Raw genomic sequence first — 920,424 nt, forward strand, 5'->3', positions numbered from 1 at the left:
GGAGCGAGGCCGCTTGCTCTCGTCTAGAACGCTAACAGCTCACGAGCAATGACGGCGTGAGTTGGCAGGCGGGCAGCGCACGCGCGCACCGATGTGGTATCATCATTGTTGGTATTGTTGATGTTACTACACAGGCGCTCGCAACTCTTGTCACCTATATACAGGCGCAGAGGGGGGGGGGCAAGGCAGCTGCGATGTCCGTGTGGCTGCAGGTCTGGCGATTATCGCCGCCGCCGCGATAATACGGTGGGAGATGTAGGAGGGGTGGGTGGGAGATGCGGGAGGGGGTGGGAGATGCGGGAGGGGGTGGGAGATGCGGGAGGGGGTGGGAGATGCGGGAGGGGGTGGGTGGGAGATGGAGGAGGGGGCGGGTGGGAGATGCGGGAGGGGGCGGGTGGGAGATGCGGGAGGGGGCGGGTGGGAGATGCGGGAGGGGGCGGGTGGGAGATGGAGGAGGGGTGGGTGGGAGATGGTGGAGGTGTGGGTGGGAGATGCGGGAGGGGGTGGGAGAAGGAGGAGGGGTGGGTGGGAGATGGAGGAGGGGTGGGTGGGAGATGGAGGAGGGGTGGGTGGGAGATGGAGGAGGGGTGGGTGGGAGATGGAGGAGGGGTGGGTGGGAGATGCGGGAGGGGGTGGGTGGGAGATGCGGGAGGGGGTGGGTGGGAGATGGAGGAGGGGTGGGTGGGAGATGCGGGAGGGGGTGGGTGGGAGATGGAGGAGGGGGTGGGTGGGAGATGCGGGAGGGGGCGGGTGGGAGATGCGGGAGGGGGCGGGTGGGAGATGGAGGAGGGGGGGTGGGAGATGTGGGAGGGGGTGGGTGGGAGATGGAGGAGGGGGGGGGTCGGTGGGAGATGCGGGAGGGGTGGGTGGGAGGGAGATGCGGGAGGGGGGGAGATGGAGGAGGGGGGGATGGGAGATGCGGGAGGGGGTGGGTGGGAGATGCGGGAGGGGGGGGGGATGGAGGAGGGGTGGCTGGGGGTGGATCGGGAGATGTCTTGGGACTGCCCGGGCGTGGTCCAAGAGGGTGAGGCCGCGCGTCCATCTTGTGTTCGCTCATAAGATGGAGCCCGTTTCATTTCTTCGCTGCCCTCCTGTGTGTGAGCGTGCCTGTGTGTGAGCGTGCCTGTGTCTGTGTGTGCGTGTGTGCGTGCGCGCCTGTGTGTGTGTGAGCGTGCCTGTGTGTGTGTGCGCGTGTTGCGTTGAATTTGCGCTGCGCAGTGGGAGCAAGAGACAACGCCACGGCCCGGAGCCAAACTTTGACGCCAGAGAGACTCGGGAGTCGGAAATCGCTTGTTGGGTTGGGTGGGGGGTGTGTGTGGGGGGTGAGGGATGTGTGGGGGGGGGTGTGTGTGTGTGGTGTGGGGTGGTGTGTGTGGGGCGTGTGTGTGTGGGGTGTGTGTGGGTGTGTGGGGGGTGTGTGTGTGGTGTGTGTGTGGGGTGTCTGTGTGGGGTGTGTGTGTGGTGTGTGTGTGGTGTGTGGGGGGTGTGTGTGTGTGGGGTGTGTGTGTGTGGTGTGTGTGTGGGGTGTGTGTGGTGTGTGTGGGTGTGTGTGGGGTGTGTGGGGGGTGTGTGTGTGTGGGGTGTGTGGGGTGTGTGTGTGTGGTGTGTGTGTGGGGTATGTGGGGTGTGTGTGTGTGGTGTGTGTGTGGGGTGTGTGTGTGTGTGGTGTGTGTGGTGTGTGTGTGTGGGTGTGTGGGGTGTGTGTGTGTGTGTGTGGGGTGTGTGTGTGTGTGGGGTGTGTGTGGGGTGTGTGTGGTGTGTGTGTGGGGTGTGTGTGTGTGGTGTGTGTGTGGGGGTGTGTGGGGGGGGGTGTTTAAATTGGGGAGCCGCCACAGGTCGCTCTCTCGTCGATCTGCCTCGTCTCAAATCCCACGTCGGTCTCTCTCGCTCCGACTGGATTCTATGCAGATTTTTTTTTGCTCGTTCGTCCGTCGTCCTGCTATTCCGAGGATGCGCGTCGTTCCGTTTGGGTAATCTAATTCGCGCGCGTAATTTAAGCCAGAACATTTGCTCCCGCACGGCGACCTGCCTTGCCTGGGACGCACGCACAACGAAGTGTTCTCGACAGCCACGTGCTCGACTACGTGATGTCACCCACGTCGCCCCTCCGACCGGGATGTGCCTCCTCGGTCGCCATGCGGCTTTTTGGCCAGGCGCGCACCTTGGGGGTTGTTTTTTTTGATGAGCGCTGCGACTTTACGCGTCTGGGTGAATGGCTCCTGCCTACGGGGCAAAGCTGCGTGGTTCGCACGCTTTTGAAGTGAGATGCTGTTGGGTTGATGTGCGCGAGCTAGCGAGCAAATACATCCCGATTCACCAAACTAATAGTAGCACCTCCCCCCCTCCCCCTTGTGTCGTTGCGGCGACGATGACCAAAACGACGTAAATCAAAGCGATGTTCAGGTTCGTTGGTGGTGGAGGAGGCGAAAGCTGAGAGTGCGACGGGTAACGAGACAGGAGGGACGATGATGCTGTCAGCGACGTAAGTGTGGGGTTGAGGCGACGCAAAGCAGGTGGTGGTATTCATAACAAATTGACGACGCAATTCGCGAAACGACGTAACGGGGTAAAACGTAAATCGGGGTGTGACTGTGAAATGAGATGTAGGGTGCGGGCCATAACTTCACAACAACAAAGAATTAACAAAACCACGATAGGAGTGCGAAGTATAGGAAAGGTAAACGCATCACAAAAAAAGATACAGTGGTTTTAACGCACTGAGTTGGATTCCCCGGCCACGGCTCACATTAGTGGCGAGTGCCGTCTGAACCAGTCGCATGCCGTATCCCGACATCACCCGCCCACGGCCAATCCGGCAAGTGGATTGACAACATTCAACTTGTTGCATGATATCCCTAAAAAAAATACATGCAACGCGCCACTAAGTTGACTGTCCTGCACCATATTCTTGGTTCTTCCGGTAAAGTCACGTAGAAGGGAAATAATAAAATAATATAAAACAATAAAAATTCTCACGACGTTTCGACTGCAACACAAGCAATCGTCATCAGGTGTGAAATCCACAGCAAGAAAAATTTAAATTTCTTCGCCACTTTGAGTGCCAGTCGACGGGTCCCTGGGTTCTGGCGACGGGGTCGAGGTTTTTGAGAGCGAGAAGTGCCTCTGCAAGACGTCGACCTGCTGCTGCGTGGCTTGCACGCACCCACCGGGATACACTCGGCCACGCAAGCCGCGGCAGGCGGTCAAGGCACACGCGATGCATGCGCCAACGCAGCAGTTCGTGTGGCTGGGGGCACTTTTTTTGCCCTCCGAAAACCACCCCACACATTCAAAACCGATGCATGTTGGACTGCTTTATTATATCGCACTGGGCGTGGCCGAGTGTATCTGGTGGGGGCTTATACACGCGTATGCATGTTGGGTTTCTTTCGCGCCGTGCTAATTGGAGGCGCGGGGAGAAGGGCAACACGCTAAAACACAAAAAGCAGTTCCAAATAAATTAATTTTCAATCGAGATTATTTAAAAGTGCATGGCTCCAGTGGTTTCCTAATGTCGGAAGGAAGGGCGTTCCCGACGGCCGCAGAAGCGCATCTGAAAGTGCGCGATGCAGTGACCGTCTTTGTTCGATGGCGAGCCAAAGCGCCTGCTGTTGCGAGGATGAGAGGAGTTCGCGTGGTGATGGTTTGTGATCCTATGACGAGCAGGGGAGGGCACCGGTGAAATCACGTGGCATTCGCCGAGGTTGACATGCGTTCGTACATCGCCCATACATCATGCAATATCATAAGCATTGGGTTCCGAGGATGGAATGCGCATTATACATTTGAATGATTATATTCAGCAATCATAGCAATTGACCAAAACCTTACGCATTGGTTGATTACGCGCGGTCTTTAATATCCTCGCACCAAACATGTTTGTGTATGGGTCCTATCTGACCGAGTAGGTTTTCGCGGATTGTATTGGGCATGATGTCCGACGTTTCACTCCCCGTGCTTATTTCGTCCGACTCCCAGGGATGGATATTGCCACGGCCCAGCACGTGGAGCGACACGCTGGACGTCATTCCGACCAAACCAAAACACTCCTGAGAGCCGTGGGTGGGTGGGTGGCATAGCTCTAATCGGTGGTTCTTAACCTGGGGTTGACCCATCCCCTGAGGGTGCGAGATGCCCTTTCTGAGAACCAAGTGGGTTGCAGGCTGCAGTGAAGGTTAAGAGCCACTGGCTGAAAAGTATGGCTCACACCAATAAAGTTTGGCAACATAACGGCGCTGTTGAGACAGAGTCGAAACTCGTACAAGTGCACGTGTGTACACAGATCACGATTAACCGTCTGGGAGGCCAATTGATTTGTGGACTAGGGGAAGAAAAAAAAACACCCGCCAAGACGAGGAATCGTGCCTGTGTTAATGCGTGTTCGTTGTAGACACTCAACCATTGCTAATCACGTTTACCTGTGCAGGTGTGTTGCGCAGTGACAAAACACGTGGGCGGGGGGGGTATTCCATTCGGAGGAGACGAATTCTGCTGTTACTGCTGATGGTCTGCGTGTATTATCAGCCTCCGTAACGCTCCACTCTCATCAAATCATCCAATCAGTCGATCGGTCACCACCACCCTGCGCAGAAACTCACCCACTCAATCAAATCATGACCTCTCGTCCTCCTCGGCACACTGCGCAAGTGTCTTCTCACGCTTCTGGTGTCGCCATGACCAGCACCGAGACACAGATCTCCATCCGGCTCGTCGTCTTCATCAACTCTGGTGGCAGCGCGACTGGAAGAAACAAAAACAACTCACCTTGGTGCTGCTGCTGCTCTTGTTCCCTGTGGCTTAGTTTGGAAACGCACGCGCGCGTGTGTGTGTGAGCCTCCAGTAATTTCCACGGGCTCCTAACAATTTGAGTAGGTCAAGTGCCCTCTTTAAGAGCGGATAGTGGTGGAGGCTCCTTCGGGCCGAGGAGTTTCACGTTTCAGGAATGTCAAGGGATGCGCCTTAACATGAAGGGATCGTAACGGATTCGAGCAGTGAAGGGGACTGACAAAGGAGCTCGATTTCGGGATCGACGACTTGATGGACCCTTATACGGTAATCGTGAGCCTTTTGTTGATCTTTGGCGACTGTCGCTAAATAATTCTACCACGTACGGGGTTGTTCTTTTAAGTAGCGTATAACACGTGGAACGCGCGTGTGTCTGCTCGTTCATGTGTGGGGAAGCGGTCGTACCGCGATTAGCGCGTTGCGCTACGAACCTGTTCGGTTCCCGCTCACGGCCAACACCAGCTGACCATAATCTGAACCGGTCCTAGGCCTCCCCTAGGTTGACTCGGCTTCAAATGAGTAGCTGGTGCGGTGCGTTAACTTTGTCGCCAGCGAGATAAAGGCGGCCGAGCGTGGTGTTGGCCATCCACTCCCTCGTGTGCGGTGCCGGCCTTCATAGGTGCTCGCTAAGAGCACTTGAACCAAGTCTGGTACAGGCTATACGGGGGATCTTTGTCTCGTTCATGTACGACCGAGTTCACGCCAAAGTCCGGCTTGTGTTATGAAACCCAAAATATGAACTATCCACTTGATTGATTATATAAATAGTAACTATATACGTAGGATTTAGATTTGGGTTTTTTCTTTAAAAAAATATGAATCTACGTGTTCCGATGCTGATTAACTAAATGGTGGGTTCGTGCGAGTTGGCGGAGGCTTGTCAAAGCCTTCATGCAGCCTTGGATTGAACACGGATGACGACGACGGAGGAGGAGATGAGAACGAGATTCTTGCAAGCCGGTTAATGCGTAAGCCCTGTTATAGAACACTGCGACGCCGATGGAAACACAACAAGTCTTCAAAGCCGTGGGTTGTTTTTGATTCCACCTTTCGTGTAAAAGTGTACAATTCGTACTTTCTGTTGGCTGCAAAATGACAACAGCAAAAAGCTGCAGGTCACTGCAGTGTGCGTTGCGAATCGAAGGTGACACCTGGCTTCGGGTGGCGTTCATCCCGTGACCCCTAACTTGCCCATTGAAACCTCCCCTAAGTATCGTGCCTTTTGTTTACGATCAAGAATGTACATGTTGCTAAATTTACCGTCTTGATAAACAAACAAAATTCGTAGAATCGGTCTTAAAAGAGCATCGTGTTACGTGGCACCACGTTGTTAATGGCGGTCCGCATGAGCACAATTGTGCTCATAACACCTGGGGGCTCTTTCGTATGGATCATCGAATGGTGTCCAATGAGACCCGGTTCACTGGTTCATTGGATCCTGATCTACCCCCCCCCCATTCTCCCTCCACTCCGACTATCCGGTCTTGACCCAGAGATATCAGCGGGGGGGGGGGGGGGGTCCCATCGACGATCACGTGGTAGCTCACTGAGTCACGTGTGACGATATGTAACAGGGTGCTTCAAAAAAATGTGAACACTTCTGACAATTTGCAACAATACCACGAGAAATGCGCTCTGGAGATCACCTGGAGAAAATTCCAGGCACGCGTTGACAACGAATGCGAACAAATGGAGACTCTTTGACTTTTTGAAGCTATTAACATTTGTTTTCGTGTTACAGTGTATTATCCGTTTTTTCCATTGGTAACGATAGTCCCATATAAGTGTTTAAAACATTTGTTTAAGCGCCCTGTACATACCCAGGTTCCTTATGCCTCTGTCGTGTGTCTGAACGTACAAAATAATAGGACCGCTACACTGCGGCTTTAAAGCATTGCATATAATACGGTAATAAACATCACGTTTGTCGCGTGTGCATACTTGGGGTTGGCATTCTATTGTTGAGAATGAGAGGCTAAGTAGTTGTCACGTGTGGTCAATTCTGCATGTGGTAAACGTAAGCAAACGTCTTCGCGTAACTGCATTTACACTACTTGACACGCGCGACACGTAACGTGGATTTAATACGTATGACTGTGTATCGTTTTATCTCCGACGTATTTCCCGTTTGTATCGCGTGTTCTCTGCAGGAGACGTGCTTCAAAAATGTCATTTCTGAAGTAGCTCTCGCTAGCCACGTGCAGCGAAACGTCAGACATAATGCCCGAGCAACACGCGGCACACAACAGATGTCTACAGCACAACCCCGAAAAAATTACGCAGCATATATATAAAAATATGAATTAAAATATCAATGAAATATAACAAATTTGTATTTTGGTTAAGGTATAACACAATCTTATAATGTATTAGCATAGTAAAGACGCACACTTATTTTAATTCTAACAGTTACAATGAGTGCGTATTGCCAGGTAGGGCATGTGGATCACACACACACACACGAACGTCAAAATAAAATGAAGACAAGTCTTTATTTCTAAAAACGCGCAACAACAACAACTAAAAACGTCACGGAAAGGAAGCGCGCGTTCTTTGGAGGATGGCAGAACGGGCAGATTGGAGACGTCGCATTGACGGTCGGTACACACAAGGTGAGCGCGAACTTGGGGGAAGGAGATCGCCCGCACTGATGGAGGCCGAGGGACCAGATCGGTGACGGCAGCCGGATGTGAAATTTAATTTTCGCAGAGATGGAGCGAATCGGATTTGAATTCGTGGCATCGCGCTGAGCCTATCGCGGGGAGGCCTCCATCCAGCAGTGGATTAGATGATGCTGATGATAACAGCTGATGTAAACATTCCATGATATCGACATGACATGTGATGCAAACATTCCATGATATCGACATGACAAACCACGCTGAGACAAAAAAACATTTGCGCACATTAACAGATTGGCGTATTTACGCAAACGTTTTTCTTTACAAGTGGGGGTTCCCTTTCATTTGAAACGTCTCACGCGGTCCGACGAAGATTCGAACCCGGCCACTCTCAACCGAAAAGCCACTTTGTGTTTGTTCCGCGGGGGGCCGAGGCTACGGCCGTGAATGGACGATGCGAAAACGCCAAAAGGTCAAACATCTCTGCGAGCATTTGGCGACGCTGATTTCCTACTCAAATGAGTAGCGGTGACCTTACTCTGCTGTTCATATATATGTATGTAAACATTTTGAGCCAGTGGTCCCCGCGATAGGAATGTGGGATTTCCACGTGTCTGGCCATGGGACAACCCCGAAGTGGCGATGACGGGCTGATTTTTCAACTCCCGACCTCCAGGATTAGAACTCGTCCCGTTGTGCCCGCGAGACTCACGGCGCACCGCTGAGTCACGCTGCCGGGTTGCGTTGTAGCGGGTGACACTTGGGCAAGTCTGCTACACAACAAACGCTATGTCTTATGTGTGCGATTGTGCTATTTTAGCGCTCGGTGGTGCAAATGTGTTAATTCTGAGGTTGGGTCGTGGGACCTGACTTTTACAGAGCGCGCATGGGACGTGATACTAATGGTATTAGTTGGCATTTCCCGCTGATTATTTTTTTTCTCCACTTAAAAAAAAATACAAATTTCAAGCCACCCAGCCATGATCCATCCATTGCTGGCTGAAGGCATCCATACTCTAGCACATGCGCTGATCTTAATCGCTTCATCTCTACATTGGCCGTTCCTCCTTGGTCTGATTCACTCCTCCTTTGGCTGTCATGCCGTCCTTCGTCTTGTCCATCCGTCATCATCAGAATCTTTATTTTGTTTTATCCTGGAGAAATACGATGAGCTATGAAGCGCTTTCACAGATGCTCAGTAGATGTCTACCCCCTTCTCGCGACGTGTCGTTTTCAGCTTTTGCTCCATGGCATTTGACCACGTCTAACATCCGGGTATCTACCCTCCACCAACCCCCACTGATCAGCGAGATTTTATAATTAATTCGCTTACTTATCTAGAAAAGCCACACTAAGTCGTATGACTTTCAGGAGGGGCCTTTACGTTTTTTTCATTATTATACAACCCTTATTGCCGACACGGCGTGAAAGGCGTTCATCCAGCAGTAGATTCACAATAGTTGTAACTTATTAAATTGCCCAGCGACGTAGAGAAAAATACAAAAAACCTGCTCCCGTCACTTTCAACAACGTGCACTCAGAGTGGTGAAGTTGAATAATCGAGATTGAAAACGAATTTCTTTATAATAGTTTTGTTTGCGTTTAGTTTGTTGTCCTTTCCCAGCACCTCCGATTCGCACGGTTAGCTACGTACGGTGCGAAAGAAGTTCAGCATTCGTACGAAGTATGGTCATGCAAGGGAACTGGACGCTATAGGTCGTCATTTCCCAGCACCTCCGATTAGCACGGTTGGCTACGTACGGTGCGAAAGAAGTTTAACATACATACACACATCCTCTCTCCCCAACAGGGTCGCGTGTGATTGGCATGGCGGACGTCACGCGTGGCCCCTTTGTGATAAAAAAAAACGACACAAGCAGCATCTACCCCCCCACCCAGCCGGAGTCTGTACTGGCAATAAATAAATGAGTAGGTAAACCAAGAAAATAAACGCACTGGATGAGGTCCCACGGTCGGCTGACTTGCAGAAGAGCGTCGTATTAAATATGCATGGGTCACACACAACTCTCGCTCAACGCCCATGATAGTTAGTGACTGCCGATGCGTTGTGAAGCGGTTCGAGCAATCGTGGATGGTCTCACACAAGGTGCAGGTAACGTTGACCCCACACACCCCGCCTGGTCTATCCCATCCCTTACCAACCTCACCGCCTCTCCCCAGCCACCCATCTTTTTCCGCGGTGGTAAGATGTTAACTACCTCGCCAGGTATGCAGGAGGTCGTGGGTTCGATCCCCTGCTGTATTTTTTGGAGTTTGCGTGTCCCTCTCCGCCGTGGGTCGCGTGGATTTTTCTCCGGGTCCTCCGATTTTTCCCTTCGACATTTTAGACGCTTTAGAGTATTTGGATGCTCAATCTCCACACGATAAGCCACTTCTTTGAGCTATCATTTGTGTTTAATACTTAATTTGGAGCTTTCGTGACTGCAGGAATTACTCTTTGATTCTTTCGGTAAAGTCACGTATAAAGAGAAAATAATAAATTAAATACTAACATACGACGTTTCGATTGCAACACAAGCAATCATCATCAGGTATAAATGAAATAGAAACACAAAATCTAGTATACTTAGAAATGTAATGTAATACAACAGAGAGTCGGATAACATAACAGTTAACACCATACCTGGTTGATTACGTTCTTCCTTAGAATGCTACATTTGAGAGAGAGATAAAACACAGAACCAGAACTATCATTTGTGGCCAAGTTGCTTCTGAAAAATAGCTATATAGCTCAATGGACCTTACCTGGTAAATAAAAAAAACTGTTCGTAGTCCGCTCACGCCATTGTTACTGGCCCCATGAACTTCATCCAAACCCGGGGTGGAGGGATCGTCCATATATTCCTCCAGCCGTGTTGAGGATCCGTGCCTAGGGCACGCTTACTGATTCGTCTCCATGCACAACTGCGGGTCGATAGACCCTTGTCTTTCTGTTCTTTCCCTCCCCAGGCACTGCGCGTTTTTTTTTCTTCTAGATTTGAAGCTTTCGTGACTGCAAGGATTCATATTCTTAGGTTTTTCGGTAAAGTCACGTAGGTAAAACATTAAAATTAATAAAAGTAAAATAAAATAAAAATCACGACGTTTCGGAGGCAACACAAGCTTCCGTCTTCAGGTGGAACCGTCACAGCCACGACAGCTGTATCAAGTAAATGAGAGATTACAAGAGCTACCACTCCGTATATATAATGGTTGGAGAGGGGGGGAAGGGCCAAGTACGGCACACTTTTTATTAATATGGTAAGGTGAGGCTTAAGAGGCTGAGCCTTTGTTATGGAGAGGTACAGTTTGTGACTAAGCCTGGCCTACATAACAATAGTGTGAAAAAAGAAACAACTGCGCGTTTTATCAACTCCTCCTTTTATCCGTTTTACAATTTTGGTTGCCGTTTGTTGCTGCCCCCAATATGGGTTGGGCCTCTCTTGGGCCTGTGCTCGGCAAACCGTTTTTTTTGTTGCAAATAACTCCTCTGACTGTCCTCCAGGACTTTATTCTCGCTCGGGTTATTTTCGTAACGCTGCTAGGCTAGCATTGAGAAGTGCGCACAAGGCGCTGTCAAACAGTGTAAGGTACCCATATATATGTGTGTGCATTGTACCCTATATCTCTATAACTTTAATAAGAGATGCATACAAATTGGGTACAAAAGAGAGGCGAGATGGATGTCGAGTGCCAAACGTATTCCCGGAACAGCGTTAACGGATTTTCGGTTGGTATTAAGCAGTGACTTGTATTTGTATAGAGCCTAAAGACTGATTTTTAAGAGATTTCCCGCTTTACGATTGTTGGATCTTAAAAACACCTAAAACAATTCCTCGGAGCGGTGAAATCTGCGCGTGTAGGTGCCGAGTGGATTGTTACAGCACAGAACCGTGAGATGTCTACAGCTCGGGGAGGCTTTGCTCCGGCGGTAGATTGATCATGCCTGGGTGCTGATGAAAAAGTGTTTAAAAAAATGCTTTGGAGGAAATTGCGTCTGCAGAACCCGTGCGTGCGTGCGAAACGCTCAAACTTGACGCACGGCTTGCGGAAAACTGGTTTTCGGGCCGTCTGTTGATATAGGGCCCCACCTCGCACCCCGAATATCGGTGGTTGTTTTGTGGCGCTGACCATTTCAAATCGGGTCCCCATAGTTCAACTCGGTAAATGCATTTGAACGGCGTGACTGCACATAACGCTTACGATGCATATGCGCCGATGACCTAATCACCGTCCTAGTCTCGGAAGCTAAGACCCCACTCAAGTGGACGCTAAAGGTCCAGTGACGCCAAACATCGCAATCATGGTCCTCTAATTTGAACTTTTTCAGGACCCTCCTGAGAAAAGTAACCGCGTGACTCGATGAGGCTTGCCTGGGTAAACAGGGGTCCTTAATAGAGGTTTGTGTGGGCTAGATTACGCGATCTAACCCCAAAAAACTCTTATGGATAATATTGGTCGCGAAAGCCTACGTGTTAAACTCATAAAAAGGGTAGTAGTAGTGATAATAAGCTACCCAAAGCGTTAACGTGAGTTCGTATGATTAAAAAAAAACAAATCTTATCCCCCATCTTGCAATCTGACACAATTTTGCCAACACGTTGTCTGCGGACATTGTGCGTTCCAAAATCCTGGAAAGATGGCACTCAAGGACATGTCTGTGCCCACTTGGGGTTGCCACGCGGAGTGCAAAAAAGAAAAACCCAGGGAATTTTGAGAAGATAATATATCTCCCAGTGTGACAACTAGAGTACAGGTTGATGTAAATTACATTATCTTGGTGCTGTATTATTTTAGTCGATTGTCGAAAAGTGTCTTCAGTTTCGATTTAAAGCTTTCGTGACTGCAGGGATTCATCTTCTTGGTTCTTTCGGTAAAGTCACGTAGAAGGGAAATAATAAAATAAAACATAATAAAATAATTCTCACGACGTTTCGGCCACAACGCAAGCAGCCGTCCTCAGGTGAAGACCAGGTCTGTCGGGGAGACAGCGTCTGAATGACAGACCTGGTCTTCACCTGAGGACGGCTGCTTGCGTTGTGGCCGAAACGTCGCGAGAATTATTTTATTATGTTTTATTTTTATTATTTTATTATTTCCCTTCTACGTGACTTTACCGAAAGAACCAAGAAGAGTGTCTTCAGTGTTGGATCGCGCGTGTCGGCTGCCGCCTGGTGGGCGAATTTAGCATGACACGGGGCCTCTCTGTAGGCGCACCGTAACAACAACAACCCTTTGGGTCGATAAACTGATTTGGACGAAGGACCTCGTTTCCACGACCGTGAAAACAGCTGCGTCGTTGTTTGACCATGCTTCACCACTCTGGTCGGTGTTCTACATCGTAGTACAGTACAACAATATTACTTCCTCTCGCCTCCTGCGAAACTGCTCCTTTGCTGAATCGAGATGTGTTTTTTTAAAGTTTATTTTTGGCATCATTTCAAATGTGGCCCATGCAACTCAGCAGATGGTTATTCACGACTGGGCATCCGTGAAAAACAGCTTAATAGCTCATCAGATTCCTCCAGTTTAAATAAATATTCTGATTTTAAGCTCGTTTTGTATTAATTCCACTCTTGTGCCATTGCATATCACTCCCGGGCATAATCCTACAGAGCTCCCCATGGTTATTATACGTCTCGTCGAGGTTAGTTAAAACCGTGGCTTTTTTTGCATAACCGGTAAATGCATTGGATGGACAAACACTGGTAAAATACCGGCTATCGGTTTCCCGCACATACGTAACTGTCCAGCAAAAAATAATGTAACACGTTAACCTTATCCAACTGAGTGACTGAGGTAGCTGCCACAGTGGTGCAATGTTTCTCTGCTCAGGATCTCCAATCCAAAGATCGGCAGGCTTTGTATCCATCTCACGGCGCGGCAGTATGAAACGATGGGGTAAACTTTTGTTTTGTTTTAAATTGCCTCATTCGTTGCAAAAGTCCCATTGGAAACGATTATCGGTTCCTGATTTTCACGATCCGGTTACCGGTTAACGTTTAACATCTCCCCCCCTCCCCTAAGTGTGGACTCCTTGACGCAAAGTGCTGCCCTCCGGCGGCAGTCGTAGGTAACTGCGTACCACGTGACCAATTAGAAAGTTTGCTGTTGAATGTCAAAAATGTTTATTTTGGATGATCACGGTTGCCGAACGCAGCCGATCGAAAGGGCCAAAAATACGCGGAGCGGCCAGAAACGAACCGCGCTGCAAAGTTGCAAACAAATAACAGCTGTTGATGGATGAGAGGTGAAAAAAAAATGTTTCAAGTTGTAAAGCGGGTCAGGTTAACGAGCCTCTCGACTTGAAGCGAGGTGATGAGAAATTCCTAAACGCGCAGCGGTGAAAGGCAAGAGGCGGAGACGAGAGAAGCCCTCGAACGTGGGACGAGGAATCGGCGAGTGCCGGATCCGTCGGTGAACCTGGCTCTTTTAAGTGTTCGATTCTGTAAGAGTGCAAACGCCTCTCAAATATTCGGCGTCGCGTGGAGGAAAGTCTGGCCTGAATAAAACAACATCAACAACAGCAACAACAAGAACACGCTGATAATTCAAACTTACGAGGCTGCAATAACCCCCCCCCCCCCCCCAGTAAATTCTAGATTTGAAGCTTTCGTGACTGCAAGGATTCATACTCTTAGTTTTTTCGGTAAAGTCACGTAGGTAAAAAAATGAAATTAAAATTAATAAAAGTAATAATAGAAATAAAATAATAAAAAATCACGACGTTTCGGAGGCAACACAAGTCTCCGTCATCAGGTGGGACCGTCACAGCTAGTAACCCCCAGTAATTATACTTTTAAAACGACGCAAATACGATAGATGCGTGCGACGATGCACAACGCGACTGCGGTTCGTTTTTGGGCTGCGTGCGGACAAAGAGCGCGATTTTTTGTACTCGGGGCACCGCGTTTCGCTGACCCTCGACGAGTTGGGAGCAGCTGATCGCGAATCGAGCACGGGGAGTCGACAGGCACGAGGGTGAGCACCGTTAACCCACAACCCGCGTGAGCGGCCCACGGATGCCCGAAAGTTAACTCCGGCTCGTTTGGGCTGTCAGTTTGCGACGTGTTGCCGTGGGTGTGAGAGAATCGGGGCAAGTTGTCGCCACGAATTTTAGATATGCGCGTACTAATTGCGAGATATGTACGCATGGACTTCTTTCGCGCGGTATACGTAGCCAAGAATGCCAATCGGACGTGCGGGATACGGAGCGTAACGATTAGTGGGCAAAAAATTTGCTTTCTGCTCAAGTGAGCATCGCGGTGGCGTTCATGCCCTGGGTTGCACAAAGTTGTAGTCGTTATTGATCTTGACCCCGGAGGAATGATGGCGCGTGTCAAACCCTCCGACCCAGGAGTTGAACTCGTAACCTTCCCGACTGCGGAGCCCCTCGCTCCAATAATTATACTCAACCTAACGGTGCTATTTTTCAGGACATCCTGTTGTGTGCTGTGGGTGGGGGGGGGGGAACTCCTTCTGGGATGGTGACAACATGATTCGATTAATCCTTTATTGTTTTTCTAAAGGGACCTTTTAGAGAGTATTGTGATGCATTTCGGCCGTTTGATTACATTTCTGTCGTGAATTCATCGCGCCAAATGAAGTTGACGAGGATCGGCGTGAATTCTCGCAACACACGAATCCACACGCGGGGTGGAAAATTAAACACAAATATCGCGGGTCCCCTTTCTATCGCAACATTCAAGCTTCAAACCACGTGTGTATTATTATCATCTTCAAATCGGGAGTCTTTACCACCAATCCTCAGCGGGATCATGTCCTTCAAGATGTTTATTGTCTTCTTTATTCACCAAAGTTACAGGTCAGCCGTGCGAGTCACGTCACAAGACGAGGTCATTTACATTTCAGAACTCGCAGAAGGCAGTGGTGAGTTGCATCATCGCCCCGACTTCTGAATTGTCACATCAAATAAGGACGTTACTTTAGAACTCACGTATATAGTAATAGGTTTTTACCCTTTCAACTGGTACAAAAACTGACACCTTTATACAAGGCATCGTGTTTGCAATAACCACAACACAAGCAATCAAAATGCAAACAAAAAGAAACAACTCTGATGATGCATATCATTATCATCATCAGAGTTGTTTTTTTGTTGTTTGCATTTTGACTGCTTGTGTTGTGGTTATTGCAAACATGATGCCTTGTATAAAGGTGTCAGTTTTTGTACCAGTTGAAAGGGTAAAAACCTATTACTATATTTTGCCTCTGGTAAAGGAGGTCTCATAGTCTAAAAACTCACGTACAGCCAATTACTGCGGTTCTCCACTAGGTGGTGATGCACCTTCTCAAATGGAATGGAATTTTTTTTGTGAGAAGTCAAGATACATTTTAAGTGAAGGAATTATTTTTTCTGTGTCTGTGCGGTCATTAGTGACCGGGCTTGAGACCTTTTTTTTTTTAAACTCGCTACTCCTTGTGAACACGGAAGAAGAAGACAACGGATTAATCACTGGTGTCACAAACCTCAATTTCTCACCCAGAATCCCAGCGGCGCTGGCTCTGTGTCTCCTGACGTGCCTATGATGAGCCCCGGTGGGCCACGTGACCACTCGGACCATGCACGTAGCAACGCTGGGAGTGTGGAGCGATGGCACGGCGTGCGATGACTTACATTCTTGGCCGAGTTCAATTCTTGGTACCCCTCGGCATCAGGTGACGGTGGTACCTGAACCAGTCCAAGGGCCTTGACCCTTCACCAATCACCTTCACTGATCAGCATGGTGAAGTATGGTCAATTAGACCTCTGGAAAACCTTCATTCAGCAGTCCATTGAAAAAACCTGTGTAATAAATATATACATATATTACTGCCGCTGCGTAAAAAAATATAATCGAATCGGCCCCTTGGACGCCCCTCAGATAATTCCAGTCTGTGCACCGAGGCATCTTCCACAGCGCAACAAGACATGCACGATGTGCAACATTGACGTGACAATTTCTGTACGCATTCCATGACGAGATCGCCAAGGTATTGTGGTTCATTTGTGTGGGGAGGCGGGGGGGGGTGTCACGACATTTTAAGCAATCTACTAAGCCGCTCTAGAATCTTGCCGATGAGAGCCATTCACAACGTCCAACGGGAATGCGCCACAGGACAATGTTAGATGGACATGACATTGAAGTCTGCAAAGTTGGGCCCCGGATAAATGAGCAAACAAAAGTGACAAGTTCGCTAAACAAGCGGCCGTCTTTCTTGGAGGGACACGACTTTGGTAAGCTTGGAGCAACTTGGCGTGGCCATAATCTAGCAGTGAAATCATAGTTCCATTTAAACTATCTTCCATTTAGATGTGACAGCTTTGAGTTATCCAATTAGGGCATAAGCCAAGAGAAAATAACTAACCACATTTTCCACTAACGCTGTGGCCTTGAAAAAACTAAATTCTACGTAGACGACGTTTCGGGCAATAGCCCTTATTCACAGCACAATGAGTCGAGTGTTGGTCAGTACTAGCTGGGGTGGCTATGCAAAGCCGCCCTGGGCATTGTCAACTATGAGCATAAATCTTAGTTTGTATTCTGTATTTTTCATAGCCACTTTCATTTTTACAGTATTTCCATGTACCGCAGAGATGTTTTGTGTCGTATAAGAATCTCTATCAAACATACTTTGACACCCTTTTAACGATGTCTCCCCCCCCCCCCCCCGCCGCCCCCCATAAAAGGCTACCACGGCGATCTTGCTACCACACGTGATCGTGATTTCTAGAACAAATTCTTAAATAAAATCATCGTTGACATTTGCCACCACGGCTGGTTACGATGAGCCTTGTTTGGGGGCTGCCTCAAGGTCCAAATGTAACTCTTTCTGTTCAGCACTAGAGGTCAGTCTGAATTGAACAGAGCAGGGGGAAAAAAAGTGCAAGCACCCTGCAGAAATGTCAGAATGTGCTGCACTGTGGAGATTACGCTGAGTTACACGTCTCGCTTAAGATTTATTTCATAGCTTAACGGAGCCCGGGTCCATTCTATGAAAGTTAATGAGTCCAGTCAACACGCTGGAAGTTTCATTGGACTGCCGTACAATTATTTACGTGACATGTGCCGTGAGAAGTCTTATGAAACTGAAAACCAATATTATAATTGGAACGCGGAGGGAGAGGGAGAGAGAAAAAACCCCTGACTTGGCAAAAGTTTCTCTTTTAATATCCGCCGTGCAAAGTGTGACTTGTACAAGCAATTTGTCATGAAATATTACCGAGTGCTACTCCGTCTCAGCGTATTCATCGAACTTTGCGCTGCACCGTTGACCGACATTTTGTAGAGTTGAAAACGCGTTTTGATTAAAATAAGTGAGTGCACGTTTTAAACAAAAAAATATTCACGTGGGAACATTTTCCAGCTATTTATTTTCGACTCGAGTGTTTTTTGTTGTTGTTGTTTTAGATTTGTTATTGTTGTTGTTGTTGTCGTTACAATTGGCAAAAGGTGCTTGACGGTTATAACACACCAAGAAGATTGTGTTGCCTCCGAAACGTCGTGATTTTAATTTTATTTTTTATTTTACTTTTATTAATTTTAATTTTTTATCTACGTGACTTTACCGAAAAAAACCTAAGACTATTAATCCTTGCAGTCACGAAAGCTTCAAATCTAGAAATAACACACCAACTTCTGAAAGTTTCCCTTCGGGGAGCAATTCCGTGTGCAGTTCAAATCCATCGGGGATCAGTAGAGGTGACTCGACCGCTGAGATGAAGTGGTGACAGTGGCTCTCGTGCGAGTTGGGTTGTTACACCACGTGGCTTGCGAAGATGTGGCGGCAGCATAGGGAAAGGCCCTCATCCAACAGTGGAGAGACCCAACGCGTGGCGTTGTTTTTGGGACCACAGTAATTTTTTGCCTGACGTGTCGACATCTCAGTGACTGAATGCAAAAATCGGGCCTGAATTTCGATAAGAGATTGTTGCTGCGCCACACAGAGTTTTACCTTTTTGTGTGTGTTATGGAGGAAATCTTGCATAATAACACCACACAACCTTTGTTTACCGGGCTTACACCCTGCTCATGATGCTTGGAAATTTGAAACGAGTCAATGGTTTTTTGCCTGCTGAAACAAACACTGCTGGAAAACATCTGTCTTGAAGTCCTTTTCGCTGATGGACTTAAAATATATTGAATTGTTTTGGTTGTATAGGAATTTTTTTTTGCCTAGTTATTATTTTCCTTCCCCGTAAGAATAAAACACTTCCCAATTGTAGCACTCGCAATGAAGGAGCTCTGCTTGTAGTCGTGGTTGTTAGGCTGACAGCGTGGGGCTCTCGTGCTACGGGTGTTTTACACTCGTGAGATGCCTGACCGAGCCAAAACCAAACTGTCAGACTTCGGCCTCACAAATACATCCTGAGTTTCGCTTGGGGACAAAACAGGGCCAGGGGCGGGGTTACTACTTAATGTCATATGTCCTGTCACTCGGCAGACTTGCGACCTCATTCATTGCATGCGACATCAGTGGCACGGCTCTGGTTCTCCAGTGGAAAACCAGCTTGGTGCCTCCCTGAGCCATGACAGGCTGACTCATAACGGCAGTGCCATGGGTCTGTTTTTTTATGGTGGAAAAAAAGCGGTGTTTTGGAAGCCACTAAACTAGCGCTTAGTCCACTTCGGCGATGTGTTATAACTACACAGCTGCAAGGGCTTATCAGCTTCACACTAAGCACGATCCTGCCTCTTACTGATTCAGAGCCAACTTTAAGAAGCAGTCGGAAAAGAAAACGGTTGGTGATGATTTGGTCAAATGAGCAATTAGCTGCAGCTCATGTCCTATTTACAGCCCCGAGAGCCAGTGGTGGAAACTCCATGTTCCTGTGACGGGGATGAGCTTATCCACAGGAAAATCACTCTTCATTTGCCCCCCAAAAAACTGGTTTTCATTTATTGACCCCGGAGGAAGATGGCTTGAGTCAACTTTCAACCAGGAGTTGAACTCTCAGCCTTTTGATTGCGAGCCCTTCGCTCTGCCACAGAGACACCTGGCCGGCATGTGGCACAGAAGCAGATGGGTGTAAAAAAAATCGTTGGATGTTGGCACCACATGGAATCCACCCTCCCTTGAGATTTGGGAAAGTTGACGGCTGTCACGGACATCAAAATGACCATTGGAATCAAGGACTCAATTTGGAAGATGCTCAACTCATAAGTGAAACATTTTTTATTCACCCTATTTGCGTCAATCATTTTGACGAATGAACATGCAAGGTCATATCAGAGCGAACACCATCTTCTAATCACTGCAATTGAGAACTCAGTTTAGTCTTATTAGTTACCAAGTTTTTCAAATCTTGGACGAAGTAGAAGCTACGGTCGATCCTCTGCTGTACGTTCTCCATCAAGCTGAGTCACGTCAGGCAGCCAATCAGGATGGGCTGCCTAGATGTGAACCCAGGATGACCTGTGAGCCACCTGGCCAGCCATCTCCTCTGTGACCACAGAGCTGTAAGGCACCTTGGGCTTTTTGTGGCTGCATTCAAGTGCCCCTTAACCTTCCCTTGAGATTTGAGAACGTGGGCATTGTTCAAGGTGTTCAAATTGACCTTTTGGTATAAAGTAACAATATTTGGCGATGGATGTTGAGTGATTAAAATCAGGTTTCTGCTGCATAGATTGCTACATTATTGGATTGTGGGAGATCGGGATGGCTTTGTGAGCAGTGGATTTACCATCGTTGTTCAAAATGATGACATTTTGACAAAATTTTACTCATCAGAAAGCCCTGTTCTTTTTCACTCTACTTATATGTGTTCACCTTCATCCGACTTTAGACGCAAGGCCATATTTGGGGTACAGTACTTGCAGAGGCTGCCGTGTGCTGATATATTTTTGTGGACATGGTTTTATGCCCTCTACTTTTCGTCCGCGTGTAGGGCATGGAGTCTTTTTTTTCCCCCGAGCTCGGAATTCGCAGAAATATAATGCAGCAGGGGAAGAGAACTGCTGAACTGCATCTTTGTGGCATCTTTATTTCAGCGATCGGGAAGCTCTGCTCCGTGACCTTGCCGGGCTCAATCGTGTACCCACGTGGGTGCGGTAACTCAGCTCGGCCCCGCTGAGGACATGGTAAAGGTGCAGCCCTGAAATGTCTAGGCTCGCTTCACTGCTGGCAAAAATTGCCTCCGCAAGAGAAAGCTCAAGGGAGGACCTCGAGGGCTATTTCTGGCTGGTCCGACATTTCGGACGAGTGCAGAAGCACCCCCACACTTCACCCTACCACACGCAACCAGTCAATCGGCTAACTGGTGGGGCCCGTTTGTACTGCTGGGTGGACTACATGCGAACCGGGGGGGGGGGGGGAGGATTTAAGAAACTTGCCCCATTAGTTAATTTGGCGTGCCAGGAGGCAGAATCGAACCAGTGATCTCTCGATTGCAAGTCCCTTGTTCTATTTATCACACCAATGCACAGCGTTTCCCCACACAAATGTAATGGTCACACTTTTTGTTCGCAATTTGTAAACGACTTTTTTTTGGGATGGTAACACTACTTAAACGTGCTCTAGAGGCGAACGTGAATCGTGAACTTTGGAGCGGCGTATAACTGTAACATGCAGCGCACGTGCAACCTTTTGTTTTGTCAATCCACTGCTGGATGAGCGTCGAGCCCAGTGCGCCTTTTGGCTTCATCTGGTCCAACACCATGTGAGAATAGGCTCTAAGAAAAGCTGTCTCGGGTGTGGACCAATTAATTTCAAGGACAGTGCATATCATTATCAGAGTTGTGTTTTTTGTTGGCATTCCGACCGCAGGTATTGTGGTCAATGCAAACATGACTCCTTGTAAAAAAGGTGTCAGTTCTGTTGCCAGATAAAAGGGTAAAAAAACAATTATCATATTTTGCTACTGGCAAAGGAGGTTCCAATGGTATACGGTGTATCAATTTGAATGTAATATCGTTATTTTATTAATTATGGATTATTTATGGAACGGGTCAATGGTTTGACTTACCCACCCGGTATGGACAAAATAAAAACAACGAATCGGTTTGTCCAAGTTGCACGTCATGGCATTTCGTGAGCATTTCACCATTGTAAAAAAAAAGGTAAATTAATTATTTACATATGACTTGTATTCCCAATTGGTTGGCACATTTATTTATTCCAAAGTAAAAATTAAAAAAGCCACTTCACGATTAAATAATACTCGTGATCGCCCAGATATTTTATAGCGTCTGATGGATGCATACGTCTGAAAGCCCAGAACATCCCACAGGACATGAACCCACAGGACAAAACGTGGGCCTCTGGGAAGCAATGGGGCATGTAGGCCACTGATAGGTCATTTGTGAGGGTATTTTTCTTACCTCGTGTGTAGTGTTGTTGGGTTTTGTCCGGACACTCCAGTTACCTCCTTGACTGAAGCGCACGAACCAAAGGGAATTGATTCCTCATTGATTGTTGGCCACTGCTGCATAATGATCTGACCAAATCTGTGTCGTGCGTTTAGATTGCTTCCATTAATTTCGTGCTATAAATTTCCAGACGACAAGCCACTTGGTTGAGCTGTCATATGTGTCCACGTCGCTTCTGAAAATAAAGCCAATAGTTCAGTGGGCCTTACCTGGCAAGAAAACAAAATAGTTTAGTTTTATTTGCATATATATTTTAAGTGATTTGTTTACTTTTCGTATACATTGCGCTCTTATCGTGTTTTTGTATTGTTTGTAACGTTCTGACCTGCCCCGACTGGACCTTTGTGAAAAAGAGCTTGATAGCTCATCAGATTCCTCCGGTATAAATAAATATTCTGATTATGTCATTAGAAACCGAATTGGAAACAAACAAAATAAAATATTCTACACATTCGATGAGCCTTTTGTGATTCGAAAACAAAATTCTTCTCCGGACAAACTAAATATTGGCTCACGTGACATGCACACTGTTGTCTTAACACTCCGATGGAGATGTACGTCAATTCATGTTGCGTGAGTGGGAGTAAGAGAGCACAGTAGACGCAATCAAACTAGTTTTCTTTCATGGTTGTGCCGCATAGCGCTGTGTCCTTCGGTTAGTTTGTACCGCGTGTTGTTCGTGGTGATGTCCGACGTTTCGCTCCGTGTGCTGGAAGCTTCTTCAGGAACTGGATGGAGCAGTGACTCGTCCTCTCCTCTCTTGAGAAACAACACGCGGCACAAGCCGAAATCGCGTCCGAGAGCTGAAGTGATATTACTTGAAGTGGACATTTACAAATATTTTATATTCTTCTGGGTCTTAACGTTCTGCCATGGGGGGTTGGCTTTACGTTTATGGATGTCGTGGGCAAGAATCCAACTGGCCTATTAAGGAAAGAAATCCACCAACTAACTCTGACGTGATGCCACTTAGTACATTTATTGCTTCCATATTAAAAAAAGAGAAATGTTTTTGGACATAAATCCTCTTGAAACACCGAGTTATATTAAGGGAGGAACCCCCTGTGTCCGGCACTTGGACACTGCACGCTGAAAATTGTTCCACATCAGTGTCCCATAAATACATTGAGAGATTTAATAATGTAGCCCCAAATTAAGTTAAGGTAATGCCGCAGTTGCCTTTCTTTGGTAAGGACAATGAGCCGAGGATGCTTGGTATTGAATGTGAAAAATGGGGCTAAATGAATATAGGTCACAGCGTTTAAACCACCAAAGGTTTCTCCTGGGCATGTTGCTGAATTGGCTCACTGAGACGACTGATTGTTGTTGTTGTTGTTGTGTCAGTGAAGGCATGCTGCTATTGTAAGGATGAAAAACATCACTTTGACAAAGGGGCAGCCCTACAATTGCTCGCTCGCGCCACTGATGGCAGAAATGACCTCCACGAGAATGTAACTCTAGAGGGCACATCCTAGAGGGTGTTTTGGTCTACTCTTCCACGTTGGCCAGAGACCTCTTGAATTGAATTTGTCACTCCAGCTCCTCAGGACATCCTATTGGACGCGTTCCAAATGTTTGGCTTGCCCATGTTTTATAGAGGGTCGGCAATTTTTTTCAACAAAATCATGCATATGCCGAAATTTTAAACGATCTTGTAGAATTTCGTGAATGTCTTAAAAATAAATGGTGTTCGTGTGACTTTTACTTCAAGAATTGACGCACCGGCTGCATATGAATAATTTGGCAAGTATGGAAATCGAGTTGGAAGTTTTTTTTTTAATGTTCTGTTTGCAATTGCCGTATTCTCCAGATCATAAGATGCACTCCCGCCTCTCTCTCCTGATTTTTAATAAAAAAAATAATTGGTGTTGCATCGTACAATCCAGCAGGAGCAGTGTGCGTGACCAGATTTGCATGACTTCCTTGACACTGGGCACAACATTTGGGGTTCGTCTCACATTCCAGAGAATACGGTATTATAAAGGATCCTGGGTCATCATAATAATGGTGTATCATGGTCTAGTTCGAGCCATTGATGCGCTCTAGTCAATCTTCGATCGTTACTGCCCGTGAACTTCACTCGCCTGTTCGTGTACCCACAGTTACGTCCACCAGCCTGTGCTTATTTTTTTCGTCTCATCCATTTTTCGTTTAACAACCACTGCTTTTCCCCTCGCACGTGCTGAGCTGTTGAAATTTCCCCCCACCCCCATTGCATTCTCTTTTCCCAAGTCCTCATTTACTTGGCTCAATCCAATAAAGTTGTTTTTTGTCTCTCTTCTGTCTCACAGCGTTATTCGTGCTGATTGTTGTTGGCCGCTTGGCGCTTTGAACATACTGGGCCTGCGTTCAACAACCGTGATGTGGTGGGGGGGGGGGTACAATATATAAAATAATTTCCCGTGCTGCAGATGGTAATTCTGTTTAACACGTCGGAGGCTTTCGCGACCAATATCATCCATAATGGAGTTTTTTTTTTTTAGATCGCGTAAAGATATAAATGTGTTGTTAAACCCGCCACCACCCGACACAGCCAATTAGTGAGGTTTGTCACGCAAACAGAACGTGCAAATTCGTCACTGGTACAGCACACCGGTGTGTTGGAGCTCCTACAATCTGAGTACGACGTTTCACCAGTAATCTGTCCGTAAATGTTGTGGCTTGGCTCTCCAAACAAGCGGTGTGCTGTACCAGTAATTAATTGGCACGTTCTGTTTAGGTGACAACCCTTACTAATTGGCTGTGTCGGGTGGTGGCGGATTGAACGACACACATTCACGCGATATAACCCCAAAAAAAACCCTGTCTTCATCTTCTTGGTTCTTTCGGTAAAGTCACATAGAATGGAAATAATAAAATAATTAAAATAAAACATAATAAAATAATAGAATAATTTTATTATATTTAATTTTCTTATTTTCTTATTTTCATTGTATGTGACTTTACCGAAAGAACCAAGAAGATGAATCCCTACAGTCACGAAAGCTTGAAATCGAAAAAAAACCCCTGTATTATGGAAGATGTCAATTCTGTTTTTTTGTCAGCAGAGGTCTCTCTATAAGAACGAATCGAGCCGTGGGGGTGCAGTCATGGGGCTGGATGATTTTCTCGCCACCCTCGCTCCGCCCCCCAAAAAAAGAAATCCGCAGTTTGGAGGTGCGCGCTCGAGACTTCGCGTCTCGAGAGGATTTCCCTCGACCCGCAAACAAATCTTGTCGCGCGTCATCGAGCGAATGCGCACGTCTTCACAATTTTGAAGAGAGAAAAAAAATATCATACATTTTCTTTTGTGTGTGTGTGTGCGGCGGAACCGTTTTGTCATTTTCTTTTTTGTTGCCCTCCGGAGCTGTGACTGGCAGTCACCGAGCCCCCCCCCCCCCCTTTGGCCTTTCAAAAAAAACAAAAACCGAGAGTGCGAATCGACCGACGTCGACAAAGTTTGGCTCGACAATGAAATGATTGCGTAACTGCCGCTTGCCATTGTCAAACAGGTTTGCGACTCAAGATTATTATTGCAAAGAGCACACACACACACTCCCAGATTCCAACCTTTCAGATAATGCCGTTACACGTCACCTGCGCAGGTGCGTTCAAGGGCAACACGCAGAGAATGTAATGATTTTCTTTTATCTTAAGGTCTTGGGTGGAGTAGGGCAAGCATTATTTACATTGTTTTTTTTTCTAAAGGGGGAAAAGGCGGACCGAAGTGTGACGTTTTTACGAAGAGACATCTCCCGATCGCCGATTCGCTGCCTCAACATCATGTCAAGGAGGTAAAGGAGCAGCCCTGCAACGACCCTCTGCTGGACACTGATAGCGGGAGGACATCCACTAGAGGGAGCTCAAGCGAGGGCAATTTTGGCCTACTACTCCAAGCTGGTCAGACGCCTTGGAAGAGGGGGAGAGGACTCACTCACCCCCCCCCCCCGCCTTACCTCCACTCTAATCACAAGTCATCTGCCTTCTGATCGTCGGACGGTGGTGAATCAATCTTGTAGGGTATCCAGTACTGCCTAGTGGACGGGGGCAGTGATTTTGATGGGATGGCTGCTTGTCACTGCCCCCTATCGTTACCCCTTACCGCGGGAGGGCAGCGATTCCGGATTGCCCTCGTTCCTTCCATCGCGTTGAGGGTGCATCAGGTCGAGCGAGCTTGTTGAACGCATTTATCTGTTGTTTCTCGCTCCTTTTTGAAATTCCCACTGTATTCGGGGTACATTTTAATGACAATAATAAAATGGTGATATATATACAAATATACTGCCTCTTTGTTTCCACGGCCTTGCAGGGAGATCGCATTTGAACCCGGTGGCCTAACCATGCCACATTGGCAGCATCGCAGTGGCGTTCGTAAATATTATTTTACGTATGTACGTTGAACTTATTTCGCACCGTACATAGCCAACCATGCCAATCGGAGGTGCGGGGAAGGACAACAAACTAAACACACATTTTTTGTATTATCTCTTGACCAGTGTTTTGCTGGCTACATTGACCCAGGCAGTTGCTGTTGTTCTTGGTTGATGGAGATCACTGCAGACAACGTCAGAGTTATTGTAAAAACATTTACTGCCGATGGTGGTTAAGAATACATTTTTGTATTGTGCTCTCAATTCTAGCATTGGAGACTTGTTGAAGGATAAATGCACCTCTTAGAGGCCACAAAGCATTTGATATTTTTAGTAAAAAAAAAACATCTTTGTCTATGTTGTGTGTCTCTCTCTGTGTCTGTGTTGTCTCTCTCTGCGTGTGTCTCCGTGTCTGTTTTTGTCTCTCTCTCAAATTTAGTTCGAGACTGCAAGTAATTCAAAAGGTCTATTCAAGGGGCCATGTCATTTATTGGACGCGACGATAACATATTCGGGTATGCCGCTTGTCCCAATACTCGTGCGCTTGGGGGGGAGCGTTGATGTTGTGGTTAGCGCACCACACTACGAACCATCCCAATGCCCTCCGTTAAATTCCCTCAACCGTTCCTGGGTATCCCCGCACCTACAATTGACCATCACTGTGAAGTTCAGTCAAACAATCCACGTGATCCAAAATAACAGAGGCCTTCATCCAGCAATGGGCAATGGGCTGTAACAACTAAATAAAGTTTTGTCCTGCACATTATGGTGTTTTTTTTCTCAAACGAACCCCTTCACCAGATCCAGACTGCAGATTATCTCCCATTGGCCAACCAGGCGTTGAAATCTCGGTGTAGGCGTGGTCTGTGGGATGAGTTGCCAGGTAGTTTACAAATACAATGTAGCTCTCTTGGCCTTTAGATTTGGTTCTACGTTTGTTGTGTATATCGTCTGTACTGCATCGGTTTTTTTGAGAATTGTGTCTTCTACAATCACTTGCCGAGTAATCAGCTCCAATGCCCCTTTGCTGTGTCGCCTCGAGAGAAGAGGCCCGCAAACAACGTGGCGATTATGCGAGCGCTGCCCAATTTCCTTCTGTCTCTCTCTCTTTGAATAGCCCAGCAGCGGCGTAGCCATTGAGTGCGCAGGTGGTGCAACTGCACCGGGGGGCCCACGCGAAAGAGGGGCTCAAGGTGCTGAGTTAACAAGGAGGGAGGCGAGAGGGGGAAATGGGAAGGAGGGGGGAGGGGCATGTCATGTTATACACCACGCCACCCAAGCCACCACCAGGGGAAGCTCGCTGATGCTGCGTGCGAGCTTGGGGGCAGTGTGCGGCGCGTGTGTGTTTGGGTGAGTGCCCTGTGGGCACAAAGAAAGATCCCCCGTATAGCCTGAACAGACTGATGGGGCAAGTGCCGTTAGCGAGCACCTATGAAGGCCAGCACGGGGAGCGGTAGTGTAGCGGTTAGCACGCCGCGCTATGAACTTGACGACCCGGGTTCGATTCCCGCTCACGGCCATCACCAGTGACGATTGTTTGAACCGGTCCTGGGCATCACCTAGGTCAGGGGTCGGCAACCAAAATAACAAGAAGAGCCATTTCTTTCCAATTCGGTACAAAATTCAGTATTTCAAGAGCCGCAATGCATCTGAGTACATACTGTACATACGTACATATTGTCAAGAAGCAGCCCGTAAAGAGCCGCATGCGGCTCCGGAGCCGTAGGTTGCCGACCCCTGACCTAGGTCGACTCAGCCTCAAATGAGTACCTGACGCGGCGTGTAAACTTCGCCACCGGGGAGACAAAGGCGGCCGGGCGTGGTGCTGGTCACCCACCCCCTCGTGTGCTGTGCTGGCCTTCATAGGTGCTCGCTAACAGCACTTGCCCCAACAGTCTGTTCAGGCTATATGGGGAATCTTTCTTTGTGCCTGTGGGGAGCGGTAGTGTAGCGGTAGTGTAGCGGTTAGCACGCTGCGCTACGAACCTGGCGACCCCAACACCAGTGCCGATGATCTGAACCGGTCATGGACCTACCCTAGGTTGACTCAGCCTCAAATGAATACCTAGTGAGGTGTGTAAACATCGCCACCGGGGGGGACAAAGGCGGCCGAACGTGATGTTGGCTACCCACCCCCATCGTGTGCCGTGCCGGCTTTGATTAGGTGACTGGCTATAACAGCACTTGCCCCAACGGTCTGTCCAGGCCATACGGGGGATCTTTGTGTGTGTGTGCGTGTGTCTGCGTATGGGTGCGTGTCACCGGCGCGCGCGTCCACCACGACCACGATAAGCCACCGTCATCCGGCGAAGCCTCGCGGACACTCGGTTCACCTGCAGGGTGGACCCTCCTCCCGCAGAGGGAGTGAGGCGCGGTGCAGCATCGCGGCTCTTTGAACGTCGGGGCGAGGAGAGGTCTAGTCCCACGCGGCATCACGGGGCGTTTTGCAGCTGCCAGATCTTTTCTTTTTTTTCTTTTTCGGAAAGGTGGACAGACGGACGGCTGCTGAACGTCGTGATGAGGTTCTGAACTCGCTCTGGGACCCAGCGAGAGCCCTTTAGGTCTGGGCCGCTGATAGCCGATCTGTGCGCTGCATCGCGTCTCCGTGCGTCTTGACGGCGCTCTACGAGACTGTGTGTATGAGATGGGAGACGCGGTGGGGGTTTATTCTCTCCCTCTCTCTCTCTAGATTTTCTATGCTTGTGTCATCTTAACAATGGGCAGCCAATAACTTCTGCTACGGAGCCTAACCATGAAAGGACATCTACACGAGAGAATATTCCCTTCTCCAGCAGTGGTGTAAGGGTGCATGCCTTTACCTTTTTGTGCTTTAGCCACTCATCAATGGTGATGTTTTAATGGGCGAGGTTATGGCTGGGGGCATCTCCTGATGTGTGGCATTGGGTAACCTGCTCCTGGAGGTAATGGACACGAATCTCGTGTTATTAAATGAAACGGACAGCCCCGTCACGGCCTACCCAATTATGGAATCCATCCTTTACCGCTGTTCAGGCCACCCCCTCCCCACCCCGTTTTGAATGGTTTGCCCATTTTTGGAGAGCCATCCAAATAGGCTCGGCTCCGTGCAAGAAGGTCATCCGCTAGCTCACCGTGGCATTGCCGAAAGCACAATGCCCGATGGAAAGAAACAAAAACGTTCGTGTCACCGTGAAAAGGGAGGTCCGTGAACCCCTCCACCATGACCCCCACCGCAGCGTCTCACAACGAAGCGTGGTTGATGGCTTTTTGTTGACGACGACGTTCACAACCCCCGTAATGTTCCAACAAGCGCGTGCGACATTCATTCGTGACCTCACTGGACCCTTCCCCCCCTCCACCCCCTCCACCCCCTCCACCCCCACTGGCCATGAGACGCTAAGAGAGATTGACCGTCCCCTGCACGGCAGCGCGGAGAGACGCGGCCGGTGCCCTTTGTTGTTGTTGTTGTCGTTAACGGCTCGAGCCACCGGGCCCTCCTTTTCCGACTCGCGTCGTGACCAGCTCGCGCACGGCCTGCAAAAAAGACGGTGGCGGCGGCGGTGGCAAATGAATAAATAAATGCAGCGGTCCCCTTGAACCACAGGTGGCAGTTTGTCTCTTAGGTTTAATGATAGGGGAATGGGGAGGCGGGGCGAGTGCTGCATTTGCTTGCAAGCCCCCATCCAAGGCTTTCAACAAATTACCAACGCCGGCGAAACGTGGCCAAAAGAAATGAACGATTCCGAGGGAGCGCGTGCACGCGCGCGAACGGGTGCCCGATTCTTTTTTTTCCTTCCAATTTTTTTCCCTCTAAGCGCCCGCGCGCGCGCGCGCGCACGCAGACATCAAATAAGAGAAGAGTGCAGGCGCGTGCGATCTTAATTACATCTGTCACGGGGGAATTTTCTTTTTTTGGGGTTGCAAAACCTGCAATGCCGCCGCGCCCATCTGCGCCTGCTCACTGCTCGGTTGTTTTTGTTGTTGTTGTTTTTGTTGTTGTTGTTGTTGTTGTTCGACCGCTTCTTGTTTCGGCTCCTGTCGGCCTGCTTGTGTTCTTGAGTTTTGTCGCGCGGTTTGGGGCGACTCCCAAACCGTTTTAAACTCGCTCCGTTTTCAAAAACCATAAATGCGCTGATTCTTGCATTGCCTTTGTTTGTACCGTTCGCCCTTCTGGCGTTGTTCTTCTGTCTGACGCCGGTGGAGAGACGAAGCCATGAAGAAGGCTGCTGTTTTTGGTGTTGGCCAATCGGTTTTCAAAGACAATCTATGTTATCGGAGCATGTTTGTTTGCATGTTTGTTTGCATGTTTGTTTGCATGTTTGTTTGCATGTTTGTTTGCATGTTTGTTTTGCATGTTTTTTTCTCTAACCACGAGCACGTGTGCTTTCTGCAGACTTGATTTCCTTGCAAGAGCTGTATCCATTTTGTGTTCGAATATCTTAACGAAACTGTTTTATTGCCATGAAGGGGTAGAACTTGTTTTATTTTTACCATCCTTTTCTTAAATTTTGATTTTAAGCTTTCGTGACTGCAGGGATTCATATTCTTGGTTCTTTCGGTAAAGTCACGTAGAAGGGAAGTAATAAAATAATAAGAATAAAACAATAAAATTCTCACGACGTTTCGATTGCAACACAAGCAATCATCATCAGGTGTGAAAACCACAGCAAGAAATTTTGAAAAAATCGAAACGTCGTGAGAACTGTATTGTTTTATTTTTATTATTGTATTATTTCCCATTCTACGTGGCTTTACCGAAAGAACCAAGAATATGAATCATTTTCTTAATTCAAAAAAATATTCGTTGTGAGGGACACGTGGCGCAGGTGCGTACCGAGCTTACAGCGACTGCGTTCGCGACAGTGCTGCCCGAGTCGGCTTCCACTCCTATAATTATTGCCAAGTGCCAAGCGGAGGAGGGGTGGTGCGGGGGGGAACGGATTGTACCCAATTACTTGAAGTGCATGCCTTAAGTATTGAGTGGCAGGGTACAGAGCTTAGCCGTGGAGAGAGGATAATGTAGCGGCCACGAATCCGCCGACAATGCGTGCTGTGCTGCAACCCCTTTTGTCTGTCCTAAAGATGTAAAGATTGTTTTTCTTCTTTTTGTCCATTTTTAAAGCATGTGTTTTATGGAAATGAAAAACGCGTAGCACTTGGTGCAAAATTGGACCATTGATAGGGAATGACATCTGTCGGGACATTTCTGCCGCTGCTTTTAGAGACGTACTCAAATATTGGCATTTTTGTCTGTTTCGTACTTATAATTAATTATAAAATGCACTTAACCTGCAGAGACGAGTATTTTTAGCATAATGAATTTCAGAGTGGCTTCGGGGACGTTTTTTGGGTCACCTTGGACTGTAAATGGCGGCTCTGATGCCTAAATATTTCCGAAACGAGGGCGCGTACAGGCCTTTAAATACGAATCAACGTTTATCATCTCCCTCATTCAGTCGATTCATTATGCGGAGTGAACATCACTCGGCGATATCGCGCGCGTGCGTGCGTGCAAGACAATTATTTATTTTTCTCCTTCTTCTTTTGTTTCATTATTGTCACACTCGTATCTCGATTGTTCCACGCGTTGTTGCGATCAGGGGGGGGGGACAGCGCTGACTTTCATTGAGGCCGCTCTCCTCCCCCGCCCTTCCCCCGATATAACCACGCTCGCCTGTTCTGCTTCGGACATACACCCGTGCACATGTCTAATTTAAACACAAGTCGCACACTTAGTAGGCACGGAACAGCTTGAGATAATGATTGCCATCTGTTTGGCGAAGCCTGCCAGTGCTTTGTAGCTGTGAGAAAGATTATGATTGATTGTAAAATTAAATGTGTTGTGTACTTGAGGGTAAATAAATCGGAGGCTATAAAAGTCGTATTCTTAATGGCCCATAATGATACCCATGTAGAAAGTGCTCAATTTAAATGTTTATCCACATGACTTCTTCATTGCTATTGGTTTAAGGCTAATTATAATTATGCATTTTAAAATATTTTTTGGTTGTAATTACGATGGCTAATTTATTTATGGTTCTTTGCCATTAGGTGGCCTCCCAGGAGCAGTTTAAAGAAAAATCCAAATTCAATGAATGTCATAACAAAACTGGCGGCAAGATTGCTTTGCGTGCCCATCAACATGCCAGCAATGCGTTACTTCAAGTGTCCCAGTTTGGATTTTTTGACAGCTTTTATTAACATTGCATAACGAAGCATTCAGTATGAAATTATGAACACATAAACACAATTACTGGGGTTTGTACTCTGCATGCAATCATCGTAATAATACGGTACCGGGCAAATTATTTCAATACGTAATTTAACTTCAATATTTTAATTTTAGGACAAATGTAAAGGCAGGGGAGGTAAGTGTTCTGAAACCATGACCCCCCCCCCCCACCTGAACCACAAGAAGGTAAGGGTGAAAGAGACGTGACTTTACGTTTTATTAATGTAAATAATTAACGAAGCAAAAGCCACTCGTGCCTTTTTTATTAATAGAAGGCATGTGAAAGGCCACCGTGATGTTTTTTTTTTCACCAAGTGAAAAGATTAATTAACCAACTACCTCTGCGTGCAAAACTGTATTCTACCAGTGGATAATTAAGGAACTGGGCACGTAACACCGACGCATGTGGTGCGCTGCAAATTCGGCACTGGTTTTAGTCAAATCGTATGAACTGGCATCGTAGAATAATAAAAAAATGCAAACTCCCCCGAGCGAAAGCCCTCGTTTCTATCATATCCTGGGCAGAGAATCGGCCACTTTTTACTTGCAAACATTTATGCTGGTGGCTTAATAAAAGCCACGTCCTTTAAAACGAGGTGGCTCAGAGGTCAGAGTGGCTGCGCTGGCACCACCAAGATGCTGAGCTTCAATTCGCGCAGCTGCCTGCGATTATAGACTGGGGTTCACAAGTGTAGTGAGTTGGTCTCGGCCAGGTCACCAATTATTGCACGCAAAAAAACCCCCCACCATATTAAAGTTTTAGTGTATTCAATTTATCTTGATTCCAACTCTCCGCATTCTAAAAAATAAAAAATAAACTTTTGCTTTGACTGTCATGCCACACACATGCCTCATGTGGCAGGGCGAGTGGTAAATGTCTGCCCCCTACTGTGTGGAGCGGAACAATCGTTCACGCTGTTGTAGAAAACATAAATAACAAAATCAATAAGCAGACTCTCCATTTGGCATGACTGTTGATGAAACACTGTGTCGAAACCAGTCCAGCGCTTGCTTGCACTGATCAATGCTGCTGGAATGATGCAATCCTCGAAGGCCGTAGGGCTGATGGGCTGGGTACAAATGTTTCTTTCTTTTTCTACGTGGACAGACATGTGAAGGAGACCATCACTTGCTTATCTATTGTGTCAAACAGCGGCCACGTGAACGGTTCTTCGACGGAGTTTTGTGATAGCTGCATCGGTAGGCCATGAATTCTCTGGCACAAAGGGCTGCACTGCTATGTGAGAAATCCTATTGGATATTTTATTTCATGATGCTGAGAGCACAATTTGGATAGCATTGGGGGAAAAAATTACCCAAACAGGAGGAACATTTCCCCTAAAATGTGATCGAAGGGTCTTAACTGAGATGAACGTTTACACCTTAGAGATGGCCAGTGAAGAACAACAATGTTCCTTCATTTCCACAAGCTTGAAACAAATATTATCACCCAGCCTTATAGTTCTGCAGTGCACGTATCGAGCGGAAACTTGTCAAGACCTTGACTTTGAGATGTCACCTGTGATTGACAATTGAGAAACGAGATGACGAAAACGGATAAGAATATAGGTTTATATATTTTGTGGCACTTGAATGCCGGAGCACCCTCCAGCACTTTACAACACAATACAGAAAGCACAAATCGGTGAAATCAGGGGAGAGGCGAGTTTATATAAAGTAACACATTCTAAGACAACATAGGAGAAGGGCAGGATAACAAGCCCATGCACAGGCGAAAGGCTACATCTGCTACTGAAGAACAATACCGACGCGCCAAAGGAAAAATGGATTTGAGATGGAATAATAATTTAAAAAAAACACTGATTTGTTTATTGATAATTTACAAATGAACAAGCAGACACACGGACAATGACACTTAAGTAAACATTTGTACACTGTCGGGGGGCTATGAAAGCCAATGTGGCGCATGAGGAGGTGGTCCAGCCAATGAAACATCAGCAGGGAGACTACCGGTTTCATCATTAGCACTAATATTGTTCCCATATTCAGCCTTTGTCAAGCCACTGCTGGATGGGGCCCTTCCCAGTGGCTTGTGGGTTAAGGTGGGGGGGGAGGGGGGGGGGTATTATTTGACTATTTTACCATGCTAGTCAGTGCGGGTTGGTGAAGCACTGTAGCCTATAATACCTGTTATGTTCACATGTTGAACTTCTTTTGCACAGTATGTAGCCAACCGTGCTAAATCGGAGGTGCGGAGGAAGGGAAACTTAACGCAAAAAAGTCTACAGAAATGAGATTTCAATCTGGATGAGTTAAAAGTGCATAGTTCCGGTGGCTTCCTAATATTGGAAGGAAAAGAGCGTTCCAGACGGTCGCAGAAGCGTTCCTGAAACACGCGATACATTGACCGTCTTTGTTCGATGACTAGCCAAAAGCCACTGCGAGGGTAATCGGAGTTCGCGTGATAGTTTATGCTCCTTGATGAGATAAGCAAGGTATTGCAGTTCATTTGTGGCAAGCACTTTGTGTGCAATGAGTGCCACCCTTTTTAATGCATGTGTAATGACGACTTGGACGCACTTGTCTTGAGATAGTTTATTTTATTATGGAGCCATGTGATCACATTCGAACAGGCGGAGACCCCCACTGCAACAGCCCCAAGTCTCCCGCGCATCTCCCTTATATACGGTCCTAGGCCACGCCCCCATTCCCGAACCTTCTCACTGGTTCTAGAACGCTTGCTCTACCAGCAGACTCCACCGTCCTCTTCCGTTACCTGGCCACGCTCCTATTCTCAATCATTCCCGCAGCCACCAGTCCACTCGTACTGCAATCTTAATCCCCTGTCATTACCTCCCGTGGCCACTAGTCCATTTGCACCACAGGCTGACTCACCTGCCATTACCTCCCGTGGCCACTAGTCCACTCGCACTGCAGGCTGACTCCCCTGTCATTACCTCCCGTGTCCACTAGTCCATTCGCACCGGAGGCTGATTCCCCTGTCATTACCTCCCGTGGCCACTAGTCCATTCGCACCGCAGGCTGACTCCCCTGTCATTACCTCTTGTGGCCACTAGTCCACTCGCACCGCAGGCTGACTCCCCTGTCATTACCTCCCGTGGCCACTAGTCCACTAGCACTGCAGGCTCACTCCCTTGTCATTACCTCCCGTGGCCACTAGTCCATTCGCACTGCAGGCTGACTCCCCTGTCATTACCTCCCGTGGCCACTAGTCCACTCTCACCGTAGGCTGACTCTACCGTCATTACGCATGCGTTCGGCAACTGGAAGCCCAATGCGGCTCAGCGAGCACTGGGCGGACATCGTCAGATCTTCGCAGCTCCCGTCACGACACGTGCCAAAGAGTTGATTATGGATGGTGGCCGGCCATCCGAACCATCGTCCACGCTCGGCCCTCGCTTGGCTTGCGAGATCTGACGATCGGGCGTATTCCGCGCGACTTGTTCCTAGGCACGGGACCTTTTGTGCGTTCCTTGGAACGTAAAAAAAGTTGGTTCACTCCTTCCAGCATGTACAACAAGTCTCTGCTGTTGATTAAATAAATCGGTAATTAAGTAATTTGTTACATTAATAATTACTGTAGTGAAGTTATTAAAAATAATTGCTTCACCGCTGCGGTACGTTGACAAAGCACACGCCTTTTGGTTGCTGGGCCACGTGTGTGTATGTGTGCTGCATATGCACACACGGTAGCATTTCAAACAGATGTCCACCAGTATGTCCCATTTAAAAGCCGCATACTGTCGCTTAGAATAGTCGGTATGCATATTTCTCAATTGGCTACTTGTTTGGCCTTTGAAGGAATTGAGGAAGTGCATATTTTGAGATCACTTCAAAGAGATGCATAACTGCACTGTTAATTTCATTAAATTTCCTGTTCAATTAACAATACATTTAGGATAATTAGAAATTAATTACTCCAAGCTGTGCCTCTTTTTTTGTTGTTGTTGCGGGTTTTTTAAAGCAGAGACCATTTTTATTGACAACTGTGTCCCTTGCAATACTTTCACTTGGGGGGGGGGGGGGGGCTGCATCTGCCGTTCATATGGAAGGGATTAGAGCCCACGAGTGCAGCCTCTTGCTCGCTTGTTTACAGGCCACGGAAAGTGCTCCGTAACCATAGCAATGAGTACGGTAGGTGCCGTAGTCATGTACATCTGCCGGCAAATATAAAGGGGCTTTTTCTTCTGGCTCTTGAGCGAGAGAGAGAGAGAAGAGAGAGAGAGAGAAAAAAAACAAGAACCCACGGGCCTATTTGTACATCGTAACCGCAATTCCTTCAAAACGAGATGAAATAAATGTAAGCACCTGCCCCGAGTAAACGCGTGGCTGCTGCCGGCGGTTTTCGGATGGTGTGCGCGATGTGTGCAAAGCACGTGCTCTTTTAAAACGTACACGACTTCCCCTCGTTATTCGCGGTGGGGGCGGGGGGGTACGTTGCGGAGATGCTCGTGAAAAGCAAATTTCGCGGATAACGATATTGGACGACGAAAACCCATTTTAAAACAATGTATTTGCTTTAAATACATTAACACATTCCTGAGGAGGGAGCTGGTAGGAACGTTGGGTTGCTCGGTCAATGGCCAGGGTCAACGGCGGCGTGGTGTATTCCGCAAATATGGCCGACTATGAGGGCGGGCACAAGCCGGCGTGAGTAGGTTAAACGTTGAGTTTTATAAGGGCACCACGGGGTGAGCAGCCCCTCCCCACCCAGCCCCACCCCTCCCACCCCCCACCCAGCCCCACCCTCCCCACCCAGCTCCTCCCCACCCTCCCCACCCAGCCCCTCCCCACCATCCCCACCCAGCCCCACCCTCCCCACCCAGCCCCTCCCCACCCCCCCCTTCCCACCCAGCCCCTCCCTCCCCACCCAGCTCCTCCCCACCCTCCCCTCCCCTCCCCACCCACCCAGCCTCACCCTCCCCACCCAGCCCCTCCCCACCCTCCCCTCCCCATCCAGCCCCTCCCTCCCCACCCAGCCCCTCCCTGCACGACGGACGGACACAATAATCCCCTGTGGGCTGGTGTAACCAGGAGGTTCCTACCAGTAATACGTTTTCTCTCTCATCACGTTATCTCTCCCACGGCTTCATTTACTCACTTCTCGCATCACTTTCTTCGTATCTCAACGCAGTCGCATCGAGTTCCAGATGCGATTCGAGGATCGACAAAATCTCGGACAGCAAGTTCGCGAACAACGAGGGAATACTGTATTTAAATACGTGCGGAGTGTCGTAGAGTTGTCATCGTCATCTGCCATGGTCAATCCCCGCACTGGCGTGTTGGTGAAGTGGGGGATACGAATTGGCGGGGGTGGACGTGGGGCCATCACTCATTCTGATATCACTCCCCACCTGATGTTCGTCATCGTTGGGAATCGATCTTTAGTTGCTGGATTCATAGCAGAGCGTGCTAACCACTGCCCCATCAATGTAATGCGTAATGCATTGAAATGTACTACTTTCAAATGGTGAACTGGCTGTTCCACATTCCCACAACTGTTCCAATTTATGGTGATGGAGCGCTATAAAATCGACAAACTTTTACTATTTCGCATCGAGACTTCTAATAAACACATCTCAATCTTTTTTTATTTTATTTGGCCATTACGCCGATTCCGCTCCGATCGGGAACACTCGCTACGCAGCGACGAGTGAGTCTTACGCGCACGGCCGTCTCCTGTTTCTGACCCAAGCCGCGTGCGCAATAACAACGCGCAAACAACGGGACGATGGCCGATGGTCAGATAATAATAAAGATAACAACAGGGGGGGGGGGGGCGGCAGACGTGGGATGGAGCGTGCTCCAGAGAGGACATCCGTCGAGAAAACGGAGGAACGAGATCGGCTCGCGTGCTCTCGCATTGCGGGCATCGTTAGAGATGGCGGCAGCATGGGAGAGGACTTCATCCAACGGTGGATTGACCATGGCTGACGATGATGATGATGTCATAGTTTATCAGGCCAAATACATTGACGTTTAACCTTACATGGAATACGAGCATGTCATCCGTCGGACGTGGGTTAAGAGTATTAAATGTTAACACACAGGCACACACGTATGAAATGAAGACGTTGAGAATTACCGCGAGCAAAACGGAGAATTTACGACGACAAAAACATTAAATGGAGTTGAAGAAGCAAGACGTGTAGCTGGTAGCGTGGACATCAAATGACGGATGGTGAAATGTGACAACGCAATGAGGTGGACGGAGAGAGGTCGACATGAAATGAGATGGAGGCGGGTGTGGGGGGGTGGTGGACAAGAGGAGAAGATGGAAGATTTGGGGGGGGGTGGAGGGGGGCACACTGGGTGGAGGGGGCAAAAAGAGATCGCGTGAGTGGGAGACGTTGTGGGGGGAACCTTTGCCCAGGTCTGCGATGTGGCAAGGACGGGGAGAACGAGAACGTTGCACTGCAGATGGCCTGAAAACGGCATCGCGTGATTTTCGAGAGGTCATTTAACGCTTTAAATACTGATGATATATTAACCAAATGAAGTCATACGATCTGTGTATGTCGAATTTTTTTCGCACCGTACGTAGCCAACCCTGCTGATCGGAGGTGCGTGGAAGGACAACAAACTACACAGACACGAAAAAACAATGTCAAGTGAGATTTTTGTTTAGTATTAATCTGAGTTGTGAAGCCGTGCATTAATTAATAGAAAAGTGCAAACATATTTAACTCTAAAGCTACATGAACTATTAACGTTCCAATCTACAAACATTCAAATATTCTCCCTTACGCGTGCATAGTGCGTACAACAAACAGACTACTGGTGGCCCATCACACAAGCGTGATGTATGGGTGCACGATAAATCTACCGGTGATGGAAGTAGATCGTGAGTCCAAGTGTGCTTTGAAGTTGACCTAATTGTCCTGTTTTCTTAAATGTGGCAATTGCTTTGCGGTTAGGGGCGCCTCGGTGGTGCAAATCCGAAGCCCTCTGACCTACTTGGGTGGGCATTTTGCTTCTGATTGCTGCAGCGCGCACAATTGTCTCTGCCTTGTTTTCTTCTGGCGAGCATCAAACACCTTCCTCTGAAAATGGTGTGTGTCGCCAACCCCCCCACCCCACCCCGACACCAACCCATCCACTGATGTAAAACAGAGCATCTGATGGGCACCGTGTTCAGAAGAAATCGTCGAAAAAAACCCGCACGAGAGCGAAAATGGGATTATTTAATTTGTATATCTTTTTTCTTGCGATGGGACCTCCAAAAATAGAACGGGTTAAAGAGAAAAAAAGGCAGGGCGGTATTTTTGAGGCGCTCTAAATTGAACAACAGTAGGGGGTGGTCGATTGGGCGGGGTTGTATTTTTTTCCCCAAAAAAACCCCACCTTTTTTAATTCATTTATAACAAAAATGTGCCCACTTTTGTTGGAGGCTTAGAAAAAAAAGGCACATGCCTTCACAAGACTGTGTCGGCACCGTGCAGCTGTAACTAGATATTGCCGTGGTAAATTAACCCGCATCCCAGGAGGTTTTTGCGGTAATGCAATGCCGTTTTTGTGCTTTGTTTTATTATTCTGTATTTCTGTTCTGCACGTGTTTCTCCATTGAACTCTCACGTCCAGTTTCAATAATTTTCTCATCTCCGCGGCTCTGGTGCGTGATCACACACGAGGAGTGTAGGATGGACGATGGCTCTCACCCCATCCACCCGAGAGAAATTGCACGCGTTCCTTTTTTTGGACGCGAATTTATTCATTTATTAGCCCCTTTTGTTAACGGTTACTCTATAGCGTTCATGGCCTGAAACCCATTTATTTATACACGTAGGGAGATTTTCTTGACATGTTTATTGTAAATATTATACTTTTGATCACGGCATATATAAATCATTGCATGCAATATTGTATGTTTTAGACAATATCCATCCTATACAAAATATTTCCCTGTGCCTCAGCCATGGTATTGCTGTTGAATAAGAAAACGTTAAAGTGATTTCCTGCCGATTTGCAGTGACCGCTCATCTCCTGTTTGCAACGCTTATCCAGTGATGGAAAGTCCACGTTCCTATGTTGTGCGTGGGTCTTTCCCGCATGGCAACCACTCCTGTCTTGCCCATGAAGTTCGACTGAAATCAGTTGCACTGATTCTTTTGATCAACCTCGGAGGGATGATGGGCCGAGCCATCCCCTAACCAGGATTTAAACTCGCAACCTTCTCATTGTGAAATGTTCGCTCTACCAATGAGCCACCTCATGTTGAAGATTTTCTTATTATTTAAAAATCGTTATCAGGCTATATCCTATATAACAGCTCTGATAGAGCTTTCAAATTAGAAGGTCTTCTGTTAGCAGTAGCACGACCAAGGCATTACAGGGGTGTACAATTTTCCTGTTTACGTGGCTGGCGATATTCCATTTGGCCTTAGCTGGCTTGGCATCTTGAAGGAGCTCGCATCTCACGTTCAAGTGCAAATGACATTGCGTGTATAGTGAATGCGTACAGGTTCTAGGGCTGGGGACACAGTTCGGCGTTTACTCGGTAAAGCAACGGGAAGAGAAAACGAATACAATGTGTCTGTTCTTTTTTTAAAGAACAATACTGCACAGAGTCAAATCCTGAAGATGTTTGCAGATGGAGACTTTTCTCAGACCAACGTGTGTCTTCTACTTTATTTTTTATTTTTAAAACAAACGTGCTCCTATTTCTAGATTAGAAGTTACCGTGACTGCAAGGATCCAAACAAAATAAAATAAATGTAGTTGTTTCATTTTTATTTCATTTTGTTTTCACCTACGTGACTTTACCGAAAAAAACAAAGAGTATGTGCTCCTATTTGTTTGCTCCGATGACAATATTAATTAAGCAGCTATTCAGACTTAATTTTGTCCAATTAAGAGTGTTGGCTGCATGACAAGGGATCTATGGTTCCAATTAGCATTTGAACTACGGTTAAAGCACTTTTGGTCCCCATGTATTTTGAAATGACAGGAAAAGGCCTTGAAATAATAATAATAATGATAATTTTTTACGCGCACAATGTTCACTTACCCGATGGCAGCGACCCGGAGGCGCGGAGAACAGCTCAGAGTTACGTTGAGTTAAAGTCAGACGCAAAAATGTGCTCAATTTTGACTTAAAACTTTCGTGACTGCAGGAATTCATATTCTTGGTTCTCTCGGTAAAGTCAGGTCGGTAAAGTCACGTCCATCTACGTGACTTTACCGAAACAACCACGATTACAAAAATGTGTTGCTTGAGAAGGCAATTATAGGTAGGCAAAGAATCAGCGATGCGAATACGGAGGGAGGTGGTGGCGTTCCAGGTGGTGGAGGGGCCGACAACAGGGAAACGACGCGTGGCGATCGTGGTCCTGCCTCCTGTGCAGGGCTGCGGGCAGTTCTGGCGGGGGTTTGGGTGCGGGGCGTCATCAGGGAGGTCCGAGGGGCACGGAGGGCAACCGGTCCTATGGGCGGTGTGAACAGAGTCAGGCGACTTTGAAGGTGATTCTGATGGGGATTGGGAGCCAGTGGAGGGCCCGGAGAGCGGAGTCATAGGCCAGACGCGGGTGGTGGGAGATGAGACGTTGGAGTTGTTTTAGGTTTACTTCTTGTGAAGCCTAAACTCCCGATTTGCCAAAATGTTGGATTTACAGTGCCCGAGCGGCATTGGATGGTAAACCCCAAAAAATGTACCCTACAGCACGAAAGCCATTTGGGGGGAGGGGGGGGCACAGGCTGTGGCATTGATACCATGCAGGAGACATTTCGAATGAAAACAAGTTACGGTGACAAAACTGACTTCATCAATACGAATCGTGCAACTGATTTTCTTTTATTACTTGCAGCGCATTAATTCGACGCGTGGGCATGTAATCTCCCTCTATTGATTAGACGCGTGGGCACGTGATCTGGCTCTATTGTTGCATTGGTAACCTTGGGCAGGCGTGTGGGGCTTTGGGGGGGGGGGGTGCAGAGGGGGTTACAGAAACCAGTGATTGGTGATCCGCCAAAGCAAAAATTTGTCAACCACTGCCCTGTAAGCTTCGTGGCTGCTGCTGCTTCTGACGTTTGTATGGTGAAGTCCATTCGCATCGTACGTAACCCACGAGGAGTCCTGTGAAAGTTGAGAGAAACCGTGGCCAAGGTGTCTCGTGCACCGTCGTACAATGCGCGCGACACATAATTGAACGGCGTGTTCGCTCTCACCAAGTCGCCCTGGTCGCCGTGGCGAGCCGCTTAACAGCCCCGAACACATGATAATTGTTACTCTTAGTTCTTTCGGTAAAGTCACGTAGGAAAAAATGAAATAAAAATTAATAAAAATAAAACAATAAAAATCACGATGTTTCGGAGGCAACACAAGCTTCCGTCTTCAGGTGACAGTTTGCCTCCGAAACGTCGTGATTTTTATTGTTTTATTTTTATTAATTTTAATTTCATTTTTTACCTACATGGTGACTTTACCGAAAGAACTAAGAGTATGAATCTTTGCAGTCACGAAAGCTTCAAATCTAGAATACATGATAATTGGTTTTTTACCCTTCTATCTGGCAACAAAACTGACACCTTTTTTACAAGGAGTCATGTTTGCATAGACCACAATACCTGCAGTCATAATGCAAACAAAAAAACACAACCCTGATAATATGCACTGTCCTTGAAGTTGATTGGTCCACACCCGAGACAGCTTTCCTTAGAGCCTAGTCTCACATGAGTTGGACCAGATGACGCCAAAAGGCGCACAACTCAAAGACAATGCACCATCAGAGTATGAGAGCTCGGGGTAAGCATTTACACCATTGGAACCTCATTTGCCAGTAAAAATATGATCATTGGTTTTAACCCTTCTATCTGGCAACAAAACTGACACCTTTTTACAAGGAGTCATGTTTGCATAGACCACAATACCTGCAGTCATAATGCAAACAAAAAAAAATAACTCTGATAATGTATGCACTGTCCTGAACACATTTAAACACTCGCGAGGCACGCCAGGGTTGTGCTCGATCAGACCGGGGGAATTCGTTACCTGTTCGGCTGTGCGCTTGGCAAAGATAGACTCAAGATTTACAACTTTCGTGACTGCAGGGATTCATCTTCTTGGTTCTTTCGGTAAAGTCACGTAGAATGGAAATAATAAAATAATAAAAATAAAACATAATAAAAGAATAATTCTCACGACGTTTCGGCCACAACGCAAGCAGCCGTGCTCAGGTGGTTGCGTTGTGGCCGAAACGTCGTGAGAATTATTTTATTATGTAAAATTTTTATTATTTTATTATTTCCATTCTACGTGACTTTACCGAAAGAACCAAGAAGATAGACTCAAGAACCCAACCCCAAAAGGCTTTTCTCGCGCGCAGCTCGAGTTCGCAGGGACCGATTGCTGGACTGACTTTTGATTTGCGGGACATCACCTCTGTGGGAAATTGTCATCGGACGAGTGCTGATGAGTCTCTGGACGATTGCAGCAACTCTGTTCAGAAATTAGTCGCTACGGTGATTTTTTTTCTCTCTTAAACAACACGGCAATAAGAGCAGCCAGTGAGTCTGTTTTCTTTGCCATCCGAGAAAAGTCTCACTGGGTCTCAACATTAATTCTAGATTGGAAGTTTTCGTGACTGCAGGGTCCATACTCTTTGCTTTTTTCGGTAAAGTCACGTAGGTAGAAAATAGTGATTTAATTTATTTTTCATTTTATTTTTTACCTACGTGACTTTACCGAAAAATCCAAAGAGTATGGGTCTCAACACTTTCTTTCAAGATCACCCTGTAGTAGCGCAACGAGGGTGGGGGGGGGGGGCAGGGGGTGCCTTGCCCCCACCTCTTCCCCTGGTGTCCGAAGCTACGAGTCTGGGCCCCCCTCGACAATCACCGTGAGATGTGTGTTCAACAACAGTGTAAAGTAACAAAAACGCACTTAAAACACGGTTTAATGATTTTTTTTTAATTAAAATGCTTTCATTTACTTTACATGTTTTGTTTTTATTTAATTAGAGCAGGGGCGTTTGGCTTCGACACATTGCGCAAAAATCTAATATTGGGGGGCCCCACCTGATCTATTGTCGCACCCCCTGAGCTGATAATGAAGTTACACCACTGGCCCCTTGTTTGCGAAGTTCGGGCCGTACCTTACTTTAGAGAAAATCGTATACAAAGGTAAAGGTGCAGCCCTGCAGTAACTTGTCCCTGCTCCTGCTAGCAGAAGGACCTCCACTAGCATGAGCTCGAAAGGGCGCACCTGCAGGGTGATTTGGTCTCTTCTTCCATGCGGGCCATACATCTTGAACGACGTGGGGGTACCCACCGATCGACTCACTTGGATGTATCTGTTTTATGGGTCGAATTTATGTGCAGGGGCTAACCAAAGCGGCTGTAGAAAAGTGAACATTTGTGGGAAGAATGATTAAACTCCTCCAAAGATCAGCTGCCTTCTTCTTGTAATGCATCATGCTCTATGTCCCATGTTACTTCTGAAGGCTGAACTTGGTGCAATTCATCAACCCCACGTGCTAGGTTTGCTGGGTTCCAAACACGTCTCACCACACTCGACCAGTGCGGCATAGCAGTGATGTGTTCCTGACCTTTTGATTCATCCGAGAAATGTGATCATCTGGCCTGTATACGACATGTTGGAAGATTCTAAATGTTTTTGGTTTGTTTCGGGTTTATACTAAGCTATTACATTACAGGAAATGGCGTGAATTATATGACATCACTGCCGTGATTTTCCTGCCAAAAAGTGGCGTCGCAAGGCATTGGGTGGCACACAAAGACACGTGATAGTCACTTAATAAATATAATTTAAACGTCTTTTTAAAGTGCAAAAAGACGATCTGAAATTGTCTTTGAGTTCCAAAGGACTTGAATCCGAATAAAACAAAAATCGAAATTGATCTCTGCAGTTTAACAGAAAGGGTGCTTGTCAATAAACGTTTGGCATTTTTACCAGCTTGCTTGATGCGATGCTGGAGGGACAGATATGAAGTGTCATGTTGTCTTCATGTTACATATTGTGTAGTGCACACCTAGAGATGAGTAGGAGGCGGAACACTTGGTCGCTCCATCACAGAGGCTGATAACAACAACAACAACAGCAGAGAAACAAGGAATGACCCTGCAATCCATAAACTAAAGCTATTACAACATTTTTTTTATTTTACCAGGTAAGGCCCACTGAGCTATTAGCTTCTTTTTCAGAAGCGACCTGGCCACAAATGATAGCTCAACGAAGTGGCTTATCATCACGTGCAAATTTATGGCAGCCAAATAATATAAACGCGTGTTTATAAATTCTGTCTTGATATGTGACCGGGATCTATGACTGAGACCCCAAGCTCGGTAGTAATTTCAGGATCACTGTTCTGCGTTCACTCCTCTGCCAGAGGATGCAAATCCACCTTGTCAAACCACCCCCGATATGTCGACACGACCTCGGAAAGCGAAAGCACGCCTCAATCATGAAAACCAATTTGAGAGACAATTCACATACCCAGGTGGCGTGTTTTTTTTTTAGGCGACACCACACGGGCAATCGTAAAGGTGAAATGGAGGCTCCCGTTTGTTCCAGAAAAAAAAAAGAACAACTGCGGTGATTTGAATCGCTCGCCAAATTGTAATGGACAAAACAATAACGTGGCGTGTTCCATTGTCCTTTGTTGAAGCGGACTAAGAATCCTATTACGGCGGTGAGTCGTCGCCCATCAGAATGGCAACAAAAAAAAACAGGAGTCGCGTGCAATTCATCCCTTGCTCGGCTATTACCGGAACAATGAAATGAAAGGGCACGCGACATCGGCGTTCATCTTTCACAAACACATTGTTCCGCGACCGCTGAGATTTTTTCGAATGAGTAATGAGCGTGCGTGCGCGCGCGGAGTTTTAGCTCTGGCGCGCCGACGAACATGCCACAATTTATTTTGTCTCCCATTGAGACGCGGAGAACGACAGCCGAAGCCTAGGCTAAGTTGTAACACTTAAAATTTCACCTCTTGACAGGCAGTAGCTGTCGCGAGGACGTGGGCAGCTTACGGCTAAACTTTGGAGAAATCCTCGCACGGGGGATGGGGGGGGGGTCTCGGAAGGCATCTGGAGTCGTTAACAAAAAACAGATCGGGGAGGCGCTGCTGTGTATTTATTTACTCTGCTTGTAGAAAATATGGAGCCTCCCAAAAGGCAACGTGGTGAGAATACCGCATCCTTCTGCGGCTGGTTTTAAATGCCCGGCAGCACTTGGTTGCATCGTCCCTCAACTGGAATTCTGTTAATCTCGCTTCCGCGCGCTGTTGTTTGTCAGGGCGTGCGTTTTTTGGGCGCAAAAACGCTTTCCGCTTGCACTTTTTTTTTCGCGAGGGTGGCCGTGGTTCGGTTACGCCAAGGGGCGGCGTGCGGTAGTGCCCGTGGCGTGTCCCGTGGCGTGCCACTGATTAGCCCGGCAGATTTTTTTTTGATGTCAAAGTCAAAATTTTCCATTTTGGACAAAAAAATAAAAAAACAACCCCGCGTGGATGGTGAGCACGCGCCCGCACAAAGCGCAGGGCGACCGTGGCTTCGGAAAGTTTGGCGCCTTTCGCTCTTGCCGTGTTGATACGGCAGGAATCTACTCCGAAGCGAAGCCCCACGACACAATAGAGAAGTTGGGGGGGGAGGGGGGGGTGAGATTTTGTGTTGTTTCCTTATTCTTGGCAGATACATGGCTGCGTTTGTATTTTTGGAGAGGAGAGGAATTGCAAGGGAATATTAGGGAGGTCTATTTTTGCTACTACAAGACATTTTTAAATAAACACATGACAATAGCGATTTCACTGAACTCGTGAGATGAAATTAGCTATATTCGTGATTAAGCAAACTTTATTTAAGCTTAATTTAATTTATTGCGTGCTGGTGGTTTGGTTTCTGTAGGTTGTGAAACTTTTTATTTTAGGATATGATCTCACTTTTCACTCTGATACAAACAGCATCTGGATACAGACGCATAATATTATATTAGACGTATAAAATACACGATGACACGGGTGTCTCTTGAGGCTGCAGAGATCACATTTTTCACATAGTGAAGAGAAGCGGAAAAGAACCCTCATATTACGCAATAAAAATATTGTATCAAACATCAGTGAAGTGCAAAAAAAAACACGTTTTCTCTGCAAAAATGATAGTTTCAACAACCACATTGAATTCACATCCAGTTGAGTGTTCCTTACACGGACGCAGCGGTGGTATCAACTGCCTGGTGGTGACGGGGGGGGGGGTTGGTGCGCAGATTCTGTTGGGGGTGCGGGTGGCTGCCTGGTGAGACCACAAGCATCTCGCGGGGGAAGGGGGAGAGGGTTGTGGCGTGCGCGTGTGTTCAGTTCAAAGACGAACTTTGCGAAAGCGTCTCCGGGTGTCAGACATTTGTGGACTACTGCCCGGTTCCAGGGCCGGAGGAGTTGCACGAGGCCTGCGGTGGAGGCTTTTCGCGGTTGTGCCGTCTGGGTTCTGTGATGTTTAGATTGTTTTGGGTTGTACACGCTTGCTGTGTGGTTTTTTCAGAGGCGGATCTAGAAACTTCACGAAGGGGGGACGGGGGGGATAGTGGTGGCAGTGGAGGGGGGGGGGTGCAGAGGGCGAGGTGGTCTTAATATGTCAAGATTTTTAAAATAGGGTCCAACAATATTATATGTTTTAAAACTGTAATGGTTAATTTTAATAAAATACCGCTGTTCAGGGTTGCAAGTGGGGGCTGGGGGCTGGGGGCAGGGGGGGGGGCAGGGGGGTGATCGCCCCCATCGTTGAATCTGACCGCCACTGAATTCTGCATGAGGCGTCTTCAGCAGATGACGTAATCAACAAGTGAAGCGAAACGTCGGACATCTTGCCAAACAATGCACCGCACAACCCGAACGAAAATGCATCTGAGGTATATGCACGGCTTGTGGAGCAGTGGGTGCCTCCTTCTTCATGCTTCCCTACCCCCCCCCCCCCAATTATATTCCAAATGTGCTATTGGCATCTTGTCACAAAGTGAAGAAATTTCCATTCCACGGTGCATCAGCCCGTGTCAGAAGGCGCTCGGAAGATAACGTCACACGGCCGTCTCTGAAGTCGCCCAGCATTAGCCACACCAGGAGAAACACGTTTTTTTTTACGCCCGGAAAAACTCCTCCACTGCATGCCAATAAAATCAAAATGCGCACGTGTTCCGAGCTGAAATTAACCAAATTAAGTGACAAAAAAAAAGAATATGTTACGGGAGTTTTTTTTTTTTTGGTGTAGCCACTGATGACTGGGCCGAGGGCCATCGGACTCGCCGCACTTGAGAACCGATGGTTTGATCGCAGATGGCGGGAGCTCTAATTGGAAGCCAGCGTCTCAGCGGCACTGGCTAGGCCCTCTGACCTCCCGAGCCACGCGGACCCACCTCTCGCTCACGGGGGTCTCTGCACAGAACCACTGAAGAACGGTAGGAGCGGCGGGGGTGTACATCTCGGTGTCGCAGATCCATTTTGGCAGCTTCAGCTGGAGGCCACTACCCCCCTCCCCGCCCCCCACCCAAGTCGACTGCGGTTTGCTGGAGGCAAACAAAGCCTCTGAATTGAGGTGCTACTTCGGGTTTTACACCCCAAGGGCAACCAGTGGGAGTTCAGAAAAGCACTGTGGAGCTGCGAATCCTCGAGTCTAGTTTCGTGCAGACGGAGAACTTCAAAGTGTGGTGAGCAGCAAATTAAAGTCGGACATCGTTTGGGGATGATGCTGCTGCTGCTGCTGCATTGGCGGTAGTGGCCAAAACACAACAATGATAATTCTAGATTTGAAGCTTTCGTGGCTGCAAGGATTCATACTCTTAGGTTTTTTCGGTAAAGTCACGTAGGTAAAAAATAAAATTAAAATTAATGAAAGTAATAATAGAAATAAAATGATGAAGAAAAAAAAAATCACGACGTTTCCGAGGCAACACAAGACTCCGTTATCAGGTGGGACCGTCACAGCTAGATTTACTGTATGAAGTGACGGTCCCACCTGATGACGGAGACTTGTGTTGCCTCCGAAACGTCGTGATTTTTTATTTTTTTATCATTTTATTTCTATTATTACTTTTATTAATTTTAATTTCATTTTTTACCTACATGGTGACTTTACCGAAAAAACCTAAGAGTACAACAATGATAAACTCAACACACATTAATCGATAACACCGCGTGGAATCAAAGGGATACACATTTAAGTAGGCGACATTTCGGGCACTTTGACCGAGCGGCGAGTGAATGCACCATGGGGGCTTGATTTAAAAATAACATGTTGGGAATGGTTTCGGAAGAACAAACTTTGATTGGAATAGTTGGTACTGAGCAATTGGCAGTGATAATGGTACACACTGGGGGAGGACTGGCCAGTGTTATGAATGATGGTTACACGGTATACCGTTTTTAAAATCATGTAAGGGCTAGGTGAAGCCAGGAGAGGCACCAAGACAAAGTTCTGTTGGACTTTGTGACGGTATTTGATGGGTTCCATCGATGTTGCTTCCTGAGAGGAACTGCGCACCTAAATGCATGTTGCACGTGTGTTGAACTTCGTTCGCCAACCGTGATAATCGGAGGCGTGGGGGAAAAAGAACAACAAAATCCCAATGCAGGCTCCCCCATGTTGCAGGCAGCCTGTACTGCCATCATCATCATTGTGTATACATATCTCGTATGGAGGCGCCAGAAAAGAGGTAATTGAGATAATTAATTGAGATAATTAGGAAGTTATTGCAGGCAAAATACATTGTTTAAAAACGTGGCAGTGCAGTCAGTCTGCTTTTATTTAATCGGCGGATTAAATTAACCCACTGGGACACGTGAAACAACATTGTCTGCTTGCAAGAGAGGCTTAGGTTACAACAATGTAGATGATCTACACAAGACATGTGCTTTAACTTCATTGAAAATCTAAAATGTGTGCAGGACTGCTTTGTATCTGATCCACTTAATTCATACACTATCTGAAAATGAACTATTTATTCTAATATTGATCAATTGTTGGATGTATTAATGGTATTTCTGGGTAAGCTTGTATACAATTGGGAATTAAGAAATTGTTTATTCGGCTCCTTGAAAGCCCTGGACTATCGCTCCACCATCCGCAGGCCACTCTCCTCGCCTTTCCTCGTTACTAAAGTCAACAACAACTTGCATTTATATTGAGCCTACAACTTAACAAACCCTTGATTGCACTGCCCCCAGTTGCATTCAACTAGACACCCTAAAAAATGTGGGCCACCAGGATAACCCTTGGGGTGGCAACCGCGCCCCTCAGCAATCCCGAGTGCGAAATTTTCCACTGATAACCAAATGACTTTATTAGTGCTGGCACCGGTAAATGGAATTATTTAGGTATTTATTGTGATAGCATTCTTACTTCAGAAGAAGTCTTTCCAGTGCATCTTCTTGGATAACATTATCGGCACAACATATTTTGAACCGCCGCCTTTTTTCGTGTTTATTTTAGTTCGTTTGAAATGCTATTAAATTTGTAACGTGTGCTTTTTTTCTTCTCCAAAGTATGAAACCGTGTACAAACCAAAGGTGGATTTTCTCCCTCCCGATTTAAATGATTCAAGTTTCAATGCAACGCTAAGTGCCACTGCTGTGAAAATGAACGGAAAAGACAGCTGGGTCGAGTACCTTTCAAGGCACCACCCCCCCGCACCTCCCTTCGTTTAAAAACTCGACCATTCGTGGCTTTGTCAGGAGACCCGAGTCGTGATGGTTTTACATTCGGAGCGGATCGCCCTGTCTGCCTCTCTCGGCGTTCAGGTCGACGCGTGGCTTGTTGGGCGCTGGCAGATGATCGACTTTGCTGTGGCCCGGAGAGCAACGCTGGAGATCCTGGTTGTGAAACGAGGATGGGAATGTAACGCCACGCGTTTCCACTGCGAGCCGACTCATTTTTCGCACGCGTTACCGCAGCAGTTTTGGCGAATGTCAGTGATTCGAGGTGTGTGTATTTGTATTTGGTGGTAGCGCTTTCGTACAAACGAAGACGTGTGTGTGTGCTAGAGAGAGAGAGAGCCGCAGCCGTGTGCCGGTTGTCGAAATCCCAGCACAAAAGCCATTCGTTCGTGTGGCAGTCGTAGCTCGCACGAGAAAAAAAATATCTCCCCCCCACCACCACCACCCCCAGTAGAAATGTGCCGGGTGTGCTCGCCGCCAGATGATACGGCGGTAATATCGTGGAATGAAGGGGCACAACGGGCGCGCGCGCGCGCGCGCGTGTACGGACCCTGCGCTCGTGGGCGGGACGCCGTAATATATCACAGCGACCAAGGCTTGATGGCTTGTTTGGAATGAGGGTCAGGGGACCTCAAAAGTCTGAACCCCCTTTGCGGCTGACTTACCTTTTGGGCCGGCCATGTGTATGTGGTCGGAATGGAATGACAACATTTTACCAAATGTATCACCCAGTCCTGGTGCAGGAATGCATTCGGTGGAAACAGTCCTGTCTCACGAACAGCGAGCGTTGTGTGCGTGTGTGTGCGCGTGTGCGTGTGTGTGCGTGTGTGTGTGCGCGTGTGCGTGCGTGCGTGTGTGTGTGTGTGTGCGTGCATGTGCGTGCGTGCGTGTGTGTGCGTGCGTGCGTCTGCGTGCGTGTGTGTGCGTGCGTGTGCGTGCGTGCGTGTGCGTGCGTGCGTGTGTGTGCGTGTGTGTGTGCGTGTGCGTGCGTGTGCGTGCGTGCGTGCGTGTGCGTGCGTGCGTGTGTGTACGTGTGTGTGCGTGCGTGTGCGTGCGTGTGTGTGCGTGCGTGCGCACGGATGGCCGAATGTATGCGTTGGACATTAGGGAGCGATGGTGCAGTGGTTAGCTAACTTAGAACTATTCAAGCGATGACCGCAGTTCATTTCTGGGCCACGAATGACATCAGTGGAAAGTGGCATTTGATCCTCTTCTAGGACTGCAAGGTAGACTCAGCCTAAAATGAGTAACCGGTGCTATGTGTTCATGTCAAAATGGGAAGGCAAATGCGTCTGGGTGTAAGGCTGGCCACATTATCCCCTCATGCCGTGTTTGTTTTAATGCATGCTCACTAACAGCACTTGCACCAACGGAATGCATGCCTAATTAGACATTGTTGGATGTCAGCCCATAATTTATGTGTATGGTTTGTTTGAAGATTAACTGACATTTTATTTCCCAACCTGCTCCTTGTCCCCCTCTTTAAGTCATCATTTTTGATCCTGGCCCTCATCCAACAACCGCTCTAGGTCTGCACACTCTGATGTGTTTTCCAGTTCTGTCCCGCGAACAGATATCTTGAGAATGAAAACCATTGTTGCCAATGTGCCTAAGAAGTGTTGCATCGGCGTTACACTGTTTTACCTTTTGTGACGTTTGAAACAGAAACGTTGACATGAAGAAGACCAAGGAGCAGATGAACATTTACCAAAAGCTAAAAAGTGCAGAAGGAAGTGTGAGGGACGTGCATGATTGGTGTTACACTGAGACAGAAAGATAAACAAAAGCATTAGAAATCATCGACACAATTATATTGACTTTTGAGAAAAAAATGAACCATTGCCAGAAATTACGATGGCTGGTGGCTGAGACTAATGACAGTGTGACAGCCAAATGAGACGAAATGCCCAAGAAGGAATCCACCACGGAGAGGGAGCAATGGGATTGGCGTGCAGAGCGTGTCCAAGGGGCGAGATGGATCTTTGCATTACAAAGCTCATCAGGGATGTCCGACGGCTTGTTGACTTAGATCAAGGCTGCTGAAAATTGCAATTCATGGTAAATTCATTGTAATATTGAATGCTATTAAGGCACTTTAAAAAAATGTATGTAATAACAAAGACAGAAATCCGTCTTATGGCCGAACCAGACTTTTGGGGCAAGTGCTGTTAGCGAGCACGTCCTGAAGGCCGGCACGGTACACGACGGGGTGGGTGGCCAGCACCACTCCCATTGTCTCCCCAGAATTGATGCTTATGCAATGCACCTGGTACATATTTATGGCTGAGTAGACGTGGAGGAGGCCCAGGACCGGTTCAAATATTCTTCACTCTCGAACACGCCAGGTTCATAGTGCAGTTCGCTAACCACTGCGCCATCGCTCCCGCCATATATATACACGCACGCACACACACACGTTTTAAAATAATGGTTTTTAATTAAAATTCGGCAAGAACGCATTATGATGACATAACCCAAGGGAGAGAGCTCCAGAAAGCAGTCATTGGTCATTCACCACCGGCACATCCAAAGCGTTTGCCGTTACCTCCCCCCCTCCTTCCCGTCTCCAACCTACCCCAGCCCCCATATTCCATATGCCAGGAAAATTTAAGCGCGTGTAATAATTTATCGCTTTTGATTGAAAAAAGGAAAACATCCGTCACAAGAGGGCAACTCGGAAGTTATTCGTAACGGACATTGTGTTTTTAATCTCACATCTTTTTTTTGTGCTCGACGCTTTCCCGAGCTGTGACCGGACCTCGCAGCGCGGCCGTGGCCGAAGGCACTGCCAGGCAGAGGTCGCAACCGGGTACCCGATACCCGTACCCTACCCGATACCCGGCTACCCGTACCCGGCCGGGTACGTGTACCCGTTTGCGACCCTGGTGCGGCCGGATACGGGTACGGGTAGACCGTGAGTCACTGGTGAGTAACCGTTTGTCACTCATTTCCCAACGTCTTGTCCCTTCTCACAATTCACGTTCCTAGAATAAACCCACCCGCGCCTGCAACATGGCTTCATCCCAGAGGTCGCAATCGGTTACCCGTTTGCGACCCTGGTGCGGCCGGGTACGGGTACGGGTAGGCCGTGAGTCATTGGTGAGTAACCGTTTGTCACTCATTTCCCAACGTCTTGTCTCTTCTCACAATTCAAGTTCCTAGAATCAACCCATCCGCGCCTGCAACATGGCTTCATCCCAGAGGTCGCAATCAGGTACCCGATACCCGTACCCTACCCGTACCCGGCCGGGTACGGGTACCCGTTTGCGACCCTGCTGCGGCCGGGTACGGGTTACGAGTAAGGAATCAAAACCCGTTTGCGACCTCTGCTGCCAGGGCCCCTTCACCAGAGGCGACCGGCGGCGCTTTTAAGAATTCCCCCCCCCCCCACCAAAAAAGTCCTCGCGCGCTGAAGTTAATGATGGATGGTGGCAAAAAAAGGGCTGGGTGACCCATTTCAAGGTGAACTGCGATTCACATCTGCAGCAACGTGTGGTGTGCGCGCGCGTGCGTCGCGCGTGTGTGCGCGCACATCTCATCAGCACACGCATGCCTGCGCGAGCACGTTTTCACGTGCATGAGCACGAGTGTGCACACGTGTTCCTGCTTGTGTGTGCGTGTCCGCGCATTTGTGTGTGGGCATGGTGCACGTGTGTGTGTGTACACACACACACACGCAAAGACAAAGATGGCCCGTATAGCTTTAACGGGCTGGTGGAGTAAGTGCTGTTAGCGAGCACCTATGAAGGTCGGCACGACACACGAGGAGGTGGGTGGCCAGCACCACGCCCGGCCGCCTTTGTATCCCTAGTAGCAAAGTTAACACACCGCACGAGGTACGCATTTGGGGCTGAGTCGACCTAGGGGAAGCACAGGACCGGTTGAGATAATCGTCACTGGTGTTGGCTGTGAGCGGGAATCGAACCCTGCTCGCCAGGTTCGTAACCAAGCGCCCTAACCACTGCACCACCGCTCCCCATACACACGTGCGCTCATACACACGTGTGAGTCCGTGTGTTGCATGCGTGCCGGCATACAGAGCGCGTCTCTTGCCTACAAACAGATTGTTTCCCTTCCACTGCGCGTGAAATGACTGCGCTGTTTTTCTTTGCTACCGCTCGCTCGCGGCTGTTTTAAACACCGACACTCTGTCTACCTGACATATGGCATGACGGCAATGTGGCGGCTGTGTTTGTCAAAACCGAGGGGCCCCCTTTGCGCTGGGTGCTCAGCCAGGGCTCACTGAATATATCTGCCTCTGGATTTAGGGAGGCATTGCCCGCGCCGCAATGTCGTTTTTAAATCGAGACAAATCAAGCGGGGATGTTCGGCGCGACGTACGATGCGTTCTGAGAGGAGACACCAAATGTATTACTGGTCATACTTTTTTTAAAACTTGCACCAACATTTTCGCAAGTAAGTTTTGACGCTCGTTTCACGTGTGCACGGATGTGTGGGTAGCCGTGGCGGAGCGGTTCGCGTGGCGTGCTACAAACTTCTGCTCACGGCCAACACCCAGTGACGATTATCTGAACCGGCGATGGGCCTCCCCGAGGTCGACTCAGCCTCAAATGAGTACCTGGTGCGGTGTGTAAACATCGCTACTGGGGAGACAAAGGCGGTCGGACGTGGCGCTGGCCTCGCTCCTCCTCGTGTACCGTTCCGGCCTTCATAGGTGCTCGCTAACATTCCTTGTCCCAATAGCCTCTTAAAGGCTATACGGGGGATCTTTGTTCTTGTACATGGACGACCCCCTGCCAGTAAACGGGCAATGTTTGGGTGAACGTTCGCATGTAATTGGAACCGTTGAAGCAACGTTGGCCCAACTTTTCATGTTCACTAGGCCTTTGTCAGTCCACTGCTAGATGAGGGTTTCCCTACGCCTCTGTTTGGTCCTGGCGATGATTTGACCAAACACCACCATAGCGGCCACTCCCAGCTGGTAGAGATAGGGAGAATATAAATGTGGGAGCACAGAGGATGGAACAATACGCAATCTATATCGGCAAATGTTCATTGTGGTCGATTATATTATCTATGGTAGTTGGGGCCCTCGTGTTGTCATAATTGAGCCATGAAAATGCATTGTATTAAATGATGTGATTTGTAGAGCGAATGAAAAAACACATATTAGTCGTATAAATTATTGGAATAATTGTCCTTCATTCGGAAGACAATTTGTATTTGATGGGCGCGACATTAATTGAGCTGCAAATGTGTTTATGAGGCTTACTTTACTCTTCCGCGTGCTGCGTGTGCGTTTAAAGTGCAACACACATTTTTTTTTTTTAAACACAGGCAGGAAGAAGTTAGAGAGAATTACTTGCTAAATTAATAACCACGATTCTCTGAAATGTCCCTCTTTGCCCCTGTTGTCTGCTTAAGCTTATTATCTTGTTTGTATCGGGCGGCACAATCAAACTGCCCTGGAGAGGCCGGCAATTAGACCGGTGGCCTCTCTCTCTCTCGGTCGGTCCCAACGCAGGAAATGGCGGCAGCGTGTGGCGGTTTTGCAAACAAAGGTACATCTGTTAGCCATTTTCCAAGCATGTGTCAGCTTCGCGGCAAAATCCAATCGCCCTGAGAGAGAGGAGAGAGAGAGAGGAGAGAGAGAGAGGAGAGAGAGGCAGGGCCCACCTTCAAAACGGGACTTGAAAAGACGCAGGTGCAAGGGGGTAAAAAAGAAAATGAAAGTTGTTTTGCTCTGGGTACGTTTATTTAATTAGGTTGGCAACGTGTTTCTTAATAGGTTCATAATTGTGGGCAATATATTTTTTGCGCGAATTTTCAACAGCTCCTTGTCCATCAATGCTAAACCTGTCCGAGGCGGTCGAGCAAATGATTCGTTGAAGGGATTTTAATTCTGTTTTGAAAATGTTATTTGGCGGTGGAGGGGGAGTGATTTTGAATTTGTACACGTGCTTTGCTTTAAGCGCGTTTCATTGAAAACGTGTCATTTTAGATTATGCTCATGAAAGACTTCTACAGATTATTTTGTTCCCCGTGAGGTGCTGTACTGCAGGCTAATACATATATAGGCTGCGTTTATCTAACGGTATGAAGGTACAGCCTTCAGATTACTTGCTCAAGCTACTGCTGGTGCAAGGTGGTTCACTAGAGGGAGTTTGATACAGCCCCTCTTGGGGTGGATATTATTAGCCGACATATACACCACGCTGGCAAGACGTCTTGGGGAGAGATGGCAGAACCCAGGTTTGACCCCACCAGATGGGATCTGCCGATCGACTAATTGTGGTGTACTCATTGATACTACTGGGTGGATGGGAGGCAGGGTACTTTTTAGAAACCTGCACCATTGTTCCAACTGTCATGCCAGGAGGTCGTATTGAACCCGGTGACCTCTGGACTGCAGGTCCAGTGTGCTAACCGTTACACCATGGCAGGATCCTGAATTCTTAGTTCTGTTTCGTATTTACCATGGCGAGACGGTGCTACACAGATAAAGGAAAAAGCAAGTGCTCTCATGGCTTGCAGCACAGGAGTCGTGGGATAATTTCATTATGCCCACTGTAAGGTTTTAAGAAGGATATTTTTTCAGCCATGAAATATATTGTCCACGTATTATAGCAGCTATGTAAACCGACGGAAAGCCAAAGAAATTGCTACTCAATAACTCGATTTACAGCTTTTCACCCAAGCCTTAAAATTGCCACGAATAGCAGTAAAGAAAGAAAACGGTGAAAATTGGCGATTTTTTTTGTCCCGTGGCTAATATAATCCTTCCCTTTGCACACGATTTGAGATGATATGGTGAATTATACGGCTATCTCGCAGATACGTCGAAGGTGAACTGTCATTTGCCAGTGAAAGGCTGCTTTATGGCCGGCAGTCATCTGCTTGCACGCTGCTCCTTAGCGAGGCACAGTTTGGCTGCCAAAAATGGGGCTCTGCGGAATGAATGAAGCCGGGCTGGCAAAGGTCACGAATTGCAGAATTCATCACGTTGGACCACACGAGTAGATGTTTAAAATCGCTTGCCTCCAAAATTGCCATCAAAACCCCATAACCACGGCAGCACCCTTTGTTGCATTGTAAACTAGTGCAAGCGTTGAAAAGATCTATGTATTTTTTTCCGAAGCGAAAATGTTGGGGAGCCATCAATAGTTGGAGAGTTTATCTGTTCAAGTACAAACATGGCAATGGATTTCCCTTAGGATGAGGATTCATTTTCGCTGCAAAACATAGAATGACGTAGAGAGGTTAACACGTGTGAGGCTTTCGCGACCAATATTATTCATAATCAACGTTTTTGGGTTTAGATCGCGTTATTTATAAATGTGTCGTAACCCTCCACCACCCGAGAACGGGAGACACAGCAGAGCCTCACCATTCTGGCGAATTGCCCGATGATGCTGGATGCAATTACCAGCGAAACGTCGTACTCAAATTGTAAATGTTGTGGTTTCACGCTTCAACACACCGGTGGGCTAAAGCAGTGAACTATTTGTCTTTTGTCAACGTGACACTTTTTTACTGATTGGCCGTGTCGGGTGGTGGAGGGTTACGACACATTTATAAATAACGCGATCTAAACCCAAAAACGTTGATTATGAATAATAACGTAGAGAACTGATTGTGTGGGCATGGAACTCCTCAGTTCTTTTTAACTTGCGCAATCTTCCAATTTCAATCCTCTTGCCACCGTGCTGAGCGCACGGTGACACTGAAATGTGTTTCTAGTGGCTGGCGCATGCAACAAAAAACCACCTAAAATTACCTTGCCAAACGTATTCAAATGTTATCCTTGGCTGCCGCGGCTGGTTTGCGTGCGAGGGTGCTTGCAAAAAGAGGCTTTGGCACGGGATGCTGCGGTAGGTTGAGCAGACGTTGGCCAAGGGGGGCGCAGTGGTCGTGGTGACGGGGCATGGTGAGCCAACGCGGCACAAGCGAGGGGCCCCAAGTCGCTCGAGGGTGTTGCCAGGCGAAGGTCACGAAATCGTGGACAAAAAATAGGGGGTGCCCCAAATGTGTTGTATCGGCTCGCATTCAGATGCTGAATAATCATAAGTTCATAATTCTCATGACGGTACAATAACTTTAATTGTTCACAGGTGTTCATTATCGTCATCATCATTAGCCATGATCAATCCACTGCTGGATGAACGCCTCCCCAAGCCACCACCACCACCACCTCTCACAATCTTGGCACCTGCACATTTAACTGATTTCATCCCTCCGTCTCCCCCGTAGGAGCGGAAGCTTAATTATTTCACACGACTGTATCATATCATTTACATAATTTTGTTCAGCGTGTAATGTATGTAAGTCACGTGATGTACCAAAATTAATTGCTGCTCAAGGCACCCCCCCACCCTCCGGCACCGTGGGCTGGCACCATCAGCGGTCACGAGCGTTAGGGCTTTGGCGGCCGTTGTAAGCGCTGACTCTCCTCCCTCCCAGCGCTACTGTGGACATCGGGAACGCCACGTTCCTCTGCTGCAGCCACCAGCCACGGCACCGTGGGGCCACAGCGGCGGCCGTGTAGTCGGGAGTGACCTTGGCTGGTAGGGGGGCGGGCGGGGGGGGGATCCTTTTTAGCGGGGAACAAAAAAACGAAAAAAATATTCGCGGGACTTGAATGGAAAACTAATCAGCAATGTAACTTCATACCCTGAGTAATTTACAGTCCGCGGGTAGGCATCCTTCCATAAGTCAACTAGAGACGGTGCTAGGACCTAATTGAGTCCATGCCGCTGCCTATAATTTTGCCCAGGCACGAAATTCACTAAAAAACATCTGTTTGGAGTGGGAGTTTGTAAAAAAAAGGGGGAGCGAGCGAGAGAAGACTGTTTTGTCTCGTGGGGCCATTCGGCTAGGCATAAGTAGTTTTACAGGGTGTGTTTCTTACCGCGTTATTTATTTATTTATCCCATCTCACGCTCGCGCACTCTTTTAAAATAGTTTTTTTTTTCCATTTTTACACGCACACGTACAAAGGTGCCTGCACGTGTCCACATTGGGAGAAACGGGAAAGGGGAGGATGGGAAGGTGGAAAGGGAAGGACGGGGGGGGTGGGCAGTGGGGTGTGGGAGTGGGGGGGCAAAGGGGTGAGCGTTCCATGTGAAAATTGAACCATTCCACAAGCGTCTTCGGAGCTTGTTTCGCTCCATGGCAAATTCGACTGTCGTCTCCGCCTCGCCACTGGAGAGTACCCCAGTGCACAGATGTGCAGGCCGAAAAGCGAGTTATATCGACTACAAATTACGTCTTTTTTGTTTTGCTATAGTAACGATTGAAATAAATATCTGACGCGTACGGTGCAATGTATTTGCATTTGCGTAAATAAATATGCACGTGCCCCATTTTATTAAAAAAAAAGTTTTTTATAGCATGTGCGTATATAGCGCGGCTTTAATTTTACGTCAGCGTGGCCATTTATCGAGAAAAGCCTCGCTGAGCCTCAAGAGTTCACTTCGGGAGGGTCCTGCTTGCATTGGGATGCCTTTGGCCAATTTCCATCAAAGGGTATTTTGCTTGTGAGCAGGGAACTGATGGTACTCAGAGAAAACCGCCACTCATGTAGCGGGAGATCACTCAAAGGGTTCCACACCAGATCGGTTCACAACCCATTCTGGTGTACCAGCCATCACCTCTCCACCCCCGAGTCTCAGTGGATTTGGGAGTTTCAGATATAAATAATTAATGCTCATCTTGGAAACGTCCATGAAGGGAGGTGTTTTTTTTTGGGTTAGAGTGCGTGAATATAAATGTGTCGTTGAACCCGCCACCACACCGCACATCCAATTAGCAAGGTTTGCCACGTAAACAAAGCGTGCCAATTCGTTACTAGTTCAGCACACCGACGTGTTGGAGAGTAAACCCACAACATTTACAATTCGAGTACGACGTTTCGCTGGTAATTACAACCAGCATCATCAGGCGACAGCCATAGTTGTAGAGAAATCCTCCTCTTAATTTTGGAGCTTTCGTGACTGCAGGAGTTATTCACTCATTGACATGCTAATTTTTTCTCTGCCCCCTCCCTCTCTCCGCCCCCGCCCCCTCTCTATATTTAAGGCCTCGTCATAGAGACGACCTCTCTCTTTGTGCCGATACGTGTTCTCTCTCTGTGTATCTTTGTGATATCTGTCTGCTTATATGTCTGTCTATAGTTTTCTGGTTAGATTTTTGTTGCTATTTCTTTTATACCTGATGATGATTGCTTGTGTTGCAATCGAAACGTCGTATTATGCTATTATTTAATTTATTATTTTATATTTATACGTGACTTTACCGAAAGAACCAAAGAATAAATCCTCCTCTTGTTTCGGTCTTAACAAAAAAAACCTCTTGTGGCTGGTATTGATCGCGACTGCCTACGTGTTCAACTGTGAAACTTCCATTGGGGAAATGCTTAGCACACTGGACTTGCGATTGAGATGCCGCTGGATTGATTTGATCCGCTGGCATGGTATCTCATTAAATCGCCCCACCTCGATCCACCCAGCAGGAAACCTTGATGTTCCAGGGTGTTTTTGGCAGCGTTTACATGTACTCTTTGCTTTTTTCGGTAAGGTCACGTAGGTAAAAAATATTTAAATATATAAATGAAAAAACAACTAAATTATATCACGACGTTTCGGAAGCAACACAAGCATCCATCATCAGGTATGACTGCTCCAGCTACAGTAAAAATTTTTTTTTAATATATTTTACCTACGTGACTTTACCGAAAAAACCAAAGAGTATGCATCTTTGCAGTGTGTGAAGAGAGGGCCACATTGCTCTCGAGACTGCGTCTCTGCAGAGCTCCATCTTGTGGAGGCTCTTCTGACAGCAGTGTGTCATGAGTGAGCAATTGCCGAGCTGCGCCTGTACCACATCGTGTGCACTTTTAAATCTCGATTGAAAGCTCATTTCTTTAGAATTGCTTTTTGCGTTTAGTTCGTCCTTCCCACGCACCTCCGATTATCATAGTTGCCTACGTAAGGTGCAAAGGAAGTTCTACATACGTACTTGATAATAACACGCATGTTATTCGCCGACCCTTGCCCTCTAAAGTGCCGGATGACATGCGCTACCACACCCGGGTGCTGTTGCAGAATAGCACCTTGCTTTGATCCCCTATCGTAAAAACGGTGGAGTGTCGGGGAATCTGAAGGAATGGGGCAGTGAAATAAAAATGTTCCTTACTGCAGCTGGTTGGACAGCTGCTTAGCCAACGGAGTGAGTGTCCTGACATGTATGATTACATTTGAGGCCAATCATTTGAACCGATGTGAGTACTTCTGGAAAGTATTTGCACAAAACTGTGCAAGATAATTACATTTGATTGTATGAATGTACGTTGTCAAATATGTAGACTATTTTAATTTGCACAACCAAGACTATGAGGTTCACGTTGCCTATAAATGATCTCATTGCTATGTCTCTACGATCCAGGGATTGCATCTTAAGTGCAAAGGAATATCCGTAAGGAAGGATCGTTATTGCAAAATATGTTTTTTCATTGTTTTGATTCATTATAATGGATATTTTTTACGCAAAATGCCAGGAAAGTGTCTTCCTTCACTTTGTGCATTTTTACATTCTTTTAGAGAGTCGTGTTATTGAAAATACATGAGGAAATCGAAGACAGGACGAAGCTTAATTATATTTTGGTAGAGACATTGTAATTTGGAGAGCTTTTCTGATATTTACACGCCGATAACATTTGGATTAATAGAGCATCAATATGTGGCTGCATTTCTATTTCATTGCACAACATAGTTGTATTATTTTTTTGTTTTCCTAGGAAAGCCTCGCTGAGTGTCATAACTCTTTCAAGAGGATCCTGCCAAGTTTTGTTTTGCGATTGTTGGCAATGGTTGTTTTGTACAATTCCGAGATGAGTAATTTACGGGCGATTTTTTTAATTTTTATTATTTTGAGTCGGGACCATGCATATTGAGATAATTTGAAAAAAGAGGATATTTTCTTAAGTGGAAAATCACTGGCAGCTATGTGTAAGCATCGTTGACAAATCAAAACAACAGGAGGCTTTCTTCACACATGGCCTGTTTAAAGTAAAAAGGCCTCTTCTTCCCGGCAAATGCAGTGCTCCGTGGAAGAGGCTCATCTGATAAATACTACGCGTAATCTTGTTTACGTTTCCTCAAATGGTTCCGCTTTCCATAATCATTTCGAAACGAGGGTTGCCTTTTTTTCCACTCCTCTCTGTTCTACTTTGTAACTGCGCCGTATAAAATTAAACATAGAAAATAAAGCCTGCTATTTCTCAGCACGTGGTCCGCATTTCCAAAGTTTCGCAATATTCGTGGTAAATAACGCAACCAAAATGTTGTAGTACCCTCGAAGAGTATTTAAGATAGATCAATGTGAGAGGAGCTGTATCAATTAGCAATTGCAAGTAAATAACTCTTGACTACATTTCCCATTTAAGTGCAGAAAAAATTGATCCATTGAATGTGTTCGCAATATTTTTTTATTTATTTTGGATCATTGTATTGAAATAGCTCATCACTGGGACGTAATTTCAGATGGGTCTGTTTCGGTCAGCAAACTGGACAAAATACTTTCATATTCCGGCACACCACATTCAGTAGACCTCTCACTATGGCTATGGCTATTCGTCGTGTGCCACCTATCCCAGTCGAGCAATGATCTGGAAAATGTTCAGTGATAAATGATCCCGTCTTCTTCATTATCCTCATCATCACAAACCATGCATGTATTTTTCACGACACTGAAAAGTGGCTAACTACAACACCCATTGTCGCAACTTGTTTCTCTGTTCGCAAGGAGTCGGGTGGTCGAGGTCTTGTAGCGAGCACAGAGCGAGGGGAGGAGGAGGGACGTCCAAACATCAGGTGGACATTGACGACTCTGGTGATGTTCCCAACAGCAGAGCACTATGTGCTGGCATCACAACCGGACGCACACATTTGAACATTGCGTTAAGTTGTTATGGGCGAAAAAAAAATCCACGATTTATTTGCGTGGTTTATACCCCTTGGAATAGTGAGCAATCTCATCCGTTTCTAAATGGAGATGAAATTGAATAAATAAATTCCATGTTTTTCTAGCCCTAAATGTGTGTTTTTTTTTAAATACTAAAAGCGCAAATAACCACCCCTACTATTATAGATTGGTCGCAAGTACATAACAAATCAACATTAAAATTTAATTAAGTGTGCATTTTTTAAATAATTATTTAAAAATAATGACAAAGTTTTTTTAAAAGTACTATTACTACGAATTAATTTACTGTACAGCCACAATGCTTATTACTTTTCTGTCTGGTTCCTTTTGAAAGCATTATAAACATGCCAGAATTAATGGAACAACTGTAGGCTACCTCCAATTTAATAACCTTTGCTCTTGGCACAACTGAGATGTCACTAATTTCAAACAATTTGTGGTATTATTATTTAAATCTCCATTGCCTTTAAGTCCTCCTAGGAATTGGCAGTGTGACTCAAGCACATACCTTACAGACTCACCTGAGAGTTCATGTTAGATTCATAACTCAATAAAGTAAACATTTTACATTGCATTTTGGAATTACATGCTGCAATGTATATTAATTAAACGTAAGTAATGTCACTAAATACGTACCTTACATTGAAGTGCAGACTCAAAGCTTATATAATATGGAATAACACTAACATATATTTATAAATGTGACAACCATTTTATAATTAAAATGTGGAATATTTTCCCCCCTCCACATTTATGCACGGTGTAGCTTGACGGCAATTAGAATTTTTTTTTTAAGCAAAGAAAAATAAACTATACGAAAGCATTACATTATAAAGGCATTCGCTAATGTTTCGGTTTCATCGTTTTTTTTTCTGCTCTCGCGTGCAGGAACGTTTGGAGCTGCCAGCTTGTTTGTTCAACTGCTGCAGTAAAAAAAACACGTGGCCAAGTTGCAGATACGCGCCGTAACGCGTGAAAACGCTGGGGGGGGGCGTTCCTGTGACCATCTCGGCCTCACCACAGTGTTTTGATTCTCATACCAGTCGATCGGACTCCCAGTTGCCAAACGCTCAACTCCCCCCCCCTCACCCCTCCCCATCGCCGATTGCGCAATCGTCCCCGCAGCGGTCCCTCCGAATTAGCATCGAGGCCAAGCCAAGATGTGCAGATGGGACTCCACATTTGTTGGCCGCGCTGTGTTTATAATTAGATATGCGGAGCTGCACTTTGCACGTTTTCACCAAGGCCGGGCGAGCGAAAGCTGGTCTCCAAACGAACATGCGTTGAACGCTCAGCAGCAATGCGACACTGAAATTAGGGGGCTGTGTGTTTGGCCGTCTTGGGGAACCGTTTGAAGCTTTTGTTCCTCGTGGCAAAATGTAAAAAATAGGGTTCCGTTTTTAACCGCTTTCCCCCATAAATGCGGTCTCTGAGCGCGAGAAAGTTTTTTTTTTAAATGAAAGCTGACAGAAATATGATTTCTTCCTGGAATATATGTGCGAGGAGCGTTTCGACCAAAAAAAAAAGACGGCTCCATTCTCAATGTGTGGTGACGATGGATAAGAGTTGGTCAGCGCACAGTCGATCAGGGATGAGAGAGGGGCGGTTGGCACACTGCACAATCAACGAGGGAATCCTGGCAACCAGAGTTGAATATCCGGCTAATCGGTGATGACTGATGTCAGAAAAGCTCCTTCACCCCCCTCCCCTCTTTCACTAACCCGCCCTGACCGGCATGGTAAAGCAAGGTATCTGTAAAAAATAAACAACCTACGACTGAAATGTTTGCTGAACTTCTTTCGCACCGTACGTAGCCAACGGTGCTAATTGTTGGTGCGACAAAAAAAAAACTGACAGAGAAGGCGGTGAAGAGGCCTTAATTTATTGGTGGATTTTAAATGGATGAATTAAACATGAATATTTATATAGTTAATACATAATCAAGAATCTAACTTTGTTCGCCATCAAGCTACAAGAACCATATGCACGGGAAGGCTGGAGTGTAAACAGAGGCTCTCATCCATTGTTCTACGTTTGGTTCTCAAGTTAAGAGCAGAATAATTACGAAACATATTTTAATAGATCCGTAGCACTGCGATAATTATGATGATGACGATTAAACGATTATTTCATTTAATGGGCAGTATTGATGTTGATGATTCGTAAAATGTAATTACGACATCTGTCAATTATAAGTGAGCAATTACCACGATCCAACCCATTAAATGCTATTGTCCGCTCTCCAGGTCAGGTCATGTCCCGTAAAAAAAAAATACAAAGATTGGATTTTCTGGCTTGTTTGGCATATTGATCTTCTTTACGTTAATCTTTTATTGCATCAGAAGTAACATTACATAGCGTGCATGTGTCGGTGTTCAAATCAGAGGCGTTGCATTCACAAAGTGTCCGGCTGCATTAAAATGCACGGCATGCAAGGTTCATTGCATCGTTAATACATCTACGAAAGCGACGTCAGCACTCGATGATGGCGACGGAGTTGAGACTGCCGAGGTGAATGTGCGGAGTCGGTGCGAGAGACCATTCGAGATGCGACGAAAGTGTGAGACCACGTGCGTCGTTCGGGGGGGGGGGGCTGAGCGTCAACAGACCGAGATGGGTGTGGTCGACTCGTGGCCAAGAGGGTCGGCATGGCTGCGTTCGAATGAGAGTTCGGAAAAGACAAAAGATTGAGGGAAGGAGGAGGGACAATGAGGAGGAAGACGACGCGGTGATAAGTTGTCAAAGAGAAAGACGACGGCATGCCAAGAAGATGCAACTGGTATTGGCAGCTCGTTTCTATTTTTATTTAACGAGGTAAGGCTCACTGAGTTATGCAGCTTCTTGTCAGAAGTGACCTGGCAACAAATGATAGCTCAATAAAAGTGGCTTATTTGGAAATTTATAGCAGCCAAATACTTTAAACGCATGTTTCGAAATGTGGAGGGAAAACCCCGGAGGACCTGGAGAAAAATCCACGAGAACACGGGTAGGGAGACACGCAAACTCCAAATATACAGCAGGCATCGGGGTGGGGATTGAACCCACGACCTCCTGGATACCAGACGAGGTAGTGAACATCTCGCCACTGGGACGTTATTGCTTTAAAGCATGCGACTGCTGGCTGTGTAACTGTCATTATCGGCGAAACGTCGTGATCGAATTGTTAATGTTGTGGGTTTACTCTCCAACACAGCGGTGTGTTGAACTAGTAACGATTTGGCACGTTTTGTTAACTTGACAAACCATACTAATTTGCTGTGTCGGGTGGCGGCGGGTTTAACGACGCATTTATATTAACGCGATCTAACCCAAACACCTCTATGTTGGATGATATTGGTCGCGAAAGCCTGCGTGTTAAACCACTGGCTGTGTGTGTGTGAGAGATAGAGATACTCTTTAGGACATTAGGTGACACGGAGCAGAGGTCACGTGACGCAGAATTCTCACGGCCCAGTCGCGCGCTCGCTTTGCGCTCACGAGTGACTCGTCGAAGTCTTTCATCCAGAACTAATTCAAATCGATGCACAACATCCTCCCTGACCAGATACACATTTGCAACGATCCCTCCGGCGACTCGGCGGCAGGTCCCCGAATGACGTCGTGCGTGCGTGATTGTTGACACGAGCGTGGGGAGCGGTGGTGCAGCGGTTAGCGCTACGCTGCACTACGAACCCGGCCACCCGGGTTCGATTCCCGCTCACGGCTAACACCCAGTGACGATTATTTGAACCGGTTCTGGGCCTCCCCTAGGTCGACTCAGCCTCAAATGAGTACCTGGTGATGTGTGTAAACATCGCTACTGGGGGAGACAAAGGCGGCCGGGCGTGATGCTGGCCACCCACCCCCTCGTGCCGGCTTTCATAGGTGCTCGCTAACAGCACTTGCCCCAACAGTCTGTGAAGGCTACACGGGGGATCTTTGTCTTTGTTTCATAGTCTACACGTGCGTCGACCTTCGTTACCCCCCCTCCCACCTCGTAGACTTGAGCGCGATTCCTGGATGGAAAGAAATAAAGCAGCCCCCCTTCCTCCTCCTTCTCTCCCCCCCCTTTTTAAAGACATTTGGCCAAAGAAGCAGGAACCCTCGTTGTGACGTGCCCACTTGAAGGTCTGCGCCACCGTCTGGAGCTCGTGTTCGCTCGACGGACACGGCGGAGAAATTTGCCCGCAGCTCGGGAAAGATGACGTGGGGGTATTGACTGCGACGAACGGGGAGCTAACTTGGAGACGCTGTGGCGATATTCCTCGGCGAGTTCCCACCTCCTCTTCCTCCTCCTCCGCAGTTGTTTCTTTAAAAGGAACGGGCAACCTCCACCGTGAGGTGAGGCAATGGATGGGAACGCGGCTTCATTGCTCTGACTTTCGGACGTTTATTGACGCGTCGGGTTCTGTTTTTGTTCGGCGTGCGACAGAGGACAGTGTTGAGTAACACCACGCGCGCGCGTGCGCGCAAAAAATAAAAGATCCAACCGTCCCCGGGGAGGCGCAAGAGCGCTCCTTTTGTGCCGTGCTGGGAGGAGGACATTGCGATGGTGCGAGGTGCACATTCCTCGTCACCAGGCGCAAAGTGTCGTCCATAGCGTCTCCCGTTCAGTGGCCTCCTGGGATATATGGACACCCCCCCCCCCACCCAAGTTGAACTCTTAATCATTAAGGGATGTATTGGGTGTGTGGCCTAACCTCTGAGAGACACTCTACCCAGAGGCACAAAACAATTAGAGTTCTCCGTGTTTGTTGATTCTGTGTTTTGTCTGTAATGTTTTTGTTCAACATGTTCATTTAAGGCCCACGGAACGTGTAGTCTCTGAAAAAGCGCACCCACGGTTGAGTAAGTTCGCCATGTGAAAAAGTGGGTCCGTATAATTCTCCATAAAAAAAACAACAATAATTGTGTTTTTAAAAATATTTTGCAGAAACAGCGAGTACAGGAAAACGGAGAACCAGCGTACGTAACTGCCAGGCAACTGACATACATATTTATAACAGTAGTTGCTCCCAGGCTATGGTTAAAGAAACCAATAGACAAGCAAAAAAAAGCAAGTGTAGAGAAAGGGAAGCATTGGAAGAGATAGAAAAGGGAAAGGAAGATACTATTGCATTCTCAAGACGGATGAATTCTTGTCACTACAGATAGAAATCTAATTTCCCCTAACGGTGATGTGTGTATTCTCTGTCATGCTGGGACTGGGGAGGCAGCAATGAGTTGTGGGTTTGGTGGGAAATCGTTATAATGTAATATAACTAAGAACCGGGGAAGATTATACTTTATATATATATGTGCTTTCTAAATGTGATTTTCATAATCATGGTAAAAATCAAACATGTGGGCAGTCATATCATGGGACCTTTTTCCAGTGTCAAAGTATGAAAAATAAGAAAATTGTTTCCCCTTTATGGCAATAAAAACAGATGCTAACATGTTTAACCACCCAACAGATACTTTTTTGCAAGGAATCAAATCTGCATTATCCACACGTCCGTGTGGTGAACAAGCAAGCTGTTTGCCTTTGGGGCATCTCTGCTCTGACACTGGTGTGACGAGGCCACGAAGAAGGCTGTCTTTGGTGTAGTCCAATTCAGTTTTAAATCCTAGATTTGAGGCTTTCGTGACTGCAAGGATTCATATTTTTAGGTTTTTTTCGGTAAAGTCACGTAGGTAAAAAAATAAAATTAAAATTAATATAAGTGAAATAAAAAAAAAATAAAAAATCACGACGTTTCGGAGGCAACACAAGCTTCTGTATCAAGAGATACAGCTGTCGTGGCTGTGACGGTTCCACCTGAAGATGGAAGCTTGTGTTGCCTCCGAAACGTCGTGATTTTTATTTTATTTTTTTATTTTACTTTTATTAATGTTAATTTAAATGTTTTACCTACGTGACTTTACCGAAACAACCTAAGAATATAGTATCACATCCAATGCATATATTACCAGAGCACGTTTGTTTGCATGTTCACCGCAAGTACGTGTGGTTAATGCATTACGTTATTCCGTGCAAAAGTTATCTATTTTGTGTTTAAACATCTTGACACATGTTTTATAGCCAACAATGGTAAAAGCTATTCTTAAACAAAGAATATGGCAAAAGCTATTCTTATTTAATCTTGATTTAAAGCTTTCGTGACTGCAGGAATCCAAACTCTTTGGTTCTTTCGGTAAAGTCACGTAGGTACAAAATAAAACAAATCACGACGTTTCGGGCGCAACACAAGCGTACCTCATCAGGTGGGAAAGTTATTCTTATTTTTCACGTGTACAATGTCTGGTTTGTCATGAACTAGACATGTAACGGCCAAAAAATGTGAGCGTCCTCTCCATCCTCTGTCACTGGTGACCCAATATGATTGTGTTTGGTCCTCGACGTTGAACATTTAATTTACTCTGCGTTTCCTGAATTCCTCGTGTAACAGACCTATGCAGTAATCACGTGGAATGCTCTTGATCTCATCAGATCTCACAGAAGGCCAGCAAATGCTTGAGCCTGGATAGTATTTGGATGAGCGATCACCGTGCATTAACAGTTGTTGTGGGCGATGTGGCAAGGCAGTACTTTGCCCAAACACAGACACTCACTACCTTCATCAATCTGCACGGACCTGCATGGTCAAGTATGGTCAAATTGTCGCCAAAAGAAACATCAGCCTTCTAAGACATCAAGGGACGTGATCTTTATAGAGGAACGTGCTATTAAATGCGCATTCTCGTAGCAACACGATAACTTAAAAGGTAACACAAAAAAACGGAAGGACTGAAAGTTTGTCACTGCGTCGAACTATATTTGGGGTGGTGCAGTGGTAACACTTGTGCCTGAAGGCCCTGAGTTAAATTACAGACTCTGCAACCTTTCTCTGTGGAGTTTGTATGTTGTCTGTGGAGTTTGTATGTTGTCTGTGGAGTTTGTCTGTGGAGTTTGTATGTTGTCTGTGGAGTTTGTCTGTGGAGTTTGTATGTTGTCTGTGGAGTTTGTCTGTGGAGTTTGTCTGTGGAGTTTGTATGTTGTCTGTGGAGTTTGTATGTTGTCTGTGGAGTTTGTCTGTGGAGTTTGTCTGTGGAGTTTGTATGTTGTCTGTGGAGTTTGTATGTTGTCTGTGGAGTTTGTCTGTGGAGTTTGTATGTTGTCTGTGGAGTTTGTATGTTGTCTGTGGAGTTTGTATGTTGTCTGTGGAGTTTGTATGTTGTCTGTGGAGTTTGTATGTTGTCTGTGGAGTTTGTATGTTCTCTGTGGAGTTTGTATGTTGTCTGTGGAGTTTGTATGTTCTCTGTGGAGTTTGTATGTTGTCTGTGGAGTTTGTATGTTCTCTGTGGAGTTTGTATGTTGTCTGTGGAGTTTGTATGTTGTCTGTGGAGTTTGTCTGTGGAGTTTGTATGTTGTCTGTGGAGTTTGTATGTTGTCTGTGGAGTTTGTATGTTGTCTGTGGAGTTTGTCTGTGGAGTTTGTATGTTGTCTGTGGAGTTTGTATGTTGTCTGTGGAGTTTGTATGTTGTCTGTGGAGTTTGTATGTTGTCTGTGGAGTTTGTATGTTGTCTGTGGAGTTTGTATGTTGTCTGTGGAGTTTGTATGTTCTCTGTGGAGTTTGTATGTTCTCTGTGGAGTTTGTATGTTGTCTGTGGACTTTGTATGTTCTCTGTGGAGTTTGTATGTTGTCTGTGGAGTTTGTATGTTGTCTGTGGAGTTTGTATGTTGTCTGTGGAGTTTGTATGTGGAGTTTGTATGTTGTCTGTGGAGTTTGTATGTTGTCTGTGGAGTTTGTATGTTGTCTGTGGAGTTTGTATGTTCTCTGTGGAGTTTGTATGTTCTCCCGCTACTTTGCATGGGTTTCCTCTGGCTTCTTCAGTTTCCTCTAATCGCAAAAAAAACTAAACACAACGTAACTGATATTGGCCACACATCGCAAAAAATGCTGAAAAACGACCCGCAAATCACTCAATTGAAATTGCACATCGCAACATCGGCCCACCCCTCCCACCCCCTACTGCGCAAAAATCAAACTTAACTCTCCTGAAACAAAGCCACGAAGCACAACAATTACGTTTTGGTAATGCTATATATATATATTTATATTTTTTATATTATTGTACTATAGTGCTTTGCACACTATTCTTCTGAGATTGTAACGGTGGAGCTGATGGAGGTGGCACGAGAGACATGGGGAGGGAGCACGTGGGGAGCACGTGGCTGTCGAGAGATGGAGCTGTCGACGTCGAATAAAAAACATTTGGTGGGGGGGGGAATGGAGATGGGATACACCTGGATGGAGGTGCTGATGAGGGATTCTCGGCATGGGTTGTTATATAATGTAACACAGTCGTGCAAAAGTGCTGCTAGCTTGAATAAAATACGCTTCGAATTTCTCTATTATTGCGGACGCGATTCTGTGGGCTTTGCGCAGGTTTGAAGTGGCCACATTTTGGCTTTATTATTTTACGCGATCACATGCTTCTCATTGCACGATCGTTTCTCTTGCGCACATTTGTTCTCGTTAGAGCAGATTCATTTGGCTCAACAGGTGTGAGAGAGAGCGGAGCGGAGCGGGCGGAGGTCGGACACGTGAGCGTTCGTCGATGCTACAAATACACATCAAAGAGAGTGACTCCAGCGATGGATCGATTGTCAATAAATAAATAACCATCACTTTGGGAGGAGGCGGGGGGGGAGTCTGAGGCACGAGGGGGAGAAAAAAAGAGACCCAATGCAGATGATCGAACTAATGGCAGTCATCAGTTTCCCCCGAACAGAAATTAATTGCAGATGTGTTCGGGCCCCTCTATTGGAATATTTATGCGCGAAATGCGCAAATTCATTGCGTCTCGTGGGGAAAACTGGGATAAATTAAAAGACCACTCACCCTGAACCCACAACAGTTAAGACATCCCAAGCAGCGCAAGGACAATGTGTGTGGTTTTTTTTCCCTCTCTTTCTCACACATTACGTTGAAACACCCTAATGCTTTAATCAGGACATCACTCCTGTGTATGGGTGTGTCTTCACGAACACGCTCCATAAAACTAATGAACTGATGAAACTAATGACTTCCCATCTCCCTTGCTTCGGCTAAACCTCCAGCAGGAAAGATGTTTTGGAGGTAATTAAGGTGGCCAGATGTGGTGGGAATGCTGGAGGGGAAGATGCACACGGCGTGATCCATTTACACATACCCCACGCTACGCCCATGTCGAACATTCAATAGCAATATTTTTTGCGGGTACGTTTTTTGTTAAGAGTCTGACTCAAAAGCCACCAGAAAGCTGGTGAAGCCCGCTGCCAATGACTCGTACCTATATATAAGGTGATGTATATATATAGGTACCCCACGATACTCATTGGGGTGGAGACGAAACAGTATTTTATTTCAAATCCTCTACACATCTCACACCAATCTCAATGCGCTTATTAAAATATTTCAACAACTCTCCTCCTCTGTAAGACGAAGAGCAATCGATTTCACGAAATCCAATCGCCAACTCAGAGGTGTAAAAAGGGCATTAGAAATCAATGGGGGTGTCTATAAATGGATCATCCCGTGAATGAATCATCCGGTCGTTTACGCCACGTGCGTCCTCCATCCACCCCGCAGTGTGAATGGAGCCACCGCAGTAGATCAGCTGGTCACATGCGACGGGTTGTACAGTGTGGGTGCTCCCACCTATTCCAAGTTGTCTGCCCATCGTGGAAGAGTAGGCCAAGTATCCTCTAAAGTGGCACTCTTAGGCTTCCTCTTCTGCCGGCGGTGGCATTAGGAGGCGATTGCAAGCCTGTGCATTTCCCTTCATCTTATTTTATTAACAGCTGTACGTGTGTTGCTCCGGCAATTTTAACATTTCTCACTAACAAGACACTTAGCACAGCGACCAGCGCAAGTGCTCCTGCTGTGCCTATTCCGGCTGATGTGGCGGCACATTTGGTAGCAGCAAAGATTAGACACGGAAGGGCAAAGTCTGTAATTAAAGCTGCACCGAAAGTCATTCCATGGACTTGGCCATTAGCGGAGAGCTGATGAGCCCCAATTTATTTTAGGGAATAGGGCTCTCGTGGTATTTTGGCCCCTAAGCCGCAGCTACAGGCTGGATATTGTATCCCAAGCAGACATTCTTTCACGACTGATTTGTGGCCAAGCGTTTGAGATTCCTGCATAAATTTCTGCAGCCGTGTTATACGACGCTTGTGGTCACATTGTAGCACTTTGACGTTACGTGCTTCTGCGTGCATTATGTATGTGCGCTTAGGGCATTACATTCTTTGTAAATATATATACAAGCATGTGCACATTCACACACAGACGCGATGTGCACAAAGGGTGGTCAGTCACAAGTCAAAGTGATTTCCTGCTCAAATTAGCATTTCGGCAGTGATCATTTCCTGTTTAATAGCCCTGAGCCAGAGGTGGAAATCCCACATTCCGACGGCAGGGTTGAGTATCTCCACATGATAACCACTATTGCTTCTTCAGAAAGTGGTTCTTTATTTTATCAACTCCAGATGGATGATGGGCCGAGCCAACTCGAAATTAGGGCTTGAAACTCGCAACCTTCCGATTGCCAGTTGCTCGCACTGCCGCTGAGCCACTTGACAAGTCCCATTAGGAGTGTAGCGATGCTTTAGATGAAATGATTAATAACGACTCTGTAAGCGTACGTCGAATTGTGTGTGTATGAATCGATGTTGTTCTATTCGTACACGTTGTACGCCGTCCGTTCACGTGACCCCTGGGGACACGGCAGGCCGCTACGTTCACCGCAGTTTTAAAAACGAATTATTTATCGGATTTAATTGTGACCCAGTATCACGACGAATCGTATAATCGTGACACCCTCCCTTAACCTTTGCAGACAAAAATCGTGAACATTTCGAGTGAACTAATTGTTTTCAACCTTGCCACATCGTCACTACGTTTACGTTTGGTGACTGAGGAGCCGACACACCTGGGAAACGCCAGGTGACGTGAGCTTGACACACACAAACTCCTCCACTGACATGTGCCCAGGTGAGGTGCTGCTCTGGGTCTGTTCCTGTGGTGCTACACGTGTCATCTGGGATTTACTCTCCAAGGTTCTATTCTTCACTAATCCCCATGTGCCCACCCACCCTGCCTACCTCTCCACTCTCATCTCATTCTACTCCCCTCCACATGCTCTCAAACCTCTCCACCTTTTCATGTCGCCCAACTCCCTTCCACTCTTCTACAACAACTGAGACCTTTCTGTCGAAAGCCATACTTTAAATTATTATTTTTTTTACCTACGGGACTTTACCGGAAAAAACCTAAGAGTATGAATCTTTGCAGTCACGAAAGCTTCAAATCTAGAAGCCATACTCAACCCCGCACAACCATCCTTGCCGTCGACTCCATGCACCTGTTTCAGTTCAGGCTCAAAAAGCCTGCTATCTCTCTTCTGCCTATGACTGCCTCATTCTGCGTGAAGGAAGCCCACTGTTTGACTACAGCGTCTTGAGATGCAGTCGTATAAAACAAAAACACACCGTGTAATATAAATCCACATTGTCTTTTGTAAACTCATGTAACTACCCATATAGTCACACAGAAACCCATATGGTCCTAAGAGGGAACGATGACCTACTAGCATCCTATAAAATAGACATGCCCAGTGTTTCTGTACGGCATCGTGAGATACGGTCATATTAAACGACGATATGAATCCACGTTGGATAGTATAGTTCAGAGCAGAGGGGGCACACCGCTGCTGTGCCCGTTTAACAGACAACAACCTTGGGTACCGGCGATAAAACAACGAGATACTCCCATCGCGTGTTCGGCAATGTGACTCGCCGTTGTTAAAGCTGATCAGTGGGCTAAGCTTTGGCAACCGTTGCATCAAGACTTGCACTGATATTTCACGGGCGGGTAATTCAATTTCGGGCCCGGATTTTCCTTCCTGGCAAGCAATCGCAACTGTTTGCGGTATCGGATCGCAATGATGCAAACAAATAAAAAAACGAACACCGACGGAGTCTTTGTTTCGAATTCGAAGTGACTGACTTTGGGGGATTGCGTCGCCGCTTGAGTGGGGTTTTAGGGCGAATAGCTGTTTGTGTTGCAATTTATTTTTCTTGAACAAGCACGCGTGGCCCGGGGCCCCGTTTTTGATAAGACATTGCGGACACAGCATACAAATAGCAAGCGTGCGGCGCACAGGGGACAGCCCACGTTTATAACAGGGAAGCATGTAATGTCGTTAGGCCTGGCCACCCACTTTGTGTTGAGTTTTAATGGGAACGCTCTGTTCGATTTGGTTTCGAACGTAACTTGGACCAAAAGCGTTTTTTCTCGGTAATCCATCATCGATTGTATTTTGTACGTATGTTTAACTTCTTTCGTACCGTACATAGCCAACCATGCTCATCGGAGGTGTACATCGCCCATAACCGGTCCAGTCGTTCTGTGGTTGAGCGAGCGGCTCGCGACATGGAGCTTGGGAGTTCACAACCTGGTTGAGGGGTTGACTTGGCACATGAACTCTCTCTGTGGTTATTTAAATTGAGTGTCGCGTTTTGGGGAAGCCAAGAGTAGTTGCCCTACGGATAGATAGGAATGTGACATTTAAATCACTGGCTCAGCACATTGCCGTGGAGTTGAGAGAAACGCCTCGATGCTCATTTTGAGCGAGAAATCACTTTGACGTTTGACGTTGACACTGGTAACAACCCACATGTTTATCAATGAAGCATCTCACGTGATTATGCCCGACTAGTGATCGATGAGAACCAGGTTGAGCGTCGGGTTTTGTTCCGCATCTACACTCAACCGCAGGGCAAGGGTGAGCCGGAACGTTCTGTTGAAGACGAGCGACGCGGCCGAAATAGGCCCAGGCGGCGGTGTCGGACGAGGTCCTCTACGTTGGGCAGGCGAGTGCGGGATGTGACGGTGACGCTTGCGACGAAGTCAAACCACCTGAGCATGCGCGCCGATGTTCAGGTGAACGTGAGAAGTCTCCAGACGCTTGATGTCGGACGCGAGCAGCGTCCAGGTCTCTGAGCGACCGCGCGCATCTGGCAGGATACGCGCGTGTATCGATAAACTAAACTTATTTTTATTTTACCAGGTGAGGCCCACTGAGCTGTATAGCTCTTTTTTAGAAGCGACCTGGCCACAAATGATAGCTCACCGAGGTGGCCTATCACTTGGGAATTTACAGCAGCCAAATGATCTCAACGCGTTGATATTGCTTCTAAATTGGGAGGGAAAACCCGTAGGACCCAGAGAAAAATCGACGTGACAACGGGGAGAGAGACGCGCAAACTCCAAATATACAGCAAGTTCAAGTTCATTTATTAGGTATAGCCCTGTGAGCCATTCAGCTCTTGAATCGGGTGCAACCGCAACAAACAAAAAACTAAAACATGAACAAAAAACATCTTAAAGTGAATATGTGACTGAGTGCAAACAGAAAATCCAAGAAAAGACAGCAAAATATTGCAGAAAAAATCACCGTACACCAACGCTGTGTGCAAAAATCCCAGTGGGATGCAAGTCAAACAACCAACAACAACCACAAGACAACTTAGATTAAGGCCATTAGTCTAACGCTGTACTACAACAAACAAACATGGCTAAACCAATACACTTTTCGAAATCACGAAAATAAATCCATGAAAGCAACGAAACAGTGATCATAGGAATTGTGCAGGCGTCAGGGTCGGGATCGAACCCATGCCCTCCTGTATACCAGGCGAGGTAGTTAACATCTCGCCACCGTTGGCGCCCATAGATGCGTAGTTTTTGTTGTTGGGAGAGGCGAAGTTTTGGGGGAAGGTGGCCATGCCGATTCTTTGCAGGATCCACACTTCACTTCGACGGGAGGGGCCGCGGTAGATGAAGTTGTCCACTCCCCTTCCACGGTCTGCTGCTGCTGCTCTTCGTGCCTCTGGAGTGTGGCGACTGTCGGACCCAACCTACAGGTTCTGCACCATCGTCTTGGCTGTCGTCACGGACTTATGTTGGTATTCGTAAGAGTGCTCCGTTCCATTGCTTAAGAGTTGAACTATGATAAAAAAAAAACATGTTCTTTGTTGCTCATCACCAGATGTATTATATACATCTATGATATTTCTCAATAACAAAAACTAACAATAATACTGTATCTGTGATGTTAATAGGAAAATTGACGATTTGTGTGTGAAAGGGGTGAATATTTGTATAGAGAGCGGTGAATATTTGTATATATACAAATACTGTTTCTTGGAATTTTTCTCACTTGATACAGCTATCGTGCTGTGACGGTTCCACCTGAAGACGGAAGCTTGTGTTGCCTCCGAAACGTCGTGATTTTTATTTTATTTTTATTTTACCTTCATTAATTTTAATTTTTTACCTACGTGACTTTACCGAAAAAACCTAAGAATATGAATCCTTGCAGTCACGAAAACTTCAAATCTAGAAGAGAGGGGTGATGTTTGATGGGGAGTGGTGCAGTATGACCCCGGCGACACGAGTTTGATTCCTGCTCACGGCCAACACCGGTGATGATTATCTGAAATGATCTTGGGCCTCCTGTAGGTCGACTCGGCCTCAAATGAGTACCTCGTGTACTGTGTAAACATCGCCACTATGGAGATAAATGTGGTGCTGGCCACCCACCTTCTCGTGCGCCATGCTGGACTTCATAGGTGCTCGCCAACAGCACTTGTCCCAACAGTCAGTTAAGGCTATATGGGGGATTTGTGGTAAATGGAAGTGGGCATGTTATTATGCACCAATTAATTTATTTGATCAGGTCTTACGTGCATACATTTAATTGAGCATAAACAAATCAGTTTCCTATTCAAATTAGTATTATGTTGCGGTTTAAAGGAACAAACAAAAACCCAGTACGAACGAGACGTAATAAATGAGAAACATTAAAAAAGAATTGGTAAAACAAAATTCAGGCCAAAGTATAATAATTAATTTATTTGACTGAATCGCGACCCAAAATTGTAACAATTGCCATCGTTAGATGGTGAATCATGACCGTGTCTCGCGGTACGTACGTTTGGTTACGGTCCAGGAAAGCCATATTTGATTCCTGGCCCTGCACCTCATTGCCAGTTGGAGCCGGACGCTGGTACGGGGGGGGGGGGTTGAATTGGCCTAAAATGAGCACCTGCTGTGACGTTGTCATCGTCAGAACGAGGAGATGAATGTGAGAGGAACCCGTGTGTACGTTGCTGGCCAAACTCACTGCTTGTGTGCACTCGCTGTGCTGCCCTCAATTGGCACTCGAATTTTGAACACGATTTGCTCTGTCGGTTCATTCAGCGTGGAAAGGAAAGCGGTGGGGGGGGGGGTGGTTTCTTTCCATTAAAATTCGAAGGAGGAACCAGGGTTATACTGACCCACGAGACAACTCGCCATTCGCATGGGGAGCACCACCCTCAGCCCAGCCTGCAGAAGTATCCAAGGCAAAGCTATGAAAATGACGAGTAGTTTAATTTGGTCGAGTGTGTGCGGTTTCCAGCTATTAGGACCGGCTTTCTGAGCAAATGGCTGGTTGTCTGTCTGGTGGCATTGCCTTAACGCTGGTAGGAGGATGGGAGACCACCCAATCAATGTGTATTTTTATTTAAAAATGTATTATCACGTATTGATTTCAACACTTTCATTTGAGTTTAAAGTAAAGTTCCCATCACGATACGAGTTAATTAGGAAAAAAACATGTCATTATGTTGCAATATGAAGATTTTTATTTGACCATCTGAAACTTAAAAAAATGGGCTTAAATATATGCAAAGCAGATTAAAATGAATATCGTGAAAAATATGACCGTCTTTTCAATATCATCAGATGCTCTGGAAAGTAAAATGCATCCCAAACGTGTGCCCAGTCTCAGTTAAATTCGAGTTATTTCCGAAAATGAACACATTGCAAACTACGAAACATAGGTCACCAATGAATGAATTCAGCAAATGCGTCCTGAGCAAAATTTTACATGCATGAAAAGCCTTGATGCTATATGAATGCATACATTCTTAGTTGCTCAAGCCGATTTAAAGGGGACTCCTGATGATAAAAGACGGTCCTTTGCATCTTGGAATAGGTGGCTCCTGAACGGACGTATGGAGTGAATATTTAAATGCGGGCCTCAATTGCAAAACATGACTGCAGCGCACCGCAGGGACAGTGTTCAACACTTTTAGTGCAAACACGCCAAAAAAAATAAACATTGAATAATTACGCGTGGCCACATTTCCCTTTAAGCGTGTAGGGTTTTTGATTGGTCTGTTCGTTAACAAAAAATGTAAATGACGAGCAAACCCGCGTTATAACAGAAAAAAACCTCGATTTAAAGCTTTCGTGACTGCAGGGATTCATCTTCTTGGTTCTTTCGGTAAAGCCACGTAGAATGGAAATAATAAAATAATAAAAATAAAATAAAATTAAAATAATTCTCACGACGTTTCGGCCACAACGCAAGCAGCCGTCCTCAGTTGAAGAACAGGTCCGTCGAGAAGACAGAGTCTGAATGATTCTGTCTTCTCGACGGACCTGTTCTTCACCTGAGGACGGCTGCTTGCGTTGTGGCCGAAACGTCGTGAGAATTATTTTAATTTTATTTTATTATTTCCATTCTACGTGACTTTACCGAAAGAACCAAGAACGATAAAAAACCCACAAGTTTAAAACAACACGCATAATTGCATACAAAAAGAACTCGGTCCTGTGCATTTTGCAACAAAAAAAACCCCATGAAAAGTTCCTGCGGTGCTACTTCTTGTTCAAAACCAAACAGATACATTTTTTCAAGGAATCAAGTCTGCATTAACCACATATTAAATTATCAGAGCATGATAATAGCTTTTCCCCCTTTTTTCTGCCAACAAAACAGGTGTTAAGATGTTAAAACACCAAACTGAAACCTTTTTCAAGGAATCATGTTATCAGAGCATGTTTGTTTGCATGTTCTCCACAAGTACGTGTGGTTAATGCAGACGTGATTTCTTGCAAAAGGTTTTATTTGGTGTTTGAACATCTTAACGCCTGTTGTATTGGCAGAAAGGGTTAAACCTATTCTTATTGTTCATACTTTGATGTAGTTCTACTTATTCTTTGAAACGTAGTCTGTTCAATGCCAGGCACTGTGCTTGAATGCCAAAACGTGCTCAATGCTGCCATCTACTTTGACAAGACACCCACCGGTCTAACTTACTGCTATAATGAGCCAAGAATGTCTGTGTGTCCCGCGCGTGACGTCACTCCACGTCGGCCAGCCCCCCTCATTAATAATCATGAGCGGGTGACGTCACTCCACATGGAGCACCCCCCCCCCCCCTCTTTAATAACCATGAGCAGGTGACGTCACTCCACATCGAACAGCCCCCCCTCATTAATATTCAGGTTAGAACCAGGCTACAGTCGACATTATAGACTGCCAGTACACTCACTCTGAATTACAACCAGGCTACAGTCTACATGAGTGTTTTTTTATTTTTATTATTACTTTTATTAACTTAATTTTTGTTATTATTTTTCTGTCTGCGTGACTTTACCGAAAGAAGCAAAGAATATGAATTCCTGCAGTCGCGAAAGTTTGAAGTCAAAATTTTATCATGAACAGGTGACGTCCTCCACATGTAGCACGCCCCCCCCCCCCCTCAATTAATAATCATGAGCAGGTGACGTCATTCCACATCAAACAGCCCCCCTCATGAATAATCATGAAGAGGTGACGTCTTCCAAATGGACAACCCCCCCCATTAATAATAATTAGCGGGTGACGTCACTCCACATGGGGGGGGGGGGGGGGCGAGGCGCCTCCTCCCCCCTCCTCATCGTCAACTCACAACCTTCACTTCAAAGGCAGAACCCTCACGTCACGTGATCTCCGTAACGCTGTTGAGACATAGAAGTAAAAAGGACGTCATGATGCACAAGGGATTATAACCTTTAAATGAAATAAGTTTGTGTCACCGCAGCCTTACAAATTGCACACGAATTGATGCAATGAATATCACGTCGCGGTCTGCTTTTCGCTTGTAAGTTTCAGATTTACTGAAATACACCCGCCCTTGGACGGGCAAAATGCTAGTGGCAATATAATAATACTTGTACTTGAGCCAATATAAATTTTCAATGGTGGGGTTGCAGGCAGTATTGTTTGAAAAATCATAGCTAAAGCAGATGTGTTTTCTCAATCAAATTGATGTTATTGCAGTGGGATGCTGCCATGGTGAGCACACTTGGACTTGCAGTCCAGAGGCCGCTGGTTCGATCTCATGGTGAAGCAGTTGAAACGATGGGAGGGTGTGAAAAATCCCACAGCGGTATACATTTGTACACCATAGTTAGCTTGTCGGCAGGTTACCTATGGTGTGGTCGAGTGTGGGTTGATTCCATTTCTTACATTACGTCTGGCCAGCTTGGAAGAGCAGGACATATGCCCTCCGCAGCTTCCTTATAATGGAGGAACTTCCACATAGCAGTGGAGTGAACAAGTAATTGCGAATTAATTAATTTCTGTTCTTGTTCAAAGTCTCTGCAGGGCTTGTTTTTTTATGTTTCCAGTTTAAATGATGGGATGCTGCGACTGATTTTTTTATGAATGTGAAATGTCCATGACGTAAAACATAGAGTTGCAAGTTGAATGGCTTTTAGGAAGTCCCTAGAGTCGCATGCCCATTCTGATAATTGTCTGGCTTGTATCTTCAAGATGATGAACACAAGTAAGAGGCAAGTTTCCAAAAATGTCAAGTTTAAAAAGCAGGTTAATTGGTTTTGGAGACACAAAACAGATGGCAGAGAGATCGTGGCTGGGAAAAATAAGGAATGTGACAGCAGACAGCAGCAGGGAAAAAAAAAATTGGACAATTGAAGAGCCAGTGAAGGGGGTGGGAAGGCATAGGCCTGCTGAACCAACTTGCCTGAGGGCCGAGGAAGACACGCGTTTTATTTTCATATTTAAGAATCTGACAGGACGGTGAACAATGCCGCGCTGAGAGAAAGTTATTTCCCTGCAGGTGCCATGTTGAGATACAGTGGCGGTGCTGCTTCATAAACCTTGACGGATGCAATTGTGCAAAACTTCAACAGCTGAAATATTTTTACTTCCCTTTTTTCCCAAAATAAATTTTCAGATGTTCGTATAATCATCTCATTTGACGATCACTTCTGGTGCAGCATCAGTCAAACCGTCTCGGGGTCAAACGGTGTAATGGGCAACAAATGTATCCGCGTGATGTTTCGTTGCACTCGTACGTAGGCCATAATGGATAGAACAGTTCGAAGGGTGACTAATTTCACACTCCGTCACAAACACCAGCTAAAATCGGCAAGAGAAAAGAAGCCGGTTTTGGGATTGATGTGAGAACGCATGAACAATGCCCCCCCTGCCCTTTTGGCGATCAACTCTCGTGCAAATGTGGCCTCTTGGGTGGCAGAATTCATTTTAAAGGTGGGTGGTAAAGCGAATGCCACCCCCCCCCCCCCACAGCTGTACGCTGCCTGGGTCAATCTTGGCTATAAATTTAGCCGCAAAAAAAACACAGGATACATGCTCCGCAGCTTAAATCTGTCATGTCTCTGACAAGTCACATCTTTGTCAAAAAAGTAATTCTTGAAGCACAATTGTGGCACTATTCCGGTATCCTGGCGACCGGCACGGTTGGTGTCTGCGGAAGCCCGCAGTCCTCATGCGAGTTGGAGCGTGCATTCTGCCCCACAGTGGCTTTCTGTCTGTCCTTGCTGAGAGATGTTTTTATGTTTTTGTTATTACGGAGAGAAGAATTTGACTTAAAGATAGGAGGTCCCATGATATCGATAAACAAAGTTTCATCGATGCCTGCGTGTGGCTTGAGAGCCCCGAATGTGCGTTCAACTTATTATTAAATGTCAGTAAAATCGGTGCCTTCCCCTACACTCATGGGAAAGGCAAAGGTGCAGCCCTGCAATTACTCACCCGTGCTACTGTTGGCAGAATATCATCCACTAGAGGGAGCTCCAGCGAGCCCTTCTACAGGGGCATTTGGTCTACTTTTGCACACTTGCCAGACATCCTGGAAGCACCCACAATTTTACCCAACCACATCCTAAATAAGTAATCAAATTACATAAATAATTAGCTAAATTTAAATTAATTATAAATCAACCGTGGTCAGTGTACCCCATTTACACACTGCTGGGTGGGACAGTGGTGGGGAGAGGAGTATAAACTTGTGCCATTGTTTCAACTGACGCCCTGGGTTGATCGAATCCAACCGGTGGCTTGAGTTGCAAGTCTAGTGTGCTGCTAATCATTGCATCTTTGTTCCATTCCACGTGAATGGAATGGAAGTGCATCTGTTCTCTGCCCCCGCTCCCCCGCCCCCCCAAATAATACTTATCATGAAAAAACTAAATAAATTAGCATAAATATTTCATGAAAAAAATAGCTTGTATCAACAAGCGTATTTGTGTGAAAGTCCCACCACATGCCTAAGCATTTAGTGTGGAAAAAAACAAGCCACTGAATAGTTACCCCATGCGTCAGACTTTGCATGAGTCATTTTGTTATTACAGTAAAACCTGATGGTGATCGCTGTTCTAAATCTAGAAGCCAAACTGCCTCCATGGTTTTGCGGTTAGTTTGTACGGGGTGTTATTTTAGAATTGTTTTACTGCACCACTGAACATCATACCTCAGCGCAGGCTGATTTGAAATATTTCCGACCACATGCCATGTTATGCAAGTTGGAAGTCTTCTTTGAAAAAATAAACAGCAAATCCAATTTGTGAAGATTTGAAACAAATGTAATTTCATGACATATACGAATGTAATCCTTTTCTACAACTCTGAATATGGGCTTTTCTGCAAGGAAAAAAAATGAAATGGAGACATACTTTATTTGGGTCCTAAGGGAGTTTGTGAGTCTCACTTTCCGGGAAAATCATTCTTGTGTGTCCAAGCCATGCTCTCATCCCCGTGTCTGTCTGGTCTGATACAGTCATCATCGGGCAGTACAATTCCATAGACAGGCAGCCAGAATATGTTCTGATAAAGTGACGTGATTCATATGTGGCCACAGATGTACAATGATATCTCTGTGTGAAAATGTGATGAGCAAAACATCTAATGTGATAAAAACAAACAAATTTGCAATTTCATTTGTATGAATGCCGGAGTGTGCTATATTTTACCAGATATATTTACGGTCCTGTGCACCTCCCTTACCCTTCACTAACCTACACGGACCGAAATGGTGAAGTATGATAAAACAATCCCCATGACCAACACAGTTTGGAGAGGCCTTCATCCTGCAGTGGACTGATCAAGGGCAGTAAATTGTGGTTCGTATTATTAGAAGTATTTTAGCTCAACATTATATCTGTTTGGTTAGAACATTATCAAAAACTCGACGTTTACATGGAAAGTTAAAATAATCTCGAGGTAATGTTAAATAACAAAATACCCCAAAGCTGAAATATATATTGATATTAAATCCTGTAGATAAATACATTTTAACGTTTTAACCTTGCCAAAAAATTTAATTCATTATTTACGAAATGTTTAAGATTAGTGCCTGTGTTAGCCTGAAATCCCTGTAATACCAGTTTGATGTAAATCGCAATGCTTTAGAAAATTACATGGATTTACTGGGTTATCTTTAAATATCCATCCTGCTTGACAGCTGAATTCCTATGAAGGATTTTCTGCCGGCGAGATGGAATCAGGCATTCATAATCCCGATGATATTTTCTCTTCCCCATCTGTTTGCATGGACATTATTATAATGTGCCCCCAATGCACTGCACCATAACACAGTGCGCCGAAAAGTATATATCTTAATTAAACAAAGGCCATCGGTTGAATCCGTAGCCAAACATAAATGTATGCCATATGGATTAATATCAAATCGAGACATTTACAAAGCGTGGAAAATCTGAAAATGCACGAGCATATTTTTAGCACTTCAAACGCAATGAATATTCACTTACAATGATTACATGTAATGGGTGTGTTTGAAAATCCATCCTTTGCTATTTCATAATGTTTGATATATGTACGTAATTTGTATGGAAAATTGCTACACTCCACAAATGCAGGGAATATGCGCAAATTGTTAATGTAATCACTTTTAAAATAATATAATGGTGCGTAAAAAAATGCATTCTTGCCAGCTGAAGCTACATAAATCACACACAAAAACATCTGATTGCAGACACCCAGCTTTAAAGTGAGAAAGTGAATGTGCCGGTGCTGTAATTTCATTTCTTTGCACTTATCAGCCGTCCAGATACAGAGGCGCACACACACACACACACGCGCGTCACACTCTATCTCCCACGAACACTGCGCGGGATTTCGAAAGAAGGCATTTAACGGAGACTACACAGACAGTTGTATAGGGGAAAGTGTGGTCTGTGCGATTGAAAGGAAGCAGTGTGAAATGTTTTGAAGTTCATGTATATATATAAACCATTTCCCATTTTTGTTTGCACCTTTCTTCGCTCATCTTAAAATCTGCTTGGACCCAGATGCTGCCTGAACAGATTGGATTGCTGTAAGAGCTGAAAGGCTTGCCCGGAAAAAAGGCAGTAGGACTTGCAAAAATATATATTGCTTCTTGCACTGTTCTGACATGATGAACATTTCTTGTTTTTACGATGGGCATTCTCCCCCCCCCCCCAAGTGGTTTTGCATAGCCAGAATAACATTTGGAGATCCCATTACTGTGAAAAGGGAAATGTCTGAAACCAGTAGTAAAACAATTACCTTGCCATCGGTCAATACGAGGTCTGCTGTTGCTAATACTCTTATTACCTCTCCCAACTAATAGTTGCAAATATGCGAAATGTTACATTTTAAAACTATACGGTATCGCATATCTTTTTGGGGGTGGAAAACAAACCACCTCTTGAACTTGTGATAAACCTAAGAGGGCCCTGATTGAGCTTTGGCAATGATGCAGAGGTCAAACCCTCGCAGGGGCAAGGGTTACGGCCGGGGTGGGGAAACAGAACTCAGTCCATCTCGGCAGCAAATGATTGCTACCGGATGGACTGGGGCCATCAGGACGACATAGTGGCAGATTACATCGGAAGGAAGTGATTTGCTGTAAGGTTGGGGCCAGGGTTGTAACTGGGGAAAGGGTAGAGCAAGGTTAAACATCTTGGAAATCAAATTATGGTTGGAGCTAATGGATACCTCACTCGACGTTTTTAAAAAAAACTAAAAATAGCAGTGAAAATAAACGTGTAATTTTGGTTATATTTAATGTTTTGCAGATTAAAGTATGAACAATGCATTAAAAAAAATAATCATCCCGAAGGCTATGCTAGAAACGGGGTGAGGGTAAGGTTATGTTAAATGCAGTGGATATGTCATTAAATATGCCACTTTGATTAGGAATCATTTAATATAATTCAAAAATTTCATTTAAAAAGGCAAGCATATTTTAAAAGCAATGTTTTAAATTAATAGCACGAATAAATATAGTTTATTTTAGAATCATATGTTTGGTTTTGGAGAATGTAGTTATTTATAGCCAGACTAAACACCAGTGCTCTGTGCCAATGTTATGATAAACTAGCGCACTCTGCATTAAATGCAAAACGTTTAATTTCACCTGCATGAAATGCAAATCTCTTTCTGTCACGCAACATTTGACATTATGTGACAATGACAAATACATAAAAAACACAATGCCCGTTAGTGAGTCATCAAGCCAGGCCTAGAATACCATCTAGCAAATGTTATTACCGTCTCTTCAGTCTTTATTCCAATGCGGTACACTAATTACTCGAGGACAAAAACAGGCTTTATCATGCTGTTTTAACTCCTCGGTAACCCACGCAAATAACGAACTCCTTCTTATCTGGTCTTCGCCGGCCCACAGTGTGGTCGAGGGGTTAATAAGATGAACCGTGCGTGGAGGTGGATCGAAGCTCGTGGAGGTGCGAGCTCGCGCGGGAACTGGAGCCGCGATTTTAGGGGACGGAGTGGGAAGATGCAGAGCAGCGGTGCTGGCACTACTGGCCACCGTGGCACGCCGGATGACCCCCACACCCTCGTCGTGTGTCCGAGATCTCCCAGATCTCCGCCACCCCCGTGCTGTTACCACCAGCCGAGCGCCGCTCCAATATCCAGGGGGAAGAAAAAAAACGAGACGTGAAACGAGGGATGAAAAAGGAAGAATGCGTGGAAAATGTATATCTCCATTTTTTTGTTACTATTTTATAGATCTTCTTGGTTATTTCGGTAAAGTCACGTAGAAGGGAAATAATAAAATAATAAAAATAAAACCATAATAAAATAATATATATTTTTATTTTACTATGTTTTATTTTTAAATAATTTTATTTTATTATGTTTTATTTTTATTATTTTATTATTTCCCTTCTACGTGACTTTACCGAAAAAACCAAGAAGATGAATCCCTGCAGTCACGAAAGCTTTAAATCGAAATATTTTATAGATGTTTTACCACAATGCTCTCATTGGCACGTTATTGACCAAGTAAAAAAAATTACATGTTGAATTTGCATAGAATCGGCTTCATTGCAAGAAAAAAACAGTTTGTGAATACTAAGTGGATGTTTCCTGTCTGTCCAGGTGGCCTCTCATAAGTCGCTAAAATAATAACTAATAAATGTATACGCCCCTGTTAACCCACTGCTCATCCTTTGCTGAATCAGTCATGGTGGGGTGTTTACCTATGCTTCACCAGTGATATTGGAGCAATTCGGATATCACTCACAACTGATATTAGCTACAAGAGGAAGCGGTCACTGGTTTCCTAGCAAAGGGTGCTAACCACTGGGCCATTGCTCTCCCCATAACCTCTCATGAATAATATGTATGGCAATGGTGTACAGACAAAATTTTCAAGAAATCCGGACTGGTGGGGGGGGCATGACCTGGATTTCATGTAATGTATACGACTTCTGTTTAAATTCAATTGCACCGTGTGGTTAAAATACAAGGCCTCATTCATAATATAAATCGAATCTCTAACACAAAATCAACTCTCTACTTGTATTGTCGTGTGCACCATCGCGTTGCCCTTAAAATCCTACGCGTCGGCACAGCAACAGCATCTTGGGAGCCGAAGCGAGCTGCCCTTTTGGAGGGGAAGTTGAGCTATGCTTCGGGTCTGCTTGGGACAAGGTCGTAGCAAGTAACAGTGGGGTGGGAAAGGAGTCAGAGACTTCGTTGTTGGATGTTGAGATAGACTTTTAAACTGAAACCAACGTTGTCTCTCCGATGTGTTTCACCGTGGCACTGCTGCACAACGTCCGACGCTCCGTTCCACGTGATCGGAGGTTTGTTTACGAACTAAAATGTTCCTTCGACAAATGGAAAAGTTATAGACCAAGGCGACAATGCGACTGTGGCCATGCAACTCACACTGCGGTCCGTGTGGCAAACCACCATAATCTGCGCTCCTTCAACGGAGGAGAGAGAGTGGGGGGGGGAAACTACATGAACTCTCTCCTGAAGCCCTCTCGTCGTGACCAGCCGACCTCGAAATTGGCATTTAGCTCCTGAACAAAATTGCAGCCATGCGCAAGAATAGAATTCGGATCCCTTTGACGCTACAGTACTCCACCACCTCGGCCAGTGTGGCGTGGTGAAGGCGGTTTGGCTCAGGACTGATTGTTTCAGAAAAGCAATATTTAAATGACTAACGTGACAAGATGTTATAGTTTATTTTGTCATGCCGTTCTAAGGTCCCGACGAAGCTCCCAGAACGTGGGGCGTAAAGCCAGCACCTCGTGCAGCACCAGGCACGTGGTAGGAAATCGACTTATTTGGGGGATATCTCAAATGTGTAATGACCTGATGGGCTCGTGTATCAGCTGCAGATGAGATTCTGCTTTGCGGAAGTACAGGGGTGGATGGGGGGGGTGTCAGCGCCTTTTGTTTCAGAAGACGTTTTTGATATGAGAACATCACATCGGCTCGTACCCGATAGACTGATTCACATTACACCACTTGTGTACAGCACATCCTTCACAAGATGATTGCGTCGTCATCATCAGCCATGGTCAACGATTTAGAGTCGAGACTACGCATTATATAATGATGTAAGTTATTACTTTGGCAGTCTACATGTGTCATCATCAGGCAAAGTAAATCCACTGCTGGATGAGGGCCTCACCAAATGGCGGCTTCACAATGCATCAAGGGCGGGGGGGGGGGGTGGGGAGGTGGGGGTTGATTGACCATACTTCACCACGCTGGTGGTGAAGTATGGCACGTGCAGCGGTAACTCTGAGATCTTAACGAATGTGAGTTTTTCGAGCCACGGAACACTTTTTGATGTAAGCACTGCTTAGTTGTTTAACACAGACAACGACTTGCATTCGACATCGTGTACATGCGTGGCGTGTTTACTGTCGCGCACATATATAATCCAGGAATATTCGTTTAAATGCGCGTGCATTGAATAGGAAAGAAACATAATTATATCACATGGGCGCATGAAGGTAATGAAAACGAGGGAAAAAGATTAAACCGTAATGATGTTGAGTTCCAGGTCTGTATTGCTGGGTTGCGTGCTGGTAAATCTTAGTAAGCTTCTTAAGTGCTGAAACGAGCAAAGCGGTTGCTAAGAATCTGTGTCGTGGAGGTCCAAAACATTGATTCGGACCTAATCTAGAGAAGATGAGTTTACTTACAGTGGATTAGAGCCTCGGTACATTGGTGCTAATGTAATCTTCCGCTGCATATATTTCGGGTATTTTTTCCCCATTGGGGATAATAGGTGCTTCAAACTCATAACATGTATTGATTAGGTCCCAGTTTAATCACTTGAAAAGGTATACCCGTTGCTTATATAAAAAAAAAACATTGGTGGCAGTAATGGAAATGAACCATAATTCGAAGATTGACTTAGAAACTGACAGCTTCGCTTTGTAATATTTGCGCGTAATGAAAATGTCTCGGTTTGATGGCATCATAAAATCATTACTCACTCACAAAGCTGCATTCACGCACGCACGTGTGTTACGCGTGTGTGTGTGTTTGTGTGCGTGTTCAACTTGTGGGGAGCGGTAGTGTAGTGGTTAGCGCGCTGCGCTATGAACCCGGCGACCCGAGTTCGGTTCCCGCTCACGGGCCAACACCAGTGACGATTTTCTGAACCGGTCCCGGGCCTCCCCTAGGTCGACTCAGCCTCAAATTAGTACCTGGTGCGGTGTGTAAACATCGCCACTAGGGAGGCAAAGGCGATCGGGCGTGGTGCTGGCCCACCCACCCCCTCGTGTACCGTTCCGGCCATCATAGGTGCTAGCTAACAGCACTTGCCCCTACAGTGTGTTAAGGCTATATGGGGATCTTTGTTATCTTAGTTCCACTTGGAGTGGTGGCATAGTGGTTAGTGCACTGCGGCACAAACCCAGAGGCGTGAGTTCGATTCCGGGCATGGCTCGCATCGGTGGCAAGTGATGACAGCCGCCAATTCGGTACCTCACCTAGGTAGACTCAGCCTTAAATAAGTACCCGGCACGATGTGTAAACATCGACACTGGGGAGACAAAGGTGGTTGGGCGTAATGACAAATGGGATGCTAGCCACACCACCCCTTCGTGCGCTGTGCAAGCCGTTTCATGTGCTCATCAACAGCCACTGATCCCGGCAGTGTAGGAATACTATACGGGGGATCTTTGTCTTTGTACATCTTGGGAGTCATTTTTTTTCATTCTGGGTCATGCGGCGGCTCGTTATGGATTTTATTTGCAGATTATGTTTATTACTGAGCATTAGCCTAGCTTTTGTCAAAATTTAATTTTATTGGTCTAGATGGGGAGGTACATGGTATGTACCAATCAGAATATCCGCGTGATTGAAAAAATGATGCAAATCAGCTCGGGCAGGATCAAGGCTTAAGCTTGGAGATGCACGCTATACACGCTGTATGTAGGATCCTTATTATTTGCCCTTGTGAAAATACCCAAGCCTCTTTTGCCAAAAAACATTAGTAACAACTGAGCGATTGTATGTGGTATTGCTGTGCTTGAAAACTAGAGCCTCAGTCATCGACACTGATTTTTTTTTTTTAAATCCAGCCTGTACGAACCTCGGTCATTAACACTGACCCTTAAGAGATCCAAAGCGGTCGTGGTCTTGCCCTATGAGCCACCAATGTATGGACATGCCTTATTGTGCATGACTAGGCCACTTGGTTTGTGTGTGTTTGTGTGAATATATATACACACGGTCGCTATGCCAGTGGCACACTAAGTATTATATGTAGAATGTGGCCCTGAAACAAACATGCAAATTAAATTACAATAATAACAATGTCTGTTGTTCTGCCGTTTGTTGTAACTGTACAATGGTCTATGTCTCGTTCACTTACAACACATTCGTATGAATTGTTGTATTCTTTGTTTAATTAATAAAAAAAACTTGGTGAATCCTGCAGAGGTGGTGACCTAATGATGATACCCAACCACGGCTAACATCAGCGGCGAGTGAAACCTGATCCGGTCCTCTGCCTCCCCCTTCACCAACCCGCACTGACCAGCATGGTGAAGTATGGTCAAACAACCCCCAGCACAAAAAAAACGGTATCGGAGTCGACAATTCAGCAGTGGATTAATAAATGGCCACACATTAAACGTGTCATATCTTATTTTACAGGGGAGATTTTACGAGGTGCATATCTATTATTTTTCTAAACCTTTACATTTGTTTCCATTTTTTTGTGATATTTTTTTTCAAATAATTGCGAATGGTGTCGAATGCTCTTTGTATTTCATGCAGCGTGAAACAAAAATCGCCGAGTGGACAGATCTGAGAGTGTAAAACCCGTGCCAACTGGGCGATTAGCACGCTGAATCACTCGACCGTTCGCCAGGTGTTGTGGGCTCCAAGTAGCTCAAGGGGCCCAGGGTTTAATAAACTATGGGTTTAGCAACGAAAGGCTTTAACTCGAATCACATTAAATATACAAAGACGTATTTACACAACCACACTAATTTTCTTGATCTCGCCTTGTTTGTATACAGCGATAGCTTGACTTTCACCATTGGAACCTCATTTGCCAGTAAGAAGGGTAAAAAAACAATTATCATATTTTTTACTGGCAAATGAGGTTCCAATGGTGTAAATGCTTACCCCGAGCTCTCATACTCTGATGGTGCATTGTCTTTGAGTTGTGCGCCTTTTGGCGTCATCTGGTCCAACACCATGTGAGACTAGGCTCTAAAGAAAGCTGTCTCGGGTGTGGACCAATCCACTTCAAGGACAGTGCATACATTATCAGAGTTATGTTTTTTGTTTGCATTATGGCTACAGGTATTGTGGTCTATGCAAACATGACTCCTTGTAAAAAAGGTGTCAGTTTTGTTGCCAGATAGAAGGGTAAAAAAACAATTATCAGCTTGACTTTCATTCACTTGACTTTCGACGCTTCGCTCTTTCGGCCAATTTTCAACGATAACCACATTTCAAATGTCGTCCACGCGGCTTTCCTCTTCCGTCCGATTTCATCCCCAAACCTTCCACGACGTTCGCGCCACGCGCCGCCTTTTTCGTTCGGACTTTCAATAGAAGTAGTTCAGTGAGCATCTCTTACATTTGTGTTGATTCATATATTATTAATGCTGTACTGATTTCTGTGATCAGACTCTAAACAATGCATAGCTTTTTATGTGATAACACTATAACACTACGCTGTTCATAGATATTTTCGTGATTATAAAAAACGTGTACAGTATTCATACTGTTCTCATGTGTGTGATTATTGCAAAATACTTCATAAAGGCTCTGATTTGACATTCGACCATTTTTGACAATCGTCCATGCTCTCGTCCCTAACCAGACGAAAGTGCACGGTTTTCCTGTACATCTTGTCTCTCTCGCCTCGCTATATTTCTGTTTCATCCGCATCTCTCCTCTCATCTTGCTACGTCTCTATCGCTTGTCTGTATATTTTGTGTCATCTCATTCCGTGTTAAAAATTCAAAACGGGTGCGTGGTGTGGGGGGCGAGCAAAATTTTTCCTGCATAGTGACCCCCCCCCCCGCCCGCAATGGGCCACACACCGCCACCATCCACTGCTGCCTGGCGATGCCCCTTAACAACACGGGTGGGGCTGGCGCGTTACAAATTGTGTCATAAAAATTAAGAATAACAATAACACTGGTCAACAAAAAAAAACATTTTTTTTCTGGCCTGGAATTTTGCAGCTGTTCTAGACTAATTTCAGGGTGCTGATTCCAAATCTGATCTCAGATTTGCTCTATCACATCTCGTTTTTATGCTATAGGCATACCCCATTTTCATTGATTTTACCCGAAATTAACTCCATCACTTATGATGGCAAGTTGTTGCGAGTCAGTGACTGCTCTAGTGTTAAAATATGGTGCTGTATTTTTAGGATAGTGTGTTTACAATATCATTTTATGTAGATATCCACATTTATTTAATATTTTTCTTCTGAAGTTTTTATTGAAAATGCAATATTTGATATCTCAAAAACCTGATGTGATAGACAAAAACTGATGCCAGATTTGGAATCAGTTTTTGTCTATCCGTTGGAATACCTTATGCCAGAAAAAGTGTGTTGACCAGTGTAATAGATGAAGCTGCGAAGGTGCTGACAGCCCTACTCAAGGTATCTTCGGCGGCGATAAAATAAACGCTGATAAAAAAAACGCACGCGGCTGGCTGACACACACCAGGACGGATGGCGCGACATTCCACGTGGCGAGAAGGTTTTTGCAAGCTCCGACTCGGCCGATGTCTGCGGTGCGTAACCGGTGGCCGGACACCGCTCGCACGCGGAGTTGTGCGGTTGGAGAACGTTCCAGCGGGGCCAGTGAACAAAGCTTTGTATTTTTTTTTTATTGCTGTTGTGAAGGATTTGACAAGGCCAGAGAGCCCCCAATTGAAAAAAGATGCAAAAGCCCAAGCATCAGAAGCTGCAAAGACAACTTGTAGTCTTTGACTTCATGGTTTGAACACGAGTGGCGACTTTGATGTACGGAAATTCTCCGCAACCCTTTTTGGCTTGAATTTATAGGTTTGTTCCTTAATGCAAACCTCCTTTTTGGAGACACTCCGATGCTATGTATAGGAAAAATGACAGTTCTCTTCCATGAAATGTACTTTACACACAGCCACACGAGTCGGCCATACATGTGTAGCAGATAAGTCGGAGCAGTACAGCTGTGTGCAGTAAATGTTTATTGAAGTGCAAACTTTCATAAGCAAGACATTAATTTTTTTGTTAGAAATGCATGCGTGCATTTATTCGCAAAGATATATATTTTTAATTTTAACATTTAACTCAGCGCAAACAGTAATAATATACAGTGCCGAGAAAAAGTTTGTGAACCCCTCAGGATGTTCACATATTTAATATTTGTAAAACCTAAAATGTTATTAGATCTTAATCTCATTCCTAATAGTAGAAAACGATAACCTGATTAAACAAATTACACAAAAACTTTTTCAACATGTATTCATTCTCAATTGATTCTACATTCAATAGCCACGTGTGAAAAAGTACGTGAACTTTTAGCTTCATTAACTGACGACACCCCCTTGAGCAGCAATGACTACAACTACGCGTTTCCCGTAACCATTGGCCAGTCTCTCTCACATCGGATTTGAGGAATTTTGGCCCATTCCTCCTTACAAAACTCGTTCAACTCGGTGATATATGAGGGTTGCTTTGCACGGACAGCTCGATTCAGGTCCTGCCACAACATTTCTATCGGGTTTTAGTTCGGACTTTGACGAGGCCATTGTAATAACACGGAATATATTCTTCTGCAGCCATTATTTTGTAGGTCTACTTATATGTTTAGGATCATTGTCTTGCTGCAAGACCCACTTTCAGTTCAGCTTACGGACGGATGGTCTGACATTCTCCTCTAGAAAATTTTGATACAATGCAGAATTCATGGTTCTGTCAATCATGGCAAGCTGTCCAGGGCCCGAGGCAGCAAATCAGTCCCAAACCATCACATTCCCACCACCACGGTTGACGATTGGGATGAGGCTATTCTGTTTGAAAGCAGTGTTTGGTTTTCGCAAAACAAGGTTTTTTTTATGGAGGCCAAAAAGTTCTAGCTTTGACTCGTCTTGTGGATTATCTGTGTGCTCTTTGGCGAACTTCAGATGGGCAGCAATATTCGTATTGGAAAGCAGCGGTTTCTCCTTGCTATCCTCCCATAAACGCCATTCCTGTTCAGTCTTTTTCTAATAGTTGAGTCATGGACATTAGCCCAGGCGAAAGTGGCATGCAGATCCTTGGATGTGTGTCTGGGTTATTTGTGACTTCCTTGGTGATGTTCCGGTGTGTTCTTTGAGAGATTTTGGTAAGACAACTGCTTTTCCATTCGTAGACTATATGTCTGACAGTGGATTGGTGGAGCCCCACATCCTTAGAAATGGTTTTGTAACCATTATTCCGGACTGATAAGCATCAATAACTCTTTTTCTGAGATCCTGGGAAATGTATTTTGATCGTGCCATGACTTGTTTCCACACACTTCTATGGTGAAGACCAAACTCACAATGTTTCTGATCTTTACATAGAGTGGGGCCTCCCAAACTCTCCCCTGAAGATCTCGCGAATTATTTAAACACCTGATTCAAATTATTTTCTTAATTGAGCTAATGAAACCAGGAGTTCCACTTACTTTTTCACACCCTGATCCTCATTGTTTAATTAATATATAATTTTGTTTGAAAAGTCACGGAATTGGTTAATTTAAACCATATTGGGTATTTAAGAAGATACTGGTTTTGATTTAAGAACGCGATCATGGTAGAACTATGGAATTTCCATGATTATCATTGGGGGTTCACAAACTTTTTTTTCGACACTGTAAATATGTTTTTTACTCATATTCATCTTCATCAGAGCTTAATGTGACTGACCATTTATGCAGGCGAAATAGTTTTAAACCAAGACAAATTGCATCGCAGATGTAATCAACCTCCACAGCCATTGGCCACTGACAAAAAGAAAAACAAATATATAATAGGCGATGATTCCAGCAATGGGGCCCCTTTTTCATAGCACGTGTTCTTTAATGAAGAACCATTGGTGGGAACATCACCTGTTATATACTTTAACTCCTAGGGGCCACAGTGTTATTGACGAATGCGAGTATTTTTTTTTTAATCAGGTTCCCGAGTTTATTAGTAGAACGTTTTTGGGCATTCATCATAACATCTAAGAATCTAAAAGACACATGTTGAACAGTGTGCACGCTTTATACACCAGTGGCAGTGCCAGACATCTTTTGGCAAGGGCATTGACATGGCAAAGGAAATTATGTTGTGGCAAACGATTAAAAAAAAACAGAAATGTGACAGCAGCTCATGGTGAGCCAAAGTTCGATAAAGGAGGGCTAGGTTCTGCTTTACTATCTGTATATTGGCCTTACAAATATCGTGCTTTCAATCAAATGAATCCATGCTTGAACCTGATCCACATTTGTCTCATGCGGATTTAATATTCTTTTGAAGATCATTACGAGATGTGTAGTGTGCCAATTCACAGACACTAGGAAGATGCACTCTCTCGCTTTTATTCCGGCCTTCACAGCCTTAGGGGATAACCATACACTGGGTCGGGACAGCCAACACGCTGCCAGACCCACAGCTTGAAGAGGGCTAAGATTGCGACGACGACGAGTTCCACTCCAGATCACGGCAGCCTCGACAGCGAGTCGGAGCTCGCCTTTTATCCTCTCCAGCGTGGCCAGGCTCCGCCCTCGGCCCCGCCCCCCTCTGGATCTCCTAGAGGGCTCCGTGCCTTGCCCACAGGTGCAACTGGTAGAACGGGCTCCTTACCCCTAATTCTATTGTCTACCAATCTCCCAGCGGCACGCGCTACAGTGACACATTCAATGTCACGACATATGTATGATTTGGTAATTGTCTCATATGTGTGTGTCATCTATATATAAATCAGTCAACGACCAAATAATCTGATCTCAGAGGTTAAGCACAGTTGAGCCTGGGTCGTGCTTGGATGGGTGACTGCTATATGCAACAGGTTGTGTGCAACATGCCATGTGGAACAGGTTGTTATAAACTAGTGGGTTTATCTGGTGGGCACCACAGCACAATGCAGGGAAGTCTGTTGTTGTACTGTACTCTACGCTCCCGCATCTATGTTCCCCCTGCCTACACCAATCCGCATGACCTGGGGGAGGCCTAATTTTGGCAGTGGACTGACACAATAACTGTGCATGTTCATCAAAACCATCTTTCAATACTACTACACAGTTTTGTTTTTTTGCAGTTGTGCTGCAGAGTTCCCCCAAACAACGCCAGAGTACAACCCGCCAACACATCAGAACAGCTCCACAGTCTTTCAATATTTTTTTTGTCCTTCCTTCCAGTGTCTCAGCGAACACGATGATATGATTGCAAGATGACACACACACAGTTTCAGCGTGACTCGTAGTTCCCGATAACACGGAGCCTCGGTTCTTGTGAGAGCCTTTGTTTGTAACGCCCAGGAAGACACTGACGTGTGAGTAAGTTGTAATTGCCTTGTTCGCAGCTGCCAGTTGTTGCCCTTATTTTGGTGTTAATATTTTTAGCTCGAGTGTGTGACCACATTTTGCTCTATTTAGTGCCACCCAATTTGGATCCATTGAAATGAGCAGAAGGCAGACGATGCATTTAAATTGCAAATGCCATTACGAGCCGTTGGGTCGGCACCAAATTATTTGGTTCAACTCTGCCCACACCGCAGTTTTTGAGATGCCTCCGTCGAAGGATGATCGTAACCTGTTGCCAAACGGAGGAGGAACCCTGGTCTGCCGAGTAAAATGAAACATATTTATTCGAATTGATATTAGGAAGACATAAAGTATGGCTTCTTGCGCGTACGTACCACGCACAATTGCACGCTTGTTCCATTATGAGTCACGATGACCCAGACGTTAACGTTGTGCTGAGCAGTCATTTTGCTGTTGTTGTTGTTGCTTCGGCACGACATAATAGTATTGCTATGGTACGTTAACCCACCATTCGTCATTGGTTTTTGGTATTTTATTAGAAATTTTAATCTCGATGATATGGCAGGGGGTTTAAAGCAACTGTTAATTTTCCTGAACAACAACACAAAAAACGGAGAGATTTGTGTACGTCTCTGAAAGCATTAATTTTGTGATGGGCTTGTCTCGTGTGCGTTAAATACGAGGCAACCCAAAGTCGCGTGTGGGAAATTCTGTAAATGACACGATCGCACAGTTGAACGTTTCTTAATCCATATAATAATACACGACGCCAATTTCAAATGTACTGATCTATAGGTAAGGAAAATACAGCTTATTTATGAATTAAGTGAATGGTGTGACGCATACACACAAATGAACGCATCTTCGCCATCCCAGCGTGGATGAAAAACTCAGTTTGTTTACGAGCAATTCTACATTTTCAAGGAAGGTGGACAAATTATTTCTATCTGAATCACAACGATAATTTGATGACGTAATTCTAAGCCCGATTTGTAAAAAAACAAACCCAAAAGGTCATTTTTCACGATTATACAAACGGTTAACCACTTTTTTTTTCCAAAGCGTGTGCCGAATTGTGCGTTCGAAATCACTGCCCATGCAGTCCCACGTGATGACGACGCACGAGCGAGTGCGTCACAACTGGAATGGTGAGCTCGGCATTACGTGGTGCCGTAACAGCCATACAGCCACCCACCCCCGCCGACTGACAGCTGCATACTGTAGATGATGCCGATGTATCGCATGAGACGTCCCACTTAAGTGCGCACTGCTTCGCATCACGCGCATTCAAAAGACAAATTCTTTTCAGTCAGTTATCAATACTCATTAAGCTGCCTCCTATCGCAAACACCTGCTGCAATTAGCACATTTCTAGCAAGTTATTGAGATTATTTTTTTTGTCAAAGGTAGGCAGATTGCGGCCGCGTTGGGAATGATTTTCGTTGTCACGTGGCTACGACGAGGCATTTTCGACAAGTTCCGTTCGCCTTGATAGCTGAGTTTATACAATCCAGCGGTCGCCGGTTTGATCGCCTGCAACGGCAAATTTAAAACATGGGGCAAGTTTTATTAAGTCTCCCCACCTCTGTCCAGCTACCAGTTTGCACTAGATATAGTTACAGTAGTCGACCGGAAGGTCCCCGTGTGGTGGGGAAAAGTGTGGGCATTGTCACCTTTCGTGGAAGAGTAGGCCAAAGTACTCTAAGGAGGACCTATCTAGGAGCTTGCTCTTGCAGTGGCGTAAGAAGGCATTTGCAGGCCTGAAACTTTACCTGTTACAACACGAGGCCAATGGCAATTTGCTGAAGTTAATTGAACTCCCGTGTCCGAAAACCTTGATAACTCCGACTGAAGGTGAATTGGAACTAACCTCAGTTTGGTTCACCAGTAAGCTTTGTGGATTCACATTTGATTTGTTTTTAAATATAAACTTGAGCGAGTGTAATTATAGAGCTTCCCAAGAAGTCGCGGCGCTCTATATTCATTAGCTGTGGCGTCCTGCTGTCAACTCTTTCAACTCTTCCGCCCCCCACACGCTCACACACACACTCACACACACTCACACACACACTCACACACACACTCACACACACTCACACACATTCACACACACACTCACACACACATTCACATACACACTCACACACACACTGGCACTCACATACACTCACTCACACCCTCACACCCTCACACACTCACACACACACTCATTCACACACTCACACACACACTCACACACACACTCACACACACTAACACACACTCACACACTCACTCACACACTCACACACACACTCACTCACACCCTCACACACACTCACACACACTCACACCCTCACACACTCACACACACTCACACACTCACACACTCACACCTTCACACACTCACACACACTCACATACACATATTTACACACTCTCACATACTCACACACTCACACACCCTCACACACACTGACACTCACATACACACTCACACACACTGACACTCACATACACACTCACACACACTGACACTCACATACCCACTCACACACACACTGAAACTATCATACACTCACACACACTCATACGCTTGCAGTGCGACAGTAATGAGTTGCCATAAAGCCTGATTGAAGGACTGGAACGATGTCTGATGACGATGATGGTGGTGATAATAATACTACTAATAAAAAGGATTGTATTTTTTTTTACGTCCAATTTTTTACCGCAATTTCACCGGAACCCCTCCATTTAATTGAGAGGGCGCTAACGGTAGACTCGAGCGGTGAGCATATCGCTGATGTAGGGGGATGTGCACAGCACGCGGGGACAAATAAAACGTGGGCAGCTGGTTTCTTGCCGAGGCGAGCGTCTGCTGGAGCTGTTCAAATGAATCCTCGTCCCTGACCTCCTTCGCCGTGGCGCGCAGCGAACGACCGCGCACGCATCTTTCCTCCCAGGAACGAATTGGACGAATCGTCACAATTCGGGGGCCATGATGCGGTTCAAGAAGAATGTTTTTGTTGTTCAACTTAAGGAGTCGATACAGCCATTGCCCAAGGATTCTGTTCATGCGCAAGGTGCGGGGTGGATTGTTTATAGAGCAGGGTCGTGTTCGGTAGTGGTGGCTTTGGGGAAGGACTTGATCACATTGTGGATTGGCCATGGCTGATGATGAAGTTGATGATGAATGTACTTAAGCTACTTACTTGCTCGTGCTTTGCTTTCTGTATTCTGACATTTTATGCAGAAAGTCTTGCTTCGAAATCCATAATATAGGGTTTGTTTTTAAGGGGGGTTAGATCGTGTGAATATAAATGTGTTGTTAAACCCGCCGCCACTCAACACAGCCAAATAATAAAGTTTGTCACATAAACAGAACCTGCCAATTCATTACTAGTACACAAGTGATGTCATCACAGCTATCCCTCTGTTTAAGAAATGAAACAGGAGGATTTCTCTACAAATCTGGCTGTCGCCTGATGATGCTAGTTGTAATTATTGGTGATACGTCGTACACTCTAAATGTTGTGCATTTGCTCTCCATCACACCGGTGTGCTGTACTAGTCGCAAATTGGCACGTTCTGTTTACGTGCCAAACCTTACTAATTGGCTGTGTCGGGTGGTGGAGGGTTTAACAAACACATTTATATTTACGCGATGTAACCACAACAACAACAAAAAACATATATTATCGATATTGCTCGCGAAAACCTACGCGTTAAAGTTGCTTCGAAATGTGCGTCGCGTGTGAGGGGTATTCTGGAGGAAGAAATGAAACCTTGATAATCCACATAAGCTCTGTAGCCTGGATAGTCGGGGTGGATTACGTGGATGGAGTGAACGACTGCTGGAAGTTTGTTGCGTGACCACCTGTCGGCAGATGATATAACAAAAAAAAACACGATCACAGGAGGGATTTTCAAGAGTTTCATTGAAACTAGGGTGTCTTGTCGAGCATGTTGGGAAGCCACTGGAGCGATGCACGTTAAAATCTAGATTTAAAATTGGGTGCGAATGAGTTGATAGACACGCCGATACTCAGGTCCCTATGGATGTGAAACTCTCTCCATCGATATAAAATCAAAGCGTCCTTAGTTGTCCTCGTGAAATTGCTGTTGCACACCCATTGTTCTTCTTGGTTCCTGAACGATGAGTCGGCGATGTAGCGGAAATTGTAGGAATTGACAGAAAAAACGTGGGGTGGAGGGTGGGGGCATTCTTGGCTTGACTTGCATGGCCTAAACCTGGCACCCTGGGGTTGTCTTTTAATTCTCTGGAAGATGTGTTGCAGATGCTGCATTCCAGCGGGCTGTTTCTTGCACGACTATTATCCTTGGACACATGCCGCAATTAGTAACAAGGTCCTCGAGTGTAATGCTTTTGCGGGGCGACAATTAAGTGTCCAAGGCTCATGGCATGAACAGTGTTACAGTGACGCGCGCATAATCACCGAAAGAAGTAACGGGGAAGATGAGAATATTGCAAACGAGTCTCTAAATGAGGCCAATGTGATTGTCCTGATGTCTGACCGCAGCCAGATGTTTCGACTTTGCGGTATCGTCAGTGTTTATTACCAATGCTTTAATCCGCATTACCCGGCCGAGATTCCCACAACCTTAATACGGCAGAGAGGAGGCAATGAGAAAAATGTGACCCCCTTCCCCGATGCATGCCTTGCTTTACACGTCGTAAGTTGGCCAGCATCTCTGAAGTTCGGGATTTTGTATCTTGGGCATTCCTCGGGAGAGATTTTCCTTCATGTCCCTGCCCCGTTCCCTCCACGCTAACGTGCTGCACAGTAATTTATCAATGAAGCGATGCGTACAGCAGCTTTGGCAATGATTCACACAGAGCCGCAGGCGAAAGGACTTTAATCTTTTCTCCAGCTTGAACCAAAGTAATGGGAAAGAGAGCCACAGGCTTAGTATTTGCGTTGTTTGCAATTATTGCATTTCTCTATGCCTGCTGCCAAAACGCGTCACTTTGGGTTTGGCATTGTAGTGCAGAAGCTGGATTTCCCCCCCACCGGCAAACCAGCGAAAATTTGAAAAAATTGTTTATTTACCTGTGTCGTTTTAATATTTTAAAATTTGTATGCGTGAGACAAGAGTTTACCCAGGTACATCCATCGGTAAGAAAGTTGATTGGACTTAAAGCCGCCTCGCAAACAATGGCAACCGCAAAGAAAGCTTGTGACTGTATGGTAACATAAACCCCTAATAACAAACGGAAGACAGTGAAAAAAACAATTATTCAATTGAATTGGAAATTTGAAATATGTGCTTGAGTAAGCAAGCAAGCAAGCGAAAGCGTGGCCAATACGTGTCGTTGGAATACAAGTAAAGTAACTGAAATCTGCACTAGTGCAGACCACAAAAACCGCAAAATCGCCACGAAGTGCCAGGCTATGTTCACTCTTGAGGCCACGTGAACACAAATAGGATGGGACGGTTAAGGCCAGAAATGTATGTGCGTTGAACTTCTTTCGCACCATACATAGTCAACCGTGGTAATCGAGTAACTATATAATAAAAAAATTGTATTCAAGGTACATTTTTTTTCTTCCAAAACTTGGCTGTGTATGTAAAAACAGAAAACTATCAATACCTTGGGAAAATGAGCTTTCTTTCTTATGGAACTATGAGGTGACCCCACCTACGACGATGTTTGAGATTTAACTCAGGCACGCGTGTGGGCTTTCTCCAAATACTCCAGTTTTCTCCCACATGCACAAATGATTGATCGGAAATTGGTCAAACATGCCCAGCAGGACTCTCTCTGAAAAAAAGTTCAAAACAGAAGAAGCCTTGAGACTCAATCGAGGTATCGCTGGCCACACCGAGCAATTTCTTATAACATTTAGTTATTTATTTGCTCTGCCAATCTTGTGGTATGGGAAAGGGCCAATTATTAACGGGTGTCCTCGTGGTAATGTAAAGCCCGCGCCTGTGAATCTTCACTTGGCAGCGTCGGCGGTGACGGGCGCACAAAAACTGCGGTTTATCTGTTGCGGGAATGCTGTCATCGGACACCGCTCTTCCCCTGGATTCACGCACTCCTGGAGCCACGCACCTGGCCTCTTCCTCATCGCCCCCTTCCCGCCTTTCATGCCGCCAGACGTCCCGCGCGCACCGCGGCGATCAATCGTGCGGTGCTGCCAGTTCAGGGGCGCATGATGTATACTCGCGTATTCCTTTTTTTGTTCTACTCTTCGGTTCTTTCGGTAAAGTCACGTATAAAGAGAAAATAATAAAGTAATGAAAATAAAACATGATAAAATAATTCTCACGACGTTTCGGCCACAACGCAAGCAGCCGTCCTCAGGTGAAGAATGGAACACCTGAGGACGGCTGCTTGCGTTGTGGCCGAAACGTCGTGAGAATTATTTTATTATGTTTAATTTGTATTATTTTATTACTTCCCTTCTACGTGACTTTACCGAAAGGACCAAGAAGATGAATCCCTGCAGTCACGAATGCTTTAAATCGAAATAGAAAAGAATAAATTAAGTACTAGCATACGACGTTTCGATTGCAACACAAGCAATCATCATCAGGTATAAATGGATAGAAAAACAAACCTAGTATACTTAGAAATGTAATGCAATACAACAGAGAGTCGGATAACGTAACAGTCAGCACCCTACCTGGTTGATTACGTTCTTCCTGAGAATGCTACATTTGAGAGAGAGATAAAACACAGAACCAGAGACATATAGACATACATATAAGCAGACAGATATCACAGAGATACATAGAGAGACACAAACAAAGGCACTGCCACTATACAACATTTTTTTAACGTATTTCTCACTTCTCCCCCCCTCACCTCCCGGAGCCGCGCTGGGCGTACGGAGGCGACGTGGAAGCCTCTAACGGTAACGTAAGCCACTGGACCCGCGATGTGAAATAACACGCGAGATTTCCTTTTTGCTCTGCTTTGGCTCGCGGTCTGCACTGTCTCAATGCGAATGTAACGCAGATGAGTCTGAAGCGCATTTCACATTCCATTTGTGTTTTTTTTTTGTTCCATTTTAATATACAGACCCTATTCTTAGGTTTTTTCGGTAAAGTCACGTAGGTAAAAAACATTAAAAAGTAAAATAAAAAAAAATCACGACGTTTCGGAGGCAACACAAGGTTCCGTCTTCAGGTGTTACCTCCGAAACGTCGTGATTTTTTACTTTTTTATTTTATTTTACTTTTTAATGTTTTTTACCTACGTGACTTTACCGAAAAAACCTAAGAATATGAATCCCTGCAGTCACGAAAGCTTCAAATCTAGAATATACAGACCCTTTGTCAATCCACTGTTGGATGATGGTCTCCACATTGCACGTAAATAAATTAAATTCAATTTTGACCTAAAACTTTCGTGACTGCAGGAATTCATGTTCTTGGTTCTTTCGTTAAATTCACGTGGATAGAAAATAAAATGTTAAATAAAATTAAAATAATATTTTAAAAATGTTATTACATTTTACTACTTATTATTTGTATTTTCTATCTACGTGACTTTAACGAAAGGACCAAGAATATAATTAAGTTCAGACTTGCTATTGCGACGGTAGGCATATGTGAGATGAAGGGGATGCGTGCCCATGCTTCAGCATGCTAATTGAGTGCAGGTCTGCGATGGGGTGGGGTTCAGAATTTGTTCAGATTTAATTTGCCGCTGGTGTTAGCCGCGGCTCATAGAACTGAACTTGGGTCACCAGGTTCACAGCGCAATGTGCTAACCACCGTGTTGCCACTCCACCCATTGCACTTATTACATTTGCAAAGTGTAAAACAAGGTGGAATGTCATTATTTTTTTAAAGATAAAGTTCGCTAATAAACTATTGGAACTGGAAATGTGTAAGTTAAAATACACTGCACTACTGTAGGGTCAAAGCACAACATCGTGAGTCGTGCTGGATTGAATTCCTGACAAAGTCACAGCAATGCCTCAGCTGAAATGAAAAGGAACCTTAAAACCAATAATGTTACGTTAGAAACCACGAAAGACCAATTATCTATACGAGAAGATGTTGGGCTCTGTGGGGGGCTTGAGGTGGGGGCTTTAATTAGAACATATGAAGCCTAACCTGAGGCATGCAATGGTACAATCGAGACTACTGTAAGTAAAAAAAACAATGTACTAACTATTCGTCATGCTATAACATATTAGAAAAGTCCCCTAGTGCTATATATTAATAGGCCAATAGTGTTAAGTGTACAGTTCAATACTGTACATGACAGGTTTTACTGAAATTGACGCATACATTTTTATAAATGTTTAAACAAAAAAATCTTAGTAAGAAAAACAGAAGAATAGGTTTAACCCCCCCCCCCAAAAAATCTTAAAGTTTCTTTTTTCTTCCTCTGCTTCAGTAACTAACCATTTGTGGAAAAAACTCACTCACTTCCTACGACGTTCAAATGCGAGTCACGTCTGAAGATGGGCCGCGAATTAAGTTTCTGTGCCATACATCGATCAGTGGTGCCCTTATAATGGGCGTCGCAAATCGGACTGTCATAAACGGGATATAATGTCTCCCAAACTTTAAAAATCAACGTTTTTACTGACATTTCAAGACACATGAATCAGTACTTGATTGAAATATTGATGTCTCACAAATGTTATGCGCTCAAAAAATGCGCTTTAAAAAAAAAAAATCCAGACAGACAAAACTCACACTTGCTCCATTCTAGTCTGAATAACAGTTCGTACCCAACTGTGTAACACCGTGTTTTTACCTATCTTGGCATCCTCGATGTAAATGAACACGACTTAAAGTTAATGTAATAATTCACTGCTCTTTGACATTAAATCCACTTCTGGATGAAGGCCTCTTCATGATGTCTTGCTCATGAGGGTTGTTTCACCGTACTGCTCAGTGTAGGTCGGTGGTGGTGTGGGGAGCGGGGGGGTGATCCAGGACTGGTTTAGCTATCGCTCGCCACTGACGTTTATCGTGGCTACGGGACATATATACTCTTTGTTTTTTTCGGTAAAGTCACGTAGGTAATTTTTTTTAAAATAAATTAAATCACGACGTTTCGGAGGCAACACAAGCTACCGTCTTCAGATGGAACCGTCACAGCACCTGAAGACGGATGCTTGTGTTGCCTCCGAAACGTCGTGATTTAATTTATTTTACCTACGTGACTTTACTGAAAAAAATAAAGAGTATGAATCCTTGCAGTCACGAAAACTTCAAATCTACGGGACATCTGTGCGAAGAGAGCTTTATAGCGCATCCGATTCCTCGGATATAAATACATATTTCGGTTTTGATTCTCGCTGGGTTGTCAAACTCAGCCGCGGTCAGCATGCAGTGTCGATAATTTACTGGGGCCCCAGAACACTGACAGAGTGTGGGGGAAACTACATCAGTGTATTCCTCCTCCCTTCCCTCAACGCGATGTGTATTGCCTGTGAGCGTGCCTCCTCAAATGAGTACCACACATTGTGTAAGCGGAGTTGAAGCAGCGCTCTTACTATTGGGATTCATTTTGCTTTGTTCACTTGATAATAAACAATTTCCCCCTTTTTTACAGACATTTACTGGGAACATTTTCTCTACCAAAACAATTTGCATAATGCGATTGAAAAAAAGGACAATGAAAAGACTTCATAACGTTAACAAGAGGAACGTAGTAAAAAACGAACGCAAGTGAACGCACGCTCTCGGTCTTGTAGTTTAAAACGCAAATAAAACATTTTAAAACGCGTAATCAAAAGTGCATGCGCCCCAAGGTACACATATGAATTGGCAACATTATAGCCAAATAAATTGACTGCATCTCTTTTTGTAAATTCCGCACACACACACAAAACACGAGCTGGAACATGACCAAATGTGGCATGTATTGCCAATAAAAGAGCCCTAAGCAGATGTGAACGAGCCCGGCAAAAGTTTGGCCACGCGCGCGGGGTCGGCCAGCGGCGTGCCGCACGAACTTCTCTCGTCAATCGCCGTCGGAGGGAGAAGGCATTACCCGTCGGAGGCCGTCCGACTGCGAGAAGGGCTGCGTGCAGAACGAGAGAGAGAGCGAGAGAGCGAGAGAGTGATCGAGAGAGTGAGCGAGAGGTGGGGGTTTTTACATAAAGCTAAGTTTAAAAAAAAATACGAAATGATGAACGAAGCAAAGTGCCGAATACACCGAGCATCTTCTTGTTTCCACTGATCGTAAAAAAAAGACGGCTCTACCGGTCGCGGGTGTCGCGTGGTGTCACCGCGTTCCTGCTTCACCGCGACCTTGACAAAAGGTGGCGGTCGGGGGGTAGGGGACACGGAGTCAAGCGAAACGCGCGCGCCGAGAAAAAAATTGAAACTGCCCTTCCCGCCCCACCCCCAACATTTTTTTAATTGTGGGCGTAAGCAATTTTGTGAAGGTGCTACAAAGCCATCAGCACCGAACTCCCCCCCTTCGCGCCCAACCTCTTACAAAGCCTCCGCCGTCTCCATCCCAGAGGCCGGCTCGTGCGCCTTAACCTCGAGGCCGAGTAGCCGCCATGTGGGAGCCAGCACACTTCCTCTCTTCACCCCCCCCTCATCCCCTCTCTCCACCACCTCCTCCTGCCACTAAGCGCAACCATTAGGGATGAAGTCTCGCCCGGAGCTAGGGCGGGCACATGCTGCTTATCCGATGCCTGAGATGCGTTTGTGGCTTGCGGCCGTTCTGCTCGTGTCGCGGGGGGAGCGTGGGGGTGGGGGGTGGAAGGTGAAACTGCTACGTGAATAACCCGGAGCGCTTTGACCGGAGGTATATGGGCCGGCACGGACGGCAATCGTAGTGTGGAGCGAATGGCAATGTTATCCGGAGGCCCCTGATCGGATGTATCTAAATGTAATGAATATGCCCTCGATATGTTTGTTGAATGGACGGACCTATCCAGAATTCGAGTCAATACAATACATAAGAGTACGTATGCAATGTAATGGCAGGGCTGGCAGGATAATTTTTGTGGTAAATAGCGTCCAAATGTCTGGTGTAGATGAGACCTCCAAAATGCCCCATTTATTACAATGGGGCCCAGAGTAGAAATATTTTAAAGTTTTTTTCTTCTTCCGAATCGCGTTTCACAACAGCTTTAAAACATCTCCAATTGTGCACAACATTGCCCAATCTGGCAGCCTTGAGTAGCGGCATCAATGCGTCTGTGTGTATTTTGTGCGCGCGCGTGTGCGTGCGTGTGAACAGATGATTCGCGCTAACCCATAACACCTGGGCCACAAGCAGGATTGCAATTACAAAACAGAGTTTTTGGGATGTTCTGGATTCACAAATGTAGCGCTTGAGTCAATGCTTGATATCGAACTCCCGATATTCGAGTTGTCACGACTTCAAATGCAAAGGCATGCTGGAAATAATACCACAAGACCAAAGATTGAACTACTATGGTGGAATGTCATTTACTTCTACGATGTTATAGGCCTGCAAGCATGCGTGTTATCGTAGCATGCATTCTTCATTATATGTTTGTGTTGAGTAAAAAGTGCAGCCCCGCAATTGTTGGCTTGTACCACTGGTGGCAGAAGGGCCTCCGCTAGAGGGAACTTAGAGAGCTCCCTTTAGCGGGCATTTGGTCTGTTAGTCTATGTTGGCCAGATGTCTCAGAAGAGGTGGAAGTACCCACACTTTACCCCACCACATACAACCTTCCCATCGACTCTCTGTGGTGTGTCCATGTTTGTGTCGGGGAAGAATTTAGGCCCTCGCACCGATGTTTCAGCTGCCGTGCCTAGAGATCAAACCAGTGGCCACGGGATTTGCAAGTGGAGTGTGTCCTAGCCATTGCACCCGCCGCAATTAAACAACCAGTCTTAACCTTCGAGAGCTTTTGAGAAGAGAATATAAACGTTGAGTTTAAAGGTCTGTTAGGCATATCGAAGTAATTTAATTGTGTAAGCTTCTTATTTCCTTTGCGGTTTGGTTGGATCGAGCGGCGCTTAATTAAGTCCTGACCTGCGTATGCTTTAGACCACCGATCTTTTTTTGCATGATCGTCGTAAGGGAACAAAAAACAACAACCCCACACCTCTTCTCTGGTGACCGCATATTCTCAATTTAGTGACGTTGGGAAAAAAAATTCCTCGTACGACGTTTAAGAAAGGCGTCGGTATCAATTAGAAATGTGTAAAAAAAATATATAAACGATGTATGGTCACGAACATAGCCATTCATCATTCGCAGCGCTAATCAGCGCAAACCCCCCGTGGAAGGGAATGCACTCAGCACTGGGGAAGTGTTTTGCGCGGACAAAGTCAAACGAGTGCGGCAAACCGAGCACACACAAAACAAAAACCCGCCGCTGCTTTGAATTAGCGGCCGAGTGGCGTCGCGGCACGAGCGTCGCCCGCTTTGTCGAGGCGAAGAGGCGTGCTCCGATTGACGCCCCCGTGTCTCATGATCGCACACCGCAGTGTTCGCGTAGCCGTCTAAGCTTTAAAAAAATAACTTCGGTCGCAGTCTTAGGTCTGCTCGACGACAGCCGGTGGAGATTGTTGTTGCTGTTGTTGTTGCTTCAAGGATTAAGTTTTGTGGATTTAAGTTATGCATTCTCTTTAGACGAGTCTACTACTGAAAGGGGTAAACAACAACAACAACAACCGTGTCATCGTCTAAGCGTCATTTTTTTTTTAACGACTGAAATTTTATCAGGTCAGCCAATCGGTGAATTCAGGCTTTTCTTTATACACATATAGTCGATTACGATTCTTGGCCTTCCTCCAGTGCACTGCAATCCCCTAATGATATCATCTCAATCTGCGTCAACTTTATTCGCACGAATTAATTTCGTCTCGTCTTAGTCACATATTGTCATTATCTTCGTCAGGCGTGATGATTTTCAAGGACGTATAGTCATTGCTGACTTGAATAAAATAAAATAAAAGCTTCTTTGTGGAATATTTTCATCACTCGCTCCACCATCACTGGCTTCATCATCACTAGCTCCACCATCACTCGCTCCACCATCACCAGCTCCACCATCACTAGCTCCACCATCACTAGCTCCACCATCACTAGCTCCACCATCACTAGCTCCACCATCACCAGCTCCACCATCACTAGCTCCACCATCACTAGCTCCACCATCATTAGCTCCACCATCACCAGCTTCACCATCACCAGCTCCACCATCACCAGCTCCACCATCACCAGCTCCACCATCACTAGCTCCACCATCACCAGCTCCACCATCACCAGCTCCACCATCACTAGCTCCACCATCACTAGCTCCACCATCACTAGCTCCACCATCACTAGCTTCACCATCACCAGCTCCACCATCACCAGCTCCACCATCACCAGCTCCACCATCACTAGCTCCACCATCACTAGCTCCACCATCACCAGCTCCACAAACACCAGCTCCACCATCACTAGCTCCACCATCACTAGCTCCACCATCACTAGCTCCACCATCACCACCATCACCAGCTCCACCATCACTAGCTCCACCATCACCATCATCACTAGGTCCACCATCACCAGCTCCACCATCACCAGCTCCATCATCACCAGCTCCACCATCACCACCATCACCAGCTCCACCATCACTAGCTCCACCATCACCAGCATCACTAGCTCAACCATCACCAGCTCCACCATCACTAGCTCCACCATCACCACCATCACCAGCTCCACCATCACTAGCTCCACCATCACCACCATCACCAGCTCCACCATCACCACCATCACTAGCACCACCATCACCAGCTCCACCATCACCAGCATCACTAGCTCCACCATCACCATCACCACCATCACTAGCATCACTAGCTCCACCATCACCACCATCACTAGCACCACCATCACCAGCTCCACCATCACCAGCATCACTAGCTCCACCATCACCAGCTCCACCATCACCACCATCACCATCACTAGCATCACTAGCTCCACCATCACCACCATCACTAGCACCACCATCACCAGCTCCACCATCACCAGCATCACTAGCTCCACCATCACCAGCTCCACCACCACCAGCTCCACCATCACCAGCTCCACCATCACCACCATCACCAGCTCCACCATCACCAGCTCCACCATCACCATCACCACCATCACCAGCTCCACCATCACTAGCTCCACCATCACCATCATCACTAGCTCCACCATCACCAGCTCCACCATCACCAGCTCCACCATCACCAGCTCCACCATCACCAGCTCCACCATCACCACCATCACCAGCTCCACCATCACCAGCTCCACCATCACCATCACCACCATCACCAGCTCCACCATCACTAGCTCCACCATCACCAGCTCCACCATCACCAGCTCCACCATCACCAGCTCCACCATCACCAGCTCCACCATCACTAGCTCTACCATCACCATCATCACTAGCTCCACCATCACGAGCTCCACCATCACCAGCATCACTAGCTCCACCATCACCAGCTCCACCATCACCAGCTCCACCATCACTAGCTCTACCATCACCATCATCACTAGCTCCACCATCACGAGCTCCACCATCACCAGCATCACTAGCTCCACCATCACTAGCTCCACCATCACCAGCTCCACTATCAACAAAATTAACACTGGGCTCGCGCACATTTCGCCTCTCGCGGCTTCGCATGCAACGTGGGATATGCTGCTCTTGCGCTGTTCCACGAGAGGATCCCTAGCTACTGATACACAATGCACGCCCAATGGAACGCTACTTAAACTTATTATTTTTTGTATTATTTTCTCTGAACCTATCTATGTGACTTTACCGAAAGACCCTAAGAATATTAAACTTGCAAGCCAATGTGAGTGACAGTCCGTTATTCGCACCGACAACGTATTTACCTTAATCTAAAAGGCTTATTTTTTTATTATTTTTTATCCTGATAAGAAGGGTTGATCTGTTTGTGTCAAACCGGTGAAATGTACAAGCGCGGCGGTGCATTGCGCAGAAATAAGACGTCGCTATATATTTTATAAACATTTTACGTAATAAGCTGCTCGTGAATGTTGTTCAGTGGGCCATCTTTTGGAGTAAAACACACACACACACACAAAAAATCTGTTTCGATTACATTTCTTGTTGCCTCCCTTGTATGGTAGAGAGAGCATTTGAAACTTTGGCAGGGGGGCCCCTCGGTTGTTGGAGAGTGATAATCATTTACAAGTTCCAGGAAAATAAGAGGAGGAAAAACACATCTAATGTTGCATCTCTGTGCCTGTGCCCCGCGTCTCACGACATCGCGCTTGGCTGTCTCTTGTGGCAAAACGTGGATCATGTAATTTATGGGCCTTTCAAACAAGCGCATGTGGACAACACGTGCAAGATGCCCCTGTTTTTAAATCGCCACTTGTTTATTGTGCTTTTAAAACTTTTTTTTACGGAGGACAATGCTAACACCGGTTCAGCTTATTTATGTATCGATGTAAGCTTTTTTTACCGCGGCACAAGTCCGAGTTAGACCCCGATGCTTAGCCATCTAAAGTTATTGACGTGTGTTTGTTTACATCGTGCCTCGTGGAATTACAATGTCTCACTGCTTGGTGCTGTGGAAAGAAAAGAAAAAAGTTAAATTGATTCAGATTTGGAAAGTTTTGATTTCAAACTCCAGTTGCGGATATTAAAATATCCCATCAGCCCCTGGGGGATGTTAAAATGCGTACCACATTGTAGGATGTCAACAGAAAATATCCGATGATGAGACTGGCTCCCGGCCATGGAAATGTGGAATGTTCCACCCTGGGCTCGTATTCGTGAAAGTGATTTGAGCACAGCCCGGATGCTCGTTTGAGCACAGGCACTTTCTTTTGGCGACGTTTTTTTTTATTGTAGTTTTATTAACAGGAAAACGTTGAATGTCACAGGACTAGAATGCATTAACTTTTATCTTTGTAAAACAAAACGCTTCATTTGGCCTTTTGCGACAGTGTCTCGCCAGCGGCTCAAGTAACCCAGGCGTCACGCGGAGGTGATGCACTGCTCGCTATCATGCCTCCGGACTTGTCGTCCGCTCAGACAAAAAAGGAAAGAAAGGACCCCCCCTCCCTCCCTCCGCCACTCACCCGCGGTTGACTTTTCTGTGACGGGAAACGATGCAACGGATCGCGCCGTTATAATCTTGTTTTTGATGGCCAGAGTTCGTGCTTCGCCGGATATTTTTGTTGCCGTCAACAAAAAATAATGTTCCCCGGCGTACACGCAGACACCTCTATGGAGACAAAAAAGCTAAACCACCACGTGGGCTGCTTGATTAAGTTTCGTGGCACAGACGCGGTATGATGGCGTGCATCAAATATTCACCAGTCACCTCCTGGGGTAGTGGTTCAAGTCCCACCAAAACAATGTTTAATCAATCATGACTAATGCCGAATGTATAAGCAGGCAAGAGCCAAGCCTGATACGCTGTCCAGGTATTTGCGAGCAAGATATTGGCTTAACAGGAAGCTAAGTGTATCACAATCGTGGGAACATTTTAACATGAAAAATAAAAACTGACAATTTGGTGAAAACAACAGGATTACTTTCGCATAACATTACCTATCGAGTATAAAACATTCCTATTGATAAATTTGCTGAATGTCTAATAGGAACTGTTGGAGCAATATCGTTGTATACTGGAAAGTAACCATTACATCCTTTCATCAGCAGATAATTTATATTATTTGACCGTTTTAGTATAGCTGACAAAATACTAATCAAATGTTTTATTTTGAAATATATATGAAAACACGAGAGCATTAACCAAGTGACAGCAACAATGAAATAGACTTAATGAGAAGCAGCACGCGCCTTAAGGGAGTCATTTAATATTAAAGAGGATGAAACATTACAAAAGGTAATCCAGTACTAGCCAACCCAGACCCTGACTCATTGGTAGGCCGGTTGTTACAAAATGCCCTGCATATTAAAGGACATTCGTCTCAATGTGCTCCCTGATTTAGTTCCCTGAAACGAAAAGCTTCGCCAAAATGCTGTCACAACTACATCCGATGTTCAAACTAGGCTCGAATCTTGACCATATTGGCAAACGTGTTAAATGATTATCATACTAATAATGCGTTGTATAATAAGGACAAGTCATGTACAGCTTTTTGAAGAGATGAAGACAGCACGACAAGTTATTCATACTTTGCCGAGCTGCTCAGTACAGGTTGGTGAATATTGTGGTCGAGTGGTGGGGGGGGGGGCAGAACCGGTTTCGGACATTTCACTTGTCACTGATGTCAGCCGTGGAAGGGCAATCGAACTCAGGACGCGGAGAACATTGTGCCGTGTAGGAACCACTGCGTCTCCGCACGACCCCTTCGTTTTATCAACCAGCGGAGTTGATTTACTGATGCGTATTTGTACAGCCTGGTGGTACACAGCTGGAAAAAACCCTCTAATGCACGTATTATACAGTCTAACAAGAAATCGCAAAGCTCATGCTGCAAGGTCAGCTCCTCTTGACTCTGCCATTTCCCAGTAACGAGATGCAATTTGGGACTTTAAAGCCATATGAGACGATGCTGTTGTGTACACTCTAGCATTTTCGAGTTGCTCCATCTTTCAGCGATGAGCAGTGGTGTCACAATCCCACCAACTGCATGCCCAGCAACTGAATTAATTTACAGCAGGATACCGTCAACCAAACGAGGATTTGAATGGTGCACACACACACACTTTTCCCAGACATAGGTAATTCTACCTTACTGATGTCATGCCTTCGTGAAAGTTTGCTCATTTAAGAGATAAAGGTGCGGCCCTGCAATTCCATGCTCATGCCACTCCTGACAGAAGGGCCTCCACTCGAAGGAGCACAATCGCAGCGTGATGTGCGTGGCAAGATGACATTACCATTCGCGTGCATGAATTTTAACTTAAAGCTTTCGTGACTGCAGGAATTCATATTCTTTGAGTCTTTCGGTAATGTCACGTAGATAGGTTCAAAGAACATAACAAAAAAATAACAAAACACCACGACGTTTCGATCGCAACAAGCGTTCGTACAACACAAGCGTTCGTCATCTTCCTGGTGACGAACGCTTGTTCTTTTTGTTCTTTTCTTTGAACCAATCTACGTGACTTTATCGAAAGACCCAAAGAATATGACTTCCCGTCCATGTTCTGTCACATCATTATGATCGAAACCAGTTCTAAAGATTGGCGGGGTTTTCATTTTTACTTTATTTTTTAAAATCAAAAGTGACATACAGAGATATAAATAGCATTACAGTTATTATCACATCACATCATTACACCGGACATAACCCCCGCTCCATAATTAAAAAATGAGGGGGTGCATCAATGAGAAAGGAAGAAACGAAGCACGCAAATCATCCACCTGGTTTCTGGCAATCTCTAAAAATGCAAGGAAGAAAAACCAATCTCAGCACACACCACCACCATCATCATCATCTCAAACTAAACTATTTTTTTTATTTTAGTAGGTTTGCAGTTTTCAGTTTCATTTATGAGGTATAGCCCTGTGAGCCATGAGGCTCTTGACTCGGGTGAGGCCCACTGAGCTATTCAGCTCTTTTTCAGAAGCGACCTGGCCACAAATAATAAGCTTAACGACGTCTCCTATCACGTGGAAATGTACGAGCATCCAAATAACTCTTAACGCATGTTGATTCGAAATGAGGAGGGAAAAACCGGGGGACCTGGAAAAGATCCGCGTGACCACAGGGAAAGTGTGAGGCACGCAAACTCGAAATATCCAGGCGTCAGTGTTTGGATAAACCCCACGACCTCCTTGCATACAAGGCGAGGGAGATAACATTTCGCCACCGTATCGCCCCACGATCCATCCGAGCCTCTGCCACCTGCCTGCATTCCAGTCAATCTCGTCACTCCATCTTCACGGTGGAGGTGTTCTTGGAATCCTCTCCTTCCAATAGCTGCCACTCAGTAGTAATGTTTACCGTGTCATCTGAATCATGAGGGACAAGGTGAATAATCTGCAGACAATGGTGGAGGGCATTTAAAACAGAAGGACAACGAGCCACCTCTACATTAGTTTAATTTTTAGACTCGCTGGTACCCTACAGCTAAGTACTGCCTACTCATTATTTACACTCAAGGGGAATTTTAATTAATTTCTTTGGCCAGATAAAATTCTTCAATTTGGTGGTTCTCTATGCAACACTCGCGCATCTCCAGGCAGGTTGGGGCAGCTTATTAATTTTCCATATTCTTCTTCCGTGGCCATAAATATCCAAACGAATTTGGAACACTGCTGCGTAGGTGGTCGCGAAGCGCGCATTGTTCGGAAATGATGTCCAACGTTTCAGGAAGCGAACTGAGCAGCCCGCGTCGCTCGATTTTGTTGTTGTTCACAGGCTGCAATTGTGAACAACATCCCTGTCAGCCATTAATACATCTAATCGGCATAATCGTTGGCTGCTGTTGCTGGTCCTGCCGATATGATCAAAGTAGAATGTGTAAAATGTTTGTAAATGTCCACTTCGAGTATTTTGCCTTGAGCGCTCCAATGCGATATCGGGTTATGCCGCGTGTCGTTTCTCAACAAAGCGCCGGACGGGCTCGGCTCCATCCAGTCTCTGAAGAAGCTCTCGGTGCGTGGAGGGAAATGTTGGACATTGTACCAAACAACATGCGGTCCAACCCGTAACGCACACACAAGTGAGTTGTTAGAATTTGAAGCACCGACCACAAGTGTTCCATCTGTCAATTTTGGCCTTTGCTTTGCCACCAAACATTCTGTACGGCCGTTCATGAAGTACAGTTATTCCCTCATTATTCACAAACTTGCTATCCGCGATTTTGGCTATCCGCGAATCGCATCTGGACCGCTACCCGACTGCATCGAGAGGGATTAACGATGCGATGCGAGAGAGTGATGAGATAAAGGGATGATGTGCAGCATAAGCACAATTTAAGGGAAGTTAATTTATAAATTATGATTTAATACTTTAATATTTATTTTCATTTACTTTGTTTCTCGTAAGAATGTTTTATTGTTTTGTGTTACAGTATGATAATTGTCATGTATTTCATAGATTATTTAAGTATTTATTTTTCGTAATTAATTCGGCCAATATCATTATCCGCGAATTGTGCTATTTACGGGAATGTATTACCATTCATGAATATAACTTATTTACATGAAATGTATTAATAATATTAATATCGTGCCGAATTGGTTGCATACCAACGATTTATTTTCCACCAGCGGCAAGCAATCGCTGGATTTCATACCCAGAAGACTCGACCAGTGTCCATGGCAGATGGCACACTAATTGTTTCATGTCCCAGCGTCTTTTGCCAGTTGCTGTAGAGCCATATTTCTATCTGGAGTGAAAAAGAGCCGGAGGATAGGTTTTTTTTGGGAGAACGTACGGTTGCTTCTCAAGCAAAGTATGCGAGAATTTTGCCAAACCGTGTGATTTTTATCACATCATGGTATTAAATTAAGTTATCGCATTTAGTAAGCAATTGAATTATACATTCGAGAATGGCTTTTGATGAAAGTGAATACATTTGTGAATACATCATCAGGATTTGTTTTAATATTATTTATTCACGTTGTTTCTCCATGTGTGTACCTCCTGTACAATTTCCCTCTCAACACTCCTCAATATTTCTTGTACAAGTTCTGCATTGTGGCAGCTTGACTATGGGGCGACCGCTCATTACAACAAGCAAAAAGACTGTGATGATGACTTGGTCATAGTTCACTTAATTGCATTGTGCATAATAATTTGGATCGTGAATCAAGAATTTACGTGGCCTCTATGTTTTGCTTTGTGGTTTGTAAAAAAATCAAATTTATTCAATTTATGCCACGAGAGTAATGTGATGAGATAAAGAATCCACTCGGAAATCTCACCCAGTAGCATGCCCCCATGTGTCACGGAATGGCACGCACAGGGTATTTATCCCAAGGCCTGTTGGCTGAAAAATCTTTCAAATTTACTTTTAGCCAGTGCACAGTAGGCGACGCACGTTATCATGCGCTCTGCAATGAGATTGTTTCTCGCATGACAGTCCAACTAAGATGTTTTTTTTTTATATTGTCTGGGCAGGAATTTAGCCAAATAAATTGAAGAACCAAGTTTAATATGCTAGTTTTTGTGCGGTCATTCGGGACCTGGCTCAAGCCAAATCGCAACACTTGAGAACGTAGGCTCAAGTGTGCCTGGTCTAATTGTGCTGACCTATGAATCACTTGTCTACTGGGCCTGTTGGGCTTGTTTATGATGAATGTTGTAGAGCCTTGACGACCCACCTGATTGCACATCATGCACATTCATAACACCAGCATTAGTTTGAAAAGGCAGGAATAACCTTTGCAACTTTCCACGTGCATTGAAAAGCTTCCAAATCTCGGTAACAGATCACCCATCCTCGTGACAAAATGTATGCCTTTCATCGTATGTCTTTAATCTTCTATCCATAAATGTATTAATATCTTCACGTCATGGGATGTAACCTTACATTGAGCAAATGAATGGCAGCTGCAACAGCTGAAGTCCATTCAGTCAACCAAGACAAAACAATGTTTTTTGAAAACATGCCATTTAAAGCAAGCTGTTTTAAATAACCTATTTGTCTTGCTTCAAGCAACTTCGAGTTATGAATGAATTGTTTCCAAAAGGAAGAGTGGATTCATATGGGTGCATATGAAGAGCACTCTTACGTTGCCTTTCTACAAAGACACGATCTTAATGCAAGCGTCTCTTGCAAATTCACACCGAAAGATTTGTCCTATACAGCGTACTTAGTGGCACACACTTTTCACCAACTTTAACGCACACGTGGCTGCAGCGACATCATCACGGCGCTTCTGAAAGTAATACCTGGGCAACTTGCAAGGGCTGTTTTAATCAGTGAGCATTACTTGATGGGACATTGTTTAGAAACGCGATGATGATAATGATGAGCAACTTGAGTACGTAACAACAATTGACAGTGAACGAGGAGGCACGGAGAGATGCACACTTTGGAATTACATCGAAAGGCAGACAGAGGGACACGTGGATTGGAGAGCATGAACAGGTTAATGATAACATCAGTCCCACGATTCAGAAAAGGGGGCGCAACGCCTGAAGAGATGAAGGCATATTGTCAAGAATAATAACTAGTACACTCTTTATTTTATTTTACTAGGTAAGGCCCACTGAGATATACAGCCCTTCTTCTTGGTTCTTTCGGTAAAGTCACGTAGAAGGGAAGTAATAAAATAATAAAAATAAAACATAATAAAATAAAATAATATAATAATATAATATAAGAAATAATATAATAAAATAATATAATAATTTAATATAATAACATAAAATAATAGAATATAATAAAATAAAATAATAATATAATAAAATAATATAATATCATAATATTATTTTATTGTATTGTTTTATTTTTATTATTTTATTACTTCCCTTCTACGTGACTTTACCGAAAGAACCAAGAAGATGAATCCCTGCAGTCACGAAAGCTTTAAACCGAAATTTATACTGCCCTTTTTCAGGAGCGACCGGGCCACAAATGATAGCCCAACGAAGTGGCTTATCGCCTGGAAATTTACAGCAGACAGGTACTCTAAACACACGTTGGTTCTAAAACGTGGAGCGAAAAACCGGAGGACCCGGAGAAAACTCCACACGACCACGAGGACAGAGACATGCAAACTCCAAATATACAGCAGGCTTCAGGGTTGGGATCGAACTCTTGACCTCCTGCAGACCAGGGGAGGCAGTTAACATCTCGCCACCGCGGCACCCTTAGCAGAGTGGCGGCCAAGAAATGTAACGCGTACGAGTGTTGCTTCCACAGAGGAGATGGAGCGATTCAATCAGTTCGTGTGCAGGTGCAGGGTGGATTAATACATCTCAGGATTCGCGAAAGATGTCGGCGGATGGAGGAAGATCTTCATTCAACAGTGGGATTGACCATGGTTGTTGATGATGCGAGAGCTATATTGTGTATTAATAGCATTTCCCTTTGAACGCTGAGCATCTGTTTGCACTCATTCAACCTTTGGTAAAGTTAAATGAGCTCTGCTAGTAAATAGGACGAGTTATTGCCCCCGGTTACTGGTCAAATTCACTTTTTATAATCCTGTTTTATTATCTTATATCATGCTGTTAAAATTATTTGGCGTTTACAAGCAACCGTGGACTGTCGTATTTTTTTATGAAAATATGCAAATAAATACACGCCTGATGTGTGTGGTAGAAACCGAGCTTCAAACTGTAAAAGCAATGATGTACTTAATAATAATAAAAACAATATCTTCTTGGTTCTTTCGGTAAAGTCACGTAGAAGGGAAATAATAAGGTAAAATTATCATGTTTTATTTTTATTCTTTTATTATTTCCCTTCTACGTGACTTTACCGAAAGAACCAATAAGATGAATCCCTGAAGTCATGAAAGCTTTAAATCGAAATAAAAACAATACTATTCGAGTGTAAATGTCAGCACAACTTAATAAGGCGGTGCAATGCAGTGGCGTAATGGGTAAGCGCGTTTAGATTTGCATTCCATAGGTGGTCAAATTCCCGCCGCGGCTGAGTAGACAATTTTAGATTTGAAGCTTTCGTGACTGCAAGGATTCACATTCTTCGGTTTTTTCGGTAAAGTCACGTAGGTAAAAAATAAAATTGAATAAAAATAAAATAAAAATAAAATAAAAATCACGACGTTTCGGAGGCAACACAAGCTTCCGTCTTTAGGTGGAACCGTCACAGCACGATAGCTGTATCAAGTGAGAGAAATTCCAAGAACATAGTATTTGTATATATACTGGTTGAGGGTGGGAGGAACCAAGGTATGCCCTGAATATTATTTTTGTGAGGTTCGGTGCGGCTGAAGCACGCTGTTAGGAATGTGTAAACTAGGTGCGGATGATGTAAAGGTGCGTGTAAAAAAGAGTAGACAATTGTCAAACGTCTTCATCACCCACCCCCCTCCTTCACCCCCAATCCGCTGCATCCGTCCACCCGCCAGTTACAATGTGAACGTCATATTTCGATTTAAAGCTTTCGTGACTGCAGGGATTCATCTTCTTGGTTCTTTCGGTAAAGTAGCTGTCTTCAGGTGAAGACGGCTACTTGCGTTGTGGCCGAAACGTCGTGAGAATTATTTTATTATGTTTTATTTTTGTTATTTTATTACTTCCCTTCTACGTGACTTTACCGAAAGAACCAAGAAGATGAAAATGTGAACGTCTCTAAGTCGCACGGGTAGGTCACGTGTGGTTGGTTAAAGTGTGGGTTATTCCCACCACCTCGACTGATACGTACGTCTATCCAGTGTGGAAAAGTAGGCCAAATCTTCTGTAAGAGGGGGGGGGGGGGGCGGTTTCTCTCGTGGAGACGCCTTTCGCCGGCAGTGGCTGTGAGCGATTTAATTGCAGGGCTACGCCTTTATCTGCTAGGGTTGTATTCGTTGAATCTCTTGTTGGTGTTTGTGCCGGACATTGTGTGATGTTGTGATGTCATAATGCCCTTCCTTCACCATCTTCACGGTCAAGTTCACGAGGCGGAGGAATTCAAATCACCGACTCCCCCCTTGATGAATCACATTAGATTCAAACAATAAAGGCTTCTAATTCGTCAAACAACACGAAGACCACGTGTTCTTGTTGAAGTCCATCGATTAGGGCTTCTTTTCAGCCGGAGTTGTTCGGGGACGAGCTCCAGAAAATTAGAATCGGAATCTTTATTCAAACCGCAGGAGGAAATCCGATTAGCCACCGAGTTCTATTTCACAGACGTCCAGTCGGTGCTGGTCGGAAAGTCACAACAACAACAACAATACATCGATAGGAGTGCAAGAAAGGTGAGCGAGTCACTAAAGATAAATACATAAACACGCACAATGGAGCTCCAATCCGCACCTTCATTGAGCTGGGGGGCCATCCGGAGGGACGTTGTTGGTGTTGGGAAGGTGGCCTCCGAATTAAAACGCCGCGATAAATTACCCCTGACCCCGGAATCACCGCCTCCACACATCAAAGCGCCGTTGTTTACCCGACTGAGTGGCAGTGAAAGCATGTCTCAGCGGCGTGCGCGTGTTGTACGCCAGTGTGTGTGGGGATAAAAGCAAGAGGAAGAGGAGGAGGAGGCGAGACAGCGCGTTGCCATCTCAATTCCGGTAGAGAGCGCCGATAAGTCACAAGTTAAACACCGATTCCCACGGTTTCTCTGCTCTCCGTTGCGGGAGGATGGATTGACTGGGATAGTGGGGTTCGCATATGCTTAACTGTGGGACGCTTAGAACTTCGTGTTTTTTGGGATATTTTTCGGGACCGCTTCAATCCCCAGTATCCCCCCCCCCTGCCCTCATCATTTCTCGGAGGCTTGGGAGGGGTATTTTCCGGAGCTCAGTCCCGGAATTCTCCGGATGAAATTAAGCCGTGCGAGCAACGACTCGCCGTCTGCTCGTCACCCACAGCGACGATTGGACAAATAGGCCGAGATTCAAGATTGATCGAATCAATAAGCGACAATTGTTTTTCGATTTAAAGATTTCGTGACTGCAGGGATTAATTTTCTTGGTTCTTTCGGTAAAGTCACGTAGAAGGGAAATAATAAAAAAATAATAAAAATAAAACAATAAAATAATTCTCACGACGTTTCGGCCACAACGCAAGCAGCCGTCCTCAGGTGAAGAACAGGTCTGTCGGAAAGACAGCGTCTTCGGAAAGACAGCGTCTCGGAAAGACAGCGTCTTTCCGACATACCTGTTCTTTACCTGAGGGCGGCTGCTTGCGTTGTGGCCAAAACGTCGTGAGAATTATTTTATTGTTTTATTTGTATTATTTTATTTGTTCCCTTCTACGTGACTTTACCGAAAGAACCAAGAAGACAATTGTTTTATTTTCCAAATGTGAATAAATTAGCGGCAGATCGAGGCTGCAAGGCGTCACGTTAGCTGATGACAATGTGCACGATTTAAAACCGCGCTTGTTTTACAATTTCAATGCGTATAATACACGTTTTAGAGTCGATATTAATCCATGAATAATTAAACTCCGATGAATTCGGGGTTCGTGTTTTAGACAAATATGTTCCCTCGATAATATTGTGCCCAATGTACGCATTGTTCTTGTTATCAGTCATCGCTGACGTGCGCTTATTGTTTCTTTGTGAATGCGTCATTTAAAAGAATTGGATACAATATTCGATTCTTTGTTTTTAGTTAAGGTAGAGGCGCCAATAGATAACATTTAAAAGTAGCATCGATTTCTAATCCAGAATCATATCCGTGAGATACTGTATTGAATAATCAACATAATCAGCCATGGTCGATGCACTGTTGGATGAAGCGCTCCGTAAGCCGCTAACATCTCTCGCGACCCTGCGATGTAATGCCACAGGTTTCTTAACAAATGATGCACAATTTCACAAATCGCTTATTTCACTCAAGAAGCACCGTTTGTGAATCACACAGTTAAATAAAAAGTCCAAAACGCTACACCAGTCATGCATATGCACGTCCTCTACTCCATCCGTATAGTCTAGCCTACGCATAAGGTAATAATGTGACATACCACGTTGGGGGGATGTATGTACTATATGTATTTTAATTATCTTATTATTTCCATTCTACGTGACTTTACCGAAAGAATCAAGAAGATGAATCCCTGCAGTCACGAAAGCTTTAAATCGATACTACATGATCATCAACCACGTTCAATCCACTGCTGGATGAAAGCTTTCCCAAGCTACCACCGCCTCCGCCCTCATCTGTCGCGATTCCGCGATGTAACAATTCACCCAGCACATTCACTCGAGCTGATTGAATCGCTCCATCTCCTCCGAGGAGCTATGCTCGCGAACGCGTGCCATTCCTTGGCGGTCACTCCGTCGTTATCCTGGACCAAATTGCGCGCCTTGCAAGTTGTTTATTATTGCTAATATTGGTTTATTATTAGTGCATTATGATCATCCGGTTTCAGCAACGGGTCCTGTCCAAGGACATCTACTTTCATCAACATTTGAAAGTATCCATCTTTTATCTAACCCATGTGTTCGTTCCCCATTCTGTCACTCAATGCAATTTCCCAGCGTGCATTCATCCTCGCCACGATTCTTTGCGCACTCTTCCGACGTGTTTTATTTGTTCATTTGTTCTGACGTTTCTGTACCGCGTGCAACACGGCACCGATGATGATGTATAGCGTAATTCCGCAGTGTGTGTGACTGTGGTCCCATGTACAATGCGTATCTGTGGCTGTTCTAGAGGTTGTCGTGGTGGTGGTGGTGGTGTGCGGAGGGATCCAATTATTATCGGTCGCATGAGAGAGGGGGGATGCTCGAACGAACACGTGCGTTGCTCGCATCTTTGCCGGTGTTGGCGGCCGGTGCGGCTATTAAAGTGCTGCTGATGCGTTCATTTTTCCCGCAATCACACAGAGCGCACGGTCGCGTATGTAGAGGGAGAGTGGTGGGGGGGGGATATCCCTACGTGACCAATGGGTTATGCGAGAGGCATAAATATATACAGCCTCACTCTCAATCCACACTCCCCATTCTCACCGCTCACCTCACAGCCTTGCGCTGGGCAGATTTTAAGAGGTAAAACAAAAAACAAAAAAAACGCGGGGGGGGGGGGGAGGCGGGTCAGGCACGCTGGTAGTGAAAGCGAGCGAATGATAGTGATGGTAATAATAAAATAACACGAGACAGCGAGAGAGAGAGAGAGAGAACGAGCGGAGAATAATAAAAAAATAAATACCCCCCCCACCGCCGCATCTCTTCAGAAATGTCTGCATGCCGTGCAGTATACCACATGTACCGCAGCGGTGCAGCAAGGTACAGTGTGTGCACGCGTGAGATGTCCCGCTAGCGTGGTGCTGAATGATTATGTAATATTAGCCACGCCGCCGGTTCGCATGGCCTGTCCGTCCATCGGACGACTCCCCTCCTGATCCCCGTCCGCATGCAGCCTGCCCGCCCAGCCCACACGACCGAGCCGGCGTTTGCGTTTGCGTGCGTGCGTGCTTGCGTGCACATACGGCGCGTGCGTTTGCGTTGCGTGCGTTCAGAGTCTCTCTCTCTCTCGCTCAGTGCCATCCTCCTCTCTCTCTCTCTGTCTCTCTGGCGTTCTCTCTGCTTGTCGGTCGCGTCTAACGCGCGGCGGAGCTGGGTTTACACGCGCGCGCGAGAGTGTCGCCGATCGCCAGCAAGCTGGCCAGCTCGCCGCGTCTCTCGTGTTTACTGTACGACGAGCGAGCGTCGCAGCTGTGTGCACGCGCGCGCGTGTGTCTTCTGTCTTGTCTCGTGCTTCTCTTCTCCTCCGTCTGTCTGTATCTCTGCAGGAATTACCAAAAAAAATTAAACCTCTCTCTCTCCTGCCGTGCGTCCCATCCATCCATCCATCCCTCCTCGCTCGGCCAACAAGAGTCGCAGTTCTCCGCGGACCACGTAACCATCCGTGTCCTCCTCCTCCTCCTCGTCGTCTTCCAATTCGTATTCGTTCGCATCGGTAGAGAATTGGAGATGCCAGGAGGCTCCGCGCGCACCGATCGTAGCGCCCGGAGGAGGTGCATCTCGGACTAAGCGCTGTCGCTGGGGGAAAGGGCGGTGCTTTTTTTTCTTCCAGTGTGAATGTGAGCGCGCGCGCGCGCGCGTGTGAGTGAGCGTGAGTGTGTGTATATATATATTTATACGGCAATGCGCCGCTTCGAGAGGGTGTGCTTGCTCGCTCGACTGACGTCGTTCCGCATCCGGAGTTCCCCCCCATTCAAACGTGAGGACCGCGACATGGGATACTTAATGAGTGCAGGAGTCAACACAAACCCGTGCCGCACATTGCAACGCCGTCGTCTGCGGAGCGCTTTCCTCGCCACTGCCTGACGGGGACTCGCGCCGCGCACAACTCCTGCGAGCACGCGCGTGCGCGCACGCCGGGGAGAGGTTGCTTGGAACGCAGCTCTTCTCCGGGGTCCGGGGGGGGGTCATTTGTCTTCTCCTTAGGGATGAAGCCTCCTGCCGTGCTGCTGCCGGTGCTGCCGCTGCTACTGATGTGCACCCTGTGGCACGTCATGCCCGGCCAGGCGTGCTACGCGCCCAGCCTGCCCTCCTTGGCCGAGCAGGCTTACCGCTCGGCCGTGGTGATTGAGGGCAAGGTGCAGACCGCCACGGCCACCCCGGTGAATTCCGCGGCAGCGCTGCTCGCGGGCACGTCGCAAGGCGCTGCTGCTGCCGCTGCCGCCGCCGCGTTCCCGGGCAGTCGCTACACGCTGCGAGTACGCGTCTCCGACGTGTGGTCCGTCAACAACGGTGGACTCGAGCGCGGCCAGTTCATCACCGTGGGCGACTTCGGCACGGAGCCTTCGTGCGTGCGTCCCAGGCGCAACCAGCGCTACGTTTTCTTCTTGGAGCTGCTCGTGCCAGCGCCGACCACGTGGAGCCTGGTGGCCAACGTGTCCGTCCCAGACGAGAACGGGAAGGAGGCCACCGTCAATAGCAGCAGCAGCAGCAGCAGCACCACCACGAGCAGCAGCAGCAACAGCAGCAGCAGCACCACCACCACCACTACCACCACCACCACCACCACGATCACGCACCGCCAGTTGAGAAGCCAACAGAGCAGCGGCATGTATAGAGCTGTCTACTCCCCGCGGCAGACGGCGTCCAGTGGACAGAACATCAAGCGCGAGATCAACGGAATACTGTGCGACCAGTGCGGTAAGCGAAGCTGCTTGGCTCATTACTATTCTCATTCGTGTATTGTATTTGGCCACCATCGTGGGTCATTGGGATGTTCTGGTGCAGTTGGAGAGAGAGAGAGAGATAGATGCTTCAGTCGTGTTTTTGTGATCGTGCGGTACTTTATGAAATGATGGGCAGGAGAGAGGTCTGGGTCTTGGTGTGTGTGCAGAAAGTCTGCGTCGAGCGTGATCTGTCCGGCACCACCTTCCAGGTAACACGTGGGGTTGAAGTGTTGGTCAAAGTTTCAAAATTAATCGACGGGATACATTAGTCGAGAAAGAAACTCGCAGCGGGTACCCGAGTGTGCAATCTGATCTGGTTCGCACTCACAAACCTTTTAGGACGTCACTGCACATGTTTACGCTCGAGTTATTTCAATGAAAAACGCCATTCCCTTCTAAAACAGGAGCACGTTTTTTTGTTGTAACACTCACTGAACTTTACTCCAGCCTATAAACAGTAGCGTGTATGATGCCAGAAACACATAACCGCACGTGTTTCTCTATTTTTTTAATAGACGTCCATGCGCTGCGCACTAGTTAATTATTCTATTGTATTTATAGAAACAAGAAATCTCCAGATACCAAACGTCACCAGAGTGCAACGTCAACGAAGCATCCGCAACGAATGTCGTATCTCAGATGAATTTCGTGTTTACATTTGTAGCTTCTGATGTCAAAGCACAACGGTTACCCACGCATAAAATAAATCGCTTTAACGCAAATACATAAAGACACGTTGAATTCACATGGACGTTAGAAGGAAAACGCACTCGTGTATCCTTTTTTAAACAACTTTTGAGCAAACATCTTAGAGCGTAATTTTTGCCATGTGTTTAATTTATTTCTCTCTCCACTTTTTATAGGTACGTACAAAATTCCAACAATGTATTTCAAGTTCTGTTAGATCGTGATGGGCAATACATTTTCTGATTTACGAATAGATTATTCTCACAGACTGTCGGCAGTCTAATGGGTCTCTGTGTGTGTGTCTGTGTGCGGGTACGCACAGGACTCTAGACCCCCATATCAGCACACGTTTAGCACCCAAGCATTGCCAGGTGTTGAGCAGAGAGCGAGGGCTCGCTCATTGACGCCTTGCTCGCAAGGCTCGGGACATGTGCTTCAGCAAATGATGACGCTCACTTCCAGGGTGTTCCGTGACCTTCCAGGTGTGCCCTATGCACGTCTCTTTTGAAGTGTTAGCGTTCTCCTGGGATGCACGCATATACACACACACACGCGCGCGCGCGCCCGAGTCGCGGGAACCCTTGTGAGAATTAGGTAATAAAAAGTGCGCAAAGAGACCTGCCGTTAATTATTTATTTTACACTCCTCTCTCATATGTGTGTGAGTTGCGACTCCTGGCAGCGGTACGCACACGCTTCGCCGTTGTACAAGTGGGTTAAACGTAAAAGTTCCAATAAATCAGCAAACATCAGGTCGGTGGGACGTCTTTGAGCACAAGCATGTTCTTTAAAGTGTGTAAATTTGAGTGAGCCGTCGACCATCACATACATAGTAAGCATGCTAACGATGCCGTTGTAAGTAGCTGAACTCTTATTCTCAGGTTTTTTCGGTAAAGTCACGTAGGTAAAAACATTAAAATTAATGAAAGTAAAATAAAACAAAACAAAAATAAAATTCACGACGTTTCGGAGGCAACACAAGTCTCCGTCATCAGGTGGGACCGTCACAGCTGCATCAAGTGAACTTGATGCAGCTAATTCGGCTGTGACGGTCCCACCTGATGACGGAGACTTGTGTTGCCTCCGAAACGTCGTGAATTTTATTTTTGTTTTGTTTTATTTTACTTTCATTAATTTTAATGTTTTTACCTACGTGACTTTACCGAAAAAACCTGAGAATATGAATCATTGCAGTCACGAAAGCTTCAAATCTAGAATTAGCTGAACTCTTTGAGTGGTTCCAGCACCACCAAACTGCCGCAAGGCAAACTGCTGGCATGCGGATGATGACAATGAAGATAATGATGATGATGTCTCCTAAGTACTCGGCCAAACGGGGGTGTGCAAAACAAACCCGAGAGCTCTTTGGTCGACCTGTGTCGTGGGCGAGAAGGCGGCCCTTTCGTGTTTTATTTACGCGCACTGCAAACATGCGCGCGCGTGCGTGCATCATCCACCGCGCGTGTGTACGGCTCGACAGCTGCTAGTTCATTCAGATTGGGCAGGCCACCCACGGCGCACTAAAAAAATAAACCACAACACCCCCCCCCGCCGCCGCAACCGCCACGTAACAAAAAAAAGAATGTCTCTGTCGCTTAACTCAGCCGCGCTTTTCAACACCAACACGAAGCGACGGCGCCCTCTCCATAATCAGCGGTGGAGGGGCCGCAGGTTCATATTTGCTATTTTGTATTTGTGAACACCCCGAGTAAAAAAAAGAAGAATAAGAAAGAAATGGCCCTAGATCGGCTTTGCGCGGTAGTAGCCCACATCGCCTCCCCTTGTCTTTGTCGTTCGGCTTCTGCCTTTACGCGCGGCGCCGTTACGCAACGCAGGCGTGGAGGAGGGACGTGGATGCATCATCGATTGGCATGCGTGCGTGGGTAAGCACGTGCGTGCGGCCAGCTCATCCATGCACAGATAATGTATTGTCCGCATTCTAGGACGCACCGGGAAATGAGACGCACTCCGAACCTGTTGGCCCCGGTATCGATGCAGTTATACAGATCTGGCCTCTCTTTCTCTCACACACACGAACGCACCTACCAGATTTTAAGATGCACCGCCAACTTAAAATGATATTATAAGTGGGGGGGGGGGGGGGGGCGGAGTGTGCGTCTTATAATCCGGAGACTACGGTGATAAAGAGATACATCCGCCGCTTCGTTGATTTCAGTTGTCGTGAGGTCGTGGCTCGCGCACTTGAGCCTCTATGGAACCCCTCAGCCGAGTTCGATCCCTAGCCACCGCTGACCTCAGTGGGCGAGTGATATCGAAACCCCCGTGCTGGGCTTCTGCTTTCTCTCCCTCGCATTAACCCGGATTGGTGAAGTATGGTAAAGAAAAAAGCAATCCCCATTAACAGCGCATCTGTAAATTATTGCTAATCATTATGATTTTTATTACGATTGATTTGACTTTTTTTTCTGGGAGAGACTGCACTGATGTATCCAGTGTAATTTTTTTTCAAAGGTGACCTGGCTAACCAATCGTGAGATCTAAGGAGCGGTGGGAAATTGCGAGCTCGTCGCAGGCTGCCCGTCGCTCGATCACGCCACAGTTGAAGCGTTTCTCTGCTTGGTGTCAAACGCACAAATGAGAAGGTTGCGCGTCAAATCCGTCGGTGGCCCCGAGTGGTTCGGTGGTGGAAACTCTTCTTAGCTGTGGCGGAGTTGAGTTCTACATTCATAATGAATGTAACTGTTTTTGGAGATCTGTTGCCGGGCGAAGAACTCACCACGCCGTGTGAGTCACGTGGGCTGTTTGACCACATTTCCCCGCGCTGGTCAATGCGAAGTGGTAAAGGTGGCTGCCTCGTGTGAGGAGTAATTTATTCTTGAAATAGGTGTGGTGTGGCCACAACAAAAAAAACATCAAGATCAGCAAGTTAAGAAAACTCAGCCAATACTGAACGTAAGATCACGTTTTTTTTTTGCTGAAATTAAGAATCGTAATGAAGTTATTTACTGACTTACAATGTATGTCAGATTACGTATAATAATGTCAATTAGTGACAACAGGAAGATAAAAAAAATCAAGGGAGACAACAATGTGTGACATATAAAATACTTTTTTGGCATTACTTAACAAAATTTCGTGGAGCTGTAGTGTAGTGGTTAGCGTACTGCACAATGAACCCGGTTACGTGAATTAAACTATAATAAAAATCTAAACTATTTTTTTTACCACCTAAGGCCCACGGAGCTTTATAGCGCTTTTGTTTCAGAAGCGACCTGGCCACAGGTGATAAGCTCCACGAAGTGGCTCCACGAAGTGGCTTATCAGCAGAAAAATGTTGGAAGCCAAATTACTCCCGGTCACGGTTAACATCAGTGGCGAGCGATGTCCGAGTCGATCTTGCCGCCCCTCCCCCAACCCGCACCGACCAGCGTGTGTGCGGAGACGTTCATCCAGCAGTGGATTTATAACGGAACAGTACATTGTACAGGACTAGTTCAGACGCTCCACGCGTTGGAGGGTGAAAACACAAAAACGTGGTAGGTGGATCGTTTCAAAATGTCTGTTGCGCCATCAATGCGATGGGTTCTTCATGTGCAGTAAATCCATACGGGGGAATTCTACACCTATTCAATTCTAGAACCTATTCAAAACCAGTACGACGACGTCATCAATTGCGGGCAGCATGAATTGGCATTGTTGTACAAAGCTTCCGGTTGTTGCTGCAAGTGCCGCTCACGCGAGAAAGGAGCTTTCTGTGTGTGTGCGTACCTGTGTGTGTGTGCGTACCTGTGTGTGTGTGCGTACCTGTGTGTGTGTGCGTACCTGTGTGTGTGCGTACCTGTGTGTGTGCGTACCTGTGTGTGTGCGTACCTGTGTGTGTGTGTGTGCGTACCTGTGTGTGTGCGTACCTGTGTGTGTGCGTACCTGTGTGTGTGCGTACCTGTGTGTGTGCGTACCTGTGTGTGTGTGCGTACCTGTGTGTGTGTGCGTACCTGTGTGTGTGTGCGTACCTGTGTATGTGTGCGTACCTGTGTGTGTGTGCGTACCTGTGTGTGTGCGTACCTGTGTATGTGTGCGTACCTGTGTGTGTGCGTACCTGTGTGTGTGTGTGTGCGTACCTGTGTGTGTGTGTACCTGTGTGTGTGTGCGTACCTGTGTGTTTGTGTGTACCTGTGTGTGTGTGTGTGCGTACCTGTGTGTGTGTGTCTTTCTGTGGACTTGTGTGGGAAAGCGGCAGTGTAGCGGTTAGCGCGCGGCGCCACGAACCCGGCGCCCGAAGTTCGATTCCCGCTCTCACGGCCAACACCGGTAATTATTAATTATTTGAACCGGTCCTGGGCCGTCCTTAGGTCGACTCGGCCTCAAATACGTATCTGGTGCGGCGGGTAAGCATCGCCTAGGGAGACAAAGGTGGCCGGGCGTGTTGTTGGCCACCCACCCCCTCGTGCGCATTCATAGGCACTCGCAAACACAGCACCTGCCAAACATTTTGTTACGCTCCATACGGGAGGGAGGGGATCTTTGTCTCTGTGTGCAGGACGAGCGGGATTTCTCTGGGTCGCAGCTTGCACGAACAGGGCGCGCGTGCGTCATTCTGCGCGATCGCCGTGAACGCGAAATGATTCAGACACGTGGCCTCTGCTGGAACACGCCGGACGAGCGAGACACCTACCCCCCTTCAACCCCAACGGGTGGAAGTGACACGGCCGCTCCGTGTCACGACCGTGCCACTTAGATTCACAACTCTATACGCGTGGCGTGTGTGTGTGTTGGGGTTGGGGGGGTGGGGGTTATTGCACTACGATCTCTGCAAACAGAGTTCGATTCCCGGCCACGGAAATATCGGTATGCTACGGGGATACAAATATTGTAACGACATAGGAATTGACCTTCCCCTTAGGGTCGCTTCAAACTTAAATGAGAACCTGGGAGTGGTTCCACCTGAAGACGGAAGCTTGTGTTGCCTCCAAAACGTCGTGAATATTTTTATTTTATTTTACTTTTATTAATTTTAATGTTTTACCTACGTGACTTTACCGAAAAAAACCTAAGAGTATGGGAGTGGTGTGTTAAAACACTAGCACCGGGGAGACAAAGGCGGTCGGGCGTGGTGCTCGGCACACCCACCCCCCTCGTGTGTTCACGAACACGAGGTGCCCCGAAACAAACTATTAGAATGCTCCTCCACCGTGGGGACCTTTGTCTTGCTCGTGTCGCGTTGGCGATATTCACTCCTGCGTGTGCGTGTGTTGTAAAGTCGTTATAATGACGACGCTTAGTGGTAAGGCGATACCCATGGATTCTCTAGTCGTGGTGGCAAAGTTAAGAGCAACACGAGCTTAAAAAAATAGACTGTAACGCGGTGATTATCCAATCAGCGGTAATACCGACCGCTGTAATTGTCGCAATTCTCATGCTAAAAATGTAAACGTATTATGCGCTTCAAATTGTGTTATAAATTAATAATATTAATCATCATCATAATCATCAGTCATCAATCACGACAATAACGCAACGCGAAAAATGTGCGGGGTGGGGGGGGGGGGCATTTAACCCAATTGCAAACGGAATTCGTAACAATTATTGGGGCCAACCGAATGATGCATACGAATGCGTTCGTCTTACCACGCAGTTTATTGTTTGTTACTTTCGGCAGTGTGTCGCGCGCACGTCAGAAATGCTGCAGCGGCGCCTGTTATACCCGCTTCAATGATCCACACGTGGGATAGGCAAGCAGAGATGAAAATCGATCTTCGTCACGGCACGCATTCATCATCAGTGTGTGGCGGGGTCGCTGTGACGTTTTTTTTTTTTGCGGCAGGCATTGCGATCGCCACAATATCTCACGGCCCTGTGAGCTCGTGTGGCTCCTCTCTCTCTCTATATATATAAACTGCACCTCCTCCCCCTGCCAGCTTCATGTGGCCTGACCATTGTGGGGCAGATAGAGGCAGAATTAAGCGTTTAACGTGCCAACTCCAAGCGGCGTTCAGATTTATTCCGGCCACGCCGAGAGAGAGAGCACCTAGGAGGGATGGGACAGGGAAGGGAGGATGTTCAGCATAATGATTCTTGTTGCGTGTGAGCCGTCCACCGCCTAGCTGAACGCTCAGCTCACCTTCTAAATTCGTAACAGGTAACTCTTGAAATCGCAGAACAATAATGAGTACAATCAAGTGATGCGCGTCGCGGCATTTGCCGGAGCAAGAGTATAACTCGTTTTTAAAAAAAACCGCAGAAGGGGTCGTTTCTCGTTCTATTTAACGTCTAACGTTTGAGAAAGTTTTTTTTATACATTGACTGCATCGTGCCCCCCCCCATCCCCTGGAGGTTTGTATGCCCCCCTCTTTAAACAAGGTCATGCTGCAAGGGTTGTTGCGACTACATCAGCTCTTGAGCCGATCCAACTAAGGGGTGACGCCGATTGAAATAAAGTTTCGAAATGACTAAACTTTAGACTCCCCTGGCTCGCGATCAGCAGGAGTGTCATGGCTCGCGTCACACGCGACCGCTGAACGTGTGCCAGTCCAAGTACGTGTATGAAGAAGTGTCCAATGCAAGCCGGACGAGACGCTGAATGTCCAAACTGATCCGCCGTTTTGCTTGTGTTGAACCGCTGCTGCTGCTGGAATTGTGCAGAAGGGGTCGTGCGGTTGATTGGATGTGTAAAAACAAATGTACGTGTTGTTTTTACGTGGAGAAGCAGATGTGTGCGACGGGGAAGGAGGGAGGGAGGGGGGGCGTGGAATTATAGTTTGCTTATTCATCAAGAAGCGGACCATGCTTGGGATTTGTTTTAAATTGCGTTCAGAACGCGTGAACCCCCCCCCCCCTCTGATTGTGTCGACGCGTGAACGCGCGGTCTCGGGTTCGGCCCTCCGCTGTGCGGTGTCGGCGAAGTTTTGAATGCGATTGGAAGAAAAATGCGCATCGAAAGCATCCGTGTTGAGGAACAAAAACAAGTTTAAACTTCAGAATTCGCCCAGAGTCGGCGTAGGTGCATTGATTTTTAATGCACCACGTCGGGTGAGTAATTAAGTCTAACAGCGGAGTAACGATTTAAAAATTATCACGTTTCACATAGCTGTGCCCAATTAATGTCACACGCGCAGGAAACGGGCACTCATTTGCTCAAACTTACATTAGCCTACTTACGAGAATCGTTTTCAAAGTGTGCATGGGCTCTATTTTATCACCGGAGTTACCACCGTTTTCTTGCCACATGGCAAGATTGCCGTGACGTGAACGCACGGTCAAAACCGTTACAAACACGATACAATAATACCACCCCTTTGCCAATCTACTGGTAAGAAAAAGGCTCCCAATGGCAGCTTGGTTATGGAAATTGTTTGACCATACTTCACCATACTGGTCACTGTCAGTTGGTGAAGGGGGGAGGAGTGGTGTGGGTTGGGAACCTGCCTGTTCAGATATCACTTGCCACTGATGTTACTCGTGACCGGAAACATAAAGTCAGGTCATCGGGTTCACATCACAGCGCCACGAACTACTGCATCACCACTCCAACGGTTTTTGAACAATGCGCAATGTTAAATATCAGCTCTGGTCTTAAGCCACGGTGATTCTAGGATAACGAGGGATTGAAGCGTTTCTGCAAAGATTTGTCATGATTGGTCGATAAATTACTCATTGGCCAGCATTCATTATTTAGTTTGCTCAATTATTTATAGGCTGCGGTTTATACATTGGCTGCTGCAGCATTCATTCAGAACCCATGGATAAAGTATAGCATACGATCAATGACCTTTTTATGGTATTTTTAAGCCTACCGTGCAGCTCGTTTTAATTAAATGTACGTCTTTAAGCAGCGACATCAGGGACGTGAGACCATACAATACGTTTGTCCTGTGATTATGCTCATCTGGGCTTTAGTCAACAAAAAAACATGTTGTTTTGTGTTGAATTATTCACTCGAGTATGTATTTAAATGGCACGCATATTTGGAGCTTCGTTTAATGCTGACATGAGTAAAGGATTTGACACTTCCTTTCCAGTCGACTCATCATTGCCATGGCATCTCTTCCTTCCCCTACCCCTTCCAAATAGGAAATTGTCTTCTGGGTTTCGGGTTCATGAGACCATAATGTTGAGACGTTAATAAGAACGTTGGTTTTGCACACAAATAAAACACACGAGCACATTAAATATATTGAAATATCGGAAGGTACCAATGCACGATAAACACTTGCAGCAGTGCGGATATTTTACACGATACCAATTCTGCAACTCATAAGGGGGAATTCAGGAATTGCCACATTTAACTTGAAAAGGGGATGCAATTGACTTTTATGGCTGTAGACATTTTCTGGGGGAAGAAAAAAATATCGCACGATCTTAGCCCTCGAGCAAAACATTGAGAGCTATGCTTGTTTGTATGCTGCTGCTACTACCACAAGTGCGCATTGACACAATTGTCCAATACACACACGTGCTCCGGGCAAATGATCTCAGCCTTAACCAACAGTTGATACTTTGAGTTGTCCGCTGTGTTTTTTCAGTTTTGTACCGTGTGCTGTTCACGGTGATGTGCTGTTCCCAGCACACGGAGTTAAAATTCCAAATATTGCGTCGAACAGAATGCAGCACGACCCATAAACGCATAGGAGAGCTACGTGGCGAAAACCGCAAACATCATACTCAATAGCTTTTCTTACATTTCTCCGTGTGTAAAATTTTAGTTGTGGACTGTTGTGAATTTTGGTGGTCACATTCCTGCTGTGGTCTGTAAGCTCCAAGCCGTCTCAACCCGATGGTGGAGCATCTGTGAATGTGTCAACATTTTTTTCCTTCATATTTTGAAAGGCACTGATTGTTGTGCCATTTATGGTTACAGTTGTATCCAACTTGCAGGACAAAGTGGCGTTTCTGAAAGAGCGATACACTTTACTCGATCTTATGAGTGACAGGATACAGGTGGACGAAGATTGTGTGCTTGCCATTTCTACATCCCTGTCACTTCACTGCTGGATTAACATATCTCTCCGCGTCGTGCGGGTCATCATGACTTTTTGACCATACTTCACCACGCTGGCCAGTGTGTGCGTTGGTTCAGTTGTGTGTGTGTGGGGGTATAATTTCAGTTATCGCTCACCAGTCATGTTACACGTGGCTGGGAATTGAACTGGGCCACTGATCTCAACTCGGAGCACAGTGCCATAACCAATGGCTGATCCACAACACTTTTTTGGTGGGATATTTGTTTCGTGATGTTTCACCGCTGGCTTCAGGCGTCTTCATACGTTAACAGATGCTGCTGGTGATGGAGGGAGGGGGGGGGGCAGTGTGATACTAATACCGGTCCGTGCATCACTCGCCAATAATGCTAACTGAGCACGAGAATCGAACTTAGGTTTCCGAGTTTTCAAGGCGCAGAGTACTCTCTGCGCGGCAGCTGCCTCCATTCTGTGGGTACTGATATGTTTATATATATGAAGGTATGTAACACGAATTCTGGGGTTATGATTCACAACTTTGAAACACGAGGCTGTTTCACTGCCGAAACACGAGAAATCATCTCTTTAACCTTTTCACAGATGGCATTATTTATTTTATCCACCGCCACACGAGATGAGATTCACATGGACACCTTGAGAAAAATTATACTTGGAGCCGGTGTTTGCGAGAAACGTTTATTCAGAGTCCAGGGTGCACCACTTACAATCTTAGCATATCTGCACGTGGATAGAAATGATCGGAAGACGTTAACTCCTCTGCCATCTCCATAATCACATACACGTAGAGCTGGAATATCAAATTATTCAAGAAGTCACTCCGCCGATAATTAGTTGCGTAACTCGACTAATGGAGAACGTCAAGATTATAATAAAGAGTATCAACTGTTCCCACGTGTGCCGCTGGACGGGAGGTGATGGTAACAACTGACATCGGCTGTGGATTTTAGGGGAATTTCCTACCTCTGATGTCAGAGCGACTGACATTTGTTTCAATTAATCGACGTAATTGTTCCATCTCTACACTTGTGGCTAAGGTGTTGCCTCTGCGTTGTATGTGATGTTACAGCTCAGATAAACAAACAGATGGGTTGCTACTTCTACACTTGGGTATATCTACAAATCAATAAATGACTAATTAGATGCATAAATTATGCAACAACGAAAACAAAGGCAAGAACATTTCCTGGGTTAATGGTCGTATATCAGACAGGATTCACAGAGAGGCAAAATATCAAAGTATAGAAAGACCCGTGAGCTTCGAGCAAGACACGGTTGCATTGACCAATCTGGAAACTTCCATCCATATCTCAAAATCGTTGCCTCAATTTGACCAGACTCCACGAGTGCTCGTCTTTGCTCGCTATCTCACAGACGTGAGCGAGCGATTGGCCGCATTGCCAGCTGATTAGCTTCATTGCACAAAAGCCTCGCCCTGGCCTTGGCAAATGAAGTGCCATCGTTAAATTTTACGCAAAGCTTACCGAGTTGTATTAGCCTTGCGTTGTTCACACAATCAATGCGACATTGCCCCCCCCCTACGCACTTTTTTTTCTTTTGCCACTGAAAATAACACGAATGTAATTATGCGAAGGACAAAAGGAGTGTCTTGCATTGTTAATGTGCTTGTACAGCAAAACCCTTTATCACTCTACTTGCCGAATTAAGGGGCCGCCCATAAATGACGTCACGCACCTCGGGGGGTGGGGGGGGGTGTCAGACATTTGTGACGATGTGTGACGAGGGGAGGGGGGCGGTTGAGAAATGTAACGTCATATCAAAATGCGCAACTTTAAATAAATATAGACAACACGTGTTACTTAATTAAATAGACTTATTAATAAATGTGTCCTCCTACAACATCAGAGTGCTGCGCCACATTAAATATGCACTACAATGACACTAGTTTAAAGCGATTTGAAGCATGTTTTATTTTCAAAATGAAAATATGGTTTTGGGGGGGGGGGGGCAGAGCTTTGTGACGTCATATTTGAGGGGGGGGGGGTCTGACTTTTTGTGACGCCGTGACGAGGGGGGGGGGGGTAAAAAATCGTCAAAAATCTCGTGACGTCATTTATGGACGGCCCCTGAGGCCTCCCCCACGAATTCGGCAGAGATGTTGCCACTCCGCTGGTCCCGCATGCCCGGTGATGCGGGTGCCTGGGGTCTGGGCTGATCTGAGCCGTGGTCGGGTATTGAACCCAGGACGCCGATCCTTAATGTACTTTATACAATGCAGTTCACAACCATTCTAATGCATAGTTCGTTGTGCGGGGGTGGCGGTGGTGGGGCGAGTGGGGGGGGGGCGGGTGGGTGAGGGGGGGGCGAGTGGGGGGTGTGGGGGACGGGTGGGTGAAGGGGGGGGGGCGAGTGGGGGGTGTGGGGGACGGGTGGGTGAGGGGGGGGGGGCGAGTGGGGGGTGTGGGGGGACGGGTGGGTCAGGGGAGGGCGAGTGGAGGGTGTGGGGGACGGGTGGGTGAGGGGGGGGTCGAGTGGAGGGTGTGGGGGACGGGTGGGTGAGGGGGGGCGAGTGGGGGGTGTGGGAGACGGGTGGGTGAGGGGGGGCGAGTGGGGGGTGTGGGAGACGGGTGGGTGAGGGGGGGCGAGTGGGGGGGGGGCGTGACGTCGGCACGACGCACGGACCGCGGCTCACCGCTGTGGGATACGGATGACGTCATCACGTAGATCACGGTCGATGTGCGCCGTATGGCGACCACCGGGCCAGCCAGCCAGCCAGCAAAACGTCTGTATTTAAACAGCAGAGTTCGAGTATTAATGTATGAAGCCTTGCTATATTATTGGTCTTTTGTTGGTTTATGTATTACAAGCAGGAACATGATGCCAATCATAATTATAGTTTGCAACGCATTAACCAATCCATTGAAAAAAGAAACGTTGACAGACTTCTACTTGGGAGAATTTGTGACAAATTCACCTCCTTCAGCAGGTGGTCTGCTCAATTAAAAGCCCCGCGCGCGTTAACGTTGACTGATGAAACTAAAAAAGGCAGTCCTAATTAATTACTGCGCAAGTGTAACGGCAATGCCTTTATTTCCACCTTTCCTTAATGGACTTCGCTGAGACTGCTAAGGTAAATGAAGAAAAACATCTCTCCTGTGCGCCAGTCCATCGAGAAGATGCAGTAATGCAAAAGGAGAATTATTTTTTGTTATTTTTAAGGTGCGTTTACCAGACGGAAACAACACCGGCCGTAATGGTTGCAGTGTGGCATTGCGTGTTTGGCATTGTGGGTATTTGCTAGAACAATGGGAGCGCCTCCTGTCCCATTTCTCCCCCTCGTCGTACCACGACCACTTGGGCGTTTCTGACATGTGGGGGCCTCGGTGCAGTTGCACAGCCTGCACACTCGATAACCACGCCACCAAGAAGTGGTTTCCACTCAACGCACCCTTGGTTCAAGAGACCGTTGCTGGATGGACGAGCGGATTGAGCTCCAGGGTAGTAGCAGCGCCGAAGCCGCCGTCAATTTCACCCCGGCTTAATCTCGCCGCTCAGGTGAGATTTTGACGAGTTCAAAGATTTCACTCAGCCACACGTTGCCTTTGAATTTCGGCTCAAGGGTAAAAAAAAAAACTAAGATGTAAAAAAAAAAACACGCAAACCAACTTCGTGGCGTTATCAGAACGTGAGTGTTACCTGCTGCGGCTCGCGGCCAAAGCCTCCACGGCATCATGGAATTGGCGTGAACAGAGGAGGCGTCGCTTTAGGATGCCGGTTTAAGGTGCCTCTCTGTGGCGAAGCTGGATGTAAATTCGACATCGCTGCCAAGTCTGCCTACGAGCTCGGTGTGAGGGAGCTGGTAGGAACGTTGGGTTGTTCGGTCAAGGGCCAGGGTCAACGGTGGCGTGGTCTATTCCACAAATATGCCCAACTGTGAGGGCGGGCACAAGCCGGCGTGAGTAGGTTAAACGTTGAGTTTTATAATGGCACCACGGGGTGACCAGCCCCTCCCCACCCAGCCCCACCCCTCCCACCCCCCACCCAGACCCACCCTCCCCACCCAGCCCCTCCCCACCCTTCCCACCCAGCCCCACCCTCCCCACCCAGCCCCTCCCCACCCTCCCCTACCCACCCAGCCCCTCCCTGCACGACGGACAGACGGACACAATAATCCCCTGTGGGCTGGTGTAACCAGGAGGTTCCTACCAGTACAATAGTCACTGGGTTTTCATTTGACGCTTGTATAGTTGTGTCGATGCTGAGGTTCACGCCCGCCACCGAGCAGATATCTCAACTGGTGTAGGACCCAATTTACCTAATCCACACAAACCAGTGTGGTGAAGTATGGTCAAATAAATCCGACCACCGACAGCATTTCGGAAGGTCTTCATTCATCAGCGGATTGACATTGGGACTGTACATTATTGTAAACTATTATTCATCCAGCGAAAGACAATACAGCTGATTTGTTATACATTCAGTCGTTTGTGCACCTTACTATGAACCTGGTGATCTGAGTTCACTTACTGGCCGTGACGAACATCAATGGCGAGTTATATTGTTGAAATGCTCCTGAATTTTTGTTTCAATGAAATGGTAAAACATTCCATGGGAAAATAAAGTCTGGCTTTCTTGAAGTCACATCCTTGTGCCAAGCCCAATTAGAATCCCTGTTTTTTTTGTTCAACTCGTTTACATAAAGGCTTAGAAAAATAAGTAGCGTGGCCATGGGTTATCTTCAACGCTGTTGGTTGATACATCTCGTATCGGTCCGAAAGTTATGTAAACATTGATAGATAATAAAATTAACTGTTTGTTTATATTTGCTAGCAGATGCATGAATAGATAAAAAAAAATTCAATGTAATTTGTTTTAACCGAAACATTATATTAGCTTTGTCATTTTACGTGCACTGATTACGAATGAGTGAGTGTGTGTGTATAAACTGTTAATTTTGAGTGGCATGGCATTGCAGCGGGTTCACGCACTGCACTATGAACTCGGAGTACGATCCCGTCCACAGCTCGCATCTGTCGTGAGTTATATCTGAACGATTCTTCAGAGGCCCAACCACACAAGTATGGCAAGATAACCCCAAGGCAGTCAGACAGACACAGCACGAGGGAATGCCTTCATCTAGCAGTGCATTGACAAAGGGCTGCATCTTACTATTACACTGCAACGTATATATATAGCGGGGTTTTCAGTACAAGCACTAAAACCATTACAAGGAGATGCTCAGTGTTGTCATGGAAACGAGAAAGCCATGCCCCACTGCTCACTGAATGCATGTGACGCATGGACATCACATGTGTGTGTGGTGTGTGTGGTGTGTGTGGGATTTAAGTATCTTTCACAGCTCCGCTTCAAATGGGTGGGGGGGGGAAGAGCCACTTTCGAGAAATAGAACATTCGTAGAATATCTGTTAAACGCGTGCGCCCTTTATCTGAACAGGGTGCATCCTTAACGATAGCATATCCACAAATGGCCTAATTTTAAAATGATGGCTTTTTAGCGAGCGGGCAGGACGCTGGAGGTTCGCCGACGCAGGTGTGGCGCGCTCCTTGTGGTTGACAGCCTTTGAAATCCTGTTGCCGCTGGTGTCATTTCTGCGGGCCTTTCGCAAAAAAAGCGCAGCGTACTCTAAAGTGAATACTTAATCTGTGATATCTGTCCCTACTATATGTCTCTGGTTCTGTGTTTTATCTCTCTCTCTCTCAAATTTAGCATTCTCAGGAAGAACGTAATCAACCAGGTAGGGCGTTGAATGTTATGTTTTCCGACTCTCTGTTGTATTACATTACATTTCTAAGTATGCTAGATTTGTGTTTCTATTTCTAAAGTGAATGCAACAGCTCCGTGACGTCACTTTTAAGACCTCCAAGGTCGTCGTGCAGCCGGCGTTGCGGTGCAAATCAGAAAATGTAAAAATGATCCGCCGATGAAATGGCGAAAGAGAAATCTTAGCAAGAATCGAGAGTTGTTGTGGGTTTTATTGTAAATAAGGCAGCATCTTAACCCTTAGGCTTTCGCCACCAAATGTTATCCACTATCGAGGTTTTTGGGTTAGATGCCACCTTTCATAATCGAGGTTTTTGGGTTCGATCGCGTAAATATAAATGTCGTTAAATCCGCCACCACCCGGCACAGCCAATTTGTAAGGTTTGTCACGTAAACAGAACATGTTACTAGTTCAGCAAACCGGTGTGTGGGAGAGTAAACCCACAATTGTAAATCTTGTGGGTTTTTATATTGACGCGATCGAACCCAAAAACCTCGATTATGGAAGGTGGCATCTGTGGCTTAGAAACCAAACTCGCGTATTTTTTGTCGAGGCCTTGAGCAGTGGATTGACAAAGGGCAGAACATTACATGTTTCTTTAAACTTATAGAATCCTGCACCATGTATTCTGCAATTGTAAAAAAAATCTGTGTTTTGCTTGTTATTGATGCAGTTGTTGTGATACATCGATATGTCTCTCTGTATTGACAATGACATTTACCAAATATCCGCAACCTCTTATTTAGTCATTTAAAGTCCACAACAAATGTTGTAAATGCCGCGCAGTATAGCGTCAACAAGAATTTGTCCTTAAGCTACGGATCAATATGTCATTTTAAAAGTGGCGTAGTTAAATATAAATATGTACACATTGTTCTCACAACAATCAACATTCTGCCCCAACATTATTTTTCTCTTCTGCTGGTTATATATATATATTTTAAAATCCCTAACATCCAGCTATGAGAGAATATGCAAATTAACTATCATGGAGTTACATTCAATGGTGGTGGCACGGCATCAAAAATAAATATGCACGCAAGTTTCTGTTTAATAATTTACATATGTGCAGCTTAGGTTGCATTCTAATACACGCGCACGCACGTGCACACCCTTCAAGCGGGACTTGCTTTGGCATATTTCATGCGGTTTATGCACTCTTTTATGCACTATGGCGTGATACGCAAAAGCAAAACACTTTATAAATCCGTTAATAATTCACCATCTATATCATCGTCAGTATCAGCAGCCAAGTCCCATCCGCAGCTGGATGAAGGCTTTTTTGGTGCAATCGCCATCCTTCCTGGTCCTGCGATGCCGAAACCCACGTCGCTCCAGCACATTAACTCACCCCATCTGTCCACGTATGAACGCTCATGAACGGCGTTGGCCGAACATCCTAGTATAGGACAATGGAACTTGGGCAATTGTTGGGAGGGCCCGCCGCTGGTTGCCTTCCCGCTTGCCGTTTGGTTTCCCGCACTTCTATCTGACAACTTGCACGCGCTACATACCCTACCGCGTTTTGGGGTGTGGTTAGCATGAGAGACGCACCTCCGATTAGCACGATTGGCTACATACGAGTTAGCATGTTTGTGTTGTTCTCACGAGTAAGCGTGCCCACCTTCATCTCTAACATAACCGCCACTATTCTGTCTTGAATTGTCCTGAGTACTTGACCTTAATTGTCCTTCATATACTCAGTGGAGTTTTGTTTTATTCTCGTGTGCATTAGTTAATAGGTTATGTCATTTTTTTATGTAATCATAGACATTTCCATTAGCAACGCCATATAACCCAATGCCGTCACAGGGACCCCTCCTGGTAACGAGATGCTGTATCCAATTTATGTCTCCGATAAACATTATCACGTAAGTAAACAAACAAATGCATGCAGATGACAGCAGGTCTGCGTTATTGCCATTAGCTGACATTTGTGAATTTAAACACTCCTAATATTCCACGTCTAATTATTGTAAACAGCACAATGTGTGTGTCCCAAGAGATTGATGTACGTGTCAAGTCTTGATGGTAATGTGCTTCCTCCCGGAATTCCTCGTCCCATATGTGGATCAGCTCATGGATTTTAGAGGGGAACATTCTTCATTTCTGGGGTATTGGACCCTTTTGCAAGACAGGTCTTTTAAAGGTTATTAAAGCCATTTCTAACTGCTGAAGGCAAACAAGTCGGTAGCATTTTCCTGCCAGGCAGCAATTAGCCTGGCCTGTCGAGCCAGAACATTTTTGAGCGGTGTGGCCAACCCCGAGGACTCTGGGAAGTGCCCCGATGATCAATCTGTCGTGCAAATGTGAGCCATGGACACGCTGTAAAAAAACAAAGAGCGAGCGCCACATGTGTTGGAAAGGCCGCGCTTTGCAGACCCTCTCTCTTCGTCACGATCCGGGACATTAGCGAGGCTGAAGGCTTCAGCCCGAGCCTGTGGAAACCATAATCCCCGTGACCATTTGCTCTTCTGCAAGGTCAATGCCAGGTGGAACCCCAATGAGACTGGTCGCGAGGGGGGAGAGGGGGGGGCAAACAAACACGTGTTTGTGCACATGGGGCGCCGTCCCACCCACACCGCTGTCCAGACCTCACACATCACAGGGAGGCATCCCGCGAGCTCCCTGGTCAGCAGAGGCTTGGAGAGTGTGAAAATGACCTCCTTACAGGGCCGCTCGGCCACGATGGAAAGGCGCAGCGAGGAATTATCTTCATCAGGAATCCGCATATCCACAGGAGATGGGAGATTACATTGAGCAATTGCACATGCGGGATTGTGGGATGGTTTTTACATTAGTTACAGAATATATTTAACTACTGTATAAGTGGATTATAGATCTATATTATCGTTGGGGAAGGAGAGGGGGGGGGCATAGTGTCTCTAAATCCCAATAATCTGAGTTCAATCCCTGGCCATGCATGTTGGTATTTGAACCTGGCCTAAGTATCCCGTTGGTTAGCTCGGCCAGAATGGGCGCACATCAGCATTCAGCAGACAAAGGCAGTCAGGTTTACGGCTATGCCTGTTCCACCTCCTCATGTGGTATGCCAGACTTAACAGGTATTCTCTCACAGTAATTACCTCAACAGTCGAATGCGCAATCATTTTTTGCTTTGTACATATGTCGGTGTTTGTGTTTGTATTTTTTTCTCAGCCCTAAGATTGACAGCATTAAATAGACTGCCTGAGGGTAAGAGAATCAAATTAAGAACGAAGGTACCCTAATGGAACAGAATTGGCGATACCATCACAGAATGCTTTACACAAAGCACAGGACCGTACTCGCAATGTATTGAATTTTAACACCATCTGGACTACGTGAATGTTTGAAAGCATACAAAAATGAAATCCCAAACATGCATGACTTTCGGGCAAGCGCTACATGTTGCATTTACTACTGTACCGAGTGTTCATGTGCCAGGGGCTGTGAAGACTTCCAGATTTTAGCGCGGGTCCATTTAGCAAATACAAAAAAAGCGTAACACACTTCAGAAAGGAGTAAAGAGAGAATGGTGCTCGCATCTTCAGTCGGAGGAATATCAAATTAGCTCATTTTGAAAAAAAAAGCAGCTGGAACAGTTCTCACCAGTATGCTTGATGGACCTCAATGGGGGAAAATATGAAGTGCATCAGATTTTTTGTGAAGAGGGTTAATAGAGTGTTATGAGTAATCAAGGTGTATGCCAGGGATGAGCTGAAGGTTTTTGCTCATCCCACGCCAAGCTCATGTTCTCTTCAACCCTGCAGGAATGTGATCATGTTTAACGGAGAAGGGAGGCGGAACAACATCGTAAATGTTGAGCAAATTGTAAACAAATGTTCGAGTCTAAAAAAGATTGAGATGTTTACTCCCTCGCCTGGTTTACAGGAGGTCGTGGGTACGATCCGGACCCTGTTTATTTGGAGTTTGAGTGTTCTTCCCCATGGTCACGTGGATTTTTCTCCCGGTCCTGCGGTTTTTCCTTTCACGTTTAGAATCAACATCACGTGTTTAGAATGTGTAGCTGCTCATACATTCCCACATCATAAGCTACCTCATTGAGCTATCATGAGTGGACAGGTCGCTTTTGAAAAAGAGCTATACAGCTCAGTGGGCCTTACCTGGCAAAATTAAAATATATTCTTGGTTCTTTCGGTAAAGTCACGTAGAAGAAAAACAATAAAATAAAATAAAAAATAACAAAAATGAAGAGGGTTAATAGAGTGTTATGAGTAATCACTTTTTTCAAATTTTCTTGCTCTGTTTTTAACACCTGATGATGATTGATTGTGTTGCAGTCGAAACGCCGTGAGAATTTTATTGTTTTATATTTTTATTAGTTTATTATTTCCCTTCTACGCGACTTTACCGAAAGAACCAAGAATATGAATCCCTGTAGTCACGAAAGCTTTAAATAAAAAAATTAAAAATAGATTACAGTTTAATGATTCGCTTGGCTTTTGTCTACTATGCATTCATTCAGCACTTGCTCTCACCCTCCCATGTAAAAGATGACAGTCAGCGATGCCCATTGCTTAATTGTATATTTTTTTGTTCAGTCCCCTCCAGCTATTGCATGTGTTGACTTTACAATAATTACTTACGTTTCCAAAAAATTCATACCGAGTCCTTTGTCGTATTTTATTTCTTTATAATTTGTATTATTTCAAGATGTGTTCGGCTAATTAATGTGCATTTATACTTGTGAGATGAAACCGGAGCACCCGGAGAAAGCCTGTGAAAGGACAACACCCCTAATCCCTACAGATGGAAACAGATGGCGACTAGTCCGCTTGCTATACTGCCTTCACGTGGCGAGCCAGGGTATGGCACCCCTTCGACGCCCATGGGAAGGGAGTTTCACAACATTTGTGCGGTGATCCACGAACCCTCCACAGTGCTGGATTGCCGGTCACGTGCGCAGCCACCAACCCCGTGGCTGCAATGAGAATTTCGGATGTGTGTATGTTGACCTTCTTTCGCACCGTACGTAGCCAACCGTGCTCATAAGATGTGCGGGGGAAGGACAGGGGGGGGGGGGGCGCTCAGAATCTCAGAATGTTTATTTATCCTGGAGAAATCCGATGAGCTATGAAGCTCGTTGTCACAGATGCCCACCTCAAACGCCTTCAACCCTTCCCACCCCCATGCTATGGGGCTGGTTCCCTTTGCTCATGTAATTATAATGCTGCTCCAGCCACAGCCATACAGTACATGTCATATACACGGCGCAACATTTCGGTAGCCTTGGAAGAAAGTTACATTTCAATGGCTATCGCAAAACAGTCGCGTACCACATGACTGAAAGTGACTTTTTCTCACAGTATTCACGATTGCATGTTTATGAAATGCATGTTGACAGCGGAATAGAAAACGTGATTGGTGTGATTTCTGTCGTCGTCATCATCAGCATCATTATTTATCAATCGTGTTCTATCCACTGCCGGATACAGGCGTACGGAGTTGTTCACCAACCCTCGCGGTCTTGTCATGCAACAATCCATCCACATCCTGCACACGAGCCCGAATGCCATTGCTCCATCTCATTGTCGATGCCAGAGCGGAAACACCGAGTGCGTGCATACTGCAAATAGATCATGTACTACTCAGGTTCACTATATACAAAGGGTGCGTTATATACTGCTGGCCTGAGCATCGTCGCAAATAGAATTGTGGGAAGAATCCGCGGAATGCATTATTCACTTACAGTCAACCTCCCGCTGGCCAGCAGCTTTAATCGATTGCTGATCAAATGATTAATGAATATCAATCTGTTGATTAATTGTCACCGTCTTCATTCTGTATGCATCCGCTATGTCTAAGTCTGAACACAATTGCATGCGCTTGCACGTGTCATTTGTCCAGACAATCACATTTCCTACTTTCATTTGGCGCAGCAATGTTACACAACGTTGTCTTGTCCCAATGGGCCGTCGTAGCAGAGCGTTGGCGAATGGCAGTGCGGAGGGTAGGCTTCTGGGAGCCGGAGGGACGCGCGTGTTTCCGTTGGCACGCGTGGGTTTTCTCCCGTTGCCTCCCACGCACGAAGTTCTCTGCTCGTGGAAATTCTCTGCAAAGGAATTGTCCAATCATCCAAAATCGCGATAGTTAATGAGGCTTACCCAGGCAAACGACATTATTATTATTAAGGTGTAGTAAACCATTTTTTTTTTATCAATGAGTACAAGCTGCTTTGACTATGGCTCAGAAACGTGGGCATTAGCCCACACAAAAAAATGCAACAACAACTTAAAAGTGTCCATAGAAGCATGGAGAATTGCACGCTTGGAATTACATTGAGGGATAGACGGAGGAAAACGTGGATTAGATAATCTGCAGGTTAAAGACGTGATTCAAATTTAAACAAAAACTGGGCTTGGTAGGTCATGTCCGCTGGATGGAATGACAGCCGACGGTCAAGAATAGTGACGGAGCGGGAGCCAAGGGATGGAATGTGTCGGAGTGGACGAGATGAGTTTGCGTTTAGGTGCTGGATAGATTTCTGGATTGTATGAGATGGAGGCGACTTGGGGGGAACCCTTCATCCAAAAGTGGATTGATAATTGCTGCTGCTGATAATGATGAAAACAATTAACATAAAACAAACGATAGCCACGATTCATAATTATCTAAATGTTTCAATGGGCCTGTATTAACACCTAATTGTGACTGCAGCAATATGTGAAATAAGTGGAATCTCTGTTAGCCATTCATTTCCCTGCATTTCTAATGTAGCTATCAAATATGCGTCATTATTTGCAATAATCTTCTCCTAACCCCCCCCCTCCTCCCCCCAAGACGGAATGTCCTAACTGCAGTGTTCTATTCGTAGAAATGCTTTGTTGTCATGCAGAATACAGTTGTCCACCCAGCAGTAAAAGCGACGCACCTCATTAAGTCCGTCGGTGGAACCCATTTTCGCGGCTTAAGTGCGGGTTTACCCTTCACCTTCAACCCACCTTTCCAGCGGTGAACGGCAAACCAGATAGCGGGCTAAACGCCTCGTGATGGAGGAAAGCCTTCCTCTTGCAGCTGATGTGCGCGTGTAATGCTTCCCCCCCCCCCCCCCACTGTGCAAACCGAGATGTGCCGGTGCATTTCAGAGCCCACGTGGCTCAAGAAGGCACCAAATGTTTGATTGTGTTTCCACCACAGAAGGCATGCCGCTGATTTCACGTACAGTGAACGAGGCGAGCGCTGACCGATGCAATGTATCACGAAAAGTATTAGCCCCGCCCCTGGCCCTGCTTGGCTCCCCCCCCCCCCCCCCCTGAGCCAGATTTAGATGTTTACTATGAGTTTCATGAGTTGGTTCTGGCTTGGCTCGGCAAATAGCCAGTGGGGGGGGGGGGGGGGGAGATACTCGTTACCGTGAGTATGCCATAATAGCTTGGTTTCGATATGCTCGTGCCAAAGGGGGGTATAGATCTCAGTTGCACTATTACGTCAGGTAGATTGGAATGAGAATGTTTGCAAGTTGCATCGAGCGCTTTCAGACGTGCTCCTGCGGCCGTCTGGAACGCTTTTCCTTCCGATATTACGAAGCGATGGAACTATGCACTTTTAAATCAGCTAAATTGAAAACGCATTTATTTGGAACTGCTTTTGTGTTTTGTGCTGTCCTTCCCCCACACCTCCGATTACTATGGTTGGCTGCATACGCTACAAAATAATTCCCACGTACGGTTAAAATGAAAACCAAGCAGTGCGAACCAAATATATTTACTGTGGTGGAATCATGCTGGCTTCTTGGCCTCTCTAGGCCACTTCCTTTGCCAAGCCACCTCGAACACCGTCTGTCGCTTAGCATTGCACAGCTTACAAAACAATGGGAACATGAACAATTTCGGGGAATTATTGTCAAATGAGTGCTCAGATGTCCAATGGACTAGCAAAGTTGCAAGCTTAATTAGCAACACTTTTTTTGTATTCTGCTACGCACATTTAGTTTTACAAATTGAATAATAATGAGAAATGAACTTCAAAAAATATTGTTTTAAATATTAACGTGCAGTGTTGATCGCAGTGTTCCCGTGATATAAAATTACATTACTACATTGCCAATTTTTTTTCTCTGTCACTTGGGACCCTTGCTAATTTATTTTAAGAGCCTTGATGTAAAGAATTTCATTTCGAAGTGAGTTTATTACATTTCATGTAACACAATCTGTTATTTTAAGCGTTAATTTGAATTGCCACTGTGTGTTTTATGAAGACTACATGAGGAATATTCTGTATTGTGTCTCGTGTGCACGGGTTGATTGAAAGTGGATATTTCAAGCATCTGCTCCACACACGTTCACGCACAGCAGGCCTGGCTGTGTTATACAACGTAATTTAACGTAGTTATGTCTAATTAGCATTTACTAGACATATGTGTACTGCTACATAAAAAATATAAGTTTTTGCAAATTGAAAGGATGGAGACGTAATTGGGAAACTAACATAAAATTATCATAGCGTGGTTGGCATGAGCCCCTGGTGGTGCAAGGAATTAAATACGCCCCTCCCCGTTCAATATCCCCTCCTGTTCGTAGTCCATCACCTGGATCCCTCCAGCCCCTGGACACTGGTGCAGTTTCACCGCCTGCACACTCGTTGCTACATGCTCCTTAATTGAAGCAGATGGGAGCCTTAGTCTGACTCGACGAGGCTTTTGAATTAACGCTTAACCAATTGGCGTAGCAAGGAATTAAATGCCCTTCCCTCTTCCCTTGTTCGCCTGCCCCTCCCCCCCCACCTCTCAACGGCCTGATACGTGGGACCCTCCAACCCTGAATCGGCCCCAGTGCAATTGCACTGCCTGCACACTCGATAGCCACACCGCTGGCAACGTCATCCTCAAAGATGTGTATCTTCAATACGTGTTTGGGCTTCAAAGACCTCGACAAATTGCGTGCAATAGAATGACCACGGCGTTGTTTGGTGCCAAGTAGGGATTACATGGGGAATATAATGTAGGAGAGCGACAGCTTCGGAGTGAGTCTGCGCAGTACATTTGTAATTATGGAGGAACAAGCAATATGAGAACGATGCCAAGGCCCCCAAAATAATTGCTGACAGGTACGGAACGTACGGTCAACGTTAGAAGCGAAGGAAAAGCACACAGTGGCATTTACTTAGGCACGCGAAATCGAACAAAATGCAAAACAGGCAAATTTGGTCGGAGAACTGTTTGACTAGGATGGGAAGTGCATTCAGGATGAGTTGGGTAAGTCACATTATTAACAGAAGCACGTAAGTGACCATTGATGAGTCAAGAGGACATTGAGTGTGTTAAACACTCAAAGTGAAACAAGCATCGAATGGCTAAGACACAAGCAGGGCAATGTTGGAGAGGTCATCCTTGGTATTGTACGTGGGGAGATGAGTCATGCCCTTTGCGACATGAACAGCAGAAGCCTATGGGCCCCGATGTAAACACGGACGGTTTACTTAAGACAATGGGAGCAAATGTAAAATGAAACCAGCTGAATTATTCACTAGGAGCCTGAGTAAAAAATGAAAATCCTCAATCATAGATTAATGTCTGTCATTTTTTTTGAAAAATAATAAGAGAAAGAACAAATGATGAAATACGGATCAGTAAAGCGTTTGATTATTCGGCGCAGTAGTGTGCCCGGTTAGTACGTAGACTCAAGAATGTCAACAAATGGTATTGTGAATAAATAAGACTAAAAAGGAAATGGACTTGGCTAGGAAATGGGAAGCTTGTCTCTAGAAGTGATGAACATCGTCAGATAAATTAATGATGGCATAGCAGCCAAGAAAGGTGAGCTAAAGTGGAGATGGTGTGATGAAATTTCAGCGAATTTGAGAGCAAATTAATTTGAATTGAATTTTCAATTTGCCTTGGAAATCCTCATCAAGTCTCGAGTGTCCCTTTTAAAACAACGCCCTTCTTGGGATATTTGTCCAATTCCTTGTGAGATTTTTTTTTATGATGGAGGCAAAACCTCATCACTCGACAGAAGACCACACGTATGTGGAGTAAAAGATTCAAACTCTGTGAAAATAGAAGTAGTGGCGTCAAACCATTAGCAGTGAATGAGAGAGGTTTTCATCCATCAGCGGCAACAACAAAAATAGTTTGAGAACGACGATTCTATATGTTCTTACATGTGTTTTATAAGTTGCGAATATAAAGCACGGAGTGTTTTCATTGTTTACAAATACTGATTTAAATCATTGCGTTTTACGCTGGTACAGAATCTGAGATGTGCTTGTTGAATTTTTTAATAGAAGTTTACAAATTGCCTTTGCTCAGGAATACACGAGCGGGCTTTAAAGCGCCCATGTTTAAAAATGCTTGCGTTCAAACAATGGGACGCAGTATTCATCAAATCGGATGCCAAACAGGCAAGCAAAAGCGGTCGCATGGATTAAAAGGGATTGCACATTCTACTGCAATGCGGAATGAAATTAAAAACTGGGGAGCATTCCATCCACATGAACGGAGTAATTTGATTGTCATTCTTAATTGTCTCTGACCCCCATTCGTCTTAATCAGTTTCTGCAGAAAAACGATTCTGGATTAATCACTACTGCTGTTAGCGCATCACTTTCATTATCAACAATGCACTTCTTGAAGGTTCTTGTGATTGCTCGGATGTTGTAAAACGTACAGCTGATGCTTTAGTTGCGCTATATATTGTTTGTGCCTATTGCATTCTCATCAATGCGTGAATGTATTTTCAAACCACCTTGGGGTCTGCAGTTGTTATAGATGTACCACTGTATCAAAGGTTATCTTGTCCCCTCCCCCGCCTTATAGTACATATAAGGCCTGCGATAATATATCTATTGATAAATCAATATCTATTCTTACACTCTTGGTACATGCGTAGAATTACGCGTGTCATTTCTACGTATGATAATTTTACGCAAATGCTACGCCGATGTTACGTTCAAGCCAACCGCTAAACGAAATGTATTAGAAAAAAAAACCAGAAACGATAAAAATTAGGAATTGATAATCGAGTAAAAATCGTACCCTTGAAATGTGACACTGCATTCATTCGCTGGAGAAATGAATGGTCATGCGCCGAAGTACGCGTGCTGCTTAAGCGCTGGCTTTATACAGGCATTTCATGAACCATGTGTTAAGACTGACCATCTGCCTGGCCAGCTCTAGGGCAATACATAATGCTTAAATTGGATTTTCTGTAGGGTCGTACTTCAGAGATTCTAACTTGGGGGAGGCTATCTTTAACCTGTCTCGTGTTAACTAGAAATTTGATAATAGCTCAGATTTTTGTTTGGGTCCTGTAACTAAAATTTACTCACTAACCAGTGGGGTGAAATTTGGTCAAACAACATGACTTATAAAGCATGGGGAGGCCTTCATCCAGCAGTGAATTGACGCAGGGAAGTAAATTATGATGAATATTAATGTATGACTTAATTAATTACTGCTCACAGCTAAAACTAGCAACTTGTATTCTAAAACTTCCGTGGTAATCATTCGCGGAAAGACAATGCCTGCAGTTCACATACACGTGGGCATTCATTCATCGGTTAATATTCGCCCAGAAGAGGAACACACAGGGTTATTCTAGAAAAGAACAGCGCTGCAACGTAGCAACATGACCTGAATTATAATCATTCTATACACACAGGTTACGTGGGCTCAGACCTAAGACTAAACGCAGCGATGTTCGCCTCCCTCTCCTCACCGTGCCCCCCCCCACCTTCCCCAATGGAATAGAATGACTTCAGCATCTTAAAAAACAAACACACACGTATGGAATGCTGCAGTTTAAACGTAACACAAACGAAATGGGCGTTGCGTGTTGGCACGTAAGGCGGTAATGCTGCTGGACAGATTGGCATGTGATTGACAGCCAGACGTGCCAACTTAACACCTGGAGTTGGTTACTTTTATCCTGTATAAGCCTTGCTTGAGTTAGCTGGGGCCGTTAACATCCTCTGCATAGCAAGTGGCACTGGAGCTATTTTGCCAGCCCACAAGACAAATGGCTTTCCCCTCTGCACAGAAGGGCTGAATATATCATGGGCTTTTTCAGAAATGTTGCTCTCAGCATGCCCAGTAGATCTCACTTCATGGAGCTTCACAGTTTGGTAAATTTCACTATTGGGTCAATTTCAGCCAGGCTGATATTTCCAAAGAAATTCTGGTGGCAAGCAGCAAGTTTTTTTTTGGCTTTCAAAGTGCATTTTATTTACAAAAGTGACAGAGAGGTGTATGGATATACCGTGGTTGTTTGCTAGGTTTTTTTTAATGCTGAAATATCACATTTGACCAAATATCAATTTGCTTTAGAATTCTGACGTTTGCCTCAGGCCAGGCTAGGTCAGATGGGACCGGTTTAGTCCATTTTGGATTAAATGTAAAAGTTTAAAGGCAAATATATACGGTGTATTTATATGGGCAGTGGCAGAAAAATGAATGGCTCTGGTTAATTCAATAGATTGATAGGAGGCAATTATTTATGATGTATGGGTCAGTCCTCTAAAATAACTGTTCTCTTAACTGATGAAATGTTTGACAGCCATTCAATACCATACAATTTTAACATGACTGCACTTAGCTGTATTAACAAAGTATTGATTTCTTTACGGGCAAATGTAGCTTTTAGATTGAACGGTGTCTCAAGTGTATTTGTTGTTCTGTCTTTCAATGCGTATCCTTAATTCATTCGAAAGTATTTTTAGCTTTGGCCATTGTGAGTTAAAGTGAAGAGAGAGAGAGAGAGAAAAAAAGCATTGCATGGCTATTGACTTTCAAGGGTTTTAAACAAATGACACGTCTTTTATTTTTTCCTCTGACTGTTTAAAGTGTTTGGCTTCTAAAGTCTGCACAACACAAAAAAATGCATAGGCCTGAACAAAAAGACAAACTGCGGAATATCTTTTTGACCTTGCTGCCTCTTTTGAGCCGTGGGTATTAGCAGCGGCTTCCATTTGCATGGCGAGCAAATGCATTGACAACATTGTTGGTTTTGTAGAATCAGGAAGGGGAAGAAAAAAAAAACCACTTGGCAAATGCAAACATATTTTCACAGCTAGTTCTTGCCAGTGCATGCAGGGTCATTATTGACTCGGTAGAGCCTCACAGCTGTTTTTGAATGACTTCACAGGCGCACGGGCATACTCAAGGTCCACCAGGGATGTTGGCCATCGGGGCTGCATGAGACACATTATATGTTCGTGGCCCTTGAAAGACATTCTTCTCTTTTTCTCCTTCTTCAGAGTCCAAAGTCCGATTGTCGCATGGGGTCGGCTGCTCGGATTTTCCCTCTGCTAGCACCGTCATTTTTATTCCGCGCCTCCATCTCTCATCACATGCACCGTCCTCATATCTCGTTGCACCGCATTCTCCCATCTCACCCTTGGTCTCCCTCTCCTCCTGCTCTGCACCAGCCACGATGAAATGCCCTCTTATCGGCTGCTTTTCAGAGCCGCGCTCATGCAGAGGGTATTTAAGGCAAACTGCAAACACTATATCCCCCTGTTCTTCAAACCCCACCTGGAGGAGACTGCCGTAACCAAGAAATCTGCCTGCAAAATCTGGGCACCATGTGGACTGCTCGCATTGCCGTGGACAGATGGTCATCATCATCATCATCCATGGTCAGTCCACCGCTGAATGAAGGCCTCTCCAAGCTGCGGCCACCTCTCAAGATCCCACGGTGCAATAATCCGTCGAGTGCCCAAACTCATTTCATCGCTCCATCGTCCTCTTTGGAGATGTTCCACTACTCGGTTGCTGCAGACAGATGGTGCTCAACAAGTCATACGTAACACCCCAAGGGCGCAGCACAGTTGTAGCCTCTTATGCAGAACAAGTTTTGGACGCCACACATAAATAATTGCGTATCGTGCTTCTCGTGGGGGAAAGAAATAAGCTGTTTGGGTTTTTGGTTTTTTATTTATAAGTATATTTGTATGTGCGTCGTTTGTTGTTGTTTTTACTTGTTCGCTTTAAAAATTCAGTTTGTTGACGACGAATTTCATTCAGAGATAAACAATATACCAGATGTTTAATCGCTGACACATTCCTGTAACAGCCTCCGCATGGGACTCTTCTTTTTTATTCCTCCAGAATTTGGATATAAGGGAAACTAACTGCAGATAGTCACCTATGTATTATTCCTCCATGCCTTGTGGTATGATTTTCAGCCAAAAAAAAATACGTGAACTGTGAAACAGGAGATTAGGGATTATAGTAATCCCAGGGTTGGTAATGAGCAGTTAAATGCCACGTCGAAGGGATATTTACAAATTTGCGGGATTTCTTGCATCCTTGCCTAGAGACAGTGAGCTGACTCGGTTGCACGTGGTTCACATTTTGTGTTCAGAAATGGTAAATTTGTCAGGAAAGAATTTTTTTTGGAGGCCTGACGTTGCAGGAAATCGGGTAACTTCAGAAATCAGAAACTAAAGAGCAGTTATTAAAGTTTGCAATTATCCATATACCTTAACACAACCGTTTACAGTAACGGTAATTCGACATGGGCTAATGTGTGGTTAAGTAACACAACATCTGTTCAAAACTTGGTCTCTTTAACATTCTTTTAGGTAATTATTGGGCATACATCATTGTTACATAACGGTGCACTGAAACATGGACAAAACAATAATATCAGAAATTGCTTGTCCACGTTTAAGTCTTGTGCGTTGTTTACTGTGCCTCAAAGCCTCGCTGTAAGTCCACGCAGCTCACTAGCAAATTAGTTCATCCAGAGTAAACAGAAACTGACCTCAAATGGTCTGAAATTGATACTCGCGAAATGTGTCTTGCTTCTCCTACCTTTTGTGAAGGCCATACCTATAACTCGTCTTAAACAAAAGAACAGTACCGGGTTTGCACGATACTAAAGAGGCTGATTTGGGTCTTCGTAGGTAAGGTAAGATCATTTGCAGAAATGCTTAAACAAATCATCCCTGGTCTGAAGCATGTGATGAGGCCCCTAGGCGCACACAGAAGGCACGATTTATTGGCTATCTTATAGGCACAAAGTGATTATTGTGTTAAAAGTTTCATAAACGCCCCTTCATTGCTTTGAATTTTTTTTTATTTTGGAAAAACCTGCATGCTCGAGGCAGGCATGAAATGTTGCCAAAAGCTGGTGATTGTTCAACAGTCCTGCCCTTGGAGCAATACAAACGAGCAAGCTTTGTATGGGAGCAGAGGTGCAGTGGTTGAAAGGTTATTATTGAAACACTGATGGATCACGCTCGCAAGCAGTGCAGTGTGTCCACTGTGGGTTTGGCGCGTACGCTTTGGTCAGGGGACTGATCTGTCTGCCTCTTAAAACATTTTGCATCGACGGTTCATTGTCTGCATGCCTCCACTTCATCCTTTCCCCTTCTGTAGATGCATATCATGCATTGGCTTACCTCGGGGGTGGGGTGGGGGGAAGTGCCCTTATATTAAATGCTATGCTAAATTGAGTAATCCATCATTGAAATAGTTTTCGGTGTCTCTGGCGGTTGCGTTAATGTGTCGTGAAATTTCAGCAATGATTTTGAACTATATTAAACTAGGGAGTTAATGCCATGTATGACTAGACTTTTGTTAAAATATATTCAAGTTTTGGGAGATGGATGAGTGCTTCTGCATGAGTTCAACTTTGCAGTCAATCTTCGTGAATTCCCACAATCGCACACGGTGGTAACATTTTCTAAATTTGTGACTTTTCGTTACAACATTTTTTAGTTTTTGTTTTCAAGCAATGCGAGTACAATGCGATGCAATCTGGAGTTATTTAGCATCCATATGGGAATGCATCTAAAGACGCGATAATTGTTTTTTTACCCTTCTATCTGGCAACAAAACTGACACCTTTTTACAAGGAGTCATGTTTGCATAGACCGCAATACCTGCAGTCATAATACAAACAAAAGACATAACTCTGATAATGTGCACTGTCCTTGAAGTTGATTGGTCCAGACCCGAGACAGCTTTCCTTAGAGCCTAGTCTCACATGGGTTGGACCAGATGACGCCAAAAGGCGCACGTGTTGCCAGATAGAAGGGTAAAAAACCAATTATCATATTTTTACTGGCAAATGAGGTTCCCATAATGTTTATTTCGATGGACAGAAGCAGCCCGTCATAGGCAGAGGAAGAAATGAAAGCCTTGAGCCGCGACTTCATCACGGGCAAAGTAGTCGACAGCACCAATAGCTGGGGGAAGGAAATTCCATACTCTTAGTTCTTTCGGTAAAGTCACGTAGGCAAAAAATTGAAATTAATAAAAATAAAACAATACAAATCACGACGTTTCGGAGGCAACACAAGTCTCCGGTCCCACCTGATGACGGAGACTTGTGTTGCCTCCGAAACGTCGTGATTTTTATTGTTTTATTTTTAGTAATTTCATTTTTTACCTACGTGACTTTACCGAAAGAACTAAGAGTATGGATCCTTGCAGTCACGAAAGCTTCAAATCTAGAAGGAAATTCCAGACTATGGGAGAAGCAGAAAAGAATGAGCCACCTCTCACTCGGCGAATATCGACTGCGAGTTTAGATAGAACACTGTAATATGCAATACGTTAATATTTAATAATACCTAAATCTTTACTTTGCTGTAATGATGCATGGAAGTTGTGCAAAATGACTCTACTTAAGCTACACGCATGAATGAGAGAGTGATTTTTTAAAATTGGTATTTTGTGGAATATTGTGGCAGGTATTTAGTCTTCATGATGGAACACAATGTCTTGTTTTTTCAAAGTGTTTTGGGAATTATTTGGAACAAATTTTTTTGCAAGAGCCGTTTTGAGTTAGTGCCCATACCATGGTCAATTGATGTCCCCTTGATGTAATGGTTAGCGTACTTTATTCGCAATCCAGAGGTCGTTAAGTCAATTATATATGTGGAATGTGGTGTGATGTGGCAGTGGCTTAAGGAGGCCTTCATCCAGCAGTGGATTAATCGTGCCAGATGATGATAAGACCAAAACATGTTTGAACATTCTCTTTATTGACAATGATTATTGTCTGTACATTTGCATTTATTTGTGTTCATTTACATGCACATTAATTTCAAATTAAAATGTTTCCAGGAGAGTGGCGTTGAGTTAATTATCTTGTGTAATCCCATTAAAATGCCAATACTGATTTAAATGCCAAGTTGCAAATTGCAGGCAACATTCCCCCTTCCTCTTGGCTCCTACGAACTCCGGGCATTGTTGTGGTGCCTTGCAGCTAGTCGGACAAAAACTTGTGCAGTAATGTGGTGCAGCAGGACAGCCAGCACCACAGATGGTCATCTGCAATGTGACACTTATGTCCAAGATTTTTTTTTTAAACACAGGGCCACGCTGTAGGGAGAGAAAAAAAATTGTCAAATCGCCAGAAAAATGGACACTGTGGAGGGCTTGTTTTAATCAAGTAAAAAAAAACTCTCCAGTAAGGGTTGACTGAACCCAAATTATTCAGCTGGTCAGCAGAGGTTAGGGCATCTTGTCTCTGCCAATCCGGCTCTTGTTCCTGAGCCATCGACTGTGGAATGTTGAGGGAGGGAAAAAATAAATACCATTCTTGGACTAATTATAAAGGCCTTTTCCCCTTTTGTCTTCTCCTCTGGCTGGTCTGTTTCTCTGTCATTAGGACTGATTGAACTTGACTATTGTCATGTTTGTGCAGCACCGTAGCTGCCCTCTTTTGTGTGCTGCATGGGAATGATTTCAGTGACAGCTGAACCTGAAACAAATCATTACGTGCACATTCCTTTTTTTTAATTTTCACAGATGTCATTGGTTAAAAATAGGATCCGTTAGCTTTACATCTACAAAACTGTCTTTAGTTTAATGCAGCCCATGTCACCTTACAACCTCGACTGTGGAATGCTTTTATTTCCATTGATTTAACCCTTTCACCCGCAGTTTTACAAACGTGGTTGCGAAGGTATTAAACGGAGGTGACTCGTCACGTATTTTACATCATCTACTCTGTCATCGCACGGTGTGTGGCAATGATATCACACGGTTTGTGGCTCTGGATTGTGAAAAATTTACGACAAAAATACCGGTGGTGGCACCGGGCTCCAGAAATATATTTGTTTTTGCGCTGTCCGCGATAATATGTGAGCGTTTAGCCAAAGGTGACAATGTGGAGTGAGAGGAACAAAAATCGTTGACGGGGGTGCGTGGTGAGAGCGTTAACGGTAGGAGCTTCGAGGGCACATAGCAATTCACACCCTCTGTCGTCAAGTTTCTCGTTTCGGAACGGTTAGTCCTTTACCAGGGGGGCGGGGTGGGCTCTCATGCGGTCCGGCTGGCTGGCTGGCTGGTTGCCAAAGTGGTGTGCGCTCACTCCTCAAACAAGCAGCCTCCCGGTAACCGTGCAGGTGACGTGTGACAATGCAATTGGCCCTACGTACCAATGCGAGGTGGGGTTTCCCAACGTCGGCGTTCGGTCCTAATTCCCAATGCTGGTGTTAATTTTGCAACGGCTCGGTTCGCGCGCGCGTGCGTGTGTGCGTGTGAGTACGTGCGCGTGCGCGTGTGTGCGCGTGTGCGTGTGCGTGTGAGTACGTGCGCGTGCGCGTGTGAGTACGTGCGCGTGCGCGTGTGTGCGCGTGTGCGTGTGAGTACGTGCGCGTGCGCGTGTGAGTACGTGCGCGTGCGCGTGTGTGCGCGTGTGCGTGTGCGTGTGAGTACGTGCGCGTGCGCGTGTGAGTACGTGCGCGTGCGTGTGTGCGTGTGAGTACGTGCGCGCGTGCGCGTGTGTGCGTGCGTGTGAGTACGTGCGCGTGTGTGCGTGCGCGTGTGCGTGTGAGTACGCACGTGTGAATTTTTTTTTCCTTCTTCTCTAATGAGTGCTTTTCACGCTGACCTTCACGGAGCTATCAAAGTGCAATGTTGGTTTGCCCCTGTGTTTGGGGCCATGTGTTTAACACCAACACGGGGCTACCCTGGAGTCTGCCTGGTGGGTCAAAGCCTAATTCCCCGGACGTAAGGCTTTTAACGAATATTCAGCTGACGTAACAACACTTTTTTGCTCCGCGTAAAATTGTATTCATGAATTATTTCACGCGTCGTTGGAAGAATTGTAGATGTATTCTCTCAGTTGACTTAAAGGTTTAAGTTATGTAATGACTAATACCATACAGGATTTATTAGACGTATGCAATTATTGTGCATTCAAGGAACAATTACAATTGTATGCTCTTTGGTTCTTTCGGATAAGTCACGTAGGTATAAAATAAAATAAATCACTATTTTTTTTTTATACCTATAAAATAAAATAAATCACTATTTTTGTTTATACCTACGTGACTTTTACCGAATTAACCAAATAGTATGGATTCCTGCAGTCACGAAAGCTTAAAATCACGATTAATTACAATTGTATTTAGGTAGCGAATCCACACACATTTCTGTTTATGTTGAACTTGTTTCTCACCGTAAGTAGCCAACCATGCTAAACAGAGTATGTAAGTCTATGGATCTCTATGCAAGCCTATATGAGTCTCTATCTTAGCTGATGGGTCTATATGTAAGCACATGGGTATCTACGTAATCCTAAGAGTCTCAGCAAGTATATGGGTCTCTATATATAAGCATACTGTCTTGTATAGTAGCAATAAAAACAGTTCTGGATGCCCAAATTGATCTTGTTACATAAGGAACATTGACGTTTTCACATGTACAGCGCTCTGTGATCTTGAGACGAAAAGTCCTGTATAAAAATCTATGATTATTCTATCGTATTCACCTTCGACGACATATCTAGGATACACCTGATCTCGTCAGACCTCGGACAGCTAAGCAAAGTTGAGCCTTGAAAAAGCACTTGGATGAGTGACCACCATGCGTGCAATTTTGTCAATAGGCAGCACAGTATGGCAGTGCAGCAACATTAATTGCTGCAGTGCCATTCTATGCTCCGACTGCAACACTCGCCACCGCCTTCATCAATCTGCACTGACCAGCATGGCGAAGTCTCATTAAATAGCTCCCATGGATGCCACTGGCGTGGGATAGCCCTCGTCTAGCAGTGGACTGACACACAGGCTGTATACATGTCCATGTGGGTGCCACGGTGGCCAGATGTTAACTACCTCGCCTGGTATGCAGGAGGTCGTGGGTTCAATCCCGACCCTGACGCCTGCTGCTGCAAATTTGGAGTTTGCGTGTCTCTCTCTCTCTCATCATAACCACGGTGGCTTTGAGATGTTAACTACCTCGCCTGGTATACAGAAGGTCGTGGGGTCAATCCCGACCCTGACGCCTGCTGTATATTTGGAGTTTGCGTGTCTCTCTCATCATAACCACGGTGGCTAGGAGATGTTAACTACCTCGCTTGGTATACAGAAGGTCGTGGGTTCAATCTCGACCCTGGCGCCTGCTGTATATTTGGAGTTTGCGTGTCTCTCTCATCATAACCACGGTGGCTATGAGAAGTTAACTACCTCGCCTGGTATACAGAAGGTCGTGGGTTCAATCCCAACCCTAACGCCTGCTGCTGTATATTTGGAGTTTGCGTGTTTCTCTCTCTCATCATAACCACGTTGGCTATGAGATGTTAACTACTTCGCCTGGTATGCAGGAGGTCGTGGGTTCAATCCCGACCCTGACGCCTGCTGCTGTATATTTAGAGGTTGCAGGTTCTCCCCATGGTGGCGTGGATTTTTCTCTTTGCGTATTCTGTTTTTTTCTCTCCACATTTAGAATCATGCGTTTAAGAGAATTCAGCTGCTGTAAATTCCCGCGTGATACACCGCTTCATTGAGCTATTGTGGCCAGGCTTTTTCTGTAGGCCTTACCTGGTAAAATAAAAATAGAAAATAGTAAAACATTTTTTTTTAACAATTGTTGTTTCTGAATAGCCAACTTAGCACGCACTAAATCAGCGGCGCAATAATGCAGTAGTGTTTAGAGCACCCTTGTTGGGATCATACTATTCCATTATGTACCCCCCACACAATGGCCTACTTTTGTGATGAGTGTCGTGGGATTGGCCGCATTTGCTGCACCGTATTCACGGTTACTAATAGTAAAACTTCACGAAGTTTGTGCTTAAGAAATGTAATGCATATTTCATAGTAAACCGGCGCGTTCGGCCAACGACAGATACGTCTCGAAAAGTTATTCTTTTTAGTAGCAGACACCCAAGCAGAATTCATTCAGGAGTGTTTAACTCATTAGGTCGTCTCATATGCATACAGTCACTGACAGATGCCAGAACCATTAACTTGTTGTCAGTTTGAAGTAACGCGCATTTACCCGCCGGTATGTATGTACGTTGAACTTCTTTCGCACCGCATGTATTCAACCGTGCCAGGTGGTTCGGTGATATATCGAGCAGCTCGCAACGAGGAGGTCGTGAGTTCAAATCCCGGTTCGGAGTTGACTCCGCTCATCTTTCCGTCTCAGTCAATAAAATTTGTGTCAATTTTTTGGGGGGGAAGTCAACAGCGGTTGTCCTATGACCTGGCCACAAATGATAGCGACCTGGCCACAAATGATAGCTCAACGAAGTGGGCTTAGCATGTGGGAATTTATAGCAGCCAAATAACTCTGAAACGGATGATTCTCAATTTGGAGGGAAAAACCACAGGACCTGGAGAAAAATTCGCGTGAACCGTGGGGAGAGCCTGCAAGCTCACCCCCCGCCATAGAAAAATGGAATTTCCAAAACTGCCTCATCAGCGTTGAACACAACCTCACTGCTCATTTGAGCGGGAAATCAATGACTTTATTTTGAGCAACTTGAAAAAAAACTGGGAATTACTGAGAAACCAGTTGGATTGCCGAAATGGCATTGATGAAAGTATATGTTCTAAAATATAATATAAATCTTTAATTGTATGCTTTGTCAGACACAAATAATCGTGTAAACGAGTGTTATTTTTGTTTTCAAAGCGTAAGGATTTAAGGAAGTCCCACTCAGCGTTTGATGAGTGTGAACATGTAAGGCACTCACGTGGTGAACATGTACGGAGAAAATTAGAATGCGTGTCAAGGAAAGGGCATTTCATTAAACAATTGTCAAAATATATTTTCTTGGGTCTTTCGGTAAAGTCACGAAGATAGGTTCAAAGAAAAGAATAAAAAATAACATAAAACTACGACGTTTCGATCGCAACGCACGTGGTCGTCTTCACCCTTTTCCTGATGACGACCTCTTGCGTCGCGGTCGAAACGTCGTAGTTTTCTGTTATTTTTGATTATTTACTTTGAACCTATCTACGAAAAACCCAAGAATATGAATTCCTGCAGGCACGAAAGCTTTAAGTCAAGATTTAATTGTCAAAAGAATAGCAGTGTATCGATATGCCACACACACACACAGTGTTAAGCTATCAAGACATATTGTGTTATTATCAAAGTACTATATTATGAATAGCCAATAGAAGATAACTGAAAGAAGATTTGTTCTATTTGATAGGCTTAGACGGGTGCATATTTCCTTAATATAAACTGTAGGGAGAAAATTACAAGCAGAGCTCATATTGTGACACCGCTCTTTTACGACTGTGGAATTTTATCACACGCTGAAGGATTGCGCAGTAAATAAACTTGTGGAAAATATGCATGTGCTCAGAAAATAGGACCTCAAAAGAAATTGATGATTTGATCTGATTTTGAACATAAATCAGTTGCAGCAAAAAGTCCCCACCCTAACAGTCCCTTTATTTTAATGGCTAAGTGAAGACGAGGGCTTTGCTGGAAACTGCTTCGAGTTTGTATTGAATTTCAGGACAGTAATGGTATTATTATTATTATGCAGGTTTGCATATAAAGTCATGCACAGCATGTGACACCAGATCTATTTCGGTGTTTGAACTCTTGCTAGGTAAATAGAGACTTGAGGGATTAGGTGGAATGTTCAAGTCGTCAATGCAGTTCATGCAATTGTTGGAAAAGGGCTTCCCTGTGCCATACCGGTTGTTGGGGTTACTTGACGACGCTCCACCACACTGGTCAATTTGGGTTGGTGAAAGTACAAAGCATAGACGTGGGGGTATAGAAGAACAGTACAACAGTGGGTTGTTACAACAGTAATGGACGTTCACTATTTACATTCAACTTTAAAGTATATTGACAATTTCCAGATAATTATAGTATCATGTTATCTGATATCTGATAGCTATGGATGAGTTTTTTATTAAAACATTTCCTAAATAGAAGAAATTGGGGGGAGGGGATTTTCTGATAATTAACATTTGTTATATATGTGCGTGTCTGTGTGCTAACATGAGTGGCATCATCCAATACTACTCACATCCACTTTTGGCGGGAATAGGGTGGATGTAATTGGGACTCATCTAAAATCACTTGCAGTTTTCAAACCAATACAAAATATGTTTTCGCCTCATTATTCCAAATGTATTACATTAACTCCAACGTTTACATTTTTCTGATTAATGCAAAAATTGGGAGCACATCCCCATGGGAAACCTATATCTATAACAAATTAATTGATTCTGAGTTTTTAACCGGCACTCAAAAACGTGGTGTGGATGCGTTCTGGCTACCTGCTATAATAAAATAGATTTCTGCTCTATTGAGCATTAAGGCAGTGGTCATCTCCTGTCACAGCCTTAACTCGCTGGTGGAAATTCCACATTCACCCGCTGTGGGTGAGTCTCTCTCTCTGCAGGTTCAACCCACTGTTGCTTCTTCACAAAGTGGTGCTTGTTTTTTGTGTTTGTTATCGACCTCAGAGGGATGATGGGCTGAGTCGACCCACAACCAGGATTTGAATTTGCAAACATTCGATTGAAAACCGCTCGCTCGACCGACGAGCCACCTGGCAAGCTGCTCTAAATGCAAGCTATCAACTGCTGCCGTGAAATTTTTGATTTAAGGAAGGTGAAGCATTTCATTAGTGTCCAGGGAGCCATGAAATGGTAGGAATGGAGGGGGAGGGGAAGTATGAGCTTAAAAGTTCACAGAGTTTATTTTTGTACGTGTATGTCACCTACTGTATACTCATTCTAATGAGTATATATATATTTCGATGTAAAGCTTTCGTGACTGCAGGGATTCATATTCTTGGTTCTTTCGGTAAAGTCACGTAGAAGGGAAATAATAAAATAATAGGAATAAAACAATAAAATTCTCACGACGTTTCGATTGCAACACAAGCAATCATCATCAGGTGTGAAAACCACAGCAAGAAAACGTCGTGAGAATTTGATTGTTTAATTTGTATTATTTATTATTTCCCTTCTACGTGACTTTACCGAAATAACCAAGAATAGTATGTATATTGTTGCTTTATTTGCCAACGGGAATAGGCCTCGTGCCATATGTATTAGCCTATTGCAGAGAATTCTAATATTTTCATAGTATCCCATCCAGTTGTATGGCATGACTCAGAATGTGGTAATAATAACAAAAACAATCTAAATGGAATTTGCTTTTACAAAGCATCAATGTATTTAAAAAAAAATTGAACTATACATTGTAATTGAATGATATATGCTGTACACGTATCTGAAATGAGCAAACCACACATATAGCGTTGTTGCAATTATGTAAAAAGTTCATTACGGGGAGGAAATTATACCTTATTGATTGTTCAATTTTTCCCATGACAGCCAGAATAAAATTGCTCTTTTTTCCCGAAGAAAAATTCACTCTCATTTTTATTCAGGAGCAAACAAATGATCGCATGGCGTACCTACTTTCCACTTTTTCCTCGAACGTATTATCGTTGGATTTTTTTTTTTATGAGAATCATATGACCCTGAAAAGTGCACGTGTGTTTTGCTGGCTTGCAAGTCAGCCTGCATTGTTGTCATTGGAGTCGAGTTCATTGTTTGAGTGAAATTTGCCTGTGCACGATTCCAAGCAATTCGGCAGAGCTATTTTCAGAAGAGTAAGATTCACATTCAAACCCTCTCCGAAGAGACTGTGTGTAAACTCTCCAATGACAACCTGTCTGTGTGTAACATTAGAACTGTTCGGTTTGGAGCCCGTTTTGCTGTGTATTTTGGGTCAGTCCTAAGTTTGCTCATTTCTAATTCAGAGGACCTCATAACATTCGAGTTGTTTACATTTCAAACATTTCCTATTGGCGCTGATCCTTAGCACTCGAGTGTGTATGTGGTGTCCGCTGTTGTGCAGTGTGTCTGGGATCGGCTAAAGTGGTACATTTTAATACGTTAAATATGGGTGGAAGCAATTATGTTGGAGAAAAAAAAAAGGTGGAGAAAAAAAAAAGAGACGTATTCAGTTGTTGTCGACTGGGCTTGAAGATGGCAAACACATCAATCGTTTAAGCTGCAGAGGCTGACGGTTTTTTTTTGTTGTTGTTGCTGCTGCTGCTGCTGCTGGCTTCACTTTTAAAATTGATGCAGTGTCTGACCCGGGCCTTGGGAAGGGTTAACGGGCATACTTAACACGTGACTTGGTGACGGACAAGCCTTCAGACCTGTCAGCTTGCTCATGTGGGTGCCTTGATGTTTCTTGTCGAGGGACATAGGTAAACCAGATGGCCTGGGACCTCTCTCACAAATGTTGGTGCATTCTAGTTCAAGCGGAAATAACGGTATTCAAGCAATGCATCCTTTTTTGTTGCTTTACTTCATATGTCATTTCATTAATTACCCTTTGAAAACAGCATAATTAATTTTAACACGTAAGCTTTCGCGACCAATATTATCTATAATAGACACTGTACTACTTGTACAGCACACCGGTGTGCTGTACAAGTTACGAATTGGCATATTTTGTTAAACGTGACAAACCTTACTAATTGGCTTTCGGGGTGATGGCGGGTTTAACGACACATTTATATTTAAGCGATCTAACCCAAAAACCTCTATTCTGGAGCATAATTCGCGATCACATCTTAGTTTTATAAATGTAATGAACGTGCAAATTGCGTTAACGTTTGTAATACTCTGGCATTCGTGCTTTGTAAAAAGGGATTAAATAACTGATCTGGTGTTTAGATTTTCACTGGGGTGCAGGGGTCTGTACAAGAATGCAAACATTTCTGGATAAGTTTTGAAGCTTTCAATGTTGTCATGTTGGATTCACTCTCTTGGGAACACGAGTGTGCCTTTTTGGTCCAAGTTTCGCAATATAATCTGATGATTTATGACTTCATTGCACGACCAAGAAAGCTGGAAATGTTCTATTGTATGTTGTGTATCTCTGTTTATTTGTATGCTTTTCGTGTTACTTTGTTGACGTTAAACGTTACTATTATCATGATTATTTACTAAAATACTTTCGGAGCACTGGTCTCTAAAGTAGCACAGTGAAGTGTTGCCATTGTTGGCGGTGGAGTGGTGTTTGTGTGGTTCGCAGACTGCACTTTAAACCCGGTCACCTGACTTCGAATCCAGGTCATATCTAACATCAGTACGAGTAATATCACAACTAGTCCTGATCCTCTTCCCCTTCACCATCCCACACAGACCAGTGTGGTGGAAGGTAGTGAAACATCCCCAATGACTGACAATCGATTGAGAAATGGCTGAATTGTTGTTCATATGTATGTTTAAAACACCATGTGACCGATGTGGATGTATGTTGAACTTCTTTTGCACCGTACCACAAGCAGTTCTAAAATAAGTTACGTTTCAATCTACATTTAAAAGAGCACAGCTCCAGTGGCTTCCTAACATCGGAAGGAAGAGCGTTCCAGACGGCCCCATAAGCGCATTTGATAAGGCATTTGGCAGTGTGGGGTGGAGGCCTTCATCCAGTGTTTGATAGTTTTTTTTATCTACGTGACTTTACCGAAAGAACCAAGAATATGAGTGTTCTATTTAACCTTTGTTGTTGGTTTAAAAAAAGAACAACTTGCACTCTAAAGCAATACTGAGGATTAGTTGCCAAGGTGTAGGCGAACAAAGTGTGTTTTGGTTGATTGTGTTCGCTCTGCAGCAGCGTTCGTATGCCACACGTCAATGGTATCACTTCACAGAGCAGACGGCTTCCTTTCTTGCTCTCTGTCTGCATCGGTGCCCAAGGGGCATCGGGGGTCCATATTTCAACATCGGGCATCATCGTGCACTCAGCATCACCCCCTCAGCGCCAGGCCGTAACCATATGCGGAAATGTTATTGGTTTAATATGAGGGAGCGTTGAGGGATTTGCTGTGGGGGGGCTGAGGGGTGCCGGGGTAGTGGTGACGGTGGGTAGAAGAGAGTGTTGGGTTCGCCGTAGGTGTACGGTGGGAATCTGTGACAGGACACAGGCACAGTCAAAAGTCAAAGTGATATTTCCTGCTCAAGTGAGCATTGAGTCATCTCCCATTTGCAGGCCTTCGCCACTGGTGGAAATTCCGTATTCGCATGGCAGGGGTGAGTCTATCCATAAGACGAGCACTGCTGATTTTCTCACGAAATGGTAATTATGTTACGACCACAGAAAATGGTGGGTTGAGTCAAAGCCCGACCACGATTTTGATTCACGGCCTTCCAATTGCGAGCGGCCACGCTCTACCGCAGTCACCAAGCGAGCGTAGTAGAATGGGCTTTAAAAGAAACGGTCCCAGGTATCGTTTAAAATGCTTGACCTTCGTTTACAGACGAAGATACATTCTTACATAACTGGATTTCCGTTGTATGTACATATGTATGTTTAGTGTATTTCACACCGTATGTAGCCATCCATTCTAATCGGAGGTACGGGTGAAGGACAACAAACTATACATGAAAAGCATTCTCAAGCAATCTAGATTTAAAAGTGCAGAGCTTCAATGGCTTACGAATATTGGAAGGAAGAGCATTCCAGACGGCCGCAGAAGCGCGTCTGAAAGCGTACAATGCAGTGACCGTCTGTGTTCGATGGCTAGCAAACAGATGCTGTGAGAATGACTACAGTGGGCGTGGTGGTTTATGCTCCTTGATGTGTTATAATTGTGTGATGCTGCCTGTGGTAATGAATGCGTTGCTACTGACGGTGGTTCCACAATTACCAGCCTTGTCGGTTTTGTTTAGAATGCATCGTTTTCAAAAGCAAGCTGTTACATCGTGACATAAATATTATTATGCAGATGTAAAGGAATCTTCTCATTGATTAATTCGCCCATTAATTGGCACTTGGGATCTGTTCATGCAAAGGCAGTGGCACCAATTAATTTATTTAGATTTCACAGTCCTCTCGTGTTCAGTGTAAAATTGGAGCCATGAATTTTCCATGCGCTCAATTTCACGTGAACAATAAAGCATGGAAGTCGGATTGTTGACCCCCGCATCTCACCACGCAGTTGTCTCCGCAATTGATCCTCCCCCCTCCCTCCGTGACATTTTGCGAGCTGAGCAATGTGCGGGTTAAAATGCAGATGCTGACATTTTCTCGGCTTGGCTGTAAACAAAGCAACGGACACCAAGTGGCAGCTCCAGAGATGATCCCGCTCACACTCATTTCAACCCTTGGGCTTGTTACCGGCGGCAACGGAAATTTGGCCCAGGGTACAAATCCCACGGAAAGTGAATTTGACGGGCATCTGAAATACCGGTCGGGGGATCACTGACGCCGCCCTGTCTGCTCTCGCGGACGCAAACGCACATCGCGAATTAGCTGACAATCTCGTAAGCGGCCAAAATCGGCACAAACTGCGTCAATGGGTCTCACGAACGGGCGGTGTCGGTTTGTGCGTTGGCGACTGCTGCCTGGCTTGAGGGAGGAAATAGTCTATCCTGTAGATGATTTGTATGTGTTTGTGAAACGTGCTATACAAACAGGTCATGTAAGAGATGGAAAAGTGTAGCCCTGTGGTTACTTGCTCAAGCCACTGCTGACAGCAGGGAGTCCATTCGAAGGAGCTTTAGAGAGAGAGAGACAATCTAAGCGGGTATTTTGGAGTGAGAGTTTGTGCTGGGCAGGCGTGGTGGAAGTAGTGGCAGTATAAATTTCGATTTAAAGCTTTCGTGACTGCAGGGATTCATCTTCTTGGTTCTTTCGGTAAAGTCACGTAGAAGGGAAATAATAAAATAATAAAAATAATTCTCACGACGTTTCGGCCACAACGCAAGCAGCCGTCCTCAGGTGAAGATCAGGGCTGTCGGAAAGACAGCCCTGTCATTCAGACGCTGTCTTTCCAACAGCCCTGTTCTTCACCTGAGGACAGCTGCTTGCGTTGTGGCCGAAACGTCGTGAGAATTATTTTATTATGTTTTATTTTTATTATTTTATTACTTCCCTTCTACGTGACTTTACCGAAAGAACCAAGAAGATAGTGGCAGTATCCCACACCTTTCCACGCTACACCCGTCCTGCCCACTAACTAAACTACAATCTATCCATTTGCACTGCTAGGTGGATATGGTTCGGCTGGTATTTAACGCACTTACCACACCGGGAGGTTGAACCGGTGAAAGTAAAGATTGCAAGTCCAGCGTGTAAATAAATGTGATTTCATTTCTTTAAATCTTTTTTTCATTTCTTTACCGACGTGACTTTACCGAAAGAACCAAGAGTATAAATCAATGTTGTTGTCCCCACCCGTAACCTCCGATTAGCATAGTCGGCTTACATACGGTGCGAAAGAAATTCAACATACATAACACGGAATTTAGCAGCGTCCGCATCCGATACAAATTATTGAAAGGGCATTGTGAGCTCTAGCCTGGGCGTCATCTTGGTTTTAAAGGAGGTGTTAAACCATTGGATGCAAATGTGCAATGACAAAGGAACTGCATAGTCATCTGCGGCAATTGAACGGCGAAGAGATACACGTGACATTTCCATGCAATGCACCTGGCGGGTCAGCGAAGTGCGTGAATGCAGCCCCGTTTCTCCGGCACCGCCGCTCAAGCCCGGCGATTGGAACAGATTCCGGTGCAAAGCGGCGCGGAGACAACGCTGACAATAATGTGCGCGCAAAAAAAGAGACCACTCTTAGCAGACGTGTGTCAAAAAAAAAAAGAATCAAGCGCGCAAGTCCTTTGCTGCCACGACTACCCTTCGCCCACGTTTCACAGCACATGTATTGGGTACAACAGCCGTGCACACACATTGTAAGCAAACGAACACAAGATAACGTAATGCAAGCAAACCAACCTGCCACATGCAATTGACAGCTGCCCGAGTGCAGAGTGCCTGTGCTGATATTCACAAATGCCCTCCCCGGCGTAGCGAGCGAGAGGAAGGGTGGCTACCACCCAAGCGATGTGATCCCATTGCTTAACGCTGCCGCGTGTGCAGCCCCGAGGCTTCGTGAAAGGCAGCTGTTTTCGAGCTAGTAAACAGGTTCGAGTGAGTGAGACCATTGTGTGGAAACATCTTTATGGCCCGCACATTAAAAACACGAGCGTTGAAGTAAAACATTGCACGAGTTTGCCACGTGGCGCACTTTGAAGCACATGTTGCGGTTCACGGCTGTTGCATGCACCTATTGTAGGGGTCTCGCAGGTTATATTTCGTACGGTAATGCTGGAATCGATGATCAAGAAGAAGAAGCGTAAGAAAGATTCGCTGGCCTTCCATCGAAGCGTCTGCTAAAATTGTTGGCGTCTTATAAAATATTCCCCGCCGTTCTCCAAATGCGGTGGCACGTCTCGAAAGAAAGACCATGTCAGTCAGGTGTTGATAGAGTGTATGATAAGAATCGTCGAAATGATGCACCGTCACTCGATTTATACAGAGAAGCACACGTGTGCGTCTGCCGTGGTGCGTGTTGTTGTCTTGGTTGTGGTGGTAGCGTAGCGGTTAGCAAGCTGCGCTACGAACCCGGCGACCAAAGTCCGATTCCCGCTCAAGGCCACTAACACCAGTGACGATTATGTGAACCGGTCATGGGCCACCCCTAGGTTAACTCAGTCTCAAATGAGTACCTAGTGCGGTGTGCAAACATCACCACTTGGGAGACAAAGGTGGCTGGGCATGGCGCTGGCCACCCACCCTTCGTGCACAGTGCTGGCCTTCATAGGTGCTCAGTAACAGCACTTGCCCCAAAATTATGTTAAGGCTATACGGGGGGGGGGGGTCTTTGTCTTTTTGGAGGAAGGGATTGGCAAGCCAGGATGACTTGCTTACCTTGAGGCCATCATTTCTCTCGAGACATTATTTTGACGCTACATTAAACCAAATTTTTTTTATCGTATCCTGTTTTCAGGAGCAGGTCTGCATCAGCGGAATCCGCATGTGGAATTTGGGCCAATGTGATATGAAAAAACTAAGAGTATGATGTGATATGTGTCAAATCACAAAAGGTGCACCGAAACTAATTCCTGCTTTAATCTTGCCAATGCACCTAAAACTTAGCATACATACTAGAGAGAGAGAAGGAAACCAATTATGACTTGTAGCTATTCAGTTAAAACAATTATTTTCTCGAGCGGGATCGAATGTTATTATTTCACTGGGTTAAGTATGAGCCAAATTTGTTGTGTGATAAATAAAATAGGCAAGGTGGGCTTTGTGTACCAGACTATGGCTGGCACGAGAAATATATAAGTGAATGTTTAGCAAATAGGCGCCGAATTGTATAATTCTTAAAATTGAACACGTTCATTATTACAACAACAACAACGAATACGATGAATTTCAACAGCTACAAAAGCGCCTTTCAAATTCAAATGAATGCGTAGTCGGCAACTTGATTCGATTTTAAATCGGCATGCGTGTGTCATCGCCGCTTATCGCGACCGAATTCATTAATTGACTACCGCCGTGGATGTTCCTCCGGAGTCAACATTTTATTTTATTTCATTTTGTTTGATTTTATTTGATTTGATTTTGTGTTATCCTGCGAGCCTGCGGCGGCGGCGGCGGCGATGACGACGATGACGAGGGGGTTAAGGAGGCGCCGTGACATTGCGTGAGCGGCACAAAGCGGCGGGTCGCGTACATTGGCCTCGGTAACTCTCTCTCGCTTCTGATGACGCAGCGTTGGAAGCCATTGGGGCGCTGATGAATTGCAATGGGAGGAGGAGGAGGAATGGGGGGGTGGGGGAGCTACGGTGCCTTTTCCCAGCCGTGCACACGCAGTTGGGACTGGCTTCCCGCCCCCCATTTTCTTCCCTCTGGGTAATCTGCAGTCGACCCCAAGGGGGAGGAAAACCTCCCCACAAGCTTCCACTCGTCGGGCGGTGAAAGTGTCTCGATTTGGACCTCGTTCCGTGTCAGAATCGAGGCAGCTACATATTATCGCTCATGTGCCATTTTAACCGCTAAGAGCCCGCATTTTAGCTGAATAGTTTTTTTTTTCCCCGGGGCTCATGATGGTTTGCCGTTGCACTTAGTGTAGAACGTGGTTGTTAGATCGTCAGGATTCTTTTTTGTTTCCTTTTCTGTTCGGGAAAAAAAAACAATGATAAAAAAATCTATTTGAAAATATTTGGATTCTATTTTGTTTAATCTTCCTCGTTACCTGCTTTATTATCTGAAAATTTTTAAAGGAATCACGTGTTTTAATTAAAAACGTATACCTAAATTTTCGTGACAATGCATATTATGAAGGATTGCTCTTCATGACGGGTCTGTCACGCACGGATTTGAAACTCGCACCGCGTGAGTTGAAATTGCAAGTGCCGCACCGATCAATGTTATTTCCATCGTAATGACCAAGTGATAAAAAAAAAATTACGTCATTTTTGATGACGTCCTATTTTCTAATACTCGCGCCTCTCTCGTCGCTCTCCAAATGTGTGCAGATGCTACTGACTCTGCTGTATGTAGGGTGTGTAGGCAGATTGTTATTTAGTCGATACTACTGACTCTGTTGTATGTAGGGTGTGTAGGCAGATATAGAGTTAGTTGATTCTACTGACTCTATTGTATGCAGGGTATGTAGGCATATATGCTTACAAAATACATGTATTTTTTGGAGGGGGGTGACAATTTTTGGAACCCCGTTGGATCAACTTTTTACCTACACATCTGGGACGTGGTTCCACCTTCAATAACTTTTTCAATCAGGCCTTCTGAAAGGCTCTTATAATTTAGTTGATGGACAAACAGACAAACGGAACTCAGGGCTTTCGTAATATATATATATATCCTTATATGTATTTTATTAATGTTAGAGAGTTTATCTTTTGTTTAAGTGTAACAATGATCATAGTTGATTGGTTTGGACCATTATAAAGGCCCCCATATAATATTAAGATGATTGCACCCCTTTTGTAAACACATTTTGCCCGAGAAAATTGTGCACCGTAAATAATGTAGTAATGTTAAATTAGCAAGGCAAATATTATCACTGGACAGAGATTAATTTAATTCCCTTAATGCTATTATTTGACACACACACACACGCGCGCGCGCGTGCACACCTAGTATTAACTGTTCATACATTTCCTGTGCAACTGAGCGCCTCGCTCTCAGCTTCATATTCTAATGGCTCCCTCATGTACCAGGCCTCAGAGGTTTAGGAAAATCAGCGCCGGGTTTTATTTCTAAAGCAACATTAATCTCGTAAGAGCTATCACAAAGGATCCCACGTGCTGTTTTATGTTCACAGATTAGACTTGTCCTAAATTATTCTTAGTGCACTGTATACGGTATTCATTTGGGACCGCTCCTCGACTCGTTTGTATATTACCTGCGTATCGATAGTTCAACGTTCACGTGCTATTTGATTGCGGGACTACTGCTGGCGTGGTGTTATCTTGGTGTGGTCTGGGAATGTTTTGTTGTTGTTTTTATTCCCGTGCCCAACCTTGATCAATCGGACTTAGACATTTAAATATTTGTAAGATTTATTTCATATTTATTGACTTGCTTACCAATTGCTCAATTTTACACTCCTATCGTTTTTGTTCCACTCGTTGCTGTTGTAACTTGCTGATGCCGCCCCATGCTGAACATCTGCGAACAAGAGCTTCGTAAATTTCGATTGAAAGCTTTCGTGACTGCAGGGATTCATATTCTTGGTTCTTTCGGTAAAGTAATTTCCCTTCTACGTGACTTTACCGAAAGAACCAAGAATAAGGGCTTCATAGCTCATCGGATTCCTCCTGCAGTCAAAATAAAGATTCCGATTCTGATATGCCGAGCGCGGTATATTTCACTCTGTCTATCTGACTTTGAGGGAACCTTCCATGATACGTCGTGGTGGAAGGTTGCAGCGCACTGAACTTGCAATTCAGATGTCGACAGTTCGATATCTCAGTTTGGCAGTGGAGACAAGAGGGCAAGTTTCTAAAATCCGCCCCCATCCTACCAGCACCTCTCTCTCCCCTGGCCAGCAGTATCAAAAGGTACACCTCAGTTAGTCGATGATCGCCAGGTCGCTTGCGATGGGGTAATATATGGGTCCCATCACTTCTTCCCAGATTTCTGATCTGCCAGGTAGAGTCAGCTAAATCATCTCCAGAGTGGCTTTCTGGAGCTACTTTTGTAGAGGCCCTTGTACCAACAGTGGCATGTTATGAACCTGGCAGCCTCAGTTGGTTTCACTGGCATGCCTAACGTCAGCGGCGAGTCGCATTTAAATCGCGCCCTGGACCAAGCACTTAGCAAAAACCAACATGGATGAGCGTGGTGAAGTATGTGGTCAAGCAATTCCCATGTATGACACAGCGTGGTGCGGACTTCATTCAACAGTGTTGTGACAAGGTCCTGAAAATGATGTATTGTTGATATATCAGCACTGCCATGAAACATGGATGCGAATCGCATTTTTTTAAAATACTGTACGTGTATTCAAATGCATAATAAATATACGGGTAACTGATGTGATTGATGCGCATGATCAAATTCGAGTAATTAATTCGTGTTTAAACAAATTAATGCCACGAACCCAATCTTGCCCTTTCGCGATAACGTGGAAGCACACAAAAAAGAAACAAGCCCCAAGTTAGTGCTCGTTGCTCTGTTACGGCACAGAAAATGCAGCCTTCCCATTCACTTTCTCTCGATTTGAAGCAGGTTTCCTGTTCACGGTTTACAGCATGTTCAGCTTCCCCCCCCACGCCCAGTCACTCTCACCTCTGATTTGTGTCTTTCTTGCCGGCACCGCCATGCTGCCAAAGTGGCCTCTGCGGTGTTGGCTGGCCACTTGACAACAATGTGTGGTCGTGGAAGGGGTAGTGGGGGGCACGGGTTTGTTGGAGAAGCCCCCCAGAGTGGGCTGAGCAACATGTTTCTTTCTCTTTCTCGCTACGTGGAATAGACATTACGACGGTGGCGAGATGAGACAGGATGTTTCACTTTGGCGAGGGCTCTACGTATCGCCTAACGGGTTTTTTGTTACTGGGAAAGCAATTTGCTAAGCGCTTTGCTCATTTTGGAAATCTGGAAAGAAAACAATGGTAATTACACCGAAAAGGCTAACTGCCGTGTTTACCACAATTACAGTTATCTTAATTGCAAATCTTCAGTGGAAATCAACCCAATTTTACACGAAACTTGCCGATTGATCCCTGCAGTTTAGCGGTGGGTCTTGCAGTGAGTCGATCGTTTGGCTGTATATTATTACGGGGTAGTTCAGTAGCTGTGACTTAAATACACAAAGAGCGTAATTTTGTAAGTGGCCAAACTCTAAATGCAGATAAGGTAGCACATTTTTTTTTGTGTGTACTTCACGTTAATGCCATCTGACGCTGAACAGCTTTCGCGAAAGCCACGTTGTAATACAATTGTGTATACAGTGTGCTGGCGAAAGTAGAGGCGAGGCATTTTTTAACACGGAGTTCCATGCGATGGTCTCTCGTGACTCAGGGCAAGAGGGAGAGCGTCAACTGCTGGAATTCGAGAGTTCAAACCCTGGCCGCGGGTTAACTTGTCCCATCATCCCACCGGGGTCAATAAAAATTAGCACGGCAGTGCAGGGGGGAGGGGGAGTCAACAGCTGTTGTCCTTTGGATAGATTCCACCTCTTCTTGAAGATTGTGGAATTTGACACCATCAGCTCAGGGTTTGAGCGAGACTTGACTTTGACTGGAGTCTATGTGTCATGGTGATGACGAGTTTTGATTTTTACATTTGCAATGGACTGCTAAGCAGACGCTAAATATTTTTTTGCGTTTTTCAATTAAGCAGAAGGTTGTAAAGTTACACTTACGTTGTGTCCTTAAATAATATACAACTTAGTGAAAATTTCAGGGCATTCTGCTGGGTTCCTAATCCAGAGTACCTGGACCATGTCATAGATTGATATAATAGAGTGCTTTAGATTGATAACGTACATGCATTGTAAAAAAAAAAATCAATGCGCGTATGAAATCAGTATATTGAAATTCCGTACTCATCACCAGCCATTCTCTATGCCCTCAGTCTCCCTCGCATTACAATCCTGCTACCATCCATCCATCTTCCTCCTCCGCAAGAGCCACCAATCTCACCGCTCCGTATTTTGACGCGGGCCTTCACCTATGACAAATCGCCATGAACGCGACCAAGCAGGCTTGAGCCTGGTGAGCACTTGGAACGGTGACCACCAGCGCTGTCTGGTGGTCACCGAGTAGTGCATTGTGGGCCATGGTGCTGCGAGGAGATGGGGAGTGTTGAGTCGAGCCCTCTTCACAAGCGTGGGCTTTCTCCGGTCGGTTACGCACGTTGAGAAAAAAGTTCAACATGCGTACGATACAAACTACCCATTCGTGTCATTGGTGAAACGTCCCAATGCGACTACCTCTTGAAAACGTCTTGAGATTCAGTGAGGCTTTTTATTGGTGACGATTAGCATAATTGTTCACATTACATTGAAGTATTGCAGGTGCATGTATGTATAAGAAGCTGATTTACATCAGTAATTGCGTACTCATGTGTAGATGACATTATATATTGTATCAATTAAGCAATACTCATCTTTCACTGTTCAAATTATCCACTGCTCAATAGACATCATCTGAAATAGAAACTTGGGTGAGCTTAAAAGGCAAAGGTGCAGCCCTGCAAATGCCAGCATGCACCAATGCTGGCAGAATGCTTTCTATTCTTGGGTATTTGGCCTACTCTTCCACGCTTACCAAACGTCTTGGAAGAGGTGGGAGTACCCACACTTCTCCCCACCACAGAACTTGCCCCACTCTTTCAGCTGCCGTGCCGGGAGGTTGTGTCAAGTCCAGCGTGCAGCGTGCAGCAGCAGCAGCAGCAGCGTCATCCCTGTGTCAGCAAATGTGGATGTATTCATTGTAATGCAGAACACATCACTGCTATGCTACTACACATTGGGATCTGCCCCGTGTTGTTGTGGTATTTCGCTGTCTTCCTTAATATCGTTCATGGGTTTTTCTCCTCTGATAACCTGACGGGCGTGTGCATTGGCACCTTTTGCACACTCCTTTCTTAAGTATTCCCCGACAGCACCTAACTTTGTTTTTTTTAAACGTAGTTTTTTTTCTACACGTTTCAACACCGATACAGTAATAGAAAATGGTCATTGAATGCTCTTAGGTTTTTTCGGTAAGTCACGTAGGTATTTTTTTTTTATTACTGAAAGTAATAATAGATTATTATGAGTTTTAGTAATTTTTTATTTAATTTTTTTTACCTACCTGACTTTACCGAAAAACCTAAGAGTATGAATTTTTGCAGTCACGAAAGCTTCAAATCTAGAATTGGTCATTGAATGCATTCAGCGCATCCGTCAAGAACACTGACCGCAAAGGAACACACATATATACCAGATTCTCCGGGTTCTAAGAAGCCACGGAAAGTGAGACGCACACCCCCAAAAACTTGTGCGAGGTGTCAATAAACGTGACACATATCTGCCGTCTATTTCAAGTTGTTTAAAGGTGTGTCATGTTACTCCGGACAACTTTGCAGGCATGTAAATGGATGCACGTTTAGCTTTTAATTGATACCATTTTTGTTCAGGGACGTTATAGGAATTACTGCTCAGTCTAGGGAAGGTGATTGGGTGGCTTGGATAGGTGGAGGATGAAAGGGACAGGGTACAGCATTCACTGGAGTGTCAGATGCTCCCCAAAGTAAGCCGGTACCCATAACTTGTGCCCGGTGTTAGCAAAGTTATACAATTCTGGTCGTACACACAAACCTTTCGGATTCCAAGACGCACCCCCCAAAATGTGTTTAAAAATACGAGGGGAAAATGCATCTCAATCCAGATAATGTGGTACATTAGGTGACGTTTTGGGAAATGTGTTTTTGTGTGCGCATAGCAGAGAGACGAAGGCAAAGGGGGGTTGGGTTAATAACCGAATTAAAAGATTGAGTGCGCTGCACGTGCATCGAATCTCAGTGAATACAGGACGAGCATAATTATGAATGGCTGTGGTTATCATTATTGCCGCTTGTTCTCTGAGGTGGCACATCGGTTCCACCTGCGTTTAAACTCCGACAACTTGTTTTTGTGACGAAAACAGCACCGCGGTCTTACACGTGCACGCCAGAGACCGCATTACATTCTGAAAACGTGCTAAATAACATTCCTGTTATAACAATAAGTATGTTAATGCAATTAGAAGCTATCTCTTTGTACACATTTAATTCAATCAGTCATATTGACCTGTGGGCTGTAATGTGTTTTACCACTGGAGTGATAAACGTTTGCATGCGAATCACTTTAGGAGATTACAGTTCGGGTGGAGGGAACGGACGATTGTGATGCTAAGGCAGCGTTATCTCATACGTCTTGGGATGGCTGGTAAACTGCCTGCTGGCCATCGCGACTCGCAAGTGTGGACCTTGACTGTGGTGTTGTGTAGCCTGGAAGGTAACGTGAACATCTGTGAGTTCCTTCCAGTGATTCGGCGGCCTTTTGCTGCTCATTAGGGAGGAGGAGTTTTTAGCCTCTTTAAAAAAAAAATCCAGACTCAATTTTCGATCTCAATTGAAACCGGAGATTTTATTTTCTTTCTGTAATGCTGATTGAGAAGCGCCAGATTTGGGAAATTGCATTCCGCATGGGCCGGTTTGACAGGCTGCCTCTCGGCCCAAACCATCGGCGTTTTCTCTTAAGTCCGTCTAATGTGAGTGTGCATCGTACTGCATGCAGTTGCTTCAGAAAACAACATTAACATACGATGCTCCAGCACACAAACATCATCAAAATTAACGCATCCTAAATATAAATCACATATCCTTCAGTCAGAAACGTGAGTACGGTTTACGTAATATTTTGAATGCCGAAATAACGCGAAGTAAGCGGATTTTATAATTCTAGATTTGAAGCTTTCGTGACTGCAAGGATTCATACTTATAGGTTTTTTCGGTAAAGTCACGTTAGTAAAAAATAAAATAAAGATTAATAAAAGTATAATAATAATCATGACGTTTCGGAGGCAACACAGCACGATTGCTGTATCAAGATTGCTGTATCAAGATACTTGATACCTGATACAGCAATCGTGCTGTGACGGTTCCACCTGAAGACGGAAGCTTGTGTTGCCTCCGAAACGTCGTGCTTTTTATTTTACTTTTATTAATTTCATTTTATTTTTTACCTACGTGACTTTACCGAAAAAAACCTAAGAGGATTTTATAATGTCCAGGCTAAATGGATTCACACCTATGTGTTGATTTTATAAATTAGCCCAATGCACGCTTGAATGCCCATTTCATGAGCACGAAGATATGGTAATATTTTTGATGTATCATTGAAATCCCATTTTCCAGGCAACACCGCCCCTTCCGAAATTTTTATAAGCGTACGGTAATTTGCGTGGCCCGGGATTTCCAATATGAACGATCCTTTTGTGCAACACATGCGCGTTGCCCTGCCCGTCCACTGCTGTGGCGGGCCATCGAAGCCGCAGGAGGATTGCGACGTGACGTGCAATTCACTGAGTAATTTACTCCGGCCGCTGCGTGGAGTAGCAGGAGTCGCTAGGAGAGACGCGTGGCTTGCAGAAGATTCACAGCCTCGCCGTCTTTTGGTGAATAATTGTAAATTGTACAGGTCTGTACAGGTTGAATGTTTTACGTGGTAGGCTTGCACTTTACATATGCTGGATGTTGTACGGGTAATTTAAAAGAACATTGCATAGGGATATACTTATATATATATGCATGTTTATTGGAGTATAAAACCCGTGCCCTTAAAAGTGGTCTCTACAAATAAAACAATAAAAACACACGCATGCTATAAAACACATCTGATGGGTCCTCAAAAGCGGTGAAGCACGAACCTCAGTCATCCTTGCAAAATATGGAACATTCTACCTTCACGCGAATGGAATGTCAGCCACCGACTGTTCCATTTCTGATTGGGGGGGGGGGGATGACGCCTTCACCCAGGTCTGTCAATGAAACACGCCGGCGGCGGCGGCTGTAGAATATCGATTACCGTAGAGTGCGAGCAAGGGTCAGTAACCTCGACCGCTTTTGCTCTCATCTGTGGGCTGCTCGCATATATAACGTAGTCAACACGAGAGCATCGCCAGCGGAAGCAATACACGAGATGGAAACGTAACGCACAGCGCTCACGGTGGGATTAGAGGGCGTTCGCTACACCCGTAACTCGATATACGATATACTCTATTTCATTTTACCAGGTAAGGCCCACTGAGCTGTATAGCTCTTTTTCTAAAGCGACCTGGCCACCCATGATAGCTCAACGAAGTGGCTTATCGTGTGGAAATGCACAGCAGGCAAAAACTCGAAACGCCTGTTTCTACACGTGGAGGAAAAAAACGGAGGACCTGGAGAGAAAAAAAAACACCCACGCGGCCACGGCGAGCGAGAGAGACATGACAACTTCAGAATTCTTCACCTAGAGAGTCCGACGACACGCCACGGGAAGAATTTCACCCCCCCACCTCCCTCCTCACGCGAGCCAATCCTCCTTGTGTCGGCCTGTCTCTGACTCTTCAGCATGCCCTGACTCTTCACCTAATTGAACAGACGGGAGACGGCCTCCCTCTCAGTCTCATGGGTTACTTGTCGTGACTGGTTAGGCGGTCCAGTAGTTGTCATGCTTGGTCACAAGCTTGGCATTGCTTTTCCTAAATCTTCAAGAGTATTGAGAAACAACATCAAACTTGCAGTGGAAAAAGTAACGACGTAAACCCATATGCGTGCGTCTGAAACTAAAATCATTTTACTTGCTTCAAAATACATTTCAAAGCTGCAAGGCAGCAGATTGCAGTGCATTTGTAAAGATGATGATAATATATTCATAATAACGCTGGGACCTGATCAGGAAAAGTAGTATACCAATGTGCTGAAAGAGGGCGGTTTTCAATCAGTGCTTACTACCTGCTGTGAACAAATCAAATGGAACACGATTTGAAAGCGCGCAAAAACATCACGCGGAGGTGCATGAATTAAAATTGAGAAACATAAAGAGGAGCACGTGGGACTAGAAAACATGGACGGGTTAACGACATCGTTTACATAATTACGAGAAGTGAACTTGGGCAGTACACGCCCATGAGATGGGGATGATGGTCGTCTTGAAGAGTCTCCATCAAACTGCTCCGCCGTATCTCGCCGATCAGTGGCGTTTCTGGCTTCGACAGACCCAAGTCGACTTCGACTACGGCTCGCGGCGGACCTGCTGCTGTGCCCGCCGCGACGTTTTCGGGGTCTCCGGCCCAAAGACGCTGGAACAGGCTGACGCCAGCTGACGTTCGGGAAGCCATTCCTGAGTTTGAGCCAGTTCTGCAACAGACTCAAAGCGGCGTTGTCGTTGTTGTTGTCGTTGTTGTTTCGGAGAGCCCACTTCAATCTGAGGTCAATGCGCACTCGTGATGGACTGGACTCGTAAGAGTGTGCAATATAAACATGTTCTTACTTGCTAGTTGGTCAAGAATGATGGTGGAGCAGCAGCCAGGGAATAGAACACGTTAGAGAGGGTGGCCACCGAGGAGATGGAACGATGAAATCGGCTCGTGTGCAGCTGCTAGGGCCTTCATCCAGCAGTGGATTGATCAGGGATGATTACATAATTGATGAAAAATAATCTAATATTTCAGCAAAATGTACAAACATATTTAGTTACGCATCTGGATTTGTGGTTGAGCGTTGAATTGTGCTGTTTTTAGCCGAGAATGAGGCAGCAGTTGCACAAAATTTGTACCGTAGAATGTTTCTAGGAAAATGTGACGATAAGCGGTTCATCTGCAAATGTTCAATCTTATAGGTTCACACCTGTGATTTCAGCCACGAGACTTAACGCTGCCATATTGAAGTGTGCTCACTTACAATTTCACAGTATTCCTAACAGAGTTGGGCCATTTTCAACCCTGTTGATTCCTAATATTTCATAGCTAAGCTGATGCTGAGAATCCACACATGTCAAGCGTGATTCAAAACGTGTTAAAACTCGGTTATTACCCTTACTCATTTCTTCCCATTGGGAGATATCTAATAACGTTATGCGTTTGTGTGCGTGCATGCGCACGCATGTGTATCTTCTTTCAAAGCTTTGCATTCCATTTTTATACAAAGCAGGACACACGAATTTTAAATTGAATATTTAAAAGTTACTATATGTTACACTATCCTCCGATCTTTATTTGCAGTTTTTTTAAAAATATACAAGCATGGCTTCTCGTCAAATATTTATTGTAAAGAAAAATATTGCATCTCCAGGCCTTTAAACCAAAGTCTTTGCTGTTTTGAAGCAGTAAAAATGATGAAAAGTATATTTAGAGTTAAGGAGGCTCTTACTCCGGAGAAGGATGTGACGACAACATATCTCAAAACATTTGAAAATGTTGGGATTTTGAGTTTAGGTTTTCGGGCTCAACCATTACTGTTCGTACTTTGGGCAGCTTCTGAAGAAGATGCGGTTTGAAATCAACGAGAAATAAATAAACGGGACACGTTCGCGACAGCTGCCACTAATTTGCTTACATAGTCTTTGGATTATAAAAATTACAATGTGTGTGCCACTAAATGCAGGTCTCAATTTCACCCGTAGATTTCTGGGTCACTGACCTGGAAAATGTTCAGTCACCGGCACACCACATTCTGAATACCTCTTGCCATGGCTGTGGCTACTTGATCACGTTTCGACGGCAGTCTACCAGTGTCCTGGTAAATATTCAGCGAGAACTTAATCGCCGAGTAAACGAATCAATGTGACATGCACAAAAAATTGGCATACAAAACGTGATGAACAGTCCTTATTATCACTTTTAAGACGACATTGGTTTGAATGATTCTATTCACGTCATCAAGCGGTATACCCCTGAAGCGAATGCTTTAAACCAATTTCCAGTACATGTCTGGTGGAATAAATAGCACGCGCCTTCTTCAGTATGGCAATACTGGGTTACTTTAGATTTTGTGGGCATTGAGGTTTGGCTGCGAACAGATGCTTGACAAATCTCCCCAAAGGGCCTCTATGTGGTTGAGATCGGTTCTCTCTGTTGCGACTCCGTGCAAGGGACAGATGCTGTCAAAACTGGAATATCCAATACACTGTGACAGTGGCATTGAGTTCATTGTGGTAAAATGCCCCTGGGGGGCCCAGATGGCGTGGACTGCACTCCACGACATTGCGCCGCTCCAATCACTGCCATCAACGAACACTTGAATGCAGAGGCGTCTGACGATGACCTTGACAGTCATGGTGAATGCAGAGGCACATCTTTTAAACTTTACAATTGCCCCCCCCTTCGCTCCACCTCCCCCCTCCATGTGTCACAAGCATCACGAATCATACGACAGAGTGCGGTGGTCTATGTCTTCCACTGAACGTGTACTGAACAACAGTTACAATAATCAAGTCAAGGGTATAATACTTTACGTGGGTAAAATGTGGGCACTCCAAGCAATTCCAAGACAACTGGCCAGCATTGAAGAGTGGGCAAAATGCTCTCTTTTGAGCTCTCTAGTGAGGCACTTGGGCCTGCTGCGGCATGAACATGTAATTTCAGGGCCGCACCTTTACCTTTTTTACCTTAATTGCTTTCATGGAGAAAATGAAGTCTTTAATATGAATATTGTCTTCAAAGTAGTGAGCATGACGAGTCATCGCAACTTGTGGCTCCTGTATCGCAACGCCTCATGCACATCACGCATTCCAGCGGTCCATTTACCCTCAAGCATCATCCCCCTCGAGCCCAGACCTGAGACCTTCCGTTATTTGCTTTGACGTTGGCACGCTGCTTGCTTACAGCAACCCTCCCGAATTAGCCCTTCCATCTCTGCCGCTGTTGTCACCCACCGTGGTCGCATGCATCGGAGGTTTTGTCGACTCCCCAGTCATCAAGGTGCAGTACAATTCACCATCTGCGCGGTGGTCACGGAGGTTGAGATGACTTTCACGTGCAGTGGTCACTCCACTGCTCAATATTCCCGTCGAGCAGTTTTGGTTTGTTTTTATAATCATTCATGTTGTGCGAATGTGTTCGTTGTATGTCTGTATACTTGCACCGTACATAATCTTGAGGTGGGTATAGTATTTGCATGCGATGTGGTATGCCGGTTTGTGCGCTGTGCTGTGAACCTAACGACCCGAGTTCGATTGTCAGCCACAGATAACATCAGTAGACCATGAGTAGTAGTTCATGAGTAGTAATCCATCAGCCGAGTAGTCCATCAGTAGTCTATGAGCCGAGCCCAGATATTGAATTCGTCATTACCACCCCAAGATGGCATAACTTTAGTGGTTTCAACTTCCTTGCGGCCAGTAATAGTGAACTTTGTGACAACCATTTCAAATGAGTGGGTTATTACATAATTTGCTCTTATTAGCCAGACAATTACACCGGTGCTGCAAGGTTTTGCAACCTTTGGAGGTACCAGTTTTTACTCTGGCCTATGGACTACAGTGGTGAGCGGATATCTGAACCAGTCCAGCCCTCTCCCACTCATCAGCCGTCACTGGCCAGCGTGGTGAAATATGGTAAAACAAATGCCCACGTTCGCCACGGCATGGGCAGGCCTTCATCCATTGGCAGATTGAGAATCCACCAATTGGGTGCCACGTTGGCGAGATGTTAACTACCTCACCTGGTATACAGGAGGTCGTGGGTTCAATCTCCTCGTGGTCGCGTGGATTTTTCTTTAGGTCCTCCGGTTGTTCCCTTCGCATTGAGAAACACGCATTTTAAGTAATTGGCTGCTGTATATTGCCAAATGATGAGCCACTTCGTTCAGTGATCATTTGTGGCCAGGTCCCTTCTGCCAAAAAGCTATACAGCTCGGTTGGCCCTATCTAGTAAAATAACAAATAGTTAGATTAAAGAAATTGTATTGACATTATTAGTAGTATTATTAACCGAGTATTGACTAATCAAGTTATAGTATGATAATTGATTTTTTACCCTTCTATCTGGCAACAAAACTGACACCTTTTTACAAGGAGTCATGTTTGCATAGACCGCAATACCTGCAGTCATAATACAAACAAAAAACACAACTCGGATAATGTATGCACTGTCCTTGAAGTTGATTGGTCCACACCCGAGACAGCTTTGCTTAGAGCCTAGTCTCACATGGGTTGGACCAGATGGTATCGGGTGTGGACCAATCAACTTCAAGGACAGTGCACATTATCAGAGTTATGTGTTTTGTTTGCATTATGACTGCAGGTATTGTGGTCTATGCAAACATGACTCCTTGTTAAAAGGTGTCAGTTTTGTTTCCAGATAGAAGGGTAAAAAAACAATGATCATATTTTTACTGGCAAATGAGGTTCCAATCAAGTTATAGTAGCAGCACTTTGTGAATGTCTATTTCATGTTTTTTTTTACAATTGAATCGTCGATTTGCCATAATGTGCCGTTGCATGCTTTCTGGCCACACAGAGATTCTAAACGGTAACCCTCAAGAGCGATTATGGAACACGGTGGAATGTTCGGGCAGAGCCAGAAACGCGGAGAACTCGCCATCAGCTGTGCAGTGTATTTGTGTGGCAACAATGATATAGTTCACCAGAATTGTGGGTAAAAAGCAGGGTAACAAGCAGGAGCATGAACCTGGGGGTCGGTACAGCGATCTTGGTCACAGATGAGTAGCTCCAGACAAATGCCCCTGCCAGTGGTGAATAATGGGCAATCATTACATTTTATATGTGTGTTTTCAATGATTTAATGATACCTTTTTTCATTCCAACTTTAACGCTATATATATATACAAGATCTACCATGTCGTATTACGAATTGTTGGAAAAAGTACTCGAAGTAGCTATTAAGATCATCTTGGAGGGTAATCTTGATTTGAAGCTTTCGTGACTGCAGGGATCCATATTCTTTGGTTCTTTCGGTAAAGTCACGTAGGTAGAAAATAAAATACAATAAATCACGATGTTTCGGGCGCAACACAAGCGTCCATCATCACGTGATGGACGCTTGTGCGATGGATGCCACTACCACATCTGGCCACCTTTGTGTCCCCAGTGCTGATGTTTGCACACCGCACTGGGTACTCATTCAAGGCTGAGTTGATCTCGAGGAGACCCAGGACAGCGTTGACACCAATTTCCATCCATGATGTGAAATCGAACGCAGGTCACCGGGTTCCAGTGCAGTCTGCTAAATGCTGTGCCATCGCTTGCCTCCGCACACGTACACACAGCAATGCTGCCGTTCGCCACTAAGTGGTGGTGACATCACCATGGTGCCAGTCCGTGGCGAAGTGCACTCTGAGGTCACGTAGAGTAGCGAAGGGTTTGCCGGCAACTCACAGGACAACACACTGGCTTGGAGAACAACTGCCCCAACTGCACTCCACCCAACCGTGCCAACTCACTGTGTTTGAGCTGTCTGACAATCTGCTCGTTGCGTTTAACACGTAGTAGGCTTTCGCGACCAATATCATCCATAATACAGTTTTTTGGGGGGTTTGATCTCGTAAATATAAATGTGTCTAGATTTGAAGCTTTCGTGACTGCAAGGATTCATATTCTTAGGTTTTTTTCGGTAAAGTCACGTAGGTAAAACATCAAAATTAATAACAAATAAAATAAAATAAAAAACACGACGTTTCTGGCTGTGACGGTCCCACCTGATGACGGAGACTTGTGTTGCCTCCGAAACGTCGTGATTTTTATTTTATTTTATTTTTTATTAATTTTGATGTTTTACCTACGTGACTTTACCGAAAAAACCTAAGAATATAAATGTGTCGTTAAACCCGCCACCACCCGACACAGGCAATTAGTAAAGTGTTGTCACGTAAACATAACATGCCAATTCGTTACAAGTACAGCATTTACAATCTGTGGATTTGCTCTCCAACACGCCGATGTGCTGTACTAGTAACGAATTGGCACGTTCTGTTTACGTGACAAACCTTACCGCGCGTGATTGTGAGCATCTCTCCTCTGCTTCCCTTTGTTGCTGAAGGGTGGCTGCGCGTATGCGCTTGCCTCGTCTCTAACGAGCCCACATTCGTTTTTAATTCTTCTTGCTTATGGCTTTGGATAGCAACTCGCTTGGTCCGTGTCCAGGTCTGTTAGCCAAAGGATAGCCTCGGGGTTAAGGCTGAAATGTACGTCTTCAATGCCCACCGTTGATTTCACCACATTTACAGTGGGTAGCATCGCGGTCTGCGGTCTGGTCAGGATTTCCATGAGCGGGGTATGGATTCGGTTTGAGGTCGCTCGCCCATTTACCTCTCTCCACACCCGGCCACACAGAAGGTGCATGGTCATGTGATGTGTCGGCATGTCGGGATATGCAACCGCAGCCTACTGGAGGAGCTCATCGATGGGACTGTCCAACATCTCTCAAGAATCTTGGAGCTTCTCATCCAATCCCAACAATGTGAACCCATGGATGTTTCAAGCCATTGCCACTCTTCCTGTAAGTTCGTCCATATTTTGCAGGCGTATAGAAAGAAGCAAGAGGATGTGTGTGGTTGAGAACACTGTGCTTATTTGTGGAACAACAGGCTAGGCGGCTTTTGCAAAGTGGTCCAAATGTCCTGTGACGCGAAATTAATTGACCCCGAAAATGTTTTTCCTTTGCATATTCATTTCTGTTTTAAATAAACCTTACTTTTAAAATATTAAGTTTCAGAGAATTAAATCTGGGTCACAAGACATTTAGACCACCTTGCACATTACGCAGCCAATGGAATAATAGCATTAATGTCGCTGATTCAAAGTGAACCCAACCGAGAGTTAACCATGAGCACACTGCCCAGGTTTCGAAACTCCTTCATTCACTCCGCAAGCACTCCATTACTCGTGAAGAGTGAGGGCTGTTAATGCTTCATGACTTGTATTTGCGACTTGCTGCTTGAATTTCGTGCATGATATAAATCTGGCTCTTTTTTCCTTTGCACGACAGACTGGTGTTTTGTGTTGGTGGGGCTGATCGTGAGGTTCCACGTCTTTTTTTCGTGGCAAGCTTCACGGTCAGTAGAAGAGGGGGGGGGGAGGTCTCTAAATCATTCACAGAATGGGCAGCAATCGCTCGGACATTAGCATCAATAACATGTTTAGCAAGTAGGGAGCCATCCCTTGACCGCAACGTGGCATTGATCAGCCTCCCATTGTACAGATGCATACTGTATTCACATTGTCATTTCATACAGTACATAGGCAACAACATCTATTTGTGCGAAAATATGCGCGCATTTTGTTTGAGCATAAATACAGACAGAAAATGTGTTTAGCTAAATCGAACCCCACTGGATAAACACATTTGAATAGACTAAGAATGCAGACTTTATCCTAACTGTACCATTATAGTATTATTTGTATAGCATAGTGCACCCATGTTTGCTGCCAGTTTTACAGAAGTAAAATTTAAGTATAGTAATGAATTACAGCCCTTCTCAATCCACTGCTGGATGAAGGCCTCTCCGTTGTGCGTCATTGTGTAAAGTATCTCTGCAATTGCACGGGGATTTCAAAATATTCTAGATTTTAAGTTTTCGTGACTACAAGGGTCCATATACTCTTTGTTTTTTTCGGTAAAGTCACGTAGGTAAAAAATAGAAAATAAATTAAATCACAACGTTTCGGAAGACGGTTGCTTGTGTTGCTTCCAAAACGTCGTGATTTTATTTATTTTCTCTTTTTTATCTACGTGACTTTACCGAAAAAACCCAAGGAGTATGATTTCAAAATAGTAAATCAAAATCGCCCGAGCTGTCACGTGTCTAAACCTGATGATTGACCCCCTGGGTTATAATTAAAATGACTCCAATGTACTCTGGAGAAGCTTGCTTGTGTGTACGGTCACGTGTGTGTGTGTGTCTAGCCTGGGACAGGTCGAATCCACTAACACAGCATATGAACCTCGACTTAATAGAAAAGCATGCGCACCAGCACTTAGCGGTGTCTGGAAATGTTCACATTCATGACTTAATAACTTAAGGAAATACTTATCGTGTTGGTTTACATTATAAAATATAACTACAAAGCGACGTATTAATTTAATGAAAATAGCTTGCTTTCTCTTGGGCTTAAACTTTTCGGTATTTTTTTTGTACGTTCTCTGTATTCGCTGATAATACGGTACGACTTACAACGAAGCAAACGGTTCGTAGATGTGCCCACGGTATGCGTGCATTTGAGAGGCCCGTTCGAGGTGCCTCAGCAGCAACCGGCTCTGTTCCCTCGTCTGTTCCCCAAACACAAGGCGGTGCGCACTTGTTCCTGCAAAGAGTTCCCGATGGAAATTTCCACGTCGCAGCCGCACACTGTGAAGGCCGCCTACCGTGATTGGGGCGGTGGGGGTGTGGAGAGTGGTTAACATAAAACGTCGTGTACGGGGTGGTCCAGATGTCTTGTGACTCCAATTTAAATCTCTAATTTTTATTTTACTTTTATTAATTTTAGTTTTAAATTTTACCTACGTGACTTTACCGAAAAAACCCAAGAATATGAATCCTTGCAGTCACGAAAGCTTCAAATCAAGAAGGTTAATTTAACACGGACGTTAATATGCAAAGGGGGAAAAACGATGTTAGGGGTCAATTAATTGGGGGTCACAAGACATTTGGACTACCCTGTAGATTGCTTTACAAACAGCAGTCACCGCAGCACACTCAGAGCCTCTACCAATACCAAATTTCAGGCTTGTGTCTGAAAATCATAGAGTTCAAGCAAAATTAAAATCACTTCAATTCCAATCACTTCCGATATGAAAGCCAATGTATATCGCACTGCTGAAGCTTACAACGAGTGTAAATGCACACATTTTTTTTAAAGCCGTGGAATTGGCTCAGTGGCATGGAAGTGGCCAACTCTATATTTTCAGCATATCAGCCGATGCAGGAGGGAGGCGTTAATTTATGACGAGAGTGAGAGAGAGAGAGAGTGCGTGTGAAAAATAAAAAAAAACCCCACGGAAAAAAACCCGGGCTGCTCCTCAATCGAGGGGAACCTGACTGACTTTGGGTCTCATTTATTATTCCCGACGCAGCGGCAGGCATTCCCACCCAGTGACTGACGCTGCCAACCGCATCCGCGCGGCTATTTATAGAGCCTTTTAAATCGGATTTCCCCAAAGGGTGAGACCTTTGTGATTGCATTCGCCCTCAGCCTGTAAAAAAAATACATGTACCTTATAAATGTTGCCTTCTTCCGTAGAAGCCAGTGCCTTCTTCCGTAAAAGCCAGTGACAAAGAAAAATGAAAAAAGTATGACGACACCCGATTTTATTTCCCCTCCAATAAACATAAGTGGTTCCATTTCAAAGAAATGTACTCTTAATTTCCCCCCCCCCTCTCTCTCTCTCCATTTCCATTGGTAAGTCATAATTCAATCGCGTCCTCATGGGATGTTGTGCTCGGTTGTATTTTATACATACAAAGTCGAGGTATGATGTGTGACATGCGCTGCTCGTGTTTCTTTTTCATTGTCCTGTCATTGGACACGAAGGGGAAATCACTGTACGGTTTGTCATCGTGACCTGCAGAAGAGAAAATGTATACACTGCAATGTTGACACTACACAGTAGTTTTAATCTCACCGGTACTTTAAAATTGAAAGAAAATGTGGCCGTTAATTATGAAGGAAATTAGCTGTTTTTAACCTCTTGCTACGGGAAATTAGTGTTTAACCAAGTCCAGCTTTTGTTACATGGGCTTTAATAGCTATCCAGATTATTAATTAGCTGGGTAACTTCAACATATTAGGATGGAATAATATGGTCATATTAAATGAATTTGAAAATTGTACAAATAGCACAGCATACTAGTCTCCTGTGAATATCAATGACATTGTCTATTCTGCAAGTAACAGTGCATTTATACGATACATTATGTGGTGCATAGTAAAAAGATAAAGGTGCAGCCATGAAATTACTTCCTCACGCCACTTACTTTTGGCTGGCCATCGAACAAAGACAGTCGCCGCATCGCACGCTTTCAGATGCGCTTCTGCGGCCGTCTGGAATGCTCTTCCTTCCGATATTAGAATCCACTGGAGACACGCACTTTTAAGTCTTCAGATTGAAAACTCATTTTTTTAGAACTGCTTTTTGTGTCAAGTGTGTTGTCCTTTCCCTGACACCTGCAATGAGCACGTTTGGCTACGTACGGTGCGAAAGAGGTTCAACGTGCATACATACTCCAAGTGGGAGAGACTCCACTAGAGAAAGCCCTCGAGAAATCCATTACTAGAGGGCATTTGGCCTGCGTGTCCATGCTGGCCAAACGTTGTGTAAGAACCGGCAGTACCCACACTTTACTCAATCACGCTTAGCCTGCCATTCGACTGTCATGCACCCATTTATGCTGCTGGGGTTGGATAGAGGCGGATGGTGTGTGGGGGGTGGCACGTTAAGAAACTTGCACCACCTGCCATGCCAGGAGATACAATAGAACCGGTGAAGAATGCAAGTTCCCAGTTGCGTTCACCGTCCACTTCACGCCACCATTGCCGCTTGCACAAAAAGTACAAACGTAACAGACACAGATCCCCATTTAGGCTGAACAGATTGTCGTGGAAAGTTATGTTAGCGAGAAAGCTGTGAAGGTCGACATGGCACACGAGGGCGCGAGGGGCAAGCACCACGCCCGACCTCCTTTGAGGTTGAGTCGACCTAGGGGAGGCCCATGATCGTTTCAAATATACGCCACCGTCATTGGGCTCGTGAGCGGGAATTGAACTCAGGCCGCCGGGTTCGCAGAGCAGCGCGCTAACCACTTCACTAGCACTCCCCACGGAGTGCAAAACGGCATTGAGTGATGAACCATAATGCATGTGACTCTTGCTGACATGCATTCATGCCACAAGGCGGAATTTTTGAATGTCACTTTGTTCACCCCGCCTTACTGTGTTCTCAGCCTCGGTTTACGCGTGTCGTTGAATGAAAGAGGGTCTGAGGAACACAGCTTGACGCGGTACACTTATTAATTCCCATTGGGGAGAGACTGCACCGTGCACATGAGCCGTAGAATATCACCGGAGTGAATTCTTCCATAATGGCCTGTAATACGGGTGCAATACAAGTTCGTCAGCTTTCAACTTTTGTTTTGTTCAACATTTCTTTAACGAGAATATCAATTGGCGAATGTTTAAGTAAGAACTTTTGAAAAAAGAAACCTGTTAAGCCAAAAGTAATAACGCTTTTTCAGGATTATAACTTATCGTGATTTCAGACTGGGTCAGGTACAAGGGTAAGTTACGACCACATTTACATTTCACATTGTGTTACACATTTGCATGTAATTGAATATGTACTCGCATTGAACATTTTTTTTATTTAAGTTCTTGTTATAAGGTGCCCATGTACAATAGCTAGGCTTAATCCAATCTGAAAAAACATTTGATGAAAAGTAAGACAAGCATGAATGCAAGAACACCAATGCTGAATTACATTTATTGCATTGTATGTCATGGGCTGATGTGAAGTTCGCTATTTATGTTCATTATAAAACTTTGACAGTGTTTATTGATCCAATTTTTCATTAATTTCTCTGTCAATAGCGCAAGTCAATATACATACCTCGTGTTTGCTAATCACATATTGGTTGAATTAAGATGAACATTAAAACGTCGGTTATAAAAATAGAGATTCATTAATTGAGTGTCTTTTAATTAATGTGAGAATATAATTGGATTTTAGGTAATTGCATCATGAGCATTACTATATCGTGTATAGATTAATAACAATCTTTTTTGACAATTAATGTTTTCTGGGCTGAAAGATAATATTTTTTTAATGCGAGCTGTAGTTTTGAAAACCTATTCATTTAAAAATCATGGCGTACCCAATATAATGGACCTGACATGTGCAGAATTTGTAGAATTCGTAACCTTGTAGCCAGTTTCATGCATTCCACATCCAAATTGGCATCATGTAAATGCCGGTATTGTTCCAGGCACGAGTAATTTTCTCTCCATATTGGGTCGGCTACCACTAAACATGGGCCGCATTTGACGATGTTAAAATCTCGATTTAAAGCTTTCGTGACTGCAGGGATTCATCTTCTTGGTTCTTTCGGTAAAGTCACGTAAAAGGGAAGTAGTAAAATAATAAAAATAAAACAATAAAATAATTCTCACGACGCTTCGGCCACAACGCAAGCAGCCGTCCTCTGGTCTGTCGGGGAGACGCTGTCTTCACCTGAGGACGGCTGCTTGCGTTGTGACCGAAACGTCGTGAGAATTATTTTATTGTGTTTTATTTTTATTATTTTATTACTTCCCTTCTACGTGACTTTACCGAAAGAACCAAGAAGATGTTAAAATCCTCGGCGATTGCATTGTCATTCCCATGAATTCAAGCGCTGTTAAATGACTGCTATTCCTAATAGCTGCGTTGTCATGATTGCTCTTGGTTTTAAACGGGCGCTTTAGGCCCATGTACGGAATAAACTTGTCGCCTCATGTGCTTGCCAAAACGCGCACCATAACCACGATTTGGAGGGATGCTTGTACATGCATGTACTTGCATCGGATTAGGATTTTTCTCTCTATCACAGTGGGAATAAAGTAATCAGTGGCAGAGTTATATCCAGGGCCATGAGACAAAATAGAGGATGGCAGTCAATTACCCTTCCATTGTATTGCTCTGTGGATTTAGCTTTGCAAATTACCTATCACTCCACTTGTCCATGGAGCTACACCTTCCACACAAGAGGGAGAGCCCTGTGTGTTTTGCCGCCGAGTGGATACGATGAATTTGCAGCACGTAAGCCATGTACAGTGTAAGCAAAATGCCTAAGAGCAGTTGGGCATGAAAAAATATAATCTAAATGCAAGCCGCGCAACGCACTCGCGCACGCACATGGATGTTCCCGTACATTGCAGCATCCAGAACATTCTATCGTATGCCTGCGCCCTCTCTGTTGGTGGAGGGAGTGGCTCACATATGGAAGGTTGCGAATTTAAATCCTGCTTGGGAGTCGACTCAGCCTCATCGTCGCATCAGGGGTCAGTAAAATATTTACTTGCCAATTTGTGGGCAAATGATCGATGGTTGTGGCAGTCAACAATGCGCAGTGGTAGCGAGATGTTAACTCCCTCGCCTGGTTATGCAAAGAGGTCATGAAATCAATCCCGACTTTGACGCCTGCTGTATATTTGGAGTTTGCGTGTCTCTCTCTCCCCGTGGTGGCCTGGGTTTTTCTCTGGGACCTCTCTTTTTTTTCCCCTCCAAATTTATAAACATGCCCTTAGAGTCTTTGGCTGCTGTAAAATTTAATGTGATAAGCCACTTCGTTGTTTACATTTATTGCCAGGTCACTTCTGAAAAGGAGCGAAATTGCTCAGCGGGCCTTATGCTGGTAAAATAAAAGTTTATTTTAAAATAAAAGTTTACTTTTTTTTTAGTTTAGGTTTTGTGATATGGATAGACTCGTCGCCACCATCTGAATGTGGAATTTTCACTTACGGGCTCACGGCTGTAGACACGAGATGGGCACGTTGACTTTGGCAGCTAAGTGTGTAAAGTTGAGATATGTCGTGTGTTAAATGCTGCATCTTAGTTAAGTATCCTGGTGACGAATGAAAGGATTGGCAAGTATGCTGTGCCCCAGAGCATGTCAATATTGTGGCTGTGGGTGTACAAAGTTACGTTGTGTTTTTTTGGCATGCAAATTGCATTTTTATTTATTTATCTAACACTATTTTGCGTGCTGTAAAAAAATAGCAAGTGAAACCTGCATCATGTTCGTGCCTTTCAGTGGCCCTCGAGGCAATTGGCATGCAGGCATCTGCAAAATAAATAGATAAATAAATGCCTATGGAATTGCCATGCATCAAGGTCTTCTGATGTAGTGCATCAAAGTTCATAGCCAACTCTATTTTAAAGCTGCCCATGTATATTTACAATATGCATACCCTTCAGGGCAATCAAAACAAAAATGGAATTCGCTTGCTCTGAAACACTCTCTGCCTTCAATTGGCACAGTATGTGATATTTACCAACACTGCGATGCAAATCCAATTTGTATTCGTAGCGTCTAAATGTGACTGCATCTCGCAGCACTGTACAGAAAGAGCGGGTGTATTCATTTTATAGGGCAATGGGTCTTAATATAAGGCTCCTTGTGGTGCATCTTTCATTGTTTAATTAGCAGCAGACATGTGCATCATTAAACAAATCTCATTGGAATGTATGACATTGGTAAACAAGACTTTCACCCTATTGCAAGTTGCTAAAATATGCTCATATTTATCCACCCAGTAACATTATTAGAATCAGACTCTTTATTTACCCTGGAGAGATCCCATGAGCTATGAAGGCTGTTTTTTTGCACAGATGCTCAGCATGAATAGATGCCACCGCAATCAATCGGCAGGTCTTGTATGGCGAGTTAAAGTGTGGGTGCACTCACTTCTTCCCAGACATCTCACCGGGACGGAAGAGTGGGTCGAAAGGGTGGACCGATATTCACCCTCTGGAGGGACCCTGGAGAGATATCCCAAGATTGGTTGGGGGGGGGGCCTTCCAACAGCAGTAGTGCAACCGATACATTTCAGGGCTGCACCTTTACCATGATGACATTTAAAAAATGAGGCCCATTGTTCTGGTCGGCTTTCAACTTGTCATCGATTAAGGATTCGGTTGAAGGATTGAAACATGGAAATGCAAAGCATGGAGGGGCATGAAGTCCATAGCCTGTGAACATCCTGAAAGTTGACAAAGCATTTGTACAGCATGACGATAGTGTTGCATTTTATGTGCCGTAGTGTTGGCTAACACACTGACCGGCAGTAGATATCGAATTGAAAAATAAACTATTCATCTCAGACCCTAATCCTTTCACGTGCAATTTGAAAATATATGTCACAAAGGAAATTATCAAGGAAATGTGTTTAATGTACAGCGGCTACTTGAGAATGTACTTTATGCTAGTTGGTGTGCATTTTTAAATAATTCGCATATTTGCTTTGGCACGGATCCACCTGAGTTCAAGCGTGGACGTGGACAAACATACGCTCGAAATTACTCCATGAGCTGACATATGGCTTAACAGCATGTGGCGACAGCTACTCGTCTGTGGGTTAGCAGAGATATTTAAACAAACACTAACCACCTGAGTAGTGTGCATGCGTTTGTTTCATATTCAGCTCCGAGGGGGCTAGGACGTTAAGGAAAACGAATTCAAACAAGAATAAGCATTAAAGAGAATTATTTCGTTATCACGGGGACCCATGGACCCTTTGGTTTTGTTTCAGATCAATTAAAAAAGTTCACTTGCCATAATAATTATTAACGGGTTCAGGAGCCGAAGACATTTTAATGTCGGTTTGCATAACTTTGATAAGTGCACTGAGGTGCAATGGAATTCTGGCGCTGCTAGTTCCGATGTCTGTTCACTAACAATCCCGAATCGAAATTGTTACCTGGGTTGATTCAGCCACAACAAAAACAAGTATAACCCGTAAAAACAAAGTTTTTCACTATAAATCCTTTATATGCGTGGCGGCTAGAGTCCTCTGGCTTGAGATGGCTGCCACCTATGGGTCAGATGATTGCATGGCACCATTAAGCAATTGGTAATTAAATATCATATTTTTGTCCTAAAAAGTGTAAAATTTTGGAAAAAAAATGTCACGAACATTAATTGTCACGCACAACGAGTCTGTGTGGAAAATGTCAGCTCGATTGGATCACGGAAAGTGGGTTAAAAAACGACCGAAAGATTTGCACGGTCTTAATCAAGCAAGCGAACTTAATATAAAGGATTTAAAAAGTGATCACCTGACCGAATCGCTTTGATGTCAATCGCTGCGCAAGTAAACGGCGGCCTGGCACGACGCTAGCCGCACCCCCAACTCGCACGCTGCCTCTTAATAGGTGCTCGCTAACAACACGTGCTCAAACAGTGTCGAAGAACAAACCGGAGTTTTTTTTTCCATTTTAGCTTATCCAATACAAGCACTTATGCACGGGCATAATTACGCTTTAAATACATAAGCCTTTTTTTATGCAGCGTCTAATTGTTAAGACAAAAAAAAAATGCGCAAGTACAACCGTGACACGTAAGTGTGGCGGCGAGTTGCCCACAATACTTCGTGTAATTATGGAGCTTATTATGCCATCACGGGAGAGGCTATTAGGACTATTTGGTACATCTGCAAACTATTATTTGCAAGTTGGGATCTGCGATGCTTTGTGGGGGCCAAATGAAGTTAGGCCGGAGCACTTGTGAAGGAAGTTTAATAGGTCTGGATTGCTCATTTAACTCAGGCCAGTAATGGTTCAGGTGATTAGTGCTGTGAGGGGCCCGGAAATTGCTCATTGGCCAGGTACAGGACAGTACTTATCCTTGCGTACTCTTAGGTTTTTTCGGTAAAGTCACGTTAGGTAAAAAAATAAAATTTATATAAACAAAATAAAATAATGTTTCTATTAATTTTATTTTTGTACCTACGTGACTTTACCGAAAAAACCCAAGAGTATGAATCCTTGCAGTCACGAAAGCTTCACATCTAGAATTATCCTTGCGTGACAAAGGTTCCCTGTACTGCATTGGATGTCGTGCGTGTGCAGTACATCTCTCTGATGTGTGTTTGATTCTTACCGTGTGTTGTTCGGCACGATGTCCGACGTTTTGCTTCCCTTGTTGGGAGCTTCTTCGGGACCGGATTTTCGAGGTTTCACTCTACGTGCTGGGAGCTGCAGTTCCTGGAGAAGCTTCTTGCACGTGGAGTAAAACGTCGGACATCGCCAAACAACAAAATCACACATGGGAGAGCTATATATTCGGTCTATTATGAATCATTATTTGTATGTATGACTTCTTTCGCACCGTACATGGACAACCGTGCTAATCGGTGATGACTTGCAGTACATTGCACATATTTTGGCTTTGAGGAAGTCCTCGGTGAATGTGAATAGATTTATCGAATGTAACTTCACTTCATTTTTATAATAGCATGTTCTTTCTTTTTGCTAAGCAAACATTTATTGTTTATAAACAGGAAGACAATAAAAATCAAATGAAATATCTAAGGAAACCTTTGGTTCGTTCGTTTTTTATGATAATATATTTGGTCTGCATACTGATTACGGAATGAAAATATAAACAAGCAACGTCCAATCGTGACATTGCCCAGCCGGTAGAATCAACCTCCAATGTTGTCGACTGTATATAATCTTTCTCGTGTAACGTTCCATTCATCAACGAGTCCAACCTTGTTGACACCGGGGCTAGATTCCTTGCGTTGTCGCAGGCTGTGGTGTGGTGTGTGTTCACGAAATCTTGTTAGCGCTACCGCAACAAAGGGGAGAGGAATGATTTGTATTCCTTAACTTTGTTTCAAAGTCTTCACAGCCAAAACCTGTCACTTTTAAAAGCAAGATGGTGGGCCTGGCATTTGTCTCAAAACACACACACCCTTCCATCACATTTGAAACATAAGAGGGCAGTCTCTCAAGAAAGCCGCTACATGGGTAATTCATCATTCATTTCTCACACGTTCCAAGCCTTTATAGCGAGGCACTGAAACCGGCAGACGAACGCTAATGCAATATTCAAACTTCGTATTTACCTGCCGACTTAGTATGTCGAAGGAATGCGTTGCGTGGCTTCGGCGCCATGAAACGAGACGCGCTGTTTGTGAGCTACTCGACAAATGAGAGCTATTTAAGTGTGATGGCATTGGTGAATGGAGCAAACGATGATGAATGTGAAATCAAGTAAACGTCGGTTGAAGGAAAGGTCTCCATGTCAATGTGGGCCCATTAGCTCGGCGCTGTCTCTGAGTTTCTCTGATCGTACAGGGAGAGTCATTTGTGGTTGACGGTGACACAAACTACCCCTTCCTGAAACCTTTTTGTGACCAGAATTTGGATCATTAATTTTTTTAAAGATAAAACGAGGGCCCTTGAAATCATTCGTCAATAAATGTCACCACTTTTTCTTGCACTTTAAAGCAATGTCATTCAGAATGGCGGAACAGGACCTCTGGGTCAATACTATAATTTATATGTATCCAAAATATTTGTGTCTATTAGACAATGCCAAGCTTTATCACCAATATATTTTTTTAATCCGTCTGATTTTGGTGTGGGTTACCTAACTACAACTAACTATTTTTTTATTTAGCAGGTAAGGCCCACTGAGTTATATCGCTATTTTTCAGAAGTGACATTGCTACAAACGGTTGCTCAACGAAGTGGCTTATCGTGTGAGAATTTATAGCGGGCAAATACACTTAAACACATGACTCTGAATGTGGAGGGAAAACCCAGAAGACCCAGAGAAAAATCCACACCACCGAAGGGGGAGCTTGCAAACTCCAAATAAACTGGCATCATGGTTCAGGATCGAACCCACGTCCTGCTATTCTTAGGTTTTTTGGGTGAAGTCACGTAGGTAAACAATTATATTAATAAAAAAGTAAAATGAAAATAAAATAAAAATCACGACGTTTCGGAGGCAACACAAGCCTCCGTCCTCCTGCATACCAGGCGAGGTAGTTAACATCTCGACACCAAGTTCTTAAAATAACTTTATTTAATTCAGATATGTTGAATTCTCATCTATTTAAAATGTTGTGAGTGCTTTTTGTTGCTGTCCGCTTGATGTTTTGGGTGTGTGCTGCTGTGCTCAGAAGCGGTATGAAGCAATTTTTGTTTTGTATTAGATTACAAACCAATCAGAAACTGCACTGGTGCAGTCTGAATTGACAATGTATAATTTTTCTTTTACGTTTTATTTCTAAATCAATTGTTATTTAACATTCACAATACAGCTTTATGATTTGACATTTATTAAATATCATACGGAAGTCGTGCTGCTTTTAGAACAAAAACATGAATAACTGAACAACTAAATATATTACAGACTCACATTTAAATGTCATTACATTTCTGCACCCACCTGATTTGTTTGATGATTTGCTTTATGAGGATAATTTTTTTCTCTGCACGTTTTACCTATTTTGATGAAATACCTTGCAGGAGTGTAGCTACACATTGCTCTACAGTTCACTTGTGGGCTCATGCTGCTTTCGTGTAATGGACTTGCAATCCAGAGGTCACCGGTTCAAAGCTCCCAGCTTGTCAGTTTAAACAATGGAGAATGTTTTTAAATCCCCCCTGCCTCTGTCCACCCAGCAGTATAAATGGGTACACCATAAATTTCGATTTAAAGCTTTCGTGACTGCAGGGATTCATCTTCTTGGTTCTGTCGGTAAAGTCACGTAGAAGGGAGATAATAAAATAATAAAAATAAAACATAATAAAATACAATTTTCACGACGTTTCGGCCACAACGCAAGCAGCCGTCCTCAGGTGAAGAACAGGTCTGTCGGAAAGACAGCGTCTGAACGGGCCCTGAATTTAAAATTTTGCACCTGGGCCCATTCAGACGCTGTCTTTCCGACAGACCTGTTCTTCACCCGAGGACGGCTGCTTGCATTGTGGCCGAAACGTCGTGATAATTGTATTTTATTACGTTGTATTTTTTTTATTTTATTATCTCCCTTCTACGTAACTTTTCCGAAAGAACCAAGAAGATGGGTACACCATAGTTAGTCGATCGGAGAGGTCACGTGTGGTGGGTAAAGTATGGCTCCTCCCACCTCTTCCAAGACGTTTGGCCAAATACCCTCGAGAGGGGCTCACTAGAGCTCCTTCTGGGTGCCGCGAGATATTAACTTCCTCGCCAGGTATGCAGGGTTCGATCCCAACCCTCAAGTTTGTACGTTCTCCCCGTGGTTGCATGGATTTTTCTCCGGGTCATCTGGTTTTCCCCTCCACATTGTGAAAACACGCGTTTAGAGTATTTGGCTGCTTATACATTTCCATACGATAAGCCACGACATTGGGCTATCATTGTGGCTAGGTCACTTCTGAAAAAAAAAACCCTATATAACTCAGTGGGCCTTACCCGGTAAAATAAGAACATAGTTTTGGTTTTTAATATGCCCTTTAGAGAGGCATAAGCAAGCAATTGTGGTGCAGCAGTTTTACTTTAACCTATGGCGTAGAAGAGTTTTCCGTGGTGATTGATGAAGTTCATTCATTGGCACTGTGCTAGGCTGATGTGTATCATATTAAAGTTGCGAGCGATGTAGTAGTATCTCTTTGGCATCATGACCAGCCCATCATGTGACAAACGTCTGTGCTGGAATATGTTTTTTGCAATTTAATAGTCAACTGGGCAAGTCAGGCATACAGTTAGTATTTTTAAATACCGTATGCAGTATTAGGGTGGCCAGGTGATAACACACCTGTATGTATCAGGAGGGAATTGGTGGAGTGTGGAATTGGCCGTCTGGAACGCTCTTCCTTCCAAATATTAGGAAGCCACCGGAGCTATGCACTTTTTAATCTAAATTGAAAACGAATTTCTTTTGAACTGCTTTTTGCGTTCAGTTTGTTGTCCTTCCCCTGCACCTCCGATTTGAACGGTTGCCCACGTACCATGTGAAATAAGTTCAGCATACATACGTGAAGGCCAACACCATAAGCGAGGCAGTCTGACTGTAGCATTATTTCCGCTGCTTGTGTACAGGGTCAGCAGCTGAGTTGTGTACCGGGCTAGTTGTGGAGCTGGACCAACTCCAGATTGGGTTCACAACATTGGAACCGAAATACGACGGGCACTTTGACTACCGTTTTGGCAGAGGGAAGGGTCCAACTGTTGGGCTTTGCCAAACGATGTCGCAAGAAATGCGACAGACACTTCATTGCTTTACGTGCATTTTAAGATAAATGTTTTGCAACGTGTAAGGGCAAATTTGGTAATCTGTATAACTATTGGTGAAACACAGGCTGGAATTATCCGTACAGGTCCCTTGCTGATGTTTTACACGTCGCACTATCTAAGGCTGAGTTTAGCATAGCGGAGGCCTGGAACCAGTTCAAGCTCAGATACGTGCTTGCCACACATGCTAGCCATTGCCGCGGATCAAACTCAGATTTCTGGGTCCGTAACCTACCTAGTGTGCCTCTGTCCCCCCCCCCCCCCCCCCCACATCTAGCTGAAGAGTTTTCGGTGGGATCTAGATCGGACGGCATTGGATCTGGCACCGAGGCATGGCTGTACGCATTGTTGGCAGGACATGCAGTGGAACACCACTAACGAGCGCCCCGATTAGCCAGCGATGAAGGGGGGGGGGGGGTAGGGGGGCATATTGACTGACCCTTCGCACGCACATCTGAGAGGCAGTCAATAAGTGTTTGGAAACAGAACATTAGATGTGCACACAGACTCATGATTCACGTCTGTTGGTCAGCAATACCCTCTGTTACATTATCACACTATGTATTTTATGATATATGAAAAAATAGGAATTGTAATTATTATTTGCAGCCCTTTGTAAATACACAAAAGAGTTCTCATGCTGTGACAGTCATGGGGGTAGTTTGATCATACTTCACCACTCTGGTCAGTGCATGTTGGTAAAAGAGAAGACCCAGGACCAGTTCGGATATCACTTTGATTTAGAATCGAACTGAGGTGTCCTGATGTATAGCGCAAGTGCGATCACCACTATACCACCACCAATGTGAATAAATGAAATACTTGAAATATACGAGGTGCAATAGACTCTCAATGCTTAACGCTGCCATGATAATTAACGGCATGTGTTTACGGATGAACCCCGAGGAGTTGATGCGCTCATTTGCGGTCCGCTGGCGTCTTCGTCGGCATTAAAAGTGACGGCGATTTAACAGGACCCAAGCAAATATATTGCGCCCGCGTTATCGGCGCGGGGCAGTTTAACAGCGGAATCTGTGCTGGGAGAGACGGCCACGAGCGCGGCGCTTCCAGTAGCCGCCTGACCCTTCCTCAAACGCCACCCCCACGCTCCCCAGAGAGATATTAGCCGAGCGGGAAACGTAATGCGTGACACCGCAACTGTCATTAATTTGTTACGCTGCGCAGAAAATATAGCGGCGTTTCTATAAAAATCTTTTATTTCATGCTTCCAAGCCACTAATTTTCCTTTGCAGGCCTTGATAAATCTCAAAAGGTGAGCTGGCAGTGGCCGCGACTGGCAATGGGTCGACAAAAAGCCGGCCCTCTACTGTTTATCAGATAATGTAATTGGGCCCGTCAGTGATTTTTTTCCCCCATTACAGCGGCTGACATTGGCTGATTCCCAGGCCAGATGCTAGGGCATCTGAGTTGTGCGAGAGTGAATTCAAAGGGCATAAGCTCTCACAGACACCCACTCCACACGGCCCTGGAGGGCATGGGCTATGCACAGGAGATGCCAGTGAGTGGCTTCAGTGCCGCGGGATTACAAACAACCACTCGTGTCAAACGCAGCTCCATTGCTCCACCTCACCTCCTTGGTGAGTTGTGTTGGGTTTCAGGTAACAGGTATTTATGTATGTATGTTGAACTTCTTTTACACCGTACAAAGCCAACCGTGCGAATCAAAGGTGCGGCGGAAGGAAAACAAACTAAACGTAGTTTTCAATCCAGATAATTCTAAAGTGCTGCAGCTCCAGTGGCTTTCTAATATCGGAAGGAAGAACTTTACAGACGGCCGCAGAAGCGCATCTGAAAGCGCGCGATGCAGTGACCACCATCTTTGTTCAATGCGCAGTCAAAATGCGCAAAAGACCCCCCCCCCCCCCCACGGGGCTATTTTGGCCTCTTCATCCACGCCGGCCAAACACCTTGAAAGGGGTTGGAGTACCCACACTTCATCCCACCACACGCGACCTACCGATCGGCTAACTGTGGTGTTGCCCAACTGTACTGCTGGGCGGACAGGTACGGGATGCATGTTCTTGGGTCTTTCGGTAAAGTCACGTAGATAGGTTCAAAAAATAACGTGACCTTACCGAAAGAACCAAGAATATGAATTGCTGCAGTCACGAAAGCTTCAAGTCAAGGTACGGGATGATTTAAGAAATGTACCCCATTGGTTCAGCTGCCGTGCCAGGAGATCGAATTGACCCTCGCGACCCCTGGATTTTTAGTCCGGTGTGCCGACCATTGCACCTGGCTTGACCATCCCAAATGTGAAATTGTTGTTGTTGGTCTGCATCAGCATCAGCCATACGAAAGGAGAAGAAGAAGACCATGATCACCGCGGTGGCATGTCTGCAAGACTAAACTCGCTGAAGCCTTCTGCCTGCGTTTGTATGGCCGTTTTCAGCGCAACGTGCACGAGTCCCAATTAGGTCGTGACGTGAAAAGGTTAAGGTTTTGAACGAGCAATTACTTTCTCAGTGCAACTTTGAGCAAGATGTATACGCATCGACATAATTGAGGTGGGCGAAGCCGTTAGCAAGTCAACGTTTAGAAGCGCTGTGTGTGTGTGCTTGTGAGAGTTTCTGAGTCGTTCACAATGAATTGGATTTGGCGAGGGATATTTGTTTTAAGAAATTTGTACCGTGTTGCATTTTGGGCATCAAACCAAGTGAACAAAAAATACTTAACTTTGGCACAAATCCATTAAAGTATTAACTTGACAGTTTGCTTGTTCACATTTCAATGAATGTAATTAGGGCTTTCAGATGTGTTGGACTGCAGAAAGACTGAAACTCTTAATTTGCCACTGAAAACTTAGATTTTCTCCGTACTAAGCTTTTAAAATAGACTGCATATATACGTATATATTCGAAGGATACATTTAATTATTTAAAACTTAATTTAGCCCTTAAATTCTCATTTAAATATTCAGCAATGCTCAACAGCATGTTCTGGGTTGGCATGTTATCACATCTGCGTTGATAACCCAAATTCGGCTCTAGATATTAGTCTATTGTGGCAGCTTGAAAAGGATGATAACTAAAAATATTGAGATTTAAGGATGAAAATAGGTTTTTTCTGCAAGCAAAGAAAGTTCTAAATATATCTAAAAACTATTTTGTTCAGACGGTAAATGTCCCTGTCAATCAACTGTATGTATTGGCAAGGTTTAATGACGATGTAAAACTAAACTAAACTTTTATTTTACCAGATAAGGCCCACTGAGAAAAATAGCTCTTCTTTCAGAACCGACCTGGCCACAAATGATAGCTCAACGAAGTGGCTTATCATCATGTGAACATTTTTAGCAGCCAAATTATGTAAACGTGTGTCGATTTTAAACTTAGAGGAGAAACTGGAGGCCCCGGAAAAAAATCTATGCGGCCACAGGGAGAACATGCAAACCCCAAATATACAGCAGGCGGCAGGGTCGGGATCGAACTCACGACCTCCTGTATACCAGGCGAGGTAGTTAACATCTCGGCACCGTGGCACCCATGGTAGTGTATAGAGGTCGCTGGTTCGATGCCATCTGTCGGCGAAGGAGTTAAAACTTACAGGACAAGTTTGTCAAATCTTCCACACCGCCTTCCCACCCACAGTCGATCTGCAGGTTGTATGTGGTGGGGTGAATTGTGGGGATGCCCATCTCTTCTAACAGGTCTGGACAATTATTGGAAGTGCAAACCAAATTAGATTTTTTTGATTATTTTGCTGCTTTAAATTTCCACATCGTAAGCCACTTTGTTGAGCTATCATTTGTGGCCAGGTCGCTTCTAAAAAAGAAGAAGCTAAAAGCTCAGTGGGCCTTACCTGGTATAATAAAAAATAGTTTAGCTTTATTTGTACATATATTGTAAGTGATTTGATGGCTCAATGGGACACTGTCTACAGGAAAGCCACCCATACGGATGCCTACCTAAAACCTGACTCCCACCACCATCCAGCCCAGAAGAATTCCCTCATCAAAACTCTACACCATGGAGCTCAATGTATTTCCGACCACTAGGCTACAACTAGTCAAATCTTTGAAACATCCTGACTCAACAGCTTTCCCGCTATTTTTTCTCCTGATGACGATTGCTTGTGTTGCGATCGAAACGTCTTAGTTTTTTGTTATTTTTTTATTTTCTTTGAACCTATCTACGTGACCTTACCGAAACACCCAAGAATAGAAATTCCTGCAGTCACGAAAGCTTTAAGTCAAGATTATTTCCCATTGCAGGAGTATTCAAATGATCGCACGTAAAGTTACATGCATTCAATTCTGTCGCAGCTGTTTTGGTGGGTGTGCTTTGCCGGTTGACCATACTTCACCAGTGGATGTGCATTGCTCTTTAAATGCAACAACGCCCATATTCTTGCACTCATGTGTGCACACATTTTGCCATAAAGTTTGATTGCAAGTGCTTTTTTTGAGGGGGGGAAGTAAAATGGTGCAAATATAATATCCGTATTAAACAAAAAACACGTTTCATCATATCCCCAGCATATGTTTAATGTAATCACAACTGTGGGCTCGCTTCATTTAAAAACTGATTACAGCAAAACATTTATTCTAGACACAGCTGGGCCAAGTTCCCAACTCCAAGCACCCTTTTTTTTTACAAGTATTGTTATGATATACAGAAACACAATCCCCCCCCAAAAAACAGCGTATTAAATGTATGAAAAACATAAAAATTGTAAATAAACGAAAGTTACTAAAAAAACACACGTTACTAATATTCAGCGCTGTTTGTCACGAATAAAGGGCCTCCCACAAACATGTCAGCCAAAAGGGGGTTACTTGACCATACTTCACCATGCTGGTCAGTGTGGGTTGGTGAAGGGGGGGGGGCGAATACAAGTTCAGACATCAAGAAATCGAACTCAAGTTATGGTGTTCATTGCTCAGTGCGCTAATAACTCTGCTACTGCTCCACTCTATACTGTATAAACCATGTCAGTTGGACTCGCATATGGATATATGCATGTACTGGTAGTTAAGCTTACATTTCTCATATTCTTGTTGATGTTGGGTTCCTATTACCTGAATTTGATGTTCTATTATCAAATGATATTATCAAAGCACTCCTTACCCGTGAAATAACGCAGATATGGTTTATATGCCCCAATTGTCTCTTAGCAACAAAATAACAATAAATGCATGTGGCCTTTGCACCAGTCTTATGGTGCCAGAACAGTCGTCACGAATGTGCTATGTCTTCCCGACAGATATGGTCTTCCAGTAGGGGACGACGTTGCTCCCGGTCGGTTTGCCCAGTTGGGTAACAATCGAGATACATTTCAAACGTGAGAAACGCGGTCCATGCCACTGGCAACACGTGGTCGACTCTTTTACAGCAACAACAACAACAACAGAAATAATGTCACGGGATTTATAACGTCTGCGGTGACGCAGACGTCACGTGTTTGTTGGTTGACTCACGCGCGGTATTTACCAGGGTGGCCACCGGGAGGGGGGGGAGGGGTTGCACCGTTGAACCTCTGCAACAAGTCACAAAACGCACTACCGCTTCGCCATGTCACCGCTCCAGATTGCTGTCATTGGACGAATTCAGTACTTCCGCAAAACCAGTTCCAGCTTACCTGTCTGCAGGTTCATTATGAAAACGTCAACACGTTGACACCTCTTCAAGGTTACTCCTCATATCTGCGAAGAAGTATGGATAATAGGACTATTCGTTTGTTTTTCTCGCACAAATCAATTTGGGATCGCGGATTATGCAAGAGATGCGGTGAATAGCAATGTCGATGAGTTCTGCTGTATTGTATGCGGTCTTGTTTGGCAAACCTATCATTGCGCATATAGTGATATCGTCTGCTTTGTCGGAATAGAAAAGACAAGCGTGACATTTATAAAATACATAAAAATAACCAAGAGGAAACACATTATCACGTCGAAGCCGCCACTCAATGAAAACAATTATTACAGTATAAATTTAAAATGTAAATAGCAGGTACATTGGCAGGGTGACGATGCCATTGATAGAGTTAGCAAGTGGGCACAGCATACGCGTATTGAACGTGGTAAAGGAAGCAGGTCAGCTGTTGCAAATGATGACGTCAGGAGTTCTTTGATGTCCATTCTACATCAGACGGTGCACTTTGGTAATTTCTCACAGGAATTCAGGGGTGGCTTTGGGAATTAAACAAATCAGCTCTGAATTAAAAACAAGGAAAGAAACATACCATTGGAGAGCCCCGCTGACCACGAGCTTATTAATCCAAACTCCAAATAGAGGGAGCATTTTGTAACCATGTACTTGCACGTGTCAAGAATGTGTTGCTTGCGGTGGCTGGTGGGCTCTGAGGGCCGCTGAGCTAACAACGCTGAGATCCTGAGTTTGAATTTGAGCAGCCACCCATGATTAACCTGGATTCCCAAGTGTCGTAAGTTTATGATCATGGTCCAGTCACTTTTTTTTTTTGCAGCGGTGCATTCGTGTATAGAGTGTGGACGTCCATTGTGCACGTGTTGCGAAAATAATAAAATTACAGCCCTTCGATTGAAAGCTTTCGTGACTGCAGGGATTCATCTTCTTGGTTCTTTCGGTAAAGTCACGTAGAAGAGAAATAATAAAATAATAAAAATAAAACATCATTAAATAATATTATATTTCATTATGTTTAATTATGTTTTATTTTTATTATTTTATTATTTCCCTTCTACGTGACTTTAAAATAATGAAAAGAAAACATAATGAAATAATATAATATAATATTTTATTATGTTTTATTTTTATTATTTCATTATTTCCCTTCTACGTGACTTTACCGAAAGAACCAAGCAGATTACAGCCCTTCGCCAATCCACTGCTTAATGAAAGCACCTCCACTCTTTGTCGGTCATGTGGGATTGTTTGACCATACAAGACCATACTCGTTAGTTCACGTTGGTGAAGCAGAAGGAGGAGAAGGGTGGGTGGGGATAGGGGTGGGGTGGGGGTGTGGTGGAGATAGTGGGGGGGGGCAGAACCAGTTCTGATATCAGGCGTCAAACTCGGTTGACTGGGTTCACAGTGCGTTGCGCTACGAGCCATGCCACCTCCAACAACATGTCCATCACGTTCCATGAGCGCCCAAGAACAATTCTGATTCGATCTGGTTTCAATTATTTTCACAATCGTGCTATGTATGTATGTTGAACTTATTTTGCACCGTACGCAGACAACGGCGCTAATCTGAGGTATGGGGTGTTGTGCACTACTTGGCGACCGACATATTATCGCCGCAGCTTAGCGACCTTAGCAAATCAGACAATCACCCAATGGCACCATATGTCGTGTAACACATTTTTTTTCCGAGCCGCGGTACCCTGTGCTAAGGGGCCAGTGGCAGCATTAGGTGTCACCGTTGACCAGGGCTGAGCTGTATGCAGCTCCCACGTGTTTCCTGCCGCAATTATCACACTCCTGCAGCTTGCTGGATGCTAAGGTGCCTCTCGTAGGCAGGGAGGGTCGAGGAAGGGGTGTTTTCGACGCTCCGGAGCCCGACGAAGGCTAATTAGATCTGTAAGCTCTCCTGGACTATGATATGGCAGGTGAGTTCAGTGACTGCACTTTCTGTGTAATTAAGCCCAACATCTAGCAGAACTCATGCTACCAATTAAACTACAGGGTGTCTACAAAGGTATCATCCATTACGAAATTAGTATTATCAGACGGCGGTTTGGACTGCAGTGGCGAAAATATTGGCAGCGTATTGCGTACAATGTGCTACAGTTTTAGGTTTATTTTATTTTATTTTGGAACCGAAGAGATTTCAGAGCGATGTTCAACAGCGCATAGCACAAGCTTTGGAAGCAGTCGCACCCAGAGATGTCGGGGATCACTTGGGACTTTCTCAAATCTCGATGCGAAGTGTGCATCGCCAAAGCCATAGCAGGCATGTGCAGGTTTAGAGGGATTTGTACAATAAACTCTTCACTCGATGAAATGTGTGCGTGTGTGTAGTTTCATCAACCTAGCTCAAGCTGCACTACTGTTACATTTCTTTAATAGTAATGGATTTAACCTTTATCTGGACACTCTGTACATGCAAATAAACAGGTTATTACATTCTGTTGTTAACAAGGAGCTGTAAAACAGACACCCTTCGCTGTAACCCTCACCTAACCCTCTTACAATGTCTGACTCGAGCCCAGAGTAAAACAATAAATGTACCATTGGAAGTTCACGTTTTGACGAATAAAAAAACATACTTTATATATGTTACACGCCATTGGTATTTACAATAATGAATGTTTCGGAGCAAATGCGTGGGGCGGATGCGATTGTGACAACACATGATACATGCAAATGAGCCTTCTATTAACATTTTTAACTGTGGTTCTGATAAAGCGTTGCTATTGTAATGCTCCGTGCAGCCTTACGAGATAATTATCTTTTGTGAAGGCCCAGTGCAGAATAGCCGACGAGTGGAAATGCAAATTACATCAGTTAGCGTAAATTGATTCTGAAACCAATCCGGTTTATGATAATGTTCACACAGTGCAATCATTAATGTCTTATAAATTATCAAATATATAAAGAGAAAAATAACAATCGTGATATAGCAATCGTGTCTTAAAAAAAAAACTTACAATTTTCATGTTCATATTGTAAAATGTATTACGATTTGTACGTTTTAACCTAAAAATATATATTACATTAAAAACGTTGGAGGACACCCAGAGAGCTTCATAAAGCCATAATATGAATAAATAAATTTCACCACGGATTATTTGGCAACGTTTAAATATTGTTCTCGCGTAGTCTGATTAAGACGAGTCAACTCTGGAGTTTTGATAACAATAACCGTGTTCTCGTTATTCAAAGTGTATTTGTGCATATCTATGACACAGACAATGAGCTTGTAGGTTTTGTTCCTTAAATATTCATATTTTATTTTATAAGTCTCTTTGTGGAAATGCTTTGTTATGGCAAGTCATAATTATACCGTAAATTCCTAGGAAACGTAATTACTATTTCCATTAAATATCCAACAATCCATCTCCCTCTGCTCTAAGTTTTGTGAGCTCCTTCAGGGATTGTATTTCATGTAACTGGCTCAGGGGGAAAAAATTCACGACTTTCATCTGTAACGTTGTTAAGTAAAAAGTGAATGTGTAATTGCAAGCAGCATCTTAATATGTCATCCTTAGGTTCGACTCTTTTTAAAAAAGGAATCTGTTTAGTTTTCTACTCTATTACAGCTTAGTACAGACTACACGTAAAGAAACAGGCTAGATTTATTGTTGAGCATTAGTGCACTTTGCTTAATGATAGCGTGTCAGCTTGACTTGGTGTTTGTTAAAGAACAAAGCTTAAGGTGGGGAAAAATAGGAAGGAAAAAAAGTAGGTGACATTTTTTCTTATTATTCGCGACGGCTACAGAATTCATGACTCCACCTTTGTGTGGGTAGCATAAACCTGGGTAGAAGGCGATGGAAGGGCAAGGCACTGTGTCTCTTCAAAAGTAATTCACCCTAATAGAAAGCCTTTTTCGAGCCCAATGCAGGAGCAGAGTAGAGACTAAGGGCACTTTACATGCTCGCTTCAATATCACCTGCGATTTGTTATTGCGAGCCGTGCTTAAATAAATAAACTATTCGCCGCTAATACACACAATGCACGCCCTTCAACAGCGATTGCTTGTCCTCCCTGGCTCGTGATAGGCCACCCGATGGGCACATTCTCCCATCTCATTATGCCAAGGGGCCTGCAACTGTATTAGCTGTGACTGGGTTAATGAAATTGACTCGGAGAGAAGTGCTCGTCGGGATTTGAAAGCTGATGAGGAAGTGTTCATCCCGGGGTGAATGCTGCCGTTTGGCGCCGGGAGGTGAAGCATTGGGGGGCGCTCTTCAAGTGCCCAAAGCAAAGGCGTTAGGTAGCACGCGCAGGGCACATCTTGCCACAGGGTGCGTCTGGAGAGGACATCTCCCTGCGCGCGTCTCTCTCATACCACGCCCATTCAATCGAATGCAATTCTGCAATTGATGCTCGACATTACATCGTTAAGAAAGGGGAGGGTGACCACGTGGATTATAGAACGTGCACAGGCCACGGACAGTCCTTTTGACCGTTAAGAAGAGTAAGTGGGTTCGTGCAGGGTGCTTCGCCTAGAAAGGCGATGACGACCAGTGGTTTAGGACCGACGGCGAACATTGCAAAGCGAATTTGTGGAGCGTCTATAAGTGCAGCCGCATCTCGAGATGCTGTATTACGTAGTGGCGGGTGCATCGTGGGAAAATGGGAAATTCATTAGGGGAACTGGATGCATCTATACACCGGGTAAACACGCTTAATAATATTTTCTAACTCTGGGAGGAGAAAAATATGATCTTGAGCATAGACTTGAACAGGGGTGGGGGAGCCGGCAGTACGAATGGCGTATTTACGCTTCGTTTATATTGCAGTGTTCTAACCAGATACTCTCTTCGGATGGGACATCTCGTTTGCAATGATGTCCAGCTTTCGGGGATAGCATGCTAGCCACCGAGCCAGCGGGGATAGAGTCCAACGTCCCTGATGCTTTCGATTTAAAGCTTTCGTGACTGCAGGGATTCATCTTCTTGGTTCTTTCGGTAAAGTCACGTAGAATGGAAACAATAAAAAATAATAAAATAAAACATAATAAAATAATTCCCACGACGTTTCGGCCACAACGCAAGCAGCCGTCATCAGGTGAAGACCAGGTCTGTCGGGGAGACGCTGTGATGACGGCTGCTTGCGTTGTGGCCGAAACGTCGTGAGAATTATTTTATCATGTTTTATTTTATTATTTTTTTATTGTTTCCATTCTACGTGACTTTACCGAAAGAACCAAGAAGATGAGTCCCTGATGCTCACCGCCAGCGAGCGTGTCCTACATTGGCGGCCAACAAGCAGCCCTTATGGCATTGTTTAATAAAGAAAGAGAATGCATTCCAGTGCCACAATGCAAATCTCAATGCCGACATTTACCTGCGCTTAGTAGTAGTTAGCGCACGGCGCTGTGAGCCCGGCGGCCCTGAGTTTGACTCGCAGCCACGGCTTTTATCTCGCACATCTCCGATTAGCACGGTTGGCTACCTATGGTGCAGAGGAAGTTCCACGTGCAATGCGGTGGGTGGCTTTTATTCGGCAGTGAATTTGCAAAGGGATGTAACTTTTATCGTGAGTTATTGTATAAATATAAAGTACCACTTCAATATTGAATGCATGGCCGACTATTTGATCCAGATTTGGCTTGGAAAAGAGATGGTATTAATTTGACGAGGCCGCCCACTGTGATTGGGCATCGCATTGATTGCGTCCGCATCCATACTAACGATCATTACACGGGGCTCAAGCGAACATTGCCAGTCGCTCATCAACCGCTGAAAAAGCAGCACGTAAACAGTTGATAATATACCAAAGACGTGGCATGATGTTAGGTACAGACATTTGTTAATCTACTGCTGCGTGAACGTTTCCTCAAGCCATATGCGTCATGGAGATTGTTTGACCATACTTCACCTCGCTGGCCAACGGGAGTTATTGAGGTGGTGGGCCCAGAACCGGGTCAAATATGGATCACCACTGACGGTAGCTAATGGTTGGAAATCGTACTCGGGTATCTTGGATTCGTATCGTAGTGCATTAACCACTGCGCCACCACTCATATGTAACATTTGGATTAGATGTGTGTGTGTCACTTTTCTCACAACGGTCTTCTTAACAAACTTTATTTATGTTGTTTGCATCGATGCACAGTGTTGTTAAGTGAGTGTGGACTTAACATGAAGAATGACATTTTCATGGAAAAATACCTCCTCCGTTATTTTATAAGCGAGTTCCATGTTCTTCATTTGACATGTGGGTCTGTTGCAGTAACGCGTAGATCTTTTAAACAATGGTGTTTTATTAGTTGCATTAAATGTAAGCTACGCGTGTGTTTAGGCGTGTTACGGTGACATCATTTCCATTTGTTGTCACTATATTTCTAACCGCGACACTTTATTCACAAAACACGTATGTGTGTGTGTGTGTGGAAAATGTAACGGGGAAGTTAATTCCGGGAGGTTTTGCAATGCAAAGGTGGGATTTAAAGCACAAAGCCAATTTCAAAACGGCATGTTGTCTTTGGCTCGGCGCGCTCTTTCAACGCAACGGGGATGTTATAAAAGTGCGCATTACAGACATCCAGCCAGGGCGGGGGTGGGGGGGGCTCTTGTGTGCAGAACCACAACATTTTTTTTATTTTGCTCTTCTGTTGATCAGAAATCGCTGACGCACCGCAGCGACCTGCGACGGAGAGTGGCTCTGATTTTTTTTTGCCTGCGCGTGAAATACAGGAAAAAAAAACCAAATCAATGTAGAGCCGTGTAAACTGTCAAACGCATTGCCTGGTAACATTGCGACTTGTTAAAATGGCACCCCACTGTACGCTTAGATGTGTGCGGATTGTGTGTATGGTTACAGTTTATGTTACGTTTTAACCGCTCCGGTGTGGAATGGCCGTTGTACGTAACCCGGGTTCGGACAACGATTGATTATGGGGTTTTTTTCAGTTTATTCTTATTTGTTGTCTTCCACACGGTTGTGAGGCCTTTATAATGCTCTCCTCAGCCTGTGTCATTAAAAATCGCCCGTGACTTTTCCTTTTCGTTTTGTGTGCTGAGTGGAAATTTCAAAAAAAGACGGCTGATTTGTCTTCTCAGATCATCTTCCACAGAGCTCCACTGTTTGTCCAAACAGAAGCCGCTTCGTGTCTTAAAGCGTACATCTCAGGCCTATGAAGAAATTAACATTATTGCAAATGTCGTAGCTGACGGGTCTTTAGTAAGGCGGCAAAAAAAACACAGCTTTTGATTTCATGTAAGACGTTAAAGACACAAATACATCGCTAGTTGTGTTGGCTCATTTTTTTTTTGCAAACAGTATTTACCTGCTGACATGACTTTGAGGTGGTGCCACATTTTTAAACTCGCGGGCCATTTCCCATCAAACAATCGCTCTGTCACGCACGTTACATGAGAATGAATGGTTACAAAGCGATGCGCTGTCTTGCCACTCTACTTTTCGCCCCTTTTTAAACTACGTGGTCAAATCCATACTTCACAATATGCCACCCATTTTATACGGCACAGATCGCCTACATCCACAAGGAAATTTACGAGACCGATGGATAAAAGCTTTTGTGCTCAGCCCAACTTAAATTGGACATGAAAAGGTCGCTAGCTTTTAAAAAAAGGTGCTTTTGCCTTTCCTGTGCAATCACACTTTGTAAATAAACATTAAACATTCTTTTGGCCATTTTTTTTCTTCTTAAAATTCACCGCGCAGTCGGTGAGAATTATAATCCTTGAGAATTACAGGGCAAGTATACGACTATGAGGTTAGTTGTTTGGCTTTCCTGCGGGTATTCAGTGACAGGCAGTATTTTATCAAATTACAGTAGTGCTAGCAAGCAGCATGCACTGAATACTACTCTCTTGGCAATACGAGCACCTGTCTTAGACAATTTCTAGGAGTTCAAGCAAAGCATTTGGCCACTGCTCAACATCGCCAAATGATGATAAATCCATAATCATAATGGCGCATATATCTATGCCAAGCAATAGACAAATAATAAACAAATTGTTTGTCTAATGAGGATTTGAGGTCCTTGCCAAAATCTGTAATTGTTGAAACTTGCTGAGTGTCTCATTGTTGAAAAGTAATATTAAATTGTAAATTTTTAATATATATAAATGGTTTACATTCGGGGAGCAGATTTGCTAACCCCACACACAAGTGGATATGCCAACTGTCCAGACGAAAAGTGCATTTGTTGTATTTGTGTAGTTAGAGAACATCTAAATCTCTGCGACTATGCAATGGCAACATCTGTTGTTAATAACGAACATTACGGATAACCTAGAATGAAAGGTACCCAAGTGACTGCATTCCATCCTGAAAAAAATCATTTGAAATAATTGGTGAAATTAGATCAACAAAACAATATTGAAGCAGTTTTTTTTCATGCGGTGCAGAACTGCGTACTATTTTTAAACGTTATGGATTCTAAACTTCATCTATTTAAATTCGGATATCAGTGAAAAGCGCTTGCAAAATAACAAATATCTTCGGCTTGTATTTTTACCATTTGCATTTTAATTTCTCATATGCATGATGCAATTTAGTTACAAGATATGTAATGGAATTTGTCAGTCGGAATGATACAGCATGGTGCAGGGAAAGGCCTTTTAAACTAAATAAAACATTTCTTCTTGTTTGTGCACATGAAACGAAGATTATTGATTGGATTCTGTGATGTCCTAGGCCACAACTCTGTTCAAATGAGCCAAATGCCCTTTTCCATCCCTTACACTTGCCTTTAGAATTCTTTGTTCCTTAATATAATTCACTTGATTAACCTTCAGATTATCTGGAGGGGAAAAAAACTGAATCTGCAGCATGATACATTATTTTCTCCGCAGTGGCTGAAAGTTTCACTTGGTCCATTGCTTACATTTTAGCCACTTATAAAATAACCAATTTTAAGACATTAATTGTAAAATTGGTCCATTTGACTCATACCATTATAGTCGCCGAAAAAGTACAAAAAAATACCTTGCATTAAATCCTTGCCAAAAAGTCGTGCACCACTTTGTGGAAAAATTACACCGTGAAAAGGACATTGTGGTCCTCGTAAGATGTTAAATAAATATTGTGGCGTCAGCCATTCGTGGGACATTTGCGTAATTGGCTAAAAATGAGCACAGATATGCTTCGTGATGTCTTTAAAAAAAAAGGTCATTCTTTTTCGTTTTGCATTTTGCACTTTGATTCTTCTCAAAGGTTTGAACTCAAAGTCAGGGAATTGAAAAAATGTACGTGCGGATGTTTTTCCAATATTTCATCGCAGTCATTCATTCCCTAACTGCTCGACTCGTTTGATCCATGCAACCTTGTCTCAAGGGCTTGCTTCAGTGGTTAACTATTCCCATAACCGTGACTATATTATATCATAACAAATATGTTGGTCAGCGCGGCTAATTGTTTGTGCTATGAGCATTGAACAACATAATCATGGTCATCACTCTTTGTGCGAACATGTGAGGTTGGCCATGCACAACAGTTCAGTTTTTTTTGCTATGTTTTGCCACAGGAAATTCTGCACACTTGCACACACACACATATAATTATTTCTAAAATAAATAATATTTGTTTTCAACAAGGCTGGATGGCCAAAACAAAAACAACCGATTTTTCCTCGTAGCTCTCTTGGTAACGGGTGGCAGCTCCTTTGCCGACGAAAAAAAGCACCGCATCCATGGAGTATTTAAACGCGATGCAATACTCATTGTATTCGTTTGGCGTAGCAAATATCAGCATCAGGATGGTGTTTCCTATTACGGATGGCAATGTTTTGCACATTTTACTCAGAAATTGTATTCTTGCAAGATGGCTTGTGTTGCCGAACATAATTTTCACATTTTTCCTGGTTTCTGTATAACCACAGCATATTGGATAGCTCTCTCTTGGGCCGTTGGCTTCAAGTATCTGCTTGATGAGCCATGTATTTTGAGACATCACAGGTTTGGGCCAAAATCGACTTCTTTTGGCCACGTTTTTAAAGGTTCATGCTGGTTCGCTTTTTATATTTGGCAATTTCATTGAAACATTTATTTAATATGCCTTTTTAAATTTAATTCTATTCAGCTCAGAAAAAGCGTATATAAATGATGAAATATCTAAGGCCAACGTATTTAAAATATATCTTGATATTGCAGCTGACATTTTATCAGCATCTTCACATTTGGTATTCTTATTACCTTGAAATGCATTACCAAACAATAGCATGTCAACAAGTGCTTATCCACCTAAAGTTAACATCAAACCAGCCATCATTGCCAAAGCTGTTGATGCAACCACACTTCTCCAAATGCGTTACGCCACTTCTGTGTATCAATTCATATATATACACGATGTGTACCATCCGCACAACCACTGCAGGGGTATTCAGAGCTATTTTTTTTACTTGATACAGCTGTCGTGGCTGTGACGGTTCCACCTGAAGACGGAAGCTTGTGTTGCCTCCGAAACGTCGTGATTTTTATTTTATTTATTTTATTTTACTTTTATTAATTTTAATGTTTTACCTACGTGACTTTACCGAAAAAACCTAAGAATATGAAAAATGACTGCAGTGTTTAAAGAGAATCAATAGAGATCACCGCATCGTGCCAGTTTCTTACACGTCACACACACACACAGACACACGTGATGTATACTGTAGCTTGTGATGTCCAATCACTTGTAATGCTTTTCATTTGAGCGATAATTCGCTGTGGGAGGCTGTAGGACCAGAGGGTGTGTATGTGCGTGCACCTCCCTTACAATCTTATTTCGATGAACCATAAAATTACATGTGCCTAAACCCCTACCCGAGACAGAATTTGCTATTCCAGAAGGATATTATTTGAGATTTGAGGCCACACCATTGGGATTGCTGCATTAATTAATCCAGCAAAAGTTATTTTAATTACACACAAGGACACAACGTACCAACGTAAACCGCAACATGCATACAATATACGTTCGGTATATGACAACTTTCGTGGAAATTCCATTCGTGATTTCTGAGACAAGTCCCTGGTTTGCAAGTGCCCACTCTTTAAAAGCGTTTGCTTGTGTTGACACTTTCCTTTTTTCCCATGGTGCTCTCCCAGGTCAGAACAAATGATTAAAAATCCACGTCAGCTGAAATCCAGTGCCCCATTTATTATAAGGTCCCATTCAACTCTGCAGACCTTCGGTCAAGGTTTGCGGCTGAAGCTATGCAGCAATTAAAACGTTCTCAGCATTACGTGAGTAACGGGAGCCACTGATTTTGGCGGTGAGATGTTTTACTACCTCGCCTGGTATACAGGACGTCGTGGGTTTGATCCCGACCCTGGCGCCTGCTGTATATTTGGAATTTGCACGTTCTCCCCGTGGTTGTGTGGATTTTCTCCGGGTCCTCCGGTTTTTCCTTCCCCATTTAGAAACGTGCGTTTAGAGTGTTTGGATGCTACATATTTACACGTGACAAGCCACTTTGTTGAGCTATCATTTGTGGCCAGGTCGCTTCTGAAAAATAGCTATATAGCTCAGTGAGCATTACCTGGTAAAACCAGAATTGTTTAATTTAGAACACACAAACTATTTCATTTCTGTCTTTAATCATTGTCGATAACCTCATGGGGAAAAATGCTATAAAAATCGATGACCTATTTAGCACTAACCTTAACTACCACACAGTAACCAACATGGGGAAACTTGTTCAAACAAGCCACACGATTGACACAGCATGGTGAGGCCTTCATCCAGCAGTGGATTGGCAGAGAATAAATAGTAGGATAGGAGATGGGGAGTAGTGTCACAGTGTGTGTGGCATTGCACTAAGAACCTGGCCACCTACGTTTAACTCCAGGCCATGGCGGACATCGTTAGCGAGTGATGTTTGAACTGGTCCTGCGGCCCTTCTCACCAGCCCACGTTGACCAAACAACTTCCATTACCGGCATTTTATGGGTAAGGCCTTCATCTGGCAGTGGATTGACAACGGAGCTGTAAGTAAAGTTAGGTTAGTTCGTCTTAACGATGAACATGAGCGCTTTTTTACACTCCTGGCACATCGTATACAAAGAATCGGCCATCAAATGAGAAAAATACCGCATTTGAAAAACATAAACACATCTATTGCCACGTTAGCCGCAAAGTATGCAGCCGAGGGTTGTGTGCATGGTGGCATGAGGGCTGGATGAAACGCAGTAATTAGTATTCGATGTTAGTTGGAGGGGGGCTCTGTGTTGATGGAATGCATCATGTGGTTTGAGGTTTGTTGCCGGCAAGGACGGCTAAGCAATCTGGCAAAGCGTTCTCGGGAACACACAGAACTATATACCCACAAGCCAATCACCAGATAGCCTGCTGTTCATTAGTTCCAGATTTTTCTAAATTACTCTGCATCACGTTTGCCTAGCAAAAATTGGAATTAAAAAAAAATCCTAAAAGGAAATATGCTTCCCTCGGGGGCATATTTTAAAAAAAACATTTTGAAAGGAAGTTGATTATAAAACACATAAAAGTAAAAGAAAACAGTCTGCTTTTGTTTAAGTGGATGCTTATGTAGAGGAGTAGAACAGAAGTGGGTTTGAGCACACTAATGGTGTTGGTCATCCGAAGATTAACACGCAATTAAAAGACGACATTGCATGTGGTACACGCGTACTCATGTTGCATAGACCATATTTACCCAACAGCATTCACCAATTCCCAAACCAGCATGGAGTGTTTGCAGGGAGCTTCATATATGTCGCTATTGTTTGTTAAAAAGAGCCTCAAATGATCAAGGTGAATCTTTTTGAGAATGTATCGTGGCCTAGCTTCATCATGCCCAAAACATCCACGCAGGGAAAGGACAGAAAAGCTACCGAGAATCACTGTCTTCTGTAAAAAAAAACCCATTATTTTCATCATAAAATGACAACGACTAATCCCACATTTGGCACGAATAAGCCATGCGGCTGTGTGATCCCTCAAACACCAATGCTTGGAATCTCCCGTCAGCTGTGCTTACTGCCAGCCGTCTTTAGCTGGCATGGGGGTTATGTCGGTGCATTCGTTGTTGTTGGTGGTGGTGGTGGTGGTGAAGATTGCTACAGCATTGCTTGTGAATGAGCAGTCCAAATATCGTGTTGCACTGTATCAGTGAACAAGATGCACAATGCATTTTAACTGACACACTAACAGAGAGGAGAGGTCAACATCGCCTTGTCCAGATTTTCTTCCGAAAACATTGAATGCTTTCTTCTGGACAACGTAACATCTACACTTTTACTATTTGTCTACAGGTACACAGCGGTGGTCGTTAACCACCATATGATGTGTGTGTGTGTTCTGTGTGTTCATAGCGGGGAGCGGAAGTGTAGCGGTTAGCGCGCTGCAAAACGAACCCAGCGACCCGAGTTCGATTCCTGCTCACGGCCAACACCAGTGATGGTTATCTGAACCGTTCCTGGGCCTCCCCTAGGTCGACTCAGCCTCAAATGAGTACCTGGTGTGGTGTGTAAACATCGCCACTAGGGAGACAAAGGCGGCCGGGCGTGGTGTTGGCCACCCACTCCCTCGCGTGCCGTGCCGGCCTTCATAGGTGCTCGCTAACAGCACTTGCCCCTACAGGCTTTACGGGGGATTGTGTTGTTGTCTTTTTACATGTTTATCGTGCGTGGCTGACGTCAAAATGTATATTACATAGAGTGAATGCAACATATTGCACGAGTATCTACGTGTGAATCCTGTATGTAAGAAACAACTTTCCAAGTGAGCTCTCCCGGTATGTTTTTTGGGTTACACCGTGCGCCTGTGAACTGAAGAAGGTCCCGGCACATGGAGCGAAACGTTGGACGTCGTATCCGCCGATATGAGCTGACCATGTGGTGGCGTTTTCCGCGTCGTTGTTCGGCTCGATGTTTCGACATTTCAATGCTCGTGCCGGGAGCTTTCTCAAGTTCAGAAACATGCCCCCAAAAAACCTAAAAACACACCGGAGAGCTTCAAGTGCATGCCCAGAAAGTCAACGTGCGCGGTAGTGTACTTCGTCTTCTTGGTTCTTTCGGTAAAGTCACGTAGAAGGGAAATAATAAAATAATAACAATAAAACATAATAAAATAAAATTCTCACGACGTTTCGGCCACAACGCAAGCAGCCGTCCTCAGGTGAAGAACAGGTCTGCCGGAAAGACTTTACCGAAAGAACCAAGAAGATGAATCCCTGCAGTCACGAAAGCTTGAAATCGAAAATTAAACAGAAAATAATTAAGCGATGCATTTGAACACTAAAAACACTGATTTCAAGCTTTCGTGACTGCAGGGATTCATCTTCTTGGTTCTTTCGGTAAAGTCACGTAGAAGGGAAATAATAAAATAATAAAACATTATAAAATAAAATTCTCACGACGTTTCGGCCACAACGCAAGCAGCCGTTCTCAGGTGAAGAACAGGGCTGTCGGGAAGACAGCGTCTTGCTCCGGTAGTACTCTTGCCTTGAGTTTTATCTGGATAATATTCCTAAATGTTATCGTGATGGTAGCGTTTCAATGTTTCAGAAAGCCTCATCGTAAAAAAGCATCGTGTGCCTTGTAAAATAAAGAAACGTACAACATCATAGTTTCTCAAATTTTTGGTGGTTAAATAAATAATGAAAAAATACCAACGCGCTCCAAGTTAAGACGAAAGGCAATGAATTCTGACACACTGTGCTTGAACATTATTGCATTAGTCTTAACATTCAAGGCCATGTTACCAGCGTGGAAAAACGTACAACATAAGTGTTAGTGGTTGTCTAAAGGTTACGATATTGTTTTTTTACAATAATGTTTAATTTGAGAATCGTAAAAAAAATGCAAGTCAAGATTTTATTTCTGCAAGTGGGTGGCGGTGTGGGTGGATGGGTGGGTTATGATCTTGGTATTTGATTTCATGTAACTTACAAATTCATTTAAATCGTTATTTCAACTAAGCCTGCAGTTAATATGTAATACAGTGCATACTGTAGTGTAATTCCTATGTCGGTTGAATTCACTCACCCTGGCCATTTCACTAATCCACTCTTCAGAAATGGCATTTATGCAAAAATGCATATTTGAAAGGAACAAAAACCTATATGCACTAAATGCTGTTTTCTTTGACACTTAATATGCAACACATTTTGCCATGACAAATGTATAAACATAAAAGCCAAAGTGATTTTCTATTCCAGCGAGCTTTGCGGTGTTTTCTCATCTCCCATTTACGGACCTGAGTCAGTGGTGGAAGTTCTAGGATGCTATGGCAGGGGTGAGTTTCGCTGTAGTAGGACAACCACTGTTGACTTCTCCATGAAGCGGTACCTATTTTACAAACCCCAGAGGGATGATTGGCTGAGCCAAATCCTAACCAGGGCTTGAGCTACCAATCTTCCGATCGCGAGCTGCTTCTTCTACCACTGGAACCACCTGGCTGCTCTGCTTAACGAATACTCAACCGTTTCGATTTCATTCGCTCCCATCATGCAGTGTCCTTAGTTTTCTTGTGAACTTTGCATATATAAAATAAAATCACAATTGCCCAGCAATTCAACTTAAATTATCGTTCTGAAGTAATGGGAACAGTTGTATCTGCTAAAAAATATTGCAAAAATAAAGATGCATTTCTAAGAAATAGCAGGAAGATGTGTTCTTAACAGTACATGAGATATCTAATTATCCTTTATTTAACCAGGAGATCAAATGAACGTGTGAAGATGCATTAAACATTGCCTTTCTTGCGAGGGCGACCCAGGTTGCAATGGACAATTTTAAGCTAATAGAAAATTTTAAACCTCTTTAAATGTAGCAATTATAGATGCATTTGTGAGATATGGGAGAAGCATTGAGACAAAATGAAAGAGAGATGATGGGAGAGAGCTATGTATGCGTCATCATTACCACCAATCAACACCATTCTAGCCAAGCTAGGGAAGGGCCCTGCTTGCTTATCAATGCAGCCTCCATTGCCTTAGTGATCACAACATTACCACCACGAGGAGGAGGTCGTGGGATTCAGATCACTGAACCGTCGCTAAATGCCACCCCAGCAGAAAGACGCAGCACAAGTGGGGCTATTCGGCCAGTGATTGCGCATCCATTTGAGTGGAACAAAAGCAGCGCGTTCTCACCCATTTCAACCTCATATTTGAGCGGCCCTGAAAAACAACAACAACAACAACAAACGCAAAGCCACTCTGCCTTGGGCTGCTAAGTGACGAGAGAAAACTCACTCCTTCCCACATGTTCTATCTCGTCTCGATTTTTGTCTGGCCTTCGCTCTCTTCCCCTGTCCTCTCCCTCGCCCCTCTGCCGTCTCCTCCGCTGTACCCAGGTGCTTTAAACAATGTTACACACGGATATGTCGGTCGCTCAGATGCCGTCTACTCCGGTTAGATATTCGCCTGTACCTGTTGTCATTGGGGTTAGTGGCGGTGGGGGGGAGTGAAATTTTATGAGAAAAAAAAGTGACACGGGAAGACGTGGCAATGAGCTACGCTTGCTGTGACGCGTGATGTGGCATTGCTGTTGTGTTCTGCTGTGCAGAACTGACGCGACCTTGATGGAACCATCGATGGTGATGGAGCAGCAGCCACAGCCTAGGACATCTTGCCCACAAGGGAACAGCTATTTAATGGTCACATGCTAACTTCAGCCTCTTGATTGTTTTGTCTGTTTTTTTTGCATGCGCGTAAATATTTCATCCCACAATTGTGGCTGTGGTGGTTTGCGTTAGCTACATCGCCTATGTTGTGGTTTCGTGAGTTAATGAGGTGGGCACTCGCAAGAAAAGGATGTCATGCCATCATAAAGGCTAACTTGAGTGAGCACTCATCCACACTTATGAAGTTATATTATTTGTTCTTGAAAAAGGTCAGGTTTTGATGTGGTTGAAGCAAAGAGACTGAAGGGCAGGTGAAATCTCAAGCATATTTATGGACCGTTTGAATATCAGGATTTACTCTAAAAATAAAAAATAAAGAAATAATTGCAAATGCCACTGTTTTGTCTAAGCATCTGCGAGACCAACCGAAATGTCATTTCAAAGCGTTGATGGCCAAAGACATCTGGCCATGAACTCCTCTGTGAGTACTACAAGAAAACCTTGACCTTCTACAACGAGTGTGGACAAGCAAACTACCCGGGACCTCACAGCCATGTATAAATAACTTTCCCCATATAATAAGTCATATTTTTTTGTTTATTTTAACACATTGCAATATTGATTAAATTAAAAAACACTTTAGCATCAAGATGGTCATGTTATATCATGCTAAAATGAAAGTTGTTTTCCTTATATGACCAAACGCTTTTTTGTTGTTGTTTTTTGCGATGAGAATCTGTTGCCAATTTTTTTTTTCGTTTGAAAGACATCTGCATTCGGAAGAGTTGCGATTGTGCATAGAGGCAAAAAAAAACCAACCGAGTTAACCCTTGCGGGGAAAAGAAAACTGGAGGACACTTGGCCCGCAGCACATGACAAAGATGTATGGACCACCGTGGATGGGGAGACAATAACAGATGATGATTATTATTGCACTCTGAGGAGTCTGTTTACATGGCAACTTGCTGATTACATGCCGACTCTGGACCAACATTGGAGCTCATTTATTTCCTTTCTTTTTGTTATAAGAGGCCGTGCTCACAATGTCTGTCTTCGAAAATGCTACCATAATTGTAATACCAGAGTGTAACGTCGCCTGATAATAATGTATATTTTGGCTTCAGTTTTGGCCCGAAGCTGAAAACACTTAAAAGCCTTTTGCCGTTTGCATTGGATCAAAGAAATTGAACTCGACATGAAGTGATGAATTGAACCTCAAGCTTAGTCATCAGTGCAGGGCATAAAATACCACGATTCATTTCAAGGGCAAGGTTGTTAAGAAATTTACCAGATTATTTTGGCGTCAGATTTAAAATTTAGTGCCCTTACTAATCCCTTTCAACATTAATTCATTTCTTTACATTCACGTAACCATAATACCATTAAGATTATTAAACAATTTGCGATAATGTACAAAGCAAAAACTCTACAGTAATGAAGTGTAATAATTGTTTGGTTTAACCGGCATTCTGTTCAGACTGCGATGCAGACAATTGCAGCAAAAGTTGAAGGCGAGGTGCAGTTCCATTTAAACCACAACATGATCTACGCAGGGAATTTTAATATCGTTTGATTTTATTAAATTCTCACCGTTGATAGCATTACCTTATTTATTAACAGCTGCTTGGAGGGGTGCGAATAATCAATGTGAGCTACTTTGTTGTTTGGCAGGCAGAGATGAGTAACACGATCTTCCCAATAATTCATTAAATTTAGCCCCGTTAACACATGTTGCTGTACCTGCTCGCATGTTGTGCTTGCCATATGGCTGACCGTTTGGCATGTTCCACAAATGCTGAAGTAGCATTTCTGTGTGACTGCCCGTGCCGTTTTAATGGACGGGAAAACAAGTAGCAGGAGGATTTTTTTTGTCCGTGAATCGCACATGCTTTCAATAGATTTTACTTGTATCCACTTCATAAGTACTCGAGGACAGGGTCAGGGCATTAGGCTGCACTTAAAGGTTCCTGCGTTCAGTGAAATGTGCGTCACCGCTCATTGGGTGTAAACTTTTGTACGTCTCGTTGCGCATTCAACGCGCCGACTCTTTTTGAATGCTCTAGCCCGAATTCTGCCGTCGTGGACAAATCCGCATTTCTGCCAGGGTGAAGAGTTTGGGCTGTCATTGTGGCACGTGAGAGGGCCCACGGTCTGTGCTGCCTGATTAATGTACGCGTCCCCTCTCGCCCAGGCACCTTTTGCTGTCTCCAGTGTATGATTGTCGCGAGAATGTATTTTCACGCTGAGTGTGGATAGGTGTATTCTTGGGTTTTTTCGGTAAATCATTTACTTGATAAAGCGAGCGTGCTGTGACGGTTCCACCTGAAGACGGAGGCTTGTGTTGCCTCCAAAACGTCGTGATTTTAATTTTAATTTTTTTACCTACGTGAATTTACCGAAAAAACCCAAGAATATGAATCCTTGCAGTCACGAAAGCTTCAAATCTAGAATGTGGATAGCTGCTCTCGGTGTTGGCGTACGCTTGCGGTTATTAACATTCATCCGATATCAATGGTTGCAACGATTGCAATTAACATACGCGGCGATGTGTGTCGGGTGAAGGATGGTGGATTTATTTGCATGGTATTGATCTGTGTGTGTGCATACATGAGTGCCACTCATGTATACACCTTCGATTAGCACGGTTGGCTGCGTACGGAGCGAAAGAAGTTCAGCAGACATACTCAAAACATTCGTGGAGAACAATTATTTTCTGTAAAAGCATGAACTTATTTTGTTTGCATATATTGTTACTATTGGAGTGATATTAATGGGTGACACGTAGTATAATTTTTCATTTAATTAATTGCTCAACCACAAATATGACATTAATTACCATTTCAAATTTGACATTAGGTCCCACTGTGTAACTGGACTGGAGAATAGCGGTGCAGGAGGTGTTTTTGGGAAGCAATAGTAACGCGTCCTTGCAAGTTCCAACTGCTAACCGCGGAATGGTAAACATTTACATTTTAGCAAATTATAACATCTCAGTTTATCTAATGCTCTCTATTCCCCAAAGGGAAATTAAAATCCAAATGCAAACGATTTAATTTATTGGACATGCTTCGCGTTTTTTTCCCCTCCCACCTCAATGATCCGGTTTTACGTTCCCACTTTGGCTTCAAGACAGCAGCCGTCAAACATTAACCAGGATCAAAAGCGTAATTGTAGAAGGCTTGGCTTTTTATTTTTGCCATTTCAGCAGGGAGACCAAAAGGAGCAAGGCTGGCAATAAACGTGGCTGAAATCACATTAATTGTTGGAATGGAAACACTCCAAGGTTTTTGCCTCGCAGTTTTTTTTCTCTCTCTCTCTCTCTAAGCCTCAGTAATGCAGCGCGACCACAGATATGCAAGTGCTGGTCCTATTACATGCCTGCCATCTGGACATTTTTGACGGGGGGGGGTGGGGGGGCAGGTGGGGGATGGGGGGTCTGGAAACGTATCCGCTCTCGAGAAATCACAACCTCCCCCCCCCCACAACCTCAAGTTGTAGTGCTCGTTAGCAGTGGCGGAATCCAGGTGAATTGTTTGGTTATAGAAAAAGTCGTGCAAGTTGGCAATTATTTTGTGCATGCTCAAGCATTATTATTTTTGACGGGCCAAGGTTAGCGGTTCAATTTCCCGGAACGGCAGTTGGAAACAATGGGGGGCGAGTTTTCTAAATCACCCCCCACCCACCCACCCACCCTCCTCCCCACTCTCGCCCCCGCCCCCACCACCACACCCATCGTCTCTCCCCACCCAGCAGTACAAACAGGTACATGGTGTCACGTGCGGTCGGGCAAAGTGTGGGTAACTCCCTCCTCTTCCAATACGTCTGGCCAGCGTGGTGGTTTCGGCCCAAAATGCCCCCGCCCCCTCCCGCACCCCGAGGGGGACAATCTCAAGCTCCATCCAGTGGAGGCCCTGATGCCAGCAGTGGCCTGAGAAAAGTGATTGCAGGGGCTGCCCGTTTGCCTTTTCACCTTCTACTTACAAAACAATGAGCTCAGAGTCAGCCGTAGTTCGTGATGAGTGATGCTTAAAAACAAATCTGATATCAAAGTCGTTTAAATAATTTGAAGCGAATATTAAAAGGGCTCTCGCAGCATGCATTGATAAGCATCGTAGACAACAATTCATAGCACATGTTAATCATTCCTGCAATTAAAAAAAATAATTAGCACACTAATTTTTCTTTTAAACTATATCACTCAAGGAAACTTATAATTTTAAAGTTCATATTTTGTCCTGTTTTTTTTTATTTGTAAGATTGCCAACATTGATTCACTTGCAGTAAAGCATTTTGGGTAAGAATCGTGCATCTTCCAACAGTGGAGATTTGTGAATATTTTCGTTGGTCGCGCGTGATAAGGTAAAGCATGCGGAGAGATGCACGCTCTGAGTACGCGGATTAGAGACCAAAACGATCGATGAGGGACACCAAAAATAAGTGGGCTTAGGCAGGGACATGTCGGTCGAAGGATTGATGCTTGATGGTCAATCATAATGACGGAGTGGCGGCCAAGGGAGGGATGGAACGCACCGCCCCCCTGGATGTCCACCAGGTGAGATGGAGCGATGAAATCGGCACGTGTGCAGGTGCTGGGTGGATCATTGCTTTGCAGAGATGGCAACGGCTTGGCAAGGCCTTCCTTCAGCGGTGGATTAATCGTGGCTGTTTTTGATGATGAGAATCACGATACTTGATACACTCTAAACATTGCTAAGGTTTAGGACAAAAATAAAACTATGCAAAGCAGGTATCGCCGTTTTCAAACTCTTCATGCTGCAACTTCAGTTTAATCGTGAACATAATCAAGTGTATTGTTTTTTTTGTTTCTGCCCGTTTGTGATTATACGGGTTAAAGCACCGCCTTTCCCATTCGTGAGCTCGTTCTTATACGCTCTGAAAATCAACGGCGACTGAGAGTGACTCTAAAGAGGAGAATGAATCATGCGCTCGTGTTGTCGAAGCACGTCGATCAACGAAAAATGAAGAAGCGATCTTAAAAGGAGCGCTTCTAAAAAAAAAATGTTTCTCTTTTTAAAAGTTCGCATTTGCGGCAACACATTTGTTAGCCGTTGCCGGTCCCATCGGTGTTGAAATGCGAAGCTTTGTAAAAAAAAAATTGACGTATTTACTGATTCTGCTGCGGCAGAGTAGCCCAGAGCTGTCAGGCCACTGCCTATTTGTGGGGCCGCGCTCCAGAATCCCAGAGGCACCCCCCCCCCCAGCTCTTAAAAACATCCGTTGTCATTTTACCTCACGACCGGCGTATTAATCAACCTCCTGGTCAGTTTCGCTTAAGCGAAAGAACCCCCCCCCACCCCACCCGGCGGCTGTGGTCAAATACTGCTGATTCGCTGAATAATGAAATATAGTGTAACATTTAGCGAAATGTTGCCAAAACAACGTCTTTTTATAAAAATAGGGGCGGATGAGGAGGGCGAGGGGGGGGGAGGGCTGTGTGCAGTGGGGAACATGAATGTTTAATGCTAACGGCTTGGTGCTAAGAGAGTTTGCTTCGGCTGAGGAGGTCAGGCAGGTTTTGCTCCCTCAACTGGCGCTCGCCCAGGCGCTTAAGAGCACAGTAATTGGCCTATCAACCGTAGCCTAGCTTGGCACTCGAGGACTTTAGGTTGGAAGTGTGGATGCAGTGAGAATTTTTTTTTTTTAAACCCCGCAACGATTATTCAGAAAGGTGAGTTTTATGCCAGGAATGAATTAGGACCCCGAGGAGAACTCGTTCTGGTTCGCCCCTTCTGAAACTCTTCCGATTAATCGTCATCGGTGTGGGAAAGAAAGGCAAATATACATTAGATGACGTGGATAATCCGAGACGGTGAAGATCACTTACAATGAATACGTAAAAAAGAAAGTTGTCTTCAACTAAAATGTACCTGACACTGGATACGGACTTTTGGAGCTATCCATAGTACTGAACCTTAGTGTCACTGAAGTCTTCTTGGTTCTTTCGGTAAAGTCACGTAGAAGGGAAGTAATAAAATAATAAAAATAAAACATAATAAAACAATTCTCACGACGTTTCGGCCACAACGCAAGCAGCCATCCTCAGGCGAAGAATGAAACACCCCAAGCTTGGAGCGTATATTTAAGCTGGGTTAGAAGGGGGGGAGGTGGGAAGAAGAGCGCCTAAACAAAATAATTTGCATATCAAGAGGAATTCAGCATATGGAAAATGCGTAGGAGGTGGGCGGGGGGGGTTCCAAATCAATACTATGCCCGTGCATTATGCAGGATTAGCAGCATCAAAGGGGGGGGGGGAAGGGGGGGAGCATTAACAAAGGAAAGGAATGTTAATAGTATGTAGCTGTAGTTACTAAACAACCACGTAAAAAACTACAGTATAAACTGCATGACAAACTAAAGTATAAACTACATAGCATCATCAGTAAACTTACTATACTCTACAATAAGCTGAGTTACTAACAGTAAGTAATACATGAAAAATTCTACGTTATGGGAACCTCATTTGCCAGTAAAAATATGATAATTGGTTCTTTACCCTTCTATCTGGCAACAAAACTGACACCTTTTTACAAGGAGTCATGTTTGCATAGACCGCAATACCTGCAGTCATAATACAAACAAAAGAACATAACTCTGATAATGTGCACTGTCCTTAAAGTTGATTGATCCACACCCGAGACAGCTTTCCTTAGAGCCTAGTCTCATATGGGTTGGACCAGATGACGCCAAAAGGCGCACAACTCAAAGACAATGCACCATCAGAGTATGAGAGCTCGGGGCAAGCATCTACACTATGGGAACCTCATTTGCCAGTAAAAATATGATAATTGGTTCTTTACCCTTCTATCTGGCAACAAAACTGACACCTTTTTACAAGGAGTCATGTTTGCATAGACCGCAATACCTGCAGTCATAATACAAACAAAAGAACATAACTCTGATAATGTGCACTGTCCTTAAAGTTGATTGATCCACACCCGAGACAGCTTTCCTTAGAGCCTAGTCTCATATGGGTTGGACCAGATGACGCCAAAAGGCGCACAACTCAAAGACAATGCACCATCAGAGTATGAGAGCTCGGGGCAAGCATCTACACTATGGGAACCTCATTTGCCAGTAAAAATATGATAATTGGTTCTTTACCCTTCTATCTGGCAACAAAACTGACACCTTTTTACAAGGAGTCATGTTTGCATAGACCGCAATACCTGCAGTCATAATACAAACAAAAGAACATAACTCTGATAATGTGCACTGTCCTTAAAGTTGATTGATCCACACCCGAGACAGCTTTCCTTAGAGCCTAGTCTCATATGGGTTGGACCAGATGACGCCAAAAGGCGCACAACTCAAAGACAATGCACCATCAGAGTATGAGAGCTCGGGGCAAGCATCTACACTATGGGAACCTCATTTGCCAGTAAAAATATGATAATTGGTTCTTTACCCTTCTATCTGGCAACAAAACTGACACCTTTTTACAAGGAGTCATGTTTGCATAGACCGCAATACCTGCAGTCATAATACAAACAAAAGAACATAACTCTGATAATGTGCACTGTCCTTAAAGTTGATTGATCCACACCCGAGACAGCTTTCCTTAGAGCCTAGTCTCATATGGGTTGGACCAGATGACGCCAAAAGGCGCACAACTCAAAGACAATGCACCATCAGAGTATGAGAGCTCGGGGCAAGCATCTACACTATGGGAACCTCATTTGCCAGTAAAAATATGATAATTGGTTCTTTACCCTTCTATCTGGCAACAAAACTGACACCTTTTTACAAGGAGTCATGTTTGCATAGACCGCAATACCTGCAGTCATAATACAAACAAAAGAACATAACTCTGATAATGTGCACTGTCCTTAAAGTTGATTGATCCACACCCGAGACAGCTTTCCTTAGAGCCTAGTCTCATATGGGTTGGACCAGATGACGCCAAAAGGCGCACAACTCAAAGACAATGCACCATCAGAGTATGAGAGCTCGGGGCAAGCATCTACACTATGGGAACCTCATTTGCCAGTAAAAATATGATAATTGGTTCTTTACCCTTCTATCTGGCAACAAAACTGACACCTTTTTACAAGGAGTCATGTTTGCATAGACCGCAATACCTGCAGTCATAATACCTTATACATTTTTAATATAACACTATGTATTATTCTACCCACCCTAATGTGTATCAAAATGGTTTATTACGTCCTTCCAGTGATTGCTAAGCCAGAATCCATCTTCTCGGTTAAAATTGTCTCTGTGTTTGTAAATGTGGATCGCCTCATGTACGAATCTCTCATGATAGCCAGATGGCTTGCAGAGAACCTCTGTCTTGGAGAAGTCAATGTCATGTGAGCCCACTGAGTTGTAACAGTGATCTGCCACGGCTGAGGTGTTTGTCCTACAGTGTTTCAGGTCAGCTTTATGTTCACGGATGCGGTCCGAGACATGTCGTTTGGTTTCCCCAATGTAACTGCTACCACAGAGGCAACTTAGTTTGTAGACACCAGGGTACTGTATGTCTGGAACCACATCTTTTACAGACGGTACCAGATCACGGATTTTATGTACTGTGTTGAATCGGACCTGGATCTTGTGTTTAATCAGGATTTTGGAGATCTTTTTTGTGACCCCAGCAATGTAGGGTAAGGTGATGGTCTTGAAAGGCTCCTCAACAGGATCCTTCTTGGTGGTTGGAGTGATGGCTTTGCGGATTGTGTAGTCGGAGTAACCATTAGCCTTAAGAGCTTGGCGTACGTGTTTGAGTTCACTGGAAATGTGTTCATGGTCGGAGATGCATTGGGCTCTATGATATAGAGTCTTGATGAGGGAATTCTTCTGGGATGGATGGTGGTGGGAATCCGGTTTTAGATAAGCATCCGTGTGGGTGGCTTTCCTGTAGACAGAGTGGCTCATTGAACCATCAGGTCTCCTTTTGATTAGGACATCCAAAAAGGGTAGCTTGCCATCATTTTCGACTTCCATGGTGAATCTGATGGCTGGGTGTATGGAATTGATATGGTCGAGAAATTGGTCTAGAGCAGGCCGGCCATGTGGCCAGATGATACATAGTGTTATATTAAAAATGTATAAGGTATAGGGTGGTTTATAGCAATACAGTATGTAATTTAATGTTGGTTTTGCCTATGGAAGTATATAGTACGGTATAGACGCGTGTGATGTAAGAGAATAAAGTTTAGATGGAAGCATATTATATAATTTTTTACAACGTAGAATTTTTCATGTATTACTTACTGTTAGTAACTCAGCTTATTGTAGAGTATAGTAAGTTTACTGATGATGCTATGTAGTTTATACTTTAGTTTGTCATGCAGTTTATACTGTAGTTTTTTACGTGGTTGTTTAGTAACTACAGCTACATACTATTAACATTCCTTTCCTTTGTTAATGCTCCCCCCCTTCCCCCCCCCCCTTTGATGCTGCTAATCCTGCATAATGCACGGGCATAGTATTGATTTGGAACCCCCCCCGCCCACCTCCTACGCATTTTCCATATGCTGAATTCCTCTTGATATGCAAATTATTTTGTTTAGGCGCTCTTCTTCCCACCTCCCCCCCCTCTAACCCAGCTTAAATATACGCTCCAAGCTTGGGGTGTTTCATTCTTCGCCTGAGGATGGCTGCTTGCGTTGTGGCCGAAACGTCGTGAGAATTGTTTTATTATGTTTTATTTTTATTATTTTATTACTTCCCTTCTACGTGACTTTACCGAAAGAACCAAGAAGATGAATCCCTGCAGTCACGAAAGCTTTAAATCGAAATGTCACTGAAGTGTTAGAGTGCCTTCGATGCCTAACGCATTACACCTTATAAATCCACACATGAAAAACAAGTATGCATGTATGTCCCTGCCTGCTTATGCCACTGATGGTTGGAATGACCTCCCCTAGAGGGAGCTCTATAAAGCCTCTCTAAAGGAGATTTGGTCTCCTCTTCCACTTTGGTGACACCTCTTGGAAGAAGTTGAAGTATCCACACTTTACTCCACCACACGTGAGCTGCTGATTGACGAACTGTAGCATGAATGGTGTACTATTCATATAAATTGTGTACCATTTATACTGCTTGGGTGGTCAGTGACAGGAGTATTGAATACACTTGGCCTTGTTTAAGCTGCCACACAGGGGAGTTTGAATCGAACTGGCAACCGTCTGGATTTGTATTTCTGTTTGTCGCTGTACATTATAGCGGCTCAACATAAATATGCAATAGGACACTGTTAAATCGAGCATTCGTGAGTAGAACATAGCATTGTGTATTTGCTTCACAAGGAAGGGTTAAATATGAGGCGAATAAAGAAGGGGCCATTGGCATCTGTACGCAGAATGCAAGGGAAGTACGTGTCACCTTTTTATGAGCGAGCAAGTCAATACTACCGAGGGTCAGAATTTCCAAATCGATATGCTTGGCTGCTATTGTCAGCAGCTCCCTGGCATGCTGAGATACAGTAATATAGCGGCTCTGCTGATCTCTCTTTAGATGCAAAGTACCACCTTGGCCATCAAGGTTGCTTGGATGTGCATTTTATGGTGACTTTGGCACAATTTAAAATCCCCACCCCCCCTCCCCACCGTTAAGGCGGTGATTTAATTTTTTTTTGTAAAGATGTGTGTGTGTGTTGACTGCATGCACTGATTTTTTTGTTAAACCCATAATGAAACCTACATTAGACGACCGATTTAATATTGAAGTAACAAATATGGATCCTACAACAGTAAATAGGGTTGGTGTTAGTGTGGACTACGTATAAATGAAGTGGTGTGTGGTCATTTACATATGTTTAATACCATCATCACCTTTGCTGAGACATATGGCCAGCATGGAGGAGTAGGCAAACTATCCTCTAAAGGGGCTCTCTAGAACTCCCTCTGTTGGAGGCCCTTCTGCCAGTAGTGGCATGAGCAAGCAATCGCCTGGCTGCACTTTTCGCTTATCTCTAATATCATCGTCGATTTCAACACGTACACAGCACTGTATCTCACAAAGCACCCCATGATCAAAACCAAAAGCAGCAAAAGGCAGAACGCACGTAAATGAAATAACGGTGCTTTCTTCAAACGGGCAATCACACTCTTTATGGGTTAAAGTGCGTCTTAAAGTTATCCGCTTTATAGGCAAAGCACTGTGGGTGTACTTTACTAAATAGCCATTCTGCGAATTTGACTGATGTATCAGATGATGAGGACATTGCAAAATGAGCAACGTGTGTTCACGGTTTAGTTTCCCTGCGGAAAACAAAGCTGTTCCTTTTAGTGGAGCCAAGCGTGGCAATAAATCCCCCTGACGTACTGCGAATCAAAGGGCCTGACGGCAACTACATGCCCTGATCCATTAGGGAGATGAGAGAATGCATCACTGGGAACGACTGTGGCGATGGGAATGAGGTGGAGCGCCGTGTCAGCGACTGCATCGCCGCTGTGATTTACCGAATGCTTCTCGCTATCTCATCATTTCAAATGAAGGTTTGCTAATGCTCGGAACCACAATGGGCAATTTGTAAATTTACCGCACCACTTTGTTTAATTCAAGGCACACTGGGCGGGAGAATTTGTTTGGAAATAAATCAAGGCATGGACTAATTAATTAGAGAACCATACACAGGTCTGCACGTTTCAAAATGTACATTGGAGAGGTTACAAGAGGCGCGCACGGCACCTCTTGTATCACACACACACACACTCTCAATTATTTACAATGAAGGTGTTTTGTTGAATTGTTATGAAGATTGGATTGCATTAATTGAGTAGTACAATGCACATTTGGCTACACATTATACATACTTAGCAGTTATTAACTTGTTTTAATCGAGAGTGCATGCATTATTTTGATCTATTTTCACAAATGTAAATTGGTTGCGTAAATGTGTAACCATTTTTTTTGGCGGGAAAAACATAGATAACACAATAGCGTGTTCTGCTGAAAACAAGAAGAACAATTTTGAGTCATTTTCTCACGTGAAAATGTCAACATGAGGGGAAAGTAAATTGGACTTGTAATTTTAGAACATTATATGCGTTTATTGAATATTATTTTAGCTACAGGAAGTTTAGAAAAAAACAAGTAAATAGGTTTCACTCGTGCTGTGTTATTGATATAAACATTGATTAATGCGAGATTGTTCATTTATTTATTGTGCTAAATATGTTGTTAATTAAAGCTCTTCGATGATGATAGCTTTCATTTATATCATATTTGCAACTTATTTTGCATGAGACATGTTTTACATTCGAATCACTTAACGCGTTGCGTGTTTATCCTGGGACAATGTGTCGACGTACATGATGTAAACAGTTTGGTTTTAATGTGGCAGTAATTGGCATGGGAAGCTTCCCACATCGCATAGATTGCAAACACTCTAACATTACCATCATTTAGCATACCACCCATGGCGGTTATCAGTACTGCTTGCTGCACAAGAGGCATCAGTTCTCTCTCTTGTAGCAGTAGTTAGAAAATAGCTGAGATATTGCAATGAATATTTGTAAAAATAAATATAAAAAAAATCATTAATCGTGACCGTGTGCAGTTGCACGCATTGACTCACAAAATCGCACTTTTACATTGACGTTGGATTAAAATTCGTACATGTAGTGAGACAAACCAGAGAGGGCCTTCACGAAGTGGTTTCATCTAGATATTACCACCTTAATGTATGGTAACGTTGAGGCCCAATGGCCCGTGCAATCCCACCAGGATGGCTTCCTGTGTTTTTGTGAAATCAAGAAAAACGACAGCAAGCAGGTCTCTGCTGACCAGACTATGGCAATCGATTAACAAGTCAATAGGCTCTGTAAGAAAGGACATAAGCTCACATTATTAGAGTTTCAGTTGACACAGCACTTACTTACAATTATTCAGGAAGCATGGACAAATACACACTGATTGCACATCAAGCAAGGGGCTGAAGTGAAGAGCATTCGGTTCCAATAATTGGATTCTAGTGAAATTCGCTTAGTATGGTGGTTTGGGGGTGGATATAAGATTATTAAATGCTTTCATTAAAAATATTTCAACACAAGTTATTTGCAATTCGGCATACCCGTTCAAAATAATACGGAACAAATAAGACTATGGTTTGTTTTGGTGGTGAAACTCTTTTTCCACAGTGAATGTGGAATAAAAGAAACGTTTTATTGTTGTTGTTTTCTGTAAACAATATAGCAAATGCATTTCACACAGAGGCCTGTTTTTATTGTAATTCTGAAGGATTTTATCTGAAAAATAACAGCAGCTGCAGCAGCCTTCCAGTATCGGTGCATGTGGAGGCAACACATTAATTAATCTTCGACAAAGAGGTGAGAAACTTGCCTCCAAGGCTTGTCAGAGACATATAATTTTTTGACATTAAATCATAGACCCCCAAGGGGCTTTCCTAGCTGACACAATCAATCCATTGAACTTTGCCTCTTGCTGCTTTATATATATATAAAAATCAGCAAACATTTTGTGAACAGGTCAGCAGAAACAGTGCACTTAATGTAATGAATGCCGCAAAAGCCGTAATAATGCATTTTCCATTTCGAGGATATTTGTATTTTTTTTTTACAAAAGCAAGCACATTCACCAAACAATTGCTGCGTTTTCTCATCGCGCTTTGCCTGACGCGCTCTCGGCAGCTCACGACGGGCAGTGCGCCCTGTTCTTCGAGAGAGAACGCTCGTGGCCCCAGCATTCTTTGCTAAGATGAGCTTACCGTTGTCCGGTGCCCGCGTATATAACCCGTGGAAAAGCAGACCGCTGTCAGGATGAACAAACGTAAAGAGAGGTTAATGGGTTTGACAACAAGCCGCCTTGTTTATATGCCTTTGGGGCACAAGTGTCGGATGCGAATAGGCTTTTTAAAAATAACTTTTTGCTTGGTTATTGTGTATTCCGTGTGCAATCGGATTGTTTATTTTATTCAACCAGCCTGAATCCTTTCAAATAAAAATGACGAATTACGACTTTTACCATCGGTTTAGTAGGGATAGTAATTTCACATTCAAGATGTCAACCCAGACAACGGCATCAGGAGCAACGAAGTGTATCGCTGTGATGTCTCCATCATGTCTGTTGATCAGGCATTGCGTCGTTATACCTTGTGCGGTCTGATCTGGATGACCTAGGATCGCACATTGGGGTAAAACATTTTTATAATCGTGCATTAGGTATGAACATGTGCCATGGTTTGGGCGGACACAGTTTAGGCTGGACCATGAGCTTCGTGAAAGAACAAACCCAGGGGATGATCTGCGTCGGGTCTTTCGCAAGCTCTTTGTGAGTTATTTTAAACTCCACTCAGCTCTCCAAGATGTTTCAATGAGCATTGTTTTCGCAGGCGCTCAGCGCAGATTATGGCTCTACAGGTTATTTTATTATTATTATTAAATTTTTCCCCCATTTAAAGCACGGACGTTTATACAACAGCTCAACACTTCCTCGTCAAATCGAACCGCCGATGATTTAGCGGTCTTGCTGCGCGTGTGACGCATGGATGCTGAATTATCGCAACGCTCAGGCGATTCTGTCAGTGTGGCACTGCGGAGAGCAGGCCAGCGGGTTCATTTCTTCTTTTAATCTTTTTAAAGCAGCGTGGCACATACACGTTTAGCTGTAAAGTATCACCCTTCAACAATTCCCAATTGTTTACAACCACCCACGCTCATAACTCTAGATGCATGAATACACTTTCTTGTTTACGATGTGCCCTTTTCAAAGGACGTTTACACATTCCACTCGCTCACGTGCTCGATGCTATGGCGGTGTTCGTACGGTGGACACATCCGTAATTAGCGAGGCTCAATTAATGTTTACTTATTATGAGTCTTCGTAAATGCCCGAGGCTACAACTGCCTGGTTAATAAGGAACGGTGGTGTGTCGCGGCTGACAACACTTGAGTCAAATGTGCAAGACCACATGATGTCGATCAATTTTGACACGTTGCAGACACTTCAGCCGCAATGTTTGTTTATGCTTTACTCAATTTATTTATTTTGTATAAAATAAATATTTAGCAATATTAGTATTCAGAGCAATTTTGTTTTAATGCTTTGGCGGTATCTTATGGGTCATGTTAGGTTTCGAGAAATTAAATTTAACAGTACACAAATATATAACTCTACAAGTCTCAAAATATTAAGCTGGTGTAACACGTGAAGTAGGTGAAAATCGCACTTCATCAATCCGCTGGAGGATGAAGGTCTCACATTCTCCCCATCCCCTCTCATCTCACTCTACTCTCCACTCCCCTCTACGCTCTCTCTCTCTGCTCCACCAACGCAAGGCATTCTGTCGAAGGCCCCAGTCAACCATAACTCAGTAGGAGGTCGCTCCATTTCCTCTGTACCACATCTTGAGATGCGGTCACATTTGTATGCGATGCAAATGCGCATTGTATTGTTTGACCATACTTCACCATGCTGGTCAGTGCTGGTTGATGATAGTATCAATGCAGTCAATGTTAGAAAAACTACTTTTATGTGTTTATAAATACAGTACTGAAAGGATGATGGCCGATGGGTGAGATTAACAACGGAGTAGCATCTTCTTGGTTCTATCGGTAAAGTCACGTAGAAGGGAAGTAATAAAATTATACAAATAAAACATAATAAAATTATTCTCACGACGTTTCGGCCACAACGCAAGCAGCCGTCCTCAGGTGAATAAACAGGTCTGTCGAGAAGACAGCGTCTTCCCGACAGACCTGTTTCTTCACCTGAGGACGGCTGCTTGCGTTGTGGCCGAAACGTCGTGAGAATTATTTTATTATGTTTTATTTTTATTATTTTATTACCTCCCTTTTACGTGACTTTACCGAAAGAACCAAGAAGATGAATCCCTGCAGTCACGAAAGCTTTAAATCGAAACGGAGTAGCAGCTAAGGGAGAGAAAACACCCAAGAGGACGTCAATGGGAGAGATGGAGTGATGGTAACATCAGCTCGTGATGGATTTTTGTATCACGTGACCATGACAGATGGTGATGGCTTGGGGAGGCCTTCATGCAGCAGTGGATAGATAATGACTGATGATTATGATATACTGTATGCGTAGTATAGAGTGTTTATGCTACTGCATTTTCCCTGCTGGCCAAAATAGTTTGAAATAGGTGGACCAAACGTAGCTATCATGTGCTTCTGCCACGGAAAACAATTTGCTTTGGGGGAGACTGCACTCACTGCTCACCAATATACTTCTGAGATATTGTTAGTGCCATACTCCTGATGCGTGCTCAACCTGAATATGAGAAGCGAATGAAGGAATGAATACATGAATGACGAACATGCGTAATTAATCTTTGTTCAACTGAAGTATGTTTCGTTTTTTTTTTGCTGCAACCCTACAACGAAATGCCATGATTAATTATCATATTAATCCACTTAAACGAGCTTTTATTGCCATTTCATTGTTCCAATAAAACAGTTTGCAAACTCCTGGCACTTAATTAATGTTTGCTCGATGTCCAGTTTCCAAAAATGTATTATAAAGTTTTTTCCCCATCCATCACAGAGCACTTTTGACATGCGTGGCCAATTGAGGCCAACAGGACCTTTATATTTCTAAAGTAGGCCACTACATTTAGAAGTAGTTGTTTGCCTCTGGACGTAACTTCCAGAAGACCACAGTGTGGAAACTTTAGAAACACCAAGATATTCAAAGAAACTGTCCAAATCAGTTGGCACATACTGTGGCACGTGTATATATATATTTTAAAACGAGCTCCCCACAGACTTTATGTTATAAAAAATGTAATGTACATTCTGATTCCCTTCTATTTTTAACCTGTACATGTGCTAGTGCTTTTAAGTAAAAAAAATTGTAATGGTTTGCTATAAAAAAGGAGATGCTTAATAATGCATCTACTGAATTCTAGAAGATGTGGTAAATAAAATATGAGATAAAATAAAGGTGTACATTCTTGACAGGCTTGCGCTGAAACAATGCGGCTACTTTAATGTACTGTGATTTAACATGTACCGTGATTGAATACAATTTCACTATTTGTACTCATGATTGCACTTACTGTTATGTGTAATAAAAATAAACGATGGAGTTCCGAAGTCATCATTAAATAAAGTTTTTACCTTTTGAAAGATGATATTCCCATCATTGTAGTACTTATTTTTACATATGATTTAGTTAAATTTATTTCAAGATATGCATGACATATGCTGGAAATACCGTTAAATGTATTCCATGTTACTTCAGATGCAAGCTTTTAATTCTGTTACAAACAATTCCTGCCCCAATTATTGTCACGTGGCAAAATTGTTTTAAAAGTTTCTCATTAACATTCACGTGAATGGCCTATGTGTACTTTTTTAAAATATATAAATATGCAATTATTGTTGGTGAAAATAATTTAATTGGAGATGTGTGTGGTCTCAAAAAAGGCAAAATACTAACTGGAAGCCAAGTACACTCTCTTCGTCTGTCACGACAAGCCGCATCTTTAGCCGTGATTGCAATCTTGGCTGCAGCGAGGGATTCTTGAACGAGTATTTTGCTAGAGACCTATTACAATCAAACGCTTTGGTATTGCAATACACCAATGCCGCAGAGGACGTGGCCCCAGTGCCCAAGTGTAATTTACAGCACCAGGGCGGTTTTACCCATAGTGTCTTGATTGTTTGCCTATTTCTAAATGCCAGTGGGTGTGTGCTTAAAAGATATAAATTACGACACATCATTCCATCTCGCTGATCAAATTATGTACAGTTCTCAACGTCTTGAAAGTACGCATTTAGCGCCAATGAGTAACGCATGAGTTAAACCTGCAATGAAGCATTTCTGTTTATTTAAATTTGATATAAGCCGTTTGTCGACTGAAGGGAATATAACACGAAAATATGGCCCATTTAAAATCTGCTGACATTCGACAACAATTTGCCTTCTCAAAAGTAACATCTTTGTTATATACCTGTGGGGTTTATGGCAGTTGGCAAGCGTTTGGCACTATTTATGTTCAGTGTGTGTATACTAATCCATGAATGCAATTTATCGTCCTCTGCACGAGAATAAAGTAATGCTTATCTTTGAGGTTCAGAATGGCTGTTTGTGAGCCTTTTTACCGGCGTTGTTGCATTCAGTACCTAAAGTGGCTAGCCATTAAGAGTCAAACAACACCATGCTTTTATCACAGCGGAGCGTAAAGCTTACTTCTAAAGGTTTTACGTTTCGTTGTAAATAAGAATTTTCACACTATTAATTTGTTTTCTCGAGCACATTAAGTGCCCGCTGGCCAGTAAACGGAAGCTTCCACTTGGAGCTTCATAGACATCACAAGGTGTCGATTAAGCGGGCCCCGTTCACTGGTGAAGCAGACACTGATGGCTGTGTTCTTAGGTTTTTTCGGTAAAGTCACGTAGAAAGTAAAATAAAATAAAAACAAAAATCACGACGTTTCGGAGGCAATTTTTGTTTTTATTTTATTTTACTTTCTACGTGACTTTACCGAAAAAACCTAAGAAGATGATTCCTTGCAGTCACGAAAGCTTCAAATCTAGAACTGATGGCTGTGTTCCTTGAGCGTCGCATTTTACATGGAAGTAAGGCGCTATTAAGACCCCCACCCCCTGCGGCATTTCCCATGCTGGAATGACCGAAGTGCAGATTTGATTCACGGTGTGCATTTTATTGAGATACCATCAGATGCGCAACTTAAGGCAAATGGGCAAAGAAAGTAGCGTTTTTGTTTGCTTCAAACCTCAGCCACGAATGTGTCATTGGTCGAGTTTAGACATGAAAGACACCTTCTGGCACGGCACTAAGATCACAGCATGGGAAGTTTTTCTCCTCCCATTTTTGTGTAAAAGCATAATTTTCAGCTACAAAGGGCCTCGTCGTAGTCTGCAAAATGTGCAGCCCCGTGCTTTGGATTGCGTGCCGGATCGGGAGGTCACGCTTTGCCTTTGTACCATCACCATGGCTCTCAAAAAATGTTTGGTAATTGTATGCTTTACGTTCTATATATTTGAGCTCTTAGTAACTAAGACGACCGTTCTCTCAGTCAATGAGGTAGTGATTACCCAGGCTTTGATGTATCGGTGGAAGATTTTGTGTAGGTAGTGGGAACCTTTTATAACGCAATAATTGTAACGTATCTGATGCTGTGTGGGTTGATGCATTAAGCGTGTCAGATAAAGCATGGGCTAGGAGTTATTTCATTGAATGTGCATAAAGCCAGACTGGGCTATTATTGATATGCGTGAGGAAGAAAGGCTTCAATGGCTGATGGTATTGATTTCAGGTGGGATAGTTATAATCGATCAGAGCCACCTATTGCTGTGGATTTTTCTTTGTTTAATTATTACTGATGCCAATAACATGTAATATTTTGTCACTCCCAATTTCATGGGCTCCCCCCACCTTCAAATTTACCAACCCACACTGACCAGCATGGTGAAGTATGGACAACCCCCGCCTACCCCCATGGCCGATACAAAATGTGGAGGTCTTCATCCAATAGTGGATTTACTAATGACTGCAAATTATTGATATAATACAATGTAGAACACTGTATATATTGATAAGTGATCAAGTATATAATGGCGGCTAAGCATCTCACATTCAAAAGTTTGTGAATTTAAATCTTAATTGGGGTGGACTCCGCCCACCATCCCTCTGGGGTCATTAAAATAGGTACTACCTTGTGAGGAAGGCTGGTCGCCTATAAATAGACTCACCCCTGTCATGGAAATGTGGAATTTTCACCACTTACTCAGGGCTGTGAACAGGAGATTATCACTGCCCCAATTATGATTGGAGCAGGAAATCACTTTAATATTTGACTATGAATTTCTGCTGATAGATGCTTATGCCTCAGAATGAGCACACTCTGCAAGCATGTCTAAACACGTTGAAGGGTGTAGTGACCTTAACAATGGGATGCAGCGTAATATGTTGAAATAAGGTGGAATAACCCCAGAGATGTCAGGTTATTGCACACTCACTTCAAAACGCAGTCCCCTGTTCAGTGTTAATATCTTATGGACATTGTGTACAGCTAAGCAGGTTTGAGCCTGCTTCGTTTTTTTTCGGATGACCACCAGGGCTGGCCAGGTGTTGTAGGTATGAGGCTGCAAGGTTGCCAACATATGTCAGTGTTGAGTGGAACCTTAGGGGGGTTTTCTTTCACCGGAATTAAAATATGTATTCATGAAATTGACCAAACACGCCAACACAGAACCCTCCTGAAAAAGAGTCTCAAGACTCAGGGATGCATGTGCTGGATAAATAATTGGCAGTATTAATTCGTATTATCTCAGTCCCTTGTAATGACACAGTTACTTATTTTAAAATAACAATTTATGAATCCGTTTCGATTCCAGCTTAATTATGCTTTATACAGCATGTTATTTGTTTCTAGAAATAAATTAATTATATTTGAATTTGTGTAATAAAGACATCTCTTGCATTGCATTTCGTGAGACTGTGATGTGGAGATATCATCACGAATATTTGTTTAATCTCAAAAGATTGACTTGTGTTCAGCTCAGCAAGTGGGACATTCAAATACGTCATACTAATTTTAATCTCTCTTTGTCAACTAACTGCTGGATGAACGTATTCCCATGCGAGATTTGTCGTGGGGGTTGTGTCACCATACTTCACCATGCTGGACAGTGCGGCTTGGTGAGAGGCTGGGCCGGGGAGAGCAAATACTTTGTTCGGATACCGCTGATGCTGCTGTGAATGGGAAACTAACTCAGGATTCAAGGGTTAACCACTGCACCACTGCTCCCCTCCATTATTCAATGCATTGGCCAAAATGGAATTTGAATGCATGCAACTGTTGACATTGTGTCTGTAAACTTACATATGGAATCTGTGGACTGTTTTGGTTATAGAGCATGTAAAAAGTTGCCTTAATTTATTTTCCACTCTGCATTGAGGTTGCATTTAAAAATATGTGCATTTTATAACTCTGGGCAATGCTTTAAAATTTAAAATGACAGAGAAAAAATGTCCAAAATTAAAATTTCAGCATATTTACAACGAATTATTTTAAAACTCTCTTTAAATGCGTAAAGAGTTCAGTGCTTACAATAGCCAATGAAAAGACAAAACTACATGTGAAATGCTTGATTGTAACGAAACAAATATTACTTTGTAGTTTTCTCGACATTATTTGGCCTCGTGAAATCATCGGAGATGAGGAGAGAGAGTTGGCAAATGTAAGAGATAATACATTATCGCAATTGAAATTGTAAATTAACACTATAACTCAGGACAAGGTTTTACATTTAAATAGCCAATAGGCTACCTAATGCTATGTCTGGTAAATGTTATTTCTTGTTGTCGTCCAACAATCCCTCTGTCCATTCCACACTTTTCACAAAACTGCAAATCCCATAAACCAGTTTCTACCAATGACTGTCAAACTCTCCACACAGCGTAGAACCACCAGTGCCCAAATTGGTGTAGTTCTTGAGCCACATTGGATGTTAAATACTTTTTAAAAGTTTTTTTTTTAATATATATAAAGCACAAATCCAGCATATCAGCCTGATTACTTGTGTACATTAAAACCCATGAGCATGGGTGTAAATGAGCATACATTCAAACGATTGAACGTAAGAAGCATATGCTGTATGTATACTATTATCAATACAGTTCCAACATTCATGCGTCGACAACACAGGCCGCTTGTAAATGAATGTTTGTCATGTGCATGCGCGTATCTGTGTTTTTTTTCGATATGTGGCATTTGTATGCTCTCGCACGATTGGATCTACTTGGAGTCATATTCTTGGGAACGTCTCATAGTGTTATTATGTTCAGAGTATCCTCATCTTAGAATATTACAGTATACGACTATTGCTTTAGAATGCAATAACAAAGCAGAGGTTCCTGTAATGGACTGGGCTGACAGCTTCTCTTTCAGGGACATTTTGTTTCACCATTACCAGACTCTCTCGACGCTTTCAAGCATAGCAAAAATGTAGACCTATGAACAAAATGTCAATGCTCATATAGTTCAAAACATGAACTCTGCATGTTTTCGAGCAAAAATCACATCGCGTTTAATGCTTGAACAGTTTGTCATGCGTACACGTGGTGCCATGTTAGAGCGTCCCTCACCTATATTTCATATTTGCGTACCAATTCTTGCCCTTGTAAGTCTGAACATCTGGCAGCAGTTATCCCACCAGGGTGGAGTAAAAGGGTGACTGAGTGATGATGCCGTTTCGTCCAAGGCGTAGGGAGCTTCGTCTCTTGAAGCGAAAATAAAACCCGGATGGTGGAAATCCCCTTTGGAGATTAGACTGTAGGGAACCCTTGGAATTCCTTGCTTTGTCTCTGATGCTTACCTTTCATGTTATAAATACCTTCTATGTATAACCTTACCTTTGTACTGGGTTCATTTCTTTCTTTTTTAAATGGTGGCTAATAAACGTCACGTACGCTTTCTTCAATGACTCAATGTGCTCCTCCAGAATCATCGGAGAGATTTGAGATGTGGCCAGATTTGGCCACGGAGGGTCGAGCGCTGTGTAGGAATACAAATTAAAGGTCATGGTAAGTGACGAGTGTTATCGCTCAAGACATTTTTTCTAAAGCGCTTTCGTACATGGACAGCTCTGCCCATGCATGTGCGTTGTGTCAAAATCGATGCGCTGAGCCAGTGGTGGAAATCCCACATTCATATGGTGGGGACGAGTATATCTCTTGGATATCTACTGTTGACTTCCAGTACTTGTTTGATCTATCCCACGTGGGATGATGATGTGCCGAGTCAACTTTCAAACGAGATTTGAGCTCGCAACCTTTCCCATTGCGAGGCGGTCATTCAATGTGTGCAACAACAACAACAACAAAAATAAGAAATATCACGGAAAAATGTACGCGTGGCATTTGACAAGCTTATTGTAATTTCTTTAAAAAAAAACAGTTCCCCTTCGTTCTTTCGGTAAAGTCACGTAGAATGTAAATAATAAAATAATAAAAATAAAACATAATAAAATAAATTCTCACAACGTTTCGGCCACAACGCAAGCAGCCGTCCTCAGGTGGAGAACAGGTCTGTCGAGAAGACATTAAGACGCTGTCTTCTTGACAGACCTGTTCTCCACCTGAGGACGGCTGCTTGCGTTGTGGCCGAAACGTCGTGAGAATTATTTTATCATGTTTTATTTATATTATTTTATTATTTCCATTCTACGTGACTTTACCGAAAGAACCAAGAAGATGAATCCCTGCAGTCACGAAAGCTTTAAATAGAAATAAAACAGTTCCCATCAAGGATGATTAAAAAGTAAAGATACATCTCGCCGACACGTTGTGTTCCACATCGCAAGCTGTCGCCAACTTGCCGAGGGCAGTGAGGGCGTGGGGGCCATTGAGTTGTGCTCCAATGTAACAAAATAAATATGGATTGGGTCTCTTTTTTAACTTTACTTTACCACCCCAAAGGCTACATAACCCTCTCCTTTGCCAGATGCACGACCGTGTCTACACTGCACTTTAAAGTGTGACTGCCTCGCACATGACTAAGCCGCGTGCAACTGCACATGGCGCGGCCCCGCTGGGATGCGGTCCCTGCTGCATTTCTGTATTCGGTGACAAACGCTAAATCGCGTGTCGTCGATGGACGCCCATGCTGAATCTCCTCGGCCCTCGCTGTCAGCTGCAGCAGTCTGGTTTACATAACATAGTCATTAGACTGCGGCTCTCATGGCTCCCACTGAGTCAAGACAACTGGATATTGTGTGTGCCGTGTGTGTATGTGTGCGTTACCGGCAAGCACGGTTACATTTGCTGTTGATACGTTAATTTAGTTTTCCGTGCGTAAAAAAAAAAATCACTGTTGATTGGTTAATTATGTTGCGCAGTTATTGTCACACACTGGTGCAAACGAAAATTTAAATGTGGTACATTTTAACGTGCACAAAACCCCTTTTCATCACAAACATATGTGTCCACATGCCTTTGGATTTACCCCATATCACTTGAGCCATTTAATGCTAATTGCAAAACAATTTATGCATGACCTAATTACTAACAATGTGCTGCAATCATTCTGCATTGACCTTGAGATTTATGGCATCATTATATCCCACATGCTCTAATTGTATATATTACAGGAATGCTATTTAAGGTTTCTATTTAAGAATTGGAATGAGGATTTCTTTACATCTTGTGCTACCTCATCATAGGGGTAGTTGCAATTGGTTTTAGACCATCTGAAGTGTCATTAGTTTCATACAGTGCCCAGTATGGTCGTTTTAACCTCATGTGAAGATTTGTTTGACCCCTAGGGAACCAGAAGTGTTCAGTACCTGTCCAAGGTGCTGAAAGTGTTGCCGATAGCGGTTTGCTGCCTCCTGGTGTTCAATGCATTGTACCTGCTGGTACCAGTTGTGACGGCTGTATTGTGAGTGGAGTATTCGTGTAATGTTACATTTATACAGAGTATTTAGATTGGGCAAAAGTAATTAAACTCTTGATTGCAGTTACTTACAATCATGGGAAGTTGGAGTGATGTGATTATTGTAGTGGATTACAGAAAAATGTATTCTAAAAATATGCTCTCATTCACATTAGGGGTCAATTTTCTTAATTTATTTTCCTGACATATTGCCCGTCCATTGCTGAACTCCTAATTCGCACGTTGTCACAGTTTAATTCACTGCATATTTTCCCAATGCCTTTAGGGGAAAACAAACATTCATTTTCCATGGAATGCAAATTCGTAGAAGACTGCATCCTCATGCTCATAATATATTTGAACGTGGTCATTTCAAAGGCTCTATACATATGGAAATATAAGCTTCAGCGCTCTTGTTTTAATTTACGCTTTCAGCTCGTAACAACGTATTTAGTAAAATGTCAGAAAAACAACACACACACGCCTCGATGCGGATGCATATCTCTATTGAATAGTACACCTTTTGCAAGAATGTATTCATTTGCTTGGTAGTGGGGTCGAGACTTGGAATATTACTGTGAGCATATATTGACAGAAGCGATCCTCAATTAGTGTAACATTTTAAGGGTTTATGTCGGTGGGCCGAGCCATCAATCTGTTAGCGACATAGAATACCACATTAGTTTAGGAAATGGGGTTCCCTTAACAGCCATTTTCTGGTCTGGGCTATTATTAAAATTGCAAAGTTTATGAGCTGTTTAATATAAAGTTGATGTTTGGTATGCTGAATTTAACCTGATATGTCAGCAGAGGAGCATTTGAATTAATTTGAGCACTTTGGAGTCCAAAACCCCATGATAAAAAAAGCCTTTTGTCCTTTGGGAACTGGCAGTGGACTGTCTAGATTGGACTGGTATAGCGTTGTTCTTTATGACCTCTAGTGAATATAACATACCCAATTTAGTGCTGAGCATATTTTATTAATATTTTGTTCTACGTTTTAACTGGTCGTTGCAGAAGGAAATTGATGTTCAAATCTCAAAAAAGGAATACGTATCTTCCCAATAATACATTTTTGTTCGGCATTGCAGCAGTTTTGATCTCAAGGCGTCGAACTTGAGCTCAGCAAGAGACGATGCAAAGCCCCGTGATGCGTGAATAACGAGAAACATTTGGCAATTCCTGCTCGTCTATCTTATCTATGCCGGTCCAAAAGCTCTCGCCCACTCTATCTCTCACCTTTTTTGACAACAGACAAAACAACGTGCATTATACTTCATTAAGTCGCCGCGCATGAAGTGCGCGTGTATAAGAAGACCTATTCCGTATGATAAATTGAACAAATGAAGAAGCTATTCGACTTTTTTGGAAACAATAAAGAAACGAATCTCGGTGCATCATGCTTTGCATAAAACATCAATTCCACATGAAGATGTCCAGTGTAATGTGTGTTGGCAAGTCGAATCACATAACGGACTATTCATGTCGACCCCACGGGCCTTCAAGCAAATGACCAGTCTTGTTTGTGGTCGTTGAGATTTCCTCTAAATGCATAAGAGCGAAATCAGATATGTAATAATAATACTCACTTCCTTTTGTGCGTTTAAAAAAAATGGAATATACAGCTGCTGCTGCTGTTGTTTGGTCTCTTTGAATCAAGAGAACAATTCCCACAAAAGAAAATGAAAAAAGTGTTTTTATGATTTAGCCACGTAATAACTGTTCCAAAAAAATGCAATATTGTCAATGTTCTGGGTTTCACCAAATCCTGGCAAAACAACAGTCTACAGAGATCGTATGAACAATAGCTATTTTCTTTAATAACACACACTTTTCAAATTATTTATCGACACAACATTATAATTTAATTTCCAGAATTCACATTCACTGCAGCGCATAATGCAACGTGACGTTCACAGCGCTGTATATGTGGCACTGGTTGAAAATGTGGCATGCGGTATGTGGGGCATTCGTTGTTGAATTGTTTTCTTTTTACTTTACGGCTTTATATTTACTGGAGTGCTTGCAATCACGAAGGGCGTATCATTTATCTTTCCGATGGTGCATCAATGGCTGTTTTAGGGGCGGCGTCCGTTCAAGCCTGGGTGGTTTTTTTTCGTGCCCTGATTTTGGCACCTTGTGTTTGAGATCACCCCTCAACCTTGCGCCTTTACCACTCCTCTTCCAACCTCCCCCCCCTCCACCGCCTCTGAAATATAAAATATAAAGCCCTCTCTCAACATTTGGGCTGAGGAGCCCCTTGCGCTCGTACTCCACCCTGTCCTTGGAATGTTCTCACAAACTCCACTCCAGATTTTGGTTTTTGTTGGCTCTGAATTAAAAGAGAATGAGAGGGTTTGGTAGCGGGGAGGGAGAGGAGAGAGAGGGAGAGAGCAATGTTCGTGTGAATTAGTTTAATGCTTTAAGTTTGCCAACGAAAGCACCTGACACCTGGAGTATTTTTTGTTGTTGTTGCATGTGGAACAAAAAAATCGTGCGTGGTTTGGAATTTTCACTTTTCGGACAACTTTTGCCATGCCTGCTCCAAAGGGTATCATTCGTTTTGACGCTTGATGAATAATTCTAAATTTGAACATTTTGCTGCCTTTTGCGAGCCAGGTCTGCACTGATTTTGACACAACCGGGAACGCCAGAATGCGGTATTTTTGGCTCAATCTTGCACCAGTGTGCACACTTTCACAATATGCTCAATTTGGCGAAAGTTGCTGTCTTGCTGAAGGAAATCAATCTGTGATGTGTTTTTTTGTATGAATTGATACGGCGCGGTTTTGAGCAGCAACTTGTACGTTGCCCTTGAGAGAATGTTTGGTATGTGATGCAGCGATTTAAAGATTGCCATATTCAGTAGGGGGGGTCAACAAACGTTAAACAAATTGCAAATTCAGAGTGAGTAACAACGGCGTTATCCGATGTTGTCTGAGCCTGCGCATTGCTTGAGCACTCATGCCCTCTGTGTAGATGAGCAAAGGATGCTTCATTGTGCGAATTTTTTCACGTTGTTTTCCCCGGCCCCCCTCAAATTTTTTTGTAAGCAGTTTGGGGGGCTAGGCCTTTTCCCCCAGCGCCCGTCCTTCACTCCTAATGCTGCGCGGCTCATGCATGCAAACATTGAACAATTTCGCTGAAACTTGTAACACGTTGCTCCTATCTAAATGCAAAACCACAATTCACGTACTTTCAATTCATTCGTTGTATACATATATTGTATACGTATTTTTAAGTAAGCCGATAAAACGTTTCAAACTCTTCAAACACCTCTCGTCGTACACGGTATGGCCTCATTTTTATAAGGTGTGTGGTTTGTTTAATGAGAGGCGGGGCGGGGGGGGAATGCTTGACTTTGATGAGTTGCACTTTGTAGCTTGCGGTTAGCGGAGCTCTTTCCCGAGTTTCTGGAAACACGAGTGTACACCCTCTCTCGAGTATCACTCGAACCTCAGGAGTCGGGACACGGTTGGGGTTCGAGCCTGCTCGAAACAGATAGTGGCGTAATGGACTTGCGAGAAGACCAGTGGGTGAGTTGATTTTAGAGAAAGCAACACGAAGACGGCCACAGACGAAGCCATCCCCAGAAGTTTTGCACTCGGCCACCGGCGAGAATTATGTCCCTTGGGAATGACATTAGCGTGTGTGTAATGTTTGAAAAGTTGCCAGAAAAATGCCGGCCCACTGCTGCAAAGAATATCATGGGATTGAGGCAATTCTGTGTAGGCATTTTTGCATTTGTGTAGTATTCATTGATTGAGCATTAAAAGTTAAAGGAGCAATCGTTTTTTAAATATTTTCTTTGAACCTATCTACGTGACTTTACCCGAAAGACCCAAAGAATAGAAAGGTTGGTATTAAACCGTACACAATTTAGTAAAATACATTTTATGTTCATGAATTCATTTGTTATGCTAACTAGAAAAATTGGCATACATCTGCTCGATGTGCGTGCGTTTGTGGGCATATGTGGGCGGTGCCGTGGTTAGTGCACTCCAAACCCAGTGACCCGAGTTTAATTCCCAGCCATGGCAAACATCATTGGCGAGTGATATCTGATTCGGTCATGAGCCTCCCTTAGGTCAAATCAACCTTAAGTGAGTACCGTTCAACATGTGGAGTGCACACAACAGCGCTGGGGGAGAAAGAGTTGGCATGGTGTGTAGGTGATCGCAAGCACGTGCCCCAACAGGGTATGAGAACATGAGAATCAGTGGTGGGGTGGTCCCTGTACTGCACTACAAACCAGCAGAAGTGCAAATCCTGGCTATGTATAACATCAGTGTCAAGGGTTACCTAAACTTTTCAGGCCCTCGCCTAGGTCAACTCAGCCTCAAACGAGTATGTAGTACGTGAACACCAGCACTGAGGAGAGAAAAAGGAAAGCTTGGCATGGCGCTTTTTGCGCGCAGCCAGCCTGAGCATGTGGCACGCTAATAGCACACGCCCCAACAGTCTGAAATCTGAGGTGGGTGACATTATCATTATCCTTCATCTGCTTGTTAGTGTGTGAATGTTAGGGTTTTAAGAGACTCTGCTTGCCATGGTGATTGTAAAATATTACCAATGATGTACACACTTGGGTGATGTACACACTTGGGTGATGTACACACTTGGGTGATGTACACACTTGGGTGATGTACACACTTGGGTGATGTACACACTTGGGTGATGTACACACTTGGGTGATGTACACACTTGGATGCGGCAAACAACTTCCTACCCCGCTGCCCCCCAACCACGCACGTGACCGTGCACACGTAAATGTTGTGCCGCGCGGTGCCGTCAACCCCTTGTCTACGGGGCCCCATTTCATTTCCTCTGCCAGCAGCGTAAAGTGTGTGTGCAGGAAGAGAGCAGTGTTAGTTACAACAATTAAGCTGATTTGGGTGTGTTTTTTTGGGGAAAAGATTAGAAGGTTGCAGAAAATGCTCTCTCCCGCTGCACGAGCGCGTGCGCGAATCAATTAATGCGAACTGACACACAGAAGCAAATTCTTCTTTGCGGGATCGTTTTTCTGCGTTGTAATTCTTGCCAAATTACTTTACTCTATAGCGAGCAATTATGAAAGGGGAGCAAAATCCTCATAAGTATGTACACGAACAGCTGTAAAAATATGCTTTGAAAAGCGTGGCCTTTTGATATGGTATCGGAGGGCCAGCAGCTACACTTACATGGTCTATTGGTTTTTCGTTAGTTGTTATACAAATCTCAGGTTTCGACCTGAATTTGATTGTGTACTTCTCTAAAATAATGGCGTGTCATGCACAATTTTAAAAGCTGCGATGCAGACAATTGCGTCACGAGTCCATCTGATGTGACATTTTAATTTTCTGTGACGTCACTGCTGGTAATTTGAGATTTCACATTGTCAGCTGCACTTAGACTTACTTAAAATCTTTGGCAAAAATCTGGACGAACTTTCAGTGCACCTGGAGCTTGTGAGATTCATCATTTTTAAATGACAGTGCTGCCACTGACACGACTCCACACCCAAACGCACCTGCGCACACGTGCACGTGTGCTTTTTTTTCCTTTCTGCTCTTTCATGCATTTCTTTGCAAAATTAAAGGTGCATCCATGAAATGTCATTCCAACCGTGACACACCTCTCTCTTTAAATTAAACATGTGGAGCAGCTGTTGTTGAAAATAACGTACACCTATATGTCACATACACGTAAGATCAAAACATTTTAAGCTAAGTGTGTTTAAGGCGGCGTTTGCTTGATCGAATGAACACAATTTTAAAAAATACGTAAGTGGCTGTAAATGTGTCTTGAACTAGTTTCATGACTATACTTTGAAAGCTTAGTGCAATTGTGTGTGCGTGTACATTATGGACATTATATTCCAATTGTTCTGTGTCACGTCAGGTGACATGATTGTATTTGGCCATTATTACATCTTGACTTATTTCGTGAGGTTGAAGACATTTATATTTGGAACTCTGCATCTAGCAGAAAATCACCTTGCGTCAAAGAACCGCCTCAGATGACGTCACCTAATTGCCTCTGACCTCCTTAAATCGACATTTTTATGCACAGACTCAGGAATACATTTTATACTCCCCGTTCAAAGAATGTTCATCCATGTGTCAAACCAAAAAACATGTTAAGTCTCAGAGCCGGAATAATCCAATTCAAGTGAATGTCATGGGCGTTGTTGTGTGTAATCATTGGTGTCCAGGCTGAGACCAAAACCCCACCACACTTGAGGATCTTCTTTAACCGTGAGAGGCTTTCTAGATTCAAACCCAAGTTCTCAACGACGGCGGCTCAGTGATTCAACCCCCTGGGCCACCCACCCACCTCAGCGTGGCTGTTTTTGTTTAATAACTATAATCAGCAGATCCTTGATCTTTTCCTGCCCTGTTATTTTGGTGGATACACATCGAATGATTTTGGCAAAGATGTGTACAGATTATAATTCCATAGACGCGTGTGCTCATCAATCTTTCATATTTATCCGTGCTTTGTGTCAGCACATTGTTTTAATATGGCCCATTAGTAGATTACATTTGATATCTGATTACATCAGATTTGGTCGACATGCATTTGCTAATCAATGTTTCACGGCTGATCAGATAACGTGCTTAAAAGTGATGCGATTCAAAGTCTCAAGTGCTTCTTATTAGTGTTTTTTTTTTAAATATCTACAGTTCATATCAAAATTTAATTAACTTCCAGATAGAATTTTTTAAGTACAGTCTTACTACAGAAGAATAACTAAGACAGCAGAGCACAGGATACACTTTTAAGTTGGCAGCATGTAATAAATCAATAAGCAAAGGAATAGCCGTTTTCCGGTACAGTGTTGCGGCGGTGACAAAATAAACAGTGGAATCCATACTCTTTGGTTCTTTCGGTAAAGTCATGTAGGTAAAAAAATAGAAAGATAAAATATTAAATAAAAAATAAAAATAAATAAAAGTTAATCAAATCACGACGTTTCGATTGCAACACAAGCAATCATCATCAGGTGTGAAACAGTGGAATGTTGCATTGTGTATTATTGGAGCTATGAACTCTATGCTGGAACCGTTTGGCAAAAGCCAACTCCGGTGAGTGTTTGTCCTTGCCATGCCTCTCCCTTCCGGCGTCTTCTTTGCCCCCCCCCCTCCATTCCCAGCAGTGCCCCCGCACAGCGCAGTTGAGGACTTTGTAACCACTTCGCCTGCGATTTGGCCCCGGTGACGAAGCAGTCGTTAACAACGTCAAAAACCGACCACAAATAAACCGCGACTTCGACACGTGAAGAATGTGCGTCGTCACACTGCGGTCCACAACCTTGCAGGCAGCCCTGCGATTCACTGTCAATCATTCACTTACCCCGAGCTAACCCGACTTATCTCGCGTCTGCCTATCTCGCTCTCTCTCTCTCCCCACTGTGGGGCCCCCCTCATTTATCTCAGAGCCGAAAGAGTAAAAACATTGCCGCCCCCCACCCCACCGCATTCGCAGTCATTAGTTACGGCCCTGATGCCGATCTCCGAAGTTACATTTCTTCTTTCAGGTCGTTCGAGAAGTTCCCTCTGTGTTCAGGGTTAGTAGTTCGCTGTTGGTGTTGTTTGTGTGGTGGAGAGGGCTGATGGGGGGGGGGGGGTGCTGAGAGCCGGAGGGATCTGGTAGCAAGGCAGCTACGCCTACCGTCCGTGGCGGCTCAGCTTTTCATTTTTTTCCGAGGGTGGCCTTGGGGGCACGAACCGCCTGAGCGCTCCGATGCGTAGATACACTGGCTGATTCTGTTGGCGGTGAGGATTACCATCGTGAAAAACGGTGCCGGGCAGGCGTTTATGTAAAGGGGTCCCATCGGGCCAAGAATGCATTAAGTGAACGCCCTCTGCTCCCTAATTCGTCCCGTCACCAACCAATGACCCGGACTATCGATGCAGCCAGAGGAGGCTTTTGAAGTCACGACTTCGAGAGGTGTGCGCGTGCGCGTGTGTGGGCTTCGTGGGTTAACCACATCTGCACAATTGCCAACTGTAGCAGCCACTCCGTGAAGCACGAACCGGCATGGCTCAGCACCATGGAAGCGCCCATCCATAAGTGGGCAGCTGGCTGGCAAGGCTGTCGCAGGCAATGCCAAGCATCCGTTGCTGCTGTGGTTGGACGGTCTGGATTTGGCTGCTGCTGCTGCTGCGCCTATGTTGGCATCGATGCGGTCCTTGAATTGAGTGGAAATGGCCCCCTTCGAACTTAAATGTGTCAGTGCTCTCACTGCAACATTACGATGGGTAATGGTTGATCATGGGCAACTCATGATCATGTTCTTGACTGGGTTGTCGATTACTGGGGGCTACATTGTGGGCAACGGAGGGCGGTGCGGAAAAAAAACGAATCTTGTACTGCACTATTCCACCCTGCCCATGCATCCCACATGCACCAACCCGCACTGACCAGTGTGGCGACGTGATCGTCACGAAACTCCCATGACCTTCACAGTGCGGGGAGACCTCCGTTCAGCAAAGGACTCATTAAGTGTGTGTGCAATAAATTATCTATTTGCCCATTGAACATTTGCGCTATGAACCCAGTGACCTGAGTTTGATACCCGGAAATGGCTAACATCAGTGGGGAGTGATATCTGAATCGGTCCTGGGCTCCCCCCCCCCACCCCCAAGGCAACGTATGCTGGCAATATGTTCACGAGCTCAGAATCAGAATCTTAATTTAGACTGGAGGAATCCGATGAGCTCTGAAGCTCTTTTTCACAGATGTCCAGTAGTTTTCACAGATGTCCAGTAGTTTTCACAGGTGTCCAGTAGTTTTCACAGGTGTCCATTAGTTTCCACAGATGTCCATTAGTTTCCACAGATGTCCATTAGTTTTCACATGTGTCCATTAGTTTTCACAGATGTCCAGTAGTTTTCACAGGTGTCCATTAGTTTTCACAGGTGTCCAGTAGTTTTCACAAGTGTTCAGTAGCCCAGTAGCTGAATGCCAATGTCGAGGTCTGCAAGCCACGAGTGGGCTTCAGGAGAGATTCGTGTAGTTGTACTATTCCTCCTCAGTTGAAGGACTGCAGACCATCGTGGTTAACTCCATGGGAGGTGGCAACTTTTTCGATGTCCACCTGATGTGTGTTTTTACGTAACCTTAAACTCAACTAATATAGTCATCTGGGAGAAATGGACATTGTTAATTCCAATCAAGATATGAACAGCAATGTGGTGAAATATGGTCAAACAACCTCCCCCCCATGACTGGCATGGCGTTGAGAGTTTGTAATACAGCAGCATATTGAGAAAGAACTGTCAATTATCATAAGTAATAAGCTCTTCAATGATTACTTTTTTACATTACAATTGCGGTTATCAATCAAAGGATGACATTTTGTGAATGATATATGATGTAAAATCATGGCTGATCATTGAATGATGATCAAAATAGATCACGTGTAATGATGAAATGGATGATGGATGATGATCGATGGATTGTGAATGACAACGGTTGCGCGATGGATGGCAGTACCATTTGATGAGTCAGAAATGCGGTGATGCTTGTGTCTTCTTCCACCTACCAGAACAACCCCAACATTCTGATGTGACAATAAGAGAACGCCGCATGTAAGATATCCAACTGAACTCTGTGTACTTTGCATTCTACAGTAGTCACATTTATCGTGTAAGGATAGTCAATTTGAGTTGTTGAAAAGGGGAATACATGGAACTAATAAAATAATAAAAATAAAACATAATAAAATAATATTATTTTATTATGTTTTATTTTTATTATTTTATTATTTCCATTCTACGTGACTTTACCGAAAGAACCAAGAAAATGAATCCCTGCAGTCACGAAAGCTTTACATCGAAATTTAAGGGGAATACAATTGGGAACTATCATTTTGCTGAAGACCAAATATGTATGATATGCGAGCTGCTTGTACTTGTGAAAATTCACAGATGCTTTTTACTGTGATCACAAGTGTATATGTTAGTGTTTGTAAACCGGAATAAAGCAATTAAATAGCTGTAGCTGCTGGTGGGGAAAATATATTAATAAATTCCGACATTAAAAGCAAGCGAAAATCCACATATTATGACGGCATACGATTAAATCATTCAAATGACCAAGCAGTGCCCCTGTAAATACGTTTGCAATGTTAGTTTTGCTCATGGTGTCTTCCAAGAAAGCAGTTTACTCATATGCAACTTCATCACACAGTTGGGCATGTACACTGGAATTGTTATATGTGATAATATTTAAAGAAGCAATGAAAACAACTTTGAAAGCCATTGCTGAAGGGCTAACACAATAATGATTCTTCTTCCCTCCCGGAGCGTGCTTGTTGTTTCTGGCGACACGAGCATCAATCGGGACAACGCAAGTGTGAATATTACATAATTCGCCAAAAGTGACGGTATTTCCTTTGAAGTTGACATGTCAACTGGGTTTCAGTGTTAGAAGAAACACACTTTCTAAGGAAAACAAAAAACCCGTTACACGCACAACAAGAAGGGGACGCAGAAACACATTTCCCGAGCATGGCGCACGTGGAAAAGAATAAGGAGCTGTCGTGAGCAGCGAGTGGTGTTGGGATGTTCACGACGACGCTCTCCTCCTCCTGCTCCTTACAGAAGGGCTCGCGATGGAATGCTGCGGGCCTTTGGAGAGCATTTTTACCAATGATTAATGATCCCAGTGAGATTTTTTTTCCCTTTCTGATGTTCACTGGTGGGCTAAAAATTGGTGGGGGGGGGGCAATGGATGCACGGGGGAAGAAAACGATGGGGGGGGCGGGGGGGGTTACGGGCCGCGGGACCATCTGATGAACTCCGGAGGACTGCTTCTGGAGCCTGAAAGAGATCAGCTAGCAGCTGCAAAAGCTTTCAGACCGAACCCTCCTTTGGGTCCTTCTCTGCCAGTGGATAGAATCACATATAATCAGCACCGAGCTGTTTTTCAGCTGGCTGGCATTTCTGAAGGAGAGAAAGGGGGAAAAAATAACGCATTTTTGGTCATTCCTAATATTTCTGTTTGGTGCATTCTTTGTTCACATGCCATAGCGAAAAATTTGTTTTCATTCATTCCCGTTCGTTTAGTTATTGCTTTACTTTCTTGCCCGTGTAGTTATTTTTATTCTTTTAACATTGCAACTTTCGCACACTTTTACGCGTTCGGGTGACACTAGCCAGATGAAGTTGTCCGACGTTACATAAGAACAAAGTCAAACAACACGAATATAAAAGCAAACGTATGTGTTTAAACACGGGCAATTGTGCATCTGTATTTGTGAATGCTGGAGCCTACATTTCTAAATGACAATTTGGCAGTCTGCTCCAAAAAATTGGCATTAAACAAATGCATCTTTTTGCACAATGAAGGAGACTGGGTTATTTTGGCAACAAATGATGCATGTTATGCGTTTGATTGTTAAATGTGTTCTTTTGTGTGTCCTGTCCTTAGAATACGTGACTGTCCCTCACACTCATATATGGTTATTTTGTCTCTACATCTAAATGCTGCACATTGGAATGTATGCTCCATGCACAAGCCCGAGGTTGTCAAATTCGCACTCCCTTCTATTTCATTCAATTGTGGTTATGGAACGCTGAACGCAACGAAATGTTCGCGAAGTGATTGCGTCGTTTTGTTGCAAACAAAGAAGCGTGCTTGGAATGACTTGAGAGACGGAAAGATGAACACGTGGATTCGAGAGCATGCGCAGGTCAATCCTCATTTAAACTGTGAAGGAAAGTTCGCGGACTTAATACATTTACATGGCACCCTTCAGCAATGGATCTCAGCGTGCCGTGCATACAGAGGAGGACGGAGTAAGTAGAGGCGGTAATTGGGGAGAGAAATATTGAAGCGACAAGATAGAGAGGAGGCCTTGCTAAGTCGGGTCGCACTCATTACACACGAAATGCTTACCGCAAATGAACCGCACGATAACCTCGCTGATCTCGTCGAAGAACATAAACCATCACGTGACCTGCGGTCATCCTCGCAGCAGCTTCTTGGCTGGCAATCGAGCAAAGACGGTCGCCGCGTCGCGCGCTTTCAGGTGAGCTTCTGCGGCTATCTGGAATGCTCTTCCTTCCAATATTAGGAAGCCAATGGAGTTATGCTATTTTAAATCTAGATTTAAAATAAAAAAAAAATTAACTGCTTTTTATGTTTAGTTTGTTGTCCTTCACCCGCACACCTCCGATTAGCATGGTTGGCTACGTGCGGTGTGAAAGAAGTTCAACATACATACACGCATGCAGGTGGTGGGGTCTTCAGCCGGGACATAAACGTCTCAATTAACTCTGAGTTGCTAGCCTCCAAGGCAGTGAGTTCCAGAAACAAAAGCCCAATCACCCCGAGGTTCTTGGGCACGACATTCTGCTCGAAGGGATTACATCTTATTCTTGGTTCTTTCGGTAAAGTCACGTAGAAAGGAAAAAAAAAATATCACGACGTTTCGATTGCAACACACGCAATAATCATCAGGTTTGAAACCCACAGCAAGAAATTTTTTTAAAGAAGTGGCGGTTTTTTTATTGCTGTGGTTTTCACATCTGATGATGATTGCTCGTGTTGCAATCGAAACGTCGTGATTATTTTATAGTTGAATTTTTATTATTTTTTCATTTCCCTTCTACGTGACTTTACCGAAAGAACTAAGAATGTAAATCCCTGCAGTCATGAAAGCTTTAAATCGGGATTACATCTTGTCAAGAGGAGCGATGGAGTGGCAGCCGAGGAACGGAACACATCCGAGAGGCCGTCCAGTTTTGGGAAAATACGAAATCATCGTCGTGTGCCGGTGATGTCGGTAGTTTATTGTATCGCAGTGCCGTGAGCAATAGCAATGACTTGGGGAAACCTTCATCCAGAAATGGATTGAGAGTGACCGATGATGACGAAAATGTGACGTTAAGGCAAAAACACGGCAAGACATTCTTGCGCAGGGCTAAAATATCCGGATTGGTGCATGTGCAGTGCTTCTTTACGGTGCTTCTGTAAGAAGACCTTTTCATAAACAGAGAGTGGCACAGTTTGACTCGAGAGCATGCACCGGCGTGACCTCAGTGCTGCCACTGTATATTACGTTCCCCTATGTCAGGCTGCAATCTCACCTGGTGCTGTGTTGTATGCAGTCCCATCTCTCCTAGGCTGAGATTTTAAATCCCCCTTGGCCGGCCTTTTTGTTGCACAACAATGATTTCCTTGTAGTGTTCCGTAAATATCAACGACATTAACCCCAGTGTCCTCACTGCTCGACAATGCAATATCTACGCAATCGCCAAATTTCTTGTGAACTGACTGATTGATATTTTTCTTTCCTGTGGGACCTGGTAAGCTTTTATTTTAAAAGGGGGGTGGCGGGTTTTCATGAATCTTGCGGATATTTTCGGCATTTATTCTTGAAGAAAACAAAAATTAACGTGTATACAACGAGGGTGGAAATGTTGGCAACATGTGGTGGCCACTTATATCCACGTAGATTCCTTTTCCTCATTTCTCAGTCAATGGTGATAAAAGTCACAATGAACGGCCACAAAGTTGCTATTCTTGTTGTGCTTACCGCCAATATTGGCTAGTGTTAATAGAACAATATTCCTTGGTTGGCAGATTTAAAAATACTGTACACATCTCAGTGCTGTTGAGAACAACTTCATGCGTCTATATTACTTAATGTATAATGATGTTGTACATCTGTATTTGAATACCACATGTGTGAGACTTGATATCGACGACCCTAGGAAATATTTCGAATACAAATTAATTGTATTTGCGACTGGGAAAAACATATGTTGAAATATTAAACATTATCTTTTCATAGCACAGCTACAAAAACAACATCATATTGGTGGAAAATTTACACCAGGCCTATTACAGAACAGTACATTGGATTTGTAAAAGCAGCTTCATACATGAGTATAATAAGGTCTTCAATTGATGATGTGAAGTTAAAATGGACTTCATTATTATTACTATATTTGCACTCTGTCCAAACAGCTGAATAAACTATGATTGGATTGAGACGCAAAGTTCTAGACAAAGACATAATTGAATCCCCAATGCTTCAACAAAAACCGCAAAACACAAGCAGTGTTTCCCTTCATGTTGCACTGCCGCTTGCTTGGAATTTCAGAGTTCAAACTTTGACCTCTCCATGTTATGTAACTACAGAGCAGTCTTGAGCAATGTGTCTCTATTTCGAAACGTGCTGTCTGGCACTACATTGTATTCTTATATATTTGCACATATCACGTGAATAATACAATGTGAATATTATACAATGGCCTACCAACATGCACTGTGTATAATGCAGAGTTTGATTCCCGGCTTGGCAAATATCAGTCATATTTCAGGCCTGTCGTGCCCCACTGCTTCACACCAAGGGTGAAGTATGGTCAAACGATCCTTATGACCAACACGCTATGGGAGGTCTTCATCCAACCGTGGATTGAGAAAGGGCTGTAAATGATAATTTAACTTTATTGCGTATAATATTGTTATATAATCATGATCATCATCACGCATGATCCATCCGCTGCTGGACGAAGGCCTTGCCAGGCCGTCATTATCACTCAGGGTCTTGCGAAGCGACGATCAATCCACCCGGGCTCCTTCACACAATCTTGATTTGGATTTGCCTGTAGAATCGTGCCATTGAAGTTCAAGAACGGTAAGGCTTGATTATTTTCTTTTAGTTCTTGTCCCCCAGTGTTAAGAATTGTGACCAATAAGCAAAGGGTCGCCTCTCAAAGGAGAGGCACTTTTCAGTAGTCAGAGCAACAAGTGGCAAAGGGACTTGTAGCTGGGTTGTAAAGCGCAAGGCAGCTGCCCGGCATCCTCACTCAAGATGCCTGATGGCTCTTCTGGGGTTAGGCAGGATGTCGAGAGCTCAGCTCTGGGTCGTGCCCAGGTCTAAGTCACAGATCCCTCTTGGTAAACAGATGGAAAAGGTTACGCGGCTCACTTCTCCCTGCCTCTGCCACGAACAAAAAAAAGCCTCGCTCCCGTTTCTTTCTCTACAGCGCCCACCCAAAACCCCACCGCCACCACCAACACCACCAACAAACAACCTCCGCCCACAAGCAGCAGCCCTCTCGCTACCAACAACACCTAACTCCCCTCTGCCGAACACGAATTATTTCGCTGCTGCCCAACAGCATGGGGCACATGTTTTCACTTTCCATGGTATAAAGAGGAGAGCTTCCAAAAATGCGTGAGAGTTTTAAGCGTGTGTTGCTCCCAAGTTGCTAGGTTCAAGTCCACAAAATATTGACCACTTGTTAGTCCCAAGGTTCAGAACCAGCTGTTGGCTGTGCCTTGTTTGCTTTGCGTACACCCTGATGACAAGTTGGGTTTTAATGCGGTGAGGTTTGTGTTTCTGATTTTTTTTTGTAATGCATCCTCAACAACTTTTTTTTTTAAAGGGCAGTTTATACAAAGTCTAAGGTTAAATGGATGTTTAAAATGTGGCATTTAATTGCACTTGACGGAGCCTGCAATGCAACTATATTAAACACAGGAAAAAATAAGACAATTTCAGCTGTGATATAATTAAACAAAACAGTGGTTTAAAAATAAAATCAAGAAAATTATTTATTCACATGTAGCAAGGAGCATGTGAACAGGGCTGGGATTCTTGAGTCTTGCTTGAGCAATGAGTGTAAAAGCATTCTTCTGCTGATTACACGGTATTATGTGGCCAAGACCCGGAAAACAATGGTCTCGCTTCTTGATGCAAATATTGAAATACGAACATTTAAATATTTTCAGTCCATATCCAAGAAGACTGATAGAGAAACACACAGCTCATATTTAAGTGCATTTGAAAGATGATACCCATCACTTAGCCAACGTTGGAGCTGTGCATTTAGCGAGTAAATATTTATTTAGAACTGACAACCGATAGAGCCTTTTACAAATGGTTTACATCAGTCGGCATGAGGTGTGGGCTTGTGACGAGTAACATGAAGCTGGGATATAACTGAGAACCGTTATTAAGGGCATTAGAACGAGGTACTAAAAGCTAGAATCGCACTAGGACGCTGTTTAGGTCTCCACTTAGTTAAATCGTGAAATAGCTGCGGTGTTAATTGACCCAATGCATTGCGCGCTGCAGTATTGAGTCGGACAACTTGGAATTGGCCATTTGGCAGCTTTCGAATTGTGCTGCTTTAAGCGTGTGAGTATTGTAATTGATCCACGTTTGGTTATGGTTGATGAGCGTTTCAAATGCCCCGCCGACTCCTAAACGTGAGTCATCAAAATCAATCTTATTTAACGGTGCAAAACATGGCAAGGGTCAGCCGGTGGACACATTATTGACCCGAAGAGGATATCACCTGAGCCGGTCACCCAACCTCCGTCTCCACTCCTAGACGCCGGGCCACACTCGTTAATGGTGGAGGAGCGAATGTAAAAAGTCCAGCGTGCCCGAAGTGTCAAGCGACTGCGGAGGGAACATTTTTTTTTCTTTCAACGAAATATTTGTGCAGCTGATTTCCGTTTCCATGGCAGAAATCCCCAGAATATGACGCGCCAACACGGCTTCCTACACCCCTGCTGCCATCGCCCCGTACGTTGTTTTGCGCGGATACGTCGAAGGGGGGGGGGGGGTTGAGAACGAGGCTGGATTTCTCTTCAGAGCCCTGCAGAAGGTCCCTGAATAATCGAAACAGACAGGCGAATTGGAGGGCAGCACTACAGCAGTGTCCAAGCTGGGGGAAAATGATGTTGTAACATAAAACCTTTTTCCCCAAAGTGCAATACATATTTGCATTGTGTGTGAGTGCGTGAGTGTCAGCCTTTTTTTTTAGATACTAGTCTCTTTGTTTTAAAAATTCATCTGGAATCCATAACATTTATGTGCTGTTTTATGCAATAAAAGTGACCATGTTTGCTCTGTTCTTTAAATATTTATACGCATTCATTTCATGTTATTAAAATGTATTTGTTTCAGTAATTATTGCTGCATACCAATACATTACCAAGGGTGATGGTGATCAATAGAATATGAAATATTGACAGTGCTCCCATTAAAGATATATAAATGCGATCGATTATTTTAATTATCGTGGTCTGGCATTCGCTATTACTACAGAAGCCCAAGGAGCAATACTATACTAGTGACTTGATATTTATTTTCTGCCTATGATTCATTTGTAATAAGCAACATTTCAATAAGAGTTATTTCATAAATTATATTACAAATTTTCCATCATGAATGTATTTCGTAAAATATATTGATTACTTTATTTAGAAAGCTATTGCAGTTATTTGAAGTGTTTTTTTACTGCATCATCACTAAATGTAGCCATTTAGTGGAATTGAATTCCTATGAAATTTGCATTACCTGTCATATGCAGTGCACATCTCATAAATTTAACAGAATTAAATAATTATCATCAGCGAGAGTCTATTAAGATGCATAGCCTTATTGAAATTATTATTGTTTTTTTTATCATAATTCTTCTTGTTTTTTTTTAAGTATCGCTCATTGGAGATCCAGGAGTGTTTCGCAGAAGTGTCCATCAAAGGACAAGGCCGTCAATTTGCTACTGGACATCTGTGGGAAACAAGCTCCATAGCTAATCGGATTCCTCCCGAATGAATAATTATTATGATTCTGAAACCAGATGTATCTGGAAAGGAAGATGTCAGAAAGAATGTTCTCTGTATGGCCACTCAACTCAACGTGTGCCCAGGACCCATTTTCAAATGAAACACGAACTGACGTGAAAGAGCCGCACGTTTATTGAGCAACGCCAAACAAAAGTGTTCATCCTACAACTTTGGGATTCACTTTGTCTGCAGATGGTGCATGACCTCATGTCTGTGGGCAATCGAGACAACGAGCCTATCAACTCGCAGCACATGTGGCTTCAGTGGCCACCAGAGCCGAATGAAATGATTTCCTCTCTTGGGCTGCATGTTTGAACTCCGAAGCCCAGATTATCAGCACTGACGCTCTGATGCCGAGTTTTATGCCACCAGGCCACCCCGCCACCAAGGGTTTATTCCTCGTGTGTTTAAGAGGTTTTAAAAAAAAAATTACAAGGGAGAAAAACTGATCCCTTGATGATTATTTTTTTTTTGCCCAGCTCTTGGCAATGCCAAAGACTGCACGAGTTAGGGTATTGGATAACTTAACATTGTAAAGCTTTATTTGAATCATATTTGGCAAATGTGTTGATAATTCACACGTGGGGAAATCGAATGTTTGCTGTTTTACAATATCGCGTTAATGTTAGGTGTTACATTTGAATTTGGTTGGTTAATCGTAACCAAGTATATAATTCAAACAATTAAAGCCCTTGGTCATGTTTCTTCTTGATGAAGTCCTCCACACTCGGAATCAGTCGTGGAGGCTTTGTGACCACATTTCATCGTCATCATTATAACCGTCTGTGGTCGATGTCGATAGGGTGACAGAAACCGCTGCGCGCAGAGGAAAAAAACACAAAAACGCAGGTGCTCTGTCGGCAGATTTGCCACCTGCCCAGGTTTTCCCAGGAGGTAGCTGTTGCTCTGGGGCATCTGTCTGTCTGCCAAGGGGATTAAACCCCCCACAATTTGTTTCCATTGGGTAATAATATTGCACTCAGGACAATGCATTTGCATGCAGTGCTATGAGATATTCTTGATTTATCCTTGTTGTTTGCCACCTCGGAGTTTGCTGCCTTAAATGCCGGTAAAGATGCCGCGTCGCGTGAACTGTTCACCGCCACCACTTTCTGTCTTGACGCAGGCCAATAGGCAGAAGGTGATTTTAGCTCTTCTGGAAAGTTCCCTTTTTCCCGAGTATTTGTTGTTTTTATTTTTTTTTGGTGAAAGTGGTGCGACCAATTGGGACGGAGATTTTTTTTCTCTGCCTGTTTTCTGTTGCTCGTCCCGTCTCAATATAAGTTGGACTGAACGTATGAACTCAAAGCTCCATGCGTGGACGTGTGGGTGTGTGGGGAGCGGTCGTGTGGCGGTTAGCGCATTGCGCTACGAACCTGGCGACCCGTGTTCGATTCTCGCTCACGGCCAAAACCCAGTGACGATTATCTGAACAGGTCCTGGGCCTTCCCTAGGTTGACTCAACCTCAAATGAGTACGTGGTGCGATGTGTAAACATCGCCACTATGGAGACAAAGGCGGCCGGGCGTGGTGTTGGCCACACACCCTCGTGTGCCGTGCCGGCCTTTCTAGGTGCTTGCTAACAGCACTTGCTCCTACAGTCTGTTAAGGCTATACGGGGAATCTTTGTCTTTGTCCGAGGGCTCATTGTTCTTTGCCCATTTCAATAATTCTCGGGCAATTTGTACCTCACGCCACGTTGACGCCATTGTATTGGCACGATTTGCATTGAATGGGCGGGCACGTTGGAAAACGGGGGGCTAAAAATGGGACACAAATAGTGCAAAGGGCTGACGAAATTGCACCCTTAGCATGCAACCATTGAACAACAGTTGCTCTCTTAAACACCTCGGCCCAATTCAATTCTGTACGTTCTCACAATAAATACGTTGCATCATGTCTTCTTGCATCATGGGAATACACCAATTATAAAAATCCCGTACTGAAGGGGAAAAAAACCCCTAGACAGAAGTGTTTGAACAACATTACAAATTTAACGCGTTTATTTTCTCATTGCATAGTTTCTCCACTGACGCTACGACAGGCTGCTGCACGCACGTGGTATGGAAGTACCGGATTATTATTTTTGTTCGTTAATTTCCATTTACCCACGCACACACACACACCACACACTCTCTCTGCAGGCCTGTGCCTAAGAGGGTCACTCCCAGTAGTTTAGCGCAGATGTCTTGAGTGGATTCCCAGCAGGCAAAGCCGGTTGCTTCCGCTCCTGTTGTTGCCAACATCCCAACCCACGTGTGAAAGAAACCACCGCAGCACATCGCTGCGCGCCCCATGCACCTCAACCCCCGCCTCCCCAACGTTATCGCAACATTCGAGCTTGATTCAACAAAGTTGCCTCGAGAATCTGTGGCAGCACACTGACTACCGTTAGCGAGCATTACTCACGGAGGCTTTTACAAAAAAACAATTTTATTTTTTACTAATGGCAATGTGGTCAGCTTTGTTGAGCAATGAACATGATATGGCCATTGAAACGCGTCGCGGGGAAGTTTTGCGTTCACGTGATCTAAATGATATGGACATAAAGTGATGTTTCATGTGATTATTATACATTGGCAACTATCCAAGGCGAAAAATAAAGATCCTAACATACTGACCGCTCAAAAATAATTTACTTCAAGCTACTGGAATGTAGTGCTTTGAGAACTCTCTTATTGAACGCAGCTTTCTAATCATTGAAGGAGTGTGGTACATACTTTGGTCATGTTGCTGGAATTGTGGCTATGTATGCTTCTTTTTAAACCAAGATTTTACAGAATTAGGCATAGTGGCTTTTGCGGAGGGATTTTTTCTTCACTTATATAACTTTTTTTTTACTTTCTACAATTTCTCAGGGCATCCCAACTGCAGTTATTAGCGTGGGGTTATATTTTAGCGTGGTTATTCTGGAGGTACGGGTGAAAGGTACCGAGAAGCCTAGTAGTCAATAAAGTCACCACTCAGCCAATGTTAACAGTACTAAGAGATGGCGAATACAGCAAAGCCACAACTTAAGTGCAGATTGTATTAATTGCATGGAATATGCTCCGAATATCACATTAGTGATGCAGAAAAATGGAAGCGTTATTTGTAGCACTAGCAATCTTGGATGCACTCGTAAACAGTATTTGTCAATAAGGCTGCCCTTTAAAGGAAAAAGAAGATACTTCGAATACCCACGAAGAAGAGCCGTTGGATGAAACATCACCTCCTGTATACTGGTATATATTTTTTTTCAGGCCATAGCGTTATTGACGATAATGGCATGTATTTTTTGTTTTACGATTATTTGTGCTTGTGCAACGACTGGCAAGAGAGTGCCTCCAAATTATGACTTTATTTTGTGGATGCCCTGTGTGCATCCACAAAATAATAATCGGCGTGCAATGCCTGTAAAGTAGCTCAGTCAGGCAGACTGCATTCAAAGTAAATACATAATAATTTACAGATGTATGTCAATCCACTGCTGGATGAAGGCCTCTGCATGTGTCGTCAGTGACCGAGGTTATTTGACTATTTCACGACGCTGATCGGCGCGGATTGGTGAATGAAGTGGGCCCAGGACTTCAGCTGTGGCTGTTGTTCATATCCAATACACTGCATGCGATGTCGAATGTAGGCATCATCATCATCATCAGCTGCGCAAGTGCTTAGCGCACTATATCCCCCGATCAAAGGAGCAGGACAATTTTCGAAATGTTGCCGTATGAGTTGAGCCGCTGATACTGGTGGATCGGGAGGTGGGTGTAGGTACGAGAAGGAAGTGGGAAGGGAAGAGAGGACCTGCTGTGATTGCTGGGCTTGATGGGATTTTTTTAGCACTGATTTTAATTGGCCGCTCGATTGAACCGTATTCTGAAGATCCGTTACAAACGGCGTGCTGATCAATGGCGCACCTGGCATGCCATTCAGGCCAGCGGTGCTAAAGCAGGCAATTACAATCAGCGTAATTCAATAGCGTGCGGGAGGGGGGTGGGGCGTGAGTGCAATAGGAAGAGAGAGAGAGAAAAACAATCGGTCAATCAGTGCAGCCACCAGTTTCACCGAAGCGTCCCAGCAAGAGCTTTGGGAATTACAACATCTTTTATAAACAGTCATGCAGGTCGCTACATTGGCGCATTGCTGTGCTGGCTCGTCACAGCGTGTGAACGGCACTGGCTTCTGGAAGGGGTTTGGTTCAAATAGATGCGTCCCGATTGCCTCTTGACCGACACGCAGCGGGGTAACACACTGCCGTGCGGGCACGTGCAACAACCTCGCAGGAATGGAATAGGCCTCGGCTCAATACTTCATTAAAATCGCTTTGAAGCGTGCCGGTGCATGCGCTGTTTACACGATGAACAAGTCCGCATATGCCACATTTCGGCATTATAATTCAATGCACTTTCGTGTGTGCGATTGAGGCACACGTGACTTAGAAGCTGCATAGCCTTTGATTATTGGAAATGCAGCATTACATCAGGATTCCGTGCTTGGGGACACTGGTTAGTAAATGCTTTTTGCCACTTGTTAAGGAGCACGCAAAGCAACCGGGCATTGGATCAATAGCGCTTCTTGATGAGAAACATATTTGGAGTCCACGATGTGTTTTCTGGTTGTGCTATGGAATGGTGTCTGGGAATGTCGCTTCACGTGCTGTTGAGCTTCTTTTTAGGAGTGTGAACCAAAATGTCGGGCACCATGCCATGGGTACAACCTGAAGACACATTAGAAAGGTATACAACACAACTGTGAAAACCTATGCAGGAGAATGTATGGGTGTATTCATGAAAATACTTGATAAGTTAAAGGGTGTATGAGCTTTTGGCATAAAAAAAAATACAAAAACCTTCCTTATTAAAAAACCAAAACCATAAATGTTTCTTCCCCGTAATTTTCTAATGTTTGTTCATTACAATTTAGTACATTTCAAAATTACTTCATGAAATTGAAAACGAATTTGTAACGAAGACAATAAATCAAGAAATAAAATAATTACACGTTAACATTTATTCACAACACATGCTCGCAGTCGTCTGCAGATTGTTGATCTTGCAATAACAATGGCGGCACATGTCCAAATTCACATGGAAAAATTAGAAAGTATACGTTTCTCAAGTGGATGCTGAGCTACAGAATGCAATAGCCCGGACGCACAGACTTCCCAAAAGGAATGTTTTGACAGCGTGATAAAAAAATAATAACAGGGACTGTCCTGGAATTATAGGACATGTGTACTGCCAGAATTATTACAGACCGCTACATCAGCGAAACGTATTGCTTCTACAATGCAATAGGGACTCTCCCACCAGATCAATTCGGTTCCAAAAAGAACACCTGGCACAGCATTTCTTGCACGATGGGAAAGCAGCGATGGGGACTGTGTGACATCGGTCATTCCTCTCCACGTGTTGTCCGACAAAGGATTTATGTCCTTGACAAGTTGGCCATGAGGGCCAACAAGGGTGTTGAACAACGTTTGCTTTCATTTGTGAGCATGCGGGTGTGCGTGTGCGTGGGGTGGGTGGGTGGGGGAGGGGGCGGTGTTGAAACCGCAGTGAGTGCACGCCTCACGGCGATGACAGTCTTCCAGGTTTGATTCCTCGTCTCCTATCACCACCGCTATTTTTTTATGCATCAGGGAAAGGCCCACCGAGCTATTAACTATTTTTCAGAGGCGACCTGGCCACACGCGATAGCTCACCGAAGTGGCTTATGTCATCATCACCGCCATGATATATGGGAATTTTATAGTCGCAGCCAAATAATCTAAACGCATCTTCTTGGTTCTTTCGGTAAAGTCACGTAGAATGGAAATAATAAAATAATAAAAATAAAACAATAAAATAATTCTCATGACGTTTCGGCCACAACGCAAGCAGCCGTCCTCAGGTGGAGAGCAGGTCTGTCGAGTAAACAAGTCCTCAGGTGGAGAGCAGGTCTGTCTGAGGACGGCTGCTTGCGTTGTGGCCGAAACGTCGTGATAATTATTTTATTCTGTTTTATTTTTATTATTTTATTATTTCCATTCTACGTGACTTTACCGAAAGAACCAAGAAGATGAATCCCTGCAGTCACGAAAGCTTTAAATCGAAATTTAATCTAAACGCATGTTTAGAGTCAAACCAGAGGGCTCAGACTAACACCCACGTGGCCACCACGGCGAGAAGACGCTACCTCCAAACATACATGCATCGTCAGGGTCGGGATCGAACCTACGACCTCCTGCATACCAGGCGAGAGAGAAAACATCTTTCCACCTAGTCAAGTACAACACCGGCGTTATTTGGTATTGGAATCTTTGTTGAGGCCTCGCTTGGAGAGATGCAACAACAACAAAACAGCGAGTGTGTCGTCAAATTAAGACCAACACTCAGGCGATGAATGCGGTCAGACATTGCGCTTTGTTAGAACATCCTATCGTGCATTGGAGTTGACTTTAGTAGGGGTGCTTTATAACAGTTCTTGCATTGACTCTCTCTCTTTAGCCCAAACAGTATTGATTTGCTCAGTATGCACACGCGATAAGTGCAGATGCATAATGTTTAGCAAACATATATCATGTGAACATATAATACACATTAATTATCAAACTACTGATGGATGGAGGCCTTCTCAGAGCTGTTCCAGTCTATCTTGCACTTGCCCATGAGCTACATTCATCACTCCATCTCCGTGGTCGATGTACTCTCTGGTACGTTCTCCCCTTTTGCGATGCATACTACATATATACATCATATATGCCTATGCGTTATATATATATGTTCTGCTCACGTTTATTTTTGATGTTTCGAAAGTATAGAAGCTCAATATAGAGCGCGGTTTGAGAGCTAACTTTAAACAGACCAACTTGGATGAAATGATGCATGAACACATGATGGTTGGAGAAACAGCTGCATGTGCAATTTTCCCATACGACGGCTCATGGCAATTCAGGTTTATGATAATATTTTACTTTGGAGACGAATGGCCTTAATAGTTGGAATGCAATGTCATGTGCATTACTCCAACTCGGAGGAATTCAACTCTTTTTTTCTGAACCAGAGGAGTAAAAAAAAAATGAAAGACCTAAAAAGTTTGAAATTGAAAGCGTCGGTTGATGAATATACATGTTTAGCAGGATGCACATTTTTTTTCCCTCTGTCTTCAATTCCATGAGAAGAAACAGACAGGACTGGACGCCTATCTGGCCGTGTCTCTGTTATGGCAGTGCGGCGTTTTGTCCAATTTCTAGCTGGAGGAGGATGTGTGAGCCTGCGCATTATCAAGGCACAGAAAACAGGCTTCATTGTCCTGTTTGCACGCCTATCGGTAAAGCTCGCGCACTTTTCTGTTGATGGAAAGGTTAGTCGAAGTGACGTTAATGAAATTTGCTCGCGTTTCAGGAGTCCATCTACCAGACTTACTGCTTAGTCTCATCCGACACGATGTTTAACCACCATACTGCAGGTCAACACACATGCATCTGCTTCTTCTCTCGAACTGCTTGAGAATTACCTCCCATTCTTTGTTTTATTGTTTCTCGCGAATTGTAAAAACTTCGCTGAATTCATCGAAACGTATTTACTTTCGGTATGTTTACACCATCGGTGGTGCTGTTTGTTGCTCGCCACTTGGCCCTTTGAGCCTTTTGGCTCTGGTGGTCAGCACGCTCGATTTAAAACTCCGTAATGTCTACACGTTGTGGTTTGTCCGAAGTGCTTCGAACGTGATATGTTAAAGGTTTGTGTTGGCTATCATTGCACTATTCAATGATAGAATCTGTGCCAGTGTAATGGAATGCTACGTGTTCGGTTCACGTAACCGCACCACAAAATTAGCTCAAAATATTATTTGGATCTTTGGTCAGGAAAACTCTTTTCATCGACGTGAAACATTATCTAATTCTCAAAACATTCCACAGTTTATTGAATGCTAATATAACAAATCGTCGTCGTTCAGCTCCGCAGGTTTGTAGGGCAGTTGCAGTTCGCGAGGGTTGGCTGGCACGCGACTTGCATGCCTTTGTCTTCCCAGTGCTCATGGAGACGCCAGCACACAATGGCCTATTCTTACGAAAGACGTCACGGGATAATGAAGGTCCACAGTGAGGCAGACGGCACGTATTCTTACGGTGAACGCCCCTGCAGTATTAATCAGGGCGGCCGCTGGCTCTCGAACCGTGAACCTCACCTCAACCAGTGGTGGGATGCGCTAGCACTCGGCCGCATCACCGCCCGTATTGAGGGCGGCGAAGCAGAATCCATTGTTGTACCCTACTTCTATGCCGCCACGCATATCGCACAGTGACCAGTGTGGTGAAGTATGGTCAAATAGCCCTCACGAACCGCATGACATGTGGACGTACTCATCCAGCAGTGGAATAAGAAAAATACTTCACGTGTACGTGAGACCATACTGTATATTCCCAAAGCTCAACAGGTAAACACATGGAGATGCTTTGAGGACACACACAGGTTAATGGGTTGTTTTTAAGGATATACACCAACATTCAAATCTGTTAAGGAAAAGTAATCGAGTTTGGGCAACACCTATCGCTAGAATGATGATAATGATGGCAGATGTTCAAGAATATTGCCGGAGAGGCAGCGAAAGATTGAACTTCGTCCGAGATGATGTCCACCAATGGGAGGCCTTCATTCAGCAGTGGCTGACCTTGACAGATTTGAGAATTACGTAGCCAACAGCGCTAAACCTCCGATTAGCACGGTTGGGCTACGTACAGTGCGAAAGTTCAAGTTCAAGTTCATGTATTAGGTATAGCCCTGTGAGCCATTCGGCTCTTGAATCGGGTGCAACCGCAACAAACAAAAAACATGAACAAAAAACATCTTAAAGTGAATATGTGACTAAGTGCAAACAGAAAATCCAAGAAAAGACGGCAAAATATTGCAGAAAAAAGTTCCACATACGTACATATTAAACGTTGAGTGTCTTTACCTGGGCTATGGGGAAAAATATGGTGGTGATCGGTCTCACGAGATAAGAAAAACAACTTATTTTGAAAGTGAAAAAAAAGCCATTACAGTCTGTGACTTTTGAGGGTCAGCGAGGTGAATGGCAAACAAGCGAGCAGGGCGATCCACAGCGTTGACAATCCTTGATAGATCACTGCCATTCTCTTTTTTTTGAGCCGTCTCTATGAGCAAAAATAGCCGTTCAAATCCAATACCAAATAGCATTCCAAACAGCATGAGACAATGCCACTCAAAGCACACTGCGCCCAGGTGTGTAAACAATGCACATTTCACAGACTTTGTTTGGATGCGACACCGCCTCCCTCAAACACGTGTATCAATGCGTGTACCGAACCGCTTGTGGGCAGGTGAATACACACACACACAGTGACACCACCCACACAGGGACACATTGATATTTATACAGGAGATATTTACATGCCTTGCAGCCTAAGACCAACTGACCCGGAATGTGCCCCATCTCGTCGAGGAAGCTAAGCAAGTCTGAGCCTGGATAGTGCTTGGATGGGCGAGTGGCATGCATCAAGCAGGCGTGGACTGCTGTGCGGTTTGTAGACTACGCCGTGCTCTGAAGTGATACTTCACCACGCTGCTCAGCGTGGGCTGGTCAAGGTGGGGGAGCATTGACGGTTGTTCCCCTACACCCCCGCTGTCTGCATGGCATGGGGAGATCCTCACACCTCAGTGGATTTACAAAAGAGCTGTACGTGTACTTACTATTTATTTTCAATACATTTTTTTTTTCATTTTACCCAGGTAAGGCTCACTGAGCTATACGGCTCTTTTTCAGAAGCGACCTGGCTACAAATGATAGCTCACCGAAGCGGCTCATCACGTGTAAATTTATAGCAGCCGAATACACTAAATACATGTTTCTAAATATGGAGGAAACTGGAGAAAAATCCACGTGACCACAGGGAGAGAGACACACAAACTCTAAATATAAAGCAGCAGGCATGAGGGTCAGGATCGAACCCACGATCTCCTGCATACCAGACGAGGTAGTTCACATCATGCCACCCCGGCATTCTGCTGCATTGATATGTTAGATATCCACATGGTTATCCGCAGATAAATGTGGATACTAGGGTGAATCTTGCACCACTTCTGGATGATAATGCCTTTTGAAGGCCTCCCCACACAGTGTTGGTCTTGGAGGTTGCTTCATGAATTGGGGTTGGTGAAGGATGGGGGTGTTACCCAGAAACACTTCAGATACCAATCACCTCTGAAATGAATCACGGCCAGGAATCGAACGTAAGTTGCATTGTGCTCAAATTGCAATGCATTCACCGCCATATTTTCGCTCATATCTGCTCTTGTGCTACATTCAGACGTACCCCCTTATCTTTGGTTACATGTGTGGATCGTGGAATGGATGAAAAGACACGGGTAATCGGATGGCACTTCCACGCAGTGCCCATTGCTTGAGACACACGCACACGCATGCACGGTACATTTTTGTAGCTACGTGACCTATGGGAGCCTTTAATTATTTACATTCAAAAGTGCGGCCACTCCCGTGCTGTGCATTGGAAATGCTGCGGCTTTATATTGGGCAGGCTGTGATGATGCACCTGGCCTGCGATGCCTGTATTAATGGGGAAACTATGTGGGGAAATCTGTCCGCGTGGTTCCGGCTGGGCTTTAGGGAGCGACCCACTCCTGGCAGTGTTTTTTATACGCGCTACGACCGCACCAAAGTTCAAAAGGATTTTCACAGCAGCAAGGGTGGTGGAGGAACCAATCATTCCTCGCTACAATTACCACCTCCGCTCGTTGCCAAGGTCTTCAGGTGGGCCTTTTGGCTGCCTGTCCGGAGGAACGCAACGAGCCTTCTTGTTTACTTGCTGCCAGCTGCTAGGGTCCATTAGCGCACAGCATTAACCCCATAGGGAGCCAAATAAACCAACTGCTGCTTGCATTTGACAAAGGATGGCTGCATCCAGAATTCAGGGTGTCTTTGTGTGTTAATAGATCGTGGAGATAAATGTGCAGCCCTGCAATGTCTTTGCTCATGCCACTGGTGGCAGGAGGGCCTCCACTCTCGAGGGCATTTCCCCCTAATCCTCCTGATATCTTGGGACATGTGGGAGTACCCACACTTTACCCCACCAAACGAGACCGTTTCATTCAAATAACTTGAAGCCAATATTGCGTTATACGTGATGCAGATCGAGGCATTTTGAGATCGAGGTTTTATTTTTTTAACATTTCACTGATGCAATGCTGTGCTTTATTTAACGTCTAGTCGCAAGTTAAATAGCAGTACTATAAAATACCTGCTTGTCTCCAACGGCTAAGAAAGCAAAGCAGGGCTGCCGCCACGGTGTGATGGTCAGCAAACTGAACTTGCCATCCACATGTTGATTTCATCTCTACAACAACAATGGTGTAGGTTTTCTAACTCAACCCCCTCGACTTGGTCCAGCAGCAGTTACTCTATCTTCCTGTAAAATACCGAAAGAAAAATACTGAACATAGTGTCTTGTATACTGCTGAGGCAGGCTGCTTTCCAGAGGTGGGACAAAGTCATTGTTATGCAAGTCCAAGTCGAGTCGCAAGTCATCAAATTCATGACTCGAGTCTGACTCGAGTCCAAGTCACATGACTCGAGTCCACATCTCAGAGGTGGGACAAAGTCATTGTTATGCAAGTCCAAGTCGAGTCGCAAGTCATCAAATTCATGACTCGAGTCTGACTCGAGTCCAAGTCACATGACTCGAGTCCACACCTCTGCTGCTTTCCCACCTGATGACACAAGTGACTTTACCGAAAGACCACGCTTTCTCACCTGATGACGGACGCTTGTGTTGCGCCCAAAACGTCGTGATGTATTTGATTTTATACCTACGTGACTTTTACCGAAAGAACCAAAGAGTATGGATTCCTGCAGTCACGAAAGCTTCAAATCAAGATAGTGTCTTGTACTTAGTGCTAATCATTAATGCCGCATTGTCAACATGCTACTCACATATTTTTAGGATATGGTACTTATGTAAAAAATAAAAACACGCCTATACTCATGAATAAACTTACATTTCGTTTTTACATTCTTTTATTTTCAGTTTGATAATACGCTTTTGCTGATGATTATTGTTGCCAGTTTCATGTGAAGTGCTGCAGATCTGTAATTTATTAAAGCAATTTGTTAATTAAAAGACCAAAAAAATCTGTAGGATCTTTTGAAGCGGTTTCAAACAGCAAAGTTGAAATTGCCTTAACGGAATGTTGTGCATGAATAATTAAATGAATGCAACCAAAATATCACGGTCAATGCAAGACAAAAAATATCTTTTTAATCCTTTTCTTGTTGTGTCAAAATATATCTGTCCAAACGAGCGAGCGAGCTGTGTAATCACGTCTGCCCGTTTGTTGCAGAAAAACAGAAAGACATTCCTTTTTCTTGGCGATGCCTACACAGAGATTAAGGAACACGCACAAATGCTGTGTTCCGAGTCTGAACATTACAGTAGGATGTTATTCTTGGCTGTAACAGACTCAAAATTCATCGGAATGTGATGATACACTTCCTACTCTATATTTTTTCATCCCTCTAACGATGCTCCTGAGAGATATGGATTGCAGATACAAACGTATTTGTGTAACCAAGCTTTTTCCTATCAGCGGGCCAAAGTTTGAAAGGCATTCCAACCGGAATATTTGAGTACATTGTAATTGCACTGCGAATTAACTCAGGCATGCATGCATGCAGTGAAGGTGCATTTGTTGAAATTTTAGCTGCTCCCAGGATCGCGTGTGTATTTTTTGGTCGCGATGCTAAAATAGTGCTGGCATTCCTCATAAGAAAAAAAAATAAACGGAGGGCAAACATGGCAATTCTTGTGTAACAGATAACAACCGATTTTTAGCGTCTAATTAATGTGTTGTAATAGGCGTTGCATTATATGGGTTCAGTGTTTAAAAACAAGCAGTAACAAAGCTCTGCCTTCAATGTTTTTGCTCCAAATATGCTTCCCTTATGCAGCAGATAAGGCAGCGCTTTCGGATTTATGATTATTTGCTTAAAAAGACAAGTCTGAATTTGGAAAACATTTTCTTCCCTGTTGTTCCAGGAGATGCCCTCTATAGGAACCCATCAAATTTATGGCATGACTCCTTGTCACGATAAAACAGAAATCATTGGATGTGTAATTGTGCATGGCAATGAATTGCTAAAGTTAATATTTTAGAACTGACAGCATAATTGTAAATATTTCCATTATACTTTAAACGCATCCCGAACTATCCTTGATACCTCCAGATGAAACGTGTCCGTGCTTTAAATATATTGAACATGATCTCATTCTAATAATCGCTTCATTGAGTTGCAGAGCGTGTTGTGCGTAATTGTACAATTGATGGCAATTACTCGGTCCACATCTCTCGGAATGTTGGTATCTGTCGCAGTATGACACGATGGAAGTGACTCAGTTTTTTTGTCCTAAGATAAGGCTTGGGACGCGATCTGAATAACACGCGTGCTTGTCTGTTTGGTTATGATACAACGGAGTTGCCTGCCAGGTTACACAAACAACAACTGCTGGTTCAAACCAGACTGGCTTGCTACTGTGTCTAACATTATCGGATTTTCGCCCAGATAAATATGCAAGTCTTTCTCCCAAAACAGGAAGACTGTCTGCTGAGGTCACCAAATGAAGCTGTTGAATGCATGATGTCATTTACTAGAATGTACAACAGAGCGCAATGCTTCATAGAGGTGTGTGATGTCAGATTCTTGTTACAATTCAGTGTTTTTCAATATGTGCTCAGTCGTCGAGACTAATGAGGAAAGTGGAAGCCAGATGGAGCAAACGAAATCAACTTGTGTGCAGGAGCGAGATGGATTGTTGCATCTCAACATCACGATGGATGTGTGATGGTTTGGGGAGGGCTTCATCCAGCAGTGGATAGGTCAAGGCTGATGATTCAAAAGAAGTCAAAATGGTTCCCCACTCAATTGAGTGTGGGTGTTCGCTCAAATTATGTTCATAGCCATAAGTCAATAGCGGAAATTGCACATTCCTCTCGCAATGTGAGTCTGCCTTAGGACAATATCTGTTAACCCACACAGTGGTACTTAATTTAACGACCCTCGAGGGATTAAGAGATGATGGCCAATAGGTCAAGAACAATGACAGTGGCAGCGACGGAATGGAGCATTTCTGAGAACAAGGCCACCGCGGAGATGGAGCAATGAGAGACCATCTGCAGGTACTTGGTACATCATTACGTAGCAGTTTCGTGATAAGTGGTAGCGGCTTGGGGAAGCCTTCACCCAGCAGTGGATCCACCATGGCTGACTGTGATGATGGAGGGATGAAGGGGGCTCGGTCAACCACCAACCAGGTGTTTACCTTGAAACCTTCTGATTGCGTGCCACACACTCCACGGTTTCACCACCCAGCTAAATCTACTTTTAGCGGATGATAATTGACGTGCTTATTTTCAGTGTAACATTAGCATTGATATGACTGCAACCACAATATCGCTTTCATCCTCTTAAATTCTATTGTGGCAAAAACTGTCATAATGATTCTAATCCAACAGTTCATCTCACTTCTTCATCACGACCACAATTATGGCATGTGCTTCAGGAGATTTGATTTTTCATACTGTGAAGGGCAGTGACTGCGTCTTCAAGTGTGACACAAAGAATATTGTACTCCTTATCTCAAGAATTATTTATGTTCTGGGGTATATGATTTTTTATTTGCCAGAAACATCAGCACACCATTCCCCTCACGAGTTGTACGATTCGGCATCTAGCATGAATTATGCTTCCCTCTTGCTCGCTAGTGGCTAATTTGTGTGATGCGTCATTGATAAACTTGCTTTTTGTTCATCTCATGCTCCCATTGTTTGTTCTGCCATCCTCGCACTGTGAGGAATGGTGACGGTTTGCCGGACTGCGATGTACGGTCATTTTCCGGACAATCGTGGCGACGCACGACCGTAATCCAGCACCGTGGAGGAGAGGGTTGCTGGATCACACAAAGATTGCAAAACCTTTCTCATGGACATCAAGGAGTTCCCACACCTTTGTCAGGAGAAGGCGGCACAGCGAATGTGGACTCCACCTCTTCCATCTGTATGAGATAAGAGTTTTGCGCCGTCGCATACTTGGGTCTGTTTCATGCGTTCCGGTTCCTTCCCAAATGCTAACTGGTTAATGATACCTTTAGACGTAGAGGAGTGTGGGACTTTGGGGGAATATTGGACACTGGCTCATCGCCTGGCTTCCTTTTCCCACTTGCCTGTGGTTCGTCTCACCTCTAGGTCGTTTCATCTCTTCTAGAGCACGTGGATACTGTGCGGCGCATTGCAAGTTGGAATTATTATTATTATCACTGTTAAATGAACAGAGATATTTGTCCAGTGATGGATGTATGACATCAGCTGATGCTGAATCATAATTTAGGATGAATGTAAAGAAAACAGAAAAAAACAATTAATTCAAGTGGTTGTACATTTGCCCCTGGTCTCATTTGCAAGAGATGTAATTAATCTCAAACAGGCTTGCACTTGGTTAAATTAGAACATTGATTGTAAGATATTTAAATATAGCAAGCGAGGCAGTGGTTGACAACGAAGAGCAAACCAGTAACGATTGTGCCTGGAGACAATTCTTTGTAACGCCAGGAAATGTTTAAATGGATGTGATTCCTGGATAGTATCATTGATTTTCTCAGCTGTATTGTGGAAGTGTACGCACAAACCTCGCAATTTAATATGATGCGAGCATTAGAACCCATTTACCGTGGGAGGAAAGACACTTCAATCAGTCAAACACTGCCCATGGGGCATCGTGGTGGTGTGATGTTATCTCCCTCACCTGGTATACAAGAAGTTCGTGGGTTTGATCCTGATGCCTGTATATTTGGTGTTGGCATGTTTTCTCTTTTCCCGAGGTGGTGTGGATTTTTCTCCGGGTCCTCAGGTTTTTTCCCCCCCCGCTACATTTAGAATCAACACGCATTTTGAGTATTTGACTGCTGTAAATGTGCACGTGATGAGCCACTTCGTTGAGCTATCATGGCCCTTCTGAAAAAGAGCCATGGAGCTCTGTGGACTTTACCTGTTAAAATAAAACATATTTCAGTTTAGTTTTAACCAAATGAACAGGGCCATAACACGAGCTAATTCATTACCAGCGGATTCGGGGGTAGAGGCGCCGGATTTGCAAAAACGCCGAATAATCACGAATCGTTATTTAAATAGCTTTTTTTTGCTCATTATTGTATGACGTTGTGTTTAGGTGTTGTCATATGCAGTTTAGTGTCGATAATTTGTTTTCTATATGAAATTGGCATACCTACATTAACATACAAATAGACTACAATAATTATCCTACTTTAAACGAGTTACTGTATTTACTATACCGTGCTTACCACTCTAATTTCGAAGACTCTGTGTGGGATGATCTAAATAGTGCAGTGTTTTCATTGTTTAAGTTGTTGTATATAGTGTATAATGTACTCTATATAATATTTAACACTGAAATCAAGCATAGCTACCTTTTTTGTCACGCACATTGTGCCGATCGCCGATTTTGACAATTTTGCCGGATCTGCCCAGGACCGCCGGATAATGATGTAAGCAACCGGATAATCGCGCACCGGATAAATAATCGATCATCAACTCTCTTACCTTTCACCTGCACTTTGTTGTAATTATCCATTATGGATGAAGAACTCTCCAACCATACACAATCTGTCACGGTTCTGCGATGTAGCAATCCACCTGGTACCTGTACACGAGCTGATGCCACCACTTCATCTCTTGGAGGGATGTCCTCTTCGATGAATTGCATCCCTTGACTGCCACGAGATTATATTTTTAACCATCAGTCATCGTCACTTCTCATTGCGTGTTCTGCCCAAAAACCACTTTTCTGAATAGTTTAGATTTTTTTTCTTTCCATATACACCGATTTTTTTTTACATGTCATTTCAATGTTCACGGTCAATTGTATGGTTTGGATACAATTTATGCCATTGCTTTGGGCAGATAAAGGGGACTCTCAATATTCGCTGTCTTCTTTATTCCTCTGCCCGATGGCAGGTCTGCCTGTAGCTCAAACTTCTTCCACATTGTCAGGTCTTGAGCTTTCCTGTGATTGTAAAGGCTGCTGAAACAGGTGCCTTTGTACAAGCACATATGCTACAGGCTGCGTGTATAATAAGTTCAGCCCTTTGACAATCCACTGCTGAATGAGGGCGTCTCCAAGCATCATACTTCACCACACTGGACTTTGAGGATTGGGCGAGGTGGGGTGCACAGATGTGGGAGCATAGAATACAGTCTAACAGTGTTTCTTGTTACACTGCCCTTTACTGCTCATTATGTAGACTAATACCCAAAATATGTGGCATGCATGGTGGTGACACATTCTAGCACTATCCAGGCTCAAAATACCCGCTGAGCTTGTGAGATGTCAAAATTCCAACTTCGCTTGTGAGATCTGACAATATTGGGTGCAATCTTGACGATTTGGTGCAAGGCAATTGCTTTTAGTGAGCACCTGTTAAGTAAATATTAAAGCTGGCATGGCACATGAGCAAATATTCATATTCATACCTGTGGGCTTTTGCCAGGCTGTAAAATGTTTTAAAGAGACAGTACAACCTTTTAAAGTTTTCAGACATGAGGCCTAGATTAATTTAAATATCTTCCATTGTATAAATTGTTTCAATACAAAGGTCAGCGCCGTAGAATTTTTAAAAGTAGGCACTTTGAGGATAAAAAAAACACTCAATCTGTTAGGTGTTTTACTACAACGCATTAATGCTCGAGGCAAATTGGGTAGAGATACGTGACTCCATAAATAATGGATAATAAAGAGGCGTTTGAAGACTAATTGGGTTTGCATGAAAGAAGGTGTGAGGAGCGGCAGTGTAATCGCATGCATCCGCAGACATACATGTTGGTGTGTGTGGCGTCTCAGTCGTGCGTAAAATAGCATCTCTCGATCCTTTGATTCGTGACAATTGGTTGAAGGAGAGACAAATTACACTTTGAGGGTGTAATTACAGTTTTCTGCACTCCAGCCAAAAGCAGTCTATCCAGGAGCCTTTGAAGAACTACTCCTGCGGGGGTTTGAAGCCAAGTTAGCATCATTTAGAGCCGTGTTTGATGTCCCCGTTTTTACACTGCAGCATTATCCACTGTCTTTTGAGCAACAACAAAAAAATGCGTTGTTGTATGTTTAACGATGTTTTATATAGCCAGATGTGTACGGCGCAAGAGTGATGATATACAGATACCATTCTGACACGCTTCAACGGTTTTTTTTCAAAGGAATTACATCATCCAGCCAGCTGAAAAATTGTAGTTATCTTCATAATGGTATTAAAGTGGTAATGTGGTTGTGTTGGTGGGGTGAGGCTTTAGCACAGTGGTTAGCACGATGTGCTGCGAACCTGGTCAAATATGACTTTGATTCCCAGCCAAGGCTAATATTAGTGGCTGGTGATACCCGAACCGGCACTTGGGCTTCGGTGTGAATTATGTTCAAACAACCCCCACAAATTAGACAGTTTTAGCAGCAATGGATGGTGAAAATGCTACTTATTATTACTACGTATTAATCTGGTCGTGTTGTTATTGTTGTTTTATAATTATTATTATGCGTGTTTATCCAAGAGAGCCTGAGTTTCAATAAAAAGAATTTCAGGAGGATCCTGAAAATCTTTCAAAGCAGGAGGCGATGTTGCTGCGTTAATCCCAAATGAGTAATTTTGCAGGTAATCTTTCATCATTGGGATGTTTGACAAACATCATCTTCATTCTATGTTTTGTTTAACTACGGGAGAAAATTAGAAAACATCAAGAGGACCCATGCAGAGGAGGGGAAGTTTATCTTTTTTATTGACAATTTTTGTTTCAAAAGCGACCTGGCCACACCTGATTGCTCAACGAAGTTGCTCATCATGTGGACATTTATAGCAACCAAATACCATTGGAACCTCATTTGCCAGTAGCAAAATATGATAATTGTTTTATTACCCTTTTATCTGGCAACAAAACTGACACCTTTTTTTACAAGGAGTCATGTTTGCATTGACCACAATACCTGCAGTCATAATGCAAACAAAACACATAACTCTGATAATGTATGCACTGTCCTTGAAGTTGATTGGTCCACACCCGAGACAGCTTTTCTTAGAGCCTAGTCCCACATGGTGTTGGACCAGATGACGCCAAAAGGCGCACAACTCAAAGACAATGCACCATCAGAGTATGAGAGCTCGGGGTAAGCATTTACACCATTGGAACCTCATTTGACAGTAGCAAAATATGATAATTGTTTTTTTACCCTTTTATCTGGCAACCAAATACTCTAAACACACGTTTCTAAAATGCAACCACGAGGAGAGAAACACGAACACTCCAAATTTGCAGCAGGCGTCAAGCACAAGTCGGGAATCGAATCAAGGCCTTTCCCAGGAAGTATGCAACGTGGGCTTGTGGTGGGAGCCATTGGACCAACGTTCCATGATTCTAGAGTTGAAGCTTTCGTGACTGCAAGGATTCATATTCTTAGGTTTTTTCGGTAAAGTCACGTAGGTAAAAAATTAAAATTACTTTTATTAATTTTATTTTTTTACCTACGTGACTTTACCGAAAAAAATTTAAATTACTTTTATTAGTTTTAATTTTTTACCTACTTGACTTTACCGAAAAAAACTAAGAATATCAACGTTCCATGTTTGCTGGGAACTGGCTGCAAGGCACGAGTGTTACCACTGTGCCGCCCTGCCAGCCAAACACACATTCTGCAATGACACATCTAAACTAGCCGTACATAATGTGTCGTTATGGTGTGTGTTTTTGTTGTTTGTGAAGTTAAAAAAACAATGAGCATGTCCATGTAAAACATTTCATGAAACGGAATCAAAATGCATGCAAGAAAACGACATTGATCCAGCGTGAAGTTTATATGAGGAAAACAACTGTCCACGTGGATCCCTTGACAGAGTAATGTGAAATGGTCCAACCACGTTTTATTATAATAATAATTAAAATGCTTCACGAGAGTTCATTTGTGCACACGCCACCTGTTGTCAGTGAGGGTCAAATTCAAGTCCGTGGAATGCGTTGAAAAACCGAATATGAGTTGCTTGGCAATCGTTACAATTCAATAACATTTTGCAACCATCGAATCCCATTTGTTGCCTCGTGCATGTCACATGTTATTGAAAATATTGCGGGCAAGCATTTTTACGTTCGAATATATAATTGTCAAATAAAACCCATTGTACCATGTTGCATTTTTTGAGAGGGGAAAAAAAAGTTCTTGCGAAAAATGCGGTCAAAATTGACTGCCAAAAGAATGTTCTCGGTGCATTTTTGGTGACGAATGGAGGGGAAATATAAATATTACACAAGAAATCAATTTTTCACCACAGTTTCACTTTTTACAATTGAACGGTATTCATTTTATGATGTTTATGTGCGGTGAAATATCTATAGAATGTTTAGTGTCGAGCAGCAGGTTTCCTTATAGTAATACTTCACACTGAAGTATTCCTCGCAATGCTCGCGCTGTGAACCGTAAATCATAGAAGCAGATGCTCTCTACGTCGTCGAAGCCACATAGCCAATGTTTCTTTTTCCACCCACTGGTCTGTGATGGCCATTAATGCGGTGCGCCTAGCTGGGTCATATGAGTTATTGATAACCACACCAAAAGCCAGTGGATAATTTAACCTCGAACTTGGAAACACTGTGTGGGAACATCCTATCTGTTCATGGGCACTGCCAAGCGTTTGCTTCTGCCAAGTTTAAACAACACATTATGGGATCTTGGGGTATTAGAGGTTTCATTTGCTTAGCCTCATTGGCCACGAGTCCGCATGTACAAAAATTGTGCAAGGTTATGTTTACGTGCCCGCGTTATATAACCACCATAAATAGTAGATCATTTTCAGACGTGCTTTAAATATGTACGATGAGTCTTAGCTCTGAATAATGCATTACTAAGTAAAACAACAAACGAGGGATGTTCCAAAGAACGCGGTGCGTCCGTGGTGTAATGGTTCATACAATGGACTGGCAATCTTCTTGGTTCTTTCCTTAAAGTCACGTAGAAGGGAAGTAATAAAATTAAAACAAATTAAAAAATAAAACATAATAAAATAATTCTCACGACGTTTCGGTCACAACGCAAGCAGCCGTCCTCAGGTGAAGACCAGGCCGAAACGTCGTAAGAATTATTTTATTATGTTTTATTTTTTTTATTTTTTTTATTTTATTACTTCCCTTCTACGTGACTTTACCGAAAGAACCAAGAAGATTAATCCCTGCAGTCACGAAAGCTTTAAATCGAAATTGGACTGGCAATCTCAAGAGTTCGCCAGTTCAGTTTGATCTCCCGGTGTGGCACACTAAACGCTGGGCGATTGCATTAAATCACCACGTCCCTGTCCACCCAGCAAAATGAATGGATACGCCACAGTTAGTTGATCGAGTTTTCCAGGACGTTGGTCTGCGTGGAAGAATAGACCAAATTTCCTCCGAAGGGGTTTCTTGAGCTCCCTCTTGTGGACCCCCTTCATACCGGCAGTGGCATGAGCAAGCAATTACAGGGGTGCAACTGTGCCCTAAGTAAACAAATTAGTCACGATTCAACATTCATATGTGTATGTCCCCAAATGATTATGTTTATTTTAGTGCATCGCACCACCGTTTCTGTGCTGTGATCTGTCATTCTTCAAACGGTTACCCACTTCGTCTTTTCGTAACCCTTAGAATCGTAGACAATACAATATATGGGCACATCTGGCAGCAATTAATTTTAACGGAATAAAAATCCTAAGACAAATGGGACAGCTTGTGGTTTTACTACAATTGTGCATATTTATAGGATATATATATTTATTCTTCTTCACGGTGCTTTGAGTTAACATGAAATTAATTTGTGTGTGCGTGATAAAGGTGAGAGGCAATAGGCTTTAATCAACAGTGCTCTCTCTTTCTGGACAGCCCGCTGGGAGAAACAGCCCACTCCGGTCTGTTTTGATGGCTCCGCTGTGGATAATTATCATTTCTACTCTGATTATTATCCAGCCCTGTAAAAGAAAATGCTGATGTCAGCATGCTTGTTGTGGTTCCGCACGGAGGAAATAGATTTTAGAAAAATAAATTCTGCATTCGCCCAGATCCCCATGTCCTGTCAAATGTGAGTTTTCATCCCTATTACGGAGAGGCATTGTACATTCGTTCAAACCTTTACTGGAATTTAAGGACATTTTTGAACTTCTAGCTCTTAAGCTTAGGATTAGCACAAAATACAATATTATGTCCATTTTGGACTCTTGTTATTTTGTCTTAAATTGAAACACATGGCAATGGACCGCAGGCTAAATATAAAATAAATGTCCATTTGTGCTGCTAATGAAACAGCTTAACAAAAATATAGAAAACTATTTTTTGCGTTTGGTGTATAAATATAAATGATTTCAAGGAGCAACGCAATATTTAAAGTGTACATTCTTTAAGAATGTTTAAAAGGCACACGTAATGTTTTTACCTCCAATCAATTACGTCATCATCAGCCATCATCTATCCACTGCTGGATGAAAGCGTCCTCGTGCTGTCAATCATCTCTCACAGTCTCGCAGTGCAGCGATCCATCCAGCTCGATCCGATTTCATCGTTTCATCTCTCCGGTGGACGTCCTATCGGGAGTGACCTCTCTTCGTCACTTGCATGCACTTTTGGTAAATTTCTCTATGCATTTGTGGGTTGTTAATCGAATTCCCAAAATTGTTTGGATTGGGATAGTGTCTGTGTATTTGGCCAGCCTAAATATACGCTGCCAAGCGTGGTGGTGTTCATTCAGACGCTGTCTTTCCGACAGACCTGTTCTTCACCTGAGGACGGCTGCTTGCGTTGTGGCCGAAACGTCGTGAGAATTATTTTATTATGTTTTATTTTATTATTTTATTATTTCCCTTCTACGTGACTTTACCGAAAGAACAAAGAAGATGAATCCCTGCAGTCACGAAAGCTTTAAATCGAAAAAAATACAAACAAACATGTTTGTGTTATACCACGGTGTGGGTTTACATGGATGGGCTGCAGAGCTCTTGAATGTGTTTTCGGGTTGTACCGTGTGTTGTGTGCAACACGGGGTCTGACGTTTCGCTCCACACGTCGGGAGCTTCTTCAGGAACCGAATTCAGTCTCAAACGTAAAACTGAACTCAGTTCAGTTCCTGAAGAAGCCCCCCCCCCACCCCCCCAAGGCTCGTGGAGCGTAACGTCGGACGATCGTCTTCGTCGTTCCGACCCGAGGAGGCATCGCAGAGATCCACACTCTTTATTTTTGAGTCTGACCAAGAGGTGGTGGCGTTGGTGAAAATTTGTAGGAAATTGGATTAGCCGTTGCCATGGACACAATTTGTGCTATTTTGAGAGTGATCTCATTCGACATGCCTTTAATCATGCGGTATTTTTTTTTAAACAGCTGCTTTGCATTTAGGAGGGAAATTAGCCGTTTCCATGACATGGCTCATGCTTTCATTCTGTGCGCTGTTTTCTCCGTTAAATGCATGCTAACCCACAGTTAATGTGTCTCCAGTTGCAGTTTAATACAAAAACACGTCTTAAATTACACATTATGACAAGCAATTAACTTTAATTTTTAATCATCAATTGTAGTCACCGTAATTTTGAGACGTTAAAGGGAATTATATTGTACCAAAAGATGTTTCACGGAGCTTTTTTTCACGTGATATTTTATTTGGTCTTTTCATAGATGGTTTGTTTTAAGTGGCAAAACTTAAATATATTACTCACGAGACAGTCGTTAAGGCAACCATTTAGGATTTCTACATTACAAAAAATATTACTTACGTCGAATACTTTTCATTACAGCTAATTACTTTAGCGATGGACAATGTGGTAGTTTGCTCACCTTCAAAGCAAAACTTCCAGAATGTAATCAATCTCTAATATGAACAGTTTACATTTGTTTATGTTCTTTAAACATACACCATCTGCATGCTCGCCTCTCCTGCAATGGCAATGTAGATTTCAGAGTGTTATTGTATGGAATACAATGCACATATATACTGACTCTGAATTGGCTATATACAGTATAGGTGTTGCATTGAAACCGTTTTGGATCCATTGAGTTGTACGAAATTCAGGCATCCTACACATGAACTTAAATGTGTACGTACATTTAGGAATCTATATCCCATCTAATTACATCTATTATAGGATTTCATCACATAGACTCCTTTTGGTCAATATGATAAGTATATATATAGTACATGGATATCCCAGGATGCTGCCCTGGTGTAAATGGTTAGCACACTTGACTTGCAATGAAGAGGTCACTGGGTTTGATCTCCCAGTGTGGCAGCCGAAACACTGCTGCACGCTTCTCAAATCGCCGCTGGCCACATCCATCCACCCCGCCATATAGAGGGGTGCATCACAGTTAGTCCATCGGTAGGTCCTGTGTGGCGGGGTAAAACGTGGGTAATCCCAACCTTTCCCAAGACATCTGTCCAGCGTGGAAAAGTATCATGTATGTTGAAATTTGTTCGCACCGTGCGTAGCCAACCGCGCTAATCGGAGGTGCGGGGGAATGACAACAATGTGTGTATCTAAAAGTAGGCAAATACCCTTTAGATAAGCTATCTCTAGCCCCCAGGGCTGGCAGACCTTCTACCAGCAGAGGCATGAGCAAGACATTGCTTGGATACAACCGAGTGGTGACACTTTTGAGGAATATCTCCTCATGGTCCTGGGTCCAATGATTGTTCCATTCTCTTTTGCGTTTGACATGCGCAGATACGGGGCTGCTGCTCCTTCGTACAGGGTTCCTCAAACACACTGGAGCTGTAAATGTCGATTTAAAGCTTTCCCATTCAGACTCTGTCTCCTTGACATACCTGTTCTTCACCTGAAGACGGCTGCTTGCGTTGTGGCCGAAACGTCGTGAGAATTATTTTATTATGTTTTATTTTTATTATTTACTTTACCGAAAGAACCAAGAAGATGAAACACTGGAGCTGGTTGAGCAAAAGGGCTGCGATTGGAGATCAGTTTAAGTCTGTCAACTCTCTCCGCCCCCTGAAAGCCACACGCAGCTCGTTTTGGGTCCCTCCGCCCGTAATGAATGCCGACAGAAGTGGGAGTTTCTGTCAGAGGCTCTGAACGAGTTTCTGCACCCAGTTGGAGTGTCTGGCTGCTTGAGCATCAAGTCCTTTGGGATAATTGCCGGTGAACCTGAGGCCAAACCTGTTTTTGATTTAAAGCAAAATTTACAAAGCAATTACCATGTCACAGGCCCCCTCCAAACGAATGACATTGCTTGAGTTCGTGCCCACTTTTGTCATTCGCATGCTTGGGCAGATACACCTTAACCTCAACAAACTAGTTACCTGTCACTTGGGTTGTAACAAAACGGACAAGGCTGTTTAGACGTGGACTGCTACACAACTGGATTGATAGCTATTTGTTTTGTGGCAACCTTCAAGTGGTTATTTAATTTCATCAAATGAATATTTGTTCTGGAATTTGAAAATGTTGCGATGTTGCGTTCTTTCTCTCTCTGTCTGTCTGTGTAATGTGTGTAGTATTGTTGTGACGTGAATCCTAAAAGTCCTCAATTATAGATTTGAATTTTTGATCAAAGAGATTGAGAAACCGTAAAAAGTTGACTATAATTTGCGGGTGTTCAGCCCACGCCTCCTTTCAGTTTGCAAAGCAATACCGTGAAAATGTGAAGGAATGTTTGTATTTTTAATTGTAATCTTGTTTATTCTAAGAAATCGGCAGAACAAATCAAATGCACATGAGCAAAAGCACACAGAACCCGTCCCTCGCCCTATCCAGAGGATCGAGGCTTTGGTGGGTGGTCCAAAAAATACAATATCTGATCTGTTGTAGGCGTAGATCGTGAAAAAATTCTTTGAAAACAAGCTAATAAAGAACCAACTCGAGCATTATACCAGATCAAAAAACTTTTTTTGAGAATCGTTATAGTTAGCTGCGTGATGGGGCATGGGGGAGGTAGGCAGATGTCGGAGGGGCGGGGGTGGGGGGGGATTGGAGCGATTGAGTACCCGGACAAGAATGGCCACAGCTCCGGGAGGGTAAGCGTACATTGAATTGCTTAAAAGGACACGCAAACTCCGGAATGTAATTTTTTTTAGCTTGCAAAACAAAACAAAAATCAAATGAAAGCAATAAAGGACATAAAAGCGACGACCAAGATGAAACAGGTGGCGGCAGTCAACGTGCTCTGTTATATCAAAGGGCCTAATCTCTGAGAGGAGAGAAAAAAAGCCCCATTGAGGTCGCTGCTGTAAACAAAACTTCAATATTCACTCACATACAGGCGCTAACTTGCGCATTTCTTAGTCAAAGTTTTGTCTTAACTGCTATTGAACCTGAAGACGTAAGAATGTGTTTAAAGTCTTAAAATATTGCTATGCCACCCTTGTTTTTTATTTGTTATAACTGCCCTCTTAGCCTTTTGGCATTTTACATGTTTTGTAACAACATACAAAACTCACACACTTGGCATCGTAAATGCGTGTCGCAAATCGGTCTGTCGTAAACTGGATGTAATGTTTCCCAAACTCAATATCTTTGCAGACGCAGAAAAATACACAAAAATCAATACCTGATTGAATGTGAATATTGCACAAATGTTGCACACTCAACAAATGGGCTTTTAAAAAAAAAATCCAGAGAGACAAACAGATTAAGACAAATTCACACTTGCTCCAATGTAGTATTGTGATGATGATGATGAGAAAGAATATTTGTGGCTTTGTATTGCTCCACCACAATATGTTTTATTTGGGGGGTACTTTCCAGATTGAAAACGGTTTTATTAATGCATTGAAGAGGTTGTAGGTTCTTCCGATATGATGATCTACACGTTTGGTTCTATTCACGAAACCTACAATGTTTCACAAAAAAACCCCAATTTTGCATATACGTAGGCTCAATGTGGAAAGCTGTCGTTCTGAGAAAAATGCAAACTGCACGATGACAAGGAAACTTTTGTCGTAAATGCCACGTCAAGTGCTACTAACGGTTGAAAGGCATCTTTATCATCTGCTATTGTATGTAAAAAACAAAGGATGAAAAAGCATAGTAAAATTGTTTAGAAGGACAGGAAGGTGACAAAGGAAGTTAAGTGATCATAGAGAACTTATTTTACGGTTATGCCAAGGTGGGGTCTGCTGTATACAGCCACTTAAAGGTCAACAGTAGACTCATTTGCTGTATGTTTTGCGGCACATATCCGTACACATGTTAACTGCCCCTTCGAAGAAACTACTCGGTGGTGGATTTCTCCAATATTCTCTGTCCTTCAAAAAAAGGAATCTCCGTTAAAGATAAAGACTTTAAATCGCGGTGGACGGTCACAATCTTCCACGAACTTGATTGTGATGCCTTCATTCGTGCTGTTTGTCGCTGGCCTCGGGGCATATCGAGTCTTCAGGCATGTGCTCGGCACAACGTGCTTGTAAATAAAACTCAGCGCAAGAACGGCACGGGACACTCGGCTTTAACCGGAGCAAGTGTGTGTGTCCGCCCATGATGGTAGTTGAACAAACAAGGTGGCTGTGGCACTTGATGCGCTCAGGTGAAATGTGTCAGAGGTATTTGCGGTTTTTAATAATAAAAATACATCTGAAATTCCGAAGTGCGGAATAATGATGGTAAACAAGCTTTATCCAACATTTTGCTTCGCACGCCAGGAGAGGGAGGGGGTGGGGTGTCTCTTCTCTCCATGGCAGTACAAACAACGGATGGTTAAATCAGTTCCAGTCCAGCATTAAAGAAATATTCATTCACGTGCATTCAAAACAAGTAGATTCTGGTGCAATCTGGCAACGCCGCCACGGGGGAGGGTAAGGGGTTGATGTGAGATTTCTGGGGACATCGAAGCGTGGCGCATAAAAGGGAGGAGGGGTACTTTTTTGTCTCTGCCAGAGGGAGAACCATAGAATTGGTTTGACGGAGGTTAGTCTAGCGGGAGCTTTCCGCAAGTTGTGTTTTGCTTGTTAGCCGTGAGTCTGCTTGGCCCAGAAGATCTGTGCAAATCCCAGGCAGATGCTTCATGTTAACATCGGTGTCTGCGCAGCTGCTGGACACATTATTTCTGGGGACAAATCAATAAAGCCTGACGCAGACAACAAGCTCACCTGTCCGAGCAATCTCGGGAAACTGAGCATCGGCAACAGCTGATGGGGCCACGTGGTCAATTGAGGAAACATCGCCGCAGGTGACGGAAGGACTTAACCTCCCCAATTTCCAATTTTTTTTATTTTATTTTAGTTGTTTTTATTTTCCGCAAACTCCCATTAGCATGGTTGGCTACGTATGGTGCAAAAGAAGTTCAACATACATACGTACGAGATAAACTCAACACATTCATCACTAACACTGCCCTAATGAGGAGAAGATATGTAATAGGTGATGTTTTGAGATATCTCGCTGTTGTGATGAGGTGCCATCGTCTGAAGCGTCAACTATAGAGAGAGAGAGAGATGTCCACTGTGTTAAAGCGACCAGCGTGCCACTATTTTTCCACTCTAAGGAAATGTTATTGGAAAATGAGTTGAGATGTGGTTGTGTGAGCTCGTGCACTATTTCCAATGCGGTATCACAGTATATAACAACAACAAGTTGAGTTTCGATTAAAAGAAAACTTTAAAGTTTAAAATTACCTACTGAAAAAATGTGGATTGTTGACTCCTGTAAATGTATACATTAAATGCATGCAGCAGAGTACATTAGCTTTTACATGGAGGAATCAACACTGGCTGCGTACTGACAGGCCTTCAAATTGGAAAAAAATCTAAATTAATGTGTTCCATAGCCTGGAAATTGATAACTCAGCCCCTCATGCTTGCAGTGGCTTTAAAGCGGAAATGTTAAGTTAAGAATTTGGATCACGCTCTAATGATTCACAACTCCATGCTTTATATTTTGCACAATCACTGGGGACACATATTTGTTCATTTATATTGCATTTTTGAGCCTAGGGTCAAACATTCTCCAGCAACATTGCTCTTGAAGTAGAAATAAATGTTCCTAAAATATGTTAGGCCCAAAGCATGATTGCAAGGAGCCTGTATCCAGCCCGGTGGCTCAGGATTAGAACTGCGAGTGCCTCGTCATTGGAAGGTGGCGAGTTCCCATCCTGGTTAGGGTTTTACTCGGCTCATTCTTCCTCTGGGATCTATGGCATACATTCCACTTTGAAGGAAGTTAACAGTGGTTGTCCGATGTACAGACTCAACCCCGGCCATAGGAATATGGAAGCTCCACCACTGGCTCAGAGCTGTGAACGGAAATGAGCACTGCCTGCAATGTTCATTAAAGCAGACGTCATTTTGACTTTACCATCAACTTTACCATCAACTTTTAACATTTTCAGTGTTGATTAAGGGCTCAGAATTAAACAGCTTCTGACGAGCATGTGATATCGTGAGCTCTGGTTTATGATGACCAATTAATGTTTATTGATTCGACTGATGTGGTTACATGCCAAACCACCGGAATGTTATAGGTGTGTAACTTTGGCTGCCCTGCGTAGCAATGGCACCGAGACCCACTGAACGGATATCTTGCACGAGCTTGTACCTGTCTCAATACGTCTAAGGCATTTTAATGCAAGAGGACTTGGGCAGGACACGCACGTGGCAATAAAGGATGAATGCCGATTGTCACGAATAATGCGAGAGTGGCAGCAACAGAATGAAATACATCCGCGAGCGCGTCCACCGAAGAGACGGAGTGATGACATCCGTTCATTCACAGGTGCTTGGACGGATTACTACATCGCAGGATTGTGAGAGGCGGCAGCAGCAGCAGTCGGATTGGGAGGCCTTCATCCAGCAGTGGATTGACCAATTGCTGATGATAATTGCCTCATTCAGGGCTGGTATGCTCTGGCCGTACTTAGTGGTGTACACTGACCCACTGGCTTGTCCGTGACACAATGCTACCCGACGGGAGAAGTGTTGCGCATATCTCAAGCAATTAACGTGCATTTCAGTTTCTGAACAAATAGCAGAACAGCACAGGTGCCCATAGGTATTTACTGTGTCGAGTGCTTGCATGTTACTCCAAATTCCAAGTATATCACCCGCAGTTCGCGTTCGTATTTTGAGCTTTACGTGACACTAAACTATTGTGAATTATTTGCATTTAACTGGCTGTTAAACAACCCCCCAGAGGTATCTTTCGGGACAAAAAAGTGGCCGCGTTCATTAGTGGGTGGAAGAAAAAAAAATGAACACTTTCGCTCCAGCTTGGATATTCAAATAAACATTTTGTCATTCATGCATGCTGTAAGGAAGTACAGTATGGCATAATGATAGCCACAGCTGTGGTCGGGGGGCGGGCGGGGGGGGGTCGATGTTGGGATGGCGATTTTCGATAGCGACAATGCCGCTCTTGACACTGGCCCGGCAGAGTTGAGTGGTCGCTAAGGGCCTTTAAAGTCGACGGCCAGCCATCCGTGGCTCTCTCTCTCTCTTTCTCTCGCTATCTGCCAGCCGAAGATGGGGCAACTCGTGGTACTTAGTTTTATAACGCTGACAGATCACTTGCGTGCCCCAGTTATACGCGCTGAGGCCCCAGCAATGCCAAGTCTGTGTGGGATGGGAGGGTAGTGTGTGTGTGTTGTGTGTGGGGTGGGTGGGTGGGTGGAGGCGGCTGGTTTATTATGCACGCCTGAGCACGCGATGCTCTTTGCTCCTATTTGAAGCTGGGTGTGTCAGTTTTCTTTTTTTTTCTCTCTCTCCGTGGGAAAGGTTTCTCTCCTTTTATTTATTTAAAATGAAATAGGACACATCATTTTCAGCTAACCAAAGTGGGTGTCATAATGTGGCCCTCGAAGAATGTGCCTCCTTGTTGCACGACTGCAGACTAACCTCGCACAAAGAACGGCGATGCCCAATTCTCTTGCACTGCTGATCACGAAGCGAGACGTTTTGTAAAACGTAACCCAATGCATCATTGTCACAGATATTTTGTTTTAATCATCCTCGTAATGTCCAATTACGTTTATTACTTAAGTGTTCCTTTTACATTGTGTTTCCCTGGAACTAGGCCGTATATTAACTAGTTACGCGCATTACATAAAACCGTCCTCATTGAATGCATTGAGGTACAGTTAATTAAACTTTATACAGTATATTTTTATTTAAAATTAATGGCTAATGACAGAGACTCACATCCCACATTGTCACTTTGGGCTTGCGTAAAACTGAATAGTGTCCATTCAAGTACCTGGCGCTTTAGTTTTTGTTCTCAGGGATTCCACCTTTAAACCAACTTTTGTGTACATATTTAAAAAACTTTAATGTGATAATACAGTAATAGACATATATAATGTGTCATAAGGTTTGTTCACTAACTCTATTTTAAGATTTATATTTTTTCCACGCTCGATTTTAAAACATTCAGCACGGAATGTTGATGAGGCATAATGATTTAGTGATTTAGAGCATGATGGCATGGGCATTGCTCAATCTGTCTGCCCATCTGTCAACATTTACATAATTTCAGTTCCCATCATAACGATTGCTACATTTTTAACTTGGATTATACTTAAATCCATGTAACTTGGAGTGAAACCCACAAGTCATATTTGATCCGAATTGGTGAGAACACCGGATATTCCGGTCCAGCATTTGAAACAATGGGGCACGTTATTTAAACCTCTCCGCCTCTATTCACCCAGCAGGAAAAGGGCGGTGGGTCAATCGGTAGGTCGTGTGTGTGTGTGGTGGAGCGAAGGGTGGCTATTCCCACCTCTTCCAAGATGTCTAAGACGGCGTGGAAGACTCGGTGAAAAATACTCTCTCTGGCGGTGGCCCACGACGCTCCCCCAGGTGGCGATGCCAATGCAGGTCAATCCGGACAGTAACGACAACGTTTCTATTCCTCTTGTTTCGCAAATGTACTAATATTTGACTTATATATTTGATTAAAGAATGTAATTAGGTAAACTAGCCTGAGTAAAGCATCCTTACCCTAAGATCTAAATGCCAACCCTAAAAAACAAAAAATCTACAGCTGCGTTAAAAAAATATGTTATGTTGTGGTAATATGAATAAAATTATAGTAAATTTCGATTTAAAGCTTTCGTGACTGCAGGGATTGATCTTCTTGGTTCTTTCGGTAAAGTCACGTAGAAGGGAAATAATAAAATAATAAAAGTAAAACATGATAAAATAATTCTCACGACGTTTCGGCCACAATGCAAGCAGCCGTCCTCAGGTGAAGACCAGGTCTGTCGGGGAGACACCATTCAGACGCTGTCTCCCCGACAGACCTGGTCTTCACCTGAGGACGGCTGCTTGCGTTGTGGCCGAAACGTCGTGAGAATGATTTTATTATGTTTTATTTTTATTATTTTATTAATTCCCTTCTACGTGACTTTACCGAAAGAACCAAGAAGATATATAATGTTAACAAATGCATGGGGTCACGTAGATAGAAAAATAGTAATACAACTAAATAAAAATAACTACATTTTGATTTAAAGCTTTCGTGACTGCAGGGATTCATATTCTTGCTTCTTTCGGTAAAGTCACGTAGAAGGGAAACAATAAAATATTTTTTCTATTTTTTATTATTTTATTGTGAGTAAACACGGGCCAACTTTAATGTGACACGTCTTGGTTGTGAATGTGATACAAACACATCGTATTTTTCAGGCGATTGTAACTCTGCCGCGTTGGCGAGCAACTTGCGTGCAAATCCTCACGCCTTTGGCCGTCACTGCTCACGTTCACCGTTGGATGTAAACCATTTCTGGTGGTTTAAGTGATTTTTAGAGACGATAACTACACTTGTGGAAAATCACTTATGTTCATGTCAAGCAATTTGAGAAAGAGCAGAAAACGTTTGGAGTTGAATCATAGAATTACGGTAATAATATGTAAAAGTATATCGGCTACAAAGTGTCTTTGTGCTGAAGATTCGTTTCATGATTTGCACACAGTATGAATTTTTTTTCTTTATTTGTACCTTGTACATATTTTACGCCTTTAATGTTGTTGTTTTTAATGCCGATATGTTGATACCGCGGAAGGATGAAGCATATACGTAGTACTGTATAGAGGTTCTAGATTTGAAGCTTTCGCGACTGCAAGGATTCATACTCAGTTTAACACGTAGGCTTTTTCGGTAAAGTCACGTAGGTAAAAAAATAAATAAATATTAAAAATTATAAAAATGATAACAGAAATAAAATAATATTATTTTATGTATAGAGGTTGATAAGAAAAAATGTGCTCGGTAAACATAACATTAAAACGAAACAAACTACCGCCAAATCGCATTTTCATGTCCAACTTACAGCCTCCCAACTTCGATACGACGTTCACCAAACAGATGCACTTCACGCGCACACTTCATAAAGTTTACGACGTGAGCAAATAAGTACCGAAGTTACATAGATTACCCGGAATATAGCAATCCGTATGGATGTCGGCTCCTCTGCTAAAGCTTTCACCAGCCAGTGCACATTTTCGCGGCACTCATATAGGCGAACATCGTAAGCATGGATACCATCACCTTTCACGTCACCTTGGAGTCAAGCCTCGATACATGGCAGCGTAAAGTGCGTTACACCGGCACCAATCAATCTATATACAGGACACGTAGGGATGCTACCGTGGTGCTAATGGTTAGCGGACTGAATTTGTAATCCAGAGGTCACCGGATCGGGTGCAATCTCCTGGCACCGGCAGATTACAGAATGCCAAAGTTTCTTAAATTCCACAGCTTCTGTCCACCCAAGCAGTCGTAAATGGATAGACCACAGTCGATGGGCAGGTCACGTGTGGTGGGCAAAAGTGTGGGTAATCCCATCGTCTTCAAAATATGTTTTGGCAGCATGGGATAGTAGGCGAAAGGACCCTCCAGCGTGATGCTCAAGAACTCCCTCTAGTTGAGGCCCTTTACCAGTAGTGGCATGAACATGCGAGTCCAGGACTGCACCTTTATATATATTTAACTTTCACAGGACATGTGTCAAAAATCTAAATGCGAAAGCCTTCTCTCATCTGCATTTAGATACGACTCGCGCATCTCAACGCTGTGCTCACAGATTGCTTTCAATTAGGGCAATTCCTATTGTTTCCAGCTGTATCAATGTCCCCAAGACAAATGGGCATGTTGAGAAAATAATGGTTAATTTGTTCACTAAAAGGGTAAATTGAGTTCAATCCTGTGATTAATTTTAGTAATTTATTTTATTTTGTTTGCATAGCCCCTGATATCACAGCCGATCTCAATTAAGGGTAGCCCGTGCACGGGTTTAATATTGATGGCAGAGGTCCAGTAATTTCCACACGCACTCGCACAATCTGTAAGTGCAGGCCGCTTTCATTTAAAACAATCAGAACGCGGTGCAGCCAGCAATGCCATATGTGACAATTTATTTCCCATCAGCCCGTGCCTATTTTTAGACGTGTTTTGTATACTGTAATAACGCGACGCTTTTCTGGTAGCGAAGCCACACTGGGCCACAATTCACAATTTGCAACTTACTCGGCTGTGAAAAGTCAAAAGTGGCATCGCACCTGCCTGTGGCTGTTAGTGTCGTAGGGGGTTCTTTTTGTCAAGGTCACTTCCTCCAGCCAAGGCAATTTCATCAGCTGTGGCTTTCCACAACCTGACCAATCTTGCATACAGATAAGGTGTGATTCGCTCCCTGATGGATTTTTTTTTGCTGTTATAGTTAATGTAAATTAATCAGTGTTTTTTCAGCATATTTATTTATATTCTTCCACGTTACACTCGTGCATCACGCTCTCTGCCTTTGCTGATCGACGGTCATCTTTACTTCACCGATATATGACGCATGTGAATTGCAGCGTATCGCATTTAATGGAATGAATCGTCTAGAAATAGTCGTGGTAAAATACTACCTTATAACTGAAGATGTGTATAATTATCTGTTTTAAGGGCAGTCCTTTTTCAGAGCTGCTATTCTTCAGATGTGTCCTTCGTCATACCTGACCTTCTGAAAAAAACCTATTATTCGAAATGTTACCTTATTTTATGTAATTGTACGTTCTGGAGGTTTTTTTTTTTGTAAATTAATATTGTGGTAAAATATGTTGTATTGTTGTATTAGGTTATAGTGGTTGTGCTGTTCGGCTCTCCAAAAGCATTTTCTGTTCGTGTTGTTCAGCACGATGTCCCGACGTTTCGCTCCGTGTGCTGGAACTGTCGGAACTGAACGGAACCATTCAATTTCTGAAGAAGCTTCCAGGACGTGGAGCGAAACGTCTGACATTGTGCCGAACAAAACTCGGCAGAACCCAACTTGCACTGACCACCATGGCGAAGGAATGGTCTAATTTCGTGCAAAGTATTCACGTATCATCAGCAGGATTAATTCTCAAGCCACCGAGATAAAGGTCGACACAGGCAGAGGCTTTTCCATGGTCCATGTAGCTGATATCCAGGTCATTCCGTGGCCTTTCCTTGATGTTGTGGTGCCTTTGTTATTTTCCGTTCTACCATTAGCATAATTTATCACCCAGTGTAACGTTGCAATCAACAGTTTTTGTCTTGTATGTATGTTGAACTTCTTTCGCACCGTACGTAGCCAACCGTGCTAATCGGAGGTGTGGGGAAGGACAACGCAGTCTTATCAGTGAGTACTTTATCTTGAATTATGGCCGTGATTTTTTTATTAATCAATGTACCTTCACATATATATTGTACTCGTAACCAGTGACGACCTTTTGCCTACTGTATATCAGCGTTCGATTTAAAGCTTTCGTGACTGCAGGGATTCAACTTCTTGGTTCTTTCGGTAAAGTCACGTGAGGACGGCTGCTTGCGTTGTGGCCGAAACGTCGTGAGAATTATTTTATTGTTTTATTTTTATTATTTTATTACTTCCCTTCTACGTGACTTTACCGAAAGAACCAAGAAGATGTATATCAGCTTTCGCATTACTCTCAAAATTAGGCAAATTGCTTGGTCTCCTGATGATCAAAGTTGAAAACGTTTTAAAGGATCTTGCATGAGACCTAAAGCAATTCATATTCATACTGAGCTTAACTAATGAGTGGGACAAAAACAAGTCTTATTGCATATGGCTGTTTTTTTATTAAAGTTATTATAATTATGAATCTAGGTTTGTTCAATGGGCAACAATTTGTTATAAGGATAGAATCAACAATTGTAATGCCAATTTTAATATTTTTAGCCATCACTAATTCTTTCAGTCATGATGGTCTGTATTTTTATTATGACATAAACTTTGGAACCATTTCTTTCGTGAGTTATATATTGGCATATGTATTTTTAAAATGTCTCATCATTTAGTGTAACTTATTGCACATTATGCTCATGTTCACATATTGCAGAGTGGCACCTGTAATGTCAGTCACCTGGTTTTACAAGAATGCCAATGATATTGTAATTCCACTTCAGCACATTTGTTGGACAAGACCGTTTGCTTCAGTGAATCAACTCAAAATAAAAAAAACTGCATTTGTTTTGTGGCCACGCAGCCAGTTGTACCAACACGTGTGCGATCTTGCGGTGTGTCTTTCTCCACGAACTAAACCTAACCCACGTAATCAATTTTATTTCGATTTAAAGCTTTCGTGACTGCAGGGATTCAACTTCTTGGTTCTTTCGGTAAAGTCACGTAGAAGGGAAATAATACAATAATAAAAATTAATCACGTAGAATGGAAGGGAAATAATACAATAATAATAATTATTACTTCCCTTCTACGTGACTTTACCGAAAGAACCAAGAAGATGAATCAATGTTATGTTATGCTTGCGTGTATTTTTTTTTTTAAACAACCCAGGTAATGGGGAGCGTTCCTAATGTTATTCTTTCTACGGGCCTTGCGCAGAACCCTATGGTCTTCTGTAAAGCGAAACAAACCTTTGCGCGAACTCGGGTCGTCTGACACCATGGATTGTCCGTGCGTCGCTAACGAGGGCTTGGCCTGAAATAGAATGAGGCCGTACAGTTTGTTCCAGCACAGCAGCCCGCGAGCGGCAAGCAGAAATACCTCGTTGACCTCGTCACCACACCACGATCCTGATTGTTACATTTGGGAAACCGATGGTCAACATCTAGAATCTCCGGGGGGGCAATCGGCACTCTCCCACCTTCGCGCTGACGAGATGAGGACGTGAATGCTTTCTGCTGGTGAGACGGAACAGCTTTGCACGCTATACACATTCCTCTAAGCCATGAATGCTGAACGGCTAAGGCCACTCCCAGCACAAGTGCCAGTTGCTCATTGTTTTTACTGAATATTGAACTCCGTTCATGCAAGTTGTGTGTGGGCTAAGAATCGCGTACTCATACGCTGTGTAACAGGCCATTGAAACTGTCCACGTATATCGTATAATTATTTTAAGCAAGTTAGTTGAAGCTTATACCATCTGGAAACCGATTAATAAAAAAAAACGATTAAGCAGTCTCTGTGCAATGTTTGAATGAGAAAAGTGACATTATTTCATATTTTCTGCACCTGAGAATGCCTTCTGTTCATACAATTATTCCAATTAGGCCTTTGTGTGAATTGTTATAAATAATGTTTACATTAACTACACTGGCTCTCTGGAGCTCCCTCTATTGCAGGCCCATCTGCCAGCAACATTGGCGTGAGAAAGGATTGCAAGCTTGCACCTTTACTTATTTTCGAAAACTCTTAGCGTTAATCTTCATGCCCTCGCCCTTTTTTTTTCTTCCATCGACAGAAACAATTGAGTCGCGTAATTTTTTATTGGCTGAAAATAAACATTTTACAAATTGGCATCCTGATGAGCCCGCTGCTCTTCCGTTTACATAACCAGAGGCAGCGTTCGAGATTCAACTTTCTGCTGAGAATGCCCAGACTGGCCCTGCTGTGGGTGGCCAGCAAGTTGGTCCCTCTGTGCCGGTCGTGTTTCTTACACGCTACATTAACATTGTTTGGATCTGGCCTGCCACATGTCTCGCCTTGTTCCTGTGCACGTTGAAAATTCGCATTTTCAATGCACTCAATTTGTATGGAATTGTTATACTTTTTATGACTTTATAGCACTCGCGCACATGCGGATACTCAGACACAAACACAAAGATCCGACCCCCCCCCCCACCGTGTAGCACACTAGGAGGTGGTGTAGCCATCACCACCGTGCCCAGCCGTCTTTGTCTCCCCAAATGCTGATGTTTACATACCGCATGCATTCAAGGCTAAGTCGACTTAGGGGAGGCTCAGGACTGGTTTAGGTAATCGCCGCTGATGTTAGCCATGGCCGGAAACCAAACTCGGGCTGTTGGGTTTGTTGTTGCTCTGTGCGCTAACCACTGCACTGCTGGTCCCCATAGATCCACACCATACGTACGTCTCTACTGCTGGTGTGTATGTATGTTGTGTGTGTGAAGAGTAGCATTGCAATGTGCTCTGATCCCTTGACCCAGGTTCAATTGTTGACCATGCATGCCGCCGGCAATTAGTATTTGATCGTGGTCTGAGCCTTCAGTTAAATTGACTTGGTCTAAAATGAGTACCTGGTATGGCGTGGTGATCTCATACCATGTATGTATACACACAGACATATGTATAGACATACACGATTGACTAAACAATTATGGTTGTCTTGAGCAAAACATTAATCTATTTTATCTTTGTTATAGTAAGCCACCAAAGTTTATTTACTCTGTAGGTCAAAGGTGTTGTTTATCTGACAATAAGCATTGAAACTTTCTTTGAGCATTTCAAAACCTCAGTCTACCAAGCTGGCACTGTTTTGGGTCAGAATTTAAACTAAGTAATTTTAGACTACAAAGCAAAGTATTTAAGTCGAATTCAGCAGCAGCTTTTGTGCGAAAGGGGTAGAAAATCTCCCTCCTACCTCCCCAAGTCAAATAACTGACAAATCTTCACAGAAATAAAAGTATTAGAGCTTTAATCTCTGTTCAGGGTTTAGGATTATTGCGGCTTATCTATGAAACCCCATTCCATCCCAGTGGCATTACCATGACTAAACCTGTGACCATAATATTATCCAGTAATAACCACTATGAAGTCTAACGGGAACGTACAATATCATTCCTTTAAAATTTAAGCGTCCAGCAGAAATCTTTCAGAAAGCACACGCGCACGGGAATCATGGTGAAAACTATTTCTCATCCATTTCCAAAGCCTTCAGTACACAGTGACCTTTAGCGGAATGTTGATACAACATTATGAGTAAGAATGCTTTATTTACGTGTGAAAAGGTTAGTTGGTATAATTTAATGGATACTTCACAGGTTTATGGCAATATTGAGATGTGCGGAATGGTATAAAACAAAAATGAATGAAAACAATTATCAAAGCGGTAAACGCTGGTGGTGTTTTTAGCGTGGAGGAAAACGAATTGTTTTACTCAATTGCTGACAGTTTTACAGCTGAGGCAATTGGTTATACACTTTGTTGTGAATGCTTTTTATTACTTTATTTTTCTCTCCTCGTAATAAGCCCCGAAAAGTGTATCTCTTGATGCTTGGAATAACCATCAATGTAAACGTGTCCATTTGATAATATTATCTGGATTTTCACCCTTTTATTCACTTGGAGTATAACGTAAACTTTGGGTGTGCGTCTTATAATCCAGTACGTGAGAGAGAGATCAGATTTGTCGAAATTTATTGACACCGTGCATACATTTGGAGTGCATCTTACTTTCCATAGCGTCTTAATAGCCAAATAATACTATCACAGTTTCCGTTTAATTAATTTTTTTTTAATTACATATTTCAATAAAAGCTTAGGCTTCCTAGAAATTGCTTTTTTTACTGCAGCTTGCATGCAGGTATTACAAATAAGTTTGACACGTAGGCTTTCGCGACCAATATCATCCATAATATAGTTTTTTTGGGGGGTTAGATCGCGTTCATATAAATGTGTCATTAAACCCGGCACCACCCGTCACAGCCAATGAGTAAGGTTTGTCACGTAAACAGAACACACCAATTCGTCACTAGTGCAGCACACTGGAGTGTTGGAGAGCAAATCCACAACATTTACAATCTGAGTACGACGTTTCGCCAATAAATACAACTAGCATCATCAGGTGGATAGCCAGATTTGATTATTCTAGATTTAAAGTTTTCGTGACTGCAAGGATCCATACTCGTTGGTTCTTTCGGTAAAGTCACGTAGATGAAAAATAAAAAAGTAAAAATAATATTTTAATTTTTTTTTTTCATCTACGTGACTTTACCAAAAGAACCAAAGAGTTATATATTTGATTATGTCAGTTGTAATTGCTGGCGAAACGTCGTACTCAGATTGTAAATGTTGATGTTGTGGATAAATGTTGTGGATTTCCTCTCTAACACACCGGTGTGCTGTGCGAGTAACGAATTGGCCACGTTCTGTCAACGCAAGAAACCTTACGAATTGGTCGTGGTCGGGTGGTGGCGGGTTTAACGACACATTTATATTTACACGATCTAACCCAAAAACAAAACCTATATTATGGATTAAAAAACAATTCAAGTATTTTTAAGAACTGTATATCTAACATGGCACTTTACAAATCCTCACTTGTTTCAGGGCTTTCGGGCTTGCTTGCTTGTCCCTGACTGAGACATCACAAAACTATTTCAGTTATCTTCATGCACACACAAAAAATACCCCAGTACCAGTAAATTCATGTAGAAGGTTACACCAAGGTATAACCTCCTACATGAATTTAGTTTTACCTTGGGCACCGTTCCATGTGTTGTCGTGCGTGTGGTAATCCCAGGGGTGAGTGTAGCATGCGGGTTATTGAGGCAGTGCGTTGTCTGGTTAATTCAATGAATGGATGAGCATTCCTGTCCAACCACACACAATGCGTAGGTGTCTCAGGTATGTGGCTCTGTCTTGGCTTTCCACACATTTGTTACTTCTCTTATGCTGTATTAACTTCGTATGTTTGCATCATTGCACACTTACTGTAATGGTGCAAATCAGAAAACAAAGTAAAAAACACACGTTTAAGCATCCTCTTTTTGAAGCCTTAATATGTGTCGGTTATTTAACGCGAATAAAGATCATTTAGAGATACTTAGCCTTAACACACCGAGAGTGGAAGGTGTGCACAGATGTAGTTGTCAAAGATTGTTACTATAGTTTTTTTTTACCTTTTTACTTTTTTTAATATCCATGCAAATGCAGATCATTATCGCTGCGTGCACTCTTTTTCTCTTTTAATTTTGAAGACTTTAAGGTATTTAAGCTTTCAAGTCTTTACAGCCTTCTGGTTAAACATACTATGTTACGCCCATGTCCAGGAATTTTGCGGCATGTGTTACTATAAACACAGAGTTGGGTAAAGTTTGTGAACAAAAAACAAATTACTTGCAGCCAGACTAGTAAATCATTTAGTGAATTGTTACCAGAAGAAGCATCTTAAAAATGTAAGAATACTTGTTCAGTGCGCACTTATCACAGTCGGGTAAGCGGTAGCTTTCGTGTCTCCGAGTCAATTATTTTCCTGCTTCTGGATCGAATTTTGATTTAAATTGTGTGAAGGAGGTGACAGTTAGGTGCCAGATAGAAGGACATTTAATTCCCTCCCTTCCCCTCCTCCATGTGCTTGGAGGTGTTAAATACAATATGCCCTTCGTAACATCAAGCAAACCATCAGTATGCCCAGCCAGGTCAGACACAAATGAGACAACATAGCACGTGTGTTATATTTTTCAAATCATGAATGACATTTTTTATTTCATTTTGTCAGTGCAACACCTTCCTTCTCTGCCCATGGCCAAACCACCTGGAACGTGCCCCATCTTGTCAGATATTGGAAGTAAGCCCGGATAGGGATTGGACAGGCGACCACGTTGCACAAACAATTTGTCATGGGGGGGCTTGCTTGTGGGGCGATGTTGTGAGCAGCAGAGGGCGGCGAAGTGTGTCACTGTGCTCCAGCATCGACGCTCTCTGCCTTCACCAACACGCACTGGCCGGTGTGGTGAAGTATGGTCAGATAGCCCCCGCCATGACAAAGTGCAGCGTGGCGATTGACAGAAGTGGTCTCTGTGCGTATGTGGACACCCGCTAAAGAAGCACGGATAGTGGCACCTGCAATCGTTTACACAATTAAAGCTTTTATCGTCTATTTTTGTTCTTCCGGATAGCATATATGCTTGCGAGTCAATGTTGACATAGTGCATTGAGAGAAAGTGCTGTTTAAAACCATGGTAGACTTATACACACAGTTACTGTAACATCATCTCGACACTGTCACATGATAGCTCTTAGTAATAGATATACATTGTACTGAATTTCAGTGGCTGCACAATATACATGAATATAAATCCGTCAGAGTACGCAAACTATGTTATGAGAAAAGTGTATAACCTTTCCATATATAGCTTGTAAAATTGTACGATGTAAAGCCCTTCATTAATCCACTGCTGGATTAAGTCTTCCCAACAACGTGTCAGTTATTAGTTTGTTTTTTTACCAATCTCGACCATTTTTCACCACACATGTCAATGCGATTCGATGAAGCAATGGAGGCTGGGGGGTGGCACACAGGATAGTTTCAGATGTTACTCGCCACTGATGTTTGCTCGAGCGAGGATTGAGCGAGGATTTGAACTCGGGTCACCAGATTCAGAACCGCTAAGCAGCGACGTGACATATTTTTCATGGGCAATGGTGTGGGGCATCAAATGGGGCCACCTGACCAATTACCCCCTCCCTTCGTAGCCCAGTACCTGGACCACTGCGGCCCATGAGCTTTGGTGCAATTGCAATGCCTGTGCACCAGCTAGGTGTGCCACTGCCTCTAAGTTGTTCAAATGTATTATTGCTGAAAGAGAGACACGTTCTTTAGGTTAAGAATACAGTCATATAAGGAGTTTCTTAATACTAATATGAAATGGAAATGAAGCTGAACAACACGCAAACAAGCATAGCGAGGCGCATGCTTTGAATCACATTGAGAAACAGGAAGATCACTTGGATCAGATAACAGACACGTATTGGAGACATCGTATTGAGTGTGAATAAGAAGGAGAGTCGTGGGCTTGGGAAGGACATGTCGAGAGTATTATGGCTGTTGATCAGACTAATGATAGAGTGGCAGCTGATTGAGGAAACGTGCCTGAAGGGAGGTCCATCACAGTGGAGATGGAGCAGTGAGATCGACTCATGTGCTGGCGTTCGGTCGATTGCTCCACAGCAAGACCGTGAGAGACGGTGGCGGCTCGGGGAGGCCTTCATCCAGCAGTGGACAGATCACGGCTGCTGCCGCTGACAATGGGGTTTCTTCTTCTTGGTTCTTTCGGTAAAGTCACGTAGAATGGAAATAATAAAATAATAAAAAATAAAACATAATAAAATAATTATCACGACGTTTCGACCACAACGCAAGCAGCCGTCCTCAGGTGAAGAACAGGTCTGTCGGGAAGACAGTCTTTTCGACAGACCTGTTCTTCTCGACAGACCTGTTCATCACCTGAGGACGGCTGCTTGCATTGTGGCCGAAACGTCGTGAGAATTATTTTGTTATGTTTTATTTTTTATTATTGTATTATTTCCATTCTACGTGACTTTACCGAAAGAACCAAGAAGATGAATCCCTGCAGTCACGAAAGCTTTAAATCGAAATTTAATGGGGTTTCTTTTTAATTGTCACAAATGGTGTGCATATTTTTTTTAAAATACATATTACTTTGTTGCCACTCTGATGCAGATTACACCAACAGTCATGCTGATTTAGCGGTCTTGACAAGCCTACAATTTTGACAAATAGCACGACCACCCTGCCCATTCATCATTTGCATTCAGCGTAATTTTAGGAAGTTATGTTCGCGTACTCCAAAGAAGCTTTTAAGCGATGACTGCATCATTTTTTTTACATTTACCTAACGGCAGCGGAACATCGCGACCTCGTTCCATGCGGAAGATTGGTTCGTGTTGCTCATCATCATAATTATCCAAGATCAATCCGCTGCGGGATGAAGGGCTCACCATGCCCTCGCTTTCTCTCGCTCACGATCCCGCTACGTACTGATCCACCAAGGCACCTGCGCATGAGCTCATTCCATCCATCTCCTCGGTTGATGGCTTCGAAGGCAAGTTCCGTTCCTTGGCTGCCACCCCAATTATGAGCCCATCTTCAAATATTTATTTAACAGCAGCAGGGGACATTGCAACCTTGTTCCTCCTCGAAGATTGCTGACAGTTGGTCACTTGACTGAATCCAACATAAGAAACGCACACACTTATCCTTACAAATAGGCATTAGCGATTGGCAGACATTAAAAATAATTTCGAATACATTCAATCTCTAAATTCTATCGCAGCTTACAGTGAAAAAAACACGTAACAACCGTGCATCACGCAAACTGAACATACTTCTACAGATGTGTTCCTCTTTACATTTTGTGATCGCTGGACTTGTAATAAAACAGTCATAGAGGAAGTGAAAACTTGCTGGAGATGTTTATTGAATTGAAGCATCCACTTTTGTTTATCAATACAATGTTGTTTAAACAGCACCAAACGTAAACCGTCGTCTGTTGATTTAATCAGAAGCTAAGAGTATTCATGAACTTCTAAACCTCAACCAGCTGTGTTTCTACGAAATTCAAGTGTGCTCATGCTGGATTTAAAAGGAAACAATGAGTGCCGGGAATTATGGAGTTTTTTTTTAATTAGTGTAATTATATTGACATTGAAGGATTTTTACAATTGTTTATTTTAATAAGTCAAAAATCTATATTGCGGTTATGCACGTTAACAATAAATCTGAATGTCAAACACAATTATATATTATTTTAATTTGTACAGTATTATCATTTTGAAATATAGCTTTTACCGATCAAATTTAATTTGCTTGAAATTAGCCACAATAATTTAGTCCTTGGAGTACAAATTTGCAGCTGCTGGGAATTACACGTGCCGTGCAACAAAACATGATGTGTCGTTTTAATAAGTTTTGTTGCTGAACGTGGTTGGGACAGATCTGAAAGCTGTTCAATGTTGACGGTACATAAGACACAACACTAAGCCATGCCAAATGTCCCTGAGAGCAGTGATTGGTAGCATACAACACAGTTATTTTACAATGTATGTAAAACCATCAATCATTCGGTTTAGCTGGATTGGATATGCTTGATTTGAGCCCTGGACCATTTTTACTGCACCTGTGCACCACTTTTTTTTTACATTGCTCTATGTGTGTATGTTGAACTTCTGTCACATCGTACGTAGCCAACCGTGCAAATCGGAGTTGCGATGGGCAATATCAGCAGCATGAACAGCACGCTTGAATCAAGGATCATTGGAATATCTAATTAACGGAGAGATCGACTACCATATTCCACAACAGTAGGGTGAGTAATTTTTGGCCAACACTTCCAAACAATATTCATAAATGTGTCATTAAGGCAATGAGAATAACCTTTTAAAGTAATTATATAAATCCACTTTTCAGTGAATTGACTCCTTGTACCGTGTCATTCTTAACGGTTGTTTGACCATACCTCACCCCGCTGGCCAATGCAGGTTGGATGAAGTATGGTCCAGGACTGGTCCAGATACCGCTCACCACTGATGCCGACTTGCACGGTGCAATGCGATGACTGCTTTTCTCCATTGCTGCACCCCATGAAAGCAACGCAGAAACGGGTAATTTAAATGGCTTAATTTCATCAACCATTATTGGCCTCAACATAGGGGACATTCATACAGATGTAATGCCAGTAGAGCCAGCCTGCAGTGCGAATGGACTAGTGGCCATGGGAGGTAATGACAAGGGGAGTCAGTCTGCAGTGCGAATGAACTGGTGGCCACGAGAGGTAATGACAGGGGAGTCAGCCTGCAGTGCGAATGGACTAGTGGCCATGGGAGGTAATGACAAGGGGAGACAGCCTGCAGTGCGAATGGACTAGTGGCCACGAGAGGTAATGACAGGGGAGTCAGCCTGCAGTGCGAATGAACTGGTGGCGACGGGAGGTAATGACAAGGGGAGCCAGCCTGCAGTGCGAATGGACTAGTGGCCATGGGAGGTAATGACAAGCGGAGTCAGCCTGCAGTGCGAATGGACTGGTGGCCATGGGAGGTAATGACAAGGGGAGTCAGCCTGCAGTGCGAATGGACTAGTGGCCATGGGAGGTAATGACAAGGGGAGTCAGCCTGCAGTGCGAATGGACTGGTGGCCATGGGAGGTAATGACAAGGGGAGTCAGCCTGCAGTGCGAATGGACTAGTGGCCACGAGAGGTAATGACAAGGGGAGTCAGCCTGCAGTGCGAATGGACTAGTGGCCACGAGAGGTAATGACAAGGGGAGCCAGCCTGCAGTGCGAATGGACTAGTGGCCATGGGAGGTAATGACAAGGGGAGTCAGCCTGCAGTGCGAATGGACTAGTGGCCATGGGAGGTAATGACAAGGGGAGTCAGCCTGCAGTGCGAATGGACTAGTGGCCATGGGAGGTAATGACAAGGGGAGTCAGCCTGCAGTGCGAATGGACTAGTGGCCATGGGAGGTAATGACAAGGGGAGTCAGCCTGCAGTGCGAATGGACTAGTGGCCACGGGAGGTAATGACAAGGGAGTCAGCCTGCAGTGCAAACGGGCTGGTGGCCACGGGAGGTAATGACAAGGGGAGCCAGCCTGCAGTGCGAATGGACTAGTGGCCATGGGAGGTAATGACAAGGGGAGTCAGCCTGCAGTGCGAATGGACTAGTGGCCATGGGAGGTAATGACAAGGGGAGTCAGCCTGCAGTGCGAATGGACTAGTGGCCATGGGAGGTAATGACAAGGGGAGTCAGCCTGCAGTGCGAATGGACTAGTGGCCATGGGAGGTAATGACAAGGGGAGTCAGCCTGCAGTGCGAATGGACTAGTGGCCACGGGAGGTAATGACAAGGGAGTCAGCCTGCAGTGCAAACGGGCTGGTGGCCACGGGAGGTAATGACAGGGGAGTCAGCCTGCAGTGCGAACGGACTGGTGGCCACGGGAGGTAATGACAAGGGCAGTCAGCCTGCAGTGCGAATGGACTAGTGGCCACGGGAGGTAATGACAAGGCGAGTCAGCCTGCAGTGCGAACGGACTAGTGGCCACGGGAGGTAATGACAAGGGGAGTCAGCCTGCAGTACGAAGGGACTGGTGGCTACGGGAATGTTCGAGAATAGGAGCGTGGCCAGGTGACGTAAGAGGACTGTGGAGTCAGCTGGTAGAACGAGCGGTCTCGAGCCAGCGAGAAGGTTCGGGAATGGGGGAGATGCACGGGAGACTCGGGGCTGTTGCAGTGGAGGTCTGCGCCTGTCCGAGTGCGGGAACGTGGCTCATAAATAACGAAAACCATCGGAAGACAAGTGCGTCGAAGTCGTCTTTACAGAGACATTAGGAATTATCATAATGCAGAGAGGGTCGTCGTCCTTTGTTTGCCTGGAGGATTTCCCCACTGCGTTGTTTGCACAGTCAAAACGCTTAGCTTTGCAATGGGCTGGGAGGGGGGGTAAGGTTTTATTTGTTGGAATTTTTAAGACTCGACTACATAACTGTGTCTGTGTCAGAGGAGCCCCCGAAACAAACATGCGACCTTTTAGTTTAAAAAGCAAAAGAAGTCTTTTCATGTGCTCTTTTTTTCTTCCCCCCCCCCCCTCCACCTGAGTTTACTCATCCAAAATTGCCGGAAGGCGGCACCTTTGAAGCGATGTGTTTGTATGGGTTCTCTCTCTCTCTCTCTTTTTCTGTCTTTTCCACCGCCTCCTTTCTTTCCGTCCCTTCTGCCCGCCTTGCCGGCACCCCCACCCTACCCCCGCTTTGACACGGGGTTGCGTGTGAGACTGGGCCACCCCTGACAGACCCCTGTTTGCTTTGCGTGCCACTGTTTGTTTCGGTCACGCACGCGAGGGAGCTGCAGATTCCACAACTACCATCAGAATGCCCTGACCCCCCCCCCCCCCCATTGCTTCTATCAGTATTATGTCTTTTTTTGTGAGCTATCCAAGCTCCTGTTTCCCAGTGCTGAATAATTATTAGCGACTTCATCACAAGCTTGCTTGCAAATATATGGTTCACACCTGGTTCAGGTTCCCCTCCTTCGTTTGGAGCTGTCGAAGGCACGAAAAAAAAACACTTGAAACATGTGGCAACACACAATGTGATGAAATAATTACGAAGTTGGGAATAAACGACTCTGCTGTCAGAAAAAAACGGATTAGACACTTGAACACTGAGCAGCCCATTCATATTTTGGATACCTTGTGTTTTTTTTAATCAGATCACAGGATTTCAGAGCAATGAAGGTATGAATAATATTTACTTCTTGAGAACTTGTTTTCTTTAAACACAGAAGTGCCAAAGTTAAATATTTGTAAAGTCTGGGAAATAGTAACTTTTCAGGTATTTTTCCTCTCTCAATGTTCCAAAAATGTATCCGAGACAATTGGAGAATTTCCAGGGATAAAATCAGAATGCTTTGTATGATTTTGATTAATTAGCTCGTGTTGGGAAAGTTATTTTGATAGATCAGTGATCCCAAATAAAATTACTTCCAGATCAAAAGACCAACATTTTCATATTAAAATGAAGGATTGCAACAGCAATGCACTTTCATTGTATGTATGTAGATTGTGCCGTCGTCAAAGATCAAAACCATGATGCCATGGCATACAGTGCAGCCTCTCTTGGCTGCAGCCCTCTTATCTACCCCTCCTAATATCCGCAAGGTCCGGCATATCTGCGATTGTTCCTTTTATCTGCAGATCAGCCTTCCTATTATCTCTGATGTCATGGATACGATGACAATTGTGAAAAAAGCCATGGAAAGGTGCTAATGTATGTATGTATGGGTGTTGAACTTCTTTCACACCATACGTAGCCAACCGTGCTAATTGTTCCCCATTTATTTCCATGGTGTCCACTGATTATGGCATTGCCACAGCCCAGTGAGGTGCTCAATTCATCCGGTTCCTGCCGTCAGAATGGGCACGTTTACCTTGACCTCTGTTTTCCCAGCAGCATACATGCGTAGTGTCAACGATTCAGAGACCGAGTTTCTCAGAGGCACCTTCTTTATTAACAACTTTCACGGTCTCGTCCACACTCCACAGTAGCTCAGCCTAGCCTCGACATAACACCAGCCGTCTAACGCTGACGGCGCTGACTGAGATAGTCAACTACTCTCCTTCGTAGCGCAGTGTCTAGCGGAGACGTTCAGCGACGACGCCGACGAGCCGACAGTGACGACGAGACGAGTCCACTCCCAGAACCGACAGCCCTGAGCCCCCCGCTCTCGGCTCCTTTTATGCTCCCAGCGCGGCCTGGCTCCGCCCTGACCGCGCCTCCCTTCTCGAACCCGCGGGCAGGTTCCAGGGGCCTCTAGACGGGGTCCTCTGTGACCCTTGCCCTAGTTCCTCCCCTCTGCCCACACTGTGCACACCCTCACCGGCTTGTGTACTACATGTCCACCCCAGTTGCCGCTGCTGTTCACCGGCCGGCGCGCTATTACACTACACGTGGGTACACCACATTTAGTTAGATGTGGAGGGGTAAAGTGTGGGTACTCGCACATTTTTCAAGATGTCTGGCAAGTGTGGCAGAGTAGGCCAAATACCGTCTCGAGGGAGTGCTTTAGAGCTCCCTCTAGTGGAGGCCCTTTTGCCAACAGTGGCATGAGCAATTAATTGCAGGGATGCACCTTGCTCGTCTTATCTTTTACTGACACCACTGTTACTGTCTTCTTTGGTTCTATCGGTAAAGTCACGTAGATAGAAAAAGACTAATAATAAAGTGAAAAAAAATAAGAATAAAAATACAAATAAAAACACACGACGCTTCGATCGCAACACAAGCGGTCGTCGTCAGGAAAAGGGGTCAAAATACCACTGTTACTGCTTTCGATGATAAATGACAATGACTCTCAGGGTATCGCTCTTGCCAGTCACTGCCACCGAAGTGGTTTACTGGACTGGGAATTAGAAAGGCAACCAAGGATAATGATGACGTGGGCCTGCGCTTCCCTCGTGGTGGAATTCAGTACGAGTAAAGCCATATGATGATAGAAATGTTGGTGAAGAGATGAGGATGGTTACGCCACCTATGGGATACATTTACCAAGGATAGTGATGACGATCGAGAATAATGAAGACGATGACAATCTATCCATCTAGTTTCTGTACACAAGCTCACTCCATCTCCACAGCGGACGTAAATATTGGGCGTGTTCCCACCTTTGGTTAGCAGAGGATATGTCATGGCTACTGATGATAATGATGACAATATATGATGACATTCAGGATGCTGTTGTGTTTAATGCAGCCGTCTGGAACGCTCTTCGTTCTGATATTAGCAAGCCATTGGAGCTATGCACTTTAAAATCGTGACTGATAACTAATTTCTTCAGAACTGATTTTTGTGTTTGGTTTGTTGTCCTTCCTGATCAGCACGGTTGGCTACGTACAGTACAAATAAGTTCAACATACGTGCACACTCATCACGGACCCTACAACTCCCGCGGATAATTCTAAATCGTGGGTTATAGGGTCATAAATAAGAGTGGGTTGCACTGTGTTACAATACATTTATAGTGACATTGTTTAAAATGTCTTAAATAACTAAGAATGTTTACTCTTGGATAAAAATAGGTACCGGCCCTAGCCATCGGGTCTGATATAAAAGTTCCCAAGAGTGATTTATTGCCACTGCTCGGTAAACCTGCAACGTTCTAATCAAGTGTATCGTGGTTGAGTGAGATTAACGTGAGCCATGTGAACTCTCATGGCTAATACTCACATTGCATATAAGCCTTTAAATGCCTCCTAATTATCTTACATAGTATTTATCCCTTTGATGCGCTTGTAATTCTGTCAGCGGGTGCTTCTTAAGGTTAAATGTTAAGTCTAAACGTTTCAAAGTGGAGGATTCCTTTGAAGGACATTCGTTTCTGTTGAGTTGGAAAGAATCTTGAGACGTGGGTGAAGGTGAAGGAGCAGGCCTGCAATTGCTTGCTTGCGTCACTGCCGGCGGAAGGGCCTCCACTAGAGGCAGTTAAAGAGAACCTCTCTGGAAACAAATATTTCAAGGACTCTCACACTGGCCAGATATCTTGGACGAGGTGGAAGTCTCCACACTTTACAACCATCCGCACATGACGTGTCTGCCTCTAGACGACCTATAGTCTCCCACTTGTGTTGACCGCTTAGTGAACGGAGGAAGGGTGGACTTAAGAAACGTGCACGGTGTGTTTCAAATGTCGCGCCCCGGGAAATTGAGCCGGTGATTATGACATCAGGGTAGCATCCTCACCCTCTGAATAAATAACAACAACTATAATGATCTCCAGCCCTTTCTCACCAACTGCCTGATGAATGCCTCCCCTCAGTGTCGTCGGTCTCTGGGCTTGATGGTTTCTTTTCTTCCATATTTCACCACGACAGAGGAGCATAGGTTGGTGAATGTGTGCGGTTGGGAGCGGCATCGTGCTGTGTGCGACCAGGGTCAGTTTAAATAACACTCGCCACTCATTTGATCCATGGCCAGGAATCAAACTCAGGTGAGAGGGTTCTTATGGCAGTGCAAGAACCCCGGCAATCACTGCCCCAGTAAAACATTACGAGAATCACGATTTCGGTGTACATTTTGACTGTTTATGTACTGAGGGATTTAAACAAAGAAAAACACGTCTAGTTTGTCGACATATGCCTTGAATACTGCTGAAGGACCATGTTTATGTTAACACGCTAAGAAGCGTGTTTTCTTTGTTGTTGCTGATCGACGTCTGCGCGTACTGCCATTGAGCCTCAGAACGGTGGGTTTTGTTGTTGTTGTTGTCGTCGTCGTCGTCGTTGTTGTCTGCGACTCTTTGATGAGTGACGTCAGTTAGACAAAGCCAGAGTGTGGCTCTGAAAGAATCTGAGAGCGCCCCTCTGAAAACTTTGCAGTCTTCAATCACCGCGCGTTACGTCAAGAGCCCCGTGGAATGCCTTTACATTCTATCGGCATTGTTGTTTCTGCCGTCCAGCCTTCTCTAATGTCAGTGCTTGTGTTTTTTTGTGTTCCGTGAAAAAGATTATTTCAATTCGACAAACACTTTGCTATGTTTGGTGCGCTCTGAAGTGCATTAATTTTCTAGGTGAGTATTCGTAATGCGAGTACACGCCGTCAGTTTATTTATGAAACAGAGCAACGTTTTGCCCTTCACATTTTGCGTACTCTTTCTAATTTCACCTGCTGCTCCTCCAAGGTGCGTTCATGAAGTCATTTATAATCCTAGATTTGAAGCGTTCGTGACTGCAAGGATTCATACTCTTAGTTCTTTCGGTAAAGTCACGTAGGTAAAAAATGAAATAAAAATTAATAAAAAATAAAGTTTATAATCCTTTTTTTCAGTAGGTCATTTATACATGCCACGTGTGCGAAGTTTGCTCGAAATTAGTTTGTAAAACCCATGGGCGTGTCGCGATCATGACCCATTCACTGCTGTAAAACCTGGCGTTTCTTGTAGTAAACACCACTCGTACGTGTACATGAGATAATAAAATAACCATTCATGGAAACTGCGTGGTAGTCATTCTCACATCACTGCAATGTTTTTACATTCTCAAGTAACTTCCTATCTCAGTTAAGTCCACTGGAACATCCTTTTTTTTTGGAAGGCGCAAAAAAGCACACGTGTAGAAAAATGTCTTGCGTTACAGCAAATACATTAAGATACATCATTCGAAATCTGCTTGGCGCGCTTGACAATTCAAACGTTCGTTATACTCCAACGGGTGCTTTTGTATTTAATGGGGAAAACAATAAATAAATTAACAAGTGCTGTACATTTCGATTTAAAGCTTTCGTGACTGCAGGGATTCATTCATCTTCTTGGTTCTTTCGGTAAAGTCACGTAGAATGGAAATAATAAAATAATAAAATAAAACATAATAAAATCATTCTCACGACGTTTCGGCCACAACGCAAGCAGCCGTCCTCAGGTGAAGAACAGGTCTGTCGGGAAGACAGCGTCTGAATCGTTCTTCACCTGAGGACGGCTGCTTGCGTAGTGGCCGAAACGTCGTGAGAATTATTTTATTATGTTTTATTTTATTATTTCCATTCTACGTGACTTTACCGAAAGAACCAAGAAGAAGTGCTGTACATTCCCAGCGGTCGGGAGGGCAGCAGCATCTCTTGCCACGAGCGATGCCTACACACACACTAACTGACGTCCTACACTTTTGTGTTTTGGCAGCAGCGGTGAACACAGCTCAAGTAACCGCATCGCTTAATGCCCCGAGTAGAAATGGGGGGACGCTGTGGTTATTTCTGCACGCCTGCGTAGGCCCCCCACCCCCGCCGCCCCCCGCCACAGGGGTATCCACAGGGCGCGCGTGCCCAGGTGTGAGCCACTACCTGCGCTCTGCTCTGTGCTGTTTTGGGGTGCGGTAGTGTAGTGGCGGTGAGCGCTGCGCCGCGCTACGAAGCAGGCGACCCGAGTTCAGTTCCTGCTCATGGCCAACACCGGTGACGATTATCTGAACCGGTCCTGGGGCTCCCCAACGTCGACTCAGCCTCAAATGAGTACCTGGTGCGGTGTGCAAAAACATCGCCACTGGGGAGACAAAGGCGGTCGAGCGTGGTGCCGGCCACCAATCGTGTGCCGTGCCGCCTTCATAGGTGTTCGCTAACAGCGCTTGCCCCAACAGTCTGATAAGGCTATACGGGGGATCTTTGTCTTTGTTCTGTCCTATGCCTTTTTAAGGATTGCTCCAACCCCCGGAATGAAACCACCCAGTGTGCACACCGGGGCCACACACGTACCGCAGATGCTCGTGCATGGCACATTTTTGCGGTTAATGATATTTCCCTACGGAAACCTCACTTTTATATCATCACTTTCTGGCATCACATTCTTTCTCATCACTTTATCTCATCACTTTCATTTTCTCTCTGTCTCTCTCTCTCGGTGCAGTTGCGTAGGGTTCCAGGTAGCGATTTGCGGATAGCCAAAATCGCGGATTTGCAAGTTCGTGAATAACGAGGGAATACAGTACTGCATAGGTGGAATGGCCTCCGCTAAATGGAACTTTGGTCGATTTTTGCAGAGTAGCCAGACGTTTTGGGAAGACTGGGAGTACGAAGTGTTCTTGTACCCATTTATACCACTGCCATACTGGGAGATCATAATGCACTTTAATCATCTGAAATTAAATTGGATTGGCACATGCATAGTAACGCCAATGCGTAGGTTTTCGAAATTGTGCCGTAACATCCCTCTGATGCGTCTGGGGTTGTAACACACGTTGCTCAGCACGGTGTCTGACGTTTCACTGCACATCCCTGAAGAAGCCTTTGGAGAGAAACGTCAGATATCACGCTGAATAACATGATGCAAGCTGAAAGCATATCGGTGAGCTATGCATTGACGTGATTACCTTTTAAGGCATGTCTTCTGAATGCCTACGTGTCAAACAATCCAAATGTAATTCTTGCTAAAATTAGCATTTAGGCGGCGTCCATATTCTGATTGCAGCCCTGAGCCAATGGTGGAAATTCCACATTCATGTTATGGGGGTTGAGATTCTTTATAGCACAATCACTGTTGACTTCCCCACAAAGTAGTACTAATTTTATCGACCCCGGAGTGATGAATGAGCAGAGTCAACCCCCTCGCAACTTTCCGATGGGTGAACGGCGCGCTCTACTGCCTGTGCGACTATAGCGAGCACGTGTAAGGCTTAGTGCACAACTATTAATACAGAGAAGTACGTTGCATGTGATAGCGATTATAATTAGATGAGCTTTCCATGCTGATAATTTGGTGATGCATTGGCATCACAATTAACAAACAAGACAACGCAACACGCTAGTGGCCTTAAATTAATTGTATTAATGTAATCAGCGACATTTGGGGCAGTGGCTCTCCTTTATAGTACATCAAAGCACACATCTTCTCCAAAGAAGGACCATTGCCTGAAACGTTGCTGATTATGTTTTGTTTTCTTTTAAGGCAGCGTTTTGATGAGTGTTTGAGTTTTTTTCCCCATGCAGAGCACTCCCTGGCTCGGAATCATCTACAAACCTATTTTGTGGCTTCCTTATTGACAATGTTCATTTTATAATTTGGGAAGCTCATTATAACATGTAAAAAAATATTTTATTTTTAAAATGAACATTGCTATTTTTACACACTTCTCTATATAGAGAGCACTGTATGAAATTCATAAAACATCATTCAAATTGTGAAGTGGTGGTGCAGTGTTTAGAGCGCTCCACTGTGAACTCTGAGCTTGATTCATGGCCACAGCTACCATCAGTGGCAACTCATATCCGAATTGGTCTTCGGTGCCACCTTCACCAAGTAGCATCGACGAGCGTGGACAAGTATGGTCGGTCAAACAACACCCATGATTGACAGCATTGGGAGGCCGTTATCCATCAATAGATTCAATCAGTGCACCCTAAGGATGCCACCTGTCCTGGTTTGACCCGAACTGTCCCAGTTTGACCCGGGCAGTCAAGAAAGTGGCACCTGTAGCGAAATCTGGTGGCATTTTGTTCGACTTTATTCCGGTCAACTGCACAGTCACGGCAGGCCGAGTGCTGACTGAAAGATACGTCAGAATTTGGTCTTTGCAAAAAGGTGGCGACCATTAATTTATATAAATTGTGACCCAATTGAAACACCCACTTACTTCACTAAGAGGAGACACCATGAGTTTGAATCACATTAATGCGATGGGTCGAGCAAGTGCTGAAAAACACTGCTATTTTTGTTGCATTCACATTAACTGTCAATTGCATATTCCCATGAATCCCAATTTCACAATGACTTGAACAGATCCCAGCTCCATTATTTTCAGATCAGTAGAGTTATGTGTGCAATATCTGAATGTGTGCCATTGCTGAATTTTTAATGGTTGTTTTTGGCTAAAATGTCCACATTTTTGGCACTAAATGATCTTGTATTGTATTGCCAGGTCCAATTGTGAAATATTTTTCCATTAAATTTCACATTTAGGAAAACTATATGAGGAAATTTAAGGAAACTACTCAAGCATGGATTTGTTCAGTTTTTTTTGCTTCAGAAAGGAATTACATGAATATACCATAAAATGTGTTCTAAATACATTGTTCATGTGCTTTCCAATAAGATATTAAAAAATGTTTTTTTCTTCCCAATGCTAAACAAACTTCCAAAAAACATTGAAGACAGATCTGGAGAACACACTCTACACGTAGTAATTATACAATATATACACCATGCAAAATAGATGTGCAACATGTGACCTAAAAAACTTTAGCGAGAATATATTTCTTTCGGAGATCATGTGTGCATGCCAATTGCATTTGATGAGTTTTAGCCAGTGATTCAATAAACTATATTGGCTACTTAGCTTTCAGAATGTCATGTACTGGTCATTACCACATTAAATTGTAGTCAAATGAGCTTTATAGACTCAATAGTGCGTGTGCGTGTGTGATTTTAGAGTGGGAGCGGAGGTGCAGGTGGTTAATTCACTGCACTATGAACCCGGCGACCTCAATTCGATATATGGCCATGGTTGACGTTAGTGGCGAGTGGTGTGTCAACTGTTCTTGGGCCTCCCCCTGGTCAACTCAGCCACAAGTGAACACCTTGTATGATGTGTAAACATCCCTACTGGGGAGACAAAGGTGGCTTGCATGTGGTTTTCGTCACCACACCCTTTTGCGTTGTGCCAGCCTGAATAGGTACTCCCTACCAGCACTTGCCCCAACAGTCTCTAGAGGCTATATGGCGAGATCTTTTGTCTTTGTATTTCAGAAATTGGTCCTGGGATTCCCAAGGCTGGCTCAGCCTTAAATGAGTGTTTTATTTCAAGTGAAAACATGATCACTGTGAACTCCATGGTGGACACGCATGCTGGTGACCACATTCACCCCATGACGTGCCCATGTCAGCCTCAGTAGGCGCTCGCTGATAGAACTCAGCCCGACAATCTGTGTTGGCTACGCGGGGGGACGTTTGGATGTCGTTTGTTGTTGGTGGTGTTTGCGTGGATTTCATCTCGTCCTAACTTTTACAAAAGCTGTGAGTGTTATATTATTTTTTATTAACTCCTCCCTCTCGCCTTTCTCCACCCACCTTGCAGCCGTAGACATCATGTCGCAACCTGTGATCAGCTGAGACATGGGGGTGGGCGTTTCTTGCTTTCCGTTGTTTTATGTGTGCGTTTGTATGTTGCATTGTCAGTCGGACTCATAGCCGCCAGGCAGCCAGCCAAACACGTACTGTACTGCAGCTTTTCTCGAGATTCGCGGACTACCATTTGAGTTGCCCCCCCACCCACCCACCCCTCTTCGTGAAGGGGTTTGGTGATTTTTGGTGGTGGTGGTGGTGTTATTTTGGCTTCGACTCTCAAGTCTGTTCACGATGTCCGAGCAAAAGAAAGCGAGAAACGAGAAGAAGAAAAAGGAAGGCACAGGGAAGCGTATTGAAGAAGGAACTGATCAGGATGCTCAACGTATGTATGGCTTCGTGGACGTACTTTTTATTCGGTGAAGTGTTAAGTGGTAACGAAGTGGACTTTTCTCACACGCGCTCAATTGCCAACTATTTCCTCATTCACGCTTTAGCTCGCGATTAATTGCAGCGATGTAAATCTTGCGATGTGTTTATGTCTCGTGATCAAGGAAGCAATGACAGAGGTATGCTAGCTTCGTGGGGTTGCTGGGTTTTTTTTTAATGAAGTATTAAAAGCTAAATTTTTTATGCCAATTTGTATATTACAATATTTGCCGTAAATGAACCATGTAATAACATGATAATTTAAAGCTTGGAACATGTATGAACAGAACCAATAGTTATCTTCAGTGGCGGTCTCAAGCCTTTATAATTCACTGGTTTTTTTTTATCATTTAACATTTTCCGTGTTAGTATTTCGTTGGCAGTAGTCGTGCTGCGATTTGTGTTTATTTACACCATGGGGCCCCATCACTGCAGGGATCTCTATCAAATGTCAGTTCCTCGGTTGTTATCCTCCGAGACTATGTTTTGCCTACGTGAGAGAGCGCCCAGCCACGAAACTAAGTGACGTACGTCATTTTTCTAAGGATGTCTGTGAATGCCTCCAAAACTAAATCTGGAGAGAAAAAGAAAGAAAGAAAAAAAAATATGCCCCAGCTGAGCTCATGCTTGTAAAAAAATTGCATTTAACTTCTTTTTTCGAGCCAATTATCTTTGGACCCACATGTGCGATAAGCCGCTAGGAGTTTGGGTTAGATCCCTCGGACAATGGAACGCGCAAACTCTCAAGCCATCGTATTACTGTTAAAGACAGGTACACAGCACAAGGCCGAGACACACGTGCACTCGGATGTCTTCTTCTCGACCCATCACGTTCACACTTATTGAGGCTGAGCGGGAACAATGAGCACATTGTTTGCAGCGAAAAGTGTCGAGATGGTGTTTTTTTTATTTGCGTACATGCCTAGTTGGCCTTCACAGTCTGAAAATCGGCACTTTACCCAATAACACCAAAAACGTGGAAGCGCATTCGGCTGCATCCTTTTATAATTATAAATAAATGACGTGCCTCATTGAAAACATGCGTACCTTGTTCAGGGCACATCTTCGTGTTGAGTGAAAGAGCGAAGGAATATTACACGTAGGTATAACGCGAGAGTACAACCCATGTATACACGCGATTGGCGATAATTGTAAAATATGTGTTTTTTTTAAATCCTTCTATGAGTTTGTACGGCGTGCAATCTCTAAGTTGAAACACCGGGCTGTACAGGTTATCAGTTAAAACAGAAAACATTTGCGTTTTCTCCTCTGGGCACCTGTATTCAAAATCCACAACTTTGAATAATATAAATAAATATCGAACTACAGTTCTGAAACCACAGATATGTCGAGGACGTCCCCAACGTGATGATGGGTGGGTGGGGGGAAACACGTCATATGACATTCTGGGAATCACCTGTCCACTGTAACTGAGTTATTTCTCGGCATTTGTACAACCAGAAACGACGTACTCGCTTTATTGCCATGGAAACGACGTAATCGCTTTATTGCCATGGAAACGACGTACTCGCTTTATCGCCATGGAAACGACGTACTCGCTTTATTGCCATGGGAACGACGTACTCGCTTTATTGCCATGGGAACGACGTACTCGCTTTATTGCCATGGAAACGACGTACTCGCTTTATCGCCATGGGAACGACGTACTCACTTTATTGCCATGGAAACGACGTACTCGCTTTATTGCCATGGGAACGACGTACTCGCTTTATCGCCATGGAAACGACGTACTCGCTTTATTGCCATGGGAACGACGTACTCGCTTTATTGCCATGGGAACGACGTACTCGCTTTATTGCCATGGAAACGACGTACTCGCTTTATCGCCATGGGAACGAGGTACTCACTTTATTGCCATGGAAACGACGTACTCGCTTTATTGCCATGGGAACGACGTACTCGCTGTATTGCCATGGAAACGAAGTACTCGCTTTATTGCCATGGAAACGACGTACTCGCTTTATCGCCATGGAAACGACGTACTCGCTTTATTGCCATGGGAACGACGTACTCGCTTTATTGCCATGGAAACGACGTACTCGCTTTATCGCCATGGGAACGACGTACTCGCTTTATTGTCATGGAAAAGACGTACTCACTTTATTGCCATGGAAACGACGTACTCGCTTTATCGCAATGGAAACGACGTACTCGCTTTATCGCCATGGAAACGACGTACTCGCTTTATCGCCATGGAAACGACGTACTCGCTTTATCGCCATGGAAACGACGTACTCGCTTTATCGCCATGGAAACGACGTATTCGCTTTATTGCCATATACGGTCCATTTATAGCGCCGGTGTAACTCCCTTGGCCGTATTTTCCAGGTAGTTAAGGGAACGTGTGAATATTTACCTGAGCCAAAGACCCGACATCCACATTGGCTGGTGTACAACCTTTGCACAAGGATTGTAAAAGTTCGGTGGTGTGCATTTTAAGGTATCCCCCCCCGGATTGAATATCAAGGTTCATCTGCATCATACTGATGAGATGCATTCAATGTGTGTAACAAAACAACAACCATGAGCACTGAATTATGCCCGATTGCAGTCTCAGTATTAGAATACTTAAAAAAAGATCGTTACGATGTTATATCTAGTGGGTGTGCATACGCAACACCCATTAGCACTACACATTAAGTAATTACATACTGATGTACATGGATTGACTGTGATGTGGATGAGAGGAGCTACATGTTCAATCAAAATAAGTGGAACAGAAACAAAATGCAAATACGGTGCGCCTTTCATGGTCACCTGGATCTGTTGTTTGTAATGTTTTGCATGTGAAAAAATACACCTGGGTAGGCATATAACCAAACCTTTAAGAATATACGCATGCCAGTCGACAGGTTATCTGCGTGAGCGTGTTGATAGCAATTTGACACTCCTACTGCTGCTTAATATGGAGCAGTGGCCACGGTTGTTTACACACTGTGCTATGAACCTGGCCACCTGAGTTCAATTCCTGGCCATGGCTAAGGTTAGTTGGCCAGTGAATTGAAATTGGTTCCTGGGCTCCCCAAATTCCGCAACCCACAGTAACCGGTGTGGTGAAGTATGGTCAAACAACACCCTCCCCATTACCGTCAATGGATTGACAAAGGACTTATATATATAACTACTTAATTAGTTTAAAATTGGTTTAGTTTTATTGGCACGTTTCAGGTGGACTCTTCCCAATCCCCTTTGTCTCTCCAGTGTTGAATTTATCTGCAAAAGCCCACGCTGGAGTCGTATAGCAATCACCATAAACGCATTCAGCAACCGAGGCTTTTTTAAGTCCTTTATATTAAGTTCGCTTGCTTGCTTGCTTGCGTGCACACAGACTCGTTGTGCGTGACAATTAATTTTCGTGAACAAAAATTTCCCAAATTTTACACTGTTTAGGGAACATTTTTACAATATTTAATTACCAATTCCTTAATGGTGGCAGACAATCATCTGACCCATAGGTGGCAGCCATCTCAAGCCAGAGGACGAGAGGACTCTAGCCGCCCCGATGCCGCGCATATAAAGGATTTATAGTGAAAAACTTTGTTTTTACGGGTTAATTTTTTTCCTGCCAAAGCCATCATCACTCAGTGTGGAGCCTCGCCTTGTCTGCTCGTGGTCCCTTCTAGGGTGTTCCTTCATTTCCCACAGCCATCTGTGCTCTCGACTCCCCTCCCCTGGTCAAGTCCAAGCTCAAGGAGTTCCTCTTTTCCTCTGCTCATGAGCGACTCTCTGTTCGCTTCATTTCGAAATAAATATTTCCGCCTCCCTCTTTTCCCGTCGTAAACATGCCAATATAAACTTAATTTGGAGCTTTCGTGACTGCAGGAATTACTCTTTGGTTCTTTCGGTAAAGTCACGTGTAAAGAGAAAATAATAAATTAAATACTATCATACGACGTTTCGATTGCAACACAAGCAATCATCATCAGGTATGATCGGGTATGATTGCTTGTGTTGCAATCGAAACGTCGTATGATAGTATTTAATTTATTATTTTCTCTTTATACGTGACTTTACCGAAATAACCAAGAGTAATGCCAATATATATTTGTTCGGCGGTTTTTTTAAAATATGCAGTTGCGTTGAGTAACTATGCATATCTAAAGTGTATTTTGTTCTTATGTACTCTGTGTACAAAATTATAGATACGCGATAGGAAAGCTATGACATTGCTTCCTGCCCATTCCACCATGGGAGCCAAGAGCTTGGCTTGTTGCATTTGCTCTGTCCCGAACCTTCTCAGACAACCTCCAAAACTCCCTCGGCAGTAAACCATGATTTGTTTATGGGCTCAAACTGTGATCAAATGTTTTCAGCGGGAAAATACAAGAAGGATTCAGAGGGTGACATGTCAGAGACAAACAGGCAACCTTATATTATATATAAATATAGTCCGTATACTCCTGCCAACAAAATATTTGGGGACATTTAAATAAAGGCAAAAGGGCTTGTGCTAAAGCAATTGGCCATGCATGCCTGAACCATGTGTCTAAGAACCAAGGCGTGCGTGTGACCCGGTGTTTGTACCCTAATGTGGGGATACACACGCACACACACCAATAAACCACCGGTGCATGTGAACTCCCTCTGACCTTCTCTAAAGCAGTGCTGAGCTCGAAAAACAAAAACCGTTCGCTTCAATATGCCCTGCAAATATGCACCTCCGTCATGGACAGACTTGCATTTTTGTCACGTTTATCTTGCTGCGGTATACACTGCCTATAAATAGATTTTGTAATTAATTATAATTTACGCTCCTCGCTGAGTTCACTGCTGGATGAAGTTATCTCCATGCCGTGTCGGTCATGGGCGTTATTTGACCATACTTCACCACGCTGGTCAGTGCAGGTTTGTGAAAGTAGTGGACGGGGGAGGGGGGTGGTGGTGATGGTGGTGGGTGTTGGATATTGCTAGCCACTAAAAGTTATCCATGGCTGAAAATTGAACTTGGATCGCTAGATTCATAGTGCAGTGCACTAACCACTGCAATACCGTTCCCTTGGCCTCAGTGGCTTCTTGTCCAGGAAAAAATAATTACGAATTATGAGAAACACCAACTAGACAAACCTTGAGAATAGGTTTTTCCCCTGTTATCTGGCAACAAAACAGGTGTTTTTCCACTTTTATCTGGCAACAAAAACACCAGTTTTGTCGCCAGATAAAAGGGGAAAAACCTATTATCATATTTTGGTACTGGCAAAGGAGGTCCCATGATGTAGACAACACTTCTTAAAAAAATGAAAAGGATATTGGCCGTAGAGTAAAAATTGCAATCCAAAACAATATTTACAGAAATGTCTTCCAAATCTTATGAAAAATGCCTGCTTTCCATTCAGCGCAGAGGCCATGCTCTTCCCAGGAGGCAGCAATGGCCATTGGCGTTTACCAGTGGTTCCAACTCAGAGCTCTCTGAGCAACCCCGTGTTTCATAGTCATTCTCATAGCCGCAGAGTGTGTCTTCGGATTTGCAATTCCCTTGAATACTCAGTAGCTTGCACAAAGACGGGCAGCCTTGCTGTCTCTGCATTTTAGTCGTTAGTTGCGTTGATGTCTACTAAAATTTATTTAAGCGAATTGTTTTGAAAAAGGGCCATTGCCCGAAACGTCGTCTATGATTTTATTTGCATTTAAGGCAGTGATATTGACGAACGTGTTGAGTTTCGTGCAGTCGATGTGTTGTGGTGGAGCCGGTGATGTAGTCGTCAGCCCACTGCGCCCGGAAACCGGCAACCCAAGTTCCATTCCTGGACACTCCTTCAGCAGCATTGACCAGAATGGTGAAGTATGGTCAAACCCAGCCCCCCATGACTGACGCAGTGTAGGAAGGCCTCCATTCAACAGTTTGCTTTGAATGATTTTAAGTGATAATTGTTTTTCTTTCCAACTACAGTACTAACTTAAAATATTGAAATACAGTATCACGCAACACATGTGAAGTGTTAAGCGTTTTTCTGATACTTTTGATCCCCTTATCTTATATTTCAAACGGAATACCAAAGGGCTGTTGCACCTAGAAGACCGTAATCAAATATAGGCGACCTGGTGCCGGTGCATAGATAGCAGAGCATTCCGAAGTAGCTCTGCCTACTTTTGTTTTATAATCTGAGCTGATCTTTGCACAGCTGAGTGAATGAAGGGTTATATATAGTGACAAAAATGCGGCCACCAACCAGGCAGCAAACGGCAGGCGACTGTACGTTCGAGTTAATCATTAATGTATTCATGTCGCTCGAAGAATGTGACGCACCGGTTGTCAAGTTCAGATTACCAATGCGAATGTCATAAAGATCGTGCATTCCTCTGTGAGGCAGAGGACCCCCCCCCCCCCCAGTCTATACGGAACGTGAAAAATCGTTATTTTTTTTAAAGGGACCTCTTTTTTCCATAAAGAACGAGTGGACACACAGTTGCCCCTCCTAAATAATTATTGTAGGAGTGGCGACTCTCTGGATGTAATTGACATTGTAAGGTGTATAAATACATGTGCAGTAAAACATTGTAAGGTGTATAAATACATGTGCAGTAAAACAATGTACGACGGTTGGAGCAGCGAGTGTATATACGTACACAAAACATGCAATTATGCTCACAGTATGAGATTGCTGTTGACAATGCTTCACTGCCAAATTTACAAATGGGGCATTCTGGGTTTGTATTCCTCTTCTTCTTCTCGTCAAACATGTTTAACTCTCACAGAGTTCGTGGCTGAGAGGGGTGGTGGTTTAACGAGCTCCAGGCAATTGTAGGAATGCACGTGCTTTGATTCTCGCTATGACGCGTGCGAGACTCTCTATTTGCGAACTCGCAAAATGGTCACGAGGCGTGCGCGTCATCATTCCAAAGGTCAATAGCATTCCACGACAAGCTCAAAGGCAAAGGGTTGCTCCTTAATGAAACCCACCGAGTGGATTAAGTTGTACAACACGGCATTCCTGTGTCATGCATTTGAGCAATCGGTTCTGGAAGGTATTCACGTACTGTCATAGCAATTTTGTTTTTGTATCGCAACTCTTAATTGAGCCCCTTTTGACCGGTATCAATATGCGGACTTTATTTGTGCAGCTAAAAAAGGACATGCCAGAACAAGCCTCTGTACGTGTCATCTGTGTTTACATTTGCATGATGGCGATTCTGTCTGAACGTGGTCTATTGTTTTTTTTGATCATCTGCTTTGGTGTACTGATGGCGATAAGGAATGATTTGAGTGTGTGTGGGGGGGGGTTTGTTTAATATCAAACATTTTGTGTTAATCGTCAGCTGATTGATAGATCGGTGAGCTGACATGTCACTGGGTCACTGAGCGTGGGTTCCCCTCTTGCAATGCTGCCCCAGACCGTGACAATCTGCTGCATCCCTCGGCCACGTCACAGGCTGTAAAGTGGCAGTTAAAGGTCATCTGACATCATTCCTAAGTGCAGGCCATTATGAAACTGTGTGTCACGGGCCAAATATTAACTTTGAAATATACCCCATAACATAACCCTTTCTTTTGTTAAACGTTACACAGTGATCCCCCCCTCCCCCCACTAAAGCATAGAGGTATGATACCTTATTGGGATCTCTCTTTTCTACAAAGAGAACGATTTATTGATTGAGCAGTTTTCAAATTGAGGCTGTGACGTCGCTCGAGAAAGCACGTCGATACCCTCCCCCCCCCCAAAGCAAGCCGTGCGAGTCGAGCCGAGCGCCACTGGTGATGTTGACCTCACGTGCACCTGCCTGTCCTGAGCACATCCTCCACAACTCACTGCTTGCTGGTCTCCTAAGGCCGCCCAGCTGTGCACTCTTTTTCGTCGAGGTCAAGTTGCTCTCTCGTCCACACCGCACCACCCACCCAGGGCCCCAACGGCGGTCGTCTGGCCGTACCATCTCTCTAACCCCCCCGCCCCCCCCCCCCCGTGCATCTTACAAAGCACACAGCCTCTTCGGGGAGTATCGATGAAGGGATGGGGCCGAGAGGGAAGAGCTACATGATGAATGCGTACCAACTAGATGGCCGGGCACGGGAGAATTTCAAGGAAGCTGGTGTGAGACACTGACGTTTATTTTGTGCACTCTATATATTACACTACACTATATAGAGGAGTGTGCAGTATTTATATGGCAACATTTATAGCTCCGACTATCTTTTTTAATCCTTTATATAAAGTTCGCTTGCTTGCTTGCGCGCTTACGACCGTGCAAATCTTTCGGTCGTTTTTTAACCCACTTCCCGTGTTCCAATCGAGCTGACATTTTGCACACAGACTCGTGCGTGACAATTTATTTTTGTGAATTTTTTTTTTCAAAATTTTCCACTTTTTAGGAAAAAAAAAATTCATATTTAATTTAAAATACCAATGTGATAAAAATGAAACTCTTACTCAAGAAAAACAGAAATGAATAATAAAATAAAACCGATGCCACGCATATAAAGGATTTATAGTGAAACACTTTGTTTTTACGGGTTAATTTTTTTGTTCTCTATAAATCGCAAGTCTTTACTGCAGTCAAATACCACGCCGTGCAAATTGTGTGACGATTGAATATTACCAAGAAAATGCCTGAAACGTGGTAACGTACCTGCGAATGTGGCCCCAGGCGTTGTGTCGGTATTGTTTTTTACATTGCTAATTGACGACGCAAGGTTTTAATTTGTCTCATCATTTGAATCGCAGCAGTGTTGTCATGGTTGGTGCACAGTGTAATGAACTCAGAGACCTGAAATCGATTCATGATGATGCCCCCCACCCACCCACTCACCAACTCGGATTGGGAAAAGTGGTGAAGTATGGTCAAACAGGCGGGGCCTTCATCTCCGTTGTATGGTATGGAGAGGCATTCATCTAGCAGTGGATCGACAAATGGCTGTAATACGAAAAAAGTGCACAGTATTGACAGTCATTCAGACGCTGTCTGCCCGACAGACCTGGTCTTCACCTGAGGACGGCTGCTTGCGTTGTGGCCGAAACGTCGTGAGAATTATTTTATTATGTTTTATTTGTATTGTTTTATTACTTCCCTTCTACGTGACTTTACCGAAAGAACCAAGAAGATGTATCCCTGCAGTCACGAAAGCTTTAAATCAAAATCGACGCTATTGTTAAACTTTTCTTAACGACATATAGTACTCTGCTTATTTAACATCACATCACATCACTAACTCTTACGAGGTGTCTAATGCAAGAGCTACTAATGTGCAGTCGTGGAGTATATTACCATAATCATGTTTGTCATTCATCTATTTAGCAATTTAATATATTTATACATTTTATTAAAGTTAATGAATGCTTGGCTATGTTTGCCCTGCTTCACCTTCAGGGGATATTGCAGAGCATGTCACGTGACGAAAATAATGTGAGTGTTTTCCATAAATTGTACTTCGGTTTCGATTTAAAGCTTTCGTGATTTATATTCCCCAGTTTCCACATACAGCAGGGTGCATCTATGTAATAATAACAAAGAGTTTAAAGCTTGCTTTCATAAACTTGAAATATTTCAAAATCTTTAAAAACACATCCATTGCCGTGTTTAAAATACGGACCGTTTCATGTCTAACGGTAAAATGAATCGGTCGTTTATTTCCTGTTTGTCAAGGACGCCCGGTGGTTAAAGCAAACTGGCCTTGGTGAAAGCCTTTAGTCTGTCTTCACGTTGGTGGTGAACACAATTTGCCTTGCCCCTCCGTGTTCCCAGACCTCCCCAGAGGGCGGAATTGTGAGAATTATGCCCAAAGAACAAAAGTGGCACGTTAGCCATTGCGCACCCTAGTGGTCGGATCTTCAAGAGCTGCCTCAAACCCATGGGGGCTGAAAGGCAAAGACAGCCCAAATCTCCAATTTAATGCGACCGTTGATGGCAGTGCATGGAAGCGATCTACAGAGGAAACCTACTTTAAAACAATACATTGCGAACTCATTATGTGCTACTGTGGAGCATTATGGCCAAAAGGAAATTTAAGTGGAACTCCATTCTGTACCTCCACATGTAAATGAACGTCTCAGTCCATCGGCCTTATTGGCTTTCCACACCATTATTATCCAGTACCATTTGTTCGTGTTATCTGGGCTTAATTTACATAATGATCCTATATTACTTGTACCTTGCGTGATATTCCTATAATCATTTGAGGGCAAAATCAGTATCTAGAGGACATTGCAAGGTGCGTTGGATGGGGTGCACTAAAATAATTCCTGGAAGAGCATTCCAGACTCTTCCGGCTAAAATTAAGCACTGAGTGTTCTTATACTCGTTTAGCTGTTGATCGTACAGATCATCTCATACTGGTGATCCAGTTGTACATCATGCAACTGGTGCTTGGTTTTAGGCAGAGGGAACCTTACAGTTAACAATATGTTACCAACAATCCAAATTTAGCAAGACACACTGACAAAAAAATACATATTAAAATCTCAGTGAGGATTTTCTGGGTTGACATGGGGCAGTAGATGTAGTATTATTGTGGTCTAGGACTATATCACTCAGAATACGACTGCTCTTAACAGGAGCTATGCAGAGTTGAATCTGGATAGTCCATAGATGGATGACCAATATACACCAACAGGTTGTCATAGGCTTGTCGATGTGGTTGTCTATGTGGTACAGTAGTCTATGTCATGAAGTTGCCTTTCCTTTTTGGTGAAGCTTTACCAAATATATTTATAGATGTTCCGCGTACCTAATTAAGCTTGATGAGTTTGATTGGACACGCGAGCGGAGAGAGTGTTACCTACGTTGTGTGAACGGTGATTTCCCAGAGGGGACACAAGCCACGTTAAGTTTGGATCAGAGTGCAAAGGAGAGGATTTGCACTTTATTCTTATGTATTCTAGTTCAATGTCAGCCAGGTTACCTAACTGCATCATCTCTCTTGGAATGTTTTTGCATGGAAGATTTACATTTTAGATACATTTGCTTATGTTAATTCAGTCAATGTAGTCCGTGTTTACTAACTAGAACTGCACTTACAAAAAACATCTGCATTTTTTGGAATTAAGGGGTGTTTGGGTGCAAGGTAATGCCAATTATTTAGCCAAAAATGCCCTCACTGATTCTATAAACGCCTTTTGAGGAGGGTCCTGCATTGGGATGTTTGGCCACTTTCGTGAATGAGTACAGTATATCGACCTGTGGGAGGAACCCAGAGTAGCTGGAGAAAGCCCAGCCAAAGTGGCGAGATGTTAACTCCCTCGCCTGGTATACAGGAAGTCATGGGTTCGATCTAGACCCTGACACCTGTATATTTGGAGTTTTCTCCTTGGTCACGTGGATTTTTCTCCGGGTTCTCTGGTTTTCCCCTCCACATTCAAAAACATACGTTTCGAGTATTTTGTTGCTATAGATTTCCACGTGATAAGCCACTTTGTTGAGCTATCATTTGTGGCCACGTGGCTTCTGAAAAAGAGCCATATAGTGCAGTGGGCCTTACCTGGTAAAATAAAAAGAGTGAAATAGTTCTATGTATGAAGAGGTGACACTCAGTACTGCCATCTCCTAGCCACCTTAGAGCCCCATGCCCCCAAAATCTGGCAAGCTGTGCTGGTTACCCACCAAGGACTAACCAGGCTCAACTCTGCTTCTCTTCTGAGTTCCGACCAGGTTGGACACATTTAGGTCTTAGGCAACTGGCCCAACTTCCACCTGCCAGTGGAATGAAGTGGTTGGCGAGGTACACAATGTACGGGGAGCAATATGACATATAACAGCAGTGCATTACTTGTAATTACAATATGCCGTTGCAAATAATTGATCCAATGACGATGCTGAGTATTTGCACAGCAGCATCAATCTGACAGACCCATTTCTAAATAACAAACGTACGCAACATATGTATCAATGACACTGCGTAAGAGGCCTCTCTTCGCGCTGTGCAGAAGGACCATTGCCTGAAACGCCATCTATTTTATATTTTTTTTTAAGGCAGTGTGATTGACGATTGTGTTGAGGGTTTTGGTGTTGTTATTTGTTCTTGTGCATCACTGCCAACGCAATATAAGCGAATAATGTTGTTTACTTTAAAATCACGCAATTTCAGACGTTTTTTTTTACAGCAACATGGTATAAGGTGATCATATACCATTGTATTCATTTACCAGCCACCCTGATAACAGACACTTATATTGGTGCCATACGTTGATGCAACTGCATGGGGAGCACTTAGACTGTGGCGAAGCCTAAGCTCTGGCATAAGGTAGAGAAGAATTTTGCCAATTGTTTTTTATTTGTCAAGGCAACAGTGAATCATTTGGGTAGCAAGGATAGTAAAATGCTATTTAGCTCAGGATATTTTTGTTAAACATCCAGGAAGCATGGTGACATCTTTTTCCCTATACTGTTTTCCTTTCACCAGTGTTAAGCAGTGAATTCGGTCCGTAATTAACAGTGTCGGCGTATGTGCCTGTGTGTGCATGCGCGCGTGTGTTTGTGCATGACACTTCGGTAAACTTGTGAATTTTTAATGACGGTGTAAAAAAAATATTGTAAAAAAAAACAATCAGCTTTAGGCAGTCTTTTATTTTCGTCCCAGTTCAAGCGCCATTAACTAATAGAATCAAGAGCGCCGATTATGTAATGTGAATGTAGACTTTTGTTCGCTGCAGGCTTTCAGAGAGAAATATAGAAGTTAAAATTTTGCATATGCAGTATAAAATAAAGTTTCGTGGGTAACACATAAGCGGGTTGGAGTTAATCAGGTTATAGCTCAATGACTGCTATACATTTCCACGTGATAAGCCACTTTGTTGACCTATCACTTGTGGCCAGGTCGCTTCTAGGAAAGAACTACATAGCTCAGTGGGCCTTACCTGGTAAAATAAAACAAAGTATTTTATAGTTGCATAATATGGTACTCCATCGTGGTCAATGAATGTCATAAAGTGACCTTTGTGTTGGAATATATTTTCAAGGAGGAGCATTCCTTTCATTTATTTTTGGGCCAGCGGTTATCGAACCATCAGTTTCTGCATACCACCCTTGATCCAGCCTCTCTGCAGCTGCCAATCTCCTCAATTCCTCGCTGGGTTTACTTCATTCATGTTCGTAATAAAAGTTGTTTGGTTAGCTCGCGTAAGTATAAATGTGTCGTAACCCTCCACCACTCGACACAGCCAGTAAGGGATTAGGCTCGTAAACAAAACGCCAATTAGTTTACTACTTCAGCCCACCGGTGTGTTGTAGAGTCAATCCACAACATTTACAATGTGAGTACGACGTTTCGCTGGAAATTACATCCAGCATCATTGGGCGATTTGCCAGAATAATTTATACTTATGCGATCTAACCCAAAAACCTTTATTATGAATGTAATATTGGCCGCGAAAGCCTACGTGTTAAACTGCATTCATGTTGCTGCTGCTGCATGAATGCGTTGATTGCTAAATGACTGCTGTACGGCTGTGCCCGCAACGGGACCTACCAACCAAACCAACGAACCGGTTGTTGTCGCAAAATGCCGCTTTGGAGCAAAAAAAAAAAATCCTTCCCTTCCCGTTTTTTTTTTAGACGAGCTCTGTGACATATCGGTGACTGAATCGTGTCAACTCGCCTAAATGGTTGAAGGCAAGGCCGTAACTTGACTTACCTTGAGAATAAATTCTCACACAGTACCTTGCCAACAACAAGTCAGCTGGGAAAAAAGAACGACGTAAATATGCCAACGACGCTCCTGGCGCCGGTATAGGAGATGTATGAGTGGTTAGTTAGCCAGCCAGGTGTCTCAGTGGCCTCACAGTCGAAAGGTTCCGAATCCATCATCCCCCTGGGGACGATAAAACGAGAACCACTTTGTGAGGATATCAAACGTGGTTGTCCGATGGAGAGACTCATCACGCCCCCCTCCCCTCCCCACCAAAGTAATGTGGGATTTCCTCTACTGGTCTTTGGGCTGTAAACGTGAGATAAACACTGCCTCAATTAACATTTGAGCTGAAAATCACTTGGGCTTATGAGTTAGTTGGATATTCCAGTGGATGAAAATGGCATTTAACTGTACTGGGCACCACGGTGGGGAGATGTTAACTACCTCGCGTGGTCTACAGGAGTTTGTGGGTTCGATCCCGACCCTGACGCCTGTATATTTGGAGTTAGCATTTTCTCTCTCACCGTGGTTGCGTGGATTTTTCTCCAGGTCCTCAGGGTCTTCCATCCACATTTTGAAACGTGTGGTTCGATTTCTTTTGGCTGCTATAAATTACCACGGCATAAGTCACTTCGTCAAGCTATGATTTGTGGCCAGGTCGCTTCTGAAAAAGAGCTGTAAATCTCAGTTGGCCTTACCTGGCAAAATAAAAATAAATGTTTAGTTTAGTACTATGTGGGGCAGAGCCAATGGAAGGGAGACCAAGGCAATTTGTCAAAGCAGAGGATTTGTTTGCATTTTTTTTTACATATATATATTTGAAGCAAACTACTCTGAAACAGTTCAATCTAGTCTCACGTAGTTTCCATATTCCTGGCACTGTGTAGTGTGAAATGAGAAAATTGAAGGCGCGTGAATTGCCCCCACACTCATCCGCTCACAGTGCCGCTGTATTCTGGGGTGACACCCCCATCTACTGTTCGATTTCACTCACTGCACTCAAATGGCGGGCACTTACTGTCTGCCGTATATCTTTCCAACAACCTTCAGGTATTTGAACAAAAAATAGCTTGAGCACATGAAACCGCCCAATTAAAGTGACGTCCTGTTATTAATTACGTCAGGTATGGAGGTTCGGGGGGGAGGGTTTCGTTCTCGTTGTAAGTGCCTCGAATGTTTCACTCGTCGGTAATCTCTACTCAAATCGATTGAACTCACAATGCTGCGGGCAAAATGGGTCAGCCGTGATCAGAATACTCAAGTGTCCAGTGATGTTAATTAAATTACTGATATTACGCTGCTCGGCAAATCCATTATCCGTAAATGTCGGCTCATCTCGAGTAAAGCCACGTTCAATCATTTAGCTTGACAGTGTAGAGTCATGTCTTCGAGTTTAATTTAACCCTAAGATGTGCTATAGAAATCCTCAGACCTTGTTAGCAATACATGTATTGCGCACGTGAACACTGCCACCATTCCCATCATCATTTGTCCGAGAACACCACAAACTACCTCTATGAGTACCTTTTATTTATTGTACTCAAACCCGATTCAGGTTGCATCATTCCTTCAAAATCTTATTGGATTCGATATATCAACGTGCCTTTTCTTTTCCCTTGTATTTTTTTTGTTGTTGCTCCCTGCGTTGCCATTATTGCATCCATAGATTCAATTACCTGCCCCGAACGCTTCGCCCCCTCACCACCCCCTCACACGTTTTAGAAATCTGCTCAGGCTGTGACCTGCCTGTGACCAGCTGGGGGTGCAGCAGCAGCAGCAGCTCCACATCCACAATTGGCCTGTGGCTTTAGGTCCGTAATTACAATGGCGTAGACGGTGCGGCGCATATTTGTTTAACAGTTTGTTACCCACTGCTCTCTCTCTCTCTCAATATCCATCCGAACACAGGTCGTCTATGCATCCCTCTCTCGTTCTCCACCGCAATTCCTATACGTGTGTTGTTACTGTTTCACGCGCGCATCATTTGCGAAACGCGATGTGCAAGCACGTATTTTTTGTATTGCCTCTTCGACTACGCAGACGCACGCCGTCCCAGATTCTGATACAAAAGGAGCTTTAATTTGCGGTGAACCGGCGAGTGCCAATATGTGTTTGCTTGTTATTTTGTCAAGGAAAATAGCGGGGGGGAGAGGGGGGTAGGGTAGAACAACTTCCTTTTTAGGTTCAGCTATTTTGCTATCCGTTCCTGTGGCTGTTTCCTCCTGTTGATTCCACTTATCACCCCAAGGACCCGTATACCTGCCACCTTCCGTCTCTATCAAACGCAACCGTTTCCCCCTCTCAAGGTGAAACACGGTCAGAGTTGAAACCCAACAAGCCTCTCGCGTGCATTTTGAGGCGTGTGCGTGCATCGACGGAATTTGTTGGGTTTTGTTTGCATCGCCAGCGACGGTGCATGCATTTTAGCAACAACACTAAGTGTGTTAGGTAGGTACCCATCTTCCGTGTCATGTCGGGGTTCTTTTTGTTTTGCTAAACGACGAAAGACGTGGATGTGGATTCAGTCTATCACTACCGTCTTGTTATTCACCAGCGGAGTGCGAGATACGTGACGGTTTTGATAATGATATCACTGTATGCGTAACCTATAAGAGATTTTCTGAATGCACAATTGCTTTTCCCGTTACACGGTTCTGCTCATACGGTATATGGCGTGTGTTGCTTTGTTAAATGTTAAGCGTTTGGGGGTGGGGGCGGGGTAGGGGGGGGGGTGTTGAAATCTGTATGCACTGTCAGTAACCTGAGCCGGGTTTCTGCTTCAGAAAAAACTAATATGGACACAAACTGAGGATGACTGTGGCATACTTATCGCTGTGCTGGCATTGCAGCATGCTGCAAATGGCAATAGAATATTGAATTTAAAGCCCCCCCCCCCCCCACTAAAATGCAATCATAAAATACGTCTAACTCATTAACTAAACGAAACACTTAAAATGCTTGCATACAGCATTGAGCACATTGAGGGTAATGTTGATTTTCTTTGCAGTGCATATCTAATTGGGTTCAGGTTAAGCAACATGTTAAGCAAAACATACTCTCGAAGAGATGAAGATAAAAAAATACATTTCTATCAGCGGGTGTAATTTAGAAAATCAAATCTCTCCCAGACAGCGAGAGGAATTAAATTGTTGTTGTACTATATACCATATGTGCGTTGGAGCAGTAGCTGAGTGGTTAGTGCACTGTGCTATGAACCCAGAAACCCGAGTTCATTTGCTGGCCATGGCTGACCATCAGTGGCGAGTGATAGCTGAGCTAGTCCTTGGCCCCACTTTACCATAACGCAATGACCAACGTGGTGAAGTATGCTCATACAAACCCTCTTCACTGACAAGGGAGGCCCTCATCTGGCAGCGCTTTAACAAAGACCTGCATGACATTTTTTTTTTTTACCATTTATTGCATATGACCATATTGCAATTTACCAATATTTATACAGAGCTTGTGAAGGTGCATTATTGTTTACACACGGACCTATTGTTTAGTTTATGTTGCCCCCATATATAATAACCATTTGCGTGTGCAGATGGAATCCTATGTATGACCTCATAACCCAATTCATTCATATTTGTTCTTAATGTTGTGATAGTTCGCTAGGGAATTCACATCCCAACATGGGTTCCAGAGTAATAAATATTGCTTGTACATCAGGCCCATGAATGTGATGTGAATTCTGCCCGGAATTACATTTTCATGGGCGGAATTCATGGCACTGCCGTGCCCTTACAAACCCCTGTTGGGATTGCTCTCACCTCTTGACCTTATTATCCCTACACGGCAACCGTCTTCACTTTTATAATGTTTGAGATAATGGGAAAAAATAGCCGTGAAGCTTAAGTTAAATTATTATGAGACGTATCCTCATAAGTGAGTTGGAGGAGAAATAGGTGGCTTTGCTCATACATCAAATATAATGCACTCCGTTGTTTGCATGGGATCCGTTAGTAAGGCAGTTTTACTATGAATACTATTAGACCCACCGAAATAAGGAATGTAAACAGGAGTGAAACTTTGCACGCCTTAGCAGAATGCAACATATCTGCATAAATCATACGGAATGCTTAAATTGGCGTATTTCTGGCTGAGCTTGCTCTCAGCGATGGCTTAAATTAGTTCAAAAGAATTTTAATCGCATCGGATGTTATTATGGCTTTTGGAAATTGCATAATGGCACAAGCACAAGACAAGGTCGCGACACACAATAGCTTAATGAACCCGAATGTATGCAGTGCCAGCGCATATCCAGTTTCCCAGGCGGAAGCACGTGTCAAAACAGGGTGAGCATCTCAAAGTGTGCTCCATCTGCAACCATAAATTTGAGCGCTGATTGATTTGACAGTGCGCGTGCAGGCTTCTAATTGTTTTCATATGAGGCGCTATCTCAGAGAAATGGGTGGCGGTGTGGGGGGGGGTGCATCCTATGTCAATCCAATGTCAGATGCTTATTAAAGGCAGCAAAGTGCAGCACCCTTTGTCCACAATATCGCACACGGGGTCATGTTGTCGATGCCGCTTGAAGGGCTGTTTATTGACGAGCATTTGATAGCTCTATCTGTGCGTTCGCACGGAAGCTGAACACGCTGTCTTTGAATTTAAATATGAGTGTTGAAGTGATTAATTCAACCGGTGCGATACGTGGGATGCGTGTGCTTAGTTGGGACAATCGGAGTTCTCCATTGTCTTGCCGCCTTCTAAGATATGCAATAATACAAAGTTCAGATTCTTGTCAGCGAGCTTATGAAAGTGCCGGTACTGTAATTTGTATTGAGCTCTGCTGTGGTTTCATCATGTGCGCCTTATCTCTGATGTTCACTTAATTATTTAAATATGTTCGAATCCAACAGTTGCAAAAGAAAATAAATCGGATCGTATGGTATAGTCATCTGAGTGTGTTATATAGCTGTGCCAAGGCTGTTAGTACAATGTTATGCCCTCAGATTGCACAATGTTCACTTGCTGTATCATCTGTAAAAAGTTAATATTTTGGGCATGGCTAAGAAAACACAAATGAATTTTTACGAACGGTTCAAATGTTCTATTATTGTTCGTTGTAGATAGTGGAAAATTAACAACAACATTGCCCGACATTCAACATTCTAACTGCAACTTCTCACGTCCCCTTCCAGCTGCCTCGCCACGCATGACCAAGAAGTTGAAGGCCCAGAACTTGAGCGAGGGCGAACGGCTGACGTACAAATGCGAGGCCAAAGGGAACCCCCAGCCCGAGTACAAGTGGTTTAAGGACAGCACACCTTTGAAAAAGAGCAAAGAGATCCGCATCAAGAATGCGAGGTAAGCGTCAACTCGCTGCGATTAACGCGTGTGTGTTTTTACGTCTCTCAAATAACTTTTTCTTCTAGAAATTCCCATTTCAAGGTGACAATGGGTTTCCTCTGGAGAAGATGACACTCGTGCAATGCGACTCGCACTCTTTGCGTGCACACACACGCACACACACACAGGGATGCTGATGTCATGGTGTGGCTGTTAACACACTGGACTTGCAATCCGAAAGGTCGTCGGGGTCAATCTCCTGGCACAGCAGTTGAGAGTTTGATTTTGATTTTTTATTATTATTATTATTCAAGAACCCAATCCACAACGCAAACATCAAAGATGGAAAACACAGGTCAGAGAGCACCCAACGAACCCGGCGCGATACGCCCTCAAATAAGGGACCGACTGGAGGAGACTTGGGGCTCAGTGCCATACAAACGATCCGGAGTGGCAGATTAACGGGGAAGGGAAGAGGGGGAAGGGTGGAGGGGGGATAATGTAACCACACGCAACCGAAAATAGTATAACATAAACGTGATGCCCGAGTTGATCATTCCTGTTTTCCCCTAGAAGTGGAAGTTGAGAATTTCTTAAATCTCTTTACCTCTGTCTACCCAGCAATACAAATAAACCAAAAAATAAACAATGTTTTTCGTTTACCAGGTATTGGCCCATTGAGCTGTGTAGCTCTTTCTCAGAAGCAACCTGGCTAGCTCAACGAAGTGGCTTATCACGTGGAAATGTATAGCAACCAGATACTATAAACGCGTGACGTTGATTATAAATGAGTAGAACACATGTGCATGGCAGGTTGCACGTGGTCGTCTTGCCAAGTGTGGAAGAGTAGGCAAATACCCTCCAGAGGGGCTATTGAGAGCTCCTGCTAGTGGAGGCGCCGCCATCAGCAGTGGAGCTGAACCTTTCCCCTATTTAGAGACGTAGTTTTTTTCCCAGAATGCCCCACAACACCATTGTTTTGACGACGACAGTCACGTGTTTGTATGCCGATTGCCTGTGATGAAGAGCGAGGGGCCGCTAGCAGTCGCTTCTGGTAACCCAGCGTGATTTGTTGAGCACACCTTACTCTGCTGATCAGCCCCATGCAGGCCAAAACTAGTCCATAGTTCGTATGCTTCAACAAATGCAGCCGTCTTATTAGTTCGGGGAGGCAGGTATGCTAAAGAGCAGGGTGGTTTTTCTTAGTTCTTAGGATCTTGTATGAGCTAAGGAGACATGGTTTGTTTATATAGATATAAACATAGTTGTATTTTTATATAAACGCAATAAATGCGACATGTGTTTGGAATAAAATAACATGAAAAGAAGAAAGTTGCATACTTAGTATTGCAATTTATTTATGAGAAAATATGTTGAGATTAAATATGCTGAAAGCATTTGGTAAATTATGAAATGAACACGTGACTGCCATAAATACTGAGGGGGGTGCTGTTGCTTTTCCATAAACCATCATCCCTGGGCATTAGAAATAAACATTTTATTGTATTCGCGATAATTCCGCAAGCAGATTTGTTCTTATATTGTCTACGCGGAGCGTGGTTAAAACCTTCCACAATGATATTTACCGTTGAGCTTTAAGTATTTTTTTTTCCAAATTACTCCTGCAATTATCAAGTAATACAATCTCCCGCGGCTTTATTGCCCCAGCAGCGTTGAGAGAGGAAATAATATTTATTGCTCTAATTTAAAAATGGCTTGGATTCGATAAGAGTTCGATATTCAAGCTGAAAGAGACTCCAGTCATGTTTGTACGTGCTCTAAAATGCCACTACAGACTGGTAAGTGTACGTGTGCTCGTGGCATTGGAATTGCCAGCTTTGATAAGCACATAGTATTTCGATTTAAAGCTTTCGTGACTGCAGGGATTCATCTTCTTGGTTCTTTCGGTAAAGTCACGTAGAAGGGAAATAATAATAATAAAACATAATAAAATAATATAAAATAATAAAATAATATGTTATTTGATTTAATTATGTTTTATTCTTATTATTTCCCTTCTACGTGACTTTACCGAAAGAACCAAGAAGAAGCACGTAGTATTTATCAGATATGTAATCTGAAATTATGTCTTTCCACGGTATATCTCTTGTTCATTACTTTTGAGCACTTAACCTTTGATGGGATTTTGACAGAAAGTGTGCCAGTAATTAAAACATGTCATCTGATGTGGAGAAATGATAACCGAAGATGAAAAAACATACTATTATCTAAACGTCCAGATAATAATATAATTTTTTATTTATTTACAAACTTAATTGGCTAAAAGTGCACTGTTGCAATGAAAAATTATCACATTTCTAAATATATCTCATAGTGCTGACATTACGCTTTTTTTTTAGACATCAAACATGAAACGCATGAAAATGAAACATATTCAGCATTAAAGCCAATGTAATTAAATCTAAATCCGTGGGTTGTACGTATAATCCATGAGTATTATTGGCGTTATGTCATACCAATAGTGTTAGTCGCATTTTTTATACAAGATTAAAACAGATGGTCTATGAACCGTATATGATATATATTTTAAACAGTTGAATAATGAATCATGATGTATAAAGGTAACAGATTAGTGCCTAATGACAATGACAACCAATAATTTGAGCAAGCATGGGCTGTCAACAGCAGATTCAGTAGACTCAGTGAATATGCGTTTTGCAATTGAATATTAAAGTAAGTTTGAACTTAAAATATCATGCATTGCTGAAATAAATAATAATTTAGCTCTTAAACTTAAGTGTAACACCGCAAACCATGAACGACAATCTTGATGGTTTTGCTTACTTTTTTATTTTAATTATGTGTTCAAATGCAGATCTAATTTGATTTTTAAAAAATTCCCTATGTGCCTGGCAGTACCATTACTCATGCCTTTACAATTTGGCTTTAATTAAAAAGAACATTTAAGTGGTAATAACAGGCACAACGTGGGGCATGTGTGTCATACAAACTCTTCCCCACACCGTATTCTAACGCAGGTTTAAAAAAAAAATATTCTCCTGCTTCTCCATATGCAAATTCCCACAGGTGACCTTTACTAGCCTGTGCAATATACAAGGCGATCTATTTATAAGATACCTGCCTAAAATAATAGGGCAAAATTACACAACCATGGGTTGAGATTGAGGGCAGTTAAGCATGGGTTCCTGTATTCACGACACACTCTGTTCAGTGGAAGTCGCAAACAAACACTTCGTGAAATACCCGACGCAGAATATCCCTAGCTTCGATCTTCCACAGAGCTTCTGGGCCAACAACCCCTGAACCGAATCTGCACAGAAACCGTCGTAGCAGCAGATGCGGATACTTGATGTGCAAATGCCAAACGGTGTGTGACTGTGGTCACCCAGAATGGACCACGGAACGCAAAATGACTCTGTCCGATTCACAACAAGTATAACCCGTAAAAACAAAGTTTTTCACTATAAATCCTTTATATCCGTGGCGGCTAGAGTCCTCTCGTCCTCTGGCTTGAGATGGCTGCCACTTATGGGTCAGATGATTGCATTGTTACCATTAAGCAATTGGTAATTAAACATAGTATTTTTGTCCTAAAAAGTGCAAAATTTTGGAAAAAATTTTCACGAACATTAATTGTCACGCACAACGAGTCTGTGTGGAAAATGTCAGCTCGATTGGATCACGGGAAGTGGGTTAAAAAACGACCGAAAGATTTGCACGGTCGTAAGCAAGCAAGCAAGCAAACTTAATATAAAGGATTTAAAAATATGAAGGAGGCATCAGAGCGACGCACTCCCCTCCTGCTGCTGACGCACTTAACTTGCTCAAAACACTTCCACGTAAACTCACAGTTGTTGCTCGACATCACCATGATCCATTACTAAGAAGGAGATTGTCCTCAGGTTCTCGGAGTTCTTGCTCCGTTTTTTGTTTCTTTACATTTGTAATACAAATTGAACCACAGAGTTTGTGACGCAATTTGTAAATATTCTTTGTACGTGTATATCCCTGTATTTCTGCATTTGAAAAAAGTGCAAGTAAATATGGTAACATGACTCTGCAGAAGCCCGCCAGCTAGAATTTGAGAACTACCCCCGAGGGGAACTGATCCTATATTTTTAAGCCAGAAATTGTAGTGTTTTTAATAGTTTAAACCCCCAGTGGCATGCTCTGTAGGCTACTGCTGCTGACAGCGGCATCTGTAAACACATTCTTCAGCAGGAGGAGTCGGAAGAAATTATTGCATGGTGTCAGTTTTGTTTCCATGCCTGCCTATGATATACGGAGAATAAAAAAAATCGAATCTATATAGAACAACATTTTTTTTTTACACTTGCTGAATCTGTGCTAACTTGACCTTTGTATATTCCTCGTTTTTTTCACGCATGAAAGAAAAGTTAAAAATACGTATCCGTTACAACGATGTGCTTCATAAAAAAATTCGCTTTTCCTTCTCCGTTTTTTTAAAAGTGTCCTTTGACTTGTAGATTTTCTCCCTACAGATGACACATTTTTACTCGCTTCGCATAAAAATGTGTTAATGCATGTCTTGCACCCCAACATTTGACGAGGGAAATACAGGGTCATGAAAGTTACACAAATTGTGATATTCTCTTTTAGTTATTTTTATGTGGAAAAAAAAGAAACATACAATCTCCACGTATCTATATACGTGTGAAGACTATCGTGGGAAACATCCTATTTCCTACCACTGCAGATATAGCACAAACTTACAACTATAATCTCCGGTTTGAGCAATTTAAAAGTGCCAATGTATTTCCATTTTTATTTCATAATTTAGTGGAACTGAAAGGAAATTGACTGAATGTCTGCCCATGCAAGTGGCATAACTTCTGAAATGCTTTTTTTATCACTCTGCATTAAGGTATATTGCCCATAAACCAGATCATCTATATTTTATGTTGCTCCACTTACAAAGCCCTCTTCTCTACAACCCCAAAAGATGTTCACTGCAGGTCGTGTTTGCTAAGCGTAGAAGGTAATAATAGCGGAGTCCTGAAAATCACTGCTTATTTCACTGCGATGTGAAGGGGGCTCCGGTGAGCCCCTTGAGACCGAGAAGGCCTCACGGGAGGGTATTTTGGCCTCCTCTTCCACCCTGGCCAGACATCTTGAAAGAGTTGGTGGGCATTTCTAAACATTAACCACCGCACGCAATCGGCCGATCGATGAACCGTGGTGAACTCATGTATTACTGCTGGGTGGACAAACGTCTGGGGGGGGGGGGCGGGGGGGGGAGATTTAAGAGACCAGCACCATTGTGTCAGCTGCCACACTGGGAAATCTAACCAGCGAAATCTGCATTGCTAGTCCAGTTTGTTAGCCATTACACAACAACAGCATCCCTTTGCTCACGATGCCAAAACAAATATTCATTTCACACCATGTTTGAGCATAATCCAGGACATGCAGTAGTTTGTCTTCAACAGGCTATCATTTACTGCTGTGTCCAACAGCTTTGTTGCAGCAGGCCGCCATTGCGTAGCCTTGAGATCACAAATGCCTTTTCAGCCAATGTACTTTTGCTATAAAACCGACGCAATTCACTTTGTGCAAAGCTGTAAAGTAGTCATGGAGAGCTCCTGAATGGGTGTGCAGTCCTATCAGCCAGTCACCCGAAGACGGACAAAACAAAAAACATTGAAACAAGGAAATATTAGAAATGCAAAACAGTGCTAATTACTTGAATCATTTGGTGATGGTTATATTTTCATGATATTTTGAGTACTGTACTGACATCAGCCACATACTTATTTTTTTTTTCAACAAACAGGTTTGTCAACAACCTGTGAAATGCCATATACCCGGGGCTTAAATTCAGTCGGGCTTGCCCAGGTTAGCGATCTCGACAACATTTCTGCGCTTGCCACACTCTGCATCCAGTATACATCTCAATATTGCCGTGACTACCACTTCAGTGGCTATCACTTCACCAAGGAAAGTTCCCCATCTTATCAGACATGGGGAGCGAAGCTGGTTGGAGCCTGGATCGTCCTTCAATAGATGAATGCCATGAATAAAGCAGCTGCTATAGGCTGCTGCTGTCGGGCTGTGTTGTCAACAGAGGGCAGTGCAGCGAATTCCGTTGCGGTGGCGAATTGTGTTGTACCAACACCTGTGCTCCCCACTGACACCAATCTGCACTGATCAGCGCAGTGGAATACAGTCACGTAACCCTGATGACCCAGATGGTGAAGGGAGGCCCTCATCCAGCAGTGGATCGTCAAAAATGTTGTACGTGTACAGCACATGCAATATCTGCCATTGGCGGTATACTTAAAAAAAAGATTGCTTTTGAGGTCACTTGACCTATATTTTGCAAGCTGTGAATAGCCCATCTTAGCGCAAGTAATTGGTGTGAAGCAAGTGTGGAGCTTTCTGCTCCAGTAGACTGCACATATTAATAGGAATGACTGCTGCATGTAACATTATGGAATTTTACAAGTGGTTTGGAACTAGCTAATTATGATGACGGGTAATCGGCAAGTTGTTTTTTTTGTGGAACAATGGTAGAGTGATTTTACAATGTTTCAAGATTGCCTTGGTTTTGTAGACCTCAATTATCCATTTTAATGCGTAGGCTTCCTTGACCAATATTCAAAATCTGAGCTCTTGCTAACACCTGACAATTCCCGGTGTAATATCCAGTGAAACGTCGTACAAAATTGTCAAAATTTAACTCGCTTTGTCAACACGCTGGTTTGCTGTCGAACAAAATCAATGTGGTGCATTTGCCGACTTGACAAGCTTGATTTGTTTTGCTTTGTTGGGTGGTGGAGGGTCATAGCTCTGATTGACGTACATACATGTTCTGACCTAAAATAAACCAATTACAAATCATTAATTATGCATACCGTGTTATTATATGGACCTGTTTATGTGGCTATTACGCTTTGCGGATAGCTGCTTTGACATTCTCTCCATTAATATCAATCATGTTGAAGGAGACTTGTGGTGGGAGGTTTGTGGCTAATATCACTAAAATTAGTTTTTTGCTCGTATTTACAGGCTATGGATTAAAAATCTGTCAGCAATAAAGCTAATTTTCATTGAGCTGGAAAACCTGTAGGTCATCTGTGGCTAGGAGTTGGATAGATAGCGCGTCATTACTCACAGGAACAGCGCGTGTGGCAGAGGAAGTAGAAACACACACCATAAATGTGAAAGAGAGTAAATTTCGATTTAAAGCTTTCGTGACTGCAGGGATTCATCTTCTTGGTTCTTTCGGTAAAGTCACGCAGAAGGGAAATAATAAAATAATAAAAATAAAACATAATAAGACAATTATTTTATTATGTTTTGTTTGTATTACTTTATTATTTCCCTTCTACGTGACTTTACCGAAAGAACCAAGAAGATGAAAGAGAGTACTTGTGCCGCACTTGCTTTTTTAACGGTGTTTCTTTTCCCTATTGTCTCCCAGCGGTAAGCGTGTTCGCCGCTTGTTGTAGAGGTTCGCGGTTCGAACCCAGGCAGCCGCCCCGGTTATCACTGTGGGTGAATTAAACGTAAAAATATGCGCCGTCTGCTTCATCGACGTTAATCGCCGTCTCTCCTCATACTCCGGTATATGCCATTTGTGTACTGGTACCGTGGTCCAAATTCGCAAAAATTAGAAGAAAAAGTACGCTCAAATTATTAATTCAGTATTTCTTTTTAAGTTGTTCAATCCGATGATGTGCTATGAAGAAGGACCATGGCAAGAAACCCCACCTGGAATATATTTGTCATTTTTTTTATTGCAACAAAACACAGCCCCATCACAGTGCTTCACAAAACTCCTATAACCCACTATAACTGTTTGCCTGGTATGCTCCCAATGCAGCTGTAACCTTTGACAGATGGGGGGGGGGGGGGAAGGGGGGGAGTAGTCTATACGTAGATGGGCCTCCGCCGTCCCGTTCAATAGGGAACCCCGAAGAGGGGAGAGGATCTGTATCGAAAATGGAGAGGGGGGAGGAGGGGGGGGGATATATTTGTCATTATAAAATGGCGTTATTGATTAATGTGCTGAGATTTTTTAAAATATATTTGTGCTTGTACGCCACCGCCAACGCAGCGTCACCAAAATAAATTGGCTCAATTTGGATTATACATATCAATCATCGCCCCCTCCTGTAACAACTTAGAAGGTCTCACAATACTCAGTGAGACTTTCCTTGGTAAACAAGCATAGTAATAACATGAGATTAATGCATTTCCATATAGAACTCCGCAACTAGTAGTGTGTCAGAAAACTTCAGAAAAGTGACTGATATAGATTCCTTTATCCACAAAATATGTTTTATATGTTTTTTTCACATGTCCAACCAAATCTTTCAGCATCAGAGATGCAATACGTCAAATTCAGTGAGAAATATAATAGGGTTGTTGATCAGGATGAAACTGTCAACTCAGTACACTTGAGAACCCAGTTTAATCTGTAATGGCTGCCTGTATCGAACCCAGGATGGTAACGGTGCAAAACAGAGTGCTCTGACCCCTGAGTCACCCAGTCACCTTTGTTTTGCTCCTGCTGCTGCTGCTTCTGCGCTCACGAACCACGGATATCCCGTGTAAAATAGCCGGGCAACTGGCTAAATAGGACCATCCGTGCAACAATATATATATAGGCTTAAACCTTCTAGTAAATACTGTGTATACAATTGTGTAATGTTGCTATCATTATTATTGTGTCCTGGATTTATTGGTCATTTGTCAGTCAGTCTCAATTTTGTCAACCAACAAAGCAATCACTGAGAATATGGGGCTCAAGTCAATTAGATTTATTTGATCATCATAAACTAAATGTTTTTTTTTATTTAAACTACATGCTATTTTTATTTTACCAGGTAAGGCCCACTGAGCTAGATATATCTTTTTCAGAAGTAACTTGGTCACAAATGATAGCTTAACAAATTGGCTCATCATGTGGACATTTATAGCAGCCAAATACTCTAAACACATGTTGATTCTAAATGTGGAGGGAAAATATGGAAGACCTGGAGAAAAATCCACGCGACCATGGGGAGAAAATGCATATTATTGTTCCCATATTTAAAAATTGTATATGCTGGCAGGCGGTGGTGAAATTAAATTTGTTCCCTTAATTTACTTTTCAAAAAATATTTCTTCACTTTTGTACTCTTTATTTTTTATTTTGGTTTTATCATGTAATGCTATCTAATTTATTTGTTGTTCGACCTTGGTGATCCTACTATCCGAGATGTTGGAGACACAAACAACCCAGTAAAGCCACACTCCCTGAGTTATTACCTCTAGCTACATCTGCTCTGACCTTTTGCAGAGTGCGCCGTTGGATAAGTGATTCTGCCATTCCATCTAAAGAATAACAACAATAAAAGATAATTGAAATATCTTTCATTGTAAAATTTCCTTTCTACCCCTTCTCCGAGATCTGTGCTATGCAACAATTTACTGAGCTAATTAATAAAACACCCGTAGCTTTGTGCTGCATACTCAAGTTATGTTTGTGACGAAAGCCCTTACACTAAAATGCAACTTTTAAACAAATACTGTATGAGCCACAACGTATGCTTCAGCTCAAATGCTGATTGCATGATTATTTCTTAAATGTAAAACCTGGTTGCCTTTAAAATCTGTGGGCTGCGCATTACTGCCCTTTGTGATTGTTCAGTGAAATAATTTAGACGAGAACTTGACTTTAATAACGTGAATCCAGCAGCGAGCGTGTGACACACGTAGCAATTTAACAACAGATTAGTCAATGTCTATTGATCCGTACCAGATTCACCCACTTGCAAGACGGGGGGGGGGAGGCGTGCTTGAACAACAAAATCTATGACAAGGCCGTGAGTTTGCGCAGTTCGTTGGATCCTGTCATGTCTACGTGACAACATTGAGTACTTTCAATAACATGGCGGACACCTGTCAAAGCAACCCATGTATAAAGCCACAATTGCCTGTGCTATTTATTTGGTCTTTCATCTTGTGTACAGGGATGTCGCGTTGGTTGAAACCATCCCAAACGCTCGTGCGTTCGTTCACTGTCCCTCCAGTGCAGAAGAAAATTAAATTTTGGTAAATTTTGCATTGAAACTGAAATAACGGCCCTTGTGACAGGCCTTTTAAAAATGATAAATGGTAATTACTTTTCATTTTACAATTTTTGTTCTCAATTGTTAGCTCGCTTACTGATTGGATTGGCAGGATACATCCCCGTGGTGTGACCTGAAGCATATGTTCATCTTCCGTGTCTGAAAATGACATTGTTTTGTGTTCAATTGTATAGTACGTCACGGCAGCGTGAATTGTCTGCATTACAGCCATGAATTATCCAATTTATAATTAGAATGGTACTCAGTGATGGATGCACGTCATTGTTATCTGTGCTGCATATTTACGTGCTTAACAGCGATGTCAATTACGTATCGTCACAATAAAGTGTAGAGTGGTGTGCTGACAACGACATGCATAAAAGGGATTTCATGCGTGCTCTCAGATAGAAAGAGAATCCTTTCACCAATTAACAATTAAAATTTGATCCTTCATGATTACAATTTCAAAAAATATGTGCATTATAATAAGTGTATTTAATGAAAGCAGATTTAAACAAATAAATATACATTGATGCAAAAATAAATATATGAATTCAAATATAGGCCTAATATATGCCTTGGGAAGGAACAATATTTCAGAAGAAATAATACATATAAATTAATCAGATTAATATTGAAAATTTGTATAAATTAATCAGATTAATATTGAAAATGAGTGCTATTGCACTTTTTTTTTACTCCTCTTGTTCAGTACTTCATTGATCATAAAATGTTTGCCTTTAGCTCCTCACTATTATTCATATAACAATGTCCATTTCGTTGTCAATCTTTGTCAATCCATGGCTGGATGAAGGCCTCCCCATGCCTTTACAGATCATGCCGGTTGTTTGACCATGCTGATCAGTTGGGGTTGTTGAAGGGACTCCGAGGCCAGGTTCATATATTGCTCACCAGATGGTAGTTATGGTCAACTCGGGTTTCCAGGTTTATAGCCCCATGCTCAAACCAATTAGTGTGGAAAAAATAAATCCCCTAACCGCCCTTTGCAATATTTAGATATATTTCAGTTTCACTCTATTTTCAAATTACGTATGTATACATTTGTTTGTAGATTTATGGAATTCAGTCATTCTGATCTGTACCACAAAGTGTAGGTCATTTGTTTTTAATGTAAAAGAAAACCTTCACATCAGTGCCCTTGAATTTATTTTTTGATAAACCAATGAATTACAAAGGCTTCGTTGGGACTTATGCTCACATGGCCTCTCAAAGCAAATCATATTTATTTCAGGTGTATTAGCCACAAATCACGGTGTACTGCAACTCCATCGTGCAGGCCATAAACCACTTATTCATTTTCGTAATTGCAATCCTTGGAGGTGAAACATTGATTTTATTCGGTTGAAACTGTTGCAACTTTTAGATAAAATTGAAGGAAAAAACCTGGCAGGAATTTTATTAATTTCCTGCCTTTTTCAGCCAAGATTGATGGTTTTACAGCCCAGCCATTTTGTCAGCATGAGTTCTGAAAGCTAGCCCGGTTTTTTTTCGACGACACTGTGCCAGCAAAAAGAAAATTTCACTCTTCTCCGGCTGACTGACTTATCAGCGAAGTGCAAGCCCACTGCGTAATGAGAAAACACAGTTAAAAGGGGCAATAGATGCTCATTGACCCCTTCCTTACCTGACAGAGCAAGCACTGCTGCCTGTGACACTCCGGAAACAGGTAGGTGCAGCTTGTGTGTCTTGTTTTCTTTCTCCATACCACAAATGGAATGGGAACACGCTCCTCTGTGAGTGCGCAACGTTCGAAATGTACGTCCCCACGCAAGAATGTCTTACAAATAATGTTTGAGACACCTGCAAATCAAATCTAAGTCTAAAGACAGAAGAGTAATTATAAACGAGAAGTTTCGCAGCAAGGGGTGGAAAGTAGAGATGCGACCTTTGAAAAATGTCTTTGATGTTCGCGATCGATTGGTGGCACTTGAGTTTATTGGAGATGGTATTTTGCTGTCAGATCTGCCTTTCCTTATTCCTTATGGATTTACCCAATCTAATTGCAGCACACCTGACCCATTCACGTCCGCTCTGCATTCATATTGGAGTAAATTCCACACGGATAGGGCCCTCCGAGAATAGTTTACCATCAAGCAATGTCCATCGCTGGTCAGTTTGCGCAATTAGGATTTTATATGTACCAAAGTATAGAATGAGTATTCTTAGGTTTTTTCGGTAAAGTCACGTAGGTAAAAAACATTAAAAAGTAAAATAAAAATAAAAATTACGACGTTTCGGAGGCAACACAAGCTTCCGTCTTCCGAAACGTCGTGATTTTTATTTTATTTTACTTTTTAATGTTTTTTACCTACGTGACTTTACCGAAAAAACCTAAGAATATGAATCATTGCAGTCACGAAAGCTTCAAATTTAGAATTATAGAATGAGTAATTTTGTTTTAATTTAAGCTGGGGGAAACCACGGAATGGGTTCTCATTTACGGTCATGACCTCAACAAGAATATTTGTAATCCCCCATCAAAACACAAATGATCTAGAATTTCATTTAATCTTTGCCGAAACTAGCAGAGGGGGTGGTGTAATGGTCTTTGAATTTAAAAACGAGTGTTTATGCCACAAACACAGCACCTGTTTGTTTTACTTAGTAGTGTATTTACCAAAAGTATGATGTTTCTAAATAACCTTCCTGGGTGAAACGATGATTCTAGCAATAAGAATACGACACGGCATTTTAGCCACACGCGCTATTTCATTATCTCACCGGTCAGGGAAAACATCTGTGTTGCATAAATTCTTGAATGGATATAGATGAATATAAATACCATATGGCATGGTCAACATTAAACAGTTAAACAACGTGGGTTTTAAAATTCACGAAATAATGCAGCTATTTATGTAACCCAAACAAGCCCAATTACATCCGTAAGCAAATGAAAGTTCCACTCTGTGTTTATGTAATACCTTTGACTGATTTTTATAGGAGAGTTATCAGGTAGAATGGCACAGATGTGAACCATTAAATAAGGAAAAGCAAAATTACTCGTAGGCAATCACAAATACGTTGTAGTAGACTAATTAAAGCAAATGTTTTAAAGAGGAACAGAAAATCAGGTTAAGTATATAACTAGCTAAGTATAGCGTAATGCTATACTTTTGGCTTTGTGACAGGTGGTGGCATTTCCACTGGAGGAGGTTGCCCCTTCAGGGGAAACGTAGTAATAGGAAGTGGTTATGTAACCTCGGAGGAAATGCCCTGTTTTGGTACAGATCATGTGACCGCGGCGGGGTGGAAAAAGCGCGAACAAAGTTTCGTATCGAGGAAACTAATCCCAGGGGCTCTCACTGATTGGTGGAGAATCACAGCGGTCGATTCTTGCTACAAGTCAGCCATTGGCATTTACAGCAGCAGGGAAAAGAGTGAGTCTGATTGGTCGCAAGTGCCACATTGCCACATTACAACGTGTTGCCGTCTCGGTCCTAAAATAACCCTGTTTTTTTTACATAAGGAATTAACTTAATAGTTTTGAACACGTTTAAATTTTTATCAACAAGTGACAGATTTGTTTTAATTAGTTTGAAGGAAAACTCAAAATAGTATCTCTAGATTTTATTTGGAAAGGAATAAAGACCGTTTAAGGCAATATACATGGACTTCAAAGCAACCGGCATGATGTCATGGGGTTTTTTGTAAGGGGAACAAATAGGCAATACTATTGAGCAATCAATCATCCATATCCTCTGTACAAAGGCAAGTGCACGTTCTCTTGAGATACAGCAGGCCACCTGGACAATTAACTATGCAATCAAAAGTTGCACTAATAATAATGAAATAGCTGTCATCATTAGCCATGGTCAATCCACTGCTGTATGAAGCCCCCCCCCCCCGCTTGAGAAGTCGCCATCCCTCATCATACTGCAATCGCATCAACTCCTCAGCAGATGTTGCGATGGGAGTGTTGCATTCTTATAGCTTTTATCAATTTAATATTGAAACTAATTTGTAAACGCAATACATATTAAAAGCAATAACACTGTGTGCACCCAATACTTTACGTACAGAAATAAGCCTTGGAATAGTTAGTGTGATTCCTGTGTGTAAATAGTTAGAAATTGAAGTCCAACACTGTAGCCTTTCTTCTTCTTCTTGGTTCTTTCGGTAAAGTCACGTAGAAGGAAAAGAATAAAATAGTAAAAATAAAACATAATAAAATAATTCTCACGACGTTTCGGCCACAACGCAAGCAGCCGTCTTCAGGTGGAGAACAGGTCTGTCGAGAGGACGGAGTCTGAATGGCCTTTGGTTGAGCGGTGGTGCAGTGGTGAGCACACTCTGTATTTAACCCAGTAACCTGAGATTGATTCCCATTAACTGCCAAGATCAGTGGCGAGTGATGTCTGAACCAGTCCTGGTATTCACCCCCACCCACTTCACCAACCTTCACTGATCAGCATCGGTGAAGTATGGTCAAACAATCTTCATCACCGACATGGTTTGGGAACCATTCATCCAGCAGTGGACTAACAAACGCCTGTGGATTAGTAATACAATCATTTTTTAATTGACTGTCGTCTATGATATTTTGAAGGTGTTTCATGAATGTGAAGCCATTAAAAAGACTGCATGACTACTTTTATATTAAGATTCAAATCTTTTGCAAAACAGTTCAGAATAATGTAAAGTGGATTCAGACAAATGAGACAATGTTGTAGATTATTGCCTGAATAAAATGAGGTAAATAATCAAATAAATATAGAACGTAGAAAATAATTCTCAGCAGTTTGTAAAATGTTCACCTCGTAGTAATGTTGACAGGAAAAATCCAACACTGTTACAACAAATTCTGAATTCGACACTATAACCACACATACTGCAAGGGTAAGGGTTAGACTAATGATATTTAAATTGGACGTTCCCTATGCACAAAGGCACACAATTATGTATATGGACGTTTTTTTGGCTTCAAAGAGATTTGGTGGAAATCAAAGTTAAGGCATTCCCGTTGTACTTTATTTCTTCAAACTGTGGGTTTATTCACACAGGAAGCTAATAATGTAGCAAGAGATCATTGTCTGTGACACGAATTTGCCATTTTTGTGTTGGAGTTCATGCTGTCCATAAAGAAAATGTGATGTCTGCACCGAAAAGACGTGTCCAACTAAACGACCGTATGGGCCGTCCCCATTAGTATTCACACAGACCTTGAAAAGAGCATCAGGGGTGAGGTTTATTAATGTAGCATGACAAGTGCATTCATTTTGTGCATGAGAAAAATGCTGATGTCTGGATTCTTGTAAAGTGATGAAGCCGTTACACTTCACATCAGAAATCATCGGCAACCCAGAAAGCTCTGTGCCGAGTGCATTTCCTGCCCCATTATTGACGAGCTACCTTGACATCGCCTGCCCACCAAACCGCTTGTCCGAATTTAGAACGCCTTTTGGCGTCCTCTGGTCTAACACCGTTTGAGACTAGGCTCGAAAGAAAGCTGTCTCTGGTTGGGACCGAAGACAATGCATGTGCTATTAAAGTTTTCCCTTGTTTGCATTCTGACCACAAGCGTTGTGGATGAATGCACACATGATTCCTCGTGAAAGGTTTTCAGTTTGGTGTTTTAACATCTTAACACCTGTTTTGTTGCCAGAAAAAAAAGGGAAAATTTATTCTCAGAATTTAGTTTTGTTTGTTTCATTAAAAAAAATGTTGACGCGTTCACTTCGTACGCGCGCAATACCCTCTCCGACAAGAGGTTAAACCCACGGCTGCTGCGATGCAAATTAAATTTCCGCCATTGGCCATGCAATGTTGTGCCTCGGCCAGTTGAGTGCAATAGGCCGTGGGCATCGCGATGAGAGAGAGAAAAACACGCGGAAGCAAACAACATCAGATGCGGTCGTGGAATACGGACATCTCGTTCATTTCGTCTTTTACTGCAGCGAGGGCTTTGACGCTACACCTGGCCGAGACTGCTGCAGTGGCTTTAAATTGCGCCATAAATAACTTGAATTTTATGCAGCGGTGCTGTCGGTCATATCCCCAGCGTGTAATATAAACACATACAGCGATACAGCCTTCCCGCGGTGGGGTGTTAGAAGCTGCGCTCATAAATTATGCGCGCACGTAACGCTGGCAAGAGCCGGGACTGGGGGAGAGTTGTATGGGGGGAAAAAATATCTTCAAAAGGCCGTTCCGTATGCAAAAGGCACTGGTGAGCGAATACTGCAGCACAGACCCCTAATTGGATACGTGGCTCCACGCGAGATTTACTAAATCTGTTTAAAAGTTTGCGTTGCTCACCTTATACCTTTCCACCGCTATTGAGTAGACAATGTTTGCCGACAATAATGCTTCTAAAATCATCCTCATTTCCAAGAACAAAATAATTCCAACGATTATTGGATGGCCGCGTTTGTTTTGATCGTTTGCATTGAAATTATCCTATTGCATGAACATCCTGTGCCGATGGTAAACATGCTTTCATTAAACAAAAAACAATCCCTGAATGCACACAAGCGCAAAGGTAAAAATTGCTCGCACACAGCCTAGATGTTTGGGTGAAGTGTTGTGAGCAAGCGCCTCTTTAGGCCCACACCGTGGCCAGCTGCATGTTTGTCCCATTGTTTACACGACTCGCCAAGGTACACATCTAAGGTTAGGAAAATCTCGGAGAAGCTCAGGACGCGTTCACGTATTCCTTGCTACCGATGTTAGCCGTGGCTAAAAATAGAACTCGGGTAACCAGGTTCGTAGCACAATGCATGGGCCACTGCTATACCGCTCCCCACAACAACAACAACCGCCATTCGCTCTCAAGCGGCGGTGACGTCGCCACGGCGCTTGTGCCAGGCTAGGTGCACCTTGAGGCCACGTGAAGTATCAAAGGTTCGCTGGCAGGTAGTCACGGAACAGACCCAGGTGCTTGTGCATGCAGTCACAGACGAAGACAAAGATCCGCCATATAGCCTTAACAGACTGTAGGAGCACGTGCTGGAAGCGAGGACCTATGAAGGTCAGCACGGCACACGGGGCGGTAGGTGGCCAGCACCACGTCTAACCAGGTGTTCATTTGAGGCTGAGTCGACCTAGGGGAGGCCCATAACTGGTTCAGATAATCGTCACTGGTGTTGGCCATGAGCGGGATTTGAAACCGGGTCACCGGGTTTGTAGCGCAGCGGGCTATAACCACTGCTCTACTGATTCCCCACACAGTCGCAGACAGTCACATACCCACACTCCACACACACGCACAGACAAATTGCAGGATCCTTGCTATCTTCGTGTGCTCAACGCATTCCCGTCTATCTCACCGGCGTGATTTATTCATACACACGACACTGTCGGCAAGTGCACAATAAATCTGCTGACCTTGTTAAATGCAGCAGGAATTAGAATAGGAGAACTGGTACGTCACATCAGCATATGAGGGTATTTCTCAGTATAAATGATGGTCGCAAATCAACTGATGCATCGCAGTTAGCATAGAATATGTTTTTCCTGCAAGTGATATATCATGCATTTTTCCATATTGGTTAGTGACCCATTCAATTATTCATCAGTATTTGTTCATACCTAATTTGCCTGAAACATGTAATGTTCTGACACGATTCCTGAAGCCACATTGCATGGCTAAAAGGAAAAATAATGAAGGGCGCAACACAAATGTGTGGTGGTGGGTGGGCATGGGGTTTAGGTTGGCTGAAAAATATCCAGTTTACATAATTGTTACGGGCTGAAAGTTTCAGGGTTACCAGCGAGACTCTTGTCAAAGGATCAACTCGTTTAATTCTAGATTTGAAGCTTTCGTAACTGCAAGGATTCATATTCTAAGGTTTTCGGTAAAGTCACGTAGGTAAAAATTTAAAAGTAATAAAAGTAAAATTTTATTTTTATTTTATTCATTTAAAATTTTTACCTACGTGACTTTACCGAAAACCTTAGAATATAAAGATCAACTCATTTGTTTGTGACGTGGACCCCCGAGCGCTTGCATACAGAGGGGTTGGGAGAAGCGGGTGCGTACGGAAGGCCACTGAAACCATTGTCAGTCACGTCCCTCGATTCGTAGCCAACCCCGGATCGAGCACACCAGCACGCGAGGTTCAAACGATGGGACACAAAAGGCGTGTGGGCCAGCGCTGAGTGTACAGATGGCACGCGCTCGGAGGTGGGGCCCAGGTGGGGTGCGGTTGGGAACGGCGCCGTTGTTTCGTGAGGACGCACTGGGTGGTACGGTGCAGCTGTTGCACGCGAATTGGCCTGCTGGTGCATCACCACCATCACCACCACCACCCCCGGGTGTTGGAAAATTGTCTGGAAACCAGTGTCGTTTGCGTTGTGTGCCGCTGGCATCTGGCGGTGCGGCCCTGTGCGCATGGACGCGCGGTTGCCACCGCTGCAGTGAAAACAAATTCCAGGTCACATTTCGCGGAAGAAGAATATCTCGCGAAGAGCAGACGAGGAGAGAACGACCTGTTAGTGCATTGTGTTGAGTGTACTATTATTAAGATTTTTTTTTTATGAGATGTGTTGTTTTTAATATCATGGGAAGATTTGTAGCTTTCCAAATACAGCTACCTAGAAAAAGAGGGCTACCCCTTAATAGAAGCAGGACACTTGGAAACGATAGCAGGACCCCAACTGCAAAGCTGCAACAGCAACTAAAATACCTCTCTGCAGATGGTGCTTGTGCCGCTATGCGTGTCGGAGGTACATGCGGCGTGGGCATGGCAATGCGTGACCTCTCATCTGGATCAATACTTTTGTTTAAAGCACATTGACATTCGCCCGCTGATGTCATCTCTGCGGCTGGTAGGCAGCAGGAAGCTAACCGCAATCAGCGCGATGTTTACCTTACCTTGCCCTCTTTTATTTATTCTTATTCCCTGTAGCCCCCTTTGGAAAAAAATTAAAGAGACTTTTCTCACCTGCTTGTGAATAAATGCTGCGGTTTCCTGTAATGCAATATTGGACTGCATGAACGATTCCTGCACGCGTACATGAATTGATGGACAGATATTTAGTTACACAGCGTGGGGTGTTTACTTCCGTGCGGCGTTAATGACGATTTCATTGTGAGCTGTAGCCCGTGCGTTGGGTGAAGAGACGAAACAATATCCGTCGTTTTTGAAAAGGAGCAAAAAAATTACAAGCTGAAAACATTCCACAACTGGCATTGCTGATGACCTGGAATGCAATGCGTCTGAGTCCGTCAGCCCACGGAAGCTAAGGAGGGTTGCATCGATGGGCGATCACTGTGCAGACCGCTTCCCAAACCACCCCGCCCACCAAAGCACCTGGCGTTGTGGGCATTCTCAGCAGCAGAGGGCAGTGCAGCGAGATTCGTTGCTATTCTTTAGGTCCCCCACCTTCGCCAACCCGCACCTAACCGCGTGCTGAAGTATGGCCGATAGCCCTCGTGACCCGCGACAGCGTGGGGAGGCCCTCATCCAGCAGTGAATGGGGTTAGGGGGGGAGGGGTGGAAGAAAATGGGCTGTGCATGTACTACACATCGCTATATTAGCCTCATAGCTGGAAGCAGAGACTCATCGTAATGTTTGGACTGGGAAAGTTATCGTTACAAGAGGCCGGCGGAGACGAAGATTTAAGTACATCAGCGATTTGAACAATTTGATGCAACTGGGGGCACAGTATATAATGCAAAGTTCTTGAGTAGTATCATGGACCGAGCTAAACGGAAAAGGCCATGATCGCTGATGTCTTTGAGAAAGGCCATGGCACATAGAGAGATAACTGAAAAGGTACTTAAAGAGGTAATATTTTAAGAAGCATTTTGAAACACGAGAACAACAGGAAGGGGTTAGGTGAGAAATTATGACAAAGCTGAAGTGATCGGGTGGCCCAGAGTTCAGAGCGCTGAGTTCCATTCTGGGTTTCAGCCTCCTGAGTTGATGGTCTGTTAGCGTGATCACGAATGACTGCACACACACACACACACTTACAAAAAAACACCTCCCCAATGATATTACATTTTGTTTTGCACTTTGGCGAAAGTGGCCAAATGCCATCTGTGAGAGTGAAAAAAATATTGTTCGAGTGTCACTAGACGAACATTCTCACATTGCCGCGTGCGGCGAAAGTGTGGGACGGTGCTGGGTGAAGGATACACAGGATGATTGCAGAGTTTTCTTTGGGCAGCAACTAAAAAAAACTGCATTTGGAAGCTATTCTCTGATACACACACACGGAGAGGTGGGAGGGTTGCACACTGCTAGGTGAGATTTCCAAGTGGATTCTTTCTTTCATGACACGATGCTGATAGCACGATTGCAATACATTGTGGTGGGATACGACCTCAATGTTAGAACATACTCAGTGGGCATAGTTTGAGCCACTATCTGCTTTAAACTAAAATAATAATAAACACGTTCTTTAACCTGTTCCCTTCTGTTTTGACTTAAAACTTTCGTGACTGCAGTAATTAATATTCTTGGTTCTTTTGGTAAAGTCATGTAGATAGAAAAACAAAAAGCAGATACAAAGAATACAATTAAATAAAACATTTAAAAAATATATATATAAAAAATTATAAAATACAATTAAAAAAAATACAAAAAAAATAAAATAATAAAAGCAAAAAACCCACGACGTTTCGATCGCAACACAAGTGTTTATTTTTTTTATTTAAAAAAAATAGCTTTTATTATTTTCAAAATTATTTTTTATTTTTTCTATTATTTTTTATCTTAAATTTGTTTTGTTTGTTTTCTATCTACTGTTCCCTTCTCCCTATTCTGAAGAAGAGAAATTCCCCAACTTCTGCAATTCTTGTACATTTTTCCATCGTGTTACTGTATGCATACATTGTGTAGCCCTTGAGTCAATCCACTGCTGGATGAAGTCTCTCTCCGTGCATCACTCTCAGCGCAGCGTATTCAATTTGTTTGGAGCAAAACGGAGCGTGGCGTTGTTGAGCCCAAACTCCTTTCGCACGAGTTCCCCCACGGACTCATTTGCCTTCCCTCCCCCCAAAAAAACGAATGGCCGTCAACTCCTGAGATTCCACCACAGCGCAGTTCAGCCATGCGACCCGCCCGCCTGCCCGCCCGCCTGCTCGCCCGCCCCTCACTTTGTTTCAAGCCAGGGGTGAGGTTTCAAACTGGACTAATCCTGTCCTCGCTAAATGAGAGCGTATGTAACATGTCATCGAGCAGGATCCATTTTCAGAGGGGAGAGAAGAGGTGGTGGGTGGGGGGGAAGCACTGATGCATTGAAAAGCAAATATCTAAAATAAAATAAAAACTATATTACTGGTAATCCTAAGAACCAGTATGAGTGTTGTAACAGTTAATTCCGCATGCAACAAGTTTAACTGAACAGTTCAGTTGATAGTGACTCCAAAGATATGAGTTTGAATCCTCAGTCATTAGCAGCCAGTGAACATTATCTTCATCAGCCATGATCTGTCTGCTGCTGGATGAAGGCCTCCCCCACACCATGACCATCCCACCACCCAGTTGTGCAATGCAAACAATCCATCTGGCTCGTGAACATGAGCTGATCTCATTGCTCCATCTCCATGGTGAACGTGGTCTTGGGGAGTGTTTTCTCCGTGTGGTTGCCACTGTCATTCGTCTATACCACCAGCCGTCATTCCTGCTATTGGCGTTGTCCTGCCCAATCCCACTTACTTTTCTTAACAGTTAACATTACGTCTATGAATCACACGTGATGCATGCGTCCCTCTTTCTGTCTCAGAAGAGCATCTTCATAACAATGGAATTATTTAAAATCTCGATTAAAATTTCGATTTAAAGCTTTCGTTAAAGTCACGTAGAATGGAAATAATAAAAATAAAACATACTAAAATAATTATCACGTCGTTATTTAAAATCCTTTGTAAGTCCACTGCTGGATGAAGGATATACTTCACCATGCAGGTCAGTGCATGTTGGTGGTGGAGGGCCCAGCACCGGTCCAGCAATCACTTTCCCGTTGACATTAGCCCTTGCTTGGAATCGAACTGGGCTCATAGTGCAGTGCTCCAACCACTGTGCCACTGCTCCACCGTCAATGAAGAGCACATCATAGTTAAATAACAAATGTGTGAATTCTTGGGTTAGGTTTGCAGGATATGAGGGGAGGCCAATGATTTCTACATGAACACACTATTTGAAAAAAAAACAGCAAAATGGACCAAAATATAAACATTTCGGCACCTCTGATTATCACGGTTGGCTACGGAAGAAGTTCAACATACATTAGTAAAAGTTTTCAATGATAAAGTTTTCGCTACAATTTATTTTCCACACTACAAGACACTCTGTAAAAGTAATACCCATGCAAAACTTGTGTCCAGTGTCAATAAAGTTATACAAATCTGAGCACACACGCGCCGGCCAGATTACAAGACGCATCTCGAATAGAGATTTTAATTTTTTTTATTTTAGGTGGAATAAAGTTACGCCCTGTAATCAGTAGAACGCAGACGCAAGGTGATACGAAATGTAATATTAATGCGCGTACAAAAAAAGAGTGAAACTGTTGAGTGATGCGACCAATTCCAATCGGTATGCGGCTGCCAGGCCAGCGAACTCGTCAGAGGAGAACCTTGGTCTCGTTTCAGCGGATTCTGGCCTTCCAGTTGGACTTCAAAATGAACTCTGTAACCAATGTTTTCGTTTTTTCCCCTTCCCCACCCCTCCCCCCGCCAATGCTGGTAGGTAGACATGGTAGATTTACAACTTGTTAAGCGAGTGTCAGAAGCAAGACACTGATTGAAGCTGCGGAGAATGTATGATCATATTCGTATTCAATTCTCCGTGCCGAATTGTGTGTCTGCTCGCTTCACCCCCCGGTAGAACGTACGTAGATAAACATTGTGCTCAGTGAGCTGGAGCCACTGATTTACAATTTTGCAATTGTATTGCTAAAGAATATATATATATAGCTTAGATAAAACATAGACAATTCCGTGAGTGCATCCAGTGTTTAAGTTACTCTGCGGTCTCCATTGCAGAATTGTTTGCCTGTGATGAGGTGGCATCGTTTAAATGGAGGCTTGAGTTCCTTTAACTGAATCAACATGTATTACCACAAGCTTATGTTAACACTACATACATAGTAAGTGCAATGTGTTGATTTGTATCAAACAGAGCACACTGCCACTAGATTATATATTTACATGCGTATGCGAGAAAATGTCGTTCGTGTCAAGCAATGGAAGCCTACGTTAATATGGTTTGCAGTTTGATCGGGATTTTATCATGGAATTTACATTCTTTGTTAGGTAAACGAAAACTAAATTCGGTTAATCTCCCGTTATGCACATGTCAGTAGGAGGTGCTATTCATGTCGAAGCAAATATCCGGATAAAGGGATTAATCGTTCTGCTATCTGTGTTAATCCACGATGACACCGAAAATCCAGGTGAATTTACAACTTGACTCCTCTCATACGTGACAAGTTGTGGGTATTGTGAAGCTTTTCTTCTGTACCACAGATGTTGTGCGCGTGCATTGATACAGTAAATGTGTTCTATGGCCTTGCGATACGGTGCAGTGTGCATTACACTCCTCCACCACCGATTATCACGGTTGGCTATTTACGGTGGCAAAGAAGTTCAACGTACACACATACACACCTCCTGGCTGCTACGACGGCGACATCAACTATGGTCTATCCACTGCTGGATAAAGCCCTCGCCCACTCCATCGGCATCTCTCGATTCTTCTCAGCCGTGCGCACGAATCTCCTCGTCCCACCTCTGCCGTCGGTGTCCTCTCGGGTGCACGCTCACTCCTTTCACTTGGCTGCCACTTTCATCCCCGGTCTCACCCGTTGTCCATCATCCCTTCTAGCGATGTGGTCTGGCAAAGCCCACTCGCTCTTCTTGAGAGAGAAAGAGAGAGCGAGAGAGAGCGAGCGAGCGAGCGACCTGTGCGTGCGTGTGTGCGAGAGACCGAGCACGCTCACGTGATGGAGATGAGGCGTGGGTGTGCGGGAGAGATTAAGCGGAGAGGTTGCACGCAAACACACGCGCAAGGGGCTTCATTTCAGCCTCGGTCCGTCTGGGTCGACGACCCGGGAGAGAAAAAAAACACATTTCCGCACCCCGGTAAACCACGTCCAGTGTATCCTCTCGCTCTGACTGTGACTGCTCGTCACGTGCCACCTACCCCAAGTCCTCCAGTGACCCGGAAAATATTCAGTGACAATTTAAGCACTGAACACGTGTGTGAGGGAGCATGAACACTTGCGAGGGATCGAGTGTGCACACGAGTGAGTGAGATCAAGTGAGCATGCGTGTCAGAGATCAAGGCGATGTGAATTACACGGACCTGTGAAACTCCCGAGGCTGCAAAGTGGTTGAGGAAACGGGAGTACAGCAAGTGGGTGCGTGTATTCAGCCGTGCAGATCTTCGTTGCCATCTTGCGCGCAGTGTGGTTTTTTTTGGGTTTCATGGCTTACTCCCGTTTCTTCCCAAATGCAAAGCACCCATTAAAATAGTTGTTTTCAGTCACATTCGATGCTTTCTGGAATAAATAGCATCATCATGATCATCAGCGGCAGCAGCACGAACAGTAACACAAGCAATAGTGTCCATCATCAACATTAGTATCATCAGCAACAGCAAAGACATAATGTGGATGATCCTCATTACTGTTGACGTAATTATTATAATCATCACTGATGTTTATTCCACTCGATGGAACTCATGGAAGCGTCTAGAAGCTGAGCTCCACATTCATCTTCTTGCACATAAAAGGATTAATTTAGCGCCGACCGTTATCCACGAAATGTGGCTGCCCCCCGTAATCGCCACTCGCCGTCTGCAGCAGTGCAGACGACATCGCGGTCTCGCGTTGGTTGGGCAAACTCCTCTTGTCCGTGAACGCTGCGAATGATGGGATGCATTCAGCACATGCCACCGCATCGCGCGCTGTCAGATGCGGCCATCTGATGACGTTCTTCCTTCCGATATTAGGAAGTCACTGGAGCAGTGCACTTTCAAATCTAGGTTGAAAACGGATTTCTTTAAAATAGCTTTATGTGTTTAGTCTGTTGTCTTTCCCCGCACATCCGATTCGCGCGGTTGGCTACGTATGGTGTAAAAAAGTTCACCATACATACACTGACCAATTATGGGGTAAATTCTGGGATCTGCAAATAGTTGTGGCCAATGAGAATAATCAATCACCAGATAATTGAAGCTTCCTGCTGATTCATTTCAGGCTGTCAATAATTGGATTCCCAGGTGCAATGAGTTTCATGGTATATATGTATTCCATTGAACAAACATATCTTTATTATACAGATAAACTAATACGTAAACTTGGGAATGGACGATTTACAATTGCCGGAATACATTTGTGCGTGTGATGTGGATTTTGGTGGTGTAATGAAGGCAGCCTTAAGTTATGTAAATGAATGTTACACCCACCATGGATATTAATAGAACTGTTGAATTGTAAATGTCCCTTTATGCAGTGATTGTGTTGTATGCCTACACTGTCTGCCAAAAAAGACCGAAAGCAAATCCAAAACAGAAGAGGATAAAGCGATAATTTTAGTTAAATTGTCTCACTGCTATTGTTTGCAATATTTTTCCCCTTTTGTGAGCATGCAACTTGATTAAGTTGAGCATGGGAACTTAAAAATGTGCACTATTACCCTTAAAAATCGTGATCACATGAAAATGAAGAATTCCGATAAATGTTGACTTGCTGGATGCATTTCTTTATTATGTACGCGAACACGTTCGCAGATCTCATTTGTCAGACTGGTTTGCCTGTTGTGCTCATGTGTGTGTGTGTGCATTGAATCTTGATTAGAAAAGAGTAAAGGCTGTTAATCATGGGCCGTGTGTGCTGCATTTTTGTTTTTAATATAATGGATTGACGTTTAAACGTTCTCCATTCTCTTAATACAACGTCACCTTCTGCACATTAGCACATACATATTGTATCCAAACATACTCTGGCATTCGTACACACGGATTTGCATTGCAACGTATTGACAGTGAGTGAAATGTGGCATTGAGAGTGCCCTATAATGCCTCACCGTTGATTAATATAAACTGCAGATTTCATTTGTATATGTGCTACCAAAACAAAACAAATATACATCAAAGAAGATGTGCTCCCCCTCATTGTTATTGTAACCAATTTCCTCATGCTCCTGATGGCATGACATCACTCACATACTGATTAGCAGCGCCTCGTGCACACCGCTCGCCTCTATACACAAAACGCACATTATATATATTGCGGGAGAAAATAAATCCGCAACGAATTTACAGTCCTCTTTTCTCAACGCGCCATTGGACGAAGGCGCTTTCCCCGATCATGTTTTATTCACAATACCTAAGCATGCCGGTCAGTGCGGGTCGGTGACGGCAGGGGAGGGATGGGGCACAACCGGCTCACGCTGACATCGCGCGCTGCTCATGGCAATCCGTGGCATGGAATCAAACTCGGGGTCGCTGGGTTCGTAACAACGTATCACCCCCCCCCTCCCTCAAACTTCTTTCGCACCGTGTGTAGCCAACCGTGCCAATTGTAGGTGCGGTATTTCTGCGTACGCAGTAGAAATTAAACTCACGTGGATATCGACGTGGGGGGTGGTGGTGGATTTTTTTACCCAGCACTGCGCTGTGAATCTGGTGGCCTGAGTTCGATTCCTTGCCATGGCTAACGTCAGCGCTGAATGGTATCTGAACTGGTCCAGCACCCCCCATCACACCACCACCACCACCATTTAGCCAACCACATTAACCAGAATGGTGAAGTATGGTTAAACAACCCAGATGCCTGACATGGCATGGAGAGGTCTGCATTCAGCCGCAGATATATAATGGATGGTAAATTATGATTTATTATAATTATTATGAGTATATAAACATAAATCTTGTAAAGGGAGTCGATGTGTTTTGTTGGAAGCAGATAATAAAATATGTTGTAAATAAAAAAAATCTATTAAACGTATTTTTCAATTGTATCTGTAAGTACCACTCATGCATCAGAACATCGCATGCTTTTTAGATGACAGAATTCCGAACTGTATGAAACTATTTTCTTCATAAGTACAAATTAACCTTTTGTAAAAACAAAAGCAATTTGTGATTTTGCGCATATTTTTTACGTGCCATTCTCAATTTGTTATGCCTTCACATGTATCCTGTAGACATTTTAAAAACGTATATATAGCCACATGGCGGTTACTGTGATATGGTGGGATATAAGATTCACTATTATCGTATTATATATTATTACATTTTTATATTATTACGTCATGATTATGATTGCTCATATTATGTTTCTTGAATATCTTTTTTTTTACTGACAAAAAAATAATAATAACGCTGGTTGTCAAAGTTATAATTTTGTCAAATGTTTCTTGGAGATATTCATGGCATTGTGGGTATATGACGTCATCATTTCGTGACAGCACGTGTGCTTAATCTGTGATATATTGGAATTATTTGCAAATACTTTCGGCAGGCTTATATTGAGCGAACTGCAGTTGAATGCCTTTAAAGCAGTCTCTGTACGTGAAGCACATGAGAGCGCAAAAACAAGACAAATATTCGGATAAAGGGATTCATCGTTCTGCTATCTGTATTAATCCATGATGACACCAAAAATTCAGGTGAATTTACAACTTGGGAAGCTTTTCCTCTTCACCACAGATGTTGTGCACGTGCATTGATGCAGTAAACTGATATCGTGATAACTGTCATAAATTAGGAACTTTGATATCGCATCGCATCATTAAAAATGATATCCTTAACATACGTACACCGGCATAGATTCAGGTGTGTGCATGTGTGTCTGTGCAAGTTCTAAGTGCCGCACGGGTGTGCAGGACATCCAGTCCAGGACATCGCTGGCGACATTTCCTTTAATGTATTGTGACATTAGCCATGTGGTTGGCCAAGCTTGCCTTCCTCAGTCGCGCACAAGCTGCTGAGATGAATGTCAGGGGATTGCTGCTCAGGTCTTGCATGGAGCATGTGGTATGGGTGATGACCTATTATAATGCCTCAAATGGCATTGCATCAGCAGCAGTATTTTAGCAGCCTCTTGATCATTGCCAAAACCAGGGGGAAGCACATTTGTTGATTTAAATCTCTTTTCCAGCTGTGATCAATTCTTTAGTATCAAGAGGTGCAAGATTTTCAAGGCCAGAAACTGCAACTTTTTCTTATCAAATCATATGTTAACAGGTATTGTTGTGCTTATACAGTGGTGCAATTTTGAAGGGAACATTGCTTGAGAATGTTAAATATTCAGCAATGAAAATATGCTTTCATACCTACATATAATTTTTTGTCATTCTGTATTTCATTGATATAGCTAACCATCAAGTACGAGATGTTTACAATACCTCTCGGCAAAAAAAAAACTCGCAAGCTTTTGTTTTATATATTTGTTTGCTTTCTTATGAACATTTTCCGTGCAAGAATTTTGAAAAACCCAATAACACATACATCATCAAAGAAGCACTGATGTAAAGATTGTAATAAATCATGCCTTTGATAATTTATTCATGTTAGAGCCAACATAGTTAGCCAAAAAGCCAAATGCATGTATCTGAGGACCTTGCAATCTGGAAATTTCATGGATGGCTGCATTTTATGTATCTACCTGTACAGAATTAAAAAGGCTGCATTTTACTTGTATGGTTGAAAAATACCCAACAATTAAATAAAGACAATTTTCTAATCTGCCCAATGTTGCTTAATTCATCACCAGGGAACTCAATCTATATGGCTGTAAATTATCACGTTTTTCTGAGATGATCAAGGGAAGAAGGGGGAGAATCGTTTTTTACTTTATTTTATATGGATATTACTTCAACGTTATTAAACAATTGCCTGGCCATTCCATTGCTGGCAGAAAAGCCTCGACGAGACCACAGCTCTTGGAAAGTACCGTTCAAGGGTAATTGATCTTCTCTTCCATGATGACCACGTGTTTTGAAAGGGTGGCAGTACTCACACCTCTACCCTCCTGGAAGACACTGGTGCACCGTAAACCACGTCCGAACATCAACAGGCTGATGTTGCATATCTCCTTGAATGGAAAGATGAAAGTCAAGCGGGAGCGGTGCGACTGTGGCCATGCAACCAAAACTATGGACCGTATTGTAAACCGCTGTGGTCTGCGCTCCTTCAATAGAGGAGGAGCAAAACAACACGAAATCTCTCGTCATGGCAAGCCAGGGCTCGGACATTGACATTTAGCTCCTTGCCGTATGCAGGAATAGACCAGGATCCCACCGCACACGACCTACCAACGTATGGCGGAGGCCAGGGGATTGAAACAATCCAGCAACCGTCGCACTCAATAAAGAAAGTAGTGTACATCCAAATGGTTAATATGAGACGCAATATGATGTTAATACCAAAACAAAAGTTGCTCGAATATGACAGCACATTAATTATTTCCATTGTGCTTTTTCATACAAAAGAAACGCAGGAAGGTGTTCCATTTGGCGATGTATCTTATGAAGCCCCATGCGGTGCAAAACATTTGAACTTTTCCACTTGTAAAGGAAACAGCTTTGCCTGTTATATGTCATCTTAAGACTACACTTAATTGGAATTAAGCTGGCTTAAGAGCTTTCAAGTTTGCAACTCTATGAGAGATATGCGATGCTAATTTTGAAGGCTGACAATTTTGCCCATGGGGTTTTCTAGTAATCCTTACTTATTGGCATCTACCTGCTGATGTATATCACCAAGCCCAGTGAAGGAATATCGATGGGCAATCCTAACTTTTAAAGGTGACCTATTGAACCCTTACACACCTTACACTTCTTTTCGTAAAACATGAAAACACATGCAATAACATTTTTGAAACAATACCGTTCATCGAATGTTTTATATATTTATTTGAATAACATTTTAAAAAATTGCAGCCCTTTTGTCCAATCCATGACTGCAAGGCCTCACCATCCTGTGTGAGTTGTTTGATCATACTTCATCTCTCTGTTCAGCATGAGTTGCTGAAGGGGGGGGGGAGGCGTGGGGGTACGTGTGGGGGTACGCGTGGGGGTGTGGGGGTACGCGTGGGGGTACGCGTGGGGGTACGCGTGGGGGGTATTGGGGGCGGGAAGTTAATTCACATGTTACTCACCACCAATGATGGTCCAGTTGCCATGTTCATAGTGCAGTGCGCTACTACTCTGCCACTGCTCCGCCCACACCCTCGTGCTATATTTTATTTAAAAAATCTAATTTAAGCAGAGACCATACAATCAGATACTCCTTTTCATAAATTGTTACTTTTGTCTTTGGTAAGAACATTTAATTTGTAAAACATTATAATCATTGTGTCACTTGTTAAATGATATATTTATATAACTTCAACAATGTGTTTTTGAGGTACAAGGATTTATACTCGCCAGTAAAGTCACACTAAATCACAGCAGTGATTCAAACACAGATATTGCATCATCAGCATAGAATAGATATAAATTGTATGGTGTACGTGAAATATAAATGTCACTCGTGTATGTACACGTGATAGGAGAGATCTATGTCATGGAAATGTTCATGGTTACTTCTTAAACACGTCTCCCCATGTGCAAATCTACAAGGCCACCTGAAACACATTGTTGTCAATGAATTACTAATTATTTATCTTTCTCCTAAATGCGCAATACCTACGACATCTACAAACAAGTAACACATTATCACGACAAGGACTACTGATTCAATCAGCAAACACCATCAAGCCTCCATTCGCAAATGGCACGACGTTCTTCAGATTATTATTGAGGTGCTCCAGAAAGAAAAACGCACTCAAAACTTGTGGCCAAGTGTCAATAAAGTTACAAAAACGTGGCCACGCACGTCCGGACATGTGGGGTGGCAAGGCACACACCACTCAAACGTCAGCTTCACAATACAGGCGACAAAGTTTGTCCTGATCTAGAGAATGCAGTATATGTGTGATTGCCATGCAATATACTTGTTTTACATTTTATGTACATAGGCATTTACATTGTGAAATAATAGTTATAAAATAAGATTCTCGGAAAGTGAAAACTGTTTTAATGGATAGTTGTTCACATCCAAAAAACATAAGTTATACATATAAAGGATTAACAATTACTATCCAATTTATCTTAGCTATTACCTTGCTATTTAACATGCTGTGCCCATTGCCTGCTAATGAATAGCAGAAGAATACCAGGACAATGGATTTGTAATGATAATCAATAACAAAACAAGCTCATTCCATTTCCATTGATCAGTTTAATTAGCTATACTAAATTAGACTGCCATGAGAATGGCCGTCTTTACAATGAGTGGGCAATGCCTCTTTCAGCATTAATAACGTCACTCTTTTTTAGCAAACAGGCAGAACACCGACCCGTAATAGGTTATCTGTTGTCCTGGTGCGTGCAACAGTTTCAGCACACCGGACTTGCAATCTAGCGGGCACCGATTCGACTTCCCAGCGTGCCAGTTGAACCAATCAGTGGTCCAGGTTTCTTTAACTCCACCTTCTCCCCACCCAGCTCTGTACACCCAGTGGACTTAAACGGGCACATCACACAGTTCGTCGACGAGCAGGTCACGTGTGTTGGGGTAAAGTGTGGGTTACTCCTCACCTCTTTCAAGACACCTGGTCAGCATGGAAGAGTAGGCCAAAGATGCGCCAAGAGAGGGCTCTCCATAGCTCCCCTAGAGTGGAGGCTCTTCCGCCAGCAGTGGCGTGAACAAGAAATTGCCAGGATTGCACTTTTAGCTCTGTCTACGGTGAATTCTGTAGAATGTGCTTTCGGGATTTAAAAAAATAAGAATGGGTTTTACTCGACCTGACAATAAAAGAGGTTTTGATTTAAAGCTTCCGTGACTGCAGGGATTCATATTCTTGGTTCTTTCGGTAAAGTGACGTAGAAGGGAAATAATAAAATAATAAAAATATTGAATACAATTCTCACGATGTTCCGACTGCACCACAAGCAATCATCATCAGGTGTGAAATCCACAGCAAGAAAATTAGAAAAAAGTGGCGGTTTTTGCTTAACGTCAGCACCACGAACAGCGATTTGGCAGTTGGTCAGATGGACGAGTCCATCTATGTTCGTGCATCTGACCAACTGCCAAATCGCTGTCCGTGGTGCTGACGTTGAGAAAAAACCGCCACTTTTTTCAAATATTCTTGCTGTGGATTTCACACCGGCTGATGATTGCTTGTGTTGCAGTCGAAACGTCGTGAGGATTTTATTGTTTTATATATTTGTATTATTTTATTATTTCCCTTCTACGTGACTTTACCGAAAGAACCAAGAATATGAATCCCTGCAGTCACGAAAGCTTTAAATCAAAATTTAGGTGTTAAGATGTTCAAACACCAAATACAGAAACCTTTTGCAAGGAATAAACGTTGCATAGACCACCACATACTTGTGGTGAACATGCAAAAAAACATGCTCTGACAATTATATATGCATTGTCTTTAACAGTGATTGGCTTCCACCAGATACGGTTTCATAGACTGCCTATATAATCAGAGCATGTTTGTTTGCATGTTCACCATAAGTATATGGTGGTTTATACAAAGTTGATTCCTTGCAAAAGGTTTCTCTATGTGATGTTTGAACATCTAAACACAACTGTTGTATTGCCAGAAAGGGTAAAGCTATTCTTATTATTCATACTTTGCTACTGACAAAAAGGTTCCATGATGTTCTTTGTGGATTTTGACTATGCACCACGTTCCATTAGACTGATTAGAGCATGCAATTGCATGGACGTCAACAATGGGATGGTCATTTATGAAGGCTGGTGAAAGTAAAATGTAGCCTGTAGAACTTTATAGACATTAATGGTAATCAAGCATTTATTGGCTGATATGTAGGTGCATAAAATACACCTGCAGCTCTTTGAATGGTCAGTCGAGGAGTCTTTGCCAGCTGCATGCTGCTGCTGCTGCTGTTATATTTTTTTGCCAGCAGCAACAGTAATGGCAAGAAGCGGAGTTATTACGACTGAGTTAAATGAGTTATGGTGACGGGTAACACCCAAAGGCTGTCCATGGACCCAGTTTATTACTTTTCATATATATGGAGATCCCGGGCGTTAACCCTTCTCTGCCACGTGGTGATTCCTAAATCTACGGACGTCAGTTGCCGTTAGGATATATAAGCGAGATCGCAATGCATCATTTACTGTTAACAATGTTTAGCGCTGCCTGCACACCGGTCACATTTCATCATCAACATTATCAACGGCCAGAGTTAATCCACTGCTGGATGAAGGCTTCCACACGCTGCTGCCATCGCCCACAATCCTGCGGTGTAATAATCCACCTAGCCACAGGCACATCAGCTCCGATTCTATCGCTCCATCTCCCTCAGTGACACATCACATCACACGCGTGCAATTCCTTTACCGTCCGCCACCATCCCATCGTGTGACATGCCCTGGCCAAGCCCACTTACTGCTTTTTTAACACTTTGGATGAGATGCCATTTAACTTTGTTTCATCTCTAAACCACGTGCTCCTCTTGTCTGGGTCTCGGTGTAATTCCAAGCGCGCGTCTCCCTCACGATTCTTTTCAGCTGTGGTTTCAATTCTCTTGATTAATGGCCTCGGTTCGTTGTTTTCGCCAAACATTTCCCACTGCTCAAGTGGTGCGGTACTTATGCGGCCACGCGGGTTTATTGCATTGGGGATGTTTAAAAAGCTATTGTGTCTCCATTAATGGTTTATCAGGAAGTCATTATTGACTCGTATGTAATGGGCATCGGTAGCAGCTCACTGATGGACAATATGGGATTGGGGGAAAGGGTGAAGGGTTCGAGCTGGTCACATGAGATTTTGCTATTGCAGCCCTATCGATAATGTGCATTCATCACCCTCGTAAGGTCCATAGTATTGTTATCATTCAGCTTCTGTACAGGAGAATTGTAGAAGCCACAGAGTTAATGCACATGGAAAAAAACCATGGTGGATAATCTGTTGCAATAATAACTCTCTAGAGTGATTATTCGTCCCTCGCACAAAAGGTCAAATATTTTTGTGCAACAAATAACACCTTAGATTTATAATTGACCGAATGTATCTTTCTTTTTTGCCATGATTAACAACATTAATCACAAAGGCGTCGCGTTGTTGTTGGCCAAAGGCACGAGGTGATAAAGAACGTGAGGTCAGCGTTGACCTGTAATTTAACAATTTCTGTGCCCATTTGCTCGTCGTAGGAAGAACTCCAGGCTGCAGATCAGCAAGGTGAAGATGAGCGACGCGGGCGAATATCGCTGTGAGGCCTCCAACTTCCTGGGCAAGGCTGAAGTCAAGGGATCCGTCACGGTCAGCAAAAAAGGTGAGTCACTGCCGGGGCTCAGTGGAATTGAACGATACGTCGGGGTGAGCTATTTACATCAACTCGTCGAATACATTACTGGAAATGCCTATTTAAAATAACATTAATAATCGGGCATTTTGTGACACTGCACGTGGAAAATGACACCCACAAGCGCGGGTTTAAAAAAAATATCAGTTCCAAATCTCGGGGGAGTAAGGGGGTACCCACAGTAAATTAACCCCCCCCCCCAAAAAAAAAATGGATGGCTTCACATATAATGCTGCACTAGGGGTGTAAATGAAAAAAAAGTGATAAACCATTTCATAAATCTAACATCATAAAACCCTGGGGTGCTAAAGGAGCCGGTGAAAGATGCCATGGTACTGGTAGAAGATGAACTGCACTAAACCGGTGTGGGTGATGCACATACTCTCACATTGTGGAACATATTTGGGGCTTTTTTGTACATATATAAATCATATACCTGCTTCTGGATCATGCCTTGCATATTTAAATGCCATCCATCAATGTCACCTGTCCAGTTTCGGCCCTCAGGGTGAATCTTGTAACTGGGAACGCCCTCGACATTTAATTATCTGTGGGACGATCGAGTTGAAATCACTGAAAATTCAGGAAAACATACCGCAAGCAAATTTCTAGGGGGGGGGAAAAAGAACACCTCATATTTAAAAAAATTTCTTAAAGTCTTACATGCTGTATTTAAATTGATGTGCATTAACTCGTGCGCATATTCAAATGATTATGTGGGAAGCTTAGCCACGTTTTTTGACATGGGTTCAAAACTAGGGACTGGATTTAATGAAGAGATGTTGGTTTTCTTGTGTACATGAATCAAAGGCCTTTGCAGTAATAAATACACTGGGGGATACGCAACGGCTATAATACATATGTACTAACAGCAGCACGAGGCTTAGACATGTAAACGAAAACCATCGGCAACGCACACATTAAGATACAACGATGCAAACTTGAGCAAGGTAAGTTCATCTCTATGGAGATAAACGATGTGTCTCGTTATTGCACGCAGCACTTGGAAAAACAGTTTCAAGCAACACCCACCAAAGATGTTGTATGTTGTGAGACATAAAGCATTAAAATGGACCTGATTCCGATCAGAGTGTGTGGAGGTTGTCATATTGGTATTATTAGAATGACTATCATCATGCACCATCAAACCATGATGGCTCTGGGTTTCCCCAGACCGTGGTTATTAATCAGTGATTTAAGGCACCACGGGGAATGCCCTTAGCCGGCATATCAGAGTCTAGCATTTAAAATTATCAATTTTCCCTGGAGCAAAGAATGCAACATAGGCCTTCCAGACCATCTATGACGGTCCTTGCTAAATCATTCATGCAAGCTAGCATCTCTGCCCACTGCAGGACCAAAATAAATCATAGGTCCTGCCAAGTGTTGCTTTTAGGACTAATAATTTTAATTGTCCAGCAGTTGATATGTGCTCTTTGCATCTGACACGACGATTACTTTGATTTATCTTTTGCCTTCATTTGAAATGAATCCACATGACCTCGTCCAAGGAAATGCGTTCGAGGCCAAATGAATTCCTGAGTTACTTCTCCAAGGCCTTTGATGTCCAGAGGTTAAAGTAACATCAGATATTTAGTGACAATCCGCAAATGGATTTTTGCAGGATATTGAACAGAATTATTTCAAGGTTTAAACAAGGTGATAGTGAAGGGTCAACTGTGCTATCAAATTTACGAGGTAATCAAAATCCATATAAAAGCTCCTATGTTTATCTGATTGACAAAGTGACCTTGATTGACTTATATGGTGCCTGACCTTTATATCAATGAAATTCTTACACTTTATGCCCATCGTATAACATTACCATTGGCAAATATTGGTCCGTGGCAGCGTTGGCTCATGATATTAAAACATACAGCACAGTTGTAAACTCTTAAGGAGGTGCCAGCAAGCAACTGAAAATATCTATGGAGTGGTGGATGTTTTGCAACATATTATAATATATCCTTTTATTCCTTATATGTAAATGTACACATATATTTTTTTTGGTTACAAAAACAACCATACACGGGTACTCGTCGTCTGACCTTCAACCAACATCTATTTGCTACTTTTTCAATTCCTTTTGCATCTTGAGTTGTCAGCTGGGGCCTTTGAACGTGTCATTTGGTGCGGATATACCTCGTGACCCTTTAAAAGGGTGGCTTGTGCACACACTCTGCTCTTCCCCGCATGGTCATCCCATGTGTGTCGTCCTCCGAAGGAAGCCTGTGCATTTGCGATGCTGCAAAATGCCCTTTGCGTCGGTTGAGGCTCAAATGTACAGGGGTCAGGGCACTTTGATTACAGAGCCTGTCTGAAGCAACCTGTGACGAATGGTTTTTCTAAAGTATCTCTTTAAGTTTTTTTTTTCACTTCCAGAGTGGAGGCAGCAAATTGATTGGACCGAGTGTTTACATGCGTGGCCTTTAGGATATTTTTTCATGCAAATATCTCAATTTATTTTCTCCATAAAATCGTTGTAAATAATTGTCTGCATTCAAAAACAGGCACGGTGTGTAATTGTCCGAGCGTGTATAAATGGGGGGGGGGGGGGGGGTGGAGTGTTGGTGTCAGTGGTCTGCACACTTCGCTATGGACTCCAGTGGGCTGAGTTCGATTCCCGTGCCATGGCAAACATCACTGGCGAATGATATTTGAACTCGCCTTAACTGATCCACACGGACCAGTGAGGTGAAGTATGGTCAAACAACCACAAAAAACTAACACGGTATGCGGAGGCCTTTCATCGGTTGCCAATGGGCTGTAATCATTATTTTGTTGGTATTCATCAATTTGCATGACTTTCAAAATTCTGCGCTTCACATTTTGTGATGCAATATCGATTTTTTTTTACGTATTAAATTAAATGTACGTTTATAATGCACTGTATGAGGATATATATTTATATTTAACTAGTTAACAGCCCTAATCTAAGGTCTCAAAAGTGACATTGAACCTCTATTGCATTGGAGACAATGGGCCAAACACAGAATCAATTAGTAGCGATGATAAAGACATTTAATTGACACGAATGCTCATTTGCAATAGCTGCAACAACAAAAAAGGCGATGTATATTAAAAAAAAACAATTTAGTGCTGTCACCGTGATTAGATGCAGCGACATCTGGCTCCACCTCAGACGACGTATAAAAAAAAAATCTAAATCTATCTCCATAATAGTTGGGCCAGTCCAGGAAGATGTGAGGGTGGGGGATTGGAGAGGTAAAGTATTGGAGGCAGCTGTTCTCATTGCGCTTCGGTTATATTTTGTGATTGTGAAACAGAGGCGAGCATCCTTCAGTCTCCCCCTGTCCGCGTCGTCTGTTCCATATCACCACCCTCACTGACACCAAGTGTCTGCTAGCATATGTCTTATTTGTACTGCGGAAACCCTCAACATCCCCCTAGTGACGACTTCAACAGAAACCCACTGCACACTGCATTATTGGAGCTCTGCAATGCTCATAGATGACAATCAAAGGCCAATTATTGTGCGGTTAATAGTGAATACATTTGATAGATTCTATTTATTTTCAGCAGGAGGGGCCCAATAAGCTGTGAGGCTCTGCGTACGACGGTACATACGTTATACAGTACAGCGGAGATCTTCGTTACAATCACGGTTGCATAGGTCGTGGTTACAAACGACAAGTTATCTACACATGCTGCACATGTTATGCCCACCATGATGCCGTGATGCGTAAACAAACGTGATAGAGTATTTTGTTACACACTTTATTCATACTGTACTGGGGGTTGAGCAGTCGCACAGTGGTTAGCGCACTGCGCTATGTACCTGGCAACCTGATTTATATTCACAGCCAGGGCTAACATCAGTAACGGGTGATATCTGAACTGGTCCTCTGTGTCCTACCTTCAACCCGCACTGGCCAGCGTGAAGAACGAGTAAGCAACTCTCATGACCGATGGCAAGGCATCACGGGGGGGCTTCATCCAGCAGTAGGTTAACAAGGAGCTGTAAATTATGATGTAATACAGAAAATAATTAGCTGCACAGCAATTGTGTATTGATATTATAATGCAATGTACCAAACGCTGTGAAATATAGCCCTGACATGTGGATTACTGAGGAATCCTATCTGTGAATAAGTGGCCCTCTGAGCATTACCCTGCACTTGGATTATCTTTCTTTTCAAAATGCCCCGGTATAAAATATTTTATTACATAAATAGGATGCAGCGTGCCAACTCTATTGTTGCACATAATCTAGCAAATGGAACTTTTAGGCTTGTTATTAAAAGTCCAGCAGAGAGATTAGAGTGCTCCATAAATATATGTTTTAAGTGATCACTGTGCATAAATGCTTCCGTGCATGTATTTAATAGCATACAATGTGCATATCATGCAATGGTTATGCATATTATCTCAAAACTTCAGTGGTAATATATGAATTGAATATCGGGAATTTATATATTTTAAATATATCATCATGCACAGCCAAGCATGAATTGCACGGATATTTTAAATATACAATACAAAAAAATATATTTAACAATATAAACCCACGAGAAAATTTACTTATACAAATTTTATTATCAAGTTATGAAATTGCTCTTTATTGTTTGTAATGGAAAGTAAACAAAAGCGTACATAAGCATATCTCTAAAGGCGTTTTTGGCAGAATAAGATGTGCGCAGGGATGCTGTTGTGGTCTAATGGTTATCACACTGGACTTGCAATCCGGAGGTCACTGGATCTTCCTGTTGATGCAGCGATTAAAACAAATGTGCAGATTCCTTCAATCCCCCCAAACGCCTTTGTCCACCCAATAGTAAACATGGGTGCACCACAGTTTGGCGATCAGCTGTTCGGTGATCAGTTTGATGATCAGCAGTTTGGTGGAGCGCCACGGTGGTGAGATGTTAACTCCCTCGCCTGGTATGCAGAAGGTCGTGGGTTGTATTCCAACCCTGACGCCTGTATATTGGGAGTTTGCGTGTTCTCCCCATGGTCACGTGGATTTTTCTTGGGGTCCTCCGCTCTTTTCCTACACATTTAGAAACATGCGTTTAGGTATTTGGCTGCTATAAATGTCCACATGGTAAGCCACTTCATTGAACTTATCATTTGTGGCCCAGGTTGCTTCTGCACATGAGCTATATAGCTCAGTGGACCTCAACTGGTCAAATAAAAAATATATAGTTTATAGTGAAATAGCAGGTTACATTTGGCGGGGTAAAGTATGGGTGCTCCCACTTCTTTAAAGATATCTGTCCATCGTGCAAGAGCAGCAGGGCAAATACCCTCCCAAGGGGCTCTCTGAACATCCATTTAGTCTAGGCCCTCCTTCCACCAGGAGTGGCGTGAGTAAGCAATTGCAGGGCTGCACCTTTACCTTGCAGGTGTATGTGAGACCCCCTACAGCTGTAACCAAGTGGCAGGTGTGAGGTGCGACAAGGGGAGATAACATTGATTCACAATCCTTCCCTTCAAAATAACCAAATAAAAGAAACAATTTAGCTTCAACGACTGCATGTTTGCTGTTGGGTGTTGAAGCATGATTGTTGACGACTGTATGCATGCACAGGCCTGGTCATTCCTTTAAGATGGTGGCACATGCCTTTTGATCACTTTTTGAAACGTTTTTAAATGACATGGCGAGCAGGGTAGTAATTATGAAATCTACTTAACTTCACTCCGTTTTCATACAGCGTTATACTTTGTCCCCCACATAAAAGGTATGAATTAATATTACATCAAGTTTGATAATGGACTTCTATGACACTAAAATTAACAGGGTTGCACTACTCAGAGGCTTCCGATTTGGTAATTTTTTTCTCCCTCCACAATTATTTCTTCTACAAACTTTTAAAAATTAACCACATGTCTTAGGACAGGGGGTGAATTGCTGAGTGCACTGCTCCGTGAACCCGGTAACCTGATTTCAATCCCATGGACATCCTAACATCAGTGGAAAGTGACACCTGAGCTGATATTGCCCCCCCCCCCCCCCCCCGTTTACCAAACTGCAATGCGGTGAAGTATGGGCAAATACATTAATTTGATTTCATTTTACATTCATAAGGCGCCGTAGCTCTGGGCGCTTAACATTGTTTAAAAAGCGGTCACAAAATCGAGTGATTTAGATGGCAGGTGCAGTGTGTGCAAGGACCGAGGAATAAGTGACCCTCACGGAGGGCAAGTAGGGGTCACGGAAGGTCTGTAGGGGAGGGACAGGACGGAGTGTAGACGCGAGGGAAGGGAATAGGAGGAAGGGAATCGGCGATGGAGAAGAGGTGAGGCTTTGAGAGAGGAATGTAAGGTGGTTAAGGAGGGGAACCGCTTCATGTACAGGGGAAGTTGATTCCAGTGTCGGGGTGCAAGAAGGGAGAAGGATCGAAAACGAGATTGGGCACAAGCAGCGGATGTACAAAGAGCCATAAATGGTTTGCATTACTAAACATAATGATATTTTGTAATGTGTGCAGCATTTTACAAATAATAAGTGGTGATTGATGATGGCAATGATTTTATAAACATCATATTTTGCTACTTTGTGATCTCTTTTTCACATTTTATTGAAGAACTTATCATGTTGTAATGGATACATTTTTCTCACACCAGCCATATAGATAATTGGTACAGTGTTGTTATTAGCATCTCCCTGTTTGTGCAAAGTCATCTCATTTTTCGTTGCAACGCTGTTTACCCAGCAGGCCTTCATTCGCCCATTCGGTTAATGTACAAATATTGCAGTATTTGGATTGACAAGTGTATATCATCATAATATACCGTATGAACATTTTGTCAGACCTTATGCTTTCAATCATGGAAGGATACCTAAATATTGCAGTATATTTACTGCTTCGTGAAGTATACATTATTCACCAGCGTTTAGTGCTTTGGGTATTGGAGGCATTCTGCAAGTTAATGTCGTGTCTGGCATCACACACATTTATCGAATGGCCCACTGTAAAACAAATAAAGATGACTACAGTGATGGCCATTGAGGATAATTTAATTGATATGCAATAAAGCAAGAACGATTAATGACATTAATGGGTGACTTGTCAAATTACGCTCTGGCATTTCGGCCAGGAAAAGTAAAAGGACTCCCTGTTGGCACATGCGTGATTGATAACAATGTCCATCGCAAAAAGTAGATTCCCACCGCTTAAGTCAGATGCAACTCCTCCTTTGAAGAACACAGCTCAAATATCGATACCAATTGTCAAGTACATACCAAGCATATTGCTGGTAGACCTTTCTTAACTTCAGTTTGCCATTGACAGTTGTTGGTGATCACATTATCTTAAATGTGGGGTTTCATAAGCACCATCATCATCATCGGCAATAGTCAATTCAATGCCACCACCTCTCATGCTTCTGTAATGTAATAATGGACCTAGCAGTTTGCACGTGAACTGATTTCATTGCTCCCTTTCGTTGGTGAACCTCTTCTGGGATGAGAATAAACTCATGAGCTCCAAATGTGGCTCCCAAATGTGATACTAAACGGAAGCACCAATTTCTGCCTGCAGAAACGATATTCGGAGGAAACATTTTGCAATTTCAGTTGCACAGCAAGTAAGTATATTTGGACACATGAGGAATTATATGCGAAAATAAATTAGCTGTATTATAAGACACAGTTGTGGTTGTTGTTGTTATTTAATCACGTAAATAATTGTGACATGCCGCGAGCATTGATGATGGACCGACGGTCAAAAGTAACGAATGGAGTGGCAGCTAAGGAATTCAACGTGTCCAAGAGGACACCCGCCGAGGTATATGGAGTGATGAAATCAGCTCGTGTACAGGGCCTCGATGGATTATCACCATGGGAGATGGAATGGAGGTCTTCATCCAGCAGTGGGCTGATCATGGCTGACGATAACGATTAAATAACTCGTAACGTATGTAACCAACGTGTGGGTCTTTGTTTTCTCCACACCTTTTGTCAGAGTGCTAGAAAGCCTTAAATAAATGCACTGTATGAAATCGCGTACATATTTCATGGAGGAAATTCTTTAGTCATTTAAAATAAAATACCAGCAGTGCGTGGCTGCCTCGAGCTGCTGAGGAACTATTTAATTTAATTACAGACACTTACATGTATTTTATTGTGGTCATGCCAAACCTTTGTCCTGATATAATGAGGGCAATTCTGGTTTGAGAAGCACCTCCCGATATTCCTTGGCGGCTGTGTCAACAAAGCTCGCAACAATAACACCTCAGCATTATTTAGCCCATTGACCAAGCTTGCAATATACATTACCTCTTCCATATCGAACAACCACAGCCACTACATTCGCAATTTTCCAGTAGCAATGCAATACACATACTATTTACCGTATGGTTTTTAATCTATAGTAATGTAATTATGAAATGGTAATAACACATCCACATGTTTTAAATACACATGCTTTAAAAGTAGTCTCCGTTCTTTTGAGACATCACAGCAACCCATTCATGTATTTTCTTGAAATGAGGGGCTGTGGATTTTAATCCCTTTTATCCTGACCTTCATTGTGGTGTTTGCGTAGAGATCCAAAGCACCTTTTTTTTCTAGAGAGCATCACGATGATGTTGCCATCCTCGCATTTGCATTCCACGATTGCCGTGCTTTCGTTTGTGTTCTGTAACCCAACTCAATACCGGGGCATTGCTTGAAGATTAGATTTCTGAATTTGGTAGGCTAATCTTTTATCTGCCACTTCAAAATGGGGCGATACATTTCATGTTATCTTATCGCATTAGCATTTTAAAGGTTATCAACTTCAAAAAATGGCAAGCAGCAGTTGCTTATGTGTGATGTACGCGATGGTGTTTGAGTTTTAGGTTCTGGTAAGGCGGCATGACATGGGCTGTCTTTTTCTGCATATTTTTGTAACCGTTTTTTTTTTTTGCCGAATTGTCGGTGATGCACATGCTCGTGCAGTGCAGCGGCAATGCACGTGCGCACAGAGCGTTTGCGCCATTGGTTGCATAATTTTAGGACTTTATTGTCCACCGTTACTGCAAATTTAATGGCACGTACGCGTGCTTGTTGCCAGGAACCCGTTGTATATGTACGTATGCATGTGGCTACACATGCACTGGAGCAAAAAGTAATTATCCTGCGTGTCATGCAATGTTCAGCGAAGAGAGCGGAGATGTCTGGTCTCATCCCCATCCTTAGTAGCTCCTGATGACCTCTGACCCCTGTTGTCTCCCAGCACTGGCCAATCAAATTCACTGGGCATAGCTACGGGCGCTCGAAAACGCGGCTTAAGATTGTGCTGTCACATTGCTATGCACTCGCTAATGTTTTGCATTATTATATGTGACATAATATTTAAAGTAACATTTTGTACGTTTTATATATCAACACAGCAAATAACAATTAATCGTTTTTCCTTCCACTCTGTCACTATACATGACCTTCTATTTTCGATGTCCTTGCAGTGGTTAGAGCTGCTATAGCAATAATAATATAAAGTTATAGCAATAGCATATCATTGTATCATTATATATAATTGTGATGGGTTTCAAAGGGATGTAACATGCATGACAGATGACAACAATGTAAAGTTCATTTTCAATCTGCCTGGACAAAGGCCTCCCATGCCTTTAAGTCATGTTTTTTTATAACCATACTTCACCACATTGGTCTGCAGATTGGTGAATGGAAAGCTGAAGACTGGTACATATATCAGTCGTTACTGATGTTAGCCCTCGCTGGAAATCAAACTCAGGTCGCCAAGGTTCATAGTGCAGCGGACTAACCAATGCACTCCGCCCATATATGATAGACATGAAAGGCAAAATATTTTGCAAATTCTAGATTTGTACTTTGATTTGAAGTGGCTTATTTTCGCACAGTTTACTAAAACGGTCGCATGTCAAACATCTACTGCCACATATTCTTGGTTCTTTCGGTAAAGTAACATAGGAGGGAAATAATAAAATTATATAAATATAAAACAATAAAAATCCTCACGACGTTTCGACTGCAACACAAGCAATCGTCATCAGGTGTGAAATCCACAGCAAGAAAATTTGATTTATATTTATATTATTTTATTATTTCCCTTCTACGTGACTTTACCGAAAGAACCAAGAATATGAATCCCTGCAGTCACGAAAGCTTTGAATCAAAATCTACTGCCACGTGAATGCCTCCCGATGACTTCACCATTCCTCGTGGTTCAGGATGTTATCTCAATGGCTCCTGCACACGAGCTGATCTCATCAACTTCATCTTCACGATAAATGTCCTGTTGGATGTGCAGCTACTCTTTCTTTAGTCTTGAGCACCAGCTATCATCACTTCTCTTGACAAATGAAAATAATATACCTTAATGTCCAGCTTTCATCCAGTAGACATTTACCCAAGATCGCACCAACCGAGGTATAAAAAAAACTTTGAACTATTTTTTTTGTTTAATTGAACAAATGAACTGAGATTTCACGAAGAAAAGAACTAAATACGTATTCAAAGAGGAGTCAGACATTTTTTTTCTCTTTGTGCACCGCTGTGAATGTTAAATTACCACCCATATGGTCGTGCCATAGGTAATTTTGTGATTCAATGGAATTGGCAAGTCATTGCAGTTCTGGGTATGGTTTTTTGGAACAGAATAAAGGATTTTGTGACATTTCTGTGTATATTCTGCTGGAGAAATACAATAGGTGTCAGTTGCTATTTTTCATCGTATGTATGTATTGTTCAAGTAATATTCATTCATATACACAGGCCCACACATTAGAATATTCTTAAATGTTGTTTTTTTATCACGAATGTGCTTATTCAGTGTAATAAACAGTTATTGTCTGAAATATGAAGCTTAGGCAAAAAAATGTGCCGAGTGCACAGGCCTCCTTGCTCAGAGTGTAATGTGCAGAGCAGGTCACCGTGATATTTTGAAACGTTCATTGATTGTAATAAGTGCACTCTGAGCATGACACAAAATGACGTGGTGTGAACAGAGAGCTCATGATGTAAATCTACGTGCACCGCGGCACCCACTGGCCCATCCCCTGAGGGCAGGCCATTCAAGTTTCAGAATGTTCTTACTCAAAAAGAGGGCTTTCTAAATGGAGTTCAAATGCATTGCGAGGCAAGTCGGAAGCGCCTTCTTTTGTGACACAGCGGCTCCTGGCAGGTAAATGTTTGAGCACCGCTTTGTCCCCTTGCCTTACCATTTAATGGGGTGGTGGGTGGGAGATGTGGTGCAGCGGTTAGCGCACAGTGCTGTGAACCCGGTGACCTGAATTCAATTCCCAGCCACAGCTAACATCAGTAGTGAGTGATAGCCAAACCAGTCCAGCGCTCTTTCCTTCACCCGTCTGCACTGACCAGTGTGGTGAGATTTGTTCAAACAACTCTCGTGACCGACACGGCGTGAAGAGGCCTTAGTACAGCAGTGGATTGACACAGGGCTGTAAATTATGAGTAAGTCATGCCACAATATGCCCTTTGCTAGAACATGTTGTGTATGGAGACATTGGTGTGCGTCTGTGTTTGTCCCTGTATATTTCAAGATGCTGGAGTGTGTGTACAATGGTGTGTACTGCCGCTGTGTACACACTGGCACATCACTGCATGCACACAGTACAGTCTAATGGGTTGGCTTTTGAGGTATCGCTCTTTCACGCATTAAACATTTCATATCGATATACTTTCTGTTGCACATCAATTCAAAATGTCTCGAGCTTGTTTTGTGGCTGATAATCCAATTGCTCTTTGATTAGTAGATACGTTCACTCTCAAAGCACCCACCATTGATGATGTCATTTGAGGAATTACAGTAACCAACTATGCAAATATTGTGACTGAAAGGCATTGGTCCCGACTTTATTGATGTGTACCGCATTTACCTCTGAAATGTATTCATGAACGGCTGCATCTGTGTGTACACAATGTAGTGCTTGCAAAGTGAAAAGAAAGCCCAGCTGTCATTAGGTAAAGTAAACAAAACTTCTAAATGTGTGGCCCATTTGTGTTGCAGGATTTTAGTTTTTGGTGATGTCTTTGTATGCTTCCAGCTAAATTCCAGGTTGTTCTATTGTTGTGCAATGTATACGTATCTTGTAAAAGTGAATTAGGTTATTATTATAAACATTATTGTCTTCTTTATATATTGTGTTGGTGTATAGCTCTCGTACAGTACTGCAAGGACCGAATTCCAAACGGTCTCATTGGACACACAATAATATTTCAACAATTATATTACCACGGTGAACAATCGATAATCGTTGAACAGAAGGTGTAAGAAAATGGGTAGTTATCCCTCTCTCGGCCTGTACCCATGAGATCCCTTTAACAGTTTGATCAATCCCGATGCCATTTTCACAAATGGCCGGCGACGCCAATATCTCACATATGATTGATTTTAAGGTCAAAAACTCAAAGATCAAAGTCGCATTTCTCCCTTCGGCCAGTTATTCTTAGACACTTGGATTTACTTGCAATATAATTTGAAGTCTTTGTGCGCAATTTGAGAACACTTCCTCCAAGCGCCGTGGTGCCGTGCGATTGTACGGTGAATGGCCAATTCAATTAAACAAACAAAAGGGTTACGGATACATTTTACAATCTTCTCAAATAAAACTCAGAATGAACTGGCTAATTTAGTTATAGGTTATATATATACACGTGTGTATGTTTTAATTTAATTCATGCTATGGCTGTATGCAAACATGTATGGCTCTATGTATGTACGTTTTACAGTTTAATATAATTAACAATTATGAGTATTATGCTCCAATTATTCATTTTCACGTAGTTGCATTCATCATCTTGTCACAAATCCCTTTTATCATTATTATTTCTCACTATATTCTTACTCCCCCCCCCCCCTCTCTAACGCTGCTCCCCCATTTCAACCCCTGACCCCTGCGATGGAGCGTTTGGGCGAATTGCCTGAAGAACTGCTGCGTCATAAATCTCATCACTCTGATATTCCAGTGTAAATTAATGGCTGTCGCTTTCAATTCTCCCGCTCGCTTACCACTTGGTTATCGGTTCCTGCACACTTGCTAACTTTGTGGTGTTCTAGACAGGATTTTAATTGCTACCATTACAGGCTATAAAACTTTGTCCTGCCACTCATACCTTTCCCCCAGACCGGTGTTCGCGCTGCCGCAGTGCTGCTTGGATGTTTAATACGGCCTCCGCTCTATTCTTCTGCCCTTATTCTTTTCACCGTTGGGCTCTGGTCGAAGCTTAGAAGGCACGGCCTACTTGTGGCCCATGGGAATGACCTATACACGGGTGTAATCTCCAATATGCCTCCACTGCTGCCCTGTAGTAGTTCTAATCAGCAATGCCCTCAGGGAGTGTTCCTGTTCACGAACCACCCAGGCTTTAGTCACACGCAGCCCACTGCCCGCTACACTGGAGCACATAACCAATCATATAAATTCACCCACAGGGTTACAGTATACGTTTACCATAATATAACATTTGGCCGTATTGTTTAATATCCCTGTAGTCTACTTCACAACGCCTGACAGTGAAAACTTAACTGATAAGATGTGCAGATGTGCAATAATTTCTTGCATGTATGTGCATTATATTCACGAACATATATAGTCAGGTCGATTGCTCATAACACCTACGTATCGTTTGACGATATCTTTATTGTTTTTTTTACAGACGTGTCTCATCAGGGGTCCACTGTATGCGAAATATTTGGCCACTTTCAAGCGTAGACAATTTATGATTATTTCGCGAAAATGTCAACAAAGTGTCTTGGGGGGTCGTAAGTGGGGGCGGAGGAGGCAGGCTGCGGTCTCAACAAAGCTGATGAGTACTGCATAAATTAGCATCCATTCAACATCCAAAGCCATTTGGGAAATTATCTACCAATGGAAATTTGAATAGGAAGAGTGACAGAAGGAGACAAATTACAAAGAGCTACCATTAAGCCGCAGTGAAAATGAGTAACCATGCATGTTATCGCATTCAGGCATCCAAAGGGGCAGCTGATAACGTCTGTGCCGCTTCCGTGTGATAAGCGCACGATAATACTGTGAGCATTATGTGTGCTAAATGACATCCAGAAATCTGCATGTGTTTAAGTTTTAATTGCAGCTAATCACAAACCTAATTGGTGGCAAATAAAAGCCTGCGCTTTCTGAAATTGGCTGGCATGAGAGAATTAAAATGTGTCCTGACAATTGACCCAAGTACACTTGCAATAAATGCCCGTGGGCACATAACTCGGAATTTGCTGCTTAAATGAAACAAATCAGATGCATTAGCTACCTACATTGTACGTCATAGTAGATTTTTTTTTACTTCGCTAAATTCATTAAGAAAGTTCTAACTTCATTGTCAACATTTACCCATTGAAAACATCCTTTGCATCGAGTGTGTTGTAAACACATTCCTGCGGAGGGAGCTGGTAGGAACGTTGGGTTGCTCGGTCAATGGCTCGGGTCAACGGCGGCGTGGTGTATTCCGCAAATATGGCACAAGCCGGCGTGAGTAGGTTAAACTTTGAGTTTTATAAGGGCACCACGGGGTGACCAGCCCCTCCCCACCCAGCCCCACCCCTCCCCCCACCCAGCCGCACCCTCCCCACCCAGCCCCTCCCCACCCTCCCCTCTCCACCCAGCCCCACCACTTCCATTTTTGGATGCACGACGGACGGACGGACACAATAATCCCCTGTGGGCTGGTGTAACCAGGAGGTTCCTACCAGCATTATTTGAAAGATTGACGTCATATTGACCACTGAAAGACATACACATGGTATTGTCCACCATAATTAAAAATAATGCCTTTATAACAGCTGTTTTAAAATGAAACAAAATATATATATATATATTTTACGTATTATTTTCCTCCACGTGAATTTTACTTTCGTTATTTCTGAAACACTTAACGTGTATCAGCTTCAACTGTATTTGGAAGTCATTGTGAATGCTCCTTTTTAGAGCAGTGCTTACCACCTGGCATACTTTTGTCAGAAATACACAAGAGGAATGATAATATACCAGTTACTATAGTACTATGATGATGATAAAGGACATTTCTATTTGTAATTGCAGGGATACAGTGGTGCCTGCTTAATGTCATGCTATTGAGATTGGATGACAATGTGTAGAGCTGAAATTAATACACAAAGCCAGCAAGCTTACTTGCTAAGATCTACTGCAGGGACTTTTTGAGAAAGTTTGTTACTACTTAAAATACTGCAAAGTGTAATAAGAAATGTTCATACCTCTGTATCTACTCTTTATAATACTTGGAATGGAATTGGGCAGGTGTTATATAGCAACAATTAGGGACCTCTTTCTTTTCTTGGGTGAGTTTGGCCTGGAATTACATATTTGTTTATTTTTTAAAGAAAAATATGAACAGAATTAACAGATAAATAAATTAACTGCAGGTTGGTATATTCACAACATTGGCTGTTTTTTTCTATATACGTGAGTCCCATTAAGCTGAAAATACAACTGAATGGATGAGGACAAAATATAAATCATTAACCACTTGAAAAATATCATTCACATTTACAGAAGATTCTATTAAAATTAACTGTACAGGTTTGTTAATTAACACCCACTGATAATACATATTCTACACTTTACTGAAACCTGTATATTGGTTCAGTCGTTTATATATTTATGTTAAACCATCACTGAGTCCTGCATTTATGGAATAATAATAAAAACATTAATTGACCATCTTATATTCATTCAAATGAAATATATCTCGGTATGCACTTGTTTCGTATGATCAATAATTAAGTTACTTTTAGTGATCAGTAGTTATGAGATGCAAATAAGCTTTCTATATTTTTTCATACGGACGCAATCTTACCCAATTTTATCCATTAATGGTAGATAATACATCTCTGACTAAAAATCCAGTAATCCTCTTTCACATGTAAAGACATACTTATACATGTTTGGAAGTGAATAATTAAAATTATCTTGCAAAGCAGACAATTTATTACGAATAGTAAAAACATTCCATTAACTCTGGGATTGTTTTTCATTTGCATACGCTTTGTACCTAAAGGGATTTTATATTGCATTGGTAACGCTCACAGCACTCAGAGCCAGTATTAATTATGTTAATTAAAAAATCCCATTTAGAGAAATTACCTTTCTCTAATAATATCTATCTATCTCTCTAGATCTCTGGCTCAAAAAAAAGGGCAGCAAAAATGTTATTAATTGATGGAATTTTAAAAAATGTCTATCACATTTATAACAAGTGAACGATTACGCCTGTAGATGCTGCAGTTACTCGGCATACGTGTCTTGACCTAACGCAGGGTGACAGGAGCGCACACCACTCGTTTTCTCTGAAGGGCGAGGCACATGGCAGCACTTGGGTGAATCCAGATGTTGTTTTGCACCCTGAGAGGCTTAATTTCAGAGGTGATAATGGTACGTGAGCCTGCCAGCTCGCGCCGCTGATATTCCCAAGCACGCCGCACGTCGGAGAGGCAAATTTTATTTAATTGGCTTTCGTTTTGAGAAAGCGCGATCATAAAATGGGAACTTGGATACACCTGAGGTTTTTATTGTGTAGTGTGTAGTTTTGTAATGGATTACAAAAAAAGAAAGATTAGATCAATAGGGTGCTATAACTCATCCGTGAAGCGGCTCAAGGGTGAAATAACCACGGCTACCCAAGGGTAGCAGTAAAGCCCAGATGGTCCCATTGACATGGATCAAAGGGTTGTATGTCATCTTGCCAGGTCTCTTCATCGGCCTTGCACAGTTTTGCTGGGCAGCCTGGCAGCATACTTTGGCTGTGGCATTGCAAATTTCATCCATGCCCATCTCTCTTTGTTACCACAAATGCCGGATGATGAAAATTATTCTGAGAGAGAGAGAAAAGGAACAAGTTAACCAGCGGCTCTGTCAACCATTGGTGTTCATAATTATGGTAGGCCATAGATGACATCTATTGCAATGAGTGATCTTCATAAACCAATGTTGCGGTAGCCTTCAATTGTCATGCTTTAAATAAAATCCACTCTTGATACTCTATGAAGTGTATCTGAAAGTGTTGGATGGATTGTGTGTCAAACATTTTGTTCGTGGTGAATTGTCAATCACAGAGCCCTCCGTGTGGTTGTGATTAGGTTAACACGCCAACACAGGGGCCACTTGTATTGTGGCACACACCAACGTATGGCATTTGAATTGCTTAATTTGCTTCTTTTTCGGCTATTCGTGAGTCTCAGAGAAATAAATCAATAGAGGTAACAGGGTGACTCAGAGGTCAGAGGGCTAAAGCTACCACTGCCGAGTTCCTGGGTTCAAATCTGGACAACCGTCCATGATTAAGCTGAGCTCGCCAGCGTCGTGAGTTGATGGTCTCAGCCCAGTGAAAACAACAACAAAAATCCATCTTATCAAACTTGCATTTTCAGTGAATTTTTCTCAATTCCAGCGCTCATTCTGATTATAGAAAATATCAATTTGACTGTCATGCGACAGCCTCGAAGCAGCACATGCAGGATTTTTGGATGAAGTCCCGTGGAACAAATAACTCTCCTCCAGCCAATCCCTGACAGGTCTCACGGCTCTGCGAGGCTTTTGAATGGATTCTTCATTTAACAACTTGATGCCGATAGGAACATTGGAATAAAGGAAATGGAATATTATTGGATCAAAGATAAATTATTATTGCATATATTTTTTTCTACCGAATCAAGAGTAACTGTATCACAAAAATTCAGCAGGCCAATGGATTTGTTTTTACATTAATCTAGATGAACTCAAATGGCTATTGCAAAAGCAGATGTTATTTCGCGGTGTCATTTTTTATTATAAATAATGATTTAATGCTGATGATGCAATGTCTTAGCACGTATTGTGTTTCATAGGCATAATCACACAGCACTGTAATGGTTGAGGTTTACTTAATTTAGTTATACAGGAATTTGAAATGAAATATGTTGACGTGATTAGTTGACCGAGGGCTTAGACGTGCTTGAGAAAAGAGTGTTTCTTATGGTTAATCGTTGTGATGTCTCCGCAGTGAGCAGATTCGAGCAAACACTGCAGCCTTCTGTGGTTCCAGTGGGAGCACATTTTGCTAAAACCAGCTGGAATTCCACCAATATTATCGCAGCGGCAGTCCGTTGCAATCACTCGTAAAGAGTCCCAAAGTAATTTCACAACTGTTTACTTTCACGTGCCAAAATGTTCTCGCAAAAGACCAAAATTACCCACCCAAGGAACCTTCGCTCATTGATTATTAAGCATGTTTGCACATTGATATGCAAGATTTCTGCGTAAATGGTTATTTATGACGCGTCGCCAGGGAGGGAGATATTTTTTTGTTTGTAAATCAGGACTGGGCGCACCTCGCGTTCTCCCCTGGATGTACATTGACATTCCCTTTGCGTTCCGTCAGGGGGCTTGTTCTACAATTTCTTCGCGGCCTCGTAGCAGCGAAGGCAACCTTTGCACGAATAATTAAATTCCTACGCGTAATTGTTTGTGCGCGATCACACACGCGCCTGCGTTGCAAAAAATACACACGCAGCAACGACGACAGCCGGTCTCGTCACCAGAGCGCTTGTGCCAGGCTAGGTGCACTTGGTATGTATGTTGAATTTCTTTCGCACCATACGTAGCCAACCGTGCTATTCGGAGGCGCGCGGTTGGCTCAATCATATCATTGTACAACATACGTACGCGCAGTACATGTATACGTTGCACAATGCACCATGCTATTATGTGTACAGCCCTTTGCTCATCCACTACTGGATGGAGAACCTCTCCACACTGTATGATCATACTTTAACACGCTGGTGAGTGCAGATTGGGGCAGTCGGGAAACATCGTTTCTAAATTGCCCTCTGCTTCTTCTTGGTTCTTTCGGTAAAGTCACGTAGAATGGAAATAATAAAATAATAAAAATAAAACATAATAAAATTATTCTCACGACGTTTCGGCCACAACGCAAGCAGCCGTCCTCAGGTGAAGAACAGGTCTGGAGCGACTATTTAAGTTGGGATGGAGGGGGGAAGGGCGCCTTGACAAAAGAATTTGCATATCAAGAGTAATTTAGCATATTTATGGGAAATGCAGATATGCGATTAGTACTACTTGTGAAATGCGTAGGAGGTTTGGCGGGGGGTTTAAAGTCATCATGCCCGTGCATTATGCCCTCTGCTTCCTATCACACAGCCCCACACTCTATAACACCTGTTATGCACGGTGGTTGCCCATATTTCAATGTCGATATGAACACATGGGGTATAACATAGACACTGCAAATGGTAGTGACATAAGTGGATGATTGTACTTTCCCCGTTCTCTAGTTTGTTCCAGCTAAAACAAGATCTGACACATTGACACCGACATTGACGCGGACCCACTGGACAACACATGTATTGGCACAGACATGTGCTGCATGTCAAAACATGACACATGTCTGGTCTTTCCATTTTATACCTTTAAAAGTCAAGCAAAGCTGGTTATCCGTCACGTTTTCAGTTTTGCCTATTACACGTGCATCTACCGTAGTTTGGAGTTATTTATACACTTTATTGATGTATTGACTGACTTACCGAATGCTGCATAAATCAGGTGAATCTGGTCATAACCTCTTCTGCTCCAGGTGTTTAATATATATTTAATTTTCACATTCAAGGGTCATTAAATTTTATCCCCGATTCTTTTTTTGTTTTGCTGTTTGAGCTGTACATTGCCCCGTGGTCTCCTTTCCTCTATCTTACCTGATGCAAGGGGAATTTCAAGCCTTCTTGTCTGCCTCTTAGAGCTCATGAAATACCGTGGCATTTCGGTGGTGGGCTGATCCTGGTCAGGTGTTTCATCCTGAGCAGCGTTTCACCTCAGCCTCACCTTGAGCCCATCTGGGGGAATATAAAACACAAGAGAGGGCGGTTTGCTTGTAGGGCTGATAAGATGAGCATTCTACAACCCCCACAACCCACGCCCCCCCTCCACCTTACACGCACTTCCCTCCCCTCTTCCCTTCTCGCATTGTTTCATGTTAAAAAACATAATTATTAGTGTCAAAAAAACACGTGTTCCGTTGACACCTCCTTTCTCGCCCTGCTATCAGCGGCCATAAATATAATCACTTGAATATTATCAACACCCAATGTCGACCATCGTGCATTGCAGAAATAGTCTACGGATGATAATTGTGTATGCAGAATAACACAGTACCCATCCCAACCAATTGCTTTGCACAACACATGATTAATTACCAACAAATGTGCACGTTTGACTCATTTGAGTAATGTGGAGCAAACAAAATACATTATGCGACTGTGGCGGGGAATACGCATTCAAATGTTTCGTGAGATAATTTTGTATGCTGTTTGTATATATATAAATCATTTACGCGTTGTTACATTGTTTTTTCGGGGTGCTTCATAATGTATAGTTATATTTATATTATTGTGTAATATGTTTCTGCAGATTAACGCATTAAATGTGCATCATTATCCCATTTGCCCCATGCTTAAGGAAAACAAAACTCTTGCCCTGTCAGGTACGTTAAGCAATTTAAACATTTATGTGTTGAGTGTAGAGCTGGGCTATCCAATTATTTAAGTAATCAATTACTCTACTGATTAGCTGTTTAATTACTCGACTTAATCAGATAACACGAATATTTTTTCCTGGAATTCTTTTTAGTCACCTTTCTTCCCACGTGCGTGTCGCTGGACAAGTGGTTATGGGCGGGGCGTTGGTGATGTCATCAGCATCAGCGCACGTCACTTTGGGCGTGGTTTGTAGGGGGTTTCTTGCCTTCGAAAGGCCGCATGCGGGAGGGGCTGTCGCTGTTTTTAAATACTTTATATTAAGTACACTTGCTTGCTTGCTTGCGCGCTTACGACCGTGCAAATCTTTCGGTCGTTTTTTAACTCACTTCCCGTGATCCAATCGAGCTGACATTTTGCACACAGTCTCGTTGTGCGTGACAATTTATTTTCGTGAAATTTTTTTTCCATAACTTTACACTTTTTAGGAATTTTTTTTTTATATTTAATTACCAATTGCTTAATGGTGGCAGGCAATCATCTGACCCATAGGTGGCAGCCATCTCAAGCCAGAGGACGAGAGGACTCTAGCCGCCACGCATATAAAGGATTTATAGTGAAAAACTTTGTTTTTACGGGTTAATTTTTTAAGGTCCCAGGAATAAGAAAAAAAGCAGTCGATTACATTTGTTGGTTGATTAATTGCTTTTTTATCGACTCGTCATGCGATCACAAATCAAATGCCATTATTGCAAGATAATGTGAATCTACTTCATCATGATATTACAACACAATGCCATTGTACATTATTTGAGCTTCTTCACTGCCAATCTAGGCATATTCTTGCACAGTGCTTCGTAATAATTACATTTTCAAAGGAAGATAATGTATATTGCAGCAAACCAGGTATGTTAACTGTGATCGATGACAATTCTCATTTTAATTCCAGCATGCGCTTCACCGACATTTCTAAATGAAGGCTCTGTGTGACTGAAAAAAAAGTCCTTTGTAACTAATATTGAAATAAAACATTGTGATGGAAGCTTTTTTTTTCCTGGTTTAAAATATGGAAACCACTGTAGTTTGTAATTAAAAAAAGGAGTCGTACAAGCAAGTTGCATATATAGAATTATTGCCAACGGTGTATGAGAACAAAGACAAAATAAAAGGGCAATACACTCTTAAGTATAATCTTTAGGTGCTCACAATTTAAGTGAATCAAAGCGCACGGATATTAGAGGTCACAGATTGAAAATAAAGTAAATATCTACTAGGAAACACGCACGTACACTTTTTCATGTTCTCAGAACGTTGTTTCCTTCCCACACCCCTCGTGTACACATGGTTGGGGATTTTTCTTTTCTAAACAAAACTTTACACCTCATGAAAATCATTCACAGCAATGATTCATTATGAGCAATTATCTAATTAATGCCGTGTAAAAAAATGATTCGTTCACGACAATTATTATTTTTAAGACTTAAACACTTCTGCGCCAACATCACGATCTACGCTGCTTTTCAATGGGCGCTTTGGGGAGTTCATTTCAGTTCAGTGAAGTTTAAAATGTGTCTGACTGGGGGGGGGGGCGAGTTCCCCTTCCATCCATCTCCCTCGGACTTTGTTCTACTCCAAATTGGATCCCTTGAGTAGTTGCCGCACCGCTGGCCCTACCCAGCACACATGTTGAAATTATCCGTTGGAATTAAAGGTGAGCGATGCCATACTACATCTGCAATTTGATTGCTGATATTTCAATGCAACGTGAACATTGTAAGGTGACCACGATGCTTGCGCCATTTCTTGGTGGCGTGATTCAGCTTTTGTTGTTGTTGTTGCAAATTCGTGCCGAATGCGACGTTTCTAAAATTCACTTCGACAAGAGGTAGACACTGACGTTGCCCGTGATTGTCAGAACAACTATCCTTTGAGATTACACGCAATTTTAGATTTTTTTTCTTAATCGCGACTTACCAGTTGCAATTTCGAGTTGAAGCAAAAAAAATGCACCATACCATTTGGTCATAAAGCCCTTTCTAAATAATCTATAAGCAAAGGAATTAACGTAATTGAAGGCAGTGTAACATTTAGTATAAAATTGCATTACCTCAAATGCATGGTGCTGTACTGGAAAGGAACATAATGAGGCTCATTTGAACCAGAATTCAATTTGTTTAATGGGTCTTTTAGCACTATTATGCCATTTCTGAATCGAATGCTCTATAAGTGTTTTTGGTAGTGGGATTAATATTAATAGAGCATGCATTATACGCAGTATCAATTTTATTAGTTTAAATCCTTGGGTGTTGTATTTTTTATTTAATGGGTAACATTTGAATATAGATTAAGTTCCGTCTAATGATTATGGAAATGTAAATCTTCGGGAAAATAGCGTCAAAATAAGTTGTAAAACTGTATAAGGTATTAACATTTCGGTACAAAATACATTTTGTCAATTAGGATTTGAATACCGTAATGTGCATTTAATCAGTTGTAATTTTACCTTTGATATATTTTTCACTTGTTTTTAAAAACAATTATCTGGAAAACAAGGTGAAATTTTAAGCATTTCCAGCATTTTCTTTGCGCTATATGTTTCAGCGAATAATAAAATATGGGTGCATATTTTAAGTCCTATTTTTGACGTCTAAAATAGATTTCAAATCATATATGTGTATACACTGAGGTAACGACAAATGGAGACTATGATTAAATCGTGGCAATTTTTTCTGCCATAGAGGGAACAATTACAGCAATTACAGAAGAGTGGGTTTCCTAGTTTTGCAGGAATCAAACATCGTTTTAGAATAAAAAGAATACATACCAGATTTTGTTGCCCAACTCACATGAGGACTCTAAAATCACTAGAAGTTTAAATAAATTAATAAATATGTCCCAACCGCTATCCAGCACGGGAGATGCTCGTACACGTTCCATAAATAGAAAATCAAAGAATCGCCAAACTGTGACTGTGGAAAAGCCCAAACCATAAAACAAACCACCATGACGACGACATCGCTGCAATCCACACAGCATCAACTGCTGCCTTGGATTGGTTGAAGGACCTTAACAATCGACGATGACATCATCGATACAAACTGATGCTCCACCCCCCACCACCCACTCCCATGCCATACAAAATCAGAACAAGTAGAGCGCATGTATGAGGGGTTGAACCTGACAATGAAAAGGAGCGCAACTGATGTGCCTGCACAAGAAAGCTTGAGAGACGCACGGGTCAGGGAACGAACACGAGCGAGAGACACGACGGGATGATATCCCATGGATGAGAGTCGGGAAGGAATGGCCAGACAAAGGAGGGAACACGACCGCTGTCAAAGTTTGAGCGATGAGATTAGTTCACGTGGAGGGGTGACATGGATTCTGGCAGAAGTGGACCATAAATGATGGTGACGGTTTAGAGAGACCTCAATCCAGCAGTGGATAGACAGTGGCTGATGGTGATCAATGAAATGCTGAATAATATAGGATTGCATTGATGGCATGAACATTTCACATGGATACTATTTCGATTTAGTAAATTACATAATTTTTAGTTTTCGGAACATGGTGCTCCATCTTAATGGTATTTTTTGTCTAAATAAGGTAGGGCAAATTGCAGGATCATTAATATATATAGTTGTCTTGCAACTGCAGAGCTAACAGCATATTCTAGACATTATACATTTTAAGTATGAGAACAAATTGCCTCCTTTTTATTACATGTGTTTGCTTTTGTTTGACAGCTTCATAGCACACATTGTACCCCAATTATGAATTTTGAACTATTGTAACTGGTTGTGAAAAATAGTTGTTTATTTTAAATACCCATTGCCAGTACATCAAATTGTATATTTTCGACGTGTAGTCTTTCATAGAAATACCATGGATAACCCATCCAATGGCATGAGTAATGCTTCCTCCTGCAGACTATGTCTGTGAAACATAGTACGTTCATGTTTGCCTTGTGCTCTAAGGATGGCATGAATACCAATTATACAAATGGTTTAATTCATTTATTTGATTAGACGCATGTGAATAACACTGGTCAACACACTTTTTATGGCATAAGGTATTCCAACGGTTTTAAGGTAATTTTGGGGCGCTGATTCCAAATCTGGCATCAGTTTTTGTCTATCACATCAGGTTTTTGAGATATCAAATGTTGCATTTTCAATAAAAACTGCAGAAGAAAAATATTAAATAAATGTGGATATCTACATAAAATGATATTATAAACACACTATCCTAAAAATACAGCACCATATTTTAACACTAAAGCAGTCACTGACTCGCAACAACTTGCAATCATAAGTGACAGAGTTAATTTCGGGTTAAATCAGTATATAAAAATGAGATGTAATAGAGCAAATCTGAGATCAGATTTGGAATCAGCACCTTGAAATTAGTCTAAAACAGCTGCAAAAGTCAAGGCCAGAATTTTTTTTTGTTGACCAGTGTAATCAACATAGCAACACATCTTTTTTTCGCTGAAAGGATTTTTTTTTTTTAACAGAGAGCTTACTTTTCTACGCTTGTCACGAAAGAATTTCCTCTGATGACATTGATGTCGTTCAGTTGGTGTCGTTCAGACATCAACGATGATGTTATATTATATAGTCACTAAGTTCAACACCTTTGTCTTTCAGGTGGATTTAATGCAGCAAATAAATAAATTACGAACCTATTTAGATGCTGCATACATTTAAATTGTTGTTGTTGTTTATTCCTTTAAAGCATTACTTGTTTTTTTTATAGCATACAGATTTATGGACGTGGTGACTGGGCTGCATGTATCTGATGGCTGGCTAAAAACCAGGATAAAGCAGACACGTAGATTTTCATTTTTTTTTGTAAATAACTGCTGTTATTTATTTGGGGATCATGAGACTCTGGCAAAAAAAATGTTCCGCTTATTTGTAGAGGTCATATGCAAACATGTGGTCAGTTTTATTGCAACAGATTGGCATCCTTTAAGCAGAAACGCCTTACTTGGCACTGCTGTTTTTAGTTTGTGTTTGTGGTTGTGCTGAACAGCTCTACAATGCATGTTCAAGTTTGAAGGTGTGTTCGTCGTCTTCGCATCTGACGTTTCGCTTCATGCACTGAGAGGCTTCCGTGGAACGACGTGCGGCAACAACCCAAGAAACACATCGGAGAGCTACGCGCTTTCACTCAGCGACTAAAGAGTTGTTCTTGAGCTGAAGGGCAGAAACTCATGCGACGACACCCTCTTGTTCAAATCTCGGTGAAGCGTTTAAGGAGTTGCCAGCTCACGAGACAGATGCGATGTCTCTAGAGGAATCTAGAATCAGAAGATGTATTTATACCGGAGGAATATGGTAAGGCTATAAAGCTCTTTTTCACAGATGTATTAGAACGTTACAACAACAAACGGTACAAAAAATGCATGATGGGAGTACAGAGTACCAAAAAGGTAAAAAAAAAACATCACCGAAACACATACAAGTGAAACTAAACCATCCCCATCCTACCAGGCAAAACCCAGTGATGTATTAACCCAAACGAGAGTTCAGCATCACGTCTTTGATGAGATGTTTGGGTTTGACAAAATGGCACCTCAGGGCGGTACAATATAATGCTGCAGTTTGATGGCCATACGCCCGTCGAAGCATCTCTGCACTATTTCCATGGCTAACAAATCGTTCGCGATGAGAATGTTGCACACAAGCCAATAATTGTAATAGCAGCACGCAATTGTGTAAGACACTGGAAGAGGGATGGGTGAACTTTCAATCGTTATGAGAGTAGCCTTTGGAGTGGATGAGAATTCCCAGGAAATGGGCTATTCTTGATTTTGTAGGATAAATATTAAATAAAAAAAAACATCACAGCAATACAAATAAAAATAGTTGTGCCCAACGTGATGCTTTGTTTGTTTATTGATTTCACTGTAGGGACATAATATTGACTCCCAGCTATAACATTGAATTGTTGTTTGCGCTGCACCATGTGATGCGTCTGACAAACACAGATCTTAATATTTTGTATTATATTCTTGCATATGATGCCAATAAGTTCTGGAGTCATATGCTAATGTCCACGACGACGAGAGGGCTTCAGCTCAGAGTTTGCGTTGCTTTTTCGACTCCTCCACTGAAGGAGGGCAGACTTCAACGGTCCAAAGTTTGGCTTGCATGGCTACGGTCGCACCATGAATTGTCTTTAATTTTTCATTTATGAACGAGATGTGCGCATTGGCCTTTTAATATTCTAATGCCGCTGAGGGTTAAATCAGTGTCGAAGCCAGGAGGTCAGATGTTTGCATCTGGAATGAGGTGTTTTACATTATGCATCTTTCTAGAGCAGGGTAGCTGTTGAACACATTTTGGGTTCCATGTGTTTAATTTTATGTTAAATACTTTAAGAAAAAAAAACATTTATAAGGAATATATGTTTCGATTTAAAGCTTTCGTGACTGCAGGGATTCATCTTCTTGGTTCTTTCGGTGTTATTTTATTACTTCCCTTCTACGTGACTTTACCCAAAGAACCAAGAAAAAGGAATATATGTATATACATATGTATATATATTTATTGTAAAATGACGTCACAGAATTAATTGTAATTGCAATAAGCTGGAGAATATTATCTTGGTAAAGTGGGTAAGCGTTATCAACCAGCCATTTTGTTAAAACATGTTTTATTGCGTTGAAATGTTACTGCAACTCTTTAGAAGCAGTTGCGTGTCTTTTTTGCGGTGATTTCTTTAGCCACGAATAAAAAAAATAAAATCTATCCAGGGTACAAATCTAAATATGCAAACAATATTGTTTTATATAGTCTCATCAAAACCAGCCATGATCAAACCCACTGCTGGATCAAGGCCTACTCGAGTCGTCACCGTCTCCTACGTTCCTGTAAGGGACACCGCGGTGGTGAGATGTTAGCTACCTCGCCTGGTATACGGGAGGTCGTGGGTTTCATTCTGCCCCTGATGCCTGTATATTTGGAGTTTGCGTGCTCTCCCCGTGGTGGCGTTGACTGATCGCTAGGTCCTTTGTTTTTTTCCCCCCTCCGCATTTAGAAACACGCGTTTTGAGTATTTGGCTGCTTTAATTTTCCAGATGATAAGCAACTTAATTGGGCTATCATTTGTGGCCAGGTCGCTTCTGAAAAAGAGCGATATAGCTCAGTGGGCTTTACCTGGTGAAATAAAAAAAAAGAAATTGTTTCGTTTATAGTTGAGTTTAGTAATAACCCCTCTGGCATGTGCACATGAGCTGATTTCAGCACTCCATCTCATTCACACACACACACTCTCAAAGATTAATCGGCAAATAGGAAACATTTTTACTTTATTTACTCCTCGGATCACAAAGGCCACTCGAACAACTTCAAAAAATTCTGCACTTTTATGGCTCATGCTCAAATTTTTGCGAATGTAAATATTGTTTACCCAGCAATCTGCAGAGTAAATATATAACCCTAGCTGTGGGACTGGAGTAGGCTTTGCTTTGTCCCGCAATACATCAACATTAAAACCTTCATCACCGTGACGCATTAATGGCGAGGCCTAACATAAAGCCACATGCTACCGCAGAGATAGAAGAAACATGTGTATACTAAATCCCATAAATGTTATTTTAAAATCACTGCAAATCGGTGATAATGGGCACAGACAACATGCTCTTTGGACGCAAGTAACTCCAGTGCACGTGATTTTATCACACTACCCTTGCAAATCTTTGCTTTTACTTGCAATAGGGGGGTCACAAAGGTGGTCATCACCAAAACACAAAAAAATAATGGAATTTTTTTTTGAAAAGTGTACAAAAGCTCGTGGAGAGATATGCTTTGCTCGGAATTACATTGAGGGGCTGAAAGAGGAGCAGGTTAATGACACCGTTCAAACTGCTTTGAGATTCAAGCAGACTTGGGCAGGGCACGTTGCTGGAAGGGCAGATGACCGATGGTCTCAGATAATGGCGGTGGCAGCCAAGAAATGGAACGCATCTGAGAGGACATTTTTCCCAAGAGATGGAGTGATGAAATCGGCACGCACGCAGACTCTGGGGTGGTGTGTTGCATCGTTGCGTCGTGAGAGTTCATCGTGCCTTGTGGTGGAGGCCTTTATCCGGGAGTGGATCATGAATGATGACGAATAGCGTTATAATCTCTGCATAACACGCTGCTTGTAGCTGTTAAGTAGGAATAAACAAATTCCATCATTTCTATTTTACAGACATGTGTCATGGCACTGGATAAAGGAAGAAGGTTACGATGCTTTTAGAAAAAAAAAATACTCTTATACTCACCATCGTGCATCAAATCCTGCATGTGAGAATGAGTTATCTGTTAATTCATGGTAATTATATTCAAATGATATGCCAATGCATAATTTGAGATCAAGGAGTAGACAAATTGTACAAGGGAAACAGAAAAAAAGACAGATAAATGATTATTGAATTTACATGTGAGCCTGAAATGTGATAATTCATACAATAGTTTGCGAAGAGGGCTTGAATGTAATTGTCAAATTAATTATTGGAAGCCTACTTTCTTAGATCTAGAACATAATAAGGACCCGTAACATTAGTCTGAGAAATATAAGTTAAAAGACGTTCATACTGTCATATACAATTTAGTTTATAAATCCATTCATACAGATATATTTTTATGCATACATGCATCAGTATGTGTGTTTATACCGAGTGCGGTGTGTAAACATCGCCACTAGGGAGACAAAGGCGGTCGGGCGTGGTGTTGGCTACCCACTCCCTCGTGTGCCGTGCCAGCCTTCATAGGCGCCCGCTAACAGCACTTGCCCCAACAGTCTGTTAAGGCTATAGGGGGAATCTTCGTATTTTTGTGTGCATGCGGATACTACAATATTTAACCCGAGTCCTACGAACCCGGCGACCCACGTTAGAATCCCGCTAACGTGAGTGGCGACTATCTGAACTGCTTGACGCTGCCTAGAATAAAGCGTGTAAACACCATCATTGGGGGGAGGCAAATGTGGACAGGCGTGGTGTGAGCCACAGAACCTCCGTGTGCATTGCCCCGGCCTTCACATGCGCTCGCTAACAGCAATTACCCCAACAGCCAGTGCAGACAACGCTGGGCATCTTTGATCATTTGTTGTTCTTTTTTTGCAAGTTAAAGCGTACGCGGTCTATATTAACACGAATATTTGAACGCAGGCATGCACGCTCGCACACACACACACACACGCGCGTGCAATCACAGGCGTGTTTTGCATGTTTCAGTCGGAGCAGTTAATGAGCACGGCTATGATGTCGGGAGGTTTAACAGAGGCACGGAAGACATCTCGCTCGTGATTGGCTCTCATGTATTTTTGACAGCATGGCAATGCATTGTAGCGTTTAATTTTCGGGAACGTCGACCGTTTTTAATGTTTTTTTTTCCAACTCAGGCTGGAAGACATTTGTGCATTAGTTCCCGTCTGTCTGTAGGGGGAGCACAATAACTCTTGTAAAGGCAATAAATGTAGGGATACATTGTCAGGATTAAGTTGTGTGGCTATTAGCGACTTTACTCTTGGGAAAACCGGCCAAATTAATTGAAGAGTTGCCCAACACTTGGCGATAAAAAAAAACTCTGCTAAAATTATTGTTCTTTGCGGCCAAGGCGATAACGTCATAAGGGGCCGTCCATAAATGACGTCACGCACCTAGGGGGGGGGGGGGGGTCAGACATTTGTGACGATTTGTGACGATTTGTGACAAGTGGGGGGGGGGGGTGAGAAATGTGACGTCACGTAAAAATGCGCAACTTTAAATAAATATAGACAACACGTTCTACTTAATTAAATAGACTTTTTAGTAAATATTTTCTCATACAACATCAGAGCAGCGCGACATTAAATACGCACTACAATAACAATAGTTTAAAGCTATTTGAAGCATGTTTTAAAACAAAAAAATTGGAGGCGGGGGCAGAGCTTTGTGACGTCATATTTGAGGTGGGGTCTGACTTTTTGTGACGCCGTGTGACAATGGGGGGGGGGGGGGGGGTGGTCAAAAATTGTCCAAAATCGCGTGACGTCATTTATGGACGGCCCCTAACGTACGACATCACCTCACTGTGCTGCTTGGAATGTTTCGTTAATCGTTATCATTAAGTTCTACTGAGGAGAAACATACATATATTGGAAAACTTTACAGAATCCATGCATATGCAGGGTTGTTCCTCCTTGCTAAATGATGACCGAGTCAGACAATGACATGTATAGGTGGTTACTGTGCTCATGACGCGTAACTCAATGGTGTACGTAGGTAGCGCTAAGGGAATGTGTTTTTTTTTATCCGCTCGCATTAGAGACATTCATCGGTAAAGGAGCATGATGTTACTGATGAATATGCAATTCATATGGAGGTATGTTTGCGCATAGTAACACGTGTAATATTTATTATTAATACAAAAATATCAAATTTCGATTTAAAGCTTTCGTGACTGCAGGGATTCATCTTCTTGGTTCTTTCGGTAAAGTCACGTAGAAGGGAAGTAATACAACAAAAAAATGTAAAATTATTTTATTACTTCCCTTCTACGTGACTTTACCGAAAAACCCAAGAAGACAAAAATATCAAACAACCCCTTTGGCAATGTTGGAGGAAAGCTTCCCCCACACCGTGCCCATCGTGGAGGCTGTTTGACCATACTTCACCACCATGCAGCGTGGTGGTGGAGAGATCATCCCAGGAATGATTTAGACGTCACGGACAGATGTTGGCTATGACCATGAATTCCATTCAATGCACCAGGTGCATAAGGCGACACACATACTGCTGTGCTACTTATCAGCAGCATCATCATCATCATCAGCAATGATCAATCCACTGCTGGATAAAAGCTTCGCCAAGCCGTTGCCATCGCCGTCACGGTCGTTACCCCATCTCCTTGGTGGACATTCTTTCAGAAGCATTCCGTTTATTGGCGACCACTCCATCATTAGTCTTGACCATCGGATAAGATCCAAATTACGCACAGCGCATCCCTCTAAAACACAACATTAACGGTATCTTGTTGTCGTAAACGTGGATATTTTGTTCAGGAAAATCCACTGACTTAGTGCACTGAAATGTTGGTAAATGTTTGAACGTTATTTATATCGTTTAAAAAACGCTTAATTGTCTAGTATTACACATTCGACTTTGCTATTGGACTATTGGGAGGTATCCAGGTGTGTAAAATCACTCTTTGTAGGCACGTGTGGAGCTTGTGTATTATTGGCTTTCGCGCACGGAGCGATGAATGTGAACCAGTTGGGAAGATGAGAAAGGCCAGGTTCCAGCAGTGCCGCAAGCCACGAAGCTTGTGGTTTAGTCGGGGAAAAGGTGCTGCCCTTGCCATGCATCATGACTCAACAGCTCACTAAGGCATTGAGAAGATTGTTTATTTGGATGGGGCCAAGTATCGGCCCAAAAATAGACCGCTGAGGAACTCAGTGGCAAATCAGATGTGGGTCAGAGTCGCGCGTTAACCGCCTTGAAGCAATCAGGCCAGGATCTATCAGTGTGTGGCCAGCTGAAGCTGGGAAACCTGAAGGGAGAATTTGGACTGTAATTTGGAAGGCAAAATTGAGTGACTAATGCAGCCAGAGACCTTTTTGCGGGGGTGACAGCCGACCGTGCTAACCGCCTGGTTTTTCCTGAAAAATCATGGAGAGAAAACAAAACGAATCAACAAAGGTACATATATTCCATTGTTTTATGTGACTGCCATTATAATTTTTCTATCACATGCCTGGCTGCAAAAAGAATGCTTTATAATAAATCAAAATGATAAGGGATGAATTGTGTTGGGGAAAAAAAATAAACAAAGCAATCCGGACAATGTATCATTTATTCAGATGTAAGATCACATTTTGTTCTTTCTGTTTTTTCAGCCTTAATTGGATGTGATTGACTCTGGGCTTTGATGTTAGAATTCATTGTTGATTCCTTATTCATTGTTTTTATATACGCTTATTTATTTTACCAGCGATATGTTTTACAACCTTAACAGTTTATGACACGTATATTTGCGTCTTCTCTATCCAATTCCAATGTATGTGTAATTGACTATGAATAGTAAACATGATGGCTTACGTGATAGGGTGTCGAGGTGGCGAGATGTCGAGATGTCACCTCCCTTGCCTGGTATACAGGAGGTTGTGGGTTCGATCCCCACCCTGATGCCTGCACATTAGAGTTTACATGTTCTCCCCGTGGTCGTGTGGATTTTTCTCCGGATCCTCAAGTTTTCCTCTCCACATTTTGAAATAAGTGTTTAAAGTATTTGGCCGATTTAAAATTCGACGTGATAAGCCACTTCCTTTAACTATAGTTCAGCTGCAGTTCAAGGAAGTGGCTATCATTTGGTAGCTGTTATTTGTGGCCAGGTGGCTTCTGAAAAAGAGCTGTCTCGCTCAGTGGGCCTTACCTGGCAAAATAAAAATAGTAGCAAAATATACGTATATAGACGGTGTGCCATAACCATATCTTCAGTTTATCTGTGAATGTCATTTTGTAGTGTATTACATAACATTAATACGTGTTTAATATACATATTATGCAGTGATACATTATGTAATTAGCAGGGATGGACGCAATATGGAGATGCCATGTTCCACAGAGGTCGCTGATCCAGGAATTCCCCGCAGGTTAAAGCAAAAAATGATCACGCCCTGTCTGTCCATACCAAGCCACTCGACTGTGAACGGCTCGGTTAACAATCCACCATTCAATTAGCTGTATTGGCCGTTCCCGACACGACTGGCTCAAAAAAACCTTACGTTGAATCGGACTTGCAGTCAAACCCCTCAAGACTTTGAGAGCCACCGATGGGTACGGCTACGGGCATTGTGATGCTGACGCATTACCGGGTGAATCCCCTTGTTCTCGTCTGTAAAAGTCACGAAACTTACCAACGCTTCTTCGTCGTTGTGTGGGTCGTCTCCTCGTACGAGCCGGTCAAGGTGCGGCCCTACATCGTGCCGCACAGATGCTCGTGCGTGAAGCGTTATAAACAAAGGGTTTTTGTTTTCATTTGCTGAGCTGAACATTACGGCCAAATGAAATAACCTACACACACATTATTTGTAACTTTGAGAAGAAGTTGTTACATGACGTTCTGCAGAAATGTGATGTAAAGCCCTTTTGGCCATCTGCTGCTCGACGCAGTGCGAGTTGTGGGGTGATTTTGCCATGCTTCGCCACACGGGACAGCGCAGGTTGGCGACAGTGGGTAGAGTAGATGTGAGAGCATAGAATTAGAGTAACACCATGAGTAAAATGTTGCTGCACGGCCGTTTACTGCCCACAATGGAGCACCGCAGCCTATGACACTTTTTTTTCGGAGTGATCACCCATCCAAGCACAATCCAGGCTCCGTTCTTCTTAGCTTCTGATAGTTAATCAAATTGGGTACATTCCACGGGTGATTTTGGCAGAGGGCAGATAATTCAATCAAACAGAATAATTGAAGCAAAATGTGCAATGACAAAGCCAGAATCACAAAGGAGATGTGCATGCAAAATTATATCTGTTTGCAGTATTCATAATATGCTTGGAGAATGCCTGAATGCTTGTGGATAACTGGCCTATCAAGTGATGGGTTCATCGATATACAAGTTAACATTTCTTTTCGCACCGTATGTCTGTTTTACGGGCTTAATCAATTCGTAGAATGGCACTTGATCATTTTTACAGAACATTTCGTTGATTAAATTGATTCATCATTACAGCCGCAGTGCAATGAAAATCACATTTGCATGTACATTTGCATATTCATTTGCATGTACACATGCATGTGTGTTCATGTAAGTCTGTTGCTTATTATATGTTTTGAGTTTATAACACGTTAAACAGGCAATATTCCTAAAATGTATCACTTCATCAACGAACAGCACAAAAGTTGCAATCAACTTTTTCTTTTTTTACAAATTGTGCTCGGGATACCTGCATACAATAATTACGCATAATTAGATCCACGTCGTATTATTGCACATGCAACTTTTAGACTCTGTATTGTTTGAATGCCTATTTAATTCGTGTCTGCTTTAGCAGAATGCCAAATGTGAAAAAGGGAAAAGCAGTAGCATTGCCTTCATTCATTTAGTTTGGTTGTGTGTTTGTGTGTGACAGAGCGGTTCTGTAGCGGGTAGCGCGACGCTGAGCTACGAACCCGGCGGCCCGAGTTCAATTCCCGCTCACGGCCAAGACCAGTGGCGAATATTTAAACCGGCTCTGGGCCTCTCTTAGGTGGACTCAGCCTCAAATGAGTACCTGGTGTGTAAACATCGCCACTAAGGAGACAAAGGCGGCCGGGCGTGGTGCTGTCGTGTACCGTTCCGGCCTGCATAGGTGCTCGCTAACAGCACTTGCCCCATAGTCTGTTTAGGCTATACGAGGGATCTTTGTCTTTGTTTGTCGGGAGCCCATTACGTACGCAGTTGGGAACACGTTGCAATTAACTGGAATGAATTAACTCGCGTGTGCAGAACACAACTCTTGCAGGCCACGGGGTACGGTTAGATTCCACCATTTTCTGACGCGTTCTTCACGTGTTGTTGACATTCAAATACGAGGTCCACACATAAGTGAAACACTTATGGCATACCATTTTGGATGGCTAATTTTAAGGTCCGGTGGTTCGACAATACATTTTCACCACTTTCAATTGTCATGGAATGTCCGTTAATTTAGGGGTACTTAGAATGTGAAAAATAAAATAAAATCTCAGAACATTTCATTTCTTGCCTGTACGTGTCAATGCCCACGGAGTGGCCTGGATCAGTTATATTAATGTTCCGTGCGTTTGTGAAGTCAAGTACTCATTATTTTACTGTTTAAAAGAATGATGTGTCTAGTGTTGCATCGACTTTTCCCCCCCGGTGTTAGGAGCTCAGCCAACCCAGCGAAGCTCATTCAGTGGTTGATGTTTATTGTTACGTTTGGCAGGTAGCATTTGCCAGGTGGAACCCTTCTGTGTGACCGGGGCTGGCTGATTGATGAGTGTTATTATATTCCTTAAATGTGCCTTTTCGTTGGTAATTCAAATTTATTTATACGAAATATATTGGTGCATTCATTTGCCACGTGATTAACCGTCTGCACTATTGACATATTTAACAGCATTCAAAATAATCTTCATATAAGTTGTTTTAACCATGCAATCTAATCATCATGTCTAGCTTCTCTGCAAGCCGATGTGTTTGTTTATAATTAGGCATCATGAGCATCAAGAGTTGATGCGCCTTGTGGAAATAAATCAAAGGTACGACTTGGTATGCAAAACGGTCACCTGTTTGCAGGCGTATTTGCTGTAAATCAGATATGGATTATTCTACTCATTGCGATTGAACTATGGGGCTGGCTGTACAGCTACTCTCTTATCATGTACAAAAGCCAGGAGGTCGTATGTCACCGTCTAGTTTCATCTATTGTTTAAATTCTATACCACTAAATACAATAAATAAGTGTTATTCCAATTGGTGTCTTTAAATTGTTTTCGTGTTTCTGTTGTCTAGGGTATAATTGAATAATGACGGTAGCCCATGGATGCCAGATGTGTTTATATCCGCATCCAATGGAATGGTTGAACATCCTGGTTAACTACACACGCGACTTTATTGCACGCGAGTCTTTTCTTGATTAAAATCCAGAATACCGGTCATTAATATGCAACCGGTGTTCGGTACAACGTTAGAATACTGTCACGAAGGTGCTTGCGTCTGCAAATGCTCTGTATGCAAAAGCAATCGACATGAAACAACCAAATATCAAAATGAGTCAAAATATTAAAAGGACGCGATACAGGCACCCGAAATAACCGCGATACTTATTGATGAACGGACTTCAAGGGCAGTCGCGGGCATCCTTCGTCGCAGTCGATGAGCGGGCGTCCTCCCCTCGCCTGTAGGAGTCGTTGCGCTGCGATGTCTCCTCCTCGTCCTCGTCCTCCTGGACGTAGCTGTGACTTGGCCCCACGCCGGCAGTGGCGGCTAGGGGACTTTGACGAAGTATGGACGCGCTCTCCCCGTGGGTGTAGGCAGATACATCGCTCTCTCTCTCTCCGTGCAGGTGACAGACGGGCAGATATCTTCACCGTGGCGATAGTCCAAGCAGTTATAAAGTCACTCTTTAAATTTCGATTTAAAGCTTTCGTGACTGCAGGGATTCATCTTCTTGGTTCTTTCGGCAAAGTCACGTAGAAGGGAAATAATAAAATAAATAAAATAAAACATAATAAAATAATTCTCACGACGTTTCGGCCACAACGCAAGCAGCCGTCCTCAGGTGAAAACCAGGTCTGTCGGGGAGACAGCGTCTGAATGGCTCATTCAAACGCTGTCTCTGAATGGCTCATTCAGACGCTGTCTCCCCGACAGACCTGGTCTTCACCTGAGGACGGCTGCTTGCGTTGTGGCCGAAACATCGTGAGAATTATTTTATTATGTTTTATTTTTATTATTTTATTATTTCCCTTCTACGTGACTTTACCGAAAGAACCAAGAAGAAGTCACTCTTTAGCTCGTGTTGACTGCGGCTTGTGACTTGATTGGTCCAGTTCAGCGCAGGAGGTGTTCTCTCCTCTTTGTCGGTATGCTCCTTGAGTTGTACTCGTCTCTACTTATTCACCAACGATTCTTTACAACGCTCACTCTGCAACAACTCTCACGCACCTCCGATTAGCACGGATGGCTGCGTACGGTGCGAAAGAAGTTCAACACACAGATGTGCATGCGGTGTGCGTGAATTGTTGATTTGTGTACCATTGCCAGTAAGTCTACAAAATAGTTGCAGGATTTATTTGTTGCACGTTAAGAAGACAACACATCACATTGGGCTGCTCATTAGCCTATTCACGCCCTCTGTAGTCTCTTCAAAGGCGGTGGAACTCCATGAATCCCCTGGTCACGTGGGCTCGGGGGTGGTGCTGCAGACCACGGGGTGCGCAACACACCTTGGACATTGCTCCAGAGATCCACGTCGAGAAAAAATATCAGGGATTGTCACGGATTAGACGAGTTTTTGTTTGTATCTGGCCTCCAAACAAGCGGAAAAGGTCCACGAAAACTCGACGGTTCTAGGATTTTCAGCCCCACGGGGATGGCCGCGTCATTTTGGAATTCTTGGATTTTTTGGGGGACGTATTTTATAGTGTGTTAGTAAAGGTGCAGCCCTGCAACTGCTTGTTCAAGCCACTGCCGGTGGAAGGCCCTCCACCAGAGTGAGCTCTACAAAGGCCCTCTACAGCGGCGTTCTTCACTGCGCGGCCCAATGGCGGCCCCTGACGTGCACCCCCTGACAATACAGCAACAGATGTGAAAACACCACACATCATGGTGTCAAACCGCAGTGGTTTCAAATGTGTGGCATGCCTTCACACTGATGTCTTGTCGGCGAAAATGCCCCCCCCCCCCACCCTGAAACTTAGTGAAGAACACTGCTCTAGAGGGTGTTTGGCCTACTCTCCCATGTTGGCCGGACGTGTTGGACTAGGTTGGAGCACCCACCACAGACAACCTGCTGATTTACCAAATTTATACTGTGCAGAGGACAGAAGTGGCAGGATTTTAGAAACGTGCCCATTGTTTCAAATGCCACGCCAGGAGATTGAACCAGTGACCTCTGGATTGCAAGGCCAGAGTGCTGATCATTACACCACGGGAGCATCTTTGAGGAAATACAAATGTGTAGCATTCCAATTGCATGTTTACGGAAACACAATAAGAAAATACTATGATATTATCGCATGGAGATCCATAGTAAATGTTACTACTTTCAGATAACACCGAATAATACCATCATGTAAAATGTTCCAACGTTAAAACACTATATTGGACCCTTACTAATGTTAAGCACAGTTGACATAGCAACTGATTTGGCTAGGTTTCAAATGCAATATTCGCATGCCTAGGATTTGAACTTGGGTGGCTGGGATTATATTGCATTTCTCTGATCAATATCCGACCACGTACACTCTCGTATACATGCTCACCGGCACACGATCACACACGTGCACACAAAGGACACACGCATACAGTAAATTGATCTTTCTCTTGTAAGCTTCCCAATATGCTGCTCCCCACAGCCTCCTAATTTGTACCTCAGCTTGATCTCATACATGACACTCTGCCAATACATTTATATCATTCAATGTTAAGCGAGTGTAATGGTTTACTTCGTAATACGCTATTGGTGCAATTCATCGCTATATGGTCTGTATACGTATTCAGCGACATGGCCAATCTTTGCACGTGTTCCATTATATTCCATCCATATTTAAATGAGGTAATGATGCATTGCATGCACCTGCTCATTTGGCAAAATAATACAGCGCGTATGAGACTGTTTTTTGGAAAGAGTTATGTTTGCGTGTGAATCTTGTTATAAGCGTATTCGAATTATCACGTAAGCCAGAGATGCTGCAAATCCTTTGCTGAGATATCTGTCAACCTCAGGGAGCATGTGTCTCAAAAAGGGCTTCATTTCTCACCAAATGTTTTCTGGGTTCTGCCAACCCCCAACTACCCAAACCTCAAATCCTCAGACCCCCCCTTCCCCCCGACAGCAGTATGGGGAGGGGCTATTTTCTGGAGCTTAACCTGGACACCTCCATCTGAAAAATAAGCCCTCGCCTCAAGCAATTAACATAGATGCAAAAATGCAATGAGTGCAAAGTTGCTAACAATTTTTTACCAATTTCTGGTGATGTACAATGTCACCTTTGATCCAATCTGTACTGAGAGCGTATTGCTCCTCAATTAAGCGTACCTTTCCCTTATAGGAATACACATACATTATCCTCTTTGAACTAAAGGCCCAACCGAAAAAAGGCCCTCTGGAGCATCGGTGCATGACTTCCCGTGGTATATTTCACACGTCAACGTTGGGTAGCGCTTTGTCACTAATTTCAGACTCGGCTGCATGAGTTCCCGAAGGAACCACACACTCTCTCTCTCTCTCCCCCGCCACCCGTTTTCCTCGCAGTGATAAAGCAGTCTATTTCCCCGCTCCGTACTCCCAGCCCCGTTGCATTTAATTATTAATCACTCGACATGGTTGTTATCCATTGTGGGGCCCACTTTACCTGCAGAAGTATGAGACCGCATTTGCCGCTTCTCTCGATGTTGTATGCCAAATTTTATGCGTCTCAAATTTTTCTTTTTTTACGTTCGCTGATCAAAGCGGCCGTCATGAAACCTGTGTACATCATTGATTTGATGTCGGTCGTGGTGTGTGAGGGGGGTGATTTTTAGGGGAGGGGCGGGGGTGCTTTTTCATGATTTTCCAGATGTTGACCATTAACCCATGCATTATTCCATCTGAACTGGAAATGCATTGGTAATTACATAATTACTACAATCTTACCAGATTCATTACCAACTTCTACCTGCATCCCAAAAGGTAAAATTTGTTTCATAACATTAATTGCAGAGCCTGTGTTGAAGAAAAAAAAATTAATGAGCAATCGTTCCTATTTTTTTAATTTTACATTTTTCATAAACAAAAAAAATCCTGGCCGATAGGCTTGTTCATCGAATGATTAGGACCGACAAAATGCCTGCAACCTTCATGCATCCTACCCCCACGGAGAACGGCACTTTGGTACACTCCAAACAACCTGACAGCCACGAGCCTCCACCCCCCTTTTTCTGGAACCCACGTGGTACGGTCCGCTGTCAGGGAGCAATTGTGCGCGAGGAAGACCGGAGAGAGCAGGGCAGACAGGCAGTGGGAGGGTGGTGCTCGCAAGCTCTCTTCCAAGTGGAGGAATGAGGCTGGAGACCATGCCGAGCTCCTCCTGGGATCGGCTTTCGCGTGCTTCCCGTGACAAAGTGAGGCAGGAGAGAGCGATGTAGCTGCGTGACGCGTGCACATCACCTTTGGACGGACCTTCATCCCTTTTTCCAACGCTTGGAGCGAGCCTCCTGCATATTTGCCTCTGTCGCAGTGGGTCCTGCGCGATCGCTGAAATGTTCGCCGCCGCTCCGAGGAGACTGGTGGAATGGAAGTCAGAATTCGATGATGGACCATCCTTCAATTCATTACAATTGTGCATGTAATTACGGCGGACGAGGCATTTTCATGGGAGAACTTTGAATTCCGGCGGCCTGTAATATTTGGAAAATTGCAATTTTTTTGCGCATTGTGCAAATGTAAAGATTGTTTCTTCGGAGGAAAAAACGAGCAAAGAATACGTGCAAAAAAAAATCCAGAGCGCCAGAGATGAAAGTAGCGTTGTGTACAGGGAATCTGGAGGCGGATACCTTTCACAATTCACAGTAAGTGTTATAAACATTACTGAAACATATTTTATCTGTTTAGCGTATGCTTTATTGTTACGTGCAAATTGTATGTCTTTGGTAATGTAAAATGTAATGAGGTTAAATATCATGTGATATGTTTTCAGAAATATACTGTCATAGACATTTTTAAAAAAAATTAAAATCAGTTGATGTTTTGGCAATGAATCCATCAGTATAGGGTTGACTTACTGACATTTTTGAAATATATATTTGAGTATTATTTTCTCATTTTCGAGGCATTGTATAATGTCCTTGCAAGGGTAAAATGTCAAGTAACATTTAAGTCCTATAACCCCATCTTCCGGAGTCTTGTGCACATCTATCTCCAGATGAATGCTTGCTTTTGGAGGCTGAAGATGCTTGCAGTGACCTAAAAGGAATAAGCAAACATATGCTTTCATGATGACGCCCTTGAATGACTGACGCAGGAGGGCTCTAGAGTGATTTTTCCCCCATCAGAAAAAGAATTGGGGTATCCTGGCTGTGAACGTCAATCAGGCAATACCAAATTGTTCTGCTTATGCAGCCTGGATTGCCTCATTATTGGATTTGCTGTTGATGGCATGTCACAACCTGCAAGCCCTCCGTATGAGGACAAAGATTCATCCCGTCGTCATCTGGAGGCTGGTCAGTTATCGACGATGCTTTTGGCAATTAAACTGGCAGCTAAATTTCAGTGACACTTGAAAAGAAAATGCCCGACAATATATTGTGAAAGAAAATATATGTAAAAATGCGTGTAATTATTTAAATAAGTTATTTATTTTTTAATATATTTAAAAATTAAATGGAATTTCTTTTATATTAGCAATGCAAATAAGCAGTGACGCTCAGAACAAAACAATCTGCAGTGAGAAGATAATTAAGCTTGGCTTGGTATTTAGCTTTGGATACTATTGTTTTGTGGCGAACACAATAAGGAGATGCCCTGCTTGTAACAGTGTATCAATTTCAGTATTCAGCATTGCTAGCTTTCAAGATCAATTTAGGTCTGTTTGAAATCGAATACACAATTAGGATTTTTCCAGCCAGCAATTGCCTAAAGGTGTGTTGAATCAGCAGGGCTGAAGACATTTTAGCTGCAGTAATTATCCTACACAGCTGCTGAGGCTGATATGATTGAGCTGAGCCACAAATTTCGCTGTATCGACGGATCTCAATGCGAGGCACAGAGGATCAGATTGTAGCCGGAGGCTGAGATCACTTTGCGGCCATGAGGAAGTAATTGATCACCGCTCACGCCTGATTTCTTACTGACCGTTAAGAGCACGGACCCCTCGGGGAAGGCCTCCAGGAGGTGGCAGCGGTGTGTGGCAGCAGGAAGGGGATTGTGGTGATCTCCGGCAGCCACGATGCCTGAGCCGGCAGCAAGCTATGGGGCCTGTGAAATTACCATTGGACCACCGGCCCAGGAGGAGGCCGAAGTTGTGCCGGAGGAAGGAACGCCTGCGGAGTCAACGGTGGAAAAACCGGCGAGGCCAAATGCGTCGCCGCTCCGGGTTTGCCGACGGCTGGAGATGCTCTGCATCATCCCGATGGCCATTTGCTTCGTGGCCCTTGGGCTCTGCATTACGGGCCTCAAGTGGGTGTTTGCCGACAGAAGTTCGGAGCCATCTCCTCCCTACACAGACTTTTATCCAGATCCAAATCGGGTTGGGCAAGATCAACCAGTTATCCCACCGCCTCCTACACTGCACAACAATCGCTCCATCAACCCAGATACAAAGTTTCCCAGTTCAACGACCCCGACCTTCAATTGGAATCAAAATCAAAACTCCAACATGGACATGACTGTGCATTCGACCCGGAACCGGACTACTCACCACCATCCTCATCACCCAGATCGAACCAAGGTCAACATCAACCGACCGACATTTGACTCAAACAGAACTCCCACGGTTAACCTCAACCGAAAACCATCCCAAAAGCCGTCTTCCGTCACGAGAACTCCGTCAAAATTCCATACCCCCCGTGTGTCTATCAACCACTCCACGCTTGTGCCACCACCAATATTTCCACCTGTCCCTACATCCAATTTGTCCCCCATCGCTCCCCCATCTTCCTCCTCATCCATTTCCGAGTTTGAGGATGGATATGTGAGCTCCGCAGCGCCGGAGTCTGGAGAGGACTCGGAGGAGGAAGAAAACACAGCGGTGGTCGATACAGGCGACGACTGTGAGTACTTTGGGCTTTTTCACGATAGTGGAAAAACTAAAATAATCATCGTAACAAAAAAAGCAGCCGTTTTTACGTCACGAGCTTTCGTTGATGCATCGTAGTTAAAAAGCAATGCACATTGGGATACAGCTGAATGCACACATTTAGGTTAGACATTATAGATTATTGCAAGTGTGAGCAGCCATTAAGCAATCCGTCACTGTATATGCAATGAAACACATACAATGCCTTCCTATAGAAAAGTCCGTGCCATTAAAAACGAAGTCAGCAGCTGTACACGGAGTCGGGATCGCGTGTGTATCTTGAAATAGGCTCTGAAATAGGCTGTTTGAGAAGTGTCGCTGTGAGCTTTTGCTGTTTTCGTGACCTGGAGGTGGCGAAGGAGGAGAACTTGATTGCATTTGGCTCACGACGGCACACGTGTCCATCCTGGCCATACCTTTAACCTTGACAGATGACCCTAGTTACAGCAGTTGACCTGGAAAGTCACAACCATTTTGCTGTGGTGTGTGATGGGGGCGGGGGGAAAAAACTCGAGTATGTTTGTTTTTTTTACATTAAAAAAACGGGACATCTTTAATCGCCACTCAATTCTGTGTTAATGTTTCGTTAAAGTGGCACTTTACCTTTTGTTGTTACATAATGCAATTATCTGGTCTAATCATGTCCCATTCGTTTGGCTATGCCTGGCTTTGATTTTTTGCGCTGCAGAAAATTGTCGTACCTGCAGAGAGAAAAAGCGAAATTGGCCTGCTCATTTTGAGTCGTTCGATTGAAGTGCACAGCTTCGAGATGCATCAATGCGCTGCGAATGTTGTAAGCAGCCCGAGGGGTGATCTCTCTTTAAGATCTCACTTTATAACAAAAATAAATCCTAGAGGGGGTTTGTTAATTTACTAAAACAACAAAGGTGTCGGAAATATCGGCGTACGAAGGATTCGATGAATAAATTAAATAATGGCGTTTGGGAAAATGGAGTCTTGAAAGAAAGGGTGAGAGAGAGAGAGGCAATGTTTAGAGCTGTAGCCAGTGGCAAATGTTATCATCAGCTATGGGCATTGCAACACACGACTGCATTTATTAAAGAAAATACTGTCGGGAAACTGCGCTGACCACGTGAACGAAATATTAGACGGTGATCCACAGCCTCTCCCTGCGTTTGCTTCTGCTGCGGTGAAGGATACAATACCGTCGGTAATTTATCAGAGTTAAGCTTCTACGTGTAATTTGCTACCGTTGCAATATATATTTTTTTCAAGCTAAAATAGGTGGAAATTGGATTTGTTTAATGGAACAAACGTGATGTGTTAACATGACAACGTATGATATTGTTCAGTCGTGTACGAAATGCAGGTGGTATGGTTCATTCTGCGCTATTGAATACTTTTTAAGAAGCATATGTATTGTGTACGTGCCATACAGGAGTATGCTATATGCTATGGGAACAGGATGACACAATTACACACAGGGTTAGTGCATGCTTCGTTGCTTTTCATTATTTACAGAAAGTTGCCTGTAAAACCAATGCAATGCAATATTAAGTGATTTTTTGCAGAGATTCAGGGAATGCCAAACGATTTATTCGAAGGTCAAATTGACTCTTTAACACGCCTTTTCTTTTTTTTATCATCCACACTATGCCTACAATTAAACACTCTTGAAAACCCACATCTTTTATATTTTCTGCAGATGTACAAGACGCATTTGCAAATAATTGCCGTACTAATAAGCGTAAAGGAAGAACTGGAAGCAACATCCAACACACGTGTTAGCATCTGATGTTATCTGTGCTTGTTGTGACCAACAAGTGACGTCTTGGCATGTAATCTTATTGGCTACATTCAGTTTAATGTCAACTCCACTTATCGTGACGCGTTTTGAGATCTCAGTGGCAAGGTGAAAGATGGACTCGGCTGGAAAATATGAGACCATGTTATGTACACATACTGCGCGCGTGTGTGTGTGTTTGAGCAAAGCATTATAACATCATTTAAGTATGATAACTATGTTTTTATTCTAGACTCATACATTATACATCTAGTGTTGGTGACCTTTGTCTAACGCCTGGCACTCTGTACGCTGTGCATAACGCTGCTCAGTAGTTGTACGTCGATCTTCGCGCAATAAAAACATAGTGTTTCATCGTAGGCTTATATTAAAATTGTAACTAATTATTAGTTTGTTACAAGAATCATCAATTCTTTCCAAAAAAATACCAGCGCCGCTTTTGATAGAAGGCAATGTGCCTCTGTTTTTGTATTTTTTTCTTTTTCGTTTTGCACACCATTTCTGATTAAGTAAATTCAATACAATCGTTACATTTTTGCCTTTTTCATTCATTTGTTTTAATGAACCCGTCATGTGACGAACAATTACACGAGTTTAACATGTTTGTTGTGGTGAATATTTCTCGATCACACACATGCATGCTCTTGAAACTTATATTTCAAAAGAAAATTTAAATGCAATAATTTCCCATCATCAACGTTGCTTTTCCGTTTAACCCAATGCTTACAGCTTGAATAATTGTAACCGTTAAACATAACATTTCAAGCGTAATCTTACCCTTCAATTGCACAGTAATGCACTGCTTTTTATGTTTAAGCGCTCTACAAAAATGGCAAAAATAATGCTGCAGATAATTGCATCTTGATACGAATGTCTAAAACCACAGTTTCTTGTCTGCAGAGAAGCGCAGGTGCGGGATTCGTGCAGATCCCAAAAATCGAAACAGAAAAAAAAACTGCCTTCACGTTTATCCATCGAATGCATCATTATCACACTCGTTTACTTCGAGAAAACAGCACAATCCAGCAGCAGCGGCAGCTGAAATAACATTCATAGTTATCTCGCCATTTACAGTAATCTAACGATAGAGTAATTTACTTCCCAGGTGTGGACAGTCTCGTCTTTTACACTTAGAATTGCTCTTAGAGGATAAGAATCTCCAATTATGCCTGATCGCCCTCTGTGTCCAGGTCAACTGGATCGGCGAGAAAAATATATAGTGCATCCATTTCGTTTGTATTACGAACAGCAACAAATTTTTATAGCTAAGCATTCTCCTTACAGAGCGACGGTCTATTATTTTCTATGCTTCGATTTAAATATGCATGTTGAATAATTTATTCTAATTTAAAACAAACAAGATTTTATGATAATTTCCACCCCCCCCCCCCATAACAATTAGTGAGCTAAAGGTATAAGCATGTCATGGAAATGTAATGCAATAAAATAGAATTTGTGTGTGAAAATTGTAATTTATTTTGGCAAGATTTTATAGAAGCTTGTTTGTTCGTTCTCGTGCGGCAATTATGCAGAGGGATTTGGAGTGCGTAAACACTTTAGCAGGCGCTCGCAAACACCACTTCCCCCTATGGTCAGGAGGATAAAAGTGTCTGTTGTTCACAGCATGAAAAATACAAAGTCTGGAAAGTAGAAAGCGACGACAAAAATACACAATTTGCAAGTTCAATACCCGGTCAAGTTTTAGACTCACGCTGGCAATCCCTCCGAGCGCAAAGAAGTGAGAATTACTTTGTGTGGAAGCGAATAGTTGGTCGTTCTGGAGGGAGACTGCCAAATCTACGCCTATGGCTCTCAAGGCCGCCGACGGAGATGAGCTTTTTGTCTTCAACAGGGAGACATTTTAACTGTGTAGACTTGAATACATGAACGAAACATTTTCTAATAAAAAAAGTAGCAACCATTATCTATCCAATGGTGCATGAATGCCTTTTCAAGCCATCTCCTTGTCTGCATTTATGAAGCAAGAGTTTGTCTCGTCATTGGCCACTTAATTTTCTAAACTATTTAACATTTACCAGGTAAGGGCCACTCGGTGATGTAGCTCTTTTTCAGAAGCGACCTGGCCACAAATGATAGCTCAACGGAGTGGCTTATCGTGTGGAAATTTAAAGTAGCCAAATACTCTAAAGGCACATTGATCATAAATGTGGAGTGGAAAACGAGAGCACGCGACCACGGTGAGAACAGGCAAACTCCAAATATACCGGCGTCAGGGTCGTGATCGAACCCACAACCTCCTGTATACTCGTCGAGGTGGTTAACATCTCGCTACCATGGAACATTGTTTTCGTCTCTTCGGTGCAAATGTCGCATCTTTTGTCTGCCGCTCAAGCGTTAGTCTTGACCAGCGGCCATGACCCCTTCCAGGAACGTGTGCCCCCCTATCCGAGCCCGCTCGCTTGTTTGCGTCAATTTCACATCTCTGCTTACGTATGATCTCTAGTCCACGTGATCATCTTCCTGACATATAACGCTTTTATTGACACATTTACCTGTTTATGTTCCTGTTGATTGATATCTTATATATGAAAACTGCACAAAATTACATTAAATGTATATTTGAATGCTCTTTCATTGACATCAATATCTCTCCCCATTTCTCACCCAGTGACTAAATCGCCCTGAATGTCTCCAATCTTGTCAGCCCTTGGAAGGTAATGAGGGTGGAGCCTTGTTAGTACTCGGATGGGAGACTGCCTGAGAATACCAAGTGTTGTAAGGTCAGGTCAGGCTGTGATGTTACATCGAATTTTAGTTTAGCAGTGGAGTCCTGAATCCATCTTTTTTTAGGCTCTGTGTCATCCCTTTCACTCTGAATTTTCTCCGGGAAGTCTGCTTTCCTCCCACACGAAGTCAAATATAAATTTGAGGAACTGGTAAAAATATTCCAATGCAAAACCCTCCTGACATAGTTTATTCAGAGTATCAGTGAGGAATTCCCCAGGTGGATTAAGGGCATTATTGTGTTATTATTTATGTCTCACACTTGTGCGAGCATGTGTTTTCTGAGCGACATGGAACGGTTACAAATGGGCACCAGAAGAACATTGTATGGCACGGAGAGCTGGCTTCTCGGAGTGATGGGTGTCTTGAGTTTCTGGTGGGGTTTGGGGGGAGCTCCGATGGATCTTTTTTGGAATTGAGAACTGACAGCCAAGTCACTACAAACTCAATCAATATCTTTACTCGTCTCGTGTTTGGCTCTCGCCTATTAAAAGTGGAGCTTGCTGATGAATAGTCATTTTTAAAAGTGCGCACATTATTGCCTTTGATTATTTTATATATATCTTTAGAGCATGAGAAAGCAGTTATTCGTCTGTCACAGGCGTATCCTTTTAAACGCATTCCAACCGAGGTTGAAAGCAATGACGCATTAGCTCTGTCTGTTTGTCTCTACCTGGGGTGCGTGATAACTTTCATAGAGACTATCTTTTGCGAGCAGAACTTTGCTTTAAGACTATTGCAAGACGAAACTTTCACCTATCGCGAACAAAACAAGTATAAACTATGTGCTGCTCTCAGAAACTTGCCCTATTGTAATAAAAAACTGACAAATTGATCGAAGGATTCTCAAAACTTGGTGATACAAACCATAGTGAAACAGTTTATTGTAAAATATCCAAATAATATTTGCCCTGACAGCTACCCGTAGGCTTCCGTATAGATGATTAAACACTTACAAAAGGCAAACATTTGTTGGAAAAGTGCAACGTAATCCACGCGTATTCGTACTTTTTCACCCCAAATCGTATTTCTTGATTAAATTCCTCCCTTAAATAGTTATTTCGTTTGATTCGCGTCCACAATAATCTGAGAGTGTTGTGTTAACGTCTCTAAGTGACCACACGTAGAGCAGCAACGATCATTGCAGGTAAAGCTTGTGGGGCACCCACAGGAAAGGGGTCACAGACTGACCAGCGTGTCCCTACATTTGGCACGCAATGATAATGGTTCCAATGACCTTCAAATGGTTAAACGATGGTACGCAACCACGTTATGGTAAACTACGGTGTATGAATGAAACTCACATATTTACTAAGGCTCGTGTTTTATACTCAAGGGAACATTATTTAAGTTAAATGTTATCGTATAATTATATACAGCAGTATATATGTATTAGCATATGATTATAAATAATGCTGGCCTGGTAGCATCTTTGGACTTGTTCTTTGGACTTGTTTTTTTTTTACTGGTGAAAAGGTAATCTTCTGACGATATTAAGCAGACTAAAAAGATAATTTCCACGCTTTATAGATATTTGTCCATGTTTCCACAATAATTCACAATAATGGCTTCTGTCAACACATCAATCAGCTCTTTTTTTCTCTAAACATTTTGTTTTAATATAACCGTCTTTTAAAGTATCTCCTTTGATCTGTAGTTGGGTCTACAGGCGAAATACACGCATCAATTCAAATCGTACATTTGTAAATATTTGTTTTTGTTTGTGATGCTGCCTACTCGTGGGGCAATAGCACTGTTCCAGTCTGGTCGTGATGACACAACGTATACGCATGTTGCCAGAGGAGTACATTAATGTGACACAACTTGGCAAGATGACATTTCACACAGATTACAGTTAGCAGATATTTCACTTCGCTGTGGATACATTGTACGTGGGGACGTGTTTGCTTATTTGAGAAGGCATTTCATAAACAAGCCTCATTGAAGACTTGTATGCGTGTATGTTGCGGCAATAAAGGACGCTACCGTGGTGCAATAGTTGGCACACTGGACTTGCAATCCAGACGACGCCGGTTCAATTCAATCTCGTCACATTGAGCAAGTTGATTAAACTCCCTCGCTGAATGTCTGCCCGTCAGTATGGATGTGTGCACCACAGTCACTCGATCGGCAGGGTCACGTGTGATGGAGCAAAGTGTGGGTGGAAGAGTAGGCCAAATACCCCATAGAGAGGCTCTCAGTTCAAGAGTTCCTCGAGGGACGGGTTGTGTTCAGCGGCAGTGGCATGAGCAGGCCATTGCAGGGCTGCACCTTCCGTTCTTGTTAAGTAAGACAACGCGATGGGCTTCTCAGTACGAGGTAGCATACACTCCAAATGAGCATTTTTCAAAGGTCATTTGAATACGCGGACGCTATTAAGCCTCGCTCGCATTTCAGCGAGTGCTGCATGCATGAAATATTGAGGCTTCATGATATTTACTGGCCTTGTAGTTAAAATCTGCGTCACTTCAGTATTCATACACAGGCTTCAATAGGTGGGGACTTTGCTCAAGGGGCAGGAGGGAGCTAAGTTAGGTCTGGTCTAACATATCAAGCGGCATCTCTGATCTTTGCTGCTTATCGAGATAAGCTTTTCACATAATGTGTTTGTTTATGGTTTTACATGCTAATTGGTTGGCAGCATTAAAATGAATATTGTTCGTTTACCTTGCTTATTATTGCCTTGGCATTTTGTTTAAGAACGCTATGTTTGCTTTGAATACAGTTCATTAGAGGATTCAGAGTTAATTATGGTGAAGCAAGCACAATGAATGCATTTCTCTACCTAAATGTGAAGTATCTGTGTGCTAATTGTAATTAAAAGGGAGAGGAATCGTGGGTAATGAGGTACTGTGTTTTAACAGGGGCTGTAAATCACTGTTTTAATTCCGAATAAGCCAAAGAGAGGTCTACATTGAAATAAAAAAATGTTTTTATGACTTAGTTTGATGTGGACATGGTTTTTTGCCCTTTATAATTCACAGTGCATTGCAGCTGTGTCCTGTGAAAGTTATTTATGGTCTGATTAATATTTAATTGATGTAATGTAATGTGAGATTATCATTTTAGTGCTGTGACATTAATGTCTAAGAAGCAATCTGGACTAAATTCTAAAGTGACTGCCATGTGCCCACTCTCTTATACTGTAGTACATGACACTTATGTCAAAGTCTAATGGATAAACGATAGCCTTCACCTCCAGCGTGCATTGCTGTTAAAAATATATAGAGCAGAATGTGGGCATGTGCATCAGATATTGTTTTTAGGCATTATTAACTAAATTCAATTAGCGACAAGTTTCCCTGCAGACCACAATGTTCCATGCCTGGCACAGATGGCTTCTCTACTTTTGCAGAATGTCCTGCCACCAATGTCCTCAATCATCAGAATAGTGAACAGCAGTGAAAATTGTCCTAGTTAACAAGTAAATATCTTCACTTTTAGTTTGTGATGCTAGCCATCTGTGCCAGATATGGGATGTTACTGTTTTTTTTGGCTTTATTCAACAGCCAACTTTTGAACCCTTCCCACACCTTCATTCACATACAGTTTTCCCTAACACATGTTTACATTATAGCATAGAGGGATAATGGTGGCACAGTAGTTAGTGCCACGGTAGCGAGATGTTAACTACCTCGCCTCATATACAGGAGGTCGTGGGTTCGATCCCAACCCTGATGCCTGCTGTGTATTTGGAGTTTGCATGTTCTCAATGTGGTCACGTGGATTTTTCTCTGGATCCTCCATTTTTTCCCTCCACGTTTAGAAATAATATGCATTAATAGATTTTGGCAGACACTATAACTTTCCACAGAATAAGCAACTTTTTTGAGCTATCATTTGTGGCAAAGTCGCTTCTGAAAAATAACTATATAGCTCAGTGGGCCTTACCCGGTAAACATTAAAAAAAAAATTGTCAAATGTACAATTTACATATTTAATGCTACCCTTCAAGATTGTCAAATTATCTCCTGAGCTGCTATTTTAAGACACCAACATAAACTTTCTAAATATGCACACGGTCTTACACAAAAGTCAATTTTAGGCCAATTTGAAGTAGCACTGCGTAGAAATGAATCACTCTGGGCAATACAATTAGCAACTGTTCACATGTTCGCGAGCACACAGCGGCAAGGCTTGTAGAGTCATTGGCCGTGGCATATACCTACAGCAATTCATTGTAATCGTCGTCAGTGTGTTTGTGCATTCAACTGTTCGATTTCTTTTGTTATGAAAAATAAAATTGCCAGCCATATATTTGATGGTGATATATGGACCGTGCATTGTATGGTAATGAAACAGGGAAGGAAACCATTTTTCCCTTCTAATTATAGCCAGAAGCAATCAGCTGACCTGTCTTTTTTTATTCACCTCCTTACATAACATAAGTTCTCTTTTCAGTGATTTAAAAACTGTCAATACTGTGTTGATCAATGGTAATTGAAAGTAATTATATTTCTGAAAAGGTCTTACGGCTTTCACGGACTGGTAAGCATATATAGACAACATATTTGCATATGCTGTTGTGTGCTTTTTTTCACAACGATTTGCCTCCACACTCAATTGAGTTAGAACTTAATCACTACCGACATATCATTCCTGAAATAACTCAAAATGTTCATAATAGGCACTTTTCCAATGCCTTAACCATACACTGTGTGTGTGTGTGCAGTTCAAAGGAAATTGCATGGAAACTTAATTGTTGCAACTATGGTGTGGCTTCATCTATGAAGATTTGGTTAAAACATTCACAGGCTTTAAATCTTGGCTTAAAGCTTTCGTGACTGCAGCAATTCATATTCTTTGGGTCTTTCGGTAAAGCCACGTAGATAGAAGAAGAAAATTATAATAGTAATAATAATAATACAAATTATAACAATATCACATCGTTTCAATCGCAACACAAGCAATCGTCATCAGGTGAAAAATGGGAGAGAGCTCGGCAAGAGCCACCGCCACATCGAGGAAAACAAGCAACGGTAGCTGTGTGAGTGAATGTAACTCAGAGAGTCGAAAATGCAAATTTAATCTCTAGCCCCGCCCATTTACCCTTGGGCTTCCCCCAATCTCACACCTTTATAACATCCTGCCTCAGCAGCTCTCCCGCTATATTTTTTCACCTGATGACGATTGCTTGTGTTGCGATCGAAACATCGTTAAATTACTATTTTTATATTTTTTTCTATCTACGTGGCTTTACCGACAGACCCAAAGAATATTCACAGGCTTTGCTCTTACCTTCTCATTATTTCATACCGCACTCTAAAATCTTCCCACTCCCACTGCTCCAGTAAAGCACCTTGTCTTCTCCAGTCGTGGCTCAAGGCATAAGCAAACTATGCAAGAGTCTACGGCCCCAGGCAGATCAAGGGCCCCCAGATTCATTATTAAATTGGGATACACCAAATATCAACCCAAATTTTATTAAAACTAAACTAAAGCTAAACTTTGATTTAAAGCTTTCGTGCCTGCAGGGATTCATATTCTTGGTTCTTTCGGTAAAGTTACGTAGAAGGGAAATAATAAAATAATACAAATTCTCACGACGTTTCGACTGCAACACAAGCAATCATCATCAGATGTGAAATCCACAGCAAGAAAATTTGAAAAAAGTGTCGGTTTTTCCTAACATCAGCACCACAGACAGCGATTTGGCAGTTGGCCAGATGGACGAGTCCATCTAAGTTCGGGAAAAGAGGAGGGGGGAAGAAGAAAATGGAATGCGGTCTGAAAGTCACCGTAATCGTGAACACAATCAATTAAGACCCGAAATGGTTTATCAAATCCTTCCAATGATTGCTTGTGTTGCAGTCGAAACGTCGTGAGAATTTGTATTGTTTGATATTTTTTTTATTTTATTATTTCCCTTCTACGTGACTTTACCGAAACAACCAAGAATATAAAGCTGAACTATTTTTATTTTATCAGGTAAGGCCTATTGAGCTATGTAGCTCTTTTTTGTCAGAAATGACCTGGCCACAAATGATAATCCAACAAAGTGGCTTATCGTGTGGAAATATTTAGCAGCCTAATACTAATGTTCAGATCCTAATGAGCACAAAACCAATTACAATAAAATTCCAACTAACCATTCTCATCACTATCTTGTCAGGAGCTCTCTTTTCTCTCCACACCATATCTCTGTTGGTTATCGCATTGCGATATATGGCCGTATCGTTCGCAGGCTATCTCCTCCCATCTTCTTGCACCTCCATCATTTTTCGTGCATATTCCTCTCATATTTGCCACATATTTATCTCTCGTTTACATATCTTCCATCACCTCACTTGGGAGTTTTATAAATTGAAGTGGGGTGTCCGCCCCCCGCCCCCCACCATAAACATACTTCCTGCTTCGGGCTCCCAATTGGCCACCATCACTTCTCTTGCCTTCTCTCGACGTCTTAGCTCAAATGTTCCACGAAATATGTGCATGACGTTATATGTCGCTTTTTTCTATGCTGCTCCCAATGTCTGAAACATATTTCTTATTCCGTTCACAATTCCATATCTTTAGTCATTGTTTAAGTAAAAAACAGGCATTTATTTCCGTTAAACGTAACTCACTTTATTTAACCTTATTCATGTACATCACAATACCACTACATTTACTTGCGTTTATTTTCTTTTCTCATGTAATATTTACTTCTAAACCCAAACCTTATGGTGAATTTCGATGTTTCATCGGTTTTCAAGTAAAATCGTAGCGTAATAATTGTACGTGGATACAATCCAAACGAGAATGTCTCAAAAAAATTTTTATTTTAACACAAATTGTTGCCAAATTGGGCTAGGATGCTTAATTAACTCAACGTTAATTTGCCCATAACAATAAGATGCCGCTTAATAATAATGAGTTTTTGCTGCAGCGTAATGGTGAGAACACTGGACTTGCAATTCAGAGGTCGCTGCTTCAGTGTCAGTTGAAACAACGGTGCAGGTTTCTTAAATCCCCCCCGCGTCTGTCTATGGGTGCGCCGCGGTTAGACAGTCGGTGGGTTTGTGGGGTAAATTGGGGGTAATCCCACTACTTCCAAGACGTGCAGCCAGGATGGAAGAGTTAGTCATGAATGCCATCTCTTGAAGGGGACTTGCTCGCTCCAGTTTTTAGGCCCTTCTCCCAGCAGTGGCGTGAACAAGAAATTGCAAGACTGCGCTTTTATCTAAACCTTTTCAAATCATAAAAAAACATCTTCTTGGTTCTTTCGGTAAAGTGACGTAGAAGGGAAGTAATAAAATAATAAAAATAAAACATAATAAAAGAATTCAGTGAGAATTATTTTATTATTTTTTATTTTTATTATTTAATTAAAATAATTCAGTGAGAATTATTTTATGTTTTATTTTTATTATTTTATTATTTCCATTCGACGTGACTTTACCGAATGAATCAAGAAGAAAAATAAAACAATGAAAACCGTACTAACTGAACAAGTAAGTGTGAAGAGATATATATAAATGAATACTGCTTGCGTGACTCAGTTAAAGTGATATAGAATAGTAAGACCTCTAGCAAATGCCACAGTCACATTTTTTTCTCTCTCTCTTTGGACTGTTTATATATATTGAATGTTATGAGTTGGGATAAGGTCAAACATGAGATTGGACCGTAAACTGGCACCCCGACCTCGTTTTCATATAATGTGGTCGCTGTGCGATACAGCTTCATTGAGCCAAATGTCCGAGCGGGGGAAAAAAATAAAATGTCTGCTCTCCTCCGGGTTTCTGTTGGGGTCCAATATGCCATCGATTTCGTCACATCCAATGTTGCATTTCAAATTCTCCGGACAATTTGATTTTTTTCTGTCTCTCTTCTTTCTTCCCCCCTCTTTCTCTCAAATCAAAGCAAAGATTATAAGTGATTCGGTGAAGGGTGCACTAGCTTCCACCGACAGCTTTATTGATTAATTGCCCTAATTGGCTTGATAATTGGTCAGGAAAGGTATATTTTGTTTCAAAACATCACTTTGGGTTGGCTTTGATGGTTTTTTTCTTTGAGTGATGGAAAACTGTTGTTCGTTTACTTCAAGTTTTGTGTGCAGGTGTTCCGGTGCGTCGATGTATTGATTCATATGAATGATTAAGATCACGCTATGTGGATCGATCCACATGTGTGTGTAATCAATGTGTTTCACTTCATATACTTGATATGTATTGGGCTCATTGTGTGACACCTGCAGACTTTTAGTGGCTGTTACAAATAATGAATTTTTTCAACTGAATTGAAACCCCAAAATCCTAACAATCATTGAATCGCTGGGGGCAGGGCGGTGCAGGGTGATTCTTGGTACAAAAATGACAAATCTGATGATGCGTCAATGGCTTAGTAGTCCTTATCATTCATAAATATATATTCAAACTTACTGTAGGTTCGAGGGAGTTTCCCTTCGTGTAATGTTTAGCACACAGGATGTTCAGACTTTGCCCGTTCTATTCCATCTGTCTGCCCCTCGCATTATGAACGGGGACACCAGTTCGTGGATCGGCAGCTCTCAATTTGGTGGGGTAGAATTGTTGTCTCCTTGGTTCTTTCGGTAAAGTCACGTAGAAGGGAAGTAATATTATTATATTATTATATTATTTTATTATGTTTAATTTTTTTATTATTTTATTACTTCCCTTCTACGTGACTTTACCGAAAGAACCAAGACGATGAATCCCTGCAGTCACGAACGCTTTAAATCGAAAAGTAGAAGTATTGCTTTGTCCATCGCTTCCGAGACGTGTGGTCAGCGTGGAAGTATAGACACAAAAAAATGTCCTCTGGAGCTCCCTCTAGCGGAGGCTCTTCTGCCAGCAGGGGCGTGAGCGAGAGAGCCAGCAGTTGCAGAGTTGCACCTTCGACGTTTTGTTTTGCTGCAGCTCGTACACGTCGAATGGCAATTGGTGCTGTGCGATGTGATCGGCAACACGAGGAAAGCTTCCTGTGGGACGAACTCTAATTTCGTAATCTTCATACTCTCGCTGAGCCTTCAGTTGCACTGTTGGGTAACCCCCTTTCAACAGTTCACCCTGGGTTTAAAACAAACAAACAAACAAAAAATCTGCCCGCAGCAATGCAGAATAATATGTACGCCTCGCGTGCAAGTGAAGCTGTTCTGCACAAGATGCTTGACAGAGGCTCATTAGTATTCGCCTAATTGGGCAAACTCTCTGCCTAGATGTTCTTTCTGCAGAAGGAACAAAGATACACCTATTTTTAGCATTACAAATTGAAAATACATGCAAATTTGAATTCGTTTTTGGCTCATGGTGAGCAATCAATACGGTAGGCGAGGATGAGTCACATATATTTTGTGCACCATTAAATGTTGCAAATATTAGGTTTTGGTAAAATTACTTTTTTTATACATTATTTCTGCTGTCAGGTTTGTTATTGGAAGGGGTAACTTTTTTCTCTGCCTTGATCTATAGCATTTACCTAGAGAATGTATATTGGTGTCTGTGGCAAATAGATTTGGCTTGTAAGTTGATTAAGTCAACTGAGCTGAAGCAGGCAGAGAGAGAGAGAACCATACCACCCACCACTAACATCAAGTTCCCATTAAAATAAACTGTGAGCAGAGTGATTATACAGCACGGAATATAATGCAATATTAATTTTCATGATTCATTGCAGAAGAGCAGAATGGCACTGGGAAATGTGTTATAAAGCTTGCTACCTGCCTATGCTATGCTTTATGTTATGTTATAAACACTCGGCTATCACGTATGAGGGTGTGTTTTCGATGTATCAAATAATGCAAAAAGGCACTTGGAACCGCATTCAAATGAAACGTATATATTTATATAATATTGACATATATACACATTGCAGTTATGCTTATTTTAGTGTTGGAAAACTAATAATTGTTCTTATGGAATATAAGCATTTTTAATTATTTCTGTTGATAGAATAAACAATTCATTTGAATGCAACATTGCAACATTGAAATGCATGCTTGAGAAGGGACTAAGCAAATACATATATTACTGAAATCACAACACGGATGAATTGATACATGAGCATTATATTAAATAGGGGTCTTTTAAATGGTAGGGTGACAGAAATGGTCACGTGGTTATCATTGCTCTCTGCACCCAGTAGCCTAGCGACCTCAGTTATTAAATCCAGGATTGGATATAAACTATGTCTATTCGTCTTCAAGAGTCCACATCGATCTGCTCCATCCTATCTCGCCAATCAGTGCGTACCAGCTTCAACAGACACCAATCGACTCCGGCTACGATATGCGGCTCGCCGTGACCTGCTGCTGTACCGACTGCGTGTAAACCTTGCGCGTGATATAGCCAGCGCAGTTTCGAGGTCTCTGGCCCAAAGACCTGGAACAAGCGACCAGCTCATGTTCAGGATCCAGCCTTGAGTTTGAGCCAGTTCTGCAACAGACTCAAAACGGTGTTGTTTTTTCGGAAAGCCCACTTTCAACGTGTGATCAGTGCGCACTCGTGATGGACTGAACTGATACGAGTGCGCAATAACAAATGTTCTTACTTACTGGGTTCAATTCCTGACCCTGGCAAACATCAAAAGTGAATCAGACCTGGACTTATCCAGAGTGATATCCAGATAGGTTCAGGGGTCTCCCCTTCAATCCGCCTGCTCTGACCAATATCGTGATGTATGGTCACACACACCTCCATGATGATAGTGTTACGTGATTGAAGGCATCCATCACATCGCTGTGTATAATGCACTCGCAGTTACTATCACTCGAGACATTGAGGCTTACAACTTATTAAAATATTCCCTTTGCGCGTTGTGTTGGCAAATGTCCCCCCCCATGCTCAGCTTATCGTCCCGGGGAGTGGCATCCCGGCATTGCAGAGAGCTCTGCGAAGATCCCTTATCCACTCAATTTAGGCAGATGCATCCAAGAAATCGTTACATGGCGCAGCATGCACGCGATTTCTCAAGCAAGCCAACAAAACAATGCACAATGAGTAAGTGGTGGTCAAGAAACTTCTATTGGTGTGTCAATAATAAACCCAATATAGCCATATCGAATTCATGTGCATGTACTGATCATTATTTATGACCCTTCTGCCATTACACTGCTGGGTGAGGGCCTATCCCACGCGGTCGTGGGGATTCTTTGACCGTACTGCACCACACTGGTCAGTGCGAGGTCGGTCACAGTGGAGGATCATCGACGTGGAAGCGTGGTACAGCACAACACTGGATGTTGCTGCGCCATCATCTGCTGACAACGTTATCCCTGCAGCAGGCAACGTACACCTGTTTTAATAAAGGTGGCTGCCCATCCACTCGCTCACCATCTAGGCTCAACCCTGTTTAGCGGCCGTGATCTGACGAGGTCGGATGCTTTCCAGGAGATCTGGTCATAGGCCACAGACATGTAAACGGTTGAAGGAGTAAGGTCAGCTGATAATGCTCAAGCTCCTAGAGCCCACGCGATCCCACTTCACCAGTGCGCTGTACTAAACACTGGATAAGCTTATTACGGAAATGTAAAGCAACGTCTAATTTTGCCCAGTAAGCCGTTACCTTGGGGAGATTTAAATTATAAAAAAGTAACGTTTCTAAGGAGCCCCTTCTTAATTAACTGCAACAAAACCTTTTGTGGGTCTGTCTTAATTACCATGGTTTTAAAATGTAATGAGTGATTCTAAATTTTAAACGTAGTGATAACATTAATATTGGCCTTATTTAATACGGTTTGAAAACTAATTAAGCCTGACCTTGTTTACTCTGTAAAATGGCAAAACACCTTGGGGTTGCTGAATTGATGTTGTTGATATTACAAGCAGGCTGAAGGCTGTTAGTATCGCAACTATCCCCTCCCCCTGTACGACCCTTAACTTTGTGTTCAATTTCAAGAACATTTCATCGTTACCAGAGAGCTGTCCAGGGTGCTAGTCTCAAGACGCAACCCTAATGGAGCACATCATACACATTGTTACATTTCAAAACTTATTCACCACGTCTCCCGTCGGACTTCTGGTTTATATTTAGTTTTGGTAAATACTTTCACATGTGTACAATATATAGCGAGGTAAATATTTTGGAAATATTTTTTTTCTTCCGCAAATGATTTGTACCAAGCATGTTGAGCAGTTTACTATATATATATTGCAATACTTGGTTTTACACTGTCGTTGTATGCTTATCATACATGGAATTACGCAATTATTCTACCTATATAGAGACCGCTGTACAGTTTTTTAAGAATATTTACATGTTTGTTTTATGATATGGGGCAAGTCTACCAATATTAAACAATGGCAACATTGCATATGTTTTTTGTTAATTAATTTATCTATTTATTAAATGTGTAAACCCCAAGGCTGTAGCAAGTTGTGAATAAACACTTCAGCAGCATTTAATGTCGAAAGAGATTTTTTTTTTTTACCGATTGCCCTCGGGTTAATTGAAGCAAAAGTCCCTTCGTGAAAGTAAAGGATCATTGCATGAAACATTCATAATGCCTTTACTCGCCTTCATTGGTGTATACGCGATTGTTAGAGACTACCAATGATTGCAATTATTCCAGTTGTATTAAATGCCCCATGACAATCCATTCCCCTTGAGCCATGAATGAGGCGGACCAATGTTCCAAAAGGCTACATTCGTAAACAACTGCTGTGATTGGCCAGAGTGTTATTCAATGGCTGGGATAATGCTAAGCAACCTTCTCGTGAAATGGAACATCCTATTATGCGCAGATACCTTCACTGCAGCTACATGAAAGCTGCTGTTCGTCCTGAAGACTTAATCAGAAACCATGGGGCAGTCTACTTTGGTCACGCTTTCATTATGTTCACTAAGCCCATTTACAGTGACGCTTGCTGGTGATGGGTGATCAACTAGTACCGGAGTGTTTACAGTGAAATTGCATCGCAGTTCACTGCCAGTTTTCGTATTGCGTGCAGTTTTCTGCACCTATTATAGTCAACGTCAATTATTCATTCCATCGTTCAAAGTCCTGTCCGATATCTAAAGTGTGCCACTTGTATTTTATGCAATAATTTACTCCAAAAAAAGAATCTCTCCAGGCCAATTTTAATTAAACAAAATGGCTAACTTTGGTTCCGTTTGAATTGTCAAATTACAAACGCGCATTTAATATGCCAGAAGCATTTATGCTTGCCAGTGCAATTTGCTGAGTAAACTGTCGGTGTCATCAATCATTGATTTAACACTTGGAAAGCCAAGCACTGCCTGTGCCTCATTTGCTAAAAGCAAGTAGTATGGATCACCTACTCTTTTTTGAAAGTGAAATGTTATAATTTTGCAATATACATTTCTTTTGTGATATTGGTAATCACATTTTCTGAAAACACTTGGTGGGATAATTTCCCCATTTTTTTCTGAACAGTTATCCCAAACATAATCTTGGGAATGGGGTGGTGGCAGTGGGACGGTGCCGTGTAGGTACGTATGTTGAACTTCTTTCGCACCAGACATAGCAAACCGCGCTAATCGTAGATGTGGGGAAAGGACAACAAACTAAAGGATGAAAGCAGCGCACTGTGCTATGAGCCCATTGAACTTATACAATTCCCAACCACAGCTTACATCCGTAGCGAGTGATATCTGAACTGGTTGTGGGTTCTCTCTCTTCACCAAAGCGCACTGGTGAAATATGATCAAACAACTCCATGGTTGGCATGGCATGAGGCAGCCTTTATGCAACAGTGGATTGGATTGACAAAGGCCTGTCCTATTTGTTGTAGGTCAGGACTTGTGATGAGACGCAAATTATGAGATACATCATTTTGAAAAGATGAGTTATCTAGGGACATGCATCACAATTTCATATCATGCAATATTGTGATGCCATTACGCTGAACATATAATATTATATCACCTTTCAGACATCACCAATGTATAAACTCAATTTTTTTAAAGTATTAATTGTATTGTATTATTAAGGCACTCAAACTATGGATTTACAAAACAACAGCAACAATTGTTTAAATTAAATAATAGACACGTGGGTATTTTCCAACAAAACGCGACGTCACAGGATTGGGTGCACGGATATACATGGCTGATATTTTTTTGATCTCTCTGTGTTTCCGTTAAATTAACAAAATGAGATTTTTTTTCCTCGTGCAGTTAATCCACAGCTAGAGCACCATTATTGTATGAATGAGACTAAAAGTCAAGGTTGGGGCTGTTAGCAAGCATCCTTATTTTATGACCACGGCACAAAGAGGAGTGGGATTGGCTTTACAGCGGTTTGGAGCGAGCCGATGTCGCAGTGTGATGGGCTTGCCGAGGTTGTGGCGGATGCCTGCTGTGAATTGAAAGGGCCTCACGACTCAGATATTTTTTATCTCTAAATACGCATTGTTGAAATTAAGGCTTTCACAACACATTGATGTCAAGTGTTTGAACATAATAAGTAATTTGCTAGTGTCGGAGCCTTGATACATACGTGGGCCTCCATTTGGGAAAACTCAACACGTATGAAGAGACCATTGGCAATTATCGACGCATTTTTTTTTTATCGCTGAATATTGATTAAGAATTTTGGCAAGTACTTAAGATATGAAACGTGATTTTTCCACGGATTATAAAGTTAAATGTTGGTAAAATCTGATTATTTTCTCCCCAAACAAATAATACAGGATCCGTGGCAACCAGAATAATACGCAAAACATTCCCTCATTACTTACAGAGCAGTGGAATCCACCGTACGTTTTAAAGCATCACTCATGTACCGTATACCCGTCCATGCAAGCTTACTGGCAGGGGAGGAACAATCACAGTGACTGCCCCAGGGCTATGAACTTCCATCTTTCCGAGGGAATAAATGGGGATATCAAAGGTGCATGGGATAAGGGGCAGAGACACTTATGGGGGCCCAAGTTTCCCGCACCTCGATTCTGATCCGAGTTCAATTGATATTCTAAATAAGTGGGCTCAGTGGCTTCATCTGGTGCCTCTTTTTCCGTCCAACTGTACCTTGTTTTTTATTTACTTGGGATTTTATCAACACTGCTTCTCCATAAATGTATAATGTATGGTTGTTTAAAAAAATTGCGTAATCCATTTGGATTGTAAACTTTTGATTTAACGTCTTTGTTGAAATTACCTTTTTGTACAGCATACTAATATTTGGAAAGGGCAGCATGAATTATCGGTAAAATACGAAATATCGTTTACAATCTGAAATGTTATGGAAAGTTTCGTTTGATATATTATGTATTTTAAAAAAACAACATTATTTTATCATTATGAAAGCTCATGTTATTTTTTTTCAAACTCGGGATCACGGCATCCATATTGCTGAGGTCATACTGCAGTTTGGCAGCAATAAAGGAAATCTGAATATGTAGTTTGCAATACTGTACACGGAGCCAGCATACAAAATAACAAGCAAATCCAACACTCGTGCTTATTCCGCGGTTTTGGAAATGTACAATTGATATACATTAATGAGAAAACGAAACAAGTGTGGGTTGCATTAGTAATCTTGAATATATGTTAACAATTAGATATGAACAAAATTAACTCATCTCTTATCAAAACAACAACATTGCTGCATAGTCTAATTCACAGCGTATAGAGTTTTGTAGACATTGTAATATTTAGTTTAAAGACAATCAATGCATGAATAAAAGAACAATTTTCACAGATATTAGATACAATTAAGTTTGTTCATTTTTAAAAGCCTTGCTTTTCTAGGATGGCATCCTAATTCTAGGATTGCAATCCTGTGAAGTGAACCGTTGTATTATTCTATCTCGCTCGCTTCAGCAATACATGAGCTGATATTTTTGTTAAGTATTGTTTTGTTCTATACTTCACCACACTGGGCAGTGCGGGTTTTCAATTATCAGTCACCACTGATGTTAGTCTTAGCCAAACATCAGTATGGTAACCAATTCCCTATCGCTTTGATGTACATATAAATAAACTACACGTGTACCTTTGAAGTAAATGCAGTACATTTTGACAAATGTTAACACGAACATTTTATAAGCACAAACTGAAGATGCCCGAGGCATAATTGGTACATTATAATTCATTCCAGCCGAGCTGAAAAAAGTGACGGAAATGGGTTGCATTAATTTTAGCACTTTGTTTAAGGCAGACAAACGCTTGTTCTTTATGAATGAAACATTGATGAACATGAATCACAGAGAACAACCTTTAGCTGTATCATGGCAACTGTTACGACCATTGCGAATAGATGAATGCGAAAGTTATTTGAAGAGCATTTAATAAGCAGCAGTAGCTCTGTACGTTAATCAAAAATTGCTAACCAATTATTTTCCAGAAAAAAAAGATTAGCTTTATTATTCCGAAAAATATAGAAAAATACTTCCTCATAGCATGACTTTGCTTTCAGCGCTTGATTCTATCCTCTGGGACCTGAAATTCCAGCAAATATAATTGGCCTCTATAACCATTTCTCATTTAGGCCCTCTTTAAGGTCTACTCATCGTTAATCTTTTGCTCACACGGTGCCGTTTGTCGAACAGATGAAGAAACAACTAACCCGGCCACACCACCTGTTTCATGTGGCCTGTTTTCATTTGCAATTTACAACAACAACACAGAAGCAAACAGAACCAGAATACACACTTACCGAATGACCAATGTGCATACACGTTTACAATCGCAGTATTCGTCAGCTGGGCTCTAGGAAATGAGAGGAAGCAAGAAAGAGTTATGGGAATGGTGAGGATAGGAAAAGGTAGAAAAGAGAGGGAAATTACAGTGGCGGTTAATACGATGGATTTTGTTGTGGTCAAGATACATTGTCACAGCATTTTGCAATCTGACTTTGGGTTAATTTGCTTAAAAGTGCCAATGGGTTAGTTCTAGATTTGAAGCTTTCGTGACTGCAAGGATTCATATTCTTAGGTTTTTTCGGTAAAGTCACGTAGGTAAAAAAATGAAATTAAAATTAATAAAAGTAAAATAAAAAAAAATGGGTTAGGTCACAAACAGCACAACTTAACTAAGTGTTCCATTTAAATTTAGATTCTATTTGCGAAAAAATATGTTCTGAAACATGTTTGCTTCGAGATGGCAAAAAAAAAACACATGCTAATCTTAGTGGGGTTTTTCTACTCGTATTTAAATTCCCATGAATACAATATTAAAGATTGTAGCATGTTTTGAATTTGTATGCGTGACACTTTCTGATAATCGCGTTGTTCATAAACTGGAAAGATTAAATATCGTCCTGGTAGTCCATAGCAACAAGCTGCTACTGTAGATTTGACCACATTGCTGCATATGTGATGTCAAAGAGTCACAGGTGTTTTTTTTTAAAATATATTTCACTTGTCCCTCGGATGAAAGGAATATCTGAGCATTTTGTCCAACTAGCATTCTTCAGAAAATATTGCCGTTAGCAAACGGTCTTAAATACTATTGGTGTAGGTACTGAGTTTTGTTAGGCAATGAACTCACTGTGGTACAATGAGTGATCAGCATTTGCAACATCGTTTGATGTAGTTCATATTCAGATTTGTGACTGAAGTGTAATGAGATTAATTATTGCGTGGATATTCCATTCAAACAGTATTGCTGTTGGCCCAATGTTATTTGTGATTAAACGTGTGGTAATTAATGGTTCTGTGAATACACTACTGAACGAATAAGCGTTCCGAAGACAAAATGCCTGCTCATTAACTGCATCCTGCATTGTGCTAAATGAGGCTATGTGGAATTGTAAATTATATTTTTTGATTGTGAAACATCTTTTCACGTACCTGGATCATCAAAACATACCCTACCCAATTGTATTGCCTGGCCACTCGATATTTGCTTTGAGTAATGGAGAACAAAATATTTACAAGACCTGCAAAAACAGTCTACTCATTAAACAGGTTATCCTCCTATTCTAGATTTGAAGCTTTCGTGACTGCAAGGATTAATATTCTTAGGTTTTTCGGTAAAGTCACGTAGGTAAAAAAATCAAAATTAATAAAAGTAAAATAAAATAAAAATCACGACGTTTCGGAGGCAACACAAGCTTCCGTCTTCAGGTGGAACCGTCACAGCCCAACAGCTGTATCAAGTAAATGAGATATTATCCTCCTATTTTTTAAATTGCATTTTTATTTATTTATTAGCTCCTATTTTTTTTATTGCATTTTAATTTATTTATTAGCTTGCTTATTTCTTTCTGAAATTGTACTCATCACATTTGTCATATCATCTCTTTGTTCAAGAGTCTTTAAAGCCTTTGGGGCTTTTGGACGTTATAATAACTATTTTCTTGTTCTAAAAAAAACCTTACGGTGATTGTAAATACCTATTTTCTTCTTTTGTATCAAGACTTAATTATTACACAACAATACCACTGTGTTCTTCTCAGCCTCGGCTGTACAGATGAATGACTGGCTCACAAAGTGTCTTTGTTTTACTTTCCAAATAATGCCTTGAAGCTTGGCTTGATTTCATATTATGTAAAACAAATCACAGCTTGGGCAGTTGTACCCTTGACATAATAGTTTTTGTTTAAAGGGATATTTTATATAACCATATTAGCATTTGTTTATATGTAACAGTTTGTGTCTCTCATGGGAAGCAGGATGGCTCAGAGAGTGCTGAGGCAGAGCACTGCTGAGATCACGGGTTTAAATCTCAGGCAGCACACCTATGATTATTAACGTAGGTTCTCAAGTGTAGCGAGTTGACGTTTTCGCCTGGTGACCATTGACTGCACACGTAAGGAAGGTGATAAATAAATAGAGTTCATCACGTCATTTTGCCTACATTCCAGCTCTAAAAATTAAAACATCGGTTTGACTCTCATGCACCAAACAATCTCGTGGCAAATTGTATGTCAGACGGTCACTCGTAATGTATAAAATAATGATAATAATATTGCGCATGTCGACTTGAGGGGTTTCTCCACGAGATGTGTTTTCAAAGATCTCTTCCGTAATATCCAGGGCCTACCTTGGCTCCTCCCACCCTCAACCGGTATATATACAAGGACTGTTTTCTTGGAATCTCTCTTACTTGATACAGCTATCGTGCTGTGACGGTTCCACCTGAAGACGGAAGCTTGTTGTTGCCTCCGAAACGTCGTGATTTTTATTTTATTTTTATTTTATTAATTTTAACTTTTTACCTACGTGACTTTACCGAAAAAAACTAAGAATATGAATCTCTTCCGTACCCATTCTCCCCCTTGGGACAGTCTCTGCTCTCTGAGATGTCTGAATTGATTCTTCGTGTGGATGGCACAAGGCCAGAAAAAAACTGGTGGGGAGCGGAGAAAAAGGTGCCCAAAATGTTGCCTCCCAGGTGACAGTCGACGTGAAGTTGTGTTTTCTTTCTATATCTTCTTCCCCCCTCCCTGCCACCCCTGGAATATGTTTTGTTTCTAACTACATTCATCATTACATGGTTACGCTGGTGTCAGTTTGACCCTGGGGGGAAATGCTGGGGCTGCAATACTCGCTGGTACATTTGAGCTGTGCTAGGGAAACGTGTGATTTTACTCTTCGTTATTGACGGCTGGAGCCATTTTACGTGTCATTATGCATGGGCAACTAGCGAGGGGCATGAGATAACACAAACAAAGACGGGCATGAAAAAGGGGCATTTCCCTGGGTCGTGATTAAAATGGCTCCAGTTTACAATCATTATTTGTTAAACTGGGATGCGGTTCAATAAACCAGCAAGATCATCGCCCCTATTGGACGCATGCCCAAAGTGGCGGGGATTAATTCTTTCCAGCTTTTAATGAATGTTTATTTGCATGTATAAGGTTACAAGAAGAGAAAAAGGTAAACCTGCGAACGGGAGAAAATTACGTGTAATTTCCCTTAATTAAAATGTCAGTGGCATCCGAATTGGTGTAATATGTCATGCGGTTTCTCTGATGATTGCTGATGACGCATTAAATTATTCAGGGGATATGTGTTTCCCTGCCTGTGGTTACAGATACCACGGTGACGGCATCAGTGCTATCGCTGCAGCCAGCCTTGCCACGCACAAATCAAGCACTGGCACAGACATCTCGGACCGCCTTTGCGTTGTTTAAAAGACAGAAGGGGGGGGGGGGAAGAGACACCCAGAGGTCAAACCCATATTACAAACCCATTTGAAAGGGCATACGTAACGTTCACTGGATATGTATTATCAACTCGTTGACTCATTATGCATTACCAAAGCCAAATGAGCTGCTATTATCAGGAATACATTTGCATTTTGTTAGCGGGGGGGTGGGGGGGGTTATTTATATTTGACCTCTCACATTTGTCCCCATTGTCTTTGTTAGTACACACTATTTATTGAATAAAAGGGAGAGCTCATTTATCTTTTCTGCCTACACGTTATACATGAAATATGGTTTACATTAAACAAAAAAATCTAAGGTCATTCATGTTTGTCGGGGTGTTTCTGTCTGTCCAGGTCCATACCCAAGTGGTTTTGTCTCCAATGGTTATGAAACAGTCCTTGTGGTCGCATTTTGATTGCAGTGAAATCTTCATATAAGCAAAGCCCTTTGAAGCAAGTGGGTGCTTTTGTCAGAGATTTCTCCATACTTCCTCCCCATTAATGTAACGTAGATATCTGTTGCCAGGTGTGAGTATATCCAGCTTCTGTATATACGTGAGAAATCACAACTAAATATATAAATACAAAAACATTTTATTTGTTTTAATCCCTGAATGGAAAATCAGTCAATCTCTTGGCCTGTGAGCCTTCCAGATCAATGTTTCCCAATGGCATTTGATTCAACAGGGCGGCCTTGTAGCAACACAGCTGCCATGTTGAACAAATGCCAGTGGGAATCATTAATTAGCAAGGTTCGTAAGGCAAAAGATTGACATTTTTTTTCTTCCTTTCAATAATCAAACGAACATTCTTTAGCTTAAAACAAATATTTTCAAAATCAGTGAATATATACTTGAGCATTCAGTGTACTTTTTTCCAGCGATTTCCACTTTAGATGTATCATCGTCATCCGGGGTGGGGGTGGAATATAATTGTGAGTGATTTTTAAACTTTCAAATCGTGGTCTAAATTTTAAAATATGCACACACTTTCGTTTCAACCTTCCAGTGAATGGCACGGTTTGCTTGTTTTGTTTCTAACGCTGCACATTAATGGGTAGCACTGGACAGCAGCGAGATGGAAAAACAAAACTCTCAACTGTCAAAACTGGTTCTAGATTTGAAGCTTTCGTGACTGCAAGGATTCATATTCTTAGTTTTTTCGGTAAAGTCACGAAGGTAAAAAAAAAAGTTAAAAAATGTTTTAATAAAGAAAATTTTAATTATTAATTTGAATTTTACATTTTTTTTACCTACGTGACTTTACCAAAAAAAACTAAGAATATGTCAAAACTGGCTAAGTTGTGAACACAAGGACGACTCAACTACAGTACTCATCTAGCAATGTATGTGCTAGAGCTAGGCTATAACCCTGTGTTTCTCTCTGGATAGCCTAGGCCTTCATTAGGCCTTCATTAGGCCACCCGGATAGGGTTACCACCTGTCCAGGTTTAACATGGACAGTCCGAGAATTGGCATGTGTTCAGGTGGCAGGAATTGGGCTTCACAAAGACCTGGTGGTATTGCTTTGAACATTCTAATCTTATAGTGCACAGTTTTGATAGACCTAGGCTGACCAATACATTTGTATAGAATCTGTGTTAGGAAAATGTGACAAGCCTATCCAAACTGCAGAGGCCCTCCTCTGCAGTTTGAAACTCGAATCGGGATAGAATTAGGTCAGTCCCATGCATAATACATCAGCCACACATTTGAATGGTGATACTTGCAATTAGGTTCAGCTTGTCGGTATTAAGCATCACATCACTATGCTAAAAATGTTGTCAACATTAACCCTCCATGAATACCTATGCTTAATGGCCTCACAGTGACCGTGCAGGTTCTGGACTATAAAATCAGGTAATCCAAAAACACGTGTTTAATGACCCATACTCTGCTGATGAAACTTAAAAAGCTGAGAGCAGTTCAGAGTTACCTTGCTTCATCTAGGCTCATTGATTAACGTCGTCTAATTTTCGTTCAGGGAAACATTTGTCTGTTTGCAATTTAAAATGGCAAAACGTTGTGACTTTTTGGATACCTTGCATATAGCCTGCTTCATGTTTTGAAAATCACAAGTAGCCTTCAACAAAGCTAAATATAGAACAAGGCCAGGGTCTCGACTTAGCCAATGACATGTTTTCTGAGAATGTGATTGCTTGTTAATTAAATTATAGCATTAAATTGCCAGGTCCAAAATCTTAAGATTGCCATTAACCATTAATAAGCAAGGAAAGTGACCTTTTACACTACATTACCTCATTCATCGTGTAGGATGTAAATTTTGTGAAACTAAAATTTATAAGATGTATCCTCACGTTGACCGGAAAGTTCACCACTGTAAATGCTTGCTTACATCGGTAGGGGAGTATTTTTTAAACGTAAACAATTCCGTGTTACTATTTGATATTATTCTTGACCATCAATGGAAAATTTCAAAGTAAGCCAGAAACCATCTGTAGTTTGTTGAACGTTGTGCTCAAGGTGGGTGCAGAAGATGTCAAAGTGTCAATTTCTATGAGAATATGTTTTATTATTTCTGGCAATAAAACAGGTGTTAAGATGTTAAAACACCAAACAGAAACCTTTTGCAAGGAATCCTATCTGCATGAACCACACGTACTTGTGGTGAACATGCAAACAAAAAACATACTCTGATAATATTTGCATTGTCTTTGAAACTGATTGGTCCACACCAGAGACCACTTTCTGTAATCATTTTTTTTTTATCAAGACATAATAACTACACATTTTACAATAGAGGTTTGAAAATGATGCAAATAAATATCAAATATGATAACATATTGTATATGTTACTATTCCATCACCAATGTGATGCTATTGTTTCTGACAACATGTCCGTGCTGTTTTTTTTTTATTTGGCCTTCCTTTGACTCAATGGCAATGTTGAATTGAGTCTCACTTTAAATTAAAAAAAGTCACCGGTTGAAAACATGGTTGTTGAAGGTGAACTCAATTCTTATCCATTATAATTCAATAAAATAAGCACCGCTTTTTGGGAAGTTATGATTGTGGTGTATCTTTCCCTGATTTTGTGCCCTTTTCATGTCGCGTTATCCTGCGCTTTCTACAGCACTTTGAAATTCTAAATAATTTAAGTGGTAAATAAATGCAAATCCGTATCGTTAACACGATTATACTACGTAGAAACTACGTTTTTTTCCGTAACAAAGTGCAACTTGTATCAGATATACCGCTGCTGACTTTAAGGCCCCATTGAGATGCATTATCACCTTTGCACGCAACAATAACATGTAAAGATTTGTTTATTTCAACATTTGCTCACCTCGCTGCAGGTAATTCTCACAGTTTACATTTGATGGCATAACCCTGGTGCTGCCAAGTTTCGGCTGTGGCTTTTGGAGGCTTCTGAAGGGGACTGGCTCCGACTTGCAGGATCACCGTGGGTTGGGACAAAGCAGATGAGGTCTGCTACTGGCAAGAACTGCTGTAAGGCCAGATTAAATGGCTTTAGGCCACCGACTATTGCCTTTAAATTTCTGATATCTCAGCCTGTCAAATTCCCCTTGGTTTCATCAATACTGGCCCATGGTCATGTGTGCCTGCCTCTGCGGAAAATCAATCATCTCTACTTCCTCCTCTCTCATTCCTTCTTACTCCAACTCCATCTTTGGTGAGCCATTATTGACAAAATTTACGAGGAGTGAAATAACGAGTGGCCAGGGGAAGGAAAGCCTTTTTCCTGCTGAGTGTGCTTCCACAGTAGGTCTTATTATCCAGCCAATTTTATTGTGATGCATATCCTCCGTGAGAGTTGACGCTAAGTTAATATTGCCTCGGCAAGGAAAATATTATTGCGATTAACAACGTGGAATATAAATTGCGCAGCGCGTACGAAAACAATGAGATGAAAATGCCAGTTGCTCACAGTGCAAATTCTGTTTACGTAAGAGCACATCGCTGGCATTTTGTTATGAAAAGACATGTACATAGTGTGTGTGTGTGTGTGCGCCTTGGTTGTACGTGTGCAAAAACAGCGTTAACTTATTTTTTAAATTCTGTGCTGGCCACTTGAACTTCACAAATGGACTTGCATGCGTGAACGCAGAAAAAATCGTATCCATCAAAGAATCCTCTGTTTAACACGCATAACCGTTTTCACAGTTATGCACGAATATGCAATCCGTGCTTTGCTCGAGAATACAATACACAACCCTAGTGTTCTTTCAAAGCCAGCCACAACAGATGTGCTACTCGCCTGCCCATGCTTGCCATGTGTGCATAGCGTCCACGTGTCCGCGTAGTATTCTTGCAGAGCAGGTGCGCTGTATGTGTACGCGGTTGTTTGTGTGGCACGCGGAGACGTTTGCATGCACACGCACCCGGGCGTAATTGTAAAATTATTGAACCATTATATGCCAGTGCACCTGTGCGCGTGTGTGACTCGTGTGTATCGGTGCACACCGATGTGTGTTGTGAGTGGGGTCTCGCTAGGCATGGATGCGCATGTGCAGGGGGCGTGTGTGCTCATGCCCATGTGTCATGCGTTGCGTGCGCACATGTGTTCATACAAGCATGTAATTCAGTGGTTCATCAGCATCGCCCGCTGTGCAACCATCATTAGATGTAATATGCGTACTATGATGCTTGCCCCCCCCCTCCACCGTTCACCCTCGCCCATCCAATACAAGTCTGTTCGCCTTTTGCACGTCGAGTTCCTGCAGGTTTCATGTGCGTTTTTTTCTTTGTCTTCTTTCAATCGTGCATTCTGGTTACGTGACCCCCCATTAGGACTTTACTGCAGTACTAGTTTTAACAAGCTATATGTGCGGCACAATATGTATTAGTTCATTATTGCCTCCTCCTAGACGATGGCTTGTTAAGGCTAATATCCATGCTTATGGCGCGGTATTGCTATCGCTCACTTCATTATGAGGGGAGCTGAAAGGCTACTTATTGTTATGCCTTGGGAAATATTAAGTCCGTACATTCGAATTTCCGAGAACACTTCAACATTTTTACGAAATTTGGCAAACCCTGAAACTAATCGCCACTAAAACCTGCCACTGAGCTTGCCAATGCATTAAAGTTTTTTTTTTTTTGGGGGGGGGGGAAGATCACCCATGAAACACCTTCGCTCGGGAGAATTTCATGTAAAAAAAGTAAATGACGTTAGGCTGAATCCGAGCGCAATTAGCGAGTGTCGCATTAGTGCTCGTGGGTTATAAGCTCGCACGTATAACAACTGCGTCTCTTTGCCTGTGCATATCGTGTTGCGGTGTAACATTAGTGCAGTGAAATCCCCTAGCAAAATGGAGGCTTTCGTAAACGACTGCCTTGCCAGCGTCTGACTTAAGCAGGAGTGACAAGCACCTGGTCACTTTCAACTAAAACGGCATTCAGTCGATGCTTGCATTACACAAGATTGCCAACAGCATGGTTCCTCCCTATCACATTCAACAACGTTGATCTTATCCACCATGAATCCGTCAATCCGCTTGGCATGATCATTTTCTCGGACGCGTCATGGAACGGCTACATTACTAATCGGGTGAAAGAGATATCGAAGACGTTTCATTTCCTTTTCCTTGAAAAAATCCCCTCTGCAGTTACTACAGCAGTCCAAAGCACAAAGTCAGAGTGCAGCCACCCTGACTCTGCTCGGGAGCATCCAACGTGAAGCAGTGTGGCTGATCAATGCCCAAGTGCTCACTGATTCACTCCAATCGCTCTCTCGCCATTCGGTCACTTCCTTGTCGCAATTTCATTGCCGCTACCATGGTCATTGTTCTCATTAACTTCACGCCTTGATGGCTCCGCCAATGTCAAGGACTCGTTTTGCTTGAGTGGCTCTCTCTCTCCTCGTTCACAGTGTGCTCATCTACTCTGTCGCAGGGTACGACACATCTCTTACTTTTTCATTTCTCGCGTTGTTCGATTTTAAACTAAACTATTTTTTATGTACCCAGGTAAGGCCCACTGAGCTGTGTAGCTCTTTTCAGAAGCGACCTGGCCACAAATGATAGCCCAATGAAGTGGCTTTGTCACCTGTACATTTCTAGCAGCCAAATTCTCTAAACGCATGTTTCTAAATGTGGAGGGAAATACCGCAGGACCCGGAGGGAAATCCACACGACCACGGGGAGAACACGCAAACTCCAAATGTACAGGCGCCCGGCTTGGGATTGAACCCACGACTTCCTGTATACCAGGCGAGGTAGTTTTCATCTCGCCACCGTGGCGCCCCTTTGGAATTTTGGGATTGCTTCCCATCCTCTCTTTTCCCAAGTTTCTACTACCTTGCTCAATTCAACTGAACACGCTTGCTATTTTCTGTCCTACTTCCATTTGTGCTCTCAGTTGCTGGTCGCTTTGCATTGTAGAACTTCCTTTATGCTTGCGCTGCTCAGCAATTGCAATAAAACGTCAAACTAAATTTGCAAACTGTAAGAGCGGCAACAGCAGACTCTTAAGAGGAAGTCATTATTATTATTATTAACGTCAGTACCAATACTAGGCTATTGGCTCATTGGTTCACAATATTTATATCTTCTACCAATGTTATGGCTTGCTTACGGCGATGACCACTTGGGTTTATGGACTGGTGTACTAATGCAGTGTGGTATAGTTGTTTTAAAGTGTATCCTTTAGTAATCTGGAATAATAGAATTTGTCTAGGGCTTACAGAGCCTGTCCGTGTGATACTGCATTGGCATTAACAACTCAAACTTCCCCTCTGGACATTCCTTGTGAGACTGTTCAGTGGCGAAGATCACTGTAGTCATATTGCTCGAGCGCTGGAGGTGTTGTCATTGGAATATTTAATATTTTATTTTTTAATAACAATCTTTGGGTACAAACTAACGGCAGTCATTGCCGTCATTTTCACCATGTGTTATCAGTCCAGTAGCTCCCCAGTATTCCATTAGAGTGAATGTGGTGTCTGATTGTCTCTGGGACTGAGGTGTAAGTAATAAATTGCAAGTTAATACGGGAGTCACAGAGATTGATTATCGTTCTGGTGAGATGGGTTATTAAAAGCTTGCACAGGCCATGCGACCAGATGGCAGACAGTTGCAATTAGATTGGTAAAGAGCTGTTCAGAGTAATGCGTGGACAGGTTGCCTAATTTTGCACACTCGGGTCCCAGGCAGCCATTCATCTGCCCAATAGTGGCCTCCTCACCTGTTTTGTATGCAGCGCGCCAGAACGCGCGCGAACATCAAGGGTCTGAGACCGCAGAATTACACATGAAACATATGCTGTTGCCCGACCCGATTTAAACATTGCTATTTTTAACAACCGTTAGAAAAACTATGTTTGATGTAAATCAGGCGGCGTGGTAAGGTCTCGCGGTAGGCTCGTTCGCAGCTTGTTGCAGAGGTTTGCGGTTCAAGCCCAGCGGCCGGCCTGGTTAATACTGCGGAAGCATGGGGGGCATTAAAATACGTGCCGTACGCTTCACGGTGGGGCGTTAAAGATCGCTGACGTCATTCTCGAGAGGAGGCATTTGTGTTTTTGGCATATTTGAAGATTAATCGACAAATTACTCCGTCGTAAAATGCATGGCAATCATTGCCCACTTACTTGTAGCTACATGGCAGCACCCTCCTAAATACGAGTCATGAGACTCGGTGAGGCTTTCCTGGGTAAGCAAGCGTCGCAATAATAAGGGCTGCCTTACTCTACAAATACCAAAGAATTGATAGTTGATGAAAGCACAGTCGCACAAATGTAAGTTAGACTTCAAAGATGAAAGCGATACGATGAAAATTGCGTGGAAATTGTTTATTGCATCCCATGAAAAAGACGTAATGTTATACAAATTACAGGCGAGGGCAGCTGCCTTCATTACATTAAGCACATTGAATTAAATAAACGTAAACATGACAAAATATATTTGTCAGAGATTTACAAATGAAGGTTCACGTTTCATTTTCATTATTTTACCCTGCTTGGCCTGCTTTTTGGACGGCAGTTGAAATGATAGGCAACCTTCTTAAGTCACCCGGCCTCTATCCACTCGGGAGTACAAATAAACGAATACTTCCACCTCTTCCGAGTCGACTGGCGAGCGTGGAAGAGTAGGCCAAAGTACAAACTAGAAGGGGGGGCCTCTCTTGGAGCTCTCCTGAGCTCCCTTGAGCGGATACTGTGAGCACCAAATGATTGGACTGCCTTCTGCGTCTCCTCAAGGATGCCTATCTTGACTGAGTCATCTTCAGACCCCCACCTGGCGCATGTGCTCTTCATAGCTGTTGAAGCAGTTGCACATCACTGATGCAAAGATCTGTCCTCTATAAGGCGTTGTGTGCGGAGACCTCTCGTAGCGTGTGCCATCACTGGACTGGATATTAATTGTAACAACGATAATAGTTGACGTACGTTTGTCAATGCACGTCGTGTTAGCTATGGCGGTTGTTTGTTTGACCATACTTCGGCATCCTGGTCAGAGCGAGTGGGCAAAGGACTGGATACAAATAAGGGTAACATATGAGTCCTCTTTCAATGGAAGCAGTGCTTTTTATAAAGGCGGCTAAGCAGACGTTTCTCTGTTTAGGTTGTACGAGTTAATCGTTTTGGAGACGTACAGAGCAACGATTCCTCTCCGTTGGGTTGGATAGTCCCTGTATATGATACACAGGAACTCTCCCAGGGCATGCTTGTACCTTAATTTCTTATTTGCATCAGGAACACCATGTCCCCAGACGTGATTTACTCTGCTGGAACAATGTAATGCTGGTACAAAATTGCGGGGTGCATGTTATGGCCACTCGCAATGTCAGACAACAAACCAGTGCAAACGTTTGAGTGACAGTGATCTTAAGAGCAACTTGTGCGACCTTGATAGATTGGAGTAGAAACATAATTATATGTTAACGGTATTAGTTCCACGAGAATCGGAAAAAGGGTGTTTAATAGCAATTGAGAATGAGAATGAAACAATAATTTTTTAAGGTGCAGAATTTCCCATATTGCCATCTCAATCCATAAACTGCAGCAATCGTGTGTTACGTTTCTAAACGATTCCGTTTTCAGCGTATACGCGTTTTGCAATTCCTGTAAAATTCTTAATGACTAAAACTATAAAAAAAAACTGGGCAGATATGTTTAATGACAAGCTGTAATTAATTTGCAGGTTATTTTGCAGTTATGTGCATATAAATTAACTTTGTTTATAACAAGCCTATTAAAAAAATTGATTTAAAATGTAATCAAAGTCTGGAATATTTAGAGATTATCAATGTTCTTTTTCCCCCATTTTATTTCTGTTGAGAAATAATAAGAGAGAAACTTTCTTGTGACAACTTTAATGTTCATTCTTTAGCATGGTCGTTAGTTATAATGGCTGACAAGATTGTTGTCCATAAAGTAAGAAAATATTTTGTCTCTGCCATAACATGTGGATGAAATAATGTGTTTCATAAAGTACCTCTCAATCTGTGCATTTATTTGTAAATTGCAACGTAATGAATATTTTTTAAATATTTTATTTTGACTTTGAGTCTAAATATAACTACCAAGATTATGAAAATGTGTTTTAATAATAATGCGTTATTGGCATGCAAACTGTGATGCTTAATGGGATACATTTTCAAGCAGATATGATTTACATAATATTCTGAGCATATATGGGAGTAAGAATTCCCAGCAAACATTCGTGGAAAGATTGATCAATGGGGGAGTCCCTCATGCAAACCTCAAGTTAACATTGCACGCTTAAAATTAAAGAAGGGATTGAGGGAAATATGAATGGGACTTGAAGTGGACATGTTCCTTTAGGGTAATCCAATTTAAATTTTGCCAAGGTCCTTTTCTTAGAGTATTTTAATAGCAGAATTAAAATCCCATAGGCTTATTACATTTACAATTCAATCTGTAACATTAGCTGCAATAAATATAATGGTCTTCCATTTCATTAGATTAAAGTTTAATTGAATACGATTTTAAGTCAAACTATTTTCACTATTTTAATTTGGAAAATAAACAGATACTGTGGTTGTATGGGTAAGAATATTATGAAATATTATTTGATAACGCGAATTTTTTTTCATGCGAAAACCATGCCCTCACGGTACATTTAAATAATAAAAAGAGATGTTTCATGTAAGATCACAAAGTAAAGGATGAGTTTAAGATAGCACTTTAAAACGTCAGCGATTGGTATTTTACATCACTCGCGTATTTCTTCAGAAGACTAATTAAATCCCCATTTTATTCCGTGATAGTGCCACTTCTGTAGGCAACCTGAAATTCCACGCCTCACTAGCTCCTTAGTGATTGCATGATAGAATAAGAGAGTTGGCCAGTGGAGGGGAAAAAAGGCGAAATCAGCAGATTGTAAATTAATGTCTGTTTTCTAGGTCGATGAGGCAGAGGGAAAACCTTGTCGATTTCTTACTGTTGATCTAGAAAATGGATGATATTTCTTTTCTTGAATGCGCGATTGCATGGCCTCCTTTGGGGAATGCTGGAGCAACTCACAAATTTAGAATTTAGTTTTTTTTTACATCAGCAGAATTCAGATAATGTTACGTTTGATTTGCTGCTTTGCTACGAGCGTGATAATCTATTGATGAGCTCGGTAACCATGCAAAGTCCTATTTATGAATGCGTGGTTTGTTCGTGAATGCATAGTATAAACAATTAACTTGTTTTTACCACCTTAAAACACAAAATGATCACACGATTATAGAGTTTTCAATAAACAAATGGCTGAACAGTGAAATTATCTATGGAAATGAAACAGACAAATGGAACATACCAAACATTCCAGTCCTCGATGAAATGTGGATTACTATTCTGTGCACATATACAGAATATAAGCCTACAATCGTATCACTCTGAATGCATTCATTTTCTCTAGATCAGGGAACCTAAGCACGGTTTGAACCTGGATAGGATATAAATGTGTAACCATGATGCACAGCAAAATAAATAGAAAATAAATTCTTAACATATTTCTTACACAACCCATTAGCTACGGAGTCTTTTGGCAGTGAATACATTCAGCAGACAAGCAAATTCTGGAATGGTTTTGACACACGCCGTCTCATCAGTAGAGTCAGGCTTGCTTGAATCAACGCTGATGAACTGCCGATTTTACAGGCAAGGACCCCTTTACCCCCATTATGCTATGGGGTCCTAGTTGGACACAAAATCATATAATTCATGACTCAAAATAATAATTAGCGAAGCAATGTCAATTGTCTCCTTTCAAGGCGACATAGTGTCTGTGTATATGTTTTATTGTTTACACAACAAGTTGTTTTCGGCTACGGCGGAGCTACGTGATGGGCAGCCGAGGGCAGGGCAGCAACATCCATTGTTGCACTGTACTTCTATGCGTCTGCTTATACGCTTCCTGCATTTTCTTCCACGCTGGCAATGCGTACTGGGAGAGGTGGGAGCACCTACGCTTTACCCCGCCGCGCGCGACCTGCCGAAAGACGAACTGCGGTGTGCCCATTTGTACTGCTGGGCATGTTCTCCCTGTAGGGTCACGTGGATTTTTCTCTGGGTCCTCCGGGGTTTTCCCTCCACGTTTAGAAGCACGAACATTTGTCTGATATAAATTTCCACGTGATAAGCCACTTCGTTGAGCTATCAATTGTGGCCAGGTCGCTTCTGAAAAAAAGCTACATAGCTCAGTGGGCCTTATCTGGTAAAATAAAAAATGTTTATAGTGTAGTTTTAAAAGGGGCATACATTTACATAGAGTATATATATACACACACAGTGTATAGACACCCTTTTTTGTAGCATTGAAGTTAACGCTTTGTAACATCCTGCAGTAAAGATGAACGTCGGTTAACTCCCATCGGCATTTGCAACAACGTGACGAGCTATTGTATCAGACAGGCCTACTCAACAACGAGAATGGGTATCAATGGATCTGTTCCATTTGCGCAAAAACGTGGGTATCCCCCCCACCACCACCACCAGCCCCACCACCCCCACCACCACCACCACCCCCACCACCACCCCCACCACCACCCCCACCACCACCACCACCCCCACCCCCACCATCACCCCCACCACCCCCACCACCACCACCACCCCCACCACCCCCACCACCACCCCCACCACCACCACCACCACCCCCACCACCACCCCCACCACCACCCCCACCACCACCCCCACCATCACCCCCACCACCCCCACCACCACCACCCCCACCACCCCCACCACCACCCCCACCACCACCCCCACCATCACCCCCACCACCACCACCGCTTTCGACTTTTCTGGGATGACACGGAGACCAGAGATAACTGCCTCTGACTTAGTGCGGCGAATCTGGAGGGCTGGGTTGGCACCTGCTGTGTGCCGTGCGTGATTTTGCAGGGGGGGGGGGGGGGAGCAAAGCTTCACATTTAAAGGTTTCAGAGCATTGAAGCTGCCCTCTGAAAAAGTGCAAATAAATAAATACATCAACGCACGTGCCTATGTGGAACGGCTTCTTGATTCTTTCGGTAAAGTCACGTAGAATGGAAATAATAAAATAATAAAAATTTTACATAATAAAATAATGGAATAATAAAATAATAAAAATAAAACATTATACAATTTGGAAATAATAAAATAATGTTTTATTTTTATTATTTTCCTTCTACGTGACTTTACCGAAAGAACCAAGAAGATGAATCCCTGCAGTCACGAAAGCTTTAAGTCGAAATATGTGGAACGTCTTTCCCCACCGTACTTAGTCGACCGCGCTAGTCGGAGGTGACATTCTAAATGAGCGTCTGTACTTCATTGCTTTCAAATATTGGAATAAGCAAAGGGCCGCAATTATTTACGCATCAAAAGCTCTTTATTTGTGTAAGTCACATGTTACAGTTGTTATGTTTCCTTATTTCTGCGTAGGGCTTTCGCGGTTGGGCTGCACCGCTCTCCGGCGTGTTTGTGGCTTGTGCCATCTCTGGCACGATGTCTGACGTTTCACTGCACATGCTGGGAGCTTGATTGGGAAATGAATTGATTCTTTCTTTACTCTTTAGTTCTTTCGGTAAAGTCACGTAGGTCTAAAATAAAACAAAGGAAATCACGACGTTTCGGGCGCAACACAAGCGTCCGTCATCAGGTGGGAAAGCATGGTCTGCTGTTGATGCAGACTGTTCTAAAAGGTTAAAACAGTCTGGATTCCTGCAGTGACGAAAGCTTCAAATCAAGATTGATTCTTTCTTAGCAATATATATTTGTTAGTATATGGGTATTTGTTAACTTTTCACGAATGTTAATATTGCATTGTTTACATATCGCTGCACTTTAGTATGTCGTGTCTTATGCTGTGGTTATATTGCATCTGTATTGTCCCAAAGGTTACGTGTAGAGAGGAATCTCACAATATTTGAAGCCCGACTTTTCGGGTAAACGCTCATCCATAGCTGAAGAAGATGATGTTATTATGTCTGCAGACAACACACCAAAGCTCATGAATTCCTGTTTACTATAATAAGCACGGGCAAAGAGAGAGCAATGATGGCCGAAATCAATGTTAAAGTTTCCTCCAGCTATAACTCAAAGGACATGCTTTCCTGTGGAGTTTTTTGTATGTTTTACAGTGTCATGTCTGGGGATAAAGCCACACTGTCGTGAAATGAATTGCAATGCCGCAGTAGCCACACAGGAAGGACCTTGTGTTGTAAATGAAATAATCTTTGTGGAACACCTGATTTCTGATGTTTGCCAAAATTTCCACCAACTTTGCTTTGGGGCATATGCCTTCGATGAGCACATGCATCACTGTGTTGGTACATTATGAACCATCAACTCCAGGCAATAGTTCGATCTCAAGCATGCGTTTGTTCACATGTCAAAATAAAACGCAATGAAACTTAATATCGGCTTAATTTGTAGACGTATAATTGTTCTTGTTAAATAAGGACACCGTTAAATATTCTTCTGTAAGACAAGAGCAAAAACTTGGTTTTGTTGAATCGCTTATTAACTACAGCTGTAATTCAGAATTAAATATATTGCTTTTTTACAACAACAAAAAGCATAATTAATTCGTAAATGGATTTATTCAAGTAATACATTTTCATTCGAAGCCACCATATTAAAAAAAAACATTGTGGGCATATTTGTATGGATCATAGCGTTTCGTTTGCAAAACGAATGCAAATAATTTGGCAAGCTCTGTAGCAGTTTGGAGGGAGAAAATAGCAATATGCTCTGCAGGCTGACATCGTGAATTGGTAGGTTGGCAGTTAACGAGCAAGCACATCTATTATGTGTCATTTTGGAACTGCTACAGTGCTGTCGGTAACAAAAAAAAAGACAAAATGTGCTCAATTTATTTCCATACTCCCATCAGAATTTCTTTTTAACCTAATGGTATAGTCAAGAATAATAAGCAAGCAGTTTGTGCTGAAACATTACTAGCAGATTGATGATTGGTTTGCTAGACATTCGTCTACCAAGGGAAATAATAAACTGTTAGAGGCCTTGTCTTTGTCTGACTTTTGAATAACCCATTTCCCTTAACATGTTTTGCTTAATACTCTTATTAAGCTAACATTTCCCATTTTTTATTTCAACATGTATGGCCAGTCTCATTCAATCTCATTGGTACACTATTCACTCCTGTGCCTCCTTCAACCATAATGATATATTTTTCATTCCCTTAATTATTTATCTTCTCTCATGTTCAATGTAAAGCTCTATAAAGCTTCAATTAATACGGCCATATTTTAACCAAGCAAGCTGCAATGGTGTCCTGCTCAGTTCATGGAACTATTAAACCTGGGACAATTCGTGGAACAAGTTGATTAATAGGCTACTAATTATTATCAACCACTGTTTTTTGCGGTCAATTACTCTGATCCCTTAGAAAAACGGGGACCACTCCCCCACATCCTCCCTCTCGAAGGCAGGAAACCCCTACAAGCCCACATTTAATGTGAAGCAGCTTCTCGTACTGATGATGTCACCATGTCCTGCCCATCACCTACTTGTCCAGCGGCACGCGTGGCAACAAAGGTGGATTATCCTGTTATCTAGTTCGTTGAGTAATCGAGCCGATAATCGATAGAGTCATTGATTTCTTAAATCATCGTATATCCCATTTCGAGAAGTAATAGTTGTTTTCATGATCATGCGCTATTATGGATCTGACGATTTCAGCATTTATTATGTTCTATGTATGCAGAGATAGAGGGTTACTACGTTTTGATCTATTCAAGTATGTATTGTGAAAGTAAGATATTATATGCATTGTTGCATACTTCTGGGATCGCGTTTTGCATTTTCAAAATTGCAAACATCACATTCTGATATTTCATTTTGAAATTAGTTTTCAACGAAGAGGACATATTTAGAGCACACATCATGATGTAGCACAAAACTACCAGTCCTTCAAAAGCAATTTTTAAAGACAATTGCTGCAAATCTATTTGAAAGTAATAACTTCAGATTATAGAGCTGTTTTCGGGAGCATTTTTCTTACGTACGTATAATTTGTTCCATTGTAAGACGTAAAAAAATGTATCCAGAGATATGGAATGGAAGCCCATTGTTTATGAAAAAAATACGGAAAAAGTTTCTGTATGTTAAAAAAGTACATGTATATGGTATGTATTGTATACATTTGTCATTCTTGCATGCTTCAATACGTTGAGGAGGAAAATGCCAAGATGCAGGTCTATTAGCTACGAGAGGGCTTCAGGAGAGAGTTTATGTAGTTTTGCTACTACAGTGATTTACTATAACGAACCGTGGGTTGGTTTGCAAGGCCACAAATGCACGACTGTGGCTTTCCTTTAATGTATCTCTATGGGTCTCGATTTATCTTTCCGAGTCTATGAATCTCAATGTGTCTCTGTGGGTTTCCTCTATGGTACATAGTCCGGGTTGCATAGCTAGAGTCTCTGTGTGGCTTGTCTTTAATGTTCTATTCATGAAGTAAATGTGCGTTGATGTTCGTGTTGAAGTTCCTGTTGATGTTCCGATGAGGTTGATGGTTTCCACGAATGACTTTGAGGATTGTCAAAGCCAGAGGTGCCTTGTTTGAGTGTCGAATGAGGTGTTTTTTCTGGACATATACGTTTTTCCCCACAATTACATCTTTCGCTAATTTGCATTTGCAAACATTTTCACCATGGGCTCAGGAGCGCCAGTGAAAATGAGAATGCCCCATTATAATTTCAAGGATAAAGACACTTGATTTTACCTTGTTATTAAAGCATCCCTTGGTAGTGCCCTGAGGGGGCATACTCTGCAAACAATTATTTATACCTGCGTACTGATTGTGATGAGATTGAAACATATTATTTGTTGTGAAATCAAAATAAGAAATACGATCATGCAGGCATATGAAGTAAATCACTGCATATTGTGACTAGTGAGTGTGCATTTCAGCCGTTTTACTTTCGGTTTGAAAATTTGTAATTATGCTGTTAAAAAGAATGCGTTTTCATAGGATTTGCAAGTTATTTTCTGGATTAAGGAAAATTAGGTTACATACGGTGTTTGATATATTTGAGGTGAGGCTTAATTTCGGTTATATATGCTCACATCTTAAGTCGTATATAACCCCAGCTGTTATCAGTGCACTGTGTTTTCCACACGCGAGCATTAATAACTGAATGTTTTGCCGGTGTATGGTGCAGCTATTGAGACTCAATTACCCTAACCTACATAAATAGGCATTGCTCCCATGAACTTTCTGCACTGAATTATCCAGATCAGGATGTCAAGCCATTTACTTCGAGCGTAATAAATGAAACGACGCACAGTCAGTAGATTACAGCTATTGTACGTGCGACTTTATGATGAGGGCAGCTATAAAATGATTCGTTAAAATCTGCTGGCGAAAGAAACCCCTAAATTAATAAATAACGTATCAAAAAGCTTTTAAGCCAATAATAAAAAAAAACACGCGGTGCATGAATTTTACAAAAGCAGAGAAGCATGGCTTGACACTGCTGTACGTAGCATATCGTTGTTTATGGCAGCGTCGTTAATGGGCACATGCAAACTTAGCTCTTAAATAATTGTATTTGGTGAAGGTGAGACAGGAAGGAAGAATAGCCCTCGTGACTAATTGACGACGTGTGTGTGTTCCTACAACAACAACAACAAAAATCCAATTGTTGGTTTCAAATTGAAACTGGGAGTAAAAGGTGCAGACAGGATGAGCACCTCAGCGGGCAGCTAATTGTGGAATTACACTAAGTAGCGATGCTGTACGTACCCATTGTGTTCTTGTCTTTACTTAGTGTTTTGCAAGAAACCTAATTGGAGGACAATGATACCGGATTGCTCATTGATATTCGTCCATGCTTTTATTTTATTATCAAAAGATATAACGTGATCTTTTATTGTACATTTTTTTTTTTACATTTTTCTGTGATTTGTTTACGTTTCCTATACTTTGCGCTCCTATCGTGTCTTTGTATTGTTTGTTGCTGTAACTTACTGACCCGCCCCTACTGGACATTTGTGAAAAGAGCTTCATAGTTAATCGGATTCCTTCAGTATAAATACAGATTCTGATATAGGTTCATTTAAAGTTTCACGATGTGACATTTCATACAATTGTAATTCCCCCCCCTCCCGCCGCCACCCTCCCAATGGTTTTTATTTATCTTCAATTCATAAGATAAGGGATATTTCCATGCTCAATTAAATTCTTGAATGGAAACTCACATCTTTTGAGCTTTCTTGCAATAGGATCAATAGAGCTATTGTTGAAGATGATTGAAAGATAAAGTACGGCGGTATTGAAAATAATACAAATATTGTTTTTCCTTCTTAGCGATGAACAAAAACAAACTAAACACATATCACATTTATCTGACCTCAGAGATGAAAGTAAATTCATCTCCTTGGTTCTTTCGGTGAAGTCACGTAGATGGAAAACAAAAATCACAATTAAAAGCAAAAAACCCACGACGTTTCGATCGCAACACAAGCGGTCTTCTATCTATTACCGAAATAACCAAGAATATGAATTCCTGCAGTCACGAAAGTTTTAAGTCTAAATTTCAATTCATCTCCTGTGTGTGATCAAGCTACCCTTTTGTGTTTAACTTTAGTATGCTTCGTAAGTTTCGGCAATATCATTGATATTTGAAGTCATAGCAGGACCCTAGCCCTCATATATGATTTAGAGAAATTAATAAAAGCTTCCATCCCACAGACCCTTTTATCAGTGACATCTAATATATTTCAGCATCTAAAAAAAGATTACAAAAATGTATTCAGTACGTAAAAAATAACAACTTAATTTGTATATATATGTACACAAATATATAAAATATTTTAGCACTTGATAAATAGCCAGCTTTGACCAATTATTCTTCAGAATTTACAAACAATATATTTATTTGGTAATATCTAACACATCGCCAGGTTGCGTAAAAGCGTGGGTGCTTCCATCTCTGGAAGAGTAGGCAAAAAATACCCCATAGAGGGGCTCTGTCGATCTCTGGTGAAGGCACTAATTATGTAGAAAGTACATTATTTTGATTACTTTGCATTAGTTACTAATGTTCAAAGTCATATATATTATTGCATAGTTATAAGTTCATGGGTAACTACATTTTTCGATTAAAAGCTTTTGTGACTGCAGGGATTCATATTTTTGGTTCTTTCGGTAAAGTCACGTAGAAGGGAAATAATAAAATAATACAAATAAAACATAATAAAATTTTCACGACGTTTCGGCCACAACGCAAGCAGCCGTCCTCAGGTGAAGAAACAGCTGTTGGAAAGACAGCGTCTTAAGACCTGAGGACGGCTGCTTGCGGTGTGGCCAAAACGTCGTGAGAATTTTATTATATTATACATATTTGTATTTGGAACAAAAAACATGTATTTTGATGCTTGTAGAGCAAATTTGAAAATTGATAAAGTGGTTGGCCTAATGTGGCCTCTTGTGTCATTGAAGAGGCCCTGCAAGTATTACTTTTGCAATATTCATCACATCCTGGAGAATCAAAATGAGCAATTATGACATATGTATAATATATGCAAGGGGCTTCACCTTAATATTAAATATTGATCCACGCTGGCCTGCTAGGAAGTTCAAGGCTACTAAATTGCATTTTTGAAATGGGATTATGATGCACAAACGCACTACTCCTGGTCAATTGCAAAGTAAATGTTGGTTAGTCCTTTGTGAGCATTTCATGATGCACAGTGCTTGAAGATTGTATTCTCAGATTATTTAGGTGAGAGCTGTGTTTATGTAAAAGAATCGAGAGGTGGTATTAGGTTTAATTGATTTTACAAGGAACATTCTTTTCGGGTTGGCTGTGTCAAATCAACCTCTTTGCGCGGTAATAAAATTGCGTCATACGGTATGTTTTGTTGTGAAAAACATTGCAGAGCAATTTGGATTTGCGCAGCGTCTAATGCATGCTGGGAATGACATTGTGCTTGCCAAGTACACGTCGCGAGAATGGATGATGGCTGATAGTCAAGAGTGATGATGGAGTAGCAATCAGGTGATGATACATGTCCCAGAGCTCGACTACTATGGAGATGGAGTGATGAAATCAGCTTGTGTGCAGGTGGATCATTTTCTTCACAGGATCATGAGAGATAACAGTGGCTTGTTGGTGGCCTTCATTCAGCAGTGGATCGATCATAGCTGATGATGAAGAACATGTACGATTTAAAGGAGATTTTCACATCCAGAGGACAATTAATGATAAACATGTTAACTGCAAACTTTCCTTGATAGCATTTCCTTACATTATTCACAATTGGCTAAATATATGCATGGATATAAATTAATAATTTTCATATAAATATCCAAGGCCATTGCAGTTGTTGGTATGCCAGTGTGTATGTGCAGTACAGTGTTCGTGCATAATATATGAATGGATGCAGTACATGTTTGAAATACATTGAAGAGAATAGAAAAGAAAATTGGAAACACAGATTGCAGAGCAGAGATATCAAATTGCCTGTTGAGAAAAGCAGAGTCAGTACATGTCACGTAAAGGTATGACCAAAGGGAAAGAGTAATAATTAAATCAAGGAAAATAAGGGAATTTCGATAGCGTGCAGTTTCACAATGCCACAGCCAAAATAATAAAGATGCCTCCATCCAGCATGACAGCGAAATTCATCATTAAAATTAATTATCATCAGCAGCCATGGTCAATCCACTGCCGTGTGAATGCCTCTCCAAGCTGCTGCCCAGCTCTCGTGATCACGTGGTGCAACAATCCACCAGGCACCTGTGCACGGACCGGTTTCATCACTCCGTCTCCCTGGCGGACGTATTCTTGGATGAGCTCAATTCCTTGAATTCTCACTCTATCATTATTCTTGGACAGACGCTCCAGAGTAAAATTATGGCTTGCTAATATCTGCAGGTTTGATTGTATGTATGCATCTATGGGGGTAGCAGTGCCGTAGTGTTAGGTGCATTGCTTTATGAACTGGGTGACCTGATTTTGATTCCCGGCCAGGGCTAACATAATAATGCGAGTGAAATCTAAACCGGTCCTGGTGAATCCCGCCTCACCCAACCACTCACACATACACCCACCCCCACCCACCCACACTCACCCATCCACACCCACCCACACCCCCACCCACACCCACTAATCCACATCCACTCACACCCACCCACACCCACCCACAGACACCCACCCACAGAAACCCATCCACCCCCACCCAGCCACACCCAACGACACCCACCCACATACACCCACATCCACATACACACACACCCGCCAACCCCCACCCACCCAAATCCATCCACCCACCCACCCACACTCACATACATTCACGCACACCCACGCAAACCCACATACACCCACCCACCAACACCCACCCACACCCATCCACACCCAAACCCACCAACACCCACCAACACCCACCCACACCCACATAAACCCACCCATACCCACTCACACCACACTCACCCCCCCACACCACACCCACCCCCAACCACCCACTCACCCACACCCATACCGACCCCTACCCACTCACAATTCACATGTTTACCACGGTCTTAACGTCATTTAACTCGATTGAATATTCCTACAAAAATGCGTTGCACAACATTCGTGCACACGACAGTCAAATGTTTTCATTTCAGGTAGAGGGGTAATTAGGGCTTTCGCATCTCTTGTCATGCGAAAGGCACTTATTGTTGACCCAGTTTTGCTTCATCGTGAGATAGTCAAAGCCTGGTAATTTGGACTAGATGTGTGTTTTTCTAAACCGTGTGATACTTGCACGTCTAGGTTTGTTTGAGAAACATTAATATTGGTGTATTTTTTTTAAGTAGTTACATAGCTATATCGCACACTTTTGCTGATGTGTTTGTGGCAGAAATTGTTTTGCTTGACAGCTCAATGCTTATTTATCTCGACTTCACATTGTACATTTATGATGCTTGCATTTTCTGCCATTCTTCACCTACATTAATATGAATAATTTACACAGAAATAACGAATTATAATGCTTGCAGGTATACCACTTTTAGCGGAGTGCAATTTTAAAAACAGTATTAATCAGCTTGTACAAGACGACAAAATGGTATGGAGTGATTTATTTTTTAATTATGCTGTGAAGTTGTATATTTATATGTAATGGTATCACTCTCCGTAGAGATGGCCATGCCTACCACTATAAAAGTAGAGTATTAGAAAAGCAATCGGTATTTGGAATATAAAATAATAATAATAAAATAACACGGACAGAACATAATTATTCTGTCATAGTATGCTTGACAACAATGAATCCTGCTTGATCACAAATATAGCCATGGTAATGGGATCTTCTCGCTCAGCTAGATAGTTTATATCATACCTGGAACTCTACAGATGACGAAGGAGACCCATGTAGTTTGTCTTAAAACAGCATTGTTTTATTATTTCTTCCAAATTTGCCATTAAAACACTAAAATTCTGCGAAGCTTTATTTTAAAATGAATATCTAAGTAAAATACATTCTGTAGCTGTTAAATATCTCAGGTATTTCTATATGTATAGTCTATTTGATATACTGTACAAAAAAGTGAAATTGAACAAATTACTTGAAGGCCATGACGCATGTTTTATGGCTTCAAACAAGACGAGATCAAGAGCGATTTTACAACTCAAGAGGTGGAAGTGATATGTACACTGTAAAATGAGTCACCCTTGACAATGCAGCTGTTTATATTTCACGACTTTAAAACTATCGTGAGAATGTCTGGCAAAAGGGTGCAAGACTTGCAACTTGGCAACATGTTGAATCTTTTGCAGCGTGACCTATCCATGTACAGTGACATCCAACCTGACACTTAAATATTCCACAGCACTCTTCTCAAAATTAAGCCATTATCCACGCAAAAAAAATGTCATGGGCAAATGCACCAAGATATAACCCACAAAAACAATGAAAGGTGACAGGGAGCTGATTTGGGGCAGTTCTTAGCCGAGCAGTCTATTTCACTTTCCCCACAGTTGGACCTTAACAGCCAGCGGTGACACTTAGGGCATAAGCAAGTGAAGTCAATGCCTAGAGCATCAAGGCGAGCTGAATTAATGAACATAATATTAGGCTCATATAATAAACATAATGTGCAGTAACTTAACATCTAATTAATGTATGACTCTTATCTCTATCTTGTCTGCACCTCCTCACTTATCTCACTGCATCTGTTTCACTTGTATATATCTCTTTTGTCATCTCACTAGGGGTCTCTTTTTGTATAGATTCAAAGGGGCTCTCCTCAAAAATAATGTTCTGCTTAGCCCCCCCCTTGCTCCCTCAAGGGTCACCACCGCCACTGTAAGAATCGCATCAATTAAGCCGAGCAGGAAGGTTTTTGCCTGGAAGGGCTTTTTTTTCTGGAACAATTTATTCAAATACAAATGTAGTAATTTATATAATAATTGAAGAACATATTCTAAACAGGTGGGCACATTAGACTGCAAGCAGAGGTACTCATGCGTGTGTGGCTAAAGTACACTTATGGAATGCCACACAGAATTAAACTATTACATCCCACTCGGAGAACCCCATCAGTCAGGATGAAAATTGGTAACAACGTTGTAATTAGTTCCAGCGGTTATTCCACTGCCCATGCCTTTCATATGTCATAGCTGGGCTAGGAACGTTGCATAATATGCTGTAGCCATATTAAAACAAATGAGCTTGTTTTACTAAATTATAGCGCATAGGTCTCTGCAGTAATAAATGTGCATCTGAGATATGTTTTTTTCCATTTTTATACGTGTGGTTTCGGGAGGGCCCGAGTTAGGATGCAAAGTAATTCAAGGCTTTAGAAGTGAAATGAACTACACTGGCCGTTTCCAACTGCTATTTAATGAGAGTCTTCTCCTGAGGACTGAATTGAATATACGATACTGAGAAAATGACGGACGACTGCTCTAATAATAGTCAAGTTTTACTGTGCGTGAATAAATATTTACGACTGAAACCATTATGCTTCTGACTTGATGAGAACAACCTGTACACAGATTCATTATGCATGTGTTATCTGTCTTTAAACATCTTCAAACACTACTTCTCACAACATAATTTAAAAATATATAAAAATGTCTAGATTTGTAGTAAAGAAATATGACCCATCGGTTTCAAATTTAACTGAAGTTATTTAAAATTAACGTTATGAAATAAAGAGTGACAGCTGAAAATGCATTTCAAGAAACTCTCAATAAAAATTTTAGGATACATTTTTGATGGAACACATTTTTACTGTTGTTGTTATTATAATTATAATGCCACTTCAGAATGATTTCTGCATGGCCCACACTGCCAGGGCTATTGATGCCACCCACTAACAGCTAAAGTAAAGAAGCAATCTTAAGTGACACTGTCAAATTGTGGATCTGTGATAAGAAGCCAGACACCTAAGTCACATTTATTTATTCATTTACTTAATTTGTCCTTAACATTCGTTTTGTAACACGACTGATAAAAAAAAATGCATCTACAAACACACTAAAGTTAATCAACTATATAATTGTAAGCACTACGTTAATGCATTACGTGGCAGAATATATATTTTTTCTATTAAAAAGTAGTTTTTTGTTACTTCATTATATATATAGCTTATGCAACGTTTGCATTGATGGCATACAGGATGTATTTCCCGTCAAGGAATGGGCAGGTCCTTAAAATACAGTAATGGATAACTTCCTCATGGAATCTGATATCGGCAAACACATGTCCGCCGAAATTAATCATGTCACTAATTGCAAACATGCTACTGATTTCTTTACGTAGGTACACAACAAGAAACAGAAGGAGCAGATGTGGGTGAATTAAGGAAAATGCCAATCTCTTTCCTTTCTGCCAGATGCTTTTTTTACTTCAGCTTGGCAAAAACTAAGCTTGAACACAATTAAAACCACCTTCTGTTCTTTCCATCTCATTGAGATGATGTTAAATTAACTTCAGAGTGCAATCCCATGTCTGCTACGATAACAGCAGTTGTTTGAGTAAACTATACTTTGAGTGTTGTCGTGTCTGATCAATAAGCATATATCTAAAACGTCCGGTGCAAATAAATAATGTTTTGTGCTTGTACATGGTGGCTATGTAACTGTTTATAATACGTGCTTACAACCAACATAGAACTATCAAACGCCGCAACAAGTTACGTCTGTGGGCAAGGTTGGCCAGGACTACACCATCAGCATTAACGATGTGTGAAAATTGTACTATTTCTGGGTTTTGATAATTGTTCATATAAAAGGCTCACCCATAGCAACTGATGCTTTGACATCTGAAGGCACACAGTCATCTCATGTGTCAGATCAAAGATCGCAGAGAAACCCACGCACAAAAGTTGATTGCGCCAATATGCCCTTTGATTGAAAACCTGAACAAAACATGAAGAAACATGCGGCATATAGATATCAATTAAATAAACACCAATGCACCATAACATCTAAAAAAAGAAGGACAAAACAGATACCATCTATATTCTTTGGGTCTTTCGGTAAAGTCATATAAATAGGTTCAAAGAAAATAAAATAAAAAATAACAAATACGTGACTTTACCGAAAGACCCAAAGAATATGAATCCCTGCAGTCACGAAAGCTTTAAGTAAAGAGATGCCGTCTATGCAGAGAACGAACACGTGTTGATGCCAATGGGATTTTTTTTATACCTTGAGTACAAAGACCTCGCTCCGCAAACGCGCTCGCCACACGCGCGCACGCACGCCTCGCGAACACGACGCCCTCGCAACATCATTATCACAGCGCCGTGTGCGCTGAGCATGACGAACTTTTTGCGCCCCAAAATTTGTTTCCAAAGGCTCTCCCGCGAGTTGTTGTACCTCTTAACTTGTTGCCAGTAAAACAACTTTTCCCCCCGTGCAAAGAAACTCCTGGGTGTCGGCGAGTATACGCGTCGTTGAAAAGGGGCTAACGCTGTATTATGTTAAATCCAGTTTGTGGTTTGGCATTAGAATTATCCCCTGATATGATTACAAAGTAAAAGCGCACTCGCTCCGCGTCTGCGTCGCAGGTGCGCGCGGGAGGGGGTTTGTCTTGCTAGCAATTGAGCAAATTCCCTCTCCCCGCCTGCCACCCTGCACACACATGCTTTGACAAGCGGGGAAACTAAGAAGCAATGTGCTTGCGACTCGAAAAAGATAACACTGGTCAACAACAACAAAACATATATTTTTCTGGCCTGGACTTTTGCAGCTGTTTTAGACTAATTTCAGGGTGCTGATTCCAAATCTGATCTCAGATTTGCTCCATCACATCTCATTTTTATGCTATCGGCATACCCCATTTTCATTGATTTTACCCGAAATTAACTCTGTCACTTATGATTGCAAGTTGTTGCGAGTCATTGACTGCTTTAGTGTTAAAATATGGTGCTGTATTTTTAGGATAGTGTGTTTATAATATCATTTTATGTAGATATCCACATTTATTAAATATTTTTCTTCGGCAGTTTTTATTGAAAATGCAATATTTGATATCTCAAAAACCTGATGTGATAGACAAAAACTGATGCCAGATTTGGAATCGGCGCCCCAAAATTACATTAAAACCGTTGGAATACCTTATGCCAGAAAAAGTGTGTTGACCAGTGTAAATGGAAAGCAGCGTGGCATTTTTGGTGGCACTGCCACCTTCAGGAGGAGGCTTTTAACGTACAGCTGCCGTGCCGCGGGACGGGGGGGGGCACATTCTCATTAGGCGCAGTTGTTATCGACATATTTTTTAAGAACTACCATTTCTCCCTCTAACTTGTGAAAAGGAAAGTGCGGTAGGTAGTTGAATTCTCGTAATGAATATTGCTGATTTAGAGCCCAAAATGAAGATTGTTGTTTTGCAGGCAAATGAGACTTATCCTCTTGAGTGCTCAACTGGTTAACCAAGGCGCTAACATTTAATTTAAAAAACACAGGGTTTCTACAGCTGCACGTCAGTGGATACACCTCTTAGGTATTGATGAAAGTGAAACAAGAGCGGAATTTGCGTATAATTGTATACACACGTAATCACACGTGCAATCATCTACAGCCCTTTGTCAATCTGCTGTTGAATGAAGGCCGCCCCACATATTCTCAATCGTGGGGTTTGTTTGACCATACTTCGCCACGCTGGTCATTGCGGGTTGACCCAAGGTGTGGAGGTCAGGTGGCGAGATGTTAACTCCCTCGCCTGGTATACAGGAGTTCGTGGGTTCGATCCTGACCCTGACGCCTGCTGTATATTTGGCGTTTGCTTGTTCTCCGTATAGTTGTGTGGATTTTTCTCCGGATCTTCTGGTTTTTCGCTCCACATTTAGAATAAACACGCGTTTGGAGTATTTGGCTGCTATAAATTTGCACGTGATAGGCCACTTCGTTGAGCTATCATTTGTGGCCAGGTCGCTTTTGAAAAATAGCTACATAGCTCAGTGGGCCTTACCTGGTCAAATAAAAAACAATTGTTGAGATAGCACTCGCACTGATGTTAGCTTTGGCCTGGAATTGAACTCTGATCGCCGGGCTCATTGCGCAGAGTACAGAAATGTACATCACCGCTACACCAAAACACTTTATATTCAGCGACATCGTGTCGAAGCATGTACATAAATTGTTGAAAATTGCTGTGTGGCCCCCACTAGTGTGTAACACATCACTCAGAACTCCCGCTGTCACTGTGGTTTAAGCTGTTGTATATTCTCTCTAGAGATTTTTTTTTTGCCATCAAAAAAAAAATCTGCAGAGAATATGACCTTTAAACATATCCAAAAAGTGTGCACTGCCTCATCGTATGAATAAAATGAAATAACTAGAGTGTGCCCGATGTCCTTCATCACAAAAATAACTGCCATAATGTGGGGACATCACAAGAACAGAACTACAATTTGAAACAGCCTGACAGTTTCTGGCAGCCACTGTCTCACTGCATCAACATTGCTGTGCACTGCATGGAAAATGTAATCATTGCGTTCAGTTAATTTTGATTGTCAGGAACGTTTATCAACGTATCCAGTTTTTGGGTAAAGGTGCAGATGCACCCCCTGCAAATGCTTGCTCAAACCCACTGTCGGCAGAAAAGCCTCCATGCGAGGAAGCCCCAGAGAGCCCCTCTAGATTGTTCGTTGGTCTACTCCTCCAGACCGGCCAGACGTGTACCCATGCTGTGTACCCATTTATACTGTTGGGCGGTCAAATTCTGGGGGGGGGGGGGGGGATTTCAGAATATTGCCCCATCGTTCCAACTGCCGCATGCGGAGATCGTACCGTCAGACGTTTGGATTGCAAGTCCAGTGTGTGCTAACCATTACACTGGGCAGCATTCCAATTTATTAGCCTTTTTCACAGACTCGTAAACTTTGGGATGTTCTCTTTCTTTACATTAACTAAATCAATAGCGGTCATTCATGGGAAGCCTTTTAGGAGATATTTATGCGATGGCATAGCCTCCAAAGAGGTATTCACTTTGGATTCTCAAATGTAGACAATAACTGTAGACTGGTGACTTCCCTTGTAACTTATGTGAGGATGGCTTTAAGGATTTATCCATTTCATTTAGTTAAATTAGTGAAACCCAATATTGCTGAGACTGAATATAACTATGCATGATTTCACAAGGGTGTACAAAGGTTGACTAGCATTGCACTTTTGTGTTTTGTTACAACCTTCGCAATCAGGTCACCTTTGCGAGAAATAACAATCGCATTCGAAGCAACAATGTTAATGTTTTTTTATTTGCTCCTTGTAACTACCGAGTCTGAGAGCTTTAGGGACATTCCAAAGGCTTTTCTTTTACCCAGTTTTATCTTTGTCTGCAAAATGATGTTAATTACTCTTATAAACCTCGCAGAATTATTTTCAGCTCCTTCAATATGGAGGGGCATGCAATGAAACATCACAACGTCTCCTAAGAGAGAATTTATATCCATGATGTAGATTATATAAGAAAGTAGTTGTAATGTTAGCGCAGTTCAGCACTTTGGCATAATTAACAGCTGGCAATGAATCACGACAGTTCACGAGGAATATGACTGCTATTTATAATTCAGAATTCTAACAGAAATGTTTCTTTCCCGTCATATTTTAATGCGATGGCCTTTAGCTTTGCTTCAGCCATTTTGTGAATGTAATGTTTGAAAATGGAATGGCAGTGGATCATAACTTGTTCTGCATCAGCCAAACCCAACGCTCTTGCAGTCGAAAAGGCATGACGGACAATGGCGTATGATACACGCGCATGCACAGATTGATGCAGGCATTTATATATTCATTTGTGTGCAATATTAGTTTTAGCTTGGAGCAATTTCGACCAATAGACCAATAAATGCAGCCTCATATAAATGCATTTCCCGTTTGCGATTACACACAACATCGACATTTCAGTAATGTTGTGAATGCATTCCGTTATTTTTTTTTATTACCGCCGCTATTGGTGGTTCAATAATTGAAGTTGATTACATCAGAACCATGTAGAGCTAAAATAAGTTTTACCAACTCGATGCATTCTGGGATTCAAGTGAGTGGAACATTGAGATTGTATTTGTAACCGCGGGTGAATTACTAATATGCATGCACGCACAGTTGCACAAGTGCGTAAGCGGTAATGACCACGGCGGAGAAGGAGCGATACTATCTGCTCACGTGCAGAAAGGAGATAAATTGTGGCATCGAATAAGCAGGAGGGGGGATGGTGACGGCGTGGGGGAAGGCCTTCGGCCGACAATGATTATAAAAAAATTAACCCGTAAAAACAAAGTTTTTCACTATAAATCCTTTATATGCGTGGCGGCTAGAGTCCTCTCGTCCTCTGGCTTGAGATGGCTGCCACCTATGGGTTAGATGATTGCCTGCCACCATTAAGCAATTGGTAATTAAATATGATATTTTTTTTCCTAAAAAGTGTAAAAATTTGGAAAAAGAATTTCACGAAAATTAATTGTCACGCACAACGAGTCTGTGTGCAAAATGTCAGCTCGATTGGATCACGGGAAGTGGGTTAAAAAACGACCGAAAGATTTGCACGGTCGTAAGCGCGCAAGCAAGCAAGCAAGTGAACTTAATATAAAGGATTTTAAAAAACACAATTGCTTGACAAAAGTCTATTTTGTGACAACATTTTATTTCATTAAAGTACAAATTAAATGTTAACCATTCAGATTTAATTCCTTAAAGAGGGGGGAATTTTTTTTTTACGATTCGCCTGTTTATCATTTAATTCTTTTTTCAAGTATCCTTTCAAAACAACACCTGGAGATGAGTTTAACACGTCGGCTTTCGCGACCAGTATTTTTCATAATAAATGTGTCAACGTGACACATTTTTTTACTGATTGGCCGTGTCGGGTGGTGGAGGTTTGCGACACATAAATAACGCGATCTAATCCAAAAATCTTTATTATGAACCTGTAGATGAGTTTGTACTTAATCCCCTTCAGCTGAGAGTAGCTATTGTTGTAAGAAAAGCCCTTGGATGATTTCATGTCATGGAAAGGAGGCATCGTATCATGGCGAAGCCCACAAACTCACGAATGCAATGTTGTTACAGTCCTTTCCATTAGTTTTATTACATAGGCAGAAATTACAGGCACTTCGGGCGATGGAGCATTTTGCAATATTTTTACATTACTCTCCCCATTGTGCACAGTGTCAACGACGATTTTACTCTCTGAACTATTTGAAAAGGCTCCGTTTATTTTCACGTGATGTGGGGTGAAATTCCTCTTATCCATATCGTTCTGGGCCGGGGTGCGTTTCCAGCCACTTCTTTTATCCGTAACGTTGTTTGTGGACACATTTAGTTAGCCTAATGAATGTACCATTTCTGGGAGACCACTTGTGAAGATTTTCGTTTTAGAAACAGACAAATTGCACATAATAGAATGAATATACCACCGCTCCTGAATTACTCCCTTGTTTACACACACAAACGCTGATACTTGTAGATGACCTGCTATTTTCTGCAAATGACCGTTGATAATGGGATTACATTTTCACGAGGGCACAGACAACAGGATTAATTCCACGCTTCCAGATAAGAGGGAGAAACCATCTGAACACGAATAGGATTTGTCCATATATCAGTTGATGTGTATATTAGAAATTGCAAACGATGTAGCAAAATGCAACAGACGAATGAAATTAATTTAATTGAAATAAAGCTAAGCTTTCTTCAAAATATGCTACTTTATTGTGTTGGTACAAGCCAGGCTTATATGCTGAAGTTAAAACCTAATGAGACTAAGTTATAAGATTCTGATGACTGACTCATTCTTGTGCTGTGTGGATCGATATATATATGGTTTGTTATTAATTTTAAATGTCACGTAATAAAAATAGTAGACCTTCCCCTACTTCTTAAATCCCTTGAGAAATTAAAATATAAAATATAAATTATTTCTGAAAGTGTCTCTCCTATTAATGTGTGTACGCACACTGTTGACAATAACGGTAATAATTAATTAAACCAATTTGAAGGTTATTACTGTGAGGATATTACAAGCCTCGACATAATCATGCCTCATGTTATTACCATCTCTGGTTGCAACATTGCCCTTGAAATGTGATTCATGCAGTGCAGTCAGTGATACTTAGATGACATGAAGCCATTGGCACAGTTCTAAGCGTGCCTCACATTGCATGGACGTGTACAGGTATCAGTTATTTGCCCTTCTTGACACTTGAAAGTTATCATGTGGGTGTTGTCACTGCTTGCTGCACTGGACTTCCCGGGTATACTTTCTCTGCTGTAACGGCAATCTGATGGCAAGTAGGATATCCCCCACAAGCACTTTGTCATTTCTCAACAGTTGGGGGGAGTGTCAGAGAGAAGAAGATTCAGTGCGAAATATAGCCTTGCAAACAAATGTTACACCTCTATGTCATCACATACCAATCTGTTCACGTATGTTGAAAAATGTTTTATCCCCCAATGAATAGTACCACGTATACTATCGTGGATGTGCTACACGGTTCTCCCACGCGTTTTCAGTTCCTACCGCGTTTTCGATCGTCATGTCGACCGTTTCGCCGCACGTTCTTGGGAACCTTTTCAGCAACTGGGAACTGAAGAAGCCCTCGGCAATTGGGAGCGAAACGTCGGACAACGCAACTAGCAATGTGGTAATAACCCAAAACGAATCGGCGGACTGCTAATTGAGCTTTGGGCATGAATTGAAGACATTTTCATTCAGAACTATGCAGCGAGCAGCGTATCACCCTGCGTAATATGATGGCCACGGAATATGTCACAGAACTACCTTTAGAAGTCACTTCTAAAGACCTCCTGATTCACATTAGGGACACACCGTTCAGGTCCTGCAGAGATGGTGTTTTTTTTAATTCCTTTATATTAAGTTCACTTGCTTGCTTGCTTACGTGCTTGCGTGCTTGCTTGCTTGCTTACGACCGTGCAAATCTTTTGGTCGTTTTTTAACCCACTTCCCGTGATCCAATCGAGCTGACATTTTGCACACAGACTCGTTGTGCGTGACAATTAATTTTCGTGAAAAATTTTTCCAAAATTTTACACTGTTTAGGGAATTTTTTAAAAATATTTAATTACCAATTGCTTAATGGTGGCAGACAATCATCTGACCTATAGGTGGCAGCCATCTCAAGCCAGAGGACGAGAGGACTCTAGCCGCCCCGATGCCACGCATATAAAGGATTTATAGTGAAAAACTTTGTTTTTACGGGTTAATTTTTATCACATCAAACTGAAATGTTTTAAGACTCAAAAATTAAGTTATCCCAATTAAATAAGTAAACCAGTGGACTGTTAAATAAATAAATGCCTAATTGAATGCTATCTTTATTTGCGGTGCTGTAATTAATCGTTAACCAAGCTGGGTCTATTAACTCGCTGCACTTGAGAACCCAGTTTAATCTCAGGTGTCTGCCTGGGTTAGAACCCAGGCATCTAAGCAGTGCCCGCTCCGTGTCTCAGACCCCTCAGCCACCATACCACCACCTTGGTCTTTTTTTTCGTATTAGGGAACACATCTACGAATATTGAACTTTCGCACCGTACGTACCCAACCGTTATGATCGGAGGTGCGGGGGAAGGACAACAAACTAAAGACAAAAAGCAGTTTTACAGAAATTGGTTTTCAATCTTGATTTAAAAGTGCTCAGCTCCAGTGACTTCCTAATATCGGAAGGAAGAGCAGTCCAGACGGCCGCGTGATGCAGTGACTATCTTTGTTTGATGGTCAGCCAAAATCCGCTGTGAGGATGACTGGAATTTGCTTGATGGTTTATGCTTCTTGACGAGAAGGCAAATGTAGCCTGCAACAACAAAAATCAACCCCTGCATCATTACTCCCCGACCTCTTCCAGGTGTTTGTATTGCTCAGATTGCTATAGTCGTTTGAGTGACTAATTTTCTTCCTTCTGGTAATGAGAGAAAATAAATGTAAATGATGTCCACTTAGCCATTTCTATGCAAAGCAAAAGGGCCATAATGCGCAACGGTTTAGGTACGTTGTGCTTAATGATTTGCTGGTGCAAATAAATTGTCACAAGTGTAAAATGCGATAATTAAATTGCAATGCGAGGGTTCATCTCGCGAAGGGAGGAGGAGGAACGATTGGGTTAACGGAGTGGATGCAGTCGGCATGGGCCACTTTACATGGCCGTAAGTCAATGGCGGTGTTGGCAGTTCATTTGGTGTTCTCAGTCCAGTTGATTACGGCAGGCTTTCCTCGGTAGGCCACACCGCCCTCCTCCGTGCTCCCGGTGAGACACACTGTACCGTCGAAAAGCCCATTTGTCATTTTAACTGCGGGTGGCGTTAATAGAAAAACACAGTCCCTTAATCTAGCCCACTCTTAATGACCCTGATGGGCCATTTTACCATAATAGATAGGTTTGTGAAAATGGTGTTCATTTTAGGGCTTGTTTTCTCGTATTGATTTTCTCATATCCACCCTCCCCCCACCACCACCACCCACCCAGCCTCTCTTCCCATCCTTTTGCTCACATTGTGTTGCCTTTTTTTCCGTGGTGCATTGCGCAAAGAAGGTTACTCTAATAAATAATGTATGAGCCCAAGGCGAGTCTCAGCTGAGCTAAGGGATGATTCATTCCATGTAAGGTCTGAGCAGTGGAGCTGTGCCATCTGTATCTATTTAACAGAGAGATGTGCCGTTTAGCTTTAGGGCTGAAATTTTCCTTTTTTTTCAACAGCAAGGGCATCTGTTTGTGTCACCCTGACCCAAAGTGGGTTTTCTACCATTCATTGTACTGTGCTCTGTTGTTTTTTACCCCCCTCTTTCAAACATTACAATGAAATGGATGGCTCTGAAAGATCAGTCAAAAACAACACAAAGGGATGTTGGGACATTTTTCAAACCCACTTGAAAAATGCACGACTGATTAACAGCAGACCGCGTATTGGCAACACAGATCTATGCTTATCAGCTACAAAATGGCCAGTTGTTGTTGACTTTTCAGAGCGCCCTTGCATTTAAGATAAATACTTTTTTATTGTACCCTGGCAATCATCAAAAACTGTTTTGATAATATATTTAATTGAGGCAAAATAATAATAATAATACAGTCCATTGCATCATTAACATTTTTAGCAAAAAACATAATATCTGATAAATGATTTTTTTTTAGCTCATTGTTAAACGTCAAGAGTAAACAAAACCCGAAGCCTTTGTAAATACAGTCGTTCTAAACTTTAAATTATGACCTTGTTTTGTCCGATTATTGCTCGTGTAGGTCCACAAATAATTACGTAAAATATACATTTTCAATGAATGTTGTATACTTGTTTAAAATAAATACACTACACGACGTCTTAGTATATTGTATTCGTCCAGACCACCACATAGTAAACAATAAACTTGATTCAATGGCACTCTGTTGTGTGTAGCATAAAAGTATTCAACCTGATTTGCGTCTTTAATGACGCATCTGTATTGTAAAATATAAAAATGCCTTTTAATCCCTCATTGGTACCTATGTGACCAGGCTTCCCCTGAATAGCGTGTTTGCTGCTGCACAGGAGGTCACTGCCAAATGTACCATCTGCTCATGGAAACAGCCAATCACACTTACATGCAATTGCTTAAGGATAGATATTTGACAGCTTGAAACAAAGCTACTGACACGATAATTCACACTTAACAACATGCCCACATAGGTCACGCATGCAAATGATGTAATTGACTGAAAATTGTTGGCATTAGCAATATTTATAGGAGACGCAATTTATTTTGTTCGTGGAATTTTCCCATAGATAAAGAAATTGCTCATAAACATAGCTGGCAAGTGCCCAGGGCAGGCAATGCAATTAATGGCACTGTCTCATTCGATCAAAGTGTATCTTGACTCTGCATCTATGTACATATTATTATTTACTAAAAGCGATAACCTTTTTTTCACAAACGGTTACAGATATAATTATTGACGTGTTTAGGTGCCTTATGACCATAAGGTTTATTTTACGATTGCTTGCAATGCAGCAGGAAAACAATTACGAACTCTTGAACTTCCAAATCCAGCTAAGTAATAATTTATTTCTTATTGAAGCAGAATACAAAACGTCATCGGTGCATACGGTTGCATCTATACGATTCAGACAAACAATACAACTTTGTGATTTTACCATCAGTTATTGTATCAGGACATCATCTTGTGTCGCATTACAGATGAGGATGTTGCATTTCTGTACGTAATCGTAGTTCAACAACACTCACACAACACATGCATTAATGATACAGCTTCTTTGGCGTGGTTGGTATTGCATAACTCACAATACTATCAACTTTTTTTGAATTCCATGCGATTGGTTGTGGGTCAGAATTCAATTAAAATTCCTGAAATAAATAACTTAGGGACTGAAAAATCGCACAGCTCCCTGTTTTTGTAAGTCATTGTTTAATGTCATTAAAAATTTCATATCAATATGGAATTCTTAATTATGTTTTCTTTTTACCTTAGGATGCTTCGGAAGAGTTGCAAAATATCTACTTTATCCTTTTTTTAAATCAGCATTAGGATTATTGTTTGAACTAAAAGTATGCAAAGATTGTGGTAGTTGGAAAACACTTCATGTAGGTGGATAAAAATTGTGCATCCATATAGATTTTATGCCAGCATGGGGTGTACATTGCATATTGTGTTGGTACGTTTTGCACTTTAATCTTTGTATGATGGAGCATTTAAAATATTTAAAGATATCACCGCATAGCAAAACATCCATGCACAGCGCACGTAGGAAGCTCTAGGAAACTTTAGCAGGTCGTAAATACACAGGACAATGAGCATCTACTTATTGGTGAGAAATATATTAACGCGGATGGTAATTTGGCCCTCATGCTGATACAAGCCCTTGGGAAGGAAGGATAGAGAGGAAGCTGCAATATCCACGACCATTTGGAAGACCGCCCCTGACCAAACAACAGCGCATTGTGGTTATAGACCAGCACCAAGGCCATACGCGAAAGCCTTTAACGTTTCTGTAGCCTCAACGGGGATGTGGTATACGCTGAACCCAAACCTGTTGCCTCTCCATGATCAATGCGAGTCGCCACATCCGAGTACTTAAAAGCAGAGCAGCGTTGACCGTGAGGCGAATATTGATGGAACACATAGCACTGTATTCTGATACATGATAGAACTTGATGCATCTTGCACACAAAGGCTATGCACACTCCGACCCTTGCGCCCCCACCACGAATCCTTGTGCCATATGATCTGCCAACCACTGTCTCGCATTGCGATGGTGTCATATGCAGTGAGCATTTTATTGCGCCGCCGTTCAACCTCATTCACGGTTTCAACGGAAATTGCACAATTTTCGTAAAACCGCAATATAAAGCCCTGTTGTTTTTAAGCCTGCAGCAACACATTAAGTGTGTACATGCATGCGCAATCTGTCCTCTGTTTATCAGGTTCTCCGTGATCAGGATCTAGATCTGAAGAACCAAGGCTCTATTCAATGAAGTATAAGAAATGAAAGATTGGGTATTTCCACGGATATTGTGAATTTTCTGCCACTTCCCAATCGTGTGTTTGATCCGTGCATAAACATGGGTAGTCGAATTAACGCAGCGCCTCTACTGGGCTACTTCTTGGTGAGAGAACCATGGGGCTGCATGGATAAGGGGATGAATATGGCACTCAGCGTATATATTTGCCAACAATTCCAAGTCATTTTTCGCATCCATGAAAACATGTGGATAATAGTCGACAGCTCTTTGTCAATCATAAGGATCTTCCCACACCGTGTGGGTTATGGTTGATGGGGGGGGGGGGGTGTTTGACCATACTTCACCATGCTGGTCAGTGTGGGTTGGTGAAGGGGGGGAGGGGGAGTACCAGGACTGGTTCAGATGTCACTCGTCGCTGATGTTAGCCATGACTGGAATGACGGTCAGATGGCCAGGTTTACATTGCAGTGCGCAAATTACTGCGCCACCACTCCACACAATTTAAAATGTTAATGTCATGAACATTTTATTTCAGTGTACTGTGCAAATGTAACATAAATGAACATGCTGTAGCGCCTCCCCAGTTTCGATCGATACCCAGGAACAAGTAGGCACAGTATTTAGACACTCGCCATTGGTGACTCGCTGAAGGTTGTTAATTTGCATTTTGATGCATATAATAGTTGCTGAAAGCTGACAATTAATGATGATGCTAAGGATATAATGATGACTGATGATGATGGATTCATGATTATTTAAATATAATTTAAGAAAATTATATTCCTTCAAATTCAAGAGCTATCCAAACGAATACATCATATTAAAATTCAAATATACCAATCAAACTGTAAATCTCAGGACATGCTTAATAATGATGAATATTAATGATGGATCCTATTTGTAATTGAAAATGATTGACAGGAAGTATTATTAACAAAATATTAATTGATTGCATGAGCCTATAATGACAGCATATATTGAATGCTGATATCATACATATTATTAAATAATGCAAATATTTTGTAAAGGATGTTGAAAATGATCAAATAATAGAACTGACATTGAAACATACACAATATCATGGACAGATTAGTTTAAGGCCAAATATGATACATTCTTGGAAAAGAGCATATCTCGTTAAATTGTTCTCTATTAAAATAAAAAATCTATTGTATACACCTAAAAATGTGCTTTGTCCAGGAAGAAGTTGTCAAAGCAGCAGGCCATTCTTTATTCATAAGTTGGCCACCATTGACAGGACTGTGCTATAAGCAACTTACGATGGTGTGTTGATTGAATTGCTTACTATGCAAAAAAATATGGTTATTCAGGAGAAGATTCTTGCTTCATGTAGACATTTGTGTGTCAGTTTTACATTAATGTGACGAATATATTAGGTTGTCTCCACTTACATTGATGATTCGAAAAGCCTTTCTGAGTAAATATGTTTAAATGCCGATGAAGGATCCCATTTTGAATTGTGGCATATCCATTGTCGGTAGTAAATTATCCAGATGCTATGCAGTGCTCTACAGAATGCCTAACAACAATTTTGGCAAGTGTCAAAGAATATATGTTCTGAAATATACATAGCGTTGTATTATAGCAGCTATCAAAGCATATTGCTCATATAATTATTTTAGCCATATTAAGGATAAATGGTATTGTAGCCAGTGCTTTAAAAATGTGGTCATTTAAACCTTAATTGTTAGCCATTCCTGCTAAAAATGGTAATCCTCTTTGGAACAAGCAAATTATGTTCCTAATGGCTTTTAAGGCATTCAAGCTTGAAAATTTTAATCTCAGTAATTAGGCAAAGTATGTTCGTATTTTCTTTCTTTTTTTTTCCTCCTACAAGGTAAAAACTCACTATGAGCATTGAATAAATGGCACATGCCGCACAATCCCTTTAAGCCGCGGCATAATGGGCAGCGAAAATGTAGGCCTCCGTAGCTTTTAGAGTGTACTACTTGCGTCGTTCCCATGGTGTCAATGATGGTCGGCACGCCGGGCTTCCAATACAGAGATTGCCAGTTCTCCTTAATTCCCTGCCATGGCAGTTACAAAAACATTGTGACATTGTTCTTAAATTCCCCGCCTCACCCTCCTCCCCACCACCACCACCCACCTCTGTCCACCCAAAAGCCTAAATGGGTTCACCGAGGCAAGGCGATTAATGGTCACGTGTGGTGGGCTAAAGTTGTGGGTCGGTCCTCCCGCCCACTTACAAGAGACGTCTGGCCAAGCGTGGAAGAGAGGCCAAACACCACTAGAAGAGTAGGCCGAATACAAACATGACCAGTGTGGTCTAACATTCCCCACAAGCTGCTCATCATGAAAAGGCCCTCATCCATCCATGGATTGAAAAAGAGCTGTACATTGGTGGTTCTCGGTTGGGCGATAGTAGTTAGTGCACTTCCGATTAGCACATTTGGCTGTGTACGGTACGAAAGAAGTTCAACTCTAGAAGGGCTCTCTGGAACTGCCTCGAGTGGAGGCCCTTCTGCCAGCAGTGGCGTGAGAAAGCAACTTCAGGGCTGCACCTTTACTCTCACCTTCATTTTTGAGCTCACATTCACTAAATGTCTGTCAATGCAAGGCCTGATAGATTGTCATCTACGTGTATTCTCTGTACACAATATTAACATTACTTATTCATCCAGATTGTAGACATCAAATGTATGTTTCAACCACTGCCATTAACCATTTGGAGCAAAATAGTTAGAATGTTCAAATGATGTTACGTCTCTTTCTTTAAACGAGGTCATACATTCAATACATTCTGTATTTTTATAGGAATTGGCTATTATTCCTTTCTCAACATTTCGCAGAAATCACGCTCTCATAAATATACTTGCAAAGTGAAAACGCTCATATTTTTTACTTAAAGATAAACATAGTCAATGTATTTCCTCAGGCAAACAAGCATTGTATTGCCTTTGTATCCTTGAGTTCTTGCAAAGTGATGTTTTATCATTCTCTTAAAGTTATACAGCCCCTCGCTATTGATCTAACTTCCCTGGCCAGAGAATTGCAAAGCATATAGAACCCAACGACATCTATTTTGTTGCAAGTAGTCGCGGACCTTTTATGATGAACAGTATTTCAAATCATTCTAGAAGGAGGAGGTAATACAGGCAGAACCAATATCTGTGTTGGTCAGATGTAGTTTCATCCTTGAAGACGGATTATTTACTTGCTATTTTAATGTCTCTTTTTGTGTAGAAGCAGTTTCACGTGTTATGTTCATTGTACAAAGTGTGTGGTTTACCAGGAAAATGTATCTGTGCGACTGACGGCCTTGTGGTTAGCTTTCTGTCCACCGAGTGGCCAGTCTTCATGGATTCTAATGTGCGATTTCTCCTGTAAAATGGTGAATGGTAACCCCCTGACATAGCTGCGGCAAGAATTAAGCCACTGCATTCAGGTGTCACGTTCCGAATTCATAACGACTTACGGATGAATCACGAAAAATCCCCCACCTCTATATGTGCCAGCGCACATGCCGACTATATTGCTGATTGCCACTCCCCAGTTCACTCTTGTGCACAATGGCACTTACAGAAACGTATAATACAAACGTGATTGCTTTGTTGTGGTTGCGAGGCTTGCTAGGATATTCTCTTGACAATGATTGTATCATCATTCACCGAATAGAAAAGCAATGTCAACACTTGTGCCTCACAACAATAGGCCTATGGGTTTGATTTCCAACCCAGGTGTCTTTCTGCTCTTCACGGGTTTTCTCCATGATTCTTCAGTTTCCTCCCTCAGCTAAAAACACCTACATGGTACCGAGTAGTTGCCAAACATCCCGAAGCTGATAACTACCTGTAAATGCCTCATTTAGGATTAGACATAGCAACATCATCACCTTATGCGAAAGAAAATGGCAGGAACCTTTTAAAAAATAGAGTAGTGAGACTCATTTCTTGGTTCTTTCGGTAAAGTCACGTAGAAGGGAAATAATAAAATTATAAAAATAAAACATAATAAAATAATTCTCACGACGTTTCGGCCACAATGCAAGCAGCCGTCCTCTGGTGAAGAACAGACTCATTCAGACTCTGTCTTATCGACAGACCTGTTCTTCACCTGAGGACGGCTGCTTGCGTTGTGGCCGAAACGTCGTGAGAATTATTTTATTATGTTTTATTTTATTTTATTATTTCCCTTCTACGTGACTGTACCGAAAGAACCAAGAAGATTAATCCCTGCAGTCACGAAAGCTTCAAATCGAAATTTAGTGAAACTCAGTGAGGCTTTCCTGGGAAGACAATTACAATTACATTGGTCATCAGGTACACTAAACGATTCAGATTCGGTCAACTTAAAAAGATGAAATAATGAATCTAGATTTGTTCTAGATTTGAAGTTTTCGTGAATGCAGGGATCCATACTCTTTGGTTCTTTCGGTAAAGTCACGTAGGTAGAAAATAAATTAAATCACGACGTTTCGGGCGCAACACAAGCGTCCGTTATCAGGTGGGACAACCACAGCGAGAATAATTAATGTATGAATTGCTTAACTACTTCAGCTTAGGAATGTTATTCCCAAATGAGTGATATCAGGTATCTTGCTAATTTGTGCTATCTTACTTGACACTAACGTCATTACGATAATTTCCTTAAGCAGGGCATATTCCAAGCGTTCTTCACATCTTGCACAATGTGGTTATATTCAAGTAAAAACATCCGTACTAAAACCATTTGACATTGAACATGGTCTTGTTTTTTCTGTCATGTAAGGGAGTCAAACAAAATAACTTGCTGTAGGTGATAATTGGGCAAATGGTGTTAAATTCCTTCGCTATTGTTCTGGGAAAACTGCTAATTTTGGACATTAACCCTCGCATAGGGAAACGCTAGGTACCGTACTGTAATTAATTGGTAGAGCGAGAGGATTTATCAACGTCGATATACTTGCGGATGCTTTCTCTATTACTGTCAAATGTGTATGGTATACGGCAGAGGTGGGACAAAGTCATTGTTGTGCAAGTCACAAGTAAGTCTCAAGTCTTTGCTCTCGAGTCCCGAGTCAAGTCGAGTCAAAGATGAGGCAAGTCCAAGTCGAGTCTGAAGTCATCAAAATCATGACTCGAGTCTGACTCGAGTCCAAGTAGCATGACTCGAGTCCACACCTCTGGTATACGGCATAGGCATTCATTCCTTGTTAATTGGTTGATTTCAGAAGCAAAGCAGTAAATAAAGTCAATACCCATTTTAAGTATGTTGACACTTTCAAATGGACCGACAGTGCGTTCTATTTTGTGATGTGGGTGTGATTGATTGCGTGATGTGAAATGCATGCAGTAAGCTTTGCTTGGATTAAAGAAAGCACACGTGCAATTAATCATAGGAAACTTCAAAAGCAAATGTCAAAACCTGCTTGCAGAAATTGCTACCCCCCTTCCATTACTGCATTGAGGAGAGCAGTGGCGCAGTGGTTTGTCCACTGCACCGCGAACCCAGGGACCCTTGATTGCCGATCGCGGCTAACACGAGCGGCAAGTGATATCTAAATCAGTCCGCCCCTCTAACCCCGTTCCGGAGTGGTAAAGTATGGTTCAAGTCATCCATGGGGGAAGGTCTTCATTCAGCAGTGATTTGATCCTGCTGGATTATGTTCACGACGAGATAGAGTAGCAGCACACATGAAGAGTAAAATCCTTACTTTTAAATGTTTTTTTCTAAATATGTAATACTATGATCACCCATCAACATATTCTTGAATTATATTTCAAATATCAATGAGATGGACAATATTGAATGTCCACTGAGAATGTCAACAGTGTGTGTTCCTTCATCTGCCATTTCTCATATGAGGCCTTCCTAAGGTTTTCAGCAGGCATCCCAAGGTGGCCTGAAAATTAATTCCAATTTTAAACGTTGACCATCCATTATACGGTTTGGTACCACTTTATTTCAAACTTAATGGATTAATATTTGCAGATCGCTTTGAAACAGGGGAACCACTTTCACATTTCCCCTATTTTTCGTATTTTTTTTTTATATTAAAGCAATATTAAAAGCATCATTATCGTCATTACCAATCACTGTTATAACAGTTTTGCCACTATTATCAAGATTAATTATCACCACCAATTGCGTCATATCAAGCAATTTTCAGCGTGGAAGTTTAGCACGGTAGAATATATGCACAGGTCACTGATTTGAAACATCAAGACTAATTTAACCTCCAAAATCAGTCCTTGAGGAGATTTGCAACTGCTTAAAGGAATATAATATTTATTTTCAGTAACCAAATTATATAATCACTTGATTTCCAGCAAAACTTATACTAAACTCCCAGACAAATTGAACTCATAATGGATATGGCAAATCCAAGGACATTCTGACAGTGCTGACTATTGGCTAAATGTTTTTACACGAAAATATACACCCATGCTTGTTAAATTCGTATCTTACCTTGAGGATGTTACACATTTATCATTATTAATAAGACAAAACATTTAATAAGTCCACAGTAGAGTATTGTTAAACACCAATAAAAATCCTAGGTATGTAATATTTTGAATATGGCTCTGCTTTCTAACCTAACCATGCAGAAACCCAGGCGATGTGAAAGGCTCAAAGAAAAATTTCAGGTTATAGATCACCTTGTCATCCTAGCCTTGTCATAATATTTTTTTCCTACGAAAAAACACACTCGTGAAAAGATACAGTTGTGGAAAATTGTAAACTGAAATCTGTAATCTTGAGTGCAGGAAAGGCAGGAAAACGCAAGCAATGTGTCATCTTGACGACGGTGCTGCTGGGATGTCTAATGACAGCATCTCCGAGGCTGCAATTGAGTCGACGCATGGAGGTTTGCTGACTTCAGCCTCCAAAGTGATAGGCCGAACCAATCCGTCGACACAACCACAATTTCCATTAGCCTAGCTTACTGCAGAGCAATTTGTCTGAACGTCCTTGACCTACCACAGTCGTTGCTGCCTCCTTTAGTTGCTGAGTCTGCTTGCAGTCCCGTGCAGAAATATACCAGGGGCACAACTGGCACCGACAAATGCTCCGCGTCTGTCTGCTTGTTTTGCGTGAGTTTCATCGCCTTGTGATGAAATATACGGTTATCTCTAGAGCAGAGGCACAGTTAAAGGTGCGGAGAGCGGAGTCTGCGTTGCGTGCGTGCGCGCATTGCCTACAAATTATTTGAACATTTTGGTAAATATGGCCATGCCTTTGATGGCACGTTATGCACTTTCATTTGCAGTGGTGCTTGCACACAAATCGCAGGCATATACAGTGTGACCCTGTAAACATAAATCCATAATATACACGTGTATAGGGGGTCAAAATACATTTGTGTTGCTAAAGTACACTAATGTATGGCTGCAGGTGCTTCCCTATCGTATCACTGTCATTTTTTTCCCATCGTGGGAATGCATAGAAATGAACAACCCATGCCAGTGGTCATTCAAATGAGTTCAGAATGAAATTTGGTCGCTGGATTGAAAAGATCACATCAACACCCCGTGATGGGTGTGATAAGTTTGTTACCAACACCTCTCGCACAAGTGCCATCTCCTAGGGAGAGGAAGTACTGAGATTTGATATACTCCAGCTGCCTGCCAATAGCAACTGGAATGGCACTGGTTCATTAAAATAGAATTCCGCTTGACGACTACGGCAATGCTTGACAACATCCCGGTGATTTAATGGTATGCTGTGTCACTTAACAAACAAAAAACCGGATATTTTAAAATTATCTATTTTTCACGTAGTTGTGTGAAATTTTAGTCATTTGGAATTGAATATTATTTGGTATCTATTAACAGTTGAAAAGTATACATTTTAGAACCGAATAAAAAAACAGAGCTTTGATTTAAAAAAGAAATCATAAATGCCATTGCTTCTTTTGCAGGAATACAGTATATTGTTTACAGTTGGAAGGGTGCTATATGAATAGAAACTAATCATTTGCACAGACAAATCCAAGCCGTTATAAAAAGAAAATTTGTTACGGGCACCATCTTGGATTTTAAAATGTCTGCCATCACCAACCACCACTATTTACCTAAAACGTGCACTTTCCAAGTACTTAGAAGCTTGATGTAATGGTTATACCACATTGATATGGACAAAGAGTTTGATTATGACTCTTTAATCTTCCAGACAATGAGGATGGGTCACTCCTTTGGGTACATTTCTTACACTCCTTCAAGCTGGCAGAATCCTCCTCTGTATGTGTCCTCGTCTGTATTCTCAACAATCTGTATTTACTGCCATTCAACCTCCACATCGTTTTTGTATTATATTTCTGCTCCGTAGTAGAGTTTCCTCAACACCATCTCCTTAATATAACTCGGCTATATTGAAAGTCAAACAACCTAAGCGACTAAAATTAATAAGGTTCACGGCCAACGTTTCATAACATACCCCCATCATCATGTGCATGCCCTGCAGATCACTGCAGTGGATTGCCTGGCTTATGCCTTTGGTAAATCACACACGTTCTCCTATCTGTATGACATGGTGAGACTATTGTGTTCGGATGGGCTGATGTCATTGTACTAACATACCCTTGACGTTCTTCAGATTATCAACAGTTTTAGCCACTAGGTTTGAGCCAATACAAATCGCTACACTGTAAGCTTAAGAACAACCGCCACTATTGCCACATTATGCATTGAACTTCGTCCAATTTGCAGATCAAGAATCTTCCTCACATTCTGCGATTAGCCCGACTAAAGAATATCGAGGGTAAAATTGGATGCATTCAATTTTAGTCACAATTGAGGGCCATCTTGGGTAAATGGCAGCAATATTGGAGTTCAGGGTAACGTGTCCATTAAAAGTGTTCTGATAAAGCTCTCTTTGCCCCAAATACGTGGGAATGGTCAGCAAAATAAAGTTATTTTTGGCTTAGAATTGCAGATATTAGATAAATTGGTTACCGATTGTGCCCAAGATAGCCATCGTAGTAATTGTTTCAACTTGGCTCCCTATCTGAAAATGTGTATGTTTATCTAGCACCACTGATTTTCATCAAATAGTACACATTTTTTTAAATATTCTCACACATTTAACTCCACTATATATGCATGTTATGAAATTGTAAGTATATTTTCAACATTTGCGTTTATAACTGTTTCAATTATTGTTTCTGACTTACAAGATTATTGTAAAATATCTTCTGACTTAATAAAAAGTCTCAAGTTCCCCATCCCCGGCGTAAGTACTGCGGTATCTTTATTCAGATACAGCACAAAAGGGATAAGGAGCTATAATGCTTGACACAACCTTTAAATGCACATGATTAATGCAGTAAAAATCATTTTTTTATTTCCTAAATTCATCATTAGATCAAGAGCTTTGATACCACTGTAAAGCCCCTGTTGATATCATGACACCTGTCAAGAAGAAATATAAGCATACATTGTTTGTTCTGTCACGCTATCCGATAGATGATTGTGTTCCCTGAGTCGACATTTCACCAATTCATGTACGTGTACTATTGAATACATCTGTCTTATGAGCATCCTGCATTCATACCTATATATGCATGTACGCTATTTGCAATGTATTGTAAATTTTTACCATACATTACAATTAGTCATCAATTGCACACTTTAAACGTTTTCTCGTTTCTGGCTTCACCTGCACAAACGAATGTGCCAAGTGTGAACGATCGTGGCTGATTGTGCGCATCATATCCCTGACCCCATTACATCAAGCTACTATTAACAGCTTCCTCAACGCGAAGCAATCCTCTAGGGGTGTGCAGGAAGGGTGGAGGATGTGTTGAGTAATGGCGTTAGGGGATGGGACGAGGGGTGGGGGGAGGACGCTGGCCTGGTGGCATTAGTTCGGTAAAGTGGAGGGGGGGGGGTGATGCGTTGGGTAGGTGGGTGCTGAGCTGGAATCGGGGCTGCTTACAAGCCCATGAAAAACGCACCGCCGCCCAGGTCGTAGCCAACATTAATGGCTCGCGCGCGTGTGAGCAGCATGTTCGCCCCACCCACCCCCCGTCCCATTAGTGTCTGCCTTCAATAGACGAGGCCTCGATGTTTGCGTCTTTGCACGCCATCTTGATTCCGACGATGATTTATGCACATTAATATTTACGCTGCGAATGGGCATGGAATGGTGGGGGGGGGCAATCACGATGCATTGGTAGTCCTGTGCGCTCGTCACCCGCCTCGCTCCTCCTCCTCGTTGCAGTCTGCAGTCAAAGTCTATTTTAAGCCGCAAAATTGCAGCCTGAGCCCGTGAACATTTGCGTGAAAACCCCGCGCCTATGATTTCAACTGCGCAGTTTCTTAGCGGGGGGCGGGGGGGAGACTCAATATTCTGACACGCAGTCTCTGTGTACACAAGCGCGCGCACACGCATACACGAATATTGCGCTCATTCAAGTTGTGGCGTTGTTAATTGGCAGCAACGAATTTAATTTTTTTTATTTTACCAGGTAAGGCCCACTGAGCTATATAGCTCTTTTTTTTCAGAAGCGACCCGGCCACAAATGATCGCCCAATGAAGTGGCTTATCATGTGCAAATGTATAGCCGCCAAATACTCTAAACGCGTGTTTCTAAATGCGGAGGTAAAAAAAACATGAGTACCCGGAGAAAAATTCACGTAGAGAGAGAGAACACGCAAACTACAAATCTACAGGGGGCAGGGTTGGGATCGAACCCACGACCTCATGTATACCAGGCAAGGTAAAAGATACTGCCACCGTGGTTCTCAAATCCCTGTGGTCTTGCCAATTATAACTAGAATTCCTGAGCAAAAAGGTCAGCAGCAATGATTCCAATGGTACGTACCTTTATTGTTTTCAGTAAATGGAATGCATGTGCTGTGAGGAAGAACGTATTGTTTTAAGTATGGTTGACCGTATTAACCCGCCACGATAGCCTTGCAATAACTATCTCGTTTGTAATTGCTCTAACTTGGAATAGTTTTCTCTTGACCCTGCTTCATCAGAAACCTGTGTACGGCTCGCTAATAAACCGGTGGGTCTATGGGTTCCTGGCCTGGTGAGCAAGTGGCAAATTTCCAGTGTCAAAGTGTTAATGAGCAGTGGCGTCACGAGGGTTGGTAACTCACGGTGTCACCCCTCATGGACCTCCACCAGTACCATACCATACAATAGTAGTGATATAAACAACTAGCAAAATTAAAATTACACCTTTAAATTACAATATTTCCTTTAATTACTACTTCATTCTCAAACAAGTTATTGATATAGGTTCACAAATACTAATTACCACAATATTGTAGCTAAAACACCAGAAAATTTGACAAAATCGGCGACTATAAAAACACGAGCAGCAACGAAAACAACAGCACGTGCTTGTAGCGCGTGCAGCCGAGACCACGTGACTCGAAGCGTCATTGTAACAATGGCAGATCTGACCGCAGCGCATTAGAAGGTTCAAAAGGTTAATTAGCATCGAGTTTTAGCCTTGTAGGTATATTGATAGAGTACATGTAAGTTGGGCTTACGTAAAATGTTTTTGTTGTTATAACTAACTACAGGGATATTTGTATATATATACATTTCTGCTGAAACACTGCACAACATTGTTATAGAGAGTAATTTTGGTGTCACCCCCTCTGATGGTGTCACCCGGTGAGGTCCGCACTCCCCGCACCCCCCGAGTGACGCCACTGCTAATGAGTCACACTAAAGCCCTTTTAACCATTCTGTAAGCCTTAGAAAAGGTCAGAGTTCCTCTATTAAAGTACAGTAATACATCAGATAAGGATTCACCAGGGTTCAGGGCTTAATATAAGATCATTTTGAAATGTTCTTAACACACCATTTAATTAATCTTTCTCCCAATGGGTTTTTTTATTTATCTTAATGCCTGCATATAACTTGTAGTATTTGTAATTTTAAGTATATGAATGTGCATTATTTAGCAAGGCAGCAGTATCCTGCTGCTATCACAATGATCTTCATTAAGGGGAACCAATAACAATTGTTTTTTTTTCGCATAATAATCCTACATAATAATAAAAAATTCCACCGTTATATTTTAATGAATGAAAATGTATTGCCCTTCTTTAAGTGGTGTCTGTAATTTGTACAAAACACAAAACCTCGAAGACAATAATACATCCAAAACGTCCGATATAATCGAATTTTCAAATGATAATGTATGCTTCAATTAACTATGCATAACAGTACTGTACAAAGTGATCCAATGCTTTTACAACAACAACAACCCATCACATTTATTTCCAATGAAATTTACAAGAGAGGTTTTGCCATGGTGTAATGGTCACCACATTGATAAGCGCCCTGAAACCTGCACTCCAGACGAAGAATGGTACACCGATCATCTGGCCGCGTTTGGTGGGGTTAAGCGTGGGTGCTTTCACCTCTTCCAAGGTTCATGGCGAGCATGAAAGATGAGGTCAACATCTGCTTTCGAGGTGGCTCTTGAGAGCTCCCCTCCAGTGGAGAGGCCCTTCGGCAAGCAGTGGCATGAACACATTATTATTATTATTGCAGTGCTACACCTTTGCCCTTTTGTATACTTTGGACAATTTACAGTATTTTTTTTTATGTTGTTGCTGTTGTTTGCCTCGAAGGCAGTGTAACGCACAAGACTCGTAGCTTCATCGCGTTGTTTTTGTTTTCTTGTTCTTCAAACGGCATGTATGCCACCATTTTCTGTGCTGGCTGTCACATTTGCCGATCTGATTCACGGCGGCACTCATAGGGCACAGATTCCGCACTATGTCCACACTCCCCCCCCCCACCCCCCAATCCTCCAGGACCAGCAGCCCCTTTTTTCTCCTACAATTTACGGCACGCCTTTATCACGGGGACGTGTCCAGCCATCGACTGGCTCCATTGATTTGCTGCGTATTTCAAATTAAAATTCCTCGCTTCGTGACCTTCACAGCTCCATATTTAACCCTCCTTGCCAGCACTGCAGTGACACAAGGCTAATGTGACTGCTTATCTGTGCTGGCTTATATTGCTTTAATTTTCAGACGAGGTCACAATTATAATGTGTTCTGCGGTATCTGTGTCGCAGTGTTGTGTACAGCAGGTGGTCAAAGAAGGGTCTCAATTGGACATGAGAATTATGTTTTGTCATTTTTATCTTATTTGTAATGCCTCAAAAGCTTCATCCTTATAAGTTGGTGACTTTATTCAAGCAAATATCTTCATCACCGTCTATACTTAGTCATCTTCTAATTCACTGCCAATTAATAAACTGGTATAGAGAAAATAGATACAACTTCGAAGTTTATCTGTGTAATGGCACCAGAAGTTAAGTAACTTATTTACTCCAAGACTTCTGAGGATTAAGAGAAATGTGTATTTATTTATTTTATTTCCTTTTGGATGGCACTTCAATTTGTACTCAAATAATGAGGAAATTACTTTATTTTAATTTCTCATGCAAGACGTAGCATTATTTTACTGTCCAACTCGATACGTTTGGTTGTATTTCTTGACAAAAACTTCGACAAATTAATTGATGAAGCAGAGATGTGTGTGTGTGTGTGACATTGGTAGGCAACGGACATTTTAGAGTTGCATTCTGACTAGTTTCACCGTGTGTATGTTAAGGACAAGAGCGTCAATGCTATGCAAACCCTCACAACAAGCCATGTTTATGAAAATTGAGCTGGCGACATAAAATACCCACAGTGGTCAATCGGCCGATATGAGGTAATCGCTCCTACTTTTTTTTCTTCAAATAAGAGTCAAATGACCTGCAGCTATGTATGCTGATATGAGTCACACTGTGGCGGTATCAGTAACTCGCTTTACAATAAACTGAGTGAGATGAATCGTATGAAGTTTTTCTTTCTTCCGTGAATTGCTGAATAATTTGTAAATCATCGACCTCGTTTTTCAAAACGGTGTTAAAATGTATTAAAGTGTTTATATACTTTGTATGGTATATACTGTCCATATTTAGAAGGGTTGATCATTTCTTCTTGGATTGAGATGGGGGAGTGTGGAATGCAACCTCAGTAAGAGATATTTTTTAGCCCAATATTCATATGCTGAACATATAGGGCAATGGAATGAGAGTGCATTGACGTTAGAGTTTAATCAAAAGATAAATACTGTCGTAGGCACGAGGCTGTGTTAATGTTTAATGACATTAACAATATCAATACTTTAAAGCCAATTGTCAGTACACTGGTGGAAGGAGGGTTTCTCACGCCGTGGCAATCGTGCAAATGTTTCTTTTGACCGGACTTCATCGTCTTGGTGATCAGTGGTTGGTGAAGTTGGGAGCCAAGGACCTGTCAAGATAGTACTCTCCACTGATATGGTGCTTTAAAAAAAATGGATTTCGAGATTAAACAAATTGAACGAATGCATGCGCAAGTGGCAAGGTGTTATTCTAAAAAATAACTATATATTATATTCATGCAATACAAATTTAGATATATAAATAAAAAATGGAATGCTAATACTTGCTACATATGCCTTAGTGGCTTTCTGCCATAATCAGGATTGTTCTCCGTGAATTTGTTGAATCATAGCTTTTAATAAGTAACATTTAAATAAGAGATCACTATGAAGCAACGACTTGATATTTCACTTGTTTTTCTCAGTATCTCACCAAAATAGATTTTAAATAAGATAATTTGACTTATTAAAAAATATGGCACACTTGTGGATTTGCGTGGAAGAAGTAATACACGTTGCAATCATTTATTAAAGCATACAAATATATTATAGCATAATCTTAAGTCACTTCACGTGTGAAAGACAATTTTCTCCCATTATATGGAAATTGATTTTTTTACCCTAGATTTTCAAAAAAAGGTGAGGCAATGGTGCAGTTTATCTCAGGATTAGGTGGGATAAGATGTGAGTGTGCAGGGCGCTGCAGGGACATTGTGAGTCTGGAGAGCAATAGGCCGGGGTTGCCTTTTGCATTTAAATGTTACACTGTGGTTATAGCAGGTGGACACCTTAACTCTTTCGGTGCTCTTTAGCTTATAGTGCAATTAAGAACGCTCCATTGACCCTCATTGTCATCACTAAAACATAACCCGGCTCCAAATGTTAGCAGTAGCGTTGACCTAAAAGGTTTTCAAATATGGGCTGTAAATTTCAGATATGCATTAATTGTCCACTCTTAGTGTGTGTGTGTGCATGTGTATGTGCAAGTGTGTGTGTGGGGACCAGTAGTGTAGCGATTGGCGCGCTGTGCTACGAAACCGGCGATCCAAGTTCGATTCCTGCTCACGGCCAACACCAGTGATAGCGATTATCTGAACCGGTCTTGGGCCTCCCCTCCCCTAGGTCGACTCAGCCTCAAATTAATACCCGGTGCGATCTGTTAAAAAAACGTCCCCACTGGGGATACAAAGGCGGCCGGGCGTGGTGTTGGCCACCCACCCCCTCGTGTGCGTTGCCAACCTTCATAGGTGCTTGCTAACAGCACTTGACCCAACAGTCTGTTCAGACTATACGGGGGATATCTTTCTCTATTTGTGTTGAACGGAAACGTAACGCACGGTGACCGAATTTAATTTCCCTGGTCACGACTGACCTTGACGGTGTTCATCTGAGCCAGTTTTGGGCCTCCTCTAAGTTGACTCAGCCTCAAAAAAGTACCTGGTGCGATTTGTAAAAATTAGTACTGGGGAAACAAAGACAGCCTTCGTGGTTCTCCTGACACCACTACCTTCGAGCAGCGTTCCGGCCTCCATAGGTACTCGCTAACAGCTCTCGCCGCATGAGTCTGCTAAGGCTGTCTATAGGGATCTTTGTCTTTCTTGTGTGTGTGTTTAATTCTGCTGATACAACTACACACAGAGCATTTTGGAAAATTCCTATTATTAATTTGACATGTTGACCTCGGATGCTCGTATCAGCGCCAGCAATAGTTTGCAGAAATTAGTTTTGGTAATCCCAAGTGAGTAGCAATAATCCATAGTCAGTCGTGTGTGTAATTATAATTTCAAATGCAGCACTCCCTTCATGAACCGATATATAAAGTACATCAAGTCTTAGTCTATGCCATATGACATTATTGACAGTCATATGGCACAATAATGTACAAAATGTGAGTACGAAAATAACAACCAACAATTGCGGTCGAAAAATAGCAACGTTAAAAAGTTTGTAATAAATGTACATTAAGTGAAAATAATCATGAACTGCTTATTAGTGAATGAGTCACAATTTGAAGAAAAACACTTGCATGTCTGTTCCGTAAAAAAAAATTGCTACGTATTGATTAGCAAAAGACTTTCAGATATGATGTTGTTTTAAGGGCCACCGTGGCCTACGTATATACTTACAGCATTAACATAGAGACTTCACAGACGCTTAAACGCAAACATTTTACCTTTATTTGTCAATTCAAGACTTATTCGTCCTCGAATACATTCCATCAATTCTCAATCCACCAATGGATGAATACCTTCCCAAGACATTGGTCATGGGGATTTTTTTCACACCTTACTTCACCATTCTGGTCGGTGCAGGTTTGGTGAAGGGGACTGGCATGACCAGATCTGATATCACTCACCACTGATATGAGCCATGGCAGGGAATCGAACTCGGGTTTGCCAGCCTCACAGCTTACAACACTCATTGCTGTACCACCACTCCAACATTGATATCTTTTTAATAAGCTGACGATGGTCAAAGTAGGTTTTGTAATGATTGCACATTGCTCAATTTTCCAAAACATGCAAAATGGTCACGGGAATGGCAAGACTGAACGAAAAACCTATTCGGTCGTTAATGAACGAATGCATTTTTTCGATTTTTTTTTATCAGTTGTTTTGTTAAGCGGCACCCCACTATAAAAGTGGGAATATGAGTTTTTTGTATTACAGCAGCTCAGGGCTGGCAGCTTGCCCGCGCTATTCTAGATGGAAATGTCATTAGTGTGGCTGTTATTGATGACTCACCTTACAGGCTTTGGCGGCTGATGCATTTTATATGCCACAAGTGCAATGATTAGACAGGAAATGTGTTCCATAATCCAACCACCATAATACCTTCAGTATCTATGCAAAATTAAATTACTAGTCTTGTATGGTAAAGGATGACATGCGGATACGTATCCGACTGTATGCCCACTATTGATATTTTGATTTTAAAACACTTTAACAGATGTCCTTTGTTTTGGCACGGAGCAAGCAGTTAAAAGGCAACACGCAATATTTGCATTTTTTGTTGGACCGCATTTCATCTGAATAAATTTCCCATCGAAATGAAAACGACGGCAGTGTATTAAACATCGCCAAATTCTGGATCAAACATCGATTTGGAATGCATGCACTTTATTACGTACAGCGTTAGCAAAGCAGAAACTCCGCGACCTTGGGAAGCTACAGAACAAACAATAATTGAGAACAGTAAGCGGTTACCGGAATGCAGAATAATAGGCTCTGCAGAAAATGACTACTGCACAGTTGCATTGTGCAAGGTCTGGCCAGTGTGCCAGCAGTCTGCAGTTTTTTGCAAACTATTACACAAAGGCTGCTCTACTACATGTGCAATCCTGTGTTGACCATTTCTTTTTTAAAATATATTGTGTCGAGTGGCAGGGCTACCATTAATCTGATCGCATGGGAAGTCAAGCCCAGAGGAACAAATGCATGCCATTCTCTTTAGCCCTTTATTCCTGATATGGTGGTGATATTGTCCTGCTAATGGAATTACAGTATAGCTGCAAATACAGCATGCTACATGCAAAGCGCATCTTTGTTTAATGCACGTGGTCCTTATTTTAAAACGTTCAATAGCCAGGCCATTGCGTATGTACTGATCATTCGCTTTATATGCATATTCCACGCGCATCATTTTCAAATGCCAACCCCCCCCCCCCCCTCGCGAATTTACATAATTCGCATTTACTGTGTGTAGGGCGGTAGCACGCAACATTGTACTTGTTTAGGCCATTGTAATGGACGTGTCAGTGGCGCTGTGGGTGTTCAGTCGTGGTTGCTACGTGAATGCCGATGGTGTTTTCGCGGAAGAAACGTCGCCGAGACTGCAACGGTGGTCCCTTGCCGCCTCCGAGACATTAAATATTCCTCAGAAAAACTCTCCCAGCGATAACGGCCAACGTGAATAGCCACAGGGGAGGGGGCGATAAAAGGAATGGGATGAAAGGGAAATGGGCACATGCGAATAGCGTCGTGGCAGAGGGGAGGGAGATACACTTTTAAACACCGCACCTATCTCATGATGATGGCACCTGAGCGAAAACTTGAAAACCCGATAGGAAAAATGACAATTGTGCTATTCATATGAGTTGAATTAGAGCGATAAATAAGTGTTCACGTTCAACATTATTAACTGTTGTGCATTGAGGGTGTTCAAAGGTAATATTCCACTGTCAGATTTTTTATCTCTTTTGTGGTCTTATATCGGTATCGATGCAACCCTTGCAATTGCATGATCGCTCCACTACTCACAAGGGTTTCCACGCTAGTTACAGAAAGGCCGTCTAAAGGGTGTTTTGCCCATTTATTTTCGACGACGACCATACTTATTGTGAGGTCGCGGCAGTACCCACAACTTTTACCCTCCTGCCACAAGCGACCCGATCGACGAACGGCGCTGATGGCTCGCGGTCATATTGCTGGCTGGACAGTGGCGAAGTGGGTTTAACAATAAACTCGCCCCTTGCTTCGTCTGCCGTGCACCGGAGAACAAACAAGAGGACGTGCTCTTAGGTTTTTTCGGTAAAGTCACGTAGGTATTGTTATGTAGGCCAGGCTTAGTCACAAACCGTACCTCTCCATAACAAAGGCTCAACCTCTTAAGCCTCACCTTACCATATTAATAAAAAGTGTGTCGTACTTGGCCGTTCCCCCCCTCTCCAACCATTATATATACGGGGTGGTAGCTCTTGTAATCTCTCATTTACTTGACACAGCTGTCGTGGCTGTGACGGTTCCACCTGAAGACGGAAGCTTGTGTTGCCTCCGAAACGTCGTGATTTTTATTTTATTTTACTTTTATTAATTTTAATGTTTTACCTACGTGACTTTACCGAAAAAACCTAAGAGTATGAATCCTTGCAGTCACGAAAGCTTCAAATCTAGAAGACGACGCGCAGTTTGCAAGTCCAGTCTCGGCCAAACCATTGCACAGCGGCAGCGTCTGCAAGTCTTCGGAATGAGTGGGTGATAAATTATTTTTTAAAAACACAATGTATGAATCCTTGGGACATTTTGCTTCCCCACTGAGTTTGATACAGAAACAGCAGAGCAACTCACTCGAGCAAAGAATACAAATGAGCACATCAGAGAGTAGAGCGACGTGAGGTTATTACGCAAAATTGGTGCATTTCATGGTTCAATTGCCGTTAAGCAAGTGTCAAGTTAAGGAAGTATTGAAGCTCTCCTGAAATCACTGTACGAAACAGCTCTAATAATAATTTTAAAAACCACGTGTTAAAAGTACTCTGTACTGTAGTAAATTGAGACTCAGTGGTTTCGACAGTTGGAAATTCTCGACACAAGTTTGATTGCTGCAGCTAAAAAGCCGATTAGATTTTGCAGGATTTGACTAACCATGGATTTCCATGGCCTGTTACCATATTAGCCTCAGTATTCCTCACTTTACTAATAATTTCTCCGTGTTTTAGAAACATTAAGATCCGTGAAGTTTTGTTCTCAAAATAATTTTTTATGCATTATAAACCAAATAAACTATCAGTATTCCACAATTGACATATTTTTCCCAACATATTTTGTTTCCAAGTGTGACAAGACATTCGATAAATTCTCTGTGATATTTGACGAAAGACAGGTTTGCTCGTGGAGGTGGGATGCAGGGAAATATGTTACCGGTTTTAATTCCCAACGATGAAGCTCAACTTCTTGTGCTACACATTTGTCCTTTTCGATTTAATATTTAGAAATGGAAAATGTACAATTGTTGTAATCAGTTCGTAAACAGCAAGAGTAGTGCCTTATCGGCCTTCTTATTTCTTAATAATAGAGGCTCGTAATATATTCACAGAGATATATTTAATTTGTTGGAGCTGTGATTGTCACAGAGGTAACGAGTTCCTTGACTAATGACCTTTCACATCTGCCAACGATGTTTGGTTTAACCTGAGGTCATTTGATGTCTATTTTTTACATTCAGTTGATAATATCTTAATCCTTGGAAAGTATATTCTTTCCTGCCTCTATTTGGATTCATAAAATACACCAGAATACATCCACTTTGTTGAATAATCAAATACGGTGGTATTATTCATTAACGTTAACAAGCAAGCATCTCTAGCAATGCTTTAAGAAAATATTAGAATCTGTGTACATATATACGCATGCATGATTGGAGCCACTCGTGTTCGATGGGCTGCACACGTGCCTTTGGTGTTCGTAATATTGAGGGCAGGCTGCTATTCTCACATAACCTTGTCCTTGAGTGAACATACAAGCTGAATGCAGCGTTAAAGGTGAAAGCAGCAAGGCGGTTTCGCAATTAGTTTTGGTAAATCCACAAGGACAAAGTGGCACGAGTTACATGCCAAGGATATAGCGGCTCCAACATCACCACTGGTACAGCAACAAATGTGGAAGCAACAAAAAAGCGGCCTGCTCTTGGTCGTTCGCATCTTGATTCGGATGGTCATGAGCAGGGGAAAGGTGCAGCCCCTGCAATTCCCTGCTCCACGCCACTGCAGCACTGCAAGCAAGCGGAAGGGCCTCCTCTAGAAGGAGCTCCAGAGCTCCTGCAGGAGAAGATGCCTTTGCCCATCTTCCTCACTGACAAGATGTCTTGGGAAATGGGGGGGGGGGGGGCGGTTACCCACACTTTACCCCACCACACGTGACCTGTCAATCGTACCGATTTTAAGATGCTGGGTGGACAGACGTAGAGCGATTCGAGAAACTTGCTCCATTGTTTCCAGCAACGACGCCTGGATTGCAATTCCCAGCACGCTAACAATCACAACGTGCCAGCATCCTGATACCTTCGGTGGACTGAAGACAATGATGCAATGATGAACGCCTTCACCGTTCACCGCTTAACATTTCTGCGGCCACAATACGAGGCTTGTGTGCTCGTCGAATAGTGAAGGGCGAACACCTGCAGCATCACTGTTACGTACAATGCAGCTATTTATAAAACCCTTCCTCTTCCTGAGACTCTATTTAATTCGCTACACTGACCTTCGCAAAAAGGGCGCGCTTTCCAAAGCAGGCTAATTTAGCGATGGGTTTTTGTTACTTCCCCTATGCGTACACAGTGCTGCCACTTTGGAATACGCAACATTGACCTTTCATTAATGTCATGGTTAGTTTCGTTTGTTTGTATTTTTGTTCCGGAACGTGTTTTTTTTTGTCAGAACATAATTTTTCGTGGTGACGTTCTATTTCCAGAGTCAACCTCAGCTTGACATCGACGAAGAAACAAACAAAAAAAAGCTTTAAAGTGAACAAATAAGCGCCAAGAGGTGCATTCTTGGAATTAGAGAGATGGGAATAGCAACACGTGGTTTAGAGAACATATGCAATTTAGAGACATCATATTGCTTGTTAAGATAAGTAAATAGGATTGGCAGGGACGAATTATACTCTTTGGTTCTTTCGGTAAAGTCACGTAGGTATAAAATAAAATAAATATTAAAATAAAAAATGTTTCATTAAAATAAAAAAATAATTTATTTTTCATTTTATTTTGTTATAAAAAAGCATAATGTAAAATTTTTAATTAAACAAAAAATATTTGAAAAAAAATTTGATACCTACGTGACTTTACCGAAACAACCAAAGAGTATGGATCATTGTATTCACGGAAACTTCAGATCTAGAAGGACGAATTAGTAAAAGGAATAATGTCTGGTGGTCGAGGCTAATGATAATATGCAGCCAAAGGGGGGAAAAGTATCCAAAAGGACATCGTTGGCATAGATCGAGTGATGAGATCAGCTTGTACAGTATGCAGGAGCGAGATGGATTGCTGCATATTAACACCATTAGATGGTGACAACTCAGAGAGGGCCATCATCCAGCAGTGGATGAATCAGGGATATTCATCATCAGCCACGATGTGAATTTTGAATTAAAATAAGCAACTAGCAGTAATACGTACATCGTATGTAGCTTTAAACGTTTTTTTCTTATCAGATAAGATGAGCAGAAGCCAGAACTGGTAATTTGACTCAGGCTTCTTGGTTCTTTCGGTGAAGTCACGTAGAAGGGAAGTAATAAAATAATAAAAATAAAACATAATAAAATAATATAATTCTCACGACGTTTCGGCCACAACGCAAGCAGCCGTCTTCACCTGAGGACGGCTGCTTGCGTTGTGGCCGAAACGTCGTGAGAATTATATGATTTTATTATGTTTTATTTTTTATTATTTTATTGCTTCCCTTCTACGTGACTTTACCGAAAGAACCAAGAAGATGAATCCCTGCAGTCACGAAAGCTTTAAATCGAAATTTGACTCAGGCTGTGTTAACCACCGTGCCATAACCCCACTTTTCACATTAAATACAATCGTCTTATATGCATTCCTTTTTTGCACGAACACATGCCTAAATTTACTTCGATATTATTCTGAGCTCCGTTTAACTTGCTGGTTTGATTTCGAATATAGCATGCATCTTGCTTAGATTTCATGAACATAGTTGTTTGTCTTCTTGGTTCTTTCGGTAAAGTCACGTAGAATGGAAATAATAAAATAATAACAATAAAACATAATAAAATAATTCTCACGACGTTTCGGCCACAACGCAAGCAGCCGTCTTCAGGTGAAGAACAGGTCTGTCAAATCGAAAAATAGTTGTTTGTGTTGTTCCCCGTGCCAACACTCTGTATTCCAAAACTGGTAGAATGTATAGTAGTGCAAAATATTAATCGGGACAAAACGAGGATATCAGTGGGGGCCAGTGTGGTACAGCGGCTCGCTTGCAAGCGCTTGACTTACAAGCCAGAGGTGTCCAGTATAATTCGCACACCTGAGACCGCTAATACTCTGTGCGCAATTCTTCATCCGACATTATCTCTCCCTACCCTTCAGATAACTAAAGACACTGCATTTAGTTTATTAACAGATCCGCTGGTACTGGAGGAGAACCTGGATGACCAGATCTCTTCAAACACATTTTTAAAACTCCATTCAGATGAGGGAGGTGCTGAGCTTCCAGTGCACATTATTTAACGGGCTACTTTTTTTTTACGAGAAAAACGAATGTTTGTTTTTGTAGATATAGCAAATGGAAAGTGCCTCTGAATAACGTTGTTTCTATAAAAGGATATACCAACTCTAGGGAATTCAAAAACTACTTCACCGTCATCAATAACATCTTTCTCAAAGTTAAGTGTACTAATATATTAATGCATGTATTCATTAAAAAAAGTTAAGAGCTTATCTGTTCCCCTTGCCGGCACTTTATTACAGACCATTCCTTCGGTGTTTTTAGGTTATATTTTATGTTCAGTGATTTTTTTTGAAGCTATAAATAAATTATGTAAGTTATTTCACTGCTAACTATTAGAACAGTTCATCATCAAAATATTGCAGATTAAGAAAAGTAATTCAACATGACAATTATAATTTCCTTCTCTACTTTACTTCATTGTTCCAAAGAATATAACATTGGGATACTGGGTTGAATGTGTGATAATATTCTCAGTCATCTCAAAACATACGTATACTTTGTTTTCTATTAATGGTATATTAAATGTTAAATAATATATGGATATATTTTAATATGGATATATCTTTTGTTGAAAGTTACCGCCGGTGGGTTTGTTTAATCCCAGCTTCACATTATGGCCCTGAACAAACTTGTTCGCATCTGTATTGCAAAACTACTCTTGGATTTAAGCAGACCATTCAATTACCCATGCCTTATGAGCACTCAACACTGCTAACTGTAAAGTTTTTTGAGGATCTTTGTAAGGAATGGGATGTGGTTATTAAATGGATTTTGGGATGAGCAAAGCTTTGCCTTTTTGGGTTCACATGGAATGCTAAACCACAAGTCACCGAAAGTACATAAAAGATGCACATCATTATTAATATCTTGACTTCAATGGCATCTTAATTGGCATCTAGCAAGGCATGTGCTCATGTATTTCTTTTATCTATCCCACGCATCCTTGCTTTACCTTTCAAAGGTAATCCTAGACTTTGTTATAAATAACACCAAACATTTTTGGATTTCCGTTGATGTTGCCACTGACATTACCTTTCCATGTTCTCATTCTTTAATATAGCTGATGTGTAATTGCCTACGAGGGACTGATTTCATCCTTCTCAATGTATATTTCTTCAGCTAGTGATGGTGAAGATAACATATTTTTTATAAAATGCCTTCAACGCGAATATGTCCTGTCAATGCATTTGGATGCCACGCGATTGCCCCTGTTTAGTAAAGTGCCAATCATCTACAATGTTTATCTTTTGGCGTTTATGGGTTGTGCGAGTGTTTTAGCTCCATCATTGAATGTTGCTCATATTTTTGGTGCTCACTGTGATATATATGCTGTCTTAGTTTGTGACATGATCACGGCATAACTTCAACGATGAGATCGGTTTGTGTGCAGAAGCGAGATGGATTATATGAGTTAACTTCGTCATGAGTGCACTCCACCGTGAACCCAGTCACCTGAGTTTGATTCTCGGCCATAGCCAAGATGATTGGAAAGTAATATTTGAACCGGTCCTAGGCCTATTACCGACCCAGCATTTTGTGGGCTTCCTCCAACAGCGGATTGATGAAGGGCTGACTATTGAGATTAATATATATTATCCCAATGTGGAAAAAACATGGTTTGGCATTGTCAACAACAACAAAAAACCCAGCAGAATCAAGCATCGGCCCAATCGAAATTTTCAGATCTGTGGTGTATTCGTGGTGGCAGTCAGTGTGGGTGGCACAGGCGCACGTACGTTTGCCTGTAAAGCAAGCCTGGTAATAAGGCCTCAGGAGGTGAAATTGTGCACACCATCCACGCACCTCCACACCGACTGCATTGCTTTAACTGTCACATCACGTACGGGTTTCCTTCACAGATAATGACGATGAACGTCCACTCTTTTCTCTGCCCATCCCAGCACACTCTCTGTGACTATCCCAGGTGTCGAAGGACATTTAAGGAATACATAAATATGTCTCTGTCTGAAAATAACGAGCGTACATAGAGCAAAGTGTCCGTGCACATGTACTGGTTGGTGGCCTGCACATGCCTCGCGGGCCATATCAGAATGCGTTTAGCAGCGAGGGAATACATTTTACAGCAGATCTGCCTCGTGGGCCATGAGGGATATTATCTCTATGCTTCAGCACACTTGTTCGTGCAAGTCGGTGGGTGCAGGGCAACATTGGATTGTGCTTCAATGCCCTCCACTGCCGGCAACGTCTATTGCACCCGTCTGTTGTGCATTAGTCGACACAATGACTATCCAGGTTCCAAAAAAAAATTAACCCGTAAAAACAAAGTTTTTCACTCTAAATCCTTTATATGCGTGGTGGCTAGAGTCCTCTCGTCCTCTGGCTTGAGATGGCTGCCACCTATGGGTCAGATGATTGCCTGCCACCATTAAGCAATTGGTAATTAAATATTTTAAAAAAATTCCCTAAACAGTGTAAAATTTTGGAAAAACATTTTCGCGAAAATTAATTGTCACGCACAACGAGTCTGTGTGCAAAATGTCAGCTCGATTGGATCACGGGAAGTGGGTTAAAAAACGACCGAAAGATTTGCACGGTCGTAAGCGCGCAAGCAAGCAAGTGCACTTAATATAAAGGATTTAAAAACAACCTGCTTAGCTTCTGAGATCTGACAAGATCAGGCGCCCGTCAGTTGGTGACCAAATTAAAGCCGCGAAATGTAAAATGTAAATATATATAAATAACACACGTTCCATTTGGGGGTTTCTTGCAGTGGAAAACAGTATCACAGAGAATGTGTTCTAATCATAAAGAGTACTGTTTTCTTGAAAGAGGCCAGTAAATGGTCGCTATATCATTATTTTTTTCTACTTTCATAGCATGTCATGTAATGAAAAACACATCTAAACCAGATTTAAGCAAAGAGAATGGATATAGGTTCATTAATCCATCTAATTGAACTGCCTAACCTGCTATATAGCATGCTATATTTTACTGATCTATTAAACTTATATTTACATCCTTCTCATGATTAATGCACTGTATGCTGTGCTGTGTTATTCTAGAATATAATATATGCATGAATACATTTTAGTGGGTTTTTTTCTCACTTTTGTTCAACTATTGTATTGATTAAAAAAGATATCGGTTTGATTTAACTGCAGTGAAATGTTAAACTCCACGGGAATTCATGACAAGGCTCATATTTTTATTAATTGCTCCTTGTTTTTATTCCAAACAAATATTTACTGTAATTTTATACAAATTCTGATACATTTTTTTTTATTTCCGAGAATGAATTTTATCATCGTTTATTCATGATCGTTTTTGCAAACGGATTAAATATAATGCAATTTCGTAAAAAAAGTAAATGTCAAACGTGCATAAATTATGCAAATTATTCCAACGATTTCTCTGGTTTATCACAGATGCGGCGTAAACGTCAAAGATCAATTCGGTGATGAAATGCGTGCGTTTGGGCGATTCCACGGGAACGAAACTACGGGGACAATGCAGATACGCAAGATATAGCGATGAAAGGGCGCTTGAATATATTGCACCATCCTGCTGTGCATGGAAAATGCGCAAAATATAATAGCTCAATATAATAATGTTTTATCACTTTGTCAATTCACCCCTGGATGAAGAGCTCCCCGGCATCTCTTGGTTTATGAGGGTTGCCTGTCCGCAGCTCATCACGTTGGTCAATGCGGGTTGGCAAAAGGGTTGTGGGCTCAGTGTCAGTTGAGACATCACTCTGCCAAGGCAGCTGGTTGCATGAAGCACTGCGTCACTGCGCCAATGTACACTCACATTAAATGCGGCGATTATCATGCTCTTTTTTTCCCCCACCATGTAATTCAGTGTATTACTGTAGAAATGATCGTAAACTTATATTGTTGTCAAACCACGTTTATCTCCTTTACACGTGCATGTTTCATTGCCATGACCACTGTATATTTACAAAGTACATAAACATAAGTTATTCATATGGTGATTTTAATTATTATGATAGAGAAACACATGCTCACGTAACATGCCAGGTTTTAAGCGTTGGCATTTCTGAAACATAAAGGTTGGGGAGTGGAAATTACAGCTTTCGAGAGATTCAAGTTGCCACATTGCCAATCAGTTTGACTCAATTTAAATGCCGATGCTGTGTCGTAGCACTCATTGTCCCTACTGTGAAAACATGGCAGGACTCTCCTAAAAAAAGAGTCATTCGACTCAGTGACATTTTCCTGGCTAAACAAGCTTAATAATAATAATTAAACTCATGTTAAAATTTTTAAAGGTGAATGAACAGGAAATGTTTTGTGAGCAGGATGGCAAAAATGGCCGCAAAATGTATTTCCTCATCAAGTGTGATGGCCCTCGTGCATTGTGATATATTGAACTTTACCAATTGCAATTGACCTCAGATTTTCTTGCTGTGTCATCCTAAGCCCCTGCATATATCTCTCTCTTACCATTGATCTGAACTGTATGCACTTAGGGCAGAACCATGCCTCTATTAATTGATTAGTAGAAATTATTAAGCTCATGAGACCCACTTCAAGTCACATGTGAAAACAAATCCAGGCTTTTTGATTCAGGAAGGATGTTTGCAATGGGTCTCTCACCCCCCTTCAGCCACTAGAGGCTGCTAAATGCAGCAAAATATAAAACGTATTATTGATTCTTGAATTGAATAGCGAACCCAAATTGCAATGCTAATGCAATGCTAAATCGCCAGGGGGAGAATCGTTAAACCTATACTATGAGATTATTTCTTAATTTCATCTCTGCTTTCATGAAATAATTGTTAATGTTACAAGATATATATATAGGTGGTCATGGCTGTGCTGTACAGCCCTCTGATGTATTGTTGGGTTGTGCCACTTGTTGTTCGGTGCAATGTCAGACGTTTCACTTCACATAGAAACAAATAAACACATTACGGAGTGCATTTGTCAACACGTTTGGAGCCATGCAGCTTACGAAGAAATGCTGTTGATGTCAGACATACTGTACTCATATTGAGCAAACGTAAATCGCGATGTGGCAAACACTTGATATTGACAGGCGTATGGGGACCCTTCCTGTGTGAACTTTATTGTGGCTGGTACCCGATGAAAACAACGTTGAAAAAGGGTGCACGTGAGATCATTGACTCTTGCTCCTGATCAAAGACAAAGATCCACCACCACACCCGGCCGCCTTTGTATTCCCAGTGGCGATGTTCACACACCGCACCAGCTACTCGTTTCATTTGAGGCAGAGTCGACCTAGGGGTGGCCCAGATAATCGTCACTGATGTTGGCCGTGAGCAAGAATCGAACTCGAGTTGCCCGGTTGATAACGCAGCGCACTAACCGCTGCACCACCACTCCCCATCAACACCCTTACCGCCCACATCACTGATTCCTACATCCCTCACCTTTCTGAATTTATCCCCAACAATGTTTTCAATCTGTTTGTGTTATTTGGGATATCTGCGCATTAAAATAAAGGAGACATTTCGGAGAATTGGTGCATGAAAATCCTCCCTTTTTCTGCACTTTTTGAATTTCTACAATCAATATGAGCCACCAAAGTAGAGCGTAAACTCCATTAGCTAACAGGAAATATTAAAGTAAATGGATATCCACAATGTGAAGAGTTCAAAGTATTATGAAATTGATTTAAAATGGATTTGTGTTGTAAATGTATCTGCTAAGGTAGATCTTATACTGGATCAGTGCTGGTCAGGCATGAGCTAATCCGAAACCTCGTTTTGCATTCCATTTGATAGTAGTTCAATTCCACCAATTGTCCACAAATAAAAACGTGCATCCTGTGTTATTATATATAAATCTGAGCTAAGTACATTTTGAAACAGGGCTTTTAGACGATGTGGCATTCGTCAAAGTAAATAAATGCACATACGTTTTGTTTGTTGATAGCCTTAAAGCTTAAACTCTCCAACCAAATTGCATTTAATGAATACATGTTGAAGTCATAGAAATAGTCTAAATATATGAAACAAAAACGTCGTAAAAATGCAGCCTTTAAATCTGATGTTTCTAGTTCTTACAAAAAAATAAATGAATGCCTTAAATCAAAGGGGAATCTGAAATGTAATTATGCACTTGATAATTCTTCATGAATTCCATATGCCTTGACACATCTGTAGTGGACCAGAAATAAATTGCGTAGATTGAAAATTTGCTGAAAATAAATGCGATGGAAAATCCACCCTTTTTTCTCCCCATGTATTCAGACTGTGATTATTGTATGATCATTCAAGTTCATACTTCACCACACTCATTGGTATCGGCACAACTGAACATCTCTGAAAAAGAGATTCGTAGCTTATCGGATTCCTCCATTCTAAGTAAAGATTCCCGTCCTGATTCAGTTGGTGAAGAGCCAGCGCCCCGGGGCAGCTTCAGATAGCGTTCGCCATCAATGTTGCCCATGGCCACGAATTAAACTCAGGTCTGCAGGTTCCTCGCGCAGTGCGTGACCATTGAGGCGCGGCTACACCGTCCACTTGCTGTATAATCACGTGTTATAGTGGGCTTTAAATAGGGCACTGCTCACGGTGCATTGATACGCGTCCGTGGTCTGTCAGCTCGGAAGCCGAGGAGCTAATGTGTCAATTGAGTGTAAGGCCACTGAATCTGTATAAATCAACCCGAATTCCCCGTATTTCACTAATGTTGTGGCAGTACGTCCTGAATGCACACTCAGAAGCATCAAGAGAGCATCTGTTTTGCTCTTCGTTTAATTTCCTTAACAAAGACAAGTTTTTGTTGTTGTTGTAGAAATGCAATTTAATGAGGCTTGCCACTAACGAGGGATTTTCTAGAACACACGCTGTGGAGTCAGGGTGTCTCCAACTCAGTGGTAAATATAATACCGTATAGTCGCTGCACGGATGCTAGCAATAGATGAGAGGAAGGAGTAATGTAATCTCACCCACACAGAAATCAATTGTCTATTGATAAAATACAAACAAAATAAAATAATTGTTGCTGCAGACAAAAAAAGCGATTGTTAAACAATGCATTGGCAGCACGTGTACCCTGTACCCTGTTCAGAAGCACAATGGCACAACATATGAATAATTAAAATGAAGTGAATAGTTGGAAAGCATGACCACATTTTACAAACAATAGAGGCATTAAAAATTAATGGCGTTTTGGGGAATCTTTTTAAGTTGAACACGTAGGCTTTCGCGACCAATATCATCCATAATAAGAGGTTTTTGAGATCTAATACGATCTAACCCAAAAACCTCTATTATGGATCTATTTAAGTGTCACGCTGCATAACTTAGCGCTGACATTTAAAATGAATAAATATGTGAACATCAACTTGGCTCACTGTTCATTGTGTGTTCATGCGCGATGCATAAGTTGTTGCGCTGATGTCATAATCAATTATTGACGATTGACTGGGACTATAAGTCACCGTCTTGTGGTGACACGTACATCATCGCGACACGGGTGAGGGTTTTGTTTTTTTTCTCTTCAGCATTTGCCCCTCGAAGTTTTTTGACTGCGTCCCTTGCCGTGCGGATGCTCTATCAATCCAAATTCTATCACGTCGTAATTGTGAATATGCATACACATGCAAATACACTTTTTAAATCCTTTATATTAAGTTCACTTGCTTGCTTGCTTTTTCCAAAATTTTACACTTTTTAGGAAAAAATAAATTATATTTAATTACCAAATGATTAATGGTGGCAGGCAATCATCTGACCCATGGGTGGCAGCCATCTCAAGCCAGAGGACGAGAGGACTCTAGCCGCCACGCATATAAAGGATTTATAGTGAAAAACTTTGTTTTTACGGGTTAATTTTTTAATCATCGCCGCCGTCACCAGCCACTGCCCTCCCTCCCGCGAGCCGGCACCATCTCTTGCGATCTTAAGTTGCAATCATCCACCTGAGCACCGACACACACATGAGCACGATGCTCAATCGCTCCGTCTCCGCCGTTGGACGTGCTCCTCGAGAGTTGGTGCCGTTCCACGGCTGCCTGTGCCGTCTGTTCATCTTCACGATCCCTTCCAGCAAAAGTGTCTCCTGCCACGTGGCCCTCGTCTTCTTTTTTTGACAGTTCGAATCGCGTCTCCGCCTATTTAACGCGCATGATTCAGTCGTTTGAAGCGTCTGTTTCAATGGAATCTAGTTATATTGTTACCTTCTTTAATTCGTTGGGTTGCCCTTCCCTGCACACCTCCGATTAGCACGGTCGGCTACGTACGGTGCGAAAGAAGTTCAACATGCATGCATACAATTTTGTCAATGATTATCATTTATTACGTGTATATATATACATGTTAAATATATATACTAAATGCTGTATATTTTGGGTGTGTAAAATGCTTCATGGCATTTACATGACTGCACAAGGGGTAATTGGACAAGAGACTGATTTGAAGAAGTGGTCATTAAAACGTAATACCGTATATATGCTTTAAAAAAAATGTTTAAACAGTTTAATGAGAGTTAATTTGGCAAGAAAAAAATGTCATTAATAACCAAATTATATTAGTGGCAGCTCTTTGCGTAATCTCATTTTACTTGACTTTGGTGATGATCGATTTCATTGAACCAGTATTGCAAAGTCGACCAAAGCAAACCCCAAGAGTAATTACTTCAACCTGAGCCCATATTATTTGCCTCACTTGACTGTTAATGTGCTAGATTAGTATCAATGCGGACTAATGAACCGGTTAAACAGTGCAATTCATTGGACCCTTTTGCTTGCTAAATAAATCATGCTCATAACGACATTCCAAGTCGTTCTCGTTTCACCGATGCCTCAGCCGCAATGCAACGGCTTACGTGTGCCTCGACATCGTAACGTCGTGTGTAAAGCCATGGAAATACTAAATAGCCCATTTGAATCCCACAGATGGCATTTGTTACAACTTTCCACGTCGGGAAGCGATGGTAGTCAGGGCAGATGCTTGACAACGGCTCTCGCCTTAAGACTTCCAATGGTGGTATCTGCCGTCGCCTGGCAACCGGCTAAATGCTTCAGGAATACTGCGCCGTTAATTGGAAGATAGGGTCCTGCAGTCTTTCTGTCCTTAGCAGTTTATTGCAAGACCCACCTTCACGGAAACCTAATTAGCACTCTTCCCATGAGTAACATCATGGACTGCATCTCATGATTGCGTTTGCGTACAGCTGAGTGTTGTGCATCGCGCACATGCTGAGCTTAAGGTGAAAATGAGAATAGATTTCTTGCGTAGGTCAAATACATTCATTTGCAGCTTTGGAGACAGACATGTTTTGGAAATACGTAAAAAAATAGATACTTTCATTCAATATACTTTGCTGTGTAAATACGCTATTAACACGATACCTTTTTACGGTTTTGTTATTCAAAAAGTGTACATTAGAACAAAACTCGAATGAAGCTAAAAGTATATGCATTCATATTCCAGTATGTTTCAATCAGTGTTCATGTCAGGATCATATGTGCCTACTGACGATTGTAATAATTGTCACCATCAGCCATTGTCCACTGCTGGTTGCAGGACTTCCCATGCCATTGCTATCCCTCAAAATTCCATCCATATCACTCCTGCACATGATTGACTGGACATCTGTGAAAACGAGCTTCATAGCTCATCGGATTCCTGCAGTATAAATGGATATTCTAGTTGTGATCTGATCTAATTGCTCTATCTCAACGACCGTTCTCCATTTGGATGCATTCTTTACTTTGGCTGCTGGACCATCATTCTGCTTGTCCAATTGCTATTATCCCTTCTAGTGATGTGTACTGCCAAAGACATTATACTTTCCTTAATTGTCAATGTGGCCTCTCTGATTTCTATTTGTTCCCTGATCCGTGCATTTATTTTCCTAAATCTCAGTGTAATTCCAAGCGTGCATCTCTCCACGCTTCTTTGAACATTTTCCAGCTTTCGTTCTACTTTATTTGTCAGTGTCCATGTTTCGTCATGAGACCTCCCAGTGCCCATGTTTTTGATCCCTATGCATAGCTGGCAATATGTATGAATTGAACACGTTTTTCTGCATTCCCATTGGTATGCTCTGTTTCATGATCATGTTCATGTTTCCAAAGGCAGTCCATTCTGCTGTTATAACATGATGTAACGTTTCCTCATTATTATCTACTGCAGTTATAAAAAAAAAACTTCATTACTTGGCTGTTCATGTCGACGACATGAGAGATGAGATAAACGTACAATACCACATGAGGCAGAATACTGAACGGTAAAAAATAAAATATGGCATCGATGGCATTTGTATATCTCTGTAGACTGCGCTAGGATGGTTTTAAAAAAAATATTTTTTCTTGTGACCTTGAGGCACAAGTTTGAATATGCACAAATTGCAAAAGTTTATGTAGAATTGGTTTAGCCGCAAGCGACTTTAACAAAGAATATAATGAGCCGATACCAATGCTGTTCAAACTTAAATCACAATGAGTCATTTCCCCCATCCAATACTATTCCAATTATTTAATCCCACCATAAAGTAGTAAACTTCTTTATTGGTAATACACAAAAAAACACTATTATGAAAACAAACTACAAATCCACCTTTGTTATTATAGGAAGACAGCTACTTTTGACTGGCATGAAATCTTAAAATGGTGGCTTATAAATATCTACATTTCGATTTAAAGCTTTCGTGACTGCAGGGATTCATCTTCTTGGTTCTTTCGGTAAAGTCACGTAGAAGGGAAGTATTATGTTTTATTTTTATTATTTTATTACCGTGCAATAGTTACCAGGGAGGGCCCAGTTTCGATCAAGGGAAATGACTTGTGTCTCCATGGTGTGTACAATACCCACACTGCTGCTTCACCAACAGACATTTTACGTGGCAGGAGCAACGTCATCATTGCCATCTTCATAGCGTGGGGATGGGTGAGGGGATTGGTCAGGGGGTTGTGAGGGCGTGGGTGAGGTGTGAGGAGCTGTGAACCCTCCAACCCCACCACCATCCCCATTCTAAACATCATCATCATCATGGTCCATGAGCAGATAGACCGTAGGTGTCCACTACACATTTCGTCATTTGTTTCCACTTTCCTCTCTGTCTTGTGCACACTATGCTCAGGTTCAAGTTCAAGTTCATTTATTAGGTATAGCCCTGTGAGCCATTCGGCTCTTGAATCGGGTGCAACCGCAACAAACAAAAAACAAAAACATGAACAAAAAACATCTTAAAGTGACTATGTGACTGAGTGCAAACAGAAAATCCAAGAAAATACAGTAAAATATTGCAGAAAAAGCACCGTACACAAAAATGTGCAAAAATCCCAGTGGGATGCAAGTCAAACAACAACAACCACTAGACAACTTAGATTAAGGCCATCAGTCTAACTCTGTACTACAACAAACAAACATGGCCAAACCAAAAAACGTATCGAAAATCACCAAAATAAAGCCATAAAAGCAATGAAACAGTGCAGGTCATAGGAACTGTGACCGAATTTTCACAATAAACGACGTAAACAACATGTACCACCAAACTCTGCAGCCATAGCTGGCTGCATGAGTCACTCCACAACAGCAGCAGGAGCATCAGTCGGAGTATCAAAGGTATTGGCCACGTCTCTCTGGCACCGATCTCTTACGTCGTTAAGCCAGTCTCTGTTAGGTCCGTGAAATTCTTCTGTTCAAGTGAAAACATGCGAGCGACTTTCGTGCACAACGTTGGCAGTTTTTACTTGAGCGTTCACTGCTATAGCTCTGCAAGCAACCGTATAACAATGAAGGGTAGCTGTTGACAAACTGCAAATATAAGCACAATTAAGCTACGTGCACCTCAGGCTTTGAGTATGTGGGGCGAGAGAGCTGGAGAAGAATGCGCGACAGACAAAAGCAGATTGTATCTTTACTCATTGTGTTTGGCGTTTAACATTTGTCGAAAATTTGTTTAACATCGACTGTGTAGTGGCTCCCCTGAGGTTTGGCACGTCGCAACAAACACCCCTCCCCCTTTAAACAAGGTCACACTGCCGGGCAGCTCTGCACTACGCGTTGCAGATAAGATAGTTTGCGATGGAAGCCTCCAGTTTGAAATGATTCCTCATGCAACTCCAAACAGCAGCACTGCGCCATTCCAAGGCTTACAAAAAATTAACCCGTAAAAACTAAGTTTTTCACTATAAATCCTTTATATGCGTGGCGGCTAGAGTCCTCTCGTCCTCTGGCTTGAGATGGCTGCCACCTATGGGTCAGATGATTGCCTGCCACCATTAAGCAATTGGTAATTAAATATAATTTTTTTTTCCTAAAAGTGTAAAATTTTGGGAAAACATTTTCACGAAAATTAATTGTCACGCACAACGAGTCTGTGTGGAAAATGTCAGCTCGATTGGATCACGGGAAGTGGGTTAAAAAACGACCAAAAGATTTGCACGGTCGTAAGCGCGCAAGCAAGCAAGCACGCAAGCAAGCAAGTGAACTTAATATAAAGGATTTAAAAACAAGCAAACCCGTCGAGTTAATTCTAAACACGAACATGCTTAACTTTCTAGGTACCCCGTGGTTTATGAACGTTCGCTTGACGAAATGTCACGGGAACGAAATTGTGGAACTATGGGCACTTTTCGATTAACGTACTGTAGTGTTATGAACACATGTTTTGAGTCACGTCTGTGTTATTTGTGCTTGTGTACCACTGCCAATACAATAATACAAACTAAATTTGTTTAACTTTAACATATAATTTGTTGGAAACACATTTGCCATGTACATTAAGCAATACTATTTCAATGAACTAAATGCATTTCTTCGTCTTAACTCATTATAGTTATTTGTGGAATCTTTTCAGTTGTCCATCACATCCCAAAATAGTACTGACACTCTTTTTTACAAACTTCAGCCCATTCAGCATTGAGTACGGCAGAGAATTTCAAGTGGAATTGCAGTCTTCAAATCATGGAAATTATCACGTCTCTTTCATTGCCTTTAAAATGTCGACTAAAAAAATAAAAAAGCACATCGGTAGCCGAGTATTTCCATCAAAAACGCTTTCCGTGGTTCAAATTGATGCAATTGTCTGTTTAAAATGATATATTTGGTATAGCTACACATACGCGTGAGCTGTTTTTTGTTGTTTGTGCTGATTTATTTGGGTGGCTTAAGGAGCCCAGTTGTCACTGTTTACTGGTGACTCGGTACACCGATAAACAATGCCACAATGTTGTTACAGCAATCAAAAAAGTATTTGGGAAAAGAGATGCAATCTCATTACCAAAAAAATTGTCTCAGCAAACATGAAACATATTTTGGAAATGTATTTAAAAAATAAAAATTTAAAGTATCTATTTCAAAGAGCAAACTGTAATAGTCTTGCTGCCTATTCACAATGTTTACTGATCTCATTGTCCTTTTTACATATCATCAAATGCCAAAAGCCAGTAAGAAATTATTAGCTGGCAATATGTGCTTATAGTGAAACTTTAAACAAATGGCCTCTTATATTCTTGATTCTTTCGGTAAAGTCACGTAGAAGGGAAATAATAAAATAATATAAATATAAAACAATAAAAATTATCACGACGTTTCGACTGCAACACAAGCAATCATCATCCACAGCAAGAAAATTTAAAAAAATATTTTTTTTTTAAATAACATATTTTTTTTTAAAGAAGTATTTTTTCTTCAAATTTTACCGAAAGAACCAAGAATATGAATCCCTGCAGTCACGAAAGCTTTAAATCAAAATGGCCACTTGTGTTACTGGGGGTGGATGGATTAGAAGGTGACACAGTGAGCGTTGAAATCACCACCTCATCAAAGTCGTTTTCTTACTACTCTTATTATTGTGGAGCCTTTAGAATTGACAGTATAATTACATTTAAACATGTGTGTTTTTCACCATTTTGGCGCCTGTAAAAAAAACAACTCTTCGATAATAGTGGCCGCTTGGGTCAGAATTCGATTACCGAATCAATAGGTTTCAAGAATATATTTGCGGGGCATTTGCAATATGTATCGGTTGCATGGATCGTTCTTTTAACAACAAATTGATATGCATCTTACCTTGTGAAACATATACAACATTTTATTGTGGCTGCAGGGGTTACTATTCAATTCACAGATCAATATGTTGTTTCATTGGAAGTGTCAAAAAAATGACGTCACTCAAGGTATCAGACCAAGCCTATGGGTTCAAGCCTATGGGTTTATAGGATTGAACCCATATGGGTTCATATGCTTGGTCTACAATCCTTTTAATATGCATACAATCCATATAAAACAAATTTTTACCATATCCCATCTGAATGTAATTCCTGATTGCAACCATTCTAAACAGATATATATATTGACAAACATGCATTCATATGCAGCCTGTTTGTGTATCCCTATTCCATAAATGTATGGAGGTGTTTAAGAGATTGTGTTTGAGAGGTGGTAGGGTCATTCAAGGGTCAGTGAGTCTGTCGCCTAAGCCTGATCATCGTTGAGTACACAAAACAAACCCATCGCATTAATTTGTGGGTTTGCTCTTAATCTGGTTACATCCCAGCACTGCGAATTTCTACTTAAGAGAGCATCTGGGAAAATGTGACCACCCCCCAAGTTAATGGATGAAAAAAAACATCACCGAAGAGAATAATCAGAAGCAGTTTTGTGAGATCTTGTTTTGTGGGCTGCTCTCGAACATACGGAGCTGCTCAAGGATACTTCACCTCCTGATGTGATGCCGATAGCACTGGTGGAATAATAATTGGAAAACGACGACAACAGCAACATACAAATATAAGCACGGGTTTCACGTGATCAAAAATAATAATGCAGTATAAATATTGCCTTTCTTATCGGAATATTTTGCCTTCATAGGCTTACCGTGTTTTCCTAACTTGCTTCATTTCCACTATTCTGCCATGACATCCGATGTAGAATAGTGTGAAGAAAATCAATGTGAAGTGTCCTGTTAACAAAAATATCATCCTTCATTATAAATGTTCAGAATGTGTCTGTCTCCGGAGACTCGTTACAGCTGGGGATCGATGTAGTTTGTTTGCCTGAGTTCAAACTTGCTGTGACCTTCTAAAGGCGTTTTACACAAGACATGGTTTGTGTTTTCGGTTTTTTTTAATGCAAGATCCTCCCAATCCCATTCAGTATCTCCAACGTGTATCCATTCCCAATGCTTCCCTGCGTCCGCATTTTGTATTTGCTCTTCAGTCAAGTGCCATTACCTTTTTAATTGCAGTAGGTTACTCTTTGCAATTTGTTATGGTTTCCCACTCATCAAGTTGACGTGGAGTTTTACTGCAAGCAGAGTTTAGTTAATGCCTGGGATACATGGGTTACCGACCATACAGTGTTATCGTATTTACCATCAAATCAGCTGTGCATTTAATCAATAGGCATTCAGGGCATGTTCATAAATACAGCCTTAATGTGCATAAGTGCACTTATATAACCTTAGACTTTAGGGTGCCCATAGATAAGGTGTGTGCTGCAATGGACCTGAAGCATTTAATAATTACCTCCGTTAGTTTTGCTGTATTTACAAAAAAAAATCTAAATCATATTCCAATAAAAAAATAGATCCCCCATATAGCCTTAACATACTGTTGGGGCAAGTGATGTCAGTGAGTGCCTATTATAAGGCAATCACACCACATTTGGGGATGATATGGATATCACCACATTGGGGTGTGATGTGGATATCATCACACCCAACCACCCTTGTCTCCCCAGTAAAGTTTACATACCTCATCAGATACTCATTTAAGACTGAGTTGGCCTAGGGGAGGCCCATGACTCGTTCATATAGTCTTCACTGATGTTGGCCATGAGCGGGTATCGAACTCAGGTAACTGGGTTCATAGCGCAGTGTGCTAACAATTACATTATCACTCCACCACACATCCAGGCACGCACACACACACATGTATTAATGTAAAACCCAAGGTTTTAAATAACTCCTGGGCTCACCTTCCTAGCCACCCACACAGCAGGTCTTTCAGAGTCGCTGGGCTGGGTGTGGATAATTGAATTAATCAAAGATGCATGCAGATTGTAATTTCCATGCACTGTTCAGATATACCTTCATTAACCACACCTGCCAGTGCCACTGAGAAAAGATGGGGCCAGCTATCACAAGTCAGATGAACCTGGTTTTTTCGCCACTATTATTTCTAACTGCATACAACAGGTTTTTTTTATTTTATCAGCAGAAGATTGTCTTTAAATGGGACGCTATTTGTTTGCCATCTAGATGCTGTCTCTCTTCCTATATCTATTCGCCTCTCAGACCAGTGGCTGTGCGTGTGAGCTTTACTGTAACTAGCAGTGGGAAGATGCATCGATTCATAAATTAATATCGATTCTTGGGCTCCTGCCAAAAATCAATGTTTGTATTTGTGTACATTGAATGCAATGGGTTCACATCAGTTCTGCAGCCATGAGAGAAATTACTATTCTCCACAAAGTAAAAAATAAACAAATTGACTATTGAATTCTGACATTTTATCAAATTGCCAGGGCGGTGCATTGTTCCACACGAACAATAACCATACTACATATTTAAATCCCTGATTTGGATGCTGAATGGGATTTCTGATGTGCGTTGGTAGTTCAGGGAGCAAAAATGTGTTTCCACGCAATTCTAACATTTTATTTCATGTATAAGTTCTGTATGTACCATTCACAACATCAGTAACAGCTTTACAATTTCATTGAGAGCGGGGGGGGGGGGGGTCCCAGTAGAAGCATCAGGATAGCTGCAGTGTCTCTAAAATCACCTCGGGGAAAATAGCTTCAGGAATTGTTGAAATGTTGCATCTCGAGTGTGTCATCTACTTCATTAGCTTTTCATTTAAACCGCAGATGGCATTAGGCAAGCAGTGTTTATACACGCTTCACAAACGCAATCTCAGTCTTGTTGCTAGAAAGCTCAGTGCAACTATAAGCCATCATTCGCACCGAGCGTGAGTAGTTTCCAAGTGGAAACGGCAAAGAGTCTGGGTCATTTTAACCTCAGGAGAACTATCGACCAGTTGGCCGCTACATTTCAACATTTTTTTGGGGGGGGGGGGGTTTCCCCACATGTTTTCCCAGATGAAGGGTTATAGGAGGGATACCTTATTGCTTTTGGGATCGCTAAAATTCACAACTTTATTGCACATCACTCGTGAAACCTTGTCCTCTGAGTGTCAGAGAATCGCAGGCTTACACAGGCACGGCATATCCACATGCTGGCTTTAAATATGCAATTTCAGGTAGCGATAATTGTCACTCGTGTATTGTCCTCCCTGTGGAGCCAAATCCCTTTTCCACAGAGGTGTCCTCTCCTATTGAGTAATGGATTTAAAACCTAGCATGATTCCCCCAGCAACCCCATTGATAGGCATTCTTTGTGGCAATTTTAATTTACAAATTAAGTCTGCATTAGAATGACCATTGCCAAGATTGCAATAAACAGCTTTAAAAAAACACATTAGCCACTTGTGCACGCATTTAGTTAGAGAACTCTGTAATGCAACACAATTGCTTTAATGCTCTCGCCGTGGGAGGAAGTAGTTTTTTTTTGTTAAAGCTTAACGGATCGATACCACACATCTATAAATTCAGCGGTTGCTAGACTAGTCAGCAGGTAGGAGAGAGGGGTGTTTGTTTTATTTTATTTTTAAAAAGATGCATGTCTATGGGAGGTGGTGAGCTCTCGGGAAAGCTGCCACCCTCTATTGCAAAGCCCCAGATTTCAGTTCACAAACCTCGACCTTGTTTTCTCACACAACTGTTCCCTCGAATAACATTCGAAAATTTTGGCCTCCTTTGGCCAAAACTGGCCTTTGGGAGAGACACTTGTCACATTTGTTTCGGTAATGGTTTGGCCACGCAAAGCCAAAGCATGTGCGTGGGTCCCCCTTGTGCATAGATCATTATCCCCCCCCCCCCTGCACGTCCACCGTGCCCAACACCATCGCTCCGCTCACATCTTCCCTGCCGCCAGTGCTAGCAAGCGCCTCTTTTTGACTTTGGCTCGGTGAACTCTGGTCGGAGCCTGTGAATGAACGGCGGTATATGTATGTGTGTATGTTGAACTTATTTTGAGCCGTCCATAGCCAACCGTGCTTATCGGAGGTGCGGGGGAAGGACAACAAACTAAACTCAAAATGCAGTTCGAAAGAAATTAGTTTTCTATCTAGATTTAAAAGTGCATATAGCTCCAGTGGGTTCCAAATATCAGAAGGAAGAGCATTTCAGACGGCCACAAAAGCGCATCTGAAATCGCGCGCTCTATTCTGTTGAGCAACAGCATAACTACAATGTATAACATCAGTGTTTGTTTAAACATACACAGTGTTATAATTGGTTCTTTACCCTTCTATCTGGCAACAAAACTGACACCTTTTTACAAGGAGTCATGTTTGCATAGACCGCAATACCTGCAGTCATAATACAAACAAAAGAACATAACTCTGATAATGTGCACTGTCCTTAAAGTTGATTGATCCACACCCGAGACAGCTTTCCTTAGAGCCTAGTCTCATATGGGTTAGACCAAATGACGCCAAAAGGCGCACAACTCAAAGACAATGCACCATCAGAGTATGAGAGCTCGGGGCAAGCATCTACACTATGGGAACCTCATTTGCCAGTAAAAATATGATAATTGGTTCTTTACCCTTCTATCTGGCAACAAAACTGACACCTTTTTACAAGGAGTCATGTTTGCATAGACCGCAATACCTGCAGTCATAATACAAACAAAAGAACATAACTCTGATAATGTGCACTGTCCTTAAAGTTGATTGATCCACACCCGAGACAGCTTTCCTTAGAGCCTAGTCTCATATGGGTTAGACCAAATGACGCCAAAAGGCGCACAACTCAAAGACAATGCACCATCAGAGTATGAGAGCTCGGGGCAAGCATCTACACTATGGGAACCTCATTTGCCAGTAAAAATATGATAATTGGTTCTTTACCCTTCTATCTGGCTGATGGTGCATTGTCTTTGAGTTGTGCGCCTTTTGGCGTCATTTGGTCTAACCCATATGAGACTAGGCTCTAAGGAAAGCTGTCTCGGGTGTGGATCAATCAACTTTAAGGACAGTGCACATTATCAGAGTTATGTTCTTTTGTTTGTATTATGACTGCAGGTATTGCGGTCTATGCAAACATGACTCCTTGTAAAAAGGTGTCAGTTTTGTTGCCAGACTGATGGTGCATTGTCTTTGAGTTGTGCGCCTTTTGGCGTCATTTGGTCTAACCCATATGAGACTAGGCTCTAAGGAAAGCTGTCTCGGGTGTGGATCAATCAACTTTAAGGACAGTGCACATTATCAGAGTTATGTTCTTTTGTTTGTATTATGACTGCAGGTATTGCGGTCTATGCAAACATGACTCCTTGTAAAAAGGTGTCAGTTTTGTTGCCAGATAGAAGGGTAAAGAACCAATTATCATATTTTTACTGGCAAATGAGGTTCCCATAGTGTAGATGCTTGCCCCGAGCTCTCATACTCTGATGGTGCATTGTCTTTGAGTTGTGCGCCTTTTGGCGTCATTTGGTCTAACCCATATGAGACTAGGCTCTAAGGAAAGCTGTCTCGGGTGTGGATCAATCAACTTTAAGGACAGTGCACATTATCAGAGTTATGTTCTTTTGTTTGTATTATGACTGCAGGTATTGCGGTCTATGCAAACATGACTCCTTGTAAAAAGGTGTCAGTTTTGTTGCCAGATAGAAGGGTAAAGAACCAATTATCATATTTTTACTGGCAAATGAGGTTCCCATAATACACAGTGTTAGTTTTGCGAAATTCTATTAAGAACGAAAGCTTGAATTTGATTATTCAGTTTATCTTGATTTGAAGCTTTCGTGACTGCAAGAATCCATACTCTTTGGTTCTTTCGGTAAAGTCACGTAGATAGAAATAAAATAAAATAAAACAAATCACGACGTTTCGATCGCAACGTCGTGATTTGTTTGATTTTATTTCTACCTACGTGACTTTACCGAAAGAACCAAAGAGTTTATCATTTTTCTACATCGTTATAATGAGGATTTTTCTCCGACGTTACACCTGAAATTGAGGCAGAGTGATGCGTTCCTGAATCGGTTAAAATACATTCTAAAGTTTCACGATTTGTGCTGTGCACGTGTCCGTATAAGAATCGACCCTTTATTCAATTTGCATGCGTTGTATGAAATTGGTTTACGGGGCCCACTGCCGCCACTAGAGGTGCTACCACTCACAATAGATGTTCAGTGGGCAAATCGTTCCGTCCCGAATGTAAACCACACAAATTAATGCATTTCACGATGTGCCTACGTGCTTCGTGCATGTATAAGCGCCTCTGTTGTTTGTGTATTTTTTTTAACACTATAAATAAGGTGTGAATTGAAATGACATATTTAAATGTATATATTTGCGATGACAATGTATTCACAGTTGAATTAATTTGAATACAAAACGTGTACACGTAAGATGAAATTACTACCGTCCACGTCTTATTTTTTATCACAATATGCGCGTGCATATCAGAATGACACTGATGGTAGAAAACCATCAACAATTTTCAACAACCTATTCCCATTGTGAGGGTCCTGTGACTCACAAACAATTTTGACCATGTTCAGTTAACATTGTAGTCTGTAATTTGGCTGCATCAAGACGGCCAATCAAACATAAAAAAAAAGATTTCTGCAATCATTTCTCTTAACTGCACGGTTTTAAATAAAATAAAAAAAAATCAGGTATTTTTATGCATTTTATATGTAACCACAATCAACTAGACCATTTATTTTAAAGCTAGGACGAGGACAGCCACGTGCAGTGGTTTGTAGAACCCACCGGTTTGTGAGCCCAGCGGTTTGTAGAGACCGCAGGAGAACCTGAGGCTTTGTGCGTTATCTCGTAAAGTCTCTCATCAGCCTCGCACCGTCTTCCTCGTCTTCCTCCTCGCCGAGTTCAATGACTCAATTAGGCGATTTTATTAAACCAGAACAAGGCCAGCCCCATAATCTATGCTCCACACGGGCATGCCCCGGCAAAGTGACATCTCCCCGTGTGCTGGTTTGCTAATGCAATCTAATGAATGAGCCAAGAATACATTATAGCAAGGTATACATTTCGCAAGGGGATATGCATTTTTGGCTTTTCGCAAGTATTTTACGAAATACATATTCTACCAAGATCTGTTTTATATTTTTTATTATATATTTTTATAAATCTGTACAGTTATTGTGACGATGACGATGTATATTTTTTACTTATATATATTTTTTACTCTAGCTTTAGGCTTTTCCCATGCGGTGCATAACCTGGATAACAATTGCCGAGCTAATTCTCATTGGAATCACTGTTTTATCTTCAAGTTCTGTCGGGTATTTTCAGTAGTGAATAAAAAAAGGGTGGGGGGGGGGGGGAAAGTCCCTTCATTGCAAGTGGATTTCAAATCCCCAGTGACACAATTTCCAAAAAGTAAATCACTGTGACCACAAGTATATTTTATTAAATTAAATATTAACTGTCTCAACGTCATAGCATCACCTCGGTCTGCCTTGTGAAGAGGGCATTCATTCAGTGAGTTATTACTGCATTCATTGAGATCAATAACAATGATATGGACGAGGTGATTCATGCCGATTGGAAAATTCATCTTAGAATTATATCTAGAAAAATTGAACAGCAAATAATAACAAACACCCGTTTGTTTTGGTGCAGAAACATATTTTTTCTGCATCTATCCAAAGAAACGCTCTATTTGGTGTTAACTTTACGAGTCATATCAGTAACAGGTGACTTGGCTAATAGTGCCAACACTCAAACTGTCATACCTAATTTCTCTCCTTGTGTATATTGTTCGTGTGATTGATATAAACTCTATGCCCTAAGACGATCTGTGGTCTTGGGTGTTTTGCTTAAGGTATTTTGCCATATGCAAGCACACCAGTGCAATTACACACACGCTTCCTTTTGAAAACAACCTTTCAGGGGGGGAAGCATTTCGAAGGCAATTGTCATGGACACATACAATCAATCGTAGCCATTCGACACATTACGAGACGACAAACAGTTGGTATGCATTGTGAATGCTGTTACTTTCATAATTTGCTGACCTACCAGGTGGAAATGTGTTTTGTATCTTTTTAAATTTCCAGATTCCATTCTTACTTCATTTTAAGGGTGCACTTTGTATATATATTTTTAAAGATCACAATAGCATCGTATAGACATCCAACACGGGTTTTTTGGTGCAAAGAGGCAGTCCAGAACACCCACATGAAATACGACGCACGATGTTTTCCGACAATATCTGATCACACGCTACACAATCTGCTGCCTTCACAACTTGATCATAAACTAAACTGCCCCCGTTCTCTCGGCTCAAACAAATATCATTCAAGTTGCAGTGTCCGTGTGCAGCAAGGACACTCAATTGAAGGTCCTGTCAGACCCCAAAGTATGCCCTGCTTATCTCTCTCTCTCTCTCTTTGGCTGTCCAGGACATTTCCCAGCAGATGCCCAGGTGATTCTGCCAACAGACCTCATGCCTGCATTTCCCCGAGCCAGGCACAGCTCGTTATAGACAAGATTGATGGGCCACTCCAGGACACGGGGGTATTTCTTAAAAGGAGGAGGGGGGAACCCATGTGACTGCAATTATGCCGTTTGAGCTGCAGCGGGGTTTCGGGGATGTCCTACCAGTAGTGGTTAAAATCACTGCGTGCGTCCGTATGGCGTAGATCGGATAACCGCAGACGATGTTGTGCACCCCCGCGTTAAGGGGAGGGATCTGCGTTGATGGTGTTTCTGGAGCAGCCATGTGAAACGAACATCTCCGGCTCACGGTTGATCTTTGTGGGAGGGTCTGTGATGACTGTGAATGTATTTCAAACATAAGCAGTCCTGAAAATGCACACTGTAATGAGACAAACATCTTACAGGAAGTAAATTCACTAATTAGAATATTAACTGCAAGCAGCATCATTCTGACTGGATACATGACTAGGTAATTAACGGTTATGTTACCAGCCATTTCACATGTCAATATATTGCGCTGTCACCGTTCATTGCAATAGCAATTAAAATGGCTCTAACTTGCAAGCTGTTAGCAATGGATGGCCAAATGCTGTACAAATATATCCAGTTTGGAAGAGACCAGCACGTTCTCATTTCATCTATTTTTATTTCTTTACAAATTAATTATTCACAATTAACGTACTGGTCTCTGCAATTCCCCTTAAAAGGGACAATGTAAGATTTGGACTACGAAGATATTTGTAAGATATTAACAGATGTCTATTGCCAGCTATGTGACAGGCACTTACCATATGTGAAAATAGTGCATTTTGAAATTGACATAAAGTGTATACTTTGATATCAAAATACTCATTATTTTTGTTGAAAGAAAAAAAAACAGAGCATGGATATGATCATTTCAAATAAAAATAAAATCCTTGACAACCTGGCGTATTTATTTTCTTCTTATTATAGCTCGACGTATGATTGCATATGTAATTCCGTGGGTGGCATACATACCCATATACTAAGCCATTTTATACCAATTTAATGTGTAAATCTGCAGCAACATATGATGCTTTCAGATTCACATTCATGCTAAGTGTATTTTACCTCTCGGAGAAGTATATATTGTAACGAATATTAAAAATACGATCATGCAAATAAAATAGTGCGTATTACCATTGTATTGAAAGAAAGTATCCCAATCTTGTTTACGTATGAGAGCAACCTTGCTGGCTGGATGATGGGTCTGGTTGCGAGTTCAACTCCTGCCTGGGGGTTGAATCAGCTCGTCATTTCTCTAGGGTTGATAATCCAAGTATTACTTTGTGGGGGAGTCGGCAGTGCTTAACATTGTGGATATACTCGCCCCCACCATATGAATGGCTAATTTTCACCACTGCCTTTGGCCTGTAAACAGAAGACGAGACTACGCCTCAATGCTAAAGCGAACCCATTAGACATTTGTTTGTCAATTTTGGATAATGTGTCGATGTCACTCTTGCTTCCACAATCACATTGATTTAGTAGTCATATATATTTAATCACAACAGTGATATCCTCATGGGTCTTTAACACCTTGGAAGTAATCCTCCTAAATATCACTGATCTACCTCTGACCTCAGGAAACCTGTACGAGTCGGTCACATGCATGCATTTTTTCGATTTCTAAAAGCCCCAGGATACCACCTGTCTTCTAAATTGGGCACTTTTGTGCTCACCATATAAATAGCTTCCTGTAATGCAGAGCCCTGAGGTACAGTCGCTGAATTATTGTCTCCTGAACAAAGCCATATTTCAGCTGGCATAGAGGATGTATAATTATAAAGACCCGCAATGAGGAATGATCTTTATTTTTTAAGTAAAATTAATCGATTCCAATAAAAAGGCAACATTGGATGATTTTGTAAACTTCTGCACAGTTCACATATGTTTTTATTTTGTTGCAATTTACAGTCCTTGTGTCAATCCACTGCTGGATGAACACCTCCTCACTCTGTATCGGCCATGGGGTTCTTTGCCCATGGTTCACCACACTGGCAAGTGCCGGTTTGTGAAGGAAGGTTCTTGAACTAGTTCATATATAACTCATAACTGTGCAAACACTCCGCCCTCTGCATGGTACGAGATACTTTTTTCATGTAAATCTGTGTAGATAATGATGACATAACTTGTGCAGACAGCAAGCCATCTTTACGTAATTTCCGGAAAAAGTAACTTTATAAGCCGTCATTGACGGAAGATTTTGCTTTTAAAGTTGCTTCATTAAACTAAATCACACTTAAACAGCACATTTATACCTTCAAGATTCTAATTGACAGGTCGTTAATGTAATTACAGGTAACACCACTGTCAATAGTGTGACATAACTGAGTATTAAGTAAACATTGGCAATTTCAATTTCCTGTTATACACTATTCATCATTTTAATTGTTTCATGGCATCATCCTGTCAGAGTGCTCTACAAATAAATAAAACACGTGTTATGCTCGCCATGTGACATATCATTGCCCAACAAACTATAAAATCTTCTAACTTCATCATGAACAAGGGGCAATTTATGTTTTGAAATCACGACAGGCAGTCTTTCGTATTTCCGTGCAGCAATGTTGTGAGAGCAAGCAATTGTTTGCCATATGGAAAGCTGCAAGAATGCTGCCGACATAAGTGCTGTCCTCGGTGCTGAATCTTTCTGGGAGGAATCACGACAATGGTGTATTGTTTACAGAGTAAGCTGACCTTGCTCTGTACATCTTTTTTGCCGTCAAGCGAAAGCATGACCTTCCTTGCGGTGGTGCTATATTGACAAGTAAAACAAAAGACCATTTAAGTTAGAACTGTACATTGGAGTGAAAAATTACCAAAGCCATTTTCTGATTCTTATAGCTGTAATTAAAGGTTGTTTTGTATCTAAAGAAAAGTAGATTTTTTTTTTTCCGGTGACTTTCATAAGAATTTACCCATATAGTGATAATTAATATAGGCTACATCAATGAAATTCATATTCACCTTTTCGATAACAAAAATTGTATTTAAAGCGTTGTTCAATACATCATACGCAAACAAATATACCAATTCACAAAATATAGCTCGTACTAACACACTAGTCAAGAGCTGTTTTATGTTTTTTTAATGAAAAAACATTTGGTTTGTATCCCGCAGATACGTACATAGACCATGTCTTGTGTAGACAAGATTGACTAAATTTACTTATGATTCTACAGAAGCTACTTTTATCCTATTAATGTTGCCATAAGTCACTGGCACATCGCCATCTGCTGGATGTTTTGCTTATTCAGCCTTAAAACTCGACATCGACATCTCGAGAAAAATGGTTTATTAAGGTTCGTTTGGCAGAATGAACACTGATGCGTTCTGCTTAAGAGCACTTCCTCTGTCCACTATTATGTCTGAGAGATGAACATTCAGAGATAATTCATCGGGCAGAGTGCTGCACTCACTTCTGCGAGTTCCAGGAAACAGGAAATGTATAGCTTGTCCACCATCTTGCACCAGCACCGTCATCCTATCCACTCTTACTAAGTGGCTTTTGATCAATCGCCACGATGGTATCATTTCTGGCTCGTCGATATTGTTAGACATAGCTGTGATGGTATTACTATTGGTGGTCACTTGGTTTATTATTCTATTGTTGTTGTTCAAATGATTTGCAATTTTTGTCAAGAAATTTTCAAGCAATAACAAACTTGCCAATGTGCTGTAACCCTATACTGTAGTACAAATACTTTTCATGGATATGCAAATTCTCATTCTTAGCTTTGCCATCGAATATAATCTTGACGTACGGTATTTCCTTGCCATACATTATATACTGTAGTCCATATTTATTACATATCATTGAACTTAGTTTGTATTCCAAAATTCACTTATCAGAAATAGCAACACAATTTCATCAAAGGGAATCAAGGAAGGGTATTTTGTTTCCGTAGGAGCTTTAGATTGTGCTGTCATTACTTTTGCTGTCAGCAGAATGCCAGTGGTGTTAATCTGTTCTCAGAGAAGAAGCCTTTCATAATGTGTAACAAAAAAAGCAACAAAAAAACAACGAAGACGGACTACCACACAAACAAATAAACGTCCCAATGATGACCTTGCTTCTGAAAGGCCAGGTGGCTGAGCATATAAAAGTCAACAGCTAGGGTATGTGTTAGTGATGCATGCAATATTTATTGCCTGAGTGTTGGGAAACTTGTTTTATGGACTCAATATCACTGTGAGTTTATGATATTTGTGATGACAAGATAAGAATGATTGTTTTACTCGGAGTAATGCAATAGGTGCGTTTTCTTATATTAATATTACATTTCATATTTGTTCTTGGTGAAATCGACTAACAATTTATATTTGGAAGTGCTTTTATTGATATTGACTTGTGATATTGTTTGTTTAAGCAATTATTAGTGTTACTTAATTCTACAACTTAAAGGAAACATGTATATTGAGAACGCATTATCGTATTACAATTGATATGTGACTGAGTTCTACAAATCTTGACCAAAAGCTTTGGTGACTGCAGGAATTCATATTCTTTTGGTCTTTCGGTAAAGTCACGTCAAAGAAAATAACCAAAACCTATCTACGTGACTTTACCGAAAGACCCAACCAATATGAGTTCTACAAGTTATATTTGTGGTGCTTGTCATTGGAAAATCATATTTAGTTATTGTGCTTCATTATGGTCGTCATGAATACAAATTTAAGCCAATTCTTTTTTCCAGAATCCCAAATTGTCATCCTATTCCTCTCAACTAAATAATGATATTTGGAATTTACCATGATTGTAGAAGATAGTGCTTGTGATTATAAAACTACAAATCCCAGAGAAATAAGGAAAACAAAATCACATTTATGTTATGTAAAGCGTAATGAAATGCATCAGCTTCCTATTGAACCACTTGATAATCGAATGCTAAAAGATGGCATTTGGAATGTGCAACATAGTGTATTATAGTTTGGGATATTTAAAGTCATTTTTACATAAAAACGAATCCAATAAGTTATCATTTTTTTACTTACACAATTAGAATCTTATCTAACTTTACTCAGATTAGTCACATGTAAGTATATTTTTGGGGTGTATGTGTGTGGGGGGTTCGCATGATGATGAGAATATTTCCTCTTGTGGCTGGTCCTATAATTGGGGCACTTTGAAGTCAGCGGCCATGTGAGAGACGGCACATTCCAGGCGGTTTGTGCAGTGCATGCACGTGCGGCGTCGTGAGCGCTGTTGCAGCTTGCTCAGTTGTGACATATTAAATAGCGTGTACCATCCCTTATAGCGTGCTTCCTTCCTCGTGGGATCGTTGCAAAATGCATTAAACCAGATGGTGCAGCAATCCTCGCTTTCCTGCTTTCAACAAAATATCAAGATACTGTAAATGCAGTAAACCTTGAAACTTGACGGCAAGTGTACGGATATGTTGCATGCTTCAGTCACTACACCATATTCAAAGAAATGTATTAACTCTTAACTCAGGCGCCTTCAATAATTCTGTTTGTTCCTGGATGCTTGCATTGTTGGGCCTTTGAGCCTGTGCTCTGCAACCATGATTTAAGGATATATGAAGCCTCTGAGCATTTGATTTTAAATTCAAAATACGGACTATAATTTGTCTCGCATGGTCCAGCCTCGGTGAGCCACCATTTTTTTGCATGGAAATCTACCTTCTAATTATAATGTACTTCATTGGACCGCTGCTATTAGTCAGTGTTCTGACATGAATGACACGCCGTCAATCTTAAACCACTGGCCAGAATCATTACCCCCCCCGACTCCAATGGAGGTTTCAGATTTTTTTCCCCCCCTCCCGCCACCTTTCTACATCTCTCTCCTGCCTTTTTTTTTTTTGGGGGGGGGGGGGGTAAATAAATGCTTTGACAAAAGAGCACGAGGAGGAAAGGGGTGTTGTGAGATGGGTTTGTGGATTATTGATTGGGCCCCCGCATGTCACAAGATGAATCCCTCCCCGTCTTGTATAATGTCAGCACAAAGATAGAGCTGTGATGTCGTTAACATATCGTGGCGCCTGAATTCCCGTTACAAATCGCATTACACCTGAAGGCCCCCTCATGCTCACGGAACCAATACCACTATGTCACGCTGTACCACAGATTGATCGTGATGGAATTAGTTCCTGGTCTTTTTGCATCCCGTAATGGGTTTTGCGCGTGTTATGATCGAGTGCATGAGTGCCCTGTGTTGAACATAATTTGGCTATTCCTGATACCTCATCGTACTTTAATTTTCACTTTGGTGTAATTTTGATGTTGAGATATGGATTTTGTTGTGCTTGTTATTGGGGGGTTTGCTGTGTTTAATGCGAGCCTATCCGCATTTTTTTGTAAGAAAAATCAAGTTGGCTTCGTATTATCCTGCAAATGCAACGGATTAGTCAAATGATACCCCAAATGAGGCACATAAGTCATCTTAGTTTGATTTTCAATACCTAAGTTTGAGCGTCACTTTATTTAATGCAAATTGAATAAAGCGCATAATTCAATATATAGTATTGGCAATTGTAAAATCGAGAATGACTCACGCGGTTGATGGGGGAGAGGGGTTGCTTAATTTATTGATGTTAATCACATGCCCTCTGTGCTTTGCATCATAATTTGTAAATGCTCATCGGCAGGTCTTAGCTCTAGCTTTTGCAAGCCTTCCTTTAAATGTCATCCAGTCGTTTTTTTTAATCAATAGAAAGACCTGGTAGCAACTGATATGCAGATTAAGTCACGCATATTTGCAGACGGAGCAGTGACACGGTGGTGAGCGTACCGTGGTCTGAACTCTACAAACCGATTCTAGATTTGAAGCTTTCGTGACTGCAAGGATTCATATTCTTAGGTTTTTTTCGGTAAAGTCACGTAGGTAAGACATTAAAATTAATAAAAGTAAAATAAAATAAAAATCACGACGTTTCGGAGGCAACACAAGCTTCCGTCTTCAGGTGGAACCGTCACAGCCACGACAGCTGTATCAAGTAAATGAGAGATTACAAGAGCTACCACTCCGTTTATATAATGGTTGGAGATTTATTTTATTTTACTTTTATTAATTTTAATGTTTTACCTACGTGACTCTACAAACCGAGTTCGATTCCATGGCCATGGCTAACACGGGTATTAAGTGATATCTGAACTGGTTTGGGTCCACCCCTTCACCAACACACACTGACCAGTGGCGAAATATGGTCAAACAATCCTCATAGCTGGCGTGGTATGGGGAGGCCTTCAGACAGCAGTGGATTGACAAATGTCTATCATGCACTGCACGTGTCTGTTCATGGGTAAACAACGAGGAAGGCTGTGATTGAGCAGTGATTAGCATCGTGCAATTTCATATCATGTTATTGGATTATGTACATTATACGTACAAACGATGTGGAAACTTGCTCTATCATTAATAACCAAAAGTAACATATATACTCCTTCTTGGTTCTTTAGGTAAAGTCACGTAGAAGGGAAATAATAAAATTATAAAAATACAACATAATAAAATAATGTCTTTCCGACAGACCTGTTCTTCACCTGAGGACTGCTGCTTGCGTTGTGGCCGAAACGTCGTGAGAATTATTTTATTATGTTTTATTTTTATTATTTTATTATTTCCCTTCTATGTGACTTTACCGAAAGAACCAAGAAGATGAATCCCTGCAGTCACGAAAGCTTTAAATCGAAACATATATACTATAACAGTGTATTTATTTTTTGGGGGGTTGAAAGTTATCTAAAGTTTGTAACGTATCATACCCCATAATGTAAACATAGTTTCAGAATAATATAACAGTCCGCTATGCAGCTCAATCTCCATTGTGTCCTTATGTGAAATAGTCAAACACATGCAACACTACTTTCTCATGCAATTTAAATAATGTCAGTTAGTAATGGTTTATGTCTCGCGAGGCATTGCTCGTGTGGTTATCTCCGCGGTTATTTCGTGGAAAATGAGTCATTGATTTCGGGATGTGGACCGGGTAGAACACACGCCATCATTTTTACTCTATGGCGTGTCTGCAAGGTGTTCCATTGGTTTAGCAACAACAAAAACACCTTTCGAAATGTGCAACACAAAAAGATTACATTCGTGTGATCTAGGGCTCATTACCGACTGTGTAAAGAGAACTCCTTTTTCATGAGAGTTCCAATTAGCTGATTTAGCAATATACAAAAATGCCATCCAGTCATTTCGATTAACATAAAGGCCAGGTTTAAATTTTCATGCGGCTTATGTAACACGTTTTGCATGTGTCCATAAATTGCTACTCGTTCGTATATATTGTTGGACACAATGGCAAAATATGTAATTATTTATCAACCTACTTACATCATTAGTATCATAAAGGTAAAGGAATATTTTAATTAACAGCAAGCTATGCCTCTATAATGTTCGAGTTCATGACAGCGGAGAAGCTTACATGGACCTTTTGATATATTTTACATTAATGAAGGACAGAAGCCTGAAAATATTTTAATGAAACTGTCATGAACCTCGACTCATGGACCATGTACCATGGTTCCCAAAAAGGCTTCTTAACCTCCAGGCCATGTGAGCACACTTTGAATTCACAGAAACTGAGCAGCGAAAATGTCCACAGCGATTAAATTTACGAGAACGATCTTGTAGGGCTCTCTATAAAAATCTAGCTGCACGTATCATGCTGGATAAAATGTAAAATAGAATAAAACTGAGATCTTGTAGGCCATTGAAAAACGAGAACGCATTCGTCGAAACGCTGCCTTCAAGGGATAAATATATAAAAGGTGACGTTTCAGGCAATGGCCCTTGTTAATAACCCTTCTTCATAGCATGTAAGGAAGTGCTGTTGCACAAACCGTGATTTTTGTTTTCCTTTAACGGAACTGCTTGTACACCACTGATAATGCAGCATCACCAAAAATAATTTTGACTTTGCAGGCAGCTGGACAAATAATCAACGTCACTGCTCAAGCTGACATTAACATACTCTTGATCATATTAAATCACAATTAAAATGTATTTTATATATATATATAAACATCTGGAGAGTCAGTGAGTGCGTCTCATGACATTCCACACTTGCTCTGTGCGTGCGAGTAACCAGATGCTGCCCGATTCAAAAGGCACAACATATATGTTTTCAGCGTGAAGTCCAGCCGCAAAGTGGCTGACATTTATCGGTGTGCTGATGATGCCTGTGTCCAAAAAGACGCGACAAAGGTGTGAAGACAAATACGTTTTGGAAGATTGGATCCACATTTAAAGTTCAACAATTAATGGGAGGTCGTAGACACTTGAGCGAACACTCTGCAGATAACGATGCACGTGCCACAGGCTGTGATACTTTGGGATTAACGGCGGATAGTGGGCCTTTTGTGCGTTTAGTGTATTGCAAACGTTATCATACTATCTTTTCTTCAACAACTTCACTCATTAACTGAACCAAATTTGAGTCTCTATTGTTCGTAGGCAATGCACACCTCTTTCAGACGGTCGAATTTGCCTGTGGACACAATGCCGAGCTTTAGAAACGGGTGCATGTACACCGCTGTTAAGCAGAACCTCGCGTTTGTTGACGGAATAAATTAAGGGCAACATGAACGATAATTGGTGGCGCGCAAAAAATAAAAACACCCCGCGTCGTGTCACCGCCGTCAATAACACTGATGGAATCTTAATTAGCACTTGTCAGCTATGTCGTCGCTGAGTGTGTGTCTCTAGGCAAACGAGGGGGGGGGGGGGTGGGGGCCGTGACCTTACGGGATGAAGAGGCGATGGCGTGAGAGTTTACGCCAGTGGTGGAGCGGGGGGGGTTACAGCTGCCCAGAAGCAGCTGCTGCTATAACCGCTCCACCGCAGCGGCGCATGGTGTGTGTCACCGTGCACGACCTTTCCACTTATCACGCTCGGTTAAAGGTCATTCGCTTTCCCCACTTTTGAAGTTATCTCCATGGCTGTGATTTGCTTCGTCGCTTTGGCTTCATACGACGCTCACTCCGCGCCAGTTGCCTCCAGCAGCGGATGGCCAAAAACGTGCTGAAATATAAGCGCTGTGAATATGTTGTGGAAATGTGTGTTGTTGTTGTTGTTTGATTTGTTCCCCGCACGTGACTGCAAGGATCCATACTCTTTGGTTCTTTCGGTAAAGTCACGTAGGTGAAAAAATGTAATAATAAAATAAAATAAAAATCACGACGTTTCGATTGCAACACAAGCAATCGTCATCAGGTGTGACAACCACGGCAAGAAATTGTGGTTTTAGTTGAAAACGTAACTCTTCGTGTTTATTTAGAGTGTAATGTCACGTATCTTACTCACTGGGGAAGGAGGTGCAGGCGGATATGTAAGCATCTAGAGAAGGGGACAGTAAATCCGTGCACAGGAGATTGCTGGACAAACATTTAAGCACAAATCACGTTCATCGTGGGGAAACGCTTTTGAGATGAGAAATATAATACTGAACGTGAAAAGGTGCAATGTGTGGACATCTCTAGACAGTCACGGTCACCTCATGCACATACTGTGCTCAGTTTTGGTAGTTAATTGGTCAGGGCAGATCAATCAATAAAACGCTATTTCTCTTAAGGCGCCTTTCATATACCAAAGACTCTGTGCATGCATTATTATCCTCCATTAAACTTAAAGACTATGTGATTAAAAACATGATTCAGTTAATCTAAGTCCCATATATTTGTAAAAAAAAAATGTTTCATCTGTATTTGCCAGGCCAAGCAGGTAATGTTTTTTTATCTTCTTGGTTCTTTCGGTAAAGTCACGTAGAAGGGAAATAATAATATAATAAAAATAAAACATTATAAAATAATTCTCACGACGTTTCGGCCACAACGCAAGCAACCGTCCTGTTTGCGTTGTGGCCGAAACGTCGTGAGAATTATTTTATTGTTTTATTTTTATTATTTTATTATTTCCCTTCTACGTGACTTTACCGAAAGAACCAAGAAGATTAATCCCTGCAGTCACGAAAGCTTTAAATCGAAATGTTTTTTTAGTTTTTTTTATGGCCAGATATGTGACATTGTACTGGACTTTTTTTTTTTACTTTACACATCTGAGAAACAAAATGTATAGTCCGAGTAAGAAAATGTGTAAGTAACATCAGTGACCCAGTCCACGACATTTTAGCCCTGCAGTATACACACCAGGGGATGGGTAAATGAGTGTGTATATTTATCTAAGTCGCTGATATGCTCAAATACTCTAAGCCTTGTTACGCCGGGGAGCGCACGAGATGCCTTCCAGCATTGACGTCACAAATGTCACTGCAGTCACGGATTTTTCGATGCAATTCTAAGCAGGTCACTCCCTCCGTAGCTGAACGCTGTTATTGTGAAATTCAAATTTCAATCTTCGCTTTGATTTTCAATACAAGGTATGAAACAAAATTGAAAATAATAAAGCCTTGCAAAGAAAATAAGTACATTACTATATATATACACAAAAAAAGCAATCCATTGCTGGATGCATTATCATGCTATGTCGGTCATGGGAGGTGTTTTGACCAAACTTAACAGTGCTGGTCAGTGTGGGATGCCAGGGCCCAGGGCAGATTCACATATCCCTCTGCACTGATGTTAGACATGGCCGGGAATTGAACTCAGGTTGTGTGATCCATAGCGTTGTGCATTAACTATTCCCCCATGCACCACCACCACCACAAATAATAGTTTTGTGTAATTATAAAAAAAAGTCATGCAGTCAATGCCTCTGTTTTCTGGAAGTAGACCACACTGATGAGCTATAGGCAACCTCCAGTGATTCTCTTAGAGGCCATGGGACCTCCAGGTTCAGCCTGGCAGGAGATGCAAATTGTTGGCATTTGATTTTCCAGCACAGTGAATGAGCAGTTTGCAAGAAGCACCCGTGTAGCTTGCTGTCACACTTAGCTACTCATTGCTTTGCTCGTGTAATCAAGGCTGCGAAACAGCAACTCCTGTGACTTAACCAAGCAAGGTATTTAGTCGTGTTAATTTCCTCTGTCATTAAGTTTCTACATAAGCAACCGAATCATGTTTTGGGGTTTGCTGTGTTTGCGTGTAAGTGCTTGATTTTTTTTTTAAGTCAGCCATCTGTGAATGCATCCATCTTCACTTATTGTGTCTGCGCTTGTTCATATGAATAGATTGGGACACGCTCGCAATTAGTAACAGTTTTTAGCATCCCGCACGTGCGCGATAATGCAGCTGCTGGCTCTTTGTGTCGATCTGCATTGCCCAGTCGTGGGAAGAGGTTGCTGCATGGCATAATGCAATGACCGGGATGTATCAGCTAATCCTATGACCAATGTGAAATGTCACTGAGTGTTGAAATTGGTTCTATACTCGTTCATGGCGATGCAAAAAAGTCGATTTTATTATGGACAAAAAAAACATTAAATGCGCGTTTGATTTTTTTTGTAAAATGCCAATATGATTTTAATACATTTTACTCGAAACTTAAGAAACGAAATGGTACATATTTGGTACGTTCGCACTGTTGCATTGGTCAAGAATGTACTACAAAATATAGTACAATCAAAATAGCACTGGGCATGTTTTTCATCATTTGAATTTAAATGTGCTCACGATTGTTGCCCGTCCAAGGACGAGTGTATTGCAGTAAATCTGAAGCGTGCAAGCGAAAAGCAAACCACGACGTGATGTTCGTTGCATCAATTCGTGTGCAATGTGTAAGGGTGCAGTGACACAGACCTATTTTATTTTAAGGTTATAATCCCTTGTTCATCGTGACGTCCTTTTTACTTCGATGTCTCAACAGCGTTACGGAGATCACGTGACGTGAGGGTTCTGCCTTTGAAATGAGGGTTGTGAGTTGACGCCGAGGAGGGGGGAGGAGGCGCCTCGCCCCCCCCCCCCATGTGGAGTGACGTCACCCGCTAATTATTATTAATGATGGGGGGGGGTCCATTTGGAAGACGTCACCTCTTCATGATTATTAATGAGGGGGGCTGTTAGATATGGAGTGACGTCACCTGCTCATGATTATTGATGAGGGTGGCTGGTCGACGTGGAGTGACGTCACTTGCGCATGATTATTAGTGAGAGGGGGGGGAGTATTCCATATTGAGTGACGTCACCCACTCATGATTATTAATGAAGGGGGGTGATGGGGTGTACATTTGGAGGACGTCACCTGCAAATTAATATTAATGAGGGGGGCTGGTCGATGTGGAGTGACGTCACGAGCGTTAAGGACAGACATTCCTGGGTGATTATAGTGGGTATGTTTTCTCCAAATGCTGTTCAATGCTCAGACAGCCAGAATGAGTATTTTAAAACACAAAGTGAAAAAAGCATTGTTGTACAGAGTTACTGAGCATACAAATATTTATGAGGCATAATTAATTTAATATCCCAAGGTCATATACTCTGCAAAACTATCATACACGAATGCACCAACTTCTAATAATTGAAAAAATTCCCTTAAATATAAAAGCCCTTCCTGAACGCATTACCAAAAACATTTTCTTCTTCGGTAATGCAATCTTAAAATATAATAAATTGGTTTGGAAAATTACGTAATTATTATTTTCTTCAGGCCTCCTGCATTGGTGTACACAGTGTAGATGTTTCTACATAGAATGAGCACTATTGCAACAATTGAATTGTGATTCAATAAATACTGTTAGATAAGTACGGAACATATTATTATTATTTTTTATTATTTTAAGCTCTTCTTTTCGGGGCAGAAGAATACTAAACTGAGAGTGTGTATCGCATAAAAATTATCGGCTGTGGATACTTTCCGTGGTGTCATGTTTAGCACACTGGAATTGCAATTCAGAGGTCTTTGATTCAGCGTCCCCAGGTGCGACAGATTGAAACACGTTGGCAAGGTATCTTGGAGTAACACCTGCAAGCCAAATTTTGATTTAAAGCTTTCGTGACTGCAGATGGATTCATATTCTTGGTTCTTTCGGTAAAGTCACGTAGAAGAGAAATAATAAAATAATACAAATATAAGACAATAAAAATTCTTACGACGTTTCTCACTTGTGGATTTCACACCTGATGATGATTGCTTGTGTTGCAGTCGAAACGTCGTGAGAATTTTTATTGTTTTTTATTTGTATTATTTTATTATTTCCCTTCTACGTGACTTTACTGAAAGAACCAAGAATACCTGCAAGCAAGTTAGGATCCCACACAGGCAGGCGCGGGGGGGGGGGTATAAGTAGAAGCGACAGAGTGGAGGGGCGATGCTTGGAGAAGTGTCTGGAGGGAGGCGAGTCAGGGTGGGTGGTGCGTAGCGGGTAGCGATTCACGCTCACGGCCAACACCAGTGACGATTATCTGAATGTGTCCTGGGCCTCCCCTAGGTCGACTAGGCCTCAAATGAATAGATGGGGCGGTGTGTAAACATGGCCACTGGGGAGACAAAAGCGGTCGGGCGTGGTCCTGACCACCCACCCCCTCGTGTACCTTGCCAGCCTTCGATAAGTGCTTGCTAACAGCACTTGCCCCAACAGTCTGTTAAGGCTATATGGGGGGGGGGTCTTTGTCTTTGTCGTCTGGTGGGGCAAGTAGGAGGGATGTTGTCAGTGGCAGAAAGTTGGGGGGTGATGCCACGTGCGACAAAAGAGGAACGTGAATTAAGTCATAAACTCAACTCTCGGGGGAGGCTAAGCGGGGGAGGAGGGGGGGGGGTCCAAGTTTGTTAAATCCCCCCGCCTCTGTCGACCCAGAAATATCAATGTGAACACCACTGTTGCTTGACTGGCAGGTCACGTGTGATGGGGTAGAGTGTGGGTACTGACACCTCTGCCAAGATGGTCTGGCTATCGTGGTGGGAGAGTCAGCTAGATAATGAAGCCACTTCGTTGAGCTATCGTTTGTGATAGCTGGGTCGCTTCTGAATAAGAGCTACATAGCTCAGTGAGCCTTATCTAGTAAAATAAAATAAATGTATAGTTTAGTTTGGATGCCCTCGAGAGCTGCTTTCTCGAGCGTTCTCTAGCGGAGGCCCTTCCACCAGCAGTGGCATGAGCAGGCAATTGCAGGGCTGCGCCTTTTTCTTTTTTGTTCAAATGTATCTCATCTGCAATACCGTGCACCGCTTGGTACAACGTATAATTTAAAATTCAAAAATATCCAAATGCGAATCCCTCCGAGGTATCTCGTGTATGCGGGGTGGGTTGTCCAGACAAAATAACAGCATTGCATAAACCTCACCTTTTCTAAATTAGTTAATTTCATTTTTATGAGGGAAATATTGGCTCAGACTCGCTGTCCCGGTGCATTTGATTACTGATTTCCCATTGCAGGCCCTTGGAATGAGCAAGAAAAACCTTTCCAAAATTGAAAATTTAGCTCAGACTGATGTGAGAGGCTGTAGATTACACTCGCATGGTAACGGTTTGTAATGGCTTCCAGTTATTTCTAAATGGTTTCCATTATAAGATTCATTTGTAGAGACAAGCTAAAACTATAGCTATATGTATATAAACGAAAACCTTAATTCTGCATAATGCATTTTTATTACTTTTCCAAGAGTTTACAAATTGAAGTCATCAATGATATTTTTCATGACATTATGCTACTTAACTAGCTGCTGAAAGTGAGACATATACTGCAAGATTCCTAAATAAGAATAGCAGTGATGAAATTGTTTATGTTATATATAATGTTGGTATTCTGAACTCAATAATCAATACCTTTAATGCTTTGACGAAGCCAATGAAGGCATATGAAGTGAGTCACAATGTTTAAGGATTCTTTTTTTATTCCACAGAAAATTCCTGCGTTTAATTCTGTTCTAAAGCAAAGCAACGCTTTTAATTTTCATACTTAAAAAAGTATTTAAAATATTTTCCTACTCCAGCTGTGGCTCTACGTCTGCTTTGCATTATTGTTGAAGTTCAAAATAACAAAATAAAATGAAAACATCCAGTACGCTCACACATTTCGCAGTATATCCTTGCATATCTTTTCTACAGAAATTGCTTGCATTGCCAGCAAATGTTGTAAAATAGGAAAAAAAAACTCTGTCTTGAGCTACAAGCTGAACTACTGCATGCGCACAGTACTTTTGGGAGTAAGTTGTACCATAACGACTTGAAAATGGGCATGTTCTGGGACAAGATTCTAAGAGCCACATTTGGGAATAATTGTATTAACGCAAAATGACCAACTGTCCATTTCCTTGAGATTGCAATGATGCCGATGGATCTCCATTATTGTACAAGATGGCTTGTCTCAGTGATGCACGAAACTTATGCTGTAAAATCAAGTGACCGTATATGCATATTTGTAAGACTATCCATAAAAGATACAATTTTGTGTTTACTGGGCTAACTCCATGATTTGAAAATTTATTGTGTTAAGAAAACTGTCTTTTAAAATACATCCACATGTTACCTCCCCAAGCAACTGAGATTGTAGCTATTTGTAAGCAAGATTTTAAAAAAATCCAGCTTCATATAAATGCATCTAGTGGGTGCAGCAGCGGTGCAATGGGTAGCGGGAACTGGTCTCTCAACGCGATGGCCTTTGATCGATTCCTGCCAAAGACTAACATCAGTAGCGAGTCAGATCTGAACCGATCCTGGGCACCTCACCTTCACCGACCGGCGATGTATGGCCAAACTACCTCCATGACCACATATAATGTTTTAGCTATGGACTGCAAGCTCAAATCCTGGTTAGAGGTTTGGTTCAACCCTTCATCTCACGGAGTTCGATAAGAAATTTGAGTCCAACTTTGTGGGAAGTCAGCTGTGGTTATCCTCTGGAAGACTCACCATTGCCTTAGGAATGAGGAATTTCCACTGCTCGCTCAAGGCTCTAAGCACAATATGAGCAGTGCCCTATGATTGTTTGAGTAGCAAACCACTTAACTTGTTTTAATGTATTATTAACCTTAACGCAATAGCCTAACCCAAAATTAAATGTCATGTTCCTCGTAAGCTGCTCACTTGCTATCACATTGCATAGAGTCGGGCGTTGTAACATGCAGTGTGATTTAGTCTTACGGATTGATCATAGGAGTGCATGGTTCAGCTAAATAGAACCTAGTGACATCTCTTCTGACCCCAACCTGAATATGATTCTGATGCAATCCGATCTGATCCTCGGATTGGTCACTCGGAAGCATAACACTGGTCAACAAAAAAAAAAACTTTTTTTCTGGCCTGGACTTTTGCAGCTGTTTTAGACTAATTTCAGGGTGCTGATTCCAAATCTGATCTCAGATTCGCTCTATCACATCTCATTTTTATGCTATCGGCATACCCCATTTTCATTGATTTTACCCGAAATTAACTCTGTCACTTATGATTGCAAGTTGTTGCGAGTCAGTGACTGCTTTACTGTTAAATTATGGTGCTGTATTTTTAGGATAGTGTGTTTATAATATCATATTATGTAGATATCCACATTTATTTAATATTTTTCTTCTGCAGTTTTTATTGAAAATGCAATATTTGATATCTCAAAAACCTGATGTGATAGACAACAACTGATGCCAGATTTGGAATCAGCACCCCAGAATTACCTTAAACCGTTATAATACCTTGTGCCAGAAAAAGTGTGTTGACCAGTGTAATCAGATCTGGATCAGATCATTTGGGATGATTTACTCGGCACGTGATGACACATCCATTGCAGTGGCGGCTCCTGCAAAATCTCTCAGGGGGGGCAAATGTCTGGATGATTGATAAGGATAAGGTCCACCCATGCAATGGATAAATTAACAGCTTAAGCATGTAAAGGCAACTTCACTTCTTTAATATTAATGAAAAATAAAGTGACTCTTACAATACATCTTGTTTGTTTCTATACTCACTATTAAAACAAACCACTCAAGTTTCTTTTATTAAAGATTCCACTAGGTGGCGACAAATTATATTGTTGACTGAAACGTGTTTACGTATGATGACGTAAGCACGTATGATGACGTAAGCACGTTAGGGCGAGCCCTCCCGGAAGCCATAGAGAATGCATTGCAGCGCCCCCGTTCGAAAAAAAACATCTTTGAATGTAAGTCTATGGGACCACTCGGGGCGATTCTCAGCTGGAGGGAAATCGCCCAAAAAGAGGCGGTACTCCACAGAACGTAGCATGACGCTGATTGGACTATATCCAGAGGCACAGTGACGGCTAGCGTGACTCTGTGGTTGAATGACATTGGTGGTGCGTCGCCCAATCGCCCTAATGAAGAAACCGCCCCTGATCCATTGTTACACTCATGATGCGTGCATTGAATTGTGCTTGTAATACATTTTGTTTTAACTCTTCATGCTATCGCTTGTGATAAATTCACAGAAGCCCTGCTGCCACTGGAAGATGTATATTGACCAGAATTATTAAAATTACATATTCTCAAATCTCAGAATCGTTGCAATTCATCGAACGGGGAGGGGAGCAAATTGTTAAGTGATTATTGTTTTAATTGTTGCATAATGACGCTTTAAAAAGGCTTTAATGCAACACGTTACGAGAAATGTGAGCACAATAAGAAAAAGAATACTCATTATGTACATGATAGAAGTTAAAATAGTCTCTCTTAGCCACCAGAATAGAGGCCCTTTTTTCAAAAACAAAGGTCCTAGTTTAATAGATTAATATTCAACTCGTGGCATGCAAATATACATTTTTTTTAGTAAATTGTATTAAAATGTTCACATTAGAATATACTAATTTGGAAATATTCAAACAAATGATTGCAACAATTTACAATGATGCTTCCAATTTGATTGACTGAATAGTCAGCTTCCCCTGATCAACTGATTAGTATGTGACCCGATCTTTGTTCATGTCACATTACGATCGATAATTGGTCAATCTGATGCGTCCAATCAGATTCCATTTGTTGTTGTAAAAGTAAAATTGAATCTGATTGCAAACCGATGGTAAACCCATATCCGTTAACATACGCTGTAATTGCTTAGGATTACATTTTATAAATCAATACTTTCTGGTTTCTGCAGAACCGCAATGCTTTAGATGCTTTCTTGGCATTGTCATTTGAGGCCTCTCTGCTCAATGGTGCTGCAGGAGAAACTTTGCTTCTGCTTTTACTTAAACAATGAGTACTGCCATATCTCGTGTAATGCGAACTTCTCAAAACGTCTCACTTTTGAGTTAATCCTCATTATTATCGCAAATGCCATCTATTATACACTGCAAAGGTGGCTCATTAGGGAAATCACACACAGCGTCGGGATAATGTATGTTACCAACATTGCAGTTAAATTTGCGCCTTCTTAAAGTTTGACTTTGCTTGGAATAAAGGTTATCTCTTGACACTAAGCTTCATAATAACATTTTTAAACTATATTTATTTTTTTCCCAATTATTTAAATGTGAAACTTAAAAACAAGTCCTTATACATTTATTGGTTCCCTTTTTTTATCTACATTACATCTGCTCTGTGTAGAACTCTGTATATTTATTGATGATATTTAATAGTACCAGACATAGCAAATGCCTAGGCTCCGTTGTGGCACTTGAGAAACTTCATTAGCATAGTAATTACATATCTTAGTGCCTTTTTCTGTTTGTTCTTATCACAAACTGATTATGAGTAATATTTTAGCAATTTGCATCATCATTGCTTGCTAATGCAGTTGTTTTTTTACTCATGGTCAAAGTGTCTGGCCCTCAATAACCTCACCTTACCCTAGCCCTGTCAAAACAAAAACCAAACGTGCATTAATGTGGAACTTGTGTATAATTAATTATCATTCCTAAACTTTCACTACTGTTGACATGTGAAAACATGTGAAATTGATCACTTATTGATCTCATGAATTGTAATGCAGGAAAAAAAAGCAGGTGTTGGTTATGTCCAGGGTGGTGTAGTTTAAATCTTGAGGGTTGAAAAGAAAAATTACCAGAAGCAGGGGGTCAATGAAGAGAAAATTTAGTGGTTATTATTTGTGGACTCATAATTATCTCCTGGGTCATTTTATTTCGACTCATGGTCGTATTACTTAGATTTTATTTAAATCAGCACTATAAAATTGAGTCGCTTTAAAGTTACTGGAGTTTTCCAATTCCAATGCAACTTTAATTTCCCATCTAAGTACCTTAATGGGAATTAAAATTTAAAAGTTTTGCAAGGGCACGACAGAATATGTTCACAAATAGGTGAGTTATTCCGATCTTGTCATGAAACACGTTTGCCCAATTTAAGCTTCTTCCACAACCCATGATATGATTAGACAATTCCTCCCGAAGTAGAGCACAATAGAGGCTTATAAACATCGCTTATTACGACAGAGATACATCGCCTCTGAGAATATCACCCTCTGACACAACGGAAGGGCACGTCCTCATTGTGAGTCCTTTTGGGCGCTTTTCAAATAGCCGACGTCACACCAATCGCCTTAAAAGCAGCATCACCTCGGCATTGTGCCATTTCGTTTTTACAACCTTGTAAACATTTTAATTTCACACGTCACCTGATTTCCATTGCCATGCCGGGTAGGTTTACATCGTGACTCATGGTGACCCGCGGTTGAGTTTTCACGTTGCATCCGTTTTTTCCTCTCTCGTGCGCTTTCAAATTGGCCGATTGCACAATTTCGCAGACGCAAGCTGTCTTGGCCATTGCGCAAGACTCTCTATCCCCGCCGTGCCGATGTGTGCACAGGTGTTGTTGGAGCAGCGCTGGGGAAGCAGGAGGAGGAGGGAGGGCTGAGATGTGAGGAGGTAGAGAGAGAAGGTATTGGGGATTTGGGAGGAGGCAGCAGGTGTGAGCGGTGGGAGGCATAAAAGTCCATGCGAGACCATTCTATGCGTTGGGTCTCGGTAGAGTATTATTTTCACCTCGTAGCTGAATCTTTTAACTCTAACGTTGCGCACTTGTTGTTTACAGTCGCCCGCACCTCCGATTAACACGGTTGACTGCGTACGGTGCGAAAGAAACTCGACATGCACACATATATCTTTGCCATGGGATTACCACCCTCCAGACGTTTTCAGTTGTTTCGCAATGTCGCAATGAAGGCAGAGCTCGGCCCTTATTGTGACACGTGTGAGCTCTGTGGTCGTGTTGTCAATTCAATTACCATTTGCGTGCTTGGGTGAAGAAAAATGTCAAAACCGCTCCATCGACAAGAAATGTGTACGTATATAAATGGCTGATAAGGTCTGTGCAACGCAAGCCATGGATAGTTCTACAGTAAAAATAATTTGCTGTGGTTGTCCCACTTGATTACGGTAGCTGGTGTTGCCTCCGAAACGTCGTGATTTAGTTATTTTTATTTTTATTTTCACCTACGTGACGTTACCGAAAGAACCAAAGAGTATAGCCTATGGATAGTTTTGTAAATGTCCCCCTTTCTTTTAACAGTCATGTACGAATGTGTACCTCGAAATTAGGGTGGCAGCCACGTGAGCCAATGTGAGTTTGCTCAAAGGAAATACTTCCATAATACAGGTTTTTTTTGGGTTAGATCGCGTAAATATATAAATGTGTCGTTAAACCCGCCACCACCCGACACAGCCAATTAGTGAGGGTTGTCACGTAAACAGAACATGGCAATTCGTTACTAGTACAGGGTGTGTTGGAGAGCCAAGCCACAACATTTACAACCTCAGTACGACGTTTCGCCAATAATTACAACTAGCTTCATTTATATATTTTTCGCGATCTAACCCAAAAAACCCTGTACTATGGATGATATTGGTCGCAAAAGCCGACTACGTGTCAAAGGAATACCGTTCATAGCACAATGCCGTCTGGCTGAATAGCCGCATAGTTAGTGGCCTCACCATTGTATGTCTGCTCTGTACAGGCTCGGAGTATAATTACGACAGCATACCATTATAAACTGTGAGCCATGTCATTTTTTGAGTAGGCTATTGTTGTGTGCAATTCCCATTGTCCGGATCTCCGAGTTGGAAATCGGTGAAATAAAAAAACAAATAAATAAGTATGCAGTTCTGTTTCAATCCACTGCTGGCCACCACCCAATGCTATGTTTGTCGTGGGGGGGGGGGGGGGGGGGTCGTTTGACCATACTTCACCGTGTTGGTTAATGTGGCTTGGTTAAGGAGGGGTGGTGGGGGGGGTTAAGGGACCAGTTTCGATTGTATTCACCACGTCGCTGACGCTAACCATGAGCTGTGAATGAAACCTTAGGTCAACCAGGTTTCTAATGCAGTGCCGCTAACCATTGCACGGCTGCCCCAGCCCTGTTTAGTCACGTGACATGTGTTCTCTGTGTACCCGGCCCAGGTGCCGCTTACAAGGGAGAAATTGCATCTCAATTGGTTCTCATCTGGGATTTCATTTGGCCATAATTACACAAATGCAAATGCAGCCCCTATTATCGAGCACCGCCGCACGTGTATTTACCTATTTAGAATAAAAGGCAGATAAAGAGAACGCCCGACAGTGTTATTATTCTATCCATTGCGTTAGTTCAAAGCAGTCGGGGTTAATAAGACAGATCTCAAATCATGACTATACAGCCAGTTGTTAAAAATGTCCCAGATATTTGTATGCGTGTTTTGAAATGAACGATTTTGTGGCTCCTTAATCATCAAACACAAATTATTCAGCCAGATCTATTGAGCATTCAAAACAAAAAAATACCGCATTCTGTGTGTATAACCATAAAGTGGTCGAAAAAAATAGTGTCTAAAAAGATAAATAAATAAATTGCCATCCTATTTGTATCTCCAGATAGGCTGCCAACAGGCAGATAGGCTGCCAACAGCCAGGCTTATCTGTTGGTTCTCTAAACTGTGATCCAGCAACAATTGTTGAAGCATGCAAACTCTGGACCAGTTTCAACTTTCTGGATCTCATCCACATATTTCAGGCATGTTAAATACCACTCGTGTAACATATGCTGTTGGCAAACCTTGGAGTCATCAGCATAAATAAACAATATTGTTTAACAACTCATTATGCCCCATTGCACAGCATAATAAGAAATAACATCATGGGTCTTGGAACATTGGTTAGAGCGTTGTACTATAGTATGGTCAAACATCTCCCACGATCACCATATTATTGCGTATTTATAGGACGGCTTTACTCAACACGCTTAACATAGTTTAAACCAACGGTGACACGTATTCTTTGGGTCTTTGGGTAAAGTCACGTAGATAGAAATAAAAATATCACGACGTTTCGATCGCAACGCAAGCAATCGTCATCCGCCTGATGACGATTGCTTACCTGATGACGATTGCTTGCGTTGCGATCGAAACGTCGTGATCTTTTTATGATTTGTTCTATCTACGTGGCTTTACCGATAGACCCAAATAATATGAATTCCTGCAGTCACGAAAGCTTTAAGTCAAGATTTAACGATAGAAATTATTTAGATGGCATGGGCGTGCCTTGGTTGAGGAATGAGTTACCGCGACGGAGCGGTGTTTAAGATTCACGGAAGGGTAAGGGAGGGACGGGGAGGAGGAGTGGCCGGACTAGGGGAGGGGTAGAGGAAGGGAATGGGCAATGGAGAAGAGGTAAAGATTTAAGAGAGGAATGGAAGGAGGTTATGGAGGGGGACTGCTTAATGTACAAATGGCATAGAGAGGCCTTCATCCAGCAGTAGATTGTCAAAGGACATGAAACCTTCTAGGACTGGAAGGTATTCATGTGAAGACACGGAATGTTTTTATTTATTTAATTCATCACCCAGAATGCCCCACATAATCAAAGAAGACAATCAAAGCAGGCATGGGGAAGAAGACACGGGAATTGAAGGAGGATTTGTCCACTCACCAAGGTTGTGGGGAGGCATTTTTCCCATTAGTTTGTAGCACTATATCAGAACACTCGAGTAAAATCATGCGAAAGAAATCAACAAAATTCAGCATGTGTTCTCAATGCAGCCCGTGCCATTTTCACGCCGTCACTTTGAGTGGATCCAATGCGTAGATTCGGAACAACGGAAAAAAATAAACCCCCAAGCAAGCCAGACACAAAAAGTTTGATAAAGCCTCTTAATCTGGTAATATAGTAGTTGGAAGTCTGCTGCCGAACCTCCTCACCTCTGCGCGTATTGGCACATAAGCCTCGGCACACACGCACCACTCAATTCACTTAAGCTCAAGGCATCGGCACTGCTGAGCAACAGCACACCCTTTGCACGCACCGTCACCCAAACACGCACGTCCACACAATCGCACGTCCGCGGGAACACGTGTCCTCTTTGACCCTTCCGTGAGCGCATAATATAACCCGCGCTTCCGAAACAATGTCAGCAAAATTTGTGAACCTAAAAAGAAAAGTCATCAATCAAAGGTCAGCACGAGCTGCATCCTTACAGCAAGGTTAGTAACAGATGTAAGCGTAGACCACCTTCCATTCTGTGTCTCCGCATACAACACGCACACAATATTGTTCATTCCTTCGGCCTATTGGCTTTCTGCAGCAATATAAACCAGCAGAATTTGTCTTCTTGGTTCTTTCGGTAAAGTCACGTAGAATGTAAATAATAAAATAATAAAAATAAAACATAATAAAATAATTCTCACGACGTTTCGGCCACAACGCAAGACCTGGTCTTCACCTGAGGACGGCTGCTTGCGTTGTGGTCGAAACGTCGTGAGAATTATTTTATTATGTTTTATTTTTATTATTTTATTATTTACATTCTACGTGACTTTACCGAAAGAACCAAGAAGATGAATCCCTGCAGTCACGAAAGCTTTAAATCGAAATTCAGCAGAATTTGTTTCAGAAAGCGCACTCAGGACCAGTATCGGCCTTCTGGGTCCCATCGGTGCTCAGGGTTGTTAAGACTGTTGGGATTACACGTAGCAGCAATCAAAGCCCTTCTACTGCTGGCAGGCTGATGATGCCCACGAGTAGGCCGAGTCACCTTGTAACGCACAGAGACGGCTGTCATTTTGAGGTCCCCCTTCTGAATATTTTGCGGTGAGATGTCATATCAGACACTTTGAGTTGCTGAGGCATTTTAATGCCCTATACATACACACACAAAGATGATGTCCTTTGACAAAGTAGGGGGCACTTCTCATAATGGTGCACGAGAACGCAATACATGTTTTGAGTACAACAAGTTTCGCCGTGACTGGGGTAGACGTTGGTCAAGCATGTTCAGCGTTTATCTCTCCTTCGTATTTCTGGGTCTGTTGCCGCCTGCTGGTTTACGTGATGTCCGATGTTTCGGCGAGCCTTCACAGCACAATCGCAAATACTTGGCACGAGCACGCGGGTAGCACGCTATCCATTGCTTAGGGGCCGTCCATAAATGACGTCACGCACCTACGATGTGTGACGGGGGGGGGGTGAGAAATGTGACCTCACATCAAAATGCACAACTTTAAATAAATATAAACTACTTGATTAAATAGATTTTTTAATAAATGTTTTCTCCTACAACATCAGAGTGCAGCGCCACATTAAATACGCACTACAATGACAATAGTTGAAAGCGATTTGAAGCATGTTTTATTTGGGGGGGGGGGGGCAGAACTCTGTGACGTCATATTTGAGGGGGGGGGTCTGACTTTTTGTGACGCCGCGTGACGAAGGGGGGGGGGGGTCAAAAATCGTGCAAAATCGCGTGACGTCATTTATGGACGGCCCCTTAGGCTATTCTGGGATTTGCGGCCTCAATAAAACCACCCCACTCAACGCCAGTTATGTAACATCTATACATTGCAGCGTACTTTACGAGTGCCTTTAGGCTTCGCGATGCTCACAAGGGTTACGCACTCTTATCCCACCCCTCCCCCCCCTATTTGAGCATCAGACGTGGGGGTGTTGGGGCGGGGGCGGGGCGGGGCGGGGGGCTTTTGGCTGTCTTCAATTTCATGAAATGTTTTCGTCAGTTTGCTGCTGGCAGTAGAACCTGAAACTGATGTCGCCTGGTTCAAATAGCATTTCACTCAACCGGAATTGTGGTTGGCACTGTTCAGCCATAAAGAAAGCTCCCCCTCCCTACTTCTGTGCCAGGCATGAGACGTGCAATAAAATTCGCCTTCTGTCCCAGCAGCTTAGAATGCATTCCACTTGACTTCAGCCAATGACATACGATAAGTCCAAGGGAGTTCACTTTTGACACGGTGCAAGAGCAATTTACAGAGGTGTTTTGTTAGTTGTTGTTTATACACGTATTGATCGAACTCTTATTGTTTTTTGTTCCCAGTTGCTGACGTTTTTGTTGTTGTTGTTCTCATACTGATGGATGTTTTTTTGCGGTTTACATTTAATTTCACACAAGTCACGTACAATTTTTGGTTTAAAGACGGTTTAAATGGTATTGCACAATGGATGTTTAAAACAATCTGTGGAATTTAATCCAATTTGTATTTTCGTGATAAACTTAATAATTTGATATTTGATTCATTCTACTAACGAATTGTGAATTTTGCTTAACTCCTTTTGAAATGCTTCTTTGTCAGTGACCTTCATGAAAATGTCTTGCTGTGGAATGCCTTATTTGGCTTATTCTCATTAAACTATCTTTGGACTCCTTTTGCTTAAATAGTCTGCCAAGGAGAACAACTAACACTACCCTTCAACTCAGACTAACATTGCATTTGTAAAATATAAAATTCTATAAACATCGTCGCCTACTTGCTGGTCTGCTTCCACTCACTGTCTCTCCCTTTCGCTTCGACTAAAGTCGCATGCCAATTGTAATCAACGGCGCAGGTTCAACATTTTCTTAACGCCGTTTTTGTGAAACGTCAACCGAAAACGCTCAACACACGGAGAGAGCCAGTGAGATGGATAATGACCTGTTTGCCTCTTCTTCTGTTGTTGTACTCTGCCTCTTTTACACGTAGCTACTACTACCCCTTCCACTCCAGGGTCTGGGCACAAGCGCGCCTGCAACGAGACGGAGCGGGGCTATTGCGTCAACGGAGGCCGCTGTTTCGTCGTCGAGGGCACCGACATCTACACCTTCTCTTGCGTGTGAGTCGAACGCGCGGCAGACGCCCGGAACCGCCGTCGCGCCTCGCGAAAATGAACGCTGGAAAAATATTAGTGGGAGAAACGCGCCCGCGCACGCGCGCATGGGTGCCCGGTACATATAGGTATCCTTTCAGTGAAAAGTACATTTTTATTCGGAGTGTTGTAAAACTTTGGCTGTGTAATATATAAAAAAAAATGACTTTTTTTCTCTTACGTTCGCTTTCCTTGCACTCTGTATTTTCACTCAGCTGCCTTTCATCTCTGGCTTAAGAGATAGACTACTTGTTATATAACGCATTGAAAAAAGATAATCTTCCTTTAATGTGTACTCTTCAGAGATGAGTTATTGCAGTGCTCAATTTTTGAGAGTAGGTACAGGAAATGCGTTTTACATTCTGCGCATTGCACTGTGCCGTCCTTTGCTATTTCACAGCGTGCGGCATATGTAACGGATGAAATGAATCTTTTATTCTGCTTCCAAACAGTGTTTACTAACCGCTTCTCATGCAGCTTCGCCAAAATAGCTTCACACTGGTAATGCGTCCCTGCTACGACAGCTGTGATGTTGGAAACGCCACGCCGTGCCGCCCCATGGAAACACACACACACACACGCTCGCTCGCTCGCTCTCTCTCTCACCCACTGCATGCTCGGTACGAGGTTCCCAGAATTATTTGATCTTCCGTACTTTTTGTTTCCCTACCAGCGACTCTTAAATGCATCGCAGTCCACTCACACGACCGCTTTGCTTTCGACAATTTTACAGCGGCTCATCGACATTCTTTTTTTCACCTCCACAAGTATTCTTCTTCTTCTTGGTTTTTTCGGTAAAGTCACGTAGAAGGGAAGTAATACAATAATGAAAATAAAACAAAACAATTCTCACGACGTTTCGGCCACAACGCAAGCAGCCGTCTTCAGGTAAAAAAAAAAACCAAGAAGATGAATTCCTGCAGTCACGAAAGCTTTAAATCGAAATATACTCCGCAAGTATTCCTTATCATCTTTTTTTTTCATCAGCACTAAATGTTCTTCTTGCGTGAGCTTGGCCCATATCTCATTGTGCCCTTACTTCTTTCATCTTCTTGACAATTTCAAAAAAGCTGTGTGCTTTAGAATGTTCCACATCTTCCCTCAAAACCTGATTCCATTGCAAAAAAAGGTAAGTCAAAAGTGCGTGTGTTAATGTTACAATGGACGATGTTTAAAAAGTTGTTGTTGGTGCAAAATGTGTTTTTTGTATTTTTTTGTTGTCGCAATGAATTGAAACTATGAAGTGAAAAGAATTAATCAAACTTGTCAAGCTTATGTTGTGATCCTATTGAGATATTCCCTTTACTCAGTTCACTATACTTCCCAGCTTTTGTGTATGCCTCCTATTGCTCTTACACTAACAATCCACCTGGTAACACTTTCCATAATAACAATATTAACCTCTGCTTGTGCTGTAAATATCATTCTCGTAAATTGAATCACGTAATCCACAATTACCACCTCTACATATTTGGTCCTTCTCCCTAAATCTATTTTAATTAATATGCTGATGCAATTTCTGGTCACGCATATTTGTAATGCCCCAGATGTTTAAACAATAAATTACGCATATGACAATTTAACCGTAATGGAGACGATATGACCCTAATTAACAGGGTTATAGGTTATTTGGCTCATTCAATTGCCAGAGCACAGACTCCTGATCAATTCAGTTATATTGATACAGCGATCCAAATTAAACTAAATACTACGGAACGACACGACGCAGTCAAGAAATACAACATTGCACCCACTCAGACATAATAAATATGCAACACAAAAATGGGCCAAAACATAATGTTCCCCAAGCAGGTCTAAAAAGACGACGTGGTCAAATATCCTAAATATATATTTTTACGCTTTATCATGACAGAAGATGGCCTGCATATTAATGGCTTTGGGTCACACTTATTTAACACCAGAATGATAAAATTAGACATTTTTTTTTATGCAATTAGCACTGCAATTCCCAATGTTACTTGTGATATTTGGGTATTATATGAATCTACTTGTCTTACCAATATCAATATTGAAGACAAATTTGGTGGCAGGTAATGTATGCGAGGAATGTAGTTTGCCACTTAAATACACATTTTTAATGTTTACAAATACTTTATTGAATTAAATGCAATACTGTCAGTTTTGTCTGTTATCCCAGATCAGGCTGTGGTCATAGGTAACTAGGCAATGTCTAACGGTATTATCAGTGCATATACAATTGACTTATTTATTATGAATATCTTTCATTGAATACCTTTATATAGTTTGGCAATGTGTGTACATTTATTGACTAGAAAGCACATTTTGTGTTGTTGAGGTCATCCTTTATCCATCCTACATTCTCAAATCAATTGGACATGATGTTTGCACATAAAAATCAGGTGGCTCTTCGGACCATGTATTTATTTTTCATTAGCACAATGTTTGCTGAGGAAAAAAACTAGAATTGACTATCAGGCCTCGATAGAGCCTGTAGCCGTGTTCCATCAGCGTGATGGATTTTGCTTTTTAAAAAGCACATGGGCCTAAAGCAACTGCAAGGTACAGCGAGATGCAAAAGCACCCCGAGCAAGTGAGCTATTCATAGGTCACGGAAGCTCATCTGGCTTGATTGAAATTAAATAGATGTATGTGAAACATTAAAAAAAACAGTTATCTTTATTCATCCATAATACAGTAGCTGGTTTTGAGCACGTCCGTTTTTATTTTTAAGTAGCGCATCCTCACATTACACTGGTGGGGAGGTGATGTAAAATGTTAAACACATCGCATTATGTATGACTAACGAAATAAAACTTTATGAATGTAGGTACATCAATAGGGCAGAGGATGTTGCATTAACCTCCTTCCTCACCGCCCCCATCCCACCCCAATTATTATTCCGATTGTACTATGCTATTGATATCGTATCACATGACCAAGAATCCATTCGGACCTCTCCCAGAGCAACGCGCACGCCTTAGTGGTAAAGAACGGCGCATGGAAGCGGATATCACGCAGCGACCTCTGACACCCCTTCAAGTGACCTTTCATCCGCAATGTTTGGGGGGGAACATTTTTTTCCCTCCACATTTTTCCACGCCATTGAGAGAAATGTCTGTCGCATGACAGTCAAACTGGAAATGGTAATTCCCGTAGCTGGAATTTAGCCAAACCAAGTGTGGAACAATATTTAATGTGACGGATCGGGGGAGGGGGGGGGGGTGTTTCTTGTACAGTAATTTTTGACCAGAATAAGACCATCAACTATCTATACTTAAGATAACCGCGTTTAAATACATGTGGCTGCCTAGATTCGAATCCAGGATCTCAGCGACGCCCAGCTTGGTTGCTCTGAACTCCGAGCCACATGGCCACGTCGTTGGAAAATGATTCTGCTTTGTAGAAAGCTGAATAAGAAAATCGGTGTAATAGAGTCCAACAGTTACATCAAATAAATAATCGTGCTCGCAGAGTCCACGAATATTATTAGCATCACGATTTTACAATGTTTTACACCGGTTTTTTTTATTGAGCATGGCAAACCCTTTTCCCACTCACGGGTCGTTTTATTTTTTGGCTTGTCGCACTTCTGCGGCCGTGCTCCAAATGTATCGGCCATTCGCGATCGACCGCGAGATTCCTCGCGATGATGTTGATGATGCTGCTGCTGCTGCTGCCGCGGAAGAACAACGCTCGGTGCCGTCTTGACCCCTCCACCCCACCTTGTCTCCCAAGCGGCCCATCGCGGGTCCCCGGGTCACGCGGGGTTGCCAGCCTTCAGTGAGGAGGCAGAAAACTTCAGCCGCGCCCACGATTTTGTGTGCGGTTGAAGTACTGTACTGTACACAGCTATACTTTTATTGGGGGGGGGGGAGCATGGGATAGAGTGGTGAGCGCACTGGGTTATGAACCAAATGACCTGATCTTCTTGGTTCTTTCGGTAAAGTCACGTAGAAGGGAAATAATAAAATAATAAAAAATAAACATAAAATTATTTTATAAAATAATTTTATTATGTTATATTGTTATTATTTTATTATTGCTAAGACATAATTATTTTTTACAATTATTTTATTTTGTTTTATTTTTATTATTTTATTATTTCCCTTCTACGTGACTTTACCGAAAAAACCAAGAAGATGAATCCCTGCAGTCACGAAAGCTTTAAATCGAAATCAAACGACCTGAGTTTATTCCCAAACACGGCCACCCCTAGACCCCCACCTTCACCAAACCCGCACTGACCAGCGTGGTGAAGTATGATCAAACAACCCCCATTGCTGACATGTCATCGGGAGGCCTTCATCCAGCAGTGTATTGACAAAAGTCTGAACATTTGTTATTTAACATTTTTTTTATAATGCTATCTGCTTTTTAATGGCCATTTTGGTTCATGACTATTCCTGCTGTTGTCTTTCTATCACGATATTCTTGACCCCAATTGCTACCCAGATTGCAGCACAAGCAGTGCCCGGTTTCATGAGGTTTATTCGTTTATAAACTCAATGAAAGAAGGTTCTAAGACATCAAAGCAATGTTAATGCACATTGTGTTGTTTTATTACCCATTTCTTTCAAAAGTCTAGGCCATTTTAATTGCAATTACAATTAATTGTAATTATGATTGTACAATTTTACTACGGTTAGCGTCACATTATACACGCGCAGTAATGTTACGTTTTTTCCCTTCATCAGAGTAAAATAGCTAGCCCGGGTTTTCCACAGAGCCAAATCATGGAGTGGTGAGTGGTCAATGAATGTAATGTGACTTTCATGGAGAGCTATTAATCATTTATTCAAATGTGTGTGCGCTGCACCGAACAACTATCCATCATTCGATTAGTTACCTAAGCTCTCTCTGATGTGGGCTGCCTGAAAAATGTGGAATGGCTCATTTTGTCAATCACCTGTGAGTTAAATGCATCCCTTGAACGGTAATGCAATCTCACCAGTATTATTTATCATCCTTTGGATAAAGGCATTGTTACTCGAGTGAGTGCATTCTGACACTAAAAACGCAGCCCCAAAGCTTGTCTGGGTAATCAGCTGTGAAACGACATGTGTGGTCATCATTTCCACGGCCGTTGTGAAATACAGGGTCACATTGTACTTACTTTGGAAACCACTTTGTTCAGTTGCGCGAATTGATAATTGAAATGGGCAGTTTTTTTTGTGAAGCCTATTAATTTTAATAGTAATTGGCTTGAGCAATGTCAGGGTTTAGCTTGTAGCACAATGACAGAATTGGGACATCATGTTGTCCTATTCGTTTTCAGCATAATTGCAGCCCTTGTGGTGTTTTAGCCATTTCAGTTTGTTTTTTAATCCTGATTCAGTGATGCAAATCTAATAACAATCTATGAATGCTATGAAGACATTAAGTAATGGTTAGTTTCTGCAAGGGGTTTTGGGTTGGTGTTGAAATGAATATGCAAGTAAATAAATCACCCGGATCAAGTATCCAGGTGCACGTTTTAAAATCATTGCACTTGTGTAGGAGTTTTGGCGGTGCAGGCAATGTGGCATGTACGCTGCTACCCATTGTGCAAGCTATATCTGCTTGCTGACATTTAAATTAATAATGTTAAACACAAATTTATTACTGACATTTTGTTAAGGCACCATTGATCACCGGGCTAATTCTACTCCTCATTGATCATTTTTAATTGGTTGGTTTTGTAGATGATTGAACGTCATTTTGCAAAAACAGATATTTTCCCATTCGGCAGGGAATCTATCATCATCAGCAGCAGCCATGATTAACCCACTGCTGGATGAGGGTCTCCCCTAATCTGCCATCTCCCGTGATTCTGTGATGTATTGATCCATTGAGCCCCTGCAAAGACAAAGACAAAGATCCCTCGTATAGCCTTAACAGACTGTCGGGGCAAGTGCTGTTAACGAGCTCCTATGAAGGCCAGAGCGGCACACAAGGGGGTGGGTGGCCAGCACCACACCCGGCCGCCTTTGTCTCCCTCGTGGCGATGTTTTTACACACTGCACCAGGTACTCATTTGAGGCCGAGTCGACCTAGTGGAGGCCCAGAACCGGTTCAGAAAATCTCACTGGTATTGGCCGTGAGCGGGAATCGAACCCGGGTCACCAGGATCATAGAGCAGCGTGCTACCCGCGACACTGAGCCCCTGCGCACACACACGCGTGCACGCATGCACCGATGTTATTGCTCCATCTCCTCTTGAACGTCCATCAGTCAGTTACCAATCTGTCATTATTCTTGACCATTGGTCATCGTCCCTAAAAGCGAAGTGGCCTGCACAGGGAAACACGGCGTCATTCGTTGAAATTCATGCACCGCCATTCGGACCGCAATGCTGATGGCTGCTTGGTTAGCTTTGCTGAGTAGTGGCTATGTGGAGTAGTGTACTCTACAGATGGCATTGCGGCTATGTGGACTCATGTTGATCAATGCTTTTGAAAAAGTGGAGGTAGGAAGGGAGTGATTCCTTGTCTAACGACCTCCAAAAAATCACTGGGAGACGTTTCATTCAGCAGTGGATTGATAAAGGGCTGTATTATATGATTATAGTTATGCATTTATATATAATGTAAATAATCTACTACACTATAGAGATGGAGACAGCTTTTGGAGGCCTTCATCCACCAGTAGATTTATTCGTTATTTACCGCTGATGTCGATATTGAATGGTCAGCAATTCACGTGACTACTCACGTAGGCTGCCTGTCCAAAAGCTAGAGGGAGTTCATGGTCCAACATCTAATTCATAACCATTACCCAAGCAGGAACAATATTACAATGTGGTTTGGAGTTTCACTTGTTGAGCTTTAGGAGTAGGTCAATACGGTGTGATGATATGTTATAATGAGGGCAAGACCTTTTTAAAAAATATCTTGTTTCCACTCTTTCTTGCAGAACTTTTGTAGGTTAAGCCATAGTTTAAATCTTAGCAACCTTGGATAATACTTGTAATTTATTATAACGCATTTTGGAAAACTTTGAACATTTTTGGTGGGACAACGTTGAAGTGGAAAGAGGGAAGTAATCCGTAAATTGGCGTGTCCACTTTAGATTGTATAAAAACCCTTGCAGTGTAAGCGTTTTGTGGCCATTAACATATGACTTAATAACTGAGTTAACATGTAAATGGACGCTTTTAAATGTAATGTGATTTTTTTTATTTTGACAATCGTACATGTTTCTATGAAAATGTGATATCATAGCTTCAAACTTGATAATTGTTTTTTTACCCTTCTATCTGGCAACAAAACTGACACCTTTTTTACAAGGAGTCATGTTTGCATAGACCACAATACCTGCAGTCATAATGCAAACAGAAAACATAACTCTGATAATATATGCACTGTCCTTGACAAGCAATCATCATCAGGTGTGAAAACCACAGCAAAGTTTCTTGCTCGCGTTGCATTCGAAACGTCGTGAGAATTTTATTGTTAAATTTTTATTAATTTATTATTTCCCTTCTACGTGACTTTACCGAAAGAACCAAGAATATGACATTTTGAATTAAAGTTACGAATAAAATTCACACCCAGAGTCTTCATTCAATGTCACGGCTCATTGACAGTTGCAATGAATATTTCGGGGTGTGATGACACGTTTTGTTAGTCACCACGTAACAACTTTAAAAATGCCCACGTTACATGCGGTGTCCATACAACACGTTTATTCATGGAAACCTTTTCTTTATTCGTGTGTGACTCGAAACTAAATGTTCATGCGGGCCTACATGTTGGCGATATGAACGCATCCAACCTTCCTAAAGCTGTGCTGAGATCGTTTGACGTACATTTAAACGGTGTTCTTGTAAGAGCACAATCGTCGTCAGCACGGCAGAGGCTCCTCTTGAGTTGAGGAGCATTCGTTTCCAGCCGATGTTCGAAAACAATTGGTCGCAAAAGAAAATACTTTCTTTTGTTCATTTAAGATAGTATCATTGACAAAGCGGTGGGAGGTTTTTTCCGGCATAAAAAGCGACAGTTTGAGTGTTCTAGTAATGAAATGTGAACACCCGTACTGGAACTTTTTTGTTGTTGTATCTTGTGTTGTAGAAGTTCCATTGTTAAAGCTCTTTGTATGTTGTAATGAGTTTGCTTATTGAATTCTGCAATGTGGTGGCGGGGGGGGGAGCACATTGCTTGGAGTGCCATCCGATGTCACACCAAACACATTGCATTAGCCTCACAACAACACTGCCGCTGCACATTTCTAAATTCCAGGCATTGGCAACACCGCTGTCAATGTGTGGCAGCATTATTCTGTTGGGGGTTGTCTCTGTTCACCGGGAAAAAGATCGCGGGTGACTTGCCAGCCTCTGTTTTGCGATTCCCTATCCTCTTTCATGGCATCCGTCATCTTGTGTCTGTGTCACAGTGGTAGACATAGGACCTCCTCCTTGCACGGGGAATGTAGGAATATTCCCTCAATCCTAAAGGCCATGCGACACCCGGGTGCACTGCCACTGTTGTACAGCTTCAAAGTCAGAATCAGGCAGCGTTTCAGCCGCTGTGAAGGCTGCGTGCTGATCCATAGCCACCTTGTGAGCTGCACGCTCGTATCCACTGCTGGATGACAACGTCCCCAATGTCGTGCAAGCTGTGGGGGTTATTTAACCATATTTCACCACGACGAGCAGAGGAGGTGGGTGAAGTGGTGGTGGTGGATGCACACCAGGAGCTGGTGTGCATATCACTTGACACCTGTCTGGCTTGGAATTGGACTCGGATTGTGCGATGCGCCAATCGCTGCACTCACCACTCCTCCAATATTACACGTACGCTGCGGAAAACGTTTAGTACGGCGTCCACACGCGTGTTGCGTCCGTGATTGCTTGGAATAAATGATAGCACGAGGCTATGTGCTGCGTAAGGTGTCATGTACGAGTGTCCTTGCTCGTGTAAGGGATCGTGTAAGGGCACACGCGTGCCCCTTCCATGTGTAGAAGCCTGCATAATTGCTTTCCTTTAGAGGCACAGATGCATTGCGAATCTATGAAGTTGAGTTAATTTTTCATGTTTGTTTGTTGAGATTTGTGTGTGTGTGTGTGTTCAGAGAGGAGATTTTCCTAAATGGATTGCTTTGCCAAGCCTCTTGTTAAATACCTTTATGAGTAGGGATTATATGAAGAAAAACACATTACAATATATGAAATAACAATCACATGCTTTATGTTCATTTACAAAGCTGACAATATGTCAGCTATTAGAGCAAAGTGATGATGGCTTAATTAAGATTGCTGCTGTAAAGCATTGCATTAAAAGGCTAAATAGGCCATGTGGTGTCAATATATGTTCTTAATTTACGTGTAGGTGGGGACAGTGCTATAAAAGATGCATTGGCATTGATTTTTAACTGACATTTACTGGTATTGTGATTAAAAAGATGTAAAATCAATAAGTATTTGTCATGTGCAGATATTTTCCTTTGAGTCATATGCGTTAAGTACAAAGATATTGGCATCTTGGACAAACAAATGTTGTTATGTACATTTAAATTATCCACCACATTTGGATATAATGTCACTGTTTGTTTTCAATGCCAAGGTCTGGGTAGTTAACATTTCGGCCAGGTTTTAATCATCTTGTCATTTCACCTTGGGGCTAAAATAAACACATACATCCTAAGCCCGTTGGCAGATCGCTTGCATTGTGGTAGAGTACAATCATTCCCTCCACTTATTACCAACCCGGGAAACAATTTTACATTTTTACAAAGGGCGACAAAATACATCTTCACTTTTATACGATGAAGTGTTAAGGCGTGCTGTATGTTAAAGATGTAATGATAGCATAACGAATAAACCGTTTTGAAAACATATCACAACATTACATACATCAATAAATATTTTTTTATGCAATTTCTTAAACAATGAAGATTACATTTATGATTATTGCTATTCATTGGGTTCCACATTCTCCTCCTAGTAACACGTAATGAATGTTTTTTTAACCAACACAGCTATCTTATCTTGACTGTGGGTGGATATATTTGAAGATATAGGTCAATGGCATTAAAAATGCAAAGTTACAATATTTACCGTAATTGATATGCAAATTGTATTCTATTCAAGAAATGTGGTCATGTATAAATAAAGTAGTTTAATCATTTCATCACAATAAATTTACATAAAAACAATGAAAAAAATATTAGGTGTCACCAATTCATTGCTTTTGAAATGAAACCTCATGTATTGCTGTTTCATGTTATGAAAATAAATAAACAATTCGCCTTCACACTAACATTTAAATCTATTCACGGAACGTTTGTAGGTATCTGAATAGACTTAAAAGATCACGTCGATTTTGTGTATAATTGTTCTAAAATTTAACAATTGATATTTTAGAAGTAGATTTTCCATTTTTGCACGAGACTTAAAAAATGCAGACGCAAATATTGGATCCATAGAAAATTCGTGGGTACACAAGAATGCAGAAAAACCTAACGCCATTAAATGTGTGCTTTTAATAACGCCCAAAAAAATATTGAGTGCTGTCTGAACCAGTCCTGGGCCCCTCCTCATTGACAATCGCGATAAAATATGGTCCAGAAACTTAATTGACTTATACAGCATGGGGAAGCCTTCATCCAGCAGTGGTTTGATAAATAGTGGATATTTATTTAAATTGTAAAATGTACATTTCCTAATACATGAATACATAGCCATTGAACCTATGTGAACGTGATAGATTATGTACATGATGAATTGATCGCAAATGATACTCTCCTTACACCAATACAGCATGCGCTGCATCAAAAATCCGTTTACGGATTAATGGTTTCAATAACTCCCATTCTTCTTAGAGTTGAACACACCAGTCATAGGACATATGGGGAGCCAAATAGTAACTGGTGTGGTGTGTGAACATCGCCACTGGGGAGACAAATGCGGCCGGGCGTGGTGAATCCAAGTCCCGGGCGAAGCCGGGTAGCAAAGCTAGTATGTATATAAAAAGTAGTTCTTAAATATTATATAGGGACAAATCATACACGTGAAAAAAAAATGGGGATAACTATGTATGTGTAGAGTTTACTTTCATAAATGGCACAAGACCCAGAAAGAGGAGCGATTCAATGGCGATGTGCACCAGGGCCACTAATGAGAAGTGTCCTCGAGGCCTGTACCTCACCGCCTGAGCCTACTAAGGAATTAATTATCTGTGAAACTGACTTGCAGCAATTTCTAAAGTGGCCATTTGCAAACAGCCCACGATTTATGTCCATAAACCGATTATTAGAATGTGGCGTCTGTTTTTATTTTCAGGCCTTGCTACTATATCGTATGTTTGATGCATTGTAGAACAAATCATGATGGTAATGGTGCCAGCAAAAGTGAAGAGAATTAAAAGTGTACGCTGATGCACTAATGCATAAGCAGGTATTCAATTACAAGTAATGGCTATATTATTATTACTAGCCTTGCTCAATCCTCTGCTGGATGAAAGCCTCTCCAAGCTATCGCCATCTTTCACAATCCTGCGATAGATAAGCAAGTGTTCAATTACAAATATTCCGTAAATTTAGTTAAATCTTAGTGGAACCACATACAGCTGCATTGCAAGATGGATAATTTATTAACACGTCTATCTGTTTGCCAATTAGCTTTTAAATAATTCCAGCTGTCATGCCTGAAACTCCCAATCAGCGCACTTCAAACAGGATTTGCAAACACAACGTGCATATTTCGATTGAAAGCTTTCGTGACTGCAGGGAATCATCTTCTTGGTTCTTTCGGTAAAGTCACGTAGAATTTATTATGTTTTATTTTTATTATTTTATTATTTCCATTCTACGCGACTTTACCGAAAGAACCAAGAAGACAGCGTGCATAGCTATTCTGACTGAGATTGCGTGTAATTGTCAAAGAAGCTGCAAGAAAATGTCCTCACATTTCTTCTTGCCTTTAACAGTGCAACTCAGGGACACAATTTTCATTATTTGCTACCTTTTTCGCTACGGAATAATGAGGCATTCACAACAGATGGTATTGTGATCGTTGCTAGAATATCCTCGAGGCAGAAGGAGGAAACACGCTCACGAGGTAGCGCACCGTAGAGATGGAGCAATGAAATCAGCTCATGCATGGGAAGTGTTGCATTGCAAGACTCTGAGACATGGAAATGGTTTGGAAAGGCCTTTATCAAGCAGTGCATTGTCATTGCTGATAATGATGATGACTGCAGTAGTCACGTGACCATTAGCACGGTGCAAAAAAGTTCAACATGGATGCATACGTAACACGCTTCCCTCGCGTTTTCTAAAAAGAACATTCACCGCACGATGTAATATATTTTTTTCTCTCCTGATGACGATTACTTGCGTCGCGATCTAAACGTCGTGGTATTTTTATTATTTTTTATTCACTTTATTTTGTTATTATTGTTATTATTTTTTATATCTACGTGACGTTACCAAAAGACCAAAAGAATATGAATTCCTGCAGTCACGAAAGCTTTAAGTCAAGATGTAATTTTCTCTCAACAGTTGATATGTATATTCTTGGTTCTTTCGGTAAAGTCACGTAGAAGGGAAATAATACAAATAAAACATAATATAAATTCTCACGACGTTTCGATTGCAACACAATCATCATCAGGTGTGAAAACTACAGAAAGAAAATGTTAGCTGAAACTAAAATTTCAGCTAAAATTTTCTTGCAGTAGTTTTTTAGCTGAAGCTAAAATTTCAGCTATAATATTTTTTGCTGTAGTTTTCTCTTTGTAACTTATGTATAGGTCATCACAGTTTGGAGAATATTGATGTGCAACAGGGCACTTTATAGTCTTATGGTGGATTGCTGCTATTATGGAATCGTCAATTGATAGGTCATGAAATGTTGGATCTGTCAGGATGTTTTGGAGTCTATTGAGGTTTAACAACTGTCCAAAGGGGATTTGGGTTATTTTTGTTTTGTGTGAATGTACTCTTTCAATGCTAATAATGTTCCGTATATAATACAGACTAGAATATTTTCAGATTAGTACACTTCAAACCAATGTTCATTATGAGCACATGGTATCGTTTGAGTAGTGTGTATTTTGTAAAGTATGTTTAATTTTGCGTCTATTGTTATAATTAGCTTAAATAAATTAATTCTGGTTTCCAAACCTGTTAGTTAATAAGTATTGGCAAGGTGACAATTTGGGAGCTGGAGGTGATGGTTTTGCTGTCGAAGAAATGCAATTTCCAGATAAATAAATAAATCACTGACACTTACACAATCACATTTCCTAAATTATAATTCCTAATTGTGTTCATGATTTTTTTTTATTACATGCAAATTGTTACGTTGTAGAATTGTTTTCCAGATGTGGTTTATGTTGTTAAAAAAAAAATTGGTGTTCTAACATAAAGTGTAAATGGTAACATTTAATTATTTAAGATTATATTTTTCCTAATTTATTTAGCTAATTGTACTTTTGTAATATTAGCCAAACTTAAAACATTTTTTTTCTTTCAACACAGCAAAAATACCGTAATTTTATTATTATTATAATGCTTCTCACGAAGTCTGAACTCTTTTTCAGAAGGATCTTGCAAGTTTTTGCAGTAGGGTGCGATGCTACTCTCTGTAATTCCATTTGAATAACTTCAGCATTGGGATGTTTGGCCAACACTAGTTAGATTGTTGGTTTTTTTTATATACATTATATATGTGTATTGTACTCCTACAAAGTTATTCTGAAACATACAACATGGGCAAGTATATGTCAATGTGTCAGCAGCCCTCTTTCAGATTATAATGCATGTGAAAAACATCATGCAATTAAATAAATACATCATTTGATTTAAGTATTGACATTAGGTGCCTTTCATCTTTCGATACCAAATATCCCCATGCAACGACTTTATTAGCTTTAAAACCGCACAAAGGGAGCGTGATTATCACGACGTTTCGATTGCAACACAAGCAATCATCATCAGGTTTTCTTTTTATTATTTTATTATTTCCCTTCTACGTGACTTTACCGAAACAACCAAGAATATGAATCCCTGCAGTCACGAAAGCTTAAAATCGAAATACAACAGGAGTTAAGACGTTCAAACACCAAATAGAAACCTTTTGCAAGGAATCAAGTCTGCATTAACTGCACGTACTTGTGGTGAACATGCAAACAAACATGCTCTGATAATATATGTATTAAATTTCGATTTGAAGCTTTCGTGACTGCAGGGATTCATCTTCTTGGTTCTTTCGGTAAAGTCATGTGACTTTACCGAAAGAACCAAGAAGATGAATATATGTATTGTCTTTGAAACTGATTGGTCTACACCAGAGACAGCCTTCTTTAGGGCCTAGTTTCACCAGTGTCAGATCAGAGAACGCCGAACAACGCAGTACTCAGTGTTCATGGTTTCTCCAATTCACGCTAAACTAAAAAATGTTGTTTTATTTTACCAGGCAAGGCCAACTGGGCTCTTTTTCAGAAGCGACCTGGCCACAATTAATAGCTCAACCAAGTGGCTTATCATGTGGAAATGTAGAGCAGCAAAATACGCGAATACGCGCGCTGCTAAATGGGGAGGAAAAATCCGGAGGACCCGGAGAAAAATCCACGCAACCACGTGGGAGGGAGAGACACGCAAACCCCAAATATACAGCAGCAGGTGTCAGGGTCGGAGATCAAACCCATGACCTGCTGTCTACGAGGCTGTCACTGTCCTAGCTACAGGCTTACAAGGGTCAGGGCTGTCCCAACGTGGCCTCATGCAGAGGATTTCACAAACAAGCGTAAAAAAAGCGCACACAGTGATTTTTGGCATATTGTTTGTTGGGTAAGCATAGAGGATGTGTTTGGAATTGAAGAACATCTTCATTTGTTTACGGTCCACGAGGAAACAAATAAGGCTGGTGGAACAACACCTTTAATGGTTATATATATATAACTGATCGTTGTCGATTGTATAGACAGAAAGTGTAAAGATTTGACGTTTCATGATGAATGTTATGCAACTAGATGTAGATTTTTCTAAATATTTTGCAATGTACCTATTTTGTTCCAGCTATTTATAAAACCTTATGTACGTGAATCCCATTGCAAATCTGTATTTAAGAGAGTAGAGTGAGATATACATATATTTGGTGTGATCTATTTAACTTTTTTTTCTATCTGTGATTTCATATCTCCCTTTTTCACCACAAATGACAAAAATGATTGGACTTTTTTTCCGGTTCTCATTGCTAGTATTGCATTAATTTTACTTTGCATTCAGTGATGCATCTCCTACAGGTAAGTGGAAAGAGCTGGAACGGTGACCTAATATAAAAATATTGTCTTTTCCATATTCATAAGGCCTTCTCATCTACCCCGTGCGCTTAAGTATACCTTTGGCAGGTTCTGTCAAAATAAAACACGGTAAATGCCTCGGTGGCTTTTGTGAGCAGATGTATTATGTCATGCATTCATTATCTGAAAATATAAACCCTTGAATGCATAACCAAATCAACGTTTAAATAAATATAACAGAGGTTTTCTTTTTTTGAACGCTGCATTTTTCACTGAAACACGTTGTTCAGATGTGGTGAGACAGGAATGAAAAAACAAACCCTTGACCTTTTCATCTCCCGACGTAAACATGCAATTCAAGAATTTAGCTAAATACCATTTTTTTTAAATAACCAACCTTTAAATATGTATCAGTTTATATACAAATGCTATGTACGTATATACACAAGTCATGTTGGTTGTATTTTACCAACCAATGACCAAATCAGCTGGGAATGCACCTAATCTCATCCAAGCTAAGCAGGTGTGAGCCTGAGTAGCGTTTGCATGGGTGACCACCAAGCATAGAGCAGTTATTAGAGGCTCTTGGGAGACCTAATCTAGAGGAAGACCTAACAGAAAATGGGCTTGATGAAATAAGAGATTGATGCCAGAAAGATGTGGCCACTACCTGAGCATATTGGCACAAGACAGAGAGGAAAGTGGAAACGACAAATGACGAAATCTTGATTTGAGGCTTTCGTGACTGCAGGAATCCATACTCTTTGGTTCTTTCGGTAGAGTCACGTGGGTAGAAAATAAAATAAATCACGACGTTTCGGGCGCAACACAAGCGTCCGTCATCAGGTGGGAAAGCATGGTCTGCTGCTGAGGCAGACTGTTTTAAACAGACTGAAAGCATGGTCTGCTGCTGAGGCAGACTGTTTTAAACAGCAGACTATGCTTCCCCACCTGATGACGGACGCTTGTGTTGCGCCCGAAACGTCGTGATTTAATTTATTTTATTTTATACCCACGTGACTTTTCCGAAAGAACCAAAGAGTATAAATGACGAAATGTGCAATGGACACCTCCAGGCTACCTACTCATGGATTGTGATGACGATGATGACGATGATGAAAGGCTTTTGTGGGAATTTGTTGGTAGGCCGATGAGGACAGTGCAGCAAAAAATACATTATTGTACTGTACTTCTGTGCTCCCTACCTTCACCTCACCCCCACACCGTGATCCACAGTGCTCTTGGCTTGCCATGCCACAGCGCTACATAAATGATCGTTAATATGAGTGGGGTGGTCCCTCTGCAGACCTGCAGTGTGATGGTGTATTTAGTTTTACTTGCGCAGATGTATGTATTCGTCTTAGCAGTAAAATAAATCGCAAGCCCTCATTTATGCTTCAGCTTCTAAAGACTTTCATCTCGGAAATTATTTCGTAGTTAGTCATTTTTTTATTTGACAAATTGCAAAACGTGACACTAATACACAATAGCCTACACTGACGTTGGTTGCACAACCTTGCGCTGGGAGATTTCTTTGAGAACCTCAGAGAGCCATGCAATATGACCGCACGTTTTTAATATGTGCTTTAGCGAGCATCTTATATTTGTTGCCAATTGAAGGTAGTTTTGCAATTTGTTCACTTTACTCAATATAGATTTTCAGTTAGTTAATGTTACTGAAATGGTAATATACACACATATAATTTAAAATAATTAACAGTTTTCATACGTAAGCTTTTACCATTACCTTTTAACTGTGCAATTAATCATACTTACCAAAAAGCCAGCAGACATTGCACACATCGATTAATGTCATGTTGGAACATACACATGCAGCCTAATGCATTAAGTAATGTCATGTTTGAGCTAATGCTGATGATGTACATTTCACACATGATATAACTAAAATAGGACTCATCATCTGTTAAGAATTGCAGGGTATGAAAATTAGATGTACTTTAAATAAATAAATGCACACAGTAAACTGTTATTTTTATTTATTCCTTATTTATTTGAAGCTTTCGTGACTGCAGGAATCCATACCCTTTGGTTCTTTCGGTAAAGTCACGTGGGTAGAAAAATAATCGATCACGACGTTTCGATCGCAACACAAGCAACCGTCATCAGGTGGGACGACACTTTCTGCCCTGCCTCCTGCCCTGCCTCCCCCCCCCCTTCTCTCCCCCCTTCCCTGTAGCCGATCTCTTAAGTGCTGCTGCGGGGTCCACTTTTTGCCCCGCCTCCTTCCCCCCCACTTCTCTCCCCCCCCTACTGCCGAGGCCTACTACACACTACACTATATACTATACACTACACTATACACTACACTATACACTACACTACTATACACTACACACTACACTATACACTATACTATACACTACACTATATACTATACACTACACTATACACTACACTATACACTACACTACACACTACACTACTACACAACTACACACTATACACTACACTATACACTACACTATACACTACACACTACACTATACACTACACTACTATACACTACACTACACACTACACTATACACTACACACTACACTATACACTACACTGCACTATACACTACACTCTACACTACACTCTACACTACACTATACACTATGCACCTGTACACTACACTATACACTACACTATACACTACACTATACACTACACTACACTATACACTACATTATACACTACACGACACACTACACTATATAACCTCATGCCACGGCAGATCTCTCGCCTACTTCAGCAGTTTTGTCTTGCTGTGGTTGTCCCACCTGATGACGATTGCCTGTGTTGCGATCGAAACGTCGTGATCTATTATTTTTCTACCTACGTGACCTTATCGAAAGAACCAAAGAGTATGAATATATTCCTTCAATGGTATTTATATTTTGTACATTATGTCAATATTGACATGAAAGAGACTCACGAATGAACACTTTTAAATAGCGCAGATTACTCTAACATATATATTCCTGTTGTCTGTGGTACACAAACGTTTAAATTGAATCATCTTCGAGCTTTTGTTAACTAACAGTCTGTAAAATTCATGCGAAATTTTCTTTCAAACCATATTAAATTAAACGTGCTGGTCCCGATCGAAATAACCGAAAAGCTCCAGCCAGCCATTGTCATTTTGCCAGGAATTGCTGTGCAACTGTTCTAAATTGTATAAAAAGTGCCACTTCTCGGTTGTAGGAGCTGCAAAATCCACCATTGCTCAGAAACAAAATTCATAGTTCGACTATTATCTTTGTGCTTGATTGGAAAATAAGTGCCGATGGCTCTCACCCATTAAAAAAAAAGTTTCCGTCTCAGCAGAGTGTGCCTCAATTATCGGCTTCAAATTCAATACTCGTATGATTGCTGTGACGTCACTCATTGTTCACGCAGTGGCAGATGGGTAAGGTTCTATATTTGTAGAATGTAGACTTTCAAGACGCAGGACGCGAGTGTGTCATGGTTAGCACACTGGACTTTCAATCCTGAGTGTGACCATTAGAAGGATGGGGAACGTTTATACTGCTAGGAACCACCTGGTTCCACCAGCCCACAGGGGAATTATTGTGTCCGTCCGTCCGTCGTGCATCCAAAAATGGGAGGGGTCGGGCTGGGTGGAGAGGTGAGGGTGGGGAGGGGCTGGGTGGGGAGGGTGGGGCTGGCTGGGGGGTGGGAGGGGTGGGGCTGGGTGGGTAGGGGCTGGTCACCCCGTGGTGCCCTTATAAAACTCAACGTTTAACCTACTCACGCCGGCTTGTGCCCGCCCTCAGTCGGCCATATTTTCGGAATACACCACGCCGCCGTTGACCCTGACCATTGACCGAGCAAACCAACGTTCCTACCAGCTCCCTCCGCAGGAATGTGTTTTATTCCCCCCCCCCCCCCCCCAATCTCTATCCACCCAACAGTATTAATGAGGACGCCACCGTTAGCAGGTCTGCAGGTATTTCCACCTCTTCCCAAATGTCTAGTCGGTGTGGAAGAGTAGGCCAAATACCCTCTAAAGGGACTCTCTAGAGCTCCCTTTAGTGGGTACCATTTTGGATTAAGAAGACATGCCCTCATACCGTAAATATGTGTTGCAACTGGTATTTTTGTTCAATCAAGAATGTAAGCACAATTGCAGCAGAAAACCCAGGTGTAGAGTGAACATGTGGGGATTTCTTTGATGTGTGCGTGTCCTCTTTGTGTACGTTGTTTTGTGGTCCATTCGTAGGAATTTATATGGTTCAGTTCCGTTTGGTCACCGAAATCTCACGCAACCATCACGTTTTTCATCTCTATGTGTTTGGCGCCTTGCTCTTTCCCAAATCCTACAGTCCTTTGTCCGCCCTCCAGGTTTTGCTGTATTGCTGCATTTACTCAAGTCATCCTTTCAATGCCCCTCCTTCATAGGTGCCCTTTGCTGGGAGAAAAATAATATTTCTTGTGTTGTCAGCTGCAGTCTTTTTTTTCTGCTGCCCCAGCTTACAAAGATAATCTTGTCATGCTCCCTCCCCTTACGGGATGTCCTTTTGTTTATTTTTCATGCTACATTAACTATATAACTGTACGCTTTATTACATGTGATCTCAGTGAAATTGCATTTTCCCCAATATAAAACTCCGATGAATTGGATCGTCCGGAACGATTTTAGTGTTTTTTTGTTCCGAGTTAAAGCTTAAAATGTTGAACTGATTTTTATTTCAAACGTTATTTACCATTTAAAACAATTTGATTAATCAATGCATTTTTATGCTATAATATTTAAAACCCTTTTTACTTTTGAAACAATTAATATGAAAAACAACGAATGAGGACATTAGAAACAATCTATTGAAAAAATTAACAGAGACATATTTTCATATATATAAACATCACAATGATGGCTTTGTATACCAGGAGATACATTGGTAATATTTGACATGTGTTTGCAATGGCTTTATCTCATCTGAATAAGCCACATTAGCATTGGAGATATGAACACCTATCAGGGTAACAGAAATACATTATATTACTATCTCTGCTTCTTCATTGCATATCAGACGGTGAAGCTCAGCACTCAGATTAGCTTTCAAATCTGCGATTACCACGTAACCACCTCTTGCAAAGGGCACTTGTAAATTAGTGTGATGTTTGTGACCGGACATAGCAATCCTTTAGGTGGGAATAAATTATCAGCATGCATCCAATTGTCCCGGTGCTTTTGTACTGGGCAAGTGTAATCTAATTGTGGCATGCCTGGTTGAGAAAAAAGCGATGCTTATCTTCTAAAAAACCACCCACACTTGTGAATGTGTCAACTCCAAATACCCTTTGAAATCAACCACAGTTTAGAGTTAAATCCACTGAGAACAAAAGCTCTTCTGGTACTCGTACATTGCATTTCAGTATTAGTGTGTCATTTCAGTATTAGTGTGTCATGTGGGTCTTAGGCCAATGTGCAAATGTGATTGGCTTTCGGATTCCAGTGCTCAAGGGTCAAATTAACATAGCTGAATCCAATTGGTGGTGGCATTTCAGATAATAGCCGAATTAAGCTTTTTGCTTATAACATGATGTGTAAAGTGTATTCCAAGTAATATTATTCTTAAAATCCAGAAAAGCAGCTCATGTCAAACCCTCTTTTGTGGCAAAAGTACGATTCGTGTTTGTTCTTTAGACCAACTCTGGTTAGAGTCTAAATGCGCAGACCCATTTATTCATGTTAAATTAAACTGACGCTACCAGATGTTAATCCGTATATATTTTGGCTCTTTTATACACATTCAGTCATATAAATCATATCTGGGTTACCTTGCTTATCTTGAACAAAAAGAATATTAATATAAATATACGTATATATGTTAATGGCCGGATTCTTGAAACAAGCAAAAAAAACGTGAACGCTTGTATTAAATTTCATGTTTCCATGGTCCGGCACCTTTCCATCAACGTGTGCATTGAGGCATGAAGACACACAGCCTATGTGGCTGGAAAATTACCGCAATAATACAGAAGATTATTGTATTTACTTTGCATGCATTACAAATCCTGCATTATAACAAGACAACAGTTTGCGATTGGTTAGTCAAGGGTGTTCATCATGAATACGTTTTTTTATTTATTGCACAAGTCTGTAGATTTGCACTCCATGCCCATGGCAAATTTGTGATATTCACACGCAACAATGTTCCCGGGGCTATTTGAGATGCATTTTACTTTTATATATTAACCCTTAGTTTTATTCCGTGAATGGAAACTGTAGACATTAATTTGGCTTGCAATGAGATACATATGGAAGCGAAGTAGCTCCAAAAAATATATCGTGAGTAAAATAACAGTTTAACATTGATAATTACCTTTTATGTTTAGTTTTATCATATGTATTAAATGTTGTATGACACTCATTAAATGATTAGCATGTTTTATTTTATTTTAAACTTAAGTGATATGTTGCTTAAAAGACGTTTTTTTGATCTTCTTGGTTCTTTCGGTAAAGTCACGTAGAATGGACTTTACCGAAAGAACCAAGAAGATGAATCCCTGCAGTCACGAAAGCTTTAAATCGAAATGTGTTTTTGAGTTAGAGCACGTAAATATTAATGTGCCATTTAACCCGCCACCACACGACACAGCCAATTAATAAGGTTTGTCACATAAACAAAACATCAATTCGTTGCTAGTACAGCAAACCGGTGTTTTGGAGAGTAAACCCACAACATTTACAATGCTTTTTTGACATGACAAATATTACTAATTGGCTGTGTCGGGCGGTGGCGGGTTTAAACACGCATTTATATTTACACGATCGAACCCAAAAAACATTTTATGGATAATATTGGTCGTGAAAGCCTCCTACGTGTTAAACTGATATTTTGTATTAGACAAAGATTAAGCAACAGAGGGGATATACAAAAAATAAATCTACATGCCGGTTTCATCTATCGTGGCAAAATAGTATATTTTGCATACCTAAATAATCGCAGGTGTTTCGTAGTAACCTTTATTTTCACTAACAGCACACTATGTGACTGAAATAGCACGCTACATTTCAATACAACAACATTTGCGGGGGGAAATAACGAGGAAAATTGTACGAATAACAATCTCCAACAGACATGTTTCAAATTGTCTAATAACAATATCAAATTAACATGTTTCACCTCGTGACAAATTGTTAACATATCCAGAATTTTTTAGTAATTGCTTTGTCAAAATATATCTCTGTAGTGTTGGTTAAATTGAGTGTTGTCATTTGTAATATTTTCAACTGATAATAAAAAACTAATTTAGTTGTGGATTGCAAATTTATTTTGCACTTATCCACATCTGTGTGTTTTCACATTATTATTATTATTATTTTAGACCTCAGTTGAACGAAAATACGTTAGCCCCATTGTTGTGAATATATTAACCTCCAAAACTCTATGCATTCCAAGGTTAGGGCTTTATTTTGGATGTCGCTGGCATATTTATATAATTGAAACTAATTATTGAAAAACATTGCATAATTTTAAGCATGAATGGCATATACGAAGGCTTATTGAAACAACGTGGGAGGGACAGTTAGGAGATGTTTATACATACAGTACAAGCAGGGCTTCATTTCAGCCTACCCTGAAATGCGTTTTTCTCACCCAGAACACCATATGGAATATACCACTCGCGATGGCTGTGGATACACGAGACATATGACTACTCCAGTGTATCAGTGATCCTGAATCCGTTCAGTGGGAAATTAAGCCCTATATATATAAATCGTAATAATGTGTAGCGCACAGCATAACAATTTTTTGCAAAAGTATAGGTATCTCGCCTGCTATAAATAAGTGGCGGCACCTGAGTTTGATTCCCAACCACGGCTAACGTCAGCGGTACCCCCTTGACCAAACACAGCACGGGTAGGCCTTCATCCAGTCATTGATTGACAAATGTCTGTAAAATATTATCATAAATATGTTGATAATTGTGTTTGTTTCACTCGCAAAATGCAGTATGCAATGAAGCAATTAGCTGATTTTGAGGCTATTAATTACCTAAATATTGGACTCGACTCCTTTAAAAACGATAGCTTCACCCACATCCAACCTCCTGAAGGCAGGAAACCCCATAAAAGCCATGCCCAGCATGACTGTGGCTGATGATGATGATGTCAATGACGTCACCAACTCTGTAGAGCAATCAATGCCTTCAATAACAATATGTAACACAATTCTTGTTCCTGGGAAGTAAGTGTTATTTGTGATTGCTTATGCGTAAAAAGTATAGAAAATGGCTATTATTCCCCACAAACTTTGCTTTTGTGATCAGGACAGTGATATTTTTAAGAGAAAACGGACGCATTTGTGTCTTTTCGTTCACATAAAGTCAGAAAAAACAACATATTAATCAAAATTAACATGTATTTATATTAAAGTAATACAAAAATGACTGCAAAAGATTTAGAAGTGAGTAGTTTTTCGAGATTTACGATTATACTGTAAATCACTTTCACGAATCAGCCCCCAAATGTAGTCTCCCATCATGTTCTCGTTATACTCTCCTTGGTAGCGGCGTTCAAAGTCCAGTATATCCTGGTGGAAGCACTCGCCTTGCTCTCCGAGTACGCCCCCATGTTCTCCTTGAATTTATCAAGATGAGCATCAAGGATATGGACTTTGAGGGACAACCTACAGCTCATTGTGCCGTAGTTCTTCACCCGAGTCTCAACCAGCTCCACATAGTTTTCGACCTTGTGATTGCCCAGGAAGCCACGAACCACTGCGACAAAGCTGTTCCAAGTCACTTTATCCTAACTAGTGAGCTTCTTGGGGAATTCATTGCACTCCAGGATCTTCTTTATCTGTGGTCCGACGAAGACACCGGCTTTGACCTTTGCCTCAGACAGCTTAGGGAAGAAGTCTTGAAGGTACTTGAAGGCTGCCGACTCCTTATCTACAGCTCTGACAAATTGTTTCATAAGGCCCAATTTGATGTGCAGTGGTGGCATCAGCACCTTCTTGGGGTCCACCAGTGGCTCCCACTTGACGTTGTTCTTCACCACAGAAAACTCGGTCCGCTGTGGCCAGTACCGCCTGTGGTAGTGCGCCTTGGTGTCCCTGCTGTCCGAAAGGCAAAGTTAGCAGGGAAACTTGGTAAAACCGCCTTGGAGAGCGATTAGGAATGCCACCATTTTGAAGTGTCCGATGACCTCCTAGCCGTACTCATCGTACTTCAAGGCGTCCAGCAAGGTCTTGATGCTGTTGTAATCCTCTTTGAGGTGTACCGAGTGAGCCAGGGGAAGAGACGGGTTGTTACCTGTTTGGAACAGCACGGCTTTGAGGCTCCTGGATGAGCTGTCAATAAAGAGGCGCCACTCATTCTGGTTACAGGCGATTCCGATTGCCTCGAACAGACTGGTCACTTCATTGGGCCATCTGATTGTAATCAGATGACCCAATGCTGATACGGCAGCAAAATGATTTGCTCGCATTTAGAGGCAACTCCAGTGTGTCAATATGAGTCGCATATTGGCGTAGGGACGTGTCGGTAAAGTGCACAGGCAGAGCCGTCCACCAGACTAGTGTGGCCGTCCACCAATCTAAGTCGTTAGTACGATTTGTTTTGGTTGTTGTTCCAATTAATGGACCATCCATAAATAGTTAACGTGTATTCATTTGCAATAGGTTATGTGCAATACCGTGCCACTGCAGTTGAATATTTAACGGGCAAAAAATTATGAGGGGAGTGAACATTTAGCTCGGAGGCCCCGACAATTGAATGTGTGCCAACCAGCGGTGAAGATGGAAAGGATGCTTTACTAATCCATTTGAGAAAATAAAGTTTGGATGAATACCACTGTGCATCGGATTCACTGGCGGCGACGATGATAATGACGATCGTTCTGAAAATATCATGTTTTTGTCTAATTTGATCCAAATTGTGCTATCGGCATCCTGGCAGGAGATGAAGTATTGATTTCAGATCTCTCACAGAAGCCCCAGTGAGACTCGTTGTGTGAAGAATGGCCCACGGAGATGGATAACACAGAGCTACCTCTAAGTTTCCTTCAAATGACCTCTGGTGCACACATTAGAGGGTAGCACCCTCCCTCCCCACTCCACATGTTGGAGCGATGTTTGTCACGTGACATTCAAACTAACATTTCGTTCTCAGAGCCAAATTCTGTCCAAACTAAGAGCAGACCAAAACTTAATGTGTGCAGTCAATTGGTGACGAGGCTAAAAAAATATATCAACTCACTCCACTTAAGAATTCAGTTTAAGCGCAGGCAGATGCCTAGATTTGAACTCAGGATATCCGATGAGTTTCCAGCTCAGTGCTCTGACCTCTGAGCCAATCAGCCACCACAGATAATCAACTTTTCTTATTATTGTGATATGGATAAATTATTGTGAGTGTGACCATGCATGGGGCATTGCATGTGAATGAATCGCCATGGTTTGAGTTATTGTTAAAAACAACATTAATTGTTATGATAAAAAAAGAAATCTGCAGATGTCCTTTGAAAATGTCTCAATTTTATATTTAATGGGTATTGTCCGAAGTATGAATACGTTATACTGTCGTACCATAATGTATTCCTCAATAACTAAATAGTGCATACGTATTGTCCAAGATAACATTTCATATTTAATAAAGACATAGCCCACAAGAGCATAGCAAAACAAGACCATTACATAAAAAAAATAAACACTACAAAGTAATAAAATCTATTTTTAAAAGGTTTCATATCCAAAATAATGCCAACTTGTTGAATAAGCACCTTTATCCGACACGTACACTTTTCTATTCCGCTTTGTGTTGCCGCATACACGGGAACGAGTGCCAGTCCCTGTATTTGCTCTGCGAGGCGGGGGGGGCAGAGGAGGGAGCTGCAGGAACTGTTTGCATGGTCAAACGCGTGAAGGTGTTTATCTTGTCATGGCAAGGGGGGGGGGGAAGGTCTGTCAAGGAAGAAGGCTTGGCTCGATTAACAGAGCAAGAGCACACCCTAAGCCATGTGAAGTGCTACGATCCATTCAGACTTGCCTGCAAATCCCACTTGCCTTGCGATGGCTTTCCATGCCTGGCGGTCACTAATGTTGAGATTTTTTTTCGGGTTTTGCTTCTGCTGCTGCTGCTTTGTGTGCTTGGTCTGTGAGGAGCGTGGATATAGATTAAACTGCTCAGCCTTGGGAGAGGCCGATTGTTCTGGGTGGATGGGATTAAATAAAAAATTAACACGCCTACAACTTTTCTTAAATATATATTTGCCATCCTGCACCTATGCATAGCATTTTATTCCCACAGACAATGTTTTTGTAAAAATATTTTTTTCGCCTCAAATCTGATAATCCTTTGCCCATCGACCTTAAGAATATTCTCGTTTTGGTTCAATTAATTAGTTCAATGTGGACCAGTTTAATTTCATGCTTCTTCAGGCAAGCTGATGCCACAATCCCAGCCACCTGCTCAATTTTCTTGGCCATTCAGCCCCTTAAACATCCAGAGAGAATTGAAAAAGTAATGCTGATTTGAGCATTCTCTAAAATATTCGTAGACCACGTTATGATATTTCACCGTTTGTTTTATTTATTTTATTTCCTCATGTAATTTTTTTTCTGTGCACATTTTATATATCAGGAATGTGATTAACTCGAAGGAATCTAAAATATATTTTGTGTGTTTATTTAACAGCCATTCCATTTTAAGTTGGCTCGTAAAAATAGGGCACCATATGATTTTCGCTGTGTTTACCATGTACAATTCAAATTCAGACAGAGAGAACTACACAAGCACAATATGACAATATACAGATTTATGGAGAACAAAGAAGCCGTGCCATTTTAGCAATTACAAAATTACACGCAAAAAAAACAGTTATCTACAAAATGAAATACACACTTGCTATTACATTAACCTTAAGCATCTAAACCCTCCTCCAAAATTGTATGGTGACTAACTGTGTATTCCTTTGTGAAATTAACACTCGCATCTGTATGAATAACACCGTGATGAATGAAGTACAACTAACTTGACCCATCATCCTTTTGCTCCTCATGTGACTACCGCATGCGTTTGTTCTGTGGTTTGTCCCCTTCTCCCTCCCTTCCCCCCCCCCTTTCTGCCCTCCACCCTTTCGTAGGTGCAAAGAAGGCTACTTTGGAGTGAGGTGTATGGAAACCGAGCCCCGAACTGATACAGTTATTAATGGCAAAAGTATGTCGACGATGTTTTTATATTCTTAACCGACCAAGGCCTTTGGGGAAGGTCACCAAGGCTGTTGCGATGCCACCTGTCTTTTGGGAAACTGGACTTTTCAATTTGGGTGACATAAATCCCACATTTCCATAATTATCTTTGTTAATTGGTGTATTATTTGGATTTTTATTGTGGTAGGTGCAATTTCTCTATCAGCAATTACCTAATAATATACGGCACAGTATATATATATATATATTACTCCGTAATTGTATTTCAAATTCCATATTGGTACAGATGATGAATTTTGATTTGATTTAGATTTTTTTCGCAAACTATCTATGCTAATTTGAGACATGTCCTGTAACCCTCCGCTAATGACAGCCAGTTTCCTGATTGCTGTCTCTGGCAGCAGTTGGAAGCTTTCCCTTGGGGCCTTGTTCGGGATGCATGGTTATGGGGCTTCATGGCAGTGTTTTTGAGTTCAATCTCGTTTTTTTTGTTTTTTCCTTTTTTTTTTCTCTGTGATCTGTTTTTCCGTCAGGTGTCCCACCGACTTTACAGGCGACCGCTGTCAAACCTCGATAATGGCCAGTTTCTACAGTACGTCTGGTTTCTTTTACTGTCTTACCCTCCCACTCCTCTGAGCCAGACAGCGTTCTTCCTCTGGGTAGTCACCCACCGTAGATGTTTTTTTTTGTTATCCCCATCATACGTTTTGAACATGTTCAGTGCTACTAATTTTCTCCCTTCAGCCATTCTTGTTCAAGCTAAATCGTTCCGTTGCTGTAGTATGTATAAGTGTTATGGTGGCCAGAAAAGATATTTCGTATGGCAAAGCTTCTGACATCTTGTAACTTTAATTTGAAAATTAAATGTAAGTTTTACGCTTCAGTAATTTTTTTCTGCAAGGGCAATACAGTTTCCTTTTATTTCAGCGTGACATTTTCAGAGCACAAAAACATAAAATACCAGATGGAATGTGTTTTAAAATACCTTATCTGAAGTGTCCATTTTTATCCCAAGTAACGGCCTTATTGCCCTTGCAAAAAAAAATACCATTTTGTTTTCTGAAAATTTAAATCATATATTTCCCCTGCCGGTACAGATCCACTGATGTAAATTCGAACTGCTTGAGCATTAAAAATATTCCAATTGCTAGGATAAGGGGAATTGAATTATTACAATTGGCCCAAGAATGCAACAGTTTTTTTCGTGGCAGCCAATCTTCATTCATATGGGAAATATTAGAGTTTCAAACATCTAGCCTTGATATTATAGTATGTCCATTTTCCTCATTATAGTTACGACAATTAATTTTACCACCAAAAAATGAGTATGTTAGAGACTGACACCATAATAATGAGTTCCACTCTATTCAAATATGCACTATACATACATTGCTATATAATTACTAGCAAAATATTGTTTTAAGGCAAAGTCTATTGTGCATTGGCGCATCGTGACGACTTAAAAAAGATGAACTCATGTTGAGATGTGTAACTTGGCAATGCAAGATATCAAAGTGAAGCCCAACAATTTGTTTATCGCAGAAATAATTTGTTGGGCATGTGCCAAGACTTCATACTGTGTTGTACTTTAAAGTTGTACGGCCAAATTTGACTAAATCTTTTGACAACTACGACATCGCATGTGTATGGTACATCTCCCCCATTCGTCACTTTCAGATCATTTCACTAACTTTGTGAGGTTTCTACCGACATGTGCACAAGCTTACCACATATAGAGTTTTGTGATAAATTCATTATAGATTGTATGTACAGTGCATATATGTACCAGTAGGTAAAATAAATCCTGGGCCATAAATGTGTATTGCCATGTTATATATACTGTATAAATTGCATCTTTCAAATGATGTCATCTTTCATAGAAACATTATCTTTCATTTGTTTTTAAGAAGCCCATACCTTCTATCTTTTAAAAAAATCTGTAGTTTTTTTTTACTAATATTTTAAAATAAGCAATATCCTAACCGTTAATATAATTTGAAAAAAGAAAATCTATATTTTATAAAATGCTCATCAAAATTATCGAAGCAGTACATTGGCTTTCCCATTATTTAAGGTGCTGCTTGTGTGTAAATGCTGTGGATGCTGGTTTTATGTGTACTAAGTCACTGTTTTGTTTTGGTGGTGCGTGTTGCTTTAAAATCTGTTTTTCTTAATTTCAATCAAATTCTTCCCAACATCCGTGTATTTCTCCTCCTCCAACTTCTTCATAACAAAATAATATCTATTCAAACACATGCTAAACACATTTTTTTAACAACCTTTGCTTGCCTTTTATAGTTGGAAGAGGTAGGTTTATTGAAGAGCTACACAGACATAACTTAAGCGTTATGTTTTGTAATTTGTATGCAGTATTGCAGGACATTGTTACAGAATTCTTTAAAGTGACACATGTAAGTTGAGATAGTGTTGCTATCATACTTTTTAGAGACGAGCTCATTCTCATCTGAAATGTTTAACTGCTATGGAAATTTCTATAAAAACTTATTTTAAAATTATGAATATGCAAATGTACATAATGTACGCAGTAGTCTGCTATAAGCACTACAGAAATATGGAAATGGAGGTCCTTCAACTGTGCATAATTGCGATAGAGGGAGAAAAATATATAAAGGTGTACCCCATTTAACATCCTATATTAACAAGGATTAATTTGGTTGAAAGTTTGGCTATGCTTAGAGCAGTAATTGAAATTGATTACAGATCAGAAAAGTGACCTATTAATAAACTGATGAAGCCATGCCGGGCATCACACTGAGATAGCAACATTTATTTTATTAAGCATCCTACACCTGAACAGCGTTCATGATAGATTAGTGCACTAAAAATGGTGAGGGATGGTTATTGCCACTACTAAATATATATTAAAAGATAGGTTGCTTTAACTAAGGGGCATTTAAAAATTTATAATATTATTTACAGCGCTTGGCAAAATGAGATTTAGAAAAACACCCAAAGTAGCATATGTTACAACCCTAAAGTCACATTTAGCTAATTAAAAATATAATTTTACAACATGATTTGTTCTATTAATTTGCAAATAGCTGACCGCAGGTATATTTATTTTGCAATTACCCCATTGCCTTGGAAAATTGGACGCAAAAAAAAACCCGTGTTATTTACACTGCGTTAATTTATTTATCCTTCAGTATTAACAAACACACAATGTTGCGCAGTTTAAATAATACCGCGTAAAAATGTAGCCGTCACTTAAACATTCTAATGGAAACTTGCATACATAGCCTGCATTACAAGACCGCCTGAAGTGTATATTCAGGGTAATCGGCCCTGACGCTTGCAATCAGCCAGCGAGGAGTGGAGTAATTCCTCTGCACACTGGCCACCGATCTGCTGGCTTGGTAGGGACATGCTTTGCTGCCCCTTGCTTAATGGCACCAAAGTATCCACTTTGAACCCTTCCTATATCTCACGTTGATTGCCCCCATACCAAAAAATATAATTGTTTTTTAATTGAGAAAAGCAAAACGAAATTCAGAAAATCGAGCATAAGTTTGTGGGAGCATGTTTGTTATGTGCACTGCCGAACTGATTTTTTTTATTTATGGAATATTTAATGTGCTTTTGCATGTGTTGTACATTCCATTATTCGTGTAAAAACATAAATAATCATTATTTATATATTTGTTAAGTTTAGAAAAATAAAAAAAATTGGTATATAAACTGCAGACAGCAATGAATTAAAATTGTTCATCCACCGTGGTTTAAACCTGAATTGCATTGGTGATTGAACACAATTATAGAGCGAAATTTGTCTTAATTATGGACATTTTAACAATGCTTTATTTAATTTTCAGGCAATGCTTAAATAAACGGACAGTTAAATTAAATAAGAGAATAGGTTTCCACATTTTTTCTAGCAACAAAACAGATGTTAAGATGTTAAAACATTAAACTGAAACCTTTTACAAGGAATCGTGTCTGCATTAACCACAATACTTTTGGTCAGAATGCAAAATAAACAAAGGTTTCAGTTTGGTGTTTTAACATCTTAACACCTGTTTTGTTGCCAGAAAAAAAGAGTTAAACCTATTCTCATATTTTGGTACTGGCAAAGGAGGCCCCATGATGAAGTTGAATTAAATTTCTAGCCAAGTTTACAACAATGGTACTCAATTTATTTGTTTGCAAAGATGGTTACGCACGATGGCTTCAATAGTCGTGAACATGTCCCCGAAGTTTAATAAGCAATCTCAAACAATTGGAAGTATTTCAACATTTGCATTGGAATGTGAAGCCACCATCCAATGAAATGTTGCCTCAAAGATATTGCCACCAATCCTTAGCCATATTGCAGGATTTATGTGTGATGCATCAAATGTAAGTACAATTGGCAGACTATTTCTGGGCATATAATTAAACCAGTTATAATTACAATGGTTATCTTGATGAAGGCAAATGTAAAAAATCGATAATCTTACAAAGTGCAGTCTAATTTTTGAATATTCGACAGGCTAGCTCGTCAGGTAAAGGGAGCATTCAATCAAATCTTTGGAAAATATTAAGTAACATAATTAAACCAATTTCGCGGTTAGCTTCATTAAATAGTTTAACTGCATTAAAATGTTAAACCTACTTCTAATATGTTATAAATATATATATATATGTTTTAATAAAATACAAATTAGAAATAACCATAGTTGGATTTTTTTTTATATATTTCATGAGATCACTTAATAATGAACACCTTCGCCAAAGAAAGTACTAATCCTACTAGAGCGTGACACCCATGTGTCATTAAATGACAGTGGAGGCGAAATATATATATATATGTGCTAGCCAATTCAAAGTTAGCACTGATTTTAGGCGAGATGAAATCTTAAGCAATTCCCATTATTTACATGTTACTCAAGGTGAACTAAAATATTGATAATGCAATAACCAGTTATTGACCAGAGTTTCAATGAACAAATAAAATACTTTTACTTTCAGCTCTTTTGTAGACAGTGAATAAGATAATAGAACACAAGACACTTAGTTCTCCAGACTCTGTTAGTTCCTTTATGACCCTGCAAATATTTTAAGATTATTTTCATACAATTTCGGCTCTGTGAAATTCCATGTAGCAACGTTTCACATGTATTTACACAATAGCCACCAACCTCCATGTTTAATTTCAGTGTTAATTTAACTTTAAGCAGAAATTTCTGATTTCATACACGAGTTAGTTTTATTTTCTATTTTGACACTACATTACAATGTCACATGGTGGCAACGGTTGAGGCATCCCATTCCATGAATAAAACATTCGATTGAATTTGTGATTCTATTTGGTGCCATTGTCGTAAAGGTCGGCAATAGATTTTGATTACGTGACCTGACATGATGATCATGAAGGTTGAAAAGGATAAACATGAATTAGCGTTTAGATGATTGTTTTAGGTTTAAGCCTGATTCATCAGCAGAAAAGTTAAACATTTTAGAACATATTAACCAATACCTGAACTCTATAGCATACAAGTTGGAATTTGTATAAAAATGTACAACTAGCTATGAAATGGAACCAGACAGCATCTATTTAAAAGCTCGATTAAACAATATCTCACCGTTATAATGGAACAAAATGCTAACCATTCAAAAATCACGTATAAGCGTACAACGTGTTGTTGGAATTGCAAACAAATGATCAATCATCTTAATGTTAGTTAAATCTTCACAAAAATTACTAAATATGCATCAATTAAAGGCGACTATAATTAAACATGTATTATCTATCCATAACAGCAGTGTACAGGATGGAATGTGCACCCATTGCTTTGATGCCTCATTGGTTAAAGGTCCTATTTGCATTTTCGTCACAAATGTGCACAATGGTAATTTGAATCTCTTCCCCGTAAGCTTCAGCTCAGGGGCTGCGCGTTTGTTTAAGGGAATAATTTAAGATGCCAACAAGGGGCAGCGTAAATTTCCAGCCAAACACTTTTTTTTTTAGGCTGCTGCATAAAAATAGGATTTTCCCATTTATCTTGGGCACCTCATTTTCCAGCTGATCCAAATTATTCGCCCACTGTTAGGTTGGTCAAAGGTAAATTAGAACGTATGAGCTTTACATGCTGAGTCGCACCGTGGGTTCAAACTAATCATGGCCTTGACTTGCATTGGCATTTAAAATAGACTGCATTACTGCAGTTGAAGGGCTGTAGCTGGTTAATTGCAGGACAACGGGTGTTCCAGTGTTTTATTTAGTTTTCAAATTTTCAATCTTTACGAAGCAAAATTCACATCCTTATCTCCCTACTTTTTTTTCCTACAGATCCTTAACTAACCAAGTGTTCATAAGTGCCGAGAGTGTGTTTCCCTTCAATTACTTCTGCATTTTTATCACACTGTTATCTGAAACATCTTTCTTCTGTCTCCCTTTGCTTTGTCGCCTACTTGCTGTCTCAACAGGGCACCTGGGGATTGAATTTATGGGTATGGTACTTGTGTTTTTATACAGTTTTCTAACAAATGCTCACGTGTATTGTCGCCCTAACTATGTTGATTGTCATTAATCCTGCACTGCATGACAGATGTGAAATAACAGCCATGTTTTTTTTTGTAAAAACTTTATGCAAACTGAGTTTGTGCACATTTTCAGTCAATGCATTTTCACACCACTGTCACACGAAGCATGCCTATGGTGTACATTCAGATTCTATTAAATATGAATTTAATCTCGTAAATTCAGACAGATTCATTATGCTAAAATATAAATGTAATAATTTGTCAAATATGTGTCATCTTCATGCACAAATTATTTAAATAAACACTTTTCTGTATTACATTACACAAACAGTTTTCAGAGATACAAAAACACAATATAATATGGTGTTAAACACAAGTAAAACTCTTGTACGAATAAATATTCATATATATTCATCGTTAATTCCTGAGAACCAAAGCAGTATTTGTTTTCAAATCTCAAGATAATAAATAATTAACGAAAACATATTGCAGCAGTTAACTTACAAACATTAAATCTAATTTCAAATTGCTGGAGACAAATGTGATATATGATAGCATAAACACTTAACAATCAAACTCAAGTACTGAAATTAATGCAGTATTGGGAATCATGATTTTAAATTGTGTGTGATGAATTGAAGATCATTTTAGAGGAACACTGCTTGTGAGAGTGTAATATTGCTCAAGTTCCTTTTTCGAAAATTATTTCTTTTCCAAATAAATGCAAACGTCAATAGATGAAATGTATACATAAATACATGTACTCTTTGGTTCTTTCGGTAAAGTCACGTAGGTATAAAACATTAAATAAATTTAATCACGACGTTTCGGGCGCAACACAAATCTACATATAAATAAATGTACTTTATGCAGAGAAACAGTAACATTTAATGCAATTTCCCTTTTAAAATGCCATTTACAATTTGTTTTCCGATATTTTTTTGCACATTTCTACCCGTTACATTTCAAATTGCCATTACATTTTAGACATTTTAATTTTGGGCACAGCTATTGCTAATGAGCATCAATTATGCAGTGCTGCTCAGAAAAAAAATCCACAAACACAACCCACATGCACACAAAGACATGAAGTGAATGGAGTTTATGCATGAATGTTATGCATGTAGAATTGAGTTTTCCATTTGCTCATGTTCATAATTTCAGCAGAGCTCTGTAATCCTTTATCGCATGGTTGCCATCCCCCATCATGCTAACAAACCCATTAAAATCTTGGCAATAATTTGATGTGACAGTATGCAGATTGCCTGCCATTGCTTTGATCATAAATTGCTTGAATTGATGTTTATGCATTTCACGGAGGCTCTCATCCTAAAGAAAATTCAATGTGTAACTTATTTTGAAAAATAAGGTTTTTCCATCTTTTCAAAGTTGTGTTTTAAGATCAAGCTGTGACTGGAATTATGTGTATAAAAGCCTAGTACGTCATCATATATTTAGCCATAAATACTGAGCAGCCAAATGCTGTTTTTTTGTTACAAATACAAACATACACATAAAGGTTGACTCGGATATTTTGAGTTTAAAAGAAAAACTGTAATTACATAAATTTTTGTTATTGCTAAATTCAAACTTTCCAAGAGCAGTGGTGTTGATTGGAGAAGCCTTGCCTTGGAGATTACAACTCCAGATGATTGCTGTGATTAATATTATAAATAACGTACAGCTCATTGGTCGATCCATTACCTGATGAAGGTCTTCCTACGCCATCTCAGTTGTGGGGGTTGTTTGGCCATACTTCTACTGGTCAGTCAAGGGAGTCTTCGTGTCCTGGAATCAAACCGAAGATGCTGGGTTCATAGGGCAGTATGCAAACCATTGTGCCATTGTGGCATCATCACTAGATACATAATTGCTCTCACATCATTTACTGTAGTTACCACCTTCAGTAAAAAAAAAGATACACACCAAATGATTATCGGCCTGAGATTTTTCTCTGCATTTAGCGTAAGACAAAAACAACTAGATAAATTCTTCATAAAAAAGGTGGCATATGATTTTTTTTAAATATGTGTTATGATAAAGGTTCACAATATAACTTGAAAATATAACATAGTTGTTTTTCAAATATATATTTAGAGCTATAGTGCAGTGGTCAGCATGCTGCGCTGTGAACCCGGTGACCTCATTTCTATTCCCAGCCATGGCTAACATCAGGGGCGAGTTAAAATTTGAACCAGTCTTGGCCCCTTGTCCCGTTTCACCCGCCCACGGTGACCAGCGTGGGGAAGTAAAATCAAACAACCCCTAACCACTGAAATGAAACGGGGTGGGGGAGGCTTTCATCTCAGGATGGACTAGCAATGGAAACACATTATTAATTATTGTTTCGTTACATCCTGTAAATAAATGCAATTAACGTAAATATTGATATCGAAGCAAGGCTGCTGACAAGAATACATATTTGTAATCTTCCTTCACATTGTGAAGGAAACCATTTTCCAGTCACATCTTGAAACTTGACCACAAGGCTACTCTGCATCACATTTTTTGCGGCTGCGTTTAGCCTACTGGTCGGCGCACCCTTACTTACTTTGCATGAGATCACCTGGTTAATTGCCGCAGGCGTCCGGTAATGTCTGAAGGTAACTATACATGAATGACGTAAGTGAGTTGTGTACCAAAGAGCAAATGTGAATTATTCTTTGACATCATTCGCACGAGCAGGGCAAGCTTGTGCCAGTGCCCTTAACTAAGTCTAATGTAATCAAATCATCCTTCAATACATTTGCCAAATATGACCCGGGCCAGTGTGGGTGAGAGGCCAAAATACCCTCAAGAGGGACTCTCTTGAGCTTCCTATAGCGGAGGCCCTTCCGCCAGCAAGGGCAGAAGGGCCTACACCTTCGCCTTTTTAATTAATAACCCTCTTTAATAAACATAATTTAATACCAGTTATCAGGTGTCTCTTGCGAAAGAGACGATGAGAATCATGGGCTTTCGCCTCGTTAAAAAAAAGAACAATTAACTGAGTTTCAAATGAGAGTCCCAATGGCAATTGGCACACGCAAACAAAAATATCCCCTGCAAAGTCAGACTGTTGTGGCAAGTGCGATTATAGCGAGCGCTTATGAAGGCCGGCACGGCACAGTAAAGTGAGTGGTGTGTGGCCAACGCTATGCCTAGCCGCCTTTGTCTCCCCGGATTACAAAAAAAACCGCAGGCAGACAACTCGAGGAAATCCTGATTCGCAAACGTAAGCTCATTGCGCGTGTGCTGGTTTTGCTAATGAATGGCTTGTGTTGGTGTGCGGTCTGTGTTGGGGCGTGGGCACAGAAGCGGAGGAGCTGTATCAGAAGCGGGTGTTGACCATCACAGGGATCTGCATTGCTCTGCTCGTAGTCGGCATCATGTGTGTTGTTGCCTACTGCAAAACCAAGTAGGTGTTGATTTCAAAGTCGTCTTGTATTTCGTGTCTGCACCTCCGATTAGCACGGTTGGCTACGTACTGTGCGAAAGAAGTTTGGCATGCATGCATGCATACCTATTGCGGCCACGTGTTGCTTAAATTAATCATTAATATTCTTGGTTCTTTCGGTAAAGTCACGTAGAAGGGAAATAAAACGATAATATAAATATTAATTAATGTATTTGCATTATAAAAAAAATGTCCTAAATATTTATTTATGTATTTATATTATTTTATTATTTCCCTTCTACGTGACTTTACCGAAAAAAACAAGAATATGAATCCCTGCAGTCACGAAAGCTTTAAATCAAAATTTAATCATTAATGTTAAAAGTTTGAGATTAATATGCAAATTATTTACTTAATTTAATCAAACTGCGCATTCGCCACCGTTGCGTTTTTAAACAAAGAATCCGTTTGGAAATCTCAGCATTCAACGTGTCTAAAATGGTGTGTGTGCAGGTGTGACTTTTTCACAGGGTTTTTCAAAAGCCTTCAAGTGGCCTTTTCATACTTGTTACAGTAGCAAGAACACGTTCCCATAAACGTTGCTGTGAGATTGTTACTTGGCAATCAAATGTTTCAGAATATTTTTTTTATTCAAGTACAAAGTTCAATGTAATATGCAGTCGTTGGAGGCTGGGCCGAGACCATTAACTTATTGCACTTAAAAGCCCCGGTTAATCGCAATTGGATGGTCATATTTGAACCCAGGATCTTAGTGGTGGCAGTTCAGCGCTTTGATAACTGAGCCACCCCTGTCACCTGTATTTGCTTATTCTCCTTTAAAGGATAAGTCACTTAAAAATGTGCGAAATCGCGGAAGCATTTGAATCTCAGTCTCTCTAGCCAAGTAATTTAATTAATGCCAGACATTTACATGGAACGTTTAAAGTCATACTTATTAATGTTATTGAGGCTGGCCAATGGTGAAAACTAGGGACCAATAGGCTAGAGGAACATCACGTTAATCCGTGTATAATATTGTGTTCATGAGAGGGACCCTTGTCCAATATGTCATGTAAAAAGTATAACTTTAAAAAACTTTCATCATAAATGATGAAAGTGCAAAGCAGGCATGCATATCTTCTGAAGAGTTCGTGGGTGAGGATTTTCGAATTGTCATTGAAAGCTGAACTGTTTGAGTACTTTCAAAAAGAGCGCAATCGTTACTTTAATGTTTAATAAGTGGGAAAATATTCCTGTCCATGAAAAATGTTAAATAGTTATTTAAAGGATAGATTATTGTCAAAACGTAGTATGGTATGGCATATCAGAATCTTTATTTCTAAGAGCTATATAAGGATTAAGAGGATATATTTTTGAAATATAATTAAGACATTTTATGAAAGGAATGAAAATAATTTTTCAGAAATAAAAATGCTAGTAACATTGAGGCTCATATTAAACATTTTCAGGATGGTAATATATTTGAAACGGACTATTCAAGATTACACTGTGACTTTTTATTATCTAAAAATAACGAACCCACCCCTAGCATAAGCACAACCAACAACTTTACACTCAACATTCGATTATATTGTAAATAAGTCAATGTTATTAACTTCATTGTAGAAAGCAGAGACAAAGGCTGCAGAACCGGCTGAGACATGGAATGCATGGAATGAATGCCAATCCACCAAACGGGCCCCACAATCAGCCACACCCACCACCAAGCCCAGCACCAGCTCCCGACAACAGCATTCAACTCCGGAATGTAAGTATTCCAAATGCATGCACATGTCCCAAACACACGCGCGCACGCGCACGCACGTTAGCCAAGACAATATTTTATTCCGGCATCAGATAATGCTGCTTTGCTATGCAGTGCATGTTGCAATAGTGTGCTTGCATACGCACGTTTGCCAGATGTAGTAATTGCCTACCACCCGCCCTGCATACCAACAAGCGTTGCATGTTACATGGCCATACACGTAGAATTTTAACTGACCTACTACACTGCAGCTGTCAGTAAACACTCCCCCGGTGATAAATGCAGTAACACTAAATCAGCCATCTACGTTTGAATTCATAGCCATGTCTGACCACGGCATTAACATTCATTACTCAATGTTGGTTTTTTTTATTCTCGGCAAAAACGTGTCTGTCGCATCTATAAATACCAAATCGGTTCTGCCTTTTTAACAAAATAAGCAGTGATAGCAAATGCTCATACACTGCCGGTTGTGTCAATGCATTGCTCATGTGATGAATGTTGTGCCTCTTTATTTAATTATCAAATGTGAACCAAGGGCACCTCAATGTTAGATTGCCATGATGATGATTACCCTTCGGGATATTTTTTTGTTTGTTATATATATAAAGAACAAACTTTTGTCAACATATATTCCGATTTATTTTTTAACCTCAACATAACGGCTGTAGTGGAAGCTGTTGCTGTTGCGTAATGGGCCAGCACGCTGGAGTTGCCATCCAGAGATTGCCGGTTCGATTCAATCTCCTAACGATGCCCGGCAGTTGAAACAATGGGACGAGTTTCTCAGATCCCTCTCCACCAAAGTTCATTGATTGGCACGTCTTGCGTGGTGGGTTAAAGTGTGGGTACTCCCACCCCAACTTTGGCCATGTTTGTTTGTTTGTTGTAGTACGAAGTTAGACTTATGGCCTTAATCGAAGTTGTCTTCTGGTTGTTGTTGTTGTTGTTTGACTTGCATCCCACTGTGATTTTTGCACACAGCGTTGGTGTACGGTGCTTTTTCTGGAATATTTTGCTGTTTTAGTTTTTTGTTTGTTGCGATTGCACCCTATTCAAGAGCCGAATGGCTCACAGAGCTATACCAAATAAATGAAACTGAAACCTCTCCCTTCAGTGTGCCCGGTCAGTGTGGAAGAACAAGCCAAAATATGCTCGCTATACTCGTTGGTTCTTTCGGTAAAGTCACGTAGGTAGAATTAAAATAAAATAAATCACGACGTTTCGATCGCAACACAAGCGACCGTCATCAGGCAGAACCGATACAGCAGGACAACTGCTGATTTAGGAGAAAGATCTGCTAAGAACAAGAGCTCATGGTGGCCTCAACCCCAGGGGTTGGTAAAGTCACGTAGGTATAAAATAGAATAAATTGAATCACGACGTTTCGGGCGCAACACAAGCGTCCGTCATCAGGTGGGACAACCACAGCAAGAAACAATTGGTCGCTCTCGATGGCTTTTCTGCAGCTTCTTGTGGTGGAGACCCTTCCAATAACAGTCGCGTGAGCAAGCAGTTGCACGGCTCCACCTTTATTTTAGTTATTTTTTTTACTGAAAATTATTGTTCTTATTTATAATCGTATACAATGACCATGTCCCCTAGTGTTCATCACGAATCTTGTCCACTTGAGAAAAGGCATCGTTAGTGGTAGCATTGTTTGTCAATGCACCTCCCTTTTGTGAATATTTAGAGTCGGGCATTTTAAAAAGTATATAATTCAAGTTTGATTTCTTTATTGACTATAAATGATTCGAATCATTTTCAAGGGATGCTAATCAATCATTATATATGGCTGTGGATCACATTTCCTTTGCAGTTTTAAAGCACCTCATCAGTTACAATCAACGTGATTAGCATGGTATAAATTGGAGCAATTTAAATTGATTATAATTGTTTGGAAGAGATTAAAATAATTTGGAGTCAATGCAGAGCAGACATTTCAAACCATGTTTTAATTCATATTGAGCCGTTATACTGTGTAAGTAAGCAGCATGCCTCGTGCATTTGAGCAATCACGTTTAATGCTGGGGACAGTGAATCTCATACATTTGAATAAATCCCATTGTGAGAGCATCGTTCTCTCTGCGCGACCGATTCAACATAAATTCGGTGCACATAATACAGTTTTGCAATGACCGATGTCGAACCAATTCAGGCGCACAAAATGAATTATTGTATTCATTAATGTGTTAAAAAGAAAGCGTCGTCGGATGGATTCACAGTTGGGGTAATTTCCCATTCTGGCTCAGATGAACTCTGCAACGTGATTATTTATGCATATTCATTAGCACAGATATATTATACACATTTTAAAATGTACTGGAACAAAATGTGATATGGCGAAGCTCCCCAATGTTCGTTGTCTGAGGTCTGGTCTTTACAAGAGTTATATAATTGACTTCGCATTACAAGTCAAATTTCTAATGAGATCATCTTGCATTAATGCAGTCTTTCTCATGCTCCTGCGTATGGCTGAATGAATAGCAACTTAAACAAGTATCAGTGACCTTTACAGATGCCTCAACGGGATCAGGGTGGCAGAGAAAGAAGGAAAAGGTTGTTTTCGTTAGAATAAGACCGGGGAGGAGAAGAAGGTTTGTCTTATATGTGTCATAAATCCCACCGGAAAGTTCCGCGCAGAACACTTTTGCGTCGCAAAAAAAGGCCAAATATGAAGCTCTTGGCACAGAGCAAACCCAGTGATGCCCAATTAAGTTGACACCCCCCCCCCCCCCACTGCCACTACCAAAAATTGTTCATGGGTTTACACCCACACAGCTGGGGACAGGAAAGAATTGTCGTTTTTATCATGCTGGCTTAACACTAGCATTTGTATTTGAGTCACTGCGTATGTATATTTGTTGCACTTATTTTGCACTGAACGTAGCCAACCGTGCTAATCAGAGGTGCTAATCGGAGGTGCGACGGAAGGACAACAAACTAAATTTTAAAAAGCAGTTCTAAAGGACAGAGGAAAGATTTGTATCCCCCTCGCCTCGTAGGAGGCATTACATGCAACCCATGCATACCTTGTATGCCTTATCATTGATCCAGTTATGAAATGCTACAATTTTTCTAAGTCTCAATTAGAATCGTTTTTGGCATACCTAGCCAATAGTTTTTGTTGTATATACAGGTGTAGTGTAAAGCCCTTTTTTATCAATCCACTGCTGGATGAGGCCCTCTCCACGCTAGTTTAGTCATGGGAGTTATTTGACCATACTTCACCATGCTGCTCAGCCTGGGTTCGTGAAGGCAGGAAGCATAGATATAGGATCATAGTATAGTGCAACAACGGATTTTGCTGCATTGCCCTTCATCAAAAACGCAGCACTCTTTTCCGTGCATAAGCTCCATTATAATTGAGAGTTTCTGCATTTCCTACTTACACTGTTGAGCTGCAATGAGAATGGTGGGTGGTTTTTTTTCTCTCTCAATCCGAAATGTTTTTAGTGCCTGTGTGTAGCAATTGCCGCTTTAATCTTAAAAGTGACACATTACACCCAAGATGGATTATCTTGCTGGCTAAGCCATTGCCCAAGATTACAGTTTCAAAGAATGCATTACTCTGTGTGTGTATATGTGCTGGCACATATAACGTGAATTTGTAGTGGTGACACTTCGTCATTTTGATCCTCAGCGTTGCAGCCAACCCCATTTAAAATAGGGGGCAAGCCTTGCAAGCCTCACAGGTTAGCTTTAAGTGAGTGGGTTGGATGCTTGTCGGGCAAAGTCATCTGTGGATGAGCATAACGCAACGAGCTGAACGATGTAACTCATCGGATGATCCGTGTGATTTAAATGCCCCTTTGGGACTAAAAAAACACCTCGTTATTGCGGAATGCTAAAACGGCCACTCCATCGTTGTTCAATCATGCGGCAGGTTTTGTTTGCATTCACTGTATCGTATCGGGTGAATCTCACGGAGGTTATTGAAGTTTTAATATGGGACCGAGCAAAGTGGCATCAACCTCATACTGATCATATTTTACTATTCCTCACAGTGGAATAAGTCCATCGTTGTAAGTCACGATCATAAAACGTAAAGTGCAGAGTCTGCCTCTGCATGTTCTTTCGATATCGCTTTACAAACAATAACTCTTACAACAAAATGCAGTCGCTTTGCCAGTCCACTGCCGTATGAAGCCCTCCCCACGCCGCGCTCTTCACAGGGGGTTGTTTGACCCACACTTCAATGTTTCGGGGCGTTACGGGTCGATATCTGGATGGGGGCAGGGTGCAGGGCCACTTTAGATGTCGCTCATCGCTGATGTTAGCGATGGCTCCAGGTAACCGATGTCACCGCACCATCGCCCGAACTACGGCACCACCCATTGGCCCTCCGCTTGAATACGTTGTAGGAATAAATGAAGGAGTATTGAGTGAAACTGATGTACGGTATTTAGTTAAGTAGTTAACTTGAGGTGGTGCGGTGGCAGAGTAATTAGCACACTGTGTTATCTGCCTGATCATCTGAATGTTATTTTGACCGTGTTTGATGTCAGTGGCGAGTGATAGCTGAATCAGTCGTGGGCCCATTCACCGATCCACACTGACCAGCGCGGTGAAATATAGTCAAACAATGACCACGACTGGTTCAGCGTGGGGAGATTTCATCAAGCAGTGGACTCACATAGGTCCGTAAATATTATTGGTGATTTTTCTTGGTTCTTTCGGTAAAGTCACGTAGAAGGGAAATAATAAAATAATAAAAATAAAACATAATAAAATTATTCTCACGACGTTTTGGCCACAACGCAAGCAACCGTCCTCAGGTGAAGAACAGGTCTGTCGGAAAGACAGTGTCTTTTTTCATTCAGACGCTGTCTTTCCGACAGACTTGTTCTTCACCTGAGGACGGCTGCTTGCGTTGTGGCCGAAACGTCGTGAGAATTATTTTATGTTTTATTTTTATTATTTTATTATTTCCCTTCTACGTGACTTTACCGAAAGAACCAAGAAGATGAATCCCTGCAGTCACGAAAGCTTTAAGTCGAAATTATTGGTGATTATTTAGTAATTTACTTATCGTGGTCATTTAAATTTAAAAAAAAACACTGGAGCTATGCACTTTCAAATCTAGATTGAAAACGAATTTCCTTAGAAGGGATTTTTATGTTTAGTTTGTTGTCCTTCCCCCACACCTCCGATTAGAACGGTTGCCTACGTGCAGCGGGAAAGAAGTTCAACGTACATACACGCATACGCGCATCTATTTCAAGCATTGCATACGTAGATGTTGCCTTGTACAACATTCATTCACTTCCACCCACTCTCTTGCAAAAGGCTTGCAAATCCCAGCTGCAATCCCCTCCACCTCCGCAGTGATTCATTTGAAAGAGCCAAACCGCTGAAACATATCATTAACCAATCCCTGCTTGTGATTTATTGTCGCGCAGGAGGGGATGGGGTGGGGGGCAATGTTCGTTTGCCAAATGAATTTGGGACCATTGATGTCGAGTCAATAATTGAGCTCACCTCGCAACGTTCCCCGTGGACACTTGTCCTGAAGGCCCCTTTTTAAACATCTGATGAACATGCGCATGGTCTCACGCATACACTAACCGCCGCTTGCCCCGCAGCCTCGGAACAAATGATGTGGAGTTCCCAAAGTGAATGGGTGATTGTGGTGCAATCGTTAAGAAAACATGGCGGGATTACTGGAGTACATCTTTTTTATTAAATGTGGTATATTTACACACGAGAGCTGTGGTTTCCAAGCAGTCTACTGTTATTTGTATGTCAATGCGAAAACACAAATGTCACGTTTATTCGGCACAATTGTATCAGCGGTCCGACACATGAAACAATCGCACGCAATGTGTGAATCACTCGTGACATTTGATGAAGCATTGGTGTGGCACCTAATCTCTCTCAGCAGATCGTGGTGTGTAAATAGTAAACAATTGCACACGTAAGCGCCAAGATGAATAAGCTTCATAATTCTCTCAAACTTCGTGGTGCATTTTGCATCCGAACCGTGAATGCTCGCTTGACGATTTTGCATTCCACAGTGCTGTCAAAAGTTCGACCAACTTTTAGTTTTAATGACCCGCTGAATGCACAGATGAAGTAATATGATGACAAAGTACCTTTGAGCTGGGATAACATGCATGATTAATGTAACCCATGGCCACCCCGTGCTGGGATGTACACCGCGCTGCTTAAAAGTGTAGCGACACTACAAAAGTGTGATGATTCCAACACGAGCAATGAATATTAATTCTCACTGAATAGCTTTGTCACATTTAGCCGATCGGCATTTTTTTGCGTGCGGTGGGGTAAAGTGTGGATACTACCACCTCGTGCAAGATGTCTGGCCAGCGAGAAAGAATAGGCCCTTTCTTCAACTCGCCGTTCCTCCAGCACTGTCGCAAGCAAGTCATTGCAAGGGCTGCACGTTTATTCGTATGATTATTTCTAACAAGCTCTCACGACAGACAGACATTCGCGTGCAATGTCCCCACGTCCGATTGTCTCAAGTGCCACGTGTTTATGTTTGGCGCAGTACATTCAGAAGAACCCGGGTCCGCCTGAGAACAGGACGGAGCAGGAGACGGATTGCTCTTTCTCCACCAGCCACCACTCCACCACTCCCACCATGTCACCCAGACACAACTGCCGGTGAGTCCTGTTGCCTTGCTGCCTGACTCCTTGTTTTGTCCGTGATAGCTGGAGCCGCCTGCCAATCTCACTGCACTGCCTTGCTTAGCACGTGACTGCTGCTGCTGTTGCTGCTCAGATTGTATGTCATCCCTCGGGTATTTTATTGTGTTTACTAACCTTTCTTCTTACTGTAATATGTCGTCGTGTCTGTGTGTTAAAAGTCCAGGGAATGTTGGCCTAAGTGCTTGTGGATGTTGTAAGATACATGATTGTGTCATGTATGTAATCATTCTCCTTTAAAAATTAGGGCCTGAAATGGAGAAAAAACTGTACTTGACCATCTGCGACTAAACCATATCACAGTCGCTACCAGCCTCACTGAGATTAATTTCAAGAGGAATGTGCAAAGTGCTCATTTGATTCCGCTGTTCGTGTTATATGTCAATTTCCATTGAAATGTATCGATAGCAGTTAAATCGATAATGCTGGAATTTCAGTAACAGCAACTATATCAACTAATGATCAAATTGTTACATTTTTATGCATGTACATATATGATTGCGCATTTGTATGGAGGAAATGAAACGTAAATTTAATTTGTGAGCCACATTTCAGAAGACATTTCTTAGAGCAAAGAGCTTTGTTAGATATCTATTTCAGATGATGTAGCTGATTTGTAACATTCATTCTTTGTTCGAAAAAATTATGGCATGCATTTTCATTCAAATGCATTACTTTTGAAAATTATTACATAAAGGTCAAACGTTTCCTCTTTCTGTGTTTGATAACGATTGCTAATTCAACATTAAATCATTTAAATTTGATAGCATTTTCTCATTGCGCGTTCCGTTTGAAATGTAAAATTCTCGCAGCTGTCTGTCATACTCGACGAGGGAAAAATTACGGGTTTTTTTTGTAAGCATTATATAAGTGGTAAGGTGGCTAAGAGGTGCTGAGCTGGCACGGTGGAAATCCTCAGTTCGAATCCAGGCAGCCTTTTCATCAACGCATCTTCAAGAATGGCATTACATTAAACTAGGGTTTGCACTCAATATGACAAATTTCCAGTTCTAAGAAAAAAAATACATTGGTTTGACTGTCACGTGACGCGCATTACTCTGGAGCATGGTGGCTGAAAAAGTGCTGACCTCTAATACGGATCAAAGGTTACTTCAGGGCAATGGTTCTTAACCTTTACTGCAGCCTTGCACCCCTTTGGTTCTCAATCGTAAACAAATGTATGTTCATTAATACATAAGTTTGATGAAACAAAGTATTTGTACTTACGTGTCGGAGCTTAATTTGTTTTTCGATGATTTACCTTCTAAAAAAGTCTGGCCATGTCTCGCACGCCCAGAAAGGGCATCTCGCACCCCCAGGGAGTGCAGCGTGCACCCCAGGTTAAGAAGAAGAACTGCTGCTTTAAGGGATCTCAGAAAGAGTGCTGTGATATTTTCTTCTACGGACATTTCAGTAACATGGGGTCATTGCACCGCTCTGTGAGACTTCCCAATGGATTATTCATCTTAGGGCATGGTTCCTATAGGATGATGAGGATACAGTGAGAAAAAGGCATGCGTATACAGTATTACATTTTATTTTTAAACAATACTCTTTTTTAAATACTGAAAAAATTCTATTTTGCAATTTACCCAGAGTCTAGCCCGATAATAAAAAGATTTGATTCTTTTACAAACTCACATTGTGTCAATTTAACATGTAGCAGTGTTGGCAGTCTATCTCGACACTTGGAATATATTAAGCGAGGAGACAACGGCATAACATCAACATTCCTACAACAATAATTTCATCATTTTCACCAGACGATTTTCAAGTGCTCACCAAAGCATGGCAATTGTAGAACGCTTTAAAGAACGTGGTATGCGGGCAGTGCTTATGTTGCTACGCAACCATTTTCCCACAAGTCTTGATCTAAATTTAAATGCGATGCAATTACAGCTGAATTACCATCATCTTATTTTTAAGCTTGTCTAAATCACAATTAGCTCAGTGGCATGTGATATTTTATTGCGATCACATAATAGCACAGAGGCGACCTCTCAGATGGCTCGAGAATAAAGTTCAGTTATGAAAATAACAGACACACAGAAGTTCACGCGTGCACATCTGTCAGCGTGCAAACGACATCCACGCTAACCTTTGTCCCAGCGAGGATTGATTGGAACTCATTCCCCCTGTAGTGGCTGTAAATGGATCTGGTGTGCCGACGTGTTTCACGGTCTTGGCTTGCTCGCCCGTAGACAATTGCCTGCAGAAGAAAAATGTCCCACAAAATGGAGATATTGGCAGTTGGCTTTACTAAGCAATGGGAGGGAAGGGGACAGGGGGAACAGCATGGCGACAATCACTCGTTTTCTTTGCACACAAGAGGCACCGTTTGGGAAAACCTTGAGCCCTCCTTGTACCAATGTGATGGTTAAATTTTATGCTTCGAGCGTAAGGATCCCACAATTTATGAAGACAAGCGAGATGTAGTAATGTGTACAGGGTTAAAAAAAAGTAAAGTGCGCAGCCTGGTATTTCTGGCCCACCCCGCTTTTTGGCAGAATGGTCTCGACGAGAGGGAGCTATAAAAGCCGCCCCCGCCAACCCCACCAGAGGGTATTTGGCCTACTCTTCCACGCTGGTTAAATGTCTTGGAAGAGATGATGTTACTCGGTGACACATTTATGGGATGGAGTGGCACCACAGTGGTTAGAGCACTGAGCTCTGACCCCGGCGGCCTGAAATTAAATTCCCGGCCACAGCTAATGAACATCTGAATCGGTCCTGGGCCTACTCGTTATCAACGGGCGTGGTTGAAATACGAATCGCGTAAATCCCACATGACTGACACGGTGTGGTGATGCCTTCATCTAGCAATGGAGTGACAAACGGGGCACCAGATTATAATTATACCAATGCAAGCATGCCTTTAAAGCGGATAGGCTGTCCCCGGCGGAAGGGAGGGGGAGGGATAGAGGGCTTCTTTTTGGTTTGCTTACCTGTCGTGGGGGTTAACTCTTGACTCAAGCAACAATCTTGCATTTCAATGAGGCAAATACCAAGCCCCACTGGGTGGCCCCGGACGTTCACTGGGTGATACACCCCGTGATTGGATGTATGGGGTCTTTTTTTCGGGTGTGTTCTCCATGTGAGGTGCGTGCAGGACGCGTAATTGAATTATTAATAGGCTGCCATGCAAATCACCGTGAATGGTGCAAGAAAGCCATCAATTATTCTATTCGTTGTAATAATAAGAGTTCGTTATTTCATTCAATTATAACCGCAATCAATTTATAATAGTTCTTTTTCCGCATCACCAGAAATGTAACCAACTAGGGATTAGAAATTCATTTGCGCGGTGATTTTTTTTTCTTTTCTCACAGTATCTAGTTAACACCGCAAGCAATCCTGATGGGTATGTTAAGCGACTCCTCAAATTTTATTACTATTATCTAATATTGCTGTTTTGCTCACATCATCAAAAGAGGATTTTTAAAAAATCAGTGCTTATAAAAAGCTGTCATTTTTTAACAATTATAGCGGTCCGTTGCGTTTCTGGGTTGTACCACACGTAGTGCAGCAAATCCATCACCCGTGGAAGCTGCCAGCATTTGGAGCAAAACGACAGACAGAACCGCCTTTACTTCCTGCCGGCGCTCGCCACACTTGGATGCGAAATGTTGGACATTGTGCCAAAGGAACGCGCAGCACAAACCGAAAAATATCTATCAGAGAGCTGTACAACTGGGGAAATCTACGCCAGTGTATCGTTCAATAGCCATCTTTGTCTGCGGTGGCTTTTGAGGTCTGCAACAGTGGTGTATGACAAATGGGAAAGTCCACGAGGCCCTTGTAAGACCTTCAAACCATTTCCCGACTAAGCATTACTCTCTCAGAGCACAGCTGGTGCCTCTGCAGTCTGTGTAAAGTGAATAAGTAATGCAGGAGTCGTACAAGCAAGCCCATTAGGATGGCTGCTTGCAGAAACGATGCCCCATATGTTGTATCCTCTCTGGCGGTGCTGCTGCTGCTGCTGCTGCAAATATGTGCGTCAAATACTACAAGTGCTGGGCCAGCGGCTGCCAGTTCTCACAAAGAGCAAGTGACCCTTGACCTGGGTCGTTTGCTCTTTGGAAGCACACGGACCTCGAGTTGGGCCACTCGCATTCTGCTATTCCTGCGGAACAGAGAGTGGATGTCAATGGGAATGATGGGCAGCAGAGGTGTGGACTCGAGTCATGCGACTTGGACTCGAGTCAGACTCGAGTCATGATTTTGATGACTTCAGACTCGACTTGGACTTGCCTCATCTTTGACTCGACTTGACTCGGGACTCGAGAGCAAAGACTTGAGACTTACTTGTGACTTGCACAACAATGACTTTGTCCCACCTCAGAGGTGTGGACTCGAGTCATGCGACTTGGACTCGAGTCAGACTCGAGTCATGATTTTGATGACTTCAGACTCGACTTGGACTTGCCTCATCTTTGACTCGACTTGACTCGGGACTCGAGAGCAAAGACTTGAGACTTACTTGTGACTTGCATAACAATGACTTTGTCCCACCTCTGATGGGCAGTACATGAATAAAAGTGTATGCATTTTGATGTAACGATTTAACAAAAAAAAATAACAACCTTTGCTCGTTCCAATGTGTGTCGACCGTTGTTCATTCAATAATAACTCGTCAAAAAACAACAACCGGTCTACTGGTCTCTTGCACTCACATGTATGAGTAAAGATCCATTTTGTACAGCCTTAGAGTATGCTCATTAAAAGAAAACATAGCAATTGCACAACAGATAGTTGTTTACCGACACTTATTCTCTGCTGCCTGCAGTGTACATAACATTGCTACGAATTGGTTGATAATTGTTTTTTTAACATCACTTACAGCCCTTTGTCATTCCCCTGCTGGATTAAGGTTTCCCTGCGCTGTCAGTTATGAGCATCGTTTGACCATACCTCAACGTGTGGTTCGTATAGACTGGTGAATGGGGAGGTGGATACACACGCCTGCTTCAGATATCACCCACCAATGACGTAAGCTAAGGCTGGGAATCAAACTCAGAGCTCATGGTTTCTAGGGCAGAGTGCTCACCACTGCTCCACCCCCACAAGGGAGTAACTTTATAATTTTGAAAAGCTATTATGACAAATAATTGCTTTTTTAACAAGAAAAGCATGTATTATTACAAACGAAATTATTGCATGAGAGAAATACTGCAAATGTGCTTCTGTTACCGTTATTTCACTTATACAATGAAATTATTCATTTTCTAAGAAACATGACGGTGGTACCTGGGGGTTTTGAGTTTTTCATTGAGATATTTTACAGGTGTACAGAAGGGATCTTTATAAATCTTACAGCAACTTGAGGTTCCGCTACATTTTGATGATATATAAATCCAGTTTAACACGAATTAGGCTTTCACGACCAATCTCATCCATAATACAGGTTTTTTTGGGTTAGATCGCGTAAATATATAAATGTGTCGTTAAACCGTCCACCACCCGACACCGCCAATTAGTAAGGTTTGTCACGTAAACAGAACGTGGCCAATTCGTCACTAGTACAGCACTAGTGTGTAGTGTATAGTGTAGTGTACTAGTACAGCACACCGGTGTGTTGGAGAGCCAAGCCACAACTTTTACAGATTTGGCTGCCGCCTGATGATGCCGCTTGTAATTACTGGCGAAACGTCGTACTCAGATTGTAAATGTTGTGGCTTGGCTCTCCAACACACCGGTGTGCTGTACTAGTGACGAATTGGCCACGTTCTGTTTACATGATAACCCTTACTAGTTGGCTGTGTCGGGTGGTGGCGGGTTTAACGACACATTTATATATTTACGCGATCTAACCCACAAAAAACCTGCATTATGGATGATATATAAATCCACATTTTTTTGCATTACAGCATCAAAATTGATATATTTTATATTGTCTCATCATTTCCCATGTAGTCAAACACATTAGAGTCAGGACTCAGAGTACGTGGACTGACTCATCCGCAACCGACCCCGATTCACACTCACGCGAAGATTCAAATCCTCCCGCTCCGCCATCACGCGCACGTGGGTTTGAACGCGTAACCGTGTCGCCCGCGCAAGAAACGACTCCAAAAGCATCTCTCGTGTTCTAATTTAGTGTTAATAATCTATACTGTTGATAATAATCTAGTGAATAATTTACTGTACAGTTCTGTACATTGTTAAACATTTACGTACGTTCATATACATTTGATATTTACTCTTACATTTTATATCTACACTCGTATAGTAATATAGTAGTGTCTAGTAGTTTATCGTAATATAGTAGTGCATAGTAGTATATAGTAGTGTATAGTAGTATAGAGTACAATATAGTAAGATAGTAGTGTATAGTCCACTCGTATAGGCGAACCCCAACTTACGCGAATTCGCGCTAAGGCGGGGGGGGGGGGTATACGACACCTAACCCACCGTGTACGTTCTGAGACCTTACTGTAACTAAAATGCATGTCATAATTATTTTATATACTTGTGTGTTTCATGTTGTGAAGCCACCAAATTTTCTATTTGTATCCTAACTTCGTGATCGAGCAACGTGTTCAAATACATGCAGATATGCGTATGCTTAGAAAGAAATATATATATTTGGAAATTAATCTACGTGTACAAATTTGTAATGCATTTAAGAGACGGAGCTCATACCTGTACGAAAACATATTCCATTACCCGCATCAATAGCTGCCTTTGTAGCAGAGGCCTGGTCAATTTTTGACCACGGAGAACAAAAAAATGACCAAATTAAACATTGTTTTTAAATGGGATTGTAAAGTGATATGGACAGACACGCATTCAATACTCTCACTTATGATTGAGTGCAAGTCGACTTATTGCCACAATGGTACGTGCACGACAGGTTTGTCAGTGTGTGCAATTTACATGCTTTGGCACGGCTCTAAGCAACTTGGTCATCTATCATTGTTAAACTCTTGATGCATGTGTGGCATTCTGTATATTTTTTCTCTAGGTAAAAATCTACAATTGCTTATTTACATAAATTTCAGATAGAAAACACTTTTTTTGGATTAAACAAGTTCATATATACATGAACAAAATTTTTTACAGCCAACTTTAAACGCAACAAAAGCGATTCTGCTTAATTCACGAAGCAGATTTGGAGCGAATTTTTCCAATAGGAAATGTATGGAGCCCTATTCCACGCAAATAAAACCTCCGACAGCTAATCAGTGGGCACGGGAGTGCTGATGTCACTTTGCTTGCCCAACTAACAGAGACCAAGCCAACCAATCATTGTCATATCCCTGTGTGTGTGAGTCTTCATCTCAGCATTTTATAATTTAAAAAATTTGAGCACAAGAATATATGCCCTAAGGTATATGTGCATTGCATAATGGAGATGCCAAACAAGCACGTGCATTTTTGCGTGATGAACTTTCATGCCCTCTCAACTACACAAGTCGTGCCTTCAAACTGTGATTGATGCGATCCCTACTCAAGGTTTTCCAAATTTGGTAGACAGTTACCACCATTTTTGGCTCCCCCTTTCCCCACCCACTTTTGCCCATTCTACAATTGTGGCATGAGAAGTGGTGGAATTTATATTTTCTTGTTCAGAATTGCTGACACGAGCCACAAAATGCTGGGTTTTTTCCTATGTTTTTATGGTAATGGCCATCAGTATGCCAAAAAAAGTGACTTTATGGAAATGGGAATCAGTTTTTAGGTCTCTTTTGTGCTATTGTCCACTGTAAAACTGCCAACCAGTGCCACAGTCTCACGCTTCATTCAAATGTCAATATTATGTTTGTGATGGGTTACAAAATTAATTCCGAGCAGAATGTAAAATGGTGAAATAATTCCAGGACATATTGGCTCTTACGATAAGTTGTCAAGCAACTCATGCATAATTGTCTCCATTATTATTTTCACGTATCATTTACAACCATTTGCACTTCACTATGTAATTGCCATTAGTATATTATATTTTCATCTATGAATGCAGTTTTCGTATGTTCCATGCCCACGTTCCTTTAGTGTCCACCGTACAATGTGGAAATATGAATAAAGATGTATATTCTTTGTTCCCAGCACTGCCGCCGCTAAAACCTCTTTTCATTATTTTGGAGACCAGCGCACACTCGTCTCTTATCCAATGGACTATACATGATCTTCCGAGCTTTACGTAATTTATTGTGAAATTGTGAGCACCTTGGCAAATGGGTAATTTTCCTTCACTTGTCTTCACTCATAATAAATGAAATATGACCAAATCAACTGGAACGTGCCCAATCTCATGAGATCTCAGAAGCTGAGGAGAGTTTGAGCCTAGATAATGCTCGGATGGGTGGCCACGGTGTCCAAAAGGCAGACACAATAGGCGCTGTGAGCAGTAGTTGCAGCAAATTGTATTGTTGTTCTGCACTCCCTATCGCCTTCAACACCCCATGCTGACCAGCGTGGTGAAATATGGTATCATTTATTTTACAGCCCACAATGTGTGGGGAGGCCCTCCATACAGCAATGGATTGGCAAAAAAGACTATCTTTAAACACAGGTAATATGAATTACCATTATGGTACTTTATTGTAAATAGGACATTCTAGTTAAATGTCATTAAAAATTTGTTTAAATAATTTAGTCAACATTTCGGCTTGTTAGCAACATTTATCTGATTTAATTGAGTTATGTAAACACTTATTTGCATCTATGGGGGCCTTTCCCAAATTAATTTAAGTGAGTATTGAGAGCAGTGGTATTTTAATTCCCTCTTATTCTCGGGAGACAAAAAGAAAAGACTGTAATACTTATTCAGTTTCTCCAGCTTTGTAAAGTTAGGATGAACCCACACAGCCTGTTCATTTTATTATTGATGAACTCTCATTAGCAGACACATTTCAGAACCACTTTATCCACTGCCTCCTCCGCCTGCTTTCCATCCCTCCATGCATCAACCCTCCATTCCGTCCTCCCACCAATCACCAAATATTCACCTGCCTCTATCCCACCCCCCACCCCCACCCCTAGGCAATGCTGGGGCTCGGGCCATTCGGAAGGGAGCGTTACCACGGAGACGCGATCTGGAGCGCTCACTTCCACCGCACCGTCGTCACGGGAGACGAGCCAGAGAGCCAATCAGGTGGCTGCGGCGGCGGCTGCTGCTGCTGCGGCGGCGGCGGCAAGAGGGCGACTCAATGCTGCCGGAGGCCCAGGCGACACGCCGAGCCGACACCCTGCCCATGACTACCCCGACTCGCCGCTTAGCGACCGGTGAGGGCCCAGTTCCGCTGAGCCTTTTGGCGCAAAGCTTCCCAGTTGCGCGTGATTTTTGTCGTGTGCGTGTGCTCGAAAGCTGCGCGTGCAAATAGGCTCTCTTAATTTGCTTTATCTACTTGTATAAATTCATTATTTATTTTAGATGATAAATTATTTTTGACGATTAATTCGCTCGTTGCGTTTAGGAGTTGAATTGTTATAAGTTGAGGGCCAGGCTCATAGTGTTTTGTTCCCAAATATTTAGATATGTGCTTGAAGCTATATATAAACAGATGCATTGTTTGCTTTTTATATGAGGGGCTGTCCAAAAGGTAATTTTTGTACAAAGACAATGGAATTATTAACTGTAATTTTATTTGGGGTGATTGAATTTTTTATGGATAACACACTCAACTTGCAATGCAGAGGTCACTGGTGTGATCACATGGCAGGTCGTGTGTGGTGTGGTGAAGTGAGGGGAACTCCCACAGTCTTCCAACACGACTGATCATCATGTAAGAATAGGCCAAATACCCTTTATAACTTCAAGTGGAGGTCCTGCAAGCAGTGGCATACGCAAGACATTGCAGGGCTGCACTTTTACCTTTTTGTCATTTTATGTTGCCTTTAGGGGTTAATTTGTTCTAAATGGAATTGAGAAAACGCTCTATCAGATCGTGTGGTTAATTTGTGTCTCCACATGGATGTATGGTAAACCGCATAGCACGATACTGACATGAATGCATTTTATTATTGGATTCAATCACTTAAATACATTCCTGAAATATACCGGCATTTTCTCAAATAACTCTTATTTTTAGATATGTCAGTATTCTTTGACACAAGTGCCCCCTTGCAAAATATTGGGAAATAATGTTATTCTTATACTTGCATCTGATGGCCAGACATATGCACAGTTTATTAATTCAGCCACCTTGACAGGAACATAGCTTAATTGGAGGCAATGCTGACATTCTGTGATTAAAAAATGTCATAAACTGAAATAGAAATGAAACTATTTCAACAAAATCGCTGTCATCTTCAGACCTACAAAAACATATTTCCCGAATGTCAAATCCATGCAATTAATATCAAATATTGTCAAATTTAAAAAATCCGCATTCACTGCCACGAAAATATCAGAGGATTGTCCTCGACAGAATGCTCTTGTTTAGAGCCTGAGTTCTAAACCTCAAAGGTTCCTTCGGGAGTTCCAAAGTGCTTCTCTTTACAACAGCCAATCTCTACCATTGATACGTAAATCATATGTATACTATATTTCTACTCACATGCAGGTCGTATAACTACCCACTTTTGCTCGAAGCGGAAACGTGGATGGATGTGGTTACTGATAACGCGTTGGTGTTGGTGTTATCAGGAACACTTTGGTGTTATCCATCGACTGAAAGATGGCAACCAACCGTGCTGTAATGCCTACCTGTTGTCTGTGAGACTCGGGATGAACAAATGTTTGTGCTCCTTTTTAATGACCTGTGACCGTGACTTTTGTTAAATAATGGATATAAAAAAAACATTCCTAAGCGAATTGTATCAGCCTATTATGCACGACATTGTCTGTGGACACAGATGCCTTTAAAGTGTCGTGTTTCTCCCGTATTTATTTGGTCTCAGATTTTACACAAACACAGAGTGTTTACTCCTGCAGGTGCCGAATTGATTGTCAAACTTGCCCAACAATGAATTACCCATGAAAATCTCCCGTACGGGCTCGTGTCATTATTGTGCGCTGAGAAAATGTGCCAACAGAATGTCGCAAAACGCAAACGAAGCTGCACAAATAAGTGTTTTCAAATATTAGTTGTGTCCTAGCTGGGTTAATGTTTGTACTTGAATATGTTTGCATAATGAAACTCATTGAGCAAAGGTTACGTTGTTTTTATGTGCTACTTAAACAGGGAGAGTGCTGGTAATTTTATATATTTTCACATATATAAAGAATCATTTTAATAATCCAACAAGTAAGCACAGTGTAAAATTACATTTTCCAGAAATGCGATTTGTTATTGGGTTCTTTGACATAATGTAAAATGCATGAACGGTTGATAACATGGTCTAAGTTGACATTAGAATTAAGTTTCAGCAAAAATGTGAGTTCATATATTGAAAACCCATCATAATATGTTATTCCTCTGAAAAGTAGTAGATAATTAAAATTATCTTCACTATTTTAAAGTCACATATGTAAAACAATGCAGTAATTTGATGTCCTCTCATCCACAGTGTATCCTATAGATCTCATACAATTAGGCAATAAATTATATCTTGCACCAGAAATTCCTAAAGAAAGCCAACCACTTAAAATGCCATGGATTTTTCCCTCTCAGCAATTACTTATATATAATGAGTTAATTTTTCCCTGTGCAAGAGCTGAATAAGCGGCAATTCAAAATGCTCTTTATACACACTACGTCATGTTAGTTACGTAACTTGCCAGGATGCTGCCCTGGTGTCAAGGTCAGCACCCTGGATTTGTAATCCAAAGGTCACCAGTTCCTTCTTTGAGCGTGGCAATTGAAACAATAGAACAGGTTTCTTAAAACTGCCCACCACAGTCAATCAGCAGGTCGTGTGAGATGGAAGAATATGCCGTCATAGGCCCTTGTGCCAGTAGTGGCGTCAGCTATTGCAGGCTTCTAGATTTGAAGCTTTCGTGACTGCAAGGAATCATATTCTTAGGTTGTTTCGGTAAAGTCACGTAGGTAAAAAAACATTAAAATTAATAAAAGTAAAATAAAATAAAAATCACGACGTTTCGGAGGCAACAGACGGAAGCTTGTGTTGCCTCCGAAACGTCGTGATTTTTATTTTATTTTACTTTTATTAATTTTAATGTTTTTTTACCTACGTGACTTTACCGAAAAAACCTAAGAATATTGCAGGCTTGCAACCCTGATATTTTTTTTTTACTTTTCCATTTAGCTTCACATTGTGTTATATTCCAACAGCTGTAGTCAGCAATGCCTTAAGACTGTCTCCAGTTTATGGATGATCATATAAAAAATATAAAAAATACTCGTGACACTGCAATCTGGAGACATAGCTGAACCTACAGAAAGCGCTGAGAGCAATTGTCAGGTTAACGTGATTTTTTGTCAAAATTAGCATTGAGGCGGTGCTCCTCTGCTGTTTACAGGCCTGAAAGAGCAGTGGAAATTCCACTTTCCTTACGGAGAGCACAAGTCTGTGCATATGACAACCATTGTTGACTTCCCCGTAAAGTGGTCCCGACTTTATCGACCCCGGGGTCGGGGGGGATGATGGGCGTAGTCAACCACCAAACCGGGATTTGAACTCGCGACCTTCCGCTCGCTCCACTGCTGAGCCACCGAGGGCCAGTTTTGCTGACAAGTCAAGTTCATCGCATCAGAATTCACCTCCAATTAGCACGGTCGCCTACGCGCGGCGCAACCCAAATTCAACAAACCGCACGCAGCACATCCATGCGTACGCGCTCTGTCGCCCCCCACCCCCCCGCAGCTACGTGTCAGCCGTCACGACGCCGGCACGGAGCTCCCCGGTCGAGCTGTACTTCCCGCGGCACAACGGGCACGCGGCGGCGGACGGCGCGCAGAGCTCGGCCCACTCGCCTAGGCCGCCCCCACTGCCGCCGCTGGGCACGGCGGCGCAATGCGCCGACAGCCCCTCCACGCGGCTCTGGCGGCCCCCGAACCAGCAGCAGCAGCACCGGGGCGGCTGGGGCGACGCGAGCCGCGGCGGCAGCTGCAGCAGCAGCGTGCCGCCGAGCCCAGCGTGGTTCCTGGAGGAGGAGGAGTACGAGACGACGCAGGAGTACGAGATCCCGCCCGATGACTACCCGAAGCGTGCCGCTGCGCAAGCGGCGGTGTCCGTGGCGCCGGTGAAGGGTCTCAACAGGGTGAAGCAGTCGTCTCGACGCAACGGCAAGCGGAAAAATGGCACGGTGATGGCCGGTGCCACAAAGGGCCCCATCGCCTTCGACTTTAGCACGGGCAGCAGCGGCACGGAGTCCGACGAGGAGGAGGAGGAGGAAGAGAGTGAGTTTGAGATTGGTGAGAACACGCCCTTTCTGAGCATCCAGAACCCGCTCTCCGCTGCCTCTTTCGCCAACGGCGATGGGACGGCCGTCGTGTCTCCACGGTCCTTCTCAGGCCAGTATTCTGGCCCCCGGCTGGGCAGCCAGTCTCCATCCCGGCTGGTGGGTAACGGACGGCAAAACTCGCTGTCGTCGGCGTTCACCACCAGCCAGTTCAGCTCGGAAGAGGAGCTCCAGGCGAGGCTGGGAAACGCGCTCCGTAGACAGGATCCCATAGCCGTCTAAACTTGCTTTCTCGAGAAAACAAAAAAAAAAGGATCGAACCCTTGTCTGTTGTTGCTTCATTAAACTGAACGAAGTATTTAATAGATGCAAGTTATTCAACATAAGTAACGCACATGCTGAATTAGTGAAATTAACAAGACTGTTTCAGAAACTGCTCTTTGCAAATCCTAGTGACTCTTCTGATTGGGTATTATGCAGCATAGTGCCATATTACACATTGTGTAGAATTTGCATTATAAAGACTGCATATTGTATATTGTATACAAGATATGTTATTTTTTGTGCCTTTTTGTCTTTATTTATACTATAGCAGAGGTCAATCTGGGCATTGATAAGCCTAAATCATGATTATTGAGTGATGGCTTGGTTCATACGAAACTATTTTGCAATGTGCTAATGATATAAATCAATAAGTCAATTGCAGGCAACGTTGACAATTGTGCATACAAATTTACTGTCGTTAAAAAGACAGGAAAGCATGTAACTATGCACATGAGCAGATTCATCTTAGTAAACGTGCTGTTTTCAAATTGTGCTGACAGATAATCTTTCGTCTCCCATGAATATTGGTGGGTGGGTGGCTTTAACCACAATAATAGCATTTTTTAATACATATTATAAATCATTAATTCTTAAAGTTGTATGTTTTTGAAACTGTAATATTTATTAGTCATTTCTTTATTAACGTTAATATTTAGGATCACAGTACGTGTGTAGATTTTTATATTAAATTCCTAATTTTGTATTTCTTTCCCTTAAATAATTTTACATGTGTTTTTGGGTTCTAATTTTCTTAAGAGTACAATCATGGTAAAAAATAATTATACACAAAAATAACTGTCTGAAATCATCTATTTAAAACAGGCCTTTGTTTCTATATATGATACAATACTTAAAAGTTTGATATGCAGTTTTAAATAAAGCATTTTAACAAAACACCTTTTTCCAAAGCTGATAATTACGTTTACAAATAAACTTTGTGGACGCTTCACGAAATTTTAAAATTGTGGTAATTTGTTTATTGGCATATTACAAAATCATTTAACCATATTTATTTTAAATACAGTCGGGACATCGAAATACACCCTAACACCTTGTCATCACTTAGTAGTCATGATTTAAAAAAAAGGACTTGTGCAATATTAGGAGCCAAACTTGTGTAAGGTAGACAAAGCTGTACATTGCGTGCATCCCATTTTACAGAAATTGTTTTGTATATTGACATATGACATTATACAAGTCCACGGATATTTTTTTTACAGTACCTTCCTGTTATCCCCAGTCCATCCCTAATATTGCACATGTCTTACGAGGCATGGGTGGAAATTGCAGTATGGAATAACTATTTCTCATGTTATAACCAGCCCTGCTGTACCGTGTACATTCAATAGAACTTTACTGAGCAGTAGGTTAAGGCATACTAGAATCCTTCTTTTCCTTGCCAAAGTTTGTAATGTTTGAAAGAAGCGATTCCGTTAAGCATGAGATGAGACTAATGCCTGCAGAGAATGTATATTTCTTTTGCGTTTCGGCCATTCAACTCATGTTTTGCTTGTTTCTTTTCATTTGTAGAACCCACTGAATACGAACTTATCGTGTCGACGTCAAAGTTTCCGAGTGTGCAAATGCATAAGGAATTGTAAATTTCAAGTATTTTTTACTTGCATCACATGTGGTTTCTCTCTATATCTGATGTCGGTATGCAAATTATTTGTATGTTTACTGGAGGAAGTGCTGCTGCAATGGGAAGTCTTGGCATTTGCAAATTATGATGTTTGGCTCATGGACATGTGTCTGCTTGGTGTCCTTTTATTGTAAAAAAAATACAATCAGATCAACATTTTTGCCCAAAACTAGAATAAATTAATAAAATGTATTCTACTGAATATTTTAATAATTTATTGCAAATTCTATTCACCTTTAACTCGTGTTATATTTGACATGAGGCTAACATGGATTGGTTTGTCAGCCACAAATATAAACATTTAGATTTACATGTCTGAAAAACAAAATGTACAAGTTAGCACGTGTGTGTGTGTGCATTTTTTGAGTTAATGAAATCATCGTTCAAGGGAACAAAAGTTGCATTTATGTTGATGTCATGTGCATAAAACATGTGTGAGGGGTAATCTAAAGGTTTTGAGAATTAGGGACTAAAAACAACTCGAATAAAATATCTGCCTTATTTTGAAACCAATATATGAACATTCTAAAAATTAGGGGTGTAATATTTGCGAAATTTGACCAATTAATCTAAATTCCTAAGCTTGAAATGCATGCCTAAAGTGGTACGTGCGAGAATCGACATTTTGCAATTCATTCGTGTTATGTAATGGGCTCACGTGATCCCCTGCAGCCACAGAATGCTGACACAAGAATCGAACCGTGACCCTAAATTGCGACGATTAATTGCATTGCATGGGCAGTTGCATCATTGCACCCTTACCGAAATGGAACACAAAGCTGCAATTTTACGTCTGGCAAGTCCATTCTCACTCGATATTACTCACTGGAAAAATACACCACGGTATTAAGTTGTGAGTGCATATTTCAAACCGGGCCTCAAACATGTTTTGATCACCCTTCATGCAATTATTTCCACACGCTAAAAGGCCTATGAGCTGTACCTGGTAGGAAATATTTTTTTATTATATAACAAGATATATTCACTTTTGGACCGTACCAAAAAAACGCTGTTTCCACATGAATAAACAAAAACGGATAAAATTATTACAAATGTAAATGTATTATTTAAATAGTTTCCAGGCACAAGACCTCCACAAAGGGGTCGTGTGTGCATGATTTCACTCTCTGCTTTGTTGATGTTCTCAAAGCTCAAAATTACATTTGTGTGTACTTGCCATAGACACAAACTTTTTTTAATTTCAGGTTTTACCCTGCCATCAGAAAACAGAGTGTTGTGATATTGCGCGTATTAAATGGAATCACAGAAATACAAATATTATGATGCCACAAAGCTGACAACTGCCAAAACGATGACTCACGGTCATCACCCCAGAGCAGCGAGTTAAATGTGTAAAATGTTAATGTTACATTTACGTGAGGAATGCATTGCTAATGTTAAGATATTCTCTTTTTAATACAGCCAACCTTTATACATCACTTGACAAAAGCCACATAGTCTTCTATTGAGATGGTTTTCCTCTTAGAAAATTAATAAATTAATACATATACACATAGGCCAAACTTTGTTGAGTGTTTTTTTGAGTATTTTAAGTCACGTTTCTAATTAATATTTCACTAATTATTATATTTCAGGATCCAGTGTGACTCCCTGAGAGCTTGTTGCAGTAATTTGCATGCCCTTTTCATCTGAGACTATTTCATTTTGGTTCGATTATTTTATTTTCACTCAAATGCACCCTCTCAAATTGAAAGTCTCAACGCAAAATCAAACAATAATACAATGTGCTTTATTTTTATGAACAAAAATGTGATAGGGTGGTTTCTGGGTAGTTGGAACAAAGTTACTATCTGTAAGCATTAGCAAATAACCACTTCTATTTTGTTTTAATTTTGACATGTATGCTATGGTAAATTAATAGTTTGAAGGTTTAACAATTCTATTTAACCACTTTTATTTTTTTTTCTGCACATATGTATTGCTTTAATTATTGCTTTTTTGTTGGAATAAGCATTTCATATTTTCGTGTGCTAATGTGCCCAACCGATTCCATATGGACCCAGTTATTCTTGCAAAGACTTAAGAGGAATATTTTTATTTCTCTCACAAATAAGGATTTTAGCGGGGGAAATAACTAGGTACAGCTGCATTAGCGGAGTGTTGTAAATACTTTTTTTCATTTCTCCACATAGAATAGAGTGTTAATGTTATTTATTTACTTGCATAATTGTTATATCAATCAGCCGTAAGCATTGCATACCATATTAATGTTTGTTTTATTATACGCCATCTTTTCCACATATTGTTGCATCTACAAATAGGACATAAGTGTTTAGAATAGGAAACATGTTTAATTTATTTCAAAGAAAATGGTTGAGCTTTTTAATATTTTACTACTTTATAATAAAAAAGACGAGTTTACATCTAAACATCCTGCATTGAAAGTTATCCCAAAATTGTACGTTTAAATCTGTGGACTTTCCAACGATCATTTTTGCTGTACGTATGTAAAGCTTAGCTTCTTTTTTGTTAAAAAAAAGCTCAATAATACAAAAAAAAGTTACATAAAACAAAAAATGGCAAAAAACCCATTTAAAAATTGTAAAAGAAAAAGAACAAAAATAAAAGAAAAATTATATATGTATTTATATATATTAAAAAAAAATGACCTATGGGGGTCTTTCTTTTTGTTGTTTTGTTTGTCAGGTCGCACAGTTGCTTGCCCTGGTCCACAAAAAGGAAATCTTAAGCGTCCCTGCTGTTGATGTATATTATGCATTGCAAATGACCAAACCAAGACATTAAAACAATAAAATCAATTTACATTTGCTGTGCCGTGCCACCTTATTGTGTCTCTTTCTTCTGTTTGGTGTCACAAGACAAATGTGTCCATGCGAGTGTCATTTGTTGTATATAAGTGGTGGTAGACAGAGCATTCGTAGCACAGTGATAAGTGTGCTGCGTCTTGAATGAACCCTGCCGAGCTGAGTTCCATTCGCCGGCCACAGCTAGCATCAGTGGTGAGTGGTATCAAAACCAGTCTTGCCTTCCCTACCAGCCCTGTGCCAACCAACGCTGAGTAGAGTGGTGAATTATGGTTAAGCAAAATCCATGACCGACGTGCGTGGAGAGACCATCGATTGGAAAAATTCGAAGGGAACTACGATTCGACGAGGTATTGAGTGAGCCAACAGAATCGGAGAGAAAATATTAAGCCACAGTGGTTCGGGTGGCTGAGCTGGCATCGATAACTTCCTGGGTTTAGATCCAAGTAGCTGGCTTGATTAAAACTGTTTTTCAAGTCATGCCTAGTGCGTTGATTATCTTAACCCTATCAAACAAGGAATGTACCAAAAGTTTATTACGTTCGGTGCTGTGTTTAATGATAATTTAAACATACGTGCGACTTGTGCGAAAATATTTGCTCTGCGGAAGGGTGGGTGCGAAAGTGTTGCCCTCCAGTAGGTGGATCAGATGTCACTCGAAGTGATCTCAGAAATAGTTTTCTAATTTCCACCTCCACGGGCAATGCAAAGCACTGTTCTGAAAGAGTTTTGAATGGGTTATTTGTCTCGTGACTTAAGGCTGATTCAAATAATCCACCATCGGTGTAACTTTGGCGGGGAGGAACTGTGCTATGTAGGATTTTAGATGGTACTATTCTCATTGTAAGGGCATGTTTGGTTGCTTTATACATAATCTAAATCGTTTAATGTGCTTATTCATTTGGCAATGCAGAGTTTTTTCATTTTATTAGAAAAATTAGGTCACTGTTTCATAACTTACACACCGCCCCTAGGCAATGAATGCCACTTTTGCAAGCAGAGTCCGCACAAAACATTGTCTCCATGTGTAGGAACATTTATCCATAATGCGTTGTGGCGAATCAGTCATGGAGATATTGCCTTTGTATTGGGCACAGTTGGAGCATTTTGTTCTTTAAGCTGTGCACCAGCATGCACGCAAAAGCCAGTTTGTGATGTGTACACAAGTCACCACTGTTTCCTAAGCCCTTTAATGCAGCCTTAGGCCCACGATTCACAGTGTGCTGGATTAAAGTGAAACGTGTAAAAATTGCAGGGGAAAAAATAAAATTTGGCAAATGGGTAAGTTTGCATATGCAACTGCATGTGAAATGCTCACTTGCGATGATCTTGCTGTGCCGGTTTCAAAGAGAATGTGATGCCCCCCTCGAGCAGGGCACGTGTCACTAGGGCAGTCGTGACAAAGGGCAGGCCAGGGGGTTCAGATTATTTCGTCTTGGCTTGGAGGCAGGACCAGACTGCAAGTGACATTTCATTGAAGTGCATTTCACGTAATCAGTTTATATATGCGCCCGAGGAATGACCACAGTGCCTTTTGTCCGTTATGAATGTTTGCGTGACTCTTTTTGAATGCTGTCCACCGAGCTGGAGGATATCTCATTTGCAAAATTGGAAATGAGGAAAAGGCAGCTGCCTCATTTTAATGTCATCATCATTATCACCCGTTATGTTTTGTATCTGGCAGAGTTGGTTTGGCAATAATGTTCCATCTCCCTTTTGTCTTTTCAGTCTTTCTCTCGTTCAATATCCATGAACATTGTTCTTCTCCATGTCTCTTATTACTCCCTTTCAACTCTGTGATGGCGTTCTTCTACGTTTATTCCCAGTCCCTCTAAGCATTTGTACAGATTCAAATTACGACCTTATTTTATCCTGGCCTGAAATATATTTTGCGATATTGATCACGTGACAGCAAATATAAATAATATTAATTGTACGCACATTAAAACAAAATTATCATGAAAACCAATAAGATGGTTTCAATAAGGTCATTATCTGCCATGAAATGCAGAGGAAAAGTGAATACTGACAATGAATGTGGGACAATGCAGGAGATGTGGTGAGATGCTAACGACCTTTCCTGGTATGCAAGAGGTCGTGGGTTCGATCCCGACCCTGACGCCTGCTGTATATTTGAAGTTGGCACGTTCTCCCCGTGGTCGTGTGACTTTTTCTCCCGGTCCTCCGGGTTTTCCCTCCAAATTTAGGCAACACGCCTTTAGAGTATTTGGCTGCTAAACATTTCCACTTTCGTCGAGCTATCATTTGTGACCAGGTCGCTTCTGAAAACAGATCTATATCGCTCAGGTCGGCTTTACATGGTGAACAAAAAAAGTTGATTTTTTTAGTTCAGTTCATATACACACAATGGCCGATGGATAAAACTGGTGACGGAATAGCAGCTAAAGGAGGGAACGCGCTCGAGAGAACAACCACCACGGAGATGGAGCTATGAGATGAGTCTGCGCATCGGGAGGGAGATGGATTTTGACATCTCAGGAACATGAACGCGTGATAATTTTATTTTATTATGTTACATTTTTATTATTTTATTATTTCCCTTCTACGCGACTTTATCGAAAAAACCAAGAATATGAATCCCTGCAGTCACGAAAGCTTTAAATCGAAAAATGTCTGAAATCATTAACATTTGCAAAATAAGCACGAATATTTAGATGTTTTAATTTCTGCGTCCCATGAAGACATTATTACTGTGGTATGGTAGTTGCAATACAAGATGTTGGTCTGATAATTATGTTCACGAGATAATATACTGGGGATTTTTTTTTACCCATACAATCATATCTATACGCAGCTTATCAACCCACACTGACCAGAGTGGTGAAGTATAGTCAGGTACATTTCGATTTAAAGCTTTCGTGACTGCAGGGATTCATCTTCTTGGTTCTTTCGGTATATCGTCAGGTAATCCACACGATCAGCATGGCGAGGGAAAGCCTTAATCCAGAAATGGATTGACAACGACGGCCGGGCGTGGTGTTGGCCACCCACCCCCTCGTGTGCCGTGCCGGCCTAAATAGGTGCTCGCTAACAGCGAGTTCACTCGGCGTGGTTCAGTGCTGCTGAGGTTGTGCACTCTCCACACGGCCCTGGTGCTGACGAGTTGCGCACAAGATGTGTTGTGTGTGTGGGAGGTGTTTTTGCTTTGACGTGGAGTGACAGGCATATGAACGGAGACGTGGTTATCTGCTTGTCTATTTCGGTACACATACAAGTTGAGGCACAGCTGTTATTGCGCTGCGCTTTGCTCTGCTTTAACACAGTTTGGTTCCTGGCCACAACCGAACGCAGGCTTCCTCTCGTGCAAGCGGTTCTTCGTGTTCTTCGTCTTCTTAACTTGGGGTGCACCCTGCACCCCCTGGGGGTGCGAAATGCCCATTCTGGGGAGTGCGAGACAAATCATCGAAACATAAATTAAGCACGGGCACATTAGAACAGCTACTTTGTTTCATCAAACCCCTGTGTATTTTTTATTTAAAGCTTTCGTGACTGCGGGGATTAATATTCTTGGTTCTTTCGGTAAAGTCACGTAGAAGAGAAATATTAATATTATTTTATTTTATTATTTTCCTTCTACGTGACTTTACCGAAAGAACCAAGAATATGAATTCCTGTGTATTTGTTAACATTGTACGTGTTTACACGATACAGAATCCAAGGGGTGGCAAGGCTGCAGTAAAGGTTAACAAACCCTGGTCCCGTGGCTCATCATAACGTGAGAGTAATGTGTGAGTGTGTGATGCATCAATTTCAGTAGCGAGTGGATCAACGGTGTAATTGTTTAGGGTTTGGCCTGTGCCTTCAGGCAATTGGACATTAAGAACCTCATTGCCGGACCCCGGGATCCCATAAGCCCTCCGGCTCTCGCATAAACTGCGTTGAGACGTAATTTTATGTCTGTTGAAGGCGAACGACACGGCAATCTATTCCTTTCGACGAGCTCTGCACGATGCGCTAATGAAAGTTTCAAATTCTAGATTTAAAGTTTTCGTGACTGCAAGGATTCATACTCTTTGTTTTTTTCGGTAAAGTCCCGTAGGTAAAAAATTTAATGAAAAAACAACTAAATTAAATCACGACGTTTCGGAGGCAACACAAGCTTCCGTCTTCAAAGACGTCTTCACAGACTGTCTAGCTTGTGTTGCCTCCGAAACGTCGTGATTTAATTTAGTTGTTTTTTCATTAAATTTTTTACCACCGTGACTTTACCGAAAAAAACAAAGAGTATGAAAGTTTCAAAATTTTGTTTCTTCTGCGCATTCGTCCTCGCCGCTGCGCTTGGACGACATGGCAAACAGATCGATCCGCGGCCAGGCGGGTCGCGACGTTTGTGTGCGCGGTGGGACGCAGTTGCCAAAAATAAATGGATTAATTACTTCTAGATTTGAAGCTTTCGTGACTGCAAGGAATCATCTTCTTAGGTTTTTTCGGTAAAGTCACGTGACTTTACCGAAAAAACCTAAGAAGATGGATTAATTACCATTTTGACTTCCGTTTATTCGGGACCCCGGGGTCCCACCACAAGGTTAAGTTGTTGCCCTGTGGCCCGGCCCCACCCGAGCAGTTGCCTCACCACCCCCTCTCGTGCTGCGCCAGGCTTAATAGGCGCTCACGAACTGCACTTGGCTCAAAGAGTCTCTAGAAACTTGAGTGTCAAATCTGGATTTTTACACCGGTGCAACGTAGCTTTCATGGGCTTTAAGAAATCAATGCTCTTTGCCACTGATATTTTAAAACTGCTTTCGACTCAAACTGCTTTGCACCATCACAGATAAAATTATCCAGTATGACTTACAAATTTTCAAATGTTAACTGCCTTTCTTACGACTCCCTCATGTGTGCTTACCCTTTAAAAGCCTCGTTACACATTCAAGGTAAAGACAAAGGAGGCATTACATCACTTGGCTGGTGGCTAAGAGGATGTGTTTCTTGGTATTCTCAGAGGACCTCCTAAAATAACACGAGCAAACTCGGAGACACCGTTTGCTTGTCTAGAGGCTACAGCAGAAACAATCACATCTATCCGTGCTTTCGCTTGAATCCTACTGACAGGCAAGTGAGAGTTAATGAGGCTAAGTTGCCCTCAAGGGCCGTGTGTTGAGCTTTTATATAAATAAAAAATGTAATCCTGTTTCCGCCACGACTGATGCTCGTGTTGCATCTGTTGAGACTCGTGGGATCAGAAACCTTGATTAACAGGATTTTATTACTTCCGTATCAAATTTTTGTTATTGTTGTTGTTGTTTATGAGTTCATTGTCGGTGTATGTTTTCAGGGTTGGCAATAACAGGTCATTTTGCTCATAGCAGCTGCTGATTCACTACGTTTCCTTTGAAATCATTACGTGCACATTCCATCGAAAACATATTTGAAATTAACTTCCAATGTCTGCACTGTAAATATGTTGTCAGTACGTAAAGGCATGAGGGTATTAGAATATTGGGATGAAAGCTCTTCGTCAATCTACGCTCACGGCTTCTGGTGTAACTGAACAAAGGACCGCACTCACACGTGTATTTATGAGGTTACGGAGATGCATTGGCTCAGATTGCTTTTGGCACGGAGGGTAAATTTGTTTTCCAGAGCAACTGTTGCGAAAGCTTTTTGGCTAATGGGTGTCGGAGTTGTTATCTGATTGAGCGGTTATAAGCACAGCGGTAGCTATTTCCGAGTTCATCTTTCCTGGATCATCGGTTCTTGACCTCTTGTCTGGGTGGCCTCGATGTAGTTCATCACTTGGCGTTTGTAGACAACAGATCTATGCAATGCGCTGCTGTCCAATGTCCCATGCTTTGCGTGCACGGAGAACAGTGGCAAGCTTGGAGTTTGAAATGAGATCATTTCAATCAAGCCAACAACAACAAAACCCAATTGAACAAATTATTTGCCCGCGTGACGTGCCTGACTTGAGTTAACCATTACGCCATGTAGAACACAGCATGTGCACTTTGCTGATTAGCTAAGCTCATATGCACACTTATTGAAATTAGGCGAAAACACATTTGGAATATGCAAAACCCTCATTATCTTCGTAAATATACACATCCAATCATTAATACCAAGGAGGGACCTGTCGATTGCAATAACCACATGCTATATACAGGTCATTGTCTGCGTTGTGCACAATGTACATTTGTGATGCCATTATACTGATCTCTCTACTCTTAACACTTTATTCAATTACGATCGATGAACAAAAAAATGGATATTTTAAAATCAAACATAATGAGGTTAATATATCAACCTCACCGAAGGCGATACAAGTATCTGTTTCGAAGGAGTGCTGCCACGTTGCCAAATTGTGTCCCTGCTTTACAGACGGATCTGAATTATATAATGAGAAATATATAACAAAACACATCGGCTGTGTGTTTTAGAATGCTTGCCGATTACGCACTGGTGCGTGTTATGTGCCAGAAATAATGGTAAATGTCTCCTGAGCCAAAGACAGTTTTTTTTGGGGGGGGGGTGGTGGGGGTGGTGGCCGGGGGGGGGTTTATCCATTTTCTGTCAGCTTCGTGGCTTTCATATTCCGCAGCAGCAGCAGTTATTGCGGTCATCGTTCACGAGCTCTTGCTTTGGCCAACTGTAATCTGCAAAGGCGGTGGGCGGCATTGCGCGGCGAAATAGAAAAAAGCATTGCGTGTAATTACACTGCATACCTAAGTCGACTTTCGTAATTACGATACATGCATTTTGTTGCGACAGTTTAATGTCCTGCAGCAGGGGCTGACAAGTTATTGTTTACGCAGCGAAACTTAGAAAATCCATTTAAATGTCTTCATGCATTGGAGTCGCCTTGTGCTGTGTGGCCTCACTGTCACTTAGAATGAAAGCCGGCTAGCATGTTGATAAATTGCTGTGATTAATTCTCGACACCTGTTCAAACGCTGCCTGTCAGTGTTTCAAATATATATTTTTTTCTGGGTTGAAAAAGTAATGTCATTTATTACTTATCTTTTACAAGTTTAATTTCTTAACACTGTCCAAAAAATATGCAAACCAGAGGCAATGCCTGATTGCATGGGGGCCGGGGGGGTGATTATCTGGCATGCTTGACCATTAGTGACACATTTATATTTACACGATATAACCCAAAAAATACGTTGCTATGAATAATATTGGTCGTGAAAGCCTCTGTTAAACCATTGGGGGGGGGGGTAGGGGGGGCCTTAGCACAAATTATGATTTAGGGCCCCCCATTTAAATTATTTATAAAATACTCGTGAGTGTGACAGAATGAATATAGGCAAGACAAAGATATATAGTGAGATAAGATAAGGGTGGCCAAAAATCCAGATATAGTGAGATGAGAGAAGAGAGAGACGGAGACAGGATATAGATGAGATAGATTAATCGGCCGTTTTTGTCTTCACGAGCTTGTGTTTATTAGATTTAGATTTTGAGCTGATACTTGAAAAGCCTCCTCCAATTATTCCCCGCCCATGAATATGGGGCCTTTGGAGCCCCAACACGTTGTTTGGTTTGCTCGCGCCCAACGCCCTACACTGCATGGGGATTTTTGTGAAATCCCGTACGGAGAGCTTTCTTCCGCACACATTTCTCAATGCTATAAATTTATTAATGCATGCCATCGTGGGTCACAAAGCAAAATGTTTTACAGTTAAGGTGGCTCTTACTGATGATGATGATGATTAGCTGTTAGCTCAAACATTTTTAGGCACATTATATGCAGAATTTGAATACAGGTTTATGATGATGAATGCAAGTAAATTAAGCATTTATGGCTGTAATTTGTAGCAAGTCATTAAGCACCGTAACAAGCTGTTGTCATTCTTGTCTGTCACAAATGTTACGGTGGTACATGATATGAATTGCAGAAGGTGTTATTTTTCGGAAGAAAGAAAACCCAACGCCTTTTGTACTCCAAAATTAACATTTAAAAATAGATAAGCATTACTCCGATTATAAAAGTATGTGCATGCGTTGGTAGCTCTGAGATTATGAAAATGCGTGGGACCGGCTGTAATTAAATTCCTTGCTGTTTGAAGTCTTTAGGTTTGGACAATGGTTTTATTTACTCCTGGCAAGCTGGTGTATTCCCATCCATGCCCAACAGTTTGTACTGACAGGTATAGTTCTCTCTCAGCTCTCAAGAGGCACTGGGCAAGGCAGCGCTTTATCACCTCTATCATGTATTCTATTTATTTGAACCTCGAGACATTTCAATACGTCACACAGAGCGGGTCCGAGGGAATTCCACTTCATTTGATATTTCATACAATTAGCTCTGGTTCAAAATTACACGGTGATAGCCACAGTGCACGTACAGACGGCTCTTTTATCAATCCACTGTTCGATGAAGGCCTCCGGACACCGTATGAATCATGGGTATTATTTGACTATACTTCACCACGCTGCTCAATGCGGGTTGGTTAAGGTGGGGAGCATAGACTTTGGGGAATAGCGCAACAGTACATCAATGGATTTTTCTGAACCGTCCCCCTACTGACAGGACGACCCTGCAACATCCTACAAGCACACTGGTTTCATCCTTGGTGGTCACCCATCCAAAGCTCTATCCATACTCAACACAGCTTAGCTTCTGAGATCCAGTGGGATCGGGGGCATTCCTGTATGATTTGTACCAAGGCAATAATAACCGTACATGTAACAAACAAAAGTAAATTATATTCCTTCTCTACTTTCTATTGTCGAGAAATGTCGTTGTGTTGTAGTGCAGTGTGCACACGGTACGTCTTATAATCTCCCCTTAACCCTCTTACTGGAGAGAACTCACCCAGACATATCTGGAAATCAACTGAAATAAAATATTTACGGGTAAATTTCCTTTTTTTATCTCTTTCAATTATATCCCAATTGATTTACTCCGCTGATTTGTAATGCTATAAAAACAGGACCCTGCGGGGTGGGCTGGTAGGAACGAATAACCAAATAATATAAACATAATGTATTATTACACTTGTTAAGCCAGGAAAGCCCCACTGAGTCAAAAGGTTTTTGTAGGGTCCTGCCAAGTGTTTGCAGTAGGGGTCGATGTTGATACACGGACGGACGGACGGACGGACGGACGATATAATCTATTGGTGGTCTGGTCCACTTCGTTCCTACCAGTATAACTTATATCATTGAGATTCCTTCCCAATTTCACTCATCAGCCAAATAAATCTCAAAAAGCTGAAGACACCTCAAAAATCCCAGTTAAGATCCCAAACTCGTTTTTTTTAAACACGTATTTGTTTACATGGCTCTATAAACTCCCTAGAATCATATTGCAAATTTTAAATGAAGTCCTTTGCCCTTCTTAAACATAAATTATCACCTAGACCGCAAACACTAATTCTTAACTCAAAGCTTTTGTGACTGCAAGAATACATATTCTATGAGTCTTTCGGTTAAGCCACGTAGATAGAAAAATTACAACAATATCACGACGTTTCGATCGCAGCGCAAGCAATTGTGTTCAGGTGAAACGATTGCTTGTGTTGCGATCGAAACGTCGTGATATTTTTGTTATTTTTATATCTACGTGGCTTTTCTGAAAGATCTATAGAATACGCAAACACTAACCGTGGAGAACTGAACAACACACCGCCGTGTTTCAAAGCAAGAGTGGTGGACCTTTATATCTGACACTATTAACTAATTGGGCTGAAATTACCAGGTCACACCATTCGCTGGTGAAAGTACCTCCACTCCAATGACCTCGAGGGGGCATTTGGCCTAGTTTTCCACTTTGGCCAGACGTGTTGGAAGAGGTAGGTGCATCCACACTTTACCCAAACCACATGCGGTCTGCCGATATACTTACTATGGTGGATCCACTTACACTGCTGGGCGTATAGAGGTCTGGCAGTCTGATAACAATTAGACTTACTTATTCTTAGGTTTTTTCGGTAAAGTCACGTAGGTAAAAAACATTAAAAAGTAAAATAAAATAAAAATCACGACGTTTCGGAGGCAACACAAGCTTCCGTCTTCAGGTGGTACCGTCACAGCCACGACAGCTGTATCAAGTAAATGAGAGATTGCAGGAGTTACCACTGCGTTTATATAATGGTTGGAGAAGGTGGTGGGGCAAGGGCCGCATACTTATTATTAATATGGTAAGGTGAGGCTTGAGACTAAGAATAGACTGCATATCAAAGGCTGCCGATCATTGCTACAACTCGGTGGGCTCTCATGAAATTGTATTTTCCGAGACCAAGGTTCTCTGCAAACCTCCTGGCTACCATCAAAGGTTTGTACACGAAGCCATACAAATATACAAACACAGACATAATTTCAACCGTGATGACGGTTACAAACTGAGTAATCATTGGAAAGATGTGATTAACCATGCAAAAAAGATTTAACTACACTTATTTGCCAATCTGATTTGACAGACAACCATCACAGTTTTACCATGTCTAGTGGTGGTCTCCCTGTTACAGGTTGAGTCACAAACCGCACCTCTCCATAACAAATGCTCAGCCTTTGTTATGCAGTCTATTCTTAGTCTTCAGCCTCACCTTACCATATTAATAAAAAGTGTGCCGTTCCTGGCCCTGCCCCCCTCAACCATTATATATACGGAGTGGTGGCTTCTGCAATCTCTCATTTACTTGATACAGCTGTCGTGGCTGTGACGGTACCACCTGAAGACGGAAGCTTGTGTTGCCTCCGAAACGTCGTGATTTTTATTTTTATTTTATTTTACTATTTAATGTTTTTTACCTACGTGACTTTACCGAAAAAACCTAAGAATATGAATCATTGCAGTCACGAAAGCTTCAAATCTAGAATAGACTTACTTAGTTTAAATTCTGATATGGGATATACCATGCGAACACGTGTAGAGTGGGGTATTCCCCTCTGATGGAGCCTCGCTGTCTCAGAAGTCCTCAGAACACTCAGCAAACGCATGAGCATGCATCTTGGTCGTGTCCACGTGTGTGAAAGCTGCCTTGCCAGATACTGTAGCGTTCTAACCAAGCCTGCGCAAATCTCGCTCTCTCCCGCAACGGATCAATGTCGTTTCTAACCTCAGGTCGCTGTCACTTGAGATCAAAGCAACAACGTATATCGCTGCAGATTGATTGATTGATAAGGAAGTCCAAATGCTACTTGTAAATTATTTGAAACAACACGAAGTGGCCAACTCTGCAGGCTCGGAGTGCGAAGCTGTTTTGTGCGGTCAGCCTGGAGAAGAAGTTCCACCGATCGTGCAGAGATGGAGGTGTTGAAGAAGAATCGGTGCCCTCTTCTTCACATTCCCTTTTAACAATACGATCAAGCGGGATGCAGTATGTCAGTTGACCTTTCTTCTCTTTTAAGAATGCTGAGTATCCCCATCTCTGAAGATAATTTCCCCCTGTCCCCCCCCCCCCCGCTTTTGTTTCTCTCCTTACCGCATGGCACGAAAACAACAATAACTCAATGGACAGGATGTCTGCCTTGATGTCGTCTACTGGCACTATCGTCGTTGGTTGTGCTATAAAGAACGGACATTGCCGAAAATGTAACCTTGTTTCTTTTAATGCCACAGTGTTATTGACGAATGTGTTGATTTTGGCTGTTGGTTGTGTTCATATTAATTGAACATAACGTGATTTCGTTTTTGTTTACCTATCGATTGCAATTAGAGATACGTTATATACAAATATAAATAACATCCCTTAAACATGTACCCTTGCCTTTTATCCAAACATGTGAATTACACTCCTGATTATATTTATTGGTACTTTATCATGCACTTTTAGCCTTTTATGAATTACTTCTTGCATTTTATATTTATTTTTATTGCATTCAAATAAAACACTTTGGTACTAAACTTTGTTTTAAAAAAAAGTTATATTTTATTGTTACTCATGTTTGAGAAACGCAGTGCATGTTACAATTGATGTCAGATATTCCGTAATATAATTCGCAGCAAAATGCCTACCAGCTCAGATGTAATAGGGCACCTTGTACAACCTTAATAAAGGTTTCATTGTCCCTGTGTAGAGAACAAACATCAGATGTGGCAGCAACTGTTGTGTTTTTATATTTGTCTCAGATGATGCTTCTCTGTATTTGCAAAGATGAGAGCAATATCTAATATTAGAATAGCCTTGGTGTGTGTTCGTCAGATGTGTTGTCCTCAAGACTGACCAGAGGCTTGAATCCCAGTTCTGAAAGTTGCTTGCTCAGTAGCTAGACGGAGGCATTGTGAGCCTTTGAGCCATCCAGCCGCCTGAAAATTAGTCAAGTCTTTTTTAGGGTACATCTTACAGGGTTTATAAAAGTGTGTATTCTTTGTACGTCGACACGAATACATTAAATATGAGCACGTGTGCCCTTTCGCATCAAGGTTCTGTGTTAGGATCGTACCACTTATTTCGAGTCTTTCCAAGTGTAAAAACTGAGAAATAAGTTTTTTTTTATAAAAGTGGAATTCATGTTTCAAAAAAGGTGTGTAAAATGTAAGTGTTCCTTAAAATAAACGTTTTATTTTACTGCGCACACATATTAAACTTCGGTGCAGACTGCCACTCGTCACCGGCCAAAATGTGAATGAGTAATGGGGACATTATTTCGGTAAAATAAAAAATAAAAATCCTTTTTAGTAGCCTCGATATTATATTACATTTTAAATGCATCTTTAAATAAAGCATTTAAAGCCATACGAGAAAAAATGCTCAATTTTTTCAGGCGTGCTGTAGCCAACGTACGTTTTTACCATTTCCCTTCTTGCAATGGTCAAGATGATTCAGTGGAAACTGACTGTCCAGTGTTTTGCATTTGGGTTACAGTGGTGGTGGGGGGGGGAGGGGGTTGGGAAATTATCTCATAAATATCCTCTGCAGTCGAGGCACCATTAATTTTAGATATACAGTCAACTCTAGATTAGCCAGGGCTTGGGAGGTTGCCCCCTGGATTTAGTAGAAAAAAAAAACGGATAATGCAAAACACATGTAAATTAGGCCATGCAACTGTATTCGTTGCTCGCATGTGAAAATTGTGGCGATGGAGAGACGTTAGAACGTGTCGTCTGTAGGCATTCCCTTGTCGAGCGATGGGGGTCCCAATGGTCGACGAGTTTCTAGTCAAGAGCCCTCGATGAGTGAGGTGCAGTGACTGCCCAGTGTGTGTGGAGCAAAAGGATTGAATGTTAGGTTTGTTTGTTTTGCAAGCACTGTTGTGTGTGCTTGTATATATATTCAGAACCATTAAATGTAAATATTCCCCAAAAATGCCATACGAAAGAGGAAGAATATAAATATGTCAATTGATCATTCCCTTTCTGTTTGTTTTATTTAGCAATCCTGCTGCACAAGTTAATGCGTCTTATTTTATAGTTGTACGTAAAATACAAATATATATATAATGCCCCTGTTTTCACTATTCTGAATGTCATCTCAGTCAAAATCGTATTCTACATATGCCTACCGTTTTAATACATTTAAAAATAAACAACAATGATGTCCATCCCTGTGTCACTCCACTGCTGGATGAAGGCCTCTCCCACGCTGTCCCAGTCATAGGGTTTGTTTGAGCATTCTCGACCACACCACCCAGTGTGGGTTTGTAAAAGTGGGGCGGGTGAGTGGTGGAGCATTACCGGTTCGGTTATATCTTACCACTGTCATTAGCCATGGTCAAACTTTGAATTTGTGATACTGGGGCTCATAGTGCAGTGTGCTAACCCAAGGCAGGTGCGCTCCACTCGCTAGTGTTGTACATGCAGGCTACATCCTACAAACTGATGTTTCGCCCTCTGCAACGCCATTAGTTAGCGCTGCTGAATAACACATAGTCGGTACTTCAGTCTATTTCGAATGGTATTGCTGTTTATAGTTAGAGAAGAATTGCACATAGATGGCTTTTGTCGGATAAGCATTAATGATTCTGGGAGGGAATTAACTGTTTCTGGGTTGATCAACGACTAATGGGGGCTATTCACAGTGACCCCAATCCAAGCAGTAGTGTTATTGATTTTCACTCAGAGAAGCCGGCAATTTTTTCCGAAAAACACTGCGTTTCTCAACAGTAGGTGATTAGAGGTGACTCAGTCGCCCTTCTCGTTCGCCCGCAATGTGGTTTTGTCAGATGAGGAGTGGGGGAGGGGGAGGGTGGGGCGTGCGTTAAATTTACTTTTGAATGTGTGCATTAACCATCGGCTCAAATGGATATATATTCACGTGGGGTCTGATGGAGTTTTCATTGGCCAGGTGAGATCTTGGATCAGTGGCGATGCACGCAGTCGTCCACCACATCAGCGACGCAACACAGAGCCAAAGACATGCTCTCATGCACAATCCAATCAAGGCACTGATGCACCGATACTACAGAGGGAGACAGGAACCCATTGGGCATTTCATGAATTTCAGACTTCGGCCGAAGGAAATGAGGCCAACGAAATGCTACATTACCAGGAATGACGTGGCTGTAATAAGCACAACTTGGAAAATTTGCGACATCCATTGTAACTTCCAACATTTGTATTCATCTTCTTGGTTCTTTCGGTAAAGTCACGTAGAAGGGGCCGAAACGTCGTGAGAATTATTTTATTATGTTTTATTTTTATTATTGTATTACTTCCCTTCTACGTGACTTTACCGAAAGAATCAAGAAGATGAATCCCTGCAGTCACGAAAGCTTTAAATCGAAATTAGTATTCATTATGCTAAAAGGTTGAATCTTAAGAGAGCTGTGTCATAATCGCAACCCCGCGATTTACTTAATTTAATTCGCGCTAATTATTTATTGGTTATTGGTTTACACTAATGAACAATGATATATGGGCTTAATTTAAGTTGTTCAATCAATTTGTACACATTTTCACATGCACTTTTCATTGCTGTAGAATTGACATAATCATCTTCTTTTCTCAATGTATTGCCATTTATTTCTCATTGTGCTCTTGTAACATGAAAATGTGTCTCAGTGTGAAAGTAACACCAACGAGTTTTTCAAAACTCTTTACTCACAAAATAACCCACTAAACTAGACTGGAGGGAGGGCCTTTCATGTATTGACACGGTCTTAAAATTCAAAGAGATGTCATCTTCCCATTGCCCCAAACCTCACCTATTATACCTATCACCTATTACAGTGTATATATTCTCCTTTTAGGACAGTGTTGTATGTGTATGTACGTTGAACCTCTTTTGCACCGTACATAGTCAGCCGTGCTAATCGTAGGTGTTTTTGACAAACGTGTTAAATGCTATTTCTGCTTGTTGCACCACTGCCAATGCAGGATCACAAAAATATTAGTTTTATGTTTCGACAGGCAGTTATAGGTTTTTGTTAAAGTCATTAAAAAAACGTGAAAACACATTTCCAGGTTTTTTTTAGTCGCGGGTTTATGCAGCGGTACGCAGGAGACTGTATTTCAATTACAAATATCAGACAGTGCTTTTCACACCAGAAGGAGACAAGGTGTCAACACATTTGACATTTCTATAAAAAATTGCACTTTTTAAATTAACGTTACAGCAATTGCATGCTTAAAACAACTTGCCTATACAACTAAATACCACTCTGTTGATGAGCAAAAATAGACTTGTTTCCGTGAATTAACAAACATATAAATGTACAGTAGATGTTATAACATTATTATATATATCCTAATTACAGATATTTCATAGGACCTGTGCCAAAATGTAAAACCAAAAAAGCAAGCTAAAAACTGACGTGTTCTACAATATATTTGTATTCATTAAATTATATCCAGCAATATTTAAAACACACTTCCCAGAAAGTGTTTTTCTTTCCCCCTCTGGATATATTTCAGTCACCTATGATGGCAAGATGTTAACTCCCTCGCCTGGTCTAAAGGGCGTCATAGGTTAGAGCCGGACGCCTGGTTATTTCGAATTTGCATGTTCTCCCCATGGTCACGTGGATTTTTCTCTGGGTCTTCCGTTTTTTTTCCTCCAAATTTAGAATCAAAATGCATTTAGAGTATTTGGCTGCTATACATTTCCACGTGATAAGCTACTTCGTTTAGCTGTCATTTGTGGCCAGGTCACTTCTGAAAAAGAGGTTTCAGCTCACTGGATCTTATTTTCATTATTTTATTATTTCCCTTCTACGTGACTTTACCGAAAGAACCAAGAAGATGAATCCCTGCAGTCACGAAAGTTTTAAATCGGGTCTTACCTGGTGAAAAAAAAAAGTTTAGTTTTTCGTTTATATCCATTCTTAGGTACAAAATTATCAATTTACAAATGTATAATGGCTTTTCCTCGCACTAATTAGGATTGTCAAGATGTCAACAATATGCAAATTAAAATGTATCATGATGAAATTCTAAGAATACTAATGTCACCCCTGTAGATGTGCAAATGTATTCAGCGGGTGATGCCCGGGGTAACCCCAGCTAACGTCACCCTCACAACAAATGTGTCAGCCCGGTCGTGCCAGGAAATTTCAACTGAATGGTCATTTATAGAATACTAAATGTGAATGTAATTATACATATGTATCCTTTGAGTAGGCTTAGAATCAGTTTAGGTCGCCGGCACACATGTTTTATAATAAATGTTGCCAAAAGCGGCTTTATCAACCAGTATCAGGAAGTATTTTTAGAACGGGGTCAAGAGGGGTTGCTGCTGAAAGAGAGATCATTGAGAGAACTTTCATCGGCTCATTAAAATGACCCATCTCCGTGAGCTCATTGTCCTGAAATTTTTCATATCATTAAATGCACAAAACCAGCAGCTCTTCCGTGCAAGAGTGCACGTGACATTGCAAATGCCACGCGGAAGCATGGCGCGCACTTGCTTCGTGAACGGCAGAATCATAACTTCATAATATATTGCACACACAAGCATCATGTCATATCGCATAAATATCTTGAAAATATAATTTCGCTTTACTTACCTTAGTTATTCACTGTATATGTCTAGGGTGGGGTATTTTGAGGTCTCGCTGCTACTTTATGACGGGCTGCATGACTAGATTCACGGCACAATGCTGTTGTAAATCTTATGCCCTTTGTACTGATGCCACTGCAATTTGTGGCAAAACCCATGCACTTTTGTAATGAGTGGGCAAGAAAGTAATTCACTTTCTTAATATTTTAGACAATTTTAAAATATTGCAGTTAAGGCTAAATCAGATTTTTGCCTTTGAATGCCACTCATTCGGCATATTAGCTGGCTCTCTGTATGGAAGAGCCATGTTTCAAATGTCAATCATACGTATAAGGTCACCGGCAAAAAAAAAATATCAGAAGCATGGGATTGTGCTGTAGTTCAGGGCCTCGTATTCCCCATTTCCCTCTGGGCCAATGGAGGAAGCATCATCCCTGCCTGATAGCAATCTCTATCGACCACCAACCCAGGGCTTCTTACATTTGCAGAGTTTTCAAGGACCTTGGTTGTACATTTATGCAAAAAAAACGACAGCACGGGACGCCCATCAGGGAAATGGAGCAGTGAATTCAGCTCAGGGGCAGGTGCTCACTGGATTATTTCATCGCAGGAGTGTATGTATGCATGTATGTTGAACTTCTATCGCACCGTACGTAGCCAACCGTACTAACCGGAGGTGCGGGTGGGTGAGTGGGTGGGTCGGCGGTGGCGGCGGGGAGGTGACCGTGTGGGTTATTGAATGGGTGAGCGAGACGGTGGTTGGGTATGTGTGTGGGTATGTGTGTGGGTAGGTGTGTGGGTAGGTGTGTGGGTATGTGTGTGGGTAGGTGTGTGGGTAGGTGTGTGGGTAGGTGTGTGGGTATGTGTGTGGGTATGTGTGTGGGTATGTGTGTGGGTAGGTGTGTGGGTAGGTGTGTGACTTGAGTGTGTGAGTTATTTAATGTGTGGATGAGTTGGATTATTGTGAGAGGCTTGGTCCAGCAGTGGATTTATATCATAGCTAATAATGGTGATGGAAACGTTATCAGTTTATTTCATGAAATCCTTAAGCATTCAGTGCGTAGGTGCTTTAATAAACTGGGGATTAGAAAAACCAATTTTATTTCTCGAATGACCGCTTATACATATGAATAATTCACTGCCATTTACATTTTTGTATTATTATGAAGCTATTTTTGAACTTTTTTTAATTGCAAGTTATACCATTGACAAATTGCGTGTATAGAATGTATAGTTTCACGCGTTTAAAGTTGCAAAGAACATTCAGCAGCCCAATTCCCTCGTGTGTACAGCTCTAATCTTATCATCCTGATTTATTGCTTTCAATTAGTGCCACTATACTGGAGTTTCCATCCACATACCATTAACAAGATAAATATTTATTAAAAAATCAATACAAACCCAAAAGATTAAATCGTTGGAAATTCTAGCATGGATCCAAATGTTTGCAAATTATCAGCACTATGAGTAGTCTGTGGGCTGGTATATGAACACACGTTGATACAAACTCGTAACTTAACCATTTGTTTTGTTCCAATAGGCTGTTTAGGTCAAAACATTTCTAAGCGCAAAAACTCGGAATGGACATATTTAAAGTCCCATATTCATATTTTAATCTCAGGTTTCAGATCACTTACATACTATTGTAATAAAATTATATCATTTTGATTTAAAGATTTCGTGACTGCAGGGATTCATATTATTGGTTCTTTCGGTAAGGTCACGTAGAAGGGAAATAATAAAATTAGACAAATATCAAACAATAAAATGATCACGACGTTTCGACTGCAACACAAAGCAATCATCATCAGCTGTGAAATCCACAGCAAGAACATTTGAAAAAAAAAATCTTGCCGTGGATTTCACACCCGATGATGATTGCTTGTGTTGCAGTCGAAACGTCGTGAGAATGTTATTATTTTATATTTTGATTATTTTATTATTTCCCTTCTACGTGACTTTACCGAAAGAACCAAGAATATAAATTATATCAATGAATCCCGAAAGAACGTCGCTCAGAGAAATAACAATGAGTGGTTCATTCGTAACCAGAACATATTTGAAAGCAAAACTCTCAGTGTGAGTGACAGTTTCCCACAGAGCAGCGTCAAATCCAAGCCGATGATGTTGATGACGGCCATCAAGTGTTGATGGAGTATAATGTCCGTCACCTGCTAATATACCTCCAACATCTTCACACATGGTCAATTCTGCGGTAATGGAATTACAGCGCGGAACACGCACCCAATAATAATCGGTAAATCTAACGTAAGCATTATTTGGACTTTTATAGTTTCTTAATGTTCGCACGCAGCAGGTCGGTGCGGTACATAAACGAGCCCATTTCGTAAGCGTGTCTAATATCCCCCCCCCCAACCACCACCTCACTTATCGTGTAATTCCGTTACCATCGACTGGCTGCCACACGTTGAATCAAATTGCATCCGCGTTTCGAGCGCAACAATCGTAACGGCTTCATAAAACAATCGGACGCTTTCTTTTTTGTTTAACGGGGGACAAAGTTAACTTCGGTGGCAATACAAATAAAAGGCAGTTTTATGTTAAAGTAAAGAGTGTTGGCATTCCCCCCCCCCCCCCCTTTAAAACTGACTGCTGGACCACTGGACACGGTGTGGGGGGGGGTCACATTCGTTTAGTGTGCACAGCTGGAGCCAGTGAGCGCGACAATTTATTTTCGAGAAAAATTTGCTTCGTGACACACTCAATGTCCTTTTAGTGACAGTGGAATGAGTCACAACGATAAGATCTTTGTCACGGGTACAGAGTTTTTCAATTGTATTCATCCAGAGAATTCCTACACCATGCCCGACCCTGTTTCACAACAGCGTGCATAGGCATATTTATTGGAGTCAATGGCAGAAGCAAGTGCTGATAAGGGCATATCATTTTTTTCAATCATTTTCAAGCCGTTTAACGTGCAATAACATATATCCCCCCCCCCTCTGCATCTGTGTTCCCACTTTAAATTGCCCTTGTCTTAAAAAATTGCATTCACTTCGAAATGAGAATTGATAACATTATGGAATTAGTACCTTTCACGCGACGGTCAATGGTATAGTGTATAGCATATTGTATAATAATAAATAGTATTAAAGTGTAATGTTTAATACAATGTATGAGGTAATATATAGTATCGTAATTGTATAGTGAATATACAGCAGTGTGGTATACAGTTGGGTGGGTAGAATAATACATAGTGTAATATTACAATGTATAGTCTAAAAACATATTAGTTGCTGCGGCGCCATATTATTAACATTCTTTCCCTTTATTAATTCTAACCTTACTCCCTCCCTTTGATACTGCTAATCCTGCATAATGCATGGCCATAATGACTTTAAACCCCTCGCCAAACCTCCTACGCATTTCACAAGTAGTACTAATCGCATATCTGTATTTCCCATAAATATACTAAATTCCTATTGATATGCAAATTATTGTGTCAAGACGCTCTTCGCCCCTCCATCCCAGCATAAATAGTCGCTCCATGCCTGGAGCGTGCCATTCAGACTCTGTCTACTTGACAGACCTGTTCTCCACCTGAAGACGGCTGCTTGCGTTGTGGCCGAAACGTCGTGAGAATTATTTTATTATGTTTTATTTTTATTATTTTATTACTTCCCTTCTACGTGACTTTACCGAAAGAACCAAGAAGATTATGTAATTACTCGTGAATGTGATGTACTGTAATTGCCCCGCAATTATACATTTGGTGAAACATGTCATATTTGTAACTGACTTGTGCGGAATGTCAACAGAAGGTACCTAACATGGCCAAAACAAATTAGTGGATTAAAAAAAAAAAACTTTTTTTTGTAAATAATTTGTATTAACAACAACAACAACAAACCCGCATGCTTTATTTGCAGCTGTGATTTTAATTTTAAAAAATCCCAGGGAGCCCAAATCAGTTTCCCAGCACGAAACTACGAATCTTGTCTTCGGGCTTATTGCAGCATGTCAAATGCCCCGAACCCTCTCTCGAAATTTCATGAACTCACCACTCACAGATCTGTACATGTGCGCCGGGTTGGAGTGGCTGCTGGTCTGATTTACAGCAGCAATTCGGAAATGCCTCCGGTCTTTGCAACGCCCCATGTTCCAGAATTTAATTCCAGCCGGTCTTCTGCATTCACATGCAAACTAGACAACAATTGATATGTAAATGTACCGTTACACTGTCCATTGATTGTTGCGCATGAAGAGCTGCTCTGTCAGCAGTCGAGAACTGCAGCAAGGCAGCCATTGATCTTCGCCATCAGCACCACCACACCGGCATCGCCATCAGCTCCACAAACAGTCTTTTTTCATAACTCCCTTTTCCAAATATTCGCGTGAATAAGTGTAACGTATTTTACATATGAATAGAGCACATTGATAGACACGTAGATGGATGCACGTTGGAGCAGTCTGCAAGAGAGATAGCTATGAATCAATGTTTTACACGTGTAGCTTCTCCTAACCATTTTCAGCTCTGCTATTGTGACTTAGCCCGAGGTTTTTCCAGCTCTACTGGTTTGACCAGGACAGTCCGGGAATTGGCATCTCGTGTTCGGGTGGCAGAAAATGATTTTTGCCGAAATGTGGTGCCGCTATTGCGTTGAACGTCATTGCGGTGAGCGTATTTTTTTGCGTACTGAGAAATCTGTCCGGCACTCGGTCTACAGTGGAAAAAATGGTAACACTACTTAGCCCCGCTAATGTGTAACCTGCATGCAGGCAGGCGCACGTGAGGACAGGAGAAGTCTATATAACGGCAGGGTGTTCACTTGGACGATTCGTCTCGAGGGCCCATGAGTGCCGAGGTGATTGGTGGAGAAGGAGGCAATTGGAGTGAGAGGAGAGCTTTACGTGATAATTGGTTTTTTACCTTTCGATTTAAAGCTTTCGTGACTGCAGGGATTCATCTTCTTGGTTCTTTCGGTAAAGTCACGTGACTTTACCGAAAGAACCAAGAAGATGGTTTTTTACCCTTCTATCTGGCAACAAAACTGACACCTTTTTTTACAAGGAGTCATGTTTGCATAGACCACAATACCTGCAGCCATAATACAAACAAAAAACATAACTCTGAATATATGCACTGTTCTTGAAGTTGATTGGTCCACACCCGAGACAGCTTTCCTAAGAGCCGAGTCTCACATGGGTTGGACCTTTTGGCGTCATCTGGTCCAACCCATGTGAGACTAGGCTCTAAGGAAAGCTGTCTCGGGTGTGGACCAATCAACTTCAAGGACAGTGCATATATTATCAGAGTTATGTTTTTTGTTTGTATTATGGCTGCAGGTATTGTGGTCTATGCAAACATGACTCCTTGTAAAAAAAGGTGTCAGTTTTGTTGCCAGATAGAAGGGTAAAAAAACAATTATCATATTTTTTACTGGCAAATGAGGTTCCAATGGTGAGAGCTTTACGTGGTTTGTGTTATATTCCTTAGCGTGTGTAAGCGACACGTGGGACACCCAAAGCCGCTCTCGGAATAAGCGTTAGGCATCGGTGTCGTGGCAATGCACAATCTACAGGTGCAGAACATATACAGAATCCTAAAAAAAAAGGATTGGGACATTGTCTTCTCAATGAAGAAGCGTGTGTGTAAGTTTGTCAAACTTATTTGTGAAAGCTGTGCTTATGTACATCTTTCTGACATGTTGTTGGGGGTGTACGTTTGATTTACATTTAACTTGTGATGATTTAATAACTATTGTACTCTAAAACTCTCAAGTTTCTTAAATCTCCCCAACCTATTTTTAAATTAAAATAACTTATTTCATTTTTTCACCTACGTGTCTTTACCGAAAGAACCAAAGAGTGATGATGTCTTATCGGCGAAAGTGGGCCCCCCCCCCTACCTCTGAAAATTAGTGAAGACCCTATAATAGATGGTATTTTGGCCTAATCTTCCACACTTGGGAGATGTATGAGTTACCCACACTGTACCCCACCACACATAGCATTCCGATAAGTGTAGTGCAGGTATTTATATACAGTGCTCTAATCTACCCCGGTCATACAGATTTGCACCTTTATAAACCGTGGTTGGAATGGTTTTTAAACTACTCGCTGGGCTCACAATAAATGCTGCACTGGATGTGACTCTTTCCTATTACCCTCCGACCGCTTGTGTAAACTCCCCACGATCAATCTTTTTTACGCTACTGAAAGTTCCTAGACCACAGGACAACACAGCCTTAATCGTCTTTCTATCTAAACAATTGTGGTGTGGGCGATGCGATTTAAATGATAATATGTTGTTGACCTTTATGAAATGTAAAATGTCTCGGTTCACTTACACGTATTAAAAAATAACACGGATTTATTTTGACAGCTGACTTACCTTTGTTGTTTATTTTTAACTAACTAATCTGACATTGCCGGCAAATTTTACTTATTTCTTTGATATACACACATAATTTCCAACATATTAAGTGTGGTTCAACCACTAATAATGGAACATTAGAGCAAACATTACGTTTAAAAGTATTTAAAAAAAAAGCTTGCTGACATTTCGATGTTTTAATATGAATAAAACTTTAATTTCAGATTCATTCTAAATCAAATGATTGCATATTAGTCATCAAATATACAACCGCCTTGGTGTTATTTTACATTTCTTTAAAACTCACCAATACGAGTAGCAATTCTGGGTCCAAAATTAAGATTTGTTTCATAAAAATCAATGACATACGCACGACATACCAGCTGCTATCATTTTTAGTGGATGGCTGTCATTTCACAGCACGATTGTTGTGATTGCTGTAATTAAGGTACAAATTCAGACTCGTGCTAAGCCAAGCTGCATAGAGAATTGAACCCTCGTACCTAATGTTTGTGCAGATCAGGCAGGCTCACAGTGGCTGGGCGAAGGAGATAACAGAACAGGCCATCCCTCACCTTATCTTGCTTCGGCTGTGCAGAGATCAATTGCTCGTGAATCCACTATTTGGCGCTACACAAAGAGTTGGCGCAAGGAAAATTCACGCCAAAGCCCCCACTGACAGCCTTTCCACTAAGGTCATCTTTGCGATTGCAGCGTTGCTTTTTTTGCCGAAGAGCGAGCAGCATACATCCTGATTATTACCCCTTGTGCCTCATCGATTAATGGCCATGAATTTAAAAATGTATACATTTCAATTTTATTTTAAAGCCGCTGAATTCCCATGAAAACGATAATGGTCAATGTCATGTACAGTCTGCAACACAATCACTATTGATCATGAATGTCCACATTCAATAAAATGTTACAATGGTCATTTCTGTTTACAAATAAAGAAGAAAATTATTGTATTTTATCACTATATAGGTAAAAATCAGTTTACATTCTTCGATTTAAAGCTTTCGTGACTGCAGGGATTCATCTTCTTGGTTCTTTCGGTAAAGTCACGTATAAAGGAAATAATAAAATAATAAAAATAAAACATAATAAAATAATTCTCACGGCGTTTCGGCCACAATGCAAGCAGCCGTCCTCAGGTGAAGACAGCGTCTGAATGAACACCACCAGGCTTGGCAGCGTATATTTAAGCTGGGTTGGAGGGGGAAAAGCGCCTTGAAAATAATAAAGTAATAAAAATAAAACAATACAATTCTCACGACGTTTCGATTGCAACACAAGCAATCATCATTTGGTGTGAAAACTACAGCAAGAAACATTTTTTTTAAGTGGCGTTTTTTTTTTAACGTTAGCACCACTGGCAGCGACTAACAATATGCGCTGTTGACGGCATTGACACGAGTGTGTGTGTGTCTGCGTGTGTGCGAGTTTGTGTGTCTGTGTGTAGTGTAGTGGTGAGCGCGCTGCACTATGAACCCAGCGGCCCGAGTTCCGATTGTTGCTCATGGCTACCAACACGTGACTTTACCGAAAGAAACAAGAATATGTGGAAATTCCTTGCACAAGTGTGTCCTTAGGCGTAAGTTGAACATGAGGGCAAGAGGCAGAAGAAAAAAAAATTCAATGACATTGGCACCACGATCATTTTCTTGGCCAAATTTTTATCCAAATACCACAAAGGTGAAACATAACAATTTAGAGGCCCTGTAATTAGAATGAGTGCACGATGGCCCATTAAAGGGTGGAGTGGTTGGCGCACTGCAAGATGGCACAGGGGACCTGAGTTTGATGCCGGTGATGGCTAACGTCAGCAAGACTTCAGCTTGTTTTTTATTTATACAAATGTGGTCTATCTCCTGCTATCACCAAATCAACAAGAGCCTTCATGACATGAAGCAACAGTCACCTGATTATGTTCTGATGCATGATGATACCCTGAATCATACTGTAGTATATATATATGTTTCGGGAGTTTTTGTGTGTGCCTGTAGTGATCGCTGGGCTATTTGGGGGAAGGGTAGGCAATACCACTTCTCTGATTGGGACATTGATTACACCACTCATTGAGTTGCATGCACTTTAATTGACCACCTGAGTTCCATTGGATTTTATACACGGATAAATTGCATCCACCTGTGAATATTACAGCCTCCTGGTGGAGCATGCAATCTCGCTCTCCATCGGTGACCACTCAAACTCCGTGTAATTCAATATCAATTCAAAAGCCAATGTTAAATGAGAAACCCAACATTTTTGTCTAATTCCAGAGTACGATTACATATCGTGTACTGCTTTGTATAGGCACACAAACAAAGAAAGACAAAGATCCCCCTTGTAACCTTAACAGACTTGGGGCAAGTGCTGTTAGTGAGCACCTATGAAGGCCGGAACGGAACACGAAGGGGTGGGTGGCCAGCACCACGCCCGGCCGCATTTGTCTCCCACAGTGGCCATGTTTACACATCGCACCAGGTACCCATTTGAGGCTGAGCCGACCTAGGGAAGGCTCAGGACCACTTCAGGTAATCGTCATTGGTGTTGGTAGCCATGAGCGTGAAGAGGAGCTTGGGCCGCTGGGTTCATAGTGCAGCGCGCTCACTACGACACTACACACAAACTCGCACACACGCACACACGCAGACACAATGCCGTCAACAGCACAGATTGGATCACCAACCCAATCCTCACCAGGCATTTTGCATTAATTGAAGTGTCCTCTTGGGTTTTCTTTCCTGCCATTAAACTTGTTGAACAAGAACAACAGTTTGAGAATACAAAATCAATGGGCGAACTATTTCGTCTTGAACTTGATGCATCTTAATCAGTGAACATTAAGAATACAACTATTTCCTGCATGTTTGCTTTTAATTTTAAGTTCGTCGTGTTTAATGTTGTAATCAATGGTGTAATCATCGTGTTATTTTATTATTATTATTATTATGCAGTTTGAAAAGCGAGAATGATGATTAAAATGCGACTGCAATGTATCCATTCACCATGCTTGCTATAACATTTAAAACAGTTGCGTGGACACCGCATATCACCAGTTAATTATTGGTGATGACGGATCTGCGTGAAAGAAGGATGATTTGATGATAGCTCTTTTTGTTTATCAGAAGCCAAGGAATTGTTCCACAAACAAACAAAAAAAGAATCTGGCCAAAAATTATTTACTTTATGGAAACACATCTACGCCGGATAAGCAAAATCATTCATTGATTTTTTTTAAATGTAGATAGATTTTTTTTAAATCAAGTGTCCGCAGCCTGAGTCTCTTCCATAGTTTACCAACAAATATATCGTGAAATTGAAAATCTTTCGTGGGGATAGCACAAGCACTGTCCTCACCTGACCTCGAGGCACCTCCATCACGATTGGGAATAACCGGCGTTTATAGCGGGGGGGAGAATATATATCTCGCCAGAGCAAGGTGATGTTTTATTGTAATCTTAACTTGACTGACTGATAGACTCTATTTTTATTTCACCAGGTATAAAGTTAATGTCCGTGAAATGTACAAGTACTATGGAAGGAACTGTTTTGGTCCGTCAAACGATGATATGAAACAGTTTTAGGCTTTTCGAATGAAAATATTGCGTGAAGCGTTGTTTGATGAATGAAACAATCATTTTAATGGAAATACATGCAAATATATATATATATATATTCCCTTGACGCATGAATTAAATCATTTGAATATATCAGGCACGATGACAGAAACCCGTCATTTTATCAAGGGTCGTTTATAGGGCTGCCACGAGCCATAAAGCAAACGAGCCAAATGCATAGGCCTCCACACAGCTCAAAAACCTCCGTATTCTTGAATTTTAAAAATATAAAATCCAAGGACACTTAAAAAGCAAATGAATGTTAAAAATGTGAGTTGGTCTCTCTTCCCAATCCTTTGTCTCTTGTTCACATCTCTCTCTCATTTCACTGCAGCTCTGTCTCACACGCCAGTCTCTTCTGTCATCCCACTAGGAGGTTATGAATTGAAAGGGGGGGTGGGGGGGGTGTCCTCTGCCAAAAGAAGATTTATGCTCGGGGCTCCCAACAGGCCACCATCACCACTTGCTGTTGACATGCATCCTTGTTTGTTTGTGCGCATGCTAACACAAACACGTTTTGTGTTAAGAGACGGAGTCGTGGGATATCAGACCTTGACACGGGTGAGAGGGGACAGAAGTTGAGGAACTCGACGAACAACCGAGCCGCGTGAACCACCTCTGCATGTCAGTGCAGCACCTTGATGTCCCCATGAAAAAAGAAGAAATAACTGCTCTGATCAGCATTGAAAATGGGAAGGTTAAAGAGACATCGCCAAGTACAGTCAGCGTGCCCTCTCACTTGTACCCTCCCACACTCACACCTTGACATCGAGAAACGCAGACGCAAACTTCTACGTGCAAAACCAGTGCTGTTCAACTTCTTCTGGATTTAAAATTTACGTTTTGTTTTTATTCAAATTAGTGACGTTTATCTTCTTGGTTCTTTCGGTAAAAAAATAAAACATAACAAAATAATATCATAATATAATTTATTATGTTTTATTTTTTATTATTTCCCTTCTACGTGACTTTACCGAAAGAACCAAGAAGATGAATCCCTGCAGTCACGAAAGCTTTAAATCGAAATATAGTGACGTTTAGTCATTCGAAAAGATGGTTTTAAAAATTTTAAAGGATAGGTTTTTTTTAAAAAGTATCGGCATGGTTAATCATGGTCAATCCACTGCCAGGTGAAGGATTTCCCCCAAGCCGCCATCTCCTCTTACAATCCTTCAATGTAGCAGCAGCACATCTACCGCCTGCAGCGATTCAACCAAAAAACACCACGAGTTCAACTCGCAACCTTCCGCAGTTACCGCTGAGAGACCTGGCCATCTATATGCGCAACATCATAACAGGAGAGAGAGCAAGCCAGTTGCTTTGGCTTGGTGTAATGGCTTGTGCCTATGATCGTGGATCATCAAAGCAGGGTGTTATGGTTTGTGAAGAACTCAAACCAGCATGCGTACGAAGAGACGCCCAAAGACAGGCCAACCGGGCATCGACTGGCAGTGAGTGAAGTGAATCCACTTCAGAGAATTCCTCAGTGCAGTTTTAGTATTCTAAACCTAAACAAAACTATTTTTAGATGTTTTAGCAGGTAAGGCCCACTTAGCTATACAGCTCTTTTTCAGAATCGACCAGGCCACAAATGATAGCTCAACGAAGCGATGTATCATGTGGATATGTATAGCAGCCAAATATTCTAAATGCATGTTTCTAGATGTGGAGAGAAAAGCTGGAGGACCCGGAGAAAAATCCACTTGACCATGTGGAGAACTTGCAAACTCAAAATATACAGGTGTGAGTGTCAGGATTGAACCCACAACCTCCTGTATACCAAGCAAGGTAGTTAACATCTCATAGGCACCGTGCGAGATGTTTCCTCTTGGCTCCACCCCTCCCCAGGGATGTGATTGTCAATAATTATCAGAGTTGTAGCTCAATTCAGGAAAACTTTATTTATTTTTGTCTAATTCTTCCCAAACCAATCGTATTATTTCTCATTTTTATGCTGTCGCATTTGCACAGTTTCTTCTGCTTCATTAGCGTAACATGGGCATTCCATTCGCATGAATTGAAAAGTATTGACTTTTTCCCACTCGCACAATAAATCTAACGCGAGTGGTGCTGTGTGCGCAGGAATCGATTTCTATCGACAAATTCAAGCCCCCATCATTACACGCCGAGCGACGAGCTTCCACCTGCACGTAAAAGAAGCAAAAATATTCCCAAGCAATTATCTACACATCCCGAAGGAAACTGTTCCGACAACGGTTTGGAGAGATCTTGCATAAGAGGTCGACCACACTGTTATGATGAGAGAAAGTACGGGCTCTGTAGCTGTTGTGTTGCAGTCATAGCAGAGGTTTCATAGAAAGCGCAACAAAAATGAATACTTTTCAAGGCTCATCGAAAGGGCTGCTTAACAGCCTTGAAATATTATGGGTTTTTTCGGGGCAGGGCGCATAAGTATCCCAAAATATAGCATTTTACAAGTGAAAATATGTTTGTAAATCGGCGGCAAATTCACAAGCAAGGGCAAATGAAAGCTGTTGCAAGAAATCGCTTCTAAAATGTGTGTATGTAAAACAAATGTAAGAAATGTTTGTTGTTGTTGTTGTTTTTTGCGAGACGGTAATGATGTTTTTGTCAACGCTTGGATGATGCGGGGACCATGGGAGGGCCCTATGGCGCTGGCGAGATACTACACTGGCTCGTGCTGAAGGTTGCATGCCGCTTCATAGCAAGCAGGAGATCGCACGCGTAAAGGACGATAGGCACCCCCAGGGTCAGTTCGAAAGGTTATCCCCCCCGCCCTTCCCATTCGCTCCCACACCATTCACATCCCTTCTCATCTTGCTTAACCTTTAATATCATGAACAAAAAAAATTCATACCGATCGTCCAAATTTTTATAAAGCAAACAAAATCATAATAATGAATATTCATTCACAGCCCTTTACAATTTTACTGCTGTATGAAGGTCTAACCCCATGCCTTTCAGTCATGGGCGGTGTTTGACCATACTTCACCACGCTGGTCAATGTGGGTTGGTGAAGGTTAGGTGGGCCAGGACTGTGTTCAGATATCGCTTGCCACTCACGTTTTGCCATGGCTCGGAATCAAACTCTGGTCAACTGGTTCAGTGCAACGTGTACGATCTGCTACCACACCGTTCCACACTCCATACGATATTGATAGCCTCTATCTTTTATAAAGCATGCACATATAATAACTGCCCTTAGAAGATACATTATGAGTATAAAATGCCAAAACAAAATTTGCATTAATGGCTATCATGTACCACTCTGAAATATATAGCTGCACTCATTTGTTACAACAATAATATAAAAACAAATGACACGATGCAATTTATGTTTTCAGCATATTCTTATTGTTGGCTCACCTTACATGAACGAGTAAATGGAAAAGCAAAGTAAATAAATAATCCTTCATAGACATGAATATATGAGCCACGGTGAATTATCGTCCGTGGGTTTTATGAAAATTGGCACAGGGGTGATTGAGTTGTGTTGAATGGTAATAATTTATCAACTAAAACAACACACGTGCCGTCACACGCGCTTGTAATATCGTTGTTCATTACAGGGACACTGTAGCGCATTGCTCAAGATCGTCTCGTGCTGGCGTTATTTAATACGCCGTCTACCATGGTGAAAACCCATCAACTATTTATGACAGAAAAAAAAAATCAAAAAAGCACACAACACTTGCCTCTGCAGGGCAGAATAAAGTTTCCGCGAGAGATAAAGGAAAGGTGCAACTGTTAGGCCGCATGCATAATTCATCTCAAATTGTGAGGATTAAAGTCGGTCCTTAACAAGGGAGCATCGATCCTCGCTCACGAACGATATTGAAGCGCCGCTGAATAATTCACGCAGAAATAAACTCATCCAGGGCTTTAGATTTGGACAATTTCAAGTGCCGTGATTGATGCATTTTTTTTTCTTCTTGAAGACACTAAGGTCATTTCAAAATAACTTACCGTGAGTGAATATCTTACGGGAGTTGCGGTGGGGTGGGGGAGAGAACAGAACAGCTGAGAAATAAAGCTACTACAGTAAGTATCGGTATATTTCCATGTCAATAATACAAGCGGGAAATGTAACCCTCCACAGTTATGATGAAATAATAAGACTCCCAATATGCCCCGGGACTAAATAGTTTAATTTGGCCGTGGCAAAGCGCACTAAGGTGAATCAGTTAATATGAGGCAGTAGTATTAGCCAAGAGAGAGAGAGAGAAAAAACACACGCACGCACGAGCTTCGTGTTGCAGTGTGAGCACAGAATAAAATCATTGCTGCAGAATGGTCGTTAACGAAAATGAGAAAGGAATAAACAGTTATTTGAAGCCTTCAGCAAAAGAGCAAACCTTATACGGTATCGATGGATATTGTTTCCCACCACGTCTTTGTTGACCACACGTAGGGTTTATTTTTTCTTCCATGGATCTGGAGGTCACCCCTCTGCCACGTTTTGGGATTGCCTCTGTGTTTACCGCAGTAAAGGAGGTATTGACTGTCGTGCCAATTCTTACGCTTCGTGTTGGCCCCTTTCTTTATTTATTAGCAGAGCGATTCATTCTCATTTCCAAAGGCCCAAATGGGGTTAACAAGCAATGGTTATATATAATTGTTATTAAATTAGCCACAGAGATGTTGAGTATACGTAGCTTAGGGAGTGATGATTAATGTCTGTGTTTAACTTTTTTCATTATGGCAACAGTCACGTGGTTTCCTTTCTGTCACCAGTTTGTCACCTGTAGTCTTTTTTTTTGCTTTGACATTTCGAAAGTGAATTATGCAATCTTAAAGAGCTACCTTTAGTAATATGACTACAGCAAACGATAACTCGGAATTGACCTTGCTCCTATCTCTGTTGTAGGACCGGTGGAACCCACCCATCTACATTCTATGCCAAGAAGAGCTTTCACAAGCGGCTTATGCCGATCCAATAAAATGCAGAGCCATGGCGGCAGGTGTCTGCGTTCATAAAAAGGGAGCTAAAATATTCATTAGGAAGACGAAATTGTGGCGCACGGTGGAGCCCTGGCATTGCTAACGCTGATGTGCCCGTGACCACAGGCGCACGCTTGTGTAAGTGTTCAAGAAAGGACATTTATTTTTTTGCGCGCAGTGGGGCAGAGGTCGCAAACGGGTTTTGATTCCTTACCCGTACCCGGCCGCACCAGGGTCGCAAACGGGTACCCGTACCCGGCCGGGTACGGGTAGCCGGGTATCGGGTAGGGTACGGGTATCGGGTACCCAGTTGCGACCTCTGCAGTGGGGGCCTGAGAGGAGTATTAGCAATAAGTTTGCGTTCCCCAACTTGCTCGTTACGTAAAGTAAATTGCTTGAAGCCCCGATGGGCTCGGATATGCGGGAAATTCGCCACCAACAACCGAGCGTGTGAACACAGTCGCTGTGAGCACAGCAAAGGTCGAGGGTAACCAATTTGCTATAAAAAAAAAACACACACAATCGGAGGCGTTTGTCGGAGAGACAACTGGAAAACACAGGGGAGTCTATTTACCCACGACAGCGACTGAAAGCAGGTCAGAATAAAAATGATGGAGTAAAATGGCGAATGGGCACAGGCTTGGTGTGCTTTTGACGTTTGTTCTCCACATCCCCGCACCTACGATTAGCACGGTTGGCTACGTACGGTACGAAAGAAGTCCAGCATACATACTAAGGCAGAAACGTCGTAATAATTGCATATCACATATGGTTCAGACACATTGTCAATGAAGAATTTTTTTTTACAAAAGTTAAAAAGTGCACAAAGAAACGGAGAGAGACGCATGTTTGGACTTGCGCTGAGAGACAGAAAGGTGAGCAGCACGGAGATTAGAGAACACTCGCAAGCTAAAGACGTGGTCAGGCCACTTCACCTCGAAGGGGGTGCTCGTCCGTGGCTTAAAAACAATGATGGAGTGGAAGCCAAGGAAAAGAACGCGTCCGAGAGCACGTCTACCGTGGAGATGGAGCGATAAAATCATCTCGTGTGAAGGTGAACAGTGGATTATTGCATAGAAGGGTAACAAGAAATGGTGGCAGTCGATTCGCCATGGCTGATGATGATTGAAGCGAAGAGTTTTTGTTCTTCGAGCTCAGGACTGCTTAAGAGGAGGTCAAAGAGAGTTCACATGCACCGGTGGTTTATAGGGGTGTGCGCGCGTGTATCCCCACATTAGGGTACAAACACCAGGTCACACGCGCGCCACATGGTTCAGGCATGCATGGCAGTTGAGTAAATCATCTCCTCTTATGGGTGAAAGAGAGCGAGATGAAAAGTAGAATTGTATCACCCGAACAACCTTGTCCAGATTCAGGCCTCTCCCATTTGGAAATGGCATCCCATAACAAAGATTAAGGTGCAGCGCTGCAATTCCTTGCTCATGCTCGTCCTAGCGAAATAGTCTCCACGAGAGAGAGAGAGAGCTCTAGAGGGTATTTTGCCTACTCTTCCACGCTGGTCAGACTCCTTAGAAGGGGAGGAATGGAGGAAGCACTCACACTTTATCCCACCACACGCAACCTGTCAATCGACTAGCCATCGTGTACCCATTTCAACTACTGGGTGCACAGATGTGGCAGGTGGGGGGGGGCTGAATTAAATGAACTGGACATCTGTGAAAAAGAGCTTCATAGGCCAGCGGATGCCCCCAGTATAAATACATTTTCTCATTCTGATTCAACTGCTGCGCCAAGATATCGAATCTGTGACCTCCGGATAACAAATCCAGTGTGCCAACCATTACACCAAGGCAGTGTTCCTACCCTGTAACAATTCCATCATGAAACGGCAACCCTGATGCTTCATGAATGGAAAGGAGAGTGGTAGTGATGGTAGTGCTGACCACTCACTACAAATGAGACGTAAGTGCACTCTGAATAAGGTTTGCTTTTATATGCATGTTCAATGGGCGCCACAAATTCAATTCACCTTTAGCTCACTTAAAAAAATGTAATTTAGTTTGCTGATTTTTTTTTTGTGAAAACTATGGTTTATTATATTATATTTTGATATTCCCTGCATGCATTATTATATTTACTGCTATATTGGATACGGATTCTCTATGATTAGAAAGGATGTTAGCTTGTTTTACAAGCCTTTGGGCAATGGCAATTATTCTATTTTATGTAGGTGCCACGGCTCTTAGAGAGAGCTGTCCTCCATAAAGCTATCTGTACAATTTGTGACAAGGGTGTGTTGGGGCTTCCACTGTACTGACGAGTCGTAATAAACAACACAACAACCGGTACAGAGTTGCCATGTTGCTTTACTGCCATTATCTGTCAAAGGATACACTTGTAGATTTTTACAAAATGGTCGCAAAAAATAGGCAGCTTTGTAAGTTCCCAATATCTGCCAGATTTGTATATTTAAATTCACAATACTGTGCAGCTTTATTTTATACATCAAAGTTCATTACTTGACTGGAGGTTGTTTTTTAACAAGTGATTTTGTGGAATTCGTAACGGACTTATTATTTTTAAGCATCAGAAACCCTGGCATTGTATTGAATCACTGGGGTTCCTACACATCCAACTTTTTTAGACGCATTCATTTATGCTTTGCTCAAAATGTCCATTGAGTAAGTTCAATAAAATAAACAATGTTTTTGTTGACGCCATATGGTAATAGACCTTACCAGTAAATAGTTAATGTCCTCGCATTCTCTCCACCGCCAAACTGCTTGCCAGATGGTCTTGTCCAAATGCGATATGTTTTTTTTATTCCCAATTTTATTGTTGGAAAGTGAATAATATCTTTAAAAAATCAGCTGAAATTGGCATCTTCTGCTCGCTTTTCATAGCGTTGTGATCACGATGGCAAAAGGGGCTTGGGAGCAAGACATATGTTGTGTTTATTTCCTCATTGAATCGCAGAAATCCCTGGTTTCCACCTTACGAGGATTCTATCTCTTTTCACATTCAATAAGAACACGGTGAATGCCTCCCACTGACCTCGAGTGAAATCAAACCCCTTTTATACAATACAGGCTCCTGCAATTCTTTCGACGGGATATGATTGACGGACCCACATTCGTTTCGGCTGAATCGTTATTATTATCATCATCATCATCAACAGCCACAATCAATCCATTGCCGCACGAGGCCCTCCCCACGGCATTGTCGTCATTGCTCGGTCGCGCGATTCCATGATCCATCTTACTACTCCCGTATGTGAGCCGATGTCATCGCTCCATATCCATGGTGGTCGCCCCGATGGGTATCGTCGCTCCTTGAGCTATCATTCCATCGCCAGTCTGGTGCATTGATCATTGCCCCTTTCTTCTGTGTCCTGCCCAAGCCCACGCGCTTTAGTTCGTCATCAAACATGATGTCTCAAATTGGCATTTGTTCTCTGGTCCATGTTATGGGTGCCATTGTGGCGCTTAGTGCCAGCTACTGTCGCAGGAGTGGAAACGCACGTCAGCAGTCCTCTCCGCCACCAAGACCATCGGTTGACATGAGAGCAGTGGCCATAGGGGGCATGGTTCTGGTGGGGGTTGGAGGAGAGCAAGTGAGGACGTGCTACTCTGCATGAACCCGAGAGGGCACGTGACCGAGACAGGGTAGCAAGGGGGCCGTAGGGGGCTCGAGGGACACGTGACGGGGAGCTGAGAGCCTTCTGGCAAGATCCAGAAGAGGGCGTGGCCGAGGGCGGAGCAAGGCCGCACTCGGGGGGGGGAGGGGGTATAAAGGGGAAGCCCCGAGAGCGATCGGAGCTCGTCTGTGGAATCAACCCTGGGTGCTACGTCGCTTCGGTCTTCGGCCTTTGCTCGGCATCGTGGGTCAGGCAGCGTGTATGCTGGCTGACCCCTTTCGTGTAGTTAAACCGCTGCTCACATAGTTAACCGTGTAGCTATCACCTAGCAGTAGAACCCGTGTATGTTAGTTGGTTAGTTACCCTGTTGGAGAGTTGAAATAAAAGTGCAAGTGTGTGTCTCCATGGTCAACACTACACACGTGGTCCTATTCACTTATCTCTCTCCATATGCTTTTTGTTGGTACATTTTAAACCGTACATGTCCGCGTTTTCCAATCATCTAGGTAATAGCAGGCAAGTGCGTCGATGGACTCACATTAGTCCGTAGCTTTTGACTTTCAAATTAAATTTTACTAAAAGCACTGCAACCTGCTGTCACTCGCCTCTTTAGTTCATCATTTGGATCTCAGTTCGTGTCTAATTTCCCCAGACATACAAGGCCGACCTCTGTTGCGTTTGCCAGTTGTGTCCAACCCAACATTGTTTGATGCTTACATTTGGAATCTCGCTGCTTTTACAAAATTTCCAATGTATCTACAATTGCCGTAACAATGTTCCCTCGATGTGAATGCGAAAGATGCACACTTCAAAATGTTCTTGCGAGAGAGGCCAGGGTAACCTGGAAACAATGTGACCGATTGCTGTGATTTATACTCCGCAGTCTGATTTTGATTTAATGCACAGTGTGGAGTGCAGGAACATATACACTTAAGTGAAATGTCTTCATGTTCAAACAAAACATCACATCTTCCAACAGATTGTCCACCAAAAGCTTTGCAATGCACCAAGCGAGCACTGTCGTTGGTCACATCCATTACGATCAAGGCAGAGCTGTGTGCATGTTATGTCTATTTTAAAAAAAAAACTATGAGCCACAATTGCTGAAGAATTTATCCTTACATTCTGAATGTAGTAAGCCTGTGAATTAATTGGAAGAATAAAAAAAAACTGATTGTGCAGCAGACAAGAAGGCCATAATAGAGGTTGTTTTGTGTTAGATCACGTAAATATAAATGTGTTGTTAAACCCGTCACCACCAGACACAGCTAATTAGTAAGGTTTGTCACGTAAACAGAACGTGGCCAATTCGTTACCAGTACAGCACACCGGTGTGTTCGAGAGTAAACCCACAACATTTACAATTCGAGTGCATCGTTTTGCCAGTAATTACAACCAGCAACATCAGGCGACAGCCAGAGTTGTGGAGAAATCATCCTATTTCTAGAAGTGTTTAATATAGTTTGCATATTGTTTAAAAAAAAATCTAAATTATCATACTATACTAGAGTTGTTTATTTCATCGTCATCAGCCATAGCCAATCTGCTGGTGGATGAAGGCCTCACCAATGTGTTGCCACCTCTCGCGACCCTGGGCTGTCATAGTTCACCGAGTAGTTGCGCACGAGATGATCGCTCCATCTCCTCACGAGATCATTGCTCCATCTCCTCACGTGATGATCGCTCCATCTCATCACGAGATGATCGATCCATCTCATCATAAGCTGATTGCTCCATCTCCTCAGTGAATGGTCTCCCTTGCACATTCAATTTATTGACTGCCACTCCATCGTTATATATATTTTTTCTATTTTTATCATCATGTTTTTCATATCAGATTGGAAATATTTTTCCAAACTATATAATGTGCACGAATGCATTCTTTTCAAACTAGCAATTAACTCCAAATTCTCAAGGTATGATGTCCCTTTGCCTCATGTTTTATGCAGAAGCATCTTGCCGACTTCCGTAGCATTTCTTCAAGCTCGATTTTTAGCACCAGAGTAAAAGTTTGAGACGCCTTTTTAAACTTGCTACGGTCCTGGCAATGACAAATCTTCTTTTTCCCATTGGGTATTTACACAATCTCAGCTACTGGCCTTCTATTTTTTCCCCCTTCCCCCACGCATCTCGCTTTAAAGGCACCATGCTACTTTGATCAAGATTGGACGTGTCACATACTCTGATGACCTGATGCCAAAAGGCTTGCGTCCTCCGCGCGTTTGTTTGAGGGAGCACGGCTGATAAGACTTTGAGCAGCTCAGCACTGGGAGCAGCATGAAAATACGTCTCTGAATGTTAAGGTGCAGATGGCCGCCTATAAATAATACCGGGTGCAATGAATTCGCTCAGACGCTTAAAACGTGTGTTCGCCTGCTAACACACACAACCGATCACAGATTTATAAAAGCGCGTCCTGGCGAATCCAATATACATACTCATTTACAGCCCTTTGTCAAGCCACTGCTGAATGAGGGCCTCCCAACGCCAAGTCGGTCATCATGGCATCGCACCTTCGATTAGCACGCTTGGCTACATACGGTGCGAAAGAAGTTCAACACGTGTACATACATCAGGGTTGTTTGTCCATATTTCACAAATCTGTCCACCCAGGACTGGTTCACCGATCTTGCTGACCGTGACTGGTGATTGAACTCGGCTGGCCGCAGCGCCGACCAAACGCGCCGCCGATCCACAAAACGCAGCGTGCAGAGTCCTTGCGGCCGGTGCAAAATGACACGTGGACCGATCAAATTCCACACAACAACAGATACAAGCAACAACAGGGTCTTAGCTGTGTACATGCACCACGGGGCAGCGGGGGATACGATGCCCCAAAGCCCCAATGCCACGCTACAGGCCTTCAGACTGCAGACCTTGAGATTTATTGCTTAGGAAAAGCATGCTGGTGTGAGCTGACATGGTTGTAGGCGTCATAAACCAGACACACGAGAGCGTGTGTGTCTGCTCTTTGCTGTCAGCACAGCATAAACTTGGGAGGGCCCTATATGTTGTGGGGGGGGGGTGTAAGGAGGGGATTTTGTTCATATGATCTCAACGTAAAAATATTAAATAAAACATCTGCCATGTTTGGGTAACGCAGAGTCTAGACATCACTGTGCCTGCTTGCGGTGGAACTTGTGAGATTGCGATCACTTTTGGGAGAGTTAGAAAACCAGAAAATAGGCGAGGTGAGATTGAGAGTTTCGAGACAGCCAGCCCGACGGAATCAGGGCCTGATGTATGTGTGTTGAACATCTTTCGTACCGTACGTAGCCAACTGTGCTAAATTGGAGGTGCGATTAGCACGGTGATGCTCTCTGTGTCGTGGAATGTGTCAAGCTGCATGATCTTACGTGGTGGATCTTATCAGTTCTCGAAAGCTAAGCAAGGTGAGCCTGGATAGGGTTTGAATGGGCAACCAACTCCAAGGGACAATTGATGAGAACGGTGATGTTATGCCTGTCGGGGATCAAGACAAACCCTGTTCACCTCATTTCACCTGCGAGCAATGCAAAAAAAAAACTCTGGTAGGTAAGATGGACAATTGTTTCTCGGAATTTTACGTTATAAAATTTGTTTAAAATTTTTGAATTGTAAAAGTTTTTAATTTTAAAATGTTTTACAAATTTCAATGTTATTGAAACAAATATTAAAATGAAAAATGTTGCGAGAATCTCTTACACATTAGTCATGGGCGAAAGTATGATGAGTACGGCTGGTAGGTCATAGGAAACTTCAAAATGGTGGCATTCCTGATGGGTCTCCAAGGCAGTTCTACCAAGTTTCTCTGCTATCTTTGCCTTTGGGACAGCAGGGACACCAAGGCGCACTACCACAGGCGGGACTGGCCACAGCGGACCGAGTTCTCTGTGGGGAGGAACAACATCAAGTGGGAGCCACTGGTGAACCCCAAGAAGGTGCTGATGCCACCACTGCACATCAAATTGAGCGTTATGAAACAATTTGTCAGAGCTGTAGAGAAGGAGTCGGCAGCCTTCAAGTACCTTCAAGACTTCTTCCCTAAGCTGTCTTAGGCAAAGGTCACAGATGGTGTCTTCATCGGACCACAGATCATGAAGATCCTGGAGTGCAATGAATCCTCCAAGAAGCTCACAAGTAAAGAGAAAGCGGCTTGGAACAGCTTTGTCGCAGTGGTTCGTGGCTTCCTCGGCAATCAAAAGGTCGAAAATTAGGTGGAGCTGGTTGAGACTCTGGTGAAGAACTTTGGCACAATGGGCTGTAGGATGTCCCTCAAAGTCCATATCCTTGATGCTCATCTTGAGTAATTCAATAACATGGGAGCGTACTCGGAGGAACAAGGCGAGTGCTTCCACCAGGATATACTGGACTTTGAATGCCGCTACCAAGGACAGTATAACGAGAACATGATGGGAGACTACATTTGGGAGCTGATCCGTGAAAGTGATTTACAGTATAATCGTAAATCTCTAAAAACGACTCAATTCTAAATCTTTGCTAGTAAATTTTTTATTACTTTAGTATACAGTAAATACATGTAAATTTTGATTCATATGTTGTTGTTTTTCTGACTTTATGTGAACGAAAAGACACAAATTCCCCCGTTTTCTCATTGAAAATAGGTACAATTTAAAATATCAATGTCCTGGTCACAAAAGCAAAGTTTGTAGGGAATAATATCCATTTTCTATACTTTTTAGGCATAAGCAATTGCGAAATAACACTTACTACCCAGGAACAAAAAGTCGTGTTACATTCGGATGAATGCAAATCCTCTTGATAATTGTCAAGAGGATTTGATCATTATCAAGAGGATTTGCATTAGTCCGATTGTCAAATCCTCTTGATCCTCTTGACAATTATCAAGAGGATTTGACATTAGTCCGAATGTTTAAATTTCACGAGTGCCGAGCTGTTTGAATCTGCCCACAAACCGTTTCAATATTTACGCATGCACACATTCATTCCAGCAGTCAGGATTGTGCTCGTTGCTGCGCTAACTTAAGAAAAAAATTACCCTGTACTGGTAGAACTAAGTGAGATCAAACATAGAATACAAGTGAAGCAGAGGTATATATCATTTATTTACTCAATTACTCATCTCGTGCTGCTACGGGCTGCAAACTCTCTACCCGGAAGAACCTGGGGGACGTTATATTTTTCAATCGTTCACTCTTTCAATTTTTAACTTGTCCATCAGAGCGCTTGAACCTATGATTACAAAAGTAGTGGCTCTTTCCTTCACACCCCCCTCCCTCCTGACATGGACACAGGCAAGGGCCAGCACAGTCTAGGTCAAAGCGGCACAGATTTATTCTCACATTGGATGAGCAAGCAGCTGGGGGTGATTGCGTAGTGCGAGGTGAGGCAAGGTGAGATTTAATATTTTCTCCGCCTAAAATGTTAAGCGGACCGCACACACACCGTTGCAGTAACCTCATCGATTGGTCGAACGTGTCGCGTTTGCATAGGATTTTTATACCAATATATTTAATATTTGTTTTCTCAAAACTTTATCCCCAGTCGGATCTCTATTTCTTCCACCTGTACCTAACTTTTTTCTGGCATCTCCTTCTTCCCACATATTTGCACTGTCTTTTTCGATTTGCGGTGTATGTCACCGACTGCTTATTTGCACATGTGACTACTTTTTCAGGTGCCTCCTGCTCACATGCTATATTTGCACTTTTTTGTTTTTAATTTGGGTGTGTTTTGTCTGCAACGATTAAATCCCTTTTTTATAAGTTGTTTAACTTGCATTATTAACAGGCCATTGCGTGCCAACTCTACAGTGTGTTTTGATCCAACAATTAATTGGAAATAACTCTAGCTTATGTGGTTTAGTAGGCACCCAATGTTTGTACACACTTGCATAAATATACAGAGCTGAAGCAAATCTTATTGAGCTCCACGACCGGTTATGGAATTCTGTGCATGCTTTCACTGGGTAGTTTTGGGATTTAATGCATTTACTTTTATTGCAAAATAGGTCACAAGAAGACTAACCTAATTGGTATGTTGAACAGCGTGCGCATTTGCACACGTACATGTGTGTATGTGCGTGTGTGTACTCTTCATTTACGTTTTATTATTTACCATATAGTTTCAATTGTTTTCTCCACAGGAACAATATTTTCCATCGTGCTTATATTGCAATATAAAGCTACATTTGAATTTGTTGTTTTTTTTACCTTCGTTATCAAATTATCAAGAGAGTAATTATAGCAGTCGTGGGTGGAACGAAGGCACGGTTGTTTGCACAATGCATCATGAACCCCACGATTTGAGCTTTTACTCCAAGCCATAGGTGGACAGTGATATCTGTGATCCAGTTTTGAACCGTTCTTTCCCTGCCTTCGTCAATCAGCACTGACAGAATGTGGTGAAGTATGGTCAGACAACCCCCATGACCGACACAAGAGCTGACCATAACCCTCATCCTAAAAGGTAGTAATTGTATCATTATAATCATTGTTACGGCCGCAGAGATATACAAGCAGTGTTCGTTTACGAATGCTCGGCATGTGAATGCATGAGAGATCATCTGACTGGTACAGTCATCCTGGCCAGAAAAGCTCAGATGCATACGAATTAGTAAAATCCTAGTGAAATATGCAAGCCCCATTAATATTTAGTGTTTAAAACAAATCATCAACCGTTTGCATATGCAAAAACATTTTTTCGAGACAATCGACCCCCTCCATAAATTATCGAAAAATATGTCTCGGGACAAAGCGCGTCCATCTGATGAACGCGGTACAAAGGACATAATAAGAAATTGCCAGGTGACAGCATCGACGCCTTCAATCGCTTTCCCACTTCTCCGGCAAAGAATGCGTCCAACGTAGCGTTCACATTTAAGGTGTCCAAATTGATTGAGCCCTTTGTTTCCTATCCCCATTTGATTTTTTTTTTCATTAAAGGCCGCACGCCAGCTCGAGTCCCACTTGTGTCCCACCTGTGCCCCCCACAGCTCGTGTTGGGCAGCGCTGGCAACCGGGGGTTGGGATGATAGCAGCGTTCCCGTCACACGTGACCAAGCTGCACCCCCCCCCCTCCACCCAACAAACCGTCATAACTGTCGCGATTGAATTGGACTGACGGGGGCAGGTCTCTTTTTTTCTCCCCCCACCCCCCCCCTTCCAATGCATCATCCAGTTGAGGCTTAAGGCATCAGATTTGAAGCTTTAACTTTGAAATAGCCATAAAGTATAGTACTTGGACAGACATATTACTTCGGTTTCACGGCGGGTATGGAGTAAAAAAAAATGCTTTGCAGTTGATTGCTCTTAGTTCAATTCTTACGCGGTCCTTGCTTTTTTCAATCTGAATGGAAATTTGCACATCTCATCTTGCCACCGACTTGCCAACAATTGCAGAACAGCACTTCATTTGACTGTCCGAATGCCGCTAAGTCGAAGTGATTTCATTTTTTGACAATATGAGTTATCCAATTAATCAATCAGCTGAACCGTAATTACTGCCACCGTCTTGCACGTCTTCCTCGTCCGCCTGGGAAACTGGTGAAGTCCGGGCTCCTACATGTTATTCGGCGCCTTGACCAAGGCGCTTTGAATGTAATGGCGGAGTTGAGAGCGAATGACGTGGATGAGAGAGGGGGGAGTCATCGGGGAATCTGTGATGCGTAAATTAGAGGGGAGCAAAAATTGACGAGGGCAAAGGATGACTAACGGATCGGATGCATGGGGCGATGCATGGGGCGACTCCAGCCGCTGTGAGCGGGTCAGTTAGACGGCGAACAGAAAGAGGAGTAACAACACGATGGTCTCCTTTTGTCTGTCGTGCATTCCACGCTTGAGCTCTCAGCCCAGGTGTTTATGAATAAATGCTGAAATGTGCCCATCGCTTATGGTTGGAGAGCCTTGAAGTGTCTGACAATTCACTCAACTGAAATAAATGCGCATGGGTGCATTATTATTTTTATTATGTATGGTTGAGTGTTCGTCAAACTGGAAAACTTTGGAGAGAGAGAGAAAAAAAGTCTGCCACTGGTGTTAAACATTGTAGACGTGTTTTTTGACTTGACTCTTCTCTCATTCTAGATTTGAAGTTTTCGTGACTGCACGGATTCACACTCTTTGGTTGTTTTCGGTAAAGTCACGTAGGTACAAAAATAAATGAAAAAACTAAATTAAATCACGACGTTTCGGAGGCAACACAAGCTTCTGTCTTCAGGTGGAACCGTCACAGCAAAATTACCGTATCAAATTACCGTATCACTTGACGGAATCTTGTGTTGCCTCCGAAACGTCGTGATTTAATTTAGTTGTTTTTTCATTTATTTTTTTACCTTCGTGACTTTACCGAAAAAAACAAAGAGTATGAATCCTTGCATATTGCAATTTATTCAGGATGTCTAAATGCCAATGTCTATAAGAATTGGGAAGGGGAGGTGGGGCTGAAGCCTCTCCAACCCCATCCCCACCAACCTCCCCAATACCAGCCGGGCCTGTGCAAAGCGCCGTCACACTGTGATCATTTGCACCTCTCTCTCTCTCTCTTATTTGCGTAAAACCTCAGTTGTTCTACATTACTACGTTCAGTTATTAAACGCGTTTCAAATCAAATGCAACACAACATGAACAAGCTGAGGGGGTTGTTTTTGTTCTTCAAAACCGAAAGTAACCAGGGCTCTGATTGTTCTGTGTTGTGGTGGTGGTTGCTGTTGGTTGGAAGATGAAAGTGTTTTTATTTTTTTCCGCAGTGCTGACAAATGCAATGCACCGATGTTGAGAAAAGTGATCCCTTGGAAACAAATGGGACTGTCAGTAGTTCATTTGCTGTAATTACAAAGCGATTCAATATTTAAGATATGTTGAATTGTATCCCGTGTTTCTGAAGCTCCCGATAATACGACAGAAATATTATTAATGATTATTCATTTAAAAAGGCACACCAAGTTGCAAGAATGAAATGCGGTGCGTAACAAAAAATGTAAATGAAATGAAAAAAATTCGCAATATGAAACTGAGAAGAGTAACACATTCGTATTGTGTGCAATGGCAAAGAGAACAGAGCAAAGAAAAATGCATAAAAGTGATTAAATGTGATAATATTAAATGACAGAGGTGTGGACTCGAGTCATGTGACTTGGACTCGAATCAGACTCGAGTCATGAATTTGATGACTTGCGACTCGACTTGGACTTGCATAACAATGACTTTGTCCCACCTATGAGATGTGGACTCGAGTCATGTGACTTGGACTCGAGTCAGACTCGAGTCATGAATTTGATGACTTGCGACTCGACTTGGACTTGCATAACAATGACTTTGTCCCACCTCTGTTAAATGACGTTATCCATCGGCCTAACGTATGCACTTCAATGAATGTTCTTTAACATTACCGCTTAGAAACTTAAACCTCACCTACATTGCAGGGTTTTAATCTACTACACATCAATACCAATAATGGAAAATCTTATTAGAAGAAAATATACGTGACATTTCCAAGAATCTCGCCTCAATGCATGTGCAATTGGCCACGTTGAAACCCCGTTGGTCTCTCCAGATAGATTCGCTCTTACTTAGCGGTTTGATTTTTCTATCTCGTTAATACTGGCTGGCATAAAACATTCCTGGCACGTAATCATGCACGTTATGCACACCCATACAGGCTGGAAGCATTTCACTAAAGATGTGAGCTACCTTGCAAGTGCACTTGACAAGTGTTTTTTTAGTTTCTACAATATTTCATTACCACCGCCCGAATAAAATAAAAATATGTTTCTTCAGAGCAAACGGCATGAAATATTTGTAATCTGAAGTTTCAATACTTTGTGAGCTACACTTTTTTTTGTCTAATACTGTCGAAATGCGCAACCCATGAAACATTAAAAAAAATGAAAAATTAAAGCATCGTCGGTAGCATGGTCACAAAAAGCGCGTCCAACTTTTATAATTCGGGGGTTTTTACGGACAAGCTTTCGAAGCAAAGAAAAAAAATCACAATGCGGCATTATGTGAATTGTCGCCGTGCGCAAAAATTAAGGAAACAACTTTATCTCACCAAGCGTCACGCGCATTTATCTTGCGTTATACCGGCGATTTATTAGACGTGTAAAAAAAGGAAGTTTATTCGGTCGGCTATTATATAATAAGTAGTTGGAGAAGAGGTGGCTGCTGCACAGAGGCCTCAGTGGCCACCTGTTAAGATAACGTGGTCCAAAGATGTGGCTGTGACGGTCCCACCTGATGACGGAGTCTTGTGTTGCCTCCGAAACGTCGTGATTTTTTATTATTTAATTTTTATTAATTTTAATTTTATTTTCTACCTACGTGACTTTACCGAAAAAACTAAGAGTATGAATCCTTGCGGTCACGAAAGCTTCAAATCTAAAAATAGCAACGTGACTCTGGTCGTACCGTGCCTTGTTCGCCGCATGATGCCCGACACTGCGCTCTCCTGAATTCAGTTTCCCGGAGAAGCTCCCAGCACGCGGAGAAAAACGTCGGACATCGTGACGAACAGCGCTCGGTACGACCCGAAAAATCCCTCAGAGACCCGTACGGCACACCAGTGAACACCTGCGCAGTGGCTATTGTCACCCACAAATGGTCACGGTTCAATAGGGCCGAGTTGCGGGGGGTGGGTGGCCGTGCCAAAGAGAACAGATCAAGAAAAACCGTGTCTCAGAGGTTCCACATAGAAACCCGCTGTGAATGAGACACTCGATGATGACGAATTATGATGAATTTCGATTCCACATTTGTAATTCCAGAGGTAATCTTTCTGAAGTATGACCACCCTGTCTCTCTGGCCTTTCTCTTCATATGGTTTGAATGCATTTTTTCATTTTTCATTTTTCATTTTAAGGCCACATACACGGTGCTATTGACAAACGCGTGGAGTTTGTTGGTCTTGTTACTGCGGCCGGCTGCATCGATGCCTTCACGGCCACCTTTAGAAAATGGCAACTTGGCACTGAACAGCTCTGCTGACGAGACCCAGAAGGTCAATACTAGTCTAGACTTTGCTCGCTGAAACACATTTATGCTGGATACGATCGGTCTGGAAAGCCAATAGGTCGATGAGTTAAAATACATACTGTGTATAGTATTTGCATACGGAGACGCAGGACTGAAGGTCTTCCCTTGAACAGGCGAGCCAAGGAGTTAGGTCGTCATTGATGAGTGGTCTGCCCATGAACAAGTGAAAGGTCTGCCCATGATCAAGTGAAAGGTCTTCCCATGAATAGGCGAGCCAAGGAGTTAGGTCGTCATTGATGAGTGGTCTGCCCATGAACAAGTGAAAGGTCTGCCCATGATCAAGTGAGAGGTCTTCCCATGAACAGGCGAGCCAAGGAGTTAGGTCGTCGTCGATGAGTGGTCTGCCCATGAACAAGTGAGAGGTCTTCCCATGAACAGGCGAGCCAAGGAGTTAGGTCGTCATTGTTGAGTGGTCTGCCCATGAACAAGTGAGAGGTCTTCCCATGAACAGGCGAGCCAATGAGTTAGGTCGTCGTCGATGAGTGGTCTGCCCATGAACAAGTGAAAGGTCTTCCCATGAACAGGCGAGCCAAGGAGTTAGGTCGTCATCGATGAGTGGTCTGCCCATGAACAAGTGAGAGGTCTTCCCACGAACAGGCGAGCCAAGGAGTTAGGTCGTCGTCGATGAGTGGTCTTCCCATGAACAAGTGAGAGGTCTTCCCATGAACAGGCGAGCCAAGGAGTTAGGTCGTCGTCGATGAGTGCATGACGATGGGCCCCCCGGTGATCACGGGGATCCGCGGCCCGGCGAGGCGCGGCCTGGCACCACCGCCCTGCGCCGAGCGACGCATGCGGCGCATGCAGCCCTGGGAGCAGCGCGACGCGGCGTCGAACGCCTGGCACACGGTCACCTCGCAGTGCAGGAACACCTCCTGCAAACACACAGCCATCCCAGCAGATGTCACATCCGCGCGCTCGTGCGCTCGATCGCTCGCTCGCTCCCTTGGAGGGCGGCGGAGGCGGCGGTGGTTGTGGGGGGGGGGTGCCGCAAGTGTTGATCTCGTTCGCGAAATTAGCCAAGGAAGTAACCGGGGCCGGCCCACGCTGGAGGGACGATGTCGCTCAGCTGCTGGCGTGGGAACGCCTGGGAATTCACCGGGAAGAGCTGGAGTGTGTCGCCAGGGAAAAGGAGGTCTGGACCGCCCTGCTCATCTGTCTGCCGCCGCGACCCTCACCAGTGACAAGGGGACTGAGAAACGAACGAGAAACGAAGTAATCGTGTCAATCAAGTGGGGGTTTTGGGGGGGGCGGCCGGGGGGGCATTTTAGTCAACGATCGCTACGGGTGGATGCTGAAAAAGATCTCGGGCGTCATTGATGACGTTGACTGCTTACCCACAAAAGAGCTGAGCGTAACCGACTACGACGAGACAGAGTTGTGTAAATGAAGATGCGGGCAGGCCAAAGATAATTTAGAAACGTTATTGAAGAATGCAGTGAGCTGAGAAAAGGCAAACAAAAAAAATGTAATTCGATGCATATGCATAAAAAATAAGATTGTCTGACTTCACACTGATTGGTTGACCTAACACAATATTGGGCAGGACAATGTTGTTACCCTCCTAGTTTCGATGTGACTGTCGTGGGAAATCTGATGTCTTCAGAACGGCAAAAAAAAATCCCAGTGTTTTGTCGGTTTATTAATAATACACCAACGATGCATTAATCGTAGTTCTCCTCTTCCAGTATTATATTCGATAGCCCCGTTCCCACGATATTTCCTGGTGTTTTTGTATCTCGGAAGTGACAACTCGAACCACGAAGGGAGAATGAGGGTCACGTTATGTGGAAGACTGCATTCGAGGGTAAAGGCGCAGCGCTGAAATTGCTTCCTCACAGCACTGCCGGCAGAAGGGCTTCCACGAGAGAGAGAGAGAGAGAGCTCCCACCCCCTCCCGAGAGGGTATTGGCGCATTCCTCCAATGCTAACCAGATATTCTGGCAACAGTGCCGTGTTTCGATTTAAAGCTTTCGTGACTGCAGGGATTCATCTTCTTGGTTATTTCGGTAAAGTCACGTAAAAGGAAAATAATAAAATAATAAAAATAAAACATAATAAAATAATTCTCACGACGTTTCGGCCACAACGCAAGCAGCCGTCTTCAGGTGGAGAACAGGTCTGTCGAGAAGGCAGAGTCTGAATGGCACGCCCCAGGCTTGGAGCGACTATTTATGCTGGGATGGAGGGGCGAAGAGCGTCTTGACAAAATAATTTGCATATCAAGAGGAATTTATCATTTCCCATAAATATGCGTTGTGGCCGAAACGTCGTGAGAATTATTTTATTATATTTTTATTATTTTATTATTTTCCTTCTACGTGACTTTACCGAAAGAACCAAGAAGATGAGTGCCGTGTTTGTAACATAGTCTAAAACGTGGAAATGAAAGACAAAAAACACGCAAGACGAGAGAGAGAGAGAGAGCAGCATGAACAAAGCACGCGTCCCAATGTTTGTACCGCAGAGGTGGCAACCCTCGTGCTCACGCATGCGTGTGAACCACCAACCCTCCCCCTCCATCGCCCCCGAAGAAGGGAAGGGGGAAGGGAGGGAGGGAGCTCGAGGCGGGTGGTGTGTGGGGGGGGCAGCTGAAAGGCAGTGGGAGATGCCGCTCAGCAGAAGCACCGCAGGGAGCATAAGCACGGGTCAATTTAATACAGCAGTGTCTCTTAGCAGTGGCGTTTGTTCCTTCAACCTGTTTCACTTCGGTTCAACATCAAATCGCCAAAGCTTCGGCACGAAACGCATTTATTTGGCTCGCATTTTTCGTGTGTTTTTATTAACAACAACAACACATTTTACTGAGATTTATCTTTTTTTTCACTGAGGTTCATTTCTTTTGTCGCTATTAAAAGTCTACCACGCACTGCGTGGGGGGGGGGAGGTTCGGTGGTTAAGTGGCAAAGCGTGTTGCGTGATGAAATCGCGGCGACACGAGTTGTATTCTCGGCCACGGCTAACATCCGTCGTGAGTGATATCAGAACCGGTTCAACCCATAGCCCCACCACCTTCACCAACCCACACTGACCCAGCGTGGTGCCGAATGGTCAAACAAAAAAATAGACAAAGATCCCCCGTGTACCCTGAACAGACTGTTGGGGCAAGTGCTGTTAGCGAGCAGCACCTATGAAGGCCGGCACGGCTGGTGAGGGGGTGGGTGGCCAGCGCCACGCCTCCCCAGTGGCGATGTTTACCACACACCGCATCAGGCACTTATCTGGGGCTAAACAAAACACCCCATGACCAACATGGCATTGATGGGGCGTTCATTGGTGGATTCACAATAGCTGGAATTGTCGTATTGTTGTGATGGTTGTTTTACAGGAAAATCTCACCGAGACTCAAGACTCTTTCAGAAGTTGTCACAGTCGGGGAGAATGATTGCTACGTGTAATCCCAATTCAGTAATTTGCAGTTATTTTGTTTCGCATTGGGATGTTTGGCCAATACCAGTTGTATTGTACGTTCTGGTTTTTGTTTTATTTTATCAAGCATTGGGAGGAAACCAAAGACTGCAGATGAAATCCAATGTAGAGCACAGGCAGAACATACAAACTTGACTAAAGAAAGATTCCCTTGTCAGGATCGAACCCAGTGGCTTCTTGCTGCGTTTCCACCGTCATGTAAGTTTTTATTCAATTATATTTATGCCATTATTAATTATTTAAATGTACACTATATTAAAATGCATTTGTCAAGTTCACTATGTTTCCCCTCCCAGTGACAGCTGTACCACCCATGACTAATTTACCTCACTGCAATAATTGCTGCATTACGAATGCCAGCAGGACTCCTTCAAAAATGAGACGTTGTACATCCCAATAGGATTCTTATTGTGTGGTGTTTTTTTTAAATGCCTCTGAAATACATGGGCATGCAGGAATAAAGAAAAAAAATCCTAATTATGTTACGAAATCCCTTTGCTTTTTTGAAGATCAGTGAAACGTGTTGTGTGTGTTTGTGGATGACATATGGCTTGAAATATTGGCGAATGGCTGAAATAGAACGCGTGGTAGGTGTGTTCTTGCTGGCTCATAATTAAACGAGAGAGCTTCAATGTGCACGTGCCGTATTATTGAGGGACTACTCCTGTGTGATGTTATCTTGGTGCGTCGGGGACTGGTTTGTTGTTGACTTTGCTATCTTGCCCAAGCGTGATGAATTGGACTTGTGACACTAAATCATGCATTGTTTACTTATATTTTGTGACTTGCTTGCCATTCTCTCAGTTTTGCACTCCTATCCTGTTGGTGTTGTTGTTGTATCGTTGGCTGTTTGGTGACCTGCTCACCCACCCATACTGGACGTCTGTGGAAAAGAAGAGCTTCACGGCTCATCGGATTCTGAATAAAAGATTCCGATTCTGATGTAGTGATTGTAGAGGGACACCCCCCCTCCCCCACGAGACTCACCATGTTCTCTTTGCCCAGGAATTTGAATACTTGCACCTGGTAATGCTTGCTCAGTAAGTTACTGGAAGGGAGGAGTCGGATGGTATTGTCCACGAGACACCTGTACAGCCACACAGCAAGGAGACAATTTGAACTTCAACAATTTGCCACAATTAACGATCAAGTAACAGATTGGGCTGGATTTAGAAATCTCTGTTGTGTGGTAATTATCGTCGTACACTACGGAGCAGCGCTGTGTGTGGTGTTGCACACTGATTATATTCGTCGGCTCACAAGCAATTAATTTTTTCCCCTTTAAAGGAACTGATAAAATCATGCATTATATTGCTTTTCTTCCCCCCCTCCATCCATTTAATGGGAGTATTTGTTTATTTATTTACCTTTTTATTTGCCTACACGCACACCCCTGTTTTCATTCCTCCAAACCAATCTAAAACTCCAATACTAATTTCCACCAAAAAGAACCGTTGCATCTATTTCAGAAATTTCGAACATGCAACAAATATATATCCAATGTATAATGCGTCACGTTCAATGCATAAGTAATAGTAATCTGACCTGGCCAAAGTCTAAAATTGTCATCGGCCAAAACAACATTTGTGATGCTGATATTATTATATTAAACGTACCGACAAACATCACGGTTGAGTACGTACAGTGTGAAAGAAAGTTCAACATACATACATGCATACTATCTGACAAGACATTCACATGAACAACCTTCAGTTTAGCTCAGCTTTCAGGTGACAGCGACTGACTAATGAATGTGAAAACTTTTAAATTAATGGAGGGATGACATGCCCCCTTTTCCATTTTAATCAATTACACGGTACTGATCATTCAGTAAAGATGCTCTGCCTTGTTTGATGGCACATTTGTAAAAAAAAAATTAAACCCACAACGACATCAAATAATTATTCCAGACTGCACTGCGAACTTGTTGAAGAGCAGACTGAGAATGAGTTGTCCCCAGTGGCATTCACAAACACTTTCTGAAAACTTGTTTTGGATGATGGCTGACCTTGAAAGAAGGTACGGCAGAAACATAGCTTAGAAAATATTATTTAGGCGTGGTTGTATCCACCTTCAATCCAGCTGTGCGGTTGAAAGTTTTGGACACCACACACAAATTATAATTTGATTTAAAGCTTTCGTGACTGCAGGAATTCATATTCTCGGTTCTTTCGGTAAAGAACCAAAAATACTAATTATAATACTATGAGACCTCCTTTACCAGTGGCAAAATATAGTAATAGGTTTTTACCCTTTCAATTGGTACAAAAACTAACACCTTTATACAAGGCATGATGTTTGCAATAAACACAACACAAGCAGTCAAAATGCAAACAAAAAAAACAACTCTGATGATAATAAAAAAGCGTACGCCTTTTGGCGTCATCTGGTCCAACACCAATGGAGACTAGGCTCTAAGAAAAGCTGTCTCGGGTGTGGACCAATCAACTTTAAGGACAGTGCATCTCATTATCATCATCAGAGTTGTTTCTTTTTGTTTGCATTTTGACTGCTTGTGTTGTGGTTATTGCAAACATGATGCCTTGTATAAAGGTGTCAGTTTTTGTACCAGTTGAAAGGGTAAAAACCTATTACTACAAATTATAATGTTCACGATACCTCAATTTGAGAGGACAGCAAGGTGCCAGTAGATGATGGTTCAGCAAATAGGTAATTGACCTTTTGACAACGTTCTTGTTTGTCATTCCCCGCATATGCGTGCAATTTCTCTGCATCTTCTACTGTAAATTTCCATACGTGTGCAAAAATACAACTTCACATTCAATTGAGGCTTTTTCTGAGTAAACGAAAGATCGTTTTAAATGAACAATTAGTGCCTCATGTCTTCTTGGTTCTTTCGGTAAAGTCACGTAGAATGGAAATAATAAAATAATAAAAATTAAACATAATAAAAGAATAATAAAATAACATTGTATAATTACATTATATAATATTTATATATTTTTATTTTATTATTTCCATTCTACGTGACTTTACCGAAAGAACCAAGAAGATGAATCCCTGCAGTCACGAAAGCTTTAAATTGAAATTTGCCTCAAATGTATTACATTATATCCCAACAGTAAGTATGCAATGTGACATTATTTCTATTTTTCCTGAGATGTTCTTCACGTGTGGAACACCACTGCATCCCTCTCATGTTTAAAAATCATTCCTTCCCAGTTGATTTTTTGTTCATGGGGATTGTATTTGTTTTATGCTCATTATGAATACGCTTTTCTACTTTACACCATACCCATGTTTAAAGCTGGATAAAAGTCAGAATATGTATTTCTTCATTAAGTATAAACTTATTATACTTTATTCCCAACTGCTGAATGTTTAATTTCGATTTGAGCAATCGATGTGTGATTTCAACTGTTCAAATATTTAACGCGTTGCTTCGTGGGCAAGGTGTCTCCCTTTAAGAAAAAAATAAGTATAACCCGTAAAAACAAAGTTTTTCACTATAAATCCTTTATATGCGTGGCAGCGAACTTAATATAAAGGATTTAAAAATATATTCGCCTGTGGAGGACGCGGGGATCAATCCCGCGACCTTTGGCATGGGAAGCAAGGGCGCTACCAACTGCGCTACTCCGCCACGGCCTGTGGAGGGGTTACGCTCTGGGCTCTTATACTGTGAATGAGTTCTATTTGAATATATGTAAAATACATTTTTTTGGCCTAAAAAGTGTAAAATTTTGGGAATTTTTTTTCATGAACAATAATTGTCTGGCACAACGAGTCTGTGTGGAAAATGTCAGCTCGATTGGATCACGGAAAGTGGGTTAAAAAACGACCGAAAGATTTGCACGGTCCTAAGCAAGCACGCAAGCAAGCAAGCACGCAAGCAAGCAAGCACGCGAACTTAATATAAAGGATTTAAAAACAGACGTCTCAAGACGCTCGCATCGCGTTTCAATAAACCTCGGTGTATCTGCGTATTCCGCAATCGAATTTAATATTCCACATTTTAGGATTTTAGATTTTTTTAGGATATTTGAGGACAAGCCTGGAAATGTTTTCACACTTTCGGATCATTTCGAGTTTGCAATTAATTTGACGTGCCTTCGTGCGAACAAAAGTTCGGCCACCCGATGCCACGTGACGCCACCTGGTGGTTAAAACGCGGACGTATGCAAGTACGGTGTGTTTGTTGAACTTATTTAGCACCGTACGTAGCCAACCAGTGCTAATCAAGAGGTGCGAGACGCGATGTCATGAGAGCGACATCACTTCGTTCCCGACGTAACATTTTGCAGATCAATCCCCGAAACGAATAAATGGTTTGAACAAACCTTAAAAATTCACACAAGAATTTAGTTTTTTGTTCAGATTTCTAAAATCGTGAACGTACGCCTAGTTTCTCGGGATCTGTTTACGTGGCTGCCTTTCTGCTCGTCTGTGGTTCCTTTGCACCTTCTCTTCTCTGGACGAGAGTGAGCGAATAACACTGCGCGGTGCCTTTGCAAGTTGACATCCTCATTATTGTTTAGGGCTCGAGTCCTCGAGTGATTGGTGTTTCCCCAAGTGGTCCACACATCGTTTGCCTTCGTGCTTTTCGTCTCGTACCTGTCTTGTGATGTTAATTTGTTTGGGGCGGCGGGGGAGGGGGGTTACGGTATTTGTGTGGTGGGTTAAAATATCCTGCGTTTTGAGATAAAATTTTCACGAATGCCGCCACGTAGTTTATTTATGCGATTTGGAGTCGGCTAGGCCACGATTGGGCAAATGCATTGCCCACTTTTCACCCAGGCAATCGGAGAGCACAGACTTGGGTATTTCTTAACTTATCACTGAAACGACAAACAATTACGTATATCGAAGTATGCGCAAGTTAACAAAACACATATACTATTAAGAACAAGAATCACAGGGGTTTGTTTTACTTCAAATCTTGTCAATGATTCTCATGCTGTCTGGGGCACTCATTCGAGCATCCGACCAAATTTAAAACAAAGTTCAAACCAGCTATCTCCAAGAGGAAAAAAAGATTGCAATTTTAATTGAGTGCTTGAACGCCATCTATCTGTGTGTGGAGTGCAATAGGTAAACTATTAGGATGATTATAATTGATGTGTAGGGCCTATAGAACCGAGAATGTATGTATGTTGAACTTCTTTCACAGCGTACATAGCCAACCGTGTTAATTGGAGATGCGGTGGATTAGTCCAACAAACTAAACACAAAAAGGAGTTCTAAAGAAAAGAATTTCAAACCCAAATTTAAAAGCGCACAGCTCCAGCGGCTTCCCAATATCCGCAAGAAGAGCGTTCCAGACGGCCGCTGGTGGTGAGCGCAGCCAAGTTCATTACCCGTCTCGGATGAGGAAGTACTTGACGAGGTGGTTGCCGTTCTGCCCGGGCGTCGCGTAGCAGCGCTCCACGAGCACCTCGAGTCCGTCGAGACGCGTCGTAGGCGCCAGGCCGAAGTAGAGCGGCTGGTGCAGCTTGACGACCAGGGGCATCTCGCCGGGCCCCACGGGCGCCTCGAAGCTCGGCTCGCGGTACAGCAGCAGGGCGAAGGGGAAGTGGCCCTGGCTGTGACCCCAAAGCCTCGGGATGGGGTTGCCCGGCTTGGGCAGGAAGCCCTGGGAGAGGAGCTCGTGGCGGGGGAACTCGCAGAACACCTGGGGGGGGGGGGGGGGGGGGTGAAGCAGATCCAACGTCGGCATCGTGATCGATCCGCTGCTGGATGAAGGCCTCCTAAACCCTTTTGATCGTTCTTCAGGCTGCTGAGTGTGGGTTGACGAGGACTGGCGTTCGTTATTATCGTCGCTGGATGAAGGCCTCACCAGGCCATCGCGATATCCCATAATCCTGCGGTGTATAATAATAATCAACATCACAGCTCGCTGTACATGAGCTGATTTCACGGCTCCATCTCCCTGTTGGGCCACCCTCTCGCCGCCGTCATTCTCGACCCATTGGCAACCATCCCCCCTTTGAGCTACGACGTGTTCTGCCTAAACCCAACCACTTTTCTGCGCGTGTTTAACGATGCCTCTCTTGATGTGCGCGTGTTCCGCGCATTTTCCTCGCCGCTTCTCAACGTAATTCCAAGCTGTGCGTCTGTCCCGCGCTCGTTTGCGCCACGCAGATGCCGGTTCTCCGTAACCCTCCATGCTTCTTTGCTCGCAATAATCGCCCCGCATGACGCTGAAGTGTATTTCACCCCGCGGTACGGAGGGAGTACGCCGACTCTCTTGGTGTTATCAAAAGGCCTTCGTGAAGTCTCTGAGTGTTCTCATCATCCCACTCTGGGTGTTCTCCCACACGCCGTATATTGTTAAAAAGAAAAGTGTGGCCAAATGCCACGAGCGAGATTGTCCTGAAAAAAAAATCTGGTCCGAAGACTCGGCCAGGCAATCCACGTATAAACTAAAAAAAATACATTTGAGAATCTTGACTTTGCCCTACTTTCTGTTTCTAAATCTTGAAATCATGCCTGTCCATAACTTACATCATCTCCACTGACTCTTGTTTTGGATGAGATGAATAATGGCACACCAGCCATGCTAATGAAATAGCACGGAGAGCATCGCCCGTCAAATACTCCCAATTTCCCCATACGTTCCACCCAACATACAATAACGGTGTGCAGACCAAATCACCGCCTTTGCATCTATTATAGCTTTTGCTACCAGTTGCCTTTACCCCCAAAAGACCGGCGGCTGATTGCAGATGCCATATTTTACATTTTATCCAGGTTTCACCTCCTGGTCCCAACAGACCAAAAGTGCTGAATTTGATCAGAGAATAGATCTCGCATGAACCTCGTGACACTCCTAAGGTCAGAATGGGCCACATCCATCAGGCCCTCCTCCGCCTCGGCTCGCTTTGCGACTTGCCTTGCGAGAGAGAGAGAGAGGGGGGCATGGTTCTGCATTTTGTTGGTAGATGCAATATTTTAAGCGTTTGGGAACTGGAGCATGGCCATGGATAAGGTGAAGGCGCAGCCCTGCAATTGCCCGCTCGTGCCACCGCTGGCAGAAGGAAGGGCCTCCACTGGAGGAAGCTCCGTGCAAGCCCTCTGGGGAAGGCGTCAGCCACGTCTTCTAGACTGGCCAGGCGCCCTTGGAGGAGGTGGGATTATACTCTTAGGTTTTTTCGGTACAGTCACGTAGGTAAAAAATAAAATTAATAAAAGTAATAATGGAAATAAAATAATAAATCACGACGTTTCGGAGGCAACACAAGTCTCCGTCATCAGGTGGGACCGTCGTGATTTATTATTTTATTTTATTTCCATTATTACTTTTATTAACTTTTAATTTTATTTTTTACCTACGTGACTTTACCATAAAAAACCTAAGAGTATGAATCCTTGCAGTCACGAAAGCTTCGAATCTAGAGGTGGGATTACTCACACTTTGTAACAACCGGACAAAACCCAGCCGATGGACTTAATGAGATGTAACCGTTCATCGGGGAATAACAGACGCTTGCTCATACGTTCAACTGCTCCTGTGGCAGGTAGCACTGGATTGCAAGTCAACTGTGCTCACCGTTACACCACGACAGCTGGAGTGCCCAACGCATGTAAAAGCACATCACTTATTTACATAATTATCGTTTCAGAAACATTTGCTGTGCTGCCCAATTGCTATACAAGGTGGGTATCTCATGCACGTTATTGATTCGTGGCCACATTATTTACCAACTCCACATTCAAATAATAACATTAGAGCCGGGCTCTCCGTTTATCTCAGTAATTGATCACTCTATCGATTATATTATCGGTTCAATTACGCATCTTATCGGATAACAAAATAATAGTTGGGGAGAAAATGTCTCCCTGATGTGCCCACGTGTGCCGCTGGATGGGCGTGGCTTGTAGGGGGTTTCCCACCTTCGGGGGGGCAGGATGTCAGGGTGACCACAGCAAAAATAGTCGATTTAAATTTTTGGTTAATTAATCGACTAATATGACGACTCATCCAAGCTCTACGCTAGATTATAGGTTTTGCACCACTGCTCCCATCTATGGACTGGCCAGTTGCTTCTTTTCCTCCAAATGAAAGTGGAAAATATAACCGAAAAAAAAAGGCATGACAAAAAATAGGTACAAATAGAGTCGTAAATGAAGAAGAGGGAAACGGATTCTCCGCCACGTTCAAAATACGATGATCCTCAGCGTCGCAAATCGAGTGCTGTTTAAACCTCGGCACGTGCGCGACCATGTGCAGCTGCGTACATTTAAATTGGGGACGACTCCCTCCACACGTAATGCACCTGGCCTCCTGCTTACGAGGAAGACGCGAAATCTATTTTTTATCAATTCGGCAATTGTTCCGTGGAATAATGTGATTAACGAAGATTTACTGCACCGCAGTTGTTTTCCTTCATCGATTCGTGGAAGTTTTCATTAATTGGAAAGCCATTCAGATTTACTGCTTTCATTGCGATGTTACACTTGTGTAAAATCAGCACAGCGCTATTCCAGTTTTTCTTTTACATGATGTGATCCTTAATTAAATATTTTATTTCTAGGACACTATTTTTTTCCAGGGGTGTTACTTAACTTCGCGACTGGGGTACCAATCAATCAGAAATCAAATCGAAAAATGCAACTTTGAATAGTGCATCGTGTACAGCTCGCCGAGATGAGTCGATTGCCACATCGCCGACCATCAACAGACTACAAATGACTGCATCGCGGACATTATGCGAGAGCCGTGGTACTATCTATGGTACCCCGGGGTACCGCCATAAGCTTCATATATAGACTTTTACTAAGTGGGTTTTGGCAAGACATGTCCCTAAAACGGATGATGGACAATAACAGATTTGCAGCCAAGGAATTGAAATCGCCCACGAGTACGCCCACTGAGGAGATGGAGCGACAAAATCGCTGCGTGCGCAGTTGCTGGGTGTATTGTCGCATCGGAAGGTTGCAATGTTGTGGCGGCGACTTTGGGGGAGGCAATTCATCCAGCAGCGGATTGCCCACGGCCGCGTGTAATATCGACGCAGGCACGCTCGCACGCGCTGCGACGTGCAATGTCTTCGTAGAAATCTGTACAGCCTTGGCCTCAATGTCACGATGTCTTGAGCTGGCACCGAGCCAGGCTCTACATAAAGCATATTACATCGATTTCTCCTTGCACATTACTTCTAATGGGATCTTTGGACTGAAACCAAAGATACTGTACGCGTTAGCAAGGCCAGCACGAGGAAGTGTTTATGTGTTGACCGTGCGGGTCATGTTTCTATATGAACCGAAAGAAAACAAGCGGAGGTAAGCGAAGGAAAAGTAAAGAGATGTTCGGCCTGATACGTGCCTGAATAAGAAGCTTGCTGGTGCGGATGATCATATCGCCGTTGCTTCCAGGACCTTGCTTGGGAAGTCCCGTCAGGACATTGCTTGCAATAATCTTATCTGCTGTGACCTGCCGTGGGGGTGTGTGTGTGTGTGTGCGCGCATTTCCAGGCCACACATTTGTACACATTGCAGAGATAAGTTACGGAATGCTTTTGCTCTTGCCGGCGCACAGTATAGCAACTTCCATCGCACACGCACAAAAAACACAACCGTCATAAGAGCCTCAACGCTGTTAATTCAACAACCAATCCCATGCCTGCCAAAAGAAACATCGATTTGTATGCGGAAACGTCCCCGCGACACAGAGGAAACGATCCCGGCGAGTTGTTATCTTTCGCGAAGCATTTCCACCGCCGTGCGCGGGCTGGGTTGGTGCTATCGATCCGAGGCGGTGTTACCTCCAATGTTGTGCCGCACGTCTTGAGGCCAAAGTGCACGTTGACGTGGGTCCCGTTGGAGACGCCCTTGCAGGAGGCGTTGGCCAGGAAGAGCTCCAGTCCTCGCACCTGGTCCTTTGGCACGGCCACATCAATCGCGTCGGGGCTGCATCTCACGGGAACTGCAAAAAAAGACATTTCTCACACGTACATACGTACACGTTTTCACAACACACACCAGACACCAGACACAAATATCCCCCGGGTATTTTGCACAGGCTGCTGGGACAAGTTTTTTTTTTAGCAAACACCGGCGTAGATAACGGGGACATGGTGTGGCTAGAACCACCGCCTTTGTCTCACCGGTGCCAATGTTTACGCACTGCACCAGGTACTCCTTTATGGCCGAGTCGGCTTCGAATGTGCGGGACCAGTCCGGATTTTTCCTCAGTGACGTTGATGGTGAGAGGGAATCGAACTCGGTTGGTCAAGGTTCGTAGCGCAGTGCTGTAAGCCCTGCGCCACCGCTCATGTTACACAGACGCACGCTGTTAACCAACGCTGCCCCATGTAATGATTTGCAGGGGGAGAAATGCTATTTAAAAATTCAAGTTCCAACTAAATTCGGCAATTTATGATAATTTATGTTGTTTAAAGTATTAAATTACTCTGCTCCGATTATTTTACATCATCAATGCAGTTACACATTGCTTAATTGCTCCCAAAGGATCTCGCCTTTCCTTCAAAAGTCATTTAGGACCGGCTTCCGAAAATGTTTTCTGAGTCACAGCGCATGGCAGTGCTACGAATGGCGATTAAGTAAGGCCTGGTTCAACATTGGGTGCGTGCAATGTGTAATAAGAGAACCACCATCTGGTAAAAATGGGTTTGGAAATGGGTGATAAAAATTTGCAGTGCAATTTCACTAATGCGTGCGACACGATAAATAATTAAGTGGAAGCATGATTATTAAATTATTAATATGACAATTAACTTGATATTTTACAGCTCAATCTAATTTAAAGGGTAAAACAAAACTGTGACCAGACAGTGAAGGGCTGTGCGTTTCCAGAGCGATTTAATAATCTTTTTTTTTTGCCACCCCTAACATTCGTTGCGGATTTTTTTTTTTGGGCGTCATACAAATCGCGCATTAGCAGGTCGGAGCACGCGTACCCAGTGGTAGTGGCGGCACGTTCGGGGGGGGGGGGGGTGGGCCCTAAGCGGACATTATGTTTGGGAGCCGCCCCCTTCAATTCCCTAACATCCGAGCGAGATGACGGAACAGATGCGGTGCAAGAGACTCGGATGTCGTGAGAAAAGACAAACGCAGATTCGAAATGGAGATGCGGTGAGATGAGACGAAGAGAGATGTGGGGAAAGACAGAGTTGCAGAATCAAATGGGGATAAGAAAGAGACGAATCGCCTCTCACGTTGATTGTCTTCGAACGTGAATTACTATCTCGCGTCCATTAGGGGGCATTCAATTCGAGCCGATATTTGGACGCGCAGCTCTTTTGTCACGAATGCGCCGGGGTCACCGAGCTGGTCACCACCTGGTGGCACCCACGATTTCGCGTCGGTGGCCCACGGCCGGGCGGGCGGTCAGCCGGCCAGCGTCACCGCCACCACCGCCACCGCCGCCACCGCCACCACCGCCACCACCGCCACCAACACCACCGCCACCACCGCCACCACCGCCACCGCCACCGCCGCCACCGCCACCACCGCCACCGCCACCACCGCCACCACTGCCACGGCTCCTACCCTGGCAGGTGCGGTTGTCTTCGGCCAGAAGGAGCCCACGGGGGCATTCGCAGCGGTGGGAGCTCTCGGCGGCCACGCACAGGTGGCTGCAGCCTCCGTTGTTCGTCTCGCACAGGGTCATTTCTGAGAGGGAAAATAAAACAAAGCGAGACGTCACTGGCAAACAACGTTGATCTGTTTGCAGTGGGATGCCACCCGCCCTGGTACCCCCCTCCCCCCCCTCCAGTCCTGGAAGATCGTTGCCGGTAGGAGATCCTTGCTGGTATACTCTTAGGTTTTTTTCGGTAAAGTCACGTAGGTAAAAATAAATCATAGAAATAATAGAAATAATATTATAAATAAAAATTCTAAATCACGACGTTTCGGAGGCAACACAAGTCTCCATCATCAGGTGGGACCGTCACAGCCAGATTTACTGTATCAAGTGAGTAAATTTAGCTGTGACGGTATCCAGTGAGTAAATCTAGATGTGACGGTCCCACCTGATGATGGAGACTTGTGTTGCCTCCGAAACGTCGTGATTTATTATTTTTATTTTTATTATTATTTCTATTATTTTTATTATTTATTTTTACCTACGTGACTTTACCGAAAAAACCTAAGAGTATGAATTCTTGCAGTCACGAAAGCTTCAAATCTAGAATCCTTGCTGGTATCTCGTTGTCGACCCATTAAAAGTGATGGCTTTTCTCGCTTGCGTCGTAATAATGATGATGATGATAATATATTAATAAAAATGCGTAACGAAAGATGATACGTTTACGTGTAGTGTTCCACTCACGTGGTATTGTGAAATATTATTGTTACTTTATCTGTACCTCCAAAGGAAGCAACCCAATAATTTGTAGTTCAAATAAAAATTCAGGACCCGGTGTGTTGGCAGCAATGCAGATATCGTCGTGGACAAAATCTATTTACCAGTTTTTACAAACGCTGCCTTGGATTCCGATTAAGGTCACACCATTTAGGAGGTGAACGGTTTGTGTTATGGTTCTTGTTTTGGGCAAAAAAAGAAGCAAGAGATACTCTGGAGCGTGAATTCCACGTGGAAAATAAAGTTGGTGAAGTTACTCGCACGTGAAAAGTAATTGCCAGCTCGCATGCAGCAGATATTAAATAACACATCTTTAAAAATTATACACGAATTAAAAATGTGAAAGGTGCAGCGGAATAAATTATTCATACGTTTTAAATTAAACGGTGCGATGTTTATGGATGGAAACGTTCGATTCGAGCGATACGTTACATTTACGAAGAGTTTTCATATGCGAAAGTTTTTTGTGGGTCTCATTTGTATTTGTCATTTATACAAGTTAAACAAATGCGGGATCAAAGATTTTGACCGCATTGCCAACAGTGGGGATTTGTGGAGTTCAGTTTGAATTCGCCACTCGGTTGAAGGGCTTAAAGGCCAGCGTCATTGTAACAGATCGTGTTAGGCGTGGAGCGGTGGCAGTAAGTGACAATCCCGTTGTATCGAGACGGAGTCCCACGTTTGCGGTACATATTGCCGATTTAAAAAAAAGGACGAGAGAGTGCACCAGTGTGGATTGCGATGAGAGAGACGGGGGGGGGGGAGGTGGGTGGGGGTGTTGCTAGCACGTTGGCTGATTGTGTTTGGCAGCAAGCGTTTGAAATGCAAACCCCGTTGTATCTAGACAAGCCCACGTTTGCAGTAGCACATCCTGCCAATTCAAGAAAAGGACGAGAGAGTGCACCAGTGTGGATTGCGATGAGAGAGACGGGGGGGAGGTGGGTGGGGGTGTTGTTAGCACGTTGGCTGATTGTGTTTGGCAGCAAGCGTTTGAAATGCAAACCCCGTTGTATCTAGACAAGCCCACGTTTGCAGTAGCACATCCTGCCAATTCAAGAAAAGGACGAGAGGGTGCACCAGTGTGGAATCCGGTAAACGGCAGCAGCAGCGGCACTCCCTGCCAACAAAACCCCGAGAAAAAGAAGAAGAATTTTTTTTTTTTGCGCAATGCGCACTTAAAAAAAAAAGAAACTGGGTCACGCGAGGACATGACTGGTACGCCTTAATTAAGTCATGTATTATTTAATTTAAATTATACCACTCCGTACGTTCTGCCCGCATCTCCGGGAGCTCGCGCGAGACGTGCCGTGGGATCCCGCCGGTGCGGCCCACGGCCCTCTGTCCCTCACCCAGACAGGAGTGGCCGTCAGGGGACAGCACCTGACCCACGGGGCACTCGCATCTGAAGGAGGCGCGCAGATTGACGCACATCTCGGCGCAGCCTCCGTTCGCCTCCTCGCACTCGTTCACGTCTGCCAACGAAACGCGCGTACAGTCGCAAGGCAAGGGCAGAGTCGAATGCATTTCACGCAAAACGCCACCCACCGCCCTGTAATATTTATGAGACCCACGGTTTTACTTCTGGTGGTGGTGATGGAGGTGGGGGGGGAGGGCAAGCAAAACAAAGAGGGAGGAGGAGGGGGGAGGCTAGTGCGGATTTATTCCCCGCCCACACACGCTGCAGATATTGACCCAATTGCTTTCTTTGCACTTTCATATATATTGAGTATTGCACTGTCATGCTTTATTTATTCCCCTCCGAGCGGCAGCATGCCATAAGCCGTTTTAGCAATACATCACAAGTGAGCGCACGTAACGCGCCACGGTGCGTGCGCGTGCACCCCCCCCACCCCCCCAACAAGACCACAACCCCCTCGCCGTGGCTCCCACGCACAGCTTCGCTCTTGCATAGATTTGTGATTTTTTTTTTTGGGGTGTTCTCTCTTCTAAAAACATAATCAAGAGCAGAGAGGGAGGAGGGGGGTGGGTGTGAATCTGTTTTTCGCGTTCCATACGACAACGCAGTCCCGACGAACACGCGGCGAACGTGAAATGGCCCTCGGCCTCAAGCTATCACGAGGGGTGGCTGAGCGCAATGGATTCCCCTCCCTCTCTCGACACGACGTCTCCTGCGTTGCCAATAATTGGCCACTTGCGTGGCAGGATTACGTTTACTCAGCCCTTTGACAATTGACTGCTGGATGAAGGTCCCCCACCCCCACCCTCCCCCTCTCTGCGCTGTGTCGGTCAGGGTGTTTGTCTTGAGCATAATTCACTGCGCTGGTCAGTGTACAGTTTGATGCCCCGGCACCGGATTCAGACTATCAGCCACCGCCGCGGATGTTTTCCGTGGCCAGGAATCAAACGCAGGTCGCCAGGTTTCATGACACGCAGGACATGAACCCACTGTGCCACCGCTCCGCTCCCGACAAGGCATGCTGTGCTTGGAAGTCAGTGGTCTTGCTTTCCGCCTGCCTTTAGCGCTCTTCGTGTATTGTTTTTCAGGTTTGACCCGCGTGTCGTTCGGCGTGATCTCCGACGTTTTGCTCGGCTCCCACGTGCCCGAGAAGCTTCCTCGGGGAATGAAATTGATCAGCGCACGGAGCGAAACGTGGAGGGGATCGATAAGGGGGTAAACCATTGCGCCCGAAACAAAACACGCGGTCGCACAACACGAAAATGTAAAATAAATACAATCTGAGAGAGCCATAACGGCACAACCGCGAAAACCTACGCGCGCCGAGCCAAACGCCGCCCTTGCCGGGCACACACAGAGAGACCCAATGCGCTGTCCAATGATCGCCGCGGCTCCGTGACACTGAAGTTTTCTTTTTGTGCAACCGCACGCGCCGAGCGTCCGAGCCCGTTTCACGGAGCGCAACGGTTACATCCCTCCCCACACCCCCCCCCCCCCCATGCACACGCAATCCATCGGCTCTTTAAACACGGACATCTTATTAGCGTCGTTGCATCTCTTCCCTTGCAGCGCAGCAGGACTTTGGAGAAGATTACTCCCACGCGCCCTCCACCAAAGCTGCCGTGGCCAGGTGCGATGTCATTATTGCTGGTGCAGCTGTCATGACCACACCAATTGTGGAACGGGATGCCAGATAAGCCTGCGTTGGGGGTAACGGTGACGAGCAGGATCCATTCAGAATCTCTTGCAACGCTTAATAGGATTGCGACACTGATAATCATACAGCATCGATTGTAAGACTCTGAGCTGGTGGGGTTTTTTTTTAACCCGTGAGACTTTAAAGAGGTAATATCACGCGACCGATCTGCTTTCTTTTGTAGTTTCAGGACACGAACAGCTGTAAACGCTATATCATCTCTTGAAGCTGCGGCACGGAGACTATTTATTGGAGGGAGTGCACTCCCGGCTCCTAGCAGCTGTTTGTACCGTCGAGAGCCTGGCTTTCCAGGTGGTCTCCAGTTGATAGTTACTTGATTTAAAACATCCCTCTAGACTTCCACTGCGGTGTTATCATTGCCATCGCGGGTTGCAATATGTTACATCTGCTTTATTGCGACGACAAGAGACTTAAAAATAAATATATATATATATTCCACGAACCTCAATGATACCGAGATGTTCAACGGGACAAATCACGCGAAACAATGTGTGCGGCAGGGTGATGCATTGTCGCAACGATAAAACTTGCAGCCAGAATTCCAGCAGGCCCTGGGTTCGATTCCCATCGTGGGCAACTATCTGTGCGGGGATTGTACCGTATTGTATCCCCCCCCCCCTATGCGTGGGGTTTCCTCCGAATTCTCCGTTTCACCTGCCACAGCTGAAACAAAACAAACAGCGTGCCTAGCTTCGTTGACCAAACGTCCCAGCGTTGAAAATTGACTTGCGAATTGCCCCAATTGGAATTACTGCGGAAACTCGAGATATTTCCCGGGTAAGTTGGAATAACATCGAAAACGATTGGCGAGGCTGTTTGCGAAAACCACTTCGTGTTGGGTGAGTCTGTCTGCCGCGTCTCGTTTGCAGTCAACACGCTGCAAATATTACAAAAAAACGCCCGTGAAAAACACTCGCAAACACTTTTAACAGAATATTGCAGCGCATAGGCTCCAAATCCCAGTTGCCTGGACCCACTGGAGTCCGAGTAGCCAGTTAAATGAACACATTAACTTGATTTCTTACTAACCACTGGTTTATACGACTTCAGATTGAAATCACACGAACAAAATCACTTGTGATTGTTTTATATAAACACCATATAGATATAAAACCAGCCCGAGCGTGCTATGTCTACCAATCAAAATAAGCACACCAGCGTGTTACAGGCTGCCATTAATTTCAGCTTGACAGCAGATGGGATGCTTTGGTAATTCTAGCCGGGGAAGAATACAGCACAGCTGGAGGAATCAAATCATCAATCCGGCAAAGCCGCCACCTTTCTTGTCGAGGGTTGCTCTCCAAGGCGAAAGCAAAAGGCAACGTCGCTAACCCAAGCGATTTGACGTAATTGAGTTTCAAACGTCGCCACGTATCGCCACGGTTTTTTGAACGTCTCCTTCGTGACCACCGTCCCTCTCGTTCCCGCTTATTTGGTCTCGTCTCTCGTTTGCGCCGTTGAAATGAAAACAAATATTTACACACAAATAAAAATTATTCTTCGTAACATTCGTGAACGCTTTGCATAAATTAGCAATAGCCGATTCCTTACCCACTTCGATGCATGCATCTTGAGCACAATCATATTTTATTTTGTTTAGAAGTGACAGCACATAAAGTGCAGTAACGACCGTTTGCTTTTACGCGCTGCCCATCTCTGCTTCCCACAACCCCGCCTCACAGCCTAGAACAACAAACCTGTTGTAGAACTCACCCACCCAAGTACGAATCTTGAGCGCAAGCCATCCATCTTAATCGCTCAATCATTCAGTGCCTACCAATGGCGACCGCCAGCAACTAATGTCACCCGGGAAATGCGCCCGATCTCATCAAATCTCAGGAATCGAGCCCGCGAGGCGCGTTGGGTGGATCGATCACCGAAGCACAACAGGTCCGGGCAGCAGAGGGCAGTGCAGAAAAAAAAAACACGTAAACCGTGGCTACGAGAATTTCAATTTGCTGCTCCCCGGCTTCATCAATGCGCACCGACCGGCAGAGCGAAGTCCGGTCACACTAACCCCGGCGGTCCACAACAGCGTGTGGGAGTGGAAGAGTCTCTAGTCCCGCGGGGAATTGTCACAACGGACTCAAGGCCACGGAACAGACTACAGCGGTGGACACAACGACGCAGCACTCGCTCCACCTTCTCTCGTCCGCACGAGAGAGCCGTGCCGAAAGTGGACGGGCTCGGTACCAAGCGCACCGTCATCTTCAGGTGACACCGAAGACAACAACAACAACAACAACGAAAACATCCCCCGTGTAGCCTGAATAGACTTTTGGGGCAAGTGCTTTGAGCGAGCAGCGATGAAGATCGCAACGACACACGATGTTAGTGGGTGGCCAGCACCACGCCTTTGACTTTGCAGTGCTGATGTTTACACATCGCACCAGGTACTCATTTGGGGCTGAGTCGACCTAGGGGAGCTCCAGGACGGCTTCAGATAACCGTCACTGGTGTTTGCCGTGAGCTGGAATCGAACTCGGTTCGTCGAGTTCGTAGCGCAGCGTAGTGCTAACCGTCACAATACCAGTCACCATCACGTGACACCACACACACTACACACACACTACACACCACACACACACACCACACACGCCACACCACACACCCATGCAGGTGTTGCCGTCCTCTGCAAGCAGCATGCCATGGCCGCAGCGGCAGCTGGGAGGTTGGGCGCAGTCTTCCCCCTGGCAGGAGGAGCTCTCTCTCTCGCACGGCTCGTAGAAGTCTGTGGGGAGAGCAGCGAAGGGCACTGCACTCAGTCGACCACGGCGCGTCTGTCCACCAACGAGCTAATTTGTACAGAATGTACAGGGTGACCCGTTTATGGATACCCCGGCGAAAGTAATGAGAGAGAGAAATTACGGAGAAAAACTACGATTTTTTTATTTCTCAAAGCCTCTGCCACGTCTCTCCCACGAAGCTCATTGGACTTGGCAAATCGTTTAGCACTATCCTCTGTAGCATAGGACACGGAGGAGGCGATCACTTTCACAATATTAAGTCGCTCGTTGAGAAGAAAGAGGATCATGAGAAAACAGGAGGGCAGCTATAAATTGATCACCCTCTCGGAGGTGCTGTCATTGTGGATTGCGGCTAATATGATGATCGCAAATAAAGAGATAATGGTCCGTGCCAAGAAGTAAGGATAGAACGGCATTTTAGTCGTGGCTTTCATTCCGAACATCTTGTAACCGCTGAACTGACTACGTGGTTTGTGTGCTCTTCCTGGACAGCTCTTGCCGATAACCTCAGGCTGCCAAAGAGAATTTCGTTAACAGGCCACACTGCCGATGAGAACAAGAGCGTTAAACGCGGTTCAGGGTTGTCTCACGTAAAATAAATGCCGGTAGTTTACAGCGGTCTGGCATGCTCGTGGTCTGGCGGTGAATGAAATGTGACGTTACCTTTACGTGTTGACACAGACCATTGTTCATATCGTTATTTATTTACGAACGTGCTAAGATTAGCTTCAGTCTGTGCTGCATCAAATGCGTAGATGCACGCAGCCTTCGGTCGGCATCATAAAACTAAAGACTGAGAAATTGCAGGATTTATCTTCTTGGTTCTTCTGGTAAAGTCACGTAGAATGGAAATAATAAAATAATAAAAATAAAACATCATTAAATAATTCTCACGACGTTTCGGCCACAACGCAAGTAGCCGACTTTACCGAAAGAACCAAGAAGATGAATCCCTGCAGTCACGAAAGCTTTAAATCAAAAATTGCAGGATTTATTTCACGCGATGACGTGCCAATCGCCTTGTCAAATGTTTTCTGTCCCTCTGCTTAGAAAGGTAGGGCAGTTTTTTGTTACGAAACCCAATACATTTACGAGGTATGTGGTAATTACACGTAATTTAAACTTACGAGCCAATATTATTGTGCAAAACTGCCTGTTCATCTCCTCTGTGGAAGACAGATGCGGTATATTTGTTGTGGTCTTGTGCTGCGGAGTTCTTGTGTGCAATGGTCTCTTTAAACTATGAATCATAATAATAAAAAGCTAACACTTTGCAAAACATTTATTTAGCCTGAGTTTAAGGTGACGCTGTGTTCATGTAGTGCAAATTGGGTAAATGAGATGACTATTTTGGAATTGCAGCTTTACGAACGTCAGACGACTTACCACTGATATTACAAATGTGGACTTTAGATCAGAATGCATCATCAATCATCGTATTATGTTTCATTCCACAGCTGAGCCTCGCTGCGTAGTCTCACAATATACATCTCTGTTTAACCGTGCACCATTCACAGTCGATGGAGCTGCCGTGTTGCATTGGCATGACCCTGATGCGCTTTGGGCGCGATGTCCAAAGTGCATTACTACAATTCAGTAGCACTACAAAGCTCCCAGCAAATTGGAGCGAAAGTAAGATAAACTTTTTTTTTTACCAGGTAAGGCCCATTTGCGCCATATAGCTCTTTTTCGAGAAGCGACCTGGCCTCAAATGACAGCTCGCCGACGTGGCTTGTCACCATGTGGGCATTTTTAGCAGCCAAAGACTCTGAACGCGCATTGTTTCCAAATGTGGAGGGAAAACCCGCAGGAGAACGCGGAGGAAAATCCACGCGACCACCATGAGAGAGAGAGAGAGACACGCAAACTTAAAATATCCAGCACGCGTCAGGGTCGGCATCGAACCCACAACCTCCTGCACACCAGGCGAGGTAGTTAACATCTCCTAGCCACCGTCGGACAACACGCAGTAAACAACACTGAGAGCACAGTAAGAGGGTGAAACATTCCCCCCGCGAGTCACCGCACACACACACACGCACACACACACGCACACACACGCACACACACACACGCGCGCGCGTGCCACCGGTCGCCGCACCAATTCGCCCCGCGAGAAGCCCGCCCGGGGGGCAACTTACGTCCGCAGTAGACGTGGTAGCACACGGGCGGGCGCGGCAGGCGGTACACGTAGTAGCCACCGGAGCACGCCTTCACGTCCACCGTCGACTGCCACATGCAGCAGTTGTCGCGGAAGGCGGCGCAGGCGGGCAAGCTCACGACGCCGTCCAGAAGGCGCGGGTGCGTGCCGTTGAGCCAGACGGGCGCGTGCGTGCCGCAGTGGTTCTCGTCGACGCAGAACGTGGGCATCACGTCGCCCGCCAGCCCGGTGAAGCGGTACCACTCGCCCGCCATGTCCCGGTCGCACGCCGGCTTGCCGTTGCTGCCGTTGATGGCGAACTCGGTGTTGCGCCACTCCTCGCTGAGGCTGATGTACGAGGTGCACGGGTCCAGGTCCGCGTACAGCACTCGGTCGTCTCGGGTGGGCAGGTTACAGGTGTGGAGTGGAGAGGGCGGGCGGGGGATTAACAGAAAAAGAGAACGGTTAAGGTGCAGCCCGCTGCGATTGCTCGCAGCGGATTTATTTTGTCCGGCCGTCGAATGGAGGCGGTGACCCCGCGTCGCGCGGCGCTTTCAGGAGCGCTTTTCTGCGGCCGTCTGGAACGTTCTCACCATCCGAAATCAGGAAGCCACTGGAGCTGTGACCTTTCGAGTTCTAGTTTGAAAACAAATTTCTTTACAAATGCTTTTTGTCCTTAGTTTGTCGTCCTTCACCCGCGCCTCCGATTAGCGCATACGATGCGAAAGAAGTTCAACGTACATGCCCACGCCACTGATGGCAGAGGGGCATCAGCGAGAGGGAAGCTGTAGAGGGCCTCTCCAGAGCATATTGGGCTTCCTCTCTCACGCTGGCCAAACATCTTGGATGAGGTTGGAGTACCCATATGATTTCCCACGGCACGCCACATGTGGTCTACTCAGTTAAACTGGCTTGGGTAGAGAGCGGCAGGGGGGATTTCAAAGATTTCCGCCACAAATTCAGTTTGCCGCGCCAGGAGATTGATCGAGCCGGCGACCACTGCATTGCATCTGCAGCGTGATAACCATAGCACCACGGACAGCATCGCTGAGATTATAGGGGAGAAAATGTCAAACACAATAGTCGAGTGCGGTACACAATCTCCAGTTGCCCTGATTCTCTTGCTCTCGCCGCTCGACAAACAGTTTTATTTCACTCTGCGAGTTAAATTTCATTTCAGCATCAACACTTAAAGTGTTGATAAAAAAACATATGTCACGACTCGTGTCAAATGAGGTTAAATGAAAAGTGAGATGAATACCAGGGCCCAATGAAAATGCTTTGAACCTTTTGCATTTGACCCGCAGATTAATTGGATGCATTGTAACGGCATCCAAATGCAATGTTATGCCCATTAAAATGTGCACCACTTTTATTTGTATTACCATTCAGTCTCCTGAATTTCCCTTCATTTACAGAAAGTCAAACTGAAATAGTTTTTTGTTTACAAAGCACAGTTAACAAACAGGCACGCGCTTACTAATTACCGCTTACCAAAAGCCCGAGACGTCGTCAGAATCGCGAACACCAACAGAGCGGCAAACATTGTCGTCGCTTCGTTTGCCTCCAGTCGAATATGAGTTTGTCCCTTTCCGATTGTGATCGTTGTGGCATGAGAACGCGCCTGCTGTGTGTGTATATATAGTTGACGTGTGTGTCTGTTTGTTATTAATCACTGGTTTATAGAGGCGGGGCTCCCAGGGTGTGGGGGGGTGGCGGTGGAAGTGGATTGATGAGGCCTGGAGTGGCAGCACCGAAGGTGACGGCTGTAGGGTGCGAGGGGTGGGGGTGTGTGGGGTGCGGGTGTAGGGTGGGGTGTGTGGAGTGGGGGTGTAGGGTGGGGGTGTGTGGGGTGGGGTGGGGGTGTGGGGTGGGGTGGGGGTGTGGGGTGGGGGTTCGAGGGGTGGGGGGTGTTGGGTGGGGGTGTAGGGTGGGGGGTGTTGGGTGGGGGTGTGGGGTGTGTGGGGTGGGGTGAGGGTGTAGGTGTTGGGTGTGGTGGGGGTGTGGGGTGCGAGGGGTGTGGGGTGGGGGGTGTTGGGTGGGGGTGTAGGGTGGGGTGGGGGTGTAGGGTGGGGGTGTCGGGTGGGGGGTGGGGGTGTAGGGTAGGAGTGTAGGGTGGGAGTGTAGGGTGGGGGTTTGGGGTGTTGGGTGGGGCGTGTGGGGTGGGGGTGTTGGGTTGGGGGTTGGGGTGTGGGGTAGGAGTGTAGGGTGGGGGTGTAGGGTGGGGTTGTTGGGTGGGGGTGGGGGGTGTTGGGTGGGGTGTGTTGGGGGTGGTGGGTGGTGTTGGGTGGGGGGTTAAGGGTGTGGGGGGTGTGGGGTGTTGGGTGTGGGGGGTGGGGTGTGGGGTCGGGGCTGTGGGGGTGGGGCTGTTGTGAAACTCACTGGATACATCGAATTATTTTGATTTAACAAGGGCCACAATATTGCCACGAACCTAGATGTGGGTTTGCGTGTATTACTAAATTCATTTTATTTCTCAAAATGCCCACAATTCGACGAAAAAAACAGCTGTGAAAAACACTCACCACATTTCAATACATTACATTTCAATATTTTGCCTAACTTGCCAACAGAAGATATCGACATTTTCTAAGCGCAATGAAACCATATTATATTGTTCCCACTTTGTGCATTTTCCCGTAGCTAACATCTCATTTTTGAAGTCCTAAAAATATCCCCACTGACAATTACAGTCAATGAATCCTGATTTAACAATTCCCTGCATCTTACATTCCACTTGGCCTGTAGCCCGAAACATATTATTTCAAGGTTTTATTGTAATAAAACATCTGAAACATATTTTGTATATTACGTGCTAATTCGGCGTTTATATTAGGAGCTATGATTTTCTTTGTAATGTATGTGCAATCTAAGCAAATAAAATTTTAACCGCTTCATGTAAATCCGATGCATTATGTAAACCAAAATCTGACCACATTGGATGTGGGTGGTTTCCTGCCACTCATGGACTCGTCACAAATGGTCATATATCGGTTAAAGGTAAAGTTCAGCTCTGAATTACTTGTTCACGATCGAGTGCTCTGAACCTTTGCAAGATGGTATTTTGGTCCACTAGACTAAGCAATGTTTAATTGTACACCAGGTAAGACACACTGAGCTATATAGATATTTTTCAGAAGCGGCCTTACCACAAATGATAGCTCAATGAAGTGGCTTATCATCAAGTGGAAATGCACAACAGCCAAACACTCGAAACGCGTGATGTTCATTCTAAATGTGGAGGGACAAACCAGAGGACCTGGAGAAAATTCCACGCGACCACGGGTAGAGAGACACGTAAACTCCAAATATACAGCAAGCAGTCAGGGTCGGGATCGATCCCACGCCCTCCTGTATACCAGGCGAGCTAGTTAACATCTCGCCACCGTGGCACAGTCGCCAGATGTCTTGGAAGAGATCGGAGCATCCAAGCTTTACCCCACTGATCTGCACTCCCCATTTATAATTGCTGGGTGGACATAGACGGGCAGTGGGGGCATATAACAAACTTGGCCGTTGTTTAACTGCCATGCCAGGAGGTCAAATCGCTGACCTCGTCATTGCAAGTCCAGTGAGCTAACAATTACAGCACGACAGCATCCCTTGGCCATGGATACCCATCCCAAAATAAATATGTGCCCTGTAATTCTCAACCCAACAGCTCGCCCACCCAACAGCAGCCCCCATCATCACACGACTGTCCACTAACCACACGGCCCCATCAACTCCCTCGATCACCAATCCTCCTCAGTGGGAACCCACGCCCACAAGCTCAGCCCCAATATTCAGAGACACCCCCCCCCACCCCCCCCAGCCCAGCTCCTATCTCGACGGGAAAATTGGTGCACCATCTATTTTGCCAGCAATGACGCGAGGATGTCTCTATCTGCGTGGTGAGGATGTTTCGGGGTTGGGATGCGGAGGTGAGATTTGTGCCGACTTCCCGTATAGATAGGGCAATCTGTTTTCCTCTCTTCCTGCTATCAGCATCGCCCTCAGTATTTACGGTATGGTGAATGGCCTCGTGTCCAACGGTTGCTTTCTCATTCTGATCGTCGTGAAAGCGCTTGATAAAGAACTTGCTTAATTTTCATGAGAGAACATAATAAAGCTCGAGTCAACATATAAATGTTGTAAGCGTGCAATTTTTATAGCTTTGTTTAAGCTTTCGTGTCTTTGCTAACCACGGAATGGTACTCTTTAATGCTGCCATAAAAGTGCTCGTGGTTTAGTGACATTTAAGTTGCTGCGTAAAAAGGGTATTCCACAAGAAATGTTTCGTCAAATTAGCTTCAACATTTTCACTTATAATGTTGTTAACAGTCCGTTGCGTCCTGTGAAGTCAAGCGTGTGTGCTCGAGCTTTACGCGACACAGGCAGCTGTTTTGATGTTGGCTTCCGAAAGTTTCAGCTGAAACAACAACATTCGAATGTCTCATGTGGCAAAAGGAGCGGTTCTAACATCGAGCTCCAATCATGTGAATCTGTTTTCAGAAGTCCTTTCAGAAGTCTCATTCCAATTTTTGTAAACAAATCTTTGCCTAAATATTTCTTCCTTTCTAGATGTGAAGCTTTCGTGACTGCAAGGATTCATACTCTTAGTTTTTTTTCGGTAAAGTCACGTAGGTAAAAATATATAAATAATAAATAATAATACATAATAAATAGTACATAATAAACAAAAATAATAACACAAGCCTCCGAAACGTCGTGTTTTATTATTTTATTTCTATTATTATTTCTATTATTTGAATTATTTATTTTTATTATAAATGTTTATTATTTATTACTTTTTACCTACGTGACTTTACCGAAACAACCTAAGAGTATTTCTTCCTTTATACTCTTAGGTTTTTTTCGGTAAAAATAAATAATAAATAATAAAAATAATACAAATAATAGAAATACAATAATAAAGCATTATTATTTCTACTATTTTATTATTTATTTTTATTATTTATTTCCCCGACGTGACTTCACCGAAAAAAAACTAAGAGTATGAATCCTTGCAGTCACGAAAGCTTCAAATCTAGAATTTCTTCCTTTTTCAAACTATTATAAAACTTCTTTTTTGGCGTCATCTGGTCTAACACCTTTGAGACTAGGCTCAAAAGAAAGCTGTCTCTGGTGTGGACCAATGCGTTTCAAAGACAATGCATCTATTATCAGTGTGTTTTTTGTTTTCATTTTGACCACAAGTATTGTGGTTAATGCAGACACGATTCCTTGTAAAAAGGTTTCAGTTTGGTGTTTTAACATCTTAACACCTGTTTTTTTGCCAGCAAAAAAGGGGGAAACCTATCCTCACATTTTGGTACTAGCAAACGTGGTCCCATGATCTTATTTTTATTCACAAGCAGTCATTTCCATTTGGATTGCAATAAAGTCAGCGTTCAGTCTTCGGAGCTTTCTGCTGCCATGTGATTGCTTTTCAAGTGTGGCATACAGTAATTGTGCTGTTAGGAATGACTGTGCCGCATTCGGTACGATACATAAGGGCTGAATGAAAAACATCGTGTGTCGACAGAGATGGAGCCAGGGATAATATTATTTAAGCGTAGAGGTTTTTGGCAGGCCCAGTGGATGTTGAGACAGATCTGAAAACAAACAGGTGAGCTATTAAAACGCCCTTATTCTCTATCGCTCTCCACGCTGCATGCATCAGCGGTTGCTCTTAGTGCCGCGGATATCGCTAAAGTCAGCAAGCGTGATGTGCTTGGTATTCTAGACCACCAGAGTTACAAGCCAACAAATCCCAAAGCACGCTCGATGTGTAAACTACCCGCAGCGGCTGCCGGTCTTGTGTCAACAGAACATCGCTATAACTTGAAAAAAAACCTATCTACAATTATGCACTTGAGATAAGCGTTGTTTTCTACCAGACCAAAACAAAATTTGTCACACTTTCGAAATTGAATGACTCAAAATGGCACCGTATTAACAAATATAAATGGTGTAAATTAAATGAGCACATTGCGGCTTATCGCAAGATTTTGTATAAACTGCGCTCCTTATCCCGTGGCTTGGTTGCTCGGTCGTTTGGTTAATGTCACGATCGTGATTCCAGCAGCGGCTTTGTAAATTTGCGGAGAGCATCTTTACCAAACAGCGCCGTCTGCTGCAAGTTGGATATTAGAGACGGGATGGTTTCAGGAGGATTACAAAAATAAAACGCGTAAGGTCGCTTTACTCTCTAAATTAGTCGTATGAAAGAAACGGGGGAAAACATTTGAATTTGTCCCCCAAGAAAACCATTCCAATGTGGGCGCCGCAATATCCTTGAAAACGAAATGCGGCATTGTGGAGGCGTGTATAAGTTTGAAATGGGAAAAAAAATAGAGATAAGAAAACATTCCCGAGTTCATGGGCTGGCATTGGAAATCCTGTAAAATGAGATGCAGCTTCTTCGGTGGCGGATCTATCCCGCAGAAATAGACTTGAAATGAAAAACGAATGAGAGGTAATGCGGCGCAGTTCATGATTACAGGAGGTGGATTTCTGTGCTCGAACGGGCCTGCTTTTTTTTTGCCGTGCGTGCATACGCACACATATATATGTACTTGCGTGTGTGTTACATGAATACTCTCCATGTCACTCCTCTCTCTCTCTCCGATTAAAGCTTAAAGATAAATATTTTATATTGCCATGTGTGTGTTGGCCATGAGCACGTCTCCGTGGCAAATTACCATAGAGTTATTTCAGAATATCACAATGTTCTGAGACACGGATTTAATGATAAGTGTGTAAAATTTAAGATACTGTACAGAGAAATCCATGCTTTGCAATCTGACGGCTTAAAAAAAAATCAATACCTAGGTATTGCTGTCCAGAAATAGAAAATAAATTAAAGAATGCCGGAGAGAGCAAGTTTAAGTCAATGTTTGGTTACGAGTCTAAATAAATATCTGCCTGTCAAAAACACTGGGTCTTAGGCAGTGGTTGTTTTTTTCTCACTGTGATTTAAGGTTCTTATTTTGAGGCGGTATATCACAGCAAAAACTTCAACACCGCAACAAATGACGATTATTTCTCATTTTTTTTCTCCGAGCAAAGACAAAAATGCCTGTAGGCAACGTACAGGAAAACTCCATCTATCCGCCACCTTCTTATCTTTGACTCCTCTTATCCGTAAGGTTGGTCTGAACTGCGATCATTCACAATATCCATTGATTGCCCCCCTTACTATCCATGATCATGACGGATAATTATCCATGATTCTTTCCTTGTGACGGCGAATAATAGGAGGGAGTCACAGACGGGCAGTACATCCATCTCGTTTTCTGCAGCACTCAAGGCACCTCCACGAGGGGTGGCAAGGCTGATAATGACGTTTGAGGATGTCCTTGCGCTCACTGCCCTGTTCAGAAGCTGCTGACGATGCATGAAATCCCTGCAGCACGCGGCAAGCACATCGTATTATTCACGGTTATCCACAAATAATCGAACTGATGATGATAAAATGAACATTAATGGTGACAGCAACAAAGACGATGAATGAAGATAATGGACCGATATGATGGCAATAATGAAAGATGACAATTTATGATGATGATGCTGATGATGCTGAGACGATGTTTGGCGACAATGAGAATGTCTGTGTCTTCACTGACATCTTCAGTGAAGTCAAATGTCACTGCAGCCATGTGCAGGAGGACAGGGCTTACTCTTAGCCAAATCCGTCTGGGGGTCAGCAACCCATCAAAATATTTCTGCATCTGGCACATCACATCCAGGATAGATATCATCATCACCGTGGCTGCGACAAGCCCCCCGTGCCACCTACTCCAGGCTTCCAGCGATCCAGAGAATATTCAGTGAGAATTTAAGCTCGCTGCAGAGCGCCGCACGCTGGAACGTGTGGCGAATTCATCCACCAGTCAGCGGTTATTCGCTGGTGATGATGGATAATGACGAGGATGATGAAGACGATGATAGGCACCGATGATGGTGATGGTGATAATCTTTGATGATATTGCAAATGTCGCCGCCGTCTTTTGCTGCTATCTTCAAAGTCATCCTGTTATTGCCGTTGCGGACAATAATAATAATAATCTCCGCGAGTTAAAGGTGCAGCCCTGCAATTACTGGAGCACACCACCGTGTGGCAGAAGGGTCTCCACTGGAGGGAGCTCTAGAGAGCGGGAGCATTGTACTTCAGCACAAGCTAAAACGTCTCCTGATCTATGATCATCCCTAATTTATATTGTACATAAGGTTCATTTTAAAAACCAATACGTTTAAAACTCCACCAATGTTTTATCCGCTGTGAATTTAAACCCCTAAACCTGTCACGGATAAGATGACTGTACAAATAGAAATACGAAATTCATAAGACATCGCTTTATACATCTGCACTATAGATAATAGCCCCAACGATGTTGTAGGCTTCAAAATCAGATTATTTTTTTTACGTGTGGAAAAACAGAATCATCACTCATGCTTCTCTTTGGTAATATGCTGACACACATCGGGCTTTGTATGTTTCGTCGTGTTCATACGAACACAATCAGTCAGCAATATTAATGAGAGGGTTATGACTGTGGGGTTCGAAACACTGACGCGCTTGTGACCATGGTGCCTTATCCAGCCGCGAGATTTGTTCGAACACACGGCAAGGTGAGAGGAAACGAGTCCACAAGCAGCAAAACGCGGGGGCATGCGTCAGTGAGCCACCCATACAGCACAATCGTTGTGCAGAATCACAATTGCACATCATCATCGTCATCAACCACGGTCAATTCACTGCTGGGTTTGGGTCTCCCAAAGCCACCAACCACGACCCAGCGATGGCACCTACAAGCGAGCTGGCCCGTGTCCTCTCAGACACATTCCATTCCTTGGCGATTGCCACTCTGTCACTATTCTTGACCCTCAGTCATCATTCCTTCCAACGGACATGTTATGCCCAAGCCTAATAAAAACACTAAAATTAATAAAAACACTAAAATTAAACGATTTTTTTTTACCAGGTAGGGCCCACACTATGGGAACTTCATTTGCCAGTCAAAATATGATAATTGTTTTTTTACCCTTCTATCTGGCAACAAAACTGACACCTTTTTACAAGGAGTCATATTTGCATAGACCGCAATACCTGCAGTCATAATACAAACAAAAGAACATAACTCTGATAGTGCACATTGCAAACATGACTCCTTGTAAAAAGGTGTCAGTTTTGTTGCCAGATAGAAGGGTAAAAAAACAATTATCAGGTAGGGCCCACTGAACTATGTAACTTTTTTTCAGAAGCGATCTGGCCACAACGAACAGCTCCATCAAAGTGGCTCATCATCACGTGGACATTTATAGCAGCCAAATACTCTGTGGGGTTCTCGCTGTGTTCACTTACCGTCTCGCTGTGTTCACTTACCGTCTCGCTGTGTTCACTTACCGTCTCACGGTGTTCACTTACCGTCTCGCTGTGTTCACTTACCGTCTCGCTGTGTTCACTTACCGTCTCGCTGTGTTCACTTACCGTCTCGCTGTGTTCACTTACCGTCTCGCTGTGTTCACTTACCGTCTCGCTGTGTTCACTTACCGTCTCACGGTGTTCACTTACCGTCTCACGGTGTTCACTTACCGTCTCACGGTGTTCACTTACCGTCTCACGGTGTTCACTTACCGTCTCGCTGTGTTCACTTACCGTCTCGCTGTGTTCACTTACCGTCTCGCTGTGTTCACTTACCGTCTCACGGTGTTCACTTACCGTCTCGCTGTGTTCACTTACCGTCTCGCTGTGTTCACTTACCGTCTCGCTGTGTTCACTTACCGTCTCGCTGTGTTCACTTACCGTCTCGCTGTGTTCACTTACCGTCTCGCTGTGTTCACTTACCGTCTCACGGTGTTCACTTACCGTCTCGCTGTGTTCACTTACCGTCTCGCTGTGTTCACTTACCGTCTCGCTGTGTTCACTTGCCGTCTCACGGTGTTCACTTACCGTCTCGCTGTGTTCACTTACCGTCTCACGGTGTTCACTTACCGTCTCGCTGTGTTCACTTACCGTCTCGCTGTGTTCACTTACCGTCAAATTTTTCATTCCCCTCCTCAAATTGGATCGACACTTCAATACGCACCGTGATAATGCCGCGATGCGACTCGCGATTTTGTGGTTTTTTTTCGACATCTAAATTGTTATTTTGACACGCTCGGTTTGGGTTTGCCATCGCAGCAGCAGCAGCAGCAACAACAACAACACAAGATGAAGGTTATGCCCCCCCCCCCTAAAATTAGGACTCTCACCCCCCTGGGTATTGGCTCATGGAGCCACCCAATCCTCGGCCGGGGAGCGAGTTTCACCTTCCTTTTTATTTTACACACGAATCGTCTCGAGAGGCTGGTCAGAGCTTGCCGTGCTTCAGTGAGGGGGTGGAAGGGGGGGAGGAGGAGGAGGTGGTGGTGGTTATGACGCATCCTGGATTTTGCCAGCACCATGGACGATTCACGATCCGTCAATGGCAATGTAGAACAGCGGCTGCCTCTTGTTGAATTTAACGAGTTCTGGGCTTGTTAGTATATTTGTTATCATGACAGCCGTCGTAAACAACCGTCTGTCAACAAGCAGGGTGGACGTGCTGAACGTGCTGTTCACGCGTACTTATAAAGTCGCAGCCCTGCAATTGCCCACTCATTGCCACTGCTGCCGGAGGGAGTATCTCTGCTGGGAGGAGCTGTAGAGAGACCCAGCCACTCCCTCACCCTTTTAGAGGGTATTTTGGTCTACTTTTACACTACGGTCAGACATTCTAGGGTGTATTCACTTAGCGAATGCTTTAACACGTGACTTTTACACAGCGAGAGAACCAGATGCACAATTCGAATACAAATAAATGAACTTAATAAATAATTTGTCTGTCGATGTCACGATTCCCTTGATGCCCATGGAGGCATTGCCATCAATCAGGAGTTAGTTAGAGGGTCTACGTGGGGATACAATGCCCCGTTGTTATTATTACGAATCCACTGCTAGATGAAGGCATCCCCAAGCCTTTCGGTTGCCAACACTTCGCTTCGACCATACTTCACCACTCTGGCCAGTGCGGGTCGGCCATGTGACAGTGGCCACGGTTCAGGGTACGGCTCGCCGATTTCATTGCTCCATCTCCGTCACGGTCGGGTCCTCTCCGTCGTGTTTCTCTCCTTGGCTTTCCACTCCACGGGAAGTCCTCAACCGCCAGCCCACACCATCCCTGCCTTCGACATATCCCGCCCAAGACCCACTCATTTGGACGGAGTGAAAACGACGTCTTTAAACAAACCGAGGCGCGTTTTTCAGCCCACGGGTTCCCCTCGCTATTAACGCAATTTTTGTTCCAAGCCGCGCACCTCTCAATAAACTAGTCCCGCATTCACATTAATACTCGATAAAATGGTAAGTGGCCGTTGTCAGCCGGGCAGCTACAGTTTGTAAAATGAAATGAATAAAAATGCTGAAAAGGGGTGTTGGTTGAACACGTTTTAAAATCCCGTGATCGTTTAGGAAGACGTTAAAATGGTGCATCGTTTTCCTCCCAAGCCATTTTATTGCAAGATTATAAGATAGCGGTCGATGGTTATGTGCTGGACTGATTGTCGCGTCCGTGCTGCGTAGCCGAGTTGTTCACGACGTTTTGTTTACGCCGATTGCTTGAACGCCGGGCTCAGGAGATTCATTCTCAAGTCGAGTAGTGAATTGCGAACGAGTTTTGTGCAAGTTACCTGCCTGTACTCGGGAGTCAATGCTAACTGTTCAATGGCACACACGATACTACAGAGGCAACGCACGTGAACATCCATCAGCAGGGCAGACTTGCACAAACACCCAATTCACATTCTTAGGTTTTTTTCGGTAAAGTCACGTAGGTAAAAAAATTACATTTAAATTAATAAAAGTAAAATACAAATAAAATAAAAATCACGACGTTTCGGAGGCAACACAAGCTTCCGTCTTCAGGTGGAACCGTCCCAGCACGATAGCTGTATCAAGTAATCGCACCTGTATTTGTGTGTGTGTGCTGGGTGCTTTATCCCCTATTGCCTGAGTCCCCTTTATCATTGGGGCAGCGACTCGGAGCCTGCGTGCCCGCAAACGTTGTCGGCGAATGAAACAATTTGCTGCAAGAATCGAGGACACCAAGCGACAGCTTCTACGTTTTCAACCTCATTACACTCCCGTGGGCTTCTCGTGATTGCGAACGTCGCTCCAGCCGACATGCAACGTTGATGCGGCGACGATCAACAACAACATCGTCAAAAACCTCGCCGCTACCGCTCCACCAAGATATAAAGGAACTCCCCCCCACTCCATGCCGTTGGCTTGAGTCCAGGAAGCCTTTCTCGATACGCGCCTCTACCGCTCTGGCAGCTGAAAATAAAGACACCGGGCCACTCGATGTTCTGAAGGGTGGTGGGACGGCTATGAACGTGGCAAACAAAAATCACAATTGCGGACGCGACCGTGGAAGTGCCGGGATTCTGTCTCTCGCGACGGTCTGTTGAACTTATTTCGCACCACACGTGGCCAACAACCGTGGTAATCGGAGGTTTTGTGGTTCATTTGTGGCCAGTACTTTTGTGTGTGTAGTGTACTGAGTGTGACCTTGCAATGTGTTTGTTCGGCAACCGGAAGCCGAGCACAGCACGGACACGGTCGCGTCTTGCAGCAACCCGTCACGACACGCGCCAGAGAATGTGTACACGCTGCGGTAACGGTGCAGAGCTGAACTCTGACCCCGAAGATCCCTGTTTGTGAAGCGCCGATTTGTGCTTTCCCATTCGGCATGTCCGGTACGTGCGCACATATCAAATTGAGGGTGGAATAAACATCGCATCAATCTAGCAGAGGCCACGTTCTTGTTTATACAGGGGTCTGTTTGTACCCAACATCCCCCCGCCATTTCAGCTTGAGAATTGCAATGAGACGATCATCTTGGCGTGCTCCTTTTAAACAGCTCAAGGGAACCCACGGTAGCCGTTGAAGATGATTGCTGGCAAATGGAATTTGAAAGGGTTTAGGTCACGGTGATCTGCGTGCAACCGGAAAAGGTTTGGCTCGTGGAAGGGGCATTGTCCAGAGGAGAGCAACAGTTTCGCGCGCGGGCGGCAAATTTGACCGTGCCAATAAAGTGTTCTGACAAATGAGAATTCCATCGCGTCCAATTTGTACGTGCACAACAGCAGATTGTTACTGGGGCTTCGTGGCGCCATATGCAAGAGAAATGGCAAGTTATCCTGAAGCGTGCGTCTGTAATGCGATCATTGTTTTGATGATAACGGGAGAAATAAAATAGATTAAATGTATTTTAAAACTCGAACCTACGCACGTAGCAATTAAACATGCCACGCATTGAAATGTTTGATTCATATTGTATACAGATGTAGAATAAAGCTTTTGTGACTGCAGGAATTACTCTTTGGTTCTTTCAGTAAAGTCACGAAGAAAGAAAATAATTTAATTTTAAAGAGCTGTAGAATACTAACCTGTGGAATTTTGGACAAATACTGCAACATTTTATTGGACAAAATTACACACCCAGATTTCAGCATAACTTGGCATCTTGCATGTATATGCTATGAAGGAGGCCCATTGCCCAAATGTCTCCTGTTGCAGGGTTGTTTTTATTCCTTTTAAGTCAGTGGTGATGACAAATGTGTTGAGCTTTGGGATTAAAAGTTTTCAGTACTGTACTTACATTATGCTTGTGTTTTTTTTTTATAAGCGGTGACATTTCCACTTGACCTTTGACCTCTGCCACATGAACTAGCTTCTAAATAAGCTTCTGAATGAGCTAGTCCATGCAGCAGAACCTATGCCTACCACATATCTTCCGCAAACCGCACGACCACGAGTTCAGTACAACATCTTTCGACTGGGCAGAGGTAGGGTTACCACATGTCCTGGTTTTCCAGGGATCGTCCTCATTATCAGGCACCTTTCTGGGAAATCTGTAATTCACTTCGGGACGTTAAAAGTCCCAGGTTTAGTCATGGGTATAACAATACACCTAACACAATGCTGAACAAATGTTTTTCCACTTTTCTACTGGTGAAAGATATTCTTCTTCCCAAGAAACATCCCTATTTTTGTACCTCAAAGGTAGCAACCCTAGGTGCAGGATGCCGAAAAGAAATGAAGCAGCAGTTAGCCACCAAAGTAATCACAAACATCAATAAGCCAAGGGAGTCAAATCCGTCAAACAAACACCTCTAATTCTCAAGACGAGACGGAGAGCACATGTGCATGTCAATAGTTTGCTAAAAAAAACAATCGAGTCTAACTAAGCACTCAAAACCCAAATGTTCTTGTTGCTGCAACTGGCATGATCCCTAAAACCTTGAATCAATAACAAAGCCACAACTGGCAAGAGGGCTTAAATTACAGTTACAGACTGCTCTTCCAAACCTCGCCTCTAAAGTGGCATAGATGTGTCGAGGTGCCAATGCCTTAAGCATCGATATGAGTCCAAGCCTTAGCTCTTCCAGTCCAGGGAACTTCAATGGTTCGAGTGAAATGAGCCTTACAGGCAAAGCAAAGAAAATCCTGAGAGCCTGTGGGCCTGAGACACAAAGAGTATTTGCAAACTACACAATTTATCAGCTTTTACAAACTTTTCTGGATGATTACATGAAACGGAAAGCACTCTAAGTGCACTCAACGTGTGTATTTTAGTCTATTTCACTGCCTCAATTGCTTCGAACAAGAACGGGGACGGTCTCCCAGGCACAATGAAACCATAATACTACCTTTGGAATGAAATAAGTAATGGTCTAAGAACAACTTTGTCCAATTACAAGATCACAAAAGGTGCATTAACTAAAAAAAGCATCGAGCTTGCTCACATTTAACCGACATGATTAAGATTTAAAAAATAGTTTAAATGAGTTTTATTATTTACTCATAAGAGCCAACAGATTCAAAAGGGGCCTTACAGTGGTGTATGTATGGTCAACTTCTTTCAGTTTAACACTTAGGCCTTCGCGACCAATATTATTCATAATAACACATTTTGAGTTAGTTCGCGTTTGTCCCACACGAGTGGGACAAAGGCGTGGAAGAAGACGACGTCTTACAATTACAATTACTAAGAGAGTAAATACCTACTAATTAAATGATTACTAAACTATTATATAATTACAATAACCCCCCCCCTCCCCCACCTCTGATTTCTGCACCTGATGGGTTCAGTGATGACGTCGTCTTTCTCTATTTAAGACCAGAAGCAGGTGGATGGCTTCACTATTCTGGCAAATCGCCCGATGATGCTGGATGTAATTACCAGCGAAACGTCGTACTACTCAAATTGTAAATGTTGTGGATTTACTCTCAAACACACCGGTGGGCTGAAGCAGTAACTAATTGGCGCGTAGTTGTTTACGTGGCAAACCTTACTGGCTGTGTCGGGTGGTGGAGGGGTACGGACACATACTTACACGATCGAACCCAAAAAAGCTTCATCAATTTATTTCACACCGTACGCAGTCAACTGTGCTAATCGGATGTGCTGGAAATCTTGAAAGAGTGAATACCAACGTGATGTGAGACGTTCTGCTGGAATCGTCCTCAAAAGCGTTTGCATATTTTATTTCGTTTTAAAGGTCTAAGCAACACAAGCCTATTTTACCACCGTGTAGAAATATACAACGCCTGCCTCCCCAACTTTGATCGAGGCATGACATATACTATATCCAGAAAGCTACAGGGCACTGTATCCATTACACATGCCAAAGGCAAAAATACCTCAAATTGCTTTGATAACCAGGCCAGGTAGAAGCTACAATTGCAAAACAACTCATGCGCTTCTGGGGTCAAATGTAACATGCTAAACCTAACCCGTGCAATAGCCAGTTTGACAAGCTGAACCTCGTCAGCTAAAGGCAAAACATAACCCCTTGTGATACCCGATCCCAGCTTGGCAGCAGGGTTGAACAGAATCGCTGCTGCATCTGAAACATTTCTGAAAGCCAACAGTGTCTTGGCCAGCCAAGGTGCTATCAGATTCAGCTTGACCCCATCTCTCGGAACCTTCTGCAAACCCGTGACAATCAGGATAAATGAACGTAGGGATAAACCCAGCAACTGGTTCCACCTCTGTGTGAAGGCATCTGTATCATCCCCCACCCCACTGCCCCCGACCCTTGAGATGAACCAATCAGCTTAAGGGTCACCAATCTCTAAACAATCCGATTACAGGACATGTTGCTCAATGATCGCTCTCCGAGATGCAGCAGTACCCCACTGAGCCAATCCGCCCGCGATGTTCTCCGTCCCTCAAGTGCACCAAGAGACCCTCAAACCGAGACTCCTATCACGGGCAAGGGTCACCGAGGCCTACATCGAAGAGCGGAGCTTTCGCAGTCATCTCCTGGACCCCCCACCAACCCCACACCTCTCTCCTACACCCTTTGTCCTTCCTCTCGCACAGCGAGATCTCCTCCACGAACCGAACGTTTGACAAACGTTCCACGGAGTGAGAAACCATCGGGGCGGTGGCATGGGCCAGCAAGCAAGCTAGAGGCAGCGGCAGCAGCAAGGTCCGCTTGCTTGTTGCAGACGTTTAGCCGTGCGACCGAGCAGTACCGGATGATCCTCGTAGAAAAAGTAGCTACTGATGCTACGGGGCCCCGCACTTTCAAGGGCCCCGCGCTAAATTCTTTCAAGCTATCAATTCCGGTTCAGTGATTCTGCACTTGCTCTATTACTATAGTACTATACCGCCTTCAACTTTTATGAATGACTGGGTGTTTAAGGTTAGCGATTTGTCGTATTATCTGGCTGTATAGCAAATGAAAACCTAAAATTACTTTACTATGCAAGTAAAAAATTTGTGTTTGAATAATTGTTTATTTATTTATTTAGGGCCCCTTTATGGCATGCTACGGGCCCGGCACTAGCTTCATCCGGCACTGCGACCTAGCAAGCCTTCCCGGATAACACTTCCCAGCGTCGCGACAATTACGCGCCACCTGCTTCACGAAGGATCCCCATCGAACGTTGCTTTCTAAGAGCAGGCCACGTGTGCCGGCCTCATTGTCCAAATTTGACAATTACTGGCAAATTGGGCGAGAGAGGGGATAAAAAATAATCCACAAAGCAACATCGCCTGTCAAAACCTTAGCGCATTTGTGATAACCTTGCAACGATAACAATGGTGCGAATATCAAATGTACTACAGATATAAGAATTTGATTTGATATGGGATGCCGTGGCTTTTAATATAAAAGTAATTTTCCGTTCCTTTCGGAGAATTTATTGCCCACGATGTCCCTCGCCGAGGTCTGCTGAAAGCCCTTCATTTGTCTCACTTATTCAACCGTTGATTTCCTAATAAAAAGCAATAATAATATATTTTTTTAAAGCCACGACTGGCTCCATGGGGTGCCGTACTCAGCCGAATCCGCCTCGAGAAAAATTCCGCGTGAAAGATGCCCGTGCGACGTTGCTTTCCCTGAACCTGCGCCCCCCCCCCCCCCCCCCATTATGTTGAACCCCACCTCGGTGGCCCCCCTTTGGCCATTGCCCGAGGGAGTCGGTGACCTGGAGGCTCCCGTAGCCGCACGTGGCTCTGTAAAGGGACTGCCCCTCGTGACCGTCGTTTATTCAGGACCGCCGCCGTCTCGTATTCGCCACATGCATTGGCGGCTCTTGAAATATTGAGGTTGCTTCGTTTTTATAAAACTAATTTGAAGGGGGGGGGGGGGAATGGCTCTTCTTGTTATTTTTGGTTGCCCTGGACAATGACCCCGAGGCCAGACAGAATGGCTCAGGATCTTGGATCAGATTTAGAGGCCTACTGTTCTGGCTCTGCAGCCCCGGGGTTTCTTGGCCAGTGCGTGTTGCTATAAAGTACGGTCTGTGTGAGTTCAGCTCGTGAGTGTCTGCTCTTGTAAATAATAAAGTCGTAAACATGACTTGTAGCGTCGTCATCAAGCGAGGTGCGGTGCTACGCCCTGTCACGAGCCTATTTTGCTGATCTCGTCCAGTTTAAATCAAGACACTTACGGACTTTCCAAAGCACGTGAAACAATTGCAATTTGTCGAAGTCTTTTTGAGGACATCTCACGTTTGAAAAGAGGCACCCCACGTGAATCCGTGATTGAATCGAATCAGGTAAACCACATGGCGGCACTCGTGAGCGTGACGTCACCCGTTTTAAAAAAAAACTGCCGTCACAAAAATTATCGCCGTACAAGGAGCAAGTTTTAAACGCAATTACATGCTTTATCTGTAGTATTTAAACGGAGGTATTGGTTGCGTTAAACTCAGTTTAATTTATACCTTGATGAATGCAAGAAAAATGGCAGATTTTGGTCTGGAAAAAATAGAAAAATTATGACGCGCTTAGATGGCTTTTTGGGCAAAAATATCGGAATTGCTGGCAGATTTTCTCAAGTAAACGTTCAAATAAATGTATATTGAATACAATAAAGCTTATATTTTTATTTAAAAGATGTACCATTCCCGATAAAAAAAATTTTGAATGTGAAAATATAACTTGTTTTGCATTTATTGTTGCTGACATAAGCCTAAATATGCATAAGGTTCATGCCATGATCAGTAATCATTTGGAGTCACTGGCAATTCTTTTTTGGTATTTTGCTACATGTTGAACTCGTTCTGCAGGTAGGCTCTTTCATAATCTTTAAAATCTAAGGCACTTATTTTCCAACTACAAAACTGATTGTGCGATGTTGTGGAGAATCATGGGCTATAGATATAAAATGAAGACAGAAATCATTTAGTTTCATAAATATAAAACAAATGTGTGGGCAAATCGACTTAGTGTTGTATAGCTTTACAGGGGGGTCCCATGACAGCCCAGCAGTATTTGTTTGCGAGGTCGAACTCTCCCCATGGCACCCAGAAGGTCGAGATGAGATGAGTTTGTCTGCTAAAACCAATGCTGCAGGAAAGCATCGTTCCGAGAAAGTCCCTAAGCCAATGGACAAAACTTATTTTACATAGAGAAAGAAGATCTCATGGGTTTTCATTATATTACACTTCCTTCGATTGGCTTTGTATTCTACTTTTGATTTAAAGCTTTCGTGACTGCAGGGATCCATATTCTTGGTTATTTCGGTAAAGTCACGTAAAAGGGAAATAATAAAATAAGAATAATAATTAAACAATACAATTCTCACGACGTTTCGACTGCTACACAAATCCACAGCAAGAAAATTTGAAAAAAAATAATTAAAATTTTCTTGTTATGGATTTGAAAAAAAGTTTTTTTTTCAAATTTTCTTGGTGTGGATTTCACACCTGATGATTGCTTGTGTTGCAGTCAAAACGTCGTGAGAATTTTATTTTATATTATTATTGCCCTTCTACGTGACTTTACCGAAAGAACCAAGAATTTGTATTCTACCTCAAGATTTTGAAAGCCACTTGTTGTGATGAGCAATAACGTGCCATTTCCACAGCCCCTCTTAATGATTTTGATTAGATTTTACTGCTCCTCCTCTGTGAACACCACTTATCGGAACTTGCTTGGGCTTCACATGAAATAACACGCGATGTTGATAACTGTTTCACCTTTAGTGCGAGAAGTCACACTCCACAAACCGCCGTTCCCGAGAGAGTTGAGAACGGGGTGATGGTGAGGAGTCACACCATTAACTTCTTAAATTAAGTTGCCAGTACATGGTCTATGGATTAGGAGGAATCCAATTTCATATGTACTGCATTATTAAACAATATTCTTGCCATCTCCAAGGGTACCGTGGAAGTGACAGCTTCATGCTTTATTGTAAATAACTGGCTGGAAACCATAAATTGATAGCTTAAACAATACCTATGCGTTTCTTGTTGGCCTTTTCCCTTGATAGTGCCGTGGTTGCGATGTTAATTCCCTCGCCTGGTATGGAGGATGTCTTGGTTCAGCCCCAACCCTGACGTCCGCATATTTGAAATTTGCATGTTCTCCCCACGGTCACGTGGATTTTTCTCCGGGTCCTCCGGTTTTTTCCCTCCACATTTAGAAACGTGCGTTTAGAGTATTTGGCTGCTCTACATTTCCACGTGATAAGCCACTTCGTTGAGCTATCATGTGATAACCAGGTTGACTCTGCAAAAGGGCTTTAAAGCTCAGTGGGACTTACCCGCTAAAATAAAAAAAAGGTTTTGTTTAAAATGGTTCTCAAAAATATGCTTTTTTTCGTCCACATGGTTATTAATCGTGTAATGATTCAACTGCACACCACATCTAAATTGTCATCACTCAGGTTTGTGATTCGATATTTAAAAACCTATTATTTCATTTAGTCTATTATCGTAGTATCTTTGTATCGTATTTTGTGCTGTCCAGATCATACTGTCTTCCATCTTGTATTAATTTGTCGCGTCTCGTTTGTTGTGTTGTCCCCATATTTATGGTCCGTTTTGATCATACCATTAATGCAAATAAAGATTAGCATATACTGTACTTCGCTTAAGCAGATTCTCACTAATTGATGTATCTTGAGCGAAATAATTTGATGGATAATTACCTCCAGAATAATTAAAGTCAATTATCGTATATAAACTTCAATACTCTTGAGTGACAAAAGTACTCTAAAATGTTATCAATATTGGCATCAAGAAGAAAACCCACAACTGGACCCACACATTTCCACTAATCAGGTTTTTCAAAATCCATTTCAGGGGTTGTTGTTGCTAATAAGACAAATAGACATTTGTAAAACCTGTGTACTTTTTGTCTCCTCTTAAATTTTCTGTAATTGTGTTTTAATGTTATATGAATGCACCATTTGGTGCCGAGGAATTTAAAGGAAAAATATCCAGTTTAGCCATATAGATTGTCGATAGGGCGACACCTGCTGATAAAAAAGCAGAACTCTGCTTCAGTTAATGTCTTACCAAAACCTACCAACGCATACCCTCAAAATGTATATTGGCTATGATTTATAGGAATATAAAAATTGTGGTATGACAGTGTTCAATTTACAGTTCAGACGTTAAATTTCCTGCCGTGATGCCACACTTGGTGCAGATGCTGCCTAAGATTTTCAAATATTGTGAAAAAATATGGTAGGAGCAAGGGCTGCATTTAGAACAGGGCAGAATTCACCATCTTTAATGAGCAAAACAAGAGGGCGATTCATTTATAGATACTACACTAACATAATAGGGGGAAAATTAACACATTTTAATTCAAAGTCACTATGTATACCACCTGCCAATCGCAATACACGTGTGAAACCTTTCGACACTCTTCGTCAGTAAAAGAGCCACCCCGTTCACAATATTTAGTCACCTGTTAAAAACCAAAGTCATTAGCAATCAGTGGAGCATCTCTAATTGAATCACCCTGTATTTCTGGACACACTATTGTGCGTTGTATAAAAAAATTGTGATGGGAAAAATTGCTCCGTAGTAAAATTACTGCAGACGACGCTAAGACACGTGTGTCAGGGACTCAGGCCTCAGTGTTTACATCACAATACTGGGCACGATCGAGTACACTTTAAATGCAACCTCTGCTGCCATCTCTGGTGAGTACTCTGTTTAAACTTGTTTTTTGGATCAAGCTTAAATATGTACTTATTTCAATATTTTTTCGGAATTTTTTTTTTACCAACAAAAAAATCACCCCCAGGAACGTATCCTAAATTTGTATCATTAAGTCAATAGTAAAAATTGGTTTCGTTTTACGTCGTTTCACCTTACGTCACACGTTTTTCAGGAACGCATCTGCAATGTAAACAAAGGACTAAACTGTACACGCGCTAACGCCGCAAATGGCCTCATTAATCAAACCTTAACACGTTTAACAAACCCAACATGACATAAAAAAAATTACGTGTATTATTTCAAAATCTTTTATTATGAACAGAACATGGATTTGTATAAGTGTGTTTTCATACATCGTACATAAGTCATAACACAACAGTTATGCACACAAACCCTGACCTTAATTACCTCAATAGTTAAAATGCATACATTTTTTTGGAATTAACTTTAACTTTAACAATGTAAAATTATTTTGTATCGTAAAGCGTAAAACACCAGCATAACCCCCAACATATTACCAGTGCATCCAAAACATTTGTTTTAATCTCCAACGGGTTTAAACCGCTTAACATGCATACAGGTTAGGCAATTCAATGGTATCCCATCACTAGCCTTTCAAACACTACATATTCTTGGGCAAGGCACCAAAAAAAAACAAACAAGTACATGTACTCTCATCATGCTGATGATCATTGTCGTATAACTCTTTTTTTTTTAAACCCTTCTCACCAAAAGCCAACGCAGATGAACTAGCTTATCATTTTAGGCGTAAAACTGGAGTCACTCAAGGTTGGCTAGAACTGCAGTTGTGCAGCAGCAGCAGAGTCCCTCACTGATAAAAGGCTCTTCGATGTTTACATTTTTAATGTTTGCCTTCCAGCTGCGGTGTGGGCAGATGAAGCTGAAGTGGATCTCTTAGACGTTTCAAATCCAGCTCGGCCTAAATAACAACGGGAGAGATGAAACGGACAATCGTCAGAGGGCCTCAAGCGAACATTTAACCACTCTTTCATACAATCTTCCATAAAATGTATGGAGGATAATTGCTCCTCCGCCAGTGCAGTTTACATTTTTCTTAAAAAATAATCGGGTAGCTCGAGTTGGATGACAAGTGTGATTTAATCTGTACAAATAGTACACGTCACAAAAGATAAGTCAATTGTATAATCCTGTGATAAGTTAACGTGTTCCCATTGTCCTCTTGTACTATTTTCCCAGGGGTCCCTTGCCAACAAGATTTCTCGTCTCAATTGAGTTTTAACTGGGTCAGGGGTCAGCAACCTACGGCTCCGGAGCCGCATGCGGCTCTTTACGGGCTGCTTCTTGACGATATGTACGTATGTACAGTATGTACTCAGATGCATTGCGGCTCTTGAAATACTGAATTTTGTACCGAATTGGAAAGAAATGGCTCTTCTTGTTATTTTGGTTGCCGACCCCTGAACTAGGTGATAATGATATGACACACTTAAGCGGTGCGCTTTCGCTAAGTTGTCCCCACCTGAAGAAGGACGCTTGTGTTGGGCCCGAAACGTCGTGATTTAATTTATTTAAATTTTTTACCTACGTGACTTTACCGAAAAAACCAAAGAGTATGGTGATAATGATACGACTGAGGGAAAGCCACGAAAATATGGCAAATGAGCTCTCCTGTAGCCCAGTGGAACCTACCAGGCCTGCGACTTCAATTCATATGACCCACGGCCACACGAAGTCTACCAATTCACAACGACCTGCAAACAATACCCATCATCCTTCACTACGTCTTGGCTGAAATAATCAGGTACTACAAGGCCATATTTTTAACCTGGCAACACTTTCAAATGTTAGTGTACTCTGTCCCCTGAGTCGCTCGCAAAGGCTCCCTTGAAGTGACCGAGGTGCGTTCACGCGTGGCATGCCAAATGCATTTCAAAAAGCACTTTCGGACTCTGTGTAATGTAAATATTCTCTCCTGCTGAGGACCTACTTGGGCAATGTCATCCTTGAGCTTGTTGTAAGCGGCCAAGTCAAAGCGAGTCTTCTCAGCATGACGGTGGAAGAAGTGCAGGTACTGACGATCCCTTGCGTCCTGGTAGATGTATTCCTGTAATGAGCAAGTTCACCGTCACTTAAAAGACTTCATATTCTCACTCAACGCTCATTCACGCAACAAAACAGCACCTTGTGAAGCATTTCATCTCTTTTGTTTGTACTCCCGAGGTCAGCAGATGGATTTATTTTGTCACCAACACGGGGTACACGCAGCAGCACTTTCCGACGCGAGCACAGATTGCTAATAAAATATACATAACCACATTTTCGCATTGTAAGGTCTTCTATTTGCAGATCCACTGAAGGTTCATCCTCCCAAGTTTACCCACCTGTCGAGTTAGGATGAAATAGGCGTACATGGCTATGGCGCTGCCATAGGTGACGAAATAAGTGACAGGCTCCATGATGTCCCACGAGTATTCCCACCAGGTGAGGCGTGCCAGGAATCCAAACTGCGTCGCCATGTACGCCAGGCCCCCCCACAACACCAAACGCGTGCGCTTTTCTGCCTTCAGCTTCAGATCTTTCTTCACCTGTGAAAGAAAACAGGGTGGAGCAGTGTTGAGATTAGTGCCTGTGTCGAGAGAGGACAAAACGAGGAAGGGGGTGGGATTTGAAAATTCATATTTCGCATTTATTTTACGTGGCTTCAGCCAAGGTAATGTTACACGCAGTAGATGATAGACATTGGATGCATCAGAAGATAAAACAACTATTTGGATTAATATAGCATCTACATGTGATTGCCATCCACCACCTTACCGAGTGCAGAAACAAAAACGAGTAATGTTTCTGGTCGAGTATTTTCTCTATGATGCAACTGTTAAAATTAAATTGCAACCACACTGCAATCTGCAGTACAAAAAGTAAAACATTGGCATATTAAAATGCCCTCTTTGCCAAAATTATCTCATTGTAATATATTTACCAAGCCTCCTCTAACCCGATTAAAAGCAAAAATAACTCATTAAAGTGTCATAAAAATAACACCGAGCTCACATGGACAATTTAGATCCGTTATAGCAGTGGTCGTGGGGAAGTGGGAGTAACATTTTCTTTACTTCACTTTCAAATATGTCTGGGCGGGCTACGCATTAACATACACCTCGGCGTTATCCAACTCGCTCACCGCTCACTTTACGTCCCGCTGTTTGGTGATCATAATGTCTGCGCCGCCGTGTGTTAAGCGCGCAACGCAAATACTCCAACACGTTTGTGCACAAGAACGACGAAACCGAACATGCACGTCAACAGAGCATAAAGAGGCACAAGTGACCGAGCGTGATAAAATTGCAAACAGTGTTTCCAGATCAAAAATATTTCCCCCTAGTACCAGACTGCATGCAAGAAGACCCTTGCAGTGACCTATAGAGTTTTGCAAGCCGTTTCAAAGCAGTAGCCCACGTATGGTAAACAGGCTTTACAAAATGAAACGCGGACCATATGTGGCCTGAAGGCCCGCACATTTAAGCGCCCCTGTACTACAGCATAACAGCCAAGGATCTCATTTATTTTGGAGAATGACATCGGAAGGTACGAAGTGATCGGGGGGGGGGGGGGGGAACCTTTTCTAGTGGCTCAATTTGGACCCGGAGGTTGTCCAGCTTGGTGAGCAACTCTCTCTCGCGCTGTAGCTGGTGTTCCTCGATGCGCAGCGTGGTGTACATCTGCTGCACCAACACCTTCACCTCTCCGAGGGCGGTCACATCGTCAGCACTGAGGCTTCCTGGACAGTACCACAAAGCAACAGCAGCAGTAGCACAGGAAGAGGGGGGGGGGTCGGAAACATTAACTCAAAAAGATATCACGTAAAAAATAAAATCAAGTACGAACTCATTGATGCACAGATGCATCGACTGTGCCTGCTATGAGTAACTTTGAAGTTCAAAGGAATCGTTTAAATTACATATTTTGTCCGGGTAGCATTCGTGTTTACAGCCAAACCCAGCACCTTTAAATAATGCACGCGTTAAGTCCAAAATAAGAAGCAACATTTCTTTATGGCTGCCAATATGGTTTTGCAGCAGTGATGTTAAAAGGACCACTACATTTAGTGTTCAGCGTAAGATGCTTGCAGATGTCCCTTTAACAGTTTTCCCAACGTTTGGCTCCAGTATCAAACAATCCTATTTCTCTAACCATTAGGTTGGTTGCTTGCCATCCTTAAAATCCAATTTGGGAGATGTGTGCATTGCAAGGCACTCTAGCTGTGGTCTATGTGCTTTTGCTTCTTTAAATTTATTGGCAGAATAAAACCCATTTGAGATAGATTTGCAGCATATTCGAGCACCATTTATATTTTAGTACAAGCTCATATAGAATTTGATCCAAGATTTTTTTTCTTCCAATTCCATTATTAGTATTTTTTGCAGGTGAGACGAAATCATGAGTGGATGGAAAAAACCGCATGGGTTAAAGTACGAAAGGAGAATACTACACATCGATACAGATTGGTCATAAATGTAATGAATGTAAATCTCATTAGGTATTGTCAAACTAAGTCTATAATTATACCATAAGCAAGTATGTACTGAGAACTTTGAGAGAAATCCTACCTTAATCTCAAAGGCATATTTACAGAAGTGTAAAGTTTGTATTTTCCTCTAACAATTGTTACACCAATTAATTACTAACGTTTATTTTGTGGTGGTGGGGGAGCAATAGTACAGCGGCGAGGGGTTACCACACTGCACTATAATCCTGGCTGTCGGTTAGCTTCCTGACCATGGCTGGCATCAGTTGCCAAAGGTATCTGAACCGGGCATGGACCAACTCGTTCACAAATCTGCACCGACTAGCGTGAAGTATGGTCAAAACAACCCCCATGATTAACACAACAGGGGTGGGCCTTCATCTCGCAGTGGAATGACGAAGGGCAGTACATAATTTGAAGATGTTGGCTAGTCTCGTGCTTAAATTGTTGGGTTTTTAGTTGAGTAATATTGACATCAATAAATCTTCGGCAAAAGTTGCAGCTCTGTAATTATCTTAATGGAATCCATTAAATCTGTTTTCTTCAATTAGTTTCCTTCAATTAGTCACACAAGACAAAAATTGGATAGTCCCTTTCATTGTTTTGCATTCCATTTGCATTACTTAAACGAGCTTTTTTTTTACAACGTATTCAAAAAACATTTCAAATAGTCAGTCACAAACTAACGGGCATTAATTACTGTACCTCGTTTAGGAGGCTGAACCAGATACGATTCTTCGTTGATGACAAGTTTAAAATCTTCCAAAAGAAGAATATCAACCCCCGTGCTTGCTGCCACTCTGGTTCCATCTGCACAGGGAAGGAAACCATGCGTGGAGGAATTTACACGAACCCACACACATTAACAAACTCAAGATATTTTCATCTTCTTTTATACAGCTACTGCTGCATATAGTGATGAATGTTTTTTTCTCATTACTGCCCCATATAAGGTATGTCCTCTTCCACCAACATTTATTAATTGTATACCACGTTACTAATGTACGATTAGTAGCACTCTTCAAAATACATAAAAAATATATTTTAAATATAATTGTGCCATGAGAAATTTTTTTGCGATACCAGGTTGATTAAAAATAACGGTTTTTTTTTTACATCACTTAACTCAGTGCCAGTAAAAATCGTTTCCTCTCACCAACAGTTAAAGATGCCAGTCATTATTTTTTATTAACCCGTTACTGATTACGCAAGGTCACGGGAGCAGAAACGTTACACATTTAATGCAATAATAGCCCACACATTCATCCGTTATCACCTGCTGCTGCACTTTAAATAATTGTAATGAATGTGCCAAACAACTCGGCATGCGCCAAACGCAACGATTTCAAAATCACCGATGGCTCCAGCGTCACCTAGTGTGTATATTGCTGCACGGTCGATTCCCCGATCCTCTGCTTGCAGACTCCTCAAGAAGTCTCCGACATTCTCCAGTACAGGCCTCAGTGTGAATTGGCATCGCTCCTTTCGTGAAGGCAGGGTAATGGCCACCACCGGCAGTCCATTGGCATATGACACAGTTACCTCTGCAAAACATGCGAGACAAAAACGCTGATATTAAAAAGGTTCATCCCAGAGCAAATGCACGTACATGTACAGATATGTATCGATCAACCGCTGGATGAGGGCCTCAACACACGATGTGGGCTGAGGGGGTTATTTGACCATACTTCACCATTCTAGCTCGCATGGATTCGTAAAGGCGGGGTTGTTAGACACGTGGGACAATTGAAGTACACTGCAATATGCTGCCCACCACGGTGCCCCTACATGATCTAACATTTGTTATGCATAGAAGTCACCCAATCCAAGCACTATCCAGGCCTAAAATCCCACTTAGCTTCTGAGATCTCATGAAATTGGGCGCATTCTGGGAGATTTGGTAACCCCAGAGCATCCGTAAGGAAATTAATGTTCCGGGCAAGTATAAAGTGTGCAGTCCCACCAAGGGTGACCCCTACATGCCAGAGCTGCTGATTGATGAATGTTTGTCATGAAATCCCATGAGGGCCATTCACAGTTTGCATTTAAAATGTATTTAGTGGTCATCTCATCCCTCCCTTAGGATTGCCAGTCTACTTTGTCAATAACACTCGATTATTCGCTCTAATATCTGATAAATTAAAAAAACCGTGTTTCAGCAAGGGAAAGTGATATCTTACCGTGATAGCAAATGCATGAAATTCACGAAAAAATATTTTTAGCATTTTAAACAAAAAAACCCGGCTTGACAATCATGTAACCTTTAACTTGGAAAGGTCATAGGCATGTCCCTGTCATTCAAATGGTTTAGTCTGGTACGACATTCCTGTGTGATTTAAAAGCCAAAAACACTATTGCAAAAGGGTGTGTCCATTTATAAAACTGATGGTTGTCTTGCAGGCAAGGCAGTAATTTACAACCTTGAACCAAATGTAAAAGCTGCACATATCTGTGCATCTGTATACACGCTACCTACCCAAAAGAATGTGCAGGAACACACCACACTTACTTTCAAAGTCTTTCCCCACCAAGCAAAATCCAACCCGACAGTCCAATTTCAACATAAATTGCCAGCAAATTGAGGGGACAATGAACACTCGGTAAAGAAAGAGTTGAAACCCACAGGATTGCTGCACTTTTTTCCCTCTCCCTTGGTGCAAAACGTGCTGTTTAGGTGCCCTAAATGTGTCCCTAAAAGGTTACAAAGCGTGCACCACGGCGCTCGATAACATTCAACGCCTTTTGATCATTGATTGTCCCATTTCTTCGTGAGACAAAACTATCTAGTTGCTCGTTACAGTCGTTGAGATTCGTTTAACGGCGTCTGTAATTTAATGGATACAAGCCGTCCTGGGTACAAGGCCCATTTTGATAATTACAAATATGGTTTGAGCTTTAACCGCTGGCTGTAAACACAAGCACGGACGTTTATAGTACAACGTAACACGACTCAAAATAATGTAACGCATATGTTAATGTGCCACTTACTGAAAATCAGCTTGGAGCATAAAACACGCTTCAAATGCATTTCACTTTATCTTACGACGTAAGAAATATCACTCTGCTAACAGCAGTGGTTTGTTAATTTACGCCACAATCACGGTGACAACACAACGAGTAGCATGTACGTTATGTTGAAATTCTTTCGCACCGTACGTAGCCAACCGTACTAATCGTAGGTGAGGGGGGGGGCGGGACAACAAACTAAAAACAAAAAGCAGGTCAACAGAAATGAGTTTTCAATCCACGTGAAAAAGTGCATAGCTCCAGTGGCTTCCTAATGAAAAGGAGCATTCCAGACGGCCGCAGAAGCGCATCTCATGGGCAGCCAAAAGCTGCTGCGAGGATGACCAGAGCTCCCGTGATGGTTTATGCTCCTTGACGTGATCAGCGAGGTATTGTGGTTAATGTTCGGCAACCACTGTGTGAAATGAGTGCGACCGTCCCACGCAGTGTTGCTTACTCACCATCAGAGGGCACCACTGAGCTGCTGCAAGCAACTGGGCAGAACCTCCACAGGGGGAAATGTTTAGCCTGGAAGAGAGAGGGGGAAAAGAACAATAAACAAAATAATTACGCTCTAAAACTAAACGGTCAAGAAACTCCATTACTCCCAAATGCCACAAAAGTTTCATTTATTCCATTCTTCCAGATTTTCATTAATTTGTTCAGCGATCAAGGTCAGAGTTGGCACTCGACTAAATCCCAGTCAAGAGGCTTGGCAAAGTGGAGAAAATGAAATTGACATCACTGATTGGCTAAACCTTGGCCAAAATTGTAAGCACGGTATTCTCGAGGGAAATATTATCACAAATTGCCCCCATCTCCATAATAAACAGTTCACCTAAGCGTCATATACTCTTTAGATAGTCATATTAAAATGCCTTACCATCTGTCCAAATGTGCATTTCAAACTATCACTTCATCCTATTTTTTACAATGTTGACTGTGGTTTTGAAATGCAAGGTTTTGTTCTATTTTAGTTACGTATGAAAACTCTGAAGCGTATTTCGATTTTTCATAATACTTGAGTAACTTTTGCCAAAACCATTATGATCAAGTCATGCTTGTTTACACCCTTAAGGGAATATAGTGATTAACATTCCAAGCGCGGTTTATAAAAAACATGAATTGTCATTGTAATATAGAATTCTAATCAGGAATAAGTATGCCTTTACACATACACATTCCTTAAACACTAAATAGTCAATTCTGTATTGAGAAATAAAATAAAGATAATAATTAATAATGCAACGATTCAATGAACTTCAATTCTATTGGTCACAATAAATGCATGGAGTTGTGCAAGGAAAAATATCTAATCCTCTATTCATGAGAAATGTTATTTGATTCTTACATTACGAGTAAAAGTTAACCAGGCAGAACAAACAACAATGTAGAGACAGCACAAGACTAAAACACAACTGTCTGATTGATTTGTCATCAGAGATGAAGGGGTTTAAAATCAGTCTAAATACTATTTTAATTACCATTCCATGCCACATCACAACGTTTAGCATCAATAAACGTAGGGCAGGATAAAGTTAGTTTTAAAACAGGTTACAGTATTTTATAGCATGGTGCATTGCTATACATAGTAACAGAGAACTAAGGAATTCATTGCATTAGTTGCTTCCCAGGATAACAAATAACTGGATAGTCTCATGGTTAATTGACGCTGCATCTGAGCCAATATGAACAGGTTCAATGGGTTAAATATAAGACTACCCAGTAGCACTCCAGGGAATAGTTATTTTCAGCCAAGATCTATCCACTGTCAGATGAAGGCCTACCCAAGTCAACGATACCACTGCAGGGATGATATGCGACTTGGCTTCAACGCGCTGGTCAGTGCGGGTTTAAGATACGCAACATGCAATGTTATAACTTAAGATGGTACATTCTAACTATAAAATTGTTGCTGGATGCAATTACCAGCGAAAAACGTCGTGCTCAAATTGTAAATGTTGTGGTTTCACGCTTCAACACACCGGTGGGCTAAAGCAGTGAACTATTTGTCTTTTGTCAACGTGACACTTTTTTACTGATTGGCCGTGTCGGGTGGTGGAGGGTTATGACACATTTATAAATAATGCGATTTAAACCCAAAAACGTTGATTATGAAAATATAATTGCATAAACGATATGGTATTAAAATAATACCGCATGCAATCAAATCACAACGTATATAATATTGAGGCTGATTTTTGACAGGTAAACAGCCTCATTGAACATCATTACAGCTGTGTGAACGTGTAGGAAATAGTTAGAAATGTGGCATTTGGGAAAGAAGACAACATGACTTTTTACATAATTCACGAGGTCTTTAATGTTCCTTTTAAATTGTCCGTTGATATAATGGGCCATATCCCAAATTTGAAAAGTGGAAACATTACAAACAATGTATATGAATGGGTTTTTCTGTTATTATTTCCCATGTCCCTCTTACTGAAGCATACTATAATTTATCTGGCAGCTTTTCTGATTGTAAACGGAATAACATATTGCACAATTGCTTTTGGACTTTTTTGGAAACCAATACTCAAGTACTTTTACAATCCACAGGCAAAGCAATTCAATAAAAACAACATTTTGACATTGTAACTATTCACTGTATCCATTCAGATAACAAAATAAGTAAAACATATTTAACTGTGGGTGAACACGTATCGTAGAATTCATCAGCCTGTATCTGTGTTGATCTGCCTGGCAAGAATGATTTGTGTAGCGGTGCTCTGTCTGGTTTCACTCCACGCAAAAATGCCCAGAGACTATGGGCAGACATAACTTCTAAATTATTCAGAAGACCAGCTGGTAGTTGATTGCTGCTCAAATAATAAAACCATTTACAAATCTCCCTATGATCATATCTTAAGATGAAAAAGTGTACACCTTATAAAAAGAAAAGGTGAACATTTCATTAAATAAATTTATAAATGTGCACCCTTATTTAATAGTTATATTTGGTGTATATGTTACGTGATGGTCGGTAGTATGACAGAAGAAATGAAATACCTCTAACCCCTAATTTCCCGAAGTGATGAAAGGACACACCATGAAATTAAAGATAATGATCGAATTCAAGTTATTTGCGAATTGTGATAACTGAAACAATACATTCCACAAAATATAACGGAATAGAAACATTTAAAAACCACTCAAATAACAACAAAAAACGCAATCCACACGATGACGTTATATATGGCATGACAGCTATGAAGCAGTTTGTTTTCTCTTCAAATCAAATTGTATAGCGCTCTGTTAGAGCAAGATGTTGGTGTATTACACCAATATGGAAGTGATGGATATTACCATGGCAGCAGATGGAGTGTCTAACCCCTTTACCCTTTCCAACTGATTGCTGTTTTTATTGTTACCATTTATCAGCTGGCTGGGCTAGATTCAGTCCACACGAAGGGCTCATGTTTAATTAAAAGCCTTTAACTTCGTTAATGCCTCCGAAAGAATGCTGACCAATCTCTCAGTAAACTCATAAACAAGAACACAAAATGGCCCATAATACATGGAGCACCCCTTACAGTTTACTCAATATAATTATTTTGTGCTCAATGTGTTAGACAAAACTCCATTAAATTATTTAATGGAAAATCAAACAGATTTACATTTTTTTTAAAATAAAAATCTAAAAACTGCTATTGCACTTATGTTGGTAAGCTTGTTTGTCCTAACAGGGGTCATAATTATTAACATTAATGTTAACTTGTTATGGAATAAGGCTATTACAGTGTGTAAATGATAATCTTCCTTACAGATATTCACATTTTATTAATGTGATTTGTCAAGGAAACAAAACAAGTATGGAAACCCATCTCAAAACCATGGAAATGTAATTTCAAATTATCTATTAATTTGGAGATCGTGAGCTCCAACAGAGGAAATGCTAAATATATTGTCATTTACTCATCCAGAGCATACAAGATATATGCATCGGTTTTTTTTTTGTTACATCAGAAGGTCGCTCTTAGACTAAATAAAGCACCCAATCTGAACATGTGCGAGTTCAACAAGAGAGTTTGTCAACAAATGGAGCAATGGAGGAGCAATCAAAGCTATCCCCGTTGCAGCAATGGCCAATGACAGAAAAGTGACACCACCATCTGGGAGGACAATCAGGGGTCCATGGCAAGAGAGGATTCAGAAAATGTGCCCGTGTCTTTTTCACTCGATCCTTTGAAAATCTATGGAGCCTTTGGGTTCGAGTTAAATCATTATTATTATTATTACATGGGTGGCAGCTGGATATAGAAGGGTTTGTGTTGACATAAAAAAATGATTTGGAAATGCTCGCACGTATGCTATAAGGTTATATGTTTTCACCATACAATAACCCCATGCTAATCCAACAGCAACGACATTGATATCCCGAGAGGTCGTCCATGTTATGCTTGTATACGACCAGATTGTAACCACCACACCCGCACTAAGACAGCAGACAGCATGGTTATGAGCTGTGCATGCACGATTTCATGAGAGCATCATCATTTTATAACAATGTAGGATTATGTGTAAGAATACTGGCATCTGCCAATGTAGGATCATATTTGTAAGATGCCAGTATGCTTACACATACGATCCCCCATTGTTGATAACAGAACAATGTGGCGTGGGGTCAGCGAAAACCACCGAAAATTACACTTGCCAGAGCACAAAGTCTCAATGTTTCACCAACAAATTAATTGTGACACAGGGTGGGTGTTTAACACGGAGGCTGGGTGTGTTAATCTTAAAATGAACATCTTCAATGCCACCTGGTGGATAGTACTCCCATTGGGATTCCATAAACCACCTAAGAAACATGTCAATTCACTAATTGGCAACATACTATCTCACAGCCATTAACCAAGACAAACTCAACTCCTTTCTGCAAAATATTATTCAGGAAAAGACATCTCTGAAACCGCTACGAATCTCGAATCACACATCCAAATTAAGGCAACAAAGAGTGAACTGCAGTGCTTTGTGAGTTTCACTGCATTGACAATAGAGTACAGAGTAAAGAATGAAGTCTGATATATGCAATATAATCCAGAGTAAATCCACTTTGGCGGAAAGGGTAGAAGATCGTTACTTTTTTTCCACGTATAAATATTAATACACTCTCACCTAATCATTCATGTTTTGTTGAGTAGCGATATTAAACGTAGATTGTTGTCTTGCACAGATGTTCTGTATACGTTTTATTCAATGCTTTCCAGCAACAAGAAGCATAACGAGCAAGTCATTAATACATTTTGCAAATATCTCTATTATTGCTGAACACGCAAAAGAGTAATGCAAAATAATATATTTGATGGCTTATCATTTTGGAAAAGTTTACATCAACAACCACGTGAAGAAAGTTAAGTGCTGTAAATTCATATTTTTATTATAGGCTCACAAACTATGGTATGGTAAAGTTAATAAATTGACTCTTCTATGAAAAATGCCGATTTCATGTTTCTCATATTTCCAGATTAAAATGCAAATGGGTAAGTCAACAAAAATAATGTATAACACATCGTAAAACATTCAAAATGTGTTCATAATGGGACGGCACAATATGTACACATTTGGTTCAATTATAATTTTTAAGTTAACCTTAACATCACCCCACTTTTTCATATTCATTGTAATAAATTATTCCCCTTTAAAAATACATAATCAACCCTCAAACTACATTTATATAGCTATTTGACAAATTCATCATTCACTAATTGGGTTCCAGAGAGGGTCAGACTTTATGATTCCAAACAGCCACATCAGGTCAAATCTTTAACCCCGAGATGAAGAGTTAAGCTGTTTAACTCCAAGTGCCTGAAAATGCAAGCATTTCAACGCAAGCAAACATATTTTATGGTCATATGTATTATTTCCTTTTCATGCAGACCACCTCCATCAATGTCACCATCGTCTGTGAAAAAATACTTGGCCTCTAACAAAGATTTTTTTTAAGGCAAAAAAACCCAAAAACAGTGTGGCCAAACGGCGCTTTAGGGGTAATAAACCTTCCTTGTGATTCTGCAACATGGGCCAAAAATGTTAATTTCTGTGAAAAAGTTTTCTTCCTTGATCAATAAGTAGGAATTATTGGCTTTATCGGTATTGAGGAAGGCCCGAAGCTCCTAATTTTACAGAGTAATGGGCTGGTGATGATCAAGGATTTTCAAGAGACCTATTCATCAGTAGCCTTCATGAAACCAACAATGTTTACGTAGAATTATCAATGCACTGCTCCAATAAATTGCAATCTTCCCTTTTGCCAACATCATTTGGTGATTAATTCTAGATTTGAAGCTTTCGTGACTGCAAGGATTCACATTCTTAGGTTTTTTCGGTAAAGTCACGTAGGTAAATTGATACAGCTGTCGTGCTGTGACGGTTCCACCTGAAGACGGAAGCTTGTGTTGCCTCCGAAACGTCGTGATTTTAATTTTATTTTTATTTTACTTTTATTAATTTAAATTTTAAATTTTTTACCTACGTGACTTTACCGAAAAAACCTAAGAATATCATTTGGTGAGCCTCCATAACCACTGCACTGACGTGAGTGATTGTCACAGGATTAACTGCCTGAAAAGTCCATCCAAAAAATATATGGGTAATTATTTTTATCAACCGATATGCTATGAAGGGTTAAAGGGCTATAATGCTCATATATTAACTTTGTGTCAGTGAATTCGCTTTGTGTTGTTTTCTTTAAGAGAGAATTATAACACCTCGAGGCTCACTTGAATCGATAACTGTTGTTTCATCCATCTCAAAACCAAGGCAACAATAAAACTAATGACAAGGGATCAGCATTAATCTTTAACACTGCATAATTAACAAATAAATATTCACGCTAGAATTAAATAAGCTGTTTATTAAGCCAATCTAGAATTCCTAACATCTTATTTAAAAATGTCTTCAACTGCACTTCACGTTCCCGAATCACATTTGCCAATCCCACTGCTGGATCTTCTTCATGCATCTTGGTGCTCATTTGCATGTTTACGTGGTATCGGGCACACGATGAAGAGGCCCGGTGTTGTGACCCTGGCAAGCTCCTCCATGGCGCATAGCTCCTCCAGGAGCCGACAGAGCAATAGACGATCCATGGTGTGTCAATGTTGTTAGAAGTAGCCTCATTTCCACATGCCTGACCTCTTGAGCTGCCGACTTCCATTCAAAGGAGATTTAAGCATATCCAGGTTGACCGTTATTACTCTGCGCAAGCGTCAGGGTGTTCGGCAATGTCGATGTGCATTTTGACGTACTTGATTATTGTGTCAAGCCTTGTTTACCAAATTACCAGTGATGTAGCCGTCGGTGATTTTTTAAAGTGGTTACGTTGAGTTGCTTTTCCGTGATTTCAGGCAGCATGCAGCTGCGGTGTGGCCATGTCGTGAATGTCTGGTGTCCTCCGCTTGATGTGATCATTCTATTTTGCTTTTCGACCGTACTCCTGATGTCCGGTGGAGTGATTCCAGCAAGTACATTAAGGCTGTTCACAGTTGTTGGTTTATACATCCGGTAATGCATTGGCAACTGTCATTCAGCACAGGGTACACAGTTTCTTAAATGAGCCAATCTCTCCCACGCCAAGCATGTGCATTCGCCCCTTGGAATATCAAAGTACAGTGGAATGTAGTGAAGCTGGGTTGGCTCCCAACTCAGTTTGCGAGCTTCCTGAGTATGTTGTTCCAGGCACTGGCTTTGCTTGTCTTTTCCAGGTGTGCCTTGAAGGAGAGTGTCAAATCCAACGTCACTCCAAGGTACACAGGATTCCAGCAGTGAGCGTGCAGCCGTCCCCCCCTTCCACGTGATGCCGAGTTGTCTGTTGGGCTCCCAATTCCGGAGAAGGAAGAGACTTAACTTGTACCTTCGCTGGGCTGACACGTAATTGGTTCTTGGTGTTCTAAACTAACAACCCAGACAGTGCCGACATTAGGGTGGCTTCAATGTCAGGGAAGACCTGCTGGATAGAGTCTTCCGACACAATATTGGTCATAGGGGCTGTTTGACCATACTTTACCACGCTGGTCAGTGTAAGGGAGGGAGCTGGGGTGGATTGATCCAGGCCGGGACCAGTTCAGATATCACTCTCCACTGATGTCAGCCATGGTTGGCAATAAAACTCAGGTCGGTTTCTGGCTTTATTGTCCTAACTACAGTGACAATGCTCTCCCATCCCTCCCGCACAGTATTAATTTTCAATTGGAATTGAATACAGGCAGCAAAAACAAATCAATAAATAGCACATGTAAGACTTACTAAGAAGATTACATAAAGGAGCTATTCAGTTTCAAGGACTGCAGACGGGAATAACTAACCAGGCGGATTTGCTTCAAACAATGTCACTTTAAATTTTGATTTAAAGCTTTCGTGACTGCAGGGATTAATATTTTTGGTTCTTTCGATAAAGTCACGTAGAAGGGAAACAATAAAATAAAATAAATATATAAAACAATAAAATTCTCACAACGTTTCGATTGCAACACAAGCAATCATCATCAGGTGTGAAAACCACGGCAAGAAAATTTGAAAAAAGTGGCGGTTTTTCAAATTTTCTTGCTGTGGTTTTGAAAAAAGTGGTGGTTTTTCAAATGTTCTTGCTGTGATTTTCACGCCTGGTGATGATTGCTTGTGTTGCAATCGAAACCGTCGTGAGAATTTGATTGTTTTATATTTTTATTCAGTTTCCCTTCTTTGTGACTTTACTGAAAGAACCAAGAATAATGTAAATTTACTTTCCTCCTGCTCGCTTTTCTCAAGTGGCCATTAAAAATGGTATTTTACAAGCTTCCTCCTCCTCCCTTTTTCAAGCATCCATTGGAAAAAGGCAGTATAACCATTATAATTTTCCAGAAGCATAGCTAACAGTACATAAGTAGTCTTTCTCCGTGTAGGCCATTGATTTCACTTAAGAGATTGATTTTAGGCAAGCTGATAATTAAAAATGCATTGGAAGGAGTTCAATTTTTTTTACAAAACTGACATGAACATACACAACATATGTCTGCTAAATGTAAAGCAATTAGGCAATGAGCAAACCTATTCAACATTAGGCGATTAAACAACCCAGGAGCCAAACCTATTTTTGTATTCTAACCACCTCGGTAAAAATATTCACAAACCTCTCCATATGTGCGGGGTCTTAAACATGATTAAATACAGTACATCACAAGTAGAGACGCGAGTACGACGAAAGAATATAAAGCAATCGCCAAAAGGAATGCTCATAAAATGCACTGCATTTTCAGCTGTTATCAACCAGGGATGAATTATAAATGTTATATTAGATGATAAACTACTTTAAAAATTGTAAAATGTTTTTTCAGGTAGCTTTATTGATTAATATTAACAGAGTTTATTTTATTTTCATAGTTCTCATGACTATGGTGTTGCGCTATTAAACAAAGCACCACTAAGCCTCGGCATTGTCCATGGAACCATGCAGGTAGGATTTCAGTATCAAATCACGACAGATCAATATACACGTGAATTACCATATATTACCACGTGACCATTAGGTAAACTAATGCTAGCTTCCCATGTCAAGTAGCACCGGCAAAGGACTCATCGGTAAGCTAGGATTGGAAAAGCACTGCCAAGCTAGAGGCTTAAATTAATTAACTCATGACCTGGCTGCATGCAATTGGCAGACAATGAACGTCAACCACACCCTCCCTGGGGCCATGCAGTGAGATCCAAAGTCAGCAGTTTTCAACTACTCAATTGTAAAAGAATTAAATGTCTTATTGAATCTGTGGGGCTTTCAACTCAGTTCTGACAACGTGATTCAGAATGCTTTAACAGATAAACTCCACTCTGCGGTTTATTTCTTTGAAGGCTCTAAAATGGTTTCACTTTTTGGCCTTATCAAAATTTTTTCCCAATCCACTGCTATTAATATGTTTTTCTTTTCAAAGCACATTTCATATTCCAGAATGGAATCATTATTTTTTTCATTTCTAAGTTTAAACAACCTGACTTGACAGGTAGAACAATAAGCATATACATTTTTAAATTCAATTAAAATGCATTAAAATGATTGAACCTTGTTACATTAAGTGCAAACATTTTTGCAGATGGTGTGGTTTGTTAAGCATCAGTGGTGTCTAGACCGTGTAATATAACTAGAATTTCAGTTGTGACATTTATGACATATATAATTAAAAATAATTTCCACAAAAAATTATCCCAGAAAGTCACGAGGACTCTTTTTAAGATGGGTCCTGCATTGGGTCTTATATTGTAAGACAATTTCATCCAACTTATGCGTGCTCTTTGGTTCTTTCGGTAAAGTCACGTAGGTATAAAATAAAATTAACTAAATCACGACGTTTCGATTGCAACACAAGCAATCATCATCACGTGGGAAAACCACAGCAAGAAATGTTTTTGCTGAAATGGGAGAGAGATGCCGTGGTAAGAGGTTATATAGGTAAGAGAGGGGGGAGGGGCAAGGGAGGGGGGGTAGGGGGAGGGGAGCGTTGCGTAGACGCTAGGAGAGGGACGTGAAGCTGGACGGGGGGGGAAGTGGGCAGGGCTGGAAGTGGGAGGCTGAGAGAACTGGAGATGCGCAGGGGGGAAGATGCAACAACAATGCCAATGAAGCCAACAATGCCAATACAGCAGCAATGCCAAACGCTGGGGATGCAATTAACTCGGCAAAATAGACTAGTGCCCGGCAAATATGATGGAACAACAATAAAGCATTTAAGGTTTTACCTGGTTAATAACATCCTTCCAATGATTATACGTGTCGCAGAAAACCGGAGCAACCGGAGAAAACCCAGCTGGGTGTGATGGGGCAACACTGACGCGCGTGCAGATGGAGATTCGTCCATTTTTGCATGGCAAGCCCCGGTACGGCACCGCGATGACCAAGGGAAAGGAATTTCACGATAACAGTTGTGTGTAACACTGGTCTACAGTCAAAATGCTTCTGAAATAAATGTAATCCAACTGCACTAATTCTGGGTCACTGAGAATGAAAATGATGCTTAACATTGTTGATTAGCTCTAGTTTTCAAGATATGCTACTGGCTCAGTATATACGACCCTTGACTTGGGAATGGCGGAAGATAAGTGAGTTATAAAGGGAAGGGATCTCAATTTAAACCAGAAATCTTGATTTAAAGCTTTCGTGACTGCAGGAATTCATATTCTTTGGGTCTTTCGGAAAAGCCACGTAGATAGGTTCAAAGAAAATTAAAAAAAACTACATTTCGATTACAACACAAGCGATCGTCATCAGGGGGAATTGACTAAAATACATCTTTGACTGGATCTATGCATAAATCTATGACTGGGTTTGGGCAGTGCTTACGATACTTACTTTTTGAGCAAAACAATGAATGATGCAATCTGAACCTGGTATTGCATCATCTATATATATAAAAAAGCTAAATATATGAATATGTGTGTCTGTTCAAAATGTTTAGCATACTTTCCAACATGCAACAAACTTGAAATTTGGCACGTGGGTAGCTGTACACAATGCAAAAAGTATAAAAATAGACTTTTGTATTTGGGGGGGGGGGGGGCGCAATAATGGATATATTTTGCACGGCAAGTGAGTGGTGACGTCACATCTGTGATGTCACCCGCATGCGGTAGCATCACGCTGTGTTGCCTGCTGACATCACCCCCCCTCCACCCTCTGCGTAGGCCATGTATTAATCAAAGATAAAAATCCAAGTCTCGGGCGAAGCCGGGTAGTAAAGCTAGTACATTATATGAATTGCATCATGTTATTTCTATAAGTCATGGATGATGCAATCATAACTAGGCTTACATCCCTCTGCTGAACAAATTGCCCTACATCAGCTCTAAAAATCATACAGTGTCATGCTCTTTTTTGTGTCAGTGTTTTATTTTGCAAAGGGACACGTTTCTGTTCAGCCAAAGTGAGCAGAGATGCCTCGTACTTGTGTGAACAAAGCAGATAACTTCCGCCATGTTTGTAGTGAAGTGACTTTTGCATCACAAAGGCACAGTATAACCACTATGGTTAAGAAAACCTATCACCTTTATTTTGGCTGAAAATTTGGAGATCAGGACAAGATGTGGGCCCCACACATGCTGCAACACTTGTGCAACAAATCTTCACCAGTGTTGAACAGGAAAAGGAAATATATGCCTTTTGCAGTGCCAATGATTTGGACAGAGCCAACAGATCATATCAGCAATTGTTACTTCTGCATGGTGCCTGCAGTTGGGAAAGGTGTGTCAAAGAAGAAAAAGTGGACTGCATTATCCAAACATTCCATCAGCTATACGCCCAGTACACCACGGAAAAGGACTGCCGGTTCCTGATGCACAAGAATCATTCTCACTTGAGGAAGAAACTTCTGGTCCTGAACCATCAAGGGTCACATGACCCAGATTTTCTCCCATCCTCCTCCTCTGAACCACACCTCATAACACAAGGTGAACTGAAAGACCTTGTCAGGGATTTGGAACTACCCAAGAGTAAGGCAGAGCTGTTGGGCTCCAGACTGCAGCAGTGGCATTTCCTGGCAGGTGATGTTTGGGTTTCCATGTTCAGTGACCGTCAAAAAGATCTTGTCCCATTCTCCTTCATGGAAGGTGATCTTGTAACCTGCAACAACATCAATGGTGCGATGCATGCCCTCAACATCGTTTATGATCCAGATGAGTTGAGACTGTTCATTGATTCATCGAAAATGAGTCTTAAAGTTGTTGTGCTGCATCATGGCAATGTTTTGCCATCAATTCCAGTTTGTCAAGGAGTTCATATGAAAGAAACCTATGACAACATGAAACAACTTTTGAGGTGCATAAACTATGACCAACATCAGTGGCAGCTTTGTGGCGATTTGAAGGTTGTTGCTCTCTTGCTTGGTCTGCAGACTGGATACACAAAGTATCGCTGTTTTCTCTGCGAATAGGGTAGTCGTGCGAGAGATTCCCACTACATCAAGATAGATTGGCCACTCCGACAGTCATTGGAGTCTGAAAGAAAAAATGTTCAGCATCCACCACTTGCTGAATCAAGAAAGATTGTGTTACCACCCTTACACATCAAGCTGGGTCTGATGAAGAACTTTGTCAAAGCCATGGACAAAACACAAGCAGCTTTCAAGTACCTCCGTGGAAAATCTCCAAGTTTAAGTGACGCTTCGATAAAGGAAGGTGTCGTTGTTGGTCCTCAGATTCGTGAACTTATTCGAGATGATGCATTAGACAGTGCACTGCGTGGCAAAGAAATGACGGAATGGAAAGCCTTCCACAGTTAATGGCAACACATTTTCTCAGACAACTACATGGAGTTGGTGGAAAACCTCCTAAAGACATACAAAAGCCTTGGTTGCAACATGTCACTAAAGATACATTTTTTGCACTCATCTAGATTTTTTTCCCACCGAACTGTGGAGCAGTGAGCGACGAGCATGGCGAGCGATGCCACCAGGACATTGCAACAATGGAGAAACGCTATCAGGGCAAATGGAGCCCATAAATACTTGCAGACTATTGCTGGACAGTGACAAGAGATGCTCCATTCAATGAATGCAAGAGACAAGCCACGAAGCGCCGAGTAGACACTGAATAATAAGGACTAAACGATTAACTTCTATTCTTTGGGTTTTTCGGTAAAGTCACGTAGATAGATTCAAAGAAAAAAAAAACTACGTTTTGATCACAACACAAGCGATTGTCATCAGAAGCGATCGGAATCTTTTTTTCCTCCTGATGACGATCGCCTGTGTTGTGATCGAAACGTCGTAGTTTTTTGTTATTTTTTGTTATTTTCTTTGAACCCATCTACGTGACTGTACCGAGAGACTAAAATAATATGAATTTCTGCAGTCACGAAAGCCTTAAGTCAACAAATACAGCAGTAACGAATCTTCTCATAGCAACCCAGTCCGCTTTGTCCCTCCACTCAAATATCATGAGGAATGCAAGCATTTGCTGCTATGCCTCATGCAGCCAAGCAAACACCCCGTTGTGCATACAAAGCTTGACTTTGCCCAATCTCCTAAGCATGTGGTTTAACTGTTTTCTGCCAACTTAGTTTGTGATATATATTCAATAACCCAGAAGGCATAGCAATGCACAGGGTGCTTTCAAAGATTCAGCCTGTCAATACAAACATCACTGGACCAACTGTTTAAGTTAGTGTTTTCAATATAAATACCTAGATTTGTAGTTTCACGCAAAAGCCATCCATTATACGTCTTCCTTCAATTAAAAGGACAATATAAACACAAATGCCACCAGAATAAATCGTCATGGTTTTTGCAGCTATATCGTTATAACAGTAAATAATCTCTATATAGCTTTTGCACAATCACGCTGTCCCATGGGCAATATTAAATTACTTTCAATATATAAATGGGAACACAAGTTGATGGCCCCATCACATGTGCAGTGGCAAAGTATGGGTACACTCCCACTTCTTCCAATACGTCTCGCCAGCGAGGAAGAGAAGGCCAAAATATCATCAAGCTCGTCAGAGCAGCGTCGAGTCAAGGTCCTTCTGCCAGCAGTGACATGGGAAAACAATTGCACGAATAACTCTTTACTGTTCATTACATTCAACACAATGTTTAATGTTAAAACCAGCATGTTATGCAGCATTGAAATTCCACGATAAGTGGTGGGTACCACCAGGCACCGTGTCATGAGAGGTGAAGGGAAGAATGGTGCACTATATTTGGAGTTCTCATAGCCTTTAGCCTAGTTGCTTTATGCTCTGTTTCTTCAACAGATAGGGGTTCCAGAATTGTATATTTAAAAAACTTTGCAGGTATACATACAGCCTCAAACGAGACATCTATTGTATGTTACGCATTCTAAAATGCTGCTAATTAGTTAATAGTTAATATAGATGAAAATAAACAAAGAAACCAGAGGGCATAAAGTGAAAACGATAAGAAACTATGATCCCTATTTTTGTCAAATATCCTTTGCAGTGAGCATGATGCAAGAATTTTGCGATAAAAAAAAATCTGGATTCAATAGTGGATAAAAAAAGACAAAAACCAAAATGGGATAAACCACAAAAAAAAGATGTTACCTTAATGTAAGGAACTCTAGTAGAGCCTGCTAAGCTCACTCCAATATGATTGCATAACATAGGATGCATCAAACTACAGCCTGAATTTAAATTAATCTTCCATTTTACGTTAATTTATTTTTTTATAGTTATCAGCCCTTTGTCAATGGACTGCTCAATGAAGGTAATCTTACAACTTTATACGTCATGGGGGTTGTTAGACCATAATTCACCATGCTACTCAGTGTATGTTGAAGGGTAACTGGGTAGATATTACTAATATCTTCAAGGATGTTATCCATGGCCGGGAATCAAACTCAGATGGTTAATGGTGTAGTGCGCTAACCATTAGACAACAGCTCCACCCCATATTTTATTACTGTACACTTTAAGTGCAGCTTTACATTAATGATGACCACCAGCGCACCAATTGAATAAAATATAACGTGTGATGTTATTTTTGTGCTGTTCAAGGTTAGAGATTTGTGCTTCAAGCCTATACTGATGAGAGTTGTAACGTGTTGCCACATGAGCCATACATCTAAAAGGCAAAATATATCATTTTGATTACTGAAATTTATTTCACAAAATCATGTTAAGTAACAATATAATATATCCAATATTGAAAATCACACTTGACATGTGTTTTATCGTAATATTACTGTATCCAAAATAATTATATCTTTTCATGACTCTAAACTCTGTTCTAACCAAAAAAAAGCATTATGATAGATTGCCGAATAAATTTCAAACTGTAATTTCGAAAATAAACAATTTCAAAAGAATAGTCTATTGTTATACAGCTAAATAAGGCAGTGGGACAATAATTTACACTTTACATCTTTAAAATTGAATATGAAGCGTAACTATATTTAAATCAACCGAGGAAAGTGGTGACTGATAATCGCATAAAGGCTTGCAATCACACTGCAACCTTTGAGTCCACCACTTAGCTAATACCAGAGGTCGCAAACGGGTTTTGATTCCTTACCCGTACCCGGCCGCACCAGGGTCGCAAACGGGTACCCGTACCCGGCCGTACCCGTACCCTACCCGGCCGGGTACGGGTACCCGGCCGGGTACGGGTACCCGGCCGGGTACGGGTATCGGGTACCTGATTGCGACCTCTGGGATGAAGCCATGTTGCAGGCGCGGGTGGGTTGATTCTAGGAACTTGAATTGTGAGAAGAGACAAGACGTTGGGAAATGGGTGAAAAACAGTTACTCACCAGTGAATCACGGTCTACCCGTACCCGTACGGGTATCGGGTAGGGTACGGGTATCGGGTACCCGGTTGCGACCTCTGGCTAATACAGATATTCATGCAAAAATAAATCGTCATTTGCTGCGCTTGAAATCTTGTAATTCGGGTAAGATTCTTTTGGAAGGTTTTTTTTGTAAAGTGGTAGAGGTTGAGAATATTTAAAAGGCTCGCACACATTAGCATATTTAGTTTGATTCAATAATTATTGTATTTGCCACACCTGAGAGCTCTGCAAATTGACTGCCTCAATGAGTAGAGGATCCAATTTGGACTGAACTGTGGAGAGGTGATAATTTACACAAAAGTAAAAAATGTGTTCACCAACCATATTTTAGAGTTTGTATGTTATAAGACAACTGTAATAAAATTGGCTTTGGGATGAATGTTAATCAAATATTTCCCATGGCTAACACTAGATATATAATTACTTCACGATGGTGATGAGGCAAATGTGATTTTCACTGTAGCTTCAGTTGGAAAAAAAAATCCACTGCACGACTGTTCACTCGAAAAATGAACCTTAAGGTTGCCACTCGATATCTCAACAAACTTGATTCGAAGCTTTCGTGACTACAGGTATTACTCTATGGTTCTTTCGGTAAAGTCACGTAGAAAGAAAATAAATTAAATAACAGAATACGACGTTTCGATCGCAACACAAGCAACCGTCATCAGTTAGAAAACAAACCTAGTGAATTTAGAAATACAATGCAATACAACCTAAAAAGTCGGCCAACACAACAGTCAGCACCTCACCTGGTTGATTACGTTCTTCCAAAGATTGCTAAATTTGAGAGAGAGACAAAACATAGACACAGACAGACACACAAGCAGAGAGAGACAACACAGAGACACACAACATAGACACACAGACAGACACACAAGCAGAGAGACAACACAGAGACACACAGAGAGACACAACATAGACTGTGTGTTTTGTCTGTGTTTTGTCTCTCAAATTCAGCAATCTTTGTTATATTGCATTCTATTTCTAAGTTCACTAGGTTTATTTTCTACCTGATGACGGTTGCTTGTGTTGCGATCGAAACGTCGTATTCTATTATTTAATATATTTTCTTTCTACGTGACTTACCGAAAGAACCAAAGAGTGTATCTCAACAGTTTGACTTACGATTATGGAAAATGCTGATTTCCACCATAAACTTGTGGTTGTCATGTGAAAGCCATGTTTACTATCTCAAAACTGATTACATTTGTCCATATTACAAGATTAAACATTTACCTTTAACAAATGTGTTTTTATTACAATACAACGCGAGCCCGATATAACACGACTGAAAGATTTCAGTGATGGGGTAAATACAATCTGGCGGCGATTCGTTTCGGCGCACCAGAAACCACGCGAAATGGCGACGGGGGAAGAAGGCGGAGAAGGGCTCTGACTGTGCCAACCAAGAAGTGGAGTAGGGCCCCCACTGTGCTAAACAAGAAGGGGGGTAGAGCCACCGCTATGCCAACCAAGAAGAGGAGTACAGCCACCGCTGTGCCAACCAACAATGGGAGTAGGGCCCCCGCTGTGCCAACCAAGTGGGGACCTCGCATTGGGAGGGGGGAAGAAGATGAATAAACATTCACCACTCTTTTTAAACGCGGAGCATATATCCAAATGAAATGTTGCTATTTTTAATATGAACAGTATTGTAGCAATCACATCACATAAGATGATAACGATTACGGGCTGGTCTAGCCTTGCCCTGCAGGAAGTCTTGTTAAATGTTGTGCTTTAGCAAATCAAAACTGTTTCATATTTTACCACTGCCAATTGGAAAGGGAGGCTTATAGTGTTTATGTATTTGGAAATGCATGGCTTATTGAAGCTTGAGCCACTCGGACCAACCAGATGCATCGTTATGGCAACTCGAATGGCTCGATATTTTAACCAGGTGCAACCCACGAGGCTACTATGCAATGGTAACTCCTCCCAGGCGAGCCCGATCCGGTCGCACGTGAGCTCAGCACCAGGCTCCCAGGCTTTTACTTGGGCCAACCTCACAATTCGTCCTGATGCGACAGGGGCAACACGGTAGTGAGATGCTCCACTTGGAATTACTTTCTTCGTTCAACTACATACAGTACCTTGTAGGCTTGTTAATGGTCACAAAATACAAGGCAGAAACTTATTTTAAAAAACAAAATTGATTTTAGCTTTGTAATGGTCCTATCCTTAGCCACGTTTCTGCTCAAATGTTACTTTTAAACCAAACTTTTTTTGAGATGGCTTTCCAACTCCCTTTACTGTGGAAGGTAAGTGAAGGGAAGTGAGAGAAAATGGAATGAAACAGGAGGGGCCAAGTCCTGCAGCCTTGTTCTGGGCTCAAGGAGCATCATGTTCCATGAGCCGAGTAGCAATCCAGGAATAACACATTCCTGGGGAGGGAGCTGGTAGGAACGTTGGGTTGCTCGGTCAATGGCCAGGGTCAACGGCGGCGTGGTGTATTCCGCAAATATGCCCGACTGAGGGTGGGCACAAGCCGGCGTGAGTAGGTTAAACGTTGAGTTTAATAAGGGCACCACGGGGTGACCAGCCCCTACCCACCCAGCCCCACCCCCCACCTAGCCCCACCCAGCCCCTCCCCACCCTCCACACCCAGCCCCTCCCTCCCCACCCAGCCCCTCCCTCCCCAGCCCCTCCATGCACGACGGACGGACACAATAATCCCCTGTGGACTGGTGTAACCAGGAGGTTCCTACCAGTATTAGCACAACCTCGGTGTTGCTCCTATTCCTGGGCTTGCTATTGGTCATTAGGATGTAATGTTTATTTGTCAACACCTATTTGGATGAAGACTATATAGTATATGGGGCAAAGGTTTAATACGTTTCTCAAGTTAGTATGACCTGCATTAGTGTTTGCACGAAAAGTGTCGGTGTGGCTTGTCCTGACAACTTGTCTCCTAAATTAATTGCATGGACTCTTGACTCGAGTGTACATGTACACAATGGCAATCAAAACATGCTCTCCTGCATTGCTGCAACGTATGTGCTGTACAAAGATGACACGAACAAATACATTTATGTTTAACTCCACAGAAACAGCCACACACTTCAATTGCTGTGGGAAGTAATGTGACTGATGTCAAAAATACATTCAAAATCCATTTCATCTTCAAGGCAATGAAGGATTTCCATTCGAATTATTCATTGTTATAGCTATTGAATCTAAACTTTTCATCACATTCCATAAATCCAGCCTGCATTTATTATCTTTATTTCTATCATGACAGAATCATAATGTATTAAGGTTTATATCTATCTGGTGAAATACCCTAGATGACCTAAAAAATTACCAACATTATTCATCTATGTGAAATAAAACATAAAAATTACGAATTTTCTTTGGTTACTAATCATTAATATTTTATGCAACTTTCAACATTTTCTTGTTATCTGTATGAAGATGAAAGAGACAATTTAATTAGTAACTAAGGGACTGCAAGCACATTCTCTTTAAATCTGTTCAAACAAGATGAAGTGTCCATTCAACAATGTGGTGGTCATCCCACTAAAGCTAATTAGATAAATGGATACACAGTATGGACTGTAGTGTTTGATGTTTATTGCCATTGATGATAAAGACGGAAATATGAATCCTGATCACTGATGTGGGAAATGGATACAACTCAGTTACATCAATGCTTCCAAAAACACTTTGGCCAGAAAACATGCACATTCCCTGGTCGCATCACCCTGTTAAAGGGTGGATTCATTATTAGAGTTCGAATACTTATAAATCCACCTGAAATAAATAAAGTATCACCTCATTTTTTTACATCATTACATTGGGAAATTCTATTATTTTGAGAAATCTATTTGTTATAACCCACTTACATGGAGCAAGATACGATTTTCATCGTACAGTTATGGAATTTAAAAATCAAACATTATACATAATTAATGCTAAGTTAAAAGTCTTTCAAAGTTAAAAGGCATATTCATGGGCTTTAATAAAGTATAAGTCAGTCCAAAAAGTTAAGGAATGAGATGTCAAAATATTCATCGTAATATGTAATAACTTTCAGCCAAATGAAGTCTTAACATTGTAATTTGACAAACTATCCTTAAACACAAAAAAAGAACGTAGGTTTTAAACTCTCAATTTTTTTCCCAAAAATTATCTCAACATTAAATAGATTTAATAGATTGTCAAGGTTTTAATGTCAAGTTTAATTTATAAAACAATGGGGGATCCTTCTGTGGTTAAGTGATAAAAAAACACATCCTTTTACACATTGCCGTAAATAAATAAAATCTAAACATTCAACAATGACAGATTTTACTGCACTGAGCTTATCGGGCACCCATGAGCAGTTATTTGGTTCAGGTGCATGCAAGCACAACCATGGTTGGTGTGTAACCTTAGTACCCAGTCTAATTTTACTTCTCTTTGCGTTGTATAAAAAGGTCAAGGTATCGCCTATAAAGTTAACGTGATAATTAATGATTATATGGTCAGTTGAACATACAGGGCCAAAGCGTTTGTGAGACGCCAATTTGCTTATTTTTATTGTATGGAATACAAATGAATGTGAACACCACATTTAATTGTATTATAAATTCATTGATGCTGTCGCGAGTGGCAAGAATATCAACTGTTCTATGCTAATGTTCATGAAAAATTATTAAAATGACGGGAAAACCCATCAAAACAGAAAATTAGTGCAGGCAGGATAACAAATAGACTGAACAACACAAATATGTGCACTGCCCCAGCCTTATCCAGTACACTAGCTCAAAGGAACTGAATGCATGGCCATTTTGTCATGAAAGACCATCGGCTCAGACTTGAGAAAATGTAGCCAACCAACCTTAGGACAGACACATCAGTAAGATTAGGATACATCAGTAGTCATGAATGTTTTTGCTGCTGCCATGTACCTCTGGGAACCCCTATGTATGGAGAGGCCACAAAATGGCCTCACATTCAGTTCTTCAAGCTGGTGGTGTGTTCGTACATGCAATGCAAATCTTGATGAGTTGGTAAATTATGTATTGAGTGCAGTGGAGTAAAGGCCAAAAGTGAGCAGCAACTAATTTCTGAAAAAATTGTAACATGCGCAATTCTGGATTCGTTAAATAAAAACGTTTTTAATTTTAAAACACACAAAAATTGCCAAACTAAGTATTTACAGTGAAAAGGTCATTTTATATAAATACAGTTGACCACATGTAGATGCAAGATTAGTCCAAGCAGATATCTGTGCATTTCTGTGGGAATCAGTGGTCTGTTGATGCATTGAGTGAACAGAGTTTAAATTCCTATTCTCACACAGCTCTAGAATTGTTTTGAATCTGTACCTGACATAGGCCATTCCTTTGTAAACTGACTAAAAATAAGATATTGATGGGGGTGTATTATATCCTAATCTGTAAAAATCAAAGAAAGTCAAACTTGGTAACTGGCCCATCGACCATTTCATAATACGTGCTGGCATACAAGGAGTATTTTCCAAGGAGCACTTTCTCCAATGAGCAAATGCACTGAGAAAAGAGATCTTAGTACTGTATATCACGTAAGCAGGCACCTATCCGTAGGTGTAAGTGTTTGCATTGAGTATATGGAAATCATGTTTATTGTGTCAATAATTTTAGCTGTTTTATACGCAGCATGTGCTAACACTCAAAAAATTAATTCCTGCACTGTGTACATGTACATTCATAAGAGTAATTATCAGCAAACCAAATGTATGGCTTTTTTGTGCGTAATTTTTTTCATGTGTACGTATGCATGTGCATTTGTGAGTTTTGCGTTGCCAGGAATAAAAAAACTATTTTTTTATTAGGATGTGGTATTGACTGCAACTGATTAATGCACACAGGTTGCAGAAATTAACTTGGGCAGGTACTCATCACTTTGAGAACTAGTTAATGTTCTGTTCTTTACAGGAGTGTTATTTCACGTGGTAAAATGCAACTAATTTATTGTACGTGGCCTAGTTATTAATGAACACAAAGTCATGACCAATAGCACATTGCGTAAATTTAAAACACTTGTTTTTGGACAAATAATTTCTAACTTTAATAATGTCCTCAATGATGGACTATTAAATTGCGTAATCTAACTGTGTGGTTCTGATCTGAAAAAGCCAAAGTATCGTATTTACATTTGGTCAATTAAATGCTATGGAGGGAACCCCTCAACATGTTAGCACAAGTTGTGGTTTACATACAGCACAGCATTGAGTATTCACATGAGACAGCGAGTGATAAAAGCCCCACATGTTCAAGCCTATCACACGAGTTAGTTTACTTTATTGAGATTCAGCCACGGTGGTTTTAATCAGAAAAGCCTCCATCCAAAAACGATCAACTATAATTCAGTGCAGATAAGAGTCCGTGCAATTCCAGTTAAATATGTATATATTGTTCGATGTTACTAAATATTCAAGTATTTTAAGCACTATACTCAAGTTTTCTTTTTCAAAATCAGAGCCACATTCAATTGGTAACATTCAGCATAATTTGTACTGCCTAATTAATGTACCTTACCAAACATAAGCTGATGCATTTGGTATACTGTGTACTGTAGACTAAAAAAAAATGTCAAGTCGTCTTAGCAATCGCAATTAACTGTACATATACACCGCACTTACAGTATCGTATTGCACATAAAATCATCATTTTTATTTCATTCACTTCAGTGACTCGGAAAGAAACTACCATGGCATTCAATAATGATAGATTATTAAATGACATCACCTTCCAGTGCAAACAAGGATAAAGTTCCCCAGCTGCTCACATGTCAAATTGAGTTACATTATTAGACCTTACAAGAAATTCCCAACGGAACTCTTTGGGAGGCTCATAAAAAAAGCCTGGGTTCCACCCTTTACGAAAAGTCTGAGCGTTAACTTTATACGACACAACGCAAAGGAATTGTTCGCCCCCATACCCCACCACACCCTTACTGTGCATGAATCACTAACTCTCTTTTACTCTGCCGTCTCAACTGCGCTCAGCAAACACACAGGCCCGCCTGCATGTGCTATCCAGAGAAATCACAACCCTCCTTCTATACAACATTGCGTGTGCGCCTATGTAACCGTTAAAAGGGCATTTTGCTCGCCCTGACAAAAAAAACAAATGCGGCTCAACCCGATCCACGGCCAGTGAACAAAACACTTGCAAGTCGCATCAACCATGGTGAAACGACGACTGCCAAGTGAATCACGAGGAAAGGAAAGAATGGTGCTGGTTGACGTGATGTGCCATTTCCCCAATGACGCTGTCAAAAGCTGGGACGGGCAGGCTTACTGAAGTGTCATTTATCTATTTTAGCTTATAATAGACAGGCAGGGTACAGTCACTAATTTGGTATCACTCCCCAACGTTACCCTGTCCACTCGAGGCCATAAGGAGGGTGGTAATTTCAAGGGACCCCACTATTAGATTTGCCTTAAGTCATAAGTTTGGAGTGATTGCATGTAGAAGTTGGATTGAAGAGTGGGTATTGCAATTACTTTAGTCGACAAACCGGGAGGGGTGGTGGCATATGCGTACATAGAAGTGGGTGTTGGAACAAAGTGAGATACTTTATTCCATAAACACGGGAGGACATGGGGGGCCACCCGGCCACTCGCTCAGCCTTTAAGCTGACAGGCGGTCCTACCCAAATTAGGTTACGCAAGTCCTTCTCGTCAATACGTGTGGGTGAAACCCATTGGCATATCACCCCCACGAGTCCACAGCTGTTAGGAGGCAGATTGGTGGGTTATACCCAAATTACGAATTCAGCCCATAACTGCGGTTGGAATCCTCTGCTATGCAGTTGTACGCTTGGTGGATATTCAGGACCTATGTAGCTTCTCTCGACAAAATTATTTTATTTTTTTCATGGGGTTCGAGAGGACGAGCAAGCCCCGTCGTTGAGGTGAAATGATACCAAAGCTGGGGCATAAAAGTGGCTGTGGTGACAACAGGGAATGCCTTTGACGAGCAAAGTGCAGGAAGATCCCGGCGGCCCACACCCCATGGCAACATGACAACATCGGCCCGTAAGAAATACGAGTGTGCTTGAGAGCCCTATTGGTGCATCACCCCCAATGAAGTCCATAGTTCCTCTTGTGGTGGTGGTAGTGGGGGGTGGGGTGGGACCTTGCGTGACACCGCTTTTTTTTTAAATACAGTCAACATATACTGCCTTGTCACAACGCGCGCGCGTGTGTGTGTGTTGGACCCATAGGCGATGCTATAGTTCGCTTCCGACAGCGATTCATCACAGCGTCATCCACACATCAAGCAACACAACTTGTGCGCGGAAACGAGAGAGGCTGGAGGGAAAGTCGCAGCGGACGGGCGGGTGGGTGTGGAGCGGGCAAGCGCAAGGCGGTGGTGGGGAGGGGGAGAGGCTTAGGGGGGGAGGTTGAGGAGGGATGGTGGTGGTGGTGGGGGGGGGTAACAACGTGCATTGCTTTGACTACTCACAATGGGCGCCTGCCGCGGGACGAAGCCGAGGAGTGGCGACTTTGCCGAGAAGTCCGCAGCAGCAGCAGCGAGAGCCCGACGACAGCCGAGCGAGAGTCGCGACGCGAGGAATCTCCCGCCTCCGGCCGCCATTGCCTCTGTTGCTGCTGCTGCCGCCGCCGTAGCCACGCCGCGGTGTGGGGCGTAGGAGGCGTGGTCACGAGGCAGACGTAGGGTGGAGGGGGCGGGGCTTTGCGACTGGACACGCCCTCACTCCCCAAACTTCTCCTCCCCCTCCTCTCGGCGACCCCTCCGACCAATCGCCAATGAGGAGTCCGCCCCGCTCTGCCGCCGCAGGCCAATCGGCTGTGGGTGGCATCCCGTAGTTCACGCCCACTGCGGGGGTGGGGGGATCAACCCCCACCCTCAAACCCCCGTGGCTGCTGCGCGTGTTGACGGATGGCGCGGTTGGATTCCTGCCGCTGTCGTCCGGCCCTGCCACACGTCGCATGAAGACGCTCACTGACTGCGGTTGTAGTGGCAAGCTTGGCCATGGGGCGCCGTGCACTGAGGGAAGACATTTCTGTTGGAAGACGTCGAAGATTGAACGTTTTGGGTGGTTTTGTTTGAAGGGTGAAGTTGTCACGTAGAAGCAACTGCCGGTTGTCTTTGAGACTACTTTTGTGAGGCATCATCAGTGTGCGTTGTTCTGAATTACTTGGTAGTGCATTACTGTTGTATCATGGTCCATCCCAGGAAAGGTGACATTGAAGCCAACTTATATCAGTAGTATTAAACAGAAACAATCGTTTTTGCCACATGAAGATGAAATGTCCATCATTACAGGCTCAGACTGAACAAAATTCTCTTGAGAGCAGAACAAATCTTTGTGGTCACTCCCACATTTGCAACAAAAAAAACCTGCCCATTAAAAGTGCATTCCCGCAAAAATTAATATTTTAAATAAATAGCCCACACTGCGGTCACCATTGTCAAATAATCAACCACATACGTATTTTAGTACATAACTGGCCGCTTAGAGAATTCGTTAGCAGCATTACATATACACGTTGCTGAACAGCTGTATGTGTCCCTATGTAAATACCAACCCCAGATCTCCCTGACAAACGACAGACTTGTAATAGACACCAGTAGACTTTCACCTGGTTAAATAAACCACTCCCTCACCCATCCTGTTGGGTCCACACCTTTCCACACACTAACTGTGTTAACACAATCAGTTAAAAATACGACTACTGCTGTAGTTTGGATATTTGTCTCCACCAAAAAATGAAGTTTTTCTTACACATTCCATCGGCCACATGGTATTGGAGTGCATTGATTCAGCAGCATTAGTTTAATACTGTAACGGCAATTTGGTTTCAGCAATCCATCTCATCGGTATACTTTAACCAATTTTGGTGATATGCCAGGTGTTTAAAGGCAATGACTCTCCCTCTCTGTTAGATGTGGGTCCTAGTTTTAAGCAAAACTAATACATAACAGACTCGGTGTTGTGAGATGGGGGTTCTCTGGACACATGGCGTTTCTTGTTACGTAATGTACTCTATTTTTTTGTAAGACTTGGGCTTTGGCGACCACTCCTTCTGCCCGAGTCATTTCTTCATGGGATGTCTTAATAAGGGAGTCTTGCTGGGTGCCTGTTGTCTGGTGGTTGTGATAATCATTGAGGCACTAACACTATACTCACGTAACCATGCCAAGCATTATAGGTTTAGTCTGCAGTTCCACTGTATGTATGTTGAACTTATTTCGCGCCGTCCGTAGCCAACCGCGCTAATCTTGATAACACACGCCTTTACCAACGTAACATTCCCAAACACTGCTTGTGTTGCAGTCGAAATGTCGTGAGAATTTTATTGTTTTATATTTTCATTACTTTATTGTTTCCCTTCTACGTGACTTTACCGAAAGAACCAAGAATATATATACATTCCCAAACAAGTCCTACTTACTGGAAACTGAAGACTAGCTTGCGTACACAATTCGCTTCTATAATGTTTAACGTACAATCGTCGCTTTAATAAGTTTTCAGGATATGTCAATTGTACAAAAAACCTCGCCGCATGCCTCATTAACATTGACTTCATCATCATCATCATCAATGGTGGCACAGACTAGTCCTCAGTTACATAACCCTGATTTTGTCATGATGATGATAGGGTTGGCATAAGGTGTAAGCGTCTCAATGATCATCATGGGAGCTCCCTTGCCAGTATCAAAATATACTAATAGGTTTTACCCTTTCTGCCAATAAAACAGTTGTGTTAAGATGTTAAAACACCAAACTAAAACCTTTTGCAAGGAATCATGTCCTGCATTAACCACATATACTCGTGGTGAACATGATACTGGCAATGGAGGTCCCATGATGTAGCTGCTCACCCGAGCTCTCAATTGTTTGATAGTGGCATTGCCTTCGTGCTATTCGCCTTTTGGCGTCCTCTGGTCTAACACTGTTTGAGACAAGGCTCTAAAGAAAGCTGTCTCTGGTGTGGACCAATCAGTTTCAAAGACAATGCATATACTATCAGAGCATGTTTTTTGTTTGCATGTTCACCACAAGTATATGTGGTTAATGCAGACCTGATTCCTTGCAAAAGGTTTCAGTTTGATGCTTTAACATCTTAACGCCTGTTTAATTACACGCTTTCATTTAACGCACTCGGTCTGTTGTTGTCGTTGTTGTATCCTCAAATCTTGTAACTCAATTTTAACCCACTTCCCAATGTCGTATCGACTGCAAACTTGGTATATTTATGTCATACTGATGACAATACTATATTCTATAATAAAATATATATATTTTAAACATTTTTTTTTATATATGTTATGTTTCGGCTTGGGTCTAATTGTCCACGGTCAATTGACGTTGACTGTAATTGGCCATGGTCCCTTACGTTATGGCAAGCTTCCTGGCCACTTCATGGAGTCGTGAAGTTCTTCCATTACTTGTACATTTCATAAAAGCGTGTTTTGAAAGACGTTTTTAAAATGTTACTTATTGCCAGAACGGGTAAAACCTATTCGTAAATGTCTTAGTGATGTTATGGTTCACTTGGTAACACTGACATAGTGCCAATATATGTACAGTGCTTAAGTAGGCTGACATTCGGAGCAGTTCCCATTCAGAGCATAGACGAGGCCATGACCTATAAGAACATCAGCCTAGTACAATATTATTGATAAATGTGGTGATATTTTATTGATAACACTGCTGCATAATTGAAGCAGATTATTAAGTACAACATATTTTATCTGAAATTCATCTATATTGTAATACAATTTATGTGTAAGGTTCATTGAAATGTATTTTCCATTGCTGTGGTTTCATGACTTTTCACAATTGCAACCCCTACTCGGCAGTGAGCATGTTTTATTAATATTAAACTGAGTGCATGTAAAGCCAAAATGAAAACAGTAACTTTTTTCAAGTGAACAATGGATTTTGGCTCAAGACGAACTGCTTTAGGAAGAAGGAATTCCATGCAAGGCGATGGAATGTAGAGGTTTATCCTTTTCCAGGCGGGATATTCTACATCCTGCTTCAGCGTGTTAAGTTAAAGCGCTTAGAGTTATGTGCCATTTGTGCTAAATATGGAACATGGTTGCATGCCATTGACAGCTTCTTATGCTACGTTGCTAAATTTAAAACACAACCATCTTTAATTGTTGTACAGTGCTTTCCTGTAGCCACAATGAACTCCAACTCATGAATGTGCTGCTGTATTTGTTTGCCGGAGAAAAGCAAACGCCTTGTTTGCTTAAAGTATACCGTGTCGCAAGATTTAGGAGCAGCATAGTTCAATACAGTACATGTTTATGTTAGTGGCGTCAAAGTATTGGGTCTAACAAGCACATGTACATGTATGGTCCTTTGTGGATAAACAAAAAAAACGTTGCATTGTTCAAGGCGAATCTGAATTACAGTTCAGTGTGGTCCAGATGTCTTGTGACCGCCCAATGTAATCCACTCAAACGTAATATTTGTCAAGTAAAACATATTTAAAACAGGAATGAATATGCAAAGGAAACACATGGGGTCAATTAATCGTGGATCGCAAGACATCTTGACCACCCTGCCGTCTGACGTTCACGCTTGCACGACTGTAGCATGGTGTCAAAAGTGTTGACGCCGTTTGTGGCATCAGGTTATAACATAAAGCTGAAATTAATTAAACTCATCATACGTAATTCTGTGTTCCTAAAGCCTCAGCGTTCCACGTGTACCAAGCTGAGAACAATGCTATTTCGTGAGCACTGTACTAACCTCCCGACGTCATTGCGAAACAATTTCAAGTCTAAAAAAATGAAGGTAGGTGTGGTTGTTGTTAGACAAGTTCTCTATCGGGTGCGGTCCAAAGTGTTCTAACGCTCGTGGCATATTTGATTTCCCTTGTCCACCATTCGTATTTTGTGTAACAAACAACTCAGAATGAACCCCGCGGTTACCACATTTGTGTCCAAGTACTTTGAAGCTGTGTGAAGTTATTTTGACTTTAACAAAAATATATATATGTAGCAGCAGATACGTGCACCGATGGGGTGTCTTAGTTATTGGTTACTGTCAATTTGATTCAAGTTCATTTTTAGCAGGTCAGAAGCAGACAGGAACTCATCGAGTTGAATTATTTCACTTACGAGGGTAACCTTTCAGGCAATGACCGTTCACTGCACATGAACGACGGTGCTTATGTACCACTTGCCTGCACAGAACCGAAAATGTAACCTTAATAACTTCAGCTGTTCAGGGAATTCATCACACACATTAGTAATTTGCACAATTCATTTCATAAATCACTTTACTCATCTACAATAGAATATACCGAAATCTAAGTCTCTACAGGGAAAGAATCAACATCCCATAGCCCATTATTCCAGCAGAGGCCAACTACATTTTTGAACAACCCCAGTATTCCAAATATGGACCGCATTCCAAATCTGTTTACCAGGAGCGTATGACCCGTGTATGCATTGTGTTACTTCCATAGGGCTGGTACGTGCACTTGAAAAAATGTAGCCAATAAAAATGTCATGCAGTTGAAATTCATAAAATTGTCATTGATGATTGCTAGACTGTAAAAAAAATTAACCCGTAAAAACTAAGTTTTTCAGTATAAATCCTTTATATGCGTGGCGGCTAGAGTCCTCTCGTCCTCTGGCTTGAGATGGCTGCCACCTATGGGTCAGATGATTGCCTGCCACCATTAAGCAATTGGTAATTAAATATAATTTATTTTTTCCTAAAAAGTGTACAATTTTGGAAAAAAAAGAATTCACGAAAATAAATTGTCACGCACAACGAGTCTGTGTGCAAAATGTCAGCTCGATTGGATCACGGGAAGTCGGTTAAAAAAAGACTTAAAGATTTGCACGGTCATAAGCGCGCAAGCAAGCAAGCGAACTTAATATAAAGGATTTAAAAAGTAGGACTGTTTCTAACATTTTCAGGATGTCCCCGGTTGTGAACTGCTGTGTTACTGCACAGTACCACATTTCCATTGGAAATATACGTACTGTATACGAATCTTGATACTTAAATTAACTGGATGACAATACAATTATACATTAATCAGCTTTTAGCTCGAGGGCACGTCTGATTTAAAATAATGTTGTTATTCCATTAAGATCCTTTGTATTCACTCAATTATGCGTTCCAAGAGCATTTCCTCAGCTCACTGATCAGAGCTGTTGCTGAACAGGGTGGTCTAGATGTCTTGTAGACCCCCATTTAATTCTGTAAAACGTAAAAAAATGTAAGAGTGAGGTTTATTTAAAAAAATTAGGGGTCAATTAATTGGGGGTCACAATACATCTGGACCACCGTATCCAGGGTACGGAATCTCCAGTCTCACTCAGCAGATAAGAATGAGTTACACATTAGGTCACACTAATTATTCATGATTATGTTATAACCGATCTAAATGTGTTTCGTTTATATAATGTTGCATTGGGTGTTTTGTACTGTAACAACTGCTACTGTACTCAAAATAAAATGTTAAATATACCATACGTGTATTGTGCAGTGTTTAGCTTCCCATCCCCTGCATCTTACATTCCTCATCAAACTTAAGAGCGTGCCAATACAGCACTCTAGGTGTGTTCTGGTGTTGACCTTTTTAAGGTTGAGTATTATTTGTGTCAATCTGGTTGATTTTTCAAAATGTGTACAATACACAAATAAACAGCAGTTATTTAAACACAATAGTCCGTTTGGAAGTGCTGTACCATCGTTTTAATTTACAAATGCATACTTTATGTAATCCACATTATTGTAATATAGTAGTACTTGTACGTTCGTGTAACGGGCATCGCAACACAAAGGTTAGGGTTTCACGGATGCAGATTTAACAAAAAATAGACTACACTGGCACCAACCAGTAGTACCAACCGAGGAGTGAATAAGAATTAAATCATGATGAATAAGTGCTTGGGCTCAGACAAGATGATAACATCTGCTGTGACAAAAACTTTAACAGTTGCAATTTATATACGTGACCAATAAAAGTGATGTAACATCCTTTTCGAAAAAGAGTGGTAGGTTATCACTTCTGCGTACAGAAGTTCAATTTCATAGACTAAGATCGGTATCCAGCCAGCACATAGTAATTCATTCCCGCAAAGGAGTAATGAATTGCTGCGATTTTGGGATGGTTTCTTGTTTTTTATTATATATATAAGTTTGTGTTACTATTTTCGTATTGATTTTAGATTTTACTTGCTTGTACAGTTGATTTTCAACTCCGTTATCCTAAATGTAACATTCGCCTCTCCATGAAATAACATTTGCCTCAATCAGATTTTCACTCTCACGTGCACAATTCAATACATGGTGAGCATGAGATTCAATTGACAAACTGATCCATCTTTACATGCCTAGCATCAATAAAAAATAAACTGATACTATTGTTGAAAACTATGGATTATACATATATAAATACGACTTTAGTGATTGCAGTACAAACTGCTGTTTGTCTTCAAACATAAAAAACATAGACTAATGGACTTTCGAAAATTACTGTATTTCTACAAGCAGAGACAACCCTACGTTTGATAATTGTTTTTTTACCCATTTATCTGGCAACAAAACTGACACCTTTTTTACAAGGAGTCATGTTTGCATAGACCACAATACCTGCAGTCATAATGCAAACAAAAAACATAACTCTGATAATGTATGCACTGTCCTTGAAGTTTATTGGTCCACACCCGAGACAGCTTTCCTTAGAGTCTAGTCTCACATGGTGTTGGACCAGATGACGCCAAAAGGCGCACAACTCAAAGACAATGCACCATCAGAGTATGAGAGCTCGGTTTAAGCATTTACACCATTGGAACCTCATTTGCCAGAAGTAAAAATATGATAATTGGTTCTTTTTCCCTTGTATCTGGCAACAAAACTGACACCTTTTTTTATAAGGAGTCATGTTTGCATAGACCACAATACCTGCAGTCATAATGCATTATGATTGCATCTGGTCCAAAGATTAACTGGTCAACGGAATTTGGCCCATGTCCACAGACATTCTGGCCCAATAATTATCTGTCGTATACATCAGTCGTTCCCAACCTTTCTGGACCGATACAATGACAGTAAAAAGAAAGGTTACCACTATCAATCCTAGAAAAAATAAATACGGACCATAATAGACCAATAACATGATCAAAAGTAAAATAGCAGTACTCTAAACTGTAGTACAGTAATGTATCTGCAACAGTTCGCTGTGCACTTCCCTTGGCATTGAAAACCACCACGAGTATGTGGACTACAGATTGGGAACCACTGCCATAGATGATTTGCGAGTGGTTCCCAAGAACCATTTTTACCATAGGATATCTTGCCAAAGAATGTCCAATTACTATGTGTTCCATAGACTATCTGACCCAAGAACGATTAACCTGGCCCATAGACTACCTAACCTATTGTCATCAAACTATGATATCTGAGATGGTTATTGCCTATAACATCTGGCAGTTCAACGGCACTCTGTTGATGAGACACGGTATGTCGAAACCGGTCCAGAGTTTGCTTATACATTACTAATCAGTACTGCTGAAATTATTCACTCCCAGAAGGCCGTTGGGCCGATGGGTTGTGTAATTTTTTAATTTTATGTAGCGTGACAGATATATGAATGAGACATGTTGTTTGTTCATCTATGTTGTAGAGTGCAGGTCTGTTGCAGAATCTGCCATCGATGAGATCTGTAAATGACGAGAGAGAAAATCAATTTCCATCACAACAGAAAAAAATGTGAATTTTTTGGCATTTTTTGAGAATTTGGGATCCCAATAAACGGAAGTCCCCACCGGGTGAGGGGGAGGGGCATCCTCCACCGCCCCCCCTGCAGCCCCCACCCACGCGCGCTCAAGTGGCGTCGCGTAGCCGCAACTGCGCATGCGCACCTCACGCAAACGGAATTACAGTGGGAACAGCTCCCATCCGCACGTCGGCTACGGTAAGAATTTGAGAGAGAGAGCGATAGACTTTTGTTTATAAAAAAAACTTCAAAGATGCCGCGTGGTACACCATTGCCGTCCTTTCATTTTAGCAGTCTACGGCGCTGGCATTAGTTTCCATCCCCTACTCAGGGAGTCGCGTCGCGATGTTTGGCGGCTGAGAGTAAAACCGCGATGTTTCACATCAGGTGTGTGGATTACTTCTCAATAGATTCGTTGTATCCGCGTGTATTGTGTGTCATGTAAGGCCCGTTCATAGCCGGGAAAGTTCTCGTCAGGCGCGTAAAGTCAAATGCAGCGGTGCATCGTGACGTTGTACAGTTATACTGTTGTACTGTACAGCGTTTGGCTTCGCTCTGTGTTGATGTATAGCAGTAAACTTGTTACCAACTTATAATAAGCGTTAGTATGGATCAATAGTGGTACCGTATTTTGGGCTAACTGCTTTACTATACAGGTAAGGGAGGTAAACTCCGCACGACGTAAGAGATTGGTGCCAGGAAGATGTGCGCGCTACTTGGGCAGACTGGCACAAGTCGGAGGAAAGTGGAAACTAATGATGACAAAATTCTAGATGTGAAGCTTTCGTGACTGCAAGGGTTCATACTCTTGGGTTTTTTCGGTAAAGTTACGTAAGTAAAAAAAATAAATGATAAAAATGATAATAGAAATAAAATCATATCATTTTTATTATTTGTTTTTATTTTTACCTACGTGACTTTACCGAAAAAACCTAATTACAAAATGTGCAGTGGACCACCACCCCACGGGCTGTCTGCATGGATTGTGGTGATGATGGTGAATGGAGGTTAAAGGGGCAGCCCTGCAATTGCGTGCTCGCGCCACTGCTCGCAGGAAGGGCTTTCGCCATCGACTCGGATTCGAGGGCTCTAAAGAGCGCCTCTTAGAGGCAATTTGGCCTGCTGTGTAATTTGTATTGACTGATGTTGATACATTTTATACAGTACCCTACTGTTATTGGCGAATCTACAACTATAATGTCATGTTGATGACACATTCCTGCGGATGGAGCTGGTAGGAACGTTGGGTTGCTCGGTCAATGGCCAGGGTCAACGGCGGTGTGGTGTATTCCTCAAATATGGGCGACTGAGGGCGGGCACAAGCCGGCGTGAGTAGGTTAAACGTTGAGTTTTATAAGGGCACCACGGGTGACCAGCCCCTCCCCACTCAGCCCCTCCCCACTCAGCCCCTCCCCACCCAGCCTCTTTCCACCCTCCCCTCCCCACCCAGCCCCACCCTCTCCACCCAGCCCCTCCCTCCACACCCACCCCCTCCCTGCACGACGGACGGACGGACACAATAATCCCCTGTGGGCTGGTGTAACCAGGAGGTTCCTACCAGTATAACGTGTTTATATGGACTCTTATAACTAACATTCCCTGCTGGATTAAACCAAGCTACCCGGAAACCAGAATTCAAACCCCCATGAACTGAACGCTATTGGTACCGTTCTGATATGGCCATTATCACCTGAAACACTTAGCAAACGTAATGCACAGTGCTGTGATGTGCATTGTTATGATGACGTTTTGTAAAGCTTGGAGTGATTCGATCAGTTCATTGTGCAGGTTTCTGGTTGGAATGTTGCCATCGCAGACTCGTGAGAGGGGAAGGCGGCTGGAGGAGGCTTTCATTCAGCAGTGGGTTTATTATGCCTGATGACGATCAGACAGTTAAAAGCTAGGCTACTGTGAGAAAATTGACAAATACAGTACAGTGTTCAATTGGGCTCGTGGGGCCCACTCCATCTTGACACGTGAAATCGCACGTGTTTTGAAATTCAATTTATTTTGTTTAAAGATGTGTTTTCTTCTAAGCACCTCGACAGTGATGATTCATATGCCTTCGTCAATCTCGGCGCTTGGAAGCCATTGCGTAACGGCCGCAACCTTTATAAAGTTTATTTTCAATGTGTTTGCAACATTTGTTTAAATCTTATATATTTTAGAAAATGCGACGTTTTATTGCCTCCATTCTCTTGTAAAATTGAATTCCTATTTTGTCTCTTTTTTTCCCCTGATATGTTGGGTGATATCTCAAGGTCCTCTTTAAAGAATACATATGTGTAGTGACATGGAATGGGTCACTACGTAGCATAGCGCTGGTTGCTGGCAGAGAAGGGTGTCTGCAGGTACAGCAGCCCTGTCTGACATCAGGTCACGTGATAAGCCAGAGAGAGGGATGTAGGGGAAGGGTTACAGAGGGGCACGTGAGGGAATTCCGGGAACCCGCTGGTAGGTTCTAGAAAGGGGGGTGTGACTGGGGCGGAGCGAGGCCACGCCGGGAGGATAAAAGGGGACGCCGAGCGAAGGTTCGGGGCTGTTGCTTGGAGTGGGATCCTGTCGTGCTGCTGGAGTCTTCGTCAACGTCTTCACCTTCTCGGCGTCGTCAGTCAGGCAGTCTGCCAGCTGTCCTGACTGGGAGTTGTAGTTACCTCTTGTGAACCGTGAAGGCTGTTAATAAATAGAGTGCCTCCTACTCCTAGTGTCTCTGAGGCAGTCACTACGTATGTATTCTTAGGCTATCATGTGGTCATATAAAGGACTGCATTATTAAATAAATGATGCATGATTGCCAGGAGAGTACTTATAGGACAGGCACGCACAAGACAATTTTAGTAGATTAGTGCTGGTTTGAACTCTGTTTAGCTGGTAAACGTTAAGTGTACATTCATTGTCAATTCGTTTAGTGTAATGGTATATTGTGAGATGGCAAGTTCTATCTCACAAAAGTGTCTAAATACAGCAGGGCAGTTGGTAATTTTTTTGTAAATACAGTATAATACAATGTTAGACATTTGTGCTGATATCAAGACACCTTTGGTGTTTTACATCTGGTTTTTCAAAAATGTAATTCTAGAATTTTGCCGACCCATACTGACCAACGTGCCTGGGGTGGCTTTTATCCAGCGGTTGATTGACATGGGGTGCTAGTCTATTACTACATTCTTTTTTTCCGAATGAATAGATGTGTGTATGACCAGTCGCCTTGAATGTGCAAAATATTGTCTGATTTTGGAAGGTAAGCAGGGTTGAACTTTGTACTGGCTGAGAGACTGCCTGGGAATGCTGGACTTTGTAGTTTTGATCATGTAGTGTCTAGACGCGGACAGGAGAGCGATATATTCTGGAATTTATCAGTATTGAGCATTGTTTGTTTCTCCCCTTATGCCAAACACTCACTAATGGAATTGGCCAAACATCCCAATACTCCGTTAATGTTTCCGGGGTGGACAAAGGCTATTACAGTATTTATATTTTGAATCGGAAAACTTCTCTGTAAACACAGGCGGATGATGGGGAGGCATAGGCAATAGTGTAATAATTACTATAACATGATAAACTTCATTTAGAGCAAGTGCCAAGCTATCGTGATGACCAACACGTATTTACAGCCAGTGGCTGCACACTCAATTCTACAGGGAATCTGTGTCTATGGTTACGTCCTTGTCAATGCTCACTTCAACACCTCACTAGATCATGAAATTGGGGGTACCTTCTGGGAATTGTCCAGCTCTGCAAATTACAAGACCACATACACAAGGAAATGCATAACACTAAATTTCTAAACAATTTTTTTTACGTTGTGGAGGTATTTGCAACTGTTGTTTGCCATATGCTGTGGCATAACCTAATACACTTATTTTTTAAAACCGTTGCTATGGACTTGCTCTGGCTTCTAATGTGTTCTTTATTGAGCTGGAGCCATGGGGCATTAGTCGAAAGTTATTTGCACAATACTGCACAATGTCGCACATACAACTCATTTGGGGATATGTAAAATAGTCCGATATGTGAACTTCTGTATAAAATTACAGTTACACTACGCACAAATACTACATATGCGTGTTTAATTGGTCAGTATGGAGTAGATTTTTTAAATTCTATATATGAAAAGAGAAGATACAGCCTTGGTGTAATGGTTAGAAGACTATACTTGCAATCCAGAAGTTGCAGGTTCAATTCAATCTCCTGGCACGGCCATCGAAACAATGGGCACATTACTTAAACCCCCACCCCTCCTCACAGTCCACTAAGCAGTATAAATGGGTACACCATAGCTGAATCTATTGGGAAGTAATGTGTGGGAAGGTTAAGTGTGGGTATTCCCACCTCTTCCAAGACGTCTGGCCAGTGTGGAAGGGTAAGCCTGATGCCCTCCATGAAGGCTCTTCAGGAGCCCGCTCGAGTGGAGGTCCTCCTGTTTTGTGTGGCGAGGGGGAAATAATGACGGGTTTGCGCCTTTACGCTGTATCTTTTGAAAGCATTGCAACATCTGGGTGGGCCAACTAGAGGTCACTTGAATTAACAAAATACATCTGCCGTGTAATTTGTGTCTCTCCCAAGGTGATGGCGATGTGGAGGCTCCGTGTGTACCATGCCTTGCGGGTCCTGCCATGTGCTATACGTGGTTACACGTGCCAGCACAGCATGCAGGAGGGGCAGCCTCATGTGCGCAGGATATTGGTTGCTGCGACGCTTGGAGCTACAGCTGCTTCACTGTCCACTGCCCTCATATGGAAGCAGTAAGCTGTTATGTTCGTGTTTTTTTTGTTGTTGTCAAGGTTGGAACACTGCACCAAATTTCAGGCAATGGCCAAATTTCCCACAAAGTGCCTGATCTCATCAGATATCGGAAGCTTTGTTGGTTTGATCCTGCATAGCACTTATATAATTAACATGTCCTTGAATTGAATTTGAGAATGATTTGATACAGGCATGATTTCATACACGTATCGTGAGCACAATAATTTATTTTAATCAATGAATCGATTGAACTTTCCATGATTACACTAGCTAACCTTAGAATAACAATATGGGATTGTTAAATTTTAACTATCATGTATATGCCATTTTGGACAACACCAGCACTCCTTCATCGCAAATGTTTAATTACTGTAGACTGAAAATAACTGCTATGTAGTGGATATGTGTGTGCGCTTTGTGTGTTTTACAATGCCATTTCAAAGCAGTCCATTGTGAATACGAGTACACACTGTCAACAGGGCCACTGTCATATACTTCGTGACATATCTTATAAGTGGCATGTTGCTTATTAAATGGCCCTGTAGTGAGCTTGTGTGTAAACCATGCATATGAAATATATATTGTTGTATTTATATATATATTCATAGTGTTGTCTCGGGAGTTAAAGTCATGTCAGAAAATACTAAGGAATTGCCTCTTGTCAAAGATAGTTGTTGAGCACTGTTAGACAAAACTAAATTAACTTTACTGTATCCTGGAAATATATTTAATGCACCATTTGCACATTGTGGGTTGTGTGCAGCCAGAGGCTTATACTGTTTTCTTGCAGAGCTGTTGAATGATTCCCACTTGCCTGGCACTCCCAACACAACCCTGTTCTTTTCTCCTTTGTTTTTTTTCCTTCGGTTTGCCATGTAATGTGACACTCGGGATCGTCCTACCTGGCATTTTAGAAACATGATGAGCCCAATAGTCAATCCTTATGAATTATTACACATACTGGGGTCTGCTGCAGTCCATTAAAACCCAATATTTTTTACACAAGAGGGTGTTATTCTTTTAACAATCCTTAATATCTATAAGAGATTCCATTGGTAGGTATGTGATTAAAACATTCTGGAGATTGGATTCAAATACAGTTAACCAATTTAACTTGGTCTTTATAAGACGTGTATGATATAAACACAATAGTTTGTATTGCTTCTTTGTCTAAGAAACCCATACCTCCCATAACACTGGTCTACAGCCAAAATGCTTCTGAAATAAATGTCGTCCAACTTTACTAGTTCTGCATCACTGAGAATGAAAATTATGCTTAAAATTGTTGATTGGCTCTAGTTTTCAAGATATGCTTCTGGGTCAGTTTCTACGACCCTTGACTTGGGAATGGCAGAGTATAAGTGATTTATAAAGGGAAGGGATCTCAATTTAAACCAGAAATGACAAATATATTTTTGACTGGATCTATGAATACATTTATGACGGGGTTTGGAGAGTACTTGCTTTTTGAGCAAAACAATGAATGATACAATCTGAACTATACATTATATGAATTGCATCATGTTATTCCTAGAAGTCATGGATGATGCAATCATAACTAAGCTTGCATCCCTCTGCTGAACAAATAGCACTATATCAGTTCTAGAAATTATAGTGTCGTGCTCTCTTATTTGTCAGTGTTTGATTTTGCAAAGGGGCACATTTATGTTTAGCCAAAGTGAGCAGAGATGCCTTGTACTTTGTGTGCACAAAGCAGATAACTTCTGCTGTGTTTGCGGTGAAGTGACTTTTGCATCACAAAAGTGCAGTATAACCACTGGTTAAGAAAGCCTATCACCTTTATTTTGGCTGCAAGATTGGAGATCAGGACAAAATGTGGTCCCCACACATGCTGCAACACTTATGCAACAAATCTTCGCCAGTGGTTGAGCAGGAAAAGGAAATGTATGCCTTTTGCAGTGCAATGATTTGGAGAGAGCCAACAGATCATATTTGCAATTGCTACTTCTGCATGGTGCCTGCAGTTGGGAAAGGTGTGTCAAAGAAGGAAAAGTGCATTATCCAAACATTCCATCAGCTATACGCCCAGTACCCCACGGAGAAGGACTGACGGTTCCTGATGCACCAGGCTCACTTGAGGAAGATGATGAAACTTCTGGTCCTGAATCATCAAGGTCACATGACCCAGATTTTCTCCCATCCTCTGAACCACACCTCATAACACAAGGTGAACTGAAATACCTTGTCAGGGATTTGGAACTACCCAAGAGTAAGGCAGAGCTGTTGGGCTCCAGGCTGCAGCAGTGGAATCTCCTAGCAGGTGATGTTCGGGTTTCCATGTTCCGTGACCGTCAAAAGGATCTTGTCCCATTCTTCTTCATGGAAGATGATGTTGTAGCCTGCAACAACATTGGTGTGATGGCAGCCCTCAACATCGTTTATGATCCAAATGAGTGGAGACTGTTCATTGATTCATCGAAGATGAGTCTTTAAGCTGTTTTGCTGCATAATGGCAATGTTTTGCCATCAATTCCATTTGGTCAAGCAGTCCATATTAAGGAAACCTATGACAACATGAAACAACTTTTGAGGTGCATGAACTATGACCAACATCAGTGGCAGCTTTAATGGCGATTTGAAGGTTGTTGCTCTCTTGCTTGGTCTGCAGACTGGGTACACAAAGTACCGGTGTTTTCTCTGCGAATAGGGTAGTCGTGCAAGAGATTCCCACTACATCAAGACAGTTTGGCCACTCCGACAGTCATTGGAGCCTGGGAGGAAAAGTGTTCCGCATCCACCACTTGCTGAATCAAGGAAAATGTTACCACTGTTTACACATCAAGCTGGGTCTGATGAAGAACTTTGTCAAAGCCATGGACAAAACACAAGCAGCTTTCAAGTACCTCCTTGGAAAATTTGCAAGGTTAAGTGAAGCTAAGATAGAGGAAGGTGTCTTTGTTGCTCCTCAGATTCGTGAACTTCTTTGAGATGATGCATATGACAGTGCACTGCGTGGCAAGGAAAAGATGGCATGAAAGCCTTCCAGTAAGTGGCAACACATTTTCTCGGAAACAACAAGGCGGACAACTACAGGGAATTGGTGGAAAACCTCAAGGCATACAAAAGCCTTTGTGGCAAGATGTCACTAAATAAAAAAAATTCCACTCATCTAGATTTTTTCCCACCGAACTGCGGAGCAGTGAGCGACGAGCATGGCGAGTGATGCCACCAGGACATTGCAACAATGGAGAAACGCTATCAGGGCAAATGGAGCCCATAAATACTTGCAGACTATTGCTGGACAGTGACAAGAGATGCTCTATTTAATTAACACAAGAGACAAGCCAAGAAGCACCGAGTAGACACTGAATAAGGACTAAACTATGTACTCCTATACATTATAGTTTTTTTTCATAATACGTTTTATATAACCCTTTTGCTGATCTTTAAAGTGTTGCATGAACAGGACAGGTGACATGTTATCATGTAAAGCAACCATAAACACATGAAAAAACCTAGGTTTACAATTTATGAGAAACTCGACATGATGAATAGACGTAAGATGTAAAAACTTAAATATCTTGGGAACAGTATATTTGAATTCAGCACATCAAAATCCATAATAAACGGCACATTTCATCTCTGCGGCAGACGTCAAAAAAATTGTAGACCAGTGTAACAAGTCAACTCGACCTGATACAACACAACTTGGATTTATATCGCATCCACAAAGGGATCACAGGCTGGTGTGATGCAAGGTGGCATTTCAACATAACCAATGAGGGGACAAAGCTAATTGCTGTACAGTCAAAAACGAGAGAATTCAAATTTTAAAAACACAATTTCAGATTAACTAAGCAGTACATTCAAATACCGAGAGTCAAAATCATTTAAATTAACGTCAATACTTTAATTATAGAATTAGCACAGCAATGGATAATGCATTGAAAGTGAGAGGAAGTGTTAAACGCAAAACAAAATTATTATCTGAAGCCACAATACATTCTGAGGAAAAAAATATGCAAGCTAGATATGCTTAACAAAAGAAGGAATATACAGAACTTTGTAATATGATTTTGGAAAGAATGAGAAGAGAAATTGGAGAATGTAACACAGAAATTATTAAAGATATCATAGCAAACCGTTGGAACATGAAAGCAGTAACAGAAGGTTGATTTGAAATATAATAATAATAGCACTTAGGGATACATTTAGATATCACATGATCAGCATAGAATTTTAAAATTAGTGGAGTAAATTTTTGCACATTGAGATAGAAAAAAAAACCAGGAATCAAACTGGATATTGAAGTTCTAGATATCACATTCGAAGTAAACTACCCTTTAGAGCATTAAAATAAGGAAAGCTCCTGGACCAGATAATACAACTGTGAACATTACCAAAGAAACAGGACACGTTGGAGCAAAACTATTGGACTTCTTTCCTAAATGTTAAATTAGATTAAACTGCATTTATGGAATGATGCATGAAGGTGTCCTGCATTTAAAAAGACTATCTTAAATATTTGTAGGAGGGGTTTCTTTACCATTTGAGCTTTATAGGCTATGGAAATGCATTACAATGAGTGAAAACTAATGCGGTCAACCAAGCTCTCACAAACCAAGTAAGAAATCAAATGTGTTTTGATATAATGCAGCAATTTATGAAAAATGGAATGGCTGTATGCAGATGACATGAAGAAATTAGTAGAATGCTTGTGAGAAAGGGAGTCAAACAAGGAAACGTGCTTTAGTAAAAGTTATTCAAAATAACACAAGCTGTTTTACCTCGATTGTTTTTGGGAAACAAAGGCATGAATATAAATGGAGACAAAATTAAGCATGTTAGGAGAACATGATGAAGAAGGCTACAGTGTTGGACGCAGAGGTGGAGTGATGAGTCAGATGGATTGTGGCATTCCAGCACCTGACGGATGTAGATGGTGTGAGGAGGCCTTCATCCAGCAGCAGATAGAACACTGTCAGTGCTGTTCACGATGAAAAGACTGCTTCGTGAATAAGGCATTAAGTCAAACTTTATTTCAACTAGGTCTCATTAAGCCTCATTTTCAACTTGTTCATACTCGTGTCCTCTCAACTTTCATAGTTGTAACTTAATGTTTAATAGAGACAGAGCGTTCACGTTTAATTCATATTCAAGGAGTAATAGGGCAGGCGGTCGGGCGGGCACCAGGCTTGTCAATTTATACATCTCGATGGCTCAGCTGAGCCCCACCCACCACAGCATTTCCATTCTTGCCGAGTGTGTTGTCATCACCTTGGCGTATTTTAATTGCAGCGCATAAGGATGGAGTATACAAATGAAGCTCCTCTTGACCTTAAGAAAAAAAAACTTTTAACTGTTAGATTTTCAGAACATTCCGTGAATTGTTGTTGTTTGAGACCCCATATATTTGGGCGATACAGCGGATGCTGGATATAACGACACCCCTTGGGAACAAGGCAGGGTACGCTTTAACTGTGAAGTGTGCTCTATCAGAAGTTTCCCTTGGCTTTCCTGCCACCAGTGTAATGTAAGCATGTGTTACATCTAGATTTGAAGTTTTCGTGACTGCAGGAATCCATACTCTTTGGTTCTTTCGGTAAAGTCACGTAGGTACAAAATAAATTAAATCACGACGTGTCGGGCGCAAACACAAGTGCCCGTCATCAGGTGGAAACAACCACAGCAATAAACAATTGCTGAAGTGGGCAAAAGGAGGCTGCTTGTGACACGAGGCTATATATACGTAAGAGGGGGGGGGGAGGAGCCAGGGAGGAGAGATAGAGAGGGTGGGGGTGTGGGGTAGGGGGAGTGGCGAAGTGCAAGTTAAGGTTTTACCTGGTTAATAACATCCTTCCAATGATTGCTCAATTTGTATCCATCTTCTCGGTTGAAGTTATGTTTATATATCGGGATGGCTTCATGAACAAACCTTTGATAGTAACCCGAAGGTTTGCAGAGCACCTTGGTCTCAGGAAAAAAACTATATTATGAGCGCCCACAGCGTTATAACAATGGTCTGCCTTGTGCTCGTGTTCGCGAGCACAAGTGAGATCTGAAACACGGCAGGAATAATACCTCCGCTGTGGCTGACCATTGTTATAACGCTGTGGGCTCTCATTATATTGTTTTTTCCGAGACCAAGGTGCTCTGCACACCTTCGGGCTACTATCAAAGGTTTGTTCATGAAGCCATCCAGATATATAAACATAGACATAACTTCAACCGAGAAGATGGATACTTCTTCTTCTTTAGTGCTGCCTAATGGCGTGTGCGACTTCACGATGATATTGGTCCCGGTCTAGCACGGCGTGTAGAGTTTGTGCTGTTGTTAATTGTAGCCATGTTTTGATGTTACTGAGCCATGTCGTTTTTGGCCGTCCTGGTCGTTTTTTCCCTTCGATTTTTCCTTCCAGGATTTGCTTTAATAGCTGGTATTTGTGGTCGTTTCGGGCAATGTGGCCTAGGTAGTAACACTTCCTGCTAATGATGGATACAAATTGAGAAATCATTGGAAGGATGTTATTAACCAGGTAAAACCTTAACAGCTTTAGAGTTTGCCTTCGTATCCACATCTGCAGTTTCTTCAGCCTCCTACCCTCCAGCCCCGCTCACTTCCCAGACCCGACATTTTGTCGTGCTCGGGTTGCAGCTTGCACTTCGCCACTCCCCTTACCCCACACTTCCACCCTCTCTATCTCTCCTCTCTGGCTCCTCCCTCCCCCCCCTCTTACGTATATATAGCCTCGTGTCACAAGCAGCCTCCTTTTGCGCACTTCAACAATTGTTTATTGCCGTGGTTGTTTCCATCTGATGACGGGCACTTGTGTTGCGCCCGAAACATCGCGATTTAATTTATTTTGTACCTACGTGACTTTACCAGAACTGTGCTTATGTCCAGCTTCTACTGCATATTAGAGCTATAAAGATGTACCTATCGATTCGTAAGCTCATGTTACATGCATCAATCCCATGTGTAAGAATCCGAAATTATATTTTAATATGTTGAGTGTAATAGATTGCATGACCTCTGCAGCCGCTAGTGGCAGTTACAAAGTCATTCCTGCGGAGGGAGCTGGTAGGAACGTTGGGTTGCTCGGTCAATGGCCAGGGTCAACGGCGGCGTGGTGTATTCCGCAAATATGCCCGACTGTGAGGGCGGGCACAAGCCGGCGTGAGTAGGTTAAACGTGGAGTTTGATAAGGGCACCACGGGGTGACCAGCCCCTCCGCATCCAGCCCCACCCTCCCCACCCAGCCCCTCCCCACCCAGCCCCTCCCCACCCTCCCCACCCAGCCCCTCCCTGCACGACGGACGGACACAATAATCCCCTGTGGGCTGGTGGAACCAGTGGGTTCCTACCAGTATAACTTTTGTACATCAATGGTTTTGTGTCCTTTAGTATCTCCTGCAGATAATGTAATAAAATCGTGTTGTGAAGCAGAATTTTAAACACTCACATAATCATCTTAACCTTGTTGGTATTGATTTTAATTAATACCTACCGAAAATAAGTATGACACAGATTCTTCACCAAATATTTGTAAATAACAGTTCTGTCGTGCAACATTTTTAAATGTTCCATGTTGTAATTTTTTGTTGCATTACAGGAGAGGTCGAATGGGTTGCCACCAGCTGTATCCTCTAGTTTATATAAAATTGTGTTTCCTGCAGGGAAAAAACAAATGTAGGATAGATGGCACACAAAAGGGCGCTTGGTACGGTTGGGAGTTCCTCCCATTATTCACACGTGGAGATGAAAACAAAGGGCATAGTGCCAAAAAAAACTAAGCAGGGTGCACCGAAAAAGGCAATACAGTACACGGAGCCATGCTGTTTTTACTTGTCATTTATCAAATCACACTGCAACATTGAAAACAATTCTGGAGAGTGTGACGATACCCCCTCCCCCTTAGTCCTGGGGACATAAAGTAGGCCAGGGAATCGTCAAATTTCATTCTTGCATCCCCCCCCCCGCTGCAGTCAACCTGTCCATTTTCACCAATGTTCTCCATTCAAAATAGACTTTAAGTGGTTACACATTCCACTGAAATCTTGAAGCATGATGGGATACAAAACATGGCATTTGAGAAACCACGTCTTAACCTATTAACTTGACTGATGGGTCATTCATACAGCATTGTGGTTGTTGCTCTCTTGCTGTGCATGGCTCAGTGTGCGTGTTGAGGCCGAGGGTTCTGTGAAGGAAAAAACTGAGAAAAATGAAGCGATGGAGACTTCGGACCAAGAGAGCGAATCAAGCGATGGAGAGCAAAAAGAAGATTGCAAGAAGAAAAAACAGAAGGTTGGCTTCAGGGATCGCAGGGTAGGTCGAATGTGATTTTGTTTTCTATAATAACCTCCAGTGCAATGGGATATCGTGTTTTGTATATGCAAAGTGCTTATTTTAGTTTATGAGTGCAATCACATTCAGCTACCATGTGAAAGGAGGCAACTAAAATATGTATATTCATATAACCCTTTTGTCCATATGCCACAGCTCCGAGCAGCTTGCAAATGTGTTGTTGCAGGAACTGATTTTATCATAAAAAATATATTAAATATTGATAGACCAATTTCCCTATACTCTATCTAAAATTATTTTTCCAAGCAGTAGACATTCTCGAATAAATTTCTGCATCGCAGGATTAAGATGTATACAGTATATGAAGCCGTGTAAATATATGGGTTTTAATTATGTTTAACATCAGTTGGTTTTGATATTTAATTGTTTCAATTTTACCCTCAAGGTGAAAATGATCATTTTGTTGATTAGTTAATCACGCAAGCGTGCAACAATCCGTCACACTGTACTAGCCGCGTGCGGTTTATTCGATTCCTTTTAACACAGATATTTGCCGTTTCATATTCTTTTGCGTTTAAAATGTTATGCTCGAGGTGATCATTTTGTGGGTTAATATGTTTACATAAACGTGTGACCATCTATCACGCTGTGTGAAAAAAAATTGTGTGAACTGCACTTAGGTTATTGATATATTTCTCATGAGCACAGATAGTATGTGTCCTAAAATCGGTTGACCTGTAAGCCCCCACAGGGATACTATTAAATGTGAAGCATTAGTTGTGACAAGCATTCACCAGTTTCATTACTTTATGCAACCTCATTTTACTGAAGATGTATGGGGAAAAGCTCATTATATTCAACTCCCCGATCTCATTTGCATGTTGTTCTTTCGCTATCAGTAATCGTCCCATTTGTCATTACCCTATTGTAGCAGGAACGGTGAAATTGGAGTACAGTTGTCTGTTCATGAGGATCTTATGAATGGTATCGTGATGCTTTGTTAAAATAGATCATCTTCTTGGTTCTTTTGTAAAAGTCACGTAGAAGGGAAATAATAACAAATATTTTTTTATGTTTTATTTTTATTATATTTTTTATGTTTTATTTTTATTATTTTTTTATTTCCCTTCTACGTGACTTTACTGAAAGAACCAAGAAGATGAATCCCTGCAGTCACGAAAGCTTTAAATCGAAATAGAACATCATGATAACAGTCCAGTATTGGGTGAAGGCATCTATACTTTGTGTTGGTCATGGGTTCTTTTTTTTTTACCATATTTGACCCTGCTGGTCAGTGCGGGTGGCTGGTGGGGGTCACTCAGACTGGTTCAGATCTCATTTGCCACTAATGTTAGTCATGGCCCGGAAAGAAATTCGGGTTACTGTGTTTGTGATGCAGTGCAATGCCTATCGCACTACCATCCCACCTCCTGGTGTTACAATACAGTTTTGGGAAATTATTGCACGTTTAAAATGTAAATATCACGTGACTTCGAAAAGTGGAAGGACAAAATAGGTCTTAAAGTTTCCAGTTTTTTCTTTATGGTGCTATGTTGAGACTAATTTCATTTCAACCAGATAAAACTTGTATCTACTATCTGGTTACTTATTTATGTGTCTTACATTAGACAATGTAAAATAATAAAAATTTCAACCAAACATCATTACTGTTCCACTTAAAATGTAAACATTACATGTTCGTCATCGGCAATGCTCCAGGTTTGTAGGTCTATCAATTACAGTACATCTCGGTGTGGATTGATCATTGCACGCAGTTAATCAGTAGATGTGCATGGAGAATCTTAAACTTTATTATTTGCATATCACATTGTACTGAACAAGCTTGTGGGTTGAGAACATGAGCCAACTTGTACTTTTGAATAGACCTGAGGAAAGACAGGTAGGTATTGAGGTATTTGATTTATCTTTTTAATGGATAAATAGTGTTGGCTTTTTACAGCAAATAAACCATATTAATTTTAAAGAATCCTGTCCTTTCTCACCTTTTTCAACCAGCAAATCCTGTCAGCGCTGCAGTTTTTCCACCGGGTCAAATGGTTCAGGACTCCCTGCTATTCAATTCAGCCCTCGGGATACTGTAATGCACTCATTACAGACACTGCAGCTATTAAACCCTTTTTTCTTCTCACGGTGAAATATACTGGCGAACCAGAAAGGGGCTAATGCAACATGCCCTCCTTGTCCTATTTTTACCGTAACAGCACAAACCGCTTGGGAAAACCATAGAAGCCCTAATTATAAAATCAAACCACAGTTTGAAGTGACAGTACCGGTCGCCTTTAGATTTCTACAGTGCTGCATTGTTTCCCTTTTACTGTATTTAAAGTGTGCACTATTTGTATAATAATGTTGAGTGTTGGAAAATAAAAAATAAATAGTTCCAAGGTTTGCAAGTTCAAATCAAGCCTCGGCTTCCTAACACTATCCTACAGGGATATCAATAATTAATCACAATCTTTTTTTTAGAGCAGCATGGTGTTGCCAGATTTTTCTAAGACTTTTTTCATTTTCTGAATATCTTCCCCAGGATAACCCTTTAGAGAAATGGTAGGAATCACTGATCTAAAACTACCCTCATTAAATTGTTTCGTATTATAATGCAGTAATTAATTTGATCCTGATTACATTTCTCCAAAACGGAATAAAATGAAATACAGTACTGTGATTGTCCCGTTTTTTGACAAGGTTTATAGGTATTAGCTGTTGCAGTTTCAAATAATTTATTGTTTTTCTACCCGCAAGAGGGTTTTAAATGCCACACATCTGCATTGCATTTAACTTGCAAGCGTGTTTAGATCAATTTCAGCTTGTACGTGAATTCTAGCCATGTAACAATGTGGTGGCACAGACTCATACAGAAAATATATATTTTTGACGCAAGCCTTTCCAGAAAAGCAGTTCATTCAAGCATTTTAGTATTGTGCAAATAACTTCGGGTTACACCATTACATAATGGAACGTGTGATTGTAAATTGCCTTTGTGTAGGTAGAGCAGATAATGCAGAGAACAAATATCAGGAGGCTAAGAACATGTTTCAAATTAACAGTGGCTCAAAATGTAGCATGTAATCTTGTTGAAAGTGTAATGGGAGTACATGTATGAAGGGTTGTATCAAAAATGTTTTTCGTTGTAAATGAATATCGTAAAGGCGTGCACATATAAACACGTTCTAATATTTGCTCAACGTAGCTGTTCAGAATGATTTATAACATGGAAACTGTTGCCCTTCCAAAACGAATAAAATGCCACTTTCAGGAGAAAAATGTGAATATATTTCAATTGCAGTAAACAAACATAAAATCTGCATACATAATAGTGTAGTAGTGCATCAATTTTAAATAATTCTACATCCAAAATATTTCGGGTATAAGTATGTGCTTTATACTTGTTAACATTTTCTTTTGAATTCGCTGTTAAAAGCAAAACGCTGCTGAAAACTGGCAGAATTTAATTGCTGTTTAAATGAGAATATTTATTTAACCACATGCAGCTTGTTTGCAATGAAGTTCATGTTCTTTGGGTCTTGTGGTAAAGTCACGTAGATAGGTTCAAAGAGAATAATAAAATAATAACAAACTACGACGTTTCGTCATCATCAGGAAACGTAGTTGTTATTTTGTTATTTTCTTTGAACCTATCTACGTGACTTTACCGAAAGACCCAAAGAATATGAATTCCTGCAGTCACGAAAGCTTTAAGTCAAGATGCAATGACGTTGTTTACACTTGCTGTTGGGAAGTTTAGACATTGCAGACGTTCTTGCCAAATTCGTCCGTGACATTGGCCCATAATGCACTACTCTTGATAAAGTAGTATGGCAAGGGACACGAGTATAATCCCATGGTATGTAAGTACATCAAATAAAAACAATGCAAATGTGACGGCAAAGTGAATTGGTAATTTACATGAATGTGCATAAACGGAGAGAACTAGGATTTATAGGAAACATTACTCAAGTTGAGTGGGCTCCAAAGAGCTTTTTAAGTTTCAGAATAAAAAGCCTAAAATACAGTATAGGGGTCAGTGTTTTCCACAAATTAAATTAATAACATTAAAATGTATATGTTTTTAACCCCAAAAAACTATTATATATGTTTATGATTAGGGTGTGCCACTCAGGTAATTTCATTGTCATGTGTGGCTTTCATTCAACATATATTCCTCAAGTACAATTGCAGTACATGTCGGCACGTTTGTGCCAATATTACCCATATATTGTGGTGACAAAAATCGATTTCACTGCCGCCAATTTTGAGCTAATGTTTGCTCTCGTTGATTAATTTAATGTAACAAAGAAAGATGCTGCTCTTTACACAATGTAATTTTCTAGTCATGCAGTGTTTTATTTTTATTTTTCCCCACAATTCAAAGAGCATCTGTCGCAGACATTAGCGTAGTTAGCAATATATGTTAGCAGCAAAGATGGTAATTTAATCCTTTCTTTCACGTTTTTTGGACAGTAATATAAAGATGTCTTGGGTAAAAAATTATTTGGCACTTAGAATTTTTAAACACATCCCCAAGTTTAACCATTAAAATGTGTAGCCATTTCCTCAATTAATACTTTCTGGAATCTTCTCACAGCATGCCAGTTGTAAACAACATGCATACTGTAATTTCTGTTTTATTAAAACAATGAAAGCATGTTCATGCCTGGCTTACCAGCAGTGTGTCAAACGTGTGGTTATTAGTGCATTATCATTATCGGCTTAGATCTTTTGTCACAGCTTGCTTTAGACTAACACAATGTTATTTTTAACATGAGAAATAGAAGCGATAACATAAACAATATTCAGCTCATCCATTACAAGATGAATCTGTGTACATGTGGATGGGAGAGATTTTGAGATATTCAGAGTAGCTAATACAAGCTGTTGTCTTGTACAAATAATAAAAAAAAGCTTCAAACTAAATTGGCCCAAAATCTTTGTTGGGGGGAAAAAAGAGCGAGCCTAAATTTACAACATTTTGTTATCCTTGTCATTATTTTTCTTTTTTAAACCTGAACTATATATATTTAAACCGCGATTACTCGCGCACAACATAACCGTGGTTGCGTTGTAATCCGTCTCTTTTGGGATTGAGAGCTTTGTTTTTATCAAGCACACGAGCAAAGCAGTATTGAGCCACTGGTATCATGGTGTATTGGCTGTCTCTTTGAGGTCATTCATTCAGTCTGTGCTGACTAAGGAAAACCTGGCTAAGCATGTAGGCCTGTCTGGAATGACCAATTACTCAATTGTGCGCTCTACCAAATACACTTTGATCAGTTGCTGTTTATGGTCACAGCACTTTCCTGAATAACACCAATGACCTCATTTTAACCTAAATGTAGCTTGTACCGAAAAGCATTCACCCTTATGTTAGTACATCATATTTGATGGGTTTTGGAGCAAACGCAAGCCTTCTCAAAAATGTTCTTTTATAGTCAGGCTGCAAACAGCTGAGTGAAAGGGCATTATTATTAATGTCCTAAATGAATCCACTGGTTGATGAAGGCCTCCCCATGCCACGTCAGAAAATGGTATATTTGTTTTACCATACCTCGCCATTCTGGTCAGTGCAGGTTGGTAGAGGGGATAAGCCCAGATAACTCTCCACTGATGTTACCTGTGACCAGAAATCTAATTCGCGTCACTGGGTTCGTAACGCAGCACGCCAACCACTGTGCCATCGACGCTGTCCCCGTGAGAGGGGATAATTGTTGCTAAATCCTATAAAAGCAGGACACTGTCTGCTGCATTGTGATTTATTATCGGTATACATGCTGATCCTGCCTCTACAAGCAGAGGCTTGTACAGCGTCTTGAAATGTTTGCCTGTACAACAATTGAACAATCGGGTTCAAGGGCCCGACCGTTACACACGGTTGGTCTCGAGTGTTGCTTGGATTATCAGTTGGAGGCTCTAAAATACATTCATCCATGTGATTGTATTCAGGCACATGGAGCACATTTTGCTCCACACATGAGGTACTGTACCTGGGGAAGAGACCTGAAAGGTGCAACCTGACGATATCAAGAGGTGTAAATTATTTGTTCAACACGTTTTAACTGCTATGTCGAATTGCAGTGAATTGAACTACAATGTTACTGTATATCAATTGGACATGTACTGTATGTACGTACATGTGGAATTATTCAGTACAATGCATTGACATTACCGTGCACTGCTAATGTTTGAATTTACTACCACAGACCTGGCTAAAATAATTATTGAATGGTGTATTGTTTGGGCATATAGAATTAACTTCTTTAACTTTGATCGAATGGTGTATAAATGTCCTAATTTATTAGCAAATTTATCAAGTAACTTTGCTCCACCTAATATTAAGCACATTCATGTCCTAGCTTTGCTGCATATAGCAGCAAAGCTAGCAGGCAACTGCAGTTGCTTAATATTGATTTATTGATTGGTATTACAACATCACATTTCAGTTGCCATGCGACCAAAGTATGCGTATTAACCACATTTCCTGAATGATATGACACATTAGGGTGTGCAATGTTGCATTTCTGAATTGGCACATTGCAAAACATGCCTAGACATTACTTAAGGCAATTTTATCCTCTTTCCATAAAATTGTTACTCCCCCTTTGTGCATGTAGCCATATCTGAAAAGTTTCATTCCACGTCAGGCAGCACAGTAAGGCACTTATTTTTTTAAAACTAAATTAGCTGTCGCCTATCGTATTAGCTAATTAAAACATGTTCGTACGGCGAATTGAAGTTGGCAATTTAGTTTATAGTAATATACAGACATTAAGCCATAATGCATCGACGACACACGCAGTATTGCGATTCGATGGCTTATGAAATGTTTTACTTCAATTATTTTTAAACAATAAAAAGTGCATGGTTTACATTATTTTGCAAGTCATTCACACTGTTCTGTGATGTTGCCCTATGCCTATTTATCAACTCTGTATACCGTATACCATACAAGCAAAACCTGCTGGTGTGAATTTTATGTGTGAAACGTAATTGACTGTCAGTTGTTTGCCTTTTTCTTCCAGGTGATCGAGTACGAAAACCGCATTCGGGCCTTCTCGACGCCAGATAAAATTTTCCGCTACTTTGCAACGCTTAAAATTTACAATGAGAGCGGAGAGTCAGACGTGTTCATGACACCTCAGGACTTTGTGCGCTCGATTACACCCAACGAGAAGCAGCCTGAAAGTGAGCTGCCACCAGCACAATGTCATTAGAACTTTCCAGTTTGTTTTAAGGTCACGCCAATAATCTTGTTTGAGCAGTGAGCGGTGGAGTGTACTGAAATTGCTGCCTGAAATGCGCTCGTAATTGTGAGCGGTCTCTGCATTTCCCAGTGAGAAGATAGTCTCATCTGCCTATGATCCTTTCCTATCTGTAATGTGGCTTGAATCACCGTTTTTAATTTAAGTACAGTAATGGAAATCCCTCGCTTCCATTTTGTCCCTGTGATGCATAAAATTGCACTGTTTGTGGCATCTTGAGATGCGGTTGCATTTAGACTATACAACTAAATATACTATAAATAAACAATACTTTTTTGGTTTTATTGAAAAAATGCATTGAGTTGCTTTAGCATTTAAAGTTGGATAAATGTTTTTTATGAAATTAAATAGCTTAATGCATTGATTAATTCATTTGCATCACCTGAAGGAAAAAAAAAATGTGTAGTTGAAATTCTAAGCCTAAAATACAGAAAGCTCTCTGGCTTCAGAATTTAACACAAAACAGCAGACATCTGAGCCCAGGGAATGGTTATGCCAGAGTGCTTTTCCCCCATGACTGATTTTGACTGAATTAGCTTAGAATTGTACTTTGCAAGGACCTAACCTTGGTGAAATTTTTGTATGGATTACAACATTGAATTATCTTAAATGCTTGCAATTTAAACAAATATATAATCTCGAACGAATTTAAAATACTCAACCTGCTCATAATACTTGATTTATAAAATATAAATGCAACCATTATTTTGGACATGTTTTGGCACTTAGAAAATAGCATACACCTTTAATGTTTTTTGTGTTTCCTCTTGAAAAGTTCGTGCATGAGCATACAATTCCATCAATAAATAAAAATACATCACATGTACAAATTATTTTTTAAATTGTAGGTGCAGCTTAACATTTTTAAAATTGGATGTTTTTATAATGGTAATATTGTAGTTATAAAAGTATTAAAAAACAGGCAAGCTAATAGTAATTATAATATAATACTTAAACACATTTAAAAAGTATGATTTAGCCATGTAATCGTAAGCGTTACTGGACTTTGCAATCCAAAGGGTACCGGTCCGTTTGGCAATTGAAATAATGGTGCAAGTTTTTAACTTACCCCACCACCTCTGTTTACCCAGCAGTATGATTTGGTGCGCCACAATTAGTTGATCGACAGGTTGTGTGCATGGTGGTATGAAGTTCTAAGTACTCCCACCTCCTTTTAAAAGACATTTGGTGAGTGGGAAAAGTAGACCCAACCGTACTGGACAACTGTGAAAAAAAGCTTTGTAGCTCATCAGATTTCTCAAGGATACAAATTCTGATTCCAAATCTGATCTCGTGGAGGCGCTACAGCTTGCAGTGGCGTGAGAAAGCTGTTGCAGGGCTGCACCTTTACACCTCTTATTTTTAAAAATGTACGTGTTTTTAATATGCAGAATGAGGGAATCCTTTCAAGCTAATTGCTTTTTGTTTTTATGGCTATTGGTGAAAGCCAGCTGCACATTCTAACTTTACAATGCACCTTTGGCTGCATTTTGCACCACTGATCCTGAGCATTCTGTGAAACAGCGGTCAATCAACGATATCATTAATAAGGGAGCATCATGTAATTATATACTAATTGCTTGTTGCTGTCAGCACAGGACATATGCTCGATAGGGAAACTGGCTGATATTTTATTAATGAGGAGTGAATCAGTTATGCTTTCATCCAAAATGATGAATGTTTTACTTCAACTAAAAGTAATTTGATCCAAGGGCAATGTTTTGTTTTCAATTGTTAGTTCTAAATGAACTATTTCAATTAAAAATGATTGACCACTAAAGTTTGTTACATTGCAGTCTGATCCAAACTTGAGGCATCCTGAAGAAGCAAAACAATACATGCATCACCATATGACGATACAACTTCATATTACAAAGGAAATGTGACTTTCAAGCATTGGCTGCAGGAATCAACATGAGTAGAAACTTTAATCAAATAAATTGTATAGGAATTTGTATATGCCTTTTGCTGTAACATGGATCAGAGTTATGTTTTTTTTGCATTATGACTGTAGGTATTGTGGTCTATGCAAACATGACTCCTCGTAAAAAAGGTGTCAGTTTTGTTGCCAGATAAAAGGGTAAAAAAACAATTATCATATTTTTACTGGCAAATGAGGTACCAATGGTGTAAATGCTTACCCCGAGCTCTCATACTCTGATGGTGCATTGTCTTTGAGTTGTGCGCCTTTTGGCGTCATCTGGTCCAACCCATGTGAGACTAGGCTCTAAGGAAAGCTGTCTCGGGTGTGGAACAATCAACTTCAAGGACAGTGCACATTATCAGAGTTATGTTTTTTGTTTGCATTATGACTGCAGGTATTGTGGTCTATGCAAACATGACTCCTCGTAAAAAAGGTGTCAGTTTTGTTACCAGATAAAAGGGTAAAAAAACAATTATCATGGATCAGAAACGCGAACATTGACAAAGAAAATGGTGCAAAAGCTGAAAACTGTGCAAAGAAGCAAAGATAGGTGCACGGTTGGCATTACGCAAACATAAAAAAATCAACATGGATCAGAGGACCCACGCAGGCATCGTATTGACCATAGGTGGGACAAAGTCATTGTTATGCAAGTCCAAGTCGAGTCGCAAGTCATCAAATTCATGACTCGAGTCCTAGTCACATGACTCGAGTCCACATCTCATAGGTGGGACAAAGTCATTGTTATGCAAGTCCAAGTCGAGTCGCAAGTCATCAAATTCATGACTCGAGTCTGACTCGAGTCCAAGTCACATGACTTGAGTCCACACCTCTGGTATTGACTATTCGGAAAAGTAAAAGTTGGCTTTGACAGGACATTGCACTCATCGGGGTGATGGCCGATGGTTGCGACGAATGACTGAGCAGCAGTCGAAAGAGGGAACATGCTTGAGAGCAATCACCGGGGATATGGAGTGATGAAATCAAGTTGTGGACGGGCTCGATGTATTATTGCACCTCAAGCCTATGAGAGATGGCAATTGCTTAGGGGGGTGGTGGCATCATTGCTAATGATGAGATTATGCAATTTTGTTTCATAGATTAAGGTAATATATATTATGAGTATAGGCATCATAATAATAATGCTGGGCTATATTGGAAATATTGATGCACTCCATCCTGATATTTTTTGCTTCATATAAATGGTGAATTTTATATGATAAAATGTTTCAGAACACTAGTGGCTTTTGGATGTCTTTTTTTTATCAAATAAGCAATTTTGAGTGACATCTGCAGTTGAGCAAGTAATTCATCTTATATATAAAAAAAAAACTGTTAGTCTGAGACATTCATGTTTTAATGTTTTGCCATATAAAAAGAATGGTTCAGTTAATTTAATCTCAAGAAACAAAATGGAATTTGCATCTGTTTTTCATTTCAGATCTCGGTTTGGATCAGTTCATAGTTAAGCGCTATGATGGCAAGGTAAGACTGACATTGAAACGCCGTTGCTCTGTATAAAAAAAAAAGCATGAAGATTTAATTCTTTAATTTTAATTGCTAAGCTAATTCTCTGACGTTGCTACTGCAGGCGCTTTAATGGCTATAAGCTTAATCTGCATTTGAAGCCGTGCACTTAGAAAATGTGCACATCAGCATGGCTGTAAACATTTTGCTGAAGGCCTCATCGCAACAAAAATTACTGGTCTCCAGCACTCGGATATTGCTTTCGTAAACCATCTCCGTTAATTTAATGGGTTATAAAAAGAAGCTTAGCATCAATGAACTAGAACTACACTTAAATATTCAACCATTTACTAGATCTTATTTGTAGGTATCGTGTAATCTGTTTAAGTAAATGTTAAATTAGTGTTTTGTTTATTTTCAAAGTGTTTTAATAATTAATCTTTAGATTTTAAAAGCAATTGTCAAGATTGCAAGACAATGGAAGGTTGCTGATCGAATATTAAAGAGCAACATGGTTGCAATAGATCTGCTCGTATCAAAATTGTATATTTTGTACTCTTTGGTTTTTTTGGTAAAGTCACGTAGGTAGAAAATAAAAATAAATTAAATCACGACGTTTAGGAGGCAACACAAGCTTCCGTCTTCAGGTGGCACCGTCACAGCAAAATTACTGTATCAAGTGGAAGCTTGTGTTGCCTCCAAAACGTGATTTAATTTATTTTATTTTTTACCTACGTGACTTTACCGAAAAAACCAAAGAGTATGGACCCTTGCAGTCATGAAAACTTCAAATCTAGAATTTACATTTTGTATTGTCACACCACGCAAACAATTTCTATAATTAAAGTCCTATGCCTGCATTCATGTAAATCTTAATTTATTTAATCGGCACGGCAACTAAGTGAAGTTTTCTCAAATTCACCAGGAATTTACTATCCCTTTTTTTTCCCCCTAAAGGATTGTTTTACTTTGTGAATAATGTGGTGTTGAGAATTTTTTACATTGGCATCGTGTAAATGTATTAAATAGCATTTTCATTTATAGTTTATCTCTATTCAATTTAGGCAGCTTAGATCATCTATATTTCATGCATCTTGCTACTGAGCCAATTGGATTGAATCCTACTATTGTCTGGTAATGTTCATACCAATGCAGACCTTTTTTGACAGATTTTAAAGTGACAGACATCGTTTTTGGGGAGTAGGTCCTGGTGTGCTCTTGGCATGGCCCAAAAACAAAAATGTAAATTTATTCTGGACAAAAACTAGGTTCTAAGACAAATTTGATAGTTACAACAGTTCAAGTTTTGGTGGGTTTTTATATTATTTTAATTTTTTTTATCTCTTATTCATTGTAAAATAATATAAACTTTTTTTTAAATTAAGAATTCTCAAAGTTTCTCGTCATTTTCAAATGTATGCACAAATCTATAATAATGAACCAAATGAATTCTGTATATTATAATAACTGTTAGTATTGTCAGCAGTCTATTTGTAAATACTGATACATTCTCAATGCCTCATTGGCTTACAAATATGTAACTTTCAAATTAAGAGTAACTAATTTTTAAATGAATCTTAACAAACACCTTTCAGTGCTGTAAGATAATACTTGGAGAAATTTGTGGATCTTAAGCCAACAGGTAACTGGATAACTGTATTTTGTTCCCTCATACTCAACTCCACGTGTGTCCCAGGACTTTTGGAAGGTATTGTACCGTGCTTATCGCACTTGGATTTCAAACCAGCATGGATGATTATCTTCCTATCAATAAATCATTTTTTACCTTCTCTCAATTAAAAACAGGATTAATATATTTCATTTTTCTTTCAAACATTTTATGCAACTGTGACTATGTATTGAACTATCTCTGTCTTTTAGTGTATCGGCACATGTTTTAAAAAACAGCAGTTTTGTGCAATTTGGCAACAAATTTATACCATGCATCGTGGGAATGGTTGTGCTTTAAATCCTTCCTGAAGCAGTGATTTGGATTCAATTGTATGAAATGGCATGTGTGGATGCACCAAGACAAATCTCATGAAATGGTAAGACCAAAGGTGGATGTCTGGAGTACACTTAAGGCTTTACCGTAAAATAATATTGGGTGCGCAAGTAAAGCTTAATTTAAAATGACACATTCAATACTATTTCGACGCCGCTACTCAAATATTAATGAGTAATTAAACAACAAAAATACAATTATGGATTCGTAAAACATTGATAAACCAGGTGTGTAAATTAATGTGTCATTACTGAATAGCCACTTGGTGCAAAGCTTTTTCTCATCGGCGTCTGCTTGATTAAATAAATATCCACCCATGTAAGTTAATTTACAAAACATTTTTCACAGTTGCATAAAAATAAAATGAACAATGGTTGATGGTTCTCTTCAGTCGTGTGCATTCTGGGTAATCTGACTTCAATACCGTCAGTAGGTAACTCCGCATGTTTCAATGTCTTGGTTCTATGCACAATCTCTTGCACATCCTTCATACTAACCTAAATCGGTTCTTCATTCAAGTCTTCGAAATTAGTTTTGTCTGGAACACCAGGAAGACCATGGATTGCTTCTGAAGCCAGTACCGTATTTCGGTTGTATGCATTTTATAATTAGGGCTGGGTGGTAAGACATTTTTTTCAGCATATTACATCGTGGAGGAATTGACATTTTTCTAATTAATGTAGTGCCATTGCAGTCTCACTGCCCATCACATGAGATAAGCTTAAATAGCTTAAAGATGGATGGCCACAAGAACCAGGAGTGGAAACAATTAGCAGTATATTTGTAAGTTTTGTTTAAAAACAATAACACATTAACAGTCACGATCACTATACCGCTATATTTTGTTTCCAGCACTGGTCTTCCAGGAAGGCAGGGCAATGTATTTATTGGTGACATTGCATGCCATTGCCAACAGGACAGATGTCACGGCAACTATTTATAGCTTCGAGCTGACACTATCAGAGTGCCGATTCATTGCCCAGCCCTACTTATAAAATGTGAAGCATTTAAAAACAAATCTGCACTATTTGCATGTTGCTGAGTTATAGGTTAGAGTAATAACGTAAGAAAATGTGTGAAATCATGATGCAAACCTTTGGAAAAGCCTCTTTTCCAATGCATTCTGAGACGGCATAAGACATGTGAGTGCAGATAAGATGAGTTAGTTTATATCCAAATGTTGCTGCGTTAAATAAAGCGTTGGAATACATCAATCACAAGCATTTTTTAGTGGATTTTAAAAAGCAATGCATAATTGTAATGAAACATTACAAGCTGCAACATTTCACTCGTCCTACAAGGTCCAATGCTTTTAATTAACGTCCGAAATAAAATTTATGACCGGTTAAATCCTGACGACATTTAAAAGTAACAAAATATAAGCCACTGCAAAAAAAAAGAAAAGAAATGGCAAAAATTCATGGATTGCTACAAATATTTACAACTTTTGCTTGACCAATATTCCTGTGTATTAAAATACGATTATACATTGCAATTTATTTAGACCATTCATTGGTTAATTTCATTATTTGTTCCAACATTAATATTCAGAGTTTAGCTACTCCTCTTGGATCTCCATCGTTAATGAAAACGACTGCATACCAATGAAGACGTTTTATCGCCTTCATTGTAGTTTATTGATTCCATATAAAATGGACCTTTGTCTGGTGGCAAACCATGATGTGTGTAATTAAAATATATTGCATGTAAAAAAACAAGTTGGCACAGGTAAAGCTCTTGATAAATTGCATCTTTTTTTAAAAACATTCATGTTTGAAAATCCTCCATTATGTAATTGACGAAGGAGCTTGTGCCAGTCAACTGGCTTTTGTACGGTACGTGGAGCCATGTTTTCCCGTTTCACAGTGTGCATGTGTTTTTAAATGTGTTTATCTTGTTTCATCCTGCCAATGCAAGATGGCAAATGGTGAATGTACATATTTAATTCGGTCCCAAGTGTTTCTGTTGTCGTTTTTAGACATGACAGTCTGGCTTTATTGCACCTTCCAAAACACAGCTTACCAATGCTAAATGCCCAGATTTGGGCAGATGTTTGGCAAGAGTAGCAATGAAAGACCTGCAAACGGGCATTTGAATTTAAAGAATAATAAGCTCCTGAAAATAATTGGTAGTGTCCGTGCATTACAGTGTTGGGATGTGATCGTGTGGGTCTAAGCTGGTAACCTGACATTTGTATCCATTTGTTCATGTGCTTTTGGTTGTTTCTGTGCAACATATTTGTACGTTGACATCTCAATGTCTTGGGATGCACGTACATTTATATGCTTTATAAATCCACGTTTGTAGGCTGCCTGAATGGATTGGCTTGCCCAGCTGGCTTTATTAATGGTATCTTAGATCAGCAGTTAGAATGTGATAGCAGATAAGGTGGCTAGGTGGCTCAGAGGTCAAAGCGCTGAGCTGGCAACAGTGAGAGTCGGCCTGTTCATTAAAATCAGGTTCTTAAATGTAATGAGTTGATTGGCTCAGCCCAGTCACCAATGACTGCACAAAAACAATAATCGCATCACATTTTGCTGTGCAATCAAGTTTGTTGAATTTCAAGTCTGATTATTTGCTTGTATTGTCACGTGAAGAATATTGCTGGCAATGACAAATTGGGTGGGAAAGTGCTGCCCCAAACTTTGTCAGAAAGAGGTCACTTGAAGCAATCTCGGAGGTAGCTCTGTAATATTTGCTTCTGCACGGCCATACTCAACACATTAAGGGTTGCACTGTTAGAGATTCGAATAATGTACATACTTTTCCTCGTGACTTGATACTGTTAGCACGTTTAGGATAAGATTTGTGGAAAATATTTGTTTAAATGTAAATACAAATGTGTTTTAAGTTAGGTTTTTATTTTTCTTCAGGTCCCATCTGTCTTGCGCTTAGTGACAATGGGTCTGAATTAAGTCCCTCCACTGCTGCCTGTTGCCTACCAATGGCATGTCGAAGAGGCAGTCCCCTCTTCGGCATCTTCCTTCACCATCATCAATCCAGCGTGCACTCTGTCTTGCTTTACTTTTCACTGGTTGTATTCCGGTGTGCATTACCAAATTAGTTTTTTTGACAGAATCCATTCATAAGATATATGCAAACCATTGCGGTCTCCTTGGCTCTTTTGTAAGAGTGCATTTTTGCTACAGTATTTAACATGTGCTTTTTGTAGTATTGCTCATGAAAATGTTTTTTTCTATATTCACATATTCGACGTATGTTACATTCTAACAATAATCAAACTATCCGATGTTACAGGTCGTACATGTCCTTACCGACAGAGCGTATGTTGGGATTATACAGGGTTGCCTGAGCTATATTTCAAATAAACATGCGAGGGTAGAAAGATAGGGGGGTGGTGGAGGGGGAGGTTAGGTGTGGTGTGGCTCTCAAAACAAATTAAGTTAACATTTGTGTCCACGTTTATAAAGAACAAGTGGTAACACAAATAAAGAGTTGTTAAAATGGTGGCATTACTTGATTTGTTGTATGGTTCAGTTTAGTGTTCCTGATTCATCATTAGAGGCAGTTGCGGTTGCAATGCTTGTTTGTACAGTGATCCCTCGTTTATCGCGGTTAATGGGGACCGGAACCCCTCGCGATAGGTGAAAATCCGCGAAGTAGGATTGGCCCCCTAGGAATTTCCGTATATGTGTGTGGGGGTACCAGAATGTTTAAAATATGTATATTTATACTTTATATATATATTTTACTTAAATCTATTTAATTATAAAACCTTAATATTATACATTCTCTCTCTCATACGATACGTATTATGGTGTTCTACACTCACCAATGACAGTAGTATCTTGAGACTTGACTCCAGTAATGACGACGACGATGACAATGACGATGACAATGACGACGATGACAGACCTGTGCAGTTCGATGAATGTGATGATGAATGATGATGATGATGGTGTTACTGCACAGGTATAATGAGGCCTTTAAATCAGTTCGAAAAATCCGCGATGCACTGAGGCCGCGAAACTTGAACCGCAAAGTGGCGAGGGATTACTGTACTGTTAAGTTGTATATCATATTTTATGTGACCTACGATTAGCATGCAGGCCACAGAATTGTACATTGTACTTTGACAAGTGGACAGTTTATAATTAATGTCTGAGAATATATAGAACTGTATAGTTGATTGAAAATAATTAAAGGGTAATTTTAGCACTTGGCAAACATGCATGTGTTTAATTAACGATAAGTATGTTTAAGGTGGAGTTTTTCCTGTTAAATAAAACAATTCATTACATTGTCAAAATAATTTGGGAAATATTTGATTATCTCACTGCTGTATAAATTAAGCTGAAATAGCCATGATAGAAAATATAACTCCACGGTCTCATGATAGAAACATTTTTGTGGACCGTATTGCATACAATTTCATGCAATTATGTTTTAAACGCCAACACAATCGCATTAGTTATGACTTGCAAGTTACACACATGAGTGCTTTAATTATGTTTGCTAAAACTCATCAACGATGCGGTGCCCTTGAAGGTGGTTGTATGCATGTAATGCATTCCACTTCACTGGATTAAAGAATCATTTTAGTAAAGGGACAGTAGATTGAATTTAATGCACATTTTCATATCTTTTGGCTGTCGGATAAAAGCCACCTTTGTAAGAAATATTTTAATCATCGCTATCATCAGGCATGATCGATTCACTGCTGGATGAAGCCCATCCCTCAGTCTTGTGATGTGACAGTCCATCTCACTCCTGTACAAGAAATGATCTCGTGGTTGTATCTATGGTGGGTGTCTTCTTAGGGGCAATCTCATGTTATATGATAATAGAATAGAATACATTTCAAATAGTGCAATCACAACTGTCTTGGCTATGACAAGCCCTAAAAACACTGATCACCTGAATCAAAATGTGCATCCCAACTTAATTTTCACCACGAATTAATTGTATTTATACATTCAAATACAACTGTAAAACATGTATAATTGTACAATATGAAAACAATTACATTTTCTTTCCAGCTTAGATACCATTGAATGTTTTATTGCTATGCATATGTAGTGTGCAGCCTTGATATTTACAAGAATGGCATGTTCAGCAAACCAAAATGCATGCAGCATCTGCTGTCATGTTCATGGTTCAATAGCGTAACTTTATTGCCTTGAAAATGTCAAGGCAGTGCTCTTGTGTGTGTGTGTGATTTATTTTCTTTGTACGTTTTTGTTTGTTTACAAAACACGTTGCCCGTAGGGTGACGGTGTGCATCTGAGTACGTAAAATACGGGGCGGCGTTTTACCGTACGAAGCGGTTAGTATTCTCGGCGCACGCCTCAAATATCTTGGTACGAGCAGCAGCACATCTGTTATTTCATAGCGGAGGGCTCAATCAACCACGATGTCCATTGTAAACTGCCAGTGGAAATATCCCTCGTCATGCCATAAACTAGAGACAACGTCATTTCGCAATATTGAATGCAATCAAATTTAAGATTAACATTTACAGACTCCACGTTGACATCTGCAATTTAGAAACAGCCATTATATAAAGACTAATTGTGTCAAATATTTCTATTGGTACTCAAACAATATCGTCTGTAAATCACCCGCACAAATATATAGATTCAATATTGAATTGTGTCCACATGGGTGTGTTTAAGTCGTGTACATCGTATTTACTGCTTAATGCCATGTGTAGGTATGTTTATACAAAATGTTGACACGTACAGGCTCCATTATAGATGAATGAATACACCTTTGAAATTTAAAACGCCCAGAATATCACGATTGAAAGCTTCTACTATAATACAATAATTCGAGGTATAGTGTGTGTAATGTGCATGAAGGGTATGATCATAGAATAATTAAAAACGAGAACCTGTTCATGTTTACACTTCGGGTTATAACTTGCAAATAGTGTGGTGCCATTCATCATACTTATTTCCTTGACATGATCTTTAAAGATGCAGTGTAAAGTGTCGTTGAATGCAAGCTTTTCTCACAGTACAACCAGATGGCTTATGTGTATTCTGAACATGTATTTTGTATGCCTTCCACTGTAACTCAACAGTGTTGGCAATGTACAAAGCAATGATAACTCATTGAAATTAATTGCGTTGAGAAAAGAGGCCATCTGGGGCAAAAGGGATGAATGCTCGTCTTCGCTGCTGTTATTGGTAGATGCCACGGTGGTGAGATGTTAACTACCTCGCCTGGCATACAGGCGTGGATTTCTCTCCGGATCCTTGAGTTTATCCCTCCATATTTCGAAATGTGGCAGCTATAAATCCCCACGTGATAAACCACTTCGTTGAGCTATCATTTGTGGCCAGGTCTCCTAAAAAAAGAGCTGTATTGCTCAGTGGGCCTTACCTGATTAAAATATTTTTGTAATAGTTTTGATTTATAGACAGCTTGATATTGGCCACACGTATGGTATTTAACGTGTAAGCAATACGGGGTTGAAAATTCGGCATATATAATGGAACCAACCCATCTCATCCCGCACCTCCGATTCGCACGGTTGACTCCGTGCGGTGCGAAAGAAGTTAAACGTACATCTCACGAAGACTCGCTTTGTCGTAACCCGAGGAAAAAAAAAACTTTCACAGCTATACTTGGCTGCCTAAAATTGTTGAGTTGTGTGGCAGCTATGGGACACACCTCATGCAGCCTTGAGTATCCCACTGGGGTGTACCGTCAATACGTTGTGACTTTCCATTGATATCCGGAAATGTTCAATTAATTCGGTTCACTTGATCGCCGAATTCTCTTCTGGTAAATACCTTTTTCAATATCGTGCCTTTAATATATTAAGTTAAAGACAAGCATTGTGGCAAAACGAACAGTGGATGCCTCTTTTAAAATATACATTTTTAGCTTTTTAAAACAAAAAAGTGTTCGGCAGAATGCTGGGTAAATATAGTTACATGTTTCTTTTCTCTGAGAAATGTGCTTTGTATTTTCATTCATTGTTCATGGTGGGTGTGGGTGGGAAACCGCTTTTGACCTTCAAGTAGCATCAAGGTCTTGCTTTCAACCGAGTGGACTATTCATTCCGTGTTTTTTTTCCTTCAGTGTTATATTGCTGCTATTGAATTTTATCTAACCGTTTTGGTTCCAGCACACCACACATTCTGGTTTTTTTATTATTTTTGGAACTGTCAGAGACCTAAACATACAACGCAATCAATTACGAATGCATGCCGTAAATAAACAAAAGATGGTGGCTAACCGTACAGGATAGGGTTTCGGTGGTGTAAAATGGTTTAAGATTACAATTTAAGCACTGGCAAGATATGTGCATGCGTCCATTCATGCAAGCTACAAAGCTGCGAAATGATGAACACAGAAAGGATCTGCCATCTTTACAACCGCATGGGTGTTGGGACAAATATTGACAGATTGAGACAGGTGGCCGGTTGGCTTCTATATAACACTTACTCATGGTTGCAGAAATAACTCCCACTGTCAAAAATAGAATAGGCGTCTATGTTTTTAATCCTCCCAGTATTTTAGTGAATACACGGTAATTGTATCAAGTGCACAGATTACACACCAATTCTGAAATTAATTGTATTAGTCTTTGCTGCAAAAAACGAGCCGTCAAAATTAGAACGTAAAACGATGTTAGTCTCGACCAGACATTCTTTTAAGTGTATACATGTATAAATGTAGAGTTAATGTAATCAATATTTTAACTGGGCATGTAGTGACACATGAATTAATTACTTTGATTCTTAGGCTCGTGTAATGTGCATCGAATATTGTTGGAAGAATCCATTATGTACAATTTATGTAAAATAAATACGGTACTACTCTTACATTTAAGCTCGTGGGTTTAAAAACTAAAGACTGGATGGTATCACTGTAGGTGGTTGTTATAGTTACAGTAGTTAAGAAAATGATTGGCTGCATTTTTTCACATCTTTAAATAACCGTCATGCATCCTGCAGCGGTTGAATATGTATGTGGGTATTTTTCATGCTCTTGCTACACATTGCTATTATTGTGTTGTGCTACGTTCAAATAGTCAGATTACTATGGCTTTTTGTCAAAATGCCTTGCAAGAACCGTGAAATCGTGTATAAGCGCTGCTGGCATAATTCTATTTGCACGGTGCGTGGGTGGCATGTTCTGGTGAAAATGGCATGTATGCAGCTTAACTGGGCTCCTAATGGCATTACATTCATGGTGGGGGTGGGGTGGGAAAGGAAAAATTATATTCCTGAAATTTCACCTTAAATTTATTCTATGATCTTGTGTGTTTGCAAAGATCTTCAGCAAACTGCTCATGCTTACCAGATTGATGTGCTTTGCGAACGATGAGCCCCATTCACACGGAAGTAGTTATTGATCTTAAAGGGCCAATATGCCTGACCAGAAAACGCCCCAGTAGATTCAGAAGATTAAAGCAGCATACCATGTGTTCATTAAAACGGAAAACATTGTGCAAATATTGAATTAAATTTATGTTGAAACGTTCTGTGCTTAATTAACGGGGGTTTTATTTGAGTAGAGTGGTACAGTATAAATTGCAAAAACGAAAACATTGGCCGATTTATTAAATATTTTTTAAATCATATTTGACATGTTCTGTAGTGCTTATATGTTTAAACACAATCCAAAGGATCGTCCAATAGATTTCCAATTGGGTAGGACTGGTAAATTGCATACAGTATGTTAAAAAAATAAAATATTGATACGTTACACTAAATTCAGAACACACTTCATATATTGCATTTGTGTTATTAATCATGGATTGTATATGGGTGAGCAGCAATTGCCCTGAACTTAATTTCGAAATTGCTTTTAAAATGTCACGATTTTTATTTATTTTCATAACTTGTATCGGACATGTGTGCGTTCAATCAGAACGGTGTGTGGTGGGTGTCATCTTGATCGGCCCCAATTCTAGTGGAAGACCGAAAACCCCCAGATGATAATATGGAAAATTGCACTGACGAACATTTAAAATAATGGCAAATCGTGCAAATGCAAAAAACCCAAAGCGGTAGTGGATTTATACGCGAGTCAACCACAGAGAGATGCTTGGATATTTTTTAGGTTATTGTGCCCCCGTCTGGTGTAATACGAGGATGAATTGTGTGCTCTTAGAGCGTGTCTTATTGTTTACAAGTGAAGAAGAGCCCCCTGCAGTGTTCTTCACCACCCGTGTCATCACAGCGACAGAATTCAGTGTGCTCCTCATTAGACTAGTTTGAACATTTGTGTGTGTGCTCTCACGCAAATGGGCACAGTGCTCTCACGCAAATGGGCACAGTATACATTATTTAAGGTCCGGCGGTGTTTTATGTCGCCACAAAAATATATTTTCATTCTGCCGAAATATTTACTGAAACAGACTTGTGATTTATTTTTTTGGTGGCTTCAAATGCGTTCTGGGAGATATACATTGCGACGGCATCAACAGGAAACTGGTGAATGACAAGTGGCAGTGTTGTAAGATTGCTCGTTATCTTTTCCCCAAAATGCCAGGACTTATTTTTAACAGCTCTGTTCCTGCACCATTGTTTGTGCTGGAACGCGTATATCCGCGCATTGTGTATTGAGAAAAACCGAGCCCCTGATGAATGATTTTCCTGCTGCTCAATGCTATATTTGCTATTAATCATCGAGCAGTTACATAACTATAAATAGCAAGTTGTGATAGTGCAACCTGAGATGATAAGGAATGGAAGGAAATTGCATTCTATAAGAATTATATATTCTGTTTTGATGGCTATGTTTTTGTTGTATTTGATATTCCAATGTGGCGCATACCTGCCATGCCACTCCTGTGACAAACATCATTCACGCAAACTCTTTGGTTCTTTCTGTAAAGTCACGTAGGTGAAAAAAAACTAAATTAAATCACGACGTTTGGGAAGCAACACAAGCTTCCGTCATCAGGCGGGACAACCACAGCAAGAAACAAAATTACTGTGCAAGAGTAATAGTGCATACGAATTGCCCAGTAATCTATGAGCACTTTGAATGCGGCATGACCACAGTGTGCATGGTGGTGGCTCGGTGTCCAGGCAGATGTCTGCTTATTGTCTTTCTTGTGGATGGCTCCATGATGTCGCGAAGGAATTCTCTGAAGAAGAGTCTCTTTTTTTAAATCCTTTATATTAAGTTCGCTTGCTTGCTTGCTTAGGACCGTGCAAATCTTTTGGTCGTTTTTTAACCCACTTCCCGTGATCCAATCGAGCTGACATTTTGCACACAGACTCGTTGTGCGTGACAAGGAATTTTCGTGAAAATTTTTTTCCAAAATTTTACACTGTTTAGGGAATTTTTTTAAAATATTTATTTACCAATTGGTTAATGCTGGCACACAATCATCTGACCCATAGGTGGCAGCCATCTCAAGCCAGAGGACGAGAGGTCTCTAGCCGCCCCGATGCCACGCATATAAAGGATTTATAGTGAAAAACTTTGTTTTTACGGGTTACATTTTTTTACAAATTTAACGAACACAGTTTGGACATATCTGCACGAGGGTCTGCTCTTATGAGGGGTGTCTGAGGGTTTTGCACACCAGCAGCCATGGGTTAAATGATCCTCTGAGAAATAATCCCTGAGAAATATGATATATTTTGGTAATGGTTTGTATTGAGTGGGATTAGTTTACAAACGTTGGATACAGAATTTCAAATAGCACACGATGGTGATCCTTATTGTTTTATACATTCATAATGCTTCATCATCATCATTCTATATGCACATGTCTCCAGTAGAGTGATATTTGTCCGTCTGAGCCTCATATCCCATTTATAATTACGGTGAGCAGTGGCTGCTCCCCCCCCTTCTGCTTATATAATCATGCACAGCGAATGCTCTCAACGTTACGAAATGTGAATTCATTTATTTACCCGTCTGCCACTTACAAGTTTGACTCCGTCATCAACTTAGTCCTCTCGAGTGTAAGAGGCCTTTGTAAAACATTGCAATTTTTTTTCACATAGACCACTTTCAAGATGGCTTCGCAACGTCTCCTTACACGCTTGCTTGAGCTGCATTCACGAAGATTGCACTCACTTGGATTTTAATACACACCCTATTCGAGATTTTACGTCTAAAGTGTTGTCAAAGTGTATCTCACCAGGATGTGCATTTTAGTTTTATGGTTAAAATGGCAAGCTACCTCCCAAGAAGGTTTACTTGTCCAATGCATCTTCCTCGGTCATCATTTTACATTCTCGGTGAGGAATGCTTATGCGTGTTCAAAAACTGCTTGGATATTTAGGTTCTGGTAGGCAGTTGCTGCCTGTGTCTTAGAAACGCACATACGTTTGTACCGACAGGTCGCTGGAGACCTTTGGCTGAAATATAATTAGTTTTATTTTTAGTGTGTCCACAATATTTTCATCTTGTGGCTCAAGACAAGATATTATCTTTTTTTTCCCAGCGGTGTCCTTTGCATGACTTTTCTGGGATTTGTATCTGGTCCGTAAGTCTATCATAAAACATTATTTGAAAGGCATACACTCTACGGTACTTGCATGTTGGGACTATATATGTATATACGCTTAGTATATATTCATACGTACAGGATTTATGAAAAAATAAATCATTGGCAGGCATTTCTGTAAGATGCCTTACCAACTACAATATTTGAGTATATATAAACAGCTTAAAGGTTGAGACCAGGAGAGGTTCTTTTTTTTTATATATATAATATACATAATACAGACGAATGGTAAAGCATCTGATGGCTTTGCGAGGCGCTAAAGGTATGTATCCTATATTTCAGGCTGGCCAACAACGTTCAAGAAATAAGGTAACATTTTGATATAGGTGGCTGATCGTAAACTGATGCTTCATGGCAATGTTAAGGGAGAACGGCAATAAGACATTTTACACATTTCCCAACGCTCATTCCCCTCTTGCGTAGGTTTTTGCGCTTGTGCTTATAAAAGCTCTCCCCGTGGGTTGTCGTGTTGTACTGCGCATTCGGCATGATCTCCGACGTTTTCTTCAGTTCCTGCATAAAGCTCCCGGCATGCGGAGGCGAAACCTCGGACATCATGACCGAACAACACTGTGCTACAACCTGAAAACACATCGGAGAGCCGTTTTTCCAATGTCGTGTTTTGGATTACGCGCGGGCTTGTGAAACAGCTGTCTCATATTAGTGAGGAACCACTGTAACCAACATGACTTCATTTAGTCACTTGCTGGCCATTTAGATTGATCTTGTTATTGGAGACAACAGGTTTGTATGACACAATCTTTGTCCGCTCACACCCACCACATCCAGATTATATACCTCGCTGCACATTCAATCAGAGAAGCAAAACGCGTGCATGTTTCGGGGGTTTTTCATTCTCTTAAGTGTGCATCCCACGGGACGGGTTGACCTTAAATGCTCGCAGGTCGTGCGTTGATGGAACAGCCGTGCTTCCTTGCGTTAGCACTGCTTTTTGTAGGTGGCAGATTAATGGGTGTTGTGTGATGCCTGCTTCAGAAACTGGCTCACGAACGGGAGATGTTTGCGGATGAAGACAGCATTTTCCATGTGCTGGGGGAATGTGGCCTGATCTCTTTCTCAGACTACATCTTCCTAACAACTGTTTTGTCCAGTAAGTCAATCACTTTATATCTTTAACTAACAAAACAAAAAAGCACGCTTGACAGTTTTACAAACGTTTCGGCACTTTTCATGCTGATGTGTGGCATAAAAAAGTGGTGATTTCACCTTGCACACCATTACTGTGTAAAAGAATAAAAAAAATCCATTTTGTTAGAATGATCTGCAAAAACAAGAGGTCTCTTTTAAATACACTGCTGAATCGGCGTAATTATTTTTCTCCCCCTTTTCAACAGCTCCACAGAGGAATTTTGAAATTGCATTTAAAATGTTTGACCTCAATGGGGACGGAGAGGTGGACCTTGAAGAATTTGAAAGAGTAAGTGGACTACTTGGCATTAATGATAATTTGTGGATTAACATTGCGAGTATAAAGCTGTAAAAAATATCCACTGCATTGTATAAATGTGTGTGTGTGTGAGATAATAAATGCATCTTCAGAGTGATTTGGTAGGCAAAGCCCGCATATCGGAGCACCCGTGACAGCATCTCTTGGGATTTTAGTTGAAATGTGGCTCGGGGTGGAAAATTGTAACTCCATCTCTCATGAAGCTTGTATGTTATGGATAGATATATATAGCCTAGCCACTCGTGGCTACAGCAGTCAAAAGCTAGTGACTGTCATTATTTGTGTTATTGATATTTTAGTGTCCTTGATAAAGATTTAATGCGCTGCTGGCACCAGCTGAATTCTTTCTGTGGTTCATGTGATCAATGGAATTCCCAATTGTGAATTCTTATTGTCAGAAATTTCTGCTCGGGTTTCATGGGGGGAAAGTATGGTATTGGCATAACATTTGATGAATCGTGATGTGTACGGCGTGCCTTTGGGTTTGTAATTTGTGGGGGATACAATAAATGTCAGACTTGTCCAGGCAGGTACCCGGCAATACAAAGGAATGCAACAACAACAACAAAAATGACAATTAAACCCAATGTTTGTATCATGAATTAGAATTACATCAATTCTCATAGGACAAGGTACGATGAAGCTGTCAAGAATTCCCATAATTTACATGAAAAATGGCAAACATTCAAAATTAGTTGCAAATAGGGTCGACCAGTATTATACATGCCTAGTGGCATACTTCGTTGTATTTCATATACGTCGTATCCTCGACTCAAACTAGCTCCGCTATATTCTATTCAAACACAAGGCTCGGCAAAAAAATAATGAGTGGGTTATACTTGATTGGTACCATCTAGAGAATATAACCTTTCGAGCGTGCATCTTAAACATTCGCCCACTTGCTTATTCAACAGTGATCTGTTGATGGCAATTTAAACCTTAACAATTCTTAAAATGAGTGGGTGCAATTCTCATGTTGGCGGAGGGTTATTTAAGCACGGTTGATTGCGCACTCTCTCTCTTGTGCCCCTTTTGCCATTTAGTTTCACTGAGACGGGGCAATCCGTCAGGCTTAAATGTCCCTCCACAAACCTGACTTGCGCACAGTGCGCGTTGATTTTTAATGCATCACATATTTTAAGATCAATAAGTCAACCTCGGTGTTGGCAAGTAGCAGAGGCAGCCATCATTGCTGTAGACTTCCAATTCAAGTCCAGCTCCAGAACTCACTTTCCTCTGTCTTTTGACTTTCTCTGTAGAAAGAAAATTGCCTCCGTTCCACGATGCCCCCCCCCCCACCCATGTCCGACTGTTTTGTACAGCACTTTGACATGGGGTTATATTTGGATGCTATATAAATCTAAACCATTGTACAACACAATTGCCAGTCTATTGCGGAATGAAGGCCTTCCCACTCTACGTTGGTCATGGGGATTACTTGACCATGTTTCACCTCACTGGTCCGTTGAGAGGTTCGTGAAGATGGGTGGTGCGGCAAGGACAGATTCAAATATAGCTCGCACTGATGTTTGCTAAGGCGGTATGAATCGAACTTGGGTCACCAGATTCGTAACTAAGTGCCAACGAAATGAAATCACTCCCCATATTGTCAATCACCAAAAATGTATGGACTTCACTTATTATACAACCTGCGCACACGTGCACAAGCAGAGAAGTTGGTGCTTTAAACAAAAAAATATATAAATGTTAGGTTCCAAATAAAAACAAGTCTTGAAGACGGAGCCCTCGGTAATTTTTTCACACCTAATTTTTTTTCCACCCCTCCAATTTAGCACGGTTACCCCATGCATGGTGCGAAAATAAGTTCAACATACGACGCCTCGCTTCCCTCTTCAATCCTCCCTCCGCAGGTGCAGAGCATCGTGCGCTCGCAAACGAGCATGGGAATGAGGCACCGCGATCGCTCCACCACGGGAAACACGCTCAAGTCTGGCTTCAACTCTGCACTGACCACCTTCTTCTTTGGCGAGGACCTCCGCGGGAAGCTCACCATAGACAAGTTCCTGCAGTTCCAACGGCGTCTCCAACGCGACATCCTCAAACTGGAAGTGTGTTGCTGTTGTTGTCGGGTAGAAACCGACCGAACGAGCGAAGCTAATGCATATTGCCACTTTCCTGCAGCAATTTGGATAATTTTAGCACGTAGGTTCACGTAGCCGCTCGTAATCCCAAGTCTGGTCTTCCCGTGTTTACATTTCCTAGCTATGCTATGCTATGCTACAGCTGTGTGTCCATGTAGGTCATGAGGATTGTTTGACCATACATCGTGAAGACTTGAGGACACCAGGAGTGCAAGGACCGCTTCAGATGTCACTCACTGCTGATATTAGCCATGGCCATGAATCGAACTCGGGTTAGATGTATTAAAAGTGCAGTGTACTAAACAATTCACCACCCCTCTCCCCTTTGTGTCTATAAGTGGTTGTATATGTACCGAAGGAAACTGAAGTGTAACCAAGATTAATATTTGTTGAGAAATAATGTAAAACTTTAAGTCGTTAACAAAACTGACATTTTAAACATGCATGAGAAACTTATATTAGATGTCTTAAAACTGTTCATTTGGAACACAGTCATCTCTTGTGCACGTGGTGATTTCTTATTACAAATTGGAAAGTGAAATTCTGCACGGTTAATGGTTGTTGTGAATGACACTCAAGGTCTACTTTTGCAAGCTAACATTATTTTTCGTCATTAATGTTTTGTATTGTATTTATGTAAAAACGTGCAATATTTTAAACAATTCACTTGTACAGTATTCAATATGCGGTGTTGGCATGCCCATTCCTGCATCTTAAATTCAATATGCAGGGATGAATAACTCGTTACAGATTCCAAAAGTGTAAGTTTCATCTCCTGGAGCAATGCTAATGGCCTCGTAACAAAACAGGGCGAGCCTTCTCGTTTTGACATTTTAAAGATGACCTACCGCTTCCGTATGCCCACTGTCGAATGAAAATATGCACGTCGGCGATTGTATTCCGTCAGTTTGAGAGGCAAGATCCCGTGGACGGGCACATTTCGGAGAGACGGTTTGGAAACATGCTCTTGGCCTACAGTGGGGTCAAGTCCAAAAAACTCACGCACATGCTCAAGCACGTCAAGAAGGAGTTTAAAGATGGGCCGGTAAGATTACGTTGTCATTGTATAATATGCTTCGCGGTACAGCGATGGGTCACAAATGATATTTCGCGCTACATTTTGGGACGCTGTTCCGTTTGGTGAATGCACTGCACGAATGTTATTTGGTTTTTGTCACGTTGAGTTAAAAATGACAAGGGGAATATGGTCTACAAACGGAGAATTGTATATTTCATATTCTTAGGTTTTTTCGGTAAATTCATGTAGGTAAAACATTAAAATTAATAAAAGCTTCAAATCTAGAATTGTATATTTGCCTTGAGAAATGTAAATGCGTGGCATACGATTAGATGCAGGAGGTCCTTGTATATTTTGGTTATGTCACGATAGATAAGAATACTATGAATTGAAAAGGAGGGTGGTGACCATTATGGTTTGCTTTTGTATATTTAAATAAGTGATGCATTACTCTTGTTAATTATGTTTTGAATGTTATACGCAGTGGCATTGTCCAACTTGTACAACAGCCAGATTTCAAAGACACGCACACTAAGTTTTGTTGACAGAGTAATGCTTTTTTCAATATTACTGAGAAATCCTCAACGGCTGTACGTGTATGACTCGCCAGGCTGACATCACGAGTGTGGTGTAAGCAATGTTCCAGTTTCACCCTCGCAGTACCACATCCCCGAGCAATGATTGATATTTCGAAGCCTGCAAGTAATTTTTTTAAACGTGTTTTTCTCAGGGAATCACTTTCGAGGAAGTTCAGAACTTCTTCACGTTTCTGAAGAACATCAATGATGTGGACACAGCCTTAACATTCTACCACATGGCTGGAGCATCCATTGATAAGTGTGAGTTACCCGTTCAAGATGTCGTGTTTCAAAACCACACTGCTCCATGTGGAACGTAATGTGTATACCACATTCATCAAATAATCACTCGCGCCTACAACACGATCATAATTGGAATAGCATGCGTAGCAGATTCGGCACTGATTAATTCATGTTCTGGGGATAATTGAATGCTGCAGGAATTTGGCTGAGAGTGTGGATGGGGGGGGAGATGTTGCTTTTTTAATCTGTCCTTATTTTGGATTAACATTACACTTTCATGGACCGTGCTTGTCTGCTGGGTGACTTATTGCATCAATGTGGATATGCAGTTCTTTTGTTCGGCCTAAGTCCATTAATTCACTTTGGATAAGGTACAAAATTGTGTGTTTCAATAAGGCTTAGCATCACCGGTGTTTGGGTGAATTCATACGGCAATCTATAATCCCGCCGTGAAGCCATTGATGCTCCTGGCTCGCACGCTGGTCAACGCGCTCGCCCGCTCTGCGTGGATTTGATTATAGATTTCATTGTTGGGTTTCCACTGCCCGGCGAAGTCCTACCGGGCATTTCCAAAACAATTCATCCGTTGGAAAGTGTGCATTATCAAAGACTCTGTAATTGTATTGCAAGAGTAGGGCATTGTGACCATGTCATAATAGTCCATATTCACATTTCTTTTTTTATAACTCAAAATAAAGCTTCAAATTGTATATTTTAGACATGCATAAAATCATGCTTATGAGAATATATTGGTTCATATTTACTGCAAATTGCCGAGAAATGTCTAAAAGCCAAAACAAATTGTTGAAAAATTCCAACAAGACAATAAAATTGGACCAACAAATTAGATTCGTGAATCAATGACTGGATTCCAAAAATATATAAAATCTCATTACTCGCTAAGTACCGTAACTATGGTTTCCTAGCTTCTATTACCATGTGTATGGCGAATGTGAAGCTGCCTATAAAACTAAACGATGAAAACTTTTAATTTTACCGGGTAAAGGCCACTGAGCCATATTGCTATTTTCAGAAGCAACCTTAGCCACAAATGAAAGCTCAACGAAGTGGTTCATCATTAGGAAATGGATAGCAGCCAATTACTCTAAACGCATGTTGATTCAAAATGTGGAGGAAATAACCGGAGGACCCGAAGAAAAATCCATGCGGCCACGGGGAAAACACGCAAACTCCAAATATTCAACAAGCGTCAGGGTCGGGATTGAACCCACGAACTCCTGTATACCAGGCGGGGGAGTTAACATCTCGACACCGTGGCTGTGGGTGTACTTACCATAAGCATATGCACCCACTGCTACACAGTTGCTATTAAATATTCTGAAATGTGATTTGCAAGAGGAGGCTAATGTTGCGTGCCAGCGTCGTGTCGTCAAAATTAGAAATATGTTCCTCATTCACTGACGGGCAATAGACGTGGCAGTCATTGCCCCCGACTGAAAACTTGGCAAGACTTTCCTGAAAATAGTCACGAGAAAGCGTTCTTCGCTAATCAAAAATAATACATTTGTGGTGCAGGCAGTGTTCCGTAGGATGGAATGCCCACTCGTGGTTGTTGTGAATAACTTTTCATTTATTTGAATCTGTGTTTGCAGCCACGATGCAGCAGGTGGCACGGACTGTGGCTAAAGTGGAGTTATCCGACCACGTGTGCGACGTAGTGTACACCCTCTTCGACTGCGATGGTGAGTGTTATCCCCATCTTATCACGTTCAGCCCACTTGACAGACCTGCTTAAATGCAAAGTAAATGGTCTAAATGCGAGTAGCTTCAAGTCAGATAAACGCTGCATTTGAATGGAAATCTTAAATCATCCTTTACGCTGGTACATTTCTCCTGGGAGCTATGTGCAAGGGACATTTTGTCTTTTCTCTCGTAAGAGCTCACCACATGTCAGAATCTGAATATTTGTGTATTTATTCTGGAGAAGTCCGATGAGCTTTGAAGCTTTTTTTCACAGATGTCCACTAGGGGCCGGTAAAAACAAGTTACAACAGCAAACAATACACGTGCAGTCTGTGTGGATTTAAACTAAGACACGTCCGGTACCATGTTCAGATTTATAAAAACCCACCTAATCAACTGAACCATAACCGTCTAACCAACTGAACTCTTCAACCCATGCCCATTGTTTTGCTTTGCTCTTGAATAGGCTACTGAGTAGCTGGCCTAGCTTCAGGCTAATGTTCACTGTCCAATGGTAAGCTGGTGCTTAGCCTCACAGTAATGTTGACTTAACATCAGGTGCATATAATTTCAGGTGGTAAACCGACACTTGGCCACCCCGCTTACAATGCATGATGTTTCTGAGCATTTTAAAAGAACCGTCAATCATTTGCTTACAATCCGCTTCTCAACTATATCCACTTAAGCCTTGGATAAGCTCCTGTGGCAATATTTACTTCTCATTAGGATAAAAAGATTACTTCCGCTGCAAAAAACGGTAGGGTGGTTCTTTGGCAGTAAGGGCATCCATGAATGCGTTTTCTTGGCCAGTAGATGTTATACATTGTAGGGTGTTTTCTTCCAAGGATCATATATCGAGTGTTATTCATAGTGCTCGCCTTACAGAGGTGGCTGCACTATAATTTACGTTTTTTTCAAACGACACACTGCCATCCTTGACAACAGTGTTTTACAATGGGATGCATTAAGTAACGCTCTGACAAGGTACAGGACGGCATCAAACTTGTTTTTCTTATTGTGATATCAGTTATTTTATGCATATGGAAAGCAATCCATATACTTAAGAAAATAATGTAGGCTTGAATTAATGGGTTAGATCGCGTAGTTCAGCACACCGGTGCTGAACTACGTGATCTAACCCAAAATAACCTCTTATCAATCTCCGGTTCGATTCAAAGACTATCCCCTACTCCGGCTACGACTAATAATTTGTGTGTGTCCCAAATGCTTTGAATAATACGAGACTCGTGTACGAATGCGTCTTCTCCTCCCTTTCACGTGCCTGTCGCTCGCAGGAAATGGCGAGCTCAGCAACAAGGAGTTTGTGTCGATCATGAAGCAGCGCTTGATGCGAGGACTGGAGAAACCCAAGGATATGGGCTTTACGCGCCTCGTGGATGCCATGTGGAAGTGCGCCAAGGAGACCACCTGGGAGTTCCCCAGCAAGAAAACGGCAAATGTCAAGGAGTGACGTCCTAACACCAGGAACTGTTTCTTGCCTGGGCACAAATTGGTCTTTTTCACCTTCGTTTAATCACTTAGGCTTGAGTATCCAAAATCTGTTATTTTAAGTCTGAGAAAGTAATTTTGGATTTGTAGAGTTTGGGAGATTATGAACTCTTTGGCGCAATGCTCGGAGGAAATTATGGTGGTTAAATGTCTTGGCGGGTCTTAATGAATCTCAATATTAACACGCCACCCTTGGCCGCACTGTCTCAGTCGTAGACCAGATGAGATGGCATTCGTGTTGTATATTCTGCACGGACAAAGTTTATTGCATGCTTCTAATCCATTCTCCTCACATTTCCAATTTAACCTTTGACATTGTTCTTAAATTGTTTTTGGAAGTAACAAAAAAAAATTGCATGCTTTGGCTAATTTATACTCTGCATGTAAATTGCAATAGTTAATGTCTCCGTTGGAATCTATGGACAATAATTCGTTTTCAAAACCTAATTTTCATGAATTTCATTACCACCTTTTTGTTTAAAAGTTACTGGGAAACAGTGCAGCTGTATTATTTAACAATGACATTTTTCTCGTGTCCATGTCACAGTTGTATTTCCTATATTTTACATTGAGGCCAATTTGAAAGTAATTGTACTTGAAAACTAAGATTGGACAATCTATCCTGAAACATTGCACAATGTTTAAGGTTTTGGAGAATGCAATTTAAAGATCCCTTGGTCACTCTGTGTGCCGAAAGAAGCACACTAGGTGTGGTTATTGTGTATGCGACTAGTGTTGCTGCATGCCGTGTAAGTCCATAAACATTTAATTCATCTTGCTGCTAAACCTAAATGCATGTCGCTCTGTAGTTCTTTCCAGAAGGTTGCCAACAAATAAATAAGTTTGCTTGCATGAGTGTTGTGTTACTTAAGCCAGAGCAATACGATTAACTGTTTGTGTCCAGATTCCGTTGCGATGTATATTTCACTTTTTTAAAAATGAAACCTTGGAGGTATTTTTTTTTGTATACATATATACCGTATTGGATGTTTGTTTGCAGTGCTGAGTGTTTCTGAATAAACGTGGGTTTTTAAGATGACACTCGTTTCTGTACATCTGGATGCTGGTGGTTTTTTTTGTGCTCCATTCATGACGCCCTTTGGCATTCCCTTCCAGATGGCACATTTTCCTATTTGGCATTTCAAAATGTGAAGGCACAACACGCATTAAAATGTTAATTGTATTGCGCATTAATTATATAAAAAGCATAACTTACTGCATTTGTATATATTTTGTTATACCTGTGGGGAAAAGATTGTAAATCTAAGTCAAAACGTTCTCCTTCTAGGTAAAATGAAGGTCTTTGTGCTAATGACAATGTGATTTTGCGAATGTTATTCGTAGCTAATGAAGTTGTTCGACTTTGAAAATGAACTTTACCCAGATTGCAGTGCTTTGCCATCGGGCAATGTTCTTTTGCTATTTTTTAAAGCTGCGTTCTTCAAGTACCACGTATGCACACTGGCTGCAAGGTTTACAATGCTGCTTTTTTGTGTTAAATTAGTTGGATATGCTCGAGAATGGGCGGTGTTGATGCTACTGTGCTAAAGGTTGCGCCTTAGTCTCTGTCCACAAAAAGTTTTAACAGCCTTGAGTCACGCCAGTTAAAGCCACAAACAAGTCGGCTAGCTTCCCCTCTATAAGAACTTTTTACACCATAAAATGAAAATAGCACTGGGGAAAAAAAATACGAGGTTTTTTTTTTTTGCCAAGCGGAACTTACAAACAACGTCCTTTTCAGATGTACAGGGGGCTTCAAAACAATGTGAACACTTCTGAGAATTTGCAACAACACCACAAGAAATGTGCCTCTGGCCTCTGGAGACCACCTGGAGAAGATTCCAGGCAATGTGTTGACCATGATGGGGAACAAGTGGAGACTGCCTTTTAAAAGCTATTGACATACATTTGTTATGGTGCAGTGTATTCGTTCTTTTCCATAAAAAACGAGAGTCCAATATAAGTGTTAACATTTTTTGAAGCACCCTGTATATACAATGGGAACCAGGTATATCAATGTAAACATTCAATGGTGTTTCAACGTGTATCAATAGCAAGTTGTGTTTAGATTGTAAACTACCTTTTTTTCGAACAGTTTTGTGTTTAGTTTGTTGTCCCCCCCCCCACCTCCGATTAGCTATGTATGGTGTGAAATAAGTTCAACATACATATGTGAATCAACGGCTCTGTGTGCATTATGTTTTAACACGTACTCATGTTATTGCACGTGCTTTTTTGTATAAATATATTTTTAAATTCAGTCGAATGTCGGCAATGCCACAATGCCCTCATCTGTAGCTACGGCCAGATAATTGTGTAATGATGACTTCTCTTGAGATGGCAATTTATTGAAGGCACGTTTGCTTGACATCAGGCGGAGACTCCCACTGCAACAGCCCCGAGTCTCCCGCGCATCTCTTTTATATATCAACCGAGGCCACGCCCCCCTTCTCGAACCTTCTCGCTGATTGGACGCTCGCTCTACCGGCAGACTCCACCGTCCTCTTTCGTCACCTGACCACGCCCCCTTCTCGAACATTCCCGTAGCCACCAGTCCCTTCGCACTCAACTGATGCCCCCGCCATTACCTCCCGTGGCCACCACCAGTGCATTCGTACTGCAGGCTGACCTCACTTGTCATTACCTCCCGTGGCCACTAGACCCCTCACACCGCATGCAGTCCCCATTGTCATTACGATTGCATTGTTTGTAATACCCTCTAAAACAGCGGTCCCCAACCTTTTTGGCACCAGGGACCGGTTTCGTGGAAGACAATTTTTTCACGGACCGGGGGGGGGGGGGGGTTCATCATTGGGTCTTTCTCCCTTTTCAAAGAAGTTCTCCAGCGACGGTTTTTTTACTCATGTTGGCTACTAGGGGTTAGCAGCTTGTGGGCTCACCAAGACTCTGACTGAGACAAGTGCGCAGTGCGGGAAAGAGGCGCGGATGGAAGTGGTCAATAATAAAACAAATGGCGGGCCACGCGTGGACTCACCGCTCTCACCTCCTGCTGCTGTGCGGCCCGGTTCCAAACAGGCCACGGACCGGTCCGTGGCCTGGGGGTTGGGGACCCCTGCTCTCAAGGAACTGTCAGGATTTGTGATTGTCAATTGGACGACAGATGAAACGTGTAAGCCTTCACGGTGCTTGGACGGCTGCAGCGGATTGGCTAATGTGGAGCGCGCCACGACCCCCGCACTAAAATCAAGCCAAGAAGGAAGCCTCGAACCACACACCGTAGAGCCGTGGCTGAGTTTTTTTTAAACTATCGTCAACCTTCTTGGTTCTTTCGGTAAAGTCACGAAGAATGGAAATAATAAAATAATAAAAATAAAACAATAAAATAATTCTCACGACGTTTCGGCCACAACGCAAGCAGACGCTGTCTCCCCGACAGACCTGGTCTTCACCTGAGGACGGCTGCTTGCGTTGTGGCCGAAACGTCGTGAGAATTATTTTTATTATTTTATTATTTCCCTTCTACGTGACTTTACCGAAAGAACCAAGAAGATGAATCCCTGCAGTCACGAAAGCTTGAAATCGAAATTTATCGTCAACCTTTAAACCCTGAGCTTGGGTCTGCCACCTCGGAGCCTATCTTGCCAACTAGGGCTAACGGTGCAAGACAAACACCATCAGCCCATGCTACTGAAATGGGAGGACCTTTGCGCTGCTTATCGTGACGCCTGGTGCGTTGAGACCCGAGATACGTTGAGTTCACAGCAGCGCTGGGGTATGATTGTTGAGGGGTCAGCGATGACTCACGCTTTGGTTAGTTTGCCCGATGCTGGTCGAACATGAGCACAGCTTATGATCATGCCTGTCCAGGTGTTACTCTGTACATTGACTGCACATTGCACGAGGGCCTTCCCACACCGCGTTGTGGAGGTGATTCGGCCATACGTACTGAACCATGATGGTCGCTGTGGGTTAAAGGTGAGGGGGACATAGATTACATTTCTAAGTATACTAGATTTTTTGTTTATATTTCATTTATACCTGATGATGATTGCTTGTGTTGCAATCGAAACGTCGTATGCTAGTATTTAATTTATTATTTTCTCTTTATACGTGACTTTACCGAAAGAACCAAAGAGTAATTCCTGCAGTCACGAAAGCTCCAAATTAAGCTTGGGGACATAGATGTTGGAGTATATAAGTGCATACTCTTTGGTTCTTTCGGTAAAGTCACGTAGGTATAAAATAAAATACCTACGTGAAATAAAATACCTACGTGACTTTACCAAAAGAACCAACGAGTATGGATTCCTGCAGTCACGAAAGCTTCAAATAAAGATATATAAGTGCAGTACAACTTTTTTTCCCCCGCTGTACTCTGCTGCTTACTATGCGAACGCCGTTTAATGTGCAATGGCCTTATGAACAATATCAAAGGTGTGCCCTGTAATGGGTTTTAGCCCGGCAAGCCTCAGTGAGTCTCGTGACTCATTTTTAAAGAGGGTGCTGCCAAGTGTGTTTCAGTAGGTGGTGATCAATGCCACGTATGTTCGCACAGAGGAATTTGTTGTTTCTCTTTTTACACATTTGGCAAGTTTCGACTAAGATACTGGCACACAAACTATTAAAATATATATATCTGTTTTAATATTACCAGGTAAGGCCCATTGAGCTATATCATTATTTTTCGAAGGCGACCTGGCCACAAATGATAGCTCAACATCGTGGCTAATCACGTGGTCATTTATAGCAGCCAAATAATCGAAATGTGGAGGGAAAAACGGGAGGACCCGGAGACAATTCAACGCCACCACGGGGAGAGAGACACGCAAACTCCAAGTATATAGGCGCCAGGGTCGGGATCGAACCCACGACGTCCTTATATACCAGGCGAGGCAGTTAACATCTCGCCACGATGGCCTAACTCTTGCGAATGAGGCATGCTGGGTTGTTAAATCACATGATAATAGCAACTGTCCTAATATTTTTTTGACAAAGTGAAGGATAAACGTTTCCCTTGGAGCCAGTGTCATAGCCTTTAAAATGCCTTCGTTAGCCATTGTTATTCACTGAAGTTGATGGCATCGTATGTAGTATACCCTCTAATTTATCCGGGATGCTTTACAAATACGTGTTGTCGGGACATTGCTGATGATAATCATGACGAACACTGATATGTCGCAACCAGACATGAAGACCACATTTGTTGCAGCTTGCCAACACGTCAACATCAGCATGAACTACGTACCTTACGTCCCTACTATCGGACTGCGAGCTAATCATTCACTTACATTCATGGCTCCCTCGCTCGCAATAACCAATCACCACTTCGACTCAGACATGCCACTGTAGAACACATTCGTCTACATAAGGTGGGAACACAAAGCTCGTGCCCTCAACATTTCCAGATAGCTCATACGGAGGAGTGAACCTTCCGGCTGAACCGATCCCACACTTGGACGGCCACCGTTGAAATCATCTGCGCTGCAGTGTAAGCCGAACGGTGCAGACAACATAACGTTGAAAAGTAACACAAAATAGCGCCCGGAGCCGATTTCGAAACCGGTGACTTCACGCGTGCTAAAGTCCAACTGCTCAAATCAAATGATTAACTGCAGAGGAGACTAAAATCATCCGACGACGCAAAGCCGCAAATCGAGATTCATCGCCCCTTCCGTTTGTGTCCGAACACAGAGAGAGCGAGTCACGTCGCGACCATGCCGCTGTGCCCAACAAGATCCGCGTCCTGCCTGGCTACGCTGCTGCTTCTCATCTCAACGTTGGTGGCAGCAACAACGAACGTGGTGGTGGAGGAGCCCGAAGGCTGGGGCCTTAACGTGCAGAATCTGCGGCGCGGGATCGAGAAGGTCGACAACTATCTCGAGTCCATGGTGGAATTCTTCGGCGGCTACAACGGGGAGTGCCAGTATCGCTGCAAGCATGGTCAGTAAACCCACGCAAACCGACATCGGCAACTCGGTTCAATGAAACAGAACTTATTTTTTTTTATTATTTTTCCAGGTAAGGGCTATCGCACAAATGAGAGGTCCGACGATGTTGGCCCTATTCGTAGGTTTTTTCGGTAAAGTCACGTAGGTAAAAAAATTAAAATTAGTAAAATAAAAATAAAATCACGACGTTTCGGAGGCAACACAAGCTTCCGTCTTCAGGTGGAACTGTCACAGCACGATAGCTGTATCAAGTGATATAGTTCCACCTGAAGACGGAAGCTTGTGTTGCCTCCGAAACGTCGTGATTGTTATTTTATTTTTTATTTTACTTTATAAATTTTATTTTTTTACCTACGTGACTTTACCGAAAAAACCTAAGAATATGAATCCTTGCAGTCACGAAAGCTTCAAATCTAGATGCTGGCCCTACCGTGTGGACATTTATAGCGGCCGGGGGGAAAAAGCGGAGGAGCCGGAGGAAAGTCCACGCGACCACGGGGGGGGAGAAAGAGACTTGCAAACTCCAACATATACAGGCGTCAGGGTCGGGATCGAACCCCACGATATCCTGTATACCAGGAGAGGAAGTTCACATATCGCGACCATGACATCCTCGGCATGGGAGTGCTGAAGTGGAGCTAAGCCCCCCCACCCTTCCCCGTCCTTAATGCTCATGGTCAAGTCACAAAACGTCGGTACACCCAGCGGCAGCCCTTTCGCGTATACATTAGCATTGTTGAACTTCTTTAGCACCGTATGTAGCCAACCGTGCTAATCGGAGGTGCGGGGTGATGGACACCTAAATTCAAAACAAGAAGCAAAAAATAGTTTGGCGATGTACGGTGTGAAATAAGCTGAACATACGTACTTAGTGTGATTGACAAAAGCGGATTATATCGTCCAACATTCTGTTTAACGTTTTTGTTTTTCCATTTGTCGGGAGTTTGTTTGAATATCGACTGTGAGTGCACACCAGCCCCTGCTCGCCGAGTTTTGCATGCCCCACTCTTATTGAACAAGGTCACTCGCAGGGCTCACGCCACCGATCTCTGTTGACACAAATCTAGAAAGACATCGCGTTCGTAGCCCGGTAAACAATGCCCAGGGCAATGCAACCGAGCAATTAGCTGTCCCTTGCAAATGAGCTTTTAGGCAAAAAAATATATAAATATTTTTTGTTACATTTTCATCTTAACAATTTAGTTGGATTTTGGCTGCCCATACATTAGAAATGTATCGACTGCCGCTGAAAAACTGGATAAATAAATATTCTGATTCTGTATGGCATGAAGTTGTACAATTTTCCTGTGAAACATGATCAATTCAATCAAACCACATTGGTCAGCAAAACTAATATTTGGCTCTCGCCGGCATTTAAACAAGCGTGTTGTGCTAGTGACACGAACATTCTGGATTAATGATTAATAGTTTACAACCCTTTGTCAACTCAGCGCTGGATTTAAAATCTTTCCCACACGGTTTCTTTCGAGGGATTGACCATATACTTCACCACGCTGGTCAATGCTGGTTGTTGAATGGCAGATTGAAAACGAACTTCCTTCGAACTGATGTTTGTGTTTAGTTTGTTGTCCTTCCCCAGCACCTCCGATTAGCACGGTGGGCGGCTACGTCCGGCTTCGAAAGAAGTTCAACATACAGAGCATTCGACTCAGCAGCTGGGTCACTCGCCACCCACGTTCGTTAGCCACGGACAGTAATCCAGTTGAGGTCGCTGGGATCATCTTGCAGCGTGCAGAACGACGTTTGGTGTTCATCACGTGACTCCCCGGACATCCCTTGCACACGTGATGTGTGCATCTCAAGGGATTTTCGAGAGCAGTGATTATTAACCCTTACTGTAGCCTTGCATCCTCTTGGTTCTCAAGCGTAAAAAAGGTATAATGTTAATACATTGGGTTCTATTAACAAAGTAATTGTTCTTACGTGGCCATGCTTAATTTGTATTTTCGATGATTCGTCTTCTAAAAAAATCTGGCCGTGTCTCGCACCCCCAAAAAGGACACCTCGCATCCCCAGGGGGTGCAGTGTGCACCCCCCTCCCCCCCCAGGTTAAACACCAATATCCGAGATAAATAGTTTTTACTAACAAATTAATAAACAATGCTGCCACCACCCCCCAACCCCGCCCAATCTGGAATTAAACACAGTTTTACTTTTACTTGACAGTCTTCTGGATATGAAATATAATTGCATGCACTGCCTTTGCTACACTTTGTACGTTTTCATTTTCGGCAATGTGCAAGCCGGTAATTGTTGCAACAACAAAGTTATATTATCTGGCAATGGATGGTAGATATTTGTGAAGGATTCCATTTTTACCAGCTGTGTCCTGCACATAATTAACCCCGTATAGAAACTACGTAATTGTTTTGTGATCTACAACTGTTGAAGACGAATGAATAACAGAAGATATAACGAGGTAATTTTAACAGGGTGGTTACATGTGAATAGTAAAAACTACCTTGTAAAAGAAAAACAAAAATTACTGCACAAGTATTTTTTGTGGCACGACACAATGTTTGTTCGTGTCCAAACAAATGTGGTCCAGACGCGCATTATATTGTGTCTGTGATCTGACAAAAACTGCCAAGGGTATTGTACAGACGCTGTTTTGTTACCGTTGGTGCCTTTTCCCAATCAGTGAAATAATTGCTTTAATTGGGCCCGCAAATCCCACAGAGTGTACCAACCTTCAACGCCAGATAATGCCCCTCGGGAGTGGGATCTGAACCGGGCCCACCGCCCTCCCGACATGTTTGGTCAAACTCCCCATCCCCCGCACGACCCACATGGCCACCCCACGACCTACACGGCCACCCCACGACCTATACAGACACCCCACGACCCACACGGCATGAATATACCTTTATCCAGCGGTGAATTAACAAATAGTTTTCATAAACATTAGATACATTTTTGTTTCACGTTTGACACTCTAGACACCCGATCTCTCTTTTCCCAAACGGTATAAATGTAGAGGTGTTCCCTCATTCTCACGGTGGCAAGATGTTAACTACCTCGCCTGGCATACAGGAGTTCGTGGGTTCCATCCCGAACCTGACGCCTGTATATTTGGCGTGTGCATGTCTCCCTCCCGGTGGTTGCGTGGATTTTTCTCCAGGTCCTCCGGTTTTTCCCCTTCACATTTCAAATCAACGTGCGTTGAGAGTATTTGGCTGCTATAGATGTCCACGTAATAAGCCACTTCGTTTAGCTATCATTTCTGATAGACAGTTCGCTTCTGAAACAGAGCTATATAGGTCAGTGGGCCTCACCTGGTAAAATATTAAATAGTTTAGTTTCAAACAAAAAGTTTTTTTATGGAAGGCCCTTCTTGTCAAAAACACAAACACTTCTCACCCCTGACTCTCTCTCACTTCCGCACTTGCTAATGATTGTGAAACCACAATGGAGTTCAGCTCGACCACAATGCGTTTTTGAGTTTTGGCATACAAACCTGTGTGTCTCCGCGAACAGATCGATCCTAATGGTCAATAAAGTGGCGACATGAAGTCATGTCGCTCACATCAGTTCCTCGCTAATACACGGCAGCTGCCTCATGAGCCCGTGGCCTAAACGCGACGTTGGAAATGGCTCTATACGATGCGCCGGCAGGTTGCGGCGCACCGTTGTTCGGGGCATGGTGTCCCCAGCGTGCTTTTGGCTCCGCGTGCCGGGAGCTTCTTGAGAACTTCATGAAAATGTCAGGCGTCGAGTGGAATAAACACGCGGAACAATTCAAAACACATCGGTAGAGCTACACACAGCTGGTGGGGGTTACCCGGCTGTCCGGGATTTACCCGGCAATTGGCGTCTGTGTTCGGCCGGCCAGATTTGGAATTGTGACGAGATCTGGTATTGTGTTGAATTGTGTTGCGGTAAAAATGTAATGGACGCTTCTTTCGTATGACTAATGTTGACGCAGAGCAACAAGCAGTACCACTACACGTTGCTGACAGACCTAGTGACAACCCAGAACTATCTTCTTGGTTCTTTCGGTAAAGTCACGTAGAATGGAAATAATAACATAATAAAAATAAAACATAATAAAATAATTCTCACGACGTTTCGGCCACAACGCAAGCAGCCGTCCTCAGGTGAAGAACAGGTCTGTCAGAAAGACAGCGTCTGAAGACCTGTTCTTCACCTGAGGAGGGCTGCTTGCGTTGTGGCCGAAACGTCGTGACAATTATTTAATGATGTTTTATTTTTATTATTTTATTATTTCCATTCTACGTGACTTTACCGAAAGAACCAAGAAGATGAATTCATGCTGCAGTCACGAAAGCTTTAAATTGAAATTTAACCCAGAACTATGTTCGCGTTCGGCAATAACCCGTGCGAATTGCCTCCACAACGGACTCGTGTTGCTAACACATCCCCCCTCTCGTCAGGGGTTCCAGGAGCCGTCCCTGTGCCAAGGAAGGACTACAAGGCGGCGCTGCCCAACGGCTGTGCCACGTCTCTCATGGGGGTGCAGGCGCTTGACGGCGTAAGTTGATGTCCGCTCGGGGGGTAGCGTGGCTCTTTGGCGCGCGGCATCCCTTCTCCTCTTCGCATCGATTTCCGTGTTATTTTGTGTGTTGTGGTCATTTAGCTGTAATTGGTAACCATTTTTTTTTTAACAACATTGGATGTGTAACCCCAACAGTGGGTCTTGTTGCGTATGAGCTTGATGGCAATTTATTTTTTGTTGTTGTTGCAGTGTATTGGGTCAGTGGGGTTTTTTCTGAGCTAGCATGTGTCTGAAGATGTGAAAAAATGCGGTGACATGCGCCTGTAAATGTTTGCCCGCTGTTTGTTGAGGATTATCGCCGAGTTTACCGAGGGGTAATCTTATTTTCTGCATGAGCTGACAGCATCACCCTGCCTTGACCGAGAGCAAAGTCCCCCTCGGCTGTAAGTTCAGATTGTGTGCTGAAGGCACATTTTAATACAGCCCAGGGTCAACATGTCGCTGAGCGATAACACAATGTTACCGACACGAAGCGGTCATGCGGTGTTTGAAGCCACGTATGAAAAAATCCGCTGTAAAACTCGAGAGAGCATGCACCAAAAAAAAAGAAGAGTTGTTTTCAATGTGTCTCTTAAGTCATCGTCATCAACAGGGGTGAACAATAACACCGCAGGTGTGAAGGCCTCCCCAAGCAGAGAATTGAAGATTGGCTTAACGTTTCCGCTGCCAAGCATCTCATTGAGAGCAGTGGTTGAAATGGGCTGCTGTACGACCGCAAGCGATATCGACACTTCTCAGAACACCAAACACGAATACGCGAACTTTTCAGAACGCGTTAACCTGAAGCAGCACTTATAAGTTTTTGGGAAGGAACAGCTGTTGACATGGGCCTCAGGACGTCTTAACAGGCTTCATAGGGAACAACTACACAGTTTCATTTGCACCATAAAATGAGTGTAAAATCAATGGTATAGGTATGACGTATATACTAAACTTAACTATTTTTGTATTTTACCAGGTAAGGCCCACTGAGCTGTATAGCGCTTTTTCGGAAGCAACCTGGCCACAAATGATAGCTCAACGAAGTGGCTGATCACGTGGAAATGTATAGCAGCCAAATAATCTAAACGCGTGAATGTTGATTCTAAATGTGGAGGGAAAAACCAGAGGACCCGGAGAAAAATCCACGCAACCACCGGGAGAAGATGCAAACTCCCAATATAAAGCAGGCGTCAGGGACGCGATCGAACCCACAAACTCCTGTATACGAGGCAAAGGAGTTAACATCTCGTTGTTTTCACACCGTACGTAGCCAATCGTGATAATCGGTTGTGCGGGATGCTGATCGGTAGTGACGGTGTATCAATTTGATCTTTGTAGATTTGTGTAAGTTACAAGATATAGATTCACGGTGAGCTCTGTAGACAGCCAATAGTACTGTCAGTCACCTTGATGTCAAGAAATAGTGGATTCCTTAAATTTATCTGTGAGCCTGAATCGTGACAATTCAGCCGATAATCAGAGCTATTTAGGGGAATCGTTACACCTCCACGAAAAACATTTGTGAAGTTACAAAACGTAGATATATAATCCACTGTATCGTCGTTGGTATCAATTTAAAACAGGTGCTTTTAATACCTAGTTACGTCCTAGCATTTAACATATTTACAAAGACTTTCAGGCATGAAATGAACAAACTTTGGTGAAATATAAAATCCCTGCCATTTGCCTTCTCTTCACTTGTTCAGTAATTGAATGCAGACACTGCATCTGCATGATAGCGGCTAATTTGTCTGCATACATTATATTAATAATAAACAATTCATAACCTGTGCATATTTCAAGCCAAAGCTTAAAGTCCCTCATATCCTAGCCTGAACAGGTGAGCGCCTGGACAGATTAGAGCCTGAACCAGGTGAGAGCCTGGACAGGTTAGAGCCTGGACAGGTGAGCGCCTGAACCAGGTGAGAGCCTGAACAGGTGAGCGCCTGGACAGATTAGAGCCTGAACCAGGTGAGAGCCTGGACAGGTTAGAGCCTGAACCAGGTGAGTGCCTGAAGCAGGTGAGAGCCTGAACCAGGTGAGAGCCTGAAGCAGGTGAGAGCCTGAACCAGGTGAGAGACTGAACCAGGTTAGAACCTGAACCAGGTGAGAGCCTAAACCAGGTTTCAGCCAGAAGCAGGTGAGTGCCTGGACAGGTTAGAGCCTGAAGCAGGCGAGAGCCTGGATGGTGAGCCTAGCTCTGCTGCTTGAAAGTGGAGAGTGCTTGGATGCTGATGCTGCTGCTGCCACTGCCTGCTGCTGTCACTGCCTGCTGCTGCCGCTGCCTGCTGCTGCCGCCGCTGTCTGCTGCCACCGCTGCCTGATGCTGCCGCCGCTGCCTGCTGCTGCCGCCGCTGGCTGCTGCTGCCACTGCCTGCTGCTGCTGTCACTGCCTGCTGCCGCCGCTGCCTGCTGCCGCCGCTGCCTGCTGCTGCCGCCGCTGGCTGCTGCTGCCACTGCCTGCTGCTGCTGTCACTGCCTGCTGCCGCCGCTGCCTGCTGCCGCCGCTGCCTGCTGCTGCCGCCGCTGGCTGCTGCTGCCACTGCCTGCTGCTGCTGTCACTGCCTGCTGCCGCAGCTGCCTGCTGCTGCCGCCGCTGGCTGCTGCTGCCACTGCCTGCTGCTGCTGTCACTGCCTGCTGCCGCCGCTGCCTGCTGCCGCCGCTGCCTGTGTGCAGTGGGAGAGGGTTCCAGGTGGCCGCCGATGCAGCCACGGAGAAATTCCACTCAGCCAGGACAGTCCTGGTTCTTGGGTGTGCGATGAGCAGATTGTTAGACGTGCGAGAAGGGTGGGGGAGAGAGGTACGGTGGGAGAACCTGGAGAGAGAGAGAGAGAGACCCCGGTGGCACATGATAGCGACGTCTTTGTTAGCGAAGCCACGGGAGTCATGTGGCCGCGCCTAAATGGCGAGCCAGGACAGGTTGGTTTTTGAGGTCCGCTGTGGTTCGTCGAGGCGACGTCCTGCTGTCCGAGCAAGAGGTGACCCGACGCTGCGGCAATCGTGGCGAGTGCCGCCAGTGCCGCAAAAAAGCCCGAGTGCTGTTTGCGGTCTCCGTATCGGTCAAAATTGGGCGGACGCGTGGCAAGGCCCTGAGGTGGCGACCGCCGTGCCTTTAATGCGCTGAGCACGGGGAGGGGTTGTCGATGGCGAGGATTTTGAAATTATTTGACAGACCGACGATGGGCAGATTTGCCGATTTTGAGGGGTTTGGTGGTAGGCGATTTGACCAAAGCCAGTGCTGCAAGGTTGTACGTTTGACCGGCAAACTCTTAGACCTCTATATAGAGTTTTTTTGGGTTAGATCGCGTAAATAGAGAAATGTGTCGTTAAACCCGTCGCAGCCGATTAATAAGGGTTGTCACGTAAACAGAACGTGGCCAATTCGTCACTAGTACAGCACTAGTGTATAGTGAAGTGTATAGTAGTGTAGTGGTATAGTAGTGTATAGTGTAGTGTATAGTGTAGTGTACTCGTACGGCACACCGGTGTGTTGGAGAGCCAAGCCACAACATGTACGATCTGAGTACGACGTTTCGCCAGTAATTACAACCAGCTTCATCAGGCGACAGCCAGATTTGTGGAGAAGTCCTCCACCTGTTTCCCAACAGGCAATGGGCCAAAATTGGAGATACTCTTAAACCTCTGTGCCGATTTCAGCTAACGAAGCCTCCCATTGCATAATGGGACGTAGTTTATGCCAACGTGGTCACATTTTATTCTCTCTTCACCTTTGGTCTGATTAGCCTCATCGACCCCAGCACTGCTCATCTAATCTGGTATTTGCAAGACTAAGTGACGGGATTCTCTTTTTCTTTTTTAAACATTTAACAGATTAGGTGTGTGCCATCGAGGAGTCTGGATGAGATCCCTGTGAGCGCTTGAAGGAATTTATTACCCCCCAACACGTTCCATTCATTGGCTACCACATTCAGATAAGCCCCTCCCCCCCCTCCCACCTTAACTTGTATTTAAGAGCTTGTCTTTTGGAATTTTGCCTCACTGGATACGGTAAATTTAGCTGTGACGGTCCCTCCTGATGACGGAGACTTGTGTTGCCTTTGAAACGTCGTGATTTATTATTTTATTTATATGATTATTCATATTATTAAATGTTTTATTATTAATTTTTACCTACGTGACTTTACCGAAAAAACCTAAGAGTATGAATCCTTGCGGTCACGAAAGCTTCAAATCTAGAATTAATTTGTTACCATTGTATCTCGGCATCACTTCCCGCCGGGTGATGAACACCTTACATTACGTGCCGCACGATGGCCTCACGGTTCATCTCAATTCGGCAAGTGGAAAAAAAAAGCAAACAAACGAGCAAGGAAACAAGAAGTGAAAAATGTCACACGGCTCCTTTGTAATCGTGAGACAATCGCGCGCGCCGCCTGCATCCGTGCAATCCGCGAGGGTTCTTAAGGAGCAGGGAGCGAATGGTGGGTGGTGGGGGATGGGGGGTGTGAGAAGCGCACCTTGAAAAACCCACAGGCTTTTTACGACAGGAGTGAGTGATTTTCATGGGATCATCTCGGGAAATTGGCCCATTGCCTGTTGGGAAATAAACTCGTCGGCACGAGAGGGGACGGAGGGCTGGGCCCCAGAACGTGTCAGGTGCCGCGCGCCGCACCGCACAACATAATGTGCGGAGCCGTTGTCAGGAATTACCGGCATTGTCGAACGCCGGAGCCACCGGAAGTAGAATTTGCGGTGCAACAAAGCGATTTTCGGGAATTTGATATTGGCTTCGTAATAAAGCGACGGCAAACACCCCCACACCCCACACCCCTACCAGCCCCCATTAGAAAATTGCCCCCCTGACGAGCGAATTGTTTAGCGCCATACGGAGGCTCCGATGTCAAGCGCCGGCTGATCTTCCCCAACCCCCACCACCAAATGTGCCGTCTTGCAGCTGGACCTTGGCATCCCGTCCATGACCAAGTGCTGTAATCAGCTGGACATCTGCTACGAGTCGTGCGGGGCCAGCAAGAACGTGTGCGACGCTCGCTTCCGCATCTGTCTCTCCTCCATCTGCACGGACCTGCGCAAGACCCTCGGGTTTATCTCCAAAATCGACGGTGCGTTCGCCCGCAAGAGTCGGATTTTGGTCGTCGTCGTCGTTGTTTTTTGTTGTTGCTGCGTGAAATTGATTTACTTTGTTTCTCGCGCCGTTTGGCGGAGGGCAATTGGTGCGCAGGTAAACACCTTCATCATACGCTGTCTTTCCGACAGACCTGTTCTTCACCTGAGGACGGCTGGTTGCGTTGTGGCCGAAACGTCGTGAGAATTATGTTATTATGTTTTATTTTTATCATTTTATTATTTCCCTTCTACGTGACTTTACCGAAAGAACCAAGAAGATGAACACCATCATCTTCTTTCTTTCGTACGGCCGATGTAGATGTAGAGCAACGACTACAATTTCATGTTCAGGCGGTGGTGGTTGGTTGGTTTGGCACGCAGTGGTTCAGACACGCACACACGCACTGGGCTCTTAAACGGGCCACCCAAGTTCGACTCCCTGTCACGACTAACTTCAGTGGAGAGCAATCGCAGAAGCGGTCCATGGCACCCCACCCACAGGTCACCAACCCGCATTGACTGGCATGGTGAAGTATGGTCAAGTAACCCCTTACGACCAACACGGGGCTGTACATTACAGTAATTAAAACATAATTGCTGGTTTTCACCTGAGGACGGCTGCTTGCGTTGTGGCCGAAACGTCGTGAGAATTATTTTATTATGTTTTATTTTTATTATTTTATTACTTCCCTTCTACGTGACTTTACCGAAAGAACCAAGAAGATGAATCCCTGCAGTCATGAAAGCTTTAAATCGAAAAATAATTGCTATTATTATTAAATGCAAGCTAAAAACGCATTGCTACCTCAATCATTAAAGACAAGTTAGAGTGGTTTCCCATTCATTTGAGCATGGGGCAATGCTCATCTCTCAATTGAACCCATGAGCCAGTGATGGAAACTCCACGTTCCTATGGAGGGAGAAAAACATATCCAAAGGACGACGACCCATGACTTCCTCGTGAAGCGAAACTCAAATGTAACAAATTTCAGAGAGATACGCGGCCTGGTGAACCCTGGATGGGTGAATTTAACTCGCAGACTTTTGATTGTGAGCAGCGTATTATACCACTGCGCCATCTGGCTTGATAATAACATTGATAACAATGACATATTAATCATGACTTTTCATAATACTTATTAAAGTAGCGTCTACACGAGTCACGATGATACTTGCATTTTTAGATGCACGATTATGTGACAGTGATGCACCACTAAGTTATTTTGTGGAGTGAAGTTACAAAGTTAATGTTTTACCATCAGGGCTGTGATAGATATATCACAGTCAAACTTGCCTGATGTGCAGCCACGAATAGATGTGGATTAGAGGGCAAACAAGAATCAGGGACATCGCAGAATCAGAGCCATCCGTGAGATAAAAGCAAAGGAATGGTGCGCGACTTTGCTGCAAATGGAAGGGACAACAATCGGATAAACATAATGACAGAATGTCAATCAAGCGAGTGAACGGACGTACGAACAACAAGAATAAGTTGAGGAGGAGCGGTGAGATCACGTTGATTGCACCTGCGGTAGAATTACGAACGCCGGTATCAGGACAACAAGCGAGCAAAGGTCACAGCCTGCCAATGCAACGAGCAGAAATGTGCCGATGTTGACGATGATAATGATGATGGTGTCATATTATATTTCATCACACCGCTGTTGCTTGGGGCGTGTGTGTGCGGGGGGGGTGGGGGGGAGCGATAGTGGAGCGTTTAGCGCTACGCTGCGCTACGATCTCGGCGACCCCAGTTCGATTCCCACTCACGGCCAACACCGAACGACGATTATCTGAATCGGTCCTGGACCTCTCCTAGGTCGACTCAGCTTCAAATGAGTACCTGGTGCTGTGTGTAAACATCGCCACTGGGGAGACAAAAGCGGCCGGGCGCGGTGCTGGCCACCCACCCCCTCGTGTACCGTTCCGGCCTTCATAGGTGCTCGCTAACAGCACTTACCCCTACAGTCTGCTAAGGCTACACGGGGGATCTTTGTGTCTCTGTGTGTTCTCATTTTCTTCCATGGGCTAGAATTGACCAGTCTCTGACTGTTGAGTATATTGGAGATGCAATGGACATCTACACTATGGGAACCTCATTTGCCAGTAAAAATATGATAATTGGTTTTTTACCCTTCTATCTGGCAACAAAACTGACACCTTTTTACAAGGAGTCATGTTTGCATAGACCGCAATACCTGCAGTCATAATACAAACAAAATAACATAACTCTGATAATGTGCACTGTCCTTGAAGTTGATTGGTCCACACCCGAGACAGCTTTCCTTAGGTGCCAGTTTTGTTGCCAGATAGAAGGGTAAAAAACCAATTACCATATTTTTACTGGTAAATGAGGTTCCCATAGTGGAAATGCTTGCCCCGAGCTCTCATACTCTGATGGTGCATTGTCCTTGAGTTGTGCGTCTTGTGGCGTCATCTGGTCCAACCCATGTGAGACTAGGCTCTAAGGAAAGCTGTCTCGGGTGTGGACCAATCAACTTCAAGGACAGTGCATACATTATCAGAGTTATGTTTTTTTGTTTGTATTATGACTGCAGGTATTGCGGTCTATGCAAACATGACTCCTTGTAAAAAGGTGTCAGTTTTGTTGCCAGATAGAAGGGTAAAAAACAAATTATCATTCAATGGACAGTTGCAAACTGAATCAAACAATTTCACGACTTGCTTGGCTAATTCAAGGGCGGTAGCCCTTGCCAATGCTTGCCAATGGGACGGGGGTGGGCGTGGTGCGATTTTGTCTTACACGAGGCTGGCTTTTTTAGTGTTTCCCTTCTTCCCATGTCTGCCCCTCAGCCTGCGAAACGGGGGCCGAGCTCCTGTACAAGACGGTGACGAGCTTCGGCTGCAAGTCCTTCCTCAACAGCCAGCGAGCCTCGTGCTACTGCGAGGGCGAGGACAAGGACGAACTTTAAGGGCTCCCACCCCCCCCGCCCGTCCACAGCGCACCAGCCAGGCCTCGGACCGCCCTTCCGTGTGTCCTCGGTTAGCCGCGTGTGCAAGCGAGAGGCCCGGCTGGGTCGCCTCAGAGGTCAAGAGCACTGAAGCTGGCACCGCCGATTAAGCCGGGCCGTGAAGCCCCAAATTCGTTGCAACAATTGTTGCAACGAATTGTTGCAACGAATTTGGGGGGATTTTTTTCTCACACTTTATTTGGCTAAACTTCCTGCTCTGATCATGACAATATTGGTTGGATTGTCACGAGAGAGAGAGAGGGAGGGAGTGCGTAGGAATGTGCCGCTCTCTACTGGGCAGGGATCTGTGGTAGCTCTGTGAAATCCACTTCCACGGGCCCAATCTGACGCGGCGTCGTAGTTGCACCGCGCTGCGAGAGATTTTAATGGGGTTTTCATCTCGTGACGCGATGCCGATAGCACAATCGGGATAGAATTGAAGGGAGGGGGGCGAATTAACAAACTGATTTTCGTATATTTTTCAAAGTACGTATGTATGTTGAACTTCTTTCGCACCGTACGTAGCCAACTATGCTAATCGTCGGTGTGGGGGAAGGACAACAAACTAAACGCAAAAAGCAGTTCTAAAGGAATGAGGGTTGAGTGTTCTCAGCTGTACCAACACATAGTGGGGAATTCGTGATTCGGCTGTCTCTGTTTTGGAGATTTTTTAAGATCGATGTTACGAGGCCGAAAAGTGTAAAACAGAAGTTGTTGATTCTGTTTCACCTGTGTTTAAATACCACTGCGTAGATTTGTAATACTACGGTGTAGGTTTTTACGCGGTTGTGATGTATCGCTCTCGGAAACCTCTTATCTCCACGAACAGATCGTTCTAAACATAAACGGCCAATGAGTGAGTAAATGAAGTGATGTCGGTTACATTGGTTCCTCGCCACCTCGAGACAACTGCTCATCAAGCCTGCACGTGATCTAAGCGCGACATTGGAAATGCCTCTCCGATGCGCTTCTGGGGTCGTGCGCGCGTGTTGTTCGGCACGACGTCCGACGTTTCGCACCAACGTGCTGGGAGCTTCATCGGGAACTGAACTGCAATGCTGAAGTTGCAACGTTTCTGAAGATGCTCCCGGCAGCTGGGCCAAAATATCGGACATCGGAGCCACCGCAAACACACGGCCGCTAAACACAAACTCCTCGGACGTCTGCGTTTCTGTGACCACGATGACCCAGTTAGGACAATGTTGATGTGTCAACTAGAATGAGGGCTGAAAAACTCTTTTTCAGGTCCAGATTTGAGAAAATAAGTGACCTATTTATTTATAGGACTCACATCACACTGGCAACAACATCCAGACAGGAGTTAGGAAATGTTTGCATGTTGATGAGAGAGGGAGCCGATTTTTCCCCACCGATGAATTGAACTAAATCCGTGGGCTTTGCCGAGTGAATCCTGCAGAGGGCAGATGTATACAGTTAATCTTCCACACGCCACCGCAGTTAACTCCGCCTAAGGCAGGGGTCGGCAACCTACGGCTCCGGAGCCGCATGCGGCTCTTTACGGGCTTGCTTCTTGACGATATGTACGTATGTACAGTATGTACTCAGATGCATTGCGGCTCTTGAAATACTGAATTTTGTACCGAATTGGAAAGAAATGGCTCTTCTTGTTATTTTGGTTGCCGACCCCTGGCCTAAGGGAACGATGAATTGCAATAAACATTTTGCAATGCACTGCCACTCCGTGTCCATGCGGAGGCAATGCCAACGGTGTCACAAATAAGTCCATCCCTTTACCGTGCACACTTTGAATATCATAATCGGGTTTTTCCCCTTTTTTCTGGCAACAAAACTGAAACCTTTTAACGAGGATTCATGTCTGCATTAACCACAATGCTTGCAGTCAAAATGCAAACAAAAAACATACAATGATAATATTTGCATTGTCCTTGAAACTGATTGGTCCACACCAAGGGGCGGCTTTCTTTTGAGCCTCAACCCAATTGGTGCGCGACTACAAGTATTGTGGTGAATGCAGACATGAATCCTCGTTAAAAGGTTTCAGTTTTGTTGCCAGAAAAAAGGGGGAAACCCCGATTATTATATTTTGGTACTGGCAAAGGAGGTCTAATGATGACTTTGAATATATTGAATTAATTTACATTGTGGCACAGTAGAAGGATGCTGTGCATACGTAACGAGCATCATTAATTCGTTTGCGAAACATTCCCCTTTCTTTTTCGACATTTATTTTGTGACCTTTGTTTTGCCACTTGAGAATTTACCATTGTAATAGTTAACAGTTTACGTTCTAAATTAATGTTTTTTTTTTCAATTAAACCATACCGGAAAGAAAATGCATTGTTGATTTCTTGACGTCTTATTCAGAATGGGGGCAAAGCAGTGATTGGCGGCAGTGCCTGGGGCCTATGAATCTGACCGCCTGAATCCGAATTTGTGGCCAGGGCTGTGACACCAGTGGCTCGCGATATCGCATTTGACTTCCACGGCCGTCCCGACCTTCACCGACCGGCTGGTGGTTCAAGTGCCTTCAATCCCTGGCAGTGGCCAAACTAAACAAACATAAAAGGGCCATGGGCAAGCCACCGTTCAGAAGTTGTTTGACAAAAGTCTGCTGCTCATCACAGGATACCCGTCCACGCAGCGAAGATTGATGGGCAGTTCACGCTGTGATCCCTGCGCGCAAGCGGGTGGCGCAAACTTTCAAAAGGAGCGCTTTGTGATTTGTGTTCTTGTCGTCGTCTCTTTTTTCTTGGACACGTTTAAGCTGAACAATTATCGCACGCCGCTTGCATGCAAATATTTCCTCCCCCCCCCCTCCCCCCCCCCGTTGTCATTAGCGGATTAGAGATGTGCAAATCCCACCGGATTTAGCGCTCTCTGCTCACTCGCTCGCTCGCTCCTTCCTGATGAAAGTAAACACCGCGGAGGAGACGAGGGGAGGTGGTGAGAGAGACGGGTGGGTGGGGTGGGGGGTGAGTTGGGGGTGAGGAGCTGCGCAGGAAGAAGCAGGCGGCGCGCATTGCGGGGTGCTTCGTTATATCGCGAAGTTTGCGAGGGTGGGGAGGGGGTGTTAGGCGGTCAGGAAAATGTTGCCTTGAAGTCGGGGGGGGGGGGGGGAAGAAGGTGGGGGGGGGGGGTAGAGTTAGGCGGGGGCGGGGGGACAGCGGGTGACGGAATCAGCTGGGAATAATCAAACCCCCCCTGTAATGGTCATTATACCCCCCCCCCCGTCACGTGACGCCGGAGGTCGCGTCGACAGCTTTAACGTGGCCCCCCCCTCCCCCCCCCTCCCCCCCCAAAAGCTTCGTGCTGTTTGCGCGCGTTGTGGGATCGTGCGACAGAGGCTGGATTCGAAGCACGCCGTGCAGATGCAAGGGGCGATTCTGATGTACGCGAGACACACAACTCGGACAGACGCTCAAGGGAGACTGCTTTTTAAATCCTTTATATTAAGTTCACTTGCTTGCTTGCTTGCGCGCTTACGACCGTGCAAATCTTTCGGTCGTTTTTTAACCCACTTCCCGTGATCCAATCGCGCTGACATTTTCCACACAGACTCGTTGTGCGTGACAATTTATTTTCGTGGAAATTTTTGTTCAAAATTTTCCACTTTTTAGGGAAAAAAGTTTTCATATTTAATTTAAAATACCAATGTGAAAAAAATGAAACTCTTACTCAAGAAAAACAGAAATGAATAATACAATTAAAGCGATGCCACGCATATAAAGGATTTATAGTGAAAAACTTTGTTTTTACGGGTTAATTTTTTACTGTCTTCATAATAATAACGTAGGGACATTTATATTCTTGGTTCTTTCGGTAGAGTCACGTCGAAGGGAAATAATAAAATAATATTCTACGTGACTTTACCGAAAGAACCGAGAATATGAATCCCTGCAGTCACGAAAGCTTTAAATCGAAAAATAGGGACATTTGTCAATCTGATGTTGGATGAAAGCCTCCACGTGGCCATGTCAGTCACGAGGTTTGCTTGACCACGATTCGGGACCAGTTCGTGGAATCACCGCTGGAGTTCACGTGGTCAGGAATCTTCTCCGAACGTCTTTCCCAGCAGCAGCAGCGGCAGCGGCTTCTGGCTGCTCGCCATCGAACAGACGGCGGCGGTCATCGCATCGTCGCTTTCAGATGCGCTTCTGCGGCCGTCTGGAACGTTCTTCCCTTCCGATATTAGGAAGCCCACTGGGAGCTGTGCACTTCTAAATCATCATCGTCATCGTCGTCGTCGTCCAGATTGACAAACTCGTTTCTTTAGCACTGCCTTTTGCGTTTCGTTTGTTCACCCCACCCCCCCGCACCACCAATTAGGACGGTTGACTGCGTACAGTGCGAAAGAAGTTCAGCATACATACAGCCACATTCATACCACCCCTCCACCGAATATAAGGGACGACTATTACAAAAATAAAATGTACAGTGTGATTGTGCATACATCTGGCGTCTCCGCCGCATATAAGCGCGAGACAAGTCGACGCAGCTTCACTGCGCGACGTTTGACACGGGAAGCCGCGGGGGGTGGGGGGGGGGGTCATCATTAGCGCTGGATTCGGCGTTCAAGCGTTGACCACGGCGTAGTTCAGCTCGAGAGCCAACGTCACTCCAAGATTGGAGACAGAGAGCCAACCTCGAACACAATTAAAGTCTCAACGGGCAACCACCTTCCTTCAAAAACATCAAGCTGCAAGTGGAACCAATGCGGTAGAGATAACGAGATAACGAGACAGAGGAAATGCCACTCACGCATCGTGTCTAACCCCGCCGCGAACACAGCACGTGGAAGACCATCGGCAGTGGCATCTTTGCACACAACGGGCAATGATGACAACAACAGCAGCAGCGGATTAGCAGCCGTGTTCTAGCTTCACTGGTTAGTAGCCCGTGTAAGAATATTGCAAGTACAAAACAATAGTTCAGCCTATGTAAAGTCAATGTATCACTTGATACATACAGTAAATTGAGCTGTGACGGTCCCACCTGATGACGGAGACTTGTGTTGCCTCCGAAACGTCGTGATTTATTATTTTATTTCTATAATTATTTCTATTATTTTTATTATTTATTTTTATTTCGATTTAAAGCTTTCGTGACTGCAGGGATTCATCTTCTTGGTTATTTCGGTAAAGTCACGTAAAAGGAAATAATAAAATAATAAAAATAAAACATAATGAAATAATTCTCACTTATTTCTACCTACGTGACTTTACCGAAAAAAAACTAAACGAGTATGAATCCTTGGAGTCACGAAAGCTTCAAATCTAGAACCACAGACATTTGATTCGTGATGGGGGTCTGGTGGTGGTGGTGTTGGTGGGGGGGGATAGGGGAGTCTGGCTTGCACACCTCAAGAATGTTGAAGCGTACCGATGGCACTCTCACCGATGGCAAGGTGCTCAACGAGCCACGCGATGGTGAACGGGGATGTCCGGCTGTCCGAAACCGCTGCGCGCTCACTGGCCATTTATATTTAGCACGCGGTTTAAGCGGCGATTATTAATCAACACCGCTGCAGCTGCTTCTCGTTACGAGCGAGAGGGCATGAGCTTCGTGGTCTGTGCTTTAGAGATTTGCCGCGGCCTGTTGTTCATTTTAGGTCGCCCACGCGGAGCTTTGACAGCGCAATCTTTAGTAACTCTGTGCGTAGATACTGTGAATCGCTGATTATATCGTATTGTTACTTTTGTTTTGAATTTTTTTGACGATGTTATTGCAAAAAAAAAAACATGTCAATGTGTAACACGATTGTTATTTTCCCAAAATATGTAAGACCTTTCAATGTTTTTTTCCTGTATTTAGTGATGTCGGATATTACAAAAAAATATATGTAAAATCAATTTCCCCCATTCAAAATGAATAAACAAATAAGCGGCATTTCTCATGAGACCATAATTAGACTTGGCCGCGCACATACCGGGCGAAAACGTACTGCTGGTCTTAATCGGGGAATGAGGGTTTGCCACTGTGCAGTTAAAAGCCCCAAAGCATTTTAAGGCGCCCAATGGCATTTCTCATCTTAATCATTCCAAGTGCCTAATGTTAGTTGCTTTAGCCTAGGGGACAACTGGCAGCAGCTGTCCATGTTCAGCACGAGCCGTAGCATCGGTATGCAAGTGGGAATTAGTCTGACAGTAAGTCATTAGTCATTTGTGGGAAAGTTACTTTCTCTCTCTCTCGCTCTAAAATTGACAACTACTCTGTTAGACATTTTTGTGTACGGTGCTTTTTCTGCAATATTTTACTGTCTTTTCTTGGATTCTCTGTTTGCACTCAGTCACATATTCACTTTAAGATGTTTTTTGTTCGTGTTTTTGTCTTTTGTTTGTTGCGGTTGCACCCTATTCAAGAGCCGAATGGCTCACAGGGCTATACCTAATAAATGAACTTGAACTAGACACGATCTACTCCTTTCCGAAAAATAACACGCCATCTTTACCATCCACTGCGAAGCAGTAACAGCCGGGGGATTGTACATAATCATCAGTACGTGCGTGTGATTTTGTTATATTTGGGTTCGAGTATTTCAGCAGTGCCCTCGCCTTTGAGCCACCTATTAGCAACATCTGTATCCTCCGCTGCCCGGTGTTACAGGACGTCGTCGGATATCTGACTCACTGGGTGACTGAGGTGCAGACGGATGTGTTTGGAGTTACGAACCTTTGAATCGTCAAGATGAAGATCGCACCGTCCAAGGTAACCGCAGCTGGTGTGCGCAATTCGCTGGCGAGGGCGCGCACGTGCGACGTTTGATTTCATCGCAAGATATTCTCACCAACCTGCAATGCTGCTCAAGTGAAAATCATATAGACTCCCGCGATGTTATTACTCGGAGGAGTAAGCCGTTCCGCGTCACCGTGACTCTGCCTTACCGTTGATAGAATAAAAAAATATGTCAGGGAGCCTTTGGATTTAAAGCTTTCGTGACTGCAGGGATTCATCTTCTTGGTTCTTTCGGTAAAGTCACGTAGAAGGGACGCTGTCTTTCCGACAGACCTGTTCTTCACCTGAGGACGGCTGCTTGCGTTGTGGCCGAAACGTCGTGAGAATTATTTTATTATGTTTTATTTTTATTATTTTATTATTTCCCTTCTACGTGACTTTACAGAAAGAACCAAGAAGATGTCAGGGAGCCTTTGGATTTTCACTTTAAAAGCGTCGCAAATCGACGGGCCTCTCTTGCAATGCACGCAATACAGCGTCGCGTGTCCATCCCGAGCAATTAGCCACCCACAGCCAGTGCAATGATGTTGTGCACGGTGTAAGCGTGGTTTTACTGGTAGTAATCTCTTGGTTACACCAGCCCACAGGGGATTATTGTGTCCGTCCGTCCGTCGTGCAGGGAGGGGCTGGGTGGAGAGGGAGGGGTTGGGTGGGGAGGGGAGGGAGGGGTTGGGTGGGGAGGGGAGGGTGGGGAGGGGCTGGGTGGGGAGGGTGGGGCTGGGTGGGAGGGGTGGGGCTGGGTGGGGAGGGGCTGGCCACCCCGTGGTGCCCTTATAAAATTCAACGTTTAACCTACTCACGCCGGCTTGTGCCCGCCCTCACAGTCGGACATATTTACGGAATACACCACGCCGCTGTTGACCCTGCCCATTGACCGAGCAACCCAACGTTCCTACCAGCTCCCTCCGCAGGAATGTGTTAAAAATATGTTTCCCGAACTTACGAGTCTGTGTATATTTTCAACCGGGCACATTCGCCAAACGAGCTCTCATCGGGCTACGCAAAGGCACGACAATGGGACCGTTGCGAATTTTAAATTCTTAACGAATGAGATTAAATTAGTCGGCGATGAAAGAAGAATACAGCGCGTGCATGGGGTCCATCCCTAAATCTTAGAAGAGTCTTAAATACCTGATCCCAGAACGGAAATGAGCGGGCCAATATCTCCCAACCCCCGCCTGCTCTGGTGAGTCCCGTGTGCCTGATGCCGTCGATTTCCCTGCTAATGCCTGCTAACTTTAATCTACAGTGTCTTATGGTTGTTATTGTTTGACTTGCATCCCACTGGGATTTTTGCACACAGCGTTGAAATGCGGTGTTTTTTTCTGGAAGACTTTGCTGTTTTTTCCAGGATTTTTCTGTTTCATGTAGTCACTTTAAGATGTTTCTTGTTCATGTTTTTGTTTTGTTGCGGTTGCACCGAGTCATACCTAAGGATAATACCTAATAAATGAAATAAATAACTGAAAATGAAATGTAAAAATGAATGATGCGAGGGAGGATGTGGAATCAACAATATTTTATACATAACAAAAGCACAATTTAGGTTGCAATGATTAGCATTCGCTCAAAATACCACGAGTAACGTATCGGTTGATGAGAGATAGAACACAAACACACGGAAAGTATAATTACCGAACCACAAAACGGAGTCGTAATCACTCCACGTGTTCTCACTCTGCTTGGCAGTGAAGCCACTGACGTCCACGGCATGCATTGAGACTTTGCCATGGCAACAGAACGAAATGTAATCAACCGTCATTAGCATTTCCTCCTCCGAGCGTTAAGAGCGTGCAAAAAATTAACCCGTAAAAACAAAGCTTATCACTCTAAATCCTTTATATGCGTGGCGGCTAGAGTCCTCTCGTCCTCTGGCTTGAGATGGCTACCACCTATGGGTCAGATGATTGTCTGCCAGCATTAAGCAATTGGTAATTACATATTTATTTATTTTCCCCTAAACAGTGTACAATTTTGGAAAAATATTTTCACGAAAATTAATTGTCACGCACAACGAGTCTGTGTAGAAAATGTCAGCTCGATTGGATCACGAGAAGTGGGTTAAAAAACTGCCGAAAGATTTGCACGGTCGTAATCAAGCAAGCAAGCACGCAAGCACGCAAGCAAGTGAACTTAATATAAAGGATTTAAAAATAGAACCCATTAGGAAACCACATGCAAAGATCCTGCCAGAAATGCAGAATGAACGTTTAGCAGAAGTTGAGCAAATTGAAGTCTTTTGTTATTGGGAGGGATGAGTTCTGTATAGAGAGTTGGCTCAGTGAGGCCACAGTTGTGCTAAGATGTTTAATTTGAAACGAGTGTGAATGCATGCACCTGTAGCGACAATAGAGCGGCTACGATCGCGTTTGAAGTTGATTTTTGTTGAACCAGGTGAGACCTCAAGAGACCAGGGATAGAGAGTCTCATTTGCAAGAGTACCTGCTCTCACCTGCGTCCACTGAGTTGCATTGCAAGTCCACGATCAACAGTTGCTGTTAATTAGTTCAAGATGCAAAGTGGCGTTTTAATGTACACGGGTATTGTACTTGATGAGATATTCGTTTAATTATAATTTTAAAGGACAATTTAGGAATGCTGCGTAAGAAACATAATTATTATGTCAATTATATATGAACACAGAACAGAATGCTGTCATTTCATATCACGGGTTTTCCAATCTTTGAATACTCATAAACAAACAAGGGCCATAATAATTGAATTAAATGATGACGTCACCCTGCTGCTGCTCTATTTAAGACCGAGAGCAAGAGGAGAACTTCACCATTCCGGCAAATCGCCCGATGAAGCTGATAGTAATTACCAGCGAAACGTCGTACTACTCAAATTTTAAATGATGTTGATTCGCTCTACAACACACCGGTGGGCTAAAGAGGTGAATTATTTCGTCCTTTGTAAACGTGACGCATTTTGTTTACTGTTTGGCCGTGTCGGGTGGTGGAGGGTTACGACACATTTATAAATAACGCGATCTAACCCAAAAACCTTTATTATGAATAATTTTGGTCGCGAAAGCCGACGTGTTAAACAAACGAAGGCCACCTTTCTACACACCCCAATGCTCTCCATTCGTATCGTAATTGCACATCGCAATCATTTGATTGATAACAGATAGAATGTGAATCATGGTCAACCAAACGGGACTAGAATTAATGAAGGTTTGCCAAACCTTGGTTTGAAAAAAAAACTGACGGGAGAGTGCACAAACGTAACGTTTCAAATCATTCGTGCAATGCCGTCTGTTAATAAAAAATACGAATGCGTGATGCCCCCCTCCCCAACACCACCCATCAATTTCTAACCCCCCCCCCCCCCTTCAAAAAAAAAACACATTGTCAGAAATCATCTGATTCTTGTTTAGAAGGTAAGCGGTCAGTATCCCCGTGCAAATCAATATCCACAGTTGAATCACCAGCACCAGTCGCACGCATCAGCCGTCGCATGCAACACTCCTCCTCTCGCTGCCCCCCCCGCCACCACTCGTGTTGTATTAGACTCCGGAATGTCGTCGGCCTTGCATCAATCCCCGAGACCCTGGACGAAACGTGAAGTACCAATTATCGTCGTCATCATCATCATCATCACGCAACGATTACACCCCACCACCCTCAACAATATTGAGGTCACAGTTGGACTCGATAATAAATCCTGCCTTCGCGTTTGTACCATTGACCACACGCATTTGTGTTTGTGTGCACGTCATTTGCACGGATGTGTTTGTGCCATTAGCCCAAATGTAACGTTAGCCTAACATCATCATCATAATCATTTGCCGTGGTCAATCTACCGCTTGATGAAGGCCTCCATCAGAGTGGCCACCGCCGCCGCTAACTCAATGTAAATTGCAAGCAAAAATAATCGGTTCCGGAATTAATCGTTGCATGCCTCGTACATGCATAGTACGTACATGCGTACATGCGTACGTACAAACAAGGCGCCAATTGTGCAAACAATGATACATTTCAATTGGTGACTTTTGTTATGGTTCACTGGGTATATGCATATAGTATAGCTTTCCTACGAGTGGTTAAGATACGTTTAAAAACGCACGAGATATCTTAACAACAATAATAGTTTATACTTATCAAGCGCGTTTCGCCCAGAAGTCGCAAGCCGCTGCACAGAGAATTCCAAAACGAAATTTTAAAACCTAATATTAGCACGCAGGCTCATGATTTACCCCCCCCCCTCACTCTCAAAACACAAACAAATCGGGAGAAAAGGCCTTTAAGTAAAAAAATATATCTTAAGACGAGATTTTAATAAGCCGACGGACTCAGCAGATCGAATATTTGATGGCAGTGATTTCCACAGCTGGGGGAAGAACACGGGGAAGGGCCGTTAACAAATTCACACCTCATTCAGCAGCTCCTAAACGAAATATTTAAAACGTCCGTGGAAATCCCCACGCTTCGAGCATACCTGGGCCACTAATAACCACTAGCCGTCATTAGTATCCAGTGGGGGGGGGGGGCGGCGTGTAAGGGATATGCGCCGACTGACAAGGTCGGTGCGCCGAAGTGAGCGACTGAGTGGATTTGGGCCGCTACTTGGAGTCTCTGAAAGTCAACGTTGGGTGGGGTGGGTGGGTGTCGGGGTGGGTGGACGTCCACTTGACGAGATTGCACGAGCATTCCCGTCTCGCAGTGAATCCTGTTATTGTTCGTAGGAAAAGCGGCGGCTACTTCTGCTGTTGTTGCTGCTGTTCGCTTTTCTTCAAGGTAAATTGCACACTCGTTCCCATCTGTTTACAAACAAAACCGCACCGGTTACACTGCCTGCCGTAGGCTTGTCACGGCCGTGCCGTTATCACAAATGCGCGAGTTTCGGGTTGGGGGGGGGTTGGCCTGATGTTCCGACGTTTCCCCCACCCCCACCCCCTGTAGGAATTCCTGAAGAAGGTCCCAGAGCGTGGAGTGAAACGTCAGACGTCTCGTGCTACGCCCCGGAAACAGATCGGCGGGCAAGACACGGGCGCTCTGCCCGTGTCAAGCTCGTGCTTAAGTTCGGCAATAATTCTTCCTGGGAGGGCTGCATTATAGACGACTGACATCAACAGAAAATAATAAAATATATGGATGCAGCGCACTCAAAACCCTAGAAAACATTCCATTGCTCCGTGAGCTCACACAAACACATCAACATGGAATTATTTCACATGTCCCACAAGCACGCTGAAGGACACGCGATGTCGACAATGAAGTACAGAATGTGTGTTCGGTCTCTTCAACAATTGCAAAAATGTGGTGTTCACCCCCCAAAGGGAGTTTTTTGTGGGGGGGGTGGGGGCGGGTGGTTGTAAAAATTGTAATGGAATTCATTGTCACTGCTCAACGTGATAATGGCGATTCTAGATTTGAAGCTTTCGTGACTGCAAGGATTCATATTCTTAGGTTTTTTCGGTAAAGTCACGTAGGTAAAATTTTAATTAATAAAAGTAAAATAAAAATAAAATACAAATCACGACGTTTCGGAGGCAACACAAGCTTCCGTCTTCAGGTAGGACCGTCGGTTGTTTATTTTATTTTTTATTTTACTTTTATTAATTTTAATTTCTTACCTACGTGACTTTACCGAAAAAAACCTAAGAATATGATAATGGCAACACGGCGCATGCTGACGAGATTGATCAACAGAAGAATAAACCAACCCTCTCGCGGCCTGGGGCGTCCATTTGCATCGCTCGATTGTGCGCGAGGCGAGGCGTTGACTCTCAGGGACATCCTCGTACGCAGCCTCGTTTGTCTCGAGCTCATTAGCCGAGGGTGTTGCCGAGGCGTCGCGGTGAGCGTGCTGGAATTGCCATCGCGAGGGTGCCGATTGTCAATGCTTCGGCGCAGCAGGTGTGCAACAATTGTGTACAGTTTAGCAGGTCGGCTTTCGCGAGCAATATTATTCAGAGTAGAGGTTTTCCCCCTTCTCCCCCTCCCCCACCACCACCACCCTTCTTTTTGTGGGGTTAGATCGCATACATATGAATGTGTGCACAGTTAAAAAAGAAAATAAATATCTTCTTGGTTCTTTCGGTAAATCGCACGTAGAAGGGAAATAATAAAATAATAAAAATAAACCAGAATAAAATACAATTCTCACGACGTTTCGGCCACAACGCAAGCAGCCGTCCTCTGCCGTGAGAATTTTATTTTATTATGTTTTATTTTTATTAGCCACACGTATGTTCAAAAAGCCAATTATTCCACCACCGAGCCATTGAGGCTGTTGAGGCAAGTGGCTGTTAGTGAGCACGTCCAGTAGAAACCCCTCTTAACGACCGCCCCTGTTAACGACTGATCGCTTAACGACCAGTTTCGTTGAACCAATAACTGTCGTTAAGAGGGGTTCGACTGTATTATCAATTCTGGAATGGTGCACGAGGGGCTGGCACGGTCAGCACCAATGCTGGTGTTTACACCCCGCATCAGGTACACATTTGAAGTCGGAGTGGACTTAGGGGAAGCCCATGGCAGGTTTTGACACCAAATTTCTGCTGAAATTAGTCTTGGCTGTGAAATGAACTCATGTGGCCAGGTTCATAGCACACAGTGGAAGATATCACTGCAACACAGCTCCCCACACATGCTAATTGTATTTAATTTTGACATTTTAATTAACAGCTCATTATTGTGGTTGTCAGTTTTGACGTGTCTGAAATGCTTTTCTAAAAATACCTCATTATCCAAAGGGCTGTAAAACACACACACATTTAAGGTTCGTATATAAACATACTATTTCTACGTTTGATTAAGGTTCAATTGGCTCTTTCTGTCGATATTTTTTCACGACTCAAATTCCCTCCTGTGTCTGCCTCCACAATTACCCATAATCCCTATCGCCAACAATATTCCTCCCTCAAAGAAGCCCAAATTTACCACACCTTCACCGCATTAGCTCCAAATAAAATGCATAAACCTTTGCTGTCTTAAACTCCCACTCATCCACTTTCATGTCTATCGTCCATATTCATATGCTACCCAAAATTAGACATGGTATGTTCAAACATGGCGAAATACGTTTAGTGGTCAAAAAATACGACAGTATTTAACTTCTTTTATTTACCAGGTAAAGCCCACTGAGCCATGATCTCTTTCTCAGAGGTGACCTTGCCAAAAGCGATAGCTCATCAGAGTGGCTTATAGCATGTGTACGAATTTATCGTAGCTGAATGAATGTGGATGGGGAAACCGGAGAGAAAAATCCACATGACCACGGGGAGAACTTGCCAACTCCAAATATACACGCGCCGGGGTCAAACCCACGACCTCCTGCGTACAAAGCGAGGGTGATGACATTTTGCTATCGCAGCTCCACACACAAAATACTTGGTCACGTCGCTTGCCTTCAAAGTTGGCCGGACATGGAGGAGGTGGGAGGACTCAGATTTGACTCCGTCTCACACGACCTGCCGGTCTACTAGCGATGGTGTACACATGAATACATTTGGAAGGACAGTACGGGGGGTGGGGGGGGGGGATGTGGGGACAGCACGGCCCCCTGTGGCCGTGGTTACTAATTAACGTGACGGGAACAGGCAGGGTCACGTAAGGGTAATATGGGACTTAAGTGGTAGTTAATAATGATTGATGCGACGGGGTCGCGTTAGGATAAGCACGGGACCTGAAGGGTCGTAAAGAGTAATTGGGACGGACAGACAAGGCCAGATGCGGTGAGAGAGGGTTCTGGAAAAAGGGCGTGGCCGGGTCTTGAGGGGGATAAAAGCCGACGTGGAACGGGGCTCTGGGCTGCTGCTGCTGTTGTGGGGGAACAAAGGAGCGGTCGTCGCTGTCGTAATCTTGAAGCGCGTCATCTTCATCATCTTGGATTCGGCACCTTGTAGTCTTGAAAGGCTAGAGTTAATATTGTCTCCGTGATTACCACGCGTCCGCTCCTGTGTAGCCAGCCAGCTACACAGGGAGCGTAGCGTAGACTCACAGAAGTTACCCAGGTGTGTACAAGTCACTCACGGTTACTCGTTGAGTCATCAGTGAGTCGGCGGACTTTATTCACAATAAATATACATGTAACTGGACAAGACGGTGTCTCTGAGAGCTACATTACACGTTTATACTGCCGAGTGGAGAGAGGCGGGGAGATTCAAGAAACTTTGCCCCATCGTTTCAACTGCCAAGTCCGGAGCTGGAATCGGTGACCTCTGGATTGCAAGTGCAGTGCGCTGATCATTGCACCACGGTATCTCCACGGTTAGTGGTATCTAAGTGTGTGTGTGTATGACTTAACAGAGGTTACTGAAGGCTCGGTTGCTTACAGACCCATTCGATTACTATTACACATCTAAAGCATTCATGGATGTTACAAGGAACCACATGATGGACAATTTAGAGACGAACCAACCATGTGCGATAAATAAATTTGGAGAATTTTTTTTATACCGTTGCCAACATACATACCTGTCAATCAGACTATGGAAAGACAAAAGAAAATATTACGATTGTTTTCCCACTGGATTTTAGAGACTTTAGAAATGTATTTTATCAGAAGAAACTGATGCAATAATCCACGGTCTTACAATCCATTAAGCTTTCATGAAAAAAATATATAGATATAAACGGAAACAATGATAACTCTGGAACAACTACACTGACGTTGCCTATAGAGTAAGGGGCCGTCCATAAATGACGTCACGCGATTTTAGACGATGTTTGACCCCCCCCCTTCGTCATACGGCGTCACAAAAGTCAGACCCCCCCTCAAATATGACGTCACAAAGCTATGCCCCCCCCCCACAAAATAAAACATGCTTCAAATCGCTTTAAACTATTGCCATTATAGTGCGTATTTAATGTGGCGTTGCACTCTGATGTTGTAGGAGACAACATTTATTAAAACGTCTATTTAATTAAGTAGAACGTGTTGTCTATATTTATTTAAAGTTGCGCATTTTGATGTGACGTCACATTTCTCAACCCCCCCCCATTGTCACAAATGTCTGACCCCCCCCCCCCCCAGGTGCGTGACGTCATTTATGGACGGCCCCTAAGGAAACACATCAGAATCGGAGCCAGGCAAGAAGACGTACCCTCACCAAGACTATTCACAGAAAAATTAGAATACATTTCTCAATTGGTGGATTGGAGATATGAAAGCATACATATAAATAGAGGAACCTATTCAGGAAATGTTGTGCAAAAGTGTTAATTGTCGTGGATTGCTCTCCAGCATTACCAGTGGTGCTGCTGAAGCAGTTCAAAAGTCGGCGCGTTTGTTCACCACGTGACAACGTTATGGATTAGCTGTGTAGGGTGGAGGACGGGTTTACGACACCATTTTACTCGCACGTACTTACCCAAAAATGAATCGTGAATGATAATGTTGGTCGCGAAAGTCTACGTATTTTAAGTATTAAACGTGATAATTGTTTTTCACCCTTTTATCTGGCAACAAAACTGACACCTTTTTTGCAAGGAGTCATGTTTGCATTGACCACAATACCTGCAGTCGGAATGCAAACAAAAAACATAACTCTGATATAGTATGCACTGTCCTTGAAATTGATTGGTCCACACCCGTGGATCAATCAATTTCAAGGACCAATCAATTTCAAGGACAGTGCATACATTATCAGAGTTATGTTTTTTGTTTGCATTCCGTCTGCAGGTATTGTGGTCAATGCAAACATGACTCCTTGTAAAAAAGGTGTCAGTTTTGTTGCCAGATAAAAGGGTAAAAAACCAATTATCATATTTTGTTACTGGCAAATGAGGTTCCAATGGAGTATTAAATGTCTCACATTTTTTTCTTATTACAGTCAACACAACGTCCAATGGATATTAATTAGAATAAATTATTTAATGTATGTGAAGCTAGGTCACTCGAAAAAAGAAAACAATGGTTGTATCCACGTAATTAGAAAACACTACAGAATTAATATGTATATCTCTGGAGTAAATGTTGAAGGTGGATAGGGATCAAAGTCCTGAAATAAAGAGGCAATCCAAACGCAGGGTGGAGTGGTTTAGGAAAATGTAATTTGATCATGGAAAGCGATGGAATTTTCCATTGCTGCATATTGCCTGCCACGACATACTTCTGGCAAATATGTAAAATGACAAATAAACAATAAAGCATGGAAACATGTCCATAAGGAATTACACAGATGGAAGGGAGAAGAAATAGCTCAAAGAACAAACAAAATTTTGAAACATTATTATTTTGATTGTTAAGAAGAGTTTGTGGGCTTGGGGGCAGGAGATTTCGCGAGAAGCTTTGATGGCCGATGGGCGAATTTAACGAGGGAGTGACAGCCAAGACACGGAGCGTGCCCAAGACAACGGCCATCACGGAGATGGAGCAAGTGAAATGAAACACGGTATTGCAAATATTCAGGCCTTCATCCAGCAGTGAATTGTTAATCGCCGTTGATGACAATCCCTTTGGAACACAATTCCAAGAATGCGGGTTATAGGCCATGGCGTAATTATAATACTCTTGGCTCAAACGCAATATGGGCTCGCACGTTTTAATCAACTTGTCTCTGGCTCGGGGTGGGGGCTGGCTGTTGCTGGGGGAATAAAAATGTAGCAACAGGGCAGGGGTGGAAGCACCCATGTATGATGTGCCCGATTCACACTCCAAAGCAGGCGACCTCTGGATTAAGAGTCCAGCCTGATAACCATCTCCTCTGGATTGGCAGTTGAGCTCAAGGGTTATAGTTTAGGGCTAGGCCACGCTCTATACAAGGCCAATTACATAGGGGTTGGCCCTTACAATGTTGGCAGCATATGCATCTACCCCCACCCCCAACACAGCACACGATGGGCGGGTGGGTAACACTATGTTACACGATTTGTGTCCCTGGGTAGTGTCATTTTTTAATTGCTTATGCCTATAAAGTATAGAAAATGGCTATTATTCCCCACAAACGTTGCTTCTGTGACCAGGGCTTTATGTGAAGTATTGACACAAATGCACACGTTTTCTCATTGAAAATAGGTACATTTCAAAATAGCATTGTCCTGGTCACAAAAGCAAAGTTTGTGGGGAATAATAGCCATTTTCTGTACGTTTTGAGGCATAAGCAATTAATCAATAACACTACACAGGGACAAAAAAATACAGTTTTTGTTACACGGTGTAATTATCTGCGCAAAAGGAATATGAATCCCTGCAGTCACGAAAACTTTAAATCGAAATTTAGCTGCGACTGCCGTGGTCACTTTAGCAACGACTCAGCGTGGCCAGGACATCTCGGCAAAGAAGAGATGTCCGGCTGGATAATGTAATTAAGCCTTTCGGTCAGTAATGCAACCTACTGTTGCAAGTCCCCACCGTTTTCAGTATTGAATGAAGCTTTTCACAAAGTTAATTTGCTCATGTTCCGTAGAAACCACTCTCTTGAATTAACACAGGATGGGATTAATTCACAGAATGGAATTAGCTACACTCGGCACGTCTCCTGCTGATGACAGAAATAAAGTATCTTGATGTATGAAAACCAAAGTGGAGCCTTATTATAATTATCCTTTCAGAGAATCATTTTTAATGTCGAATCCGCCTTCATAATTATCATATTCTAAAAACCTGATTGTTGTAAATAGATGTGGTATACATTTTAATTTGAAAGAAGTCATGTTAAATACGAATACTTGCCTCACTCAGTTTAATACATAACTTCAAAAGAAAGTTAAACATATTTAACATAAAACACGAGACTGGATCTTAAAATGCAGGCTACTAGTAATTGTCTTATAGCGTTCCATGATTATTTTTAAATTGCCTTTTTTTCATCGTGTTTTATTACCATAATAAGACTTATTTTCAGTTTTTTTAATGGGAATAATGGAATAACATAACTTGGTAGAAATTAATAATAGGGACTGCAAACAGTCGTGAATTGAAAACATTAAACGAGCGAAACTTTAAATACACAAAACATGTCAAACTGTGTGTGGGTGTTGAAAATATTTCATAAGTGAAAACTATTAACCTCCATAATAAAGGCTTTTTTGCTTCTATCCATCTGTAAATGTTTTCTTGCGACGTGTTGTTTTGTGGCTGCGCCATACTATTTGCCATTACGACGGCCGCTGAGCCATTACGATTAAAGTCGTAACATTGCCAACAAGAAAACGCTAATAGATTTGAAATAAAATAAAATTTGCGGTTGTGAAAAGGAGAAAAAAAAAAGCACAGGTCAAAAAAATTGAATAAAATACGTTTGACACTGTTAGATTTATCTTCTTGGTTCTTTCGGTAAAGTCATGTAGAAGGGAAATAATAAAATAATAAAAATAAAACATAATAATATAATTCTCACGACGTTTCGGCCACAACGCAAGCAGCCGTCCTCAGGTGAAGAACAGGTCTGTCGGAAAGACAGCGTCTGAATGGGCCCAGGTGCAAAATTTAAAATTCAGGGCCCATTCAGATGCTGTCTTTCCGACAGACCTGTTCTTCACCTGAGGACGGCTGCTTGCGTTGTGGCCGAAACGTCGTGAGAATTATTTTATTATGTTTTATTTTTATTGTTTTATTATTTCCCTTCTACGTGACTTTACCGAAATAACCAAGAAGATGAATCTATGCAGTCACGAAAGCTTTAAATCGAAATTTTACTGTTTTTTTTTTGTAATTTCAGCAGGAAGGGTCCGATGAGCTATTCAGCCCCGTTTAATGTTCGTCCTGCGACGGTAGAGTTTACAGCGTACACAACTGTATTAGAAATGTAACTCGTACAACTTTAAATACACATACATATATATACAGCTTATTTAAGATCACTTTCTTACTGTTCTGCATTACTACTCTGCAAACACTCACGCATTGTTGACAAATTGTATGAAATGCACATTGGTGTTCTCAGCAGAGGATGTCACGCTCTTGAAATATTACATTTATGGAAAAAGACAGCCTGTTTCATATCCAATATTAGTCTCAAATAAGTCATATCCGTGAACTACTGACTCTCACGTGTCCAATTAATACTGGAACCACACGTCCAATTGGCAGGAAAACAACCCACGGCATTTTATTTAGGAAGACCATCTCGACCACGATAATGCATCACGTGAAAAATATATAGTGGATAAATATTCCAGTTTAAAGATGCCGCATTAGCCAGAGTGAAGTGGGGAAGCCACTGCAAGGAGAGAGAGAGAGAGCAGTGAAGGAAATCGCCAAGGGGACTAGAAGCACGGTCTATGCTGTATTAAGAATTCACAAACGTATGGTTGTCTTAATTTATTTCAGAAATACTCTCTCTAAAGAGCCCCTTGAGATGTTACTTGGCCTACTCTGCCACACTGACAAGTCGTGTAGAACTGCCCCACCGCACACGAAAATAATATGCCCGAACAGACTGACTCTCCGGGGCAATTTGTTATTGAACATTAATGAATGTTTCCGTAATATTCTCAATTCCTCACGGGACGCAGTTGTTTTTGTTATGATGTTTTATTCGCTTCAATCATTTGTATTTGATTTGAATTGTTTTAGCTTTTTGTCATTTTGGTGACCTGGGTCAGTCTTGCAAATGAGTCCATCTCGGTCTGTTGTTGCGTTCCCTCCTGGTTTGCTAAAATAAACCTGAAAGACACCGACATGCCGGTCGGCTAACCGTGCTGCACCCATTTCGACTGCTTGGTCGGCAGGCGAGGGTAGAGCCAGAAACCTTTCCCATTGTGTCACCTGCCGAGCCAGGAGATCGAATCGAGCCAGCGATCTCTGGATGGCAAGTCCGGTGTGTTAAGCAACACACTGCAGCTGCTCCCCTGATGAACAACCGTGATAGTCCCTGAAGTGACCAAGCAATTCACACGTGAACTATATTGCTTGTCTAGGGGTAGAACGATGCATGCATTCATTGGTTAATATGAATGGCTACGGTTCACGATGCGTGCACCGAATGGTGTGTGCAATAATCGGTGGTTATCAAGTTGCGACATGTGTATGCACATTCTATGTTAATAATACATTTAGGATAATGGGGAGAATAGCAATGCACAGGTGCAACATTTAAAATATCAACATTACAAACAGGACAGTGAAATTATTATTTGTTTCTTTCGGTTAAGTCACGTCTAAAGATTAAATAATAAATTAAATTAAATAATAGAATACGACGTTTCGATTGCAACACAAGCAATCATCATCAGGTATAATGAAATAGCGACAAAATCTAACCAGAAAACTATAGACAGACATATTAGCAGACAGATATCACCAAGATACATAGAGAGAGCAACACAGGTAACAGAGAGAGGTGGTCGTCTCTGTGGGGTGGCCTTAAATAGACAGATAGGACAGTGAAAGTTAAATAAACTCGTTTTAAAAAATATTTTATTTTCAAATCACAGCTCTCAATCGGCATAATTAATAGAATAACCATGGCGGGTGAATAATCCTTGTGTTGTTTTTGGTTATTTCTAAAAGCTAATAGTCACGTTGAATCAAATAAAGCACACCTTTTATAACACTATTAACATGTAAATACATAGACATATTAGCTCGCCTATAATAATGCGCACCCAAAGTACACGTACATTAAATTTCGATTTAAAGCTTTCGTGACTGCAGGGATTCATCTTTTTGGTTATTTCGGTAAAGTCACGTAGAAATAATAAAATAATAAAAATAAAACATAAGAATATTTTTATTATTTTATTATTTCTACATTCTTAAAAGGGATTATTTATTTATTGAAAATATATTTCACCAATTTTCACTCCACCAACGGACGAAGGCCTCCTGCGAAGCCGCATCACTCACGCGTAGTGTTTTTTTTGTGTCCATACTTCACCACCCTGCTGAGTGCAGGTTGGTGAAGAGGAGGCAGGGCGGTTGTGGGGGGAGGGAAAGCAGTTCTGATATCACAACGCACCGATGATCGACGTGGCCAGGAATCGAACTCGGCTCGCCGGGTTCACAGCGCAGCGTCAAGCCACCGCTCCCCACCCCTCGCCCCATGTGTAGCCTGCATTAGCAACATTTTATAGAGTGATGTGTTGACGCAACTGGGTTAAGCACTACAGCGATGAGGTAGGGAACTGGCAGAACATTAATAAATAAAAATACACACAAGTCTGACATGCAGCGAGATTTTACGTGGATACGATTTGTCAACTGCACACCTCCACTCATGTGGCCCATGCCTGGCCCCTGTAAGTAAAAACAAAACATTGATGTCAGCAGTGGCCAGGAATCAAACAATGGGGTTGACTAGTTTATAGCGCAATGAGCGCTGTTCCATGGTTTCACCCCCAGAATAGGGTTGGGCAGAAATCATGAACATTTTCAATTTGTCACCTGAAGGACAGGGCCCAGAAATTGCAAGGGTGATGGCTTCGCTGGAGGTAGCAGTGGCGCTATTACGACTCCATAGCCAGGTGTTTATTGGCACGGGCAATGGACGAATTGAAAAGGTGCGTTGGTTCAACACTGTGGATCCGCTGGTCAGCTGCCTGTCACAGCAGGCTTCTCTGAGTGCTGTGAAAATCGTTCATATGCTTGATCTATCTTTACAAGTCTATGAACAAGCCACCTTGCGAATAGATATCTCCATGATATGCAATTCAAAAAACCATTATTATTACCATCATCTTTCTCGCTTGAGGATTTCTACGTTGTGCAAAAAACAAGCGTGGCTCTTTGCAACAATGACAGAAGCAAAATGTTAAATCTAAGTATTTTAATGATATTGACACCATTCATCACCTTTCCCTCCACTCATTATCGACTGCCTCTCGAGACTCATGGAAGCATAATAAATAAATATAGTCATGAATCACGGGCTCGGTCGGATAACACCTATCGAAAGACAAATTGAAAATGGAACATCACGCCGTGGTGGCATTCACAAACACGTTAACTCCACGGCAAGGTCGCAGCGACCTCCAACCTCTTGACAATCTGCAAGTTCAGTGCGCATCGCGCCCACGGACCGAATCCGAGTCAACGAGCTAGGACATTTCTATTTAAAGCTTTCGTGACTGCAGGGATTCATCTTCTTGGTTCTTTCGGTAAAGTCACGTAGAATGGAAATAATAAAATAATAAAAATTAAACACAATAAAATAATTCTCACGACGTTTCGGCCACAACGCAAGCAGCCGTCCTCAGGTGAAGAACAGACTCATTCAGACTCTGTCTTATCGACAGACCTGTTCTTCACCTGAGGACGGCTGCTTGCGTTGTGGCCGAAACGTCGTGAGTATTATTTTATTATGTTTTATTTTTATTATTTTATTATTTCCATACTACGTGACTTTATCGAAAGAACCAATAAGAAGAGCTAGGACATTGTCAACAGCGCCGTCAAATTGTGTAAGCATGCGACTGACGCACACTCGTCACCAAGGCTGGTGGCTCCGATTCCACCCTTTCTTCTTGCGTTCAGCCACGTGCTCTGGTGCAGACATTCAGGCGCACTCGCGCAATCTGGCTGTCACATCCGCTAAGGATGCTGCCGCTGCTGCGGTGATCGCTCAAGAGCTTCAAAGCTCGTCGGATTTCCCGAGGACAAATACATATTCTGAATTCTGAACGCACTGGTCTTGCGATCGGTTCGATGCAATCTACCGGGCCAGTCGTTGAACAATGGTGAAACTATCTTACATCACGACCCCTTCCTGCCTCCACCACCTCTCCACCCAGCTGTAGAATGAGAACACCAGTCAATCGCCAAGTCGTCACGGTGGCGAGATGTTACCGACTTCGCCTGCTATACAAGACGTCGTGGGTTCGATCCTTGAGTTTGCATGTCTGTCTCCCCGTGGTCGCGTAGATTTTTCTCCAGGTCCTCCGGTTTTTTCCCTCCACATTTATAAATATGCGTTTAGAGTAATTGGCTGCTATACATTTTCACGTGAGCTATCATTTGTGGCCAGGTCGCTTCTGAAAAAAGAGCTTATGTAGCTCAGCTGGGGCCTTACCTGGTGAAATAATTTAAATAAAAAATAGTTTAAGTTTAATTGCAGGGTTGCACCTTTTCCTTTGTTTCCTTTTTTAATTTCTAAACGACAATCGCTGGAAAAATGACAAACCTCTCGTCGCTGTTGAGTCGTGGCATTCAAACTTGTGCCAAGAGCGAGCCCATGCCGTTGATGAGCTTTACTGCATCCAGCCATCCCATTGGTACTGCAGATTTGACACACAATCGCACCTATTTTTAAATCCTTTATATTAAGTTCGCTTGCTTGCTTAGGACCGTGCAAATCTTTCGGTCGTTTTTTAACCCACTTCCCGTGATACAATCGAGCTGACATTTTGCACACATACTCGTTGTGCGTGACAATGCATTTTCGTGAAAAAAAATTCCAAAATTTTACACTGTTTAGGAATTTTTTTAAAATATTTAATTACCAATTGTTTAATGCTGCCAGACAATCATCTGACCCATAGGTGGCAGCCATCTCAAGCCAGAGGACGAGAGGACTCTAGCCGCCCCGATGCCATGCATATAAAGGATTTACAGTGAAAAACTTTGTTTTTACGGGTTTATTTGTTTCGTTTCTTTTTGTCTCCCAACAGCTAACGGATGCTCTCAAAGGCCAAATATTTCAACAATGTAGCCATAATTTTGAAGTTTCCAATAGTTTGTCCCCAGTGCAAAAATAAATGACTCTCATAAAAAAAATCCACGGAACTCATTTGCCAGGAGGGAACACGAAGAAAGGATTGAGATGAAAAATGTACAGCGAGGTATGATAACCGCACCCGTGTATATCTCCTCTGGGATTTGTTCATTGGGTTAGCTTAGAATCGGTCCCGAAATGTTTTGGAACGCCCAATTCACATAGTGTTAATCTCAGTATATAAATGACCAAATTAGCACAGTACGAACAATTACATATTTTATTTGCAGTAAGATTATAAAAATGTGTGAGAAGTAATGTCTCCTGAAAATAACGTGGGATTTCCATTCCACTTTTATACCCATACAATTAAAGTTGAATACACGTTTTCTATTAAATTTCAAAAGAAATAAAATGTACTCAGGTAAGGGATTCGCTTTTGATTAAAAAAATGAATTTCCGATATTTCGATTTTAAAGACAACTTTTTTTTTGCTTTTTCAGATTATTTTTTTAATTTTTAGAATATTTCCGTTACGTAACAATGTAAATGACCTTGCGAGAACAAAATTTACATCGCCCGGTGCCACGTGATTTCACTTTTTGCAAGGAAAAGCATGAAAGTGAAGTCATTATCGTGACATAATTTCCGGTGTTAAGATAAATCTTACAAAGGAAAGCCAATTGTGATTAATGCGATTACCAGGGTATCACAGGTAGGCTGCAAACCCCATACTAGAAACTATTTAAATTAAACTGTTTACTTTAAACTATTTTCATATTTTATTTTACTAGGTATAGCCCGCTGAGATATATCGCTCTTTTCAGAAGCGACCTGGCCACAAATGATCGCTCAACGAAGTGGCTTATCATCACGTGGACATTTAAAGCAGCCAAATACTCTAAACGCACGTTGATTCTAAATGTGGAGGGACACGCAAGAGGACCCGGAAAAAACTTCACGCGACCACGGGGAGAACGTGCAAACTCCAAATGTACAGCAGGCGTCAGGTGCGAATCGAACCCACGACCTCCCGCATACCAGGCGAGGAAGTTAACATCTCAGCACCCTGGCACCGAAAATTAAATGACCAATGATATTTCGCTACCTCACCGCTAAAACACGATCTCTCTCTTGTCACTATTACTTTCCACTGGCTGCACAAGAAAGCAGACGAGAATGCCTGTTCTGGAAAATGAGTCGTGGCGTCTCGGCCTATGTTTAAAAATAACTCACGATAGGCAGTGCCGGATTAAGCTAGTGCGGGGCATGTAGCACATGTTATAAAGGGGCCCTAAATAAAAAAAAAACACGTAAATATTAAAACACACACATTTTTTTACTTGCATAGTAAAGTAATTGTATTTTTTCATTTCTATACAGGCAGATAATACGACAAATCGCTAACCTTACACACCCAGTCGTTGATAAAAGCTGAAGGCGGTATAGTACTATAGTAATAGAGCAAGTGCAGAATCACTGAACCGGAATTGATAGCTTGAAAGCATTTAGCGGGACCCGTAGCATATGTAGCTACTTTTGCTACTAGGATACTCCGGCACTGATATTATAACATGTGTTCGTTGCACAGGTAAATTTCACACTGCAGTGTTGTGTTTTTCCGACTCGCAACATATTCGCCATAGACTCAGTGCCGGCCCGAGCCTCTTGGGGGCCCTAAGCAGAATTTGATTTGGGGGCCCCCCTCCCACCACGCAGACTCATCTGTGCTAGAAGATTATTGACACAAATGTCACACTATAATGTTATAGCGAATATTATAAACGAATACAGTGAGGTTATGTATTAATAAAAAATAAAAACAACACTTAAAATACTTCACTCTTTTATTAAAACTTCTGAATACAAACGGTCACAAAAAACATATTAAATAAATTATTTGCAAATGTGCATTAAATGTGCAATCTTTTAAATAAAACCAAAATAGACAAACATTAATCTAATCAAAAATAGAATGTTACAAAAAAAAAGATACTTAAATAATGAAAGCAAACATTAGAACAGCAAGGGTTCAACAATGTCAACTGTACAACAATGACCTCAAAATCGTTCCTTCCTAGCTTTTCTGGAGGCAAAGTCACTAATGACATCATTGTATGGTATTGCTTGGCCAACTTTGTTATTAATACTAATGACTGCAAGTCCACTTAGTCTTTCCTGGGCCATTGATGATCTCAAATATGTTTTTATCAATTTGAGCTTGGAAAAGCTCCTCTCTGCTGAGGCAACTGACACAGGCAGAGTGCAGGCTATCCTGAGAGCTACCCAAAGATTTGGGTAAAGCTCACACATCTCATTTTGTGAGAGGTATGTGAGAAGCTCAAAGGCAGTCATCATAGTTTGGGGAAGTTCAGGAAGACTCTCTATCTCTACTGCCAGTGCGCTACCATCAATATCAGCCTCCTCTCCACAAGAGAGTTTTTCCCCAAGAAGCTCACATTGTTCCCTCCGGACCTTTTGATCTAGCTCCCTAAAATTGAGCAGCACTCCAAAGTTCTCTTTAACCTCACTTAGAGACTTAAATCTATCCTGCTCCTCGCTTTCAGTCGCTTGTAACTGCTCCTCGCTTTCAGTCGCTTGTAACTGCTCCTCGCTTTCAGTCGCTTGTAACTGCTCCTCGCTTTCAGTCGCTTGTAACTCTGCAGTGGATGAACCTGCAATGATAAAATAAACAAACAAACAAATAAATACATAAATAAATAAAAAGCTAAATGTGTCATGTCATATTAACAGGCTATGTAACCATTTGCCATCAAGAAAAACCTCACCTGCTGTATCATCAGCTGTGGAGGCTCTGACACTCGATATGTCAGTAGGGGCAGGTAAAATTGGTTGTGCTCCAAAGTACTTCAACAGTGTTCCTGGAAAAAAAAAATAGCATTGCATAAATGCATAGTTGATCGAGCAGAATGAGTTTATTTTTCCATCATTACTAAGCAATTCCACACCACACCTAACAATTCATATTCTATTGGCAAATGAGGCATAATTGCAGTATGGTGAAAAATTAACATGGTGATCTACTGCAGCCTATAAATATGAGGATAGCACTGCTACATCAGTTGCCACCATATTAATAAAATTGAAGTCTATTTTCATTACAGAAGTCTCCCCACCTAACATGGCTTTGGTATATTTTCTCATAAAGATCAATACCATCGCTTGCCAAAGATCTTAAAGCAGAGACCGCACGTGCTTTGCCTATGAAGCTGGAATATTCACTTCAACACAAACAGCAATGCTAGCTAAGCTTGTCATCGCTGTTTTCTCCAACTTAAACCGATATCTATCAACGTGAAATACACACCTACTACCTAGATAAATGTATATTAATAACATTTCACTGTTGTGGCGGGGATTTAGCTCTGGTGCGTTATATTACCATTTTTATGGCTTATAAAAATATCATGAGTCATGACTAGCTAGCTGCTTCCTCAAGTGACGTGAGCACAATTTGTGCTGCTGCTGCACAAAACATACTGTAAATAATAATGCAAACATACCTTTATCTCGCTCTTTTTTCTCCTCCTCGGTCCTTTTCTTTTTTCTTTTTTCGGCACCAGAGGGATACGTCCTTTTTTGTGACATGGCTTAGGCGTATTTATTATCGTGACGTACAATTGCGCGCACCTGCCCGCGCCCGCGCCCGCGCCCACGCGAATTGTCAATGAGCCGTGACATCCGTGAGCCGTGACAAAGCAGCAGTTGTCGACAGAATTTTCTTGTCTTGAATCATTTATTCATTCATTCATTAATTCATTTATATCACTTGTTTAAGTTATTTAATTGTAAAAAAAAAACGATTCGGGGGCCCCCTGGTGGCCAGGGGGCCCCAAGCAGCCGCTTAGTTCGCTTATGCCTCGGGCCGGCCCTGCATAGACTTTATCAGCTCCAGCGGTAGAACGAGCCGGTCGCATTCAGGAAGTCGCGAGTTGAAACCCCCGGTTGGGCGGTTGACTCAGCCCATCGTCGTTTCATGGCCAAATAAAAAACAAGAACCACTATGTGGGGAATTCAACCGCCGTTGTCCCAGAAATAGTCATCGCCAAAATAGGAACGTGGACTTTCACCACTTCATACTCAGCTCTGCAAACGGTAGATGAGCGCCGCTCTCAATCCTCATTTGAGCAGGAGATCTCCGTGATTTTTTTTCTTTAATTTTGGTATTCACACCGAGCAGAGATTTTATTCCTTGTCCAAGGAAATAATCAATCAATCAATTGTACAACGTTACAAACAACCACAAGGCCTATATTTGGGCAAAGTTACGTTTGCTAATTTCAAGAACACAGGTTATGGTTAATGAGAGCATAATTCATTTAATGTGTCCAAATTCCGTACGGGAGGTTGCCAATTATTTAGGACAAAATGCATGTGGTTAGTAACGACCTTCTCTGAAATCAGCGCTCGTTATAATGTAATGGATGAAAAGGAATCTCCGGGTTGTAACCCGAATGCTATTTTCACCCAAACGTGTGCGTAGAGAAAGAATGATGATCTATTAAATGCACCAATACCGGGAGCGAGGGGGCATTGCTTAGGGGCCGTCCATGAATTACGTTGCGCGATTTTGGACGATTTTTGACCCCCCCCCCCCCCTTCGTCACACGGCGTCACAAAAAGTCAGACCCCCCCTCAAAGATGACGTCACAAAGCTATGCCCCCCCCAAAAATATATATAAAACATGCTTCAAATCGCTTTAAACTATTGTCATTGTAGTGCGTATTTAATGTGCCGCTGCACTCTGATGTTGTAGCAGAAAACAATTATCAAAAAGTCGATTTAATTAAGTAGAACGTGTTGTCTATATTTATTTAAAGTTGCGCATTTTGATGTGACGTCAAATTTCTCAACCGCCCCCCCCCCCCTCGTCACACATCGTCACAAATGTCTGACCCCCCCCCCTCCAGGTGCGTGACGTCATTTATGGACGGCCCCTTATCTGCGTTTCCCTCACCCCCTTCCACGTCACATCGCGTCCGGGGAGAAGAACAGTGCATGGCGCGTACTGCAGAGGCCACCCGCGATGCAATTAGCATGTGCCAATATGAGCAATGATGAATGAACCTTGGTGATCACGTGCGATTGACACCGCTACACAATACGCACACAAAAATAACACCGTGATTTTTCCTTTGTAATTTTTTTTTAATAATGGCACTTAATTAGTGCGAAAGCTTTTTTTGTTTCTTAGGTCCTCCGCATTTGTGAAATCAAACATTACGCTCGCTTTTGTTGTTGTTGTTGTTTACCAACGTAACGTCAACAATGATCGTTACCCAGCAGCAGCAGCTCGGCCTCACGGAAGACATCGTCGCGTTAGCGCTGTCACCGAGGCGATGTTGCCGGAGGATACAAAGCAAATGCAGCGTGCGCACCAACACCGCTCGGATTCCCCCATCCCCTTAACATTTCACGCAATGAGTCGTGGGAGTCACTTCCATGGTGGGAAACGTAATTTAATCTCTCCCCAGCACACCTCGACTGCAACCCCTTGACGCCCTCCCCCCTGCCCTAGCACACCACAGCTATACAAAGAGAAAGACAAAGATCCCCCGTGTAGCCTTAATAGACTAGTGGGGCAAGTGCTGTTCGCGAGCACCTACGAAGGCCGGCACGGCACACGAGGGGGTGGGTGGCCAGCACCACGTTCGGCCGCCTTTGTCTCCCCAGTGGCGATGTTTACACATCGATACACCAGGTAGTCATTTGAGGCTGACTCGACCTAGGGGAGGCCCAGGACCGGTTCAGATAATTATCGTCATTGGTGTTGGCCGTGAGCGGGAATCGAACCCGGGTCGCCGGGTTCGTAGCACAGCGTAGCGCTAACCGCTGCACCACCGCTCCCCTCAATAGTTCACGATACACCACCGGCTACACACACATTATTGTTATTGTTTAAGGAGCAGATTTATGTGTTATGCTGGGTCAGTAACGGAATGGCTACTTGGAAACCGAAAGCCCACTCCCCTCCCCTCGTAAAATGGAACGTCCCAGCAGCAATGTCTGTGTGAATTAGGTGTTCGCTTGAATATCAATGTTTTGTGGGGGGCGGCGGAAGTGACCGCGTGGCACGGTGGTGGAGTGCACTCTGGGTGGGTTATTTTGGTTTGGGGGGGGGGGTCTTGTGGGTTCAAGCCAAACCACAGACCCTCAGGAAATGCTCTGCGGGAACACGGGAACACTCTATTTAAATGATTGATTATGATCACTCGATAGCCGGCGCTCTCGGAAAATGGCAATGAATTGCCACACTAGCTTTCTAAATGCCCTACAGGAATGCTCAAAGTAATGAACCGCGTGGCATTTACTCTCGCTGTGACAGTAACAAGACAACATGCGCATAGACTACGATGATGATTTGATTCATGAGCAAATAACATTGCAGACTCGAATTTCAGGCGACACGGGATGGGATTCTAAGTTATCTGCGCAAGAGCAAGCATACGCGTTGGCATATGCACATTATGATTAATGTTACAGCCCTGTTGGAGGACGGCCCTGGAAGTGGCTTGTTTGGACATGTGGCTTGTTTGACCCTACTTCACCCCGCTGGGCAATCTCGGTTGGTGAAGAGGGGGAGGGGGGAATGGGGTGAGGACCGATTCACGTATTACTCATTTCCAATATTCGTTGTGACCAGGAAACAAACTCAGGTTGCCTCCCCCCGATATATCGAAATCACCACCCACAATTTACGACTACAATGAGCCAAGAATGTCAGTGTGTCCCACACGTGACGTCACTCCACGTCGACCAGCCCCCCTCATTAATAATCATGAACAGGTTACGTCACTCCGCATGGAGAACCCCCTCTTATTAATAAGCATGACCAGGTGACGTCACTCTACATCGAACAGCCCCTCTCATTAATAAGCATGAGCAGGTGACGTCACTCCACATCGACAGGCCCCCTCATTAATAAGCATGACCAGGTGACGTCCTCCAAATGGACCCCCCCTCCCCCCCATCATTAATAATAATTAGCGGGTGACGTCACTCCACATGGGGGGGGCGAGGCGCCTCCTCCCCCCTCCTCGGCGTCAACTCACAACCCTCGCTACAAAGGCAGAACCCTCACGTCACGCGATCTCCGCTATTGATACATCAAAGTAAAAAGGACGTCATTATGAACAAGGGATTATAACCTTTAAATGAAATACGTCTGTGTCACCGCGGCCTGTCAAATTGCACACGAATTAATTTAATGAACATCACGGCGCGGTCTGCTTTTCGCTTGTAAGTTTCAGATTTACTGCAATACACCCGCGCTTGGACGGGCAAAAGGCTCGTTCATAATAAAGGAGTTTGGGTTTATAGATCGCGTAAGTATGAACGTGTCGTTAAACCTGCCACCACCCGACACAGCCGGTAAGATTTGTCACGTCAACAAAGCGCCAATTAGTTACTGCTTCAGCCCACCGGTGTGTTTGAGAGTAAATCCACAACGTTTACAATTTGAGTAGTACGACGTTTCGCTGGTAATTACATCCAGCATCATCGGGCGATTTGCCAGAATAGTGAAGCCATCCACCTGCTTCCGTTCTTAAATAGAGCAAGACGACCTCATCACTGAACTCATCAGCATTTTAAAATTATTTTCAGCATTTTCAAAAAGAGCTTTATAACTCACAGGCTTCCTCCAGTATAAAGAAATATTCAGATTCTGAGCTGTGCATCACTGATATTCTGTGCTCATCATTAACAACGTTCCGGGGCCGAATTCACATGTTGACGTATTTACTTTGCACAGGATGATTGTGAGTTGTAAAACAAGAAACATGAGCCAACGTCTTCCGCTATAAACGATGTGTGTCCTTCCTAAGGCGATGTCTTTCATTCATTTCATCAGAATGTGAATTTAGCCCCTCGTCTCTCAGCCAGGCGTGTATGCATAGTTCGGCTCTCGACTTTGCGTTTGATCCTGCTGGGCCATTGATAAAACAAAAGGCTGCATTACATTAATGCTTCTTTAGTGTTGTGCCCAGTGGCAGGTCTTTGGCTCAATCTCCCTCAATCCGTCCTTTTTTATTTATACCCCCCCTCGACCCCCCCCCCCCTTTTTCTGCATCATCGCCTCTTTCCCAGCATCCCTAATTCCATAACTTCCTTCATTGAACTCTCAACTCTGAGAATATACCCAATCCACTTTTTTTTGTATTATCCGGATCGTTCGACTTGGACCTCTCTCCTCCTTACACTCTTCTCTATCTCCATCAATCTACCTTATTTAATCTATTTCAGGACAAAGCCCACATCTCAAGACGTTGCACTCTCGTCGTGTCTTCCTCTCTCAGTATCCAAGCGTCTGCTGCACACAACACTACACTCCATCCATCCAAGGGTCTTCACGAGCCTCAACGTCACGGTCAGCGCTTAAAGAGAAGATAATGTGGTTGCTTGTGTAATGACAATGGGGCCTGCATGCGGTGTGAGGGGACTCGTGGCCACGGGAGGTAATGACAGGTGAGGTCAGCCTGCAGTACGAATGCACTGGTAGTGGCCACGGGAGGTAATGGCGGGGGCATCAGTTGTGAGTGCGAAGGGAACTGGTGGCCACGGGAATGTTCGAGAAGGGGGCGTGGTCACGTGACGGAAGAGGACGGTGGAGTCTGCCGGTGGAGCGAGCGTCCAGTCAGCGAGAAGGTTCTAGAAGGGGGGCGTGGCCTCGAGTCGGTATATAAAAGGAGGAGCTGCGCGGGAGACTCGGGGCTGTTGCAGTGGGGGGGTCTCCGCCTGATGTCAAGTGAACGTGTCTTCAATAAAGTGCCATCTCAAGAGAAGCGTGTCAAGTCGTCATTACACTTGCATAGACACAATCATGTTATTCTAATTAGACTATTACATACATTAGCACGATTGTCTGCGTACGGTGCGAAAGAAGTTCAACATTTTAACACGTAGGCTTTCGCGACCAACATCATTCATAATAGAGTTTTTTTTAGGTTAGATCGCGTAAATATATAAATGTGTCGTTAAAACCCGCCACCACCCGACACAGCCGACTGTTCAACATGCATGCGTAAATAAATGCACGCAATCTAAAGACGCTTTACATAGAGGCGTATGTATATTTCCCCCGCGCCTTCCCCAAGTGAAAATACATACAGTGCCCCATTAATAATAATAACAACAACAACAAACTGTGCCAGAGCAGTATTTCGGGAAGCCTAATAGGGACTCATGCACACGCGCACTGCCAGTGAGACAGGCGAGTTAATCGCTCATTTGACGATGATGGGTTTGTACACGATTGGAACGGAGCCAAGACCGACGCTTGCAAAAAAAACGACGCGTGGAGCGATTCATTAAAACGTCGGCGTCTGAGGTGGGCGAGCGTAACAGCGGTCACCATTCACGCATCGAACGAGAGCGGCAATCAGAGCCTCGGCTCGTGGCGTGTCTGCAGAGTTGACACGTGCAGAGAGCACCGGGCAGGGAGCACAATGCAAACCCACGCGTCTCTTTGAAGGGAATGAGCTCGTGTGCACGTGGCTGGGTGTGGGTATGAAAAAATAGAAGTAATAATAGAAATAAAATAAAAATCACGACGTTTCGGAGGCAACACAAGCTTCCGTCTTTGGGTGGAACCGTCACAGCACGATAGCTGTATCAAGTAAAGAGAGAAGTCCCAAGAGACCCGACCTCGTATATGTACAGGTTAAGGGGTGGTAGAGCCAGGGTGGGCCGCGGGAGAGGAGTTGTTGTGAGATGGTTAGGACGTCTGCTGCTTGTTTGTACTGAGCCTTTGTCATGTAGATGGTAGAAGCAGATAAGCAAGTCAGGACCAAGCAGCCCCTTGCTCTGCTGCTGGGTGGGTAAAACCCTGGCTCCCCCCTCCCCCCTTAACCAGTATATATACAAGGTCGGGTCTCTTGGGACTTCTCTCTTTACTTGATACAGCAATCGTGACTGTGACGGTTCCACCTGAAGACGGAAGCTTGTGTTGCCTCCGAAACGTCGTGATTTATTATTTTATTTTTATTATTACTTCTATTATTTTATTTTTTTACCTACGTGACTTTCCCGAAAAAACCTAAGAGTATGAATCCTTGCAGTCACGAAAGCTTCACATCTAGAATGTGGATATGAACATCGCAGAACCGTGAGATATGTTGAAAGGCTTGCGGTGGGGGGGGGGTGATGGCTGATGGCGCATGGCGCATGGCGCGCAGTTGAAAGGTTCGAGACAACGTTAAAGACACAGACGTCGTTTGATAAAAGGGCCCCCCCCCCTTAAATTGCGCATGTAAATTTATTCCATTGAAATGAGAAAAACGAACACATTTAAGCTTTTAAAACTTGACTTAACGTGCGCATTTTCATAGGCAATATTTTGATTGATGTGGACTCATTTTTGGGGTGAGGCCACGCAATGATCTGGCCAAATTAGGAGTCGTTGAGAGCGTGCACAACACGGAATTTCCAAACAAGTGAAAGTGTTGCGTGGTGTACAAAAACCACCGTAACGCGTGAATTTGCATAATTTCATAAGTTGGAGGTCGATCCTCACATCCAAATGTCGGAATTATAATGTGTACGGTGTTTTATGCGAAATGTCACGTATAACTGATACATTTGATTGTGAGAATTGTTCTTATGAATATTTATATATATATGTTATCACAAACTGCTACCAAGCTGTCCGACAGATGAGGCAAATATTTTGTCGCGGACAACAAACGTTGAATAATTTTTTTTATTGCATTGCACGAGTAAAACGTAAACCTTGTAAAATTTGAGAAATGGCAAACAGAAAACGGTACATACACCTCTAAGCCGCGTGAGATTCGCATTGTGAACATTTTTGGTGTCGGTTTTTTCCCAGGTCAAATTTCATAGCTCTTGGATAGTTCAACTCATTTCTTACCAAGAGGAACCAGGGAACAATTTAAACTAAACTTCTAAACATTTTTTTTTTATTTTACCAGGTAAGGCCCACTGAGCTACATAGCTTATTTTCAGAAGCGACCTGGACACAAATGATAGCTCAAAGAAGTGGCTTATCACGTGGAAATGTACAGCAGCCAAACACTCTGAATGTGGAAGCCAAACCGGAGGACCCGGATAAAAATCCACGCGACCACGGGGAGAGAAACACGCAAACTCCAAATATACAAGCAGCAGGCGTCAGGGTCGGGATCGAACCCACGACCTCCTGTATACCAGGCGAGGTAGTTAACATCTCCTAGCCACCGTGATGATGATGATGAGAGAGACACGCAAACTCCAAATATACAGCAGGCATCGTCAGGGTCGGAATTGAACCCACGACCTCCTGTATACCAGGCGAGGTAGTTAACATCTCCTAGCCACCGTGGCGCCCCACAGCAGCCTCCGACATTCTGTCCTTGCATGGTGGTCACCCATCCGAGCAATGTTCCGGCTCAACCGTTCCGGATGATTTTTTGGTCAGAGGCAACGACAATGCCGGCTTGCTTACATTGCAAAACAAACACACGAGCGAGCGCTGTGGGCAAAGCGCACGTTGAGTGGATGAAACACAACACCAGACAATAAAAAGGTTAATTGCTGCCGTTGGCCCATCTGTCCTCGCTCCTTACCATACAAACACACACACACGCACACTCGCTCATGTTAACTCAACTGTCATGTGAAGCCTTTTTAATTCTCAGAGGGTGTCACCTGTACACATCAACCGATCAAACTCTTGACCTAATTAAAGAGGTCCGGCAGGAGATGCGAGAAGCCTATCCCCGACCCCCCCCAGCTGACATTTACCGGATGCAGGCATCGATATCTCAATGTCATCCGCTTGATCGTAATGACAAATTATACGGCACGTAATTAAATCCACCGGCGCGTCATGCCGTGCCTAAACTATTAACAGTCGCGATGAAAAAAAAACATCTTCATTTGATGGAATACCGAACGCATCCGAATACGACGTAAAATAAATACTTAATAAAAAAATAATTTTTCAATTGATCACGGTGCAAATGGTACGATTAAAGTGTGATGTTAACAAAAAAAGAATAAGGGGGCTTTTCATCTGGGCCAATGTCACATTCAACTGATAATGCAACTACGACTTGGACTGCTACTGCACCTCAATACGTGCTTGCATCTTTATACACGACGGAACAGACCAAGACAATACAAAGGTCAAACGTGGTCAGGGGTTAACATATCTGGAAGTGGGTAGTTTATGAAGACGTGAGCTCACGTGCTCGCGAGGACAAATAGAATTAGTACATATGAACAAAACGAAAGAATTAACCATCAGCTAGGTAAGTGAAAACCGCTGTGTGAATTATTAGAACTCTGAGCTCATTCCTGATTGGGCCTAAGAGGAAACCACCCTGAAATTACACGATTGTATTCGACTTCAAACGCTACAGAGTTGAACCTGGTTAGTACTTGGATGGGAGAGCACAGGACTTGCCAGGTGTTGTAGATGTGGAGATGCAAGGTGGGCCAGGAGATGGAAATGTTGAGTTTGTATGGGTTTTCTCAGTCCACATGAAGCCAAATACTCATGAATGGTATTAGCCAAACATCTGAATCCACATTTAAAAAAACTCCTTTAAAAATATTAAGAAAAACAACGCTTTTATTTTAAAGTGCCCTAAAAAGTAAATGACGCAATTGGACAACGGGAAGTGGACGACATCTCGATTACAAGATTTGACCACGACATACAAACAGAGGAATGAAGTTTAAAAACTTTTTTTCACAACTTCGTTTAACTCACCGTCGAGAAGTACGTCAATGATACGGCGCCTGCTCCCACATCGACGTTTACTTAAATTAATTGATTACTTGTGTAACTCGTTCACACGGAGCAGACGCACCTGATGAGGACACGTGGCGCCTGCTTCTTGGGCGAGGCGATTCCAGAGTTTAGGGCCCACGGCGTTTTTGACCTAGCCAAATAAATATTGTATTAATACGCCGTCCATACAAAATGTTAATTGCTTTTAAAAAGCCAATTAATTGATTAATTGATGCCGATTTTGATACAGGCATGCATTGTCATCGGACCCGAGTACGTGTGCAACATTTGGCATTGATTGGACAACATGAAGTAGACTAAATTTTGATTACAAGATTTGACCACGACAAACATAGGAGTCAAGTTAAGTAAAATCGTTGAAAAAAGATAAAATTTTGAAGCTTGTCCTGGGTAAAAAATAAATAACGTGTTATACAGTGTAAAAAGAAAATACAACTGCCATTGCATCCCATGCAATTCCCGTGCCTTTACAACACTGACGATTTGAGAAGATGACGGGATCCAAATCTTTCCAGGAAACATAGCGCGACGTAGCAAACGAACAAACAAAAAACGACATCGACCAAAGAATGCGTTGATGTGTGTGCAGCTGTTTTCCATCAGCGCGGTGTGAACAGATTTCCTTATTTTATATAGCTATATATTCCTCCTGGAGGCCCTGTGTTTAAAAATAGAGTTGGTCTGTTTGATATCAGAACATCGGGTCACCCAAACTTCAATACCAATCGAGGTGGGTTTTTTTTCCTTCTCGTTTCAACGCACGATCTGCCGCATCGCCAAATACAATCGGGGATCATTAACCGCCCGCTCCGCCAAGTACACCGCAAATTCAAACCATCTCCACGTACACGGGACCGATTGCTTTGCAGGCGGTGGCTGGGAAAATTTTGGTGCCGCACCCGATCCGAGGAATCACGGAGGTGCCCCTTGCCACGTCAACCAATCGACAAAAAAGAATGCGTACGATGCATATCATCTCATTTACATATAGATGAGCATCATTGGGCTGGCATGGGCAATGCTGAGGATTGTCGCGGGGCACCCCAATGCACGCAGGTTAGCGGCACTAAGATGTGGCGGCACTAAGATGTGGCGCCATCCCCCCCCCCGACCCCCCCGTGCAAAGCCAGAGGCACACGAGAAATCCTTACGATGGAAGCGATTCCGTGCGCTGTGCAAAACAATAACGTGGCGACGAAGTGCCCGGAACAAAACAAAAAACACCTTCCACACGCCAGCGATTTTGCGCTACTTGTGCCACGTGTCACGTAGCCCAAGGGGTGCGATTGATTATTGATAAGCGGTTCACACGTGTGATTCCAAGGTAATGGGATTGCAGTATTATGTTGAATGCCATTTGGATTTGTATAGCGTCGAAATGCAACTGCATCTGAAGGCGCTGTACTACAACAGTGGGCGCATTTTACCTTTTAGAGAGGGACAAAGGCTACCTATCAGTCATAGAGGTAGAAAGGAAGGTCTTGAACCTGGCTATAAACAGAGGCATAGAGACGAAAGAATGGACGGCTGGGGGATGGAGGTCCAAGGCTATGAAACAATTAGAAACTTTTCTTTTTTTATCAGGTAAGGCCTACTGAGCCTTGTAGCTCTTTTTTAAGAAGCGACCTTGCCACAAATGATAGCTCATTAAAGGAGCTCATCGCGTTGACATTTATAGCAGCCAAATATTCCAAACGCATAAAGTCGATTCTACATGTGGAAGGAAAAACCGTAGGACCTGGAGAAAAATCCACACGACCACAGCGAGAACATGCAAACTCAAAATATATCGGCGCCAGAGTTGGGATAGAACCCTCGACCTCCTGTATACCAGACGAGGTAGTTGACATCTCGCCAAAGTGGTGATGGGGGGGGGGGCATGGCCTATTTCTACTGTGGGGGGTAAATATCCCCGCATTTAGGGCGATGCAAATGACATTGTGACATTACCCCATGCTCCCATGCTGTTACTGGGCAATTGACTTCCCACACCTGAATAATTTTGAAATTAGCCACCATGTGTATGCATATTTACAATTCGTTACTCTCCCCCGTCAACATTTGATTGACATAAGGCCATGTTTTCATGTCCATGGAAGTATGTTGAACTTATTTCGCACCCTAAGTAGCCAACCGTGCCATCTACCACCTGCTCCCTGTTCAGGTCCAGGCTCAAAAACCTCCATCCCCTCCCCCACCACCTCTGTCTATGATTGACTGCCCCTCTCTTAGAAATGAAAAATGCTCTCTATTCTCGACAGCGTATTGAGACGCGGTCGTGTCCAGACGCTCTATAAACACAAATTGTGTTGTATTGAATAAGAAAGACCGGCTCAACCACGCGGTCAGAGTGATTGAGCGTGCAGTGCCTCCCGGTAAGGTGACCTTCTTTTAAGAGGGTACACGCACACACAACAAAACTCAGTCGATGTTCAACCACCTTTAAACAAATGCTGAACGCCGAACAGAACGAGCATCAATAATCTGTTCTTGTCTTAAGGCTCTGGCTGGCTCGCACCGTCCTATGTTTATTTGACCAGGTAAGGTGAGGCGCCCTGAGCAAAGGGAGCTCTTTTTGCAGAAACGACCTGGCCGTCACGAATGGCAGCTCAATCACGTGGCTCATCATAGCTGCCAAGGCGCTCTGAACGCGTGATGCTGTTTCTAAACGTGGAGGGGAAAACCCCGGAGAAAAATCCACACGACCATTGGGGAGAGAGAGAGACACCGCAAACTCCAAATATACAGCAGGCGTCAGGGTCGGGGTCGAACCCACGACCTCGTGTATACCGGGCGAGGTAGCTAACAGCTCGCTACGATGGCACCCTATGTGAGAGGCTATCAGCCTGTTTGGCATAGCGGCCCCCCTCCCCTTATCAAGGCCACCGGTCCCCCCCCCCGCGTCCCTCCCCCTAAGCCCTAAAATCACCACCGAAATCACTCAGGCCACGATACGCGTGTCCACGCCTCAAGTCAACGCGCTGTTTGTAAGCCATTTGTTCCATGTTCGCGTGACTAGTGAGGTTTGTGTTAGTAAGGCATTTGTTGTGCTGCACCAGTGCGCTTTGGTATCCGCGCTTTGTGTTGCCGCGACGTGCCGCTGATGCGCCCTGTTGCACATTCACCATTTCTCTTGCACGGTAACCATGCCTCTACCTGCGACTCCCCCAGCCCTGTATCGGGGGGACGGGGGGACGGGTTTGTGCAATCTACGGTGTTGAGAACCACGACCCCTATGGACACGAGGATAAAAATCTATATTGTACCAGCATTCTTTGAATTGACGATATGAATTTAAATGTGTGGGGGTGGAGGAGGGATGGAGGTGTGTCGGGGTGTGTGGGGGGGGTGGAAGGGCTCTGCCTCCTTCAGCCCCTCTAACATCTACGAGGCTGAGGCAGTGAATGAGATTCATTCATTGCCAAGGCGCTCAATGTGCAGGCGTTGCCCTCCTGGGTGTCCCGGGTGTCCTCTTCTTCCTCCGCCGAACGCGCCTGGCGGAAACCGCACGGAACCGCGCTCGTTTTATTACGCGAGATTTTTTTTCTGAAAGACTTTTCGTGATAAGACATCGATTTTCTTTTTTCTTTTTGGGAGATACACGATCGTCGGAGGTGGTGTTATTGCCTCCCATATCTGTAGGCCACCCTCCATGCTTCGGAGCATCGGGTTTGACACACATCACGCGGACCACGTGTGAGTCGATGATTGTTGTTGTTTTCATGAGCGAGACGTGTCGACTACAGCACAGACATGGTAGTCATCGTCGGTATAACATTCCTCACCATCTGTGAGGTGAGTTAGTGGTGGGGGGGGATCATAATTGACTCATGACTGGAAAAAGTAGCTGAGCATCGCCCAAATATGTCTTTGAATGGAGCATAACTGAGACATTTTTATTCTCTCTAAATATACCGAACCAATCCGTTGAATAAAATAAATTACCGGGCAAATGCCTTCTTCCAATAACTAGTCTTGGAAAACACACAAAAGTACTTTATGAAAAATATCCCATTAGCTTTTTTTTTCTTCTTGGTTATTTCGGTAAATCGCACGTAGAAGGGAAATAATAAAATAATAAAAACAAAACATAATCAAATAATTCTCACGACGTGAAACAGACCTGTTCTTCACCTGAGGACGGCTACTTGCGTTGTGGCCGAAACGTCGTGAGAATTATTTTATTATGTTTTATTTTCATTAATTTATTATTTCCCTTCTACGTGACTTTACCGAAAGAACCAAGAAAAGGAATCCCTGCAGTCACGAAAGCTTTAAATCGAAAAATAAATATCCTTGCACATTGTCCACACAGCTGTATAAACGGTCACACTGCTGGTGTTTAGCACAAAACTATATAATACGTAACACAGTCTACATAAGATGAACAGATTTATCAATGCAAGCAATGTAATACAGGGTGCTTCAAAAAAATGTTAACACTTCCGAGAATTTGCAACAACACCACAAGAAATGTGCCTCCTGGCTCTGGAGACCATCTGGAGAAGATTCCAGGCACGTGTTGACCATGATGGCGAGCAAGTGGAGACTTTTTGACTTTTTGAAGCTATTAACATCACATTTGTTATCATGTTACAGTGCTGTATTTTCCGTTCGTTTGCCATTAAAACGATAGTCCCGTATAAATGTTTAACGTTTTTTTCAAGTGCTTGGAACAAATGAACCACAATACCATCGCTGATCTCGTCCAGGAGCATAAACCATCGCGCAAACTTTGGTCACACCTCGCAGCAGCGGTGGATTTTGGCTGCTAGCCATCGAACAAAGACGCTCACCGCATCGCGCGCTTTCAAACGCGCTTCTGCGGCCGTCGGGAACGCTCTTCCCTGCCGATGTTAGGAAGCTACTGAAGCGGTGCACTTTTTAATTAAATCCTTTATATTAAGTTCGCTTGCTTGCTTGCGTGCTTGCGTGCTTGCTTGCTTGCTTACGACCGTGCAAATCTTTCGGTCGTTTTTTAACCCACTTCCCGTGATCCAATCGAGCTGACATTTTCCACACAGACTCGTTGTGGGTGACAATTAATTTTCGTGAACATTTTTTTCCAAAATCTTACACTGTTTAGGAGAAAATAAATAAATATTTAATTACCAATTGCTTAATGCTGGCAGACAATCATCTGACCCATAGGTGGCAGCCATCTCAAGCCAGATGACGAGAGGACTCTAGCCGCCACGCATATAAAGGATTTAGAGTTATAAACTTTGTTTTTACGGGTTAATTTTTCTCGAGTTTAGTCTGTTGCCCCCCCCACCCCGCTGCACCTCCGATGAGCGCGGTTGGCTACATACGCTGCGAAAGAAATTCAACATACGTGCGTTGCAGTGTGCCTCTGGACAATTGAACACGTGCCAGACCATGGATGGCTGCGTGTGAATCCTTCATTTCGCTTCGCCATTCCTTAGGCGTGCACGCCGTGTGTGTTCTCATTCAAACGAAGGCTTCAATATTTAATCCACGTGCGGAAGCAACCCGATCGCGAAAGATTATTCCGGATACTTTGCGTCAGGTGTAGTAGCAAGCAGCTTTCATTGCGAGCGCATGGGGGGAAATACATGTATGTAATGTAGTAATGGACACAGATTGTAAAGGGATTTCAGATAGTGGACACGATTAACACGATGCTCTCTGACCACAACAGAACGAGGATGTAAGAAGATGTTTTACCCGTTGTGGCGATAAGACAGGAAGTGTTAAGATGTTAAAGCATGAAACTGAACCCTTTGCAAGGAATCATGTCTGCATTAACCTGTTTTATTGCCAGAATGGGTGAAACCTATTCGTATATTTTACTGGTAGGAACCTCCTGGTTACACCAGCCCACAGGGGATTATTGTGTCCGTCGTGCAGGGAGGGGCTGGCTGGGGAGGGGCTGGGTGGGGAGGTGAGGGTGGGGAGGGGCTGGGTGGGGAGGGTGGAGAGGGGCTGGGTGGGGAGGGGAGGGGCTGGGTGGGGAGGGGCTGGGTGGGGAGGGTGGGGCTGGGTAGGGGGTGGGAGGGGTGGGGCTGGGTGGGGAGGGTGGGGCTGGTCACCTCGTGGTGCCCTTATAAAACTCAACGTTTAACCTACTCACGCCGGCTTGTGCCCGCCCTCACAGTCGGCCATATTTGCGGAATACACCACGCCGCCGTTGACCCTGGACATTAACCGAGCAACCCAACATTCCTACCAGCTCCCTCCGCAGCAGGAATGTGTTTTATACTGGCAATGGAGGTCCCATGATGCACGAGGATGGTTGTGTAGTTTTTAGACATGGCACTTGTGAATACACTTGATCAATCGGACTTATATAATAAATGTATGCATTGTTTATTTATATTTATTGGCCTGTTTACTATTTGCTCTATGCTGCACTCCTATTGTTGTTTTGTATTGTTCGCTCTCTGACCCGCCCATACTGGACATTTGTTCGAAAGAGCTTCCTAGCTCATCGGATTTCTCCAGGTTGAATAAAGATTCGATTCTTTGTAGCTTCCCATTCTTGTTTATTCTTTCACATGCAGAAGAGATCAACAAAGATCCACCGTATAGCCTTAACAGGCTGTTTGGGACAAGTGCTGTTAGCGAGCACCTATGAAGGCCGGCACAGCGCACGAGGGGCTAGGTGGCCAGCACCATGCCCGGCCGCCTTTGTCTCCCAAGTGGCGATGTTTACACACCGCACCAGGTACTCATTTGAGGCTGAGCCGACCGAGGGGAGGCCCAGGACCGGGCTGAATAATCGTCACCGATTGTTGGCCGTGAGCAGGAATCAAACTCGGGTCGCCGGGTTCGTAGCGCAGAGTACGCTGACCACTACACTACCGCTCCCCGTGGAACATGCACCGCGAAACAGAAACACGCCGTGTTCTCTCAATACTAAATTGACAGTCTTAGAATTCTGAAGCATGAGCCAGTGGCGAAGGATGACATTTAAAACCACCGCTCTGAGAGGTTGCTAATGACCGTATGCATGGGTTTCAAAGCACTCTGTGTAGTCAAGGATTGTTTACATCGAGTTCGTTTGTGGCTTGAAATTAAATTTGTGGAAGCTGGCTTCCGCGCTATGCCATGATTACGCTTGAAGATACACCGAGAGAAAATAAGCAGTCCTTCGTGGAAAACAATTTTTCGTTGCAAGCGATGCAGAGCGAACGTCACCGTCCGCGAGCGCTGCTCTAAGTGTCCTGGCATCTACGTAACTTGAACAAATATCTAAATCAGCACACCGCCGCTCATTATATGACAATATTACTCCGGCTGCACGACAGTCACAACTCGAGCACTTTCCTTCATTCCAGACCCAAACATCTCAACATCCTGGCGTTGACAACCCCCCTCCCACCATTGGTACCTCATTTGCCAGCAAAAAATGGTGTAAATGCTTACCCCGAGCTCTCATACTCTGATGGTGCATTGTCTTTGAGTTGTGCGCCTTGTGGCGTCATCTGGTCCAACCCATGTGAGACTAGGCTCTAAGGAAAGCTGTCTCGGGTGTGGACCAATCAACTTCAAGGACAGTACATACATTACCAAAGTTATGTTTTTTGTTTGCATTATGACTGCAGGTATTGTGGTCTATGCAAACATGACTCCTCGTAAAAAAAGGTGTCAGTTTTGTTGCCAGATAAAAGGGTTAAAAAAACCCTCCCCCACGCTGCTGCTGCTGTAACCGTCAGCCGTGTCAGAACATCAGCAAGAGGGCGATGCACGCGTCTCCTCCACGAGTGAAGAAGTCTCAGACACAGGCCGCCACGTGACGGTGGCCATGCAACCCAAACGAGGGCCCGCGGAGTCAAAACACCGCAGTTTGCGCTCCTTCAACGGAGGAGGAGCAATGGCAAATCTACACAAACTCTCTCCTGAAGCGCTCTCATTGCCATGTTTGTTTGTTTTAGTACAGAGTTAGACTGATGGCCTTAATCTAAGTTGTCTTGTGGTTGTTGTTGTTGTTGTTGTTTGACTTGCATCCCACTGGGATTTTTGCACACAGCGTTGGTGTACGGTTTTTTTTCTGCAATATTTTGCTGTCTTTTCTTGGATTTTCTGTTTGCACATAGTCACTTTAAGATGTTTTTTGTTCATGTTTTTGTTTGTTGTTTGTTGCGGTTGCACCCGATTCAAGAGCCGAATGGCTCACAGGGCTATACCTAATAAATGAACTTGAACTTGTAGGGAGTAGACTTTGACGTGTGGCTCCTGAACATGTTGCCATATACAAGAAGAAGATGATGCATCATTAGACCTCCTTTGCCAGTACCGAAATATAATAATAAGGGTTTTCCCCTTTTTTGCAAACAAAAACACATTATGATAATATATGCATTGTCCTCGAAACTGATTGGTCCACACCAAGGGACGGCTTTTTTTTAATTTTGACTGCAAGTATTGTGGTTAATGCAGACATGCATCCTTGTAAAAAGGTTTCAGTTTTGTTGCCAGAAAAAAGGGGGAAAACCCTATTATTATAAGATGATGCATGTAAATCACGAAATACATTTGATGTGGCGCTTAAAGAACATATATTAATTATATTGCGCTGTATTTAATATATAAAATGCATTGTTGTGCTGTCTTATCTTTTATTACCTGACCGGCGAGTTCATCTTTAAACCTCGATTACAATTTAAACTTGCACGTTCATTGGAAACTTTCTTCAAAAATATATAAACTTTGAGCTGTATAAGCTCTACGAAACGTTCTGCCCTCCTCGTGTCCTATAACTGACCGTGAAGGGCTTTAAAGACTTAAGGACTTAAAGACTCTTCCGGACTCGACTCGATTTTGTGGATGGGTGGATCAGCGGTCAGTGGGCTGAACTCACCGTTGACACTTCTGGGTTTGAATCCAGACAGCTACCCACGATAACAAAAAATGCGTTCTCTTCGTCTCTTATCGTCATTATATTTATAATATTTGTTTACCCAGGAACATCTCACTGAGCTTCGTAAATCTTTTTCAGGAAGGGGGCGATAATTGCCATGTGAATCACAATTTAGTCATTCGCGTGTACATTTTTTTTCCTAAATTGCCAAATGTTGGCTCACTCTTTCGGAATTATGTCACGGGATCTTTTAACGTCAGCTGTGAAGCTGGCGGCGCCTGTGTTCACCGTTAAGGTAACCCGCGGCGTTGGCTTTGAGATTCGAACCGTGAATCTCTGCAGCAGGCGAAGACGGAAGCTTGTGTTGCCTCCGAAACGTCGTGATTTTTATTTTATTTTGATTTTACTTTTATTAATTATAATTTTTTACCTACGTGACTTTACCGAAAAAACCTAAGAATATGAATCCTTGCAGTCACGAAAGCTTCAAATCTAGAAAGGCGAAGCGCTCTCTACCCCTGGGCCGCGTCACCGCCCGTCGCCCCCCAAGTGAGGCCGCTTTGATGGTCGTCGTCACAAACGACTGCACAACCCCCACCCCCTGTCCCTAACGTATCACATGGTCAAACCAACCCACCACATTTAATTTGGTTTTCCACTTAATTTGGCACGTAATTGAAGCCCTGAGCTTGAAAAGAAAATCATAGCATTGTCACGTCACAATTATTTCACAGTGATCAAATGTGAAAATGTCACCGCTGCTGTGTAAAGAATGCAAAAAAAAAGCCACTCGAAGGATTTCTCAGAGCCCCCCTGTGAAAACAATTGGTGACACAAAGGGCCACCAACGCCTCTGTGAGATTTCCGAATTGAATCCTTCATCTCACGATGTGACAGACGTCACAGCTGGGACAAATTGTTGGGGTGGACGGAAACCACCAAAAACAATTGAATGAAGCTCCCGTTACGGTCCTGCCTCTCACTCAAGAGGCTGTACCCCTGGCCACCACGGCCGTAACAAAAACCACCTGCACTAAAAATGTCATTTGTAACTTTGATCATTACCTGTGTATCGATAGTGCAATGTTAATGTGCCGTTTTATTAAGGGGCTACTCCTGTGTGGTGTCGTCTTGGTGTGGTCTGGGACTGGGTCGTTGTTGTTGTTGTCTTTGCTGCCTTGCCCAAGCCTGATACATTGGAGAAATGTAATTAATGTATTATATATTAATATTTAGTGACTTGCTTACCATTTTCTCCATGTTGCACTCCTATCGTTAGTTTTGTTATTGTTTGCTGTTGTAACTTTGACGACCCGCCCATATTGGACGTCTGTTAAAAAAAGAGCTTCATAGGCCATCGGATTCCTCCTCCTGCAGCCTAAATAAAGATTTTGATTTTGAATCTTCGGCCAAATTAACGTGACTCAATTTCCTCCCAAAGAATTGAGAGCCTTGAATGCATGCACCCACTGCCACGACACCACGCTCCTATACCAGCTAACATATTGCGCAGACAGGATGGCAAATATTTGCAAAAGCGCAAATCCTTTGCACAGAAGACATGTGAAACACCCCGGAGTTTCTAAATGGCAAAAAAAAATATTTGTGGCCATTTAAATGCTACATAAATATTTGACCAATGTGCCAAGCATACAAAATGGTTCATTAGTGTGGGTTTTAAAATTCAGAAATGGTAATATTTCTTTTGGTTTCCCTTTGCTTGCTCACATTTATCTGAAAATATTCAAATAGGCCGGTCAGCATGCCAACGCTGATCTTAGATTCCTCAGAGCAATGATCCTCTTGTAGCTAATTACATTAAAGCTGTAATTGTGGACGGCTTATCTTGTCTGCATGTGATGGATCAGTTTCAGGAATCAACAACGATGACCCCAGGTTGTGTACGTTAAAACCTTGACCCTGGCGCGCACACACAGCGAGCACTTGGAATAAATGATGGGGTAAAGGAACGAAAGCCTGACTCGGCGCAGGGGTGGAAGCACAGAGAAGGGCGGTCGTGAGTCGGGAGCGTAGAGGGTGGCCAATTGCAGCTACACGCACCAAACTGCCATCGTACGCAATTTGTGGCAGTGCGAAGTTGTACGATCCATTCGTAGCTGCGGCCGCATGACAGGAGAGAGATATTCTTTAATTTTCCACTTGTACATTATGCACGTGTTGTGTGTGTGTGTGTGTTTTTACGTGCTAATTTAACACACTCGAAACGCTCACGAACAATGGCAAATGTTCAGGAAGCGTCGCATGCATCTAGCCATCCACTCGTCCAAGACGCCAGTTCACACGGACGCCTTGATGTATGTGTGGTGAACTTCTTTTGCACCGTACGTTGTCAACCGTGCCAATCGGAGGCGCGGGGTCGGGGTGCGGTAACAAACTAAACAAACGATGGCCAATCGTCAACTTTTAGGTGTCAGAGAAATGCGTTGAGGTCAAATTGAAAAATAAAGATCGTACACACACACACACACCAGACATTGAGAGGGACTCGTCATCATTAAGTTTAGTACAATAACAATAAACAAATAGAGAGGGGGTGATAATGTCATACTCAGGAACGCAACCCTGTTTTCCATGGGGCCTATTGTTCGTCGAACGCAATTTTTCCCAAAAAAATGTTATAAGCGAGATCTGCCTGCACCTTTCATCATGCAAAGCACAAATAGAATGTGGATTTCATGCTTTCGAGAGCTCTCGTTAAACCTCATTTGGGATGTGCGCCGTGCACATTTGTTCACCCTTAACCGAAGGAGTCCCTTCAAATTAAAATAAAGGGGCCAAGAGGAGCTCGCGTCTCCAGGAAATGTTAAATGATAAACCATGTTAATTAAGAGACACGCTACGTTACGCTTACGGGAGACAAGGAAGAAACAAATGTACACAGATAATACAAAGCGAACTTCAACGTGTATCTGTGGTTCAAGGGTAATTGGAAGTAAGGATAATTGAAGGTGGGATTAGAGTACATCCGTCTTCTTGTTCTTATTCCACGCGTCTGTCCCACTCACGTTGGGGTGGTCCGCTATCCTTACCAACCTTCTCCACCCTTGCCCTGTCCTGCGACAGCTCTCGTTCCGCTCCTTAGACACCTTTCCCCCCCCCCCACCCCACACACACCTCTTTTGCTGCCTTCCTCTTGATCTATTTCCTTCCACTTGCACCTTCAGACCCGCATCATTTTCCTGCTGTCTCTCCACAAGACCGAACCACACAAGAGCCTTCTCTCTCTCTCTCTCTCATCTTCTCTGTGATTTCTACCACCGTGAGTCTTTCCCTCACTTCCTCATTCATCACCCTGTCTTTCCTTGTTAAACCCACCGTTCACGGCATCCTATTTAAATAATACGTTTTTATGTCTGATCCAGCTAGGCATAATAAAAGCAGGGGATTGATTGATACTTGCTTTGACTCTTGGTCACACCTCCTTTGCACCTCTTCAAATACATTTACAAGATGATAAAGCACTGGCCGTGGCTACCAGAGGTGTGGACTCGAGTCATGTGACTTGGACTCGAGTCAGACTCGAGTCATGAATTTGATGACTTGCGACTCGACTTGGACTTGCATAACAATGACTTTGTCCCACCTATGAGATGTGGACTCGAGTCATGTGACTTGGACTCGAGTCAGACTCGAGTCATGAATTTGATGACTTGCGACTCGACTTGGACTTGCATAACAATGACTTTGTCCCACCTATGAGATGTGGACTCGAGTCATGTGACTTGGACTCGAGTCAGACTCGAGTCATAAATTTGATGACTTGCGACTCGACTTGGACTTGCATAACAATGACTTTGTCCCACCTCTGAGATGTGGACTCGAGTCATGTGACTTGGACTCGAGTCAGACTCGAGTCATGAATTTGATGACTTGCGACTCGACTTGGACTTGCATAACAATGACTTTGTCCCACCTATGAGATGTGGACTCGAGTCATGTGACTTGGACTCGAGTCAGACTCGAGTCATGAATTTGATGACTTGCGACTCGACTTGGACTTGCATAACAATGATTTTGTCCCACCTATGAGATGTGGACTCGAGTCATGTGACTTGGACTCGAGTCAGACTCGAGTCATGAATTTGATGACTTGCGACTCGACTTGGACTTGCATAACAATGACTTTGTCCCACCTATGAGATGTGGACTCGAGTCATGTGACTTGGACTCGAGTCAGACTCGAGTCATGAATTTGATGACTTGCGACTCGACTTGGACTTGCATAACAATGACTTTGTCCCACCTCTGGTGGCTACTGGCTAGCACAAGGGATTTCCTGTTACATGCAATTCTCCATGTATGCTGTCGAGGTATATTCATGCCAAATTGACCTCTGATTAAAGGTTATATCTGGAAAACTTTCCAGTGAATCGCAACTTAAAAATTCCCAACTTGAGTCATGGATTCCTTCCTTCCCTCTGCAAACCACCGCAGACACCAACATATCCTGACCCCACACTTTAAAATGCAAACCCTGAGGATGTCGGTTTTTGAACCAAAAAGAAATGTCATTGTTGGGCTGAATAACATTTCTTTCCATGCAGGGCATTTACATGTTTTCAAATGAAGGGCTGCTTTTATTCGCAATGTTTAAAACATTTCACACAATGCCATCAGCTAAAAAATAAACAAACTTCCCTTGGGGAGAAGAAAACAAAGAACAACTAAGCATGTATGCTTGGTTCTTTCGGTGAAGTCACGTAGAACCAAGAATATAAATCCCTGCAGTCACAAAAGCTTTAAATCAAAACTAAGCGTACGGTTTTTTTTTGTGTTCCATTCTCCAGCAAACGACACAGAATGCCAATGGAAGACACTTTTTTCAATTCTTACATCCAAATTCTCTCTCTGAAACAGCCTCCCGGTATCCAGCCAGCAGCAGGAAAGCCAGGGTCTCACCTGGGAGATACTTCACCCGTTTCTTCCCTCTGCCTCCTATACACCCACTCACATTACCCTCCCTACTCCCACTAACGATTTAATTATATAGAACGCTGCTGCTGCTGCTGGCTGCCTGCTTTTAAAAGCCCTTGGCATCTTCGCCTGAATATTTCGGCAGCAAATTGGCATATGGAGGAACTGCAACCATCTCTCACCATTTCGAGTTTTGTATTTTAATATTTCACAACACGTGTGAGTTTACAGCTACTTAATATACATGTTTTTTTCAATCATGACCTTTAACATGCATTACTTATACCACCAGTGAACATAATGGAATGTGTATCTGTTAAATATATAATGTGCAGTGGCAACAGTGAGGCCAAATATAGAGTCCCATGCTGCATCCTAAACACATGTTAAAGAAAATGGTAATATCGCTCCGTGGAAAGACTCAAGACACTAAATTTTGAGAAGAAATTTCCACGCAACAAAGAGGACGTTAATTTGTCACTATAATCCGACGAAACAATGAAAAAAAATTGGATTGCATTGTCAGACTTTCATTTTGTTACAATTCAAATCGGTCACTCTTGTCGATGTGGTCTTCACATCGGAGGCATGTTTGGAATGTGAGCATCATGGTGGGGGTCTGTGGATCACAGGCAGAGAATGCACCGCGTTGTGAGACAGCGTTCGTGCATCTTCGCGAGCATTGTTGGCGCGACAGGTAGACGAGAAGCACGCCGTAGCACACTCGCACGTGTCGCTTTGTTGATCATCTCAACAAAGAGTCCCCACTGAGCCACAAACGTGCGACGTTTAAATTAAACCAACGCTTGGGTGTAACATCCCCCTGCGCTCATTGATTTATATCCGTGAGCTCGTGCATTGCAAGGGGGTCCATTTGGTTTCCACGAATGCCCAAGGTGAAGGAATTGTGCGAAGCGGCTCCTATAGTCGCTGAGACGAGCAAGATGGTGCAAGAATGTGCACTTAGCACCAAGGATAGCTCCTTCAATATGGCGGAATTGCCAATGAGGGTCTCTGCCGATGAGGGGGGGGAGGGGAATGGGAGGGGGGCTTTAACAAATGTTTATTGATGGAGCGTCCTTCAGAGACAACAGCGCACGCAAGAGCCAAATGCCAAATGATCGCGATTCGTTTTTGTTTCGTTCATACTGCGAGACAGTGACGCCGGTCAAACCGAACCGTACGGCTGCAACGGCTCATGAATTGGGTCGTAACCACGCAACACTCGGAAGTTCGAATAAAAAATATAAAATCACGGCCTTTTGTTAAACCGCTGGTGAATTTTAACGTCCCCTCAGCCGTTCTGGTCATGTTACGTAATAGGGGAGGGGGTTGTTTGAACATACTTCACCACTCTGGCCAATTTGGAGGGTGGGGGGGGGGGGTGAATGGTGAGTAGCCCAGGATGATCGGTTCCACTTTAACGTTTTTTTTCCTTCCCAAAAGTATTTTAATAACAAGCCGATTCAGGTACACACCGCAGAGGACGTGAAAGGTGGTTGTCACCAGCAGAAACGCATTACAGATCACAGTGCAATTGTTGCAACCTGTCAAAACCGCATGTTTCAATAAACGGTTTCAATAAACTGTACAACTCCCTGGTGTCTAACCGTGGCAGGGAATCAAACTCATGTTGCTGGATCCATAGCGCAGGGTGTTAAACACCGAACACCGCCACTGCACCCCAACATATAAATGGCACAGTGATAGGCACACAAGTGGTTAACATTCGGAGCCACAGGCTAAGTCACCCACTCGCAGTATACGCGTTAAGCAAAACAAACAATGCCATTGAAACGAGCCTTTAAACGAATGTGTTTTCCACCTCAACTCGTTTCGCTTTGCAACGATAGACATCGATCTTAATTGTAAAAAGTAACTATACTCACACTGTTGATCTTAAGCTCCTGGTGGCGAATCACAATGGATACTTTTTTTCGCCGCTTCCAAAACAAAGGATTTGCAATTATAAACGAACAATGGCGGGGGGGGGGGCCGGGGTGGGGACGAGGGGGTTTGCCAATTAAATGTTGGCGTTTGGAAACTGGGAGAAAAGAAGTATTACGGCGTCAAAATAAAAACAAATGTAATCACATCGTTAATTTATTGCAAGCGAACAGAAGATGATGGATGCAAATTAAAGCTTGAAATTGGGTTCGCAAGCCGACTCGCAGGTAAAATGTGGAGCCATCCCAAATTATGCAAAGTACATTTCTAATTTATTACAATTTCGCATAAATAGCGGAGGAAAATGTTAAACTTGTGGTCGTTTTTTTGAAAAATATATAAATTCTAGTGCAAAAACATGCGTTTGCATATCGTTTTATTGGTAATTAGATTTTTTCATTGGAATATGCTTAAGGACCCCAAACCGTAAACGAACGGCTATTATGGTGTACGGAATATATTATTTGGTGATGCCACTGCTTTTGGCAGTGCTGCACAAGCCTAATTAACTGTGGTGAAAAAAAACGAATACAATGTATTCAATAACGCTGCCTAAAAAAGAAACTACAGGATATGTATAGAATAGTCAACGTTTCGGGAAATGGCCCTTCTTCACAGCACATTCATCTTACAAAAAAAATAAACAGTGTGCGTTGAAATGAGTCCACATCACGTATCATTTATTGGCTATGCAGAAGGGACGTTGTCCGAAACGTCACCTATTATGTTTATAAACAAGGTTTTTTTTGGGTTGGATCTCGTAAATATATAAATGTGTCGTTAAATCCGCCACCACCGACACAGCCAACTAGTGAGGGTTTGTCACGCAAAGAGAACATTTAAGACCAAAACAGGAGGAGGATTTCTCCATAAATGTCTGTCCGCCTGATGTTGCTGGTAGTAATTACTGGCGAAACGTCGTACTCGAATTGTAAATATTGTGGGTTTTACACTCTAACACATCGGCGTGCTGTACCGGTCACGAATTGGCATGTTCTGTTTACGTGACAAACCTTACTATATGGCTATGCCGGGTGGTGGCGGGTTAGACAACACATTTATATTTACGCGATCTAATCCCCCAAAACACCTCTATTATTGATAATATTGGTCGTGACAGCCTACGCGTTAAAGTTACCTATTATGTTGTAGATCTCGTATCTACTCGGGGTGTGGAATGTCATGATTCCGCATTCGCAATTGGATTCTAGAATCGATTACTTTAAAATCACTGCCTTGAGTGTTAGCGCCTCCACACGAATCTGGAAACGCCGAATAATGATCAGAATATGTATTCATGCAGGAGGAATCCGACGAGCTGTAACGCGTTTTTGTCACAGAATAACTGCAGCCCCCAAGGTCATTATGTTTTCTACCTCGCTACAAGTGATGTCACAAGATCGTTCCGGACTAATTTGAAAGTCTCTTTCACAACCATAGAAGCCTTAAAGATCTGTCGGATATCTCGCGACACGCACACACACACCTGTTTGGGTCTCATCTTCACCATAATTGATCCACATATCGAGCGCAAGTCGATCCCTTACAGCGGAATGCGACGGTGTTGATGGGTGCGGGGGTTGACTCGCATCGCCACATTAAAATCCGAGACAACCGAAACAATCCACGCCCGACAAAAAATAAAACCGCATTGGTCATGGTCAATCCACTGCTGGATAAATGATCATTGTATTACGCACGTAGTTTTTAGAATCGAATAAAAAATGTGATTGGAACCACGATCACACGTTTCGAGCCACACGTGCTAACAATGACCAAGAATCGATATCAAGAACAATGTACCAACACGGATATTAATTGATGGTGCTGATGATCCACATTTTAAAAGGTGGCCTCGTTTAAACAACAAGCACGCTACTTTTTGATGGAATATTTTGTTGTTGTTGTTGTTGAAAGATTGCTTGGAAACGAATCCCGCCATGAATCGTACATACGCTAATGACGCATTTTATAAAATAATATTCAAGAGACCAGCACCGCCACACAGCTCATCCTCTCTCTTGCGTGGAAACCTCCCCCCGCCTCCCTCCCCCCCCAGTATTTACACCATGCACCCTATACGCAGATCTGCAAGTGGCGAATTGTGAATGAGCGTCCCTCATTCATAAAGGATCTGGGGCGAGGAGGAGGAGGAGGGGGAAAGGCGGTAGTGGTTGGGAGCGATAGGGGGTGGCAGTAATTGTATTTAAAGGCAGAGCTCGAGAGCGGCTCTGCCTCGGAGCAGCAAGCGGCACAGACTGTGTGCGACAGAGGCTTAGGTCGTGCTTTTGAATCGTCAATACGAAGCGGTGTGACAATCGCGCTCTATCGATCCAATGTTCATCAAGTAGATTTTCATGATTCTTTTTTAAACCTCTTCTTGCTAAATGACCTCGCTCGCGCCCGACCATTTCCCGTTGAACTTTGGTGTCAATTTTCGCCTGCAAAGTGACATTTCGGAGGTAAGTTCCTTTTGGTATTTATGTGTGTCGAGTGTAGTGTTTGCGTACGGCATTTTTTCCCGTCAATTTCACCGGTGCATTAAGGTTTTAAGCCAACGCCGTTCGGTGTTAAGGATTGTTTGACCATAATTCCATGTCCGCACTGCCCCACGAGAGAAAAACGCAGCAGACTATGACGCTTCTCGTATTCACGGTGGTCGCCCATCCAACAACTTTCCAATCTCAGCTCTGCTTACCTTCTGAGATATAATAAGACTGGGCATGGTCCTGTCGATTTGGCCACAGACTATATTTTGATGAATATTTTTTGGCTCTTTCGGCAAAGCCACGTAGATAGAAAAACAATCTAAATAATGACCTTATAAAAAAATGTATATCTATGTGGCTTTACCGAAAGACCTAAAAAATATGAATTCCTGCAGTCACGAAAGCTTTAAGTCATTATGATAAATGTTTTGGGCATCGGTGTCAAATATAAGTTATTATTAAGTCATCGTGCGATGTTTTGGGTTCACACTGTGATTCATGCTATTCATGTCAAAGTCAATTTAATTTAAATGAAACACGCGGCGTTGTGCGCATGAGTAGAAATGTTATGCATTGCATGTGTGGATATCAATTATTCAGTTTTAATTATGTAAGCCATCGTGGTAGGACTTGTGTTCTATGACTGGTTGCACCTCAGACCTTCCCCACTTAATTTGTCATCTAAAGCAGTTGAAGTGAGACACGAAAACGCAATGCGTGTTTACGTAACGTATTCACTGCTATTGTGCAAACTAGCGTCTGACTAATTACTGGTTATTGCAGACTGGCGCGTATGCTAGGATCGCTTCCCATGTCGGAGTGAGTCACCCGGACAAAGTTGAAAATCGTATCACCAAATTGTTTCACCAGATTGCATTATGCTTTCACCAAATGGTTTCCCCAAATTGTTTCACCAGATTGCATTATGCTTTCACCAAATGGTTTCCCCAAATGGTTTCACCAGATTGGATTATGCTTTCACCAGAGTGACTCGTGGCACGGGGCGGTGATTGTTTGCTCAGCAGCAAGGGCGCTTACAAAACCAGATACCAGAGATGCCCTCCCACCCCCCCGCGCCACGGTTCGAGCAGTTCGTTTCCACTCTCACCAACGTCGAGGGAGATGCTCGTGCATCGCACCTCCGGAAAAACAAAAAAAATAAAGACGAAAAAACAAAATCCCACAGTGGAAATAGCAACAACTGTGCCGCGTGCTCTAAAATGTGACCTCGTCGAAACGTGACCCAGATCGAATGTGCATTCCGTGGCGTGACGAGTCCGACGATCCAAACAACACTGTGATTTGCGTATTCACACAATATGGAGACACTCAGCACGTGTGTCGGCTAAATTTCGATTTAAAGCTTCTTTCGTGACTGCAGGGATTCATCTTCTTGGTTCTTTCGGTAAAGTCACGTAGAAGGGAAATAATAAAATAATAAAAATAAAACGTAATAAAATAATATAATGAATGAATAAAAAGAAAACATAATAAAATGATATAATATTTTATTATGTTTTATTTTTATTATTTTATTATTTCCATTCTACGTGACTTTACCGAAAGAACCAAGAAGACGTGTGTCGACGTTGCGTCTCGTTGCCACCCTGGATCCGATGAACGGTTCGTGGTAGCGTTAGTGCCCCCCAATGCCTGAGCATCCGATGTATTATAACAGCAGCATTTAGGACACTTGAACGCTCTCCATGGTCACACAGTGTCGTTGCTAGTAGCATTATTATTACACTGATCAACACACTTTTTCTGGCATAAGGTATTCCAACGGTTTTAAGGTAATTTTGGGTTGCCGATTCCAAATCTGGCATCAGTTTTTGTCTATCACATCAGGTTTTTGAGATATCAAAGATTGCATTTTCAATAAAAACTGCGGAAGAAAAATATTAAATAAATGTGGATATCTACATAAAATTATATTATAAACACACTATCCTAAAAATACAGCACCATATTTTAACACTAAAGCAGTCACTGATTCGCAACAACTTACAATCATAAGTGACAGAGTTAATTTCGGGTAAAATCAATGAAAATGGGGTATGCCGATAGCATAAAAATCAGATGTGATAGAGCAAATCTGAGATCATATTTGGAATCGGCACCCTGAAATTAGTCTAAAACAGCTGCAAAAGTCCAGGCCAGAAAAAAAAAATTTTGTTTGTTAACCAGCGTTATTGATGTCGCCACTTACAGCGCCACGCATCAGTTGAAACATGTCAGTGCACTTCAGACCATTCACACCTCCGATGAGCGCGGTGCGAAACAAATTCAACGCCCGTTCACCTGGCACCCCCAGCGTTTCTCCGCTTTCTGCGGGTCTCGCCGACCCCTTCACGTACTGCGCGTGCCCAGCCAGACACCCGCGCGGTGAACCTCACAACTTTGTGGGCACACAGCCCGCAGTTTTACAGCTCGGGGGGAGGGAGGGAGGCACTCGATCGTCGACAACCACAGGTCAAAGGTTGCAGGGGTTGGGTGGAGGGAGAGACGGGAAAACTTTTCTCACTTATAACAACACAACAAACTGCATGGTGGGCACCCGTCGTTATGTAAGCTGTCACTGGCTGTGCGGGTCTGGGAAGCGCTCGAGTCTACTGTGGAACCCTTCCCCAAGTGCCCAGCGTTGCTTGGGTCTCGATGCCAGCTGGCTCCGGTGTCAATCGTTGCTGGTAATTATTGCGGCCTGGAGAGGTTCTGAGAAGCCATCTCGAGAGGAGCAATTGTCCTGCCTCTTGGTTCGAAAGCTTCCTCTTCTCTATACCCTAATGTCAAACCCAGTATCCACACCCCCCTCCCCATCTAACCGAGCGTTGACTGGTTTAACCTCTCCTGAAACCAGATCCATTCACACGCTAACGAGGATCTCGCAATTGCTGGCGAATAAAAATAAATCCATCTGACCGAGTCAGCTACACGTCGACCGCACACGGTTAACTGAATGTGGTATACCACTGCCCGGTTAAAATACGAGCGCGCATTGGTGCCCTCGGCGTCGCCTCCCTCGGAAGCGAAGAGCCAACGTCAGATTGACGTCAGATCGACGTTGGCTCCATGCAGCACGATGGAGCACGTGTTCCAAGCGGACGGAAACTCGGACTTTGCTGCGACGAACGAGGTCCGTACCCAAACTGTCCTCTTGTATTGCCACCTGCACCACCACATCAGCCTCACCATCCCATCCCCTCCCTCCCTGCCCTGCGGTGAGTATTTACGCGCTCGTGATCTTTCCCCGAGATGAATTCCCTACCAAGAGCGGATATATTTGCAGAACGTCGCGCGAAAGCGAGCAACTCCCGTTCGGTGATCGAGTGCCGTTCGGCTCCCCGGGAGTTTGTGGCGAGAAATTAGACAGATGACTGGAAATAATGAGTCCCGAACATAAATGCAGATTGACTATTCTTGGAGAACTATTGTACACCCCCACCCCCACCCAATGCCACGCTGTGACGCATCGGTTTGCAACACCAAGAGCGTTCTCTCAGTCGCAGGTTTTTTTTCTTTCACGAGAGGAATCTGCGGCAACACAAGAGCCATTTTAAGAGTCTCAGAACTCAACTTTGAGCACACATTCCCCCAAAAAGATACGGTTTTTATTGACCCTTTACTTAGTTTTCATCTTTTAGGAGGTTGAAGATGTATGCAAGGTTAAGGATTCACAGTAGTAGCCACTGGCGGAGCCAGTTGGGGGGGGGGGGTGGCACATGCCCCCCAACCATCCGATCGAAATCCCTCATTTAGATCGGATCATTGGGGTTTATTAGTAATACATCGGCATTTTGCGATCCCCACTGCCGCTGTGTAGCATATTATTATGTGCCAGGGACTATATGAGATGATAGGACAATAGTCCATAATTGGCAATAAGTAACGGCAAAACGGTTATAAGTGACTCACAGAATTGTGCGCAGTTGCGTATACAGCACACGGCTTCCCTGAAGGCATTCACCTTCAGCGAGCGCGATGCCGATCACACAACGCGGTTCGAATTCGACCCTCGATCGATGGCTGCGCCATCGCCGCACACGCGTCGAATAAAAACCAAAGGACAAGTCCTTACTCACTAACAACTCCTCTATCATTTTTCATTGCTGGAGGGGTTGCCCCCCCCCCTACCTGAAAATCGTGGCTCCCCCATTGGTAGTAGCCTACGAGACCCAAAACATCATCTGGAGCCATATTCTTAGGTTTTTTCGGTAAAGTCACGTAGGTAAAACATCAAAATTAATAAAAATAAAATAAAATAAAAAATCACGACGTTTCGGAGGCTTTACCGAAAAAAACCTAAGAATATGATTCCTTGCAGTCACGAAAGCTTCAAATCTAGAATCATCTGGAGCCCTGCTTTGTGACAGGAGCTTTTTTTCCCCCGTGTGATTTTTTTGCCAAACATTTTCCTCTGGAGGATACAGTATATGTTTATTTGTCTGTATATGTCCTCCTCCTGTGCGATGACCCACACAGCCCACGGCAGTGCTCCCTGCATCGCCCTTTGTCGGTCTCAGCTGTCCAGTGATTGCTAGTCTGTGGATCAACGCTGTCAAAATTGTGAGGTGGCCTTTTCCACATACTCTCGTGCGCGCGCGCGTGTGCGTGTGCGTGTGCATGTATCGCTCCATAACACCCTCACAACGGAGGGCGAAGGAGCGACGCTCACAACAACGAGCCGGGTGGCTAAAGCACAGCAAGTTGGCACAGTAGGGGGCACAGGTGGTACATCAGCCAGTCATCTCGGTCATCTCAGTCAGTCGACCCGTGGCAGGTCTGCCCCGTGACCTCCTTGCCAGCGGGCGTTCGACACTTCACGTGGCCTCAAGGTGCACATAGCCTGGCACAAGCGTCGTGGTGACGTCACCGCCACTTAGTGGCGAATGGCGGTTGTTGTTGTTGTTGCATGTATTAATGACGACGCCGTCGTGTATATAATCGACAGCCTTCGGAATATTTTTCAAGGGGGCTATCGCGCCGTCTGGCTCAACACGGTCAGGGGCGTCTACGGCTCCTAATGTGTGTGTGTGTGTGAGTGTGTGTGTGAGTGTGTGAGTGTGTGTGTGTGAGTGTGTGTGAGTGTGTGAGTGTGTGTGTGAGTGTTTTTTTGCCTCTCGAGGTACTCTTCTTGAGGAGGCTGCCATTAAGCACCTCTCTATGCTGCTCTGACCCGACCGACAAAATCGGATCATCCAAACGGCGACCTGAAACAAATTCCACGCGCGGCCACTCCCGAAGCAGTCGGACGGGTATTGCAACTCGACATCAGTTCGTGACCTGTTGCAATCCGCCCAAAAACGTCACGAGGAAAGAACACTAAAAAAAAAGAAGCCCCTCCATGTACCACGCGTATCCACCGTGTAAACCTGCCACGCCAATTGTCACCCACCCCCGAGCGTGGGAGTCGCGGTTCGTTGCGTTTTGTCGGCAATGACCGGCAGAAGCTTACCCCCTTGCCGCGATGCCCCGACCTCCTCGGGGTCAAATCACGCATCTCGTCTCGTCTCGTCGCGCACGCAGCGTGACCTGTCTCACGCGGCCCCACCCCACCACTCAACGCTCGGTTGAGTTGTGTCCACGGTGCGTTTGGGAGACCGCTGGTTGCTTCCAATCCGAAGTGAATGCCCGCGAAGCTTCTTCTTGGTTCTTTCGGTAAAGTCACGTAGAAGGGAAATAATAAAATAATAAAAATAAAACATAATAAAATAATTAATACAAATTAAACATAATAAAACAATTCTCACGACGTTTCGGCCACAACGCAAGCAGCCGTCCTCAGGTGAAGACCAGGTCTGTCGGGGAGACAGTGTTATTTCCCTTCTACGTGACTTTACCGAAAGAACCAAGAAGATGAATCCCTGCAGTCACGAAAGCTTTAAATCGAAATTTAGCCCGCGAAGCTGTTCGAAGGGTGCCAAAGAAAGAAAAAAATCACCAAACTCCTTGAGGTGCTTCCCTGCGTGCGAACAAAAGTGCAGTGAGATCTCCGTGCCATGAGCCACCTGGGTAATGATTTGCAAATGGCTCCGTACGCCTTTGTGCGTCCAAATCTTCTGCACTGCTGTAATATCGCTTTGTGCCGTGCTCGATACTAATTCGTGTATACGCAATGGGGTGCCCAGTGGCATAAAAGACCGACTGCTTGTGTGCTTTTGTTATTGCCGCATTATTACCTTAAGCGACACATTTATTGGCAAAAAGGTGACCGTACATGTTGATGGTATAATCCAAAATCGACCATAGACCTGGCAAAGGACGAATGACTTTCACAGGGAACAGCAGGGCACAGCTGCCGTTTTAATTGGCTTTTTTAGGCTTTTTTAGAGAACGTGTCAAACTGACATATTTAAACGCACACTATCATGCACGATGTGCTGGTTTTTTGTGCACCAATCGAGCAATATTATTTTATGGACATTTAATGGCTTTTGAATCCACACTTACCGTCTGAATTATATTTTACGTGCCAAATCAGACAAAACACGTGTTTTAAATGCATACGAGCACGTTTCGTGTGTTCGTGTCATCGTTTAAAAATTGTGTATATGCATTAGAATACTATCCGATGCACATTTGTTCAGAAATACTACACACGCAGCGCTATGATCATGCTGCCTAAGGATATTATACATGCTGGGTAAACAGAGATATTAACACAGCCACACAATTGTTTGCTTACACCACAGCTGTCAGAACAGCCTCAGCTGGAAGGAACTTGATACCACCTTTAGACGGTAATTGGCCTACTCTTCCACACCAGCCAGACATACGGAATCGATGTGAAGATCCCATTTGCTACAACCGCACGCGACCGACCGACCGATTGACTAACTGCGGTGTAACCCTATCTACTGCTGGATGGATGGAGGCAGAGGGAACTTTAACGGGGCCATTTTTTTTATCTGCCACGCAGGAAGATATCGAATCGGAGATATCTGAAAGTCCAGGGTGCTCACCGTTACACCACCGCAGCATGCTGTGGGTATATAATAAATAAATAAATAAATTTGAAAATAAATATACAGCTCCAGGTCAATCCGCTGCTGCATGAAATCCGCCCCACACCGCTTCGGTCGAGGGTTTGTTTGACCATACTTCACCATGCTGGTCATTGGAGGTTGGCGAAGCGGAGGGTTGGTCAAGACTTTATGTGATATCGCTCGGCACCGATGTTAGTCTGCGGCCGGGAATCGAACTCGGGTCGCCGGGTTCACAGCGCAGCGGGCGAACCGCTGTGCCACCGCTCCCCCATCCTCCGCCCTGTGTCGCCTACGTTAGCCAAGGGTGTTATGGAGCGATGTAAAAAAAAATGAATCCGTGAAAGATGTATAGACGAAACTGGGTTAAGCACCATAGCGGCGCGATAGGGAACAGGCAGGGCATTAATACAAATATATACAAGTCTGACGTGCGGCGAGATTTTATTTGGATATGATTTGTCAACTTCACACCCCAACTAATCTTGCTGCTGTCTGGCTCTTGTAAAAAAAACACACCCAGGCAGTGATCACGAGAGGATCAACAACAACAACAACAAAAAATTCCACCGCGTGTAATCACGAAGCAAAGGGTTTATCTCCAGCCTTGCGTGTTGGGCGAGCGGCGGTAGGGAAGCGGTCACCCTCTCCTCTTTTTTGTTAACCCTTTCCCCCCTTCTCCCCCGCACGGTTGGGGTACGTACGGTGCGAAAGAAGTTCAACCGTACGTGCTTACGTACGTACGCACGCACGGACGTGCGGACGAGGAGCTCAACAGAAAAGTTGAGGACATCTCAAATGCGAAAAACAAGAGGCAGATGTTAATTATCATGGAGGTCTAGAAGGAATACAAAGCAAAAAAAACAAGAACACAAATATAGTCAAGTGTATGACTATAGCTACTTTAATCAGATTTTTCAAAAGATGTTAATCGGACATTTAAAAAAAGAGTATATATTGGTTTTACTCATACGGCAGAGTCGGCCTATAGTTTTACATTGCTTTACATTTTACTGGTAGGAACCTCCTGGTTACACCAGCCCACAGGGGATTATTGTGTCCGTCCGTCCGTCCGTCGTGAATACAAAAATGGGAGGGGTGGGGCTGGGTGGAGAGGGGAGGGTGGGGAGGGGCTGGGTGAGGAGGGGCTGGTCACCCAGTGGTGCCCTTATAAAACTCAACGTTATATCTACTCACGCCAGCTTGTGCCCGCCCTCACAGTCGGCGATATTTGCGGAATACACCACGCCGCCGTTGACCCTGGCCATTGACCGAGCAACCCAACGTTCCTACCAGCTCCCTCCGCAGGAATGTGTTCATGCCGAACGCCTAGAAATATCCGATCCCCTGAGGTGGCTGGGTGGCGAGCTGGTAAAACTGAGCTCCGGGTTATGATTGTGGCCAGCTCTCCCCGTGATTGAACTGGACTGCGAGCTGATTGTTTTCCAGCCGATCGCTGCAAAACAAATACATCATTATATTTGGGTTCCTACCTCATTCGCCAACAAAAATCCCAGTTCTGAGAATGAAAAAAAGTTAAATGTGCCTTGACAATCTCATTGCAGAGTGCGTGGAAAAGTGCGACCCCCACTCCCCCAGCTGCGTAAAAGAAAAAAACACCAAAAAAAGGTCACGAAATCTTTTTCAGACATCCCACACACACACAGATTCCACCGCTCCATAAGATCTCCGAATAGATTCTCCGCCTGATAGCGCGATGCCGACAGCACAACACGCACACGCGTGCACACAGGACACTTTTTGAGATGGTTTTCGTCATCGGTGAGCCAAGTCAACACATTCCTGCGGAGGGAGCTGGTAGGAACGTTGGGTTGCTCAGTCAATGGCCAGGGTCAACAGCGGCGTGGTGTATTCCGCAAATATGCCCGACTGTGAGGGCGGGCACAAGCCGGCGTGAGTAGGTTAAACGTTGAGTTTTGTAAGGGCACCACGGGGTGACCAGGCCCTCCTCACCCAGCCCCACCCCTCCCACCCCCCACCCAGCCCCACCCTCCCCACCCAGCCCCTCTCCACCCTCCTCTCCCCACCCAGCCCCTCCCCACCCAGCCCCTCCCCACCCAGCCCCTCCCCACCCTCCCCTCTCCACCCAGCCCCACCCCTCCCATTTTTGGATGCACGACGGACGGACGGACGCAATAATCCCCTGTGGGCTGGTGGAACCAGGAGGTTCCTACCAGTATTATTCTCCCTTGGCCTTGGTCCTCAGTACCTGCAGTCCCGTCTGGGCTCCTCAGACGTCTGGTAGACACGTTACCTCGCGCTCCTCGGGCCAGGCCCTGCCAGCTCGATCCTCCTACAAAACAGTCTTGAGACTCAACTCAACGCGAACTTTCCCGAGCAAATGGTTGTAACCGTAAATAAGTAATCAATTAATTGCCCCGCACCGGACAGGGGAGGTGCCCGGAGAGAAAGCAGAACGGCAATTGTGGGTTGCTGACCTTTCTGAGTGTTTTTCTTCTTTCAATTACGCGTGTGGGGTTTTCTTCAGGCACTCCTTGTTTATACCCAGTAAGCAAACACGCGCACACGCACGCACGCTCTCAGCAACTGCCAAACACCTCGAGCACGAGCCACGAAGTAGACGTCTCGTGCCACAGCGAGGCGTCCTCGAATAAGTCAAAGGCAATGTTCAGTGTATTCCTGGTGAAATGAAATCCACCCAATCACTCTAATGGTGGGTGGGTCGGACGCGGTGTGAACATTGCAGAAAGTGATTTATAATTTTAAATGGTTATAATTCGACTTAAATGGACATTGTGGGAGGAGAATTTACGGGACCAGTCATTGTAAGTTTATTAATTCTTGCCTTTTTTTCTCCACATGACAACTGTGACATTTCGAGTGTGCACGTCTGTGCGCGTGTCCGCTGTGGAGCAGTGACGTAGCGGTTAGCGCACCGCGCTGTGGATAACATCAGTGGGGATGATCTAAACCAGTCCTGGGCCTCCCCTAAGTCGACTCAGCCTTAAATAAGTATCCAGTGCAGCGCTTGAACATCAGCACTAGCTGGATAACAGCGACCGGCCGTGTCTCCGCCACACCACCCCTTCAATGCGCCGTGGTGGCCTTAAATCGGTGCTCGCGAACAGCACTTGCCTCAACAGCTACATGGGGCATCTTTCTCTGTGTGTGTACGAACCGGTCCTGGGCCTCCCCTAGATCGACTCAGCCTCAATCGAGTACCCGGTGCGATGTTGTAAAAACATCGCCACTCGAGAGACAAAGGCGGCCGGGTGTGATTCCTGACCACACCACCCCCTCGTGCGCCATTCCTGCCTTCACACGTGCTCACGAACAGCGCTTGCCCCCAACAGCCTGCACGGGCTACGTGGGGTGGAGGTTGGTGGGGGGGGGTGATGGTGGTGGTGGTGGAATCTTCGCCTACGTGCGCGTGCGTGAGCTCAGATCCCAACAATGGAGATGCCGGGAAATGCGTCGAGCGCGCCGCTGCCACACGGCGTCTTCGGTGTCGTCGGCGACATCGGCGAGAACAGCTCCACGGGGCCGAACGTCACCGGGGTCTTTGGCGACGAGGACGCGGAGCCAATCGTGGGCCCTCGTTGGCAGGCGGTCATCATCGCGCTCTACGGCCTCGCCACCGTGCTGGCGCTCTCCGGCAACGCCGTGGTCGTCTGGGTGCTGGCGCTGGGTCGCCGGGCGCGCACCGACATCTCGGCCTTCCTCATCAACTTGGCGCTGGCCGACCTCACGATGGCCCTCTTCTGCCTGCCCTTCACCTTCACCGAGGTGCTGCTGCAGAGTTGGCTCTTCGGCGCCCTGCTGTGCCCCCTCGTGAGATTTGCGCAGGCGAGTGACCGAGGCGCGCCGGGTGCGGGTACGCGGGGGTGAGACCCCCCTCCAGCCCCCCCCCCCCCCACGTCGCCCCCCTCCCCCCCACTGACTTGAGAGTAAATAGACACGAGGAGGGAGGCTTCCCCACTCGTTGTGACGAGTGACCCCCCCCCCCTTTCCACCCCCAGGGCGTCAGGGGGCCGTGAGCGGTTGACGAGAGCTTCATGGCAGCTTGTCAATAAGCGCGCGTAAACGCTTGTAAATTTATAACGGGAATAATAATACGAATATAATAATAAATAGAATGAAGGAGAAAAAAAATCCCTTCCCTCCCCTCGGGTGTTAATATATATATCGAATTGCACGTGCAATAGCCGGGGGTCCACCGCGAATGTCAAGAGACGCGTGGCGTTTTAAAACGTTCCGCCAATAACAGTGAACTGCCGCACGTTCAGTCGTCTCGGGGGGGGGGGGGGCTTGGGGTGGGGGGGTGACACGCGGTGACTCGGAGCATCACGTGTCATTTACCCAGAATGATTACTGCAAAGCGCGTGGGGCTAATGTGTGTGGGGGGGGGGGGGTCGTCTCGAACCTCCGCGCAATGCAGACCTCCATGGAGGAGAGAATCCTCAGGAAATATTTATAGAGATGACCGTGGTCGCTCGCTTCCTATCTCTTCCTAACCCCATTTTGTTTTTGGTTGTTGCGAAGATTAGTAGACTGCAGGTTTTGTTGCTGTTGTTGTTGCACGTGTATCGAAACCAGGATTTATCTTGCTGCTGCTACCTAAGATGCAATATATATGTTAATGGCGAAAAGCTGATTTAGAAAAGTTTAATATAGTTTCTCTGACGAAGGAAAAATAAATACTCGGTGAGCATTGCTTTGCGCTTTATTAAGAAAATAATCAGTAAGTGCCTTATCTCAATACACTGTTGTAACTAATATATTTGGTGACCAGCTCTGTCACAAATAACCAGATGAAAAGGATGCCACTGCCCTGTCTGAATAGCCGAGGCAATTGTTATTCTTACGGCGGCTGCCCTCTTCCCTGAAAAATAATGCGTCGCTGAGCAGGACGCTATCCCGCTACATGTAGCACTCTGTGCTACATGTAGCGGGATAAATCTGCGTTCAGTGGGCGATGAAACTTTCAGTCGTTAGGCGCCGCGTTCTTGAAACGCCTCGCCCCAGTCCGTTAGGGATGCTCCGTCATCTTCTTGGTTCTTTCGGTAAAGTCACGTAGAAGGGAAATAATAAAATAATAAACATACAACATAATAAAATAATTCTCACGACGTTTCGGCCATCCTCAGATGAAGACCAGGTCTGTCTGTTGGCCGAAACGTCGTGAGAATTATTTTATTATGTTGTATTTTTTATTATTTTATTATTTCCCTTCTACGTGACTTTACCGAAAGAACCAAGAAGATTAATCCCTGCCGTCACGAAAGCTTTACATCGAAAGATGCTCCGTCAGTCGAGGTTTTTTTTACGGGTCTCGTCTGAAAACCACATTTATTTTTTAGGCTCTCGTCTGAAAACCACATTTATTTTCTCTTGCCTATGCGGCTGCATCTCAACTGAGTTTTACTAAAAAGTGCCTGCTGCTGCGAAGGCATTGGGCGCTGACAAAAGTGGCGAGTGTCCTCTTAAGTACATTTTTTTTACAAAACGCGTTCGCCTTAAAATCCGGCAGCGTAGCAGCTGGGATCTCAGACATCGGGAAGGGATCTCGGATGCAGCCGAGGGTGCAACATTGGAAGTAAAACAAAAAAAAACAACTTCTTGGTTCATTCGGTAAAGTCACGTAGAAGGGAAATAATAAAGTAATAAAAATAAAACATAATTTATTAAATAATATATTATTTTATTACGTTTTATTTTTATTATTTTATTATTTCCCTTCTACGTGACTTTACCGAAAGAACCACGAAGATGAATCTTCGCAGTCACGAAAGCTTTAAATCGAAAAAAACACAACAACCTTCGCCCGATGTTTCCTCGCGTTTCAGACCCTCTCCGTGTCCGTGAGCATCTACACGCTCACGACGATCGGCATCGACCGCTACTACGCGGTGTGTCACCCGCTACACTCGCGCATGACCAAATCCAGAGGAAAGGTGTTCATTGCCCTCATCTGGGCCGTGTCCATCAGCATCTCGTCGGTGCAACTGGGCATCTCTCGGGTGAGTCTCGCACGAGATGAAGACCCCCCCCTCCCTCCTCCTCCCCGCATGAGCCTTTGACAGACAGTTGGGGCGGGAGGGCAAGTGCTGTTGGACAGCACCTATGAAGGCCGGCACAGCAGACGAACGGGGTGGGTGGCCGTCAAGTTCAAGTTCATTTATTAGGTATAGCCCTGTGAGCCATTCGGCTCTTGAATCGGGTGCAACCGCAACAAACAAACAAAAACATGAACAAAAACCATCTTAAAGTGAATATGTGACTAAGTGCAAACATAAAATCCAAGAAAAAAGACAGCAAAATATTGCAGAAAAAACACCGTACACCAACGCTGTGTGCAAAAATCCCAGTGGGATGCAAGTCAAACAATCAACAACAACCACAAGACAACTTAGATTAAGGCCATCAGTCTAACTCTGTACTACAACAACACGCCCGGCCGCATTTGTCTCCCAAAGTGACGATGTTTATACGTCGCACCAGGTACTCATTGGGCGGCTTAGTCGTCCGAGGTGGAGGCCCAGGACCGGTTCAGATGATCGTCACTGCTATTGGTCGTGAGCGGGACTCGAACTCAGGTCGCCGGGTTTCGTAGCGCAGCGTAGCGCTAACCGCCACCCTACACCGATCCACGTCTCGCACACACTCACGATTCACGCCCACTCTCTAAAGCTGCTCACGCTCTCCCTGCCGCCACATGCCCCATTCGCTCCGTGATCCCACCCCTCCCACCTTCCCGTCCACCTCGCTCGCTCGCTCCCTCCCTCCCTCCCAACCCATCCACCTCCCTGGGAGAAGGTGCGGTCTCAGAGCCACAGAGCCAGCTGTGACCTTCTCTGGCCGACCAACCCTCCGAGCCGAATGAGAATAATATCTTTTTTTTTTGTATTTCATCACCGAGGTAGTCATTACGGTACACGCCATGAGGTATTGCCTCCTGCAATTTTAGACCCCCCCCTTCCCCCGAGGGTTCCACCTCAACCAAGAGCAAGGGGGCATTTGACCCCAGCGTGCATTTGGATAAGTGGGTTGCTCGATAACTGCGCGCAATAGTTTAATTGTCGCAATTATACGCCGGAGTGTATTTTTCTCACCGCAGGAATACGTGGCGAGATTGATTCTCACCTTTAAATTAACGTGTTATACTTGTTGACCCAGAAAAGCCACACAGAGTCTCAGGACTCCTTTTCACGAGGGTCTTGCCAAGTTCATTTGAGAAGAGGCCGGCGACTGCCACGTACATTTGAGAACGTTTTCATTTTCCGAATTTTGCTTTTTTGTTTTGTTGTTGTACGCCAGAAAAAAAACAACCGCCTAGTACGGAGATTGACGTCACGAGGTCATTTGTCATCCACCGTGAAGCAGACGGCGCATATTTACTCCGGCTAATAATACCCCCGCAGTCATCATCACCAGGGCGGCCACTGCAGCAAGCTCCGAACGTGCCACCAACGACGCCGTGCCACTGCCTATGTGGTAAAGGCGTCAGCGGAGAATGGCCAATAACGACGCTGATCTTACGATTGTGAATTGAGGGTGAAATATCCACCCTCGCTGGGTCTTTAACACCACTGCGAGCAGAGTGCTGATATTTTGTGGGGGCAATTTGCCAACATTGCTGGGCTGGAAGAGGTCACGTTACCCACACTCTACCTGGATCTTAGTCTCCCCTAATTGCATTTACCGCAATGAAACAACATTGTCCATGCAGGTAGACATCATTTTAACAGCCTCTGTAGAGTGCTGCGGTGGTGAGATGTTGACCCCCTCGCCTGGTGTACAGGAGGCCGTGGGTTTGTATCTCGACCCTGACGCCTGCTGCTGTATATTTGGAGTTTGCGTGTTCTCCCCGTTGTCGTGTGGATTTTTGTCTAGGTTCTCCGCGTTCTCAATCCACATTTAGAAACGTGCGTTTGTGGTATGTCAATGCTATACATTCTCACGTGATAAGCCAATTCGTTGAGATATTATGTGTGGCCAAATCCTTTTTGAGAAATAGATTTCTAGCTCAGTGGGCCTGACCTGGTAAAATCCCCCAAAATGTTTAGCTTAAGAGTTTAAAATCGTTTGTAACGTACGACCTATGCCACCATTAATGCATTGGCCTATTAAACGTTGTATTTACGCGACCGTCATATTGTTTTCGTGGGCAAAAGACATCGCCAGTTAGGCTGACTAACGGTGGACAAGACCGGAGTTGTAACGGCAGCGAGAGGAGGGAGAGCGTCCGAAAAGGGAGCGCTCACCGTGGAGATGGAGCGATGAGATCGCTTCACGCTCAAGAGCACGACGAACGGCAGCCGCACTGGGCTGCGAGGGACGTGGAGTGTTCGGGACAACCTTCATCCAGTAGTGACGAGACAAAATGCGTGAAGATTATGCATACATATTTTTCCGAACGCGTGTTTTATATTGGTAGGGCTCAAACTGCCTCGGTACCAAACGCGGTGTTGTTGAGCTGTTTTTTTCCCGATAAGGCCCAAGCTGTCACCAGTTTCATTCCCTTCGCTGGAAACGAATGCATTGCGATGAATCTCAAGATCACACATTCCCTCCTCGCCACACATTCTTTTTTCTCTCCATTCCCTCGTGACGTACCCCCCCCCCCTCTGCCCTCACACCTTCATCCACTCCATCCACCTCCTCCTCCGGCCTTCTTCCTCCCTTTATAAACACTTCTGCTGCTGGCCTTCTCTCGAGTCTCTACGTGACCGGCTCAAGGCTCGGCCAATCTCCAAATCTCTCCCTCATCATTTGGGGTTTTTTTTAAATCACTGCTTTCACTTTGGTCTCCTCTGTGACTTGCCAACATCCCAAGAGAATGAAACACAAGCAGATATTCAGCAGGCAATCAGCTGAATTGTGAAAGAGTGCAGGTGCTCCATAGATATGCTTCTTTCGCTTTTAAAAAAAATTCCAATTATATTCCAAAATGTGCTGTTGGCACCATGTTGTCACGTGACGAATACAATTGCATTTAGACTGTTTTTTAAACTGGGCAAATTCACCGCCTTGTGTCAGAGAATGGCGTCAGAAAATTTAAATCGCGCAACCACTTCTGAAAGTCTCTTCTTTATTAGACTCGTGGCATATTTTATTTTTATTTTACTAGACATCTGTGAAAAATTGCTTCATAGCCCATACTCTGATTCTGATCAATTTCACCATGGCAAAGAGTGTTTCATCTCATGTGACAACAAAATAAAACTGATTTGAATTTTCGCAGAAAGTGGAAAATCAATTTTTTTCCATTCGTGCACCCAGTGGTGACTTGGGCTGAGGCCATCAACTTGCAGCACCTTATGACTCGGCGTAATCACGGGTGACTGCACAACTTTGAACCCAAGGTCTCAACGGTGCCGGCTCCGTGCCCTGACATGCTGTTCGAACCCGGAGGCGCCCACGCCAAGCAATTTGACAATGCTTTAAAAGGCAAAGATCATTCGGCTCCAACGTTTTACTATTAACGGTGGAATAAAAAAAAACCCATACCAACAAATCCATGTCGCACGATCCTCGATCGAAACAACACCCAACGTCATCAGCCAGATGCACAGGAGGGAGTGGAAAGAAGTTGTAATGGTTTTTGCGATGGGTGAGTTTTGGGTGGGTGATCGGTTTGTGTCTGATGAATGGGTGGTTGATTTGTGTGTGGTGATGAGTGCGTGATGGTTTGACGGATTATGGGGGGGTAGGTGGCTTAAAGGTTGGTGGTGTTTGAATGTTGAACGGGTGATAGGTGTGCGCTGGCTGGTGATCGTGGGTGGGTGATGAGTATGTGGGTGACAGTAGGATGGGTGATGGCTGGGTGGTGGAATGGATAATGGGTGGGGGAGCGGCGGGCGGGGGGTGGGGGGCTGACAGATGTTTGGGTGATGAATAAGTCATGAGTTGATGATGGGTGGGTGATGGGCGAGTCGGTGACAAACGGTTGATGAAACATGAATGATGACTAGCCCATAGATCAATGGTGATGACTAGCCGATGGATCAATGGTAGGGGAGGGGAGGGGGTGAGGTCGGCGTGTCCGTATGTCAGCGACGACGACGACGTTTTCCGTGGCGCCGCGTGTCCCGCTGTTGCAGCTGGGCAAGGGGAAATGCCTGGAGGTAGGCTGGCCGAGCCGCGGATACCAGCAGAGCTACACGGTGGCGCTGCTGCTCGGCACGTATCTGCTGCCCCTCCTGGTGCTCACCCTCGCCTACTCCAGCGTGGCCGTGCGGCTGTGGGGCCGGAGGACACCCGGCAACGTCGACCACAACCGCGAGCTCCACCAGGAGCGCTCCAAGCGGAAGGTGGAGTGTGGGGCTCGGCTGTGCGGTGATTGTGCGGCTCTTCCCGAAAAGCCATTCACAGCAAGTCCAGCTTTTCCCGCATCTCCGTCACCTTGTTTTGTTTTTTTCCCCCTCCACGATTTGTTGTTGTTGTTTGCATTGAAATTTACATTGAGAGTGAGAAGCGAGTGACAAACGAGGTGACCCCGGATGGCTCACGGGGGTTCACATCCTGGCTTTTAAACTGAGTATTAGCTCACCCATAATGAAGCCGGGTCTTCAAATGTCGAGAGATAATGGTCTCAGCCCGATCACCAATTCACTAAAAAAAACCCATCGCATTATATTTGTTTTACTTCACATGGCAATATTCCAGCTTCGGTTTGACTGCCATGTAACGGGCATTATCTCTATCGCGGGACATGTGGGAACGTGCGCTTAATTGGGCTAATCCCAGCTCCGGGAATGAAATATCGATTCGACTGCAATGCGACAAACATTTGTCTCGTACGCAGAGTGGGTGTGGGAGAGCGTTGTTCTCCGTCGCGTGGCGCAGATGGTCACTTGGAAGAGATCGCAGGAGGTAGTTCTGTGATGTCCGCTTCCACGGGCCGACCTCTATAGCACCAATTGTTGCACTGCCCTGCGAGAAATCCGAACGGATGACATGTTTTTATTTCCACGGCATGACGACCATAGCGCCATTGGATAAAACCGGGAGGGGGGGAAAGGGATAGGGGGGGGAGGAATTGTTGAAATCTAAATCCGTTAATCGCGTGAGAGCTGAACAAGATCAGATCGTGCACGGCCACGCACGAAAAGATGACCCGCCGCTTGGCGTTCACGCACAACAAATGGCGCCAACACATCTCGCCGGGAGACTTTGCCTTTGCGTGCGCTGCAGGTGATCAAGATGCTGAGCATCATCGTGCTCATGTTCGCCGTGTGCTGGCTGCCGCTCAACGTGTTCCAAGCGCTGCTCGAGTTCGGGCCCTCGCTGCTGCCTCACCACCCCGGCTCCGCCACGGCCCTCTACTTCTGCTCACACTTCCTCGCCATGTCGCACAGCGTGTGGAACCCCCTGGTCTACGGCTTCTACAACGACAGCTTCAGGGTGCGTGCGACGGCGCACACGCGACAAAGGTCCCCCGTATAGCCTGCACAGACTGTTGGGGCAAGTGCCGTTAGCGAGGAGCACCTGTGAAAAGCCGGCACGGCGCACGAGGGGGTGGGTGGCCAACACCACGCCCGGCCGCCCACCCGCTTTTGTCTCCACCATTGGCGATGTTTACACATCGTACTCATTTCAGGCTGAGTCGACCTAGGGGAGGCCCAGAAACTGGTTCAAATAATCATCACTGGTATTGGCCGTGAGCGGGAATCGAACACAGGTCGCCGGGTTCATAGTGCAGCACACTGACCACTACACTACCGCTCTCCCCCCCCCACACACACGTGCATACACACACACACGTGCATACACACACACACACGTGCATACACACACACACACGTGCACACACACACGTGCATACACACACACGGTATATAGAAGGGTCAGCGTGTTTTTAGCTCTTAAATGGGCTTGGGACATTGCTCGCGGTGGCGAGATGTTAACTCCCTCGCCTGGTATACAGAAGGTCGTGGGTTCGATCCCAACCCTGACGACGGGAGGCCATCATCCAGCAGTGGATTGACAAACGAACTGCTGCTGTCTGTGTGATGAAGAGCGCCTCTCCGTAGACCAGCCACGTTTAACGCTGCGTCAATCGAAGCTCACCTCGCCGTATTAATTTTTACGTCACCCCAGAGAGTGAGGTCCTACCGTGGCCGGGAATTGAATTGATGGTCTCAAACAGGAGCCCCTGCTGTTCTACCGCCAGAGATTTATCGTGGCCACTGTATTATACAATGGGCACAGATTGCATACTTCATAAATCTCTCCAGGCAGAGCGCCTCCGCATTTTGAAGGGAGGTTTCCACCCAGGTGCACAACATTGCGCCCTCTTTTGTGCGGTAAGATTGTACACATCCACGCTAATGAAATTTAGCGCAATACAATTCTGATGCGCAATTCGAGATACTTTTTTGCAGTATTGTAATTATACGAAACGCACAAAAATGCACCTTTGCGAAGTCAAAATCATCGACCGACACATGCGGGACTTGAGGTTTCTCTGCTGTGCACGTGCGTAGGAGGCACTGAGGACGAGGGACAGCGTCACTCCTTGTGTCTGTGTGTGTGGCTTGACCCATTTGTGACCCATAATTTTCTGAATAATGGTAAAATCTAGTAATAGGTTTTTACCCTTTCAACCGGTACAAAAACTGACACCTTTATACAAGGCATCATGTTTGCAATAACCACAACACAAGCAGTCAAAATGCAAAAAAAAGAAACAACTATGATGATGATGATATGCACTGTCCTTGAAGTTGATTGGTCCACTCCCGAGACAGCTTTTCTTAGAGCCTAGTCTCCATTGGTGCTGGACCAAATGACGCCAAAAGGCGTACAACTCAAAGACAGCGCACTATCAGAGTATTGAGAGCTCGGGGTAAGCATTTACACTATGAGACCTCATTTACCAGTGGCAAAATATAGTAATAGGTTTTAACCCCTTCAACTGCTTGTGTTGTGGTTATTGCAAACATGATGCCTTGTATAAAGGTGTCAGTTTTTGTACCAGTTGAAAGGGTAAAAAACCTATTACTATATTTTGCCACTGGCAAAGGAGGTTTCAAAGGTAAAATCTATTTGTTGGCAGTCAAATGCTTTCTTCTCATTCATCATCACCATCACGATGGCGTGTAGTTGTCCACCGCACATTTCGGCATTCGTTTGCACTTTCCTCTGAGTGTCAATATGCTCAAGTAGCGCACCGCATATTTCCTTGCACCGATCTCTGTATCGTGTCGTCGATCCCATTCTCTGTGAGGTCTTCCTCCCTTTCTGGATCCTTCCATTTTTTTTTCAAACACCACCAGCAACAACAACACTTTTAGTTTTCCTGTTTTTGTTGTTGTTCAGCCTACATTTGTGTCCAAAATAGTTCCAGTTTTTTTCTCATCACTGCCCGCGTTTTGTTTCTAGCATTACATTTTTTCTGCCATTTAAAGCACAGTTTATTACACGTGGAATTAACAGGACAAATTATAATTTGCATGATTTGCGAATCGCTGTACCCGACTTCTTAGTGGAAATGTTTTCGTCTGTCTGTCATAAATTACGTTTATGTTTCAGAGGCAATTACAGTAAAGTGTAAGGTTGCTCCGATGCGGTGATAATACGACACGTATTATCACCGCATCTAGCGATCGTCTGTTCCACGACATATCGCCACATTGTGATTTTTGTTTAGAATAATTGATGCCAAGATGGTCATGATGCCACCGTTTTACTGTAGTTAATCGATTATGTCATTTGTTTTCCATAGTTTACAATGTGCGCGTTATTAGTGTTATTAATTTTCACGATGATAATTACTTGTGCTCGCTCATAGCAGGCTCAAGCGGAGTGATCTGCGATGGAAGAATTTTGGAGTAACATGTATTTGTACCGACGGTACAGCAAAGGACAAAAACACAATACCATACAATGTGAGCTACAATCACAAAGTTACGGAAAACTCGATATTGGAACAATCACCTCGTTGAGAAAGTGTACATTGTGCCGTGCCATATCGTGAAACATTATACTGTGGAACCCCGAGCAAAGTTCCACAATTTCCTAACTGCAAACAAAACGACTGTACATCCTTCTCAAGAAAAATTACGTAGAGTGGTTGCGTAAAGTTTAGCCATCTTTATGTACCGCACGCAATAACCCGTTTCAGTGAATTTACGTACAGCGCCATTGCGTCTCCAGATATAAAACACACGCGGGTTTTGTTGTTGTTGTTGTTGTTGTTTTAGTCCATCAGCCTTTTAGCTCTCCAAGACAATCTTATCCGGCACCATATGTTGGAGCATGTCAATTATGTACCGATTTCAACTTTGTCGGTTCTCGACCGCAGAGCTGGGCTTGTTAAAACAAAACGCTGGTGGGTGAACAGATGGTATTGGCGAGAGGGATACACGTGAAGTATGGGACCTTGTTCAACGCTAAAGGCAATCACGTACACAAACCCATTACGCATTGTCGCGGAAAATGTTTGTGTGTGTGTGTGTTTTTTTTTTACCCGTAATGCACATTGACAACGCAAAATGGGTTTATATAAGATACCTGAGGTTTGTTATAAAACGTGTTGAAAATCGGCTTGCAAAATAAAGAACATTATTATTATTGTAATGGTCCACATCCATCCCTGATAATATAAAAAAAAATATAAATAGATGGCAGCTGAAGCGTGAAAGGGAAACTGTTAGATAACAAGGCAGAACTGTAGCTAATCCAAAATGACAGATCAAGTACAAAAACCATGAACGATCACTGCATCTCTCTCCTCTGAGGCCAATACTCGTCACTGCCCATTTGAGCAAAAAACACCAATGTAGCATTGGCCTGCGGGGGTACTGTGGAGATGGAGCAATGAAATTAGCTCGTGTGCAGTTAAAGCGGCTCCCGCACAGATGCGAGATTGATCGTTGCATTTGGACCATGGGAAATGCCTTCTGTTGCTGATTGCATCTGCAACACTTTCTTGCCACGTTTTAATGGGAATTTCCCAGTTGCTCGCATCATACTTCCACGAAATTCTTCGTATTCAAAAGCCAGAGACGTATTTTTTTCCCCAGTTGCTGTCACTGGATACATCATGTACTAACCAGTTACATTTCCCATGGTGAGAGATTGCGATTGCCTGTAGAGGCCTTGATCCAGCAGTGGATTGATCATGACCGATGTCAAACGATGGGGCACACAAAGATGTGGAATGGATTAAGTTTTTTTTAGGCTTCCAAGGGCCTTAATTTTGTTCAGCAGAACATAATTGAAGCCACACTCCAAACACGTGATGCTGCCAAGCAATCATTATGCAAGGTTTTTTTTCTTCCCCATCTCGTAAATGGATTAAGTTCTCATTTTCATTCATATGTTATATTGATAATAATTAAAAGCTTAATCTATGATTGGATTGAAGTGTTTACTTTCAGCTCAAAGCTCTGAGTATACGTGTGCATTTGCTCACTAGCGCGCTGCCATACGAACCCTGTGACCTCAGTTTGAATCCCACGCATGCTCAATAACGAGTGGTGAATATTTGAACTGGTTTATGGGCCTTCGTGAGGTCGACTTAGCTTTAAATAGGTACCTGACGTTGTGTAAACATCAGCACTGGGAGAGACAAAGGCGGCTGGGTATGGTGTTGGCGACCCACCCACTTGTCTGCCGTGGCAGCCTGAATAGGTGCTCGCTAACAGCACTTGCCCCAACAGTCTGTTGAATGCTATACGGGGGATCTTTGCCTTTTTAGCGTGCAAACAGTAGTACGTGAGATGTTGCATTTTAAAACATGGTTACTGCAATTTTAGCGCGACTGCGGTGTAAATAGCATACGATATTTACCATCCTTCCATACCTTTACATACAACAACAACCCATACTCTTAGGGTTGTTTAGGTAAAGTCACGTAGGTAAAAATTAATAATAATAATAAATAATAATAAATAATAGAAAAAAATAGTGATTTATTATGTTATTTATATAATTTTTTATATTATTTTATTATTTATTTTTTACCTACGTGACTAGTACCGAATTAACCTAAGAGTATGAATTCTTGCAGTCACGAAAGCTTCAAATCTAGAAAACAACAACCCAGCTTCTTCGGGAGCTGCAGAACAACCAAGACCAGGGGCGATCGCTCACAAATGAGGCTCCCCGGTTGTTGTTTTTTTTTGGGGGGGGGGGGTTGGATTTAGTTGGTTTTGGGTTTTTTTTTTCGGTTTTTATTGATTTTTTTTCCGGTTTTTAGTGGTTATTGGGTTTTAAACAATATTTTTCTCTGGTTTTCCGTGTTCCCCCCCCCCCAGGCCGACCTGCGCCAGCTGTGCTCGCGCCTCTGCTCCGGCGTGCCCTGCCTCGACTGCCCGTGCGAGCGGAGCGACGCGGCCGACGGGGACAAGAGCAAGGCGAAGAAGCAGAAGAGCTCCAGCATGAGCATGCGCTCCAGCTTGCAGGGGAGGAAGACCCTGCCCCTGGGCAGCTCTGTGCGCACCTACCTCACGGTGGACACGGTACCACAGCAAGCGGCTGGGAACCACCACAATCAGCACGCAGCGCCACCTGACAGAAGGTGAATCCGTCCCACGTCGTTGTTTTTGTTGTTATTGTTCTAAAAACGAACACCCGATCCCGCGAGATTAAAGACATTTTTTTGTCACGATACGTAACGGCGATGTTACATGTTTCACGACGACGCTGCAAGGTCATGATGCGGTTAAATGTATTCCACTTCAAATTCACTCGACGCGAACTGCGACTAAGTCTTCTAGTTTGCGAAAACTTTATGATCCTATAACGCTTACAAGTCACATGCTGCCAGTCACACAAGGAATAATTAAATGATCACGAAAACAGATGAGGTCATATCACCCCTCAATACCATCAATTGCTCTGGAATTGTTTTTTTTGCGTGCCAAAAATGCTCATTTAAAATGGGCAAAGCTGTTAATTCACATGTTGTGCTGTCGTTATTTCATAAATATACTTTGTCAGGAAATAATTTGCGACGTACGCATTCGAGACACGAGAATCTCGCTCGCACAATATTTATTCGAATCTACTTATACGAATACGGCGGCTCTTGTACGATATGGTGCGTTGTGGTGTCACCTTATCTTGGCAACACTCGTGGGCCTCTCCAGTTCAGTGGACCTGTCGTGTGGGTTGAGCGTGTGGTTTTAGTTGGCCCATAATGGAGGGAGTGTTTGTCTTTCTTAAACAAGAACAACAACAAAAAAATCACCATTTTATTCACAATGTGCTGACAACATCATGCATTGAGATAACAGAAAAATCTTCTTGGTTCTTTCGGTAAACTCACGTAGAAGGGAAATAATAAAATAATAAAAATAAAACATTATAAAATAATTCTCACGACGTTTCGGCCACAACGCAAGCAGCCGTCCTCAGAACAGGTCTGTCGGGAAGACAGCGTCTGAAGACGCAATAAGACGCTGTCTTCCCGACAGACCTGTTCTTCACCTGAGGACGGCTGCTTGCGTTGTGGCCGAAACGTCGTGAGAATTATTTTATTATGTTTTATTTTTATTATTTTATTATTTCCCTTCTACGTGACTTTACCGAAAGAACCAAGAAGATGAATCCCTGCAGTCACGAAAACTTTAAATCGAAATATAACAGAAAAAGTTGACTGGAGAACGGTCACAGACCAATTGCATCACTCCTTACTTGAGAACGGCTCGTGGAATGTTACAATCAGAGAACAAACTTCTCGAGATGCTCTCCAAGTGACCTCCTCCTCTCCGCCACTAAGAGTACTACACCTCCCCCATGTGCCCTGCTGTCAAGGGAGTTTTACCGAGTGGTAGTGAAAGTGACATTGGTATTCTCAAAGTTAGAATGTTTGTGCAAAAAAAAACTTGGGATGGACGGCTTGTTTTTGCGTGCAGTCATCGACGACTCGACATAGACTTTCAACTTCGTACACTCGAGGAGGCAAATTTACCCACGATTGGGCTGCCTGGATTTGTGCCCAGGATCTCGTCAGTCCTGGCCTCACTCCTCTAACCCCAGGCCACCCACGCAGGACACACGTTGTGTTTATTGACAGCAGTGCCAATGCAGAAGGGGACCAACAGTTGCAATTGGATGCCTTCGTGTCCAGCCTCTAGCATTGCCAAAAAAGTCCATGGAAAAGATACCTTCGTCAAAAAACCTGCGACTTTTCTCCAACATCTTCTTGGTTCTTTCGGTAAAGTCGCGTAGAATGGAAATAATAAAATAATAAAAATAAAACAAAATAAAATAATATAATAAATTAATATAATAATATTATATAATAAAGTAACATATTATTTTATTATTTCTATTCTACGTGGCTTTACCGAAAGAACCAAGAAGATGAATCCCTGCAGTCACGAAAGCTTTAAATCGAAATTTTCTCCAACACTTTGCAAGTCCCCAGCTGTATCCGCTATACGGCCGAATTAGTGGAGACGGTTTTAGGTCATCCCTTGACTTTCCCTTCTCGTCGCAGGCACTCCCGTCCACTCCACAGAGGGTTAGGTGCACACACCCTTCTTGTCCCCCTGCATGGAACAGTCCAGAGCATTTTTAACATCAATGCATATAGATTGCAAACAACAACAACAACACACAACTCAAGATTTTATGAGGATAATGACGAGGATGACTATTTTCAAATGGGAAAGCCACCGAAAATTCAAACACATTTCAACCACTGCAGCGAATGTTCAAGTTGCGTTAGAAAACGGTGCATCGTCTGACCAATGCAAATCAGACTCCACGTATATTCACATTAACACGACGATATTTTGTTCTCTTTTGTTGCAGCGTAACTGGTTCGTCTTTGGAAACCTACACATAAAGTGAGCTTTTTTAAAAAATCAGAGAACAAATGAAGGACTTCGTATGGAGGCATATCATTGTCACCGATCACGAACATGGCAAAATTAATGGAAATCTTGAGCCGGGAGGAAAATTATTGTTTGTATGTTTGTTGTGCTTTCTTCTTCTTCTTCTAATCAGTGGATCTCCGCTTTCAGAAAATGTCTATGGCTGTGCTAGAAATAAAGGCAACCTTCACATTGTACAACAAGGCACGGAGGTTCAGTAAATGCTTCTTTTAAGAGGACTGTATTGATTGGACAGCAGCTACACTGTGTCACCGTAGGTATCCCGTACGTATTGTATCCTGAACGAATTGTACCGTTAACATTGCGATGACTGCTATTCATTCCGTAGCAAGGGCGGTCTGTTTTGTTCAATTTACAACCGCGTTATTTCATTTTTGCCCGGACTGGAGTTCAAATTCACATCTGCGCCGCGGCTACTTTGAAGTCACGTGGCCTTTTTTGTGGCGGGAGACGCCAAGGTTACAGTGTAAGATCAACGAGATTTAATGCACTGTCCCTATTTATACGAATGAAAACTAAAGTGAAAATCTCTACGCATCACACGGGTGGGAAAACGGTCCTCCTGGGGATCTGTAAGAGACGGGACCAACTACAAAATATCTCACCCCCATCTGCTTGAGCAATGTCGTCGCAGAATTAACCGCAAGTGGTCTTGCACGAAGAGCACGCTACAGGTCTGCCTGTCACAAGGCGTGCAATGGCAAAGCTGCACAAGAAGTATCATGTCATTCGCTCTGTGGGTGTACAGGCAGGGGAAGTAGGGTTGCTAGCCGTTGTTAAGAAACGCGGTCTGTAAATAATGGAACACCCCATGTGACGTGTCGTGTTTCAATGCAAGGCGACTCATTTATAGATACCCCACTTGAATACTGCCAAAAGGGAGACGTGATACATTTATTTTAAAGCTCATTCCTGTATCTCACTAATTGCGATGCCCTTTGTTATTACTCCTTTGTAAGACGCGGAGACATCCCTTTCGCAATATCCAATCGCCTGTTGTGAAGCAAGTCAGGCGGTTATTGTAAATCAGTGGGCATTTATAAAAAAAAATGTACCACCCTGTTGCTTGTGTGCTATTATTAAATTGAGGCATATGAAGACCGATTATCATAAGTACTCTGTTACCTTTAGTCAGAAAATACACGACGTAGATGCCAGTAGGAATTTATTTATTTCGACAGACAACTTTGATGATAGATATTATTGGCATTCCAATCATCATCATCATCATCATCGTCCACTAAGCGAGAGTTGAGCCATAGCTGCATTATGGCGCAGCAGAGAGCAGTGATGAAAAAAAGGTGTTGTTGTACTCTATTTATATGCTCGCCGCCTTCCCGGCCTTCACCAACCCGCAGTGACAAGCCACGGTATGCTATGAGACCTCCTTTACCAGTGGCAAAATATAGTAGTAGGTTTTTACCCTTTAAACTGGTACAAAACTCACACCTTTATACAAGGCATCATGTTTGCAATAACCACAACACAAGCAGTCAAAATGCAAACAAAAAGAAACAACTCTGATAATGATAATGATATGGACGGTGCATATCATTATCATTATCAGAGTTGTTTATTTTTGTTTACATTTTCACTGCTTGTGTTGTGGTTATTGCAAACATGATGCCTTGTATAAAGGTGTCAGTTTTGTACCAGTTTAAAGGGTAAAAAGCTACTACTATAAGCCATGGTATGGTCAATAATCCCAACAATTCGCAAAGGGGCCTTCACCCAACAGCGGACTGACATGCACAATGCTTGGGCGTAAGCTGTGGTTACGTATTACAATAAGCCTGCCAATGTAATGAACCAAAAATAGTTGCAAATGTATTCTTGATTCTCTTGCCTATCAATAAACACACACGATGTGCGAAAGAGAACAAGCAAGATAATTGGATGAGAGGAAAAATAAGAAACTCCGAAAAAAAATACAATTCCCACGTGGAAAAAAAAGAATCATTCCTCTCTCTGGCTGCAGCGAGCAACTTTAAGGACCAGCATTCAGCTCAATAAAAATAAAGAAAAAAGGCTAACTGTGGAAACAGTAGTGCTGATCAATACAATCATAGCGGTCTATAACAAAGACAAAGATACCCCATACAGCCTATTGGACATCTGTTCAAAAGAGCTTCATAGCTCATCGGATTCCTTCAAGCTCAATAAAGATTCGATGCTGTGTAGTTTCCCATTCTTGTTTACTCTTTCACATGCAGAAGAGATCGAACAAAGATAGCCTTAACAGACTGTTGGGGCAAGTGCTGTTAGCGAGCACCTATGAAGGCCGCCACAGCACACGAAGGGGTTGGGTGGCCAGCACCACGCCCGGCCGCCTTTGTCTCCCCAGTGGCAATGTTTACACGCCGCACCAGATACTCATTTGAGGCCGAGTCGACCTGGGGGAGGCCCAGGATCGGTTTAGATAATCGTCACCGGTGTTGGCTGTGAGCGGGAATCGAACTCGGGTCGCCTGGTTCGTAGCGCAGAATACGCTGACCACTACACTACCGCTCCCCATGGAACATGCACCGCGAAACAGAAACACGTCGTGTTCTCTCAATACTAAATTGACAGTCTTAGAATTCTGAAGCATGAACTCGGGTGGCGAGGTTTAGTAGCGCGATGTGCTAACCGCTGCACCACCGCTCCGCACAGTAATATATATAGACACACACACAAACATCACCATTATCAGCCATCATCAATCCACTTCTGAATGTGTGAAAAAGCCCTACAGAAGCTATTGCTGTCTTTCACAGTCCTACATTGTATAGTTCAGTATATATATTCTCCCATTCAAAACACTGCTTTACCAAACTACACTTTAAAATATACCTAATAAGAGTTCCTTTTGTATGTAATATCTGCTTCGCCATATGTTGCACAATGTAGAGTTACGTGTGTTATGTTACCAAAATAAAACTCTATGTTTACTTTTACTATTCTGTCTCACGAAAACGCTTATTTTGTGCCATTGTGCCAACAAGGTTATTGCTGTGCGTATCGAGCAATGACGGAGCAAGTCACTCACTCGCAAGGGTGGAACGCGTCCAGGAGCACGTCCACCGGGGAGATGGAGCGATGAGATCGCTTCGTGTGCAGCTGCTGAATTGGATTGTTGCATCGCAGTAGGTGATGTCAGTCGAGCCAATTATGTTGGTGAACCTATCTGAAGACCTCTGAATGTGTTTCAATCTTGTTCAGGTTTCCTCGCCGTTTTTGAGATCTCTCATTTGCAAATCTCTCCTCAAACCAGGAACTGCGTTAAAGAACGCCATTTAAGACTTTCAGAAATCAAATTAAAACAATAAAACTATGACCTATTTTTATTTTACCCGGTTAACGCCCACTGAGATTTCCAGCTCTTTTTCAGAAGCGACCTGGCTACAAATGATAGCTCAACGAAGTGGCTTATCTACTAATGTAGACATTTATAGCAGCCAAACACTCTAAAAGCATGGCTTTTTTTAAATGTGGAGGGAAAAACTGGAGGACCCGAATGGAAATACACGCAACCACGGACATGCAAACTCCAAATATACACGCATCAGGGTCAGGATTGAACCAACGGCCTCCTGTATACAAGACGAGGTCGATAACATTTCGCGACCGTGATCACGCCTGCATACTGTGTTTTGAGGCTCAAGTGAGGCTTCTGTGACTGTTTTGGATGCATCCCGTTCCTTGGCTGTCACTCCCTGTCGTAATTCTGGCCCAATTGGCCATAACTCTTGGAGTGACATGTCCTGCCCAAGCCCACTTACTTTCTTAGCAGTTTGAATGTCAAGGACACGATAAAAGCATCATTTTTATTGATGATCTATTGCATAATTTAATGCAAGCATATGTGAAGTAGAATTTTCGTTTTTGAATTTTGTCATGCTATGAGGTAGCTCAAATGGTAACAGGACAAGGCTTTGAAGCATGAAAACGGTCAGTTCAAATCGCATTTCAGGATCAACTGAAGACACCGTCCCTTCGGCGCCAATAATATGAACATCTGCTGCTGAAACCACTCGATAGGAAGACAACAGTAGCAGGCTTCAGTCAACATTTGGTTCACTTTCCACCGATAAAGACTGGCCCTCACCGTGGTGATGTGGAATTTATACCACGGTGAATCTGAACTCCAAGTGGAAATAATCAAGGTCGAGGGCTCATTTCACCACGGGAGCACAAACTGATTGCATTTTTAAACGCAAGAGACAAACATCAACAAAATATGCGAAATGAACACTTGAATACGTTTTGAAAATCAAGAAACGTTTATTCTCAGAAGTGTCTTTCACTGTCGGCAATAAAATAACACATCTGCATAATAGCTGACATAAAAAAAATGGAAAAATGTAATATTGGCATTTCATTTGAGACTGTCCGAATTCTGTATTCATGGAGACTGCATAATGCGAGGGCCCATTGCAGTTTGAATCATTTGCATTCAAGCATCTCAACTTTCTCCATCTGAACACTTCATCACAAGTATCTTCATAAAAAATATGCAAAGAAAGCTGTACGTTATTTTAATTTGACCAGGTAAGGCCCTCTAAGCTACATAGCTCTTTTTTCAGAAGCGACCTGGCCACAAATGACGGCTCAACGAAGTGGCTCATCACGTGGAGATGTGTAGCAGCCAAAGACTCTAAACGCGCGATGTTGATTCTAAATGTGGAGGGGAAAACTGGAGGGCCCGGAGAAAAATTCACACGATCACGTGGAGAGAGACACACGCAAACTCCAGATATACAGCAGGCGTCTGGGCCGGGATCGAACCCACGACCTCCTGCACACCAGGTGGGGGAGTTAACATCTCTCCACCGGGAGATGGAGAGACGGTGCAGTTGGCACGGCCTCTCCATCAGCAAGTTACAACAGCAAACAATACAAAAATAACAATAGGAGTGCAACATAGAGAAAATTGTAAGCAAGTAACGAAATATTAATATATAATACATTCATACTCGTTGGTTCTTTCGGTAAAGTCACGTAGGTAAAAAAAAAATACAAAATAAAAATTGAAATAAAGTAAATTAAATCACGACGTTCCGATTGCAACACAAGCAATCATCATCAGGTGTGAAAATCACAGCTAGAAAATGTTCTAGCTGTGGTAAGGCAGCAAAGACAACAACAACAACAACCCAGTCCCAGACCACACCAAGACGACACCACACAGGAGTAGCCCCTTAATAAAACGGCACATTAACATTGCGCCTATCGATACACAGGTAATGATCAAAGTTACAAATGACATTTTTAGTGAAGGTGGTTTTTGTTACGGCCGTGGTGGCCAGGGGTACAGCCTCTTGAGTGAGAGGCGGGACGATAACGGGAGCTGCATTCAATTGTTTTGGGTGGTTTCCGTCCACCCCAACAATTTGTCCCAGCTGTGACGTCTGTCACATCGTGAGATGAAGGATTCAATTCGGAAATCTCACAGAGGCGGTTTGCTCCGTGTGTCACCAATTGTTTTCACAGGGGGGCTCTGAGAAATCCTTCAAGCGGTTATTTTTGTTGTTGTTGTATTCTTTACGCAGCAGTGGTGACATGTTCTCATGTTATCACTGTGAAATTATCACAGTGAGGGCTTCGATTATGCCAAATTAAGTCACTAAATACAAGTAGATAATAAATATACAGTAATAGTAGTCCCTCAATAAAGTGGTCACATACACATTGCACTGTCAATACACAGGTAAGATTCAAAGTTAATGCAATAGGTTGTATTATTAGTATTATTATATATACAAAATCATAGATACGTCTTAATTATGGGAAAGTGGTAGTGTCTGGAATTTTTTTTTATATATATGGCTTTGGCCTTTATTTTTGCTAAATTATACCTGTTAATAATACACTGCAGCACACTCTTATAGCATATGACAACCGTAACAGTTTAAGAAGCTGCAGCCACTTTAATGCTCCTCAAGTTAATCTGTAATATCCTCAGCAATTATAATATTTACGGAGAAAAATTAGATCCGGTCCAATTGGTTTGGATAAAAATGGCGTGCAATTACCACTTTCATCCTAAACACAAGGGAATTGATTATGTTCGCAGGCTAAGATTTGCACCGACCATTGTGAATGACACGTCTTTTCCTTTAGACCAGAGGCACAAGCGCTGCAAACGATTGACCTCCCAACACATTCCTGCGGAGGGAGCTGGTAGGAACGTTGGGTTGCTTGGTCAATGGCCAGGGTCAACGGCGGCGTGGTGTATTCCGCAAATATGGCCGACTGTGAGGGCGGGCACAAGCCGGCGTGAGTAGGTTAAACGTTGAGTTTTATAAGGGCACCACGGGGTGACCAGCCCCTCCCCACCCAGCCCCACCCCACCCAGCCCCACCCTCCCCACCCAGCCCCTCCCCACCTAGCCCCTCCCCACTCAGCCCCACCCTCCCATTTTTGGATGCACGACGGACGGACGGGTACAATAATCCCCTGTGGGCTGGTGTAACCAGGAGGTTCCTACCAGTATTATATTACTATGTAACACGATTTTTTGTTTCGGGGTAGTAAGTGTTATTTTCTAATTGCTTATGCCTCATAAGTACAGAAAATGGCTATTATTCCCCACAAACTTTGCTTTTGTGACCAGGACTTTACGTGAAGGAATGACACAAATGCACACCACGTTTTCCCATTGAAAATTAGTACATTTCAAAATATCACTGTCCTGGTCACAAATGCAAAGTTTGTTGGGAATAATAGCCATTTTCTGTACTTTAGAGGCATACGCAGTTTGGAAATAACACTTACTACGCAGGATCAAAAAAATGTTAACAATTGTTACACAGTGAATTGTTGATTTTTTTGGGGAGATGTTTTAATCCGACGCGGAATTATTTATTCGTCCAATTGAACCATCCCTGTTGCCTTGTTTCTGTATTTTTTGCGTGTGTTTTATGCCGATGAGGAAGTCACCACGCGAACGAGCCCGATCTCAGAAGCTCAGCAGGTATTTTGAGACAGGACAGCGCTTGGAATGGTCAACCAGCATGCCTGACATGTCTCACAAGCTGCAGGGCAATGATGTAGACAGCAGAAACTCGAGTGGTGTACTGCACTTTACTTCAATGCTCCACCTTCAGCATAAAATATTCAACGCGCATCATTGTGGGGAGGTCATCATCCAACAGTAGATCGACAAAGGGCCGTGCCTGTAAACATGCTCGTGTGCGCATTATCATCGCATTTGCATGAAAAGCAAACGCTGATTTGTATGCATGCGTTATGATGCGTGTATCATGAACTTCAGGAGTCCACGTTGATCGATGTACGTACGGCGCTGTACGCGTCGCTATACTCCTAGGATCCACACGCCACAAGCTGGTGCAATGTCATATCGATTAAATGTTGGTGGCAGCATTGCGATAAATTAGGAAATATCTTTCACGTGCACAAAAACACCCCGTTTAAAATCAGTCAAGTGTTCACATTTCAAACCAAAATCAAGTACATATTCATAACAGTGTTTTGTCATTACAACCTCCAATCAGTACATTCTATTAACTCAGCAGCGAATTGTTTGTTGCATAATTGCATCATGGACTCGGCAAGCAAATTAACACTTGATGCCTGAAAATGTACATAAATTCACAAATACTGCAAATTAAGAAATAACACAGGGGGAGCTGTGGTACAGCACGCCATGAACTCGGCAACTCGATGTCTAATTCCCAGCCAGGGCTAATATCAGCGTCGAGTGATATTTAAAACAGCCCTGGAACTAAATCCCTGCTTTCCAAAATCTGCACTCACCAGCTGGGCGAAGTATGGCCAAGCAATCCCCGTGACCGACACAGCAAGGGAAGGCCTTCGACCAACAGTGAATTAACGAGGCGTAAAGTTACTCGTGTTACATGCAATTCATAACACCTGGCGCAAAATAGCTCAGCGCAGCAAAACGCATTGTTGTAGGGGGCTCATTTGCTCAAACGTATTTGCGCAAATCGTTCACCAGCCAACATTGACGAGCGTGGTGAAGTATGGTCAAACAAGGCCCACGATGAGCAGAGGCATTCATCCATCAGTGGATTAACAAACGACCATAATTGTAATATGCATACATACATATGGCCACCATGCATATGCATGTGTGTGAGAGTGAAAAAAGTGTGCGCGTTTCTACGAGCCAACGAGTGATGACTTGAGCCTCTATGCCACAGCCTGGCCCGAGGATTTATAGCCCTGAAAAAAAAATTCCAAGGTTTGTCACGACACAGACCCACAATAGCCTTCAATTACACACAACGGTCAGTGGGCATTCACATCTCGTTGAAACGCAGCAGGCACCGCATTTCATGACTATATTCCTACAGTACAAAAGCACGGGCTTGGATTCAAACAGGTGCCCTGTGGATCGTGAGACCACACGAGTATCATCCACCGAGCCATTCAGCACTCTCATACACGATGCAAATGTATGTACACAGGAGGACACATTGTGTATGAAACCATGACCTATCCTCTCTTGCAGCATTGATCGACAAAGTGAGGTCTATGCAAATATTCCTCCCCACTTCCACAGAGACGACAAAAGACACGGGGAATTTAATTTAGGGTGACCTTTTGTGTGTTTATAATTCCTTAAGTGGAGCAGACTGTGGCCAAGAGAAAGCTGACATCATTATTATGCCATCACCTCTCAACCTGCGTTGGCGTGGCAGTTGAATAGAAATGTACAAACTAAAACGACCAGAATAATGTATTTAAACAATATCTAAAACACTGAATAAGAGATAATTTTGTTTAATAACAGGAAAACTCATTAAAATGCGGGCATGATGACAAATACAGATTATAGTGGGTTTTATCTTTCACAATTACACCTGTGGTGTGCGTTTAATTTTGCACCATAACGTATAATTGAATAAATTATAAATATTTCTCAATAACAAATATAATACTCTGTAGCTTGTTTCATGAGTAGTTACACACACACATGGTTATGGTATTTAATTAACATTGTAGTAAACCTTCTATATATGTATTTATACTGCTAGTTCAAGAATTTATCGTGGTTAATTTTTACTGTTTTAATAATAAATACTGTGAGCAAGAGATTGTAAATTGATTGATTCATGATGTATGCTTATCCCTTTACTTCTCCAATTCAACATTTCTAAATATATCCTCTTTTTGTGATGTCCTCTTTTGTAATGCCTGCCTCCTCTAACATGTATATTGTCAATTAATTAATGTAATATCTGTGTAGCTGTTCTTTCACAAAAGGCTTTTATCATTATCATTTATAATTTTTCTTAAGGACTATATTCATGAGAGTTTGGCCAACTGCTTCACTTTCCATAACTGATCATCGACTTGTAAAGACCAGTGTGCTTAACGAGGGAAGTTTTCAACCAGTATCCATTGCCTGTCGATGATAAAAGTGTACACATACATGGACACGGACAAAAGTAAAATGGAGCAAAAACAGAAGTGCACACAAAGAAGGATGGAGGAGATGCTCACACCGAGGAGGCATAAGCATGGGGATCAGAGAGCACATGAACATTGGAAACATCACATTGACGGTCATGTAAAATGCACTGTGCTTGGGCAGAAGGGATGGTGACCGATGGACAAGGGTGGTGATTGAATGGCATCCAAGGTGGTAACAAGCACGACGGAATGACCGCTGCTGAGATGGAGAGATGAGATCAGCTCGTGCCAGGCATGTATTCAGCAGTGGATATGTCAGGGCTGATGATAAAGAAATAGCCGAAATTTACTTTTGAGGTTTCAAAGGATTATTTAAGAAATATGCATTTAATATACATCAGTGCACTGAAGCTGGTGCTGTTGAGATGCTGGGTTCGAATCTGGGCAGCATCTTGATCGTTTAGATGAATTTTTAATAGGAGTGAGTTCATGGTCTCAGCGTGGTCACCCATTACCCACGCAAAAATCCAGTCACAATAAAATGTACTTTTCATGGAATTAGGCAGCTGCGACAAAAACATTGTAACAACAAAAATATATATATTGCTGTCACATTTTTTTGTAAGCTTGAAATAGCCAAGAGATGCTTACTGAAGGGACATTATAAGTAGGTCTATGATGTTTTCTGCCAGGACCATTCAAGACGCGAGTAGCACATTTGTAATTGCGGTTGGAGGGAGGGGGGGCAAAATATGAAAGAAGATAAATATCACCAATGGTTGGATGAGATTACACAATGAACCCATTGCACTTTGCCATATCCATATATATGTGTATGGTCAGGAACTCCTATAACATGCGTTATTGTAAAAAAAAACGAGTGTGCAACGTGCAATGAACTCAGCGAGCCAATGTTGATACCCAGCGATGGCCAACATCAGTGGAGAGATATCTGAAAAAAAAATGTATTGCTGTGGTTTTCCCACCTGATGATGATTGCTTGTGTTGCAATCGAAACGTCGTGATTTAATTTATTGTATTTTATACCTACGTGACTTTACCGAAAGAACCAAAGAGTATGGATCCCTGCAGTCACGAAAACTTCAAATCTAGAGCTATCTGAGAGTTTAGGTTCCCAGGACCATCATACAATGACCTCAGTGATCCCGTTGCCAATGATGACAGAAACGTTTAGTGGGAATACTGAACAAGCGTGTGTGTGTGCACCGTACGTCGCCAACCGTGCTTATCGGAGGTGCAGGGGGAAGGACAACAAACTAAACAAGAAAAGCAGTTCGAAATAAATGAGTTTTCAAGCTAGATTTAAAAAGTGCGTAGCTTCTTGGTTCTTTCGGTAAAGTCACGTAGAAGGGAAATAATAAAATAATAAAAAGAAAACATAATACAATAATTAATAAAAATTAAACACAATAAAATAATTCTCACGACGTTTTGGCCACAACGCAAGCAGCCGTCCTCAGGTGAAGACCAGGTCTGTTGGGGAGACAGTGTTATTTCCCTTCTACGTGACTTTACCGAAAGAACCAAGAAGATGAATCCCTGCAGTCACGAAAGCTTTAAATCGAAATTTAAGTGCATAGCTGCTGTGCCTTCCTAATATCATTATAAATGAACACGTGCTAGTTATGTTTGCCCTTTAGTCTATGGAATATTGTACAGATGACATTAAATAACCCACTAGAATACGATTTGCATCGGGTCACTTTCTTATTCTATTGCACAATGCAAGCAATGTAAGAGTGGGGGTAAAGTGTCCTCGTACGATTTCATGGAGCCCCAAAGTACCAGTCATTTTCACCGTAATCGAATTACAGCATGGGTCACAAAACCTTATGATCGTAACATTTTACCCAAGCATTTCTCTGGGTTTTTATAGTCTTTTTTTAAATTTCCTTTTAGAGCAGGTTGGTGCGATACGTAAAACAAATCCCATTTGGTGCGACACACACACACACACTCCCCGTGTGTCTGATTTTCTTGCATTGTTCTTACGATTGTCATCTCCGTGGAATTGCCTCTCTCTATGACAGCGGCGCACAGATTGGGTCTGATGGGCCCGAATCGAGAATGGGACCCTCTAATAGGCAGACGTTTGATCTGCTCCACTTCAAAGCAATTTTAATTATCGAATAATAACATATCTCGCAATACGACACACGAGGCACCCTCTGGCCAAGGTGTCCCGCGCCTCGGGAGAGGATCGACTGGTTCTAGATGGTGCGACGTTGGTCGGAGAATCTGTTCTAAATCACCGTGATCTTCCCGTGTGATGGCAACTTAATCGTGACATGGTCTCCGAGAAGGTTGCCACCTGTCAGGAGAGATGGCAGGACGTCTCTCTGTTTGAAAGCCACACAATCTTTTGACGCCTTTCCAGGTTCCGTCCGTCTGCTCAGGTATAGCAAGCGGTCCGAATGAAGTTCCCTCCATTGTTGTCGTCCATTATTTTACCAATCTCACGGCTTCATTCACCGCTAATCCCCTCCATTCTACGTCTTCCTTCACTTTATCAATGCAACGTAACAATGAGAATCCCCCCCACCCCCACTGACCTGGGTCTGAATCAGGGAACGCGCCGTGGCACGAGTGCAAATTGGCAAGGAAGCGCCACTGTAGTTTTTTTTTTTGCGCCAAGAAATAAATCCATGCAGCCTGCTTACTACCGGAGCCTCCGATCCTCCGAATAATGAATGGAGGAAAAAAATAAATACATCCCCTTGGCTCTCCCGGGACAACAGATCTGGCCTACGGCGCACAAACAGCCAATGTGGTGCATTAAATATTGCCTCCATTTCCCAAAATTAATTAAAATCACGTCCCTGATCCGCGTCACCTGAAAATTACAAAAGCCAAAGCCGGGGGCCTCACCGACTACCTCCACTGAAGCCACGGCACATGGCCTGCTGCAAGCGTGCGAGCAATTAGGACCACAAAGAAGGAGTACAACGGTGCTGTGTGTGTGTGTGTGCGCGACACGCCCACAAGGGCCACCTGTCTTTGGTGCTGCCATTCCATGCCGAGTATCAGCTGCGGCAGCGAGCCAGGACGCGCAATGCCGTCGTGTGCTGGCAGTTAGCGAGATGGTAAAAGCCGCTGCCATCGGACAGGGGCAACACCTTTTGCCGAAAAGTGCGAGTGGGTGTCGCGATGCCTGGAGCTTTGCAAAGTGGCTGCGAGCGGGGAAGTGGCACCTCCGATTAGCGCGGTTGGGTATGTACGGTGGGAAAGAAGTTCAACACACATATATGTTCGACGGCAAGGAAGGGACTTGGCTGTTTTGGAATGGGATTACGACCAGCGCTCACAAACCGCGCGTGTGGCAGGGATTGCCAATGTAGGGAAGCGTATTCTTGGAGGTTACCTTTCAAAAGAAGAAACGCAAGAACCTACGAAATGGGGCGATTAACTATCCACATGGTACAGAAGCCCTCTGTCTGGATGCGACTGGCATGAAGAGAAATTGAATGCATGATGAAGACACCATCCACAGCACCCAGCGAGGGAGTGCCAGGGAATGTGCCTGTCAACCTTCAAGCCTACGCTGAAAATTTGGCATGCACGGTATTCATCTCGATCTTTACGGATGTTAGATTTTATTTTAACATATTTTTTTTCCGAAGCAATGTCATCACAATAGCTACGGTTTTAAAAGACTTTCATTTTCCATAAAGCATCATCAAGAAAATGGTTTAATATATTTTAATGAAGAAGTGGCTTTGCACAATAAGGAATGTTTTTTGGGGAATTTTCACTGCGTTGCGTTTTTGGATTGTAGCGCGTGCGTTGTTTGGCACGCCACGGTGTTGAGATGTTAACTACCTCGCCTGCTATACAGGAGGTCGTTGGTTTGATCCAAACCTTGACGCCTGTATATTTAGAGTTTGCGTGTTCTCCTCATGGTCGCATGGATTTTTCTCCAGGTCCATCGGGTTTCTCCTCCACATTTAGAACCATGCGTTTAGATTATTTGGCTGCTATAAATATCCACACGATAAGCCAGTTCATTGAGATATTATTTATTTGTGGCCAGGTCGCTTCTAAAAACAGAGCTATACAGCTCAGTGGGCCTTACCTGGTGAAAAAACATTCCTGCGGAGGGAGCTGGTAGGAACGTTGGGTTGCTCGGTCAATGGCCAGGGTCAACGGCGGCGTGGCGTATTCCGCAAATATGGCCGACTGTGAGGGCGGGCACAAGCCGGCGTGAGTAGGTTAAACGTTGAGTTTTATAAGGGCACCACGGGGTGACCAGCCCCTCCCCACCCAGCCCCACCCCCACCCCCCACCCAGCCCCACCCTCCCCACCCAGCCCCTCCCCACCCTCCCCTCCCCACCCAGCCCCCACCCTCCCGACCCAGCCCCTCCACACCCTCCCCTCTCCAACCAGCCCCACCCCTCCCATTTTTCGATGCACGACGGACGGACACAATAATCCCTTGTGGGCTGGTGTAACCAGGAGGTTCCTACCGGTAAAACATATATGTAGTTTTAGTTTAGTGTGGTGTTTCGTTCCAAGCGCTCCTAGCACAAGGAGCTAAACGTGCTGGGACATTAGACATCGTGCCCAGCACCACGCGGCAAAAGCCTGAAAACGCACGACCACACACACACACACAACAAAAAACCAACGTAGTATTTATTTAAATTGTTAGCTTCACTTCTGGATAATTGTGTTTGCTTTGGATAAACGGTGTGGCTGTTTTCAGCTCCTGCTTTTGTTTGGCTGTGGTTTTTCGCAAAAAAAAATCTTCTAAATTTCAGATTATATATTTGTTTTTTTTGTTCTTTTTTAAAGAAGAGCCTGGGACAGAGCGCGAGCGACGGGGATGGTGTACAGATATTCCACAAGCGACAAGCGCGAGGACTGATGCCCTCGGAACGCATATCAGAGTACAGGTAGTCCCCGACTTACGATGGAGATGCGTTACGACGACCCCATCGTAAGTCGAAAATATCGTAAGTCGAAAATATCGTAAGTCGAAAATATCGTAAATCGGGGACTACCTGCACACCTTTTAAGTGTCCGTTTGCTCCGTGCGTCCGGCTTCTTTTTCTTTATGCCTCCAGGCCATTTCCTCCCCTTCCTCTACAATTATCTTCTTGTCTGCCACTGTCATCCTTCCTCGAGGTTTGCTGGGGGCTTCGCTGTGATTATTTGCCATATGGGTTTTTTTTTACCGACGGCCGGCTGGAATTGCTCGAAAGGTGGAGCCAGAATTGTGACGTGGGGGATTGTCACCTGCCCTAATTTTCCCCAGGATCGTTCTCTCAACTTATTTTTCTTGTGACACATTACAGATTAAAAAAAATAAAACGAAACTTTTTCGTCAATAAAACGAATGTGTTCATTCATAATCAACGATTTTTGGGTTTAGATCGCGTTATTTATAAATGTGTCGTAACCCTCCACCACCCGACACGGCCAATCAGTAAAAATGTGTCACGTTGACAAAAGACAAATAGTTCACTGCTTTAGCCCACCGGTGTGTTGAAGCCACAACATTTACAATTTGAGTACGACGTTTCGCTGGTAATTGCATCCAGCATCATCGGGCAATTCGCCAGAATGGTGAGCTCTGCTGTGTCTCCCGTTCTTATATAGAGCAGCAGCAGGGTGACGTCATCATTAACTCATTAACCAGCGAAACGTCGTACTCAAATTGTAAATGTTGTGGCTTCAACACACCGGTGGGCTAAAGCAGTGAACTATTTGTCTTTTGTCAACGTGACACATTTTTACTGATTGGCCGTGTCGGGTGGTGGAGGGTTACGACACATTTATAAATAACGCGATCTAAACCCAAAAATCGTTGATTATGAATAACATTGGTCGCGAAAGCCTACCACGTGTTAAACCGAATGTGTTCAATTAGAAGTGTTCAGTTAGCTGTCCGAGAATATCTGCAAGTTTGCCCAGGGCACTAAAAATATTGTTTTTTTGTCACTTGCTTAATAACACTGTGTAATAAAAAACATTTCCTGGGTAGGAAGTGTTATTTCCTAATTGCTTATCCCTTAAAAGTACAAAAATGGCTATTATTACTCACAAACTTTGCTTTTGTGACCAGGACATTGATATTTTGAAATGTACCTATTTTCAATGAGACAACGGGCGAATTTGTGTCTTTTCGTTCACATAAAGTCAGAAAAAACAGCATATTAATCAAAATTAACATGCATTTATACTAAAGTGATATAAACATGATTACAAAAGATTTAGACGCCAAGGCGCACTACCACAGGCGGGACTGGCCACAGCGGACCGGGTTCTCTGTAGGGAGGAACAATCTCGAAAAACTACTCACTTCTAAATCTTTTGTAATAATTTTAGGATTACTTTAGGATAAATACATGTTAGTTTTGATTCATATGTTGTTTTTCTATGACTTTACGTGAACGAAAAGACACAAATTCGCCCGTTTTCTCATTGAAAATAGGTGCATTTCTAAATATCACTGTCCTGGTCACAAAAGCAAAGTTTCGTGTGGAATAATAGCCATTTTCTATACTTTTTAGGCATAAGCAATTACGAAATAACACTTACTACCCAGAAACAAAAATTGTGTTACATAGTGTTATACACCACCGTGGCGACATCAAATCTTCCCCTGTGGCCTACTGGGGTTTGCCAGAGTAGTACAAGCCCAACCAACTGTTCTAGTACTTTAAGCGGCCAGTAATCGCCTTGACTATTGCAACTCCGTCCTAGTCTGGACCTCCGCTGGCAACCTAAAGAAACTTCAAAGACTACAAAACAACCTAGCACGCGTCGTCATTGCCCACACTCATCCCCGTCTCGACTCACTAGCTTGTCTCCGTGCTCTCAACTGGCTCCCCATCGCCAGTAGGGTCACATACAAGACCGCCTGCCTCTGCCACAACGCCTTCATATCCGCCTGCCCGCCGTACCTTTCTTCATTATTGACAACTTGCAGCTCGGCACACGGCAGATGCCTGCGCAGCGCGACTCACGACCTCCTCTTGATACCAAGATCCAGGATGGTCATGTCTATGCGCCGCTTCTCGGTGGCAGCCCCAACAGTCTGGAACGATATCCCTCTGCACATTCGCAGCATCACCTCAATCGCCTCCTTCAAGAGACACTTAAAAACTCACCTCTACAATCATGCTTTCGAGCGACTCTGAGCTTGGCTCCGCGCCTCTGAGTTGCGGCCACTATATCTGCAAATTTGCGCGCGTTACAAATTAAACTATTATTATTATTAAATTATTTCACGGCATAATGCTGCAGCCTCCTTTAATAAACTGTCCGATTTGCAGAGTTGTTTATGTTTTAATTGCATGGTGGCTTGCAGCCATGGGGCTCGGCGAAATGACGAGCGGTTGACGGTGGGAAGTTTGCGAAGTGTAAAGTCGTCATTGGGTGTGTAGATTCAAGCCGACCGACACTCTCGGCTCTATAAAATGGGTGCCAGTCTGTTTGGCAAGTCACGCACGTGGTTGTCCAATGGAGAGGATCGCCCCCACAGAAATATACATCTTACACAGCATTGGCTCAGGGTTGTAAAACAGGAAATCAGCATCGTCTCAATGATCATTTGAGGCGGGGAAATTACTTTTGACCGTAACGTACCGTGCATTTTAAAACATGCATTGACACACGATTTATTACACGTGTAATCAACTCATTTTAATCAGCATAGGTGTGGGGAAATGTGGATAACGGTACCGCTTTATAAAAAGGCACAAGGTTTAATTCTTACAGAAAGGTGAAACAAGTGACTGTAGCAGCGGCAGCAGTGTTATATTCACAAAACAATTGTTTTATTTTTATTAGTCGAAGGTTATTACGAGAAGACTGCCGATATGTGGAACGTTGAGCAGAAATTGACTAGGGAGTCCCATGTTTGATTAAGCTTTAGTGAAGTAAACACTTCTGAAAAGAAAACCAATCTCACGCTTCGATTGTTTTCGACAGAAGGGCAATTAAATAAACACTTTAAAAAACCCGAAAACAATTAAAAGGAAAACAAAGCATTGCAAAGGTAATTATATTCTGGGTTATTTCGGTAAAGTCACGTAGAATAAATACACAAGCAATCTGATGATGATTGCTTGTGTTGCAATCGAAACGTCGTGAGAATTTTATTGTTGTATTTGTATTATTTCATTATTTGCCTTCTACGTGACTTTACCGAAAGAACCAAGAATATGAATCCCTGCAGTCACGAAAGCTTTCAATCGAAATTTAAGGTAATTATACGTCATTGGCAAAGGTTTCCGGTGTCCTTACTGAACATACTTCCTATCCAGTCGGCAGAATAAATGTCATAGTTAGCAACGTGTATCTAGCCATGACCGATTAACTTTTGCAGCTGGGATTTTCTCAAGCGTTCAAATCAATCGTGATGAAACCAATCCGCTGTGCTCTCCTTTCAATCACTGGGACTCAAATTGGACTCTCGTACCATCACACTTTTAAAATAATTGCAGAGCAAGACGCATTGGAAAAAGTTTTAAAGAAAGCTACAGAAATTCCACACTCTTGACATTTCTACTAACAATTGGGCTTAATATCCAATTGGGGGGAAAAAAAGATTATGCCATATCTTAGCACTGCAGTAGACGCTGCTTAACACTGAATTCCCAATCTTAAAACCCACACGCGATGGAGCGGTGGTGCAATGGTTTGCGCGCAGCACTATGAACCAGGTCACCTGAGATCCATTCGCGAGCACGACTAACATGGGTGGCGAGGGATACTCTTATCTGAACCCTTCCGATCACACACCCAGCTCACCAAGCCACACCGATCGGTCTGTTGAAGAATTATCAAATAACACCGACACAGTGTGGAGAGGTGATGTGTTCACGGCCACTGGAGCCCGCCGCGTACAAGGAATTATTAATGTTTGAATGAACAGCGATAATAATTCATCGTTATGTTGGGACAGTGCCACACCGAACAGTCAGGACGCGAATAATAGCGACAGCGCCACTTTGTGGAGAGTATTGAAAGTACACGCGCATTACATTCCTTGAGATTTTGTCGGGGGAAATAAAATAATAAATGCAATTAACTTCACTATTTCACCTTTACCCGAGAAAAGCCCGACTGTGATCTACACCTATACTTACTGTGTGTAAATACCACTTCAATGGAAGTGCATATCTCATGGGACCTCTTTTGCCAGAATCCAAAATATACTAATAGGGTTTTTCCCCTTTTTGTGCGCCTTTTGGCGTCATCTGGTCGAACACCATATGAGACAAAGAAAGCTGTCTCTGGTGTGGACCAATCAGTTTCAAAGACAATGCATAAATTACCAAAGTGTTGTTTTTTGTTTGCATTTGACTGCAGATATTGTGGTTAATGTAGACATGATTCATTGCAAAAGGTGTCAGTTTTGTTGCCAGAAAAAAGGGGAAAAAGCCTATTAGTGGAAGTGCATAATTTCAGCAGAATTGATTCAAACACAAGCAAACTCCGGATTGGGGTTCGATAGTCCGTGTCTCATCAGCAGTGTCAGGCTTTCTGAAATCAATGCTGGTGACCTGCTAGAGGTTATCGTTAACATCTGGCCACCGTCGGCGCCACGGGGGCCAGATGTTAACTCCCTCGCCTGGTGTACAGGAGGTTGTGGATTCGATCCCGACCCTGACGCCTGCTGCTGTATATTTGGAGTTTGCGTCTCTCTCTCATCATCATCATCACGGTGGCTAGGAGATGTTAACTACCTCGTCTGGTGTACAGGAGGTTGTGGATTCGATCCCGACCCTGACGCCTGCTGCTGTATATTTGGAGTTTGCGTCTCTCTCTCATCATCATCATCACGGTGGCTAGGAGATGTTAACTCTCTCGCCTGGTGTACAGGAGGTTGTGGATTCGATCCCGACCCTGACGCCTGCTGCTGTATATTTGGAGTTTGCGTCTCTCTCTCTCATCATCATCATCACGGTGGCTAGGAGATGTTAACTACCTCGTCTGGTATACAGGAGGTTGTGGATTCGATCCCGACCCTGACGCCTGCTGCTGTATATTTGGAGTTTGCGTCTCTCTCTCTCATCATCATCACGGTGGCTAGGAGATGTTAACTACCTCGTCTGGTATACAGGAGGTTGTGGATTCGATCCCGACCCTGACGCCTGCTGCTGTATATTTGGAGTTTGCGTCTCTCTCTCATCATCATCATCACGGTGGCTAGGAGATGTTAACTACCTCGTCTGGTATACAGGAGGTTGTGGATTCGATCCCGACCCTGACGCCTGCTGCTGTATATTTGGAGTTTGCGTCTCTCTCTCATCATCATCACGGTGGCTAGGAGATGTTAACTACCTCGTCAGGTATACAGGAGGTTGTGGATTCGATCCCGACCCTGACGCCTGCTGCTGTATATTTGGAGTTTGCATCTTCTTCCTGTGGTCGCGTGTATTTTTATTTTCATCCGGGTCCCCTGATTTTTTCCCCTCCACATTTAGAAATACGAGTTTTCGAGTATTTGGCTGCGATAAATATCCACGTGATAATAAGCCACTTCGTTGAGCTATCATTTGTGGCCAGGTTGCTTCTGAATAAAGAGCTACACAGCTTAGTGGACCTTACCTTGTAAAATAAGAAGAGCATAGCAGAGAGTAAACAGCATAGAGTTGTCGTCATGGTCTTTCTCTTCAAGACATGGGCACGAGGATGACACGAACTATAATTATTAGTAAGTCTTCTTGGTTCTTTCGGTAAAATCACGTAGAAGGGAAATAATAAAATAATAAAAATAAAACATAATAAAATAATTCTCACGACGTTTCGGCCACAACGCAAGCAACCGTCCTCAGGTGAAGAACAGGTCTGTCGGAAAGACAGCGTCTCGGAAAGAACAGGTCTGTCGGAAAGACAGCGTCTCGGAAAGACGCGTCTTTCCGACATACCTGTTCTCCACCTGAGGACGGCTGCTTGCGTTGTGGCCGAAACGTCGTGAGAATTATTTTATTATGTTTTATTTTTATTATTTTATTATTTCCCTTCTACGTGGTGACTTTACCGAAAGAACCAAGAAGATGAGTCCCTGCAGTCACGAAAGCTTTAAATCAAAATTTATTAGTAAGTCCTTTTTTTCTCCAGACATATACGAAGGACACATTGTCTGCTTATTTATTTTGTGACATATTCTCCACAAAGGACGCTATTGATCGCTAGCTTTTTTGCCCGTCCAAGGACATGTGTTTATTGCAGTAAATCTGAAACGTTCAATAGAAAATTGTTCAGCTCATGATTATTAATGAGCGGGCGGTTGCTCCATGTGAAGTGACGTCACCCGCTAATGGTTATTGGGGAGGGGTGCGGCATGTGGAGTGACGTCACCCCCTCATGGTTGTTGTGGAGGGGTGCAGCATGTGGAGTGACGTCACCCCCTCATAGTTATTGTTGAGGGGTGCGGCATGTGGAGTGACGTCACCCCCTCATGGTTGTTGTGGAGGGGTGCAGCATGTGGAGTGACGTCACCCCCTCATAGTTATTGTTGAGGGGTGCGGCATGTGGAGTGACGTCACCGGCTCATGATTATTAATGAGGGGAGGGGTGCGGTATGTGGAGTGCTTGACCTTCTTGTGCGTTAGTGTAAATTTCCACGCGGGCATGAATATTAATGAAAGGGGGGGGGGGGGGGCTCTTTTGCAGTGACGTCACGCACGGATGTAGCACTGTGCTGCGTAGATTTATTTTTTACCGTCACTTTCTGTAAAGAAACGTCATATTTGAAGCTACTTTGCGTAATAATTTTTTAATTCAGCTCGACCTTCTGCGTTAGTGTAAAAATCCACCCACTCATGAATATTAATGAGGGGGGGTGGACTGTATGCACTTTAATAGAAGCACGATTGGCCAAAATTGTATAAATGTATACATACCAAGACCGTAATTAAAAAATATTAGTCAAGTCAAAATATGCTGGCACAAACATTAAGTCAATTAAGGTTTTTGGAGTCGCAGCCTTTCCACCTTCACACAAGAGTGGGTTGCGAGCTCGAGCAGCAGAGGTGTGGACTCGAGTCATGTGACTTGGACTCGAGTCAGACTCGAGTCATGAATTTGATGACTTGCGACTCGACTTGGACTTGCATAACAATGACTTTGTCCCACCTATGAGATGTGGACTCGAGTCATGTGACTTGGACTCGAGTCAGACTCGAGTCATGAATTTGATGACTTGTGACTCGACTTGGACTTGCATAACAATGACTTTGTCCCACCTATGAGATGTGGACTCGAGTCATGTGACTTGGACCCGAGTCAGACTCGAGTCATGAATTTGATGACTTGTGACTCGACTTGGACTTGCATAACAATGACTTTGTCCCACCTCTGTCGAGCAGAATGCCAGATAGCAAAGAGCAAATGTACTGGGCATCTGTAAAGAAAGAGCATTCATAGCTCATCAGATTCCTCCAGTATAAATTTAATATTCTGATTCTGAAAGCGCATCGCTGCTTCTCATCAAGTCCCACCATTTAACAGTTGTGTAAGGCGTCGTGTTAACTTTGCCTGCGTTGCGTCCCAAAACCCCGAGTTTCAATGCACCCCCCTCGATAAACAAGGCCACGCTTCCAGGGTTGGTTCACAGTTTACAACCGAACTGCTGACTCCGCGCACACTTATCCCTGCCAAGATTCAGGAGTGCAAACACACGCGCACACGAGCGTACATCTGTAGATTACAAAGGCCCCCTCTCTGCCCCCTAGACATTGGTCGTGTGCTTGCTACCTACTATCGAGGTCAAATGTGCACTGATAACGCGCTCGGCGTGCCCGCAGTGTTAATGTCGCAATTCTAGATTTGAAGCTTTCGTGACTGCAAGGAATCATATTCTGCAAGGAATCATATTCTTAGGTTTTACCGAAAAAACCTAAGAATATTAATGTCGCAAGTTGCAAAACGGCAGGAATGCCGGATTAAGCGAGTGCGGGGGCTGTAGCATATGTAATAAAGGAGTCCTAAATAAAATAAAACGCGTAAATATTAAAACACCTACATTTTTTAAATTGCATAGTAAAGTACATGTATTTTTTCATTAGCTATACAGCCAAATAATACGACAAATCGCTAACTTTAAACACCCAGTAGTTCATGAAAGTTGAAGGCGGTATAGTACTATATTAATAGAGCAAGTGCAGAATCACTGAACCGGAGTTGATAGCCTGAAAGCACCTAGCGCGGGGCTCGTAGCTAATACATATGTGTAGCTACACACATATAGCTACACATATACACATATGTAGCTACATATGCGTGTAGCTACTTTTGCTACGAGGATCATCTGGCACTGGTCGGCATGGGACTCTTAACGACTGCTTCGTGACGTTATCCACATAGCAAGGCGGCTCTTGAAATATCGAGAGGTTTTTTTTGTTTGTTACAGACTTTGAATAAAAATGTCTCTTGTCATATAGATAGTCCGTCCCCCCATCCCCGCCATAAGAATGAGGAATTTTTCCACTGGCTCAGGGCTGTAAATCAGGAGATAATGCCACGCTACTCTTTGGTTCTTTCGGTAAAATCACGTATAAAGATAAAATAAGAAATTTAATTAGATAAAATTATAAATAAAAATAATAAATATTATTTTATCTTTATACGTGACTTTACCGAAAGAACCGAAGAATAATTCCTGCAGTCACGAAAGCTCCAAATTTAAGAATGCCACGCTAATTGGGCAGAAAATCACTTTGACTCTTTGAGGTTACACTGGGTAAAGGAAAGGTAAATGAAGTGGATATGGGACAGGCGACGTCGCGAGAGATGTAGAAGAAGAAGGAGAATGAAGGAAGAGAGGGAATGAAAGAGAGAAATAAACCGGAAAAGGTCTATACCGAGCAGAGAGTCGTGCTTTCGTCTTTGGAATAACTGAACTCCAGGAAAGAGTTGAGCAAAGATTAAGGGTCATATTCTCATACGCTGTCTGTCATCACGTAATACCCATGCCGTTGTTATTCCTATCAATGGATTGTGCATCCCGGATAATTA

General features: G+C 42.8%; 6 protein-coding genes and 1 long non-coding RNA gene across 17 annotated transcripts; 4 read left to right on the forward strand and 3 right to left on the reverse strand.

The window, feature by feature from the left end:
* Positions 1–127,435: 127,435 nt before the first annotated feature.
* LOC144720564 (pro-neuregulin-1, membrane-bound isoform-like) lies at positions 127,436–619,742 on the forward strand. 4 transcript variants are annotated; one of them, XM_078597375.1, is made up of 11 exons: positions 326,305–326,565; positions 345,330–345,495; positions 379,701–379,822; positions 555,910–556,039; positions 583,376–583,449; positions 593,220–593,322; positions 594,928–595,069; positions 601,578–601,693; positions 610,718–610,960; positions 614,444–614,994; positions 616,836–619,742. In XM_078597375.1, the coding sequence occupies exons 1-11, from the start codon at positions 326,475–326,477 to the stop codon at positions 616,904–616,906; spliced, it is 1,809 nt and encodes a 602-aa protein (XP_078453501.1). In that variant the 5' UTR covers positions 326,305–326,474; the 3' UTR covers positions 616,907–619,742. The 4 variants fall into 4 exon arrangements, with proteins under 4 accessions (XP_078453498.1, XP_078453501.1, XP_078453497.1 ...); XM_078597372.1 differs by lacking the exon at positions 326,305–326,565 and adding an exon at positions 127,436–127,909 and having other exon boundaries at positions 614,444–619,742; XM_078597371.1 differs by having other exon boundaries at positions 614,444–619,742.
* A 39,797-nt stretch (positions 619,743–659,539) lies between these two features.
* Positions 659,540–691,409, reverse strand: OIT3 (oncoprotein induced transcript 3). 2 transcript variants are annotated; one of them, XM_078597378.1, is made up of 10 exons: positions 691,280–691,409; positions 689,787–690,182; positions 687,510–687,629; positions 683,114–683,236; positions 680,951–681,073; positions 679,204–679,364; positions 678,765–678,872; positions 674,797–675,110; positions 670,466–670,565; positions 659,540–666,924 (listed from the first exon to the last, which is right to left on the reverse strand). In XM_078597378.1, exons 1-10 carry the CDS (start codon positions 691,329–691,331, stop codon positions 666,736–666,738), a joined length of 1,686 nt encoding a protein of 561 aa, XP_078453504.1. In that variant the 5' UTR covers positions 691,332–691,409; the 3' UTR covers positions 659,540–666,735. The 2 variants fall into 2 exon arrangements, with proteins under 2 accessions (XP_078453504.1, XP_078453503.1); XM_078597377.1 differs by having other exon boundaries at positions 683,033–683,236.
* Positions 691,410–711,563: 20,154 nt separating this feature from the next.
* Positions 711,564–743,719, reverse strand: MCU (mitochondrial calcium uniporter). Its single transcript, XM_078597379.1, has 8 exons — positions 743,493–743,719; positions 719,244–719,310; positions 717,150–717,320; positions 716,482–716,586; positions 714,869–715,029; positions 713,633–713,836; positions 713,239–713,355; positions 711,564–712,209 (listed from the first exon to the last, which is right to left on the reverse strand). Exons 1-8 carry the CDS (start codon positions 743,622–743,624, stop codon positions 712,132–712,134), a joined length of 1,035 nt encoding a protein of 344 aa, XP_078453505.1. The 5' UTR covers positions 743,625–743,719; the 3' UTR covers positions 711,564–712,131.
* Positions 743,720–751,815: 8,096 nt separating this feature from the next.
* On the forward strand, positions 751,816–798,554 carry MICU1 (mitochondrial calcium uptake 1). 6 transcript variants are annotated; one of them, XM_078597380.1, is made up of 14 exons: positions 751,816–751,951; positions 756,320–756,498; positions 764,639–764,789; positions 771,806–771,968; positions 775,411–775,454; positions 777,133–777,144; positions 789,176–789,202; positions 789,890–790,004; positions 790,249–790,331; positions 792,233–792,430; positions 793,371–793,508; positions 794,212–794,320; positions 795,916–796,005; positions 797,302–798,554. In XM_078597380.1, the coding sequence occupies exons 2-14, from the start codon at positions 756,323–756,325 to the stop codon at positions 797,475–797,477; spliced, it is 1,482 nt and encodes a 493-aa protein (XP_078453506.1). In that variant the 5' UTR covers positions 751,816–751,951; positions 756,320–756,322; the 3' UTR covers positions 797,478–798,554. The 6 variants fall into 6 exon arrangements, with proteins under 6 accessions (XP_078453506.1, XP_078453509.1, XP_078453508.1 ...); XM_078597381.1 differs by having other exon boundaries at positions 751,940–752,140; XM_078597383.1 differs by lacking the exon at positions 789,176–789,202.
* Positions 798,555–802,806: 4,252 nt separating this feature from the next.
* PLA2G12B (phospholipase A2 group XIIB) lies at positions 802,807–818,318 on the forward strand. Of its 2 annotated transcripts, none has more exons than XM_078597386.1 (5): positions 802,807–802,964; positions 803,168–803,416; positions 807,840–807,937; positions 812,860–813,025; positions 815,844–818,318. In XM_078597386.1, the coding sequence occupies exons 2-5, from the start codon at positions 803,191–803,193 to the stop codon at positions 815,960–815,962; spliced, it is 609 nt and encodes a 202-aa protein (XP_078453512.1). In that variant the 5' UTR covers positions 802,807–802,964; positions 803,168–803,190; the 3' UTR covers positions 815,963–818,318. The 2 variants fall into 2 exon arrangements, with proteins under 2 accessions (XP_078453512.1, XP_078453514.1); XM_078597388.1 differs by having other exon boundaries at positions 807,849–807,937.
* A 24,498-nt stretch (positions 818,319–842,816) lies between these two features.
* LOC144720571 (uncharacterized) lies at positions 842,817–844,149 on the reverse strand. The gene is made up of 3 exons (XR_013585776.1): positions 843,785–844,149; positions 843,050–843,142; positions 842,817–842,935 (listed from the first exon to the last, which is right to left on the reverse strand). It is a non-coding gene; the product is annotated as an uncharacterized LOC144720571 (long non-coding RNA).
* Positions 844,150–871,020: 26,871 nt separating this feature from the next.
* LOC144720746 (RYamide receptor-like) lies at positions 871,021–897,228 on the forward strand. The gene is made up of 7 exons (XM_078597773.1): positions 871,021–871,207; positions 881,641–882,042; positions 884,043–884,216; positions 888,300–888,509; positions 889,393–889,602; positions 894,462–894,724; positions 896,968–897,228. Exons 1-7 carry the CDS (start codon positions 871,133–871,135, stop codon positions 896,999–897,001), a joined length of 1,368 nt encoding a protein of 455 aa, XP_078453899.1. The 5' UTR covers positions 871,021–871,132; the 3' UTR covers positions 897,002–897,228.
* The last annotated feature ends 23,196 nt before the right edge of the window (positions 897,229–920,424 follow it).

The sequence above is a fragment of the Lampetra planeri genome, chromosome 9, assembly GCF_965212315.1.
Source record: "Lampetra planeri chromosome 9, kcLamPlan1.2.h2, whole genome shotgun sequence".
Lineage (NCBI taxonomy): Eukaryota > Metazoa > Chordata > Hyperoartia > Petromyzontiformes > Petromyzontidae > Lampetra > Lampetra planeri.

Bases quoted from the DNA above. Each gene is read 5' to 3' on its own strand.
- LOC144720564 (XM_078597372.1), top strand. From the start codon at position 127,819: ATGTATAGAGCTGTCTACTCCCCGCGGCAGACGGCGTCCAGTGGACAG. The intron at 583,450-593,219 runs GTATGTCGACGA...GCGTGGGCACAG, and splicing joins TACAGTTATTAATGGCAAAA to AAGCGGAGGAGCTGTATCAG. The intron at 601,694-610,717 runs GTGAGTCCTGTT...CCCCACCCCTAG, and splicing joins TCACCCAGACACAACTGCCG to GCAATGCTGGGGCTCGGGCC.
- OIT3 (XM_078597377.1), bottom strand. From the start codon at position 691,331: ATGTTTGCCGCTCTGTTGGTGTTCGCGATTCTGACGACGTCTCGGGCT. The intron at 678,873-679,203 runs GTAACACCGCCT...CCCCCACGGCAG, and splicing joins CGTGCGGCACAACATTGGAG to GTCACAGCAGATAAGATTAT. The intron at 670,566-674,796 runs GTAATGAACTTG...GTGGCTGTACAG, and splicing joins TACTTCCTCATCCGAGACGG to GTGTCTCGTGGACAATACCA.
- MCU (XM_078597379.1), bottom strand. From the start codon at position 743,624: ATGGCGGCCGGAGGCGGGAGATTCCTCGCGTCGCGACTCTCGCTCGGC. The intron at 717,321-719,243 runs GTGAGTAAGCAA...CATGTTTTGCAG, and splicing joins CTCAGTGGTGCCCTCTGATG to AGGTAACTGTGTCATATGCC. The intron at 713,837-714,868 runs GTTCCCCCCCCC...TTTCTTTCACAG, and splicing joins AAATTGAGCCACTAGAAAAG to GTGAAGAAAGATCTGAAGCT.
- MICU1 (XM_078597380.1), top strand. From the start codon at position 756,323: ATGGCGATGTGGAGGCTCCGTGTGTACCATGCCTTGCGGGTCCTGCCA. The intron at 756,499-764,638 runs GTAAGCTGTTAT...TGCATGGCTCAG, and splicing joins ACTGCCCTCATATGGAAGCA to TGTGCGTGTTGAGGCCGAGG. The intron at 792,431-793,370 runs GTGTGTTGCTGT...GTATTCCGTCAG, and splicing joins GCGACATCCTCAAACTGGAA to TTTGAGAGGCAAGATCCCGT.
- PLA2G12B (XM_078597386.1), top strand. From the start codon at position 803,191: ATGCCGCTGTGCCCAACAAGATCCGCGTCCTGCCTGGCTACGCTGCTG. The intron at 803,417-807,839 runs GTCAGTAAACCC...CCCTCTCGTCAG, and splicing joins CCAGTATCGCTGCAAGCATG to GGGTTCCAGGAGCCGTCCCT. The intron at 807,938-812,859 runs GTAAGTTGATGT...GCCGTCTTGCAG, and splicing joins GGGTGCAGGCGCTTGACGGC to CTGGACCTTGGCATCCCGTC.
- LOC144720746 (XM_078597773.1), top strand. From the start codon at position 871,133: ATGACCTCGCTCGCGCCCGACCATTTCCCGTTGAACTTTGGTGTCAAT. The intron at 888,510-889,392 runs GTGGAGTGTGGG...CGTGCGCTGCAG, and splicing joins AGGAGCGCTCCAAGCGGAAG to GTGATCAAGATGCTGAGCAT. The intron at 889,603-894,461 runs GTGCGTGCGACG...CCCCCCCCCCAG, and splicing joins TCTACAACGACAGCTTCAGG to GCCGACCTGCGCCAGCTGTG.